Raw genomic sequence first — 1,153,433 nt, forward strand, 5'->3', positions numbered from 1 at the left:
CGTAGCAAAACAGCTCTTTGTTGTTGTTTCTTAGTGCAGCTCATGTACAGGGTCTGCTTTTGAACTTGAGTACTATGGATTTAGTTGAATTCATCCTGTTTTGCAACAATGTAAAAGAGATCAGAATCAGACCCACAGTAAAATTATGCTAATTACACAAAATGGAAGCCACAGAGATGAGGGTATCAACCTCCAGGCTTGAGTCCTCTGGCCCAGATAATTACATCTAGGCAATCAACCTCATTTCAAATTAATAGCATGTTGTTTCATGTTACTTTTGTGCCCTTAAGGGGCGCCAGTCTCTTTTGCTTTGTACGCTAGTGCCATCCCTTCCCTGAAAGCCTCCCCTTATTTTTAATGTACTTACCAGTTACTTTAAAAGGAACACTTTCAGTTGGTTTTTTTGATCAGTTTCACTCTTTCTGATGAAGACCTTCAGACCATTTCCCTACATCCTTTCCAAAATCCTTCACTAAAATCTGACTCCAGACACTATTTAGAGAATTCCTTTATTTAGGACTCAGTTGTGATCATTAGGTGTGATTAACTCTGATCAGTGTATTCTGAATCTTTAGTGCAGATCTGTCCCACTTATCAGGCCACCAGACAATGTTGTCCCTCTGCTGAGAAGTAGCAGGTATCATGCCCTTGCAGGTCAGCTGTCCGTTGGAGGAGAAATCGCTGACATGGCCTGGGCGTATGCTTTGTGTAACCTGTTTAATTTAGGGCAAGTCTACTCTACAAAATGAAGTCGACCTAAGTTACATTGACATACAGCCACCACAGTAGTTAAATTGCTTTTGCATGTCCACACTGTACTCCTTGTGTCAGTGTCCTCATCAGGTGCACTTTCATTGATTTAACTGTCAGTGTAGGGCATTGTGGGATGGCTTCTGAAAGCCAACAACAGTTAGCTGATGTAAGCAAGGCAGTGTCTACGCTAACACTGCGTTGACTTAACTACATTGAGCTAAGTGCTATGCCTCTCGTAGAGGTAGAGTTATTAAGTTGGAGTAGTGGGCGAGTTACATCAGTGGGAGCTACGTTTTAGTGTAAATGCTTACAAAGTTAGGTTGACATAAGCTGCCTTATGTTGACCTAACTCTGTAGTGTAGACCATGCCTTACAAACATACACCAGCCCTGGAGCAGAGGTGATCAGGCAATCTTCTCTTTCAGAGATCTCGGTGCAAACACAAGAGCCTAGTTCCCAGGGAGCAACTCTGCCTCAAGAAATGGCTCTCGATAAAGAGATTCAGGCAAAGAGGAAGCTCCCTTGCTGCTTATCACAGCTACTTGAAAGAACCTGCATCAGATAACCAATGCCACTGCATTTCCTTCCAAGACTAAAAACTTACTCTCGTGCTAAGAAAAAGAGCCAGATAAGATGGTATCAGCTCCACTTGATGATCTCTGCCATCTGTGTGCTGGATGAAATTCTATACCTGTACTATGTAGGTGCCAGACTAGATGATCATACTGATTGCTTTAAAAACTTTTAAATCTATAAAAATATTAACTAGTGTTATTTTCCTTGGGCTATTGAAAAGCCTCTTTCTGTTCTCTTGAAACTTGCTTTGCCATTATCCCTTCCTCTCTTTCCCATCACATACACATCACATAGGCTTGGTCTACACCTAAACTTAAGTCAAACTACCTACATTGCTCAGGCCTGTGGAAAAACTTTGCACCTTGTGCAACTTAGTTGCGTCAACCTCATCCCCACCATAGACGCAGCTAGGTCAGTGGAAGACTTCTTCCATCTACCTACCTACTGCCTCTTGAGGGGGTGGATTTACTATAGAGATGGGGAAAACACCTTCCATCGCTGTAGTAAGTGTCTACGCTACAGTGCTACAGCATCATAGTTGCAGCTGTGTTGCTTGTATAATGTGTAGTGTAGACATGCCCTTATTAACTTTCTCTCTACCAGTGAATCAAGGGACTTGGGGAGCTCAGTGGTGGTGACTGGTGTCTGTTCTCTGTGCTATTGTAGTTGCAATAGGAGCTTGGAGAGGGGAGGGACACAGGAGATTGAATCAAGTATTCCAGATCAGACAGATAGGAATATAGCAGTTTGAGGCAGGGTTAGAGTGGGATTCATCCAATAACCAGAGACTCTGATTTTGCATCAGGATCTATACAGGCTGACACCTGTACCCATGCAAATCTCTGTTAATTTCAGTAGGTACTTCAGTCTGCCCATGTGGGTTAGATTGTAGGATTGGATGCCTACATTTCAGTCGGCTGCAAAGTCTAATAGTCAGGGCCGGCTCTAGCAATTTCTCCGTCCCAAGCAGGCCGCACGCCGCGGGGGGCGCTCTGCCGCTCGCCGGTCCCGTGGCTCTGGTGGACCTCCCGCAGGCGTCCCTGCGGGAGGTCCACTGGAGCCGCCTGTCGCCCTCCCGGCAACCGGCAGAGTGCCCCCCGCGGCATGCCGCCCCAAGCACGCGCTTGGCATGCTGGTGCCTGGAGCCGGCCCTGCTAATAGTTGAGTAATAAGCTAATGACAGAATGGTACTTGGTAGTCAAAGTGCTAACAACCCTGCTACATCAGCGGTACCAGCCAATTCCACTGATGAAATAGAAGCACAAATCGTCATGGAAGCGTGTAAGTAGAGCTAGGAAACGCCAGGATTTATTTGTGTTGTCAGATTTGTGTCTGCTGCTGTGTATATTGTTTGTTTACTTAGTAGTTATTGATCTTATTGAAACTGTGATACATTTATCTACTTATTTGGCTGAAAGCAAGCAAGATAGATCGGCAGAGGTCACCTTGGTTTCCTCTCTGAACATAACTTAAAATAACTGACACTCATCACTGAGGACAAGTTAAGATGATTGTTCATAACATTCTTATTCAAAAGAGTTTTAATGAAAGTGCAGTAATCCCCTGGGGATACGAGGCACAGGTCATTTTAGCCATGTTAACTTAAATATATGCAAAAATATATTAAACTAATCTAGGGCCAGAATTTCAGCTGGCAAAGAATGCGTGTTTGTGCTGGCAAAGAATGCGTGTTTGTGGGATACCAGTCACATAGACTAAGGGACGGGTGCCATTTACCACAGAGGGTCCACCTTAAGGACTATGTGGGACTTAAATCAGGCATAGGGCATTGAGCAAAATTTACCCTAAGTGCACAGTTTTGTACACAAAATAGATCAATTTATGCACAAGCAGATATCTGTGTATACTTTGGATGCACGAGAATCTCTATGTGCATTCATGCATATATTTTATGGATGCAACTTTGGAAACATATACTGGAAATTTAGGATCAATTATTCTATTTTAAATAAGCAACAGCTAGGAAATTCATGCTCAGACTTAGCACTTGTCTTCAGACATGAACTAATTAGTCGTCATAACACTTCTTGGAAATAGGTAAGTAAATATTATCTCTGTTTTACAAATGGGATAATTGAGATGCTCAGTGACCTGCTGAAAGTTACATAGTAACTCAGAAGCATGCATGGCCACAGTTGGAACTGGCCAATTTCTGGCTTTCAATCCTGTTGTCAGACCACTAGACAACACTCTATCTCCGATATGGATTCAGCTTTTCCCTGCTAAACTTGTTATAGATGATGAATAATAGATGATGATGATTACTAATAAAGTTTTAATTGCATAATTATCAGGCTGTAATGATATGGTAGTGCTAATACCACTCACCATGTAATTGCCATTGTTCCCAGTGGCATTATCATGTAGTTAATGCCTTGCTACAGCAAAATATCCTGCATTTTTTATGTTAACTATGCTGTTCAGTTCCTCTTAGTGTTTTATGATGAACCCAACATTTGTCAATTCTCAGAGCAGTGCATGATTTTACCCAATCTACCTGCTGTCATTGGGACATGGCTGAAAGACAGATCAGAAAGGTCACGTTCATAGGAGAGGCGGCTGCTTCTTCTCTCTCTCTCTCTCTCTCTCTCTCTCTCTCTCTCTCTCTCTCTCTCTCACACACACACACACACACACACACACACACACACACACACACACACACACACACACACACACACACACACACTCTCTCTTCAGACATCATAGCTAATATCCTCTTCAGAGAGAACCTTGATTGTTTAGGCACATTTCTGAAAAGTGCCAATTCCCAACAACTCTAGGCACTTAGACAAATATACAAAGTATATTATACAAGTAGGGCTACATTACAAAATAATGTCTTGCCCTTTATAAACCGGTCTCAATTCCCACATATCACCCAGCAAAATAACCTCTCCATGCATCTCTCATGTCCTTCAGACAATACTTTCTAGAGTAATCTTGGGAAAACTGATACACCCTACGAAGTGCTCAGTATTTCAACAAATTCAGGAGGGAGGATCCCTCACAGAAATTACTCTGCCACTTTTAAGTCATGGTGCTTTTAGTTCAAGCCCATCCACTGATTTTAACTGCTGTGGTATCTCCCACGGAGACAAACTAGTTAGGGATTGTCTACACTGACACTTTACAGCACTGCAACTTTCTTGCTTAGGGCTGTGAAGAAACACCCCCCTGAGTGCATCAAGTTTCAGTGCTGTAAAGCACCAGTGTAAACAGTGCACCACCTCTCATGGAGGTGTTTTTTTTAGAGCACTGTGACTACACAAGCCACAGCAGCACTTTAGCATTGCCAGTGTAGACTAGCCATTAGTTAGCTAGATTCCAAACCATTAAGGGCTTTATAGGAGAAAAACTACATATAACCTCCTGGAAACTAATAAAAAGAAACCTGGCGGTAACTAAAAAAGAAAAAACAAGTGTAGACTGCGGAGTAATATTTTCTCCATTTGAAGTTCAACCTAATATGTGGGCAGCCGTATTCCACACTAACTTGCATTAGATGGTCTTAAATTGCAGTTCTGCTCTGAATAGTGACTTTGTAGGAATGGGCTTGGGGGGTGGGAGTGGGGAATCCAGTTCCTGATTTGCTTACTTTCTGAGGAGAGAAAAAACAAAGTGTTTCTAATTACCTGGGATCTGAAGTCAGACTGAGTTTTCTCTGGCTAGTTCATCATTGCCAGTTAATAAAGATTCTGTAAATGAAAGCTGCCCACGTTTACATCTAAATTTTCCTCAAATTGTGCCCTCAATTGCACCTGTGCCTTCATGAGATGATTTTGGAGACAGTTGAGTTGCAAACATGGCCCTGCAGTTGGAACTTGGTCAACAATTGTATATGATTTCCACATTTGCATAACAACATTTCATTGAAGTCAGTGTGATTTGTTCATGTTACAAATACTCTACCATGGATGGTGCTACAATGGATGGTGCAGCACAATTTCCATTTACTTAATTTTATTTTCAAGAATTTAAAATGTTTGGCTGCTAAATTACACTCAGAAATTTAACATGCCCATTCTTGGCTCATGAGCAAGATTTTATTTTAGGGAACCTTCAAATAGGCAAATATGTGCTGAAATGTGCAGAAGATAAAAGCAATGAGGACAACATACTGTTCCGGCAGTCTTCACTTTTGCATATGTCAGTGGTTCCGTACAATAGAGGCCCTGATTTTACAAAGGCTTAAGCACGTGCTTGACTTCAGTGAGACTACTCAGAGTGTGTAAGAGTAAGCAATGCATAAGACTCTGCAAGTTCTGGACCTGTGAATGCAATCTTACTTATTGTAAACTACTGGGGGCAGGGACTGTCTTTTTTGTTCTGTGTCTGTAGAGTGCCTAGCACAATCGGGTTTTGGCCTGTGACTAGGGCTTCTCGATGTTACTGCAATATAAATAATATACTGTAATCTATTATATATTTTGATTTATAATATATAAAAAAGTAACTACTATGCACGATAGTAGTTTACATAAAGTCACAGGCAGTTTTTTAAATTAAAATACCCATAATGTCTAATCCACTTTGAAGCACTTGTTTGCAAAACAATTATTTTTCAAAACTGAGAGTCTTTGGGTCTATAATGGCACGATAAAGTAACCCAAGAAGTATAAATTTTGTTTTATTAATGATCTGTATGACTTTTAAATGGCTATTTTTCTTAACTATAATTTGGTAAATATGTAGTCAAAGAACATAAGAAATAAATGATAAGTTGTGGACTGAGTACCCAACTGTCATTTTCAATTTGATACCATTTAAAATAGCTAAGGTATAAATCCTTAACACAGGCTTTATGTTGTTAAGAATAGACCCTTATCTACAGAATACAGATGCTAAAAGTCACGGGTGTAATACAACAGAGCCTTGTTAAATACATAACCTCGGGGCACAGAAATGTTATTTCTTTAGGTTAATGTTTTGTTTTTGTTTTCTGATTCTGGTTGAAGAATTTAATCATAGCAGGAATAAATTGCTGTTGAATCTATAATTACTTTTAAGATACAGTATTTATTTAAACTAATAATCCCATTTTATTTTTTGATTCACTGAGATTTATTCATATAATATTCTAATTCCTTTAACTGGAACAGGTTTGCTGAAGTTTCATTATTAGCATAGGATGTGGGGGAACTGCAGCATCTCTATTTAGTGTTTGCCTTGAACGAGTTCCATATTTTGTGAGCTTCTTGGCTCTGGCTATTGGAAATATACAGCCTTTCATCACTACGACTTGTTCAAAGCTAGCTCAGGTCAGTAGTAGCTGAAAATTCTTGTTCTCTGTTGGCTCTTTCATGGTCTCAGTCCAGTCTCTAATACGTTCTCTCCATCACAAAACTACTACCCCAACTAAATTGGCATCTTTCTTGGAAGCCTCATAATGGAGGCCAGAGAAGAGCATGGAGCTACAACTATCTTCCTGAGCCCTAGTGATTTTTCCAGCAACTCATGGCTAAAGCATGTGTATGGAATGGGAAATCTTGTATTGGCACTGCCAATGGTATACCTAATCTCTGACCAAACTGACAACTTGAATCTCCAGGGCTTTCATTTTGGAATGTTTCTCCAACAATAAGTTCACAGTAAAAACTAGCTAAACTACAGTGTGTTAGGTAACTGGGAGTAGGACTATGCTGTGTTGTGCTGCAGTCCGTTAACTGTGGAACCCAAGCTTTCACTGTCAAGAGAGTTGATGAATACTTTCTCTTGGGTGCCTTTTTCTGTTCCATTCCAGGAGGAGGAGTAAAGAAGGAACCACCTATGACAGATGCTAGTCAGATTGTTTAGCACATTTTTGGAAGGTGCCATGGTGATGGACAAGTTATAAGTATCTGAATGGAATAGTAATAAAACTCCTGAGAAACGGTGAGCTCATGTCTTACAGAAGGCTATATAATCTAGAGGCTAGGGCAGTGGTTCTCAAACTTTTGTACTGGTGACCCCTTTCGCATAGCAAGCCTCTGAGTGCGACCCCCCCCCCGATAAATTTAAAATATTTTTTTTATATATTTAACATCATTATAAATGTTGGAGGCAAAGCGGGGTTTGGGGTGGAGGCTGACAGCTCGCGACCCTCCATGTAATAACCTCGCGACCCCCTGAGGGGTTCCAACCCCCGGTTTGAGAACCCCTGGGCTAGGGCATTGGACTGGGAATTGGAAGATCTGTGTTTTATTCCTGGCTCAGGCTTAGACCTACTGTGTAGCTTGGGCAAATCACTTCATCTTTCTGCACCCGTTTCCCCGCCGCCCCCTTTGTCTTGTCTGGTTACACTGTAAGCTCTTTGAAGAAGGGACTGTCTCTTACAATGTTTGGTAAGTAGGACCCCAATCACTGTCGGGGCCTCTAGATGCTACTGTAATTAGAAACTTGTAAAGTTCAGTGGCTCACTGTAGCATTTTGTCTCCCTACCGCTCTTGACTGAAGGCTGAGGGAGTAGTGAGTCCATCAGATGACACTGACATACAGTGAGCATCATCTGAAAATGCGTATCCCACTCTTTGCTACAAGACAGCTGTTGTCTGCACCGGCAGGAAGTAACATAGTGAGTCTTCTCAGCTGTTGTTTGCAAATGCTGTCGTGCAAAGGGTTTCACTCCTCATGCTTCTCTGAGTATTCAGCTTCTCATGTCCCTTATGTGGTATGTGGCTTCCTCATAGCTTTACTTAGTCCTGCAGTACGTGCAGAGTCTGCTTTAGTGAATCCACTGCTAACCAACTGCAAATGAATTTGGTTGTTGGGGCTGAATGAATGAACAGCTGTGTAGTTAATTATGCAGAATGGTATAGAAAAATGTAGTGCTAATGTTTTATACCCTCATTATCTCTGCAGTATGGAATATATTTTTCAACATGACAATGGCTAAGGCAATGTTTCCCACATCATTTATTTATTACAGACACAGTGGGGTATGCAGCTTTTTCTGCCTTAATTCTGGCAGAAAGGAGGGGTTTAGAATACTGAAACCTCAATGCAGCCCTCTTTTTAATTCATCTGTAATTGAGGTCGGGGAAGGGGGGGAGGAATGCAGTGTGGATAAATTCCAGAAAAGAGCAGCCGTATTAATTGCAATTTTTGCCTGGCATATACACCTCTACCCTGATATAACACAACCCAATATAACACGAATTCGGATATAACGCGATAAAGCAGTGCTCCAGGGGGATGGGGCTGTGCGCTCTGGCGGATCAAAGCAAGTTCGATACAATGTGGTTTCACCTATAACGCGGTAAGATTTGTTGGCTCCCGAGGACAGCGTTATATCGGGGTAGAGGTGTACCTTAATCACCAAGTAGATATCGCTTCCCTTAATGGGTACGTAATCCAAATCACAGCCTGTTCCTTTCTGAACAGAAATCGCATCACCAGTGAAATACAACTTTGGGCTAAGAGCAGAAGCCAGGGTGATAAGCGATGGAGAGCTCATTGTGAAGTAGTGGGACGTGTCATTGAATAAAGAACTTTATTACAATACAAAAAAAACAAACTTTTCCACCTTTTATATCAAGTTGTGCAGACTCTCTCTTCTGGTAAGCACAAAGGAAAAGGTGATGAGGTTCTGTTTTTCCACAGAATATAGATAAAGTGTTACAGGATATGTGGGTTGAAGTCCTCCTCTACCACTTGATCTAGGGTAACAGTGGATATCACAACTGTTTCAGAAGGAAATGATTATGAATTTTACTCTCCAAGTATTTGAATACTGTTATCACTTTTTTATCTTAAATTTTACCATATGCTGTCTTCCATTAATTCTGTAATGTAGCTTTGGGATACACTTTGCATGGAAAAATGCAGTCACAAATAAAACTGCTGTACTGAAGTATGCTGACCCAAGGTCTGAGATTTCCTTTCTCTCCATGAAGTTTCCATCCTAAATGTAGGTCTCCCAGATTTTAATAGTATTTTAACTTGTCTTTTGTCTGACTCACCTTATAAACCAGAATAATAGTCATTTTTCTTATACCTCAGGTTTTAAAATAATCCAAAATGAAATTCATGTATTGGTTCGGTGCCAGTTCCAGGTGAGCTTAATTTGACCTCTGAGCACCTTTTTGGCACAGTTAGCAGCAGCTTAGTTGGGAGCCTTTCATGCAAGAGGACCAGTTTTAACTCCCTGTTCAAAGTGCTCTCCTAATTAATCCTCGTGGGTGGTAAAATATTCTGCTGCACCACTAGGGGGTAGTGCATCCAGGCATGGCAGAGAAGAGTAAGATGAAAAAGTCCATTCCTCTGCATTTTAGATGGCTTCAGGGGAATTTATGAACCTTCCATGTTCCGGCGTAGAAAGCTTGCCAAGAAGCACATTTAAATAAAATTAAACAAGAAGAGAAAGTTAATTATTTAAAGATCAGAAAAGTGTGTTGTGTACAGTAAGTTTTTCTTTGTTCAAATTACTGTGCTGTCTGAATGGTTTAAAATCAAGAAGCTCTTAACTGCTTGCTTACAATATAGAATAAAATGCAAAAATATGAGGAAATAAATTTTACTGCTCAAGAGAGATCAGTCTTAATAGAATTCCAGCCTTTCACTTGCACTATTACGTGAAACGCAGATGGTTGGGTTTCCAAAGAGTGCATATTAATAATCACACTCTGAATTTCTTTAGCACCTTCCGTTTGATGATCTCCAGGTGCTTTACAAATAACAATGCTCTTCTAGTGTAAATAAATACACAGGTAAACAATGCATTTTTTCTGAATTCCAACTATCCAGATTTCCATGTTATATGATATCAGGTCCTGTGTTTACCCTTGTTTGGAAGATGATTTTTTAAAAAAGAAACCTCTCCATTTTATAAAGCTTTCCTGAAATTCCACTTTTGGAATTTACTTGTATTATTATCCTTATTTCCCAAAGCACATCTGTGGTAGAGCTAGGAATAGGACCCAGGTCTCCTGGCTCCCAGATTTGTGTATTAATTGAGGACCGTTCTTCCTCTTCTCACCATTGGGAAGTTAATTGTGAATTGCACGTACAAAAATGTGGAACTACTTTCATGTGCACTAGGTACTTCAGTTAAGCATCTGTAAATAATTCTGTCTTTTCATAAATACTTCTGCGAGGCCTATCTGCTTCTTTTTTAAAATATGTAGACCACTCTGTTAAGTTTAGGTGTGATATTTGTGCTTTTCTAGGTATATTAAAAAGTCACATCAGCTTTGAAATACGTGGCCATAGCCTTGACCCAGCCACTTATTTTCATGCTGTTATTCAGGCATGAAATTGAGGTTTACTTAAACCTTACTTAAGGATGTTAGTGACTGGAAATTGTGTACAGAGGAATTTGTAAATTATGAATCTGCCTGCAATTTTTGCATATGTACCTTTAATGCATCTTTTCTGGAAGTGTAAAGTACAATTTTCAAGATAACTTAAGAGAGTAACAAGCCTAAATTCCATTTTCAAAAGTGATTTAGCCACTTAGGCTCATTGAAAATCAGTGAGACTTAGCTCCTAAATACCTAAGTCACTTTTGAACACAGGACTTAGGCTTCTAAGTCACTTAGGCACTTAGAAATTTTTACTGCCGGTCTCGTATGCACTGAACACTTAGGCACAAGGATGTTGAATTAAGGGTTCCAATGTTTAACTTTGTGTCTTTCCTTTTGTTAAGTATCACAATTTTGATGGCTTTTCAGTTTAATTGTTGGTGCCTGAAGTCCTCCATTATTTATGAGCTCTTTTGCCTGCAACTGCTGTAATCTACTTCCTGGTCTATTGTTTCTACCCACAGAATTATAGTCTGCTATGGAGTGACTTCCAACCCTCCTAGAGAATATATGCAGCAATTGGGTGCAGTACAGGTCCTCCCAAGTAAAACATTAATCAGACTGGTGAGAGGTTTGAGCAGTGTTTTCCCTGTACAGAATGACATGCCCCAGGTAAATGCTGTTCCTTGTGGGCACAATGTTATAAAGATCAATTTCAGCAGAAGAGGGAGGAAAACTAGCACATGTCCTTTGCAATCTTTTACTTATACATTTTTTTCTTCCATTTACAAGGTAGAAACTCACAAAGGGGGAGGGATAGCTCAGTGGTTTGAGCATTGGCCTGCTAAACCCAGGGTTGTGAGTTCAATCCTTGAGGGGGCCACTTAGGGATCTGGGGCAAAAATTGGTCCTGCTAGTGAAGGCAGGGGGCTGGACTTGATGATCTTCAAAGGTCCCTTCCAGTTCTAGGAGATTGGTATAATTATTACCTTTTAAAGCAGGGCTTGTGAGGGGAAAGAATTCACATATCCCTCTCAAATTCTGGGCAAGCCATGAGCACTTATGTAGGGGTGAACTTCATGTAGGTTTTCAGAGCCACTAGAACACATACTCATGGATGTTTCGGTATCTTCTTCATTTTGGACTAAATTTCTGTAAATGGCACATCTTATTGTGGGTGCCTAAGGTTTTGAGGGCTCAGCTTAGATACTCAAAATCACAGACTGCTTTTGAAAATCTCTGCTTATGGAATGGAAAAAAACCCCTGAGGTATGGAGAGAAGTTCATCTATTCATGTCTTCAAATCAAGACTGGATACCTTTCTGGGTTATACATTCAAATACCAGTTACTGGCTTCAATACAGGGGTGACTGATTGAAATTCTGAGAGTTGTGTTTATATGAAAGGTCACAGTAAATGATCTAATGGTTCTCTTCTGACCTTAAAAATCTATGAAAAATTAAGATTTTCCCAAGATCACAGAAGTTTTTGGGAGAGCCCTAGCCACAAGACCATCCTCTTACTCCTATTGACACTTAACTGTGGGGATGAGAAATAAATGTTAATCAAAGCACTCTAATACCATCAGAAGGTGTTATCGGGGGGGAAAGCTATTTTGACATTTGTGTTCCTTCATTCTCCAAGTTTTCTCTTGGTAAAATGTTGCCAGGCACAATAACCTCTTACCTTTTTAAAAAAAAAAGTCATATATTTAATCTAGATGGTTATTGTTGAATTTTCTTGTGAAGCTTCTTTCCACTCTCCCTTGTAGGTTGGTGTGGTGAATAAATTAGTGCATATTTACAAAGCAAATACTGTAATGGCAATTAGAGTCGAACCTGGAGCAGCTAGGTGCTTACCTGCTTTTTTACCTTTTACCTTCCTGAAGTCCTCCACCTCTGATATTTTGCTTATTGTGGGTGGGGGTGAGGAGGAGAAAAAACCTTAAACTCGCTGAAAAAGTGTCATATGCTTGTTCTGCTTTACTCACAGCCACGCTGGATCCCAGTCAGCAAGTCATTAAAGGTTTTCACTGCAACAATCACTTAGAAAGATCACAACGGCATATTATTGCCACAGGAAATATGCTTCTCTACTTGCACCTTGACATTTTTATAAAAAAAAAAAAAGCAGTATTTTAGGGTCCAAAATTGCAGTAACATTACTGCAAGCTATAGGACTCAATCTTCAGCTGGTGTAAACTGACCTAACTCCTTTGAAGTCGGTGGAGTTGCACTGTTTTACACCAGTGGAGGATCGGATCCTGAGGCTTACACTCTTATTTATACCAGCTGTCTCCTAGGTTTTTTAGGACAAACGTACAATGCTGTGGCATTTATTTCAGAAGAGGTAGATTTTTTTGTTTTTTTTTCCTTGATGGCCTGTTCATCTTGGCAGGTTCTCTGTGGATGACTGGAATAGTTAAGGGGTTAATCTTGTAGACATTTTGCAGATGAGCCTCTAAAGCAGTGAAGGGGTTAATCTTCACCTCAACACTGAACACTTTTCTCAGCTTGACATTTTTCATGGCAGTTTTTCCTGCATCACAAAGCATCTTCATCTGTGCAGAAATTCAGTGATCAGACTTGGGGTTGGAGGGTGGGAGAAAAGGAAAGGCTGGTCATGCACAGGTTAGACTGTTTTAGTACAGAATTTTGTAGGCATGAAAGCCCTTTTGGCATTTTTTCTCATGCAATAGCTGATTATTTTCTTAATTTAGACTTAGATTTTTTTAAAAAAATCTATACATTAGACCATAAACTTCTCATGCATTTGTTCTGGGCCTTTCTACCTGTCCTAGTATTCCTTTTTTCACAGGTGAGTATCTTCTTTTAGCCTTATTCATCCTTATCATTCAGTATTTTTGTCACTTAGTTTAGTGGACAGAAGATTCCAGGGAGGTGCACTGCAAGGGAAAGTGGATGTGGAATTGGCTACACTTACAAATTTGCAGCGCTGCAGCAGGGTGTGAAAACACACCCTCTCCAGCGCTGCAAATTGCGGCGCTGCAAAGCACCAGTGTAGTCAAAGCCCCAGCGCTGGGAGCACGGCTCCCAGCGCTGTCCGTTATTCCCCACAGGGAGGTGGAGTACGGACAGCGCTGGGAGAGCTCTCTCCCAGCGCTGGCGCTTTGACTACACTTAGCGCTTCAAAGCGCTGCCCCGGCAGCGCTTTGAAGTGCTAAGTGTAGCCACAGCCCCGGTGTGTGTGTAAGTAAATACAGTGTTGTCCAACCAACCACTGCCATTATATATAAGTATTCTGAGAGGTGCTGTGCTCCTTCACCTTCTTGATGGCACCACTCAGAACCCTTTTTTAAGGGTTGACATAGCATCTGTAGGTCTTGTATCTGGTTTTTCTAATAAGCAACTATGATTCGCCTAAACTTAGGACTCAGTGAAACTGTCTGCAGTGATACACCTTGTGCTGTTAAGGCTTGATCTGAAGTTCATTGAAGTTGATGGAAACACTCCAATCCACACCAATAGGCTTGGAGTCAGGCACTTATTTATCTGTAAAATCTAAAATAAGGCAACAATTTTAAAAAACGAATATTGCTTCATGGATACCTCCATATTTCGATGCCCCGCTTGAGACTAGAGCTGGTCAAACCTCAGAATTTCTAGTTCATGGGAAATTTTGACACTTTTTAGTTTGGTTTCAGTTCAATTTGGAATAAAACCAATTTTTTCAAAAATTTTCCATGAAATTTTGAAAACACAGACACTTCGTGTTTCTGAAATGAAGTATGCTCCCCAGGATCACAGCAGCTGCTGACTTTTCTTTTCAGTTTCACCACTGCTATTTAGTAGAGGAAAAACTGAAAACAACCTCAATTTCAGTCAGCAGCTCCCAGGGTCTGCTGCTCCAGGGCTGTTCTGCCATGAGGACTGTTCTGGGGCAGGGGACCCCATGGTTTCCAGACTTTGGGCTCTGTAATAGAGAGTCTGGAAGGAAACCCTGGCATAGTGGAACTGGCCAGGAGCTGTGAAACCTTGAAGTCTCGGGATTCCCAGCAGTCCACCTTGTGAGCTGGTAGGAAGCCAGCAACATTTCTGTTGTAAGCCTGCCTGTCCTTTGACAGAATGTAGTTGCACTTGAACTGTTTCTGTGGAACAGAGTTTTGTTGGAAAATTTCCAACCTACTCTGTGAGAGACACTTTAAAGAAGCCTAATTTTCAGAAAGTTTCTCAAGCTGAGCACCCAAATTTGAGGTATTAGTTACTTTTGGCCCCAGGCCCCAGTGAGAAAAACATTGTGCCCGGAAGATTAACAAGCTCAGGCTCTTCCAGCCCCAAAAGGAGTAGGAGCTGCAGCAGCAATGGGCCTGTACTGAGAATGTCCTACTACTGGGCATGGAAGAGTTACATTTCAAGAGAAACCCAACGGGTCTTAACCATTGTGGGAGTAGAGATCCGCAGCCCCTTAAATAACTGGGTTTCCATTGCTTCCTTTCATAGGGAGTGACAATCTTTAAGGAAGGATGGTTTGTGATTAAGATTCAGTGCTGGACCATTCTGCCTTAATGGGGTGCTTTAATGAGTGACTGTGGATTGTATTCTTGTGTGATCTCAGGTGAGTCACATCAGCTCCTATCAGTGCCTCCATTCTATGCCAGTAAAACAGGGATCATAATACTTCCCTGCCCTGCAGGAGTGTTGGGAACGTAAACTCATCAATGTTTGTGTAGTGCGTGGACACCCTGGTGATGAGTCCATAAAAAAAGCACAGTCAGTAATAATAAACAATGGCTTTGTACACAGTAGATGTTAGATGTTGGCTACTGAGTTGCTTTTTCCCCTCCCCCGGTAAGATGGATACTGCTCTGTTTATACTGTGGAACAGAAAGCATCACCAGAGAGAAATTTTATACTCTGCTTCAATGATCCTTCCCTGTAACGTATTCCACGGGATTAGTACTGTCTGATGTTCTGATGTACAATACAATATCAGTCTAGCACATGTTAAATGGATTAAGAACTGGCTAACTGAGAGATCTCAAAAAAGAGTAGTCAATGGGGAATCATAATGGAAGCGTGTACAGTGGGGTTCTACAGGGATCGGTATTTGGATTTGGCGCTATTAAACATTTCATCAATTATGAGGGAGTAAATGTAAAATCACTGCTGATAAAGATTGGCCAAATGGTAAATAATGATGAGCAATGGCAGATTAGCCACTGGGTCAATGGGGCCTGTGCCCAGGGGCCCCTGTCAATTGGGAGGCCCTGGAAAAATGGGCGCCTCGTGCCCCAACCCCCTCCGCCTGCCCGGCACTCCTGCTAGGGAGAGGGGGAAGCCCCCGCACCCCAACAGAAGTGCCGGGTGGATGGGGCAAGCCCCATGCTCCGACCCCATTTCCCCGGTAGGAGCGCTGAAAGGACCGCAGGTGGAAGGGGTAGGGAGAGGCCCCTACTTGCTCTGGCACAGCCCCCCCCAAACCATAATCTGCCTCTGATGATGAGGAAAGGGCATACAGAGTGATCTGGATGGCTTGGTTAGCTGAGTCTATTCAAACAAAGTACACCATACTACAGCCACATACTAAGTCCGGCCTCTAGGAACAAGGGATGAAGGCCATATCAATACAATGGGGGACTGTATCTGGGCAAGAAATTACTCTGAAAAGGATTTAGGTGTCATAGAGGACAATGAACATAATACAAGCTCCTAGTGCAATGTTATGGCAAATAGGCTAGTGTGAACCGTGGCTATGTAAACAGAGGAGTAGTGAGTAGGAATAGGGAGGTGATTTTACCTCTAGATAAAGCATTGATGAGAGCAGTACTGGGATACTACATGAAGTTCCAGTCCACGATGTTGAAAAATTGGAGAAGGTGCAGAAAAGGAGCCTCACCAATTATTTGATGTCTGGAGAAAATGCCTTACAGCGAGAGACGTAAAGAGCTCAATATGTGTAGCTTATCAAAGAGGACTCTGAGGGATGACTTGATCATGTGGTGTATAAGTACATTCATGGTGAAAAAATCCCAGGTACTAAAAATGGGCTCTTAAATCTAACAGAGAAAGGCATAACAGGAATGAATGGCTGGCAGCTGAAGCCGGACAAATTCCAATTAGCAATAAGACACACATATTTAACAGTGAGGCTGATTAACCACTTTGAAAAACTACCAAGGGAAGTAGTGGACTCTGTTTCTTTAGGTTTTCAAATCAAGACTAGATTCCTACCTGGAGATATGCTTTAGTCAAAGACAAGTTATTGGGACCAATATAAAGGTAACTGGGTGAAATGTAATGGCCTGTCTTATATAGGAGGTTAGAAAAGATGATCTAATGGTCCCTTCTGGCTTGAATCTATGAATCTTCTGAACAAAGTAGTTCAAACTGAGTGGCGGATTTCTTTCTACTTAGATCATTTTTGTTTTATGTTCCCATGTCACTAGGGCTGGCAAGAAAACAAAAATTCCATTTTAGAAAAAAATTAAGTTTTAAAATTTGTTTTTGTTCTGTATTAGAACAAAACTGGGACCTTTCAGCATTTTGAGACAGAGAAAGACACAGACACTCTAGAGCTGGTTTAAGTTTCTGCAGTGCCTGATTCAGAGCAGGAACTTGAACCCACGTCTTTCACATCCCAGCTGAATGCCCATACCACCAGACTATTGGTTGTTTATAGATGGAGTTTTCTTTGGTTGTGACCAGAAATTCCTTCTTGGATCTGAGACACCTTCCCATCCAAACCAATAAATTTCCACAAAAAAGTTTAGGTTTTTATAAATCAGCATTTTCAGATGAAAAAGAATTTCATCAAAAAAAATTCCTGACGCAGCTCTGTTTGTCAGTAGTGTGAACAATTTAAATCTTGCTTAAATACTTGGTTACATTTTACTTATTAATTGATCTCATATGAATCAATTTGTAAACTCTTTTCCTAGTGTTTTAAATAGCTGCTGTTGGGAAGAAGGAAGGCCGAAAGGATGTTCCCTTGAGGCCACAGGAGAAGTAGAGAGGTCCTGCGGTGTGGGGAAGAGAGCTGTGCTGAACCCTGAGCATGTCTCATCTAAAGAACCCAAACACATTCTTCTTTGTAACTTGCTCTGTTTCCAGTTGTATTAACATCTGCAAATTTAGAGATTTTGGGTGAAATCCTGGCTTCTTTGAAGGTAATGGCAAAACTTTCACTGTCTTAAATGGAGTCAGAATTTCACCTTATTAATTACAGTGATTGAAAACAGCTTGAGTACTGTTCACAGAGTCAAGGGAACTGGAATCTGTTCCCAACTCAATTGTTGTCTTGCTGTGAGGCCTTGGGTGAGTCATTTAACCTTTCTTGACAGTCTCCTAAAAAATAACAAAGTAGTTGGAGAGCTATGAGAGAGTACAGTGCAAAGCATTACTGTATTTAAAAAAATTATACATAACATGAACAGAGATCCTGTCACGAACATCCAACTCTTTTTCCACTTGTGCCTACTTTTTTTCTCCTGCTTCTAAGATAGTTTTCTTTCCATCCTCTACTCATTTCTTAGTCTGATTCTTTGCCATTAGTCTGTGATGTGGAATCTTGTCAAATGCTTTATTTATTTTATTGAAATATATTACATTCAAAGACTCTTTACCATCTAATCCCTTCCACTGACTCTAGGATGACAGTAATATTTTCATTGAGTTCCAGTAGATTGCTTAAGCATGACCTTCCTTTACTGAGATCCATGCTGTCTGTAGCCCTAATCAAACTCTTGCTTTCTATATATTCCTCTACTCTGTTCTTTGAACACAGGCCCTGAGAGAGTTGAGAGTAGGGAAAAGGTAATTGGTTGCATGCCATTTTTGTGCTCCCAACTCCCGGAGTAGCCAGGCAACAATTCAGCCTGCCCATAAATTAGAGCAACTTCAGGCTGTTCTGATTTACACCTGTTCTTTGTCACTCCCTATTCCCCTGGCTTAGAGACAATGGGTCAAATTCTCAGTTGTGCTGATTCACACTAGCAGACAATTTGGCCAAATAATACTAGGTGACTGTGAGAATTAGCCATCTAAATGTTTTACAGTGCCTTGAAATTATGATTCTTTAAGTGTTAAATATTATGAATATTTATTGTCATAACAGTGCCTTGAAATTATGATTCTTTAAGTGTTAAATATTATGAATATTTATTGTCATAAACTGTGATGTTTTTAGTGTTGGTACAATAGTACTGTTCTTTTTGTAAAGGTTGACCAGAATGTATTATCATTGGTACTTCTAACCCTCTCTGCTGGACTGTCATTTAGTATGATGCCCCAAGGAATTAAATGCAGAAGTTCCAAACTACTGCTATTTTGCTGCATCCCTATCAGTGCATTCAGTTTCCAAGACATACTTATAAGCTCCTGATTTGCCTTCGCTGCCTGAAAAATAAGCTGTGCTTGTCCTGTGCTCTACAGGATATATACCCCAGACTGGTGGTAAACTGTAGCACAGTGGTTCTCAAATTTTATCAACCTGAGGACCCCCATTTTTGTTTAAAAATTTTCACAGATCCCCCAAACCGCTTGCTCAGCCCCAGGCCCGTCCCCCACCCTTTCACTGAAGGCCCCATCCACACCCCGGCTCTTTCTGCTCCTGCTCCACCCCTGCTCCTCCTCTTCCTCGCCTCTTTCTGCCCCTGCCCTGAGCGCACCCCGACCTGCTCCTCTCCCTCCCTCCCTTCCTCCCTCCCAGTGCCTCCAGCATGCCGCTGAACAGCTGTCCCTGGCGTGCCAGAGGCACTGGGAGGGAGGGAGAGGAGTTGATCAGCGGGGCCAGGAGACCCCCTGGAGTAACCTTGTGGACCCCCAGGTGTCCACCGACCCCAGTTTGAGAAACACTGATCTAGCATAAGATTTCACCACACCAGTAACAAATGTGTGCTTCTAAAATACTACACTAATTATTATGGAGCCACAGACAATCCCTTTTAGGCCCTCTCGCCCCTCATGCACCATCCAGACAAAACAGACTTCCGTGATAAACCAGAAATCACATATATTAGGTTCTTCCAGTTCCAAAGAACCAGACACATACCCCAGGTCAAAATAGTCTTCAGATCTTACCCAAAGCCCAAGCTGGTAGCCAATCCTTTAGAACTAAAAACTAAAGGTTTATTAATATAAAGAAAAAAGGAAGAGAGTTAGTAAGAGGTTAAAATGAATCATATACATTACAGAATTTCAGAATCTGTAGATCAGGATAATAGCATTGTTTTTAAATCTGCCAGGTTGTAATAAATCTCTCAGATTCATCCCAGATATTGGGGTCTTCAGTCCATTGATCAGAGCTCTTCTTTGTTAGAAATCATAATCCAGACATGTGGGGCAGGAAAGAAGCAAAGAAGTGATGTCACAGCCTCCACTTTTATATCCTCAGCTAATGTGCATGGAAAGTTACTGGCCCAAAGATGGAGTATTGGATCACATGTCCTTACATGCCATCACTGAGTCATGAGGCATCCACTGTCTACATGCCCTCTGAGGTGACCTCGGGAGGGGCCTATTCGAAGAGTTATTTCTCCTAAATGGCCAGTCAACCATGGCTGACTGGTCTTGATGTAAATTTGTCATGTGAGTGTTACTCAGGAATATGACATGTTTGAAATACAAACACAGCAAATATTCATAGCTTCAGGTACAATGATGATACACGGTTTTAAACAGGATAATAATACTTAGCAGCTCATATCTCTTCCAATGATACCTTACAGGACATACTTTGTACAAGTTTTATTGCATTTGGACTACAGTGGTAGTAGCAGTGATATAAATTATCACCTTTCTTTCTATACAGAGTCACAGTGGGTTTGGAAGGAGACACTTTTTTTATCTGCTCTGCTGTGTAGGTATGTTATGTTCACTCCCTTATTGCAAGTGGAAATTTTAAAAGATAAATATTCCTCTTGAAAAATAGCTTTCTTAAATTTTTGGTATGTCAAAAATGCTTTAAAAATGATGGTACGCAGTGAAATATCTACACAATTGATAGACTTGATACCCATAACATTTAACAGTACATTCCATCCAGTGTATGTTGAAATGAATCAGCAATTTCAATTCTATTGCTGCCAGCAAAGGAATTCAAATAATAATCATAAACTCCATCAGTTGACACTGATTTGATCTTTGTTGGCAGTATCATCAGAAAGGCCAGGGATTTGATGGCATGTAGAGCTGGAATGCACTCCTCTGCCTGGAACTGGTCCCCTTCAGGTCAAAGTTTGGGCACATTAGGTGATAGTTTAAATAAGTTTATACTGTAACTACCTGTTCTGTATGTGCTCTGTGGATAAATGAAGGATGTAATTTTCCAGGACTGTTAGTCGGGCACATTTTTTACTAGCATTAGGGTTTTTAAATACTGAAGTCCATTTGATTCAATGGCTGAGAAACTTACAAGGAGTCCTTACTGTGCGGAATTCTTTGTATTTCAGTAGCTCTTACCATCTGATGATCTCCACATGCTTTACTAATGCTAATGACTCTCACTAAACCCCCACTTCCAGGTAGGAAAGTTATAACAACACCTACACAATAAATGAGAAAAGGAACTCAGTAACTTGTAGACACAGACCTTAGTATGGGGAAAGGCAAGTCTGCATTGCTCGCTGGGAACACCAGGAGGTAGTACACCATGATGGGGCACAATGTGTATAGACATGGGTCTCTGTCTTTGGAATGTGTAGCATTATAGGAGGGACTGAAATTCTGCCTACCGTTCTCTGAGGGATACAAGTGTGGAGGTTTCTTATCCACAAGCCATCTTTCCTCCCACTCCCAACAGAGTAAAGTTTCCAATGAATTCCACAGAACTGTATTTAAATAAATTTTAAAGGGAAACCCAAATATTTAAAATGGAAAGGTTATCAGTGAATGCTGCATAAATGAAAATGATGAATGAATAAATCTTCCTGGTTACTATTATTTTAATGTTGTTCATAAGGAGAATCCTAATAAAAGGATGAATCAGTTCAAGACTTAAATTTGCAGTATGCTAAAATACAGTACTTAAGAACGCCTTGCTATATTGTAATTACCTAAGCATTTGTAAAACGGTGATGGCACAAGAGAGGAGAGGCCAGCTTCTAGAATTCAGAAATGCTTTAAATTATGTTTTCCAAATATGGATTTCATTTAGGTTTAATAAGGATGCTAAGTGAATAGCAGCTGTTATTAAAAACATATTTATTGATGCTTGACATCTATGTTATTGATTATTAAACTTCTCTGTGTATAAAACATTTTAATGGCCACTTTCTATTTCGGTAACTCTCTTGTTAAATCAGTCAAGTGTGTATTTGTTCACTAATTTAAAAAACATTATCCAAAGTTCTCTTTTGAATTGATCTTCTAGGCTTGGAGTGAGTGAAAATGTTAGAATTTATTTAATGTTAATGGACATGGAGGGGGCAAAAAAAATTCAAGATGGATCCTCTATCATAGGAGATACAGTTTGGATGGTCATAAGCTGGATTCTTGCTCCAAGTGACCTTTAAGCAGGCAGCGACAGATTCCCTCTAGCACTGGAGAATCCTGGGACATTGTAAAGCTGGCATAGCCAATTTTTGCCCTCCCTCTGTGCACAGGTTATGTAGGGGGAAGTGAGAATCAGGGCCGGCCAGAGGGGGGAGGGGGCAAGTGGGGCAATTTGCCCTGGGCCCCACAGGGGCCCCCACGAGAATATAGTATTCTATAGCATTGCAACTTTTTTTTACGGAAGGCCCCCCTGAAATTGCTTTGCCCCAGGCCCCCTGAATCCTCTGGGCGGCCCTGGTGAGAATAAGGACGGCTAGGTGTGGGAAGGGGCAGGGCTGGAGCACATAAGAATGATTAAAGGATTAGAAAACATGCTTTATATGAAAGAACTCAATATATGTATCTTAACAAACAGAACGTTAAGGGGCAACTTGATTACAATCTATAAAAACCTATATGGGGAACAAATATTTGGTAATGGGCTCCTCAGTCTAGCAGAGAAAGGAATACCATCATCCAATGGCTTGAAGTTGAAGCTAGAGAAATACAGACTGGAAATAAGGCGTACATTTTTAACAGTGAGGGTAGTTAACCATTGGAACAATTTACCAAAGGCTGTGGTGGATTCTACATTACTGTAATTTTAAAATCAAGATTAGATGTTTTTCTAAAAGATCCGTGCTAAGAATTGTTTGGGAAAAGTTGTATGGCCTGTGTTATACAGGACATCCGACTAGGATGATCACAACAATCCCTTCTGGCCTTGGAATCTATGAACAAACCTCTCCGGCCAGCATAATTCAGAAGAGCTGCGCTCAATTATTCTACAGCCAGTTTCAGCCCCTGGCAGCCCCAGGGTCAGGGTAGGAGGAAGCCTTCAGTACTGGACCCATTATGAGGAAGTTCTCCTTTAGGAAGAATAAAGGGAGAGGAAATAGACTTTGGGAAGCAAATGGAAGTTACCGGTATATGGAAAGGAGAGTCGCACGCCAAAAAGCACATGTCCCTTCAGTGCGAGGCATTGGATTTAAGAGGCTGTTTTCTGTGGTGGTAATTACACAGCTAAGGGTGATGCAGGTTTAATGGTGCTAATCAGAAGAGGCAAGAGAAAGCAAACATCAGATTTTAATTTCTAATTGGCTCTAGAATTTATTCTTCTCTGTCAAACCTGGTGAGAAAGGTTTGTTGGTTATGTATGTATTTTGTATATGGAAAATCTGGAAAATGTTAATCAAGGAGAATGGTCTGCATTAAAATAATCGGTTGACTTCAGCCAAAATGGAACATAATGTAGCATATAAATTCAAATATTTTAATTATCTTTCCACATAAATATTTTTAATTCTTTCTTGTCATGTGACCATCACCACTGTTGACTTCGAATGCACTAGTGAGGAAAGAAGTTGTAATAACATACTGTCTGCACTACATTTTTGTAAAAACATATGTGTGATGCTAGGTAGCATCTATCCCTTTTATGTTTACTGCCCAGATGACATTTTGTCAGACTGGAGGAAGGTGTTAGAATTGGGGCAAAATTAAGATCCATTAAGAAAGGGAGCTCATAATGAAAAAGCATCCCTCTCCTCCCCCTTTAGCAGCATCCCTGGGAAAATATTCTTTGAGAGAGGCGGACTTCATGAAATGTTTGGCCATGTGTTCTTTGTACATTTGCCATCTGGCCTTCTTTTTTCTTAAAAAAAAAAAAAAAAAAAGTTCAGATACATAGTATTTAGTATGAAAAGAAGTTGAAGCTAACCAGAATCCAGTTGCTTTGCTTTAGGGAATAAAACAAAGATATTGTACATAAAATTGAAAGGAAAGGGACGTTTGTAAATGCTTTCCACAATATCAGCTGGCATTTTATGTAGCTGGATTTCAGTGGAAGCAACCAGTAGAGGGGTTAATTGCATCAGTTAGTGTTCAGCAGTTGTACAGCCCCTCATATCCATTAACTGTGGCACGTAATTACATGGAGCCGTTGTTGTGGATTTTTGTGGTTTTTGTTTTGTTTTGTTTAAGGAAAGCAACCACAATTCTTCATTTTCATGTCTATTACTTACCTCTCCACTCATTTTGTATTACTAGTTACTGATTCTCTGTTAGCTTTCTTTGTATATAGTTGTTTTGTCTTGGGTATTTGTGTGTGTGTCTGTCAGTCATCTATCTGTCTCTTAATATCAAGACATCCACCTGAGAGGTAGTAATTTCCCCCTTTTGTTCAATGCACACAAGTAGGTGGATCAATAACACAGGAGACCGAAATGTCTCGAGAAAAATTCCAGTGGATTCTAAGCAGACTGTGTGGCTCAAGTTCTTTTTGTAAGTTCGTAAATGTTTCCACAGGTTTAATTTGCTTTGATGTATTCTTGAGGAAAGTTTTTAAAATGTATACTCTGCCTTCGATCTGCCTGTGCTATAGGAGTTGACTAATTTTGTTGCTATGGAGTGGTTTGTGAGTACAGTATCGAACACAATAAGCAATGAGAAATTGGATTACCTCAGAGGAGGTGGATAAAGTTGTAATATACTGCATGTGTTTTCAGCAGAGGGATTCCAAATCTGTGGGAAGAGAGAGGACAGTAGCTGAGGGAGCTTTCTGTGGTCAGGGATTAAAAACTGCAGAGAAATCCTGTGGAAATAATATCATGCTCTCTCTCCCTTTTTATTTCCCTGCAGAAAATACAGATATAATCATTTAAAAATAGAAATGACCCGATGCAAACCAACTAAACTGCACATTGTTTTATATAGTAATTGAATGGTTAATGGCAGCTCAACTATATATACTGTGTGTGTGACATTCTATACTTTGGGGCAGTGTGCTGTCACCCCCATACTCCTCATTTTCGTATAATCATGATCTTACATATAAAGCATGCCTTGTAAGGTATCAGGGGAAAGATTATGATCTTCTGAAAGTAATTTCTCTATCCATATATGTATATCATTAATGCATATGAAGTTATGAGAATTGTGTAGTATGGTTGTTACCAAAATATGCTGTAAATTGGGGGAATTAGCTCCCCAGAGGCAACAGCAAGGAAAGTAACCAACGCCTGGGTGGGGTGTCAAAAAACCCATCAATAGCCATTGTCCAGCAAGGGAGCTAGAATACAATGACTCACCTGCATGAGGCCACACCAGGGGAATTGCTCAACCTCTCTTGCAGAGACTCAGTAATGCTCACCTGACTCTGATGAGGGAAGTGGGGGCAAAGCTAAGGGGGAGGAAAGGACATGATAAAAGGGAGAGACGTTTGCCATGCTCTTCCTCTCTCTTCCACCTGCACCTACAGACACCACATCAAGCGACTGAAGCGCTGATCAAAGGGGAGAGCCTGGCTGAAGAGCAACCAGCCAGCCTGTGGTGAGAAGCATCTACGTTTGTAAGGGCAGTGAAAGTGTTAAGTTCAGCTTAGAATACTTTTTGCTTTTATTTCATTTGACCAAATCTGACTTGTTGTGCTTTGATTTATAATCACTTAAAATCTGTCTTTCATAATTAATACATCTGTTTATTCTACCGGAAGCAGTGCATTTGGTTTGAAGCGTGTCAGAGGCACCGCTTGGGAGAACCAGCCTGGTACATATACATTTCTTTGTTAAATTGACGAACGCATATAAGCTTGCAGCGTCCAACTCTGGACATTGCAAGATGGAGGTTCCTAGGGTTGTGTCTGGGACGGAGATATTGGCTAGTGTCATTCAGTTGCAAGTAGCTGGGAGTAGCTTACATGCCAGAGGCTGTGCGTGAACCGCCTAGGAGTGGGGGTTCTCGCAGCAGAGCAGGGTAAGGCTGGCTCCCAGAGTCAAGGATTGGGGTGACCTAGCAGACCACCGGTCCAGACAACTCCAGAGGGGAACTTCACAGTGTGTATGAGTATATTATTACACGTGCACTTCTTTATAAGTGCAAGACTATGTCTGTGTTTGTACATGTAATATGTGTGTATATAAAGTGTGTGTGTATTATGTATAAAATGTGAGCCATGTAGGGTGGCACTAATTGCCCTTTGTGTTTTTTCATTGGTTCTCATAGTCAAGATCAAACCAGATGTAACCACTGAAGCATGTTGTTTAATTGCTTTCACTCTGATGGCAGCAGTTTCATGTGGAACATCAGGATGTGCCAGATAGCTACATCCAGTAAATGAACTAATCTAGTATGATTGGGTGACTCTATTATGCTGTTCAGCAAGGTCATAACCACTTCAAGCTGTGATCTTATCAGATATCATAAGCAGGGACAGGGTGGGTCAGGTTAGGACTTCTATTCTTGACCTGTAAGTCCCAGGTATGGCAGGAAGTAGTGATGACTGACTGAGGAAGTGACATCACTTTTCTGAGTTAGCACTGAAATGATGCCCCAACATGATGCAAGGGCTGCTGTGTATTTGGACATGTTGCCTTTTTGATGAGATGCTAAAGCAATTTTCTCACCGCTTGTGTCCATTAAAGACCCACTTTTTATAAGTGTAGGGGTGTTAACCCTCTTGTTCTGGACAAATCACGTATAGGGCATTACGTTCTGCCCTCTTAAAATTTCCCTTGAAATTTCAGTTGGACATGAAATTTTCACATATTCTCCTATAGCACTGCTGTGCACTGTTTCACCTCACCGACAGTGTCACTTCAGTGGTATGCTGAGTTCTATGTCTGTGTACATATATATTGTGATGGGGCAAGGCCAGATGGCTACAGTAAAGTAGTGAGGAACAGGTATGTTAGCTCTAGGCTAAACAAATCCCTGGTACCATGGTAACCAAATGGCAGTTGCTCCAGGTTAAGCAAGACACCTGGGGCCAATTAAGATCCTTCTAGAAGGCAGTGGAGATAGCTAGATTGATTGGGACACCTGAAGCCAATCAAGGGCTGGCTGGAACTAGTTAAAAGCCTCCCAGTTAGTCAGTAAGGTGGTCAGGAGCTATAAGAGGAATGAAGCAGTATGAAGCCATATCAGGTGCAAGGAAGGAGGCCCTGAGGTAACGGTGAAGGAGATATTGAGTGGGGGCTGCTGTGGGGAAGTGGCCCAGGGAATTGTACACGTCCTATTTCCAAAAAGTCAGCTACCATAGCTGCTAATTTTAGGGTCCCTAGGTAGAGGGCAGGCCCGGGCTCCCCCTTCCTTGATTAATCAGTGAGACTGGTAGACAACAGAGACTGTGCAAGGGAGGATTGCTTCTCCTCACCTCCGTTGTTGGCTTATGATGAAAATGGCTCAGTAAGCTGTGACCCTTGCCTCTAGAGAGAGAAGGGCTATGTGGAGGGTCACAGTGAGGCTAGCAAAATCCACCAGGAAACACAGGACCCACGGAGTCAAGTACAAAACTTTGTCGAAATGAACTTCACCATGTACCTTCATGGGGAAAAATACCAGGTACTAAAGGGGTTCTTCAGTCTAGCAGCGAAAGGTATAATTGAGAAATAAGGCGCACATTTTTAACAGTGGCGGTGATTACCCATTCAATCAGAGGACAAACAAATAACTGTCAAAGGAAGTGGAAGATTCTCCATCTCTAGATGCTTTTCTGGAAGAGATATGATTTATCCAAACACAAATTATTGGACTTAATCTGAGAATGACTGGGTGAAATTCTATGGTCTGTGATATACTGGAGTTCAGCCTAGATGATCTATTGGTTCCTCTGGCCTTAAACACTATGAATGTAAGGACATTAACATCAATGCTGTGAACTAATCATACCTAAGCTTGGAAGCTAACAAGTGCATTAAAATGATGGTGAAGGTGAGGGAGGTAGGGGAGGTTGACCTAATGGTAGTAGACTGTGTTGCAGTGAAAATGATCTAGGTCCATGTTGTAACCAGGGTTTCTCAGTCCCTGGATTGGCCGATGTTGGGCATGCTGGTAAGGTGCTATTGTAATTTTGTTAGGTGAAAAAAACCAGCCCCAAAATATCATATTTTTTCTGCTTTTGGCTTGATTGTACCTTTTCAAATGTAGAAATATTGATGTGTTTCTTTGCTGTCTTTCCTGGAATCTAAGGGTTGGATTATTAGTCTGCCAAGTTCACTTCACGGTGCTTTTACTTACACCAGCCAGTGATTTGGATTCGACAATTCCCCCTTTGTAAGAGGAATCTCCATGGGCCTTAAGGTGCTGGAGGCAGCGTGTCCACTGCTTATACCATCTGTCAACTCACCTGTAAAGTAAAGGGGAGGAAGGAGTCTGAGAGGAATAAACTGAAGGAATGTTGGGGGTGAGGTGCTGGAGGCAGCAGCTTATGCCACTTTTGGGTGTTGGATTAGGCCCCTGGCTTCAAGTTCTTCAGAGGCCTGGTGGTAACTGGCTGCCTCCTGTCACCACTCTTCACTACGTCCTAGTGGAGCTCTGACAGAGTCACTTCACTATTTGGAAACTTCTACAATGTCAGGGTCTTTGAAGAAAAATAAATTGTCTCAAACAGACACACTGATCAGTCCTCTGTTTTTTGTTATGTAAATCTCTCTGCATTCTACCTGGCAGTATTTTGGCAGCCAGAGACCTTTGACATCCTCAAGATCCTACAGAAGGAATCTTTAGGATCAGGTGGACAAGATCAACTTTCTGCAATTGCAGAGACTTACATTGGTGGCCGCTATTTTCATCCATCTTGTTAGTCTGTGTTTGTGTAATTTTCTAATTCATTTTCTTAAAGCTACAGTAAGAAACTGTGTAATGGTTTCATGCAATAGTATGTAAGATTTTACATAGTCAATACTCTGGGGAGGCCTTTAATGTATAAGATGCCCTTAGGGGTTCATTTCCTTTTATTTATTGATTTTTGGTGTGCACATTAACCAGGAAGTCAAAATATCTTTCTAGCTGTTTTCTCAAATTTTAAATAGGTTAGGAAGGTTTCTATAAAGTCATCAGTTACCTAGTTACTGCACATAAATGTGTTCCCAACTGTAACAGGTTTCAGATTTCTGGCTGAATTCCTTCTAGCCTGTGTCAGAAACCCCCACTAACTACAGACAGCTGCAGCTAAACAGAAATAATAACTCTGTGGAAGTGCCTTACACTGTACAGCAAATTGGGCTTCAGTTGCTAAAATGCATTTTAGCTGTTTGTGACTGTATACTTTTGCCAGGATTGGATAGGGTATTTGGGATTATATCAATTTTAAATAAACCATCTTGTTACTTTTCTTACTGTCAAAACATTAAGAGTAATTTGGATTCAGGGAATTGTTTCCAGTGACCTGGATTCATTTGTTTTACCCCACCAATCAAATTACTTTTAAATATTTAATAACCTCATAAGTAAAGAAGAAAGGGGGAGGAGGAATCAAGGCATTAAAAACTTTAAGGAATAAGTAAATCTACACTATAACAAACTCCATTCTCCCCCCTTTCTCCTCTCTGTTTGGACTTTTTTTTTTTTTTTACAGGGGAAAACCTTTGTTTGTAAGTGTCAATTATGGCATTAAATATCCACATGGGAGCGGGGGGAGAGGGAATTGGTTTAAAAAGAGCTCTCTGGTTCTGTTTAAAGTCTGAACTGACAAAGCTAGACAAACGTACATAAATAAGGGAGAGAAATAAACAGCACAAGATGGGAAAATGCAGGTTCTCTTTGATATTTGCAGTTCAGCTAAGTTAAATTCTTGTTAGACAAAGAACAATAGTAAAAAGGTGAGGAAAAAATAGTTGGGGGTGGAGAATGACACACTCAGGGAATGGGGGAAGGAATAGCAAGGGACTTATTTCTTCTTCTCGGGAATTAATTAGGACACTCCTGTGGCGATGTTGAGGTTACCTGATTTCCCTCTCCTGAGCCAGTCTAGTGAGAGTACTTATCTGGATTAGGGAAAAGAACTATCAGTGATGCATGGTAAATGTTTGGCTCCCAGTATGTGGTGGTGGCAGCGGTGATCAGAGTGGTGGTGCTGATGCATATTGATATATTGGGAATTGATATTGCTGTCCCATCATGTCTTGCTCCACTGAATAAATTGTCACGTGCCTGCTCCTAATAGGAAATGCTGGAGGGCCTGGGGCTCGCTGTACCCTGGGTTTAGCAGGCCAGTGCTCAAACCACTGAGCTATCCCTCTCCTCTATATTACTGTAGAATGTGTGTGACATTTTTGTTTTGCTTATATAGCTATCTGTAGCAGATAGCTATAATGCTAATAAAATATGTTAATACAGGCATCTCTCCTTAATTTGTCTTGCAGTCCTTCACCTGCATACATGAGTGCTAAAAACCATGTGCATACATCTCTTTGCCTCAACTTTTCTCTCTCAGACAGAGGGATTTTATATGTCCTTGTGGACAGAAAACCCACCTATTTCACACTTTCTAAGATGTGTCCAAAATTAGAACTGTTTGAAGTTGGTATCGTGGTCTCATTTTAAAATTAACCCATAGCTAATGTGTAAAGCAGTAATATGAACTGTATTCTGTAAACTCTGTGCTTCCAGTTTTTGATGCTATGTGTTTATGCTTTTCATTTTGTCCTAAAATTGCTTGATTGTTAAGGGAAATGTGCCGTTTTCCTTTCATTTGTATCCTGCAAAACATTATCACCTAAAGTAGAAATATTTAATATTTTGAAGATGCTCCTTTCTGTCTAGAATGCAAAAAATGGCTTCATTTTTAAATTGACCCCTATCTGAGTCATTAATCTCTTGGTGATATGCTGCATCCTTTGAAATGCAGTCAGAGGTAGAGCTGTGTGAAACTTGCATATTTTCCTCATCAAGGAGTTGTGCAAACAGTGCATGGGGGTTGCGGACATCCAACTGGGCAATGGAGTTTCTTCCATTCTGGTGCTGTAGAACTGTTGCATGCAGGGCTCTCATGGCATGATAAAGCCATTAAAGCATTCAACATAGGTGAGAAGTCCTGGTATCAGTGAGGCTGCTTGGTAGTTGTGACTTTACTAGTAAAGTCCATGCTTAGATGTCATGCGGAGTGAAAGCCACAACCTACAGCTTTGGGTCCATGGACATGAGAAAAGATATATTTACATGTATAGTACAATAAACATGCCTCTTAGAGTTGCTATTTGGGGTTTTCAGCAGATCATTGTAATGGTAATATAGTTCCCCACTTGACTGTGGAAATCATCTTTAAACCAAGAAAGGGGAAAGCCTCTTCAAGCTGTGTGTGTGTAGCTCAGTAAGTACCTGTGTCTTTCCTCAAAGATGATTTTAAAATATATATTTTGATATTTTTTCTACTTGTGTATTTCAGTGATCAAAACCAAAATGCCATGAGACCAATTAATGTAATTATCTGTCAGTTCCTTTATCTGGAGCATTGAGGATAGAATTTCTAAATGAGATTATGGCTGCTTTTTGCATCTGGAGATCAAAATAACTTTGTGATGGAAAGACAGGGCCGGCTAGTGTTTACTGAACCCATTGACATCAAAGCAGTAAGTGTCCAGTTGATCACCTTTAACACAGGACTATTTTCAAAGGCAGGAAACATGTGGCCACATGGACAGTACACAGTTAAGAACAGTAGGGAACATAGGCACGTTTTACTGGAAAAGTTTAGATGTTCTTAGTGTTTTGCAAGGTGTCTTGAGCCATCCATAAGTCAGACTGTTAATTGCAATGTAGTGCAACACAAAGGGCAACTCCTGTGTGCTTTGAGTGGGATTGCATCTGTCATTTGTGCTCTATTTAATATTTCCTTCTCTTCAGGAACCACCACTGTTAATAATTACAGTGGGGAAAATGAATCCTTCTCCATGCCTAGCTGAATTTCAGAAAGTGTTTGGACTTTAAACTCTTGAGGAGGCTTAGACTCAATTGTATTACTTCAGCCTCAGTAGTGGCAATTCTTCCTTTTCTCTCTCTGGAGTGGGGAATAGTTCTTGCATAGACTTCACCCATTATTGACTCTGGAAAAAACAGCTGGCCAGCTTTAGGTGAATTCCTTATCACAATCTTTGTCATTGCAGCCTTATTGGCAATGAGCTGTGGCACTTAACAAGAAGGAAGAATGTCATCCTGGGAAGGGAAACAGATAGCTTAGTTTTAATGACAAATGATTTCGCTTTGTCCTAACTACATATTTGGCTAGAAGACCTTTCATCAACTTACATCTTCAGTCCAAATTAGGTTTGAATAGCAGGCAGGAGGAGCTGAGCAACATTTCTTTATCATCCCATTGGAATATACAGTAGCTAGAATATACAGTAGCTGGCCACAGAATGGAATACATAAATGTACCTCAGAGAGGGAATGCAAGTCACAGCCCTTTCATATAACAGCTGATTGTATGTTGCCTGATAACAGTTTTTGAGGTTCTTAGCAGTGATATGTTATTTCTTGCTTCATGGGTGGGTGGAAAATTTTAAAACCATTTTGATAAACCCTATGAATGTTACTTTGGAAGGATTGGTCAATCTGATTCTTAGTGGGACTTTATGCCAACTTTCACTGCAAATGAATTCACCAACCTTCTTTCTTCAGTCTCACCAACAGGAAACTAATTTAACAAATGAAGGCTTTTCCTATTTCTCTCAGGGGGTGAAGTGCAAAGAGAGGACAATTTTTTCAAAGCATCTTAGAGGACACATTGATCTATGTATAATAGAAGTGTCTAGTTTTGATCCTCAATCATGGAGAGTGACATTCATCTCTGTGCAGAGAGCCACTTCAAGGCCTCCAAACCATTTAAACGACCCTTCAACCCGGGGCGGCTCTAGGGATTTTGCCGCCCCAAGCACAGCAGGCAGGCTGCCTCCGGCGGTTTGCCTGTGGAGGGTCCTCCGAAGCCGTGGGACCAGTGGACCCTCTGCAGGCACGCCTGCGGGAGGTCCTCTGAAGCTGCGGGACCAGCGGACCCTCCGCAGGCATGCCGCCGAAGGCAACCTGCCTGCCGCCCTCGTGGCGCCGGCAGAGCGCCCCCCACGTCTTGCCACCCCAAGCACGTGCTTGGCGTGCTGGGGTCTGGAGCCGCCCCTGCTTCAACCCATAGACGATGTGCTCAAGTGTGCACAGAGCTGAACTTCATCTGGAGATTTTTTTTGCTTTTTTGTCTAGTTTATGGGTATATTTCAACTTTTAGGTTGAATTGGGTTGCCAATGATTGAAAATATAGATCTCTAGTAGGCCTGCTCTTTCAATGGGAGTTTTGGATGCGCAAGTGTAAGGCTGTAGGCTGTCGTTCTAGAGGGAAGGAGCTCTTTGTTACCATCTATTGGTGAACTGGAGAAAGGGATGGAATGAGCCAGTTGCATGTTTCATGTCCACTATCCTACTGTGAACATTTTGATCATTTGCATTAAAATTCATTTCAGTTTTGAGCATCAAGGTCTTGAAATGTTATCCTCATTGTGTAACAAAGGGGCAACAGAAATGTACTTAATATGCCCCGAGTGAGGAGTTGCCATAAACAGACCCTCAGTCTTGCAAGACTGGGTAGTGGAGCTTGGACGTAAGACACAGAGAGGGAGAGGAAAGGGTTCCTATCTTGTGGCAAGGAGTAAATCTTTGTTGACAAGGACTCTAGTCATGGGTCCTATATGCCATTGAACTCCACCTGCAGTGCAATGATAGAGCTGACTGCACTCTGTTATGGGCCCCTTGCCCAGCACTACTAGGACCACCATTAGAGCCATAATCACCTGAGCTGGTTAGGGAGTGTAGCCTGAGGATCCAGGCTTAGCATTGTGATGAGAGATAATGTGGAGGTGGTTGCAGCAAGGTGAAGTGGTAGAGTTTCTGGACCCAACGTGGCACAGAGACAATATTGTGGTGAGAGGTAGCAGTGCAGCAAGAAATGGTGTAGTGGCAGCAGCTTGTCAAGAGATGACACAGGTGACAGCAAGGTATCCCTTCACAGAAGCCAGGCAAAACTTCCCCCTCAGTGCTGGAGATGGACCTGCATGACTGAACTTTACTAACCACTGACAAGAAACTGTGAGTGGGATGCTCCCGAGGGGAATGGAAGAAAATGAGGTGTTAAAGGCATGTTTGTTCTTTGAACAGTCACAGACAGGTGAGGAAATGGAGGTGAAGGATTATCGCCAAAGAAGCTGTGGGATGGGTGTTTTTACTTATTTATATAAACTTATTGTTTTTCCCAAACCAATGCTGTGCTCCTTTACCCCTTTATAAAGTTTTCTTGTTTTGTACACACTCGGTGCTTGTAACGAGTGCTGTGAAGTGTGCCCATAGAAGGTGTTCAGTTTTTCCCAGGTTACTGGGTGGAAGCTCAAACCTCTGGTGTTTGTTTATTTTAAGAGGAACCCTGACTAGATATTTGAACCTGGCCTTTCTTGGTGGCCCTGCTTGCTGCCAGCATCACCTGGCTACTAACAACATTTGGCTGAAGGGTTATACCAGGAATGCAGAATTTGGTACCTGCTATCAATATTTATGAATGAAATTGATATTTCTCATTTTTGAAGTGGGAACAATGGCAATATTTGACAAAGGTTTGTCGTGTAAAGACAAACTATTCATCAGAAACCTACTTTGGCCTGTTTATACAAGCAGTGTTAGTGCAAGCAGCTTGCACTTCATCTGTTTGTATTCTTTGGAGAGAGAACTTCATTCTCCAGGGCAGGGAATCTGGAACCTTACATAAGCCCGAAATTCACATGAAATCCTTGGAAGCAGAAGGGAAAAAAAACCACAACTAAATAAAAAACCACCGCTTAGCTCTATTTTTGAAGGCTTATATTTATATCATACATAATTTTAAAAAGGTTACTACCATCTGATGATGAGATGCATAAGGAGTTGATTTAACTATTAAAGCAAAAATATCTTTTTCTTTAAAGAAGAGGCATGTTGTAAGGAGCATCAGTTTTGCTGTGAAACATCAGGGAATACAAAATATATGAAAAAATCATAATGAGCTAATGTGGGGTTTTATATATAAATATAAAATCTATATTTCTATAAAATCAAACAAAACCCCACCTTTATGGAACCATCAAGTATGTTTATATCAAAGCTGAGTAACTGCATGACCCTGTTATTGTAACCCTTGTCATATCTCACTTCCTCCCTTCTATTTATTATTGTCAAAGTGTTCTGTTGAAAATTAAGACCTGATGTTACAAACATTTACACAGATGAGTAACGTTACTCATGTTAGCAGTCCCATTTGACGTCACTGGCACAAAAAGTGTGAATAAAGTTACTCGTGTGTAAATGTAGGGTTGTTATATTGTAAACAGTGGTTAAGTAGAGTGTTTGCACTTGAAACATTTCTTCAGTTTTGAAATTGCCGATTGCAGCGATCCCCCCCTATTTTTAAGGATAGAGAAATCAAACCATATGTTACTCAGTTCAAATGTTTGTGCTTTTACCCCTGCTTTGTACATGATTTCACAAGGTAGTGGATGGAACTGCAAATAGTTTTTTGGTGGCCCAGGGCAAAATCTAATATTGAAGCCCCTCCCCCCTTAAAAATTACCATGGAGATGAAAGAGAGGAAGGGACAGAGGATCAGAGGGCCTTGTCCTGTGGGGTCACTGCCCTCCACATGAGAATGTGCCTGTCCCTGAGCTCCAGCCCTGCTACTGGTAGGAGTGGTACCTCCAACTCACTCCTACGTCCGGGCTCTCGGCTTGGCGGGTTGCCTCAGGCTTGGTGTGGTGATGCAATTGGCTGGGGGATCTGGGCCCAGCCAGGCTGAGCAAGTTGCTCCCTGTATTATTGATGGCAGGTCCCAAACCTGAGTGGCACTGCGACCCTATGCACCAGGTCACAATGCATCTCACCCAAACTTTGGCCTGGCCACCCTCTGTCACTTTGGGGGCCCTCTTAAACAGGAGGCCCAAGGAAAACTCCCTGCATCCCAAGGCAACCCTACTAGTGGAGAATCAGTCCTATATATAAATGCTAGTGGACTCAGCATATATTTATCTATTTGTCACTTTACATTACTTTAAAGATATACAATACTGGAAATCCCCCACCTCCTGCTGGGTATCTCTCTCTCAATTTTTCTCCTTTGGAAGTCTTAGGTGAAACTAGAGCTTTTGAATTATGCTAGATTGACAGCTCTGGAGACTAAAGTCCTCTGTTCATCCATAGAATTGGTGCAGAAGGTTAGCGGTACTACCAGCTTCCCTGCCAGTGTGTCTAACTTTGTTTAGAAGGGCCATTTATAGTGGTGAGAATTCAGTCTCTAATCCATGGCATCTAGGATGAGATTGCCAATTAGTGCTAATTTTGTTGGTAGCTTTTGTAAGTAAAACCATTCATACTGTTTCCTTGCCCTTTGTCGTTTGTTTAGTGTTGCCCGCTGTCCGTGCTAGGAAGCTTATGCCTTGGTGCCAAACTGGATAGTTTAAGAACTCTGACTTGAAGACTAATGCTGCAGAGTGTGTGTGTGTGTGTGTGTGTGTGTGTGTGTGTAATAAAAACTTTCTCATTTGTAAATGTGAACTTTTGAATGCAGGCAGCGTGTGCAGGTGTTAATGGACACATCTCTCCTACCAACATTTGCTTATCAATTCAAGCAATTATATCCTAGGCTAAGGGAGAAGAGCCAGTGGCATAATTATGTCATAATTATGATGCATTTTGTACAAGACAGGTCATATGAGGTGTCATTGGAAAAGTAACGATTTGCTGAATATGATTATCCTATTTGTACACGTGTATCATTTTTGTATCTAAAGTTAGGAATATTGACTCTGTATCTGTATTTCAATCGTACTTACTCCTGGTGACACCCACAACTAGCCTTTCTGTTACAACAATGAAGAAGCCAGACAGAGCTGATGGCCCATCAGCAAAGACAATGGACCCTGGAAGAACTTAACCTTTCTGTGAACGTTCCAGACAGCCTGTTAGTAATGGCGGCTGTGGCTCAGCAAATTTTGCAAGGGCATGTAACCAGGCCACATGACTCTCCATCTTGGGATGTCAGTGTTTTTCTACAAACTGAGTTTGGGACAAAGGGTTCCCACCATATGCTAAAGCTATATGTCAGGAAGTGACATCATCTATTTATCTTCACTCCCCACACAAGAAGACTCCTGGAAACACAAGAGGAACAAAGACTGAACTGGGGGAAATGCTGGACCCAGGCTAAAGGGATTTCTGGCCTGTGTATGAAAACCTAGGGATTCCAAGCTGCAGAGCAAGTGTAGCTTGTGCCTTAAGAATCTGCCGCCTGCTTGTATCCTCAGCCAGGGTGAGAATTTGCTAATTCATATCCTATCTTTCTAATATCTTAGATTTAGTTTGCATTTTTGTTTATTTACTTTGATCTATTTATCACTTATAATCACTTAAAATCCATCTTTTGTAGTTAATAAACTTGTTTTTACTTTATCTAAACCAGTGAGTTGGATTGAAGTGCATGGGAAATTGTAGCACAAGGGACAAAGGCTGTTGCATATTCCTGTCCACATTGGGGGTGCGGGTGAACTCTATGATCTTATGTTGTACAGTTCCCTGTGCAGCGCAAGACAGTATAATTTTGGGTGCATACTCCAGGGGGGTGGGAGGGGTGTCTGGGGAGCTGAGAGTTGGCTTTAGCCTTTCTACTGTTAGCTTGTGCAGTGACTAGTCAGAGAATCTGCATGTAATTTCAGCTGACTGTGTCCCTACCTGTGTTAATACTGGTGGAACTGTAGGACCGGGAGTGGGTCTGCAGCTTGTTACAGAAGCACAGTGAGAGCGGGAGCCCAGGCTGGTTGGTCAGAGGGCTCAGTGGTACCCCAGTTCTAAGTGGCACTTTGGGGGGAACCCATCACAGGTGGGTATGGGTGTGTGCACTGGTGCATTCGCTTACAGGAGAGTGAGAGGTAAGCAGCCAGGATCTGGGTAGGAATCTATCATGGTCTAAAAATAATCCCAGTTTAGGACAGATTAAATAGTCTGAAGACAGATCACTTCTTAATGAAGATTTTTCTTAGCTTTACTTGAGGGCTTTTGGAGAGGTCCCCACTGTGTCAGTAAACTGTCCAAGGTATAGTTAATGACTAAACACTCTTTCAGGCTTCTCTGCAGGGTAAAATCATTTTTTCAAATAAATGTTTTAAACTTTCAGGATATTCCCACATTCTTTGGTATATTTTGTCTGGAAGCTACCTCTCCTTCCCCTGCAGAAGTGAGGATTATTCTCTGGCTATTTTGTTTCAGTAGTGCCTGGAGTCCCAAGCGGCATAGTAACCCAGGAATGTGACATTACACATTATGAGCAGCATGGTCAGGGCTTTACACCTTAGATGCCCCTAGGGACAGCATCTTCAGTGCCCCCCTGCCTACAGGTGACCTTCGTGTTGAACACAGTTTTAGAGAACGTCAGTTCCTCTAGGCACATGCCTACTGTGCCTAATTGGAAATCCGCTCCTGAGCATGGTACCTATTAGTGTTTGGCTTTATAATTCTCTGACAGATAAAAGAAATTGTAATGGCTTTTAGGGGCAGGTCAAACTCTCTGTTCAATAGGTTGATCACCTGCAGATTCAGGATCCGTCATTTTCTGGGGACTTGTGATTAATGGAGCCTCAAGTAAAAATCCTCCTTAGTAATTAGTAAGAATATGAAGCCAAAAGCCCATTGTTTCAGCTGGCTGGTATTCCCTCTGAGGAGAACTATTTTACTTTGAAAATGTTCATTCCACATTATATATTTTAAAAAATGAATAAAGAGGGCAAGAGGCAGGGAAGCCTAATCAGTCCCAGTCTGAAAGTGAGAGTCAGGCAGTGGCTTTCTTAAATTTGGTTCAAAAATGGATTAAAGGTTCTTGTAGCACTTGTTAATTCTAAGTAGTGATTGGTACAAGGTGGAAAATTTGACTCTGGATCCAAATCCAGATTTTGAAATTCTTCCTTCCCACCACTGACACTCAGCTATTTATGTTTGAGTAATTGCCGTGATTAGAACAGTTGTGAAGTTCAGAACCTACATCTAGATTTAGAGTCCAATCTCTCCTACAGCCAAAGTTTGGGGACTTTTGCTAGTGGGGTTTTGGTTTGGCCCCATCACTTCTAATTCTAAGTCTGTTTTGTGGAAATGAGACACCTATCACAATTTTGTATTTTACATCCAGAGGCATGCCTTTTGCAGTCGGAAACTTTTAAGGAAACTTACTGCTGAAAGTAATGGAGGATAATGAAATTCTGCTGACTGTTGCTTAAGACTTATAGACGTGAAACACACATGCAATAATAATTACATTTAAAGTTTAACTGGAAAATTATAAAATATTTGGCTATTAACGATACCGCTTTTAAAGTTAAAGCAGTTTTACACGTCTTCACAATTTTTGTGTGTGTGTAAAGTCTCAGTTGTTCTTTCATTTAATGTCTACCCTTGCTAACTCAAAATAGCAGTTCAACCCTCTTCTCACAACCTCTCCTTCTGTCAAAGTATTAATGTCCTATTTGATTAAGAAAATGTCCATTGTGATCCTGCCCAAAGAACCACAAAAAACTGCATCAGATCATTAGCTGGTGTAAATTGCCATAGCTGCATTGCCGAGGATGTGATTTATTATTTATTCTTATTTATCATGTTTATTACATTAGTGCTTGGGAGCCAATTCTCCTCATGCAGTGTTTCTTCTCATGACTGGTGTGAAGAAATAAATAAGGAAGTGTTATTTACTCCTCATAACACAAGAACTAGGGGCCATCAAATGAAATAAATAGGCAGCAGGTTTAAAATTAATAAAGGAAGACAGAATGCTGGACTAGATGGACCTTTGGTCTGACCCAGTATGGCTGTTCTTATGTTCTGATTGCGCTGTGCCAGCATTGTGTGTGTGTCTGTGTGTCTGTGTGTAATGAGAGTCCATGGAAGATAATGAGCATAGGAAGGCATTTTGATAGGTAGATTTTTTTTTTTAACTGGGTCCCTTTTTACATTTATCTTTTCTGCCTCTTTAAAGCATGCATCTCCATTATACCTACTGGAGATGGAGGAAATTTTGATCCATACTTCCCTGTTAGATCTTATCTCTCTAATGGGCCAGAAGAAACCCCTGATTACAAACACATCATACTGACCATAGTGAATATTCAGATCTGGATCCACCACCATGAATCTGCCCCATTTTTATTACATTTAGTAAATTTTGGTGAACAATTAACACTTGTATGAAAATAGGAGAGCCTTATGAAGAGCATCAAGATTTACACAACCTGAACTGTGCCCACCATACAGCATCAGGAAATAATACAAATGTGCATTGTCTCAGGATGGTGCACATTGCCATTATTTTTGTATGGAAACAGCAGCTTCTGATTGCAGTGAATGAATTTCAACATAGTACAGCATGCAAAACTGCCTGCCATGAGGTAGAGTCCTGGACTTGCACCTTGTTCACTGATGGAAGCCTGAATTATCACTTCTGTCCCTGGTCTATTTAAAAGCATGACTACTTACCTTTTTATCCATGTATAACTACCCACCCAACTGTGCTTTAATCTGTGTATAAATTTAATTAAGAGAAAAATTCTATGAATGAGGAATCAGGATTTGAGTGGCATTAGTTATGGGTGGGCCCTAGGAATCTTTCCTCTCCTAGTGGTGAAGTATATGTGACTCTAACCAATTGTGTTCGTACACAAGGAGGCAGTATAAGTCTTAATCATTTGAGACTGTTCAACACCATATGTCACTATGCAGTATTGCCAAGCCCAAAAGACTGAAAATTAGGAGTCAGGCCCTCCAAAAATCAATTGGCTTAATTCACAAATCTTTTTGTTTTTAGATTTAGGGTTTAGATTTTTGTTGTTGGCCTTCAGTGTTTTGAGCCTTTAGGGTTCATATTTTCCAGCTTTTTTCTACAACACTGGGGACTAAAAATCTTCCTTAAACAAGGTGGAATTCTTGCTTAATCTCATGGCTTCAGCAACTGGGCTTTAAGAAAAAACACCAAATATTGCGAAGCTCATGATGAAATTGTGAGAGCTGGCAACACTGTTAGGTCACTGATATTTCTATATATTTACAAATTAAGTGTCATAACTATTCTGCTGTGCATTGAAGTCCTGATTTACACATTCTCTCTGTGCACAGGGAGTTTATTTTGAATTATCATTTGCCTCACGCTGCAGGAAGCAGCTGATTTGTAAGACAGTTTAAAATTCTTGATATGCTGCGTTAGAGGGAAAAATCTGAAGTATTTTTGACTAATTGTACATTGTAATTTTGTTTCAACATACAAACAACATTGAATAAATTAGATCTACATTCTGCAGTTGGAGTTGTAGATCTGTACTGCCTGCTGACTTTAGTAGGGCACCATGTAGCACAAGGGTCCTGCCCAAATGAATCTCATTGCAGAATCTGGGCCTTAGGTTCTTTCTACTTCATTTTCCTGACAGGTTCTGAGTTCCATGTTTCTCTGCCACAGTTGATGACATCACAAACATCCAAAGCAGTGCAGGGAAACGCTCTGCTTTAGAGGAGGGTGTGTGTGTGTGTGTGTGTGTGTGTGTGATGGGGTATATCTGGCTCTTCATGATCCCCTGCTGGAGACCCTGCAGTCCTACTACAGCCTGTCCCAGGAAAGAGCAGTGAAGGTGGGTCCTCCAGGCCTGCTTAGAGAAGCTTTGTGGAAACAGCCAATCAGAGCCCAGCAGGCTTAGATAAAAGGAGCTGCAGGGTGTTAGCAGGGCAGGCCCTGGCTGGGGCAGAGGGGTGGGCTAGCTAGTTGGCTAGCTAGCTGCGCTCTGGACGAAGGAGCTTGATGGGCTGCATTTGCTAAACCTAGGAGCAAGAGGACCTGAGAGCTCTAGCCCTAAGGTAACAGCCAGCGGTAAGGAGACCAGGTGGGACCAAGGAATGTAGCAGCAACTAATTAAAGGAATAGGTATGTCGTTGATGTTTATAGGGTCCCCAGGTTAGGACCTGGAGTAGTGTGCAGGCCAGGGTTTCCCCAAAATGACAAAGTGGTCTAAGCCCTAAGATGGAGAAAAGGCTCATTTAGAAGCTCAAATGAAGGGTGGGATTTCAAGGGCTCAGAGATGGGTCAGAAGACCTTGGGGAGGGCTGACAGTTTATTGAACACTTTGCTACTCTGGAAGGGATTTATTTGTATTGACTGTGACTTGGCTGGAGGGCTGAGCCACAGACCTACAGGGGGTGCCAGGAGTGGGGAAAAGAGTTCATTAACGCATCCAGCTGCTAGAAGGTACTCAGGAGATGAGTGCCTCCTGTTACAATACGTATTAAAAAAAGTTTGAGTACTGTCAGGTTAAAAATTGTGTGTGTGTGTGTGTGTGTTTAAAAAGCATATTTCCTTATCTGTGACTACTAAAACTGAAACTTTGGGAAAAAATCTCATTTACTTCTCTCTGTTTATATTCATTTACTATTTACATTGCATTTCGTTTGAACAAAGAAAATAGATGGGACAACTTTGAATGTACATTGTTGTCCAGTTGACAGATGTGCTAGGATAGAATAGAATTAGTTCACTGATGGCTGCTTTCTAGTAAGGTTTACATTTTGGTTCCCTGGCTTTTAACAGGATGCTGCAGTGCTTGGGTTCTTCTTCGAGTGATTGCTCCAATGCATTCCAGTTAGGTGTGCGCGTGCACGGCTTCTCCGGAACTTTTTTCCCTAGCAACCCCGGCGGGCCGGCTGTCGCCCCCTGGAGTGGCGCCGCCATGGCGCTAAATATATACCCCAGCCGGCCTGTCTGCTCCTCAGTTCCTTCTTACTGCCCGTGACGGCAGTTGGAACTGTGGAGTGCTTGATAGCTCTTCACGTCCCTAGCTTTCTCTAGTTCATTGTTGTACATAGTTAGCATAGTTAGTTATAGTTGTTAAGTTAGCATAGTTAGTGTTAGATAGATAGGCTAAAAAAGGGGGGGTTCCCCTCTTTTTTGCCTTAGCCGGTGCGGGCTCATGCCCAAAGCACCGGGCTTTAAGCCCTGCACGGGGTGCCAGAAACCGATGCCCGTAGGAGACCCGCACGACGCGTGTCTCCGCTGCTTGGGCGAAGGGCACCGAACTGACAAGTGCCAGATCTGTTTGAAATTCAAACCGCGGACCCGCAAGGACCGAGATAGCCGCTTGAAACAGATCCTCATGGAGGAGTCCCTCCAACCACCGGCACCGCCCGCGCCGCCTCCGCGGCCTCCTCCCGTGCAGGGCACACCGCCGGCACCGTCTGCGGCACCGCCGGCGAAGAAAGCGGTTGCGAAGACTCGGCACCGCTCGCTCTCGCCCGCCAAGAAACAAAGACTGGCGAAGGCGCTGGCTCAGGCTCGCGTGCAGGACTCCGCCAAGGCGACTCCGCAGCCTGCAGCCCCTGTGGTGCCTCTGCACAAACAGTGCACTGCACCGGTGACTCCGGCGCCGCAAGGGCCGTCGAGTCCGGCGCCGCCTCGCTCCCCGGTGCCGTCCGTGGTCGAGCCTCGGCGGCCGTCGACGCCGGAGACGTTTGCCTCCGCGCGAGAGCTGATACAGCTCATAGAGGCTCCAGGCCTCCGGCCCCCGGCACCGCCGGCGCGGGCTGTCGTCTCCAGGGGCAAACCGGCAGCAATGGTCCGGCCACCCTCCCTGGAATCAAGGCGTGGACGTCGGACACGGTCCTGGTCTCGTTCCCGCACCGTCGACAGCTTGCCGTCCCGCCGATCGCGGTCCCGGCACCGCACTCCCTCGCGGCACCGATCGCAGTCTGCCCGTCGGTCGAAGTCCCAGTACCGCTCCGCTTCGCGGTACCGGTCGCACTCCCGACGTCGCACCAGATCGAGGTCGCCACCATATCGGCACCGACGGTCTCAGTCCCGGCACCGTTCCCGGCACCGCGACTCCCGCGGCCGCTCCAGACGTCGCGGTTCGCGCTCTCGGTCGAGCTCCCGGCACCGGTCGAGCTCCCGGCACCGCGATGGCCAGGGTCGGTCTCGGCATCGGAGATCTTACTCCCGGTCGAGCTCCCGGCACCGGTCCAGCCCCCGTCACCGATCGAGGTCCCAGCACCGGTTGAGCTCCCGGCACCGTGGAGAGAGTCGAGCGAGGTCGCCTTCCCGGCGTCGAGGGGAAGAGCAGCCCTCGGCGGTATGCCCTGGACCCTCATTGGCACCTCCCTGGCCTTCCCGCCCTGAGTCGGTCGCCTCCGGCGTAGAAGCCTATGGGCTCCCGCCTCCGACGCCACCAGCCCAGCCTAGTGGGGCCCAGCAGTGGGGTTTTTGGGTCCCATGGGCGCACTATGAGTCGGACGCTGTGCCCGTTCCGCCGAGGCCTCCAGGGGTCCAACGCAGAGTCCCAGAGGCGTCGATATCTCGTCCACCGCCATCCCCACCACCATCCGTTCCGGTGGCACCAGAGGGCCCCTCCGAACCCCCAGCCCACCATGCAGTGGACCCCTCTTCGGCTGAGGTCGTTCAGGAGTTATCCTCCTCATCCTCTCCCGATGAGGCAGTGGCCGGCGTGGCATCAAGGGAGCCGCCCCCCGTTGATGCCAAGGCGCATCAGGACCTACTCCGCCGTGTGGCGACGGCTATGGACCTCCCTGTAGAGGAGGTAAAGGAGGACGAGGACCCCATCACAAACGTAGTGGGGTCAGACTTGCCGGTCCGGGTTGCGTTACCTTTTGTGCGCACGGTCCAAAAGAACGCCGCCACCATTTGGCAAATGCCCGCTTCCGTGCCCCCCACAGCCAGGGGCGTGGAAAGAAAGTACTCAGTCCCTCCCACGGGCTATGAGTACCTGTATGTGCATCCAACTCCGGACTCCCTGGTGGTACAGTCAGTTAACGATAGGGAGCGTAACGGCCAGCCGGCCGCTGCTCCGAAGTCAAAGGAGGCACGTCGGATGGACCTTCTCAGCCGAAAGGTCTATTCTGCAGGGGGCCTGCAGATGAGAATTGGTAACCAGCTGATCCTCCTGGCCAGATACGTGTTCGACATACTCACGTCCCTGGCCAAGTTCACTGACCTCCTGCCGTTAACATCCCGCCAGGACTTCACCACAATGTTAGAGGAAGGGAGGCGATCCTCTCGCTCCTCCATTACAGCCGGCCTTGACGCGGCGGACTCAGGGGCACGCACCTTAGCATCGGGGGTCACGATGCGGCGCATCACCTGGCTTCAATCTTCCACCCTGCCTCCAAAAGTCCAGTTTACGCTCCAGGACTTGCCCTTTGACACCAAGGGCTTGTTCTCGGAAAAGACGGATTCGCGGATCCAATCACTAAAGGACGGCCTGGTGGCAATCCGTACACTCGGTATGCATACGCCGGTGACGCAGCGCAGGCCATTCCGCCCACAACCCTCCCGCTATCAGTCGCGGTACCGACCCTACCCGGCTCGGCGACCAGCCCAAAATCGCCGTCGCCCGTCGGGCAACCGCCGAAACCAGGGCCAGGCCGCTTCCAAAGCCCCACAGGCGCCGAAGCAACCCTTTTGATGGGACGCACGAGGGCTGCACATCACTCTCCCCTCCGGATCCTCCCCGTTTATTTCACAACCGCCTCTCCCGTTTTTTCTTGGAGTGGTCCCGAGTAACGTCGGACAGCTGGGTGCTCAGCACGGTCCACTCGGGATACCGTCTTCAGTTTGTTTCGCCCCCTCCCTCCCACCCACCTTCCCTGTCCCTCTTCAGGGACCCCTCTCACGAGCAAGTCCTCTTACAAGAGGTCCAGACTCTGTTGAGCGTGGGTGCCATAGAAGCAGTGCCTCAAGACAGGCGGGGCAGGGGATTCTACTCCCGTTATTTTCTCATCCCCAAGGCGAAAGGCGGGCTACGTCCTATCCTGGACCTTCGCGAGCTGAACAAGTACCTGCTCAAGCCCAAGTTTCGCATGGTCACTCTGGGGACCATCATTCCCTCTCTGGATCCGGGAGACTGGTTTGCGGCCCTCGACATGAAGGACGCCTACTTCCATGTCGCTATCTACCCCCCTCATCGGCGCTACCTTCGGTTTGTGGTCAACGACGCCCACTACCAGTTCGCCGTGTTGCCATTCGGCCTTTTGACCGCCCCCAGAGTATTCACCAAATGCATGGCGGTCGTCGCCGCAGCACTGCGACGGAACCAGATACACGTTTACCCGTATCTGGACGACTGGCTGATTCGCGGTCGCTCCAGGCAACTTGTGGAGAGTCAGATAGTAGAGGTCCTGGCTCTCTTTCGGCGCCTCGGTCTTCTCGTCAATACCGAGAAGTCAACTTTGATTCCGACGCAGCGAGTCGAATTCATTGGGGCGGTCCTCGATTCCACGATGGCCAGAGCCTGTCTCCCTCGCGCTCGACACCAGACGATGGTCTCCATCATCCGAGACCTCGTCAATTTCCCGACTACGACGGTGCGGTCATGCCTCCGCCTCCTGGGCCACATGGCATCGTGTACGTACGTCACCGCGTACGCACGACTTCACCTTCGTCCGTTTCAGTCCTGGCTCGCGACGGTGTACCGCCCGCATCGCGACACCATCGACATGGTGGTCACAGTCAACGGGACGGCTCTCGACTCCCTCCGCTGGTGGCTCGACCCGGAGGTCGTCTGCGCCGGAGTCCCGTTCCACCCTCCTCGGCCATCGGCAATGTTGACCACGGACGCCTCTGCGCTCGGTTGGGGCGCTCACCTGGGAGACCTGCACACTCAAGGCCTCTGGTCAGCGAGCGAGCTCACACTCCACATCAATGTCCGCGAGCTCCGAGCGATCCGCTTTGCATGTCACACCTTTCGGACCAACCTACAAGGCCGCTGTGTGACAGTGTTCACGGACAACACAACAGCAATGTTCTACGTGAACAAGCAGGGCGGAGCCCGCTCGTCCCCCCTCTGCAAGGAAGCGATCCTCCTGTGGGGCTTCTGCGTGACCCACTCCATTCACCTGGAAGCGTCCTTTCTACCGGGAGTGCAGAACACGCTGGCCGACCATCTCAGCAGGTCGTTTCTCTCCCACGAGTGGTCCCTCCGTCCCGACGTTGCTCACACGATCTTCCAGAGGTGGGGGTTTCCCCGGGTCGACCTCTTCGCCTCCAAGGCGAACAGGAAGTGTCTCCAGTTCTGCTCGTTCCGGGGGCACTCGCCGGGCTCTCTGTCGGACGCTTTCCTGTATCCGTGGCAGACTCACCTCCTCTATGCCTTCCCTCCGTTTCCGCTCGTGCACAGAGTGCTCCAGAAGCTTCGGAGGGATCGAGCCACCATGATACTAGTGGCTCCAGCCTGGCCGAGGCAGCATTGGTACACCCTGCTGCTCGAGCTCTCCGTTCGGGAGCCCATTACCCTCCCTTTCTGGCCGGACCTCATCACACAGGACTTCGGCAGACTCCTCCATCCGAACCTGCAGTCCCTCCATCTTACAGCCTGGTACCTGCGTGGTTGACCCACGCAGAGAGGGACTGTTCGGCGGCCGTGCAGCAAGTCCTGCTTGAAAGCAGAAAGCCTTCCACTCGTACCACCTACATGGCGAAATGGAAGAGGTTCGCGCTCTGGTGTGACCAGCAAGGGCTCAACCCATTCGTGGTACCTGTCTCTACCATCCTAGACTACCTATGGTACCTTAAGGAGCAGGGTCTGGCGGTTTCCTCCTTGCGGGTCCACCTCGCATCGGTGTCCGCCTTTCGTCCGTCAGTAGAGGGTCGAGCCATCTTTTCCAATCCGATGGTCTCACGCTTCCTGAAGGGCCTCGACCGCTTATACCCGCCAGTGCGTCGCCCTGCCCCGACCTGGGACTTGAACCTCGTCCTGGCCAGGCTCATGCGTCCACCATTCGAGCCTATGGCCACGTGTTCTCTCCTCTACCTCTCCTATAAAACGGCCTTCCTGGTTGCCATAACATCGGCAAGGAGAGTCTCGGAGATCCGAGCGTTGACGGTGGGCCCCCCATACACCGTCTTTCACGCGGATAAGGTGCAGCTTCGTCCTCACCCAGCCTTCCTACCAAAGGTGGTCTCGGCCTTCCACCTTAATCAGGACATCTTTCTCCCGGTCTTCTTCCCGAAGCCCCATGCTTCGCCCCGGGAACAACAGCTCCACACCCTCGACGTCCGTTGGGCGCTGGCGTTTTACATCGACCGGACAAGGTCCTTCCGGCGTTCCACGCAGCTCTTCATCGCAGTCGCTGATCGCATGAAAGGCGAGCCGGTCTCTACCCAGCGCATTTCCTCCTGGGTGACTCAATGCATCAGGTCATGTTACGAGCTGGCTCACGTGACACCATGCCGACTCACCGCTCATTCTGCGAGAGCGCACGCCTCGTCAGCCGCCTTCCTGAGCCATGTCCCCATCCAGGACATCTGCAGAGCGGCCACCTGGTCTTCGGTCCACACCTTCGCCTCCCACTACGCGTTGGTGCAGCAGTCTCGAGAGGATGCAGCCTTTGGCTCTGCGGTATTGCATTCCGCCACGTCTCACTCCGACCCCACCGCCTAGGTAAGGCTTGGGATTCACCTAACTGGAATGCATTGGAGCAATCACTCGAAGAAGAAAGGACGGTTACTCACCTGTAGTAACTGTTGTTCTTCGAGATGTGTTGCTCCAATCCATTCCAGACCCGCCCTCCTTCCCCACTGTCGGAGTAGCCGGCAAGAAGGAACTGAGGAGCGGACGGGCCGGCTGGGGTATATATTTAGCGCCATGGCGGCGCCACTCCAGGGGGTGACAGCCGGCCCGCCGGGGTTGCTAGGGAAAAAAGTTCCGGAGAAGCCGTGCACGCGCGGCGCGCACACCTAACTGGAAAGGATTGGAGCAACACATCTCGAAGAACAACAGTTACTACAGGTGAGTAACCGTCCTTTTCAAACACTAGACCTGACCCTTCAAGGTATTCATCGTTTCCAAGGCCAAAAAGGACCATTGTGATGATCTAGTCTGATGTCTGGGATAACACAGGCCATACAACTTCCTCAAAATAATTCCTAGAGCATCCTTTTTAGAAAAAAAATCCAATTTTGATTTAAAAATTTGTAGTGATGGGGAATACAGCCCAGCCCTTGGTAAACTGTTCCTATGTTAATTACATTTTTTAAGAGTGAGTGTATGTCTTTTCCAGTCTGAATTTGTGTAGCTTCAGCTTCTAGCCACTGGATCCTGTTATACCTTACACTGCTAGATTGAAAGATCCATTATCAAATATTTGTTCCCCCTAGAGGTACTAAGGGTACGTCCATACTACCCGCCCGGGTCGGCGGGTAGCGATCGACTTCTCGGAGTTCGATATATCGCGTCTCATCTAGACGCGATATATCGAACTCCGAACGTGCTCCCGTCGACTCTGGAACTCCACCACCACGAACGGCGGTGGCGGAGTTGACGGGGGAGCCACGGACTTCGATCCCGCGCCGTGAGGATGCGTAAGTACTTCGAACTAAGGTACTTCGAGTTCAGCTATGCTATTCGCGTAGCTGAACTTGTGTACCTTAGTTCGAACCTCCCCCCCAGTGTAGACCAGGCCTTAGACTATAATCACTTTACTCCTTAATCGCTTTGTTAAACTAAATAGACTGAGCGCTCTGCGTCTGTCACTTTAAGGGATATTTTTAATTCTTTAATCATTTAATCAGACGTGGTATATCTTGATTTTAGTAAAGCTTTTGATACTGTTTCTCATGACCATTTCATAAACAAACTAGGGAAATACAACCTAGATGGAGCTACTATAAGGTGGGTGCAAAACTGGTTGGAAAACCATTCCCAGAGAGTAGTTATCAGTGGTTCACAGTCATGCTGGAAGGACATAACGAGTGGGGTCCCACAGGGATCAGTTCTGGGTCCGGTTCTGTTCAATATCTTCATCAATGATTTAGATAATGGCATAGAGAGCACACTTATAAAGTTTGTGGATGATACCAAGCTGGGAGGGGTTGCAAGTGCTTTGGAGGACAGGATTAAAATTCAAAATGATCTGGACAAATTGGAGGAATGGTCTGAAGTAAATAGGATGAAATTCAATAAGGACAAATGCAAAGTACTCCATTTAAGAAGAAACAATCAGTTGCACACATACAAAATGGGAAATGACTGCCTAGGAAGGAGTACTGCGGAAAGGGATCTGGAGGTCATAGTGGACCACAAGCTAAATATGAATCAACAGTGTAAAACTGTTGCAAAAAAGGCGAACATCATTCTGGGATGTATTAGCAGGAGTGTTGTAAGGCAAGACACGAGAAGTAATTCTTCTGCTCTACTCTGCACTGATTAGGCCTCAACTGGAGTATTGTGTCCAGTTCTGAGCACCTCATTTCAGGAAGGATGTGGACAAATTGGAGAGATTCCAGAGAAGAGTGACAAAAATAGTTAAAGGTCTAGAAAACATGACCTATGAGGAAAGATTGAAAAAATTGGGTTTGTGTAGTCTGGAAAAGAGAAGACTGAAGGGGGACATAACAGCTTTGAAATATATAAAAGGTTGTTACAAGGAGGAGGGAGAAAAAATGTTTTTTCTTAACCTCTGAGGATAGGACAAGAAGGAATGGAATTTAAGTTGGACATTAGGAAAAACTTCCTAACTGTCAGGGTGGTTAAACATGAGAATAAATTGCCTAGGGAGGTTGTTGAATCTCCATCATTGGAGATTTTTAAGAGCATGTTAAACAAACACCTGTCAGGGATGGTCTAGATGATACTTAGTCCTGCCATGAGTGCAGGGGACAGGACTACATGACCCCTCGAGGTTCCTTCCAGTCCTATGATTCTTGTTGCTCTTCTCTGAATCTTCTCCAGTTTATCAACATTCTTCTGGAATTGTGGGGACCAGAACTGGACACAGTCTTGCAGCAGCGTTCACCCCAGTGCCAAATACAGAGGTAAATTAATCTCTCTGGTGCCACATCCCCTGTTTATGCATTCCAGGATCACATCAGCCCCTTTGGTCAAGCATCACACTGGGATCTCATGTTCTGATGATTATGCACCACAACACCCAAATCTTTTTCAGCGTTGCTACTTCCCAGGATAGTCTCCCATCATGTAAATATGGCCTGCAGTCGTTCTTTCTAGATGTATATATTTACGTTTAGCCATATTAAAAAGCATATTGTTTGCTTGTGGCCAGTTTAAAAACTGACCCAGATCCTGCTCTGAATCAATGACCTATCTTCTTCATTATTTACTACTCCCACATCTTTGTGTCATCTGTGAACTTTATCAGTGATGATTTTGTGTTTTGTTCCAGGTCATTGATAAAAGTATTTAAATAGCATAAGGCCAAGAGCCAATCCCTGCAGGACCCAACTGGAAACACACCCGCTTGATGACAATTCCCCATGTAGAGTTTCATTTTGAGCCCTATCAGTTAACCAGTTTTTAATCCATCTAATGTGTGCCAAGTTAATTTTATATTGTTCCAGTTTTTTAATCAAAATGTTGTGTGGCACCAAGTCAAACACCTTACAGAAGTCTAAATATGTTATGTCAACACTATTATCTTTATCAACCAAACTTGTAATCTTATAAAAAAGTTTTTTGATCTATTTTCCATAAACCCATGTTGATTTGCATAAATTGCATAATTACGGTATTCTCCTTTAGTTCTTTATTAATCAAGTCCCATATCAGCTGCTCTATTATATTGCCTGGGATTGATGTCAGGCTGACAGGCCTATAATTATCCAGGGCATCCTACATACCCTTTTTAAAAATTGGCAAATTGGCTTTTCTTTCAGTCTTCTGGAACTTCCCCAGTGCTCCAAGCCTTATTGAAAGTCAACATTAGCAGTCCAGCGAATTCTGCAGGCAGCTCTTATAACTCTTGCATGCAAGTTATCTGGACCTCCTGATTTTAAAAATATCTAACTTCAGTATCTTCCGTCTAACATCCTTCAGAGATACTAATAAAATGGAAAGAGTTATCACCATATGATGAGATTATATAATTTATCCCCCTCCACAAATACAGAAGAGAAATATTTATTGAACATTTCTATCTTTTCTGCATTATTATTGATAATTCTACCATTTCCATCTATCATTGACCAATACCATTGTCAGGATTCTTTTTGTTCCTAATACACCTCTACCTCGATATAACGCTGTCCTCGGGAGCCAAAAAATCTTACTGCGTTATAGGTGAAACTGCGTTATATCGAACTTGCTTTGATCCACCGGAGTGTGCAGCCCTGACCCTCCGGAGCACTGCTTTACCGCGTTATATCCAAATTCGTGTTATATCGGGTCGTGTTATATCGAGGTAGAGTTGTATATTTAAGAAACTCCTTCTTATTATCCTTAATGATTCTGGCCACAGATTTCTCCTTATATACCTTTGTTTCCCTTATAAATTTTCTACATTTCCTAACTTCTGATTTATATTCATTACTATCAACTTCCCCTTTCTTTCATTTCATTTGTTATATATTATTTTGTACAGATGCCTTCGCTTCCATTCTAAATGAGGTCAGTTCTTTAGACTGCCTAGTCACCTTTGATTGTAGGATTTTGGCTTTTGGGGCATCTAGTGAGGTATTCTTAAATGATTCCCAATCATCATTCACATTTTTCTGATTAAATTCTTTCTCCCAGCTGATTTGGCTCATAATTGTTTTCAGCTTTGTGAAAGTGGCTTGGTTAAAGCACCACGTACATATATTACTGAGCAGCTTCAGATGTCTTTGCAGGAATTAGGCGCACTGGGCTCAGTACATGAAAATATTCAAAACCCATTATTGAAAACTATATATTAATAGTATCAGAGGGGTAGCCGTGTTAGTCTGGATCTGTAAAAGCAGCAAAGAATCCTGTGGCACCTTATAGACTAACAGACGTTTTGCAGCATGAGCTTTCGTGGGTGAATACCCACTTCTTCGGATGCAAGTCGAAGAAGTGGGTATTCACCCACGAAAGCTCATGCTGCAAAACGTCTGTTAGTCTATAAGGTGCCACAGGATTCTTTGCTGCTTTTATATATTAATACTGGATTTCATAAAAGCTATTTTTACAAAACTATAATCGAGCTACTCAATAATGTGCCCTTAAATCTTCTCATAATTTCTTATTGTTTGGGATATTAATTATTACTGTTTTAAACAAAATATTATTCTCCTTCTAGAAGTTGTGAGTGATTCCATGGTGCTATCTTTATAGTTGGTCAGCTTGATTGACTTGAATTCCTTCCTATGTGGTCTCTGAATTTTTTGTATTTCCACCCCTGTAATTGTAAAAAATTAATTGCAGTGTACTGCGGTACAACAAAAAATGTGTTCTCTGCCTTAAAATGGGGAAAAAATGAAACCTCCCTCCTCAATGTTTGGAATGAGTTGGTTTAGTGGAATCCAGATTTGAGTTCTTCTGCCCAATAAGCCCATTTGTCCATAATTTACTAACAGTCAAAGCCTGTTATTTGCTTGTCTTTCCCTTACTGAGCTGACTGAATGGCTTGAATTTCATGACTAAATGAATTTCTAAGCAGTAGTTTGTTCCATTCTGGCTTTAATGCTTAATGAGAATGTAATGTACCCCATCTGAGGTTTCTGTTTGATCTTATAATAGTAGGAAACAGACAAGGAGATTGCACTAATCGTTAAGAATTGTTAGTGCACTCATTTCTCTCTTCTCTAACCTGGAGTGACTGTCTAATGCATGGTTTGGAGTGGGTCATACAGTCAAACAGAAGGGTTATATTATCTTGCTTATGTTATTGCAGAGACAGAAATGTATGTATCTCATAGTGGTTTAGAGGAGGCTGGCCATCTTTGCAAATGTCATTGTGGTAGCAAAATTAACTAGAAGGGGGCCGAATGCTTATAGGAATATAAAGAAATTTTCAGTGGGGTTAGTGTGCATCTCTCCCCCAAAAGCTACTTCCTGTCCCACAACTGACCTTGTTTTCCTCAGATTCTTGCAACTCAGAGTTGGCCTCCTCTCCTTCTGCATAAAACTAAAGCTCATCTTCATTTCTTTTGAAGTGTTCAAGAATTCTGCTCCTGCCGGCATCCTTTCCTTTGACTCCTCTTCCCGTTTTAGCCTTATCTATAGTTATGGGTTACTTTAACCAGTTACTCACCCCAAGGTGAGGGTTTATATCTACTTTAATCTGTGAGAGTTCAGCCCCAAAATTGACTTCAGAAGAGAGGTACTCAATAGAAGGGCTATAGTGCACAAGAGGAGCAACGCAGTGTTCTTTCTGTAATTACTTTTATTAGCCAACTAAATGACATTACTCACACTTCAGTCAGGTAAAGGAGAGAGAAAACAATATGGTATGTCTAGTATTGCATTACTCACAGCATGCATTGAGGAGAAACCCAAGTTGTCATACTCCTCATCATAATTCTCACCATCATCAACATCACCAATGGTCTTCATCCAGGCATCTCCCAAGCAACCCAGGCAGGAATACAGCTTTTACAATGTGTTACACCGAGGCCCACTGGGGTGTATATATAGTTGTGAAGGTTTTAACCCATTTTCCTTATTTGAACTTCCACATCCAATCATTTTTGGGCTGCCCTGTTTTCCTTGTTAGTTCCCCTTATCCTCATTAACATTTATATCACCCCTTATCACCATAGTAACAGGCAGTTACTTTAAGGAAGTATCTAACATTTCACCTTGGCTATGAACAGTCACTTGTGTCTACTGTTTGGACATTATCCAAACTCAGCAGTTATTTTCCAAACATCAGCATATCAAAACATAGACACAAGCTCAGCAAATGTATTATTAGCTAACTTATGCTAACTTATTTGTATAATAGGTTAAGTTAGCTCTAAGGCCTAATTCGACTAAGTTAAGTGTCTTGCAAGCCTGAGGTCCTTGGGCCCTGTGTTACAACATTAATGATAACTTATATTTAATCTCTATCCTAAATATACAGGATATTTTTTATCCTTGGCTACCAGGGCTGCCCAGAGGGAGGGGGGGGGCAAAGGGGGCAATTTGCCCCGGGCTCCGCAGGGGCCCCCAAGAGAACAGCGGAGGCTCCCGCCTCCGCCCCTCTCCTGGAGCCTCAGCGCATCAAGCGCCGAGTCTCCGCCGGGGCCTCTGAGCTCGGAGCTCCAGGCTGAGTCCCGCCCCCTCCCCACGCGGCTCTGAGCGGGACGGGGCTCAGGCCCCGCCGGCCACACGCTGCGGCTGTTCCGGCGAGGCGCTGAGACTCCGGGTGAGGAGGGAGCCGGGGGTAAGAGGCTGGGGCCGGGGCGGGGGGGAAGCGGGACCCACCGCCGAAGCGCAGCCCGGTCTTCGGCGGCGGGGGGCCCCTTCCGTTCTGGGACCCGCCGCCGAAGTGCCCCGAAGACCCGCGGTTGGGACCCCCCCCCCGCCGAATTACCGCCGAAGACCGGGCTGCGCTTCGGCGGCGGGTCCCGCTTCGGCGGTAATTCGGCGGCGGGGGGGGCCTCCGCCGCGGGTCTTGGGGCACTTCGGCGGCGGGTCCTGGAACGGAAGGGGCCCCCCGCCGCCGAAGACCCCGGGCCCCCGGAATCTCTGGGCGGCCCTGTTGGCTACACCTTTCTTTCTGTACCCCTGAAGGTTCTCAGTTTGCTGCACCACTAGATGCTTCTTCTTGTGACTTGTATGGCATTTGGATGGTGAACAAAAAGTAACACAGGCCAGAAAAAAAACATTTTCTCCTATACTGATTATTTATTACAACAGTGCCTCTGGGCCAGCTCAGAGTAGGGGCCTCATTGTGCATGGTACGGTAAATAGAATAAGAGAGAGTCCATGCCCCAAAGAGTTTCCAGTCTAAATAGACAAATGCTAGTGGAAAGAAGTAGAACATACCAGTAGAGCGAACAGTGTGATTGTAGCAAATATCGCACATGTTCTGCAATTTCTTTCATTTGGTTTTGTTATGTAAGTGGGGGTATGTTAGGAGGGAATTAACTAGATCAGGGGTCGGCAACTGGTGGCTCACGGCTCACCAGGGTAAGCACCCTGGCGGGCCAGCCCGGTTTGTTTATCTGCCGCGTCGGCAAGTTCGGCCAATCGCGGCTCCCACTGGCCGCGGTTCGCGGTCCCAGGCCAATGCGGGAGGCAGGAAGCCGCGGCCAGAACATCCCTCGGCTCGCACCGCTTCCTGCCTCCCGCATTGGCCTGGGAACGCGAACCGCGCCCAGTGATGAGCCGCGATCGGCCGAACTTGCCGACGTGGCAGATAAACAAACCGGGCCGGCCCACCAGGATGCTTACCCTGGCGAGCCGCGAGCCACCGGTTGCCGACCCCTGAACTAGATGGAAAGACAAAGGGTGAGGGAGTCGGAAGGGTTAGCATTCTCTCCCCTGTGCTATCTACGCAGTTTAACAGAGCGGAGACTTGATTGGAACTGCAAGATGCTGGACAGCTTTGGGCTTTTCTCCTTCTGTGCTTTCCGCTGCCCGTTGGCTTCTTGCTGCCCAATTGGCTTCTTTCTCTCCACAATCATTAATTAAAACTGTTGCCTGTGGTTTCTCAAGATTCCTGCCCCGTTTTACCTCTTTGTAGTTGTATAGCATAGGAGCTGTGTTTGTAGGGTGCTTTGTGTCTGATTGCCTGTTTTAGGGACCAGGAAGGATTATTTTCTCGTTTAGTTCAGATTGGCTGAGACCTGATAGTGGGTTTTGGTGGGTGGTTTTTGTTTTTTGTTCCCTTCCTTATAGCATCTTGGAGAGACAGTTGGGTTAAACAGGATTAGGACTTAGAAATTTAATGTTGGGAATTGTATGAATGTTTAGAAGCCCTGTAAACCCCACACTAAACTCATTTAAATGCCTGGTATGGGGAAATTGGGCAGGTAGCACCCCACTTTGGTGTCAAGTTTAATAAAGTTGTGGCCTGCTGCTTAAAATTCATCCCCGTGTCTGTCGTCCTTCACTTGGATGTTCTAATCAATGTTCACAGTGAAAACTGCAGGAAGCACTCTGACCTTGTTAGTTTTCCTTGGGCCCTGCTTGAACGGCTTTCAGCAACTGGGGTGCCTGCTCCAGTGTCTCAGTGGCTCCTGTTTGCAGCTTTTTTTCCAAAGCTCAATGTGTCTCCTAGTGCCACCAGAGCAGTGATCTCCCCTGTACTGAAATACAAATGGTATATGAGACTGTAGGCTAGGTGATATTGGAAGAGCAAGTACCCATATGTGAAAGTGGAAAGGAGTAGCGGAAAAAGGAAATGTGACCTAGGTGCAAATAGTTGGTGAGAGTCCAGCAAAAATCTATAAGTGTGATATGATTTCACCCCCCACATCCCCTCAAAAAATTATTGCAATACCTGGCCAAAACCAGATGGCAAGCTTTTTATAAGGGAACTTTAAAAAATGCCTTTACATCTGGGTGAATCCTGCTCTCAGTTACCCTGGTGTAAATCTGGGGTAGCTAATGTAAATTAGAATAACTTCACTGAAGAAATTAGTGTCAATGAGAGCAGAATTTGACCCATGAATTAAGCTGACAGCATCACTTTAAAGTACTTCCCCAGCCCAGACTCTCAGCCCACCATGCTGCCCCTGTTAAGTCAATGGAAGCACTCCTGGTGAGGATGTGCACCACCGACAGAAGGAGCCTAGTATGGACGTGAACCTCTGCAGTAATTATTACAGTGGCTATAAGTCGACTTAACATAGGTTGATTTACGTTTGTAGTGTAGACATACCCTTAACGTGCTTCCACTTTAGTTCTGAACTGGGTATTTGACGGGTCTTCCCACCCCCCCCCCACCCCCCCCGAGCCTCCGTATTGAACATATTTTGGGATACATTTTTTGTTGCAGTTTTCCTACCCCCCAGATATCATATGGTTCCCACCTTTACTGATTTTCCTTTGCACGCATCATGGGCCTGATCCAAAACCTGTTAAAGTAAGTAGGAGCCTTTCCACTGACTTCAGTGGGCTTCGGATCATGCCCAATATGAAAAAGTAGCTTTGCTGATGTTATCTCTGCAGCTTGACTGCTGAAGCTCAGAGCAAAACTCATCAGCCCAGGGCACTGTAACTTAGGTTCACTCCTGAAACTCAGTGTCTTCTTGCTGTTATAGATGTTAGACTGAAATATCAATCTAGCCAAAATGGCCTGAAATTAAGGTATTTCCTTTAGGAAAAAATGTAGAATTAAATTAAACATCAAAAGGGATTCTGTTGTTTCTTTTAAATATGTAACTTAAACCCTGACTTGGTTTTCCTATCTCTTGGCTTAATGTCGGCAAGACTCAAAATTTCAGTGTGGAAACAAAGGGTAGTATTGCAACTGTGAGCTAGAATTCAGTTCTTTGGCATGTGGCCAGTCCTGGAAGATGGCCAAACTGGAGACTTGCAGAGGTGTTACAGACCTAGGCTCCAAGCCCACAGACCTTGCCTAGGGAAACCTACGGATCTGAAGAAGTAATAGGAAACATGTCTTAACACATCAAGACAATAACATAATGTATGTAGTGAAAGGGGAAATTATCCTGGCCCATTGAAAAACATCTGGGCTTTCTTGTTTCTTTACTTTCTTTTTTAAGTCAAGCAAATATGCTACAGATTTTAAGTCCTATGGGAACTGTAATTTCTCACTAAGTGTAAGGATCCACTGTTTGTACAGGAACTTCCATTGTTGTTTAAGTGTCCATGTGATATAGCTTTGTTCCTCAATTCCCTCTTTGTCTCCCTCTCTACCCTATCCCACAATGCATCAAGACAGTCAGCTCATGGGCAGAATAGTGTTAGGCCCATTATGGGTGATGTCATAGTGATAACCTAGAATGGAAGCAGATCCCTGAAAAGACCAGCACAAGGACCTAAAACCTCCCAGCATTTTTTCACTATTCAGCTCACTGTCCACAGACTCTGTCAGATGCACTTAAATACTATGGCAGAAATTGGCAACCTTTCAGAAGTGGTGTGCCGAGTCTTTATTTATTCACTCTAGTTTAAGGTTTCGCGTGCCAGTAATACATTATAACGTTTTTAGAAGGTCTCTTTCTATAAGTCTATAATATATAACTAAACTATTGTTGTATGTAAAGTAAATAAGGTTTTAAAAATGTTTAAAAAGCTTCATTTAAAATTAAATTAAAATGCAGAGCCCCCCAGACCGGTGGCCAGGACCTGGGCAGTGTGAGTGTCACTGAAAATCAGCTCGCGTGCACACGCGTGCCATAGGTTGCCTACCCCTGTACTATGATGACGGGCAATAATTTTTATTTTGGTAATCTCAGTGTGAAGAGCTGAAAGCTTGATTGAGTTGCAAAGAGAATAACCATGCAATTGTGGAAGTGACAATTCATTGCTTTAGAAAGCAATATTAATGCTAAAAAATAATGTATGCTCTGTTTGCTGCACTAATACTGGCAATATGCTATAATAATAATAGGACATATACCAATCTCCTAGAACTGGAAGGGACCTCAAAAGGTCATCAAGTCCAACCCCTTGCCTTCACTAGCAGGACCAAGTGCTGATTTTTGCCCCAGATCCCTAAGTGGCCCCCTCAAGGATTGAACTCACAACCCAGGGTTTAGCAGGCCAATGCTCAAACCACTGAGCTATCCCTCCCCCAATATGCAAAATAGACACTTTTACAACAGTGTTATTTACTCTTTCAAAGGTCTGCTCTTTGAGTGCTGTGCTTTTTTGTAAACTAGAACTGAATCTTGGCACACTGGTTTTTCCAAGAAACCTTAAGCTTTTTGGTTTCTCGGCGACAAAACATATAAGGAAGTCCAATGGCTTTTCTTGGCATGTGAACAACTTTTACTGACTATAAGTAACAGTATGTCAGAAGAATCCAACATTTGCAGAGAAAAGAATAGCTGCGCAATATTACCATTCAAAATGTTTTATTATGCACTGGACAGATGTCATAATTTTTCACTAAATCATTTTATATTGAACAAAAACCATATAAATGATACATTTAAGCTTAGACACTGTTGTAACAATACCAAGAAGCTTAAGCCGAAAGTGGGAAGAAGGCAAAGGGAACAATTCATACTATAGCCTGGGTGTAGTGAACCCAGGAGCACTGCCTATGTATCATGTACTAGGAATAGACTCTAACGTATTGTCTTATTCTCTGCTTCCATCAGCATACAGTTCGGGGTCAAATAAAAATTTTTTTTTTTAACCTAAAACATAAGTACCTCAAGCAGCCTGACTTTCAGAAGTCTGGAATACTCACCAACTCCCACTGAAGTCAATTGGAGCTCTTGGGTTCTTGGTGCTTTTGAAAATTAGACCACTTATTTAGGTGCCTACATGTCAACTTCGTAGCCTGACTTTAGGCTCCTATTTTTGCAAATCTGGGCCTTGGGTCTCATTTTTGTGGGCCTTTTCTCCACTGCCTTTCGCCCTTTGTGTAATCTTTTTCAAGGCGAGTGCAAAGTGAGTATAAAAGGCTATATAAATGCAAGGCAGAGGAGAGTCTGACTATTTAGCTGCAGCCACTCTGAGCACCAGAGCTTGTCAAGCAGGGAGGACTTTGCTTTCCTTCTAAACAATGGTAATGTTTGTGGTAACTTAGAAATGTTTGAGAAGATGAAAACGGTAACAACTGGATTTGTGAAACACTTTATAGTTTTATTTCAAGTTTATACAAAATACACAGGCAGCTCTGCCAGACACAACCTGAAGAGTCCTCTCACACCCAATATGCATCCTGTAACTCCCTTTTGCCTTCCCTATCACCTTGGAAAGTTTCTAGGTAGTTAAAATTGGTGCTATCTAAGTACTGAAGCTGATGAGGTAGATTTTTTTTAAATCCCTCACTAACTCAAACCAATCCAGTGCATTCTTCTTTTGGTTCTGGATATTTTTTAAATATAGAGACTAACATGTAACTCCAAAGATGATCAATTAGCACTCCTCTCTAGAAGTTTCTGGAATTGGGTGTGGTAGTTTTGGGTATGCTCAATAGCTGTAGCTGGACTCAGATCCATTGAGGGAAAGTAGTCATGTCACCTGCTTTGCAAAAGGCCATGTGTACTGTGTGGGTTGGGAGAAGCTGTGCCACAGGAGCAGAAAGCGGGTTGGTTTTCCCTAATTCTGAAGCATTTTGCAGCAGGTTAGTGGTATTGTTAACCCTCCAACAGGGACGCCTTGGCAGTGTTAATTAAAGAAGGGGGAAATTGGGAGGCAGAAATAATTTTTTATTTTAATTGTATACTTTGAATGTTTGATTTTAGCCAAACTTCTTTAGATAAATTCTCAACTAGTATGATTCACCAACTTTTCTCTTCTTTGAATGTGATGATGGGGAAAGTCATTTATATTTTGTTAGCCTCATTTTTTTTAATAACTTTTTTTTTAATCTATATACTTAGACTGAGTAGTTGGTTAATTGGTTAGTTGTCTAGCTAATGGAGTAATCTCAGCAGAGGAGGAGGAAGAGTCTGTATGGCTACCAATTGGTGGTCCTACAAGCTAGAAGAGAGAAGATATTGTTGCAGTTCTTTTGATTCAGCAGACTCTAGATTTTGGTGATCACAGACTGAGATTCAGGTGAACTCAACCTAAGCTTTTGGGTACTCTTGAATTACTTCTCACTGTTTCTATGGGGACTGACCTGTTTAGATTAAATTTGTTTTATTTATTTACATTTATGTATAAATGTGAAAATAATGTATGTGGATTATAAAGTATCCATGTTATGTTGTAGAAACTAAGTTGTTATTAGTATTTAATACTTAGGAATTAAGTTAATTCCTTTTGCTCTTTTTGGACTGGATTGCGGGGAAGTTGACCCCGTGCAATCCTTGTTCAAACTCCTCAATGAGAGAATTCTGGGTCTCCATGTCTTTTTCGATGGAAGTTGCTTTTAGGCACTAGGAGAATGGTAGGGAAGTAAACTCTAGCCTACCCAAAGGTTACATTGGCACAACATTACTAAGGAGCACAACATTGAGGGAACAATCCCAGATGCAACTGTGAGAGGATTGTTTGAATTTGAAGGGAGGTTCCAACATATGGAAGCTGACAGAATAGGAATTCAATTTTCCATTTACAACTGGGCTCTTGAGTGAGGCTGGAGAGGTGGAGAATCCTGGCTTGAGAGTTCATGAGGTGCATTTTGAACAGGAATCCTTTTATGGAGTCAAATCAGTTAACTAATCTTCTCACCCAACAATTCCTTATCTATCTGTTTTGTACATATGTACTGAAAGGATTGCAGTCCTTCCTGTTAACAATGGCTTATTAGAGTTATCCTAAGGAAAGAGGCCCATATTTCCTCTTTATCTGTGGGTTTTTGTTTTGTTTTTTAGGATGACTGCTTTTCCTGGAGTTTCTGTTGAGACTCTCTTTTTCTGTTGTTTATAACAGGTAGGTGTGTTCCTCCTTTTAAAGGGTACAAAAGGTTCTTCTTTAGCTTACAAGATATCTCCTGTAGTCACTCTAAGTTAAGAGAAGTGTTACAGGAGTATGTCTAGCCCTGAGTAGTTAAAACAATTAGTCCCTGATAACAAGATGTGCAGACAATGTTTTATTTTGCATTTGTTTTCTTGGAGGTAGGATTGAAAGATAACATACAGGTCCTAGGTTCTGTTTGGCTCTGCCACCTACTTTATATATGATGCTGTCAGGGGAATATTGTAAGAGACTTCTTTGGGCATGATTTGCATGGCCAGTTTGGAGCTCTCAAGAAACAAGAGGAATTTTCAAATCAGAATGTGGCTGGTGCTTGTTCTTTGGGAAAAATCTGCTCTCTCTAGTGGGCATGCAAGCTCTCAGGGTATTTATGCCTCATCTGGGAGCATCACCACAAACTCCACTGTTGTGTGACTCTGTGCTTTCCAGGGATGCTGTGCTCCCTGTTTCTAAATGGCACAGCCTCAATGCACAATCCCCCCATCCAAGGTCATTCAAAAAAAACCTTCCTCAGTCCTCTCAGGGGGTATCTATAACATGTGAACACAGTATTAAAAGCCTCATCAGTACCTGCACTGATAGGAAAGTATCATATAAAGATCTGAGCTGAGAATTGGTCAGTGGTTTCCAAAACCAGGTACTGGAATGTGGAATATGGAGCAGGTATAGGGCAATTTCTACACAGTATCAGCTCATGGTCACTTTGAGGGGCAGAGGGGCGTCTTGCATGCTCATATGACCAGTGAATGACAAAAAAGGGGTGTGCCTCCTAGAATCTGCTTTGCCTGTGGAGCTAGGCAAATCTGCCAACGTGGCAGCTGTGAATGAGGTTCTGCAGCTGGTATCTACAAGTGCCATATCCCTTTAATGATGCTCGGTGCTATTTTACACAGATTATAGTGGAAAAGCCATCCTTTCGGACCCTCTCCTGCCTGGGCAATACATGGAACTCCCAATAACCCCTGCTGGCCCTCCCTTCCCCCTAACAGTTTAGATCTGAAGCTAGGGCACACACCATTTGTGTCCTATTAAACAGGCATTAGCATCCAATATCGGCTTGACGGCAACATCTTCAACCTTTCTTGTTTCCATGTCAGAGCTAAAGTAATATCACCAACCCAACAACAACCAAACTCCAGTACGCAGATGATTGTCCTGTAGTTGCACACTTAAAGGAAGATCTACAAACAGCCTTTAATTGCTTCTCCGAAGCTTACAAAAGCCATTGGCTAACTCAGAATATCAGCAAAACAAAAGTTCTCCACCAGCCAGTCCCCGGTCAATCATCAGACCCAGCAAGGAAGATCTACACTTTGCCTATCTTGGCAGCCATCTCTCACAGAGGGTAGACATAGATGTCGAGATTCAGCACAGAATTCGCTGTGCCAGCCTTGCCTTTGGCAGACTGTCTCACTAGGTGTTCAACAATCACATCAGAACACCCACTAGATTTCTAGTTTATAAAGCGGTGGTAATCTCAACTCTCTTCTACAACTGTGAGACTTGGGTGACCTACAGAAAACATCTGAAAAACCTGGAATGCCAGCACCAGCACTTTCTTTGGAAGATCCTCAACATAAAGTGGGAGGATCATCGCACTAATGTCAGTGTCCTTACAGAGGCCAACATCTTCAGTGTGGAAGCCCAGATTATCCAGCACCAGCTGAGGTGGAGCGGGCACAGTATGCACATGCCTGATGTACACTTACCAAAACAGCTGCTGTACACCCAACTCACCAAAGGAGAAAGGAAACGGGGAGGCCAAAAGAAATGCACTAAAGACACCTGCAAGATAAACATCAAGAGATGTGGCATCGACACCACACAGTGGGAGACAGTAGCCCAGGACAGGGATAACTGGCGAAAACTTGTCAAAGGGAACGTCCACTTTTGAGGAAAATCGCCTTGTTCTGGTCACAGAAAAGCGCCAGAAAAGAAAGGAAAGACAACCGTCACTCTGCAATCGCGGCCCAACCCTGTCTCTCAACACCACCTGCAATGTCTGCCAATGAGCCTGTGGCTCAAGGATCGGACTCCTCAGCCACCAAAGGACCCATGAAAAATAAAACCTGTGAAAGAAATCATCCTCGACCTCAAGGGATCGCCAGCGACACTAACACAGACATAGGATAGTATGAAGGGTGGATCATTAGACTGTATTGGTCTCCCTGACCCCCTCTGTGTGCCCTCTACTGTGTCTAGTTCAGATGGCAGGTCACAGTAGCACTGAATTCCTGCCTAATTTGGACTGTCTAGCCATAGGGCTGCAAATGTGGTCTGTTGAGGGTGCTCTAGACATGCAGTGGTCCTCTAAAAGGACCAAGCATTAAGGTTTCCAGGTGCAATGGTGAACCTGACTAATAAAGAGAGGGCCTGGGTTCCCTTTCATCTCAACACAGGTGCTGGACAGGCTCAGAAGTGCCTGTGCCTCAGTGAGGCTGAGGATTGTCTGCCAATATTCAGAGACCTTGTTAGGAGGGTGAGAGCACTTTCTATTCTGAGCCTCAGCCTCACGTCCTTTCCCTGAGTTGCCTGGATAGTAGACAAAAGTCAGTATTAATTTATTAATGCATCCATCAAGCTGTGAAAGGGAAGTGTCTAGAGAGGTTCCACTGAGTCTAATGGAAAGTTATCTTCAGAGAGAGAGGATTTTCTGAAGTTTTGTAGGACGACTGTAGGGACAGGAGGAGAGTCCGTGTTAGCTCAGGGGTTGGAGAGGGGTGTGATGGGGGGAAGAGGGTTGAGGACACATATACAAGGATTTGGAGTGGGCATTGCCAGGAGACTGAGGGACAGCAGAAAAGGAGTTGTACTAACTTTAATCCACTACCCCAACCCTTTCCACATACTTCCACTACCTCTTCTAGTCCCTGCCCTAAATCCTGACACTTCTCACCTGTCCTGATACTTGTCCTATAAAACCTAAGTAAATCATCTGTCTTTCTGAAGATAAATTTTTGCTAGATACCCTCTCTTCAATAACTTGAAACATCATAATTTCTCATGGTTCCTTAGTAAATTTTCAATCCACGTGGCAGTGTTCAAGAGCTTTTATAAGGGTATGGGAACACACATCTTACTAAAACCCAGATATATTCCATGCCTCATGCTCCTAGCAAACACCAGTTTTGTAATTCTTGTAGACCAGTGGTCCCCAACCTTTTTTGTCTGGCAGGTGCCAGACGACGAGCCACGGAGGACTGTGGCGGCGGAAGAGCATCTGCCGAAATTCCGCTGACAAGTGGCAACGTTAATAGGCGTCACTGCCAAGTAGCATCATCAAGAGGCGTTGCCGCCGAAATAACACCGAAAATTGGCAGCATTTTGGTGGCGATGCCTCTGGATGATGCAGCTTGTCAGCGGCATTTTGGCGGATGCCCGTCCGCCGGCCAGTACGCGGGCGCACATAGACACCCCAGCAGGTGCCATGGCACCCTCGGGCACCGCATTGGGGACCCCTGTATTAGACAAAACCTAACCATTCTACTCTGCCAAGCCTTAGTTTTTTCTAGCTGTAGAATGTGTATTTGTATGTGAGGATACTGAGTGAGTGCTTTGGTCAGTTCATTTGCTTTTGGATGGGGGGAATGTACATCACAGCAGGAGCTCTGCTCACCTCCCCCGCCTTCAGACCCTAGCAAACTATTTTCCATACAAGACCACAGGCCCTTGCACAGTCTTGCCCTGAATGGTGCAGTAAAGATGATTTTATTATGAACATAGTTCCAAATGATCTTCATAGGTATGGTACCCCGTTTTTCACTTTAACTAGCCAGAGCTATTGCCTCTTGACGGATGAGCTTCTCACTTTGTTTTATATTTGTTTCAAAATGGGTGGTGACTAAATAACCTTGTACTTTGACATGTTATACATACGGCAAATGCTTTTGATGCTAATTGATAAAATTGGGCCAAGGCTTCATTAAAGTGAATGCAGACGCCAAACAGAAGGAAATAATGAGAAACCTGTTTATTGTAATTAATTTAAGAATCATTTCGGAAAACAAAGCTTGCCTTGTCATGCTGAAATCTACAGGAGTGGATAATACAGCTTTACATAATATTCCTCATTTTATCAAGAAGAATTCCTAATTTGCTATCGAGGCTTTCTTTGTAAACAGGTCTTTGTGCTTTGTTCTTTTAGCATCCTCTGCTAGAGGCAGTTAAAAGTAATGCAACAGATAAGTTAGAGGAAGAAAATTTAAAATTGGAGTCCTGGCAGCTTGGCCATAAACCATGTGTGAATTAGTGGTTGTGTTCCCTTTGCAGCTCCAAGCAAAGAAAGTTGCACTTCTTTACTTCTTGTCTTGATACATATACTCAGACAAAGGGAGAGTCAAAGTCAGTGATAGATTTCCGTGCATGAGACCTTTGAGACAAGAAATCAGTAGCAGGATTCTACATTTTATATTGATCTTAAAATCTTTTTTTGGTGTTGAAACACCAGGAGTTGCCTGTAGATGAGTATTTTCTAATAGTGGCAAAGGGGAGGATGTGAAGTATGATAGTTGGGATGGTGGGTGTATGCATGTCACAGGTCTGTTGTACCCTACGGTTTTACTGCTGTATAATATGCTAGATAATCCAGCCATTGTCTCAGAATTCTGCTCTTCTAGCTAACCTTTCATTTTAAAAATATGGAAGTTTGTGTATGATAAAAACTTCCAAAAGTTAAGTGGGCAGATAGAGGCAGTTTTATGCCTGCCTCAGTCTACAGACAGCCTGTACAAAATAGCCCCGGAAGAGGCTGAGCTCTTGCATTTATCTCAGTGGGTTGTTGACTTTCAAATCTAACGATACAAATGAGAATATCAGCTATTTAACTATTTCACTGCTGAGCATTTTAAAATCTAGCCAATGTCTTTATCCCACAAACCCAAACTGGCCTCAATTCAGGATATCTGAGCTCAGACATCACAAACTGAATTGCTACAGTTCAAAGATCTCACAGACTCTTCAAGCTGGCTACCTCCAGTTCAAATAATTCATCTGCTCTGCCTGTGAAAGATAGGGTAGCTTGCATGCTTTGCAAAGAGAGTAGCTCTGCATTTTTTTTCCTTTTGTTCTCGTTTGTTTTTGCAAACACCAGTGACACCTCATATTAAGGTTGAAAAAAGCAAGTGCACAAATGTCAGGAACTGCAGATTTAAATGTGAACAATCAACATTAACTCTGCCCTTTTTATATCTGAATTAAAATAGAATCCCTAAATGTTCTAACATATTAGACCATGTGACCACAAGACTATGTGAAGTAGTTCTCACTTGAATATTGCTCATTGGGTCAAAACCAGAAAATGTATTATATGCATGCGTGATACTAATAATATGTTGTAACTTACTTATCCAAGTGAAGACAGTGCATGCAAAAGACATGTCCATGCCCTGTGGGACTGTGATTGTCCTTTGACTTTGCCCAGAGGAAGAAGTAGGGTTCTTTGTGCCCAACCTCCTCTTCCCTCATGGGGCACACCCTTGAAAGGGCCAGTCTGTCCCAGAACAACTAGTTTTAGTGGGAAACCTGTTCATAATACAACATACCTCCCCTGCGTTATATGGGAACTTCAGCTGTGTCCAGGTTGATGATACACTCAGTTTACTAAAACATTATTATTTTTTTGGGATAGAGCTGGCTTTGTCGTCCTTCACTGCTGCAGTGAATGTTTTAGATAGGTGGTCAGTTTTCACATCATGGGTTTTAGCAAGGGCGTCAGCTGTGAAAGACCTAAATCTCATCTTTGGACTGCTGACACTGGAGACAGCATGATCACTCTTTTTTTTTTTCTGCTAGCATTGCCATTTCCTGTAGTACAACTCCAAAAACTTAAGCTTATCTTGACCACTTACCCACATTTACTGTGTTGGATAGAATGAGACATCTGAGCAAGATGGTGACCAAATGACCTTCTGGCTTCATAGAGTTAAGTTTAAAGGTTTAAAAAAATCCGGATGTAGGTATTCTTTTTTCCTGTTGCTTTGCATTTTCTATCCTCCTTATGTAGATGGCCCAGACTTCTAACCAGGCGAGCATTGTCTGTGTCTGTGTCTGTGTCTGTGTCTGTGTGTGTGTGTGTGTGTGTGTGTGTGAGAGATGTTAGGGTGACCAGATGAGAGGAAGAAAATATCGGGACACATGGGGACCAGCGGAGCAAAAAGAAAAAAGGAATACTGCAAAAGATTGGTTGGGACACGGGACAAACACTTAAATATCGGGACGGTCCCAGTTTTATCAGGACGTCTGGTCACCCTAGATGTTAGTTCTAACACACATCAAGTCTCCTTGACTGTTAGCTTTTTGACACCAACTACTTTACGTAATGATAAGTCTGTACACTGAAGATTCAAACTTTAAACACAAGGACAGTGTGTTTAACCTTTTTTTCCACTGTCAGTAAATTTATCAGGTGTCCCAATATCATTTTTGAGACTTTTGGTTAAAAGATAAACTGAAATAAAGGCTAAAATAGGAGTACAAAAGCTGGACTGGGTCCTTTCAGAATTTATAAATGGCACAGGGAAGCTTTCCGTTGCAAAATTACCCCCTGCTAAGGCTTTCCACTTATTCACTTAATCCCTTTAAATTGGTGCTGGTGCTCACTTTTTTTCAAAATCCAAGAATAAACTGTGTTCCAAAAATGGCCTGTGATTTCCTTCTGTATCTTCCACTGGATTTTATTTTCCTCTACCCTCTTCCACAGAGCCTACACGAAATAGAGGCTATAATTTCGCTTCACAAAAGACGTACATGATTATATCACTTAATTTTCAACAATGTGCATGTTTAAATGTGTATGTACTTTTGTGTGCAATGAATTTAAACACGCAATACTTCTCCCCTTAAGAGTCTCCCTTGCCCCTCTGTTCCACAACTACTGTCCATGCATGTGTAATAGCAACAGACACTGCTCATCATTGAGTGGGATTGAACCTGGGACTTGTGGAGCTTAGTGCACATGAGCCTCTACTGCATGAGCTAAAAGCCAGCTGCCTGTTAGCTAAGGCTGCAGAGCAGACTCATTTAACTCTCTCTCTAAGTGGTCTCGGTGCCACTAGATGGGACAGAGCACCACATGCAGGAGGTGTGTGGGTAACACATGCAAGTTGGTTTGCACAAATACCCCCAATACTGTTTGGGCACATATATCCATCCTATGTTCATTTGTGTGTGTGTGGGGGGGGGAACCTTTGAAGTATGTGCATCCCTGAGAATCTGGGTCCTAAACTTTAGCTCCAATTAACCTTGACTGTTTCTAAAAGAGCAGTAACAAATATGTGAAGACATAATAATAGAGAATTTAGAAAGATTAATCCTTAAATGATTTATAGATCTATGCTGATATTCCCTTAAAAACATTTCAGGAGAATCATGTTAAGAGAAACAGATCAAACGTCATTTGTTAAAATAAAGGGCATAGTGGTAACTCCTTTAAGTGTACTGGGCAAAAAGTAAAAAGACCCTCCTGTGAAGAATTGCATGTGAAGGTGAAACTTTATTTAGTGGGCTAACCAAATTCAAACTAAATGCATGTTAAAGAAAACTAAGCTTTTAAAATCAGACTAACATGAAGTTGGGAGAGGTAGGGTATGTGCAGTACATCCCACTGAGATGGAGTTGCATTTCATAGAGCACAACCCCTCGCATGCAACTGGACAAATATTCTACTGGCGTGACTCCATCCCAACGTGCAATTTCCCCCAGCTATTGGCATATGAGAGCACTCATGGCGCTGCTGAGGGCTTGGGGAAGCATGACATTCAACACAGATTACAAGTACAATCATGTTATGTTATGTTATGTTGTATTATTTTATTTTATATTACGTATGAAAAATAGATTTTTATAGCCCACAGAGATAATGTACTATATTAGAGCTCATAAAGAGTTCTCTGCATTTTTGCTTCAGATCACTTATGATCATGAAGATAGCGATTACTGTATGGTCGGAAAGCAAATTTTTTTCCTCTTGTTCTGGGGCTGTTGGGTCTCAAGCAAGATTATTCATTTGTAACTAAACTAACTCATGGTGTGTAAAATTAGAGTATTTGCAGCCCCGAAGTAAGAAATTGGAACATTTAACTGCCACAGTCTGAATGCATCTTCAGGAGGGAAAGATCAATTGCTTTCCTAGTGATCTGTAGCCCTTCAATGTGTAATGCGACCAATAGACTGAGGTTAGCACTCTCACTGGTAAAACTGAAACAGCAGTTGCCCTTCCCAGGGCAATACAGATAAATGGCAGGACATAAAATACCTCTCCTTTTAATAATACAGCCCGGCATCCCAATTTTGTGTAGTCAAGTGGCTGAATTGCTGGACTTGGAGTCAGGAATCTTGGCACGTAACTATCTGATAGTGTTTCACACATAATATTTCTGTTGTACCAATGCACATCTGCTAGGTCTGGAGTGAAGCTCCTTTGGTGCACATGTTGTTGGAAATGCAGTATACATTTGCATTCAATCAAAAATTTCAGAAACACAGTAAAATGAATGGGGATGGATCATAGACATAACAGATGACTGAGCCATTCAGATATGCATCTTTAATAAAGACCATGAGTTCAGTTAATTATATACACCTGAACACCATAAAACCCACAATGCACTACTACATGCATGTTGTTGGTATGGTAACAATATGAGTTCCATATGGCCAATAAGTCCTATATTATGCAAATCCCTGTTAAACCTCATAGGTAACCAGAATTCTCCAAGAATTAGACTCCACACTGGTATCAATATCTCTTATGCTCAGAGTGGCATAAATGGAAGTAGAATGTTCCTCAAGAGGATAGCTTGCTTTCTTCCTGCTTCTGGGAAGAATAATACTGAATAATGGTCCATTGTGGAAGATTAAACCCATTTTGCTCCAGTTTACTGAACATATCAAGTCCTGTGCAGTGCATCTGGTGCCCCTTCTACTGCCCTAGCTTGCCTGGGATCACCAAGTAATTTTTTGAGATGCTATATCCTCCTCTCTTCTTGAGAGTTGTGGGTGTAACTTGTACCGCCTTTGTCAAACGAATACCATATACTAGAGGGGATAGTCAGGAAATAGGATTTCAGTGCCATTCCCATCTTTTGGATAAGTCACTCTATATCTTAATTTAGCCATTTTTAAAGTGGATATATTACCTTTTCTTCTTCCCATTTGTTGCACCACTCTTCTCTGCTCATATGCTCACACTGTAAGCTCGCTATGGGAGGGACCGTCCTTTTTATTATGTGTTGGTGTCTAGCACAGTAGGGTTTGATTGGTGCTTGTAGGTGTTCTCACAATAGAAATCATATAGTTACTCTGTTCAGAAAAGGGACGTTGAGGAGAGAAAAGGAACAGTCTCAGTCTAGCAATATTTCTACTTGAGATTTAGTAGCTTGTTATGCTATGAAAAGCCATTCCGTTCAATCAGTGTACTATTTTTTTTATTGAGTTATGCTAGCCACCGAACAAAGACACAGTCCTTATCACCAACTTTCATGATCTTATTGCAACACTAGCAATTTTTGGTGTGTGGTTTTAGGGTTGTGGTGGGGGGTTTTTTTTGGTTTCTTTTTTACCTTTCTCATGAAAACAATGAAAGGCTGACAACTTGTGAATTTTCTCTTATTCAAAATGGCCACCATCTTACTTGTAATGGGGCTGACCCCAGAAAGATGGCCATTTCCCTCCAGTCTATCTGCACGTGGAAATGAGGTTGCCCCTTAATAAAATTGGTTGCCACATCCCATAGTTTTCAGTAAGGTGTAAGACATGAATAGAGGAAAAAGGATGCCACTCTCTGTTACAAGGGGCTGGACGGGACACAATGACTATGAGGCAATACTGTGAAAGGCAGATGGGAAGAGTGAGGGGGGAGCAGAAGGCACATTTAAGGGATGCAGAAGAATGAGGTGTAGGGGATGTGGGTGGGGGGCAAAGGGAGACAGGGAAAATGTTGCTCTTGCAAAAGGATATCAGATTCCATATTTATTTTACAATGGCATTATTGCTTATATGAATGATGGATATGTGTTTAAAGTTTTTTTAGTATGTATATCTTGAACTCATCTACCCTAAAAGTAGTATAAGTTCAAAGTGCAAGTGTGAATCATGAAACATTAATTTGGTTACTGGTTCTCAAACTATTTAACATCCAGCCCGTTATCAAAGGAAATAAACTAGGAGGAGAGAGAATCAAGACAGTAATAGGGAGTGGATGGCAATTCCCGTGTCTTAAGGGTGAGGCGAGCATAAGTTGAATCTCCATCTGAACAGCCATGAAAAAAGTGTGTTTTTCTGTGTGTGCGTTTAAAGGTTGACATTTCTGAAATTATCACACACACATTAGCAGAGGAGTAGAAGTCAAGAAAGACTAAAACATGATTTGATGGCTTTTGAAATCTCATGATATTTGGGAATCTGACTCATGATTTTTGATCCCTTGAGGTTGGAAATACTGCAGTGTTTTAAGCATATTTGCAGTTGTGTTGGACCGTGTGTCCAAAAGGAGCAATGGTCTCAAGTTGCAGTGGGGGAGGTCTAGGTTGGATATTAGGAAAAACTATTTCACTAGGAGGGTGCTGAAGCACTGGAATGGGTTACCTAGGGAGGTGGGGGAATCTCCATCCTTAGAGATTTTTTAAGGCCCAGCTTGACAAAGCCCTGACTGGGATTATTTAGTTGGGGTTGGTCCTGCTTTGAGCAGGGGGTTGGACTAAATGACCTTGTCATAAACAGATAGTTAAGGGTTAATGTCTGTTTTACCTGTAAAGGGTTAAGAAGCTCAGTAAACCTGGCTGACACCTGACCAGAGGACCAATGAGGGGACAAGATACTTTCAAATCTTGGTGGAGGGAAGTCTTTGTTTGTGCTCTTTGTTTTTGTTGTTGTTCTCTCTTGGGACTGAGAGGGACGGGACATCAATCCAGGCTCTCCAAATCTTTCTGAATCAGTCTTTCATGGTTCAAATTTGTAAGTAGCCAGACAAGGCGGATTAGTTTTAATTTTGTTTTTCTCAACTTGTAAATGCTTCTTTTGCTGGAAGGATTTTTACCTCTGTTTGCTGTAACTTTGAACCTGAGGCTAGAGGGGATTTCCTCTGGGCTATATGAATCTAAGTATCCTGTAAAGCATTTTCCATCCTGATTTTACAGAGATATTTTTTACCTTTTCTTTCTTTAATTAAAAGCTTTATTTTTAAGAACCTGATTGATTTTTTTTCTTGTTTTAAGACCCAAGGGGATTGGGTCTGAACTCACCAGGGATTGGTGGGGGAGAAAGGAGGGGGAATGGTTAATTTCTCCTTGTGTTAAGATTCAAGGAGTTTGGATCTGTGTTCCCCAGGGAAGGTTTTGGGGAAACAGAAAGTGAGCCAGACACTGATCTCTGAATGGTGGCAGTGTTACCAGATCTAAGCTAGGAATTAAGTTTAGAAGGGTCTATGCAGATCCCCACATCTGTACCCTAAAGTTCAGAGTGGGGGAGGAAACCTTGACATGGTGAGCAGCGGTGTGGGATTTTTTTTTAAGAACCAAAAGCCAGTGAGATTTTTTTTTCCTCTCTAGCTGCTTGGAAAGCAGCCTAAGGGCAGAGGTGTTAAGTTTTTTTAACAAGGGTCTTTGTTAAAGAAGAGGCTTCAAGCTGGGAGCAAACAGACAGTAAAAAGGAATTTACAAGCTGAATTGTTTTCTTTCTTTCTACCTCTCAGGTATAGCTAGTTAGAAAGTCTCTGTTAACCAAACAACCCTGAGCTGAATACATCCCAGTTTCAGTAAACTGCAGAGGGGTGTGGCCAGCACAAGAAAGCAGGGAAATGAGTACCAGTGGAGCAACTAACAAACTGGAACTGGCTAGGCTGGAAGCAACAGAGAAAGACAATGAACATAGGAGACGGATGGAACTAATTAATGCAGAAACAGCCAGGGAAGAAGCTGCCCACAAGAGAGAGATGGAGAGGAAACAAAAAGAGCTGGAGATAAAAAAATAAATCAAGTTCTCAAAAAGAAAGCTTTTAATTAAAGAAAGAAAAGGTAAAAATTATCTCTGTAAAATCAGGATGGAAAATGCTTTACAGGGTACTTAGATTCATATAGCCCAGAGGAAATCCCCTCTAGCCTCAGGTTCAAAGTTACAGCAAACAGAGGTAAAAATCCTTCCAGCAAAAGAAGCATTTACAAGTTGAGAAAAACAAAATTAAAACTAATCCGCCTTGCCTGGCTACTTACAAGTTTGAACCATGAAAGACTGATTCAGAAAGATTTGGAGAGCCTGGATTGATGTCCCGTCCCTCTCAGTCCCAAGAGAGAAAAACAACAAAAACAAAGAGCACAAACAAAGACTTCCCTCCACCAAGATTTGAAAGTATCTTGTCCCCTCATTGGTCCTCTGGTCAGGTGTCAGCCAGGTTTACTGAGCTTCTTAACCCTTTACAGGTAAAACAGACATTAACCCTTAACTATCTGTTTATGACAGACCTGAGATCTCTTCCAACCCTAATCTTCTATAATTCTATGAAGTCATATTTTGGAGCTAATAGCTAACCACTATCTTTATTTGGATTTTGGTTAAATGCCAGTGGCACAACATATTCAGGTATTTTTACTCAATAGACAATCAGCATTCTGTTGACATCAGTGTAATTTGCACCATAATGTAAATCACAATGTGCATAAATCATTAAGGATAGATTCAGCTCTCATCACTGATGGCAGATATAATAGGCCAGGGAAGGCTTTGTTCACCTCTTGCAGAAAGAGCAGCCCGTTGCCGCTAGCTGATGGGGGCTTGGAGCCAGGGTGGACCAGCAGCTCCCCTATCAGCTCCCTGCTGAGTTCCCTCTGCAGCAGGCTACCGATTGCTGGCAGTTCAGCTGTCCCTCCCTCCACTGCCATGTGCCTGCTCCTGCCCTCTGCCTTGGAGCTGCTCCTGGGAGCCTCCTGCTTGCTGTGCAGAGGAGTGGGGAAAAGGGGAACTAATGTCAGGGTGTCCCCCTCTCCCCTACTCCTGCCCCCCGCTTACCCCTTCTCCATATAGAGCAGGGTAGGGAGAGGACAGGGCTCAGGACGGAGAGAGCTTGCTGGCCGCAGCTACTGTCTCAACTTCCTGATTTTTTTTAAAGGCAATGTACTTAGAGTGGGGTCAGCATATTTAAAGGGGCAATGCACATCTCTCTTTCTTTCTCTCCCACACACAGGGTGCGTGTCTCCGTCTCTGTTTGCCATGCTGTCTCCTCTCCCTCCATTTATGCTGCCTTGTAGAGTGTGAGGCTACATTAACAACAATGTGTTAACCCTTGAGGGCTCAGCTGAATGCTAGTTCATCATTTAGCAGTAAGGCATTCCCTGGGAACTATCCCACTCTCTTCCACCCTCTAACTTCAGCACCTCAACCAAGCTTCACAATCACCATTGCTGTGTACAGTATTAAATTGTTTGTTTAAAACTTATACTCTGTGTGTGTATGTTTTTTATATATATATATATGCACACACACACATTTATATATATATATATATATATATAATATATATAAATGTGTGTGTGTGTGCATATATATAATATAGTTTTTTATCTGGTGAAAAAAAATTCCCTGGAACCTAACTCCCCTATTTACATTAATTCTTATGGGGAAATTGGATTCGCTTAACATCATTTCGCTTAAAATCACATTTTTCAGGAACATAACTACAGCGTTAAGCGAGGAGATACTGTACATGCCATTTTTGACATTTGACTAAATCCTCCAAGTTCTGATTGTGTTAGTAGCTGAGTCATGCCTATTCTTCTGGGTGATATTGCTGCTTCTGATAGGATTTAGCAGTAATGACACTCAATCGTAGAAGTGACATTCAGACAGCACACACAGTAAGTAACCAGTACAAAACCCTAAGGAAGGACATCTTCAAAATCTGAAGTCTATAGTAAAGGTGTGTAGTAGTTTGTTCTTTACCCTCACCAGGAAGAGTATAATTTTGCTTCCAGTTTAGAACTAGCACAGATGTGTTTGAAAAAACAGCTTCCAATATAAACAAAATAGTAATCAAGTAGTTACTCTTGCTGTGCAGAATGTCTCATGCAGAAGAATTCACCAGCACTGATTGATTTAGATAGGGTATAGGTTCCAACTAGTGGATGAAAATATCAAAGAATTTTGTTTAGGTTGTTGGGTTTTTTATTTATTTATTTATTTTTTGAAGGAAGACCTGTATTGCATTTTCATTGTCAGGACAGTGAAAACTTTCCCATTGTATATGTATAACAGAAAGTTGTTGTTGTTGTTAAAGGATCAGAAAAGCAACTTTACTTAAGAGAAGTTTGTTTTTTAATAAAAATGTCGGACTCTCTCTCCAGACTACAGTGCATCATCACACACACTGCATACGTCACAGAAATGGTTTGCAGGCATGTTCTTGTGTAAAGTCTGTGCAGTCCAAAAACACACACACAGCTGTTATGTATGCCCATTTTTCTTCTTAATCTCCAGATTAATCTACAGATACACCAACTCCAGGCGCATTGAACTGGAGTCTTGTGCTGATCTCTGTATAAAAATAGACCTGTACTTTTTGCCTAACTACACTCTTTGTAGTTTGCTCTTTCCACCACCCAGTAAAGAATATGGTAGCTCTGAATTGAGAGACAATGGACCTGACTCTCCTCTCGCCTATTTCTTTCAATGGAGTTACTTCTGATTAACATTGCTGTTAAGAGGAAAATCATGCTTAATATTTCAAAAGCTGGCCATAAAGCTGTCTATAACAATTTTGGTGTATTCCATGCTAAAAACAACTGGAAGGAACTGTACCTCTGGGCTAAATAATCCTTTATTCAGACTCTCAAATTTATCTAGTGCCATGTAAATCAAATACACTTTTTATTATTACATTATTTACCTTGGAAATGCCAAATTGTGCAATTAAGGATGAAGAGCACATTATTTCTCTTAAAGAAATAATTGCTGCTTCCTAATAAACTCCATATTCCTTTGTTTCTTTCTCTCCTCCCCACTTGCTTCCCTTTTGAGTCTTTGTCTTTGACTTGGATCTTGGCAGGTTGAGAGCTCTGCAGGGAAAACTTCATAAATGCTTTACAAATCTTTAGTAAATTAGGCTCTAAGTTACATCAAAGTAACTTTTGATCTCATTATCTACAAAAAAGCATGTCTTGCTGCAGAATTTAATGGTGATTGCTGAATGAGATGATCTGTTTTGTGCTGGCTAGTATAATCTCCAGTATAGATTGATAACTACCTGTAGTTATGCAACAGGATTTGAGGTTTAGCTCTGTGGAAATGATACATACAGTAAACAGTTCAAATCCAGGACAAAGAACTGCAGAAGATGTGAAGAAACTGCATTGTCCAATAGATATTTTGTTATTGATCCAGTTATTGTTGAGTACCTTATGGACATGATTAAGTGAACCTGACAGGTTTCACTTTGTAGTTGGTTGTAATGTTAAAAGGGAGAATGCCTAATTCACATAAGTATGAATGATCTCAATTCTCACTAACAGGAAATTTAAATGCAAATTTTCTATTTAGTAACTACAACTTTAAAGAAGACACGTAGGCTGTGGTAGGGAGGAACTAGAGCTACCATGGCTGGTGACTAAGGAAGAGTGGGGAAGTTGTACAATTGCTTGTTTTCATCATCTCTATTAATCCTTGAACCTTTCAAAACAATACTCGTTAAGTTGGTCTTTAACTGGAAAACAGCATAAAGCCAATAGATATGATGGTGTCTCTGGGAGAGAATTCTCTTCCTGGTCTGGATCTGAAGGTATCTTTAACATCAACAGACAGCAAATAAAATAAAGTAAAAAAAAAATAAAATATTTTAAGATAAAAACGAAGTCTTATGTAAGCCTGAAAAAAATTGTTTTCAAAGAAATTTAACAAAACGGTGGCAAATTGTATATGTTTTCCCAGGAAACAACACATTTTGTGTATGTCATGGTGCTTCGGACAAAATTGGGCACATGCTCTTGATAACTAGGCATCCGTGTGCAGTGATAGATGAGAGGATAAATGAGTACTGATGTTAGTGGAAGCACCAGGGCTGTACGTTATCAGATTGTTGGATTGTTGTTATACCACTATTACATGTTAGGGTTCTCTGGAGCTCTGATGAAATGGAATGGAACAAGCATCTGTCCTGTTTTATTAAAGTATGACTGCTCAAGACTCTCAATATGTGAAGCTCATGTCAAACAGAGAAACTCTTCTCAGTCCATACTATACCAATAGACATGGGTGATCCTGCTAGTTTTTAGCGAAAGTGCCAAAAAGGGCCCTTTAGGGATGCTCCTGTCAAAAAGGTGTAAAATGAGGTACACCTAGCAAGGGAGATAAAAGCAGTAAGAAGAGGTTATATAAACTACATTAGAATCAAGAGAAAGACAAAGGAAAGTGGTAGGTCTTCTACTTGGTGGGGAAGGAAAGCTAATAGTGGATGATATAAAGAAGGCGGTAAGGTATTTATGCCTGTTTTGCCTCAGTCTTCTCTAAAAAGATAAATTTTGGCTACATATTTACCATTATTAATATTAACAAGGGGGAAAGAAATGCAAGGAAAAAGGTTAAAGAATATTTAGATAAGTTAGATATATTCAAGTCAGCAGGGCCTGATGAAATCCACCTTAGGATACTTAAGGAAGTAGTTTGAAGCAATCTCAGAATCATTATCTTTGAGAACTCATGGAGAATGGGTGACATCCCAGAGGACCGGAGAAGGGCAAACATAGCTTTCCATCTTCAAAAAGAGGTCCCCAGGAATTATAGACAAGTCAGCCTAACTTTGATACCTGAATAGATACTGGAACAAATTATTAAGCAATCCGTTTGTAGGCACCTGGAGGATAATAGGATTATAAGGAATACCCAATGTGGATTTGTCAAGAACAAATCATGCCAAACTAACCTACATCTTGCTTTTAGTAAGGCAGTGGTCCCCAAACTGTGCGGTGCACCCCCCTAGGGGGCTGGAGGAATGTTCTGGGGGATGTGGCTGGGCAGAGTGAATGAGTCAACAATGTGATGCAGTTGTAAAAAAGGCTAATATTCTGAGGTGTATTAACAGTAGTGTTGTGTGTAAGACATGGGAGGTAATTATATGGTGCTACTCAGAACTGGTGAGGCCTCAGCTGGAGTACCATGTCCAGTTCTGGGCATCAGACTTTAGGAAAGATGTGAACAAATTGGGGAGAATCCAGAGGAGGGCAACAAAAATGATAACAGGTTTACAAAACCTGATCTATGATGAAAGATTAAAAAACTTGGACATATTTAGTCCTGAGAAAAGAACACTGATGGAGGGCCTGATGACAGATGTTAGACTTCTATAAGACTTCTTCTATAAGTTTATAGAAGCAGATGACAGAACAAGGAGTAATGGTCTCAAGTTGCAGTGCGGGAGGTTTAAGTTGGATATTAGGAAAAACTTTTTCACTAGGAGGGTGGTGAAGCACTGGAATGGATTACCTAGAGAGGTGGTGGAATCTCCTTCCTTAGAGGTTTTTAAGGTCAGGCTCGACAAAGCCCTGGCTGAGATGATTTAGTTGGGGATTGGTCCTGCTTTGAGCAGGGGGTTGGACTAGATGACCTCCTGAGGTCCCTTCCAACCCTGATATTCTATGATTCTATTCTATGATTCTATGACTATAAGACTTCTATAAGACTCTATGTTAGACTTTGTTCTCCATATCCACTGAAGGTAGGACAAGAAAAAATGGGCTTACTCTGCAGCAGGGGCGATTTAGATTAGATATTAAGTATCAGAGGGGTAGCCGTGTATCCCCTGTATCCACAAAAACAACGAGGAGTCTGGTGGCACTTTAAAGACTAACAGATTTATTTGGACATAAGATTAGATATTAGGAAGCACTTTCTAACTATGAGCTGGAATAGGCTTCCAAGGGAGGTTGTGGAATCCCTGTCATTGGAGGTTTTAAGAACAGATTGGACAAATACCTGTCAGGGGTGGTTTAGGTTTACTTGGTGCTTGAGGTCCCTTCCAGCCCTACGTTCGTATGATTCTATGATCATGTGAAAGGGCTTGTCTGGAGTCTCACCATGAACCTGCTGGCTGTGTTTTATTTCACCACTGGTTGTCACTATGGATTAACCGGCCAGAGACTTATCTCTGATATAATTTAGAGATCATTTATCAGGCTTGCTGGTACTCAGCTAACTCTGAGGTAGACTCTTGGTAGGCTATGTATCACACAGATGTTCTTTACAGACTCCTGAGAGGGTTTAGGTAAGTGCTTTTTCAGAGCAAGGTCTTACTGTTTTGTGTGTACTACAAAAGAGAAGATAACATTTTAGTGGAACTGTATTTCCTGATAAATACCTTAAAACTTTTATCAAAGGAACTATACCTGGAACAGAACAGACAGCTATAACTAAGGTTGCCTAAGTGTTTCCATTCTAATTCACTCTTTTGAATTACTTATATCTTTCCCAAATTACTCCTTGTAGGCTCTAATAGTCCAGGCTTGGTCTCTACCCAAAGTTGTTCCCCCTCCCCTGAACTTTGGAGCCAAAATGGTTCAAATGCTTTTGACTAGGAGGAGAGTTCAGAAAATTAAACAAAACTAGCCTTTCCCCATCATTATACAATATTCTTGAAAATAGTTTTACAGCCAAAATGGCTGGTTTAGGAAGTTGAAGTTTGGGATGGAAAAAGCAGCCTTTACTGAGAAGTGCATTTGGGTGTTTGATTAGCATTGGTTTTGATTATACCTCTGCACATTTTGTATCTAGTGCAGTTTTTTTAAATGTAACTGGCACAATTTGTGTAACTGGTACAATTATTTAATACTCATCAGCAGTGTTGCAGAGTGAACTTGGGCTGTGTTGCACATGGTCGGTGAGTCTTGGAAGCATCCACTGGGCCATACACACTTTGTGAAGATTATTATTATTAATTTTATTTAAGCACCAAAAATGTACTTGGCTCTGGGCAAGATAAAAAATGAAAGCCCTTGTCCTGAAAAGCTTTCCTCAAATCTGCTTTGTGAAGTGTACATTGAATGAGGTAGGTTGTATTAAAAAATAGTATTAATGGGTCAAATTCTGAGGCATCCAATGAGGGCCAGAACGTGGCTAGCTTTGTGTGGGTGTGTATATGCACCTCCTGCTCGGGAGCCAGTCACATTGGCAATCCCTATGCTCTCCTGAGCCTTGATAGTGCCCCCAGGGGTGCATCCCACAAGTATCAGAACAGAGTTGGGGCCATGGCTTTGCTGCTTGCCTGTGCACTAGTCAGAGAGGCTGGTTGGCTGCAGAAATTTGGCCAACTTCCAAAGGGGGGTGAGATGCTGCGGCTGTGCTCCTGCTGTGCACGGGGGCGGTCTGAGAAATATTGTGGCTTTCTGGAGCACCATGTTTCCTGGTGGTTCTACTTGGTTAGTTCAGCTCTACAGCACTCCCAAAATGGTCCTATGAGATCATGACATGATGTGGTCCTTAGTTTTCACTCCTTCTTTAAATGGGAAAACTCCCATTGGCTTCTGTGGGAATTTGCCTGATTAAAGACAAATGTGTAACTAACAAATGAAGCAAGGACATGTGGACGTGATCCCACTACCTATTTCCAGAAGCAACAATTAGGATTGGGGCCTGATTGTGTTAAGTGTTGTACAAACATGGAAAGATAGTCCCTGCTCTGGGTAGCTTAAAATAATTAATGTATGAGGAAAATAACATATTTTAAAGACATTAACTATTTGAGAATAGACACTTAATTCAGTGTAGTGTTTGACATACATATAAAACCAAAGTTATACTACATTAGAATACAGTTCTGTTTTTTGGAGAGAAGGCTGTGGCATGTTAAAGTTCAAATCAGTAGCATGTTATCAGTTAATGCAAAACGTATTACCCTGCTTAAATTTAAGCTTAGTAAGACCACAGATTATGCAATATTAAAAAAAAAGGAGATATCCTATCTCTTAGAACTGGAAGGGACCTTGAAAGGTCCAGCCCCCTGCCTTCACTAGCAGGACAAAGTACTAATTTTTTCCCAGATCCCTAAGTGGCCCCCTCAAGGATTGAACTCACAACTCTGGATTTAGCAGGCCAATGCTCAAACCACTGAGCTATTCCTCCCCTCCAAAAGAAATCAAACTATGAAGCAGACATTGTTTTATTCTGAGTTATGTTTTGTCTGTTTACTGAATAGTAGTGGAGGTAAATCCCAAACAGTCCTTGAAATGATGTGGATGGCATTTACATTTTGTCCCAAGAAGAATAGCAAAGAGGCAACCAAACTGTGCTTACTATCTCCTGCCATTATTGTCAATAGAAATGTAAGACAATGCTGTAGACATTGCAAACATAAATCTTGTACAAGCTAATTGCATTATGTTGCTGTGGTGAGGTAGCTGAAAACGAAGAATATTTTATAGCCCTCATGGAGAAAATAGTGAATCAGACCAATGGCAACACTAATCTTGTTTCTGCTCTGGCTGATTTTATAAAACCTATTTGGCTATATCTAGTATGCTGCTTTGTAAAAGGAAAAATAATGGATTTTGGGGCATGTGTTTTTCTTTTTGTGTGTGTGTGAAATATAATCAGTACTGGTTTTGGTCACTCATAGGAGTTCGGGCATGTGACTGGAAAAGAAACTTTCGAAACAGTATATCCAACTGTTTTCCTACTGTTTTTGGAATGACTTGTTACTACATTGCTTTATCTCAGGTTTTCATAACTGAGATTTAGTCTGCAGTACATTATGAAGTTGTTTATAGCTCAGAAGATCCCATAGCATATAACAGTAGGATCTACTTCACCCAATAAAATTGATGATAATCAGGGGTAGCAAGGTACATTAAATCACCAAAAATTAATCAGAATTTTAAGCTGAATTGATCTGATCCAATGCCAACTGAAGTCAGTGGAAAGACAACTAGTGATTTCAGTGGGCATATTGAGGCCATTCACTTACATGTTTTTTGACTGTATCTGAATGCCTGCTTTTTTCCTTTGGTTACAGTAAAAACCTCATTCATTTTCCTTTCAGACAGATGTGGTTTGGAAGAGCACCCAAATACAAAATATTGACAAAAATAAACTATGGAGAGTCAGAGAGAGAGAATCATAAAATAACATTGAGTCACATTTTGAAATAGCCCCCATAATTGCTAGAGAGTCTGATTTCAAACTCTCTGAAACAAACAAACAAATTTAGAATTAGCCCTTAAAACACTGCATGGTTTCCAGATGCAGGTGTCCTGGGAACTGAACATTCCAAGGTGTGAGCGCTGACTCAGTCATGCTCTTGTTAAGGGAATAGCAGGCAGGTCCAGGTAGCCATCAGGAAAGTCAGAGTACTTGGCCATAGGGTGCTAGGGGGGAAACTGTTAGCTTGGAGGGAGATGGGTAAGGGTTTCACCTAGTTATTTTCTCAACTACTGTACTGACAAGCATGGTATAAAAATCTGCAGTGAATAGGTAGGAGAGAAGAAGGAAGAGATTGGCAGCTTGTAGATGTAGTTTCTTTGTGGAAAGATTAGGCAACTGACCAGAACACCCAGGTAGGAAACAGGAAGATTCCATCTTTCAGCACTGGAGGGCATAAGGGTGGTGATGGCTAAAAGTGCTAGCAGTGCTTGTGGCCTAGAAGGGAGTATTTTGAGGCAGGGAGGGCCAGAGTGAAGGAAGGACCATTGGCTGTATTGGTTTGGTGCTAGTTGCTCTTATTGGTTAGACTCCTACTTCCCTGGTCCATGACTCTTAGGCACTATGGTAATACAAATAAAAATAAAAATGAAATAAGTAATGGATGATGAATCAGGCCCAACATGCCCTGCATGAGGTGGACCGCTGCTATCGCAATGAGCCATTCATTTAGTCCCAGATCCAACAAAGCCCTTCAGTACATGCTTAACTTTAAGAATGTGAATAGTCCCATTGTCCTTAATGGGAATACTCATGTGCTTACAATTTGGAATGTGCTAGGCAGAGGAACACAGGAACTAGATCAGACCCATAGTTTATTGAGTCCAGTATCCTCTCTCCGGCAGTGGCCAGTGCCAGATGCTTGCTGCAGAGGAATATGCAAAAAACCTCCAAATCTCTTGTAATTAGAGACTGGTTTAAGCATTGAAACATGAGGCTTAATATCTCTTCCAAAATGTGTTAATATTATTCCATGTAAATACCCAGTCCCTTTTTTGAATCATGCTAATTTTTTGGCTTAATCATCGTCCTGTGGCAGTAAGCTCTACAGTTTGGTTATGTGTTGTTTGAAAAAGTATTTCCTTTTTTTCAGGTTGAATTTGCCTTCTTTTTAATTTCACTGAATGTACCGTTTTTTTCTTGTGTTTTTGAGTAAGGCTACGTTTTAGTCATGGGTATTTTTACTAAAAGTCATGAACAGGTCACGGGACAATAAACAAAAATTCATGGCCAGTGACCTGTCCATGTCTTTTACTATATACCCCTGACTAAAACTTTGGGAGGGGGCGTAGCAGGGGTTGGAGGCAGCCCGGGGGGGGGCGGGGCGCTGCACGTGCTCAGGGGTGGCGGTGGCCTGGGGAGGGGGTGCAGCTCAGGGGTGCACCATAGGTGCTGGGGAGGGGTCATAGCCTGGGGGGCACTGCAGGTGCTGGGGAAAAGAGGGGGGGGGTTGACAGGGCTGGGGCAGGCTCCCTACCTGGCTCCTGGGAAGCAGCAACCTCCAGCTCCTAGCTCCACGTGCTGCTTCCGCTCTGCCCCAAGCCCTGGTTCTGCAGTTCCCATTGGCTGGGAACTGCGGCCAATGGGAGCTGCACGGGAGGTGCTTGAGGGCAGAGTCAGCATGTGGAGCTAGGAGTTGAGAGAGAGGAGTTCCTGTTGCCCTTCTGGGGAGCCCTCCCCGCCCAGGTAAGCACCCCCTGCAGCCCCAGCCCTGAGCCCCCCCTCCGCCCAAACGCCTGTTGCTGGGGAGAGGCGGAGGACGGTGGTGGTGGTGGGTGGGGGGCTGAGACTGCCCCAGCAGCAACTGGTGCGACTGGCCAAGGGGCTGGCCAAGATGCTCAGGCAGCTCACGGGCCAGCCCCATGGGCTGCTGCAGAAGTCATGGAGGTCACAGAAAGTCACAGAATCCATGACTTCCATGACCTCAGTGACAAACACAGAGATTTATTGGAGAGACACTGGGAACAGAAGCTCCAGATATAACTTATCTATACCAGACTTTCGTCGTGCCCCTCTTATTTGTCTTTTTTATAAGGTAAACAATCCCAATATTTTCAGTCACTCTTCGTATGAGGTTTTATCCATGTACCTAATGATTCTTGTAACTCTTTTCTGAATCCCCTCCAATTCTCTAGTTTTCCATTGGGATTAAGCATATGCTGAAGTACTTTGCTTTATAGGGATGGACTCAAACACATGCTTAAGTGCTTTGCTGAATTGGAGTGCAAATTAACAGCACAGCTATTTATATTAATATTTTAGTATTTCTAAATGAGTCTAGTTCATTTACTGACTGTGCACGTTTTTATTTTTATTTATCTATTTTACTTTAGATGAAGATAGTAAAATAACTTTTGAAGACACCAGAAAAGATTAAAGAAACATGTGTTTTTAAAACTCCTAATTTTCAGGGGTCTCCATGGCTCCATTCCCATTGGACTATGTAGGTTACTCCAGGTTCTAAAAGACAACTTGATGAATAGGATCATAGGAGCAACGAGAGGGAAATCAGTGGGAGAATCCGCTCAATATCTTAGTTTGTCTGGACACAAACGCAAGGCATATGGGAAATAAACAGGAATAATTAGAAGTATTAGTACATATGCTAAATTGTGACTAATTTGTATTACAGAGACTTGGTGGGAGAAGACTTATGACAGGAATATTGGTATAGATGGGTATAGCTTGTTCATGAAGGTCAGGCAAGGTAAAAAGGGAGGACATGTTGCATTATAAATCAAGAATATATACATTTGTTCTGAGGTCTGAAAGGACGTGGGCAGCAGATCAGTTGAGAGTCTGTGGGTAAAGATAAAAGGGGTAAAAATAGGGGTGATGTTGTGGTAGGGCTCAACTATAGACAAGAAAATTAGAAAGAGAAGGTGGGTGAGGCATTTCTAGGAAAAATAACAAAAATATCCAAAACACAAGATTTGATACTAATGGGGGACCCATTCAACTACCCAGATATGTGTGGAACAGTAATATGGTAAAACACAAAATTTCGAATAAGTTCTTGGAGTGTACTGGAGACTTTTTGTCCTAGAAAGTGGAGGAATTAATCAGGGAGGCACCATTTTAGACTTGATTCTGACCAAGAGGGGGGGAATTGGTAATGAATCTGAAGGTGGAAGGCAATTTGGGTGAAACTGATCATTAAATGATAGATTTTTTAATTCTAAGGAAAGGAAGGAGTGAAAGCAGCAGAATAAGGACAATGGACTTAAAAAAAGCAGACTTAAATGGAGAATTGGTAGATAAGGTATCATGGAAAGAAAATCTAAGGGAAAAAGTTGTTCAGGAGAACTGGCAGTTTCTCAAGGAGACAATATTAAAGGCAAAACTGCAAACTAAGGCCTGGTCTACACTAGGCGTTTAAATCGGTTTTAGGAGCGTAAAACCGATTTAACGCCAAAACCGTCCACACTAGGAGGCACCTTATATCGATTTTAATGGCTCTTTAAACCGGTTTCTGTACTCCTCCCTAACGAGAGGAGTAACGCTAGTATCGGTATTAACATATCGGATTAGGGTTAGTGTGGACGCTGATCGACGGTATTGGCCTCCGGGAGCTATCCCACAGTGCACCAGTGACCGCTCTGGACCGCAATCTGAACTCGGATGCAGTGGTCAGGTAAACAGGAAAAGCCCCGCGAACTTTTGAATATTTCCTGTTTGCCCAGCGTGGAGCTCCGATCAGCACGGGTGGCGATGCAGTCCGAAATCAAAATAAAAAAAAGAGCTCCCGCATGGACCATGCGGATGTGATCGCTGTAAGGGCAGGCAAATCCGTTCTATCCGTTCTATCAGCGCTCCGTTACAGAAGATGAAATTCAGAATCCTTTTTTAAAAAATCTCCAGACAGACGCCATAGCAGGGACTCAGCGCACTGCAGCGTGACAAGCGTAACGGAAAGCCAAAGAATCAAATGGATGCGCATGGACTGGAGGACTGAAGCTATCCCACAGTTCCTGCAGCCTCCTAAAATTATTTGCATTCTTGGCTGAGCTCCAAATGCTTCTAGGGTCAAACACAGTGCCCGCGGGTCAGGGCCTAGCTTGGGCAATCTACTCACCACACCCCCCACCCACCCCCAGAAGCGAAAGGTAAAACATTCCTCTGACTCTTTTACATGTCACCCTATCTTTACTGAATGCTGCAGATAGACGCGATAGTGCAGCACTCAACACCAACATCCTTGCTCCCCCCCCCGCCATGGGCGGCTGATGGTACAACCGGATGGATAATCCATCTTCATCATCAGCAGAAGCTGATCGTACAAAATGATGGAAATCCATCCTCATCATCAGCCTCAGCTGATGGTACAAAAGGACTGGTAACCGTCCTCGTCATCAGCCTATTGGCCCTAATTTTTTCTGGTGGATGGATGGTGCAATATGGCTGGTAACCATCCTCATCATAGCAACAGGGGGGCTGAGCTCCATCAGCCCCCACCATTCATGTGTAAAGAAAAGATTTCAGTTGCCCCTGGACTAGCAGTGGGTTGCTGGGCTTCTCTCCTACACACTGCTTAATGTCCTGTCTGGACTATCATAGCAGTGGAGGCTGCCTTCCACTCATTTCTCACTAACAAGTCAGTGTGTCTTATTCCTGCATTCTTTATTAATTCATCACACAAGTGGGGGGACAATGCTACGATAGCCAAGAAAGGCTGGGGGGAAGAACGGAATCAACAGGTGGGGTTGTTACAGGAGCAACCCCTGTGAATAGCATACAGATAATAATTTCTGCGGGCTCTGACACAGAGCAGGTGGTTCTCTAGCACACTTGCCTATATTAGGCAGCACTGATTCTATTTTTTAGATACCAAAAAGGAGGGATTTGACTCAGGGAGTCATTCCCAATTTTTGCTTTTGCGCCCCTGGCTGATTGGCCAGGGGCACTTATGACAGCAGCCAATGGTACAAAACGATGGAAGGTGCAATATGGCTAGTAACCACTCTTGGCTTTTGCGCCCCTGGCTGATTGACCAGGGGCACTAGCAGCAAATGGTACAAAAGGACTGGTAGCCATGATCATCCTCAGTTCCAATTTATGGAAGGGTTTGGATGGTGCAATATGGCTAGTAACCATCTCTGCTGTCATTGCAAAAGCAAAAGCATGCTTCTGTGTAGCGCTGCTGAATCGCCTCTGTGAGCGGCATCTAGTACACATACGGTGAGAGTCACAAACGGCAAAAAAAGCTCCATGATTGCCATGCTATGGCATCTGCCAGGGCAATCCAGGGGAAAAAGGCGCGAAATGCTTGTCTGCCGTTGCTTTCCCAGACGAAGGAGTGACTGACGACATTTACCCAGAACCACCCGCGACAATGATTTTTGCCCCATCAGGCACTGGGATCTCAACCCGGAAGTTCCAAGGGGCGGGGGAGGCTGCGGGAACTATGGGATAGCTAGGGAATAGCTACCCACAGTGCAACGCTCCAGAAATCGACGCTAGCCACGGACCATGGACGCACACCACCGATTTAATGTGCTTAGTATGGCCGCGCTCCACCCGATTTTATAAATTCTGTTTTACAAAACCGGTTTATGCAAATTCGGAATAATCCCGTAGTGTAGACGTACCCTTAGGAAGGAAAGAAGGAAAGATAGAGAGAACAGTAAAAGGCCAATATGGCTCCATCAGGAGCTCTTTAATGACTTGAAATCAAAAAGGAATTCTACTAAAAGTGGAAACATGGATAAATTACTATGGAGGAGTATAAAAGAATAGCACAAGCAAGTAGGAACAAAACAAAAAGGATAAGGCACAAAATGAGTTACACCTAGCAAGAGACATAAAAGGCAAGAAGAAGAGATTCTTTAAATACATTAGGAGAAAGATGAAGGAAAGTGTAGGTCCTCTGCTTATTGGGGAAGACGAGCTAATAATTGATGACATCAAGAAATCGGAGGTGTTTGGTTCCTGTTTTGCTTCAGCTATCACTTAGAAGATTAACCATGACCAGATACTCAACTCAACAAGGAAGGAGGAAAGCAAATAGGGAAAAAAACAGGTCAAAGAATATTTAGATAAACGAAATATAATCAAGTTGACAAGGTCTGATGGAATTCATCCTAAAGTACTTCAGGAACTAGCTGAAGCAATCACAGAACCATAGCAATTGACTTTGAGAACTCATGGAGGATGGGTGAGGTCCCAGAGGACTGCAGTAGGATAAACATAGAACCTCTCTTTGAAAAGGGTAACAAAGAGATCCTGAGGAATTATAGACCAGTTCTCCTGACTTGGGTACCTGGCAAGTCAGTGGAACAAATTACTAAACAATCAATGTGTAAGTAGAAAACAGTAGACTTGATATATCTTGATTTCAGTAAGGCTTCTGATACAATTCCCAATGACATTCTGATAAGCAAACTAAGGAAATGTGTGGTCTTGGATGAAATTACCAAAAGGTGGTTGCACAACTGGTTGATGACAGTACTCTTAGTAATTATCAGTGGTTCTCTGTTAATCTCTGTCCAGTACTATTCAATCCTTGAATATTAATTTACTTGGATAATGGAGTGGAGAGTATAAAATTAGCAGGTCACACCAAGCTGGTGAGGAGTTGCAATAACTTCGGAGGTCAGGACTAGAATTCAAAATGACTTTGACAAATTGGAGAATTGGTCTGAATTCAACAAGATGAAATTCTATGAAGATAAGTCCAAAATACTATACTAAGGAAGGAAAAATCAAATGTACAATTACAATACAGGGAATAACTGGCTAGGTGATAGTACTGCTGAAAATGATATGGGGTTAAAGTGTATACAAGTCAACAATGTGATGAAGTTGTAAAAAAAAGCTAATATCATTCTGGGGTGTATTAACAGCAGTGTTGTATGTCAGACAATTGTCCCACTCTACTCAGCACTGGTGAGGCCTCAGATGGAGTACGGCGTCCAGTTCTGGGTGCCACACTTCAGGAATTATGTAGACAAACTGGAGAGAGTCCAGAGGAGATCAACTTTACGTTTACCCTTGAGAAAACAAGCCTAAGGGAGCATCTGATAAATCTTCAAATATGTTCAGGGCTGTTCTAAAGAGGGTGGTGATCAGTTGTTTTCCATGTCCAGTGAAGGTAGGGCAAGAAGAAATGGCCCTAATCTTCAAAAGGGAGATTTTATGTGGGATATTAGGAAAAACTGTACTTCAGAGTTGGAATAGCCTGCCAAGGTATGTTTTGGAATCCTCACTATTGGAGGTTTTAAAAAACACATTGGAAAAATACCTGTCAGGGATGGTCTAAGTTTCACTGAGGAAGGAACAAGTAAGAAGGCTGGACTTCTGAAGGCCCCTTCCAGCCCCACACATCTATGATTCTGTGAGTCTATGACACCACTTTTTAAGAAACAAATTTGCATTTAGGTTGGAAATCTATATGCCAAATGTTAGCCTGATGATTTTAAGTGGTCAAGATATTAAATCCTACACCATATATATGAGTTTATAGTAGGAACTTTTACTGACCTTTAACGATAATGATTGCATAAAATAAAAGCACCATACAGGGTTTCATTTGAAATAAATTGACTTATTTTAAAACTTTTAAGGACTTTTGAACAAATCCATTCCCTTTGATTATAACATATCTTGAAGTGTATCTTATGCTGTAGTAGTCTTGCTAATCTTTCAATGTATGTTAGACACACCACATTTTAAAGCTTTGTGTGGGATAGATACACATACACAAACAATAAAATGATTGTATGAATTTTGTGGAAAAGTTCTGTAATGTGGATTTGTTAGGATTAACTTCTTTCAAGGTCAAGCCTTTTGTGATGTGGGAGTATAGCGGGAAATATAATATGGTTTGTCTGGTTGTTCTCATTCTCCCTGGTTGTTCAGTTCCCAGCTAGTAACATGAAGCTTTCACAAATCCACTTTCATTCCACGGGGATAACTTTCTGGTAGTCGGTCAGCCTTCTAGTCAAATGTGTCTGTTGGGTATTGACATCTGTGGCCCTGACCTTCCTGTGAACTCTTTAGGAAGTCTAGAACAGTTTTTTCTGTGTTTCATTGCAAAGATTCACTAATTAAATTTGCCATGGTATGCTACCTTTTGAAACACTGTAACATTGCTGTTAGATTTCCCTTTTTCTTTAGTGATTCCCTGTCTCCACTTTCTTCTACAATCTCTGGTGTACATCAAAATAATTGTCATAAACAGAATACTGGCTATCAAAGACCAGACATTTGGAATATTGTTCTGCTTCAGTGACAAGCAGATAAATATGTTATTGAGAGATATTGTATACAAATGGGCACTAATGATGTCAGGGCTGAAGAAATTATTATTCAATCACTGTTACAGAATTTTCAAAAATTAAATTATGCATCATTTCCAGGCTTATAATAAAATAATTACTGTCTGCACTTTCTCATTACCAACAGCGGGGGCGCAGCAAATGTTATTCCACTCGCCAAGGTGGAGTACCAGCAGCGCTGTAACTGTGGAGTCAGAGCGCTCTATGTGCCTTGCCAGTGTGGATGGGAGGTGAGCTAGGGTGCTAGAGGCTGCTTTATTGTGCTGTAACTCGCAAGTGTAGCCAAGGCCGAGGTCTCAATGGGCAGAGAGGGAGCATGTTAGGTACAGGGAGGGATGAGATGGTAAAGATAAATAGTAAGTAAGTGAAGAATATAAGAATGGTTATGCAGGGTCAGACCAATGGTCCATCTTGCCTAGTACCCTGTCTTCCAGGAGTGGCTGGTGCCAGATGCTTCTGAGGGGATTAACAGAACAGGGCAATTATCAACTTTCATCCAGTCCCAGCTTCTAGCAGTCAGAGGTTTAGGGACACCCAGCACCTGGGATTGTGTCCCTCACCATTTTCCCTAATTGGTGGACCTATCTTTCGTGACCTTTTTAATTCCTTTAAAGCCCACTTTTACTTTGGGCCATGACAGCATTCCCTGGCAACAAGTCCCACAGGTTGACTTGCATTGTGTGAAGAAGTAGTTCCTTATCATAGAAGATTAGGATTGGAAGAGACCTCAGGAAGTCATCTATTCCAGTCCCCTGCTCAAAGCAGGACCAACACCAACTAAATCATCCCTGCCAAGCCTTTGTCAATCTGGGCCTTAAAAATTTCTAAGGATGGAGATTCCATCACCTCCCTAGGTAACCCATTCCAGTGCTTTAGCACCCTCCTAGTGAAATACTGTTTCCTAATATCCAACCTTATGTTTGTTTTAAACCTGTTGCCTATTAATTTTATTGGGTGACCCCTGGGTCTTGTGTGCAGGGGTAAATAAAACTTATTCACTTTCTCTGCCATATTCATTGATTTTATAGACCTCTCTCATATCCCCCATTACCATCTCTTTTCTAAGATGAACAGTCCCAGTCTGTTTAATCCCTCCTCGTATGAAAGCTGTTCCTTATCCCTAGTCATTTTTGTTTCCCTTCTCTGTACCTTTTCTAATTCTAATCTGTCTTTTTTGAGATGGGATGACCAGAACTGCATATGGTATTTAAGGTGTAAGTGTACCATGGATTTATCTAGTGACATTGTTATTTCCTTTTCTCATTAGAAAAAGGATAGCTAATGAGGTCATAACATTCTGTTAGCGTCATTGACTCACTGCAGCTGCACATTCAGCATATGTTTTCAGAAAATTTTCCACAATGACTCCAAGATCTTTCTAGGACAAATAATAAAAATATCCAAAACACAAGATCTTGTACTAATGGGGGACCCATCTGAGGTGAAAGTAAGCCGGTACAGTCTGGTACAGTATACCGGCAAGAGCCAGAACACCCTGCCCGACCGGAAAGGGCCCAGGACTCCAGCTGCTGCGGGGAGCCCCGGGTCCTTTAAAGCACCACTGGAGCTCCAGCAGCTGGGCTCAAGAGGGGATTTAAAGGTCCTGGTGCTCCTGCCACTGCAGGGAGTCCTGGGCCCTTTAAAATACCGCCGGAGCCCTGACACTGCTATCCCAGGGCAGCGGCGGCAGAGCTCTGGCGGTGATTTAAAGGGTCAGGGGCTCCGGCCGCTGTTTTGTGAGATCCCTTTGTAACTCTTCACAGTAAACTGTGGACTTAATTGTTTTAAGTAATTTTGAATTGTCTGCAATCTTTGCCACCTCACTGTTTACTCCTTTTCCAGATCATTTATGGATATGTTAAATAGCACTGGTTCCGGTACAGATCCATGGGGGCCCCCACTACTTACCCCTCTCCACTGTGAAAACTGACCATTTATTTTTAACCTTTGTGTGACGTTGCACTCTATATGATTTTATGAAAGTATGCTGATGAGTGTGGATATAATGTAACTAAAATATGCTTCATGCAAAAGGTCTCTTGTAAAGTATCAATACAAAGCTTATAATCTACTGAGTATGGTCATCCTATTTGTATAAATGTGTCACTCTTGTATCTGAAACTAGAAATATGAACTATAACTCTGAAGGCCTATTGTAATTATGCAAAGTGTGGGCCATTAATTGTGTTTTGGAATCTTGATGGCTCCCATCAACCAGGACAATTGACTGTGGATGGCTGTGTTTTCAGGCAGGCCTTCCTGTGAGTCAGGCTGGGAGGAATGAAGGCTTGGGGTCTTACAGGACATGTGACCATGTCACCTGGTACTGAAGTCCATCTTAAACCTGGTGCTTTTCCATTTAGAATGGGGGGGGGACCCATAGAGACAAAAGATTCCTGCCTTGTACCAAAGCCATATAAGAGGGTAGAACAGAACAAAGGGAACAGCAATCATGAGAAATCCCCTAGCTACCACCTGAGCTGAACAAGGGCTGTACTAGGGGAAAGGATTGTGCCCAGACTAGGAAGTCATCCAGTCTGTGATAGAAGCTTATTGAAACATCTCTGAGAGTGAGATTTCATCTGTATTCGGTTTTCTTACTGTATTAGGTTTAGACTTGAATGTTTTATTTTATTTTGCTTGGTAATTCACTTTGTTCTGTCTGCTATTACTTGGAACCACTTAAATCCTACTTTCTGTATTTAATAAAATCACTTTTTATTTATTAATTAACCCAGAGTATGTATTAATACCTGGGAGGGGGGCGCAAACAGCTGTGCATATCTCTGTATCAGTGTTATAGCGGGCAAACAATTTATGATTTTACTCTATAAGCTTTATACAGGGTAAAACAGATTTATTTGGGGTTTGGACCCCATTGGGAGTTGGGCATCTGAGTGTTAAAGACAGGAACACTTCTTCAGTTGCTTTCAGTTAAGTCTGCAGCTTTGGGGCATGTGACAGATCCTGGGTCTGTGATGGAGCAGACTGGCGTGTCTGGCTCAACAAGACAGGTTGCTGGAGTCCCAAGCTGGCAGAGAAAACATAGGCAGAAGTAGTCTTGGCACATCAGTTGGCAGCCTCAAGGGGGTTTCTGTAATCCAACCCATCGTATTTTGTATCCTATCTTTTAACCAGTTACTGATCCAGGAGAGGGCCTTCCCTCTTATCCCATGACTGTAAACTTTGCTCAAGAGCCTTCGGTGAGGGACTTTGTCAAAGGCTTTCTGAAAGTCCAAGTACACTATATCAACTGGACCACTCTTGTCCACATGCTTGTTGACCCCTCAAAGAATTCTAATAGATTGGTGAGGCATGATTTCCCTTTACAAAAGCCATGTTGACTCTTCCCCAACAAATCATATTCATTTACGAGTATGATAACTCTGTTCTTTACTATAGTTTCAACCAGTTTGCCAGGTACTGAAGTTAGGCTTACCTGCCTGTAATTGCCAGCATCACCTTAGGATCCTTTTTTAAAAAATCAACATTACATTAGCTATCCTCCAATTATCTGGTACAGAGGCTGATTTAAACAATAGGTTACTTAACACAGTTCTGCAATTTCATATTTGAGTTCCTTCAGAATTCTTGGGTGATGACCATCTGACCCTGGTGATTTATTACAGTTTAATTAAACAGTTTGCTCCAAAACCTCCTATACTGATACCTCAATCTGGGACAGTTCCTCAGATTTGTCATCTAAAAAGAATGGCGCAAGTGTGGGAATGTCCCTTACATGCAAATAATTCATTTTGCTTCTCCACAATGTTCTTGTCATCCTTGAGGGCTTCTTTGTCATCTCAATTGTCCAGTGGCCTGATTGTTTGGCAGGATTCCTGCTTCTGATGTACTTAGATTTTGAAGGCCCTTGAAGATGAGGAGAGAGATTTTTGTAGTGGCTATGGAAGTGAATGGAAAACCACTGGAAGCCTTTCAGATGGGGTTTTACATGAATATGTTTTCACAAACAGATGTGACATTGTAACATATTTGAGTTTGGACATGAGCAGCTTTGGGAGGCTGTAGAGGAGGGTAGATGCAGTAATCTACAGCTGTAGGCAAGTTTGGACTGATAGCAGCAGCAGCTGGAAGGGAAGGAGGACTGCTGCTTGGGGATTTCAGTTTCTATGGTTTGTTTTCTTGGAAGATGGACTACACTTTCAGCCTGACATCTGGTTGTCTTCCCTTGAAACTAAGACTGTCAACTTCAATGCTACTCCTGAGCTTTCCCTTCACACCTGTTAACCATCTTATGCTAACACTACTTTTCATTCTCCTCATCACCCACCGGGGAAATCACAGGAAAGATCATCAGTACAGCCTGGTTATGGAAACATGTTCAAATATAACACAATACTAACATTTAAAAAATATTAACCAAACAAGAAACATATCGCTTATATGATTCTAAGACCTTATCTACACTACGGGGGGAGATCGATCTAAGTTACCAACTTCAGCTACATGAATAACATAGCTGAATTCAACGTACTTAGATCTACTTAGGTCCACACTATGCTACATCGACAGGAGACGCTCTCCCATCGATTACCATTGCGCTTCTTCCTTAGGTGGAGTACAGGAGTCAACGGGAGAGCGATCTGCCGTCAATTTAGCGATTCTTCACTAGACCCACTAAATTGACTGCCGATGCATCGATTGCCTCATGTCAATCCCCTGGTAAGTGTAGATAAGCCCAAAATTTCTTATTTCTGTTAACAGTTAAATGCTCCAATAGGTACTCTTTAATCTCAAAACGGAGTAACAATGCACACACTCAGAGGAGCTCTAGTTAGATTTGTCAAGATGCAGAACTATAATCCTTGCTATTCATTCACTGTTGTTCACACTTGCTAATGTTCATGGCTGTTACATGTAACATTCATTAAAAATATCATCCATATTCATTATTTTACTCATCCATCTCTAAATCAGATTTATAGATTACTGTGCATTTTTACATTAATTTTACTACCTAATGGAAGGGATCTATTATTCAAACACTTAGCATCACCCATGTGTACACTTTCTTTTCTTTTGCAGTCGATAAGCTCCCATCCATGAATAACAGAGAGAATAATGCTGAAAAGTGCATTTTGAGATCTTTAAGACAGTAGCGCCAAGACTTATTGCAAAGCGTCTTCAGGTTATTGAATCATTTTACTAAGCTTCTTTATGCTTATGCATTCCCAGTAGGGTAATCCTGATTCAGGAATGCCCCCAAATAATTGTATTTCTGTAGCTAGACTAACTCTCCACATTTCCCCCCCTTTTAATTGATTTCCATCTCTTTAAAAATGACAGCTGTTCCTCTGGTGGAGAAGGTCTGGGGCTCCCATTCACCAAAGCATCCATATTAAAGACAGCCTGTAAGCACATTCTAAAGTTCCATAAAGGGATGGGCTTAAGCACATGCTCATTTGCCCTCCTGCCCTGAATCATGGATACAGGTTCTTTGCTCTTATACTATAAAATCATAACACTGTGAGATGGATATGTATATCTTCATATCTATCCCAATTAACGTTCACAAAAGAGGTAAAGAGCTGGGCAAATAAGTGCTATTTTTACTATTTAGTATAATTCTTTATTATTATTCAGTATATTCTCTGGTGTTTTGTCCTGTCCAGTGTTGACTCAAGTGATGTGGTTTCCCTCACTGTCCTTAGCAGAGTATATACCTCAGTCTAACAGATCTCCTCATTAGGATTTTTCCCCCCTACAATCTACCCTATTTTTTTCTAATGGTTGCTCCATGCATCTATCAGACAGTATTGTTGGAAAACAGCACAGTGCTCTGAGTCTTCCCAGGATGAGCTCCATCTCTCATCAGCATTCCCAGGCCCTCTCAGCTTGGGAACAAGCTTTGGGACCTTCCAAAGTTTGCATGTATTGTGTAACTCAGTGCACATGGATGAGAAATGCTATTGGTTTTGTTGAACCATAAACATTTATCAAGGTACTTTTTGTGGGGCTGGGGGCTGGAATGGGGAATGGAGGAAGGTAAGTCTGTTCTCTGCTCATCGCATGATGAAATTCCGAAAAAGAATTCTCAGCATAAGTAGAGACTGTACCCTTGATGATAAATTGTGTCTAGCTAAATTGGGGGTAACTTTAAAAGAGAATGACTTCGAACAACTGTTCTCTAAAAACTGGATGCAACTGTAGAATCCCCAGTCCTGAGCTGCAATGCTAGACTTCTATGCTAACCTTACCAAACATGAGGTACATATTATTTTTCAAGATATCTTCTGGAAAGTCAGTTATGTTTCCCTTTATGCCTTCTTTTAATCCCCCTTCATTCTGCCTCCTCTGTTCGTCCTTTTTCTGTCTACCAAAGATTTGCTTGTCAACACTAATGTCCGCAGTGTTACCAGCTGAGTGATGTGAGGCTGTGACAGTAGGGCCAGCCATTGATTTTGTGAATTTTAAAACTTGGCATGTGTCTCTGAAGAAGGCAAGAACTATCTCCCAGGCTTGGTGTATTCACCTTCTGAACCTGCTACTGATGGGTGTGTTGACATTCTCAATTGATTGACTAGCCTGTGCACTGAGCTCGTTCTTTAGCTGGCAAAGCCAGTCTCTTTTCACCCAGTTTTCCTTCTTTTTCACTTTACCATCTCCCATTTTCTTTTCTCTACCTAATATGCCCTTCTGAGGATTGCTATTGGGGTGGAGGCTGGAAACCAAGCTTGCCCATTGGAAAGCTTTTTCTGTCACAGAGTGAAGTGTAGGAGGCTGAAAGGTGATGAAGATCCTTTCCTTTTCCTCAAACACTTTAAAAAGCAGCAGTGGCATTGTAAACATGGAAATAAATAGCAACACTATAGAAAATAAAAGTAAAAACATTCCATGCAAATTGCAAATTTTCCAAGCAACACATTTTTATTTATAGTTATAGAAAAAAAATTGAGTCCCATGGTATTGGGATTCTGTAATAGCTTCTGTGTGGATTCCCTGAGGGAGATGTTCCCATATTGGGAAGTCATCAGATTCTCTAGTACTTGTCCTATATCTGCAAGATGAATAAAAAAAACACTTTATTATGCATTTATTTAAGGGTTACTCTTCACTCCTGTGAGCAAACCACAAGTGGAACAGATCTTAGTATCACTCAGAGAGGTAAAATGCTTCAATAATAATACCAGAAAGCGATGGGCAGTGGATCCTGTATGAGAGTATTACTCACAGCTAGCAAACACACTGGTGCTTTATAATGAATTTTATATGTAGTCAAATGATCATTTTGGGACGGGCGATATCCTGTGCAGCCCGACTTATGCCAGTGTTTTAGGGTTAATTTGCCCCCTCAGTCTCTAGCTCAACAAAGAACAGCATGCTAGCCCAGTGAGTGGCTGGCAGAAAGAGGAAACTGAGCTGTGGTCCTTTTCCCAGAGTGTGGTGGCCTGGCATGTGCTGACCCTTGAAGCACTCAGATAAGAAAAGTCGTGTTATGTTTGTCCAGACTGTTAAGTTCAAGCACCTTGTTTTCACCTTCAAGGACTTGCTCAATTCTGTCTCTGCTTTCATCACTAGTCTCATTTCCTCCCCCGCCTTTTCCAGCCTCTCCTCCCCTCATGCCTCCTCCCCTACCACATCAATTGGTTTCTCATCCTCCTTTTCCCCCTATATACCTCCTATGGTTGAAAGGTCTTTTCATTTGTTGAATACTAAATAACCTCTCACCTCCCTCCTTCAACACACTTCTTCTACAAAGCCTTTCAACAATGATTCCCTCTCCTGAATTTTCCGAAAGACAAAAAACAAAACAAAAAACAAATGAACATATATGCATCTCTTTGAGATTGGATGCTTAGATGAGGATAGCACAAACACAAGGTCCTTTCCATATACATAAGAAAACTAGGATGCTTCCTTGAAGAGTTTACAGTCTGGAAGATAAACAATGGAGAAAGAATTGGGGTGGAGGAGAATACACATGCCAACAGAGTGGGCAGGACTGTTGCATAAACTGTCCTCAAATGATCTCCTGCATAAGAATTATTTCTTGCAGTCTTAATGGCAATGGTACATGTTGAGGAGACACTCAGACAAGGAGAGAGCAGTAGAGGGTCATTGGTTTAGGAAGGACATTCCATGTATAGGGGTTGGTGCTGGGGTGTAAAACGCCTTACAACACTGGTGTAGGAACAGGGCTTGGGGAGTAATACAAATAGATGACCTGTCTATTGTGTGAGTCTGAATTGGATTGTTTGTCTCTGATTTATAGTAGAAGCTTGTTGGAACAGCAACCGTATCTGCATCTGTTTGTTAGAGATTTAAATGGAAGAACTTTGGATCAGGATCTGCCCTTCCCAAATGTTTTGAGAGGTTTGGATCCAGTGTTCTTTCCTGGCCCTTCTCTAATGTGTAGAGTGTCCAGATCACAATTAGAGGTTTTTTAAAAAATGAAGTACTGGCTCTGGCAACTGGGGGATCATCTCGTGTTAGGACATTTTTGATGCAGCTTCTGGTACCTGTTATGTGCTTCAGAGAAGCTCCCATATTAAAAGCTTAGGGAAGCGGGAATCAGATTCTCCAAAGGTCAAAGAAATCTAGAAAAATAATTAGCTTCAGAAGATTGTTGATTCATAATTAATTATTCACGGAAGAGTTTCCATGGCCCAGTTTGGTCCTACACTTTAATCTCCTCAGTTTGTCCAGTTTCATTGGTTTTGTTTGTAAGTTCATAAAAAAAAATTAAATGTCAGAATTAGACTATAATCTTGTTTATGTCTGTGGTGGACCTCTGGATATACTTGCTTGCAAATCTAGGGGAGCTAGTCATCTTGTGAATTAGATAAATGTGCAGTGAAGCATCCCAAGGTGTAATATCATTTTACATTTCTGCCTTTTTGCAACACCAGTGGAAACAACCACGTGAGTGTATTCTTGTTTTACATGGCAGTGCTACGCTCAGACAGTTACAGACACTTTGGTAAGGAGTGCAAAACAGTAATAAGAACTACTCCAATTATTTTTAACTGGAAATGCAAGCTGAAGCCTGGCTAAATTTTCAGGTAAATTGGCGAATTCCCTAAGGCTGGTTTTCAGTTGCATGTCTTTTCTGCTTTAGGCTGGTTTCAGTTATCTAACGTATGGAGCACGGTTTTGCATTGTGGTGATACAAAACACTGGGCAGCTTTTCTCTTTCTCCCTCTCGCTGTGCCGGTTCCTCTACAGTAGAACCTCGGAGTTACGAACACCCCGGGAATGGAAGTTGTTCATAACTCTGAAATGTTTGTAACTCTGAATAAAACGTTATGGTTGTCCTTTCAAAAGTTTACAACTGAACATTGACTTAATACAGCTTTGAAACTTTACAGTGCAGAAGAAAATGCTGCTTTCCCTTTATTTTTTTAGTAGTTTACGTTTGACACAGTACTGTACTGCATTTGCCTTTTTTTGTGTGTGTGTCTTTGCTGCTGCCTAAGGGTATGTGCTCACTATCAACCTTAAAGCGGTGCCGTGGCAATGCTTTAACGTGGCTGTGTAGTCGCGGCACCAGCACTGGGAGAGAGCTTTCCCAGCGCTATAAAAAACCCACCTCCATGAGGGGAATAGCTACCAGTGCTGGGAGCACTGCTTCCAGTGCTGGTGTGCTATCTAGACTGTCACTTTACAGTGCTGAAACTTGCAGTGTGTTTTTTTCTACATTTTTCACCCCCCTGATAGAGAAAGTTGCAGTGCTGGAAAGTGCCAGTGTAGACAAGCCCTAAGTGTGTACTTCCAGTTTCAAATGAGATGTGTGGATGACTAGTCAGTTCATAATCTGGTGTTCATAACTCTGAGGCTCTACTGTAATTCACTCTGGTTGATATTGTTTTATCAGCATCCAACAGCATGGTAGGCATCTTCCAGCACAGGTAAAAGACAAGATCCCTACCCTACATAGCTTACAAACTAATGGACGAGAGGAAATAAAGCAAGTAACAAGATGGTATCGATGACTAGGAAGGCCAAAGGCAGCACTGATAATGAATACACAGTTACTAAGCAAGGCTAATGCACATCTTAATGGAGCCAAAAAAATTGAATTAAATAAATTGATAGGATGAATAGGTAGAATATTTAACTGGTCAGAGCTTGTTCCTCTCTCTTTTTTCAATATGTTTGAGAGCGAGAGTAGGAACTTTCTGATCCGTGATTTGCTTTAGGTACTCAGTTACACGTGTATAGTTTTTTTGAGCTTGATAGATTTTTGAGCTTGATGGATCTTTTTTGATCCATTTGGAAATATTCCTAGATTCTATATGTAACACCGGCAGACCCTGGTCGTCGGTGAGTGCGATCAAACCTGGGACCTCTGGAGCTTAGTGCATGAGCTAAAATCCAACTGGCTGTTAGCTTAGGCAGTAGAGCAGACTCATTTTATCTCTATCTAAGTGGTCTCCGCGCCACTAGATGGGACAGAACACCATACCCAGGAGGCGTGTGGGTTACATACTTGCCCTAGCTGAGGAAGCGCTTCCCGAGCTTCAGAGACTTTCCAGTTGAAATCCCAGACGAGCCCCCACTTGTTACACTGACACCCCCCAGTTGTCGGGATCAAACCTGGGATTTAGATTAGATTATTATTATGGTTGGAAGGGACCTCAGGAGATCATCAACCCCCTGCTCAAAGCAGGACCAATCCCCAAATGGCCCCCTCAAGGATTGAACTCATAACCCTGGGTTTAGCAGGCCAGTGCTCAAACCACTGAGCTAGCTTAGTGCATGAGCCTCTATTTAGGGGGGAGGGATAGCTCAGTGGTTTGAGCATTGGCCTGCTAAACCCAGGGTTGTGAGTTCAATCCTTGAAAAATCCACTTAGGGATCTGGGGCAAAAATTGGTCCTGCTAGTGAAGGCAGGGGGCTGGACTTGATGACCTTTTGAGGTCCCTTCCAGTTCTAGGAGATTGGTATATCTCCAATTATTACCTATAACATGAGCTAAAAGCCAACTGGCTGTTAGCTAAGGCTGTAGAGCAGATCTCTCTCTCTCTCTCGTCCTTGTCCCCGTTCCCCCGATGGGACAGAACACCACACCCAGGAGGTATGTGGGTTACACATACAGTTCTCAGTATATTCTTGGTCAAGCAGTTATGTCTGATACTCTCCTATGTGTCTTATGGACAATGATTATAATTAAGTATTCCCAGCTTGTTCATATTTCAGGAAGAAGGCTTACTATGTTCTCTAAGCTGTACTGGCTCATTTTACCAGTTGAAAAATCATTACATTGTTTTCCTTTTATGCATAGATTCTAAACATGCTTTATGATCCAGAATCATTCCAGCTGAACAATTTCCTTATGCCCTGGTGCTAAACTGATTGGTAAAGCTAGAGAAGAGAATTTGTTAATTAGCTATTCCCAGATTTTTGCCGGTAAGATTATGACAGAAAACATGTTAGAAACATTGGTTACATTTATTAGAAACAGTCAGTAGATATTTCTATCTGTGAGGTTAAAAAGGCATAGCCACAGGCTTCTGATGCAGCTATATGGACTGACGGGCAGGCAGTGTTTTAATAGCTCTGAAGCTCAGACGTAGGGTGACCAGATGTCCCAATTTTATAGGAACAGTCCCAATTTTTGGGTCTTTTTCTTATATAGGCTCCTATTACTCCCACCCCCATCACGATTTTTCACACTTGCTGTCTGGTCACCCTACTCAGACGTCTCATCTTTAGCAAACCTAAGTTTTTGCAGCTGGGGATCAGGGAAAGGGGGTAGGTGGTTGGGATCAGTATGGAGGAAGTTATTTCTCTTAGAGCTGTTGTTTTAGGCTCTCTCCAGAGTAGACTTTGCCTAGCATCCATTCTCATTTCTTTTATATTTGGAAGGTTTACCTTGCAACAGGAAGGACAAGAACCTTTAAAGCAGAGGTCCCCTAACTGTGGGACGTGCCCTCCTAGGGTGGTGTGGAGGAACATTTGAGGCGGAGGGTGTTGCGGAACCCAGGCCAGCTCCCACAGCGGTTAAGGCGGAAGCGCCACCCAACCCTACTCCACTTCCAGCTCTGCTTCAGCCCCAGCGGCTTCCGCTCCTGGCCCCAGCCCTGGCCATGGCTCCATTCCCTGCCCCAGCTGCAGCCCCAGCCTAGGCTTCCTTGCCCCGTCCATCCCCCCAGCTCTGGGGAGGGGGAAGGGGCGCAGACAGCAGTAAGGGGGGCATGACCATGGAAAGTTTGGGGACCAGTGCTTTAAAGTTTAGATTATGCAGATAAGTCTTGTAGGGGAGGGTTTCTCCTAACCACCCACCCTGTGATTCACTAGGGCTTCTTAGCAAAGCATTTCACTGTAGCACAGAGAAATATCCTGAAGTATGAGAAACTAAAGTTAGTCAAAGTCACGGTCTTCTCAGACAGTGAAATATCCCATGGAGTTAATGGAATGGTTAGCCAGAGGGAGTTAATAGAATATTTAGCCAGAGAGAGGGAGCAGTTTGAAGCATTTGGCAGTTTCTGAGAGGATTAAACAAACCACGTAGGTAAAATGAACAAGACGAGTGTGGAATGATGAAAGAAATATGAGCAGTAGGACAGCCTTGGGATCAATGCGATGCTCTACCAAATGATGGAGAAGAGTTTGAGTCTGAATTTGCCCCTTAGATTACCGAGGTCAGCCCTGGGGTGAAGGAGTGTGTATCTCATGTTTCCCATCAGTGATGCCCCCCATTCATGTAGCTTGAAGGGAAGGCTTCCATGATCTAAGAAACCTCCTGGCCATCTGAGGTTCACAGCAGTTCAGACCCAAAGGACAGGTGCCAGCCTGTAATGCATGCATGTGCTGCAAGCAAACAGCACACATAGATATCAGATTCAACCTGGCTCTGCCTGGGGTAGACTTCTGGTCCTTTAGCTGCAAAAAAATAGGGCTCACTGCAAAAGGAGAACTCCAGCCATGTGCATGCTGCTTTAATCAGTTCATGGTTTAGCTCTGCCAGCACTTGGAGGAAAACTTGCTTACTCGTAAGGCAAAGGCAAGTGAAAGTGAAATCTGTTTTCTCTCAGGGAGCCAGATATTCCTCTTCAGTGTACAAAAAAAAGGGGGGGGGAGGAAAAAGAGGGGGGCTTGATAGATCTCATTTACACCAATGTAAATCTGAGGAACAACCCTGAATTTAATTGGGTCTGCATGAGTATAACTGAAGTGTGAATTTTGGCTTTTCAAAAGAGATTCTGATCTCTGTTAAGTGTTTGAAAATCCACTGAATCTAATCATCCATTGCCTTACACCTTGTGTAATCATTTACACCTATGGAGAGTGAGTAGAAATCAGGATGGCTGCATATTGCACTCTGTGCAGGTGTAAATGGCCATACAATACACAAGGTGGTAGAGAATTAGGCTCATTAATTTCACGGGGGTTGCAGCTGGAATAATTGACAGCAGAGTACATCTTACTTTTTCTTCACTTTTAAGGAATTTTCAGCACACTACAAATCTTGTGACAGATTCTCCATGTACATCATGTCAGATCATACCAACTTACTTGCATATGTTTGTTTGCCAACCTGTTTCCTCAGTATAGCCACTTTGTTTAACAAGAAACTTCCTTGCAGAACCACACCAGATATAGCTATAAAAATCAACTTAGCATATGTCATTGTCATTGATGTGATATTTGACAGTCTAAATTTTCCAACTCTTTCCCTATAGTAAGATATTGTAGTCGGAGACTTTGACTGGTATGTAGTTATTTGTTTTACCATAGAACTTAGGAGCCCTAGTCACAGACCAGGACCCTATTGTGCTAGGTGCTGTACAAACACACACTCTCTCTTAATTAGTTGGGTTTGTTTCTACATGTTCAGAGTGACAAACAGGGCCAGCTCCAGGCAGGTGCTTGGGGCGGCCAAGGGGAAGGGGCGGCAGGTCGGGCTCTTTGACGGCAATTCGGCGGCGGGTCCCTCGGTCCCTCTCAGAGGGAAGGACCTGCTGCTGAAGAAGAAAGCGGCGAATCGCCGCTGATCGCGATCGCGGCTTCCCCCCCACTCCCACTCCCCGCCGCTTGGGGTCGCAGAAACCCTGGAGCCGTCCCTGCTGACAAAAACATTATTTTCAGTAGTAAAGGGAGAAAACATGACATGGAGGGAATATTTAAATACAAGGTATCATTTCGACAAACCAGTTCTGCTACCAATACCTAAATTAGAAACAGAGGCTTGCAAATAAGGGGAGAAGCCTCCTTTCTCCCTCATCTCTTTTAAAAAATCAGTCATTATTTTAAAAAATATGAACATACAATTTCATGCAGTTGAAGTCAATATAGCCTGTACTCTTTGGAAGGCTGTGGGAGAGAGCCATAAATTGCATGTTATAACTGGTAGGTCTAAGCAAGAGGTCTGACCTATATGGTATCATCATTGGAGAGGCAGCATGGATTTATCTTGGGGATGGGAATGGGGAATTCTGAAATTATGAATTGTGGCTCTGCCAATTGAATTGTTGTGTGGCTTTGGGCAAGCCACTTAACCTCTCTCTAATCCTTCCCTCCATCTCTAAAACCATGGATGACCATTATTTGCCTGATGGAATGTTATGACAGCCTTTGCTATGATACTATTTGTACAGTTCTTTGAAAATGTAAAGGACTATCTTTGGGAAGTGCTAAGTATTTTTATGAAGTATTATTCTTGCTGAGTGAGCATTATCTGCCAATCCTGACCCAGTACACCATTAGAAGGCAGAGGAGTGATTTGAAAAATGTTGCATATGTATCAGCCTGAAAGAGACTAGAGCTATTGAAAACTCAGTCACCTGAATTGAGTTTTTTTTAAAACATAGTCAAAACTCATAGTCTCTGTGTGGCAGTGAGTCTTACCAAGGCAGAAGGCACCAACTCTTTCTACTTAATTAATGGATTCCACTTGGAATTATTCTTTATAGCCAAATCATAAAAGCATACAGTTGATATTCATAGGAATGACATTCTGAAGAATGAGTGTGATTGGAAGGTTGGAGGCACTTAAATATTCTGACTAACCCTCAGTTTGATTGGAGAACTGAAACTTTTGCTAGTGAAAGTTAGAATAAGAAGGGTGTTAATCATGCATTCATCCAAGAAGCCTTGGTTCCTAGTATGGTGAATGGAGTATTGTGGGTGTGGTATGGATATTGATCTCAAAGGCCCAAAGAATTAAAGCTGTTTATCAACTCTTTCACTGTCCAGCATTAAACAGAGATAGGTAGATTTGGGGTTATTTTAAACAGGGGTCTTGGTGTTGCTCAGTTACTTGGAAAACAAACAAAGGTTTCAAAAAGTTTATTGATTAAACACAAGAAAGAACAAGGAATCAAAATAGGCTTTTATATTGAAACTGTGCTGGAGTGATTATGTGAAACAAACTTAGTCAAAACCTTTAAAGTCTTTTTCCTTCTGGAGACAAAATATCAGAATCTCCTATTTTCAGAACAGCCTTTCTTTGATGAAAAGGAAAGGATTAATTTTAGTCAGTCCTGATGTGTAGAGGGCAATTATTTATCCTGTTTTTAACAGACAAGGTGGAGGCGAGACAGGATAGTAAAGATGGGTGAAGTGCAGCTTTTGTTGATGTTTTTGGAACACTTGAGTAGTTACGAGTGGATGCTTTTGGCTGGCAACTTAACCATGACACATGCTGCTTGGATTCTGGTTTATGATTTGGTCATGTGGGAAGGGGAAACAGTGCAGATCAAAAATGCCTCTGTAGTGCTGGCAATTAGATATCCCCGCTGATGGGCTGAGGATTGGATGACATGATAATGTGGTGAGTTTCAGCACTGTCAGGTGAAAACAAAGTTCCTTGAACAAGATTAAGGCCAGCAGGCCTTCTTCTCAGGAAGAAAGTCCTTTAGATAACTCAAGATGAGTTCCAGGGTATGTCTACACTACCAGATTAGTTCGATTTAACTTAATTCGAATTTGTGGAATTGACCTTACAAAGTCGAATTTGTGTGTGTCCACACTAAGGACACTAATTCGACTTTGTGAGTCCACACTAACGGGGCAAGCGTCGACATTGGAAGCGGTGCACTGTGGGAAGCTATCCCACAGTTCCCGCTGCACATTTGAATTCTGGGATTTCCCCACAATGCATGCTGGGGGGGAAAAATGTGTCGCGGGTGGTCTTTGGGTAACTGTCATCATTCAACGTGCTTTCGGACATCTCAAGGGGAGATGGAGGAGCTTACTGACTCGCTCAGATCTCAGCGAAACCAATATCCCCATTGTTATTGCAGCTTGCTGTGTGCTCCACAATCTCTGTGAGAGCAAGGGGGAGACCTTTATGGCGGGATGGGAGGTTGAGGCAAATCGCCTGGCTGCTGATTACGCTCAGCCAGACAGCCGTGCAATTAGAAGAGCCCAGCGGGAAGCGCTGTGCATCCGGGAGGCTTTGAAAGCTAGGTTCCTCAGGGAGCAGGGTAACCTGTGACTGTTCAGTTTCTTTACAGAGAAGCTGAACCTGCCCCTGCTTCAGTTACTGTTGACTTTCTTCTGCAGTTACATACCCCCTTCACCACGTTTCCCCCCTTCCAACACACGTTTAAAAATAAAGTTAATGGAACATTGGTTAATTAACAATGTTTTCTTTATTAATGAATTCACGTTAAAGGGTTGAAACTGGGACGCAGACTGTGGTGGGTAGGGTGTGCAGTGATGTTAACACCGCTTCTACACTCGAGGAATGATAGGCTCCTGCTCCTAGAGCGGTCTGCAGTGCCGGACTGATTGTTTCAACGGAGCCTGCCATCCCTCCTTTTTGGGACTCTGTGTGCGGGGGCTATGTGACCTTGTTGCGGAGGAGGACGGTTACAGATTCCCCTGCTGCGTGGCTCTGTGGTCCAGGACAAGGACCGCTGCATAAGATCTGTAACCGCCCTCCCCTGCTACAAAAGCACGTACCCCCCACCCACACAGAACATGGAAAACACCTCCCAGACCGACCAGGGTGCCTACTGACTGCACTGTGTGTGTGACCTGCTGTTGATCCTGCCCCCGTGTCTGTACCCTGGTAAAGGTGACTGTCCTATGCAATTAATAACCCCCTTCCCCCCTTCACAGACAGTCTTCTGTAGAAAAACTTGACGGAAATAGTAATTAACAGCAAACTACTTTTAATAATCAACTACACAGTTAGGGGATGAAACTGGGATTGGGGCTTCGGTGAGCCAGGAAGGGAAGGACTTCTCAACATTTAGGGAATGAGAGCCTTCTTGTATTTGTGCGCTCTGCAGGGGTGCAGTGACAGTTTTCACGGCCCCTGTCGCCCCTCCTTCTTGTTAGTTTGGGTGAGGGGGGTTTGGGACTTTGTGGCGGGGGAGGGCGGTTGCAGATACAGTGCAGGGGTGCTCTGTCCTCCTGCCTGCGGTCCTGCAGAACATCCACAAGGCGCCGGAGCGTGTCAAATTTTCCCTGGGCATTTCCTGTGTGGCTGGTCAGAACATCCAAGCTCGGACTGCTGTCCAGAGCGTCAACAGAGTGGTGCACTGTGGGATAGCTCCTGGAGCTACTAAGGTCGATTTCCGTCCACACATAGCCTAATTCGACATAGCCATGTCAAATTTAGCGCTACTCCCCTCGTCGGGGAGGAGTACAGAATTCGAACTAAAGAGCCCTCTAGGTCGAACTAATTAGCTTCCTGGTGTGGACGGGTGCACGGTTAAGTCGAATTAACACTGCTAAATTCGACATAAACTCCTAGTGTAGACCAGGCCCCAGTGGTGGCAGCTCGGGGGATAAGCTGAGATGCAAGGTAGGACAGGAGATGAGAGGGAGAGCTGAGCTGAACTGATCATGTCTTTTTTCAAAGTCTCTTTTTAAGGAACCCAAAAAGGGGGAGAGTGGGTGACAGTTCATCTCCTTCATTATTTTATCTGCCAGTTAGTCCTAGCATCTGTCCTACCAGTTCTGGTCTGTGAACTTCTGGTTCCACATCTTCTGCTTTTGCCAAGCATAACTTCAACCATCGTTGGATTATATCAGCATGGCCTTTTTGTTTAGATTAATCTAGCTTCTTTGTCTGGTTCTTTTACACATCTTACAACATTAAACATCTTAAGCAGTTTAACCTGTTTTTCATGGTTATTGTAATATCTAATGAACTTTCACAAACTTTTTACATTTTATCTCACAATAGGGGTACACCTCATAGGTCCAATAGTCACAACAGAGGCTTAGTGCATTTTCTCTGAAACTACAGAGGTGTTTTGCAGAGCCCCAAGTCAGATTTGCCAGATTTGTGAGAGTTTATAGAGCCTCTCAGAAGATGGCAAGATACTATGAGTGGAAAACTGTTCTTGCTGCATCAAGGAGGTTTAAGGCGAATCAGTAGTAGTGGAATATACAACCATTGACAATGGATCTCTCCAATGAAGAAATGCATGGGCTGCTAACACACACACACTGATGGCATGAATAGAGTTTTTTATGTTCATAATAAAATTCTCAATATATGTAATGACTTTGAAACTACTTTCTAAGGGCAAAATCTTGCCATTTTTGTACTTTGATACACTGGGAAGTCAGAAGACACAAGCAGCTTCTACATCACTCCCTGCGCACCCATTACGCAGCTGAACTGGACTCTAATCTAGTGCTTCATTGGCACTAGCCAAAGGCTCAGCTAATGTACCTGGACACATGCCACAGGGGTGTACAATCTCGTTTGGGAAGATCCAATGTGCTGCATTTGATGGTCGGAGAGAGCTAGTGTGTGCCCATCAGTGTCAATGAAGAATTGTCTTTGTGTTTACTTCACCTGAGCCCTGTCTGTTATCTATCAAAAGGGAAACTATCATTCTAAGACATCTGAAATGTAGGATATTTGTGTCTATAAGGGCAAAGGCTCAATTAAGAGTGGGCTGAAATTCAGACCCTAAAAACAGTCAGCTGACATCAATTCTCAATGCACCCAGCAAACCTCAGTCCATGCTCCCCTGCTGCTTAACAATAAGTTAGCCAGCACTGGGGAACAAACATCTTAAATTAGTCCTAGATCTCTCTCACTATTCATTTCTTAGAAATTACAGATATCTATTTAAACACAGATCTCTCCACAACCTTATGGGGACTATAGGTTAATATTGGCATCATTTTTAATTTCTGAGTTTTAATATATCTGGCTTAAGATGAAGCGCACATTGATTGCACTGCTAGCCATTTAAGTACAGGTTTCTCTTTCAGCATATGATGTTTTACCAGCCATCTTAGATTTTTATAATCGATTATTGGATTAAAAATGTTCTAATAGGTATGAAACTTTTGACTGATTTTTTGTGTGTGTGTTTTGGCTTCATTTATTTTTTAGTAGTGTGGCATGTACTATTGTTTCATTGTGGCTTTTGATACACTAATTTCATATGGCATTATCCAAAGGAATTGCCAGACACACTTACTAACTCAGCTATATTTCACTGGGAATTAATTGCATTATTGAAGAATCAGTACCTAAGAGGCAATTAGACGGAATCTAGTCAGTCCTCAGATCAGAGGAAATTGCCATATAGGCTTGTGTTTGCCTAGCAATGGATGCTTCACCCAAGTGGCAGCAAGAGACTATTGCATGGCAGAGACCTAAAAAAAGAAATACTTTGTATGATTTGAGATAATGCAAACTATTGGTATCAGATGTAAACTTACTAATAGCTTTCACTTAAGTTGTGCTATGATAAATGGACTTGCAGGTGCAAAATTCTTTCCTCCCAAGACCTCAGATGCACAAAATAAAGATTAAAAGTAGGACTACGTTTGATAACCTCATTCACCGAAAAATTTGCTTTTAGTCTCTAGGTCTCAAAAGCCTGGTTACAAACTAGGAGGAGGACAGTGATTATCTTTACAAATGGCAAAATTATTAAATTACCAACCCCAGCTGGGTACAATTAAAAAAAAAGTTTAATTTGCTCAAATGTTTGACTTTACTAATGCAATTGCTGTATTTCCTGTACTGAAAATAGGAAACAGTGCTGTGAATGTGACTACGTTTAGTATGGTGCTTAGATCCACAGTTTATGGGTGTGGTACAAGAACCTGAGTAGAACAGAGTTTGTTGTTTGTTTTTAGCAGAGCCCATTGTATGTTGGGCACTCAAACACATACCTCGTAGTGGACTGTAAACGCAGCCATGCAGATTGCTAGCAGATCTGCAAAGGTAAAACCTGTCACTTTTATTTAAGGACGGATAGTTAAATTCAAACATTGAGACAAATTAGCTGAGAAGATAGCTGTCAACTCCGACCGTCACATTTTGACTATTATTAAATGTACTTTCCATGGACAGTACGTTTTCCTAGACCTGGACCAAGACCTTTGCACATTCAAAGACTTGACATGGGTTAGCTATGGGGCCTTTTACTTTTTTAAGTTGCTGGTTCAAATCTAGCCCAAGCTGGTAGAGACTAAGCATTCTTACATTCTGAGAACTCTTTGGTAGACCATGTGTAAGGAATTAATGCTTAGCCCAGGTTCTAGTGGACAGATATTCCATATCAGAAATAATTACCATCACAAAATTGATATTACTTGGCACACTTGGGAAACTGAGACTGAAATTCATCAGAATGGCCAAGATTTGTACAGGCAGGAGGACCTGAGTGCATACTTCCACCCTTAGATATTATCACTCCAAGTCAGGGCTAAGGCACATTGGCATGACAATTGTTCTCCCTATGCTTTGTGGTTCCATTTTTATTAATTGAGTTTCTCTCACCATTAACAAGTCTCATTTGAACTCCAGCCCACCATTTATCACAGGTGACCCAACCAGCATTGCTGCTTCTGCCAAAGGCAGTCTGATCAGGCTTCTAAAGTGAAACACTAAACTTGGTCATGGTTTATGGTGGAAAAACTAATGAAATGCTCCATTGATTATTTGATTTGATCTCCCCAATGTCATGAAGACTGAGAGGCAGCATTAGACAGGTTTAAGCGTACAGGATTGGGCTTGAATGGGATAAAGCCATGACTGCTATGATAAGGGATTTCTAAAGCCTCAAATAATCCATGTGTTTTATTCCTTGGATGACACAACACATACAGCATTTTAGGGGAAGAAGTTGAGACAGAGGGGAATAAAATCTTCTGAGATTTACAGATTTTTCTCTTGAATAGGGTTTTCTCATAATTTCTTCATTTTTCTTTTGAGTCTGACTTTTTCACTAGTCTAAATCCAGTTCCACAATTGAGAAAAAATAGGGTACATATAGATGTTAAAAATGGTTAATGTTCTGAATATCTGATATACAGTATTTAAAATATATGTATTGAATTTGGGCTTTACTTCATGGTTAAAATCTTGTTAATTGGTGGTTTATGACCTCATTGTTTGCCAGTGAATCTGGGAAAATTGCTGGTTTTGGATATCTGATCTATTTTTTTTAACACTGCTATTAAAATTGTACTGAGCCAGGCAGAAAATTTATGCATGGTTACATTAGTCAGTATCAGGAACATTCTTGTTCTTTGGGCCAGATGATCCCAGATTCAAATCCCAATTTAGAGACCTGGATATACTCCAGCTGCAGTCCCAGCACCCCAGCAGGGTGTCTGGTCCCATGGGTGAGACACTGAACCATATTTGTCTTAGCAGCTTGGGCTCTGAAATTGGAATGGTAGCATACAAAGGAGCATAGAGGAATTCAGCCTGGAGCACAGTCTATATACTTTTTTTTTTTTTTTGGAACATTTACTTCCCAACCCTTATAATTGGGACGATGCCTCTATGGAAACAAGCATTGGTATTCAAAGAGCTTTCCTTTATAAGGGTCTCCATTAAGTAAATGGATGTAGGAGTCATAGCAAAGCAATTTGTTGTTTAGCTTCAGAAAACAGCAGTGATTTGTGCTTATTGAGTTTTAAAATAGCAGGGAAAAAGTTAGAACAGAATTTGGGAAATCACTGTTCAGTTCTTGTTCACTGCTACAAAAAGTTTGAGTGATGCATACAAATAACACTAATTAATTTTTCAGTAGGAAACCAACACTTCATGCATACTGATTCTCCCAACACTGGCATGAAATTGGTTTCACTATTGTTATACTGGGAGCAAGAGGCATTACTGCAGAGAATTATAATGTGTGTAGAAGTGCACTATATAATCAGCAGTACTCAGCCTTGCAATCTCATTGGCTAAAAGGTTTTAAAATGGGAAAATCCATAATCTTTCTACTTTTCCCTGTTAAATTTTCAAAGTGAGTATGTTTTAAATTGAAATATAATTAGGTGACATTCACCATAAGTAATTAAACCCTGATCAATACATAACAAGTGCAAAGGTTACCGGAGTCCTTAAATCAGAATAGATGGCTAGTGGTATGCAATGACAGACTTGAAACTGGAAAAACTTGTTGCATGTGAAATCCTGTTTGCCTACAAAGCACAAGAGTACAACAGACATAATTATTTAATCCTGGAAGTTCTATCCAAGGATCTCAAATTGCTCCACATTGATTAGTGAAGGCTCAAAGTACGTAATAATAATTGTCCTTTTATCTGGTAGGGGTCTGCAGGAGATTTAAAAAAAAATCCCTGTAAGAGCTGTCGTTCTCATTGCTACTTCCTTGCATTTAATTTTTTAACGCAATGAAAAAATTAAGGCAGCATCTGAGCTCTTTGCACAGCAGAATCTCTGAAGTGATTTTATGTTTGGTAATATGGAGAGTAAATTCTCTAATGTGATCTTACAACAGAACAGTTCAGAGGAATAATAAATACTTAAAAGTTTGTCAGTGCAGGTATGTTGATTTGAGGATCTGGCCCATATTGTGTTTTTCATCTGTAGATTTCAAAGCTTTCTAAAGGTGGGACAGCATTATTAAGGTACCTAACTTATAGGTAATGCAGTTTGAAAATTTTGGTCTACGCTAGGGGTTCTCAACCTTTTTCTTTTCAAGGCTTTCAGCTTTCTGCCCAGGGCCCCAGAGAATCTAATGCTGGCTATGCTTGGAAGACCTGAAGAACCTGAAACCTACTCATGGCCCCCCAGGGGGCCCTGGATCCCTGGTTGAGAACCACTGGTCTAGACCCTTGTCACTCCCTATCCAGAGGTCTGCACTGATATAGATACTCATCCTGGGACCAAAGGTAATACTGTCAGATTGAAATATGTTCCATTGGTATGGCATTACTGTGGGACCTAAGAAACCCAGATTAAATTTTCTGCTCTGCCACAGATTTGCTATGTGACCCTGGGTAAGTCACTTAGCCTCCCTCTGCCTCAGTTCCCCATCTGTAAAGTGGGGGTAATAGTGCTTGCCTACCTCACAGTGATGCTGTGAGGCTAAACACATTAAGATAGTTAGCTGCTCAAATACTACTGTAATGGGGGCAGTATAAGTACAGTATCTAAGATAGCTGAGGTCACTAAACACTGGATAGAAAATCTTCCTGTGGTTTCTGTGCTGAAGGACAGTGAGCAAATTCACACAAAAGGTACAAAATACTTGCAGCAATCTTTAGTATATACGTGCTTGTCTCTGTACTAGAATATAATAATGTAGCACTTGCATAACACTTTATGGGGTCAATCTTTGGGTTCAATCTTTCACCCATTTAAGTCAACAGAAGTATTGTCATTGACTTCATTGGATGCAGGATCAGACGTTACATATTTAGAGCACTACACAATCTTCACAATTCATTTTGACCATTCTTTGAGAGAAGTAGGTCTTCTAGCTTCTAGTCTCATGCTTTAAGGGCTCCTCTGTGTAACAAGTTAGTCCATGGCAAATGGGGGTGTGAATCTCCAGCGCACCAGCTTGCCCTGCAATAATGTACTGTAGCAGTGACCATATGGGGTTCAAGTTGATGCACTGTTAATTCACACCCTGGTGTGCCTCATACCATATACAGTGCACCAACTGGCTGTGTAGTAACATCCCATGTGTCCGCTGCTACAGCACAGTGAAAGTCCTGCACTCTGGGACTTTCGCTATGCACTAGCTGTGACCAAACAGGATGTTAGTACATGACAAGCTGGCATGCTGTAGATACACACCCTGGCTTGCTGTGCACGAACTTGCTGTGTAGACTAGCTCATCCTGCCTCTCTTTATGGCTCCTTTAAAATATTATGGTATTGATTAATCTGCTGTTATTATTTGGAGTGTTTATGAAATTTCTTGACTGGCTCCTACTCAGTTAGCTGACAATAGCAATTCATCCTGCAGGGGAGACAACCCAAACAATTTCCACCAAGCTATTGTATAAGGAGGAAACATCAAACAGTGCTGCTGTTTCAAACTGGGGAACAGCAGGGAATACATTTTCACAATTCTTGTGCTCTATACAGGCCATGGCCTTGTTAATAATACATTTTTCCCCAAAATGGAAAATTTGAACCAAATTGAGATGTAGCTTAATAGCTGATGATTTTTCAGTCCCACATCCTATGTAACAAAACACGCAGTCTAACAGACCTGCTGTGTAATATCATATTGCTCTGTCTGTAGTCACACATTTTCTGTATTCATTACAACCCAGAATTCATGCTCTAAATTATTTGGGGACATAGTCTACTCCCTGATCTTTGTGCAAAATTCCTATTGATGTCAGTTAGAGTTCAATATGAAGAACAAGGGTTGAATGTGGATCTTTGACTGTACAATAGTCCATTGTTGCTCTTTTTTAACAGAGTGGTTTTAATAACAAGGACATTACAAACTCAGACTAGAATGATTTCTGTATGTATGAGGAAGAGGAAAACTTTAATGCCAGCCAAACCAGCAACCGGTTTGGGATTGTAAGAATGTGCTAGAGCAATGCTTTGAAAAATGATTTTACTGCTGATGTTCCGGTATTAATGCTGGTACTGTATAATACTTGGCACTTACATACAGTCAATAACCATTTTCATCTGAGGACTTTAAAGTGGTTTATAAACATGTCTGAGGTAAGGGCAGAAGAGGGTTGGATAACACACTGCAGTTGCCACTGAGGGAAGTGGCCGGACAGAGATTGCAGGTCCCCCAGAAGGGGGAACACAAGAGTGCGGCACAGACGGAGGGCAGTGTTGCTGAAGAGGATGCCACAGTTCTTGGAGAGACATGGTCCTAGAGTAGGAGTGATGGTGGTGAGGGACCACCCAAAGAGGGTGCACTACCACGCAGAGCTAATTCCCAAGACAACCAGCAGGAGGCACCGCAGTAATGAGGGAACCCTATTACAGTGGTCTTCATAGGATACAGGATGCTGTAAGCAAGACCAAAGCCTAGAAGCTGAGCTAGGTTTCCCCCTCCTGTTGAGTGGCATTTTTAGTTTTATCCCACAGTATTTTTTCATCAGATGCTAGCTGCTGCAATGTCTGCCTTTGATACTCTGTTTTCATATATTGTATTGACAAGTCTGCGTAAAAGAATGCCTCTAATTCCTTTTGTGACAGCCTTGTCCCTGCTGTAAGATCCTGTCTCTTGTTATTGAGTAGGACACTAGTTCAAACAGCCTTGTGAAGTCTATCTGATTTATTCCCTTCAGAATTTTGTATATCCCCAGATTTTTCTCTTGAATGTATTGTGGTATATAATTACTACATTTATACTCTTTCCATATATATATATATATATATATATATATATATATATATATATATATATATATATATATATATATATATTAATTTTAATCTAGACTTTATATCTTCTGTTTCTCTACAATGTATTGTCTGAGCTACTTATCTGGCCATGCTCTCAGTATATCTAAGTCATTAAGAGTTTTATTACCTCCTTTTGTATTAACTGTAGTTTTATATCATCAGTACATTTTACCTTTCCTGCTTAGCCGGCCTCCTTCTGAGTCGTTGATCAATAAAGGGAACAAAATCAGTATTAATACAGCTCATTTTTTTTAGTTTCAAGCCACTGCTCCTCGTTCTCTTCTCTACCACTGTAAACACTCTCTCACCCTCTCTTATACTATTACCCTGTATGCAAGCTGTGCATATTGCATTCTCTTAACCTTTCCTGGAGGTCTCATCTTAGAATCCTTTCATCATTTTGTTTGCCCCTCTCTGAATTCTCTCTAATTTATTAATGTCTTTGTTTGTAATAAGGTACCCAAAACTGTGTGCAGTTCCTCCAAGCACAGCTGATAAATAATTTATTTCCAATGAATAATTCAATCTGTATTCTATTAATGAACTGATCCAGGTTTCTGTGAATGCATCCATTATTCGTAACCATTTGCCAGATAGGCTGAAATTTGTGTGCATAAACTGTGTCATTGAACTGTTCATGGTATACAACTCTTAACCTATGGTCCTATCTATACACAAACTTACACTGATTTAATTAAACTCATGCAAAGGTCTCATCATTCAGTGAAAAAAGTTAAACAAAAATAAGCCAAAGCCTGTGCCTTTTTTATTTAAGCCCTGAAATAAGAGGGTTCATACAGCCTTTTGCACCAATTTTACTAAATTGGTTTAAATACTACTCAAAGTTTAACCAGTACAATTCGCTGGGTATAGATAAAAGCTTAGTAATGTTGTCTCTTCTCCCTGACTCCATGAGTAAATAGGAAAACTAAAAATAGCAAAATGACAGATAGTACAAATGAACATTATCCTGTCTCCTGACAGTGGCCAATGCCAAGTGCTTCAAAAGGAATGAACAGAACAGAACAGAGCAATTGTCGAGTGATCTATACACTTTCCCAGCTTCTTGGGTTTAAGGACGCCCAGGGCATTGGGTTGTGTCCCTGACCATCTTGCCTAGTTGCCACTGATGGAGCTATCCTCCACGAATTTATATAATTCTTTTTCAATCCCATTTATACATTTGGCCTTCCCAGCATCCCATGGCAATGAGTTCCACAGGTTGACTGTGCATTGTGTGAAGAAGTACTTCCTTACATTTGCTTTAAACCTACTGTTTATTAATTTCATTGGGTGATTCCCTATTTTTGTGTTATATGAAAGGGACGTAACGTTTCCCTTTTCACTTTTTCCGCACCATTTATGACAACTTTAGGTGTCTATTTTCTAATCTGAACAGTCCCAGTCTTTTTAATCTCTCCTCTTATGGAAGCAGTTCCATACCCCTAATCATTTTTGTTGCCCTGCTTTGTACTTTTTCCAATTCTAAAATATCTTTTTGGAAATGGCGTGACTAGAACTGCAGACAGTATTCGACATGTGGGTGTACCACTAATTTAGACACTGGCATTATGGTATTTTATTATCTATCACTTTCCTAATGGTTCCTAATATTCTTAGCTCTTTTGACTGCTGCTGTGTATTGAACGGATGTTTTCAGAGAACTTTCCATGATGGCTCTAAGATCTTTTTTCTGTAGTAACAATTAGACCCCATCATTTTGTATATGTAGTTGGGATTATGTTTTCCAGTGTGCATTGTTTTGTATCTATCAGCAATGAATTTCATCTGCCATTTTTGTTGCCCAGATTCCTTTGTAACTCTTTGCAGTCAGTTTTGGATTTTATTATCCTCAGTAATTTAGCAGTATCTGCAAACCTTGCCACCTCATGTTTACCCCCTTTCCCGATAAGTTTTGAATATGTTGAACAGCACAGGTCCCATTACAGATCCATGGCGGGTATGTATGATGTGCTACTACCGAACCATTTGTGTGAACAATACCCCTTTTAGACAATTGATTGTGAAGGGGATGGAATTCACCTGTAGTGGAATTAAGTTCTGGCCTGACTGCACAGGGATGAATTTCACTTAGACTGAGTAGTAAGGTGCATTAATACAGCTAAACTGAACAGTTCATCCAAATTCAAACCAATGTTTTCATCCACTGTTAGATCAGCTATAAGAGAGACCCATCTTCCCAGCACTTCCTTTGGCATACATTGATACCCCTGGCATTTGGCCTTTTTTTGTTGTTAATGACTATTGCCAGATCTCTGTGTATTCTGCAGCCATAGAATCTCTTTGCTTACTCTTTGCTGCAGAATTGTGCTTGGGGAATGTCCATTTTAATTTAGACAAAACAAAGATTTGCACCCTCTCATGGGAAAATCAGCCAGAGCGGGTTAGAGGGGAGGAAATATCAGAAGTTTCCCTCATGAAGATTTCTTCTCAGCCATTCCCTCGAGGTGCATTTTGCTCGCACATCCCCATGGAATAGGCTGTGGAGCCTGCTCACAAACCCTGCGGATTCCTCAGTGTCTATGTCAATACATGTGAATCAACAGAAAGCTGGGGCTGATCTCAGTGCCAGTTCTGGGCTTTGAGGACCACCTCAAATTCTATGGAGCTCACGCAACCATGCCTACAGGCCTCCTTCAGCTGGCTTCTGCCCCCAGAGCCCCTCACTCACTCCAGTAACCATATTCTGAACTCTGCTCCAGTAGCAGCAAAACAGAAGTAAAAACACATCTGCATTGCATAATCCCAATCAAATTGCATCCCTTAATACAGCAAATGCCAAAAGTGTTGTTTGGGAAGGTTTCAGTCATCATCATATTCATTTTTAGAATGCAAGATTTGCAAGCATACAAGTGTGAGTACATTATGTGCCAATGACTTAATAAGCTATGATATCAGACCCCCGTATTTAGGTTTGTAAGATAGATTGTCAGTTTTTGGGACAGATGTCACTTGTTTTGTTCTGATGGTACAGCGCCTAGCAAAATGGAGTCCTCATCCATAACTAGGTCTCCTGTATGCTACTACTACTACTGATAATTCTGCATTAAGAAGTCAGTTTAGCAAACAGTTTATGCTTTGTGTTTTACTATCCGTAAACAAAAGGGCTAAAGACTATTTCCATTCCAAAAAATTAAACCATAGGTCTCTAGCAGTCATGGCGTCTGACCGTAAGCTTTCTGAAGTCAATGAGCCATTATAATGTAACTGTTCAAATCTTTTTATTAATTAAAGTGATTTTAATGGATTTTGGTCCTATGCTACCAATTAACTGTTTTATATCCTCCTTTGTGTGTTAAGGCATAAAATGGGGTGGGAGGAGCTAAATGACTTCTTGAATTCTGGTGGCTACATCCGATGATATAACTCAGGAGATCATTATTGATTTTATAGAACTGTAGGACTGAAAGGGACCTCAGTAGGTCATCTGGTCCAGTCCCCTTTGCTGAGGCTGGACTAAGTATTATCTAGACCATCCCTGACAAGTGTTTGTCCAACCTGTTCTTAAAAACCTCCAAGTTATACCAGTGCTTACCCACCCTAACAGGAAGTTTTTCTAATGTCCAACCTAAACCGCCCTTGCTGCAATTTAAGCCCATTGCTTCTTGTCCTATTCTCAGAGGTTAAGGAGAACAATTTTTCTCCCTCCTCCTTGTAACAAACTTTTATGTCCTTGGAAACTGTTATCATGTCCCCTCTCAGTCGTCTTTTCTCCAGTCTAAACAAAGCCAGTTTTTTTCATTCTTCCTTCATATGTCCTGTTTTCTAGACATTTAAGCATTTTTGTTGCGTTTCTCTGGACTTTCTCCAATTTGTTCACATCTGTCCTGAAATGTGGCACCCAGAACTGGACACAATACTCCAGTTGAGGTCTAATCACCGTGGAGTAGAGTGGAAGAATTACTTCTCGTGTCTTGCTTACAACACTCCTGCTAATACATTATGTTCACGTTTTTTGCAACAGCGTTATACTGTTGACTCATATTTAACTTATGATCTACTATGACCCCGGGACCCTTTTCTGCAGTACTCCTTCCTAGGCAGTCATTTCCCATTTTGTATGTGTGCCACTGATTGTTCCTTCTTAAATGGAGTACTTTGCATTTGTCTTTATTGAATTTCATCTTATTTACATCAGACCATTTCTCCAGTTTGTCCCAATCATTTTGAATTTTAATCTTATCCTTCAAAGCATTAACAACCCCTCCCTCAAGGCTCATTATCCCCAGATACTGAGATTAAGGATAATTATTCTTTTGATTGTGGAGCTAAAATTGGGATTACAGTGGAAACTTAATTGCAACCTTAACTATGGCACAGCTGTCACCACTTCCCAATAACCATTAAATGGTCTTCTATTACCGTGTTAAGGACCTGAGGCCTGATAAAAGATTCATAGAATCCAGTGCCAGTCAGGACCATTTTGATCATTTAGTCTGACATGCTGTATTACACATGCCATAGAATTTCCCCCAAATAATATCTAGAGCAGTCTTGATTTTAAAATTGCCAATGATGGAAAATCCACCACAACGCTTGCTCAATTGTTCCAGTGGTTAATTACCCTCACTTGCAATAATTTACACCTTATTTCCAGTCAAAATTTGTCTAGCTTCAACTTCCAGCCATTGGATTGTGTTATACCTTTCTCTGCTCGATTGAAGAGCCCATTATTAAATATTTGTTCCCCTTGACTGTACTCAAGTCAACCCTTTTTGTTAAGCTAAACAGATTGAACTCCTTTCGTCAGTCCCTATAAGGCAAGTTTTCTAATCAATTGATCATTCTCATGATTCTCTGAACCCTCACCAGTTTGTCAACGCAGCAAAGGGTCCTGTGGCAGACCCAAACCAGTGGGGTACAGGAGTCTGGTAGAGGGCAAATATACTGGTCACTGGATGAGTAGTTTTTCTATTCCCTGAGTGACCAGAGCAGGGGCTGCACTAGAGTAATCAGGAACCTGCTAGAACTAATTAAGGCAGACAGGCTGATTAGAACACCTGCAGCCAATCAAGGCAGGTTAATCAGGGCACCTGGGTTTAAAAAGGAGCTCACTCCAGTCGCGGGGGGGTGAGGGGGGAGCCAGAGGAGAGGAAGGGTGTGTGAGGAGCTGGGAGCAAGAGGCACAAGGAGCTGAGACTGAGAGGACGTGCTGCTGGAGGACTAAGGAGTACAAGCGTTATCAGACACCAGGAGGAAGGTCCTGTGGAGAGGATAAAGAAGGTGTTTGGAGGAGGCCATGGGGAAGTAGCCCAGGGAGTTGTAGCTGTCATGCAGCTGTTACAGGAGGCACTATAGACAGCTGCAATCCACAGGGCCCTAGGCTGGAACCCGGAGTAGAGGGCGGGCCCGGGTTCCCCCAAACCTCCCAACTCCTGATCAGACACAGGAGGAGTTGACCCAGACTGTGGGGAAGATCACTGAGGTGAGCAAATCTGCCAATAAGCGCAGGACCCACCAAGGTAGAGGAGGAACTTTGTCACACACCTTATAGACTAACACATGTATTTGAACTCCAATACGTGTATTAGTTTATAAGGTGCCACAGGACCCTTTGCTGCTTTTACAGATCCAGACTAACACGGCTACCCCTCTGATACTTGACAGTTTGTCAACATTTTTTTTGAATTGTGGGCGCCAAAACTGAACACAGCAGTGGTTGTACCAGGGCCAAATACAGAGGTAATATATTCTCTCTACTTGTACTGGAGATTCCCCTGGTTATGCATCCCAGGATTGTGTTGTCCCTTTTGGCCACGCGTCACACTAAGAGCTTGTGTTCAGCTGATTATCCACCATGACCACACATCTTTCAGAGTCACTGAATCTCAGGATAGAGTCCTCACTCATGTTAGTATGGCTTACGTTTTTTGTTCTTAGATGTATACATTTACATTTAGCCCTATGAAAATGCATATCGTTTGCTTGCACCCAGTTTACCAAGCGATCCAGAACCCTCTGACTCAATTACCTGTCCTCTTCACTATTTAACAGTCCTTCAATCCTTCTGTCATCTGCAAATTGTGTCAGTGATGATTGTGTTTGTTTGCAGCACTCATCCAGCACTTTTAAACCTTTTTAGATGCAAGTTATCTGAACCTGCTGATATAAAAATGTCTGACTTTTAGTAGGTTCTGTTTTAATATTCGCCAGAGTTACTAGTGGAATGGAAAGAGTATTATCACCATATGATGAGATTATATCTGTTTTTAAGGAAGGCTTTAATTCATCAGGCTAAAATGAATAGAACATTGAGATTTAAATCAGCCAGTCTGGCTGGCTAATGTACATCACATTATTTCTCCAATAGAGAGCCCACTAAAAATGCATTGCTCTCAAAATATCTGTAATTGCATGGGATTCTCCATTTTTAATCTTGTTGCAGCAATAACAGCCATACAAGTCATTTCCTTGGAATTAATGTGTTGCAAAGGTCTCACTTGTTGCCTAAAGATGTGTGACGAGCTTTGAAATTTGAAATAAGGTTGGGAATTATACATGATTCTGTTTTAATGAATAAAGCTCAGAAACCTCATCAATGGGCAGGGAAGAATGAATACAGCAGAATGGACTAAATGGAAGAAAATACAAGTATAATACAAAATACAAGTACAATACAAATAATTTACTGGGCAGACCTTCAGTTCTGTGTATCACAGCTATACCAAAATATAATCTAAGCAACTAAAAAACAGAAAAAGATGAAAGAAAATACAAAAAAAGCAGAGCTATCGAGATGGATTACAAAAATTAATGATATAAGATTTTAATTTAAATTAAATACAGGGTTCTTAAACTATTTAAAATTAAATTTGTAATTGAATAACTTGTGTTAAGACCTAAATTACTTATCTATTAAAAACATTTACATACAAAAATATTAGCAATACGTGTTTGCTGTCAAGTTTTAAAGAAAGTTCTACCAGTTCAGTGGTTGAGTCACTGGCTAAACATCTAGAATCAGAGTTTAACTGTTAAACCAGCTTTTGACAGCAGTAGCCTCTTTTGCAAGTACAGAGAGAATATTTTTTTCATTTAAATTTATTCAATTTATTGAATCAATTAATCAATTAAATTTATTCAACTAGTTCAGTTCATTCAAAGTTAAGAAACCAAATGGGACTTGAGAAAGCAGGAAAGCTTGTTTTCCTCCTCCAGTCGATGAATAAAACATAGGTGTGAGACGATGAGATTAGGGGTCACCCAGGAGTGGGTGAGTGAGGTTCTGTGACCTGCAATGTGCAGGAGGTCAGACTAGATGATCTTGGTGGTCCCTTCTGATCGTAAAGTTGCTGAGTCTCCGACATCAACTTGTTCTAAAATCTTGATGGACGTGGTGACCAGAAACAATCATTTCAATTCACTATCTACAGATACTTCCTTTGCTTAATAAATCAGTTTTAAATTTACTTTTTTATGTATCCAGCACATTTTAGATAGTTTTGTTTTTAATTAAAACAAAACAAAACTATGTTTTTATGTATTTTAAACTGAATTTTAATTCCATCCAAATAGAGCTCCATGCAATATTAAGTAGAAAATTAATCATCAGGAAAATAAGAAGTGCACCATTTACCATTTTCTAACATACTGAATTTTACATTTTTAATGATCTGTAGGTTAAACTATGCAATTGCTTACATAAATGTGTATCGATATGTTGCAGCCTCCCGGCTAGCAAAAATAAGCTATTGAGAGCTATTAAGTTAGTTAAAAATTGATTGCAAGAATAAAACAGAATGCAGCATTTGAAACTATATCCTGCAAAAGACATGTGAAACATAAGATAATTCTGAATATTGGCTTAAAGTTTTCTTTTTGGTATGTGTACAGCACCAATCAAACTGGGACTTTAACCACTCTTGGGGTCTTTAGGTGCTACTATGAGATATTTACTAGTACTTTGGTATCACTAAGGCTTGGTCTACAATGGGGGGGAGGATCGGTCTAAGTTATGCAACTTCAGCTACGTTATTCACGTAGCTGAGGTCGACTTATTTAGACCTACCCACCGTCTTCACTGCAGTGAGTCGACTGCTGCCGCTCCCCTGTCGACTCTGCCTGCGCCTCTCACAGCAGTGGAATACAAGAGTCAATGGGAGAGCGCTCGAGGGTTGATTTATCACGTCTAGATGCGATTTATCACGTCTAGATGCGATAAATCGACCCCCACTGGATCAACCTCTGCCCACCGATCCGGCGGGTAGTGTAGACATACCCTGACATGTAGAAGCAATGAGATCCAGCAGAGGTGACATTGACATGGACAGGTCTGTTAACCCTACCAATGCCTTAGTCTCTTTATCTTTGTTTACCACACAGAGCCACTACCCTTATCTCTTAGAGCATTTAATGCTACAGTGTCATCTTAAACAACTGCTACTGATAACTAAACAATTAATTTCAAATTTGAAATGGCAATTACACAGCTCTATTTTTTCCTAATTGAAAAATAATATCTAGTTAATACCCTATCATTATCTTTTAAATGTACCTGATGTTATGTGGGCTATTTTCACAACAAAGTCTTCAAAATTGAGCACTGATTATGCTGGCTAATTTACGTACACCTACAGCTAGCTATACATGGTAATGTCTGTTTTGGGGAAGACATAGATGTCCTTTCACTATTGCTGAAAAATAATGAAATAAATTAGTAAAAACATAGATGAGGAGTAGTTGGTTGTGGTTGGTTTTTTTTTTCCTCCCCTTTAAGGAATACACTGTCAGACATGATTGCTAAGAACTAAGTTCAAGAAAGCACTCGGGTGGACTTAAGCATGTGCTTAACAGTGTACATTTAGTAAAATTAAAGGTGATTCCATGTTTAAAAAATTAGTGAGAACTATTTTTGTTTGGATTTCAACCTAATAATCCAAACATTGCAGCATTATTCTAATGCATGAGAACCAGGAACTGAAACTGGTTTGTCTGTTTTCAGTATCTAGGCACAGTGAAAATGTGGAACAGGGGTGGAAGTAAATAACCTCTATTATCAACTCTCATAAGGAAATATTTTTAGTTTGATTTTTGAATTTCCCTTTTAATCAGAAAGATTGTTTTTAACTTTGTAGAATAGAAACCCTGAAATGAATAACGATTAATCCAAAGAAGTACTGCTATATACTAGCAGTGGTTCTAGGAGTGTTAAAGCTTGGAAGTTGGTAGACTAGTCAGAATCTTGTGTATCCTGGAGACATTAGGTTATTTTTCCCCCAGTTACGCTCATGCAAGCCTGCTGAAGTCAGTAGGGTTGCAGAAGTGTAAATAGGAGTTGAATTTGGTTAAGTGTAGGTACACCATTGCTTTAGGATCAATTCTATTATAAATCCTGGTGGGGGAAAAGACATTCAGCTATAATCCATATGTTGTAATGTCTGCTACTTCCATTGCAAAACAGTTTGAAGGAGAATGTCCCATTTGAAATTGGAAGTCTGAAACTGCTTCTTACTATATTGATAATTAACCTCCTTCTGGGAGAAGTGCCATTCATCTTGTTGGATTTTAAAAACAAATTGTGAACTCTGGATGATCAACATGTTCAATGAAAGAGTACATAAAATGTTATAATGGATTTCAAAGGACACAGGCAATGTATTATTTATCAATATTCAAACAAAAATAAATACAAACTTCCCTCTGTTATGTAAATGTAACTCTGTCAAAGCTTGAAACTGCTTTCCTTACTGAAGTGGTCCTCTCTTAATTTATCCACTGGTTTGTTGTATGGCTCCTTAGACCCGCTGTACTGTTGGCTTTGATCATAGTTTTTTAAAAAGAATATTGAAGCATCTGTTTTGAAAGAAAAACAAAGGTTTGCATGGAATTTTGAAAACAGATTAAAAAAAACTGTTGATAGTGTCCATTTGAGCTGATCTATAATGGAAGAAATCTATTGTAAGCTTCATAAGCTAGGGAGCTGTTTGTGCATTCTGCCCATGAAGCATGCAGCTTTAGGTAGCTGAGCAGATAAAGGCCAATATACTGAGTTGCAAATATATCCCCTTGGTATCTTTTATTCTATGCTATTGTATTTTTATAAAATATGAAAAATCAGAAAAGAGAGTTAATACATTATATAGACTACCCATGCACAGGATGGGGGAGGTTTTCAGAAGCACAAATGGAAGTTAGCCACCTAACTCCCATTGACTTTGTTTCTAACTGCCATTTGTGTCTAGAAAATCTAAATAGTTGTGTATGAACAGTAGTTCAGATGCAGTCTTTCAGCCTAGGTGGTCTGAGTGGCTACTTGTTTATACAGATATTCATAGAGTAATTCTTGCTTTACAATTTCAAAGACCAGGAGGAACAAAGACTTTCATAACCATTCAGCATGTCTATGCTTTGTCATAGGAAAAAGATGTTTAGAAGAATGTTTATCTTATTTACTGTATTTAATCTTGTTATTTATATTTATCATATTTATATTTATATTTATCATATTTATTATGTTGAATGCTACCTTAATGCATGAATAGTCACATTGGTTTAATTGGGGTTATGCATAGAGCACAGTATGAATCAGTGTAAGGGTGTCAGAATCTGGATTTAAGTGATGTTTGGAATAACATTTTTTCAGATGTTTTCCTTTTTGCCTCCATAGGGGACTCCCACTAGCCCCCAGTTTTATAGGACCAGATTCCACATGCTACAAAATCATATTGACTTCACAAGGATTTTTGCCTACTTAAAGGTCTTGATCCTGCAAGGTGCTGAGCACCACCAATTCCCATTACAATGGGAGTTGCTGGCACTTGACCTAATGTAGGAGGGCTCAGAATCTTACGGTAGAATATGGGGCTTGATCCTGCATCTGGCACATATATAGACAATCACATGCGCTGTATATCATGTTCAAGGTACAATTGAGAACTCGCCTGTTCTCAAGTTCATGGAGCTTTTGTGGGCATGAAATAGCTCAATCCATCTGGGCTTCCACAAGAATTTGAAAACAGTTTTTCATGGTGCATTGTTTCAAGCTGAGATTGGTTCCATAGTGAAATCACATGGTACTATTCATTCTTTGGCTCACTAAGCCTCTCTCATTTTAACTCTTTTCCGAGCCATTTATAGATTTACATCCTCTGTGGACTGAGCATAGAGCAGGCATATAACACAACTGACCAGTGATTTATACCAACCCCATTTAAATCAATGGACGTCTTTCCATTAACTTTAGTAGGGTTTGGATTGGGTCCTAAATAAAGAGCCAAGCATTTGAAAGGAATATAGTCCCAGGGTACTTTATATTATTTGAGAGTTTTGTATGTTTTCTCATAGTATCCTGTATTAATGGAGTAGAAGAAATATATAATGAATAAAAATTGTAAGGATTGATTTGCCTGATACTGTGAAATATATTGAATGTTGAACATATGGTGTAGATTTCTATAAATCTGTATGAACCTTGCTCCTCCTATGTATCTTTTATTATACTTTGTAACAACTAAGTTATGTAAATTTTTGTACTGAGTGAACGTTGAAGTTTGTTAGTATTATAATATTGTAAATGGACCCTTTGAATTGAAAATGGGATTTTTATTTATTTATTTATAATCTCCTTGCAATTATTTAGAGTTTGAGTGGATGGTGTAAGTCACTGGGCTGCTGATGAGTGACGAAGGATTAGGGGGAACCAGCCTCAGCTTTAACGATGGAGTTGGGGTAAGTGCTCCATAAAAATTACGATGCAGCCAAACGACAGAATGTGATGCACAAGGAATGAACCTGTATCCCAAAGTGTGGACTGAGTTCCAAATTTTCTCACTTTCAGGAAGCTTGGGTCACGAGCTAAGGTTGGTTCCTCTCTATACTGTATGAGGGGAAGTTGATTCAACGTTGTGTAAAGACTGCTGTGGCAGAAAAAAATATTGAATAGCAACCAGTTAAAAAAAAAAAAAGGTAGACAGGCAGAAAAGAAAAAAAAATTAAGATAGTGCTTGCAAGAGACATTCCATCAAGCAGTGAAAGAAATTTGTTCTTTCTCAATGTGCTATGCTGAGTCTATATTGTTTCAGGCAACTGAATCTTGTACTCAGTCATTCTTCCAAGTTCTTTGGCTAGTCTGTTCCTTTTTTAGTTGTTGACAGTAAAAGAAACCTCCTCCAGAGAATAGTACTGATAGATGAACAGAAACCAAGACATCTATCTTAGTTATAATTATAACCTTGTGACTTTTAAGGGGTACTTGAGGGATTTCTTGTGCAGAAATTCCCTAGAAGATGTTCATTCATAATAACAGCATCCCCAAATGAAACTGGCAGCAAACCTTTCTCAAGGTCAGTGAAGTATTAAATCATTTAATATTAGTTAAAGGTGGGAAATTGAACTCTTCAGTCTAGATATTGTTGTCATCTATACAGTATATGTCCTCAAACCTGGCAGCAACAGATTGCTTAATCCTCTCTATCCAATGCTGACATAATTATGTTGTTGACTTGAAAGAACTGAAGTAGAAGCAGAAAGGTAATTAATAGAAATTCATTGACTGGCATACCTGATTCACCTTGGCATCCTAGACAGAGATAACTGATTAAGCTGACCTGCATGGAACATGAATCAGTTGTTTGGTACCAAAAATATTATTCCTGACAAAACTGCTTGGGGTTGCACAAAGTGTTGCCTGATAAGTATTAGGTATCTCTTCTTCAGTATAACGGATTTATTTGTACAGCACCTAGCACAGGTGAGCACTGATCTTTGATTTGAACCTCTTGGTAATGATGAACTAGGTGAAGGGAAAGATAGTACCATATAGGGCTTGAGTATAGCTATTGAAAGTTATGCAAAAAAGGTAAAACTTTGCCAACACTTCCCATTCCTCCTCTTTTTATATGAAGACTCTCCTGGTTTCTCTAATGCACTCTGAGATTCCCCAGTGACATTCTGTCCAGAATTTGTGCCCTTCATTCTCCTGCACAGCTTCCCGCACTGCTTCTCTGATTTTAGTCACTCCTGATAAAATATATCAGTCCAGGAATGACTGATATATATCAGTCCAGATATGAACTTCATGGCTCAAGAAGCCTATAGGAATAAAAGGGAGGGGTCAGTCTTTCCTTTCTGTTAATCATATATATTGCTCTTTGAATAATGTTTAGCTTGTTGAATGATATTTAGTTTTGTTGACACGTCCTTGTGTCTGTGCTAATTGTCAACTAGAAAACGATAGCTCATCTCAATTGATTAGACTCTTCCTGTTGGTATGCATACTTCCACCTTTTCATGTTCTCTGTATGTATAAATATCTCCTGTCTGTGTGTTCCATTCAATGCATCCGAAGAAGTGAGCTGTAGCCCATGAAAGCTTATGCTGAAATAAATTTGTTAGTCTCTAAGGTGCCACAAGTACTCCTGTTCTTTTTGCGGATACAGACTAACACGGCTGCTACTCAGAAAACTAAGTGGCATTTTTACACAGATGACAAAATAACTGCAAAATATGTGACTGCCTAAGCAATACAAATAGCAATGCAAGAGTAAGACAGTAAAATGTTGCATTAGCAATGTTTTTCACTGAAGCAACAAAGAGTTGCACTACATTCCTTAAAATCATTATGATAGCAATAGGACTAGCTTGGTTAGCCAACCAGCCATCCCTAAGTATGAAAAATGATATATAATCAGATAGAGAGGAAAATGGTATGGACGAAAACACATTTCTTAATGTGCTGGGTAGGGGCATATTGATTGTGAAGCAACCTGCAGCCTTCCATTATGAGAACATCCCGTTTATTATCTGTGTCTGCCTGTGGTGAAAGAGGTGATCTGGAGCATGTCATGTTAAAATTCCATTCCACAGGCAGAGCCAGCACAGCAAACAACACAGCACAACATGATGTGCAAGCAGAGAAAATAATGTGCATCATCAGTATGTGGTAATATTCCTAGAAAACTGTTCTAAAAGGGGATTTTAAATCCCCATGTCTGCACTGAAATAGGTTAAAATAATCCTGTGTCTAGATAATTCCATCGTTGTTAGAGGATAGTCCCAAGGATGGGTAGGAGATGCATATATATATGCCATATTTTGGATGGGGTCTTTTAAAAAATTATTTCTGTAGCAACCTAATTGTATCAGGTAATTTACAGATGAAGATACAAGTCCCTTCTCTGAAGAGCTTAGTCGCAAGGAGGTATTGTTTGTCTGGAAGCTGTCAAACTTCTACTGGAAAATAGAAAGTCCATCTTATTCTCCAGTTACTCAGAGAACAGATCTTCCTGAGTCCTGCAACATTTTCCAAATCTAAGAATAAAACATGAGATTATAGAATAGGAAAAGAGGAGGAGGATTGATGTAGCTGAAGCTAGACAAGAAGAAATTAAAGCTCAACTGCTTTGAAAGATGGATTCCTCCCAGAAGGAACTGAAAGAAGAATTGCACATAAGACTAGAATGTGGAGACAGGTTGCTGGGAAACAGATTAATGAGCTGGAAGATAAATTGAGAAGAAAAATTAAATAGCAGATAGACCCTGCCTTTAGTGTCACAGAGACTGATAGCCATTTCCATGTAACTGAGGGAGCTGTGGGTAAAATTTCCATTTTAAATCCTCATGCTCCCAATTTTCAAACCACTACATGTTTTTTGATAACCTCTGCTCAACAGGACAACAGGGGTCTGACTCTCCAGTGCTTTTTAGTTGTGTAAAGATGTATACATCTTCTCAAAGGGGATATGAAATGTTACCACTTGTATGAGTGGAGAATTCTAATCTGGTAGTATTTTATACCCACTTTGAAATCATTGTGCTTAGGTGTAAATGACTACAGACAATGCAAGAGGGGGTGAATTGAGATTTATATACTTACCAGGACCACACCCAATGATCTACGGTGGTAAATCATACTGAGAAACATTTATCAGCTAAATGAATCCGGTCAGCTGACTCAGATGACTTTTTTGTCAGCCACTGTAGTCTTGTGATTACTCAGTCCAATGAAGCAATCCAAAACCAAAAGCAGGAATGAATTACTTAGCTGCCTCTGATAGGCTTTGTACAAAACTAATTCATGCATGGATTAAGTGCATGTGCAAAAGGAAGGATGAAGCATTTCAAGGATTAGTCTAGAATATACAAAGGCTGGTGAAGCTGACATTATACTAAGTTGCCATTTCTGAGGTACATGATGCATTGTTTCAAAATCAATTTTTAGATACTTGGGAGTCCTATAGAGGTTCCCAGGTCAATAGAGAACCGGCACTGGTTGAAGAAATGCAGCGCTGTAAAAGGTTGATTTATGGAAAGGGGTCACATTCAGCAACAAAATCCAATGCTAAAGAGAATATCCAAGAAGCATTTTAAGAGTTGGAAATGTAGTGACATGGGTATGGATGATGCAACTCCACTTATCCATTCAAGCAGAAAGCAAACTAGCACTTTTGAAAATTGGCTATAGACAGAGGAGATGACAAATGAGGAATTAAAGAGTTAAATGTATTGAGATATCCAGGGCTAAGACCTAGGCATAAGAAAATTGTAAGTTACCTTATGTTGAAAGAACTTTTCACTCCAGTGTGGGACAAAAAGAAATTTGTGCAATATCTACACCTTGTGGAATGCAAATTCAGAATTTTGACCTATTCTAATATCTAACCCTTGCTTGGCTAGATTCTTTCTTAAAAGATCTTTCTCTCTACAATCCTGAAAGCATTTCCTCACTCAGTGTGCTCAGTTCTTGCCAGAAGCTGATTTCCATTTTCTCATCTTTGGTCACCGTGATTGAACAAAACTCTACTACTGTATACATTATTTTCAGACCTATTCTTTGTGACTTTTAAGTGTCAGGACAATTTGTTGACACATACCTGGTGTTTGTTTGTTTGTTTGTTTGTTTTTAAGTCTCTCCTTGCGTAGATCAAAAATACTGGAAAATTGAAAAATCCTGAACAGTTAATCTTTGAGAATCTGAAAAAAAAAGAAAAGAAAAGATGGAGACCATCTATTCTTATGGGAAGCCTCTAACAAGCTCTGGCATACTTCAGATCCATTCCTGATAGGGTTGAGATTCCAGCCCCTTTCCACAAAGGAGAACAGCATATGTTTCAAAGTATTGTGGGGCAGATCCTCATCTAACATAAATTGGCATCGAAGTTAATGGAACTGTGACAGGTTACACCAGCTGAGAATCTGCTCTCATGATATTATTCTTACCATTATCATTACCATGAAAGATTGCTCTTAGTTTTTGCTTAAGAGAGTGACTTCTGTCTGTTTGTTACAGATAGTTGTAAATAATTGTAGATAGTTTAGTTAGTGAAGTTCTTTCCCTGTTTGGGGACCATTCCATCCTCCCACAATGGGGACTGTACCCTGGATTCTGGGTTTTAAAACCTGTCTTCTGCCTGCACTCATTCTCTGTGCTGCCTTTACTGCAGCACTCATAGGAACATGCACTCAGAGAAGAAGCACTGACTTTGGAGTAACTTGAGTTGTTTGAGATGTTTTGCCCCTACATGTGCTCCACCTCCTTCCCTTGGTTGTGGAGGTTCTGCTTTGTGGTCGAGAGGGCACTGAGTGGCAGCAGGTCTCTGTCTCCATGTATGCCCTTGTTTGGAGGCATGAGGCACAAGCCTATGGACACCCCAACAGTGGAGCATCCATAGGGGCAAAACATCTTGAACTCAAGTTACTCCAGGGAAGTAATCTCTCCTTTTCTTTAGGAAATTATTGTTTTAATTACTCTCAGATAAAGTAGTATCCAGCCTATTGTCTCAGAATATTCTCTTTTATGGAAACAAGAGTGACCTTGAATGGGATAGAATTTATTTTGTATTACAATCTGAATTTTTCCTAAATCAATCCATAATTTTTGAGGTTCAGTTTAGCACTCTTATTCATGATGAGTTATTCTTTACTCTGCAAGTAATCCCATTGGAATCAATGGTTATATATGCACAATAAAAATGAGAGTAGCAGGATCCAGCCCTATGGTAGAACTAGAATGTTGGAGTAATAAAGATATTCAAAGTTATGGTTTGAAAAACAGCATAAACAAATATGAATAGAGCTTTAGAAAAAGTACAGGGAAGAAGATGACAGGAAAGCAGAATGGTTTTAAAGTACATTTTATAGAATGAAGTTACACTTTTTACTCTCTTCTGATATTTAGTTCATATTATTTTGAAAAGAAGTGGAATGACAAGTTAGTCTTCCATTACTGTTAACATTTTCTCCGGGGTAGACATCGGGGTTTGTGCATTATTGACAAAATCTAAATTGGATGGTAAAATATTAAAAAGTAGTTGTTCAAATTCTGTCATCTTCCCATGCTTGTGACAAATGAGAATTCACTTGCCTCTACATTTTAAAAAATCTCAACAGGCACACTGAGTATTGGGCCATCTGGAAACTAAAGCTCTGATCCTGCAGTTGAGTATGCACTGGCACTTCCCTTCCCCTTGCACGAATGAAGTGCATATATTCCATTCATTGTATTGAATATTGGCTTGCAGTATAAAAATACAGTACAAAAAAGCAATGGGTGGGGTTTCCACAGTTACTGAACATATATGAGAATTACCATAACTCATGAGACCAGCGGTCTATGTAGTCTAGTAACCAGGACAATGGAGAAATGCACCAGTTGAAGAAATGCAGCACTGTAAAAGGTTGGCTTATGGAAACGGGTCACATTCAGCAACAAAATCCAAAGCTTAAGAGAATATCCAAGAAGCATCTTAAGATTTGGAAATGTACTGACATGGGTATGGATGGGACAACTCCACTCATCCATTCAAGCAGAAAGCAAAACTAGCACTTTTGAAGATCGGCTATAGACAGATGAGATGACAAATGAGGAATTAAGAGTTAAATATATTGAGATATCCAGGGCTAAGACCTTGTTATGGAATCATTTTATAAATATATTTTGCAAAATGTGTACACTTTAAGTAGCTGTCAGTTACAAGCTTCAGACTCTTTATTTTGCAGATGCTTCTTTGGCAAGATGCTGTACTCAGTTATACCAGTGTAAATTTGGACTCAGTCCATTGATTTCAGTGGAATTTTCTGGATTTCCACTAATGTAACTGACAACAGCATCTGGCCTCTGGTTTACAACATGACCTTGAACTGAATGCAGAAGAGGAGGAGAAGCATGTGAAAGGATCACCTACGAGGAAGACTTGTCTAGAGCGACGGGTGAAAGTGATGGTTTTTGCAGGAGAGTTTTTGGTAGAATGAAGGGAAGAGATATTGGGTATGGTGGGCAGGGAGAAGGTTGCAGTCGTCAAGGCTTAAAATTGCCATTGCATGAATTAGAACTTTGGGAGAAGGGAGGTGAGAAAGAGAAGGATAAATGCTGCGTTCTTTGCCAGGATATCGCGGCAGTCTGGGTGTGGGGATATGAGAAGACCAGCTGAAGGTTGGATGTGTAGAGATGTAGCCCTGAGGATTAATCTGTTGGTCTGTATAAAATGTCTTTTTGATAAAAGTGTGTAGGCTGCATAGATTAATAGGAATTTGCAATAGCTGTAACCAAGATACCTAGAAACTTCTAGGCCAGACATCCTGGCCTATTTCCTCTGTGACGCTGACAGCAACCTTTAAGACCCTTACTCAGAAAAGTAATAATAGGAGACAAACCTACGCAAATTGTCTAGGGACTTTTTGAATATCTGCTAACCTTTCACCTAGTTAGGTGCAAAAGGAGGGTATTTCTGCCCACAAAATCTAACAAGTACACCACAAGATACGTAAATAGTTGTCATCCATATGCACATAAAAGGTCAACCTATGAAAACAGGTACCCTCACCTTTCCATGGGGGAAAGACAAATTTGGGCATAGGAGGAAGGATTTCTCCCTATAAAAAGGGTGGTAATCCTCCATTAGGGCAGACGATACATCCAGCTATTTCCCATCGTCTCACCCCGTCTCCCCTTTGAAGGCTGTCAACTACTGATGGTATTTCTTTTCACAGCTGTAAGTATGAACTTATTTCTGTTTTACTCTAAAGCATTTATACTAAGAAGGGTATAGCCAGTTTCTTGGTTACTCCCTCTAGCAAAGGTGTGAAATCTTCTGAATGCTATTGCTGCAAAGTGCATTTAGAACTGTGTAATATCATATCATATCTCTTAAAGAACTGTGATATTTTGTAACTTTGTAATCTCATACTGCTTTTAACATTTTACATTTACTTCTTGTTTCATTGATTTTAAATAAAAGGTCTTGTTTGACTAATTCTGTCTCAGTATAGTTTCTGTCACATAATCCAATCTCCTTGTATAAATTCTGTGAAGCCTGATTCAAGACGAACTTTTATCTTCTGATCACACATATTGGCGAGCCATACCTATATTATTAATATCTATCAATTATTACTAACATTACTAATTAATTAGAAAATTAATTATTAAATAAAACTAAATTAAGTGGATAAATTCCACTGTCCCTATTAACCCTCCCCAAATCAGGCTACAGAGAGTGATGGTGTTTACAATTTTAGGGATTGATCCTTCTCCCATTGACTTTCCTGGTACAGGATCAAGGCCATAGAGAATTGGAAGGAGGGGTATTTCTGTCTTTGGAAGGTTGGGTACAGCAAACCCTTGTGGACCATCTCTAATAATGAACCCTCATACAAAGAGCATATGTGAAAGAACAGTTAGAAAATAAAACTTCAGGGCATTCTAAATACATTATTTTTCTATTTTGGGGGATGGGGAGGGTGGGAAAGACATTTTGTTTAACTGACTCACTTATGATGGTGTGCCTTACCTTAATTAGCCTGCCTATTTGCCATCTATTTCTCAAAATATGCTAATATGCTTTTTGCTCCGAATAGATTGAAGTGCCACACAAATTGCTTCCCCAGTTCAAATAATGCTTTACAGATTAATTTTGAAATGTGAACAATCTCTTGGGTAGCATGGCTCCTTCAGTGTCCCTCCATGAAGATAATTATTTTGTCAACAAGGCCATGGAGACAATCAGTATCATAATCCTCATTGGTTGTTCTCATCTTTTATTCTCTTTTGCCTTCTGTCATGTTCTGAACAGTTATGTGCCAGGAGAAGCATCCGGTTAATCTTTAATTCTGCAATGAACAAATTCTTCTGCCTCTAGCACTGATGTAAAATAATGGGTCTGACCTTTAATTTCAGACCATAGTCTTGTGGGAGAAAATGAAGCATAATACTCCTTCCCCCCCCCCCTTTCCCGCGCTTCTAGAGGTTACTGCTTTAATACAATCAAAGGCATGGCAGTAACAAGACTCAGGATCCTATTTGGGCAGTTCTAGGGATTTCATTTAGAAGCATTTAGGAAGATGATAATAAAGGTCCTTTGTAGGAGCTCATACGTGGCATCCTGATGAAGCTTTTCAATTGAGATTCAGTGTAGAGTTTCTCAGGGTCTAGAATTAGGGAGATGCATTTCTTAAAGCTCGCTTTACCAATTTTTTCCCTCATATTTAACCCTTCCAAGAGCAATTCCCCAAGTTCAACTGATTTTCAGTCTCTTCTTTCAGTATAGTTCCTAATTATCTCATTGATCTTCACTTGATTCACATGCAAGAAAGTTAATGTGTAGTTAAATCTGCGGGCATTCCTCAGTCATGTGTTCCTTGTGCCCTTCCAGAACCTGGGAGTTAAATTTCCACAATACACTCATTGAAGAAAGTGACATCCAGGTACCTCTACAAGAATAGTGACATCCAGGCACTACAATAAACCACAGATATTAGAGAACTGGATCAAATCACCACAAATTTACACCACAAATTCTATCCAGGGCCCTTAGTTAGCATTGCAGTTTTCAGGGCAATTTGTCTATGCATCTGGGTTTTAGAGTACTTGAAACAATTGGCTTTAAAGAGAAACTCTGGTGCAACCTTAAATACAGCGTCGCTATTGCTCTGGAGTCGCCGTATGTTAGCCAGAGGGTTTCCAATACAACTGACCTGGAATGAAAGTGTCCTGGTTTCTTTTCCATGGTGATTTGTTTTTGCTTGTCATTTATATTATGAGCTCTGTTTACTGACAGTACAGAAGTGTAATTGTTTCCACTGATACTGGAATAACAAATCTTCTCAGTGTAATCTGATGTATAGATTAATCCAGGAGGATTAATCTTTGGGTCACCTGCTGCTTAGAAGCTATATGACAATTATGTCGCTGCAATGTTTTTGACAATTTTCTTTGTTATGTGAAATAAAGTTCAGGAGGCATCAAATTAAACAATGGATGGCAGCACACAAGAGTTCATTTAAAGCTGGCTGCAGAAGAGTTTGTTCAAGTAAGTGATGACAAGATTAAGACTGCTCAAGTGTTGCCATAGGGCAGTGGTGCACAAACCTTCCCTGTGCTCCCCCTTGCCAGTTACCCTCCGTACTGACTATAGCACAGTTGGCTCAGCAGAGGAGCTTGGGCTGATGGCGGAGCTGGGGGCAGAACTGGGGCAGGGGGAGGAGCTAGGACAAAAGGCGGAGTTGGCCTTGGGGTAGAAAGGGAATGAGGGCAGAGCTGCAGCTGGGTGGAGCTCCATCCCTGCCCCTGTGGGGGCTGGCCTGGCCCTCGCCCTGCACCCTCCTGAAATGTTCCTCCATGCTCTCCCCAGGGGGGGGGGTGCATCCCACAGTTCAGGGACCACTGTCATAAGGGAAAAACAGACCCTTTTATAAAGATACTTTGTGTTCCATATATAATTACTTCTGTGTCATATGCAGAACTTTTCACTCAAAACAGTTTTAAGTTGTACTTCATTCTGTAGGTCCAAACTGATTTAGCTAGGGGCAAAAATCAAGATTTCTATTCCCTGTTTCATTTATACTTAGAAACGGGATCGGGGTGGAGTGGGGTGGAGGGAGAATCCTTGCCTCATTGAAGACAATGGCAAAACTCCCATTGATTTCACCGGGACCAGGATTTCACTCAACTCTATTTATGGATAGAAAATTTTCACATTTTCATGAAAAGTGGAATAAAAGTTTTGGCAAAATGTTACTGAGTAATTTTCTCTTTTTCAACCAGGTCCATAGTAGACTGGTTATTTAAAATAAATTTTTGGAAGTTTTGTCCAGAAAAAGGGGGGTAGGAGAAATGTGAGGCCATTAGCACCAATGTTTTTTATTAGCTCTAATAATATATATTGCTAGCGATATACGGATTAAAGAAAATATTGGCACAGAGGACTGATCCTGTGGCTCTCATCCACACAAGTAGTCCTCTTGTGAGTGAAGATTGTAGGATCAGCACATCCCTTTCAATTGTTAGGAAAAAAATGTTTTCACTGGAAAGTGGAACAAAAATGGATTTTAATGTCCAAAGGCAGCAACTTTCATTGGTAGTGTATTTCCAAGACATTATTAATGAACTAATTTTTTCCCATTGGAAACATCTGTAAATGGGAATAATTGTATTTACCTGCATCAGAGATGTGGTGGGGTGTAGCTAATTGTTTTGTAAAGTACTTTGAAGTCTTTAAATTAGGCACATTTTGTGTTGACTTCAGTCTGAAGTCCATTGAAGTCAATGAAAAAATTCTTCATTGATTTCAACAGGAATTGTTCAGGTGTCTATAAGCATAAAATATTTACTTTTAACTAATATTATTTTAAAATATTTATTGCAAGATTCTCTTTTCTTAGTCAGATTGCAGAGCTCGGTAGTGAGTCTGCAATCATGCCCCATATAGCTCTCATTGAAATCAGTAAGGATCCTGTACACCAGAGGAAGCAGAATAGTAGAGTGGTGGGGAGGGATAGCTCAGTGGTTTGAGCATTGGCCTGCTAAACCCAGGGTTGTGAATTTAATTCTTCAGGGGGCCACTTAGGGATTTGGGGCAAAATCAGTACTCAGTCCTGCTAGCAAAAGCAAGAGGGCTGGGCTCAATGACCTTTCAGGGTCCCTTCCAGTTCTATGAGATAGGTTTATATCTCCATATATTTACACAATATTATAACCTGTGTGTGGCTGAGAGAAAAGAACACTGCCTTAATTTCTTAGTTTTTGAAAATCTCTCTTTTTCTCTGCTTTTCTGCCTACAAAGATAGTCTCCGTTTTGATATTACCAGCTACTGTAGTTAGAACCATCCCTTGTGTTTAATTTTTTTTAAAAATAAAGGAAAAAATAATAATGGACTTTGAAATAAATGATGATTGGGGGTGTTAGAATGGGATTATAAATTTTGGGTTTCATACAATGTATAAATGGATAACTGACCACAGTCTGCCATTATATCATCTGAAATTGAAAAATGATTCTGCTATACACAATGGCTTAGTTAATCAAAACACTTACTCAAGTTTTAAGTGAACCCATAAATTGGACTAAAATCATGTCTACGTTTTAAAAACTGGAAGTACAAATTGCACTTCTCTGTCTTCTGGGAGAGGAAGAAAACCTGAAATGTGGGTGGTCCAAATCTGTGCAGCAGTCAGGGGCTCTAAATCCTGTAGAGGTGCTGACTGTAATGGATGAATGTTTATAATCCTAGATGGACAAAGTCCTAAGAAATCATTTTACAGTCATGGATTTGTCATCAGGACAAAAACTCTTTTCCATTGTGTGTCTGTGTCTGTGTGTGTCTCTGTGTATACACAAGCTGTTAGGATGCAGTTAGCTACATACACTTGCAGTGATCCTGTCGCCCTTCTGTTCTATTTTACTTCTTTGGATTGTCCATGCTCATTAAACCCCACTTGCTCTGTGAGCTGTGATTGGCTCATTCATACGTCTGCAAGCAGTTTAATGAAATTAAAAAAGGATCAGTGTTTTTAGGTGTCTGGTGACGTAAGTCTCCCTGGCATTAAACAATTCTAATTCTATGTCTCTGCACAGAATGCATCTTTAAGACTAAATTGTTTTTATTCACTCTTGAGGGATGTGTTTATAGGATCTATTAGGCTTTTTTTTGCCCAGGTGCAGTCATTGCAGTTGCACTGTAACTTATTTTCAGAAATCACAATTTCAATCCCATTCCTCCCACCTGGTATATTCCAGTTTCAGTCCGTAAAGGTGTTAAGTATTCAATCAACAGACACCTGTCCTGTACTCCTATACTTAAAATGGACACTGGATAAAATTTCCCAAAGAGTCTAAGTCACTTAGGAGCCTAGATCCCATTTAATTAATTGGGACTGAAGGTCCTAAGTGACTAAGGTGCTTTTGAAAATGATATTTAGAGTCCTAAGTCATTGTAGCACTTAGAAATTTTACCCATTTCTTGTTTAAAAAATATAAATGGTACAAGCTACTCATCCCTTCACAAATAATTGAGGACTGTAACAAACATCCATGCATCAGGAAGGCTCCCCAACCCTTTAGAGACTGTCTTCTCATCACTTGATCCTGAGAAAAGACGGGCCAGTGTAGTACAGCTGGGAAGCTGACAAATGTGGAGAGCGGCTGGGGCTGAACCTAGTGTGTGGGGTTGCACAGAGAACACCTTGCTAGCAGCTCTCCTTTTTTGAGGAGGGGGCTGCATCTGAGAAACCTATGCTGAGTGTGGTGGTGTAATATGGCAGGGAGAAGTGGACCATCAGAGGAAAATGTTCAAAACCATTTAGAGACAGGTTGTTATACCCTTACTCAGCTGAGTAATGTCAATGGGAATATTTGGGAGTAAGGTACCACTCAGCATGAATCAAGATATGTTTAAGTATGAAATCCTCAATAACTGCACAGTTCTTTGATCTCAGTACACAAGCACCCCTGCTGTCACATGGGAAGCTTATATAAAGGCTATATAAAATATAAGTGAATAGGGAAAAGTTACAACAGATATACTAAACTTTGAGTATAAATGTTCCACTTCTCACCACTCACTGTTTGCATAAGAGTTAGCTTCTCAAGAAGACAAACAACCAATTTATCATTAGAGCCTGTAAAATAGGTTGTGAATTAGAAGGTAAAAATGGTAAACTGTTCACTTGAGTGCTAAGGCACGAAGCTGCCCACACCATGACTACCCTACAATTAGATGACAGAACCATTACACACAGCCTGCTGAAAATCAGCCAAGCCTTTTCAGAACATTATCAAAACATACCTAAACTTCAAGCCAACAATAATCCCCAGTAAACAGACTTCTTCTTGAAATGTCCATTAGACACTTCTGAAGCAGAACTGGTAATTCAGATGGATGTAGGCAAAACTGAAGATTGAAACCCCTTAACCTGTTAAGAACCTTTATTCTGGGAAGGTCCCAGGCACCAACAAGATTGTGGCCAACCTCTGTTAAATATGTATATAAAAGATTTTCCTTGCTTTACTTCAAATGATTAATTATCTCTTATTAGCTGAAAAATTACCTCATTCTTCAAACATAGACTCCATCTTGCTATTTCTTAAAACCAATAAGGTCCTAACCTGATGCATTTTCAATTGACCCAGAGAGATAATGATCCCCTATTTTAAAATTCAAGTGAAAGTGCTGTCCTGTTATGTAGATAACATTTTGTTCCCCATTATTAATGAACACGATTCTGGCTTTGTTTTGAGAAGGTCCGGTTTTTTTCCAATTTAAGGTAACTGTCCAATATCATTGTCTTTCTTCAGGAATTTCAGTCAGAAGACTAGATTCTCTCAAAAGGCTTAGAAAAAAACATTTATTCCTAAAGACACGGATGTCTCTTTGCTGTATTTAAGGGGGGGGGAGAGAGGTTTGGGGCTGAGATTTATTCAGTGGTTAAATGTGTATTTGCATTTGCAACCCATCAATATGTTGTCAAAACGAATCACTAATTTTAATCTTCCCCTTTTGGGATAGGAATATATCTAAAGTTAGCCACTTGCTTTCTCTGTTCATCACTTCAGTAGTACCTTTAGGCTTGATGCTTAGGAATTATTCCAGTATCGAGCAGGAGTAGGATTGGGACAGAACAAATTGATGCTTACAAACAGGGAAGAATTGGTAGGGGAAGTCGAAGTGGGTGGCAACCTGGTGATCATGAGATGGTTGAGTTCAGGATCCTGACAAAAAGAAGAAAGGAGAGCAGCAGAATATGGACCCTAGACTTCAGAAAAGCAGACTTTGACTCCCTTAGGGAACTGATGGGCAGGATTCCCTGGGAAGCTAATATGAGAAGGAAAGGAGTCCAGGAGAGATGGCTGTATTTTAAAGAAGCCTTATTGAGGGCACAGGAACAATAGCTGTGCAGAAAGAATAGCTTAACAGAGAAATCTTCAGTGAGCTGAAGGTGACCAGCTTGGCTTAACACAGAAATCTTCAGTGAGTTTAAGGTAACAAGTTTAGCTTAACAGAGAAATCTTCAGTGAGCTTAAACACAGAAAAGAAGATAACAAGAAGTGGAAACTTGGACAGATGACTGGGGAAGAGTATAACAATATTGCTTGAGCATGCTGGGATGTAATCAGGAAGGCCAAAGCACATTTGGAGTTGCAGTGAGCAAGGAATGTGAAGGGTAACAAGGAAGGCTTCTACAGCTATGTTAGCAAAAAGAAGATCAGGAAAAGTGTGGGACCGTTAATGAATGGGGGAGGCAACACTAGTGACAGATGATGTGGAAAAAGCTGAAGTACTCAGTGCTTTTTTTTTTTTTTGCCTCAGTCTTCACAGACAAGGGCAGCTCCCAGACTGCTGCACTGGGCAGCACAGTATGGGGAGGAGATGCGCAGCCCTCAGTGGTGAAAGAACAGGTTGTGGACTATTTAGAAAGGCTGGACATGCACAAATCCATGGGTCCAGATCTAATGTATCCGAAGGTGCTGAGGGAGTTGGCTGATGTGATTGCAGAGCCATTGGCCATTATCTTTGAAAACTCATGGTGATTGGGGGAGGTCCCGGGCAATTGGAAAAAGGCAAATATAGTGCCCATCTTTAAAAAAGGAAGAAGGAGAATCTGGGGAACTACAGACCAGAAGCTTCACCTCAGTCCCCCGGAAAAATCATGGAGCAGGTCCTCAAGGAATCAATTTTGAAGCACTTGGAGGAGAGGAAGGTGGTCAGGAACAGTCAACATGGATTCACCAAGGGAAGTCATGCCTGACCAACCTGATTGCCTTCTATGATGAGATAACGGGCTCTGTGGATGAGGGGAAAGCAGTGGATGTGTTATTCCTTGACTTTCGCAAAGCTTTTGATACGATCTCTCACAGTATTCTTGCCAGCAAATTAAAGAAGTATGGGCTGGATGAATGGACTCAACGGGTAGTGATCAATGGCGTCATGTCTAGTTGGCAGCTGGTATCAAGCGGAGTGCCCCAAGGGTCAGTCCTGGGGCCTGTTTTGTTCAATAACTTCATTAATGATGTGGAGGATGGCGTGGACTGCACCCTCAGCAAGTTTGCAGATGACACTAAACTGGGAAGAGTGATAGATATGCTGGAGGGTAGGGATAGGAAACAGATGGACCTAGACAAATTAGAGGATTGGGCCAAAAGAAATCTGATGAGGTTCAACAAGGACAAGTGCAGAGTCATAGAATCATAGAATATCAGGGTTGGAAGGGACCTCAGAAGGCCATCTAGTCTGACCCCCTGCTCAAAGCAGGACCAATCCCCAGACAGATTTTTGCCCTGATCCCTAAATGGCCCCCTCAAGGATTGAACTCAAAACCCTGGGTTTAGCAGGCCAATGCTCAAACCACTGAGCTATGCTATCCCTCCTCACCCTGCCCCCCATGCACTGCTACAGACTAGGGACCAAATGGCTAGGCAGCAGTTCTGCAGAAAAGGACCTAGGGGTTACAGTGGACAAGAAGCTGGAAACGAGTCAACAGTGTACCCTTGTTGCCAAGAAGGCTAACAGCATTTTGGGCTGTATAAGTAGAGGCATTGCCAGCAGATCGAGGGACGTGATCATTCCCCTCTATTCAACATTGGTGAGGCCTCATCTGTGTCCAGTTTTGGGCCCCACACTACAAGAAGGATATGGGAAAAATTGGAAAGAGTCCAGTGGAGGGTAACAAAAATGATTAGGGGTCTGGAGCACATGACTTATGAGGAGAGGCTGAGGGAACTGGGATTGTTTAGTCTGCAGAAGAGAAGAATGAGGGGGGATTTGATAGCTGCTTTCAACTACCTGAAGGGGGATTCAAAAGAGGATGGATCTAGATTGTTCTCAGTGGTAGCAGATGACAGAACAAGGAGTAATGGTATCAAGTTGCAGTGGGGGAGGTTTAGGTTGGATATTAGGAAAATCTTTTTCACTGAGAGGGTGGTGATGTACTGGAATGGGTTACTTAGGGAGGTGGTAGAACCTCCTTCCTTAGAGGTTTTTAAAGTCAGGCTTGACAAAGCCCTGGCTGAGAAGATTTAGTTGGGGATTGGTCCTACTTTGAGCAGGAGGTTGGACTAGATGACCGCCTGAGATCCCTTCCAACCCTGATATTCTATGATTCTATGAAAGAGACTTTTTAAAATTATTCTCATGCATGAGGTGCCAAATTTCCACTGTGGGAGACCATGGCTGACCCTGCAAAAATCCAAGTATGTCTGCTGTCCTGCCAAAGCTCCATTTCCATGAAGCATATCGTCAGACAAACTTTGTCCCAAGCTATCAATATGCTATTTGAAAGGCTAAATTCGAACTTAGTGCTAAGGTATATTATGGATATTGATTTCTGCCAGATAGTCAAATCTGAAAAAAGGCTCAACCCTGTGAGTATTGCCATTCCCAAGCATTCAAAAATTGGGAAAAATTTTGGGAGTCAGGCTCCCAAAAATCACGAGACTGAGATTTATTTTAATTTATATACCATAAATTTTAGTGTCTTTTTATTTGTTTGCAGAGACTTCCTGGTGCCAGTCCCTTACATTTGAGGTGTCTGTCCCTCTGTTTTTTAAGCTTTTCTCCATAATTATGAGAGCTAGAAACTTAGCTTTTATTTAAAATAAAAGCTGAGATTCATAAATAATAATCAGGTTTAGCAGTGGATGTTCAAGAAAAAGAGCAAATATTGCGAGACTTGTGATAAAATTGTGAGTTGGCAACGCCAGTTCCAACATTGATCCAGGTACACACATTTTACAGGTAGGGAATTCAGATAGCCAGAGATTAAGTGACTTCCTAAGGCCACACAAATGTCCTACATCCCTGTCCAGTGCCTTTATCACAAGACCGTCCTTCTTCCCTCTCTCTGCCCTATATGGGGCCAAGTGCACTACATCCATAGCAGCTCAGTCCCTGCTGGCCTGAAAGCATGTGACCAAGATTGGGGACCCTAATAAAGATCCCTATATACCACTTCACTGTGCCACCAGACCTTAAGGACTGCCCCAAAATTCAGCACATGGACAGTATAATCAAGTTTCCGATTCAGAGGAAAAACATTTGAACTTAGTTTTTTCCATAATCGTGAATGATTTTTAATAAATTGACACGAAACCATGTTGAGTCTATCTAAAAATATGACACTGCAGTAAAAAAGGCAAAAAAAACATTTTGATTTTCCTCTCTAATTCTCAGTCCTCTCTTGCAATCAAAGCTCTCACTTCACATTTTAAAATACTTAGCATACTTACCACCTCTATTGTAATCAACTTAATTAATGAGATGTCAGAAATGTAATTTGTGACATTTATCTAAATTAACAACAAATTTAAAAGTCCTTTAAGGCCAGACTGAGTTTATATTTATTTCATATATTTTCATTTAGCCTTCACTGGTTCTTTACTCCTGTAATATCAAAGCTATTACACTATCATATGCAAATACATTGGTTGTGTTAACTTATGCTTAATGTTTGTCCTCACTGCATGAAAACTAAATTAATCTTTTACATTGGGAGGGAGGGGAACCTCTCAAACATAAAAGCATTTCCCACCCAGACATGATGCAGCAAAAGCAGAGAGCATCATGGACAAAAAAGAAACTACTTAGATGTAAAAATACACCAGTAAATTCTAGTGAATCAAAACACTGAAACATGCTGGAGGTGTTTTTATTTTATTTTTTAAACTAAGGGGTTGGTAGTCAGGGGTTAAAAAGCCAAGAGATGAAAATTCAGTAGACCTGAATACAATGTATACAAAAAATAATAACATAATTCCAAGAAGAAAACATAGGCACACACACAAATATAAACCGTCAATCATTCTTCAAGGTCAGAGTTAACCACTAACTGATGGGATGAGTCAGTGGTTCTCAACCTGGGGTACATGACACCTGGGGATCCACAGAGGACTTCCAGGGGGGGTACATCAGCTCATCTAGATATTTGCCTAGGTTTACAACAGGCTACATAAAAAGCACTAGCGAAGTCAGTACAAACAAAAATTTCATACAGACAATGACTTGCTCTATACACCGTACACTAAATTGAAAGTACAATGTTTATATTCCAACTGTTTTACAAAAAGTGGAAACTACGTCAAATTACACAGGATTAATATAAAAAAAACCCACAAGCATATAGGGACAAAATTAGACAGGCCACGTAACAAAATGAGGTTAAACTACCTACGGACATAAAGGGTAACAAAGGAAACATTTTACACATACATTAGAAGCAAGAGGAAGTCCAAGGACAGGATAGGCCCAATACTCAATGAGAAGGGAAAGACAAAAACAGAAAACTCAGCAATAGCCGCAATTTTAAATGCGTTGTTTGTTTCAGTTTTCACCAAAAAATAAACAGGGAATGGACACGACTATTGTGAACATCAGTGTAAATGGGATAGTATTTGAAGTTAAAATAGGGAATGAACAAGTTAAGAATTACTTAGACAAAATAGATGTCTTCAAGTTGGTAGGGTCTGACAAAATACATGCTAGAATACTTAACAACTGGCTGAAGAGATCTCTGAGCCATTAGCTATTATCTTTGAGAACTCATGGAGGATCACGAGGATCAGAGGACTGGAAAAAGACAAATATAATACCTGTCAAAAGTGGAATAAGGACAGCCCAGGGAATTACAGAACAGTCAGTTTAACTTGGATACCCAGAAACATACTGGAGCAAATAATCAATTTGTAATTACTTAAAGATAATAAGGTGATAAGTAACAGTCAACATGGATTTATTAAGAACAAATCATGTCAAACTAATATCCATCTCTCACAGGGTAACAAGTCTTGTGGATTAGGGGTAGCAATAGGTGTGACATATATAGACTTTAGGAAAGGTTTTGATACTGTCTCCCATGACCTTCTCATGAGCAAACTAGAGAAATATAGCATAGGTGAACCTACTAGAAGATGGTTGCACAACTGGTTGGAAAACCATATTCAGAGAATAGTTATAAATCAAGCTAGATGGGCATAACCAGTGGAGTCCCTCGCAGATCTGTTCTATTCAATATCTATGGGATATGGTTCTATTCAGTATCTTCATAAATTATTTGGATAACAGCATAGTGAGTAAACTTATAAAGTTTGCGGATGATACCAAGCTAGATGGCATTCCAAAGGCTTTGAAGGACAGGATCAGAATTCAAAATGATCTGGAAAAATGGGAGAAATGGTCTGAAATATATAGGATGGCGTTCAATAAGAAGAAATGCAAAGTACTACACTTAGGAAGGAATAATCAGTTACATAAATACAAAATGGGAAAATGACTGCCTAGGAAGGAGTACTCAGAAAAATATCTAAGGGTTATCACAAATTAAATATGAGTCAACAATGTAATACTGTTTTTTTAAAAAGTGAACATTCTGGGATTTATTAGAATAAGTGTTGTAAGCAAGACACAAGAAGTAATTCTTCCACTCCACTCAGTACTGATAAGACTTCAACTGGAGTACTGTGTCCAGTTCTGGGCATGACATTTTGGGAAGGATGTGGACAAACTGAAGAAAGTACAGAGGAGAGCAACCAACATGATTAAAGATCTATAAAACAAGACCTATGAGAAAAGACTGAGAAATCTGGTTTGTTGAGTCTGGAGAAGACTGAAGGGGGACATAATAACAGTCTTCAAGTATGTAAAAGGTTGTTATAAATTGTTCTCCTTATCCACTGAGAACAGGATAAGAAGTAATGGGCTCAATTGCAGCAAGGGAGATTTAGGTTAGACGTTAGTAAAAACTTCCTAAATAAGGGTAGTTAAGCACAGGAACAAATTACCTAGGGAGGTTGTGGAATCACTCCATCATTAGAGATTTTAAGACAAGTTAGACAAACACCTGTCAGGGATGGTCTGGATAATACTTAGTCCTGCCTCAGTGAAGGGAACTGGACCAGATGACCTACTGAGGTCCCTTACAGTCCTACATTTCTATGATTTTATGACTTTTAGGCTTGGAAGGAATTTTTCAATAAATGTCAATAAACATCAATTTCACTGTACACACACAAACTGGAAAAAACATTTCCATCAATAATAATAGAAATTTACACATTGGCTAAATAAATAATGAAAAAAATAAAAAATGCTGCTTAGAACGTATCAGAATTCAATATAGGGCTATTTACTTGGTATATTTTGACATGCAATGTTGACAATTTGTGTTTTAATAGTTATAAAGCTTTAACATTTTAAATCTACTGTCATTAAATAATTGTCTGCCTCCCCCCCATAATTTTCTGCAACTGTGAAAATCTAAAATAGATACAAATATTAAAAAGCTTAAAAATAATCAATATTCCCCATCAAAATTATAAAGAAATAAAAATCAAATTCTGCCAAGCTTAGCTATTTTATAGCTGTTCAATATTGGTATTATGGCAAGTTCCTCTGAAGCATCAAGTAGTATTGGAGACAGGATACTGGACTAAATGGACTGCGGGTCTTATGAGTTATGGTAATTCTCATATATGTTCAGTAACTGTGGAAACCCCACCCATTCCTTTTTGTACTGTATTTTTATACTGCAAGCGAACGTTCAATACAATGAATGGAATATTTGCACTTCATTCATGCAGCTGACTGTATGACAGGCCAGGGAAGTGCTAGTGCATACTCAACTGCAGGATCAGAGTCTTAGGGCTTGGCTACACTTACAAGTTGCAGCGCTGGTGGAGGCTTTCCAGCGCTGCAATTACACCCTGTCCACACTTGCAGGGCACAACCAGCGCTGCAACTCCCTGGTTGCAGCGCTGGCTGAAAACCCATCCCGGTTGGGGTATAAGGAGTGCAGCGCTGGTGATCCAGCGCTGCTCAGCAGGTGTGGACACTCACCAGCGCTTTAATTGTCCTCCAGGGAATAAGGAGTTATCCCAGAATTCCTGTTCAGCCACTCTGCTCATCAGTTTGCACTCTACTGCTCTTGCCTCAGGTGACCCGCCCTTTAAATGCCCCGGGAATTTTAAAAATCTCCTTCCTGTTTGCTGCAGCCAGGTGTGGAGTGCAATCAGTTAATCTTTACAGGTGACCATGCCTCCACGCGGCAAACGAGCCCCAGCATGGAGCACTGGCGAATTGCAGGACCTCATTAGTGCTTGGGGGGGAGGAAGCTGTGCAGTCCCAGCTGCGCTCCAGCCGTAGGAATTACGATATCTTTGAGCAGGTATCAAGGTCCATGCTGGATAGGGGCCATGATCGGGACGCACTACAATGCAGGGTGAAAGTTAAAGAGCTGCGGAGTGCCTATTACAAAGCCCGCGAGGGGAATCGCCGATCCGGAGCTGCCCCCACGACCTGCCGTTTTTACAGGGAGATGGACGCGATACTTGGGGGTGACCCCACTGCCAATCCCAGGACAACGATGGACACTTCTGAGCAGGCTGGGGGACAGGAGGAGGAGGCGGAGGCGGAGGCGGCGGGGGGGGGAGGAAAACGCGAGTGAAGACACCCCAGAGTGGGCATGCAGCCAGGAGCTCTTCTCAAGCCAGGAGGAAAGTACCCAATCGCAGCAGCCAGCAGTTGCAGAAGGACAAGCAGAGGAGCGGGTTACCGGTAAGCGGCTTTTATTTTCTGGGTGGAAATGTTTCTGGAGAGGAAGGGGGTTTAGGGCTGCGTGCATGCCAGCCTAGATGTGGAATAGCCCATTGATGTGGTCTATCACGTCGCGGTAATCGGCTGCAGTGATCTCAACAAAAGTTTCAGCCAGAGCGTGGGCAATATGCCTCCGCAGGTTTATAGGGAGAGCCACTGTGTTCCTTGTCCCAGTCACGCTGACGCGTCTGCGCCACTGTGCCGCGAGGGGTGGGGGGACCATTGCTGAACACAGGCAACCCGCATAGGGTCCAGGGCGGAATCCACATTGCTGTAGAAGAGCCTCCCGCTGTTCCCTAGTGACTCGCAGCAGGGAGATATCTTCCAGGATTAACTCCTGTGAAAAATGTTGGGAGACTCTTTAGTGAAGATAGTGATAGAGATAGGGAGATAGTGATGATCACCCCTGCAGCTGCATCTTCACTCAACCCCTCTATCACTCCAGATTACCCGAAGCAACCAGCACCCCTCTATCACTCAAGCCCCACTTCTCCCTCTATAAGCACCCCTCACTCACCATTTCATGGCTTCTGTTGTGTTATGTGTGTGGTAAAAGAATGCTAAAGTGAGGACTAAGAACTCCCTCAGTGTATCAATTAATGTCTGGAGATAGTGAATACAATGCTGCCCTGTTAAATGTTGTCATTTCTGGCTTTCTACAGTGACCTTGACTGCTGGACTGAGCAGATGTACCACAGCACAGAGGCTGCACAATTTGAGGAAAAATCCCCGAAAGAGCAAGGAGGACATGTTGAAAACTGTTCTTCATCACTCTGCTAGAGAGAGTAAAACCTTGCAGGAGTGGAGAGAAAAGGAAAGCATGATCCGCCAGAGACATTGGCGTAGAAACGCTGTGGCAAAGAGGAAAAGCACAAACCAGCTGCTAGAGATCCTGTCGCGCCAAGCGGACTCTCTCCAGGCTATCGTAGCCATGCAGGCAGAGCAGTCCCGTGCTGCCCCACAGCCCCCCCCGTCCCAAAGCTTTTTGCCTTGTGCCCCAATGTCAGCTCAAACCCCCTTTCCCCAGCATCCAGGTTCTTACCACCACCAGCTGCCTCCAACACCTGTACGTTCACCAACCAGCCCTGATACCTACCACCCTTACCCTCTGCACTCATCCCCCATCACCATGCAGTATATGCACCCTGAAGTGCAGGATTCATTAAACAGCACTCCAGACAGGACATATGCAAACTTGTGACTGTACAGTTCACCAACCCACACCCCTGCCCTCTTGTGCTCATGAAATGTTGTGTGTCTGTCTGTCAAGGAAGTTTTTTTTTTCAATAAAACAATTCTTGGCTTTGAAAACAGTCTTTATTATAGCAGATAGTGAAAGATACCTTAGCCCAGTAAAGAAAGAGGCACTGCAAATCATTTTAAGGATAATAGAATAACATTGTAAGCAGTGCAATTCACTCCCATGCAAGGCAGCAAACATTACTGTTGGCTTTCAGCCTCAAATTGTTCCCTCAAGGCATCCCTAATCCTTGAAGCCCTGTGCTGGGCCTCTCTATTAGCCCTGCTCTCTGGCTGTGCATATTCAGCCTCCAGGACTTGAACCTCGGTGGTCCATGCCTGACTGAATGTTTCACCCTTCCCTTCACAAATATTATGGAGGGTACAGCAAGCGCATATAACCGCGGGGATGCTGCTTTCCCCCAAGTCTAGCCTCCCATACAAGGAACGCCATTGTGCTTTTAAACGGCCAAAAGCACACTCCACAGTCATTCGGCACCGGTTCAGCCTGTAGTTGAACCGGTCCTTGCTCCTGTCAAGCTTCCCTGTATAGGGTTTCATGAGCCAAGGCAGTAACGGGTAAGCGGGGTCTCCAAGGATCACAATGGGCATTTCGACGTCCCCTACTGTGATCTTCCTGTCTGGGAAAAAAGTCCCTGCCTGCATCTTCCTGAACAGGCCACTGTTCCGAAAGATGCGTGCATCATGCACCTTTCCAGGCCAGCCTGTGTAAATGTCAATGAAACGCCCGCGGTGATCCACAAGCGCCTGGAGAACCATAGAGAAATACCCCTTACGATTAACGTACTCTGATGCCAGGTGGGGGGGGGGGCCAGAATAGGAATATGCGTCCCATCTATCGCCCCTCCACAGTTAGGGAAACCCATTTGTGCAAAGCCATCCACAATGTCCTGCACGCTCCCCAGAGTCACGGTCTTTCTTAGCAGGATGCGATTAATTGCCTTGCAAACTTGCATCAAAACGATTCCAACGGTCGACTTTCCCACTCCAAACTGGTTCCCGACCGACCGGTAGCTGTCTGGAGTTGCCAGCTTCCAGATTGCAATAGCCACCCGCTTTTCCACCGTCAGGGCAGCTCTCAATCTTGTGTCCTTGCGCCGCAGAGTGGGGGCGAGCTCAGCACACAGTCCCATGAAAGTGGCTTTTCTCATACGAAAGTTCTGCAGCCACTGCTCGTATCCCAGACTTCCATGACGATGTGATCCCACCAGTCAGTGCTTGTTTCCCGAGCCCAAAAGCGGCGTTCAACGGTGCTGAGCATTTCCGTGAATGCCACAAGCACTTTAGTGTCACACGCGGCAGGAGAATCGATATCGATATCATCGTCAGACTCCTCACTGTCACTTTGGAGCTGAAGGAATAGCTCGACTGCCAAACGTGTTGTGCTGGCGACACTCATCAGCACAGTCCTCAGCAGCTCGGGCTCCATTTGCCACAGAAATCGCGATTCACACACAGAGAGTAAAACAGAAAGACACTCACAATGGCGCCAAACGTTGCCGGAAAGAGTGAATGCTGGGATGTGAAGCGATGCACCACGGGGCGTTGGCACAGGAAGCGGAATGACCCGCACACTTCCTTCCCCTTCCCACAATACTCAGCGCCAAAATGGGACGAGGTGCTCTGTGGGATAGCTGCCCACAATGCACCTCTCAATACAGCGCTGGAAAGTGCTGCAAGTGTGGCCACACTGCAGCGCTGGTAGCTGTCAGTGTGGCCACACTCCAGCGCTGGCCCTACACAGCTGCATGACCAGCGCTGTAACTCCCAGCGCTGCAACTTTCAAGTGTAGCCATACCCTGAGTTTCAATTGAGATTTTTAAAAATATAGAGGCAAGTGAATTCTCATTTGTCACAAGCATGGGAAGATGACAGAATTTGAACAACTACTTTTTAATATTTCACCATCCAATTTAGATTTTGTCAATAATGCACAAACCCTGATGTCTACCCCAGAGAAAATGTTAACAGTAGTGGAAGACTAACTTGTCATTCCACTTCTTTTCAAAATAATATGAACTAAATATCAGAAGAGAGTAAAAAGTGTAACTTCATTCTATAAAATGTACTTTAAAACCATTCTGCTTTCCTGTCATCATCTTCCCTGTACTTTTTCTAAAGCTCTATTCATATTTGTTTATGCTATTTTTCAAACCATAGCTTTGAATATCTTTATTACTCCAACATTCTCATTCTATCATAGGGCTGGATCCTGCTACTCTCATATTTATTGTGCATATATACTTTATTGTGCATATATACCCATTGATTCCAATGGGATTACTTGCAGAGTAAAGAATAACTCATCATGTATAAGAGTGCTAAACTGAACCTCAAAAATTATGGATTGATTTAGGAAAAATTCAGATAGTCTTACAAAATAAATTCTATCCCATTCAAGGTCACTCTTGTTTCCATAAAAGAGAATATTTTGAGACAATAGGCTGGATACTACTTTATCTGAGAGTAATTAATAACAATAGTTTCCTAAAGAAAAGGAGAGTTTACTTCCCTGGAGTAACTTGAGTTCAAGATGTTTTGCCCCTATGGATGCTCCACTGTTGGGGTGTCCATAGGCTTATGCCTCATGCCTCCAAACAAGGGCATACATGGAGACAGACACCTGCTGCCACTCAGTGCCCTCTCGACCACAAAGCAGAACCTCCACAACCAAGGGAAGGAGGTGGAGCACACGTAGGGGCAAAACATCTCAAACAACTCAAGTTACTCCAAAGTCAGTGCTTCTTCTTTGAGTGCATGTTCCTATGAGTGCTGCAGTCAAGGCAGCACAGAGAATGAGTGCAGGCAGAAGACAGGTTTTAAAACCCAGGATCCAGGGTATAGTCCCCATTGTGGGAGGATGGAATGGTCCCCAAACAGGGAAAGAACTTCACTAACTAAACTATCTATCTACAATTACATACAATTATCACAGAATTATAGAATCATAGAATATCAAGGTTGGAAGGGACCTCAGGTGGTCATCTAGTCCAAAGCAGGACCAATCCCCAACTAAATCATCCCAGCCAGGGCTTTGTCAAGCCTGACCTTAAAAACCTCTAAGGAAGGAGATTCCACCACCTCCCTAGGTAACCCATTCCAGTGCTTCACCATCCTCCTAGTGAAAAAGTTTTTCCTAATATCCAACCTAAACCTCCCCCACTGCAACTTGAGACCATTACTCCTTGTTCTGTCATCTGCTACCACTGAGAACAGTCTAAATCCATCCTCTTTGGAACCCCCTTTCAGGTAGTTGAAATCAGCTATCAAATCCCTCCTCATTCTTCTCTTCTGCAAACTAAACAATCCCAGTTCCCTCAGCCTCGCCTCATAAGTCATGTGCTCCAGACCCCTAATCATTTTTGTTGCCCTCCTCTGGACTCTTTCCAATTTTTCCACATCCTTCTTGTAGTGTGGGGCCCAAAACTGGACACAGTACTCGAGATGAGGCCTCACCAATGTCGAATAGAGGGGAATGATCACGTCCCTCGATCTGCTGGCAATGCCTCTACTTATACAGCCCAAAATGCCGTTAGCCTTCTTGGCAACAAGGGTACACTGTTGACTCATATCCAACTTCTTGTCCACTGTAACCCCTAGGTCCTTTTCTACAGAACTGCTGCCTAGCCATTTGGTCCCCAGCCTGTAGCATTGCATGGGATTCTTCCATCCTAAGTGCAGGACTCTGCACTTGTCCTTGTTGACCCTCATCAGGGCCCTGTCCTCTAATTTGTCTAGGTCCCTCTGTATCCTATCCCTACCCTCCAGCGTATCTATCACTCTTCCCAGTTTAATGTCATCTGCAAACTTGCTGAGGGTGCAGTCCACGCCATCCTCCAGATTATTAATGAAGATATTGAACAAAACCGGCCCCAGGACCGACCTGTGGGGCACTCCGCTTGATACCGGCTGCCAACTAGACATGACGCCATGGATCACTACCCGTTGAGCCCGACAATCTAGCCGTATTTCTATCCACCTTATAGTCCATTCATCCAGTCCATACATCTTTAACTTGCCGGCAAGAATACTGTGAGAGACCGTATCAAAAACTTTGCTAAAGTCAAGGAATAACACATCCACTGCATTCCCCTCATCCACAGAGCCAGTTATCTCGTCATAGAAGGCAATAAGGTTCGGCAGGCATGACTTGCCCTTGGTGAATCCATGCTGACTGTTCCTGATCACTTTCCTCTTCTCTAAGTGCTTCAGAATTGATTCCCTGAGGACTTGCTCCATGATTTTTCCAGGGACTGAGGTGAGGCTGACTGGCCTGTAGTTCCCCAGATCCTCCTCCTTCCCTTTTTTAAAGATAGGCACTACATTATCCTTTTTCCAGTCATCCGGGACCTCCCCCAATCACCATGAGTTTTCAAAGATAATGGCCAATGGCTCTGCAATCACATCTGCCAACTCCTTTAGCACCCTCGGATGCAGCGCATCAAGCCCCACTGACGTGTGCTCGTCCAGCTTTTCTAAATAGTCCTGAACCACTTCTTTCTCCACAGAGGGCTGGTCACCTCCTCCCCATGCTGTACTGCCCAGTGCAGTAGTCTGAAAGTTGACCTTGTTCGTGAAGAGGCAAAAAAAGCATTGAGTACATTAGGTTTTTCCATATCCTCTGTGACTAGGTTGCTTCCCTCATTCAGTCATTCCTTGACTTTTTTCTTGTTGCTAACGTACCTGAAGAAACCCTTCTTGTTACTCTTAACATCTCTTGCTATCTGCAACTCCAAGTGTGATTTGGCCTTGTTTTCACTCCTACATGCCTGAGCAATATTTTTATACTCCTCCCTGGTCATTTTTCCAATCTTCCACTTCTTGTAAGCTTCTTTTTTGTGTTTAAGATCAGCAAGGATTTCACTGTTAAGCCAAGCTTGTCACCTGCAATATTTACTATTCTTTCTACACAACGGGATGGTTTGTTCCTGCAACCTCAGTGAGGATTCTTTAAAATACAACCAGCTCTCCTGGACTCCTCATGTTATTCTCCCAGGGGATCCTGCCCATCAGTTCCCTGAGGGAGTCAAAGTCTGCTTTTCTGAAGTCCAGCGTCCGTATTCTGCTGCTCTCATTTCTTCCTTGTGTCAGGATCCTGAACTCGACCATCTCTTGGTCGCTGCCTCCCAGGTTCCCATCCACTTTTGCTTCCCCTACTAATTCTTCCCTGTTTGTGAGCAGCAAGTCAAGAAGATCTCGGCCCTAGTTGGTTCCTCCAGCACTTGCATCAGGAAATTGTCCCCTACACTTTCCAAAAACTTTCTAGATTGTCTGTGCACTGCTGTATTGCTCTCCCAGCAGATATCAGGGTGATTGAAGTGTCCCACGAGAATCAGGGCCTGCGATCTAGTAACTTCTGTTAATTGCCAGAACAAAGCCTCGTCCACCTCATCCCCCTGCTCTGGTGATCTATAGCAGACTCCCACCACGGCATCACCCTTGTTGCTCACTCTTCTGAACTTAATCCAGAGACTCTCAGGTTTTTCTGCAGTTTCATACCGGAGCTCTGAGCAGTCATATTGCTCTGTTACATACAATTCAATTCCCCCACCTTTTCTGCCCTGCCTGTCCTTCCTGAACAGTTTATATCCATCCATGACAGTACTCCAGACTCTCAGGTTTTTCTGCAGTTTCATACCGGAGCGCTGATCAGTCATACTGCTCTCTTACATACAATGCAACTCCTGCACCTTTTTTGCCCTGCCTGTCCTTCCTGAACAATTTATTTCCATCCATGAGAGTACTCCAGTCATTTGAGTTATGCCACCAAGTCTCTGTTATTCCAATCACATCATAGTTCCTTGACCGTGCCAGGACTTCAAGTTCTCCCAGGCTTCTTGCATTTGTGTATAGGCACTTAAGATAACTTGCTGATCATCCCGCTTTCTCAGTATGAGAAAGGAGTCCTCCCCTCTTGCGCTCTCCTGCTCTTGCTTCCTCCCGGTATTCCATTTCCCCACTTACCTCAGGGCTGATGGGTTAGTGGTTAAATGCTTCTAAATCAGGAGCAAAAATGGAGTAAGAAACACTTTAGTGGCATTACTTAAAATGCAACTATCGCCCAACATACCAAGAATACAAAACACAGTTTATCTCCTCTTTGTCAAGAGCATGTCCTGACAGAAAATTAAATGAAACAGGAATGCTAAAATGAATTAACTGTATTTAATGTATTAGAAGAGTCAACCAAGTTTTCATTAGACTTTAATTGGTTCTTCACCATCCTGATATACCATGTATTGGTGCCAGTGATTTTAAGTATAAATTTTAAGGAGATGGTGTCATAACCAGGGATCCTAGAAATCCGTTTGTGTTTTTACAAAGAATCTTTAGTTTTTAAATTTTGTGAAAATATAAACATATATTAACTAGTAACTTAATTTTACTGAAAGCGATAGTGTCACTTATTCAACGAGCACAACCTTTCCTTATTGTGGTTGATTTTTGAATGCACTTTAAATTTATATAGTTAAACATGCTCCAATAAACTGCTTCTGGCTTAGAGGTTATGTTGTTTAGGGGTTCGTGTTTTAATGCATCTCAGATTTAAATTCAGTCTCCAGACGCAACTAATGAAAGTTATGAAAAGATGCTGAAAACTTTAAAATTCACCCCTAAAGACCATGTCACTGAGTTTGACAAAGACAAATTTCATGTTGATGGTAATGTGCGGTTCCATACTGTATGCAGCAAGGCTGTAGATGACAATCGAAGGCAGACAACTGTAGAATACGTGAAAAGCGCTAAACAAACTGTGTGAGAATCATTTCTTCTGGATTTAAAAATTTCATTTGTACTTTTCTTGATTAAACTTACATTCCAGCTTTTTCAGTATCCACAATGGACAGCTAAAAATGTAATTGGATATTGATTACATTTTAGCCTAAAGAGATTTTTCCTGCTAAAGATAGTGACAACAGCTCTGTTATTCCAGATTTGAGAACCTCTATAAGTCTGCATTGAGAGAAAGGCAAATCTAAAAATATTTTGCAATTTTTTTGCATGAAAAATACTCTGTGCTACTGTAAACATTCTATTGCTCATGTAAATGTTGCCTAGGTTTCTCCATGGCACCTTTTCATAGTAAAATATAAGAATAGATGCACCATATATTTACCTTTAATTGAGTATTGCTCATAATTGTGTACCCCAAACATCATTTCTCTCCTTTATTAGACAGATGAAGTCGGGGGAAAGATACAGACGTATTTCCTTTCTCACATCACCCAAGGATGATAAGGCTGGACTAGTTTTTGGAGGGAGAGGGAGAGGGATGGGAGGATGTGGTTTTTTTTGTTTGGTTTTTTTAAATCTCTACAAACTATAGGGCAGGGGTCAGCAACCTTTCAGAAGTGATGTGCCGAGTCTTCATTTATTCACTCTAATTTAAGGTTTCGCGTGCCAGTAATACATTTTAACGTTTTTAGAAGATCTCTTTCTAGAAGTCTAAACTAAACTATTGTTGACATGCATCCGACAAAGTGGGTATTCACCCACGAAAGCTCATGCTCCAACACGTTTGTTAGTCTATAAATTGCCACATAACTCTTTGCCGCTTTTACAGATCCAGACTAACGTGGCTACCCCTCTGATACTAAACTATTGTTGTATATAAAGTAAATAAGGTTTTTAAAATGTTTAAGAAACTTCATTTAAAATTAAATTAAAATGCAGAGCTCCCGGACTGGTGGCCAGGGCCTGGGCAGTGTGAGTGCCACTGAAAATCAGCTCGAGTGCCGCCTTTGGCACACGTGCCATAGGTTGCCTACCCCTGCTATAGGGGCACTCAGGAACTTTGAGATGTTGAAGCAGATACTGTTTGTAACAATTAATGAAGCTGAGGGACAGTCAAGGGAAGATCAAGTCATGTTTTGCTACTTGTATTCGAATTCCATAGTACAATAGCATTTACAGTGTAGGTAGGAGCTGCAATATGGTGCTCTAATATAGTAAAATAGCTTACATGTTATCATTGCTGTGCTTTTATATTTATCATAGAATAGCCAGAAAAGTCAAGGAATCCCAAATAACTTAGTTAACAAACAAGGGAAAGGAAAGACACACCAGTGCCAAAGGGATGGGATAACTGGATTGATTGATTGCCACAAAGAGAATGAGGTAGTCAAACAGATGCAAAGTATTATATTACCACTGCAGTGGATATAGACAAGATGGCAAGGCGTTGTCGTATGTAGAGAGACTGAGTCTATGCTATGACAAAGAAAGGGGTGGGGAAAAAGTAATGAGCAGGAAATGAGGCAGCATTATGATAAGGCAAGAAGGCTTAGATATAGTAACTTTTAATTTATGTATTCCCAATTAGTAGTTTAGAGATAAGGACTAAAACCAAACTATACGCTTTAAGATTCAAGCCTCCAAGGGATGGTTACAGATAATTTAATGTAGTGGAGGACTCTGAATGACAGCATAAGTGATAACATTAATAACTTTAATATGCAATAGTTAAGCAAACAGGCATTACAATATAACCATACACTGCATTTATACTTGTGTTCTGAGATGAAGTGCATTTAGGGGTGTTCATTCCCTGAATGGGAAGAATGGGTATAATCCTTAATGATACATTGATGGTGGATGAGTACGCCTATCTAAAACCAAGGTGCTACCCTTTTTACAATAAATTATAGTAACAACCATTAGTGAATTAATGTTTAATCTACATTTTACCATATCTATATTTCTGTTACCATAATTAAATATTTTCTACCCTCTCATTGGCTATTTAACATTAAACATCATCTGAATTAGCATTAGCATAAATATCATATCAATTTCTATCAACATAGATTAACGTTTCATCTAAAACACATGTAAAAACCAGTTAGAACCAAAACATGTTTACAACATGACCTGAGGTTAAACTTGCCTCTAACTCTAACTTGTCTCTGAATTGTCTCACTTGGTTTTACACACATTTTACCAGGCCTCGCTTGACTATTGGCAAGCCTATTTTTAGGAAATAGATTTCTGGGCCTACTTACATTTCAACACATTTCTGTATAACATAAGCAAGCATTATCTCTATAGGTTACAATATAAAAAGAACGTCACAGAAAAAGGGGAATTAGATGATGAGATATGAAATAAGAGAGGAAAAAAGAGATCTGAAGCAAGATGGGATTTAATGATGTGGAAGAGAGGTGATTAGGACAAGAGAAAAGTAGAATTTAGAGATGAGAAAATCCTATTAATTAAGTTACCCAATACATCTCCTTGCCTCTGCAGTATATTTTTTTAATGCAGTGATTCTTAACCCTTTCCGTGCACAAACCTCCTTCCCATTTAACCAGGACTCTACAGCATTTAACTTTATAGAAAGGACTCAGTAGTTGCAAACCCCAGACACTTGGTTGTAACTTCCAGATTAAGAACTTTTCTAGTGCTTTATCCTGGCTAGTTTTAAGATATTGGAGTTTTGTTTTTACCTGTGTCTCTCCAAAATGTTCATTCCACCAGTCACTTCAGAGGAGAAACCCTCTGATTTAACACCTTTCCTCCAAAAATTCCATTGATCTCTGTTGCTTGGATTCCATTCTGTAGACCAACAGAAAGGTCACTGCAGGTCACAACCAGAGAGTCACCTTTTTACACCATGTTACTTTTGAATGCTTCTATTGTCATTCATTACAGTGTTGTTTCAATAGGTGAAAGCAGCAGTATGGAACACAGAGCACACAGCACTCCCATTGGGAAAGGATTCATGCCATTTTAGCTCCTTTTCCTTTTGATTTAATTTAGCTTCTCACTGTATGTCTGTTACCAGGCCCATTCTCTTGTCTCTTTGGCCTGGTCTACACTACGTGTTTAAACCAGTTTAAGGAGCGTAAAACCGATTTAACGCCACACCCGTCCACACTAAGAGGCCCTTTATATCGATATAAAGGGCTCTTTAAACCGGTTTCTGTACTCCTCCCTAACGAGAGGAGTAGCGCTAGTATCGGTATTACCATATTGGATTAGGGTTAGTGTGGCCGCAGATCGACGGTATTGGCCTCCAGGTGGTATCCCACAGTGCACCACTGACCGCTCTGGACAGCAATCTGAACTCGGATGCAGTGGCCAGGTAGACAGGAAAAGCCCCACGAACTTTTGAATATTTCCTGTTTGCCCAGCGTGGAGCTCCGATCAGCACGTGTGGCGAGGCAGTTAAAAATCAAAATAAAGAAAGAGCTCCAGAAGGGACCATGTGGATGTGATTGCTGTAAGGGCAGGCAAATCTGTTCTATCAGCGCTCCGTTACAGAAGACAAAATTCAAAATCATTTTTAAAAAATCTCCAGACAGACACCATAGCAGGGACTCAGCTCACTGCTGCGTGACAAGCGTAACGGAAAGCCAAAGAATCAAATGGACGCTCATGGCCTGGAGGACTCAAGCTATCCCACAGTTCTTGCAGTCTCCGAAAAGTATTTGCATTCTTGGCTGAGCTCCAAATGCTTCTAGGGTCAAACACAGTGTCCGCGGTGGGTCAGGGCATAGCTCGGCAATTTAAGGACCCCCCACCCCCACCCCCAGAAGTGAAAGGGAAAACAATCCTCTCTTGACTCTTTTACATGTCACCCTATCTTTACTGAATGCTGCAGATAGACACGATGGTGCAGCACTCAACACCAACATCCTTGCTCCCCCCTGCCATGGGTGGCTGATGGTGCAATAAGACTGATACCCATTGTCATCATCAGACTATTGGCACATGGGGCAGTGCAAAAGGACTGGTAACCATGCCGACTAGCATCAGTTAGGTCGATCAAGGGTGCCTGCCCCTAATTTTTCCTGGTAGATGGTGCAATATGGCTGGTAACCGTCTTCATCATAGCAACAGGGGGCTGAGCTCCATCAGCCCCCACCCTTCATGTGTAAAGAAAAGATTCAGTTGCCCCTGGACTAGCAGTGGGATGCTGGGCTCCTCTCCTACACACTGCTTAATGTCCTGTCTGGACTATCATAGCAGTTGGAGGCTGCCTTCCACTCATTTCTCACTAACAAGTCACTGTGTCATCACACAGGTGGGGGGACAATGCTATGGTAGCCCAGGAAGGCTGGGGGAAGAACAGAATGAACAGGTGGGGTTGTTGCAGGAGCACCCCCTGTGAATAGCATACAGCTCATAATTTCTGCAGGATCTGACACAGAGCAGCTGTGCTCTCTGGTTATGATATACAGTGGTTCTCTAGTACACTTGCCCATATTCTAGGCAGGACTGATTCTATTTTTAGATACCAAAAAGGAGGGATTGACTCAGGGAGTCATTCCCAATTTTGGCTTTTGCGCCCCTGGCTAAGAGCAGCCAGGGGCACTTATGACAGCAACAGATGGTGCAGTGCAAAAGGACTGGTAGCCACGATCATCTTATTACCAATTTATGGTATGGTTGATGGTGCAATATGGCTGGTAACCATCTCTGCTGTCATGCAAAAGCAAAAGCATGCTGCTGTGTAGCGCTGCTGAATCGCCTCTGTGAGAGGCATCTAGTACACATACGGTGACAGTCACAAAAGGCAAAACAGGCTCCATGATTGCCATGCTATGGCATCTGCCAGGGCAATCCAGGGAAAAAAGGCACGAAATGCTTGTCTGCCGTTGCTTTCCCAGCGGAAGGAGTGACTGACGACATTTACCCAGAACCACCCGCGACAATGATTTTTGCCCCATCAGGCACTGGGATCTCAACCTGGAAATTCCAAGGGGCAGGGGAGGCTGCGGGAACTATGGGATAGCTACGGAATAGCTACCCACAGTGCAATGCTCCAGTAATCGACGCTAGCCTCGGACCGTGGACGCACACCACCGATTTAATGTGTTTAGTGTGGCCGTGCACACTCGATTTTATACAATCTGTTTTGCTAAACCGGTTTATGTAAATTCAGAATAATCCCGTAGTGTAGACGTACCCTTTGTTATCTCTTGCTCATCTTTTTATGGTATAGGAAAATTCACCTGTCTATTCCTCTAGAAAGCTACTTGAGAGACATTTACATCGCAATGAAGATTATGGGTTCTTCAGACATCATTACATTATCAGAGATGTGACCGTGTTCTTTGATATCATGTTCTTGAGAATTAATTTGGCATGAGCTTACATTTCAGTTGAAATTTGATTTATCTTGGACTGTAAGATAGTGATAAATTTGCATCTTTCACTGAAAGAAATGCCAGCAAAATTATGTAAAGGAACTCCATTCAGTTTTCATCAGAGAACAGTTTAGATCATAGAATCGTAGGACTGGAAGGGACCTCGAAAGGTCATTTAGTCCAGTCCCCTGCACTCATGGCAGGACTAATTATTATCTAGACCAGGGATCAGCATCCTTTGGCATGTGGCCCGTCAGGGAAATCTGCTGGCAGGCGGGGCGGTTTGTTTGCCTGCAGCGTCCGCAGTTTTGGACGATCGCAGCTCCCACTGACCGTGGTTCGCTGTTCCAGGCCAATGGGGGCTGCGAGAAGCAGCATGGGCTGAGGGATGTGCTGTAGTTTAAGCCCATTGCTTCTTGTCCTATCCTCAGAAATTAAGGAGAACAGTTTTTCTCCCTCCTCCTTGTAAGAAGCTTTAATATACTTGAAAACTGTTATCCGGTCCCTCTCAGTCTTCTCCAGACTAAACAAACCCAATTTTTTCAATCTTCCCTCCTGGGTCATGTTTTCTAGACCTTTAATCATTTTTGTTGCTCTTTGGACTTTCTCCAGTTTGTCCACATCTTTCCTGAAATGTGGCCCCCAGAACTGGACACAATACTCCAATTGAGGCCTAATTAGTGGGGAGTAGAGTGAAACAAACAATGAAACAGAAGAGTACCTATCTAGTAGACTGATAAATGGGGTTCTGTTTCAAAGTGATGGAGATAGAGTGAACCATCTCCTAAGGTAGAATGAGCAAAAGGAGAGGATTTGCTGCAGTAGAATGTGGATGAGGAAAGCTGTCCTGAAAAGTTACAAGAAAAATTTGGTCCGATGCGCTGGGAGAGAGGGGAAGAAGGGTCAGTCTTAAAATGGCATGATTTTTAGTCTATTAGACTGGAGAAAAGCTAAATCTGCCACTGGTAAACTAGCTGCTTTTGAAGGTCCTGAAAAGTGTAATACTGGGTATTCACCATTTATGTAGGCATTTTGTTTCACCTATATTGTTTTTAGACTTTCTAGAAAGGTACTTAGCATCTTGAAGAAAAGCCATCCCAGTTCAGATATTTGAATCAATGGGCTTCCTATAGAATAGAGAGGATTATTTAAGTCACCTTATTGTAACATGTCTTGAAATAGGGTAGCTGACAATATACTGTTATGCCTATCTTGTAAATAGGAGAACTGAACATGAATGAGGGAGTGCTACACTGAATCTTCCACCCCTGGGCCCTAACGGTGCCAGAAGTCTATCAGCCCGCAGTACAGCTCAGAACAGTTCTGTTATTTAAGCCTGACATTGCTCAGCAAAGTCCTTAGTTTTCAGTGTCACAAAGTTGCCAAGTTCCCATTAGTGATGGTCCCAATCAAATAAAGCTTGCTGAAATCAAACCAAATCTGAAGTAAGTTGCTTTTATTTCCCAAAGTCGGGGCTAGTAAATCCATCTCCTTTATTTTGTTTTTCAAATGAGGGCATTGTTTACTTACTGTTAAACTGTAGATGTCGTTGGCAGCAATTTAGTGGAACAGGCTTCTTAAGAAAAATTATCAGGGGAAAAAATGAATATCCAAACCAAGCCTAAATACCAAGTACTTAGGAAATGCGTATAAATATGGAAAAGTATTCATAGTGACTATTGAAAAGAGCAAAAAATGCCGAAGTAACAAAATAGGGGTTTTTAAAAGAGAAATATATGTATATATCTAACTATATGCTTAGAAAGATAACTGCTGTATAAATGCCCCAAAAATCAAATTGTATATGAGATGAAATTGGACAAGAGGGTTGCTGAAAGGAATTTTTAGAGAAGTATGAAATAAAATACGATAGCAAAAGGAAGTTAAAGGAAGCTTCAAGTGGCAAGAAGAGAGGAAGTAGTCTAAATTTATAATGGCAATTAATTATGCATTCATTGCTTTTGAAGAGGTCAGACATGATGAATTTAAATTGAACGTGAGGATGAAGGCAGTGCTTTGGATTAGAGGCATTACATTAGGGTGTTGCAGGAAGAGAAGGGTAGAGAGAAAAGTAGATGAAACAAAGGGGAAAAATTGGAACTTTGAGGCAATAAGTAACGAGGATATTAAATCAAACAGATCTGCCTTGTGGCTAAAATGATTAATGATTCCTGGGCAGTTGAAAATAGTGATAATTTGTTAGCCATAAAATTACAGTGAAAGGATGTTGAGGTTGCTGTGGAAGTTAATAAAACAAGGAATTTCTTAGTGGAGTCTCGCCTCCACACAAAAAATGGACAATCATTAAGGAAGTTGTTAAAGAGGCACTCCTTTGTATGGAATTTAAAGGTCAATTCTCTTCATACATGCATATATTTCCCCATGACTTTAATGGGACCAATATATTTGAATCAAGAGGACAATAAACCTGTGAGATATTCATCTGGAAATCAGCCTTAATGCATTTTTGTGCCATCTGTAACTTTTACATTGCACCATTTAGTTGGTAAATATGTTTTTAAAAAATCAAAAAGGAGGTGTAACTGGGACTTGGGGCAATCCTGCACAATATAGCGCAGGACAACTAAGTTTGGGATAAATTAAGATGTCTCGGTCCACTCTCTGGACTAGTGGAACTCAGCTTACTTCATAAGTAGGGCCAAATTCTATTCAGTTATTCTGGTATAAATCTAAAGTAACTCCTTTGCCTTTGATTGGATTACTCTGTACCAGTTTAGTATTTGGGCTTTGTGGTGGTACCTCATTACTGAAGCATCTGTTTGCTCTGTCTAGGAGCACAGATACCAAGATGATAGGGGTCCTACAAGCACCTAGGAATATTTACACAGTGCTCCTTACTATGGTATCTGAGCACCTCCTGCAGACAAGTTGTTTGATGCAAGCTATTGCAAGGAGGCTTCAGGAAATGTGAAGAATATACATATATCAATGTGAATCAGAAGTCAGATACTTTTGTTGCTTTTCCATTCATAGGGACAAACTTAATTACATAAATACCAGGGTGGAAGGAGTGTCACGGAGTGTGGGGGAGTCAGGGCCCTGCACCCCCCACTTCCTGCAATTCACCATGACTTTCAGCCAGACAGTAAAACAGAAGGTTTATTAGATGACAGGAACACAGTCTAAACAGAGCTTGTAGGTACAGAAAACGGGACCCCACAGTCAGGTCCCCCTTGGGGGGTGGGGAGCCCAGACCCAGGTTCTGGGCCTCCCTCAGTCTCTCCAGCCAGCTCCAAACTGAAACCACTTCCTGCTGCCTCCCCCAGCCACACACCCCTGCTCCTCCTCCAGCCTTTGTCCAGTTTTCCAGGCAGAAGGCGTCACCTGGCCCCAACCCTCTTCTGGGCTCAGGTTACGAAGGGCAGCTCCCATCGGTTACATGCTGGCCATCAAGTATCATCCCGCAGTCAGGGCCGGCTCCAGGCACCAGTGCAGCAAGCAGGTGCTTGGGGTGGCCAAGGGGAAGGAGGGGCACGTCCGGCTCTTCGGCGGCAACTGGTCCCTCGGTCCCTCTCAGAGGGAAGGCCCTGCCGCCGAAGAAGAAAACGGCGCAGTGGGGCTGCTGCTGAAGTGCCGCCGATTGCGATCGCGGCTTTTTTTTTTTTTCCTGCCACTTGGGGCGGCAAAAACCCTGGAGCCGGCCCTGCCCACAGTGAAGTCACACCCTTATTTCCCATCGCCATCTAGTATTGGTGCAGTACCTCAGGAAAACAGAGACACGCCCCGTGTTAGCAGAAGACAGTAAACTAGTGAAACTCGCATGCAGCATTACCAGGTTAATATTCCCTACTCTGTCACAGGAATTTCATTACTGCATTGCTGAGCTAAATATTTGCAAAAGAGCTAAAGCAGAGAGGTTTAGTAGTTAAGAAAAAAATAAGAAGTAGAACATTAAATAGAATTTCTTTGTCACTTCAGGCTTTTACAGTACCACACATAACATAAAAAAAGAGATTTTTTTCCCTTGAGAGTGTATTCATGCACCAAATTGTCCCATGGGTATGGGACCACCAGAACAGGACACTGACCAGCTAATTCCCCTATGGCAGCTGATATGATTCACTGGATTAAATGTTGTTCTAACTTCACCCGAGGGGATACAGCAGGCAAAATTCTAAAACATAGCATGTCCTATTAGAAATACTGTTTTTAGTCTGTTGTTACATAAGATTATTTATTTATTCACACTTGATCTCTACAGTAGCAGTGGCCTGATACCAGAAGAGACTCATCATTAGATTTAATCAACTCCCCTTGTCTTCTGTTGCATATTAAACTTAAATTATGAGGCTCTGCTCTTTTAATCTCCCTGTACAGTGGCCCCAATCCAAAGCCCACTGAAATAAAGAGGAGTCTTTCTGCTGACTTCAGACTGCTTTGGATTAGGCCCAGTATCCCTTGCCATTTATTTACTTGCTAATTAAATGATAACTAATAATGATCTGTAAATGCATTTGCATTGCCCTCTAATTTCAAATTCTCCATGCAGCAGAATTTTTGCCTTGACAATGGGTGATTGCTTGGTCATTGTCGAGGGAAAACTTGGAGGTTTTAACAGCTGAGTATGGACCACTAAACCTTTTGGCGCAAGGCAGGTAGGAGAAGTGACTGGAGTTTTTTTGTTGTTGTTTTGTTTTTTGATACCCATAAAGCCATTGAGGCTTTCGATGTTCAGGAGGGGATGTGCTCCTCTTTTCTCTCCCGCTTTTGGAAAGCTGATCAGGTGACTAAGTCTGAGGGAGGGATTTTGGATTCCTAGTTTCCTCATCCCAGAAGCCCTTAACAGTAGTTGGTTGCCCGGTTTCATCTCAATTTCAAATCTGCCACTGTACCCAGTACTGCCAAATGATCACATTAGCTTGATGTTTCTGCTAAAAGTATCTGCAGTGAAACAAGTTAATACCAACATATCAATTTTTGTCTTAAAACTTCAGTTAGCAGGTCAGGTTCACAGCTATCTGATCTATTGTTTCAAGCTGTCTGCAGGCTCAGACAGACAGCATAGCATTGGTTTACACTCATCACATTATGAAGGATTTACTGGGAACTGTAAGTCCAAGAGACAATTTTTCAAATAAATTTTTAGAATCTAGTGGAAGGTTATGCAGTAGCTAACTAAGTGCATTATGCAGCAATTTGTGCAGCCATATAGTGACAATCTATTCCGAGAATTGGATTTAATATGAATGTATCTGTATATCCACAAGCAAGTCAAGAACACTATTACAGAGGACAAAATCATGGTAACCAAATTACATTCCAAATCAGTTGCATCAGAGACCCCCCAACAGCCAACACCAATAGGTGTTTCTCAGAAAGACAGTTTACAAATTAGGATCAGAATTTCCCTTTTTTCATCTTTGCAATTCACCATTTTAATACACCAGTGCTAGCCAGGAAACATCTTGACTTAAAACCCTCTGCTAAGACTTTTCTTTTCTTTTCACTTTCCTGGTGATTTGACGTGATGTCATTTCTACCCCTTTCTTCTTCAAATAGAGCTGTGCTGTTTTTTCCTTTCTTTTAATAAGGCACAACAGGGAAATTCCTTCCCTGCTAGGACCCAATCAAATTTTCTCGTCAGTTAGGCTTGACAGCAGGTTTAACACATTTCCTAATTACGAATGCAGTTACTTTGTTAGAACAAACAAGACCCCAAACATTTCTCAAACCTGCCCTGATAAATATAACCTTGAAAAAGACTTCAAGGATAAAGCTCAGCAAAAGAGAGAGGGGAATGGGGTTTATGATTATGTCACTGTAGGTAGCTGGTCAGTTCGCTTTTCTTTTCTTGGGAAAGAGAGTAGTAAACTGGCAATGGAGTAAAGAAGGATGAGTGATGAGGTCCAGATAGAGTGACCCGCAAGTGTTAGGAGCTTGAGAGTCTAAGACTGCTCCTCATGGACCCTGCCATGTTTTCATGGTTTCTGTCCCCTTTCTCATCTCTCCGAGTGCACCACCTCAGGTCTTAAGCCTCATGCCTTTCCCTATACCAGGGGTCGGCAACCTTTCAGAAGTGGTGTGCCGAGTCTTCATTTATTCACTCTAATTTAAGGTTTCGCATGCCAGTAATACATTTGAACATTTTTAGAAGGTCTCTTTCTATAAGTCTATAATATATAACTAAACTATTGTTGTATGTAAAGTAAATAAGGCTTTTAAAATGTTTAAGACGCTTCATTTAAAATTAAATTAAAATACAGAGGCCCCCGGACTGGTGGCCAGGATCCGGGCAGTGTGAGTGCCACTGAAAATCAGCTTGCGTGCCGCCTTCGGCATGCGTGCCATGGGTTGCCTACCCCTGCCCTATAACATCGCATTCTTAGATGGGGTCTTGGGCTACAGTATCCTATGTATCAACCATGCTTACCAGCAGGTACAACAGTGTTTGGCACCTGTGATTCTTCCTAATGGGAGTCTGGGACCAAACAGCCTCCTTAAATTATTGTTTATTTTAACAGTAGGAACAAAACATTTAGAGAAAAAAGAATGAGTTCCTTTTTAAACTGCTACAATTCTCTTGCTCTCCTGGTTCCTAGACCTTGGCCCTGCTCATCAAAACCAATTCTGTGTATAAATTGGCTGGAACCGGGAAGTAGAATCTTCAAAGTTAATAGTTTGGGCTTTGTCTCTTAATGATCCTTAATTATTTACTGGGGGTGGCTTATCTTGAGCAATTGTTTCCTTTCCTGCTCGTTTTTCCTGACAGCCATCCTACTAAATTAAACCAACATGTTCAGACAGTAAACGGCCCAATAACCAGGTCAACATAGTGTTTACACATTATTACAGAGCAACTCCACTTCCGTTGCAGACCCAATCTTGCCAGGAGCTGAGTGACTTTAACTTGAAGTCAGATTGGGAGACTGAAATGCTCATCAACTCACATGATCAATTGCTACATTGAGAAATTAACAGATGGTCCACACTAGCTTTACATTAAGACACTGAGGTTGTGGTGGTTAATTTGGGTAGCAGTGGAGTTACTGGGCTTTTGATAGCTTTTCTTAAATGTATTAATAGGGCCAAATTTCTGGTATGGGCAGGTATCAGTGTTTAAACCACAATAATTACATGTGCACCAGTTGGATGCATAAAACTCACATTTACATGTGCACAAAAGGCAAGTATCTGTTTGAAACAGGTGTAATCATATATTCACCATGCTTGTTCCCATTCTTAAAGATCGCCACACTTGTGTTTTCTTGGGTGCAAGAGGAACTGCATTTCCATAGCTGTTGGACCTCCACCAAATTGCCTTACATTTCAACTTGGGAAGTGCTTTACTGCGTTATATCCGAATTCGTGTGGAGCCCGCGGCCTTTAAATCACTGCCCAAGCCCCGCTGCCAAGCTCTGGTGGTGATTTAAAGTGCCTGGGGCTCTGGCCGCTATGGGGAGCCCCAGGCTCTTTAAATCCCCACCCGAGCCCCGCTGCTGGAGCTCCCACGGTGATTTAAAGGGCCCGGGGCTCCCCGCTGCGGCTGGAGCACTGGGCCCTTTAAATCACTGCCGGGGAAGCTGGTCCAGTCCATACCGGACCAAACCCGATATAACACGGACTCACCTATAAGGCGGTGAGATTTTTTGGCTCCCAAGGACCGCGTTATATCGAGGTAGAGGCAGGGCCGGCTCTAGGTTTTTTGCCGCCCAAGCAAAAAAAATTTTTGGCTGCCCCCACCCCAGCCCTGGGCTCCCCCTGCTGCCCCAGCCCTGGGCTCTCCCCTCCACCTACCCTCCCTGCTGCCCCAGCTCTGGGCCTCCCCCCACCCGCACCCCACTGCTGCCCCAAGCCTGGGCTCTCCCCCACACACACTGCGTGCTGCCCCAGCTCTGGGCTCTCCCCCCCCACCCATACACCCCCTGCCGCCCCAGCCCTGGGCTCTGCCCTGTCCATCCGCACCCCCTGTCACCCTGCCATCCGCACCCCCAGCCCTGGGTCACTGGTAACTTGCTCCCAGGGCAGGTCATTCAGCAGGAATTTTGGATGTGCACAGAACACAGACAGGATTGGGTCCCATATGGTTACAGAACTGCAGTAAAGTGGAACAATTTTCAGCTTGTGTGATTGGAGGATATCTGGATGCATATTATAAGACTGTTCTCCATAAATGAGGAAAAGTTGAGGTGCCTTCATTATTCTTTTGTGCCACTCTTTGTTTCTATGGGGAATTTTCCAATGCAATATCATTTCTTGCTCAGTTTTATCCTACTTTTTCTACAGCAAATTACAGTGGATCAGTATATTTGATTTGGGAGAAACGAAGTAACAGCTGCCCAAATTGAGCTTGAGCACTCCTGAATTTTGAGGTGTTCAAATCTGAAAGGCAGGTACTAGATTTTCTTTGTTAATATTAGTTAAATCTGGAAAGGAAAAGTCAATTTCTGCTTCCATGGCTCAGAAGTGGAAATCCTCCTGTGTGCCTGGTACTGTATCTAAAGCTGCCCAGGTCCAGTAGAGCCTCCCCTCCATTACTTTTCATTTTAAATTCTAGTGGGATCCACATACCTCCCTTGCTAGGCTTCAGATAGAGAGGGGCACTGTCCATATAGCTACCCAATTCCTTCTTTGAGGGCTGCAAGGTGAGGTCACACCAGTATCTCTAATCCAGTCTGGGGATGTCTTCTGAAGGGGATAACTTGGCCAAAGCCTTCTACTCCTTGGGCACACTTGTTCCCTATTCCCAGTGCCACCTTGCTCTAGCAGTGAGCTCTCCATTCACAGCAAGCTGCAGCATGAGGTTTCAGCTACCATACTCCCTCCACCTCCCTTTCCTGTTGATAGCAGCCAAGGGAATGCTGGGAAATGTAGTTCTTTCCCTGCTCCAGGGCTGGCTCTATAGGCAGGAGCTAACCAAGGAACTACAGCTCCCAGGGCCCCCTGTTGGTTCTCAGATCCCAGGCTGGTTCCCTGCAAATGGGCTGCCACACCTGCAAATGGGCTGCCCCAAGCACCTGATTGCTTTGCTGGTGCCTAGAGCCGCCCCTGGGTAGAGGTGTATATAAAATGAGCCATATTATATTCTTAGGGCTTGCCTAGATCAGGGGTCAGCAAACCATTTTTTTGTTTTTGTCTTCGAGAGCCGCATCACATGCAAAGCTACTTGCAGAGTTAGAATTTATCAGCTAATAATAATTGAACATATTAAAGTTATTATTACTCACCAATACTTTTAATGCGACTTCTGCCATTTGAATTTGTATATAAACAGGAGGGGGCTCCAGACTGGAGCAGGGGATTGGGGTGCAGGAGGCGGTGTGGGGTCTGGGAGGGAGTTTGGGTGCAGGAGGGGGCTCTGACCTGGGGCAGAGGGTTGGGATGCGGGAGGGGGTGCAAGGTGCGGGCTCTGGCTGGGAGGTGCTTACCAGAGGTGGCTCCCGGCCAGCGGCTCAGCTGAGCTCTAGCCCCACGCCGCTCCTGGAAGCAACTGGCTTCTGGCATGTCTCTGCATGCCCCTGGTGGGAGGGAGAGGCAGCTCCGTGCACCCACCACCATCCTCAGAGCTCCCATTGGCCAGGAACCAGCCAATGGGAGCTGCAGGGGCGGTGCATGCAGGCACAGGGAGACCCGCTGCCCCCTCCCTCCAAGGAGCATGCAGAGACGTGCCAGCAGCCAGCCACTTCTGGGAGCAGCAACGTGGAGCCAGAGCCCTGCTGCGCTGCTGGCCAGGAGCCACCTGAGATAAGCGCCTCCTGATCACCTTGCACCCCTTCCAGAAAAGTCTGCCTGCAAGGGGCCAGCCAAAGAACTGCATGGGGGCAGCCAAAGAGCTGCATGTGGCTCTGGAGCTGCAGGTTGCCAACCCCTGGTCTAGATGAACAATTAGTGAATGGCAAATAGAGGTGTTAAGATAGGGCACATTACTGTTCCGCACACTAACTGTGCGGACCCTGCTACTGAATGCTAAAAGTCCCCTAGTGTGATGTGACCTGCTCTGCTTTGAAATGGGAGCAGATTAAAGAATAGTAGGGAACTTTTACTGCATGGCAGCAGGGTCCACACGGACAGTTAGCGTGCTGCAGATATACACTCCAGCTTGCAACACGCCAACTACTTGGCTAGACAAGTACTTTTCTAGGCAAGTGTAATTCTAGGTTTTTCTAGTGTAAATCGGGAGCAATTCCAATAGAATCAGTGGGATTACTCCAATTATACACCATTGTAATGGAGAGTGGTATCTGATCCCATTGCATTATTTTCCGTGGATATAGGACCTGATTTTTCCACTGAATTATACCCAGTTAACGCAAGTGCAACATCATTAGTTTCAGTGGAGTTACCCCGGTGAAAATATTGTGTAATACAGTGGATAATCAGATCTGTAGTCACTAGGTTAGGTGATCAGGAAAGAAGAGAATATTATGGATCTATTAATGTGTCTATGACCCATATGGTAGCAGAGCCAGTGCGCTGGTAATATATATACCAGGGGTCGGCAGCCTTTCAGAAGCAGTGTGCCGAGTCTTCATTTATTCACTCTAGTTAAGGTTTCGCATGCTGGTAATACATTTGAACGTTTTTAGAAGGTCTCTTTCTATAAGTCTGTACTATATAACTAAACTATTGTTGTATGTAAAGTAAATAGGATTTTTAAAATGTTTAAGATGCTTCATTTAAAATTAAATTAAAATACAGAGCCCCCCGGACTGATGGCCAGGACCCGAGCAGTGTGAGTGCCACTGAAAATCAGCTTGCGTGCTGCCTTCGGCACACGTGCCATAGGTTGCCTACTCCTGATATATACTTTTTAAAAACTATGTATATATACACAGTTTTTTTTAAAAGAATTTAGCTACTTTCTCTCCTACTCTGCTATTGGACAAGTTCCATTATCCATGTTTTAAAATTAATCAGCAGTAAACTGAAGTCATGACAGTAAAAAAAGTAGCATTCATTCTTCCTTTTTCTGAGCCAGAAAACTTTTATATCTGAAAGTTTAAAATATATTTTTGTACTATTTTCTATTATCAAAGCCAGTCCGTTTTTGCCAGAGGGAAGGTGGATAAAATGTATCACTTAGTTTGCAGGATTTTGTATATAGACAGGTATTTATTCTTTATTGTGTTATTTTGCATCATACTCATTATCATAGTATTTGATCACCTTTACATTATATAAAGATAGATAAATAAAATTAAACCAACACAAAAATGTTAAAGCAATAGCAACCAATGTATGGGCAAAGTGTTAGAAGCACATGAGTTATATACATCCCATGACAAGGAAACAATGCAAAGTATTATGCTTACCAAAAACTTCATTAAAAACTAAAAGCAGTGACTTGACATATAAATAAATCTGAGAACACAGTACATGAACTCTTGTCCATTAAACAGAAGTTTACTCCCATGCACAAGGGTAAATATTACTTTCTACAACTTGTTCCATTGGATCTAAGATTCGTAATAGGTTAGTATTTTGTTTTGGAGAGGAAGGATGGTCTTGTCATGGAAGCAAAGCCCTTGCTTGTATCAAGAGTCCCATTCTTTTCCTGGTTGTGCTGCAGCCTTCTGATGTGACTTTGTGTAAAATCCTAAAGCCAGAAGTTTCAAACTTAGTCTCTAACTTTAGGCAGTGGAGTCTATATTTAGACACATAAATTGGCAACACAATTTTCAGAAGTGTTGATCTTTGACACTTCCTATTAACTTCAATGGGAGTCACAGTTGATCAACACTCTTAAAATCCAACCACTTACTTAGATGCCTAAATATAGCTTCAGCTGCCTGCCTTTGTTTGAACATTTTGATCATAATCTCTCTAAGATTTAGGAACCCCCTCTTTTGTCTTGCCTCTGACCAGTACAACTGTCCAGATGCAGCTTCAGATCCAAGAGTCCAAATATGAACCACCTGAAATGTGGAAAAATTTGGATATTAGGCTTCAGACCTTATTAATAGCTGAAATGGTTCACTCTTGCTTATCATACCTGTATGTAAAGCCTGCTTTCTATAGGCCTGACCCAAAGGTATTTGAGATCATTGGAAAGACTCCCACTGACTAGGGTTGTCAACTTTCTAATCCCACAAAAATGAACACCCTAGCCCTGCCTCACCCATTCCTGAGGCCCTGCCTCACCCATTCCTGAGGCCCTGCCTCCTACTCACTACATCTCCCTTGGTGGCTTTCTCTCCCCCACCCTCACTCACTTTCACTGGGCTGGAGCAGGGGGTTGGGGTGCGGGAGGGGATGAGGGCTCCAGCTGGGGGTGGGGGCTCTAGAGTGGGGTTGGAGATGAGGGGTTCGGGGTGCAGGAGGGGGCTCTGGGTTGAGGCAGGGGGTTGGGGTGCAGGGGGATGAGGGCTCCATCTGGGGGTGCGGGCTCTGGGGTGGGACTGGGGATGAGGGGTTTTGGGTGCAGGAGCGGGCTCCAGGCTGGGGGGGGGGGTGCAGAGAGGTTCAGGGTATGTGGGGGCTCTGCGATGGGGCAGGCATTTGGGGTGCAGGAGGTGGTGAGGACTCCATCTGGGGGTGCGGATTCTGGGGTGGGACTGGAGATGAGGGGTTTTGGGTGCAGGAGAGGGCTCCGGGTTTGGGGTGGGCAGAGGTTGGGGGTTGGGGTGCAGGCTTACCTCTGGCTAATCCCGGTCAGCAGCGCAGTGTGGGGGCTAAGGCAGGCTTTCTGAGGGGACAAATAAGCTGAGGCTGACTAAGCTATTGGTTACTTTAAATATGAACCTTAATTCTCAGGAACTCAGAAATGGTTCTGCTCTATCAAACTGTAATTGTGTTACTATAAAATCCCCTGAAAAGCAGTGTTGATGACACTTCTAAAGCTTTGGGGAATGGATAAGTATCCCAAAATATCTATTCTTAGCTGAACTAATTGAGCGTCCCATATGTTCTGCAGCGTTCCTAATCTATACAACTCTTCTCCCCAGCAACCCATTCTTTCCAGTAATTGTCCTATTGTGGCTGGCTGGTGGCCCTTCTTTCTGGTAGAAGGTAGGCAGCAGGCCAGTTCCCATCCCCTATAAAAACATCATCTTTGAGGGGCATCTTTTCTGCTTTCTCACTCAGTTGATTCTCTGCCCTCTGACTGATTTTCCCCTCTTCACCTAACTCTCTGTCTGTGGCAGTTCTGATGGGCAGTTCTGATGAGCCCATCATGTGATTATCAGAAACATTTGCCTCTCTCTACAATTCTTTGTCTCTTTCTCCTCAAAGATCCTAGAGTCCTATGGGAGTCGGGGAGGTGTTTGTGAGATGTGGCCAGAGATATGGCAGCCCCTCTCCCTATCCATCATCCCAATCATTGCAGCTTTAAGCCAGGGTAAAAGGGTTGCATTGAGTTGACTCAGCTGCTGACTGTTGTTTATTTCCCCCACATACACACATACTTTCTTCTCTGCATACAGACAACAGAGGGAGCACAGTGGAACAGGTGAACAGGGGCGGCTCCAGGCCCCAGCACGCCAAGCGCATGCTTGGGGCGGCATGCCGCGGGGGGCGCTCTGCCAGTTGCCGGGAGGGTGGCAGGCGGCTCTGGTGGACCTCCCGCAGGCGTGTCTGAGCAGGGTCCGCTGGTCCTGCGGCTTCGGTGGAGCAGAGCATACCCCGCGGCGTGCTGCCGTGCTTGGGGCGGCGAAATGGCTAGAGCCGCCCCTGCAGGTGAAGCAGAGTTAAGATGGGGCCATTGACAGCTGGCCTACCTGATCAGCACAGTGATGGGAGGCCAACATAGCTTTAAAATTACTCAGTCCCAGTTGGTATGTTTCCTTGGTCCTTTGTCCCAGACTGTAAGGATCCTGGGAGGATTTGTAAAACAGGACTGTTGACAGCTTTGTTTAATAACACTGGCTAGTTGCAATATAGCTACTTGGAAGATACTGTAGTTTACTTAAAGTGATCATAATTCACATCTTTACAAATGCCTTTGCAAGAATTTCCCAGGGATACCCATGCTACTCCCCACATTTGCTATAGGAAATAGAATATTTCTATAGTGCTATAGAATATTGCTGTGTAGTTGCAAAGGTAACATTTTAGGTCTTTCTGGATGACATCCTGCTGCTTTCCACCCATCCCTCTGTTTACTTTTTTCATGGAGGATAAGTCTATGGCTATTAGCCAGCATGGACGGGGATGATGTCCCTAGCCTCTGTTTGCCAGAAGCTAGGAATGGGTGACAGGGAATGGATCACTTGGTGATTACCTGTTCTGTTCATTCCCTCTGAAGCACCTGGCATTGGCCACTGTTGGAAGAAAGGATACTGGGTTAGATGGACCTTTGGTCTGACCCAGTAGGGCTGTTCTTATGTACGTATGTTCTTTATTTTTTATACATTATGCGTTAATTCCCTTTCTTCCTCTGTCAGAGACAGATGGCAAGTTGGTGATATTAATGAGCTCCCTGCTGCCCAGAGAAGTCGGACAGAAATGGTTTGTATTCCTGGACTAGCAGACAGCTCACATTTACTAACAGAATGTAGTTTGTGTGCTGAGAGGCTTGACGCATGAATACTACAGCACATAACACTTTTCTTCAGATGCACCTGTGATCTATATTCCTCACTGCAAAGGAGTAGGAAAAAAATCTTGATCCCTGCTTGTTTGATGACTGCGATTAATTATACAATATCCATCTCCTTTATGGAGATGGAGGGAGCGTTAAGCTGGGACACATGGCAATTGAATGCGTTGCTTCTCTGGCATTAGAACACTGGAAAATAAAAACAAAGAATGCCTGCTGTTTCTTAAAATTATTTTCTGAACATTTTAAATACTTTTATGTTGGGGGGGGGGGCAGAAAGCTATTCTTTACTGGGCTAACTACAAAAAGAACATAATTAATTATGGGAGTTGCAGGCTTCTAAGGTAATTAACACAGTTGTCCAAGGTTTCAAGTTAGATTGTTATTTTTTCTTTTTAAATAAATATATGGGATTCTCAAAAGTGACTTTTGTAGTAAGACAAGCTGATGGATAGGTCCAGTAGTTGAAATCATGTGGGTGACCCAAAATTGTGGACTAAGTTTCCAAAGGCTGGAAGTATTGTGGATGGAGGATGTTCTTCTTCAGGAAGAAAACACTTTGTGTTACACATTTGTGATCCCTTCTGGTGCATTCATGAAATGTTCTTGGTGGTCTCCAGCAAAGATGCATCAAGATCTCCACAATCAGGGGAAAGTTGCCATAACTCACAACCTTTGAGTGATCGAGAAGCAAAAAATGTTTTAAAATAAATAAAATGTGACTTTGGATTGTGGCATTTCACGGCCAACCTTGAACATATGACTACTGGATAGGTATCTCTCCAGTATCACAGTTACCTTCTCTTCTAAGAGTAGAGAGTAGATAGTATAAGTAACTTAATGTAGAGGATAACTGTAGTATCTTAGCTATATATGGTTCTGGGGCCTATTTCTAAATGTTGACTTTTTAAATAATGGCCAGTCTATTTACTATAATTACTGTGTATGAAAGATCAACAGATGTATTGAGAATGGTCAGGCCAGTAAAAATAACTTTCAGAAAAGGATTGTATCAACTTGGATGTTTTAAAAAAAATAAATAAATAAAATGGAGTTTACCAAATGCATGGTTTAAAACCTCAAATGTTTTAACATTTTGCTTATTTTTGTTCTATGTTGCAACAAATCCATTAAAAATTAGAAAAGTAGGTAAGTTCACCACAGGCCTGAGCAGATGTGATTCCAGTAATTTGAAATTATTGCCACTTAAGCCAGCTCTGAATTTGGACGAAGGTGTTTGGTGTCCCTTTTCAGGCCTGCCCTTTCACTAATGTTCAGCTTGCCTATACGAATGGAGCCAATCCAAAAGTGACTGGCTGACTGCAGTCATTCACCTGAAAGTGATAAGCAGCACTAGAAGGTTATGAAGATGAGTTTGAACTGCTACTATTGAAGACGTTGATACAATCTCAGTTATTTTATTTTACCATGCATAAATGTATTGACATAGTTTCTAAATGAAGAATAAGGATTTAGACCATTTTTCAATTACATCCAATCAAGGAGAACCAATTAAATAAATAAGTGAAGTGACACTGAATTAACTTTAAGAACTTTAAGCTCTCTGCATACTAAACTATAAAACATGCACACAAATGCCATCCTGCCATGATACTCATAGGTGAAAGACACTTTAATTTTCAGAAGCTCTGTTTGGGGAAATCTCTTGTACAGGTATGCATTTGGTATTTAAAAAAAACAGAAGTGGACAATTCTGAGAAAAATGTATGGGCCTTTACGAAAAAAAGTTATTTTGATTTTAGGTAAAGTTGAGTACCTCTTGAAAGATAAAAGTAATTACCATAGGCACAGTCCCTTATTTCTGGCTTTTACTGAAGTTATTTTTGTTGCTAGTTATTATGAGGGAGATTTTTCAAAACTAGAAAAGGCAATTAAGCACCCAATCTGTGTTAAGTATTAATTTGTATTATGGCAGCTCCAAAGAACTCTAACAGACAAGGGTCCCATTGTGTTAGGCACTGTATGGACATGGCTATGAAAATTTTTCCCTGTATCGTAAATTTAAGTGCATCTTTTTATCCCAGGAAATCTCAAATCACCTCTCAAACCATATAAATACTTGATTCGCTTCACACTACAGAAATTCATCAACCTCTGATGTACAGCTGAAATGAGAATGGTAGCCAGGATTCAGGCCATCAGGACTAACAATACTTTTTGTGAAAAAAGAGACATCGAATCTTTAATTACTGCAAACAATCAGTAATTTGATTTTACAAAAGGCACAGTGCCCCTAATGCCATGTTGTGGCATTGATCAGAGATAAGATGTCTTTGACTCAAGTTGACAACACTAGTTCTTACAGGACCCTGATTTCTTTTTGGAGATATAAATTCCAACTAAGTACCTTCTAGTCTCAGCTGTGTTTTTTCTGAGATCGCAGCCTGAGATGGCATGGTTTCATACATTTTTTAATTTATATTTGATATTCTGTTTGCCAAAAATATTGAACTTTGCCTTGTTTATAAATATTCTATATTATCCCTATAATAAAATACTAGTGCCAGGGAACTATTTGATGGGTGGTATGACTAGCTTTGGAATGCTTTAATATTTTTCACTTGATTTGTGCTAAGAGTATTTACCTCCAGTTTCAGATGGATGTGGTTATGAAGTTTCCATTCATTAACATGCTTGTGTTGTGTCAAATTAGGTCTGGGATTCATTCTTTATAGAGGTTGCATTGAAGGGTGAAATATGGTGGAGAGAAAAAGAGTAGAGCTTTTGTGAATCGACATCATGAAACTGCTTCTAAGAAATCATATGGGAGTCTCCCCTAATCTTTATAAAATGCCACCCACACAACAAATTGTAGGAGGGATCTAGGCTGAAGATCTGTATTTGGAAGTGTTTATGCTTCCTAGTTCAAACATATGCCTATGATACTGTGTTTCAAGTAGAAACATGGGAATTCTCTTTCAGTAAAAATAATGTGAGAAAAGACAACTTTTTCATCTTGAATAAGCCACCTCCGCTTTAAATATGGAGAAGCTTTGGTATTTTGGATTTAATGAGGCTTAACATATGTCAACATTGGAGGCTGTTTGCATTTGTTAAATATTTGGCATGCTATACTAACTGGCACTGATATATTTCCTCAGTCAGAATCCTTTTTTAACTTGCTGGTTCCTAAGTCATAGATTTAGCTCTTTGGGTCCTGCTTTTATTTTAGGTCATTCCTTTTAGTCTTACCTTGTCTCCTCCTTTCTTTCTTTGTACCAATGCCATTTATTTATTAGTTTGTTTTGTTTTTGTGGTCGTAAGGCAGATGTTGATACAGATCCATCAGCATGGATAAAGCAAGAAGAGGAAAATGATGCACCTAAAATGTGAACACTGAGAGTTGCCTCACCTGGGCCATCAAATAGCCTATTTTAAACCTGTGTCCCTATTCTAAATCGGTGTCTTGATGTCCAAGTATCTGATCCTCCTCCCATGCTGGTCACTGGAAAAACTTCTATTAAAATTAATGGGACCAAGATTGGTCGGCAGGCCATTCAGTCTGGAATCGCTGAGTTGGAGCTCTCAGTGGTTGTACATGTCTCCCAATAACATCTTGTGGTTGTTCAGGGGCAGCATATGGTTGTAAAATAATCTCATTTCTAGTCAAAACATAGTCCTGGTGACACAAGGTCTACGTTTGTTGTTTGGTTGGCATTTACGAACAGTTATGCCAATAACTGTGGTAAATGTATGGTATTTGTTGACAAATGTTGATTTTTCCAATGATGATCACTTTACTTATTGTGATGAAAGTATGTATGTGGAACACATTAATGTTCCAGTGCTGCAACATTGAAGTCAGTGGGAATTTGGCCATTATTTGAATTGCAGCAAGATCATCTTGAGGACAGTACATACACCTCTACCCCGATATAACGCCGCCCAATACTACACAAATTTGGATATAACGTGGTAAAGCAGCACTCTGGGGGGGCGGGGCTGTGCGCTCCAGCGGATCAAATCAAGTTAGATATAATGCAGTTTCACCTATAACACGGTAAGATTTTTTGGCTCCCGAGGACAGCGTTATATCGAGGTAGAAGTGTATTTAGAAAAGTCCAAGTGGCTCTTCTTCCACAAATTTTGGTACCTTACCTGATCCCTTGGCAGGAGGGAAGTGAATGGCCAAAAATATATAATTGAATAAAGAGTTACTGTTTGGCTTTGATATTATCTGATAATAAGGCATGGCAATCAGGACTGTTTACTGCTTTTTCGTAAGACCAAAAATAAATACCGTAAATAAAAATTCAGCACCGGTAAGGATCACTGTTAAATTTAATTAATGGGAGACTTTCTTAGATTAGCTAGATCAGTGCTGGCTACTGATGCATAATTCTTTAATGAAGCTACAGTAGACTAAAATCAGATGCTCCTACCAGTTCAATCTGTGACAAATTATATCTCCTTTAACAGATCTTTTGGGGTTTATGGACATGCCAGTTTATTAAAATAAACTGATCCACTGATACGTTGATGGTAAACTAAATATACTGTTACCATTATGGTTTTTTTTTTTATCAGATATATTCAGATTATTACTTTGACCTCCTGAAAGTGATAATTCTTTTCAAAAAATGGTAAGAATATTAATAAGTTGCATAGGCCAAATCCAGCCTTATGCCTTGCTTTGACACATTACTTGATGTCCTAATTTACTTTCAGTTCCTTTTGTTACAATAAAAATCACCATGTCTGTCCATTACTTCCAATATTATACAGTTTTCCAAGTTTCATGCATTGATTTGCAATTCTTCCTTTGCAGTTTTATTAGTCCAGTTAATAATGGAAAGGTGAACTGTACAGCAAGCTTTGATCATCATGAAAAGTTTTCCCTAGTAAATGAATTCAACACTTACAGTTAATAAGTGTATGATAATCACTATGTACAGATGTAGCTAACTTAATACAGAAAAGAGCATAACATTAGACCAGACCCTACAAACTCTTGGTGTGCATCATTGTTCCTATTGTTAGCTAGCGAACCCATTGGGGATGTCTTTTGAATCTGTAGCGACAGATCATAGTTGTTAGCATTATGCTCAGTAGTAAGTATTTGCAGGATTAGAACTGAATTCGGCCTATGTGGTTCTTAAATTGCAAAATTATGCTACTTGGAAACATTTTTAAACTGATATGAAAGTGTTTGTATACTTGGAAAAATCTACATGAAAAAGAGGAGCTAAGAAGGGTTTGTAGTGTACATACCAACAATATTCATTAGAAAATATCATCAATATAAAGCCTGATAAATGGGGAAAATTCAGAAGTATGCAAGAGGAAGACATTTCAAGGCTAACATTGAATCCAGAAGATTTCCACATGGCAAAACATTGCCAGCAAGTCATAAGTACATACCAGATGAGCCTGTAATTCTTTTAAACGATAGTGATTAGATAACTATGATGATAGTCCTATATCTGTGACAAATTTAGCCCATATTACTCTTCTGCACCTGTTATATAATTATTCTCTCATTAGGACTTCTAGACATATTTATGTAGGTGAGTACCTGTACCCCAAAAGAGCATAGGTTACCAAGGGCCTGTCTGATGCAATAAGAACAATTGAAAGAGACTTCTTGTGAAGAAAAGAGAAGCCTGTTCCATGTGGCCTTTCAGGTGAACTAGATTATTTGGCTTGCTTAACTGGATGCTCCTTTTCCTGCCTCTCTTCAGCTAAAAGTGGAATCTGCTTTACTGGCTAGCGAAACAAATAAAATGTGACAGTAGCAATACTTTGTGGATGAGATCGTGATTCTTGGCCACGTTCACATGGTTAAACTGATTGCAGAGTTAAATACTGTATTTATATAACAATAAATGGTAGATAGCGCTTAGATAGTGCTTCACATTTTGAGTCCACTGTACAAAAGGAAAAACAACAACCCTCAAAAAGCGAATTGTGGTTGGCAAAGAATTTTCTCCTGGGGTATATTGCAGTGATATTGGTGATTGATAGTAGAGATGGAGAGGTGGTGGTGCTGCAATATTAACTTTACATAGAGTATTGAGTGGCTTTCATCCCGGAGCAACAGGTGGCTGTGTCCCAACTGATATATTGCTGATTAAGATGTTCTGGCATTAGTGGACTTCATCTTTCCTGAATTCTTATTCTACATTCCTATATATTCTGGGGATTCACTTAATTGTTACCAGGACTGTTGCTGCTACTATTGCATACTGCGTAGTATATGGTGGAAATTCTTTCATTCTTGTCTCACAGTATTTTGACACTTTGAACAGTTTTTTCACCAGAGGAGAAATGGGCAGATTGTCGGTGCGCCACTGATGCTGTTGTATGGTCCTTGGGTTGTTTTTCTCAAGTCAGGAGCCAGCATTATGCCACTGTTTGTCAGGTAGTGTTGTTTTGATGGAAAGCATTCCTGTGACACTGAATGTATTAGCAGCAGCAGTGTCAGGAGTGGTAGCATTTCTCTCACACTCATGTTTGAACGAGAAGCCAAAAATCGCCACTGTGAAACCGGCTAGGGTGGTAATAAAAGGAGATATCCCATCTCCTAGAACTGGAAGGGACCTTGAAAGGTCATTGAGTCCAGCCCCCTGCCTTCACTAGCAGGACCAATTTTTGCCCCAGATTCCTAAGTGGCCTCCTCAAGGATTGAACTCACAACCCTGGGTTTAGCAGGCCAATGCGCAAACCACTGAGCTATCCCTCCCCCGAGCCAGAAGAGTGACTGTGCCCTATTAATTTTCTCTTGGATGTTTTCCCCATATTTCAGTGCATTTGGGATTGACTGAATTTGGTTTTAGACAGTAAGCATATGGCAGTGGGCAGGAGAGCTAAGATTTAAGTGAGATACAGAACCCACAAAAGAAACTTCATGAAAAATTGAAACCACTTGTTCTGGTTGAGCAGAGCAGCTGACTATTACAAGTTTTTCTGTGAATATTTGCTGATATTTTAAAATTAAATTATTTCAGTTGTGTGCATGCCCCTTTTGTGTTCCTGCAAATAGATTTTAGCAAATGGCAGGATCTGCTAAATCAGGTGATGTTAAGCAAATATTGCAGAATGCTTGTGGAAAGCAATTCGGTATCCCAACCTGATTCTAAGAGTCCCAGCCAACCAGTCAAGGACTAAGAACTTAAATTATATGACCTGTGTGTCCAGTTAAAGCTGCTCAGAGTTCACATACTGAATACTCTCAACAAATTTCTTGTTACAAGTTACACACCAGGAATTACTTAACAAATAGTCTGACGACTTCAGCTCATTTGCAGACAATTTGTGAACAGAAAAGCAGATGAAATGCATTGAATAAATTATTTGTTTTTCAACCAGTCTTTTATGTTTTTATGTAGTTAAATCAATTTAGTTCCTAGTATGCCTAGCTAGCACTGTTAGTGCTGCCTGTAGGTGGTCTATTATTCAGGTGCCTTGCTGTTAAATCAGTGGAGGGTTGGGTGTCTGCCACATTCTGGGTGTTAGAATATGGATCTCTCCACCAGAATGAAGAGCTGCAGCATGACCATTTTCACCTTTTCCCATGATAACAGAAGCTTGTGTGTGTGTGTGCATGTGTATGTATGTGAGAGGGAGAATGAGAATTGAGGGAGAGAGGAGTCCAGAAAAGAGGATGAATCCAAGGTGGGCAAGAGTGAAGATTCCGTAGTGTATATTCATGTATTAATAGTACAGTAATGGGGTGTCTAAAAGTACCATAGACACATCAAAGGAGATGGGGGTAAATGAAAAAAGTTCCAACAAGATAAGTCCACTACTTCAGATTCAGATACACAATATCCTAAGTAACTTTCTTTCCAGAGTGATATTGCAGCATCAGATGATGTTGATTGGTTTTTACAATGATACCCATCAGATGAATATTTGTGAGCCACCGATAGAAGAGATGAGTAAGGGGCTTAAAATCTCTTACATCTCTGTCTGAGATGTGTCACAGTGGAATGACTTTGTAAGCTAATATGTTAAGAAAGGACATCATGAAAAACCTCACAATAAATACACATGTACCTTCTATTCTGTGTGCCAAGGACTGTGCTTTTTGTACAGCTTATGATGCTATGCTGCAATTTGGATGAAATCTATGGCAGGCATGCCAAGGTTTCAAAACAAGGACTAATGCATTTCTTTTTCCTTGTTAATACTACATCCTGACACTTGTGTAATGACTGCCAAAAGATAAGAATGGAATGGGGGGAGGCCGGAGGGAAACACACATGCCCTGGGGTGGAAGGGAGAAGAAAAGCTAGTTAGAAAGAGATTGAGAACAGGGCCGAGCAATTACTACTATATTATTTATTTGAAATGTAATTACAAAAGGTCACCAAACCCTAAAATCAAAATTCTGCTCTGCCTTGGATGAGTCTGTTGGGAGGGCTGAAAAGGGGTCGCGGGCTTTCTACTGTAGCAGCTGTATAGGCATCCAGTCTTTAAGGACTCCTTTGATACTATGATGATACAGGCCATGTAAATACCTAGCTAGAAAATTTCTGGCAAGTTTGCTTGTCCACCACAACTGCAGGGCTTGGATAAGTGTTTAGGTTCCCTTTTCCTTCCACCATATCTCTTCCCCCATGTGCCTTCTGCCTATCAGAGCAGATGTTGTGGGGAGCGGTAAGGTGAATTACAGGAAGTGAATTACCACCAAGTATCCCCCAGGCCCTTCAATACATTAAATAGTAAGAACAGTTGCACCTCCCCTCTGTCCTGACATAGAACCAAAGGCTTAAACAACATCTACAACCAAAGAAAAGAAACTGAGGGTTTACATTTTCCCCCTTTCCCTGTGCCAGTTTTTTTTTTGACAGTGACAACCATTACCAAATATCTGACCATCTTACTGAAGCCTTGAGGGGATCCCTCTGTAATAATTTTCCTTGTTGTTAGATTCTCCTGTCACTTCAACCAATGAATGTTCAGTGGTGTTGACTTAAATTCTCAATTTATTTGTTTTTATGGCTTCTCACTTGGGAAGTGAATCCAATCCTGGATTTGCAAATGCGGTTAAATGTCTTTGTTGGGAGGAGGGTTTGAGGTGTTGGCTTTACAACATGCTCTCTTACCCTACAGAGACCTCACATGCCACTCCTCAAAAGTGGACACAACCTCATGGCACAGACCTCTCCATCTAGGTCTGTCCAGTGCAACAGATTCCCAGGTTTTAACGTTTATCATGCATGCTTTGAGGTTGGCCTTCAAAGTGTCTTTATATCTAAGGATAGGTTGACTCTTAAAGGGGGTTGGCTGTAGATCACCTCTTCTGCTGTACTGGAAACCTTCATATGGATCATGTGTCAGACCCAGTGAAGTTGAGCCCTGATTAGCATGCTCTTGATACCAGAGATTTGGCATCTCTCACAGACTTCAGTGTTGGGGATCTTGTCCTGCAATTTGATGTCCCCAGCAGATCGAGGGATGTGATCATTCCCCTCTATTCGACATTGGTGAGGCCTCATCTGGAGTACTGTATCCAGTTTTGGGCCCCACACTACAAGAAGGGTGTGGAAAAATTGGAAAGAGTCCAGCAGCGGGCAACAAAAATGATTAGGGGGCTGGAGCACATGATTTATGAGGAGTGGCTGAGGGAACTGGGATTGTTTAGTCTGCAGAAGAGAAGAATGAGGGGGGATTTGATAGCTGCTTTCAATTACCTGAAAGGGGGTTCCAAAGAGGATGGATCTAGACTGTTCTCAGTCATACCAGACGACAGAACAAGGAGTTGCAGTTGGGGGAGGTTTAGGTTGGACATTAGGAAAAACTTTTTCACTAGGATGGCGGTGAAGCACTGGAATGGATTACCTAGGGAGGTGGTGGAATCTACTTCCTTAGAGGTTTTTAAGGTCAGGCTTGACAAAGCCCTGGCTGGGATGATTTAGTTGGGGATTGGTCCTGCTTTGAGCAGGGGGTTGGACTAGATGACCTCCTGAGGTCCCTTCCAACCCTGATATTCTATTATTCTATTTTGCAGATGGATTTAGACAGTGAAGGTGGAATCTCTCCCGCTGTTTGATTTGCCATTGATAGAGTGTCCATATCTCACAGCCATAGCGGAGTGAGGGAAGTACAGCATCATGATAGATTTTTATCTTTGTTCTGAGGCAGACTCCACACTCCCTCCAGAGCTTGTGGTGAGCCTGCCAAATGACAACCTGGACTTTGCCAGGCAGTGAATAATCTCATCATCCGACATGGTGTTGCTGAGAAGTATGCAGAATTTCTAGGTAGCAGAATCTCCTAACCAAGTTGAGGGTGTATCGTCAGTTGTGACAACGGGATCACGGTGTTTGTGATGCTGGTGGTCTGGTGCTGGCTGGTATACAACTTTTGTCTTTTTCAAACTGATTGTAAAACCAAAGCATTTTGAGGCATAGGCAAAGTGGTCTATGATAAGCTGAATGTCCTCGAGTGTGTGGCAATGAGGGCACAGTCAGCAAAGAGGAGCTCTCTTCGTAGCTGTGTGATTACCTTGGTGTGGGCCCCGAGTCACCTTAGATTGAATAGACGCACATCCAATCTAAACTGGATATGTATGCCTCTGTCAGAGTCCTGGAATGCAAACAAGAGCATGGCTGAAAAGACATGGCGGGACTGGAGCCATTACTCATCCTTGTTTGGTGCCGTTGGTGAAAGGGGAGGCTTCTACGCTCCATCACCCTGGCCTTCATACCACGGTGAAATGAGCGGATGACAGCAATCTTCTTCTCTGGTCAGCCAAATCTGTGAAGGAGTTTCCATAGGCCTTCACGATTCACTGTGTCAAAAGCCTTGGTCAGTCAACAAACACCATGTACACAGGTCCTTGTTCTGTTCATGAGTCTTCTCTTATATTTATCAGGCTGCAAAAATTATGTCCATGGTATCATGGCCAGGACAAAAGCCATGCTGTGACTCTGAATACACTGAGTTCACTATGTGAGAGACGAGCCTGATGAGGACAACCTGTGCAAGGATCCTCCCGGCTGTAGACATAAGTGAGATTCAGTGATGGTTGTCAAAGCTAGATATACTTCCCTTTCTTTTGTATATGTACCTCCCCTCCCGTTCACTGGCCCAGTATGAGGTTGTTCAAGATAGGGTAAGTCTGCCTTGTGGCTTTTTACACAACTTTGGGAACCTGGGCCTAAGGCTCCTCTGTGTGCTCTGCATCTGTGTTGTGTGTCAACCAGGAACAAGGTTTTATTCTGTAGAGAAACAAAGAATAGGATTACAATCTGGCAGCCTCCTTTCTGCTTGCTTGCCTCATGCTTCCAGCTTCAGCCATGCTGAATCTTTCAGGAAGGCAGAGGAACCAGGCAGTTCTCTGAACATGCTGCAGTTTGTAGTCCACAACTTGCAGTTCCCGCTGCTGCTGCTGCTGAATCACACTGGATCTTAGGCTATGGATAGATAGATTATGAAGGCATCCTTATACTCCTGGAGCATGGTACCCTGTTCCTATACGGTCTTGAAAAGGCAAGTGAGTTTCCTGACCAGGTGAGCACCTCCTCAATTGTATACTTGAGATGAAATACCATTGGGGCCTGGAGACTTGCCCATGGACAGCTGCTTTATGACCTTAGTAACCTCATCTAAAGAAGGTCCAGGCACAGCTCCTCTAGGACAGATATGCCGCGGGAGTGATTTGATGGCTTCATCAGATATAGTGGATTGACAGTTCAGGAGACTGTCAAAGTGCTCTGCCCAGCAAGAGAAAATATTGGCTTTGTCTGTGAGCAGCGTTACTATCCCCTGTGAGAACAGGGACTGTACCACTGGATTTTGGGCCATATACAGCACAGAGACCTTCATAGAAGGCCTTCATGTCATGCATGTCATGCTTCCTGGAGTTCTACAGCCTTCTGCTCCTACACACTCTTAACTTAGAAGTTTTTTCCCCTTTTTTCTCCACTTGATGGTATGAACATAATGATAACCGATTTCATAATCTGATGGAAAATGAAACAGCAGTTAGAACTGTTGGGACCTCTTAAAGGGCCAAATTAACCCTGGACATAACTCCAGCGGCATACAATAACAATGGATTTAACCCACAAATTTGTCACAGATATAGTGGTTTTTGGCTTACATAAACTGCTTGGTTGTAATGCATCTATAATGGCTTCATGGTGGTATTATTATTTTTATTTTATTACTGTTTAATAACAGCTACAATAATTATTTTTATAGGTAACTAAAACTTCATGACTTCTTAATAATTAGTAGATAATGGGCAAGTAATAAGGGGTTTAATGTAATAACTGTATCATCATGTTTGAAATGAATCACATTGTTTTTCACAATGTGAATAACTTAATGCTTCTTAATAATTTAACATTCCCTAACAAGCCATAATCCTTGTATTCTCTTATCAGTTTTCCCCGCATTTACAAAATAAGTGACCTTGAGTTCACTTTGTTGTTTTACTCCTCTTTTTCATTGTGTGTATGCTTTCATATAGTATTAACCTTCACCTTTAAACTCTGCAGTGTGCAACTAAAAGAGAATGGATGGAATGCTTCTTCTAACTTTGTTTTATGCAAGCCAGAAGCTGAATGTTCTTCTGCCTTCCTTTAATGGAAGGAATCTACTGCCTTCCTTTAATGGAAGGAATCTACAGTTTAATTACTTGTGTTGGATGCGAACTTGTTTCTCTGTGTAGAAACATGTGAGTGATCATTATAAAACTCTGGGATGGATGTACAAGGTATAATTGAAAAAAATCATAAGCTTTAAGTGCTAATCAAAATGCAATCCACACATCTGCTAAATAGGCCGCATGCGGCCAATGCAAATACAGGTGTTCCGTGACCATTCATTATATGTTAGCCAGTTCCTGAAGATAAAATGTGAATGTTAGAGGACATTTTTTTGTGGACCTTGATAGGTCATCTAATTAATATATGTTATGCTCATAAATATATTATAAAGTGGCTAAAAAATGTGAAATGACAAAATGAGTCCAACTCTATTAGATAGAAGTTGAACAAAAGATCACCTTGTTTTCTGAAAGAGGGCTGGGTGTCAAATCAATAGTTCTATAATAATCACAAAGAATATTCATTTCAAGCAGTTTTGCCAGCGTGTGATAGGAAACACATCCTGAGAGAAGGATTTTGTTTGATCATCCTGTCTCAATGCAGTTCTGTGAATGAGAGAGAGAGAGAGAGAGAAAACCAAACATTAAAATGCTCATTTACTTTTGAATTCAGCCTTTTCTTCTAGGTTGTGTTCCATTGAGTCTCATCTAACGGGGGGATAGCTCAGTGGTTTGAGCAATGGCCTGCTAAATCCAGGGCTGTGAGTTCAATTCTTGAGGGGGCCACTTAGGGATCTGGGGCAAAAATTGGTCCTGCTAGTGAAGGCAGGGGGCTGGACTCCATGACCTTTCAAGGTTCCTTCCAATTCTAGGAGATTGGTATATCTCCAATTATTACCTTACCTAGGTTTGATGTTGGGGATCTAAGTTTCAAAGAGTGAAATGACCTTGAGTTATGCAGAATACTCTCTTCCAAAACTTGGCCCCCCCACCAAAAAAAATCAGATGACCGGTGATCCTACTCTAGCTAGTATAGCAGTCTTTGAAATAACACTAGAGTCCATTTCAGAGAATGTGCATTGACATCTGTCATTTAAGTTCTGTATCCACCACTGAACAGTATATGTTGTCTTCTTCACTTCCTCACAATGACTTGATACCTGATGACCCCCTGGGATGATATCACTCTCTCCCGAAATCAGAAAGTGGAATAATGAAGATTTCTCTCTTGCTTAAAGTACATTAAAGATAACTATCTGTGCCAAACTCACTCACTATTCTTGGATATTTTCAAACCTAAAAAATGCTGACATCTTGTCATTAATACTCTTGTAAATTCTAAAGTAAACAGATTTCAAAGGCACTTGACTGTTAGTGTGAAGACAAGGTCAAATAGTTGAATGACAAGTGCTCCTGGTACAATAAGACTATCCATCAATCAGTTCTACCAGCAAGTTCTTAAAAAAGACAGGAGAATGGAACATGACAAAATAATGTGTTGAAAGATGTATTTGTAGAAGGTCCATTTCAGCATTCTTGAACTAGTAGTTCATAAAGAAAATCAATTATGTATGGCTTAGAAATGGGTTGGCCCTTCATTGAACAACCTAGTTTGCAATTTAAAACTGCTCAAAGGCATCTTGTCACTAACTCTAAAAAATGAATTCAGAAATTGGAAAAAATCCATTCTGTCAAATTAAAGCTTTTTCGGTTCCACCATCACTAGAAGAAGAGCATAGTAAGTGCACACAGCTGAAATAAGTGAAACACATTAATTTGGCCTAGGAAACATCAAGTTAGTAGTGATGACTTTCTGATGTTCTCACACTGCTTAAAAATAATTTGACTTCAATTATTAAGTAGTCTTCAGTAGGAGTTGTGTGAGCTGGGGATATTTTCACTACCGCTGAGCTCAGCAAACATGGAATTCAGATGTTCACTTGGACATAGTTCAAAAGCTAGGCCATCTTAACCTAACTTTCTGATGAACGCTTTTGAAACTTAGGCTATTCTGCCCTATCTCCATGTGTTTGTGGTGCCATTATGTTTTGTTTCCTTAAATTTACTGTGGCATTATTCTGATGAGATAGTAATTAGAGAAAATGCGGAAGGAGTCCGATGTTAAATACAGCTCTTCCATTTGTTTTATAGTAAAAGGACTAGTACAAAATGTAGATGGATGGTTTAGAGGTGTTAGAAGAAAGGATCTGTTCTCCCAAATAGATCAATGTACAGAAAAGAAAAATAGTTAAATGTTGCATGAAATTATGGACCAGGTCTCATTTTTTCATTAGCATGTGGTAGTTTTTGTTATTCATTCTTTGATTACATGGTATCAATATGTTGAATTACTTCACAAGCATTCAGCACAGAGGGCACTTTAAGTCAGTGGCTTTCCAACTTTTTTTCTCGTGACCCAGATGAAGAAAATTGTTGATGACCGTGACCCAACAGAGCTGGGGATCAGGGGTTTGACGTGTGGGAGGGACTCAGGGCTGGGGCAGGGGGTTGGGGTGTGGGAGGGGCTCAGGGCTCTGGGCTAGGGGTGCAGGCTCTGGGGTGGGGCTGGGGATGATGGGTTTGGGGTGCAGGAGGGTGCTCTGGGTTTGGGGGGCTCAGGGCTGGGGCAGGGGATTGGGGCATGGGAAGGGAACAGGGCTCTGGGCTGGGAGGTGCAAACTCTGGGGTGGGGCTGGGGACCAGGGGTTTGGGGTGAGGCCCAGGGCTGGGGCAGGGGATCGGAGCACAGGGTTGGGGCGTGGGCCCTTGAGCGGCTCCCAGTCAGCGGCACAATGGGCGTGCTAAGCAGGCTTCCTGCCTGTCCTGGCTCTGCAGACCGCACTGTGCCCCGGAAGTGGCTAGCAGGAGGTCCGGCTCCAATGGGAGTGCGGAGCTGGTGCTCGGGGTGGGGGCAGGAAATGGAGCCCCATGCGCCCCTCCCCCGCCTAGGAGCCAGACCTGCTGCTGGCTACTTTCAGGGTGCAGCATGGTGTCAGAACAGGTAGGGACTAGCCTGCCTTAGCCGGCAGCACCACCGACGGGACTTTTAACAGCCCAGTGGAGGTGCTGACCGGATCCACCACAACCCAGTGCCTTACATTCCGCGACCCACAGTTTGAAAACCACGGCCTTAAGTTATATCCGAGTTTTTTTACTCAGTCAATACTCAGGCAAACTCCCAATGATGTCAATGGGAGTTTGCCTGTATAAAAACTGAATGAGGATCTTCGGATCAGTTCTTAATTAGTGGGGGAAAGAGGAGTGACTTGCACTTTGAATAACAACATTTTTCCAGTGGTTCATCTAATGCTGGTGTACATCATCTTTACAGGAATGGCAGCCTTGTAATTAAGGCACTGGACTGGGTCTCAGCTCTGCCTAGTTCTGCCACAGACTTTCTGTGTGACCCTGGGCAAGTCACTTGATATCACCCTGGAGATAACAATACATTCTTCCCCCTCCCCTTTGTCTGCTTAAAATGCAAGTTTGGTGAGGGCCTAACTCTTACTATGTGTCTGTACACTGCCTAGCAGAATGTGGTCCCTTTCTCTGTTAGGTACTCTAGGCATTACTGCAATACTAATTAATCATTAATGTATAATTGTAATTTAAAAATTACAAAGCTCCTCAGAAAGAGACTACGTATTCATTAGCAAAGCAAGATTAAAATGAAATGTTAAGAACTCTTTAAAAATACAAGTCCCATGGGAATAGGCCTGATGCTAAGAGACACAAATTGTTGTAAATACACAGGGTCTATCCTTGCACTCATTTACGTCTGTGTTGTCCCACTGAAGTCAATGGGGTTGCTTGGGTGTAAGTGATGGCAACAGTTTGTATACAGACGTTAGAGCAGTTAGAGCAAAGTATAGAGAAGTTAGAGCAAAAACACAAAAGATCCATTAATGCAAGAGAATGATACAGAATGCTGCTGCAAAAACAGTTTTTCCCTGCACTGTGTTTTGGTGTTCCATAGTTTTGCAATACTGACTCTTGACATTTGCCTGTGCCAACGTTTGATACGTGATGCCCTGCTTTTGTGTCATATAATTAACTGCCACACTCAGTGGATGTTACATGTCTTTAGTTAGATCAGGACATGATGTTTTACCTAATACTCTGAGAAATCCTGAAAATACCACAAAGAGTGGGAGTGGACTTGTGAAGGGACTAATTATGCCAGTTCATAGAATATCAGGGTTGGAAGGGACCTCAGGAGATCATTTAGTCCAACCCGTTGCTCAAAGCAGGACCAATCCTCAGACAGATTTTTGCCCCAGCTCCCTAAATGGCCCCCTCCAGGAGGGAACTCTCAACCCTGGGGTTAGCAAGCCAATGCTCAAACCACTGAGCTATCTTAAGTTTTTTCTTCTCATCATATGTGGCTGAGAAAAATAACCATTGTTTTCAGCTTTGTCAAGCTTCTAGGCAGATAGAAAGATGTTGTAGGTGTTTTTTGGAAAGTACTGTAGAATGTGTGTTAAACATGCCTCTCTTGTCAATCGAGTGAGATCTGTTGAAGTTTCCACAGTGATTAAATGAGTCATTAAGGAAGATTTGTTATAAATGTGTTTCCTTCATGTACTACTCTGGAAAAAAAAATTCAGAGTACTCAGAATTTTTTCCAGAGTAGGACATCAAGTACAATTCAATACAAGAATTGTACAGAACCAAAAAGCTGTCTAGGCATTGGTTGGAGTATTTTTCAAGGGCCCTAGAATCCAAAAGCCAAATCTTGTCATCTCTGTTCAGTCCTTAGATATTTGCTGAATTACCTCTCAGCCATCTTCTAATCTCTGTTAACCCAGTCAAAATCCAAGGCTTTGCCAAGGAGATTTTAACTTCAATTTACACTTGCATAACAGAGAGCAAAGTTAAATTATAATTATTAGTATTGTTCATATTTTATTATTCAATTTTATTTATATTGTGGTAGAACCCAAACTCACAATACACTTTCCAAATACAGAGGAAGACACTTGCCCAGAAGTGTATTCACACACCCAATCCCATGCTGTGATGTTACAGTTGGCTCCTTCTGCCAGTGCAGAAACCTAATAATTTCAGTGGTGCTCCAAGTAGACCCAGAGGCCCACCTGCATGCATTTCATTGCAGGATCATAATCTGATGTTGTTTAAATCCAATATAACTCCATAAAAGTCATTACTGTTACTTCAGATGTATTCCTGTGTAAGGGAGAGAAGAATCCGACCCACTGACATCAGTGGATGTTATTCTCAAATATAGACTGCAAGGCTGTTGGCCCCAAACCATTGAGTCCTCACTAGTACCCATCTTTTCTGCCTCTAGAAATGGCTAGCTAGGTTCCTGGACCTTTTCCAGTGTGGGGTGGGACGTGCTTTAGAGAAACTTCTTTGAGTGTGATTTGAAAGTGAAGGGATCAAAATGGACCTTAATTTCCAAAATCACCAGCCAGTCTGTTTTTATTTGATTTATTTAAAATTTGCCAGTGCAGAGTTCTGTTTTCATGTATCAAAATGAACTACTGTAACATGGCTCATAGGTCCAGTATCTCAGATATAAGAGCCATATATTTGGGGAATAGTATGAAAACACAATCACAGTAGAACCAAAAAGAATGTGAAATAAACATGGTTTTGGCTTTTATTATAAACTGAAACTCAGACCAGGTACTCCAAAATGTTTGCCACGGTCTTTATAACATTCGGTGAACCTGCACTGATCTATGGTTTTGTGTGGAATCTGTGTAAAACTTTCTATTTGCCATGTAAACCAAGGTGAAATTTCCTTTAGTTTTGCCTGAATTTTCCTTTGGGTTTGGAGTACCTTCAAACTAAAAGCTAAAAATGAAAAAATCAGGTTATGAATCTGTGAAAACAGATGCCCTAAAACAAACAAACAAATGGTTCACACACTACTGTGCAAACTGAAATGCCATTGCATGTGTGGGACTGCAGCCGCTAAATTGCAATCCAGATCCAAACATCTAAGTTTGAGAATGTTCGACTCCTCATACCCATTGTGATATATTGGTCTTGCCTGTCTGAGTAGATATTCAATATAGCAAATTCTTTTGTGTGGTCTTTCCTCCATCTATGAGTCAATGAAGTCAATGTCAAAACTCTCATTGATTTCAGGGGGCCAGGATTTCACCCCAGAAAAGCTTTAAACAAGTTCCTTTTGTGAGTTAATCAGTAGTTGGGTTGGTTATCTGCAGAACGTGGTTGTGTTACACAGTCTCTACCACTGTGGGTAGCTTCTGAATGGTACCTAGATATCCTGAAAGAGCTGTAGTGTATATAATAATCTTTGCTTTTATAGCAGAGGTGGGCAAACTTTTGGGCCCGAGGGCCACATTTAGGTATGGAATTGTATGAGGGGCCATGAATGCTCCCAAAATGGGGGGTTGGGGTGTGGGAGAGGGTGAGGGCTCCAGCTGGGGGTGCGGGCTCTGGAGTGGGGCCAGAAATGAGGAGTTCAGGGTGCGGGAAGGGACTCTGGGCTGGGGCAGGGGGCTGGGGTGTGTGTGTGAGGGATCTGGCTGGGGGTGTGGGCTCTGGAGTGGGGACGAGGGGTTAGGGGTACAGGAGGGTGCTTTGGGCTTGGACAAGGGGTTCAGAGGGCAGGAGGAGGATCAGGCCTGAGGCAGGGGGTTGGGGCATGGGAGAGGGGCAGGGGTGCTGGCTCCGGGCAGTGCTTACCTCAAGCAGCTCCTGGAAGCAACGGCATGTCCCTCCTCCGTCTGCCAATGGGAACTGCGGGGGTGGCACTTGGGGTGGTGGCAGCATGTGGAGTCCCCTGGCTGCCCTACGTGTAGGAACCGGAGGGGAGACATGCTGCTGCTTCTGGGAGCTGCGCAAGCCCCCAATTCCACTCCCCAGCTGGAGCACTGGAGCAGGTCAAGCCCCAGACCCCTCTCCCTAGTGGGAGCTCGAGGGCCAGATTAAAATGTCTGAAGGGCCAGATGCGGCCCCCGGGTCGTAGTTTACCCCCTGTTCTATAGTGAGAATTCACAAGCTTTAGCAGGAAGCAGGGTCATTCTCCTCCTGCCTCCCTCCTTTTCCCCCCAGTGTCTCTTAATGCCAGATATTATTTTGGGATTGAGGTTTTCAGCTCTCTTAGTGCCTTGTATTATCTTTACTGTAGTGAGCTAATCTTATTCTGTGGGGATTGTTTTCACTCCCATTTGGAACTGCATGGCAACAATTTATGGTAGACTGAGTTTCCACACAGAGCAGGTAAGTCATCCTCAAGAGAATGAATGTACGAGTGTGTCACTATTGCGTATCAGCCCTGACATCCTCTACAGCATGATGTCAGCTGTGAATATTTCTTACCGAGACTTTTTTTTTTTATAAACAAGATCCAGGATGGCATTTAAAAAAAAAAAAAGTCTTGGCTGCACCAAATAGTCCCTCTATTTATCTGTCTATTATATTTTTAGAACAGTCATTAACATAGTGTAGAGATGCTGTGGGTCCATGTGGGTGTGTTAATTGCCATAAAATAGCTTGGTTCAAAACTTGCTGCTATGAAATGTCATGTTCTCAGTTTTGAAACTCCCACATAAGAGGCTGTATTTGTGCTTTGATACTGTTTCCTGGTAAAATGTGACACAGGGCAAAATGTGCTGCATTTGCCATGGATGGACTTTGTAATCTCTCTGCATAATTTATAGGAACTGCCTCTTCTGCTGCTGATGGTCTAGCTGGGACCTGCAGAATAGGTTGGTTCTGCCCTCTAATTTTAAGAGTTGTAGTGGTGGCACTGCAGTATTTTTCTTGTTTCTGGGTCGCTTTTGGATTTACGCCTGGTGAAGGACTTGGAAGAGTTACTATGAAAGCAAAAAAAAAACCACCACCAAAAAACCCATCTGCTAGGGTTTTATGAGTTGCCTACTTGCCAAGTTCAACAGCAGGCCAATCTATTGTTGATCAATTCTTCCCTCACCAGGTGTCACTGCAGTTACAGGAGAATGACTACTGAGAATTTAAAGGAACTTAAGAGATGACTTGGCCACACAAAGTTCTAAACAAAATGTATAAAAAAGATTCAGCAATTGGATAAAGATATTAGGAGATAATGACTCTTGTCATTAGAAAAAAAACAGAAACAAATCCTGCTGAAGTGAATATGGGGCATTTGAAATCCCCAGGTAACTTCAACAGAGCTTCCAAAATGTGCCTTCTTCCCTACATTCTTGCATTAATTACATATTTTACTAGTCTGCTTTACAAAATGATGATCCAGGTGAGACTCACTCATTGTGGTTTTAATGTGTGTTTAGGCAATCTGATCTTGTTACAAAACTATCTGAATATTGTAATGACCTTTAATATAATGTGACAACCTGGCTAATGGGCAGACACTTCTGAGGCAGATGGTGTACAACACAGGTAATTATTTCTTCTTTGCAGTAGATGCAGACATGTATTCCACTTAGGTGTGTGCGTGCCCAGTGCACGGAGCTGGAGATTTTTGTGCACATTAGTGTAAATAAAAAGCCATGAGAAAGAACTAGCATTTTTCTGTGGCAGATCAGTGTAAACGTTCTAGACGAGCCACAAACATGGGTTGTTTTTTAACAAGAATAGATCTGTTAATTACTTATTATCAATCAGAGCAGTCACACAGGAGTAATAATTCTGGAAGAGATGTAAGAACTATTCTGTTCTTCAGCAATCTAGTTAGTAAAAGAAATGTTGAAAAATTGCTTTATAGCCCTGAGGCCTTTTTTCAGCATACTCTGCTATCCACCACTCCCAAAATTGATGGGTCTTATGAAAGGCATTATAATGAAGATGGACTTGAAGTGCTCATTTTCATCTTTTTAGGTACTGAGCAAGTAGTTATGTGAAACCACTCTTTTTTTTTCAACTCAGTAAGTCCAGAAATAGGCTGACCTTCTGAAGCAGAGTCTATATATATTAAAATTTTTATGCATAACAGTCAACTTCCTCCCACATTTTCTGATCCAGTTAACATTTTTATGGCACCAGAGAAAACAAATTAATATTTATCACTTTATATAGTGCTGTATGAATTATCAACAGTGGTATTTTATTTATGCTTTTTATGTGGCTATAACTCCATTCCTAGGTGACACCTTACTAGATGAGATGCTGGACTCTCTACTACTTAAACTAAAACTTTACCCCATCTGGACTTTTTCGTGTATATTGAAGATTGCATTATAGAAATAATAGAAATGCAGAACTGGAAAAGACTTCAAGAGGTAGCCTCGTTTATCTCCTCCTCCCCGCCCCCAGGCTGGGGTATAATTAAATATACGTAGACCAGCCCTGCATAGATGTTTGTCTAACCTGTTCTAACCTGGGGATGTGCTAGCCTGACCCACTTCTGTGTGTTTCTTTAACTCTAAATCTGAAATTACTAAGAAAATATCAGTTACATGATACACACCTGATACACACCTGTCATCTGAAGGAAGGATTTCGCCCTGTCTCCTTTGCCACTAGCAATGCCACTGTACAGCACTATGAGTTATTTGATTTAAAGACCCCTTACTTACTGTACTTAAAGTATGTTCTGGTCTTTGCCTTCCAATGTGTGCTGTCCAGCATATCTGATATTTTGATGAAGCACAGCAAAACAGCTATTTCCAAATGGAAGTCCTATCTAACCGATCAACTTTTCAGTGCACTAGCAAGGGTGCTACTTTTTTTCTCACTGGGGACAGTCAAATTAAGAGTGTTTTCTAAAAATCTTAGTTCCAAATCCCCCAAAAGATCAAAATGTCAGGAATTCAGAATTGGAATGGCCACTTGCAACTGTATTTATTTTTCTTGATTTTTCTAAACAGATATTTTGGAATTAAAGCTCTTTCTTTCAAAGATCAGCCTTAAATCTGTGTTCTTGTCAGTAAAATGACAGGAACATAGGGAAATCTGGGAATTGCTGCTGGTTCTTTGCTGGTCTATGCAGGGCAAAATTTGTGGACTAATAGTTTATTTGATGAAAAATGCAATTTTGGTCAGCCCAAAACAATTTGTGAATTTCACACTATTAGTTTCAACCATGAATGGTGATAATGCTGCCCACCTCCCTTATAACTTTTAATCCAGTACATAGAGTACTCTCTTGGGTTGTGGGAAATCCCAGCTTCAAATCCTTGCTCTGGAACAGACTTGAAATCGACCTTTTCAATTCACTGAAACATTCCAGTGTTAGATCCCAAGCAATTTATTTATTGATTTATTTTCCTGGAACTGCCACTGGGCTGAAAACTTAGTTATTTGCCCAGTTTTACTGTACATTCCTCTCATATATGTCTTGCACCATGCTGCAGTATTTTAAGTGTAGAGAAGCCCCGAGTTCTAGAACTGTTTTTTCACAGAAGCCTGGGAATGGACAGGGAACAAGGCCTGACACCTAAGGGCATACACTCAGAGAGACCAGGAAGGAAACAGACTTGCAGGTAGCCCTTTAACCATGATACTAGGAAGAACAAGAGGAAGAAGGTGATATTTAATTGAAATGGAAGTGTTAGTTAGCCATTCTTGAGTATGGCTGGACAATTAGCCAAGAGGGGAGAAAATGAGAGTGCAGTATTATCTGGGAGTTTTCAAACGAATTGTCCAGATCAGCAGTTTAGATGGGAACAGATCCAATAAGCATGTCACGTTATTTGTAGATTTGTGCATATACATTTACAAAAAGACGCAGCTTTCCATAGCCCTGTAATGTACATCTGAATTGAATCATGAGCTCAGCTATCACTAGAATGTTCCCACAGCATCTTTAAGTTATTAGTAACCCCTAGCTAAAAGCCAGCATGAAGAGAGCAGCACATCTATCATTCATTTTTTTTCAAATAGGGCTAATGGTTAACTCATGCAATTAACTCAAAAAAATTAATCCTGATTAAAAAAATTAATTACAATTAATCACAGTTTTAATCACACTCTTAAACTATAGAATACCAACTGAAATTATTAAATATTTTGGATGTTTTTCTACATTTTCACATATATTCGATTCTGTGTTGCAATTGAAATCAAAGTGTATATTACTTTTTATTACAAATATTTGCACTGTAAAAATGGGAAACAAAAGAAATAGTATTTTTCAATTCACCTCATACAAGTACCATAGAGCAATCTCTTTGTTGTGAAAGTGCAATTTACAAATATAGATTTTTTTTTGTTACATAACTTCACTCAAAAACAAAACAATGTAAAACTTCAGAGCCTACAAGTCCACTCAGTCCTTCTTCTTGTTCAGCCAGTCGCTAAGACAAAGATGTTTGTTTACACTTATAGGAGATAATATTGCCCTCTTCTTATTTACAATGTCACTAGAAAGTGAGAACAGATATTTGCATGGCACTTTTGTAGCCGGCATTGCAAGATATTTACGTGCCAAATATGCTAAACATTTGTATGCCCCTTCATGCTTCAGCCACCCTTCCAGAGGACATATTTCTATGGTGATGACACTCATTCAAAAAAATAATTCCTTGGGGAGACTTGTATGTCCCCTGCTCTGTTTTACCCACATTCTGCCATATATTTCATGTTATAGCAGTCTCGGATGATGACCCAGCACATGTTGTTCATTTTAAGAACACTTTCACTGCAGATTTAACAAAACACAAAAAAGGTACCAATATGAGATTTCTAAAGATAGCCACAGCACTCATCCCAAGGTTTAAGACTCTGAAGTGCCTCCCAAAATCGGAGAGGGTCAAGGAGTGGTGTGGAGCATGCTTTCAGATGTCTTAAAAGAGCAACACTCTGATGCGGAAACTACCCCTGGAATGGTGGTTGAAGCATGAAGGGGCATACAAATGTTTAGCATATCTGGCGCGTAAATATCTTGCAACGCCGGCTACAACCGTGCCATGAGAACGCCTGTTCTCACTTTCAGGTGACATTGTAAACAAGAAGCAGGCAGCATTATCTCCTGCAAATGTAAACAAACTTGTTCGTCTGAGCGATTGACTGAACAAGAAGTAGAACTGAGTGAACTTGCAGGCGTCAAAATTTTACATTGTTTTATTTTTGAATGCATTTTTTTTGTACATAATTCTACATTTGTAAGTTCAACTTTCATGATAAAAGAGACTGCAGTACAAAACGGTCATTACTTATGTACTTTTTTTAGGTGAATTGAAAAATACTATTTCTTTTTTTTTTACAGTGCAAATACTTGTAATCAAAAACAAATATAAAGTGAGCATTGTACATTTTGTATTCTGTGTTGTAATTAAAATCAATATATTTGAAAATGTAGAAACATCCAAAAACATTAAAATAAATGGTATTCTATTATTAACAGTGTGATTAATCACAATTACTTTTTTTTAATCGCTTGACAGCCCTATTTTCAAATGCTTTCAAATTTGGCTTGCTGAATAATCCTTGTGTCCATTGAAACACCTCCATTGTAATTTTCCTGGATTCCACAGAAATCTGCCATTTGACAGAAAACCTCTTAGCCATAGAGATTTCTTTGGCTGAAAGAAAGCTAGAGTTAATCCTCAAAGGGACAAAGTAGAAGAGGGCATGTCAGGAAACGCATTTATAAGTGACCTCCCCTTTCGTTTCCCAGTGTACTTTTCTTGAGAATTAATGAAAAATGGAGAAAAAACATTTGTGACTGAAATGTTAGTGGAACAGGGTATTCTTCTCTCAAAACAACTTCCCTCCCTCCTGGAGGTAGGAACCACATAGTCTTCAACTTGTCAGAGTTACTTCCAGGGGTGGAAACAATGAGGAGTCCTTGTCACACCTTAGAGACTAACACATTTATTTGGGCATAAGCTTTCGTGGGCTAAAACCCACTTCATCAGATGCATGGAGTGGAAAATACAGTAGGCAGGTATAAATACACAGCACATGAAAAGTTGGGAGTTACCTTCCCAAGAGGGGGGTCAGTGCTAATGAGTCAATTCAATTAAGGTGGAAGTGACAAGATGGGGTGAATACCAAGGGAGGAAAAAAAATCACTTTTGTAGTGCTAATGAGTCCAATGTAATCAAGGTGGCCTAACAACAAACAGTTGACAAGGAAGTGTGAGTATCAACAGAGGGAAATTAGTTTTTTTTTTTAGTGACCCATCCACTCCCTGTCTTTATTCAGGCCTAATTTGATGCAGTTTTATTATTAAACTTTTAACAAAATACTAATAAGTAACAGTTTATATGTTTAAATAATAACAATGACTGACAAAACAAAACATGTCAGTAATATTGAGTGGTTATTATGTGAGTCTTGAGAGTAGAGCATGTGTATAACTATACTAATTCTAGCCCAAATGGTGTGGTTTCAAACTTCAGGGTTGTTCAAATTTCTGGTTTGGTTAAGGCCCATCTCTCGACTTCATGGAAGCTTTTCCTCAATACGCTGGAGCTCACATCAATACATTTGTAATAAGTTAAAAATACACGGTGCTGTCCTTACTGTAATCCTATTATTTGGTTTAGATGAGTGTTACTTCTACATGGTGTTATTACTGAGAGAGGCGATTTTTCTTTAAGAAAACCCATCAGGGAGAATGGCATATATTTCAGTGGGGCAATACACTTTTAAAGGAGTCATTACCTACCACTGTGGCCTGTCAGAAAAAGGTTGTTGCTGGTGCCTGAGTTTGTTCATGAGTAATAATGCAGTTCTGAGAATCTGGTAGCTTTATCTCTGCTTCTATGTCTTGAGTGGAACATGCCTTGAATGCTGAAGGCTTTTGTGTTTTTGATTCCTGAAATCCACTTTATTAAGTTGTGCTGCATTAAAAAACGTGTGAGTGTGTGCGTGTATGTGGTAAATTCATACCCTTTAGCATAGATGGACAGGGAGCAGTGACTTATAAGGCATCCAGAACTTGATGCTTGATGCTTATGCTGGAATTTCTCACTGAGAGCTAAAAATGGTATCTGCAGTGTTCCTCAGAACAGCAGCTCAGACCTGATCTAAGAAATCAGTTGAGTTAATGCTTCACAGCTTCTCACTGTGGCTTATAAAGTTCCAGTCCCTTGGTAAAGCAAAAGCAGAAATCACATCTAGTACAAATAAGCAACATTTATCTGCAACAGGAAATCCTGTCCTCACTACACACTGAAAAATGACAGCTGTTTGCATATGCAAAGTCCTTTTGAACTTGGAACTTGATTAAAATTATCGAAGTTGTACATTCTATTTGCCATGCTGCCTCCAGCTTCAGTGTTTTGCACAAATAATCTTTGTCATGTACTTAAGGCACTGGAGACTGATGGCTTCTCAACACTTTCCAAGAGCAGCTCAATTCCTTCCAGAATCATATAACATGGTTATACACAGTAATTTGTGCTTATTTTTCACAGGATATCGCAGGTGCAAAATTAGAAGCTGGGATGGGCTATATAGACAAGAAAGATAGGGCTAGCCCCGCCCCTTTGATCATGTCAATCTTGACTGATAGGGAGGAGGCCTTCAAATGGGAGGAAGTTGCAGTCCACGCCCGGGGGTGCACAAGGAAGATTGCCCTAAGCAGCAGACTTCAGGAGTGACTCCTGAACCCGTGGAGGGAACTCCTAGCCAGGGGACATGAAACACGACCCTGAGGAGAGTACAGCGGACTCCTAGGGTAAGATGGACAGGTTGAGCGTGACTCAACTTTCCCCCTATGCTGGTGCTGGATCACTGGCAGCACTGTAGACTTGCTGGCCCCCCCTCTTTGCTGGGAACACAGGGAGGGAATATCCCTGAATATGTTAGCACTTGTGGCTTTAATTGATCCCCCATCTGGAGAACGTAAGAAGGCCCACAAAGTGCAGAGAAGCCCCTGGCAAATAGTAAGGAAGTGAGGCCTGTGCTGGAACACCCAGGGTAGGTAACTAGACGTGGTCAGTTCCTTCCATCCTCTGGGGGAGGAACCACTGACAACTCTGTTACGGGATCTCTTTGAAATTTGGCTTGATAGTTTTTGTGATTGATTCTCTGAATCATTAAGCTACAGATGGTGTTTAATATATTAACAGTTCACCTCCATAAATAGAGGACAGAAGATAATTGGAATTTCAGACTTTGGTGTTAAGCAAGTGCAACTGTAACATAAGGAGTTGCACAGGCATACACCAGTTCTGAATTTTTACTGTTACATTTATTTAGTTGTTAACTAGTAATGAGCCTACTTAAAAAGGAGTGATATGCAGAAGAGCTATTTGAAAATGTTTGCGTTATCTTCATCAATGATTTAGATAATGGCATAGAGAGTATACTTATAAAATTTGTGGATGATACCAAGCTGGGAGGGGTTGCAAATGCTTTGGAGGATAGGATTAAAATTAAAAATGATCTGGATAAACTGGAAAAGTGGTCTGAAGTAAATAGGATGAAATTCAATAAGGACAAATGCAAAGCACTCCACTTAGGAAGGAACAATCAGTTGCACACATACAAAATGGGAAATGACTGCCTAGGAAGGAGTACTGCAGAAAAGGATCTGGGGGTCATAGTGGATCACAAGTTAAATATGAGTCAACAGTGTAACGCTGTTGCAAAAAAAGCAAACATCATTCTGGGATGTATTAGTAGGAGTATTGTAAGCAAGACACGAGAAGTCATTCTTCCGCTCTACTCTGCACAGATTAGGCCTCAACTGGAGTATTGTGTCTAGTTCTGGGCACCATATTTCAGGAAAGATGTGGCCAAATTAGAGAGAGTCCAGAGAAGAGCAACAAAAATGATTTAAGTTCTAGAAAACATGACCTCTGAGGGAAGATTGAAAAAATTAGGTTTGTTTTGTCTGGAGAAGAGAAGACTGAGAGGAGACATAACAGTTTTCAAGTACATAAAAGGTTGTTACAAGGAGGAGGGAGAAAAATTGTTCTTCTTAACCTCTGAGGATAGGACAAGAAGCAGTGGGCTTAAATTGCAGCAAGGGCGGTTTAAGTTGGACATTAGGAAAAACTTCCTGTCAGAGTGGTTAGAATTGCCTAGGTTGTGGAATCTCCATCATTGGGGATTTTTAAGAGCAGATTGGACAAACACCTGTTAGGGATGGTCTAGATAAAATGCAGTCCTGCCTTGAGTGCAGGGGACTGGACTAGATGACCTCTCGAGGTCCCTTCCGGTTCTATGATTCTAATATAAGGATGCTGCAGCTGGAAGGATAGAGAGAGTATGACCTGGTGGTATTGCATGGGAGGGAGCACAGTAAGAAGTCTGTTTAACCTTGCACTCTAATTTTCCTGAATATAAACTTGTCCAATTTGTGCATGTTGGAACACATGCTCTCATTTTGTCATGTGATCTGCTCTCTTTGGACTGTAGAAATTCCAGTTGTTGACAGATTCGGACAGAACATCCTCATTTTTCCTTGAACCATTTGTGCTGGCAAATGTGGATGCTGGTCAGAGCATAAGGTATCCTGATATTCCTTCTCCCCTCTAGGCAGAGTTCCAAATAAACTTTGTGGACACAGCAAGAGCCCTCCACACAACACCTCTGCCAATCTGGATCCTTCTTCATGGGCACAGTACAGATATTAAGATTAATTTAGATCATACATACATACAGACCATATATACATATGCTTGAAACTCTTCTTTGATTTTCTGCAAAAGGTTTTTTCACAACTAGTGTGTCCCAGAAAATACAAGAATTTAACTATTTAAAATTATCTTGCCTTAGTCTGGAAATAGCTCAGAAGTCATAACCTCCTCTTTTATGACAACTTTATTCACTTAATTCATGTCTTTTATTCTGAGTAGTGAGACTAAGCAGGAATCTTTGGACAAGCATCTTTGAAATGGGCTATCTTCCTTGTTCTTCTCTGCCTGCATCATTCAGTTGTTACCTTGATACAAATGCAGACATAGTTCCTCCTGAGTTGGTACTCTCTGATGGCTCTTTTGTAGGAATCTTGGAACCATCTCTTGATGAAAATTGGAGAATTTTAAAAGAATTTTGTCAGGAGCTTACCCCATGGCAAGTCAGTGGCCTGGCATTCCTATCCCTACAGAATGTCTATGACTTGCATTTGGTTCAGTATAACCAAATACTCAGTATAGCCTGATGCCAGCAGGTTTTAGTTATAACTTTAATTACTGTTTTATCCATTACCTCAACCAAATTAAGTTTAGAGTCTGTCCATTCTTATTTTCTTCTGTATTTTAGTTAGACTGACACTATGTATTTGATTTCTACGTAACTGTTTGTCCAACCTGAATTGCTATTACATTTATTTTATAAATATATCATTATATAGCTGCAAGGACTGTACAATGAATGGATCAAAGCCACACAGATATCACTATAAACATGTATAAATCTGAAATTTGGTCCCAAAATGAGGGTGCTGAGTATGTGTGCATACGCAGAAGCCTAGATCAGTCAGTATAAATACATAACATGTAACAGTCCTTGCCTTACTTTTTTTCTGGGTTGGTGAAGAGAGAAGGGAATTAATGGAAGTATTAAATGTCCTGTTGATTGTTACCATGGGCAAGATCCTGCCCCATGACTTCATCCCTTTTATGCCACTCTGGCAGTGCAAAGAAAACATAAAGCTGCCCTAATTTAGGGGAATCTCTGGGTGGTGTAAAATGGGCATAGCTGGCTCTGTACGACCTACTCTCCATTCCCCAGCATCAGAAACATCCCTGGTTGGACTAGGGCATGACCAGAGTAGGAGGAGCTATGGCTAAACCATGCAGCGCTCTGGACAATTCACAGCAAAGGGGTCTCAAGAGGACCGTTCTAACTGGTGTAATTTCAAGCAGCCCTTAAGCTTTGAGCCACCTTTTGAGGGAGTAAGGAGTAGGTAAGAATAGAGAGTCTGAGCTGAATGCGGCTATCGGGAATCAAATAACCTTGCTGAATTTTCTCTCAAATTGTTCCATTGGGAAGTAGGATTTGTTTTCCCCCCAAGTCACCGGGGCTTGCACATAAACCCAACGGGCTCCTCTACAATTGTCTGGGGTCGAGAGTTATCCATGTGAGGCAAGTGTCCCCTGTGGCCTGAACTCCTGGGAGCTGCACCGATCGGGCTCCCTCAGAGGGGAAAATCCCACATATGGAGGGTCATGTGGCACAGTTGAACCATGAATGAGGCATACAGGATTTGGTCCAGGATGTTTAGGGTTCAGGTTTTTAACTTATAGTTTTTGCTGAATTGTTTGCTTTTTTCCAGTAACTGCAGTGATAAGTACCATACTTAAAACAGTCACCAAGGTTTGACTAATTGTAGTTCTTCCATGAAAACAAGGCTGTGCGTGCATGCTACCTTTAGCTGTAGCACACATGCATAGTTTTGTGCTTAAGACCTATTGGAGGTCAAGCATTTGCTTTGCTGTTTTAATTACTCAGTACTGCACTGATGATCGGAAAAAGAAATAGATGTGTGGATGTCTTCAGTACAGATAGTTTCATAGTAAGTTCACTTTCAATCTTAAACATCTTGTGCTAGGTCCTTCTCCCACTGAGCACACAGCTCCCTCTGAAATCAGCTTCTCCCAGTAAATTCATGATGAGCAGGATTTAGCCTCTTTAAATACATCCTAGGTAAATAATCATTAGCACTGCAGTGGAGGCCTCTGGTACTGCAATGATGATAAGCATTTTCACAGGTTTATCTAAAGATATCGGTGCCAATTTATCTGATTGTGGTCATGGACGTGTACTGAAGTCATAACAATTCCTGTGGTTTTGTATGTGTTTTACATCTGTGACTGTAAGCATATTGTATAGCATCAGAACAACTCTATCACCTTGTAGAATTGGATAATACAGAGAGGTCAACAATTTTTCTCAAGCCTTGAGCACTGCTCAGTAATTGCAAGTCCATTCTACTACCTAATGACGTAACAACATAAAAAACTGAATTGCTGGAACAGAAGCATTGGAAGTAGACACTTGGTGTTACAAAGTACGTTTCAGGGATGGTTGAAATACTGGGGCCTTTGGGAAGCACTTATAGCTGTTCAATGTTTCTTTCAGGTCATCAGATTTTGGAACATTATATACAAAGCTGAATCTGCAGCCCGGGATTACTACAGTCATTGACAATTTCTACATTTGTCCCACCAACAAAAAAAAGGTATGTGGCAAAAAAGTATACTTCTTTCCTAGAGATCCAATAGCTCAGGCTAGAAAACTCTCACAGAGGAGTTAAGACTCGAGTAGTTAGTTCAGTGAAGCACATTCTCCAGAGTTAAAATATAAAGGAGTAATTTTCACAAACATGTTGATGACCTTCAGTAGAACTGTGACCTCTGGGAATGGGATATACATTTTAGATGGACTCTGCCAAGCAATGATGATCTTATGATCTTTCAATTTTTAGAGTATCAGTGTGGACAAAAACTGGGGGAAGGCCTAGGAGTGAGTGTAGTCTGTGAGGCCATTGATTAAGGAGTCCTCAGAAACTAGCTCCTCTGAGAGCCACGCAAATCCTGTTATCCACCAGAGACAAATGACCATCTGTACATAGGGTCTGTCCCACTGCATCAGCTTCGGGGCCTCCGTAGTAGGGTTGCTGCATTGGAGCTGTACTGCCCGCTCCTCCCCTGCCTGCAGCTTCCTCTGGAGCTCATATTGAGAGGGTTCTGCTACACTAGGGTTGGTGTAGCTGAGCTGGCTACAGGCCTTCATCCCCCTGCCTCGTTCTATGCACAGATTCCCAGCTTTACGCATGTTCTTTATTGAGATCTAAGGCTAGGCTGAGCTGGTGCTTTGGAAATGGTTGACAATCTCGCCATTTGGGAAGAAGATGGAAATTCTCATACTGAGCTTCAGGGAATGATCTTAGGTCACTGAAAAGATTTTTTTTTAAACTTTTATTTAAAATTCCCCTGTACTGTTGGTGACCCCAACAGCATTTAGGTTAGTGCATGAGGAACTGAAAGTGAAATGGATTATAAACAAAGGTGAATTTGACCAGTCAAATGTGGCTGCCTGTGATGAATGGAAAGTAGAATGCAAAGAAACAGAGTGATTATTTAAAAAAATATTTTTTTACAATTCTTGCTGTTTTAATTATGTAAAGTATTGTAAATAATAAGTGTAGTAAGACATATATATGAATAAAAAAATTTATCTTGAAAAGTTCCTTTCAACCACAGTATAAAATAGAAGAATTGATTTCATGTGGGGTCCATTGATTAGAAAGACAATTTTAGTTGTACTTATCTATTTGTTCTGCCTAATCAAAAATCAGTGATAAACTCAAAGAACCTGCCTGGGTGATTAAGTGCTGTTTTTATTTCTCCTGGTATTGTGGCTGGAGTCTTTGCAACCAACTGAAACAGTAGACGAGTTAGATAATGTGTATTTAATCTGCTGCAAAGCTGGTAACAATTTTCTTATTCATCAAAGTGGATCTACCACCAGGCACAAAATTGTTTCTGAGCAGCATGCATCTCAGAGCTGGGCTCTGCAGATTATTACAGGGCCAAAAAGAAATAAATAATAATAATAAAAAAAACGAGTATTAATGTAATTTTCTGGAATGAAGACACAAGGATGAGGCAGGATGGGAAACCTATGGAAATTTCTGCACAGCTCAGTCAGCTACTGTGTTCTATGTGAAATTAAAACCTGCACAGGCTTCTGGGGATCAAGGATAATGTAAATCTACCGATCTGGGAAAAAAAGAAAATAAACAGTGGTTGCAGGATTGCTGCTGAATTTCAAGAACAAAGGACATTCTGATACATAGAAAAATGGCACATTAACCCAAACTCAGAAAAATCTGATTTATGTTCAAGGTAACTCAAAGTACTTAGCACTTAGTGTAAAGACCCTCTTTAGCAGTTTAATGCTATATTAGAATTCAGTTCTTAAATTCATTTAATTTTGGTCCTCTATGAATGTGCTATTTGATGTTCTGTACTTTGCTCTTAAAATGTCAACCTACTTTAAATATAAAAAATTCCTTACATTTTAGTGCCTGTTAAAGGTGCCAGAACGAACATTTCTAGAAATAAGTCCTTCGGGATGCAGGCATAATACAAACTGTGGAATAAAGGTGCTTTGCCAATATACTTCAGAACTGGCTTGGAGGAACCACACTGATAAGAAATTCAGTCTCTATGCCAAAAAAAACAGAGGCAGCCATGCCAGCCATCATGATGGTAGCTTTTGTGATGAATGGCACTTGACTAAGACCACCAACTTGTTTCACAAAGGCCATTTGGAAAAGCTGGTACATTAATCCCAGACTGGTTGGTCCTGCATCCCACTGCCAAAATCCTGAGCCACTGAACTGATCAGGAGGCAGCCATCGCTCAGCTGCAAAGTGTTGAAGAACACACGAGCTAGAGGCTAGCCCTTGTTGTCTGCAGTACTCCAGGCTCAAGAGGGAGCATATGTGGCTGGGGCAGGCCACTGGCCTCACCCCTATGCAAAGATTGGCACCTGCTGAGGGACTTGTTACGATTGTTCTAGAGGCATAACATTAAATTGCTACAGTTTTCTCCTCTATTCCTGGAGTCATCCACACACATGATATGCCTGATTTTCCTCTCACACTGATTTAGTTCCATGGATTTAAATTTAAAAATGTCTGTTTTTTGCTTCTCTATAAGGTCTCAGTCTTGCACTCTGGCCCCAATCCAGCAAAGGACTTGCATATATGCTTAAATTTAAGCACAGACAGTCCCGTACTCCCGTTCAGCATTTGGAGGATGAAAATGTATCCAAAGAAGCAGAGACAAAAAATGTGTGTGGGGATTGTTGCATAATAATTATCACAATTTTAATTCTATTCCACATCATCCTTAGAGAGTCATGAATGATATTTCTTATATAATTCTCATCATAGATATCAATTTTCTGGTGCAACTGAGTGATTTTATGTGGTAAGGAATCTGGAAGGTAACTCTTCTACAGCTGGCTGGCGAGGCATGCAAAAGCTGGAGAAGCTTTTAAAATAAAATGCAACCAGATCAATATGAAAATTGGCAAAAGGCTGTGGTTTAGTTCAGGGTTTGGGCTGAGATTATATATCCGCACTAATATGCAAACTCCTAACTTGAATAAGAGTTTCATTGAATGTGCTTGGCACATTCACTAGCTATCATTTGTACAATCCACTGGACTGAAAAGTGCAGTTTACAGAACGAATCTGAAACTGTACTGAAAATGTTCAATCCCTGCGGGCTGCACGGGTTTGCATTTTTCTAAGATGACCAGTTGCTGAAAGGTGACAGTTCTTATCTCTCGAATACAGTGTTTACAGCAGGGGTTCTCACAACAAATGTTTTGGTGGCCACCAACTCTTGCTGGAGGCCATTCTGACAATTTTTCCTAAAATATTTAATTAACTTTAGGAAAAATAAATAAATATGCACATATACATGTCCAAATCACTGTAATTTATTTATGTCACGTTTTTTTCAGACTCAATAATAAAAATAATGTACAGTTGTCTCTCTCCTTTACTGGACCTAAACAAAATAGAAACAAAAATCAGGTGCTTTGCATGTTTTGATTTTTTTTTAGATTGCTAGTTAGTAAGTCTGCTACTGTGAAAAGTGATATTTGAATATTTGTTAATATCACTTTTCACAGCAGACGTACTCAGCGCCGGCATGCTGGGGGACAAATTAAGCCCTGGATGATGAGGTGGGTTTGGAGGCAGGGGGTTCAGGAGTGATGGGGGGGACTGGAGGAGGCAGCGGGGCTTGAGGTGATGACAGAGGATGAGTCCAGGGATGGAGCCCAAAACCCTGCGGCTAGGAGACAGAGCCTGCCGCCGCATGGCCAGAGCCTGCTGTGCACCACCCCAGGCTAGAAACCTGAAGCCCAAGGCCCACCGCCCCTGGGAAGTTGGGGAACTCACACTGGTTGCCTGCTCCTACAGTGTTTCTGGGTCCAGAAGGGGGTAGGGACCAACCCCTGCAGGCAGTCCCGGTGGAGGAGCCGCTGCTCCTCCCACTGCTCCCCCCATTTCTCCCCCCCGCACCACCCCAGAGTTTGTGGCTGCAAGAAAAGCTCCTGGTGGCCACATTTGAGAAACACTGGTTTACAGTGTTAAAAGTTCACATAATTGTATTTCCTTTTATTAAGAAGCATATTTGTACATGCAAAGGTTAAATTGTTAGAATCATGTTATTTTCACCAGCTGCATGGAAAAGGGATTAGGTAACAGAATCAATTGCAGTATAAACTGAAGGGTAGACTGGGGACTTCAGACCACACAGTGTAGGAGAACAAATCCCTTTAGAAAGCCATGGTGAGTCCATGCTTGGAACGAAGAGGGCTAAGTAGGAAGTTGCTCCTTTTCTGTGTAGCCATCTTATGCATCTGCGAATTATTTATGCTGCCCACAGTGGGTGGGACCAAAGGAGGGGCCGGGAAGGACCCACATTAAGTGACAAATCTCAGCTTCTCAGACCTCCTCCCAAACAAAAAACTTGTGCACTAGCCACCAGAAAACTTAGTTTGTGCTGCCTGAGGGAGCAGTAATGCTTGCTCCACACTCTGTGACACCCCCTTCAACTCAGGAGGAACCTTTAGCAAATGACAGCAAAGCTATTGGTCCTACCATGCTGACATGGTTGAGGAGAGGCTGCAGATGAATGAGGAGGAAGAGTGCACCAGTGCAACTAGCCTGGCATTAATTTGTTCATTTTGATGCACTTATGCACAGGACAGCCTTTGAACTGACCTGTGACATCAAATTGTCTTATGAGTTCACCGCATCAGGGCTTATCCTGAATCATGATGGGCTGCACGTATGTCCACTGACCTTGAATTTTCTTACATTTTAAATAATAGAACTGATTTAATTGTCTGCCTCTCTTCTGCTGCTATTGCCCTAGTAGAAAACTGGTGCAGGCATCCTTGAGTTATACATGCACTACAGGAAAATGGAGTCTGATCTGTGGTATTCTGTTCCTTGTGATAATAGGGTATGACTGTGGTTTGGAAGTGATGTGCTTGGGCCACCCAGTGCCTGTATTATATAGCATCAACCTTTCAGTCAACTAAAAAGGAAACCTTTCATGTGGAAGGGGATTAGTTATAGAGTAATAGGGATGGTAATTACATACCAGTTTCACTGAGATAAATTACAAGTGATAATGCATAGTATGAAATTGTGATTGGGATGTGTGCTGGGTTTTTTAAAGACAAATTTAGTTCGCCCCTGAAAAGTGTTTGAAGTTTCTAGATTTAATGTCCTTGGGATTTTGCTCCAAACATACTTTAAATGTACATTTGACAAATATATTTGACTCCCATTGCTCCAGATGTTATGGCTGTGCTAAAGGAGCATGTGTGCAACATAAGGAATGTAAGTCTTGTGCATATTAGAGAAAAATAAAAATTCTCTGTGGCTATGTTGATTTATTAGTAAAACGGCCGTAACAGCAAAGCTTCCTATCTGCTATGCTAATCAATAATTGCACATTTTCCCAATCTAAACAGTACGTTAACAGGCAAAACCTACATGCCTGACGAACCACACAGAACCTTGATATAATTAGTAGGTAGGCTATATGTATATTAGTTAGATTGATGGTATTTTAAAATTAGCTGAAATATAAAATATAGAGAAAGGAAATCTCCCATGGAGATAACACTTCCCTAGTCAGAAGAATGGTTTGAGAAATGTTTGCAACCATTTGAAGATAAATATAGGGCTGCCACATTTTGCCATTTGTCTTGCAGGGCAAAATAATTGACAATGAAACTTCCATGAGGCCACCTTTAGTAAGTAACTTTCTGTCTTAAAGAGACCACTCCAGAGTATGTCCAAACATGTCAAGTAGAATTCAGCTCCCCCTTTGTTAGAAGACGGTTTCCATTAAGCAGCCTCTTTCTGTCTGTTCTCTAAGTGGTTGCTTAAGAGAGGTTTCGCTGTACTTTGCCGTGAGGCTAACTTGTGATGTTCTAATATTTGGATTTACATGTTGTGATGCTGCATCAGTGCATAATAGTGTTGCACCCACTAGTGGTGACACAGTGTCAGTATGTGATAATGTTCTACTGACATCATTGTGTCATGTTGCTGTGAAACTTGAACTCAATCCAAGACACTCTAATTGGTCTATACTTCCAGGACAGTGTATTCTCCATTGTGAAAGAACTGGATTGCCTGTAAACTTGGAATTAATTCAACTGGTACAGATGAATATTACTAATTGGCTTACTGTCGGAGACCACTCCCATTGAGTAGATAGAATTAAGAATAAGTAAGGGGACTGAGAGTCAGAAGTCCTCACAACAGCCCCTATCGTATGGTTAAGACTGATTAAATTTTTGTTGGTAAATGTCAATAAATGCTGATTTCACCATAGACACAAAATGATAAATATTTCCATTGAATATAATAGAAATGTACAGATAGGAAAAATGCTACTTGAAAAAGTTAAGAGTCAAACTCCAGTTTGAATTAGGCTTGTTACAAATGGACTAGCAAATGAATAATAAAAATAGGTATGATTTGTTGATTTAAGAATATTAACGTTGTATATTTTGACGTGTGATGTTGACAGTTTCTTTTAATGGTTTATAAAGCTTTAACTTTTTTAATCTCAACATTTGCCATCGTTAAATAATTATTGTCTGATTCCTCCATAATTTTCCAGAACTGTGAACATTTAAAATAGATAAAAATAAAAAAACTTAAAAGTAAACTATGTATGCAGCATAGATGTAGTTGTGTCGGTCCCAGGATATTAGAGGACAAGGTGGATGAGGAAGGACAAGGTGGATGGGGTAATATCTTTTATTGGACCGCCTGATGTTGGTGAGAGAGACGAGCTACACAGAGCAATTCTTCTTCTGAAGAGCTCTGTGTGGCTCCAAAGCTTGTCTGTCTCACCAACAGAGCTTGGTCCAATAAAAGATATTACCTCTCACTAACTTTGTCTTTCTCTGGATATTATCAGTCAGTTATAGAAAAATACAAATCTAGTTCTGCCAAGTCTACTCATGCCATCGGAGGTTTTGCCATTGACTTCAGTGGCACCCGGATTGTGTCCTATGTGATTCTGGACAAGTCATGTTACTTCCCTCTGCCTCAGTTTTCCCATCCATAAAATTGGGATAATACTTACCTTTTTGTAAAAATGAAAGCTGCTATATAAATATAAAGCATTATTGTTATTCATGGCTAGGCCAGCACTCCCAAATCAATACAATTTGTATGCACTTTATTGCATAGTGCTATAGAAAGAGGTTTGTCTCTTAGTGAAAATCTAATTTACAGATACTTTCTTTGCCAATCTTTTGACGTGCCGCCCAAACCTAGTTTTTACCTCTCCCTGTACTGAGCTCCCTGTTCTTATTAGCAGGCATGGTTATTAAAAACCCACTAGCTTTGAGTTGTTGACAGAATACGGTTCCACCAGTACACAGAAGCCTGCTTTTTGAAAAAGATAGCATAAACCTTTTGATTTATCTTCCATTCAGTTTAACAAAGCCAGTACATGATAACTAACTGGTGAAGTATACGTGGCAATGAGTGAGTTGTAGATTGTCATGAATTGTTTGTGGATTTATCGTGGCATGTGGGATAATTACTTATTAAGGTCAAGGAGTGGTGGAGGCAGAATGGTTAACATTTAAACAGACAGTCTTGTATTATTAGTGTATCCTATAATTTCTTTGACGTTTAACTTGGACAGCTCAATTGATTTCTGAAGTTGACCTTTTGCAGTGACTGTGGCCTGACATGTAACTTCTGCGTTCTCTTGGTCTTTGATTTATTCCTTGGTAAAGAGATATAGTCTCTCCCCTTCCTTTGCATGCTCAATATATATTATTTGGTTTTATTTTTACAAATTTCCTTCCTGAACACAGCACAAGTGCAGAACAAAAATGTAATTCACAGTAGTGAAGTGAAAAATAAAAAGTCTAATTTGTGGAAACACAACATAAGAGACTTAATTGAAAAGGGAAAAGAACTTTGATCAAGTGCTAGGAGATCATTGTGCATATAATTCTGCATTTGAAAGACATCTATTTCACTCCTGGTATTTCTGGGAAGAGAAGGAATCCAGCTATCATATTTTCAGCAAGACTCTGTTTCCAATTATGTCAGGCACGGGCTTACTGATTAGAGAAATAGAAATAGTCAGTCAAAGACATCTAGGAGAACTAAGAAGAAATGTTTGAAACTACTCTAAGCATCTGAAGCAATATGTGTTACTCGATGAATGGCTGAGTAGAGATAGGCATGAACTGAAAAATGTAGTTTTCATTTGGAACTGGGACTTTATCAGGTTTGGGGCAATTTGCAAAATTCAGATCCAGGTTCTCATTTCAAAACACTTCAACCTAAAATTCAGAGATGATCAAATCTGGGTTTTTTGGCTCAGGCCCCATGTCTGAATAAGGGCTTTATGGCACAGAAACATGTAAAGTAACTGTGAAAGGGAACATTCCTGGACAATGCTGCCTAGTGGACGGATGAGGGGTATTGACTTTCTCCTAGTCATTCCCCTTTCTCACAGCTGGCCCACCCTTTAGTGATCTGTACTTTCAGTGACTCAGCCCTCCAGCCAGGTTGTGCTTGTAAGTCCATCCCTTTGGGATATATATAAAGAGTCCACAATGGGGGAAGACTTCAGGTTCAAGTGAGGGATTCAGAGCTTCCCCCTTGGGTCAGATCTCGTGATGTGGACTCTTGTATCTTCCGGGTCTTCCATCAATTAGCAGCCCTACCAAGGGATAGGCTTCCATAGTTGTCCCCTAATTAGGGGTTGGTAGGGGACCCCAGACCCACTTTCTTCTCCAGGCTCTGATCCAGAGCCTGATGTTAGGCAACTAAGCCCTGCACCTTGGGGTGCTATGTGACTTCCTCCCTGGATCATTTCCTATGAGCCTGCTTTTCTCCCAGGTTTTAAAGTAAAGAACTGAACATGAAAATGAAGTTTCTGACCTTCAAAAGCTACTGGTCCCTTCTTTGCAGGCTGTGTCAGGTCACTGTCACCAGGCCTCAGGCAGCAAGAGCTCCCATGGTGCTCCTTCTCAGGAGCTCAGAGTGCGGGTCAGCTCATCTCCACTGCCTTCCTGCCACTGAGCTACTCCACTTCCCCTTTTAAAGCTCCTCTTCCAACTTGTGCAGTGGGTCAGGGCTGCATGGGCCCCTTCTTCTACAGAGTGAGGTTTGTCTATCCCATCACAGTACCACGCAGTGTGACTGGCAGGTCACTAGCTCTCTCTTCCTTCCGATTTCTCCTTCAGACCCATTTTCCTTACTACATTAATCTCCTCAGCAAGGATTTTTTACCTGCTCCTTAAACTGAACAGGTGGCCTGTGCTTTTAGCATGTCTCTAGGAGATGTAAATTCATTGGACTTGGAGATGTGCTGTGTATACCCCATGCTGGAGCAAAGAGACAAGGTCAAACTAAATGTCCTGTAGGGGAGACCAGTCAGATGGTCTGCTCCACCTCACAGAACTTTTGTTACCTGTCAGTTAACTTTCTGGCCTGAAGAGGCCTGTTGATAAGACTGCTTCATTCCTTGTTTCATTTGTTGGTGATAAAGATTGACAGGATCATGCCAGGGGACTCACTGCAAGGACCTCGAGCTCAGGGAAATCTGGGTCTTTCCTGAGATACCGGGCTAAGCTTTATAGGGACAGAGCTACCATTTCCCTTTGTTCCCCCTTTATTTCACAGCCTGATGGTGCTACAGCTCTAGGCTAGCCTTGCAAAAACATATAATTTACACCAGTTCAGAATCTGGCCTAAATCTTTCGTAAGGTTTGGAGTACATCCCTGCTACAGCTGTGTAAACCCTGTAATCGTGGTAGCTAGAGATATGGGAATAACAGTTTGCAGGCAATTCTGAAAAATAAATTAAAATAAACGTGTTTTGACCCAAACCAGTATCCCCCCTCTCGAATTTTTGGCAAATCAAAAAGTCAGCTGGCCAGCAGCCCAGTGGTTAGGATTCTTACTTAGGAGGAGGAGGGAGATGTGGTTTCAAGTCCCTACTCCAGAGGGGGGATTTGAACTTGGGTCTCTTACATCCAAGATGAGTGCTTTGACCAGTGGGCTAAAGATTACAAAAAGGTATCACTACCACTGCCTCCTCCAGTTTTGTGAATGATGCCTAAATCTGCTTATGAATCTGTCTTGAAAAACGAATGATTCATTCTGATAAAGCCAAAACAATTCAATTTGACAGTTCAGAATTTTTTTCATTTTTGATTTAGACCGAAACAATTACCCAAAATCGACTGATATTTGCAAAATGTTTTGGTTGACCCAACTCTACGTTTTTTCAGTGCATAATATATTTTGGCCGAAAAATGTCACTCTGCTCTAGTGATAGCTTCTCTCATGCAACATGGAGCCAAAAATTTCTGCAGAGTTCAGTATCATGGAGAATTGAATAATAATGCATAGCAGAGTTTAGGAGGGTAAGCAAGTATAGTGGCCAAGGGAGAGAGTTGCTTTCATATGATGTTTGACGTGTTGTTGATATAGAGAGATGCAGGAAATCTGCTCCAGATGGTAGGAGCTGCAGAGGAGGAGGCTGTTGCACCAATAATGCTGAACTCGTGTGAAGGGAAAGAGAGGAGACAGATGCTAGATGAGCAGAGAGAATGGGAAGGGGATGATTAACAATCATTTAATAGTACAGTAGATCAAACTGCATGCCTAAGCAGTTAAGTCACAGAGAGCATAGATGAAAGTGGGAGGCTAGAAGGAAGGAGGATGGAAAATCCAGTTGTGTTCTTTGGAAATTTTTCTGAGATAAGTTTCTTGTTTAAGAGAAACCCATCCTCCATGGAATATCCTCTTATCTATATTTATTATAACTACACTTTTCCATTGAGATAACAGCTTTTCTCTAAATATTTTGGAGAGTTTTATGAACACTGATGAAGCTTCACCATACACCTAAAGGCATGTGCTATTGTTCCCATTTTACGGACGGGGAAGCTGAAGCCAGGTGCTGTCAAGGCTTAATCAAAGTCTGGCAAGAAATAAGAGTCAGTTCTGGGAAGAATACTCAGGAGGGAGTGAAAAAACTTGTAAACGTTCTTTGGGAAAAAAATTTAATACTGTTCAAAAGGTCTGCAAGGACAAAATATGTTACACATGTTCCCCAGAGAGACAAAAAATAGTGTTATCATGTATTTGGAACATCATATTCATCATGCTGATGCGTCTTGTATCTCTCTGAGGACCTGTGCATTTCTTTATGCCAATAATAAAAAGGCAGCGTGAATCACAAATTCCACACTACATGCACTGTTAGCATTTTCAAATCTATCGATGTGTCAAATTCTGTTCTTTTTGCTGCAGCTGTTCTGCTGCCTCCTGCTCATGCTGACCACACAACTGCCTCTTCTCCTGGGAGCAGAGGTGCAGCAGGATTTCTTTTTCTTTTTCAGTGGTTGGCATGGGAGCGCAGTGGCAACTAGCAATGCTTAAATCTCTGATATTGACATTTGACAGGGCTGACAATACCCACCCACTGAGAACCCCCTCCCGTGTCCGGCCCCTCCAAGCCCTCAGGAATAAAAATACTGGCTGAGCTAGTCAGCTGCCGCGGTCATGCTGTCACCACATGAATGTTCATGACCGTGTACAGGACCATTAGTTGTCTGTAAATTTCACAGCTATATATTCTGGTGTTCTTGTGTGTTCCCACCAGAAATACAATGCCTGGTGACACTTGTTTTGAGGGCTGCAAAGTGGCAGTGTGCTACCTGCTTCTAGTGTGTTTATGTTCTGTACATCTATTAAAGTAAATGCTGAATACCCTTAACTCCCATTGGCCTCAGTGGGTGTAGATGGTCTTCCTCACTTTTCAGTATTAGTCCTTTAGCGCTGGGACAGGAAGAGGGCAAGAGGCTGGGGAATCAACATGGCATGCCATGTGATTGAGGGTGGGGCCATGTAACTCTGTCAAAGGTTCACCAAGAGGTAAAGCAGAATTTTTGATTTTTCATTATACCATATGGCTCTGTAATAGTGAAACAATTATCATTTTGTATGAAAGAGCCTGAGTTTCCCTCACCGAGCTTGAAACCATGTGTACCTCACTAAATCAACTCCTCTCTAAAGCAGTCTTCATTTTGGTTTGTTTTACCAGCTAACAGTGGGCAGACTTTTCTTTCTGTGGCACTAGTGTCAAGGACTCATCACCCTTCCTTTGTTGTGTGATCTGCTTAATCTCCGTGATCCCAAAACAGTTCCTGAATTGATACTGAGCTTGAGTCTTCTACAGGGCAGAATGTATTAGTCTTATCTCTAACCCGTTGAATGGACTCCTAAGCCCCAACAACTCGCTCTCTCTTTCTTAATGTTTTTGCAGCCTCCATTATCTTCCCACCCTGCTTTCCATGTTCTTGCTGTCTTTGTACGACCTGTTTCCTTTCCTCCCCTCCTATCCTATTTCTCTTGACTTTCCCCTTTTGAAACACCTCTCAGATCCTGGAGATGGTTACGCCGTTTTCTTTCACGTTTACAATATTTAAAACATGGAAATGATTATTTTTAGAAACGTAGCTAAGCCAATTCGGTTTTGGGTTTCTGCTCAGAACTAGCATTCAGGGCCATGGTACAACTGGTGACTCAGTTATGATTTCACAAAAGGACGCTCCACACCAGGGGCAATCTGGTGACTAACTCAGGGAGACCTGGCATCTATTTCTATGACCTTATGCAAGCCTGAATCTCTCTGAAACCTGATTTTCCACGGCCTTGCATCCTGTATAGCCCATTTATATTTGTGTAAAATGGACATAAACATATTACTATATTTGATAGCATTTTACACCTACCTTGATGTCAAATTATACAAGGTGCAAAGCAGTGCAGAATGAGCGGCATCTGTGCCTCAGTTTCCCCACCTGTGATCCTTGTATAAATGCTGAGTATTGTTCTGATTCAATTTACAGAGAGTTGCATATTTTATAATGCATTTCTGTAGACTCATTCCTATAGTAACTGAGCACCACTCTAGTATCAGGAGCATAATAAAAATAATTATGTTGTAAATATGCTTCCCTTTTCTTAAATTTAATTAGCATTTACATAACACTGCCCGTTCAGAACATGAGATAATCCTCACTTCACCCCTTTGTGGTAAGTAGATGGGGAAATATTTTTATTCTCATATGGCAGATGAAGAAATTGAGAGAGAAGTTAAATGGCTTGCCCCGAATGGAACATGGTGCATCTATAGAACAGCTGCTTGGACTAGAATTCAAGGAGGCCTGACTTCCATCAGTGTGCTAAATCCTCCAGCCCATATTGCCCCTCTGGACATTTAAATGGAATTCAAATTTTAATTAAAATGGAAGTTCAGTTTTCCCATTCTTTTACAAAATACACTACATCGACACGAGGAGTTATTGGGCTGGCTAGAGAAATGCCTGCGAGGTAGCACTGGGGAGTTCTGGAGTGTTTGCCTTGCCAAAAGCTAAAGATTTGCTAGTTGCACAAAGGGCTATGTTTCCAGTGTAACTATGACTACCGGCATCAGAACTGGATCTCTGGGAATAGAGCAAACATTTTACATGTCAATTTAAGACATTACATGCCTTGGTGTTTGTTTATTTATTTCATGCTAACACGTGGTAGGTTAATTTAAATCGGCTACATCTGTGGAACTAAAGCTTTTCACAATACATCAGTTGGATTTTACTTAACTGTTTTAAGTCCAGTTCCTTTTGGTGCTCACAGTTTCTGTGTTGCATAGTAGAGACATGAACAAACGACTGCACCTTTGATCGATGGTTAGATTTTTGCCACCCTGACTCCTACTGCATAGCACCTTCTCTTTCAGTGGTCCCACTGAACACAATGGACCAGAACCTCAGTTGGTATAAATTAGCCTGATTCCATTGAAGTCAGTGGATCTATGCTGATTTACACCATCTGAGGATTTGACCAAATGATGATATTTATGCACTATGGGAACCATGGTTCTGGAACTGAATGCCAACGAATGGCATCAAGTTCCACTAGGCAACCTATGATGTCATTAAGTACAGTATAATACTATATTAAAAATACATCTGTTGCCCTCCATAATAAGATGGCATATCATTGTACACACATTAATGTATCTTCATCACACCCCTGCCATTTAGGAATAATTAATATTATTATTCTCATTTTATAGATGTGGAAACTGAGGCATAGAAAGATTAAGTGACTTGTTCAAGGAAATATGTGGGAGAGATGTGAATAGAACCCAGGTTTCTTAATGTCCTTCTGAGTCTTAATCACAAGACCATACTTTCTCCTCCCTAAGGAAAAGCAGTAGATGGGTTAAATACAGTACGTTTCTCTAACAGTCCACAGGGGATTACTGACTCAAGAAAGGACTTATTGATATCAGTTACTCCTAGCAGCCAGATGTGTAAGAGTTCATTTCTGGTAAAGGACAGCTATCCCAATATTAATGACCTGGAGAAATAAAGTATAGGAAATCCTTTCAGTGGCAAAAATGATAGGCAGCCTGTTTCTGGAATTTGAACAAACTTAGTACACAGATGTAGGTAAACATAAATGTTTTTAAAGATAACATATACAGGTTATGAATAAGATTTGTTAATATTTATTTGGGAAGTTACCTGTGCTAATCATAAAATAAAAAGTTATGAAAAATGTTCCTTCAAACTGTCAGAAATTATGGGAGGTACAGGGTGTTCAGCACCTATGAATATCTAGAAATATATTTACATGCTAAATATGGATTTAGAAGTGTGACCAGGGCTCCAGGGGGGCCACTCTGAGATTGCGCAGTTAGGGCAAACTGCAAAGAATGGGGCAGACAATCCCCAAAACTGGTAGTTATTCTAATACTTAGATTCACCAAGCCAGCAACAAAGCAGCTTCTGCAATACCTGGCTGGTTACCCAGAAGCCAAAACATCCCTTAAAGCATTGAATTCCCACCGAGATAGCCAAGTCAAATATTATAAGGATTACTAAAAATCTTGTTCATCATATAAAAAAAGTTCTACTGATCCCAAAGGATTGGACACATTACCTGCCAGGTTAATAGTATCAAGAGGTAGCCGTGTTAGTCTGTATCCACAAAAACAACAAGGAGTCTGGTGGCACCTTAAAGACTAACAGATTTATTTGGGCATAAGCTTTTGTGGGTAAAAAACCTCACTGTTTGTAATGGGCCATCCTGAGTATCACTACAAAAGTTTTTTTTTCCTCCTGCTGATAATAGCCCACCTTAATCAATTAATCTCATTAGAGTTGGTATGACAACACCCATTTTTTCATGTTCTCTCTCTCTCTCTCTGTGTATGTATATATATATATATATATATATATATATATATATATATATATATATATATATATACACACACACACACACACACACACATATATCTTCCTACTGTATTTTCCACTGCATGCATCTGATGAAGTGGGCTTTAGCCCACGAAAGTTTATGCTCAAATAAATTTGTTAGTCTCTGAGATGCCACAATTACTCCTCGTTCTCTTTATATGGTTAACATCTAACAAGATATAAGTAAACACATACAATTAGTATTACCTCTAATTCTCTAACCATACAGGTTTGCATTTCAAAGCTCTAGTCCATTTAACATGGCTATGTTAGCTATTTATAAGGAATAGCCCCAATTACAATCTAATAATCTTTAAAGGTTGAATTTAGCCTGCAAGGTGCTTAACCCTTTCTGGCCCTGTGTCACAAGGAGCCTAACATTAGATACCTGGTCTTAAAAATCTTAGCGCTGTGAATTAGGATGAGAAATAATTCACATAGTTCACACATTTGGTTAACATTTACAGAGTGAGGAAATAGACATAAAGAGCCATGCTTTAAGCAGCATCTAGAGAGCTCTCTCATCAGGAAGTTCCAACATTTAAGCAGCTCCCCATTGCAACACATTCTGGTTCTCTTTGGTAACTTCGGAGGATCAGGAACTCTCTAGTCCCGCCACAACATTTACTTGCTGTAGCCCAATTAAAGCAAAAAAGATAATTGGAATGGTGGGAGAGTATAAAATGTCCAAATCTTTCAGCTATGCCTGGTTCCCTCAGATGTACTGCAACACTTTAGGTTTGTATAACGTTTATATACCAGTGACTGTTCCGTAGTTTTAAAGCACTCTGGTTTATTTATTTATCTCGCCAGGAGATCCTTCAATTCATTAATAAGAGAATTAACTTTTTTTTTTTTTGCGCTAACAGGCCAATTCATTATATTGATGCTCACAGACTCTGTTTGTGCAGCACTCTTCTGTTTCTTTCTCTTGTACATGTAGTGATCTATGATTTGGATAATTACTGGTTGTTTATCTTTTCTTGAACATTTGGATGGCACATATTGTTTGTTTTTTCCCCCTTTTCTTCACTCCCTTTGGATAGACTAATGCAGCGGGCCAGCAGCTGAGAGAATAGTATTTGTTATTCAAAGAGACTACTGAGTTACCCGCCACTGCAGTGAAATGAGGCTCACAGTGTAAGGCTGATTATCTCCCAGCCCACTCCTATCTGGTTCTGTGGGGCTTAAACCTGGGACAGTAGGCTGCACTTCTGTGCTACTACCAGGCAGCCAGGGCAGAGCCACGCCTGGTCAACATACCATACATCTAGGGAGGCCAGTCATTTCAGGAAGTGCTGTTCATGATGGAGAAGACTGGAAGCTCCCTGCATGACCTCGAATGGGTCCAGACCTACTATTTATGCCTGGGGGGAGTACCAGGAAGTTGTCTGTGCAACAAGGGAGATCACTGACCTGCTACTGAGACAAACCCTGCCTTGTTCCTGCCTCCTTGCCCTGCCCTTCGGTTCCTAGCTATTGAATCTGGTTTGACCAGGGGCGGGTGCAAGGGGGGCAAGCAGGGACATGGACCCCCTCCAGTAATTGGCAGGGGACGCAGAAATCCTTCAGCTCCGAGGCCTTGACGAGGGGTGCAGAACTCCTCCTGCTTCTGGGCTGTGGTGGGGAGAGCGAACTTCTCCAGCCCTGATGCTATGGTAGGGAGAGCACTCTGCGCCCCTCTCCAGGGTCCTGGGGCTGGAAAAGTTTGTTCTGCCCCGCCCCGCCATAATAGTACTGCATCCCCCACCGGTGCCCACCCAAGAGCAGTAAAATTTAAATTCCTGTGCGTGCCCCTGGGTTTGATCCTTGAGTATGGTTCAACCCTCGTCTCTTGTCCCCAGCTATTGACCTTGGCGTGATACTTGGCTCCAGATCTCAGCTGCCAACTTTGGTTAAACCTAGGGCTGCCAACTTTCGAATAGCACAAAACCTAACACACCTGCCCCGCCCCTTCTCCGAGGCCCTGCTCCCTCCAACCCCTCCCTCCGTCGCTCACTCTATCCCACCCTCTCTCACTTTCAACGGGCCCTTTTGTTCCAGGCAAAAACCAGATGCCTGGCAACCCTAGCTCAACCCCTCAGGCCCAACAGCCCACAATTCGGTTCCTGTTGGGTTCCTCCACAAAGAGACAGAGACCTGTGCTCCAAATGTTCATGTTAGAAAAGGAGATTATTAAACTGTTCAGGACCTGTGTCATTGGCAAATAGATGGCCAGATCATGATTGACCAAACACCACAATGTGATTCAGAGGCAGAACCCAGGAGTCCTAATTCCTCCCTTATTCACAGATTAATTTGCATTCTTCATCTAATGAAATTATCCATGGCAAGTGTTGAGATTGTAAATCTGCTCTGGGGTCTGTCAGTAATGGCTTAAGGGAAGCATTTCAACAAGGCTCAGTTCGAGCGAGCACCCATTTTTTAAACAGATCAAAATGGAAAAATAAACAAATGGCAGAAAAGAAAACAGAGAATTGATTGCCTTGTGGTTCCAGCTCCACCCTGCAATCCGGTGTTGATGATAATGTTACTATTATTGTTTTGGGAAACCTAAGGCAAAGAGAGTTTTTGCTCTTTGATCTGAAAGTGGTGATATTGTAGGTCATTTCGATTGCTGGGGAAGGAAATTCCATAGCTGTACAACAATCAGCAAGAAAGCTCTGAATCTAGCTCCCACAACTTTGTTATCATACACAGCTCTTCATGAGCACAGAGATATGGAAGTTCCTATGTGACAGAAAGAGGCAGTTCCTCAGAGAATTTGAGAGTGCTGAAGATTAGCACCTTGCTCTTGAGCGGGACCTGATGATCGACGGATATCCAGTATAGTGAAAGGAGCTGATGATCAGGCTGATGATTGTCCACCTAGTGGAGATGTTTAGCAGTGTACAATGCTACAATCTGGACTACCATTGGCATTTGTGTGTTGAGTTCCAGGTATAGAACATTGCAATAAAAAAGTCTGGATGTCCTGGACCACTGTAGTCTGGCTTGTCTGTTAGTAATGGTGGCAGCCTTTTAGCCAGTGTAAGTTCAGGGAAATGTTTCTAGTGGTTATGACTATTTGGGTCTAGTTTTGGTCCTGAAGCACCTGGAGAAAATGCACTGCTTTGCTGATATGCAGGCAGATTCTCTTGATGAAGGGCGATGCTGTGGCACCCTCTTTTTCTTCAAAGTCCTATATGGATTCAGTTCCTTTCTTTCAAAACCTCCAGAGTATGAATCCCCTTAGCATTTGGATACCAGGTTGATAGATGCCTTAGAAATACCTAAAACAGAAAATTAGATGATAGTTGCTGAGCTGTTCATAATCCCTCATGGTCTTCTATACATGAGACTAATTCAGGGTTCTAATTAGAGGGTCTGTGATCCAAACTAATTTCTCTTCACACCAGAATAAGAGTATGTATTATGGGAAGCAGAGCTGTCTAGCAGTTAGGGTTGGCAACTGGAAGTCAGGACTCCTGGGTTCTGTACCAGCTTTGCCACCAGCTCACTGTGTGATCTTTGACATTCTGCTTAACCTCTCTGAGTCTCATCTGAAAATGGGTATTATATCTCACCACAGTGTTAGAAGTAATGGATGTTTGTAAAATATTTTGAGATCCTATATGCTGTAGTTTTTATTGTTTATCTAAAGTAACTGTTGATCTGTAATATTTGCAGATTATTTTCTAAAGGAGTTCAGCTGGGAATCTGGTGGGCAAAACTACTTACCAAAGATAACTCCTAAAAACGACAAGTTCACTTAACTCACCTTGATTGTAACAGTCTGGCCATATATTATCTTATGATGAATATAGTACAGCTAGTATCTATTTATGGAGCCCTCACTCATTTTCAAAATTCTTTGGCAAACAAATTAGTTATTAGTGACATTGACCCATTGGACGAAGAGTGGCAGTTTGTTATCTGAAGTAACAGGGCAGCATATGTTTCACTGACGTATGACTGGCAGTGTAGAGGCTTGCAAAATATGTTTCTGCATTCGGGGAATATAAACATCAACCTCCTACATATCAGGAGGTGTTAAAACCACGTCTTATGAGTCAAGCTGCAGTCAAATTAACTTTGTCAAGTAAGAGCAAGCAGCATATTCAAAATACTGTCAACTCTGTCTGTCCTCCTATTTGCCTTTTTTCATTATAGAAAATTTGTCATGATTTCTGTGAAGATTTCTGGAACCTCACTGATTGGGGAGGTGCACTAAGCCACTAAAATCTCTCTTACTCAGGTATCTTCAAGTCTTAGTTTATATTTCTGCCTCTGCTCTCATAATTTGCAAAAAGTTACTGATTTATTTACCCAAACTCTGATGCTGGGAGGATTCATGGGACCTTTCTTTATTCTGAAGGGAAATCAGTGCAAGATTGTCAATTTTTTTTGGATGATGGCTTGCCTGCCAGCCCAAGAACCCAAAGTTGTGAGTTCTGCAGATCCTCCATGCGACAGTTTAGTGGAAGGTGTGTCCAGTTATGAAAACCATTTACTTTACATAAGAACAAAAGAATGGTGTGATGGGATGTTCACCCCCCACACTAGCCTGGAAAGGGATAATGAGACTGAGAAGGGACTCATTAACTGGATAGTCCATCTCGGAGGGGAACTAAGTGGCTTACGCAATCCCTGATGGAACCCAGATGAGATGTAATAGGCAGGCTATTATAAAGCCAGGAAGCTGGCAGCAGAAAAGGGCTGGGAGTTGGAGATGGAGGATTCTCTGATTCCAAATGAAGTCACTCTGTAAACTAAAGAAGAGTCTACTGAAGAGGGAGAATGGATACAAAGTAGGGCTGAAAAGAGTAGAAGCAGAATCAGATAACAGCCACAAAAAAAAATTGCAAAGCTGAGGAAGGAAATAAACCAAAATGTTGTTATTGTAAAATCCCTAGCCCCAAAGAAATAAAATTAGTGATAAACTCTGTGAAAGTAGCAGACTGGATTTAAAAAAGCATAGAAGATATTGTTAAGAGCAAAGAGGCTGTGAGATGGTGATCTTTTAGCTGAATGTAAAAACAAAGAGCAAGCTGATAAACCACTAAACCCTAAAATGCTAGGGAAAGTTAAAGTAAGTTGCCAGCTACCAAAGTATTGACTGAAATATAATGCCATTAGAGCTGACCAATGATGAGATAACCAAAAGCATAGGAGAAGATAAAGTGTTAGTAGTAAGTGAGTGACTGATTAGTAAATGAGGAGGAGAAAGCATGCTGTTACCAGATGTCCCGATTACATTTGAAGGAGGGACTCCACCTGAGAAAGTAACAATAGGGTTTCAGATATTCGGAACCAAATGTAGTAACTGCGGTGGTAATTACAGTCCCGCGTATAGACAGTATATTGCGGCAAGGCAAGCTACAAAAGACAAAAATTGTTAATAACGTATCTTATGCAGAAGCTGTAAGGAGACTTTCACAGCATCAAATGGAGAAGGAAGAAAGAAGAGCACAGGAAAAGGGGAACTGCAGACACAGCCTCAATCATATACTAGTAATGAAAAAGGTTTATTGCATTTATGGTAGAAGTGATAAATTGTACATCACAAACTGGGGGAAAAAAATCAGAAAAAGAAAATTATAGCAAGGGCAGTGGAAAAACATTTTTATATTAACAACTTGTCAGTGGACCATATTCATGCAATGTTGAATGAAGTTGATTAAATATGACTAGAATGGGGAATCTCAATATTTTGTCAGAGTGCACACAGTCTGATCGCACATGTTCAAGAACTAAAAGAAAATATCCTGGAAATGAAAACTAAACCGGTTGTTATATGTATCTGTAGCAAAGTGAGACTCACCCGTGAGGCGCCTCCTGCTGCTTATCCTGGGAATTAGCTCGATTTCAGCTCAGCGCTCCCTCTGCTGGCCAGTGGCTCACCTGCCTCAGGCCCTGTGTCCCTCCTGGACCCCGGTGCCCTTTACTTTGGGGTTCTGCCCCTGCAGTACCCCCGCTCTGGGTCTCCCCTCCCAGGGGAATCCCCATCCTCTAAACCCACCTTGCCTCAGTGGCTGCTGCCAGTCATCATCCAGCCCTTGCTCACTGGGGCAGACTGTAAACCACTCATCAATGGCAAAGGAGGGGATTGGACCTGCTGCCTCTGCCTTACCCCGGGCTGCACCTTTGCAAGCCCAGTACCTGTTTTGGCCTTTTGCAAGGCCCGCAGCCTGGGGATTTACCAAGCTGGAGCTCCCCAGATCCTCTTGCCTTTTCCCAGCCCTGCTGTGTTCCTTGTACCCTGAGGTCCCAGGCAGCCAGGTCCTTCTCTCCCAAGAGCTAGAGAGAGACTGATCCAGCTCTTGGCTCTCAGCCCTTTTATAGGGCCAGCTGTCTCCTAAATGGGTGTGGCCCCAGCTGTGGCTGCCTTCCCAATCAGCCTATTCTTATTGGCTCTCAGCCCCAGCCCACTGCAAGGGCTGGCTTTTAACATTTTCAGGGCGGAAGCGGGGTAATCATCCCACTACAGTATCCAAGAAACATTGTTGGTTGAAAAGCTTGTATTTAAAATTCTTATAGGCAAGACTAAAAACTAGGAAGAGGAGGAGGCATTTGCACTTTCATAAGGGAAAGATTAAACTACATAGCAGTAGAGAACAGAGAAGTAAGCCAAGAATATAATGCTGTTGAGATCCCAATGCTGAAGAGTAATATTTATTTAAGGATTTATAATATCTGTTGGGAAATTAGAAAGTTCAGAGCTATAAGAAATAGTGAAGAATGCTTAAAGACCAGATATTATATGTGGTGACCTAATAGTCATAATAAATTGTGGGGAAGTAAGACAACTGATAAAAATGGTGCATGCTTAGACAAGTTCATTAATGAAGACAATCCAGTGGTTTTAAACAATGGCATCCCAACTAGATTTAATACAGCAGACCTGTGAATTGTAACAGCAGATATTGCAAGTAAATGCAACTGGGAAATATATAAAGAAGGAATGGGTTGTGATCATTTCCCTATACTTATTACTTTTCAAGGACAAGATGAGGTGGAAGGCAATGGAAAATTACCCACTTGGAATTTTAAGAAAACTAACTGGGAGCTATTTATAAGTAAATGTACTGAATTTGTGAATAATTGTTGTGTGAGTGATGACAGAGAGAATTTCAATGATAATGTAACAAAGGGATTACCTGGTAATTGCAGCAGCTACTGTAGCCATATCTAGGAAATTGAAATATCCCCAAACTAAAAACTCACTTCCATAGTAGAATGAGGAGTACAAAATGTCAGTTAAAGAAAGGAAGAAAGCCTATAGAAAAGCGCAAAAAAAAAGTATAATAATAAAGTATAAAAGAAGTAAGGCTATAGCATAAAAAGTATAAAACAACCAAAGAGCATTGGAGGAAGTATTGTGGGTAGATAAACAAAGAAAGCAAGACATTAGAAATCTACAGGAAAATTAGAAAAATGAATGGAATTAAGACTAAGTAATCACATCCTACTCTTACTGGGACTGACAAAGTTAGAAGTTCTGATAATGAGAAAGCAGAAGTTTGAGATGAAACTTTCTGAGGGGTGAATAATGATGAAAACCAAACTGAAATTTTCTACCAGATTAAAAGGCAGTTCATTGAAGAGAATCATAATCTATTGTGTATTTGGGGTAAACTTGAAGATACTATACTGAATGAATAGATTTGTATGTGAGAACTTGAGAAAGCTATTGATGTCAGCAAGAATACATCCCCAGGTAAAGATAATATATGTAACATAATGTTTAAATATCTCTCTGAAGAGCAGTTTGAGGGTTATTTTGGGATTATTTAATATTATATGGAAAATGGAGTGGATACCGGTAGGGTGGGAACACTGCAGTCATAATTCCAATACGAAAACCAGGCAAACTATCCACGAAGACCAGTTTGCCCTCATGTCTGTTTAGGTAAAATTATGGAGAGAATGGTGGATAAAAAATTGGAAAACAATGGCATTATAGAGAAAGCACAGAGTGGTTTTAGGAGGAGAAGATGCACTGTTGATCACATTGCTAAATTAGAAACTGAAGTACAAAAAAGAGTGAGGCACATGGGTTTCATGATAGCTGTCTTTCTAGATAATGAAAAGGCATAGAATATACTATGGATGGAAGGCTTATTGTTCAAAGTACGTGCAGGAGGGATAAGGGGAAGAATATATGAGTGGATTAGAGACTTTTTTAATAGAAGACCCATGCAGGTCAGAGTTGGAAAAGTTATGTTGAATATATATATATAAAATGGTACACCACAGGGAAATGTTATCAGCCCAACCTTATTTAATAATTTGATAAATGATCTTTCAGAACAAACAGGTGATTGGGTAAGTGTCACTCTACTTGCACATGATTGCGCTCTGTAGGTTGGGAGCAGGAATAATGAGGTGACAGAAAAGAGAATCAACAAAGCTTTAATGAGAGACCTCTGACCAGAGAAATGCGTGGGGTTTCAAGTTCTCCATTGCTAAAACCAAAGGATTGATCTTTATAAAAAGGAAAGTCACAAAGGAATACAAACTGTATCTGTATGGAGAACAAATAGATGTAGTTGAAAGATTCATGTTCTTAAGGGTAATATTTGGTACTAAATTACATTGGAAATATATAAGCTATAATAAAGATAAATGTACACAGAGGATTAACCTGCTTAAAAGTCTTGCTGGGACTAACTCGGAGGCCTATAAGAAAACACTGCCGATGGTAATAGAGAGCCTTAATCAGACCAGTTATTGACTATGGCTGCCAACCCATTGGGTCAGCATCAATATCAGAACTTAAAAAATTAGTTTTAATACAAGCTCAGGCACTACGAATTGTGTGTGGTGCATTTATTACAAGATCTGTATCTGCTACAGATAGCTTCTAGTGAAATGCCAGTTACACAAATGAAACTACTTAACCTAAATTTCAGGGACAAAGTTAATGGAAACTGAAATGATGAAAGTACCAAACAAATTTATGAGGATTGTTGGGAAATTGATAGGAAAACTATAGCACATGATGTTAGAACGCCACATGCTGTACTAGTTAGTGTGGCTGTAGGAGTTGAAAGACAAGGAGAAACTGAACAAAGTCAAAACTTTCAGTCATAGAAAAATTAGTTATGGGATGGAAAGTCACATGTCCAAACATGGATTTAAGTATATTTTATAAATTTAAGGGTAAAAAAGAGAGTAGGTATTAAAAGTGAAGTATATAGTATAATAGATGAAAAGTGGAGTCTATTCTATCAAATATATAAAGATGAGTCCAAAAAATAAAAAACAGGAGGAGTTGGGACGGCATATTGTATACCAAAAATATCTGACTATGTAGCTGTCATGACAGCCAAACTAGCAGCAGTAATGCTAGCATTAAATTAGATCTGGGATGTACACCCAGCAATAGTGGTCATTTTTTTTGTATGAAGTCTTGAGCCATAGTGATGAAAAAGGGTGTCTCAGTATGTAGAAGTGATTTAATCAATGAAGTTATATTTCTAATAACAGAGTTAGAACAGATGGGGATACATGTAGCATTAGCTTGGATCCCAGAGCATATTGGGATAACAAGGAACAAAATGGCAGAAAAAGCAGGTAAAAATGCTGTAAGAAATGAAAGGATTGACATAGAAATACTTTTGAGTAAACAGGAATTCAAAAGCATACAGTACAGAAAAATTTAAAAGGGGCTAAAAATTGATTAATGAAAAAAGAGGAAGAAGATTTTTTGAATTGTGCCTAGAGTTGAGGATTATGGCATACTTCAGGGCATAGGCAGAACTAATGACTGCTTTTGTCTAGAGTACTAACTGGCCATTGTGACTTAAACAAAAATCTTTTTTGAATAAAAAGACACAAAGATGGACTATGTGCACTCTGGAAGATGTAAGAAACAATCGATCACCTTTTCTGGGTATGTAAGGGCTTTGATAAAGAAAGAGAAACTCTTTGTGAGGAATTAAAACATTTTGAGGCAAAAAAATACATTGTGATTTAGTAAAAACATTAGGTAAATGGAATATTATTTAAAAGGTGCTGTTACATTACCTGAAAGACACAGGGCTGTGTGAGAAGATATAAACCGCTAAGTATTGAGGAATTGTAGCTGGTGGTGGCAATAGACTTTTCAGTCAAGTTTGCTTCACCATAAAAAAGAAAACAAAAAAGGGCTGCAGTGAGGAAGTCTGCAGTCACTGTCCGGGCATTAGCATGGGAAAGGAGGAAACCCAGGGGGGAGAGTAGAAACCCCAAGGATCAAAGCCCTGAAAGAAGGAGTTTACCTAGAAGGATGGTGAAGCAGCCTGAGAGAGGTGGAGTAGCAAAAGGCTCAGGAAAATGGCAGCAAGATATGACATTGCAGATCTTGACTGCTGATTAGAGGGTCCCTGAGCTGGAACCCGGAGTAGAGGACAGGCCTGTGTTCCCCCATCAGCCACTGGGGAAGTGGTTCAGTCAGGGCAGTGGATTTGAAGACTGCCTGGGACAGTTCAACCTGTGGGACTTCGATACCCTGGAAAGGGGAAAACTCATAGTGACCTGGCTGGAAGCTAAACCACGAAGAGAGCGCACCATGAATAGAGAGAGAGAGCAAGGCTACAGGGGACACGAACGAATGATGGAAGGGGCATCAGATCTGGAAGGAGCTAATCTCTGGAGAAGTCAGGAGGAGACACTCTAGAGGTGAGTGTATCCCGTGACAAATGGTCATAGTGTTTTAGACCAATGGTCCATTTAGCCTAGTATCCTGACAGTGGTCAGTGTCAAATGCTACAGAGATAATGAACAGAACAGGGCAATTTCAAGTGATCCAGTCCCTTTTGTTCAGTTCCAGTTTCTCACAGATGGAGGTTTAGGGACACCTGTGGCCTGGGGTTGTTGCCTCCTATGTCGGAGTGACATACTAGAGTGAAATCCAGACTAATGAGTAGCAGTGTCACTCTTGCCCTTCTAACCTGGGTTCCCTTTACAATGCTTTGCTGCTGCAGCCTCCAACCTGGACTGCTCACAAAAAGCCTCCAGTATGCAAGCCACTCCCAGCTACGTCTGTGTGTGTGCAGCAGTCGGTCTGCCACACCTTGGCTCTTACCAGCCTTGGTTATATTGCAGGGTAACCCCAACACTGTCCCAGTCTAAGATTTTCCTCCAGCAATGTATGTCCTGGACTGCCCAGCCCTCTTCTGGACAATACAAGTTTATATAAAGTCTGTTATTTCTTTAACAGAAATAGTAGGCATGTAACTTGCCATACCAAATAGAGTTTCCCAAACACTTCCATTTAAACACACTAGATTAGGTAAACCAATAAGTTTCTTAACCACAGAGAGATTTGAAGTGAGTACAAATGATGAGGCATAAAGGTCAGAAAAAATTACAAGAAAAATAAAGATAAAACACAGCTGGTGCCTAACTTAACAAATGATGTTAAATTCAAAGCAAAGTTTTCTCACCCTGTGCTTTTAGCAGTCTTACTGACCAAACTTCTTAGGTCAGGACCCCTTCTCCTAGAATCCAAGGAATGCTTCCTTTGTCGCTTCAAGTGCTATCAATGCAATGGGCGGCGGGGGGAGGGGGTGTGCCTTGTGGTGTTTGTCCCTCCTTTTTACAGTGTCAGTCCCCCTTTTGAAAAACATTTCCAGCTGAGATTCAGGAGACAAAGAGTCTGTGTGGAACCATGTTCCGTGTTGGTTTTTTCCCACTTGTTTGAACTTCCTTTGTCCCCCATTCCTGCTTAATGACCCTGTTTAATGCTTAAATGCAAATTAAGCAGAGCACACATTCCTTTGTTTAGGACAGGCCTGTTTGCCAACTTCTGCTTGGGCAAGACTGTGGTTTGGAACATGTTTTAATAACATGAGACAGGGAAATCTTACATACAACTTCACATACAACGTTGCCACACATTTTATCAGAACAATATTGACCAACAAATTATGAGTTTTCAAATGATACCTTACAAAACATATTTGTACAAAGATTATTACAATAGCGTGTAGGTTGTTGACACAGGGATACATTCTGTCAAAGTCGGCTAATAGCTGTTGATGGATCTATCCTTCAAAAATACTAGTTATAATTGTACCTCCTGTGTATTAGAACTTCCATTTTGTGCAGAAAACATATTTTATCTGGGAAGCTGAAACAGGGCTATCAACCATGAATAGCCTTACCCTGGGGAGGACAATATGGGAAAGCTATTCACAGTCCTCTGTGCCCAGCAGCCCATATGGGGGTTGTAGAAGGGAAAATCCCAGAGTAAGAAGAGAAGCAGGAAAAGGTGTCAGAAACTACTTTTAAAGTGACATGCTGTCTAGCAAGGGGAGACACTGCATTGCTAGAACTAGAGGCCACCACAGGAGGAGTGGGGGAAGGAGACACCCAGCCTCCCTTACTGACTTGAATCAAATCCAGAGAGTACTCAAAGGGGATAAAACCCAGCTAAGGGGTATTGCGTTCAGGAGTTCATTTTGCCTACAGCTGTAACACTCTGGTGATTATGAGTGAAGTGCGAGTGTATTTAAGAAGTTCCTTTGCCAAGCTTGTGTTTCTCACTTTAAGTGTCACATGGCCACGAAGATTTTAAACCAGAATGCCCGTAGGGGTGGAACTCTGGGAGAAACATACACAGGTGAATGGGGAGTTTGGGGTGGGGGTGTTTCAGCACTGGTCTAGGGGTTTATGGCAGGTGAAATGCAGCATCCCATATCCCAAAGAATGAGACCAGAGTATGCACCTGTGGAGTGTGCTATAGAAGCCCAGAGTTTGAGAAAGTGACTGGATTCTGCTCAGACCCAGCTTGCTTGGATGCATGTGAGATCCAAAGGATTGGTCCAATATAGCAGACTGGTGACCGTCCATTAGGGGGGACTCAGCCTGGTGCTTCATCCAACCGAGAAGCATATAACAGGTCTAGCAGCCAACCTCGATTGCAGCAAATAGAGCATTCCACATTCTGAAATAATTAACAGCTTCAGTGCTGGAGCATGTCCACCTATCAGTATTCTGGACTAATTGATTGGTATCACGCTGCCATGCAAATTGAATATGCTTAAGATATCATTTAGCAGCAGTTGCCTCCATTACAAGTGGTTTGAAAGCTCACTTTATAGCTTGCCTTAAATACATATTTCCACTTATGCTTTGGTGGTCCTCAATCAGAACTGCTGTATTTAGTTTCCTTACTCTGTCCTTTGGATTTTTGCTGAAAAGGTAGTAGAGGAGTGGTAAGGAAGGTTACTTGCCTTGGAGGTGAGTCTTTTTCCTTTCTGGTAATGCTTCTTCAGTTCAGAATTCTTCTTCTCATAGAAATTATATTTATGATAGAATACAAAGAAATTCAGAAAACCCCATTCATCTTCTGTCTCTTTTTACTTCCAGTGAAAATGGAAAACAACACTCACTAGAAAGAGTGACCTTTTTATGGTTTTTTTTCAGATATTGGAAAAATAAAATGAATCAATATAGACTTGGCCAATGGACTTTGGACAAAATTGATTAATTGAACCATGTCCGTTACATGCTAGGGAAACTGTGCTGTACTCTTTCAGGTGCTTTCCTAAGCAGAAGCCCCATACTTTGTGAACAGGTCTCATGTTTTGTGTATCACTTATGATTAAGGCTCAGATTTTGTCACAGATCTCTTTAGTAAAAATCTCAGACAGATCAACAGGAAATAAACAAAAATTCGCAGAAGCCTGTGACTTGTCTGATTTTTATTAAAAATATCCCTGACAAAATGGAGAGGGAGACGGATCCACCACCCACAGCAGCTGGGGGCTCTGGGGTCCCCACCCCCATGTCTGGGCTGCTGCTGCAGAGGGGTCCCTGCTGCCTTTCATGGTGGGGGCTTGGAGCTGTGGGATCCCCCTGCTGCCCAGGGGCTAGGAGCTGGTGGCTGAGAGCTGCATGGCCTGTCAGCTGACAGTTCCAGCCCTGGGGCAGAAAATGTCATAGAAGTCTCTGGTCACGGATTCTGTGACCTCTGTGACATAATCGTAGCCTTACTTATGAATAGAGGGGAAAGTATTAATGTGGTGGCTGGTGCACAGACCTACCCTCTACTGATATGTATATGTCAATATGTTTTCTCAACCTCTACTGGCTAATCTAAAAAGACTGATAACTAGTTGTATAACTGGAAAATTTCACAGGCTCAGAAGAAACGGGTTTCCAGATTTTACCAGAGGGGCATTTAGCAAAGTGTTATGCAGAACATAAACTAGTTTTACCTATGCCATGCTTGCTCTATTCACACTTCATCAGCCACCCAAGCCTACAGCCTTTTATCTGCCACAAGAAGTGTAGCATTTTAAACAGTTGCTTTATTATACAATGTACTGTGAATATCTTTATCTGATTACATAATTATGGTACACAGTATAACCAGTATGCAATCAAAGTAAGATAAGAAATGTCACCAGTGCTCATCCTTGATTAAGAATTTATTTCAGTCTGCTCGTAACAAGGATTGACCTGATCATGGGCCATTTCATTTAGGAGGATATATGTGAGAACTGTTGATTTTTAATTCTCCTCCATTGATTTTCAGCATGCAGAGAGCACTTGTTCCCTAATGGCTCTCTATGTTAGTATTTGCTTGCAAATTGAAGTCAAAGATAAATGGCTTTCAGGATAATACCTCTCAAAGGTTTCCCACTCGAGGGCTGGTGGTTGTTAGCAAAGCTGTGGTGGGTTTAGAAAAGTTCTGTGTCAAATATAAAGAGCATTTCCTGAGTCTCTAAATGCAGAACAAAAATAGTTTATTTCTTGGCCTGATGTTGTGACAACTTCCAGCTGACTGATAATTCATTACAAAGAATGGTCCAATTTGCCCACTTTTCCCTGTAAAAGTGAAATGCCCTACACTTTTCTTAATGGACGTTCAAATATTTTTTTTCCCATGCACTGTTTTTCCTCAGTGCACCATTGATTTTTAAGTAAAGAAGGAGAAAAATACGAGTGTCTTGTATTTACATTTATTATGAATGTCTTCATGTTTGTATTCGAGCACAGCAGCATTGTGTGTTTGCTAAGACTGAAAGATTTCTCCTGTCTAATAGAAAACAACACTTTGAGAGGGCTACAGATTTATTTTCAGAAATCTGTGCCAATTTGTGAATGAGACTCACATGTAAATACAATCCTGTGGTATGTTTGGATATTGCAAGTTTGGTTGTATGCAGTCGCTGGGACACACCACAGCACTATAGAATATTGTTAGCTTTTGTGCCCTTAACTGCTAATTAAGGGCCCAGTTTGGTACTCTTTATTGGCTTCTTACTGAGGTCAGATTTTCCCATCTGAAAAGCATAGATGTGTATGTAGGGCCTAATCCTCTGAGACTTCTGAGAATGGGAATTGAGGGCCCTCAGTTATTTGGGGAATTGGTCCATAGATAATGGGCCTGATTTTCAGAAGTGCTGAACATCAGTAGCTCCTGTGGACTTCAGTGGGAACTGTGGTTACTCAGTACCTCAGAAAACTGGACTTGGCATGTCATGTATTTTTGTATGGAACATGTGTGTGGACTGTAATATACACCTTCATATTAGTTCTATATAGGCTAATATGCACCACAGAAATCTAATATGTAAAACATATGCTAATTGCATAGTATTTACCTCTAAAACACTTAATTATTTTCCTCACATGCATCCTATAAAACCAGTGGGAGTTTGGGCTGAGGAATGACTGCTGAATAGGACCCTATTGTAAATACTGCTATGCCTTACTCCTTGACCTCTTTATATGCAGTGTGATTTGTGTTTCTACAGATGGTTTAATTGATGTACTGTTTTTTACAAAAGGCTTCAACAGCAGAAACTCAAGATTTCTCTGAAGAAATGGAAATTCAAATACTTCCATTTCTTCTTTAGTTCCCCCCTAAAAGAGGCAACATAACCTGTAGCAAACAGAGTGCAAATTATTTTGCTCTTCATATCATTTTTTGCCTGTAACATACCACATCTGTTTCTTTGAAGGATTCTGTAAAAATGCCTGATTCTAGTTTTGTGGGAGAGATCAAATCATAATATTCTTGGTGAAACTTCTGAGTGTTGGCTTGTGGAAAAAATAAGAGGAGGTCTTCAAGTGATGGTCTTTACATGTATTCCACTTGGGGTGTGCATGCAATCCACTCTCTGAGAGCAGAAGATTTTTCAATAGCAGTATCCATTGGTGCACCCATGCACCCTTTGCCTCCTCCTGCTCCAAAATGAAGGTATAAGGGGCAGTGCAGACCAGATGCCTTTCTATTTCCTTTCTATCATCTGTGGTCTGAGGCAGAACTTCTCCAGTGTCCACAGCATTAGCTTGTGTTCTTTGTCTAGTGTAAATAGATCTGTTCTGCAAAAGGTTTATTTTAGTGTTAGCAGTAGTTTTAGAAAGCCTTTAGAGATCTAGCGATATGCCTTGCCTGAATTTGTCAACAAGCTGCCTCAGAAGCAGAGATTCCAGTTCAAAGCAGTCACTGAAGAAGGGAAATTGCTGGCCAGGTCTTCTCCCCAGGCTTCGGCAGATGTAGCAGAAACAGCATCCTGCTCTATGGCAACATGAAATGGGCTTTCTAACTCCAATCATCCAGATTCCCCCAAGGAAGTCCAATAAACCACAGAGATTCTTCCTTTCAGGGACATAATCTACTTAGCAAGAAAACAGATGAATTGTTACAAACCCTCAAATACCCCAGCAGCACAAAGAAAATATTCACTTAAACTTACTATATACAATGGACCACTCCCTCACCACTTCTACCTTTCTCTGAGCCTCCAAGAACATGTCAAACAATGCAATGCAGAAAGTAGATTGGAACCCTTCCTTCTCCTCTCAGTCCTTCTTCCAAGCAGTTCTTTTGGTAGGATCTTTGAAAGCTGTGAACCAGTCTTGCCACCAAGTCTACTCAGCTCAAATTTCCCCACCCTTTATGGTGGTTGTCTAGCTTGCTTTTCCTTGCCATGGAGCCATATAACATCAGATAGTTTCTGGAAATCATCACTGCCAGGTACACAATAGAGTTCCTGTCCAAACACCCTTTCCCTGTCCCTCTTCAGGGACCCATCTCATGAAAGGTTACTCAGGCAGGAAGTCCTTGTTCCAACTGGAAGCTATAAAGCCAGTGCCACCCCATCACAAGAGAAAAGGATTTTACCTGAGACATTTCCTCATCCCCAAGAAAGGAGGAGGCTGGAAGCCCATACTAGATCTCAGACAGCTGAATCTTTTTGTCAACCACCTGAGGTTTAGAATGACCACATTGGCCTCTATAATCCCCTTGCTAAACAAAGGCAATTGGTTCACAGCTCTCAGTTTGAAGGACTCTTATTTCCACATAGACAGATATCCACCTAGAAGGTTCCTACAGGAGAAGGAAGGTTAAAATCCTAACCACAAATTCCCAGCAACATGATTGACCAAATTCTCAGGTCAGATCTCCCCTGACCCCAAAGACAAAGGGCTGGTTCCTTTGTCTTCTGAGGTGAAAGAGAGAGAGATAGCTTGGGGTTTTCTGCCCCTTTCTTTTACAGACCAGTTAAATTTTGAAGTGGATTCTTCAGAGGTTTACCCCTCAAAGTAAAGTTTATTTAAACAGTAAAGAAGGTGATGTGGAGTCTGGGGATGAAGGAGGCTCCATATTCTTTCTTCTCACCTGTGTTCTCTAAAACACAAATTTACTTTGTCTCCTGCCGTCTCTTGTCCTTGCTGTCTCGAGGATGCTGTTTACAGCTTATATTTAAATTGAGGTAAACACATTTCTTCATTCAGGATACTTCTGCCTGGGCAGGGCTGTGTAGTTTTGAACATGTGCTATCATCATCATCATACAGGGGGATTTCGTAACTCTACATATAATGTTGCTATTTACATTTCACCATGATATTATTGACCAGCAAGTTTTTAGTTTTCAAATGATACCTCATGATGCATAATATTTACCCGCCTTGCAAACTACATGGAAATGAACATTTTGTAGGACAAATAGTATAACTGAAGTCTTCCATCAGCATGTTTCATTTTTTAGTCATGAATTACTGATGTGCTTTGTGTGCCACAGAATTGTGAAATATTTTGTTGTCTTTGTGTTTAGTGCTTTTGGGTCTTCCTGCACACCTCCCCACCCCTGCTCCATAACTATGCTTATTGCATCAGATGGATTTTTATTTTGTTTCTTCACTGCAGCTTTCCTGGTGACCTCTGCTGAGATAAAAGGATTAAAACCACCATGGGATTCCCTACAGTCACAGCTTGCTCAGCTGTGCAGTGATGCGCAATTCAGTGTTCTGAATGCAATTGAACTTTCCAGAAAAAAAGCCAGAGCTGACACAGCTGTTTTCTGTGTCTCTCTGTATTGCTTGCAGCTTATTATATGTACAAAGGAGTGGTTACAAGATGGAACATTAGTCAATAATATTTTTTAAAAAGACTCCTCTTTTCTTGGCAATACCGTTGAAGCTAGTTTGGAAATCGCAGGAGTGAGGTGGAGGCTCCCTGTGAATTGGGGAGCATAGCAGGGGAGTGAGGGAAGGTACTAAGACTTGGCAGATGGAAGGGGAGGTAGCCGGCTCCAGGTTGGGAAGGAGGAACCTGGGGGTTCCTGCTTTTTCCCAGGCCCATTCCATTCCCTCCAGGTCCCAATCACTGGTCCCAGGTCCAATTCCAGGCCCTACAGTTTGACAGTTCAAGCCCTACTGTGTCCTGTTCTTGCCTCTGCCCCCTCCTCCTGGATGTGTGTGGGCTTACTGAGGGGCAGGGTCCCCACAGTATTTCCACTGCAGAGACGCTGCTGCCTAACTGGTTCCATTGACCCCGAGAAATTCATTTCCCAGTTTGCTATTCAGTCTGGGTGCCTTCAGAATAGCCTGACATCTTGGGCCTGATTCGCCCTGGCTTTGATCTTTGCAGATTTGTTTAAACCCAGTCAGAACAAATGTAACATGGGTATAAAATACCATCAAATCGGAATGGTGGGGCCAGCCTATATGTCTCTTGGAATGAACAAAACCAAAAAAAGTTGTCTTTTAAAAGCAACCAATCCACTGAGATTATTTCCTGTGAAATAAAGACTAGTACTAGGGGAATGGTCACAACATAAGACCTAAAAAGATAGTATAGAGAGGGTTTTACATGGGTGTTCTTTACAATGAGGTGAACAGCAAGGGAGGGGGGAGCCATTTAAGAATAGTGTAGCGGGAAACCAAATGTTTCTGGGGAATTAAATCCGCTAATTCTGCCTGAAAGGAAAATAGCTGTTTGTTTGTTAAATCATTTGAAATGTGGTTGTCAAGAAATGTGTGCGGTCTCCTTTCCAGGGTCTTACTGGTTCTGTGATTTATAAATGGAACTTCTTGGATAAACAAATACATTGGGACAGATTCCCTGGGGTGCTCTGGCTGCTTTTGTGGGTCCAGGATGCAACTAAACTGTAAAATAAGCCAGTTTTACAGTGGCTTTGTGTTGCTGTAGTAGCTCAAAGGAGCCAGAGTGTACTGGGGAATCTGGCCCATTATTTATGCAAGCTTTTACACCATGGCAAAAATAGAGACTCTGGCTCAAATTATTTAAAGTGTTTGCATTACTGAAATGACCCTAATGAACTAATTGTATAGTTCACAATACATACTTGTTTTTTCAATTCTTTTAAAAAAACTTCACTGTGAAATATGTCACAGCTCTTATATCCTTGGGGCTTACCTTGGGAAATCACTTACTTTATGCCTGAGTAGTCTCATTTCTGACGTGGCTAATACAACTTATCTTTGACACAAGGATATGGAGGGGCTTAAATAAGGCCTGCTGAGTTCCTCAGGTGGAAGGTGCTACAAGTGCAAAATATTATTTTAGTCAATATGTACTGCAATACTTAAAAACAGCCAGGCGGATTCAGTGTGAAGTTTCAATCTGAAGTCTCGGTCTTCAGGCTTTTTGCCTCTCCAAGTCAGGCCTGTCTAGTTATTTCAGTGTGTTTAATTTTGTATCTCCATGCTTTTAATGTTTGTCTAAAACAGCTAAAGAATCTGTTTTGCAAATCAGTCAGTGTGAATGAGACCACTTATGCAGTCGGCCCAGTTATGAACTGTAGAAGTACAGGGCACTATGGCAAGGTAAAGCAGGCTGCATAAATCCTTTACAATAGGCCTTCTGAGCTCTGAAGTCACCAATTGCTTACTGTTCACAGCAACAATGCAAGAATGTGTTTTGCTCCTTTCCTACGATTGGCTGCAGATTCTGTTACAAAAATCTATTTCCCATTTCCTCTCCTTGGCACGCTGTCCCCTTTGTTAGCATCTGAGTTGGACATTTCCAAGATTGCAACACTTCCTGGCCTTAAAAAAAAAAGTCTCCTTGTGTCACCCTCGCTTTAGTGCCTAAGCCAGACAAGAATTGGTATCTTGTTAGACTGAGAGCACCAAGAATCCATGAGGCGACAGCATGAATACCATGCTGTTGTAAGCAAGATGACCCAAACTGGCTTGGTTTTGTTGCATTATGTATATTGGTATTGGTTCTTTTGTCACTTGGCTGACTTGTCAATTAATCGCTTCCCTGTTTTTGAACCCAAATGACATTTTGAAGACCAGTTGGACCTAGTTTGATATTGGGACTCTGTTGTGTTGGAGTGAAAGATGTGTGAAGCTCTGGTTTGGAATGCACTGAATGCTGCTTAGTTCTTGTGGCAGATGTCATTAATTATGGTTTCCCTCCGAGCAAAAGGTTTGCAAGTGCCTTTGTAGCTTGTTCATTGGTAAAGCAGAGCTGTGTTGTGGGAACACAGTGAAATGTTATCCTCTCCAAAGTTTTGTTTCCTTTTTCTATGCCTTCCATACTTTGCTATTTATTGTCCCCCTCCTCTTTCCTAATTAGAAATGGAATCTACTCCCTCCTTCTCCTCCTCAGAAATCTCTTCAGGATGGCCATATGTGGCTGAACTAATTTATACTTTGTACGAATTCAAAGCTCTTTTCAAATGCGAATGAATTAACTCCCAGTTGTGCTGTGAGGTTTAAATGTTGTTATCCCACCTTTACTTTGATATCTGAGGTGTGATTGCAGCATGAGTAGAAATACCCATAATATCTTTACCTGCCATAGCATGGTTAAAAATAGCCGTGTAGATGGGGCAGTGTGGGCTAAACAAGCTCACCAGGGACCCTGAGCCACGTGCTCACATTGCTAGCCCATGCCACTGCATCTACACTGCTATTTTTGGCCACATCATGTGGGTACTGCTAGCATGGGTCTGTCTGCCTAAGCTTCAGTGACCCCTTGGATTGCATTGTAGGTATATTCTAAGGATATGTCTACACTGCACACCTTACGCGGCACAGCTGTGCCACTGTAAGATACTGTTTCCTGATCTTTAGATTATGTCCACACCTGCGCCTTTCGTTGGTAAAACTTTTGTTGGTCAGGGTGTGGGTTTTTTCGCACTCCTGAGCGACAGTAGTTTTACAGCTGAAAGTGCAGTGTAGACGTAGCTTAAGGGTATCAGGAGGTGTTATTGCAGCTCCTGTAGGCATACTGGAATGAGCTTTTTATCTAGCTAGATCAGAGGTCGGCAACCTTTCAGAAGTGGTGTGCCGAGTCATCATTTATTCACTCTAATTTAAGGTTTCAGGTGCCAGTAATACATTTAACATTTTTAGAAGGTATCTTTCTATAAGTCTATAATATATAACTAAACTATTGTTATATGTAAATTAAATAAGGTTTTTAAAATGTTTAAGAAGCTTCATTTAAAATTAAATTAAAAGGCAGAGTCTCCCGGACCGGTGGCCACGACCTGGGCAGTGTGAGTGCCGCTGAAAATCAGCTTGCGTGCTGCCTTCGGCACGCGTGCCATAGGTTGCCTACCCCTGAACTAGATCAAAGCTAGTTTGAGTAACAGTAGCAGCGTAGCTGCAGTGGCGGGAACAGTAGCAAAGGCTAGCCTCCCGAGTACAGCCCTGCCAAGGACATGGGGTACAGACTCAAGCGGCTAGCCTGTGCTGCTTCCCATGCTGCTGCAGCTACACTGCTGTTGTTGCTCGAGCAGTAGCTTAAGTACGCCTATGTGAGCTGCAGTTGGCATCCTGATTGCGGAGTAGACAGGCCCCAAGACCCAGAGAGAAGGAGTGGTTTGCCCAGGGTCGCACAACAAATATGTGGAAGAGTCAGGAATAGATCCATTCCGTTCTAACCAATAGCCTGTGTGCTTTCTCCCTTTATTTTGTTGAACACATGCTTTCCTTGTGGTCAATGATTATACTTCTGGGTGCTTGACTCTGTGCAGAGGATTTAAGGTATCCTGAGTTTAGGCTTCGGAAGGATTTTTTTTTAACATATACTCTTTAAGAAGGAGTTAGATTTACAATATCTAAGTAGGCAAATCTGGAATGTGCCTATGGGCAATGTACATTCTGTACTGCATAGCACAACTGGGAACCCATTTCAGCTTTCCCAATAATGCACATACTGATGGGCTTTGTTTTGTGTTGGCATTTTCATCAGCTTTGCTAAGAGTCAGCGTTGCTACCCAGATCAGTAAAGCTCATGTGGATTTAGTGATTACACAATTCTCTTCTCCCAAGACCAAGTTAGCAATTGCAGAGTGTACTATATTTTCTCCTAGCTACATTCTTTTACCCCAGTTAGCTGGGGGTGAGAGGTGTCACAGAAGACAAAGTTGTCAGTTGTCTTCCTCCCCTTATGCCATTAAGGTTTACTAGGGGTTTCTTTTGTGGAGGAGAAAAATGAAACTTTCCAAGTAACAGGCTTGTATCTGAAAAAGGTCTAAGGGCAATGTCCATCAAGTTGAAACAAACCGTTTTGGCTTTAGGAAAGAGTAGGGGGTGTCAGTTCAATTAATGGTCTAAAAAAGCTCCTTAGGACAAAGACCTTCTCTTCCTCTTTGTATTATATCATGCTGAGCACACTAATTAATAATAACAGATGCAGAGATTTTATATATGTGTGTTTTATATATAAGCTGTTGAAGTGACCTACATGCCAACTGTTGAGTGTTTATATTTTATTTTATTTCTGACTACAAATTTAATATTTATTTATTTATTATATGTATTGCCAAAAGTATGCTAGGGACTATGGAGAGTTTTATTTCTGATCATCAATTTAAGAAAAGTATCTATATTGTTTCCTTTACAATTTGCAGAAACTGTCACTCAGTGGAAGTGAGTGAGTGCATCTCTGTGTGTGTGTGTGTGTGTTACACAATGAAAGCAAAGTTCAGTAGAAGTGTACAAGCGGAGTGTTAGTCATGACAAACTGATGGCTAAAGTCTCTGAGGTGGGAGCAACTAATTCATTTCATGTAGCCCATGTTTGCACCCAAGTTCTACAAGTGGCCAGTCTCTCAAATTCTCTTTCTCTCTCCATGGTTTTGCTGAAACAGGTACTGTATCTTTTTAGAAATACAGACCATCATTTTAGGGGGAAAATTACATAAATGTGTTAGAGCAGCTAGAAGAGAACTTTAATTCATATCATAAGTTTCCCCAAGACTGGTAGTTCTTACCAATGAAATATTAACTATTTCAGGAATATTATAATTACAAAAGGAACACAACATAAGTATCTCCATTTTCACTTTGTCTAGTAAGCATTAATAATTATTTCTCTATTTCTATTGTCTCTGCTTACCTAGAATAGAGCCAGATTCTCTGCTGGTAGAAATGGGCATAGCTTCGTTGACTTAATGCCATTAGAGCAGGGGTAGGCAACCTATGGCATGCGTGCCGAAGGTGCACGTGAGCTGATTTTCACTCTCACTGCCTAGGTCCTGGCCACCGATCCGGGGGGCTCTGCATTTTAATTTAATTTTAAATAAAGCTTCTTAAACATTTTAAAAACCTTATTTACTTTACATACAACAACAGTTTAGTTATATATTATAGACTTATAGAAAGAGACCTTTTTAAAACGTTAAAATGTATTACTGGCACGCGAAACCTTAAATTAGAGTGACTAAATGAAGACTCGGCACACCACTTCTGAAAGGTTGCCGATCCCTGCATTAGAGAGTTTGATCTCCTCCTCCCTCCATACAGTTTCACTGGTGGTGTTAGAAGGGACTTCACTGCATGGTCTGGCACAGACATGTTGTGTAAATTGTGATTCAATACATCCTCACTGGTGCTGGCATATGCAAATTGCATCTCACTACACAAGCAAGGCCCACTGAACACCGGGGGGGATTCATTGCCAAGGAGGGGCAGGCAGTGTTACCACTACCACCCTCCCTCAAGGAGTATGTCTGAAGGACACAGATGTAGTATGTAGGAACCACAGGCTGTAGTGCGGGTGCACCATTTACATAATACATTGCGGTGGCATTGTCGGTGATTATGAGAATCACTGAACCTAGTCTAGATGTGATAAATCGATCCCCAGGCACTCTTCCATCGACTCCTGTACTCCAGCTTGGCGAGAGGCACAGGCAGAGTCTGCGGGGGAACGGCAGCAGTCGACTCACCGCAGTGAAGACACCACGGTAAGTCGATCTAAGTACATTGTACTTAGATCTAAGTTATTCACACAGCTAAAGTTGCGTAACTTAGATTGATTTTCCCCTCTCCCCCACCCCCAGTGTAGACCAGGCCTAAGTGGTCTTGGTGCCACTAGATGGGACAGAACACGACCCCCAGGATGTGTGCGGGTTACATTAGCACCAGGTGGCCAGCTAGCTCTGCATGGACTACCAGGCCACCAGTAGGCTATGGACCACTCTTCGAGACCCACTGCTCTGGACTGCAGACTTCTTGCGTAACTGAATAAGACTTGTTCAGAATTGACATGACACAAACCCCTTATATGGTTCCCTCGTGTAAATTATGCCAAAATTTGAGAGAGCTCATGTATGAGAAGCAGTGGTTCATGGTAGGCTGTAGATTATGCTGATGATTTTGCTCTCATTTACACCAGTTTGGCTTCTGTGTAATTCCACTGATTTTTAAATAAGGTTACTCCTAATTTACATTGATGTACGTGATGCCCCATGATGTAAGCATGTTAGTGCTTCAGAACTGGATTCTTCTCATAGCTTAAGCCTGCTGTAGACACGTGTTAAGAAACAAGTGCAATCAGTTTTTTATAATTTGGGTAGAGAGGAGATGCCAACAGTCTGAAAACAGCAGAACGCCAAGCCTGTTTCTGACAGAAAAATAGGTGTCAGCATCAAATATTGAGTGCTCTAAAGGCAACTTTCATTTTTCCTTTGCTAAATAAATTTATGAATAGCGACTGCTCTGCCTGGAGCTCAGCACTATGTGGGCAGCTTTCTCGTTCTAAAGTTCACACGTAAAAAAGCATTTGAAAGGTCAGTTTGGTGGCCTAAAGGTAAGCACTGTGCATATTGGCATTAGTAGGTCTCCTTGTGAGGTAGCAGGAGTTGAGGAAGCTAAAGAGGAAGGGTCCTCTATTGTGGGTTATGAGCAAAGAGCACATATTACCATTCTCCTGTAGCTCACTTAGAAGCTGCATCAATGGAGCTCTGAGGAGGAGCTCAGTTCAGCTCTCCTGAGACAATTTAGTTGTGGTCACATGGAACTTGTATTCAGGACCATGCTGTATCTGATCATTGGTCCCTTAGTCTCCAGCAGTGAGCAGTCCAATATTTTAGAAGAAGGCAAAAAAAGAAAAAAAAAGTTAATTTGCAGTACAGTAGATGGAGGAAAAAGCTCTTTCATTAACCACAGAAGAAAATAGTATGAGAAGCAGGAAATTTAATTATCCTCATAGCCTTAGTTTGCATATCTTAAGATATTTTTACGTTGTTTTAAATTACTTTGTTACATTTATCAAAGTATGAGTACTTTGAACACATATCTACATCCAACTAAAATTTCATCTAGTTTTACTTCAAGGACAAAAACAATGGGCCTGAGCCCCACTCATAAAATTGCCTCGATCAGCAGGAAATCCATTTAAATCCTAGGACTTACACTAGTGTAAAACGAGCGTAAATGAAAGGCAAATCAGACCCACCTGCCCTGGGGGCTAGGCCAGTTTCCAACATGAATTAGAGCATGCCTGGTTGGCAGCTGTGCCAGGATGTCCCTACTGCACATCTGTTCCCCAGAAACATCTTAATTTAGTTCCTGGAGCCACAGAAGGATCTGTTTTCCCTCCTATGCACCTTAGTAACGTGAATAAAATTTTTGTGAATGTGCATCCTGGGACAGAGAGAAATCATGCTTCTTACATCAGTTTGCACACATTGCATCTGGGGAGTCCTGAGAGGTCCGATCTGCTGGGTTTTTGGCTGCCTTCACTCAGCAGAGCAATATACTGTATAGCAGCCAGAGGAAAGCCAGTACTATGATCTGCTTCCTCTGTGAAAGATCAAGCTCAGCCTAGATTAGAAAGCCCACTTCATGGTTAGGTTTACGTGCTGTGAACTGCCCAGATTATCCCTGCCTAAATGGGTACCACGTGACAGGGTATATTGGGGGTGTGAAAACTCAAAGCTGGTCGTTGGCAAGGGCAAATAGCAAATTTAAAAGCCAAGAAGTGCAAGAAAGTGAAATGACCAGCCACTAAATCTAATGCAGTTTCTGTCTGTTGAGTATTGCAGCACTATTGATATGTAGCTGCAGCATCTTAGCAATTTTCCTTTTCTATAGCAGCTTTCATGTTTTTCAGCTTTTCCTGAATGTCTCCTCCATCTTTTGAAAATGTATCATTCTACTGTAGCTGTTGAAGAGGAGGCTTTGTGTTTAATTCTTAGTGCTGTGCTCTTCATTCATAGGGAGCAGTGGCTTGGAAGATGCCCCTCCTGTCATTCATAATAGGATTTCCTTTAATTTTGGCTCCTCAACAGAGAGAGAACCATTAGTTACTCAGCTGTGCAGTGGTTAATGTCATCTGAATAGCTGGCTGAGTCATTTCTGAGTTATTTAACATGTTGGGAGTAAGCCTAAAGGAGTCCATCAGCCAAATAGTATCTACACGGATCCTCACCGACAAAGACCATTTCTAATTTCTATGGTATTTTAAATCCAAGTTAATAAAAGTACAGAGGGTGATACTCTAATCTTTGTGAAGCCTTGTCATTATATCTGAATGCTAATGAGTCCAGTACATTCATTATTATACATTTTAAAGGAGAAGGGGATGGTAAATAGTGAATAAACAGCTGGGGCAGCTTGTTTTGCAAACATAAAATAGAAAATGAAAGATCAGTAGGTTGTCCTTGTAAGATCTGAAACAGTAAAAATGTGATCACAGACGCCGTAGCTGCATCATTATGGAGAAATGTGAGTTTCCTGTCTGCTTTTCTTGTTGTTTAAGGACTGGTCATTTGGCTTCCCAGGTGTAGAAATTCACAAACTGGATTGCTAAAAAACAGCATTATTTTAAGATCTACACACCTCGATGATGGAGATATACAGTCACTTGCGTCACGTTATCTGACATTCTCACTCTGCTCCCTTCATTATCTTGGAAGCAACCCAGAGTTAAGTCTGTATCAAGGCCAAGTAAGAATAATGATATCCCTTCTAGTTCAAGGCATCTGCAGACAATACGCAGTTGGCACCCAGAGCTGTGATTCCATTACAGCAAAGGCAAACAGCACCATCTCTGAGCTGTCCCAGTGTCTGGACAACATCAGCATCGGGATGAAGAGCAGGCAGCTGCGGCTAAATCCTGTGAAGACAGGATTGATGCTGGTGGAGAAAGGGGAACATTTTGAAGGACTTGGAACTGCGAGTACTGCAGCAGCACTTTCTGTTGAGGACATTTGCTTTCAGAGAGCCAGAACCTCAGCTGTTGCAAATTGCTGAAGTTAATGGAACTACATACACTTACATCTGAGAATCTGTCCCAGATGGTCCACACTCTTGGCATAATTCTGGGTTGCTCTACTATAACTGAATATCCAGCAGCTGGAGTGGTAAAAAATGCCATGTTCTATGAGCAGCTGGCCAGAAGTCCTGCATCCCATCTTGTACGATTCAGACTTGGCCAAGGGTAATTTCCACAAACCAAACAAATAAACAAACACTGCATTCACTGTAATCATTTAAAGAGCAAGTGAAATTCTGTTTAGACACAAATAATAAAACTTGTATGAGGTCATTAATGGACAGATTGTGCTCCCAGTTGCCTTGGGATAAGCACTCTGATTCCACTGGTTTTATTCCTGCTTTACACTGGTGTGGCTGACAACAGAATCTGGCCCAAAGACTTTACATGTCTATCCCTGAAGTTGTGAATAAAGGGCACATTGACTTTAGCGGGAGAGTTGAGTGTGCAAGAATGCAAGAACAGGCCCAAATAAAGTTTAAAGTAAACTGGCAGGGTTTTTTAAGAGCCTATCCTCCCTTATGAAATCATTCTATATAATTTAATATAAAATTATATCCCTGTAATAGAATTTTATAGGCTGGTTCAAGAAAGTTATAGAAAAAAGATATTCTGTTAAATTCTGTAGGTCAGATTCTGCCTCCTTTACTCATAGTAAATAGCACTCATGGGGGAAGCTATGTGGCATTGCTCAGTATAAATAAAGGTGGCAGAAAATGGCCCTATATGTTTTGGAGTAATTTCTTTAGAACCCTATTAAATGCTATAGAACCCTATTGATTTGATCCCTGTGAAGTTATATAAGACTTTTCCATAAATATTGCCAAGGCCTGAATTCAGAGTTCTGTTTCTCCTCTAAGAAAGAATGAATACCGATGATAGTCTCCTCCTTCCTATGAGCCAAGTCTATTCCAAGCAGAGAGTGCTGCATGAATCAAGGGGCCAAACTATGAGTGAGAGAATGAGACACCAGGGACCACTGAAATGAGAGATAAAAATCAAGGTACATTTCAATAAAAATAAAACCTTACTTGTATTAGCCTTTCATTGCCTCCACCATACATCTCAGCAAAGGAATGGATTCACATTATACGAAAACAACAAGAAGTCCGGTGGCATCTGAAGAAGTGGGGGTTTTTACCCACGAAAGCTTATGTCAAATAAATCTGTTAGTCTTTAAGGTGCCACGGACTCCTTATTGTTTTTGTGGATACAGACTAACACGGCTACCCCTTGATACTTGACATTATACAAAATCATCCTATAAAAAAATCTGAGTCTCTCTATTTGTAATCTAATAATATGTATATAACTATATAACAGTCTGCACAGCTGTAGCATCTTCTATTCACGGATCTCAAAGTGCTTTCCACATGTGACTGTAAACCAGCTGTGTGCTACTGTCTTCATTTTACAGATGGGGAAACTGAGTCAGAGAGTGGTTAAATGATTTTGCCAAGGTCACCCAGGGAATGTGTAGCAAAGCCAGGAACAGAACCTAGGTTTTCCAAGTTCCAGTTCTGTCACGTACTGCGTTTATGTATGTGGCTAGCGCTGTTGTGGTAACTGTAAGACCTTTGTCGTCTTTAGTTGATTGTATTGTACATTAGTAAAATAGTAATCAATGGGGTAGTATAAAGGAAGGGCTAAATCATGCTATTAAAGCCCATCCCTGCAACAGGGGATGATGCAGAGGCCACCTCCCATGCCAGCCGGTGGCAGGCGTTCTGTCTCAGAGAGGCACAATGCCTTTTGGAGATCCCCAGCATATAAGGGAAGCACAGCCACTACTTACACCCCTTTATGAGGTGCAGCTCACTCTGCCCTGACTTCTGGTCTACTTCATGGATTGGCGTGAAACCATGGCCCTGCAAGTTCCCCATCCGTTTCTGCTTCTTTTGTTATGTCATGCACCCACAAGGGAGTAGAGAGGGGGCAATCCTTGTGTCCTCTTTAGAACAGGGACTATAATACTGCCTGGCCCTTGTATGGGGAGAGACGATTCCTTGTGTGTTCCACTCCCACTGTGCATCTATCCAAACAGGATCTGGCCGATAGTTTGCAGTGACATCTGGCAGGGAAGGCAGAAGTGCAAGAATCCACAGACTGTCCAGCTGCTTAACTTTGCCTGTATTTTTTACAGACTAATGCAGACTTTGAAATATTTTCCTTTTCAGGTAGAAACATCGAAGTCGTCAGTGACTAGAAATCTATTTGCTACTAAGAGTAAAATGTTGACACAGTCTTTACCAGCATCAGGGCTGCTTTCTTGCTTTTTTTTTTTTCATTATTTAATGAGAGACTATTCAGGATATTATTCCTTTGAGTCATTCTGTCAGCCCTAGTCACTTTCCTCCAGACAGTGAAGAGGAGAGTATTTTATGGCAATTAAAAATGTAAGACGTACTGAGGATTGAGTTTCCCTTTTTACACCTAGAAGATTGGGTTCCCAATAGTACTGAAAAATGTAACATGCATTACTACCAATGCTGTTGAGAACAGACTTCCTTATGTGGTGAAGGGCTATTAGTGAGCCAGCAATGGCACTTCCATTTCCTTGTCTAGGGTTCCGGGTTGTTAGTGGTTAAAGCACCAAACTCTTTGGGAACTGTAACTGATTAAGACTCCTATTCTCCAGTTGTCCAGAGTTAGAGCAGCTGTAATACTATAGTTAGCTTTCTAAAATTGCAGTGAAACAGTGACGTTATTAGCATGTACAATAACAAATGATGGAAGCTAAGGGACATGGTCTCATCTCAGTGTATGGGATCCATATGTATAATGTCCATTAATGCTATATGCAAATTGATCTAAAATATTTATCCTGTCAGCCAAGATTCCCTTAAAGCTGATCTACTGGCATTTTAGATTTGAACATAGTGTCTTTATTTTAAGATAAATACCATGAGAAATCAGAGCTTTGACGAGAAGGACAAGTTGTCTCTTATTGTTACTCGGTGTGCATAGGTAGGATAACTTTTGTGTTTAGCGTATTAGAAAACCTGGCATAATTTTATTATTTTTTTCTAAATGCTGAAACAAACTAGGAAACATATTTAAGTTGCTCTTTGACTGATACATGCACTAGACATGTGGTCGAGTAGCTTGAGCATAGGACGGTTTTCCCATGTGTGATATGGCAATAATATTCACCTACCTCAGAGTGAAACCCTGGCATAAGGGATACATAGTGGGCTGCAGTTGTTATTACAGCCCAGAGGTGTCTTAATGGCTGTTGAGCAACTGTACACTACTCTGCACCTTTTCTCTGGTTTGTGAAGGAGATTCTGTCCACTAACACACACACACAGCCTGTTCACTCAGACTTAGTGCAGAGGATGACAAATAGACTCTAGGACTTTCAAACTGATGTAAGGACAGAGCACTTCATTCATCTTGCATTGACCTGCTTAAACCCAGGGTTGTGAGTTCAATCCTTGAGGAGGCCATTTAGGGAACTGGGGTAAAATTCTGTCTGGGGATTGGTCCTGCTTTGAGCAGGGGGTTGGACTAGATGAGGTCCCTTCCGATTCTATGATTCTGTCTTAGAATGCCAACATGCAAATCCCTTGTTAATGTTACTGAGGCACACACAGAGGAAAGAGCAGACACCTTGGTGACTGCAGAGATCAATTTGAGATGTTCCAAAAATTAAGAAAAGTTAGTTTTCTTACCAATATTATAAGCTTTAGTAAAACCTCTGTATGTTCTTCCAAGATGCGATTTATTAGAACTAACACTGAGAAGTAAGCAGTTAGAAGCAACTCTTTTTAGATTAGACTAGGTGCAGACAGTAACCACCTCTAATAATATTTTTAGCAGAACATGGAGAAATGTACAGTTCAACATTCCATGCAGCTAGAGATTCAGTGCATTACTACTTCCTTTTCTACCTTTCTTAAGCTTTGACATAGGGCATTTCTGGCACTCTTACTCATTGCATTATGATTGATTGCACTTTTGCACAGAAAGAGTGCATGCTGGGTAAAGAACACATAGAAAAGAATATTGAGTAGCATAACACCATCCCTTCTCATGGACATTCAGTGGCATAGAAGTACATGGAAAATTAAATGGGTTCGTTCCTGGAGCCTTAATACTCCAGCTGTTCTACAGCAGATTTCCTGTCCTGCAGGTGAATTCTATTGAATGACACTGAGTTCTTCTAACTGATACTCCTGACTGCATTTTGGCAGGACATGTGGATTTAAAGGCATCTGTGTGAACCTGAAAAGGTTTGAAAATTTGGTTTGATTCAAATAGATACCAAAATATTCAGATGCTTCCTTAAATCTTATACTTGCCCCCTTATTTTGTGATGACACCATCACTAATCACCTAATTCTGTTCTCCCTTATATTGGTTGTACACTTGTGAGAATCTGTTGAGCTACTCCTGATACCTGCCTGTAAATGAGAACAGAATCATATCTCATAGTAGTAGTCGTAACTTGTACTGACTCGTATGCTCCCGAATATTTCAGTTGTATGCCCTTGACCCTCAAAAAGTCACAAGTTCTGTCTGTCCCTCAGATTTTCAAACAAAGTGAGATCCCTTAAGATGCAGTTGATGTTTTAGCTTAATTTTGGCTTTATATTACACATGAACTACAGAATAAATAATATTTGGTTCAGTGTTTAATCCAGAAAATTCTCTCTCCTTTCAGCTCCTATAAATGCTGATTGACCTCTGAGGGAAGTTTAATTGCACCAAAAGTAAATGTCTTTGGATGCAGCAAGAAATAAATTTGCTTTAGAACTCACAGTCTGCCTTATTAGAATAAACTGGTTTACTGCTCCGCCAAGGCCTGTTAGGAGGGTTAGAATGGAGACATATGCTGCATCTTGCCTGCTCCACATAGCAATCAGATGTAGCCAATCAGTCACTATTATTAAGAGATGTGGTTGGCGGGGAGCTGTGAGTCGCTGTGGAAATGACAGTGTAACAGACTCCAGATTACATCTGCATGCAATACCTCATGTTTGTGGCATTTGGTTTTGCTATGGCTATGTCTGAGCCATGTTAACAACACTGGGAATTGGCTGTGTAAGGATGTGTTGAGCAATGGAAATGGGCTTGACATCTAAATAACATTCCTATTGGAACTGCGTGTAGCACTTATTCCTGTTTCTTGATTACCTCATTAACGATACCTTGGTTGGTTGGAAAGCATGGATCAAATTCTGCTTGGTCACATAGGAATAAGTCTGGAGTAACTGTATTTGAAACTTTCTTTCACTGCATAAAATACCTTAACTAACCACCAGGCTGAAGAATTGTGCTTTGCAGACTGTTGAGTTCAAGGCAGGCACTTTTATGTGCATGAGGCCAAAGAGCAACTGATGTTTAGGTCAGTACCCTAAATAGCTGCTCAAAGTAATACAGTAATGGTGTGATAGACCATTACTGCTAATCTCATTTCCTGGTCTAAACAATGCCTGAAATTGCTCGTGGGATGCACTGGCAGTCTGGACTGCTTGGTGAAAATGCGATAATTTGTAACAACTCACATTTCTATAATTTTATTTATAAGCACATTTCTCAAAAGGTTTGACAAAGCCTTTAATTAAGGAACAGTAGTAGAATGAGTGTCCACAGGAAAACATAGCTACCATTTAAAGCTTAGCTATATCAGTCTTTCAGCTGTCAACATTAATGTCAAGTAATGAGTAGTGGCATGGGTGAGAGAAAGGATATTGGCAGGACAACTCCATGGCTGTTCTTAGTGTAAAAGGTCATTGAATTTTTAAACTTTCAGTGAACAAACCGCCACCTAAACAGGCAGGAAGGGAGACTTATGTTGAAGTTAATGCCAACACATCCAGTGTTTGCCATTGTAAGGCAGCTTAAATAAATAGATACACAGCAAAGAAAGGAAATCTCCATATAGGGCCTGAACCACAGCCAATTAAAGTCACTGGAAAGATTCCCATTGGCTTTAATGGCTTCCATAATGCATTAGCTCTGCTGAATGTTCTGCAGCACAAGTTACTCATTTAGTGCCACATTGTTGACCCCTTACTCACAATTGTGAGCAGATACTTTAATTGCTCACCAGTGTGACTTAAGAGTTCAAAATCTGGCCCTTAATAATAAGCATTGCCATCCAAAAGATCTCAATGCATTTCACAAACATTTAAAGCATTTTCCCCCTACCCTCCCCAATTTACAGCTGCCCTCAACCTTCAAAAGTTGTGATGTTTCTGGGGAAGCTGAGATACGAAATGATTTGCCCAGGGTCATACAGCAGTTTGGTGACAGAGCTAGAAATACAATGCTGGTCTTCTGACTCCTAGTCTGGTGTGCTGTTCACTGGAGCATGCTGTCTTCCCTAAGCAGAGTTAATCACAGGTGGCATATGTCGGTTCTTCTGCTCAGTCCTGAGTTTGGCTGTGACTTTTAGTCAGAGTTGTAGGTATTGCTCATTGAGTTACCTGATAGACAGTTTACCTTGTCCTATGTGCTTTACTTGGACCTCTGTTTGCTCAGTTATCACCATGTTCAACTCAAGGTTTGGTAAATTACAGTCCAATGTTTCTGGTTCATTTAACATTACAATTTTTAATCAGTAGTATTCATAGTCCTGTTCAACTTGTTTGTAATTACTGAAAAGATTAGGTGGTGCCTATCTGCTAAAATGCCATTAGAGAGGCTACAGAATATTAAACAAAAGATAAACAGAAGGAATGAAAAGGTGGGCAATTAACTGTTTCTTCTTCTGTTTCTGCTTTGCCATAATTTAGAAGCTGAAGAAGTTTATACAATTCTGATTTTTTAAAAGGGTAACATTTTTTCCCAAATAAATATTAGACACGGTGACTAGTAAAAAGGAAAAATATGCTACTTCATTTTAGAATCCAGACATTGGCCAGATTCAGAAGTGACATTACATCGGTAAATCAGTATAAATGGGTGTAAATTGCATGTATTCTGAAGAGAGGTTGGGATTGTAGCAGATAAAGTGACTGACAGGACTTTTAAAAGCAGGCTACTCATTTACTGACTCCAAGATGTTACCCACTTTCCTCTTGTTTAATCCTTGAAACCTGAAATACCTATTGATCCAATGTTAACTCTTGAATTTTTGTGTCAGAAGAGGTTGTAGTTTGTAGGCTTAATTGTGGAGGATTGTCTGACAAACATCTAATGCCATTCTCAACTATTTTCTTGATGAATTCCTCCAAGAATTCCTTTTGTTCCTATTGTAGCCCCTAGAAATATCATAAACTGATATATGCGACATTAGACCTATGCTAGCAATTGCTCAGTCAGTTCACTTGCTTTTCTCTGGAGAGTAATAATAGTTCACAGTAATATGTATATTATTTGTATTTCTCTCTGCACCCAAAGGTTCACTAAGCACCTCTCAAAGCAGAAAGACAAGATCCCTCCCTTGAAGGGCTTGCGGTCTGTAATAGGCATGATGTAATGTGCGTGTAGCAATATAGGAGAGAGATGGAGAGGGAAGATCAGTAGCACCAATACGATTATGCTCAGCAATGGCACAGCATGATGAATAAAGAGAGTTGGGGGGAGCTGTTTGCTTTTTGATCTCTGTTAATTGACCCCATTCACAGTTTGGGGCCTTATCCTGTCTTTGCAAAGTAAGTTGTGTTCTTTCTGCACCTCCACACATCCTTTCCTAACCAACAAGAGCTTACCTGGCACAATCATAACTCAGCTTGCTCTGTGGAGAATGAAGTGCATGTCAGAACAGACTCCAGCTCACTCTGCATCAACTATATTTACTCTGCACTGGTGACAACAGTAAAAACTTCATTTTCTCAGCAATCTTAGCAGATACCTCTCACAAGACATGCAGTGAGAAAATGTGGCACCATTTGGACAGAGTCCGTCTCCTGATCATAGCGACACTTGTCACAATACATTCAAATGGTTTCTAATTTATATCATAGGTCGGATACATATAGTTTAGTGGTACAGTATACGCATCAGATTCGGATTCCCTGAACTCTCTGGAATGACAGGTTCTACTACTAGCACGGTTGACTAATCCTCTTCATCTTTTTGAGGCAAATGAATTATCTACTCTGACATTTACCACATAGGTATCTTTCCTCTGAGAGTCTAACAACTGAAGTTGTATTTCCTCTGTCTGGATGCTAAATATCCTATAGCACTTTTAATAAAGGATGAGTTTTGCATTGGCATCCTTACAAATAAATAATCCTCCATCCTCAGCTGTTGGATAACACACCCTGTTGGTTGCCATCCTCCCACCACAGAAGCAGCAGTTTTTCTGTGGAGCTAACAGTATTTAGTATAAGTGCTTTGAGATCTTTCAGGATCTTTTAGTAACTTTTGTGAAAAGTGCTAATCACACAATGTAAACACCAAAGACGTTGTATGCAAATCTACTGAATGGGCAGTTTTGCTCTTGTGAGGATCAGCAGCAGGAGCAGTTGGGGTATTGAGATGAGCAATGCCAGCTTTTGATGCTTCAAAGAGTTGGAGAAGGCAGAGGCAAATTAACAGTTCTTTGAGAAAACAGTAGAGTGTGCTACCAGGTTTCTGACAGATGGGTTTCTGTAATAAGGCTTCCACTACTGTTGTTGACTTAAGAATTCAAGAGAATTAACACTGGATCAAGAGGGATTTCAGAAGGTCTCAAGGATTATAATGGGAGGTGGGCGGGTGATATTATTGGGACAGTCTAGAAGTTAGTTGGTGATCAATGAGGTGAAGACATAATGTAGACTGCAACAACAATGTACTGAAATTATTATAAAGCATGTGTGTGCAGGGGGTGTCTTTTCATCTTAAAAATGTCACTTATGAAATATAACACCTTCACTGCTGTTTTCTGTGGTGTGATACAGCACAGTAGTATTCTTTGAAGTGCCATTGGTCCACTGGAAATGACATTTCTAGTGTTAATGCCACTTATCTGTTAATATCTTTGAAACACAGATGCTCCAGTGGAAGATGGGAGAGAGATGGATAACAAGAATATCCGGAGTTGTTATCGTTAATGACTATACAATTTTTGGAAGGGATGTCAAAATTCATGCGTCAGACCTTAAACAATCTCTAACTGTTAAGAGATCAGCTTGAGACCTAATGTGTGTGGGGGGCACTATCCCAGATCTGTGGGGTTCTTACACCTTCCTTTGAAGCACAGTATTGTAGAGGCCCAGGGTTAGAAGGGACCACAAGGGTCATCTAGTCTAACCCCCTGCCAAGATGCAGGATTTGTATCATCTGGTGCTGGAGACAGGATACTGGACTAGTTGGACCTTGGATCTGATCCAAACTGGTAATTCCTGTGTAGAGAGAGTATGCCTAGTAGGAAGGCACAACAGAAGAGTGTAGCTGAACTACTATAGAAATGGTTACTATATTAGATAAAAGCAGGTATGAAGTTAGGTAGCAAGGAAAGGACCTAGATTATATAATGGCACCGCTCAAGGGGAATCTGTGTGTAAGTGACAGAAATGTCTTTGAAATATTGAGAGACAAATTAAGTAGTGAGTTTCCATATTGCCTCATGAATCTGTTACACTCAGCAGCCTGAAATAGTTAGTTGTCTATTGATATATGGAGACACATTGGGGGTCCTAATTTTGGCTGGGGCCTCCAGGCACTAATGTGATACAAGTTATACATTGAAATCATCATCATAATATTTAAAAAGCATTGGAGATGCTGTTAGCATTGTAAAGGAAATAAAAATAAACCAGGGGTTTCTTTTTGATACTGGAGAAAACTTTTAAATAGACCAGGCTAAATCCAAAAATCCATTTCAGACATTTTTCTTGCTAGGTCAGATCACTGCCTCCTTGGAAAAACCAATGGATGGTCTAATGATACAGAGAGAATACCAGAAGTTTACACTAACTGTACAGAGAGAGAGTGGGTTGTTTGGGATTCTTGTCACGCTCAGAAACAAGATTATCTGGGACCAATAGTGCTGCAGGAAATGTTATAAACAACTTGTCACACACATCCAAGAGGGCATCTTGTAAGCAGCAGTTGAGCAAAGCTAATCAGGCCAGGGCTCAAGAACATGAGCGAAAGAGAGAGAGACAGCTTAGCAGGAAGCTATAGGTGTAATGTTTATTTGAGGTTTTCTTTTTTTTTTTTAATAAGTGAGCAGTATTGCAATAGAAAGCTGCTAAAAAGAAATGTAGAGCTAGATAGCAGAGAAAGAAGTCTAGGCCCTGACGATAACACAACCAGGCAGCGTAGTACAGTAGGCATGAATGCAGAAATTCTGACATGTGGCTGTGTTGTGAAAAACAAACTGCACGGTGAACACTGCTTAGCAGTATTTGTGATAACTTGTGTCAGACGATTGCCATGAACCAGTTACAGAATTACTCCTGAGGGCATTCTGCGCCAAAACATTCAAAATTCTGTGCCAAAAAATAAAAATTCTGTGCACAATATTTTAAAATTCTGCAAATTTTATTTGTCATATAAATGTGGAGGCTCCAGCATGGTGATAGGGATGACTGTGCAGCTGGAAGTTTTCAGGTACCATCACTATAAAACAGTAAAACAGTTAGCTGAAGGCAGTGACTCATTGTCAGTGGGGCTGCAGAAAAAGGTGAGTTTTCAGAATGAATTTGAAGGCATTTGATTTGTAAATAATTGAAGAGATGGGGCTAAATTCTGCTCTCAATTAAAGCAGCATAAATCCAGATCAAATCCTAACTTCAGTGGCGTTATTGCAGATTTCCATCCCTTTGATTGAAAGCAGAATATGGCCTGTGCTTTGCTATTTGCTTCAGATTATATTATAATGGTAAGAATGGGTTGACAAAGTTCATCCCTCATATTTTACCTACATCTGACTGTCAGTGCAGCATCTTCCTCTTAGGTGCAGACCATGCAAACAGCCTCCTCAGAGATTAATAGAAGTGTCATTTGTGAATGAGAGCTTGCAAAGTTCCTGTAAGAAAGAAGCATCCACTTCTTCCCCCGGGAGACAGAGCTTGTCACCTGTAAGCTGCTTTCAATTTTCTGAGTCCATCAGGCAGGTCTGCAAGAAGTTGTGTTCTGTATTTGAGTTGAAAAATTCATGAAGATTCCTGATTGAAAGACCAGCAATCAGATTTAATTAGTTTTCACAGTGTAAATATGTGGGATTTCTCTACAGTAGTCTGCTGATGTTTTGCTGAAAAAAACATTGTCAAGACTGGCAGTGATGAGAAGTCCCATATAATTCTAAAGTAAAAAATGTATTGATTCTGATGACAGTTGCTTAGTTTCTTCATGAATCTGACTTATTTTAAAGCGTTGTTTTTTTATTATTTTTTATTTTGTGGTGCTCCAGTAATGCATGTCAGAACAATATATGAAGATCTTGCAATCATCTGCTATTCAGGAGAAGTGAGAACATAAACATTACTTCTTGCTTTATAAAGAAGAATATTAATCTCACTCCACCATACCTTTCTAAACCTCTGCAGTGGATAAATGATATTACAATTCTTCAAGCATGTAGGGAAGGGAAAGCCTATTGCTTTACTTACACTGTCAGCTATCATTGACAACATAAACCCTGTATTCTTACCGAAGCTGACAGTTTGTAGAAGTCATGAAAAAATTGAATTCTTACTCAGATATGCTGCTTACCTAGAGTACATTGTTAATGTGAGGTTCTATTTCTGGATGGAATATAAAATTTCTTCAATAATCCTCTTTTGATTTTACTGTTTCATTTTCCAGTCTCTATTCTAAAAGCTATTAATACATCAGTGTGATCATTTTAATGTTAAACTTAGCACATATGGTAACTCCTGGATAAAATCCATTTTTTTAAAAGGAAAATTAAATGTATGCATACATAGTGTTCGTGTATCTCTCCCTATCTAGTATCTTATAATAGTGTCTTTAGTATATCACAATGTATAAACAACAAAAACCATGTAATTACTCCGTTATAGGATGATAATTACAAGAGCAATTCTGCTTTGTAATCATAAGTGTTAACTTCTGATACAATGTGTGGATTGCAGAATGACTCCAAATGTAATAATTTTGTTTTGTGCGGGTCATAAATAGATATGTAAGTACACTGCAGTAATATGAGTTCTAATTGTCGTGTAATTATAGAATAATTAGATGGCTATTTGTCCCTTATAAATTTGTAGCTATATTTGCTGTTAATGTCAGCTGTACCTTTTAAAGTGTTTCCATTTTCTCTGCTGCAACTGAATGTCATTTCCCAGTTGACTAAATCCTATATAAATACAGTAAATATAAAATTTTTAAAATGTCAGCTACAACTTAATATGAAGAAGACCAATAATTCTCTCTCTCTCTCTCTCTCTCTCTCTGTATACTCAGACATACAAATAGTAGGGAAAGGGAGATGCATGTTTTCATCACTGCTGTTTAAGATGAAATTTCAAACAGCATTTTAAATCTCTCCATCACAAACAATTATATGGTGTAAAACAGTGGTCACAGATTTAATGAGGGACACTGTCAACTTGCTTAAAGCACCACTCTGTGAGAGAATCTCAAAGGGATTCCGCATAGAATTATGCACTATGTATCATGAGTATGGATGGTGAAATCTGACCTTTGATTTTTAGGGGCAAGAGTGGAGTTTCAGACAACCCATACCTTATTTATATGAATAGATTTGTTCATGATTTAAAATTACAATTAAAACTGTTTTATGGGATATAACAGTTCTCTTCAATGTCATGGTCCAGAGTACAAAAGCATTGTGCTAGTTCATCACAATCAAATTCTGAAATTGACATAAATCAATGTGGCCCTGAAGAAGAGAGCTCTGTGGAACTCGAAAGCTTGTCTCCCCCATCAACAAAAGTTGGTCCAGTACAAGATACTGCCTCACCCACCTTGTGTCCCCAATATTCTGGGACCAAAATGGCTACAACACTGAATATAAACCAGTGTGAACACAATTAGTCTTTTAAATGATCTAAAATGAGTGAACTTCAGAATAAACATGATAAGTAATGAGATTTGATAGCTATTTGTACTTGGGGCTTTTGCAAGTTTACAGAAGTGCTGCACAAGAACGTATAAAAGGTATCTCTCTGGGACAGAAGGGACTAGAGATGAGATAGGAAGTCTTAAAAGGAAAAAATCCCATTGAAATATGCAGCTTCATGGAAAGCTCAGACTTCTGTTTTTACATGTTTATTTTTAAACTGAGAAGATAAATGAGAGAAGGGGAATTTAGGACACCAACTGGTATGTGTGAGGTGTGTTCTGACTAGAGTGGTGTCTTCACCCATTCACTGTCCCTTTAATAGAATTTGCTTCCATTAGGAACATAAGAATTGCCATAGTAGATTGGATACAAGGTCCATCTGACCCAGTGTCCTGTCTTTAACAGTGGCTGGTATCAGATGCTTTACAGGAAGATGTAAGAATCGTACACGAGGCAGATGTAGGAGATGTTCTGCCTTCCATGTTAGGTCTCATCCTGATATGTACTAGAATTGGCTGACGGCCTGAGGTTTCATATCCCTTCTGAATTGTGTGTGTTAACTATGTTAACTCAGGATATTTTTGTTACCATATAAATGTCCAATCTCTCTCTTAATCTTGCTAAGTTCTTGGCCTACATGATTTTCTGTGGCAATCGGTACTAGAGCTTATTTATGCCTTATGTGGGAAAAAAGTATTTCTTGTTTTCAATCGACACCTTTAAATTTCATTGTCTGTCCCATAGATCTTATATTATGAGACAGGGAGAACAGAGGCCTCTGTACCAGTCATAATTTTATATACTTTAATTTTGTCCCCTGCTAATGTCTTCTTCCTCTGGTAAACAGATCCAATCTTTCCAATCTCTCTTCAAAAAAATAATGCTCTGCTCACAAAGGACTCCTAGAAATACAGGTAACCCTATAACAATGTCTCTTGAGCACGTGCACACACACATACCATGGTTTCAACATACATACCAAATAGAGCATGGAATCAGAAAACGATGTTCTGGCTGGTCAAAGACCTGGAATTGCATCTATCAGGCTGATGAAAGCTGATGTTAGCCTCAGAAAATCCATCTCATATTTTGGAGGGTAGGGAGACAGTAACGTCTGTCTTCTAAAACCAAATATATTCATTAGGCTGTCTCTGAATAGCATTGCTGAATTCTCAGCTCCTCAGCAATATAATGGAGTCAGAGAAATAGACATTTGGGGCCTGGTTTGAAGATCACATATAGAAATGTAAAGCAGGCAAGAAGTCAATAGAGATGCATAGGTGGATTTAAACATGGTTTTATGAGTGCAACTAAGCAGAATTTGAACAACTTTTCTTCTTGTCACCGATGGCCCTTTATTCCTACACCTCCCCCCTTCTATCCTTTCTTTAGCCATTCATTAATTTAACACAGCTAGAGACTCCCTTATCACCATAGTTTGGACACATTTGGTACTTAAACCTTTTATTTTTTCATTTGTGCTGACTAATGAGTTATATGCCTATCTTAAGTCACGGCAGAGCTGCTGATCACCATTAAACCAGGGCTGGTAACAAAAAAATGCATCAAAATTGTTGTTGATAGAAAATTGGGTTTTAGTCTAAACAATTTTTTTTCACAAAAAGTATCTTCATTCCACAGAATTTTTTCATTTAACAACCAAATGCCCCCAAACCAAAATATTTCAGCTGAAAAACTCGTGTTCCCATTCTCCTCTATGGGTGAGGCTTCCCAACTGAACTACATCTCTAATGATGCACCATTGGCATGATTCCCAGGATGCAGCACCTCTCCTCTGAGGAAGGGAGCCCATGATACATAATACGAAATGTAGTCCAACCCGTGAGTCCAGAATTTCCAAATCAACATCTTTTGGTTTTAGAATTTTCACTGAAAATTTAAATGTTGCTCATTAACCACCCCCCATTTTTGACCAACTGTACACACAAAAAAGTTCCATATTGTACTCCTAATTCCTTGGCCCAGTTTCATTTAAATTGTAAAATAAGTGCATTATCATTATGTAAGAAACAAGTTTAGCTTTAAAATGTAATTTGAAGTGTTTTTAATACCTCATTGCTTCAAAGTATGTCATCTTAACATGGATTCCCATGTACCTTACTGCCCATTCTTCTTTCCATGATGGTTATAGTCTGTTGTGTGTATAAATGTTTCTTCCACCTTCCCGTTATGATCACTCTCAAAGGCATCTGAAGATGGCCATGGCTAACTGCTTCCCAGAAGAATCGCTCATCGGACCAGTGGTCCAATCCTGTAAAGGCATGTGCTTAGCTTTACACTGAGTTGTCCCATTGAAGTCAATGTACTTCTTACATAATGACTTTGCACTTGTTCTGTAATTTAAATGAAATCAGCAGAGTCATTCACAATGAATAAAATTAAGCATGAGTCTAACGGCATCTTTACACTGCCCTGCAGTTCGGACTATGGGGGTATGATATATGCAAAGTGCTGTGGTATAACTCTGCATTTGGAAGCTATGGACATGAACTAAAAGGTTCCTACTTGGTGTTAGAGTAGTCCAGCTTGAAGAAGGCTATGTTAATGCAAACTATGAATTTTCCAGTTCGCACCTGTAGCATCCACACAGAAGAGTTATAGTGCAGCACTATGGTGCACACTGCTATTCATACCCCTATAGTCCGAACTCTGGTGTAATGTAAACGTGCCCTTAGACTCGTGCTTTATTTTAATTTATGCAGTGTAGACATGCCCTGAGTCTTTCCAGGATTGCTGCCTAAGATGATAAAAGCCTGGGAAACAGTTAGTTATGTGGCAGAATCTATCCCTTAATTTTGTAAGATTAGGTTTGGGATTTCTGATGGACTGGTATGATTATTGGGTAATGCAGAAACTGTACTAAAACCATACTGTACACAGAAATTGAGAAACCCCAACTTTTTATACCAGCAGTTGTCTTTATGTCATTTAGAGTATATATTTTAGTTGAAAAAATGCTGTTCTTTTAATTGTCAAATTCCTTGCACCTACTCTTAGACAAAAGCTGTTAATTATTATGAAAAGAGAGGTCAGAAAGAGACAATGTATATGACAGACTCAGTGACAAGTCTAAAGTCATAAGTACATCTGCCTATGTACTGCTTGTCTTTATGTGTCAAGGAGACCAAAAATTCTATAAGCAGAGTATCTTTCATAACTGGCATCTGCGCTGGCTAACCATGACTGTGTACAGCTAAGACTGAGTAGCTAGCAAAGCCATGGTTTCAGTAGTATTTACAATGTAAACAGAGAGAGAGGGAGAAGAAGGGTTGACTATTTATCAATCGTGCCTTGCATTATGCATTCCAATCTTAATTCTGAAAAGAGAATATTGAAGCTATTAGTGTAGAGTTTGTATGAATTATTGACTTTCTCAGTTTGTGGAAATTTGGGCCATACTTTATAGAGCCTTACTCTTTCTCACCTACACTGGTGCAAATCAAGAGTAATTCCACTGATGTCAGTGCAGTTACATTGGTATAAAACTGGTGAAGATGAGATGAGACTCAGATATTATTTGTGTATGACTAAACCGTGGAATGAGAATTTATGTTTAGACTTGGTTACGTTTTGGTTACATATATTCCTTATGGGTATCGTATTGCTGTAGAATAATAATTTTAGGTATAATTTGAAGCTTTTTCTTCCTGTTTATGGAAAATAAAAAGGTAGTGTAAGTCAATTTGTTGGGTAATTGCAATAAGTAAATGCAAAATGGGTGCTTATAGTCCTTATTTTATATCTAATTGGAACATTGTCACTTCTTAAATTTATTAAGAGACATCATTACTATTTAAGCAAAGTTGTTTGAATATATTTTGCACTTTGACTGTTATTGGCATTATAATAAATACAACAGATACACACTTAAATTGATTGATTAATCCATGTACATACTGCAGTAACAGTGCTTTGTTTAGGTAATGAAATCGTGGTGCACAATTTCAACGTTAAGTCACACTTGAGAATGGGACTGCGTCTGATGTAAATCTATGTAGCTTCATTTACTTTATTGAAGCATTGTTAATATACATCAGCTTGAGCATGTGGCTCTTGGTTTCTGTAGGATGAAAAGGATGGTCAGTATGCATTAATCCCTTCTTTTATTGCTATGAAAAGGTATTCTAGGCTTCTAACATTTGCCAGATACAAATTGTCTGAGATTTTGAACTATTTCTCTTGCAATTTATTGCTCAGTTACTTAAATGATTTGTTTTGGAGCCATTGAGGGAATCTGTAGAAATGTTCAGGAGATTAGGTGACAATGGTAGTAGAAGATTGTTTTGAATAGGTTTCTTCAAAATCAAGTTACATCGCAGTTTTGTTGTCTTGTAAGCTTTTAGTTTAATTACTAAAAATAGCTAAGAAAATAAGTCAGTCTCAATTACCATTTTTGCAGAGATATGTGATGCTTAATTGAATCAGAAATAATTTGTTGAATTGCTTTACTGATGTGATATTTCAGACAGGTACATTTTAAGAATGCTGTTAAAAATTTAGTCTCTTATTGAATGCATTGAGAAGTATTAGAGTTAGCTCTTGGCCAGTATTAACCTGAACCATCAGGTATTCAGATTTCAATACAGAATCTTTTATTTCTTCTTCTTAAGACTGAATAATGAAAACAAAAGCAGGACATTTGTTGGAATTATAATATAAAGAAAAATAATTTGTAAAAACCAGCAATGATATATTTAAGATATGAGGCAAAAAACCCACCAAAATCCAAAACCGCCTGAAATACTCCCTTCCCAGGCTCCCACATGCTTGCATAGCTCAAAGGTAGCTAAACTGATGTCTCCTTAGAAGAGACAAAACATGAGAAATTAGAAGAGACAAAACATGAGAAATTTCAGCACAAAGGGTTCATATTAGGAGTGATAAATGACTGAAAATAGGGGTTAAGAATGAAAAAGACTTCTCAGCCATAATAAGTAGGTTTGCCACTGTCACTATATTATATACATATATACATATATTATATACATATATACATATATTGATTCCTTTATTAAAGCTCTCTCAAATAAAGTACACATACTCAAATTTCTGATTATATTTGGGGATTTGCTTGTCTGGATGACTTTTTCCTTCTGTTCTTCCAGTAATTGGTTCCTTTGACATCTACTGATGATGATGGAGCTGATTCCTTTGAAGGTTCCCCTGCTGATGAACTTAATCAACAGCCATTCATGATTACAGCAGATGTTTATGCTATATGGGCTGACAGACATTTTGTGGATTATGTTTTGCTTTCGTTCTTTCTATTCCAGAAGTAAATGCTAGCATGGTTCTTTGAATTCATTATTTGGCAACAAGGTCTAACTGCAGGACCAACCTTTGACTTCAGAACCTGAAATGAGTCTCCCTAATAGGATGCATTCTATAAACTATGCAGACATTTGATACAGAGTAGAGTTGTGCTCATTATAACAACTACTTTAAGGAGGACTGCTATCTTTAAAGCTAGAGAAATGTCTGGTCTGTGCAGTGCTTCTTAGCATAGCAAGAGATGTTATATCAGGGATAGTTAATCTTACCCTCCATAGTACATCACAGTTATGTCACGTAAGTACATCTGGAAGAACATTTGTCTGTCATTGAACCACAGAACTCAACTCTCTAAGACATCAGCTCACATATAACAGTTTCAGATCATTCATCCCTCTAGTTTCTGATCTATTGTGAAAAGTAATGCCAAAATGTATGGACTCAGTGATATGACAGACAGATTCCTCAAGATGCTTTGAAGAAATTTGACAGCTCCAATTTAACTTTACTAATGTGATAAAATATTTTTAAAGGGATGAAGAAACAGTTTTATGTAGGGAACTGCCAGGAGAAGTGTTGGGTGTTTGGTTTTACAAACAAAACAAGGCCTCAGTAATTAGGTTGGCATAAAATTTGCTGAACAAACCAAACCTCCCTAGATTATTGGATCCATAGGGGAAGAGGAGACTAGAAATTTCTGAAATAGGCTGAACAAAAGAGAAGTTCAGTGGATTTTAAAATCAAACTTCTTTGGTTTAGACTTATTGAAAAGTTTTGTTTTTTGAGTAGTAAACAAACAGTAAAGATGGCCGAGAACCAAATCCCTACTAGGTTTTCAGTGTTCAGATCTGAATCTGAAACCTTTGGTTGGTCCCTCTTGTTATAGTAGGCTAATCTGAAACTCTGGATTAAAGTACCCAGAAACTCTTAGAAGGTCCAAATCTGAACTACATGGCTTGGGCCCATCTCTAGTATTAATCATAGACTAGCAGGGTTGGAAGGGACCTCAGGCGGTCATCTGTCTGGGGATTGGTCCTCAAAGCAGGACCAATCCCCAGACAGATTTTTGCCCCAAATTGCCCCCTCAAGGATTGAACTCACAATCCTGGGTGTAGCAGGCCAATGCTCAAACCACAGAGCTATCCCAGTAGACAGTCCCCCAAAACCACATTAAGGTATTATAATAATTTTACAGATGGGGAAACTGAGTCAGAGTGTGGTTACTGTAAGTATCTTATCTAAGCATACACAACAAATCAGGGGCAGGCATGGGATTAAAGTTCAGGAGTCCATTAGACCATAGCTTCTAGACTACATTAATCTCCTTGCATTGTAATATCTCTTATATTCCTTGACAAGAAAAAATTAATCTTCTCCCTTGCATTACAGGTCAATGCATTTTACTGAATGTTATTACATAAACACATCATAGGGGGAGGTTCTGTTTTAATACTAAAATACTAAGCATTTTAATCTGAGTTTCTGAAATGGTTTAATTGCTGTTAAGGATAACTACTTGTTTTCCACCTCACTATAATAAATAATGCAATTTTTGCACTTAAATAGCTCCTTTCACTTTAACGTGTCAAAGCCATCACTTCATTTAAGCATCAGAACACCCCGTAGGATAAGTACTATTCCTATTTCACAGATACGCACATTAAAACAACTGACTTGCCCAAGTGTGCACAGTGTGTCAGATTCTGGAATCGCTAGTCCATGCATCTTCCATCCTTTTGACTAAAGTTATTTGTATTTACTGTAAAAATCACTCATCTAGCACCTTCATCTTCTGATATTTTTTTTATGTCTAGTGCCATGGGGCTTATATTGGTTTTTATGTGAAATCAATTCCAAATGCTCTTAAAATCAAATGTGTAAAGGTTGTCCATTAAATAGATTAATATAAAATGTTAGCCCTCTTAGGGTATAATATGTCTATTTCCTGGAAAGTTGTGACATTAGAATGAGAGGTTGTCCATAGGATACTGTGCTATATGTGGTTAAGTGGTCTGTTCAGAAAGGGATGTGTTAAAGGCCAAATTGAACATAGTGTCACAGATCCAGCTGGGCGTCCCTTGCTGGCTACCCGCTGGACTACTGTGAGGGAAATCCAAACCTCTGTATCCCAGGGTTCTGGGTGTTTTAAAAATCTCAGCAGGCTGCAGCACTGTTTCCTCCCTTGACCTCTCTGGCACGTTTCCTGGGCACAGACTCTGTCTCTTACTCCTTCACAAAAATTGAGCTCCTCAGCACCTTCCCCCACTCCCCATGTTAGGCCCTTAGGAGAAGTGCTGACCATAAAGACACCCCAGTTGCTTAGACACCCCTCTCTCAGAACTCCACCTCAAAGGAGTGAAGCTTCTGGTTTCAAGTTTAACTCTCTCTGGAGGCACACTGTAGTTGCAAAGCACTTAACATACTCAGACACTTTGCTCAGAATCTAACACATTTGCTCTTTTATTTAATCATATAAAGCACAAGAAAGTACAGGTCATACAAAACAATAAACCCTACATACATTTCCCGGCCTCAGTTTCCTCACCACTGCAGGGCATTTTTGGGCAGGGATCAGAGTCCCTTGGGTAGTCCAGAGTCCTGCTGTTTCCGTCTGCTCTTCAGTCTCGCAGACAAAGGTATAACATGACCCAATGGCTAGAAGTTGAAGCTAGACAAATTCAAACTTAAAATAAAGTGTAAATTTTTAACCGTGAGAGTAATTAACCACAGAACAATTTACCAAGGGCCATGGTTAATTCTCCATCACTGACCATTTTAAAATCAAGACTGGATGTTTTCCTAAAAGATGTTCTTTAGGAATTATTTTGGGGAAAGTTCTATGGCCTGAGTTATACAGGAAATCAGACTAGATGATCATAGTGGTCTCTTCTGGTCTTAGACTGTATAAATCACTGTATGGATTGTAGACTGAAATATGGAGCTTTCTTCCCCATCAGTTAGCTTGCTTGAAAGCGGGCAGGACCCCCTGCCTACGGCAGGCCCCTACGTGCTGGATTGCTTCTCACTCCTTTTGGGCTAGAGACAGAATAGCCAAAGACCTCCAAAATATGAGCTCCTTCCTTTTAAAACTTTTGCCCCCCTTTGTCAGGTGACACCCTTGCCAGCTTCCCCATGGGAGCATACCCCTGCAGGGTTACTTTTTCCCAAGGTGACCTCTCCCCTGCTATGACTTTTTTCTCCCGGTTGGAAGACAGTCCATCGTTTAGAGCTATTCCATTTCCGTGGAAAAGGACTTCAATAACCCTCTTTCTATTCTTTTTCCACCAGCCTTTGGATTTTCAGTGCAACATGGAGGCAAACAGACCATAGAGAAGGCAACAGGCTGCACATTTAGAAGGAGTTTGCAGCTTGGTAAAGATACATCACAGAATTAGTAATTTGTATCTCACACAAAATTATTAATTTGTATAGGCAGATTCCCAAATCATCACTCTTAATATGCCCGAAAATAACTAAGCTGACTCCATATGGAGTTCCTTACTCTTGGTACTCAAATGAAGACGTACACCTCAAGAAAGGAATATAATATACACAAGGGGTTGTGTGTTAATGCATCAGTGCTTTCTATATTTCATCTCTGCTAATTGACAGGTTCATGGGATCACGTGATATTGGGTGCTGTGGCTTTTCTATAGCTTTCTAAGTCTTCTGCCAAGTTTCAGGGGAAAAATAAGGATGTAGTGCTTTATGTATTGGGAGAATGGATCTTCAAAGCACACTCTCACACAGAACAGCACAAAAACTTCTGTCAAGGTATTCTTTTCTAGTTAAGTATTTATACTGTGCTCATCGCCCTGGTATCTACGTGCATACTTGCCATAATTGCATATGTTTTCATTTTTAACGGATTCATATGCCTTTGGCATTATGAGCCAAATTTAAGCCATGGATTTTGTAGAACTTATGTTAGTAACTATATTAAAATGTCATATAATTAGAGGAAAAAATACTTATTTTATTTAAATTGATTTGTCATAGTAAGCAAATTTTGAATCAGTGTTTCTGTTGGTTTTACTAATCTGAATGGGTGAGAGAGAGCTTCAGAGGAAGAGGAAATATTGATAATGTATAACTAGACTGTTAAATGAAGACACAAAAATGTCACAAAAACTGGGGACCACTAAAAACATATTATACTCATCTGTCACTGCACAATGAAAAGAAATCTTAGAATAATAACTCATATTTCTATCAGTATTGATATTCTGTTTTGGATTATAATTGGATTGGAATTACCGTATGTTGAAAACCTGTTAGTTAACCATTCATTCAAGTATTGACAGTTGTATGTGTTTTTTTAATATTACCTGGTGCCCATTATAGAAGGGCTTGCGTTCCAAGCAAATGGGTGTCTGCTGTCCCCTCAACAGGGGCGGCTCTACAAATTTGGCCGCCCCAAGCAGTCATGCCCGGGAGGCGCCCCTGAGCCGCGGGAGCAGTGGACCTCCCGCGGGCATGACTGCGGAGGGTCCGCTGGTCGCGCGGCTCGGCTGGACCTCCCGCAGCTGCGGGCGGTTCGCTGGTCCGGTGGCTCCGGTTGAGCTGCCGCAGGCATGCCTGCGGGAGGTCCACTGGAGCCGCCGGCCGAGCGTCCCCTCCGCAGTCATGCCTGCGGCAGGTCCGCTGCTCCCGGGGCTCCGGTGGACCTCCCGCAGGCATGACTGCGGCAGGTCCGCCGGCCCAGCCTGCCGCCCCCCCGGGAAAGGGCCGCCCCAGGCGGGTGCTTGCCCCGCTGGGCTCTGGAGCCGGCCCTGCCCCTCAACCACCTATGAATGACTACATGATCTCAACAAATGTATTATATATATTTATATTGATTTTCATTGTTTTCCCAGTTGAATGCAGTGCTTGTGAAAGGTGCCCAGACTGACTACTCGTGCATATGAAATCCTCTTTTCAGCCACAGAAACAAGTATAGCACATACAGCAGCTGTGTAAGCTTCTGAATACTACCCTTTCAAGAAGGGATCACCTCGAGGGGTGAGGGACTGACAATATCCTATGCCTTTTCTGTCCTTAGCCTCTCAGAGGAGACATCATGCAAGGATGACAGTTGTTGTTGACACCTGTCCATTAGCAAGTGGATTAAGATTACCGGTCTATTTAATATAAGTAAGTGAACTACTATCACGTAATGGCTTTAGGTTAATAAGAACCTGAGCCAATGGTGGTAGATTCTATACTCAGTTATCAAACCCTCTTATGATTTACATATCTAGGACCAAAACAGATGCATTTAGGAGTTATTTTTCTCTTGTGCAATTTGGAATTAGAGGTTAATCCACCACATATTGGATTTAGAGAGAAGCCACATTATCACATTTCTTATGGAAATGTAATGGTAAAGAGGCACTCTGTGTTTTCATTTAAGTACAGTTTGTGTTGCTTATGAAAAACCAGTACAACAGCTTTTACCCAAAATGAATGTCTGATACCAAAACGATCATGGCCCAAAGGAGCCCTTCTGGTTTCTCAGGGTAATATGTTTGCTGTGCATGCACCATGTATAATGCATAATAAATGTCATTGTGAATTTTTTGTTGCAAAAACATAGCTGTACTGCATAATAGCATCCCGAGGCACAAGATTTTCTCATATAACTCCCACTAGTATTGATGGGAGTTTTCATGTGTAAAGCCCCCACATGGAGATGAGAATATCAAATGCTTCCTTACTTCAATAGTTCAGAAAACCAGGTAGTTTCCAAACAGAATAAATAAGAGTCTATTCCTACACCTTATTCATGAGAGTAATATCACTAACTTCCATGGTGTAGCTCTGTGAGCAAGGAATATTCGCATGTGTAATAATTTGTAGGACAAGTTCTTTCCAGTTCACATTTTCCCTAGAAATACAGTTGGTACAAGTTAGCCCATGAGTGACACGAATAAGATGCAACTTCTCATTTAAACAACAAAGCCTTTAAAAGTGAAATGAATAAATAAATGCAAGCATCTGATATTCCTCTCAGCTATAATGTTTTAATGTAGGATTTTATTGAAAATGTTAAGCTTGATTGTGCAAACCTTACCCATACAAGTTGTCCCAATGATATCAGAATTTGTGAGTGATCCCTACCTGCAGTTCCTTGGAAAGAGGAACTCTACCCTATCATGGGAGAAATCTCTGTGAGGAAAATTTTCTGGATAGTCCATCCTTCTCCCTCTCCGCTTCCCCCCAATACACACCTGTGGGATTTCTGGCAGGAAGGGACAGTTGGGTCTCTTGTTTTTCTTCTTATTCTTATTCTTTCTTGTAGTCTCTCGCTCTCTCTCAGGCTCTCATCCCACAAGCACTTAACGCACATGAGTAGTTCCTTTGAGTTCAGTGGGGACTACTTTTGTGGGTGAGTGCCTGCAAGATCACATTCAAAGATGTAAATTCTTTGGGGCAGGTGTTATCTGTAGATGTCACACAGTGCTGAGCACAGTGTCAGCACTATAATCAGATAATAAATGATAACAATAATAATAATAGATTTAGCTTAGAGCTATCAGAGTGCAAAAAAAAAGCATAGAATACTTTTCTTAAGTGAAAAATGCTTTCTCCCTTATGCCTGGATAATTCAAAAGTGGCAGAGTGGATATTGTATTAACCTTTCCAAAATATTTTCATTCTGAGCCAAAGACCAGGCATGAGAAATTTTATCCCCAATGATATGTTTTTGAAAGGGGTTACACATGACTGAAGACTCTTAGAGTGAAAGTGCCATCTCAGCTCGACTTTTAACATCCATCTCATGATGATGCTCTGATAAATGGCCTAACTAGTTTTTACTTTGGAAATGTGTATTTAAAATAAATAACATCATGGACTAAAACCTTGCATGCTAAGTTTCATCCCAATATGAATCATAGTCGGCTACATCTAAACTTCTGACAATATATGTTTTGTATCCAAAAATGCTGACACAAGCTTTGTTGGTGGTGGTATTGATGTCCAGTTAGGGTTCAGTGAGTCTGATTATGGTTGCTTAGTGAGAAGAGCGAGTATCACCCACAGGAGGACCGTGGGTGAGGTGACTGCAGCACTACATCTCTGCTTTCAGAATAGTGTATGTTTGTATTATTTGCATTTCTAAAACATGCATCCTTCCACTGGGTGCATTACGCACAAAAGAGTAACACTCTTCCATTAAATCGGAAGGCAGACGTTTCCCAGAATAATGACAACCATTTCTATAATTTAAAGAAAGGTAGAAACATTATCATCAACGAAACATAGACAAGAGAAATATCCTTTCCAAACAGTGATTTGGTATATTTTTATCTGAGATAAAATGCTTAACCAGATTCTGATGGGACTTACCCCCTGTCACCTGCAGGCCAAGAGAAAAACCCAATTTGTTATACTCTGCACTTGGGGAGTGATTAACTAATTGCCTACTGGCCAAAGGCGTGGAGCTAGCCCTTATAAGTCAATTGAGAGAACTGAGTTGGCGGGAGGAGACAGGTCTCTGGTAGAGAGAAGCCCTGGGATAGGATTTAACTGACAGAAGACGATGGAGGAAGAATGCTACAGAAGCAGATTAGGTCCCTTCAGGGAAAGGGCAGGTGATGTTTGAAGGTTTGTTTGGATTTTCATTTGGAATTTCTCTGTTAGTCCAAAAGGGATTTAGACATCCATGTGACTTGGCTGGAGGGTCAAGCCACAAAAACCTAGAGGGAGAGATGGGAGAAGACAAAGACCAGGAAAGGCCATTGCCGGGCGAAGGGAGAGCCCAGTAGAGGGTGCCAGGGACAAGGACTCTGTGCAGCCCTGCAGCAAGAGACAATGGGGTACCCACAAGATGAGGACACACTATTACACAGATAAATAACATGGTCCCAGTATTGCTGTCCTGAAGCTATTGCCCTATAGCTCAGTTAGGTGAACCATCTTGTATTCCATAGCATGTACTACTGGAGTGGGAACAACCATCCATCATCATGATGACGTTTCCACCTCCTTCCAGTGGTACTCCCAAGCCACCTGGATTGGCAGCATGTTCTGAACCTGGCCTATTAATCGTTGTGACTTTTATTATTTTGTATCATTCGAGTAAGCTTCTTTTCAATTTGTAAAAGTTTGCGGCTCTAGGAAACTTTGTCACCCATTCAGAAGTACACCCATTCAGTGTACTGTGCAAGGGGACTCATGGTGAAATTGAGGGCACTAAATGGGTATGAAGTAAAAATTAGGCTAGAAGTATATTATGAAAGCTCTTGAAACTGTAAACCCTACATATCCCAGAATTTCATGTGGCTTAGAGAGGCAGCGTTTTAAACTTTGAGATTGGTGATAGGTTAAGGTTATGTAAAAAAGGTGGTAAAGTTCTTCTAATGGGACCTTGTAGTGTAACGGTCACATTGGCAAGCACTGGCTGACATATCAAAGTGCTTCATACGTTCTGGGTCCTTTGTGTAAGATATTAATAGTTTATTTGAAATGCAAATGAGGGTGAACTAAATTTTATTACAAAACCACGTTTCACATTTGAAGTCCAACTTTGATGCGTGATTCTGGAGAGTTTCTGAAGTTTGGCTGCAGTTACATCAGCTGAATGTATTCTTAGAGAGTTGCTTTTGTTTTAGTTAAAAGAAGTAGTAGTCTAACAATATTTTTTTAAATAAAATTTCCTTTCTTCCAAGGCTTCAGACAGAGTTGCTACTGGGGATCATTTATTTATCTCAAATGGACTTGAACTTATTTAGTGGAGAGGGCAGGACTTGTGTACTGACATTCAGATTTCCTTCAGAGACCTTGTTTTATACAGCTCCACTTACACTACTGACTGCTGATCAATAACACTTGATTGAAAAACAAACAAACAAAAATAAAAACCCAAGAAGGTCTCTTGAACACATCTGCCTGCATTGCCTCTGTGAAAAGAGAGCACTTCCTATCTTTAACTTTCTGCCTTTGTCTTAAGGTGTAGGCAGTGTGTCAGGACTTTAAATGAAATCCTCCTCATTTTTAGGACCTTTCTGATATTTTTGCACTGAAAATATGTAATTCTGTTTTTGCAGACCTGTATACTCCAATGCCGTGCACAAAGTGTAGTCATTTATAGTGGTGCAAAATAAGTATATAAAAAGCCATGGTTCTGCTCTCGTAGTGTTCTACGCCTAATTTGTGCAGATGTAAATGATCACTCAACTTGCAAGATAGTGAAGAATCAGGCCCTAAGTATATGGTCTGTCACATACTACTGAAAGTCTTAATATATTTGGCTTGTTGTTTGTATGGCTTAGGCTGTGTCTTATTCTTGTGGTTTCCAGCATTCAGGAAATGTTATCAAAGCAGATTGATAGGTACTTAAATTGGTTTATCTGAATCGAAAAAAACCTCTTTCACTACCATTGCAAGACCTTGAAAAATTTGAATCAGGATGAGCATCTTCAACTTGTCGAAGGAATGGGAAGAGAACGTTACAAAGAATAATACGATTTTTATAAAAAGTGAATGGTATGCCCTCATCTGGAATACTGTGCTCCGTTCTGGTCACCCCATCTCAAAAAGATATAGCAGAAATAGGTTGAGAGACAGAAGATGAGAATGATTGGGCATAGAAAAACTCTCTCATATGAAAAGAGATTGAAAAGTTCTTAAAAAAAAAAGATGAATGAGAACGGGAAAATAAACTACACAGTATAATCACTAGTATGGAGAAGGCTGACTCAGAACTTCCAGTCCTCATTTTTATAATAAAAATAACAAATGGACACTGATTGAAACGTAAAGAGGGAGGGGGGTAAATTGAAAACTGATGAGAGAGAATACTTTTTCATAAAATGCATTATTAGCCCATGGCACCCATTGCCACAAGATATCATAGAGACCAAAAGTTTAGGAGGATTAAAAAAGGTTGGACATTTATATGGATAACAAGAATATCCAGATTGATAATGGTAAATACTACACAAACCTCCTCAAAAAAGCCACAAAGAGCTTTGGGTAGGATATTAGCCCTTCTACCTTGGGGCAAAAGCCAGTCTCTACAATGAGGGCTATAAGTTAACTATCATAACTGCCTACTTCGGTTAGTACTAGAGCACTGATTTGATCCAGTATGGCAATTCCTGTCTTCCTATGAATAGTGTGAGGGTACGTCTACACTACGGGACTATTCCGAATTTGCATAAACCGGTTTTGTAAAACAGATTTTATAAAATCGAGTGCGCGCGGCCACACTAAACACATTAAATCGGTGGTGTGCGTCCACGGTTCGAGGCTAGTGTCGATTTCTGGAGCGTTGCACTGTGGGTAGCTATTCCGTAGCTATCCCATAGTTCCCGCAGCCTCCCCCGCCCCTTGGAACTTCCGGGTTGAGATCCCAGTGCCTGATGGGGCAAAAATCATTGTCGCGGGTGGTTCTGGGTAAATGTCGTCAGTCACTCCTTCCTCTGGGAAAGCAACGGCAGACAAGCATTTCGCGGCTTTTTTCCCTGGATTGCCCTGGCAGATGCCATAGCATGGCAATCATTGAGCCTGTTTTGCCTTTTGTGACTGTCACCGTATGTGTAATAGATGCCGCTCACAGAGGCGATTCAGCAGCGCTACAAAGAAGCATGCTTTTGCTTTTGCATGATAGCAGAGATGGTTACTAGCCATACTGCACCATCTACCATACCATAAATTGGTAATAAGATGGTCATGGTTACCAGTCCTTTTGCACTGTGCCATTTGCTGCTGTTATAAGTGCCCCTGGCCGATCAGGCAGGGGCGCAAAAGCCAAAATTGGGAATGACTCCCTGAGTCAATCCCTCCTTTTTGGTATCTAAAAATAGAATCAGTCCTGCCTAGAATATGGGCAAGTGTACTAGAGAACCACTGTATCATAGAGCCAGAGAGCACAGCTGCTCTGTGTCAGATCCCACAGAAATTATGAGCTGTATGCTATTCACAGGGGGTGCTCCTGCAACAACCCCACCTGTTGATTCCGTTCTTCCCCCAGCCTTCCTGGGCTACCATAGCATTGCACCCCCACTTGTGTGATGAATTAATAAAGAATGCAGGAATAAGACACAGTGACTTGTTAGTGAGAAATGAGTGGAAGGCAGCTTCCAGCTGCTATGATAGTCCAGACAGGACAGTAAGGAGTGTGGAGAAGAGGAGCCCAGCATCCCTCTGCTAGTCCAGGGGCAATTGAATCTTTTCTTTACACATGAAGGGTGGGGGCTGATGGAGCTCAGCCCCCTGTTGCTATTATGAGGATGGTTACCAGCCATACTGCACCATCTACAAGGAAAAATTAGGGCCAGGCGCCCTTGATTGACCTCACTGATGCTAGTCGGCATGGTTACCAGCCCTTTTGCACTGCCCCATGTGCCAATAGACTGATGACGAGGACGGGTATCAGTCGTATTGCACCATCAGCCACCCATGGCAGGGGGGGGAGTGAAGATGTTAGTGTTGACGGCTGCAGCATCGCGTCTATCTGCAGCATTCAGTAAAGATAGGGTGACATGTAAAAGAGTCAAGAGAGGATTGTTTTCCCTTTCACTTCTGGGGGTGGGTGGGGGGGTGCGTAAATTGCCGAGCTATGCCCTGACCCACCGCGGACACGGTGTTTGACCCTAGAAGCATTTGGAGCTCAGCCAAGAATGCAAATGCTTTTCGGAGACTGCAGGAACTGTGGGATAGCTTGAGTCCTCCAGTCCATGAGCGTCCATTTGATTCTTTGGCTTTCCGTTACGCTTGTCACGCAGCAGTGCGCTGAGCCCCTGCTATGGCATCTGTCTGGAGATTTAAAAAAAATGATTTTGAATTTCGTCTTCTGTAACGGAGCGCTGATAGAACAGATTTGCCTGCCCTTACAGTGATCACGTCCGCATGGTCCATGCGGGAGCTCCTTCTTTATTTTGATTTTTAACTGCATCACCACACGTGCTGATCGGAGCTCCATGCTGGGCAAACAGGAAATATTCAAAAGTTCGCGGGGCTTTTCCTGTCTACCTGGCCACTGCATCCGAGTTCAGATTGCTGTCCAGAGCGGTCAGTGGTGCACTGTGGGATACCGCCCGGAGGCCAATACCGTCGATCAACGGCCACACTAACCCTAACCCGATACTAGCGCTACTCCTCTCGTTAGGGAGGAGTACAGAAACCGGTTTAAAGAGCCATTAAAATCGATATAAGGTGCCTCCTAGTGTGGACGGTTGTGGCGTTAAATCGGTTTTACGCTCCTAAAACCGATTTAAACGCCTAGTGTAGACCAGGCTTGACTCGGGAATTATTATTAGATTATATATCTTTACTCTGGAGAGAAATGAAGTCAATGGACAAGATAAAAAGCAAATGGTCTTGAGGAAAACATTTCAACAGTAAGTTTTTGTTTACGTAACATAAACGTACTTTCTGAAACCATCAGATCTGATATTGCTAGATTATCTTCTTTTCTCAGTTATTCAACTTCATGCAAAATGTATTGTCCTCCATTCTGATACTGGATAACATCTTTTTTGTTCCTGATATATTAAAATCAAAATAGCAGCAATATTTCAAAAAGCATAGACTAAGGCAGTTTCAGTGCATTTCTGGCTGGGAAGAGGAGCTCAAAGGAAATGCAAAGGAATTCAAACAGGTTGCAGCCTTTAAATGCTAATTGGGTTTTTCTGCTATGTTGTTGATTGAACCTATAAGGAAGAGAGTGGGAATTCATTTTTTATACAGATAATTAGAGGAAGTGGGAGTGAATAAACAAGGAGACATATTTTTCTTCTTCTAGATGTATCACTCATTTGAGTACAATTACTAATGGTCAGTGCAATGTTTTAGTTTTTATTGTGTTTCAAGTTTAATTATCTGTACTTAACATTATTATTATTTATTATTTATATTTTGTTAGCATATAGAAATGTCAGCCCCACTGTGCTAGACATTAGAGCTGGTTAGGAAATGTTTTTTTTTCTTTTTCTTTTTTTGTTCTATCTGCAGAAAATTTAGACATTTTGGTAAAAAAAAATAAAAGTGCAAATATTTCATCTGAAAACTGAAGTATTTCAATTCAGAAATGCTACCACAGTTGTAGCTTGTTCCCATTCCTCTCTGTAGATTGTTTTCCCTGATTGAATTTCATCCATCATCTCTTAGTGAGGGGAGGGAGGTGCATAAACAGAGTCCAGTAGCTGTGATTCATCATGGGAGATGAAGTCTGGAGCCCAGCCCATTGAGGTGAATGATTTAACTACAATTCCATGGGATACTGCAGCAGCATATCAAGTTAAAATATTTCACATTTTCAATTAACACTTTCAATGACACCTTTTGTGAAAAATTTAATTTAATCAAAATCCCAATTTTTCCATCCAACTGTTTAGATGGAAAATTTTCAACTAGCCATACTAGATACTGCATAAATGAATAACTAATAAATGATATCTGCCCTAAAGAGTTTAAGATGACACGAGGAGATAAAACAGCATGCTATTTAGAGATGGCATGAAGCAACAAATAAAGTTGTGATCTGAAAGTAAATTACACAGTGCATTTCTAGCCTCTGAACTGGGATCAGCTCTCTCTCTCTCACACTCTCTCTCTCTCTTACACACACATACACACATACACACCCTCTGTCTTTTCTTCTTAGTACATTCTGCAATGTGGGCTCAAGTCTTAAGTTCTTAACTGCCAGGGCTAATGATTTCCTCCAATGAGATGTAAGTTGGCTTCAATACGGTGTCTGAGTGAATAAGAACTAAATAAGGAATTCAAAAAGGGGCACAAAGAACTATATTCAATGGTGTCATCTGATTTGGGTCACACTGTTGATGCATGGCATCTGTAAACATGACATAAATGGCTAATTAAACTGGGTTATGGGTTTTTGGTTGCTTTGCCTCACATGTGCAAAGACATGTAGAGTATATCAGTGAACCTGGCCCCATATTTTTAGCTTTTATTTGTGGAACCTAGGGCATTTGCTCCTTTGGATTAAGTCTATGAAGTGAAGCCAATTAAAAGCTGGTGCAAAAGGAGGATGAGGATTAGTAGTACCATAGTAACTAGAGGCCCCACCAAGATGGTTTATGACACTGTACACACACATTGTAATAATAGTCCCTTTCCCAAAAAGCGTAAGATCCAGTTAGACAAGATAGACTATTTTATGAAATTTCCCTGATATAGACAAGGCTTGAGTATGTCTATGCAGAGCTGCTGCTGTAACTTGGCAAAGTTTACACCTCACCTATGTCTTTATGTGTTTTTCCCCCCACGCATTTCAGTGATCTCATCTTCCAGTGCTTCTACTAACATTTTTTTGAGATGATTTTTTTTTCCTGTTGGTGAATAAAGCAAACTGATTTAAACATGGATTTCAAACAAAGGGTTTTCCTGCTCATGAGGTTCACTTACAAAGGGCTTTCTTATCTTCCCGCATTCTCTTTAGCAGTGGCATTACAATATAAATATAATAATACCCTCTTGAAGAAACCTAATATAGTTGAAAACTAAGTATAGTTGCATGTAAATCTGATATGGGTAGGCAAAGTCATTGCTCTCCACTCAATACAGCGAGTGCCCACATCCACACATTTGGTTAGCATCCAAAACACAAACCCTTCTTGGAGTTCTCCTTTATTCTTAACTTCAGAACAAAACTATATAAACCTTAGGATTTTTCAGGATTCCTGGCCTAATAGATATGGGGGAAGCTGTAGATGTGATATTTCTGATTTTAGTACGGTTTTTTATATAGTCCCACATGACATTCTCATAAGCGAATTCGGGAAAAATTGTGTAGATGAAATTAATATAAGGTAGATGCATAACTGGTTGAAAGAGTAGTTCTCAATGGTTCACGGTCAAATTTGGAGGATGTTTCTAGTAGGGTCCTGCAGGAATCAGTCCTGGATCCAGTATACGCAACATTTTCATTGATTACTTAGATAATGAAGTGGAGAGTATGCTTCTAAAATTTGCGAATGACACCAGGGTGGAAGGAATTGTAAGCACTTCAGAGAAGAGGATTAGTATTCAAACTGACCTTGATAATTGGTTTAATTTCAGCAAGATGAAATTCAAAAAAGGCAAGTGCAAGTATTGTATTAGGAAGGAAAAATCAAATGCACAACTACAAAATGGGGAATAACTGGCTGGACAGTAGTACTGCTGAAAAAGATTTGGGGGCACAGTGGATCACAAATTGAATATAAGTCAATAATGGTGATGCAGTTGTGAAAAAGGCTGTTATTCTGGAGTGTATGTAAAAAACTGGTGGTAAGGTCCCACTCTATTTGACTTTGGTGAGGCCTCAGCAGGAGTACTGTGTGTAATTTTGGGTGCCACACTTTAGGAAAGATGTGAACAAACTGGAGATCGAGTTCAGAGGGGAGCAACAAAATGAGAAAGCATGTAGAAAACCTAACCTATGGTGGAAGGTTAAAAGAACTGGTCATGTTTAGTCTTGAGAAAAGAAGACTAATGTGAAACTTGATAACAGTCTTCAAATAAGTGAAAGAGTGTTATAGAGAAGACTGTGATCAATTGTTCTCCATGTCCACTGGAGGTAAGACATGAAGTAATGAGCGTAATCTGCAGCAAAGGAGATTTAGGTTAGATATTTTGAAAAACTTTCTAACTATAAGGATAGTTAAGAACTGGAAAGTAAGGAGTCCTTATCTTTAGAGTTTTTAAGAACAGGTTAGGCAAACACATGTCAGGTATGGTCTAGGGACAGTCCTGCTTCAGCACATGCGGGTGAACTAAATGACCTCTCGGGGTCCCTTCCAGCTCCACCTTTTGATTCAGTTAGCTTCTTCCTGTTGAAATGATTCTGCTTTTTCCCCTGTAAAGCCCCTTAGGTCTCATTTGACTATCGCCCCCTAGTCACACTGATTCAAAAGGAGAAACAAACCCTTTTATACTATTGACTCGGATCTAATGAGAACCATCTTGTCTAACAGACAGGAATTGTCAGCAGAATACTACTCTTTCACCATGCAAGGTCCAAGAACTTGAGAGCTTGTCAACATTTCAAACTTTTTGGGCACCTAGTTAAGCACCTAAAGCTTTTTGGTTTTTTTAGGCAGCTAAATAAATGCCCTGATTTGCCCAGGTGCTGAGCAGCCATGGTTCCTAGTGACTTCAACAGGAGATTAAGATGATTGTCCTCTTTGCAACTGAATCCACATATTTTGAAGTGAATGTAAGCGATTCACTTTGAGCCCAAGCTTGAAAATTTGGGTCTTAGCCTCTTTGTTCACATGATGTTATGAAAATGAATTAAAGTGCTTTGGTCTATTATATATGGTCTATTAAATGCTATATGTGGGCCATTATTAAAAGGACATGAAAGTTAAGCTAAAGCAAACAAAGCAATCTGAGCAAAAATGGGTAACAAGTCCTATATTCAAGATATATAATCAGTAACTGAGGAAGATTTAAATATAGCCACTACTTCTAGTTTTGTTTTCAATTAATAGCTGACAGGTGAAGGAAAAAGCAGATACACCATTAACTTGGATTTGTTTCAAATTCTGCAAGTACCATACCTAGGCAGCTGGACCCGTTGGTCTTCTTTATATTTTAGTGCTTAATGAAGAAAGTGAGTTTAAGGGAGAAAAAAAGAGTTTGTGAGCTTGTAACTCTCCATGCAAAAACTTGTAGCTAATGAGGAAACTTGCCAAAGTTTCCCAGCTCCGCTTCGGTATATACATGTATTAGTCATCATAAATCAGTTTGCCTGCTAGCCCAGCCTTGTTAAGCAGAAAAGAAACTCTCTAAAGTCAGTATGTATAACAAAGCTTTAAGATCACTAACAAGTAGGAATGTTTCAGAATGGGGATTAAAAAAAAACTATTTGAAGAAGAAAGTGGTATCATGTTGAGGAATGGAACAATGACTTGATCTGACCTATCACCCTTGCTTAGCAATTCACCTTCAAATGGAATAAGACCTAAGAATAAGAGAGAAAGAAGAGGTGATCATAGTGTAGGTTACTATAGTGTTTATCTTAAATTGTCAGTATTCACACTGTGGTCCACTGGAACATTTCCAGTTGCTCTGTGGAGGTGCCCTTGTCACAGTGGTGAAGCACCGTGACATTTGCTGCTTGTTACAGACAAGGGCAACACTCGCTTAGGTTTTCCAGAAGCTATTTTTACCAACTACACTAAAAATAATGTTCAAAGCACTTTGATACCATCTGTATACCTGTTTCATGTCTCTCTTGGTCAAGTATTTGTTTGGTGCAAATTCAGTGATGGTCAGATTTGCGGAGGACACCAAAATTGGAAGGGTAGTCACCACACGGAAAAATGAGGGGAAATGCTAAACTAACCTGGGGAGATTAGAGAAGTGGGAGCTATGGGCATTAAAACAAGATTTGGTAGTAATAAAGTCATGCACCCACCAAAGATTAAAAAGGAGATCTTGTAACCAAGCTGTAAGACGGATAGCACTAAAGTGGGTTTATTTCAGTTGTCTGATTCTCCTTTCTCTCACACTGGTGTAAACTGGCAATTATTCTGCTAAAGTCAATGGAATTATATCAGTGTAAAACCGGTCAGAAAGGAGAATAAGGCTTACTTAGTACACTCTGGCTGCTTTCTGCTTCTCCAGTGAATCAAAGCACCAGTAAAGCTGTCTTAAAATGGGTTTAAATTACAAAGAATTTACATAAAATTAAATTTCATTAAATGGGGTTTATAGCTGCATTGTGTTGTTGAAGCAGTGGAAGGTAGCCAGAATATATCAGTGAATCTGGTGCAATATTTGCATTCTATTTGCTGCAAAGAAGAGTGGGATTAGAGTTGGGAAGGGAGGTGTCCCTGAAAAAATTGCTTTAAGTGATTAGCAGTATGAAAAAGCTTGAGAGCCATTTCCCCAAGAAATTAATCATGCCAAACTTAGTCCTCCTCATTCTTCTCTCCCTTGGATGTTTCTTAATCCCTGGAATGTTTACTGAAGTTTCAGAATAATTATTTTCTCTGTCTGAAATGTTTACTAAGTTTTATCTGCCTCCTCAGTGGGAAGCTACTAGTTCATACTGACAATATTCTGAATGAATATTTGAAGAAAAATTTCTCAAAGTTTCAAGGGAGCTCAGAATTATCCTTGCAATGGGACTGTGGTTGCAACCTTAACTATACAGTGGCTGTCACCCCTACACCATAAACCACACAGTACAACAAAAAAAGCATTTGACATTTTTTTCTGAACATCTAACTACATATACATACAGAAATAGAGCTAGACTCATGCCTCAGCTCAAAAAACAGAGTCTCTGACACTCAATGAAAGCAGGATTGGGTTCATATCCTCCTTTGTAATCACAGCTATCAACATCAATCATCATTAATAGCTGCTTCATTACAAGCTATTTTCTTCAGAAATAGGAGTACCAAGGAAATTTAGCCATGTGGAAAGTATTCAGAGGTAGTAAGAAACCATTTTGAGCTTCTTATTTATTAGATTGAATGCTTCAAAGCCAGGACTGTGTGGACAGAGCCTGCTGTTATGGACTGGAATGTAGGCAGTCTGGTTTAGTAGTCAGAGCAGGAATCAGGTCTAGTGTGCAGAGCCGGCATCCAGGTTGTGGAATGAAGCCTAGGGTCACCACCAGCGTCAACTGCCAATTACCAGAGCCGGGGGTCAAGCCAGAGCCAGAACCAGGAATCGAAGCTGAGGGACAAAGCCGAGGTCAGATACCAAATGCCAGAGCCATGGGACTAGCCAGAGTCAGGGTTAGAAGTTGGAGCCAGGGCTGGTAACTAGTGATTGGGGGTGAGGTGTAAGGGCAGGAAGTGGAAGAGAGGCAGGGATCCAGCACAGAGCAGGAGCACGGTGGGAACAGGAGCAAAGGCAGTGGTGAGGCAGGAGCTAGAAGTGGAGCAGGAATTAGGAACAGGGTTGCGTGCAGGAGGCAGGTACCAGCAGGGTTCAATGCAGCCAAAACAGAAAATCACCTTATTGCTCAGACAAGCCTCCTGTGCCTCCTTCTGAGTTAAATAAGAACATAAGAATGGCCATACTGGTCGGACCAAATGTTCATTTGGCCCAGTATCCTGTTTTCTGACAATGGCCAATGCCACGTGCCCCAGAGGAATGAACAGAACAGGTAATCATGAAGTGTTCCATTCCTTGTCGCCCATTCCCAGTTTCTGGCAAACAGAGGCTAGGGACACTATCCCTGCCCATCCTGGCTAATAGCCATTGATGGACCTATCCTCCATGAATTTATCTAGTTCTTTTTTGAACCCTGTTATAATCTTGGCCTTCACAACATCCTCTGGGAAAGAGTTCCACACGTTGACTGTGCATTGTGTAAAGAAATACTTCCTTTTGTTTGTTTTAAACCTAAACCTGCTGACTATTAATTTCATTTGGTACCATCTAGTTCTTGTGTTATGAGGAGTAAATAACACTTTCTTATTTATTTTCCCCACACCAGTCATGAATTTATAAACCTCAGTCATATCCCCCTTAGTCATCTCTCTTTTCCAAGCTGAAAAAGTCCCAGTCTTATTTATCTCTCCTCATACAGAAGCTGTTCCATACCCCTAATCATTTTTGTTGCCCCTTTCTGAACCTTTTTCAATTCCAATATATCTTTTTTGAGATGGAGTGACCACATCTGTACTCAGTATTCAAGATGTGGGCATACCATGGATTTATATAGAGGCAATATTATATTTTCTGTCTTATTATCTACCCTTTTCTTAATGATGCTCAACATTCTGTTTGCTTTTTTGATTTCTGCTGCACATGGAGTGGATGTTTTCAGAGAACTATCCACAATGACTCCAAGATCTCTTTTTTGAGTGGTAAGAGCTAATTTAGACCCCATCATTTTATATGTATAGCTGGGATAATGTTTTCCAATGTGCATTACTTTGTATTTATCAACATTGAATTTAATCAAATAGTGTGGTTGAACCAGTCGGTGGAGCCGGGCAATCCTCCAATCAGAGCTCCCATGGGTGGTACCTTGGCAGACGCTATCCTACTAGCTTCTCAGCCCACCAAGTTTCAGTAGATGTTGGGTGGAGGTCAGGATGCAGCAGCTGTCTGGGAACACCCAAGCCTGTGTTCAAGATAGGACATCACACCTACACATATCGTAGGTACTATCAAAATACTGATAAATAATAATGATATCTTTAGAATGAAACACATGATGGGCACTTTGCTCATACTCTAGAAAGACGGGGTCAGATTCTCAATATGTTCCATCAACTTTGCTGGAGGATTCTCTGCAGCTTGAGGTCTTCAAACCACAATTTGAAGACTTCAATAACTCAGACATAGGTTAGGGGTTTGTTATAGAAGTGGATGGGTAAAATTATGTGGCCTGCTTTGTGCAGGAGGTCAGACTAGATGATCATAATGGTCCCTTCTGACCTTAAAGTCTATGAGTCTATGAACTTTGAGCAGTTCAGGTGGCACAAAGAGACCAGATTCTGGCTGTAGTTGGTCAGTGGAGGATTCTCCTGGTGGATGGGAATACCTCCCTGGCAGACAGCTTTTCATTTAACAACATCCCCCCACAACATGCATAAGGAAGTATGCCATGTAAGAAACTGGTGTGTGAGAACAGAGGCCTTGCTATGTTGATCCTCTGTTCTTTAAATTTGAGCAGCCCCCGGGCTGTTCTAACTGATATCAGGGCCAGGCTAGCACAGGATCAGGGCATTGTAACTGTCTCCTTGGCACCCCACTCCCACACCTCCTGTGTTGAGTGGAGTTCAGATGCCAGGAATAATTGAGCCAACAGTATATAAGGTAAGAGGGGATGGGCTGAAGCAAATAAGTGAATGAGAAATGAAGTTTATCATGCATCTTGCAAACTGCATTGCTTTTGTCACTACTTTGTAAACTTCTGTTGTTTTGTTAACACTTCTGAAGGAGTACCTAGGGTTTAAAGGCCTTATAGAAGTGAGTTTGCAGGCAGGAAACGAAGGGAAATGTGGGGCAGACTGGATGAGGGAATGGATTCCAGCGGTAGGGAGCCTGTATTTAAAGGGTTATGTTGTGTTATTATTTAGTTACCAATAAAGCCAAACCCCAAGAATGAGATGATATTGGAGACTAGCTCAGGGATTGTACAGTGTAGAGAATGGAACAGAGACTCAGACCATTCCTAGGGACATAAAGAAGAAGGTCTGGAGGTGAAAATAGGAAAAGGGAATTATTTGTGGCACGTGTGCCAAGGAACTGGAGCATGAGGAAGACGAGTAAAAAAATGACAAGACCTAAGAAGTATTCTGGAGCTAAACTATACAGAGCCCTGAAAGAAAGGCAAAGGTAAACATTTTATGCACAAGATGATGGAAAGGGGTGTGAAGTGGGGCTGGACATGGCAGAGTAACAGGTACGATAGATGATATTTTGGATGTAATTTTGATAGACTGAATGTGAGAATGCAGGGAGAGGGGAGAGGATATCTGGAAGTAGTTAGACAAACCTGACATAGCCTCACTATTCTCTTTGGGCTGGGCTCCTTTCTTCTTTGGTCTTCCATTGTGTTCTATTATGAGATTTGTGAAGCACACAGAAAAGCAGGGCAGCTGGCAATGGATATTTTGCCTGCACTAGACCAGCTGCTTCTGAGATTGTGAATTTTTTCCTGTTACTCAAGTATAGCTGCTGCTGACTGTGTGCTTTAAGAACAATTACCATTTTTTCACTTTAACAGGATTCTTCCTGAAGAAATCAGAGTATTTGTATCTGTGTTTCTTTCCCAATGATTTCGTGCATCCCCAGTGCATTTGGATTGTTCATTATCCAGATGCTACCTACATTAAAAGCAAAAAGGTAATCTACCGTGTAGCCTGACCTAGTCCTCGCTACAAAAATGAACTACATTCATTCCAAACAATAGTGAATAATGTGGGCTTGTCTCATGGGCTTTCCCCTGAAAATTCCATACACAGCTTATAAACATCACATCTGTGTGCATGTGCAGTTTGTACAGATGCCATTTTGTATAAAGAGCTGTCTTGGTGGTACTGGAGTGAGTCAGAATAGCACTGTAGGAGCCATAGACCATAGTCACTTTTGAATTCAGACCAATTTTTTGGCAGGGGAGGGACGGGGGGATGAATGGAGAAGCATGAATCAATACAATAAAAGCAAAAAATACCATATTTCTTCTGAGGCATGTTCAGATCAGCACCTGGTGAAGCTGACAAAAACATAGTTTCAGATTCTCCAGCTGGATTTGCACAAGTGGGCTCCTGCACCCATTGACTCCTGTATGGCTTCAGGAGGGCATACATGTCTGCCCATATAGATCCACTGGTATGATTGGAGACTGGGGGCCTAAACCCTATTGAAGTCAATGAGACTTAGGTGACTAACTCACTTAGGCACTTCTGTAAATCCCACTGGGTGCCTATTTCCATCTTTAGGCACCTAAATTCCTTGATAAATCTGATCTAAAATCTGTGCATAACCCCACTAGAACTACAGGCAGGAATAAATGTAAGCATGATAGTAACTAGTGGATCAGGCAACAAGGCTTATCTCTTTCCACATTCTCATTTTTTACTATTATAATTGCTTGTTTGTCAAGCATTCACAATGTGCTATATACAAGGCACAGTAGAAGACGCGGCCTTTACCCTAAGGAGCCTGCAATTGCAGCCCAAAACTTTCAACTGTTCCCTGATTTTTGATGCCTTAAATTTTCTGTATCTACCTTTGACTTTGTTTGACCTGATTTTCAGAAGTGCTGAGCACCTAAAACTCCAGCTCAAGTCAATGAAGGCTGTGGGTGCTCTACACATCTGAATATTAGAAACAAAGAAAGATGGGGATCTCACAGCTGGACTGTTTTGCAAATTGGGCTTTACATACATAGCCAAGAAACAGACTTAAATGTATTGGGAGTTCCTTGCTTACTATAATTAGAGCATCTTTTTAAAATTGTTTAATAATATGATGGCATAACAGCCTTTTCTCAACTTTTAATGTTTGTCTTGCAGGATGCACCTTTCTGGTGCTTGCCTACTATACACAAGAAAAACTTTCATGCTGTTGTGGTGATTAAGGTTCTCTGTATTAGAGCTTTACTGACGAATGGCATTGATCTAGCTGGGTTAATTTTAGTTCATTGCCTTTCTTTATATTATTCTGTGTTATTTCTTGTTTCCACTTTTTCTACAAAGATAAGGTTACACATTCATCTCTCTCTCTCTCTGATCTAATATGAGGCATGGAGAGGCATACTTTGTGGAGTAAACTCTTTGAATGTTTTCCAGCAAATTCAAATTCAAACCCATTTTTTCTATATGTGAGTGTTCTTTTCCCCTAACAAAAGTGGATTCTTTGCTGTGTATTAGAGACAGAAGAACAACCAACTAAAAGCTAGGATGACCTAGGTTGATGCATCAAATCAGCTGGGCCAGATTCTCAATAGACTTCAATAGAACTATGTTGATTGCAGCAGCTGCAGATCCAGCCACATATAATTTAGAGACAGGCATGACCAGAGGTGCTTGGAGTCCTGCCCACAGATTATACACAGACTTCTAGATTAGTCCATTTCTCACATATAGTATATCTATTATCATTAGACTCTCCCATAGTTTACCCCCTATTTCCTTTCTGCTTCTCTGCTCCATCTCCCCCCTCCCCATTTCCCAACCCCATGTTTTTTCCAGATAATTTTTTCCTCCCTGCTCCTATTTTTAAGTCTCCTATAAGTAGAAAAGAAATCCAGTAGTATTCAAATCAAACCACGATGTTTGGATGGATTCAAAATTAGGCAAAATGCGTTCACACCTCTTTAGCATTAAAGATCTTGGATGTGCTAATTGTTCCTGTTTCTGAAACGTTTTCTTGCATGTAGGTATTGAATCACTGCAGGATCTTTTGAATATTAAGGGATAATTAGACCGCTCATTCTTTCGTAGTGTACCTTGAACATCTGCAACATTCTAGGCATACAATATTGCTGTAAAAAAGTCTAACCAAATGCTATAGGCGCTTTTTTGTGATGCTTCTTGCAGCACCTTTGGCCTATGAACAAATTGGAGTTGAGTTAATCCAATGTGAATGTCAGTGCTTTTTGTTCACAAAGGTGTTCTGTTATTCATGAGCTACTTTGCATCCAATTCTAAAACTTCTGGATGATCAAATTAACAATGCTTTTGGGTTTGTGGAACACAGTTCTGTTCAATAGCCAATTCAGTGAGGAAAGGAGTGTAAACAGAGTTAATATGAGGGTAGGTATTGTGCACAACTAAAGCTCAAGTGCTAGGAGCTTGTGATCTTTAGTCTTGAAGGTCCGAGGTTGTTGTATGACCATACTGTTCATATTTTTGTAGCCATAGTTTACTACAAAATGGGACTGGAACGCCTGTGGTCCCTGGATACTCAGGTCTAGCTTATATAATATGCGTCTTAGTGTACGTGACTTTGTGTCCCTCTCATAGTTTGGCTAATTAATGGTAGCTAATTGAGTTTCTTTAGCTCAAGTGGCAGATGCTAAAGATCCTAGATTCGAATCCATGACTTATATTGTACAGCGCCTACCACAGTGGGGTCTGGGTATATAACTAGAGCTCCTAGGCACTATGGTAATGCAAATAAAAAATCATAGTAGTAATAATTGTGTTAAGATGTAACTTCTTGTGTATTGTAAGATGTACTGTATACAAACAATATGAATTCAGTCCAGTCACTAATGGTCCACAGAGAGCTGGTTGGGGACATGTTACTGCATTCCTTCCATGTTTCCAGCTGCTAAATTACATTTAAAGAAGCTACAAATACATTAAATAGTTTCCTAATATTATTTTTTCCATGTAAGCAACTAAAGTTTCCGCAGGGGCATTATGTGTTTATAAAAAGGAGGAGAGGTTGTCCATGTGACTGTGAATCAGGGAGGAAGTGGCCTACAGCACAGTATCTTTATTAAGATGTGGTCCATGATATTAAATTGTTTAAGAAACCTCATAATAAATGACTGGAATGACCTGTTTCTGCAAATTGTTGTTTACTGTAATTGCATATCAGGAACAGCATTTGTATCAAAGAATGTGGCATAGACAGTTGGCACCATTTTTTCAATTAAAGAAAAGCTGTAATGTAGTAATAATAATAAAAGATTTTCTAATCTTTACATCCAGTTTCAAAGGAGAGTTAAATCATTAATAACTTTTCAAAGATATGAACATACATAAAAGAAAATGAAGCAATGATGCAGGAAGCTGCCACCTAGATAGCTTGATTCCATAATCTGAGACACACAAAGGGCAGTATGAAAACATAAGTGAGATAAGAGATTTTCAAAGGCATCAAAAAATCAGATTAGGAATTTCCCAAAGTGTTTGAGCGTTCAGATCTAGGATTTGGTATGGGTCCAACTGCAGTAAATTGCATGTAATGTAAGTCTTGTATTGCATTCTGTACTTTAAGCTATTCCCTAATAAATATCAGGGAATTTCCCCAACATTGCCCTAAATTTTAAACTTTTCTTGTGTATCTGAATGGTGAGCAGCACTTTCTGTGTGCCTGAACGGAAGTACAGTATCATTCAAATGGCTGCTGTCACTGAGAGATACCAGCACTATTTACAGTAATGGAGGTTCTGAAACAAAGGCAAGTATTCCTCAAAAATTAAGCATTTCCTAAAACACGCTCTATATTTTTATTTAAAGTTAGGCTGTGCTCTTATTAGGGCCCATGTGTGTGCAGTGGAGTGGGGGAGGACAAAAGAAGCCTTGCATCTGGTATACAGGAGCTAGGCACAGTTGCAGTCCCTGTTCTCTCCTGAGCAGTGTCATACTCTTGCCAGCAAGTTAAAAAAGTATGGATTGGATGAATAGACTATAAGGTAGATAGAAAGCTGGCTAGATTGTCGGGCTCAACGGGTAGTGATCAACGGCTCGATATCTAGTTGGCAGCCGGTATCAAGCAGAGAGCCCCAGGGATCGGTCCTAGGTCTGTTTTTGTTCAGCATCTTTATTAATGATCTGGATGATGGGATTAATTGCACCCGCAGCAAATTCGTGGATGACACTAAACTGTGGGGAGAGGTAAATACGCTGGAGGGTAGGGATAGGGTCCAGAGTGACTTAGACAAATTGGAGGACTGGGCCAAAAGAAATCTGATGAGGTTCAACAAGGACAAGTGCAGAGCCCTGCACTTAAGAAGTAAGAATCCCATGCAATGCTACAGGCTGGGGACTGACTGGCTAAGCAACAGTTCTGCAGAAAAGGACCTGGGGATTACAGTGGATGAGAAGTTGGATATGAGTCAGCAGTGTATCCTCGTTGCCAAGAAAGCCAACGGCATATTGGGCTGCATTAGTAGGAGCATTGCCAGCAGATCAAGTGAAGTGATTATTCCCATCTATTCGGCACTGATGAGGCCACACCTGGAGTACTGCATCCAGTTTTGGTCTCCCCCACTACAGAAAGGATGTTGACAAATTGGAGAGAGTCCAGAGCAGGGCAATGAAAATGATTATGGGACTGGGGCACATGACTTACGAGGCGAGGCTGAGGGAACAGGGCTTATCTAGTCTGCAAAAGAGAAGAGTGAGGGGGGATTTGATAACAGCCTTCAACTACCTGAAGGGGGGTTCGACAGAGGATGGAACTAGGCATTTCTCAGTGGTGGCATATGACAGAACAAGAAGCAAAGGTCTCAAGCTGCAGTGGGGGAGGACTAGGTTGGATATTAGGAAACACTATTTCACTAAGAGGGTGGCGAAGCACTGGAATGGGTTACCTAAGGAGGTGGTGGAATCTCCATCCTTAAAGGTTTTTAAGGCCTGGCTTGACAAAGTCTTGGCTGAGATGATTTAGTTGGTGTTGGTCTTGCTTTGAGCAGGGGGTTGGACTAGATGACCTCCTGAGGTCCCTTCCAACCCTAATAGTCTATGATTCTGTGTTCCCACTCATGCTTTCTGGTACTGTAGTTATCCTTAAACGGGCAGGAGGAGACAGGGCCATGGGCCTCATCCATTTCCATACCAGCCAGCAGAGATGACTTGCTGCTAGAGCTGGTAATGAAATAAAAAAAGGTGACAAAAAATTAAAATCTCGAAATTGTTTTTGTTTCTTGTGGTGATTGTTGGTTTTGAAAAAACTGTGACCACATCTGTTTGCCTCAAAGCGACATGCGCACTGCACCCTTCTACGGGATGGTACAGCATGCAAGAGGCATTCTTCGTATCGGAGGCACAGTGCTTTATGGTGCTCCCCCCAGCTCAATCAGGCTCCACACTGGCCCCAGCGGGATCCTGTGACTGCAGGGCATTTGTCTCTTAGTAAATGCTGGTTTATCTATCCGAGGCATTAGAAGTTAATTTCTGCATTCTTACTGCTTGTTGTTTTAGCTTTCAACTGTGGCTTTAAATGAAATGCATTAGTCCCATTTGTATAAGTGTCCGACATGAAATGATTCTATCATGATTAGAAAGGTAAATGATTGATTTATTTTTTCCATTCAGTAATTTGACAAATTGAATGATCAGAGTTCATAATTAAGAAATTAGTTTCTTGGAAAGCTCTGACTTCAGAATTAATGAAGTAAAGACCATAGAGTTTACTGGGGATAGTCACATCTCAGTGAACATACAAGATATTAATTACTGGTTTAGAGCTGTGTGTGCTGTGACGTGTGTATGAACCAAGGCCCTCTGACAAGTTAAGAGCCATCTGAGAAACCTAGTGTTTGTATTGCCTTCTCAGAGATTGATATTAATTGTAGTGTTAAATAATATTCTTTATTATTTGTATTACCGTAGCAGCTAGGAGCCCCAGTCCTGGACCAGGACCCCTTTGTGTGAGAAACACAAAACAAAAAAGAGACAGATTCTGCCCTAAAGAATTTAGAATGCCATGCGGCACCCTAGTTTGCTTCCTGCCAAAGTATATTGCATGTCTGTGATTTGTCTTTCCTGTGAAGACAATATATCACTGCATGGAAAAACATTAATAAATACACTTTATCTTTTAAAACTGTGAAAGTAAGGAAGGTTCCATTCATAGGGGATTTCATGTTAAAAATAATGAAATTTCTAACCCTAATTTTCCTTGGTAAAAATAGTACTAATATTGGCAAGTAGTACTGCTCGGTACATATCAAAGTTGATTTCTATATTTTGGCATCACAATTGGGTCCAGTATTACTAGTAATCAGTAGGAAAAGTTGGGACCAGTCCCAATCACATTAGCACACAGCATTTTTTCCCCAGTACAGGGTTCTGCTTACTGAGAATACAGATCATTAATATTTTCACCTAAAAATAGCTGGAAACTTTCGCTGCTAAATGTTGACAGCTCTTGGCTACTCCTGTGGCTAACAATCAAATAATCAAGCTAAAGCTTGTCAAACTAATTTTAGCAACTAAAATCTTATCCATCTGATAGTCTTCCTTTTTAACATATCCTAATTGAAATTGAATTTACTTGTACTTAATTTTAATTACTTGTTCTTAATTTTAACAAAGGAAAATATTGTTTCATCTTGTAGCAGAACCTAGCAACTTCTTGAAAAATGATTTCATGCAGGACAAAGGTAAATGCTCTTAGTTTTGAATTTTAGATACGTTAGTAGGAAGATGTCATGGAGGCTTTGATTGTAACTCCACATGTTAAGGCTGAATTCTGTTTTGCACTTAAATCAGGGATTTAACCTCTTTGGGATTTTTATGAAAAAAATACAGTATATGCTCCTGAAACGTAAGCACTTACTCTGAGTACAGAATACATTTTCTGAATATATACATCTTCAACCCATTAGTTTCTAAATAAAAGATGATTAAACACTGAGTCATTTAAGAAAATTAACATCCGTGTCAGTCTATTCTTGTGTCCAAATGAATGTTCCATGCCATTGAAATTAATGAAATCTTACATATAGGATATATTTGAAGAAATTAGGTTGTAATTAAGATAAGTTATTAAGTATTGTATCTAATTATTATGATTATGTAGGTTTATATACAGGCTCAGGTCAACAGCTCAGATAACTTTTTTTAAATAGAATAATTGTGACAGAGATAACTCAAACAATCATCACTCTTCCTTTATAACTAATTTTCATTCAACAATTCTGTTGGTTGTAATGACTCAGTGGCATGAGGAGGCACATGTCAAGAATTCTCATTGGTAGTTTACTTGGCCCAGCTGTTAGAACATAAGAACGGCCGTACCAGGTCAGACCAAAGATCCATCTAGCCCAGAATCTGTCTACCAGCAGTGGCCAATGCCAGGTGCCCCAGAGGGAGTGAACCTAACAGGCAATGATCAAGTGATATCTCTCCTCCCATCCATCTCCATCCTCTGACAAACAGAGGCTAGGGACACCATTCCTTACCCATCCTGGCTAATAGCCATTTATGGACTTAACCTCCATGAATTTATCCAGTTCTCTTTTAAACACTGTTATAGTCCTAGCCTTCACAACCTCCTCAGGCAAGGAGTTCCACAAGTTGACTGTGCGCTGCGTGAAGAAGAACTTCCTTTTATTTGTTTTAAACCTGCTGTCTATTAATTTCATTTGTATTATGGGAATAAGTAAATAATTTTTCCTTATCCACTTTCTCCACATCAGAGAATGTTGCTATTCTTTATAAGATACAAGGCCTGTGTACCAGCTTGGACTTGAAAGGGTTCCCATGGCACTGTTGCCTCATCTGTACTGTGCTGGGAAACTGAAACAGGAACTCATGGGTTCCCTTGAAGCACACAGTCATTGGCACTCAGGTGCTGGGTTCTCCTGCCCCCCTTTCACATAATGCCAGTCTCACTACAGCCCTCTAAAACAATAAGTCAACTATAACTTAAAGGTCAATTTTTTGTGGCCACTTTGCATTATTTTTATGCAAATCAACTGTAAACCCAGTTTAGCGTGCTCTGGCCGCCTTGCACTGTAGTTCTTTGGTGTTCTAGTGAACCTAACTCTACCCTGTAGGGATGCTATGTGAGAGGGAAATATGTCTTTAAAACCCAGTTTAATCTAATCTGGCTTCACAAACAGTAAAATGCCTTAATTATAATCACATGGTTATTGCAAGACATCACTATAGGGCAGAGTTAAGGTTGTTTGGGTTGTTAACTGTACATTTCTTACCTTAATACGTTTGGATTTCTTTTAAGTACAACATGAACTCTGAATTTTCAAGGTTTATAACATTTGGTTTAGGGATAATTACAACATCCCTGTAATTTTTTTCTCTCTTAAATTACTGATACTGTGAAATGTAACTCATTGTAATGTAGTTTTTGGCCTGTGAACTTTTATCTGAGACTCTGTGAAGGAAGATAATGAATTAGTTGTGCAGATGTTTACGGGCAGCTCTTCTCAAGCTTGAGGAGTAGCCTGGAAGAACCAAGATAGTGCTTGTTTGGAAAAAAATGTAACAAGTGGGCAATGGAGGCTGGCCTCATTGGCCAATCCAAGGTGAAAGTCTGCATCTCAATAATGAATGAGAGATTATAGGTAGAGTGGGGATAGACTATGAAAGGCCTTGAAAATAAAGACAAGTAGCCAGGGCAGGTGCAAGGATGTTTCGCGCCCTAGGCGAAACTTCCCCTTTGCGCCCCCCGAGCCCTGTGGCAGCTCTCTGAGCACCCCTCCGCCCTGAGGCACCCCCCCGTGGCAGCTCCCCCCCTCCGCCCTGAGGGCCCCCGCCCATGGCAGCTTCCCCCGGCCCGGGGAGCCGTGCGGCAGCTCCCCGCCCCAGCTCACCTCTGCTCCGCCTCCTCCCCAAGCACACCATTGCTGCTCCACTTTTCCCGCCTCCCAGGCTTGCAGTGCCAATCAGCTGTTTGGCGCCGCAAGCCCGGGAGGGAGAGAAGCACAGCGGGGCGGCGTGCTCGGGGAGGAGGTGGAGCAGAGGTGAGCTGGGGCAGGGAGCGGTTCCCCTGCGTGCCACGCCCACCCTTACTTGCTGCAGGCAGCCCTCCCCGCACCCCCCTACCCCAGGACCCTCCGCCTAAATGCCGACGACGACAGGGGTGGCTGAAGATCCGGCCGCCGCGGTCGCCACTGAAGGACCCGAAATGCCGCCCCCCCACATGCTAGCGCCCTAGGCGACTGCCTAGGTCGCCTAATGGGTTGCACCGGCCCTGCAAGTAGCTCATCTTTGGTATGATAGAGAAGGGAGAGCCAGTGGTGGGATGCAAAGAGAGGGGTGACAAGTCAAAGCAAAGGGCCAGGGAAATGATCTTTGTGGCAGCATTCCGGATGGATCTGAGCGAGGTAAATTGCATTTGTCAAGGGCAGAGAGAAGGATGTTTCGGTAATCATGACACAAGATGGTGGGAGTCTGGATGAGTACTTTAGCTGCCTGGCTGGATAAGAAAGGCCATACCTTACAGATGTTATGTGGAAAGAACTAGCAAGATTTAGACATAGCCTGGATGTGAGGACCTAGAGAGAGGTCCAAGTCAAAGATGGATGCCTAGGTTACAGGCCTGAATCTAGCTAAACCAATGCAACTTCGTAATGCAGTTGCTCTTAAATTAGCTTAATTCGCAACTTAACTGGTTTAACTTAATTTGGTAATTTACTAACACAAATCAACATGGTTTAAGAAAGAGTTAAACTGGTTTAAGTTTGTATTCATTAAACAAGTTTATGTATCCATTTAAAATTGATCTAGTTAAACCAGTGCAACTTTTCCCATATAGGTAAGTTCACAGATGGGCACCAAAAGGTTAAGGCCAAGATTTTCCATAGTGAGAGTACTCAATATCAGTGAAAATCAGACTCTTATTTACATGCCTAAATGTGAATTTAGGAGACTAACTTTAGGCACTCTTCTTAAATCTTTGCCTAATGACTTGCCCAAGGTCACACAGTGCGTCAGTGGCAGAGATAAATAGAACCCAGGAGTTACGTTCCCAGTCATATGCAGTAACCGCAAGACAATCTTTCTTCTCATTTCCCTGCTTAGTGGATTGCACTCCTGCATTTCACTTTCCACACCAGTCAACAAGATAAAATTATTGGCTGCAGTTAGTGAAATGTACTAAAAGAATACTGAAGGGTTTATGGATGAAAACTGCTATAAAAATGCTAAGTTTTATTATTCTTATTTATTATTTGCAAACATAGGAATTCCATAAAGTTTATTGGTAAAGAAGCCTTAGCGCAGGACTTGAGTTTCTGATTGTCTTTTGTGTTCCAAATGCTTTATTCATCAGTTAAAATATTTAGTTAAAAAGTGGTTGCTAGCATGTTTCTGGTAACATGGAATTTATTCTTGGGGGGTGGGTGGAAATTAACATATGAATGACTAGTTATGAAAAATCATCCTAAATGAGCAACATTTCCTGCTGCCACTCTTGGCCTCTGTTCTTGAATGATGGTTATAGGGCTCCATGCCACAAATATAAAGCAGCACCTGTTAGTGATGTCAGGGCTACATTATGGTCACCGGCGATTCTACAAGGGGTTTTCTTTCAATGACCAATCATATTCACTAGTTATTGCATAGATCAATTCTCTAGCCTGAGGTCATTTCCCATTTTTTAACTATAGTCTTCCTTTCCTTCTATATCAGTTAGTGTGTGTCTGTTTTAAAAGGGCAAGGAAAGGGTTGTATTATCTGTAACCATTCAAAATGAAAAATTCTATAAATGAAGGGCCATATTCTTTCTTTTAGACTCCTGCTGATTTAAATGGAAGCCATATCCAAGAGCTGGACTTTTCACTAAGAATTTAAATCATTGTCAGTTAAGTTGAGTGGTTAAATTAAGCAGTTTATAAAGCTTCATGTGATTACCTTGCTCTGCAAGACTAGAAATGCATGTAACCAACAACAAAAAACCAGAACTCCCATCTTCACCTAGACCTGATCCTGTTCCCTTACAAGACAATGCATACTTTATATTGCAGTGCTTTGAAACTAAAGTGTTTGTTATTATTACTACTGTCAGATTTTATTTATTGTACAATTTACAGTACCCCCAACAGGAAGACATTAGGAAAAAATCACTCAGTCCATGAGGTCCATGGTTTTTAAAAAAAAAAAGTTATAGTGCAGGTCTATTAGTTGAAATAGTTCACCTTTCTGTACCTCAGTTTTCTCATCTGTAAAATGACAATAATGGTCTGTACTGACCTTTGTGAAGAAAGCAATTTGAAAATTTACAGGTGAAAATACTATGAAAATATTATTACTGTTATTGATATCACCACACTGAAAACAAGATATTACATCACCGTGGCAGCTAACGAAAAAGAAACAAGAACCTGAATATGTAAAAAATGTATGCAAGGGATATACTTACCTCACAGTGCTACTGAGCATTTATGTGACTAAGGTGCCTGAAGCAGGAGAGCATAGGGGATACAGTTATAGTCTATCCTCACATTAGATTAGAGGATAAAATGATAATCTCTCTCGCATACATTGGGATGTGTAGCAATCTGCCAAATGCTTCATTTTTGGAATGCCATTTGTCCAAGAAAGAAATAGAAATCCATTACATAATTGCACTAGTTCATAGTTGTTAAGGCTAAATCCATATTTTTGTGGGGGTTGCCATACTGAAACAGATCATCCACTCCTGTTGCCAACTACAGCCATTGCTAGAAGCTTCAGAGGAAGGTATACAACCTCATGGGGCTTGGAGAGATTTCTTTCTTACTCCAGTTGATCAGCTTATGTCCTGAAACATGGGGCTTGATGTCCCTTTTTGCTTTAACCCAGGGGTTCTCAAACTGGGGGTCGGGACCCCTCAGGGGGTCGCAAGGTTATTACATGTGGAGGTTGCAAGATGTCAGCCTCCACCCCAAATCCCGCTTTGCCTCCAGCATTTATAATGGTATTATACAAAAGTGTTTTTAATTTATAAGGGGGGTTGCACTTAGAAGCTTGCTGTGTGAAAGGGGTCACCAGTACACAAGTTTGAGAACCACTGTTTTAATCTAGCTAGAATAAATGCAGATGCCATTCTTGTTCCTAGGTATATCTAATCATTTTAAAATGTACTCCGCTATTCGTGTTAATAATATGCTGCAGTGAGGAATATCATGGCTTAATTTATATGCGCTATTGAAAAGATATTTCACTTAATTCATTTTGTAGGGAAAGGGATGATTTTTGTTACTCGTGTAAATTCAGGTTATAAATACTATCTTTTGAGGAAACCCTGGTGGATTGAACTTGTGTTTTGTTTATGCTAAGCCAGTCTACTAGTTTAAATCCCTATACTCAGAAAAGGGAGTACCACAGTAATATTAATTATTTTCAAAGGCCTTTGGAAAGAACATAGTGTCTACTACCGTGCCTCTCATTTAAACAAAAGCGTAACAATACGGATGAGATGCTTGCTTCAGCCAGTCTAATATGAGCAAATAAAACATGGAGGATGAAATCCTGTTCCCATCAAAGTCCATGGCAAAACTCCCATTGACGTCAATGGGCCAGGGAACATTTTAGTTAGTGTGTAGGAAGACAGGGCCAGGGCTGCCCAGAGGATTCAGGGGGGCTGGGGTCTTCGGCAGCGGAGGGTCCCCGCTTCGGCGGTAATTCGGCAGTGGGGGGTCCTTCCTGCTCCAGGGGCCCTGAAAAACTCTCGTGGGGGCCCCTACGGGGCCTGGGGCAAATTGACCCCCTTTCCCCCCCCCCCGTGCGGCCCTGGACAGGACATACTTCTCTCAACAAGATACCTGCCATTGCAATGTCTAATGAGATGCTGCTAGACAGGTACACATTCGGAGTGTTCAGAAAATGTAAATAAATGGTTAATGAACCAAAGAACGAAGTTAAAATGTTAAATTAATTTATAGTCAAGCAAAGCTTCAGATTTACGGCAGGAGGTTGCTACTTTCGTGATGTGATTTGTGTTTGTTTTTGTTTTTCTTCTTTTGTCTCTGTTGGGATTCATAGTGCCACAAGGCAAAAAGGTTTGAGTGTATGAGTCAGGCACGTGACTTGGAAACGGTAGAGGCTTTTAGATTGTTGTTTCTTGGTCAAGAGAAGTGAATTATATATTCATCACTTCAATAATGAATAAATAAACAAAGGGGAAAGATACAGAATGTAATTTAAGATGCTGAAAGCAGAAAGGGGCAGGATGGATATCAAGAATGACAGGAAAGCTACACCTTGCACTGGGCAAAATGGTACAGTGCCATTTGGTTGAAATTTCTCTCAGAATGCTGCTATTTTTTTAAAAAGACATGTTATAAGGTTAACATGATGACACAGACATTGGGTAGTGTGAGGCCTATACTCTTTGTGAAGCTGCATATGACCCAGGCACAAATACCTGGCCCAAGGTACAATCATACTTCTGGGCCACCTGCACATTTTAGCACCAGGGCTCTCTGTTTCTTCCTTTCCCTTGTGGTCTTATGTCAGCGGCATTTCACCACTGCAGCAGGGTGAGAAATAGGTTTGCCTCCTGACCTTTCTCTCTCTTTCACACGTCAGCTTTGTGCCATAGTAAAAGTTATTAGAAGCTCTGAATTGGGGCTGGGAGGAGGGAACAAAAACAGTCACTGAGGAGGCCTTATGCCCATATGAAGTGTTGACAGGAAATATTTTTCCTATTTACTTATTTGTCTTTTTGTGCAATTAGCTGCCTGCGATATCCCTCCAACACTTAATGACAGGGGTGGGTTTTCTGGCCATGAAACCAGTTTGTGACTTAAATCTGTTCCCTTACAATCATGAAATACAGTCGAGGAGCCTTATTATTCCATGTGCCCCACAACACAGGAAATGCCCAGGGTGAATTCCACTGAAAATTGTTGCGTTTTCATTAAAAGAGAGAGCGAATCTCTTTTCCTGAAGAGGAGGTGAAGTTCTTATATTGCTGGACTGTACTTCTGGCAAAGTGCTATAAAGTGCTAACTTTAGGCATACTGCCTACATTTAGAATTTAGATACAGGTTTTGATTATTGCTGTTCTACAACCTTTGTCAAGTTTGTTGCTCTAAATAAACGTTTGCCATTTATTTTGGATAGACTGTACACTATTTGGTGCAGGGGATGTCTTTATCTTTGTGTCTTATCCACCACTGAGCACAATGCCTGGGTCAGGAAGGGATTCACCCTCCCCTCCGCCCCAATATATTCTGTTTTTTTGTTGTTTTTTGTTGTTTCCTTACTGTGAAACATTAGAGATGAGAGATGGGCACAGCTGGAGGTCGGAAACTGGATAGAGTGGGAGAATACTCTGAGGTAGTTCTGAGAATTTTTCTCTCTTGTGCTGGACCAGATGGTTCTTGTTCAGGGTCTAACTGTTCCCCTTATGTGGGGTCAGGAAGGAACTTCCCACACGTCAGATTAGCAGTGACCATGGAGGTTTTTCACCTTCCTCTGCAGTGTGGAATCTGGATCACCTGTCAGGATCATCTGAGAACATGTTACTTAATCAGTTCCTGGACTGCCTGGTCGAAAAGGGACCCTGGTGGCTCCGGTCAGCACTGTTGACCAAGCTGCTAAAAGTCCGGTTGGTGGTGCAGCAGGGCTAAGGCAGGGTCCCTGCTGCCCTGGCTCTGCACAGCTCCTGGAAGTGGCTGTTATGTCTGGCTCCTAGCCATGGGGGCAGCCAAGGGGCTCTGCGTGCTGCCCCTTCCCCAAGTGCTGGCTCCACAGCTCCCATTGGCCAGGAACTGCGGCCAATGGGAGCTGCGGGAGCAGTGCCTGCAGACGCAGGCAGCACATAGAGCCCTCTGTGCCCAGGAGCCAGACATGGTGGTTGCTCCTGGGAGTCGGAGCCCAAACCCCATCCAGCACCCTCCTGCCCCAGGTTGGAGCCCCCTCCCACAGTCCAAACCCCTCGGCCCAGCCTGGAGCCCCCTCCTGCACTCCAGTCCCCTCATCCCCGGCCCCTGCACCCCAGCCAGAGCCCTCACCCCCTCCCACACTCCAACCCCCTGCCCCAGCCCTGAGCCCCTTCCCGTACTTCAAACCCCACTGCCCCAGCCCAGAGCCCCCTTTTGCACCTAAAACCCCTCATATCGGCGTGACAAAGTGGGAATGTTCTTAATGTTTTCTCTGAGTGCTGTGTGGGTGCCTCAGTTTCCCCTATGCATTTCTCGAGTGTCTGGGGGGGGTGATTGTTGCAGAGCCTTAGGGGGCCAGTGTGATCCTGTCTGCACAGAGAATGGCTGACACCCTGTCTCCTGGCAACTGATGGCCTGGGCCCCTCCTCTGCAAAGGTGCCAACTGAAGGTGTTGGAGAACAAAGAGATCAGGTGACCTCCTGGCCCTGGAAAGAGACAAAGGGAGAGGAGGGGCTGGAGAGTTTTCAGTTTGGAGCTGGCTGGGAAAATGGATGGGAGCCCAGACGGGGCTCTGGCCTCCCTGCCCCGCCCCCCAAGATGGACCTGACTGAGGGGGTCCTGTAGTCTGTTCCTGCAAGACCTGTCTTGGACTGTGTTCCTGTCATCTAAATAAACCTTCTGTTTTGCTGGCTGGCTGAGAGTCATGGTGAATCACAGAAGCTGGGGTGCAGGGCCTTGTCTCCCCCAAATTCCGTGACATTCAGCCTCACCCCAGAGCCTGTACCCCCAGCCAGAGCCCTCACCCCCTCCTGCACCCTAAGCTCCTGCCCCAGCCCAGTGAAAGTGAGTGAGGGTGGGGGGAGAGTGAGCGACGCAGGGAGGGGGGATGGCGTGAGCGGGGGATGGGGCCTTGGCGACTGGGTGGGGCGGGGCAGGGTAAGGGTGTTCGATTTTGTGTGATTAGAATGTCGGTAACCCTATTTGCAAGAAGGGTGCGATGAAGTTCCAAATGTTGCTATTTCCATTTAGTTTGGTTATTGAAAATGTAACTTGGATGTTTGTGCTCAGTCCAGTCATGTGAGCTTTCTATTTATGATTGCAAGTCTATGATAAACAATTTTCACTTCAGTACATTGTATATCAAACAATTAATATGTCACGATCAACTAAAATATGTTAAAACTTTGCATAAATAAAGAAAATAAATGTCAGTAAATAGCTCAATTCTACTTCTTTTCTGACTGTAAATGTTGAAGAGCAGCCAAATATGCAAGTTGTTATTTTTTAATCAAGTCATTTTGCTATCGTTAAATCTTTCCAAATATTTGTAAGCCATCTATCTAGTGTAGGAGTTTTTTCCAGCTAGTGCTAGTAATAATCCAAGCATTTAGTAATACCAAAACAGTGCACTTTATAGCAAGGGCACTCAGTGTAATATTGGCTAAATTTATATGTACCTGTGAAGAGAAGTTAAAGTAACATCTGTTCTGTTCCCCATCACTCTATACCCTGGACCAGATTCTCAAGCCTAGCTATGGCTGTTGATCACCGCTCAGGTGGCATGAATGAAAAATAAACCATCCACATATCATCAATAGAGAATTCTCCTGTCATAAGAGAACTCCCTGCTGGTGCACTTGTGCTGCTGCCAGGCCCTGCACCTCTGTGCAGGTGTTCTTCAGCCTGAGAGATGTGTTGGAGTTGGTGGAGCCTGCCATGCTACACCAGTCCCCCAGTGACATAACTTAGACCTGCCTGGTACCAGCTCTAATTGTCACCCCAAGCCGTACCCCAACCAGCGAGCCATAATCAGCACCCTGCTGTCTCCCTCTCTACTGGTGATAGCGCCTTCTTTTGTTATAAACACAGGGAGCTCCTGCTGAAGCATTTCTGCTGATCAAAACTGCAACAGCATGGCACAAGGAGAAGAGGCAGTGGAAGTTCAGCAAAAGCAGTTAAGCATATGCCTAACTTTAAACATATGCTTACGTCCCTCACTCAGGCACATGACTAAAGTTAAGCACGTGCTTAGGTGATTTGTTGAATAAGGTGGGAGTGCTGAATCAGGTAGAAGGAGGAAGAAGTATCTGCTCCTAACAATGCTTAAATAGGAGATATCAGAAAAGATTAATTTATAATGATCTTACATTTAATTTCTACCAGAGGCAAAAATCTTTTCTATTTTGGGCAATTCCATCATTCATGTATCACAGTACCAACCTATCCACTATGTACTCAAAATGATGTATGTTGGAGGAAGTCTGTTATATATAATATAGATGGGGTAAGATAAATGTGTCTCTTTCATGGCAGACAAGGGATAAGTGCAGTGTTAATTCATATAAAAGGGAGGCTACAGGACACAAACACATCCAGTGGTTTTCTTAGGTGCTCTAACTCACAGATTGGTTATACAAGCCTGTGCTGATCTTTCCCTAAATCATGTCCTAAATTGTGAGAACTTCTGACTCCACTACAGTAGACACTGTGTAATATAGATATTGAGGAAGTCCGTAGTGCCACAAATTGAAACTTATTTAATATACATCTACATCTTATGCCACCTTTTATTGGGACTTCTTATGCTAGGATTATCCTGTTCCCAAGCCTCTATGCAATCCCAGCTGTTTGGTGTTTGTTCAGTAAATAACAAAATATGCACCTAACCTAACAAGCCATTATTACTGTTTGTCTAAAAGAACATCTCACGCTTAGTAACAGGATATAATATGTATTGTCCATAATACATTGAATGCAGCATATTGAAATTAGAGTAATGGAGAAACATTGAATTTCTGGCATGGGGTCATGTTTTATTATAATGGAATACATGGAATATTTGAGTAACGCCATTTTTATCCCAGCCATTAAAACCTCACAATTGTGCTAAGAGGGAAAAAATGAATGTTTTATGGGGGCTAGAAGGGAAACAAATTATTTTAAATTGTATGTGCCCTTCTTCATCAAAGCACTTAAACAGGTACCTAAATCAGTGGAATTTAAACATGTTTTGAAATGTTTTGCAGAATTGGGATGAGATTATTCAAATATGTAAGCATCTTGTTACAGCACAGCCATAGCACATGTATGAGTGGAAAATAGGTAATCTCTGAAATAATTCGTGTGTGCCACACCCCGGAATAAATTATAAGAATTTCAGTTCCAAATACTGAAATACTGAATAATTTCTAATCAGTTGTTAGGAATTATTGTGGTATGAACGAGAGAATGTTTCAAGTAGTAATAGAAGTGTGGTAAGGATAATCCTTACCTCTCTTTTTTTTTTCTACTATTTATTAGCCTAAATAAAAATAGAGGATTATTTGTATTGGTTTTTTGAAGTAGGAAGTAAGGTCATGCACTGGAAGAATCCAAAATACATAATTAAGTGCAAGCACAATATTTATTTTAAAATATTAATTTGAGATGCCGAAGCAAAATTGAAACATTTTCAAAGATAGAGTCTTAAACCTTTTATCTTGGTGTAGAATACATGTGAATACATCTTGCAAATAAAGAGATTTTAACTTTTAAATATTGTATATTCTCTTGCCAACTTAAAAGAATAATTCAGAAAAGGAACAATTTAATCATGTCACAGTGAGATTGGGAGTGCCAAGTTTTATCTTGATTTATTTTAAAATCAAAGACTGCATATAAAACATAACAGATATCATTAGGTTTGACAAAGAAAATATAAGTTTTGAGACAAAGTATATTGGGCAAAATTAATCTGTATATTGCCATTTTAACATTCAGTTTGTAATGGTTCTGGCTAATCCTTTTGTGTGAAAAGTTCCATGCAAATGACAAGCAAAGTGATAACATATTTACAAAAAACTTAGCCTCAGGCTTATGTACACAGCTTTAAACAATTTCAGGTAATTATTGCTCAAACTTGCATTTTCAATAATTGCAACTGAATACTTGCACTCCACACAGTCAAAAGCTTTTTCTATATTAACTAAAGAACTTCAATTTGTTTTCCTCAACTGAATAAAGTGACCATTTTGAGTGTCTATTATTTATTGAAGGTAACTTTAATCCATATGTAAATATTAGGATGTAAACCTTTCATTCTAAAATCCAGTATTTTACATGATATTTTAATATAATTATAACGAGAAACTTTACCAATTACTGGTTTCTTATCCTCACTCCTCTTTTTAGTATTTTGTTTTTTCATTCATTTGTATTCCCATAATTGCATATATCATATTTTGTATGGAAGTAAATCAGCATCATTCTGTCTACCTATTTATGTGGCTACTCTAATATGTGGGAACATCACAATATTAATGAATTTATCCTCAAAATTTGTCTGTGGTATGAAGGTATTATAACCCATATTTTAAGAGATTTTTATTTGCTCAGGTCCATACAGGAAATGTGAAAGTTGAAATTTGAAGTAAGAATTACTCAAACTCCTTGATTAACAGTCAAATACTGTAACAAAAGACTATGAACATTGCTATAAGATTATTAATCTTTTCTAAAAGCCTTACAAAAAACAAATAGCTAGGAACTATATGGGGTGTAAGTTATAAAATTGCCATAAAAACTTCCTTTTGAATTTATGTCTTAATGATTATGTATTTGAGGGGCCATATCTTGGTAAGGTAACAGCACCCAAATATTATAACATTTGATTTGTTTTGAAATAATATGAATAGCATTTTCAGCAATTTCTCTATCACTTGTTTTGTATGGCCATATTTCTTGTGTACAGAATCAATGCTAGAATTTTTAATTTTCAACTACAAAGTCAGTAATTTGTTTATAAAATGTCTTCATACATTTTTTTAACGTATCAGTTAATTTAATATTTTCTTCTGCAAAATGAGCATTTGATTTTCCCTTATCAGACATTAGTTTTTATAAACCGTTAGAAAGTCCATCTTTTGTGGAATTGTTCAGTTTAAAAAGCCTCTTTCAGATTATAGAATCTATTAAAAACTCTTTGCTGAATGTATTTCAGCATTTTCTCTGGAATAGATGGAGCACAAAGACGTATTTCTTGTCCATTACACTGCAGATGAATTTCTATTTGTTACAGTTACAAAAAAGAATAAATATTCAATCTGTTAGCTAAATTGACTCTTCAGGATGTGATGAAGCTTGGGATATTGTACAGCACGTTCTAATTCTCTAGCAGGAGGAATAGCTTATAAATTAGTCCTATTTTTCTGCCTGCTAGAATGCCTCTGTTGTACTTAACTGTTTTACATTCTGCATATTTATTGTTCTAAAGTGATTCAGGGTTCTTTTTCAACTGAATGATAAGCCATCTTGGTAACTTTTGAAGAGACTTGAATTACAGAAGTACCATCTTCAGGCTAGCTGGGAAATATGAAATCCTTGGGCCAGATCCATAGAGGGACTTAGGGATCCACTTGGATGAGTGCCCTAACCAATGGACTTATAAAGCAATTCTCACTCTGTCTCCGGCTCCATTAATAATTAATTAAAGTGGAATGGCTTCAACAAAAGATGATGACAGATGCTCTCATCACAATATCCCATAACTCAGCAGTTTGGGTACTCACCAGAGAAGTGGGGAAACTCTGTTCGAATCCCTTCTCATCAGGCAGAGGGGAGAATTGAATGTGGGTCTCTCACATCCTGGGTAAGTTCCCTAACCACTAGACTAAAGGTTATAAGGGATGCCCCCTAGTACCCTTCACGGGACAGTTTTGTGTGGAGTTAGGCAGGTGCCTAAACTGCAGTTCTTAATTTGTAATGAAAGAAATGGTGGGGCTCAAGCAATTATTTTACATTCATAACTGATGCAGCAAGCCCAGAGGTGCCAGGGCTATCAACTGCCCAGCCTAGAGGTGCCAGGGCTCAGCTCTGGCACAAATTAAGCACTGCTAAGCTGCCTGACTCCAGGAGAGGGGTTCCTGGCTATGGATCACAAGCAGAGATAGGTGCCTTCTTGCAGCCCAGATTTAGGAGCCTAACTCTTTGAAAAGGGCGTGGCTTAGGATACACCCCTCTTGTTGACATCTCCCATTGGCTAGCTTAAGCAGCTCCCCAATTAGCATGCTGTGTTGTGGATCCCATTCTCAGGCATCTATCTCTCCCCTTTCATTATATAGGGAGCCTCAGCACCTATCTCAGGGTTTGTGGATTCCAGATCCACCTAAGTCCCTTAGTGGATCTGGGCCCTTGTTGGTCAAGAACACTTAACCAGTCTAACTCCTAATGAGAACAGATAACTCTACTAGTAGGTTTCCTCTAGACATTGTGAGCCCTTACTGTGCTGAGCGTTATTGGCTGTGGCCAAACAGGGCATGAACTGTGACTCTGTAAATCTCAATGATTTATAATGGTACTTACACTATAGTGTTTTCTCTTTTCAACGAACCGTACAAACAGTAATGGCATAATTGCTAACTTATGCTACATTCAGGATTTTAAAGAGACAAATTGTAGTGTAATAACTATTGTACCTTTACTACAGTATAGGCATTACCACTTTTTACATACATGTAAGTGAGTCTCTCCCTACATGGTGCCAATGAGACCACACAGTATTCAATTTTAGGAGCCTCTCTAGTCTGAAAAGATGTTGATAATTTTGATGAAAGGCAACAAATATATATTTCTATAACACTGATCATAGTAGCTGAGTGCTGAAAAGGGATTATGAGGCTGGAGACATTGATTTAAGAGGAAATATCAAAAGAATGAAGTTGCTTGGTTAAATTGCAACTAAAGGGCATAAGCAACTTCAAGGCTGGGGAGGACTTATTGAACATGGCACAAAGTGATGCAACTAGAAGTAGTAGGATGAAGGGGTGGTACAGAAAATATAGGTTGAATATCAAGAAAATGTTCGAACAGTGATGTCTATAGGACTTTACAATAGACTCAGAATGAAAATAGAGAAAACTGTTTGAAGTGTTCATAGCTAGCCTGGACTTAGGCACTGGATAACAGACAGCAGGGAAGAGTCCTGCATGGGGGATGAACACAATATTTCAGACTGGTTTTATGGGCATGTTCAGTGCAACTTTTTGCCTAGTATGATGTCCTAGATACTATGATGATGAAACCTTAAAAATGCCATAGACTGATAACCTTAGAAGGATTTTGTGTCTCTAATTTCTTTCCATCTATGACAATTGACAATTATATTTTTAAAGTGCACTGAACCTGATATCTCCATGCAAATATACAATCCACTAATAAAGTCACAATATAGACATCACTCTTGCTCAGATGAAGAGAGAAACTCACATATGCTGCAGTAAGTACTATTTTTCTAGGGAGAAGGAAGGTGCTCTTATTGCTGTATTTTATGTAAAGAGAATGACTTCTCAGTGGTAAGTGCATTGTGTCGGGGCTTTATTTCCCTCTAATTATGGCATCAATTCTGCTATCACACATGACTGAAATCCAGTTGGGAGAAAAAGGAAATGTTGTTCTGAGGGGAATTAATTAAAACTCCATTTTTAATAATAAAATATTTAGAACTGAACATATTTACCACTAATAGCTTTGTATGGCTAAGATTACCACGAGAAATCCATATAACAGAATGTATTGTGGAGCTTCTTTAGACACCCACATTTTTGGCAGCACATTTCAGCTTTCAAGACTTTAAACACATGGCCTCGGTAATTGTAAATTAATTGGCTGTCATGAACAATGGAACATATCATAGTACCAGGATTACATGCCACTGAGAAAAAAAAGAGGGCTGCCATATGTTGCAGGATTTATGCTAATTGAATTCAGCCAATATAGCAACAAATATTTAGCCTCTCCCTGTCCACATCCCCTCCCCCCACAATAGCTGACACATCTACAGCTGCTACCGCTGAATGATTATGGACTCATCTCAGGAAGCCACTCTCAGAGTAAAGTTGTGAAGCTAATACACTCCAGAAATGAACTGTAGTTCTGTTTCAGCTAACCCACAACTGAAGCTTCATAAATTAACTTAAGTGGCAGTGGGCAGGATCCCAGATCCCTGCTGGAGGAACTGCAGGAGTAAGAGCAGGCCTAAAAGGTTGCTGATAAGGAACGCATGGAAGCATGCTGAGTTTGGCAACAACCTGATGCCATTATTGAAGCTCACCCACAAAGTTAGGCAGCTCCTCATTTGTGTCTGGCCTCGTGGAAAGGGTGGTAGGAATGCTGTAGGAGTATGAGGAGGTGTCTCACCAGGGGTGATAGAATCTCATGTAAACCTGGTGCTTATTTTACAAACAAAACAATTTATTGAATTCAAATTGATTCATACAAATGTAGAGGGTTCCTATGTGCTGTATGATTTAATATTTTTAGCAATGTATTGGGATGTACTACGGGAGGATGTATATACAGTAGAGCCTCAGAGTTACAAACACCTCAGGAATGGAGGTTGTTTGTAAATCTGAAATGTTCGTAACTCTGAACAAACATTATGGTTTTTCTTTCCAAAGTTTACAACTGAACATTGACTTAATGCAGCTTTGAACCTTTACTATATAGAAGAAAAATGCTGCTTTCAACCCATCTCAATTTAAATAAAACAAGCACAGAAACAATGTCCTTGCCTTGTCAAATCTTTTTTTAAACTTTCCCTTTATTTTTAAATAGTTTACATTTAACGCAGTACTGTAATGTATTTGTTGTTTGTTTTTTTTAGTTTGGTGGTTTTCTTGTTTCTGCTGCTGCCTGATTGCACACTTCTGGTTCTAAATGAGGTGTGTGGTTGACAGGCCAGTTCGTAACTCTGGTGTCCATAACGAGTTGGTGCAGCAATGGTGCGCCTCAGCAGCTCTGGGAGCGGAGTTTCTGCTGGAGAGTAGCGGCTTTGCACTGCTCCCTATTTAAAGCTTTGGAACAAGAGATTGGATAAATGAGAACACCTATTTTTTACTTGATTTTTCAAAACTTGATAACAATGGTATTGTGAGTTCAAATCCTGATTGGTTTTGCCTGTCTCTCATAAGAACTGCTTTAGTGGTCACCAAGCTTCTTTTTGTTCTACCGCTTGCATAGGCCTAGTCAGGATTACTCATTAAATGCTATTCTTAAACATCAGTTCTGAAGCCACTTTTCTGTTCGGAGCTGGTTCTGTTGGAAAATGGATGTCTTTTGGTTTTGTTCTTAAACAGAGGAGGGCCACATTTCAGGTCAGACTATTTATCGGAAAGGCACTTCAGAGATAAAAACAAGAATGCTGAATTTATCTTGCAGTCACAGCAACATCCAGCAAATAATGCTGCAGGCTCCCTTAGCTCCTGTGTCTGAGACCAGCCAAGCAACTAAAGAGAGCTGTTCATGTCAATACGGATTCACAGTTTCAGCATTGCATATTAAAGGACATCTGTGTCAGCTGTGTTTTCTCAATTACTCAATTGTTTTTCTTGCTCGGGAGGTAAACAATCCTAGTTATTTTCAGTCATAAAGGTTCTCATTCCCTTTGCCTTCAGTGGGAGTAGAGGGCATTCATCAGCTCTTAGGATCAGGTATAAAATCTGACAGCTGCTGTTTTGTTAGCAGTTTTTGCTACATCAAAAAGAGTTAACAAAATAAAATGGGCGGGGGTTGTATTGCAGCTTAGTGCAATGAATGAAAACGAAGCATCACAATAAGGAAACCTGGACTTATTCCAGTATTTAGTCAAAATAGTCATTAATGGCTAATTTAAATGTGAGCATACAAGGCAAGTGTGAGTTTTGATCCCTTTTAATCAAATGCTACCTAATCCTTTTTTACCTTTTTTCTTTTTTTATAGCATGAATCATGCCGTTTTGAAGGTGGCATTCTTATCTTTTGAATTGTATTTACCTCAACATTTAATTTGTCACTGCCTTAGATATTGCCATCTGCATTGTGAGCTGTGACAAATCAGAGCTGCTCTCATGAATATTCAGTAAAAGCTATTTGTTGAGGTATAAAAAGAATTATATTTATGTAACTCTTGTGTATATTCAGATTCGCATCTACTGAATGTTAGTATTAAATATATTTTTTACTGTGTTTTACTACTGTTGGCTAAGGAGAATATGTTGGATTCTGTTCCTGCTTATGCATTATCAGTCTTGTTTACTAAATTCCCATTAGTTATACCTATTGAAATCCACTGAATATAGTGGGTTTGACCACATGTCACTAAAGGCATAATTTAAGTCAGTGGGGTTACACAGGTGTAATTGGCATAATATAGTCTGTAGAACCTTTATTACTGATGGTGATGCATTTAAAAAATATCCAGCTTGACTTTCAGATTCCAGGCTGAGTTTGCAGGGGTGGCAGATGGGGGGAAAATGCCATAAACTGAGTATATTACATATGGAAATCACCAAGAGACAATAAATCCCAGGATGCAGCTTTAGTCACTTTTAAGAGCAGGACTGTACTTTAAACAAGATTTGGATTTGGTTCAGTGCAGTCAGGGAAAGTTCTTGTTTTGTCCAGTTTACCCTTCCTTAGAGGCAAATCTCTTTTTTTTCCCTCATAGGTTCTCTTCCATGGTAGCAAATGATATTATCAATCATAGGACATGATACTATGACACCTGGTTTTTGTAAAGCAAAGAGTAAGAACAAATATGTTTGCAGTTTGCAGTTGCAGGTCCCATTCTTAGGGGCCAGACCTTGAGACATTCTCAGCTCAGTTAGGAAACTTTGAGTTCTTAGAACTGGACATTGGTCAGGTTCAGAGGCAAGCCTTGTTCAAATGCAGTTGCATTAATAAAGATGGTCAATTGGTTAAAGAATTCAGCGCTATATCTTTAATATCTCTAAAATCCATGTTTTTGGATTCTGGCTTTAGAGGATTAAAGGTGATTTAGGTGGTTGTTAGAAGTGGATTTCACAGAAGGCTTTGAATAAAATCCTGATCTCCCATTCAAAGAAGATATAAAGCTGTAATTCTTTCTTTGATGAAGTCCACCACTGTGAGATTTGACACTTGAGTCCCCATTGTATTCTGTACACGCATGATGGATTTCTGATAAAAGTATATGCTGCTTTCTCATCTGGCTTTGTGTGTGTTTATGTGGGGTTATTACAGAAGATATAAAACATCTCTATCCATTTTGTTGTCAGTGTTCTGAGGGTAGATAATAGGAGTTCTTCTAAAATAGTTTGCATTTATATAATAATTGTAGATAAAGAGAAATGAAGTGGCTCATTGCTATGAGAGAGAGAGAGAGAGAGAGAGAGAAACCACCCCAACCTCTCCTTTTAATTGGTAGTTGCATTAAAAAATAGATGTACTTTGCTTTCTGGAGACTTTTATAAAGCTATGCTCAATGTAATTTTCCTCCCTCCTTAATACTTTTAATAAAGATGAGGAATTTGAGTCTTTGGTCATTGGCATGCAGCAGTTTGGCATAAAAACTAACTAAATCTAGCTATAGTCAGAACATTTAGGAAGATTTCCTCTGGACTGGTTAAAACCACATTAATGCTCTTATCCTGATTTTGCCCTACTTGAAGAAAGTTGCTGCAGTGAAGTTATAATCTCTTAACCGTAAAATATTTCTACTAGTTCCTCTTAAAAAAAAAAGGGTGGGGGGGGACTAGGGTTCTGAAACCAGGATGGCTGATGTGATCCTAGCTGACATATAGTCAGCAAAATCCCGGAATGCAGCCTTGTACAGATGGGCTAGTCATGACATTTTATCCCATCAAGCATATTGTGACATCTATTTTATTTCCCTTCTTTTCTCAACGAATGTTCTATTTTGCTGACCCAAGATGGTGCTTTCTATTAAAAGAAAATCAAAGCAGCTACCATTCCTTAAGCGCACAAGACTTTTGCCACCTCAGTGGTGGGGTTCTATATGTCACATGAGTACATATTCCAAGTGGTTTGTGGAATGGTTGCATAGTGTCTGTCAATAGTAATCCTTAGAATGCTACTACATGTCAAGGTGAATAACACATGGAAACTGGGACATCTTGACTGCCGGGTTGATAGAACAAGGAAGTTCAGGTCAGTAGTGTCAGAGTTCCAGAGGTGGTTGGGTATGAGATCACGTCACTTGCTGGGGCAAAGACAGGTGGGTGGGGGTTCTGCTGGGCACTTGGCATAGGCAGTTTGCAGAGGGATTAGACAGATGGGAATTGCAGGAGGATTCAACACCTGAGAGTTATCATTTTAATCGTCACAGGAATATGAGAGGACTAGGCAACTGGGAGGTGGGTCTGGAGGATTCTCGTGGTTTATCAAGGTTTTAACAGATGTCGCAGGAGGGTAGGGGTACAGCTCAGATAGTTTGAATGGTTGATTACAGTTTGCAGTCAAGTAATTAGCTGTACTCAGCCTTGCAGTGTTGTTTATTGAGGATGAGTAAAGATTGTCTGGCTACCAACAAATCTTTGCATTCATTTTTTTTCAAGTGGTCCTTTGCATCCTTGTCAGTCTCCAAGATCCCACCCTCACACTCAGTATCTCACACCATGGGCATTATCCATTTGGCTGAGGACTCTTGTGAAGGGTTTACAAATCTCATACTAAGGCCAAGGCACGGAAAAGGCTGGAGCAGTATTGGACTAGAAAAGCTCTGCCCCTCAGACACTGAGTGTGCTCCTGAGGAAAGTATAAAGAGCTCCAGAAGCCCAAGCCGGGGTAGGGAGGGGAGGAGAGAAGCCATTTACAGGAGGAGCACTGCCCTGAGACAGGAGAAGAAGAAACTCTAACTGAGAGGGTCTGGCTGTGAGTTTCCCCCACCCCCCTTTTTTAGACATCATGCAAGAGAATGGAGAACCACAGGCAGGGGCACCAGAGTGTCACCTGCCTCAGACTCTGGGGTTTGAAGCAAAGGACTATGACTAAACAGCAGCCACTCCCCAAACTGAGGCACTTCCATGGTAGGAAGTGGCCCAGGGAAAGGTGAGAAGGAGGTGGGCCAAATGTAGACCATCTCACACAATTACACTTTCAGGGACCAGTGGCGTGGCAGGGCCCAAGTGGTCTGCCTGCCCACCCTAGATTCCCTTATGCCTAGCACTGGGATGTGCAAGACTAGGGGAGACTGACCCATCTGAACGCCATCCAGGATGCATTCAATTAAAAAGAGAGATGGAAACAGCAGGTTCTGACCACCAGCCCTGCTGACCAAACAGACAACCCCTCTACAAGTCCACACACTTTATAATAAGACCATTGTGTTTCATTCTTGCCAATGCTCACGAGTTCCGTATATAACCTGAGACAGTGTCACAGTTACCTATTCTCTTCGAGTCTTCAAACTGCCTCATTGCATTCCCTTTGCCTATCTTTGCCTACTCAAGATAGTTAAGACCAAAGTAGATTGTGAAGAACTTCAAAAAGATCTCACAAAACTAAGTGATTGGGCAACAAAATGGCAAATGAAATTTAATGTGGATAAATGTAAAGTAATGCACATTGGAAAAAACGGTACGGCCGTTCTTATGTTCTTATGTAAAGGCTGAAACATAACCCTTAGGTCCAGTTCCGTCTATGAAGGGGGGAGAGTTTCTTCATATCACACCTGCTTTGGAGACTGAGAGCAACATCTCTGTCATTCTCCCACTGCCTCCCACCCAGGGCTGTTGCTTGGAGAACTGGATAAAGACTATATGGACTTCCTGCAGATTTCAAAATTGTACAGGGAACATCCACAAGCTGATGAAAAATGTACCAATTTTAAACACTATTTCTATTCAGTGGACCCTGGGAATTGGATGATAACCTTCAGGAGTCCAGGATTCACCTTTTACCACACAAGTCCAAAGGATGATTCCAAAGCTGAGTTATTTTTCATCACAAGATCTAACAGTCCAAATATATCGCCAACTAGGTGACTGCTTTGCAGCTAAAAAGCTGTCTGTTTGGCAGAGTTTTTACTTCAGGAGTATGCTACTTTCCTTGCACAGATGAACAGTGTTTGTCGGTTTGCATTAGCCAGAGTAAATTCTTATAGTTGTTTTACTGTCACCCCAATAACTTTGGAACCTGAGTGAAGATGATTTTGTCAAAAAGGAAGTACTTTTTGTCCTGCCTTTGAAGTCTTTAATGGCCATCTGAAGCTTTTATATGAGACTTAATGAACAGGAAACTTGGATTCCAACCCAGTGAGCCACTGAACCTGTAACCAAAAGTCTGTTAGGGATGGTACCACTCTACTTCTCAACCTTAAAGTAGCTCAGTCTGTTTACCTTGGCAAAAAGAAGATTGAGATGTGACTTGATTATGGCATACAAATACCTTCACAGGGAGAAAATATTAGATACTGTAGAGTTCTTTAATCTAGTAAAGACACACATAACAAGAATCAATGATTTCAAGTTAAATCTAGACAAATTCAAATTAGAAATTAGACACACATTTTTAACAGTAATGGTGATTAACAGGGCCGGCTCCAGACCCCAGCACGCCAAGCAGGCGCGTGGGGCGGCATTTGGCTCCAGTGGACCTTCCGCAGTTATGCCTGCGGGAGGTCCACCGGAGCCCCGGGACCACGGGACCGTCCGCAGGCACTTCTGCCCCGGCTGCGGGACCGGGGAAGGGCGGCGCGAGCGGGGCGGCGGAATTTCTAGAGCTGCCCCTGGTGATTAACTATTGGAACAAACAAGGAAGTAGTAGATTCTCCCTCTCAAAGTCTTTCGGATCAAGACTGAATGCCTTTCTGGAAGATAGGCTTCAGCCAAATTCAAGTTTAGCTCAATACAGGAGTGATTGCCCCGTGTTATACAGGAAATTAGATGATGAGATGATCTATCAGTCCCTTCTGGCCTTAAAATCTATGACTCTATGATTCTTAAACACCAACAAATCTCAGGCAAAAGTATAAGAACAAACTAAAACTTGACCTTTCAAGTGCTTATTAAAAATATATGGGCAAAGTTAGGCTGCTGAGTTACCCATAATCAGGCTTTTTTTGAAGGGGAAAATCATCTCTCTGAGCCCCAGTACACTGTTGAAATTGAGAATCATACATTTTTCATGAGGTCTTGGAAGTTTCAGTTCCTTCCTTCATGCTGTTATATCCTAAACAGAGTAAATAGTTGGCAAAGAATCTTTTGTTATAGTGCATGCTAGAGCTCCTAGTTTTAGTTAGATTGTATAATAGTTTCCATTCTAAATCCTATATCCGATCACTTGGAATTTTGTGAATTTTGCATTTTAAGACTGATGTTTTCCAGGTCATGTAGTGATTGATTTATTTTTCTTTTTTTTTTGTTGCCAGGCTTGAACAAAACTGATTCATAAGGTGGTTGCAAATTTGCCTGAACTGTCTCTTTAAGAAATTCTGTTTTTCTTAACCATTTTTTAGCTAATAACGGATGCCAGCTTTCAGAATGGATCCTGTGATAGCACAACTCTCTCATTGAAACTGTTGGAAGTCCTCCACACCTCAAAGATGCATTGGTTGTCCACTCACACTGGAATGGTTCATAAAACCTATGTAACTGGTAGAATGAGAGTGTTTTCCCAACTTTTCCTTTTCAGAGTAGCAGCCGTGTTAGTCTGTATCAGCAAAAAGAACAGGAGTACTTGTGGCACCTTAGAGACTAACAAATTTATTTGAGCATAAGCTTTCATGGGCTACAGCCCACTTCATCGGATGCATAGAATGGAACATAGAGTAAGAAGATATTTATACATACAGAGAACAGGTACTTCTACCTTTTCATGTTCTATGTATGTATAAATATCTTCTTACTCTATGTTCCATTCTATGCATCCAGTGAAGTGGCCTGTAGCCCACGAAAGCTTATGCTCAAATAAATTTGTTAGTTTCTAAGGTGCCACAAGTACTCCTGTTCTTTTTCCTCTTCAGGCGCTTAGCAGAATACTGTAGAGTCGTCAAGGTTAAGTAAGGAATGCTGGAGCCAGTGGGACTTCCAGAGGGAGGACAAAAACAGGGAGAAGTTAGTAAGAAAATGGTAAAGTCTGAGATAAAAAAGGTACCAGAGAACATAAGAATGGCCATGCTGGGTCAGACCAGTGGCCCATCTAGCCCAATATCCTGTGTTCCGACAGTGACCAGTGCCAGATGCTTTAGAGGAAGTGAACAGAACAGGGTAATTTATTGAATGATCCATCCCCTGTTGTCCAGTCCCAGCTTCTAGCAGTCAGAGGTTTCGGGACACCCAGAGCATGGGGTTTCATCCCTGACCATCTCAGCTGATAGCCATTGATGGACCTATCCTCCATAAACTTATCTAATTCTTTTTTGAACCCACGTATACTTTTGGAACCCCTGGCAATGAGTTCCACAGCTTGATTGTGTGTTGTGTGAAGAAAACTTCCTTATGTTAGTTTTAAACCTGCTGCCTATTAATTTCATTGACTGACCCCTGGTTCTTGTGTTAGGTGAAGGAGGAAATAACACTTCCTTATTCACTTTCTCTACACTGTTCATGATTTTATAGGTCTCTATCATATCCTTTTTCAGTCATCTTTTCTCCAAGCAGAACAGTCCCAGTCTTTTTAATCTCTCCTCATATGGAAGCTATTCTATACCTCTAATCGTGTGAGTTGCCCTCCTCTGTACTTTTTCCAAGACTGCCACTACTGCCAAGCAGTACATTTGTAGAATGATTTTTTTTTAAATCCCGCATTTGTTTACCTCTTGACTGACCCCCATTGGCTCACTCTATTTTCTTCATCAATGTCTCAGTCTTTCCTTTCTCTTCTTCTCAGGGTACATCATTCACACTCATCTATGATTTTGTAAATTGGCTCTCTTGCTAACTGCTTGTCATTCTCATTGATGTTGAGCGGGCTATTGCTGGCTTCCTTCAGATATTTTTGGAATGATCCCTGTAATTTACACACAGTAGTAGAACCCAAAGGTAATGGAATTCCTTCCTGCCCTTGAATCCTTTTTATGGAAAGGTAACAAGAATAAATGTACTGTGCAGCTATATTTCTGTGTTCTTATAAATAGCAAATTCAAAAGTACAATATATAGGCAGCGTCCATTTGTTATTCTATTGTACTTCAAAGAGAAATATCTATATGGAAGGTACTGTAAATCCAAGTTGCCATAATGTATCACCCATAATTCCTAGCATCCTCAGCAACGGCAGCATTTTCTTAACTGTAAGTCAATAGTTTAGTCTCCTGTGAGTTGTAATACGTTGGTCTAATTCATGTTGTTGGGTTCAGTGTGCAGGTGGCTGGGTGGTGTTGATGGGCTGTGATATACAGGGAATCGGACTGGATGATCCAGTGGTCCCTTCTGCTATGACTGATTGTGAGGCTTGTATTGATCAGCCATTGTCTCTCTCCTCTCCACCTGTCCGGTCCTTTTCAGCTGGAGTCAGTTTCTGCTGCTAATCAGTAAGAGAGATGTAGTTGTTGCACTGAACTCTGTCATTTTGCCGACTCCTCTGTAGGTAGTGCTGAATTCAAGCAATCCATTTGAACTTGGAGCACTGGGCAAGTAGTAGGAAGAGAGAATAAAGACAACAGAGAATGATGGAAAACGGCACCTGCATACACACAAAAAGGAAGATTTGGGTGAACAGACATACAAAAGAGAAAAGAATGGTGACAAAAATCCTTCCAGAAATAGGGCCTCTTCTCAAGTAATAGTCTGGAAACAATGGGGAAGACCATAGAGAAAAACCCTGAAACTTTGTTGCATTTTAATAGGACATTTCAAAAATAGCATTGCCGCTTCTGAACTAAATTAATTCTAGAAACCCTTCATCAGAATGTCTACTGTAGCCATCTGTCCAGTATTTGTACTTAATTTGCCTTGATGAATTTGTGATATTAATATTGCAAACAAAAAGGGAAATGATATCAGGTTAGACATAGCTTTTAGGTGCACTATGGATACTGTCACCAAATGATATATATGCAGTGATCCAAAGTTCTGAGAATGAGCCCCACACTGTACTTGATCACTAGACACGGTGGCACCATCTACTTTACTCAGAATATGCACTCTGGTCTTGTTATAGCTTCTAGTATTTGTTTAAAATATATAAGCCTGGAAGCACTCTTCATTCCACTGTGGTGTGGTGGTGGAATGGAACTCAGCTCAGATGTCACCTCTGATTTTCTCTGAGGTCTTAGATTTTTACCCATTTTTTTTCCAGCTGAACTGAATGAAGCACAAGGAGGACTTGTCCAAGGTCACACAGTCAAGTTCATGGCTCAGTGACTAATTTTCGCATGACTTCTCATCTAAACACCAGATCACATGGTCTCATTAAAAATGAACAAGAAAGAAGAATGTGCAGAAATCCCATGAAAAATAGTGTCATAGTTAGAATTTTGTTATTCTAGCTGTGTGATTTGATCTTAAGCATAAAACAAGCTCTCCTGAAACAGTGCTATTGAAAATCACCAGGCCAGGCAACCAGAAAGGGAGTCACTACCTTCAAGTACTGTCACGACTGGAGGTGGTTAAAATTATTTTCACATCTAATTATTTATTATATATAGTATTTAGCACCTTTAGGGAAAAGAAAGCACGCATTTAGTAACTGACTTCAGTTTTAAACTTGATTAAATAATTTCATCTAATTTTTTTATAGTCACCTTAGAAATAAATAATATGAATTATATTGGTTGCAGAAATATCCAAACGCATTTTCTCTTTGAATGAAGCTCTGCTTTATTTCTTCTCCACAGTTTTTTCAACTCTGACAAAGTTGGCATTATCACGTAAGCCTTAAGGTACAGCATGACTACAAGTACATGGAAAGCATTGCCTGTTTTACAAAATGCCTTGTAGCAGAGACAATGGGACTGCTCCTGTATTTTCTATGTAATAATTGTTCAACATCAACAATGTTTTCTGCACTGTTCAAGACACAAAATACAGTCAGTCCCTGCACTTAAGAGCTTACAGTCTAAAAAAGACAAATATTGAGTAGATGGGACTTGGAATCCCAGAAGATTGGCTGACCAGGGTTTATTGTTCTTTACTCATTTCTTGTGGGCAATAATCCAGATCCTCAGATAGTAAATACTGCTACATGCAAACCCTGTATTTGTACTTCATCTAGATTACTTCTCATCAGTCTATTCTTCTTAAACATCAAAAATGTGCATCGCTACTGATCTTGTTGATGTACCTACTATGAAATGAAGTGCAGCATGTGTTCTTATTGAATCTCACTTTGGCACAGAAATTAAATTGGACCTTGGTGGGGGAAGGGGGCTGTTACTTTGCATGGATCTGCCACAGAGATACAAGGGGAAATGGAACCTTAAGGCCTGACCCTGCTGCCATGAGAGTCAATGGCAAAACTGCTTAGAGGCCTGATCAAAAACCCATTGCAATCCATGGGGGTCTTTCTATTGACTTAAGTGGGCTTTGGAGCAGGAGCAGGTCCATAATCAACAGTAGCAAAAGGATACTGGAAATTTCCCCATTGGCCATATATTGTGTTTTAATAAAACAACACCTAGAGCAGGGGTTCCCAAACTTGGTTCGTGGCTTGTTCACGGTAAGCCCCTGGCGGGCCATGGGACACTTTGTTACCTGAGCTTCCACAGGTACAGCTGCTCGCAGCTCCCAGTGGCTGCGGTTTGACATTACCAGCCAATGGGAGCTGCGGGAAGCGGTACGGGCCAGACCTCCGCTTCCACAGCTCCAGTCGGCTGGGAACATCAAACCGCGGCCATTAGAAGCTGCGAGCAGCCATATCTGCAGACGCTCAGGTAAACAAAGTGTCTTGTGGCCCACCAGGGGGCTTACCCTGAACAAGCCGTGAACCCAGTTTGGGAACCCCTGACCTAGAGTAAGGGCTTGAAGTTGTGAGAGGATTACTCATCCCTTTGAAGGTGACGGGTGCCATCCTCTCTCACGTTTACTGAAGTCATTGGGAACTGAGGACACTCAGCACTACTCAGAAGGCCCTGAGCAGCTTACAGGACCACTGTAGCATCATTGTGACAAGCTCATAAAGGGTGAATTTACATTTCTATAGAACATATTACAATGATAACTTAATTCTGCTGTCTGCTGATTGATTCTGTTTGACCTTCCTTTCCAGTTAGCTATATGGCAGAATCTCACTAATTCAAATTAATGACTTGGAGACTTGTTATACAATTACTGACTTTGTGAACTAGTGAGTAAGCAAGCATACAATTTTTTTCTTTTATAAAAAAGGCAAGGATAATGCATCACAAAATATACTTTCTTCATTTATTTGACCAGTGGAATTTAATCCTAGGATGCTGATAAATAGTCTATGGTATATTTAATAAAATTAATGAATTCTTAGTGAACAGCATAGTAATTAGCGAATCTCACTACAGATTTTATAAATCCATCCTGAGAATAGACTGTGATTTCTTTTTCTTTTTTTAATGCCAATTGTAGTGTGTGCGAATAAATAACTACCAAGGTGCTATTCTATTTAAATTTTAGGATCCTTATTTTCTCAGATTAATAACACTGCTGCATTCATTTTAGAAATAAATAGTCCTGTGGGATTTATTTCTACTGTACATTAGGCTAAGGTACATTACAAACTTTTAATTTGTAGAGGGGCTATTAAAAATTATATATTAAGACACTGTCCTACTCCCTCTTTCTCTCCCCCTCTGAAATTTTTACTTTCTTGTTTTCAGTGGCTGCTTATTATTAACAAATGGAAGGAAAGCTGATTTGAGCTAGTATGACATGACTTCCTGGGGGCCCTGGGTATTTCCAGTGGCCTTAATTTTTCTAGATGAGCCGTGACTTTACTACTGAATTGTCATATTATCTTTCCCTAAAGTGATGATGCTCACTACTCCTTTGACACCCTGCTATGACTATGTGGTTGCCAGGAGCATTTCCCTTTTCTTTTTTTCTATCTAAACAGGATTCAGCTACTGAACTGTCTTTACATCTATGGTAACAACCATGTGTTAGCTGAAAGGTTAATTACAGTTGTGTTCGTAAATGAAGGGCTTTAGAGATCAGAAGCTGAGTCGTGACTAATCCAATCTATCTGTGACCAGCACAAAGGTGTGGGTTGGTGTAGGAGGCCAAATAGGTCAATACATTTTTGAATTATGCTAGCTTGTATGGAGACATCTTTTGCAAAGATCAGGGCAGCACAAATTAATAAGTCTTACTATAGTCAGATTCAGATATATGTATTTACTAAGCCCCCAGTCCTGTGGGTGCCCAGAGCTCTCATCTTACATTGCCATTGAAGTCACACAGAGTTGAGAGGAGAGTCTCAACCCCTTGAAGACTCTGGACGGTCAGGAGATACTATGCTGTGCAGTCTCATCTCCTTCCTGTGGTTGGCTTTTGTACCAGACAGCCAGGTTTGAATAAGTGACATTTGCCATTCATAACTATGTATTTTGTAAAAGGGCTTCAGCAGTTCCATCGCACTACATTACAGTACTTGACTCGGGAATGTAGGATGATTAGGGCTACAAAGCTGGATGTAACGTGTCTTGAAAACAGATGAGCAGCAAGGTAGTTGTTATGGGTTTGTTAGCAATCGGTGCATTGTCTCTTCATTGCTGTTTGGCCCTAGCTCCACGGGTCCAATTACTACTTCATAGAGGTGAGCAGTTTCAGAACTGAACAAATCCATACAGCCCTGTTAGCCTCCATCTCACTGGTACCTGACAACAGACATGAAAAAGTGTAATCTCTGCAGTCGCTGTACAAAAGGAACAATGCATGACAAATGTATTCAATGAATACATTTGGAGCTAGTGAACAGGAGCGGCTAACAGGAGTTTTGCAAGGGACTTCTCCAGATGAAGGGGGAGTGATTATGTGACCCTTGGGGTAAGTTTCTCTGTTGTGTGTGTTTGTGTGTGTTGTGGTGTGCTTGCTGCTAGACTGAAATATATCATGTGGTCTGTTTGTTTGGGGGACCGCATGGGTGCTGAGCCTAGCGGCCTACTTAGGGTGACCAGACGTCCCGATAAAATCGGGACCATCACAATATTTAGGTGTTTGTCCCAATATTTCGTTCCGCCAGCAGCACTCACCTTATTTATTTATTTACACCCCCCTCCATGTGTCCCGATATTTTCTCCCTCTTATCTGGTCACCCTAGGCCTGCTAGGCAATGATGACAGCTGAAATCTTCTTAATGAGGCTTTAATCCTTAAGCCCTTTAGCACCCATCAACCTTTAACCAGGGGGCGAGGCTACTCAGGAAGACCAGGGCTTTAAAAAGCCCGCTCCTAAGCGACCAGAGGAGCTAGCGAACAGGGGAGTTTTGCAAGGGAGTTTAGAGGGAGAATGTGAGAGGGGGCTACATACACTTCACATTCTGTAAACTTCTTTAAACTTAAGCCAATAAACACCCCCTGATAAAAACAAAACAACAACAAAGGAATGAGGTGCAGGAGTAAAAAGAGAATGGAGGCAGAAGTCCAGGAACAGAGTGGGGGCTACCCAGTTTATTGCACCCAGTGCAGCATGTATGATTACCTGCCTTATGGACAGGTGACATATGTGTGCATTCGGTGCAAAGAGCTCCTGGACCTCAGAGACCGTGTATGGGCTTTGGAGACCAGGGTGGATGAGCTGGAGGACCTAAAGGAGACAGAGGTACATAGATGAGACTTTCCAGGACACAACAGAATGGTCCCACCCCTGGTCTGACAGCCTCTGTGCTATTGAGGAGAATGAAAGTTTCAGGGAAGGAGAACATCCCACTGGAGCAGAGGGAAACAATCCCATAGTTGGGACCCTCCTTCCAGATGATGTTATGGTATCCTCTTGCACTGAGGATACCTCTCCGGGGGAAGGAACTCCAGTTATTAGGAAGAGACAGGGATTTATGGGGGATTTGACCATTAGAAACATAGATAGCTGAGTTTTCAATGACCAGGAGAACTGCATGGTAACTTGCCTGCCTGGTGGAAAGGTTGCGGATCTCTCGAGACATCTAGATAGACTTATGTGTAGTGCTGGAGGAGGAGCTGGTGGTCATGGTACATGTAGATAACAATGACATAGGGAAGGATAGGAGAGAGGTCCTGGAGGCTAAATTTAGGTTGCTAGGTAAGCGATTGAAGTCCAGGACCTCCATGGTGGCATTCTCTGAAATGCTTCCAGTTCCACATGCAGAGTCAGTTAGACAGGCAGAAGTGCAAGGTCTCAATGCATGGATGAGATGATGGTGTAGGGAGGAGGGGTGTAGATTTATTAGGAACTGGGGAAACTTTTGGGAAAGGGGGAGCCTATACAGGAAGGATGGGCTCCCCTTAAACCAAAATGGAACCAGATTGCTGGCACTTAAAATTAAAAAGGTCGTAGAGCAGTTTGGAAACTAAAGGCTGGGGGAAAGCCAACAGGTGCAGAGGAGAATGTGGTTCGGATAGAGACATCCCTTATGGGAAGGTTTACTAATGGGGATTCTCTATGTCCTAGTAAGGAGGAGAGGATGGAAGATGATAAAATACAGGTAGGATCTGATGAGAAACAGTCAAATGAAAAAAAGTCTCACTCAATTACATCATGTAATGGGAGACAGCTAAAAAGTGACAAGTTTTTAAAGTGCTTATATACCAATGCGCCGGCATCGGTCTTCACAGTTGAGGATGTGATGCAGATTCACCAACCTGAGTCATTCTTTTTAGGAAACAAATCTGAGGAACTGTCCCAGCTTGAGGTGTTATTAGAGGTGGTTTTGGAACAAATTGATAAACTAAACAGTAATAAGTCACCAGGACCAGATTGTATTCACCCAAGAGTTCTGAAGGAACTCAAATGTGAAATTGTAGAACTACTAACTGTAGTCTGTAACCTATCATTTAAATCAGCTTCTGTACTAAATGACTGGAGGATAGCTAATGTGCCGCCAATATTTTAAAAGGTCTCCAGGGATGACCCTGGCAATTACAGGCCAGTAAGCCTGACTTCAGTACCAGGCAAACTGGTTGAAACTATAGTAAAGAACAAAATTGTCAGACACTTAGATGAACATAATTTGTTGGGGAAGAGTCAACATTGTTTTTGTAAAGGGAAATAATGCCTCACTAATCTAGTAGAATTCTTTGAGGGGGTCAACAGACATGTGGACAAGGGGAATCCACTGGATATAGTGTACTTAGATTTTCAGAAAGCCTTTGACAAGGTCCCTCACCAAAGGCTCTTAAGCAAAGTAAGCAGTCGTGGAATAAGAGGGAAGGTTCTCTCATGGATTGGCAACTGATTAAAAGATAGGAAACAAAACGTAGGAATAAATGGTTAGTTTTCAGAATGGAGAGAGGTAAATAGGTCTGTACTAGGGCCAGCCCTATTCAACATATTCATAATTCATCTGGAAAGGGGGGTAAACAGTGAGGTGGCAAAATTTGCAGATACAAAACTACTCAAGATAGTTACGTCCCAGGCAGACTGCAAAGAGCTACAAAAGGATCTCTCAAAACTGGGTGACTGGACAATAAAATGGCAGATGAAATTCAGTGTTGATAAATGCAAAGTAATGAACATAGGAAAACATAATCCCAACTATACATATAAAATGATTGGGTCTAATTAGCTGTTACATTTCACTTTTGCAGGCAAGTAATGATAATTTGTGGCTTTCACAATGTCATGGATATGTGGATCCCATTGCTGGACTCTCTCGAGACTTCTGCATCCAAATGCTGAGTCCCCCATGCCTTTGTCACTTTTTTGCCCATGCCTACCAAGCACTCCACATTCAGACCTCTTGTCTGACATCTCTCTTGGCAGGGGGGACCCTGCAGCCTAATTGACTAGGTCCTGGAACTAGTGCCGTCTTCTCCCAAGCCTCACTAGCAGCTGTTGTACGTTCCCTTTGCAGGTGTGAGCGTTCTTGCTTACTGTTTACCTTTGCAGGGGCACGTGACAGTGAAGCAGGCAGACACACAGGCAGACTTTGCACAGCATTTAAAACACTATTACTTTTCACTTAGGTAGCATGCGAAATACAAGATCTATATAACATTCTAAACGCACCATTATGCATTTCTCTGCCTTGAGTTCCTCATTACTCTCGTAAATTCTTTGGGCTTGGGCAGAGTCCTCTGGGTGTTTGGGATCCTTCCCCTTCATCTCATGGTTTCTTTTCAGAATCATGGAGCCTTTTTATGTCTGTTAACTTTCCCTACCCTTGGTTGGATACCCCTGCGTCCTCTCTCCTGACCACAGCTTTCTATCTGAATTTTTTGAGTTTATATGTCCCCCTACTAACACCTGGATTCTTTATTCTCTTGCTGGGGATTTTCCAGTCCATCTCTCTGCAGAGAAGTTGGAGGAACTAGTGTTTCCACCCAGGTGTACCACTGTTGCAAGGTGCTTTCACCTGAATAGGTGACCATTAAAGCCTAATGATCCACCATTGTATCTGGTCAGGGTCATATGTGCTACAACCCCTGTCAGCAAACAGTGGATTTCACATCCACATAGAGGCATTCCATGATACAACAGTTTCATAATAACAACTTCATAACATCAATTAGAATGTATACATTGTACATAGACCGATTCCCCAAATTGTCTCAGTTACAACCACAGTGATGTCAGTTGGGCAAAAGTTAAAATTGTAAAGCACTTTAATAACCACTGAATAAATGGCCTCGTATGAGTCTTTAAATGATATATTGCTCAACCACTCCAGTCCAGTCTAGCCAGTACTAGGGAGAGGTATGCAGTCTGCAGATACACACTACCCCTAACCCCTTGTCATTTAATTAATATACTGAATAAGTTGCGTTCAAATGGAGAAAGCAAAGCAAAAACAGTTGAACTAACAGGATGTGTGCTGAGCTTCCTCATGCTTTCATCTTTCCACTACCCACTCTTACTTTATCTAGTTCAATTTTTGTGCTCTTCATGGCAGGGTTCTGTTTATAAAGAGCTTAGCACGTTGTTGGGATTTTACAAATAGTTAATAAAGGCTAGGAACTATAAAATTCTACCTGTCATGTCAGAAAGGAGAGTCCTCTTTTCTAACAGGAGCTCAGTGTTATTCAATGAAACTTATTCTGTAATGCAGAAAAAATAACATGTAGGACAAGTGGAATTGTAAGACTTCAGGAAAGCATAATCACAATTTTCAGATGTGGTTCCTGGGGAAAATCACAAAAAGAAGATCAACTTAATTTGGAAAACGTACTTGATTGACTAAAACAGTTGCCCAGAAAGTTTTTTTCTTTGCTGTGAGAGTAAAACTCTTTGTAAAGATCATGTTGTCTTAAATGAATCTACTATGAAATGAGACAGTTTGATAATTATTCCTTAATCCAAGTTTAGTCCACCCCAGTGATGAATGCAGAGTAGACAGATATCATGTTTCAGCTGTGAACCTATCAAGACCTGATAGCTGCTCATCAGCTGGGGCTGCAAGCTGCATTTTTGAAGGATAGGATGAAGGTCAAAGTTTCAAAAATGGTTTTTAAAAATTGCATGCAGTCATTTTTGCCTGTGAATAAATATGCAAATCATATAGTACCCAGTGTGCCACGTGCAGATAAATGGACAAAAAATGTATGTGCAAATTTAAAAGCTGGGTTGAGACCACTTTGATAGACAGCCCTACAGGTTATTGCTTTATACTGTTCAGAGTTGCTTCTGGCCAGAAATGCCACTATTTGTAATTTTTTGTATGGTCTATCAAACACTGTATTCTATTTTATAAATGTATTTAGCTTTCAGAGTTTCCCTGAAAGAACAGCATATGTCCAGTTAAAAGAGCACTTCTAAAGCTCTTTAGATGCACACTCTCTATCATGATGATAACAATGGGAATGCCTTGAAAGGCATTGACCCTGGGCAAAAGATCACGTTTGATTTAAAGTTTTACATGCATTAATATGAGGGTTTAGTCTCCAGAGTTATATACAAAGGCCAGGAAAGCACATCATATGATAAAAAAGATATAGGATTTGGCTGGTGAATTAAATGAATAAGGGGATGGAGTGCTGCCATCTTTCGGTAATCTACTATAATAGCATATGTTGGCTATAAAAACTGTTATGTAAATTACCAATTTGTAGATGAGTGATGCAGGGTGGCATTTGTCTTCTGTGAGCATGCCTAATATTAGAAAACCAAAAGATTAGCCTAGTCATCCTCTTTCCCAAACTTTCCTATAAGAGGTATGATACTCCAGGCCCTTTTTTTTTTTTCATGAGCTGTAACAGTGGGATGGTTGCTTTGGCTCAGTCAACCTTTAATAAATTATTATTGATAATTTGTCAGCAAAGGTTTTGCTCACATTTGTTAATATATTATGCCATGTGATGTGAAATATCACCACAGAGTGAGGCCTAATCATGTAACTCCATAACCCTTTTGGCTACAAAATATTAAAGGAAAATAGCTGCAACTCACCAAATTCTTTTTCCTTTCATGAGCAGAGTTGGTCAGAAATTTCCTATCCTACTGGTCTTTTTGTGTACAAAGATAATTGGTGAGTGCAAAAGCAGATTGATGGGCGAGGTGTATGTTATGGCATACAGCAGTGTGCACATGGAAACATTATTTATGATAACAAACCAGTCATCCTCTGTCTCAGAACTAGAGCTGTGCAAAACGCAGTGGTTTTGTTTCTCCAAATGTTCTCTTCTTTCTTCTGAAAGGGTGGCAATACCCAAATTTCACTTTGCATTTCCAGCGTGAAGAAATGCAAAACTCAGCCACAGCTGCCTAATTTTACCTGAGTTTGTATAGGACCTACATAGACCTGCACACGTCAAAGGATTTTGAAGCAAAACATGTGTTGGTCCTATATTTTGCTGAAGGTGGATCCTGGTCCACTTGGACTTTTCAAATCTCAGTAAATATTTCAGTGAACTTGACTTTCTCTTTTGAATTATGAGAAAAACCCCCCACAATTTATTTGATGAAAAATGATAGTTGAATACATTGTGAAATCAGGGAAATTTCACATGGTTTCAGATTTGGTTGCAATAATTGCTAATAGCTATAGACAATATTTCAATAGCAGTGGATGTCTTGTATTTTTTTAATCCATTGGTAGCACTGGGTGTCTGAATGCAACAATTGGATCAAGTTTTGTGGTGAGCAGCACTCTCGAGCACAGTGATGCCCAGACAACCATGCACAGATGGCAGGATTTATCCCATTAACTGTCCGTGTGAATGAAAGGGAAGGGAGAACATACTAAACTTCATATGGGAAAAAAAGGTTGGACTAACATCTATCTCATTAGCCATTGTATTTTCTCATACAGCCTCCACCACCATAGTCTCTGAGAGACTAGCAAAAACTGACTGTGACCATACAAGAGCTATACTTGGTCCCTGGTGAGCTAAAGATTAATCTCAGTTCTGATACCACTACTACTTCACAGGTGCACAAGAAAAGGTGGTTTGGCAGACAGCTGGGGAAGAATGTTTTTGGAAGGCAGTGCTTCATACCCAGAAGTGTAGAACTGTGTAACATTCTGTGCTGATGGATAGGGTTTTCTTGTTTGTTGTTATTATTATACATGTTTTGATTTCTGATTATAAACCTCCTTTGAGGAAAACCTCTTGCTGACTGTACCTGTATTTTGCTTCTGCTGAGACAAATTTACACTGAATTATCTTTGTTGGCGTTCAGTAGCAATTAATCACAGTCCATACCAGCATATAATCAGCATATTTGTTGTTCTGATAGCTGATGAATTGTTTCATGTCTGTGACTTCATGGTTTCTCTGTGACTGTTCAGCTGTTTTGAGTATCATCTGTCATTCCCTTTTTGAATGGTTTTGCACATTGCTACTTTCTGAATTTCTATATCCATCTCATATTTTTAACCTGCGGTGCAAAAATGGTTTGTGCTTTAGAACAGCCATGTAACAGTGGTATAATTATGGAGCTTGACGGACCTAATGATGAAGAAGTAGAATTTGGTTGATTTACATGGTTATTAAATAAAGTCTAACTATGAGGGTCACTGACACTTACTGCAAGCAAGTATTTTAGAGCTTGATGTTAGGTTCCCTCCAACATACACACATACAAAGCTGTGATTCAGAGATAGCATGCAGGTAACTATGATTGCCAATGTTCACTCTGCAATATTACGTGTACTGTTGTAAAAAACCAGCATCAAATGAATGTCACCCAAGACCCTGAGAAAATCACCTAGTCTTTAGGAATCAAGACCTAAGATTTTTAAAATCCTGAATGTCTGTGCCCAGTACCAGATGGTACCGAACTCACTAAGCAGTGGCATGTGATGACTTCACTGTTGAATTTCAAGGCAACTGTCCTTCTACAAGGATATTTCTGTTGCCAACAGCCTGAATCACAGTTGATTACAGGAATCCTTCTAAAGGGATATTTTAAAAGGAACATCTTTAATTTGTAGAGCAATTTTCATCTTTGGCTTTCATTGCCACATCAGAATCTTAACATTTTGGTAGTCCTTGATTGAGGTCCCCAGTGGGATGTGATTTATTATAGCAAATTTCTAGAACATTGGGAAATTTCTTCCCTATTCTTTAAATATAGTATATCAGTACAGGTATACATTGAATCTCATTACTGCTGACTCTGAGGATATGTTTTTCATTGTATCAGTGTACCATTAGCATAAAATTTAACTCTGTCTAGTATGCTTTTGTGAGTGCTTCTTCATTTCCAGCATAACTGTAGTGACACTCAACATTTAGATAGTGCTTCACATCTTCAAACTGCTGTATAAAACATTAACAATCAATCCTTGTGCCACCCCTATGATAGACAAGTGTTATCATCTCCACTTTACAGAGGGTAAAACTAAAACCTAAAAAGGTGAAGGGACTTTCCCACAGTGAGCCAGTAATAAATAGCAGCATTGCTGTGACACAGCCAGGGTTAAAAATCAGTAGTGCTGATTAGTTCCAGCAGTTTTGAAGCTTAAATGCTAGACCATGTTGTGTCTCCGAAAGGAAAAGTAACATAGAATTATTTATTTTTTAAATAAAGTATTATGAATCTAGAGATGGCTTCATTAGGAAATAGGGCATCTAATAAAAGAAAACTATGGCTGTTGTATTTCCTTGCCAAGGAAGTGTGATTATGAAGGTTCCAGACAGATTTCTAATGATTCTTATTCAGTTAATGGGGCAGACTATGCAATTTATTTGTCTGGTTCTATATCTTTGTAAAAGAATTCCAGCTTCCAGTCAAATGGCACTTTGCCCTCTCTGAATCTGTTGTCTTGTGCAGAATACTTATTGAACATGGGTTTCAAATTTCTTATGTCTCCAGTCATTCTAATGCCGGTATTTCTCTATTTAAGCTCTCCTCCTAAAGGCAATGTGTTGGTAGTTAGATTGCCTAGAAGTTTTTGTAATTTTATGTGGATGTTTGATAATTGAAGAACTGGTTAGATTCAGTTGTAAAATAAGAAAACTACTTGCATAGCAGAAATGTATATGGTCAGACTCCATGGCAGTCCAAGAGAGCTACTCCAGTTCACTCCAGCTGAGGATCTGGCCTGTAAATTTTTGTGTGATTAGTTATGGTTAATATTTGCTCATAGTATTGTCAGAGTACCAGGGAACCATAGGTTCATGGTGTGTACAATACATGTAACTAAGAATCATAGAATGTCAGGGTTGGAAGGGACCTCAGGAGATCATCTAGTCCAATGCCCTGCTCAAAGCAGGACCAATCCCCCCAACTAAATCCTCCAAATGGCCCTCTTAAGGACTGAACTTACAACAACCCTGGGTTTAGCAGGCCAATGCTCAAACCACTGAGCTATCCCTCCACCCAGAAAAAAGTATTATCCCCATTTTAAGGAGTAGGTATATTAAAAAACAAGTGTTTCAATTATATCTTTATCTATGAATTATGTCTTCATATCTGCTATCAGCCTTCAGTTGTCTAAGGTCATTTTTAAGAATGCAATATTCTTTTTTCGTGTGTGTGTGTGTGTGTGTGTGTGTGTTTGTCAGAAGGAGAGAGAGAGAGAGAGAATAAAATATGGGTTCACTGCTTGTAAAAAGTGAGCTTGACACCAATCCCCGTTATCCACAGCATCAGCAATGAGAGGGAGTGATTTCCCCACACTGCCCATCTAAATCTGCCTCAACTTTGACCTGACCTGGAGTGGTTACCAAGGGCCTATGGCTACCCACAAGAGTGAGAGAATAGTTCTGTCCTAGGTGTCTCTACCAACATAGCCAACAAGGCTGATGAGAGCCATATTCTGCAGTCACTTTAATTGCATTTTGCATGTTCCCAACTTGGAACAGAAAATAGACTTCTCATTCATAGTAGGGGCCCAGATTACATCTATAGTGGAGGGAAGAACTGACTTCACCTTACACATCTTACTGTATCTTAAATAGTGCTTGAGAGTACAGTGATGATTGCTTCAGAAATATTGATGGAAAACATAGCAGTTAGTCGATTTTCTAATATTTTTCTTTGATGTGAAATCCAGTTTAGCAAGTAATACAGTATTTCACTTTGTATATGTTTCAAGTTGGGGCATCAAATTCTGCTGTGTGTATTGATAAAATGGTAGCATAGTACTAATGCCAATTCCCATTTAGCCTGTTACTTGGAGATTCCATATCACAAATGAGTGGCATATCTATATCCAGTTGAAACATTACCAGCATTGCACTTAAGTATTAGCAAATTTCTAGAATCTGCACAATGTACCTTTCTATCAAAGATAAATCTGGCAAGAATAGAAAGGGTTTAAAAATAAAAAAGGAGATGGGGTCAATATAAAGTTGTGCAGGTGAAAAGTCCAGAGGACTTCACATAGTAAAGTTCAGTAGTAAAATATTATTTGGCTATACTTGCTCTTCCCAATCCCCATTCATGTTTAGTTATCAGATAGTTCAATATCCAAATACTCAGCACTTGAAAAATATGGGCATGTGGGTGTGGAAAATTGAAGCAAAGAAGATTGAAGCAAAGACCTAGAAAGCGCCACAATTTCAGTTGTCTGAGGCTAAAATAGGCCAACTTGACTAAAATTCATAGGGCTGTGGCCGTCCCATAGTTGTTCCGTGATGTAAGTCTTCTGCAGTGTTGCTAAATATTTACTACATACAGTGCGTGCTCCATCACTAATGGTGACAATGCCATAAAACCTAAAGCCAGTATCTACATCTGAGTCACTATCATATTCTTTTCCTTATACATGAGAAGATCATATTCAGACTGTAAGGTCTTCAGGGCAGGGAACAGTAATGATTAATTGAGAGCAATCCTGCAGAAGCACAAGTGGTGTTCTTTTGTGCTTGTTGCAACGGGTCTTTTTTCCAAATGTTTGTTCCTTTGAAGGTCTTTTTCTCTGGCCTCTGTGTGAAGTTTGGTTTAAAAAATTGATTTTTTGGCAGGTAAACCCTAGGATGCACATCTAACACACATTGTATACATCTGTTCCTCTCTGATACTAAGCCCTGCTAGAAACATTCCTAAGCCTTTCAACTGCCAGATGGCTTTATGTGTTTTCAGCAGAGCTTTTTCTTTTTGAACCTAAACTCAGGTTATCCAGGTCTTTTGCTCCTGCTTCATACATTGTGAACAGAGCATTAGGGAAATACTGGAATGCACCATTATTTGTTTTAATGACACTTGCCTGTCAGTCTCCATTTCTGGAGTGTGCTAACATTCAGGGAGAAAGGGATCCCTTGGGTGCATTAGATGGGGGACTGACTATATTTTTTGTTTGGCATTTGTTCTGTTATTATGCAATATGCTTATATTGAACCATAAGCATTTAATTATGTATGGAGCAAAGTGATACAGACAACAGACCAGAATCGATCTAGATTCTGTCTATCTTGTAAGATGCAAGAAATGGGTTTTGTACTTTCCCTATTTTACTTGATTTTATAGTTTAACTGCATGTCTTTTGATTTAAAGAATCCTACTGCTCATGTAACATCCTACTCCTCATGTAACAGACCCTGGTCGTCAGCGGGCAGGATCGAAGCAAGGACTTCTGGAGCTTAGTGCATGAGCCAAAAGCCAACTGCCTCTTAGCTAAGGCTCTAGAGCAGACTCATTTAACTCTCTCTAAGTGGTCTTGGTGCCACTAGATGGGACAGAACACCACACTCAGAAGGTGTGAGCTTCAGAGTCTTTCCAGTTGAAATCCTGGATGAGCCCCCACTTGTAACAGTGACAGACCCTGGTTGTCAACGGGCAGGATCGAACCAGGGACCTCTGGAGCTTAGGGCATGAGTCTCTATGGCATGAGCTAAGGCTGTAGAGCAAACTCATTAATTCCGCTCTATAAGTTGTCTCGGTGCCATTAGATGGGACAGAACACCTATGTGACTTAGCAGCCTAAGTCCCAATGAAAGCAACATTACGTATATAGATATCTAGATATAGATGTAAATTCTCTCTCTCTTTCATGCAGACGCATACACATGCACAGAGCGAGAGAGAGAACAGGAAATACCACAGTCAAGTCAAATGCCATGATATGGTAAATGTTGATATTTTTATACTGATCATTCGCAGAGCATCAAACAAAGCCATATCCATTGCTTTTAAAAATAATGGGAAAGGGTAAATAGGCTTGGAGAAAATATAATTACCTTGAACATCTGCCCACCCCTCAGACTCAACCTGAAATGAACTTTTCCTGAGACTTGATTTATGGACCTTATTGTGGATACTGTTTGTGTCATGTGGTGAGTAACAGGTAATAAAGGTAATGTGAATGTTTAAAACATGGAGAGGAGCTGAAACACCTGTGAATCTCGGTCTGGTGAATACTCATGGGGTTGGAGCTTACTGTGACTCTGATAATGATTTGCTTCATGGCGTGAAGACAGACAGGGCTGCTGGGGGGGGCGGCAAGAGGGGCAATTTGCCCCAGGCCCCCAGAGCGAGTGAAGGACCTCGCTCCAGGGGCCTGAAAAACTCTCGCGGGGCCTGGGCCCCCAGAGCGTCTTCCGCTCCGGGTCATCGGCAATTCGGCGGCGGGGGGTCCTTCCGCTCCGGGACCCACCGCCAAAGTGCCCCGAAGACCCACAGCGGGGGGTCCTTCCGCCCTGGGACCCGCCGCCGAAGTGCCAGGTCTTCAGCGGCAATTTGGCAGTGGGGGCCCCTGCTGCCAAAGACCCCAGGCCCCCTGAATCCTCTGGGTGGCTCTGAAGTGAGACACATTCTGTGGTCTCATTTTTCTCCTTTATAACCTGGGGTTAAGAGGACCTTATCCAAAGCCCATTGAAGTCAACAGGAGTCTTTCCTTTGACTATATTGGGCTTTGAATCAGGCCCATAATGCAAAATTATCAAGCTCTGAGGTTATTATGAAGGTTAATGTTTGTACAGTGTGTTGAAAATGTAAATCACTACCTACTGTAAGTACTGGATCAGCTTTGCAAAATTGTCATGCACTATTTAAAAGAAAAGACAAACTATTCACCTTCCTTTTGCCATGATGGTGGTTGACAATGGAAAGAAAATGTATATTGTCTCTTTAAAAAAATTGCTACACCCCAGGGTAATTGGGGGATTAGAATCTCACTTGACTATGCTAGGTATTGTTTCATGAACACAATGAGTGTTTCCTTTCTGGTACTCTGGCATGTTCCCCTGATCCCCAACAACTCCTATTACATGTGTTTGTCTATGATAGGGACATTAAGATATCCCAGCCAAATGCAGGGATAGATTCTTTGCTGGGATATCTGAATACCAGCTGTAACTATTCCATGGCATAATTGAAGGTAGTACATTTAGATGAGTTCCCACAAGATACAGCTTGTTATATAAGTTAAATACAACTACTGTCCCATTTGAGAGCCCAAACATCTCATGTCATATTTGAATCTCAATGATCCCACAAGGAGTGAAGGCCAGAGAAGGTCAGTGAATGAGCAATGCAAAGAGTCAGACCCCTGGGACAGGCAGAGGAATCCTGCACTTTCACACAGTGATGTCATATGTGGAATACTGAAACCAATTAGAACCACACTGGGCTTGTAGTGCAGTCCCTGTGGGCATGTTAAGAGAGTAAAAGTGACACATTAATTTTCACTTACTATTGAGCAGCTTTAAAGACGCTTTGCTTCCTGCTCTCTGGTATGTCTGTGCCCTTTGCATGTAGAGATTTGTTTAAAAGCCTAGTGTGTCACAAGAATCCACTGTTTAAACAGTATTTTAAAATGCTTATTCTTGGAAACTAAAGACTGTTAAAAAGGTGATGCAAATGGGCCAAAACATCTTTACTTTTTGGTTGTGGTCTTTGTTTTAGTGATTATTATTGCTAACAGGATTTTATGTATTTTAATACCTGACATTTTTCTGCCCTGTTATCCAGTAAGGTGCATTTGAGATCAGGCAATAATAGTGAACTTTTGAGGTTAAAATCAGGGACAGCTGCAAGGTATGTTTTGCAGCCAGAGAGAATTACTTATCATGAGGAACTCTGCATCAGTAAAGAGCCATGGGGTAGCTTCTGTCTCTGTACATATCTTTGCAGAATAATTTAAAGATAACCAAAGGCGCTGTGAAGCCTGTTTTTAATCCTGACTCTTTCACCAAAAATTCCTGAGAAATGATCGGTGCATCTTAGAGAATGCACTCAAGTGCTGTAATAAATAAATACATTTCACTCTGGCTGCAGAGTGTTGGACGTAACTCTTTCTGGATCTGAATAATGCAACCCTACGTGTTAGCCAGAGGGGTCAAAAAAAAAACAGTGGTATAAGCATCTTTCTTTCCCCCCAGGAGCTATTAATAATCATACTTAGAGCATACATGACACTCTGACAAATTTGAATTATATTGGCGTCCCACATTCAAAGACTTCTGGGTGCCTTAAACAAAACAAAAGAATAACTGAAATCAGTCTTTCCAAATAAACTACAGTGAGAGCGAGAAAAAGGACAAATACACAGGGAGGGCAGAAAAATCCAACCCAACATCCATCATACAAATGCCCTGTGAGAACAAAGCTCAATCAAATACACAGGCGGCTTGACTTGATTCTGGCCTGAAATATTCAGGCGTATAATGATTGAGAGAGAATCACAGGCCTCTGTGGAGAACATATCAACCCATCCAGATTATGCCTTGTGATGGTCAGCAGTTCCTGTCCTACCAAATTAAGCTGACTGCCCAGAAGACAGGAGGATAGGAAGTTCTCCAGGTAGATAACACTGATATTGCTCCTGGCTTAAAATACTAGAAGTAAATTGCTGATGCTCTCTTGCAGGACGATAGGCAGGGCAATACAGACAAAAGCCTCCGAGCAACATGCTTCTACTTTGCACAGTATTTACAATTCATATGTAATATAACTCATCCAGAAGTGACAAATATGTGGGTCCTTGTGGCTAGGCCCAGTACTGACAAAGAAAGCTTAAACTCTGAATGTCTGTAAGATGAGGTTGAGCTGCTAAAACTGCAGCTCCCAATTAAGGTCACACTCCAAAAAAAAAAAAAAAAAAAAAGCCCTGGCTGTGCTGCGGGTTGGACACTTGCAATGGTGCTGGCCACACACCTCCGGGCTTTGGGTGGTGGGACCCTTCTTCCCAGTGTCAGCCCCCCGCCGGATTAAGATCTCCCTCCCAGTCTGGCCTGCAAGGACCCTTGGCTGGGGGTACCTTTCTGCGCTGGACCCTTTGCCCAATGTCTCCCCTTGGCTGGCCCCAGTTATCACCACACCTGGCTCTATGGCTGCAGCTCTGCTCCCAGCACAGGATCTGCTCTCCCTGGGCCGTGTCTCTGGCCCTGTGGCTGCAGCTCTGCTCCCAGCACAGGATCTGCTCTCCCTGGGCTGCTTCTGTGACTCTGCTCCCAACTCTGACCTGCTCCCTGAGCTGCTTTTCTGGCCTCTCTGGATCTGGCACGGCTCTGCTCCCCAGCTCAGCTCGGGCCCCTGCTTTCTCCTTAGCTCAGCCCACTCTGTCTGACCCAGGCAATTCCAGCTCACTCGGAGGACGGGACCCCCCCCGGCCTCCTGATTCCCTGATTAGCCTGCCCACCCTGTCAATCAGGCTCACAGGCTGAGGCTGACCTGGAGCATTGACCTCTCCCCAGTCTTTTAGTGCTGGGAGCTAGCCAACCAAAACACCCCCACTGAATGTTAGCAAGGGGGCAACAGTCCCCTTACATTAGCATTCAAAAACCTGGGACCTGTGTGTGTATGTTATATTGGCAGGGGTGGGGGTAGTAACAGAGTGGGTGTGTTTGAATATGCGTGCGTTTGTTGTTGTAGCTGTGTTGATCTTAGGAGATGGCAGAGAGAAGGTGGGTGAGGTAAAATCTTTTATTGGACCAACTTCTCTTTGGTGATGAAAGAGACAAGCTTTTGAGCTTCACCGAGCTCTTCTTTAGGTCTGGAAAAGATAACCAGAGTGTCACAGCTAAATACCAGGTGGAACAGATTGTTAAGTATAAGGGGTTAACACATGTTGCAAGAAACCACTTAACATGAAGTAGGCAATTAACACCTTTGCAGTCATAGGACAAAGAGGGGTTAGTAGATTACAAATTGTTGTAATGAACTATAAAACCAGTGCCTTTGTTGAAACCATGATTTTTAGTGTCTAGCAGAGTTAGGATTTTAAGCTTCTAGGCTTGCCTTTTGAAAGTGTTGTGAAGGTTTCCATTGAGGATGAGGAGTGAGAGGTCACATATGGAGTGATCACTTTGTGAAAAGCGTTCACCTGCAGAGTATATCGATACACGCAGAGTATACTGATGTTTCTTCAGACCATCGTCCCTGCTGATTCCATGCAATTAGCTGTTACACAACAATTCACAAAGATTTATTAGGCATTTGGTTTGCAATTCTGAATTTTAATCTTATATTTCACCTTTTGGGCTATTCTCCTGAACTCTGGGGAGATAAACAGATGCCAGCCTCTGGGAATCCTATTAGCTCATGTGAACTGTCAGCCTAGGGCTAAATAGCCCCCTTACCATTGTGAGAGTCCCTGGTTATATGCAAGCCCGACTAGCTGCCCCTTAAAACCAGTAACTAATCCCTCCCTTTAAGTGTAAGGTGAAAAAGGACAAAGATCCAGCACGTCACCTAGCACCATGATCTAGACCTGTGGCTGGCCATCTCCTTCCTGGGATACTCCGCTCTCTAGCTGGTTCTCAGAAGTGTATATGTAGTTTCAGTTTGTCTCTCCAGAACTCCATAAGAGCACTGCCTCTGACCAGGACTCTACAGGTTTTTTTTTCCATCTCAAGGGGGTTTAATTTGGAGTTTTCCTTCTCCTAAGTGAGTCATCAGCCACAACTAAAGGGTCCCATCTGCCCTGAACAGCCTGATTTTAAGGCACCATCCGCTCATCTTTCACACACTCACTTTTTGTTTGAAACATCCCCTTCACCAGAAGGCAGGTGGTAGGAGTTTGTTTGTCAACGGCTACATTTGACCATACTCTGGCCATTTGGAGCATTTTTTATAGACTGAGAGCTCATCCTCTGATCCGTCCCGGGCCATGGCAACACTTTGGCCCTTTTAGGGTCTGGTTAGTGGCAAATGGAGGAAAAACCACAACTGTAAGCCAGGCTGAAGAGCAGGGTGGAAATCTGGTGACAGGTAGGAGTGGTTTATGATAAATGAATGCCCAGACTGTTCAAGGGACAACTATATAAAACCATGGAAAGACCAGTTCTTCTGTGTCAATCAGAGATATGGGTAACCAAGCGAGGCACATGAGAAGACTTAAAGCCATTGAAATGAGATGTTTGAGGGCAGCAAGGACCACATGGGGAGTAATATACACAGTATCAGAGAGAAGCTGCAAGAGAGGAGGTTGAGATGCTATGGACATATATGAAGGATGAATGAAGGGAATCTGGTTAGACATTTGAGGCTAGTGTTCATGGAAGAAGAACAAGAAGAAAGCCAAGGAAACAATGGATAAACTGTGTACGGAATGGATATAGAGCAAGCTTTGTACTGGCAAGCCTGGAAAAGACTGAGCTGGTGACGTGATCCCAAATACCTAAGAAAAAGGGAAGAAGAAGAAGAAAAGGTGAGAGAGTCTGATGCTCCTGACTCAGCACACTACAGATATAACTATGGTCAAACCAAATGTCCTGCCACTGAACATGGTTGACCAAGCAAGTAAGATTGTGCTCAGTCAGCCTTATGCAGTCGGTGGCACATGACATGTTCCTTTCCAGGGCAACATGATGTGCAATTTTGTATGCTATGTTGCACTAGTCCATGGTTTAGTTGGGGATTGGTCCTGCTTTGAGCAGGGGGTTGGAGTAGATGACCCCCTGAGGTCCCTTCCAACCCTGATATTCTATAAAAGCAGCAAAGAATCCTGTGGCACCTTATAGACTAACAGACTTTTGCAGCATGAGCTTTCGTGGGTGAATGCCCACTTCGTCGGATGCATCCAACGAAGTGGGCATTCACCCATGAAAGCTTATGCTGCAAAACGTCTGTTAGTCTATAAGGTGCCACAGGATTCTTTGCTGCTTTTACAGAACCAGACTAACACGGCTACCTCTCTGATACCTGATATTCTATGATTCTGTGATTCTATGGTAATCTACTGGGAGCTGCAACTGGTAAAAAGGTGCCTCACGTGGGATCTAGTGACAGTATTATATATACTGGGAAGAATATACTCTTTCTGAATCTGTGTTTCGGGGTGTGTATATATTTTTCTGTTATATTAAGTGAAACACATCATTTTATAAACAAGAAAATGTCTTCCAGTCTAACATGCACCCCATTTTCAGTTTACCTTAATCCCACCATATTGTTTTTTCATCATACTCCTCAATTTTTGTTGTGCTTCTTCAGAAATGTGTGTTTCTAGAACTCATTTATATGCTTGATTTCACTTAGTTACTTATTGCTGATTTCCAAAAATGCAAGTTTGCATTTACATGCACAGATATTCACACAATTGTGTGTCTAATCCATTCCCTTACCACAATAGTGCAGACAGCCTGGGTATTTGCACCCAGAAATGGTTAGTTATACATCTATGGCCAATTGGAGAATGAATACAAAGCATGCAATTATAAGTGCAGTCATGTATACCTGCTTTTTGAAAATTAAATTCTTTGTGTTTTTGGTTCTCTCTGCCGTGGGCAAAACATAGAATTTAACTTTTCCCAGGGTTTCAGGAACATACTGATGGGCTCTTCATTTGTCTATTGTTATAGTAGTTTAAAAATACAGAAAATAAGGTAGAACCCTGATTAATTGAAGAGCTTAAGGAACAATAATCTTTAGATAACTGTGAAAGCTGATTACCCATGGACCCTGCATGCTGACTTAAAAGCTTGCTTGCTAGCTCCTTCATTTTAGACAGATGTCTGGCTTCCTTAGGGCCATCAGGCCTAGCAGGAAGCTACCCTTTAGGATATCAATACATAAATCTTTATGTGCTGAATCTAACCATCGGAGCATATCTGTCCTTCGGAGAACAGGTGTTGGGATAATCAAGATGTGATTGTTTTGATGCATGGAAAAGTTCTAGAAACAATAAAGCCAGGAGAAGGGGAGATAAAGTCTATTTTCTAATTTTGTCAAATTTGGAAAATTTTAAAAACAAACCTGAAAACTGTCAGTTTTTAAAAAGGCAGTTTTTTTTAATTAAAACATTTTTGTTTGCAAAATTTCAACCAGTTCTAGTATTTTGGTATATTACCTACTCCTGTTTGTGAGGTAGTTTTGCCTGAGTAGTTATCAGTACCACAGATGTACTCACAGTCCCTGCTGCAAAGTGTTATAATATAACTCAGTTCCTAAGGTGCAGCACACCACACTGCTTCTTCCAGGGAATAATATTCTTCCTGTGCTGTGGAGGTCTGTGCTGTATTTGCTATTCTGGATGTGATCTAAACTCTGAAACAGTATCACAGTTTTTATTTTGTGGTTTATTTCTGTGCTAATTACAATCTGGTCTCTTTAGTTGTCTATCTATACTGCTGTTCTGTACTAACCTAATGATTGTGAGGTTTTGGGTTTTTTGCAGTAATTTCCAAATCCTTTTTTCCGATGAGGATGCTGAATCATTTTGCCTTCATATTCCCCAGTTTCATTCTTTGCTCCTGGACTAATTTATTATACAAATCCTAGGTAAAGTTCACAACCTGAAGGATTTTTGAAATAGTGCTGTTTCCCAAATTGTAAAATGTCAAATGTTTTTAAGATCTAATTAAAGCCTGTACAGTAAGCTATCATTGCAGCAAACTTAAAGAGGCAACAGAGGAGCAACATCGATTATACCAAATCCCTAACTATTTTAAGCAGTCCAGTTGGGCCACCAGCATGTTTAAAAAGCTGTATATTTCATCTTATTACTCCCCACATTGTTCTCCATGAAGACTCTTCTATCCTTACTGCATTCTGACCAGGATTCTGAATTCTGAGGTTCCTAAAGATCTCACTACTAGATACTATCAGCATCAGCTGAATGTTTCAGTCTTTGTCATTCTTTGTTGTATTTTGTTCCAAAGTGATCAGGTTCTTATGCAATGTCCATCACTGTGATTGTGTGTGTGTGTATTATAATTATATGTCCTGCCCCTTGTCATTTTGTTTTTCTTGAACTTCTAAAATGACGTCTGATGTGTCTGGTGGTTTGTTTGCTGATTTCATAGCCTTAATATCCTTTTCTATGTATTACTAAGTGGTAAGTTTCTTCTTGGCTTTCTTGGGGAAAACTTCAGTTTTAAATATATTCCTAAATATTCCTAAAACACTCATGCCTAGCCTTATGCTTCTCTTACCTTTTTATTTGGTATCTCTTGTTCAAGGAAGAGTTTTTCATCTTTGATTCATCAATGTTTTTTTCTTCTGTGTTGGTTAGAAAAGAGGGATAGCAAGAATTTGTTCTATGTAAAAGTACCTGCACAGTACGTAGTAGTAACTATGTAATCTGATCTGCCAAGTACCACAAAAGATGCTCAGATTGATTATATACAATTGTTTCCCCTACTTACGTGGCAAATAACTGTTGTTAAAAGGCAAATTGTGCTCTCATAAGAACATAAGAATGGCCATACTGGGTCAGACCAAAGGTCTATCAAGCCCAGTTTACTGTCTTCCTACAGTGGCCAATGCCAGGTGCCCCAGAGGGAATGAATAGAACATGTAATCATCAAGTGATCCATCCCCTGTCGCCCATTCCAAGCTTCTGGCAAACAGAGGCTAGGGACACTATTCTCTGCCCATCCTCGCTAATAGCCATTGATGGACCTATCCTCCATGAATTTATCTAGTTCTTTTTTTTTAAACACTGTTATAGTCTTGGCCTTCACATCCTCTGGCACGGAGTTCCACAGGTTGGCTGTGCGTTGTGTGAAAAAATGCTTCCTTTTCTTTGTTTTAAACCTGCTGCCTATTAATTTCATTTGGTGACCCCTAGTTCTTGTGTTATGAGGAGGAATAAATAACACTTCCTTATTTACTTTCTCCACACCAATCATGATTTTATAGACCTTTATCATATCCCCCCTTAGTCATCTCTCTTTTTTCCAAGCTGAAAAGTCCCAGTCTTATCAATCTTTCCTCATATGGCAGCGGTTCCATACCCTTGGGTTTTTTGTTGTTGCCTTTTTCTGAACCTTTTCCAATTCCCATATATCTTTTTTGAGATGGGGCGACCACATCCGCATGCAGTATTCAAGATGTGGGCGTACCATGGATTTATATAGAGGCAATATGATATTTACTGTCTTATTATCTATCCCTTTCTTAATGATGCCCAACATTCTATTCACTTTTTTGACTTCTGCTGCTCATTGAGTGGATGTTTTCAGAGAACTATCTACAATGACTCCAAGATCTCTTTCTTGAGTGGTAACAGCTAATTAGACCCAATCATTTTATATGTATAGTTGGGATTATATTTTCCAATGTGCATTACTTTGCATTTATCAACATTGAATTTCATCTGCCATTTTGTTGCCCAGTCCCCTAGTTTCGAGAGATCCTTTTCTAGCTCTTCACAGTCTGCCTGGGACTTAACTGTCTCGAGTAGTTTTGTATCAAAATGATCAATGCTAACATAAATCCAAAATAATTTAATTTTAGTGGAGTTACTTTGGATTTAAACCAAAGTCTAATGTTTAGTCAGCAATGCGTATGGCAAACTGACAGCCATACATATCTGAATACTATTGTTTGAGCTTGTTTGCCAGCTAGCCACCCTACAGTTAGACAGAATGTTATGGGATGGATTGTCCACGGTAGATGCACATATAGAGTAATCTACTAATGGTTCTCATTTTTTTCCAGTTTGGCATCATTACTGAAGAGGCAGATTAGAGTAAGCAAATATATAATCTGAAGTGGCCTTTTTTATTGTTTTGTTTTAAAGTAAGATGTTCAGTGCTGGCTAACCTAAGCAGGATATTTCAGTCTGTCATAATGTCACTAACAGCATTGAAGAACTGCTCTTAGACACTGACCAGCAGACAGCTGATGTAGGGAGCACCAATTATTTATCACAGCCACCTTTTCAAGTCCTAGTATAGTGAAAGTTCCTCCTTGACTGCTGTGGACCCTTCATCAATGGAAATATTGTACCATAGAAATGACTTGGACAGTAATGATGTCTCAATCTAGCCCTGAGCTATTCCTATGCTCAATTTCAAGGGAATAAGGAACTCGCTGGTTTGATACTGCTTTGCTGGTGTTAATATGACTCACTGTTGCTTTTGCGCTTTGGTTCATCTTGGAAACTCATTCTCTTCCACTAGCTGAATTCTATCGTTAAAACAAATTAAAAGAAGAGAAAACATTTACCAGGCACTAACCTGGTGAATACAGTTGCACCATTTAGAAGCCCAAGGCCTTATTCTATGCACATTTATTCTTATACTACAGTGATAGGCCAGGTATAAATGTGTAAGAAGTGTAGATATGGAGTAACTCCATTAAATCAGTGAAGTTACACCAGCATAAATATGATATGAGATTGGAGTCAGGCCGAGAATGGCCAATTAGAAACCTGTGGTACTATCACAAATAATCTTGGCAACATTTCATACACAAACTAGATTATCACTATGGTCTCTTCTGGCTTTAAAATTTATGAATCTATTGACTTTTTACAGTTAGAGAAATTGCTCAGCACTTGCGTTGTAAATTGGTGTTTTTAAAAACTGGCATTGATAATTTCAATTGTTACCAATAACAGCTGTACACTTGTGGGTCAAATTCTGCCTCCTAGAATCTGGGCAAATGGATGCAGCAGCAGCCTTACAACTGATGTAGCTAAGAATCCTCCCACTGTGCCAGTATGAAGGCACACAGCAGAACATTGTATGACCTTTCTTACAATGCTTCCTTGTCTTTAGTGTACTGCATATACAGAGCTGATGAATTTCATCCTTCAATCTCCTCAATTGCTCAACTTTTGCAAACATGCCCTGTACTTAAACAAGAACGTTGCTTAATAAGAGCATATTATAATCCTAATTAGTTGCGCTGAAACCATCGTCTTTCATTATTTGATCACTTGTGATTTGATCTTGTTGTCTAGTCTGTAAATTCACAAGTGACAGTAGTGTATCAAAACCTCGTTAAGAAGCAGAAGCTCAGAATGCAGGATCAGAATCTCAAATACTATATCTTTTGAACTGTCACTTGAAACCACAGAAGAAAGTAGCAGGTAACAGTGGGTTGCTATCATAAAAGTTTGAGCAGGTCTGATGTGTCATCCAGAAAAGGGCAGTGGTACATATATCTGTGCTAGCCTTTATGAGTATGTCTACACTGCAGTTAAAAACCTGCGGTTGGCCCGTGCCAGCAGACAGAGGGCTTGGCTACACTTACAAATTTGCAGCGCTGCAGCAGGGTGTGAAAACACACCCTCTCCAGCGCTGCAAATTGCAGCGCTGCAAAGCGCCAGTGTGGTCAAAGCCCCAGCGCTGGGAGCGCGGCTGTACGTTATTCCCCACAGGGAGGTGGAGTACGGACAGCGCTGGGAGAGCTCTCTCCCAGCGCTGGCGCTTTGACTACACTTAGCGCTTTAAAGCGCTGCCGCGGCAGTGCTTTGAAGTGCTAAGTGTAGCCACAGTCTTAGACTTGCAGTGCTCAGACTAAGGGGCTGTTCAATTTTGGTGTAGACGTTTGGGCTGGGGCTGGAGCCCAGGCTTTAGGACCCTGCGAGTTGGGAGGGACTCTGAGCTCGGGCTGCAAGGTGTCTAATTGCAATGTAGACATACCTATATTAACAGCCATTTTTCATTCTCAGTTATATCTCTGTTGAATTCATTGGTGTTTAATGGGTGAAAATGAAGCCAGAATTTAGCCATAAATGTATTGGAAAGGGATACTCCATGCAAAAGACTAATATTTGAAATTCACCTGTCAGCTGTGTGGATATTGGTCTGTAACTGCACTGGAAGAGGGCCTGGCAGAAAGAGTGAAGAAGAAAGAAAAATGCTTTAATAAATTCATACTCCTTATTCTAATGAATGTTGATAGATTGATTGTGTAACTTTTAGGTAGATTTGAATTGGGATAAATGTCAATGATAATTTAGCTCAGGCAGCCATGTGAAAAGAACTGTTAACTTCCCTAAGAGAAAACTTGACAGCCCAGCTTTCTTAAAGGGCTTTTCTGTCTCCTTTCCCTTTTAATGAAGCCTGTGGTGATTGATGTGTCTCTAACGAAGGATAACACAGGTCATTCCACTAAACAGAAGAGGCTTCTGTGAATGACATCAGAGCCATAACCTAACAGTGGAAACTGGATTATTTCTGTTTCATCTGATAGGAAGACTCTATGACATTACTATAGTATTCTAAAGAAATAGCCACAAATTTCTACTATTATTTGTTTCTGGCACCCATTGAGAGGACCAAGCAAATATTTGATTTCTGTAGAAGTAAATAAAAGAGAGGGGATGGTTTCAGTATTAAGCCCTGGACTGGAAGTGAAGATCTAGGTTCAGTTCCTCTCTCTGTCACAGACATCCTGTCTAAACTTGAGGAAGTCATTTAAGGCTGCTGCTTCTCTCTGTCTCTCTTTTCCTTTTTTAAAAAAAATAAGGCTATTGTATGTTGTTTGAGATCAAAGTCATAACTTGTAGCATTAAGGAGTCAGATTTCATACAATGGATATAATTATTCACAGTAGTGATCTGTTAAGAATGATTTTTTTAAATTACTATTATTTCACAGAATATCAGCTGTTTTTATTTCTCCTCAACTTGTAATAAAAATATTGTTGTTAGTATATCCTGTAAGGAAACTGCTCAATGTGAGGGTAAATCTGACATTTTCCAATCAGAGTAATAAAATACAAAGGTATTATGACTTGAGTGAAGGTTAGCCGTTGGGCATAGATAATTATAATTTTTATAAGGTTGTGCTGAGATTTTTGTCTTGATAAATTGCACAAAAACCTGCTGGGTTCTTCTATTTCTAAACCAGCACGAAACCATATTCAGAGGCCCTTAAAAATGACTTTAATAAATATACATGCTGCCTAGCACACAGCATAATTAAGAGACACTCTCTGTGTGAATGAGGTCTTTGAACAATTTGCACCAACAGAATGTCTCTTGAATCTCACTGCCGTGATGTATATTCCCATTTGCATTAGAACATGCTATTATTGCCATTAAACAGTAATCACACTCACTATATCCTCATCTGAAGCATTTATCATTTAGCAAGCCCACTGTGCCTAGAGGAAAGGTTGGGTATGTCATGAATGCTCATCAAGCTGCCATTCAAGGTAGACTTTTCAGAACTTGGATTCGAACAGGGCTGCCCAGAGGAGGGGGCAAGTGGGACAATTCGCCCTGGGCCCCACAGGGGCCCCGACAAGAGTTTTTTGGGGCTCCTGGAGTGGGGTCCTTTACTCACTCTGGGGGCCCTGGAAAACTCACACGGGGCCCGGGCCCCCAGAGCTTCTTCCACTGTGGGTCTTCGGTGGCAATTCGGCGGCGGGGGGGGGGTCCTTCCGCTCCGGGACCCGCCGCCGAAGTGCCCTGAAGACACGCAGCAGAGGATCCTTCCGCTCCGGGACCCGCCGCCAAAGTGCCGGGTCTTCGGTGGCAATTCGGCGGCGGGAGTCCCCCACCGCCAAAGACCTCAGGCCCCCTGAATCCTCTGGGCAGCCCTGGATTCGAACCAGAGTTAAAGAAATGTATGTGGTTGCTACAATAGCACATTGTTGTCTTCTGATTATATTCAAGACCACTGTCTCTACCCCAGAGTCGGACCTTGTGGGCATATGGTCCCAAAGACACCCTCTCTCTCCCCCTCCTTCCCAACAAACATCCTCTTTGATATCAGTAGTTCAGGACTCTGTGAGACGATGAGAGAAAAAACTACATGACAGATGTTAGCCACTCGAATGCACTCTGATACTACGGTTATGAGCACAGTAAAGAACCTATATAACATAGAAATATTAAATAATTCAATTTTGTTATTATTCAATTGAAACCATAAATCTCCTAAGGTACTCAGAGTTTAAAATGTGTGCTTTAAGAACTACTTATAACCATCTTTTTGTCACACTCCGTTTGTGAATTCTAACATTTAACTGATTCAGTGCCCTGGATCATACAGCATACCTCATGTCAGCATCTTGAGAATACACGCATAACTCTTTTAATTCATTTTTTGTTATGCTAGGGGCTGTGGCATAGGAAGAATAGGAAAATAAAGCTAAAATTAATAAACCAGTAGGAACAAAAATATAAGCACTGACAGTTTCTTGTTCCTGTCAAGGTCCAATCATTAATCTAATAATGTAGAAATCATAATATATAACTGGTATTTAATGGTTTCTAGAGACTGTTTTATTTTTCACACCTGTCATTACAGAGAAATAGTAACAATATTGCTATAGTAGATACATTGCAATATTAACTTTTATTGCTATTTGTATAAGTTTAGAAGCAGGAACACACAAACTTACATTGCAATATTAACTTTTATTGGTATTTGTATAAGTTTAGAAGCAGGAACACACAAACTTATTTTCAACAATAACTCTTTGTCCCATTTTTAAAAGATCTTTCAGATCTTTCTAACCCTTTTTTAGCTTGATTCTTCTCTGCCTTACACCAGTATAAATCAGGGCTAACTCCTTTGACGTCAACAATATAAAACTGGTGTCAATGAAAGGAGAATCAGGCCCTTTATTTCTCTTAGAACTACAACATGGTTTTTATAATTACCCCAGTGATCTGAAGGAAATCTATTAATAACTGTCAAGAAAGGGACTGATGATTTTTATAGTCAGTATAATATGTGGCCACATAGAAGCATGAGTACTGTGGATGAACTCATGAGGACTGAGATTTTAGCAGCTGTTAGGACAGATGAGCAGAATTAGTAGGTGATCAATAGCACATGTTTCACTGTGTTTTGGAAAAACTGTTCTTTCACAAAAGTAAACCTGATTAAGGGCTCAGTTTTGATCTCTGATCCAGATATTCGTGCAAAGTGGTACAATATACATTAGAGAGGGTAGTAGTAGCCTTCTCTCAAAATGATAGCTTCAGTATGGTAATGCTATTCTCCAAGAAATACAATAGGATATGCATCCGACGAACTGGGTATTCACCCACAAAAGCTCATGCTCCAATACGTCTGTTAGTCTATAAGGTGCCACAGGACTCTTTGCTGCTTTTATTAGGATATGCATCAAAGCCCGTAACTGCTGCTGGGCTAAATTCTCTGCTTGTTTAAATGTGTGCAGCTCTTCTAACTTCAGTGGGATTGCACCAATTTACACTGGCAAAGAATTTGGTGCCTGGTGTGTAAGAGGGATGTGTGGCTGTCAATGATTAGCATGAAAATCAACAAAGAGTAGTAGTGTCATGTGAGCAAAGATGAAATTCCTAGTCTTACACACTAGGGGTGAAATCCTGACCCTGTCTAAGTCAGTCGCTAAGCTCCCATTAACTTCTGTGGGGCCAGGATTTCACACACAACCCCCCCCCCCCCATTATTCGCATATATGTGTCTGAAACTGGGGCACATCTCATGAATGCTACATATTTTAGTGAGACAAGGTGGGGAATGTAATATCTTTTATTGGACCAACTTCTCTAAAGTTTGTCTCTCTCACCAACAGAAGTGGTCCAGTAAAAGAAATTACCGTACTTTCCCCACCTTGTCTATCTAATATCCTGGGACCAACATGGCTACAGCAACACTGCATACATATTTTAATGCACTGTCTGGAAGAAACAAAGCACAAGAGTCTCCTTGGGAAAGTATCCAATATGACGCTTGTAGCCTAGGTGTGACTTGAACACATCAAACCTAATGAAACCAAACAACCTTAAGAAAAATCCATACTCAAAACTACCATGTGAACTTGTAATACTCACTGGGGGACTCTGCTGCTAAGCCAATGAATGGATTACACTTCCTCACACTCAACATATGGCTTTTTTCCACTTGTATAGCTACAATATAGCTAATTATTCTTAATTTATTAAGTAATCCAAGTATCATCTATTCCAAGTTACTAACATATTGGTAGGTGCTAACGTCAACATTCTCTTCTGAGCAGTAAGATTGTGTAGTGATCATTATTGGATAAATATAGAACTATTAATTTTATATTAACTCTTTTAGTTAACTGGCACTCAACTGTTTGTGCCATATGGGGCATTTCTCAGCAATGTGACAGGCATGTTATGTTCAGTTTGTGACTGAGGATAGCTGTATAGGCTTGGGCATGCTGTAGACAAAAAGCCAATTTGGGATAATGCCTTTCATTTTGCTCAGAGATAGCACCCATGTCATAAAACATTTCAATCCTAAAAGCAAAATGTTGCAGTTAGAGATGATCACAAACCATGAGCCCAGTTCTGTAACCTTTGATCGTATAAAAGTCTCACTGTCTTCAATGGGACTTTTTGTGTGGATAAGTATCAGCCAAGTGAATAAAGGTGACAGGATCAGGCCCCAAAACCTAGAATCTTATCACCCCTGGACTTTCGGAAAGATCAAATGTGAATCTGGGCTTTGTGGCTCTAATTACAGTAAATATATATATGATTATGATGGGCTGTGTTATGTCCGGCACAGAAATATCCTTGACGCCCATTCTAAGTCAACAGCCAGAGCGAGTCACGTGGTAGATAAAGGCCACTTTGGCATAAACCCACGTATTTCCATGGGCAAATATAAAATACTAGATTTTCCAGGAGCCCTTAGGGGCAGGAGGCAGTTCTTGGATTAATAATCTTTGATGTCTTAATCCTCCCAATACTCCTATGATGCAGGCAGGTATTATTATCCCTATTTTATAAACGGGCATTGTGAGGCACAGAGATGTTAGTGTGCTCCTCCAAAGCCACAAGCCAAATCACAGAGAGAACCTGGAATGCAACTGAAGAGTCCTGATCCTATTCTCACCTTTAGCTCTACTGCCTCCCATTCGCTGCACTCTGGCATTAGGGGAAGAGGTGTAAATGATGTATTCACAACCCACACACCTTTTAGATCTTACACCAAGTGAGACGTTTTTGAGGATATTTAATTTCATTCTAAATGTTCTATTAGAAACATGCATCTCTTGCAACCCCGATCAACTTTTGTGTTATGCTGTGAGCTTTGGGACATAGTTACTGTACTTTGTCAGCTTGCATTGTGTCACAATAATCACAATATAATTTTTGTTGCCATCACCATTCTGCAAAAAATGTTCTCTATTCGCAGGTCAAAATTAGACCTCGTGAAAGAAAAGTATTTTTTTTCTCTTCATGTTTAACTAAATGAGTTAAGAGTTAATACAGGTCATTTCTGATATGTTAACCAAAGAATACAATATGGTAATGAATAACAGGAAAAAAATCTCACTAAAAGTTCTAGAGATAGGAGTAGGTGTAGATAAAACATTGGTAGATAAAACACTAGAAGAGAACTGTAAGCAAACAGGCCTTTATTATGGGATAAGTCAACGTAACACTCTTGCAATGTATGATCATTTGACAATGTGAGACCAATAGGAACTCTAAAGCTGCAAATATCCCTTCCTAAGCTGGCCAAGATCCAACACAACGGCATGGCAGGCTGGGCTATTTTTTAGCCAAAACATTTGATGGACCCACTTACATGAATGCTACTTGTTAAAATAGCCTGTAACTTGCACTACTTGTTCTCCTTCCCCTTCTGTGATAGCGCTTGTCATCTTCCAATTTTACTTAGTCATGAATAACATAGACAACTTAAAAGATGTACCCTTGGGTTAAGAAAAATAATTACATAAATTCCCAGCATGAGCACAGTAAATCTTGTATATTAATGAAAATCTTAAGTGGAAATACTTATTGTAACATGATATTCCATGAACCTTTCTGGTGCCCCGCAGACATGCAGAGTTTATTCTGCCCTCAGTCATGCTGGCATAAACCAGGAGTAACCCTGTGATAAATGAAGTGTGGGGAGTAGCTCCCTTTGATGGACACCCAGCCAGCCAGTTAGCTGTAAAATCCCTCTTGGTAGCTGTTCTTTACTTGCTCTACCTGTAAAGGGTTAAAAAGTCCCCCAGGTAAAGAAAAAAAAAGTGGGCACCTGACCAAAAGAGCCAATGGGAAGGTAGAACTTTTTAAAATTGGGAAAGAAACTTTCCCTTTGTCGTTCGCTGAGGTGCAGGGACATGGAGCAGGAATGCTATAAGCGGGAATGTTGTGTAAGGTTTGAACCAGGTATGAAAAAGTATCTTCCATACCTAGAAGAAATAATTTAGATAGGGAATGTTTAGTTAGACGCTATCAGATTTATTTCTTATTTTGGCTTGTGGATCTCCTCTGTGCCAAACCCTGATGCTTTTGTTTGCTTGTAACCTTTAAGCTAAACCCCCAAGAAAGCTAGTTTGGGTGCTTAATTTTTGGAATTGCTCTTTTAAAATCAAGCAAAAGCATTATTTTATTTCTTTTTGTTTTTAATACAATTTACCTTTTTAAGGACTGGATTTTTGGTGTCCTAAGAGGTTTGTGTATATGTTGTTTGTTTAGCTGGTGGCAACTGCTAATTTCCTTTGTTTTCTTTTGCAGCTCTTCCCCGGAAGGAGGGTGAAAGGGCTTGAGGGTACCAAGTTTTTTCTCCTCCTGATAATTGCTCATTTTAATTAATTAGCCTCTTAGAGCTGGTAGGGCAACTCCCATCTTTTCATGTTCTCTGTATGTGTATATATATCTCCTCACTATATGTTCCATTCAATGCATCCGATGAAGTGGGCTGTAGCCCATGAAAGCTTATGCCCAAATAAATTTGTTAGTCTCTAAGGTGCCACAAGTACTCCTGTTCTATTTGCGGATACATACTAACACGGCTGCTACTCTGAAACCCACAGGAAGGAATTCCCAAGTGCTCCTTCCTGGGTCCAAAGATTTGTTTTTTTTAATTTGGGTGGTGGCAGCATTTACCAAGCCAAGGTCAGAGAAAAGCTGTAACCTTGGGAGTTTAACACAAGCCTGGAGTGGCAAGTATTAATTTTTAAAATCCTTGCTGGCCCCCACCTTCTGTACTCAAAGTGCCAGAGCTGGGATTCAGCCTTGACAAACCCCACTGAATTTCCTAATGCAAAACTCTTCTTGTTGATGGGGTCTAGTTTTCCACCCTGAAAGGTACTACTGTGGAGTATGTTTAACCCCTGGTTAATGATATATTATATGAATTCACAGGTAGGCAGCAAAATGTAATGTGCTGTCTACTGTGCTACAGATAAACCTTAGTAAAAAGCAACACCTTTCAGCGATGTAAGGAGTAACGCCCCTGTAGAGCTAGTTTTAGATGAGAATCAGGCCTGCACTGGAGCCAAATATCACCCATATGGTTGTAAGTTGCTGAGGATGCATCTATATTTGAGTTTGTAGGTGTGAGCCCCAGCTCACGCAGATGAACCCGCCGTAGCACACTTGAATACATGCTCAAGGGGCTGGGTAGGTTTGTACTCAGGAGGCTGGCTGAACTGCCGCATGTGCTACCCTGACCACACTGCTACTGTATTTGTGGGCGATATGTCAAGCAGAGCTACTGTAGGTTCATCTACATGAGCTGGGAATCACACCTCCCGGCTCAAATGTTAGACATAGTCCGGAAATTGTATACATATTCCACAGTAGTAACTTTTAGGGTGAAAAACTAAAGCCCAGCAATAACAAATATTTTACATTAGGAAATTTTAAAACCCTCAGTGTTTAGAACTCCAAATCTATGTCTTTCTCTGGGTACAATTTGTTTCATTCGTATCCTGTAGGATGGAGGAGCAGTCATTTACCTACAGGGTATATTTTACTTCCAAGTGTGAAACATTAAGGCAAGCAGAATGGGACACTAATCCAGACAAACCAAAATGCGTAGCCTCAAAAATGTGACTGATTTGTATCTCACTTTGAAATGTTTCTTCTTGTGCCAAAATCTGCATATTTCACAAACATCATACAGGATGATTCACAGGGCACAGACTTGGTGTTTGTGTCTTTGTGACCTTTCACAAAGGTCACAAAATTGAAGAAGTTTTGCCCCCCTCCACCGTGTGCCATGGTGATTTGATTCCCTGCCTTTTCCAGAGATGCCGAGCACCACAGCACATTGGTAAATCATTGCAAACTCCCATCTACACTCTCCAATATCATTGCAGTCCCCCATGAAAAAAAAATTAGCTTAGCTTCTCCACTCTTTGAGTTTCAACTAGCTCTGGCCAATCTGACATTTCTTAATCTGAACTTGTTTTCCAGGTGACCAGTTCACTTTTTTAAAGTCTTGCAGTCATTATTGTCCGTTAGAATGGTGACATGCAAGATTCTTCAGGCCTGAACCTCCATTTTTCAGTTTTATTGTCTCTGTCTTTCCGTAGCAATTGTCGTAGCAATTACAATTACCTGGATCACAGCTAACCTTTCATTAATATCCACTGCATTCCCATGATTCGTCCATAATTGTTTGCCAAGTCACATTCACAGCTTCTGAGAACTCTAATGCAGGCAAGCTTAGAATGTGAAGTTCAAAATACTAGATTTTAGAAGACTCCGATTTGATTTTAGTCATAAATTTGACCTGGTTTCCAGAGGTACTCAGCAATATAAAAACTGAAGAGAATGGGAGCTGTAATTGCTCGGCACCTCTGACAATCAGACTGTCTTCCTAGCAGTAGCATAATGAATTAAAGGTGTTACATCAAGTTTACACTGGTGTAACTGAGAGCAGAATTTGGCCCATTATGTATAACTGTTTCACCGGAGTTGTTGAGAGAGACACTCTTTACTGGTATAAATTTACACCAGTGGTGATCTTTTAAAACAGCCCAGTTCTCATTTAAGTAGCTAAATAATAGCTGAGTTTCAAAAGTGCTCAGCACCCAGCAGTTCACAAGGTGACACTTAGGAATGTTATTTATTTACATGTTTTACCAGTAGCACCTAGAAGCCAGGGACCCAATGTACTGTGCACTGTAGAGACATATAACAAAGAGCCCCTGCCCCAAACAGTGGTAATTTAAGTGATAGCTAAATAAATAAGTTTGGAAATGTGCTGAAATCTTTTTAAAATCTTGCCCTGATTGTGGGTGCTGAACCATTTTGACAATGTGGCTCTTAAGGTTTTTTACCATTTACTGTTGCTAAAATAGTGCTACACCCTGTTCTAGGTTACAGCTGTACAGTCCCATTCAGCAGATTCGTTTTACCCAGCTACAGCCAGGGGAAGAATTTGGCTGGTAGCGTCTAAAAGCGCTTTGATTTGGGATCCTTCAGGTGCTGTATAAATGTACAACATGATTATTATAATCAAATAAGCAGAGGGTATTACACACACAATGAAAATGGATCTGGAGGCATCTTGCCATTAATGGCTGCCTGCCCAGGTGATCTCTCTCTCCCTCAAAAGTAAACTGTGTGGTATGTCTTCATGTGCCCCATGGGGCTTTTTGTTCTCAGAAGCAATAATTAAGTTATAGGCTTATTTCTCTATACACTTCCCTTCCTTGTCTGCTTATTAATTCAGAGAAATGCCTAGGAGCAAGCTGATGAAGCGAGGTAGATTTGAATGTGAGACATCGTTGTCAGAGAGGAGGAGAGAAAATAACCTTTTTTTTCCCCCCTGCCACCAGGCTGTTTAACTTGCTATAAATTATCGAGAACTGTTAGTAAATTAGTATGCCACCTGGGACAGGCTGTGGGATTATTGTGTGATTTCTATTTACTTTTCTGGAATGGTCTGCAGTCTCAGATGAGTGCTTCTTTCAGGAAACTCACTCGAATAAGAGACAAAAGGCCATTTTTTCTGGGCATAAATTACACTGAGTTTTTAATTAACTTTTAATTACCTGAAAGAGGCTCTTCATAACTCTCAATGTTTTTTTTGTTTTATGACTAAGCCTTTCTGGCTGCTCTTTAGTCCAGGCTCCACACAGCAGGTTGTGTTGTACTACAGTTATTTTGAAGGTGGTCACAAAGATTTTTTTAATAGTGTTACCTCAAACACTTGATAGCGAAGCCAGTAAAACATCCTGCACTTTTAAGCAGTGGCTAACTGTAGTCTGGGACTGTAGTGAATTAAAATATGAGAGGAGGACAAGCCGGAGAGATATATGGGAAAGGCATTTATAAACATAAGAAAACAGTCTTTGATGTATCCAGCGGTGGTGATAATATTAATAGGTATAAAGTACAAAGAAGCAAAGTCGGGAACAACTTGAAGAGTGGAAAAGTAATTTTGAGGATGCTCCAAAATGGAGATGGGCAGGTAATACTCAACCCTAATTTCATAGAGTGCTAGAAAATCAAGTTCATAGGGATAATTCATGTGTCCTGGGCCCGGGGCCAATTCCAACAATGACGCAAAGCCTGCTGCAGCAGGGGACCAATGGATTTTGAGGCCCCTTCCCATCAGGGACAGGCTGACATGGAGTGAAGATCATGCTGCAGTAACAGGTGGTGAGGAGTACAGTCTGTGACAGATTGATAATATTTTTAATATGCTGAACAAATGTTATAGAATTAAGTTACATTTTATGGAATTAAGTTAAACCTTACTGAATTAAGGTTAACACCTTTGGAGTTCATTGTATTAGAAATGCAAATGTTTATGTACTATTGTGAGATTGTATGGAATTGCTTTAGCAGGAAGACAAGATTTATGCAATCCTTGAAAGGTATTAGGAACTTCCAGAAGTCTTTTTGGAACAATATATATTAAATGGATTCCCTAGGAAATATTTTCGGGTGATGGGAATGCAAATTCTCCCCTCCGAAGCCAACCCTTTGAAGATCTGTGCTGGGGGGAGGGACCCATTGTGCATACATTACATGCTTCTGGAAACCCTGATTTGCTTAAAGAGGAAACTGAACATGTTATGAATGTGCTTGTTCTGAGCTGAAGCTCTGATGAACTTGAAGCCACTAGGGAGGGCCGTTGAAAGACTATTCTTGCCAGAGCCCATGTGAGAATTGGGATAAACCCTGGCAAGCTTATAAGCATGCATGTAGGTTCTTTGATTCGTTTTAATATGTTTCCTCTGTAACACTTTTTCCTTTAAGAATGAAGTAGACTTGCCTAGAAAACTCTGTTTGGTAACTTATATTTGTAACAATCACTGTATCCATTTCTGATTAGAAATTAAGCAGGTTTGTTTTGACAGGCTGTCTTTGCTGGGGAATCGGCAGGGAAGGTAGGGAACCTCCCGGGATCTCCACCCGAGAGAGGCAACAGCTGGGCAGCTGGAAGCCTGAGAATGGGCTACTGAGGGGAGATACAGGTGCAGCTGCCCTGAAATGTGACACAAACTACTTTGTGCTAATTTAAAACTCTCTATTCCTTTCTCTGTAGGTTTTTATACCATGCTCATCACCGTAGCTAACTGAGCACCTTCCAGTAATTCATTAAAACCTGCATCTTGTCGGGGGTTAGACTAGATGACTCTTGCAGTCCCTTCTAACCCCATGGTTCTATGATTCTATGATTAAGCCTTGCAGCTAACATCAGCCATGTGTTTTTTCTCTCGGCCTCTCCCTAGGGGGAGAAGTATGTGTGAGATGCAGTGATTTGTTTTGGAAGGTTTATGTGTACGCATGCACCACACGCAGAGCTATCTATGTTAGAAAATGGAAGTTCAAAGAGATGTGCCTGGCACTTACAGCAAAAGTTTTGAGGCTTGTGAAGGTCTTTTCCTATCATCGTTCATTCCACAGTCTCAGGCTGGCCCTGGAGAAAGTGTCATCTCCTGCACATACAAGCTTTACCCGTTACTGTAGAAAGTGTCATTGTGCCAATGGAATGGAGTTATTAACCACAGTCTCCATCCCGGAGCTTTAGTCAATCTTTTAGCTATCCTGGGCCCAGGCCTTTGTGTGCCTTGAAGATGAGGACTGATCCCTTGAACTTGATTGAGTAGTCTATGGGAAGCTAGCATAGTCTGCTGAGGACAGGTTTGATGTGCTCATGGTAGCCTGTGTTATTGTGGAGACACACTGTAATGTTCTTTATTGGTTGTAGTTTCCTAAGGGCAGAAGGCTTCATGCCCAAATATATTGCATTCCTGTAGTCCACTCGAGGTGAAAAAAGACATGAATAACTGAGGCCAGGTAATTGTTTTCCAGGATGGCAGGGAGTCTTCTAGCCAACTGGAGATGGTATAAAGATTACTTGTGAATGCCACTATGTGAGAGCTTAGCATGAGAAATCCAGGGACACCACTAAACTGAAGTGACCAATTATGCGTGTGTGCCTTCAATTAAAGGAAGTTGCACTAAGGCTGCAAACTCTTTCAAATGTTTTCCTCTGCCTCTCAGTATAACCTCTGTCTTGCTTGTGTTCAGCTTCAGCCAGCTGTTCTTCATCCATGTGCTGATCTTATCTAAACCCTGGTAACGGTATATGGTGATACGTGTTGAAAGATAAGTAGAGCTGTATCATCTGCATATTGCTAGCACTTGAGTCCATGTTGTCTGACCTGTTCATTTAGTGGCTGCATGTAGGTGCTGAATAGCACTAGTGAGAGAGAACAGATTATGGGACTCCACAAGAGAGCAGTCTAGTGGTGGAGGTGCAATTTCCTATCACCACTCATAGAGGGTGTCCCTCTGGGAAGGACTCATTCCATCATTCCATTTTAGCACATTACCCAGTACCTCTGCCACCACTCTTAAGTGTTGATGGTCAAGGCTAGTGCACAGTTATCAATGATTCACCAGATCCTTGACACACTGTGCTGTGGATGGAGTGCTGCTGTCCTGTAACAGGCTTTGGAATTAGGTGAAGGGCATGAATTTTGGTGGTTAAATCAGAATCTATGGTGATTCATTATTAAGCTTTTGATGCACATTTTATTTTAGATTAAATAAAACTGCACAAAAAAGAACAAAAACTAAAGTCTACGAGAGAGTATGGTGTGTGCCTCCTCTATGATATGCTGCATGATCTCCTTACAAAACGTCAGTTACCTTCTGCAAACAGCAGACTCTTAGATAGAGAAAATAAAATCATATGTTACAAGGCTGCCTACATGCAAATAAGAACTTGAATTTCTAGGGGATTCAGAATATCTCCCCATTTATTGTTGCCCTTTCTAGGGAATATTTCAAGAACTTATGTTCTTATGTCCCTTTACTGTTTAACAGGAAAATTTCCTCAATTGTTGCCCTAATTCCTTCCACAGACTCATGGTCCCTATACCCTCCTGTCATAAACAGATAGTTAAGGGTTAATGCCTCTTTTACCTGTAAAGGGTTAAGAAGTTCACCTAGCCTAGCTGACACCTGACCAGAGGAGCCAAAGGGGGACTGGATGTTTCAAAAGGAAGGAGGGAAGTTCCCTTTGTCTTGGTCAGTTTCAGTTTTTGCCGGAGTGGAAAAGATCAAGGAATCAGCCTCATATCAGAGTAGTGAGTATTAAGTAAGGAAATAAATAGGTTTATGTTTATTTTCTTTTTGTAATTTGTATTGGCATTAGGGGGATAATCAAATTGGGTATTCTTGTGTGTACTAAGGTTTTTGCCCAGGGTAACATCCTGTGTTTTGAATCTGTTGTCTGTGAGATCAGCTTGTATGCTATCTCCCAGAGGTTTTTTTCTTTTACCTTTCTTTTCTTTAATTAAAAACCTTCTTTTTAAGAACCTGATTGATTTCTCCTTGTTTTTAGATCCAAGGGGTTTGGATCAGTGTTCACCAGGGAATTGGTGGAGAAGTCTCTCAAGGCTACCCAGGGAGGGGAAGGTTTTTTTGGGGGGGGGGGAGACAGAGTTTTCAAAATGACTCAAATATTTGGATGGTGGCAGCATATTAATCTAAGCTGGTAATTAAGCTTAGGGGTTCACTTGCAGGTCCCCACATCTATACTCTAAGGTTCAGCGTGGGGGTGGAACCATGACACCTCCAAATTCAAGACTTAGGAGTGCACAATCAAATGACTTTGCAGTACTCGATGCCTGTCAGGAATCACTTAACGCTGTTATTGGTCTGAGGGAAAAAACAGTTGCTAAGTGTGGGCTGATTTCTACTTGCATCTTAGAAATGAGAGCATGTCAATCTGAAAACAAAAGGAGAGTGAGAACTTGTAAAACGAAATCCTGCAAATTAAAGTTGAGAGGTAAATGTTCGACGGAACACCTGGGCAGTTTCCAAACATGGGAACAATGCTGGAGCACAGCAGCAAATCACTAAATGAGGTGGCTTATTTTTATCCCTTATGACTAACATAGGCTTTTATAAGACTATTTGTTTGAGTCAAAGGTGAAGATATGCAATTCTCTGTTCCTTTTTATACTGGGCATGTATGTGCCAACACAATAGCTGATTTCAACACAAGATGTGCACATCTGCATATCTGATATTAAAAGTCAGCCTTGGATTGAATAAGCCCCCTCCCCCCCGCCTTAAAGTTAACTGTAAGACACCGAGAGTACCCAAATCTTAGCTCTAAACATCAGTACAGGGGATTGAAATTAAATGGCCTGTGATATATAGGCAGTCCAACTAGATGATCTAATGGTCCCTTCTGGTCTAAAAGATGTGAATCACTGAAGGGGTTAATAAAAATCACCTTCTTGCAAAGTAACTTTGAATGATAAAAGCAAATAATGTTGGGTATGAACCCTGATTAATAGTTACTTCCATATGAGCCATAGTTGCTTGTCTTAGTTTAGTTTTTCACTAAGAGGATTGGTCAGGTTAGGGTGTAATGTGAAAATATTCTGGGGGTGTCCCTTGCCCCACATTGCTCTGTTAATGTGTATTAGCACTTTTCTGTATCTCTTTTGGTACTTCCACTGCCTCCATTCCTGTCGTATCTGAGTGCCTTGCAAGCATTAATTAAGTCATTCTCATAAATTCTCTGTAAATTAGAGAAGTATTTTCTAAAGATGGGAAAATAAGCCCCAGAGAGATTAAGTGACTTGTCTAAGGTCACACAGGAAAGTTGTGGCAGAGCCAGGAACTCAGCCCATCTCCTGAATTTCAGCTCCATCCTTCATCCTCAGTCCTATTCTAGAGGAACCAACTTTATGATCTATGGGCCTGATTCCAGTCCCATTGAAGAACATGGCAAAACTCTCATTTACTTTAATTAAGGCTGATGGCTGATGTTTTCCGACCTTTCTGTAGCTTTTTCACTTAAAGGAATTTAACAAATAAATCAATCACTTGCATTTTTTTTTCTTGTTGCTGCCATACCCCTAGCTGAATGTGTTAAAACCTCCATTAGCATTCCCTCACTTGCAAGTACACAAAGCTCTGGAATTTCAAAACAAAATTACTTTGAAAAAAAAAAAACCCAATCTAACTAGAGAGGGTTGGAAACTTTTTACCAAAACAAAATATAATTAAAAAACTGGAGTAAGGGGATTTGTTTCCTGTTTTTCTATTTGCTTGATTTTTAATTATTTATTTATTTTGCATTAAAATGTGGCCCAAAATAAGAAATCATATCTAAGATATTGTGTTTAGAGAGGGAAAAATGCATCCCTTAGCTATGATGGCATATATATCTGAGATAGGGAGCCCCACTCCAAAATAGCCAATAGCCCAGTGGTTGGGGCACTCACTAGGAGGTGAGACATCCAGGTTCAAGTCGCTGCTCTGCCTAATTCAGAGCAAGGACTTGAACCTGCGTCTCCCACATCCCAGGAGAATGGCTAATGAATACTTCATTATTTATACAAACTGAAACACCTCCAATAGGAGTGTGCTGTCGCTTTCATTTTCTCTCTCTCTCTCTATTTCTCTCTTCCGACCCTGGACCTCAACACTGATACGTTTACATAAAATATTTCTGTTTTGAGGAAACAGCGTTTTTTGGTTGAAAAAATTGAGGCAACTTGTTTGTGACTAGCTCTAAGCAATACCACCTGATCTGAAAACGGAGAGAATCAGAACAGGGAGTTCTCTTGGCAGATTTGTAGGTTTTCTAAAAACCTATCTTTATAAAAAAGTGGGCATTGCAGAGCTGCACAAGCTTGAATCCTGATCTAAAAGACATGCTCTAGGAATTATTTTGGAGTTCTCTGGCCTGTGTTAGATGGGAGGTCAGACTAGATGATCACCACAGTCCCTTCTGGCCTTGCAATCTATGAAAGGTTTGCTATTTACAGTTCTGCTAGAATCTGAGACAGAAGCACTGAATGCTGTTAAATGTAAAAGCTTTATTCTCCAGTGAAATCCTTTCTTTATTAATGAGATTCAGCCTGATGGGATCAAAAATTACTTTAAAAGACATTTCCTTTTTGTTCTTCAAGGGCTTTTTTTCCAGTCCATTTGGACTGGATATCAAAGATAAGGGAAAATATTTCACTAGAAAAAGCTTTTATAATTAAGCTTTGTAGCCTACATAAGTGAGATGTAGCTTAATTTAAGTGGAAATTAATAATTATATTTCCAAGGCATGCTTTTGGTGCCCCAATAAATCACAAAATCGGTTGTGCATTACATGGTACGGGCTTACGTCAGCTCTTTCCTTAAGGTGCGTATGTTACCCTGTATTTTAGAGGAGAAGGACTGTGTAATATTTAGCTAGTGCTAAACCATCATATAGGTTCTTACAGGAGGAGGTGCTTACTGAAGTGGTCTCAAAACCCCAGTCAGGTTTCTTCCCAGTGCCAGCTACCTTTTTTGTACTTTTCTCTACATTTCAGGAGAGCGCTGGTCCTAGAATTCAAATATGTGAGCAAATAAAATGTATGAGACTGGCTTTTTCTAGTGTTTCTAGTGTATCGTAACCCCATGGGTGGTGGGGCAGGTAGGAGAAAGAGCGTCTGTAACAGAAATACATATACACTTAGGACACATCACAAAGCTCAAATGTTTATAAAACATAAAATAAATGCATTATATTTCCCCAAGCAGCCTGGCAAGGAGAAGAGGAGAATCCTCTTGAAGCTCACTCCAGATTATTTCAGTGAGAGTTAATTGTATTCTGTGAAGATGAAGTGAAAATATGGTCCCCAGCTGGGAGAGCAAAAACAATTGGTTCCCCCGCATAAAGACACTGAGATCTTGTTCAACGCCCATATGCTAAATATTTAGCCATGGAAACTGCCTTTCTTCCCTTCCTGTCTTCTTCTTCTCTATTCATTGTATGCTAAACTAATTATTGCTATTCCTGTAATTCCCCTTAGAGTAGGGGTAGTCAATAGGTGGACTGCAGGCCAAATCCAGACCTTAGAGTCTAGTGCTGTCTTTGCTGCCAACAGATTTAGAGCCAAACAATCCCCACTTTCTGTTGTGTCCTTTCATTAGATTAAGACACATATGAAGTCATTTGTTCTGCATGCAGTATCCTGCTTGGAAAACACTGTTGTTGTGCTTTGTGATGCCCTGAGGCAGAAAATATATGCATTCTTAACTGGAGAGGAGGGGGAGAAGGTGGGATCTGTAAAGCAAATACTTGAATTATAATAATGTGCAAAAAATCCAAACTTAAAAGATTAATGTCTGCCCGCTCCATCTGGGAAATCATAACCAATTGTGGAGATGTTAGGTCTTCCTCTCATTCTTTCTTTTCCAATATATAGAGAGAAATTAGCCCATTTCCATTGTGCAATCTAATTTTCATTATTTCTTCAAGTCGTGCAGAATGTCCGTACTCTATGAGAAGTATAAAACCTGGTTATAGAACATTCCCCCTACTGTGACAAGAATTGATGGTATGCCTCCCCCACTGCCATTACTAATCAAACTGTTGACTTAGACTAAACCTGGGTGGAAACACTATCCAATTTAGTTCTTGCGTTTTAAAGGCAACCAGCTGGGAGAGAGATGTATATTTTACCCCACGTAACAGGATGATATAAGATTTTGCTGTTTTTAGATACGTAAATTATACACCCAATACATTAGATGGTCCCTTCACTCACACAGCTTCCAGTAGCCGTGCCAGTGTTTGACCTTGAAGAGAACCGCAGGACTGCTGTTTTTCTTGTACCCCTGTTTACATTGCAGTGTCTTAGAGTACCATAATATGATGCTGTAGAAACATACAAGTTTAGTCCAACACTGATACCCATGTAAAATGAAGTTAATTATCTTGCACCTTTAGAGTCTAAATATGGCTTATCTATACTGTAATAAAACACAGTGACTAGCCCAAGTCACTTGCAGGGCTTGGGCTGTGGAGCTGTAGAATTGCAGTGTAGTCATTTAGGCTTGGGCTGGAGGCCAAGCCCTGGGACCCCATGAGTGGAGAGGGTCCTGGAGCTCAGGCCTCAGTCTCAGAGCTCAGGCTCCAGCCTGAGTCCGGATGTCTACACTGCAGTTTTATAGTCCTGCAGCCCATGCCAACTGATACAGGCCAGCCACATGTGTTGTATTGGAGTGTAGACATCCCATAAGACCCAAAACCACTTACACGAAGTGCTTAGAGTGCTTAAAGTTAAGAATGTGCTTGCATGCCCTACTGGGTTGACTGGGAGTGCCAGCTTAGATGTTCATTCTCTCTCTAGCACACTTCATGTGCTACCATTCTAGCTGGTTACCAGCTCATGTTAACATCTTGAGCCCTGTAAGGTTCATTGCGCATCACAAGTGTCTAGCACACTGTTGATACTACATAATAAATAGCACAGCTAGTAGTGTCAGATTCAGAATGATTAACTAAATTGCTCTACACGGTTTCTATTAGCCCTACGAGGAGTGTTTCAAATGGCCTTTGATTTTTTTGTCCTGGTTTTGTGTAAGTCCAGTAGATTTCTCAGGGGCACGTCTTAACAGTCCCACCTTATATAATTGACATTCCCTAATTACAGTTCACTTGGAAATCAGCTACTCTTCTGGAATGACCTCCTGAGATTTATCTGTGATACTTAAAAATTTGCAGGAGGCCCCTCAAGAAAACATAAAAAGCTCTATAGAACTGAAAATCAGAGCTCTAGAAGAAGCTATGAACAACTAGAGTGTAACAATAACACAGTATCAAGGAATATAAATATGGGGCGGGGGTTCGAGTGCATCTGGGCACTTACTAAATTCAATAAACAAACACGAGCCAGTTTTCTAGCTCTTGTTAACGTAAAACAACTGATACAAATGCATCAATAACATTAGGGTTTGTGAGGGGTGATTTAGGGACAGCCACAGGAGAAATCCTGCAAAATAAAACTTGTACCTTCAAGGCATTTTATTCCTCTCTCTGCTTGGAATTATCTTGGGTTGATTCTTAAGATATTGTTTTTCACTTGTATGGGAGTAAGGGGTCCATAACTCATTTCAGCTGTGCCACTCATGAGTTATCAGGTCTTTCATACCGTCTGAGATAAAAATCATAACCCATGGCAGTCCATTTTGTGTGTTTTATGAATGCCCTCTGAGAAACAACATCTCATTTACAATTGGAGCCTGGAGCGAGAGTAATTTTTGCATCAACTGAGCACATCTAATAACACATAAATAATGTAAATTGTAAAAACAACAAAAATAGACAGGTTAGTTACTTACGTTTGAAAAATGTTGAGAATGTGGCTGCAGTGCTGATGAACTGTTAACCACTGTCCGGAAATCTGTATTTTGTTACAAAGAACAGTTAGTTCCAAAACTCAATGAGTATGGTATGTGAGGCACATTAATCAGCAGTTTTAAGCTATGTCATCGCTGAGGGCTGGATCCTCCAGAGTATTGAGCACTCTTGCCCCAGTCCAAGGCACTTAATGTCCCATTAATGGAAATTAATTGACCTCAGTGGTACAGCTCATAAGTTTAGGCACATTCTTAAATGCTTTGCTATATCGAAGCCAGAGTGCTCAGCACTTTGCAGGATGGAATCCTAATAGCCACTTCAATAGGGGTTCACTTTAATGTAAAAACTTCAATAGGACTTGAAGATGGTCAACACCTCACGGGCAGCATTCAGCATCTTATTAGGAAGGGTCTGAAATATTTAAAATATTTTAAAAGTGTTGCTTTTAAGCTTGGTTTATAACACAAAAGAATATTAGTTATTTTAATTTTAGAATATTTCAGGTTTTGTTTTTATAAAACCACATGAATCAAGTGCTCTCTCTTCCTTGTTTACAACAGAAAGCTCTATTATTGCAAGACCATAGATAATTCCTCATGATCATTCCTCATGTTACTTAACTACTCTCTCATTTGAGTATTGTGAGAGGTAATAGAGAATCAGTGCTGGAATTACAGCTAAGAACAATTTTGCTGATGTTATACAGATGTTATGGGATTACCCATGTGCTATGTATTTTTGTTTGGTGGGGGGTTTTTTTAGACTTGCTAATTAAGATAAACTTTTATGTTGAGTTCAGATTTTGAATGGAGCCATGTTTTGTTCTGTTAGAAGTCCTAGAAACACATTCTCAAAGTATCTCCAATTATAGTGCAAGTGAAATGTTTTTTACTAAAGTCTAGCTAAAAATACCATCTGGAAACCCACGATGGTTCATTTAAAGTAGTAGATAGCAGTAGTTGTAGTAGCAAGATGTTGCATTAGTCTTCCGCAGTTCAATGGGACTACTCTGTGCCTAAAGTTAGGCATATATGTTAAATCTTTCTGGGATCAGGGATTAAATTTGCTAGTTCCACGAATGCAACATCCTGATACTACTACTGTCCACTACTTCCAATGAACCAGAGGGTTTGCAGATGGCATTTTTGCCCCAGAGCGCGCGTGTGTGTGTGAGGGTTGGCAGTATGAATTTGGAGACATTTGGTCCAATTTCTGAGAATTTGATGATTACTACAGTTATGTTCAGACTGGAAGCATTTTATGTACCTATCACACTGTTGGCCCTTCGTAATCATAACATTATTAAGATAAAAATAAGAGATGGAGTAATACTAAGAGGTCCAACACTTTTTATTTACTGTGTTTTGACCTGTAGAAATGCTAATGAATGGGGTGGGGGTGGGGGTCTTTTTGTTAATTTAAGGCTGCCAGGTGCTGGGACCAAATCCAGAATAATCTCCAGCTCCTCCTTCCTCCCACAAAAGCCGTTGTTGACACCGTACTGCACGTTGGCTATATGTAGGGAAGGGAAGTGGGGAGGCCTGTGGTAACTTGCTGGAGGATTCTCTGCAGCTTGAGGTCTTCAAACCACAATTTGAGGACTTCAATAACTCAGACATAGGTTAGGGGTTTGTTATAGAAGTGGATGGGTGAGATTCTGTGGCCTGCATTGTGCAGGAGGTCAGACTAGATGATCATAATGGTCCCTTCTGACCTTAAAGTCTATGAGTCTATAACTCCATCTTAGGCTGATCATTGGAGGCCTGATTCAAAGCCCAGGGAAGTCAGTGGGAGTCTTTCCACAGACTTCAGTGGGCTTTGAATCAGGTGTTACATCATCAGCCAGAAATGAGTGCTGAAGTACAGTATGTCGAACCCTCACCCTGGTTCCTGTTCAGCACTCTTTCCTATATTGACTAACACCTTTGAGTTCAGTGGGAGTTTTGACCTGAGAAAAGAGTGTTTAAAAAGCACCTTTAAAACAATTAGATGAGAGTCAATTAGCTTTTCAAAGCATTGCACAGACATTAACTCATCGTCACAATATTCTCGGGAGGTAAGTAAAGGCGTATTATCATTCTGACTGGATAGTTGGGGAAACTGAGACACAGAAAAGTTAACCACACTGAATCTTTGACGAAACAGGGAATAGTTCTCAGAAATTTCTGCATCTCAGCCTTAAAATCAACCCACTAAGGAATGCCTTTCTTCTAATATCCAACCACAGTATAGTTTAAAAAACAAAGCACTTCATCAGTACAGCTCAGTTCATCCTGCCTCTTGTGTATGGAAGGTTCTTCCCCTGCATCTCCCTATTTTTCTTAACATGCCCCCCTGACTCTCAGATCTGGTAGATATATGCTGTGTTTTAACCTAGGTAATAATGATGTCTTACTTAGCAAACAAAGACTGACATAGCTACTGAAAACTGCTGTTGTATGATGGACGCGTCCCGGTGACTGGACTGTGCTGTGCTGTGACTGAATAACAAGCACTCTTCTGATGAGGTGCATCTTCAATGGCTAGTAACATAACATGAGCCATAAATAATTATTAGTAGTAAGTTAATCAGTCTTTGTTATTCACTCCTCCAGGTCTTCTGCTCAAATGCAATCCTGAAGTCGGACATGTGCCAGTGCAGAGACCTGGGCATGGTACTGTAAACTTTGAGGGAGGGCCTGTCTGTCTTCTGGTTTTTTACAGCACCGTGCTGTGCTCTTGCCACTTTATGTTGTACAGGAGCAGTCCACTGTATGTGGGACCAACTGGATCTTCCCAGTATCAGAGGCGTAGCCGTGTTAGTCTGGTTCTGTAGAAGCAACAAAGAAGACTGCTTGCATCCGAAGAAGTGGGTATTCACCCACGAAAGCTCATGCTGCAAAACGTCTGTTAGTCTATAAGGTGCCACAGGATTCTTTGCTGCTTCTATGGATCTTCCCAGTGGCTTTCACTTGGGCTTAATTGATCTTCTGTTATATGTTGGTGATCTGGGCAATATCGCTACCAAGTAAATTTTACTTCTATATTTCTTTTTCACAGTCTTCTCCCTGAAAGTAATGGTAGCAAAACACAGGAGTCTAAATCCTTCATTACACATCTTTTACTACATATGTAGGCCCCTACCAAATTCATGGCCATGAAAAACCTTGCCATGGACCATGAAATTTGGTCTTTTGTGTGCTTTTACCCTATACCATATAGATTTCATGGGGAGACCAGCATTTCTCAACTTGGGGGTCCTGACCCAAAAGGTAATTGTAGGGGTTGCAAGGTTATTGTAAGAGCATTATGGTATTGCCACCCTGACTTCTGTGCTGCCTTCAGAGCTGGGCAGCAGCAGCAGCACAGAAGTAAGGGTAGCAGTACCACAACCCCCCCTACAATAACTCTGTGACACCCCCAGCCACCCACCCACCCACCCTCCACAACTCCTTTTTCGGTCAGGAGCTCTACAATTACACCACCATGAAATTTCAGGTTTAAATGGCTGAAATCATGAAATTTACGATTTTTAAAATCCTATGACCATGACATTGACCAAAATGGACCATGAATTTGGTAGGGCCCTATACATATGCAAGAAATCATGTTAGTATTTTTCACTTACATTATAGCTCTCTTTTTTTTTTTTTGCTGCACTCCAAGACTGTGACACAAGTCTATACTTTATCTTAATAGCTTGCCTGACAATTTAAATGACAGGCTCTCTCTTTGAAACACTCACATAACTCCAATTAATGCTAATGTGAGTTATGCATGCACATCAAGAGATGAATACATACCTAAGTGTCTTTGTTGCTTATTTAGATGCCATAAGGTTAAGAGGAAAAGTCAGAGATAATTTAATAGAGTTTTATAGTTTCACTGAGAAATAGTGGAGGATTCCAAAGAGAATGATGAAAAGCTATAAAAAAAAGTTATGAAAAGCTTAATTGAAGTTTAGAAGTGATTAAAATCTATTCTGGTTTCTGGGTCCAAAGCCATTCAAGAAAGTATTTATTCATTTTGAGCTAAAACCATCAGCAGTCACTATTTGAATCTTCTCTCCTGACAGTATGTCCCAGTTACATTCACAAAGCAGTCACAAGATCTTTTGCTAAGGGGAAGATCTGTTGCTACTTGTCCCATTTGAAAAAAAAATCAAAACTTATGGAAAGTGCCCAATGAGTGTGTAATATTTTATCTGGAATATCACCCTCAATAAACTGTACTAGTCATGGGGTACATGTGAGTCTTTATGTATTAGTGGACTAGTGATGTGGATATCCAGTATACTAGCAGAGGGAGGGGTGTGTGTGTGTGTGTTTGTGTGTGTAAAAACAGAAGATAGTAGTTCTGGTCTTTTTAGATAAGAGAATGAGAGACAAATATTGTATATACTGCTCAACTAAGGACTTGGGCAAATCATTCCCTCCTACACTATCTATGAAGGGTGCAGAGAACTCTTTCAAACTTGGTATTACCAGCAGTTGCAATTGTATAAAGTGTCTCACAATATTTGTGTGTTTCATGAAGTCCAGCTCCTGGAAGCAAGTTATTTGGTGAGAATCTCATCTTTCATTTAAAAACATTCGAAGTCTCAAGCCCTCATTGTTTCATAAAAAAAGCTGGAATCTGCCTCCTGATTTTTGGACACGTGGGGTTGGCAATGCTGCAAATGACCAAAAGTCGTGGATGGATAGAAGTTGAGCCTAAGTGGCATCATGCCCTCACTCTTTCAACCCTGTAGAAGCCCCTTCATGTGAGCTCTGTGCAGGGGCGGCTCTAGCTTTTTTGCCACCTCAAGCACAGCAGTCAGGCTGCCTTCGGCGACACGCCTGCTGGAGGTCCACCAGTTCCGCAGCTTCCGCTTACCCGCCGCCAAATTGCCACTGAATCCACGGAACCGGCGGACCTCCCGCAGGCATGCCACCGAAGGCAGCCTGCCTGCCACCCTCACGGCGACCGGCAGGGCGCCCCCTGCGGCTTGCCACCCCAGGCACGCGCTTGGAGTGCTGGTGCCTGGAGCTGCCGCTGCCTCTGTGTCATGTGGGCCTCATAGGTTTTGTGCTATGTTTGGCGGAGCCAAACAAGAGTCTGTCTATATGTCATAATTCCTACACAAATACCTGAGCATATGCCCATGGGAACTGATGTTTCCCCTGTTAACATTTAACTCTTCTAGACATTTCTCCAGGAATATAATGGGGAATGGTGCTAATAGCTAGGCCTTGCTAACCCAGCCTTATCCCGCCTTGGATTGCTTGAGATTTGCCAGATTTCCCATCAGATTTTAGGACAGTTGTTTGGAACAACAATCTCTACGCATACCAGGGGTGACCAAACTTAGAATTACTCTTTTAACTTTGGCCCTCCAACATCATTTTTACATAAATGCGTAATCTGTCTGATTTGTTATTGTTTAGTTTAAAACCTGCCAAAGATCTAGCCAGGTGGACAGCTTTACAAGAGTAGGTTCAAAGGGATGAACGAAAGTCTGCTGGTCTTCATAAAATCTATAAATAACAATCTTTGTTTTAACAGTATTTTTTTAATTACCACATACCCCTATGGAAATCAGTGTTTGACACATGATACAGAACTGTAATAACTTATCTTGAAAACAAATGAATGTTTACGATATAGATGACAGCTTTACTTTCTCTTTTGTCTGTGAGAGAATAGGCTTATTCTAATATGTTTCAGACTCTCAGTATCTTACTATGTTCGTTCACCAAACTTTGTATTTAGAAATTCATCTTGAGTATAATGAGAACAATCTGTGTGGTTTGGTTGTTGTTGTTTTGTTTTTAAATAATGTGTAGATATAGTCATCATTGTGAATTAGGTATCAGCCAACCCTGTCTACAGTTACTTTCATAGAGGTTTATCCCAAACATTGCCCAGTTGAGAATTGCATTAGCAACCTGTGAGGAAGCTGGTGAACCACACAAGGAAGCACATTATAGCTGCATTCAGCTTTAATACCGAGGTGTGGCCCATGTAGAATACTGGTCCTGGTATGCAGTGCTCCATCTTGATCAAGGAAATGCAATTTTATAGTATAGAACTCTTTTGGGACCATATTTGGCCCATGAGCTGCACATCGGCCAGTACTGCTTTAATTTATACAATTAAATGCATTTTATTTGAATATTGTGTCCCTACAGGGGATCACAAAATGCTTTACTCAGAGTTTATAGACAACTAAAGAGGGGAAAAAAGACATTAAGATGTGATGAGAATGAGAGGTAAAACTTGTAAAGATAACATTTCTATAATCCCCCCCTTATAGATTCACATAAAAATTGCATATTTCACACTCTCATGTAAATCATACAATTAAACAATATAGAAAATCAGTGAATCATATGTTGGTTAGAGGCTACATCCTGCTTACTTCCAGTTACATGGACTAGTTACATGCATAAGGCAAGCAGGATTTGGCCTCATACTGTTGAAATATTTTGTTAAAACTGAGAAAAAGAATTAGTGTTTAGTGCTAGAGGTGTATGCAGGATGGCCCCTGATTCAGCAAAGTGCTTGAGCCTATAAGTCTCTCTCTGTTCAGCAAAGCACTTCATGCTTTACTTTAAGCACACGAAAAATCCCATTGACTGTCTGTGTAGAAGTAAATGGGAATGCTCCCTGTGCTTAAAGTTAAGCATGTACTTACATATCCTATTGAATCTGGGCTTGTGAATAATCTATTTACAAATTTCTTGCTGAGGGACAGAGGCAATAAAAGCTCAGTTCAGCTATTGTATCTGTGCAAGTTTACCAGGGAGTCCTATTTTTTAAACTGCAGTTCTACTCCAAAAAGTGACTGAGGCCTTGTCTACACTATGCACTAAATTGCCACCGCTGCGATCAATGCAGCTGCATCTATTTAATGGGTCTGGTGAAGACACAATAAGTTGATGGGAGAGCACTCTGATGTCGACTTAATTAATCCACCTCAACGAGAGGCGGAAGCTTTGTCGAAGGAAGAGCTTTAAGTGAATGTAAGTTATGTCAACTTAAGTTATGTAACGTACATAACTTAACTAGCGTAACTTACATTGACTTACAGCATTAATGTGGAGTAGGCTTAAGTAAAAATACCATTGTGCTTTACGCAAGGCACAGTCAACCTGTGGAACTTTTTGCCAGAGGATGTTGTGAAGGCCAAGACTATAACAGGGTTCAAAAAAGAACTCGATAAGTTCATGGAGGATAGGCCCATCAATGGCCAGGATGGGCAGGGATGGTGTCCCTATCCTCAGTTTGCAAGAAGCTAGGAATGAGTGATGGAGTGGTAAGTTGATCACTTACCTGTTCTGGTAATTCCCTTGGAAGCACCTGGCATTGGCCACTGTCGGAATACAGGATCCTGGGCTAGGTGGACCTTTGGTCTGACCCAGTATGGCCATTCTTATGTTCTCAATAGATGCTCCCTGAGTGTATTTGTTGTCATTTCTGCTTCCACTGCTGACTGCCATTCACTCTTGTTTGCAATGCAGAGCCACCATAACTATGGGAGAGAGATCAGGATTCTCTGCTGGCTTGTGCATCATCAACTGAATATTTTAATTGTTTTGATTGTAAAATTTGTACTGTTGTTGATGTGTGAGCCAGAAAGAACACAGCTGGACTTTGAAATTCCATGTTGCATTTGCTGGGCTAGTGGTTAGTAAAATAATCTTTTTATTTACAAGCTGAGTATGTTTGATCTGGAGACATGATACAAATGGAACCTCACAATGCCATTTTCAAAAGCCACGTTGTAAGATTCAGGCAGGCTTTGAGGGTGAAGAAACTGAAAGGAGTTTGATTCTTATTAGATTCTGCAACAAAAATACTGAAAGCCCTATATGAAGTCCACGCAATCAGACAGACAGCAGCTGCAACTTTTATTAGGTTTGAGTCAAAGTAATATCCTGAGATAAAAAGGAAATGCAGATAATTGACTGGCATTTATTTTTGCAAAGCCAGTCAGAGATTGCTATCTGATCCAAACACAGAGAGCACTGTTCAGCCATATGAGGATGTTACAGACCAGTTTCATCCCTGGTGTGTCTCTATTAACTTCAGCTTAGTTACAGCAGTGATTAAGCAAGCCGTTTGTTTGTAAAAATAGCTTCACTACGCAAAAGGGTTAGTTATTTAAATGGTCACGTTAAACAAGATATTACTAGAATTACTCCTTCCTCAGTAGTTGGAGCTCCTGCATGTGGCTTTATCAACCCTGGGACAAGGACCACAATAGAAATAACAGGATTAAACTCAATACCTTTGAGATATAAGTAGGGTTGCCAGGCATCAGGTTTCTGACAGGAACGCCCGGTCGAAAAGGGTCCCAGGCGGCTCTGGTCAGCTGCTAAAAGTCCAGTCAGCAGCATAGCAGGGCTAGGGCAGGCTTCCTGTGGCTCCCAGAAGTGATGGCATGTCTGGCTCCTAGGCACAGGGGTAGGCACAGGGGCTCCACACACTGCCCCTGCCCCGAGCACTGGATCTGCAGCTCCCGTTGGCTGGGAACTGTGGCCAATGGGAGCTGCAGGGGCAGCGCCTGTAGGTGAAGGCAGTGCACAGAGCCCCCTGCCCCCTCCACCTAGGAGCCAGACATGCCACCCACTTCTGGGAGCCGCCTGAGGTAAGTGCCCACTGGCCAGAGCCCGCACCTTGCACCCTAACCCCTTGCCCCAGCCCTGAAATCCCTGCTGCGCCCCCAAACCCCTCATCCCCAGCCCCACCCCAGAGCCTGCACCCCAAGATGGAATCTGCACCCCAACTCCCTGCCCCAGCCCGGAGCCCCCTCATGCATCCCAGACCCCTCATCCAGAATCCACACCTCCAGCCGGAGCCCTCACCCCCTCCTACACCCTAACCCCCTGCCCCAGCTCAGTGAAAGTGAGTGATGGTGGGGGAGAGTGAGGGATGGAGTGAGCGGGGGCAGGGTCTCGGAGAAGGGGCAGGACAGGGGCTGCAGGGTAGAGGGTGGGGCAAAGGTGTTCAGTTTTGTGTGATTAGAAAGTTAGCAAACCTAGATATAAGGTAGATACTTTGGGTACAAACCTATAAGGTGCTTGGTACAATCAGCTTGGACTCATTTGAAAGAGAGTTTATGGAGCCTGGCACCTGCTTAGGAAATAATGGAAACTGGGTGTTCAAATCCCCTAGATGGCTTTGAAAATCTCAGCCACCGAGTTCTTGTGAAGTGTGTTGCCTAATTCCTACCATCTTCTACATTTATTTACAGAAATAATGCTGCGTTGGCTTCTAATATTGGCAATGAAAAATTCTCTATATAGAAACAGTGTTTTTATATGTATTACCCTTTTTCGTTTTTAGATCATTCTTGTGAGTTCTTCACATAATGACCGGGACCAGAGCCTTTTCATGAGCATCGATGAAGGAGCCACTTTTCAAAAGCAGCCCATTACCTTCTTTGTGGAAACCCTGGTTTTTCACCCAAAAGATGAGGATAAGGTGATTGCTTACACCAAGGAAGGCAAGGTAAAGCTTGGGTGTTCTCGACCATCACACGATGTTTCTAATCAAATTGTCATGATTTGCTGATTAGGTTTATACAACATGAGTTGCCTAAGGGGAAGCAATGCCCAGTTCCTGAAATGCTCCTTTCTCTATTTCAGTAAATTGTATCAATCTCAAAATGCCATTGTCCTTTTAGAGTGTTTTCATTCTCTGTCATTTCTTGTTGATATTGATATTGGCAATATAATCTATCCTGTAATATAATTATAGTTAAGTACAATCCTAGAAACTTTTTTTCCCTAGAAATTAGCCGTAAGCAATTGTACAGTGTGGCAGAAAGTTGACTGAGCTGAAATATTGGCTCCAAAACCATTCTTGGTTTGTAAAATAAAATAAAATAAACCTTTATTTAGGTGTAAAGCAGAATAAGATTCCACTGAATCAGTAGATCTGTAGAAAAGTAGAATACTCTCTTTGAAGTATTCAGACCACATACAGTTTTAGAAGTCATATCAAATTATTTGTAGACTTTCAATAGTGTTCTGGATTATTGCTCCTTAGAGTATAAAGATTTATGGCATTTTTCTGGATGTGTTAATGTAAACACCTGCAGTTGAACTCATAATCCAATAAAAATGTATATATGCAATCTTTTTTCATAGCACCAGAGCTAAAGCTGTAAAATCATAGAGATCGTGGTCCTGATTCTGATTTTACTTACCACTGGTTTATATTGACATAACTCTATTATTACTCCTGATATGTGCAACACTGAGTGAGATCAGAATCAGGCCCTTTAAGCATTGTCACCGTGTATGGGGGGTTTATCTTGCTTATGTGATGAAGGGAGTAGAGGGCTGTTCATTTTGTTGTCAAGTATTGCACAGATATTACTGTGACAGTCTTCTGAAGTTTCATTGAGCTACCTTTCAGGAACTGAATCTAAAGCTATGCTCAGCTGATCACCAGTGGTTCATGCTGTTTCACTATTTACAAACAAGGCTACATCTAAAAGAACTCATGTCAGTTTTGACTGTTTCTGCCTTACAAATGTCATGGTGGATTTCTTTGTTTTGTTAAGTCAGTTTTAGGTCCTAAATAACGTACAAAAATGTTTTGAAAATTTGACAGCAGCAAAAATATTTACATGGGAAAAATACAGCACAAAAGCCTTCATTCTGGAAACCTCTGTTTCTGGTGGAATAATCTACTAAGGGAAGTGGTGGAAGCTCCCATTAAAATTAGACTGGACAGAACACTAGAAATGTGCAGTAAGTAACAATCCTCTATTGACCAGGAGAAGGATTAGGTGATCTAATAGATCTTTCCTTTCTATCAGTCTTATAATTAAAGCAGTGAATCATAGGGACATAAAAGACCAAATTGTGCAGTCTTTACTCAAGATGTATGTAAGAAAAGCTATCATTGGCTGGAAGGGGAGATTTACCTGTGTAAATCTTGAGTAAGGACTGCAGGATTTGTCCCAAAGAGAGTAGAGGAGAGAAATTCAGAGCTAGAGACGAGGGAGAGAGAAGGACGAGATGGAGGGCAAAGTTCAGAAGTGGCATAAAAAGAGAATCAGTATGTTGAAATCCATGGCCCCAGAGGTAACATATGCCTTAAGAGAGCTCATAGTCTGGATCCTAGAGTTGTATAATTATATTTCCACCCTAAGTGAAAGAAAGATGTATCAGAAAACTCATGAGAACAAGCTCTCAACCCATTACTTGCAGTAGCATTTTTGAGTGCACAAGAATGCAGGATTGAACTCTTTGACAAATAGCAATCTGCAAGATTCTGTCTCCTGGAGCATCAATGTTCTCATGATTTCTGGCTTGATTTAGTACCTACTTTATATAGCAAAACCTGGATTGTTCTTCTATTGAGTACCCTGTATTTTATTTAAATAAAGCTCCAATCTCTAAATGACACTCTGTAACTGAATACAAATCTAGTCAGTGCGGTTGGGTTAATCCACTTACTGGCTCAAGTCTGTACTTTCTTTTTTTGGCTACCAAAATAATAATGAACATCAATCAGTTGTTCACTGAGACAATATAAATGCTTGATTTCATTTTTAAGACTTGACAGGGATCACAGGAGATTTTAATTGTTTCTTTGAAAACTGTGTGAGGGTGGGGAAAAAACCTGAACTCATGTATTCTGTGGCCTTATAAAAAGTAACTACATTAATGTAGTGCAAGGCTGGTAATTAACAGAATACAAACTAATTCAGAAGTGTTTTCTGAAACTGAAAGTTTTGCCTTTTCCATTAATGCAACTTTTACACCAAAAATGTAATTTCAAATTTGATGTTTGTCATGGGTAATCAAAAATAAAATACACGATGAGCCAGAGTTTTCTCTCATTTAGGGCCTGATTCAGCGAGATATTTTAGCATATGCATAAATGTAAGCATGTGGAGAGGTCTTATTGAATTTAAGTTAAACACATTCTTAAATACCTTGCTGAAATGAGGTCTAGCTCATTACTCTTAGATATACCTCTTTTTATTATGATAAATTATTCCTTCCATTCTTGGTGGTTTAAACTCTTCAAGTTTGTGTTTAGTTGTTTTTTGGCCAACGTCTATATATTTGTATAGGATACATCTATGCCACGCTAGATATCTTCTCCGTTTTTCTAATCCTTAGCAAGTCATTCCAATTTGCTTCCTTACCAACTGTTGTTCTCCCCTGAACTCTCTTTGTTGTTGTCTTTCTGACTGATAAAGGGTGGTATTCCAGAGGCGCTTTCACCAAATTCATAGACAGAATGTTATGTCCCTTTTCTCATTACATGCATTTCCTATGTCATATATGCAGCCTAATACCACCTATAACTTATACCTTAAACAACAACAGGCTGTACAGTGAATAGCCACAATGCAGTGAACACTGTCTCCTATTCTGGTCACTTTACTTCACATTTCCATGGAACAAAGCCCTGTTACTATGCATTATAGTGCACGATAGCTGGATAGTGTTGTTCTTTGGCCGTTCATATTATTTCTAATTACAAGAATTAGTCGAGAAAAGGTGTGTAACCCTACATTCTTAAATATGTAAATAACACACTACCTAATATCCATAATAAAAGTGCAATATATACATAACGGACTCATCACTTTCATTTGAGCCTCTCCTTTTACAAACAAGTGTCTTTCTGAGTGTTCCCTATGAGGCTTTGCACTGCACACGGACTGTGCCTTAACAGATAAATGAGGCCTTGCATTGAAAGGGAGAAGTTTTCCCCATGATTTTCATCTGAAATATGGCAGGGGGAGGGAACATGTGTAAATTGAATGAAATAACAAATACAAGGGACTTCAATGTCTGTGTATATCTGACTTCTTAAAGTTGTGCTAGGGGTTACTTTATAGCTACAGAGGAGAATTCAATCAGAACCTCCAGAAGGCAATGAGGTAGTCTTTGAATGAATAGTGTTCTGTATCGTGCATGTCATGAAACGAGAATTATATCTGTGCTGCTGACATACCTTGTCTCAGTGTTCTTGTTGTTATTAGCACATTAATTTCTGAAATTAAATGTGGTGGGAAAGAAACCAAGCCCAGTGTTACCAACTGTGACCATTGCAGCCCCATCCCCTACCATCTCTACGTTACCTCTTTTGAGGTGGCTGTTGCTCCCTGGGGTACAATCAGGGAGCAGTCTCTGTGCTTATTAGGATCCCTATTAAGCAAGTGCGTAAGTTCATCTATATTCAGCAAAGCTCTTAAGCATCTGATTGGCTTTTCACGAGACTTAAGCCTGTGCTGAACATTAAACATTTTAAGTAGGGCTGTCAAGTGATTAAAGAAATTAATTGTGATTAATTGCACTGTTAAATGATAATAGAATAACATTTATTTAAATATTTGTGGATGTTTTCTACATTTTCAAATATATTGATTTCAGTTACAACACAGAATACAAAGTGTACAGTGCTCACTTTATATTTATTTTTTATTACAAATATTTGTACTGTAAAAAACAAAAGAAATAGTATTTTTCACTTCACCTAATACAAGTATTTAGTGCAGTCTCTTAAAACGAAAGTTGAACTTACAAATGTAGAATTATATACCAAAAAACCCTGCATTCAAAAATAAAATAATGTAAAACTGGTTGAAGCATCAAGGGACATATGAATCTTTAGCGCATCTGGCATGTAAATACCTTGGGACGCTGGCTACAACAGGGCCATGCAAATGCCTGTTCTCATGTTCAGGTGACATTGCAATTAAGAAGTGGGCAGCATTATCTCCTGTAAATGTAAACGAACTTGTTTCTCTTAGCAATTGGCTGAACAAGAAGTAGGACTGAATAGACTTGCGGTTCTTATATTTTACATTGTTTTGTTTGTGATTACAGTTATGTAACAAAACCCCTACATTTGTAAGTTGCACTTTCATGATTAAGAGATTGCACTACAGTACTCGTATGAGGTGAATTGACAAATACTATTTCTTTTGTTCATCAATTTTACAGTGCAAATATTTGAAAAAAATATATAAAGTGAGCACAGTAAACTTTGTATTATTCTGTGTTATATCTGAAATCGATATATTTGAAAATGTAGAAAAACATACAAAAATATTTAATACATTTCAATTGGTATTCTATTGTTTAACAGTGCGATTAATCACCATTAATTTTTTTAATCATGATTAATTTTTTTGAGTTAATCACGGGAGTTACCTGCAATTAGTCAACAGCCTTAAATTTAAGCTTTGCAGAATTGGGGCCTTGAGCATTTGCACTTGGCTGGCCCCTGTGTAAGAAGAACCAAGGGAGGAAAAATTCCCTTCCACCCCTTCCTCTTGCACAATCACAGCAAGGTTAGTAATAATCTGATCTAAAATGAAATTGTGCATTGTTTTCATGGAAAACAAGGTGTCATTGACAGAGCATTTTACTCTTATATGTATAATTTTTTAAGCAAGTTTGTCTTGGTTTCACTTGTTCGAAAAGATTCAAATGTTAATGCTTTGGATTCATGTGAAATCTGTCATTTTAATAGCTTATTTCAAAGTCCCTTGGTTAGCGACTGTCTTTTAAAATTTAAACTGTTAGCAGTGCTCTACCAGCTAATATTTTTCTTTTTTCTTTGAAGCTCTATGTGTCAGTTGACTTGGGGAAAAAATGGACTCTTCTGCAGGAACGAGTGTCAAAAGACCATATTTTTTGGTAAGAGGCATACATTGTTGTTAGTCTCCAATGAACAAATGAAAGGAAAAAGTATCTGGTACTAATCCTCCTAGGTGTTTCCTGAGGCAGGAGGAAGGATAATAAAACAAATTTGACATCTTTTGCTGGGGCAATTCTAGTCTCCTGTTCACCTGAGTCCAATCTTGCAAATTTAAACTCATACTTACTCAGACAAGGAGCCCCAATTGACTCAAATGTAAGAGTTTTCAGCACTGCGGTATAGTGATGTTGGTTTAGAGAAAATTTTAATGTCCGCTCAAACAGCACTTCATTTTACTGATAAAAGTGATCTCTAGAAACCAGACGTATCAATCTAGAGGGAAAATCTATAAAGTTAAAGGCTGAATCTGGCATATTAACTACATCTGTATAGAAAAATGTTCATTGTCTGGGAAGCAAGTGAAAAATCATGTTTTTTTGTCCAATTCGCAAAACTTTTGCTGTCTTTCCACAAATATGGTGGGTTGTTTTCACAGGGAGAAAAAAAAAACTGTTTGTTGGACAAAAATGGCCACTGTTCTATGAAAGTGACCCTAAGCCAATCTGTGAAAATGTGTGACTTGTTCCAGAATGGAAATAAACCTTCATCTTCTGTCAAAAAAAGAGAAGAAAAATTGTGGTCAGTTGTGGAAGTGATCAAATTTTATATTTAATCAATTGCCTGAATTCTATTGGGGAAAAAAAAATGAAAAAAAAAAACAAAAAAAAATCAGCTTCCACATGTGGGCTTTAATATAACAAATACAGAGGGTTTAATACAATTCTAATTTTAGCATTATCTAGTATTCCAATTATACCCACAAAGTGCTAGACACTGTCTATCCATACAGGAAGACATGGTGTCTCCTCAAAAGATCTTATCATCGTAGTTCCTTTGGTATTTCTGAACTGCGTAAATTGCATTGCAGTGTGAGTATCTTTATCCTTGTGCAAAGTCCTCTCTGGCTTTCAAGATTATGGAGTTAGCCAGCTGGTGGCCTACACTATAATGGACTTAACTAATTTCAACTACCTTCCCAACTAGTGCCTGTGCTTGCTGTGCTCCCCTTCCCCCAGTTCTTTAGGCAACTGGGGTATGTCTGTGCAGCAAAAAGTCTCAGAGCCCGAGACAGCGAACTCAGGCATGGGGAGTTTGTGCTTCAGGGCTAAAAATGGCAGTGTAGGTGTTCGGGCTCGGGCTGGAGCCTGGGCTCTGAAACCTGGTGCTCTACAGGTGAGACACTAGGGAGACTCGCCCTGGCGAACCCAGCAGGGGCTCTGCTGATCATCTTATTTGGAGGTTACTCTTTGTAAAATATGGATATTGTAAAGTAAGGATATTATAATTCATACAAATATGAAATATTATGGTCAGACTGGAACCTGGCAATCGGTCCCAAGTACAGGTTAGCATGTAGAGGCACTGCCCCAGAAGCGGGATGGGTAGCAAGCTGTGAGTCTGAGTCACGATGTGCTTCCTGCTTCCTTCTTGGTCCTAGGAGAAGTAGTATATTCTGTTTGTTGGTACAGATTACTTACCCCTATATCAGCTCTGGTGGACCTCTTTTCCACCTGCATGAGAGAGAGAATATCAGCTCCTTTCTCCCTGCAACCCCCTGTCACACAGTAGGGCTGATCATTGAGGCTCACAGCATTATGTTTGTGCCACAAATGGCCAAATTCCATTCAAAACTCACGTGAGCCGGGAATTTCCAAGGTAAGATAGATCCTTCTTCTTACATAACCATCATTATGAAGGTTCTTTTGAGTCTGTCTTAGCTACCTTGTCCTGTACTTTTAAATTTAGAAGCAACATTCTGGGCCAAATTCTGCTCTGGTTTATTCCCCATTTTCTTCACTGGGGTTGCACAGGGTATATAAGTCAGGATGGCGTATGGCTCACTGTCTTTAATATGAGAAAAACATGAATGTGCTTGCAATTCTATCATCTTGTGTTTTTTAATCCTTGGCCATTATGATCCTTGATCAGTTCAGGTAATATTTATTTTTTATTTTTGTGTTGAGATCAGTACTGCTATTAAGATGAGATGGACTGAGAGAATATTTTCATTACAAAGTATTTAAACATGGGAGGTGGAGGACAGACACAGAGCAGGGGACATTGGCCTGGTAGGGCACTGAATGAGCAGTTGACAGGAGGATTTTCAAAGATGATATAATGAATTCCCCTTGCCACGCCCAAAACATAAAGCAGTTGTAACTCAACTATATTATATTGTGTAAATCAAATTGTTGGGGTTTTTTTGTTTCCCCAAGTAACTCAAATTCCCAGGAGCCGTTATCCTTTAAAGCTAATCAGAGTAGACATTTGCAACAGTGTTTAAAAAAAAATCCCCACAGTACTTTGTATGTAGTAAAAACAGTTTTTGACCTGGTCCTTCCATTGTAAGCAATGAATAATGCTGTTTTCACTGGATTTCTAAGCAGTGCTTTGCCCTTGAACTGACAATGTGAATTACTGAAAATCAGTTTCAGTTCCAAATCTTGAACTTATTAAAGTTCTGATAAGCATAATATTATTATTAACGGATTATATTAAAGTGGTGCTGGAGAACAGACAGAGCAAACCTGCTAGTTTTTAATGGATCTTTGATAGGAGGCTCAGGTAACAGCAATGAAGGGTTTTTTGTTTCTTGTTTTTAGAGCTAGCTTATTTGAGGATCTCTCTGCATCAGCACGCACCACAGTAAATTGCATCAAATATTTTACAATAACCCCTTTTGTGTTCTTCTTGAGGAACCTCATTAGTGTAGATGAACTACACATCCATGACAGATTCCACCTGATTAGGTACCTAGTTCTTGCTTCTCTTGAATAAAATGAGATTAAAAAAAAGAAACCATCCCCTGCCTCCTCCCACAAATTAACCCAGGGCATTTAAAATACAGAAGTACTGTCTATATGGAGATCATATCCAAAAGCATCGACTTTATATTCATAGTGTGTGAAGAGTTATTGTTCATGATTCACATTTCAAGATGTACTGTGTGTTAACAATTTGTGGTTTTTGACTCCCATATGTTATGTGACTGTAGGTCAAATTATAAATGAGCACTACTACTTTTCTGATATTTTTTGTGATTGAAATAAGTGAAAGCTGTTATGAGCAGCTCACAAGGATGAGAAATAATTCAATAAAATAACAATCTTGGTTAAAACAATATTAAAGGTTTGACAAACTCAGAGCAAAGGAATTCTGAATATAGAAATTCTTAGTGTTCTTACTGAGAAATGTAATGTGCACAATGCATGAGTGTATTTATGTGTAGACACAGGAGCTTGTTTTTCTACTCCATTATATCATTTTTATGCTGGTGTAACTCCCTTAAAGTCAATGTTTTGCACAGTATAAAACTTGAGTTAACTGAGTTGAGAATTAGGCTCTGTGAGATGGGAGCTGAGAGGAACAGAAGAGGTGCTTCAATCTCTCCCCTCCCCCCACTAAAACTGCAGGGAGCTCTGCATAATTAAGAGGCCTTAGTGAGAACCTATTAATAGCTATTTGTATCAAATCCATCCAAAAGATCAAATTCAGGCCACTCATGGTGCGTATGTGGGAACAAAGGTGGCCCAAACCCATGGATACTGATATAGCACTGACTTGCGCCTTGTTTAGTCATTTACACTCTTCTACAGTTGGGATGAGTCACTACCAGATCAGACTGCTAGTTTTACACTCCCTTTGCTACAGGTATACACAGCTCCGCAATAGAGCTGGTCAGGAGATGAGAACGTGAGAATTCAGGACCGGAAGGGATCTCCTAATTCATCAAGTCCAGCCCCCCTGCTATCACAGGTGACCCCATCCTAAAATCATATACTTACCAAGCTCCATCTTAAAGCCAGTTAGTTTCTTGCCCCTGCTACTCCTATTGGCATGCTGTTCCAGAACCTCCTCTGGTTAGAAACCTTCTTCAATTTCCAGCCTGAAATTACTCCTGGGCAGTTTATGCCCATTTGTTCTTCCACCAACATTGTCCTTTAGTTTAAATAACTCTTATCCCTCCTTAGTATTTAGCTCCCTGATATGTTTAATGTCCTCCTCCATCTACCCCCACAGGGAAAATTTCACCTAAAACAAATAGTCAAAAGTTTCAGTGGAAATTTTTGACTTTTTTGTCAACAAACTAACCCGTCCCCCCAAATCAGTTGCTGGCAATCAAATATCAAAAAAATGCTGTGCTGAAAACTGCCACATATTGAGAAATTTTTAGCTGAACACTGATGAAAATTGAAAATGTTTGATCTAAACACCCATTTTTTTTTAAACACAAAATCAAAAGTTTTCAAGGAAAGCAGATACCTTGAGAAAATACTTGTTTCTTGAAAACAACCCAAATTGATGGCAAATTTGTAGACAGCCATATTCCACAAAGCACAAGCCAGTTGAAAATCAGGCATTGTGGAATCCACACGCCATAGATTTTCCAGGGCTCCAGAAGTGGTATTCTAAGGTAGGAGTCAGGGAGTGTGGGCCACACCTTGTAGTGTATACCCCACAGATCCACCATGCACCCCATACTGCTGAAATCAGTCATGCACTTGGCACTAGTAACTGTGTGAATGGCTGTGTGGGCTTTCCTGAGCCAGCTAGAATAATAATGCTTGTGTGTCAATAGTAACCTTGTATCTGAGGACAAATGTAAAGAGGGCCTGGATATGTCCCGCAGTATTGGTAACATGCAACTGAGCTGCCCATCCACTAGCTGCATTTATTGTGCGTGTCCTGTAAATTAGTGTTTCCCATACTTTAAAAAAATTATATGGCTTCTGCAACTCCACACTTTAGTAATTCTTAGATTCCAAGGCCAGAAGGGACCATTGTAATCATCTAGTTTGACCAGCTGTATAACTAGGCTTGGCAGATTTATTTGATCATGTCAGTGGATAATATGTGATTATTTTTGAGCCTGTTTTAATTTGTATCAATTTAAATTTTCACAGTTTGGGAAAGTATGATGGGGGGCAGTCAGACAATACTTATGTAATGACAGTAGATGTTGAGATTCAAAAAACTAAAGCTTAATAACTGTTAAAACACAAATTGTCAACATCACATGTTGAAATATACAAAGTAAATATCCTTAACGCAAACTGGAATAAGTTCTCAAGCAGCATTTTTCTTATTTTGCCTATGTGTAAATTTTGATTATTATCAATGGAAATATTCTTTCATTGGTTTATGTGTGTACAGTGAAGTCAATGTTTACTGATAAAAATCTAATCTTTCCAAGCCTATATATAACACGGGACATAGAACTTCCAAATGCTTGTCTGGATCTTCACAGTCTAATACTGTATCTCCTTTATTACACGCTTTGAGGACCAGTGAAAATAGTTAACAAAGCGTCATTGGCATGTGATTTATTTAAATGAAGGGAACGGTTCACACTTTAGAGTTATTGTTTCAGGCTGTCTGCAAACTCAGTGCATTGGTTACACACACTTCATGTTTTGCAGATTTTCTTTGCTACCATAACAACCAGAGACTGAGTTCTTAAAAAATGAAAGCTTGAGACTCTGGAGAACAATTAAGAGGTCTATCCATGCCTTACCCTTTGTGGCCCTGAGGGGCTGCATCCCACGCTTTGGGAGACATTGCTGTATATTAGCATAGCTGAGACTCAAATCTAGACTCTGATGATCTCAAGGTTACGCTTTTACTAGATAAGCCCAAAAGGAGCCTCCCCTATGCAAGCTGAATTAAACTTGTCTCAGCTGGTGGTTGTTCTTTAAGTATCTTGCAGAATTGTAATAATGTGAAACACAGTTTGTATATACAGAACATGTATTGTCTGTACATTAATGGGTTTTTTAAGCTACCTTGCCTGTTTTATTGTTTGACTATAGGATCAAGTCCACATTCAGTGGCTTATGTATAGTTACAGCAAGTGGTTATGTTGGAAGAATACAAGAAAAACATCTGAACCAGAAACAAACAAACATGCTATTTTCCCCCACCAAGCAAAAAAAACCCAAAACACTTTCATTTAGCCACATCTGTTTAAATAATTTTTTAAGAGGAAGAGAGCATCTGGGGATGAGATATTGTACTTTAAATGTCAGCCCAATCCACATTAAAAAAGATCAGTTGCAGCCTCTCACTCTAGAGTGTTACAGTGGAAGTGAAAATATACTGCACAGATGCAGACCTCACTCTTGCCACTGCCACACTGCCAGGTGCCACCGTTGTGGGGAATGAAGCTGTCAGGAGACAATTGTCAATTCTGGGATATTAAAAGAAGTATGAAAAGCCCAAAGCTATTGACAGATATCACAATCTATGTTATGAAACCACTAGTGATAAATTATAGATCTGAGGTTATTTAAAGCGTACCCCAAAAAGCAATCTTTGCATTATTGATGACAAATGGTATTGCCATCTCAGCTTTTGAAAATTTCAGCTTGAAGTTTCTGCAGGTTTGTTGCTCGGTTGTATGGGGTCAAGTGCAAAAAGTAAAATATTCAGCAAACAGCATTCTTCTTCCCTGAAGAGCAACTGTTGAGCTCTCATGGTTGATTTGACATATTACAAATATCTAGATAGATAGAGATGTTCCACACTGTGAAAAAGATTGAAGATCTTCCCGCCATTCACATGCACCTTAGCATAAGCCCTTCTGTGGGTTAAATAGCTTCTCTGGTTTAGGATATTGTCCACAAAATACCACAATGGATTTTGCATTTTGCAGACCGATTTCTCAACAAAAACAAGATTTTACTCATTTGTGATCTAGCAATTTCCTGCCTTCTCTTATCTCCTGTTCTCACATCTCACTTCTCTCCCCATTAATTTTGTCCAAAATACTGCTGCAAATATCTTTCTTACCAGTTCGTCTGATAATGATTTTCCTTATTGTTAAGAGCTAGCTTATGGCTTTTCTATAAGCCCTGTGTACGGGGCAGCATGTAGCTTGGATCATCCTGGGAGCAATGCAAGGGAGGTCTTGTGCCCCTCAGAGGCACAGTTCCCTCACTGCTTCTCCCATGCTCCATGGGTGGGAGTACTAATTTGCTGCTGGCACACTAGCATGTTGCATCATGTGTGCTAGCTAATACATTGTGCGGTGGAGTCAAGGCTCCACCCATTCCTGACACACCTCCTCTAGGGGTTGGGTAGCATCTACATGCACAGTCCCAAGTCATAGTCTAGTTCTGAATGTCACACTACTACCCATCTTTTTCCATGATCAGGTCAAACTTCTCGTCTGCACCTTTGAAGAACTCAGTAGTATCTCCATTCACTCACTTCTCTCATCACATTTTCTCCTCCACACCATTTTATTGCATCCTAACCTTGTCCTCCTGCAGAGCACTTCTACCAACCCTACTTGGAGGGCTTAAATGGGATTAAAGTGGGGCATAGATCTTAGGCTGGCCCTCTGCTCACAGATGAATACTATCCATTTACAATAGCACTTTTCAGACACATAAGCCGCGGGATGGGGGAAGCCCCAGCAGCCCCCGACCCTCTCCCCGGCAGAAGCTGCGGGATGGGGGAAGCTCCAGCGCTGCCCAACCCTGTCCCCAGCAGAAGCTGCAGGATGGTAGGGGAAGCCCCCAGTACCCACCAACCCTGTCCCTGGCAGTAGCCTCAGGGCGGCAGGGGAAGCCCCTGCCCCTGCTGTCTGGCAGAAGCTCTGGGCGGGCAGGACAGGAGAACTGAAGGAGCTCTCACTCCCTGCTGCAGACCCGGGGCCATGGTGTGGGGACAGAGCTTCTCTGGTCTTGGGACCACAGTGGGGAGTGGGACAGAAAGGAGCAAACGGGTTGTACAGGGGTGCAGTGGGGGGGACGGAATGGGGGGACCCTGGGTGAAACAGGATGGGTCCCAGGGAAGGGGCAGAAAAGGGTGGGGCCTTGGGCAGGGCTGCAGGCTGAAGGAGCAGAATGGGGGCTGGACAGCAGGCAGAAGGAGTGGGGAAGGGGCCCCCACTTGCTCGGGCCCCAGGAAACTTTAATCTGCCTCTGAGTCTGGCCCTTAATCTTTCCCATAAGTCAGTTCCATCAGTGCCACTAATCAGTCAGTCATTAAACAATGATGTAGGTTCAACATAAAGTATACTCTTTATTGCTAATAACCATATCAAGATAATCATTTGCTCTAAGTATTTTAGTGGTTTTTAAAAAGTACCCAAATTGCACTTTCTCAGTCCATGTATTTGCTCCCTGTGTCTTCATGTCATATCTGCTTACTTTACAGGCTCTTATATTTTGCTAGTGTTGGCACTGAAAAGCCAATGCAGTTGTGGGAGTGTGAGATGGATTCTGTTTTGCTGGGTGTATTGTCGGCAGAATTGTCACCTAAATTTTCCTTGCAGAATCTTCCTTTTGAACCATGTTGTAGGAGGCAGAAAGAGTACCACTTCATTTTCTAATCCTAGGTTGTGATAGGAGCTCTGAGGTTTAAAAATAATCTTTTATCTGAGCAAATTTGACAGTTATCTGTTCCGAGAGAATCAGTCTGGATCCGTGTTATTTCTTTTATTAAGTTAAAATGCACCTTTAGTTCCATTCTCAGGATTTCCTACTGAATATTATTCTTCATTTTTAAATTGCTTTATCAAAATAGGATCGGTACCTCCAGTGAACGTGCCTAACAAAGAATACTTGATTAGTTATAGGGGCTGTGTGTCAGGTTTAGAAGATTTCTAATACAAAAAGAACCCCAAATATTTCTTAGCAATATATTTGCCCTGTTGTCACTAATGTCAGAGCTAGTTGTAAAAGAGAATGTGCTAACGTTCAGTACTGTATATTTGTGAAATTAGGAAAGGATTAAACTGGGATTGCCTCAGAAAGATCCAGTTTTATTTACTGTTCCCCACCTATTTCTATTCTTTTCTCCAGTTGAACTTAATATATATCCTGGCGGTTTGTGAATTCTAGTAATGGAAATTCTAGTAAAACAGAAAAAGCAAAGCATAATGCCGAGAACAGGAAATGTATGATTTCCATCCGTATAATCTAAAATTATAAATGGGGTTTATTTTAACTGTCCAACTAGGATGTGGGAGCAGTTTAGTACAAAATCTTTCTATTTTTCCATCCATGTAATTACTATTCTCTAGCAGGCTCAAGATAACTTAATTATATTATGTTCTCAGGGCCGTTGCCGGAGTTGACAGAGACCCTGATTTGGTTCATATGGAGATCCAGGACCCCAGTGGAGGTATGCTAATGAAAATTTTAGCAATTGACATCCTGGTGTATGGCTGTTTCTTTTGATTTTAAAGAATACTTTTTGCATTCATTTATAAAACAGTGGGAAGAAACATTTTCCGCTTGTCAGATTCTTGCTCTGTTTATATGTATTCAGCAAAACTGTCCTGATATATAAAAATGTAGTATGATTTAAAATGTACTTGTTTTCCACTCTGAAATAAATTGAAGTCAAGATGCTATGCTCCAGTGAAAAAGTCCATTAATAGTGCAATTTGTTCTGGCACTTAAACATTGAACATTTTTTCCTGATTTGCAAATACAGCTGGCAGTGCAATGTAGTGCTGGGTGAGTGTCTGCTAGAGTGAATTCTCACATATGTCAGCTCCACTGAATTAACAGTCTTTTCCCAGAAAATCCTTGTGTTACACATTCAACATAGTTTTGTTTTTGTTTAAAAATACTAGAAGTTACATAGCATACAGTACAAAGTAGACACTACAATTACAACATATATGTGTCTTCTTAGGAATTGTACCCTTGAAAGATGGTTTAATTCTGTGGACAATCATCCTAGCTCCTACACACTAATTACATTAATTGTAAAGGATGTATAACTTAACCTTTCAGAACATGATAGCTCTTTTCCCCCATCCCTGTCCTGACCATGGTGAAAAATTAAGGCCGACCCTTAAAAATCAGGTACCTAAAGTTCAGCTCCTAAATCCAAGTGGTCAGATTTCACAGAAGCTCAGAACAGTTGCAGGTCCCAATGAGTTCCTGAGTAGTTGGTTGGGTCTAGTGAGATTCCATAGGAATTGGACGGAAGAAAATTTCCCATTCATTCAGCAGAATAGTGATAGGATTACCATGAGACAGTGGCACTGCCCTGATGCTACATTAGTCTTTACTGCTCCTGCAACCCTGTTCTTCAGAGGACAGTGGCCAGTCAAGGTCACATGTGGCAGAAGTTCCATTGTCATGACCTGGTTCCTCCTCCATCCCACCCTGCCCTCAAACTGCTGTGTGGTGAATAATTCAATTTCTTAGATTAAGAGATTCTTAAAATGATTCAGAGTGGGTCTGTGAAGAGCTGGCACATTTTTCCCCCCTTGCAAATTCTTTCTTACCTCAACTTGCCTGATGAAATCATTTCTATTACACCTGGGCCTCTCCACAGTTAGAGGAAAAGGGTTAGGGATTTGTCCCTTGGTATTTTTATTTTATTTTATTTTTTTTGGATGTGAACTCAGCTATACATTTTGGCTCCATATTTCATGTGCCACCAAGGCCATAATAATAGTGGCTATTTGCAAAATTCATGTCCACAGATGGGTTTGGAATTTGAATGTCCTCAAAATGCAAGGGGGGCAAGGGTTGGATCCAGCATGTTTGATTTTTGCCCATTTCTATATTTTATAACTCATTCTGCAACTTCAGAATAGAGTGTTGATTAACAGTATCCATGGAATATGTCACCACCTTTTTTTTTTTTGGTTAAGTTCAATGACAAGCTTGAACCATGTGCATTTAATCTGATTCCCTCAAATGAACTATCACAAGTAATAATTATGTTGTGTTTATTTTCTAAAGAAGAATCTGAGAACGGAACACTGTTTTCTTACATGATTTTTAATACATTTATTTCCTGGCTGAGTCCTTTAGTGCTTTATCTGGCCCTGCTGAGGTCAAAAGAAGTTTTGCCATTGATTTCAATTGAAGCAGGATCAAGCTCTTTGTACCTTTATTAGATAAGAGACTTTACTGGTTTCATGCTTGTCCATGTGAATTATGACTAATTAAAGGAATTTGAAGACACTTTGCTGTGTTTGTCCCAAAATGGTTTGGCAATAAGCAGTAGAGTATGGACCCAAGCTGCTTCAGATCCACATCCAGATTTTAAAACTGTCCCAGATGGGGTCATGGGAGATAAGTTTCTTGCAGGAATAATGAAACACATGAGTGCTAAAGCTTTGCTCATTCAGACTGAGACAGAAGCGAGGTGATGTGTAGTGTTCTTATCTCAGGTTTGGGAGACAGGAATTTCCTTCGTGGGCTTGCGCAAGTTACTTAGGGCTGGACTGACTGTGTGCTGTATACACAGACGTCTGTAGTGGGACAGGAGCGTGCAAGGCTCCAACGTACGAGAAGTTCTGTTCCATAACAGCTTGGTGTACAAAGTAGGTGGGAGCACTTTGCTCCATCCATTAGCTGGGAGCAGATTGCTTCCCTGATGCACCAGTCCTGCTCTGCACCCCATCTTGGATGGCTCACTCAGTGGAGCAGGAGGAGTGGAACAGTGCTCGTGACAGCACAAATATTGTAGGCCAGAGCCTCAACTAAGCTTTTTATGCAGGCCATTTACCCTTCACATAGACATTTTAACATGCGAGGAAAATCCTAAAGCATTTAATAGAGAATTATAACATGTCTGCAGAACTTTGAAACCAACCTTTAAAATTCCATAACAGGGATCTGTGTATTCTCTCTTAAATTCTATGGGCTTGATTCTCTTCTCACCCAGTTTCACATGAGGGGAACTCCTGGATTTCAACTACAGGACACCAGATCTCCACTGCTGTAAATGAGTGATCTGCCCATGCGAGGGGCCCTTGTGCAGGTCAGGCAAGCCCCCACTCTTGAACACCTCCACAAGGGCCACTCATCATCTATTCCTTAATCTTTCTGGGCCTCAGTTTTTCTGACCATGAAATGAGGCTAATACCTTCTTACCTCTGAGGAGTGAAGTGAGGATTCAGTAGTTAATGGTTAATGTGCATCTAGCACTTTGGAGATTAAAAGGTTTCTGTGTGAGGGTTAGGTGTAATTATTGTATACTTTACTATACTGATTAATGTGATGCTTCCCCCACACAAACAGAATGTCAAGATATTTGCTTCTCTGTCTTTGAAAACCCTGTAACACATTTCTCCCCCTGCCCTCAGGTTATCGCTACATCACCTGTCAGATTCAGAATTGCTCTGATAAAACACCAACAGTCCAGTTTGCTGGCAGCATCGACCGGGATTCCTTGACTGTGCAGGATGACTACATATTCCTCCAGGTAATGTCACTTACTGCATACACAAGCCAATGTTAAACTAAAATTGAGAAATACAAGCCATACAGCAAAACAGTAGCATAAGAAAACAAAGAAACCTATTGCTGTATAGAGATGGATTAAGAATCTTCACATACAACAAGATGTTCCATAGCAGTCTTATGAAAGATGACACATTTTTGGCCCAGAGCAAACCAGCTGCTTATACCTCTTTAGATTTTGATTTATCATTTTATTTAGATGCAACTAGATTTGCCAAGATTTAGGTTGGACTATATGGGCCAAATTCCTGTTAATGCTACTGTAAATTAGGCAGTATTTAGCATTTAGGGTCAAATCCTCAGGCTCTGTTCTGGTTTCTTTTCACTGCTTTGACAGCAGAGAGCAGGCAAAAAGCTGCCTGCGTGGTAGCCAAGGGAATCCTTAGATGCTGTAAAGCCAGTGTAGCCATTTTTTTTGTTCCCCAACTGCTTATGTAGCGAGCATACTGGGAATGGCCCTGGAGCAAATACCACTGTGGCCAGTCCTCAGCTGATGGAGTGACCCTTGTGTCTCTTTAGAACCACTCCAGTGGTGCAATTTAAACCAGACTTTAGATTGGTCCAAGTTACATTGTGGCCCTTTCATCCAGCCAGCAGCCACAGGGCCTGGGAAGCAGCAATATGGCAGCAGGTAATCTGCCCCCTACCAGCTGACCCATCTGTGAGTTTGGTGCAGCAGAAGATAACCCAAATCTGGCCCAGTTGCAGGCCAGCAATCCTAGAGGGATCAGCCAACATTATCCCAAAGGATGGAGCAGCCTTTGCAGTCTTACTGCAGGCTATTTGGAGAAGGATTTCTCCCAAGCCATCCCCGAGTTCCCCATAGAGTAGTGTTTCTATGCATTGCTCTCTACTCAGTCCTATGGTAAAACACCACAATTTAGCCTGTTTGATGTAGTCTGCTTGCTGCAAGCCTTGTCTCCTACAGGAAAGCAATATTGGTTTTTCTAGGTGATATTAGAGGAGCTCTCTCTGCTCCACAGCCTTGGGGTACATTAGATTGGCTTTTCCACAGCTTTCTTCCCTTGTGGAGGAATTGTCTACACTGCTACAGAGACAAATAAGCTGTTATCCATGTTGCTGAGTACAACAATCTGCAGGTGCACATGACAGGAAATACCTATCACCGCAAACCAACTATGAAAAATTCAATTGGAAATGAAATTTTGAATTAGAATTGGCATTTCCCAGGCCAAGCCATGCATTGGTGGCAGCCATTTTGCTCAAAGGTAGCTCCCACCAGGCACATTTTAAAATTCATTTCACAGTTAGTAGATGGTGAGAAGTGTTTCTCTCCATGTGCACTTCCAGACTGCTGTGTTCTGCAAGACACAGGTAGTTTTCTCTTCAAGCATCTGTGTTATTTTAGGACAGTACATATTTGTAGGCAGTATTGTTCTGATCTAATGCCAGACATTGGCAGGCACAGCCCAGAGGAATGAACTGGAAACCCACCCATAGCAACTGAAAGATAACAGAAAACCACTACCAGGAGAGTTATACAATACATAGTGTATTCTCATCTCCCGGTGAATTGGCCCTTATTGATGGTATGGAAGTGAAGTGCACTTATTCCATGGGAGGAAGACATCCTTTCAGTGTTTCCTTTCATAGTATTTGCAGTAAAACTCATTGATATAGTGTCTTTCATTCACTGGATCACTGTAAAACACCCCTAGTGTAGATATGGCCCTAGAGTGTTAGTTCTTCAGGATGGGAACCATTCCTTCTTACACTTCCAGCTTCCATGGAGTTAGGGACTGGAAACCAAATGGATGTCTCCCAGAGCACCAAGTAACCTGATAAGGTTGCAGTTGTAAAGCACAGAACATAAAGCTGTTGTCATCCTGGCACCATTGAAGAAGCAGCTTTTGTGTAATGAGGAAAAGCTGCCATTCCACTCTAATTACTTGGCCTAGGCAGTATCAGATGTACCTCCAGCTTTGTTTCCCTGCAGTAATTCCACACCTGCCACAAGGACCTGATTTCACTTGAAAGACCAGGATATCTGTATTTACTGTTTAATATGATGAATAAGACTGGTATTTAACAAAAATAAATAAAAATGGAAGGGGTTTGGTTAAGTTAACAACTCACATTCTGAAAGGCATCACATTTGTTATGCTACAAAAAAGGAGATGGACAGGAAAGAAGTGTAAAAATGGCCACTGTTCTGTTCGTTGTTACATTTAAACTATTCAGGAAACTAGATCTACAGTCATGCATCAGTTCTATTTTTACCAGGCAAAGGTCAAATTTGCATGTTTCAGCATAGTTTGTTTTTCGAACCAATTTCTTTTTTTAAATACGTAATTAAGTATGTGATGCTCTAGGGCCGAATCCCAGGGTTCTCAATTAACTATGGCAAACTCCAGCTGATTTAAATAGGTGTTTTGTCTGAGTAAAATCCCCAGCATTTAGTCCTAAAAGTTTATTTTGAACAATAGATTAAAACTTAGTTTTTCTGTGGATCTTCCATGAATGGGATGAAGGCGTTCCTTCAGGAATTACATTGCCTTAGTAGCTGCCTTCCATTTAGCCACCACATTGTGATGATTTTATCCATCACCCTCCCTATGCTCTGGGGGATGCCTTTTCTGAGACAGCTGAGGTAGAGAAGACTGAGGCCAGAAAGGTTCACTGCACATTCGCCTTTTAAGCCAGCTTCTACTATGGCAACAAAGATTTTCTTCTGTATTAATCAAGCTTCGTTTGAGAGCTCGGAGTAGAAATTGCCACATATTTTCTGAGAAATAGAAAAGCTGCCTTAAAAACCTTTTCCCTGCCATAATGGAGGTGGCTTTGTCAGATGGGTAATTTTATTATTTTGATTCAGGGTATCCCCCCCTCTACAAAAGGAGGGGATTAAAGCTTGAAAAGGAGGGATGAAGGACCTGAATAATTGTTCAGTTCATGGGGTTGGACTTAATAAGGGATCCCAGCCTCCTCTAGATGCATGATCCCACTTGTCTCAATGCAATAGAAAAGTAGCAATGACAGGGATGGTGATGGTAAGTATATCTTCTAACTAAAGGCACAAAGTTTAGGCTGTTAGTGCTGCTGACCTACAAAATGGCTTTTATTTGCACGGTAATAAACCAGAGAAAAAAATTGTATATTTTAATTTTACCCTTTTTAAAATCAGTCTGTTGCTGTTAATTTACAAAACAATAGCTTTTGATAAATCTAGAGTCAGTGGCTGAATTGCCGTTACCTAGGGGGAGAAGCCAGTGGTGCAGAGAAGTGTTTTGGAAAATGTGAAATATTATTTATTAAGGGCCAAATTATCTGCTAGCATAATTTGATGGAGCACCATTGACTTCAATGGAAATGAGCCAATTTGCCGCAGTGAAAGAACTGGCCCTAAATCCATGACTGAGAGGTACAATAGGGAACACCCTGTCCTGTTGTTTTAATCCATCAGTATTTAATACAAATATGTTGCTACTTTGAAAAAGACACTTCTGTTGTTATTATAATAACTGCAAGGAAAGGCAAGACTTGCAAATACCAATATGTCTGCTATGACATCGGGGAGAAAGGTGGTAATGGAGAACATCTCCATGCTAATTTTCCATTCACTAGCTGCTTGTGCTTTGTTTTCTACTGGCTGGAAATCTTTGCAGGGCTTCTGGATTGTTTATATGGGGCCTAATTATGCCCTCCGTTACACAGGTGAAAGGTCTATATTCAAACCAAAAGGAGTGTCATCATGTAGATGAAGCTAGAATTGGGCCTATAGGATACAGTTAATCTATTTTCAAAATCACCACTGAACCAAGGGGTTAAATGTTGCACTGTTACCCACCATTGCACTTCTGGGAGACTTGTTCCAGAAGATGATTGATTATAGCTAGAAAATGCTTGTCCAATATAGGGATTCAGAATGCTTTATATAAACCTCTTACATTATGATTTATTCAGCCTCTTGTGTTCTGTTTGAATAGTGCTGTAATAGCAGTTTTAAAAGAGAGACAAGGTAGGTGAGGTAGTATCTTTTATTGGACCAGCTTCCGTTGGTGGAAGATACAAGCTTTCAGGCTTCACAGAGCTCCTTTTCTAGTCTGGGGAACGTAACCTGAGTGTCTGAGCTAAATACAAGTTGGAACAGATAATTAAGCATAAGGGGTTCACACGTGCTTAGGAAACCACTTAAAATAAAGTAGGCAATTAGGGATTAGCAGGCAGTGCGATGTGCTACAAATGCTTGTAGTGAGCCATAAAACCATTGTCTCTGAGTCCATGATTTTGTAGGGGTCACAGTGGAACCCATACAATATGATCCAACAATTACAACACATATTGGACGGGAACAACATCCTGAAAAAAATCTTTCCTGAACCCATTCTTCTGACCTTCAAACAACTTGCTAAGCTCATTGTTGAAAGCAAGTTCCCTGCAGACCAGGAAACACCAACTCAAAGTGGCACCAGAGCCTTCCAGAACAACAGATGTAAAACCTGCAGACATATCTCCCCTGCTATGATGATCAATATCTCCCACAACACACCTTTCAAGATTCTTGGATCCTACACATACCTATCACAACATGTGGTATGCTTCACCCAGTGCATCGGATGCCCCAACAACAGCTGTGTGGGTGAAACCAGTCAATAATTGTGCTCTCAAATGAACTCCCACAGAAAAACGATAAAAGACAAAAGCACTCTATCACCTGTGGTGAACCCCTTTTTTTTTTTTTTTTAACAAAGTGATCACTCCGCTTGTGACCTCTCAGTCCTCATCCTCAAAGGAAATGTGCACAAGAATTTCAAAAGGTGAGCCTGGAAACTTAAATTCATAACTCTGCTAGACACCAAAAATCATGAACTCAACACAGACACTGGATTTTTGGCATGTTACCTCACTGCTAACCCTTAATTGCCTACTTCATTTTAAGTGGTCTCCTACAGGAGAATTGTGTGGACCCCTAATGCTTCCATCTAGTATTTAGCTCAGACACTCTGGTTACCTTCCCCAGACCTAAAGAAGAGCACTGTGAAGCTTCAGAGCTTGTACTTTCATAGAATCATATAATATCAGGGTTTGAAGAGACCTCAGGAGGTCATCTAGTCCAACCCCTTGCTCAAAGCAGGACCAACACCTACTAAATCATCCCAGCCAGGGCTTTGTCAAGCCTGACCTTAAAAACCTCTAAGGATGGAGATTCCACCCCCTCCCTAGGTAACCCATTCCAGTGCTTCACCACCCTCCTAGTGAAATAGTGTTTCCTAATATCCAACCTAGTCCTCCCCCCCGACTGCAACTTGAGACCATTGCTCCCTGTTCTGTCATCTGCCACCACTGAGAACAGCCTAGCTCCATCCTCTTTGGAACCCCCCTTCATGTAATTTAAGGCTGCTATCAAATCCCCCCTCACTCTTCTCTTCTGCAGACTAAATAAGCCCAGTTCCCTCAGCTCTCCTCATAAGTCATGTGCCCCAGCCCCGTAATCATTTTCATTGCTCTCCGCTGGACTCTCTCCAATTTGTCCACATCCCTTCTGTGGTGTGGGGACTAAAACTGGACACTATACTCCAGGTGTGGCCTCACTAGTGCCAAATAGAGGGGAATAATCACTTCCCTCGATCTGCTGGCAATGCTCCTAGTAATACAGCCCAATATGCCGTTGGCCTTCTTGGTAACGAGGGCACACTGCTGACTCATATCCAGTCTTTGGTCTACTGTCATCCCCAGGTCATTTTCTGCAGAACTGCTGCTTAGCCAGTCGGTCCCCAGCCTGTAGCAGTGCATGGGATTCTTGCTTCCTAAGTGCAGGACTCTGCACTTGTCCTTGTTGAACCTCCTCAGATTTCTTTTGGCCCAATCCTCCAATTTATCTAGGTTACTCTGGACCCTATCTCTACACTCCAGTGTATCTGCCTCTCCCCCCAGCTTAATGTTATCTGCGAACTTGCTGAGAGTGCAATTAATCCCATCATACAGATCATTGATAAAGATGTTGAACAAAACCGGACCCAGGACCGACCCCTGGGGCACACCGCTTGATACCAGCTGCCAACTAGACATCGAGCCATTGATCACTACCCGTTGAGCCCGATAATCTAGCCAACTTTCTATCCACCTTATAGTCCATTCATCCAATCAATACTTTTTTAACTTGCTGGCAAGAACACTGTGGGAGATTGTATCAAAAGCTTTGCTAAAGTCAAGATATATCACATCCACCACTTCCCCCATATCCACAGAGCCAGTCATCTCATCGTAGAAGGCAATCAGGTTGGTCAGGCATTACTTGCCCTTGGTGAATCCATGTTGACTGTTCCTGACCACCTTCCTCTCCTCCAAGTGCTTCAAAATGGATACCTTGAGGACCTGCTCCATGATTTTGCCAGGGACTGAAGTGAGGCTGACCGGTCTATAGTTCCCCGGGTTCTCTTTCTTCCCTTTTTTAAATATGGGCACTATATTTGCCTTTTTCCAATTGTCCGAAATCTCCCCCGATCACCACAAATTTTCAAAGATAATGGCCAATGGCTCTGCAATCACATCAGCCAACTCCCTGAGCACCCATGGATGCATTAGATCTGGACCCATTGACTTGTGCACCCATGGACTTTCCACCATCAGAAGTTGGTCCAGTAAATGATATTACCTCACCTACCTTGTCTCTCATATCCTGGGGTCAACAGGGCTGTAACAACACTCCAAACACATTTTAAAAGATACTAGTATTCACTGACAGTTTATATCCTACTCTGCCTCTGTTGGATGAGAGTCTCTTGCCCCCTGTGTTCATGCAGCAGATTGTGAGGGCAGAAGCATGAGCTGTCCACAGAGTGAGACACTAGTGGGGAGATGGACTGGGGGTAAGGAAAGGATGGCGTCCCAGTGCACCAGCCAGCAGAGGAGGAGAAGTCTATACCAGTAGCAGATTACTTCTTTCTCCAGAACAAGGGAGGGAATTATGACTGTTGGAAACTGTTGTTTGTTCCTGAGGTGACATATTTACATGCTACCCCCTCCTATCAGCTGAGAGTAAACTCTGCCTGGTCTTTAATCAGTAGTCTGCAGTTACACTACTATAGGAATGTCCAGATACTGTGATAGAGGAAATGACAGAAATGAATACAATACAGTACTAATATTGTATATATGTTCAAATTGTGACAAAAAATCTATTTGTGCCTTTATGGATGATTGGGTTTAGTGGCAAACTAATCCTGGTATTCCCTTTGTTTCTTTGCATAGACAACATCAGCAAATCGGACTAAATATTATGTCTCTTACCGTCGAAATGACTTCATACAGATGAAGCTACCAAAATACGCATTGCCAAAGGTAAGTGTGCACAACTTATTTTTCTTTCCACTATCTTTTTTGTCTTCATTCCCCTTTTGACCAGGAGTAGGCTTCTTCTGTCCCTATTAATCCTGCTATTTTGCTTATTTTTGCTTCCATAAGGATTTCTGAATTCTTCCTGAGGTGTGTTTTTGTTTTGTTGCCTTAATATGCATCCTTGAAGTATAGTAGCTTTCATTGTAACTCAGAGGACTGAAAAGCAGAGGCTAACTTACTTGTCATCTGTCATCACAATAACTTTCAATGATACAATGGTAATGTGGTGATAGTGAGTAATCTTTCAAGAATCAATTACAGTTTAATGTCACATGGTGTCTTTCTGCTAGAAACACGAATGGAAGTATAAGAGAATTTTACCAGCTGACGTGTGTTTTCTGTCACCAAAGAATCCAAAGATATTCCCTAGTGCCATCAGAGTGACAAGGTTGGCAAAGCTAATTGAGGAATTCTTGCACTCTGACATATTTTTTGTAAGGACAAGGCTTTCTGTATTTGCAAAGCACACTGGTAATAAAATACAAGCATATATCATTTGCATACAGTCTAACTGATGTGATTGAGGCTTTGCAGTACACACAGTATGCTCCATATATTTATGGCTAGCTGGAAGGCTTCTGCAATCCCTGAGCAGAATGACTTGTTAAGTACAAGAGTAACTGACAGGTTTTATGTCTGAGTTTAGGTCACTACCTTACTGTTTAGCCTGTATGGAATTTCCTTCTTTCTTTCATTTTAAAGCAAAGAATAATTTGAATGATTCTTTTTCTTCCAAGTTTTTTTTAATATGGCAGTGCCCTGTAGTTTTTTAATTTTAAATATACAGGATAGCAACTAATAAAGATACTGTTTGAATAAGAAGCTGGAACCCCTTTCTTCTCCTTTGGGTACAGCTGTTTTTTTAAAAAAAAAGTCATAACCAGGGCCAAACCCTTCCACATAATATTTATTTGAGTGTTCAGAATGACGTCCCAAGTAGCCTTTGTGGTCTCTTGGGTGAACATGTAATTAGGAAAACAACAGGAGAAAGAATATAAATGTCTAAACATGCAAAAAATCAAAGGGAACTATATCATTTGCAGAGTCACAGAGTTTAAGCCTTATTTCACATGAAAGAAATGAGTGTGAGAGTGTTGACAGAAACGGTATTTCTCAAATAAACTTCACGGTTTGCTGTATAATTCAAGAAACATTGCAGTATCTCAGCACATCAGTCAAAGCCTTTGGTTGATTGTTTTTATTTCTTTGTGCTTGTGTTTATTTTTCATTTTTAGTTATGCTGATTGACAGACTAGGATTTTAATACAGGCAGGTGTACATGGTGGGGAAGAAAGCACAAGGAGCCTCTTCCTCTTACCCCTCAAACCTGTGCTGGCACCTTTACCACTGGAGCTGGGTCTCCACTATCATATCTAGTTTGCTGCTTTGTGGACATGACCAGCCCTATGGCCCCTCAATTTATATATTGCCGTCCTCTATAATACAAACCGACCTAACAGGGTGTTGTGAGCCTAACCAATTAGTGTTTGTAAATTGTTTTGTGGTCTTTGGATAAATGGTCCTAGACAAATGTGAAACATTATTCCATCAGCTTCCAGGAAATTTAATATATTTAAAGATTTCAGGAAACAGACTTCTTTAATGCATGAAAGTGGATTATAATAAAACAGACGCACGGTGAAGATACTTAGTTCCAAAGGATGTTTTTCACTCTTTTGTCGAACCTTATTTCATTTTTGATGAGTTTGCAAGTTTGGTGCTAAAAGTAACTGCATAGATGTAGCACATTTAGATTTTTGTTAGGCATTCGACTTGGTACTGTACGACGTTCTGTTTAAAAAATATCAAAGTACAATATAAATAAAGCTCATGTTAAATGGATTAAGAACTGGCTTAAGATCTCAAAAGTAGTTGTCAATGTAGAAACATTCACTGGGGGCATTTGTAGTGGGGTTCTGCAGGGATTGGTACTAGACCAGAAGCTATTTGTTATTTTAATCAATGAGCTTGAAGTAAATGTAAAATTATTGCTGATAAAATCTTTTTGAAAATGATACAAAGATTGCCAAAGTGGTAAATAATGATGAGGACAGGACTACCTGGATCACTTGGACTCTGGGCCCATTCAAATAAAATGTGTCTTAACACTGCCAAAGCCAAGGTTATACATCAAGGAAGAAGTTATGCAGGCCATATCAACAGAATGTGGGGGGCTGTATTCTGAAAAGCAGTGATTGAAAAAAGATTTAGGGGTCATATAGGACAAACAACTGAACATGAGCTCCCAGTGCAATACTGTGGGAAAAAGAGTGAATGTGATTTTTGGATGTATAAACAGGGAAGTCATGACTATTGGCATTGGTGAGACAGGTATTGGAATATTGCATCCTGTTCTGTTGTCCACATTTTAAAAATGATGTTGAAAACTTGGAGACCGTGGAGAAAAGAGTTATCTGAATACTGGAGAAAACCCTGACAGTGAGAGACTTACGGAGCTCAGTTTGTTTAAAAGAAAATCAAGAGGTGACTTGCTGGTAGGTAAGTACCTTCATGGGGAGAAAATACTGGGTACTAAAATGCTCTTTAACCTAGCAGATAAAGGCATAAGACGAACCAATCACAAGGAGCTAAAACTAGACGAATTCAAATTAGAAATAGAGCACAATTATTTAACAGGGAGGGTGATTAACCATTGTAACAAACTGCCAAGTTTGATTCTCCAGCTCCTGAAGTCTTCAGATGATTAATGGATGCCTTTCTGGAAGATATGCTTTAGTCAAACACAAATTATTGGGCTCAATAAGGAGTAATTGGATGAAATTATCTGGCTTGTGTTAATCAAGAGGTCAGAAAAAGTTGATCTAACGGTCCCTTCCGGGCTTAAAATCTATGTATCATCTATATAGGGCACTCACTTGGTTTACTGAGAAGATACATTATCCAGTGAGTATTAGCATTACAATATCTCTTATATATACAAAACTTCTAAACATAGCCTATTTAGATATGCTTCAGTTGTACCCTAGATTATTTGATGTGCTGCTAGATCAGGGGTGGGCAAACTTTTTGGCCTGAGGGCTGCCTCGGTTTTGGAAATTGTATGGAGGGCAGGTTAGGGGAGGGGGTCGTGGCCCGGCCTCCACCCTCTATCCACCCCCTCAGGACTCCTGCCCCATCCAACCCCCCCTGTTCCCTAACACACATACACCCCGGACCTCTGCTCCATCCACCCCCACCTCACCCCCCATTCCCTATCCCCTGACCACCACTGGAACCCCTGCCTCTGACTGCCCCCCACCGCCTCATTCAACCCCCCCTCTCATTCCTGACTGCTCCCCCGCGACCCCTGCCCCATCCAACCACCCATTCAACCTGTCCCCTGTCTGCCCCCAGAACCCCTGCCCCGACTGCCCCCTGCCACTCATCCAACTCCCCCTCCTTCCTGACTGCCCCCTGGGGACTCCTGCCCCCATTCAACCCCCCTGTTCCCCACCCTCTGACTGCCCTGACCCCTATCCACACCCCTACCCCCGACCGCTCCCCCAAACTCCCCCCCCCCACCCTCTATCCAACTCCCTGCCCCTTACCACGCTGCCTGGAGCACCAGGGCTGGCGGCGCTACAGCCACGCTGCCCGGCTGGAGCCAGACACGCTGTCGACACCAGGCAGCACAGAGCACTGGGTCAGGCCAGGCTCTGCAGTTGCGCTGCCCCAGAAGCTCATAGCCCTGCCGCCCAGTGCATTGCGCCAGCGGCGGAACAAGCTGAGGCTGCGGGGGAGGGGGAACAACAGAGGAGGGGCCAGGGGTAGCCTCCTGGGCCAGGAGCTCAGGGACCGGGCAGGAGGGTCCCGCGGGCCGGATGTGGCCTGCAGGCCATAGTTTGCCCACCTCTGTGCTAGATGCTGAGTCCTTTGTCCCGGATTGTCCAGGCTTGACTGAATAAATAAATTAGATGCTAATTGTTTCATTTGGGGTAGGTTCAATACCTTAGTTAGGAACACAAAGGCTGTGTTAGCTGGAAAAGTATGCAGTGTTGCTGTAGCTGTGTTGGCCCCAGGAGATTAGAGAGACAAGGTGGGTGAGGTAATGTCTGTTACTGATCCAACTTCCGTTGGTGAGAGAGACAGGCTTTCGAGCTTATACAGAGCTCTTCTTCCATCGATTTAGCTACCGCCTCTCAAACAGGTGGATTAACTGCCTCAGAAAAACCCCTTTTCATTGCTGTAGGAAGCAGCTACACTACAGCACGCCAGTGGCAGCGCCGTAGCTGTGTCACTATAGCAGCTGTAATGTAAACAGACAGTATGTTTCTGCTTTTCAGGTGAATGGGGTGAGGCATCAGAAGGTCTTCTCTCAGGTGGGCTCTGCAACCCTATGCATGTCACAGAGCAGAGTGGTTCCCTACCAGGGCCGCCCAGAGGATTCAGGGGGCCTGGGGCAAAGCAGGGGAGCTGCGGCGCTTGTACTCACCCGGCGGCGGTCCGGGTCTTCGGCAGCATTTCAGCGGCAGCGGGCCCTTCAGTCACTCCGCGTCTTTGCCGGCACTGAAAGGCCACCGAAATGCCGCCGAAGACCCAGAGCAACTGAAGGGCCACCCACCACTGAAATGCTGGCCGAAGACCTGGACCGCTGTCAGACCAGGGCTTGCAGGGCCCCTGTGGGGCCCGGGGCAAATTGCCTCATTCCCTCCCCCCACTCCCCCGGGCGGCCCTGTTCCCTACATAAAAAGGGGAATTGTGGGCAAACCAGAGAGTGCAGTAGGCTGGTAAAGTGAGTCTGTCTAGTGCAGTGGTGGGCAACCTGTGGCCTGCGGGCCGCGAAACAGTTTGTTTACATTGACCGTCCGCAGGCATGGCCACCCGCAGATCCCAGTGGCCGCGGTTTGCCATTCCCAGCCAATGGGAGCTGCAGGAAGTGGGGGCCAACATGTCCCTGCAGCCTGTAAGACCCATTAGTAATCAGAATAGGTTAATAAAAAACTCTGGGCAAATGAAGTGATTTCTGTCAGCTGTGTTAGTTTTATTGTTGCATGGAAGAGTCTCATAACTCTAACCACTTCTCACCTTTGTAAATAACCCTCAGTGGCGGTAATATCTCTTTACAGGCTGCTAGTGTTGCAAGCTGTTCCTGCATTCATTCATTCCAAGTTAACATAACTATATACAGACATTTTATAATGTAGAAGCAACATTCTCTTTTATTTCCTACTGCAATTTAGAAAAGCATAATGCATGGATCTAAAAAGATAATGTAGCAGAAATATTGTGAATGAAAATGTCTATTATTTGACTTGAGCTCTATGTATCTGTACTATATTGCCAAATGGATAATAAAATAAAAGTTTCCAGGTAATAGAAACCAAGGCAAAAGAGAATAGGAAATAAATAACCTGTTACTGCCTCAGAAATGGCTGTTTCTTTTACCTTTTCAAAGTGATACATGGCTCTTACGTATATGCTTTTCACCAAATAAATAAATAGAGAGAGAGAGAGAGATTTTCTTAATTTGGCTACTACCTGGAGATTTTTCTGTCAGTGAAAACTTAAATCTATGAGACTTAAAGAAAAATACGGGTTAGGAAAACAAAGTTAAAACTCTTCTAAACAATTTTGTTTGACACAAAGCTTTTATTGCAACAAAAAAATATAACTCTGCATCTGCAGATTCCCCTTGTCACAAACTATACATGTAAGTGAGACCAGATCTTCTCTTAAGTGGCTCTGAATGGAACCACACATGCAGCAGTCTCAGTAATGCGCTCCGAATTTTAACAAGGAGCTTGCTCCAAACTTGTCTGTATCAGTCAGGGATACATATGACACTCCCAGGCTGAAATGTCATTTTCCTGTCAATGACCCGTTCGTTCCACAGTGTTTCCCCCATAGTCCATCAGTTCTTTCATTCCCGTATTTTTTGATCCATTATGCTCCCTATTCCCAGCACCTCTTGGAAGCTTCCCTAGGTGGCTGCACTCCTTGGTGGCAGTTCCTTACAGCAGCAATGGTTGCAGCAGGAAGATGTCCTGCAGCCTTTTCTGATAGTAGCGATAGCAGGCCTCTGGCTACGGGGTGTTTGGTCAGCTGAGCAGTGAGTTCCCCTGGGACTTGCCTGGCTAGTGCATGTGTGTGGAGGCTTGGCATTGGACCCCCACTGTTTCCATTGGGTGATTGGGGGTCAGGGAAGGGGAATGGACTCCAAGCTCCCTTCAGGTACCAACTGTTCAAATTCTGAGCTGAAGCTGGATGGCGGGCTCTGGCGGGGAGAGTCTGCAGCTGCAACAGGACTTCCACTCTGTTATCCTAATGCGTTGCGGGAGGGGCTGGTGAGGAAGTGGTGCTGGGACTATGTGGTGCATCCCTCATAGACTCATAGACTTTAAGGTCAGAAGGGACCATTATGATCATCTAGTCTGACCTCCTGCACAATGCAGGCCACATGTACACTAGTGAGGGATGAAGGAGGGGAGTTCCCTTTTTAGGATGTGCCACAGCAATGGCAGCCACACTTTGGGTGTGGCAATTGCCTGCGTGAACAGCAGTCTCCTCAGTCTCAGCATCTGACATAGCTAGAAATGTTAACAAGCAGAACCAGCATTAACATTTGTAGGTGGACCCAGGAAACAGTTCCCCTCCCCATTTCCTGTTCCCTGTTTTTACACCACTGCACTAGGACAGCCTGAAGCTTTTCGGGGGTGGTTAGTTATGTTGCTCTCACTCCCAGAGATTGAAGGGATCACATGGGGATGGTGGGAACGTAAGTCCTAGCCACTTTGTCTCTAGGAGCTTTGGGTATTCACATCTATTACCGTAAGGCCTTTGGATTCAGTATAATTTGTTGCCTAGTTTCAGTATTGCCATTCCCAAATCATGAATCAGGTCCCAAAAAATCATGACATTTTCTTAAAAAACATGAGATTTTTTAAAAATAACAAATGTTGAGTTCTTTATATTTGCCTTCCAGTGTCAGGGCCTTTAGGGTGCAGTAGGGTCACATTTTCCAGCTTTAACAATGCAGGCTAGGAATTCACTTCATTTTTAAAGGCAAGCTGAGGTTGTCACCTAATCACATGCCTCCAGGATCTGGCACATGAAGTAAAAACAAGAAATATTGCAAGGCTTGCAATAAAATCACGAGAGTTTGCAACATTGGTTCAATTTTGACTGCATGATTGGATTACATTGTCGTGCTGCGCATGTGCATGGTGTTTGCACTTCACACGGTAATTTCTCCCTGCTCTTTTAGTTGAAAGCAGACTGCAACTATCAATTATCGTTTGTACCAATGCTTTCTGGCCAGTAGTATTGCCTTTCTTTCTTTCTTGGCTTGGGCATGGCCTGGGTATCATGTCTTGGATGACAAGGGTTGCTGAGCTGCAGCAGAGGAAATAGAGGTGACTGTGACAATAGCAGCTATTCCAACATTTGCTCTCCTCCTTGAATGCCATTCTCCATTTCACCATTCTATTAACACACACTGCCTGTATAGTACAACATAGGCTTACTCTGTGACCTTGATCACCCTCCGCTCTGCCCCCAGGTTTTTCTTGCTGAAAAATGGGTGTAATTATATCTACTTATCACAGAGGTGTTGAGAGATTTAATCATCATTATAAACCAGGATGAAGGTATTGATTTAAAAAATATATTATACTGAGGTATCAAGTACTGAATATGCATAAGACTAGCTCCTCATAGTAAAACTGGCCATAACATGCTGTAAAACGCACAGAGTAAACAATTGGTTGAACTTTAAAAAAGAAAAAAAAAAGAGTTTCTTCCATTTTGAAAGAGTCTAGTGGTTTGAGAAATGTTCCACTCACTTAAAATGGGGAATACCAGTGGAAAGAGCAATATCTTTCAAAATGAAAGGAACCTTTTAAGCACAAGCACTGTAACTTCTTTCAGAGTGATTTTAGGTATTACTTTTGAGTATAGAGGATAAAATTTACAGACAGAAAGGTGAATTTCAGATTGATGGTGTTTAATCTTGTACACTTGCATAGGTGATTGGCATTAGAGTACTGAATCAGAATTAACACAGAACTCCTTACAAAATCTTTCTAGTGATCAAAGGCTCGCCAGGCTAAACATGAGATGATTAAACATGGGGTGTAGCAAACCTGACAGCTATGCAATCATGCCATTCCTGACCCCTTGTGGTGACTTCTGAGCTAGACTCCTTTTCCTGTATCTGACAGCTACACCAGAAAAAGCAAACACTCAAATTAGCACAGAGCTGGAAGTAACGCAGAAAGTGGTTACGTTTACAATATAAAAACAACAACAACAAAACAACCTCTCCCCCTTTGCCTTCTGTACCAGATCTGATTTTTAGATAGGGGCTTGTGCATTTTTCCATGGTAGGAAGCCAGGTTTAACTAGTATTGAAGATGATCCATGATTTTCTTCTGTCTTAACTCTATACAAATGTTATCGGTGACGTTCCTTACTACCACTGAAAGCAGAAGACTTTTGGAAAAGGTCCACAGAGGTACCTCACTTTGGTACCTCACTATAGGCAGAAAGTAAAGAATTAATAGAGCACTGTGGACATTTGTTAGGAAATTGTAGAGATTAGATTTCTGCTATATGAATCTGGAAAAGGTCTTGCACATATTCCTTGGTGGATGTTTATTGTTCCCTGAAAGAACACACACAATTGTGTAGAAATGACATACACGTCAATTTCACTCAAATGATTTAATGCACCCAATTACGACAGCTGCTTAAGAATTTCCTGACAGGTGCCGAACACTGTTAGCATACATTGATGTCCATGAAAATTGATGGCACTTTGAAGGACTTGGCATAGTGAATGGAGCATTCCAGGCATGAGGTCACATGAAAGAAGGCATGAGGATGATCGCAGGAGAAGGAGCTGAACAGAGTGTGAGGCGGGATTGAATGATGGAACAAAGGTGTTGCAAGTACTAATGAGAGCAGGAGTGAAAATGATGTGCAAGATAGGAAGCCAGTGGAGAAATTCCATTAGAGGGGATGACATGGTTGGAGAAGCAAGCAGGGAAGATCATTTTAGCTGCAAGGAAGATCAGTTCTGCCACAGGGGGGCCAAATGTGCAACTCTATCATTTAAATATGGAAATGAAAGTACTAGCGGTCAAATGTTACATGAGCACAGCAAATGTGCTAGAGTACACCAAAACCTGACTTGAGACAGTAGGAGGATTCCAGGTTCTTGGAATCTTTTAAAGTCAGTGGAATGGCCCTGAGCCAATGAAATCAAATAAATAATGTGCAGGTAGGAAGGTTAATGGCAAATTAAGAGAGCAGCATGGCTTTGAATAGCCTGCAGAAGGGAAGAATGAATGCGTAGCTTACAGGATCTGCTGAGATCACAGCGTGACATAGTGTGGCTGCAGGCAATGAATTAGATATAGCAATAAAAAATGCCTTCTTTGGAACAAGATATTTTCTCTCACACACAATATCTTACCAGTTAAACCTTTCCCTACTGACAGGAAGTCCTGCCTAGCAACATTTGCTAAAACTGGGCCCTAAGTCTGTGATGATTTTATCCTTGATGACCATTTCTCCAGCTTAGCTCTAATAGTGGAAGATGGTAATATGAGCAAGGAAAGCGAACAGGAGGGGGGATTATTTGTAACTTTCTTTTAGCTTGGTTTGCACAACCCATGTACAATTCAGAAGTTTAAAATATGTTTTAAAACCAGGTACAAAATTTGCATCTTTCCTTACTTCAGTTAATTTCCTCAGAGTTATATCAGCAAGATTTGGCCAGATGATGTTTTCCAGGACTGTTGGAAGGCAGTATAACCAAGTAATGGGGTTGTAAATGCTTGGGGAAATATATTGAAATAGACAATGGTGAAAAGATATCAGTAATCCTGAACCAAAAAATAAAAATCTGCAGTGTAAAACTTGAATGGAACAGACTATGCCTAGGAGTGAAAGGCAGATTTGGTTACCCTCTGTTTCATAGTTTCATAGGGCTTGGCTACACTGGAGAGTTGCAGTGCTGGTGGTGGGTTTACAGCGCTGCAACTTACTCACCGTCCACACTTGCAAGGCACATACAGCGCTGCATCTCCCTGGCTGCAGCGCTGGCTGTACTCCTGCTCTGCCTCGGGTATAACTATTTCAGCGCTGGTGATGCAGCGCTGCTCCGCCAGTGTGGCCACCAAAAGCGCTGTAATTGGCCTCCAGAATTTTCCCATAATGCTTTTAACTAAAGAACTCTTTTTTTTGTTATGATGCCTCTCTTTGTTTTGTTGTGAACTCGGGGCTCCCGGAGCTGCTTGTCTAAAAAACAAACACAGCTCCTGTTTGCTGTGAATGAGGCAGGCAGCGGGATCAATGTCTACAGCTAGTGTTTGCTTGAGGAGAGAAACAGCATGGTGGGGGGAAGGGAGGGAAAGGGAGTCCGTCGGAGCAGCTGCTTATCTGGTCTGTAGGCTATTTGCCTTTAAGAGTGAATGAGGGGTTGGGGAAATGGTCAGAATTTGCAAGGCAGGGAGCTGACACAGTGTCGGCTCCAAAAATCCACTCTCTCTCTCTCTCTCTCTCTCCCCCACGCTCCCTGTCACACTCCACCCCACCCCCCTCTTTTGAAAAGCACGTTGCAGCCACTTGAACGCTGGGATAGCTGCCCATAATGCACCACTCCCAACACTGCTACAAATGCTGCAAATGTGGCCACACTGCGCGCTGGTAGCTGTCAGTGTGGCCACACTCCAGCGCTTTCCCTACACAGCTGTCAGCTGTACGAAGACAGCTGTAACTCCCAGCGCTGCACACCTGCAAGTGTAGCCAAGCCCATAGACTCTAGGACTGGAAGGGACCTCGAGAGGTAATCGAGTCCAGTCCCTTCCCTTATGGCAGGACCAAATTCTGTCTAGACCATCCCTGATAGACATTTATCTAACCTACTCTTAAATATCTCCAGAGATGGAGATTCCACAACCTCCCTAGACAGTTTATTCCAATGTTTAACCACCCTGACAGTTAGGAACTTTTTCCTAATGTCCAACCTGGGAAAGTAGAATGAATTATATTGTAAAAATAAGAATGGATTAAAGAAATGTTGTATGTACCTTTAAGCAGAAATAAGAAATGTTGAAATACAGGTGCCAGGAAAAGAAACATTAGGCATAAACAATGGTGCTAATGGCGAAACATTAACAGAAGATCCGTAATAGTTAGTAAGGAAATAAGATATGCATGCCTAGCCCAGGTAAACTTATTAGATTCTGCTTCTTTTGTTATCTTGTTAAGTTCTCGCCCTTTTATCTGTATAAATAAGATGGTTTGTGTCTTGCATGGTGCTCACATTATCTGGGTGTTATTAGCAGAGCGCTGTGCTAATAAAACAGAGTGGTCTGACAAACTGTGAGTCCTGAGTCTAACTATGACAAACCTAAACCTCCCTTGCTGCAGTTTAAGCCCATTGCTTCTTGTTCTGTTCTTAGAGGCTAAGATGAACAAGTTTTCTCCCACCACCTTATGACACCCTTTTAGATACTTGAAAACTGCTATCATGTCCCCTCTGTCTTCTGTTTTCCAAACTAAACAAACCCAATTCTTTCAGCCTTCCTTCATAGGTCATATTCTTTAGACCTTTAATCATTCTTGTTGCTCTTCTCTGGACCCTCTCCAATTTTTCCACATCTTTCTTGAAATGCAGTGCCCAGAACTGGACACAATATTCCAGCTGAGGCCTGACCAGTGCAGAGTAGAGCGGAAGGATGACTTCTCGTGTCTTGCTCACAACACACCTGTTAATGCATCCCAGAATCACGTTTGCTTTTTTTGCAACAGCATCACACTGTTGACTCATATTTAGCTTGTGGTCCACTATAACCCCTAGATCCCTTTCTGCCATACTCCTTCCTAGACAGTCTCTTCCCATTCTGTATGTGTGAAACTGATTGTTCCTTCCTAAGTGGAGCACTTTGCATTTGTCTTTATTAAACTTCATCCTGTTTACCTCAGACCATTTCTCCAATTTGTCCAGATCATTTTGAATTTTGACCCTATCCTCCAAAGCAGTTGCAATCCCTCCCAGTTTGGTATCATCTGCAAACTTAATAAGCATACTTTCTGTGCCAATATCTAAGTCGTTGATGAAGATATTGAACAGAACCGGTCCCAAAACAGACCCTTGCGGAACCCCACTCATTATACCTTTCCAGCAGGATTGGGAACCATTAATAACTACTCTCGGAGTACGGTTATCCAGCCAGTTATGCACCCACCTTATAGTAGCCCCATCTAAGTTGTATTTGCCTAGTTTATCGATAAGAGTATCATGCGAGACCGTATCAAATGCCTTATTAAAGTCTAGGTATACCACATCCACCGCTTCTCCCTTATCTACAAGACTCATTATCCTATCAAAGAAAGCTATCAGATTAGTTTGACATGATTTGTTCTTTACAAATCCATGCTGGCTATTCCCTATCACCTTACCACCTTCCAAGTGTTTGCAGATGATTTCCTTAATTACTTGCTCCATTATCTTCCCTGGCACGGAAGTTAAACTAACTGGTCTGTAGTTTTCTGGGTTGTTTTTATTTCCCTTTTTGTAGATGGGCATTATGTTTGCCCTTTTCCAGTCTTCTGGAATCTCTCCTGTCTCCCATGATTTTCCAAACATAATAGCTAGAGGCTCAGATACCTCCTCCGTTCATAGAATCATAGAATCATAGAATCTCAGGGTTGGAAGGGACCTCAGGAGGTCATCTAGTCCAACCCCCTGCTCAAAGCAGGATCAAACCCAACTAAATCATCCCAGCCAGGGCTTTGTCAAGCCTGACCTTAAAAACCTCTAAGGAAGGAGATTCCACCACCTCCCTAGGTAACCCATTCCAGTGCTTCACCACCCTCCTAGTGAAATAGTGTTTCCTAATGTCCAACCTAAACCTCCCCCTCTGCAACTTGAGACCATTACTCCTTGTTCTGTCATCTTGTACCACTGAGAACAGTCTAGATCCATCCTCTTTGGAACCCCCCTTCATGTAATTTAAGGCTGCTATCAAATCCCCCCTCATTCTTCTCTTCTGCAGGCTAAACAATCTCAGTTCCCTCAGCCTCTCTTCGTAAGTCATGTGCTCCAGCCCCCTAATCATTTTTGTTGCCCTCCGCTGGACTCTCTCCAATTTATCCACATCCTTCTTGTAGTGTGGGGCCCAAAACTGGACACAGTACTCCAAATGAGGCCTCACCAGTGCTGAATAGAGGGGAATGATCACATCTCTCGATCTGCTGGAAATGCCCCTACTTATACAACCCAAAATGCCATTAGCCTTCTTGGCAACAAGGGCACACTGTTGACTCATATTCAGCTTTTTGTCCACTGTAACCCCTAGGTCCCTTTCTACAGAACTGCTGCCCAGCCATTTGGTCCCTAGTCTATAGCAGTGCATGGGATTCTTCCATCCTAAATGCAGGACTCTGCACTTGTCCTTGTTGAACCTCATCATATTTCTTTTGGCCCAATCCTCTAATTTGTCTAGGTCCCTCTGTATCCTATCCCTACCCTCCAGCGTATCAACCACTCCTCCCAGTTTAGTGTCATCTGCAAACTTGCTAAGGGTGCAGTCCACACCATCCTCCAGATCGTTAATGAAGATATTGAACAAAACCGGCCCCAGCACCGACCCTTGGGGCACTCCACTTGATACCGGCTGTCAACTAGACATGGAACCATTGATCACTACCTGTTGAGCCCGACCATCTAGCCAGTTTTCTATCCACCTTACCGTCCATTCATCCAGCCCATAATTCTTTAACTTTCAAATTCTCAACAAGTTCCTCCCTATTTGTTAAAATCAAATCTAGAACAGCTTCCCCCCAGTAGCTTTTTCAACCTTCTGAAATAAAAAGTTGTCTGCAATGCAGTCCACGAACGTATTGGATAGTCTGTGCCCCGCTGTGTTATTTTCCCAATATATATGTGGATAGTTGAAGTCCCTTATCACCACCAGATCTTGGGCTTTGGATGTGATTTTGTTAGTTGTTTAAAAAAAGCCTCATCCACCTCTTCCACCTGGTTAGGTGCCCTGTAGTAGACCCCTAGCATGACATCACCCTTGCTTTTTACCCCTTTTAGCCTAACTCAGAGTCTCTCAACACTTCCGTCTCCACCTTAATCCAAGTGTGTACATTTTTAATATACAAGGCAACACCTCCTCCCTTTTTCCCCTGTCTATGCTTCCTGAGCAAGCTGTACCCATCCACACCAACATTCCAATCATGTGTATTATCCCACCAAGTTTCGGTGATGCCAACAATGTCATAGTTGTACTTATTTATTAGCACTTCCAGTTCTTCCTGCTTATTACCCATACTTCTCGCATTTGTCTATAGGCATCTAAGATCCTGATTTGATCTTGCCTCTCAGTTTTGCCCTGACCCTCCTTTCTCTCTGCCATTGTAGCCCACACTCCCTCCTATTTCCGACCCATCTCCCAGCATTCTGATTCTTTCCAGACACATAAAAAGTTGCATCTGACATCTTGAACAGGATAAGTACACACTCCACTTTCTTACTTTTCCACTTTCTTACTATTGTTAGTTGCAATTGGAAGAGAAGAGTTAGTGAAACATATTAATTAGTATAAACTCCTCCAGTCTGGCCTTCTTGCCTTCCAGCTGTCCCCTGCCAGTCTGTCCAAAAATGCTACGTTAAAGTCATCTTCTTCTCTCACTACTCCAGTCATGTGAACTCCTCCTGAACTTCCATTGACTTCCCATCTCCTAACACATAAAATTAAAATGCCTCATCTTGAGACACAAAATTGCATCTATTTTTGCATCCACCTACTTCTCTGCTCTCACACACCTCTTCCCAATCCTCTTGCCTTTTCTCCTTAGTGTTGGATTCTTCTCTTATTTACATCAGTGCAAATCAGGAGTAACTTCATGGATGTCAGTACAGCTACATCAGGGTAAAACTGATGTAAGTGAGATGAGAATCAGATTAGCCACATCTCCCATTCTCAGCTTTGTTCCCCCTGTGTCTGGTACCAGTCTCACAGTTTATCTGAAAATTGCTTTATCTTTTCTCCTTTAAATTCATGTGTAAACTCCACATCGCTAAGTAATCCCTCCTCCGACATTCTGATCAATAGTAACACTCAGGGGCACCCTCTTTTGCACTGTTGTTCTATGTTTCATCCTGCATTTGCTTTTCTCACTTTATTTAGATTCTAATCACTTGGGGCAAGGAGCATGTCTTATCTGTGTTCTATAAAGCATTGTGTATGTTTATGACACGTTATAAGCATTTTACTATAATAATGCTCTTAAGACATCTGCTGAAGGGCTGCTAATAACTATGATGATAATTTAAGGGGGTTTTATAACTTTTCACTAATGGATACCCTTTCATACTCTTTATTCCTATACTCTTTAGTAATTTATTTCTCCTCCCCCTCCATCTCTGTTAATTGGATTGGTAGCATAACTATTCTCAGGCTGTGTCAGAGAAGGCAAATATGATGATTGTCATGGGTTATGGTGAACTACCAGATGTTGCATACGCATCCTCTTGCTTATTTATGAATAGTGCTGGCAATTTAAGACAGTAGAGTTCCATTAGTAGGATTCTAAAAAAAAAAAATCTACTTCTGATTCAATACAAAATTTTAATTGCAGGGCTTTGGAGAATGGCTTTGAGATCAACTATGTGAGAGATTTTATCTACAACAGAGACCTTTCCCACAGATTCATTTGTTTTGGCAGATGTATCAATGACATTTTTAAAATAATTCGGAGTGGTGAATTTGATTCAACGAGACATTGAGGTTAACTCCTTTTATATACAAAAATGTTTTTGTCTAGCTTTTCATTATATATACCTTCCAAAGAGGTGCTTGCTGTGCAGTGTAATCATTCCTGTATATAGTCACCTCTTCTTCTGCACCTAGTCAACTCTTGTTACTTCTATGTAAAGAAATAGAAATGTAATAAAGGTGCTTGTTACATATTTACTCAGAAGTCATTCCCTCCTGCCACCTATCTATTTTTGGAAGCTCTTCTCTGAATTCCTTTTAGTTTGTCAGTATTCCTCCATTAATAAGGTGACCAGAACTGAATACAATATGCCCGGTGCTATTGCAACCTAGTTCATGGAAAGGGGTAATAATCTCTCTCCCCTGATATGATGCTTCTGTGTATGCAGCCCAAAATTGCATTGGCCTTTTTGCTGCCATATCCTATTGTAAACACAGGTCCAATTTTTCTGTCCACTATTACTATCTATTTCAGCATTGCTACTTCCTGATTTCTTCCTCTGATTGAATATTTGTGTATTAGACTATTTTCCCCAAGAGGTATTAGCCTGCATTTTTCCCTGCAGAGGTTGGAGAGAGGAAACAGGGAGTCCAGCAAAGAGGCTATTGCAATAATCCAAGCATGACATTATTGAGGAATGAATGCAGAATGTTGTTGTTATTATTTAATATTTATATTACAATAACACTCAGTGGCCCTGCTGCGCTCAGTGCTCTGCAAATACATAGAAAGACATGGTCTCTGCCACAAAGAGTTTGTTACTTATTCTCTAGGTCCCTTTGTAATATATCTCTGTCCTAATTGGTGGTTGCCTCTCATCCTATTTTAGATCTTCAGGAGATTTCATGGACTTTTGTCTGTCTTGTGAAAGTAATTCACATTCTGTGTCCCCTCAGTCTTAGGCATCTCTGCTGCAAATGTGAATATTGGTGGAGGTTTTGTGATGCTGAAACCTGTTGATTAGTCATTGGTTTAAGAACTCCAGCCCATTTCCAATAAGAAACAAAAGCACCTCCTTCAGGCATTAATAAGTGGTTTGGATTCCAAATTCTAGGTGAAAATTCTATATCCCATAATCTGAGAGAGATAGGATATAGTAGCTTTACTAGTACCTAGGCTGAGAGAGCTCATAGTCGGGGATCTTTAAGGTGTATCTCTTTTCTTTGGCACTTGACTCTCATGACCAGTTTGTTTTTTGTCAGGTAGGCAAGATAGTATCTTTTTTTTTTAATTGCCAATTATGATAAATCTTGTATCTTATTTCTTTTTCTGCAGGATTTACAGATTATCAGTACAGATGAAAACCAAGTATTTTTGGCTGTTCAAGAATGGTACCAGACAGACACGTACAACCTGTACCAATCTGACCCACAGGGTGTATACTACTCCATTTTACTAGAGAATGTCAGGAGCACTAAGCAGCCAGAAGAGAATGTCCTGATAGATATTCTGGAGGTAGGGTGCTGTGCAACTATTAGAACTTTTGTTGCTTTCTGTCTCTTCCATTGTCTCTCCTACTTTATGTTGTCAGCAACTCTAATTATGAATGTTATCACTATCAAATTAATTACATTCTCCCCAGTTTTCTAGAGTGATGGGAAGGGAGTACTGTATTACTCTAATTCTCCCTCTCTCTCCTCTTCCTCCTAAAGTGTTGGTTGTTTTTATAAATACACAGTTTCTTAAGTTTCCAAGGATGTGCAGGAACAAGTTTAATATTTTTCATTTTCTTAAAATATGGGGTCTGGTGTTATTTCAAGTACTGAAGAGTTAAGTAGTAAGATTCAGTTAGCACTAGTTTATTGTGGAAGGAGGAATATAAACAGCTATGAAACTGCCTTATGTAACCAAATTTAGCTTCTAGGCAATACAACAATACTCTTTTTGCCTTATATTTGTTTTACAATTTGTCAGCATTTCAGCTGCTAGCTGCTTTGTCTGAGAAGCCAATGAATGTAATTATCAGATACTATGTAAGTCCATTCATTCATTGAGTTTTGCTTACATACTTTTTTTTTTTAATCAGGAAGCCTTTTAGCCAATAGGGTCTCAGAAAACAGCAGTTGTATGAGCCTAGTACTGGGTCTTTACATGTTGACCTAGACAAATGAAGAGCCAACAACATTAGATTGAGTCAGACCACAAATCCTTTTGCTTTCTGTAGGCATTTTTTCCGAGAGGCGCTGCTATGAGAGGAGCCATCCTTGCAAATACTCAATTCTGTATTTTAAACCTGCAGCAGTTGGCTAAAGAAAAAATGGAAAAATAGAAGTTTAGGAAAAAAAATGCCATCCGTTTTCTTGTTCAGAAGGGTGATGATGACAACACTTGAATTTAATAGTCTGCTTCCTCTGCAGCTTTAAAAAATATTCTTACTAAATGCACCAGGCTTCTTTGCAAAGGAGTCACAATACTCCTTAGCCTGGCACGTATGCAGGGGCGACTCCAGGTATCAGCACGCCAAGCGCGTGCTTGGGGCGGCAAGCCACTGGGGGCGCTCTGCCGGTCGCCGCGAGGGCCTGCGGGAGATCCGCCGAAGCTGCGAGACCAGCGGACCCTCCGCAGGCAAGCCGCCGAAGGCAGCCTGCCTGCCGTGCTTGGGGCTATAAAATGCCTAGAGCTGCCCCTGCACGTATGGTTAGGAAGGAGTTAAATGAGTCTCTCTAGGATTGTAATTGGAGGGGGGAAATGATGGCATGCTCCAAACTTTTCTAATCTCCTCCACCTTTATATAACTCCCTCTCTTTCAACAGACAAGGAGGTGTGACATAATTCCCACCCTCCCATTTCAAGCATTGATTACCGTAGGGGGATTCTGTGGGGAACGGAGGGTATGGAAAAAGGCCACCTTCTTCCTCTTGTGTAATCAGAGTCCCGTATGCTGATTTTAATGACAAAATATGTTTTTGCTGCTTTTTGGTCCTGTTAGCTTGGCAGAGCCAGCACAGTTAAGAGAAAAGAAACTGGGTTCTCTTCTCCTCTGGCATCTTCTAGAGCATGGGTTCTCAATCAGAGGTCACAGAGAGGTGTTAAGGGGTCACAACCACTCTGCTGTTCCCTTGTTACTAAGGAACTGCCAGTATAGAAAAGGCTTGGAACTACTGGTCTTGAGTATTGTTTACTAAAGTCCTTTCAGTTTCACCTGTGCAAGCCCACTGAGGTTCAGGGAGTTGCAAAAGTGTCACTGAGGGCAATATCTGTCCTGTGGAACCTCTGTTATTGGTGGTGCACAAAAAGAAGAGATCCTAGATTATTTGCAAATTCCAGATTTACTTTGTAGAGCTGGCTTTAAAAATTACTTATAATGGCGCATATTTAATAAGGAATGATTGAGCGACAGTAAACATGGAACCTTACAATGCCATTTTTACGTAGCCAATTTTCAGTGAAAAGCTGCATTGCACATGGAAAAATTTCTCTGCCTACATATAGAAAGTTTAAAACTTGCATATCTTTTCTGCTACATGGTGAAATACAATTAGTGTTTGTTTTCTTTACTAGACTGTGATGAGCAAGTAATATTTACAAGAGTTCATTTGTTTTGACTTATTTACACTGTACAAAGTAGTTAATAAAAATAAGGCTGCTACTGTGTTTAGGGATTGCAGGACAGTTGTTGGTTTGGGGTTTTTTTTTCTGACTTGGGATATCTTGCAGGGTGTTTCAATAGAAGTGTCTTGGAAAAAAATCTTCAACTCCAAACACAGACAACTCTCAATGGATTAAGAATTTCTCTTTCAACTAATGTATAATTCTGCATGAAATTTGCAAGTTTGTCTTCCACTGGCCTCATTTAATCCTTTACATGTGCATCTGCTCTATAGTCTTTTAGAGATTTTCACCTGTCTGCATTCATTTTCCTTTATATCTTTTGTACAGAACATCTTTTCCGCTTTTGTTGCATATATGCACAGAGACTAACCTCTAAAATATATGTTTAAAAGAAAGAAAGAAGCAGTGAGCAGTGATTCAAAGTCAGTGTGGTCTTGAAATACTGTACCAAGTGCTGTAAAAGTGAACCAGCCACAAGCTTAGCATAGAGATCATTGCAAAACAAGCATGTTGATATCATGTTTCATGACATGAGTGGAAATACTCATGAATAAAGGTCACAGAAGTGGACACTTAATTTACAGCATACTCATATTGTGCTAGCAATTGCTTATTTAATACCCCAAACTGCAGACCTTACTCATATATTTATTCCTCAGTCATGTGACTTAGCCCCATTGATTTCAGTTGAGTGTTTGTAATATTTGCACAATTGTCCATTATTTGGTCACTACACACACTATCTGTTGTAAATGCTGAGGGGCCCTCTGTACGCTCTCCCTTCATAGTAAAATGGCACAGGAAAGTTCTGCAATAGTTACTACAGAACAGATCTGTGGTAGTTAGTATGTATCATACTGTCTAGTCATAAGAAGAAAATGACTGCCGAACAATAGGGGCTGTTGGCTGCTGAGTGCTGTTGAAAATGTGCTGCTTCATTTAGATGCCTGAACAGGAGCTGAACTCTTTTGAAAACATGGTTATTTATTTAGGTGCCTCTATGGGAGCTGCTAAGCACTGAGCTCTTGAAAATCAGGCCTTATATGACTCCCACAGGGCGGCAAAAATGGTAGAGCCGGCCCTGGACTCCCATCACCAAACTATCTGAGCACTTCACAATCTTTTTATGTATGTATCCTCACAACAGGCCTGCTAGGAAAGGAAGGACAAATATCCCCATTTTACAGATGTGGAACTGAGACAGAGAGAGAGACTGAGTGACTGGCACCTAGCAGGCCTGTAGCAAAACAAGGCACTGAATCCACATCTGCCAAGTCTCACGCTAGCACCTTAGCCACTGGGTGATCTTTCCTCTCTGTGGGGTTTGGATCAATCCTGTATACATTATCACCATGCAAACCCTCAGTAATAAAATAATTAGTATCAAATCTATACCATGCTAAGAGGTCTGCTGTCCCATACGTCTGCAGGCAGAGCTGTCATTAATGTTAATATCAAAGGGAGTTTGGAATGAGGGCAAAATATACTCTTAAATATTACAGATTGAGAGAGATGAAAGAGTATGCAGAATAACAATCTCAGTGAAAACTAGCCATTCCTGATCATACCGAGAGCTGATGACACTTATTCAAGTACAAAACTGTAATAAATCCTCAGATTATGTTAAGCATCCACATGTCTGCTGAAGAGAGGGAGAGAACATTTTGGCCTGAATTCAGGGAATGGCATTTAATCTGGCAAAGTGTTTTTCTTCTTAATGAAAACGTTAAAGAATGTGATCCCAAAATCACAGAGTAAGCTCTTGGTTTTAAAAGTCTCTCTTGCCTCACACAGAAACTCTCCTTGCTTCCCTTCTTCTTCCTTTAGCACATCTCTGCCCCTCCTTACACCCTACTCCCCCAGAAGTAACATTCTGGTCCTGTATCAGAGGGGTAGCATTCTGGTCCTGCTGTACTTCCATTAGATTCTGGGCCATGTGATTCCTCCGAGCAGGATCTGAGAGCATAGATACCAGAAGGGATCATTATGATCATCTGGTCTGATCTCCTATATACCACAGACCATGGAACTTCCCCAAAATAAGTCCTAGAGCAGATCTTTTAGAGAAACATCCAATCTTGATTTAAAAATTATCAGTGACGAAGAATCCCAACCCTTGATAAATTGTTCAAGAAGCTAATTATTCTCACTTTAAAATGTACATTTTATTTCCAGTCTGTTTGTCTAGCTTCAGCTTCCAGCCATTGGATCGTGTTATACTTTTCTCTGCCTGATTGAAATGCTTATTATTAAATATTTGTTCCCCACATGGATACGTAATCAAGTCACCCCTTAATCTTTTCTTTCTTAAGCTAAATAGATTGAGCTCTTTGAGTTTACTCCTAATACATTTAAAAACTCCTTATTGTCCTTAATTCTGATGACCATAGATTTATCCTTGTGTCCCTTGGCTTCCCCTAGCAATTTTATGCAATTCCTAATTTCTGATTTATATTCATTACTATTACTTTTCCCTTTCTTTTGTTTCTTATGTATTGTTTTTGTTTTTTCTACATCTGCCTTTGCTTCCCTGCTAAATCAACTTCTGTTTTTTAACCAGTATGGCCATCTTTCCTGATTGTGGGATTGTGTCAGAAATCAGTGGTTCAGGAGCCAGATTAACAATCAGCATTACCCAAAAGAGCCACAGTAGTTTGCTGCACATTGATCTCTTTCTTTCTTTTAATATGAATTTTTATTGGAAAAGTTTTATAGACATTTTAAAAGAACAAAAGACAAATATAAAACCAAAGAAATTAAATGAGCATAGCTCTATTCATAGCTTGCCCCATCGTCTTTAATTATAGTACGCAATCACCCTCACTTCCTATTGAAGGCTAGAGCGCATAATAACTAAACTAAACAAATATCTAGGGCCGGCCATGAGCTGGAGTAAAATAGCATAGCTGTATTCATTTGGCTGGCTTTCAGTCTTCAATTATATTATTCTTCTGTTCATATTTTAATCTATACACTGTCTTTGCTGGGTTTTTTATTGCTGTAAATTTAAGAATAAATGGTTACTTTATCATTCAAAATAGCAGTGCATTCTGCTGTTATTGTGCAAATGATATTAGTATTTTTAGCATAGCTGTTACATTGAACAGGCTAAAATAAACAGCTATGTTATCTTGAGGGCTGCTATTGGTTTTATTTGCCTCTGCAATAGCTATAACAATATTAGAAAGGATAGAAGGACAGAATGGAGAAAGTAACCATGGAAAAAAAATGAAGACTGGCCATTGCTCTGAAGTTACACTGGAATAAAACTGATGTAACTCAGTGCTCATTTAGGCCCAGAGTGTTTATAAATGGATGTTGATTTGTTCTTTTATAGCTCATCATTCTAATGGTGGGGGAGGGCAATCACTGGAGAATGACCTTTAAAATAACCAGTAGAGGAGAGAATTACATGAATTTTTTCAAAGTATATTTTCTATTGATTTGTATTAATTAGAAAAAAAACACTTGACTATAATTCACTTTAGTCATAGAACCTCAGTTAGGGCAGCCTTGAGGCAGAATGAAGCAAAAGGTTTGAAGCTGTGACTCATGATCAATGCAGTGATATTGTTTATTATTTGAATGCTGACAATGTGCCTACGTACTGTACAGATAATGGTACTGACAAGTCCCTGCCATGAGGAGTTCGCAATATAAGGGTCTATCCCACAAAATCTTACTACTAAGTGTAGTGTTTAGTATGGTGAGTAGGCCGAGTAACTTCTCACATCAAAATCTACAAAAGCGATTTAAAAAAAAAATCCAGGTGCTATTTAAAAGTGATGGTGAAGTCCTAAACTAAAACCCTACAAAAAAGTTGTGCAAGAAAAATATCTCAAAACCAAAATAAATATAACAAGAAAATAATAAAAGAAAACCTGGTGCCAGGTCCTCCGCTCAATGGAGCATCACTGTTTTATACCAACAGGGGATCTGGCACATGGAGTAGTGAAACAAAAATAAATAAAAGCAATAAAAATATTGTACAGCAAAACTAAGGAATCATTTTAACTGACTACTGAAAATGTCATTGGGACTTCTAATGGTAGTAACCTAATTAGTTTTTCGATGATCAGGCCCTAAAATTGATGATCTACGAAAATTCTTTTGAACCTTTCTCTGATAAGTGATAAGTGAAAATTGGTGCCTCAGTCCAAAGGATTGCTGTACCTTCTACTACATTAATGAACTTCATTCATATGAGTGGTTTCATAGACTTCAGTGGCAGTATTCATATAAAGTTACACACTTGACTAAACGTTTTAGAGTGGTTCATATTTTAAGAACTAAAGAAATATGGTCAGAAATCATAATAGCAGTATGCAGTAAGAAAGCACATATGTAATTGTAGATATTGCATTAGGTTTCTCAATGTTCTATGCTACAGAAACTAAGGCCTAGTCTATACTAAAAAGTTAGGTCAAGCCACTGTGTGTCAACCTAGTTGTGCATGTGTCTACACTTAAATTTATTTCCTCCCAATGTAAGCGTCCCATTATGATGACACAGTAATGACACCTCTCCAATCAGTGTTGAGAAATGAGTGATGTACCGAGGCCATTGCAACATGGGTGTAGACGCTGCATTACCTATGTTGACTAGGGTTGCCAGGTGTCCTGTTTTTGACAGCCACTGCTTGTCGTCCCAAGACTGCACTGCAATGCAATCCCATCAATCAGTGCTCATTTCTCAGACCCGGAAGTGAGGCTACACCATCTGTGAATGCCACCAGCAAACTTGAATTGGTTCTCTCTGTGTCCTGCAGCAATCTGTCCTCCACAAAATCATCACACTTCTTGATGAATCAGTTCTTGTGGCTCTGCAAATACTGGAAGATTATGCATCCTGTGCTTGCAAGGCTCATGACAGTAGTAAAGAGCTGTGCAGGTTCTGTGCTTTTGTCAGAGATGGCGGACAGCAAGGAGAGCAGTGCGGGTTTGTGAAATTTTTTAAAAAGGCATGAAAATTATGGGCGATAGATGACATCATTCGATGGAGAACATTGCATGCTGGGAAGTTGATCCCTTGCTCCCAGTCACCACTGTGTGATTTGTTCTGCCCCACTATGGATTGCCAAAACTTCCCAAAAGAGAGTGCACTGGAGAGTGCTGAGCTGCACATTGGGATGCTCACCCATAGTGCACTGCAGTGTGCACTGATACAACCACTTCTGGTGAGTATGCACAGTGATGACTCACGGAGCCAAGTATGCACGTGCACAAGCAGGATAGTAACTGAAGCAGCTTCATGCCAAAATAACTTGCATTGGCAAAAGTTTGTAGTATAAACATGCCCTTAATGTCTTAAAATATGTTCAGAAACCAAAAGCACTAACTGTTTTGTTTTGTTTTTTAATATCCATTCTCTTTTAAGAGTAGGTAAGTATCTGGAATATTCAGTTTCTAAGGAACCTCTAAACCAGGAATGATCTATGCTGAAGAAGTGTTTGCAGGCTGGTCATTAACCCTCTTAATGTTATGCTCCAGGTCAGAGGTGTTAAAGGAGTCTTTTTGGCCAATCAGAAAATTGATGGGAAAGTTACAACTCTAATAACCTACAACAAAGGCCGTGACTGGGACTATCTGACCCCTCCAATTTCTGATATGAATGGTAAACCAACCAACTGCAAACCTGTAAGTGATTCCTTTTAATGTTTTATCCAATGTGCACAAGAACTATTTGTAGAATATGTTGAAATGTAAATAAATGAACAGTAGTTAAGTCATCTCAAGCACCTAGTACCAAGCTACATTCTCCTCTCATTTACACCAGCTGTAGATGTATGTTTTAGTTTCTCTACATTAAGCATGCCTTCACAAGTTATTGAGCCAAATTAATCTCTGGTTTGCTCCATCTGCGGCATTACACGTTCTTTTGTTAGGGCTTAATTTGACTTGTATGGGACAAGTGTGCTCTAATTTACCTACCATGCATCCTGATTCAAGGCAATCATTCATTTATTATTAATTATTTTACACCGCAAGGAACTTGTCTGGGAATAAGAGCAGTTCATCAATAGGATTAAAAATATGAATACTTTTTATTTCTGTTTTTGCATTGTATTGTTATCTTAAAACACAATTACCCTATTATGTGTGTGTGGGGGGGAGTTACACAGTTGTCTGGAGATGTAAGTCAAATGGCTAGTCATGTCAAAAACCCTTTTCTTTTTGTGAATGGACGTTATTATGGTTTGTTTACATGTCCCATTTACCCACAACATTTTAGTTTTTTTGTTGAGACAGCCCTGACAAGCAGATCCCCTGTGTCTTTCTCACAGGCTCTCTGCTCCACTGGACTCTTAGATCTCTGCATTTTTGGGCAGAATATATGTCCGTAGTCAGGGGGACAGACTAATCTTTATCCCTCTCTGCATAGTAGGAATAAAAGACTGAGATTGGGGGAGATGTTGACTCCCTTCAGAAGACTGGGCTACAGCAATACATGGTTCATGCTCGTAGCTGAAGTTGCATAGTTTAGGTCGATCTCCCCACACACACACACACCCCTCCTGCAGTGTAGACCAGGCCTTAGGGTGTGATCTTGTTCTCAGTGAAGTCAATAGCCATGCTCCATTAACTTTAGTGGGAGGAATATTGAGCTCCACTGTGGAAAGAGCAGAAAGCAGTAAGTTAATTAAACAGAGATACAATCAAACTCACTCCAAAAAAGTCATTTAAAAATATTTTTCATATAATGATTTTTTTTCCTGACAGAAGATGTTTCAGTAGAAATAGTTGTTTTTAATCTAATTCTCTAGCTGATAACTGCATAAAGGAGCCCAGAGATGATGATCAACAACAACAACAAATAAATCTTTGGTGTTTTTTATTACTTCTTCCAAAGATCCAAGCAGTCACTCTGTCACAAAGTTATTTTGTGCTATAATTTCACACTGTCTCTTTCTGAATTGCAGACCTTGTTTTAAGGCCATGGAAATATACAGAGCCAGGGTAATTGGTTCCCGCTAGATACATCAGACTAATATTTTATTCTGGACCCTGCTTTGTGAAATTCAGTCACTTCCCCCTTTTTGTAAGGCAGTTGTCACTGCATGCTACTTTCTGATTGTGCATTAATTACCAAAGTAGCAGAACTGCTGTTAACAGCTTGTAAAATACTGTGTTCTTCCTCTTATTCCTAAAGCCTGATTGCCATCTTCATCTCCATCTCCGCTGGGCAGACAATCCATATGTGTCAGGAACAGTCCATACCAAGGACACTGCACCAGGGCTCATAATGGGGGCAGGTAAATGCATGAAAGTGCTTTTTTCCCCAAAACGTTGTTTCTTGTGGATCATGTTTAGTCGCATGAAGAATAATATATAGACTGTATTATAAACATTGCCCTAGTGCACTTGCGACTGAATACCACTGATTTTAGGGAATTTGACTGGTCAAATGTGATTGGTCAAATTGTTGAAAGGTTATAAACCTTTCTGCTCGGTAGCCTGCAGGGATTGGAAGGAATTATTTATCCCAAGATGTCACAAGTGGACAGGTGCATTGTGTGTATCTAGCTATCAGTCATTTATGGCCCCCACTACCATTGTGTCTGAGTCCCTCACAATCTTTAATGTATTTATTCTAACAGCCCTGTGAAGCAGGAAAGCGCTATTATCCCTATTTTCCATGTGGGGGAGTGAGGCACAGAGAGTCTAAGGGTGTCTTCACTTCCCACCAGATCGGCAGGTAGCGATCAATCCAACGGGGATCGATTTATCACGTCTAGTCTAGACACGATAAATCGACTCCCGAGTGCTCTCCCGTCGACTCCTGTACTCCAGCGCCACAAGAGGCGCAAGCAAAGTCGACGGGGAAGCAGCAGCAGTCGACTCACTGCAGTGAAGACACCATGGTAAGTCGATCTAAGAATGTTGACTTCAGCTACATTATTCATGTAGCTGACGTTGCATAACTTAGATCGATCCCTCCCCCAGTGTAGACCAGGGCTAAGTGTCTTGCCCAAGGTCACAGAGGAAGTCTATGGTGGAGCAGGGAATTGACTCCAGGTCTTCCAAGCCTTTCGCAATTGTCCTAACCACTGGACTAGCCTCCTCTCTTCATATTTATATGATGAAATGTTTCATCTTGTTCTGTAGGATCGTGTACTGGCCACTGAGACCATTGTTCTAGTCTAGTATGGCAAATCTTTTTTTTCTTTACACTTAATGCACATATAATTATCTTACCGTATTTATTAACTTCTTTATCCATGACAAGGCAGGTATGAGAGATAAGGTAAAAGTGGCTATTGCAGAGGGTGTAGGAGTTAGGTTTGGGTTCTCTGTCATGCCACGTGTACTGTATTGCATCAAAGCAGTGGTCCCCAAACTTTTTACCTCATGACCCACCTTACCCCTGTCTGCACCCTTCCACCGAGCCAGAAGTGGGGCCACAGCTGGCCGAGGCGAGGGCCACTGCTTGGGGTAGGAGCCTGTAGCTGTGGCCAAGGGCGGGGCCCCAGGCACGGGGCAGGCTGCCGAGACCCTGGGCATGGGGCAGGCAGCTGGGGCCAGAGCCAAGAGCAGAGCTGGGTGGCACTTCCTCTCTGGCCCCTGGGGGGGTCCGGGCCCCAGCTGTGCCCCTTCAATGTTACTCCACATCCCCCTAGGGGGGCGCACCCCACAGATTGAAGACCTCTGCATTAGAGAGAATTGACTAACTACATGTAACATATAAAATCCCCATAGATATGCTGACCAATCAATATGAAAAATGTCCATATAAATCTACTTTGCTTTTTACCTTTATCAGTCAACAATTCAGTTCCTCTGAATGTCATGTTTCTTCTTCTTCAAGTTACTGAGACATCAGGTTTGAGCTATAATATCAGTTTATCAGTTTATTTAGGTTTTATTTTCTTATTTCTAAAAGCAGCAAAGAGTCCTGTGGCACCTTATAGACTAACAGATGTATTGGAGCATGAGCTTTCGGTATATGGCATCTGCCAGTGTTTAGCCGTGTTAGTCTGGCTACACTCAATAGTATCATAGTATCTGCCATGTTTATCTGTTATTAGCTGTGTTAGTCTGGATCTGTAAAAGCAGCAAAGAGTCCTGTGGCACCTTATAGACTAACAGACGTATTGGAGCATGAGCTTTCGTGGGTGAATACCCACTTCATCGGATGCAGACGTATTGGAGCAAGAGCTTTCGTGGGTGAATACCCACTTCATTGGATGCATCCAACGAAGTGGGTATTCACTCACGAAAGCTCATGCTCCAATATGTCTGTTAGTCTATAAGGTGCCACAGGACTCTTTGCTGCTTTTACAGATCCAGACTAACACGGCTACCCCTCTGATACTTTTCTTATTTTTGTGCCTTATGTTAAATTTAAATTAAACACACACACAAACACACAGAGCTACTCTATTTGGAAAAAATATATTTTCTCATTGTTATTGGGTGTTCTGTCTCAGTTTACATCAGTGGAAGGTTTGACACCATCAGTTACTTTGATAAACACTGGCAGATGCCATACACCTTCCAAAACCAAAATGTAATTGCTAATTATTGTTTAAATTGTCCTGTGGCTACTGAGGTGAAAACCATGGTAAAAATGGAGTTTTGCCATTGACTTATGAAGCCAAGATTTCACCCAATGTCTTTAAACTGCACTTTTCTATAAAATATCCAAATTAGGTTTTTTAAGTTACAGGCGTGTTTCTTGGTATTTTTTAAAAAAACAACAACAACTTCCTTTGTGGGCAGACATTATAGAAAAGTATCATAAATCTGTTCTATGTATTCTGTTCTTTTCTATGTATGCTCTTTTGTATGTATGCATCACCATAGTATCTGAGCACCTTCAAGGAGTGCATGAAGCAATGTGACAAACATTGGTTACATGTGGTTTATGCTTTCTCTCAACCTCTCCCTCTGTGTGTGCACTGTCCTGTTTGGATTTGGTAGGGTTGTTTTTGTTTATTTTTTAAAATGTGGGTTTATATCAGAAAAGGCTAAAGAAGTATGCCTTGCCCTTGGAGTAAAAGGTGGTGAGGCTTGTCTGAGAGCAGCCCCTGAGAAAGCTCTGTCTCCTGCAGGGATGAGCTGTATCCTTGTGTTAAAAAGTTCCATTGCGCCTGAGGAGTAGAATTGTCAATCACAGTCCTCATCGAGGCATTTTAGGCAATCTTTTAGATCTCCTGGGCCCAAGCCTGTGAGAGCTTTGAAGATATGGACCAAGACTGTGAACTAGACTTGATTGAGTGTAGTTCAGATTCAAATGCTTTCCAAACTATGGGGCTATTCCTAATAACCCTTACCCATGGGACTAGTCCCACTGAAGTCTGTGGGCTATTCTTGTGAATAAGGACTTTTCCAGGATTAGCAGTTTGGAAGAGTTGGCTCTAAATACATGCAGGAGTCAATTCACATCTGAAATACAGCTGTCTTTGGCAGCACAAGGGAGCAACCAGGTACACAGCTGGCAGACATCTCGCTACAAAACAGCATGGGGTGGGAGAGGAGGAAAGTTTGGCCAAGAACACTGGGGCAGACGTATATGCTGATAGGATGTGCCATGGAATCATTGATGTCCAAGTCAAGCAGAGAGAAAATCTTGTTTTTGAAGCCTCTTCTAAAAGCCCCTTACACAGCAACTACTTGCACCAGGAAAGAGGAAAGCCCGAGTCAATTAACATGTATTACCTTGGTGTCGAGTCTTTGAAACCTGGTGCACGTAAGCGATGAAATGAAAGGTGTTCAGTCTTATCTGGCAGACTTGGTACAATAAACACACACTTCTCACCAGACATACTTTACACTCAGAGACAGCCTGTATTTCCTTTGGGGCCTGGTCAGAGAACTGATAAATATATGTGAAACAGTAAAGGGTAGTGGGTGTTTCAGCGTGTATGAGAATCAGTGTCTTTGGGCCACATCATGCTCTGAATGAAATAAATGGCCATTATATTCAATGAGAGAAGGAGTCGAATAGTGGTGTGCAAATCACAGGGCTCAGGATATTGAACTGTACATTTATTTTTATTTAAAATAATTATAATTAGAGAACAGCATTAATACCTAGAATACTTGGGACAGAGACATTAATAGGATGTTAACATTGCATCATTTTAAGCCCCAGTATTTGTAATTTACAGAATGAAAATTCTACTTTATTAAAATGTCATAAATAGTTCTGAGAAATAATATTGTTAGTATTTAAATATATGTAAATTGTGCAGACAAAATATTAAATGTAACAGCTGCACATTAAAACATTATTTTTAAAACTAGTCTTCTTCCTTTAAGGAATATAATAGGATTTCACATTTACACTTGATTTTACTGTATTTTAATCTTGGCAAAAGCTTCTATGGTATAAGCCATTCAGCGTGGACCAATTGATGTGTACATTTTTACGTTCAGCCTTAAACCTGTAAAGGATTCTTCTTTGAAAAATGCTAAGAGAAGTGTAAATTTTCAGATTCCAGTTTATTAACTTTCTGTTCTTAGCCTCTTTTCCAGATAATAAATCAAGCAAATAGTACATATTGAACAAATTGCAGAGGTTAATTAAAATATATTGAGTACTTCAGCTGCTGTACAGAACAGTTAAGTTATTCTTTGTCATCTTTGGCCCAGATGTGCTGTATATGTTATATTAAAGTTCATGTCTTCATGCATGGAGATTGCATGTTATGACACCATTGCAATAAACGAAAAAAGAACAGACAGATGTTTGACTTCTACTGACACATACAGATTCCTCTCAACTACACATTGTCAGATTCCCCCCCCCCATTATAAAACAATAACTTCAAATTGCCAAACAAACACCACTTGGCTGGGGAAGGGCCATTTGACCAAAAAATAGTTTTGCCTTCTTGCTCTATGATGTGACTATTAGCTTTGAAATAAAAAAAGTATTGGCTGGCTAGCCGTTGCTTGAAACAAATCATATGACTACATGAGCTAACAATGCGTTAGACATTACAGAAACATCTGGAAGAGGATATGCATGATATTACACTAAATTTTGTGGGGGAACACCCCATATTTGAAGAATTTAAATCTGTCCCATTCTGGGTTGCATTTGGGTACCCATTTATTTGCATTGAAGCAAGTCTTCTATAATGTAGAAAAGAAAAAGATTTGAAAATTAATTAATTACATAAATGATTACATAACACACATTAATGAATGGAAAATGTATTACTGAAAAAAGTTAAAATGGCATGAAAATAAAATAAACATAAAGGTCACACACTGGCTTGGGCCATAGAAGGGGTGTCAGCAATGCTCTGAGTAAAGCTAAGTTTTAAATTGTGTAAGAACAGAAACTAAAATTGAGGGAATTCACTTGCAGTAATTCAAGATAGTGAGCAGGCCTATTGGTAGAGAAAATTCACATGATCTTATAAGTTAAGCCTGAAGTGCTTCAACAGAGGGAGTCTGTAGAAAAATCTTTTAAAAGAGTATGGTGAACCTATACCCCTGAGGTTCCAGCTATTAGAGAACATTTTTGGCTTTATGGGTAAAAAGTGACCTCCTGTGGGCTACAATAGTCTCATTTACAGCTTTGAATGGTATACAGTACAGCTGGTTACTTTTTCAGCCCATGGTGGAATAACTTTTTCAATATAAATTTGAACTGTCATCAGAGTATAGTAGTAGTATTTAGTTATTTATTATTTGTTTGAATGGAGACAGTGCACGTGGACCTGATCCAGACCCCACTGAGGTAAATGAAAAGACTTGCTCTTGCTGTGCTCCTATGAAATTACTCCAGATTTATTCTGATGTAGCCAGGGGCAGAACTTGGTCCAAATCACCAGGCAAACAGTGGAGATGGGCAGTGGTGCTGCAGTTTGTATGTGCATGCATTGCATTCAATGAACCCTAGAATATGGATGGGTGGAACTAGAGCGGGTGGGGGGGAATTTTGGACAAATAGTTTATTTGCTGAAAATGTAGTTTCAGTCAACCCAAAACTAATTGTGACAAGAATTAGCCAAATTAGTTGCCACCACTACCTCCCGCCTTATAACATTTCCCCAAGTGGTAAGAGTTTGCACCAGGGCTGTGGAAGACCAAGTTTTAATTCTTTCTGAGGAGCACGGATTTGATCCCAGGGCTCCCCTTTCCCAGCGAGTGCCCTAATCACCAGGCAATTCTGGGCTTGGGTTCTCTTGTTGATGCTGTTCCACTTTGAATAAAATACTTGAATAACGGGTCTCCCGTGTCCCCGGTGAGTGCACTAACCAACGAGCTAAAAGTTATAAGACAATTAGCATTATATCCTTTGTATATTTTGTAAATCTAGCCCTTAAAAATGCCCAGAAATAAATATATTTTTGTTTGACCCAAAACAGACTTTTTGATCTGTCAAAAATTTTCAGCAATTTTTGGGTTCCGGTCAAACTGAATTTTTTTTATTTGTTTTTCTTCTAAGAATGGGCACCAAACTGAAACATGAGTTATTCTCCAGGTCTACTTATTACTTCATGTAAGGATAGGTGTTCCAAGGCACTATAAAGGGCAGTGTGAAAGAAAGCATGGAGATGTGAAAGGGAGACAGACTGGTGAGGCTGAGATGCTGGCAGAGTGAAGTGAATGGGGGCCAATGGGAGAAGAGGGAAAATCAGAAGCTATGATAGGAAACAATACCATGAGCTAGAGCAGGGGTTCTCAACCTTTTTCTTTCTGAGCCCTCCTCCCCCCAACATGCTATAAAAACTTCACATCCCACCCAGGGCTGGCTCCAGCTTTTTTGCCGCCCCCAGCGGTAAAAAATAAAAAAAATAAAAAAATAAAAAATAATAAAGGAAAAGCCGATTGAGCTTCCGCCAAAGAGGAAGACACGAAGTGAAGGACTCGCCGCCGAATAGCCGCTGAACACTACAGCGGAGCGCTTGAGCGGCCGCTGAAAACCCAGACGTGCCGCCTCAATACCAGACGGACTGCCGTCCCTTTCTATTGGCCACCGCAGGTGCTTCCTTCGCTGGTGCCTGGAGCAGGCCCTGGTCCCACCAGTGCCACAACTGTTTTTCTGCATATAAAAGCCAGGGCTGGCATTAGTGGGTAGCAAGCAGGGCAGTTGCCCATGGCCCCATGCCACAGGGCCTCACATGAAGCTAAGTTGCTCAGGCTTTGGCTTCAGCCCCAGGTGGCAGTGCTTGGCACCCCGCGCTTCAGCCCTACATGGCAGAGCTGCGACTTTCTCCCCTGGGTCCCAGCAAGTCTAACACTGGCCTTGCGTGGTGGCCCCCCTGAAACCTGTTCATGCCCCCAGGGCCCCAGACCCTTGGTTAAGAAATGCTGAGGTAGAGCAGATTTGTGAAGAGCCTTTCAAGATCAGGGCAAAGTTTGAACATGGTGAAGAAAGCCAAGAGAGAGGTGACTGATCAGTGAGGGAAGATCACAAACTTCACAGCAGCTACATGGAGCTTCAGAATTTGCTTGGGATTTTTTTTTAACAGAACTTTTCAGATTGTAGCTCTTCAATATTTTATCAGTTGTGTTGTTTTATAATGTCTTTCACTTCATTCTTCTCTCTCATGTATTGGCTTCTTCTCCTGGGGCTGTTCACAATTTGACTCTTTCTCACTTTCTGTGTCACTTGATTGCATTGGCTGCTATTATGCACATTTTTGGTTGCTTTCTCTTGATTGCTACACTTATGCATATGGTTCATTAATGCTTGCACTCAGTTGGAGGTTGGAAGTGTTCAAGACACTTTGACTGCTCGTGAAATCCTTAGTGTTCCTGTGTCTGATTTTTCACTCGATTTTTGTCTCTTTATTTTCAGAGTTTGTTTAACTTGAGGGGTTTGTTCTACCTGATTATCCATTGTTGTAAATTGGTTTATATTTTGTAGTGTTGTTAGACATACTTCTGGCACTGTGTAGCTGGCTGGTCTTGTCTAGCAGGGTTTTTTTAATGCAGTTGGAGACTTGACTTTAAAAACATATATAAAGGGAATGTAGTTCCCATGAAAAATGCTGCCTTGACAGCAATGGAAATTTAAGTCGCTTATAAATCCACAGAATAGGTGCAGTACACCCAGCAGCAATCATGTTTCCCTGTATGCACCGCCTACATGTCTCTTAACTCTGACCTGGAGAAGACCTAGGGTTTGTCTATGCTGCCCTGCAGTTCGGACTATGGGGATCTGAATAGCTGTGGGCACCAAAGTACTGTAACTCCTGCATGTAGATGCTGCAGGTGCCGGCTAAAAGCTTCCTAGTTCACATTCCTAGTCCTAGACCACAGCTGAAAAAGTTCATTCCTTTTCCCAGTGCAACACATAGCCTCTCTGCAAATCCTGTAAGCAAGAGCACCATTGGTGGCCATATTTTTGACAAAAGCACATTTCTGCACAACAAAAACCAAACCTACCAACTCATTTCACTCATAGAATCACAGAACTGGAAGGGACCTCAAGAGGTCTTCTAGTCCAGTCCCCTGCACTCAAGGCAGGACTAAGTATCATCTAGACCATCCCTGACAGGTGTTTGTCCAACCTGCTCTTAAAAATCCCCAATGATGGAGATTCCACAGCCTCCCTAGGCAATTTATTCCAGTGCTTAACCACTCTGACAGTTAGGAAGTTTTTCCTAATGTCCAACCTAAACCGCCCTTGCTGCAATTTAAGCCCATTGCTTTTTGTCCTATCCTCAGAGGTTAAGAAGAACAATTTTCTCCCTCCTCTTTGTAACAACCTTTTAAGTACTTGAAAACTGTTATCATCTCCCCTCTGTTTTCTCTTCTCCAGACTAAACAAAGCCAATTTTTTCAATCTTCCCTCATAGGTAATGTTTTCTAGACCTTTAATCATTTTTGTTGCTCTTCTCTGGACTTTCTCCAGTTTGTCCACATCTTTCCTGAAATTTGGCACCCAGAGCTGGACACATTACTCCAGTTGAGGCCTAACCAGCGCAGAGTAGAGTGGAAGAATTCTTGTGTCTTGCTTACAATACTCCTGCTAATACATCCCATAATCCCACCTCATGTTACTAAACAGCAAATGGATGGTAGTATCGTCCAGTCATCATCAAACCAACTACCTAGTATGAAAGACTGTCTATCCCAGTAACTACTACGACTGCTCTTTAGTTTACAGAAGATCTTCCTTTAGCCAAGGCACTTTGCAATTTAAAAAAGTACAGTTATATTGGATCATGAAGAGAAGTACCAATAAGAGAGAGAAGAGATAAGAATACTTAGTATTACCAGCATATAAATGATAGCAAAAAGCAAAAATAGCAATAGTTGACTACTATAATCTGTGCAAAGGAAGACGAGGAGTGGACCAGGAACCGAACCCTCTGGTATGGAATGAAAATTGAAAGAGAGTTTGCCAACCCATAACAGCCAAAAGAAATGCTAGGAAAGATAAGACTGGAACCATAAGAGTGCAGAGATTTGTATTCAAAAGAACCAGGAGTCAGTAGTAATGAAAGCAGTACAAAGGGCAAGGAGAGTAAGAACGTGAGAGGGGAAGATAAACATGTTTAGCAGAGGAGAGGAAATTAGAAACAGACAGGAAAGCAGTCAGTGGAATAGTTAGAGAGATTCTGGCTATAAAGGAAATCAGATCGCATGGTGTGAAAGAGAGGTTCAAAGTTAGGAGTGAAGAAGCATGGTCCATAACTCTAAAGAGAAAAAGAAGATCAGAGATGGTGGTTTAAACCCTGGAGCTGCCCATAGCTCCCTTTGAACTCACCTGTCTTTCAAATTATTCTCTTTGTTTGCAATTGTTTTTTGTGTTCCATGCTCATTGTGTTTTCCCTCATTAGCACATTCATGATTTGCTATTGTCCATTTTCTTTTCTTTGTTTTATATTGGGTGTAACAGACATTACATGATATCCTATATGCAGTTACCCAGAAGGAAGGTGAGAAAGTTTGTACTTTAATTTGCTAGGAGCGTTGCAAACATTTTGTTCATTTTTGTAGGTGTCTTTTAAATTTGATGTTCCAGTATCTTTTTAAAAGACTCCCTGATTCCTGATTATGGGGTTGGTTCTGGCACGTGCTGAGTCTCACTGAGATGTGTAGGAGCTGAGGATATTCAAAGCAACTCCACTTTACTTCCTTTTCTCAGTTGACTTTTAGGACTGATAGTGATAGTTTCTTCATAATTAGAGACTGGTTCACACCAAAACCTAGATATTAATATACCTGAATTTATGGGAAAATTTGCATCAGAACTCAGTTCCCAATTTTGCAGCTCAGGCCAATCGCTTTCAAAAGGATGTTTGCAATGTTGTTGTAGTCATGTTAGTCTCAGGATTTTAGAGAGACAAGGTGGATGAAGTAATATCTTTTATTGGGCCAACTTCTGTGGGTGAAAGAGAGAAGCTTTTGAGCTTCACAGAGCTCTTCAGAAGAAAATGCTTGTCTGTTTCACCCACAGAAGTTGGTCCAGTAAAAGATATTACCATATTGTCTCTCAGTAGGAGGAATATTTAAACAATCTTTAATTGTGATAGTTTTCTGTGATGCTGGCATCTCGGTGTAAAAGAGAACAAAAGAATCCAGTGTTACTATAACCAAAAGACTTGAGCGCTGTAATTTTTAAAAGAACAGCATTGTACCCAAAAACTAACAGTGTTTCCAAAAAGTTCTTAGGCCTTGTCTACACTACACAGTTTTGTCGACAAAAGTCAGCTTTCGTTGACAAAACACCGGAAGTATACATACACTGAACTGCTCCTCCCGCCAATGTAACTCCCCTACTGTGCCAACATGGGCGATGCGTGATTCCTCCATTCAGGGAAGCTGCGCACGCTCAGACCATGGCTCCCCCCTAGGCCTGCCCCTCTCAGCCTCCACCCCTCTGGTCCCACTCGGCCCACTCCCGCCTGCCTCTCGTGCCTCTTCACCACCTCCCTCTGCCCTCTCCCCCCCTTTGCTCGCACTTGTTCACCCCCTCCACAGCTCCCCACCTGCCACTTACGCCTCTTCACCCCCTTCCTGCCCCACCCACCACCATGCATACCTCTTCACTTCCTCCCCTGAGCCTCCCTGCCCACTGGCCAGCCAGCTGCTCACCGCTTGAGTGAGGTCCCCATGTGGGCAAGGGGGGACAGGAAGAGGCAGATCTCCGGGGGAGAGGACAAGTGGGGTCTCGGGGCTGTTCGGGGAGGCTTAGCCTCCCTGGCCTCTTATACCTGCCACCTATGTATGCCAACATCATAAACCCACCTCAATGAGAGGCACAGGACATATTCTACCCTCACTAAATAATTGTCTTACCCCCATTATTAATTCCTACAATGGTGAACATTTAAATCGCTAAATAGCTTTAAAAAACACTTTAAAATATATGTTGATATTATCCTTCAAAATTAAAAATAAAAATTGAATTCTTCCAATCCTACCTAAGGGTCAAGAAGCAATTTTCCCCTCAAAGAATTGCATGGCTTGTTCGTTGTACTCGATTTTGGGTTTTTTCAGAGTGAAGTGGGGTTGAAGGTAGGATTGGTGATCATCTGAAGCATCAGGTACAGCCACTGCTAGATGCCAATACTAGGCTAGCTCCAATAAACTCTCTGATACAGAGAATTTTCTGATCCCATTTTAGCTATAATTAGGGTTAAATAATTTAAAGTTAAACTATTAAAGAGCCAAGTACTCATAATCTTGATGGTGTAAATGGAACATATAAATTTGGACAGTGTTTTCTATCAATCTCTCTCAAGTCTCTTTCATCCTAGATAAACCCTAAGTATGTGTTTTCATAGCTAACACATTTGTTTATATAGTATGTTAGTAAAATTTCATAATGCTATCCTAATCTCAAGTATATTCTTTCCTTATGTCTCTTTTACTTAAAAAAATCTGACAAATGTCATCTATTTTTTCCCCAAGAACATACAAATCATACATTTAAGGCAAAATCCCCTCAATAATAACACTTAGGTGCAAAAGCATACTGTGATTGTGTCTCTTCTAGCTTACTGTAAACTGACTGGCAGTTTAACAGTTGGTTATTTGAAGAGCAGCTTGTCACAAGATAGAAATCTATGCATTTGGAACTGTATTTGTTGAGATCTCATGTCACAAGTTTGCTTTGCAGCCCTCTAAAGACTAGCTACTGCTCTTCAGTGTTTATTGTCAAAATACTGAGCTAGCTTTTTGGCCAGTGTCAGAGTAGAGAATATGATTCTACTTCAGAATCTTTTTTTATTTACACAGTTTTTGATACCTACTGTTTTTAAGTGCTATAAATCTTCCTTTAAATGTTCCTACCACTGAATAAAATGAGCCAGATAAAACAGGAAAAGTGGTTCAGGATGAATAAAGAGGCTAAGATGGTACTTTACATAGTGCCATAAGAGAGTTGGCCTCTAGGTATACCAAGAGTATGGGTCTCAAAGGCCTAGATCTTCAATAAATGTTATTTTTTCTTTTATTTTAGCATGAGCAAACTAAATGAAAAAAAACACACTCATTCTCATTTATTGTTAATTTTGTGCAGTGCTTCTGCCAAGATAACATCAAAAGATATTCACACAACCTGAATCAGAGAGATTCTTATTCCAAATACAGTGACCATTGCTTAACCCTACTGGGGATTTAAGGGATACTATAATAATATTAATAAATAATAGTACTAAGTGTAGTTTATTAAAGAGTAAGCAAGAGGCACCTGTTAAACCTTAAGGGCTGACCATTTTCCTAGAGTTAATGGAGATGCCTCTGTGGGGCAATATGTCAAGAAAGAGGTAAGTTTGTGAACTCTCAGAGGAGGTTGGGACTTATAGCAGGAGTGTGTTGTATTCTACATCCTCCACCCTGCCCTTCTCTCCCCCCACCCCATGCCAGGATCCTTGCCCCTTCATTGACTTATAAGTATAACTTGCCCCCTTCGCTTTCCTGCCAAGTCCTACCTCTTCCCTCATACTACAAAGCACCAGCAGGTATGTGGGAGCAGGAGAAGATGTCGTAGATGGTTACGGAGGCTGGCCATCTGGTGAGTGAGGGCAATTTGGCATTTTGGCAGAAGAAGCTTCTTCCAATGTTCATCGCACAGGAGCAGTGGGGTTGGGGATGGACTCTAGTTAGAACGAGGAATGAGAGAGAGAGTAAGTAAGTGAGTCCAGGTGCAGGGAGAAAGGTGTTGTGGCAGGGAAGGAGGTGAGGGAACCAGGGAAGGAGATGACAGAACTTCAGTCTCCAAGATAACTCTGAGAAAGTCTGGAGGTCTGGGTAAGTCGTCTTATGGGCCTCTCACAAACCATGCTGTTTCTACTCAGTGGAGTCATTTTAAATCATATGGATTAGCCTGACTCTTCCCATCCTGCAGTTACTATCCAGCTCTCAACAACCAATTATGTGGAAATTAAACATATGTAATAAAAACACAGCAAATATTAATTATTGTTACTGCAGAAAATAAAGTAATCCTACTTCATCATTTGGGGCCAGCATGCACTTGTGACTCTCATTGAAATCAGGCCAGTCCCAGTCAAGTATCCCAGGGCAAAATTTGATTTGATCCTCATCTGTTTTCCTGCTCATTTTGCTAAGGAGAAAGGTCTTATATAAATGCAAGCTTTGCCTTTTTATTTATTTATTTACTTGTTGCCTTTGTGTCCAGGTAATCTGGGCTCCCAGCTGGTTGAGTATAAAGAAGAAATGTACATAACATCTGACTGTGGGAATACCTGGCGGCAGGTAAGGAAGGAGAAATAAGACACTTGAAACTAATTTTGAGCATCAAATTATGATTTTTATTGATTGATTGTAACCACAATTATCACATTTAACTAATTAAGCCTTCTAATCCTCCTGTAGGTGTAAGTAGCTATTATTATTCCCATTTTACTTTGAAACTAAGATGAAGGGGGAGATTTTCACAAGCAGTAGTGAGAATTAGGTTCCCAGCTACTATTGATGTTCAGTAGGAATAGGACACCAATTTTGTCCCTTTGAAAATCTCCTCCTGAGTAACTTGCACAAGGATGGTGCAAGCCTTTTTTTTTTCTTCCTTTTTTTTTATTAGCAGCCTTATTTCAGGATACTCAGAATGTATATACAAGAAGTAGGCAACCTACGGCACGCGTGCTGAAGGCGGCACGCGAGCTGATTTTCAGTGGCACTCACACTGCCCGGGTCCTGGCCACCGGTCTGGGGGGCTCTGCATTTTAATTTAATTTTAAATGAAGCTTCTTAAACATATTGAAAACCTTATTTACTTTACATACAACAATAGTTTAGTTATATATTATAGACTTATAGAAAGAGACCTTTTAAAAACGTTAAAATGTATTACCGGGACACACAACCTTAAATTAGAGTGAATAAATGAAGACTCGGCACACTACTTCTGAAAGGTTGCCAACCCTGGTATATACTCAGGGGTCAGACTTAGGATGCCCACATGCAAAGGTTTTGTGCCTGATTAGCTAGAAATGAATGAATTATTCTATTTTTCTCAGTTTAAAATTGGTGTCAGACATTTTTTTGGCCCAAATGATCTTAATAACAGAATAATAACAACACTTCAAACTTTCCAGAATTTGAAATCACTTAAATCTTGTGCCCTACAGATGAAAAATTTCTTTAGGATTAATGGCTATTGTTTACCATATTTCTTCATAACTAAAAGTTTCTTCTTTACGAGGGTCTGATAAATCATTTTCTTCTACAGAGCTAAAGAACTGCCCTCTTTCAAAATGACTGACATCTCCCATTGTTCTCAATGGGACTGAAAATTCAGGAGGCTCTCAGATGACCCCTGCAAAATGGCCACCTATCTCCTATTGTTATCAATGAAATCTCTGCCTCCTGACAGAATAGGAAGTCACGATCTTCCCTGGCTTGATTGAAATTGGAATCAGTTGGCGATGGTGGCCAGTTTGAAAGATGGCAATTCTTAATGAGTTTTTCTGAAGGGAAAAACGTTATGCCTCAGCTTCTGCTGATGGATAAATGTTCAGTTCTGAAAAATAGCATCCAAAATAAGCATTCATCCTACATATTTATTTTCAATGGATACCTGTTGCACCAGATCAGATCAGCAGAGTGGGCAGGAGGGAGAAGGACACAAGGGTTTGTGTATGAGTGTGTGCATGCACAGGGAATGTTGGAGATGCAGTAGAGATGGGGAAATAGGGGTATGTATGCAAAGAATAAAGAGGATCTAGAAAGGAAGGGGAAATTTATGTATGGACGTGCAGGGGAGTGTGAGAAGGTGTAAAGGCAGGGAGAAACTGGAGGACAGGAGGGAGAGGTAAACCAGAATATACTCTCTCCAGCTGCTATGCACTGTTCTGGTGAAATAATGTAGCTATAAACCCACCTTAAGTGACCAATATGGGAATGGCATAAAGCAGCCACAGCATACCACCAGTGAAAATAGCTGAAATCTTTAAAAATGCTTTAAAGTTGATGCTTCATGTCTTCACATCATTAACAACATCACATGGTAATAATTCCTTTGGCTTTATTTTGTGTTTGTATATGAAATTTCTAATTAAAGAAATTTCCAATCAAAAACTTTATTAAAATTGATGTAAGGCTGAGAGCACATATCAGTAATTTAAGGTAAAATATACTACAGGGATGTTGTCATTAGCCCAATACCAAGTGTTATGATCCCAGGAAATTCAGAGTTAAGGTTAACTTTTAAAAAACAATCCAAACCTAAGATATGGAATGGACATGCACAGTTAAGGCACCCAAGCAACTCAATCTTTGGATAATCTTAAACGTGCCCTCTAAGGACAACATGAGGGAGAAAATGTGACTTTTAATATTTTGTTTAATGTAATCTGATACAACAAACATGCAAATACCTTAATCATAATCTTATGATAATTGCATGACATCAATTGAGTTTTGAATTTCCTGGATTTACAGTGTTTGGATTTTTAATAATTACAACATCCCTGTCATGTATTTTACTCTCAATTACACTGTCTATATTCCATTTAAATACTGTCAGGGATGGTCTAAGAATACTTGAGTCCTGCCTTGATGCAGAGAACTGGACTAGATGACATCTTGAGGTCCTTTCCAGACCTACATTTCTTTGATTCTTTTTTTTTGTCTGGGAGTATTAGATGATGATGATAGAGAAATATCAAAAACTTTCATATTGTCTGAAGACCAGGTGAGAAGCACTAATAAGAATAGAAAAGTGTCACAAAATTATTCTATTTCAATGAAAACAGCTGTTTTAATTGAAATGTTCTCACTCTAATGTTCAACTGAAACATAACACAATTGTACTGAAGTACAAAAAACAGCAAGAGTGAAACTGAGCACTCTAGTTTCACTTTCCAAGCTGAATAAAAATAAAAAGGATTTATTTTTATATACTAGTAATATAGGATGGTGGTAATAATATACAAAAGGACATTTTTAAAAAATAATTATATTATTTTTGTCATGATGATGTTCTTTTGCTTCAGAAGTTGAGATTTTATGCCTAATAATTTCTAGAGTTTTGGCAGTGGGAATTTATCTCCATGCTTAGAGGTTACCAGTATTACTTATGACATCTAATGCTGCCATTAACCAAAATTCTGTACTTTTTCTGGTGAGAAAAGGGGCTGGCATTCAGATTCTCACTATTTGCATTTGTGGGACACTTAAGCTAATGAGATGAAACTTGGTTTATCAAGCCTTTAGGTGATTTTTCACTACATATAAACTCAGACGTGACCTCTGATCCCCATTACAACAGTCAAAATGAAAAGTGCAACTGATTTCTTTATTTTAATTAAAACTGTCATGAAGGCTTTGCAAAGATCTTAATAAATCTTCACATTGGTGACTAGAAAAAAGAACACAGATTATTTTGTATATTTTATATCCCCATTATTCATTGCAATCTGCCTGTTCTTCTTGAAGGCAGCTATACATTTCCTTTCTCCAGTGAAATTCATGAAGCTAGAAACAAAACATGAGCAATTACATGATACTGCAATTATTTAGATGACTAATTACTGGTCTCTAAGGCTGGCACAAGCAGAGCCACGTTTTGTCACAGTTCATTGGATGGGTTCAGACCACTGACTTGGAAATTGGGCAGTTCCAACTGCTAACTGCCAGTCACTGCCCTGCACCTTTGTCACATCCCTCACTGTGCATCCCCAGCATTGCTGCAGAGCCATCTACAGGCTCTCATAGAGGAAAAACAAGATTGGATTATGAATCATGGATAACAGAGAGACTTAGAGTAGTATAGAAGGGTAAACACACCAGAGCATGGAATGAGTTCAGTACAGGGAATAAGCTAATACCAGCAATAATAAAGAAATATTGGCAATAGGAATTGAATAGAAAGATAAGAAATAAGACTAAGAAACTTATTTGAAATAAAAGGAAAGCAAACACAGCTGTGACAAATGGCAAAGGAAGTATAAATAAAGCAAAGAGTATATGAGGATTAGACAAACATGTTAGCACAGTTATTTGGGACCATTATGTCTATCACGCCTAACAAAATAGAGCAGTATAATGTGAAAGTTGAACATGATATTAAATCAAATAGGTAGTAACCTAAGGGTCTTCATGGAAATGAAAACTAGGTTTGAATGGGATTCCTTCCTCACTCAGGCTTTATAACAGTTTTTGGCCTCATTGAGCAGTTTTCTGCTCTCCATTTTTTTAAAACCACGGCTGGCCTGTCTAGTGTTAAGGGTGAGTTTACTATTTTTCTGCTTTGAAGTGTAACACTGACAGACCCCGGTCATTGGTAGGTGGGATAAAACCTAGGACCTCTGGAGCTTAGTGTATGAGCCTCTACCGCATGAGCTAAAAGCCAACAGGCTGTTAGCTAAGGCTGTAGAGCAGACTCATGTTATCTCTCTAAGTTGTCTCAGTACCACTGGATGGGACAGAACACCACACCCAGAAAGTGTGTGGGTTACAGTAGCACTCTAATAGTGATGATGATTATTACAGAAGAGTGCAGCACCATTGTGCTAGGGGATGAGTAAACAAATAGTAAGAGACAGTAATTACCCAAGTAGCTTGCAGTTTAAATAGACAAAAAAAAATATTGGGGAAATAGCATTATCCCTGTTTCATAGGGTGGACAGCTGAGACTCAGAGAGATCAATTGAGTTGTCCAAGGTTACATAGAAAGTCTGTGACATGGCCAGAAATTAAAGCCAGATCTCACGAGTCCCAGTCCAGTGCCTTAATTACAAGACCATCCTTCCTCTCTACATGATACCTCTCTATTACACAAGTTAGGGAAACCTTTGCTTAAGCAGGGCAAAGCTCAGCAACATTGTAACCATCCAGGCACCAAAGAGAGGTACAGATTGTCTTCTCCAAGCAACCAAAAGATGGGTAGCACCGCTGACAAGCACAGCAAGCAAGAGGGGCTGGAATCACTCCCTTTCAACAGCCAAGAAGAGAGAGTTAGCTAGGACAATTGTAGGAAAGTGTTCCAGCTTGGAATTTAGGAATGGATTTTTCTTGGTGAAATACACAGGTGCATTTTTGCCTAGCTTTGAGTTTCAGGCAATGCAGAATTAAATCTCATAGGATAAATCCTCACCAGGTGTAAATCAGCATGGCTCCATTGACTTTATGCTGACTTTTACTAGTAGAGAGTCTGTCCTGGTGTATCTACAGCTGTTGCAGTAACAAAGACATAAACAACACACCATGAGAGAGAAAACAGTTGGCATTATTATGAAGCAAATAAAATTCCCTAAACATTACAAAAGAGCTACAAAGGATGGAGGATGCACGAGGTTCCAATGGTGTTACCCTGTAGCAGCTGGCCACCTGAAATGACTAAACAAGTTCTAGTTAATGGAGATTATCACGAATCCATTAATTTGATTGTAGTTAGTGGAGAGAATTATGATTTGCACAGTTGAGACTTGCATATTTGAACTGCTTATGAGCATAGATAGGCATGCGGCAGTGGACTAGAAGCCAGGAGCTCCTGAGTTCTAATGTCAGCTCTGATGCTCACTTCACTTGTTGCTTTGGGAAAGTCCCTCTTAGAGGAATAGGGGTTACCATCTTTCCTTATCTGGGAATTTGGGGTAACATTTATTTCTTTGGTGTACTTCATCGGTGAATTAGTTCATGTTATTACAGTGTTCGGAAGATGAAAAGCTACTCCTGTAAGTGCTAGGTGTTTATAATGTGAACAAACAGAAAATTAGGAAAAGATGGAGATACACATTGGTGCTATTCTCTGTGTATCTTAATGGAAACAGAGGGCTTGACCACACTCACCCGGCATCTTTTACTCCTCTTGCTCACTAATGGAAGGTAGAAGGTTATCACAATATGATTTTAATAGTTCTTTGTGTTAAAGCATTGGCAGTGTGCCAGTATTATTCACTGGAAAGTGAATTAGTCCTGGAACATTTTATACCATTTTCAACTGCACACTCAAGAATAAATAACACTATGTTGTATTAGATTCTCATGTTGTTCATAACTACTTTCTATTGGCTCTGCCATTTTGATAGTTTCGCTTCAGACTGAAACAGTTTTAAAGGCAGTCAGTATCACTACATGTTGGCTCTGATTTTTTGAATGGGTGATCATAATGGTCCCTTCTGACCTTAAAGTCTATGATTCTATTTGTCTTTTCATTACTCCTGCCCCAGTTATATCGCACAAAGAAAAATATACTAATGAAATTACTTTACATTTGTATAGGGATCTTCATTAAAGGCTCTCCAAGCACTTTGTACATAATGTTATGCTTCTGGTATGGATGAGAAAACTAAGGCACAGAGAGAGGTTAATTGGCTTGCCCAAGATAGCAGATGGAGGCTGTGGCAGAGCTGGCAATAGAATCAGTAAACCACACTGTGTCACATTAATAGTATAAATGTACTGGTAAAGAAACATAAAGATGATGTGCTATATAGTATCATCTGTGGATGAAATCCTTGTCCCGTTCAAGTTAATGACAAAAAACTCACTGACTTCTGTGGAGCCAGGATTTTACCTTCTGTGTTTAAACTATGTTGAGTCTTAAATTATATGAATTATTGAACATGCATATTATGGGCCCAGGTTGGAAGTCCTTCCTTGGTCTTTAGTCATAGCCTGAATAGAGACTTAAGAATTAAGCCCCATGGGCCTTATCTGATACCCACTGAATTCACTGACATTCTTTCCACTGACTTCAGTGGGATTTGAATCAGGTCCTCATCTGAAATTCTTCCATAGATTCAATACATGTTTCTGTTTCTAATTAAAGTCTTGTTTACTGTTGTTATTTCCAGTCCCTTCTCTATAGACAATATTTACAGCAAAAGATAGAAAACATTCCAAAGAATAGGTGAGATTAAACAAGCAATCAGTACCAGCAGAACGGAATCACAGCTTTAAGTAGAATATAGAGTAAAACGATGGTACCCAAGCTGTGTAACCATGAGCTGTACTGCCAGTTTGCCCGGCGCCAGAGGGATTCACCTAATTTAGAGAAAATGGTACAGATATCAATTTCCCTTTTTCTTCAGTATGGAGGTATAGCATCTGGAGGACTATGCATCCCAGCATATACTGTTTCATTCTTCTTCGTGTGATTGCTCATGTCCATTCCATTGTAGGTCTGTGTGTTTGCCCCATGTACCAGTGCTGGAAGTTTTTCCCTCAGTGGTATCCATAGAAGATTGGCTCTAGTGCCCACTGGAGTGGCACGTGTATGCACCAGTATAAGGGGCACCTCCAGCTGCCCCCTCCTTCAGTTCCTTCTTACCAACAGTGACGGTGCTGGATTGTCTCCTTGCCTCAGCAAGCTTTCCTTCTAAAACTGTGACTCTCTTGTATATAGTTCTTAGAAAGTTTGTATAGTTTATTAGTTCCCTTAGTGCATAAGTTAGCAATAGTTGGTCCCCTGTGGGACAGGGCATGGTCCGATCCCCAGGCTGCAAGCCTTGTGGCCACTGCAAAAACCCTATGCCAGTCAGTGATCCCCATCAAAGCTGTCTGAAATGTTTGGGGGATACCCACATGAACAAAAAGTGTTGCATTTGTAAAAGTTTCAAGCCATGAACCAAAAAGCAGGGAACATTCAACTTAGAGTGCTCCTTATGGAGTTGGCCCTTACACCGGCCTCTGAGTTGGCTAGATCGAAATCTGATCCAAGCATCCCCAACCCTGGTACCAGCTAAAAAGCAAAGAAAGGCCAGGAGAGGGCATTCTCCTATGTAAAGGGAAGGAGCGAGCCGGAGGAAAGTGCAGGGCAGCTCCTCTCCTCTGGACGTTGGCCAGGCTCCAGCACCCGCTGAGCTGTTGCATCCCCTCAAGACCCGCCTGTCACCCAAGGAAACAGCAGAGGCACTCGGCACGTGGCAGTGCCGTCCATGCCAGAGGCCTTTCAGGCTGCTAAGGACATATTGTCTCTTCTGGTGCCACTCGTGCGGAGCCAGAGAGGTGCCCCATTCGAGGGGTAAGCCTGCCCTGTGACCTTTCCAGCGGTCTCCATCAGTGTGGCACTGCTCCCTGATGCAAGAGGTGCCTCGCTAGTGCTCACCTGGGCAGCGCTGCCAATCCCCGGATACGGGTCGGCTTACCTATCAGCATTCCCAGCGTTGTTCCCAGAACTCTAGGCAGCGTTCCCCAGGATCCTGGCATCAATTGGCAGGTCTCTGGTGCAGACCTGTGGAGGCACATCGCCAGTCCCCAAAGTCCCGGCACCAATACCCAGAGCAGCCGAGTCCATCTCTAAACTCGCAGCACCACTCCAGAGAGCCGAGATGCCAGTCCCCTGAGTCCCGTCATCTGTCTCTGGTTCGCTGCTACAGATCCCCACCAGCACGTCGACAATCTCCTGAGCCAAGACATCGCCCCTCTCGCTCCCGGTCCATGGAGCAGCACCGCTCTCAAAGTGTGAGGCTTCGATCACTGGGGTACCGGCACTGATCCACCAAATGCTGCCGCCGGTCACTGGAGGCGCAGCACCGAAAGCCATCTTCCCAGTACAGGTCACCGGTGGAGTCAGATCAAGGTCCCCAGGATCAGCGAGCCTTGGCTGAGGCTCCCCTGGAAGAGGCTACAGGAGTTGGCAAACCCCCTGTTACCTGCTCCTCATCCTCTTCGCCTGATGAGGCAATAGCGGAACCTTCCCACACACTTCCCAAAGACAATGTAAAGGGTCACCAGGAGCTTCTAAAGAGGGTGGCATCTAACCTGGAGTTGAAGGCTGAGGAGTTGGCGGAACCCGCCGACTCACTGTTTGATTTTTAATTGCAGCAGCCCCTTCCAAGGTGGCATTGCCCGTCCACAAGAGAGGGGTAAAGCTGATCAAGGCCTTATGGCAAACTCCCTCCTCCCTGCCCCCCATCTCCAAGCAGGCAGAGAGAAAGTATTATGTCCCTGCTAAGGGATTTGAATACCTGTATACAAACCCCACTCCAAGCTCACTGCTGGTATCAATAGCCAATGATCGCAATAGACAGGGCCAACTGGGATTGGCCCCTAAGAATAAGGAGATGAAGATGCTTGATCTCTTTGGCAGAAAGATTTATTATATGGCCAGCCTCCAGCTAAGAGTGGCCAACCAGCAGGCCATACTTGGCCATTATGATTTTAACATCTGGCAGTCCATGGCCAAGTTTGCAGACTCACTGCCAGAGGAGCCCAGGAAGGAGTTCCTGGCTATTCTGGATGAGGGCAGAGCTGTGGCCAGGGCAGCCCACCAAGTGACCTCAGATACGGCGGACTCCCCTACCTGGACCATGGCTTCGGCCATTTCCATGAGGCGTGCGACCTGGTTGCAGTCATCAGGCCTGACGGTGAAGGTTCAGCAGTCCATCCAGGACCTCCCCTTTGCCAGCCTGGCACTGTTCACAGGACAGACAGCAAGTTACATGACCTGAAAGACTGTGCATTATTCGATGCGTTACGCCATCACCCAGCAGGCCAGAGATGACGCTGGATTTGGCAGAGCTGTGTTGCAATCAACACATCTGTGAACTCCTACCCACTTCGGGTACTGCTTGGGAGTCACTTAGAATGGAATGGACATCAGCAATCACTCAGAGAAGAAAAAACAGTTATTAACCTTTCGTAACTGTTGTTCTTCAAGATGTGTTGCTCATGTCCATTCCATGACCCACCCTCCTTCCCCTCTGTTGGAGTTCCGGCAAGAAGGATCTGAGGGAGTGGAGAGCCGCTGGTGCCTCTTGTACCAGCACATACACGCACCACTCCAGAGGGTGCCAGAGCCAGTCCCCCACGGATATTACTGAGAGAAAAACTTCCAGCACTGGTTCATGGGACAAGCACACACACCTACAATGTAATGGACATGAGCAACACATCTCAAAGAATAACAGTTACAAAAGGTTAGTAACCATTTTTTTTATTTGAGCAGCAGTTCAGAGAAGGTTTGGAGAGGAATCCAAACATTGCTTATCTGATTACATCTGATCTGATCCTTTTGAAGTGCATCTAAAATTAGTGTTTATCCATTACTGAATTCTCTAAAATATGCAGCTGTATGTAATAAGCAGACAGGACTATAAATTTCTCATATCTGGTGCTGGTCTGTAAATGGAAGACAGCCAAAGTGATTCTTGAAACTACAGGATTCCTTTTAAAGATGTTCTTATTAGGTGAGAGGAAGACATGCAGCCAAGCTTCTAGCTGGGATCTTTCTGCTTTATTAATGCTTCCTCATTCCTTGGAGTGAATATGAATGTGCTTGGGGGGGAGGGTTTTCTTCTACACTTAAGTCTATCACTGATATGGCTTCAAAATGAATAAAGAGAAGCTTTTAGCATTGTCAGTGTTTTCTCATTCTCAAAGGCAATGTAAAGCAAACGTCTCATTCACTTTTCTTTGTCAGGTTGTATAAGGGGTAGAATGTATGTTTATTAATTTTCAAGGAGTGTGCATTAATGCTCACTTTATCACATGCTGCTGTGTTAAATGAAGTTTGACAGACATCTGAAGCAAGCAGACACTTTCTTATGACAAATCTCAGATGTAGAAAGGAAAAGATATTTATTTATTTAGTGCTTCCAGTGATTCAGATTAAGCTTTTGCCTTTTTTTCCTTTTCTTTCCTCAGTTATTTTGGCTCTGGACTTTCAAAGGATTATTTTCATTTTCCTCGTGTATAGTCTCCATTAAGCCTAGGTATTGTTTATATAGGTTGCTATTGAAAAGTCTGCACTGACCAACAGCTGTCCCACAATATTGTGTGAGATAGCTAATATTTCCCTATTCTTAAAATAGGAAATAATTGTGTATCTCAGATACCATTGTATACTAACTTGATAAATCTAGCCTTTGTAATGGTAATCACTGTACTCTTTTTTTCCTTTGGTTGTTTGGCTGCAATTTCAATAGTTTATGAATATCAACAATATTGAGATTCAGGACTTCCACCAGAGAGATTTTTGTGCAAATCGTTGAGCTGTGGAAAAGAGAGGGAAGAACCCTACATTTATCCTCAAATCTTGGTTATGATTCATCGCTTGTGTCACCAAGCCAGTATCACATACATCCTGACTTTTTAGACCATTCAAAAGTCACAAAGTGACCTCATTGTTAAACTGCACAGAGTCTATAGTTAGACAAACTAAGTATTAATAATAGCGTCTTTATCCTGAAAATATAACTCATACCAATTTACATAGTGTTCTGTACATTTTGAAGAATGTGTTAGAATCTCACAGACAGAAATAACTTTCCTGTTTTTCTTAGCATTACACTTCAAGGCATGCCATTTTGCAAGACATATAGAATATGACAAATACCTTAAGTAAGATGATAGGTCACAAAGAGATATGTAGTGGGAAAGAATGAAGAATGCATATTGTTAGAAGCTGAGATCACCTACAGGCATTTTATTTGACTGTGATTTGAACCTGAACATTTCCCAATTCACCAGCATAAATTTATTTTCCTTCACAACCTTGAGAACTTGATCCACATGGTAGAAACAGTCTTTAATAACTGTGTACAATGTAGGAATAAAACTAATTATTATGTACTTTTGAATTTATTTAACAAAGCAGACTGTTAGAAAGCCATACATTGAGAAGTATTTTAATAATGTTTTGGTACTGCATTTTATTTTTTCCAACCCAGACATCTGCTTGGTCTTTTTATCTGGTTTCTAGGTCTTTGAAGAAGAACATCACATCTTGTATCTGGACCATGGTGGAGTCATTGTGGCCATCAAAGACACTTCTATCCCTCTGAAAATACTCAAGTAATGCTGCAGTCAGTTATAGTAGGGTTATTACATATTCAAGACCTCAAACGTACTTCAGAATCAATCAGTAATGAGCTTTTTAGTAAGTTTGTGTAAGAAATCCAGGTGGAGCCACTTTAATTTAACATTTGTTAAACCAACAAAATGCAGGTGGACATTTTAATAAAGCATTCCCAGTGGAGTTGTTGGTAAAATAGTTTGCTACATCATTAATAATAACACTTGTTTTGCATCAGTATGGCCCTGTTCATTCAAAAGCTTCCCAAAGTGGACTGCAGTACAAACTATACACAGAGGTCACTTAATCCACCACTAAAATCCAGTAACTATTTTAACTGTATACACTAACATTGCCATGCAGGTTGGGGTAGGGAGTAAATGTATAGCTGCAGAATGCATTTAGGTAGGCAGTATACCATTGCCCATATCGGAATTTTGGAATAGCGTCAGAACTATCATCTCTAGAATTATGCAAAGAGTAATGTATATGTACTGAATGCAAGTGATCAATGCTTCAATTTTACATAATGATAATATTCGCACGTATATGAGCCAAGTTTGTGATCAGTTGTCTGGGGAGAGCGTATATGAGGAATTAGGGTTAAATATAGGGAAAGCAAAGAGATTTCTTGCTTTTTTTGTCATTTCGAGGGAGATTATTTCTGTTTTCCTTTCTTTTTGGGAAGGAAATAGCAGAGCCTCACACTAATCTCTCTCTCTCTCTCTCTCTCTCTCTCTCTCGCTCTCTGTTTGTTAATGTGTTCAACCATTTGGGGAAAAAAGACATGATCAGCACATTAATTTGTTTTGTTTTAATTCGAAGCCAGTTACATACAAGAATTGATAGGATATGCACAGTACTGTCCTTTAGAAACCACTTGACCAGATGACTGAATTTGTGAAGGGTCATAGTCTGGTTGGCTTATTTTTTTCTCACTGCCTACCTGCGTTTTAGTAACTGAGCAGTTTTGTTTAATCCTATTTCACTAAATTCTGTTTGTCAAGTTTAGACTTTATGGGCAGAGAACTGTGGCAAAAATAAAACTGGGTAAACTGAAATCACTTAAGCTGTGGGCATATAGCAAGATCATGCAGTGACAAACCTTAGTGCTGGCCTGACTGAGGACATCCAGCAATGCTCAGTTTAATAGACATCTTTTAATGGAGATGCTGAGTCCCAGGGCACGTTAGGGAGGGAGGAGTCGCATTTAATTTACTACATTAAGTAGGCAAAGAATTCCCAATTTTTGCAACTGTGTGTAAGTGATCATGAGTCCTATGGTACAATGCTCATGAGATTTTATCCAACATATTACAATAATTATGATATTTATTTAAGAGCTGCAATGAATGGAAGACATTTCTCTCTTTAAAGGTTCAGCATAGATGAAGGTCAGACATGGAGTACACATAATTTCACCAGTACGTCAGTCTTTGTAGATGGGCTACTCAGTGAACCTGGAGACGAGACATTAGTCATGACGTAAGTTTCTGTTTATTTAGGCTACCCTTCAGCAATGCACTTAATCATGGGCTTAACTTTAAACAGGTGAGGAGTCCCCGCATCTGGGGCTTTAGTGTCTTGCAATCATGTGGGCTTTCACCGTGACCAGGTCTGAACAGCATTAACAAGCAGCCTGTCCTTAAAATGATCTGAATCAAATATTTCAAATGTAAATATGAAGCATTGTGTTTTATATTCTGTTTTTCATGGTCATGACCTGGAACAGTGGAAAATTATGGGCATAAATGGATATCTGAAAACTGTTCTTTCACATTATTTCCCCCCTGTTTTTTGCAAACTCTAAGATGTTATTCAATAATAATAGGTTTCTTGCTTTTTCTGTTGTAGAAATTGTCTTCACAGTGTAAACCAATATGCTGTTGTCCTAGTAACCTAGCATTGTAATGAATTATGTGTAACCAAACATCCTGTAAAAAAATACACATTCTCCCCACTTCTCTGTAGTTTTTGTGATGGATCCTATTAATAGAATTTAATATAAATATGGGCCTGAGCCACAAACTTTGGTTTTGTATATGCACTTTCCCACTATGGTCCCAAATTCTAATATTATTAAACCCTCTGAGCCTACGAAACAAATACCCAATCAGTGCCTCTATCCTTGTGTTGATTGGAGGAATAGGTGGGGAAAGGAAACTTAAACCCCATTTGCACATATTTGGGAGCTGTTTTGGGACTGGCACAACCCAGAACACTTAAGGGCCCTGAACTGTAGAGATTGGCCTGAATACAGTGTGTTCTCGACCTACATCCTATGCCAGGGGCTGGAAATGGACCTGCCACATTGCTGTGTCAGCAGCTCTTCACTGACAAGTGAGCCCATATATACACTAGCTACTCCCTGGAGCTGTTTCCACCCCCTTTAACACCCCTTCTCACCACTAGAGTGGCATAAAGGGACTGCAGCACAGAAGCAAATCAGACCCACTGTCATTCGAGCAGATTCACTCTGTTGAAAGCATCAGAGATGAATTTGGCCTGTTGTCATGTCACTTTCTTTCTGCCCCCAAAAGCAGATCTTATGATTTCTTGTTGTACTTTCTGGTCTGGAAGGAAATTGACGCTTTCTCTGTTAAATCTTCCTGGGATTTTTCTCCTTTCCCAACCTTTCTTCCCTCTGTCAATGGTGAAAGATGAGATCATGGCTTCTTGTCTTGTTAAGTGCTGCTACCAAGCTGTGTACAAACCACTGGGCCTGTCAGAGGGATGTTGAGGGAGTTACTATGCCTGCCTTACTCTTGGAAATTTTGAAAGTGCCCAGTCTCTTAGAAACCTATGTAGGAGAAGACTCACTCCCCATCTAAAATTGGGTCTCCCACTTTGCCATCTCCTACAACTGCCTGTTGCTACTATGGTGAGCTATTTTTGCATCTGTATACCTGGGTATAAAATTTTACAGGTAATGCCACAATTTAAGTTTTCAGAAGTTAAAATGTGGTTCCATTTTTGAAAAGTGACTCTAAATTTCCTCATGAGATTTCATGTTCATCTCTCATTATTTCCGTATCTAATTTGCTTTGTTTACAAGTCAAAAGATATATCTATAGATAGATAGATATTTTTAAGCTAACAGTCCAATGAAGTCAGTCTGGGATCTGAGAGTCAAGCTTGGTTCTTTCTTTTTGAGGCATTGGACTAGTGATTCACCCCAGAATTAAAGTTTTGTTTGTTTGCTTGTGATGAGGGATTTCCTCTAGGACAGATCCAGTTTTATCCTATATTCCAGGGACCTGAGCACAGCTCTGTCCACAGCTAATTAATATGAATGTTTCAGTTGACATAATGTGAGAGAACGCTGGGAAGTGACATACAGTGCCGCTCTTCCAGGGACTGAATATGCTGCCTTCCCAGTGGTCCCAGCCTCTACAAGTATTGGTAAGAAGGGGCACCATGTTGCTCTATCATTGGACATTGAAGCTTGAACTCCATGTTTAAATTTTCACTTAAATCCTAACATAGACACCTCCATCCACTGAACTCCCTCTCTTCCCTGCTTAACCCCCCCCCAAGTATTAAACCACCCCAAGTAGAGGGTTTTTTCCCCCCAAAAAAGGAAGGAGGGCCAGAGATCCCATTAAGTCCATGAGGGACTTTGCTATTGTTATTGATTTTATATGGAAGGCACTCAGATACTGCGGTGATGGGCAGCAATATAAAACCCTCAAATAGAAAGATAGATAATCCAACTGTGATTCAAAATTATAAAACATTATATATGTAAAATATTATACAGCTATTATTTCACATGGCACTTGCATCTCGTTCTGGTTTAATATACATGATGGAAAGCTTCTTCAGTTATTTCTTTCTTAGCATTTTGTGTATCTCTCTGTTAAATCAGTAACTCATTCCAATACAATGTTTTTTTCCCCTGTGTTTGTCACTTTCTGAGAGTAGAACTCCTCCATTTCCCAGTTATTTCTTAGTTTTTACACTTGCCTGAAGTTGTTTGGCTAACATGCCCTTGGAAGACCTGGCATGTTCTATTTCAGCATCTCGTATAGATTTTTTTTTATCTCATTTCATCAGTAGAGATATACCATCACTTTAATCTAAGTTCTTATCAAAATAATTGTTGGCACTTTCTGTGGGATGATCCACACACAGCACTCTAGGTTTAGGCTTTATGGCAAATATGATGGAAACTATTGAACATGAATTGCTTGCCTTGCTTAATTTAGGGGGAGCGGTAGCTCAGTGGTTTGAGCATTGGCCTATTCTTAACATTTCTCATTTGAAACATTATTGCAACAATTCAAGAGTGATTGCAAGAGATTTTCCACTTGTTCATACAAAACCAATGAATAAGGGCCTATGATAACCATTTGGACATTTTTTTTCATGCCATAAGGGCAACTGGACTTCCATGAGATTATGCCACTTTTTTGTTTTAATCTGTACATAATGGCTGTGTGGGGCACTGCAAATCCTCTAAAACATGCAACTTGTTAAAATAGGCCCTCCAAAGTATGTAAGGTGCCTATCTATAGCTCTGATCTAAGGGTATGTCTACACTACGAAATTAGGTCGATTTTATAGAAGTCGATTTTTAGGATTTGATTTTATACAGTCTATTGCGTATGTCCACACTAAGCGCATTAAGTCAGTGGAGTGCGTCCTCACTAGCGCGCGAGCATCGACTTACAGAGCGGTTCACTGTGGGTAGCTATCCCACAGTTCCCGCAGTCTCCGCTGCCCATTGTAATTCTGGGTTAAGCTCCCAATACCTGATGGGGCAAAAACTTTGTCGCGCGTGGTTTTGGGTACATGTCCTCAGGCCCCCCCCCTCCTTCTGTGAAAGCAACGGAAGGCAATCGTTTCATGCCTTTTTTCCGGGGTCCCGTCTGCTGGACCCGCTCAGCCCACTGCCTGCCTGGATGATTGGAACCCCAGGCAGGCAGCGGGCTGAGCAGCTCAGCCCACTGCCGGTCTGGGGCTCCATCTGCTGGCTCCTGCCTGCCAAGGTCCCACTCAGCCCCGCTCAGCTGGCAGACCTCGGTGAGGTCGATCAGGGTGCCTGGACAGACATGGCTATCCTCCTCTTAGAGCACCGAATGGGAGTGACTCCAGGTCATTCTCTTCTTTAAGTTTTGTCTCATGGAGATTCAATCCTTCCTGGAATATCATGCGAGCTGGAGGCTTCTGTCTCAGGCTGCTCTCCCAAGCGGCATTACTGTGCGGTCGCACCTACCCCAGCTTACCCCTTGCTCCCATGGCTCATGAAGCCTGGACAGTAGTAAGGAGCAGTTCAACTTGTGGAATGACAAATCCAGAACAAAGGATTGCACTCTATGGGCCACGTTAAGATTATTTCAGAGTCTTAGATAGCATTTAGTCCCTATACAAGGCTTCATGAAAGTTTTCCCCCACCCCTAACAAAAATGTTAATTTATCAGAGCAGATGAGTGGGTAAGGAACCCGAGACTATAACTTAGAGAGAGCGTCCATATTATTTAACTCATAAATGATATAATTCAAAGTAAAATTTCACAGCATGGCCTGTTCTAAGACTAAAAATGCAAGAGGGGAGTCAGAAAAAGGAACAATGACCTGTTTCTGTCCGGTTTTGAACTGGGAATGTTTTGCGTGTTAGGTGAATGTGATCACCACTACACTAAGGGGCTTTCGCATGTAAGGTGAACATGATAACTACTACACTACGGGGCTTCTCTTTTTTTGCCACAGACTTTGCCGAATGCACAGGAATGTTTTCTCTAGCTACAGAAGCTACCTAATGCAATGTCTATATCTATGGCCTTCCTGCTCACAAAGCGGTCATGCCCCTGCCCAAGGCTGACACAGCGCGGAGTGCATGTGACACAGCGACCTGGCTCGGGCAGGATCGCTAGTGAGGCATGATACTTTTGCTGTTAAGCAAACACAGCAATTCTCTCCTGGCCTCTGGCACTGAATGCCTCCATGCATTACACTGTGCCCTATCAGTGCGGGAAGATTGCATGAGCTAGGAAAATATGTCATCATGAGTGCGTTTTTTTTGCCTTCTAATCTGCAATAACCTCAGGGACGGAGATGATAGAGGGAGTGTAGAAACATTCTGGGGGGGCTGCATGGTCACCTGTGCTGCTGAGTGCTGCTGAGTTCGCCACGCTGGCCAAACAGGAAATGAAATTCAAAAGTTCCTGGGGCTTTTCCTGTATACCTGGCTAGTGTATCTGAGTTCAAAGTGCTGTCCAGAGCGGTCACAATGGAGCACTCTGGGGTAGCTCCTGGAGGCCGAATTGCGTCCACACTACCCCATATTCGACCCGGTGATGTCGATTTCAGCGCTAATCCCCTCGTCAGGGAGGAGTACAGAAATCAATTTTAAGAGCCCTTTAAGTTGACAAAAATGGCTTCGTCGTGTGGACGGGTGCAGGGTTAAATCGATCTAATGCTGCTAAATTCAACCTAAACTTGTAGTGTAGACCAGGGCTAAGATACATGGATTCATGAGCAAAGTTATCATCATTATCTTCTGAACTGTAGAACTGGGGATCAGAGTCTCATACTTTTACTGCAGTTTAGTAGCACCTTACTGCACAAGCAGTCCTATTGAAGTCACTGGAAGTGGAGTAAGTGACAGTTCAAAGTGAGTAGGAACACCACCCTCTAGTCCTTACAAGATTTGAAACACCGTACCATATTCGCCAATTTTGTATGAATTAAAGGGAAGAAAACCTGCAAAATGTGTTGCTAGTTGTATTTATTTCAACTTGCTTACAAATGTGTTGCTAGTTGTATTTATTTCAACCTGTCTAATGCTTAAAACATTTTCCCCTCTACCCCAACCCCATGAGTGCCGTTGCCTGCCCACTGTTGTCCTGTGTGATTTCATGTCAGAAACATTCTGCTATACTTCCTGACTCTGGGCATGGCTACGGTGCAACTGGAGATGTGATTGCAGCTCAGGTAGGTGTACCTGTGCTAACTTTCATCTAGCTGGTTTGGCTGAAGATAGAAGTGGGCTAGGAACATGAGTATGTACGCAGAGTTCTGGGCAAGCCTGTGCAGTCCACACTGAAATCTGCACTGCTGCAGCTTCACTGCTACTTTTAGCTGTGCTAGCTAAACTAAAGCTAGCACGGGTATGCCTCTACAAGCTGCAATCATGCCTTCAGTTGCCATGTGGACATACCCTTGGTGTAAGTAATTCAGATCCTACCTTTAAAACCTTACACTTCTCAGGTCAGTGATTGATTTTTACAGTAACTTCTTCTGAGAAATGTCATCCACTGGTTTACTTTTCTGTAGAAAAATATCTTCCACCTCTTCCATGGTATTGAGACAGAGGCTGAGTTTTCTGCTGACCAGACAAATTGGTACATAGTAATAATAATGGTACTGATAGCAAATTGATTATAGTATCTTCCATCATGAGGGATCCCCAAAGCACATTACAAACTAGGGAATGCTTATGCTCCTCTTACTTGGACAAAATTCTAATTGTGTTTTGGGGTCAGTTCCCTCCTCCCTGCCATCAATAGGAATTTTGTCCAAGTAAAGAGTGCAGGATCAAAGTACTCTGCATACAATACAAGAGATGTAACCACCTCTGGTGTAGGAGGGCAATAATCAGTGGTGGGTGTAGCAACAGTGTGTGTGGGGAGGGTACATTTTGGTTAAGCCTTCCAGGGCTAGTGCATGTTCCTTCAAAAAATGTCATGGGATATTTAGGTATACACAGAGCAGATACAATCCCAGGGTGAAATCCTGGCCCCATTGAAGTCAGTGGCAAAAGTCTCATTGAATTAAATAGGGTCAGGATTTCTGCCTCGGCTTTTAAAGTTTCATCCAAAAGATAGATACACAATAAACATCATGGAAAAAGGCATCATTGGACCCAATAAGATCCCGAGTCTGTGCCCCACTGAAAGCAAAGGTAGGAATACTTCTTTAATGGAAGAAACAATCACAAACCCACTGTGTTTTGTTTATCTACCTCAGGAGGTTGGAGAGAGAAGGTGGGTGAGGTAATATCTTTTATTGGACCAACTTCTGTTGGTGAAAGAGACAAGTTTTTGAGCTACATAGAGCTCTTCTTAGGGAGGACAGGGGTTGGACTGAGCCAACTGTGGCTGTGACTTGAACCTGTATTTTATATCTAAATCTTAAAACATTAAACCATCTCTCCAACCATATCCAAAATAGATACATGCAAATGACAAAAAATATGCATTCCACTCTCTTCTACTTTTGATGTAGCTATAAGTTTTGAGCACTGTGAAGTGTATATATTGGGGAGAGAACAAGTGCCATGTAGGAATCAATATGCAGTTGTCTTGTATTAGAGTTCTGTAAGTAAAGAACCACATTTATTGTTAATTCAGTGAGGGTTTGTTAGGGTTTTTTTCTGAATTAAATTAAATAAGTACAGTAAGTTTATTTAAAATAATACATACTCCAATACAGTCATTTTTATTTTGTCTTAAGCTCTTAAAAAGTGAAAATTACTACTACATCAATGTTATACTTTACAGTATATTGCATTGGGGGAAAAAAGTCTGTCTTGTATTTACTAGCACTGAGTTGAGTAATGGCCCCACTTAGTGGAAAAAGGAGGAATTTTATGTATGTGTGAAATACTGACAACTCTCTTAGAAGTAAGCAGCTTACATAGGGAAGGTTTCAAACCTGTTTTAAAAAAAAACATAAACAATATGCATTATTGTACACCAAAGCCTAGTTTAGTTAGGATTGCAATATAGCCCTGGTATCTGTGGCATCTTTGATAGAGCAGGCCGCAAGGACTTCAGGACCTATTTGTTGGGCCATGTCACAGGGTCGATACACCCGCCACCCTTTGCGGCGTGGGTGGAGTGCGTTACAGCCCCGCAGTAGCATCTATAGGACTGTCCACGGTCACGGGGCTGCATGGCTCTGTGGCCTTAGTCAGTGATGCGACTCTTGCAATCAGGGCAGCAGGGCCTAGCATCCAGAGTCAGTAACATGGCCCTGGTTATCAGGGCAGTGAGGCTTAGCGTCCGGAGTCAATAATATGGGCCCTGCTATCAGGGCAGTGCGGCCTAGTGGCCAGAGTCAATAGTGCTAGTGAGCTGGGCCACCACACCGTTTGGCCCGCCCTCTCCACTGTGTCCCAAACCAGCGCCCTATAGGTGGCAGGGTTGCCTGCCACCTGCTCGGTGGGGATCCTACCGAAACACATGAAGCCTGTCTCTGGTTCTACAACCGCTTTCCCGCCAAGTTTCCCTGGGTCACTTCCTACCTGATGCTCTGCACTTCGCCGTCTCCAGGTCTCCGCAGCCTCTCCCATCTCTGTGGCGTCCTGAGCCTGTGCGTTGGGGTTCATCTCTGGTTGGCCTCAGCTTCCTGGAATGCAGGCAGTCCTCCCCCAGGAGTATCAGCAGCACACCTCCTTCCTCACCAGTGGTCAGCCCAGACTGAGCTGCTCTGCGGCTTTTTATATCCTGTCTCCAGTTGGAGCATGCCCAGCAGAGCCGAGGGGGCCTGGCCTCCTCGGCCAAGAGGGAGGGGTTGATACACCCCGTCACAGGCCAGATGTAGGGATTTCCTCAAGGGAGTTTCCTTACAGGGATTCTATTCCTTCATGCATTGAAGTACCATGATGTTAGATATCAGCAACTGCTCATCTTCCTACAGAGCTCTTTGCTGGGGTCTTGCAAGGTTCCATCCTGTCACTCCTGATTTTTAACATGATTATATGGCTGCTGAGGGAGGTCGTGAGCTCTTTGGAATGCAGTACTATCAGAGTTGATGTTCAAATGTCTCTCTCATTAAATTCAGCTTTCATAGACCCTAGTGAAAGCAGGATCTTGGATGAAAACAAGCTAGTGTAAGCTTGATCCAGACAAGATAGCAGTGATATTAGTGGGTTACATATTAGAGGGAAACATTTGGAGGAACTGACTAGATTTGTGACTCCTGCCTCTACTTAGGGGACACAGTTTTGGATTCCTAATGGGTCAATTGCCCTTCCCATGTGGTAGCAGTGGCCCAATATGCTGCCTACAGGCTGTAGCTATTCCTTTGTCACGTGGAACTCTTCACAATTATCCAAGTCTGTATCAATTCAGTGTGTGATGCTACGATGTACTATTTCCTGTTTCAGGAGAACATTCCCCTTGTAGTTCCTATATCAACCAAACAGTGGAGATGGGCTGGGAATTAGGACTCTTGATCTAAAATAAAAATAATTACATGTTTTATTTAAATCCTAAGTGAGCTTTTAATCCATTTAATCATGTATTGCTGTAGTTGCTGTGGCTACATTGTGGTGACACCCACACTCTAAGTGAATGTAGCCTGTGATCTCTCTACTCTTATATGTTGGAGTCCCAAAAAAAGGATTTCATACCCATCATAAAATATGTCAAGATGGCCATAAATTTGGTTAAATACTGAATCTGAAATTGCATTAGCCCCAGAGTAATAATTGCTGAAATATGAAACAGTTTAAAACATATTTTCCTGAGACAGTAAGTCCTCAGACAATCCTAGTCATAGCTAATATATTTAATGCAGGAAAGGAAGCCCTGTTATCATGAGCAAATCCCTAATCACACTTTGAAGCATAATTTATTTCCATGGATGCATCCATTTAAATGAGGAGTTTGCTATCCATTTTGCAAGTGATTTAGGCAGGGAGTTTCATAGGACTTGAAGGGTAGAGCCCTGCACAGATACAAAATTTGTATCTGCATCTGATCTACAATCCGAAAACATGGTCCATGGACCTATGTGGATATAAAGTGGATATCCGTAGATTTTTCAAGGGTCTATTGAAGTCGACTAAATGCCGAACTCCCGCTGAAGACTCCCTTCGAACCTTGGAAAAGCTTTGAATACTTGAGAATGTTTTATGATCAGCACAGCATATAATGTTGTTTTTTCTTATGATTCAGTCAGAAATCTGAAGAGCAAGAAGAAACCAAGTGAGGTGGTTGAATAACAACTATGGGAGTATGGGTCCTTTTCTGAGCTCTGTCCCATATTTACTAGGGAATCTTAGGAAAAGTGGATTAACCAGTCTGTTCCTCCGTTTCTACTATGTAAACTAAAAAAATAAGTACTTCCGTGTAACTAAGGAGTATTCTGAGGTGCTTGTATACATTTAAGTAAATAACATAGCTTCAGTAAGGTGGTTCAAGTTCAGATGGAAAGTCCTAAAGAAGTGATAGTATTATTATTATTAATGCAAAATAAGAGTCTCTGCTATAGAGAAAATAAGTGTAAGAAAATATCATTCTATTTAATTCCTGTTAAATTAGTTCCCCCTGATTACGAGCCTTAGCGGAGACAGGAATAGCAGCATCCCTCAAGAACAAAGTTTAAATGAGTTAGCTTAAAAACTACTTTAATCCTGTCTTAGCCACCAAATGATGCAATCAAATTAAAAAATGATGTGCTCATAAATGAACTTGGTACAAACGTATTAAGTTGTTATGGCAACTGGAACACTGAATTTAAAATTATGGATCCCAAATTCTATCAAACATAATTAAATGAATTTCTAAGGTAATTGGAATTTCTTTCAAAAATTATTTATGTCGGCACCATCTTTCGCGGTTACTATAGAATTGATTTGATGGCTTTCTAATGAAATCCAATTAATCAAGTAGAATGTTTTACTAGCTAATGAATTAATATCATCTTGGTATTTATCTTATAATCATCACTTATACTGTCTTCACCATTCCATTTTTCCCTCATATGATTTTATTGAATATAAATATTTTGCACGTGAGCAATTAGATTATGATTGGTTTCATAGTAACCAACATCAGATACTTCATTTTTGGCCTTTCTTGGGATCCCGTTTACAGTGTGTCCTCATTTCTTTCTTCTAGAGAATGCTCCTTTAGTTTAACTGTGGTGTTAGGAGTTTGTTATAGATATAGATAATAGGACTCATGGGGCCAAATCTTGAAAGCAGCTCAGTAGGGTGGATGCCCACTGGGTGCTGAGCTGTTTTGAAAATCTGGCCCATGATGTCTCTCTCCCAGGCTGGATGTGGTTATTTTAATAGGTGATCGTGTTTTCCTCTATTGAATATATGAAGCCATGGATTGTTACAGACTGGGACATGTGAACCCCAGAAGCTCAAGGATGAATTATACTTTACCATGGGGAAGGTTGAACATGTGATGTGCGTGTGGTGTTTTATCTAACATTGATCTTAGCTAGATGGAATCAAACCAGCCCCAGGTGCATCTATGTTTCTCCTTTGAGCAGGTGGCCTGCTGGGAAGATATCATAGGTCCTGTCACTCCTGTTAGCTAATGGAAATTCTCCTTTAATTCGTATAGTGGAGGTCTGTAATTTTGGCACTGAAGGGAGTAAGATCTACTGCCCATGTTACATCTATGTGGATTACTTAATAAATGTAGCATCTGTATTTATGAACCCAAATTTTATTACAGTGTAACCCACTTACTGCCTGAGTCAGAATCCTCAGTGTTCACAGTGATCCTTGTTCTTTCAGGACATCTATCTATCTATATATCTATCGATAGATCGATCGTACATAGTTTTATAGTCCTAGTAGTTTCACTGTTTTAATAGTTTATACATAGATGGGGCAAGTGAGGTAATATCTTTAATTAGACCATTTTTTATTGATAAGAGAAACAAACTTTCAAGCTACACAGAGCTCTTATTCAGGTCTGGAAAGGTACTAAGAGTCTCACAGCTAAATACAAGATCAATCATATAGTTTAGCATAAGTAGTTGGCACGTATTGTAAGGGACAATTCAAGATCAGGGGCGGCTCTAGTGATTTTGCTGCCCCAAGCACGGCAGGCAGGCTGCCTTCGGAGGTTTGCCTGCGGGAGGTCCACCAAAGCCGCGGGACCAACGGACCCTCCTCAGGCACGCTTGCGGGAGGTCCACCAAAGCCGCGGGACCAACGGACCCTCCTCAGGCACGCTTGCGGGAGGTCCACCAAAGCCGCGGGACCAGCGGACCCTCCACAGGCATGCCGCCGAAGCAGCCTGCCTGCCACCCTCGCGGCGACCAGCAGAGTGCCCCCCCACGGCTTGCCGCCCCAAGCACGCGCTTGGCGTGCTGGGGCCTGGAGCCGCCCCTGTTCAAGATGAAGTGGCCCCTAACCCTCCTGGAGTCCCAGGACAAAAAGGGGGGTAGTGGATTACAGATTGTTGTCATAAGCAATAAATCCAGTGTCTTTATTAAGGCCCTGATTTTTAGTGTCTAGCAAAGTTATGAATTTAAGCTCCCAGGTTCATTTTTTGAAAGTGTTGTGCAAGTTTCCTTTGAGGCTGAAGACTGATGGGTCAGATGTAGAGTGATCACTTTGTGAAAAGTGTTCACCCACAAGTGAGCTCTGTGGTGGTTTTGTCTTTTATCATTTTCCTATGTGAGTTCTTTCAGGATAGTAGTGATTATCTATTTTCACCCATATAGTTGTTGTTGGTGCATTTAGTGCACTGGGTGAGGTAGACCACATGTTGTGATAGGCATGTATAGGGCCTGTGGATCTTGAAAGGTGTTTTTTTGTTGATGTTGATCATTATAGCAGTGAAGGTATGTCCAACAACTCCATCCAGGAGTACCATGCTGGACTTCCCTTCCATGGTACCAATTCAGCCAATGATGGATCTGCCTTCTGATGTATGGGATCTATCTGTACCAACCTCCCATACTCCCCAAATACAGGGATGAACTGAGACCTTTACTTCCTGAGGGGTATTTTTGCCTTACTGTACTTCCAATCCCCTCTTCTATCAGGTCTGGTCCTCCTCAGAGACATCGGTACAACAGAGGAAACCATTTAGAGGAATCCATCAGAGGAAACTCCACTACAGCTACAAGTCAGAGCATTCTTCCTTCAGCACTGCCAGTAGAACATGAGCTGATTTCTGCATCAGAGCAATCCCATATTCTTGATGAGCCTGCGCCCCTTTGAGAGAGACCAGTCTGGACAGAACCTTTAGGAGAACTTGGAGCCATCCTCCTCTCAGACATGACAATCAAAGGGACCTTTGAAACTGAATGCTTTGAGGACCCCCGCAGCTTATTATCTCCTCATATCGGCCTTAATTGAGACCATGGAATCCATATACTAGACACCCGGGATCCATGCAGAAATCGCAGCAACCACCTTCCCTAGCCAGTACCAACAGGCTCCATCAGAGTATGTGGCAAAGGCAGATCTGATGGTTCCAATGGGTGTATCATCCTCTTCACCCAATGAACCACATTTTCTAGTTTCTTGTAAGCCAGCAAACAAGCAAACACCATTTGCAAATCAAAAGCTTTTGTTTCTTTCTATTCAATCGCGAGTAGACAGGGTAGGAATTGGGAAGCAGGCACAATTATCCCCATCCCCACAGGCAATACCAGGAGCTTTTACAGAGGGCTGCAACTGATCTCACTTGAGGGAGTCTGTGACAAGCAGCATAGACTCCTGGACATCCTTCAACCCTCTAGCCCTAGCAACATGGCTCTCCCAGTGAACAAAGCCATTATGGAACTGACTAGCCCAGTGTGGCACACTCCTGGCTCCTGTGCTCCAACTCAAAAAGGGTGGGAAAGCATTATTTTGTTCCAGAGAAAGGGGCAGAGTTCCTGTTTACCCATCCAGCACCTAATTCCTTGGTAGAACAGGCAGACATAGAACAATCCAGATTACAGGACTCCAAGTCAACCCATCTAACAAGGGTGATAAACGCCTTGACCTTTTGGGGAAGAAGGTATTTTCATCTACAAGCCTTCAATATAGAATTGCTAACTATCAGGCCCTGTTGATGAAATATTATTTCACAAATTACACTAAATTTGTGGCATTCAGAGATAAACTGCCCCAGGAGGACAGGTCCTGATTCCAACCCCTCATCAATGAAAGCAATCTGATGGCTAAAACATTGCCACAGGCAGCAGTGGATGCAACTTGTAATGCATCTAGAGCCATTGCCCCAGCCACTGTCATGAGGTCCAAATTGTGGCTTCACTCTTTGGGGTTTCCCTGGGAGATTCAGAATACCATTGAGGACTTACCCTGGCTGAGTCTAATCTCTTCAGTGAGAAGATCAATGAGTCATTTCATTCCCTTAACAACTCTTGGACAATCCTCCATTCCCTGGACATTTACATCCCGGCACCAAAGAGGAAACACCTCAAGCAAACTTACAAACCCAGCCCCCAGGCATTTTATCACCAGTGCCCTTACGAGCCATCACGTAAACAGCAGAGGGTCCAACCCCCAAATACCCTACTTCCTCCATCTCAACTGCTGCTGCTCAACCCCACCCGCTACCAAGGAGTTCATTCTGATGGGACATTCAGGAACCATTTACCTCCATTGATGCCATTACATACTGTCCCCCAAACCTTCGGTGATCATCTCACCCTCTTTGTGCACAATTGGAAGGCAATAACAGACAAGTGGATACTGAAATTCATTCACTTCAGCTATGCTATCAAGTTTCTCTTCCCTCCCCCTCACTAATCCCCTCCTCAGCCCCTTTTTAGGGACCACTCTCACTAGGAAATTCTCCATCAGGAGGTGGTTTCTGTCCTTCAGTAAGGGACTATAGAGCAAGTGCTTCATCACCATCAAGAAAGAGGTTCTACTTTGTCCTTTCCATAAAAATGGAGGTCGGAGACCCATTCTGTATCTTCAACAGTTAAATGGTTTTATTTACAAGTCAAAATTCTGAATGATTATGTTGGGATCAATAACCCACTCCTTAGAAGAGGGCATGTGGGTTGTGGCTCTTGACATGAAAGGTGCTTATTTTTGTGTAGATATTCATCAGTCCCCACAGAAGATTCCTTGGGTTTCTGGTAAGACAAGAACACTACTAGTTCAGAGTACTTCTGTTTGGACCAGTTACAGCACCCCAGGTCTTCACAAAGGTCTTCTCAGTAGTGGCAGCTGAGGTGAGACTACATGGTTACACCATGTTCCCATACATGGACAGTGGGCTGCTAATGAGCAAATCCAGTCAGAAAGTCCAATCAGCAACCATATTTTTATTCAGTCTCTTGGCATCCTTGGGAGTCTGCATCAACAAAGAAAAGTCCACTTTGACTCCCACAAGCACTATATACTTTATAGAGGTGACCCTAGATTTGATCTCAGCCACGGCCTACTGACCTATGGAGAGATTCCATGCCATAAACAACTTGAAAAGAAAAGTCATTCTCAGTCCTCAAACCCATAGTCAAGGTCTGTCTTTCCCTACTAGAACACATGACCTGGTGTACATACGTAACTCCATTTTCTAGGCTCCATCTCTATTATCTGTAGGTCTAACTCTGATCTGTTTACTCTCCAGACGGAGACAACATGAACATCAAGGTAACAGTTCCTGCCAAGACTGTTCTCATGTCCACAGCAAGTGCACGTGGGAATATCTTTCACTGCCCCACACTCAATGTCACCATTGTCATGGATGCATCCTTCATAGGATGGGGATCTCAGATGGACCCTCCAGGTTGCATATCTATCTACTAGAGCTGAGAACAGTCCCCCTAGCCTGTAATGCATTCTGTCCACTTATTTGGTCCCACCATATCCAGGTAATATTAGATAACATGATGAGTGTTTTCTACATAAACAAACCAGGTGGAGCAAGATCCTATCTCTGTGTGTAGAGGCTGTCAACTTATGGAACGGGTGCATTAGAAACTGCAAAACACTCTTGGCAACATACCTACCAGGTGCACAGAATTCTCTGGAGGACAATCATCAGACATGTCTCCACAGACCACGAATGGGAGTTACACAGTTCCATCCTAAAAAAGATTTTCACCAGTAGGGAATGCCATCCTAGGACCTGTTTGTCTCACAGACAAACAAGAAATTCAGCCATTATTTCTCCAGAACAGGTCTGGGCAGGGATCTAAGAGTGATGCCCTTCTATTATTCTGGACAGACCACCTGAGGTATGCCTTTCCTCCCATTCTACTACTGCTCCAGGTGCTGTGAAAGATTCACCACAACAAAGCTAGAGTCATTCTCATCACACCCAAGTGGCCCAGACAATTCTGGTTCCCAGAGTTGATGTGGATATCAATCTACCCTCCCATTGCCATGTGATCCTTCCTGGATCCGGTGAACCAGGAAAATGACAAGACTAGACACCCCAAACCAGGCCCTCTCTGCCTCACAGCCTGGTATTTAGATGGACATCAGACTTTGAGTGTTCATGTTCAGAGAACATTCAATCCATTCTTAATCAAAGCGGGTAAGAGTCAACCAGGAAATGCTATTTGGCTAAATGGAAACATTTCTCCACTTAGATGCAAAAGAATCATTTGTCCTCAGAGACCGAGGATACTCCTGCTATTCTAGACTAAATCCTTCACCTCAGGAAGTTGCACCTTCTGTTAATTCACTGCAGGTCCAACTAGCAGGAATTAGTGCCTTTCATCCTTCAGTGGATGACTATACTGTTTTTTCTCACCCAACAACCCTCAGATTCCTGAAAGGCTTCACTGGAGCCTTCCAGCTGATAATGAAACCAACACCACAATTTCACCACAAGCTTGCACTTTTCTGCTCTTGAAGAAGAAATGGATGTTACTTACCTGTAACTGGAAGTTCTTTGAGATATGTCATCCCTATCTGTATTCCACGACCCACTCTCCTTCCCCTCTGCTGCAAATCTTATCTAATTCATGGTGAGAAGAGGGACTGGAGCGGGATCAGTTCACACTGCCACTTATATACCCTTATTTCAGAACACAAGGAAAACAGCTGCGCAGGTGTGGAACAACGGACACTGCTTTCAACAAATCTCTAATCTCAGGTACATGGAATGCAAGCATACCCACATGTGGAATACAGATAGGGACTACACACATCTTGAACAATAAAGTAACCTCTATTTATGTCAGAGCTGGAACATGGCACCCCTGTGTAACAAGCATCCATTATGAATAGTCAGTAGCCTGAATGTTCTTGAATGGGATCTCTGACCTCCACCTAAACAAAGCTCATGGACATTACCTGCTCACACCAATGTTTGTATGCTAGGTTGACAGTTACCTACTCACTGTACCTGGTCACCATCAACTAGTGAAAGTTCTGGGCATAGAAGGAAGTAGAGGGATAGTGAGAATAATATTGAAAATAAATTAATGGTGATATACTTATCTCCTAGAACTGGAAGAGACTCTGAAGGGTCATTGAGTCCAGCCCCCTGCCTTCACTAGCAAGACCAACTACTGATTTTGCCCCATACCCTTTAGTGGCCCCCTCAAGGATTGAACTCACAACCCTGGGTTTAACAGGCCAATGCTCAAACCACTGAGCTATCCCTTCCCCCTTATGTATTTGGCCTGTAGGAAATCCTTTTTTCTGAGTCAGCAGTCAGGCATTGGACCCATGCATTTGATCACACTTCTTGGTACCTCTGTCAAAAACGGAAAATATGAACAGATTGAAAGGTTCCATAATGCCCAGGTGACAAACCGCTTAGGAAGGAGTCACAGAGGGAGATAGCTGCATTAGCAGAACATGAAGTCTGCATTATTTTAGTACCTTGCATGAAAAAAAGAACAGACATCTAACATGGCAAAAGGCATTTCATGCCTGCCAGCCCAGCAAGTCATACTGCAGTAGACACTGTGGAAAACCATGAGACTACCTTGGTAGTCATTATCTAGAGTATGTAACTCCAATATGAATATCAGTATATAGCAGACTATGGCTCCCTTGTCAAACTGAGCTACAAAGGAGTGAGTCCTATAGATCCTGATGAGCAATCTACATCCTGAGAAAAATGGATGCCATAACTTTAGGATACTACCCCCATTGGTCCCACAACATTTTTGAGATTTTGTATATGTTGTTTCTGCCCCTGAGCCACTCCTGGGTCTTTGGGGCACAGTTAGAGGAAAGAGGACAGAAGACAGGTCATCTAACTGCTCAGATCCCATAGCCTGGCTACATATTATAAAAAGGAGTAAAAGAGGCAAACTGGAGAAATGCATGTTTCTATTTAATGAAGGACTTTGGTATTTGCCAGTGAAACACGTATTGGTATTTGACAGTGATATCCCCCCCACGTGTGTTATGGCAAAGTTTTCCATGAGTATGCACAGCTCTATCATAGCAAATACCCTGAATAGCAAATGTGGAATTACAAGTGAAGAGGGAACAAATCCTCCCTGAATCTTTAGCCCAGTGGTGGGCAACTTGTGGCCCACGAGCTGCATGCAGCCCATCCGGGTAATCCGCTGGCGGGCTGCCAGACAGTTAGTTTACATTTGCATGGCTGCCCGCAGCTCCCAGTGGCTGCAGTTCGCCATTCCCAGCCAATGGGAATTGTGGGAAGCGGCGCAGGCCATAGGAGCTCTGTGGAAGCACTGAACAGAAACTGTTCACTTCAGAATCAGACTTAAATTCTTTGGCAATTAAGCCACATGAGACTGAATGAGGCTCTAATTCAAAGCACAGATATATCTGACTTTTACCCAAATAGAGTCCTTATCCTTGCTAATTTTTTGCTAGATGTCATACTTACTCATTTTGTTTTGGAAGTAAATGGCCTCACTTTGGACATTGTGACTGTTGAAAGCACAGGCCAGTTTTTAAACTTCTGTGAAGTTCCCATTTTGCTTAGAAGGAAATTGACTATTTTGAGCTGTCTTTACTGCAGCTTATGGAGGTACTGAGCCTTTAGATGTAACTCTTTAGGGACAGGAGTCAGAATTTCTTCATGCAATGCACTGATGGAAAATAATTATGAACAATAATACATGCTTTACACTTATCCCAGGTTGATCAGTAGTAATATTACCATTTTATGGCTAGGTAAGGTAAGGCACAGACAGACTGAGGAACTTACATCGAGGTCACATAATGAATGAGTGGTGGAGTTGGAAATTGAACCCACCAGTCCTGACTCCCATTCCACTTCTCTTATGACTATCACTCAACCCATGAGTCTGACAAAGTGGGTATTCACCCATGAAAGCTCATGCCCCAATACTTCTCTTGGTCTATAAGGTGCCACAGGACTTTGTCGCTTTTTACTCAACCTCTCTTATCTTATTGCAGAAACTCAAAATATGTAAACCATAAAAGGGATAATAAACTGAAATGTCAGGCTCTCATTAAAATCATGTATATTTCTACCTCAGTCCCAGAATAGTTTACTGGAAAAAATAGTTCTCTAATAAATGAGCAATACCATTTCTTAGGGTTCGGTAGACAATTGACAGATGTTTTCTCCCCATAGAGAGCTCCTGAAAATGTAGATCAAAAGTGGGGGGAGGGGGAAAGCAGATAAAGAAGCAGCATTTCTATTTTCAGCAGAGGGCACTGTGAATAGAGGGGGAAAGTGAATAAAAATAATAATTAGAAATCTGTGAGGATTGCTATTGCTCTTCCACAAGGTTTCTACTTTTGCTCTTTCCGTTCAGAGTCTTTGGACACATCAGTTATCGTTCAGACTGGGAGCTGGTGAAAGTAGACTTCAGACCGTCTTTCCCTAGGGAGTGCACAGAAGATGACTATGAATCTTGGGACCTCACAGATCTACAGGTACTGGACACACAACGATCTTGTATTAATAATACATAGCGCTTACGTAATGCTTTGATATTCATTGTACTGCACAAACATTCACTAATGAGTGTGGATTTCAGCACCCAGCTTTGACAACCCCAGAGTGATTTTCGGAAGGATGAAAATAGTCCATTACTGTTTTTTATCAGTGACATCAGAATGGCTTAGTCATTGTACAGGAGATAGATTTTGTGTTTCTTTTATTACCTAAACTGGGCTGGGGAAGAAGGAAGTATACCTAATTACTTGCCACAGTAATAGGTGGTCATGATGGATTGTGGAAAGTTAGCCACACACTGGAAATTAAAACCCATCTCACTGATTGAAGCAATTTGAATATGCAGTTATATGTTCTGCCAGCTTCCCAACCAGGCACTATACTCATATGTAAAGCACCAGAAGTAATTCCAGAACCTCAGTGGACTAATCATGTATTAGAGTCCAGTTGTTTTGGGCAATACAGTTCTGTACTAATTCGTTAATGCTATGTTTCTCTCAGTATCCTGGCAAAATTATTTTTTGGCAACTACATTCTCTGTAGTATTCTCTTTACGGTGTATTGTTTGTATAGACCGCTTTGTGATCCTTTTGGATTAAACGAGATATATCCCTGTTAGTCATGATGCTCACTGTCATGGTTATTTTTACTCTCCTCCCTGTGAATTTATTCCCTTTTCTCTATCTGTGCCTCTTTCTCTACGTTTCTTCTTCATCTGCCATTCTGTATTATTCCAACCAAACTTTCCTTCAGCACTTATTCATTGGATACATTATCACTACTGCTATACTCCTCCTCACCTGGAGCATGCTAGGTATGTACTTAGAATGTAACATAGCCCCTAGCCTTAATGAGAAAAGTACATTGAGACAGTGGAATTACACCTCTCCATGGAGTTTCAGAAACTGGAAACTACTGAAATTATTTTAAAAATTGATGGAGTATTTAAAAATACCCACTTACCAGTACAGTGTGTGTTTAAGTGACCATTCTCCAGGCAAAAGTACCTGAGCAGTGCATATAACTGCAGAATTGGGGCCACAATTACCCAGACATTTTAATGCATATCCTTAGACTTCTGCCCTTTAGAAAATATGTCTCAATATCTGGAGAAGATTACTCTGTTTTCCATATTTGTATTGTGAATGATTCAGATAGAGTGTTCAAACAAGAAGAAACAAAAGAAGCAGATGTTATTCATTATAATGCATCCTAAGCGTACAGTTGCAGAACTGTGCTACAGAAATAAATCACTGTCTCAAACCGTTAATCACTATTGCTATTATTATTTATTTGTATTACAGTAGCACCTAAAGACCAAAGTGAGATCTGGGCTCCATTGTGCTAGGGAGCTGTACAAACATATAGTAAGGGACATTCCCTGTCCTGAAGAGCTTAAAGTCTAAATAGGCAAGACAGACAGGAGGGTAGAAGGGAAAAAAGTATTAGTATCCCCATTTTACAGATGAGAAGCTGAGGCTCAGACAGATTAACAAGATGTTCACAAGTGACAAGATTTCAGGGGTCTTTGTTTTTGAGTGCCCAACTTGAGACATCTTAAAAAGGCTTGTTTTACAGAAAGTGTGGAGTAAATGCCATGTGAAAAAACAGGCCCCTTTAAGGTGTCTCACATATGGCACTACAAATCAAGACACTCAAAATCACTAGGCACTTTCAAAAGTCTTGACCTAAATACCTTGCCAGAGTTCACCCAGGAAGCCTGTAAGAGAGTCAGGAATTAAACCCAGATTTCCTGATCCTGAGTCCAGTGCTTCAGCCACAAGACCAGCCTTTCTCTGGCTACAGTCTAAGTCACAAGTGGGTGGACTTCATGACAGTACAATTTGGAACAAACACAGAAAAACAAAACTTCTCATAGCTTTGCTTTTTACACTCCTGTGCTTTAATGTTCAGGGTGATCGCTGCATCATGGGTCAGCAGAGAAGTTTTCGGAAGAGGAAGATTTCATCCTGGTGCATTAAAGGGAGGAGTGTCACATCTGCTCTCACATCCAAAGTTTGCGAGTGTGCAAACTCTGATTTCTTATGGTGAGCCTTTCTATGGATTTTCAGGGTTATCCTAAAGATGAAGTGTGTGAGAGTCTGGGATGTGTAAACCCCACAACTTTCCTAAGCTGAAAACAACAATAAAACATCCCAGCAGGATCTGAATGAGAGGTTGTTTTCCCATCTGTTCCTTTTTAAACGGCAAAATTACTTCAGTAGTCCTATTACTGTTTATGTTGGTGGGTTTTGCAAGCAATTATATAGAATTTCATAGCGTGGCAGAGAAATGCAGAGCTACAGAAGCTGAGTGCTGTGGAGTTTCTTTTGAAAAACAGAACCACAAAAGGACTGACATTTTTGAAGTAAGGTGTTTTGTTTTTCCATCTGACTAGACAAGTCCTGATGTTTTACTCAGGCAAACTCCCATGGAGCAAAATTTGAATCATGATCAGAAGATTTGACCTATTGTATTTAATACAAATCCTCTCTAGTTCTGAGTGAAGTGGAGGAAAAAGAGTGGTAAAAGAACCCCTTTAAAAAAACTAAACTGCCAATAGAGAGAATTCTATGGAACTAGTTCACAAAACTTTTTGGACCCAATTCTGCCCTGAAATCACTGCCTTAGGAATCACCCTGAGGGCAGAACTGGGCTCAGCATGTTGTGTGTTGGCTTGATACAAGATAGTATTCAAAAATAGGTTCTCCCTCACTTCTATCCAACCACAGAAAAGAGATTTGCTAATAAAGAAGGGGCGCTAACAGATTAATTTTCGGTTTGTTTTGCAGTGATTATGGATTTGAACGTTCAGCACCTCTGAAATCAGAATCCAGCAAGTGCTTTGCTAACTTTTGGTTTAACCCAGAATCACCCCCTGAAGATTGCGTATTAGGACGGGCCTATGCGAGCAGCACAGGGTAAGTATTTGATACTTTTACCAGCATTCGGGGGGAGAGCACTCCTGCAGAGGATTACAACATAGCCTTCGGGAAAAGTAATTAAATACTCTTTATAGTTAAATTGTTTACATCAAAATTGTCCTTAGGTAGGTTTAGTGTGTAGGAGGGTTTCAGTGGGGGGGAAGGGCTAGGACTTGCAGGAAGGACCAGGGCACTGTCAACTTGATTTTTTTTTTAATTGATAAAGCCCCCTTTAAATGGTATGTCCTGATTTTTTAAAAAATTCCTTTTAAAAAAAGATTTTAAGGGTTTTTCTGATCCTTGAAAGCAGAAGCATCAAACATACAAAATATGGCCAAACCCAAGCGCCCACAAATCTTGTCAAACTCCAAAAATCATAAAATAGGCTTAAAAAATAAGGAGATTTTGAGGGTTTTTTTTTCATTTCTTTTGTGGTATTTAAGTCTTTAGGGATGTGATGAGCTTTCCAGTGACTACAATGTGTAAAGACTGTCGAGGCACGGCCTGCCTGCTGGGGCTGCCGGCCTCTGAGTGAAACCTGCTACTGGGGTCACATTTTCCTGCTTTTCTTCACAATGATGAGAGTTAGAAACATACTTTTTTGAAAACGTGAAAGCTGAGATTCTCAGGGAATCACATGCTTCCAGGAGCTGGTGCTTTCAAGAAAGCAGCAAACATCAAGAGACTAGTGAAAAATCACTGTCAGCAACAACATTTGTCTCCTGTATGCACCCTTAATTGGTGTCTTTTCAGTTTCAGGGTTGCTGCTACTATTACTAGTAACCAACTTCTTACAGAGTCTGAGCTAGAGCATGTGAATGTGCTCCCCACAGAGCAGCGCATGACGGATGCAACTCGCCATGTAGGGAACAGTCCTCAAAGGCCCCAAATAAACAATCAGAAAAGAGAGAGAAAAATATTTTTCTCTAAACTCTTTTCTGATAATCTTAGGAGCTGTTTATAACAATAGTAGCTACACATTTTTCGGATATGACTTTTAAGTTGACAGTGACCCTTTAATTTTATTTTGGAGCAATTTATCCTCTGATTCAAATAATTTACAGTTTTCGGAATAAGTATATATCCTCACTCAGCTTCTCATGCTCCTTCTCCATCCCCTCATGTCCTCAGGGGTAAAGAATTCTGCAGAGAATGGATTCTTTTCCTAATCCTATGGGGAACTGAGAATCAAAGGAAAGCTTTACCGAACTGTAAACAATAGAGCACAGAACATACACACTACAATGTGGTATGATGTCTATGCTGAGAATAAGTTGCAGCTGGCAATAACATCATCTTTCTCAGCTGCAACTGAGATTGGGACCAAATGTTGAAATGTCAAATCAGACAAGAAAATCAGTTTGCTGGTATTTGCTTTATCGGTGAAAATCCGTTTTTTTGTTTGTTTGTTTTTGGTAGTGAATGGCCGCTATACTATAGCATGTTTGAACTCAGAAGAATGAAACGTCAATTGTGTTAAAAAGAGTGGTTAAAAATAACAAACCCGAATGAAATTGATTCTTGCACAATTGCTGCATAATCCTGAGTGCTTTCTTGTTAACCCTCAGCCAATCTTTGTCAAGCTTTATTTTTTTATTCTGTTATGTAAAATTTGTATTTTAAAGTGTTTTAAGAGCCACGCAAGCATAGAGTAGTTCATCAGCACTGGAATTAGCTCCTCAGTAATGCAGAAGCTGTTTGATCTGATTTCCATCTGATCTCTGGGACATTGACCAGACCCACTGAGACGTCAATTACCATGTGGTAGCCATTGTTATACTGTCCTGCAGTGCCTCCAATGGCACCCACCTGTTATTCTCCAGTCCTGTGAGCTCACTGCTTATTGCTTTATGCAGATACAGGAAAGTGGTGTCTAATGTATGTGAAGGTGGTGTCGACTTGCAGCAGAATCTAGCCCAGCATATGTGTCCACTGATTGCTCCCAAAAGACTGCAGATCAGCATTAAAGGAGAGAGCCTGGCTGTTAAACCTGGAGAGGATGTCACCTTTGTAGTCACACAAGAGCAGGTAATGAAGAACTTCAGCCTCTTAAAAATGTCAGCGCTGGTTTAGAAGTTATTTCTAGGCACTTGTTTCTCTCCTCTCTGGCTGGGTGAACAGGGATTAGGCCCTGGTTTAGAAACAGGTGCACAAACCATTCCGTTGCTATTGCTCCATCCATTTAACCAAATGGAAGTATTCAGTGAACTACACAAATGACAACTCCGTCTAAGAAACTGGGTTCATCCCCTCAACAGCGTTTTTCTCCACTGTTCCTTAAAGATATCAGCAACTTTGAAAATCTTCCCTTAAGATTAAGATTGAGTTAAGCGCCAACTCCATTGATCTGCTTTGAATATTCCAGGTTCAGTGTTAGAGGGGAGTCAAGTGAGATGTAAAGAAATTGTACTTAAAATCACGTGGAAAGCAGAGTACAGACAACATTAATACAGATAAATGTTCAGCCTCAGTAAAGACATGGAGCGGGGGAGGATGAAGCCAAAGAGCCTGAAGTAAATTCATGCATTTCAGCAAGGCTGATGATACAACCCGTGTCCCAGATTCATTTCTGCCCACAGATGGGGATTAGCCATCATGTCCCAGATTTTCAAAAGGGTACAGCACCCACAGTGTTACAGTGGAAGCTGCTAGTGGCAGATTTGAAAATCTGGACTTTATTTCAGTGCCTAAAATAGGAGCTCTTATCTCTTTTTTGACCATCTGGCCCCAATTGTGGGTATTGGACACTTGAAAATCTGGCCCTGAGCTCTTTTGGTCTCACCTATTAAAAATGTAAATCACATCTTCTTGGTAATCAGGTAAAACATAAGATAAAATCACCAGGATGTAAAGGATAATGACATCTACTCTGTATAGTCCTTATTGACAGGTTTCCCTGTGTTGCCTAAAAGAGGCAACATCTTAAAGATATGAACAGACTATAACAGTCTGATCTGTAGGATGGAACAGTCTGATCTGTATGTTTGTGGTTCTTAACACTTACTCATTCAGTGCCAGATTCTGCCATACTTTCTCAGGTTGAGTACTACTTTACTTTGACACTAATCCCATTGATTTCAAAGAGTCTGAAGGAAATTCATACATTTCAGCAGGCCTGCATGGTCCATGGACACTGATTCATTCCTGCAGAAGCCAATGGGAATACTTGCAGAGGAAGTTACTACTTAATATGTGTCAGAATCCGGCTCTAAGTAGTTATTGGCCTTAGCTATGGTTAGGTCAGATATAGCTCCATTTCTTTTCCTAATTCTCTGTGCTGTCACCATTTCATTATTAGTAAAGAAACAGCACTTGACTATTATCTGAGAGCTCAGTAATTTATCATTTCTGTTAATTGTGATGGGGCATCTAAAAATATGAGTTTTGCCAGAGTAGGAATTCTGAGGTTTGAATGTGTTTCTCTGTCAACTGGCTGAACACCTAGGACATGCAAAGATGCTCAGAGGTCACAAATGGTATTCTCTCTCTCTATCAGTGATAGCTATGCATAATACTCTGAACTATAAGTCTCCTTTACAAGAAACCTAACAATTTGCTGCCCCCTATGGCTGAGAATCAATACGTCCATAACATTAGTTAGAAACAGAAAGGCAAGTTTTGCACAAGAGACCAATTAGGTCTTCTGACAATTAGTGAGCTTAAGAGATAGATCCACTAACACCAAAGAGATGTAGTATTATATCTATCTGTCACACACCATATTAGTTTATTGCTGTGTCTGAATGCCTGTTCTTAGTTTCACAGGAGCGAGGGGCTTTGGCTCACACCTGTGTTTGTCTGGGTGATACATTACTGAGTTTATAAATAGTAATAATATTAATAACAAGAAGAAGAAAATAAGCTGTCCCAGGCTCTGCTCGCTCAGTCCACAAAATGCATGAATAAACAATGTTAAGAAAATCCACTATTCGCAGAAGAACTATGTAGATGTGTCCAAGTTCCATTGAATTTAGCTGTATTTTTCCCGTGTTCCTCTTTTGTTTTCACACCATTATTATCTTCCTATTTTGTAGAATGAAATTGGTGCTTTGAAAACATCAAGATCCTTAAATAGTATTATAGTAGGAAGGGCATTGTGAGAGCAAAACATTCATTAAAACTCAGATCTGGTTCACAACATAAAACCTTACTCCTGTACCCCCTGGAGATAGTATGTAGGTGCTTTGCTAGCATAAGAAAGCAAACAAGCAGTATTTGCACTTTAGTGTCACCTAAATGAATTGCACTTACAAGCACACAGCTGAGAAATCTCCTTTGCTTTAAAATTTAATATGGTATTGTCTCCTCCACTAAATTCCACCCATCTGTATCCAAAGAAAATGGTGATTTGAAGGAAATGTTCACAGCAGAGGAGCATACAAGGCAATAAACTCCTTTTGTGGGTGATGCATTCTGGAGTTGAGGCATTTGAGAACTATGCAGGATCTTTACTGTGAGCATTCTCTCACCTTATGAACATTTTTTCCTTTTATCTGACAAGACAGAAGAAAATTCATCCAAACAGCAGCACTTAAAAAAAAATGTTTTCCTTTCCTTTGTAACGCAAAGATCTGAAAGTTCTTGTCTGCTGTTGCCTCCTTTGATCTTCTGTTAACATCGTGTTTTGGGATGAGGTTTTGAAGTATGACTTTTTCAGAGGGTGGCCTGTGTCGAAATGGAATAATGGAACTGAACATATAAAGATTTCAGGGTCATTTGAGAGGCGATAACACGTGATTTTTGAATGCTGTGATTGGCTGAAATCCTTTTCTAGTCATATAATTATTGTAAGGCACTGTCAAGTGAGTAGCTGCACGATTGCCTTTCCTGGATGCACTCAGAACTGTTACAATGCGTGCCCTAGGCCATGTACTGCTAACTGCTAATGGAGAGTCTCCTTTAGCTCCAGTTATGTGTCTCTGTCCAGATGGAAGAATCTGAGTTCTATACTCACTGTCATGAATATCCATGGTGTGTAGCCTAGTGACAATGTAAAGTCATAAATGGTTATGTTTTTTGTTTTAATGAAGTTGCACATTGAAGGCAATCTTTATCATCCCAATACTTTAGGCCTGACTTTAGAAAGACAGTGTCATTTTCATGAGCACTCGGCAGAGCTACAATGAATAATAAATTATAGCAGATGGCTATGGTGGTATAAATGCTATGCTAGCAATAGTAACACTGTGCTAACTATACTATGCTAACCCTACACTATGCACTAGGCTTAGTCAACTGGGTTTTTGCTAGCACAGTGGACAGGGCTTAAGAGTCCTAGATAAGGTCAACGAATACTTATAGATTGGGATTGCTCCGCACAGTCATGTTGGTCATATCCAGAGGCGTAGTCAGTGTAGCATAATGCAGTTACAACCTGTTGACTAATCTGGAATATATTATCCTCATTAAACTAGATCTGTTACAGATAAGGGAATATTAATACACACACACACACACACGCCACTGCCACCACCTCTCTTCCCCCTCCTCCTCCCCGGAGCAGGGATCGTCGTTCTGTTCTGTGCCTGTACAACATGTAGGACAATAGGGCCTTGGTCCATGGCTGGGGCTCCTAGGCACTACCACATACAAATAAGTAATAATAATGTGTCCTGTTTCTTTGAATCTTGGGTATTCAACACATCTCTGATCTATTTTTTCTGCTAGGGAGATATTCTAAATACCAAGTACCAGGTGGACCTTGGTGATGGCTTTAAGGCAATATACGTGAACCTCACAATGACAGGGGAACCCATTCGGCACCGTTATGAGAACCCTGGGATTTACCGTGTCTCAGTCAGGGCTGAGAATGTTGCCGGGCATGAGGAAGCAGTGGTGTTTGTTCAAGTTAATTGTAAGTTGTGCTGTTTTGTTTTTCTCTGGTTTCACTTTTGCAGCTTCACAACAACTTGATGATAGCTACAGGGCAGTGATTTCCAGAAGAAATTATATTAAAGATCTTATCACCAAAATACATTTCTTTGAATTTGCTCATGCAGTAGTGCACCTGCTGCACATGGTTAATGCAGATGATTGTAAATGGGGGAGGGTATTACCAAAGCAAAGGGAGATTTGACTTTAAAGGGAAGCATGGTCTAGTGATTAGATAGCAGGAGCATCAAAGGCAGGAGTAGGGGTATCCAAGTTCTAATCCCAGCTTTGACAGTAAATTCCTCTATGGTTTCAGGTACCATTTTCAATCTTGGGTGGTTAAATTTAGCCACCTAAATATGTATTCAGATACCTAAGTAAGTGACCTGATTTTCAAAGGTGTGGAGATGACGTCTTCTCTTCCCTGATTTTCAGAAGTCTAAGATCAGTGGGAGCAGTAGGTGCTCCTTACTTCTGAAAATCAGATAATTAGCTAAGAACACGAGAAGTGATTAGAGACAGGAACTTAAGGCAACAGGAATAAGTGCACTAACTAGATTTAGGTGCCTAATTTTAGCTACCCAAGTTTAAAATGTTGGCTTCAATATATATTGACTTAACTGCATATTGCAGTGAGAACATGCAGTATCACATGAAACAGACCATTTATTTTTCTTATAATTAAAACCAAAATAAAAACCATCAACTAGAATTCAAAGAAAATAAACAGCAGTGCACAAGGAATAGCATGCTCCATCAGAGGTTTAATGTACCTTAGTCAATTCATAATTGAAATAAAGCAGGCAGCTCAGCACTGGAACTGCATTTTCCTCCCCCTTCAGAACTCATACGAGCTGTTGCTTCTCCTGTTCTTAGATAGGTCAAATAGAAACCCAGAAACAAATCATATAGTCAAAAAACGGCAGGTTACTCCTCTTGTGTTCTCCAAGTACAAGCTTCAGGCTTTGGGGAGTGGGATGGGTAGCCTCCATCATGAATCCTGGAACCAAATAAAAAGCAGTAAACATTGGAGCCTCTGCAGAGATTGGAACTTTTAGTGCAAGTCTATAGGAAATGGACAGTGGCTCCAGCTACCCATATTTCCCTTCTGTTAACCAGAGTCTTTGAGATGCAGCATTGCCTAGTAATTAATGCAAATGATGGGGAGTAAAGAGATCTGGGTTCTATTCCTTCCTCTGCCCTTACTGGCTGTGTGATCAGTTAGGGCCTTATCTTGCATCCATACAGATTAATTGCAAAATTCCCATTAAAAGCAAAGGGAGCCAGATTAGGCCCATAACCTCTATGCCTCTGTTTCATTATCTATTTTTTAAAAGATTCAGGTAGTAACATTTCCTTACAGCGTAGTGTTCTCAGGTTTAATTCAGTATTTGTCAGGTGCTTAGATGCCAAGCTGATAGATTTGATAAACAGAAGCAGGGAAGGAGAGTGGGTGAGTGTGGGTCTGTAGAAGCAATATATGCCTGCTGTGATAGGTGAGTAACCTTCCTTTCTCCATTGAGAACTGCCCCACTCTTGGGAGATTGACAAGCAGTAAGAACCCCTGAAGGATTGTCTTCCCAAAATGTCCCTCTCATTTGGCTTCTATATTGGGAGATGAGTGATGAGTGAAGGATGTAAATGGAGTTTCATCTGGTGGATTTACAAATGGCAGAGGGGGAGGTATTTCTCAAGTGTAAAATGAATGCTATATCTAATCTGGTGTTGGAACACTAATTTGATTAGGATTGAGTACAAAGGCCAATCCACTAGGATAATCTCGAAACTGATTTTGAGTCTCATCCCCCCCTCGTATCCCCCTCCATATTCCCGTCGGACTTTTACCCAATGCCACAAACAACCTTGGAGTCTTATAAAAGTATTTTGTCTTGTCCAGGGTCAATAGATACTTTACATCTGATTTATGCAGTCCTGGTAAATTGTGAGGTTTGAGGAAGATGACCAGGACAATTAAGATGGAATTTGGAAATTCTGGAGTAATTTAGGTTGTGGGCTCAGAAACACCTTATCCCGTAGAATATCATGAAAGTAGAATAAGCCATAAACACCAATATCTCAAAATTCTTTTTACCTGATGTAACAGTCAGGAGGAATGCAGTTTTGAGGGACAGAGGACAAAGGCAGAGTTCATGAAACTTGTCAATACTAAACTCAAGCCCCATGAATAGGAAAAGTCCCAAACTGCAGGACAGATACGCACCAGATCTTTAAAGAAACTTTTCATTGTGGGATGTACCAAAATTATGAGTCCCTGATCCAGAGGATAAGATGCTGCAGCTGGTACCAGGGGCTAGAGCAAGGCTCAGTTCTTTGAAAAAGCAAGTAATTGGACCAGAGTAAAGGGAATTGTGGAACAGAGGCAAACCCACCGTGAGTGTGAGTTGGACGTGAATGGGCAATGATGTAATTAGTGCAAAGAGGGTAAGGAAAGGCTCAGAGTGATGTCTGGATTGAGGCTACCGGCTCTGAATGACAAAGAGATGTTTAGAATACAGAGAGAAATGATAGGATGGATTCATTGTAGATAATAACTTAATTGATGTTTGTAAAGCACTTTGGGTTTCTGAACTGGAAGGTGCAATATAAGTAAAAAAATAAGTGTTAAAAGCCTCCAAGCTTTGAGTGCTTTTCTGAAACAAATATAATTCATGCCTTCTATAAAGATTTTCTTTCAATAATATTATTTAGTAAACATTTTTATGGACCAAAATATAATGAGACTAGTAAGAACCCGATACAGAGATTTTAAAGTGATGCAGTTTTTGTACACTGCCTGCAAGTATAGCTGCAAGTATAGCCTCACTAGGTAAAACATCAGAAAGGAACAAATTTACTCTAAGAGCACATGTTTAATGTACAGAAGTTATACATTTAAATTTTGCAAATCAATTACTTTAAAAATCTGTCTATTAGAAGCTATGTATTAATTGGATATTATGCTGAATATTAGCCTGACTAAAAAAAACAATGAGGAGTCCGGTGGCAACCTGACTGCTGATACTTCGTAATGAAAATGAACAGTCAGCATCATTCTTCTCAGATTTTGCCTTAAAAATATCAGAGGCCTGGTAGAATTTCCATCAATTTTATCTTTGATTACTTTCCTTTTCCATCTTTTTTTTTTTTTAAACTGGGCTAAATTTACTTATCATCTTCTATGTCAGACGTGCACAAGAAAGACTCATACAGGTGCATCAATAAATCACGTTGCTCTGGATTTTTGTTTGTGACCTCCTTCGTTTAATTCAAATGTCCAGAACAGACCTTCAGCTCTTTTCATTGATGCATGCAGAAAACAGGGAGGGAGAAAAGTAAATTCAGGACCTTGTTCTGTGCCGGTGAGACTGCTGCAGAATTGCTGAACAAGAGAAAAACCAGAAGCATTCAATAAATTGATGGATTCTTGATTAATGGCCTTTTTGGAACTCTATTCAGCTCCACTGCAGGCTTTACATCTAGAAGTGGTTCCAGTCATTGGGAGAAACCAGGAGGTGAATTTGACAGCCATCGTATTGCCCAAGAACCCTAACTTGACAGTCTTCTACTGGTGGATAGGAAATAATCTTCAGGTACACACAAGATTTCATTGGAGATTTTTTTACAGCCTCTCTTCAATAAGGATTATGTCTAACACCTATTCCTTTCAGGAAAATACTCTCCTGGTGTACATGACATTTTGCAGAATACCTTCTGTTTCAAACAGTCTGTGATACCATTTATTAGATGTTATTTAAACCTCATTAACTGATCATGAACTTTCTCTGTTCCTTTCCCATTATTGCTATTTTTGTGATTAATTTTTTATTGATTTTCATAAACAAAAATACAAAAATATAAATGACTTGCAGTTTGTATATGTTACAGAGTACCACATATTTCACAGGATATCCAATAGAATTATGTAATTTAAGCACCTTTATAGTTTGTCAAAGCTGAAAAATCAGACAATAACACAGACACAAGATGTTAGGGTGGTGGTAACTATAATAATAATTATTAATAATAATAATAAGACACAAAGAAATAGGCAGGAAAGGGAAGGAGGAGACCTTAGTTATAACAGAAGTCTGGCATTATTTGAGCCACCTTAGAATTCTTTATCCAAGTGTATCAAGAAACAGGGTCCAATTTTTTTTTAGTTCATATCATTGCTCTCTACGTCAATAGGCTGTTCTTTCGCTGCTTACTCAGACAGGTTCAAATACCAGTACTCTATTTTGGGCATAAACCTACTTCTCCATTTTTGTAAAATCACGCACTTGATAATCATTGCAGCCTTCAAGAACCAAAATCTTGGTGGTGGAGTTAAACCCAGCGTAGTAGGTACATAAGCTAAAGTATAATTCTCAGCTGAGGACTGAATGCTGAAATCAAGCACCATTTTCACTCTTGTGTCCGCCTGACCATTGGACAGTCCCATAGCATATGCAACAGGGTTCCTTTTTCTTTATTACAGTGTCAACAAACTTCAGAGGACAAGGGCCTCATCTTGCACAATCTCTGTGGTGTCCATTATTGCTATTTATGTGTAAATGGAAATTTCTCATTTAGAATCAGGCTACTTCTCCAGACCATTTCCTTTAGTGGAGTCACAATTGTGTTGCAGTTCACCACCTTTAAGGAAACTGTGATGTAATGCATTTGGGATTATGATATCAGTGAATTATGAGAGCTTCTATTTATGTGATGATTAGCAGAGATGGGAATTGAAATACTGCACAGAAATATATATTTCTGACTAAGTCTGTTTCTGTGATGTTATATTCTTTACAGTTTGTTATAGAGAGATGAAGTTAAGTCTAAAAAGGCGAAGACAAAAAAGGTGCTCATACACTATAATTTTGGTCATAGATGGGTAGATAGGTTAGATCAGGGGTAGGCAACCTATGGCACACGTGCCAAAGGTGGCACGTGAACTGATTTTCAGTGGCACTCACACTGCCCAGGTCCTGGCCACCAGTCCGGGGGGGGGGGCGCTCTGCATTTTAATTTAATTTTAAATGAAGTTCTTAAACATTTTAAAAACCTTATTTACTTTACATACAACAAGAGTTTAGTTATATATTATAGACTTATAGAAAGAGACCTTCTAAAAACGTTACAATGTATTACTGGCACGCAAAACTTTAAATTAGAGTGAATAAATGAAGACTCGGCACACCACTTCTGAAAGGTTGCTGACCCCTGGGTTAGATACATGGATCATAAAACATAAAAAATCTAAATATTTCTACTGGGACAGGATGATTCTCTTCTGTTCATTTAGGCTAATTATCTTCTAAAATAATTATTTTAAAGTGTATGAGCGCATTGTAGTGCTCATAAGAGAGAGACTAAGATTACTGCTTGAGGGAGGAATAGTTCAGACAAGCACCATGCACCAGTCCATTATTCTAGTCTTGAGTCTTTCTTGAGCCCGGAATGCAGATCAAGTGATATTGTATGGTGGATCTGTGATGTGCACAAATATGGACTAAGCACCTAATTCTGCAAGATACAGAGCATCTCAGGTCCCTTTTGACATCTTTGGGAATTGCAGAAGTGCAATAGGGCACCTGTATGGCTCGGGCACTAAAATCAGGCCCCAAAATTAATTTAATTGTAACTGATGATAGAATCTGAACTCAGGTGTGTAGAGGGGAAAGACCTATGCACTGAGGGCCAGACCCAGAGCCCAGTGATGTCAATGGGAGTCTTTACAGTCATTTCAGTAGGCTTTGGATCAAACCCTAATAGTCTCTCAATTATATTAGAAGGAGGATCTGCTCAGTCTTTAAAAATCTGTGTCCCTTAACTTTGTAATTCCAAAGTCAAACACTAGATTTTGAACACTGTTTAAGTATATTTCATATGCATTTTCTGAATGAAGGACTATTTTAGTTTTCAAGTATCCAACGTAGGGCAAGCATAACTGGTGGTAGAGAATTGGAATTTGCTGACTTGTCTAACCATTGATTAAAATCACAGGAAAAAATCAATCTATTATTTGATCCTTCCAATATATTTCAATCATATGTCCTTCACACACATTTCTTTCATAATTCTTCCTAGCATTCTTTTTTAAATTTTCCTTCTTGTTTAGCCACTTCTCACTTTGGACCGTTTTTTGGTGACAAGATTTGCTGAGACAGGTGAGGTGAGAGTTACAGTGCAGGCCTCCTGTGGGAACTCCATGCTGCAGGATTCCAAGATTGTCCAAGTTTTTGGTGAGATCATTTTACTCCCTCATATTTTTTTGTCCATTACATGTACTTGTATGTACTTTACAATTGCTCTTAGAGACCAGATCCTATTTTGAAATTTTATCCAATGCCATGTTAAACTTGTAAACTTAATTCACTAATCTATTCTGTAATGAAACACCATTGAAATGAACGGAGAGAGGCTAAGAAAGAATTTGACCTGTATCCCATATAGAAAATGCTACCATGTTATTCCAAAGCATTACAGATAACAGTTGTCTTAAAGCAGCATTTTGGGCCATAACTGTAGAATACTGTAGAACTTATATGTTTTTATAATATTTTTAGGCATTCTGTTGATCTTACTACAGAAAGAATAATGTGAGAGAAGAGAAGTTCAGTGGGGCACATACTTTTATCATAAAAAACTTGAAAGAATTTGCCTGTTGTGATAACACCTTTTTGCTTAATGATTTGGGCATTTCTCTAGGAGTTTGGATTAGAAAGAGCTGCTGAAAAATGTTAAATGACCCTTTTGCTAATGTGCTGCATTGGATCTCAGTGTATTTTGCTGTGCTATGTAATGTGCTGACGAGGCCTGATGTACCATGAAAAATGTAAGAAGGAAGAGTAAATATTTAAACTTGTATATCTGCTGTCAAATCTGGGTATCAGGGATATCTAATAAGTCTTACTTTGCTAAGGTTTGCAAATATGGCAAGTTAAAAGCTTCATATATCCTGGGGACACTCAGAATGATACTTAGCTATTGTCCTAATATTCCAAGCAGACTCTGCCCTTTTTGCTTGTAATATGCTTTTTAATATAACATAATGGTAAACATCAGAATTCAAGCTAAATAGAGCATTTGTAAACCTCTTGCCCTGTAACAAATGGATTTCATGAATGCCTGTGATACCATTTATAAATCCATCAGCTTTTCAGAAAGCTTTAAAAATATAACCCCATTAGCATGGCTTGTAAGCCTATCATGCGTCTTACTTTTCACTACTGCAGCTGCTGTTAGTATTGGCAAATCCTGAGTCAAAGACCAACGGTGCATTTGGGTTGAGAAAAATAAAGACATCCTTAGAAAAAATAAATATAAAAATATGATTCTGTCTAAACTGCCCAAGAGATCACCTTTGGATCGTTCATGCATTCCAAAGGATCTCTTTCTCTGCTTTTCATTAGGTTCTTCAGGTATACTTCCAAGGAGCCTTTAAGGAGAAAGGAAAGAATACAGAGTCCTGTTTACTAAGGAACTGTCCATTTCTAATATTTCAGTTATTTTTGGATTATATTCATAGAAATGTTGGGAGTGTAGCTTATTTATTCTTTTAAACAATGCAGTAGGTAGCCATTGCTATATCATTTCTGTTCATATTTTCACAGCTAGATTATAAAAAATATAAAGAAATATTCATTTTGCATGAAAAAAGGAAAATGCAATGGGCAAGAACCAGATGTTTATGATTCAGTAAGAATCAAGTCCATAGAATCGTGCCCATTTAAAAACAAAAGAACTCACAGCTTTATGTGTGGTGTAATATCTTAATGAAAAATTACTGGAAAGATAATTATCAGTGGAGTATATGAAACTTGACTTAATGTTTTCCATGTTGCCTTTGATTGGTGGCTAGAAATATTTAGACATAAGATGCTAGGAAATTGGGGAAAATACAAAAATCTAGTATTGGTCCATGCTACTTAGATTGTAAACTCAATGGGGCAGGAACTGTCTTTTAATCTGTTTTTGTACAGCACCTAGCACAATGGAGTCCTGGCCTGAAAATGAGTCTTGTACGAGCTTCTAAAAATACTACTAATAATAATGCTAATAAAGCTTTTTCCCAGAGTTGTTATTTTCTACAAAACTGTTTTGCCCCAATTCTCTTTGAATTGTTCAAAAATATTTCTTTTCCTGTTTCCAGATCATTTTCAAGTTCTTTCTCTAAAGTTTACTAAACATCTGGACATGTACAACCCCAACATACCAGAGTGGAGGGAAGACATAGGCCTGGTAGTAACACGACTTCTTGCAAAGGTGCTCTCTCAGTTTGCTCATAAACTGCTCCTTCTCCAGTCATAAAGTTGAAGGTTAAGTTAATGCCTTCCCATTTAGAAAAAACCAGGCAGGGCAGAACAATAAAACTATCCCCATGAGCGACATTTAGAAGCAGTTTGAGACCAGTGTCACTTGTGTATACAGGCCATAGATTACATTATTGCAATACTGCCAGTTTATTTCCAACACAGCCTAATTGGGAATTAACAATAAATACTCCTCTCAGGGATTTTGGGGCCAGGTGGAAATATTAGCAAATACTTTGACTTTGTGAAAAAAGTGTAACATGAATGTGATGTAGTTAGGGGTTACACAAAGGGTACTATAATATACAACATTTAGTCTTTGATAGTTTTTTTTTTAATAATAATTTACAGCTTTGCCTATGTAACTCTGAAAATTACAGAAAATATGTAAGGAATTAATTTGCTGTAGCCACTTTATGTAGATTGCAGGTATGGATAAGACTTAGATTCAGATTCAGTGCTTAATTTGTGCTAGAGCTTGCTAGGGCTGAGTCCCAGCACCTCTAGGCTTGGCAGTTCATAGCCCCAGTACCTCTGGGCTTGCCGCATCAGTTATGAACATAAAAAAATTGCTTGAGTGTAGGCACCTACTTGCTTGAGCCCTGGCACCTCTTTCATTACAAATTAAGCACTGCTCACATTTGAACCCTGAATTGTCCTGTAGATTACTTAAGTCAAGCTTCACATAACAGCATTGTAACATGAATAAAGAGTAATGCCATTAAGGTAGGGAGCACTTGAGCAATAATATTCAGGTGCACACACTGCCAGAGATAAGCACATATTGAATTCAGTTGAGGAGCATATCAATAGGTTATGACCCCAGAGGTAAATATTTATAGAAATAGTTATCACCAAGGAAACACAGAGCCATATTGTCAAAGGGCCCAAAGTGAAGTCAGTGAACTTACTCTGGATTTGCACCAGTATAAACCAGATCAGGATTCTGACCTTCTATTTTACACCTGTTTCACCCCAGTTTATAACCCCAACACCTAGCCAAATAGAGTGAGTTCCATTAATCACACATATCAACTTCTACCCATTTCATAATGTACATCTGCCTGATGAGTGGCTTCCTTCCCTCCCCCACCCGCCCCCACCAATCAAATTGGCTCCACATCTTAACTTTTAAAAAATCATATACATGAAGTTAGATAAAATTATATGGATTTTCAGAGACTGTTTGACCTAAGGACTATGAGATTAGACCAGTGCTTTTCATTAAAATCTCACAACAGCCTTCCTATATATATCACACAACACAAGAATTTGTGACGAATGGTAACATTTTCAAAAGTGATAGTGTCATTTAGAAGCCTAAGTCCTACTGAATTTCAATGAGACTTAGGCTCCCAAATGTCTAAGTCACTTTTGAAAATGGAACTTGTACTTCTAAGACACTTAGGTGCTTTTTGAAAATTTTATCTTGGAAGATTACATGCTCACTGCACAGTTATGGTAAACCACGAACCACTTAGGCTTCAGTTCACTCTTTCCCATGATACCCATTAGAGCTCTTTGCTTTGTGTGATAACACTTCTAATTTTCAAAGAGCTTTTCAGATCTCTGCAAATTAATGTAAGGTTTTGTGCAGCTTTCTAGCTTCCAGTGACTTCCGTAGAATTTTTCTCTACATATTAAAAATCTTAACACCAAAGACCAGATCCAGAAAACCATATGTGAAAGTAACTACATATTTTATTTATTTTTTGTATAATACTGACAGTATAAAGTTAGCATACAGGCCTGTAAATCTGTGCATGTCTTTTTCTCTGCAGGAAACTAATATCCCTGAAGAAACACTGGTGACCGTGGTGAAACCTGGTCTGCCCACAATTGCTGATTTGCTCGTGCTGCTTCCAGCAAACCAGCCAAAGCGGAAGAGAAGTATAGCTAATGATAAGGTAGCCAGAACAATCTGTGTCTGATTAGGGCCAAATCTTCATCCCATTGAAATCAGTGACAATACTCCTACTGGCTTCATTGTTGGGCCTTACACACCTAAATGTCATCCACCCTACTACTTCTTGGTATGACCTACGTAAGGCTAGCAGCAATTGTGGTCTTTGTCTTTAGAAGAGTGCAGTGCCTGCTCCTTCCCTGCGCACCCTGGGATGGAATCTACCTCAAAGGCAACAGGAAGAGAGCAGGCCATGGTCTTGCCGCCTCTAGTCCAGCCCATAATGTGGGGTGGCATGTAGTAAGGAATATGCTGCAGTCCCTGAATTCCTCTCCAAGCTCCACCAGGGACAGTGTGTCTCTATACCAGCCCCAAATGGTATCAAAATATTTCTCAGGGATGGCTAATATTTGTCTGTTGTTACATCAGCAACTAAAGTGATAACATATTGGTCTATAATGATCCAGTAGATTAAAATTCTCTAATCAGGAGTACAAACCACTGTGGAAACCACATATTTAGAACATTAACATTTTTTATTAGAGGAGAGAAATCCTCCTCGCTGACTTCAGAAATATATTAGACCTCAGATTCTACTGACTCAAGACTTTAGGATTTGGTCTATTACATGAAGAGCAGGTGGTTTCTGTCGTAATGGTCAGGAAGCTTATTCAGGTACTGAGGCAACAGGAGCAAATACTTTAAGTGCAATGTTTTAAGAGACTAGTTCAGGAGGGGAATATGTTACAAATAAGAAGGTTCAGAGAATAGGCCACAATATCTGTCTAGCCAGAGTGTGTCTACCTGTAGGCAAGCCCGAGCTCCCTGGGCAGCATGGTACAATACCTCGTTCATGGAATTGCTTAAAGAGGTGAATCTCAGATTATTTTGATGTGGCTTCTGAGTATTCGAGCAGGAGACTTTAAACTTAACTTTTAACTTTCAGAATTGGGTAAATTAGGATTGAGAATGGTCCTAATGCAAGAAAAACATCTGTAGCCTCCCCCTGTATCTCAGTGTGAAGTTCTGGAAGACTGAAGTCACAATTAATTTCCAGGAAGCACTGTATTTTAATAGATAGTTCAGAAAGCCCTATGCCAATTGTGGCTTGCAGCAGGTGGGTGAAACTCTTAACTTCTTTGCTCCCTTTAAGGAACGAGATGCTGATTTATGATGAAGTGTACCTTTCTGTTCCAAGTTTATGTGGAATGGACTTCTTCAATAGTTAAAAGCAACAGATTAAGACAGACCCCTGTGTCCTGCTGTTTGTTTGCTTTTTTTTTTTTAAATACCTAAATGTATTCAGATTAGCTCCCTTTAAATCTCAGCTATTATTAGTGGTCTGCTTCCAGGCAGCTTGAAGAATACCATCAGTTGCATTCAGTGCTGGCTCAATGTTTTCATGGTCAGATCTGAATCACCCTTCCAGATATTCCAAGAGGAAAGACATAAAGGGCTACACTGAGCTGCTAATGATTTGGAGCAATTCCTAATATCAGGACTGGAGTGAAATGAAAGCAATTTAGTATTGCACAATTTCTATGATAAAGATCCCCATCCCCATCTCAGAGGTAACTTATGGCTATTGGAGCTAATGGTGCACCAAAGGGATGCCAAAGTCAGGATCGAAAAGATAAATCTGGGAGTAGCTATATATTCTTCATCATACTTATATGTTGCTGACAGAGTTCAGTTAGCATTCAGCTGTGGGTGGGGCATACAAAAGGGCATACAGATATCAGGAGCAGATATAGCACCTCCATGGACACCAGAGGGAGTGTGTTCCCTGGTAACTTTTCTCCACAATGGGAAGAGGTGCAGCATGCAGCTTCCTCACCACAGCCCTACAGCTGCTTACTGGTGTACAGTAACTCCTCACTTAACGTTGTAGTTATGCTCATGAAAAATGCGACTTTAAGCGAAACAATGTTAAGCCAATCCAATTTCCCATAAGAATTGATGTAAATGAGGGGGTTAGGTTCCAGGGAATTTTTTTACAAAAAACACAATACAATATTATACACACACACACACACACACAGTATAAGTTTTAAACAAACAATTTAATACTGATACACAGTGATGATGATTGTGAAGCTTGGTTGAGGTGGAGGAGTCAGAGGGTGGGCTATTTCCCAGGGAATGCCTTACTGCTAAATGATGAACTAGCACTCGGCTGGGCCCTCAAGGGTTAACTCTCACATTCTAAAAGGCAGCAGGAATGGAGGGAGGGGAGAGCGCATCGCAGACAGAGACACACATTGTGTGTGAGAGATGCGCATTTCCCCTTTAAGTACGCTGACCCTACTCTTAAGTACACTGCCTTGTTAATTAGATCAGCTTGCTGAGATGGCAGCTGCTGCCAGCAAGCTCCCTCTGTCCTGAGCCCTGTCGTGTGTCCCCCCTCCTGTATGGAAGCAGGGTGCAGGAACAGGGGGGACACATGACAGGGCTCAGGACAGCGGGAGCTTGCTGACAGCCTCCCCTCTTCCTTCCCTGCCCCCCTTCCCACACACACACACAGCAAGCAGGAGTCTTGGGGAGCAGCTCCAAGGCAGAGAGCAGGAGCAGCACATGGCAGTGGGGGGAGGGACAGCTGAACTGCTGATTGATAGCCTGCTGCGCGGCTGCTGCACAGGGAACTTAGAGGAGCGGGGAGCTGATAGGGGAAGCGGATGGGGGGCTGCCAGTCCACCCTGGTTCCAAGCCCCCACCAGCTAGCTGCAACAGGCTGCTCTTTCTGCAAGCAGTGGACAAAGCAAGCAGCTGCCAAAGGACATTAGAAGGGAGCATTGCACAACTTTAAACGAGCATGTTCCCTAACTGATCAGCAACGTAACAATGAAAGAACATTAACGGGCCGACTTTAAGTGAGGAGTTACTGTATAAGATAGTATGGCCATGGACACACCCCTTCTGACACATCCTGTGTGGAACTTGCAGAGATGCTATCATGATAGCAGCCACATCTTCACCACCTTAATGTAGGCAAGGCAGAATACTGAAGCTACTGGTGTGTGCGAAATCAATGAGAGTCTTTCCATTGACTTCACTGGACACTGGATTAGGCATGGATTTTTTTTTAAAAGGAGGTCACAATTTTTTATGACAGCTGCAATTGTACCAAAATCTGTGTTACTCAGTAAATATCCTTCCAAAAAACATCCATGCCTAATCCAGTGTCCAGTGAAGTCAATGGAAAGACTCATTGATTTCTTTGGGTGTTGGGCTGGACTCTTAGGGCTGGTCCACACTAAGAAGGGGGGTCGAACTAGGGTACGCAAATTCAGCTACGTGAATAGCGTAGCTGAATTCGAAGTACCCTAGTTCGAACTACTCACCCGTCCAGACGCCGCGGAATCGAAGTCCGCGGCTCCAAGGTCGACTCCGCCACCGCCTTTTGCAGTGGTGGAGTACCGGAGTCGACCGCGGCGCTTCCGGAGTTCGAACTATCGCGTCCAGATTAGACGCGATAGTTCGAACTCCGAGAAGTCGAACTCACCGCATCGACCCGGCTGGTAAGTGTAGACTAGCCCTTAGTTATCACTTGTGGCAAACCACCCATGTTTATGGATCATTCATTGTTGATGTATAACTGAGAGGAGAACCTTCAAGATCTTCAATATTTCCCCTTTTTCATGTTTCAACAAAGGGACATTTATTCTGCTGATAGCTCCAATTCTGAAAGTTGGTGCCCTGGCATTCTTGTGAGGAGTTGTCATGTACCGAGAATGCACTCTGAGTCTGCTGAATAACCTGGGCAGCCCTTATGGACTCTATATCTGTACTCTAAAATGTGAATGAAATTAGTATCCCTTTAAAAGTTTCAGATCTCCATGTCATCTCTTACTCACTTGCTTGTCTCTCAAAGGAATTGCACTAGGAAGAACTACTTTTAGATCTACACCTCTAAGAATGCTTATGGGATTTGAGAATTGCTGGTGGCAGGGCTGGCTCCAGGCACCAGCTTATCAAGCAGGTGCTTGGGGGGGGCAACTCTGGAGCGGGGCGGCACTTTCAGGTATTCAGCAGCAATTCGGCGGAGGGTCCCTCACTCCCGCTCGGAGTAAGGACCTCCCGCTGAATTGCCGCAGATCGTGATCGCGGCTTTTTTTTTTTTGGCTGCTTGGGGCGGCAAAACCCCTGGAGCCGGCCCTGGCTGGTGGGACCAGTTAAGTATGGTTCAAGTACAGAACTCTGTTGGAGAGAGACTAAGTAAATATATTTTAGAAGTGGTTGTATTATTTTACAAGTTGCTGTTAATACAACTGTCAGAACTATTCCTCATGTCAGACTTGGGACAGAATAATGGAAACAATATATGGCCAAGTCAGTAAGTTGGGGATAAAAAGTTAAGAATTCTCTGGGAGAATTCTCCTGAAAATTAACTGAGGCCCAAATTATGTTACCTTTACACTGAGTGCACAAAGAGTCATATTTAAGTCAGTGAAACCATTTATGGACTGAGTGTAGGTATGGGGATCAGAATCTGGCCCTTTGTGAAGTTCATGCAAATACTGTAAGAGAAACAGCAGGGGCTTTTCTACCTAATAGGCTGTGAGGGCTTGTCAAAACCAAGCACAGTAATGTAAAAAGAGCCTCTCTTGAAGGTTTTATAGATAAAAAGGCAAATTTAGGGAAGTTGTGGAATCTCCATCATTGGGGATTTTTAAGAGCAGGTTGGACAAACACCTGTCAGGGATGGTCTAAATAGTATTTAGTCCTGCCTTGAGTGCAGGGCACTGGACTAGATGACTTCTTGAGATCCCTTGCAGTTCTATAATTCTATGAAACTTCTAATTTGGCATCCTGTGGGGAGTGGTATCCTCTACTTAGGAACAGTCTATAAAACTAGCCTTGATCCTCTGGAAAATTACCTATGTTGAAGATACAAAGAAGAGAAAGAGAGGGGCCAGACAATGTGTCTGACAGTGGTGGGATGTGGTGGCACTTTTAATGGTGCTGATCCATAAAAATGTGGGAGATCTTATTTTAGCATGCTTTGTCCCCATTAGAAAAATAGGAGAAACTGTTTCTATGTGGATGGAAATAACTGTTTTGACAGCATCTTCTTAAAAACGTGTTGCAAACAGCCAGCCATCCATAGAGATAAGCAAGTGAAGTAAAGTATGACATGCAGTGCATTATCAAGCAGCAATTACTTTTCATATGTAAGAAATCTAAAGTTCCAGAGAAGCCTGTCTTTTGATATCATTAGAAGAATATGCATATTGGAGACAGGTTTCAATGTGGATTATTCATTGTGCAAGTTATAGATCGGGTGGGCCAAATAGCTCCTGTAAATGAAATGCTGTTTATCGCATAATGAAAGAAAAAAGTAAAGAGCTCCATAAAGGGAAGAAAGATTTGGCTATGAACATTTTAAAACCAGAATTGCCTAAAAAGTTACAACTCATTGAAATGGTCAAAAAATGTCTTCCGGGTTTCTCACCACGTTGAATGAACGTAGATGTTTCTCAACTTAGTGCATTGAATTTCTCAAAGTGGAACTACGTGGAAGATGTGTGACATTGTCTCTCTTATGTTTTCAGAGAATAGCTGCTATAAAGCAGGCCTTGAATGCACATAACATCAGCTTCTTCCTGAGGGAAGGATACTGGGTCTTAGTGACGTTAGCCAGCTCTGATTCAGGTAAAAACCCCAATCTGTAGATTGCTATTAGAATTCTGAGAGAAGTGTCACATTAACTGGTTTCTTCTGATGTTTATTAATTTAAAATGTACCATCAAAGCAACTTATTTTACAGTTTTTCATTGTTTGTTTCATTGTGATACCCAGTTAGAAGGTTGAAAATATTTGTTCTCTCACTTTCGTCCTTTTCACTAAAATGTAGACAGATTATCAAACACTGGCCAGTTTATACAGGCACAAATTGAAAGCACAGTTTGGACACTCAGATATAAGGGTCCTAAGTTTGACAGCCTGTAAGTATTTGGACCCACAGATCCAACCCTACAAAAATAGAGGCAAGGACTGAAAAGTTTTCTGTATTTGTGTGTGGGTGTTTTATGAAGGGAGCAAACAACGAAAAGGCTGTGTTTTAGCAGGAAGGACAGCTTCAACTTAAGCCCTCCCTGACAATGTCAAAGCCTCTTTGTTTGTGCATGTGCATCATCTTTTATGACATCCGTTCTGTTTGTTGCTGAATGACACTGACCCAGCAAAAAGAGCAAAGCACATTGGGCCCTATTCAGATGTGTCATAAATAGTGATGTAAATTATATATTGCCAAGTCAGTTCCCAGGTCAAAATAAGGCACATCCTCTCTATATCTTAGGTTCCACTATATACACCCATCACTGTAGTTTCTAATCTGAAAATAAAATGAGGTAGAAATCACTTGCGTTAAGAGTCAATATTCCCTGGTAGCAAGAACACAGACTAGAACTGAGGAGTCTTGAATTCCATTCTAAACTCTGGCACTGTGTAACTCTGCAAGTCAATTGACCTTACTCTATCTCAGTTTCCTCATCTGTAAAATGAATATAGTAATGTTTATGTATCTCATATAATAGAGAATTGTGAAGGCTGATTGACTATTGCCTACAATACCTTTGGAGATCCTTGGAAAAATGGCACTATCCATGCAAATAATTACATTATTATTATTATTTATTATTTCATTTAAATTTGTCCTCTCTCCTGTATCCACAAATTGATCTGCAAATTAGTTTATGGTGCTGCCTATTTTACTTCTGGGGGAATTCTGCGCCCTGCAGAAGGCACAGAATTCATACCTTCCGCAGATTTCTTGGCTCCCCCACAGAAAAATGATGGAGCAAAGAAATCTGTGAGGAACACATGCCCCTTGCATGGCAGCCTGGGCATGTCTGCTGGGAGCAACCAGCAGCAGAGAGCAGATCATCGCGGGGGGGGGGGGGGAAAGGAGGGAGGCTGGGCATGTGTGCCTGCAATCATGGAGAGATGCTAATGGGGTGGGGCTGGGTGCCTGCCTGGGTGCGAATGAGTGAGAGACTCACTGTCCCTCTCATCCCTGTTGCTGCATCCTGAGCTTGGAGGCGTAAGGGTGTGTGAAGCAGGCTCTGTCCCTGAGGCAGAGCAGAACTGTAACAACTAAACAGGCAGGCTGCTAATGTTCCCACTGTTAGTTAATTGTTCCCATTCGTAGTCAATTAAGGCTCCTTTACCTTGCCAGAGTGGTGTAAAGGAGCCTTATTGTAAATGATAGCAACAAAATCCTCATCTAGGAAGGTCTATGTCAGTGGTTCTCAAACTTTAGTACTGGTGACCCCTTTCACACAGCAAGCCTCTGACTGCGACCCCCCTTATAAATTAAAAACACTTTAAAATATATTTAACACCATTATAAATGCAGGAGGAAAAGCAATATTTGGGGTGGAAGCTGACAGCTCGTGACCCCCCATGTAATAACCTCGTGACCCCCGAGGGATCCCAACCCCCAGTTTGAGAACCCCTGGTCTATGTGCTTTCTCGCTTTTTTTCCTGAGCCAGACAGGCACAGTGGGGTTAAATTACAGATCAGGATCTATTTTACTTATCCATTTAAAAAAAATGCAGGACAATGATTAGCAAAACTGTGTGACTTTCATGTGTGAAAGTTTGAGCAATTTAAAGCGACCTTCTATTTTACAGAACACCAAAATAAAAGTAGTGCAATTTAAATGAAAATCCAGGATTATAATTAGAATGCAGGGTCTTGGTTACCAAGTATTTGTAATTGAACTCATGTGTTTAGGAAATTCTGAACAGTTATGACGATTTTTTTTCTGTATTCTAGTTTAAATAAATTACCAAAATAAGTGAAACTGGTGTGATTGTATTGCTTTATTGTGACAAATAAAATATGCAGAATTTTGCAGAATTTTGGATTTTTTTTGGCTCACAATTCTCCCAAGAGTACTATTTGAAGAAGCTACATGGTGTAGTGACAAGGAGAAGGTATAAATACAAATCTAGTGGTTTTTACTTAAGAGATTCAATAATAAGGCAAGCCCAAGATGATAACTGGTCTGAAAACAGATTTACTAAGTTCTTCAAATATATGTCTTGCATTTCAGACTCTCAGAGGATTGGAGGAGGCAATGGATACTGGGCTATAGTGGTTCTCTTTGTTATCTGTCTAGTTGTAGTTGGGGCCTTCATTCTCTACAAGTTTAAAAGGCAAGTAAACCTTACATACTTTAAGAACTAGATTTGTTCACATGTATCATTTCTTGAAAAATAGACTTTTTTGAAGCAGTGCACTGACGGGTCTCGAGCTTTTAAAGCCCATGCTTTTTCTGACCGTTTCAGACATCAAGGTTATAATTGATGTTGATGTAGGTAAATAGCAGCAATATGGGAGCTCATTCAGCTTGCGTCAATACAACCACCAAAAAATAGTCATTCTAAAATATATTCCTATTATCTACTTTGAGGAGTAATGAGTAACCTAGGCAACCAGGACAATTAATTGATCCTCAAGTCTAATTTCTTACCAAGAAAACAAAACAAAATGATGTGGAATTTCTCTTTTGAACATGTTAGCGTTTGATTACTGAAACAGTACCACACAGGTTAAGAGTATCCAGCTGTGATAGAAATAATAAGTAAGAATAGAGTTTGCACGATAACATATTAGGGAGGAGGTGAAGAAGCTATGGAAGTGGCCTTAATATAAGAAATATGTTCATGAGGAACAACTGATACCACATAAGCTGTGTAAGCAAATACTTATTCCTTTAATAACTCAAAGATATTTTTAATCTGCATTTGATTAAGGAGATGAATTCATTATTGTTCAGGTGGCAAGTTACTGTCTTTTTTATGCTGGTTTATCTATTTGTTTTATTATTTGGACATGGTCCTGGTATTTGTTTTGTTAGGTACTCAAAAGCCTTCAGGTTTGAGCCGCATGGGAATAAACATGTTATAATTTCACAAAATCTGCAGTCCTTACTCAGTGAAAACGCCTATTGATTAGGCCCATTATTATTTCAAGATGGATTTTTATTTAAAATAAACATTCTTTAACAGAATAGTCTAAGTACCATACTGTGCTAGTGATAACAGCAAGAGCACAGCATTTAACTGAGAGTTCAAGTTAGCAACTATCTTTGTCTTCTCATTAGACAGAGGTGCTTTGTCTCATGTAGGAAGAATGTCTTGGCTTTCCAACTGTGGAATCTTAAATTTCTTGGTATTTATAGTGACCTATTGTTTTATAGGACGAAACACAAAATTTGATATCACACTCAATCTACAGCTGAATAAAAATAATAAAAATCCATTTAGCTATTCTGGGTTCCCAGAGCAACAAAAAATCATCATAAAAATGGATGATGTGATGCAATAATGTTTCATTTGCAGTACATTGGGGGTTGTCTGTTTATATTACATGATCATAAAACTTGGTGGTGGTGTCTGTTATGAGACATTGTGATGTACGCCTCTTGATTAGCCCTTAAGTTAGAGGCAATTAGACAACAATTTAATAATCGGCAAAAGAAATATACAATATTTAAGAAAGGGGAAAAAAAGTATTTTTTATTCATCTTGATTCCTTTCTAAAATGTCTTCTTGGCTTATTATTTTCTGAATGGGACAGTTATTGCAGAGGAAGACTGTAGGAATGCTAGGAATTGTAACACAGCTTTAACTCCCCTAATACACTGGAATTTCTCAGTTGAACAAATCAAACTTCAGAGCAGGATCTCACAGCATCATGCAGCCCCCAGCAAAATTTGATTCTTCTGAAATGGAAAGTGGGTGATCCACCAAAGCAGGGTGCTTAGAGACAGATATCACTAGAAATGGGTTAATCACCTGAAGCAGAGGCTCACCTATGAGTTCAGCTTAAATTCATGAGTGCATATGCGTCACAAAAGCACATTCCGCCCAGGATGAAAAATGCAGAGTAAAGATTTCCCAGAACTGAAATTCATAAAAACAGAGTATCTGCAGTGATCTCTCCTAGGGTGTGCCTACAGTGCAATAAAAGACCCACAGCCTGGCCACGGCTGGCCTCGGTTGGCTGACTCGTGCTTGTGGGGCTAAAACTTGCAGCGTAGACATTCAGGTTTGGGCTGGAGCCCAGGCTCTGAGACCCCATGAGGGGAGAGGGTCTCAGAGCCTGGGCTGCATCCTGAGCCTGAATGTCTACACTGCAATTTTTAGCCCTGTAGCTAAGCCCCATGGCCCTGAATCAGTTGATCTGGTCTCTGAGACTGGGTGCTGCAGATTTTTTATTGCAATGTAGACCTCTAGAGAGCAAACATTATCCAAGGACAGGAATCCCCAGAGCACCTATTAGTTTTATAAGACCAGGATCCACAGGAGTAGTTGGTCCACCTAGACAGAGACTAACAAGCAGAAAGTAACTAAAGTGTTATGATCAGAGGCAATACTTCCTACTAAACTTTTAAAGTTATATAAGTTTTCAAAAGATAAAGTTATATAGTTTTCAAATATAAATCCTAAATTTCTTCCATCCCAGTAGTTAACAGTGTTTTATACCAGCATTTTCTCAAATTTTCGTTGTTATGGGATTGGAGTGAGGAAAAAGGGTAATTTCCCTAGTGGCAAATGCTGCTGAAGCAAGAAACAGTTCAGAGAATAAAACTGAATATCTCAGATGCAAAAAGATCTCCTCCTCCTCTTGGCTTCAGACTGCATGCATTAGACAATTAACATGGTGCTTCAAGCTAATCTACAGCTGAATAAAAATAATAAAAATCCATTTAGCTATTCTGGGTTCTATTTAGCTATTCTGCCAGATTCACTAGTATGCTCCATCAGCTTAACCATCCAGGATCATGGCGTGTTCTGTCACTGGAACAGCATAAAGCAACTGGAAGGTTCCAGTGACTCTGGCTCATTATCTAGCAAGGATCCAGAATCTGCATATTGTTTCTCAAAGCAATGTCATCTTTATTAGAGGTAATTCAATCAAAGAAAAATCCTCCCTTTCTTTTTCTGATGTATTTTTATGTTTGTGATGTTTTTCCTAGTAGGATTTCTTCATCCTTTCAGCAGCACTCTGAGCGGGGTTCCATGGTGTGGGGCACTCTGCAGTAATATAGACAAGACAAACAGCACAGTATCCACCAAGCAAAGGCAAGGGAAGGAAAATGATATTTCACCCACATCAAAGCTGTCATGTATTTAATACATCACTAGCAGAAGAGCTGAAATCATCCTTCTTTTATTTTTGCAACAGCAGGAACACAGGTTTCATCATACCAAATTAGACTATTGGTTCCTCTATTTAGGTATTTTGCCTACTTTAGTGGGAGTTCATTTGATTCTTCAGAAGAAGAGAAAGGTCTCTGCCTTTTCACATTCTTAAATTCCTCCCCTTCCTCCCCCCTCCCCATTCATTTGAAAATCTGTTAAAAATTAGGTTCATTATTTTAAAAAATCTCCATAGACTTGCTGCAACCAAACTCACGGATCTTTTTCTGTATTCACCTCCTTGCATCCTGTTCTTGGGTACCACCAACCTGCACCCAATTTCAGCACTCTTGGAGCAGAGTTTCTAATCTATCCTCATCATTGACTTCCCATCTCATTTACACTTTCAGAAGAAAACCTCCCCCTTTTCCCCCTTCGCCTATATTACTATTATTTGCATGAGAGCAAGTGGAGTCCCAATCCTAGCCATTTAGTTATAAAAACAGGTACTAATTTGATGATCCCTATTTTATTAAAATCAAAACAATACCATGTAGAAAAGGCAGGCTTCTAAAATGAATGGGACAAAGTAAATCATGACTGCTCTAAAGCACAAAGAACTCATTCATCTGAACATTAACCCCAAAACTAACACCGTGATAAATATTCTATTCAATGTATTATCATTATTATTGGTACTGTTACTTTAAGTACCAGCAGCATGCTCCAGTACTCTGTATTATTTACATTTCAAAATGTTTAGTAGTAGGAAACAGTAAGAGGGGGATTAGAGAAAGATGGCTAACAGATACAGTATTCCTAGTCATTTAAGCTCACTAGTAGCATCTGCCTTCTGAAGCCAGTGATTATGGTTTATTGTGCAATTTTGTTCATTTTCTAGAGGATCGATTAAGCGTTTCTTTAGAATATAATATGCATGTAACAAACAGTGTATGTTCTAGGCCTATTAGGGTTGTGTAATGTAGAAAAAACATAGCCCTACTGTCCAGAATAATTTCTAGAAAAGTGTGGGACCAGGAGACCATATAATAACTCTAAACTCTTATACATCAGAATTCCTGTTTCAATACTTATTTAAAAGCTGCTGAAGCTTTGTTGTAGCATGAATTATGTTAGGGCACCTAGAGCCTAGTATCGACATCATTTTATCGTTATTTAAATAAACATAAATAAAATGCCGTCTTTCTCTTGAAGAGTGTATTATCTCCTGGTCATGAAGACTCTTGGAGTCAGGACTGGGTGCTTTGATTTGCGCTCTCTCTCTCTTTCTCTCTCTCTCTCTATATATATATTTTAAATAAACCTTTTCAGTATGTTTTAATATTGTACAACACTGTGACTACCTCAGCAGAGGGGTTGATGGAGACACTATGGAAATTAAACTATGATGTCATATTGCCATTATTCCCAGCTGGGCCAGTGACTGTGCAACCAGGGGCAGTTTGCTTTACCTCTCTTGTCCTCAGCAGCTGTTAAATTGAGGTAACCTCAGGGCTGCTGTAGTGCAGTTTCTCAACCGGTGGGTCACGACTCCCAGGGTCACAAAAGGCAATCAGCAGGGGCAGGGGGTACGAGGTACTGAAAATTTAATTACAATTTGAAAAGCTTGCTCTCCCCACTTGCTACACACCCTCACCCGTGAAGGTCAAGTATTGACTGTCAATCTCTCGAAACAACACACACATAAACATATTGTTGTTAGCATTGATACAAGGTCACCAAATTGTTTTAACTTTCAATAAGGGGTTGTCGTACTGCTGCAGAGTAAGACATAACTAATTGATGCTTTGTCATCCTATGATGACATTTTAGGAATGCAAGAAGTATTATTTATTGACATGTTTTCAGTTTAGGGTGTTTTTTTTTAAGTTGTAGTTACTGGGAGTTCAGTAAATAACTGAACAAAAAACAAAAAAAAATCTGTGTTTATAAAGAAATCTTTATATCAAAACCAGGCAAGTTCATGATACCCATCTAGAAAATTCCTATAAAATGATAAAATAGGGATAAAACCAATGAGCTTCTGTAGTTATTAATGGGAAATCTATAGTTATTACTGTAAAATCCTATAGAATTAAATAGAAAATGTTCTTTAGGCTGGTTTAAAAATTCAGTGGAAACATTATTCTTTATTTAATTCTATAGGATTTTTCCATAGGGGTTTGAGGTTAATCTGATTAATTGAATATAATATGAAACTAAATTCCATCAAAGGATATTTTTCCTGTGCTATTTAGGAAACTGCCAGGCAGAAATGTCTATGCCCAGATGCACAACGAAAAGGAACAGGAGATGACCAGCCCTGTTAATCACAGTGAGGACACCCAGAACATCATCCAGGGTGAGGAGTTTATTGATGATGATCTGGATTCTCAGACGCTAGGTAATGCAAGAGGTAACTTCACCTTCACTTTATTAATGTCTCAGTTAGTATTTTGTTTGTTCTATTTTTAAAATTATGTTTTAATGTTTGCATTTTTAGTATCTTCATTTTTGTACTCAGCTTCAAGAGGGATTGAATGCTAAACTGCTAACAAGGAAACACTTCTCCTTTTATCCTCTTTTTTGTTTTGTTTTAAATTCAGTCTATTCTGTTGATGTTTTATGACATGCCATATAAATATACAGTATGTAAGTTAGTACAATACACTGCCATATGTGACATATGTGAACAACATTAGGACGATCATACAAAAAGCAGCATAGATTATAATCGATGAACTTCACTAGCATTTAAATTAACTCGTACATGCCTTGAATTCAAAGTGTAATGAATTTTAAGCAGAGAGAAATGATGCGTAGAATGAATGTTTCCGTAATGCAGGGTAGATTGTAAGGAGGTGTCCTCTCTTTTAGACACCTTAAATGAATTCCCAAATACAAAACTTCATTGAATTCATCCTGTTTTGAGTCCTGACCTGCCAGTATCCAATGGACAGTCATTAGAATTCTCATTCAGGAACCTTTTATGAATGTGTCTTAGAGCAGATGATTCAAAGTTAGATGAAAGTGCTTGTCTAGGCAATTCATGAGTATGCTGAATGTAATGTAGAGAGCTAGTCTAAAAATACTCCAAATGTATTGAGAACACAGAGCAGCCTGAAAAGTGTAGCACACAAAGGAAGATCGTCTAGTGCTGTTTCTGACAACTCTGTGAAAATGGAACATCTGACCCTAAATCTCAGGCTTATAAAACTGGCTGAATTGATGGTAGAGACAACTGTGAGGTTAAATGGCTTCATTAACCCTACATGGAGGGCTAAGATCAGCCACGGAGGGCAGACATCCTGGAAGTCCTTCTTTATTTCTTTTTTATTCTTACTGTCTATCTCTAATTGTCTTTTGTTGTTTTTATTTTCCTTAGCTGAAACATATGTTGCCACTGAAAGGGAAAAAACATATTTCACCTGCAAAATTGTTTTTGCCCAGATCTGTACATTTTTTAACAAATTGCACACACTAAAATCATTGCTGTTTTCATTAAAACCCTTCAAAGAGAACTTTGATTATACTGCAAAGCTCTACCAATACTGTAGCACTGCAAATGACCCTGGGACACAAAAATTGTTTGTATAACAAGTTTGTTTCAATTATCTCATCTCTAGACTAGAGTTCTGAATGCCAAGAAGGTACTCTCAGGGTTCTTCAGTTAGTATGAAGTGCTCATAGCCCCTTAGTGTATAGCAGGTAGTCTATAATCTTCCTCTTGCAGTTGTGTAATACCTCTCACTATTTTTGCATATGTGGCTGCTTAGGATGAAGAACATGGGAATGAAGAAGTTCTACCCTGATTTACAACCATTCAAAAATAATCTCCTTGCCTGCTCACTGTAGGCTATATTTGGTCTGATCCTGTGCTCCTTACCTTCCACGGGGGTCAGTAAGAGTGTCGATTGAGTAAGGAGTGCAGGACCTGCCAATGAGGAAGTCTTAAGTTAAGCAGTTAACAAATGCAAATCTGAATGTGACCTGTAGTTCTGCCAGGGTGTCAGCACCAGCAGACATCCAGGGGAACAGGAATAGCTCATGTCCTTGGGTCAGAGCCATCTATGTTTATCAGCTGCCAGACAGTTTTAAGACATAAGACTTTTTCTTGCTATACTTCTACACCATGCACTTTTTTGTTATTTGCAGTATTTCCTTCAGTAGCACCCAACAATACGTGGGAAATCATCCTAGTTGTCTCAGTGTTGTGCTATTTTGTCTGGCTGAAGTATGAAGCATATCACCATCCCTACTGAAATATTAAATTCTGTTTTATGACATTATTTGCAGATGGTTCGTATGCCATGGAGATTCCCACTTATTCTGATGGGTTTTCCCCCCCTACTCTAGAGATCACTATCATAGCCTCCTCTCCAGGCACCGCAGGGTTTTACAAACCTAGTTTTCTGTTTGCTCTCTCTCTTCTCATAACTTTTGAATTGTCACAGTACAGTATTTCCAGACTCACCCAGTCACTTTTTTTGTTTTCTATATATTTTATGTTGCCTACTTTATCGCAACCCCCACCTTGGGACTCCTCAACTCCATTTCCTTGCAGTGACTCCTTCTGGGAGAGGTGGAAACTTGAACAGCTACAGAGTTCCCTTATTGCTGATGCCGGTCAGTGTCCAATCCCAGGTCAGTGGCATGTTGAATGGAAGCCTCAGGTTCCATTCTGCTCCCTCACCTGCTCCCCTCAAGACAACTACACCTTTTTAAGCTGCAAAGAAAACCACCTTATGCTGTCACTGGGATAGAAACACTAGGAATTCACTAACAGCCATCATGAGCAGACACTTTAAAGCACTGAAGTAGAAAGTATGCTGTAGGTACACTGAGCTGCTGCACCATCTGCACCTGAACTGTTGTTTGATAAGATGACCATATAATTTGATTGACTTGTCTCTGCAATAAAAGGGGAATGTATAGTAAAATGCTCAAACTATACTAATGTCACCATTTTGTTTTTATATTTTTTTAGGCAGTCACTCAGGCGTGGTTTTGAGCATTAACTCCAGAGAGATGCACAGTTACCTGGTTAGCTGATGTTTACAGCTGAACACAAAAACCGAAAGACTCTTCTCTGTATTGTTTAATTTTTCCCTGGGGATGTCACCAAATTGCAAACATGGCTGTACCTGCTGGTGGAAAGTAGGTTCCTAAACAGTCTTGAAACTACAAGTGTCCATCATCTGTTACTGTATACTGGGAACTTGTTACAATTCAAACTCAAACTAAGGTAGCACATTTGTAGCCCTAGGCACACTAGATGCCACATTTTCTCTTTTCTGTATATGTTCTAGTTCTTTATGTTCAGTTTTAGAAGGACTGGACTTTAGTTCCTTTTATTGCCTGGGGTGTTCAATGGAAGACTGAAATTCAGCAGCCCTGAAGAGTTGACTTTAAAAGCCAGTGACTAGTAAGTACAAAGCAGATGGCTGGTTGATCGCTACAAATTTGTACTTGTTTAAAAGGCTGTGACTGCCTGTTCTGGTTCAGCACTAAGAGAGGAATGAGCAAGGAGATAAATATACTCCTTAGCTCCTCTTCAATCCAAGTTCTTACCTTTAAAATGTGTGAGACAATCTAATGAGCTTCAGCTCACTATGTGAGTCCCTGTTATAAATTGAATAACTAATGTGTTAAGACTTCTTGCAAGTAAAATGAGTCCTAAGAAGCTCCCAGCACCAGCCCCAACCCACCCAAAAAACCCGCTAGCTTGTTGCTTTCACTTCTGGAGGCCGGTTGGTTTAAGTTGCTCTTCTGTCATCTTCTAACTTGAGCACCTCCATCATGGCAGTTGCAAGACCAGTTATTATATAATAAACAGTTCTGACTGCCTGTCCCTTTTTCTCTTTTTACAAGTGTAAATACCTCTTTTAAGTAGCTTTTTGTATGTTTGGGGTTTTTTTAAATTTCTATTTTGAGGGCAGAGGCCCAATATATGTACGAATCCTCCCCCAACTAGGTCAGTGCAGCACACCAGAACCTTTAGTCCTACAGATACTTGGAGTTTCCCTTTGCGTTCAGTTCCTGCCTCTGATGTAAGGATGGGCAAACTCGCAGCTGAACTTCACCACCTTTGACATGTTTGACAATCAGGAAGGATGGGAGCAGGGAACTGATGCAATTTAAGGGATTGCACTTCATGAGTGTCACCACCAGGTGTCACTCTTATTCTCTCATCGCTGAGCTGCACCATATTTCTGCAGGGAAGGGCAATGAAACTGTCAAAGGAGCCAGATTGGGAAAGGCATGTGGGTCAGTTCAGAGTTTGCTTATCCCCATCTCTCTGTCCCCAGGGGTTGAGAGTCCTGAGTTCATCACTAAATCCACATCTTGTGGGTTTTTGTAGGGATTTGTGTAGGAAATGAACCACAGCATGGTTCAGCCAAGTGTTTGGCATCCCATGTATCACAGCTGCCTGGAATTAGGACACTCTCTGAGAAGCCTATTTAATCTTTTCACCTTTTGCCTTCAACAGGGGATGACTAGCTCTTTTTTACTCACTGAATGTTGTGCTAATGCTTGTAGCTAATGTCCATGCCACCTTCCTTAAAGGGATTATAGTCAACTACATACTTGTGAATGACCAAGCAATCACGCCGGTGAGACAGAATGGCACTATCTAAAAATTCTCCTATGCAGTAGGTCGCTCTTCCATGTAGCCAGGGAATTAATGATATCATGGAATATGCTTTCTTCAGAAACAACATATTAGCATGCCACCTTCTATGTGGCAATATAAGCTCTCACAAAGCTCACAGAATCTGTGTGTAAAGCACAAGAAAATCTGGTTTAGGAACTAACAGTATGAAAGTGGATGGGAATGCTTGAAAAGAGTGGCAAGTGCATGCCAACTGCTCAGGAAAAGGTCTGTTTGTAACCATCTCACAGAAATTTCATCTTGAAAAGCCCTACAGGGCCCTGCAAAACTAACCCACAGAGAGACAGGAAATACTTGAGCTGACAATGCTAAGTATAATTCTGACACAGTTATAAGAACCAAAGATCAAAGGTCCATCTAGCCCAGTATCCTGTCTTCTGACAGTGGCCAATGCCAGGTGCCTGAGGGGGATTGAACAGAGCAGGTAATCATCAAGTGATCCATTCCCTGTCACCCATTCCCAGCTTCTGGCAAACAGAGGCTGGGGACACACCGTCCCTACCCATCCTGGCTAATAGCCACTGGTGGACCTATCCTCCATGAACTTATCTAATTCTTTTTTTAACCCTGTTTTAGTCTTGGCCTTCACAACATCCTCCATTCATCCATTAGTGTCTGAGTCCTGGATTTTCTGAGGTGAATTAGTGCTTTGGAAGCCTTCAGGACTGTTGCACCATGCACTTGCCCTGTTCACCAGCTCCTTACTGCTTTTAGGGGAAATGAACTAGAAACAATAGAGTGAAACAATATTGCAAACAACTTTTCCTGGGAAATAAATTCAGAATAGGGCAGGAGAGTGGAGGATTGAACTCTTGAATAATGTAAAGAATTCAACATATATTGGAGTCTTTTTGTTGGTCTGCCTGCTGGCTAAGGGAATTATAGGGACTAGTTCACATACACTAATTTTATGCTTTCACAACTATTTTTATACATTTACAACAGTTTGATTCATGTTTCTGTTGGCAGGAAACTGCTACTGCAAAGCAAAATATTTAACTGTTGTGCAAGACTCTACTAGTCATTATCATTAATACTTAGCACTTATGTACGGTGCTTGTAATCTTCCCAGCATTTTCCAGCATTAACTAATTTAATTCTTGAAACACACCTGCGAGGTTGGTATAACATGACTCACAAATGTGGTGAGACCCTGTTTTCTGAGGAGTTTTCAGTATTGCTATGTCAGTGTAAATAATAGCCAGTAGAAATAAAGCAAGTCTGTTGAGTTCCTGACCAGAATGCCTTTATAATGGATTATTTCTAAAATGGGAGGATGTCATTCCCATGCAATGCGACTTGTTTTTTGTGTAAATGAAAACTCATACCACTGGTAGATTTTGAATCTGTTTAACTATGCCCATGGGAGCACATTTTGTTTTTAAGGGGAAGAAGTGTATACACACACACACACACACACTTTTGTATCTCTTTATACAGAGAAATGGACAAATGCACAGAAATATATATATGTACTCACATATGTGTATATCACACACCTATAGATATGCACACAGGCACACACACACACAAACTCATAAGTTTTAAGTGAGGAAGGACAATATTATGGGTAAGGAACAAGACTTGGGAAACAGGTGACCTGGGTTCTAGTCCTGTGTCAGACAGCCTTTGGGCAAGTCACTTAGGCCGAGTCTTTCAAGATATTTAGATGCCTAACTCATGAGAATTAGTTATTCTTTTAAATAACTTTAAAAATCTGGATCTTAACCTGTATGTACCTAAGTTTCTCCATCTATAAAATGGGGCTTATACTACTTGCCTATTTCATAGGGATAGCATGAGGCTAAATGTATCACTCTTTGTTTGAGATCCTCCAAATGAAAGGACTATAAGTGCAAAGTATTAATCATTAATTATTTCTTTTTATTAATGTTTGTTCTGATTAAAAGTATCATTTAAAAGGTTATGAATAAGTATGAAAACCAATAGCCCCACACAAAGGTGTTAAGAGTGTTAAAAAGCAAAAATGTAGTTTCAATCAAAGACAGTGTATGGAATAGCTAATTGTTGTGTGTCGTCATCGTGACATCGCCATTGATTTGCTAATCTGCACACGGCTTACTAATGTCTTAAATTTATTTGCATTCTGCAATGTTAATGGGTGAAAGGCCTTATAATGTGGGTTCAGTGAGCCACCCACAACATTGACGTCTACCAGTGCTGGTACTGGACTATAGAAAAGACTATAATAGCATAACTGGCAATGTGTTGGCCTCATCTGCACGTTGTGGCCTTCTTAGAAGGCCAAGTGTCTGACACTGTAAAAAGCATGCCTTGAGTTCTAGAATGATCCTGGGAGCCTTAGTTCCTTCTCAGTAAGGCTGTTTTAAACAGAACCTCGGGCTAGGTCTGCGACCTTCGATTTCCTCTCTACATTATATGGAACAGCTTCCTGTGGCTGACTTAGACAATTTCATTTCAGTTTTAAAACGCTTCCTTCGTAGCAAGCTGCAGCATACTCACAAATGCATCCAAGAGGTTTACGACACCCCACCACCACCCTCCCAATCATTGTATAAGTTAACTTCTCAAAAGTTAAAGCAATAAACTCCAAGGTGTGTTTGTGGTACCTTTGAGGCCCGGTTCATTGTGGTCCAGCCTCTTGTGTAGTCATTTACACCAGGTTCAAGTGGGTGTAAAATCCTTCCTTATTAGAATGATGAGTAGTTCTTTCCTCCTTAAACAGTCCTCAGATTGAGTCATACATTTCTCCTCAAATAGTCACACTGAAATGAATGGAGGGGCTAGAGGAGTAAGGTATTAATCGATGTGAGAAAGGGTGGTACAGGTTAGCCCTGTGTTAACAACTGTTCAGTATTTGCAAGTGAAATACGTTGGCAATGCTCTAGTTGTACGTACAACTGTTTAGGGATATATTTTGATACCCTTAAGCTTACTGTGTAGTAAGTTCAGTGGGATCACTCATGGAGGAAACAGTAAAATCTGAGTAAGGGTGTCAGAATCAGGCACTGGGATACAGCAAGATTTTCCCTCTTTCATTCTGCGTCCTGTTTACCTCTTTTTACTCTGGGCCATATCCTGATGCACTGAATTGTATCTTACTTGAGTGGTATGATTTCAGTGGGATTAATCAAGGATTCAGGTGCTTTTCAGCATGAGTAAGGCTATCAAATTCTGCTGCTTTAGTTCTATAATTACTGCTGGTTGGACTAGTGTAGCCAGATCAGTGTTTCTCCATGTATCACCAGGGTCTGATCCAAGAACTGAGGCATTTTTCTTACAACTTTTAATGATTACTACTTGTTTTACCTTTTTGATTAAAAATCCTCTCTAAGGTTTTTGGGGATCTTCTGCCCATAGATAGCATGTCTTGAACTGAGGTCAGTGAAATGTAACTGCAATGGTGGCTATTCTCCTCTATACTGTGTGATCCTGTGTGTGAAGACAGACTTTTCTTTCTCAAAGAATAAGAAATATGTTCATTTGTCTGCAGTCTTCTTGACCATGAACTATTTTGGTTCTAGGTGTGTTTTGAATTTTTAGACTTACAAAAAGTTTACTACATCGTAAATAGGCTTGTGGCTGTTTTCGTTCAAATCATAGGTTTTACCACATACCCAATTTTATTTCATTGAAAAAATAGATATGTTTTTGTTTTGTTTTTGTTTTTTGAGAAGGTTTTTTTATGTTATTGCCTATTCATTGGCATTTAAAGTCTTCATTATACATGAGTATTTGATTGATACAGTGCTAAAGTCACCATCTCCATTTATATTTCAGCTGTTTTAGATTAAAATAAAAACTTACATTATGTCCAAAATAATGAATTTTGGTTGGGAATTTATTTTCAAGCATTTAACTTTTAGTATGTATTTCTCAGATCATTTCCAACTCAAAAATTCTATGATCTATCAGCTCACCAGTCCATTCAAATGTAAACTTATTCCCAGTACATTTTCTATTGTTTTCTCCAGTCTAGTCCTAAATGAATATGGCTTCCACAATTTTCCTTGTGACACTTATACAGTCTAATCTAGCTAATCTATGGAAGAACCTCAATGATCTCCCTCACTATAGTATTTGAGTGTCTGGAAGTAGCAATAGTATCTGCCCATAAAGGTTTATATGATATCCAGCCTAAATGTGTGAGTTCTTTATTTCCTCTTAATATTTTTAGTGGTAATCCCCTCATGCCATACTATCTAATAAATCTTTCCCTCTGATGTTTATATCCTTCATATTTGTAGACTATTGCTAGGTAGTCACTCAAAAGCTCAGACTCACAAATGGAGCCAGATTCTCAAAAGAGTTCCAATCCCATTTAGACACCAAAATAAGTGGCCAAATTTTTGAAAGTTATTCAGCATGGTGGGTATGGAGCACATTAGGGATAGTTCAGTGGTTTAAGCATTGGCCTGCTAGACCCTGGGTTGTGAGTTCAATTCTTGAGAGAGCAATTTAGGGATCTGGGGCAAAAATCTGTCTGGGGATTGGCCCTGCTTTGAGCAGGGGGTTGGACTAGATGACTTCCTGAGGTCTATTCCAACCCTGGTATTCTGTGAATAACTGTCCCTTGCAAGAGCTCTGAAGATAAGGTGTGCCCTAACCACTGAGCTATGGGATAGTCTGATGTGGGCCAGTCCCTTGGTTTCCTGTTAAAGCTGTTCCACTTCAGATCAATAAATAGTCAGTGGAGCACAGAGACCAGATCCTGGGTGGAGTGCTCCACCCCTAAGGTTATAGAATCTTTTGTATGCTCACTTGTGCTCTCTCTTTCTTATTCTCCCTCCTCCTAGCTACACCCCCACCATTTTGTGTGATTTTTTTCCTTGAGTGGTCTGCTCCAGTAAGCAGCTTCTGAGTATGTCTCCCATATTGGTGCCCTCAGGCAAGTTAGGGGGAGAAAAACCTATTTTCTCCTGGTTCATGTATTGCTCTGGAGCTTAAGGTTATCCAGAGGCCTAGAGCGAGGCTGCAGTGCGCAAGCGCTGGTGCAGAAACATAGGCACCTAGAGAACTTGTACTGCAAAAATGTAGGTGTGGAGTGAGTGTGGGCACCAACAGCGTTCAGCAGCAGCTCAGTGTGGGTTTTGCAAATACCAATGAGGCCTGATTCTGGGATTTAGGTGCTTTTGTCTCTTTGTGATCTGTAAGTTTAGGGACATATGGCCTTAGGACTGCAGAAACACATTTCCTATCGCACATACCCTCTCCCTCTCTCTAAATGGGGGGGGGGGGGAGAACAAGTGACCTTAATGGGCACTGAAAGGAAAAAGTGGAGACATTCGTTTACCCTGACCATTCTAATAATAATTATTTCCTTGCAACACCTGAAAACATCAACTGCATTTGAACTTTATTGATCATTCTTGATTTCTTTGTGTTTGTAGAATTTACATTATCCTGCTGTGATAAATCATTGCAATACAAAGGGTGTAAGGCCTCGCCACAGAGCGATAATTCATGCAGCAGTATACAACATGTCTTAGATAGTAGGCCTTTGTAGTGTATTTTCTTAGTACTATAATAGGGTTATTAACCACTTGTGAGGCCAGGCTTTTTAAATATCATATGCTGCAAATGTATCTTGTGTTTTTATTTTGCATGGTGCTAATGTTAATGGGCCAAATTCTACTTTTTGATGCTTATTATCAGCTTCCTTTGACCTGAACACTAGCTGCTCTAAGGTCAAAATTTGGCCCACTTTGTACAAATGTGGTATCATTTCTCACTTCTTTCTTGTTTACGTACTTCAACCCAAATTTGGGTTCTGCACTGTAACGGCTCACATAGGAAAACAACAGCTTTTTAGACCAGTGGCCTTTAAGGCAGACAATCTGGTTATGGATTATAACAAAAAGTAGGCAGCGCTGTGTGAAATGAGGAATTTATCACCTCAACAGCAGGAACACACACATCTGCACACACACAAACGACATGAGGCAATAAAGCTACAGCCTGTGGCTCATGAGTGCAGCTTGGGTGATAAATCACTGATAAGTGACCCAGACTCATAGAAAAGAATGAAGACCATAGAAACATTGTCAGATCCATACTGGAACTTTCTGATTGTGCTTCACCCAAAGTCTTGCAGGCATAGTACATACTATATTTGCAGGGCATAGTACATACTAAATGTGTATTTTTTGAAAAAGGAATGGGTAGTGCAGGAGAGGTACAATAGGTTTCCACACGTCTTTCCCTTATGGTATCCTGGAGTCAGGTGGTGATTGGCTCATAAAAAGTTGTCTCAACTCAGTTGCTAGTGGGTGTTCAGCCACATCATAAAAACCGCCTTATAGGGCAGCAAATGTTTTCAGTCTCCCCTGAGTTTACACAGCTTGGAGAAACCTACACAATTCCCAAGTTTTGCAGGGGAAGTTGCGGGGTAGGGGAGTTGCACTGATGGGAAAAGCTGGCTCCAGATGTGTACTCTCCCTTGCATAACTGCCTTGTCAAATTCTTCCCTTAGGTCCTCAGCTGATGTGATGGAACTCTGTTTCCTGCAGCTGAGACAAGTGGGGACAGGAAAGGGACAGATTTAAGGATAAGGGTGCAGTGGACCAATGTCTGTGGAATTTCAGTAGAAGGGCCCACAGTGGATTGAGACATCTGCCAGGGAAATAATGCCTCTTCTTCTCCATCCCATATGCATCTCAGTTCTCACTGCTCAAGTTCATACAACTCACTGCAGCTAAAGTTCTCTTCCTTGCCTGCTGCTCTGGCCATATCACCCCACTAATTCCAGATCCCTCCAGTGGTTTCCTTTCTAATGCTGTATCAGCTTCAATCTTTGACCTCATTTTCAAGACTTGGGGTACATCCAGACTACCCACCATATCGGCGGGTAGCAATCGATTTTTCGGGGATTGATATATCGCGTCTCATCTAGACGCGATACATCGATCCCCGAACGCGCTCCCATTGACTCTGGAACTCCACCGGAGCGAGCAGCGGTAGCGGAGTCGACACAGGGAGCCGCGAACGTCGATCCCGTGCCGTGAGGACCCCAGGTAAATCGATTTAAGATACTTTGACTTCAGCTACGCTATTCACGTAGCTGAAGTTGCGTATCTTAGATCGATATCCCCCCAGTGTAGACCAGCCCTCAGTCTATTCAATATAACTTCTGCTGTCTGCGTGTCTCCCCTCCTTCCTTTGTGAATGACTTATTATACTAGGCCAGGCTCTTGGAAGTTTTGCTTCCTGCACTTTGGGCTAGGGCCCCAAAACACCCTAAGCATTGCAATGTTCAGTGTTGCAATGCCTAACTGGTCGGTGCCTCGCTGCCTTGTGGAATCCATAGCCCCCAGTCAGGGGTTCGGGCTCCCGGCACAATGCCAGGAGAGCGTTAGGCACCTCAGAATGAGATCCATAGAAGCCACCCTACTGACTGGAGAGCCTCTTAAGCTGGCCAATACGAAATACTGAGCATGTGGCCTACGCCTGGGTTGAGGTGGTTGTGCACATGCTCACTGGCAGCAACTTCGGTGTCCAGGGAGCTTTTGCAGTGAGAATTTACTACCTAAGGTGCCAGGTGAGTTAAGCAGCCGGTGAGAATCCTAGTGGGACCTAAATGTTGAACTTCGCCATCTGAAGTAGCAGTTAGTGGCCTAAATACTTTGGTGGATCTAGTCCCCCGCCCCATTATTTTACCTCCCACTAGTGTTTGGAACAGTTTCCTCTTCCTTTACGCTGACTCCAGTCCTTCAAATTCTTCCTGAAGCGTCACTCCTGTCAGCTAGCTTTCTCCCCGGAGGCACCCACCCCTGCTTTACCTCACCTCATAGTCCGTAATCGTTATTCCATCACATGAGCTAAGTTAAAGAAAGCACAGAACACAGACATGTCCAGCGTACCTGCTCCATCCCCAGTTTGATGTCACACATCTTCCTTTGTTCACATTTTAGCTAAGCACATGGAGCTAATCACTAAGTGATTTGGCCACTTTGTTAGCCAGACTTTCATTCGTTTGTCTCAATTTCTGTTTTCTCTCTCTCTCCTTCTCTGTGTTTTTCTCAGCTCTTCCTTTCTCTCATGTCCTTTCACATTCCTAGTTGTCTGTTGTCCCTGCTCCCATCATCTGCTGTGTATCCCACTACATGCTACCCTGATTTTCCTAGTCCTTTGTTTTGCACTCTCTTCTGCCTCTATATAGGGTTTTATAATGAAACCCAACACCAGAGCTGTTCCGTCCATAGGACAGACCGGGCCCCATGCCTTGCGGGCCCCCACACTTTGGGATGCAGAGTCCAGGGTGGCCTGGGTGGTTAGCGGGGGACCGGGCACTGGCAGCAGTGAGCAGCCCGCCCCGCCCTGATCCGCTCCGCCAGCTCCCGGTGTTACTCAGGGAAAGGGGTGGAAGCTGGAAAGAGGCGGGGTGGGGATTTGGGGGAAGGGGGTGGCATGGGGACATGGCCTGGGCTGGAAGGAGTGGGTTGTCCCAGGCCCCTCACCCCCCTAGGGATGGCCCTGCCCAACACTGCAGTATCTGAGCAGATCTCACAAGCTAATTCACACCATGCTACCCATCCCTATTTCTTCCCCTGTTCTCTTTTATATTGACTCCTTCTGTCATGTATTTTCTCTCTCTTCTTCCTTTCTGTTGTTAGCTGCCTTCTCTCTCTCCCAAGCATCTTAATCTCTTTCCCAACTTAGCTTCCTTTTAGATCCTCCAATACACTTTTACGAAATTCTTCTCCTCCTCCCTCTATCGCTGCCCTCCTGCCTTTCCCAGGGCTCTTCTGAGTAATTTCCAACACCCACCCACATGGCTCTCATCTCTGTTCTCTTCACCTCTGGGTCCCTCACTAATCTGAGCCTGGGCTGTGGGTTACACTGGCACCTCCTCATCTGCCACTAATAGGGTTGCCAACTTTCTAATCGCACAAAACTGAACACCCTTTCCCTGCCCCTTCCCCAAGGCCCTGCCCCCCCCACTCACTACATTTCCCCTCTCTTGGTGGCTCGCTCTCTGCCACTCTCACTTTCACTGGGCTGGGGCAGGGGCTTGGGGTGCGGGAGAAGGTGAGGGCTCTGGTTGGGGATGAGGGGTTTGGGGTGCAGGAGAGGGTCCAGGCTGGAGTGTGAGGCCAAGAGATTTGGAATGTGAGAGGGGGCTGCAGGTTGAGGTAGGGGATTGGGGTGTGGGCAGGAGTATGGGCTCTGGGCTGGGGATGAGAGGTTTGGGGTGCAGGAGGGGGCTGGAGGGTGGGGGCCAAGAGATTTGGAGTGCGGGAGGGAGCTGCGGGTTGAGGCAGGAGTGGGTTTGGGCTTTGGGCTGGGGGTGCGGGCTCTGGGGTGGGGCCAGTTATGAGGGATTCAGAGTGTGGGAGGGGGCTCTGGGGTGAGGCATTGGGGCGCAGGAGGATGAGGGATCTGGGCTGGGGATGCAGGCTCTGGAGTGGGGCCAGGGATGAGGGATTTGGGGTGCAGGATAGTGCTCCAGGTTTGGGGGGCTCAGGGTGGGGACAGGGGGTTGAGGTGTGGGCTTATCTTGGGAGGCTCCCAGTCAGTGGTGCAGTGGAGCTAAGGCAGGCTCCCTGCCTGTTCTAGCTCCATGCTGTGCCTCAGAAGTGGTCAGCAGCAGGTCTGGCTCCTAGGCGGGAGGCCAGGAGGTGCCAGACGCTGCTCTTGCCCAGGGGCACCACCCCGCAGCTGCCATTGGCCACAGTTCCTGGCCAATGGAAGTGCTGAGCCAGTGCTCTGGGTGGGGGCAGCGGGTGGAGCCCCATGGCCCCGCGCCTAGGAGCCAGACCTGCTGCTTGCCCCTTCCGGGGTGCAGCACAGTGCCAGGATAGGTAGGGACAGGGGCGGCTCTAGTAATTTGGCCGCCCCAAGCAGGGCGGCATGCCGCAGGGGGCGCGCTGCCGGTCCCACAGCTCCGTGGGACCTCTTGCAGGCGCGCCTGCGGAGGGTGCGCTGGGAGGGCGGCAGGCGGCTCCGGCGGACCTTCCGCACTCATGCTTGCGGGAGGTCCACCCGAGCCGCGGGACCAGCGAACCCTCCGCAGTTATGCCTGCGGGAGGTCCGGTGGTCCCGCGCCTCCAGTGGACCTCCCGTAGGCATGACTGTGGAAGGTCCGCTGGAGCCGCCTGCCGCACTGCCGGCAAAATGCTGCACCAAGCACGCGCTTGGCGCGCTGGGGTCTGGAGCCGGCCCTGGGTAGGGACTAGCCTGCCTTAGCTCTGCAACACCACTGACTGGACTTTTAACGGCCCGGTCAGCAGTGCCGACCGGAGCCACCAGGGTCCCTTTTTGGCCGGGCGTTCTGGTCAAAAACCAGACGCTTGGCAACCCAAGCCACTAATAATCTTCCTTTCTGATTCTTCTACACACTCACACTCACGTTCTGGCTTTGAGCTGTCATTTTCAAACCCCTCCTCCCACCCTTTACCCACACCCAAACCCCGGGGTCCCACTGCCTTCTCCCAGGGGCCTTTCCCCGCCTCAGTTTCTAGGGGAGAGGAGTGCTGCTGGCACATGCGTGTAGCCGCACAGCATGCCTTCTCCTGCCCACCAAACACTTGGCTGGGTGCCGAGGGGAGGGAGGGCAATGAGGCTGGGCAGTCCTGCAAACATGGACCTCCCTGCTCGCTTCACTGGAGCCTGAGCTAGAATGTGGCTCACTGGCTAAACTGCCCTGGGATGGAGCTTTGCTTACTTAAGTCACTCACCAGAGGGTGGGGCAGGTGCAGGGGCTGTTTGCCCACTGGGCAGCATATGGATGCTCCCTGTGTGGCATTTCTTGCCAGTCAGGATCATTGCTTGCTACCCCCTCAGGTGTCCCCAGTGAGCAGCGGGGAAGGTATGAGGGGATGAGCCTGTCCCTCACCACCAATACAAGGGTAGGAGTAACCAGGGACTGCTGGAGGACAGTGGGGTTTGGCAGAGTCAGGTGGGTGAGAGGAGCCTAGAGAAGCTGGTGGCGGGGAGAGGAGGGAGCAACAGGGAATTGCAAGATTTGGGGGGGCAGCTGTGGAGGGCAGAACCTGTGGGTTTAGGGTGAGGCAGTGTGAGGGTGGTGGCTAAAGGGGGAGAGGCCTGAGAATGGGTGTGCAGTTCGGAGATCCTGGAGTAGCCTGAGGAGGTGTGTAAGGTGGGGAATAGGAGCGGGGAGGGCAATGTTGCTAACGCTTGTGATTTTATCACAACTCTCGCACACTCTAGTGTTTTTCTTAAAGCCCCAGCTCCTGGAATTAGTTATTTACATGGTTGCAGAGGGGATTTAGAAAACCCGAGCCCTACATGCTCCAACACCAGGAGGCATATCAAAAGAACTCAAACATCTTCTTTTTAAAATCGGACCATTTTTAAGCCAATTGTGTGGTTTTTTCAGGGAGCAGATTGACACGTTTCGAACAGGCGGGGGTTGGAAATGCTGGGGGGAGGGCTGCAAGGGGCTGGTGGAGAGATGATGAGGGAAGGCAGTGGTTGCGCTCTCTTTGAGCCCCTCCCAGTGGTCCTTTGGTTGAGAATAGCAGATTGGAAAAGGCAAAGATTTGGGTAAACTGGCAGAACTCAGTGGGGAAGTTTGCACAGTGTTTGCCTACATTATATCTGACTCAGTCCATTGCTACTGTATTTGCTAACTTTGATAAACACACACACTTACTATGACTCCCTTCTCACCGGCTCCACTCATACAATTTCACAATTATAAAGATGTTGGCAAATAATATTGTGTTGCAAGTGTAGCTTTAAGAGAAAGCAGCCACCTCCCTCTCTTGACTGAGATACAATAATTACAATAGCATAATTTTATATTTATGAAATTGCAACACTAAACATTTTGAGATATTACTGGGGAAAGATCATCGAGCTGGAGAATTTTCCATTTTCTTACTCTAGGTTAAATGTGATAGTATGAACTTTTTTTAGAACGTCTGTAGCCTGCATTTGTAGATCATATAGCCTTTACAGACATTTCGCGTGTGATTAAGATGAGAAGGATTTGGCAAAGAGACTAGGTCAAAGTCAGACATGAGGATTTGGACAAATCTTGATTAAGCTCTTGATTAAAACATGAGCAAGGAATAGAAATGAAAGATGACTTGTGAAGGTTTGTAAATCACATTATCCCTTGAGTATATACTCTTATTTATTGGCATTACCGGGCTAATTCAGCCCTCACAACTCCATTGACTTCATTAGACTTACACTTTGTGTAAGAGAAGGCAGAATCTGATCTATAGCAGTGGGCCAAATGAACCTCTTAATCTCACTCAAGCTATACTCGGATAAGCAGCTAACTGTTACCTGTAATTGTTATGTCTCTGATAACATGACAGCATTTAGCACAAACATAAGAGAAATGAAGCCAAGATGTAACTACTCCGCTTCCAAAATTCTTTGAGGTGCTTTTATGAGCAACTGCTTAACAATGTATCTTTAGCTGGAATTCTAACAACTGGCCCACTGCAATTCCCTTAAATGCTCTTAGCAGTAATCTACCTGTAGCATCAACAAGTATGCAGTCCAGTCCTCTCTTTTTGCCTCCGCATGTTTTCAAAGGTGTGAAAACAATACTACCCTACTTTGCTAGAAATTTTGACTTTGTCCAAGCCTCTTTGTACACAGCATCAGGACTCAAGGGAAGAATGAAATTAAATCCATAATTAGTGCATTGTCAAAAATGAAAAAAACGTTATTTGTATATTTTTTGTAAATATGTAACAAATTAAATGGCAGTTTTGTAGTGATGTGCTGTTTTGGAGAACAAAGAATCAACTATATGTTTGAATATGCTTAATGTAACACGTAACTGTGATTCAGTTGCACAATCAATAGCTTAATCAAAAGTCTTGTGCAATATGTAGTGCACATACATAACCAAGTATCTGTTAGTGGTCCACCACCAAATTTTTGGCCAATTTTAATTATATTTATAACCTGCACAATGCAGATTTAACAGTATTTTCAGCTTCCAAACATGTAGCAGGCAAACTACTGTATACGTACCTGTGTACTCCACTGCATCCAAAGGTATGCGTTTGTCTTGAGAAACTGCACTACAGATTTTTCTTTAATAAAATTTGTTTCTAAACTATTTGCATTCATTGGGTTTTTGTTTAATTGTTTTTTTACTGTGAAACAACCTAATGGATATTTTTAGTGGATCCAGGTAAACTCTTTCAAGAGAATAATATACTGACCCAGAAACAGTTGAATGTTACTGTTCTCATTAGCCATAGACTTCAGAACTTCCAACAGCATAAAAATCAGCCACTACATAAAGCTTGTCTATAAACAAAATAAAATTAAACCCATCCTTTTCCTTTTCCCAGAGCAATACAGTTCAACTGTGGAAGAAGACGGACGCTGTGCAATTGTATTGACAAATAAAAGTATAAGAACATAAGAATGGCCATACTGTGTCAGGCCAATGGTAGATCTAACCCAGCATCCTGTGGTCTTGCAGTGGTCAATGCCAGATGTGTCAGAGGGAATGAACAGAACAGGACAATCATCAAGTGAACCTACCCTCTGACATCCAATCCACTACCAAGCTTCCCCTGGCGAATCAAAAGGGATTTATACTGCTTTGTAACTGAAAAAAAATTAACAGAGTATTAACTGTTAGGGCTTGTCCGGCAGTATGTGAAGCTGCTATGCCACCAGGAGAGCTGCTTACCTCCCCAAGATGCAATAGCTAGTTGATGGATGCGCTAGCTAGTTGATGGATGAATCTCTCCCATTGACACAGCGCTATTGACGCAGGGGGGTTAGGTCATTATAACTCCATCACTCAGGGGAAAAATCCAAACCCGTGACACAGTTATACCGCTATAGGTCTGTACTTTAAACCTGGCCTTAGGCGGTCACCACAATGGCGAACCATAAATTAATTAAGGTTGGACGCGTTCTGTTGCCCTGGCCACTGGCCCGAGCCCTGAGCTGCAGGCTGCCAGCAGGAGCGAAGCCTCTGATGGCTTCAGGGGAGTGAGGGTGGGGCCTTGGGGCAGAACGTGGGCAGGGCCACAGCCTGGGTTGTAGAGGCTTAGCCTCCCGGGGCCTGCGATACCCACTGTCCCTGGGTACCATCTCCTTCCTTCTCCCAGCCACATATCCCTACGCCATGCCTGTTAGCACCCCCCCCTCCAGTGCGAGCCAGGTCCATGAGCCATGGGGGGCTGTTTGCTGGCATCTTGCTAAGGTGCATATACACAAAAATGAGTTCCTGGAACATAGATGCTACAGCTGGTGCCATCTTTATGATGCAGCGGCTGCCCTTCCTCCTCCAGCATGGGCTGGATCACTCAGGCCTTGTCTATATTGCTGGCTTTGTGTAGGTCAGGTGTAGCTACATGCTGCAGTGGAAAACAGGCTGTGGCCTCACTTGTGACAGTGAATGGCTGTAGCAAGGGCTGAGGCAGTGGGGAAAGGCCCTTGCCCAAGCTTTTCCCTGCTGCTTGAGCAGTTGTCAGTGGTGGCGAAAGCCTCCACCAACTCCCTACTGCAGGGCAATAGCTGGACACCGCAGGCATGTTTGAGAGTGTAGAGACCATTGTAGGGTACATACCCCAAGGTTCTGGCATATTTTTACTCTACTTGCTTAAGGAGTGCCTTAGCATCTATGGTAGGGATTCCCTCACGGGAGGGTGTGAGGTGGCGTGCAGTGCAGTGGCTGTTCTCTACTGGCTCCTGTAAGTATAGACATAGCCTGAGACTGGATTCAGCCCTTAAAGGCTGTGGAATTGCGGGGGTGGGGGGGGCGTGCCTAGTTCAGCACTTTATAGTAAGTCATGAAACAATCTGAGCTTGACGTAGAGTCATGTTCTCCCACTTCAGTAAACCTTAGGTCAACCTTAGCCCCTGACTATGCTGGTATGAGCTACCAGCTCAGTGCAGGGTAGTTGTCGCTGTGTCAGTTCCAGGATATTAGAGATCCTGGGCGGTGAGGTGATGGAGTAGCTTTTAGTGCCGGGGGGGGGAGGGGTGTCGCACAACAAATTTTTTTGGTAGCCTCAGCATGCGGCCACCAACTCTTGCTGGTGGCTGCTCTGACAAGTTTTCCTAAAATATTTAATTAACTTAAGGAAAAACAAATAAATATGCACATATACATAGCCAAATCATGGGAGAGCTTTTTTACCGACTCAATAATAAAAATAATGTACATTGGTGACCCAAACCTTCCACCCATTGCTTCTGACACCTGCTCCAACCACCCACCCCCAATCCTCCTGGACCCCACTGCCTCCCCCGGCTTCCTCATCGCGCACAGGGCCCTGCTGCTCTCCCCCACCCCATTACCCAGAGGTGCTTTCTGTCACCTCACATCCCAAGCTTACCCCTGCTCCTTGCCTCTTGGCCACGGTACCCAGTAAGTCTGGTCCTGCTGAACCCCACTGTCATTGGGCTGAAGTGCAGAACTTGGGAGCGTCCTGAAGCCCAGAGCCCTCCACCCCAAGGCAGGGGGCTGAAGCACAGAGCCCACCACCAGAGCCTCACAGCTGAAGGGGGGGGAGAAAATGGTTAAACCTGCCCCCGGAGCCCCGCAGCTGAAGTGTGCGTGGGGGAACTGCAGCCCTCCCACAAAGCACATGGGCATTGCAGGGCGGGGCTGCCACTGTCCCCCTCCCTGCCAGGAGGCAGGAAAACCCACTGGTGGCCAGTGGCCGCATGCAGACACATTTGAGAAACGCTGTTTTAGTGGCCCAGTGTCTGTTGGTGAGCAAGCGAGAGAGGCTGTCAAGCCACACAATGTGCTGCTTCAGGGCTGCCCATGGAACGCCCAGCTGCACAGCAAAAGACAAGGTGGAGCAGAACGTTTAGCATCAGTGATTAGCACATATTGTAAGTAAGGCTACAATTTAGTCATGGGCAGTTTTAGTAAAAGTCACAGACAGGCCATGGGCAATAACGAGTGACTTTTATTAAAAATACCCCTAACTAAAGCATAGGTGCTGGGGAAGGGGTGTGTCTCCAGCAGACACGGCTGCTCCTGGGGAGGGGTGGCCTAGGGCCCTGCTGCTGCTCCTGGCCCACTGCTCCAGGGCAGTGCTTGGGACTGCTGGAGGTGCAGCTGGCCCTGGTGCTGTTCAGGCAGCTTGGGGTCAGCCGCACCAGGAAAAGTCAGGGAGGGCATGGAAAGTCACAGAATCTGTGACCTCTGTGAAAGCCTTGCAGCCTTAATTATAAGGCCGTGGTTCCCAGAGGCAGTGGGTGGCAGGAGTCCGGAACCCCCCCTTGCCCCACCCCCCACCCCAGCACGGCTGGAGAAACCCCAACCTCCTCCCCTTCCCCGTGGCCAGGGGAGCCCCAGGAAAGCCTGAGCAGGCCAACCATCCCAAGGCGCCTAGCAGCCCCCATCTCAGGGGGTTGTGTGCTGAGAGCCCCCGACAGTCACTGCTTCCCAGAGCTGCCCGCCCCTGCCCAGCAGTCAAAGGGGACTGGGAGCTGAGGAGTAGCCTCAGCCCCAGGGCCCGAGTAGCAACCACATGAGGCGATGGGAACACTGTGGGTGCCCGCTCCATGGCAGCAGCTACCCTGCTCTGCCCAGCTCTGGCTTTCTGCTGCCGACCTCGCCACGGGGAGGGCTGCAGGCCAGGGGAGTGGAGGGGGGGAATGGTAGGGTGTGTGTGTGTGTGTGCGCGCACACGCACCTACAGAACTGGCCCACTCTGCTTAAGGCACTGCCCCCCCATATTTCCCAACTCCACCCATGGGCTCAGGCTTAGTGACACCCACCCCCCCAAACCAGCCCCCACTGTTGGAAGGGACTATTCAAGCTAGAATGGTCTGTTAACATCTCTGCAATCCTAGGACAAAAAACGGTGCTTAATGGATTACGGATTGTTGTAATAAGCCATAAGGCCAGTGTCTCTGGTCAGCACATGATTTTAGTGTCTAGTAGAGTTATGGATTTAAGCTCCCAGGCCCCTCTTATGAAAGTATTGTGCAGGTTTCCTTTGCGGATGAGGACTGATAGGTCAGATACAGCGAGCGCTCACTTTGTGAAAAGTGTTCACCCATAGGTGAAAGGGTGTTTTGATCTTTTAGCATTTTCCTGTGTGAGTTCAGTCGAGCGCGAAGATTGTTAGTGGGGCATTAAGTGTACTGGATGAGGTACACCACATGTTATGCTAGGCATGTGTAGGATTTGTGAGTCAAAATCAGCATGGCGGGGTGCTATTGTTGTCCTCAACTGGGATGACTATGTTAAGGAAGCCAACCAACAACTCTGACACCACTTACTATAAAGATCTCAGAGCAGGCCCCCAGACACACTACGCTTTACCCAGGAACTTAAGGAGCTCATAAAATTCTTCCCTCAACCCCTCCAAGAGAAAGTCCAGAAACTCACTTCCACAAATCCACTGCAGGAATCGTCTACATGCTTCCCAAGATACAGAAACAAGGGAACCCAGGAAGACTCATGGTATCTGGCCATGGCACACTTACTGAAGGCATAGCGGGACTGATAGAAACCATCCTCAAACCACAGGGTCAGCTTCCTCCAGGACAGAATTGACTTCCTCCATTTACAACCTCCCGCAGAACACCATCCTTGCCTATACACCCTTGTCCCTGCCCTATAGACCAAAATCCCTCACACTAATGGGATAGCTGCCTGCCTTGATTATATGCAAGACAATGGACAACTGTCAGCTAGCCACCTCAAACATTTTGCCAAATTCATGCATTTCATCCTCAGCCACAACAATTTTATATATAACAACAAACACTTTGGCCAAAGCATGGCCACAGTCATGGGTATGAGGATGGCTTCCCAAGATGTCAACCTCTTCATGAAGAAGTACTTCTGGACAAATATACCACAAAACCAGTCTCTGGTGGCGTAAATATCCTCAGATTGCCACCACAACTTTAACACCCATCACCCATCCATCAAACGCTATCCAGAACACGCGGACGATGGAACTCTACAGACAGCCATATACAAGAAACCCATATACTTTCACAGAGCCAATCCACCACCAATAAAAAAATAAACCTGTTATGTAACATCAGGCACACAGCTACCACAGAATGTGCACTGAGGCAAAAGTCAAGGCTATTCACATTTAAAACGGCCTTCACCAAACAAGGCCGCTCCACTAGCAAAGTAGATTGCATCAGGGAATGGGCAACCCAAATACCCTTGGAGAACCTGCTTCAACACAAAACTAGCCCTCCTCCCAACCCCCTCCCTCTGACTGCACACCTCTAGTTGTCACCTACTACCCACATTGGAACCCATATGGGTTATCATCAAACAGCTACAGCCCATACTCGATGCCCTCCCATCCCTGAACTAACTCTTCCTCAACACCCCCCCAGTTCAACCAACCCAAACGCATCATACGAAGCACGCGCCCCACAGACTAGGACACACCAAGTCAAAGCAGCACCAGACCCTGCCGGTACAACAGAGGCAAAACCATCTCCATGGCTACAATGATCAACACCCACCCCATGCTCCCCACAACACTCATTTCAAGATCTACGGGTCCTACACATGCTGCTCACATCATGTGATGTATCTCATCCAGTGCACTAAATGCCCCACTACTTAATAACTATGTGGGCGAAAACGATCACTACACTCTCTAATAAACTGACACAGGAAAATGACAGGGAACCCAGGTAGTCTTGAATGTTGCAAGATCAAGGTGAGAAAGTTCAGTTCACTGGCACCTGACCTGACATACTGTGGTTTTGTTTTGTTTTTTAAAACCTCAACAATATGGATATTGGTGAACAATATGGATTGGAAAAACTGGCTGTAGAATGTCTACTGGGTTTTCATGATACAGCCAGCTTTCCACTTTGTTTGCTCCATCATAAGAAGTGAGCAGCAGCACAAACAATATTGGCATTAGGCCATGTGATAAATCACAGTGGTTGCTGAACTAAAACAAGATTTTAGTGGCTGACTGTGTTTGTTTAGTTATTGAAGAGTTGTGTACAAAAATTGGACAACTGGAAGAAAAAGCTTCATAAATATGTGCTGAAAACTTTTTTTTTTTTGGAAGACACATGTGGCAGTCTTCCAACAGTAATTACAGAAAGACATATGCGTGTTAAGAAATCTGTAGGCCAAGATTTGTCATCCTCTACAGTGACACCTCATGTGCTTGCTATAAGGAAGTCTGGATTCAGGTATCAATGTGAGCTTGAAAACAACATGCTGACAGTACAGCAAGAGAGCAAGTTTTCCTCAATGGTCAGCTGGGCTTCGAAACCACATTTTTTTCTTTTAGCGGTCAAACAAAAAGTACTTCCATAGCAATAGCAGAGTCCCCAATTAAAAAGAGGAGTCTCTTCTAATCGCAGGTTACTGTGTTTTACGTCCCAAGATCAGTTCTCTAGCTGTGCAGGAGGTATAAGCACTAAAAACTGTTAAAGAGGAAGTGTATGAATAGAAACAAAACATATTGAACCTCGTTCTCCTCTTTCTCTCAGTGGTGTAGCTCTATTGCCATCCATGGCACACTCCTAATTTAAAGCGAATAGTAAATCAGACCCATCGTGTATGTTATATGACGGGGTGGCCAAACTGTGGCTTGCGAGCCACACGTGGCTCTTTTACAGTTAAAATGTGGCTCATAGAGTCCTCCATGCCCCCCCCATTCTCTGCCTATGGGCGGGGGGCGGGGAGGCAGACTTGAGGCTTCTGCCTGCGGCAGGGAGATGGGGCTAGGGGCTTCTGCCAGAGAAGACTGGTCCCTGCTGGGGCGGGGGGAGGCACAATTTAAAGGTTTGGGCCTCCCCAGCAGCTTGAATCATGCCCCCCCCCCCTGCACCATCAGCAGCCCTCCCTGTAGCTCCCAGGTGTTAGCTCCGGGTGTGGCAAACAGCTGGGAGCTGCAGGGAGGGGCCACTGCTTTAGCTCCGTGGGGTGAGGCAGCGGCTCTCCCTGCAGCTCCCAGTTTGCTGCTGCCTCTGCCCAAGGCGCAGTTCTCAGCTTGCTGGCTCCAGCAACTGCCGCGCAGGGAGGGGGCCCAGCGGAACCATGGCTCTGAACAGGGCCAGCAAACCCTGGCAAAAATCATATGCCCCCCTCATGTGTCACCTCTGGCTTCTGCTCAAATGGGAGGGGTGGCCTGGGCACCTCCCACAGCGCTGAATCTCTGAGCTCCCACTCGCTACAGGACTGAAGCCTGGAGACTCCCCTCCCTGTGCAACTGAAGCCCTGAGCCCCGGCTCTCAAACTTGTGAAGACTGTCATATGTGGCTCAGAGGGTCAGTAAGTTTGGCCACCCCTGTTATATGACATCCCAATGCAACATGCTAAACTTTAATGCAAAGGGCTGGGTTTCTTGAGCCCCTCATTTCCAGGAACAGGAAGGACAATAATGCTCACACTCTTTACCCTGCTGTTTTATTTGCTGTCTGCTTTAAAAACAATAACAAACAAATTACTTTGCTAATCTCAGAGAGGAGCCGTTTTTTTCAATTCCATCAGAAACTTGATTAAGTTCCTGTCATACAATTTCTGGGTCATAGCTATATAAATGTTTTCCCCTGTTCTCCAGTAAGCTTTTTTTTATTTTATTACATCTGGAAATGTGCATCGTTTTCTTATGAAACTCACTATTCTGATGAACGTGTTTACTCTGACCCTAGTGTTTTTTTTAGAAGGCAAAGAGGGCAGGCGTGTGAGTGTGTGAAACAAGCTGCTCACTACATACTAGGCTTTCACCCTTACAACAGCTCATGCAAACTGGCCTGAGACAAAGTACCAGGAGGAACAGTCCGGGCTAAAAAAAAGATTAATAAAGGCAATAACCCCCCAAAATAACGCATTGGCAGCAATTACCAACCCATTTAAAAACTAATGATGAACCAAGGAACAGCAGCTTTTTCCTTTTTAAAATCTTGTCAGGAACATGTAGTGCTAACTATAATGGATGAAGCAAAGAGTAATTGGAAAAACTTATTTCCTTGTCATCAGAAGGATTATTAAAGGAGACTGTCCTTGATGCAATTAAATTAATTCAATTATCTAATACACTCTAATACAGGAAAGGCCTTAAAATGTTTCGTTGTTTTCATGTAGTGACAGATGCAGAGTTTTTAAAAAAGTGACGGAATGCTAACAGATGACAATATGAGGTTATTTTACAGGAAAAATGCTTTTGTAGCTGCTAAGAAGAAAACTGTTTTAGCTATTTTTTAAATAAGAAACAGTTGTGTTTGATGGAGAAGCTGACTTAAGAGAAGAAAGTATATTTTGTCCCAATACTATTGCCAGTAAGGGGACACTGTCAGCCTGTTTCAAATCCCTAACCACTGAAATATGCATTGAAGATTCCTTTGATAATCCCAATTTATAAGGGAATTAGATGCCCAAATTCCATTGCATTTCAATGGGATTTGAATGCCTAAGGGCCACATTTTTAAAGGATTTTAGGCTTTGCTCAGCTGCAGTTTTCTCCTGCCACAAATGCTAAATGTTCTGAACTTTGTTTCACTTGTGTGGCATTACTTAGCCTTAGAGCAATGTTTCCCAAACGGGACGCCGCTTGTGCAGGGAAAGCCCCTGGCGGGCCGGGCTGGTTTGTTTACCTGCCCTGTTTGCAGGTCCGGCCGATCGTGGCTCCCACTGGCTGCGGTTCGCTGCTCCAGGCCAATGGGAGCTGCTGGAAGTGGCGCGGGCTGAGGGACATACTAGCCGCCGAACCTGCAAACGGGGCAGGTAAACAAAGCGGCCCGGCCTGCCGGGGCTTTCCCTACACAAACAGCATCCCAAGTTTGGGGATGCTGCCTTAGAGCATCAGCTTTACAATAGGTTTTTGAGAAGCTAAAGGAATAACATTGCAGTTTAAAAAAAAGTTGCAAGTATCTGGAAGACTGGTAATAACTTGCGCCTCTTTAGAAACCATTTAGATGAGTCATGCCAGGTAAATTTTGATTTTCGTCTATCTAATTGATTTAGGTATTAATACCACGCTCCTCTCCATAGTGTCTGAGTACTTCTAGTGAGCTGCTGAGATATTATGCATTAATTATGTTAACAACTACAAAGAAACAGTGATATAAACACTTCTTGTTTTGACAGGGTAATTTTTATTAATAATGCACATAAATCTGTCACACCTAGTAGGCGCCAGTCCTTTTTCACACTCTAAAACTTCCTGGAGAATAAACTAGAAAGACAGAAATTAAATGAAGCTAAAGACACACACTTGCAGGTGGGTCAATTTTGGATTTTTTTTAACATGAATGTGTCTCTAAAAATTAAATACATTGAGAAATACAGTAGAAAGAATATATTTACAATTATAATGGGCACTGCCAACATATCCAATAACAAAAATAAAACAAAAGCTTTTTTCATGTTTCTTGCATGCTTTTTTCCCCACAGAGATTTTTAAATATGATTTTGTTTTTTTAAAAAATACAATAAGGAAATAATTACATTCTTAATATGAGAACATTATCTTACAACATACAACCAGACCCAATTAATTTGAACGTGTCTAAAAATGAAAAACTGATACTAAATTAAGTATTCTGTTAGAAAAATCAAAATACCAAAATCATCCTATAAAAAACACCTTTGGTCTCCCCAAAATTATGATCCGATATTTAAAAAAGCACCTGATACAGTAATAGGAGTTTGTTTAGGAAGCACATGTGTAACATTTTCTCAAAAGACATAGAAATGTGATGATTTAAAATACAAGAGTTTTCTCTTTAAAATGTCAAACTGTCCTATTGCTGAGTTTGCCTGGTAATTTTGAAATTTCAAAACTATGAAAATACAAACTTTGTTGCTTTTTATTAAAATTTGTACAGTAAGAGTAACGTGCAAAAAATGAGTATTTCACAGCACTGAATATGTTCTGGAAAGAGGCTATTTCTGGAGTTTGGTATATTCTATATTACAATACCTTGGCCATTATATAGAATAGTCTTAGCTAGTATGCTAATTGCAAAATGTTAGCAATGTACTTGCACAGTTAGTTACACAATATGTCATTTAGAACAAGCATTTAGGGGTCCCATTCTGAAAGGTGTATGTGGCAGAATGGAAGAATCATTACATGGAGTTGTGCATCTTATAAGCAGCCTGCGATTTCTGTTTGCTTAGAGGAATTGGCACACTCATCTCGGGCATGAGATAAAAATTTAACCCCAAGTCACTCCTCACTATGGGGAAAAAAGTTAGAGAGCCAATCTGGGGGGAAAAAGACTCAAATTAGTTAGGCTATTGGCTGTTCAGTGTTATTGATGTGGGACCACTTATTAACGACAACTGTTTCAGCATCACACGTGTTGACTAGAGGCCTAATTTGCATCATAAATATGTACAGATATAAATTAAATATTTAGTGAAATATACAAATAAATAACTTTTGAAGTAAAAAGCCTAAATGAACTTATTTTTGCATCAAACTTTTTTTCCTTATGTTTCTGGGATACTCTATAGTACTGTAGTCCATATCATGCAGCATAACTTGTGCCCTTCACATAGAAAATGTTAAGGTCAATCTAAAATACAATACAATAGCCAGCGTTGAATAAGAGACAATGCTGACATGTATTTCCCCACTGTATTTGCGTTATTGTGGCCCCTAAAAAAGCCATAGTCCTGGGAGGCAACAAGGTCTACTGCCATTTTGGGCCCTGATCCTGCACCACTGAGGGAGCCTTGTTATTGACTTTAATGTATAACTGAATCAGACCCTTAGTAGTGGGCCATTATGACCCACTCTTTCAAAAGTGCTCAGGGCCCACAACTGGGGCCAGATTTTTGGGGCTGCTGGGCGCTGAACATTTTAGCCTATGGTTGTAAGCCTGCAGTTTGCATGCGTGTATAACACCCATGGATGTCCTTTTGCTCCTGGCTCTGAGTTTTACGTACCAGTGTACATTTACAAAGCGATGTAAATTATTACCAATGATAGAACTGCAGGACTGGGTTGCCAAGTGATCTATTCTTCCCTTGATGTCTGTATCTGCAATGTTGCCAACTCTTGTGTGTTTATCAAGAGACTGGTGATATTTGGTGCTTTATTTAAAGCCCCAGCACCTGGAGACAAGTGATTATGTCAAAATCTCAACTTTAGTTTCAAGCCCTCCTGATTGTGGAGATAATCTTGAACAAGTGACCTGAGTGCATTTTAAAGGCTCTAAAAACAGAAGACAAATAGAAATAACTTTAAAAAAAAACAACACAAAAGTTTTGTGATTTGGAAGCCACTCATTAATTTGGGGGCTTGACTCATGAATTTCAGACAGCTGGGTTTGGCAATAAGGCATCTGACTTTTCAGCAGAGACATACATATAACAAAGGGAAAACAGACTTCTGAATTATTCACAGACTAAATGGAAAACCCTGTTTCTTGGCAAAAAGAAAATGAGTCCTCTCTCACAAATGTCCTGTCACTTCTTATTTCATCATTGTGGATAAAGGAGATTGGAAATTCACATTTCCTCAAAAATATTATCCAAGATCTGAAAGGACTGCAGGAAGCAAATACAATAGAGTTATAAAACCTGACTTTAACAATGTTAAAACAAGCTAAAAGGCTCATGCAGTTTTGTTTTAAGTTGCTGTAATTCAAAAAATAATTTTAGCGGCTGTCAGTGGGATTTTTCTGGGAGGTGCAGAAATGAAGCAACATATAAAAAGCACTTTGTTGCCTTTTTTAAATCATGCCTAAATAATTTTTAGACTACATGAGAGATGTTTGAAGATGACAGGTGCTTAGGAACAACAGCAACAATAAAAAGAACATATTAAAATGCATGGCAGCTTTTTATGTCCTGATGACAAAAGCATCAGTCTAAAATGTATAAAAAAATGCTTCACGGACAAGTTTGTCATTCCATGGTTGTCTTATAACCATAGCAAAAAGAGTGGTGGGGAAGAGTTCCTGACTTCCCAGCTCAAACAAGTCATGTCGTTCCTGTGGAAACAGTTCTTCGATCTCCTGCCAAGTGAACAGGTAACAGCAGAATGAATCCTAACAAGCAAGCTTGTAAAAAGTCCTCTCTCAGGTGGTGGAATTCTGAAAGTCAAAATTAGCCTTAATAGTACAACATATCTAAATTTATATGATTTCATCTGGGTCTGAAAGCATGCACCAGTCTTGATTTCCATTCAGGACTTTTGATGCAATGCCATTTACATTGTTGGTTTAACCTCTTTCAGCAATGTAAACTTTCAGTTGCAACTATATGCTCCTTTTTACTAAGATTTTTACAAATAAAGTTGGAAATAAAGAGTTACAGGTAATAAAAAGGGGCACACTCAGTTACACACTAATACAGTAGACAGAGTACAGTCAAATGAAGGCCAAGCTACTGTTAACTGAACATAATTATAAAACCTTGTCACTTGACACCACTTTACAGATGAGTCTTTTGCAGCCTACATCTTGGTCCATATTAAACAAGGCATTTAAGCAAAGTAAACAAATTTGTAATGCTTATGTTCCGTTTTTCAGCTCCCATTCCTAGAAGGGAAAAATAAAAGATGGGGAAATATTATAGAAATCTATGTGTCTATACATACATGTACTCTCTATGCCATTATATAAATCAGAGATGAAGATATTGAACAGAACCTGACCCAGAACTGGTCCCTGTGGGACCCCAACTTCAAGCTTGACTGTGAACCACTGATAACTACTCTCTGGGAACGGTTTTCCAACCAGTTATGCACCCACCTTATAGTAATTCCATTTAGGTTCTATTTCCCTAGTTTGTTTATGAGAAGGCCAGGTGAGACAGTAACAAAAGTCTTATTAAATTCAAGCTATACCATATCTACCGCTTCCTCCCTATCCACAAGGCTTTTGTTACCCTGTCAAAGAAAGCGATTAGGTTGGTTTGACATGATTTGTTCTTGATAAATCCATGCTGTTAGTTATCCCTTATGATTTTCTAGTTGTTTGCAAACTGATTGTTTAATTATTTGCTCTGTTTATCTTTCTGGGTACGGAAGTTAAGTGCATGACCCAGATCTGCAGGGCTCCCTGAACAACTGCACACAACTGCACAGGGCATAGAGCAGGGATGGGCTGAGGCCATGCTGAAGCCATGCAGCCATAGTTTTTGGTCTGAAGTATTATCTGTGGTGCAGTTACACAGCTGATTCAGAGGGGGTGTGTGTGGGTATGTGTGTGTGGATTCTTCTTCACCATTCCCACTGCAGAGATAGAATAATAGAAATGTAGGGCTGGAAGGGACCTCAAAAGGTCATCTAATCCAGGCCCCTGTGCTGAAGCAGGCCCAAGTAAACCTAGACCATCCCTGACAGATGTTTGTCTAACAGGTTCTTAAAAACTTCCAACAATGGGGATTCCACAACCTCCCTTGATACTTAACTAATTTATCCTTGTTAGAAAGGTTTTTTTAACGCTAATTGGGCTTGACGCTGGATTCCTGAATTTGTTACTCATTCCATAATCTTTAAGAGGTCTTTCTCACTGACAACCAATAAATATCTTGCTGTTGCTTGACAGCAATAATTTATCTTGTTAAGATAAATAGGTGCATCATTCCAACTGCATGATCCTTTTTGATGTTACAGTCATGGCAGAACACCCATGGTGACCCATAGCTGGTGTCCCTTAGGCAGAGCCGGCTCTAAGCACCAGAAAACCAAGCACATGCTTGGGGCAGCACAATTTCAGGAGTTGCGCTCTTGGAGGTTTTTTGGTTTTTTTTTTTGCTTGGGGTGGCAAAAAACCTAGAGCCGGCCCTGCCCTTAGGGATGCATGAACAGAACAGGCCACGGAGTCTGGACTTTTAGATTTGAGTTGGTTTGTTAAGCATAAGCCTCTCCCCAACTCCGTTACTCTCTGGAACACCCCCTCGGGCTCCTGTATTGTCAAAGATATTTCTATTAGGGGGGCAGAGGTTTGAGAGTCCCTCTGCTGGATGGGCTGCTCTAATTCCTCCTGCTTCCCCTTTCAGAGTGCACTATGTGCGCTAGAGTAGTCTCTCGTCAGACAGGCCCCAAAGCATGGGAGAGCTGCAGAGAGCAGCCACTCCAGCAGAGTGTGCGCTGCCCTGAAGTTACACTGTGCCATATAACACTCAAATGAGGGAAATAACGGAGAAAAGGGTTCACAGCAGAGAGTGTTAGCGCACCAGGGGTTGGACACAGAATGGACAGAGCTGGGGAAAGAGAGTAAGAATGGAGGCAGACAAGGGGTAGAAATAAAAAGATGAAGCAGATCAGGTAAGTATCCAAAATTTTCAGGGCTCGCAAACACATCCTACATATTGTGAAATGTATCCATTGCTAGGGACTTCAGAGTTAGCACAAACATGAAACTTGCCTCACCTCCCACACCATATGAGGGAGGTTACATATGCTGAACCAATTCCACTCTCCGGATGCTCACATACAACTCCCACTGATTAGTCAAATCATTACGGGCCAAATGGGCCTCTAGGCTTACTCATAACTACACAAGGCCAAAACATTAAGTGCCAAATTCCACCCTCATACTTGTGCATTCAACTCCCATTGAAATTAATGTGCGTTGCAGATGCATACCTGATGGTGGAATTTGGCTGTATCTAGTTGTGAATGAGCTCAGTACAGTTTGGGTCGTATTATCTAATTCAGCTACATTTCACTGTTAATATTTGGAGCATGAGGTTTGATGAAAAGGTGGCAACAGCTGTTAAATCTGAATTCAGTATGTGGAATTATTTTCCACTGATAGAAAAGTAGCTTCGTATTCTTTTAAATAGTCTAATCCTACACCCAAGATTTTTTTCCAGAAGAGGCTCTGATTAACCAGTAATGTTCTTTAAATCTTCCATTCACAACTAACAGAGCAGATTTTGCTGCCTGGCACTATTCTGAGCAACTCTTGCAGGCTGTAAAATACATCAGTACATGAATAAATAACTTGCCAATATATAGTCTCTCTCATCCCAAGAACTTTACTTTTCAGAAATTGGGAAACTGAGGCACGGATAGGGTTAGTGACTTGCCTTATGTCACATGACAAGTTTGTGGCAGAGCAGGAGAGCCCAGCTCGCCTGACTCTCAGTTGCATGTCCTAACTACTAGATGGTGTTCCCTCACTAATGCTTTGCTAAAATGCATTTGTTTGTAAATTCTGCTTTCAACACTGCAAACGTATATAATGGATGAAAAAATATATATCTTAGCATCAATGAAATGTTAAAATGCTTCCTAAAATACAACAAATATGGTTGTTTTAGACAAAATAATGGAGTGCACTATGAAGAACAGATGTGTAGGATTATTGTTTATAATTGTCGTTAGCAATGAACAACACAAAGATCTCAGACCCATGCCAGCAGTAACACCCCTTTCTACATGCTGTATGAATTGTTCAGTAACATACCTTAACTAGCCAGTTCAGCCAGGCCCAGAGAACTATCATGAAAATCCCATTTAACATAAAGCACAAGTAGCACGTCTACTAAAGACTATATTAAAGGGGTAGGAATGCAAAGTTTCATCCAGGCACTAGTCAGAACAAATTAAATTCAACGGATTTCTACTTTAATTGTACAGCAAGAATGGTTGCTTGCACAGTACATTTTCAATTACTACAGCCTAGAACTATTTAGCTCATACATCAGCTGGCAATGATTATATCTGATATTCTTTTGATTACTAAAGCATTGGGTTTAACAATGACACTAAATGCTTATTGACTAAACCCATTAGCGTAATGGTGAAGGGAGTAAAGGACCAGTCTGTATCACAGGCCATTTACAGTGAACTCCATAAAAGAACAGGGAGAGACACAGAGTCAAATCTATCATCTTAATATAGTATTTCTGTTCTTCTGTCATCTGGTTCCCCAAATTTACCCCATCAGAATGAAATTAATCCCTGTTCAGAGGATCAGCATGAAACCATGCACCACTTAATGTGAATGTAGACCTTGGGCCAGCCCTCTATACTGGTGTGAAATTTCACCCATAGAAATTCAAGCAGCAGGAACCAATCTTTCCCTCCTCATGAATAAAGGAGAGATGAGAAACATGTCATGAGGGGCAAGGGCAGAAGAAGAAAGTCAAACAATAGATCTTCTCACCTTTGCTTTTCGAAGGACATGACCTCGACACGGAGAATTACTTGATGAAGGAGGTTTCTTCAGCACTGCCGCACTGTTCACTGGTATTGAACATTCAGTATCACTCGTATCACAACTGGAGATAGGAGAGTTTTCCAGAGTTCGATGCTTGAAAATTGGAGACTGACAGACAGAGCAGACAGAATGAAAGTCTCAGACTGGGCAATGTTTCCTCCAAAATATTCATAAAAATAAAAAATCTTCAACTGGGTAAATTTTTTTCCAAATATTCATGTAAATATTATTTATTTAAATTTAGAACTGCAGAAAACTATAAGTTTTGTTTTAAAGTTATGAAAAGTACATTGACAGACAATCCTTTCCAAACATGAACTACACTCATTAGGACAGCAAACGCCATTTCCTGAATAAGCAAAACAAAAAAAAGTAAATAATTATATACTCTATGATGGCTGCTTCAGTTCCCTTTAAATGTCTGAACAACAGTGACTAGGTGGGCCAGAACAGTGAACCAACACAATAACTGACCATTGAACCAACACAATGGTCCATATTGACCCTTGTGATATTAAAGGTTTAGAGAGGTTAAGCTCTTTGGGGGAAGGACTGTCTCTTATTGTATGTTTGTACAGCTCCTAGCACAATATGGCTGTGGCCTCTAGGCACTTCCACAATACAAATGGTAACACATGTTCCCTATAATTCCATACATATCAATTCAATGTCTTGTTGAAGAGGACACCAGCTGCAGGCGAGCAATGGAAATAATTCAAAACAGAGCTTGTCTGCTTTCTTTTCATGGGCTTATAGATCAGCTGCCTGATCCTGCAAGATGCTGAACACTCTCAGCTCCTACCCACTTTCCTGGATGTCGGAATCCCATTTCATAGGATTGAGCCCTACGTGGTTGGGAGCTTTTCTGAAATCATTCAGCTGTGGACGTACCTGTGGGCTTGAGGTTCCTGATTTGGGCTCAATTGCCAATCCCATTGTGATGCCGCCAGCCAAGGCTTTCTTCAGGCTCTCTTTCACCTCAGTCAGTTCTAACTCCAGATTTACACGCTCTGTCTCCTTCAGCTTACATTCCTCTTCCAGCTTCCGTAACTTATCTTCAAGAATCACTTGAGTCTTCCTGCCTGAAATCCAGAGACAGGTGCTATTCCAACAACAGGCTACAGTTGATGGACTCAGTGCTAAACAGGGTTCACTTATTTACAAATAGGGAACAAATGCTTTAAAATGCTTGGCTACCCAAACAGCTACACACACTGTAAGGTTTCAGCCTCATTCAAGTAAGATGTTTTGCACTTCAGACAATGCTCAGTGCTTCATCTGGGGCATCATCCTGTTCAGTTTCTAGCCATGTTAATTTTCAGTTAGTCTCTGTACCACAAAAATGGAAGAAGTCGGTGATTTAGAAAAAATGGCGACCTTTCCTACTTCTCTGTGAGTTGCTGATAATTGAGATAGCGTATTTTTGAGTTAAACGCACTAATAGCACAAATATATTTGCAAAGCAATTATAGTCTGATTTTATATATTTTAACACAAAAACTGAACCTCATGTTACACCTGTAACAAGTAGTTTGGAATTTTGAAAAATACATTCCAGGCCCCAGGAAAGAATTCCATGTGGTTAGCTAGAATTCTTCAGCGTGCCAGGCTCTCACACAATAAAGCACCTCATACCAGCATTAACTTCAATGGCAGCTCGCAGGTCTTTCCTTTCTTTTCGGAGCTGAGCCAACCTGTTCCTCAGAGCTTCTTTCCTCCTTAACAACTCCTCCTCTTTGGTTTGTAACCTCTTTGCATCTGCCTCGACACGGTTCTTGCCATATTTGTACTGATCTGCATCTATACGGAAAGATTAAAGAGTAATGATGATTTTATTAACTCCTTCTCTGAATGGCTCAGAATATAGGAACATCACTAATTAGAATCTGAGATGGGACAAACAAAATGTAAACATCCCTGAAACTTCTTGCTCTCAGCTTTGTGACGTGGGCCCCTCGGATCTCTTTGGATAAAATAAGCGGTGAAACAACCCTTCAACTAGCCATCAAAGCCAACCCCACCAAAATCTTTTGCAATGTTTGAGAAAGTTGGGTTAACATTTTTTCTTTTCTGTTTTCACTGGCTTTTCCCACACTTCTTGATCCCTGCTGAGATCTGAAGCACAAACGCTGAAATAATGTGAGAAAGTCCTATTTTCAAGAACCTTCTGGAAGAAATGGAAAATACCAGCTACCTTACAAGACACTTGTTCTAAGAATTCCTGCCTGAGAGTGCAAACAAAACAGGTTCTGATAAGTATGCAAAACTTTTCCTCTGCTTATCCAGACTGATGGCTGGTCTACACTACCGGGGGTGGGGTGGGGGGCGGCGGTGAGTGAATGGGGGGGGATTGATCTAAGTTACGCAACTTCAGCTACGTTAATCTTCAGTTGAAGTCGACGTACTTAGATTTGCACTCTCCCGTTGATTCCCCTTGTGCTTCTCGTTGAAGTGGAGTACCGGAGTTGACACTAGAGCCATCGGCTGTCAATTTACTGCATCTATAGTAGACGTGATAAATCGACCCCTGCTGAATTGATCACTGCCCGTTGATCCGGCCGGTAGTGTAGACAAGCCCTCAATCTCTGACCTGAGACTTAACTGAATAATGAAGTTGGAAAACTCCCAGTTTTCCAGCTTTGCTGTTCCTTCACTTCCACCTCAGGCAAAAGGCTGAGGTCCCCAGACATGTGCCTCTTCTCTCCCAGTAAGGATAGACTCTGATGAAATGGCAGATGTCTCACCCTCTTTTCTCTGCCTAGGAAACTTCTTGGCCCAGACTCTTCTGACATCTTTAAATCAGAGATCTTCACACACCCCTTTCCCTCAGAACTGGGGCTGAACCTCAGAAGATTTTTTTCTATATTTCAAATCTATTGAACTCCACAACATGTCAAAGCATTTTATAACCTTCCAAATCTAGAATTAAATGTTTAGATTATTAAATCCCATACTATTATAGATTAATTTCTGTAACACACTATTACATTTTTATAAAATGCCATTAGTTTCATCTGTATTATCATCATTATTAAACATTTCTATTATAGTAGTACCGCAACCAGGTTAGGCCCCTAGAACTTTTCCAGAAGACTCTCGCATGAGAAATATAATAACAGAACCTTCCAAGTAAAAATCTCGAGGTAAGAGAAGAGGGTGCTAGTACTTACTGAGGTTACTAAATGAAAAACAAGCCTGAAATTCAACAGTCTAAGTGCTAAGGCTGGTCACTTCATCCTAAGGCAAGAAAAATGTACTCCTGAAAGTTCTCCTGACTTCTCTTCTTCTTGATTAAAAATGCCAGACCACCACATAAGACTACCAGAATTACGTTTTAGGTTGCTGAGTTCAGGACAAAACAAAAATTATTATTCACTTTGGTCACCATTATATGTCAAAGTTAGTAAAAATGCAATATCCCAAAGTAAGTTGCAGGAGCAACAATATGAGCATGAATATGTCAGTATAATACAGACAGACAGAGGTGTTTAGTGTCACAAATTTTGTTTAAACAGCTTTTGTGTGCTCAAAGTGTACTTTAAAAAATCCCTCTGATCATTTTAAAATACTCAGGTGTCCTAATATGCATTTTTACCATTTCAAATGCTAAGAGGGGAACATAAACAAAGACGAACAAATATAGTCTTAGGAATAATGGAATGTTAAAAACTGACGGAGGCCAGAGAAGCTCATTATTCAATTTACATAATTCGGTTCAATTTTAGTCTTAGATTTGAGACCCGCAAAACCTGTTCAAATATTCCTGGAGCTTTAGAATGTATGACTGTATAATCAGTATCGCTGAAAAATTACATTTTATTACAGAAACTATGAGTAAGATAGGTTTTGAAAAGAGAGGCCTACTGCTTCAACATTTTTGCCACAATCTCAAAAATTCATACCAGCAGCCAATGAATTATGTGTTTGAACCAGTTATTTTTTTGTTCCTGTTTTAGATTATTATAAAATCCTCAAGGGAGAGATCGTATGCATTTATACAGCTCCAAGCACACAGATGATGTTTACCTAATGATTCCATATGTTAATAAAATGATAACCAGAGATACAGGGACTGATTCTGATTTCACACCAGTTTTACATGGACTTCAATATAGTTACTACTCCTCATTGACTCTGATGTAAGTCAGTTCAGAATCAAGTCTTCAGTCTGTCTTTCCAAAGTGATGGTTATTACAAGAATCTACCTGCTAGCACCACCTGTCTGGTCTTTACCTTGCTTGCTAGTGGGAAAGACATGCCATGTTTCCTAATGCCCAAAGTTACAAAGCAAGACCGTGAAGAGATGCACTTACTCGATGCTGTGCGTTTCACACTTGACGCTGATTCAGATTTCTTCTGTTGGTTGTTTAAAATTCTTCCTTTTCCCAAGATCCCATTTGCAGTTGCAGAGCTTTTTTTGCCCTTAAACTGTTTGAAAACAAAATATTTATGCAATGGTAACTATTGTTGTATGGCTGGTGCCACAGTAACACTTTCACCAAGAGCAAAGCTTGAAAGAGTTGTTTAAAACTGCCTGCCTTCCAGGAGGCTGTTCATATGCTTAATTGATTCTGTTGGAAACAGTGCATCCTCTAGAGCCTGTATCATTGAGAATTGCCTATTCGGTAAGATCAGAGGCTGGCAATCACTGGGAATTGCGAGATTCTCCCTCTCTTCCTCTTCCATCAGTGACGGCATCATTGTTGCTAATTTGTTCAATTTTTTTTTTTTATCAAAACTGGCACATTTTAAGGATGATGCTTTAATGGAGCTAACTGGTACTTTGTAACAATTTTACTATAAAAATATAGTAGGGATGCACATTACTTTCATACCCATCACAAGAAGCTGTAGAACCTTCAGCCTTGCCCACTCACAGTGAGGTACAATTTTAAACTGTTGCTTATGTATTACAGGTTCTTATTCGGTGTATTTCCTAGGAATTGCATTGCTATAGTACATGGATGCCATTTCCAAATTAAATAATTAAAACCACACAACTTCATCCATAAGGAGTTAATCAACTGATTCTCTCCTAGGATACCTCCAACAAAGCAAACTCATTGAAAAAGGCAAATTAAGGTGGCTTTTGTACCACACCCTTACGGTGCCTAGACACAAGCTCTAGCTAACTACTAGACAAGATAAGAACATTTCAGAGCCCCGGAGAACGCTCTGCTGCCAGCCTCTAGGAATGAAACCACACGGACAGACAACAAGAGCATTCTGGCCAATGACAAGTTCTGCAAAGTGCAATAGGATAGCCAGGTCATAGGGCAGTTAGGGCTTTTGAGATGATAATCAGCACCTTGGACTATACCCAAAAGAGGATCTGGAGCCAGTGCAGAGCACAGAACACAGTATTATGACATGGCAGTAGTCTGCCCTGTTTCAATGGTGGTTGCTATATTCTGGACTAACTGAACCTTCCACGTAACGTTGAAGGGCAGCCCAAAGTAGAATACATTGCTGCATTCTATCCGGGCAATGACAAAGCTATGGATGACCGTGGCACTGGTCCCATCCGAAAGAAAAGATTGAAACTGAACCCCCTGCAAGGTGTCGTGATAGGGATGAAATTAACTTGTGCATCCTGGGTACAAAGGAATATAATCAGAGCCCAGTTCACACTTAGTAACTGTTTGTAAATGTGGGCTTTTAATAGCAACTACTGGACATTTATAGTAGGATATAGAAACAGTACAGTTGTGAGCTGTGCCAGATAATTTCGCTGAATGATATGCAAAGACATAGTCCCTGTCTAATCACAGAACATTTTCTTCATGCCATACTATAGAACAGTGTTTCTCAAACTGGGGTCATTGCTTGTGTAGGGAAAGCCCCTGGCGGGCTAGGCCGGTTTGTTTACCTGCCCCGTCCACAGGTCCGGCCGATCGCGGCTCCCACTGGCCGCGGTTTGCCGCTGCATTGGTGCTGCTGGAAGCGGTGGCCAGTATGTCCCTCGGCCCACGCCACTTCCAGCAGCTCCCATTGGCCTGCAGCGGCGAACCGCAGCCAGTGGGAGCCGCGATGGGCTGGACCTGCGGACAGGGCAGGTAAACAAACTGGCCTGGCCTGCCAGGGGCTTTCCCTACACAAGTGGCGACCCCAGTTTGAGAAACACTGCTACAGAATATTTCCTTATGTGGTCAAGTTCCTAATTTTGTATTTATTGCAACTCCTTGTCGCAACCTGAGCACCAGGTTGCAAATAGAATCCGACAAGCAAGTTATTTATGGTTCGTTTCTGTCATCCTCACTCAGGGTGAGTAGCTCATTAACCGACCAAGAAGCCCCACTGAATTCAACAGGGCCACGCCCAGCATAAGATACTGTACTTGAGAGGAGTAAGGGTGGCAGAATCTGGCACTTAATTACTGGAGAGCAGTCTGCAGTACTGGCTAGCTGCCAGGATAGCATGTGGGTTTCCTGTTGCAGGTGTGCATGACTGAATACAGGGGTCAGAATTATCCTTTACTTTCTCACTGACGTAAATTTTATGCTGCTTCTGTCTCCTTATCTGACTCTTGAAACATTATCTAATTTTTCAGAGCAGTATTGCAGAATAATTTATTAGAAGACACTCAGTCAAAATAGCAGCTTCTTCCCTAGACATGCAAACTGACTGGCTAAAACAAGGTCATAGTACTAAAAACATCCCTATAATTTTCTTTTAACTGGTCAGCTAGGTGAGGTCTACACTAGAAATTTTTGATGGCATAGCAATGTTGGTTAGGGACATGATTTCATTTGCAACCTTTCTACATTGGTAAAAGCCCCAATTATAAAGGCAAAAAAGTCCTTTTTCCAGTGTAGCTTATTTTACAATAACACACTTTTGCCAGCATAAACTGAGTCTACAGTAGGAGTGTTTCCCTTTATAGTTATACTGGTAAACCCTTTCTAATGTAGACAAGGCCCAGGTATTCCTGAAATGGCAGAATAGGGATTTGTGAACCTTAGAGTGAAATTCACCCTTATACTAAAGGCTGGCAAAAAATCTAGACAAGTGCCACTTAAACTATCTTTTGAACCCTATTTTGAAGGCTTAAGTGTGACCTAAATGGTGCATAGCTTTTGTACTGACCCTCTGCAAAGGGGTGAATGTCTTTACTACTTCTTAAATGAAGGATTCAACTGCTCTATACAAGGTAGAGAATTGGTCTCTCTGCACATACAAACAGCATGAATGTAGGAGGCTTGGATCTAAAAGTCAAGTATAATTTTTTTTTAATTAAAAAGAGGAAAAAATGGTTTTGGTTGACGCATACAGTGATGCTTATGTTATTTCAAACACTTTCCCCTTTGCAATACAATGAATAAAGGTTCTCTGTTAAATCTTTTAAATCTAAAAGCCACTGCATGTGATTCTTGTACAAAGGTTCATTTGTTCACACACCTGTATCCGCACATATGTTCCTTACAGTACATATTGTTTATTGGTTTATAGATGCTTTTGAAATATACCAATAATAAAGTCTGAACTGTGGTGCAGCGAGTAACCTTCTACCGCACTCTATTTTAATCTGAGAAAAGATGGGCCTCAACCAACAACCCTGAACTTTGCTGCTCAGGCCCATCTCTGGTCTAACATTAGATTCGTAGCTTTGTATGCATAATTAGACCAAACTAGTGGCCAGGTAAGTAATACAGATTATTTCAGATGCATCAAACAAGTAACAGACTTCCTTCATTTTACTATTCTCTTTAAATTAGGCTAATAACCTGATTGAGAATTGCATGCATTGTCCTTTGCAATGGATTCAGATATGGTAACATAGCTTATGACTGCGAACAGGGAATCTTAGATTTCTTCAGGGAAGAAAGCAACAGGGCAGACAGTTCAATGTAGTTAGGTAAAGGTAATAATTGGAGATATACCAATCTCCTAGAACTGGAAGGGACCTTGAAAGGTCATTGAGTCCAGCCCCCTGCCTTCACTAGTAGGACCAATTTTTGCCCCAGATCCCTAAGTGGCCTCCTCAAGGATTAAACTCACAACTCTGGGTTTAGCAGGCCAACGCTCAAACCACTGAGCTATTCTCCCCCCGCCCATAGTTGTACAGTATGTTTCAGTAAACTAATACCACACTTAAAACTAAAATGCCAAGTATTTTATCTAATAAAAACAAAGTATTTAGGGGGGCAAAGTTTCAAAGGATGGTGCACAGAAATTTGCACATGCAACTGTTGCACATTATAGCCCCTGAAATATTTATATGTAATATTTGTTGTTAGTGACAAGCTGTGCTGAATCCCCCAGCAGGAAATATGCTGAAGTCAACTTAAAGCCAGAGGTAGGCTTGCCATTATATGGCTAAATTTTGTTTGGAAAGTTATGCCTATTGATTGTCTTGGCTCTAGGTACAGCACCAAGAACATGCTAAGCAGACATCTGATGGACAAACAGGAAGACAGCACCTCTATTTCAGAATTTACAATCTAGGTGAAACTCTTTTATTTGTAGTGGGCCCATTTAAGTTCCAAGCATTCTAGTGTTAAAACCAGGCCAGTGAAATAGCCCCAGATACAAACAGAATTGTGGTAAAAGGCAAACAGAATTACAGTATTAAACATTATAGTACCTGAGAGCCAGATCCCCTCCCCACAGCAGAGGTGTTAGTGACAGACTGAGCAGAGGACAGATTGGATGAGACAGGGTTTTTGTAATGGTTAGAGGAGAGTTTGTCAGTAGATAACCTATTGGCTTTTCTGTCAGCAGGTGGATAGCGTGCAAAGATTTTCGGAGACGGCAAGTTATCGTACAGGCCTGCGTTATCATAAAGCACTTCTTCTCCCATGTTTCTGCTACGAGAAGTAGGAAAGCCATCTTCCAGTTCCCACTGCAACACACACACTTTTGCTGTTAGTAAACAAAACATCATGCAGAACCTATGCAACATTAAAACATAAGCAGGTTATTTAGAATCATTAAAACCGTTTGAGTTTAGCAAGATTTTGATTTTTCCTGACATTTGAGCCCAAACCGGTCTAGAAAGACATGAGTAGCTATGGCATGTTCGGATGACTGGGGAAAAGAGAGGATTGTGTTACCTATTTCTTAACCTGAATTTTCTTGTGTTTTCTGTTAAGCAGAGAAAAGGGGACTGTGATGTTACCCCTTATACTATTACTTGATTATTATTATTATTTTCCATTTAGTAATTCTGAGAAAGAAGGTGCTACAGTGCAGATGCTGATAATTACTTCCTTGCATAAGGTAGGACAATAGTGGGGTACTCATGGGTAACGTAGATGAATCTTCAGGAAAATCTCTAGGACATATTTTGCTAAACCTGGCTTGGTAATACAGATTTTCAGACCTGGCAACTATCAAAAGCTCTGAGGTTTTTCTTGAGGCCATGTGTCTTTTCAGGAACTATCAGCTGCTTGTGCACTAGCACAGTATTTTATTTGTTGGAAAAGTATTACTTAGCTAAATAAATATCTAAAATAGCTCCAGGCCATTTCCTCTTTCCACAAAAATGGAAAACTCAATAATGCGCACCCAGTGATTCATTCATTTAATCTTAAAAGAAGCCGTGGTCTGCATGCCCAAAACCCTTCCTTAATCCAACCTATCTGCATGAGTGCCCTCTTCAGATACAGTCCCAAGCACACCCAAGAACTACACATGCATCCCACTCACCAAACACTTCGGTGTATCCTACTCTTTAGAGATTTCTCCCTACTCCTCTGACATGTCATGACATGAGAGAAGATTACACTTGTTTGTGACAGCTTATGACTTGAATTTCTGTACATTTCTCTCAGTTTTCAGACTGAGGGTATGGCTACACTGGCGAGTTGCAGCGCTGGAAAGCCTACACCAGCGCTGCAATTAGTAAGTGGCCACACCTGCAGGGCACTTCCAGCGCTGCAACTCCCTGGCTGCAGCGCTGGCCGTACACCTCACTCAGCGTGGGGAATAAGGATTCCAGCGCTGGTGCTGCAGCGCTGGTCATCAAGTGTGGCCACTCACCAGCGCTGTGATTGGCCTCCAGGGTATAAGGATGTATCCCAGAATGCTTTTATAAATTACTCTCTTTGTTTTGTTATGCTGCCTCTCTTTGTTTTGTTATGAACGAGCTCCACGCGGAGCTCCGTTGCCTCTGCTGCTTATCTAAAAAACAAACAGAGCTCCTGTTTGCTGTGATCATCTGTACCTGGCTGTAAACAATCAAATGAGAGGCAGGCAGGGAGTGAATGAAACAGCGGGGAGTCGTGTTGGCTGCAGGCTGTTTGCAATTAAGAGTTAAGACTAAGGGGTCGGAAACATGTTCTGATTTTTCAAGGCAGGAAGCTAACACACAGTGTTGGCTCCAAAAATCCCCTCTCTCTCTCCCCCCGCTCCCTGTCACACTAGACCCCACTCCACCCCCCTCTTTTGAAAAGCACCGTTGCGGCCACTTGAACGCTGGGATAGCTGCCCATAATGCATCACTCCCAACAGCGCTGCAAATGTGGCCACACACCAGCGCTGGTAGCTGTGAGTGTGGCCACACACCAGCGCTGGCCCTGCACAGCTGGATGACTAATGCTGCAAACTACCAGCGCTGCAAACCGTAAGTGTAGCCATACCCTGAGGTCTCAAATCTGCCTTTAAGACAATGCCCAAATTAGGAACTATGCTGAGCTGCAGCACCCGCAAACAAATATTTAGAGACCACATGCCACTGTGTGCAAATATGCACTTCCCCCTCCCACCCCTCCTATACAGGACCAGCTCTGCAGGCTAATTCAGAGGGTGGGGTGGGATCACGGCCTTGCCCTCAGCCTGCTCTCTTTGGGATGAATAGCGCAACTGTCAGTGGAAGCCCCGCCTTGGAGATGGATAGCCTTATTGTCAGCTGTTCCCTGGATAGTGCCATATTCCTGCAAGGGAGCAGAGTGAGGTCTGACGGCTTGTTGCACTTTCTTCACAACTTACAACACCCAACACAGGGCCTGGCACAATCAAGCCCTGAGTTTTGTCTTGTTCTAATAAATGTTTCTTTTAAAAAATTCAAGGATTTTATTAATGGATTTGGCACAAACTGATCAACAGGCAGCTGTTTGTATAAATATATGCTGGCTCATGAACAAGTTAATTTAAACAATATGTCCCACTCCCCCAAAAGTCCCCAGATGAGAGAGAGGTTTTGTGGTTCCTGATTATAAAGAGTAGAAAACTTGAGTTCATTTGGAATCTGCCCAATGGCACTCAATGAGGTAATACAATTTTCAGGTGTCCTTGCGTTCAACACACATAAGCCATTTGCACTATAAAAATTAAATTCTTACCGATCCATTTATGCAGGGAACATCATCATAATGAAGTGCCATTCCACTGGGACACGCGTAGCCATTGGCAGTGCTTCCCCGATATGGATTAGTAGATATAACACGTCTGTTCATAAAACTATGTAAAACAAAAAACACCACTTTATCCTTAGTCTTCATGATGATTCAATGGTGCTACACCCACATTTGATTATCTGCCCATTCTGGAACACATAGCTTTTCTCTTTGTATTAAAGCTCTAGATAGTTTTCCTCCTTCTGCAACCTCCATGAAAGAAAAATAAAGCTCTGTATTTTACTCAGATCTGGCTGCTAACATCCAATATCGCAACATATGTTTCTGTACCATAATCATAAGAGAAAGTGTAGGACTGTGTGAAAGCCAGGATGGAAACAGTTGTAGCTGTTCTATCGTGTTACATGCGAATCTGCTGAGATAAACCAGTTTGCCAGACCTCAATAAAAATTTCTGCCTGTGTCTATATAGGATAGAATGAGGAAGGTGTGCATGCACATTGGTGGGGGAAGGGGAAATGACTCAAGACTCTACTACAATCATTTTAGGAACTGGAGCAAACCAAGGTCTAAATCCTGCAAAAAGCTGTGTGTGTGGAACTGTGAGCTGATCAAAATTTTTCAAATGATTTTTTTTCCAGCAAAAGACAGCATATATTTGAAAACCAACATTTTCGTGAAAACTTTTAGGTTCCAATCACTTTTTTCAGTTATATGAAAACTTTCCTTAGAATCTTTTGAAATGTTTTGTGCATTTTTTTTAAATTATTTTTACTTTTGGTTTGCTGCTTTTGTAACTTTTGACTAGGGACCGGTTGTGACATGTTGTCATGTTCTCCGGACTTCTTGCCTGGATGAGCGTGCACTCCAGCTGTCTCTCACACAGGTGTGTGAAAACTCTGAAATGGAAACATTTTTTATAGCTTTGAATGTTTTTAATTTTAAAAAAAGGAACAATTTTGATCTAGCTCTTGTGGGATCCTGATTGACTTCAGCGAAGCTCCTTGTGGTAACAAAGGTCTATCCATGTGCAGCAACTTGCAGATTTGGGTCCCAAGTAGCAATAAATAACTGTTACCTACTTTTCATAACTGTTGTTCTTCGAGCCATGTTGCTCATGTCAATTCCATTCTAGGTGTGCGCACGCCCATGTGCACAGTTGTCGGAGACTTTTGCCTTAGCCGTATCCATAGGGTCGACTGTGGCACCCCTTTGACTGCCACGCTCATGCAGCGGAATATCAGGCGCCACCACCCTATGCCCTCTCGGTTCCTTCTTGCTGGCAACTCTGACAGAGAGGCAGGAAGGCGGGTAATGGAATGGACATGAGCAACACATCTTGAAGAACAACAGGTACAAAAGGTAGGTAACCATTTTTTCTTCTTTGAGTGCTTGCTCATGTCAATTCCATTCTAGGTGACTCACAAGCAGTATCCCTGGAGGTGGGCTGGGAGTTTACAGATGTGCAGCTTGTAATACCGCTCTACTGAAGCCAGGGTTGTCTTGGGCTTGGTGGGTAAGTGCAGAGTGAGACATGAACATATGAATGGATGACCAGGTGGCGGCCCTGCAGATATAAAGAATTGGCACATGGGCCAGGAAGGGCACCGCCGAAGCTTGCGCTCTAGTTGAGTGGGTGGTTACAATCGCTGGTGGAGGCACCTTCACCTGATCATAGCAAAAACGGATGCCGGCAGTGATCCAAGATGAGATTCTCTGGGTGAACACTGGATGACCTTTCATCCTATCTGCCACTGTGATGAACAACTGTGTCGACTTGCGAAATGGCTTGGTCCTCTCAATGTATAAGGCTAGTACTCTCCTGATGTCCAGGGAGTGCAACCTACACTCCTCCTCAGACTTATGAGGCTTTGGGAAGAAGACTGACAAAAATATGTCCTGGCTTGTGTGAAATTGTGAAACCACCTTGGGTAGGAAAACCGGATGCAGACGCAGCTGGACCTTGTCCTTTAAGAAAACTGCATAGGGCAGCTCTGAGGTAAGTGCCCTAATCTCGGAGACTCTGAGGGCAGAAGTTATCGCCACCAGGAATGACACCTTCCAGGAGAGCAGAAGAAGAGAACAGGACACCAAGGGCTTGAAGTGAGCTTTCATGAGCCGCACGATCACCACGATCATCACAGAGGGACTGGGTCCTAGACCTGGGGTTAGAGTCGCTCCAGACCTTTCAAGAACCGGACTGTCATGTTGTAAGTGAAGACCAATCTGCCCTGGGAAGAGGATGAAAGGCTGATATGGTGGCCAAGTGGACCTTAATTGATGAAAGGGACAAGACTTGGAGCTTGAGATGCATAAGGTACTCTACGATGGACTGCAGTGAGGCCTGCTTGGGCCTAACCCCTTGGGCCAAGGTCCAACACGAGAATCGTCTCCATTTGGTCTGGTAGGTCTCTCTAGTGGAGAGCTTTCTACTAATCAGTAGGATCTGCAGGACGCAAGCTGAGCACTCCTGCTCTTCAACAGTTAACCATGCAGCAACCAAGCTGTTAGGTGCAGCACTGCCAGATTTGGGTGCAAGTGCCTGCTGTGATTCTGGGACAGGAGATCCAGTCAGAGGGGCAGCTGCATCGGGGTCGTCACCGACAGGTCTATCAGCGTGCTGAACCAGTGTTGGCATGACCAAGCCGGGGCTATCAGGATAACTTTGGCCTTGTCCTGCTTGATCTTCATGAGGACTCTGTGAAGCAATGGCATTGGTAGGAAAGCGTACAGAGCCTCCGACCATGGAAGTAGGAAGGCGTCCGACAAGGAGTTTCTGTCGACGCCTCGAAATGAGCAAACAGGTGACATTTCCTGTTCTGGTGAGTCGCGAACAAGTCCACCTGGGGAGATCCCCACTTTCGGAAGATCCCACTGACCATCTCAGGGTGGAGTGACCATTCATGACGAGATGAGAAGGCTCTGCTGAGGCGATCTGGCAATACGTTTTCCTGGTTCAGGGAGGTGCGCTGCCATGAGATGAGTGGCATGCTGCATACACAAGTCCCAGAGCTGGAGGGCTTCCTGGCAGAGGGCTGATGACCTGGCTGTGCTCTGCTTGTTGATATAAAACATCGTGGCGGTGTTATTCATCAGGACTTGAACCAGTTTGCTTTGTAAGTGGGACCGAAAAGCCTGACAAGCCAGACAAACCGCCCTGAGATCCCTGATATTTATGTGGAGGAAATGGTTGACTACCCGACCAGCAGTCTTGTATACTGAGCTCCCCCAGGTGGGCTCCCCAGCCAAGGTCTGAGTGTTGGAAACCAGAGTTAGTGTCTGATTGCTCTGTCCTCTCTTCTGCCTCTAGGCCTAGGCTAGTGGCTACCCTTCGGATCAGGGTCCTTCTTCCTCCTCCTCCTCTCCAGACGAGGCTGTGGTGGGGCCCTCCTGTGCTAGCCCACCCGTGCTCCTTAAAGGCAGCCGGTGGGCTAGCACAACAGGAGGGCCCCACCACAGCCTCGTCTGGAGAGGAGGAGGAAGAAGGAACTGCTGGAGGGCGGGGGGCCCGGGGCATCATCCCCTGCAGGGGAAAGGGGGTTTCAGGGTGGGCACCTGTCCCTTCAGCATCCAGGAGGAGGGCCCTTAAATGATTGTCGTGCTCTTTTTGTGTCCAAGGACAAAAGTTCTTACAGATGCGACACTTTTCTTTAACCTGGGATTCCCGCAGGCACTTCAGACAGCTGCCATGCAGGTCACTAACAGGCATAGGGCTATTACAGTCAGCGCAGGGCTTAAAACCCAGCGACCAGGGCATGCCCCGCCTGGGGAAAAGTCCCCGCCAGGACCCTAGCTGACTAACTACCACACTTAACAGCTTCTTACTAACTAATCTACAATAAACAAAACTATTTACAGCTGGAACACAAAGTCAAAAGGGAAAGAATCGCTGAACACTTGTGAGGCAAGGGAGAGGAAGTAACTGAGTAGGCATAGGGCAGGTGGCACCTGATATACTGACACATGAACGGGGCACTCAAGGGGGTGCCACAGCCGACCCTATGGATACCACTAAGGCAAAAGTCTCCGACAACTGTGCACGTGGGTGTGCACACACCTAGAATGGAATCGACATGAGAAGCACTCGAAGAAGAACTGTGATTCAGAGAGGAATTTGCTTTCACAAAACAGCCCTTGAAACTGAGCCAGTAACACGAGACCGCAAAGATCCTTAAGATTCAAGTACATAAAAAGAAGTAAGAAGGAAAACAAAGATTCGCAACAGACCTATTCAATTTCTGAAGTTGACATTAATAAATTACAATAAAATCATGCAGTAAGGTAGATGGGTCTTTTGTTTCTCCATAGGGGTCATAAATAATGTGGGAAAAGCCTGCCAAACATGTTATATTTTATTCCAATTGTGTAGAATGAGGAACAATGTTTTCTGCAGATAGATTTTAATAATATCTATAATATCATTTAGAGCTGGTCCTGTAAGGTACTAAGTATTCTCAACTCCCACTTAATTCAATAGGAAGTTGAAAGCCTCCAATACATTTCAGGATCTGATCCTCAGGAGAATGAACATACTGCAAATGTCACATCAAGCTGTAAAATAACTGAGAAAATAACTAGTGCAGTACTGTATGTTTTGAAGTATTACACTGCTCACAGTCTTTGATTATAATCAGAAGATATTACACATTGCTTTTGAAAATATAAACCTGGTATCTCTCTATAAATCAAATGCCAGAGTAGAGAATTATTGCGCACAATGTTCACAGCTACATTTTTACTATTGATATGCTCTTTTCAGAACTCTTTGTGTGTATAGTGAAATTTACCCTACTGCAGAGGGGCCAACACAAGGCTCATGTGCTGTTTAAGTCCTACTTTAAGTCCTATTTTTAATGGTCAAATGTAACTTAAATGGCAAATAGGCCTTTTGTTGGCCAGCTACACAGTGGTGAATTTCACCCTTACAGTATTATCCTATAATGATCTTGTACAATAATCATGGTCTATTATAACATCCAGTACAGAATTCCACTATTTTCTGTATTAATGTTTCACAGCCAAAACATGTTTCCTTTGTAACAGGGGCTTTCAATCTTCTTCCTCACAGATGAATAAAAGTTCTTGAAGAATTTATAGTTGTTTACAATTAACAGCTTTGCATAACATGTTTATGTTGCAATCCCTAATGTGGAAAAACTCTCATCTACTGACTCCTTGTTCTAGGTAACATTGGCAAAATCTGGCCAAGGTCAAGTTTTTGCTGGATCATAAGTATTTGAGCAGTTTTTATAAAGAGGAAGAGTCCAACCAAACTTCATGTGTGTAGTTACTGGCATGTGTAAGTATTTACAGAATCAGGTCTTGCCTTCGTAAGTAGTTTTCCACTGTCATCTGACTTTAGACACTCCCGCCCCCCCCTCCCCCCCCCCAATGAACCCTTCAACCTGAAATTTATCATGTCTTCTTCCACAGGAGCATTTTAAAAAAATATATTAGGATTAACTGGACAAGATGATCATGAGATGAGAGTTTGCAGGGGGAAAAAAATCATACTTCACCATTGTAAAAATGCTCCTAACTGTATCATAGCTCTAAAAACAACAGTGTTGTCAAGAAACTCCAACATTTTTTTCTGCTGTCCTTAATGAGAAACACTACCCAAATATTTCCAGACTATATTTAGAAATATAGACAGCCCCTGCCCCAAATATGGTACTATCTAAGTAGAAGACAAGAAGGGACAGGGGAGGGGGGAATGCAAGGAAACAATGAGATGATACATAGTCAAACATGACAGGCAGTGATCTCAACACACCAGCAGTCTTAACTGTTGTCAAATGTATTGTCAGCGTCACAGCAAAAGAGAGTTTTGAAGGTAACTTTATGGATGTTTATGGGGAGCGCCTCCTGAGAACGAGGGGCAGCATGGGATAAAGCAGGAACGTACTTGTTTGAAAACGTAACAAGTGACAGTCTGGCATCATGGGTCGACTGGAGGTGAGAGTTGACATCTTGATAGCAAAGGAGAGATGATAGGCAGGATTGGATAGGCCATAAAGAGCCTGGAAAGTGAAGCCACACAGCTTATGTTTGATGTGATAGAGAAGGGGGGAAAACAGAGGAGGGATGCAAAGAGAGGGGTGACATGATCAAATGGGCCCCGGTCCACGACTGAGGCTCCCAGGTGCTATGATAATACAAAACAAAAACAGTGATAGGGTAGAAAAGTGATCTTTGCAGGAGCATTCTGAATGGATATGAATGAGGCAAGACTGCATTACTTGAGGCTAGAGAGAAAGATGTAGTAACTGAGATGCGAGAGTTTTTGCTGTGTGGATGGATAAGAAAGGCCATGTCATTTCTCATTTCCCCTTCTAATTTTACAAGAATAATTGGATCAGAAGTTAAAAGAGACATGCCCTAGGTTGTTTGCAGATAAGCTCGTACATTCACTTTATTGTGGTACAACAAATTTAAACAAATACTTGATAGGGAATTTTTATTACTTTGCAAGTTAGGTTTGGCATTCCTTTCTAATATGTGGTCTAGTTGCACTTATTTTTTTCACTTGGTTTCAATTAATATCACATTTGTTCATAAAATGAAAGCCAAGCAATATTCAGGCAAAAACATTTCCATCCGGCTCCTCTCTTACATGTGGTTATCACTGGATGCTGATGGAAGCGAAAAATGCATGTCACAGGAAAAGCTTTTTTGAGCCCTATTAACTTCAAAACATATATAAGCACAAGCCTCTAAATTAACTGCATTATGATTCTATCAAAATTACTTGGATTTGACAAAAATGGGATTGTGGTAAGAGATGAATCAACCCTGATTTCTATCAAAAGCCATTCAAACTAGAGCATGAATGAAGCGTCTCATTTTTCTGCTCTGCAGCTCTCCTGACCCTTCACTGGTGAGAGTACAATATTTCCAACAGGAAGCTAGACTAGGTTTTCACCCTTTATGTATTTTTAGTCTATTCCTATTTATGATGGCTATATTGAGCTTGATTCTACAAAATGCTGAATCCCAGTAACTTCAATGGGAGCTGAGGGCACTCAGCACCTTGCAGGATCATGTTTATAAAGTCCTAGTAAACTGTCTGGCCAAGATATTGTCTATCCACACTTTGCTGTCATGAGGCATATACTAACAAAATCTGCATTGTGTATTGAATTCATGTATTGGTGTGAATTTCACAACCGCGAGTTTTTAATCCTTCAGCAAGGAACAACAGGATGTAGTGGGTCTATGAGAAAGACAAGGTGGGTCTTTTATTGGACCCCAAATTCTGCTGGTGAAGGAAATAAGCTTTTGAGCTACACAGGGCTCTTCTTCAGGTCTGGGAAAGGTAATCAGAGTGCCACAGCTAAATACAAGATGGGAGAGATTGTAGAATCATAAGACTGGGAGGGACCTCGAGAGGTCACGTAGTCCAGTCCCCTGCACTCATGGCAGGACTTAGTATTATCTGGACAAGAGGTTCTCAAACTGTGGTCCGCGGACCACTAGTTGTCCGTGAGCTCCATTCAGGTGGTCCGCAGATAGTTCCGTCTAAGGTGCGCGCCTGGGCAGCCGCACACAAAAGAATGAAGGGCCACCCACCTAATTAGTGGAGCCGTGCAGGCGTGGCTCCACTAATTAGGTGCCTGGACCCTGGAGAAGACACACACGTAAGGTGAGGTGGTGGCCTTGGGGCAGGGGCAGTGGGGTGAGAAGAGGGGGTGGGGGGAATATGGGACGTGCAAGGCTTCAGCAGCCAGAGAAAGAGGCGACTTTCCAGAGCTCCAGGGTTGTGGCTGCCGGGGAGAGACCCCCCTCCTTCCCTGCCCCAGCTCAGGGGCTGCCGTGGCGGGGGAGAGAGGGCACATCCATTGCATTAGAAAGGTAAGACTAGTGATATTCAAATACGAGTTGTGTGCTTTTATTTGTGGAACAAAAAAACGTTCATTATTATTAAGGGTTTTTTTTAATATAGCGCTTTTATCCAAAGCCCTTTACAATAGTTAGCTAATGGTACAAACAACATTTGGAAAAAAGAACGGAGAGTACTCGTGGCACCTTAGAGACTAACAAATTTATTTAGGTATAAGCTTTCGTGGGCTAGAACCCACTTCATTGGATGCATGCAGTGGAAAATAGAGTAGGAAGATATATATACACAGAGAACATGAAAAAAATGGGTGTTGCCATACCAACTCTAAGGAGACTAATCAATTAAGGTGGGCTAGTATCAGCTGGAGAAAAAAAGTGTGGTGATAATCAGGATGGCCCATTTCAAACACTGTGAAACATTTGGAAAGATCATTAAGTGGTCCGCCGAGACCCTCAGCAATTTTCAAGTGGTCTGCAAAAAAAAAAAGTTTTGAGAACCACTGATCTAGTCCATCCCTGACGGGTGTTTGTCTAACCTGCTCTTAAAAATCTCCAGTGATGGAGATGCCACAATCTCCCTGGACAATTTATAACAGTGCTTAACCATCCTGATCAGTTAGTTTAAGGGTAACCACATGTTGCAAGAGACCATTTAAGGTGAAGTGGGCAATTCACACCTCTGCAGTCACAGGACAAAGGAGGTTTAGTGGGTTACTGATTGTTGTAATGACACATAAAACCAGTATTTCTGCTGAGTACTGAGGGCTAAACCAATTCTGTGAATTTACATTAGTTCTGTTAAAACTTGGAAAGTGAATATAACCAGTGTAAACTATTGTGACTGAATTGTGGCCAAGCTTCAACTTATTTGATCATTTAAAGCTTTAGGGCTGCCAGAAAGAAGGGGTTAAAATAGCACCTAATTACTAGATTCCTCTTACACTATAAGTTGAATACATCATAAAAGTGGACATACTCTGCCTCTCTTGTAATACTTAGCCGGATGCCAGCACGATAATCTTAAACACATCTCGAATGCTTAGAGACTCAAGATTTCAATCCCTCAAGAGTTTAATATCTTGGCAAAAAAGGGAAGGTTTGATAAGGTCTCTTGATATTAGAACTAACATAAGGCTGCAAATTCTGAAATTACTGAAAACACCCTTAAATTGCTTTTAATGCATCTTACCAGAAGGTCTGTTTTGCAGCTTGTATGACGCTTGCCGTCATCTCCACATCAATATAATCATAGTGCAGGGCTCCAGGATCTGTAGATGAACCGGTTTCAGCCAGTAAAATCCCAATCCATCTGCCCATGTCTTCAGATGATGAAGCCTATGATGATGAGAAGATCTTATATAAACTCATAAATTATCACTGAAACAACAGGCTTTTTAATATTAATTACTTCATAATTACGCTTTTATTTTACTAACATGTTAATATAATGATGCATGTGAAGCATTGGATCACCTTTGCCAAACTATGCTAACAAAAAGTAATATTCACTGAGGTTGTTCTGCCATAACGAACACATTTAAAGCAACATGTTAATAGATTATGGAGTAAAACAATATGAACAGTTTCAGCAAAAGAAGGAAAACATAAATGCATGAAGCCAGTGTATCTACGTATGCACCTTGCTTATTTTAAATTTCAGAAAGCTGAGACAAATGTTTTCCACTACAAGGCTAAGCTTTTAAGAAAGGTAACTTGTCCAAACTGTAAAGCCAGGATAACCTTGGACAAAGAAATACTAAAGCAGGTTGGAAAAGGGTGGGGGGGCATTAACATTGTGGAAATCATTCTAGTTTTTGAAACTGAATGATTTTCAGTTTTTGAAAAATTTCATGCAATTTTATAGGCATTTCAATATTTATTTATTTTAAGTTTCTTTATTCAATGTAACAAACTCAAAGATTTTTTCCTTTAACTCAATTTCCTTACTGCAGTTCCTCTTCTTTATATTACACTTCATTCATTTCCTGTTCTTGTAAATCGTCATTCAAATAACCTGTACTGTGTATATATAGCATGACCCTTCTTCAAGGACAAGACACTGACCTGATCTGCACTTAAGAAAACCTGAGTGTTCAAAGTATCTGACCAGAGTCTGAAAATGAAAGTTTGCCTCCCACTAGTTTCCTTACAAATGCCACTACATGTTATCTTTATCTAAGGTTTCCAATTTTAACCAATAAAAAGTCAATAGAGCTACCCTGGAGCCATTTTTCATAGTTCAAGTTTGGTTTTAAAAGAACTTATTTTAGCTCATTTGAAATTTCGTATGCTGTTTGTTTTATTCTGACTTTTTTTCGGGGGGAGGGAGTGTTCCTACCCTTGGATTTGTTGCAAAGATATTAAATAATACAACAATGGAGCTCTTTAGTGTAGTTTTCCATTTTACAGCTATTCCCTGCGTTAAGCAAGAGTGCATTCTCTCAAATTGGCTCAGTGGTTGTCAGTAGCTGTCTTCTCTTGGTCTTTGGACTCGCAGAATCCAAGTCTAGAAGGGACCACTGTGATCATCTAGTCTGACCTCCTATATAACACCGGCCACACAACTTCCCCAAAATAACCCCTACAGCATGTCTTTTAGAAAAAACATCCAATCTTGATTTAAATATTGTCAGTGATGGAGAATCCACCATGACTCATGACAAGTTGTTCTAATGGGGTAATTACCCACACCGCTAAAAAAATGTCTTATTTCTTGTCTGAATTTGCCTTGCTTCAACTTCCAGCCATTGGATCACGTTACACCTTTCTCTGCTAGTCTGAAGAGCCCATAAATAAATATTTGTTCCCCAGGGAGTACTTATGGACTGTAATCAAGTCACCCCTTAATCTTCTCCTTGTTAAGGTAAGTAGATTGAGCTCTCTGCGTCAATCACCTATAAGGCATCTTTTCTAACCCTTTGATCATTCTTGTGGCTCTTCTCTGAACACTCTCCAATTTATCACCATCCTTCTTGAATTGTGGATACCAGAACTCAACGCAGAATTCCAGCAGTGATCACACTAGTGCCAAATGCCAAGGTAAAATAACCTCTACTCCTACTTGAGATTCCCCTGTCAACGCATCCAAGGATTGCATTAGCCCTTTTGGCCACAGCAATCGCGCTGAGGGCTCATGTTCAGATCATTATCCAATAGAACCCCCAAATCTTTTTCAGAGTTTACTGCTTCCCAAGATAGACTCCCCCATCCTGTAACTATGACCTACATCCTTTGATCCTAGATGTATGCATTTACCTTTAGCCATATTCAAAGTGTATATTGTTTGCTTGCGCCCAGCTCACCAAGTGATCCAGATCACTCTGTATCAGTGATCTGTCCTCTTCATTATTTACCACTCCTCTAATTATTTTTTGTTATCTGTAAACTTTATCAGTGATGACTTCATGTTTTCTTCCAAGTCATTAATAAAAATGTTAAAAAGTTTAGGGGCAAGAACCTATCTGTGCAGGACCCCTCTAAAAACACATTAATTCAATGATGATTTCCTGTTTACATTTTGAGACCTATCAATTAACCAGGTTTTAATCCTTTTAATGTGTGCTATATTAAAAAACTAGAAAGATATAAAATAAATCAAAATGTCATGTATCTTACAGAAGTCTAAGTATATTACAGCACTACTATCTTTATCAACCAAACTTTTAATCTCATCAAAAAAAGATATCACGTTAGTTTGATAGGATCTATTTTCCATAAACCCATGTTGAATGGCATTAATTGCCCTCCATTAAGCACCCTTGTAATTCTTTATTAATAGAGTCCCATATAAGCACTCCATTATCTTACCCAGGATTGATGTCAGATAGACAAACCTATAATTACCCAGGTCACCATGTTTACCCTTTTTAAAATTGGCACAACATTAGCTTTCTTCCAGTCTTCTGGAACTTCCCCAGTGCTCCAAGAATTATTGAAAATCAACATTAATGGTCTAGCGAGTCCCTTAGCCAAATCTTTTAAAACTCTTGAAGGCAAGTTATCCAGACCTACTGATTTAAAAATGTCTAACTTTAGTAGCTGCTATTTAACATCCTCCTAAGAAGACTCAATGAATGGAAAGAGTGTTATCATATGCTATGATTACATCATCTGTCTCCTGTCTCTCCCCCAGTGCTTTTTCTGCATTATTATGACCATCTTCCTCAGTTGAAGCTTTTTGGGCCTCATGTTAAATATTCTTAAACAATTCCCAATTATCATTTACATTTCTCTGATTAATTTCTTCTTCCCAGCTAATTTGGCTCTTAATTGTTTTCAGCTTTGTGAAACTGGTCCTTTTAAAGCACCAAGTACATCACTGGTCTAGACTTTGCACATTACAAATGTGATCAAGTGTTTATCACTTTTACTTAAGTTGCCAGAAATTTTTAGTTCCTCTTTATCTGTCAAGCTGAGGTGTGATATAGAATTCCCCAGGATGGATGCAAGACTTTTTAAGATAGAAAATTGTCATCTGTAGTATTTAGCAGTTTCAAGGATGTTTTAATACAGGCAGCATAAGACCTCCAGCATACATCACTCAAATTAAAGCCCCCAATGATCACATAGTTTTTTCCCTTATGTTATGATAGGTGCATAAGGAGGCAGCCATCCTGTTCTCTAGTGCGATTTGGTGGTCTGTGGCAGACACCAACTAATACCCCATCTTGTGCTTTAGCTGTTAGGACACTGATCATTAAGCATTCAAGATAATTTTTTTCAGAATTATCAGTGACTTGGAAACAGATAACGCCATTTTCGGCCTAGAGTGCCCCTTCCCCTCCCTTATTGCCCATCTGAACCTTTCTTAACAGGCTAACCCTTGATTTAACGTCCCAGTCATGAGAATCTTCCTCCCAGGTTTCAGTGATACCAACTTGATCAAATTTATGCTCATAAATGAACAATTCCAATTCCTCTTGGTTGTCACCCAGGTTCCTAGCAGTAACGTATAGGCCATTAAATAATTTCTTCTCTTCATGTCCTTTGGATCCTCAACTAATTTTGTTCTCAATATCTCGATTTTGTCTTCCATCTTTTTAACCTCCCAGAGATCTTAGCAAGTTCTTGGGTAACCCTCGGTCCAGTTCCTTAGCCCTGTGGTCTGTATCGTGCTCCTTGACCTCATCAGCCTGCTGCTCAGCTGCAAGACAGGGAGCTTCTGTACTCTCCAGCATCGCACTAGTCTCCAGGGAAGGATGGGTACCAAGTACTCTGTTCAGCTCCTTAGAAAAATTGACAAGTTTTTCTTCTTGCCTGGTTGGTATTATTAAGGATCTCGATCTTTTGCTACCATTGCTTGCCAGACCAAATAACTCCTTCCTCAGCAAGGTGCTCAGACACCTGGCTGTCCCAGAGGTCAGCAACATCTGCCGGAGACATGCATATTTCCATGGAAGGATGCTTTGCTCACTGCGGGACAGTGGTTTGGAAGAAGTTGATGTTCATAAAATAAATGCACCTCTATAAGCTTTATAGGGCAGGCAGTACTATTGAGACAGGTAACTTTCTTCTGGCAAATCTGACCCATGTGCAGCAGAATGCAGACTAGAGAGGACACTGCTATGGGTCAGAAGCACTAAGGCTATTTGCAATACTAGAGTTATTGTGCTAGCTTTTCCCATCCAATGCTGGAAGAGTACACAGTGCTTAGCCTTGCTTGAAACAAGTCTAATGTAAATGATGGTATAATGGCCTGTGTACAACTGGAAGTGTTTCACTGTTTACATGTGTGGTGTGCATGGTAGGAGGCCCAACTTGTGGCTAGAAACCAAATTTCTCTAGTACAGATACACCCCCTGACGATGACTTCAGAATAACAAATCTTAAAGTTGATTAATATGCCCAGGAGAAATAGAGATCCAGAGCTTGAATCTTCAGTGTAGTGAGCCACAGCAAGGTTATTTAATTAGCACTCAGTCATCTGTATTCTGAGTTACCTCCTTGATAGAAGACTCTAACAGGGGAGGTGCATAAGCACTTATAAAGGGAAGAGAAAAGGTCAGAGTGGAGAGAGAGACAGCAGAAAACATCTTAACAGGGAAGACTGTTGTGAGTTAAAAATCAACAATATTAGGGTTTTCCCCTTACATCAATTCTCATCCAGATAAGTCTCTTTTGCCCATAACTCTTAATTTGTTTATTTCTGTAATGTTTGTTACCCAGCTCTGTAACTGTATTATTTAACCGTGGAAAGCATTTTGAAAGGCAGGTTGCATGAACGAGCGGTCATGTAATTAGCCCATGTGCATCTCTGCAAAGTATGCACATTAATAAACATCGCACCTCTAACACTGCGACCTCCTGCCCATTTCGAAGCAGACGGAATGTCAAGGGATGCTTGGAATCCAAGCCTGGAATGACTTCACAGCCACGCAGAGGAATAGAAACAATGTGGGTCTTCAGATCTGTTCTGTCCTTATGGAAAATGAGCTTATTATCTTTCACTCTGCACCAGCGTTCACGCCACCGGTTATTTGAGAGCACATTCAGATATCCTGCAATAAAACAAAATACGAGATATTTTATCCTTCGCTTACTTTAAAAAAGAAACGGCTTTTTTAATGTAATGGTAGTTCGTATAAAACTTATTTCTTTATGTGCAGATTGAAAATCCAGATGATTTTAGGAAGACAAATAAATGGCCTTTAAAAAATGTTTTATTGAAACTCTCACTGTACCAGTAACTCAGAACGCATGGCTTATAAAGATTTGATCCTGGTCGTATTCTGAACATATGCAAATGACTGTGCTGAGTTAGTGACAGTTATGGCTGAATATTCCAGAGCTCCTCTGCCACAGGGTTCCCCTGAGATTTTAGTAAAAATGGAGGCGGGAGTGTGGGTGTGGGAGTCAAGAGGTGTTCCCACTGTGAACCCCAAAGTAGGATGATGTTTAAAAGCATCATTTAAAAGACTACACTAGAAACATAACCTGCTCATGTGAGAGTTACTACACAGCTGATTTGTGCCCACACAGCTTTTTCACAACTGAACCACATTCTACAGTTCTGTGGCTATATCTAGATCTATCACACTGCAAATTGTGTTTTCATAGTGCTTTCTGGGAAAACAGTGACAGCTAACCCATGATGACTCAACAAGGAACAAGGGGACTAATGGACATGCACATAAAACAGCAACAGCAGCACATGGGACTGAGCACTCAAAAGGCATCCCACTGCTTAGAGAGTTGGAAGGAAGCAACATCAGCAAAAGTGGTTACACAGGTATGATTATGAGGTCCCAGCTGCACAGCAAAATATGAATGTTATGACCTGGCTGCAGGAAAACAACCGTACGCAAGCTAAGCTGCTGACGAGGGCAAAACACCATTACAGGGCCATGGTTACCATGTGTTATTAATTATGTTTCTTGTGTACATGCAAGATGTGTAGAACCAACCATGCCATTAACTGGTTACAAACCCAGTGAAAAGTTGCATGGATATGGACGGTAAGTTAAATGTGGTGGTGGAGTTTCAGGGAACTATGTGTAAAGGGGTTGAAAAATGACACACAGAAAACCCTGTGCTACTGTGAGATGATCAGGGAGTGAGCTTGTGTCTATAATGTCTGAAAATAATTTCATAAAGACCCATTAAACTGGATTCATTTGGCAATTCATTCTACTTAGCTAGAATAGCTAAACCAGAGTGATCAGTTTTACTTGTTGCTCATTGTATTTAATTTTGTGTAAAACCCCCACTTCTGCTGTTCTTTGAGTTCACTGCATGGAAATTTTAAATCAGAATAAAAAAATCTCCACTGGGATTTCACTGAAATTAAAATAAGTAACTTAAAAACAAAACAAAACAAAACAAAACAAAAAACAAAAAAACAAAACAACCCCCCATCCTCCCCAATAACACCTTCATATTAGGTTTAGTTAAACCACTAGTTTATATTGGAAGAGAAAAGGACCTTTGAACTTGGCTCCCAATCACATATGGTGCATGAATTATAGACAATATATTTCCACTTCCAAAGAGTGTATTAAAAGAGGAAAAGATTGAATGACATTTTCTTCAGGGCAGAATTTATATGAAATGACTCATCTTTTACCTCATTGCCGATTTTCATTTTCAGTCACAAGGAGGAAAGCTCTTAATCATTCTGGATAGCTATCTTTTTGGTTTTCATTAAAATTATGTGTTATATAGCTTAATTTTTCTGGGTTTCCATTCCAACATCATAGTTACAACTTCAGGTCTTGATCCAGCAGGATATATCAGCATATCTGAACTGTGCAACTCTTGGAAGATGTCACACACAAAAAAATAACATGCCCCCCGCGCCCCCCCCCAAAAAACAAACTGGAAATCTGGAGAAGGAAAGTGTCTCCTGATCTTGGTTATTTAGGATTCTCAGTATTGTCCACCCCACCCCACCCCCACATTCCCCCTCTTGAAGACTGGAAGAGATTGTGTAGTTGGTGCAAAATGATAAAACCGCAGGGATGGAAAAGCCTTCTCATATACATGGCGGCTGACCTATTTAGGAACGATGAGGGGTTCCTCTTATTTAAGCAAAATCTCTCTTTTTTCTCCCATTGTGCCCCTCACAGAAGCTCTCCCAGTCCAACGTACTTTCCATGAATTAAAAGAGCGCCAACCCTTAGCCCGTCCCAAATGGCCCTGTTTAACTTTCAAAAATCAACATGAAGCAGCAAAGAATCCTGTGGCACCTTATAGACTAACAGATGTTTTTGCAGCATGAGCTTTCGTGGGTGAATACCCACTTCTTCGGCCTTCACCAGGCGGTCCTGGACGGCGTTGTGGCGCAGCTGCCAGGCTATGGCGTGGGGCTTGCATCCGAAGAAGTGGGTATTCACCCACGAAAGCTCATGCTGCAAAAACATCTGTTAGTCTATAAGGTGCCACAGGATTCTTTGCTGCTTCTACAGAACCAGACTAACACGGCTACCCCTCTGATACATAAAAATCAACATGTATCCAAGTCCTGTGAATGGTCTTAAATGGGGGGTGGGCCAGGGGAGGAGGAGAGACAGCTTTGGACTCTGCCTATTGGCCAGATTTACAAAGAAAAGCAATCCAACTTTGAAGAACCCGCCTTGTGATTGCCAGAGTGCAGGGGGATTTCCTTTTCTCACACTGTGTCACCTCACCACAACTTCATTTATCTTTTTCCTTCCCTTTTTTGATTTGGAAGTAAGGCATACTCAGTGAAAAAAGCCTCAACCTATGGCGCAGGCAGCAAGAACGAGCCAATTTCGGAAAATGATGCAAAACTCCTTCTTCTGCAAAGGCTTCCCACGATGACCAAAGCAGAAGCCTTAGTAATACATATTTCCAGATAAAACCTAGAAAGGATGCTGAGTAGAGCCCATTACCAACAATACTAACAACTATATTTAGTGGCCAGATAGGAGATAATGAGCACTATAGAAATACTACAGCTTACATTATATAACTACAGTCTAGAGGAAAATATTCTGGGAAAAGAAATATCTCACATAATAAGAGAGTAGTCAATTAACTGCAAAGCCCAGAAAGTTTTTAGCTTCCATGGAAGCCAGATGTTTCAGAAGGTCAGTTGTGCTTTTTCCAGCTGCTCTTTTTGGTTGATAAACACATCTGTACTCTCTTATATATCACACACACATAAACATATTTTTAATAAAAAAAGTTGCTTAAACATGTGATTCTCAAGCTGTGGTCTGTGGACCACCTGTGTTTATGACACAGTCCATGGAGTTGCTTCTATCTGTCAGGCTTTAGGCAATAATATTTTCTGCCATTTGTTACCCCATGCTCTAGGGTTTCCAGAGACTTTTCTGATCATCTAAAGGGGAAAATAATCCCTTTGGGCACCGTTGAACCCTGTATAGTTGCTTCATGGCTTTCTTTTTTTAGGGAATGAGGGAAAGGTCAGCACTAAATATACACATACCTACAGGCAGGAAGAGAGAGAGAGAGACAGAGAATAAATAGCATGGATACAAAATTTTGGGATGGAAAAGAGTTAAGCAAGCAACTCCACCTATCACATTTTCACCTGGTGTCCTTAAATATTTAAATACTATCCTGATGTTATCAAGTACTACGGTTCCTACAGGAAAGGGGGATCAGGATTGAGGAGGGAAATGGCCTACAAGAAATTAGTTATCTTGTGAAGTTTTACACAATACCAACTAGTTTGAAAACCATTGCAGTAGGGGCAATTGTATACGAACGGCTAGGCTAGGAGTCTATAGTGCTTTAGTTGCAGTGTAAGCTTGAGAATCTAAGAGAGTCAAATCACTTACCACATGTTGGAACATCTTCCTCAGCTGATGAGGTCTGTTCATCTGTTGATGGCTTTTTCTTTCCTAAACTGATGATCTTTGTTATTTTTTTCCCTGTTACTTTAGTCACTGCGCCCTTGGTCTCTGACTTGGAACTCTTCTTCCTCTTAACTATCAAGAAAACAAACATGGACATCTTAGTATGTTTGAATGAAACCAATTATATTAAAGCACATGGATCAAAATAGAAAGGAAAACAACTTCACTGCAGATACACAAGCACAAAACTGACTTAATTCTTAACAAGAGCATTTGGACAAAACAGCTGCTTTCTGACAAGAGACACACAATTGCAGGTACCATTAATGCTGATGCCCATATCACATGCCCAGCACAATATCAAAAATATGGCACACAGAAAGGTAAGACTAAAGCAAGTTTATCATTAAAATTCATCAGTCTAATTGCTCCTCTCCACTAGAACCATCTTCTAATTTAGAAGTGTGGTTGGGGTAATTCCATGCTGTACATTCAACCTGACTGCACTGGAACAAAAATGGAAGTTGGATGATCTCCTGTCATTGTTCCTTAAATGCATTTTCAACATAATGCCATGGCAATGAATCAGACCATTCTTTTTAGTATAGTAAGTATATGCCTGGCAAAAATATCCCTGTTATTGGAACTAGGTAACTATAAATATCAGAATGGGTCTTTGGGAAAGGCATGTATTATAAGATAACTTTCCTTTATAACGGAAAAATCAAGATCACTTAACACTCCCAATGACTAGGAGCTGGTGTTCATTTTTATGGAAAGGACAGTGCAGAAAAAAATAGTTTACTGGATCTAATCATTACATATGGGAACTTAAAATAATGCATCAGTATGATTGGTATGAACATAGAGATTGGTGCTGAACTTAACTTGCTCCCATTGAAGTGAACAAGATCAGTGCTGGGGGGACAACTTTCCAAAGTGGCTAAATGACTGAAGAGCCTACATTAGATATTTTTTAAAAATATAGTAGACAATCACAACCAATAAAAAAAACCCCAAAAAGCTGCACAAAACTTTCTTTGTGAAACCAGAACCATAATTATCTGGCTTGAGTTTTATCAACAATATAAAACTCAGCCTTGACCAACTATTATTGCAAACGGGGGCCCATTTTGAGCTCAATCTTAGTTGACAGACAAGAAATGAAATTTAACTTAGTGGTTTTGACAGAGCTGAGCTGAGTTTCAAATTGTTAGAACCATCTTTCCCCCTCTCTACACACACAAGCACGCATGCACAAAAAACAACTCTGTGGGTCTGAACTGAGCCCTCCCCCAAAAACAAATAAAAGGTTAATTTGAAAGATATGAACTGAAATGTGAAACGTAGACTTAAAAAAATAACTGGTACAAATTATGTGAATTGGCAACTCACGGGAAAAAGAAATAATTCACAAATTCTCAAACCACAATTTGTTGTCTTTTTTTTTAGCCTTCATTATTTGTTAACATGGGAAATTATTAGAAATTCCATCTGTCATCAAGACTGTCTCTTTCAGTGAGACTCCGCCACCAACGTATATGCAGTGGGGGAGTCCTGTTTTCACAGGTGAAAGTGGATTATCTGAAAACCTTCAGTAGAAGGATGATTTGTGCGTGGGAACAAAAAGCTAAATCCTGCCCATGGATCTGCAGGGCTGGTGTAACCTAATATTGTGCTGTCCCTACATGCAATGAATTCCCAAAGTTCTAGGGAAGGAGAGCATCCCATCTGCTCATATCATCATGAGCACAGAGAGACAGCAGGAGGCAGCACTTGACTGAAGACAGGCTGCTATCTCACACAGCAGCAGCTTAAGAACAGCTTAAGAACATCTGCAGCTGTGGAGTAGGGGAGGGAGGGAAGAAGAATGCTTATGTCTGGGTTTGGGGAATAAATGTCCACACCCCCCAGAGTTCAAAGAAAGTCAAATCAAGCTCAGTAAAGTGGAAAGTGCAAGGGAAGAATTCCCAGCTCCGGGAAAATGCAGTGAAAGGAGCCCACGTGAATTCTAATGTTCTTGCTTCCTCTACCTTCACTCCCCAGGGTGTTTTATTCTGCCCCGGAGAAGAAAGGCAGAGGAAATGACCTTTCTCCCAACCTCTTTCTCCTGCAGTATGTGAAAGGGATACATCCCCTGATCTCAAGACAGACTGGCAAGTAAGCCATTTCTTCTCACCTCCTTCACCACAGCAGAACAAGATGCTGGTGGAGAGAGGGGGGCAGCAGCTCTGTGGGAGTAGAAGGGAGATCAGTGCACAGTGAAGCCAGCTTCCCTCAAATGGCTAACTGAGCTTTCACTCTCACTGCTACAGCTGATTTAAAAAAGAACCTGCAACTCATTCAGAACCTCTTAAAATGATTTAGTGATGACAGCCATGTGTTAATGCATTAAATGTCATTATTTTGTATTATTCTCTTCACTACTACAAAAGTCTGACTCTACTATGACAGAGTTGAAGGCCAAGAGTTTCAAGTGACTAGTGTAGGGGTCGGCAACCTTTCAGAAGTGGTGTGCCGAGTCTTCATTTATTCACTCTAATTCAAGGTTTCGCGTGCCAATAATACATTTTAACATTTTTAGAAGGTCTCTTTCTCTAAGTCTATAATATATAACTAAACTATTGTTGTATGTAAAGTAAATAAGGTTTTTAAAATGTTTAAGAAGCTTCATTTACAATTAAATTAAAATGCAGAGCCCTCTGACCAGTGGCCAGGACCCAGGCAGTGTGAGTGCCACTGAAAATCAGCTCCTGTGCCGCCTTTCGGCACCCGTGCCATGGGTTGCCTACCCCTGGACTAGTGCTTTTGATTACCCAGCTTTGGACACTTCAAATGGGCCTGATTTTCAGAGGGTGTGCATTCAGCACTCTTTTGAAAATCAAGCCCCTATAAGGTGCCTCTAGTTGGGCATTCAAATCACTAGACACTTGTGAAAATTGTGGACTATGCACATATTTTGGATTTCCGTACCACAGACACATGAAACCGGCTTGGGTGTCTACCACAACACAATTTGTTATGCCTTCTGTAGTTTTATGAAAGTTTCTGTAGTATGTAACTGTAGCCATACATTTTGGATATAGAAGTCACAGTGAGCTACTGTGCTCCATTCTGTTGACTGGAGTGTGGAGATCTATACATTTGGGAGAGTCATTCAAAATCTCCATTGGAAAGGGAGGGCAAAGATTACAAACTAAAACACCCAAAGGAAACAAACACCCATTTGTGTCAGGAAAGGGAGAGAGTGCTTGCCCAAAAGCCAGTGCTGAGGCAACTGTTTTCCAATAGAGCTTACATCAGCTTTTTCACAGCTACAGGGAAGTACTGATTAAAGCAAATATGCTCTTCTGAACAAGACTGAGCATTGGTATATGGTATAGGGTGGTATCACCTATTTACAGGAGTCTTTTCTTCAAGGGGAAACAAAAAGATAATCTGTGGATTGCTTTTGCAGACCTTACTCAGGAAATTGAATTTGGAATGTCCCTCAGCTTGGAATCTAAGGACTGGGAACAAGCTTTCTGACTCCAAAGTGGAGTACATCATTTTAAAGTCATTTAGCATACATGATTCTTGTCTTCCCTTATAAAATGCTATGACACCCTTCCTGTTTAAAATTGTAGGGGAAAACCTTACATGCAACATAGTGATTGGCTCAACTCCCCTATAGAAGACAGCATACTTTATAAACACAGGAAAAAGTCATTTCAAAACTTACATATGGACCTTGATCTTGCTGTCACTTACATCAATGTTACATGTGGATAACTCTGTTAACTAGAATGGAGGTATTCTAATATCCACTGTAGTAGGGTGGTCCCCTGCTCCTGCCCTGAAGGGCTTGAAACAGCCCAGCAGAGGAAGTCTGGGCTGATTGGGGAAAGTAGGCTCAGCTGTGGCCATGCCCCAATCAGGCCCAGCTGGCCCTTATAAGAGGCAGTGAGCCAGAGGCCCAGACACTCTCTCTCTGCATTCAGAGAGAGAAGGGCCTGGCTCAGGGAGCTAGACATAGGGTAGCTGAGTGGAGCAGGGCTGGGGAAAGGCAGAGGAGCTGGGGAGCTCCTGCTTGGAAGGCTCCAGGCTGCGACCTAGCATAAGGTCGAGAGGTACTGGGGGTTGCAGAGGGCAGCCCAGGGGTAGGCTAAGGCAACAGGTCCAAACCCTCCTTGCCAGTGATGAGTAGGCTGATACTGCAGTCTGCCCCAGGGCGTGGGGCTAGACGATGACTGGCAGTAGCCTTTTACTGAGGTGAGATGGGAATAGTGGGTGGGGGTTCCCCGGGGAGGGGAGACCCTAAGACCGGGGCACTGGGTCCAGGGAGGGATATGGGGGGGCCACAGGACAGGTGGATCACCGGCCTGCAAAGGGCGCTCTGGAGGCTGGAATGAGCTAATTCCCTGACAGACTAGCAGGAGGTGCCACAGGGGTGAGTCCGCTCACCTACACCACCAATGTAAAGGTTTATGTAATTCAACCTTGGCACAGTTCAACTTTCAGGGTAGATATAAGACTAATTATATTACTTACAAAGCCCCTAAGTCATAAAAGGAAAAAATATTATATTTTTATACTGAATATGTAAAACACACTCTGCATCTGGGATTCACCTTGTTCTTTTCCATTACACACGGCAGTGATTCCATTTTCTATAGCACCCTCCCCATCTGAGCTTGGCCTCTCAGAGGACAATTTCTGCATGGACAAAATAAATTAGGTCATTTCTCATGTGGTCACACTGGCCAAATAATGTGTAATCGGTCAAATTAAAGTTATGCTTATTATTACATTAAATACATGCCAAGCATCCATCCTGAGGACAAATATGAGATAGCCAAGAGTTCATTTACATTACATAGACTTCTTATGTCACCACACAAGCACAAGTTTTGCTAAAACAAAACAAAGCTAAGCACACACTAGAACTGTATTGCCAAATATATCCCATTCTTTTATCCTTTTAAGAGTAACAGTCCAATCATGTAACCCAAATCTAACAATGAACCATGTTAGCCATAATATATTTTTATTACATTTATAGATTCTAAAATGTTGCTCTCTATTAATGTGCTAACCAACAAGTGCTCATTTTACATACAATCAATCTTCAAAACTATATCTTTAATGAATGCTTTAGGTAATTTACAACTGATAACCTATCAAACACAACACATTTTTATATTTCAGTACTTTCAGTACTTTCGATGTGTGTAAGTAAGGGTCCCTTGCTGTTATGAACTAGAGTAAATGGTGGATTCCCTGCAACTGGAAGTATTTAAATTATGATTTCGGTAACTCAGCCAGAGGTTATGGCTCTATTACAGCAGTATGGGGGTGCGGGTCTCTGGCCTGCAATGTGCAAGAGGTGAGATTAGATTATCACAACGGTTTCCTTAGAGTCTGAGACTATAAAAAAGTCTGTGAAGTTAGAGACTAGCAATTATGTGTATATTACTAATAAAAAAATTACAAATCTAAAGTTTATAAAATAGCTATTACCTAAAATGCGTGGCATAAACAAAACTCATATGTGGTGGTGTGCCATAAAACTTTTTATTGGCATCTGTTTAACATGTTTTACATAACTCACTCATGGCTTCACCACTTATGAGTAACATCGGCATCCCAAATTTGTGGCAAGGAAAACTTTATACCGCACCACCGTGTGTTTCCTTCCTACCCCGCACAGAGTGCTAAAAACTTAATTGAACAGACTTTTTTCTTACATACATTGAAAGGTCTGAAATGCTACCTATACAAATGCGTTGTTTGTGTAAGGCGGTCAATTGTAAATGTATATCTAAAGCATTCATTAAAAATATCATTTTGAAGATTTCTTTCATCTATGAGCACTTCTTACCTGATCTTGCTGTTTAGCACATTAATAGACAGCAACATTTTAGAATATTATATTGTATAACAGGCAAGGGAAATTATATACAAATATACCTTAATTACCATAAGCCAAATCCTGATCTTAGTTATACTGGTGTAAATGCAGAGAAATTCCATTGATGTCAATGGCAATACAAAAATGTAAATCTAGGCTACCTATGTCTGGACTTTGACCTCCAGACTCTTGAGGTCAAATCCTAGTCAATGGGACTTTTAAACATTAATCTTTAATGGGACCAGGAGATGGCCCATAACAAATAGGACTGCCATCTTGCAATGGGGTCTGACTGCACAGATATCACACAGGCGAGAGGCCTAAAGCAGCGCTGCCTTGGTGAGCACTTGGTGCATTGATGCCTCACTTCACAGACATCCTGTTCATTGTTAGTCTGCTGCCTCAGGGTATGTCTACACCACAATTAAAAACCCACAGCTGGCCTGTGCCAGCTGACTTGGGTTTGTGGGGCTTGGGCTAAGGGGCTGTTCAATTACGGTGTAAATGTTCAGGCTTGGGCTAGAGCCTAGGTTCTAGGACCTTGGGAGGTGGGAGAGGTCTCAGAGTTCAGGCTATAGCCTAAGCCTCAATGTCTCACCACAATTAAACAGCCCTGTGAGCTCGAATCAGCTGGCATGGGCCAGCCACGGTGGTCTAACTGCAGTGTAGACATACCCTTAGTGAGTCAGGGAGCTAAGTGTCTCTGTGCCAAGACATGAGCACTTCACAAGCTCTAAACACTGCTACCTTGGAATGCTGGGGTGTTCAAGCCTCTATATAGAATGGACTTCCTCTGCCAGGCCTCCAAAACCCCAGTCCAGCCCATCATATACCCACCACCCATTCCTCCCCAGGCTCCACATCCCTGCTTGTTTCCCTCTGCCCCCACAGGTCCATCTCTACACCAGAGCTCACCCACCATGTCCTGTGCTACTCAGCAGGCCTGCTGGTAAGCATCTAAAATAAAAAGCTGCTGATGGATATGAGTTGCTGAAGTTGGCCAATTTTGGATTGCCTGAATATGAGGAATAATTGTGTGTGTTTCATTTAAAAAATGGCCTCTGCCAGAGATGTTATCAGAATGTGAGAGAAATGTGGAGTCTTTGGGAACTGTGCAACTTATCTAGAGGAACCCAAAAATGTGAGGAAGAAGGGGCAAAATTTCTAAAAATGCAGCATCTTAAAATGGTTCCTCTGCAAAAGTTACCAAGTATTTTACTGAAAAAGCTACACAGTTACTGTGTCAAATGTAGAGATTGAATTCAATCATTAATTAGAGTCCTGCTTGAAGGGTAAATGAAACCTGAACGTTAGCGTCACTATTGACACCTCCATAATAGAACATCATCATCTATCTTTGCATTAGCATAGTAATTCTTTAACTTTACCTTTTCCAGTTCTGTCTTGTGTATCGGAGAACTAGATGATGGTCCATCTGAATCTATCACTCCAGTGAAGTTGCTGCAAACATCTTTTATCACCTTAAAAAAGATATACAAAATGGTTTCATTGCACACAAGTAAAAGAACAGAAAAATTATATTTTGCTGAGCAGAGAACTTTATTCGAGATGAAGCACTAAGAATATTTGCTATCCTGAAGGTTAAAACAGCAGTGTGGAAATTATTCTCTTTATCCATAGGCAATATGTTAGGCAGGCTGCCACTGCTTGAGCTTCTCCACATTGCCTCACTAAGTCGCTTCATGAATGACCTGGAGGAGCCATAATGTCTAGAGGTGAAAGGTTTCAATTTCTAGACGAGCTAATCTCCAAGCCTCTCCTGAGTAAAGAAGCTGCCAGCACTTGCAGTTTTGCAACATGAACTCAGCTGACACCACCAAATTCATTTCGTTATGACTAAAAAATGGGATTAGATCCAAGGTCCTGCAAGCCAGGGGACAGCACTGCTGCCTAGTATGCTACCCAGCTGCTCTTTTTCTAATGAAGAAATAATGATGTGCTGACCAAATTGCAGATCTGTATCTGATACTCCTGAGTGTGTGGTTTAAATGGATTTTTCATATTCATTATGTGATGTTCAGTGGTCACAGTAACATTGACACTGAAGCATAGATCATACTAATTGCAAATATCTCTTAGGAAATGTGAGTTATTTTATGCGTGCCGCCCCTGCAAAGAAAGAAAAAAAAAATTCACAGACGGAGATGGATTTTGATAGAATTTATGGGAGCTCAAAAACTGCATCTGTAAAATAAGGCCTGAAAAAATATAAAGGCAGAAGGCTTTTACTTTTCCTGTTTTCTCTGTGCACACAGTTAGGTTTTGATTCTTAGATGGGGTTGCCACCTACCAATCTTCATACTGGAGTACCCGGTGTTGAAGGGAATGTTTGAGTTCTTGATTGCCTTAGATGCCTTAGAGTGTAGATATGGCCAGACAAGTGACTATGCAAAAGTGGGACCTTCTTAATTAACAACTCTCCTCCCTGGGTGTAGTCAGAGTAGTATCTGTTGACCTGAATGACATAAATATGGCTTTACTGCCTTTTGCCCTTGCAGAGTCCATCCAACTAAGAGAGAAATGCATTTTATTGTGGCTGAGGCATCATTAACAGAAATGTGAACTAAGTTCCAAATGTAGGGCCAAATTCTGCCCTCATTTATACTTGTGACATCACATGATTTATCTAGCGAAAGAACTTGGCCCACAGAACCTTCACTCCCAGTGATGCTACGCAAGCCAGAATACAAACTTAACAATCAGATCCCAGGCTGTTTGCATGGCTGAAATAAAAATGTCTTTCACTTGTAAACTGAGCAAATTTGATATGGAAACCATTAAGACATAACAAAGATGGCATCAAATAATGTCCTTTTCTAGTTACTAGAGCTGAATCCCCCCTTTAAGGGCATACTAAGCATCTATCTAAAGTACTTATATGGCCCTGTTATTGCAGTATCTGAGCAGAAGGGGAATTGAGGCACAGAGAGTCTAACTGTCTTACCCAAGATCATACAGGAAGATGCTAACAGAGCAAGGAACTGAACCCAGCTCTCTTGCTTCCCAGGCCAGCAGCCTAAACACTGGGCCATCCCTCCTCTCAGGCCTGTTACCACTCTACTCCCTTCCTCCCTGCCCCATAAACACACCCACACTCTTTTGAGGGCCACACAACTCATGCAATTCTACATCTTGAGGTCTGGCCCCAGCGCTCGCTCTCTCTTGTCAGTAGCAGGGTATGAATACCACTTAACAACAACTTTGGCATCAAGACCAGATACAGATACAACTTATGGTCAGATTTAATTCCTGTGCTTCTGTTTAGTGGAAGTATCTTAGTGTTTTATTTGTAAAGAAACTTGACCACTCAGTTTCTGGGAACATTCATTCCTGTCTCCTGCATGACCTTGATACAATGGCTCATGTTTTCAGCATCTGCTCACACCACACAGTTAGTTAATTTTGGCAAAGGCAGATAGTAATGGAAGTTACAGACAGAACAGAGGGAAATGATTTGGCAGCAACCACAGAATAGTATGTGCAAGTCATGCACTCGAGTAAATACTGTTCTCGAAATACCTCACACACTTAAGGGAAAGCTTTCCCAAAGTGCTTAATTGGGTTTTAATTAAATTTGGAATAAAAACGATGCACTATCATAGGAAGCTCATGGCAAACTCTGAAGCAAATGCATATTCAAAAATTCAGTATGTGAACATTTTGGGGTTCAATGGATCCATCTTCAGCTGGTGAAGACTGAGTGCATCAATTTCTAGGTGGAACATTACTGTGTTTCATACACAGTTTCAAACTTGTACTTCCATGGTGTTCTGGATGAGTGCTTTGATGCCCCTTCTGTAATTCTGGTGCCACAATAATTGCTGTTTTCACATGCTCATAGCTTTTACTCACAACTTCTGAAGCTGAAACATCAGTGTGGCCAAATCTCATGATTTCATCATGAGTCTTAGAATACATGTTGATTTTCTTAAAGTCCCAGGACCTGGAGTCATACGAATACACAAGAATCTCAGCTTTCATTTAAAACAACTAAGTTTGCATCCCTCCTGGTCACAGAGAAAAGCATGAAAATGTGACGTAAGTAGATCCTAATGGCTCAAAAAGGAAAATAAAAATTTATTTTTAATATAATCTCATTATTTGGGGATCTGACTTGTGATTTTTGAATGCTAATACTATCTCATGCAGTGTCTACTCAAAAAAGAGTCTTTCATGGAAAGATTGAACAAAATTCCGTCAATATTTTAAATTTCAGTATGAGGGGTGGGTGGGAGGAAGAGTTTTCCTCCCTCTCTCTCTCTCTCTCTCTCACACACACACAGACAGAAGTAGCGTTCATATATGCCATCTGCCGACACCGATACATTGAGAAAGTCAATCCAAGTTTGTGTGAAATGAAGCATTATTTTAAAGTTTAGGACCATGTAAATTCAGCACGCTGCAGGCTTTTCATTTTTTTTGGATCAATTTAAAGCTAAACCAGTTTAAAAATAAACCTGTCAAATTGAAGCCCCAAAAAGTTAAAAATATTTCAGTTCTTAGCATGTGAAAATGGACTGTTGGAATGAAGAGGTTGAAAATGATCCTGGTCCCACTGAAATCAATAGGAGTTTTGCCATTGACTTCAATGGCCAGGATTACATTCTTGGTGTTCCCAGGTGCTGGGCCTACATGCTCCTACTACATAAGCATTTGAGTTAATTATAGGGTGCTCATCTGTACTGAATTCATCAATTTCCACAATTACTATATACACCTCTACCCCAATATACCGATATAACACGAATTCGGATATGACACGGTAAAGCAGCGTTCCAGGGGGGCAGGGCTGCATGCTTTGGTGGATCAAAGAAAGTTAAATATAACGCAGTTTCACCTATAACGTGGTAAGAACTTTTGGCTCTGAGGACAGCGTTATATCGGGGTAGAGGTATACTGTTTTAAATTAACACTATCAAGGCTGGAAGGCCAAATATTTGACCTACCTTTCTTTCTTTTACATGCTTGTAAAACTCAAAGGCTCTAGTCACCAGAAATTATCCACCATCTTCCATGATACAGGCTGCAGATAAGATACTGGCTATGTAGTAAGCCAGAGAACAGGTTGCCTGCTACATAGAACCCTCCAGAAAAAGAAAAACTCCCCTGCATTCCACAAAATGGCAGAGATGCGCTAAGTGAGAAGAACTTGAATAAATGAACTCCTTGCTTCCTGGCCACTGCTTCCTAACTCTGAAGATAGGTATACTGTCTCTTTAAAAGTGGTGGCTGGGGAGGGTTCTATATAGGAGTGCTAGAATGAAAGAGAGGGAGAAAAAGTAGCCTTAAGGCCAAGCCCTGTGGTTCTTATTCTCATATAGCTCTTTGCTCTGTGTTAGAATAAGGCAATTATTTACCATTATCAAACGTGACAATGGAATCCTCAGTCTGTCTGTCTTACTCTTCAGCCTGTGAGCGTTACGGCCCTAGTATAGTACCAACAAAGTGCTGATGTTTTACAGGCAGATATGGGAAATCCCCTGAAGACCTCGCCGTCTAGCAATTCACATAAGTAGCCCCAGCAGGCTAAGAGGGAGAGAAGAAATAACTTTCCCACACTACTCTCCAAGTGCTAAAGAGGAGCTCGTTCTCCCCATTGCAATGACACACCACTTGTAAAGCACCCCTAGACTGAAGTGAAAAGGACCATCTCCCCTGCCCATTACCATCGGTTGGGTGGAGTGGAGAGTGGCAGGGGACTTCAAACGAGCTAGCAGCCACCAAGATGGTCTTTAGTCCACATATATCCCCTTTAAAAATTCCCTCCTGTCTGACATTCAATCAGGCCAACCCCCATACACACTGGCCTGTGTTATTACCATCAAACCTTCTGCCATATATGGCAACTGGATCAGTCTTGTGAAAAAAAGAGCATTGGGCAGCTGCGTAATGTTGCTTTAGGCACTGGCATTGCACTGCTGCTACAAGTGTGGAGGTCCCCCCCTCAGAACGGACAGCTGCATACACCGTCCTCTGGATGCGGATTTTATTTAGGCCGAAAAGCTCCCCTTGTAATCACGGATATGATTTTCTACAAACAGATGTTTTAATGCCCGTTTTATGAAAACAAATGCAAAGAAAGGAGCTCAACCCATGAGCTAACAAATCACTGATTCCATGTGAAAGAAGGGGAAAATTATTAGGGAAGGACTATTATCTAGTGCTTAAAGCAGGTAACTGAGTATCAGAACTCCTGGGTTCTCTTACCATACCTACTACAGACTGTATCTGTGACTTTTAGGAAAGTGCAATTCTGCCCTAGAAAGTATTATGCAAGTACGACATATTAATCGTTTATCTGATTTTCATATCATATGTGCTCATTTTACACACAAACATTCTTTTTCTTACTGCCAGCCCCCCGAGCCCACTCTGGACTGTGGCAGTAAAGCTGTGTCCTTTCATATCAACAGCAATAGCAGAGATTCTGCAAGCCAGACTAAACTTTCAGGTACACCTCTGTCACTCATGTAGTCTTCACGTTATGCCTTCAACAACACTTACATAAGCCCACTGGCCTTTCATTGGTTTGCACTAGTGTAATTGAAAACATAATCTGAAGACAAAGGGGTTGTACAGTTAGATGAGGCTAGACAGAACCCAGTCTGACAGACACGGATGGAGTGTGCAAAAACCCTCTTTTCATATGCAAACTGAGCAAATGTGACATAGAAGTCTGTCAGGCACAACAAAAAGGGAACCACACAATGCCACTTTTACAAAGCCACTTTTAAGACACAACCACAATTTAACCTTTTTGTGTCTCAGTTTACCCACCTGCAAAATGGGAGGAAACAACCCCTCAAAGGGCTATTATTGGGTGTAATAAATTAATGTTTGTGAAGTGCTTTAAGAACAAAAGAGAAGTAACCATTTTTCTTCTTTGAGTGCTTGCTCATGTTGATTCCATTCTAGGTGATTCGCAAGCAGTATCCACGGAAGTGGGCTTGGAATACTGCTTGATGGCTTGCAATACTGCTCTGCCGAAGCCAGCATCATCCAGGGCCTGCTGGGTAAGTGCATAGTGGGCCGTGAAGGTATAGACCGATGACCAGATATCCTGCATAGGCACTTGAGCCAAAAAGGCTGCCGAAGAGGCCTATGCCCTGGTAGAGTGGGCGGTGATGATCGTCAGGGGCGGCATCTGTGCTTGATCATAGCAAAAGTGAATGCAGGATGATATTATCTGAGCAGAAACAGGGTGACCTTTCATTCTGTCAGCCACAGCGACGAATAATTGTGTTGACTTACAGAACGGCTTGGTACTGTCAATATAAAAGGCCAGTGCTCGTCTGACGTTGAGGGCATGCAGCATGCACTCCTCTTCTGACTTATGCAGCTTCAGGAAGAAGACCAGTAAGTAAATATCTTGGTTTGAATGAAACTGAGAGACTACCTTGTGGAAGGAAGGCTGGGTGCAGTCTTACTTGGATCTTGTCCTTGTAGAAAATGGTGTAAGGTTAAAAGACCTCCTGAATGAGGCGTTGCTTGTGAGAAGGGTCCCTGAAGAGGGGTGGGGAAGGAGGATGGAAGGGTGGGTCGGCTACAAACTGCAGGGGATAGCCCGACAAGACTGTGTTGAGCCCCCGGTGGTCCAAGGTGATATGGGACCAGGCCAATCGGAAGGGGCAGAGGCAGTTGAGGAAGACGGGGAGTGGATCCATTGCAGTGACTGGGGTGTTGTCCTCGGGCGCACTCTCAAAATGACTGCTTTTGGCTGCCTTAGTCCCTGGAAGGACCAGGCTGGGCAGATGGGTGAGATAACAACTGGTGGCGTCGCTTAAAACCCCATCTTTTTTCTTCTTTTTGTAGGGGCTGGATCTAGAGACACCCCAAGACCTTGATGACGGCGGAGGCGGCAATGGACGGAATGGCCTTCTAGCCCGCTGAGTATGCAGGCCCAAGGAGCGGAGGGTGGCCCAGGAGTCTTTAAGGCCATGGAGCCTTGCATCAGTCAGCTCTGAGAGAAGCCCCGTTCCCTCGAAAGGGAGGTCCAGGAGGGTATATTGCATCTCCTGGGACAACCCAGAGGTCTGTAACCAGGAGCTATGCTCATGGCTATTGCAGAGGCGACCACCCTGGATGCCAAATCTGTGGCATCCCAAGCCATCTGAAGGGCACCCCTAGCTACCGCCTGGCCCTCTTCCACCAGAGTGGTGAACTCCAGTGCTTGATCATGTGGGAGGTTCTCCCTGAACTTGCTGACTGAGTCCCACAGTAATTGAAATTGTATCTGACAAGAAGGGCCTGATAGTTTGAGACCCTAGATTGGAGGCTCGCTGCTGAATAAATCTTTCTGCCAAATAAATCCAGCCTCTTGGCATCTTTATTTTTGGAGGTGCTACCCACCTGGCCCTTTCATTGACGGCAGATATGACCAGCCACCCCGGGGGAGGGTGTGTGTATAAATATTCAACCCCCTTTGTGGGGACATAATACTTCTTTTCCGCATTCTTGGATGTTGGCGGAATGGAAGATAGGGTCTGCCACCCTGATTTGGTGATCTTCAGGACCCCTGTGTGAACGAGCAATGCCACCCGGGCTGGGGAAGAGGAGGGGATGACATTGAAGAGGTCATCAGGCTCCTCAGCTAGCTCCTCAACCTCCAAGTTCAGGTTGGCCGCCACCCTTTTAAGTAGGGCTTGGTGCTCCCTGAAGTCATTGGGAGGGAAAAGGAGGGGCTGCCGGTTTGCGAGGGCCCTGCCACCACCTCGTCTGGGGACAACGAGGACGACTGCACCGCTGGAGGAGGGGAGCATCCCCGTGCTGTGTAAGGACTGTTCTTCAGCCACTGGGGCCTCCCGTGAAACCGCCGCTTCGGATTTGGCCCCTTGCTCCAACACCGGTGCCAGCAGCACCAGGGGTATGTTGTCCAAAGTCATCTGGGAGGAGCAGTGGGAGTACGGTGCGGGCATAAGAAGCACCCCCACGGGTTCCAGTATTGCCACTGGGTGGGCCATTGCCCTTGACCCCATGCCGGTGCCTCAGGCACCTTGCGGGCTCCCAGATAGGGAATGATTCATTCTTTACAAAGGAAGACTGAACTGTCCCTCCGACCCGGACCACTGCCCTTCCAGTGACCAGGGCAGGGCTGTGGAAGCCTGAGTCTGTCGACTGACTCTTGCTGGCGGTACGGGGAAGGTGAGGGCTGGTGCCTGCCTGAAGAACGGTATCAGGGTCCCAGTGACTGGTGCCGTGACCAGGAATGGTCTCGTGCTGGAGGAGACTGACAACTGGGAGATCTGCGAGGCGATGGTGACCTGCGCCTTGGCGATCTCTGGTGGGAGGACTGTCGGTACTGGGTGTATGGGGATCAGCATTGCGACTCCGGAGTTCCATGTCTCGTAGGTGGGGAAAGTGGCATCTGAGATCTGGGCCTCCTGACCGGAGACCAAAGTTGTGGTATCAGGGTCCTTGACCGTGGCAAGGGGAATAACACCTGCAGTCCGGGGACGTCCCACGGCCTTTAGGGGTGGTCCTACAGCTGATTTGGTCATCTGAACTGGTGTCTTGGTGGGATCCGCCGTGCGGCCAGGCGTCTGCGGTGCCAGTTGGCCTAACTGTTCTTTGGGCGCCAGGCCCACTTTGGGCGCAGATGTCCCTGCAATGGGCCGGGACCCTCTACCTCTCCCCGGAGTCAGAGTCGGGTCCCTGGCTGGGTTGGGGGTCCAACCACAGCAGTACCCCAGAGAGCCACCATTGCAGGCATGAGGTCTAACACAGGTCCTTCTCCCAAAGTCCCCTTGCATGATGACTGTGGCCCAGTTGATTTAGACCACTTCTTTGGAGAGGGGGAAAGAAGCCTGGTGGATCCCGGTGCTGGCAATGCACTCTGTGCCAATGCTGAAGTACCGGGCATGGATTCCAAGTGCAAGGGCTCCGATGCTGGGCACAGAGCATCCTCCATGAGGAGGGCCCTCAACTGAATATCCCATTCTTTTTTACTTTGGGGATGTAAATTTTTGCAGTTCCAACACTTTTCTTTTCTGTGGGGCTTCAAACAACTCTCGTGAGGGTCACTGATCAGAACATGGCTTGGAGCCTGGGGAGTGGGGCATGTCCAGCTTCGAGACAAAGTCCCAGCTGGGACTCTAACAACTAAGCTGCTACTATGCACTTAACAGCTAACTAATCACTCGACTAAATAACAAAGGGGAATGATCTAAACAGTGAAGAACCACTCATGTTCTTGCCAAGCAAGACCAGGCACTCCAACCAACTGTCATGGGTGGTAAGAAGGAACTGAGAAGGTGTAGGGCCGGTGGCGCCTGATAAACTGCTGCATGAGTACGGCACTCCAGAGGGTGACACAGTCAGCCCTATGGATACTGCTAAGGCAAAAGTCTCCGACAGTTGTGCATGTGGGCGCGTGCACAACTAGAATGGAATAGACATGAGCAAGCACTCGAAGAACTCTACTTCCAGAAGCATCTAGGTACACCATCAACATTGACCCAGCCCAACCCTGCTTAGCTTATGAAAGCTGATGGAATCACAGCAGTATAGTTGGAAATATTAAACTAAAGAAACTTTACCCAAACAATGCATAACATTATAAAAAAAAAGAATATATTTTGATAAAATGGATTTTTTAGATTGGTCATCAAGCACAGTGTGAAAGACAAACATTAGAAAACATACTCTAGCAAGCAATACTACAACGGCTAGAGGATGGACTTCATTACTACTTCGTTTCTGTAATGGTCATGATTTTGGACCTTAAGGCCAAAGATATTTTAAGTATCTTTGGCATAAAATTGTTTTTTTAGTCAAAGACCAGTTTTCATATGAAGGGGTTGCTTGCAACACAGAACCCATTTACCTGCATGAATGAAGTCACTAAAGGAAGTATATTGTAATACAATTTATTAGTATTTTTATTTCTTCATCCGCTATCTCTTTGGGGCATGCTAAAGAAGTGTAATTTCTCGCAGCCAATTGGATATATTGGAACAAATATTCAGAACATAGCCGTAGCTGCACACATGCATATTCTCAAACATCCATTGACAAAGCTCACTTTTGGGGCACAAAGAGTAACTGAGCACATCTTTTCATGCGCATGTTTATAGGCGCAATTCAGTGCTACTGATGTAAGCTCTATAGCAGCCTGGAATCTGTACTGGTTATGCTTGGTGCTCTGAAATTCTGACAGACTGGTGACATCAGCTATTCTTTCAACCAAGCATTCTTTAGCTGGTAAGCCTGAAACTGCCTATGTGGTTTGCTGTCTAGACTTTAGATTTCTCAGCTGTTTTCTGGTGTCATCTCTATAGAATTCTTTAAAATCGTCTATGTATGTACTAGAGTTCTATTTGTTCTACCATGAAATAATCATATTTGAATCGACATTTTTAAATCAATTGCCTAAATAAAGTAATGTATATTGTCAAAATTACAGCTTATAAAAAGGATAAAGTCAATTTCTTCAGGCCACAGAGGAAAATCACTTGACCAGTCCTCCTCTCCCTAGATACCGATCTTGGTCTCTTCAGGCTAAAGGAAAAAGTACTACACCTCTACCCCGATAGAACGCGACCTGATATAACACGAATTCGGAGAGAACGTGGTAAAGCAGTGGGGAGCCCCGGGCCCTTTAAATCCCTGCCCGAGCCCCACTGCCGGAGCTCCAGCGGGGATTTAAAGGGCCCGGGGCTCCCCGCAGCGGCTGGAGCACCGGGCCCTTTAAATCACCGCCGGGGAAGCCAGTCCAGTCCAGCATGGCGTACCGGCTCTTGCCGGTACGCCGTACCGGATCAAATCCGATATAACACGCTCTCACCTATAAGGTGGTGAGATTTTTTGGCTCCCGAGGACCGCGTTATATCAGGGTAGAGGTATAGCTTGAGACTTAAATTTGGATCCTTGCATGAGAACAACTTGTGCTTGGCTTCTAAGCTGGCCCCACAGGTTCATATTTTTGAAGAAGATGGCATCCCTGTTTGATAGGTGGAAATGGAAGTGTTCTGATAGGAGGAAAATAAGGATCCAATCAGCCCTCTTGTCTAAACAGTACAATAGTCTCAGAAGTTTGGGGACTTAAGTGTGCTGGATATAGCCATGGCTGCATTTCCAAGGTGGGTGAAGCAATTCCTGCATGGGGATATAGAACTTAAATCTGGCCCATGCAATGTCTATTGTGCAGAACCATCAGCTGCTCTGCTGCACTTGCAAAGTGTGGGGCTGCTAACACTAAAAATACCAACCTCAGATATCCCATAGCACTAACATGGCTGTGTAGATCTTCCCCATTTCAGGAGTGAGTGGTGGGCAGGGCCTTGGGGAAGGAGTGGGGCAAGAGTGTTTGGTCATCTGCAATTATAAAGTAGGCAACCCTAACTGTGGGCCCACATTTTAACTGGGCAAATGGACAGGATATTCTGTCTAAGGAGAGGTCCCAGACTGGCTGAAGGACTGGACCTCTTTGGGCCCAAAGGAGTGATGCGTCATTTCTGCTATGTTTATCAGTAAGTGTGTGGGAACTTTTATTGTTTTTATATGTCTTCTCTGTAATGCTTTGTCCTTAAAATAAATGTACTCTTCTGAGAATGTGCTGTGTGGTCACCTGTAACTGCTCAATATACCGGTCATAGCCCTTGGAAAGTAAGCAATGCATAAGTACCGGCCGTTAGGCAGACTGCTTGTGAGGGATGTCACAGTAAATGGTAGGGGGCTGTGCAGCCTTAAAACCCCTGGTCAGGAGGGAGAGGGATGCTGGTGTCTGCCCAAGAGAGGTGATGGTTGTGAGCTTGAAACTTTAGGTGGGTGCCCCTGAGGGACCACAAAGGGAGAATACAGGTGCAGGTACCCTGAAACTGTGGCACTTCCCAGTGGCAGTCTATGACTCTGCCCAGTCTGACAATCAAATCTCGAAATCACATGTTGGGGACAGAGATCATGGGAGAGAGTGCCTCCCAGCTGATTGAAAGACAGAGGGAAACTGAGGGCCACATCATCTGCCCGTTGGAAGTCAATGATCTATTTCACTGGGGAAAGAATCTGGTACACTCTGGAAAGAGCTGTGTTTGGTCAAGAACTCCAACACTTTTGACAGCCAGAAGAATCAATAGTGGCTCTTCAGCACTAAAAATGCTTCCCCATCTATTTGTAGAAGCAGGACCTCTCCCCCAGGCCCAAGCCACTCCTCCCAACACAACACAGTGAACTCATTCCCAGTATTGTCTTTTCCTGCACACATTGCAGGAGCTCACAGGGAGTTATGGGGTAAACAGTAAAAAGAAAATTAGCTGCAAAATAGTGCAACTTGAAATCTGATGCATCTGACCATCGTATTCCACTGAAAAGTAGTATTTCTAATTGACTAAAACTGAGCTGCTGCAAGCACAGCATAAACTGCTTTCGGATTGTTCTGGAGTAGGCAATTTGTACTGTATAGTATGGAGTATGTTATAGCTCAGTTGTAATCTTGAAAGTTGAGAGGACAGTAGCTTTGCCATGTACTTGAAATAGCTTTATTAATGAAAAGCTTTGTAGTGTGATGGAACTGAATAAACTACTGTCAATCTGTCTCCAAATGTTCTGCAGATTGCCTAGTCTTTCACTCTCAGCACAGATACAATTTTGTAAAGCTTTTTTTTTTTTTAGTAGCAGGAATGTGCCTTGTATGTGGAAATAACTATCTCTGCCTGTGTCTGTGAAGACTGTTTTATGTATAAATAAATACATTAAACATGTTTTATGAAAGAAAGCCTGATAAGCGCCAATGCATTCAGCATTGCAAAATCCAAGTTTAGAACAACACAGGAAATAACAGTGCATTTAGTATGATCTAATTACAATGAAATTCCTTTGAAAAAGAATGTGACAGACTAATGCCATTTCATTCCAATCAGTTGCCATATGCGCATGCAGAACAGATTCCAATCAGTGTTCATGAAATGTTAAATGAATTAACAGGACACTTATTCAGTGCTACATTTTAAAAGTACTGGCGTTATAAATAGCCTATACGAGCTCATTGTTACTTTCCATGAAAATCCAAATATCAAATCCTGAGGTCAGAGGCTGCTCTAGACACAGGCAAGTTAGGCAGTTGCCTAGGATGGCAGATTTCAGGACCGCCCCTGGTTCCTTCCAGGAGTGGTGGCAGGTGATGAGGCTGGTGGGGCTGTCAGTTGGGGCTCCCAGGAGCAGGAAGCGGACCCCAGCCGGGCTGCTGAGGAAATGTTCTCATTCCTAGATGCTCCCCACCCCTAGTGCAGGTACAATTGTGGCTGCAGATGCAGCTCAGGCACTGAGTGGCTCAGAGCTACTCTTGGCAGCACTGCCCAAAGTAGTGACCTGCCTGGCTCCACGTCAGCACCCAGCCCACATTTGCTGCTCAGCGCCCAACCTCTGCAGACCCTGGTGCCTGGGCAGCTCTCAGCACCTGCCCTGGCTGCTAACCTGGACTCACACTGCGATGGCCCTGTACAGTGAAGAGCTCATCTGGAATGGTATGCGTGGCCTGGAGCTTGCTGGGGACCAGGCAGAGGTGCAGGCTTGGGGGGTGAGAAGTGCGGGGGAGCCTGGGTTGAGCTGTGTGGCTCTTAGAAAAGAACTGAAGTGTGGGTCAGGAGTCCCTGGCCCTGGGAGGGATGGAGGAGGCCGGGGAAGGGTTACAGGAGGTGGATGGGGAGTGGGTGACTGGTCCAGGGGGTGGAGGATATAAGGGAAGACTTGTGAGGGGAAGATAGGGAGCAGGTTCTGGTGGGGGTGGATCCCTGCCACAAACTTCTAAGCAATTAGGAGGAAGGTGGCACACTGAAATCTGCCTGAGATATTAAAGAGCAGAACACAGGCTAATCTGGTGGTATAGAGAATTACAGATTATTTTTCCATTCAGCAAGTCATCGTGCAGTCATGCCTCTGAAACAGCTCTTCACTTCTTCTCTTTCCATAGGAAAGTCTTATGTGTTTAATCAAACCGTGTTTAGAAACATACAATTTATTCTTAAGAAAATAAGTACCATATATGGTTACATCAGAGCAAAGCATAGAGAATGTTGGGTGGATTCTTATGTATTCAGACTTCTACATGCTCTTAAATTGCTGGATTAAAAAAGTTTTTTAAAATAGCCACTATAGCTTAAGTGATAGTTTCCCACACTACTTCACTGACCTTCACATCTGAGAACAGCAAAGTCCAACATAAATACTAGTAATCTGGTTAGGATCTGAAACTGCAGTACTTGCACTGGGAACTTCCACATTTCTAGACACTGAACAAAACAGAGTGAAAAATGGCAAAATCCTGTTTCTCAGAAGTCTGCAGGACAAACTGCAACACATGGCATGATGCTAGAACAGAACTTGAAAACTGGACTAAACCTTCTAGACAGACTGAAACATACCTGCACTTCTGCATGCACAAAACACATGCTCCCTGCAACTGACAGTACTACTACAGCTGTGCCTGTGTTTACTGAGTCATGTACTTACAGTAACACATTGCCAATTATCTTTTTCTTTAATACATTTTAAAGTGCTACTTCTAACTGTGTCTCTCGACTTGTTATATATTCGTTCCCCTTCTGCTTTCATCTCTCTTTTTCTCTTTCCTATCATAGCTCAGGATTAATCTTTTTCCTGAAGTGTCATCTGCTCCCCTTCCATTTCCCTCCTCCCCTTATGTACCTTCCTCATTCTTTTGCTACATCATGCTCTCCAGTTCCTCCGCCACCTTTTTCTTCTCCCCCCTCCTCTTCACACAGACATCTGCACCCATCTACAGAGCTGACAGGTGTCATGGGACACACTCATTTGGCAACACTGTCACACCTACCCATAGCTCTGCAGGCAGGAATTGCAGTTCTGCCTTCTGAGCTCTATGTCCCCTGCTGAGCAGACAGGCTTTACCCTCACTGCTCCCCCTGCTGGATCCCAGCTGAAGGAAGGAGCGTTGGCACCAGCAACGCAAGGTGAGAGGCCCAGCTGGTATCAGGCTCTCTTATTTTGTCCCTACAACTGCCCACATCCAGCTCCATCAGGCTTCTCACCAGCAAACATCTGCACACCCATCAGCAGACACACCCTAAATTCCCCAGCAGCAGCAATCACCCCCCAGCAACCAATCAGCAAACATCAATTCCCGCCCTGCATCTTCCCCCAGCGACCGGCCAGTCCCAGCAACCCCAACAATCAAAAACCCCTCCAGGCACCGCCGTACTGCTTTCAGCTCTGCCACTCACCCAGCTGCCCCTAAGATAGCCACCAGCTAGGGTGACCAGACAGCAAATGTGAAAAATCGAGACAGGGGGTGGTAATAGGAGGCTATATAAGAAAAAGACCCCAAAATCGGGACTGTCCCTATAAAATCGGGACACCAGGTCACCCTACCACCAGCTGCCCTCAGTCACCCCCACTTTCTACTGTCAAGATTTTGGCCAGCTCCTGAGCATACCCCTACCACTGTTTAGGGAGAACACGTGTATCATAAGCTTGACCTTTACGGATATATGCAAATTAGCTTGTGAACTAATTTGCATAAAATGCCAATTGGAGCTGTGCAAAGGATAGCAGCTATGCATCGTCATACCTGTCCATATTCACAGCCACTCTCACATAAGCTCATCCATTTACCTCCACAACCACACCTGCTACTCATAGGCTCCCCAGCTTCCCTCTCCTCTCCTATAACTGTTCCATAGCTCCCCTTCCCCTTCGCTTAAAGGTATAGTGGTTCAGGGCTACACTATTCCCTTGCTATATCAGAAAGGAGCAAGCAGTACCTGGGTCTTTCTGCTCAACAGCCCCCTCTGCCTACTCCAAGTTTGACTTGCCCTAGTCAAGAGGGATTTTACAAGCCCTGCGCCAGGTTTGGTAGAAACCATTTTCACCTATGTGCACAAAGAATTTCTTCCATAAACCAGGATGTTAAGAAGATAAGTGAACAATGTGTACTAATCTCTGCAACTCCCATCCACAACATACATGGCACCCATATGATTCGGCGTATGAACTCTCAGTGTAATTACTCACACGCATAGTTACTCAGGCACATAAGCTCTCACAGGATCAAGGGCCCAAGAATGTAAATATATGGGTGGACACAGAAATTTACTGGTATGAATTTGGAGTAGCTGCTTCACTCATGAATGGTAAAACCATGAATTCTTGTAAGTTATGCAGGTCATGCCAAAGGAATACCAATAAAACCTTTAACCAATCTCATCATCATCTACTTTGCATTAGACAAAATTTACAGAAACCACTCCCCCCATTTTCTGTGTGTGTTCTAGAAAGCTAACACACATTTTATTGGTATTGTTTCCCTCTCTTTCTGCCTTGGTTACAATTTATTATTTTTGAAACACCAACAGTAATGCTAGGCCCTGTGGAGTCAACTGCCTTTGAAGCAAGAGTTCCCACTGCATAGGCTTAAGAGGGAGCATATATGATGATGCAAAGCATGGTATTCATTTGAAAGAAGGTGAGGATTGGCTTTTTATTGGCATAAAACAACCATTTCTGGCTTTGATTCATTACAAGATAGCAGTGTTGTTGCTGTTTCAGGAGTAAATATTATACTATCATTTTGGGGAGAAATTCTACATTTGAAGAGAAGCAACAACATAAGCATAACAGATGTTAGTTTTTTAAACAGGGAGAAGGGAGTGGCTGTTTGAAAGCAAATCACTAGTTACTTGTTAATTAATTCTTAAAAAAAACCAACCATAAAACCTAAAACTTACTGTCTTTTGCTTGTATTTTTTTTACTCAATACCAAAACTAATTTCAGTATTTTGAAGTTACCGGGAAAACGTCCTTCTCCCGTCTCAATATTTAGCATCGTGTGGCATTTTAATAAATACTAATTTGTTTCAGAGACTTTAGTGGCACAAAGCAGGTCTTATGACTTGCTCTTCACGGATTCAAAATCTCATAAAATTGTACACTTGAAAGGGGCTGCCTGATATTTCACATGACCAGCAGAATTCAGTAAACACAGCCATTCCTATTCGGGAAGAAGTGTCATGATACAAGGCAAAAAGTGAAAGGATTTTGTCAGTGGCAGGTGAAAGAGCTCAAAGGCTGGATATATGGGGCCATTCTTCTGAGTAAGAAAAATACACCCAACTACCTAAAACATTAATTTAAAAAAAAGTCACATTTTCATATCTCACCTTTTTTACACAATGTTTTATTACCAGAAATGTTTTTAGATATGTAACTGGTCAGAAACCGTCCAGTACCTTCAACCACTGTTCCGCCTGCTCTTTGCTCTGTACTGCTAGAACCAGTGCATCTGTTCCTTGGTGAGTGATTTTCAGCTCATGCTTCTTCTTTTTACTGTCTTTGGGAATGTATGTGATACTGCAGTCATTCAACAGCAGTTCCATCTGAGGTTGCTGATCCTTGGAACTTTTATAACACTAAATAAAAATGAAGTATGTTATTAGGTTAAAACTTAATTTCATGCACTTTTGGTGAAAGCCCTTATTGTATAGCAGTACTTCACTGCTTTAGCTTTTCTCACTCATCCCCTTACCACATACTGAAGTTAATCAATGCTAACTTGGCATCAATCTTTATCACCACCTTTCCTAAAGTGAAATGGCTGCCAGATTGACATTACTGGACACTGTTTAATCATAGAATAGGTACAGCCTGGGGAATACCGTCGCAGGCTTCTTTTACCTACCAATAAGCCTCAACCCTGAACTGGATAAGAGAGTCTGGGGATAGTTCAGTCTCCATGCTGGTTTACTCTTTGCCCTCTCTGCTAAGACTGACATGAACTTTTCTCCTCCTCAACGATGAGAAACGTTAGTGAACCCCCTTCAAATGCTGGGTCATTGACGAACCTGGCCCAGATTTGAAGCTGTAACCTAAAGGTGAAAGGCTTCACACAACGTGACTCATCTGATGGCTCATCTAGTACCCATTCTGAGCGTCCATCCTTCAGTTCTTTCAATCTTTCAGTGTAGTTCAGTTTTATTTAGATGTCGTACACAGAATAACAGATTTGAAACAAAAACAACTCAAGCTCATAGCGTTGTGCGCCTGTATTTCCATGTCCAGTTACCTTAACAACATGTGCAAATTGGCCTTTTTACCCCATCTACATTTTCATGTGCATGTACAATAGCTATTTGGATATTAAAAAAGACCGATCTGCATATGCAATAAGGATAACTGAACACAAAGGTAGACTAACAAATGCACATGCATTTTTATACATGGATCTGAGACCCCTTATTTTAAAATCTTGCCTTACCCACTTCATGTGATAAGATTCAGGAACATATAGCAATTGTTAACAGGATATTACAAACACTCTACAATCAAGGCTGAGAAAGGAATCATTTAAAACCAATCTTTGTAACTGCTCACAATTTTCTAATTGTTTTCCTTTCAGACTAAAATGCCTTTGGCCTGGTCTCAGCGGAGTGGTAAATAATTTTTTGAGGAAATTTGTTTTATTAAAAAAATCATGCTTAAGTTATATGAGCATGAAAAGCCACCATCACCTTTTAGCAGTTTAAAATGCAGTTCTGTTATCTTAATATATATTTCTAGATTTTATTTTTCAGTGTATATATAAGAAGTTTACTAAAAACACATATTTACATAACAAATAGCGCCAGATGAGGCTTATAGAAAGCAATTATTGGCCAAATTATTTATATTGAATGTCTGGTTCTGATCACATTTTGGTCCCATTTGAATGCTGCATTTATAATATAGGGAATAACTAATCCCTAAACACATATATATTTGTATTACTTTCTGCATAACTCATAGGTTAAGTCTTCTAGGTCTTTCTTCCAATAGTAAACTAATCTTGTTTAAATTGCTCATTCAACTCCTGTTATGATTTTTATTTTCTTAATCCTCATTACAGTATTACTGGAAGAAAAAACCCCGGGGGGGAAAATAACAATTTCTTAGACCACACAAGTGGTTAAAGGAACATGTGGTTAAAAGGGAAAAGAGTACCACCAGGATTTTAAATAACTAAATAAACTTAATTGTAGAAGAAATATAATGTGTCTTTTTAATTTCTCTTTCTCTCTCAATTTTGATTTTAAACTTCTATCCTTCATTCCAATATTCCGATCTTGCATATGCTGGCGTAAATCTGGACTAACAACAGTGAATCTGATGGATTTACACCAATATAAGGGTGAATGAAATCAGAGTCAAACTTTTTTTTGACAATTAAAATATATACAGTGCAAGAATAATATACTTAAAACATAAATTGAACTGCCCATTTAGTAACAATTTCCCACCATATTTACAGCAATCTCTTCTCTATGACCATCTATGTCCCAAAATCTGTCCATTCCCCCTTCAGCCAAAGTAGAACAACTAGGGGTCACCAAATGAAATTAAGAGGCAGCAGGTTTAAAACAAATAAAAGGAAGTTCTTCTTCACGCAGCGCACAGTCAACTTGTGGAACTCCTTACCTGAGGAGGTTGTGAAGGCTAGGACTATAACAATGTTTAAAAGGGAACTGGATAAATTCATGGTGGCTAAGTCCATAAATGGCTATTAGCTAGGATGGGTAAGAATGGTGTCCCTAGCCTCTGTTCGTCAGAGGATGGAGATGGATGGCAGGAGAGAGATCACTTGATCATTGCCTGTTAGATTCACTCCCTCTGGGGCACCTGGCATTGGCCACTGTCGGTAGACAGATACTGGGCTAGATGGACCTTTGGTCTGACCCGGTACGGCTGTTCTTATGTTCTTAGAAGATGAACTTTGCAGCATATTCTGAACATTTGACAGATCTGGGCCATGGAGGACCAACAAGGGAAAATGAGTTGCTAAATTGAGGGTCCCCACTTTGTGGAATATCCTTTTCCAGTTGCTACACTTCACTACCAAATTTTTCAGTTGGGATGCAGCCATCATAAGCTCATCTGCTAATTGCAACTTTGTTGGTGCCACACAGGAAGAGAGTAAACAGACCCCACGTGATTTAGGGTGTAGTTTAAAACCTTTGTATGTTTTTTTAATAATATAGAAATGAAACCCTTTCATAAGCAGAGCCATCCCTAGGGTATGGTGAATCAGGGCAACCGCCCTGGGCCCCGCGTTTGGTGAGGAGGTGGGCAGGAAGGTGAGGTGGGGAGGGCGAGGAGAAGCCCCCCTAACAACCTCCCCCTAGCCCCAGTGCCTCCGGGCCCACCAGCGGGCCCCGCTGATGAGCATCTCCCAGTGCCTATTGCCGATCAGCTGCTTCGTCTGGAGGTGCTGTGGAGGGAGTAGCGAGGATGCAGCGCACTCAAGGAAGGGGGTGGAACTGGGTAGGGAAGAGGCAGGGTGGGAAGAGGTGGGGGAGCAGGTGGGGCATTGGGGGAAGTGGTGGAGTGGGGGCAGGGCCTACCAGAGCCAGGGGGAGCACTCCTGGCAGACAGAAACTCGGCACCTATGTCCCGGGCCCTGCACCCCCCTAGGGTCAGCCCTACTCATAAGATAACCCTTTTTTCACTAAACAGAAACAAGTCTTGCAGCAGGAAGTTTACTGAGTCATGGACCTGCAACTGGTGAGCACTATACAAAAGAAACATAATAGAGTTCTAGAGGATGAACACACAAAGACATTTAAATCACTTCCATCTTTCCTTTCTATGATGCAGCTGTGAGTTATGTGAATAGTGCATCTGTAATTATAGCAGAACAGATGGCGAAGGTTTAGTTTTAAGTATATACATTACAATAACATATGCTGCAAAGTGATTGCTCAATCTACCAAGGGACTTGTTTCTCTCTTAAGGGTCTGATCCAACAGCTCTTATATAGGGAAAACTCTAACAGAATCTAGTGGGATTTTTGCCTCCATAAGGGTTAGGTTTACAAGGTTTCAGGGATGAAATATATTAGACAGAAATAGGCTTCAGGCTATGTTCTCTGTATCAGAGAATTTTCTAGGGTGTAGGTTTCACTCTGACAGGTTCCATGTTCTAAGTGGCTTTAAAAAAAGCAATCGATCGATCGATATGGGGCCCGTCGTCTTGGGTTCTTGTTCATGACAACGCTCTCTGACAGCAATACTACACTTGATCGCTATTTACAATTGTCAGGGTTCCTTCCCCACTCTGAACTCTGGGGTGCAGATGTGGGGACCCGCATGAAAGCCCCCTAAGCTTATTTCTACCAGCTTACGTTAAACCTGGTACGCTGCCACCACCAAGTGATTTAACAAGAAACAGGGAAAGGACCACTTGGAGTTCCTCTTCCCCCAAAATATCTCCCCAAGCCGTTATACCCCCTTTCCCGGGCTTGAGAATAATATCCTAACCAATTGGTTACAAAGTGATCAAAGACCCAAACCCCTGGGTCTTTGGAAATGGAAAAAATCAGTCAGGTTCTTAAAAGAAGGATTTTATTAAAAAGAAAACGTAAGAATCATCTCTGTAAAATCAGGATGGAAAATAACTTTACAGAGTAATCAGATTCAAAGAGCACAGAGGAACTCCCTCTAGCTTTAGTTTCAAAGTTACAACAAAAAACCTCCCTCTAGCAAAAGCAAAATTCACAAGTTGAGAAAACAAAGATAAACTAATACGCCTTGCCTGGCTGTTACTTACAAGTTTGAAATATGAGAGACTTGTTCAGAAAGATTTGGAGAACATGGATTGATGTCCAGTCCCTCTTAGTTCCAAGAGCACAAACAAAAGCCCTCCCCCCACCCCTCCAAGATTTGAAAGTATCTTGTCCCCTTATTGGTCCTTTGGGTCAGGTGTCCACCAGGTTACCTGAGCTTCTTAATCCTTTATAGGTAAAAGAATTTTGGTGCCTCTGGCCAGGAGGGATTTTATAGTATTGTATACAGGAGGGTTGTTACCCTTCCCTTCATAGTTATGACAACAATGTATTTACCATAAGCCATAAAATAATATGGAAATAAAATAATAATTACCAGTAGTTTGTTTTCTTTGATAACACACAGTAGTTTGGTCCATTGTCCAAATCGCTTCTTTCTCAAGAGGAAGGCACAGATTCTGGCATCCTTTACAAGGTCCATAGAAGCCTCCTCAGAAGGCCATTGATGTCTCATTTTTTTTCCTTTTCCATCCTCCTCCTCTTCATCATAAGATTCGTAAGAGCTGCTCATAGCATCTGAGTCATAATCTTTAAGGAAAGTATAAAAGTGCCCAGTTAAAACCATCAACCATGAAACACACCTATAGAACTGAACAACTGTAATGGGATCTATTTTAAGTACTACCTTTTATTCTAAAGACAAACCAAAAACAATATATTTTTCAATCCTCAGTAATATCAATACATTAAGTTTATTGAGTATGAGATGCTATAAAAATGAGAAGTGCATCATCATTAGATTTAACTATAGAACAGGGGTCTCAAACTCAAATGACCCCGAGGGCCGCATGAGGACGAGTGCATTGGCCCGAGGGCCGCATCACTGACACGCCCCCTTGCTGCCCCTGGCCCCACCCCCAATCCACCCCTTCCATGAGGCTCCGCCCCTGCCCTGTCTCTTCTCCACCTCCTCCCCTAAGTGCGGGGCTCCCCGCTCCTCCCCCCTCCTTCCTGGAAAGTGCTAAGCACCACCAACAGCTGTTTGGCGGCTTGGCGGCGGGAAGCGCCAGGAGCCCTCTGATTCCCAGCCGCTGCGGGCAGCTCGGAGCCTTCTGATTCCCAGCCGCGGCTGGGAGTTAAAGGGCTCTGGGCTCCCCGCCGCGGGGGGCAGCTCGGAGCCTTCTGATTCCCAGCCGCGGCTGGGAGTTAAAAGGCTCTGGGCTCCCCGCCACCGCGGGCAGCTCGGAGCCTGCCGCGGCTGGGAGTTAAAAGGCTCTGGGCTCCCCGCCGCCGCGGGCAGCTCGGAGCCTTCTGATTCCCAGCCGCGGCTGGGAGTTAAAAGGCTCTGGGCTCCCCGCCGCGGCGGGCAGCTCGGAGCCTGCCGGGGCTGGGAGTTAAAGGGCTCTGGGCTCCCCGCCGCGGCGGGCAGCTCGGAGCCTTCTGATTCCCAGCCGCGGCTGGGAGAAAAAAGGCTCTGGGCTCCCCGCCGCCGCGGGCAGCTCGGAGCCTTCCGATTCCCAGCCGCGGCTGGGAGTTAAAAGGCTCTGGGCTCCCCGCCGCGGCGGGCAGCTCGGAGCCTTCCGATTCCCAGCCGCGGCTGGGAGTTAAAAGGCTCTGGGCTCCCCGCCCCGGCGGGGCGCTCGGAGCCCGCCGATTCCAGCCGCGGCTGGGAGTTAAAAGGCTCTGGGCTCCCCGCCGCGGCGGGCAGCTAGGAGCCGTCCGATTCCCAGCCGCCGCTGGGAGTTAAAAGGCTCGGGGCGCCCCGCCGCGGCGGGCAGCTCGGAGCCTTCCGATTCCCAGCCGCGGCTGGGAGTTAAAAGGCTCTGGGCTCCCCGCCGCGGCGGGCAGCTCGGAGCCTTCCGATTCCCAGCCGCGGCTGGGAGTTAAAAGGCTCTGGGCTCCCCACTCTAGAGCCGGCCCTGGTGGGGGAGCTCCGCGGGCCGCAGGGAAGAGCTCCGCGGGCCGCATGCGGCCCGCGGGCCGCGTGTTTGAGACCCCTGCTATAGAACCATAATTATACCCCAGGAATTTTAACTAAAACTGTAACTTGGGAATTAATACTTAGCATTTAAATACTGCTTATTTTGAAAGTGCTACTTGCAATTTCATTTTCCCCCTTTTTGCAGCTTTTCTAGAGGAAGCGATTATAATCTTTCCCCATTCCTTAATGCAATACTAAACTCTTGGTAACAATGTCTGCATGGAAAGAAATAAATGTAAATATTCAGGACATAGCATGTAGAGAATTAAACATGGAGAATGACAGAGCTCACAAGGAATCAAGTATTTCTGTATGTTCAAGTAATTTACACCGTATACAGTAGAAAAATACACGTCTGTACAAAATGTCATACAATTATAACAGCAACAAGATACCAACCATGAGACCATTAATGCTAACTAGCCAGTGCTGTTGATTGCGTCAGTGCCTCTGCTGATGTTGAAAGCATTCTGAAAAAAACCTCTCTCCTTATGTTCCTTAGTTCACATGCTTTGGGCCTAATGGCAAGACTCTTTTTGATTTAAGTGGGCTTCGTATCACCCCCTTTGTTATCAAGAGCCAGGAGTTAGTTCTCTACTACTGCGAAACGGTGTTATCCTTATCACAGAAATCTGCCCCCCCTACTAAATGAGGAGCTTTCTGTCAGCTGGTATGCCTAGAAGCTCCAGAAGGCACAATCCTTCCTAAGGTGTGGAATGACAGGGCTCGGCACTAAGCCAATGCAAGGCAATGGCTAAGAGCTACAAATGAAGCCAAAGTTAAGAAACACTACAAGGTTTTTATTGTTTTAAAAAAAAATGAAATAAAAGGGAAGAGTGGGAAAGGTTAGGGACTATCTATTATTTAATTTAAACTGGCAAACTGGAAAATGGTTTTATATTAAAGACTGTTCATTTTCTCATAATCATGTAAAATGATATGTGAGATCTCCATTCTCTTCTAATTACCTCCCTGAAAACCAGGACAAAAGAGCCTAAACCAGGGGTCGGCAACCGGTGGCTCGCGGCTCGCCAGTGTAAGCACCCTGGCGGGCCGGCCCGGTTTGTTTATCTGCCGCGTCGGCAAGTTTGGCCAATCGCGGCTCCCACTGGCCGCGGTTCGCGGTCCCAGGCCAATGCGGGAGGCAGGAAGCCGCGGCCAGAACATCCCTCGGCTCGCGCCGCTTCCTGCCTCCCGCATTGGCCTGGGACCGCGAACCGCGGCCAGTGGGAGCCGCGATCGGCCGAACTTGCCGACGCGGCAGATAAACAAACCGGGCCGGCCCGCCAGGGTGCTTACCCTGGCGAGCCGCGAGCCACCGGTTGCCGACCCCTGGCCTAAACAAACACACCCTTCTGGAGGGGTTATTCAGGAAGCTCTATGAAAGTTTATACCACTAAATTAGAAAATACCTAGGAGGTTATTGATCAAACTCAGACTTACAAAAGAACACCCACATCTTACCTGCAGAGACAAGAGAGTTAAAGTGGTGAAATTACTAAACATGAAAATGCAGAATTCAGTACTTAAACCAGCATTTCAGGGAGGCCTGCCTATCCCCTTTGCCCTAGAGTTATATCCAGAACCCTGGCCCATCCCTCTGGCAACAATCCTCCTTGAAAGGCAGCTCCTGACTCACACTCTATTCTTCCTGATTGCTCTATTCTCTGCCACCAGACTGCCTCTGAATCTGAAAACTCCCAGAGGGGTGGCCAGCAGTGGAGGAGAGCAGAAAAGGCAAAAAAAATTATAGTATTTAAGTGAGAAGAAGGGACCCCATTCCTGATGGTGTGCATCAATTTAATCACAGGTGGGATTTCTATCTCCAAAATGAACTGACAAGGCTCTTTGTTAAAGATCAGATCCAAATAAGAGAGCATATAGAAGCTACACACTTCCAATATTGCTTTCATTAGGCCACATTTAAGACTCTTCTGCTGTGTTACAGACACACCTTGAAGAAGTAGAGTGTTATGTGAACAGAACAACAACTACTTCTTATTAGATGAGAGCCTAGCAAAATACCTTTCCCATCTGCATTTTAACGAATCTGACACTGAGGAGGCAAAAGGCAATATTGTATCTGTCTTCGCTGTATTTTAATAAATCATTTCCATTTTATGGGACGTTTTAACTTTCTCATATTCCACAAAAGAATGTTCCACCTTCCAAATACCATTGTTATCAGTCATCTCCTTACTATATTATGAAGACTTGGTTTCTTTTTACCTCAAGCCCCAAGCAAATATCTTGTTTCCTTCATTGCTTTTCAGCAAGGTCATTTGCTTAACCACTGCACTTCTCTTCACAACACTCACATACTTTCATCAAGGTTATTAATATCCTAATTATGGAGGTGCCGGTGGGGACTCCAAATTTAAAGGTTCAGTTTTGCATTTCAAGTATCCATATACACAGACACACACCACCATCATGCCACTCTGCATCCAAAAATTTAAAAAGTCTTGATTTGGAATGTATATATATAATAAATGACTTGTCTATATTTTATTTTGTTAATAATGTGTGTGTGTGTATGTGTATGTGTGTATATATATCTACATATATCTATATAGATATATAAAAATGTATATATACATACACACATACACACACACACACACACACACAATTAACAAAATAAAATATAGACCAAGTCATATTTTATTAGACATCTTATTCTGGCACATCTGTTTTGGCACAGAGTTCTCCCTTTGGGAGTTAAAGCATAGGCTGGGTCATTTATCCCTGCATAAAATACTTATTCACCTGGCTCCCTACTACCCCAACTGCTGTTGCCATCATGGTACAAACAAGAGAAATTATCAATACTGAGTAACCATATAATCTCAGCACTGTAAACCCTTGTCCTTCCTCACCACACCTCCTCTGTACTTCCTTATTCATTTTTTCCACGCCATTCATGATTTTATAGACCTCTACTATAAGCCTGCAGATTTAAGCTTTCCTTAAATAAAAAGTTTCTAGTCCTTGCTGTTGCAAAGATAACCTTCCAAGTGTGACCTGAATGTGAAAGACGCAGTACCACTGCAGCAATTCAGAAACCTGATGGCAACAACAGGGAAACTGACAAACAAGTTGTGAGTTCAACTGCTAACCAAGGCAATGAGCTACAGCAGAGGTGTACAGTGGTGATCTTCATGGGAAAGATTTTTTTAAAAAGTTAGGGGAAGGGGGAGTAGTTAGACCTTACCCCACCCCCTCTGCAGAAGACAGGACACTGTGGGAGGACAGAGTAGTCGAGAATGCCAACCCAACGCTCAGAATACATTAAGGTTGATGGGTATCAAGGAAAAGAGATTGCTCCTTTCCCGCAGCAACACAGGGTGAAGGGAAGGGGTTCAAGCCTATCCAGACTCATTAACCAGAGATTAATGTCACTATAACCTACAGTGAATTGACCTTCCACTAGACATCAAAATTTCATACTAGCAGAACACACACAATGATCAAGATTATTTTTAAAAGGTGTTTAAAGTTAGGCTCCTAAATCCTCATTGAGGTTCCTAAACTGAGTGGTCTGACTTTCAAAAGTGCAGAGCATCCAGTAGCTCCCACTGACTTTTGAGTCCAGGCTCTATGCAGTAGAGGGCCATGGCATACATTTTAGGCAGTACATTCTAATATGTACTGTACAGGCAGAATTCAATTTTTTAAATATATAATTTCAACAGATAATATCAATGTTTATTTTAAAGCAATTTTTTCAATTTTTATTGATTTAAAATTTTCACAGTTGTGGGAAATTATGGGAGGTTCAGACAACAGGGGAGTCAGACATTAATTTAATGACAGTGGACCCTGGGATTCAAAAAATTAATGCTTTACAACTGTCAAAACACAAATTGTCAACATAACATGTCAAAATATACAAATTAAATATCCTTAAATTAAACTTTAATAAGTTCTCAAGTAGCATTTTTCTTACTTGACTAGCTGTACATTTTGATTGTTATCAGTGGAAATATTTTGGGGGTGTTGTGTATGAACGTGAAATCAACGTTCACCGACACTTACCAGTAAAAATCTGATCCTTCCAAGCCTAGTTTTATATATATACACACACACATATATATACACACACACACACACACACACACACATACACACACACACACACACTTTTTGGCAGAGCTTGATGGTTATTCTAGTTTTTGTTGTATGAATTACATACTTTTCTGTGTACAAAAATAATACAAATTGTTAAGGAAAATAATACCCTAATACATTTTCACATTATTCCCAATAAGGTATTCAAAGGATTAACCTGAAGCTAATTTAAACCAGGTCACTCTGGAACAGTATTTTTCAATAAATGGAGATGGAAAAGAGAGTCATCATCAGCTGAGGCACACTTCGACTTGTTCTTATCTGCAGATAAATATTTATTTACAGACCACAGATAGGGAAATCACCATCATTTTGTTTTCATGAACTATATTCCTGTGGATTTTTCACCTTTTTATAGGAACATGGAACATGTGAGCCTATTTACTGTTAATTATAGTAGAAAAAAATCTTCTTATTACAGTACAACCTCAGGAGTTATGAACACCAGAGTTACGAAATGACCGGTCAACCACAGACCTCATTTGGAACCGGAAATGGGCAATCAGGCAGCAGCAGAGGAAAAAAAAGAAAAAAACCAAATACAGTACAGTACTGTGCTAAACATAAACTATAAAAAAAATGGAAACATTTAAAAAAAAGATTTGACAAGGTAGGGAAACAGTTTCTGTGCTTGCTTCATTTAAATTAAAATGGTTAAAAGCAGCATTTTCCTTCTGCATAGTAGCTTCAAAGCTGTATTAAATCAGTATTCCGTTGTAAACTTTTGAAAGAACCACCATAACATTTTGTTCAGAGTTTACAAAGATTTCAGAGTTATGAACAACCTCCACCCCCTTGTAACTCTGAGGTTCTACTGCAGGGGTCAGCAACCTTTCAGAAGTGGTGTGGCGAGTCTTCATTTATTCACTCTAATTTAAGGTTTCGCATGCCAGTAATACATTTAAACATTTTTAGAAGGTCTCTTTCTCTAAGTCTATAACATATAACTAAACTATTGTTGAATGTAAAGTAAATAAGGTTTTTAAAATGTTTAAGAAGCTTCATTTAACATTAGATTAAAATGCAGAGCCCCCTGGAGCGGTGGCCAGGACCCGGGCAGTGTGAGTGCCACTGAAAATCAGCTCACGTGCCGCCTTTGGCACGCGTGCCATAGGTTGCCTACCCTGGTTCTACTGTATGAAGAAACATATACTATAGAGAGATATATCTGTTTGAACATTTATTTAATCCATTAGAGATCGCATTCTCTCTTTTTTTCCTCCACTCTTCCTGATGCTGTTCTTGTAGTCTGGGCCCTTAGAATCTGAGTCTTCTCAATCATGTCCACTTCAGAAACAGCGCCATATCCTGGCTGCAGTTTTTACAAGTAAAGTGAGTTTGGTGGTTTTATTTTAGTCACTTATGTTCATATTATTCACAAAGCCATAAGACAAGCTAGCACAAATGAGCTCAATGGGACTTTTGCTAGAGTAGATGGGTAACAAGCACTGAATTTAGCCACTAACACTAACAGAATTCTTGACAGTATTTGTATTCTTCTAGAGGGGTTAAAAGAGTGGATGACAAATACAAAAGGTAATTGAATTCAGCAGATTTGAGGCAATACAGGTTATGAGTTATGCTAGATATGCATATAACTTTTGTAAAAGTTATAGCTTTGATTTATGGGAGGTGGAGGGATGGTCCATCTCCCCTAAATGTTCCTGTGGGTCTGGACAGTAATGAAGGTTAATAAAAATAAGTCTGAAATTTGGTTAGCATGTTCTGGGTTATCGCCCCACTGAAACAACTACTGTACAGTACTTTAAAATGCAGCTAATATTTTCTCCTTGAGCTGGGCCCTTGCAGTTAGCAGCTAACCATGAACTGGCAGTTCATTGGGTCAGAGGGTGTGAGCAGGACCACCCTGCACTATTTCTGGGGGAGAAGCAGGGAGTGGAAATTCCCTGTGCACTGCTGAGGCTGAGTGTGTCTACATTCATTTTACATTTTTGGAGCGCTTATTTTTTTGCTCAAATTGCCTAGGTTAAGTTATTCCTATTAACAAGGGCCAGATTTTCTTTGGCTTGGTATTTTTTATGTTTAGAGCTAATGCATACATATCATTCTCCAAGAAAAACAAAGGACTCTCCTTAAACCACAATGTACAAATGGCACACAGATCATTTGTTAGTGCTATAATGTTTCTCTTGTTTTATTGTTTAGGAGAACAGATTTTATTTAGTCATTCATTTAGATTTAAACAACAATAAAAATGGTCTAACAAATTTAAGGTCATGAATGATGACGATCCAGCAAAAAAGTATTCATACAGAAGTGATGGATTAACTCTGCCAGACAATAAATAAGGGCAGCAAAAGAAACCTTTTTACCTCCTCCAACCCACAGGAAAACACCCTCCATCTTTTAGTACTTAAATGCTGAGCTCTCTAAACCTGCACAACTGTTCAATGGCAGGCATGCCATCATTCTATCACTGTGATCCAATCATACGACAATGTAAAATAGATTAGACTAGGTAAGTATTTGGATATGATCATGGGAGACCTGAGTACTGAGGTAATCGGTTTTGGTGATTAATCAGGAGGTAGCACTCAAGTTGATATTGAACTAGTGTCACAGGATAGCATTGGAGGTATTGGTCACTCACATCAGAAACTGCTGTGGGGTCCAGCATGCCTACCTGATCCCACTGTCATAAACCAGCCATAATCTATCCTTATAGATACGGACAATAGTGAGCCCTTCATATAATTCTTAAATATAGAGGATGTAAAGAGAGAGAAGTTTTCTTTTTTGTTTATGTCTTCATGTTTTAAAGCACTGAAAGCCACTAAAAATGACAATTGCTTAGGATGGCATCAGGATATATATTACTCACTGGAAGTGATATATTCAGGAGCCTTTCCAGGACTAAGTGGCACCGCCTCCTCATAGTAGCCTTCAGGTAGGGACGATGTTGGTAGAGGTGGAGGCCCATTATCTGGTGGCTAAATGAAGAAATAAATTAATGAGATCAAAAGCCCAACAGATCACTGACCAATAAAACGCACCTAATGTTCACTGTTAATTATGGGAACATTACCAAGGTTAGCAATGCCAACTAATTCCCTTGTGACTTTTTGTAATGTCGATTATACATAAAAGTGAGGCTCAGGAAAGGTGAAGTAGTCATGCTTCTTTATACAACAGAGGTTGTGGAGAGTAGCAGTTTTTGGAAAGTAAATAGGTCCAAGTTTCAAGCTCCCCACGGGTAGTCATAATAAAATAATAGGTTAGTGGTTGAGATTAGCAAAGCAGCAGAAGGAATTTAGCCACACCATCTTCCATATCCTGGTGATATGTTCTGAAACCACAAAGGGCACAAATCTGTCCCCATTGCTCATGTCGAGTAGTACCTTAGTCTGTAAATACTACAAGTGATTCCAGCAGGACAACATGCAGACTAAAGTATTACTCAACATCATCAGAGTAGCAGAACTAGGATAAAGGATGGAAACTACATTAAAAAAATACTTTTACTATGTAAATATTAAGAGGTCAAAAACGTTTTGCAGTCTAACATCTTGAAAGGAAGACTTTTATTTATTTATTTATTTATTATAAACCCGGGATCCTACAATGGAATCCATGCAGCTGGATTCTATCCTTGCATGGAATCTCCATTCAAGGATTCTTCTGTGCAGACAATTGTACAGGATCAGGGCAGAGGATGCTAACAGTGTGCTGTTCTACGGAGACACAAATGTTCATGTTGTAAAAAGACATAAATACACCCTCCACTAAATGCACAGACCATCTTAATAAAAAAAAAACTGGATTGCAAGAGACCTTTGGAGGATCACCTAGTTCACAGTTCAGTGATCAGTTAGTTCTTCAGTTACATTACATTTCTGAATGAATAAGTTAATCCAAATAGCTTGATGTAGAGCAGGGGTCTCAAACTCAAATGACCCCGAGGGCCGCATGAGGACGAGTGCATTGGCCCGAGGGCCGCATCACTGACACGCCCCCTTGCTGCCCCTGGCCCCACCCCCAATCCACCCCTTCCATGAGGCTCCGCCCCTGCCCTGTCTCTTCTCCACCTCCTCCCCTAAGTGCGGGGCTCCCCGCTCCTCCCCCCTCCTTCCTGGAAAGTGCTAAGCACCACCAACAGCTGTTTGGCGGCTTGGCGGCGGGAAGCGCCAGGAGCCCTCTGATTCCCAGCCGCTGCGGGCAGCTCGGAGCCTTCTGATTCCCAGCCGCGGCTGGGAGTTAAAGGGCTCTGGGCTCCCCGCCGCGGGGGGCAGCTCGGAGCCTTCTGATTCCCAGCCGCGGCTGGGAGTTAAAAGGCTCTGGGCTCCCCGCCACCGCGGGCAGCTCGGAGCCTGCCGCGGCTGGGAGTTAAAAGGCTCTGGGCTCCCCGCCGCCGCGGGCAGCTCGGAGCCTTCTGATTCCCAGCCGCGGCTGGGAGTTAAAAGGCTCTGGGCTCCCCGCCGCGGCGGGCAGCTCGGAGCCTGCCGGGGCTGGGAGTTAAAGGGCTCTGGGCTCCCCGCCGCGGCGGGCAGCTCGGAGCCTTCTGATTCCCAGCCGCGGCTGGGAGTTAAAAGGCTCTGGGCTCCCCGCCGCCGCGGGCAGCTCGGAGCCTTCCGATTCCCAGCCGCGGCTGGGAGTTAAAAGGCTCTGGGCTCCCCGCCGCCGCGGGCAGCTCGGAGCCTTCCGATTCCCAGCCGCGGCTGGGAGTTAAAAGGCTCTGGGCTCCCCGCCGCGGCGGGCAGCTCGGAGCCTTCCGATTCCCAGCCGCGGCTGGGAGTTAAAAGGCTCTGGGCTCCCCGCCGCGGCGGGCAGCTCGGAGCCTTCCGATTCCCAGCCGCGGCTGGGAGTTAAAAGGCTCTGGGCTCCCCGCCGCGGCGGGCAGCTCGGAGCCTTCCGATTCCCAGCCGCGGCTGGGAGTTAAAAGGCTCTGGGCTCCCCGCCGCGGCGGGCAGCTCGGAGCCTTCCGATTCCCAGCCGCGGCTGGGAGTTAAAAGGCTCTGGGCTCCCCACTCTAGAGCCGGCCCTGGTGGGGGAGCTCCGCGGGCCGCAGGGAAGAGCTCCGCGGGCCGCATGCGGCCCGCGGGCCGCGTGTTTGAGACCCCTGATGTAGAGCCTTCTATGACAATATAATAGTTCAGAAAATCGACACTTACTGATAAAAAATATTTCACATACCAGATCAATTTTTAAAATGCTGGCTTTCTAAATATAAATCTGTTTTGAGTTTTAAACTCTAGTTGCTGATAGGCTGATACAGTAACAAGGTAAATTTTAGTACTGCATGATATATACCATATCAGGTTACTGTCATATTTCTTTGACAAGTAGGAAAACAACCATATTTTATAGATTTCACTCATGCTGCAAGATCTTAATCCTACAGTTTCACACTGAAGAGAATTTTTATACCTCCTTTCAATACCATAAATTTATTATATGGTATGTTACATCTTCTTCTCTCTCTACGCCTTATCTCTGGGTAATCTCCTCTGCAAACACAAATTCAACTACCATGTCGATGGTGAGAACTCACAGACCTACCTCTCTATTCCAGACCTGTCTCCTTTTGACCAAACAAATATCTTCTCTTGTCTCCCTGACATCTCCTTAAAGATATCTAGCGCCAATCAGGCTCAGCGTGGCTCAAACAGAGCTCTTAATCTCCTCCCTCCCTCCCTAGTCCTCCCTGCTACCTCCTCTTCCACTCACTAGGGACAACGTCACCATCCTACCTGTCACGGAGGTCTGTAACCTGGGTGTCATCTCTTCCTTCAGGTCCTCAAATTCACGTTATGTCTAAATTTTACTGATTCTTTCTGCATAACATCTCCAAGATGTAGCCTTTTAAAATCCATCCTTATGGCTAAAACTCTCATCCAAGCTCTTATAATCTCAGGTCTTGATTACTGCAACATCCTTCTCTCTGGCATTGACAAACACAATCTTGCTCTGCTTGTATCCATTCAGAATGCTGCACCATTTTCCAAGCCCATCACTTCGACCATGTGTGACCAAATCCACCCCTGTATTCACAGCCTACATACTACTGTAGTAATCTTTGTACAAAATACACCTTGTGAGGTAGCATTTGAAAACTAATAAATTCACTGCTCCATAATATCATGGTGAAATGTCTGTAGCAACAGTATATGTAATGTTATAAACATGAGCTGAAATTAAACACATTTTAGACCTACCAGACAAGTCTGGTTAAACCAGTTTCTTGAAGACAGAGGACAAGCTGACACCTCTAGCCAAGTGTCATCAAAGCTGATGGGCAATCACCTGTCAAATGGCCACTCTTTGGCATGGAAGAGGGGCAGGAACAAACACCATGGAATCGCTTTCACTACCAGACATGGGGGAAGTGGAGGAATGACAAAGGAAGCAGCTGTTTGACTTTCGGAAAGATCCTGACCTGAAATTTGGTCAGCCTGTTGTTGGGAGCATGTGGTAAGAATTTGTCTTGAACCAAGTCTAGTTTGTTAAGTTTTAGCACTAGAAAGTGTTTTAATTTTATCTCTCATATAACCATTTCTGACTTGAATTCCTTATACCTGTACTCCTTTAAAATCTCTCTTTGTAGTTAAATAAACGGGTTTTATTTTTTAATCAAAACTTAACCAGTGTTGTGAATTGTTTGGTAACTTCAGTTAAAGTAGCAAACTGTTGTATATTGTTCTCTTATAGGGGCAACAGACCTAAAATATCTCAGTGATGCAGGAGAGGGCTGGACACTTCAGAACACGTGGTTTTCTAGGGAAAATCTGGGACTGAGAATGTGTTGGGGCTCAGCCTGCAAGTGGTAACCAAGGCTGGTGGAAGCCAGAGTGTGCTGGCAGGCTGGAGTTATACACAGACACTCAGAGAGTGACCTGCGGGCTGTTTGTGAGGACCCTAGGTTGGGAGCTACAGCAGCAAAGCATTGTGAAGCACTCCAGGATGCAAGGCACGTGGTGATACAACCCCTCACTGGTCTGGACTGCATCCTGGAATGTCATACCCTATCTGCATCCCTCCACTGACTCCCCTTCTCTATCCCACATAACATAAGCTGCTTCTATTCACTTTCAAGGCAATTCACAGTCAATCACAACCTATATATCATCTCTCATTTGCTATTGAGCTGTCAACGCTCAACTCCGATGAGCCCATGATGACAGCCTTTGTCACACGCACATTACATTTTTAGACAAACACCTTGTCCGATTCTTCTAAACTGCAGGCCTACTTTGAACACATTATTGGTCAAATAAAATAGCCTTTCAAGCTTATCTGTTGCTGCACGATAGAAATGGCCTGCTAAGCCCAGGGTTGTGAGTTCAATCCTTGAAGGGGCCATTTAGGGATCTGGGGCAAAAATCTGTCTGGGGATTGGTCCTGCTTTGAGCAGGGGGTTGGACTAGATGACCTCCTGAGGTCCCTTCCAACTCTGATGTTCTATGATTCTACAAGGGAGCAAACGGGTGCTAGCTATGAGCTACCTGTATTGCCAGACACCGCACGGTGTGGAGAGCAGCCTCTGTGGGGCTGGTATTGCCCCCTCACACACAAGTGGACAGAGCTTTGTTCTGTTGAGCCAGGGGAAAAGGGGGAAGTGATCTCCTTATGGTTTATATCAGTTGCAGATTACTTCCCTTTGGAGCAAGGGGCGAAACTAAGTAATGAATTGTGACTCTTAGGGTCAGTTTGCTCCCTGGTCTGCTCTTGGACATATGCTTCCCCTTGCCCAGGCAGACTTTAACATCCCAGTCTAGCCTTAAACTATTTTCCCAGTATGTGTGTGAGATCATATGTATATGTATGAACTTCCTATTATTAAACCAATTCATCTAGGAAATATTGGTCTAGAGAGTCATGCATATTTTGATGCAGCACAGACACAAGGTTTCTAAGCTATTTTTTATTCAGCAATAAATAAGAGAGTCCAATAGAGATCTGAAAAATGCTTGTTTTTAGTCTAAATGTTATTCAAAAAGAAAGTGGGGAAAAAAGAAGGGAAATGAAACACAAATGGTGCTTGTCTGAATTCGACCCCTTTAGAACACTGGTTACTTCACACAGCTGGAGCGGGTAAACATGTGCAGCCAATGTCAACACAGATGGAATCCATTTCTGAATTAACCAGGACCTGGATTCTGAAATGTATTTTGCAGTGCTTGCCATACACAAAGTTTTAAAAACAATGAAACCCCCCCCAGCACAATGGCTTTTGAAAGAGGCACAATTAGTAGAAACGACTCAAGGCACTTTTCAAAAATGTCCACTATAAAGAATGTTTTCTGATTAAAGTGAGACAGCTTGCTTTTGTCTTTTTTTTTTTTTTTAAGCAGAAACATAGACCACATTCAAAGTCTGTACTATAAACCCCTGTGTTTTCTATGAGATCTGGCACGACTAATGCTCTGTACAGCAAATCAAAAATGTATGAATCTACATGCAGACATTCTGATGTTACTGATATTCATAATTAAAAAAAAACCAAGTTATTGCTAGTTGCATTATTGACACCTTTCAATTCACTAGAAAGTTGTAAATTTTTCTGGCAACTTTTCAAGAGCAGAACTTACATGGAATGCATCAAAAAAGAACATCTGATTTCAATAAAACTTTATTAATTCATCTGCAACTGACAAGCATCCCCAAACGCAACTAGCTTGATTAGATAAAATGATTAAGTCTGATGAAAATTAGGTAACCCTGCACAACTAGACAAATTGCTCCTTTTTTTTTTTCTTTTTTTTCCACTTTTCAATCTGGCATATATCTTCTAATATTTAAATTGGTATTATGTTACTAGCTTAGAATGAAGTGCATCCTGACAACCTGAGTACCCGGGATTATTAAAGAAGCTACTGCACTTTCTATAAGAGTAGCTACGATACCTCTATGTCATTGCTAAATTTCTGTTTTGTTCTAGCCAAACACTACAGATTAAGTAGTTACATTGTCACCTGGCTAGAGTATTCTTCATTTCCTATCTGTAGCAAACGGCATGGGACTTGGAGGGACTACAAATTATTGTCACTGAGACTTTAGCACAAGGATGTGAGGATGAGATACTGACCAAGCAAGTCACTACTAGTGGCAGATACAAATTAAGCACTGCTGCTAAGTGTAACAAAAGAGGTACCAGGGCTCAAGCAATTTGGTGCCAGGGCTGAAGCAATTTTTTTACATTCAGAGCTGATGTAGCAAGCCCAGAAGTGCTGGGGCTATGAACTGCCAAGCCTAGAGGTGCCGGGGCTCAGCTCTGGCAAGCCCTGGCACAAATTAAGCACTGCCTAGCAGGGCATACTTCCCAGACTACAACACATATAACTGTGGAACAGGACACAGAGTCTATCAGAGTACCTTCAAATCTCAAACGAGAGGCTCTGGACATTCTAACAAAGCACCAAACAGTGCTGGGTACTACATGCAGTTTAAAAAAAATGCAAGGTCATACTCCAAGGTTGGCCAGATTGCAAGGAACAAATGCCACAGGAGTTTACCCACTACTGCCAGGTGAATCATCAGCTGTACATGCAAGATAGGATTTTGTTTAAAGGAAACAAAGCAGTAATTCCAGTGGAGTTAAGAGCTGACAAAATGAGATGGATACACACTTCACACCTGGGGACAGAGGCTTATAGGAGATGAAACAGGGAACGTGTCTAATGGCCAGGCATGAATGCCCAACAGAGAGTATACAGAACTGTGTGAGGTGTGCAAAGAGCATAGTGACTAGCAACAGATGGAGACTCTATATAGCTTCATGAAATCCCACCCAACCCTGGAAAAAGACTGGCACAGACCTGATCACTTTTAATAACAAGAACCACATGGTAGACTACTTCTCCAATTTCTGAGAAGTGATCTCTCCAGAGGACACTCAGGTAAGGACTGTGATTAGGAAATGAAAGTTGCATTTTGCAAGGTATGGCATACTTGGCATGCTATGCTCAGACAGTGGGTGACAGTACACTGTACCAGAATTAAAACAAACAATTCAGCGCCAAATGCGAATTTGAGCACAAGGTATCTTCCTCTAGATACCCAAAAAGGAACCAGAAGATGGAGTTGGCAGTAAAGACAGCCAAGAGACTGATAGCAAAGGCAAAACAGATAGGAAGGAATCCCTACCTGACAATGTTGTGTAAACGCAATACACCTTCCCCAGGGACCAGATAGTAACCCAATACAGAATATATGTCTACATTACAATCAGGAGGAGCGTCTATTGAGCACCATGAACCTCACAAAGCAAAAAACTTGGAGAGGGGAGCACCAGTTGCAGGAGGCACCAGGAAGTCAGTCTGTGTGCACATGGTCAGAATACTAGCTGCAATATCTCTGTAGATAGTTGTCTTAATAAAGAGCCAGTTTAGATTTACAAGCATGGAGTCCTTTCATGTTATCATCCAACATCCAGAACATGATACACTATCCTAAACCCTTGTGCAGTATTTCTTTGCATTGTTGAACAAATTCTTCTTGCATCATACCTAAAACCATTATAAATAATATATGGTGGGTTATGGAGGATAGAAAATTAAAAAAAAAATTAAGCTGTGGTTTTAGAACTTTAAGTTAATACCACGAACCTCAGAAAGAAAAGAATTCCACATCAGTGGGGCAACCCAAGCAAATAAATCATAATATGTAGAAGTGGCAAATGGTAAGCATCTAACAGCATTGAACTGAGCTCAGATTCCAGCTGATTGTTCTATGCAACGGCACTGCTGCCCTGGGACAGAACCTAGAGATGCACTTAAACTTTTCCTGTAACATCTGTCAGACAGGCTTGAATTTGAGATATTTATTAAATAAAATTTGCAAAACTCAAGTACAGTACACACCACTTAAATGAGAAAGGCAGGCAAGAGTTACACCCAAACTCCGTGGCACAGTGACAGAAGAAATGAAGAATTAATTTACCTCAGAGATTCAAAAGTAAAAAGAATGAAAAAAATAAAATTTCTGTTTTATTTAGGATGAATAATGAAATATTAATACATATCCACTTGGAGGTGTCACTTAGACAACCGGAAATAAACAGATGAAGAACCCAGAAAATAAAGAAAAGGCAGAGCAAATTTGTATATAAAATCAATAAGAATTGACCTATGTACCAAAAAGGTTCAGGTGTATAGAGAAGAGCAATGGGTCTAACTCAGAATTCTTGCAAATGCCTTGATATTAATCCCAGGAAGATGTATTTAAATTACAGTCTATGTGAAAGTACCAGTCAGACATGATTACTGATTTTTTTTTATTGTAACTGTGCTAGGCACTTCCCACTACAGATGAAAGACACTTTCCTCCTGAAGGAGCTTACAAGATATTTATGCAGATGACATGATGAAGGGTTAAGACAAGAAACAGCAGACACAGGAAGAAGAAGAGAGGATGGACAGGGCAATGCCAATTAATTTATGCCACTATTCTATGAAGGTTAGTCCACAGCATGATGTAGTGAAGAGTTTTCTTTTAAAAACTAAAACAAAACAGGAGGAGAATTTGGGTAGGATTTTCACAAGTGGTCAGCATTGTCCTAACTCTGCTCCCATTAAAATCAACAGGAGTTATATCATTGACTTCAATGGGAGCAGAGTTAGGCCAATGATGAGCGCGCTTTGGAAAATTTCACTTTTAAGTTTAAAAGAGGAAACCAGCTGAGGAATGGCATTGCATGGATAGGGAAGACATGGCAATAAGAAACTGGCAAAATGATGAGACCCGACCACAGTAAACAAGAGCACAAAGCCCTAAAGCAGTGGATCTCAACCAAGGGAATGGTACGTCAACTCATCTAGATATTTGCCTAGTTTTACAACAGGCTACATGAAAAGCACTGGCGAAGTCCCTACAAACTAAAATTTCATACAGACAATTACTTGTTTATACTGCTGTATGTACTATATCAGTGTTTCTCAACGCAGGGGTCACACTTAATTTTATAATTATATGGTAAAAATGAGAAAGGAAGCATTTTTCAGTAAGAGGGTGCTATGACACTTTTGTATTTTTATGTCTGATTTTGTAAGCAAGTAGTTTTTAAATAAGGTGAAACTTGGGGGTACGCAAGCCTCCTGAAAGGGGTACAACAATTTGAAAAGGTTGAGACCGTTGCTCTAGAAAAGCAAAGGAAGCAACAAGCAAAATAATATTCTTATAGTCCAGTGGGTTGAAATTCACCAACAGATCTAATATGATTAGAAGAGATGATATTCTGCTTCATTTAGACAGACAGGTCACTATATGCCTTTAGTAGAGCACTTTGAGTCCACTGTAAACCCTAACTGTAGTGGACTGAGCAAATGGCCGAACTGTAATAAAAGCCAATCCAAGACTGTATGCCCTTGCAGACCGGAGATGAAGAAAGTTTTGAAATAAGACTCAATTTATGTTATTCTTCATAAAAGGGTGTTATAGAAGTCTCAGAATTAGATCACTTAATCAAAGATATTCCTATGATGCTATATACAAATATGAAAAAGAATAATACATAAAATAAATAATAATAATACCCAAGACCAATTCGAGTATCAGGGAAAACATAGGAATGACAAAGGAAACAGAATTCTGAAGGACAACATAGCCAGAAGAAAGGACAGAAAGGCATCCAAAGTTTGAATTTTTTAGCTTCATTTACTTAAGCAAACACCTCCCCAGATGATCTCTGGTCCCAGAATCAGTTACATATGCACATTTAACAAAGACAAAGGCAACCATGGCTAGAAGGGGGGAAATTTTCAAAGAACGGGCCAATCATCTTCAGTTGAGGAAGGATGTCCTCCAGTCACTGGAATGTACACAGGTTTGGGTTCATTCCAGAGTCTTTACTGCAATGGGATACTCAAGATTAGCTGCAAGAATACCAATAGCTGCAAGAATCAGCCTGCCTCAGCATTTTAGCAGCTAGCTGTTATTACATATTTATAAGTCTGAGTTATATTGTCAACTGTTTGGGGCAGGGACATCATTTACATGGCTGCAAAGTGTTTGCACTTTGTAAATAATAACTGTTTGACATTTTTCTCTGAGTGTCGCACATGTATAATATTTGGACCCTCCTCTGCACTGACGATAACTTCCAACTTTGTATTATCACCAAATTTCATTAGCACATTCCTTTGTGCTAAAGCCATTAACAAAAACATTGAATAAGATTGGTCCAAAGACCAACCTTTGAGGAAATCCACTAGTAACCTCCTTCTCGTCTGATAATCCACCTTTCAGCACAACCCATTGCCTTTCTCCCTTTTAGCCAGTTCTTTATTTATCTTACTATTCTTGTAATTAGCCCCATCTCCCCTACTTAACTAATAATTTCCTAATAATGAAGTCAAAGTATATATCAGATCTACTGCACTTCCCTTTTCTAAAAAATCAGTTATTTTCTCAAAGAAGGAAATCAGGTTAGTCTGGCATGATCTACCTTTGGTAAATCCATGTTGCATTATATCCCCTTTACCATTTACTTCCATTAATTTAATTATTCTTTCCTTCATGAACCACCAGCGTGTCCTTGGCTGTAGCCTTAAAAGTAATAAGCTGCCAACAGAATCTAGAGTACTAAAAATCTTGCATTATTGTTAACCATGGAAGATGCTATTCAAGGTCCTTTTAAACTGATGTCACTATTCAGCTTTTAACCATACTTAAATGGCTTTAATCAATGAACTTCTATTGAATTTACGCAATTTGACCTTTTAATAGAAGGCGGGAAAAAGCTAATTTCCAACATTTTTCTGAAAGGAAAAAATATGTAACAATGTCATAGAATTCTATTTTTATAAGGGAGACCAGAAAGCAATGAGTAATATTGAACCCTAGAAGAAGTCTTGAGATAAAATAAAGAGACACAATTTCCTCTTTAGTATTTAAGTGTATTTTTCTTATATCATAATCCTATCGGCATGTTTCAGAAAGAACCCAGAGAGTTGGCATACTTTGTGTTTACAGAGTGATTCATGTAATTTGCAACATCTCACTTTAAAAAATCCTTTTGATTTCACTACGGATTTTCTTCTCCAAGGGCACCATGTCCTTTTTGACACTCTAATAGAAGTCAGTGAGCATACCTGACAGAGAGCAAGATAAAACAAGGCTGTCAAACTGATTCCCAACAATAGGAAGCCCATTTATGTGGAACACTCCTACAGAGTAAGTATGTACGTACGTGGGGAAGTGTAGGGCATAGAATTGACCTACTCTTTTGATTTATGCCTATAGGGAGTCTGGCACATTGCTGGACACTTGTTGTGGTTAAATAGTTATTAGACTGTCAGTGTTCCAGGAAAAACAAAAATACGCATGCACTTTACTGTGGAAATAATGCAAAATAACTGTGTGTGCTGTTGGACTTTTTTTTTTTTTGACTGCACAGAGCATTATCTCTGAAATCATTGACAGTCAGATGAACTATGACAACCTAATGAATGAAAGTTATATGTGTTCTCTCCCTGTCATGTTGTGGGTAATTTATGCTAGTCTTCCTCAGGAATATCTGAATAGCAGGACCTACAGGATATATCATTGCTTCACTGGAAAGGGTATTTTTAAAGTTGCTTGATGATGCCACCGTGGTGGGATCCTAGGTGATAAACTAGCAGCAGTTGAGCAGGACATGGAGCATGGGCTCCTTTGTTACTCCAGACCTGTGAGCAAGAACCATTGTTTGCAGTGTCACAGCACCAGCATCTTCTACAAGAGAACTAGTACACATTTAACAATAGGGAAAATGTACACCAAGACATACTCAAGTACTCAGGCTAGAAAGGAAGATTACTTACCTTTTAATAACTAGAGTTCTTCAACATGTGTGGTCACTATAGGTACGCTTGTACTCTATGCGCCCAAGACTGGAAATTCTTTATTAGCAGTGCCCATTAATCCACGCCTGCATCCTGTGTCTCCTCGAGCTCCAAACTGAGGGCATAAGGGGTAGTGCAGACCAACTGGATACCCAGTTCCTACTTTACCTTGAATAAAGGGAGGATCCAGGCAGAGGGGAAGAATGGCAGATTGTGAATACCCTTAGGAACTACATCCTGAAGAACTCCAGTTACTGTAAGGTAAGTAACCATACTTTCTTCTTTGAGTGCCAGTCCCTATGCGTATTCACCATCAGTGGCTCACAAGCAGTACTCACTGATGAGGAAGGGGATGCAAGGACCCATGCTGAACCACAGACTGAAGCACTGTGGTGCTGAAGTATGCATCAAGTAAAGAAGCCTGGACCAAGGCACAGTGTCTGGTAAAGGTGTGCAATGAGCTCCATGTTACCACTCTATAGATTTCCTCTGGAGGTATACTTTGGAGACAAGCTACTGAGATAGTGTGTGCTCTAGTAGAGTGGATCCTTACATGCTTAGAAGAAGAGTCTTCCATCTGTTCATAAGTTGGATACAAGATCCATTTCAAAAGTCTTTGCAATTAAATTGCTTCCCTTTTATCTGGTCAGTGAATGAGACGAACAATCTTGGGGATTTTCTGAAGGGCTTAGTCCTGTACAGGTAGAAAGTCGGAGTTCCATGAATGCCCAGGGAATGTAGCTTCCTGTCCTCTCTGGAAATGTGAGGTTCCTGATGGAACACTAGCACATGAATGGTCTGATTCAGGTGGAATTCGGAAGGAACCTTTGTGATGAACTTGGGAAATAACTTTAGGGTCACTTTGTCCTTATGAGATATGCTGCAAGAGCTGCAAATTCCCCTACTCTCCAAGTGGAAATGACTGCTTTAAGGAAGGCCACACTTTCATGGTTAGATGGAGAAGTGAGCAGGAAGCCAAGGCTCAAGTGGAGAATTCGTAAGTGCTGACAGCACCAGGTTGAAATCCTAACTAGGAGTTGGTGCTGACACAGAAGGGAAGGTTCTGAATAAGGACTTTCAGAAATCTCATGATTATAGGGTGTCTGAACATCGAGAAGCTATCAATAGACTGTATGAAGCCACGCTTAGAGGCAACTATGGTGGAGCCTTGAGAAGGGTTCTACATGTATGCAGGCAGCCATGAGGCCTAGAAGAACTAGGCAGGAACAGGTTGTCATCTGGGCTTATTTGGAGTCAGTCAATGACGTTCTTTATCACAAGGAACCTATCTTGAGGTAAATTGGCTTTGGTGGTTGTCCACTCCAGGTTTGCTCCACCAAATTCTATAACCTGTGTTGGGATTAAAGTGGACTTTTCTAAGTTTACTCAAAGTCCTATGGATTGTAGGAATCTTAGGGGGAAGTGTGCCAATGACTGGACTTCCAGGACCTAACTGGGGATTAGGTCCTGCTATGAGCAGGGGGTTGGACTAGATGACCTCCTGAGGTCCGTTCCAACCCTATGATTCTATGAATGACCTGTAAGCAGCCAGTTGTTGAGGTAAGAAAGCCAGCCTTGATGATGAAGGTGCGCTGCTACCATGGCAAGCGCCTTCATGAACACTCCTGGGGCCATTGAGTAAGCCGAAACGAAGAACTCTGTATTGGTAATGTTCTAGGCTCACTGTAAAGCACAGAAATGTCTTTTGGGCTAGGTGGATGTCTATATGAAAAGAGGTATCCTTCAAACTGAAAGCTGCAAACCAATCATTCTTTGTTGAGGAAGGGGATTATTGAGACCAGAGTTGTCATCCTGAATCTCGAACCATGTATGAAGATATTTAATTATCTGAGATCTAAAATGGGCATCCATCTGCCCTGTTGTTGGGAAATGAGAAAATATCTCAAATGGAAACCCTTCCCCTAGGACACTATGGCTCCTAGTCAAAGAAGGAAGTCCAATGAGAGGGGATCCATGAAGAGGGATTGGAAAGGGGGATTGGAAGACGGGATTGACAGGAATTCTGTTGTGTTGCCCATGGCGTTAATCTCCAGGACCCATCTATCCACAGAGATACACTGACACATTGGGAGGAGACAGAACAGGCATTCACTGAAGGGACTGGGTGTGTGTGATTGACAGGGTGTTCTGTCTGTTATGGTGAACCCTATGGCATTTCATGGGTAGTTGGTAACTCGACTGGTGAAAAAAGGGCTGAGAAGTGGGACTCTGCCTATTAGGAAGTGGTTAAGAGCATTTCCTCTGGGGGGCCAGGGCATAAATCCCACAGGAATGAAGGATAGCTGGGGAATCCTTAACTGTGTACAACAATTTGTTCATTTTTTCATTGAACCTTTTCCCTTGAAGGGGAGGCCTGGACTTACTTTGGAAACCCTATGGAGTGACGCCAAGAAGCCTGCCTTATGATTGGAGTGGGAGGCAGGGTCAGCTGCATTGTCCAGTAATGCTTGAAGAGATGACTGGGCTATGAGTTTCCCTTCATCCAGGAGAGCTTGGAACTGAGGTCTTAGCTCCTCAGGAAGCTTGTTAGCTAACTCAGAAAGTTTGGAGAAATTAATAAATTTGCTTTCTTGGATTGTAGATGGACACAAGAGGAACTCTTTCCCCCCACCAAAGGTCCAGATTTTTTAGAGTCCTTATCAGAGAGGGTAGCTTGCTGCACTCAGTAATGGCCTGCACCATTCAGTACTGGGTGGGAAAATAGATATTCCATCCCTTGAGCTGGAATAAAGTAAACGTTCTCTTTTGGAAGCTGGGTTGCAGGTGGCTGGGATGTGCCAGTCTTCGCCAGTTCCAGAATGGCCTGTTGATGGGAAGTGCCACTCTGGTAGGGCCTGTAGTCTGGAGAATGTCCAGAAGCTTGTGAGTAGGGTCCTGAACTTCCTCTGGAGGAATCTGTAAAGACCCTGCCTTTCTGAGAAGTTCCTGAAATTGTTTAAAATCATCCGGCAGTGATGGTGAAGCCAGCTCCATTGCCTCATCAGGGAATGAAGAGGGAAGAACTACTGGTGGATTGGGCAATTTGTTCTTCCTCCTCATAAAGGTTCCTGAGGGGGTTGAGGTTCTTCCCTAGGAAGTGAATGCTCCCATCTCCTAGAGCAGGGGTCAGCAATCTTTGGCACGTGGCTCGCCAGGTAAGCATGGAGGCAGGCACCCACAGCTGCAACCAATAGCGGAAACAAGGCGCGCTATAAAAAGGAGAGTGCAGAGAAGGAAATGGGAGGCAGAAAGGCCTGGGATAGCAAGGTGGCGACAGCCCTGCACCAGGCTGACTTTGCAAACACAGCCAAGAGACTAGGGCTACGTCTACACTACCCGCCGTATCGGCGGGTAGCGATCGATTTTTCAGGGATCGATATATCGCGTCTCATCTAGACGCGATATATCGATCCCCGAACGCGCTTATATCGATTCCGGAACTCCACCACCGCGAACGGCGGTGGCGGCGTCGATATGGAGAGCCCCGGAGATCGATCCCGCGCCGTGAGGACGGGTAAGTTATCGATATAAGATACTTCGACTTCAGCTACGTTATTCACGTAGCTGAAGTTGCGTATCTTATATTGATTTTTCCCCTTATTGTAGACCAGCCCTGAAAGAGACTATAAGACCATAAAGAGAAGGGCTGACAGGCTTAATTGAAGGTGAGGATCCAAGAACTGATCTGATTGAGAGCAAACTAAGGAGAGGCAGTCAGGAAAAGCTGAGACCCTCAAGAGATCACCCCAAGAGGCAGTGACAGAGGCTAACCTCTTCTTAAAGTATTTAGCTGGGGACCTCCCAGGTTTTTTTGAGGGTGTTTTCTCTTACTCTCATCACGCCCATGTCTATCGGAGTCTTTAGCCTTAGGCTCCAATGATCCAGGACCATGAAGCACCAAATCTGAAAGGACACTAACAGGCGAATCTCGCCAACGTAGATGGGGGTCAGAGTACCCTGCACTGGGCTGTGGTCACACAAGGAGCTCCATCAGATGATTCCTAGAGCAAAACTTGTGAGACTGTCATGTACAAGTAGGGAACGAATTATAAATCTCGCATTTAGATGGGATATGCAACTCCCCAAGGCAACAGAGACAAGAGATGTGGGGGTCACTAACCAGGAAAACCTGGGCACTGGCCACATGGGGTTGAAAGTTGGGGATCTTGGGCATAAAATAGATGCCCCAAACAGTGCCTGGGAGAAACCCCCTAAACCCCAGAATGAATGAACTAGCTAACTAAGAACAGCAACTATGTGCAAAAAAACCCTGGAAGATGCAAGTGCAAACACTGTCGGATTTCCACTTCAGACAGAAAATGGTGGAAGGAATTATGCTGCCCCCTTGGAAAGTTATTCTTCAGCTCAGCTTCTGCCTTGCTGGCCCACAAAAAAGGTCACTAGCACCAATGGAGCCATATAGACAGGTTAAATAAAGGGAGATGTTGTGCTGACAAAGCTGAGGGTATGTCTACATTTGAGCTGGGAGGCATGATTCCCAGCTCACGTAAATGTACCTGCGCTAGCCAGGGCCGCCCAGAGGATTCCGGGGGCCTGGGGCCTTCGGCGGCGGGGGGCCCTTCCGTTCTGGGACCCGCCGCCAAAGTGCTCCGAAGACCCGCGGCGGGAGCCCCCCGCCGCCGAATTACCGCCGAAGCGGGACCCGCCGCCGAAGCGCAGCCCGGTCTTCGGCGGTAATTCGGTGGCGGGGGGGGGGGGTCCCCGCCGCGGGCCTTCGGGGCACTTCGGCGGCGGGTCCCGGAACAGAAGGGGCCCCCCGCCGCCGAAGACCGGGCTGCGCTGCGGCGGCGGCAGCGGCAGTGGTGGCGGGTCCCGCTTCCCCCCCCCGCCTCTTACCCGAGCGCGTCTCCGGCGGGGCCTGAGCTCCGTCCCGCTCAGAGCCGCGTGGTGAGGGGGCGGGGCTGGGAGCTCCACGCCGAGCCGAGGCAGCTGGCCCGCCCCCTCCCCACGCCGCTCGGATCGGGGCGGGGTTCAGGGGCTCGGCCGGAGACTCGGCGCTTGATGCGCTGAGTCTCCAGGAGAGAGGCGGGGGCGGGAGCCTCTGCTCTTCTCTTGGGGGCCCCTGCGGAGCGCGGGGCACGGGGCAAATTGCCCCCTTTGCCCCCCCCTCTGGGCGGCCCTGGCGCTAGCTCTGCTCAAGCTATCCCCTAAAAATAGCAGTGCAGAGTGGGCAGCCGCTCAGGCTAGCTGCCCTGAATACAGTCCCACCCAACTCCCTGGTAAGTACTCCAATGGCTAGCCCAAGCTGCCACTCATGCTCTGTGCACGCAATGCTATTTTTTGGTGCCAGCTTTAGCACAGCTAGTGCGGGAATCACACCTCCCAGCTCAAATGTAGACATGCCCTGAGTGAGTGGGCCTGCCAGGCCGGGAGTGCATAGTGTGGAGTGCAGGGGAGCAGTCACGGGTGAGGAAGGAGCTGGATGGTGTTGTGAACACATTGCGTTATTAGAGGACCTGCCAATGCTAGGGGTCAGCTCTGTTTCAGGGGTTTAAAGACGAGATCCAGAGCCCACTCAAAACGATAGGAATCTTTCTATTGACTTCAATGGGCTTTACATCAAGCCTTTGGTGGGTTAGCATAAAAGTGGTTCTGGAGACTCGGGCTCAGATCTTAACCTTATGTCTCAAGGACCAAAGAGCATCAGCCTCTGCCAGCATCAGCAACAGTCAAAAGAACTGAGAAGAGGAGCTGGGAGAATCCATCACCATCATTCTAGAAAAAAACAGAGTGCTCTGAGCCTTCACTTAGTGAAAGAGCTCAAGAAAGGCAGGCAGAATCTGACTCAGGCAGCACTGCCCCGGACTCAGGAGAGACGTGAGCAAGACTACTCGTAGGTCAGAGAGGGGAAGAAATCTTCAAGCTCCTCTTTACCATGCTAAAGGGGTCGAAGAAAGCAAAGTAATAAAAACATACAGTAAAATAACAGTGTAACGGGCAAATGTTTGTGTGAGAAAATAAACAGCCATTGCCGTGCGCAATGTGTTTGCAGAGCTCTATCTTCTACCTTCTTTCGTCAACTCATTTTGATCTGTTTGAAACACGGGAGCTTCAGTTAGGATGCCATGGGCTCATGGGACAGCACTGGAGGTGGGTCCCTCCCACCACCACTCTTTCCCTCTTCCCCCCAGCCAAGCACGCTAGGAAGTACTCCAGTGGTTGGATCAGTAGTGGAAGGGCTAAATTAAGAAAAGACCAAGCATACAAAACACTATAATTTTGCAATATTCCTCGATCCATAATTGAAGACCTCCGATTCCACAGACTGACTGGGCACTCACAAGCATCCCTTTCTCATTGCAATGGGAATCAGTTCTGTTTAGAACTTTCAGTCGTAGGCCCACTGGCTCTAACTGGCTCAATTTCAAAGTCAGTTCTCACAATATCTTCCAGCAATAATTTTGTTACTTCAGAATTCAAAAGAATTTAACTGCTGCAGAAATTGTCGACATATTGGACTCTATTTATAGTTCACCCTCATACAGCTTTCTTAGTTTTAACTATATTTATACATTGGTGTAAGGGAGATGAGAATCAGGCAAATTTCTTTTGAACCAACAGAAGAACTTAGTTTGGTGGCAGTTTCTGCAGCCAATTTACTGAATGGAGCCTACACAAATACTAGAAAATAAAGAATTACCATATATATTCGTTCATTAGCCTGTTCGTTTATAAGCCAAACCCCTCAAAATGGATAGGTAAAAATAGCAAAAACTGTATGACCCTTTCATAAGCCGACCCTATATTTCAGGGGTTGGAAAACTTTGGTTCCCGGCCCATCAGGGTAAGCCACTGGCGGGTTGGGACGTTTTGTTTACTTGGAGCGTCTGCAGGCATGGAGCTCCTCAGCTCCCTGTGGCTGTAGTTCACCGTTCCCAGCCAATGGGAACTGCGGGAAGCAGCGCGGGCCGAGGGATGTGCTGGCCGCCACTTCCTGCCGCACCCATTGGCCTGGAGCAGCGAACCGCGGCCAGTGGGAGCCACGATCGGCTGAACCTGCGGACGCGGCAGGTAAACAAACTGGCCCAGCCTACCAGGGTGCTTACCTCGGCAGGCCATGTGCCAAAAGTTGCCAATCCCTGTATTAGATATTCAATTCAATGATTCCATGGAGTTTAAGATCATCAAATTTTGGTGTAGACCCATTTATAAGCCGACCCCCGCTCTTGATGCGTGACTTTTTTACCAAAAATATTTGGCTTATGAACGAATATATACGGTAAGTTGGCTTGATTTTATGGAATTAGCTCGTGAAGGCTACATCTTCAAAAATTTGCAGGCATGTGCATATTTTTTTTTTGCGATTTTCTTATATCTCAATAATTTCCACTGGATTTTATGTTATGCACTTCTTGTATGTTTTATTATCAAACACTATAACCATGGAATAGATTCTCCAGATTCCAATGCATATTAACGTGCACTTTGGCATTCACTCAAATCTATTGCGTAATAATTCTATATAGTTATCTGCAAAGAATATTAGCACATATTTTTGCTGAGTTTTGTCAGATTTTATATATGAATAAGTTATATGGATATCACTAGCATAAATATTCCTGGTTTATGAACAGCCAGTTATATTAGATAGCATTTTTTAAAATTTTGTTTCAAGACAAACCAAAACACCAACAGTGGTTAGGAAGAAACTATTCCTATGATCAAGTTATTCCAAAACTGCCCATGACGGGGATTCTTGCACCTTCCTCTGACGCATTTAATACTGTCCGCTGTCTCAAGATGAATAATGGAGAATAATGGCACATTGGTCTGATGCATTACATCACTGGATGTAACTGTAAACAAAAATTTCAATCTGGTAATTTAAAAAGAGATTAAAAAACATGCTAGGGTCATCCAGTCCGTCTCTCATATCTTGGGAATACTGAATTCTGCATTGCAAGCTAAACATAGATACTTTTATAAAACTGCATCTCCTTAGTGGGGACTCATCTAATACCTTTTTGTAGGAAGCTGATCAGGAATAAGTAAGAAGCAGCACAATTTATCAATAATTAATCGTCTCTAATATCAGGGCTAAAGTTGTTGTCAAAACAGTGCAAAGCAATTCTTTGCGGATTCACTGCTAGGAACCTACTTCCATTATTTTCTTCTAAGCTATTGTCAAGTCAATAATAAAGAATGACTAAAACTTGTTTCAGAGTAGCAGCCGTGTTAGTCTGTATCCGCAAAAAAACCAGCCTCACACCTTCTATGGGCCATCTTAATTATCACTTCAAAAAGTTTTTTTTCCTCCTGCTAACGATAGCTCATCTCAATTGATTAGACTCTGCCTGTTGGTATGCATACTTCCACCTTTTCATGTTCTCTGTATGTATAAATATCTCCTGTCTGTGTGTTCCATTCTATGCATCTGAAGAAGTGAGCTTTAGCTCACGAAAGCTCATGCTAAAATAAATTTGTTAGTCTTTAAGGTGCCACAAGTACTCCTGTTTTTTTAAAAACTTGTTTGTAATTAGGTCACTTTTCAGCAAAACAGCTGCTTCAAGCTGGACAATTTTCAGTGCAGATCTCAGTCCAGCTCTCATATTTTCTATAAACATAGCTGGAAACTTAAAATTTTACTCTTTCAGAGAATTTCCTGCTCTAGAAAGTTAACTACATTGGACAGCATTAAAGTCCTTTCTTCCCCAGCAAGCCAGTTTGATTTTTCAGACTCTGGGCCTGTATTTTGTTAATTATATATTGCAAACAGAAAAGTATCGTCATGTTGAGCTGTCCTGAGGAAAACGAGAGTAGCTTTCTTTTAATTATTTGTGTTAATGGTTATCACAACAATAGTAAGTAAATATTTTCTAAGGGCTGAATGTACAGTTAAATTAACACATACCAGCCATTGCTGAGGTATCTCTGGTAGAGGCATCTGAGGTGGGGCAGGCAAACTATTGGAAACTTCTTGTTTCTGTACATGTTCTTTTATTTCAAAACCTGCAGGGGAAAAAATGCATGCCATATAAGACAGTAAACCAAAGTATTAAGCTGGGACACTGCTCCATTATATCTATTTACTATTCACACAATCTGTTAGTTCTCCATTTCAAAGAACTTCTGAAACATTTTTACCTGCACGTTTGTTTTTAGCATCCAAAAATTTACCAACAAAGGTTGTCTTCATCCACCTTCATAAATGGCAGAGAGTAGAGACCAACACAAGCTCCCAGAACATGGACATCTAGGGCAAAACTTTCCCTCTTGGCCTCATACCCATTCCCCAGATCATAATTGATTTCCAAAGCCACACAGATGAATGTCTTAGTGACTTAAAACACAACTTAATAGAATCAATGCTATAATTTAAGCTTCTAATTAAACAAAACAAACTCACGCTCACCCACCTAACTGTATCCGAGAAAGCCAATCTAGTCTTCTGAATACCAGATATAGAAAAGTATTCAGGAAATAGTTCTAGATTAGTGTGAAAAAAATCAGAATTTAAGGGACCTAAATCAGTGGTTCTCAACAATCAACTCATCTAGATATTTGCCTAGTTTTACAACATGCTACATAAAAAGCACTAACAATGTCAGTACAAACTAAAATTTCATATGACTTGTTTACACTGCTCTATATATTACACACTGAAATGTAAGTACAATATTTATATTCCAATCAATTTATTTTATAATCATATGGTAAAAATGAGAAAGCAATTTTTTCAGTAATAGTGAGCTGTGACACTTTTGTATTTTTATGTCTGATTTTGTAAGCAAGTCGTTTTTAAGTGTGGTGAAACTTGGGGGTATTCAAGACAAATCAGACTCCTGAAAAGGGTACAGTAGTCTGGAAAGGTTGAGAGCCACTGATCTAAATAGCCAGAGTTTGAACAATTTACTAGACACCTAATAGCTAAAGAGTCCCTGCTGTTTGCAAGAGGAAGATATAGAAAATGTGGATGTGAACAAAAATTATTAGGGGGCTGGAGCACATGACTTATGAGGAGAGGCTGAGGGAACTGGGATTGTTTAGTCTGCAGAAGAGAAGAGTGAGGGGGGATTTGATAGCAGCCTTCAACTACCTGTAGGGGGGTTCCAAAGAGGATGGATCTAGACTGTTCTCAGTGGTAGCAGATGACAGAACAAGGAGTAATGGTCTCAAGTTGCAGTGGGGGAGGTTTAGGTTGGATATTAGGAAAAACTTTTTCACTAGGAGGTTGGTGAAGCACTGGAATGGGTTACCTAGGGAGGTGGCGGAATCTCCTTCCTTAGAGGTTTTTAAGGTCAGGCTTGACAAAGCCCTGGCTGGGATGATTTAGTTGGGGATTGGTCCTGCTTTGATCAGGGGGTTGGACTAGATGACCTCCAGAGGCCCCTTCCACCCTGATATTCTATAATTCTATGTGCCAGTGGAGAAGAGGGTGCCCTCAGCCATCATTTACTAGGCTAGAAAGCGTCAACAAAATAAACTATTTGAACAGAGTTACACAAAAGTTCTGTCCTCCAAATATTTTCTTCTTTTGCATAAACTCGTAATTTTTGTTATGAGGAAAAATGGTTTCCAAAAGGTCTAACAACAACAGAGTTTCATTAGTGCAACTGCCTCTGGAAAAAACAGAGAAGAGAACTTGGAAGTGGAAGGGAGGTTAAGGGTAAAAGCGGTGTCCTCCTACCAGGGACTCCTGCCTGTCAGTCATCAAGGAAGAAGAACAATTCAGTAAACTAATTTGAATCCCGGTCACACTCTCTTAATAGGAATGTAGTATAGTTTATCAAAAAAAATCAGGTTGGGAGACTAGGGTTCGTTCATCAACATTCTGGCATAAATTCAAATAAATGAAGCTGCATCCTGCTTACCCCAGAGCTGAATTTAGCTCTTAGTGTTTTGTTTAGTTTTTATATACATATTTGAACATCTTTGTCTGAAGCCATACAACCCCCAAAACTGTAATCAATGATTAAATGCTTCTTGTCATAACACCATAGTCCTACTAGGTGTGAAGTAATAGATGGAAAAAACAATGCTGATAAAACAGACTATGACTCGGGGCCAGAGATAATTCCTTCTTCCTGAAAATCAAGTTTAGAGATATTTCTTAAAAAACATTCAATTTTTTTTTTAAAAAGGTCATAACTTTCAGTTGTGCCTCTTCATGTCGAACAAATCCATCTTTAGAATTTTACCTGGTTTTTTTTCTCTTTCTTTTGCTGTATTTGATTGATAATTAGAGTTTTCTGGGACAAAAAATCAAAATTAATTCTGCTGAATAAATAAATACATTTTTTCTCACATTCTTATTACTTCGTTTGCTAACAGCCAAAGCTGTATGTGTTAAATAAGGACTTGCCTCAATAGCCCATCTTGCATTTCCTTATGCAGTGATGTCAGAATGATGTTTGTGACATCAGCCATTTCTATGGAAACAGACTATGCTGTCAATCACACAATTATAAATTCATTGCAGGCTCTAGCAACAGAATAAACTTGATTTTTGGAGGACCAACCCCTGTTTTTTCCACAAAACAAGGTGAAGCAAAATAGGCTTCACCGAGATTTAGTTTAGAGTTTTAGTTTGTTCAAACCTGAAACCTGAAAGGGAATTTCAAGAAGCAGGAGGAAGATACATATAAATGAAGGCCAAAAGGTGATATCTGCATGTAACCCTCTGACATGTATCATTAGAGCAGTGATACTCAGACTTCAGTGGTTACTCAGACCTCAGGAGCTAAACTAGTGATAAACATTACCCAAGAGAGCCAGACTGATGTGAATTCATTGTTTCACTTACTATTTATAATATATGTTAATTCTCACAGAAAAATGACTCCAAGTATTTTTATTTTGTCAACTACAATTGGTTAATAACAGAGTAAAAGCATCCTGATTGGTTAATAATTAAATCACACAGTGTTTTAACATCATGTGTTGCAAGAGCCACAGGAGACACATTAAAGAGCTACTTGCAGCTTGGGAGCCTCAGACCGAGTATCACTGCATTAGACTAACTCATACTCGTTAAATGCAGTGCTTAATTTGTAATGAAAGAGGTGTTGGGGCTCAAGCAATTTTTTTTTTTTAAACTTTCGTAACTGACACAGCAAACCCAAAGGTGCTGGAACTATGAACTGCCAAGCCTAGAGGTGCCGGGGATCAGCTCTGGCAAGCCCTGGCACAAATTAAGCACTGGTTAAATGTAGTCTTCATGTCACACCACTGAAGTCAATGTTCAATGGTGCTACAATGCACATGCTGATGAAAGATTTATAAAAGATTCCCTTAACAAATAACTTAGGTACAAGATAGTTATGGTTTAAAGTGTTTCAGTAAAATCCTACTAACACCCCCTGCCAAATGACACTTTCTTTACAATGTTTGACAGCTTTAAAAACCCAAAACATTAAAAAATTCTGGAAATGAACAGTTAAAGGATGCAGCCAATTCCCACTTAAATAGAATCCTCAATTACCCAGGCCAATGGGGGCTGCGGAAAGTGGCGCGGGCTGAGGGATGTGCCACGCACATTGGCTTGGAATGGTGAACCACAGCTAGTGGGAGCCATGATCGGCCGAACCTGCGGACGTGGCAGGTAAAGAAACAAGCATGACAGAGGTTGCCGATCCCTGGTATATACAATTGTATAGCTGTGTGGTGAAGATTCTGAAATCAGTATAGTCCCAGGGCACTCTATACCACAGTTTCATAAATTCTCTCATAGTGTTGTGTGGGTGGAGTAAAAGGTTATTTTAAAATACCAGAAATAATATGATTGTTCAGTTTGGTTATATGATATTGTATGTTTATGTATTCTCTTATTGTATCAAGGGAGTACTTAATGTTATATCACATAACAGACATAAAAAGAAACTTGCTTTACTTTATAAAGGCACTCAATATTCAATAAAGATTAGTTTAGTCTTTTTCACAAATAATGTTTAATATAATATTATAAATTCTAGATAACAAACCTTCCCTCATATCATCTGACCTTCATTATAAACCTGAATGTCAAATACTAATAATATTTTCAAATACCGATTGATTCACTTGCATTTATATATGTGTGTGTGTGTGTGTGTGTGTGTGTGTGTGAGTGTGAGAGAGAGAGAGAGAGAGAGAGAGAGAGAGAGTTTATATAAGCTCTCTTTGGTGATGATCCAGGGTGCTGTTTTCAGTCAGTTAAGGGAAGTTAGGACTTAATTTTGTCATATCTATCACATGGGCCCTGTTGGTGTAAAGCTTTTTGCCCCCCATTGAACACCACAATCATAGACAATGTTCTGTACTTTTAAATCATAGCCAGAAAACTGGTCCTATGGACTTAATCAATCTCATTCACTGGTTCAATTACCAGTGTGGAATGTACGGAATGGTGGGTCTATGTTCAAAATCTTTGATTGTAACGGCACTTCGAAAAACAACATAGAGGTGAGTGTGACAATCACACTTGGTATTCAGATGTTTTCTGAGTATCCTAACAGGAATTTTAAGATCTCAAGATCTAGTGTATGCACTTGGGAGTGTTTTGCAGTGAACAAGTTTGTACAGTAGAGATAGGAGATTAACTGGGTACGGCCATATCATCTTAAAGTTTCTTCTAATCAGTTCTTCCAATTTTGTAGTTTCTCCTATAGTAACAGCATCTAGACATTTTTAACTTGTAAAGTACATATAGGAATCTGGAAAATAGTAGGTAAATTTTATTCAGAAGCATTCAACATTCAGGAGCATGGAAAAATCCACTAATGGTCTATAGTCTTTGATCTTCCTTCTTTTAAAAATATTGTGCCTTTGTGTCGTGGAGGAAAACCTGATAACCCACATATCCAGCAAGTCAGTGAGAAAGGTACCGGATGCCTTTTTTCTATATTTGCAGAGTGGTTCCGATGACAAGATGTAGTGCAATTTCCTGTTTGAAGAGGACTATGGTTATGTGAACTAGGATGCTTTCAGACTGCATCCGCAACATCCACGTGGAGGAATTACAGAGCAGCACTTTGTTGTGCACTGTTATTCACATCCCCATAGTCTGAACTTCCAGTCAGTGTAGACAAGCCCAAAGTCTTATCTGAGGCACTGAATGGAGGTTTGTATTTCACAGAGACAAAGCAAAGTGTCACCCATGAAGAGAGCAAATTTAAGTTCATTAACATAATTCCCTGAATCTCTGGGGAACATGTCAGCTATTGCAAGTAGTTCAAGAATGGGAGCAAACAAGAGGACATGACAAAGAACACTCTTGACTTGTGCCACTCTTTAAAGAGAGGGTCCTTCAGAAGCCATTCATTCAAATAAAGGAAGGTATATGGAGAACCACAGATCAGTTTGAGAAAGAGGTTATAAATTCATTTTTAAAACTGTAGTTCTCCAGTACTACAAAAAGATAGTTCCAAAGAACCTTAACCAACATCTTTTTTGCATCTAATGTTAGAAGGCCATTTTTATTCATTTCTTTAATATGATGAATAATGTTTCACATTAAATATTATAAATTGTGGCTTTCCCTGGAATGAAGCCAGGCAGTTGGTTTCCTAAGCATTTTGCTAATACTTTATTGTCCAGATTGGTTAGTTATACTGGCCACTATGATTTACAGTCTTCTGGATTTTTATCTTTTTTCAGGGGTATAGTTATACTGGCTTCCAGACAAGAATTAGGCTATTTTCTTTGTTCAAGGGAGTGACTGCTCATTTGAAGTATTCAAGGCACCAGAAGCTTCTGTAAAGATTTATAGACCTTGTGCTGACAGTGTCCAGCCCAGGACACCCGACATTTGGAAAGTCCTTTGTAGCATTCCTAATTTCAACTCCTGGTATCTCACTTCAAGTTTGACTTTTTTATTTTAGCTATCTGCACAATATTTGTTGGTTTTCCAAAACTGTACGTTTTAAAAGAGTTCCTGAAAATGGAAACAGTTTTATTTTTTTGTAGCACTTAAAATGTGTCTGTTATCTCTTTTTGATCAGTTGCTTTATTTTTCTTCTATTCCATTTGCAAGTATAACGACTGGGACAATAGTTGAATGACATACTTTGAAAGCTTACAAATGTGCATTTTTACCTATATTGTGCAACAACTGACATATGTAGGTTCCTTTACAGTGAGAAATGAAATGTGTCACACTTTCACTATATTCAGCAATATAAAAAAGCTCCTCATCAACTTATTGCTTTGATTCATGAATACAAGTTTTTACAATTATCAAAGGGCAAAGTTAAGGTCATGAGGTATTTAAAATAGAATAGGGTGACACGAAAGTGGGGAAATTATTGGAGAACACTAACTCTAAAAATTCTTATCTCCTCTACCCCCTGCCCCCCCAAAAAAAACCTCCCCAGAGAACAAAATTTCTCTGCAGAGAGAATGCCATGTGATGGAACATGGGGCAGCAGACATTCAGGCCCGGATGTTGAAACCTTGTGAATAGGGAGGGTCTCAGAGCCCAGGCTCCAGCCTGACCATCTACACTGCTATTTTTAGCCCCACAAGCCCAAGTCAGTTGACCCAGTCTCTGAGACTTGCTGCTGCAGATCTTTTCTTGCTGTGTAGACATACCCTGGAATCTCACAGAGCCTGGCTTCTTTTGTGGAAGTTAAGGAGGAAGGGGTTTGGAGAGAAAACAAAATTAGCATTGTAATGGTGAGCTACAGAGCAACTGTCAATGCTCCATAATATAACACTATTTTCAGTCAATACCACCAATTGCAAGTGCACCCACAGTGTAAATAAAGTAAGTGCTTAATTCACAGATCAGAAAAACACTGTGGTTGGCAGATTATTTGCAGTACAATAAATTACTTTGCAGCTAGATTGTGTTAACATTCATATGGTGGAAGACACGTGTAGTAACTTAATTCCAAGCCCTTTGTTACATTTTACAATAAAATGTAACAAAGGAAAGCACTCAGCAAACTTAGACATTCATTTTTTGCCTGTTTGCATGTCTTTTTGCTTTGTTTCAATTTGGCTTCTGGGGGAAAGAGAAACACTTTGAGCATAAACTAATTCTTCCCATTCTGCAATGAACAAAATAAATCTCTGACACTGACCTTTTGATGACTGTATCCTCAGGAGAATGTTAGTTATTACTGCTTTTTTCTCCCTGACAGTGGATGTTAGATATTCATGGTCCAAAAGTTCAAGAAACAGACGCAATTCAACTATTAATTCTTCCATGGCTGGAAAAAACAAAACAAAAACAAGAATTAACTTTTCTAAAGATGTAAACTTGATTTAGACAGGTCAGTGAATTCTCTTATTTAAAGAGATTCCTTGTCAATTTTATTTTAACCTGTACTCTTCCCATCAGTCCCCCCCAAAACCCACACATACACTAAAGATATGTCTACACTACACAGACTATACAAGCACAGCTGTGTCATCATAGCTATGCCAGCATAACTGCATAATCTACATGTGATCCATACTGATGGAAGGGGATTTTCCATCAGTGCAGGAGCACCACCTTCATGAGTGACAGTAGCTACACTGACAGAAGCATTCTTCCTTTGACATAGCTGCATCTACACTGTCGACCCATCTGCATGTCAACCTAACTTTTAATGTAATGTAGACCAGGCCTAAATCTAGCTGGGAACATATTGCATTAATTAGGCAAACTATAAAAACTAGCCACAGTGTCACCCATCCCACCATTAGTCTCTGGTGAACCACCCTCCTCACCCTCCCTCATAAATGTCACAATGGAACCTGGCTGGATTTTTTTAAACATTTTTTTCTTTTTAGTGTCATTTAAAATGGAAAAGGTTGTGACATAAATTTCTAAATGCACTGACATTTTCAAAAATTTTGATTTTGGAATTTTGGGGAAAATTTCCCCCCACTCCTACCCCCTTAAACATTCCATCCCTTGTTTCTGGTGGAAAAAAACAACGGACGGGATTAAAAACAAACAAACAAACAAACAGGAATGTCATTTTTTCCCTACAAAAATGTAAAAGAATTTTGTTAAATATGAAAAATGTTATTAAAAAAGAATGAAAAAGTCTCAGCCCCCACATTTTTCATGAAATATTCCTCCCTCCTTTATTTTATCAGTTCTAGTTAGATCATGTAAAAAATATAAACTGGATCCAGATACTCAGCCTCCAAACTAAGCAGCTCCACACTCAGAGATGAGGAGGCTCACAGGTCCAAAGGGAGGTGGTTTTTCCACATAGACCCCATGTAGGTGTGTACACAGATAGCAAGGCCAGTCCCCAGGACCGCACCATTTGTCCCTGCTGTCTATGCCCAGACATAGCTTAGAGTGTTGACTATGACATAGTAGGCTAATTCTCCAGGCATCATCATCTTAGGAAAGAACTCTTCTCTGAGGGTGTCTAATAAGCTAGAGACAGGGTGACGCTACCGAGGCTTCTGGAGTTTGCAGGGATCACAAACGCTATGTGATAAATGAAGTAGCAACAGTCAGGGCCGGCTCCAGCTTTTCTGCCGCTCCAAGTGGCAAAGCAAAAAAAAAAAAGAAAATAATAATAATAATTTAAAAAAAGATAAAGCAGATCGGCGGCACTTCGGCGGCAGCTCAATCGTGCCGCTTCATTCTTTGGCAGCAATTCGGTGGCAGGTCCTTCGCTCTCTCTCTCTTCCTCTTTGGTGGCAGCTCTAAGACCTTTCCATTGGCTGCCCTAAGTACCTGCTTCCTTCACTGATGCCTGGAGCCAGCCCACGTAACAGTAGGAAGAAGCGTTTGGAAGGGCTGCATGTTGTGGCTGAGAAAAGTCTCTCTCTTATTATTAGCAGTAGCCCAATGTGCTAGTCCACAAACCAAAGAATTGTATATTTCTCAAAAATGAGCAAAGACAAAGACACATGGTCTTAAGGACTACACCTCTACCCTGATATAACGCCACCCGATATAACACAAATTCTGATATAACGCGGTAAAGCAGCGCTCGGGGGGGGGGGCGGGCTGCGCGCTCCAGCAGATCAAATCAAGTTCGATATAATGCGGTTTCACCTATAATGCAGTAAGATTTTTTGGCTCCTGAGGACAGCGTTATATCGAGGTAGAGAGGTATTTGTTTGGCTATCAGATACACAAGGGTATAAGACTTTAGAGAAAAGCATTTTTAATGTGCTGGACTCTGTCTGGATTTAAAACAAAATACATACACAAAAAAATTACCAGTATTCTTTATATTACTCTTGGAAAGAATGAAGCAGAAATCAATTTCCTTACCTACTTTGCTCCTTCCTTGTCTTCCCTCCCATCATATCCACACGTTTGTTTTCTAACACAGTATTTCCATAAAGCCAGTTCCTACAGCGCAGTAAAATAAGTGACCACCAACGTGCATATCGCAGCTTGCTGAACAACGCACATTGGTACTACACTTGCGAAAGTTTGAACACTTTATCTTTAGAAATGGCCACCTTTTTTCAACATAGGCCTTCCCTGAGCTCATTTTTAATTCTGTCGTATTAACAGCTTTGAATTGTTTTATTCATTAAATGACATATTTCCATAGTCCATGACTAAATTATTCAGTACCAATAATATAACAAAATTCTTAAGATATGACATGTAATGCAAGAGTGAAGTATTACCGTGAAACAACTGAGAGCTGGAAAAGCATTCTGGCTAATAGTCTCTAACTGAGAAATGCCCAGCACCCCACTCTATCTGGTCTCACCATAGGCTCTCCTATACCTTATCTCTAGCACCGCTTCAGTCAGGATTTTTTTTAACTGCAATAATGTTTACCAAGCTCTTGTGTATAATTGTGACCATATGTTTTACAGTATGCTGTGGTCCCATTCCTGCCCCTACTGAATTCAAGTTATACCGTTGACTTCAATGCAAGCAGGATCAGGAGTCTACGGCATAGCTGATACACTGCAGACAGACTGAGGGAGAAAACATGTCGGTCATCTAAGCCCAGAAGCTAAAATAATAGGAAATCCATCCACAATTCTGGCTTGTGAAGCAAGTATATAGAGAAAAAGCTTTATGGAGCCACAAAGCTTTTCTGTTATTCTCTCCTCACCACACTCAAATCAGTGCTCAGACAAATAGCACTGTTCTGAAACAGCAATGAGCTAGAGGCGCAGACTGTATAATGACACCAAAATCAATCATGAACAAATAGTTAAGATTACATTTTTGCAAATTCCTCTTCAGAAAGACACTATTCATCTGCTTAAAGACACTTATCTGCCCCATCCAAGTTTTCTACTGCCTGGCATGTTTTTCTACTTTAGCTGAGTTATACAGCTACTTTTAAGTTAATTGTGCATTCTTTCAAGATGTATATTCCACCGTGGTTTTTAGAAAGTCTCTTAAAAGGGGTAGCAAAAAAAAATCTGCCCCAAGCCTCTTCAAAAATCAGCTTATGACAAGAACCTAAAAGGGATGGTTTATTTGGTTCTTGGTAAACTTACTACTTGCTATTAGATTGCTATTATTTCACGTTTGTTTCAAGACAACTACATCATTTCCAGTTCCATGCATATTATGTAGAGTCATTTGCACCTTTGAAAAGTGTGTGTAAAATGCTACCAAGTCAGAATGGTAGAAATTAAATTTTTTCCCAACTTAAAATTTAAAAGTGTACAGAGGAAATCTTTTAAGCATTCTTTTAATGTTATATATTTTCTGTATCATGTGACCTTCCAACTGTAGGCTATCCCAAACAGTGCTCCAGGAAACCACAGCTGGTCTGCAAGTTTTGCAGTAACATGAAGGTGCTCCAAATGTTGGGATCAGAAATAAGAACTCAGAAGAGGGATCAATGATTGTGTGAAACTTTTAATATTTCAGTTAATAATATGACTTTATAAAATTCTGCAGACCCTCACATGACAAATGGTACATTAAAATCCAATACCTCAGCACCATTATAAGTACTAAGTAGTATTATCCCCTTTCTAGAGGGAGGATAGCCTTAATGGCCTGCAACCTGAAGTTATCTAGGTTCTATTCCTGGCTCTGCCACAGACTTCCTGTATGACACTGGGCAAGCCACCTTGTGTGTGCATGCCTCAGTTCATCTTTGTAACAGTGAGGATAAAATCATTAAATGATTAAGGTGCTCAGATACTAAGGTGAGGAGTGTCATAGAAAAGCTTATAAACACATTTTAAAAATGGATAATCAGAGGGGCAGAGAGGATAAGTGACTTGTTCAAATAACCTGTTTCATGCCATGTGTTTCAAGAATACTAAGAATACTAAATAACGCAAACTTTCAGAATGCAGGTCTGACTTGTTCCTCCAGTTCTTTAAACTAGTGGTTCTCAAATCGGGGATCGGGATCCCTCAGGAGGTCACGAGGTTATTACATGGGGGGTCGTGAGCTGTCAGCCTCCACTCCAAGCCCCGTTTTGCCTCCAGCATTTATAATGGTGATAAATATATTAAAAAGTGTTTTTAATTTATAAGGGGGGGGGTCACACTCAGAGGCTTGCTGTGTGAAAGGGGTCACCAGTACTGAGAACCACTGCTTTAAACTTTAAAGTTAATTGTACTGATTTTTAGGGCTGTCGATTAATCACAGTTAACTCACGCGATAAACTCAAAAAACTTAATTGCAATTAATCGCAGTTTTAATCGCACTGTTAAACAACAGAATACCAATTGAAATTTATTAAAGATTTATTTTTATTACAAATATTTGCATGTTAAAAATGATAAAAGTAGTAGTATTTTTCAATTCACCTCATATAAGTACAGTAGTGCAATCTCTTTATCAAGAAAGTGCAATTTACTAATGTAGGTTTTTTTGTTACATAACTGCACTCAAAAACATCACAATGTAAAACTTTAGCGCCTACAAATCCACTCACTCCTACTTCTTGTTCAATCAGTCCTTATGACAAACAAGTTTGTTTACATTTATGGGAGCTAATGCTGCTCACTTCTTATTTATGTCACCTGAAAGTGAGAACAGGCATTTGCATGGCACTTTTGTAGCTGGCATTGCAAGGTATTTACGTGTCAGATATGCTGAACATTCGTATGCCCTTTCATGCTTTGGCCACCATTCCAGAGGACACGCTTCAATGCTGATGACGCTGGTTAAAAAAATAAGGCATTAATTAAATTTTGACTGAACTCCTTGGGGTAGAATAGTATGTCTCCTGGTCTGTTTTACCTGCATTCTGCCATGTATTTCATACTACAGTAACTCCTCACTTAACATTGTAGTTATGTTCCTGAAAAATGCGACTTAAAGCAAAATGATGTAAAGCGAATCCAATTTCCCCATAAGAATTAATGTAAATGGGGGGGTTAGGTTCCAGGGAATTTTTTTTTTTGCCAGACAAAAGGCATTATATAAATTTTAAAGAATTTTAAATAAGGAATTTAATACAGGTATAAGTTTTAAACAATTTTAAAGAAACAGTTTAGTACTACAATCATCACTGCTGAGTACGAAGCAATGGGAGGTGCCCCCACCTTACCCCACACAGGCACAGCCCACTGGCACTGCAGACAATGAGGCAGGTAAGGAGGCTGAAGGTGCTGTAGGCTAGGAGAAGCATTTGCGCAGCAGCAGCGGCAGCTTCCCCTACTCTGCAAGCATGAGGGGCGGGAGGTCAATCCTCAGCCTCCCCACTCCACCCCTTCCCCCAAGTCCCCGGGGTCTTCCGGCGGGCGGTGCTGGGGGGAGAGGGTGTAGGGGAGCTGATGGGGGGCTGCCAGCTGTGGACAAAGGAGGCAGCCAAACGACGTGATAGTGGAGCGTTGCACAACTTTAAACAAGCATGTTCTGTAATGGAGCAGGGACGTAAGATCAAAACAACGCTATGCGAGAGGACGTTAAGTGGGGAGTTACTGTACAGCAGTCTCAGATGATGACCTAGCACATGCTGTTCATTTTAAGAACACTTTCACTGCAGATTTGACAAAATGCAACGGTACTAATGTGAGATTTCTAAGATAGCTACAGCATTCGACCCAAGGTTTAAGAATCTGAAGTGCCTTCCAAAATCTGAAAGGGACAAGGTGTGGAACATGCTTTCAGAAGCCTTAAAAGAGCAAACGCTCCGATGCGGAAACTACAGAACCTGAACCACCAAAAAAAGAAAATTAACCTTCTGCTGGTGGCATCCGACTTGGATTATGAAAATGAACATGTGTCAGCCCGCACTGCTTTAAGTCATTATCGAGCAGAACCCGTCATCAGCCTGGATGCACGTCCTCTGGAATGGTGGCCGAAGCATGAAGGGACATATGAATCTTTAGCGTATCTTGTGACGCCGGCTACAACAGTGCCATGCGAACGCCTGCTCTCACTTTCAGGTGACATTATAAACAAGATGCGGGCAGCATTATTGCCTGCTAATGTAAACATATCTGAGCGATTGGCTGAACAGGAAGTAGGACTAAGTGGATTTGTATGCTCTAAAGTTTTACATTTTTTTATTTTTGAATGCAATTATTTTTTGTACATAATTCTACATTTATAAGTTCAACTTGCATGATAAAGAGATTGCACTACAGTACATGTATTAGTGAACTGAAAAATACTATTTCTTTTGTTTTTTTACAATGCAAATATTTGTAATAAAATATAAAGTGAGTAGTGTATTTGTATTCGGTGTTGTAATTGAAATCAATATATTTGAAAATGTAGAAAATATCCAATAATATTTAAACAGTATTATATTATCATTTAACAGCACAATTAATTGTGTGACTAATTGTGATTAGTTTTTTAATTGTGTGATTAATCACAATTAATTTTTAACCGCTTGACAGCCCTACTCATTTTACAATAAATAATACAAAAAGCTGTGTAAGATTTTAAAAGCAAAAACAGAATAATTTGCTAGATTTTAAAAATCGTTATAAATATTTAAAACACGTTTCAGAAATTTCTTCTCTTACTGTCCTGCCAGGGTTAGGGTCTGTGTTTCTTCTGCAGGAGCTGATGGCATCACAAATATTAAGGAAATGTATGGAATGCAGCTCCCTACTCTCCTTTAAATTAGTGCAATGCCATCAAATATTGAAGAAGAAACTCAATGTTTATTGAGTAGAGAATGAATGTCTCATCAATTAGAGTGATAGGTCCCTAATGTGCTTTTGCACTTGCCATGCACAAATCAAAAATAATGACATCTCAGAAGGGTTTCCAGCTTTGGCACTCAACGTTTTTGACTTTTTCAAAAGACAGCACATAAAACCTACACTCACAAGCCAGAAAAGGAAGACAGCAAGGTAAAAATCATCACAGAAAGACAATTACCTAGTGCTGCAATTTTTGTTCCAAACCAAAACTAAAAACAATTGGAACTTAAACAAAATAATGATGCAGTTATTCCAGATCTACACATGTATGGGCAATATTCTATAAACATTTTAAAAAAAATGTATTTGAAGTTTTCATTGCAAATAGATTTTAAAATTCCTAGGAACAGTGCCATATCGTGTACATGGTCTCCCGAGTTTTCTTAAACCAGAAGCAAAAGACAAGAATGAGCTCATTACAAGAATGTTCAGATTGTTTTTGTTCACTCAGAGTGTAGATGTCAATGGGAGCTAAGGAACAAATAAAGCTTGCAGAAAACTGGTCTGGTGGTTTTAAAAGGTTATGGCTGTTTAATAATAGCCAGATTATTTTTCACGCTAGAAAAAGGTTTGGAACAGTAGGCTGGCTCAAAATTTGTGTCCTATCAAACTACTGAGCTATTTCAAAAGCTCATTATCTCAGACTCTGGATTGTTTAATTTTAAAAGTTTAGATTTAACTTCCCAAACTGATTTTACTCAAATGTGGTTGGCTTTGTACATCTGATTAATACCAGTCTTCTAGTCAAATATGAAGACTATGTGTTGTAATTTAGTGTATTTACATTCATATGAAGTTCCAATTTGTGTATTATCTACTTAAGGTAATACAGAGAGCCCATATTTTAAGACACAACAAGGAGTACGAATTGATGTTGAGTTTTCAGCCTTACTGCTGCATTTACTGACTTTTCAGACCTTGGATTTCAAGGCCATAACCTTGTCTTGATGCTAGTTTTTGCATGAAATACATTAATTAAAATAAAATACATGCACACTCCCATAATGGTTAAAATATTTTACACACAGAAAGGTGTTTAAAGATGTGATACAAACTGCAGGATAAGTATAAACAAAAATGTTCCCAGCCCCCACATTACTTGGAATCACTTTAAAACGTGAACATTTTCCACTCAAAAATTCAAGCTTCCATTCCCTGGGAGCAGGTATGAGACCTGGGAGACTTAGGGTTATAGGCCCAAGACTAATGCTATTAAAACATACACAAGTATTAGGAAAAACAAATCCTTGTCTTTCAGACGACCACATTTTTGGTTTTAGGCAGTTTTTTAGGTCCAGCATTTGCAAAAACCTGAAACACACAGAAAACAAACCGTACGAATCCACCGCCTGAATTTTCAAATCAGCATTTTATCCTAAAGAGAGAGGCACAGAGAAGCTGCCTGCAAGAACTAGTTTATCAGAGAGACCATTGTATGAATTAATGTATGCTACCATGGTACTAAGCCCATTTCTACTGAAATGAGCTCATCATCATAACTATTAAGCTGTGTCAGCTTCTAATCTATCCATGAGAGTGTTTTAAAAATAATGGGGGGGGGGGGGGATGGGGAATCTATGAGGAAAGCATGAGGCTGAGCCTGTGTTTCATACAATCTGTTGTACATCCATTACAACTGTCAGGTGGTGGAATAAGTTTCTTTCACGGCTGCTTCCTGACCATAAGTGACGACAGTCCCCTACAGAAACACATGATTTCTGGAAGCAGGCAGTAATAGCAGATTCCGCATTAGGAACAATTCTTACTTTTCCCAACACGCAACTGGGAGAAATCTACAGTAACTGAAAACTGCAATGATCCTACTAACAGGAAGACATTCTGTTCATAATAGCTAGCCAGATGGACATTGTTTCCTTATTTGCCTCCATCTCTTCAAGAGATCTCAAGAGACCCTTTAAAATGCTCTTCTTTGATTTAGCTAGAGAGACTTCAGCACCTTTTAAATAGGCCACTAATGTCATCTCTTCCTCTAAATCGTGTAAATAATGGAGGTGGAATAAATGAAAGAGGAGGTTACTTCCTCCTAAGCATAGCCTAAAAGAGTTAAGAATGTTCCTAATGGTACGTCTACATTGCAATAAAAAACTCGCATCATGGCCGCAGCTGGCCCACATCATGGCCGCAGTTGATTCGGGCTTGTGAGGCTCGAGCTCTGGAGTAAAAATTGCAGTGTAGATGTTCCAGTTCATGGTGAGTGTAGTGGATGTTGTACTTATTAAGTAAGCAGATTCTCTGGGTACTAACCCTAAATTTTCACAGGGGCCAGAGGACAAAAGATGGAAAAAAGGTATTAGTTCTATGAGACGGTGATGTTTTTTATTATTGGTTTTATGGTAGCACTAAAAGGCTCCAAGCGAGATTGTGACTCCACTTTACAAACACATAATAAGAGACAGTCCATGCCCCAAAAGCTTACAATCTAAATATACAAGACAGATACAGGGGAGGAAAGGAAAGGAAGTATTATTGTCCCCATATTCTAGATTGGGCACAGAGGCACGAAGATTACATGATTTGCCAAAGGTTACATAGAGATGCATGGGGTGTACGGGAAAGGTAGCACCGTTGAGTGATTTGAACTGCCACACTCTTTGAGTGGTTCTTTTCCTCTCTGATCCTTACGGCACACCCAGCCCTCACTTGTGGCTCCAACTAGCTGTAAGTTTGCAACAGCAGCCACATCCTGGTAAACCGCTTGGCAGGTGGACTAAAGCAGGTGAGGGTAACCAACAGTGTGGAACCTGACAGTGATTTAGGGATTGCCTTCCCAAGCATACAAAGACTGGTGTTCTGATAGCCAAGGTGGAAGAGACCGTATATTGGTCCAATGGCTTGAAAAGCAGTGCAACAATGCGTTGTGAAAGGCCCGATGGGGCATGATAGAAATCATGGCTATCCACTGCAGCTAAAGAAGCCTTCAGTTGGAACAGCCTTTGTGCCACTGGACCAAGCTTCAGCAGCCAAGAGAATGGGATTATCCTAGTGCAACAACTCTCCCATTTTAATCAACCTCACACACACATCATTCATAAACATCTCTACAAAAAGAGATAGCATGAAAATGTCATAGTCAAACCAATGGACTATGCCAGGACACAGGAATTCTGGACAAGCCTGGAAATTAACCCAAATCTTTTGAGTCCCGTTCCAATGCCTTAATCAAAAGACAATCCCTTTCTATAGAAGGAAGAATAATTGCTGATATACACAGTAGATCTACATCTCATGGGTGTGGAATGAAGGTATGGAACCAGTGTCTGTCCATGTCTGCCAGTGTCCATCGCACCTGTTGCAGAAGCTGTCCGGAAGGAAGGTGTTGTAGGACACACTTTCTCCACCATCAAAGGAGAGTGGAAAGGAGCTGAATGTAACCAGGATGCTGTTAACTTTTTTTAACAAAGACTGGTTTGACATCAATTTGTTCCTCTGTGTCCCACACAGTTATAGCTTGATAAGAGGCAGCTGCTTTCCCAACCGCTCTATTATATCTTCCCAATTCATTGACTACTTGAACACTGGCCTTTTACAAAGCAGGAGCTGGCAGGAGGAAGGAAACAGCAACAAGGAGGAGATCGAACTCCTGCCTCGTTTACCTATGACACTATCACCATCCTCCATGCCATCCACCATCTTAGGGGTATGAGGTCAGATGTGCAATATCCGGAAAATTGGTTGAAACCATAGTAAAGAACAGAATTATCTGACACACAGCTGAACATGCTATGTTGGAGAAAAGAGTCAACACAGCTTTTGTAAAGGGAAATCATGCCTCATCAAGATATTAGAATTGTCTCAGGGGCTCAACTAGCATGTGAACAAATGTGATCCAGTTAATACAGTGTACTTGGAATTTCAGAAAGCCTTTAACAAGATCCTTTACCCAACCTATTAAGCAAAGTAATCAGTCATAGGATAAGACAGAAGGTCATCTTCTGGATCAGTATTAATAAATGGTCAGTTTTTACAGTGAAGAGAGATAAATAGTGGGGTTCCCCAAGGATCTGTACTGGGACCAGTGCTGTTTAACATATTCATAAATGATATGAAAAAGTAGTAAATATTGAGGTGGCAAAGTTTTCAGATGATACAAAATTACTCAAGATAGTTAAGTCTAAAGATGACTGCAAAGAGTTACAAAGGGATCTCACTAACCTGGGCAACAAAACAGCAGATGAAATTCAATGTTGATAACTGCAAAGTAATGCACATGGGCAAACATAAAACCAACTACACATACAAAATGATGGGGGGTCTAAATTAGCTGTTGCCACCCAAGAAAGAGAGCTTGGAGTCATCGTGGATAGTTCTCTGGGAAAAAAAAATCTGCTCAATGTGCAGCAGCAGTCAAAAAAGCTAACAAATGTTAGGAACCATTAGGAAAGGGGTATATAATAAGGCAGAAAATATCATAATGCCACTACATGAATCTATTGTACACTCACACCTGCATGCAGTTCTGGATGCCTCATCTCAACAAAGATATATTAGAATTGGAAAAAGTACAGAGAAGGGCAACAAAGATTATTAGGATTATGGAACAACTTCCATATGAAGAGAGAATAAAAAGACTGGGACTGCACATCTTACAGAAGAGGCAACTAAGGGGAGGTGGAGGATATCATAGATGTCTATAAAATGATGAATGATGTGGAGGCAGTGAATAAGGAAGTGTTATTTAGCCCTTCACATAATCAAAGATCCAGGTCCACCCAATGAAATTAAAAGGCAGCAAATTTAAAAACAAACGAAAGGAAGTTCTTCACACAACACAGAGTCAAACTGAAACTTATTACCAGGCAAAAATATAACCGAGTTACAAAAATAATTAGGTAAGTTCAGAGAAGATCGGTTCATCAATGGATATTAGTAGGGTTGCCAACTTTCCAGGATAGGTCTGGAATTTCCAGGAATTAAACATTAATCTTTAATTAAAGCTGTCATGTGATGAAACTTCCAGGAATATGTCCAACCAAAATTGGCAACCCTAGCTATTAGCCAAGCTGGTCAGGGATGCAACCCTATGCATGCCCTGGGTGTCCCTAAACCTCTGACTGCCAGAAGCTGAAACTAGAGGACAAGGGATGGATCTCTTGATAATTGTCCTGTTTTGTTCATGCTCTCTGAAGCATCTGGCACCAGCCATTGTTAGAAGACTGAATATTGGACTAGATCAGGGGTCAGCAATCTTTCAGAAGTGGTGTGCCGAGTCTTCATTTATTCACTCTAATTTAAGGTTTTGCGTGCCAGTAATACAATTTAACGTTTTTAGAAGGTCTCTTTCTATAAGTCTATAATATATAACTAAACTATTGTTACATGTAAAGTAAATACGATTTTTAAAATGTTTAAGAAGCTTCATTTAAAATTAAATTAAAATGCTGAGCCCCATGGACCGGTGGCCAGGACCCGGGCAGTGTGAGTGCCACTGAAAATCAGCTCACATGCCGCCTTCGGCACCTGTGCCATAGGTTGCCTACCCCTGGACTAGACGGACCACTGCTCTGACCCAGTATGGACATTTTTATGTTCTTATAACCATCCCGAGGATGAAGTGAAACACGGGTAAGATTCCTCAGCAGGTCACTTTATCCACAGAATAATATAGGTGAGCCCTGCTGGAAAATTTAGCAGTGATCTTTTATTCCAAACCTGGAGCCATCCAGATTGTTACCAACTATCTTTTCAAACAGCATGAAGAACAGCAGAGACAAAAGACACAGCCACTAAACACTTCTCCTGCTTCATACATATTTATGGTAATCCTTAATGAGCTCCGGGGGATCATTATAGTTACAATCCACATATATTCCTCCTTTTTTTCCCCTTCCACTTCAGTCTTCAAGGCACTGGCTTGTACAAACTTCGGTTTCCAAATAAATAATCAGAACTCCTCCTGCTGCAGTCAAAGCATTAAGGTGAAAAACAAGAGGTGGGAAAACAGATAAGGAATATTTGGGCAAGAAACAAGTTGCCAAAAATTCTGCTTACTCATCTACAGCTGTTGTTTGACTGACAGAATCACTGGAGTGTAATCCCATTAGTATAGGGCAGATGGATAAGGCTTTTTTTTTTTTTTTTTTAAGTTCAGTGTTTTATGCACTACCACAAAATGTAAAGAAAGTCTGCTTTTAAACAAGTCCATAAAAGCAGAAAAATCAAAGAGCTAGTGATGAAGAATTAATATTATAATCAATTATTTATTTAACACAATATTAATTGTATAAATTAAGCCAGTTATAACAATGTGCTGCACAAATAAGAAATGTCAGTAACTAAGAACAGAAATGTAAAGCATAATTCACTTAGGTTTTTGAAGTTTTCCTCTAAAGATATATTTTTCAAGCAAAAAAATGTTTTTTTCTCCCCAAAATATACTCTGAAAAGTCCAGACATATGGATCTCACTCCACCTTGCAGTCCAAACGAAATAGAAAGTCCAGGCCATGCTTATTTTTCAGTTCATTGTAGGAATTTTATTTCACTTTCCTTTCCAGATTCCACTATTCTTACCAATGAAGAAATTTGAGTTTCTTACATTGAAGCATCTCAGTTTATTTTGGTTCATATCATCTTGTCACCATGACGTTCCAAGTCTTGCTTCATAGCTCGTGCACTAACTCAGCTCTTGTGTTGCGTCAAACCCAGGCACCAGGCCAGCTCCAGGCACCAGCGCAACAAGCAGGTGCTTGGGGCGGCCAATGCTGAGGGGCGGCCCGTCCAGCTCTTCGGCAGCGGGTCCCTCAGACCCTCTTGGAGGAAAGGACCTGCCGCCGAATTTGTGGCTTTTTTTTTCCCCACCGCTTGGGGCAGCAAAAACACTGCAGCTGGCCCTGGTCAAACCACAGAAGATAAGCAACTATTACGGTACATCATAAGCGCATTTAACTTACACGAATTCAATTATACGCGCTCAGCAAAAAAAAGAAAAACAGATACCTGTAAATAGTGCGGGCGATTCCACCCAATGTGCCCAGCCGCATTGCCACAAAACAACACAGTCACACGGTTTTTCCCTGCTTTGAAGCCAGGGGCTTGTCTTTCTGATTTCAAAATGTAAGTGCAGTTGGGCATTTTTTTCCAGAAGAGCCCAGTCTTGTCAGCGTTAAAAACTTGTTCCAGAAGACAGCCCTTTTCTTCTATGATTTTCTTTAATTGTCCGGGGTAGGCTTTTGCTGCCTCTTCATTGGCAGCTGCAGCTTCACCAGTAGTCTGCACATTTTTGAGGTTGAAGCGGTTCCTAAAACTGCTAAGCCAACCTTGGCTGGCTTTGAATTCCTTCTCATCAGAAGGCTGTCCCTCTTCGGCAGGAGGTTTGAACAGCACGTAGAGGGTAAGAGCCTTTTCTCACAACGTGTTGCCATCAATAGCCACACGTTTACAATTCATGTCTTCCAGCCATAAGTTTAATGTTTTTCAGTCTTCACTAAAGTCTTATCACATACCTGGCTCATCACCTTAGCAATTATTGGAGCACTTGGTGCCACGGCTCGACGAATTTCTCCCTCTCGAATCTTGATGGCACGGATTCTTTGTGGCCATATTTATGCACCATGCTGGAGACGGACATACCGTCTCTCAATAAGTCCAACACAGCCAGTTTTTCCTCCAGCACTGGACCAGATCGCTGTTTCTTCAGTTGAGCACCAGATGAAGTAGTTGGCTTTCATTTAGGGGCCATGTTGTACGAAAAATACGTATCTTTAAACACTAGAATCACATTCAGCGCAGCGAGATGCTCACACTATGAGAGGCACGCGGGAACTGAGACCAACTTAGGGAACAGGAGATTCACGTCTCCCATCTCACGCTCACTCCAGGACATACTTAATAAAGCTGGGCTTGCTCTACAGGGATGCAAATCCCCATGCCCTAAAAGGCAAGAACAAAAATCTCCTGCCTGTGTTCTGGCAATCAAATAAAAAGGCTTGGGTGATGGCAGCATTATTTCTGTATTGGTTCCACAAGTGTTTCATTCCGGAGGTCAAGCGGTACCTTGAAGAGAAAGGACTTGACTTTAAAGTGTTGCTGATTGTAGACAATGCTCCTGGCCATCCTGCGGCACTCCGGTTTGCACATAACGATGTTGAAGTCATCTTTCTCCTCCCCCAATACCACCTCCATCCTCCAACCTCTTGACCAAGGCATGATTCGCTGTTTCAAGGCCACGTGCACGAGACCTACGTTCTCACGGATATGTAGCACTACGGATGTTGATCCTAATCTTAATGTGATGGAGTATTGGAAGTCCTTCAACATTGCCGATTGCATCACTTATATTAAACACGCAATGGATGCAATCAAGCTTGAAACAGTCAATGTATGTTGGCGAAACCTATGGAAAGAATGTGTGAATGATTTTAAGGGTTTCCTGACCATTGACAAAGAAGTGAAACGCATTGTTCAAGTGACCAGGCAAGTGGGTGGTGATGGCTTCATTGACATCCTTGAGGAAGAAATTGAAGAATTAATTGAGAGCCATAGAGAAAGATTGACTAACGAAGAGTTAGAGGAACTGATAAAATTGTCTACAGAAGACAAAGATTATGACGACGAACAGGAAGAGCCAGCAAGTTGGAATCTTCATAAATTTGCTGAGGTGTTCCAAGCAGCGAAACACTAGAATGATTTAATTTCTGAATACGATCCCTCTATGGAACAAAGCCTCAAAATCACACGTAGTATTACGGACGATTTGAGACAATATCGAGAAATGTTTGAGCAGCAAAAGAGACAAGTTGCCAGTCACCATGTTTTTCAAGGAAAAACAACCAGCAGCAGATGAGCCTATGCAATCAACTTCTCGAGCTGAGCCAGAGACAACCACTTCATCTATGACTCACTCTCTGTCACCCAAGCTCTCCACCACCTCCGTTTCCTGGATCAACATCAAGCCCTGACTACCCCCTGTAATTACCCCCTGTAATTAAAAATACAGTACTGTAAAATTGTATTTTGCATATGTACTCTTTATTATATACTGTACATTACTGTATACATTATACATGTATGCATATTACTGTACAGGGTTGTATACACAAAACCATGTACTGTATACTGTACTTAATGTACAATTTAAGGGATTTTCAAGGGTAATTTTGACTATACATGATTTTCACCTTATGCGCTGACTTTAGAACCTAACCCCCGCGTAAGATGCGACTCCACAGTACCAGCAAACATGCTCAGGCAAGGAAGTCTCATATGCTACAAAAGGTTGACAGCAATTGTGTGATAGAAGACAAAAGCTCTGCCCAAGACTCCAGATCTCAATAGCAGATGGTGGCCAGATACACAACAAAGACTTGAGGGTATGGGTAATGCATGTTAAATAAAAGAAATTAAAGCATACAATACACCCCATAAGCTCATATGGACCCTGCTTGAGGACTGCCTGCTTATCTGTTTTTAGTTCAGCATGTCTTTAAAATGTGTTACTCAAAGAGCAAAATGTCAGAAAGCAAATTAATTAATTCAGCTGAAACACAAACAAATGTAACAATGGAGGGAGACATACACAGAAGGCAACCATAGGATTTTTCAGTGTCATGTTTCTATTTTTGTACTAAGCAGTCTAATTCTTGTAACAATACCTCAAACACTTAAAACCTCTTTTACATTCCTAGGCATGTATATTTTAAGTAGATTATCTTCCATGCAAACTTGGAATATTTTGTATTATGTGAATTTGACCTTAAAGCTTCTCTGAGTATTTGTCTAGTTTGTTACTAATTTTAAACGGGGAATAAGATGATAAACTATTTTTCTTGTGATCATATCCAAAAGTCCTTCCACCCACTTTTAACCAAGAAAGGGTGAAACAAACAAACAAGTTAGGACTTCGAGGTCTGAACCATAGTTTCTATCAAGAAAGGAAAAAGCCCTAGAAAATACATAGGGGAAAAAACTGAACTTGAAAGACTGATTAAATGTTGTGACAGACCCAAACCAGTGGGGTACAGGAATCTGATAGAGGGCAAATATACTGGTCACTGGATGAGTAGTTTTCTGTTCCCTGAGTGACCAGAGCAGGGGCTGCACTAGAGTAATCAGGAACCTGCTAGAAACAATTAAGGCAGACAGGCTGATTAGAACACCTGCAGCCAATCAAGGCAGGCTAATCAGGGCACCTGGGTTTAAAAAGGAGCTCACTCCAGTCGGGCGAGGGGGAGCCAGAGGAGAGGAAGTGTGTGTGAGGAGCTAGGAGCAAGAGGTGCAAGGAGCTGAGAGTGAGAGTGAGAGTGAGAGGGTGTGCTGCTGGAGGACTAAGGAGTACAAGTGTTATCAGACACCAGGAGGAAGGTCCTGTGGAGAGGACAAAGAAGGTGTTTGGAGGAGGCCATGGGGAAGTAACCCAGGGAGTTGTAGCTGTCATGCAGCTGTTACAGGAGGCACTATAGACAGCTGCAATCCACAGGGCCCTGGGCTGGAACCCGGAGTAGAGGGCAGGCCTGGGTTCCCCCCAAACCTCCCAACTCCTGATCAGACACAGGAGAAGTTGACCCAGACTGTGGGGAAGATCACTGAGGTGAGCAAACTCTGCCAATAAGCGCAGGACCCACCAAGGTAGAGGAGGAACTTTGTCACAATGTATAAATCTTTTCTATCTCCAGTTTTCTATCTTCTGATATTTGGCAAATCTTATGTTGCCTGGGCTGTCAAATATAGCTGTCAGTGTAACAGAAATTTAAAGCAGAGCCTTTTAAAAAGTACATAAATCCCCAAGAGCTTTCAACAAGTCCTCCAAAACAGCAAAGTCTCAAACAATATCAACGTTGCACACTAAAGAATGGTATGAAAGTTGCAAAGTTAAGCATTCCAAAGTTTGGAAATGCCTGAATTAAAGTTGCCTGTGCAATCTTAATTTGGCCCACTTGTGCATTTGCAGTATGGTACAGTCTTTAATTATATGAAATCCATACTTTATATAAACGCATACTTTATTTTCCACAGGAACCCTGCCACACTCAGTGCACAGGATGATGGTGCTTGCTTAATGAGCAACTATTCCATATTTTGTTTTCTCCTCATTATTCAGCTTGCAGCCCAGGCCTCATTTACTGTACACTATTCAAACCCTGCTCTAAAGACAGAATTAATTTTCTCATGGGTTTCTCTATGGCATTCATCACTACAGTATGTGAGTGCTTCACAAATACTAATGAACTTATTTTCACAATACCCCTGTAAAATAGGAGGTATTATGATCCTCATTTTACAGATGGAGAATTGAGACAGAAAGATTAAGGTCAAAAGTTTCCATGAATTTTGGGTCTTTTAGATAGGTACGACACAGGGCATTTATGCTTTTACAGATCAAAACCAACATCTTAAAATCGACTCCAGAACCAAGACACAACCAGTGCAGATCACAGAGAATTGGTTTAATGTACTCGCAGAAAAGATATGCCCAACTTAACAAGTGGGCCACTGTGTTCTGCACCAGCGGCAGTGTCCAGGTGGATTTAAGATGCAGTCCCATGTAGCATGCACTGGAGTAGCACAACACACACAGAGGGATCTCCTGGCAGCGGAACTGCTGCAGTTCTACCGAGTAAGATAGGGAGCAGGATTCTGGGAAATCAAGCATTACTGGATGCAAGAACCCCCTCCATAGCCATGTACAAGAAAGAATAGAGGCAGAACCACTAAGCAAAACCCCCAATAGTCTACACAGTGACACGCCTCCTACATTGCAGCTTGGAACAATTGCTCTACACGTCCCCCCACCCACTTCACTGTGCACAGTTCCTCCAGCATCCAGATCACATACTTGGAGTGTACCCCCAGAGGGAAGACTTGTCCCACAGGAGTAACCACGAGCCAGTTCCTAGCTGACAACAAGAAGTTTGTGCATTTCTACAAATTACCTATTTTAATTTTTATAGAGCAAGAAAGCAGTAACTGTGATGCTGTTGATTTTAACTCCCACGGTTCCTTGTATTCCTACCATCAGTACAATTAACTTCCCCTAACCAGTTGTCTCTTGTGGTTTCTTTTTTCTCTCTTGCTTATGAACAGCATCATTGTGGGGTTTGGACAGTGCAAATTACCAAAATTTGCATAAAGATACATTTTACAATCTATGGGGAGAAGGCAAAGGAAGTGAAATGAAATATGTGCAGTAACTCGGAGCCCAGCTACTCTTCTAAGACAGTTTGTGCTGGGTGCATACCGCACGGCATTAAACTAAGACCAAATAGTTTAGAAAGCTTTACTTTGCAGGTCCACTGTGCTGGTAGCACAATGGACTGGAGTGGAGTAGGTACTCTGGCAGAATGGTTGTAGTGTCAGGTCTCCACGAGGTTTGGGTAAATCCCGACACCTAAAAATAAGTCCACATCAGATGTAATGTCTAGGCCAGGGGTCAGAAACCTTTCAGAAGTGGTGTGCCGAGTCTTCATTTATTCACTCTGATTTAAGGTTTCGCATGCCGGTAATACATTTTAACATTTTTAGAAGGTCTCTTTCTCTAAGTCTATAATATATAACTAAACTATTGTTGTATGTAATATAAATAAGGTTTTTAAAATGTTTAAGAAGCTTCATTTAAAATTAAATTAAAATGCCGAGCTCCCTGGACCAGTGGCCAGGACCCAGGCAGTGAGAGTGCCACTGAAAATCAGCTCGTGTGCCGCCTTCGGCACCCATGCCATAGGTTGCCTACCCCTGGGCTAGGCACAATGGCATAAACCGCAGCTGGACCTTCATTATTAACTTTGAATTCCCTGGGCCAAATCCTCAAGACCAAAGACTAAGCTCTAAAAATGTGCTTGCAATTGCAGCTATTTGCTCACACACCAAAAACTGATGAACAGGTACATTTTGCAAGTGCATTTTTAGAAACCCATTAAAAATCTGGCCCCAAGGGTCTAAACTATATTTGAAATGACAGTTTTGAAAATGCATATTATATAGCAATTAGAAATGAAGGTGAGACACTGGTGAAATCCTGGCTCCACTGATGTCAATGGCAAATGATATTTTATCAAATAAACTTATTTTAAGGGCTTTAAAATAAACAAGGAGACTTTCTCACTTAAATACATATTCCCTTATATGACAAAAAGTCATTTGAGTGTATGTAGACACTTAAGTGTTATTTACTCAGCCCCCAAAAACTCCTATATTTTCAAATATCATCATCTTAACTGGAATTGTACTTTCTGTAGAACATTTACATCTATGCTAAGCACAAGGGCCAAAACAGGCACCCCAAAAGATTGTATAGAATCAATTGTCCAAAAATACGTGAAAAGTCCTACACGGTAATTCCTATGCCCAACTCTATCAAGACAGTAAACATTGTTACAGAGAGGTTAGATTTCAAAAGAAAAAAGCGACTTCAGCATTTTGTGGCATATTGCATACATGTAAGTGAAATGTGAGACATGCTCTGAACCTGCTTTTCAGCTGGGTTCTCTACAGTACACTGAAGGCAGGATAGAGCATGCCAGCAGCTATTCTCAGAGAGAATTTAATGGACAACAGCTGCAGTTTTATCTGCAATATGCTCATATTTAGAACTTCAGCAGAAATCTGCACAATTTTTCTGTCTGTTGGATTTTTATTATATTGCTTTAAGTTATAAAAACACGTGGCTGGCTGAAGATCTATCCAATCAGGCTTCTCCGCTTAACAAAAATTATAATATGGATCTTGAAAAATCATGTAAGTTTTATATTGCTTTAATTAGTCATATTTACAATGTTGTACTTAGGGGTGGAACCTGCAAACCTTTTATGAAGCATAAATATGCATTGCTATATTGTGTGAACAAATTAAGCTTTAATTCACCAATATTGAATACAATTTTAGTTTTTGGTTGTCAAAATGTTCTTGAAGAGTACTGGTTTCCAGAGGGAAGAGTAAGCTGAAAAAAAAATGCACATCCTTAAAAATCTGTTTGAAAACATTTTCAAAAATTACTGCAGCCTTCCTGAACATGAAGCTTCGACTATGGACTGAAACCGCCCCACCAAAACTACCCAACCAAAAGCCCACGAAAATATATTTATATACTATATAGGCAGATTGTGAGTGAACAGTCATCAGAACTGCATAAAAAGTATGTCCTCTTATCATAACTGTTAATTAAATGTGATGCTCCAGAACCTCATCTGGTGTAAATCTCCATAGTTTCATTGATTTCAATGGCACTAACCTAATTCACACCAGATGAGAATCTGATCCACTACTTTAATGATATATAGATGTCATTTGAACTGAGCATCAAGAATGAAAAATTAAATCAAATTTGTCTAAATGCTAACACAAAAACGCTAGATGCTAATGGTAAAATCATCTTCCTCTCCTACTACTCCATCCACCTCTCCTCTCCTAGGTTCTTGTCTCTTACAATTATCAGTTTCAAGCCCCATATTCTCCTCTACAAAATCCTACATAAAATCTGACCCCTGCTCCTCTTCCACTCCCTACATTATATCAATTTCCTTTGCCTTATTATTCTCTAAGCTCCCGGCATTCTGTCATGTTGCCCCATATGTTTGGCAGGTCTTCCTTTTCTGTGCCCCCTTGAAATACCTCCTTAAGCCCACTTCTTTCAGCACTCCCTTCCACAATGATCTCATACTCTCCCTGCTCTAACAGTTGTGCCCTGTCTGATCTTGCATCTGTTTTTCTTACTGACCTTTGGGTTAGACCTCGCAAACCCTTTTCCAGTCCCTGCTCACATAAATAGCTCCACTGACCTAAAAATCAAGCCAGGTTTGAAGAAAATATCAGTGGTTTGTTATTTTAATTATTGACATTTAATACTTGGTAATTTCACTCGTGGGCAAAAATAGAAAAATACACAAATAGCTGGATTTGTGTTCATCCCGACAGAAGCAGAACAGGAGAGATATAAATCAGCTGTCAGGAAACAGTGACCTCATCATTTAATGTCCAGTAGTCTACTATAATTAAGGAAACTGACCTGCCAGTTGTGTCTGCTCCCTGCTTACTTAAAGCTGGTCCTCTCCAATTGTGCAAATTATTCTCCAGTGGTACAATGTTTCATAACACTGTAGAAATATGTCCAGAGATTCAGTGCTGCCAGAACTAACTGACTTTGAAAATTATGCATGCAGCACTCCAACTAAGTGTCATTACTGTAAAAGAAACTTCTATATGCTGCAACACACAAGTCCATATGTGGTATCCTCTGACTTTGTTACATACATTCACCATGCTGTACTCTCACGTAGGTTAACGTGATTCTGAATGCATTCACTAAGAGGGACACCAGTGGAGTCAATTTAGTATTTGTGAAAAGTGCCAGAATGATGGCCCTGGTGAAGGAGTCGTCTCCTCATTGACAGAATGATCACAGCACAGGCAGTGTGCAATTTCCACCACCTGCATGCCCCATCTTTGACCAATCTATTGGAGGTGGGAGGGGGGAGCAGGCTTCATGCTGATGCCATCCTTAGGCCTGGTCTACACTATGCATTTAAACCGGTTTTAGGAGCGTTAAACCGATTTAACGCCACACCCGTCCACACTAAGAGGCCCTTTATATTGATATAAAGGGCTCTTTCAACCGGATTCTGTACTCCTCCCTAACGAGAGGAGTAGCGCTAATATCGGTATTACCATATCGGTTTAGGGTTAGTGTGGCCGCAAATCGACGGTATTGGCCTCCGGGCGGTATCCCACAGTGCACCACTGACCGCTCTGGACAGCAATCTGAACTCGGATGCAGTGGCCAGGTAGACAGGAAAAGCCCCGCGAACTTTTGAATATCATTTCCTGTTTGTCCAGCGTGGAGCTCCGATCAGCCCGGGTGGCGATGCAGTCCGAAATCAAAATCCAAAAAGAGCTCCAGCATGGACCGTACGGATGTGATCGCTATATGGGCAGGCAAATCTGTTCTATCAGAGCTCCGTTACAGAAGACGAAATTCCAAAGCATTTTTAAAAAATCTCCAGACAGATGCCATAGCAGGGACTCAGCGCACTGCTGCGTGACAAGCGTAACGGAAAGCCAAAGAATCAAATGGACGCTCATGGAGGGAGGGGGGACTGAGGACTCAAGCTATCCCACAGTTCCTGCAGTCTCCGAAAAGCATTTGCATTCTTGGCTGAGCTCCAAATGCCTGTAGGGTCAAACACATTGTCCGCGGTGGTTCAGGGCATAGCTCGTCAATTTACAGCCCCCACCCACCCCCAGAAGTAAAAGGGAAAAAAAATTGTCTCTTGACTCTTCTAAATGTCACCCTATGTCTACTGAATGCTGCTGGTACACGCGATGCTGCGGCACTCAATTGCAGTATCCTCTTTCCCCCTCACTGGTGGTAGATGGTGCAATATGACTGGTAACCGTCCTCATCATCAGCCTTGTGGCAGATGGTGCTGCACAATAGGACTGGTACCTGTCCTCATCATCAGCCCGTGAGTGCTCCTGGCTGGCCACAGGTGAGGTCGGCCAGGGGCGCCTGGGTAAAAAACTCCTGGTCATTCCCAGTAGATGGTACAGAACAGCTGGTAACCATCTTCATCATAGCAATAGGGGGCTGAGCTCCATCAGCCCCCGCCCTTCATGTGTAAAGAAAAGATTCTGTACTGCCTGGACTATCATAGCAGCGGGATGCTGGGCTCCTCTCCCCCACACTGCTTAATGTCCTGTCTGGACTATCATAGCAGCTGGAGGCTGCCTTCCCCTCATTTTATCTCACTAACAAGTCACTGTTTCTTATTCCTGCATTCTTTATTACTTCATCACACAAATGGGAGGACACTGCAACGGTAGCCCAGGAAGGCTGGGGGAGGAGGGAATCAACAGGTGGGGTTGTTGCAGGGGCACCCCCTGTGAATGGCATGCAGCTCATCATTTCGGCGGGATCTGACACGGAGGGGCTGTGCTCTCTGGTTCTCTGATACACTGCTTCTCTAGTACACTTGCCCCATATTCTAGGCAGGACTGATTCTATTTTTAGATACCATAAAGGAGGGATTGACTCAGGAAGTCATTCCCATTTTTGTCTTTTGCGCCCCTGGCCGATCTCAGCCAGGGGCACCCATGATAGCAGCAGACGGTGCAATATGACTGGTAACCATCTCTGCTTGTCTTTTGCGCCCCCGGCCGATCTCAGCCAGGGGCACCTATGACAACAGCAGAGGATACAGCACAAAAGGACTGGTAACCGTCATCTCATAGCCAATTTACAAGGGTATGGTAGATGGTACAGAACAGCTGATAACCATCTCTGCTATCATGCAACAGCAAATGAATGCTGCTGTGTAGCGCTGCTGAATCGCCTCTGTCAGCGGCATCTATTACACATATGGTGACAGTGACAAGAGGCAAAACAGGCTCCATGGTTGCCATGCTATGGCGTCTGCCAGGGCAATCCAGGGAAAAAGGGTGCAAAATGATTGTCTGCCGTTGCTTTCCCGGAGGAAGGAATGAGTGACGACATTTACCCAGAACCACCCGCGACAATGATTTTTGCCCCATCTGGCACTGGGATCTCAACCCAGAATTCAAAGGGGCAGGGGAGACTGCGGGAACTATGGGATAGCTACGGAATAGCTACCTACAGTGCAACGCTCCAGAAATCTATGCTAGCCTCGGACCGTGGACACACACCATCGAATTAATGTGCTTAGTGTGGCCGCGTGCACTCGATTTTATACAATCTGTTTTACTAAACCGGTTTATGTAAAATCGGAATAATCCCATAGTGTAGACATACCCTTAGCTTCTTCTGAAACTGTCCTCACAGCTGCCAATTGGGGTCAGTTGAGTTGATAGTTATTGTGAAGGTAAAAAAAATGACCTGGCCAGCTGCATTCTATGACTGGGAGGACAGCATGCAATTCCCCTTGTCTGTGTCAAGCTTTTATCAGTGGTGGCCAGGCTCTAGGCAGATTAACAAGATCCTCACCAGGAATCGTGCATGCCACCTGTCTAGTACCTTAAGTCACTGGATCGTTTCCTGAATAGCATGCTCGACAATATTTGACAAAAAGGTGCTGTGCATGACTGAACAGTTCTTCCTATAATCTCAAGTAACATTAAAGGGGCAGTACTGCCAAATTCGCTTCCACCAAGTTTTCAAATGCAAAAATCCCCACACCTTGCTGCTTTTTAAAGAAGTGGCTCAGTTTGTAACAGGTGAAGATTTTTTGTTTGCATGTTTTGCTTTTCATGGACCAAAGAATCTCACTGAGGATTTGGATCTGTTGGTCTCACAGTATTATTAGTGTGTCTACTTATATAAAAGCCATCCCATGGCATCGTAACTAAAACAATACTTGTCATGTCCTCAGACATTAGCATGCACCAGCCTTCTGAAAACAGCCCCAGGAAGGACCCAGCTGGTTAGAGTCCTGATAGCAATCAGGACCCTGCTGGCTTAGCCAATCACTAGCCAAATTTATTACACAAAAGTAAGAGCTATCAATGGCAAACATTTGACTACTTCCCTCATCTCACCATCTGCTTCTTCTGCTGCTCACTTGAAAATTAATAAGGCTGTTATCTAAATCAGAAGCTAATGCTACATCTGTCTTCCTTAAAATTACAGATAATTACTAGACTGTGCACATAACTGCTCTTGCAATTAGCATGAGGGTTCAATAGCCTCTAATCTGACAGGACCATTTCCTTGCCTAAAGAAAAAGCTATAATGTTTCATCTGCAGTTGCAATCCCTGAATTACATTGAATTGGTTCTTGAGATTTAATTCCCCCACACACACTTTGCTCACAGAACAATAACAACAAAAATCAGCTGTACCAAAATTTAAATGTCTTTTGAAGGACATAATAAATGTGTGCCTTTCACACTTAGATATAAAAAAAAACGTGAGGACTGCCATTGCGTGTATAAATGACATCTACAAGCCCAGTTCTTAGTGCCTGTTCTCACTCATGGCCAAATGAGATTGATTTTTGCCCTCTAAAGACTCATTCTTAACACTTCTATTTTCATCTGGCTTGAGCCAGAGCTAGAGTAGGTAATGGGAAAGAGAAATCAAAGATGTCTTAAAGAGCCCTAAAATTCCCTCATGTTAATATTTTCAAAGGATCCTAATTCTGTTTTCTTTAATCAGGTAAATCTACACGAGGTCAAATATGATTTTTTCCCAGGTAAAGCCATGATGCTGTAGTCTTAACTTGCACTAGGAGAATTCATTTCACAAACCTTCAGGAAAACAGTCTGAAGCAGAACACTGTAAACTTCTTCCCCAGTTACATCCCACTTGAAACACCATTCAATCTTAAAGGGGCACTGTCTGAATTAATAATATCTTAACATATTAACGAGTTTAAACATCTCACCATTAATGAAGGCTGTTCATTTGTTGCAAACCACACAAACACAATAGTTAGTTTCACTTTCTCATCCTCAAATACTAGGGAAATTTTACATTTTGGGTTGTAAACCCCATGATGAAATGTTTATATCCAAACAAAAACTATAGTCACTGAAGTTTAAAAGCAATGCAATGAAAATGCTGCTGTTAACAACGGAGTCTCTAATTTAAAAAAAAAAAATTTTAAAAGTCACATTTTGGCTTTAAAACAACGAGCAGTCAGGTGGCACGTTAAAGACTAACAGATTTATTTGGGCATAAGCTTTTTGTGAGTAAAAAACCCCCTTCTTCAGATGCACGGAGTGAAAATTACAGATGCAGGCATAAATATACTGATACATAAAGAGAAGGGAGTTGGGAGTTTTGTAAGCTAATTTCCTTCTCTTCGTGTGTCAGTATATTTATGCCTGCATCTGTAATTTGCACTCCATGCATCTGAAGAAGTGGGCTTTTTACCCATGAAAGCTTATGCCCAAATAAATCTGTTAGTCTTTAACGTGCCACCAGACTCCTCGTTTTTGTGGATACAGGCTAACATGGATAGCCTTCTGATTATGGCTTTAAACTATTTAGCATCCAGCTGACTGTTAAAGATAATAAAGTAAGTGGAATGGGACAGAAGGCTCCACTGTGCCCTAGATTTTCTCCAGTGTTGTCCTTCTTTTTATACTGGTTCCTTTTATACTGGTTATATATGGTTACATACTGGCAACAGAATAATGAAAGTTCAACTTAGTCTTCTACAATACTAATACCTGCCAGTCAAACAACGGTAGGCTGAAGGACAAAGACAGGACAGGTCAGTGAAAGAAAGGATCGCTATATTTCAGGAGATTTACCATAAAAGGGGTATGTTTTGAAAAAGCTAGACAACCACTGGAGTAGGAGTAAGGAGAGATGGATAATCTGGAGTCTATAAACCTTGACAATATCCCTTTAAAGAAAAAATGTCTGTCACTGTAAGCTTGCTTGTTTATATGAATGATGCAAACACACATTTGTGGCAAAAATAATTTCCACAGTTTCTATTTTGTGCTAGCTTGCCATGATTGTGCTTTTTCTTAATTGTTTGTTAATGGAATGCAAAGTAAACAGATGTACATCAAGTCAAGCTCTCTCTTCATTCCAGATGTGGGAGTGATGGAAAATGACAAATGGACAAATCAAGAAAGGCATTACAACGAAGGCATTAATTCTAGAAAACAACCTTTACCCTCTTTAAGAGAGAAGATGAAAAAGTGCAGCAGATATTAACCGCATATAACATTTCTGTAATGTCTTACATTTTAAAAGTGCTGTACAAACGTTAACTGCTTCATCCTTTTAAGGCCCTTTGGAGGAAGGAAAGTATAACTATCCTTGTTTTACATATTGGGGAAAGCGAAACAGACATGTTACGTCCAAACTCTTCTGTATCTAGGTGCCCAAAGCTAGGCACTTAAGGTGGGAATTTCAAACATGCTCAGCCTTTGCCCAACAGCTGCAGCTGAAATCAGTCATAAAATTAGACTAACCAATCATCAAAAGCATCTGTGGCTCCTTCTGAAAACTGGGCCATTTTTATCTATTTTAACTTTTGGCCCCCGCGGTTGAATATTAGGAGAAGTCGTCCTAAGGGTCTTAACTGCAATGTGTTACTTATTTGCAAAAATATTTTTAAGTAAGCTTCTGATAGAATATAGATCAGAATTATATATCCTTGCTACAAAATTCTGTAAATTGGTTTAAAATCCTACAGAACGTAATGAAGATCATTTTAAAATAATCATTTCTATCGAACTCTTTTGATTCAGTTCCTGTCAAATGTCACTGAACTTTACCAGGCCCGATTCAATGGCAGAACCAAAGTAAAAATGCAGCTGTTTTAGCTACCCGGGTGCAGTCAATCCATAAAGCCACACTGCCTCCAATCACGAGAGAAGTCAGATGCTGAGGGCCACACTGGCAGCTTTCTCAAACCATGAAGGGCCACACCTCATTTGAATGAAATGGACTGCAGTTACCTGCATGCCAAATAGGGAAGTGAGAGATCATGGGGACAACAGATCTCAGCACACAGACAATGTCGCAATGCTCAGTATAATGCTCCATTCAAACAGCCTGCAGAACTAGATGCACTGCCCTGCATTCCACTCCTGGACTTGACTAAGCAATTTGTGAGTAAGAGAATTGGATTTCAAGCCAAGTCAATGATCATCTGCAGCCTGGATTAATTAAAATTACTTCAATTTCACTTTTTTTGTGTGCATACAGTAAGAAGAAATGTTTCAGATAAAAATTTTAAGCGCCAGTATTCCTCCACTCCCCCTCCCACCAATAACAGAATACTGTTCGTGCCAGGGCACATTCACATCATATATGGAGGGAGTAAGGTGGCTGGCACTATTCTTGTTAGCAACAAAGATAGTTGCACAACTCATTTCCCAGGCACCAGGATGAAAATATATCCCACTATGTAAGCCAAGCTTTTGATTCGGGAACAAGAGAGGTGGGAGAGATTAAATAGAATAAAAAGAGTCATGAGGCACAATGGAAAAAAAATAACTGAAATATTCGTGTAAAAATTCCAAATAAAAGTTCTCAATTTCACTGTGGAAACTGGAAAGGACAAATTTTGAAATGGATGGAAAAGTGCATGGGGTCTTAAAATGCTTTGTAATAGGCTGGTTCAATATTTTGAAAATTCTTAAGCACTTGTTTTACAAAGCACCTCAAACATTAGCCCTCATAACATCCTTGCAAGAGGAGCATTATTATCTTAATTTTACAGATGGGGAAAACAGAAGCAGAAAGTTGCCCCAACCATTAGAGCAGGGGTAGGCAACCTATGGCACGCGTGCCCAAAGGCAGTATGCAAGCTGATTTTCAGTGGCACTCACACTGCCTGGGTCCTGGCCACCGGTCCGGGGGGGAGCTCTGCATTTTAATTTAATTTTAAATTAAGCTTCTTAAACATTTTAAAAACCTTATTTACTTTACATACAACAATAGTTTAGTTATATATTATAGACTTATAGAAAGAGACCTTCTAAAAACATTAAAATGTATTACTGGCACACGAAACCTTAAATTAGAGTGAATAAATGAAGACTCGGCACGCCACTTCTGAAAGGTTGCCGACCCCGCTCTAAATAATTAGTCCTGCCATGAGTGCAGGGGACTGGACTAGATGATCTCTCAAGGTCCCTTCCAGTTCTATGATTCTATGTCAGTCAATATCAGGCACAGGATTGGAACTCAGAGATACTTAATTGTACGCCACCCAACTCCATTCTCTACATCATCCATTTTCTCTTTAAGAAAGAATTACTGTGAGATTCCTCAAGAAGCAGCTAGCCACTCTATAACTGATAGCAACATGGACACCTAACAAATTAATTGCTTTTAATATTCTTATAATAATACCATCTTGTTCTTATATAGTGCTTTTCATCCATAGATCTCCAAGTGCTTTACAAAGGAGTTCAGTATACCTCTACCTCAATATAACACAACCCGATATAACATGAATTCGGATATAACGCGGTAAAGCAGCACTCCGGGGGAGGCGGGGCAGGGCTGCGCACTCTGGTGGATCAAAGCAAGTTCGATATAACGCTGTTTCACCTATAACACAGTAAGATTTTTTGGCTCCCGAGGACAGCGTTATATCAAGGTAAAGGTGTATCTTTATCCTCATTTTACAGATTGGAAAACTGAGGAACAGGGCGGGAAATGGCTTGCCCATGGTCATTCATTAAAGCAGTTGTAAAGCTTTTATGAAAAGGTCCATAAAATCCAAGTCCAGTGCTCTAGCCACTAGGCTGCATTGCCTCCATGCCAAATGGAGGGACTTCACTCCTCCAATCTCTATGGCATCTCTCAGACTATATGGCTTCTCTCAACTCTGCCATGATGATCTGCACTATTATATCCATTTTGGAAAATAACACAAGTTTCTCACGGGTTGTCTCCAATCAGCTTGACGCACACTTCATCTGATCCGCAACCAACTAGCATCAATACCAAAATACATCCTCCTCATTGTGAGAGTGAATATCATTGCCTTCATGAAAAAGTCAAAGCATCCCCACACTGCAGTCAAGAAACGGGCCAGACTGGTTTGCCCCAGGAGGCTCCTGTAAACCTCCAGAACTCCTTTAGAGAAAAAGGCACTCAGCTGCAAGACTAAGGCACTGCAGATCCAGTGGAGCAATAAAACCAATAGAACCTCCCTCTTTATTTCACAAACAAATTACCATAGTTCACTAATGAACTATGTCAGAAAACGAGGAAGACAGAAGAGTAGAATGTTCGTGGTGCAAAACCCTTTTCAAAATCACACTGACAACTGCACCAGAATACTTGCATGTACCATCTACTTGCTTAATTAAGAGTTTCCAGAGTGTCAGCTTCTCTAAGAAATATGTATAATGAGACATTTGAGTGTCTAGAAACACAGTTAATGTGAGTAAGACTCTAATCTGAGCTTCCTCTGTGAGAAATCAAAACAAGCCACCAGTCATTCTTTCAGTAATGTTAAGACTTTTCCCGGTGTAAAAAAGAAATGAAGAAGTCACCTTTTATGATAAAGTTTTCAGGGAGAGCTCATAAAAAAACAAGACCAATCCTCATTTACAGGATACATTTCTAGAACATATAACAAAGAGAGAAGGTCACAAAAGGTACAAGCGTTTGGGTTTAATCTGTTCGGCCCAGGAAATGGTGAGCTTTTTCTAAACGAACAAATAAATATATGTCTTGAAGACTCCCCACTTTAAAGTAAACAACCTAGAGCTAAGTAATTTAAGAACATCAAGGAGAACAAAAACAAAGAAAAGAGAAAGAGACTAGGAGGCAACATGGAGGTACAAATCTTAAAAACGCTGAGTCTGTGGAGAGGGAAGACGGTGAAAGTTCACAAGTGGCTTTCAAAGGCTGCCTTTTATAATGGCACTTGGACAGCAGCCACATAAAGCACGCCTACCTTTAGCTATGGGTCTCCCCAACGCTGTTTTGAGAGCTGTTCCTCAAGCTAACAGTGAGGTCAGTCTTCCACAAAACACAAGCGTGGATACACTCTAAGCCCCAGAAAAGTTTATAATCTAAACCAGGGATCGGCAACCTTTGGCATGCGGTTCGCCAGGGTAAGTTGTTTACCTGCCGCGTCCGCAGGTTCGGCCGATCGCGGCTCCCACTGGCCACGGTTTGCTGCTCCAGGCCAATGGGGGCTGCAGGAAGCGGCATGGGCTGAGGGATGTGCTGGCCACTGCTTCCCGCCACCCCCATTGGCCTGGAGCGGCGATTGGCTGAACCTGCGCCCCCATTGGCCAGTGGAAGCCGCGATCCGCCGAACCTGCGGACGCGGCAGGAAAACAAACCGGCCCAGCCCGCCAGGAGCTTTCCCTGGCGAACCACGTGCCAAAGGTTGACAATCCCTGATCTAAACATTCTCTTAGCAAAAAATCCTCCTGCACATTGTTTCATTTTGTCCCCCTTTGTTTATTTTGGCCTTCTGGAAAAGTATGTTATATTCGTGGATGCAAAAGTCTCTGTGTAGCCAGAACTGACTCAGGCTTGCAGGACTTGGGCTCCATGCTGCAAAATTGCTGTTTAGACATTTGGGCTGGAGCCCAAGGTATGGAACCCTGTAATAGCGGAATGTCCCAGAGCCTGGGCTCTGGCCAGAGTCCAACCATCTACACAGAAATGTTTAGCCCTGCAGCCGGAGTCAGTTGACCCGGACCAGCTGTGGGTCTATTATCCCTGTGTAGACATCCACTAATATTGTAATAAGCTCACGGCCATCTATAGTAGCCACTAAGCTTCACACTAGAGTTAACAAGAACTTTGAAGCAGCAGCTGGAGGGATGGAGGAGGAGCACCAGAGTTCTAAAAGCACAATGCACTTGAACTAACATGTTAGCAAGTTGGCATCTCTCATAGTTAAATAGTTCTGATGCTCTCCAGTAGAAAACAGTGAAATACACATACACACTCGACAGATGAGTACAATATTTTACAGCCAATGATCTCAAAGTGCTTCAAATTCATAAAATGAACTTAGCTTCACAACCCCTGTGAAGAAGACACGTCTTCTCATCTGTAAAACAACAGAGATGTCAGGTGACTTGCCCAAGGTCACTTAACTGAAAGGGTGTCAAAGCAGGGAACACAATATTGATCTCTTGATAAGCAGTTGTGTGCGCTAAGCACTAGAAAACCTTTCCTCCCATTTCAAACTATTTTAGTGTTCAGGAAAGTCAGCAGGCTCACAGCCTCGGTGGCAGAGGTTCTCAATACAAGTAAGTCACTGAACTGATTTCTTGCAACGACCTGCTAACGTATCTCTTCCTTGTTCTGGAAAGAGACCAAAATTCACTCTCCATGCCAGCATCACTTTTGTTGAGGATATTAGCAAAGGTGTCAATTTGTAACAATGGTAATGTTTGTAACTTCCTTTAGGGCCTGAACTATTAACTCATATTACAAAGACCCTTGTAACAGCCTTTATATAGCAATAATTTTCAGTCACTACTGACTGGACCACTCATTAACCAGTGAGGTGGAGACTGAAAGGCTGTCGAACTCATAACCAATGCCCCAAAAATATCTGTTTCTGCTTTCAAGGCTATTGGTCTTTTTGATGTGGGACATTTCATTTTCACTCAAATTGTTCAGATGCAACAAGAAGGATTAGAAAAAGATGCTCTGGAAACTTACCGTATGAGTAGGGCCCTACCAAATTCATGGTCCATTTTGGTCAATTTCACAGTCATAGGATATTAAAAATCATAAATTTCATGATTTCAGCTATTTAAATCTGAAATTTCATGGTGTTGTAATGCTAGGGGTCCTGTCCTGACCCAAAAGGGAGCTGTGTGGGTAAGTTGCAAAGTTATTGAAAAGGGGTCACAGTATTACCACCCTTACTTCTGTGCTGCTGCCTTTAGAGCTGGGCCCTCGGCTAGCAGCCGCCGCTCTCTGGCAAGCCAGCTCTGAAAGCAACGCAGAAGTAAGGGTGACAATACTGCGACCCCCTACAATAACTCTGCGACACCCTCACTCACAGTCCCCTTTTGGGTTGGGACCCCCAGTCTGAGAAACGCTTGACTCCCCTGTGAAATCTGTATAGAATAGGGTAAATCTGTATAGTATAGAGTAAAAGCACACAAAAGACCAGATTTCATAGGGGGAGACCAGATTTCATGGTCCGTGACGTGTTTTTCCAGGGCCGTGAATTTGATAGGGCCCTACATATGAGTAAAAAGGAAATTATCTGCTTCTTGGCAACTTCTCTTATTTAGGGAGGTCTTTTATTTATTTTTTTGAAAAAATGAATCTCTCATTAAAACAAACACTCACATTACTCATCTCCAGAAGGAAGTGTGACTTTTCAGGGGAAAAAAAAGTCTTTCCTTGTCAGACAATTTCTAATCAGACCCCAGGAGAATGAGTAGGATAAAAGTGAGATTCATTAGATTAAAATCATCTGTCACAAGAGAAATTCCAAGTTTTTCCCAAGTTAACATCTTGCCCTCTGAAGCAGAAATTCAATTCAATCAAGTCAAATATTTCCTGAAAATATATAAATAAAAATATTTTTCTTTTTAAAAAGTGTTTTATATGCTTAATTAGTGTGTTTATACAAAATAGAATTTATTTCTTTTGGAGGATACAAAAATAAATGTTCTGATATCATTTGGGGCTATTTTGCCATTTATAACGGTAATACATTTTTGCTTTTAAAAAATAGCTTTAGTTTTAAGTATCTCAGTACCACTGGGAAGTAGATAGATAACTATTAGCCCATTTTACAGAAAGCAAAGCAGAAGAAACAAACAGTTGTATCCTCCACCATATCATGCATATTTTGAGAAACTAAGCACTTTCCATTCAGTAATGAAGGTGCTCAGCACTTTTAAGGACAAAGCTCCAGTGTCAAAATTCTCAATCCCGAATGCCCAAAGTTTGACACCAAACTTCACAACGGTTGGTTTTCAGAGATACTGTGTACCCACATTTCAGTTGCAAGTCCACAACCCCTCTGAAAACCAGGCCCAATCTGCTTAATTCTAGACATCAGAGTTTTAAAAGTTTGGCCGAAGTAAGCTGCTGAAGGTTATGCAGTGAGTTGGCATCACAGCTAGGAAGAGAATTCAGCTCTTCTGAATCCCAGTTGTGGGTTTCATCCAGGAGGCCTTCCTTCTTCTTTATCAAGCACTTCACCTTTGGTTGAGTGCTTTCTAAATAAAATAAAAATATTATTTTGAACAATATAGAATTAATGACAAGGACAGAGTGTGGCTAAACATTAAAAAAAATCTTCAGGATGTCAAAACAACATATATAAGATCTTGCCAACCCTCTCCTCTTCTCAGACATGCGGCACCATGTTGTTTTACACCAATATCTACAGTTTTAGTAAAACTGAGACTTAAACAGAATGTTTTTCTTATAAAATCCACCTGTGACTGAAGTTCTGTAGGGGCTGCATTTAAAATAAGGGGCTACTCAATCAAGCAAAAAGTAGAACGTAGACTCTCTCTACCAACATGTTCTTTTCAGATCTGTAGGCCTTGAGTCTCGAACTGACAGGACACAGGCAGACTGCTCCACCCAAATGGAGCCTTATTGAAGTCAGTGGCGAAGTACTTTGCCACATGCTGTAATTTACAGGATCGGGCGTAAATTTAACAGACTCATGGAAATGGAGAAGGGACTTCAACAGGTCATCTATTCTAGCCTACTGCTCTAAAGCAGCACCATGTAACCTAGATCATCCAGGACAGGTGTTTGTTCAACCTTCTTCTTAAAAAACCTCCAAGGATGGGGATTCCACAACCTTCCCTGGAAGCCTATTCCAGTGCCTAACTACCCTGATACTTAGAATATTTTTCCTAATATCTAACCTACATCTCTTTTGCTGCTTCTTGTCCTACCTTCAGTAGACATAGAGAACAACTGATCACAGCCCTCTATAAAATAATAGCTTTTAATGTATTTGAAGACTGTTATCAGGTCCCCCTGCCCTTAATCTTCTTTTCTCAAGATTAAACATACCCAGTTTTTTTAAACCTTTCCTTGTAGGTCAGGTTTTCTAAACATTTTATCATTTTTGTTGCCCTCCACTGTACTCCCTCCAATTTGTCCACATCTTTCCTGAAGTGTGAGACCCAGAAACGAACACAGTTCTCCAGCTGAGGCCTCACCGGTGCTGAGCAGAGGGGGACAATTACCTCCTGTGTCCTTTCCCAGACCTGAAGAAGAGCTCTGTGTGACTCGAAAGCTTGTCCCTCTCACCAACAGAAATTGGTCCAATAAAAGATATTACCTCACCCACCTTGTCTCGCTAAACTATTTTTTGTGAATACTTCCTAAGCAAACTCATGCCACAAAAGAGAACTGGCAGCTGTTGAGATGAGTTCCTGTCTGCATCCTGTAAAACTTGCCCATACCGGTATTGCCCTGGCCTCTTCTTTTGTCATTCAGTGTTGAACGCATTCTAAAACAATATGCATTTCCTCACCTTTTGGGGGCGAAGCCAGACTTTAAGGCACCTGCTCCCCTACTTGGTGTAAACTTTGCTTGTGCCAATCAGAAACGAACACAAACAGGTTTTGGGCCCCGTCCCTTATGACACTTCTATGATGTCATAGCTGGTACTTTAGGCCTGCCTGCCATGTGCAGGCAGGGAGAGGAGAAAGAAAAACGAATCCTGTGTATCCTGTGTACACCCGTAACCGAGCCTGATCACCTCGAAGCCTCTCTCTCAGCTCACGTGTTTCAAACAGAGTTTCTACGTTTGCCAGTCGTTATGCGTTGGTTTATATTTGTAAGTATCGGTTATTACTAAATGCTGCATCTTTGTTTATAAATATTGTTAGTAGATATTTTAGTCATTGTGTGTTTTAAGTTTCATTAACTCTATTAGCTAATCATATGCTGCTCCCTTACCCCTTGTAATTATCCCCAATAAAACTTTAAATTGATTAACTTTAGTTGTGTGTGTGTGTCTGCAGTTTGCATCGTGACCCGTATTCTCCTTGCATCCCTTACCAATATAGTCTATTGCCACGTGCAGCCTGGTAAATAACAGGCCTGCATTTTCTTTCGCCCCTGCGTGTACGTGGCAATCCACAGCAGCCACCCTGGAGGGATGATACTTATTTGCCTCAGATAGCAAGAGGTTGGAGGAAAAAAAGAGAATATAATTAAACATAGAAGAAACCATGTGATTGATTTCTGGTTGCCAACTCTCAATATAACCTTCTCAAGGGCTGGCAGAGGTCATTGGCACACTGAAAGAGAACTGGATAAATTCATGGTGGTTAAGTCCATAAATGGCTATTAGCCAGGACGGGTAAGGAATGGTGTCCCTGGCCTCTGTTTGTCAGAGGATGGAGATGGATGGCAGGAGAGAGATCATTTGATCATTGCCTGTTAGGTTCACTCCCTCTGGGGCACCTGGCATTGGCCACTGTTGGTAGACAGAATACTGGGCTAGATGGACCTTTAGTCTGACCCAGTACGGCCACTCTTATGTTCTATGTTCTTATGCTCGGCAGCCGCCCCATTTTTCTCCTTTTGGACTCAATTCAGCAAAGCACTTAGGGCTTCAGAGGGATAGCCGTATTAGTCTGTGTCAGCAAAAACAATGAGGAATCTTTGTGGCACCTTAGGGTATGTCTACACTACCCACTGGATCGGCAGATAGTGATCGATCTAGTGGGGATCGATGTATCGTGTCTTGTCTAGACACGATAAATCGATCCCCGAACTCGCTCCCCGTCGACTCCGGAATTCCACCAGGGCAAGAGGTGGAAGCAGAGTCAACGGGGGAGCAGCGGCAGTTGATCCCGTGCCGCGAGGATGCAAAGTAAGTGATTCTAAGTCTATCTAAGATACGTCGACTTCAGCTACACTATTCTCCTAGCTGAAGTTGCGTATCTTAGATCGATCCCCCACCAGTGTAGACCAGGCCTTAGAGACTAACAAATAAATTATAAGGTACCACAAGGATTCCGCATTGTTTTCACTTAGGGTTTGTGAATAGTCTGCTCACATTCTTAAAAAGTTAAGCATATGCTTAAATGCTTTGCTGAATTGGTCCAGAGTGCTCAGCTCCTGGCAGGATAGAGCCCTTATTCTCCTTGCCCCTTAGAAGGCAAGATCATGCCCTGGATGCATCTACCTTCAACTGACTAGATGAGGTCACTTGAGAGCAATGACACACATGCACAGACACACACACGCACACCCTTCCCTACGGCTTAATGCGCTGTCTCTACATCACCCCTATTAGCCTATAGATTGAATTCTAAAGCCCCATTCTGAAAAATTCCTCAGCAGACACATATAAATCCATTTCTTCCTCTACCATCTACTATTATAAAAGACGACATTCAATTAAGTGGTCTACACAGCAAAGAATTTAACATTTTTCTACAACCACAATGGCAAGTGCAGGCATTGTTTAATCCAATAGCAATGACTGTGTTGTGAATTTCACAGAAAGAGAGTCTCTTTTCCCACAGAAGCTAAGGCACCCTAGACGTAATTAAGCCCTTAGCTAAATACTCTGCAGTTCTCAGCAATTGTTCTGAGACTTTTCTGAGGACTAAAGCCTTCTTGGCTGTCACAGTGAAAATAAAAGCAGAATTTTTCACAATAAATTTGGAAACAGGGTCACTCCCCTCATTAGAATAAAATACAAATAATTACAAAACAGCGCTAAAGAGGGTTAATTTTTAGGCACCATTCAGACTTTCTAACGTAATATTAGCAAGGCACAAGATTTGCTTTCATAGATTAACACTGGCTGTGGTTTTGGATGTTCAGATTGTTCTTTCCATTTATAATCTACTGATCAATCTCTCTCCTCTCCTTCTTTCTCCCCCACTCTCCAGTTAAATGTTAGCCAACACACAGTAAGTTGAATCTACCTTTTCCCTATTGGATCATGGTAACAACATGCATCCAATAGTCTTGATCTCTTCCCCCGCTCCCTTGCCAAAGTTAAGTTTTTACTTTTCAAGATAGGCTTTTTAGGGTTTCCTCCCTCCGCCCCTCACAGACACACTTTAATTTTATTGTAAAAGGGAAGTGTAATGCTTCTAAAATGTACTAGAATCACAGTCTTGAAAACTCAAGTATTCCATTCATAACATAACATTCCATTCATGGCATCAGGAGTGCAAACTTGCCTATAATGTCTCCACCCTTGACCTGGAGAGAGTATATCTCTGGGCAAGAGGCTCTTCTGTCTCTAGGACATTAATTGAATCAGATAAGGAAAAGGAGAGCTCCCCTTACTCAGCTAAGTTAGCAAAAGCAGAATCCCATTCTTTTGTAACCATATGGAATAAGCAGTAGATCTACCACTGCAAAAATATAAACAATTGTAAAACTGGCATGAAAGGAAGATCATACTTGGAACCCATGACCTTATTCCAAATCTGTGGGAATAATCTTTCTAATATGTGATCTGATCCTCAGTTCCTAATAGTCTAGGTGGAGTTTGTGCCTAACTGCTCGTATGCACATTCAGAACTAGTAAGTTACAATACAGAATAAAAACTGCAACTGGTAGCTGTTCAGTCCAAGTTTCCTATAGATTTATGAGTGCCTAACACTTCTTGCTCTTCTCTTTTATCTGGGATAACTCACCACAAACTGAGCAAATAAAAAATGCTTTCACACGAAAAAGAAATATTTGGTAAATCTGAAATGTGGGAACATAGAAACTTTATGTTGTGAGCCCAAGTTAAAATATCTCCGATTATGCAGAAATGAAGCGAGAGAGTAATCAAAGCTAAGAATGTCACAGAAATAAAGAGAAAAATTGCAAGATGCTCTATTATTATCTATTTTAAATGATAAGTTCTTTTATGCTTCAAACTTACAAAAGTTTTGTCTTTATTACTGGACATATTCTCTTTTTAATACCCTATTGTCACTCCATTTAGCATTCTGTAAATAAACATGAACACTTAAGCACACAAGTAGGGAATAAATATGATATTTGGCCAGATAATTAAAAAATGAATCACTTAATTATTAGATGTCAGATGGAAAATTTGTTAGAAATTATTTATTTATTATTTGACCATCTAAGAATGTAGAAGAGACATGGGCCGTGTCCCAGGTGACACACATATCCATACGGGTCAGACAGACACTAAATGACTAAGCGGTAGTCAATCTCAAAGCAGAGCACTGCTTTGTGGGCCTTGTTTTTTGCTGACTCTGAAGAAGGTATAATGCAGGAGGGAAATGCCGTTTCCATACTGCTAAACAAAAATGGACCCTCTGAGAAAGGACTTAAAGGCAAGGAGACTATAAAGATGAGGCAGAGGGGGGTACATTCTGACATCAGTTACACAGCCATAAAGCTAGTGATTTTATTCCAGTTTTATATTTTTGTAATGAAGGGTCAGAATCTGACTGAGAGGGTAGTGGTTAGAACAGGAAACTAGGAACTTGGACTCTGACTCTGTCACTGACTTGCTGTGTGACTTTATGTAAACCATTTAATCTCTCTGAGTCTCAGTTTCTCCATCTGCAAACAACACTTTCAGTCTCACAGCACCTGTGAGGCTGAGGAGTTATTAATTCACTGAGATCCTCTGAGGAAAGAAGTTAGAAAATGCAAACACACCTTAAGTGACCTACTACAGTGGTTGTATTAAACACTTAAGAACAATATTTTAATAGGTGTAGTTCCCAGAAGAGACACAACATGTAGACTGAGGCAGCCAGCTAAGAGATAACTGCTGTAGATGTGAAATCACTACTCCTGTGGGAATTCTGCACCACTGCACACATGCAGAATTCATGTTCCCCGCAGATTCCCCCTAGCCCTGCAAAAAATAAGATTCTGCCAGGGAGTCACTGCAATTACACGTTTCGACCACTAGGGGCTGGTGTGGCACCAGAAGAGAGGGCAGCCAGCTCAGGGCCAGAGCAGCCAGACACGGAGAGGGAGAAGGAAGTGGCTGCCTTCCTCACAGCACGTTGGATGCCCCAGATGAGGAGACACAGGATGGGGGACAGACATGGGGCAGCTCAAGGATCACAGACTGGGGTTCAGAAGGGCTAGTGTGGGGGACAGATTGAGGTGAGGGCATTGAGCCAGGGGCTGAATAGGAGTGGGGGTGCAGGTCCATATGGGGATGGGGGCAGGCATGGTGACTGTGTGGGAGTGCAGGGCCAAATGGGGACAGAGGAGGAGGGGTGGCTCAGTGAGGGTGCAGGGACACACGGGGAGGTGGGTGTAGTTTCTTTGTTGTAGTTTAAATGAATTCTTACTCAAAGTTCTCTATTAACATGCCTAGTAAGGAATCGCTTTGTCAAAAAACATTTCCTTAATCTTTTTTGTTGTCTGTATTGTTACAGGTATACTTGCTGACAGGTATTTTGAAATAAATTACCAACACTATTGAAACTGGCATGATTATATTGTGTTATTTTGGCAAATAAAATATGCAGAATTTTAAAATATTGAGCACAGAATTTTTAATTTTTTGGCACAGAATTTTTACATGAATAAAATCACTTTCACCAACACCTGCTCTCAGATACCACAATGGTGGGGGCCTCTGTACATAATTATGGAGTCAGTGGGCTAAATTCTCTCCTCATACATAAACCAAAGTGAAACCCTTAACTTCAATGGATTTACTCATTCCTGATTTGCACCAGCATAAGAGCAGTGTGAGGTCTATTGATTTCAGTCATGTCTTGAAACTTAAGTACTGTACAGTGGAAGCAAATATTTCCACCATTAACAGTTTTACACTTGTACGTGCTTTCACTTCTGGTTATTGCATTACTGCAAATCTTATCTGACAAAGCAAAGAATCAAGGTGTAATTTGCTTGTCAGTAACTGTTACTTTAAACTGCCAAAGAAAAAGTTAAGGAGCAAAAGTTACTAGAAAATGTATAGGGTATTTAATCTCATTGAGATTAACATCCTATAGGCAATATTAAAACATGAAGGCCAAAATGCTCACATTTGGATGCCTATATCCAAATTCGAGTCTGTAAGTGCCAATGGTGACATTTTTCAGAGATTCTAAGTATCCATAATTTCCATGGAAGTCACAGGGTACTCTGCTGGCCCTCACATTAACATGCAGGCACTATACTCTCTCTCACTTTCCCTGAAAACTGATGAAGAAAGTGAGAATAGCTTTATGCAGATATTATTTATTATTATTAATTATTATTATTATTTATTTATTCTGATTTTTACTGAGATACAATTAAAGAACTGCCACCCATTCAGTGCCTTAGCTGGTCATGTCAATCTAGTAAAAAACAACAACACAGGAACATACAAATAGATCTGTCAGTTTATGCCCAATCAATTCAAATACACCAGCTACACATACATTTAACAAAAGTTAAACCACCTGCAACCATTACCATTATACACATTACCCATCTCAGAGGCAAAGGAGAAATGAAAGATGTTCCAAGAATCTATATGACAATGAATATTTAGTCAAGATTTGTATTCAAATTAAATACAATTTTACTTTTGCAACATATTAAAGTTTATTATTACTTCATTATTACTAAATTGTTAAAACAGATATTTGCAAAATATTTCAGTACACTTCAATACTCCAAAACATTTCAAGGTCCGTGACTTGATTGTCATGAACCTTCTCTAAAATCCTGGAACCTTAGTACTATCTTCACATTTTATTTTAAAAACAAAAATGGTATGAGTAAAATTGTGGATTCATTCACTGCGCATGTAGCATACACAAAAGGGTTTCCGGGTCCTGTTACTCATTACCAGGAGAATAGCAATCCAGTTATACAGAAAGTTCATGGTTTCTGCAGATTTAGGATTACCCAGTTGTATTTGGTAGTTTTTCCTCTCATCTAATCATTTGCATCTGGACTTTAAATAAATCAGTGTTTTCCACCATCTACAAAAGTAAAACAATGCCACCAATGAAAATATGCACTTTCTATCTTTAATGGGGTGTTAAGTATGTTATTTAATTATAACCACTTAAAAGTGTACAGACCTTAGAGAAAGTTACCCAGAACTCAAACATCCATCTTGGGCCACTGTAGCATATTTATAAAACATGCTATATTGATCTATGTTACCATGCAAGTTGTTTTTATTTTTACACATTTAAAATATAACTAATGTTCATATTAAGTATAAGGGATTAGAAAGGATTCACCCCAGGCTAAAGTGTTTCTTATTTCCTACCATCGCTAGAAATTTTTTGAAGAATTTCTCTGTGTATTGATTGTTGTTAGGATATAGATATTCAGGCCTGCCTGCAAAGGCCTATACTTTAAGAATTGAGGTGTATTATTATTCACTTAGTCAGTTCTAGAGGTACAAAAGAAGAATCAAAATCACTCTGCCTGTTTACAGGGCTTTTCTTACTATGATAGTCTAAGGTCTTGTTCTTAGGCTAAGGCCTTTGGCTAAACAGCAGGGGCAGCCATAAATTGGGAAGCGTACGGTCATGTCCTCACCAGTCACGCTGAAATAAGGCAGTTTGGGGCTGTTAAAAAGGTAATCCAATCAATCACCTCTAGAAAAAGGGAAGAGCCTAGAAGATTTAAAGAAAACTTAGTTTAATAGCATCCTGTCTGGCAAGAACTCACTTGAGGTGTGAAATCCTCAATTTTTTTTTTTTTTTTTTTTTTAAGAAAAGCATGAGGAGTACTTGTGGCATCTTAGAAACTAACAAATTTATTTGGGCATAAGCTTTTGTGGGCTAAAACCCACTTCATCGGATGCATGCAGTGGAAAATACAGTAGGAAGATATATATACACATAGAGAACATGAAAAAATGGGTGTTGCCATACCAACTATAATAAGACTAATCAATTAAGGTGGGATATTATCTGCAGGAGAAAAAAACTTTTGTAGTGATAATCAGAATGGCCCATTTCCAACAGTTGACAAGAAGGTGTGAGTAACAGTAGGAGAAAATTAGCATGGAGAAAAAGCTAATATATTTTGGCTAATATATTCTCTCTCTGAGACCACAGAGAGAGAAGTCAGCATTTTTTAGCCGCCTCCAGGAAACTTGTGGGATCCATACATAACCTGGAAAATTGGTGCAGAAAACAGGTCCTTAAAGAATGAGAGTTGGTAGGACAACTTCCACCTTTTCATGTTCTCTGTATGCGTATGTATATCTCCTTACTATATATTCCACTCTATGCATCCGATGAAGTGGGCTGTAGTCCACGAAAGTTTATGCTCAAATAAATTTGTTAGTCTCTAAGGTGCCACAAGTACTCCTCGTTCTTTTTGCTGATACAGACTACACGACTACCACTCTGAAACCTGTCCTCATTTCTTTGTTGTTCTATCACTGTAGTTCCCACTTCCCTACTGTTTGTCTGTATAATCCAGGGGCGGCTCCAGGCCCCTGCACGCCAAGCACATGCTTGGGGCGGCAAGCCGTGGGGGGCGCTCTGCCGGCGCCACGAGGGCAGCAGGCAGGCTGCCTCCGGCAGCTTGCCTGTGGAGGGTCCGCTGGTCCCGTGGCTTCGGAGGCTTCAAAGCCGCGGGACCAGCGGACCCTCCGCAGGCAAACCGCCGGAGGCAGCCTGCCTGCCGTGCTTGGGGCGGCAAAATCCCTAGAGCCGCCCCTGGTATAATCTGTCTGGTTCTGTAATTGTTTCTGTCTGCTGTATAATTAATTTTGTTAGGTGTAAACCAATTAAGTTGGTGGGATATAATTGGTTAAATAATCATGTTACAATATATTAGGATTGGTTAGTTAAATTTCAATAAAATGATTGGTTAAGGTATAGCTAAGCAGAACTTAAGTTTTACTATATAGTCTGCAGTCAATCAGGAAGTAATGGGGGAGAATTGGAATCATGTTTTGCTAAGGGGGGAGAATGGGAACAGGAACACAGGCAAGGCTCTGTGGTGTCAGAGCTGGGAAGGAGACACTGAGGAAGAAAATTAAAATCACTATTTGCTGAAAGTTCACCCCAATAGACATCCAATTATTTGCATCTTCGGACTTCAGGTACTGTTGCTCTCTGTTCATGCGAGAAGGACCAGGAAAGTGAAAGGGTGAAGGAATAAGCCCTCTAACAATTGTTTTACATGGCCCTGTTACATAAGTGCAAAGTGCTTGGTAACACGTCTCATTAAATAAAGGAAGAATGGAGTAATCAAAAGGAAACTTCTAGTTGAATGTCCTCGAGGGTAAGTCTTCACTGCAGAGTTACCTCAGATTATAAGTACCTGGGACGTAAGTCTAGCCTGGATGTAAGCAGCCACACTGCAATGCCATAACCAAGTTACTGTGTCCTCACTGGTGCTGCACTCTCCTATGTGTGCCTCTAGGACTACTGGGGTAATATCCCACCATTATTTGCACTGCAGTAAGATGAGCTGCTCTATGATTCTTTTCCAGTAAATTATACAACTTGTCTGTCCTCCTAGGCACATGGGGGGGTGGGGGACGAACTGTGGGAAGGCACTGGAGGACTATCAACATCCAAGTGATTCATGCAAAGTGGGAAGGTTACCAGCCCTAGTGAAGGCCTCACCCTGGCGTTAGCCTGCAGCCACAGATGAGTCAGCTGGGTTGAAAGCTCCACACTTGGGTGAGAATGGGTTTAGAGCAGGGGTACTCAATAGGCAGCCCGCGGTCCAAATCCGAATTCCCAAAGCGTACCATGGGGCGCACCAGAACTGAGGTCTTCATCCCCACGGGAGGGGGGGCCTCAGCCCTGTTGGGATTCGGGGCCTCAGCCCCGCAGGTGGGCACCGGGCTTCCCACAGGTTTGAAAATGTTTACCAAAGCTCTGCTCCAGCGGGCCCTGGCTGAATTTAAGCCCTGTGCAGGGCTGACAGTGGGAGCCCTGCTGCACAGGGCTGACCGCCAAGTAGCCTCCGGAACCACGGTTAAAATCACCTCCCGCCCCCAACCCAAATCAAAATCTGAAATGGTGCCCCTGGAATCATGGACCCTGCAATTAAAATGTCCACAATTCCACCTAAGCTGCTGAGGGGTACATATTTCCTGTCTGTCTTGCAGAAACCTCCTCTGCTTGACAGCAAGGGAAAGAGCCGCCAATCAGGGCTGCTGCAGGAAGCCGGCAGTGCTCTCTGTCCCAGCACCTCAGCAGGCAACATTCTTACAGGAGACAAGAAGGAGAAGAAAGAGCTCATTGGCTTGCGGCAGCACCTTCACTCTACTCCTGTGACAAGGGGAGGGCTCTTGTGCCTCTCCCTTGTCTCCTCTCCTTCCCTGCACCTCAGGAACTGCAGGAGGGGCAAAGGCGAACCAAGATAGTCCCACCTCCAACGCTTTTGACATTTAACGGCACTGTGCTTAAACATGGCAGCAAAAAAAGGAAAGTTGACACCAAAAGCCGTGCATTTAAAAAAGAAACGCTTACCATTTTATTTTGCCACAACATCCAGAGGGTCAACAAGTATGTTTAATTTGTACAGAGACTGTGGCTGCTGTAAAAAGTGGGAACATCAAGGCACTACGAAACGAAGCAGATGGACTTTGACCACAAATATCAACTGGGCTCCAAGAGTGCTTCATTAAAGGATGCATATTTTCAGAGCACAGGTATTATTTAAAAGGCTACTTGTGCTCAGGAAAAGGCAACTGAAGTTTCATTGAGGTGTGTGTGGGTAACAGCAAAACACAGGAAACCTTTTACAGATGCGGACATTACTAATCAGTTTATGGTTACTACAGCTGAAACTCTTTTCTAAAGGGGGAAAAAAACGTTGTTGACGCCTTCAGACAATTGCCACTCCCAGACACGACGACTGTTAGTCACGCTGAGATGATGGTACAGGACATTTTCAAGCAGTTGTGTAGGAAACTGAAAACTGGAAAATTTTCCATGGCAATGGACGAATCCTGTGATATCAGGGACATAGAGCAGATAGTGCTGTATGTCTGTTCTTTGGGGAGTGGGGTTGTTTTTTTTTTTAAAGAAGATAAATTCGGAGAGGATTTGTTGTCCCTTATACCACATAAAACAATCACACAACATGTGAGGATTTGTTTAATTCTGTTTAAATTGTTTTGTCTAATGAAGGTTTTGACATGACTCAGATTGCATCTATTACAACAGCTGGTGCTCTTGCCATGATTGGTAGTCACCGAGGGCTTGTGAAACATCTTCAAGATCAGAACCTCAATTTGATTTTCTATTACTGTGTAATCCACCAAACCTCACTTTGTGCAAAGCTTAGTGATGAGTATGCTGATGTAATGGCAATGGTGATTAAACTTGTCAACTTCCTTTGGTCCAAGTCATCACTGCAACAGACAGTTCAAAAGCTTTCTGTCAGAAGTATCTGACCATTATGATGACCTGTTGGTTCATAATGACATCTGCTGGCTGAGCAGAGGGCAAGTACTAAGAAAACTGTGGGAAATTAGAGTTCATGTGGCAGAATATCTACATAACATTCCAGGGAAAAAGGCATAAGGGCTATACCCTTTTTTGAGGGATGCCACAAGCATGGTCATCATGGCCTTCCATGTTGATTTAACAGGCCACTTCAATTATTTCAACTTAAAGCTACAGGGGCGAAATCTCAATGTAGTGGCTCTCCACAGCAGTATCATCTCATTTCAAAACAAATGGAGTCTCCTGAAAAGTGATTTGGAAACTTGGGAGATGCTGCATTTCCCAAGGCTGCTAAGTTGCCGTGACACTGAAGATGTGAATCAGATGACATCATCTCTGGACACGCTTCTTCAAACTTCCAGCAGAGATTCCAAGAACTTGAAAGTGTAAAAGACATCTTCCTGTTTATAAGGAACTCATTTATGGTACAAGCAAATGGCATGTGGAGTGATCAAGCAAAAGCATCCTTTCCAGATGTTGAAGAAGCAAAACCACAGCTCGAGCTTACTGATTTACAAGAGGATGAAGTACTTAAGTTGCGACACACCGAAACTACATCAGAAACTTTCTGGACTACCTTTGTGCTAGACTCCATGTATCCACACTTGAGGAAGGTGGCATTTAACATTTTGACTATGTTTGTCTTGACACATGTGTGTGAGTCAGCATTCTCAACAATGAACAACATTAAATTGCGTAATTGCTCCGTTCTGACCGATAATCATCTATGCAATTGCCTCCATCTTGCCTTGACTGAACTCACTCCAAACTTCAAGGCCCTTGTCCAGCAGAGGACCTGTCACTTTTCCAACTGATGGTGAGTAGAATTTATTTACACACATTTTAAATTTGTATTGCCATATACAATTACATCTTCAGTAGTGAAACTAGTCTTAACAGGCACGTCACAGTAATTATTCATGATTATTTTTGTATAATACACATGTAGGTCGGTGTGCATTTCTTACTGGAATGACTTGAATCATAAACGATGAAGTGTTGTGTTTTAATGCTAATATTTGCATCTGTTTGACATTTTCTCTAAGTACTTTCTTAAAGTCTCAGATGTAATTTACTACACTGAAACTATAAGCAATAGGCCCTGGGTATGTTGAACAGGGGCACATGCAGTGTGAAAAATGTTTCTCTAGTGTCCGGACCTTGACTACACCTTGACCAAGAAATCTGAACCTTGACAAAATGGAATAATAGACTACCCTGGGTTAGGGACAACACTTGAGCAAGAACCTGAGTTAACGCTGTAGTAAAGTCATACCACTAGTGGTTAACTCTACTTCCATCTTTTCATTGTAGCATTTGAAGAATTCCAGAACTGTAACTTAATTGGAATTAACATTGTGCCAAACAATAATATTAAACATGAATGAATTTTTGTTTGAATTGAAAGCTGGGGTTACAAAGATGAATCTGTCAAGCATGTGATATAAATATGGTTTAGAAGGATCAGATTTTTACCATAAATATCAGTAAACAGATTTCACTGAACATACATAAATTGATGAAAAACTATTTCCATCAATAATAATCAAAATTTACAGATAGGCAATGTAAGAAAAATTCTACTTGAGAATACTTAAATCATACTATTAGAGTATGTTTTAAGGATATTTACTTTGTGTATTTTGATATTTGATGTTGAAAATGTGTGTTTTAACAGATATAAAGCTCTAAATTTTTAAATCTCAACATCTACAGTCTTAAATAATTGTCTGATTCCCCCATAATTTCATGCAACTGTGAAAATTTAAATAAATAAAAATTCCTAAGCACCATAATTTACACAATTATGAAAATTTAAATTGATAAAAATAAAAAAAAGTTTAAAAATAAACATTGATATTATCCATTAAACTTTTTTTTAATTGAATTCTGCCAACCCTACATATAATCATTATAGCTTATGATGTTAGTTTAATGTGACAGATTTTGTAAATTTCAGGAAGCTTCTTTTAATAAGTTTCAGTTTGTCCAAAGGTAGGAGAGTGCTGAGAGTTTGTTTTGACCCCATTTGCTGTAAATAGTTTTCCCTGGTTTCAATTACACTTCTTAAAAGTAGAGTTTTCGGTAAATCTTTTCTTTCAAGCAAAGAGTAAAAATGATTTATTTCACTGGGGAATTGTGAGGAAAGAAGGTAGTTTAACAAACAATATTGGAGGATTTAAAAAAAAAAAAAAAGAAACTGCAGACCAGTTTTAACCCATATTCTTTTGTTTGCTAGTCTACACATGCAAGTTTCTTTTTGCCTTGTTTATTTCAGTTGTACCATAAAACAAACATTTATAGTGAACATACATGAAGCATGTGTGTTCTTAGTATGATTCTGTTGCTGTGTTGTGGTCTTTCCATTGTTTTCTTTTTAAAATATTCACTGCATATGACAACCTGGGGAACTTCAAGAGTTGGTTTAATATTCAGTGTGCCTGTCTCTAAAGAGAGTCAGTATCATTTTAACATTTCACTTTACATCTTCCTATTGTCACATGCCACAGCACTTTCTAAAGACTGCGACTTCAGTCCAGTATCACCCCCGACTAGGGTGCAAAATAAGAGCAATGCATTTTTAGCAAAGAAAAAGAAAAAAGGAGAACAAGAGAGAGCGACATGGATGGTGAAAGTTAAAGAACAACAAAGAGACAAGGAAAGAACCGTTGAGAGTGGGGTTTTTATTGCAATTTTGCAACCTTTCAGCATGAAATGTTTATTAATAAAATGGAATCTTAATCTTGGTCATCATCTCTGTTTTTTGTTTTTGTAACAATGTGATTGTATTTAAAGCAGCTTGAAGTCTGTCATGTTTATACAAGTGCGAGGATCTGACTTAGAGAAATCTAGTCTGCCAAAACTAATTGAACCAAAAATGTCAATGAAAGTTTTCATGTTAAATGAGGGGGAAAAGGCACAACTCTCGATGTTGCATTCTACATAGACTAGGATGAGAAAAGACAGAAAACCTGACATTTAATGATTGTACTTTCTTATAAGTATTATTTCCACACTCACTTACATAACATTTGATAAATCAAGTGAGCAGTGACATTTGGAATGCCTCCACGGTGGCAGCTTCTCTGGATGGCTAAAATCCCAGTTTTTAAGGGTGAGGCACCAATTAGAACGAATGGGAAGAAGAGCAACAGAATGGAGATGAAAGGGGACCAAGTCAAAAGAAAGTACAACTCAAGAACAATTTGCTCTCTTCCTCCCAGTCCCTTCCAAACACAGCTGCTTGCCCAACCACTTCGTCTAAGTGGTTGGTTTGTTATTTCTACCACAAAACTCAGGCTACACTCATCAGGGATTGCTAACCTATTCTAGGTACATGGTCATCTGTACAGAAAAATCCATCAATAGCTGAAGTAGGAGTTCCTGGTCTCTTACCACAACCAGCTATTTTCACCATAAAATGGAAAGTGACATCCACTCCAGACTAAATTGAGAGAGGACAGCACTTATTCTACAAGAACTTTGTCTGCTGGTTGATTGTTGCACTGTGAGTGACCAAAAAGATGCTTTTGGGCAGACTGCAGTCTTGTGAGGGAGATGGAGAAAAGCTGGGAGGGGGGGGGGGAAGGGAGGCAGTTGTACTGAAAAGAATACCTGAAAACATGGAAAATCCTGTAGTCGTCATCCAAGGCAAGAAATCAGTGGGAGTTTTGCTTTCGGTAAGGACTGCACAATCAGATTCTAACAGGATAATAGAAATAAGTACAGAGTAATACTATATAATAAATAAAACATTGAGATGAAGAGTAAGGGGGGGGATTAGATGAATAAGAGAATATGACCCAAGAGGAAAGAACTGAAATGTAAAAGAGTAACAATAATGTTTGTCACCTGAAGTTCCTTTCAAACACTACAACTTTAGCAGTTCATCCAAGAAAGATAAAACATTTCTACAAAGATAAGTTAGCTTCTGGATCATCATCCCATTTTCAGATGGAGGAAATGGAGGCATATAGTTCCCAAAGTTCATTGAGTGAATCAGTAGTCAAGTTATTAATAGAACCCAGGCTTTGACCCCCCAAACAATGTTTCCTCACGATGTTTAAGTTCATATTTGATGAGAATTAAAACAATAAATAAAATATTTGTTTGAATGAAAACTGACACTAAAAGATGGAAGGGAAGGGGAATCAGCAAGAGAGGGAGATTTGTGGGGAGGTGAAGGAGCAGGAGAAGGAGACCACAACACAATGTTTACATAGTATTTTATTTATTTTATAGAAAGATTGTTTCCAAATTGGTACTTAAAAAGAAAATGAGCTATTTTTGCTCTGTTTGGCAATCATATAGTTATTTTGTATTTAGTCACCATGTTTGGCATCACTGTGTTAAAGAAAAGAAAGGAGAGAACCAGGTCTATTACCTGGTTACAGAGAAATATGTGTATTATCTAGAAGTAGGACAGAACAGTAGTAGGCTAAGCCCTAGACTCTTTATAATTGGTAGCCCTTTAAATGAACAATGTTAACATCAACTCACCACTTTCTTACTTCAATCATTACTCACAAGGGAGTGAGTACTGATACCTACAGGTAGGGTCACCAGACAGCAAGTGGGAAAAATTGGGATGGGGGTGGGGGTAATAGGAGGTTGTGTAAGAAAAATACCCAAAAATCAGGACTGTCCCTACAAAATCGGGACATCTGGTCACCCTACCTACAGGCAACAGATTTCAGGATATACTATGAACATGCTGCACCTGCGTCTTGAGTTACACCAAAAGAACTCTTTCTACTCTTCAAAATGCATTCTCTCTCCTCATATACTACAAGCATCAGTGCTTCCTTGCTTTCTTTCAGAGTAGCAGCCATGTTAGTCTGTATCCACAAAAAGAACAGGAGTACTTGTGGCACCTTAGAGAATAACAAATTTATCTGAGCTACGGCCCACTTCATCGGATGCACAGAATGGAACATATGGTAAGGAGATATACATACACATATAGAGAACATGAAAAGATGGGAGTTGTCCTACCAACTCTCAATTTTTAAGGACCTGTTTTCTGCACCAATTTTCCCCGTTGTGTATGGATCCCACAAGTTTATTGGAGGCGGCTAAAAAATGCTGACTTCTCTCTCTGTGGTCTCATCTCAACACTGGCTAAAACATATTAGCTTTTTCTCCAACAAATTGTGTAATAGCATAACTAAATTAATCTCATTGCTTAAGAATTTTCAATTACAAATAATATTTCCATAACTTTGAGGCTTGCGTATATGGTCAAGCTGTACTTATTTGAAAACAAGGCTTAGAAATAAAAAACTACACTGCATCATTTTTCATCTAGAGGACTAGCTCCTCAAATTTCATTTATGTTCCCGTGACATTAAGTGATGTGAACAATCACTCACAATCCACTGATGTAATATTTGCTCACCCAGTTTCAGATGTGGACACTTAACCAAATTATCAATAAAGATACTTGAAATGTAAAGATTAGGTGTGATAGACTGCTGTCCTACCTCCATGCTACAGAAACATTTCTCTATTGAGATCATGATTATTGAGCCTAAAGTCAAACTTCAGAAGAAAAAAAAATACATGAAACATTACTGGACTGTTAAACTCCATCAGAAATATTCAGAATAAAGTTTACTATTTTCTTTGCATTAGGTACTTTCTAGCCTTTAAAAACAAAGAGCTGCACTGTAATCAAACTAGCGAATACATTCCATAGAGATACGTGACAGTAGACGTATTTGGAATGTATTTCCCCGGGGTGGGAGGGGAGAACCCAATGTAATCCTACCTGTAGCTGTTGCTGGCATTTGAAAATAGTTATAAACATTAAGGCCAAAGACGGCATTACCGTAATTTCAGGAGTTCACAATATTTGAATGTGTTTGATATAGAATACATACACACACACACACACACACACACACAAATAGCTTTTGCATGTGTGGTTAATAAATCTTGGCTGTTGCATCTTCCAGTTGTTTTGTTGTAAAGTGACCTATCCAACTCCAATATGTCTGTTAGTCTATAAGGTGCCACAGGACTCTGTGTCGCTTTTTACCTATCCAACACAGAATTTCTGTGGCCTTCCGAGAAAGGCATGCTCTGATGGCCTGCTGAAGAGCAAATATACATAGCTTAACACTGCGGTGGGCAACCTGCGGCCCATCAGGGTAATCCGCTGGCGGGCCGCGAGACAGTTTGTTTACACTGACCGTTCACAGGCACGGCTGCCCACTGGTCGCGGTGGGTGCAGTTCACCACAGGATGACCACTACTGCTCTACCAAGTCAAAGGAAAAGCAACCTTGCTGCACAACACCCAGCCCTCATTTTCCCTTTCCACGCTGATACTGCTCCCTAAAAAATAAACAAATAAAAATATATACATAATATAAATGCACACGCACACACAAACGTGCACGCCCAGGGACCTCCAGTGACCTTCCAAGACCTCAGAATGAGTGCCATGTTTCCCATCATGCACCATAAAACTTGATCCCCTCCCACCTCACTCCCTCCCTCCCATCTCCCAACATTTGTGCAGCATCTTAAGCGGCAGTAACAGTGATGCTCATGCCCATCTGTAACAGGGAAAGAGGGGGTGGAGAGAGGTGATAGACTCATTATCTATGAAAAACCAAGAGCGAGAGATTCTCACTTGTATATACAGAGATTGGTGGAGGCTGCCAAAATTCTCCTTCACGTTTCAGAAAGTGATGCAGCCCCCCACCCCCATTTCTTCCGAGGAGTAAGACTGGAAAGGTAGCCTGCAACCTGACTGCACCTGGCTTTAAATAAAATGTTCAAAACGTCCTCAAGGATTGGAAGACCCGGAGCCCAGCAACATCTAAAGCTCACAAAAAAAGGTGAATTTTCTCCCTTGCTGAAAAGGTCCCTCGTGAACATCAACAAGGAGAAACGAGTAAGTTGTAACTTAAGAAAATCATAAAAGATGCTCTACCAAAAACTAAATTATTTGAAGCTACTCAGTCTAAAGCAGCACAAATTAATAGCTTCCCTTTAAAACTTTACTCTTGTTACACTGTCAAAGGTTTCTTTTCCTAATTTTTCTGACTGTATTATTTTGGGAAGCTATCGTAACAGAGATTTAAGAGTTATGAAGTTATTAAAAAAAAACTCTATTCAAATCTCTCTCAAAGAGAATAGATTCCTTTACATTCTGATTTCCACCTTTCCTCCCTATTTACATCGCACAGTCCTATTTAAATATGGTAATTCATAAGAAACTGTTTTGCATATAACTCTCTCAAAGTTAAAACTAATTAACTTACTAAAATTAGGAGTGAGGAGAGCTTAGAAAAAAGTGTATCATGCATACTTTTTTCTTATGTTTACAATCTAAACTTTTAACACATTGTATAACAAAGAGTCCTGTAGAATGCCAGAAGAATGATTGTTTTAGAAGGGCACGTATAGAACTGTGCCCTATAAATATCCCTGTCTCTATCTTCCCTCTTGACTGAAACTTTGCAATAATATTCTGGACAGATTGAATAGTGGCAGATAACCTGTTCCCCTCACTCCATAATTATCTAAAGGATAACCCAATAGTACAGCCACTTACAGCTCCCCTTAGGCTGGGGGGGGAATCCGTTAGCATGGGGCGGGCTTCCGCCCGCCCCCTCTCCCGGATAACCCAATAGTACAGCCACTTACAGTGGCACTATTCCACCAATGCTTTCCCACAATTCTCCCCGTGTGCCTGGAAAGAACAGACAAGTTCTCCCACAATTCATTAGGAAAGAATTTGTTGAGTGGCTCAGCCTACTGAAGTGCATAGTACCATGAGATCCGTCCCCAGAAGTTTCAGCATCGCACCCCAGCAAGTGCAGCACCAATATAGACACAGCAGCTCAAAGGTGTGATTTTGCAATGACTTCTCTCGGTCAAACTGGACCAACTCAAGAAATCTAAGCATTGTTGACTCAAGCTAACTGCCATGAAGACATACCCAGAGTATTTGCGTAACACCTAGCATAACTGGGCCCCAAACCCTATCAGGAGCTACCAGAGTACAGATAATGTGTAATAATTATTTATGTGAAGCAGATATCCTTTAACTTTCCTATTACTGCACATTTTTGACAGCATGCAAACAACTTTCTTGTCATGCCACACAAGCGTGTAGAATCACAATGAAAAGGCACGACAGTTTAGGCAATACGAGACAAAGTTTTTAATCAGCCTAGATGCACTCTCCAAATTAGTCCAAAACTAACTGGATTTTTTTTAAAAAACATTGTCAGAATGTTGATAATGGAATGGCTAAGTGGTGGGGTAAGATGGCTGGCAAGCCATGCTTCTGACAGAGGAGAATAGACTCAGCTCCCACCAAGCATTCTCAAGTCTGTCGGTGAAGTTGCTTAAAGAAAAATATTAGGCACTTCCACTGTCTGAAAGATAGAGCACACATGCTGCTTATGTAGTATTGCCAGCCCACTTGTCAAGGACCACATGACTCAAGTCCAGAATCAATTCACATGTGGAATGTGCATTAACTAGAATCCTGGGTCAGAACTCCCTACCTTCCTAAATAAAGACCCTGTATGTAACTTATAGTTCTAAGTAAAAAACGTAAAGCACCATGCAATAGGTGATTCGCTTAAGCGTTGACAAAGTTATAAATATGTATAACACTGAATGTTGCTAACTGATACCTATTCATCGGGGATGAAACGCATCCCCATCAAATAGGGCCTACGCAAAAAGCCTTCAATACCCTTGTAGCCCCACTTTTCAGGCTGAGGGAGCTCTTTAAGCTTAACAGATAGCATAGATGTTCATTGGCCAAGCAGATAGGGTGCTACCCTGGGATTTAGGACCTTGGGCAAATCGCTTAGTCTCTCTGTGGCTCAGTTCCCCATCTGTAAAATGTGGATAACAGCACTTCCAGGGGTCTTGTGAGGATGAACACATCAGAGATTGTGAGTTGCTCAGATACAATGGTAACGGGGACTGTTAAGTATCTGAGAGAGCTACATCACCTCCTAGAAGGCCTTGTTATACAGCTTATTTTGTTATGTTACGGATCCTGATTATCATGGTACAATATCAGGGACAGTGTAAAAATATCGGAAAAGGTCTGATGTCCTCATAATTTAGCTTTATTTTATCCTTGTTTTAATACATACTGATTAACACAAACTCCAGCTGTTCTCCATGTTATACCTCCTTGTAAAGAACATGTAAATACATGCTTGTCTAAACTAAACTCTAGCTATGTGGCAGTCTAGACTTACATGAATTTGATGTGTTTATGAAGGATACTTTCTTATAAATGCTACAGTGTTGCAAATTTCACCTCTACAGATCCTAACCATATTTAACACTTAATCTTTCAGCAAAAGAATGCTTTGTTTTGTATGGAGTACAGTTAAAACAACTACAGGAATGGCTCTCCACAATTGTCCTAGTTTTGAAGAATAATAAACTAACAGCCTTTCAGAAAGGTCATGTATTCTAAGTAAGATAATCAAAACAAACCCATCTTCAGATAGGGGATATTATTCAGCTTTAAATGAAACTATTCATAAGGAGTGACATTATTAATAAAAATAGCACACCCTCCAATACTTAAAATATATCACAGAAAGGCAGCAAAACAATGAAACCGAAAGGAAATATAGATAACTAGAGTTATGTACACTAATATACTTCATGGGTAAAATTAAGTCCAATCCAGGGAGCTTGCACAATGCCCTTTGCACCACTGAGATGTGTTATTTGGCCTGATGCAACAAAGAATTTAAGGACACACTTAATTTGAACTAGGTGATTAGTCCCATAAACTTGAATAGGCTACTCACATGCTTAAAGTGCTTTGCTGATCAGGGATTACTGTACAAATATACCATGCCTTTATATTTCCATTTCCTTTTTGAGAGGTTTTGGTATTGCTGGGTGCTGTGATACAGGATTCCCAACACGTTAGGCTACTTGGTATGTTGTTGTTTAAAAATAGGGCCCAGATACCCAGTAAGGATTATTGAACTATAACACCTAATCCACTTTTAAACTGAACTCCTTATTGAATTCTAGGGCTTGTTTTGTTTGTTTTGTTTTGTTTAAAACAACAAAAACAAAATGATGGGACAGTAGGACCCATTGTTTTATACAGCTGTCTCGGTGTGAGAGCTAAAATATTTTAAAGCCGGTATGCAGTTACAAATAAAAAAAATTACCACGCTAAGGGGATCAACTTGCAATACAATATTTTACATCAGATTTCTGCTGATGAAAACCACATTCTTCAATTGTCTATTTATATGCCCTCTCTATACCTCACTGTAGTATCTCACCAAGGACTGATACTTATATATAAACTCAAATTATCAGTTTTCTATGGACTTCCTTTCAGCACTCAAGAGAAACAAATGTTTTGGGCATTATTAAGAAATAAGTTTAATATTATAAACCGGTTCACATAACTGGTTGAAGCCAGATGCTATCTCTTCTATGAAAATATGGCCTCCATGTGTACCTTTTCTAACAGCACTGGAATCAAAAGTTTTTCCACAAACAGTAGCTATATAAACAGCTGTCAATTTACCTCACACTGCTGACTGCGAAGTACAAGTCATCATGCATGGGTGATTTCCTTTTCACATTCTCTATAGTAGAAATATTTTTTACAGTGACTTGAGGACAAAGTTTTTTATTCTTTAAATATTGCCGAATCCCATGCAAAACCCCATTATTTTTAGCCTATTATTTAATTTGTGTAATTTAACTTACCCAGAATCAAATGATTTAAACTACTGATGTATTGCAATACCTCCATCTACATGGAAAGTCTCCTAGTAACTAATAAATTAACATTTGGTATACAGATGGTCTTCCATGAGACCCAGACATTGCAAAGCAAACTTCTGCAAAGATGGTGAAATAAATTTTATAGGAATACCTGGTAGGGCAGCTGGCATATAGCAGACAATTTCTACCATAAAATCCATTTTCCTAGGGTTATGTCTCAACTATAAGAAGTTCACTCCTGGGTTACAAGTCTCATCTATAAGACATTTTTGTTTACTTTCATCGACTTCCAAAATAATACATAAGCAGACATCTAAATAGTCTGGGCCAGTTTTTCAGAGTTAGGCACGCACAGCTACATTTGCCTATATTTGGGTGCACCTAATCTATGAGTTTAAAGAGTCAATATGTTTGCACAAATCCAGGAGATGGCCATCCCTTCATTTACACCAGTTTTAATCCCATGTAACTCCACTGACTTCAGGGAAGTTACTTCTAATTTACATGCCTGTAAATGCAAAGAGAGTTGCACACCCAATTTTAGGTCATAAAATAGGTGTACACCAATGTATGTGCATCAAATTTGAAAACCTGATCCCATATTTACAACATACTTTTCAATGTTACTGGTTGAGACTTCCTTTGCATATATAAATCTCAAAAACTGCTTTGATTAAAAAAATAATTTGGCAAGCAATGATATTGTCATGTAATGTAGTGATGAAGCTATTGTATAGCAAGATCCTGCAATACTTAACACAGACCTATTAGAGTCAGTGAAATCAATCAAAAGAGTAATAATAATGAACACTAATCACAGTACTTCACATTTATATACAACTTTTCATCTGCAGCTATCAAAACATCTTAAAAAGAAGTGGATAACCAATAATATGCTCATTTTGTAGACAGAGGAAATGAGACACGGAAAGGACTAGGCTCAGATTTTCCAAAGTGCCCACTAATTTTGGGTACTTCAATTTTTAGATTTTTTATTTGCAGATGTGCTGAGCACCTACAATGCTCTCTAGTACTTTTATGTGGAATCTCACACATTTCCATCATATCCTTCCTTTTGTTCAGCATGTAAACGAGGCTGTTGCAAGCATGGGTTGTTGTGTCTTCAGTAAATGACTTCCACGTTTATGTTTCTATTTCTTCTAAGATGGCTCAGCTGAGTGCTTTTCTTAGTGTCTGGTAGGCTCTGAAGTAAGTGAACCCTAAATCATTTAGGGGTTTATAGACTGAAGCAAAATAACAACTTCCCCTAGCTGCAAATAAGTTTCCAAGTGTTGGTCATAAGGACTGGTGTCTGTATGACACACTGCTTGGTAAGAGGGCATCCTCATTCTGCTCTAGCTTCATCTTCCATATAGTCTTATAGCACAGCCTCCTATAGAGCACACAACAGTTGTTCATGCTTCTTTCACTTCATGACAACAGCAGCAAGTTCAATGTAACTCTGAAGGTCACACTCAACTCACTAAGCACAAACAGGCAGAAAGCATGCATGGGCACAGCTGCCACCTGAACATCCAGAGCAGCCAAGGATGTAATAACATCCCCTAAATTGCAACAAATGGCAGATCCTCCTCTATTCCCAAACCCTGCTCCAAGTCAGAGTGCAGATTTATACAGCAGCCAATTCTTTCCCTTTTCCCAACCCACCAACACAACTTCAGCCTCAGCTAACTAGCTTCCATGGATATTGGGTCATTCATTGCAGCACAGTAGCAGGGTCAGATGACATGGAGACATAGAATTGGCTGTTGTCAGCGAGTAAAGACAACATAGACTACATCTCCTCATTGAATGAACCAGAACTCTGCCTCATCCTCCAAGAAAGAACCCAGATACATTTTATCCATTTGACATAATCAGAATTTCATTCTGCTCTTATTTCAATATCCTCCTTGGTGTGAGGAATCACAGGCCTCGAACCCACACCTAGGGTTCCCCAGGCAGCTAAATTCCCTCTAAGCTGCACAGCCACCTATTAAGCACCACACAGGCCCTCAGTGCTCTGGCAGGTAGCGATGCCTTTCCCCCAGCACGGACCTGCCGCGGCATCCCTTCCCCGGCCTCGACCCAACCCGGCCTGAACCTGCCGCAGCCGGGGGACAGGCAACCCTCTGCCCCACCCCTGAGCCCCTCATCCCCGGCCCACCCCAGAGCCTGCACCCCCCAGCCGGAGGCCTCCCCCCCCCCACAACCCTCTGCCCCAGCCTTGAGCCCACTCCCATACTCCGAATCTCTCGGCCCCACCCCATCACATGAAGTTTGTTATGTGCTTCAATATGGAGATAATTCATTCTGCACATGGGTGGGAAAAATTAGAGGGAAAGTTCTCGGAGCAATCAGAGGAATCCTTGGCTGGCTGCTCTTATGGTGGCTGACTACTTGCCTGACCCCTGAGCCCTGCCTTCCTGCCTGTTTCTGGTACCTGTCCTCTTTATCGCAGACCCCCGTCTGTTCCCTGTTCCTGTTTCGCTCCAGTTCCCTGTTCTTATGCCCTATCTCTGACGCTGATTCCTGACTTTGTCTCCATCTCTGACCTATGGCTTAACTCCTGACTCTGTCACCAGCTCCAGGAGCCTGACTCTAACCACTAGGCTTGACCGGCCATACCCTGGCTCCTAGGCTTGGTTGCCCTCTGCTTCACTTTGCCTTTAGTTACAAACCTGGCACAAGTCAAACTATATTCTGGCCTCTAAAAATAGTGATCAAACAACATAACACTAATCCCCCCCATGCAATCTTTACCCATCTTCAGAGCGTATTCCTAATGATGGCCCTATGGATTGTGGGACTCCATGCAAAGCACCAAGTTTGAGCACCCCTATCTAGTTTCTTCTAAAAAGGGGATTTCTTCCATCTGTTTTCTGCTTGCCCTCATCCCCCTTCACCTGGTTGGGTTCTGACACACACCCCTAGCCACCTCTTGCATGAAAATCACAATGGACCCCGCTACTCAACCTAATATGTCTGGAGGTCAGGTACTTGCCAAACAAAGAGAGGCTGATCTACAGTTGTGAAGAGGGGTGTTGCAAAGGTAAACTGGGACACAATTCAGTCATGTGTGCATAGGGACTACGTGTGGGGGCCATTTACTACTTTTGCCTTTGCCTAAGACCAACCACACGTGTATATAGAAGAATATGTATTTGGGGGTAGGATTTTCCAAAGCACAGTGACTTCAATGGGACCTGGGTCAGGCCAATGCTAAGTGATTTTGAAAACCCTTAATATTTTTCCTTGGTAGTTTTAATGCAATTTGATTCCACTCATGACATGTTGTGAAATATGGCATACTGCTATATATGTAGACACAGATGGACAGGCACAAAGAAATGGGCCTGCATAACTATGAGTTGCAATCCTTTTTAAGACCATTTTGGGGGCAGTTAACATTTGATCTTGGAGACCAATATTAATCTGAACTCGCAATAAAGTTTCTTGATAACAAGAGAATCCCATGGTAACAATGCAGTAAAACAAACACTGATACACTATATAGTGTGTTTCTTATCTTGAATTATATATGTTTCTTTCCTTGAACGATTCTCAGAACTTCTGTGTGTGCATGAATTAGAGAGCGCATGCAAAGCTGCCAGGGTTATACAGAATTACACAAGTTAAATTTCTTTCCCAAGTACTATTAAATATTATGGTATAGTAATGTCAAATCTTAGTACTGACATTTACAGAAAGCTATAGTCAGATGGGATGCGGCTCCCATTCCTTACATTAAAAACACATGTAGCTTTATGAACCAAGCTTTTCATCATCCAAGATGTAGAGCCTAACTCGTGCAGTTAGGATTTTAATTTCATGACATAATTCTCATGTTGTGATCTGATAAAGAAAGGAAAATAATTGGGTTCTTGGAAGCAGAGATTCTAATAATCCTCACAGGCTAGTAGTCAGCAGCCAAGATGCACAATAAAACACGTTAATAGAAGAGATTAAAAAAAAAAAAAATCTCACATGGAAGGTTCTCTCTGTTGGAGTGCAGAGATTTACTCAGTCCCATTATGGGGTTTTATACATATTGACTCATTGGGCCTGATCTTGAGCCCTTTGAAGTCAATGGCTAGACTTCTATCAAGGCAGGAGTAGGGCCATCATAAGGACAATTACTGTTCTTCTAAGGCCGTGTCTACAACACTAACAAGCTTACAGCAGCACAGCTGTACCAATACAGCTGTCCTGCTGTAAGAGCGCTCGTGTAGCCACGTTATGCGGATGGACGAGAGCTCTCCTGTTGACATAATAAAACCAGCTCAATGAGCAGCGATACCCATGTTGGTGGGAGAGCGACTCCCGCACACGAGCACTTATGCCGGCAAAACTTATGTCGGTCTTTGTGGTTTTTTTCACACCCCTGAGTGACAAAAGGTTTGACGACATTGGGGCTAGCGTGGACATGGCCTAAGGTATGTTTCTTTCTTATTTAAACCCAAAGAAAATACAGAAGCACTAAATGTTGCTATAGTGTAACAATGTTACCAGAGTTATTAGCTGCTTTAAAACCATACTGGAAAGTGCACTTTGAGTGACGGCTCGCAATCAAAGCTTTTACATTCGTCTGTGTCTCTTCATTGTTTTTAGTACTCATTTAGCAGTTTGAAAATAGCATTTTTTACTACTAGTTTGGTCCTTTTCCATTTTGTAAACAGACTGCCCCCATTCTCTCCAGCTTCGGAAGTCTGGCAAAAATATCTCACAAAGGTTGTCTGTTAAAATTTAATGGGGTGGGGAGATAGATTTCAAAATAGGATATTTAAGTCCATTTATAACAGCTCTTTCTTGGCTCGGAGAAGTCTTGTGTACATTATAACTCTCTCTCTCTTCATGCTGCTTTTGTGTAAATGTAATAGAAGAAACAGTTTCTCTTTAACAAGACGTTAAAACGATGGGAAAAGAATGGGGAAACAACATAAAATTAAATATAACATCTTTTAAAAATCAAATGCTAACTAGGTTTACTTTTTTTGTTCCGTTTGTAAAATGAACAATATTGTAGTTGTCTGTTTGGACTATACGCTAACACAGACCTCTTATGCATATCCGCAGTTCTGCCTATGTTGCACAAAGAGCTACTGTTTACAGAGTAGTCTTACAATACTGCTTATTTTCACACTAGATTTCCTTTTAAGAGCTCCATAGCTGGATTTTAAAAAGAGAGACGTGACATGAAAAACACGTTTATGCAATATAAAATCATATAAACATTGTGCATGACCATATACACAGAGAAAGAAATAAAGAAAAATAAACAACTCCTAAGCAACCATTACACATGGATCACCAAGGCACGACCATCACCAAGTTCACCCAAAACATTGTTAACACACCAGGGTCAGCAGAAAAGTGCCCAGATTACAAGTCAATTTATAAAAGGTGTAGTCAGTCTGCAGGAAGGTGACACTCAGTGCCCAGAACATCCCAGCACATCACTTCCCTCTCCCCCACTACTGTCACTGTGAGATTTCAAAACGGCCAGTTTGGCCTAACCAGTAAAAAACTGGACTGCAGGAAACAGGCAATACATGAGTGCTGTATCTCACTCCAAGAATAAACAGGAAACTGGAGAAAACCAGTTCCAAACTGCTAACAAGCTGTTGAAAAACTTCTAAAAAAGTCGTCTCCTGCCAGCATAGTCCTGCAACTCACAGAGGCTGAGGTAATGAAATCGACTGGAGAACTTTCTCCCATCAGCTTACAGTGTCTCCACTAGCAGTGCTACAGTCGTGGCCACTGTAAACTCTGGCTACACTACACAGACACAGGTTTCTGAGTGGTAGCCGTGTTAGTCTATATCAGCAAAAACAAGGAGTCCTTGTGGCACCTTAGAGACTAACAAATTTACTTAGGCATAAGCTTTCATGGGCTAGAACCCACTTCATCAGATGCATGGAGTGGAAAATACAGGAGCAGGTATAAATACAGGAAAAGATGGGAGTTGCCTTACCAAGTGGAGGTCAGTCTAAGAAGACAATTAGTTAAACAGCAGGATACCAAGGGAGGAAAAATAACTTTTGAAGTGGTAATGAGAGTGGCCCATTTCAGACAGTTGACAAGAAGGTGTGAGTAACAGTAGGGGAAAATTAGTATTGGGGAAATTAGGTTTATGTTTTGTAATGACCAAGCCACTCCCAGTCTTTATCCAGACCTAATCTGATGGTGTCCAATTTGCAAATTAATTCCAGTTCTGCAGTTTCACATTGGAGTCTGTTTTTGAAGGTTTTTTGTTGAAGAATTTCCACTTTTAGGACTGTTATTGAGTGACCAGAGAGAATGAAGTGTTCTCCTACTGGTTTTTGAACGTTATGATTCCTGATGTCAGATTTGTGTCCATTTATTCTTTTGTGTAGAGACTATCCGATTTGGCCAATGTACATGGCAGAGGGGCATTGCTGGCACATGATGGCATATATCACATTGGTAGATATGCAGGTGAATGAGCCCCTGATGGTGTGGCTGATGTGGTTAGGTCCTATGACGGTGTCCCTTGAATAGATATGTGGACAGAGTTGGCAGTGGGGTTTGTTGCAGGGTTTGGTTCCTAGGTTGGTGGTTTTGTCGTGTGGTGTGTAGTTGCAAGTGAGTATTTGATTCAAGTTTGAGGGGCTGTCTATAAACAAGGACTGGCCTGTCTCCCAAGGTCTGTGAGAGTGAGGGATCATCCTTCAGGATAGGTTGTAGATCCTTGCTGATGTGCTGGAGAGGTTTTAGTTGGGGGCTGTAGGTGACGGCTAGTGGCGTTCTGTTACTTTCTTTGTTGCGCCTGTCTTGTAGTAGGTGACTTCTCGGTACCCTTCAGGATCTGTCAATCTGTTTCTTCACTTTATCAGGTGTGTACTGCAGTTTTAAGAATGCTTGATAGAGATCCTGTAGGTGTTTGTCTCTGTCTGAGGGATGGAGCAAAGAGCTCCATTAACCTTTAAATCACTAAAAACATTATGGTATGAGTGGCCCAATCCCAGATGCTTCTCACATTTTAAAAAGAGAGCCATGGTCAGTTCTACCAAAAGCTTTCTCCTAGTCCACTGAAATAAACCCCGCGTCCAGATTAAAACAGATGGCCGAATCATGATTTAAAAGCACACAGGATAGGGATATGTTTGATCAAGGTATATCAAAGGGTCCAGACAGTCCTCCAGCTGATTTGCTAGGCCCTGTATATAACATTATAATCTGAACAGAGAAGGGAAATAGGTCTCTGGTTTCGTAAATCACAAAGGTCCCCTTTCTGGAGCAGTGTGATGGGAAGGGGGTAGAGAAATCAGAACCAGTAAGATACCAGAAACGTTTATAAAATTCAGAAGGCAGCTCGTCGATACCTGGGGCCTTGCTTACAGGGCACGTATAAGAAGAGAGGGGCATCCAGATGCTGCTTCTCCTTGCCACTCAGATGGTGTAACCGCTGGTGCAGCTCATCCATCAGCAGCATTTCACACAAGTACAGAGCTCTGTAAAAGGAAACGGTTACTTTCCAGGTCCTGGTAGAATCAGCCATCTGATGACCACCAGGCAGCCAGAGACTGTGAATCTGCTGGCAGTCCCTAGTCTCTCTCTTCAAACTGAAACAAAAAACAAAACAAAAACAACCCTCATGGAAGCATCAGTGTCATGCATCTGGGTGAAATGGGCTCAAACCACGGCTCCCTGCACCTTCTCCTCCATCAAGCAACTCAGAAATTGGTCTTCTCTGTAAGAGTCTGGTGCATCTGCGCCACATTCCCCATATCGAGGCTGTCACAAAGATCCATGAAGGTCCATTTCAGGGCACTCACAGCATTATATACAGACTGTGCAGCAGCCTAAGTGTTCTGCTGACAGCACAGCTAGATTTGGACCTTCCCAACATCCCACCACTGTCTCAGGGACTCATACAGGGACGACTTCTCCCGACAATACTCCCAGAACATACCAAACACATGGGGGAAATTCAGGTCCAGCAAGAGTTTGGAATTAAAGCCTCAGTAGGAAGCACAGGCAGAGAGAGGGAGACACATGCTAACAGAAACATAACAATGGTCAGAAAAGTGTGTGGGAGACATGGAAGAATGAACAAATATATTCACAGTGGATTTGACAGTGTAAAAATGAAGTGACTGGGAGTAGCCTTCGGCCAGCAGTGCTGCCTAACAGTGGAGTGGGAGCAGCTCCAGACATCACTATCACAAAAGTCTGCAGGAAACAGTGCAGTTCCCTGGCTGACTTTGGGTGTGGATCTTCATGATTTCTGTCTAAGGGCTTGGCTACACTTGCGAGTTACAGCGCATTAAAGCAACCCCAGGTGCCCTAGTTCACTACCCGTCCACACTGGCAAGGCACGTAGAGCACTCTGACTCCAGGGCTAGAGAGCTCCTGGTACTCCACCTCGCGAGAAGAGTAACGCTTGGTAAGGATTGTCTGAAATGCCCAAGCGTCTCCGTGAATGAGGTGTTGCATTACTGCGCTCTGATTAGTCTCCAGAAACATCCCATAATCCCCTTAAGTCAAGTCGCCACTCTTGTCATTGTTTTGTAATCACTGCAGGAATGCAGATATGCCCTTTGAAAGCTCCGTTTCTGACATCTGGCATGCTTATCTGCTCTGAGACAAAGCAACTGTTACTGTCGAATGCTGTGTGAGAGAGAGAGGTGGGGAGAGGGGGAGTCTGCTGCTGTCTGAACTTACAAGATAGCATGCTGACATGTTCTCAGCCCCCCAAAAACCCATTCTCTCTCCCCCTATAAAGCACGTTGCAGTCACTTGCATGCTGGGATATCTACCACAATGCACTGCTCTCTGTGGCCATTGCAAGAACTGCTAATGTGGCCACGCCAGTGCGCTTGCAGCTGTCAGTGTGGACAGCCTGCAGTGCTTTCTCTACGAAGGCTGGTTTAACTCAAAGTGCTCATGCAAGTGTAGCCATGCCCTAAAACCCAGGCTACAATACAGCACAATAATACTCTCAGGATCACAGCGAAGTAAGGCCTGGAGAAGCATCTGCAGGAAGGAGACAGGGCCACACCCCAGAGTATGGGGATAGACAGTAAAAACAAAATTAAAAACAACAGCACCAATACATGCCTCCACCTGAATCATCTCCTTCAGAGAGAAGTTGCGTCCTCGGGAGAAAAGAACAGCTACGCCACCACTGGAGCCATGGCTTGAGAAACCTTCCCCTTCCCACTCCTTCAACAAGTCTCCCTGATGATCAGGAATTGAATGTGTCTCTCACAAAAAACCAACACTGGCCCGTTTTTCTGAGAAATTCAAAAAGTTGCACCCTCCTGTGACCAACCCAGCGCGTATTAATATTCAGAGAGCCAAGGCTGAGTAGCACCATAGAAGCTAGAAGAAGGAAGAATGATTGTTCCAGGAAGTGGACAGAAAGATAATGGAATTGGGCAGAAAGGAGAAAATGCTAAAGCTAGGGAAATAATTTGTGTTTTAAAACATGCTAGCTGGCCACTAGGAGAGAGACTAACCTAGGAGAGCCTGGGGTTGACCACAACTAGTGAAATCATGTTAAAACACAACCAGTTTTCCTAATCTAGACATGACCCAAGGGACGCAGGGAGAGGACAAGGCTAGGGCCCTGATGCAGCAAAGCACATAAGCATGCAAGTAATCTCATGGACTTCTGAAGCAAACAAACTCTCCAACAGATGGACTGCTTTTCCTTTCTGCAAAGGAATTTGTTTTGTTTGTTTGGGTTTATTTATGTAGTTGGTTGATCTGTGGGATTGTTTTGGTTTTTGCTTTTATTTGTTTTTAAAATGGGAAATTTTGTACCTTCCCAGCTGTTTTTTCATTTTAAATGAGACCATGATCGTCAAATACAATTTTTCAACAAAAATACCTGGAAATGTGGTTGTTTTGTGTAAGCAGCTGGGGTCCAACCCAACTAAACTCAACATTCTTCACACTGCCTATTGTCCAGAAGTTCCCCCCGAGATATTTATGGTTGGGTTTCTTTGGCTTCTAAGCTCACAACAACAAAAAAAATCACACCCTGGAGATTCATCTCTGGCCAAGCAGTTAGGGTTTTCCCTAAAGGACCTGCTATCCACCTAGAAATTCCCTGGACCAGAGAGAATTTCACTGCTTTTTTATGCTCTTCATTATAAGCACATGGTGTGGATGAGAGGTTGTCCAAGTAGAACACTTCTGCACATCCGGGCAGGCTCTAGACCATGAAGACATTTGTTTAAAAAAAACAAACAAAAAACTAGCATGATTTTTTCATTTTAAATAGGTATTCTTTAGTAATGGGATATTGCAGTAAAAAGTGGAAAGTCTGGTTAGTTCTGTAGTTCCCGAGATGGATTTTTAACACCATCTTTGTGTCTCCCATCTCTCAGGGCTGGTCAGAAACTACCTGCACCTCCTCATAAACTAAAATAGCTTCAGGGTTTCTCTAACTTACACTCAGATGCCAACAGCCCTAAGGGACAATGCCAGATCTGCAGAAAGACAGCAGTATTCCGGCGGGTGCCCCTTTCCCTTGGACATGTATTCAGTATATCCCCTGTGTTGTGGACTGTGAGTAGTGTACTCATCACACCCATTGTTTAACACAGTCCTTAGCTCAGCTATTGGATCACAGGGGAAAAAAAATATTGTCACACTTCTATACCACAGAAGCCCAGACAGACTTTGAAACCTCACTAGAGCGAATCATTGTCCATTGGAGTCATGTTTTTTTCAAGCCAGCTGGAAAATTAACCTCAATGGTTCCACATATGAGGACAAGTATTTTTGCAAACATATTTAGTGTTTTTTGTGACCAACTCTACTTAAACGCTTCCATACACATCTGTTTATTATGCCTTTTAGAATTTGTTTGCCGGCATGTGATGCAAATAGCTTCAGATAGCTTGTGCTGAGACTTGCCTCATTTAGCAAATAAGGTCAGATCATCCTATCTCCACCAATGGCTTAACCAGTTAACAGTTCTAGGCAGTATTTTTTTTTTTAAAACCAGAAAGAAGGTCAATACCTTAAATGTATTTTAGGAAACAAGAACCAGTCTCAGCCAAATAGATTGTGTTACAATTGAGTCTGTAATAAACATCATCTATGTACACGCCTTCACGTAATGGACAGTGCTACAGGAAGATGAAATTAGATACTGCAATTTTGTTTGTCATAATTGCCTCCCATTCTCTCATCCTACAGGAAAATGCCTTACTTTTAGCTAAGGAAGCTTGCACTTAACGCAGAAGGCAAGAGGAAGCTAGCAAGGGAATTTGAAAAAGGGAATGATATGGTCTGAGCAGTAGAAGAAAAGGACAATCTTTGTGGCAGCATTTTGAGTAGATTGGGGAGCGGGGGTTTGGAAAAAGAAAGGAACTCAAAAGGGTAAAAAGCCTATATCTAGGAGGTTATGCTATATTCATAGTATCCTGACAAAGAGGCTAGAAACCAGTCTGTAAGTGCCATCTAAGCTCTGGAGGATGGCAGAGCAATGCAGGAGGCTAGGACCAGGAAGACAGAGCCTTTGCTCACTGGTGTCAACCACAGATTTTGTTCTGGGCTACTTGATCCAAGGGTTCCTCCTTTCCTTCATCATTTCAAAGGAACCCTGCTGCCAAACCCTCAGAAGTCTTAAAAAAAAAAAAAAAAAGAATGAAAAACCGAATTATATTGAAAGTAATTCCTCACCAACCCAGAGCAGGCCCAAGAGGGAAAAGTTCAAAAGTGCTAAGAATGAAAAATGTTTGCATAGAGAAGAACGCGGGGCGGGTGCACGTAGAGAGAGAGAACATCACAGTACTGCGGGGCTACAGTCCAAGGTGGGCTGCCACTCTCACAGACCTTGGAAGACAGGCCAGTTCTTGCTTACAGACAGGCCCCCAACCTGAAGCAAATACTCACCAGCAACCTACACACCACACCAGAGAAACACTAACCCAGGAACCAATTCCTGCAACAAACCCCACTGCCTACTCTGTCTCCATATCTACTCTAGTGACACCATCAGAGGACCCAACCACATGAGCCACACCTTCAGGGGCTCATTCACCTGCACATCTACTAATGTGATAGATGCCATCATGTGCCAGCAATGCCACTCTGCCATGTACATTGGCCAAAGTGGACAGTCGCTACGTAAAAGAATAAATGGACACAAATCAGACAACAGGAATGGTAACATATAAAAGCCGGTAGGAGAACACTTCAATCTCTGTGGACATTCAATAACAGATTTAAAAAGTAGCCATCCTTCAACAAAAATCTTCAAAAACAGACTTCAAAGAGAACCTGCAGAGCTACAATTCATTGCAAATTTAACACCATTAAATTGGGCTTGAATAGGGACTGGGAGTGGCTGGCTCACTACAAAAGCAATTTTCCCTCTCTTGGTATTGACACATCCGCATCAATTATTGGGAGTGGACCACATCCATCCTGTCACACTGGTTTTCCACTTGTAAGGTAACTCCCTTCTCTTCATGTATCAGTATATTTATGCCTGCGTCTGTAATTTTCACTTCATGCATCTGAAGAAGTGGGAGTTTTACCCACGAAAGCTTATGCCCAAATAAATCAGTTAAGTCTTAAAGCTGACACCAGACTCCTAGTTTTTTTAAACAAATCACACTGATCCCTTCTTAATAAAACAGTGCTCTGCCTGGGGTCAGAATTGAGCTGTTTTGACTGTGGAAGGCAGAAGATGCAATGAAGGCTTTGTGAATGATTCATCAATGAGATTGCAATTTATAAGAGTCTCGTGCAGGTCTGTCACATTGATTTAAAACAGTTTCATTTTATTAGACCAGACCAGCAGCACAATGTACAAGTCAAAATCTGTCAATGAAGTTAGTGCAGATGGGAGAAGCTCACTGTTGTTTGTTTTGTTTAATGTAAAACCTACAGTAGTTTCCCTTGTTTCTCTCCCTAGACTTGACAGCATGTGGCCTGTGAGCCACACAGACAGGATGTGATAAAGCTTTGTGCCATATCTGATTGATGACTACACTAGTAAATTCTGTGAAGGCCACTCCTCAATTGTTCGCAGCTGGTCTTGATAAGAAATGCCTAGGCAATTTAATCACATATGCTAATTGCTAGTAACAATACATCACTTCTTCCACTCCCCTTTTAGAACAATGACATTACCATGATAGGGGAGCATAACTCAAACACCAGTTAAGATTCTAAATCGCTCTAACATCTGTAATTTATCTCTTAAAAATTAAACCAACTAGGTAATGAGTTTTTATTGGACAAACAAATCATTCCTAACACTCAAGTTTAGAGGCCTAAAATGCAGGTGGCACCTTGACAGTCCTAATGCTTAATATTATTTGTTGGTTTAACAAGAACGTGTCTCATTAAGTAGCCTTTGGTTTTCCTTTTTTTCCATGAAGATAACACGCAATTATGACTAGTCTATTAAAGATCACAGTGCTAGTTTAGTTACTATGGATGTATGAAATATGCCAAGTTTCTGAACTCTAGTTTAGATTAACTGTAAAGGACCTACTCCTTAGCCGTGGATGTACTAAATGAACCAGAAGATTGGTCAGCCAGTCAAGTGGAATAACACCAAGTTCTTGTGTTCTATAAATGTTTAGATATGATTAGGAAAGGGATAGAGACTTCAGGGATTCACAACCATGATATGATGACAGTTCCCTAATGAATAATGTATACTTAGTACAGCTCACCACAATTACCTCACATACACATATGCTGCGTTTTACCAGCTGAGGGATAAAATACCCAACCTCTGAGACATCAGCAACAGTACAGATTAAACTGAAAGCACTTGTGCACTGATTTCTGATGCTTATTACTGATGAATGATGGGATTTTTTTGTTCAATATTTAGTGCTTATAAAGCCTTTGGCACAAATGCAGAAATTATCTGTATCTGCCCTGGAGCAAAAAAGCCATCCCCATCCGTTCTAAAACATGTCCTGGCAAAGATATGCCCAAGGAGAAAGCCAGTCAGAAAACAGAAATCCCAGAATTGTCTCAGAACACAGAATTAAACCAGTGCACTGTTTTTTATATTTATTCCTTTTTACTTTTTTTTAAAATGAGCAGATTAACTTTTCTTATTTATGCAAGAGTTTTGTTTTGTTTTTTACCATCAGTTTCTAATCATTTTTTGTCAGTTATACTGGCAAACATACACTGTCTACTCCCAAGGCGCTTGTATTTTTGACAACAAAGCCATTATAAAGGAAAGCCAAAAGCAATCCTTTACGGTAACATTTCCCCCTATTTATCTTGATAGACACAGCGGCAAAATGTGGAACAGAGGGCTTGCCTACACTTGAAGTGCTACAGCTGCACTGCTGTAGTGTTTCAGTGTAGCCACTGCCATCGGTGCAGGTAATCCACCTGCCCAAGAGGTAGTAGCTAGGTCAATGGAAGAATTCTTCCGTCAACGTAGGGCTGCCTACAGTGAGGGCTAGGTTGGCTTAATTACACTACTCAGGATTTTTCACAGCCCTGAACAACATAGATAAATGTAATTTTCTAGTGTACCGTATTTTCCGGGGTATAAGACGGGTTTTTTGGGCTAAAAAACAACCCCCCAAAATCGGGGGTCATCTTATACGCCGGGTATAAACTCCCGACCGCGGCTGGGATTTAAAAGGCTCTGGGCTCCCCGCCGCAGCGGGCAGCGCAGAGCAAAAGGCTCTGCGCTGTCCGCCGCAGCAGGCAGCGCAGAGCCTTTTACACCCCAGCCGCGGCCGGGAGTCAGAGGGCTCTGGGCTGCCCGCTGCGGCGGGGAGCCCAGAGCCTTTTAAATCCTAGCCGCGGCTGGGATTTAAAAGGCTCTGGGCTGTCCACCGCGGCGGGCAGCCCAGAGCCCTCTGACTCCCCGCCGCGGCGGGCAGCCCAGAGCCCTCTGACTTCCCCCCGCAGAAGTGGGGGGGTCGTCTTATACGGCAAGTATATGGCAAAACTAATTTTTTAATGAAAAAATTAGGGGGTCGTCTTATACGCCCCGTCGCCTTATACGCCGGAATATACGGTAGATCAGGAAAGATGTTGATCAGTCTGCCCAATAGCCTATTATATTCTCCCAGGGCCACTTCCACAATGAGTGGAGTGCCATTAACTCACATTGACTTCAATGGGAATTGAGGGTGTTCAGCAGCTTGCAGGGTCAGATCTTACTGCATCATGCATGCTTTGAACCATGTTCTGCCCTTGATGGCACAGCTGTGCCTACACCACCTTTTGACTTTATTTCTGATTATTTCCCACCCTATTCCTGTAAGCATCCCTGAAAGAAACAAACATAAGTAAGGCCACTTTTACAGTCACTCATGCCATCCCATTCACCCAGCCAAAGGTAGAATGTAACCCACTTCCAGGTAGAAAAATAAGTGTTTACATTATTTTTCTCTTTGATTACCTTGTTCTCATTTGGTAAATATGCATTTAAGCTTTTCCAGTTGCCTTCCCACAAGAGATCTAAATGCAAGATCTCAGTGACTTTTCTAAGAGTCAGGCTATGCCTACACTTGGTCCTGCTAGTGAAGGCAGGGGACTAGACTCAATGACCTTTCAGGGTCCCTTCCAGTTCTATGAGATAGGTATATCTCAATATATATTTATAGTTTTTGGGGCGGGATAGCTCAGTGGTTTGAGCATTAGCCTGCTAAACCCAGGGTTGTTGTGAGTTCAATCCTTGAGGGGGCCACCTAGGGATCTGGGGCAAAGATCAGTACTTAGTCCTGCTAGTGAAGGCAGGGGGCTGGACTCAATGACCTGTCAAGGTCTCTTCCAGCTCTAGGAGATAGGTATATCTCCAATTAATTATTATATTACATTTGCAGAGTTTTTGCACTGTCAGCTTCACCAGTGATACTGAACCAGTGAAAGAAAAGTGCTGGTTTGTGTACTCACTTACTTCCACAGGCATCAGAGTATTTACACTAGCAGCACTTCCATCAGATGAGAGCAGCGCACTGAGGGCAGCTATCCCACAGTGCAGCTCTCTCTAGTTTGAGGATGGGTCTTGTGGGAGGGGGGAGGGGGTGATCGCGGGGCATCTCGGGTCCCTGCACAACCTCCTCTCCCCAAACACTGATCAGCTTCAGCAGTTCAGCATGGCTCCAAGCAGGGGACCCTTTGCTCCGTGGAGCAGGCATTGTCTTCTGGCCAGATAAGTGAGCATTTGCCAAGAAAACAGGAAGGGGAGTTTCAAAGTTCCCGGGGCTTTCCTGGGGGAGGGGTGAATGTCTGTTTACCTGGCATCAGAGCAGCAGAGCTGCTGGCAAGAGTGGTCACCTAGGCACTGTGGGATATCCTGCGGAGGCTAAAAGCTGTGTAAACAGGAAGAACGTGTCTTCACTTGCACATCACTGCAAAAGCATCACCGGTAAGAGCTGTATGCCTCTCGGGGAGGTGGTTTTCTTTTTGCAGTGGAGTTTCATATCAAAGAATCATTGCCAAGTGTAGACACTCCCATGGTTTTTGCGAAAAAAAAGGGACTTTTTCCACTTCAAATAGCAAGTGTAGACATACCCTCATTTAGAGAAGGTGACTTCTCTGCAAGGCAGCCTTAGATGCCACACAACAATAGGGACCCAAGGACACCTCAATGGATAAAGAACTTAAAACAGGTATATTTCTCAAAGTTATGTTTTAGAAGGCATAAGGCCTTTGTTTCACTGTTTATAGTAGCCTTATAGAACCTAAGTCCAGCCCTGTTTTTCAAGTAATTTCCATTAGGTCTAAAATCTGGATTTCATTGAAAAACTTAAGAAGTACATTAACCTAGATACCTGTCCATTTCTGTGTTCTCAGTGAATAATCAATAAACACAATGATGACTAAGTGGAAACACAGAAATATATCCATAGAAAGTCATGAGTCATGTAACTGATCTGTCTAGATGGAAAAGACGCATCAATCTTTTGAAGAGGCTGCCAATAAAAGGGTTTTAGAGCGCTATAGGCACAAAAACATGAACTAAATGTGCCCAATCATTTGGAAGAAAAAGTAGGCCATCAACACCCCCTTCCACTTATCAGGATATATCATCTTTTTAGATAAATATAAAAACACACCCCTTCCCTCCACACCTTTTCCAAAACAAAGGAAACAGCTTTGATCAATGTGGTTAACCACATGGCTGCCTGGTTAACCATACTTCCCTTGATAGAGGCATTTGAAATGAAAGTTTTAGATAAATGCCTGAAACTAAGCCTGTACCTCTCCATACACTGCTAAGGAGCACTGAAGTGACAACTCTTTGCACTAGGGCAGAGGATCTCACACTGTGGTCCGAGCTCCATTCAGGTGGTCCGCAGATAGTTCCCTCTAAGGTGCACGTCTGGGTGGCCGTAGACAAGAGAACGAAGGGCCAGCCACCTAATTTGTGGAGCCCCGCAGACGTGGCTCCACTAATTAGGTGCCTGGATCCTGGAGAAGATGCACATGTAAGGTGAGGTGGTGGCCTTGGGGGGAATAGGAGGTAGGTGGGAGGGGGCAGTGGGGTGAGAAGAGGGGGTGGGGGGAATTTGGGACATGCAGGGCTGCGAGGCGACTTTCCCCAGCTCCAGGGCTGCGGCTGCCAGGAGAGACAGTTCTCCTTCCCATCCTCTGCTCTGTGGCTGCTATGGTGGGGGAGAGACCCCCCCTCCTTTCCAGCTTCAGCTCAGGGGCTACTGTGGCAGGGGAGAGAGGGAGAGACCCCCCTTCTTTCCAGCTTCAGCTCAGGGGCTGCTGCGGCAGGGGAGAGAGGGCACATCCATCACATTAGAAAGGTAAGACTACTGATATTAAAATATGAGCGCTTTTATTTGTAGAACAAAAAAAGTTAATTATTATTAAGGTTTTTTTAATATAGAGCTTTTAGTCAAAGCGCTTTACAATAGTTAGCTAATGGTACAAACAACATTTGGAAAGATTATTAAGTGGTCCGCTGAGACCCTCAGCAACTTTCTAGTGGCCCACGGAAAAAAAAATTGAGAACCACTGCACTAGGGCATTCTGTTTCAGGGAAGTTTTGATGAGTAGCAGTGACAAGATGATTCATGTTCTGACCTTAGAGTTGATTTTCCTTACACCGCTGAAAAGGAACAACAAACAGAATCATCTCCTGAAGATGCAACCACAATGTACTTATTTCCTACAGACATAAACATCCTTCCCTGGAAGCCTTTCCCTCCTTTAACTTACTCTAAACTCACAGATGATAGGTTTAGAAGACCATCTAAATTCTGCTCTTATACCACCCTGCAGTCAATGGGATTGTCCAGGTGTACTATAATGCAGAATCTGGCTCATTCTGCTTTCAGTGATAGTTTCTTAAATATAAATAAATAAGAGCTCTCTCTTTTTAAAGGTCAGAAATTCTCCTGAATTTGGAGAAGCCTTGGAGTCCATTTTATTATTTTGCTTGCCTTCCCATGACTCAACCTAAAGCTTTGGTGGAATCCTTGGCAGGTACATACTTTCTGGAAAAGGTCTATTTGGAACAGTTCTGGCCCAGGTGATCTTCCCAAACCCTAGCATCCAAGATTCTATTGGAGAGCTCATAATACCAGCATAATGCTGATACTTGTTCTTTGACAAAACACCAAACAATGGCTGACTGATGGGAAATAAGTGCTCATCATTCCATCAGTACAGGACCTCCATTAAAATCCACGGTGTTTTCACAAAAATAGAGCAAAGTATACTCTCCTTTTCTTTTCAGAATCCATTTTAAGATTTTCCTGACTATTTCTGGTAATCATGTTGCCATGGTAACATGACTGCCCTCACTCACTCTACCTAGTGTCCAATGCCCCAGATCTTCTCCTATTCCATTGCCATTTTCTTCCAAAAGACAAAAATAACTTGTTTACAAAAGCAAGGTATTTGGGGAGCTTTTTCCTGGGAGGTGACCAGGTGGCATAGGAGACGACTGAGGGATACCCTGTAGAGGAGAGATGGGTGAAGTACTCCTCCTCCATTGCTAAGTATCCCAACCAAACTACCAGCTGCCAAACCAGCTGATATCTTCCCCCTATCTGCCATGCAGACACAGACCTGACAGAGAAAAATTAACCTCACATTTCCCTAGATACCCTATCCAGCATCTCAGCGAAAGGTACGGCACTTTGCTGCCCACAGCAGTAGCTGGACAGTACCACAAGGCTGTATGTGGGCGGGAGGGTTACTCCATTTGTGAAAAATATCATAAGCAGTAGAGTTGATCCATGTTGTCAGAATATAGTTTTCTCACATGGAGCAAAACAAAGAGTGATATCAAAAGAAATCTTTAGAAGATGTGAGGCTGGCATGCCCACAAGTTTACTACACAATGTTTTTTGAAGGGATCTCTCTGCATATGGGGTCTGCTTCATTATTTTATAATTCTAATCTTACTTGAAACCATCATCCATGGTCCAAGCATGAAAATAGGCTTTTAGTTAGTTAGTTTAAGTGTGAGGAATAAACACTGATGAAACAAATGGGAGAGATTGGAAAAGCTGAAGTCTTTTCTACCCCTAACATCCATGGAAGGGAAAGATGGTGTTTCTTCTCTGAGACACGTGAATATTCCTCCATACAACCCTCCAGGACGGCGAATCCCTTCCTTAAGATCAATAGAGCTTATTGGAAGTCTTTGAACTCTGTACACAAACTAGAGAATGTGCTCAATTTCCCTGGCTCCAAACATCTCTCTCTGTTGCCTCACTCCTCATTTTTCAACGGGCTAAATCTTGGGTAAATGTCACCTATCTCCATGCAGAACCGACAAAGTACAAACCGAATTAAAAAAAAAAATCCCAGTGGAAGAAATCAAAATACGTCGCTGTGAACTGAACATCTTTCTACCAATCACACGGCTGCTTTTTAGTTTTAACCTCTCCGTTAAACAGGAAATACAGCGGAGGGGGTCATATATTGGTGAAGCCAGTGGGGATAGGTCTGGAAAGATGGTTCTTTTTGCCTTCGCCCTTACTGACTCTGGGACTGTAACATGATGCAATTCCACCCCCCCGTGCTGAACCGGTTGAAATGACAAAATCGGGGTGGACTGTCCCCAAAGGTGGGGGGAAATCATGAAACCCTCTGCCGTACAAAGCAGCCGCCTCTCGGAGTTGGGGCAGCCCGTCAGACAGGCTGGTGCCTTGCACTGGAGATTGGAGTCACAAGGATCACAACCAGATGGCATCATCTGCGAAGAGCTCAACCCAGATTTTCGCTCTTTCAAACCCTACGCAAGGGTTGCATCATGTAACAGGAGTCGGGGGGGGGGGGGGAACCCAACCACCAGAGATCTTGCAAAGGGGGGAAACAGTAACTGGCTGAACTGCTGCCGCCTGATGCTCTGGCTCCATCACCGCTTTTTCCATGTGCTTCTCCCAGCCAAAACAGAAAGGGGCTTTTTTTGTCTCTGCGCTGGGTGCTTTCCAGAGAACTTCCAGCCCCGGCTGTTTGCAGGCGCTGCCTGGAGGGGGGATCAGAGCCCGGCCAGAGAAAGCCCCTTTCCCATTTCGGAGCCCCCTCGGCCGAGCCCAGCGGGCCGGTGCTGCCTTGGCACTGGGGCTGGTTTGCAAACAGGGAGCCGGGACAGGGGCAGCGGAGCGAGAGTTCAGGCAGCAGAGAGACGTTTCCTACCTCGAGCCTTGTCCTGCAGCAATTCTCCGCACAGCGCCGGGCGCCTGCCCACCCCGAGACCCGGCGCAACAATGGGGAGACCGGGCAGGGAGCAGCGGCTCCGCTCCAGGCCGGGGGAAAGGAGGAGGCAGCAGCAGCCGCCGCGAGCGAGCCCGGGGAGTATCATTCACACATGCCAGAGCCGGCCCAGACTGGCGGCTCCGCTGCCCAATCAGCCGGCAGCGCTGGGAGGAGGCGGAGCCAGGCAGAACAAAGGAGGGAGGGGGAGTGCCCCGGCCCCCGGCCCCGGGGCAGGTAGCGCGGGGCGGCGGTGCTCGCTCTAGCCTGCGCCCCGGAAGGCTATAGCGCGTGGGGTGCTACAGCAGCCGCTGGGTAAATGCTCCCTGGGGGCAGGGGAGGAGGTACCCCAGGGAGGGGGTCTCGAGCACTAGCTAGGGGGCTAGGGGGCTGCAAGGGGGCCAGCACCGCCCAGGGGACTAAGGGGTTGCAAAAGGGGCAGGGAGGGGGCCAGCACCATTCAGGGGGCTAGGGGGCTGCAGAAGGGATGAGGGCTGGGGAGGTGCCAGTTCTTGGAGTCCCGGAAGGGTCACGTGAGCTCTAAGGCTGAGGCCAAGCGGAGATGAGAGGGGGTGTGGGGTGTTTCTTCGAGACAACCAGGGGGACATGGGGGGGGGGCTGCTAGATGCTATGGATTCTACCTGGGGACAAGCAAGTGCTGGGGGGGGGAGTGTATGGTGAATGTAAGATAGTCTCCTGGTGGGGGAAACAGGAGGTTGAGGTTAGAGTTGCAAGCCTGCTCCTTGCAGGGAGTGAACAGATACAGGGCCCTGATTCTTATTAAATGACACCTCTACTTGCATTTTATCCTGAGTCCTATATCAGCTCAATACAGGATGCTCATTACCCTGTATTACAGCGTTAATTTCACACAGCAATACAAATGTCTGGCTGCTTACCAGGGTGGTAGGTGGCATCCCTTCCACATGAACTTTGTATTGTAATCATTGTAGTGCACAGGCAGTTGACCTCTATTTTATCAGTTATCTCGGGGCCAGTGTAAGCCCCACCATCCATCTCTTAGCCCTGCGCTGTCAGCGGACAGACTCATGGTGCCTGCAAATGCTACAGGCATAAAGCCTGCTGCACGTAGGGAGGGAGGATGCCAAGACAGAAAAGTCCTGCTGCCTAAGTCAACTGGAACCCACCTCCCCCAGACTTCCATCCTTCTGCTCTCGTCCAACAGCATTTTCCCTATTCCTACCAAGGGATGTGCTCAACTGAGATAAAGCAATCCAGAAGTCTGAGCCTGGCTATATTGAAAGGTGTACCTGTTTCACCAAACCTTTGATTTTAAAACCAGTTTGGTTAAAACCGTGCACAGTCTTGTGCAGACACTTCTAAATCAGTTTATATCTAGCTTATATTGATTTAGCTTAGTTCGGTACAGGTTAGACAAACACCTATTGGGGATGGTCTAGGTATACTTGGTCCTGCCTCAGTGCAGGGGGCTGGACTAGATGACTTCTCGAGATCCCTTTATCACGGAGTGTGGGGGAGTCAGGACCCTGCACCCCCCACTTCCTGCGATTCACCGTGACTCTCAGCCAGCCAGTAAAACAGGTGGTTTATTGGACGACAGGAACACAGTCCAAAACAGAGCTTGTAGATACAACCAAGACCCCTCAGTCAAGTCCTTCTGGAGGGCAGTGAGCTTCGACCCCAGTCCTGGGATTCCCTCCATTTCCCCAGTCAACTCCAAAACTGAAACCCCCTGCAGTCATCTCACCCAGCCTCCTCCCCCCGCCCCCCCCCCGCTCCGCTCCTCCTCCAGCCTTTGTCCAGTTTCCCAAGCAGAAGGTGACACCTGGCCCCACCCCCCCTCCTGGGCTCTCATGTTACATGCTCAGGTATCTTCCCTCAAGGAAAGTCTCCCATCCCACACACAGTCCCAGTAAAACTCCTCTGCAACATTCCCAGGTCAATACTCCCCACCCCCTGCTGCGTCACACCCTTCCAACCCTACATTTCTATAATACAAACCAGATTTAAATAAGATTAATGATGCAAGTTAAATGAGTCAATATAATTTAAACCAGGTTTAAATCAAATGAAAACTGTCCATAGAGAGTTTTGGACTGATTTAACTACTTTGGTTTTTAAACATATCTGAAGTTAAAATGGTGCAAATTAGAATATAAACAAGGCAATAGATAGGCACTGATTACTAGTTCAGTTTGAATGTTCCTATTGTTTTAAAAAGAACAATAATTTGCATGTACACCTAAACTTTACACACCTTTGCCCAGGAACTACTTAAATTATAAGTTCTTTGGGGCAGGGCTTGTGTTTGTACAGCACCTAACACAATAGGGACCCGGTTCCTGTCTGGGGCTGCTAGGTGCTACTGAATACAAATCAATAATAGGGAAGGACAGAGGTGCTCATTCTCCCTGTCTTGTCCATGCCAAGATGGGAGGTGAGACAACAAGATCTACAGTATCCTGGGGACAAAGAGTGCTGATACTGGCTGCCAACTAGACATGGAGCCATTGATCACTACCTGTTGAGCCCGACGAACTAGCCAGCTTTCTATCCACCTTATAGTCCATTAATCCTGCCCATACTTCTTTAACTTGCCGGCAAGAATATTGTGGGAGACCATATAAAAAAACTTTGCTAAAGTCAAGGAATAACACGTCCACCACTTTCCCCATATCCACAGAGCCAGTTACCTCATCATAGAAGGCAATTAGGTTAGTTAGGCATGACTTGCCCTTGGTGAATCCATGCTGACTGTTCCTGATCACTTTCCTCTCCTCTAAGTGCTTCAGAATTGATTCCTTGAGGACCTGCTCAAGGCAGGGTCCAATGTAGAAGCCAGCAAGAAATTCACCTGGTTGCTCAGATAACTTTGCTGTGCCTCCATCTGGCTTAACAGTAAGTCTGAGCCAATCAGAGAGGCCAGATGTCTCCTCCAAGTTGGGTGATGCCTATGGCAAACTAGGGTCCATCAGCCCATGCTACCAGCTGGTGGTACCAGGGAGCTGCCACATGGTGGCTGTGGTCTAAGAACTTCCTGAGGGCCACGGACCCAGGTTTGAGACCCATGATACATCATAGGCATGGACTGCAGTGCAGGCTAGCAATGCAAGTACATATCCAGGGGGACCGGATCAGCTTGTACAGCCTGTACCAACACATCTCTACTGCTGTTTTAATGAGCTAGCGAGATTAAAGCATGGGTATGTTTACATAACCTGCAAATCATACCTCTGATTGCAAAGTAGACATAGCTTCATTACAATAAGTCTGGTTTAACAGTTCGGTCAGTATAAAATGGCCTTATTGTGAACGAGTCAGAGGCTCATTAGAAACTGAGTGATTAACCAATATGATACGCAAAACATCTTTACTAACATACATGTGCAGGGTAGCTGTGTAATGAAAGTGTAAAAAAATGCCTGTGAAGGCAGTATATTTAAAGACTTACAGTATCACCATAGGTGAAATTCACACCAGTATAGATGGTCTGCAGGGGTCCAGGCACTACACAAGTGCCACTTAACCCTTATTTTGAGGATTCGTGCAAAGGGGCTGGGTGGGCATTCTGAACAGGAGTGAATTTCACCCAATGGGTGGAGATACAAGTCTATAGCTTCAACTGACTTCAGTGGGAAAAACTACTGAAGAATTCAGTTCTGTGTTAAATATGATGGGGAATCCTCTCTCTTCAATGTGTGAACATAACTCCCTGTAAGTTTAATGAGAGTTACATATCAGTATCAAGGGATGAACAGACCTATAGCAACATTACAATTTGAAATTATATACATTAAAATGATTAGCACATGTATCAAGCTAAGTCTTACTTTTTAATGATTTTTCTAGACATACGTATTATCACACAAAACATTTAGGTCATGAGAAAATATTTATTTCCAACAGCATGAATTTTGAATGTTAATTGAAAGAAGGCATGTTCAATGCTACAATTTCCCCATCACTGGACCAGTTGAACTAGTGTGAAGCAGTGCATATATTAAAGTTACTTTAAGGAAACGCAAAAAGACAGAGTGATGTAGAAGATGGGTACAAACACTCAAGACAATAAAAATGCAGAACGCTGACATATGGCTGAAAAATGTACTTTTTTTTAAATGCTCTTTTAGTATCACATAAAACTAGCAACTCACTTTAAAACCATTTTTCATCAGCAACTGTATTTTTGACCATATGAAATTATTAAATTTAATACTGTCTTTCAGCTGGAAGAGATCTTAATATTATCTAATGCTCATATCAAACACGTAGATTTTGTTAACTTTACTTGTTATTTAAGATAAAGTTTCAAGGTGCTTCACCAATAATACAGAGGATTTTGATTTGATTTGTACAGAAACATGCAAATATTAATGAACAAGGGTTTTTATAATAGATATATTTGGTTACCATTTGATAATTATTGATAGAGCACATCAAGCTTTTTTTGTTGTTATTTTTTTGTTACATTTTATGCTGAACGCTACTATTCCACAGCTATCAAATTGCCACCATAGCTCTTCAGGCTTAAAAAGTAAAGCCAAAGAGTAGAGGAAATAAGTATGCCTTTATGCTTTAACATATATTTACAAAACAATATTATTTTATATGTAGCTATAGAGAGAGAGATTTAAGATTTCACGGTATTTGTATCAGCACGAAATGTAAAAAATCCCCAAAAGATTAGGAAAACACAAGTAACTGGCACTTTACACCCTTGAACCAGTTTTGTATAAGGCTTTAGTTTTCCTGATGAATGGGACATAAACTTTTCTTAGTAGGTCTCTTTATATGCTTTAGTCATTATAACTGTGATTTGTCACAATATATTTTGTAATAAAATAAAATCTCTTTGTGTCATAATTGAAGATAACTAGTTACCATTTAGATGTATGTGATCTTTTAGAGAGTAGCTTCCATCTAAAGTGTAAGAACTATATTTAAGGTGCTTTGATAGTTTTGCTTTCATTCCTATAAAGTACCACACAAAAACAGTTGCAACTTGCTGAAATGCTTTTCTTTGGCCTTTCCCACATTTTTTTAAAAAATAGCCTATTATCCCCCCCGTAGGAGAACTTTATGTTCATTAGTCATGTGATTTCTAAAAGTTTCATCATTATTGTAGAACTTATTGAAACAAAATGTTAGGTGGATTTCTTTTGTCACAGCTACATTTCTTTCTCTTCCCTCTTAAAATCTCCTTTTGCAACAAGCAATAACCACAAGCAACAATTAATTTAAAGCTAGATTTTTGTATGTTGTAAACTGGCTAGGACCAGGACAGAACCAGCCAGTCATGCAATGTCAGCAAATTACCTCTATACCAGTGCACTGCCATTTAATCTTTTCCTTTGTTTCCCTCCCACATACACTAACACAATGAAGCTGGACAATGGTTCAACAGTAACTGCATATGATAGTTCTGGCAAGACAATTTTTGTTTTGATTAAGCACATTATTTTTTTTTTCTGTCTGAGCGAGGTTAGAAAAGCAGGGCCTTTTTCTTTAGGTCATTCCGCTTCCAAAGTGCCAGACGATCAAATTCTTCTATGTTCATTTTGAAGACTTCCTGGAACTCTTCAGGGGACAAGTGCCTCTTGGAAAAGAAAATACAAAGATACGGTAAGTGCTTTCAAAAAGAAGGAATATTTCTCCCTTTCCTGCACTATGAAACAATGCACTGGGATTTTCATTTGAATTCCCAAACTCAATCTGTAAAAGACTGCATCAAAATCAAATAAGCTAAGATCTCGTGGGAAATGAAATTGACAGCAGTGGCTTACTAGTACAAAAAGAAAACTTTTCCAATAAAGTTCCCACGGAGTAGAAGCTAGGGTCTTTGGGAAGGAGATATAGTTATTTCTACATATAACTAGATTATAGAACATACTGAGACCTATTTAAGCCAATCTGGGAATTGAAAGAGATTGTTATCAATTTAATTTCAGATCTGGATTTTCCCCCCTTGATCTATAATAAGTCCAATAGACACCATCATAGCTCACTAATTGTAGTCTTGTAACAAACGAGAGACCATGCTGCTAAGCTCTTACATGCAAAATGTATTTCTACGTGGGGTTAGAGTCATATCACAATGAGATGTTGGATAAGGCTGATCTGAAGTGACACGAGCTGTGCATTTATTTGATGTTTCCAGTTTACGCAGCATAAACAGATACAAAGCAAAAAAGAGAAAATTACAAAACTAATACTGCCAATAGGACTAACATAAGGGACCTCTGTGATAAAGTTATGCTTAATACCTAGTTATTATATTTACAGAAAAGTCTGCAAAGAATAAAGGTGTACAGTATTTTGGACTCAATTCTGTCAAAGGGTTTTACAAAGATTAATTAAGGCTCACCGCATCTGCAAGGCAGAGATTATACCATCTAAAACTGATATAGTCCACAATTACCAAGTGTGACAATTTTGAGTACCCAATTGAGACCCAATTTTCACCAATGCAGAGCGCCCACGACTCCTACTGAAATTACTGCAAGCTGAGCGCGTGCAGCACATTGAAAATCAGCCGCTCACTGCCTCAAGTGCTCCCCAAAACAAAGGTTTACAAAATCAAAGGCCACTTTCTGGAAATGTTGGCCTGATTAACTTCACAGCCCCGTGGACCGGTGCTCCTCAACCCCTGCTACTCTGCATTGTGTGGCTGGGAAAAAGGGAGCAAGGGAACATCCCCTCTCCCTTGCCTGTTATTGCTATTATCAGTAGTAATAATCACTATAACACCTAGGAGCTTCAGTCACAGACCATGACCCCATTGTGCTATGCGCTGTACAAACACAGAACAAGAAGATGGTCCCCAAAGAGCTTCCAATCTAAGTATAAGACAAGAGACAACAGAAGGAGACAGATGGGGAATACAAGGAAACAATGAGACAATACTGGTCAGCACGACTCCGCTGTAGCCCCCCTTTTGGATACCCATGCCCCTCAGCCCAGCATTATTCCCCCCTCCCCCACTGGAGCACCATCCCCTACAATTCAGGATCACCAAGTCCCCGCACCACAGCAATGTCAGGCCCCTCCCTTCATGAACACCGGCTCCTACCCCAGGCTCCTCCCTAGCAGCAGCAGCGGTGATTATAACACTGTCTGTAGCTCTGGAAAAACTTGCTCCCAAACAGATGTCATCGAACTGGAGAGACTTCAGATAAAAGTAACAAAACTGATCATGGGGCTGAAGAATTTGATTTATGAGGAAAGATTAAAAGACCTAACAATGTATCAACTTGGCCAAATGATGACTAAGGGGCGTATGATAAATGTCTACAAGTGTTTGAAGGGTCTAAATACCAAGGGAAAAGACCCGCTGAGAGAGGTTATGGCAATTATTCATATTTTTCTTAGTACATATGATTTTAATTTTGTTGGACTTTACCTATAGCTGAGAACTTAATGCTCTTCACTAATGAAGTTGGGGAGAACAAGTCCCAGAGAAATCTAGGAGTGAATTTTCTCTCTCATCAGCTTTTTGAACATTAATTATCTTAAATGAAATTCTCTGGCCTCAATAGCCAAACCAAAGAAAGGGAACTGAAAATTTATGTATGAGGAGGAGTGAGAATGTAAACTTGTATGTGTGTATTTCGTAAGGCTATGATCTGACTTTGAAGTCCGTGAAGGAATGGCTCAGTGAAAAGCAAGTTAAAAATTCCAACCCTGTTTTGTGCAACTCAGCCACCAGTAAAGAAACGCAGGCTGGTTTTGTCAGAACTGCAGTATTTTAGTCATTTTCAATTGTTTCATAAAATATTACTTAACGGTATCATTTTTATTCCACATATACGCTCACAATCTTTTATTAATCTAAACCCCAGGGTTGCGTGATCACTGATATTACATCTTATGTCACTGGTACTGTCTCCTGCAGCGTGGCACAGGGAGTGAAAAATGACATTTTTGTGTACTTGCAGCATGTTTGGTGCTGTACAGAATACAGAGGGAGACCAACTCTCTTTCCCAAAGTGATAATCTAAGGGCCACGCTGACATCAACATGGTAAAAACCTGCATAAGGATTAGAAAACTAAATTCAACTTGTGTGGCTTCCTTCAGATTGTTCTTGGGGTGGGTTGCCTTCTCTTGAGAGGCAAGGAGGCAAAGCCCACTAAAATATGCAGATTCCCTGAGATCTAGTGGGAAATTGTGCAGATCCCAGGGCATCCATGGAGGGCAGAGATGGTTGTACAGATTCCTCTGCATCACTTCCTGACCTTCCTTCCCCACCTTCTGAGTCAGAGCATGCGCCCTTACCACATAAGTGCACGTTTTTCTAACAGCATAGGCCTGTGCGACTAAGGGCCTGATTCTCCACACTGGCATTCTCCCACTATAACTCTACTGATTTCAGTGGGATTACAGCAGTGTAAACAACTGATTGCTTGGAGCTGCCATTGCTCTTAACCTCACCTACTCTCTATAGTAACACTATTCTAGAGTATAGTAATTTATGGTACTGTAAAAAAAAAGGGGGGGTCATCAAAATATTGCTATCATAATTTAGTAACTCCCATTAACACACACACACACACACACACACACATACACACACACAATCAGAACACAAGAGCTTATTATCAAGAATTACAGTAAACTCCATCCACTTTTGGAAACTGTATCATGAATTAAAAGTTGTGCTAAATCTCTTTAAAGCAAGGAAGGCGGCAAGCATTACAATGTGAAATCCTCATTTTCCAAGATACAGGCTCATTAAAGCGAGTATTTCAGATACAGGCTCATTACATTGCCTGCCAGAAGAAGGGTAATTAATTGCACAGTCAAACAGTCATACATAATGTTTTAAATGATGCTTTTCTCTGCAAATTAATGAGGCTTGTCTCTGTTTTTCTGTGGCCTGTTTAAAAAAAAACACAAAGCAGTTTAAATAGATTTATAATGTTTATTCAGTTCAGTTAACTTTGTTTTCTTTGAGAAGAATTGTGCTTGTAATGAAATCCAGAGATCTTCAAAACTTAATGGTTAGCAACATCACATTAATGCGAATAAGTTATGGTAAGGGAAGGCTGCAATTAACCTACAGCCATATTGCCTCAAGCTGTGGTCATGTCAGCTTGCTCAAGCTAAGCAGGCTTATGCTGTGTCAGTAATTAGCCGGGAGATCTCAAGGGAAAAGGTGCTAGAAATTCAGTAGGTGTTATACATCCTTGTCAGTCAATAGTGGATCAACGATCCAATGTAATGCAAAGTACTGCATGGCTGGAGAGGATGAATTTAAGAAGAGAAAAACCAAGGTCCTGTTCACTTCATGTCATCAAAAATATCATTCTATTTCTGTTAACTCCCGTGTCCTGAGCAAATCAGAACTAGGCTTTATATTATGCCAACCTGAATTCATACTGTGCTTCCAGTCGGACATGCTTGTTCTAAAATATTATATATATTTATAGAGTATGCTGTTAAACAGTTGCTTTGTTTCATTTCAGTGGGGACCACAGTGATTATATCACCTGCACTCTGCCCATTAATCCTTCTCTGCCAGGACTGCTATTGACATTCCCAAACCTCTGAGCAACAGAATCTGGGAATAAGAGTTGCAGAATCTGGCTCTGTGCTAGCATCCAGCTCCCAATATAGAAAATTGTCACAAAAATCTGGGACAGACTGTCAGCCCCTCATGAACATGGGACAGCAGACAGTCACACAAGTAGCCTGCTTCATTTCAGCTCTCCAATGTGAGTAAGATGCTACTCTGTCCTGGTAGGTGATCATTCATTTCTGAGTGTAAAGATAATAAAACATTCACCATTCTAAATATCTCACTAATAAAAGGAATTTGGGTTAAAAATAAATTCCCCCCCATGATTTAACCCTGACCCTAACCTTATCATGTTCGATCATCATTACTTGGACACCATCTGGCCCTACTGCCTTATTGACTACCTACCTTGCTGCTACGAGAGTTGTCTAACCTTCCCCGCCTCTCTGCTTTGCTGCTTGTGGCTCAGCAGGCTTCCTGGATGCTTCTTCCAAGCCTACCACATGACTAATTATAAAACTGTAATTAGCCATGTGCTAGGCTCCCAGGGGAGTATTCGGGGTTATTCTCATCTATGGGGTAATTAGGCTGCACACTTGATAAATATTTCAGTCTATTAAGTAATTATGTGATTGGAAAAAATGCTTAAGTGGTGGCACAAGCTGCCTTCTAATGAATGTTAAAAGATATCACAATATACAATAACTCCATTGACTACGGATATAACTGGTGACCACAGCTGTCACTGAGCTAGACACTGGCATTTAGCTACAGCCTTAAGCAGTAAGGAGGTGGAGTGGAGTGGCAGCATCCCACAACCCCCGGGGAGTGAGAACGCTTCACTCACACAATTTACTCCCCTTCAGGATGCCTGGCCAGATCTTCAAGCTGCTGCTGTGGCAGATGGGGAAAGGTAGATGGAACCATGGCCCTGCCTTATTCTTGCCCCCTTCAGGCAATCTGTGTCCTCTCAAAATCTCAGAGGGAGTAGTTCCTGAGTGCCCTGGTGCAAGATGTGCAATGGGAAGAAGGTTCATATGACCTCTCTCCTGCCCTTCCAGTCCTGCACAGGACTTCTGGCTCTTTGGATGTGCCTTGCCTTATATCTCAAGACATTATGAGATTACAGAGGAGCTCCATTTCACTCAGTGATGTTACTGTGGGACGTCTCATAACCCCTTGTGATGTATCACAAAGCTCTAGGAAAACCATTTGCAGCCCCACTAAACCTATACTAGTTTCCCCTAATTATGCAATTACCCAAGAAGCTAAAGAAGATTTCTAATATGGAATTTAAAAAATAGGAATTATTTCACTCAGTGGAACTATTCTCCTATCCAGTGATATAGCATCCCGTAACTCTGAGGATAACTTGTGTCACCACACTATTATTCAACAACATGAACTTGTTCCTATTGGGAATTACAAACTTGGTCCTGGCATGGGATCTGTAATTAAAAACGTTATGATAATGTATGGAAAGCGTGTACTGTGCATGCAAAAAAGACTGTTTTAACAACTCAAGGTTTATAACCACTGCTTTACCTTAAAAAAAGGCAGATAATGTTAAGTTGTGGAATCCAAAGGTGTTTATTATTTTGTTAGTATGCATGTTACTGCTCACGCGTGATTGCAAACTGACAGCTGATGCTCAGAGGCTCGATATCAGCAAACTTGGACTTGAGCTCTATAGGCCTGATCCAAAAAGTCTCCATTTAATTCACTGGGCTTTTGATCTTGTTCCTAAAACATGTCTTCTAGTTTGTCCTGGATCTGGGCTTCATAGTGTCCATCTGAGCATCTTCTACCTACCCGCTGTGCAATTCTCACACATTTTTCATGCTTCACGTCATTCCAAATGAATAATTTTCATCTGACAAAGGCTTCCTTAATAAGGACTCTGAACCTTTCTGATATGAAGAAATACCCAACACCGATAGCAGCCCAGGCATAAATTAAGGATAAGCAAACACTAAACACATTTTCTGCAAGTCTAAAAGGGTACTATTCCATTAAAGTCAATGAGTTGTGTCCTCTTCATGCCACTTGTGAATTTCAATGAGGTTTGGGTCCCTAACTTCCTTAGGCTCCTTTGAAAACTCCAGCCTGAAACGATAAACCATTCCTCTGATCTCAACACATGCAGCATTCCAACATTTTCTTGAAAAGTGGCTAGAACACAGCATGAGTGTTAAGTAAAAGCTAGGGCAGAAAACTTTATCCTTAAAACAGATCCAAGTAAACACTTTTAGGAGGAATATACATGTTTGAATCACTATGTGGACTCTGTTCAAACAAGGTCACACCCATATATAAACAGTTGATTTCTGCTTGCCAGAGTAGGATGGCAGGCAAAGCCTTGTGCAAGGCATTCACTCAGTTGCATTCCTGGGGTTTTTTATTAACAATTTTTTTTTAGTATATCCTTCTGAAACCAACAATTAACAGGCACAGACATGAGTGAAATGAGTTACACTTTTCAACTGCATTCCATAGGAATGACTGAATAATGTGTCTTCATTAACACTTTGGCTTTTCTTTTGAATATCATAAAGAAAAACAAAGGAATACCTACATACTGATAAATTTAAATGATAAAACTAAAAAGATTAATTTAAAATGAGATACTCTAAGCACGTTTGCTTGTGAGACTCACAAATCATGGCCACATGTGAAATCTGTGATAAAACTAACTGCAGAAATGAAATCTAGAAGTGCATACAGTGAAAACATTTAACATAATTGTGATAGAACAGGAAGAGGTAAACAACATATGATATCATGTAAGTGGAAGTTACTTACTGTAACTGGAGGTTCTTCGAGATGCCTGGTCCCTATCTGTACTACACATGTGGGTATGCAAGCGCCCGAGTCTGGCTGTTCTTCAAAGCAGTGTCCGTTGGCCCACACGTTTGCAGTAGTTCGCCTCGTGCTAAGGGCATAAGGGCATAAGAGGCAATGTGGGTCGACGCCTCTCCAGTTTCTCTTCTTACCACAATCTAACAGGATCCAAAGCAGAGGGGACGGAGGGCAGGTAGCAGAATACAGATAATATCTTGTTCAGGACTGTGTCATGAATCTCCCACGCGTAGTCTATTGAGAAGCTTTTGCTTATTTTGCCTACCAAGGAGCTGTGAATACTGGGATGGTACACCACTTGTATTATGTTGCAGTTCCTGATGCACCTGTTCCAAAGTCTGACTGCCTCCTGGCAGAGGGGAGGAGATCTCGCTCCTCCCTGTTTGTTTATACAGTGGTGATAAGATCTGACATTATCTGAATATACAGCAAGCATATAAGCAGAAGGACCACCCTCAGTTCCAGTAAATGTATATGTAGCTGGGCCTCCATGGGGTACAGGTACCCTGAGCAGTGTGATTGTCCAAGTGAGCACCCTGCCCCAGATGGGAGGTGTCCATCACTGTGGTGCCCCTGGGGCTGGGAGGGCTGGAGGGAATTCTCACCATGACCTCTTCCTGTTTTGACCACCAAGTTAGAGAGGAAACAACTCTGGGAGGAACAACTACCCTGGAGTTGATATTGTCCTTGCTTGTACTTGCAGGTACCGTAAGTGAAGTCTGGAGTTGATATGGTCCTTGCTTGGTTGAGTGGCCTAACAGTGAGAGGCACTTGTGCACTGTGGCTCACGGTCTGTGAGTGATATGTGCCATCAGGGTGCTCTGTGCATGAAACCTTTCTGAGGAGAGGAACGCTCCTGCAGAAATTGAGTCAAACTTTCGCCCAAAAAGTTGTGGGTCACAACACAGACTTTTCTTCATTTATGCAAATGCCGAGGGCTGTTAAAAGTTGTATCGGAACCCTTGTCAATGACCTGACCTCCTGATGATATTGGCCTACCAGGAGCCAATCATCCAGGTATGGGAGTACTGTATAGTCCTGGCATGTCAACTGGGCTGCTATCACAGAGAAAAGCTGTGTAATTACTATGAGTGCTGTAGCCAGCTCAAAGGGGAGGACTCAAAACTGGAAGTATTCCTGGCCTATTATAACATGCAGGATGTCCACATGGAAATGTGTGTCCTTCGTGTCAATAGCTGTGAACCACATCCCTTCTGGAAGGGAGGGGATTATAGATGCCAGCATAATCATCTGGAACTTCAGTTTTAGAATAAAGATGCTGAGTTGACGGAAGTCCAGGAGGGGTGTCCCCCTGCTGCCTTTTTGGGGAATTAGGAAATACAGGGTGTAGAATCCTCTTCCATGGTAATGAGGCAGGATGCACTCTATAGCCCCTCAAAGTAAGAGGGATTCTGTTTCCCGCTAAAGAATTCCCTCGTGAGAGTAATCCCTGAAGGGGACTGGAAAGGGGGTTTGTGAGAAGGGAATGGAGTAGCCCTGGTGGATAATCTCTAGAACCCAGCTGTCCGTAGTGATCTTGTTCCAGTTGTGAGTGAAGAGTGATGAAGTAGCTGGCATCAGTGGTGGTACACAGGTCTTGACTATATGTCAAAAGTGGCTCTTGGCTGATGGTTGAGCGTGAGTACAGGCTGAGAAAATAGAGGGGGCTGAGAAGCCAGACCTCTGAATCTTCTGACGTTTGTGCAGTGGCTTGGTTATGCACTGCTAATAAGGTGCATGAGGTGGGGATGGCCTGGGTTTATAAGGTTAGCTCTGGTGTTTCCTCCTGGGGCCAGAGTATAAATCACCAGGGAACCCAGAATCAATCTTGTCTTTTAGTGAGTGCAGGGACTCGTCTGATTGCTCATTAAAAGAGTTTTGATTCGACAAAGCGAGGTCCTGGATAGTGTTTTGGACTTCTCTAGGAAACCTTGATGATTGCACCCAGGAGTCCCTCCTCATGACTAGCTCAGCGGTCAAACTTCTGGAAGCCATGTCTGCAGCATCCACTGAAGCCTGGAGTGCCACCTTTGCCACTAGCTTTCCCTCAGCTAAAAGGACTGAAATTGCACCCTGTCCTCTGTGGAAAGCTTGTCTGTGAAGTCCACAAGCCTGAAATAGGTATTAAAATCGTATTTTGCTAACAACGCTTGGTAGTTAGCAACACGAAATTGCAAGCTGGTGGAGGAGATGACCTTCCTCTTCAGGAGGTCAAGTCTCTTAGAGCCTTTATTTGCCAGGGTTGCCCTTTGATAGCATGATCTAGCCCTTTCAGGAGCCACCTGCATTACTAGCAAGTTGGGGGCAGGATGAAAGAATAAGAATTCAGCCCTTTTCGCAGGAACAACATATCATCACTTGTTTCTTTCCAGTGTAGGGGAACAGGATACTAGAGTGTGCCATACCACTCTAGCTAGTTCTAGTAATGGCCTCATCGATGGGTAGAGCAACTTTACTCAATCCCTGTGGCTTCAAGGTGTCCGGGAGCCCATGTTAAGGGTCCTAGATCTCCTCTAATGGGATCTGTAGGTCACTGGCCACTCTTCATAACAGCTCCTGGTACTGGAGATTGTCATTTGGCAGAGAAGGTGAAGGAGGAGTGACCACTTCATCCAAGGAAGATGAAGAGGCACCCACTGGAACTGTTGGTACCTAAGGATCCGGTTCCACCTCTTCCTCCTTGTATACTGAAAAACTGGTGACTAGAGGGAGCAGTACAACTCCTGAGGGGCCCCAGACGCCTACCGTAAGGATCCCACAGATCCCAGTAAGGCCAGAAATAAGGATTGATTGGTTGTGGGGGACCCCAAGGAAATTGGTACCAGCAGCATACCTGGCAGAATGGTGAGAGTAACCTCTTGACTGTCTATCAGGGCTCAACGGTCTCTGCAGAGATACCAGTGCAGCCGCCTCCTCTGATTCTTCTGAATCTGAGAACTACTGCACTGGTAGCGGCAGTGCCTTAGGTACTGGGGCATTCCTGCTGGATGGTTGGAGGTGAGACAGCTCCTGGAACAGTGATGTAGGCTCCTCTTCCAGAGTAAGGACATCCTTGGGGAGGGCCAGGCCGGAAAGAAATGGAGGCTGTGGGTAAAGGAGGTGTTATATAAGCCTCTATATGCCCTGCTGTCTGAGGGGTTCACATAAGTCTGATGGATCCAGTGCATCTGCAGCGACTGGACAGTATTTAGATGGATGAGGCAGCACTGACAATGGATCTGGCACTCGTAGTCAGAACCAGTGAGTGTCTATCCTTATGCTTTGGCACTGAGGTGACCAACAGATCTTTCTTTTTACGTGTCTTGCCCTCAGAACTGGGGCTCTTCATCTGAGGCAGTTCCTTAGGTTCCACTTGCGATGTCTCACCTGTCCTGGACTAGCTCAGGGAGGAAGCATGGTCCTTACCGGGGACTTGTGCCCATGAGAGTGCCCTCTGCTCTCATGGGGAGTCCTGGAAAAAGAGTCCTTGGGCTTAGTTGTGATGGCTCCTCTCCAAGGCAGGTGCTTGGAGGGGCACTGCTAAGCAGTTGAGGCCCATGTACAGCGGTGGAGGGGAAGGGGGGTTCTCCCTGGCCCGGATCAGAGAGGGGTCTCATAGCCTTCTCCATCAGGTGCTTCCATAGGTGAAGCTCTTGGGCGTCTCAAGTTCTGGGTGTGAAGGAGCAACAGACACTGCACTTTGCAGAGATATGTGCCACACCCAGACAATAAGGCAGCACTGATTCTTGTCACATATGGAGAGGTATTGCGGGCAGAAGATGCAATTCTTCAATTCCAGGACTCTGAACTGGGGGTGGAGGTTTCCCCAACTGTGGAGAAAAAACCCTCTATGCTATAGTATAAACTACTCTTTAACTGTTAACTACTAATCTAAGAAAATAACTAATTGCACATGTTTTCTATATAGGTTATGCAACGAAGTGAAGGAGGACATGATTCCAACTCAGGCCATGCAGTCGTGAGAAGGAACTGAGAGGTGTTGAGCCACACCACTTTTTGTACCATTGATTGGGAGAATGAGGCGAGCTACTGCGCATATGCGGGCCAACAGACACTGCTTTGAAGAACTTCTGGATTTGGATGCACGGCACGCATGCGAACCCATGTACTCATAGGGACCATCACTTGAAGAAAAAATAAATACCTGGGGTATTTTCCAAAAGCAACAAACTGACTTAGGAGCTCACCAGCCAGATTTATACTGGAACTTTAAGGAGCATAAAGGTGCAGATAGGCACCTAGTGGGATTTCCAAAAGCACCTAAACTAGATTAAGTGCCTAACACTCATTGATTTCCATTTTATTTCAATGGGTGTTACATCTGCATCTTTAAGTGCCTAAATACATTTAAAAACATCTAGCCCTTAGGCTCATAAGTCACAGAGGTGACCTGGAATATTTTATTCTAGAGAAATACAGAGTGAGAAAATCTATTCCTTGCTATCAAGGTTCAGGTTGACTTTTTAAAAAATAATGCTATAATATTTAAAGATGCCAAAAAGTTAATTAAATAATTAATCTTTTAAAACTGTTTCATTCCAAGCTGAGGAATGGCTTCCATCAATAAAAAAGACTGGAGAGGAAAACCTTTGGGAATGTAACAGTTAATGAATGTGCTAATTTTATATAGTCAATACAGAATCTTTTAGTCTTTAGAAACTTGAGCTTGTAAGCTTTCCAAAAACGGGCATGTCTCCTCTGGAACAAAGCTCTGTCTACAGCTTTGTAGTAATAAACTTATTCTTCTTACCAATCTTACTAACACTGCAGAACAAACTACCTTTCTTTCAGAACAACAGCACTGGCAACATTTTATGACTATATTCTACAATCTTTAGACTAAGACTTTGTCTACCAAAAAAAGTGGTTGCAATTTCATTAATCCAGTAAGGAATCAATTTAAGCTAAACTGTTATGGGGCATGGAAACAAAACCATGCGGATCTAAACAAGGAGGTTGCACCTATTTAAGTAAATTGGCTTCTAAAACAATTTACCTAAAGTGCTGGAATTTACTTGTTTAGATACAGCTTTAGTAACTCTCCTGTGAGCAGTCTCCACTGAAGTCAATGGGGACTATTCACATGAGTAAGGGCTACTCAAAGCAAGGGTTCCAAAGTCTGACCCTTAAGGATTACACGAGTATGTACCATGTGCATTGTTCTGTTTTGCCACTTGAGAGGTATGATTTTTTTCCCTGCAAGAATATGCACGTGTGGCAATCAATATGTTTTGATCAAGTTGTAGGAAGACAAGTCTAAAAAGCTGTTCAATACCTGGAATTACATATGTCTACGTTGACTGTCTTTATTCTATGAAGTCAGCCTTTTTATAATCTAAATCCATGTGTCATAACTGAGCATGAATACCAACAAACTTCAAATACTGGTGGCTGAAAGAGGCAAATATAGAGACCTGGATTATTTTTACTGTATTAAGCACTGTGTATTAAAAATTAGCTCCGAACAAAATTATACCATTACAAGCCAATGCTGTCTTACTACTTCATTATACTGAAATACTATTGAAGCTCATTCCAATCTCTCTCCACATTTTGTTTCAGAATCACTCCTGAGAATGCTGCTTCATTCATCTTAAATTAGAATAAAGGTCAATATGGTAAGAAATAGCTCAAAAGATTATTGGGCCAGATCCTCAGCTGTTGGCAATTCACATATCTCATTGAAGTCAGTTTAGAGCAGTTGAGGCTCTGGCCCATGAATTTGAATTCAAGGACTCAGATATATCTGTGCATCAGCAGGTCTTTTGTTTTAAGCAATTCTAAAAGGTCAGTGTATTAGTTCAGTGCTGGGATTAAAAATGTCTTCTCTGCAAGCATCAGGAACTGAGCTACATCAGCCTCAGTGCTAGTTTAGAACAAACAAAGAAAAATAAAGGCCTTAATTATGCCTCTCAGATGTATGCTGTAAATCAGCAGTAGCTCCCATGAGTCAGTGGATTTGAACCAAAGCAAAACTGGCATAGGTGAGAGGAGACTCAGGCCCATTGTGTTTTCTGCTAAAGGTTGGAGAAGCAAATGACCTCTCCTTGTCCAGTGTGATTAAGATCTGTAAACTCACTACCGTATCAGCGGGTAGTGATTGATCTATCGGGGATTGATGTATCGCGTCTCGTCTAGACGTGATATGTCGATCCCCGAATGTGCTCCCCGTCGACTCTGGAACTCCACCAGGGCAAGAGTGGAAGCGGAGTCGAGGGGGGAGCGGCGGCTGTCGATCCCGTGCCGCGAGGACGTGAAGTAAGTCAATCTAAGTCGATCTAAGATATGTCGACTTTAGCTACGCTATTCTTGTAGCTGAAGTTGCGTATCTTAGATCGATCCCCCCCTCCAGTGTAGACCAGGCCTCAGAAGAAAGAATTTATGTTATTTTAATGCATTTATTTACATTTATTCCCAGTTGCACCTATCTAATCCATACATTAAGAAGCACACATTTAAATACATAGGATTCTAAATCTTATAACAGATTTCCTAAACAAGAAAGGTGGGATTTGCAAAATCACTCACAATGGGAGCATATAAGGCATAGCCTGAAACCTTCTGAAAGCTCCACCTGCTTCTGAAAGCAGTTATCCTTCCTAACATGCCCTTCATTGCAACTTCTCTTAACTGGACTCTAAAGAACTAACTTTTGTCACTAGATTCTATTGGTCATTTGGGAAATATCCAATACAATGGATTTCCCCTCACAATTGAGAGAGATGAACAACATTTCCTGATTTCTATGGCATATACCAGAGATAACTGAAAACTAACAGTAAATTCCTCTTCCCTGAAAAAGAATTCATTTAAAGTTAATTTAGGTCAAAACTGCTAAACAAACCCTGCTTGTTCAGAATCCCCAGCTTCAGCGTTGAGGACTGTCAAAGGGATCAAAAGTAGTGAGTTTACAGATCTTAATCACACTGGACAAGGAGAGGTCATTTGCTTCTCCAACCTTTAGCAGAAAACACAATGGGCCTGAGTCTCCTCTCACCTATGCCAGTTTTGCTTTGGTTCAAATCCACTGACTCATGGGAGCTACTGCTGATTTACAGCAGTGCAAGTGAGATAAAAATCAGGCCTAGTGATTTTACTGCAGTAAAGCTGGGATGCTAGAAAATGTAGGTTGTTTTAAAAGATAAAATCTGAGCTAGTCAGCTGAATAGATGGATTATCTACCCTTACCACTGCTATCACCCACAGCAGCCCTTACAACAGAGAGTTTAACTATGGGGGAGGGGAGCGATAACAGACAAGAGGAGGGTTTTCAGAGCCATCTTGCCTATTTGGTGGCAATACACTGCAGCAAATACCTGAGTTGCTCCAGTGTTGCACTCTAGCCTGGACTCTCCTGTATTTTCTGCTTCTGGGGTTCTAGCCATCACCCCTATGATGCTGCAGGGTGCCCCCTCTTACCGTTCCTATGGTGTTTGATTGGAATCCTTCTCTGCTCCTGTGAAGGTATGGGTCAGGGACTTCTTGGGTTCTGGTCTCCCTCCATCCTCAACCTACTGAGCTTACCCACCACATTTGCCCTTCTTTGTAACTAAGTTACGGGGTTCCTCCTTTGCTATGAGAAGAAATAATGATGAACCGACTTTCTGTGCAAAGCTGTTTAATCCCAACAGTTTTCTAATACAACCCCCGCAAAAAAGAAACAAACAAAAAAACAACAACACAGCAGCCTTCAGTCTGCTCCTGTCACTCAGCTTTGCACATGGTTTGAATGTGCAGATCCATCACCTGTTTTGCCAGTCACTATCATCCTATTAAAATGCTGCTAATTTAATTGTTTAAAAAACTACCAATCCCTAATAAATCCAAGATGCGGCACAAAGAGCTCCTTTTCTCAGATACCCATTTTAACATAGCACAGCAATTGAGAGGATCAGTTGTCTGGTCCCTTTATCGCTTTCCTACTGCAGGTTTAAAGCAGATCTTGTTTATTGTTCTTTTGGAAATCACTATGAGATCTTTGAAGTGGTTGGGCTTCTCAAGACTTTAGGCACAGGCCTGCACCTGGTGTGAAGCAGGCTGAGCAACTTTAATGTTAAACAAACAGCAGCCCCAGCTGAGGACAATGTATGAGTTATTGATAATGGCAGCCAGAACATACACTATCCATCCAAAGCAAACTATACATTGTCTAAAAAAAGCAATTTAGTGCAGTGCCTGCTATTCAGACCAGGCTGATGAGTTTAAACAAAGACTCTATTCTTTCATGTGAAAAAAAGATAAAAGAATGCTTTAATGTATAGGATGTATCCAGATGTGTTTTTCCTTTTCTTGGACTCTTCTTGCCTTTTATTCTGCCTCTGGTGCTTTGCTATACCCTGGGCATAAAACAGCACACATCTAAGACATTATGTTTCTTACAATCAAATCAATATCGCCTGCTGGATAATCAAACAAGAAGCGCATTGAAGCGTTTGAAGAACAAACACCAATTCCAATAAATACCATACAGATCTTTTAAAATTTTTACCATTGTTTAGTCTTTATACAGGAACTTACAACTAGTTCACAGTTTTCCTTTCTTTTCTGCTTAAAGATTAATGCTTTTTCTCTCCTTTTATTGGCAAATATTATATTTTTGACCTTGCAGTTACCCATTTACATGTAAAACCTTCTTCAAGGACTAAGATTGGTAATCACTGAATTTTTATTTCACAATTATTGAACGACCTCTTAATCCTAAAATTAATCTACAATAATTAGTTAATCATTTACATCAAATCCTGAATTCATTATTCAGTCCTTACCCAGACAAAACTTCCATTGATGCAGTGAATTTTGGATGATAGTGGACTTCAGGAACGGGCCCGTAGAAATTAATTGTTCAACACATTCATTAATGTTAAGATTTGTTTGTTGATATTATGGATCACAGAGCCAAAGGGGAGGTTTCATGGTTTGGGGTTCACTCATGTCCTGATTCTGACACCCGTGTGACGTAATCAACTTTGAAGGAGATATTTCTGATTTACACCAGAGTGAGTGATAGCAGGATCAGATCCCTAGACTCCATGGAAACACAGGTTCAAATTCTAGCAAGATAAACTCAGACTTTTGATATGTTCAGGATAGGTAATTTAGTAAAATGCACTTTACTGTGTGGGGTTCTTTTAAAAGCCAAGGGCCTGGCTGTTCAATGTGGATATTCAAGATCCCCTGGAACTTTTTGTGAGTTGTGGGTTGCAATAGTATTATGGTCAAAAAGTCTTCTCCCCACATGTTTGTGAAGGGTGCTGTTTGGCTGTTGGCTGCCACCCTCACCACCCAGGGATGGCTGCATTTCTCTGGTATTGTCTATAGATATACTTAGCTTGTGCAGTGCTTTGGGATACAGATAAATTAGATGCAAATTATTCCTATTGTCTTTATCTTAAGGAGGAGGGAGAAATCTTCCATTTCCCTATCTGTTGCTCATCTATTGGCTGCCCCTTTCACATCTCCGGCATCTATCATGACCAACATCTTTCTGGTTAGGGGAGGCTAGATGGGACTCTATTTGCAGCCTGTCAATATCACACTCTAAATTGACTGGAAAGACACTCAAGTAACACAACGTGCTGCTCTTCAATGCTCCCGGCTCTTGCTAGTCTAGGAAGTAATAAAATCAAAGCCAAGAAATTGTCCAGCAACATTGGATCTCCTGCACTACCAGCAGGCAGCCAGTGGCTCTCCAGGAATAATCCATTCGGGGCTAGTTGAGTGATTATATGATCTATCGGGTGAATTAGAATATACCAAATTCCCTCATGAGGGGATGGCAGTTGGTCCATACAGTGTCGTTTTGTTCAGAATCTCAGTCCCTGGCAGTGCTGAGCTCAACAGCATGCACATACAGAATGTCCCTGATTAGCATGCATTAGAAATAACGCACTGTCCTTAATTAACAACAGAACAGTCATAAGTGAGAAGCTGCCAGAGTGGTTTCATAGATTCAAACTTAATCAGCCTCCATTTTTGCCTGGGTGGCAATTTGCAGCTTCAACTTACATTTAATGAAAATTGGATGTGATACTTAAAAATGAGATTTAATAATCTAACCCCAATGGCTGATTCAGAGCCTAGCCAACACTTCCCATATGTAATAGCAATTTTGTTTGCCTTATTCTCTGACATAATGCAGTTAAAATATACATTAATGTTATGATTTTCAAGCACGTTTTTTGTTTTTATTTTGCAGGTGAGATTTGCATGCACACAGTTCTATAAAACAGCCCCCTTAAACCAGTAACAGTTACAGCCTGTGAAATGAAGTCGCCATGTTGATTAACATGTCTAATTAGACTGACAATACCGAGACTTGGGTTCACCCCACAAGACTTCCATATTTAGAACTTTTACTGGCTTCAGAAATTGTTCTGTATATAAAAAGATTGCAGATTCAGGCCTTTTATTTATGGGAAGCACTTCTGGAATTCTAAATATTTTATATTTTAGAGCAAATTTTTTCACTCTCAAGATTTTCAATTTTGTCATGGTGTATAAATGCCCTGAAAGTTTGGAAACTTTTCTTCTTCTCCATTCATGACCCATTCTGTCAATTTTATCAGGCTATTTGTACTCAATTTGTACAAATGATCAAAGTACTAAATCATTTACTCTTTTTTCAAAAAGGATGAGAGGCACAGACCACTCCTGGAAAAGGACCATATCATTTGAAGCAGTAGCCTTGCACTCACAATATTCACTCATGTTATATTAACTAATTCATTTATTTAAGAGATCAGTAACTTGAAAATGAATGATATCTCCCAAGGTACAATCCTGCAAGGGGCTGAGTTCCTTCAAATTCCATTGAATTCAATGGATGTTAAAAGGACAACATATTTTGAACAGCACTTCAAGCATCATTGTGCTCTCAGTGAACTATGTAGACTGATAAGCACTGCTGCCCAAATAAATGATTGCTACAAAACACCAACATCTGGTTAATGGACAAACCTCTACAGACCAGCTGGTGTAAACTGGTCTAGCTCCAAAGAGGTAAAAAAAGCTATGCCAATTTACACCTGTTGAGAATATGACTTCTCCCAAGTTCATTTACACCAATGAGCAACAGTAGAAGTAACTGTAAGTCAGTTAACGAATGAACAGAACAAGGATTTCAAAAGCAAATGTTTCCTACCTCCAGTCTGGTTCTGTCCACATCCTTAGGCAGTTTCACCCGAATTCGGTTTGTTACAATAAGCGTTTCATAAGGATAGATCTGTTGCAAAAAGTAACAAAGGCATGAACTCTAGCGAAATGTGCTTCTGCTGTATGGAAATGTGTGTAACTTACAAATTTAAATGGTACATACTTGTATCCATATTTGACATACATATTTCACATGGACACAATAAGAAAAAAGGAACACATGTAACCTTGCTAGGAAGAGGTGAATCTGAGCATTCTCCCAGTGTTGGCATGGCACTTCTTACCTTGTATTCTGTAAGACAATGGGAAATGGTTTGATAGTTTAGAATACATAAGGATCTTTCATGATTGCACTAGTGCACAGTTAGCAGAGATGAATGTTTCACATTACTGCATTTCTCTCCATTGCTTGACTAGCTGCTGGATAATTGCATTTATAGTTATCTACAGGTAACCTTCTGACCCTGGTGGTCTGGATGGCCCTAACATTATCCATTGCGGAAACAATGATGCTGGTAATCTGCATCCAAGACTGATGAGAGAGGCGTCTGCTTCCTGGTGCCATGGGGTTAAACAATGGGCGTCCTTAGCAAAAGCAACCTATGGGGGGGAAGTTGGAAATCTTTCTTCTCAAGTGGCTGGTGTGTGAGTTAACTCAGTCTCTTGTCTGAAAGCTCCTCCCTTCCTGCTCTTTACTGAAAATCATTAAAACATAGGCACATTACAATCTTGGAACGTATGAATATCATCATGTTAACAGAACGTTCCAAAGTGACAACACCCGATGCTTGGACCAGCTGAAGTGGAAAGAATGACTGTGGTGAGAATAACGAGGGTTTCTTTTCTGTTCTTTCTAGGGTTACTGGTCCTAACCTAGCATGAGACTAGTCTAGGTCAATGTTGCTGGATATACCATCACATGGCCTCTAATCCCCATAGTACTTTGATGCTTGGAAGGGCAACCAGGATCGTGGGGAGGCTTTTGTGGAACCGCTATTGCCTAAAATATTTAAAATCAGCAATGAAGCTTTTCTTTAAAGCTGTGCTCCCTTATCTACTCAGATACTGAGAATAAATTAAGGATCAACACAAAGCCCTAGAGCAAAGCCTGAGGGTGGGATTTTCAACAGAGCTTAAGTGACTTAAGAGCAGAAGTTCCCACTCGAGCTCTTTGGAAAAGCCCACCCCAGGTCTAGCTCACCATGATCACAATCAGGTTGACTCATAATAAGGCAAGTTAATGCAGACAGATCCTGCTTGTTGAGATCCTGCTAAGGTTTAGGTTCCATTGTAATATAGTGATCACACTTTGTGATCGGTGATTAGACAAAAAGGTTGTTACAAGAAAGAGGGAGGAAAATTGTTCTTCTTAACCTCTGAGGATAGAACAAGAAACAATGGACTAAAATTGCAGCAATGGAGATCTAGGTTGGACATCAGGAAAAACTTCCTAACTGTCAGGGTGGTTAAGCACTGGAATAAATTGCCTAGGCAGCTTGTGGAATCTCCATCACTGGAGGTTTTTAAGAGCAGGCTAGAGAAATACCTGTCAGGAATGGTCTAGATCAAGTGTGGACAAACTATGGCCTGGGGGCTGCATCCGGCCCTACAGATATTTTAATCCGGCCCTTAAGATTCAGCTGGCTCCTGGAAGCAGCAGTATGTCCCCGCTCTGCCTCCTATGCATAGGGGCAGCCAGGGGGCTCCGCACATTGCCCCCGCAGTTCCCATTGGCCAGCACTGCAGGGGCAGTGCCTATGGACGGGGCAGCGTGCAGAGCCGCCTGGCCACACCTGTCACCTGTCAGGAATGGTCTAGATCAAGTGTGGACAAACTATGGCCTGGGGGCTGCATCCGGCCCTACAGATATTTTAATCCGGCCCTTGAGATTCAGCTGGCTCCTGGAAGCAGCAGTATGTCCCCGCTCTGCCTCCTATGCATAGGGGCAGCCAGGGGGCTCCGCACATTGCCCCCGCAGTTCCCATTGGCCAGCACTGCAGGGGCAGTGCCTATGGACGGGGCAGCGTGCAGAGCCGCCTGGCCACACCTCCGCATAGGAGCTGGAGGGAGGACGTGCTGCTGCTTCCGGGAGCTGCTTGAGGTAAACGCTGCCCAGAGCCTGTGCCCCAACCCCCCCCCCACACCCCAATCCCCTTCCCCAGCCCTGATCCCCCTCCCACACTCCAAACCCGTCAGTCCCAGCCCAGAGCACCCTCAACCCCTGATCCCCAGCCCCACCCCAGAACCCGCATCCCCAGCCGAAGCCCTCACTTCCTCCTGCACCCCAACCCCCCCCCCATTTTGTGAGCATTCATGGCCCGTCATACAATTTCCATACCCAGATGTGGCCCTCGGGCCAAAAAGTTTTGCCCACCTCTGGTCTAGATAATACTTAGTCCTGCCATGAATGCAGGGGACTGGACTAGATGACCTCTCGAGGTCCCTTCCAGTCCTATGATTCTATGATTTGAGACTGAATTTCCTCTCTGCCTTTGGAATAAGAATATCACTGGCTAACAAAAGAGCACAATGGAGGCCACTGCCCAGTGCTGGGGACTGGGGGTACTGGGTCTGATTCAATTTATGATGGCAGTACTCTATACTTCACCTTCTCAATAAGGTAAAAAATAAAGAACAACAGCGGCTGATTCTCTGTGATAGACAAACTGTTGAGCTGTGCTACCATCTAGCCATCGTTAACAGAGCCATGAGAGGATCTCACAGGGTAACAGTAGTAACATCATGTTAACAAACCCCATACAAGGGGCAAAACACATGAAAGACAGGAGTGACTGAGAATCATCTCTCCAAGTACCTCTCATCCCCCAACCGGCATCTTGGTCTGTTTCATATTGGCCCATACTTGCAGTCTGGAAGAGCAAGAAACAAAGAATGTAGCAAGAAACTAAAACAAACAAAATAGTAGGTAAAACACTGTAGATGAAAATAAGAAAGCCTCCCTGCATAATCAAAGCACAAATTCTTTTAAGGAAGTATACAGTTTTATTATAACACAGTCTAACTTTTCCAAGCAGGCAACTGAAGCAGGTGCAAAATAACTCAGTGTACAAATGCAGAGAGGCAGTTGTGCAAACAGAAACAAAGACATTCTCAAATCAATGGTTTTCAACTATGGATGTATGTTGTTCAACAAACCTCCAGAGGAGATAACACAAATCCAGAGCCTGAGCAGCCTTAGGAAATGCTGCAAAACCTTCCTCTTTGAAAAATTCTTTTCACCATAAGAATGAGTTGTGAGTTCAATCCTTGAGGGGGCCATTTAGGGAACTGGGGTAAAAATCTGTCGGGATTGGTCCTGCTTTGAGCAGGGGGTTGGACTAGATGACCTTCTGAGGTCCCTTCCAACCCTAATCTTCTATGATATAATGAGACTAACACTGACACTCCTGTTCTTGCTCTATACCTCTACCAAAAATACTGAAACCAAAATCCCTCCCCCAAAGAGAATTTAATCCATTAAAAGGCAGACATGCTAGAGACTCCTTGAAATTAATGAGGGACTTCACTATTGCTATTTATTTTATGTTGAAAGTGCTGAGATTCTACGGTGATCAGTGGCAGTATCAAACAGATGATTAGATAGACAGACACCTAAGGCCAGATTCTCGATCCCTCATATATCCCCTGTGCTTCACTCCACAGCTAACTGAGGCTGCTCTAACTTGAGCTCCAATCCCCAGCATCCCCCCAGGTTCAAAGAGATGGAAAAGTAGCAGAAAGTCACCTATACCCTCCCTCCCAATAGGTGTGCTGAACCAGGGTTTTGAAGACCTGCCACTATGGGCGAAGGCTAGAGGTTTTGCAATAGACTAATAGCGTTAGGCACCCAAATCCCATTGAAATTGAGTGGAAGTTGAGAGCGTCAAAAATCCCTAGGCTCTTTGGAAATTCACAGCCCAAATTTTGCCCTCAGCTTCAGTTGCCAATAAAGGCAGTAAGAGTTGTGCGCATGTGATACAGCATTCTCTGTCTTCCTTCTGATTGACGAATGCTATCATGAGTTGACTGACATTACAGGATACTGGAAAAACAGTGTTTTTGTTTTAAGTCCTGAGGTTCATTCTTGTCTGTTCGGGGATGAGTCACATGCACAGCCATGTTTACAGATCCTGCAAGGCCCCTTTTTTTGTTTTATTTTATTATTCAGCATTGGGAGAACTGATTAAAAATAACAAACCATAAAAGTTGGTACGAGCCTGCATTCCAAACAGAGAACAGCTATGCTGAAAAGAATGCCACAGTTTTGGCCTAAAGGACTTGACCGTGCACGACCTTTTCAACTCATGAAGTTTACATGCGCGTTTCAACTTTTGCATTGCATAGACGGGAGAAATATTGCCACCTGCTGGTCACAAATGTCTGTTGCACAGTTTAATTCTGAATAGTAAACTGTTCTACTGCAAACATACTTGTTACACAATGCTACATAACTGTCTTTGTCCCTCCCCATTTTGGTGGGTGTGTATGCCTGCCAGAGCACTTACGGATTAATCTATGCACCACTCAGCATGCAGGGGCTACAATTTTGCCTTGAGCAGCTCCATACTCCCTCTCCTGCCTGTGAACTCATGAAAGGGATGGATACAACAGCCCTTAGTAACTCTTCACAACATATTATGCGCCTGCGAACCTAATTTATTAAGATTACAAGAAATAATTTCTATCACAGCATCAAAAATAATAAACTACCAATCTCCCTTGGTTGCTGATTTTTATCCAGATGCCTTAACTATTATTATTAATTATTTGTATTACTGTAATGCTTATAAGCCCCAGTCACAAACCAGGACCCTACTGTGTTAGGTGCTGTACAAACACAGAACTAAAAGAGAGTATCTGCCCCACAAAGCTTACAGTCTAAGTAGCTGTAAGAACTCCCCAGTTTTACTAATTCAAAGGCATTTCCTAATCTCCCTGTTGCCTCAGATTAGAATAATTCTTACCAACAAATCAGTCAGATATCAACCACTGTTTCCCTAACTAAAGTATACTGTATAGGTAGACATTGGAAGTCAAATCCTACTGAGGAAAAGGAGCAAAAACTCCAGCAAGTCAAATGTAGAAGTATAATTAGGGAGGCCAAGAAAAAATTTGAGGAGCAACTAACTAAAGACACTAAAACTAATAGCAAAATATTTTCTAAAGCACCTCAGAAGCAGGAAGCCTGCCAGACAATCAGTGGGGCCACAGGACAATCAAAGTGTTAAAGGAGAACTCAAGACAAAATTGTTGCAGAGAAGCTAAATTAATTATTTGTATCGGCCTTCTCTGTACAGGATGTGCCATTCTTTTTCAGTGACAGATCTGAGGAACTGTCCCAGATTGAGGTGTCAATAGAGGTGGTTTTGGAACACATTGATACATTAAACAGTAATAAGTCACCAGGACCAGATGGTATTCACCTCAGAGTTCTCAAGGAACTTATAGCTCAGTGGTTTGAGCATTGACCTGCTAAACCCAGGGGGGTGAGTTCAGTCCTTGAGGGGGCCACTTAGGGATCTGGGGCAAAATCAGTACTTGATCCTACTAGTGAAAGCAGGGGGCTGGACTTGATGACATTTTGGGGTCCCTTTCCTATGCTAATCGTGGTATGGCACCTATTGCTTAAATCAGCCTTTATACCAGATGACTGGAAGGTAGCTAATATAATGCTGATTTTAAAAAAGGCTCCAGAGGCGATCCTGGCAATTACAGGCCGGTAAACCTAACTTTAGTAGTAGGCAGACCGGATGAAGTTATAGGAAAGAACAGAACTACCAGATACATAGATAAACATGACATTTTGGGAAACAGTGAACACGGTTTTTGTAAAGGGAAATCATGCCTCACCAACCAATTAGAATTCTTAGAGGGAGTCAACAAGCATGTGGACAAGGGTGATCCAGTGGATATAATGTACCTGGAATTTCAGGAAGCATTTGACAAGGTCCCTTACCAAAGGCTATTAAGCAAAGTAAGCAGGCATGGAATAAGAGGGAAGGTTCTCTCATGGACCAGTAACTGGTTAAAAGATAGGAAACAAAAGGTAAGAATAAACGGTTTTCACAATGGAGAGAGGTAAATAGTGGGGTCCACCAAGGATCAGTACAGGACACGTGCTGTTCAACATATTCATAAATGATTTTTAAAAGGATGCAAACAGTGAGATGGCAAAATTTGCAAATGATACAAAATTACTCCAGACAGTTAAGTCCACAGCTGACTGCAAAGAGTTACAAAAGAATCTCATGAAACTGGGTGACCGGGCAACGAAATGGCAGTTGAAATTCAACACTGAGAAGTGCAAAATAATGCACATTGGAAAAAGTAATCCTAACTATGCATATAAAATTATTGAGTCTAAATTAGCTGTTACCACTCAAGAAAGATCTTGGCGTCATTATGGATTGTTCTTTGAAACGTCCACTCAGTGTGCAGTGGAAGTCAAAAGCGAACAGAATGTTAGGAACCATTAGGAATGGTAACAAATGAAACAGAAAATATCATAATGCCACTTTATAAAACCATGGTACGCTCACACCTTGAATACAGCATACGGTTCTGGTCGCCCCATCTCAGAAAAGATATATTTGAATTGGGAAAAGTACAGAGAAGGACAACAAAATGATTAGGGGTATGGAACAGCCTCCATATGGGGAGAGATTAAAAAGCCTGTGACTGCTGATCTTAGGAAAGAGATGACTAAGGGGAGGAATTAATAGAGGTCTATAAAACCATGAATGGTATGGAGTAAGTGAATACGGAAGCGTTATTTACCCTTTCACATACCACAAGAACTAGGGGTCACCCAAAGAAATAAATCAGCACCATGTTTAAACCAAACAAAAGGAAGTACTTCTTCATGCAACACAAAGTCAACCTGTGGAACTCATTGCCAGGAGATGTTATGAAAGTCAAAAGTACCACTGGGTTCAAAAAAGAATTAGATAAGTTCCTGGAGGAAAGGTCTGTCAATGTCTATTAGCCAAGATGGACAGAGATGCAACTCCATGCTACAGGTTTCCCTAAACCTCTGGCTGTCAGAAGCTGGGACTGGACAACAGGGGATGGATCTATCAAAATTGCCATTCTGTTCATTCCCCTGGAAGCAGCTGACACTGGCCACTGTCAGAAGACAGGATATCGGGGCTAGACCCAAACTTTTCAGGGTCTTTCCCCCTCATCCCGGGGGCAGGGCTGCAGCTCGAGGGGAGGACGCAGTTATGGGGAAGGGGACCGAGGCTGGGACCACAGCTGTGGGCGGACCCAGGAGTGAAGGCTCAGCCGTACTCCTGAACATTCCTCTGCATCCACCCAGGGGGCACGCCCCATAGTCTGAGGACCTTTGGGCTAGATCAGGGGTCAGCAACCTTTCAGAAGTGGTGTGCCGAGTTTTCATTTATTCACTCTAATTTAAGGTTTCGCGTGCCAGTAATACATTTTAATGTTTTTAGAAGGTCTCTTTCTATAAGTCTATAATATATAACTAAACTATTGTTGTATGTAAAGTAAATAAAGTTTTTAAAATGTTTAAGAAGCTTCATTTAAAATTAAATTAAAATGCAGAGCCCCCAGACTAGTGGCCAGAACTTGGGCAGAACTTGGGCTGAAAATCAGCTTGCGTGCCACCTTCGGCACATGTGCCATAGGTTGCCTACTCCTGGGCTAGATGGACCATAGGTCTCACCCAATATGGCCATTCTAATGTTCTTACATTTAGGCCATTTGTCTGATTTTAAACCAGAGTGTCCTATTTTTGTGTGGTTTGTTCCTCAGCTGGTACTGAGACAAAACCAGATATGGTTTTGTCCAGTATCGTATGGTGATGCCCAGGGGCGGCCCGTTCACATAGGCGAACTAGGCAGTCGCCTAGGGTGCAAGTTAAATGGGGCACCAAATTTGAGGGGGGGAAATCAAATTTAAATAAATAAATAAATAAAAAACCCGGAAAAAGATAAAAAAACACAAATAAAATAATGAAGATGTCATTATTTCAATTCCCGTGTTCGTATGGAGGGAATATGAATTATAATTCATTTCTCTACATTTCTGAGAATTTATTAATATGTCAAATCTTTTATCTACTGCAAAATAAATAATATTTTAGCAATTTTAAAAAAAATTTACGACATAGGGTCAAAATGACCCACTCTGCAATTTTGATAAGCAATAACTCAGCCACAATGAAACACATCCGCCAACGGCGAGAGCTGCAATGCTAGTGACATATAATTCAAATATACATCAAGGTCGCATAGCCGGAAATTCATATAGAGCAGAAAGTCAGCATTGACTTATGAAAATTCAAAAGACATTGATGCTACAGATTTGTGTAGTGAGCTTCAGGGTTTTTCAAGACGACTTAAGAAACATTCCACTCCTGAAGAAGTACAGAAGTTTGTTTGTGAAAATAAACTCACAGACAGTTTTCCAAACATTTTTATAGCTCTACGCATTCTTTTAACTTTGCCAGTTTCTGTAGCTAGTGTGGAATGTAGCTTATCAAAGTTAAAATTGATAAAAACATATCTGCATTCAACAATGGTGCAAGAGAGACTTGCTGGACTTGCCACAATGTCAGTAAAGCATGAAATAGCTGGAAAATTGGATCTAAAAGAACTAGTGACTGAATTTTTAAAACTTAAAGCAAGAAAAGTCATGTTTTAAGAGCACAGAGTGTTTTTTATTCAGTGTTTTCTGCAAATACAGGTTAAAGTTCATTGAAGAGTTTTCTTATTTCTTTTTGTATTGGATGTGGTGGTAATGGCAATTAAAGCAGGATAGCATAATGGATGATTTTGGATTTGTAATAATAAAAATGATAATTAATATTTTTAATGCATTTTTATTTGAGATTGGACTGAAATATCATCTAGCTGTTGTGTACAAATCTATTCTGAAAATTTCATCTCTCTATTTTATCTGACCTCAGAAACATTGGTTGGATAGACGGACAAACCGAATAATTAAGCCTCTGTTTAAAAACAAACAAACAAACAAACAAAAAAACGCTTAAAAACATTAAAAGGAAAAAAGGGGCAAAATGTTTCCCAGCTTACCAAAAACCTCAGCCTAGATCTGCCCTTGGTGTTGGGTGTGGGGGGCGACGATAGCACGGTTCGCCTAGGGCGCCAGTCGCTGGCAGCTAGTCGAGGGCTGCCTCTGGGGATGCCATTTTGAAGAGCACACGGCTCTACCCACGCCGGTGTGACCTTGCACATGGCATAACTCCACTGTTCTCTTTGGGGTTGAATTCAGAGTGTCAGACACTGGGCTCAACACCAAGACTGCTAGTCGTTTTATATTAACAGGACGTACATTTCAAAAAATGCATACAAATATATTCAACATTTCAGCCAGGCTATGGCACTTGCACTCTTGCTGCTCCCTGTGATTAATTGGAGGTCATTCTCTTGTCTTCAGTAAAATACAGCCTAGATCACATACTGTAGTTGTTTTCAAACTTCCTTTTGGAGACAATAGTGCAATGACTATCATCAGCCTCATCATCAACTGTACAGGAGAACCTCAGAGTTGCAAACAACTCAGGAATGGAGGTTGTTCGTAAATCTGAAATATTCTTAACTCTGAACAAAACATTGTGCTTGTTCTTTCAAAAGCCTACAACTGAATATTGACTTAATAGAGCTTTGAAACTTTACTATGTGGAAGAAAAAATGCTGCTTTCCCTTAATTTTTTTAGTACTTTATGTTTAACACATTACCGTACTGTATTCGAGAGGGCGCGGGGAGAGGGGATGTGTGTGGTTGACTGCTCAGTTTGTAATCCTGGTGGCTGTAACTCTGAGGTCCTACTTAAGTGCCTAGGAGCCCCATGATGGACAAGGACCTCATTGTGATAGGTGCAGTACAAACACAAAACAAGACAGTCACTGCCTCAAAGAGCCTACAATAACTATCATTAGATACCTGTAAAAGCAGCAAAGAATCCTGTGGCACCTTATAGACTAACAGACGTTTTAGAGCATGAGCTTTCGTGGGTGAATACCCACTTCGTCGGATGCACCCGAAGTGGGTATTCACCCACGAAAGCTCATGCTCTAAAACGTCTGTTAGTCTATAAGGTGCCACAGGATTCTTTGCTGCTTTTACAGATCCAGACTAACACGGCTACCCCTCTGATATTAGATACCTGTGCTTCTCTCTCTCCTCCTCCCCCTACTCCCTCCCTTTTTCTGATAAAAGAAAAAAGAAAATCTAGGAAACCTACATATATGAACACTGGAAAAAATCAGATTACCCACGTCAGGAAATGCAACCCATCTGTGGATTGCTTCCCCTTTTCTCTAAGGCCTGGTCTACACTGGGGGGGAGGGTTTGAACTAAGGTACGCAAGTTCAGCTACGCGAATAGCGTAGCTGAACTCGAAGTACCTTAGTTCGAAGTACTTACCCATCCTCACGGCGCAGGATCGAAGTCCGCGGCTCCCCCGTCGACTCCGCCACCGCCATTCACGGTGGTGGAGTTCCGGAGTCGACGGGAGCGCGTTCGGAGTTCGATATATCGCGTCTAGATGAGACGAGATATATCGAACTCCGAGAAGTCGATCGCTACCCGCCGACCCGGGCGGGTAGTATGGACGTATGCTAACATAGGAGAGCTAGCTTGCTTTAAATAGATGCCCGTCTTTCTCAATGATTAATTTAACACTTACTGAGTTCTGTTAATATGTGCAGACTACATTTTTGGATCTGTGTTTGTTTTGGGAGAAAAATAAGACTCTTAATGCTCATGCAACACACAATTAAAGAGAAGCCTCAATCTGGCTGACTGCTTGCTGAAGTCAGACATGGCTGAACTCCCTTGGCATATGAATGTGTTAGGCAGAGCTGATAGCCAAAAGTCTTTAAAGAGCTCTATGTTATTTGTGATTATCTACCTGGTTACTAAGCTGTGTATTTATGGTACAATATTAGCAGGTGTAACGCATTCTATACTAATACCTACCTGGTGCAATCCGTTCTTTCCGTAGCCAGGAAGAGAAGCAGATTTGGCATATGGGAATCCTGTAAAAGACACAATATGTATTGAGAGATTTTTGCAAAAACCTTTACAATTTAATTAATAAAAACAAGCACAGAATACAAGAAACCAATTGCAAGAGCTATCGCCCAGCCTCTGAGATACAGTACAGATGTGTATGGTTCATCTCAGTCTTGCGGGAGGTTTTTAAAAAGAGAAATATATCCGTATCTATAATTCATATCACATCAGGTTGGGATCATCCCAGATCTCAGAAGTTTGCATGCTTCGCAGATGGGGATGGGGAAGACCTCTGAGGAACAATTTGGTGCGGTAGAGAGTGGTACTGAGGACAAAGTCAGAGGTAACCTCTCTGACTCATTGCTGAGCTACTACCCCAGAATGGTAATAAACGTGCCATTATTTCAGAGGTTCTGCCAACTTGCATTCCTAGCACCTTTTGTAAGAATACGGTCCCGGTGAAATTCCAGTTTAAGAACAGCTTTTTGCCCCCATTAAATTTGCTCTGCAGTTTCAACGGGAAAAGGTATTTTCTGTTTCCAGTCTTAAACTGGTGTGTAGTGTTAGGTGCTGTTAAATAGTTATTTCATTTCTCCCTGAGGTGGCTGCATTTCATCTGTGGGTAAAATGATCTTTGGGTATTGTTCAGATACTCTGGCATCACTAGAGATGCTCGGATCTCTTTCTACTGCCATTTTCAAACCTCCTTCTTAAATAATCAGTCTATTAGCCAGACCTTTTGAAGGTATAAATCTGTACAGCTCCCTTCACTAGTTCTTTGCCAATTTACACAAGCAGAGGATCTAATCCTGTATGTTTAGAAAGGAGATGAATAAGAGGGGACACACTAAAGGTAGAGAAAACAATGAATGGTGTAAGAGAAAGTAAACTGGGCACTTCTATTTATACTTCCTTATTACCTGAGACTGAGGAGATGGTCGATGGAACTGAAAAGCTAAATATTTTAAAATGATAAAAGGAAAAAGGTGCATGCACCATCTGTGGAACTCATTGCCACAAGATCTCACTGTGGCCAGAAGCTTGGCAGGATGCCAGAAAGATAAAGGCATTTATATGTGAAAATATAATGTGAAAATCCACAGGTACAGTAGATAGGGTTCATTTAAAAAATAGGGTATAAACTAGCTACTGATTCATGGGATCAGGAGGAAATTACACTATAATTGTCCATTATGGAGGATTCTTGCACTTTCCTCTGAAGAAAGTGGTACTGGCCATTGTTAGTGACAGGATATTGAATTCTATGGATCAGTTATCTGACCCAATATGGCAAACTCTATGTTCCTACTTAAAGAACTATGTGTATTATTTATTATTAGCTACTGTTTTGTATTGCAGTAGCATCTAGAGCTCCAATCAGGAATCCAGACCACATTGCATTAGGCACTGAACATACAAATGATACAGTTACAGTCCCTGTCCTGGCCTATCAAACAGATTAGTGAAGAACACTACTGGGGAGACCAATTCCTGTGACCTCTCTGCCCTGCAGAGCAGTGACACTGAGTAGATGGCTGACATGGCTTATTGTTATCCCAAAATATTGTGACTTTACTGCATATGTAAAGGGATAGGTTAAAATAGGAATAATGAAAAGGTGTAAAGTCCTATATTCAAATTATTTAGGCACATATGAATTGCAGTGTCAGAAGGGATCTCAAAGGTTTGTCTCATGCGGCTTCCTGCTTCTAATGGTGGCCTCTTCTGGTTTGTGAAATTCCCAGTGGGAATTTCCCACCATGCTCCTAGTTAATGGTGGAATATTATAGCACCAAAGGGAAATGCTTTAGTGCAAAGGAAACAGTTTAGAATTAACAAACTTCCTTTAATATCTAACAGTTTGGGAGTTTTACATCCTAAATTTAATGAGGACAAACATTCATTTCAGGATGAACATGGTGAATTTTGTGTGTGAAAATCAGAGAAGTGAAGTACAGGCGACATCTTGTGGCCATTTGGAAAACTTCCAGGTGTGAAATCCTAGCCTAATTAAAGTCAATGGGAAAACATATGTATGTCCCAGTTACATAGCAGCAAGATATTTATGCAGACATTATGTAAGCAAGAAAAGATAAACAAAACTTAGGACAATGATTGAGTCTTGAATACAATAGATCACACCAATACATGAAGTGGTCTGATACACCATTGGTGCCCAAAGTGCCCATGAGCTTTGAATGAGAGAAATGTTTTGTACAGAACAGAGATAACGCAGTAAATATATACCTCTCTCCAGATACAGGTACACACACACACACACACACAAATAGAGTTGATAAGGTATAGGTATTTGGATATTCAGCACTTTCCAAACTATATGCAAGGGTTGGAGGGGAAGGTGAGTTCAGCATCTTAATGCCCTCTAGCTTTTTCTTCAACTTGACACGGTAATGCCTGAAATGGTATCCATGAATAAAATCTCTCCCACTAAGAGAGCTCAGTGGGCATACAAGGCCTAAGACACTTTGACACCTAGCCTACAATATTAATATCAGACAGAAAAAAAATGAACTAGGGTGGAGCAATCGTTACTATGGTGTCTAGTTATTACCGAGTTCAATTGTGGCTTTGCCACAAGACTTCTGTAATGGGCAGGACATTGTTGCTCTGCCCCAGAAGCAGACCTGGAACCAGAATGTGATTCAGCGAGCCACTTGCAGTCCCCTCTTGCTCTGTGGGGGAAGTAATCTGTGCCAGACCTACACCTGACATACATTATTTCCCTTACTGTGCTGACTAAACTGCACTGACCAACTCATTGGGTTTAGGGGTGGGACTAAGGTTCTCTTCACTTCCCATCCACATATGGGAGGGACAATAGCTAAGCAATGATCACTGGGGCACTCGGTAGCCTACAAATACTTGAAAGGTGTAAACAAGGAAGGAAGGAAGGAAGGAAGGAAAGGAATTTAGGACAGCACGGGGGCTAGAACTAGGAGTAACTGGATAAAATAAAGGAAGGGAATAAAAGAGAGTGAATATCAGGAAAAAAACCTTCAAAGCCAGAACTATTTAGCTGTTAAATGGTCTTCTAAGATAAGTGGTGGAAACCCTCATTGGGTACACTGAAAACTACACTGGGCAAAACATCTGAAAATGTAACACAAGGAACAACTTGCATCAGCAGGGAGGTGACCACATAACCCACAGGGTCTTTTCTATCTCTGACTTCTGTGGTTCTGAGCTGTGTGTGTGATATTAGAAAATAAAAAATAAATGAGTGAGTGGACACAGAATGATAGTCCCATGGAGAAACCTGTGACACAGTATGTTGCTTGTATATTAAAAAAAAGTTTACTGTGTGTTACAGACATTTCTATGGGAGAGGTTTTTGCCTCATAAGGTTTTCAGATAAGGCCTGTTATCTCAAAACATGTATAGATAAGCAGCATATCAACCCATCAGTCAGCCTTCTCATGGTGCATGTGCCTACACTATTTATTTGCATAGTCTATGCTCATTTCTCCCAGTTGCTTCTGGATGTGAGGAGTTTGTGGCATTCAGAGACAGCTTCACATGCAAAGGGCTTTTATGAAACATTCCCTGTGTGGGAAATGTCTGATGGTATTTGAGAAGGGAAATCACCTTGCTTTGGTTCAGTAGAATCCCAAACTACTTGTTTCTTTTCACTTGGTTCACTCTAGTAACAGATTCTGCTGCATCAGTTTTTTCCCCTCTCTTGTATAGCTGAGCCATAATTTCCTTAATACGAAGATGATGGAGCCAGCTATCATATTACCAATGACTGGCACATTACCTTTGCTGCCAGATGTACTTTGCAGTGGGATGAAAGCTTTTGAAAAACTGCTTCCCCAAATTATTTACCCCAGTTGACCTGTATCTCCATCTCAGTGTAGTGGTGGGGCCCTCTCTTAGGACAACTGCCGTTCCAAGGTATTTTCCTCTAAAGTTATCTATCATTTTTGTGATTCGTGTACTAAACGCAAAATTTAGGTTCCTTTATTCTTGATGACTATGTCCCTGTACTCCCCCACTTCCTGTCAAGTTAAATGAAGAGAACTTGGAGAACACTTTCAGTACTGATAGCTAGTGAGAGCAGCATTTCAAAACAATGATCCACTGGCTATTCCAATTTACGAATATGGAATGTTTGGGTGGAGGCCAAAGGCAAAGAATGAAAATATGCAGAGAAGCCTATGGCATGGCTCTCTCTCTCAGTCAAGCCACAATCCCACATCCACAATTAACTGTGTAAAGTAAATACTTACTTGAATATATGGTGGTTGCATTCTCTTGCATTTGCCGGAGCTGTTCTCTGTCAGTTCCAGGACCATGTGATAGTGACTGAGTATCCAAATCTGGAGAATTAGTTCTGGTGTCCATCTCCCCCTTCAGAATCAGCCAACTGGTCTTTAGCTGAACAGAACAAAACCAAACCTTAACCTTTGCATTTATTCTTGCAAATTCACTGACATGGGAATTCTCTGATCAATTTTTATTTATAGTAATTTTGTACCAATCATTTCCTTAGTCATAAAAGTGGAAGACAGATCCTGTGCAATGCATCATGAGACTGTCTGTTAGACATTCTAGTATCAGATACTTAACATGATCCACCTGGTTGAGAATGGGTTTCCTATTAATTACTGCTGTTACTCTGTCCTCGTTTCAGAACACGTGCATTTTTAAAAATTCAACTATTAATGCCCACAAGTGAATCAATGTTACTTCATTACTTTTTCTCACTTTAAAATAAATACATTGAATAAAAACACCTCCACTGAACCACCAATGAATGTGCCTAGATTGACTAAATGCAGGAACTTATTGCATTAGTTCAATTCTTCCTACTTTTTGCCTCTCCTACTTGTCCCATCATTTGTCGAATTTAGATTGTAAGCACTTTGGGGGAGGTGCAATATCTTTCTATATCCTTTGAAGGACCAAACACACATTTGCTGCTATTACATAACTAGAATAATGATTAATAAAAATAAAATATCTAAAAAATAAAAAAGATTTTAAAATGGTACCATTGAGAAACACTAACAACCTGCATGTTTTTCCTGCATTCTGGACATTACCTTCCTATTGTCCTGATCAAAACTTCCATCCTCCCCCTCTGATCTTCTTACTGTTAGAATATAAAATTCATTGTAAGAGTTAAAACAGCACCGTGTCATTTTTTCCCCATTTTGACTGTAATCGTATTGCAGGTTTCTGAAAATAATAAAATGATCCATACAAATGAAGGGATATAAGAAGTTGGAAGTGTACTGGTACGATATCATTGACTCATTTAAGCCATTATGAAATTATTAAAACAATTCAATGCTGTAAATACACAGTATATGCATAAAATCTACTCTTCCAAACATTTTAAAGTACCATATTTTAGGGAAGATGCTACTTTCTGGGGCTTGACGGGAGGGAAAAAAATATATAATTTATCTCATGGCTACACTAGAGAGTTGACAGTGGTGCAGCTGCTGTGAGCTCTCTAATGTAGATTCTCTAAACTGACGGGAGAGAGCTCTCCCAGCTGATTAACTAGTCCAGCCCCCATGTCTGCGGACATAGCACTTCCACACCAGCACTTATGTCGGTGTAACTTATGTCGCTCAGGGGTGTGATTTATTCACCCTCGAGTGACATAAATTATGCCAACAAAAGCTGTCGTGTAGACATAGCCTTAGGGTAGGTCTATACTCACCATCCGGGTCGACGTGGTGAGTTCGACTTCTCGGAGTTTGAACTATCGCGTCTAATCAAGATGCGATAGTTCGAACTCCCCGCGCGCTCCGGTCGACTCCGGAACTCCACCACTGCGAATGGCAGTGGCGGAGTCGACCTTGGAGCCGCGGAGTTTGACCCCGCCGCGTCTGGATGGGTAAGTCAGTCGAACTAGGGTACTTCGAGTTCAGCTACGCTATTCGAGCGTAGCTGAACTTGCATACCCTAGTTCGACCCCCCCCCCTTAGTGTAGACCAGGCCTTAGAAACAGATTGTGACTCGGCCTAACACAGCTGTCCAAGGGAGCAAGCCACTCCTTTCCTGTGTTGCCATGTTAAGGCTCTCCACAGGGTAGCTTGGGTCTAGCAGGTTTTACATCTGGTCCTCATTCCTCTCCCCCAGCAGGTAGGCAGGGAAGGTACAGAAAATGGATCCACCACCTTAAAATGTCAGCCAGCAAAGCTAAATCACTGTGGGAGGGTTAGGAGTAGGGAATAAGCTGTCCCCCTATAAAGGGCTGCAGTAAATCATTTCACCGTCAGGAGCAGAGTCACATTCTGAGTCACAATTCCTTCCCCAGGCTCCTCCTGGGCTATGTGTTACTCGGACACAAGGCAGATACAAAACTTTCAATCCAGCATTAGCAAGACCAGAGTCTGCATAAGGGTTGTGATTACCAACACCACTGGAGAAAAAGACAACCAAAGTGCAGCCTGTATTTTCTGAATGTCTCAATTTACTAAAGAATTCTGTTGAAATTTTTTTTGCTGACACTAAACTTTCCACTATGCAGTATTTTGTATTGAGTTACCAAAAAATCTTGCCATTAGAAGGTCCGTCCCCACGTTCTCCTCTCCCTTTGCTTTTCTGGCCATTTCATGTCCTTTATTTCCAGACAGGTACAGATGTGGCTGTAAATGATACTGATCTGCACCCAAAAAATGATTTCACAACCCACAGATTTTGCAGACATACACACGCCAAATTGCATAGAACAACTTGCCAAAGTTTGGGCCTAGGAGATTCAACGTTTAAAACACTGATGGATGCACCTTTTTAAAGGTGTCATAATGGTCACAGTGGGGTGGCAACAAATCTTCCCTCCCTAGCCTCCGGCTCCTCACCCAGCATGTCTGCAGATATTTCCTATGGCTTCTGCCCTTCTTGGGCAGACTGAATCTGCCATAAGCACTCAGGTGCTACACCTTTGCATCCCCTTACCCCCCCCCCCACATAAAGCCAAAATTTCGATCTATGTTTGTATCTGTATGTAGCGGAGTGAAACTCCTACCCCAAAAAGCTGGAAATGGTGAACATTATATTGTCCCATGCATGCAGCAGAGGGCAAGTGGAAAAAAACTTTGAAAGACAGCTCTTGTCATATACACCTTGTGCACAATAGGATGCAGGGCTGCTACTAGCTGGCCAGTTCGTGGTATGGACTGGCCACAGAGGTTTCTTCTCAGAGATACACACCAGATGCGCTTCACTATAAGACCTTTTAGTGTACTGCATGGTACCGCTGATGTTAGCGTACATAAGGTGTATTTCACAGAGCGCAGCCTAGTGGCTGAAGGGTATAATACAGTTTAGCATTCCATTACATCATCCCCTTTCTGGAGGTGCTTTAATAAGTTTTTTGTCAAGATTAATGCTATGTGAAATGCTAAAAGAGAACAGGAGGAACTTAATCTTACAGTATATTTCTAAGCAAATGATCCACACATTTTAACCTGAACCTTGAAAACAATGGTCAAAATATTCAAACATAGGGTCTGATGCTGCTTGGAACTCCAGTGGGCAGACCCCAGCACTTGCTGGGAGTCCAGTCAAAGTCAATGGGGCAAAGCATGAATGCCAGGGTCAGCCCATGCAGCGTTCCTTGAATCTTAGGCACCTAAAACTACATTAAGGCACCTACATCAAAGTGACCTGACTTGTAGAGGTGCTGAGCATTGGCTTCTGTGAAAATTGGGCTACTCAGCCCCTCTGAAAATCAGGTCCTTTTTATATGGACGTCTAAATATGGACTCCAGGAGCCCAAGCTCAACCATTTGAGCTCTCTGTTTGGATCAGTGCTAAAACTGATGAAGGTCAAACTCTTTTTAAAAGGTTTAATATTGAATCCAATGTTTTGAAAATATGAAGATACTAAAGAAGAAAAAAAAGCAATACCACCCTCCCCAGCTTTCCCATCCAAATTCACAGCCTGAAATCACACACGTGACATTTTTCCAGCTCATTTTTATTCTGAATCTAAGCATTTATAACAGGAACACAGAGGCTCTTAGCTACAAGAAATCTGCTGGGCACTGCTGTAATTGAGACCTTTCGAAGTCAAATGTTTTGGAAGAGTTTCTTGCACTTTTTGTTTTAGAGAACATTTTTGTGCTTGTTTGTTCAAACTTGGTTTCTTCAACAAGAGAATGTTCTCTGGCTCCAACTCCCGAATGTCTTACTTCAATGCCCCTTCAGCTTAAGAAGCTGAATCATCAGTTGCTAATGTGTTTGTTCTTTAGCAAAAAGATTTACACAACTTCTGCTGGGAGCTCCTCTGGAACAAAAGGTTGCTTCCATTAGTCTCTCCATAGAAATGTATACTTCATCACTCTCAGTTTTTGTTTTCATTTAGAATAAATTAGTAGGTGCACTCCTGTAGAAACCCAGCCAGCCTCCATTTTCTACACTCCCTTTCAGAACCTTGTTTATATATAAAACAAAGATCAAAATACATCTCCTCAGGGTACCACAGAGATGTCTGACTGACCTGCATATTAACAAATAGGACCTCTCACACCAATGTATATCAGGAATAACTTCGCTGAAGTCAGTATAGTTACACCAGTATAAAACTGACAGAGGAATCTGGCCCTTGGTTGTGTATGTCAGCCTGGAGGCTGACACAGAAAACCTAAGGCCATGAAGAAAAACTCCCCTTTTCAGAGTCATTTTGGCAAACCAGAGGCAGCTATAAAATAATTAAGGATGACATGCTCATGGAACAGGATGCTAGGGCCAGATCCTCAGCTGGTGTAAATCAATGTCCTACTGAAGTCAATGAAGCTATACCAATATACACCAGCTGAGGATTTGGCTTTGTGTTTTGCTAGTGATTTTCCCAAAACTCACTCTTAATGATTCAGGCGTTTTTGCCTTGTCGGTAGCTTTTTGCTTTGTTTCACTATTTATTACTAATGATTTGTAGCTCTGCAGAGGAGGAGAAATTAAAGGCTTTGGATAGACTTTAATGTTTGCTATTTATCCTAAAGCCAAGCGCTCAAATAAATGGATTCCATCTCATTGACACTGAGCTGACCCTGGTATGTGCAATGCAGATACTGTGAGCTGAAAACATCTATCAAAGTCCAAATGATAAAGCATATTAAAGCACGACTGGACCTTGCTTTGTTCTGAAGCTTAATCAGAACAGTCTAAGAGGTTATTTAAATGTCAATGATCTAAACCTGTTTATGCAATTGCCTAGCATCAGACACTTCAGTTATGGAGAATGTGTGCACGCTGACTCACTGTACTCAGTCTCAGTTTGACTGATAACGGTAATAGGGTTGATGCAATATACTTAAACTTCTGTAAGGCATTTGACTTTGTGCCACATGACATTTTGATTAAAAAACTAGAATGATATAAAATGAGCATGGCACACATTAAATGGATTAAAAACTGGCTAACTGATAGGCATCTAAATGTAACTGTACATGGGAAATCATCCAGCAGGTTTATTTCTAGTTGGGTCCTGCAGGATGGTTCTTGGCCCTACACTTCCATTTTTATTAATGACCTGGAAGAAAACGACTCATCACTGCTAAAGTTTTCAGTCAACACTAAGACTGGAGAAGTAGTAAATAATGAAGAAAAGAGGACACTTATTTAGAGCGATCTGGATCGCTTAATAAGCTGGGCACAAGCAAACAATATGCATTTTAATATGGCTAAAAGTAAATGTATACATCTAAAACCAAAGAATGTAAAAACTAAGAACTTACAGGATGGGGGAATCTGTTCCTGGGAAGCAGTGACTCTTGAAAAAGATTTGGGGATCATGGTGGATAATCAGCTGAATATGAATTCCCAATGTCATGCTGTGGCCTAAAGGGCTAACACAATCCTTGGATGCATAAAAGGGGGAATCAAGAGCACTGAGGGTTTTTAACCTCTCTATCTGGTGCTGGTGTGACTGCTGCTGGAATATGCTGTGAAGTTCTGGTATCTACAATTCAAGAAGGCTGTTGAAACATTTGGAGAGGGCACAGATAAGAGCCATGAAAACCATTAATAGGTTAGAAATATACCTGACAGTGATAGACTCAAGAAGCTCAATTTATTCAGCTCAGGGGTGACTTGATCAAAGTCTATAAGTACCTCCACGGGGGAAAATATTTGATCATAGGCTTTTTCAGTCTAGCAGGGAAAGGTATAACAAGATCCAGTGGGTGGAAGTTGAAGCTAGACAAATTCAGACTTGATGTAAGACATAATTACTCTTACTGATAAATATTTAACAGTTGGAGCCATTTACTAAAGGTTGTGGTAAATTCTTCATCACAGGCAGTTTGTAAATCACGATTGACATTTTAAAAAAATATAGGCTCTAGTTCAAAGGAAATTATTTTGGGGAAGTTGTATGGCCTGTGTTTTATAGGAGGTTCACTAGATGATCACACTCTTCTGATTTTGTAATCTATGAATCAACAGTAGCCAGACAGAAGCCCTTCTTTCTTTCTTTCTTTCTTTCTTTCTCAGCTTCCATAAATCAGTCAGGTCTGATGCAGAACACTATCCAACTGGAAGAGCCAATGCTCTCCATGAAAAGAAACCTGTGTAATTTGCAAAAAGTCAATGATGGGTACAATAGAATACCTTACTTTTGACAGCATAAGTTAAAAAAAAAACCACTCAAATAAAATCACAAACCCTAATTATCACCAGAGAAAGGTTTTCAAGCCCGGATCCTCTTCTTTTCTGAATGTGCAGTCCTCTGCTTATTTGAGCCTGTGATGTTTCTGCTGTATTTCCTAAATCTTCACCTCCATTTAAGCCTTTGCTCCTCTTTCTGCTTACCAGTTTAAAGCCAAATTATGGCTACTCCAGAGCAAGTGCAACAAAAGAGAGAAGATGTATGAACCCTTTCATCCTGTCCCCTCCCAACCCACTTTGTGCAGTCAGGCAGAGGGTAGCCACAGCTTGGTTGCAGGCTCTGGGCAATGCAAGGGGCCAGCAGCACTAGTAGTTACAGAGGAGACATAGCTCATAGCGAAGAGGAAGAGGAATGATCCTGTCCTCTCTGGCATAATGGCAGGCCTCTCTCAGGACTTGAGCATCTTGCTGTAGAGTATTAAGTGATATGACTACACATCTATCACCTGCAGTTTGCTCCTCTCATTCTTTCTTCAAGGGGAGAAGTGTATGAGCTGTGGAGTGCTTTGTTTTGGTAGGGTGAGGTTTTTTTGGGAGAGGGGGAGGTTTGCCTTTGTCTGTGAATATAGAAATATCTCAGAAGTGACCCTTTACCTGTCAGTCACAGGTGAGAAAAGTATAATCAGCCTCTCTTATGGGATATCAATTTTCCAAATGCCCTTTTGTGATGCAACCTTGAAACGCGGTATGCCTTATTCATTAAAGGCTCCCAACATTTCTTCCTTTAGAATTCTTCAGGGGCTGCTTAATCAGCATGGGAGGGGAAAAGAACCCAGGAGCTGCTGAGGCAGTTGGGCAAGTGACTGACAGGGGATTCTTGATGGAACCTGGGAAACTCCAGGGAAAAAACCCCACATATTAATTGCTTCCATGATGCAATCTTGGGGTTAGACTTCTCCAATATGGAGAAATTAGGGCAATCAGAGGTTGGTAGCTCCATATAGTGGATTTAGCCAAGAAAATTGTTAGAGGTCAGATAAATGCATTGCAGGCACTGACTCTAGTAATCAACATACACAGCTGTACACATTATATGAAAAATAAAAGACTAGCAGAAGAATACAAACTCTGCATTCTTCCCAGCCTGAATAAATCATTTTGGTGGTACTTAACTAGCTGTAGCACTTGTGAACTGTAAAATACTGTCACTTTAAGCTGGGTCTTGAATTTGCAGAAGCTGATAGCTGGATTTAACTTCAAAACATTTACAACTTCTATACAAATCAAACACTGTCTGCTATTTTTAGCAGTTTTTCATGACACTATCTGGTTCCATTATGAAATTTTCTATTTTACTGCTTCATTTGAAGCATGCATGATTTATACAGTTCTTTTTCAAAGTCATGTGTTGTGTCAGATTACTGTGTGCCATAGTTCTGTTGTTTAGGGACTTAGGTGCCAATCTTACAATGGGAACTGAATGGGCAGACCCAATTGCATGGTGCAGATCAGAAGCCATCTTTGGTCAGGTCATAGCTGTTAAAAAGGAATTTGTCCTCAATGGATATAACCTCATTAAAGAATTGTTCTCATATTATGATACAGTAAAAAAATCTTGCCGATGAAAGATGGATATCCAACATGCACCATATATCAATGAACCTAAAAGCTTATTTTTTGCTGTAATGCAGAAGCAAAAATTACCTTAAAATTTAGATATTCCCCAGGATCACCTGAAAGCAGGATAGTAATGTACTATATTTAACATACTATTGTATCATTCTGATAATAAGCAAATTGCTTTAAGATCAGTATTAGCTTTAAATTAATAATGCACAGCACAACATCACTATTCCAGCCACTTACTGAGTCTTCAGACTTCATGTTATGCAAAGAGTTATCAATTTTCTGTGTTACTTAATTCTTTTCCTTTTTGTTTTTAGATAATAGGGATTCTGGCATAATTAAATGAGAATACGATAGCACAACTAGTTCAGTGGTAAATATGCACTTCCTTAACAAGGGCATGCGTAGAAAATACTGCAGCAGAGAAAAGCAGACTGTACCATGCTGTCTGTAGATAGGGGGTTTCCTATAGATGTTATCTTTTACTTCAGTGTCTGAGAAAGAGGAAAGAAAAAGGAAAGAACAAAAGAGTAAGCAAACAGTTTAGACCGTGCTTCTTCTGTTTATTCTAAAAAAAATAAAATAAAAAAATCACTTGAGCAGAGACCATTCATTCATTTTAATGTGTAGTAACTGCTATTACAATACAGTGCAACTTTTCTCATCATTAGTACACACTTAAAACATTCTGGGCTGCATAGCTGCCCAAAATTTTCCATCAATCCAAAAGGGATATATTAATATGGCTCCTTACCCATCAGTCCATTTAGTAGATGGGTACTTAAAAAAATCAGCTTAACATCATATCCGTAAATTCAACAGACCTGTGCAACCAGCAGTAACATTTAAAGATAACGATATCTTCTATGTTTAACATAAAATAAAGTTGTCTCTTTGGGCTTCTCCTAGTGCAAACTTGTTTATACACAGAAAAATATGAAGAATGTAACTCATTCACTTCTGAGATCATGTTTAACAGCTAACATATTTTCACTCTTCAGAAGAAATAAGGTTTTTTGTAATTGTTGTTCTACAGTTCACAAAGCAATGCAAAATTAATTGACAATTTAGGAGAAAATGAACACATGCCACAATTGAAGATTAAAAGCTAAGCAGTGAATGCCTACCTGGAACATGGAAATGTCTAGGAGCCTGCTGATAGGCAGAAGGCGAAGATTTGCTGTCTGAATACATGGATAAGCTTGGAGTGCTCCGACCACTTTCACTGCCTCCAAAGGGAAGAGCAAAGAAAGCAGATAAAAGAAAAAAATGGAAAGCAAAGTAGAGTATTTCAAGCATAAAAAGCTTACTCAAAATGACTTGTTAATCCAACATTTTTAAATAAATAGTTCTGTGTAAAACCTCAACTTGCTTATTGGCACCATGTCTGGTTTCTGATGTGACTCTTTTAGCAAAGGCAATACCATACAATGGTTCAAACACTAAACTGATCTAGGAACTGGAGTTTGCTATATCAGCAATAACGCATACTTGATGGATAACATCAGATATAAGCATTAGCCTTGTAGCTCTGCTTTGAAATCTAAAATTCTCTTTTCAAAATGTGATGCTGTTAAAAAAATAAAATAAAAGAATCTCCAGGAATCTGTAGGTCCTTTTTTTTCCAAACGGCTCCTTCATAGCCTTAACTGAGCACATATATTAGGGAATTTTAGCAAAGTTTAAAGTTATGGCATTAAATTATAGCCTGCCCTAAAACCACCAGTGAAATCATTCAGTAATGTTAAATTAGTTCAAAGCAGGACTGCACCAAAAATCAGCTGCTATGGCTGAGTCATGTCTTATTGGATATATAAATTACAAAATAGACTGTTGTTGAGTTCTTGTACTATGTTTATTCTAACTTCCCACCCCGATAACTCTCCACGGGATTTTAGTCATATGCAGACAGGGTTGGATTATCAAGTCATGGATCTATAATGCCACAGCCAACTTGGCAGAATTTAAAGATACAGAATATTCTATTGATCTGTACCCATTTATACCCTTATTTTGTTAAATACTCTTCAAATACTCCATTTATTTCCTGTCAATTATTCCTCAGAGCACACTCTATGGCATTATAATGCTGCTTGGCAAACAAAAAAGTAAAGCTCTACTTTTTTGGGACTTGTGAAATCCAGTTCATGTGTAGCATTGTTAAGCAACTGGTAGCTAAACATGATATTTTTACAAAACATAGAACTGCTGACAATTTGCAGTAACCATTTGGAGCGTAGAATTAATGGAAATTAATGATGAAGGTATAGCAGATCTTTTGAAGAAAGGCCAGCAGCCCAGAATACAGCTTTAGATGTATCATTGAGCACTGCCATGTGGGAGAGAGGGGTTAATGGGTAGCTTTGGGTTAGTAGAAAGCCCATAGCAAAGGTGAAAAATCTGGTAAACTGGGGAGGAAGCAGGGGATTGCTAACAATTCACAAAGCCGAGCAGCCTCTGTTGAGGAGTACTGGAGAGACATTAAATACAGTCCCAGAGAATGTCATGTAGTCCATCATTTAACCATGGGCCTGCCGTTGATGTGAATATTGCTATTGACCTTAATAGGAGCAGGAGAAGGCCCCCTGGGAACAGAGGAGAGTGCTGTGCATCTCATGAATATTACTGCTAATTAATCCATTTTATTGTGGGACTGTTACTTCCTTGTACAGTGCAGAATTAAATGAAGATCATTAAAACTACAAAATAATTAGGAGTCACTGCCATCGTTTAGCAATGACCAGGGCCGGCTCCAGGCCCCAGCACGCCAAGTGCGTACTTGGGGCAGCTTGCCGCGGGGGGCACTCTGCCAGTCGCCGGTGGACCTCCCTCAGGCGTCCTTGCAGAGGGTCCGCTGGTCCCGCGGCTCCGGTGGAGCATCTGCAGGCATGCCTGCGGGAGGTCCACCGGAGCCGCGGGACCGGCGACCGGCAGAGCGCCCCCGGTGGCGTGCCGCCATGCTTGGGGCGGTGAAATGGCTAGAGCCGCCCCTGGCAATGACTTGATAAGTTTGTAACAACATACATAGTCCAGAGACTGAAACTGGAACAACATTAGTTGATATTCTCCAAGTACTACCAAGAACTGAGGGCTTGATTGTGGAGTTACTGCAAGCCCTGAGTAAGGGGCAACGTGTCAACGTGCTGCCCTAGGAGCAAACCAGAAGCTAAACTGTGACTGACAGAATCGCAGTTTGGCTTCTGGTTCCCATCTTGCTCCAGGGAGAAAGCCGGGTGTGCCAGCCATTTACTGGGCACAGATTACTTCCTCCTCTGTGCCAGCTCAGCTGCTGCACTTGCCCCACTCCCTGTCCCTATTAACCCACCTATGCAGTGGATGGGGAGTAGCAGCCCTGTACAAACATCTCTACCCTTTACACTGTACCACACAATGCAGATCGCAAGGGAGAGTCTTATACTCCTTTACCCCCTTGCAATGGGTGCATGGGAGAAATCCCAGCCTCACTCTAAATAACAGGGAGCATAGCATGGGAAATAACCGCTTCCTAGTTAAGGTTTCTGCAGCCCATTGCATCCCAGTTATTACCACCCCCTGAAATGTCACATCCCAGGGGAGAGTTTGCCTGGAGAGGTTGCTAAAAAAAATCAGAAAGGGCATTTTAAAGTTATGGTGTTTTCAAAAGATGCCTGCCCTTCGCATGCTCAAAATTCCTGTATCACTAAACATTTATAATTGGGGTACTGGAAGACATGGCCCTTAATACATCACATACTTCGGGCACTTAAAATAGTCCACATGGATAAAAGCCTCATCAGACAGGACTGGGGCCCCATTGTGCTGGGAATCATATAAATACAGACAGAAATCCTCTGGAGCAGGCGTTATTTTCCTGTTATGTTCAAGGGACCAGAAGGAAGAATGGAACAGGAGGAGAGAACTTGGGGAGAGAGGACAGAAGCAGGGAATGCAAACACATGGAACTGAAGGCTGCAATTCTGCCAACTGCTCTGTGTGGGATCCACCTGTGTGGAGTAGTTTGTAAGATCAGGGCCTAGATTTCTATTAAAAGAAAAGAAGGAGGCAAGCTATTCTTGGGGCCCATTATACCATACAAGCTGAGCCACCTTTTAAATTATTACAATTATGTCAAAAATTTGCCACTGATTCTGAAAGCGTGTAGCTGGATTTTGCATTTTACATGCCAAATTATGAATATTTAGCAATAAATCAAACTGAAGGCCAAAGTAAAAGGTCCCATTATCTAGCTTACAACACTCCCTAAGATCCTCTGTAATTGTCCCTTGCCTGAGATTTCCCTGGGTAAAAACTGAGTAAAGACTCCATGTCTGATCCCATAGAATATATAACTACTGGAGAGAGCAGTTTTATAAAGTTTTGGTTTGGTTCTCTGCCATTAGCAGGGTGAAAAAATAGAATCATGAACTCTTTCCTGGATTTCATTTTATTTTATTTGGAAAGAATCCTGAAAGGTTTACTTTGAACTTAAGTACCAACCACAGAAACATACTCATGTCTCTTGGCTCTTAACGAGACAGGCTGTCCTTTTAACCTTGTATGTTTGCAGTGTAATGACCAGACCTCAAAACATCAGCCCCTCTCATGCTGTTCCATGGCTGGTCAGGAAGAATATCATGTCTTTTTGTACCTCCTCATTCTCAGCAGCATGCTGCTTATTGTCAATCCCTTACATTTCCAATCTAGCCATTGACACTGCATAACTGTATTTTTGTCTTGGAGGATGGGGGGTCTGGCAAGAATTTTGCAGATTCACAAAGCATCTAAAAGGCTATTGTAAGGGTACTATACCTGAAAATCCTTCCTGCCCTGGAACTCTTCAACACGCACAGTCACCACTGGCCCCAAAACGGCAATTCCAGAAATTATTTCTGAAATCGGGTCATGTTAAGCACATGGACTTGGTTTTTATTTGAAGTCTTGAAAACAGCAATGATTCTTTCCAAGTTTTCAAAGCCAGTGAGTACTAACGTGGAATAAAAAGGACATGTCCTGGAAAATGTGGTTCTTAAATTAAGAAAGGCAAGGCACACTCCACTGCATTGTAAAGGTGGGATTTTCCAAAGTTCTCAGCATTGGCCTAACTCTCACTGACTCCATTGCATCAACGGGAGCATAGTCAGACCAATCCTGAGCGCTTTGGAAAATCCTTACATTTCTGAATTGTGATGGGCACTAACTGTGGGGTAAGTAAAGCTGCATTCTTACCAAGGCTGTCACAGAAGTCAGAGAAGTCACTTTTATGATTAAAAACAAACAAACAAAAAACACCCAACCTAGGCACAACCAGATGATTTGAGGACTTTTGTGTGTGAGTAAATGTGATAGTAGAGGGTCAAACGTATTACACCTGCCAAGATAAACTGTGGGTGGTAAAGAGAGAGAGCAGACACTCAGTGACAACGTTCTTATGGCCAAAAAAAGGGCCAACCCGGTGAATTGTCTGTGAGGGCCTATGACAAAGCCCACTGTAGTTAAGAGAAAGGCCTACTGTTGTGGTGAGATTTCTCTCGCTCAGCCAAGCACAGCTCTAATTATTTTGAACTGAAATGGCCAAAAAAAAATAAAAAATCTTATTTTGAGCCCATGGCACTTGACAATAGTTTATCTATATTCCTATGACTTTTGCTCTTCTCACTATGATCTCTCCATAGCTTTTCCTACATTTTTAAAAACAGAGAAGGTAAAGTCAAACATTTATCAAGATAAAGAAGGAGGGCATCCTAGTATTTAGGCACTTGAGGATCTCAGATCTCCTTTTTTATTATTTGCTGTGACACTAATTCAATGTACAACAAGGGGAAACTATGTAATACATATTTAACCCATATGTAAATTGTATAAAAATACTTACCTACACCTCATAGGAGAGTTGTGAGTCTTAGTTAATAAATGTTTGCAAAGGGCTCTAAGCTCCTTGATAACAGGTGCTACCGAAGTGCAAAATATTATTATTTTGGTTGTTTTAGTAATTGTTATTTTGTAACAACAGGCTGCCACTTGATGGATTGTTTTCCAAACGATAGCAATAAATAATTGCTGCTGCACATGGCAACGACAGGTAGCCATGAAAATATACTGGTTTAAGTGTGATCAAAGAGAAGTGCTGCTAAGCAACTGTCAATTGACTTTCAAATGAGAACATTCCACACTGTGTAATCATGCAGTGCACTACACAGACAGGTTTTCTAGCTAAATGCATCAACTCTGATAAAACTGTCCAGCTTTACAGTACACATAAAACTGTATCCAAGCAGAGACTCATGTGATACAAGAGTGTGCTTCAGCCCTCCTAGAAGTGGGGGGACAGAATCTTTGTAGGTAGACTGTCTGTTAAAAATGGCATCACTTTGTTTAAATTTATTCTTTTTCTCCAGAATTCTCTTTTGGGGTTCACATTTGCAGGGTATGGGCCTGATTCTGCTCTTATTTACAGCAATGTACAATGCACCTGCAGGGAGTCACCTCCTTTCTTATACCTGCTCTGATGACAAAGCTTGGCTTCATCAACTCAAATAGGACACAAAGAGAGAGGATACAAAAGTAACTGAAAATGCTTGTGATTCGTGCCTGTTTGCTTCCCCTTCCTCCCCACATTAATCCTAGTGGAAGGATGTTGTTGTGATCATTCAACACCCCGCCTTCCTTTCTAACATTTAAACAACATGCCAAGCAAAAGTACACTCTGCCTCAAAGGTTCCAGAGATTCCCCCATCACAGTGGCCTGTCTCCAGCATGCAGAACATTAACAATTAATGTGCCCTTTGTGACATATTTTGACAGGAATGAGCATCAATTTATCCAAACAAATAACAATAAAAGTTTCTGTGCTTTGAAGTAAATGGCCCAGATTCACAGCTGATCAATGGAGCTATGCTGATTTAACCAGCTGTGGATCTGGCCCAATAGATGTTAACAGTGTTAAAAATGGACTAGCTCTCTAAATATATTGGAAGAAAGATGTATTTGATCCTCTAGGGTGTTAATGTCCCTTATTCCAATATCCAGTTAGCTTCATTAAAACCTGGAAACAAGGTTAAATATTTCTGTAAACGATAATAAACAAAATTTACAATTATTCCCTCCCGCCCCCCCCCCCATCTTCAGATTTTTTTCCCCTTTGGAAAAAACATTGAACGTTCACTGAAAAAAACACAGCAGGTCCCAGAGACTTACATGGTATGTGAAGAAAGCACTCACACAAAGGTAAGACAGACTATCCTGTGGGAAGCCATGCTTGCACAAAGAAAGTCAAAACACACTCGGAGAGGTTATCACAGCACAGTCGGCATTCCTGGGCCTTACCTTTGAAGAAAGGGATGTAATGATGTCTGAATGTAGATGTAGGGCTTGGGTGTTGGGGCAGGGAGATGCAGCTACTGGTACCAAGAGTCTGAGTACCAGCTAGGGGGCAACAAAGAGTAAGTGAAAATAAACTATTTTGTTCACTTACTGAAAGCCACAAAATATTCCTAGCAACGACACCCTTCTCACAGGAGCAGTTTTCTCTTGATGACATACAAACTTGGAAAGTATATTTTAGCTCCAGTCTGTCTTCTTGTTTCTAAAACAATGCAGGTCATAGTATGCACTTTGGTAAGGGACAGAGACTTTCCATGAATGGAAAGAGAACAACACACAAAATGCTGATAACTATGTCCTGGGTTACACAGGAGATCAGACTAGATAATCAGCAGGGCCAGATTTACACCTTACGCACCACTAGGCACAGCATCTTCAGTGCCCCCCTGCCTACAGCTGACTTTTGTGTTTTCTGTAAAAAATTAAATGAAAAAAAAAAATATAAACACTGCCTCCCCGGGAAGGCACAAGACCCTCCATGACGCATGGCGCTCCCAGCCCGAGCCGGGGCGCCACCAACCCGCTCCAGGCTAGGCGCAGGGAGGGGACTGTTCCTCTCCCCACAGTGAGTGGTCCCTGAGTGTCTTCTGTCCCTCCTACAGCCCAGCGTGGCAGCTCTCCCTGTGCAACTGAATGGGGCGCCAGCCACGGCCTTCCCTCTCCCTCCACGGCATGGGGCGGAGGCAGTGGGATGGCTGAGACTGGGAAGGGGCTGGGACACTCCCAGCTACTTCAGCAGCCGCCCCACCCGGCAGAGGCTCACAGCGCCCCCCAGACAGGCTGACTTGGATGCTCACTCTGCCCCAGCCCCACACGCTGAGCGGCTACCAACCCACGCCAGGAGCCTGGCTTCCTGTAGGACAGCTGTACGTATTAAACTTTTAACCCACTTTTAACCTTTAGGCACCCCTAGGCACGTGCCTACTGTGCCTAATTGGAAATCTGGCCCTGATGATCAGAATGATCCTGTCTGGCCTTGGAACCTAGGAATTTAATAGGTGGAACATCAGAAAATATTCCAGAAGAGCATAACCTCACTATAAAGCACACTGAGGAAAATCAGTGTTTTCAAAAGCTGCAACAGGGATGACGTGTTCATAAAGGGTCACAGTGGAATGAAATGGGGAGATCCAACATCTCTTTCTTTGCTTGGAACTTCGTTAGAGCAAGGTCCAGCTCCCACTGAATTTGCTATTTTGCTGTTAGCTTAAACGATACAGGATCAAGCCCACAATGCAGGAAAATACTTAAGCACATGCCTAACTTTAAGCATCTGAGGAGCCCCACTGAAGCCCTTTGTTGTTGCAACACTTTGCTCTGAGGCCTAATACTGTCAAAACAACAAATACAGGTTAAAAATTATTGCAGCCCCCCCTCGAAAGTTGTACAGGTTTATACCCACTTTGGGTCGGGAATTGTTTATGTTTTCCTTCCCCTCCCCACCCTATTCCCATAACGTGCAACCAAGCAGAATCCTGATGGAGCTGCTAGAGTCTCAGCAGAGACCAAGTCACTCTCCACAGTAGATCTGCGATACTTTACTTTTTTTCCACCCCCATCAAAGACTGTATGAACTATGAGACACAATTTTCTGTCAGTGATTTCTGTAACCCATAAAACTTTCATTTGCATTAAGATTTCCATTGGAATGAAAGCTTATTGATGAAGAATCCCCTGATTTTCACAATGAGTTTCTGATCTTGAAGTAAAACACTCTTTAAGCCCCAATCATTCATCAATATTTCTGTTAAGCTCATAGAGTGACCCGGGAAATTATGTAAATCTTTATTGAGGCGCTTTGTGGCCTATTTTTTAAGGGCTAAATCCTGCAAAAGCCCAACTATAAATGCAGGGTATCCTGACATAAATCAGAAGGGGCCCAGAGGTGTATCACTGCTGCTACTATGACCCCTGGCTGTAACAGGGGGTGCTGCAGCCCCTACTATAGGAGAGTTTTGACCAGCAGACTAGACTGGCCACTCCTCCAGTCTGGTCCTTAGCCCCCACAAAGCAGCAAAGAGAGCCACCGTGAAACATTACTCTGCAGTTCAAAGTCTCTTGGCTGCATGTCCGCTCTCCGCACTGCGTGGTGGAACAATTGTGGCTTTGCTGTTTAGATTCCCATGAACAGAAAGGCTAGGGGCAGGATTAAGACTTTAATCCATTACATTTTCTGTTTTCAGCTGCCACCAATTTAACACATCATTTCCTAATGCCTATTAAGTTTTATGAAAAAAAAAATCACTGCATGTGGATAATCAAAAGTACGTGTTTGTTTGCTCCCCTGGGCAGCTATGTTCACATTAACCAGCATGTTGTAATACACTCGAAAAGGGAGGCTGGAATTGCTTTCTACACTATAAACCTTCCCGTTGGTATCTTCTACACTTACTAAATAGGCCAAAGAGGTAGGAGGGGAAAGAGAGATTAAATGAGCCTGCTTGTCAATTACCTGGTCTGCTGTAATGCTGAGGAGAATGGGATGTTGGCGTGTAGCGACCATAACCCAGAGATCCAGTAGAACTAGGACTTGATGTCCTATACTGTTTGAAAGATCTATCATCTTGGTCGCCCTGAGAGGAAAGGGAGGAAATCTAAGTCAATAGGAAAGACAGAGTGAATTACAAGATATTCAGAAGTTATCCATGTCCATTGTTGTTTTTCTGCCCTATATGCAAAAGGCCCAATTCTGTCTTCATGCTCCATGCAATCATAATGAAATGAGGGCAGACACATCTCAAATCTGTTAAGAGTAGAGCAGTTCCAGAATTGCCAGACATAATGTCAGAGAATAGTCATATAAACATGGGAGGCAGCATGTAAGAAATGAGTCTAACATGAAAATACAGTTTGAAAAGAATGTACAATAGCAGCAATGTCCTGTTTTAGCACTATGTGCAGAATTCCCAATTTGTTTGCACCTTGTATTTGTTTAAACATGAGCAAAATGAATGTAAGATGACAGCATTTTACATTCATTTTGTACATGTATAAATAGTCAGACAAGGTGCCAGACAGTATAGATTCAGGCCTCATCTGTTTAATTATGCTGTGCAGATCTACCGTGCCTGCTGTGTAACACATTCTGTACTATAAGCAAAACACATTATATAATACTCAGGTGATCAATTTATGCATGAATATGTATCATTAGATTTAACGTTCTAGCATTACCACTTTCCATTTAAACCTATATCCTAAATACTTTAATTCTTGCAAATATACCTCACAGGGTTTTTCCCTTTTGCAGACTTAGGCCACTTCTCCCATAATCACTGCCAAGATTTTAATTCATTTTGTAGCAAGTTGGTGACTGAAAAAGTATGTTTTCTTAGGAAGCAAAAGCCCCCATTATGCAGAAACCACTTTTGGATAACTAGTATCACTTTGGGATTCAGTTTTCTCAGTCCTTAGTTAGGAAAATCAGAATGTGCCTGGGTAAGGTTGAATTAAAAAGAAAACAGTCTCAGATCAATCTCTCCAGCAGAAAAACCGTGGAAGGGGGTCCTGAGAGATACCCTTGCAGAATTATTCCCCCAATATTCCATCGTGGGGGTTGGAGGGGGAGAGAGTGCTCCTCTGCTTCCACCCTGCCCCAGCACCCTGTCCTAAGTTTATGGCAGTGCAGCTCCATCACACCCACACAGCCAGGATGACTCCTGGCCACAGCTGTCCCCTGAGTTGTCCAAAGTCCTATTATTATTCCAGGGTCCAGAAAGGGGACAACATGTGTCGTTGGCCCCAGTTCAGCCATCAATTCCTTCCCCCCTAGCCAACGCATTACCTATTCTCTCTCCCCCTGACCTCAGACTCACAGGATACCCTTTGTAGGGTTCAAAAGAGAGGTTGCAGGGCCAGAAGGACACCTTTGCTCCCTTCCACATGGATGAAAGGTGGTCTGTGCACAATGGATTCCCTCCAGGTGTATCTACGGGATGGGAAAGTAAAGAACGATCAGGGTCTGAATAAGCATTTGAAGATTTGGCCCTGAAAGAGGATGATATGGAGATTTAGGGGCCCACTGTGCCATCAAAAACATGGTCGTGCAGAGCAAATTATTTTTATGACGGTACATGGCAATGGACGACCATATATTTGAAGATAGAAACAAGCCCTTCAGAGAAGGACTATCTGCAATTTTTAAAAAATGCCTATATAAGAATTCAAAATTGTCCAAAAAAATGGGAGAATAATTTATGCCTGCCTAAACAGGTAGAACATTGTAGGCATTTCCTAGCCTTCTCTTTTGATTGCCACCAACTACGCCATGCTCACTTAAATCCCATGCTCATGATGAAATACTTCTGCATGTCCTTTCCTGACTAGCTACATATCATCTACATTCTTACTTCTGCATAATGTATTCCAGGCAAAACAGCATAATGTCTTTGGAAGGCATTCTTTATGAAGTAGAACCTAAATAAATACAGTTCTTTATAGACCAAAACACTGTCACTTAATGAGCTAAATAAAAAGTGGACAGGACAGTGCAGTTTATTAATCCTGAGGAAAGTCCTGTGGCGCCGCTCATTTCAAGGCAGGATGAATATACTTTGTAAGTAACAAGTAGCGTCCTTAGCACAGAAAATATACTCTGCAGAGTGAGGGCAAACTGTGGGCACATCTGAACATCCTTAAAGAATTCATGTGACTGTGTGAATCACAGCAGCTCTAAGAACAGTACCAATGTAACCTTTGGAGTTTACTATTATGCAGGATAACAGAGGGTAGTAAGTGAAGTTATAATATTTCTGAAACACTGATATTTCCACTTTGACTATCTCATGCATGTTTCTGCATGCTTTTGTCTCTGTAGGAAACAGCAAGCTAAATTCGTGGAATACAATAATGAGTGATATATTTCTTTTAAATGAAAAATATCAGATACATTACATTTCTAATTGATAACTCTACTTTTCTCTCTGAACCAACAGTTCTAGTGACAGTTTGCAATTTTTTATATTTAAGGGAAACTATCAATAAATTATTGGGCCCAAATTTGCAATTTGTTACAAAAATTTTACAACAGCGTAATTCCACTCAGTTCAGTTAAGTTATGAGGACATAAAACTGGTGTAGTGGAGTAATGAGTCAGGCCTGCCATATTTATTTTTCCATCTACATAAACTAGATAGTACTGCTCCTGAAAGTGGTATTTCTTGGGTGTGAAGTCCTTGTGTTGCTTCCAAAGTGGTATTTCTTGAACTGGCATCTTCAACAATGATGGTCCTGGGTATTGGTATAGTTCCATTAAAGTCAATGGAACTATACAGATCAGCTGTGTATCTGGCCCCAGATGTGTGAATATATACATATAGGTAATTTAATTACATGTATATACAGCTGGTTTAACTATGTGTGGGGGAAAAGTGGACAGAAAGAGGCATGTTAAGGCCTTAGTCCAGGTCAAATAAAAATGCTAGTTGTAAATGTAAAAGCAGATTACAATTCAGAATGTAATTTATTTGGTAACATTTGAAAAAGTTATGATCATCTAAATTTTATTTCATGAAGTAACTATTTCTGAAGTAGAAATGCAGATGACAATCAATGAAACATGCATTCAGATGACAATATAGAAGCACAGCAGTTGTTTGATATAAGTAGCAATATTAAAGAAATCTCTTTATAAAGACATCATGGCTCTGCAGACACAGGGGGCAAACCACCAACATTTCAGGCTCTGATGATTATCTTTATAAACAAGTTTAATGCATCAGGAAACAGACCAGAATAGAACAAAGGCACTGGGGATTACCTCAGTAAGTGTTGGAGAGAGCAACTGAGGTGACTGCAAATGGCAACACAAAGTAACAAATTAGTCATACAAATTCATGCATGATGCTATTTGTGAGAAATGCTATGTTAACAGTATCAACATCCATGTGTAACACATATGACACATACAGTTAAAACAGGACATCCACCAATTAGATCAAAAATACTAAATTAGATTTTTTAAATAAAAATGAGAAGGAGTAAAATGGAAACATCTTCCTTACACAGACGTAAAATTATTTCATTTCAAAAGAGAATCCTATGGGCAGGTTGCACTCTATTGAATCCTACACTAAGGACTGCAACTTTAATAGAAAAAACCTTTGTTTAAAGCAACCACTTTAAAACAGAGATAAGCCTATGCCAAACCCTCTGTCTAAACACAGCTGACATTTGGATTGGAACTTTGAAGCTCAGCCCATCTTTGCTTTAAAGTATTCCAAGATATCAGTATATTTTTCCCCCTAATCCTTAATTAAAGAGCATCTTTACTTGGCAACTAATTTTTGCTGTTCCCTTATTTTCCTCTCACAGCTGAGAGAGAAATTCTGCTCTCTGCTACACCATTGTAAATCCAGAGTAATTTTATTGAAGCCAATAAAGAAATTGGTATTACAGAGTATAATTAGGCCCTGTTTTTTAAAATAGCTTAGTTAAATCACAGGCAATTAAGCATACATGGCACTTATGCTTAGCACTAAACTATGCTGATACTGGCATAGCTGGTTTAGTTTAAGGTAACCTAATAATACCCAAATGAAACTGAGTAAAACACTACAAGGAAATATTGATAATGAAGCATTTTAGCATTGGGAACTTTTAGAAACATTTTATATGCTCTTTTGTCTTCTCTACATATCATCTCTGAAACAGAAGGCTCTGACTGACAGCTCAGTTTATAATGGCATTTATGACTAAATGGTTTGGCTAACACCAGTCTAAAAATAATTGTAGCACTCACAGAAATGTTTCTATAAGAACATAAGAATGACAATACTGGGTCAGACCAAAGGTCCATCCAGCCCAGTATCCTGTCTACCGACAGTGGCCAATGCCAGGTGCCCCAGAGGGAGTGAATCTAACAGATAATGATCAAGTGATCTCTCTCCTGCCATCCATCTCCACCCTCTGACAAACAGAGGCTAGGGACACCATTCCTTACCCATCCTGGCTAATAGCCATTAATGGACTTAACCTCCATGAATTTATCTAGTTCTCTTCTAAACCCTGTTATAGTCCTAGACTTCACAACCTCCTCAGGCAAGGAGTTCCACAGGTTGACTGTGCGCTGTGTGAAGAAGAACTTCCTTTTATTTGTTTAAAACCTGCTGCCCATTAATTTCATTTGGTGGCCCCTAGTTCTTATATTATGGGAACAAGTAAATAACTTTTCCTTATTCACTTTCTCCACACCACTCTGATTTTATATACCTCTATCATATCCCCCCTTAGTCTCCTCTTATCCATTTAAAAATATTTTATTTGGTCTTGAAACTAAAAGGAGTCTGTTTAAAAACCCTTTTCAATAGCTAAGGATGCATAATGTCCATCAGGTAAAGGGGCACACATGGATGTTTGCAGGGACAAGGACATATAACTCACATCCTAACCCTGGAAAGAACAAGTGGTATCAGTTTTATAAGGCAATGAAAGCTATGGAATGGCACTGTTGTATTGGGAAAAAGCAGGACTACCATTAAGTGATAGCTTGTCAAATGATTAATGGTGAATGAAGGTGTGATTGAATAGATTAGGGCTCCACACATGAAGTAGCTCCCTAAGTCCCCTAGCAGGAACTGCTTCCTATGGGAAGAAATTTAAGGAGCCCTGTGTTTTTTCATTAACCCAGGCCAAACTGAAGGTGAAATATTGACCCTACTGAAGACAATGTGGGTTTTGCCACAGGCTTCAGGGGAGCCAGGATATTACCCTTAATATTACTCAGTGCCTAAAGGGATTTACAGATTTTATGCATATCATCATGCTTATTATTAAAATCACACTATTCTGCCTACTGCTTTATTATGCTTTCTGCCATAACACTCACTCTATTCCCAGATTACTATTCCAGGGGTGGCCAAGCTTACTGACCCTTCGAGCCGCATATGACAATCTTCAGAAGTTCAAGAGCCAGGGTGCGCCTGCCAGGTCTTCAGCCGCTCGGGAGGCACCTCCTGGGGCTTGGAGCTTCTGCCCCACTATTGCTGAAGCCCTGACTGACATGCCCCATGGGGGTGACACCCTGAAAACCCCTCCCCTCTGGGAAGAAGCCGCTAGACCCAACACCCTGCCACAGGGCAGAAGCCCCAAGCTCTCCCCCCTCCCTCCAGTCTGGTAGGCAGAGAATGGGGGTGGAAGTGGGGGCTCTGCAAACTGCACTTTAACTGTAAAAGAGCTGCATGCAGCTCGCGAGCCACAGTTTGGCGACCCCTGTACTATACCATGCCTCCCAACTACACCTTCCAGTGCTCTCTTTAATGAGAAGAGTCTGATACCCTTACTGCCAGAGAGTCTAGATGATTTCAGACGGCCAATTCATGGAATAAGGTGCTATCCATTGGGAGCAAGGGTGGCAGAGTCTGGGCATGTGATGCTGGAAATATTTGGATAAAAAAAAAAAGGTAATAATTGGAGATATACCAATCTCCTAGAACTGGAAGGGACCTCGAAAGGTCATCGAGTCCAGCCCCCTGCCTTCACTAGCAGGACCAATTTTTGCCCCAGATCCTTAAGTGGCCTCCTCAAGGATTGAACTCACAACCCTGCCAGGAGGAGAGGAGGAGAGAATTAGGTTAAGATGCTGGATGAATTAATCTAAGTCCGATGCATAAATAAAGCATCCCAGTTTTCCATTAGAGCAAATCCTTTCATGTTGAATATGTTGTGATTCAATTGCTGAACCATCATAAAGGATTATTCAAGGTTATATCTTAGTTGTGGGTTGGCAACAAAATACCCATTTGTCACCAATATTAACAGGCACCCTTAAAATACCTGGGCAGATGCTAGAAAGCCAAACTGCCAATGTAGCAACATCATTCCCACTAGCAAGACCTCCAGCATGTGGGACCATTGGGAACAGCAGCAAGGAAGCGATGGTTCTAGAGCTGTTAGCCCATTTTCCAGGTGGATTATTAATAGGAGCATAGAAATTATCCTTCATGTCATATTTTTGTTTGGAATTGATGTGAAACTGAAAAGGGCTAAATGAGCTTGTCTAAAATTCGGGGAGAGGTCAGCATTTTGTAAATCCTGAAGAAATCTTATGTAGAAACAAAGCCAGTTATGGTGTTTATAGCTCCCTGTCAATGCAAGATTGTTCCCTACAGTATCTTTACTTGTGCCCTTCTGAACAGAACAAAATGTCATGTGCATAAAGTATATACATAAATGCTTGCGGATTTGGGCCTTCATTATTCTATTGCTATTATTTCAAGCATTTATTTGTACCCATCTATTGATATCCAAGTTAAGCTAGCGTTCACAGCAATTAATTTTTTGTAGAGATTTTAATTTTAAAAAATCTAAAACTATAAAAGAAATTAGAAAACGAAATGAAAGGCAGACATAAGTGAAGAAGAAATACTACCTTTTATGACAGGAGTTATGTAAAAATATGTTTCACGTAAAACAGCATTAGTATTAAATTACATTAGTAAAAATGTTATAACATTAGCTCTGCACATGAAAAGGGCAATGTGTATGCATGACATGAAGATGAACTTTATTACGGGGTGGTTGAAAGGAATTTGTGCACAGAAAAATGATACCTTTGTTGTGTTACCAAAATAACATGCTGCATATAACAAAAACATGAAGGGTATTTGATTTGGCTTCTGATCTTTGTACTATAATTAGCAACGGTTCCTGTTTCCTACCACATGCAAGTATAATTTCTTTGGCAAAAAAACCATACATTCATCAAATCTTATCTGTTTTAAAAAAATATTTGATCACAAAAAGCTATCCTTTATTTCCCAGGAACTAAAGAATGAAATGAAAATCCCACTTGTTTTATGGACAATTCAGGTGACTATGAATACATAAAATAACTCCCATGAATCCAATTTTACAAAGTAATTACAAAAATTCCAAGTGTGTCTAATAGCTTACACACAGCGATGTGTTTAATAATGCAAATTAATTTTTAGATTCACAAATTAAAAAAAAACACCACAGGATTCAGTACCTCCCCATAACTATGCCTGTCATCTGAAGAGTAACTGATATATGGAGTATAGGAGATCATATCTGGGCGGGCAATGTTATAGATGGCTTTATTTTTAGGAAGAGCAGCCAAATCCCTGTAGTCAAGAATTTCATCTCCAAGCTTTGCCTAAGAAAAGGAAGAAAGAAAAGCAGAAAAGATAAGAAGGAATATGATCAGGATACAATCAGAAAAGGACAGACCCATATAGGTAGAAGAACCAATAAATATTTAACTTTTTTATGACTCAGAATTTAAATCTCTCTTCATTGCTTACCACAAGATCTTAAATGCACATGGTTGTTTTCTTTATATATGTTGATGATGTCTCTGCCATTCAAGTTTAATGTATAGTTGTAATGCTGGATAATCCTAGGTTTTTTCCATTTACATCCTGCTGCCTATTAGCTATGCAAAGAGGCAGCAGGGCTAATCTTGCTATCCTTGGCAAGGCAAAAGTCCATTTCTTCTAAGGTGATTTTGGATTGCAATGTTTGTTTTCTTTTTCCATTACAGATGGCAATGAATAATCATATACTTATTTCCAACATGACTATCCCCTGTCCAGATGCTGAAATGCTGCTAGTCAGTAATTTCTCCCACTCAAAAGAGCTGCTTATTCTATCCTACAGTTCCTGCATAACTAATCTGTAGTAAAATTGCATTACCGTGTATGGTCCCTACCCTGCAACTGAAGTTAGGCTCCACCTCCATGGAGCTCTTTGCAAGATCAAGATTTATCTTTGTAAGGCACCAAAGTAAGATCCTTTGTCTGTAAATACTGGTGTAGCTCCATGGAATCCAATGAAGCCAAGCCAGTTTACATGAGGGCTGAGAATCTGGCTATAAGTCTTTACAAAACCTGTGACTTTCACAACACTCCATAGCTGTATCTACACAACTCAGAGTGGGTTGCCCTGACCCCTCTTATGCCTCAGTTTGGATGGAGCATGATTTTGAGGTGGATAAATGTAAGTAAGCAATTTCTCTCTTTTTGTGTACATCCTATCTGTATGCAACATCACCCTGGAGAACACAGAACAAAAGGAGAATTTATTTCTGTACTTGAACCAACATACAAAACACCTTATAAAATCCCAGAAACACTGTATAAAACAAAATCCCAGGAACAATATGCACGAAAGGAAAAAACCAGAGATAAAATGGAAGACAACCATCCTTCTAAAAATCACTTAAAACAATTGCAAGAGAAAATACATTTCTTCCCACTGCTTTGACTCACACAGAATATATTTTGTCTCAGATAATCTAACCCTTCAAGCTGTTAGCTGCTTCTCAACCTCCCCACCTCACTCCAGGTCTTCTCTTTGGTGAGTATATATCCCCGGAGTCTGGGGTAAACACATAATCCTGTGACCAGTGAAGTTAATGGAAAGATTCCCATTAACTTCAGTGGGCACTTGATCGAACCCTCTGAGAGTGCAAGAAACCAGTGAAGTCTAGTTTAGTGTCAGTAAAGAGGGAAGTATGTGTGTTTAGGGAAGGGACGGTGCTTGTTAAATCTTTTTAACAGATAGCACAGGGAGTCCAGGGGCATTCAGTCTTAGTTAGAACACATCTGGTTCTAGATCACACCTCCTTAAGACTGTACCTCAAAAGCCATAATATGTCCCTGTTCTGTTTTAATGTGAACATTCAGAAGTGTGAGAACTATCAGTTCACATCTCCTAACCCCCTGAACTTCTCTCTGTACTCTTTCTTTCACTCCATCCTTCTGCTCTGATACATTACAGAGGTACTGGTCACAGCTCTGTCATTCAGGCTGAGTTGAGTTTTCCATGTAAAGCAGTATATATGCATGCCATGATAAATCCTTTGCTGGAATGGAGTATGAGAGTGGTAAAGATTATTCATTTAAGGTATGTCTATATTGCACACTACTGGTAGCAGCATGTAGGGTACATGTAGCTATATGCTGCAGGGAGAAGCAGGGTGCGTTCATACTGCAGTGTGAAACTACACATGACAATGGAAGGCTCCAGCAGCGGGACATTACACAGCTAAAAACAGCAGTGTAAATGCGGGAGACACTGCTTGGGTGTGTAAAGAACCATGTAGTGTGATGCTGTTGCAAAAAAAAGCAAACGCGATTCTGGGATGCATTAACAGGTGTGTTGTGAGCAAGACACGAGAAGTCATTCTTCCGCGCTACTCTGCGCTGGTCAGGCCTCAGCTGGAGTATTGGGTCCAGTTCTGGGCACCACATTTCAAGAAAGATGTGGAGAAATTGGAGAGGATCCAGAGAAGAGCAACAAGAATGATTAAAGTTCTAGAGAACTTGACCTGTGAAGGACGGCTGAAAGAACTGGGTTTGTTTAGTTTGGAAAAGAGAAGACTGAGAGGGGACATAATAGCAGTTTTCAGGTATCTAAAAGGGTGTCATAAGGAGGTGGGAGAAAACTTGTTCATCTTAGCCTCTAAGGATAGAACAAGAAGCAATGGGCTTAAACTGCAGCAAGGGAGGTTTAGGTTGGACATTAGGAAAAAGTTCCTGTCAAGGTGATTAAACACTGGAATAAATTGCCTAGGGAGGCTGTGGAATCTCCATCTCTGGAGATATTTAAGAGTAGGTTAGATAAATGTCTATCAGGGATGGTCTAGACAGTATTTGGTCCTGCCATGAGGGCAGGGGACTGGACTCGATGACCTCTCGAGGTCCCTTCCAGTCCTAGAGTCTATGAATCTATGTAAATACTCTCAGGGGTCAAGTGTGTCTTTACTCTACTCGCCTAATCAGTGCCTCACCATCTGCGCAGCTATTTTATACCTGTGCTAGGGAGAAATGCAGTGTATATACTCTATACGCCACTGTAAGAAGTGTGCAGGGAACACCCCAAGATAACATTCAAATTCAATAACAACTGGTTTGAATTCTCCTCCCTTTCTCTTCTCAGATATCTAAATGGGAGTTAAAGAATCTCAGAGCTTACTGACAATTAATACATTTGAGAATGAGAGACGCGGCATTCCCCATGGGAATCTTTTTCTCTGACTGACATAGCAAGCTTACGTCTTTTGAAGTACCAGCTCCCCCTAAGTAGGTATGTCACAGATACTGACTTAATGAGACACTGAAAAACATAGTTTAGACAGAAAATGAAAATGGAGGTTTGTCCTTGACTATTAGCAGCCCATGAAGTATACTTAAGGTAATCATACACTTCAAGAAAAATGCTTGAAAACAAGTACTGTACCACAGCTAGATATTTGCTACTACATGTATAAATAAATAGAAGAATGTAAAAAAGTAAGAGAAAGGCATAAGGGTAGAGAAATATTTCCCATTTAGTCAAGGAAAATATGCTTAGGTGAGAACAGTTCCAATTCACAGTGAATATGTCTGTGCTGATGATGGTTGTGGCCACGCCATTATTTCAGGAAATGTTTCAAAAACATGTCAGTCTGCAGCTCTATAGAGTTCCAAGCCCTACTGTCCTTACTCAGGCTTTAGTCAAGCAAAATTCCCGTTCATAGGAATATAAATTTTACCTCAGGAAAGACAGCAGCCTTGGCTCCAAGGCATCTCTCTGTTGGTTTCTGTGTGATAAGTACAGACACCTCCGCTCCGTATAATAAACATCAAATTATAAATTGGTAACCTGTTGTCTGCAGCTATTCGCTCTGGGGTTGCTAGTGTGCAGTGAGCATGACTTGTATGCCTCAGGGACACTGTATGGGACAGACAGGTTAGGAATGGAATCCTGCAGGGTTCCCAGAGGCACAGGCCTGGCGAGTGCCAGTTGTGCTGGTATTTGCTGCTTTGATCCTTTTGTGACCTTGAGAACGTGCTTATGAACATCATCTCCAGATGGCTGTCACAACAGGTACTGAGAGTAACACCCACCAGGGGCTGGAAAAATTAAGCAATAAAAGCTTTTTCAACAGTTATTTAATAATTTTAAATACTCATTATGGCTACTCTCTCAGTTGGAACCTCTGGTTCTTTATATCTTTAGGATGACATGTTCACACCTGAGACCCTTCCAACTGCATTATTAGTATGAGGTCCCGAATCTGTTCCCATTGAACTCAGAGGCAAATCTCTCACTGACTTCACTGACAGCAGAAGCAGGTCCTAATTTCTTTCAGGTTAGAAAGAGTGTGATTCTGCAAATGCAACATGTGTATGGCAGAGGAGCGCTTGCTTGCAATTAATTCCAGAATCAGGACCTACGTTTGTAACAATCTCACCATGTCAAAATTAGATCTGCTAAATCAGTAGTTTTAAAATCTAAATTTGTAATCTGCTTTGAGACTGCTATTTACTTGAACTTTTCTTTCCTTTGTAGATACTTTGCATGTTTGGAACAATCTAAATCTAAGTGGTAATCTAAGACCTAAAAATATACAGCAAAGGAAAAGAATAAAACTGCCAATATCCTGTTATTTTTAACTATGGTCTTCAAACAATTTAATGGGAGAATGTCAATTCTGATTTGCAAGAATCAACAAATAAAGAGGTTTTGATGATTTCAACTTTCTGTGCAATAACAGAATATGTTAAACAACAGTTAACAGTAAAAAGTGGTACACCTTTATTTCTGCCTCGTAGCATGTAGAAGGGGATACTTACATAGATCACCCGGCTTGGGGAACCTGATGTACTTGAAGCAGGAATGGAAATAACACTCTCAGAGGAAGTTCTAGTTTCCTAAGACAGAAAACAAAAAGCAAAAGGAAATTTATCGGTGGCTTCCTAAGAAAGAAAGCGTGTAAGCCAGGGGCAGGCAACCTATGGCACGTGTGCCGAAGGCGGCACGCAAGCTGATTTTCAGTGGCACTCACACTGCCCGGGTCCTGGCCACCAGTCCGGGGGGCTCTGCATTTTAATTTAATTTTAAATGAAGCTTCTTAAACATTTTAAAAACCTTATTTACTTTACATACAACAATAGTTTAGTTATATATTATAGACTTAGAGAAAGAGACCTTCTAAAAATGTTAAAATGCATGACTGGCACGCGAAACCTTAAATCAGAGTGAATAAATGAAGACTCGGCACACCACTTTTGAAAGGTTGCCGACCCCTGGTGTAAACAGTCTTTCATTTAAGCTCAGTTTTGCCACTGAAAAAGAGATTGCTATGTTCTACTCTAGCTAAAACTAACATATACATCAAAGAGGACTAGTCAATCATCCAAATAATTAATTTTTGTGCTGGTCAGTAAGTTATCGCATTATACCATTTACCTTCCCCCCACCAGAATGAACTCCAGTGGTGTGATCCTGGGCTACCAGAATGGTCCCGGAGGGCTGATAATGCTGGTGCAGATACAGCAGCTTTGAGGCTGGGATCACATGGGTGTATGAGAGCAGAATTTGGGTCCCTATGTGTATGTTATCAAATTTTTATATTTGTTTTTTACAATGTCTCATGGTGCTGGGTAATTAATCGGCAGCCAGCAAACAGCACCTAGAGCACTGCAAATAAAGCAGACAGATTGCAAAAAAGACTCAGGCCCAGATGCTCTAGAGTATTTAGATTTCTAACTTCTATTGAAATTAATGAGGGTTGAGTGCCTAACCACCTTCAAGGATCTGGGCCCCTGTCTCTTTTGCTCTCTTATTTTGAGTACAACAGATTAATATTCATGTCAATCTTAGTATGGCATGTATTACCTGTTGTTTTTTTTGAAACTAGTTATTGCATTTAGAATGTCATCTAAGTCATGACAAAATTCACTGCAATGTTTTTGGTAGTTTCCTTTATTATGAAAAGTAACATCAATTATAAACAAAAAAAGGGCTGTGTCACAAGAACAACAAGAAATGAATGTTCTTGACAGTTGTTATTCAAATCGAAACCAACTTGTGAGATCCACATGTTTAAATGATGAAATAATGAAAATAACAATTATTCCCTACATTATCCTTCAGGCATGTACATTAGCTCCTCATAAAATATTTTCTGCTTGTATGGAGAAACCTGTGCTTGATTGCAAGTGGATTATTAGTAGTATTAAGCTGTCAGATCTAGTTATTGTCCTCGCTATCCTGTTCATTACTGATAGTAGCTTCTACCTTCTAGGTACAACCACAGAATGGATCTAATTTCACAGTTGTCTGTAGGAGACACCCAGTATAGTTGTCTTCAAAAAGGCCCTGACTAAATAATTTAGAATTTGATTAAGAATTTTACAATAAATTTTTGACCTCTAACATGACACTACCTTACCGAACAGAAAAAACTTGAAGGCTCTATATAATGTATCTCTACAAAAACAGTGAAACATTCCTATTGTCATTGTTAATATTGCATTTTTGCTGCTTCTATGGTTTGTTTATACATCTTAAGAGCTAGATTGTGAGATCTTTCCTCACACTATGTAGTGCCTCATTCCACAAGTAGTCCCATTACTTTGGGACAACTTGTCGAGTGAGGCATTATTCAGTCTAAGCAATGGGTCACTAAACAAACAGTTATATAAAAAAGAAACACTCGATCTATTTTGGAATATCTGGCTGATCATTGAGATGCTTTAGAGAAGTTTCATCCCCGTTTATTTTTTAAATTTACATTGAAAACCCTGTCTCACCAGGACATCAGCACAAGTGTGTGCGACACTGGGTATTTCCATTGCATGGCTAAAAAGATTCTAAAATCAGGTATGTAAGCAGACTATTATTAGATGATGTTTGGAGACACAGAAGACCCTTGTCATAACTATAAAGGGAAGGGTAACAGCCCTCCTGTGTACAATACTATAAAATCCCTCATGGCCAGAGACACCAAAATCCTTTTACCTGTAAAGGGTTAAGAAGCTCAGGTAACCTGGCTGACACCTGACCCAAAGGACCCAAAAGGGGACAAGATACTTTCAAATCTTGGGGGGGGGGAAGGCTTTTGTTTGTGCTCTTTGTTTTGGGGTTGTTCGCTCTTGGGACTCAGGGGGACCAGACATCAATCCATGCTCTCCAAATCTTTCTGAACAAGTCTCTCATATGTCAAACTTGCAAGTAACAGCTAGGCAAGGTGTGTTAGTTTTATCTTTGTTTCCTCAACTTGTAAATGTTCCTTTTGCTAAAGGGTTTACCTCTGTTTGCTGTAACTTTGAACCTAAGGCTAGGGGGGTTCCTCTGGGCTCTTTGAATCTGATTACCCTGTAAAGTTATTTTCCATCCTGATTTTACAGATATGATTTTTACCTTTCTTTCTTTAATTAAAAGCCTTCTTTTTAAGAACCTGATTGATTTTTCCATGTTTTAAGATCCAAGGGGGGTTGGATCTGGACTCACCAGGAACTGGTGAGGGGAAAGGAGGGGGAATGGTTAATTTCTCCTTGTTTTAAGATCCAAGGGTTTTGATCGGTGTTCACCAGGAACTTGGTGGAGAAGTCTCTCAAGGCTACCCAGGGAAGGGTTATAGTACATGGGAGGGAAATATTCTTGGGGGGAGGTAGACAGAATTTCCCAAATGACTCATAAATAATTTGGGTGGTGGCAGCAAAACCAGATCTAAGCTGGTAGTTAAGCTTAGAGGTTCTCATGCAGGTCCCCACATCTGTGCCCTAGAGTTCAGCGTGGGGAAGGAACCTTGACAACCCTATAATAGTGGCAGTACAGTTCTGTATTTGAAAGTTTCTCAACGGCCTCCTCTTACCACAACTGCCCTTAGGTTTTTGCTTAAGCTCCAGTACTGCAGAATTTAAAGTTCAGTTAAGCATGCAACAGGTGCCTGATCCAAATTCCTCTGAGGTCAACTGGACAGACTCTGATTGACTTCAGTGAGCTTTGAATGAAGCCCCAGTCTGTGTGCACATAGGCAAATCTGCTTGTTTTAGTGACTAAATTAAGAGCACAACAAATTAGGCTGAATATATGTAATAAAACTCAACTAGGCACCTTCTTTTGCAGGCAACCTCTGGCTCCTCATTTTGAGGAACGATCCCGGTAGATTTCCTTCCAGTGCTGTTAATTCTACTTGCTGCTTCAGTCACTCCTGTCACCTACTCTTTATCTGATACTGTGCTCTCCCATCTCCATTTTCCCTCTCTCTGATCAATATCTGCTCACACCGGCTCCCCTTGCTCTCTGCATTGTCCATTACTTCTCTTGCAACCTCTTCTCTATCAAGCTCTGATTTGTCACTTTTAGCCTCCACTTCTCTCCCCCAAAACTCACTCCTCTCAGTCGATGCTATTATAACCTTTTACTTTCCGCTCCTCTCTACGCTTGACTTTTTTTGGTCCCTTCTTCCAGCATTCTGCCCACTCGCCTACCCACCAGCCTTCAACCCCGCCCCGCCTGTGATGACTCTTATCCTTCCTCTTCCTTATTTGCAATTTTTCTTTTTCTTCTGGCTCCTTCCCGTCTGGTTGAAAGCTTGTTCTTATATCTCTTAGATGATAAAAGTATCCCTCAGCTCCACCTGTTTCTCTCCAACCTTTCCCCTTCCACTCCTTCATCTCTAAAGCCGTGAAGCATGCGTCCACCCACTCTTTCTTCAGATGCATCTGAAGAAGAGTTTTTTTACCCATGAAAGCTTATGCCCAAATAAATCTGTCAGTCTTTAAGGTGCCACCAGACTCCTCATTGTTTTTATGGATACAGACTAACACGGCTACCGCTCTGATATTACTCTTTCTGCCTTCTTTGCATACATTTGTCATGCTCAGTACATAGAAAATAACCATTCTTTTAAAACTATCACCCTGATGCTCTCCTTCATTTACTAGAATGTCAATCAATTGCCACATCCCACACAGTCACCTTCACAAGCTGTGCTAACGATCCACCACTACCCTTTATAAAATTCCATCCTTCTCTTTTGTTTCTCTTACATAAAAAGGCGCTGGTAAATTAAAACAAAAAAGTAAATGAGAGATAATTAGTGCTGAACAGCTTTTTGGTCAGGTTCCGTATTTCTTACTGAAGCAAAACTCCCCCTGACTTTTATAAGGTTTACGCATAGAAAGCCTCTTTCACTCTGCTCAAGATTAGGGGCACTTGCATAGCACTTGAAAGATGTCTGGCTAATGTGTCAGTCTTTAAACAATGTCCCAAGAGGGTGTTTTCTGTGCCTTAGGGGGAAGCCCAGCTAGCACCAGGCCAGCACAACAATGTCTACTGTCCTTCTTTTAAAGAGGAAAAAATAGTTAACTACATAGGAACATGTGACTGGAATGACATCCTGTGTAAGCGAGTCCAGTTCCCTGCTATCACAGGTGCCCCCATCATATAATCCTGTTCCTAAATTTATCCATCTCTACATTTTCAAAATGTTGCATGGAGTTTTAGCCCAGCAACTTCTATTAATGAATCGAGAGTAAAATGCTGTGCAAGTCTGAAAATGTAGGCTATCCTGTTATGCTGAATCAATAGCACTTATACCAACTAAAATATTCGGTTGTCAAAAAAGGTCATTTGGAAATATTTTTTCTTTTGTTTTCTATCCTGAAATACCACTTGCTATTGACTGAAATTTATGAGGCAAAAGGTTAATTGGCTACTTTACATTTTAAACACTCATTTGAGTTCAGAGCTCTCAAAAAATGATGGATCAGAGCAATCATTTATCCCTCCTAAATACATGGGACCGTGACCTTTTAGGATGAAGCCGAAAATAATGTTTTTCAAAGCTGTACTTCAGTCAGAGATGTAATTGCTAACACACCAGATATGTAAGCATCTCCTTTCATAGTTGCTGCCCTGAATTCTGTCCTGTCCTGTCCCATGCATTTGGCGTATAACTTTTCTCATGCCAAATCAAAGTTCTTTCAAACAAGACCACCACTTGATGCATCTAGAGAAAACAATCCAAAAGACCCCACATTTGGCCTCACTCCATTAAGCAAGACGGTAGTGTCTCAGTCCCACTAGTTGAGACAGACCATACCCCTAATTATTGATTAATTTTTCATTTTCCAGAGTCAGCTCATCCATCAACCGTCCTTGTAATTATTAAGATTCCCAGAACTCCTCCTTCTTTCCACTACACACACACAGAGAGAAATCATCCCCTTTCTACCACACAAATCATCTTAGTTAGTATTTATTTAATATCGGAGGTTAAATTAGGTTGAGTAAGTATGGCAGCTCTAAAAATAGCAAAAAAAATGGTGCTACAAAGAGATTTTTAGAAAAGGAAAATATAGCGGATTCCAATGATGTTTTATATATAGCCATCTAGCCAATGCACTAATCTTTCATTACATCCTAATCTAAAGACAGAGAGTTTATTCATATACTTCAGGCCAAGAATTTCCTTAAAGGATAGGTTTAATCACTGACTAGCTAAAATACAGACTCCAAATTACTACTGCACCAACTGTATTGTCAGTTAAAGTTACTGTGGTTAACTATCTCAGTGGCCAGTAGAATAGTAAGACAACGTAATAAATTAAAACAGGATTAAAAGAGGCTTCATTTACCTTGCTTTTTTCTTCAGTCTTGGCTGCCTGTCTACAGGCTGGATGCCAAATGGAAGTACCTGAAAATAAAAGCCAGCACTCTGGTGAATTCTGTCCTGTAAAATGCAGCTTTCAGCGTGAAGGGCAGAACACTGATCTCCAGTAATCATAGAAACCGGGGTAAAATCCTGGCCTCACTGAAGTCAGTGAGAGTTTTGCCATTAACTTCAACAGGGCTAGGATTTCACCCATGGTTTCTAAGTCAAAATATGACAACTTTGGGATACTCAGAAATCTTTAAATAGACTTAGCTGTTTTTTTAATTCTTTGAAAACTCGTTAAGCTATAACAACCCCCAACCCATCAAAACAAACAAAAAACTTTATGTCCCTCATTATCTTTGGAATAATGTACATACTTTGGTCTAGATTCTTAGCTGGTGTAAAATGCCATGGTTCTATAGATTTATGCTGATTTACATTAGCTGATAATCCGGCCTGCTATCTTAATTGCTCATTAAATTAACATTCATCTTGCATTCCCTACTTATAAGTGGGACATAAGTTAAATACTACCACATTAAATTAATTCAGGGAGATTGCATAAGGTAGTGATACTCAGACCTCAGTGGTTCAGAGGCCAAATTATCAATCAACATTACCCAAAAGAGCCACAGTAGTGTGAATTCATTATTTCATTTACTATAGTACTATTAATATTTAAACAGTATGATGGGACATATTTAGTGTGTGTATATATATATACATATGTACATATATATATATATATATATATATACACATATAAATATATATATATACACATACACACACACACATTCTCACAGCAAACAAGTTAAATTCGTGCAAGCTGATAACGTGGATTGATTAATAAAATAATAAAACATCCTGATTGGTTAATAATTAAATCACACAGTGTTTTAATATCATGTGTTGCAAAGAGCTGCAGGAGACACATTAAACAGCCACTTGCGGCTCGCAAGCCGCAGTTTGAGTATCACAGATATAAGGCAAAGAGAACAAGAAACAAACATAGAATGAAGCAAGCCTAGAAATATAATACATTAAAATCAGAGGGCTATGGTACAGTAAACATCAGAAAAAAAACAAACACAAAGTAGTCTTACTTTGGAACACATTAGCAATCAAGCTTCAAAGAAGAGCATAGTTCTACCTTCAGAATTTAAATTTAAAAACAATGTCCATGAAGTTAACACAAGAAGCTAGACTGTTATGGTCTTTTTCTTTTAGCTAAATAAGTGTGTGCGCTTTTCTCTGAGCAATAACTAAACTAGCAATATAACATTATCAAAAAGAAAAATGGAAAAGCTTCATCTGCAGAGAACAGGAGAATGGACCATTTGAACCAGAGCAATTTGCTTGATATATACAAAAACAACAAATCACCTATACATCATCAAAAGGGTGCAAATGTTTCAATTAAATGTCAGTATGAGTGAGCTTCCTTAAGGAAATAGACTACAGGCCAAATTCAGTATCTCAAATAAGGATAATACGAAGTGTTGTTGTGTTACTTATGAAGAATCCTCTGTTTTATAAACAGTAGCACAGTAATTGTAAAAAAAAAAACCCAAAAATGTGCAGAGTCCAAGTCAATGATGTTTCCAAGACAGGATAATCTTGTGTCCCTATCACCACATTTGGTCTGGAATATTTCACCTGAATTGGGCTACATTAAATTAATAATTTGGGAACAAGATATCAGGGTTGATTTATATTTATGTTCCAAATACCAACAGGCAGCAATGCTGTTACAATAATGTGACTTTCACAGAGTTTCTAGGCATGAAGATCATTGAAATATTGTTGAGAATGTATTTTTGTGGTATTCCAGATTAATGAAATGGAGCTGGCAAAACTGTTCAGTGCTGTTTCATGAAGGGCGTTTTCAGAGGGAGGGCTGGGTATCTATGGAGGTGAAAATTACAATTTAAATAAGATAAACGTATATGCAACAAAGAGAAAGGGAGAGAGAAAGAGAAAATTAGCACAAAAACTTAAGAGTCAAAAACAAAGAAAAATCTGAAAAGTCAAACATAACATCAGTATGTTCAGAATTTAGAGGTAAGCAGTGTACAAATAACTATACTGAATATATCAGTAACTGCAGAAAATAAGATGGGTCCAAAAGCAAAACTCTGAATTTTGGGAGTGTTTGAATCAGAACTCAGAACAAAAATTAGCAAACATCCATCTTGTAATATCTTTATAATGGATGAAACTGAAACCTTGAATCCAGACACAACTGAACTTCCGAGTGTTTGAAATCTAAATTCAAAATTTGTGGCTTGGGATCATCTCCAAGACTGGTTTTAGCATTGATTTGTTATTGGATTTCACAGATTCCTACTACTGCTGAGCAAACTGGCTTGCCATTAACCAAGGAATCACAACATTCCCTGGCTTCTGTAGTGAGTAAAGCTACGGATCACATTGGCACTCAGTGAACTACTATAATTTGCTCTAAATCAATGTGACAATAGAATAGTGGCATTTGTGATTTTAAATAACGTAACAGCAAATCTTATGTAGGTAGTGTCTAATTTTCTCTGTTTAAAGAATGAACACACAGAATGATTTAAGTGTACTACTGATACTTGCAGGTTATAGAACAGAGCTGGGTAAAAACCATTAATCTTAGGTTAGTACATCAACTTGCTAGTTCCCTCTGCCCATTTAGTTTCTCTTTCTGTGTTGCCAAGAAAGAAAGGCTGTGCCCAGATGCTTATGCTAGAGGCAGCTGTCTTATAAATGCAGGTATTGTTTTAATAAATACATTAAGGATCAATACTAATAATAACTTTTGTTTGTTTACTTTGTAGATACATTTCTTCTCCTTCTGCAAACATCTGACTGCATCTGACACATCGTGCACAAGCTGGGTGATAATGTTTTTCTCCGGCCTGTTGGGGGAAAAAAAAAAAGGTAATTATGGATAATGCTAACTCTAGACAGCACTGCAGCTTATTCAGTGATTACACCTTCAGATGTCATATTAAGTTTTTGAAGAAAATATATTTTTATGTTATTTTCTTTCAAACTGTAGATTGCCACCCCAATGGTGCCACGGGCCCTGCGCCGCTGCTGGAAGCAGCCGGCACCATGTCCCTGCGGCCCCTGGGGAAGGGGAGGGCAGAAGCTCCGTGCACTGCCCTCACCTCCAGGCACCTCCCCTTGCAGCTCCCATTGGCTGGGAACAGGCAGCTGCGGCCAATGGGAGCTTCAGGGTAGATACCTGCAGAGGTGAGCAGTGCGTGGAGCCCTCTGCCCTCCCTCCCACAGGAGCCGCAGGGACATGGTGCCAGCTGCTTCTGGGGGCAGTGCGGTGTGTGGCCAGGGCAGGCAGGGAGCCTGTTTTAGTCCCACTTTATACCGCTGCCACCCCGGAGCTGCTCCAGGTAAGTTGTGTCGGGCCAGAGCCCACACCCTGAACCCTTCCTGCACCCCGCACCCCAACCCCCTCCCACAGTTCCCCCATCTGCTCAGTTAACCTCTTCACAAAAAAGCTAACAGAATGTAACAAACCATTAGGAAAGTGATAGATAATAAGAGAGAAATTATCATAATTCCACTATATAAATCCATGGTCCATCCACATCTTGAATACTATGTGCAGTTCTGGTCACCTCATCTCAAAAAAAGATATCTTAGAACTGGAAAAGGTACAGAGAACAGCAACAAAATGATTCGGGATATGGAACAGCTTACATATGGGGGGATATTAAAAAGACCATGATTATTCAGTTTAGAAAAGAAATGACCAAAGGGGTATACGATAGAGCAGGGGTCTCAAACTCAAATGATCACGAGGACCACATGAGGACTAGTGCATTGGCCCGAGGGCCGCATCACTGACACAGCCCCCTCGCCGTCCCTGGCCCCGCCCCCACTCCACCACTTCCATGAGGCCCCGCCCCTGCCCCATCTCTTCTCCACCTCCTCCCCTGAGCACACAGCTCCCCGCTCCTCCCCCCTCCCTCCTGGAAAGTGCTAAGCACCACCAACAGCTGTTTGGCAGTGGGAAGCACCTGGAGAAAAAAAAAGAAAGAGTAATATAGTAGTATAGTATTAAAATATAGTATGCTATTAAAAGTCAATTTATTAACTTTTTTATTAACTTCTTTAACTGTAATGTGAAAAGTCAGAGCTAATTTTGACAGTCATTTCATTTTTGGCCACTTAGCTGGCAGCGTTTTGCATCAACCAGAGCGTCAATATTAGGTTTGATATCCTGAGACGAAACCAATCTCAGTGTTGCTTTCAAATGTTCATCAGTGCGCCTTGACCTTAACACAGATTTGTTAATCTTCATGGAAGAGAAAAACTATTCATATAAATATGTACTTCCAAATATTGCTATTATCCTTGCGGAAGCAGAGAATAAACATGGGAAATCTTTTCTGTGAAAGAAACCTGTAGAATTATGGATTTCCAACATCTGTATACTTCTGCTTCAAAATCGTGTCACACTGAAGCTCCACTAACTCCATCTGCATTTCCTCTGCAACATAGTCAATTTCAACGCAAATGGTGTGGAAAAAAGTTGAAAATGTGATTCAAGTGCCTTGAAATCTTTAAACCGCACATCAAATTGTTTGTGTAAGTAGAAATGATCTCTTCATATTCTTTCAAAGATTTGGGTTCAACTTTTCCTAAGGAATTCAGAATCGAGAAATGAACCAAATTGCCTGTAGTCAGCTGTTTCCCCCACAAAGTAAGCTTGACTTTGAATGACTTAACACCGTCATACATCTGTGTTATCACCTGTTTTCTACCCTGAAGTTTCAAATTCAGTGCATTCAGGTGATCAGTTACATCTGTTAGAAAAGCAAGGTTGCAGATAAAAGTGGAATCAGAAAGCTGTGGAACCTCCTTGTTTTTCATTTTCATGAAGGAATCAATCTCCTAAGTGCAAAAAAACGCTTCAAAACATTTCCACAACTCAGCCATCTAACTTGAGTGTGATACAGAAGTTCCCCATATTCGCTGTCCATACTTGCTAGAAAAGAAGTGAACTGTCTGTGATTCAGCCCTTGTGCACGTATAAAATTAACAGTTTTAAAAACTACATCCATAACTTCCTTCATTTGTAGACTTTTAATACCAGGGCCGCCCAGAGGATTCCGGGGGCCCGGGGTCTTCGGCGGCGGGGGGGCCCTTCCGTTCCGGGACCCGCCGCCAAAGTGCCCCGAAAACCCACGGCGGGAGCCCCCCGCCGCCGAATTACCGCCGAAGCGGGACCGCCGCCGAAGCGCAGCCCGGTCTTCGGCGGTGATTTGGTGGCGGGGGGGGTCCCCGCCGCAGGCCTTCCGGGCCCTTAGGCGGCGGGTCCCGGAACAGAAGGGGCCCCCCGCCGCCGAAGACCGGGCTGCGCTTCGGCGGCAGTGGCGGGTCCCGCTCCCCCCCGCCCCCGGTCCCGGTCCCGGCCCCGCCCCTGGCGGGTCCCGCTCCTCTCCCCCGCCCCCGCCCCGGCCCCGGCCCCAGCCTCTTACCGAGCGCGTCTCCGGCGGGGCCTGAGCTCCGTCCCGCTCAGAGCCGCGTGGTGAGGGGGCGGGGCTGTGAGCTCCACGCCGAGCGGAGGCAGCTGCCCCGCCCCCTCCCCACGCCGCTCTGAGCGGGGCGGGGCTCAGGCCCCGTTGGAGCTCCCAGCCCCGCCCCCTCACCACGCGTCTCTGAGCGGGGCGGGGCTCAGGGGCCCCGCCGGAGACGCTGAGGCTCCAGGAGAGGGGCAGAGGCGGGAGCCTCCGCTCTTCTCTTGGGGGCCCCTGCGGAGCCCGGGGCCCGGGGCAAATTGCCCCCTTTGCCCCCCCCCTCTGGGCGGCCCTGTTTAATACACAGGGCTTCTTGGTGCAAAATACAATGTATACTGGTGAAGCTAATTCCTGGCATATTGAGGCTGTTCAGTTTGGTCTTCAATAATCCAACCACACCAACGTTTTCAGAGCACACTGATTGCGCACCATCCGTAGCCAAAGATACGAGTTTTGTTCCATGGCAGCGCAGCTTTTTCAATGCACTCTTCCAGTCCTTGAAATATATCAATACCCTTCAGTGGCATTAAGTCTAGCAATTCTTCAGTTATATTCAAATTACAATCCACACCTCTAATGAACACTGCACACTGTGTGGTATCTGATACATCTGTACTCTCATCAAGAGCAATTGAAAATGCTTCGAAGTCTTTTGCCATTTGAATCAATTGTTTTTGCACATTATCAGCTAAATCAGTTATCCTGCAGGCAACTGTACTGGCAGACAAGCTTATGCCTTCAGAAACTTTCTTCCTATCAGGACACAAAATTTCGCTGGCCTTCATAAGACATTATTTTACGAATAAGCCTTCTGTAAAAGGTCGTGATGATTTACCTATCATTTCACAAAACTTGCTCTTACTGAATCTTTGCTAGACTTGTTAATCTCCAAGAAGAAATTTCGTTGCTTGGCAAATGCTGCTTTAAATTGCTGAACTTTTTCCTCTCAGATTTTTCCAGTGAATGCATCATATTTTTCACGGTGCATTGTGTCATAGTGCCGACGCACGTTATACTCATTGGGAACAGCAATAGTTTGCTGTCAAATAAGGCACTGAATTTTATCTTTTACCTCTGTGAAAAAATATAAATTCTCCCATTTGTCTTGAAAAACTCTTTTCTTCCATGAGTGTTCTTTTTTCGACGAAGTCATTTCCAAGCGGTTTTAATAAAATATATACACTCAGTAAAGCCCCACCACTGCACTGGGCTGCACCACCACTCCACTCCTGCTCTGCCTTTTCCAGGGGTGGCAGGTTTGTAGAAACCCGTTCCCAAACATTGGGGAGCAGCGCGTGGGGAGCTTAGCTGCCATATAAAATAACTCTGAGGGGGGTGAGGGGAGTTTGGCGGTGACAGGAAGTAACTGGGGTGCAGGGGGCCACGTGTTTGAGACCCCTGCGATAGAGGTCTATAAAATCATGAGTAGTATGGAAGAAGTGAATAGAGAAATGTTATCACTCTTCATGTAACACAAGAACCAGGGGTCACCCAGTGAAATTAATAGTCAGCAGGGTTAAAACAAACAAAAGACAGTACTTCTTCATACAATGCACAATCAACCTGTGGAACTCCATGCCATCAATGGCTATTAGTCGAGGTGGTCAGGGATGCAACCTCATACTCCGAGTGTCCCTAAACCTCTGATAAGAATTATTGTTATAAGCTGGGGACTCATCAGTTGGAACTAACAGAGGAAAAGAAGGACCTCGGAATATTGGTTGATCACAGGATGACTATGAGCCACCAATGTGATATGGCTGTGAGAAAAGCTAATGCGGTCTTGGAATGCATCAGGCAAGGTATTTCCAGTAGAGATAAGGAGGTGTTAGTACCATTATACAAGGTACTGGTGAGACCTCATCTGGTATACTGTGTGCAGTTCTGGTCTCCCATGTTTTTTAAAAGGATTAATTCAAACTGGAACAGGTACAGAGAAGAGCTACTAGAATGATCCTAGGAATGGAAAACCTGTCTTATGAAAGGAGACTCAAAGAACTTGGTTTGTTTAGCCTAACCAAAAGATGGTTGAGGGGAGATATGTTTGCTCTCTACAAATATATCAGAGGAATAAATACCAGAGCGGGAGAGGAATTCTTTAAGCTCAGTACCAATGTGGACACAAGAACAAATGGCTATAAACTGGCCACCAGGAAGTTTAGACTTGAAATTAGACAAAGGTTTCTAATCATCAGAGGAATGAAGTTCTGGAACAGCCTTCCAAGGGGAGAAGTGGGGGCAAAAGACACATTGGCTTCAAGACTAAGCTCGATAAGCTTATGGAGGGGATGGTATAATGAGATTGGTCTTTGACTATTAGCAGTAAATATGCCCAATGGCTTGTGATGGGATGTACATGGGGTGGGATCCAAGTTACTACAGAGAATTATTTCCTGGGTATCTGGCTGGTGAGTCTTGCCCACGTGCTCAAGGTTTAACTGATCGCCATATTTGGGATCGGGAAGGAATTTTCCTCCAGGGCAGATTGGCAGAGGCCCTGGGAGTTTTTCGCCTTCCTCTGCAGTGTGAGGTACAGGTCACTTGCTGGAAGATTCTCTGCACCTTGAAGTCTTTAAACCATGATTTGAGGACTTCAATGGCTCAGACACAGGTTTGATACTGGAGTGGGTGGGTGAGATTCTGTAGCCTGCGTTGTGCAGGAGGTCAGACTAGATCAGCGGTCGGCAACCTTTCAGAAGTGGTGTGCCGAATCTTCATTTATTCACTCTAATTTAAAGTTTCAAGTGCCAGTTTTTTGAAGGTCTCTTTCTACAAGTCTATAATATGTAACTATTGTTGTATGTAAAGTAAATAAGGTTTTTCAAATCTTTAAGAAGCTTCATTTAAAATTAAATTAAAATGCAGAGCCCCCCGGACTGGTGGGCCAGGATCTGGGCAGTGTGAGGGCAGCTGAAAATCAGCTCGCGTGCCGCCTTCGACATCCGTGCCATAGGTTGCCTACCCCTGGACTAGATGATCATAATGGTCCCTTCTGACCTTAAAGTCTATGATTCTATGACTGACAGAAGCTAGTACTGGACAACAGGGGATGGATCACTCAATTTCCCTCTTCTGTTCATTCCCTTGGAAGCATCTGCACTGGCCACTGTTGGACGACAGGATATTAGGCTAGACGTCCCATTGGTCTGACCCAGTATGGCCATTCTTATGGTCTTATTTGTATAAAATCTTGGCCTCAGTGAAATCAATGTCAAAACTCCCATTGATTTAAGCAGGGCCAGATTTTACCCCCTTTCACCAAATGAACTACTAGCATAAAAAAAGGTGTTGCCATGGACAACATGTAACATTATGCATCAAGTACTGCAGACCTCACTCAGGCAAAACACTACTGGAGTCAAGTCCGAGTTCAGAAGGAGTTTTGTCTGAATTAGGAGTGAGTGCAGGATTTGGCTCTATGTAAAGTGTTTCATATCCTGTTTCCTTGGAAAAGTGTGGTTAAAAACTAATACAATTAGTGTCAAGTATTGTTGCTGTTAAAGTGTTTCTACAGTACTGTATTACAACTCTAAGTTCGTATAGAACTTGGTCTGCAAGTCTTTGTTCTGTGCAGGGATGAACAAACTGTCAGCACCCAGACAACAGTAATTAATCAATGCTAATAATGGCATGCTGTTAGAAATGTAACTGGGACTATGTGGAGGATCTGCCTGATTACTTATGACTGACAAAGTCAAAGGGTTCAGCAAAGGTTTGCACCACAAAGCATAATCTTGGTCCAACAGTTGCCCTCTCACTACGCAATACTGGGGTCTGACTCAAGTTTAAAGAGTCTCTGTTTTTCACTTCGCTAATGTAGGATTTGTTTAACCCATGAAAACCTATTGCCATACAGATGTGCTAAGAAAGAAAACAATCCATTAACTAAATGCTTTGGATCCTTTCAGCTGAGGATTACTTCAACACTGATAATTACTTCACTACTGAAATGTTTGGAAGACTTGTGTCTATAGAAGAGAGTTACTATAACTCTCAGATGCAATAACAGTCCCTAAAAATATGTTTCCTGAAACAAAATGACAATTAAAGCCATAGAATGAATCAGGTGTAAAAGAAGACAATAGCACTGTCAGGTGGTAGGCCTTTTTGTTGAACAATATCACCTGGAGAAAACACTAACATAAGCAGGGTACTGACATTACATGTATCTCTTAACTACTGAACAGATATAAATGTCAATTCTGTCTTTTGATTTCATCTGTGTGGTATCACAATATCTAATAATAGATGTTGAGCTTTTTTTCAGTTCAGATATTTTTATTTCTTTTAATGTTATACTTTTTATAACAAAAACGTATAGAACTTTGTATATACACAAATATACAATAATAAATTGACCGACGGAGGTCTCTAAAGCTGCACTAATGAGACCTTCTATTTCTTTTGTCGTGCTCCATCTTGCAAAATGCTGAGTGACTCCTGTAACCTTATGGAGTGAGGGCACTCGGCACTTAGTATCAGGCCTTTAAGTCTAATATTGCTTGTTTGTGTCCATAGGTATAAGCATAGATGGACACAGAAATTAAATCAGAAAAACCTAAAGTTGGGATTTAAAGGCAAAAAGAGGAGGACCATTTCCCTTGGGAGGTTGGTATTATATGGGCAATGCTAATGCAGAGCAAAATCTCAGTAAATTTGATTGATTTGGTTGAGCTGATACAATTTAAACCCTGGCTAAAAATATCTAGAGGAATTCAATGACTTTCTTCCCCAAAGAACCTGTTTAAATAAGTTCTGAAATGGCAGCACCATTAAACTAGAACTGATTTCCAAAAAATTTAAAGACAACCTAAGTCCATAATTTCAGACCACTTATATGTACAATAACTAAACTCTAACAGCAGCTGTACAAAAAGACCTCTCTTCTCATCATAATTATTAGCAGAGTAGAAAATCAGATCCAAAAGATGACAAAGAGCCTGATTCTTTAACACCTGTGTAACTCCATTATACTTTATAGGGTTTCTGATGAAGTTTGTGGGGTTAAGTGAAACCAAAGCTTTTTGTATATTATTATTTTAAAATACTGACGGTGGGTTTTGGCCTTTATTTTGATCAACATTAAATCCCTCGAATGGAATATGGTAAATGTCCCTTTACTTGAAGTATTTAAATCAAGACTGAATCTCTTTCTAAAAGACAGGCGACAGCTGAGCCTGAAGTTATGGTCTTCGTACAGGAATTACTAGGTGAAATTCTAAGACCCGTGTTTGGCAGTCAGACTTAATGATCTCTTCTGGCCTTTAAAAAAAAATCTATGAATATTTTTCAGTAAGGTGTTACAGATTGTTACCACCCAATTCTCCTAAATTTTCCACCAAACATTATGAAGAGAAGTTAGATTTCTAGAAAGTACTTAAACATTTTATTGTTGAACTGTGTTATGTTAGGACGGGTACTTTTAGTTAGAAGAGTTAAATGTACAATTTTAACCAACCCTTATTCAAGTATGACTTTGCAACTGTACAGCTAATAACCTGCCAATCTGTCTTTATTACCTCTGCAGAAAGGATATAGAAAGTCTGCAGAGAAAGGGAACGTTCTAAACACTCATGGCTCACAGACCACAGTAACAGGCACTTACATTAAAGCTGGTTGAGAAACGGAAAATGCATTCAACAGATATTTTCACAAAACAGTGTCTGTTTTCCAGACCAGATTCACCCTTATTCATGTTGAGTAGAATGTTTTTCTCTATGTAGCCCCACCGAAACAGATGGAAATACTCACTGAATAATGTACTAAAGTGGCTGCAGAATAGTGTCCCAGAACCTGGCCCATGATAACATGTTCAGCAGATATAAGAATCCTTGCAATCATTTATAGAGATATAGGGCCAGATCCTCAGCTGATGTAAGCTGTCATAGCTCCATTTAGTTGGAGCTATGACAAGTTACATTAATCAGGAATCTGCCCCATAATGATTAAAATCACTGTGTATTTTTATGACACATCAAAGTGTACTTGCTGGAGTTGAGGTTTATAGTGTAAATCTATTGCCCTATTGATTAGAGAAAAGGGATAACAAAAATGCACCACCAGTTTCTCCAAGAGCAGCCTCAGGCAGAGGCAGGACTACTTCAAAAAGACTTTGCTCAACAGATGCCACATCTTGAACCAAAGCTGGACTACCAGTTCCAGCAGAACCTGGAAATTTTGTGATCTTAAGACATAAAGGGTGTGTATTATCAGCTTAAGCTGAAAAGATGGCCTTGTCATTTTCCCTTTTTTTTTTTTTTTTTTGGTTTCTAGCACTGATATGAGGGAGTCTAATGTGGCAAACAAATTCCTAACCATATGGCAGTTTGGAAGCTTAGTTTGCCAGACTGTATTTTATAAAATGGGCAACACTGTGACAACAAACACACATGCAATGCGCGTAAGTGACAATTTGTTGTTCCCGTGAATCCCTTATTGTTTTTTTAGCTTGACCCTCTAATATCCTACTCCAGCCACCTGTACATGCAGGAATAAGTGGGACTAGCATTTATTAAGGGGAAATACTCCTAGTCTGAGGGCAATATGCCATGTAGAATGGTAATGTCTCCTCTCAGCAACACAGGCAGCCATAAGCCCATCTAACCTGTCCTTCATTCTTTACGCTGGCTTCTTATAGAACAGAAAGTCAAGGTCCTGGTTCTTATTTTTGAGTCAGTCAATAGTTGGGGCCCAGGATTCCTAAAAGAGCACCTAAAGAGGAATATGGTCAACAACTCCACTCCTCAGGCACAAAGGAACTGTTCAGTGTAAATATAAAAAGTTCAAATGTGCAGTAGGCAGAGATTCCTCAGGGCTAGTGAAAGGCTGTGGAATTAACTCCAACGGGAACTAAGAATGACCACAAATCTCATCACCTTCTGCTCCAAGCACATGGAGCACTTTTCTGATCTTGCTTTCTTTAATATAAACACACAGCACAGCATACATATTTTGATGCTAGCAGGCCAGGTGCCAGATTACACCAAGGTCACTGAACACTGACAAGTGCATAGCTGGAAACCAGTCTAGCTCACCTGTGTGTTAGCATTTTTAAAACTGATATTAAGTTGGTTAGAATGTGTTTAGATTTGATTAAATGCTTGTAGGATGCTGCATATATTGCTTTCACTTACAAACATCTGTATCCCATGGTATAAAGTTATACTGAGTGTTTGCACTGTAAACCTCTGTAACTGTGTAACACACCGAACAGGAGAGCAGCATTAATCAGTATAAAGTGCTGGTCCTGCACACAAGGAGGCCCACTGAAAACAAATGAGCCATTTTCAGACATCAAAGGACAAAGGCTTAGCGGATTGCCCCTATCTCTGCACCCATGAAGAGGAGATGGGCACCAACTCTTGTCCCATTACTTTTAAGTCTAAGGGAAGAGAATAAAAATCCTGGTACAGTGATACAGTTCCTGCTTAGAATTTGGAGAGGGCAATATTTCTTAGCATAAGCAAGGGCTCCCCAAGCTGCTCAGTGTGGGCTAGCTCTAAAGGAAACAGAAAGTTTGCATATCACAGCAGTTTCTATTACCTTTTGGAATCTAAGACTAACTCATTTGTGTGTCTGTTGAGTGGCTTTAACCTTGTAAATGACTCATTTTTTCTTAGTTAATTAATCTTTAGTTAGTTTATTATAGGATTGGCTACAAGCATTGTTGCTGATGTAAGGTCTAAGTGCAACTGACCTATGGTATGCAACTGGTCCTTGGGGACTGGCAGTAACCTGAATATTGTTGTGATTTTTGTGTAAGGGACAATCTATCACAAAGACAAGTTTGCTTGGGTGGCAAGATAGATCGGGGTTCCCCAGGGGACTGTCTGTGACTCCATGGTTAGGCTGCTAGAGTGCTTGAGGAGTTCACACTTGTTACTTGCTTGGTGAAATCTAAGTACAGAACTGGCAACCAATTTGGGGTTTGTGCCCTGCTTCTTGACAGTTTGACTGAGACTGGCACTCATGCTCGTGAGCTACTCCAGACAGCGAAACACATATAATTTATAAAAACAAACAAAGCAACAAAATCCCTACCCTACTCATACAATTTCTCCCTTGGGGAGTAGGCAAGAGAAATAATTAATCACATATGAAAAATGTTAATTACGTCACTTAATGCACTACTTGAAGGCAGTGATGAAGGTGGTACAACAAACTGTGCAGAATACAGACCAGAAAGGAATAGCATAGAATAGAACAAACACAGTGGCAGATGTAATTCCATGTTGACATATGCAAAATGCATATTGGAAAGAGTAATTTGAATTACTCATCAGTGGGTTCTAAATTAACAGTCGCCACTCAGGAGAAAGACCTGGGTATCGTTATGGATGTCTCAGTGAAAACGCCTGCTAAATAGGCAGGAGCAGATGGACAAAGTGTAAGGATGTATAAAGGATGGGACAGAAGATAATACTGGAGCTAGTACAATGACATTATATGAATCACTGGCATGCCCTCCTCATAGCTATAACTCCGACTGAACTATTGCAGTGCAGCACGCACCACACTTCACAGGGTTAGGCCCTAAATCAGGGGAAGAATTTTGCCCACGGTGTTGTGTCACAGGGCGACTGGCCCTTTAAGGGGAATAGGGCTCAAGTCTACCTGCTGCTGCATTTGAAGGCCCACCTGGGCATAATGGAGAGTCCCAGGTGGCCACTTAATGGTTAATTGGTCAATGAGCACCTGGATCTAATAAAAGGTGACCTGAGCTTAGTTAGGGAAGGCATTCCCAAGGAGACAGGGAGCTCCCGAGGAGTGGCGCTCCCGGAAGCGCTGATCAGAAGAGCTCATCAGATCAGGGAGCCTAGAAGGTGTGCTCCTGGAGAATGGGAACTCTCCAGGGAGCCCACGCAAGCAGGGAGTCCAGGAGGTGCTCCTGGAAGTAGGAGATTCCTAAAGAGAGAGCTTCAGAAGGCAGGCGTACGGGGGGGCTACTCTCAGCAAAAGGTTCTCCTAAACTATGCCAGGAAATGCAGCCTCCCCGGAAGCTACTCCCAAGGAGAGGTGCTTCTGGAAAGAAGGGGCTGATGTAAAGATGAGCAGTCCCAGAGAGAAAGTTCTCCCCAGAGAGAGACAAGAGCAGCCAAGGAGACGGAACTGGGTTTGGGACACCCCCACCCCCTCCGCTGCCGTATGCTGCTCCTCCCCTCTGCCTTGGAGCTGCTCCTGGGAGCCTCCTGCTTGCTGTGCAGAGTGGAGGGAGAGGTAGACAGGTGCTGATGTCAGGGTTTTCCCCTCCCCCTGCCCTGTACTCTATCTCCACAGAGCAGGGTGTGGGGGAGACAGGACAAGGCTCAGGATGGAGGGAAATTGCTGGCAGCTGCTGCTGTGTCTGAACTTGCTGATCTACTTAAAAGGGCGGTATACTTAAAGTCAGGTCAGCATACTTAAAGAGGCAATGTGCATTTCTGTCTCTCTCTCTCTCTCACACACACACACACACACACACACACACACAGAGTGTGTCTCTGTCACACACACATACTGTCTTTCACACTCACCTCCCAACACATACGTGTATTGTTGTTGTTGTTACTTCTTTCAAAGTGTGTTATTTTAGTTTTTTGACCGATCTATGCATTTCATAATTTTTATTCCTCTCTTACGCTTAAATTTAATTCTTTGAGTAGTGAGCTCTAAAATGCCTAAACTGTCCTGGCTGGAGTAATTATCCCTATGGTAACTCTTAAAAAAATATTGGTTTCTATTGGTGGTGCACATCCGCACATTACCTCAATATGGTGCACATAACAAAATTCATTTAGCACGTGGATGGAAAAAATTAGAGGGAACACCAGCTATAACTACTAACAATGTAGGTATGACTAATGAGGGCTGAAATCTTTTTCTGCTGAGAGCAACAAGCTCATAGCAACGAGAAGAGAATTCGGGTTGATTCAATGATTCCATTACATTGTTGCATGTTTTACATTTCCACTGACATACTACAAATGTAGGTAGCTGTAGCAGAGTACCAGTAGTGCTGAATCTTATCTGTTCAGGTAGGTTCACATTCTATCGTCTTTGCTAATGCAAGACTTCTATCAACGTTTTGTCTGCTTTAGGAAGGATTACAGGAGTTAGTCTGCAGTAATTGAATTCTGACGTATGAAATATTGAGGCAGCTGGGCTTCTCTGGAACAATGCAGATAACAAAGCCCATCAAAGCTGGGGACAAAACGCTCTAGCTAGAAGGCATCCAGCTATGGAATGAACATCTAGAGAAGATCAGGCAAACCCTGAGCCAGAACACCTCCGAGAAACACTGCAAAACCTTTGTCTTCCAAAAGGCCTTTCCACTACAGCAAGAATGGTGCTCCAATATTGGCACTTCTTTCTCCCTCCCTTCGAGACTCCATAAAGTCCAATAGCGACTTCCAACTGCTATTTTATGTGGAAGGCGTTCATACTATGGTGATGGGTGGCTGTATAAAACCTAAAATAGATTCTGGGTTTCCTCTTTTTTCTTGGGTTTGTCTCCTTCTTTTAATAGTTCAGACCAAAATGGAACTCATCTTTTCATCTGAAAATTTATTCTTCTCCAGTTTCTTTTGATTACACAATGCTTATAGACAGAAAGCTGTTCAGGTTTAAAATTCAGAACGTGTGGCTGATACCAAGTTTGGAGTGGCTGCAAGCACTTTGGAGAACAGGATTAGAATTCAAAACAACCTTGACAAATTGGAGAATTGGTCTGAAATCAACAAGACAAAATTAAATAAAAAATCAGATGCATGACTACAAAGTGGGGAATAACTGGCTAATTAGATGTTAGTACTGCAGAAAAGGGTCAGGGGGTTATAGTGTACCACAAACTGAATGAGTCAACAATGTGATGCAGCTGCGAAAAAGGCTAATATCATTCTGGGATGTATTAACAGGAGTGTTGTATGTAAGCCATGGGAGGTAACAGTCCCGCTCTACTCAGTTTCAGCTCAAGTACTGTGTCCAGTTCTGGCTCCCCACACTTTAAGAAGGATGTGGACAAACTAGAGAGTCCAGAGGAGAGCAATAAAAATAAGAAAAGGTTTAGAAAATATGACCTATGAGGAAAGGTTAAAGAAACTGGGCATGTTTAGTCTTGAGAAAAGAACGGGAGAGGGGAGGAGCCTCACAACAATCTTCAAATACGTTAAAGATGGTGATTAACTGTTTTCCACATCCATTGAAGGAAGGACAAGTAGTAATGGGCTTAATCTGCAGCAAGGGAGGTTTAAGTTAGATATTAGGAAAAACTTTCTAACTATAAAAATAGTTAAGCTCAGAAATAGGCTTCCAAGGGAGGTTGTGGAATCCCCATTATTGGAGGTTTTAAGAAGGAGGCTGGACCAACACACGTCAGAGATGGTCTAGATTTTGCTTTGTCCTGCATCAATGTGGGGGTTGGACTTGATGACTTCTCAAGGTCCCTTCCCATCATACAGTCCTATAATTCTATGAACTATTTATTTTGTACAGTAGACAATAAATCAGCGGAGGAAAAGTCTGTGGAAGAGAAGGAGAAATATCTGGAGGAGAAATTCTTACTTACTGTTCTATAGCCTCAGTGACCCAATTCACCATTGTGTCACTCCAATTTTATGCCACTGCAACTGAACTGATTTCAACGGAGTTACACCAAAGTGTCAAAGTGGAGTAACACAGTGCTGAATCTGACACTCCTCCCTTCCCTTTCTTCACTGGAGTCATCTGTCAACCCGCACTAAGCCAAGAATCTGTCATTTATAATGTTCTACATGGGCACCTGCAGCACTACTTCAGCGAGCTCACATGTACAATTATTTCACTTTGTGTGAGCTCTGGCTTATCCCCATGTGCTTTGCCAAGCTCTGAGTTTTCCCACCCACGGTGGATACATCTGAATCATACTTACTGCCTCCCACAGTTTCTTTATGCTTTCAGGTATAAAGTGCAGAGCCAGATGTACAAATAGGGAGATTTATCTTTTAAAGAAAGTAGCTCACTGTGTACCAGGCCCAGAAAACAATGGTTAAAGGAATAATTTAAAAGGAAATAGTATAAATATAATTCAGATCTTAATTTGTGACCTCTAGGGCCAAGTTTTGACTTGCAGGGCCAAATTTAGCCTGGGTGGAGGCAGGTGTAACTTAGATAAAGTCAATTGTGCTCTGTCCGCTTATATCACAGCAGAATTTGGCCCATATTCCTATTTTATTAAAATAGTCTATGGATATAGTTATTGGTTCTGTCGCTTGGTTGCATATATTTCACAATAAATGACCAACACCTTTTGTCTCTTTCTCCCACTCTTGGCTTTGCATCTTTTTCATGCCACCCATTATGCCTGGACTAGACTTCTGCTTCCCATTTGCTAACTAATCTCTCTCACCTCTTCCAAATCCAACCTTAAATTCCACGGGCCTGATTCTCTCCTAGTGCAAATTGCCTCAGCTCCACTGACGTCAATGAAGCAGAGGCTTTGGCCCCAGGGCTGTTGTGCAACTTTCCTTAAAATCCTCTTGGGGGTGAATATGAGCTGCAGCACGTTAGAGTTGCTGGCTTCGCTAACTTTTGCCACACCTAGGATGGAAAGAGGCATAAATGTGGCAGAGAGTCACTTTCTTCTTCACCTCAGCTGTGCCAAGCTCTGCTCCAGTGCGCAGTTGAGGATCTAACCCATAAATTTTAGGCAGGCAGAGTGAAATTACTGAAGCAGGAAATAATATTGAACAGTACTGGAGAGGCTGCATGGACCACTGGATTGGAGGCTAGAATGGGAGTCAGCAGGCCTAAAGTACTATTTCCAGCTGCTAGGTCTGGGTACATCTACACTACAAATAAACAAAACCCCACACCACCAAAACAAAAATAAAAACAAGAAAAAAAAACCCAAACCAAAACCCTCCCCCCAGAACCATGTCAGCCAGCCTCAGAGCCCGGGTTAACTGAGAGCAGCTTGCAAGGCTCATGCTACGTGGCTGAAAACTGCAATGTAGACCTTCCTGCCCGAGCTGGAGGCTAGCCTCTGAGACCCTCACCCCACACCATGGCTCCATAGCGCGAGCCCAAGTCAGTTGACCTAGGCTCTGAGACTCACTGATGCAGAGCTGGTTATTTTGGTTTTCATTTGCAATTTAGACATGCCCACAGTCACTTATCCGTTATTCTTTCTGTGCCTCTGTTATCCTTCACACCCTTTATTTGTCTTGTCAACCAGCGGTTCTCAAACTGTGGGTTGGGACCCCGAAGTGGGTCAAGACCCCATTTTAATGGAGTTGCCAGGGCTCACTTAGACTTGCTGGGGCATAGGGCCAAAGCCGGAGCCTATAACCTGAGCCCACCACCCAGGGCCGAAGCCGAAGCCTGAGGACTTTAGCCCTGGGCAGTGGGGCTCAGGTTATAGGCCCCTTGCTTGGGGCTGAAGCCCTTGGGCTTCGGCTCCGTCCCCCCCCGGCAGTGGAGCTTGGGTGGGTTCAGGCTTCAGTCCCCCATCCTGGGGTCATGTAGTAGTTTTTGTTGTCAGAAGGGGGTTGCAGTACAATGAAGTTTGAGAACCCTTGATCTAGGCTGAAGATCTTCAGGGCAGGGGTTGTCTCTCACTATGTGTCTGTACAGGGGCTAACTGTGGCACTACTGTAATACAAATACTTCTTCTTTATAATAATATTGCCAACCAGTGGCCAGTTTCCAGTTTCAGTTGCATTAATGCGCTGCTAGAGCAAAGCATAAGCTCAAAGTTCTTATTTTAGTTTAAAAACAACCTAAATAAAACAAAAATATACTGAAGGCTGGAAGGAGGAAAATCAGAATAAGACATACAATATTTTACCCCTGCAGAGCCTGTTTTCCTACTTGCAGTAGCTACACAACCTTCAGAGGGTCACAACATGCTGGAGATATTTTATCAACAAAACCAAGTGCCACTCACTGCAGTTAAAGGTGCGAAACAAAGCTTAATGCTACACCACTGCCATGGTTACTGCGAAGAGTTAGAGAGAGGATGTTCCAGTGTTGGATGGATTCATTGCTACGTTTTCAGGCACTGCAGTGAAGCAGCCTTGCTGACTCTAGGGGCAGTCAGCCAGATGGCAAACAGAAATGAAGGGAATTTTGTAAAGCAGAAGGGTGAGGGATTAAAAATACTCAATTTAAAATTTCATCTAGCTGAGACATTCATTAGGTGGAAAGAAGCACTAAATGCTCTGACAATACTGATGCATCACCACAGCAACACAGAGCTAAGAAAAGCAGCCTAACTGGTAAATTGTAAGCAGTTTATATTTAAAGTTCAAAGGAACAAGGCAGCCACTAAAACCAGAAACTATTCATTTTGTAGCAGAACTGTCTTAATTTGTCATAATACATCACTTTTGCATGATGCAAAGCAGATGATATTCACCTGTCCCCACAATTCTAACCATGTACCAATCACACACGCACACACGCGTACACACACACACACACACACACACACAATAGTGCACAGACCTCTAATCAGTTACCTCTACCACACGTAGAAGGGAAACTATTAACAGGAAGAAAAGCAAGCAACTGCAAACAATTGCAATGACCATTCTCATGGTGATTCCATTTTTTTTAAGTTTCAAATATAGTTTCATGTTATTCAAAATATTCAGCAGCATCTAGCACATTGGTTAAAAAATGTACACGATTAAGATATCAGTAAATGTTATCAGCCGAACTGCTTGCTAAACAAAACACGTAATTGATGTGTAGGGTAATAGTTATGCAAAAGCTCATTTTAACATTCAGCAGTTTTTCTGACAGTTATGATGGTTTTTTGTGTCACATTACAGAAAAAAGATAATGCATATTGATAGTTATGGATCCTTGAAGGAAGAGACTACTAAAAATATATGAAAGAAAAAGAAACACAGAATGAACAAATCCAAAATAGAAGAATTAGCTAAAGCACTGAACAGGCTAAAGCCACGATTAAAGGCATTTTCATTTTACGTGTTTATGTTTGGATGAAGCCTGTTTAAAAGCAACAAGTCACTGTGAATTGTGATCGTAATATTCAAATTAAGACTACTGCGTACCAATGTACACTTAACCAGCCAGATTCAGGTGGCATGCACTGAAGATTAACATCGCTTTGTAAACCAGCAGCCCCAAAGACACCAAAACCAAAGGATCATTCCCAAACTGCAAAATGCACTGAACCTTCATACATAATGCTCTTTGCAAGTGCTGTTTAATCTTTCCTACCTTAGCTGGTTTCCTCTTGCAAAAGCTAATGCTGATTTATTAAGACATATCGTTTTCCCAACAGGTTTTGCTTCCTTCTCTCATGATAGAGAAAACTGGCTTTGGCAGCAGTTTGTAACTGATGATTAATTCTGACACTTCAGTCCTTTTGCCTTTCTTGCCAGCTTTTCAAAGGCTGGCCATTCGATAGGAAATGCCTTGATCATGTAGAACCTTTGTTTTTATTATTTCATTATTCACTGTTATCATCTGTATTATAACCTGCTCCAGTACATTTTAAACATCACTAGGTTTTGTTGTTAGTGAAACAACAGGATAATAGACATTTCAGAATAAACCATTATTCCACACTGCAGGCAGAAATTTGCACACCCTGCTGTAGGGAATTAGTCTCGTCTCAGTACTATACTAAAAGGGGAAAGCATTTGATTTACAAACTAGACTAAACTAAAACAACGTAGGGCTCAGAGCAAAGCAAAAACATTGGACTACCAAGCCAGGGGCATTTTTTCTTTAGTTATAAAACATCTGATTATAATTTTTACTTCTCTTTTTCAGCTTCAGACATTTCCTGTCTCATCACCATTTGGTAGCTCATGCATTTCTTCTCTTCTTTTACAAGGCCTTATGGCTTTGATTTCCGGAATTTTTTTGAAGTAAAAAAAAAAACAATATAGATTTACTATTAAATATATATTAACTCATTTTGCTGCAATACATAGTGCCTGCCATAGTACAGCATATTTTAGGAAGCCATCTGCAGCCATGGGAGACATGTGGACACTGCAGTGGCAACTGACAGGACAATGTACACCATCTACGGCAGGACATACTTGAGCCCTAAGTCTCTAGTTATGGATAATGTGGAATCTATAGATGTCTAATCCAGAGTGAAAAAAAAGTAACCCATTGCTGATAGAAGGATTTATTGTCATCAGAGAAGGATTGGGGTGTGGTGCATCCCTGCAAAACTGCTTAACCTGCTTATTCAGATGAATGGCAAACAAATCCACCTATAGTGTTTACTACTGGAGGAGGCTCTGACTTGCCTGTCCTTGATAACTAGAAACACACAAAAGGCTCTATTACCACTTAGCTCAGCCTATCATTGTGTTGTGCACCCCTACTATCGATCTAAAGTGGTTATATGGCCTCCCATTACTGTGGTACCTGAGCGCTTCACAATCTTTAATATATTTATCCTCACGACATTCCTTACAAGCCTATGATTCTGCCTTGAGGCATGCATAATGCTGCCTCACTCCAGGTGTCTGGACACCTAGCTCCTGCTTAAACCCCAGGACGATCCATGATAGATTAGGGGTATGGAACCACTTCCATATGAGGAAGATTAAAAACACTGGGACTGTGCAGATTAGAAAAGAGACGACTAAGGAGGGGATATGATAGAGCTCTATAAAATCATGAATGGTGTGGAAAAGTGAATAAGGAAGCGTTGCTTACCCCTTCATGGAACACAAGAAACAGGCATCACCCAATTAAATTAGTAGGCAGCGGGTTTAAAAAAACCATAAGGATCTACTTCTTCATAATGGACAGTCAACCTGTGGAACTCACTGCCATGGCATGTTGTGAAGGCCAAAAGTAGAAATGGGTATGAAAAAGATTTAGATAAGTTCATGGAGCACAGGTCCACCAATGGTGATTAGACAAGATTAGGGTGATCAGATGAGAGATGGGGGGAGGGGCATGGCAGAGCAACCACAACAACAACCAAGTATCAGAGGGGTAGCCGTGTTAGTCTGGTTCTGTAGAAGCAGCAAAGAATCCTGTGGCACCTTATAGACTAACAGACGTTTTGCAGCATGAGCTTTCGTGGGTGCAAAAAACCCGAGCCGGCAGCAAAGGAAAAAAGCAAAAAAAACAAACAAAAGCAAAAACCAAGAGCTGACAGAGCATAGGAAAAATTGGTGGGGGCTGAGCACCCACTGACAGCTCCACGTCCCCACACCAGCTCGCCTTCGCTCTGCCTCCAACTCCCCTGAGCTGGCTGCCGCGTCCTGCTTCTCCCCCCTCCCGCCATACAGCTGATTAGTGCAAGCTTGGGAGGGAGGGGTGAGGAGGAGATATGCGGCGTGCTTGGGGAAGAGGCGGGGCCAGGGTGGGGATCTGGGGAGGGATCCAATAGGGCAGTGAGTGGGTGGGGCTGGGGGGTTCAGGGCAGGGATTTGGGGAGGGATCCAATGGTGGAGGGAGGGGTGGAGTCAGGGCGGGGCCGGGGTGGAGTTGGGGAAGGGGGAGGTGTGAGCCCCCTCCGCCTGTGCATCGGAGGGCAAAATATCGGGACAATTTGCGTCCCGACCGACGCAGGACAAACAAGTAAATATCGGGACAGTCCTGATAAAATCAGGACGTCTGGTCGCCCTAGACAAGATAGTCATGGACGCAACTCCATGTGCTGGGTGTCCCTAAACCTCTGACTGCCAGAAGCTGAAACTGTATGACAGGGGATGAAGTACTTGATAAATTGCCATGTTCTGTTCATTCCCTCTGAAGCATCTGGCATTGGACACTGTCGGAAGACAGAATACTGGGCTAGATAGACCATTGATCTGACCGAGTATGGCCGTTCTTATGTTCTTATGAACCAGGGGAAGATAGCTGGAGGAGCGCCTTCCTCACATACTGGGCTCAATCTGGTAGGAGTGGTCAGAGACCACTTAATAATACACAATGCAGGGGGTAGCTAGAGGGGGGAAAGGAGGCCTTAAGCTTACTGGTTAGGATACTCAGGATGTGGGGCACCTGGTTCAAGTCCTCCCTCTGCTTGACACAGCACAGGGTTTGAACAGGAATCTGCCACCTCTCAGGAGAGTGTCCTAAACCTTGGGTTAGGGGAAATTCTGATGTGGGGATGCCTCTATTGAATAATTAAATATTAACTGGTCCAGAGAAAAAGCAAGAATCATTCCACAGTCCAGTGGCTAGGACAGACATGAAAAAAGCCAGCATGACTTGCTTCCAGTAGGATATCCCCTTCTTCCTATTATGGGGACAAATCCTGAAATCAACAGAAGTTTGTCTGAATGAAGCAATGAAAAAAAGTAGATGTGTGTGTGTGAAATGCTGTTTGGCTCTTCTCACTAAACACACCACAGAAGTAACTTGAATTCCTCTCAGAGGGATGGAGTATTTTGCAACTGCTTCTTAAAGATTCAACAATCCCAAAGAAGGGGAGATAGCCCATATGTGGGTGGGTTGTTTTGATACACACCTTATTTGACTCTACTCACCCAATTAAGAATGAGCATTATAAAGCCAAATTCATTGCCCACAATACATCTTATTTATTCTGGTCTGCAGTGCACAATAGCCTTGTTTCCAGTAAATCCAGAAAAAAAGAGGACTCTCCTTGTGTGACTGAATCTTCCAGTGGCAGAGTACCATCATAGCTGCTCCTATGCCACCGCCTTCCAGTATCTGGTCAGGGATTGTGGTAGGGCAAACAGAGAAGTGGGGAGGACACCACTGCATCCAAATGATCCCCTGCTGCTACAGTAGCACTTTGGGGCTCTGGGTAATCTTAAGGCTTCTCAAAGCCACTGCTGACCCTCAGCCTTCCATTTCAGTACCAAGCACAATGTGCTCAGAATACAGAATCTGCCCCTATTCTGGCTGGGAACAAGAAAGGCCACTTAAGCGAATGGAAAGACCCACTGACTTGCATGGAGTTTGGATCAGTCCCTGATCCAGAACAGGGCGTATTGTTAAAAAAAGTTTAAATTATGTTTAATTTCTGTCTGTATTAGTGCAAATTGAGGTATTAAATTCACAAATAGCTGTTTGGGACACAAAAACAGAAACCAAGGTTTTCTTGGTGCCAAAACATAGAGAAGCCTCCTGCACCATGACAGAAGCAAAACGGCTGGTTTTAAAAATTAACAGCTTGGGATTATAATGTTTGTTTATTTTCTGTGTTCTTCCCTGATGTCGTTTGCTGCTGTATTGGGAGCAAAGCCATTCTGCAGACACTAAAATAAACAAACCATTTTTTTCTAAGCAGTTTTACAGTTCTAGCACTCCTTGCTTAAACCAAACTCAGCTGTTGTAAAGCAACCTCCATCCACCCTGAGCTTCCACCTCAAGATAGCAGCTTGGAACAAATGCATACAGAACCCAGACAGCAATTTCCACAAGGGCAGCACTGATACTGTACTGGACACTGATGGGGAGGTTCCAGTTAGGGAACTGATGGGCAGGATCCCCTGGGAAACTAATATGAGGGGGCAAGGAGAGCTGGCTGTATTTTAAAGAAGCCTTATTGAGGGCGCAGGAACAAACCATCCCAAAGTGCAGAAAGAATAACAAATATAGCAGGCGACCAGCTTGGCTTAACAGTGAAATCTTCGGTGAGCTTAAACTCGAAAAGGAAGCTTACAAGAAGTGGAAATTTGGACAGATGACTAGGGAGGAGTATAAAAATATTGCTAGAGCATGCAGGGGTGTAATCAGAAAGGCCAAGGCACAATTGGAGTTGCAGCTAGCAAGGGATGTGAAGGGTAACAAGAAGGGTTTCTACAGGTATGTTAGCAAGAAGGTAGTCAGGGAAAGTGTGGGACCCTTACTGAATGAGGGAGGCAACATACTGACAAATAATGTGGAAAAAGCTGAATTACTCAATGCTTTTTTTGCCTTGGTCTTCACAGACAAGGTCAGCTCCCAGACTGCTGCACTGGGCAACACATTATGGGGAGGAGGTGACCAGCCACTAGTAGTGAAAGAACAGGTTAAGGACTATTTAGAAAACCTGGACGTGCACAAGTCCATGGGTCCAGATCTAATGTATCCAAGGGTGCTGAGGGAGCTGGCTGATGTGATTGCACAGCCATTGGCCATTATCTTTGAAAATTTGTGGCCATCAGGGGAGGTCCCAGACGATTGGAAAAAGGCAAATATAGTGCCCATATTTTAAAATGGGAAGATAGATAACCCGGGGAACTACAGACCAGTCAGCCTCACTTCAGTCCCTGGTAAAATCATGGAGCAGGTACTCAAGGAATCCATTTTGAAGCACTTGGAGGAGAGGAAGGTGATCAGGAACAGTCAAACATGGATTCACCAAGGGCAAGTCATGCCTGACCAACCTAACTGCCTTCTATGATGAGATAACTGGCTCTGCAGATATGGGGAAAGTGGTGGATGGGATATATCTTGACTTTAGCAAAGCTTTTGATACAGTCTCCCACAGTATTCTTGCCAGCAAGTTAAAAAAGTATGGATTGGATGAATGCACTATAAGATGGATAGAAAGCTAGCTTGATGTTACAGAGCCGCTCATATATCTAAAACAAAGTCTACTTGTACAATAAAACGATACTCCTTTTATAAAATAATAACCAGGAAAATATATGGAATTAAAAAGGCACCTATGTGAATAAACTTTTTAAGAACAGAATAATGCAAAACTTACTTTAAAAACTGGATGAACGAAAGTGTGCCTGTTCCTCCTTGACTTTGTTCATGCAGTATTTGTAATCTGTCATCACAATCCCAGTCCAACTGTTTGTTGGTCAATTTGTTCTTCTGTTTTCTTTTCACAATAGTCATTGTTGAAAATGTGGATTTGCAGGTATACGTACTGTCAAAAAATGACAGCATTTTTTGCACACAATGGTTCAGAGATGGGTATTGTGTATCGGGGACCATACACCTATCTTAAGTTCAGACTTCATGTCGTCATTTGTCTCAAGTTCTGCAATTTCACTTTTCAGTTTAGCATGGTCAGAACAAATGTCTGTGATAACGGACAGAGATGTCAATAATACATGGAGGGTGTTCTCAATTTAAATTAAAAAACTCCTTGTACTCCATTACGTCTTTGAATCGAGACTCAAATTCCACCCTCAATTCTCCCAATACTTGTACAAATGAATTGTAATTGAAGTGTTTCAGAAGCTTGGGATTTTCTGAGGTGACTGCTCTGAGTTTTAGAACGTGAACAAACTGTGTGTCGGGAATGAATAATGTTATAATCTTGTTTTGAAAAGGAGTTACAACACACAACATGTAACTAGGAAGTTTCTATTTCCCTTGCAACTGGAGATTTAGCGCATTCAAAAGGCAAGTGATATCAGTCAAAAATCCCAGCTTAATTATCCACTCTGGATTTTCTAAGTCTTTCTCCTTCTTCCCCTTGCTTTCAATGAATTAACAAATCTGAGGAGGGAGACCCAAAAATCTTTCAAGGACTCTGCCATGAGATAACCATCTCACTTTATCGTGCATCACTAGGCTGCCATATAGTGTCTCGTATTCTTCCAGTAATGCCCGAAACTGCCAGTGATTCAGCGCTCTTGAAACAATAAAATTGACCACCTTTACAACCAACTGCACGACACTTTGCATTTCACTATTTTTTAGTATACCCACAATTGCTTCTTGGTGCAATGAAACACGGCAAATTTGGGTATTTCCTTTCGTTTCCTCATCAGGCCAATCAATCCATCCTCCTTGGCTCACATATTTGGTGCACCACCTGTACACACAGAAGTTAGCTTTGTCCAAGTTATTCTCAGCAAAAAAAATTGAGTAGGGCAATCAAAATGTTTTCCCCTTTTGTTTGACCTTTCAAAGGTATTAAACAGCAGTTTTTCCTAGAATAATTCTTCTTTGGGGAAACGAACCCAGACACACAATTGTGAGATGTCACATATATCGGTACTTTCATCCACCGCTAAAACATGGTGCTGCCAAAATATCTGCAGTTAACTGTTGTCGGATTTCTTTTCCAATTTCCTCCACCCTTCTCATTATGATTGTGTCAGACAGTTGCAGCCCTTTTATTTGCTTTAGGATTGCATTTTTGTTATTGAAATCAGCACACAGGATTTCCACAGAAGCCAGAAAACACTCTTTAATGATCTTTGCGTGAGTAAATGACTTTTTATGTCTTGCTAAAATCCATGCGATTTCAAAAGATGCCTGTCAAACATTCTGCAACATACCTCGATCTCTGTATTATTTTTTGCTGGCCTTTTAGTAAAGCAGCAAGCTGTCCCATGTTACTTTTTCTTAGGTTACTTGCAGGTGGGTAATTTTTGCTGAAATTTGCATGCGCTGTTGTGTAATGGCATTCTAAATTGCTGTGCTTAAAAGCAGAACATGTCTGCTGACAAGTTAAACAAACAGGCTTCATGCATGTTTCATTAAGCACAAAGAAAAACTCATCAGTCCACTTTTCTTGAAACTTTTAGTTTTCATCTTCCAAAGCACTTTCTCTTTTTTTTTTGGCTGGCTCTGGGAGGGAGGGGCTCAGAGCTGAGGCAGGGGCTTGGGGTACAGGAGAGGGTATGGGGGGCTGGCCCCGGAAGGCTGCAGGTTGCGTGGTGGAAGAGAAATGCTGGTCTTAATATGGGTCTTAATAATGCAGAGCTATTCAGAACCTGCCCACTGAAGGGGGTGGAATGTACTTCGGGCAGCCCTGGCCCCACGCCACTCCCGGAAGGGGCCAACACACCCCTGCAACCCTTGGGGAGGCACTTAGCTCTGCTGTGCCTCTCTGCAGGCACTGCCCCCACAACTCCAATTGGCCACAGTTCCCCATTCCTGGCCAATAGGAGCTGCAGAGGCGGTGCTTGCAGGCAGAAGCAGCGTGCGGAGATTTCTGCTCCTCTTCCCCCCTGTAGCTGTGGGGTCATGCTGGCCGCTTCCAGGAGCAGCGTGGGGCCGGGAGCCTGCCTTAGCGGCAGCCCCACAACACTACCAGAGATTGCCGGAGATCATGATCGACAGGGAGCCGCACTCAGAGTTGATGGAAGCTGCCACTGGCTCGCAGGCCTTGCAATGAAGAACGCTGCCTTAGGCCCTGCCCCTTCTTCAGAGGCCCTGCCCCAGTCCCGCCTCTTCTCTGAAGGCCCCGCCACTGCTCCGCCTCTTCCCTCAATGCCCTGCTCCCTATTCACTCCTCTCCCTTCTCTCCCCTGTTTCTTGCTGCTCTCCCCCCCTCAACTCCAGCATGAGCAGCCCCAAGGGACTTGCAAACCCCAGCTCCAGCAGCCCGCCTGGCAGTGTAGGTCAGAAGAGCGCTGTGGCCGCACGGGAACAGCCAGGCAGCCCTGCTGGTGAACTAGGATGTGGACCTCCTGCCCAGCAGCCCCCCACCTCCCTCTGATCTATCTGTCCAGCAGCCCCCAAACCTGCTTGAGCTCTCCCCGCCCCGGCGCTGCCTGAGAGCGTGGCCGGGGGAAGTGCTGGCTGGTGAGGCAGATCACATTCTTTCCCTCCTGGGGCATGTTTCATGCCCATTGGGAGCCTATTACCCTGCTCGCCATGGGCCCCCACATTCTGCCCTCTGCCGCAGCCCTGCAACCCATGCTTCTCAAAGGGGTGGCCTGCGGCCCAAGCTGGTGCACGTGTGCTGCCGCAGCAGGCACCGCTTCCAGGGCTGGGTGACAGGCTGCCTCTCCCCGCCATCCCCCCACCCTCAGTAACCGGACTTACAATGTCTGGTCAGTAGATCCCTGCCAGGTTCCCTTTTTGACTGGACTTTCCAGCTGAAAACCGGACACCTGGCAAGCCTAATGACAGACCACACCAGAGGATTCTACACATCTCCCTGCACATTTCATGCACAGTTCTATTGTGGATTCTTGTGCAACCATTCTAAGGGAGCTTGGGGGTGAGATGAGGCAGACTAGAGAGGTTTCGGGGGCAAGGTCAGGTAGACTAGGTGAGATCAGAACAAATAGGCCGATTCAGTTGCCCAAACCTCTGAAATCAGTGACAACCACCAGTATAATACTCCATAAAAGTGAAGGCAGTATACAGACAGGCTGCACTGATACTCCACATCCTGGGGGAATCTATTCCCTTTACCTACACAGAGATATCCTGTCCTAAATCCATTTCACTCTGACTTTACATAGAGAACAAGGACTTGACCCTCAGAAAATAGGCCGCAGGAAGAACTTAAGTAAACAAATCATGAATGATATTTGGCTTCCACCATAAGAAAATAACTGTATTATTGTAAGTTATGAGCAGTTTGCACTACTAATCTCTTTCTTCCTTCTCTTCTGAATAAATACTTAAAATGGACCAAGAACTGTAGGAGAGGGAGACTAAACTATAAAATCTGGCCACAGAGATTAGGCATGGAAACAGCTGTCCTGCTGACTTAATTATCACAGAAATCAGAGATGGAAACTATCATATTAAGTCATCTAGTCCTTTCCTTTGTCAGTGCAGCATTGTTCCCCAACGTACATTTTCCAATGCATTGTCCAGTCTAGTTTTAGTATGACCTAAGTGATATCTTCCAGCACTTCCCTTCAGAAACTATTCTGCATTTCCCCTCTTTAGCAGTAATTGTCCTTGATCACACTTGTGAATCCTCACAAGATATTCAAGGTCATAAAAAGAAAACAGAAGTGTTGGGAAAAAAAAAAAGAAAGCGCTGCTAATGTTTTCAAAGATGACAAATGTTAGAAGCAGCCTTGGCTGCTTCATTTTTGTATCTGTCTAAGAACTATGTAAACACATGACAGATCATCTATATAGGCAGGGGGGAAGCATGGGATTAGATACTAAACTGGAATTGAGATATATGTCCTAATTCTAGCCCATTAGAGTAGGTCAGTCAGACATCTGAAGTACAGAACTCAAGGCTGTTTACATTGGATATGGATTCAGATTTCTTTTGTATTCATATTTTTTTACTGCCTTTTGTCTGGATTTTTTAAAATATCTTATCCTTGTGGAAAAATGTGATTTTTTGAGGATATTGTTTATCATTGCTGCAAAGATACCGTAGATTAATTTACTTGTTCAAATCCATTGCTTGCTTCCTGCTAAACACTGTGTCTGTCTTTTTTATTTTTCCTCAGGGATTCCTGGGCTTTTTAGGTACTGCAAGAATCCTCCTCCCTTAATTTTTAGAGCATTTAGGCCCCCCATCTCCTTTCTCAAGAGTATTTTTCACCAGTGTAATTCCACTGATTTTGGCAGAATTAGTCAAGATTTACACTGATATCAGTGAGAGGCAAATCATCCCTGCAGTATTTTCTTTATAGCATTTTAAAAACAAAACAACCCCCCCATAAAAAATGTCATCAGAAACTGAAAACAAAAGGAAGGGCTTTTCCAGCTTCTTTGGAAAGGCCACATGCAACTGATGGTGACAAAACTCCTAGAACATCTTAACATGGTGACACTTTCTCAGGTTTATTACGGCCAATACGTGCAATAAAATAGTGAGTTGTGCCAGGGAATGGACTCATCCTGATGTACCTGCTCTTAGCAGAAAACTGCAACAGGTAGATGCACCCAGTTTCCAATTTACCAAAACCAGTGCTACTGCTGCTACACATCAAAGGCTCTTTTCATCCTTTCCTCATCAACCAAAAATTAAGGGCCTGATTCTCAACTGCCTTGCACCTTGTGTCATCATTGACTTCTGTGAAAATTGGGTGTAAAATGCTACCAAATGAGAATGGAAGCAATTTAAATTCACTCTGCACCGATGCTGCAAGGCAGTGGAGAATCAGGCCCTAAAAAGACCTTAATGTATTGCAGAGCCAACAGGAATTCAAGAAGCAGGTGGTGCTACTTTTGTCCAACAACCCTCTGTGACTGTGTTATCCCTGCCCTGCAACCCTGGATGCCTTACAATGCCTTGCTGAAGTAGCTGCCACCTGGACGGCTCACAAACCGCCTTCCCGCATGCAAGTCACACCCTCAGTATCTCTGTGTAACTTCAGCCTGCCAGCTACACCCTGGCTCTCACCAGCCTTGGTTATACTGCAGGGTGACCCCAACACACCCCTAGCTCCAGATCTTTCCCCAGAAGTGTATGTCCTGTACTGCTCTGCCCTCTCCTGGACAGTACAACTATATTAAATCTCTTATTCCTTTAAGGGAATAATATGCCAGTTTATTGTCTTACATAGAGTTAACCAGACAGTGGATTACATAAAATAGTAAAAAAAAAGTTTATTAACTACAAAGAGAGAGAGAGTTTAACGGACTACAAGTTATGAGGCATAAAAGTCAGAAATGGTGGGAAAAAAATAAAGATAAAATGCCTAACTTAACAAACTATATTAGAGTCAAGCAACATTTCTCACCACATGCTTCCAGCAAGATTATTGACCAAACCCTTTAGGTCAGGACCACCCACCCCTCACAGAGTTTCTTTGTCTTCGCAGGTGTGATGCCAGAGACAGAAGGTGTGTGTGTGTCTGGGGTGTTTGTCCCTCCATTTTAAAGTTCCAGTCCCCCTCTTGAAAAACATTTCCAGCTGAGAACCAAGAGACACACAGTCTATGTGGAAGGATGTTCCCTGCTGGATTTTTTTCATCTGTCTGAGCTTTCTCTGTTTTCCCTTCCTGCTTGATGACTCTGTTTATTGCTTAAGTACAAATTAAGGCAAGCACACATTCCTTTGTTTAGGCCAGACCTGTTTGCTGATTTCTGATTGGGTAGGACTGTGGGGTTTGGAATATGTGTTAATAACATCATACAGAGAAATCTTGTAATTTCACATACACCTCTACCCCGATATAACGCGACCCGATATAACACAAATTCGGATATAACGCGGTAAAGCAGTGCTCCGGGGAGGCAGGGCTGCGCACTCCAGTGGATCAAAGCAAGTTTGATATAACGCTGTTTCACCTATAACATGGTAAGATTTTTTGGCTCCTGAGGACAGCGTTATATCGGGGTAGAGGTGTACAATGTTGCCTCACATTTTATCAGGACAATACTGGCCAGCAAATTCTGAGTTTTTAAATGATACCTTACATAGCATACCTTGTACAAAGATTATTACAATAGTGTGCTGGGTGTGAAAACAGGGGTCTATTCTGTCACCCATCTCCCCAACCTGCCATGGAGAGAGATACAAACTAAATCAAGGAGGGGTAACAACAGTGGATGTGGCTCAAACACTGATCCTGTTATGGAAAAAATATATATTACTACTGCCAATGGGCAACAAGTAGGAATTTTTCTCTGCTGGCTAGCAAGTCAGTATACTCTGAGACATGTGTGAGCCAGATTGACAAAGATGCAGGAGAAGCACTGCTAATTCATGTGTAGTAAATTCCAGTTTCTTTGTTCAGAAGGATGGGGAAGATTTGCTGGAGGGAAAAAAACATATATTTATCCACAATGCAGTATATATATTGCACAGGAACACTTTTTTCTGCTCAAGTTCTAGTATTGTATATTTCCTGCTGAAGCCATCAGCCCCTATTTTGGATACTGGAGACTTGGCCTCATGAGCACCTCAGGTGGAAGGAGGAGACTTCCTTCACAACCTTTCATTACTCATTCTTAATCCACTAGAACGGGTCACTGCTGAGTGATGTGCAGAACTCCTCCTGACTCCAGTGCTGAGTGGACTAACTGGAGATAATAGAGAGACAAATTGGGTGAGGTAATATCTTTTATTGGACTAACTTCTATTGGTGAGAGAGCTCTGTGTAAGCTTGAAAGATTGTCTCTCTCACCAACAGAAGCTGGTCCAATAAAAATATATTACCTCACCCATCTTGTCTCTCTAATATCCTGGGACCAAAATGGCTACAACAAGACTGCATATAACTGGAGATATGGCAGAAGAAGGGAAAGAAAAACACACCTTTATAGATCAATCGGATAACCATCCACCAGAACCGAAGACTTTGCTTTGAATTTAATCTTGGTTCAGTTTGGTATTTTTGGGTACAGCATATGCACACACACAACATATTCCCAACCTTTTTTCAGAACAACAAACGGGCTTGGGGAAACTACAACATGGCTCATTTATGACCACAGACAAAAATACTGAAAGGTTCATTTTAGTTTTCCAATAGCTTCACTGTGAACTCTGAAAAATACAGAACAGATAAATGTGTATGAAATAATGGAATTTAGAACTTCACAACACACTTACATTGTTACATGCCAGACAGCCCACTAAATGACCTTTACTCTGCTCCCTTGCCACATTGCAATAACTTAGAATACTCCATTTAAAATATATATTTTAGCAAAGCATCAAGCAAAGAGGTGTGTACAGAATTATAGAAATACTTCCTGATGGTTCATAAAAAGTAACATGAATGCTTTAACACAGGTTGGTTCTGGGAGTGAAATGGGAAGAGAAAAGCAGTTAATAAAAATGTTAACACTCAGCTCTTGCATAAGAATAACCTAAACAAAGGAGGTCTCTTGAGTTTTGAGACTAGATGTCTGTCCGGTTGACAGAATCTTCTTACCTCCAGCACTCTTCCAGTGATGTACTTCTCACAGTTGTCACATCTTATGCCAAACTTAGCATGATAGTCCATTTCACAGTATGGAACGCCATCCCTAGAGAAAAGACAGACAATACTTGGATAGTTTCAAAGATGCTTATTGTTCCCCTAGCAGATTACCCAGCTAAACCTTGTTGGCATTTCAGAAGAGGCTGATTACAGACTTCTTTTCCCTCCCATTTATTAAAGTGGTAAAAACCTGAATACTTGATGAACAGGAAATTACACTTGGCTCATCCAAATCTGAGTCCGCCAAATTGATCTCAATCCCACTTTCCTTCTTCGTCACTGTATTCAGCAGTTTCCTCTTTCTCCATAATAAGATCAAATGTCTCTTATGCTCAAACACATTATAGTACTTGCTTTGATGGTCTTACTCATTAACTTATTCCATGTGTTTCCCACTCTGAGAAATAACTCAGTCCCTATTTCCATTTACTTTTCTATCCTTTTTAATTTGTCATCTAAATCCACTTTGAGCCTGAATTACACAAGAATAATTGCTCATTTGCTAATGCTTAATTCCATGGACACACTTTTGAGTTACAAACTTTCAAAGTGCATCAAGATGCCAATGTCTTCTCTGTAGAAGGTGACTATGCAAAGCTCAATCTAAGTGACAGAAAAGTCTTGGAAATATGCCCAGGGATGCAGTAAACAGCAGGATTTTGGATGGTTTTGTTTGCAGGATTTAAAATGATGAACAATCCAAATTTACAGAGACATGCAATGGGAGCTCTAAATCTCAGCTTTGGTGCTAAATAAACCTTAGCCATTTATGTTACCTAATTAATAAAAACAGATTATATTACACTGCAAATAACTCATCAGAAATCTACTTGGTTCCTAACTGATCTACAGTAAAGAGTTCCAACCACTATTTAAGATAACCTCATACAAGAAGCAAATATCTGGATCATTTCCATTCATAGTGCTACACCTAAACTAAGACCTAATAGCCTTATTTTCACAGGTTAGGGAGTGTTTGTGTGTGAAATATATAGAAGCTATTTTATACAATACAATGTCATGAGGTAACACAAAGCTCCTTTCATTTTCAATGCATTTTACAACATTAGATCTCAGTTTTACACACCCCTGTGAGGGTTATGTAATCCACACCCCTGTGAGGTAGGCAGATATTATTTTATTACTATATATGCTTTCTACTCTCTCAACCCCATATCAAGTTTGGAGACAAATCCCTGAAGGTTCCTCCACAGCATATGGGCCTTACATTAATTGCTTAAGATGTTCTCCTCTGTCAAACATATAGTGCAAAATCCATACCAAATGAAGAATGGCTTGGATGAGGGAAGAGTTTTAGCCCCAGAGAGTATGTCTACACAGCAAAGAAAAAACCCCGAATGGCCCCTGCCAGCCAACTTGGATTTTTCTTTGCTGTGTAGACATACCCAAAACGTAGGTAAGCGGAGGGAAAAAAATCAATTAACTTAGGCCACGTCTATACTTACCCGCCGGGTCGAAGCGGCAAGTTCGACTTCTCGGAGTTCGAACTATCGCGTCTGATCTAGACGCGATAGTTCGAACACCGGAAGCGCCGCGGTCGACTCCGGTACTCCACCGCGGCAGGAGGAGTTGCCGGAGTCGACCTTGGAGCCGCGGAGTTCGCTTCTGCGGCGTCTGGACGGTAAGTCATTCGAACTAGGGTAGTTCGAATTCAGCTACGTTATTCACGTAGCTGAATTCGCGTACCCTAGTTCGAACCAGGGGCTGTGTGTAGACCAGGGCTTAGGGGAGGCACACATGGAGCTTAAACTGCAGCAATGTTGCCCTTTTTAGACCTGAGTGGCTAGTCAATGTTCAGGGCGCTGGGGATGTTCCCATGGGAAATAGAAATTGATGGAGTCTGGTATTTTCTTTGATGCCATCATATTAGTTTACAAGGAATATAAAAAGTCCTCCTTCTACGAATGCAGGAGAAACAAAGAACAAAAGGAGTAGTTTCTTAACTTACAGGACCAAGCCTCTTTAGGCAATGGAGCCAAAAGCTCTCTAGCTTTTCCAGGTTCACACTGTGGGCACAGTAGGCTGTGTGGTTTTTGCTCTCTCTCTCTCTCTCTCTCTCTCTCCCTGTTCTTGTCTTTTTCGGTCTTGTTGTCCCTTTACCCAAAACAATTCTCAGCCAAAAGCTCCTGGGCAGTTTTACACACTCCTTTTGTCTTAGGTGTGAGCTCACCCTTCAGTTACCAGAACTGTAAGCAGAAGCCCCAGCCTATCAATGTCAATGGGGTTTTAGCTCAACTCATGACTACATTTCACCCTGCTCCTTACATTAAAAACAACAAGCTGCATTCTGACATATGCAAACTTTATTACACCCAAATTGGAATTAGAGCTGCTCAAAAAATTACAAATCTGAAAAGATTTTCAACAAGAAAAGGATACACTTTTACAATTTCCCCTCCATATTTCAACCCACTCTCACTGGAATTTCTGATAAAAGGTGACAAAAAATCCTTTATCACCAGTCAACTTGGGTCTGGCCCTTCAAAAATGTATGCTTTTCTCCTATTAAATAAAGGCAAACCCTGCCAGGTGAACATATTTCTGGGATTTATCAGTCAGAATGGTAGACTACAGTGTGCTCAACCCTACCCTCTGTATATTTTATATGTCCATACAGCAGGAAAAAAAATCATTTCATATTACTACTAGACCTTTAGCAATCACTGTCACCAAAAGCCTTTCTTGTTTATCCAACAAACAAACACATTCAAAAATTACTGCTCATCTGCGTTTTTCAAAAAACTATTTTTGATTTGGTGAATAGAAAATATTAGAAAGAATTAGTCCTCAGTCATCTTGCTTCATTTTAACTATGGAGTTAGATAAATGTTACCCTCTTCTAACCTCCTAATTCACCTCTGCACTATAAGTTAGTCATGTGGGAAAGGATGGCCATGTACCTAACTTCCTTCCAAGGAGCTCAACGTGTTTTATAAACCTTAGCAAATTAATCCTCTAACACCGGTGATGCAGCAAATATTTCCTCCCATTTTAACAGATGGAGAAATTGAAACACATAGGTAAGTGACTTGCCCAAGGCTACCACAGACATCCCAGGTAACCTTGAGCAAATCATTTCACTATCTACCTCAGTCTCTTAGGGAGAAATTAACCCTTCTTCTGAAGACCAGTAAAGGGACTATGTTCCGCTTAAGCCCTCAAAACAGGGCCTCAGTGGATCTTGAACTGGCTCTGAGCTGCCTCTCAGCATAGCTGTTAAATTCAGTGTAAGCCGTCAAATCCTCTGTGATCACAAGGATTTGGAGTGACACAAAAACCAGAAATTTATCACCTTAATAAACATTTTTAGGATATTCTTCCTAGTAGGAAACACTGTGGGAGGAGACAATATTTTTGTTCACATCCCAGCACCAGTGTAATAACAGAGTCTGCTCTAAAGAGGGCCAGGACTAGAAGCGCAGGACTGGTATAGGTAAGGATTGAGGGGCTGGATTTTCAAATGCACTAAAGTAACATAGCAGCATAAGACCCATGAATATTGTGGTCCTAAATCACTTAGGTGCATAGCCAGAGTCTTGGGTAGAAGATTGCACTTACCCTTTCTCCAGTATGCCTGGCTCAAGCTAGCAGTATTATTTCTTCACTTTCACTAACAATTTGAAAATTGGAGAAAGAAAAAGCTATGCTTGTATAATTACCAAAGAATTCAAGTACAGTCTTAAGAACACGGAACAACACAACAAGCTAACCAAACACCTTTTTGCTAACAGATGCTGAAAATGAACTAGAGACCATAAGGATTGGTCAGCTTCTCTCATTCCAACTTACTTGCTGATATACTCTGCATTCAGAAGTTTGCCACATGTCTTGCATTTAAAACAGCCCAAATGCCAATGTTTGTCCAAGGCTACCAACGACTGTCCATTTTTTATTTCTGAACCACAGCCCCCGCAATCTGTAAAAGAAAAATCCTCTGCAAAATTAATCATATGCTTTATGCATAACTGATCATGAGCATGCAATAGTACAGGTTACTGCAAGACAAGTATCCATTGGTGTTATCATAGTAACTGCACAAGGAAGTTTTGAATCTCATTACCTGCTTCCCACCTATGTGTGCTTCATTCTGGGTGGCAAGTTGGATAGATATAATATCACTGACAGGGTGACTACTTAAAAGAAACATTAGTTTTTCTAACGAGGTGGATTTTGCAGGTACTTTAATACATTTACAGTGTATGTATACAATATGCAGTATTGCCAACCCCAAGCTTTTCAAAACTTGTAAATCAGGTCCCCCAGAAGTCATGAAATTATCCAAAAAAAATCCAATTTTTTAAAATAATAAATTTCAGGTTCTTATTATTTGTCCTGTTTTTTTGAGTCTTTGGGTTACACTTAGGTCATGTTTTCAGGCTTTTTTATGCAACCATGAGTGTCAGAAACTTACTTAAAAATAGGAAAGCTGAAAGTTTCATGTAATAGCTTGTCTCCAGGAGCTGGAGCTTTAAGAAAAAACACCAAGTTTCATAAGACTCACTATCAAAACATGAGAGTTGGTAACATAGGATGTACCACATGTAAAAGTCAATCACTAGCTACATATTTTTTTTACTTATTTATAAAATACACTTACCAATATTAACGAAGTTCTAAGCATATATACAAAAATTGCAGCATCACACAACTTATTAATATTAGCAAACTAGGCTATGTCCAAGTAGGACCAGATCCCACCTACACTCACTCATTCCAGCTCAAAGATTCAGGGTACGATTTAAAAAGTAGGTTTTTAAAGCTTCCAAGTCCTTATTTAGGCACCCAAATAAGTGATCTGATTTACTTAAGTGCAGAGTATCCAGCTTCTCCCACTGAATTCCCACTAAGCAAATTTATCACGCAAATTTGGAAGAAAAATATGGAGCTTTTTTTTTTTTTTGGTCTGAGGCTTGGTCTACACTACAGACTTATGTCGGTATAACTATGTTGCTTGGGAGTGTGGAAAATCCACAGCGATGCAGTTATACTGACCTAACCACCAGTGTTGATGGGAGGGTTTCTCCTGTTGACATAGCTACCGCCTCTCAGGGAGGTGGAGTACCTATGGCAACAGGAGAAGTTCTAATCGACATAGGTAGCTTCTTCACTAAGGGTATGTCTACACTACGGGATTATTCTGATTTTACAGAAACCGGTATTTGGAAACAGCTTATATAAAGTCGAATGCACGCAGCCACACTAAGCACATTAATTCAGCGGTGTGCGTCCATGTACTGAGGCTAGCATCGATTTCCAGAGTGTTGCACTGTGGGTAGCTATCCCATAGTTCCCGCAGTCTCCCCCGCCCATTGGAATTCTGGGTTGAGATCACAATGCATGATGGGGCCAAAACAGTGTCGCAGGTGATTCTGGGTAAATGTTATCACTCAATCCTTCCTCCGTGAAAGCAACGGCAGACAATCATTTCGCGCCCTTTTTCCCTGGATTGCCCTGGCAGACGCCATAGCATGGCAACCATGGAGCCCGTTTAGCCTTTTTTCACTCTCACTGTATGTGTACTGGATGCTGCTGACAGACGCGGTACTGCAGTGCTACACAGAGCATTCATTTGCCTTTGCAAGGTAGCAGAGACGGTTACCAGCCCTATTGCACCATCTGCTGCTTTGGAAATTGGCGATGACGGTTACCAGTCCTATTGTACCGTCTGCTGCTGTCATGGGTGCTCCTGGCTGGCCTCGCTTAGGTCGGCCAGGGGCGCATGGACAAAAATGGGAATGACTCCCCAGGTCATTCCCTTCTTTACGTTTTGTCTAAAAATAGAGTCAGTCCTGCCTAGAATATGGGGCAAGCCCATTAAAGAACCAGAGAGCAGACGTCCTGCAGAAATGATGAGCTGCATGCCATTCTAGGGGGTGCCCCTGTAACAACCCCATCCGGGCTACCGTGGCAGTTATCTCCCCATTTGTGTGATGAAATAATAAAGAATGCATGAATAAGAAACACTGACTTTTTAATGAGATAAAATGAGGGGGAGGCAGCCTCCCTCTGCTATGATAGTCCAGGCAGGACTGAATCTCCATTAGACATTAAAGGGGGGGAGGGGGGAGAGGAGCGCAGCCTCCAGCTGCTATGGTATTCCAGCCAGGACTGAATCTCCAGGAGACAAAGCTTAAAGAAGAGAATGACCAGGAGTCATTCCCATTTTTGCCCAGGCGCCCCCAGTTGACCTCATTGAGGTCAGCCAGGAGCACTCACAGGATGATGACGACGGTTATCAGTCCTATTGCACCGTCTGCCATCAGGGAGAGAAGAGGAGGGGATGCTGCTGTTTAGCGCTGCAGCACCGCGTCTGCCAGCAGCATCCAGTAGACATATGGTGACATTGAAAAGAGGCGAGAAATGATTTTTTCCCATTTCTTTCACCGGGGGTGGTGGTGGAGGGGAAGGTAAATCAATGACATATACCCTGAACCACCCGCAACAATGTTTTTGACCCTTCAGGCATTGGGAGCTCAGCCAAGAATGCAAATGCTTTTCGGAGACTGCGGGAACTGTGGGAGAGCTTGAGTCCTCAGTCCCCTCTCCCTCCCTCCATGAGCGTCCATTTGATTCTTTGGCTTTCCGTTACACTTGTCATGCAGCACTGTGTTGAGTCCCTGCTGTGGCCTCTGTCTATCATAGCCTTGGAGATTTTTTTCAAATGCTTTGGCATTTCATCTTTTGGAATGGAGCTCTGATAGAACAGATTTGTCTCCCCATACAGCGATCAGATCCAGTATCTCCCGTACGGTCCATGCTGGAGCTCTTTTTGGATTTGGGACTGCATGGTCACCCATGCTGATTGGCGCTCCACGCAGGGCAAACAGGAAATGAAATTCAAAAGTTTGCGGGGCTTTTCCTGTCTACCTGGCCAGTGCATCCGAGTTCAGATTGCTGTCCAGAGCGGTCACAATGGTGCACTGTGGGATAGCGCCCGGAGGCCAATACCATTGACTTGCGGCCACACTAACCCTAGTCCGACAATACCGATTTCAGCGCTACTCCCCTCGTCGGGGAGGATTACGGATATCGGTATTAAGAACCCTTTATATCAATATAAAGGGCTTCGTTGTGTGGACGGGTGCAGGGTTAATTCGGTTTAACGCTGCTAAATTCGGTATAAACACGTAGTGTAGACCAGGCCTAAGTGCTATAGCTGCACCGCTGCAGCCTTGTATGTGTAGACAAACCCTAAGTGAAGTAGTAAGGAGATTTATATTGAATCAGCCCATTTTCTGATATTACCAGCTCAGTGTGAACATTGAGTAAATAAGAAAAACTTAGCTTTTAGTCCCTAGGAGCAGATGAAACTTGCCATAAAAGTAGATAATCACTATGAAGAGCTGTATCAAAGCAAAACAATTTGCAAAGGAATGGAACTGGGCAAACATGTGGCCTTGGGGAGCACTCTCAGCTCTTCCCAGGGCAAACCTCATGGTATTAATGTAAAAAAGGAGAACGATACCAACCTAGAAAAACACCGTCACTTCTAATTAGCAGGCAAAATACAAGGTACTCCTCCTCATTCACTACTTTCAGAGTCCCATAAAAGTCTCAAGCTAATGAAAGCTTCCATTGCTTAGGAGTGCAATAAAATAAAAGAGGACTAGATGTTCCCAGTTATGTTGTATTCAGGTCAGTACTATTAAAACAGTGATGTCTCTATAGATTTAAATGGATTCAAGAAGCAGTGGTGCTCAGAGTGGAATATTTTCAGAGGCAGAGAGGATACATTAGTGGTGTGTTTTTATTTTCAGAGAGGACTACTTTCACGATTGGGAGTGTGGTATCAGGGCTCCAATATACCCAAAGCATAATGCTCGTGCTTAGTTCTGGGATCACAATAATACTTATAACAGAGTGCTCATATAACATGTCTCACCTTTGAAGTGTAACCCACTGATAAGTGTGTGTTACAAGTCCCTCTCGGGGCCATTTCACAAACACAAGTTGTTACAGCCCCCAGTTATGGAGCTTCAGCTCAAGCTGTAGCAGCTCCTTCATTTAGTTCAGGAGGTCCCTAGTTCAATCCCCAGCATGTTCACCAAGATGGTGGCTGTCACATAACACTTTTCAAACATTAACCAGTTAATGCATAACACCATCCTTGTGCTGTATGCAATAGGCAATTATCACTAGGCAGAAAGGTGAAAATGTCTTTCCAAAGCCTCAGAGACAGAAGTTCAAAGCTCCCAGTCCTATCCTCTCCAGGTGCTCCACTGGATTTAGTAAGATTTCCATGAGGCTGGCACTCAGATTCATACTGTGACAGTTCACATAATGCGGGATTCAAGCCCCAGGACATCAACTTAAAAAAAAAGAAGACATGAATTCAATTAAAGGTATTTTCAAAGAGGTTGCTACTGCTGGCTGTGCTATGGGAGGGTGAGATCATGTGGGTTGGAGAAAAGATGCATGTGTTTCTATTAACTGTTAAACTATTAGTTAATAGTTAAACTATTCCTGAAACAATGCCCATCACTGATGACAGAATTCAAATCCAAAACACTAAAAGGGAAAGCCAGTCACAATGTCTCTTCTGTGTAGGGACAGTATCTTTGTCTGTATTTGCATAGTATTCAGTAGAAGAGGGTTATCATCCTGACTGTGGTCTATAGGTGCTACTGTGTAATAATCAGGGTAGGTCAAAACGTGTCAAATATTTAAAACTGTAATGCAAATTTTGTATTTCATTGAAGAAAAAGTAGCAAACGTTTTCACAGTTCCAGCTCCCCTCTCCCACCACTCCCATTTTTTGATCAGCTAGATCAATAATCATAAGAAAAGAGACATCCAGCTAAGGAGCAAGAAGGTCAGTCTGATTAAACAACAGCTATAAAAGAAGACAATTGACAGTGATTCCAAAGCTGCACAAATCTCCATGATTAAATGATGGCCTACTATAGCCTGTCAAACCTGCAGTGCCTTGAAAGCAGAACTGGAAGGAGAAATAAATCAGGGAGATCTCGAGGTTTATCAGCAGCATTATCTGGAATATATTAATGAGAAAGAAGAATGCATAAAATCTAGGGTGTGATGACAGATTCAAGTCTTTAAAAGCAGCAAAGAGTCCTGTGGCACCTTATAGACTAACAGACGTTTTGGAGCATGAGCTTTCATGGGTGAATACTCACTTCGTCAGATGCATGTAGCGGAATTTCCACTACATGCATCCAACGAAGTGGGTATTCACCCACGAAAGCTCATGCTCCAAAACGTCTGTTAGTCTATAAGGTGCCACAGGACTCTTTGTTGCTTTTACAGATCCAGACTAACACGGCTACCCCTCTGATACTCAAGTCTTTAAGCAGTTGCAGTCTAAAAAGAAAGGATTTGAAAATAAGTAAAGGGACAAGAATATATTGATGTATTTTCAGAAGATCAGCTTAAAAGGTGTTAAAATATGCAGAGATTGTGAGAAAAAGCAATGATCTAGTTATAAACAAAGTGATACTAGCATCAGTATCCCAGTAATCTCCCTTCTCTTCTATGCGAGCTCAGTTATTATTGGAGGAAGTTATTAAAGACAGTTTGAGAAAGAAAAGGCAGAACCAGGAGTCATTTAGAGATATCTAGAGTCATTTAGAGACACCAGAAAGGAAAACAAACAAGTCCTTTAAGGAGGGAAAAAAAGATGCACAAAGCCACTCAAGATCCAGGAAGATTGTTGCTGGTAAAGTGATTCCAAATCAGAGGAGTCCATTATAAATTTTTGAAAACTGACCTTCTTAGCGTAATTTCTGTTTAAAATACAAGGTGCATTTAGTTGTTTAAATGTGATATTAATAAAGACTACAAACAAGATAGCCTAAAGAAGTGTAATAGTACCAGCATTTTAATGAGCACAGAATTATAGCAGGTGATGTTCATTTGCCTTTGGTGGATTTGTGAAGCATGAGGAAAGTTATAATGTGTCTCTTTAAGACCATTATGCTGAACCCCAGCACAGCTTGAAATCAGCCTAGGGCAAAAACCTTTAGAATGTGGAGCAGATTGCTGGAGCTCTGCTAATAAATTATTTTTAACCCCACACTTGGGCGTGTGCCCAGACCTACTCCCACAAGACACTACACACCTCAGTATAGGTTCTCTAACAGAAAGCAGTAATCTGTTTGGGAACCTGCATGTGCCAGGGATTTTACTTGGTAATCTAATTTGATCTCATCTGTAGAATTTTATTTTTACAGACTTAGTACAACACAGTGTATTTGGTTGTCATTCACTCTACATCTTATTCGAGCTTTTGGCTGGCTGAAAAGCATTTTTGGGTGTATTTCTTTTAACAGCTCTTTTTCCTATTAAATTTTGGACAATTAAAAACAAATACTGCAGTTGCTATGCCAACTATGCCTGTTTATGTAAAGTCCTTGTCTACTTGCCTCTGAGGTAACATCCTTCGCTGACTCATTTCTTTTCAACCAATAGGTCTGTGTAGGATACAAATGAATTTGCTGATAAATTTTGATATATTCTCCTTAATACACATTGTCAGAAAAAGTTTTACAGAGAGAGTCCATCAGAAACTAAAGAGAAAAGGAAGATGTTTAATCATATAACAATTAAAGATGCAGTGGTGCAGGATGGGAGCAGAGAGAGATTCCCATTTTTCCTCCAAATCATTAAGTGTAGGGTGGGAGGGGATTGAATCGAGAAAGAGAGGAGGCCAGAACTGAAGTGAACAGATAGGGATACTAGAAGATCTAATGTCAGAGAATTAGAGTTCAGCAAGTCCACAGAGATTTCCTGAAAGAAAACAGAGCTTTCCTAAAATGGACTCAGAGATGAATAGGCGGATGAATAAGGCTGCACATTGGTATTTTGGTCTTATAGCAAAGTCAAACTCACATGATTGTGCTAGATGGGATCACCCGGAATAAAAATTGGTCAGCATTTTCCCCAGTCCTTGTCTCACTTGCCTAGAGACAAATGTTTCATGCACCAGTTTCTTTTTTTGGAGAGAAGTGCTAGTCAAAATAAAATGGCTATTAAAATAAAAAACTCAATTATAATAAGGGATTTCAACTATCCCCATATTGACTGGATCCATGTCACCTCAGGAAAGGATGCAGAGATAAAGTTTCTTGACACTTTAAATGACTGTTTCTTGGAGCAGAGCTAGTCCTGGAACCCACAAGAGGAGAGGCAATTCTTGATTTAGTCCAAAGTGGAGCACAGGATCAGATCCAAGAGGTGAATATAGCTGGACTGCTCGGTAATAGTGACCATATTATAATTAAATTTAACATCCCTGTGGCAGGGAAACCACCACAGTTTCCCAGCACTATAGCATTTAATTTCAGAAAGGGGAACTACACAAAAATGAGGAGGTTAGTTAAACAGAAATTAAAAGGTGCAACGCCAAAAGTAAAATCCCTGCAAGCTGCATGGAAACTTCTAAAAGACACCATAATAGAGGCTCAACTTAAATGTATACCCCAAATTAAAAAACATAGTAAGAGAACCAAAAAAGAGCCACCGTGGCTAAATAACAAAGTAAAAGATGCAGTAAGAGGCAAAAAGGCATCCTTTAAAAGTGGAAGTTAAATCCTAATGAGGAAAATAGAAAGGAGCATAAACTCTGGCAAATGAAGTGTAAAAATATAATTAGGAAGGCCAAAAAAGAATTTGAAGAACAGTTAGCCAAAGACTCCAAAAATAATAGCAAAAAATGTTTTAAGTATATCAGAAGTAGGAAGCCTGCTAAACAACCGTGGGACCACTGGGTGATCGAGATGCTAAAGGAAGCACTCAAGGATGATAAGGCCATTGCGGAGAAACTAAATGAATTTTTTGCATCAATCTTCATAGTTGAGGATGTGAGGGAGATTCCCACACCTGAGCCATTCTTTTTAGGTGGCAAATCTGAGGAACTGTCCCAGATTGAGGTGTCATTAGAGGAGATTTTGGAACAAATTGATAAACTAAACAGTAATAAGTCATCAGGACCAGATGGTATTCACCCAAGAGTTCTGAAGGAACTAAACCGTGAAATTGTAGGACTGCTAACTGTCGTCTGTAACTATCATTTAAATCAGCTTCTATACCAAATGGCTTGAGGATAGCTAATATAACACCAATTTTTAAAAAGGGCTACAGAGGTGACCCCGGCAATTGCAGGGCAGTAAGCCTGACTTCAGTACTGTGCAAACTGGTTGAAACTAAGAACAAAATTGTCAGACACATAGACGAACATAATTTGTTGGGGAAGAGTCAACATGTTTTTTGTAAAGGGAAATCATGCCTCATCAATCTACTAAAATTATTTGAGGGGGTCAACAAGCATGTGGACGAGGGGGATCCAGTTGATATAGTGTATTTAGATTTTCAGAAAGCCTTTGACAAGGTCCCTCACCAAAGGCTCTTAAGCAAAGTAAGCAGTCATGGGATACATGGGAAGGTTCTCTCATGGATTGGCAACTGATTTAAAGATAGATAACAAAGGGTAGGAATAAATGGTCAGTTTTCAGAATGAAGAGAGGTAAATAGTGGTGTCCCCCAAGGGTCTGTACTGGGACCAGTCCTATTCAACATATTCATAAATGATCTGGAAAAAGGGATAAACAGTGATGTGACTAAATTTGCAGATGATACAAAACTACAGTTTTGAGAGATAGTTAAGATAGTTAACTCAAGATAGTTAAGTCCTAGGTAGACTGCGAAGCGCTACAAAAGGATCTCTCAAAACTGGGTGACTGGGCAACAAAATGACAAATGAAATTCAGTGTTGATAAATGCAAAGTAATGCACATTGGAAAACATAATTCCAGCTATACATATAAAATGATGCGGTCTAAATTAGCTGTTACCGCTCAAGAAAGAGATCTTGGAGTCATTGTGGAGAGTTCTCTAAAAACATCCACTCAATGTACAATGGCAGTCAAAAAAGCGAACAGAATGTTAGGAATCATTAAGAAAGGAGTAGATAATAAGACTGAAAATATCATATTGCCTCTATATAAATTCATGGTACACCCACATCTTGAATATTGCATGCAGATGTGGTCGCCCCCTCTCAAAAAATATATATTGGACTTGGAAAAGGTTCAGAAAAGGGCAACAAAAATGATTAGGGGTATGGAACAGCTGCTGTATCAGGAGAGATTAATAAGACTGGGACTTTTTAGCTTGGAAAAGAAACCACTAAGGGGGATATGATAGAGGTCTATAAAATCGTGACTGGTGTGGAGAAAGTAAATAAGGAAGTGTTATTTACTCCTTCTCATAACGCAAGAACTAGGGGCCACCAAATGAAATTAATAGTCAGCAGGTTTAAAACAAACAAAAGGAAGTATTTTTTTCACACAACACAGAGTCAACCTGTGGAACTCCTTGCCAGAGGATGCTGTGAAGGCCAAGACTATAACAGGGCTCAAAAAATAACTAGATAAATTCATGGAGGATAGGTCCATCAGTGGCTATTAGCCAGGATTGGCAGAGATGGTGTCCCTAGCTTCTGGTGGCCAGAAGCTGAGAATGGGCAACAGGGAATGGATCACTTCATTACCTGTTCTGTTCATTCCCTCTGGGCACCTAGCATTGGCCACTATTGGAAAACAGGATGCTGGGCTAGATGGACCTTTGATCTGACCCACTATGGCCGTTCTTATGTTAAAACATTAAGTCTTTTTCAAGGTGATTCTCCACTCTTTCAGTTTTTTAGACCATGACCCCTAAGCACCATTTATTGCCTAATGAAGCATAATTACAATTTGTCATTTTGGACTTTCAGTTTCAAATTCAGCTAACAGATTTCTGAACATGTTTGTCCATTTCCGCCATTTTGGAAAAAAACTGTTCCGTCCTGATATTTACTAAATGCTGGAGAAGTAGCTAAAGCAAATGGCATGCTGCCTTCTTTCTCGGTCAGATTTTCCAAGTTATTTTTTACAATCTCTATTACTACTTGATCTAGTAGTTGCCTTTATAACATTTGTGGTCAGACTTTTGAATAAGTTGCTGTTGTTTTTCCTTTTCAGTTCTATATACACACATCTTTATTACAGCAGATTTTCAGTTGTTTTCCTATAAGTGTTTCCAGTCAAAAAGCATTGTTACCTACATCAAAGATGGCTAGCACACACTTCCTGTTAGCATCCATTGGACTCAAACAAGATGGCCATGTCATAGTTACTTTAGATATTCAGAAAACTATAAAAGTCATTTCACATTTGGTTCACTGATTTAATAGAATTATAGAATCATAGGACTGAAGGGACCTCGAGAGGTCATCTATTCCAGTCCCCTGCACTCATGGCAGGAGTAAGTATTATCTAGACCACCCCTGACAGGTGTTTGTCTAACCTACTCTTAAAAATTTCCAATGATGCAGATTCCACAATTTATTCCAATGCTTAACCACCCTGACAGTTAGGAAGTTTTTCCTAATGTTCAACTTAACTGTCCTTGCTGCAATTTAAGCCCACTGCTTCTTGTCCTATCTTCAGAGGTTAAGAACAATTTTTCTCTCCTCCTGGTTGTAACAACCTTTTATGTACTTGAAAACTGTTATGTCTCCTCTCAGTCGTCTTTTCTCCAGACTAAACAAACCCAGTTTTTCAATCTTCCCTCACAGGGCATGTTTTCTAGACCTTTAATCATTTTTGTTGCTCTTCTCTGGACTTTCTCCAATTTGTCCACATCCTTCCTGAAATGTGGTGCCCAGAACTGGACACAATACTCCACTTGAGGCCTAATCAGCGTGAAGTAGAATGGTAGAATTACTTCTCATGTCTTGCTTACAACACTCATACTAATACATCTCAGAATTATGTTTTCTTGTTTTGTAACAGTGTTACACTGTTGACTCATATTTAGCTTGTGATCCACTGTGACCCCCAGATCCCTTTCCACAGTACTCCTTCCTAGGCAGTCATTTCCCATTTTGTATGTGTGCAACTGATTGTTTTTTCCTAAGTGGAGTACTTTGTATTTGTTCTTACTGAATTTCATCTTATTTTCTTCAGAGCATCCAGATCAGTTTGAATTTTAATACTATTCTCCAAAGCACTTGCAACACCTCCCAGCTAGCTATTGTCCACAAACTTTATAAGTGTACTCTCTATGCCATTATCTAAATCATTGATGAAGATATTGAACAGAACCCAACTCAGAACTGATCCGTATGGGACCCCACTAATATGCCCTTTCAGCTTGACTGTGAACCACTGATAACTACTCTCTGGGAATGGTTTTCAACCAGTTATGCACCTACCTTATAGTAGCTCCATCTAGATTGTATTTCCCTACATTATGAGCTATAAGATGAAGTGGAGGATAACAAAGTAACACATGGGATTATAAAACTTTCAAGCTTTTGTTGTTTTCCAGGGTTGTTTCTTTCCAATTTTGTTACTCTCAAAATGACTAGTGTGTAATAGATCTTGTGAGAGGCAATGGAAACCAGCAGGCTACCTCACCAACTTGTGCCCCGAAGAACATTCTCCAGCCACAGGATTTCAGTTGCTTTCCTTCAGAGCTTCAGTTTTATTTCTTTAAATAAAACAGTCATGTTTTTTCCCCTGACCCAGGGTCTTCTGCAGGATCCTGTCTATTCCCTGCAGTTCTTACATTCCATCCTAGCCTGCTCCCTGAAGGTGTCACTCCAGAAGCCATGTACCTGAGAGTCACATATGAAATGGGTTCTGTCTCCTGATCCAGGGACTCCTGCAGGAGCCTTACTATTCCCTGCATCTCTCACTAACAGCTAATGTACTTACTGGCTCTTATGAAGACCAGGTGATCTTCAAGATATCATCTGATCCCTGTCCTCACAGTATCCACTGGGGTCTAAGACCAACTCCCTGCAGGGCCGCCCAGAGGGGGGGGCAAAGGGGGCAATTTGCCCCGGGCCCCGGGCTCCGCAGGGGCCCCCAAGAGAAGAGCGGAGGCTCCCGCCTCCGCCCCTCTCCTGGAGCCTCAGCGTCTCCAGCGGGGCCCCTGAGCCCCGCCCCGCTCAGAGACGCGTGGTGAGGGGGCGGGGCTGGGAGCTCCAACGGGGCCTGAGCCCCACCCCGCTCAGAGCGGCGTGGGGAGGGGGCGGGGCAGCTGCCTCCGCTCGGCGTGGAGCTCACAGCCCCGCCCCCTCACCACGCGGCTCTGAGCGGGACGGAGCTCAGGCCCCGCCGGAGACGCGCTCGGTAAGAGGCTGGGGCTGGGGCTGGGGCCGGGGGGGAGGAGCGGGACCCGCCGGGGGCGGGGCCGGGACCGGGGGCGGGGGGGGAGCGGGACCCGCCGCCGCCGAAGCGCAGCCCGGTCTTCGGCGGCGGGGGGCCCCTTCTGTTCCGGGACCCGCCGCCTAAGGGCCCGGAAGGCCCGCGGCGGGGACCCCCCCCGGCCACCGAATTACCGCCGAAGACCGGGCTGCGCTTCGGCGGTAATTCGGTGGCGGGGGGCTCCCGCCGCGGGTTTTCGGGGCACTTTGGTGGCGGGTCCCGGAACGGAAGGGCCCCCCGCCGCCGAAGACCCCGGGCCCCCGGAATCCTCTGGGCGGCCCTGACTCCCTGTGATAGAGAATGTCTGAAAATTTGAACATATAGGGCCTGATCCAACTCCCAAAGTCAAGTCAGTGGAAAGACTCCCATTGACTTTAATGGGAGCTGGCTCAGGCCTATATTTGGATATTTAATACTTGCACGTATTTGAGGATATAGTCAAGGAAAGGACACTTTTGTTTTTAAAGGCCAAATTTTCCCCTGGGGATGTGCTCCTAGAGTCCATGGACGTCAAAGGGTACAGCACAGTCCTAAACCTCAACAATTACTGTAAAACACTCAGTTTATGGAACAGCCAGGCCTGGGGAATAAGCTTTGGCTAAAGTTTATGTTCTGTTATTATTTGAGTTACCAGTAAAGCCAAACAGCAGGAAAGGGGGTAAATTTGACTTCACACAGCCTGAGTAGATTTTATTTGGAGCAGGGGGAGAGCACCACTGTCCACATATGGATCTGGAAAAGTACTCAGAGTAATGGTTGACATCCCTTTGGCCAAGTTTCTACAAGCAGAAAATTCCATTGAAATCAATGGCACCTGTGCTGATTTCTGCAAGCAGAGGGTCTGGCCCAGAATATATTGCCAAGGAGGTTTGCTGGGAATCACAGCATCCTGAGTAAAAGTTGCTCAGCACACTGTGTTCAGCTGATATCACTGCTCAGTAAAATGCTACAGTATTTGTGGTAAATGAAAAAGCAAAAAAACAAAAAAGCAGTAAGCGATGCAAGTTTATGCAACTGCATCTACCGTATGTCACCTATTAAACTATGGTTTTGAGGGTAATTTGACAGCAGCATATGAAATATGCTTTACATAAAGATAAATGGTCATAAAGGAAAAGGAAATGAAAAGATCTGAAAACAGCAGTATTTTACTGCAATCATACATCCACGCCACGTACATAGTACTCAGAGGGTCAGCCCTGGGCAAAAACATTGAGAAAAATCAAAATACAAAGGCAATTTAATAGGGAAGATTTAATATTAAAAGAGAATATGCTTTGGTGGTCTGTGCCCTTTCAAACAATACAGAAATAACCACAGTGGGCAAAATCAGGTAAATGTTACTGAGGCAGGATTTGGCAAAATTTCCAATTGCATAAGACAGCGAGATAATTAAGGGTTCACAAATAACCAGCATGGAAGGCTCCGGACTGCTGGCTGGCCTGTAGCATTTACAGACATCAAGTTAGTTGAGATCTGCATAATATCCTGCAACTGGCCATGCTGGGGAGGGGATACAATAAGCCCTTTCCCTAGGTATCCACCAGTATGGCAGTTTCCCTTTCGCTTTTATAGCTCCTTCCCAGGGCAGATTCCTACTTGTAACTCCTTACAGGCTGTAAGTTACGGGAATCACACACAGTCACACGGCTTTATTCAATGAACTACAAATAGATTTTTTTAAAAGACCTACTTACTTCGCAGGGCCTGGATGGAGAAAGTGCTATTGCTGCCAGCAGGGGGCAGTGAACACTTCTGGCAGACACACTCTTTCCCATTGAAAGTCACCCGGTCCCCAGGAGGAAAAGGCAACCTGCAGCAGGAAAAATGAAAACATGACAAACAGAAAATCCTCACTTCCCTTACTGAAGTCAGATATCACTTTCCATACAGGAACTGATCATTGGGGGGGGGGGGCGGCGGGGGAGGGAGCTGTGTGTGTGTGTTACTTAGCCTTTTCATGCATGCATTCTTTTCATTCACGCATCCAATCATCAGTCACTGGGAGGCTAAAATATCAAAGGTAAGGAGCAAACTGGCAACTTCGATGCGTAAGTTAAAGCTACTCAGAGAAAACTTGCCAATGACTGGAGAAAATACTCAAAAGCCAAGGCAAGTCCAGTGTTTCCTGGAAACATGGTGACTGGTGACTGATAACCACCAATATCAGTCTTGGAATTGAGAGGGAGCTAGAATCATTTGTTTTTAATGAATATATACAAGTGTTATTGCTGTTGCAGAGACTATACCAGGCTGTTAAAATGTTGCAAGAGAGCTATGAGTTTTCTTTTTGAAAAACACTTTTGAAAAATATAATCCTGATCAGCTGTTAACATATCAAAGTTCTCCGCTTAATCCATTTATTCAGAAATCAAATGCTTGCAAATACTCCTTGGAGGAAACAGACCACAATTATCGAACCGGAGACAACTACATAAAGTTGCTTTTTCCATTGAACTAGAGCTCTCTTTACGTTTAATTAAATGATTCCACCTATTAACATCCTCTCAGCTAAAAGGCTATCCTTGTTAGATATTGCTTGTGCACAGAAACTAGAGAGGTTTGTTTGGGGAGGAAGAGCTGGGCAAATCACTTTATCCTGCAGGGAAGGATGAAGAGGGTTTATAACACATTTCTATCAGGATGAAATTCACCTTGTACAAGGCCTACGTACCACTAAATCCCAAATGAAACATTAAAATATGGCTTAAGTGGGTATTAAGTGGTGCATTGGCATAATGCATGCCTTCTGCCCAGTGGTGAATTCCATCTGGGAGGTGTATGTCACTGAAATATAATTAAGAAAATTCTGCATTATATTCACCACCACTCCCATTTTTTTCCCCAAATTATGAAACATTATATAAAGGCTCTCGTTTGAGATTTTTTTCCCTCCATATAAAGGCTTTATATACACTCTTTGCTAAGTACAGTAGACAGATTCTTTTGCTTCCAGAGTAGTATTAAAAAAACCTTCTTGGGGAGCAGGGAATATTTCTTACTATGTGTTTGTATAGTATGAATAATATAATGGGGCTATGATCTTAGCTGGGGTTCCTAAGACCTGCTGCAATACCAATATGAAATAATAAGAAAATATTGTAAACAGTACATCTAATAGGAAGAGAAATCACTAGCCACATCTTCATGTTTTACATATAATGCAAAGGAATGACTAATAACAAAACAGGTGCTATCTTAATTGTAAAATGATATACCTTACTTTAATTCAAATACTGTGCTGCATTACCATTGTAAATGTGAAATCCACTATATAATTTAATAATTTTAATAAAATAGCAGACATTAAGGCCACAAGTCAGGATGTTGATCATCTAATTAAATGTCCTGTAAAACGATGATGAAAGAATTTCACCCAGCATTTTCTGCATCAAGCTCACTAACTTGATGCAGAAGTTGGGGAGGGATAGCTCAGTGGTTTGAGCATTGGCCTGCTAAACCCAGGGTTGTGAGTTCAATCCTTGAGGAGACCACTTAGGGATCTGGGGCAAAAACTGGTCCTGCTAATGAAGGCAGGGGGCTGGACTCAATGACCTTTCAAGGTCCCTTCCAGTTCTAGGAGATTGGTATATCTCCAATTAAAAAAAAAACAACAAAACTTCTAGTTGAGGTACAGCACATTGTTTAGGAAGACATCCATGCTTGATTTATAGACTCTGAGTTAAGGAGAATTTATTACAGCCCTCGGTAATCTGCTCCAAATTAACCCCCGACCCTTACAAACAAAAACAGATAACAGAACCTATTTTACAATTACACTAAAAATCTTCTGTCTTATTCTTGCATTCATATGAACAGCTACATTTTCTGGGCAACATCATGGCCCCATTGGAGTCAATGGGAGCTTTGCCATCGACTTAAGGAGATCATAATTTAATACCACAAACAAAGCTAGATCATCCAACTGAACTTTCTGTTGGGGAATATCAGTAAAATGGCAGGTCTCTCTGAATGGCATGAGCACCAGTTACAGTTATGGAGGTAGTAGTAGGCATTTATAACAAATAAACTGGTTTGAAAAATTCCTACAAAGAACCACTCCATATACATTCTAATTTAGTAAATATTTATAAACTTTCTAAAGTGCAGTAACTAATGACAGCAGTCTTCCTTTAAAGGGGGGTGAGGACAATCTCCAAAAGAAGTTTCATTCATTTCTTCAGAGCCAAAGAATGGTAGACAAGCAACGGGACTAAAAGGGTGGGGTTGAAAAGCAGGAAACAACGAAGTTCAGTAGGACTTTGACAAAGATACAAAAGGCCATTTTCTTGCCATAAAAAAAACAACCCTTCAAAATTGTTTGAAAGTTGAGAGAAGACATAAAAAGGAGTTTGCAAATATATATAGAGGGCAAAAGGTGGGCAGCAAGGCCCTGATTCAGTAAGGCTCTTGCCTTCAATGGGACAAAACTCACTTGCTTAAACTTGGGCATTTGCTTATGTACCGTGCTGAATTGGAGCCCAAATTTAATAGCTACCATCTTTGACAGTATCCTTGTAATACCTGACTATCTTTTTTCTTTCACAAGCAACTAGGCTCATGGATTCACAAGCAAGCAAGCATGATAGTTCATGAGAAAGAGATAAAGGACAGTTAGCAAGGTTTCAGGTTTTGAGCTCTTTAGCTTGAAGTCCGGAACATGACAACTGTAGGTTATGCACAAATGCAGATATGCTTTTCTTGACAGTTCCACACAAACTCTTACCTACCAAATGCCTTTGGCTACAGGATTTAATTAGTTACTAGCACTTAAGCATTCAGTGTGATTTCATGGTGGGGCAAAGGGTTAGAAGTATTTTTAAGACAATGATTCGTTCCATGCAACTCTCTGAGATGAGTTGCAGTGTCTTTTATTAGCATATTTTATCACTGTCACTTTCCTTACCAGTGGATTTTGGTTTTAAACAAACTTCATAGGTTATTCTATTTTCCCCCTCAACACAAACTCAAGCATTGCTCACTGTACTTTTCTGATTGAGGCTTAATACTAAGTAAGACTCCAGGGGTCAAATCCTGTGCTGATTTATACCTTGTACAACCACACAGACATGAAAGCTGTTGCACAGGATGTAAGTCAGGGCAGAATTTGGCCCAGGGAATTGAATACTGGAGACGAATGGGGCAAACACTGCTTGCTACAGGCTTCTGTACTTAAAGTCCTAGACAGGCATATTGAAAGGAACTATGAGAATTCAGACAAGACTGCCTGACACAGGATGCACCAGGTATTCAGATATTCATAGATTATAAGTCAGAAGGGACCAACATGATCACCTAGTCTGACCTCAGAATTAAAGGAGCCATAGTTCCCCCATTGGCAGGGCACTGCTAGTGTCTGGCACTGAAGCTGACCCCTAAGCATCAAGCCACTTATGGCTATGGGCGGCTCTAGCCATTTCGCCACCCCAAGCACGGCGGCATGCCGCGGGGGGCGCTCTGCCGGTCGCCGGACCCGCGGCTTCGGTGGACCTCCCGCAGGCGTGGCTGTGGAGGGTCCGCTGGTCCCGCGGCTCCACCGAAGCCGCGGGATGCCGCCCTCCCGGCGACCGGCAGAGCACCCCCCGCGGCATGCCGCCCCAAGCATGCACTTGGCGTGCTGGGGCCTGGAGCTGCCCCTGCTTGTGGCTGTGCATATTTAGTACCTAGGGATATGCAGTTAATGCAAGTTACAGAGACTGTCAAGATGTTTGCTTCTCCCCAAGAGGCACAGCAAACAATATTTATTTCTTAACATGTACCACATGCTTAGTTTATAGGGAAGCTTATTAAATATCTGGGTGTTTCACTACACACACCAAATACACAAGTCCATTTCTTCATGAACTCCAGAAAAATCTTTATTTCAATCAGAAATATGGGCAATGCCCATACAAAAACTAGTGGCCAGATTTTCTAAGCGTGCATCCAACAGTGTCTATGCAGACACCCAAATTAAGAGGCAAGATTTGTAAAAGTGCTCAGCAGCTGGGAGCTTCCGAAATGATTCAGTAGGATTTGGGCACAATGAGCACTTTTTATGCTCCAGATAGCTTCAGTTTTTATGTCAAACCTCTGATGGTCTCTTGGTCCCATAAAAAAGAATTGGCTCTCAATGCTCTGTCTCACAGCCCTGCTCCACAGCAATCTTTTGAATGGCTCCACTAAATCTCAGCCTCTAGCAGCACAGATAACATAGCTTTTACTATGGACTGTTAACAGCTTGATGCCCTGCCCCCTCCCCTCAGGAGAAATGCCCTGGGAGCTTCTATGGGCCACAGCCCCTTCTAATGAGAAGAATGATGGGCCAGTGTTTAGGGCACTAGCTTAGGACTTGGGTTCAAGTCCCTGCTCCACCGCAGACTTCCTGTGCAATCTTGAAAAATTCACTTAGCCTCCCTGTGCCTCAGTTCCCCATCTGTGAAATGGGAATAACAGTATTTCCCAAGCTCACATGGGTGGTTGAGAGGATAAATACCTTAAAAGATTGTAAAGTTCTTTGAGAGCTACTGATTAGAGCCAGATATATTTATCACAGCAGCCATAAAAATAAAGCTGCTCAGATACCAGTGGAATCAGTTCCTCTGCAAATGTTTGAGTTTATTCTATTACTCTTCCATTCATTCCTAGTTATAGGCAATAACATCAGCAGGGAATAATTGGACCGGGCTATAAACAGGGCTGGGAGAGCAATAGCATAAGCCGTAACTTTTTGCAGTCAGAGCAAATATGCAATTTAGAACCTGCATTTGTGTAATTAAGAGCCACGTGGTCAGAGCAAGATAGAAGGAAACAATGATGCGATACATTAATGCCATTATACTGTATTTCATAGAATCATAGAAATGTAGGGCTGGAAGAGATCTTGAGAAGTCATCAATCCTGGTCCCCTGCATTATGGCAGGACCAAGTAAAAAACCTGAGCCTGGAGGAAAAAATCTACAACCTCTAAAGTCCCCTTAGCCCTAAAATGCCAATGTACTACCTACTGCACTATTTCAGGTTTAATTCTCACGTTTCACATATACAATATTTGTTACTTCATTTTATTCCACTCACTGAAGTACCAGTACTCCATGCGAGTGACATACTAATCCCAGTTGGATACCTCATGAAAGACTTGGTTTACTGACATGCCTACTTCATAGAGAAGCCAAGGCTTATCAGTACAAAGATGGAGAGCAACGGATAATCCAGGCCCTGTTCTGGGACATTCAGTGACAAGATATTCCAATAGCAGCATTGTCAACAGGGCCAGAAAAAGTATATGACCACATTTTTTTGCCTGTTGCTTTTTGTTTTTCTTGCTCTAATTTACTATATCTTCTTTGGTTTTCTGACTGCTTTCACTATTTGAGAGAAAGCACACTTCCACATCCCACCTCTTGCTATTATAATCTTGTCTTTTCTGAAGCTGAGAAAGCACTGTTGCAAGTGTCACTATTAGAACTGTGGTTCAAAAATCACTGGATTTGCTATTCAATGTATTAACAATTAAAACAATATAATGTGTCACTATAGCAGTTACAGAGAGCACAGATTATAAAGCTGTTTATTTGATGACTAATCCTGGAATGTGCTGAACACATCTTGTATGAGTACAGAGTGCCCTCAAAATCAGACTTCTAAAAAAGAGATTTGATTTTCTGAAGGTAAAGATGACTTTAAAATCCTAGCCCTGAAACAACTTGTTTAATTTCTGAAAAATGATTCTATTTTCAGTCATTTTCTTTGACAGCAAAACCCATCTTTACTTGAATATACCATACATATTGCCTACTTCATATTACTTTCACTGAGCTTTAGTACAAAACCAAATATTAACGAAGAACGTTTCACGGTGTTTGGATAAAGACACTCTTTCTTACAGGAAGTATAAAGCATGCCTTGTTTGCAAAGACTGGGCCATATGGAGCTGTGCTGATTTACACCAGCTGAGGATCTGGCCTGGTATTTCTAATATAACAGGATGACAGGGTTCTTCTGTTGACCCACATGATAAGCAGATGCATAGGCGGCAGGTTTGTATAATTTTTGGTGGGGCCCAAAATGGTGGTGCCCCCCCCCCCCGCTCCTGCCTTGTAAGCCGATATAAAATGAAGCTACAACGCGTCAGTGCCACAAGATTACAAGGGTCAATTAAAAGTGGAAAGTCAGAAGCAGCACTTGCCTACTTCAATATACAGTATTATATTTTGTTGCACCTGTTGTGATGAAGTGGGAATGTTCTTAATATTTTCTCTGAATACTGAGTGGGTGCCTCAGTTTCCCCTGCAAGATGCCAACTGAAGGTGTTGGGGACAAAGAGATCAGGTGGCCTCCTTGTCTCGAAGAGGCACAGAGGCCAGAGGAGGGAGTGTCAGTTTGGAGCTGGCTAGGGAAATGGGGAGAGACCCAGAACTTGGTTCTGGGCTCCCCACCCCCCAAGATGGACCTGACAGAGGGGTTCTGTTTTTTGTACCAACAAGCTCTGTTTAAACTGTGTTCCCATCATCTAATAAACCTTCTGTTTTACTGTCTGGCTGAGAGTCACATCTGACTACGGAGTTGGGGTGCAGGGACCTCTGGTTGCCCCAGGACCCGCCTGGGCAGACTCGCTGTGGAAAGTGCATGGTGTGGAAGGGCTGAATGCTCCGAGGTCAGACCCAGGAAGATGAAGCTTCTTGCCCTGGAGACAGTCTGCTCAGAGAGAGGAGGCTCCCCCAGAGTCCTGACTGGCTTTGTATGGAGTTGTTCCAAAGCATCACAGCATCCCCTTCCACACCATGCACTTCCCAGAAGTCCGCACAGGCACTGACACTTGATCCTCTGCCTTGGTCTCTTTTCCAGGCATTAGGAGGCCACCCGATCTCTCTGTTCTCCAACACTTTCAGTTGGCATCTTGCAGGAGAGTGGCCCAGGCCATCAGTTACCAGGAGACAGGGTTTCAGCCATTCTCTGTGCAGACAGCTCACACTATCCCTCTAGGGCTCTACAACAATCACACCCCCTTATCCTACCATCTAGATCCTTGAGAAATGCAGAGAGGAAACTGAAGCACCCGCACAGTATTCAGAGAAAACATTCCCACTTTGTAACACCTGTATACGACTAGTTATATACTTTAAAGGGGTGTAAAATAGTCAAGTATCATGCTAAACAAAATGATACTCCAAACTGACCACCAAATTTAAGTTGCATGTTTTTCCCCTCAGGTGAGGGTTCTGGGGTGGGGCTGGGGATGAGGGGTTCACAGTGCAGGATCGTGCTCGGTGCTGGGGGTGCAGGCTTTGGGGTGGGGCAGGGCTGAGGATGAGGAACTTGGGGTGCAGACAGGCTGCCCCAGGGCTAGGGCCAGAGAGGACTCCCCATCACCACCACTGGCAGCAGCAAGCTCCAGGGGAGGGACCCCTCCTCTCCCCCCCAGCCCCCCACAGCACACTCACTCTGCACCACAGTCACTGCACATTCTCCTAGGGCCCCTCTCAGGTCCAGAAAGCTCACTCCCCTCCCCTATGATGGGTACTGGGGGGGGGGTTGCCATCACAGGTGGCCTTCCGTGTTGCTGCCCCTCACCATAACTTCACTGTGGATGGGGGATGGGGCTGCCCCTTGCCCAGCATGGGGCAGAAGTGGGGTCTGCAGGGTGGTGGCTATGGGGCGGGGGAGCAGGGTGTCATAAAATTCACCCAAGCCCCAGCTGCTCAGATCTAGGAAGCCTCCCTCTCCCATCCCTCCTGTGGCGGGTGGGTTGATGGGTGCTGGGGGAGAGGCATTGCCTTCACATGTGGCTTCCTGCCTCCCCTGTGCAGCCTGCTGCCCCTCACCATAGCTTCACTGGGGGACGGTGGGAGGGGATGGCATGGGGCTGCCCCTTCCCCAGCATTGGGCAGGAGTGGGGGCTGGGGCAGGGGAGGAATCATAGGGTCAAACACTCACGGAAGCCCCAGCAGCTGCTAAGGTGAGTGATGTCCGTCTCCTGGCCGGAAGTCCCCTTCGTGTCTCCTACAAGTAGGGGCAGGGGAGGGGAGGGCTGCCAACCCAGAGCCCTCTGATTCCCGGCTGCGGCTGGGATTTAAAGGGCTCTGGGCTCCCCGCAGCTCCGGGCAACCCAGAGCCTTTTAATTCCCGGCTGCCGCTGGGATTTAAAGGGGCGAAACCTAGCTCCAAATATTGGTGGAGCAGAGCACCTGACTGTGAATATTCCTGGGGCTTTAGCCCCAGGAGCCCATATAAGTTGGCGCCCATGAGCAGATGCTAGAACCTTGCTGGTGGAGGCTAATTGATTCCTGCTTCTAACTTGGAGGGTTGAAGTGGATGGAGGCAATATGAGGTGGAATGCCACCCTCGCGGAAGAGACTACAGCAAGCTTGTGCTGTTGTTGAGACAGCAGCAGTTGGGAGGCTCGCCCGGCCGAATACAGGTTTTGCCTTGACTCCTTTTTAATCCAACCATTTGGTGTTCTAGATGAAGAACCGAGGTCGACAGAATGTATTTGGGTGAAGTACTGTTGTTTAGGGATCTGAAGTTTTAAAGAGCAATTCAGCTTTTGTATGTCTGCATTTGATAGTAATCTGTGTGGCAGATTATATCTATGGTTTTCTCAGTTTGCTTTGTTAGGGAGCAAGAAGTTAAGTAGTTTAACCATCCTAGAAGCTTATTCTGAACTTTCAGGGCATTGTTTCAGCGGGACCCGTAAACATCCAGACTGCAATAAAGGGCTAATTACAGCTTGGTAAATAATTTAGGTTTCAATTATAAAACCTAACGAAATCCTAATTGATGCGTCAATCCTACTTCGTGAGAAAATAATCTCAAGGAGTTTTTCTTCTCTTAATTGACTCTCGGTCTGAACAACACCGGTGGCAAGAAGAAAGGCACCAGAAATTTAGTATCTAGTAGGATTGTTTATAGATGGAGCCATTCATGTATGTGTAGACTGAGAAGGCTCAGGGCAAATGTGTGATATCCTCCATCCACCCTTTGAACTTGTAATTTATGTTACTGATAATAGAGTGGAGATACTATTTTTTTCTTTCTAAGTTTTTCTGAGGTTTTTTTTCTTTTTCCCTTTAGTCCTCTTTATTTACAGTCTCCAACGAGAATATGTTTTGGGATAAATGAGAAAAATCTGAAGAGGCAGGATTAAATGGAACAAGGGTTTTAAGAGTGACTTCGCCTTAATCGGTCCGCTCAGTTATATCTGGGTTGATATTATTGCTTTTGGGTCTGATTTTAATATAAGGCTTTCTCTGTTTTTATCTTATCAGTAAATGTTCATAATTAGTTGTAAAAAATAATATTGCATTTCCATTTACTTTGAATTGTTATTATAAAACTGTATTTCTTACAAGTTCTCACTAAAGTCTTAAACCACTGACATATAGGTATTTGCACAAAAGGGAATCAAGCTACAGTTCAGTATCAGTCTTACTCTAGCAACCCCCTAAAAAAAACAACCCTTCACTTACAGGGTTAGGTCCCAATCCTGCAAATACATGCATGTGAATAGTCCCATTGAACTCAATGGAACTCATGAGTGAAACTCACTACTGCGACGAGGGCCAGCAGTAGACCTTTTTGCTACTTGAGTTCAACTGAACATCTGTTTTGGAGGTTATGGTGGTACGCAGACCAGTGCTTGCTCTCTGCACACAGGTATATCCCCACATTTTTAAAGTTACTCCCATGTTTAAATGTGTGCATGATTAAGACTTCACTGTGTATTTTTGATTTCCATGTTTTCTGAGAGTATTCATCTGCTTTTGTAAATACATTTTAATGTCTTGATTTTCACAGTCTGTTAACTGTGTTTGCAGCAGAGTGACATTCTAGGGCAGTAAGTGGACACCAGAGAGGCCAGGGAGCAGTGGTGTCTGGGGAAAATAGGTCTGACTACAAAAGCAGCTGCATCCCCCGCACCTCAGCAATGGGGAATAAGATATCTCAAAGTTGGACACACCGTTTGTGGCACATGGGATTAGTGAACACTATTAAAATTTTGACTGCAATAATTAATTACGTAATTATTAAGTAGCACTAGTAAATGGCATAGAAAGGCTGAACTATTTCAGTTCAAAACACCATAAATGTAAACGGTGGCAGAATGGTAGAACCAAATAAGAAGGGCACCTCCTTGACAGCTTATGGAGGATGTTTTGCTTATGGGCCTCCCCATGGATTCCTGGCTTTTGTCTCTTTTGAAACAGACTTTTTTATAGTGATAAAAATAAAATTTTTATTTGGAAAACATACCTGCAAAGAGCACACACAAAACAGGCCGGGTGGTAGGTTTTCCCCAGTGCTGAAACCACTTCCCCCTCAATGAATTCATCACAGCTGACGCACCGTGTGCCATAGAGTCTTTGATAGTCCAAAGTACAGATGTAGTCTCCCTGTCTCACAAAAAATCCTCCTTGAGCCAGGTCACATCCACAAGCTACATGGAGAGAAATGGCAAAGATTTAGAGGACTGAAATTGTGGAGCTGTATCAATAATAAGATGAATCTTCATTCACGATCAGCACATTTTTAAATATATATAGCAGATCTTCAAGCACAGGCATCTTAATATTTGAGGCTCCTGAACACAAGACACCCATGAGTCAGAAGGTTGCTACCCTTATGGTTTTCATCAGTGATCTACATTAATAAGCTTGTTTTATTCCATATAGAAAAACTAACATCACAGCAGAGAGTCTGAGGCCTGGTCTACACTACAGGGTTAGGTCAACGTAAGCTGTCTTGTATTGACCTAACTGTGGAAGTGTCTTCACTTAAATTTGGCTCCTGCTGACATAAATGCCTCTCTATGCGATTTAGCATCACCATCTCCCCAAGCGGCGTTGAGTCATGGTAGGTCCTGCATTGTTTACGTCAACTGTTATTGACTTTCAGGAGACTTCCCACAATGCCCCACACTGACAATACAATTGATGCAAGCACTCTTGGTGAGGACACGCACTGCCGACACAAGGAGCCAAGTGTGCCCACACACAAGTGGTTGTATGCGGACGTAAATTAGGTCAACATAATTTTGTAGCATAAACATGGCCTGAGTGCAGAGACATAAGTCCCTAGATGAGGGGCTACTTTGGGATGCTGTTAGATGTACCTTGACCACCACATGCAACACCCACCATTACATTCAACAAGATTTTAAAAAGGAAGGGATTTAAACCCTCATTCTCAAAAGCAAAAACCAGTCCGTAATCTACAGGGATTAGAAACTTTTCCTGTTTATTCCATAACTGCCCATTACAGGATTCCTATGAGGCATCCAGTGCTGGCAAATGACGGAGACAGAATAGCAACCTTGATAGATTACTGGTCTGCTGTGGTGTGGCAATTCCTATGTTCCTGTGCACAAGGACGGCGTAAGGACATTGGGGAGAGTGAGCACGAGGATGTTTTGGGAAGACATTCTCAATGTAACGAATACACACTACATACAAAGCGTGTACGCTGGAGGGACCACTCTTCCCCAAACCGCCTGTGGCAGAAGTGGAGCCCAGCCACTTGTTCTTTGCGACTCTAGCAATCAGTTTAGATTTCTAAGGCTATGACTGCATGGGAAAAGGATCAGAGACTGGCATTCTAAAAAACAAAACAAGCTGAGATTCTCCAAAGGCTGGTCCTGCTAACAAAGGGCATGTGCACACCTCAGGAGCTCCCTCCAGTTCATCAGTACAAACAGAGACGGAGCCGGGATCATGTTTTGAGATTACAGGGGAGGAGGGGAAGGAGAGAGCCAAGAGCTCTCTGCTTGAAATCACAGGGAGTGAGGATTATCTGCTCTGAACCTTCAAAGAGGCTTGGATTTGGTTGAGAGAAAAGGTAGATGTTCAAACTTGTTCCTATGCTAGGAGGACAGTCAGACCTATCCTTAGTCACCGCAACATCCTTGTTGTCAAGTGCTCTGACTCCACTTCTGGAAGAAGTGCTTTTGGGAGCAGTACCTGCAGTAACCTACAATGATCAAGGTCAAATTAGGTTGAAATTCGAGATGTAAGGAGGATGGAAGAGGTAAGTGTGTCATCCAGGCAATGCTACCAGTCATCCACAGCCCACACAAGGAAAGTGCAGGTGTTGCTTGTAAACTTCACTGTGTTGCGTGCATGTAATATTAACAGCAGAGCTATCCAAAGCGGCTTAATTTTTAAGTAACCATTTATAGTATGTTGATTGATCTACATTAGCCTTGTTCTTTGTCTCGCTTAAGATCAACAATGAAAACCTCATTCTAACTTTTATTAAGTTCATACAGAGGTATATATGCCTCCTGAACATATTTTTTGAGCAATAGCACATGGCTAGCTAGACATCAACTTTCTGTTATGTATACAGTAGCGTGACCAAAGCATAAATCAAATACGGATTTAAAGGTGAGAATAGGACCTGCTGTTCTGGACTTTTTTAAAATTAATGACACTAATGTTACATTTTAAAATTGCTAGAAGATATCAAGTAGTGTCTAAACTTGCAGTGATAACCATATGAGGAAGGAAGGTGAAGTGTGTAATTAGTTTCTTCATCTTCCTTGTAGAAGATTCCTTTATTCCAGTCTCACTCAAACTTGCCACTACGTGACTGGACCAAAGTCCATAAGATCATCAATAGATTTTAACCACATTTAGAATATAAAAAATAGACAGCACAAGTAATTGCTATTATAGGTATGAAAACTACCAAGGAAAGGTTACACTTTGAACAGAAGTGCTCTGTTAACACAGCTCGCTAACAGTACAAAGGCACAATTACCCCATCTGTCTGTGTCTTAGGGGTTTTTTTGTTTGTTTTAAATTGCTATTTTTTGTCTGATAGCTCTGAGAAGTTTGCCCAGATGTGTTGTAGAGTTTCTTATTCACAACCCAAGATGTGTTATACAATACCATATTCATTCTCAACTCTGTGCTGCGAACACTGAACTCTACGCATTGTGAATAATCACAGAGGGACAAATTAAACACAGTTCAGCAACTCTGCAAAAGTGCTATTTGTTTTAAGAGACCTGGGATCCAATTCTGTAACTGTAGGATGCATGGGACTCTAAACTGAGGTCAATGGAAGTCACACACACAGAGGGACTGCAGCAGTGGGCCTTTGGATTAAGGATTAAAATATTCCGTCTCAAAGAGAAACCCACAGCCAGTGTGAGGTGAGGGGAAACAGTCAGGAAACACCTTGGAGTCTTAAGGTAATCGTCCTCTTAGGGGATTTCTACACTGACAGGCTAATGGGTCTTAGGATGCAGGGCCATTTAACTGCAGTGTAGACATTCTGGCTTGGGCTGCAGCCCGAGCTCTGGCACCCTCCCATTTTGCAGAGCCCTGTGAGCCTGAGTCAGCTGGCACAGGCCAGCTGTAGGTTTTTAATTACAATGTAGACAGGGGCGGCTCTAGCAATTCCGCCGCCCCAAGCACGGCAGCACGCCGCAGGGGGCGTGCTGGCGGTTGCCGGTCCCGCGGCTCCGGTGGACCTCCTGCAGACGTGCCTGCGGAGGGTCCGCTGGTCCCATGGCTCCGGTGGAGCATCCGTAGGCATGCCTGCGGGAGGTCCACTGAAGCCGCGGGACCACCAGACCCTCCGCAGGCACGTCTGCAGGAGGTCCACTGGAGCCGCCTGCCGCTCTCCCGGCGACAGGCAGAGCACCCCCTGCGGCATGCCGCCCCAAGCGCGCGCTTGGCGCGCTGGGGTCTAGAGCCGGCGTCTAGAGCCGGCCCTGAATGTAGACCTACCTTCCAGTGCAAACAGCACTGGGAGGAGCAGGCAGTAGTGAGTGACTCCCAAACTCTGGGGAAGGAAAGAGTTAATTCCCCAGAACATCTGGACAGAAGGCTTTGCTGACCCTCTTCCCATCTCTTTGTTGCTTGGTTGAGTCCCCACTCCATCTACCCATCCACTCTAGCTGTACCATATGAGAAATGGAAAAAACTCAGCAGGAGTTAGTGCTGCTTCAGAGAGGGAAGAGTTAGGTGCAGTGAGGAAAGAAACTCCTTTTCAATTCCTTAGAAGAACAATATATAATCTATACAAAATAATCTCAAATTCTGCTTATTTAAAGAGAACAAATATTTAACAATAAAATAAAAATCTTGTCTTTAATTAAGATAAGTAATTATTTTCCTCCATAATGGCATAATTTGTTAAACATTAAAATATTAAGGAAACCCAGAACAGCTTTGAAAAAATAATTGCTCCCTGAGAACTTATAAAATTTCAAGTCCTTCATTCTAATAATTACTGTTTTAGGGATGGGAAAAAACTATTTATTTCCTGTCAGCTTTACTAGTTTCTATCTAATACCCTAGCAAAGAGAAAGTGTCTGCTAAAATATGCACATTTTTAGTTTACATAGTGCACAGTTTGTTCTGAATCAATTAGCTCTGGAACAAATTGATTGGTCACTTGTGGTCTATATATTTCTTTCTTTTCTGTGATTTGATCAACTCTTCAGCTATGTTCTCATTGAGTATTTCTATTATAATGCTGGTTACTTACATGTACAATAATAGTTTTCAAAGTCTTGAGCTAAGGTCTGTTTTTAAATGTCAACCCCCCAGGACATGTTTCAGTGAAAACAGACATTTTTTCATGAAAATTTTGAGTTATTTGAAAAAACATTTTTCTCAAAAACAAACAAAATGTTGATGAAAAATTTGTACCAGCTGTGGTCATCACATGCTAGTTTTATAGCCATGACAATGGTATTGCTGTTACTACGAGTCCATCAGCAAATAGAAATTTTCATTTTCTTAATACCTGAATTGTTTTAAATCACTTTGTTCTGAATCTTGGTGTCATTTTTTGGCTGCTTCAACTTGGTTCTTGCACATGGTCATCAGATGTTTCCAGAGCATTCACCAGGCTGCCCTGAAAGCAACACTTCTGGAACCAGGCTTTTCAGATTAAGAAACTACAGTAGGCTGGACTCCATACACTCTTCCTTCAGTACCTTATTTTAGAGATTGAGGAAGGTCTTGTGAAATTCACAAAGAGTCTAAGACTCAGATGCCCTAGTGTGAAACGAGGGCTGATTTGAGGGTTTCCTGTATACCTTGTAGGCAGGCTCCATTGCAGGGCACTGCAAACCAGGCACTCTCTCCACTGGGGATTCCCCCCAGAACAAAGGGGATTTCCCAGTGGCTCAAAGACAGTGTTATAACCCTACACAAGCCCCTCCCATGCAGCACATTGGGTTTATTGGAAGGGAAGCTGGGAAAGAGTCTAGTCAGAGCACAGGCATGCTGGCTATTCTAGGTTGCTGCAACAACCCACTGGGGAAAAAATATCAAAATTTGGCCTCCATTCAGAATTGAGTTATTGCTTTAAAACCGAAACAAAAAAAAATGGCAATTTGTAATTTACAAAGGCGCTAAAAAGAATTTAAAAGCGAAGTGTTGTATGTCCAGGTGCTGAATTTTACAGTTCTGTCATCCAGTGATAGTTTTGGCCTTTAAAAAGAAATATTGCAGTCATATATCATTCCACAGATTGGCTTTTTGGAAAACATTTAATGGCTTTGTTTTAATTTTTCATGAAAGAAGTTTCATGTGCCCAGTTACAACATAGTAAAAGATCTGCAAACTAAAGACTCGCTCTAATTATACACTGACATGACAGATGGTCCATTGTGCCAATGATTCACAGAAAACAGTTGCAAATAGTGGATCTACTGAGAAGGTGGTGGCTTTTGTTGAGCAGTTCTCTCATAGCCTTCTTTCTTCACTCCATCATACCCCTTCCCCTCAGACCCAATCTCACCCTGCCCCAAGATACAGGGATAGGAGGAACCTGATGTAGGCAGAGCGTTAAGCTGTATAGAAGCAGAATTCTCCATTGTCTATCTCTGGCATCGATGGGTCTCCTCCTTCGGAAGCGGTGTAATGATTTCTGTAGAAGAGCAGCTCTTCACACTAATTAATATCCCTCTTCAGTATGGCAATTCACACAATCACAGAGGATCACAATACAACCACTCAGATGTTACAGTACAACATGGAACAGATATGACAAGTAAGATTAAAGTATGCAGCAACTCACAAGCATTCAACAGAATCTAAAGTGGTCTTAGCTGATGGGAAAATCTGACTCTCAAAAGCAGAACTTGAACGATTCAACTGAACCAAGAGACCTAATTTTAGTGGGATTGCACACATCTAACTGAGGGCTAAGTTTGGCCCTGTGTATTTAAAGCTTATCTTAGTTCGGCAATAGCTTTTAATGTCTTTGAATTTGTGCATTTCCATCCAACTGTTATCATTACTTAGCAATACTGGGTGTCATATTCAAAAGAACTCACTACTATCCTAACTACTTCCCACAAAGTCAGTGAGTTTTACACCAATGACTCCAATGGGAGAAGAGCTGGCCCAACTCTGAGTTCTTTTGAAAATCCCACCTGCTGTTCTATATGTGTTTAATTTACTATAATGAAGGTTCAAACCTCTGTCATGGACCAAGATGTAACAGAAGCTAAAAGCTAGAGAGTGAAAGATTAGGGGGGATGTGTATGCTTCTCATTTTATGAAATGTGTAGAAGTTTAGAAGACTACATTAAGCACCTGTAGTTTTGCTATGCACCTTTTGATGCACATCTAACATGAAACTAAGGAAATTACAAAAAAAAGCCCTATCAAAACAGAAATTTTACCTCATAAAATGAAACTAATCCATTTGTGAATTTAAAAGAATAAAATGTTTGGATTCTGCCTTCAGTCAGATATTCTTTTCCCACATATAATTATACTGAAACTCCCACCCTCCTCATTGCATTTTATTAATCACACAAATTCATGAAGCAGGTGTTTTTAAAATTCAATCCAGCAGACTCTAGGTGAAGGGTATGCCATTCAACAAAGTGACGGCTAGAATGGCTATGGGATGACGAGGGATATTTGATCAAGACATCTGAGAAGTTGCAGAATGTTCTTTATGCCCTCAAACAACAGCAGAGACTAATTAGAGAACACGATAAACTTAGCAGAAAAATTAAAAATAATTTTATGACCAGGGGGGTTCTCTAATGAATATATTATAAGCCACATGAAGATTCTTTACCTCCTAATGAATGGAAACATTAATTCTGGTCTCTTGTCATTTATGAGCTAGTTATACACAGTACTTCAGCTCCAACTCTAGTAAAACTTCCATGGTACCACAGGATCTTTTAACTTCAGATAAAATGATCTCAAATAGGAAACCTATAAGAGCTGGTCAAAATATGAATATGTATTTTCAAAAAAATGTCAACCACTCCGAATGCTAGTCAAAACACAGCAACATTTCTCATCAAAGCCTTTTTTTTTTTTTTACAAACCAACCAGCTCAAAAAACAAGCTTGGGCTTTCCATTTTGAAGTGACTGTGGGTATTTTTTTCCAGTGTAGAACTACCCTCAGGGACTAAAGGCCAGATCTGCAAAGGGATTTAGACACCTAAAGATGCAGCTAGGTAGCTATTGGGATTTTCAAGAGCTCCTACACAGGCTAGCACCTAACTTCCCTTGAAAACAAGGTTAGATGCTCTTGAAGACCGCACTAGCCACCTACCTGCATCTTTAGGAAAATAGCTACCTTTAAACATCTGGCCCTCAAGCACTTGGGCTGAATAATCAGTGGGGCCATTGGACAATTGAGATGCTAAAGGAGCAATCAGGGAAGATAAGGCTGTTGCAGAGAAGCTAAATGAATTCTTTGCATTGATCTTCACTGCAGAGGATACGAGGGAGAGTCTCACATCTGAGCCATTCTTCTTAGGTGACAGGTCAGAGGAAGTGTCCCAGGCTGAGGTGCCAATAGTAGAGGCTTTGTAACAAACTGATAAATTAAACAGTAATATAATCATCAGAACCTGATGACATGGGTGGTGGGTGACAAGCAGGCTTGGAGAGGCTAGGCCCCGGCTGGCCTGCCCCTTCTACCCGGGGCCCCACACCTCCTGCCCCTCTTCCCCCGCCGGAGCCCAGAGCCCTCCTCTAGCCCCAGAGCACCCAGAGGGCGGGTAGACAGTGCGCCCCGGCGCGCTGGGTGGGTAGACAGTGCACCTGGTGAGTGGCCGGCACAAGCACCGGCTCCAGTCGCCCTGCGTTCCTGGCTACAGGCTAGCCCCGACTAGCCACAGGGGAAGGGCGCCAGAACCCTCTCAAAAGTTGGGGGGGGGGGAGCCAGGGAGGCAAAGGTAGCCCCCTGCCCGTGTATCAGGCCCTCCACCCAGGGCAGGTGGAGGGACCCAGGCTCCTCACAGCTGCCTGTGCAGCTCTCCTGACCTTGCTCCAGCCGGGGAGAGGGCACTTCAGAACCACCACCCAGCCATGAAAAGTGCTGGGCCAGCAGCTGTGGGGAGCCATGGTGGACCCTCCCCTGCCCGTGACGTGGGGGTCCAGAGCAGTCCCCGGCCCATGTCCCCACAACTCTGCAGCTCCTCACAGCTGCCCGTGCACGGCTCTTACCATGGCAGGGCTGTGGCTCCGAGTCCCTCCCCCAACCCCCGGCCGGAGCCAGGTCAGGGGGAGCCACGCGGGCAGCTGTGGGGAGCTGGCGTGGAGTCACAGACCCTCCTCCTGCCCCAGGTGGCCGGGGAACCCAGGGAGTGGTGACATGGGCTGGGGGACATGGGCGGGTGTTGGGGTCTCAGGAGGAAGAGGAGAGGAAATGGGTGTGGTCCACCCTGGTAAAAAGTGGACAGATCAGGCCTCTTCACTTTCAAAAAGTGGCCCCTTGGTCCCTCCCCCTGTTCTGGTGCCCCTGGCCCAGGGCTCGGCCACATGGGAAAGAACCATGTCAGGAAGCAAGAGGGAGTCTGGGGGTGGAGTGTGGGCAGGGCCACACAGGCAGTTTGGGTAGGCTGAGCCTTCCCCTGACTTTGATGCCCACCACCCATGCCTGATGGTATTCACCATTCGCAAGGAATTCAGATATGAAATTGCAGAACGACTAACTGTGGTATGCAACCTATCGAATAAATCAGCCTCCATTCCAGATAACTGGAGGATAGCTAATGTGACACTGATTTTTTGAAAAGGCTCCAGACACAATCCTGGCTTTTTCAAGCCAGTAAGCCTAACTTTAGTATTGGGCAAATTGGTTGAAACTATAGTAAGGAATAGAATGAACAGACACATCGATAAACATGATATGTTGGGGAAGAGTCAACACAGCTTTTGTAAAGGGAATTCATGCCTCACCAATCTGTTAGTATTTTTGAGGAGGTCACAAACATGTGGACAAGAGTGATCCAGTGAATACAGTGTACTTGGACTTTCAGAATGCTTTTTGATAAGGATAAGGTCCCTCACCAAAGGCTCTCAGGGAAAGTAAGGAGACCTGGGATAAGAGGGAAGGGCCTTTCATGGATCAGTAACATTGTTAAAAGACAGGAAACAAAGGACAGAAATAAATCATCACTTTTCACAATGGAGAGAGGTGAATAGCGAGGTCCCCCAAGGATCTGTACTGGGACCAGTGCTGTTCAACAAATTCATAAATAATCTGAAAAAAAAGAAATAAACAACAAGATTGCAAAATCTGCAGACAATACAAAGTTACTCAAGACAGTTAAGTCCGAAGCTGACTGGGAAGAGTTACAAAGGGATCTCACAAAACTGGGTGACTGGGCAACAAAATGGCAGATGAAATTCAATTCTGATAAATGCAAAACATAATCCCAACTATACATACAAAATTATGGGGTCTAAATTAGCTGTTACCGCTCAAGAAAGATCTCGGAATCATTGTGGATGTTTTCAAAGAACTATCTGCTCAAAGTGCCAGCAGTCAAAACGCTAACAGAATGTTATGAAGCATTAGGTAAGGGATAGATAATAAGACAGAAAATATCATACTGCCACTATATAAATCCACGGTATGCCCTTGAATACTGTCTGCAGTTCTGGTTGCCCCATCTAAAAAAAAGATATATCAGAACTGGAAAAAGTACAGAGAAGGGCAACAAAAGTGATTAGGATTATGGAACAGCTTCTGTATGGGGAGAGACTAAAAAGACTGGGACTGTTCATCTTGGAAAAGATTACTGAGGGGGGATATGAAAAAGGACTATAAAATAATGAATGGTGTGGAGAAAAAGTGTCATTTACCCCTTCATATAACACAAGAGCTAGGAGTCACTCAGTGAAATTAATAGGCAGTAGGTTTAAAACAAACACAAGGAAGCACTTCTTCAGACAATGCACAGTCAACCTGCAAAACTCATTGCCAGGGGATGTTAAAGGCTAAAAGTATAGCTGATTTAAAAAAGTATTAAATAAGTCATGGAGTATAGGTCCATCAATGGCTATCAGCCAAGATGGTCATGGACATAACTCCTTGCTCTGGATGTTCCTAAACCTCGGACAGCTAGAAGCTGGGATTGGATGACGGGACAGATCACTCGATAAATTGCCCTGTTTTGTTCACTTCCTCTGAAGCATCTGGCATTGGCCACTGTGAGAAGACAGGATAGTGGGCTAGATGGACCATTGGTCTGACCTAGTATGGCCATTCTTATTTTCTTATGTATTTACCTATGAAAGTTTTACACATAGTCCATTGTCCCAATCCAGCAAACCTCTGAAGCATGTGTTTAACTTTCAATCGGATTTGAATTGGACTATTTATGTGCTAAAAGTTAAGCACACCAAGTGCTTGGTAGATCAGAAGTTTTGTGATATTATTTGATTAATGACTAGAATTTGCTGGGCTCTATATTGGAGGCTGCACCTGATCATCAACAATTACTTGTGCACTAGTAAAAAAACCTAAGCCAGAGGAGGTGGAGGTAGGTAAGAAACAAGGCAAATCAGAGGACTAAATAAGCTTTCAGCCTGATATACATTATAGAATTTTTTAAAAAGCTATGGTCTGAAAAGCCCAACACAGGATCAGATTGACCACTGGATTACATCAGTTTTAAGCTGGCATGACTCCAAGGAAATCAATGAACAGAGTCACACCACTGTAAATCTGGTGTGACAGAATGGTCAGGCCACTAAACTCTTCAAGACAGATTGTGAGAGTGCCATGTCCATTGCTCACTTATTCCTGGCATATCTATTTACCATGTTCAGGGCCCTACAGGGCCCTGAAGGACTTAGCCAGTGATGAACACACTGCTGGTATTGTCTGAATGCAAGGTAATGAACCACACCTGCTTTGTTAACTTTGTTTTGGGCTCTAATCTTACTTTCAAGTTTCCTGTAGATGGCTCCTCTCCTGCAACCTGAGACCCTTTGGTTTTACACTATGTTCAAATGCAAATCCCTCGGATTACACATGGGAGCTTTAAACATGCTTATTTATAGCCCAGCAGATGGGTTTGATGTCATAAACAAACCACTCCCTGTTACCAAGTTACGGATACCTTCTAATTTTTTCCTTCTCTAGTGAATACTCTCTGTCCTAGCTCTGCCCATCTTCTCATCTGAATCCAATGCAGTTAAAATTATTGGCTCCAATTCTCATGTATACTAAGGGTGCTTTCCACCACTCCGGTCACGTAAAAGGGGCTTTAACATGGGTGAAGCTGTAATGAATACCCACCCCAAGACCCCCTTTTCACTGCCACAGTTGTATAAAGGAGGCATTAGTGCAGTGGTTCTCAAACTTTTGTACTGGTGACCCCTTTCATGTAGCAAGCCTCTGAGTGCGACCCCCCTAATAAATTAAAAACACTTTTTTATATATTTAACACCATTATAAATGCTGGAGGCAAAGTGGGGTTTGGGGTCGAGGCTGACAGCTCGCGACTCCCCAGGTAATAACCTCACAACCCCCTGAGGGGTCCCAACCCCCAGTTTGAGAACCCCTGCATTAGTGCAAATGTGAAACAGGCACATTGGCTTACAGAGCAACACCAATTTACAAAAGTTGAGGATCTGACCCCTATGATCAATTAAACCCAATATGCAAGGTTAAATACCTAGGAGGGTGCCTACACTAAAAAGCGGACTATTTCACCATGGAGGAGCAGAGCTACTGTTTCCAAGGCACATACAGCACTATAGCAATCCAGGGTCCAATGGGTTTTGATTAAAGATTGAGTAGCAAGACCTAAAGAAAAGATGGGTGGATATATGGTAAAGCTGATCCTGTATAGCAGGCCTTGTTTTTTTACACCTGAGGTTCAGATTGCAAGTTCACTGCCTTGTCTTTGACTGTAACCTGGCTAAAGACAGAGAAACCATGCACAGCACATTCCACTCACATCTGTATAACTTTATAGTAGGGTTTTGCAGGGCCATATTTATTTTGTAGGGAAACTGCAGGACTCCACACAAGGCCACTGTAGGTTTGCAGAGCAGCATTCGTGGAAGTTGTGTGAATTTGTTCCTTCCACAGCATGCTAGAGGTGATCATTTAAAGCATGAAGAGTCACACCCTCTGTTTTTTTTTAATTTTTTAATTTATAGTCAAATCTATGCCAGTCACCACCAAATTATCTGTGCACCTCAGATACATTGGGCTTGTATATGCTCCTGAACTACTTCCTAAATATTAATGCTTCATGCAGTTAAGTGTTATGCTGTACGTGTTAGAAAGATATCATACCATAAACACTGAGAGCCTCAAGAATAACTTGAGCCAAAATAAAGATGATCTCTATCTTTATTATCTATATGGGATCAAACTTTAGTTGTCCAGGGTAATGTAATGACACCGTGACACTAGCAGGCCAAGTGCCAGCTCATGTCAAAATCCCTGTATCTCAACTAGACACTAACAGATACATAGCTGTAATCTGTCTGGCTCACTTGTGGGTTGATATCGATAAAATAGGCATTAGAATTATAAGGAAGAATTTAGTGTTTAGATTCATTTGAATACTTGTGAGATGCTGCATGCTTTAATCTTACTTGTAATATCTGTGTTCCATGTTGTAATGTAATATTTGAACGGTTGTATTATGAGCCTCTGTGACTGTGTGGATCGCCATACTGAAGAGGGATATTAATTAATTGTTATGCCCCTTCTGAAGGAGGAGACCCATCAATACTGGAAAGGCTATGAATGGTTCTTACAATTGGAAACTCCTCACATCTGGATGGAGGAATCCTCAACAAAAGGACTAAAAACTTATTGTTGTTCTGCTTTGCTCCCTGTGAAGAGGAGTCATGCAAGTCATCCCATCAGATGAGTTTGCACCTCACATCACATAGCAGGAGGGGGATAAAAACCTTGAACAAATGCAACTAGGTATCTCTATGCTGCTTGGAGATGCTGGGTCAGCAAGCTGTTTCTAGGCATAAACAAGAGATCCCCAGTAGCTTTGCCTGGGTTAGCCCTAAAGGACAAATAGAACTTGATGATTATAGAAGCCTATAGACTTTTGAAAACCTAAGACTGTAACTCATTCATGTATCTGTGTTTGCTTGCTTTAACTTTGGAAATTAGAGAGTTATTTACTTTTCCTATTTAATAAATCTTCATATAGTTTACCATAGGATTGGCTACAAGAATTGTCTTTGGTGTGAGACCTTAAGTGCAACTGACCTCGGGTAAGTGGCTGGTCCTTTGGGATTAGGAGTAACCTGAATATTGCATGCATCCGACGAAGTGGGTATTCACCCACGAAAGCTCATGCTCTGATACGCTTGTTAGTCTATAAGGTGCCACAGAACTCTTTGCTGAATATTGCTGTGATTCTTGGTGCAAGGGACCATCTACAACATCACTCACTTGGGTGGCAAGACAGACTGGAGTACCCAAGGGGACTGTCTGTGACTCCATGTTAAGGCTGTTAAAGTGCTTGAGGAGTTTGCTTGAGGAGTTTGCACCTGGTACAATTAGTTGGCGAAATCTAAGTGTTAGAACTCACAATCTGTCCTGTGGTTTATGTACTGATTTTAGTCCACTTTAAATACTTTAAGTTATGACCTTTATTCCGCTAGCTCTGTGGATGTAACTAAAATATTTGTTCCATTTAGAACACTGTATTATTGCTTATTTGTCTTCCTGTATAATTTTTCCACAAAATGATATAGCATCAAACTGTATTAAGTTACATTATAGTATCTAATACTGTCACTATACCTAATTCATTAAAGATTCATCCAGGTATTGAATATCACGTGCTGTGAGCTTTGTTCCGTAGGATTAATAAAGATGTAATTGTACTTGACAGAGGGAACAATATGAAGGAGAAACTCATTTGATGTGCCCTTGAAATGTGCTCAACTATATTTTGAGCAGAATTAAAAATTAAACAAACTGCACACATGGCCCAGCGGATAAAGAACTGGTCTAGGAGTTAGGAGACCTGAGTTCTAAGCATAGTTGTGCCTTTAACCAGGTATGTGACCTTTAGCAATTCACTTCATCTCTCTGTGCTTCGATTTCCCATTCCAATCTAAGGCTGCCAGCTCTTCCGGGGGATGGTCTTTTACTACGAGTTTGTACACTGCCTACCACAGTGGGTTTCAGATCTCACTTGGGGCCTCTATAATTTACAGCCTAAAGAATAGAGCATCTGTCTTGTAGATGGTGTTTGGAAATAAAGTTGCAGTAAACTGCTGACTAGCAATAGCTAGGCAAATGGCCTATTAAAGATTAATTATCAATTTGTTCATTTATATGTTTAAAACAAAACAGATCCTTAAAGCATACAAAGTTATCCTGCAAACTGGACACAGCTAATCTATGGAATCTTGTGTTCCTTTGTTGTTACCCTTGACTTCCACCCCTCGTGCTGTGTTCCTCTCCCATCTTGTCCCTATTTAGGCTCCAATCTTGCAAAAAGCTCCAGCTGGGTGAACCCTTGCACTTGGAACTCGCTGCAGGATCAGGGTCTTAGGACCATAAGCTCTTTGATGTGAGGACTGGCTTGTACTATAGATCTGTGCTGTTTCCAAAACAATGGGGCCACAATCTCCAGGGCGTTACTGTAATATATATATATAAAATCAATAACAGCAGACAGTAATAAATAGTAAACACTTACCTTTACAAACAAAGCACTTAATATGAAAATATTTGTTCTGAACTCTCAAAACCTCCCCTTTGCATGGGTTTCCGCAGTTATTGCAGAGAATTGCTGTACCCGATGGTTTCTCCAGGTGGCTATGTACAGCCTGTGGTTGAGAAACTGTAAAGAAAGAGAAGTTGTATAAGAGCATACAGTAGATTAAAAACTTCTGCTGGACAAATTACATAAAACGATGGTCTTATTAGACAAACAAATAATGAAAATTGACATTTCAGTCAAAACATGCCATGAACATGAATCCTGGGCCAAAGTGGTCTCACTTGCTAGTGTTGGCCAGCTCCTGAAGTGGTCTTTTTAAACTTTATTTTAATTGAATTTCCTTTAGAGTCATATGTCAGTGTAAACAGTCTGCTCACAAATTTAAAACATCACTGCTGATTTTCACTTCCATTTAGGTTACCACCGCAATTATAAAAAAGAATTGTACACAGCTTATGAATTTCACAAGCAACTTGAACAAAAACATTTTGGATCAAGGGTTGTATAAAGAGAAAATTCAACTGCCTTTTTTTTCCAGTTTGCATCACACTGTTTAATTACAATTTTAAATTAAATATTTTGTCAATTTAAAAAACAACAGCTCTAGTTACAAATTATTTGCTGAAACTGATGTGTCACAGGATCTCAAGCACCTGATTCCACCCCAGACTATAAGCAATTACGAAAGACTTTCCTTTAGCTCAATTGATAAATGCTTGTGCTTTTAGAACCGGACGATCTAAGTTCTGTTTCCACAGGTTACATGACATTCCAGATAAGCATAACCATGAACTACTATGTGCCCACTTATTCGTTGCAATAGTATTATGTGATGACAGACACTGAAGATACTACAAAGATATTGTAAAGTTTCCCTAACTTTTGAATGCTGAGCTCCTCCTCAGCAAAATAAAACCAACTGCACTCCTCCTCTTCCTGCAACCTCACCATGCATTGTTAAAAGCCTACACATATTAACTGTACATCCTCCATGTACCCTCTCATGGCTAGTCTTTTTGGTGCCTCCCTCCACGTCCTCCTAAACACAACTCTTTGGAAAACACTGACATAGATCTTCAGATGACCCTTACCCTGCCTTGTTACATGCTTTGATGAGAATTGAAATAGCTTAAAATGTTGCCATATAAAGTACCATCATTAGCACCCATTGCTATGAATGGGCTCAGAGCTATTTTTCATGGGTACTGCAAACTCAGAGAGATATCGCTACATCAGTTGCGCTTGCTTTATGTTTGAAGGTTTCTTTGTACCCATGACAGACTTTTTTCAAATTAAGGCTGAGAACCTGGAGAACTAAGAGGCCCATGCTCCCAGCCAATCCTTTGCCCACATTAATCCCCCAGTTTGGAAAACACCAATGTACTGTAAATAGCAAATTTCCAGCCAGGAGACACAGAAAGTTTGGGGAACTTTAAAGAATGTTAAGCACTATGACATGACTACAGAGTTCTGGTACGGTACATGCTTGGTAAGCTTGGTACTCATATAATTGTGCTTAGTCAGCAGACACTTTCTTCGGTACGTGGCACTGAAGCACTAAGATAGTGATTAATTTATTACTACATTAAAATACATTTGAAGCCACTGAAGGAATAACTATAATAAATACGACTCTGTGAGTGGAGCTCTGATCTCACTTATTGACATCCAGAGCAAATGTTCTCAGCTCAGAAGTCAAAATATGATTGCTTCTAACCAATAGTTTGCAAACTCAAATTGAAATGGGGGTGAGGGGAGGAAAATCACAATGTGATTTGCCCCTTACATCATCACTAGTGATAAAGAGTCTGCAATCAGAACTTCATTGACAACTCTGTGGCAGAAAAGTAAGACAGTTACATAGTAGCTTTGCTCATCATAGCCTAGGGTGACCAGATGTCCCATTTTACAGGGAGTCCCAATATTTGGGACTTTGTCTTATATAGGCTCCTATTACCCCCCACCTCCTGTCCTGATTTTTCACACTTGCTGTCTGGTCACCCTATCATAGCCACATACAACAAATACGAATTCTTCTATCACAAAATTTGCCAACATAAAGACCAGGATACAATTTTCACAAGGGCCTAAATCTCTAGGAGCCTAAGTCTCAGTAAAAGTTAAGGGAACTTAGCCAATTGAACCTATAGCAGAATTTCTGGCAAGCAACATATAACCATTGATGTTGGAATTGATCCAGAATAGTGGGGTTAAAATATTTATTCTCATATAAACTATCATGTACTCTTGCAAATCAGATTCTATGCTAAACATATCCAGGCACTTTCTTCAGACTCCCAGGCACAGTCACCCTTTTAGAATAGTGAAAAACAGAGGTAAGATGTTGTTCTGCTTTCCCATAAGTATATATCAAAATGCTGAGCAAGGCATTTTTATGAAACATGCAACTAACTAGTAATTTGTATTGCAAATACTTAATACTGGAGGAAGGATCCTGCACTGGAAGAGAGATGATCTAACAGGTGTTTTCTATTTCTAATCTCTAAAAGCGAAAGCCTGCAAACTTTTCCTCACACAAGTATTCATGTAAGGTACGTACTCACTTGAGTAAGCATTTTAATGATCAAGCTGTAAGTTTACATATAAAAGAAATCGTATGCAATATGCTAGGGATGCATGCATAAACTTTGTTTTTCTATGTTATGTGACTTTCAGTCAAATATATTTTTCTATTACATTTAGTAAATAGTACACTGAACTTTCAAGATCGTCAGCACTGAAGGTAAATGTCATTTTAAATCAACTTAAATCTTCTTTTGATAAAAAACAAACACACCCCAAAAGCAACTCCCCGCCGACTCTTTACTCTGTATGTTACAGGTTAAAAATAGTTGATAGGTTAGAGTAAAAAAGGGATTCTAAGGGTCTTTATCTATGCATTATGGTAACAAATAAAGGCTGTAATCCTGCTGTCCTTCTGCAAGCAAATGCCTATTGACTTCAACAAGAGATGCAAGTATATGAAGGCTGCAGAACTGAGCTCATTTAGGCTAGCAAAATATTGAGCAAATTAAAAATGTGCTGCCATCTTGTGATTTAAAATAGAAATTGCACCTATTAAGTTGTTTATGCAAAAGAGCATTCCAAAGAATTATAGGAAATGTTGAACACAAACTTTCTAGTTCTTGTAATTTTGCTACAGTACATTTATTATTTGTACATTTTAATATGTTAGGTAACAGTGCCTATGGGCTGAATTATTAAAACAAATTGTAACAGGCTTGTATTATGACTCGCCACACCCATAGTAGTTTTTCCACCTGGCAACAGATTAATACAGGGAACTAATAGAGTGAACAAGGGAGAGTAAATTACATACTGAATGTCCCTCTTCTTACTCCAGGGATTCAGCACATCATTCTAAAGTTGGTTCCCCCCCCCCCCACCCAGTGTTTCTAGATCAGCTTTAAAAAGTTTCCGTACAGTCTCACAAAAAGAAAACAAATGCAACTTAAAAATAAACTTATCAGTGGTGTTATGTCCTCTCATATTGACCAATAAATTAACTAAATTAAATTAAATAAATTAGTAAAAGTGCTATCAGCCAATTACCCCTTAATTTTCCATAATAACTGTTTCAGGGCTAAAAGTTGTCTCCCTGTATTTACTCTAACACTGATCCTCCAAATACTTGTGCATGTAACTTTGTATGTAGAAGTTTTTCAAAGCAGAAAGACATTAATGCAGTCAACCATACAGATGTTTCCTCTGCGTGAAAATTATGAACATCTTTCCTAGTAAATAACGATAGATTTTTATTAAAGGGTTTCCTCATTTGGAATTGGCTGTAACTGCTGCTTGAACTCTGGCCGCTTACACGGAAACTTCATGTAGTGTTTGTTAAAAAGAAACACTATTAAAAGGTTATTGTCAACTGCACCCATTCTCACAGTCCCCCCTCCTCTGGGACAGCAAGACTTACTGCAGGTTGTTTCCCTTGAATGCTAGCATTGATTCCGAAATGTGCATTAGGGCCAAGCGCTCTGCATAGCTCCCTGTAATACCTAACCTGCAATGTATCTGGGAATCAACACAGTAGCCTTTTTTGTTACAGTAGGATTCAAAAAAATAAAAAAATAAAAAAATAAAAAAAGGGGGGAGGGGTGGGCGGGACCTATCTGGCATGTTCTTGAGATCTTTTTGATGTCTTAGCATTTTTTGTTTAACAATAGTTTCCAAGCAATGAGTGGAAATGAAAAGTAAAGAAGAATTATATTTAGCTAAAGCACAGGTATGCAACAAACTGTAAAACAACTATAACTTTTTGCTTGCATTCCATTTTTTAAATCTCACAAGGATGCATTTGACATTCAAAAATAACTGTGTTAAATAAGCATGAATGAACAAACAACAAAAACTAACAGGGTGCTTTATTTTCCTCTCAATTCAAAAGGAATTAATTAATTTACTACATTAAAACTGATCAGAGTTTCACCCAACATTCTCTGTGAATATAACCTCTGTGCGGTCATAAAAAAAACTATGTTTCTTCATAGAGTTAATTAAACACCGTCTCTTTTATCTGGAACAACAATGATAGAACATGAGAAATAACTCCTTCATACTAGAGAACTCTTCTTTTATTCAAGTTCTACTACATTTTTAACTTACATGGATTTCAATAAAGTTTTAAATCCACTCTCTTTATATAGTAATTCCGATCATTTTACTTTTGTTTGTATGTGTCAAAGTTTAGCTTCAAAGTGTATGAGTATGCGCCATCAACATATTTTGTTAGCAATATGCCGTCATCCCTTTTGGAGTTTAATGATTATACAGTATATTAGGACATTTAGCGTAGCATCCTCCTGATTCAAGTTCTCATTAAAGTTTGAGTGATCACATACTTTTCCTAGATTGCTGAATTGAATGAAATTTGAAATTCACCTTTATTTACTCTACACTTAAAATAGCCTCTGCTGAATGGAAATATAGAGGGAGCCCTTGTTGTGTTGGTGATGAACTATGCATGGAGCCCAAAATCTTGCTGATGTTCTGCTGTGACTGGGTCTGGTACTTCCACAGGTCTGGATGAGGAAGCAGATTATAACTACTCATATTAGAAAGTCACTGATGGTTCGTGCATCCTTACTTGCTTCTTCAAAGCCCTAGGAAGAATTTCGTGTACGCATATTCCCACAAGAAAAACAACAGATTATAAAGAAATGAGTAAGTGTAGGATACATTTCCAGAGCATTGCCACATAGGCACTATCTGGTGCCGGGAACTTTATTGCTGATATTCTTGCTAAATATCCATATGACAGGACACCCTGATCACTGACAGTGCTGCAGCCTGGGGAAGGCTGCAGGCCCAGCTGAGGGCAATTATACACTTTCTGGCGGGGGGGCTGTGAGCACCTGAGTGGCAATCACTGAGCTAACAAGGTAACTGGGGAGAATATAAGGGGAGGAAACAGGAAGCAAGGGGAGCTCAAGAGGAGCTCAGGAGGAAGCTCGGAGAGAACCTGGGCTCAGAAGTGAGGGAAGTAGGGAAGCCTACCTTGCTGTAAGCGTGTATTGCACAATTATTACTATGTAAGAGGGAAATAAATACACACATTGGTGTAAGATAAACAGCCCGGTGTGTGTGTTTGTGACTGGAAAACCATCTGAACTGGCTAGACAGTGAGGTTCACTGGGTAGCGGTGGAGATGTCCTGTGACAATCCAGTATCAACATATTTCTAATATCAAAAGTCAGACAGCTACTGAAATCACAGGTTGCCTACTGAGTACTCAGCAGGAGTGAGGTGCTGCGCCAATTAATTCTAGTATTAAATAAGGTTTACTGAATTAGCAGTGACTCATTGAAAAGAAGTAAGATTTTCACTCACATACAACTGTCTATATGATGACCATCTATATGGCCCTGATAAAACTGATCCTGGAATACTGCACTGAGTTTTGCACACCTTAATGCTGGAAATATAAAGATGAATTGGAGGGAGTACATTATTAGGGCAGTAGAGGTATTGATTTATACTGAGTGAGGAAAATAATTCAATATGTATAATATGGTTGAGCCACAACTGAGGGGATATGGGATAATTTGGCTAAGCAATGACTGAGGGAAGACAAGGAGAATCACCTACAAATGTCTGAAGGATGTAAGTCTGGAGAGGAATTATTTAGAGGACCAAAGTGGGCATTACTAGAAATGGGACAATTTAAAAAAAAAAAAGAGATAATTAATGTTAAATATCAGAAAAAAAGTAAAATATCTGATCATGAAATATATCGATATTAGACTGGGAATTGGAGATTGGAAATGTTTGGGAGGCACGTTGGTTGGGAAATATAAAATTAAATTGATGAATGCAATAGATAGTTTCCTGTGGAGACTACCTTGCAATGGCAGAGGGGTGCATGAGAATTTTCATGGATGTTTTCCATTTGATGACGTTTACTCTTCATAGAACAGTTTTTCAAAGTAGTTATTTTAAACCAAACCAAAATTCATGTGAGATATTACGTGAATAAACTTTTCCATCCCTACAGAACAAGTTTCCATTATCCTAAAAATAAGATTCATGGTACTGGAGACGTGCTACTTCTCACACCAAGGAAACGCTGCTGATTGCCGCATGGATGGTGTATAGCACAGCAATACATTCCTCCATAGCCATCCCATCCATGGCTGAGCATCTTCTACCCATGAAATAGAAACAATAATTAATAGCTAAACCGAGCATAAAGGTTTAAAAGAATCAATGTCCATTCCCTAGTTCATATGAAAATATGAACAACAAATCAGACACAGGCAGCACTCCCAGCTTTGAACACCAATGAGCAGCTCCAGTGATGAATACCGCTGCACACGTCTGGACGCACAGAAAATGGCTCAATACTATCAACATCAAACTGTTCCATCATTAGGGCTAGAAGTCGTCACCAAAATGCAAAACAGATAAATTGGAGATGGGAATGCCATTCATTCATTAAATGTTAGAAGGACAAATGTCTCAGGGCCCTAACCTAGGGCGAGAGAGACCTGAGATCAATTGCCAGTTCTGCCACAGGCTTCCTGTGTGACTTTGGGCAAGTTCCTTAGGTCCAGATTTTCAAAAGTTATTTAGGTGCCTTAAAAAACAAAACAAAAACCAACAGAAATTAAACACCTTGCACTTTTGAAAATCCCACTAGGTGCCTATCTGCATCTTTAGACAGCTAAATATCTTTCAAAATCTAGCGCTTAGCCTCTCTCTGCCTTAGTTTCACATCTGCAAAACCAAAGTACTACACAGTACTTCCTACCTCACAAGAGGGTTGTGAGGATAAATACATTAGAGATTGTGAGGTAAGCACCTGAGAGAGATTTTTCCTTTAAAAATCCTTGAGATCCTCTGTAACTTTGCTGGGTACTGGGGATGCCCCTCTAACCCTCCTGTGGGAAGCTGCAGAGCAGAGCCACTGAAGAGAGAAGGGCTAAGGGATCATGGAGTGGTGACTCCTCCAGGTTTTCCCATCCCTCCCTCTCAAGCCCCAGAACATCTTATCACTCAGCTAGAGGTTTATGTTCACAGCCTTTTTCAAGCTAACCCTCTCATGTTAACTGTCCCCTCGAAAAAATTTTCCATCTTAAATCTGACAGTAAAATAGATGGTTAGAGAAGTTTGTCCACTTGGCAATGACCCATCCACAAAAAGACCTCAAAATTGCATCCAGTTCTCTGGGGGTTTGAAATCTGACCACTTTACTGTATACTAACTACTGACTTCCTAAAGAGATCTTTTATAGTGACGTTCAAGTGGTGTACTTTCTGAAGAGCAGGGTACAGTTCTTCCAAGGAATTCTTGTCAGTTGTTCCTACACTGCATTGCAGTGAAGTAAGCAGCATTATTCTTCGTTTTGCACAGTTTATCTGACATATTTCTTCGCAGTCCAATGAACTACATAGAAAAAAACCCCAAACAAACGTCATGTTCAATGAAGTCTCCAATTCTTTTCTAAAACTAAAATACAGTAATTTAATGTATGAATCCAAAAGGGTCCAGATTAGCAATCTTTTATCTTTGCCCTATACAGATATATTAAATATTCATTATTAATAACTGGCTATAGTATCTCTTCCCAAGGCACTAACAAAAGGTTTTGAAGTCTCATTCAGTACTGCCTAAGGATCAAAATCAAGTCATAGATTTACAGTGTTGGCTGGCACAGGAGACCCGATTCTTAAAACTGTAAGACTGAAACACCATGTGACACTACTACTGATTCCTGAGTACTTTGCATGGGAGATAGCAGGAAAAAGAGTCACAGGTTATCTTGCACAATGCAAAATAGGCTACTGCAAACACACACAGTAAGATACAGAATACAATACAAAGTGCTCAATGCCAAACAGTTTCAAATCTGTCCGTATATTCACATGCAAGATGCACAATACACTGGAAGGAGGCTAGCGCAAGCAAGCCTATTACATTTATGATTAAATGAATGTCTTTAACATTCATCATTTCAGTTAATATGACCCTCTGCTAGTTTTCAACATAAATTGTGGATTTGTACATTTTTAGTGAGTTTGCACTGCATAAGGAAACTGAACAACACTCCCCAACGTAGCTGCATAAAGCACAACACTTTTTGTCAGTAGGATTTAATATGAGATTTAAAAACAACTAATAAATTAAATAAAGCCATGGAGTTTTAAATATCACCCATTCAACTCCCAACATGAAACTCAGTTCTAACAGAGTGACTGTCATGCTAATTTGTAACTCAGTATTTTTTCCAATTAACAAGAGTATTTAGCACAACTTAAAGCAGTTCACATTTAACCATCCTTCTGTACTCTGCAACACTTACATGCAATAGTACATTCTGATGACAATACACTTAACGATTTAATCACAGAAAATTCCAAATGAGAGGAGAGTCATTTCTTGTGTAAATCCCCCCAAATGTGGAGTCGTCACACTGTACCTGTATCCTCCGGCATTCCAGCATTAATTCAGTCGGTGACACAAGAAATACTGCCAGACATATCACCACTCCAAGTACCTACAATCTGCAAGGAGCACAGTTGAAGCACTTGTTGAACAAGTGAATTTGAAGAGTACTTTAACAGATGAGTGAAACTGCAGCAGCACTCTGCCACTAGAGCGCCTTCCTGAGAGAAATGTGGCAAGGGTCATATGACTCTTGCAGCTCCCACACATAAACAGGATTATAGCCAAGAACTTATTGCCTAGTAAAAATAGAACTCTACAGAGGCCTCAAAATTCTCACATTCACAGGACATCCATCACTTACGAACAGGCCCAAATATATGTCGGCCTCAGTGTTGTTATCCTTTTTGACCCAAGAAGGTAGCCAAAAATTCAGGATCTAGTAGGTTGTTCCAGTTAGGAGGAGAAATTGGTGACAGTCAGGTATTTCTTTGATGCAGTTTTGCTTATTTACAAAGAATGTACAAAGTCCCACGTCTCTGAACACAGAAGGAATCAAAGAGCAGGAAACAGATTCTTTTGCTCACAGCACCAAAAAATATACTTTTCCGCCTGAACCCCTGGCCCATACATCATGCTTTCAGCAGTTCCTTCAGGCTGTCTGTGTGACTCACTGGCCCTCTGTGGTCTACCTTTTATCCACACCTGCACACACCTACCCACCCTGATCCAAAACAATATGAAGCAAAGCCTCTCCGTCCACACAGTCCAAAACTCCTCAGTGCATTCACATAACCCTTTGTCTCAGGTGGGGGCCTGTGACTAACTTGTCCCTACAGTTAAGTTAACTGAAGAGTACATACACCCCCATTAAACTCAGCAAGGTTTTAACCTCACCACTAACAAGGTTTCACCCAACTCATGCAAACCATAGTACTGTGTGTATCCATCAAGATCACTCTCTACAGCAGATAAAGAACAACAAGGATAATGAGCTCCTAGTAGAAAGAGAGGAGCAGAACACTTGGACTAAACCTCTAAACAACTTGAGTTTGGGGTTGGTTGTGTTTGTGAAATTGATGGCCACAAAGATAAATATGCGCTGTGGTTGTTGGCACCAATGGGAAACCTGCGAAACCTCTTCTGTTAGCCAGCATCCCTGCCTCTCTCAAACACGTACACATCTACTTCCCAGCACCCTAATGTACTCAGAGGGCTGGATGCGCAACTAGCTCTTCAAGCGGTACTCCATGCCATTCCACTCCAGCAGGCTCTTTCGGGAGCTAGCTGGTATAAAAGGCTGGCTAGGGAAGCTGGTAGAACTCCCTTTTCTCTACCCACACATCAGACACCCTTACTCATGATGAGCAGTACCTTACGTCATGAGTGGTTCCTTTGAAATCAACTGAGCTGCTAGCGCAGTAACTAACTACCGAATATTAGCAAGGTGGCGGCACCTTGCCATAAAGGTTGCTTTTTCTTTATAATTTCTAGAATTCCAGAGGGAGGTTGTGTTAAAAAATCATCTGGCAGCCAGAAAATTATAGTAGTGTGTGTGAAATAGTACTATAAAAATTGTATTTTTCAATTCACCTCATACAAGTACTGTAGTGCTATCTCTTTATCGTGAAAGTGTTACTTACAAATGTAGATTTTTTTTGGTTACATAACTGCACTCAAAAACAAGCCCATGTAAAACTTTGGGGCCTACAAATCCGTTCAGTTCTATTTCTTGTTCAGCCAATTGCCAAGACAAAAGAGTTTGTTTACATTTACGGGAGATACTGCTGCCTGCTTCTTATTTACAATATCACCTGAAAGTGAGAACAGGCATTCAAAGGACACCATTGTAGCCAGCTTCGCAAGATATTTACATGTCAGATGCACTAAAGATTCATATGTCCCTTCATGCTTCAAGCACTGCTCCAGAAGACATGGGTCCATGCTGATGATGGGTTCTGCTTGATAACGATCCAAGGCAGAGCGGACTGACGCATGTTCATTTTCATCATCTGAGTCAGATGCCACCAGCAGGTTGATTTTCTTTTTTGTCTATTTTTAGAAATCTCACATGGGTACCTTCTTTGCATTTTGTCAAATCTGATGTGAAAGTGTTCTTAAAACAAACATGTGCTGGGTCATCATCTGAGACTGCTATAACATGAAATATATGGCAGAAGGCAGGAGACATACAATTCTACCCCAAGGAGTTCAGTCACAAATTTAATTAACACGTTATTATAACGCATGGAAGCGTGTCCTCTGGAATGGTGGCCGAAGCATGAAGGGGCACACAAATGTTTAGCATAGCTGGCACGTAAATATCGTTCAACGCTGGCTACAAAAGTGCCATGCGAACGCCTGTTCTCACTTTCAGGTGACACTGTAAATAAGAAGCGAGCAGCAGTATCTCCTGTAAACGTAAACAAATGTTTGTGTCTTGGCGATTGGCTGAACAAGAAATAGGACTGAATGGAACTGTAGGCCCTAAAGTTTTACATTGGCTTGTTTTTGAGTGCAGTTATGTAAGAACAAAAAAATCTACATTTGTAAGTTACACTTGCAGGATAGAGATTTCACTACAGTACTTGTATGAGGTGAAGTGAAAAATACTATTTCTTTTGTTTCATTTTTACAGTGAAAATATTTGTAATAAAAAATAACATAAAGTGAGCCCTGTACACTTGGTATTCTGTGTTGTACTAGAAATCAATATATTTGAAAATGTAGAAAAACATCAAAAATATTTAATAAAGTTCAATTGATATTCTATCGTTGAACAGCGCAATTATTCATGATTACATTTTTAATTGTGATTAATTTTTTTTAGTTAATATTGTGAGTTAACCACGATTAATTGACATTAAATATATGCCATTATTATGTAAGTCAATCTGTCTTGGTAAGTTTCTAGATATTATTATATCAATGAATGAATGAATGGTTATGACAACATAATTAAAACTGGGGTGAGGGGCTTTTAAAAAAAAACAAAAAACCTAAAAACAAAACACACTTCCCCTCCATCATTCAAATATACACAGTACCTACTTAATTAGGATTAACCATTGGGAACAATATACCAACGGTCGTGGTGGATTCTTCATCACTGACAATTTTAAAATCAAGATTGGATGTTATTCTTAAAAACATGCTCTAGTTCAAACAAAAATTAATTCAGGGAAATCCTAAAACCGCAAATATAGGAGGTCAGACAAGATTATCCCAGTGGTCCCTTCTGGTCTTTTAATCTAGGAATGTGTGATCAAGACAAAGGACATTTCTTGAGGTCCTGGTAGGAACAGCTGATAGTTCTTAGATACTACAGAAATCCCAGTGTACTAGATGGAAATGAATAATTCTAACAAAGGGAGAAGCCCCTTGAAAATGTTTCCCTTTGATATATTATTTATAGAAAATATCCATGATTTCATCAGTTATTAACAGAAACACAGTAAAGCATATTGCTTTGTTAGTCCAGTACTGACTGCAGGGAATAGAACAACATAATTATAGAAGATTAGAGTTGGAAGAGGTCTCAGGAGGTCATCTAGTCTAACCCCATGCTCAAAGCAGAAACAACCCCAACTAAATCATCCCAGCCAGGGCTTTGTCAAGCCAGGCCTTAAAAACCTCCAAGGATGGAGATTACATCACCTCCCTAGGTAACCCATTCCAGTGCTTTGCTGCCCTCCTAGTGAAATAGTTTTTCCTAATATCCAACCTAGACCTCCCACATTGCAACTTGACCATTGCTTCTTGTTCTGTCATCTGCCACCATTGAAAACAGTCTAGCTCCATCCTCCTTGGAACCCTCCTCCAGGTAGTTGAAGGCTGATATCAAATCCCTTCTCACTCATTTCTTCTGCAGACTAAATAAAACCAGTTCCCACATCCTCTCCTCATAAGTCATGTGCCCCGGACCCCTAATCATTTTTGTTGCCCTCCGTTGGACTCTCTCCAATTTGTTCACATCCTTTCTGTAGTGAGGGGACCAAAACTGGACGCAATACTCCAGATGTGGCCTCACCTGTGCCGAATAGAGGGGAATAATCACTTCCCTCGAGCTGCTGGCAATGGTCCTACTAATGCAGCCCAATATGCTGTTGACCTTCTTGGCAACAAGGGCACACTGTTGACTCATGTCCAGCTTCTTGTTCACTGTAATCCCCAGGTCCTTTTCTGCAGAACTGCTGCTTAGCCAGTCGGTCCCCAGCTTGTAGCAGTGCATGGGATTCTTCCATCCTAAGATCAGGACTCTGCACTTGTCCTTATTGAACCTCATCAGATTTTTTTTGGGCCAATTTTCCAATTTGTCTAGGTCACTGCGGACCCTATCCTTACCCTCCAGTGTATCTACCTCTTACCCCAGCCGTGTCATCCGCCAACTTGCTGAGGGTGCAATCCATCCCATCATCCAGATCATTAATGAAGATGCTGAACAAAACTGGCCCCAGGACTGACCCCTGGGGCACGCTGCTTGATACCGGCTGCCAACTAGACATCGAGCCATTGATCACTACCCGTTGAGCCTGACGATCGAGACAGCTTTCTATCCACCTTATAGTCCATTAATCCAATCCATACTTTTTTTAACTTGCTGGAAAGAACACTCTGGGAGACGGTATCAAAAGCTTTGCTAAAGTCAAGATATGTCATGTCCATTGCTTTCCCCATATCCACAGAGCCAATCAGGTTGGTCAGGCATGACTTGCCCTTGGTGAATCCACGATGACTGTTCCTGATCACCTTCCTCTCCTCCAAGTGCTTCACAATGGATTCCTTGAGGACCTGCTCCATGATTTTTCTGGGGACTGAGGTGAGGCTAATCGGTCTGTAGTTCCCCAGATTCTCCTTCTTCCCTTTTATAAAGATGGGCACTATATTTGCCTTTTTCCAATCATTTGGGACCTCCACCAATTACCATGAGTTTTCAAAGATAATAGCTAATGGCTCTGCAATCACATCAGCCAACACCCTCAGCACCCTAGGATGCATTGCATCTGGCCCCATAGACTTCTGCATGTCCAGTTTTCTGAATAGTCCTTAACCTATTCTTTCACCACTGAGGGCTGCTCACCTCCTCCCCATACCGTGCTGCCCAGTGCAGCAGTCTGGGAACTGACCTTGTCTGTGAAGACCAAGGCAAAAAAAGCATTGAGTACTTCAGCTTTTTCCACATCATTTGTCAGTATGTTGCCTTCCTCATTCAGTAAGGATCCCACACTTTCCCTGACCACCTTCTTGTTACCTTCACATCCCTTGCGAGCTGCAACTCCAAGTGCAACTGATTACACCCCTGCATGCTCAAGCAATATTTTTATACTCCTCCTTAGTCATCTGTCCAAGTTTCCACTTCTTGTAAGCTTCCTTTTATAATAATGATAAAGAAAGTCTTGCTGTAAAACAATCTGTCGGTGGTGAACACTTCAGTAAACTGAAACAAGACTGACCTGTCATCTGTAACTTGAGATAGTCTCTGACTAACAATGGGCTGAAACCAGAACAGCAGACCAAAAATCCCACCTCCTACCCCGAACTTTGAGGTGTTCAAAATCCAGATTCAGGTCCAGATCAGAATGCTGTAGCTTGAGACCACTTCTGCTTCTGACTGACAGTAAGTAACTGAACTCTCTGCCAGAAACAGCTGAATGACATTTATAATTTACCTCATCTCTTTGGTTTTAGAATTATTCAATTTCTAAACTATAATTTATATTTCTATACACACTAGCAGGTAGCAAATGCAACTGATGTCATTGACTTAAAAATTCTAAGGCAGTATGACTTTATTGTGTTAAATATTTATGTACTACCTACACTGGGCCATATCCTTCCTCTTATTACTCATATGAATAGTCCCTTTGAAGTCACTGACAGACACTCTGGCTGGCACTGCAGGTGGTTCCAGAATTTGGCCCATTCAGTTTTCCCTAAGGTACTTTCAGTTTGGCAGAAATGCAGAAAGCACTTTGCTAAACAGCAACACTCAGAAGAAACAAAAATTAATAGGCAGAAAATGTGCATGAGCTTTCGAAAAAAAAATCACAGATCTTCCCCTGCTGTCAGTTTCATTCTCTATCAGAAGTCTGAACTATAAGTAAATAACCTGTATTTAGCTATTATACTACTTATAGTGCAGTCAAATAATGAACTAATTTGTATTTACAATTCTACGTACAGCATTTGGATCCTCCCCTGCATATAATCTTGGATCCTCCCCTGCAATCTCACAGTGTGGCTCTGCAAAGGCAAATCATACTTCAAGAGCTTTAGGGCTGTCACTGCTGTTTCAGTAAAGCAATGCCAGAGAAGTTATCACTCTCCATGAGCACAGCTGTGGAGGATGTGCCACTGACTCAGCTGAGCTTGATAGGAAAAAACAGTGCCAATGATACAACCAAGAAAGTTCTTCAAGACACAGTGACAACATTCCTGCATTTGAGCAAGCAGTCAGGGTTATGGACTTGAATTCCTTATCATGGCAACAGTGGTTTTAAATGATGTAGTTGTTTTTTAAACCTGTTCCGAAATAAATTCTGGGGTGAAAGTGAGCCGGTACAGGCTGGTACGGCATATCAGTAAGAAGCCGGTACTGACCCATATGCAGCCCATGTTAAAGCGCTGCCCCTCTTGTCTCCCCTGTCCATACCAGCAGGGCCACTGACGGGAGTGGGGAAGGAGAAGGGGTACCAACGTTAAAGCGCTACCACAGCAAAGGACCCTCCTTAAAGCGCTGCCGCGCTTTAACGTTGCTGCCCCTTCCCCACCCCCGTTGGCGGCTCTACCGGTAGAGACCCTACCGGCAGGGCCGCCGACAGGTCAGGCAAAAGGGGTAACGACGTTAAAGCTCTGCCGCAGCACTTTAACATCGTTGCCCCTCCCCCCCCAGGCCACCAACAGGGGGGAAGCACGGGGTGGCCCCAGGGCCGGCGATTTAAAAGGGCCCCGGGCTCCTTTTAAATCATCGCCAGAGCCCCAGGTGGCAGGGGCCAGGCAGCGCGGATGGGCTGGCTGGGGGAGGCTGACACCTCTTGCCCCGCCCTTTCCGCCCAAGGCCCCGCCCCTTCCAGGGGCCAGAGCCAGCCCCCATACCGGTTAGAATTTATTATTACTTTCACCCCTGAACAAATTATACCTTTCACCACATACAATTCCCCATCTCAACAAAAATGGGTAATAATTAAGGTTTCAAAATACTGTATAATGTAACCCTGTGTTCACATGCTCAGGGCTTTCTGCAATATCCATTTGTGAAGTGAAGTTTTCCATGGTTGGCCCCAGCTTAGGGTTTTGGGGGGGTTTTTGCACTAAAGCAAACTTCCTTTGCCTCTTGAGCTGGGAGAGAGCGAAACAAGTAAGCTTGTTTTCCCCACAGTAAAAGAAATAAAAGAAATTCTATCAGGTATTTTTAAACGGAACTAAATAATACTGTCTCTGCAATAAATAGCCCCATGTAATTTTATGCAGGAGGCTGTGTCTTTTTAGGCAGGTGAGTCTGTGTAGCCATGGATTTCATGAGCTTTCTTAGGTCTCCAGCCAATTCAAAACTGGTGTGTATACGCCTTTTACAGCACATAGATGTGGCAGAGTCTCTCCCACCAGACACAGCTACTTCTCCCACAGATCTTGATGGTGCCTTTCACACAGGGCCGGCTCCAGACCCCAGCGCGCCAAGCACGTGCTTGGGGCGGCATTTTGCCGGGAGGGCGGCAGGCGGCTCCGGTGGACCTCCCGCAGGCATGACTGCGGAGGGTGCGCTGGTCCCACGGCTCCGGTGGACCTCCCGCAGGCGTGCCTGTGGATGCTCCACTGGAGCTGCGGGACCAGCGGACCCTCCGCAGGCACGTCTGCAAGAGGTCCCCCGGAGCCGCGGGACCGGCGACCGCCAGAGCGCCCCCCACGGTGTGCTGCCCTGCTTGGGGCGGTGGAATTCCTAGAGCCGCCCCTGCTTTCACAGAGCCTAAGCTCTGGGTGAATTTCACCCTGAATCAGCTGGAGAACACACTGAAGCTGTATTTATTAGGTGTTTCTCTCTGTGCTCCTTATTTCTCTCCATATTCACTGCACTACTTCAGATTCACTATTATTTAGAATTTTACGTCCCTTGTTCTTTTCTTGCATTAAAGATAATCTGACACAAATAAATTATTAACAGAAGTGTCATAGGCCTGCCTGTGTGTGTGTGTGCACATGTGAACATGCCCCATCCCTGACAAAAAAAATAAATCTTCATTTAAGAATTGCCAAGGATGGAAAATCCACCACGCCCCATAGTGAATTATTCCATTCCTTAATTGCCTCCATTAATCTGAATTTGAGTAGCTTCAACTTCCACTCATTATATCTTGTTATACCTTTGTCTGCTAGACTGACAAGCCCTGTTTTATCAAAATATTGTTCCCCTTGTAGGTACTTATAGATTATGACCAAATCACCCCTTCACCTTGTCTTTGTTAAACTAAACAGATTGAATTCCTGGAGTTTATTGCATGTTTTCTAATTCTTTAATCATTTTATGCTGGTTATTGTTCCCTTCTTCAATTTGATTTACTGGAATGTAAGATCTTTCCTCTTTAGTTATCGTCGTTACAGTAGCATTCAGACAGCCCATTCAGCAACTGTGGCCCCGTTATTCTAGACATGTGCACCCGCGGGAGACAGAAGGAGCTTAAATGATGGACAAATTGTGGTAGGGAAAACACAGCCACAGAGAGGGTAAATGACTTGCCTAATGTCTCAGAATAGGTAAGTGGCAGAACCAGGAATACAATGCTGGTCTCCTGACTCCGAGTGACTTATCTATAAGACTACACTCTCTCCCTTGAGGGCATCAGACAAGGATCTTATTTCTTCTAGAGCTTAGACCCATTTGCTTATCTTACCATACTTGCAAGGTGTTGTTCAACCTTGCCAGTAAGCTTAGTCCTCAGGCATACAGGCTAAAAGCCCACCCATATGGACTGAATGTAAAAGTCTTGCAAGTCATATGTTAGATCCAATAATAGTAACAATGTCCGCTGAAGACTAGGCCAAGAAAGTTTACACATGAAAGTCTGGTTACTAGCCATTCTAGAGTAGGTTGAAAATACCACAGCAGAACAATTAGACCCTGCCAAAAGCCAGTCTGCACAGAAGAGAACACTCACGCTGAAGTGAAAAAAAATGCATCTGTGATAGTCCACACAGGTGAGCTCTGAAAATTCACTTGCAGAGAAGCATTCCTTATCATGTACATGCCAATGAAACATACATGGAAACAGTGTTAATTACAATTTGCATGCCAGAGTCATCTACAGAAACCTGACATCACCTGTGGCTTTTGCAATATGGAGGCCCAGTGTAAATATACCATAGTTTGCATCATGATTTTATGAAGCAGAAGAGCTTAAAAACTGGACTAGATTGAGAGTTTACTCTCTGCCCAGAGTAAGGGGCTGTGCTGACCCCAGAAGTAATTGTGATTCAGCAGGTCACAATTCCTTCCCTGATCCCCAATTACTGTTGGGGAAAAAGGAGCCTACTGCAGTCCCCCAAAGGATGCAGTTTACCTTGCCCATCATATGGGCCCTGCTCTAGTGGCAAGGAGGGTGGATCCAGCCAAGATTCTGCAAACTCTCAACTCCCTTCCACTCACTTGCAGAGGGAAGTAAACAGAGAGGCGGGACGGTCCTCCACACTTGACCCAAGAAGGTCTTACTTGGCTGAGTGAAGGAGGAGACTCTAATGTCCTTTTACTCAGCTGAGTGGCTAAATAGGATAAGAGAACAACCTAGCTTAACAGTGATTCAGGTAGGAAGAAATGATAGGATGAGGTTACAGCCTTTAGAGAGCCTTTTATTATGATGCTACATACAGCATATCAACAACCCTCACAAATGCACATGCTGCAAGGAGAAATTTGTAGAACTTATGAAACTGAGGATAGTTAGTACAAAAGAGGAAAGAGATTGGATCAAAGGAGACCTGGTCAAATGGGCTTATGGGCTGACAAACGCAATTTAGCGCAGAAAAACTGCCAAGTAAAGAGGATAAGGGAAACAATTAACAAACGAGATTATTTCCTAAAAGGTCAGGCACTACAAGACACTAATCAGGGAAAGGGTTTGACAGCAATAGCGGGAGAGAAACTAAACCCATCTGCTGAGGATCTGGCAGTTAATCAGCAAACCTAACAGGCTAATGAGATGTAATGTATTAATGGAGGGCATAACAGAAATGATTGTAATGGCATTGTTCAACGAACTCCTGCAATAATATCTAGAATTCTGAGCTCAGTGTTTGTTGCCATTTTATAAGAGGGATAGTGAAGAGACAGAGTGAGCACATCAGGGGCGGCAGGTATTTTGCCGCCCCAAGCACTGCAGGCGGGCTGCTCTCAGCGGCTTGCCAGCGGGAGGTCCCTGGTCCCGCGGATTCGGCGGCATGCCTGCAGGAGGTCCGCCAAAGCCGCGGGACCAGCGGACCCTCCGCAGGCATGCCGCTGAAGGCAACCTGCCTGCCGCCCTCGCAGCGACCAGCAGAGCGCCCCCCACAGCTTGCCGCCCCAAGCACGTGCTTGGCATGCTGGTGCCTGGAGCCACCCCTGGAGCACATGGACCATCAGCTGGGATGTTCAAAGTTCTACACAGTAAGCAAAGAATTTAGGAATCTGCATCCATTAAAAACCATTGTGACTTTGGCATGTATGTGATCATGAAGGGTGCAGAAAAAGTGGCAGGCTCTGTAAAAACAGTAAAACCATTTCAAGAATTTTCTTTGCATGGAGGGAAATTAATGTGCAGAATAGATGGCTAAAGGGTACAGTTCAAGAGGCAAATGTGATTATTTATAAAGAACTAGATGCTAGCTCTCCATTGGTCCACACACTTTAAAGTCAACTGGAGTTTTGCCTTTGAAAAAAAAAAAGTCAATGGCAAGTGATGGCCCTTAAATAGACAATAAAAAAAACAAGGTACCATCTAACTAATCAGATGGATTTAAATAAGCTTCAGAGCCTTCTTCTATCCTAGAATCTTACGTAGACATTCCTGTAATTCTGCTGTTTTGAGCTACCCAGGCCCCAAGAATATCAGAAGCTAGTAAGTACCAGATTCACAGACAAGAAGCATCTAATTGCATTGTCCCTCTCAAGTGTTCTTTCTAGAAACTAATGTAAGAGAGCACACAAATCAATCAATAAATCAGGGAAATTGTGGACTAAGAGACCTGGTGACAAATGCAAAGTCAGGACACAGCACATCGCTTGTTTTGCAAAACTTCTTTCGTTATAAAGGGATACGGCTGAAAAACAGCAGGCCAGATCCTCAGTTTGTATAAATGGAGCAATGGAGCAGCATTGATTTATGGCTGAAATGGCCAAGCATGTATGTTGGGCGGACTCAAATCTGCTCCCATTGAAATCAATGGCAAAACACTCATTGATGTAATGGGAGCAACTCCACGCTCTAGTACTTTTTAAAATATAACCATTTCTGATCTCAGTAGTTGTATTTTCTTATTACTTTGCTACCAAATTTAAACTGTTCCCTATTTTGCTGTGGCTACTATTTTCCCTCAGCTCCATGTGAAATGAAATAATGCCTATGGGCACACTCAAGTACCAAGAAACAAAATCTAGAAATATTTGTCCTCATAGCTGTTTAAATAAAGCTGTATTCCAGGCATATAAGCATGAGTTCCAAACAGACCAGTTTCTGGAATTATTAGCTCTCCCTTTTTAGGAACCAATTAGAAATAGAGGTAAAACAGCATGATCTCTTTAAATTACTAATTGGTGTCTCCATGGAGGTCAAGGTGAACCTGAGATAATCAAAATATTAGAAAGATACTAATACCATCCAGTAATTTGTCTGTAAAAACCTATGTGAAAACCACACAAAGCCCCAAAGCTGCAGATTAACATTTGCAATGTGTCTTAATATAGCAAATGCTAACAATGCAAACCACATAGAAATGCGGAGTCCAATAACTCCTTTCCATGGCAAAAGTACAAAAGTTACATAACAGGAGTGCCAGGATAAAGGTGTGGAAACGCTGACTCACTCTCCCCTCAGTGGTCTTGTGGAAGGACGTGGTCATGGCATGGAACTGCATGGAGCTTGAGGGATTTGGGAACGGTGACCCAATTTTGCAGATTACTGGTTATCTGCATATCTGTCCTAAGACCTCTAGCTCCTAGCAGCACAGCTGACTTGGTGGTCACACTGCTCTTTAGCTGCACAGTGAGTACACTAAGCTACGCAGAGAGAGAGAGAGCGGTAGACGCCATGGAGCAGAAATTAATGGGGCCTTAAATCGTGGTGGGGACATGGTGCCTGGATGGCTTTCACCTCACCTCAGCCTCTCCGAGAAAATGTCCTTTGCTCATGTGGAGGACTGATTCCAGCTTGGGGAAAGAGGGCTGTGTGCCTCATTTCTCTTTCCTCTGATCTTCAATCCTGGCCCTGTTTTCATGCTAGTTATGTGTATTTGCTCCCATCTGTCTTGCTGAATGGAGGTCAAACAACAGAGCAGGGGCGGGGGGGACACATTCCCTGGCTAGGAACCGAACAAACATTTAGAGCCAGGGGAAAAAAAAATAGTTTAGAGGGAATTTCCATGGCTAAGCTCTTCATCCTCTCCCAGCTGAAAACAAAACAATAATAATGCCTATGTGTTATAGTAACTCCAAAAGCAAAAGAGAAATAAAATCAAGTAGACAGAATGTTTTTATACTGCTAGCTAAATCATGATGAATTGCCTCAATCACTATTTAAACATTTGCTAATCTGCCACTAAACCTGTATAAAAATGTCAGAGCTATGCTGCACCAGCAGGCACTACAAACATTAATCTCATCTTCCTATTTGCAGTATGCCCTGGTTGCAGTGAAAAAGTTGGGGTGGGGGGGAATCAAGAATGTGGGTCTGATCTTTTCCTAGGTTTTATTTCTGTTTTTCTGACATAAATGAAGGGATTAACCACTGTTTTGTTGCAGTCACCTAGTCACTTCAATTGCTTGCTTGTCTTGGACTTGCAAACATGTTGGAGCTAAACTTAGCCTTGCGATAAGTGGGTACAAATTAATTTATTTCAATTAAATTGTGACTGCATACAGCAGGGAGCAATACACTCTTATAATTTTATTATATACATACAAATGAAGCTATTGTTTATCCCTATAGAACACATCGGCACATAGTTTTCATTTTCACATACAGGCTATACAATTTCAGTAATCAACAGTCCTTCAAAAGTACGTTAATCAGAGTAATGTGTAATATTCACATAAGCATCAGTCCTGAACCTGGAACTCCCGTGCTACTTTCTGCACATCTCCGTAACTAAAACCTCCATTTATCTGCAGCAGATAATTTTTCAAACTGCCCAGACAGCAAATTCTTTGAACAGGTGGGAAAGAATTTTGCTCTGTTCACTTTGCAATCTGACATCCTCTTCAAAAGCTGACTCAATTTCAGGTCAGACCAGAATAACTCTAGACAGAAAGAAACTTCATATTAGCCCTTAACAGAAAGACCAGGAATAAGCAGACTTAGCCTAATAATAATTTGGATGATTCATAAACAAGATGCACACTATTTTTCACATATATGAGTGATTTTAATATGTGCTCCATTTCCGTCTGTTGCAGGATTAGATCAAAATCCTAGACCAAATTCCATATTATTGTAACTCTACTTATTTCAGTGCAATTAAAACAGAAATGAATTACTATTATACCTACTTTATCTGATTCACTGAAAAAATGTTTATGTGCATGATATATTTCAGGAAGAGAATTGATAAATGCTGTTCAGAAATAATACATTTTGCATTTTGTTCACCGGAAGGGAATACTATAACATATGCTTGGTGGAGAGAGCAGCTGGTATTTGAGACAGTTTTATAATACCAAATAAGTATTAAAAGAAAATAAAGGCCGAACACAAGGAAGGGTATTCTATTTTAGGGATCCTTCTTAAAAAAATCAAAATGGCATTTAGTGTCACTGAGACTGAATCTGATTAGCACTATCATTACAGGCAAAAAATACAGCGAACCTAACCTGTAAAGAAAGCCCAAGTGCCAGCCATTGCAGTGCTTTGTCTTTGAGATCTTTTTTTCCCACCCACAATAGAAGCTTTTCTTTTTATTTATATTACAATAGCACCCAGAGGGTTTCAGCTAACCAGAATTTCTTATGCTGCAGGTTGTTGTTATCCTCTATACATGTTTTGATAGTCTGATATACATAGATCATATAGACAGATGAAGGTCATCACTGTTTTGTGTAAAGGGCAAGGAAGTTCCAGACTCCTTCATTCTGTGCCAGTTGCCAATAAGCCTACAGATCCAATTCAATACTTTGGTAGCAGTGTATTAAGCTCACAATAATTTATGGCTGGGAAATGTGAGTGACTATTCCTTGACTCTTGTCCTACCAAATCAGCTGGAATCAGCCCGCCTTTTCTTGCTCTCCATCTAAGAGCCTATCTTGACTGGGCCTTCTTAGGGTATGTTTACACTACAAAATTAGGTCAATTTTATAGAAGTCAATATTTAGAAATCGATTTTATACAGTCCATTTTGTATGTCCCCACTAAGCGCACTAAGTCAGCGGAGTGCGTCCTCACTACCGTGGCTAGCATCGACTCACGGAGCAGTGCACTGTGGGAAGCTATCCTACAGTTCCCTCAAGTCTCTGCTGCCCACTGGAATTCTGGGTTAAGCTCCCAATGCCTGATGGGGCAAAAACATTGTCATGGGTGGTTTTGGGTACGTCGTCAGTCTCTCCTCCTTTCCTCCCTCCATGAAAGCAACCGCAGACAATCATTTCACACCTTTTTTCCTGGGTTACCCTTGCAGACGCCACAGCACGGCAAGCATGGAGCCCACTCAGCTCACTGCTGCTGTTGTGAGCATTGTAAACATCTCACGCATTATACTGCAGTATGTGCAGAACCTGGCTAAGACACGGCAGCAAGAGGACAACCGAGAGGAGGACAAGGACACAGACGTTCCTGAAAGCATAGGATGTGGCAATTGGGACATCATGGTGGCAGTGGGGTTGGTTGATACAGTGGGCCCAGCAAACAAGTACAGATTGGTGGGACTACATAGTGTTGCAGGTATGGGGTGATTCCCAGTGTCTGCAAAACTTTCGTATGCGCAAGGCCACTTTCCTGAAACTTTGTGAGTTGCTTTCCCCCGCCCTGAAGTGCAGGAATACCAAGATGAGATCTGCCCTGACAGTTGAGAAGTGAGTGGCGATAGTCCTGTGGACGCTTGCAACGCCTGACTGCTACCGGTCAATCAGGAATCAATTTGGAATGGGCAAATCTCCGTGGGGATTGCTGTGATTCAAGTAGCCAAGGCAATCACTGACATTCTGCTATCAAGGGTAGTGACTCTGGGAAATGTGCAGGTCATATAGTGGATGGCTTTGCTGCAATGGGTTTCCCTAACAGTGGTGGGGCGATAGACGGAACACATATCTCTATCTTGGCACCGGAGCACCTTGCCAACCAGTACATAAACTGCAAGGGGTACTTCTCAATGGTGCTGCAAATACTGGTGGATCACAAGGGATGGCCGGGAAAGGTGCATGACGTTCGCATCTTTAGGAACTCTGGGCTGTTTGAATAGCTGCAAGAAGGGACTTACTTCCCAGACCAGAAAATTACTGTTGGGGATGTTGAAATGCCAATAGTTATCCTTGGAGACACTTGCTCCCATCGCTCATGAAGCCATACACAGACACCCTGGACAGTAGTAAGGAGAAGTTCAACTATAGGCTGAGCAAGTGCAGAATGGTGGTAGAATGTGCCTTTGGACGTTTAAAAGCTCACTGGTGCTGTTTGCTGACTAGGTTAGACCTCAGTGCAACCAATATTCCCATTGTTATTACTGCTTACTGTGTGCTCCATAATATCTGTGAGATTAAGGGGAAGACGTTTATGGTGGGGTGGGAGGTTGAGGCAAATCGCCCGGCTGCCAATTTTGAACAGCCAGACACCAGGGCGATTCGAAAGGCACAGGTAGGCACACGGTGTGTCAGAGAGGCTTTGAAAACCAGTTTCATGACTGCCCAGGCTATGGTGTGACAGTTGTGTATGTTTCTCCTTGATGCAAACCCGCCCCCTTTGTCGATTTTAATTCCCTATGAGACAACTACTCTCCCTCCTTCGATCACAGCTGGCAAATGAAATAAGGTCACTATTGTTTTGAAACCATACATTCTTTATTTATTAATTTAAAAAAAGGGAGATAGCTGATAAGGTAGCCCGGGTTGGGTGGGGGAAGAGGGAAGGACAAGGCCACATTGCTTATTGTAGCCACACTACAAATCAAAACTGTTTGAATGACAGCCTTCTGTTGCTTGGGCCATCCTCTGGAGTGGAGTGACTGGGTGCCCGGAGCCTCCCCTCACGCATTCTTGGGCGTCTGGGTAAGGATGATATGGAACTTGGGGAAGAGGGCAGGCGGTTATATAGTGGATGCAGCAGCAGTCTGTGCTTTTGTTGGCTTTCCTGCAGCTCCACCAGATGCCTGAGCATGCCGTTTGCTCCCTCATTAGCCTCAGCATTGCATCCTGCCCCTGCTCATCGCACTCACTTAATGCTTTCCTGGACTCTGCCACTGAATGCCTCCATGCATTAAGCTATGCCCTATCAGTGCGGGAGGACTGCATGAGCTCGGAAAACATGTCATCGCAAGTGCGTTTTTTCCTCTTCTAATCTGTGAGATGATAGGGGGAGCATAGAAACATTTGCACCTGCGGGGGGATAAAAAGGGAGGGTAAAATTTAAGATGATACATTTCTGAGAACAAAAGGGAGACTCTTTCACAGTGAATTAAGCAATTCCCAGCAGACAGCACATGTGCTTTAGGTACAAGGTCACATTTTGGCTTTTATATTGAGTGCCTGCCGGTATGGTGACACATCACACACGGCTGGGCAACAGAATTTGGTTTCCAGGCAGCTATGGTAAGCCAAAGGGTATGCAGGTTTGACTTCTAACATCCTCCTAAACATGTGGGAATGTTTTCAAACTGCAGTGCCCTCCCCTTTCCCATAGCAAGCAATGCCGGTTAGGTTTGCCATTTAAAAGGAGGGGCTGCGGTTTTTGGGTGGATGTGCAGCACACGCCTCCTCCCACCCCTCTGCATGGCTATTTAGGATGAGCCCTTCACCCCTCCCGCCGCCTCATGGCTATTCTTTTAGCCAAGCGCAAACAGCCCAACATGAATGGGGTCCTTTTACTATTCCCTTACAAAAATTCCCCTATTTCAACCAGGTGACCATGAATGATATCACTCTCCTGAGGTTAACACAGAAAGTTATAGACCGAATGTTGCTTGAATGCTACCAAAACCTAGGACCATTCGCTGCCATGCTTTGTGCTGCAGTGATTCCAGACTACTTGCTACTGGCGTGGCATGGTAAAGTGTCTTACCGTGGAGGATGAAATAAGGCAGCCCTCCCCAGAAACCTTCTGCAAAGGCTTTCAGAGTACCTCGGAAAGCTTCATGGAGATGTCCCCGGAGGATTCCTGCTCCATCCCCAGACATGTCAACAGACTTTTCCAGTAGCTGTACTGGCCGCAAATGCATCCAAAGTCTTCAGGGCAAATCAAACATTAAACACTATTGCTTTTAAACCCTGTACTGTAGTTACAAATGTGCACTCACCAGAGGTGCCTTCTCCGCCTTCAAGGTCGGGGATCCCGCTTTGGGAGGGTATTGGCTCCAGGGTGATGAAAAGGTCCTGGCTGCCGGGGAGAACGGATTCACCACTTGCCTGCTGCGCATTCTCCTCCTCCTCTTCTTCATCCCCAAACTTCTCTTCTGTGTTGCATGAGACTCCCCCCTTGCAGGTGTCCACGGACAGTGGTGGGGTAGTAGTAGGGTCCCCCCACCTAGAATGCCATGCAGCTGATCACAGAAGCAGCATGTATGGGGCTCTGACCCGGAGCGACCATTTGCCTCCTTTGTCTTTTGGTAGGCTTGCCTGAGCTCCTTGACTTTCACGTGGCACTGCTGTGTGTCCCTGGTGTAGCCTCTCTCCACCATGCCCTGTGCGATTTTGGCATATATATTAGCATTTCTTCCTTTTGATCGGAGTTCTTCCTGCACAGATTCTTCTCCCCATACAGCAATCAGATCCAGCGTCTCCCGTTCGCTGCATGCTGGAGCATGTTTGGGATTCTGGGGGGACTACATGGTCACCTGTGCTGCTGAGCTCGCTATACTGTCCAAACAGGAAATGAAATTCAAAAGTTCCTGGGGCTTTTCCTGTGTACCTGGCTAGTGCATCGGAGTTGAAAGTGCTATCTCGAGAGATCACATTGGAGCACTCTGGCATAGCTCCCAGAGGCCAATAACGTCGATTTGCCTCCGTACTTCCAGGGCCGGCTCTACCATTTTTGCTGCCCGAACTGCCGAAACAAAAAAAAGCCTCTCGGACTGTGCCACCCCAAGAATGGACAGAATGCTGCCCCAGGCACGTGCTTCCTCCACTGGTGCCTGGAGCCAGCCCTGCGCACTACCCCAAATTTGACCTAGCAAGGTCAATTTTAGTGCTACTCCCCTCACCAGGGAGGAGTACAGACATCGATTTTAAGAGCCCTTTAGGTTGAACGAGGTTGCTTGTGTAGATGCATTCATTATAAAATCGACCTAACACATCTACATTTGACCTATCCCTGTAGTGTAGACCAGGGCTTAGTTCAAGGAGCCAGTGTATGCAATTCCCTGCCTGAGCTTGTCTCGATGAATCCATTTATTTCTGGATTCGTGGCTGACAACAAGACTTTCCAATTCAAGTCCATCCTTCCTCAGCTATTTCAACCTTCCTTCTACATTATCTTTTCACTGTTGGCATGAATGGCTGATAAGTAAATATCAATCCGACAGCCAGGAGTTATCAGTCTTCTGTGCAAAGAATCCAGTCCTACAAGATGTGCTTCATAAAATTCAAAATTAAAATATGGCAAAATGCTTCCTCTCTATTTTGTGGTTCAATCTGACCACTAGGACACAGCCCCACATCTGGGGAAGTGTGAAGCCACATGACCCCAAAGTTAGTTCACCCAATGCTATACTCCTTTCCAGGGATGGAGTTCCTCCCTCTGAGCAGCCATGGCTCTGTCTCTTCCCTGCCCACTTTGGCATGCCATGTGCCACAGAAAGAAGCAACTGTGCCCGACTGCTTTGCAGGGGTGCAGGAGGGGAACTCCTTATATGCTACCCCCAATCCAAACTATGGACCCATGGAGCAGTAGGACACGATCTGGCCTTTAGATATTTCTAAGGTGTCTTGCTCATAAAAATCTCTCACAAAGGTATTGGTGAGAGAATTAGACACACTTTTTGATAGAGACAATAAACAAAAAGCATAGCAAGCTACACCACAGCAGCATGTTTCCAGTATTTATTTCTAAAATAGAAAGTAATCAAAGACAATTCTTCTCCCCATCCAAACATTCATAAAGTACATGGTGACTCAGATGCTAAATTCCATGCTCTGGCATCCTGTTTCTCTCCATTATTTAGAGTGACACTTTTGCTCTCACTGATTGAAAAGTGCTGCAATGGTTCTGCTTTGCAATGAATGAAATCAACATTCACTCTAGCCCAGGGAATTTTTCTGTACTGCTAAGCACTATCGATGACTGTATCTTGACTTTTTTTTTTCTCATTAGTCTTATTGTAGGAAGAGATCTGAACTTCCAAAAGGTCATTTTGCTTTTTGTGCCTTTTAAAAACTTGGACATGGACCTAATCATTAAAAAGCTCTTTAAGAAAAGCACATTGTCTAACATTCAGTCAACAGCTCTAACTTACTATAAGAAGAAAATATTCAATTTCCTATTGAAAACACAACATCCTTTGAGGTCCTCTGAGATGTGGAAAATGATGGAATGTAATTAACTCATCAGCAACACTCCCAGGAAAAGTTCCCCTTGTAAAAGAGGAGAAAGAATACAAAACCCCTTTTGTGGATCACTGACTCCTATGAATCTAATTTTCCATCTCTTTTAACACGTCTTCCAATGCTGATCCCAGTGACTAAGGGTCTGATTCCACTGGCTTAAATAGGCTGGCAGGCCCTAATTCAGGTTTTGAAGCTGAATCCACTAAGCTGAACCCCAAGGCAGCTGGCTTTGTAAAATGCACCTTGTCACAATTACATCAGGGTGAAAAAAACCACTGTTGGTTGGAGGCAGTTTTGACTTTATGGACCTGAGGCTTGAGTTCACTTGATAATAATTCTTAACACTTACGGAGTGCTTTACTGTTTCAAAGTACTGTACAAACATTAACTAATTACCAGGAGTCCTGCCCTGACATCATCAAAGCTGCATCTGAGTTATCGAGGTGTGACAATAAAAATGGGTTTTCATTCTTTACCATAGGAGAATACGGGTTTCATACAAATATGATCACAAGTTGGACAAAGTTTTCAAATAATTTGGTCCATTTGACAGCCTGTGTGCAATTGTTCCCTACAGTTCTCTATTTTCTGTGCTATGTTTCAAAAGTCATCTGGGTTGAGGGTTTCATTATTTCCCATGTCAGACCATTCCACAATCTTACAGATCTCACTGTCACACTATTGCCAACTCTTATGATTTTTGTCATGATCTCATGATAATTGATGTTTTTTTTCAAGCCCCAGCTGCAGGAGTAACATGAATATATGAAAATCACAGGCTTTGTTAAAAATAAAGCTTCTAGTCCCCATGGTTAGGAAAAAAAGCTTGAACATAATAGCATTAGTTTTAAACCATTATTACTGTTTCTAGGAGCCTGACTCATGATTTTTGAGTGCTTGGGTTGGCAATACAGCACTCAGAACATTTTCCCTGAAATTTAATGTATATTTTCCTTTAATAACCTGAACCCATTACTTCAGGTATTACTTCCCTGTACCAATTTATATAATTCTCTCCCTCCATGCTATATGTCAAGTATCTGTAGATAGTTATCATGTGCCTCTCTTAACTGTGCCTTAGCCAGACTATGTTTTGTCCTTTGAGACTTTCTCTTCTCAATTCTACACACTGAAAACGTAAGTCTCTTACTATAGTTCGTGATCTGTGCCAGTATATCATCTGTGTTTCAGTAACATTGAAATCAATTGGATTGGGTAAAGTTAAATACCTGCATAGGTGTTTGCAGGCTCAGATTGTAATCTTTCTGGAGTAGGGATAATGTCTACTTTTGTGGGTCTGTATGGCGGTTAATACACTTTTGCCTAAATACTACAGCCTACTATTGCTACCACAGCACAGTAAACACAAAATACAACAGGGTAAATTATTTTCAAATAAGTCAAACATCTAGCTAAACCATTTTTAATGGAACTATGGTAAGTGTATCATATGCGTAGGATTCAAGAATGATTCTTGGACAAATTTAAAAATCATGTAGCAGGGTTTTTAGACTCTTAATTCTAGAAATAAGCAAGGAAAAGGCTTTTGATAGACTGGGCTGGAGGTGTATCTTTTATACTTTGCAAAACTTTAGATTTGGATCCATATTTAGTTCCTGAATCCAATTCCTATATTCTCACTTAACCTTTCACATCACCACCAGCAATATGACTTCAGATACCATCTGCCTATTCTAGACAAGGGTGGCCACTGACACCATTACTTTTTAATTTGGATCTTGAGCCTCTGGCAATAGCTATATGGGCTCATCCAGATAGCTGAGGCATACAACTTGGTTCCAGGATGTATAAATTGATGTTATATGCAGACAATGCCCATTTTTGTATGTCCAACCAAGAAACCAGCAGCCCTCCTATCACTAATTCAAAAATTCAGAGCAATATCTGGTTACAAAATAAATTTGGAAAAATCAGAACTAGAGGAAATCTCCTGGTTTTCATGTAGGGGGCTTTTTTTCAACGGACTTTCCAAAGGCAAACGGATGCAGTTAAGGACCTGGATATAAAAGTTCCAAGACCCATTAACAAACCAGTGAAGATCAAATTAGATCCTGTACTCTCTCAAATAACTAGTGAAACATTTGCTCTCCCGTATTCTGTGGGGAAGGTTAATACAGTACAATAACAATTAATATGCTGCCTAGGCTCTTCTATATTCTAAGCGGCCTCCATCTGATTTTTAAAAAATGATGTGGGAACCTGGTCAATGTCCATGAGGATCACTTAAACTCCAACCACACAGAGCCAAGGGGGCTTTGGGTTCCCAAACCTACACAATTACTATTACACTTTTATCATGTCACAGTTATCAAACTGGCTCCAGCATGCTAATACCCTTACGTCCACATGGTGGAAAATGTATGGGTATTAATAAATCCAATTCCCACTATAGGTCTCCTTGGGATTTCATTTTGTCTAATAGAGAAAAACAAGGTGTCTATGCTGGTGGCTGTGTGAGGGGTCTGGACTATTCTAGCTAATAGGTACCAATTTCTTCTTCATCCTCATGCAAAAGCACCTAGCTGGGGCAATCCAGACTTGCAAATTGTGAAAAAAACTAATTTGGAAGGCCTGGCTGAGATGGGGCATCCTATGGATTTCTCAATTAGTCAAGGATGAGGGTTTTGCCTCTTTTCTAACACTAAAACAATGGCAGTACTTACAACTAAAACACCTACTAACATATCAGTTTGGTCCAGATGTCCTAAGATTGCCAGAGGTGGCCCGTCAGGGCTTTGGATCTGACCCATGGGATTGCCACCCCCATGGCGCTGCAGGCCCCGTGCTGCTCCCGGAAGCAGCCGTCACCACATCCCTGCAGCCCCGGGGGTGGGGGGTGAGGTGAGAGAGCATAGGGCTCCATGCGCTGCTCTCACCTGTAGGCACCACCCCCTGCAGCTCACATTGGCTGGGAACAGGGAACTGCGGCCAGTGGGAGCTTCAGGGGAGGTACCCACAGGCAAGGGCAGCGTGCAGAGCCTTCTGCCTCCCCCTCCGCCAGTGGCTGCAGGGACGTGGCGCCAGCCGCTTCCAGGAGTGGCGCAGGGCCAGGGCATGCAGGGAGCCTGCCCTGGCCCCGGTGCACACCGCTGCCACCCCAGAGCCACTCCAGGTAAGTGGCACCAGGCCAGAGCCCGCACCCTGAACCTCTCCTGCACTCCCAACCCCCTTCCCTGAGCCCCCTGCTGCACCCCACACCCCTCCTGCACCTCAACCTCTTGCCCTGAGCCCTTTCCTGCACACCGCACCCCCTCCTACACCCTACACCCCAACCCCCTGCCCTACATTCATGGCCCTGCATGCAATTTCCCCACCCAGATGTGGCCCTCAGGCCAAAAAGTTTGCCCACCCCTGGGCTAGCAGCATACAGGCCTGGGAGGCATTGGGACTGCAGCAGCAGCAGCGCTCTCTCTGCCTCTGTTACCCTGAGGAGTGAGATATCAGCTAAAATGACCACCACCTTTGGAAAATGGTGACAGAATTCAGTTCCATTGCCCTATAAAACTAGAATCATGCAACCAATCTATTCCCGGCTCATTTCTCCAACCCTTGGAGGGCCATACTCACCATGGCTGGTGCTGTGCCTGGCACCATGCTCAATCTATCCCAAACAGAAGTGAGAATGTAGTGCTCACCGCTTTTCAGGAGCAAGGGGAGTGAGTTCAGCATCTTAAGTTTCTATTTCTGTCATGAATACTCTGACAATGGTACCGCTGTGTGTCGCATCCACAGCTGCTACCATTGAGGCCTTCAGGGTCTCTCCCTTCACACCCAAGAAACGCCTGAGCCAGATAAGGAGGAGAAGAAGGAAGACGACTTTGGATGACATGTTCCAGGATATCATTCAAGCCAGTACTGCGTCAGAGAACAAGCACAGGTCCTGGAGGATCATGCCTGCGGATAGAGTGAAGAGGACAAAGGCACAGGGAAAGGAGAGGGACGTGCAGCAGGACATGCCTGCACTTCTCAGACAGCAAACAGAGATGTTGCAAACTCTGGTGGACGTACAGGTTCAACAATCCTGTGCTTGCCTCCCTCTACAGCCCATAAAGAACTCAGTATCAGGACCTCCCTGTACCCCTCTCAACATTGCACGTGGCATCAGGGGGTCACTGCACTACCCCGACCACTCAACCCTGGGGGACAATGAAGACAATCATAGCTTCACACACACTGACCTGTGAAAGCCCTGGTTGGTGTATGTGTGCCTGAAATGGAAATGTCTGTTCTTTCCCCTTCATAAGTTCTGTTCCCTTAATAAATTAAGTTTTACATGTTTTATTTAATTGTCTGTTTCATGTTACAGAATAAAATTCTATTTTTTGGAACATAATTCATCTTTATTAGTTTACAACATATGCTGGCTGGTGACGAGCGGGCCTGACAGAGATCAATTACTTGTTACTGCACTGTGTCAGACAACCCATAATATCATTCACAGACAATATTAATAGGTGCACTGACAATGTTACATACGCCGCAATCACTACAAGATTCATACTGGACTGCAAAAGAGCAAGGCCAGGTAGAGCACACTCCAGCAAACACAGTCTTCTGGCTCACTATTAAAATAGTCTTTCAACGTCTCCCTTAGCCATATAGCTCCACGTTGAGCTCTTCTAATAGCTCTTGTGTCTGGCTGGTCAAATTCAGCAGCAGCCAGTCCACCTCCACCCTCGTGGAAACTTCTACCCCTTTGCGCCACAGATATTATGCAGGACACAGCAGGCAGCTATAATCACTTGGATATTTTTCTCACTGAGGTCCAGTCTTGTAAGTAAACAATGCCAATGACCCTTCAAAGGACCAAAGGCACATTGAACTGTCATTCTGCACCTGCTGAGCTGGTAGTTGAAGCACTCCTTGGTGCTGTTGAGGTGGCCAGTGTACGACTTCATGACACATGGGAGCAAGAAGCAGGCTGGGTCACTCAGGATCACTAGAGGCATTTCAACATTACCAATGGTAATCCATTGGCTGGGAAAGAAAGTCCCTGTTTGCAGCTTTCTGAACAGTCCTTTGTTCTTAAAGATACGCACGTCATGTACCCTCCCTGACCAGCCCATAGTGATGTCAGTAAAGTATTCCCAGAGATCACCAGCAATGGCATGACCATAGAAAAATAACCCTCTCTGTTGATGTGCTCGTGGCAAGGTGATCTGGGCCAAAATACGGATGTGTGTCCCCCACCACAGTTCAGTAACCCACTGGTGCAAAATCATCCACTGTGTTCTGCACACTGCCAAGAGTCACAGCCCTGTGTAGAAGGAGATGATTAATGGCCCCTGCAGTGGGTTTCCCAATTCCATACTGATTCCTGACTGACTGGTAGCAATCTGGTGTTGCAAGTTTCCACACAGAGATCGCTACTCACTCCTCAACTGTCAGTGCAGCTCTCATTTTGGTGTCCCTGCGCTGCAGGGCTGGGGCAAGTTCAGCACTCAGATTCAGGAGCGTGGCCTTGCTCATCCGAAAGTTCTGCAGCCACTGCTCATCATCCCAAACCTGCATGACGATGCGATCCCACCAGTCAGTGATCGTTTCTTGGGCCCAGAACTAGCATTCCACCATCTCCAGCTGCTCTGTGAACACCATCAACAACCTTGAATTGTTTCTTTCCATGTCCCAGAGCAATCTAGCCTTCAAGGAATCGTCGTGTTTCCTGCAGCTTCTCTTGTAGCTCTGCAAATACTGAAGGACCATGCGCCCTGTGCTTGCACCACACATGACAATAGTGCAGAGTTGAGCAGGCTCCATGCTTCTGTCAGAGATGGCGGACAGCAAGGAGGGACATACAGATTTGCGGGATTTTGAAAAGAAGGGGTGAAAATTATGGGATGCTGATGAAATTATGGTATGGAGAACAATGCATTATGGGAAGTTGACCCCTGCTCCCACTCCCCATTGCGCAACTAATTTCAGCCCCATCAGGCACTGCAAAAACTTTCCAAAAGACCCTACGCTGGAAAGTAGTGAGTTGCACAGTGGGATAGTGTAGCGGAGTGGTCACCCGCTCCTGCCCTGAAGGGCTTAAAACAGCCCTTGGCGAGGGCTAGGGTAGGGGAAACCTGGGCTGCTTGGGGAAGTAGCCGCAGCTGGCCCTTATAAGAGGGCAGTGGACCGGGGAGCAGTTAGTCTCTCTCTGAAGGCAGAGAGAGAAGGGCCTGGCTGCTGGGAAGCTCAGAGTGCCTAGAGTGAGGCAGGGCTGGGGAAAGGCCAGAGGGGCTGGGGAGCTCCAGGCTGCAGGGCCTTGTCCAAGGCTCCATAAAGGCACTGGGTTTGAGAGAGAGGCAGCAGGGCCAGACCCAGCCTTGCCTATGATGAGTGGCTGACACTGCAGTCTGCCCCAGGGCACAGGGGCGAGTTGGTGACTGGCAGTAGCCTACAACTGAGGCGAGGTGGGGATAGGGGGTGGGGTTTCCCCAGGGAGGGGAGACCCCGAGACTGAGGGGTGAACTGCCAGGGGGCAGCACCCCAGATAACGGGGCACTGGAGTCCAGGGAGTGATGCAGGGGCCCAGCGGCAGCGGGACAGCCTGCAGAGGCTGCTCCGGAGGCTGGAGAGCTAATTCCCAGAGACGACCAGCAGGAGGCACCGCAGAGGTGAGTCCCGTGCAGCTACAGATAGCTACCCATGGTGCACTACACTCTGCATCCGTACAAGCATTCCTGGTGAGGAGGTGCACTGTCAACACAAGAAGCCAAGTATGCACATGGACAAGCAATGTAATAACTGCTGCGGCTGTATGCTGACATAAATCTTTAGTGTAGACATGGCGTCAGTCTGGAGTTAAGTGATTAAGTCCCTTTGAGGGGTGGGGCTTAGGCACACTCCTCCCCATGGCTTTTCCTATTGGCTAGCATAGGCAACTCTCCGCTCAGTGTGCTGGCTTCTGTGAATCCCATTCTTAAGCACCTAACTCTTCCCATACATTGTATAGAGAGCCCAGGCCCCTAACTCAGGGTTGTGAATTCCATGAGGTAGCAGAGCACCTAATATAACAGCATTGCGGCACCTAAGTCTCCCCTTGTGAATCCTACCTATTGTCTCTCCATGCCTCAGTTCCCCATCTGTAAAATGGGAACAGTAGCATTGTCCTAGCTCACAGGAGTGTGGTGAGGATAAATAAACTAAAGACTGTGGGGTGCCCAGCTACTATGGTGATGGGGCCATGTAAGACCTAAGATAGATGGATATGACAGTGTTCAATGTTTACTTCACACAACATTTACGGCCTTCTGACAAAGTGCAGGGGGTGAACAGTGAGCCTGCACTCTGATTCTCAGATATTAATTAGTTCCCCTTGAGAAAGCTGACGGGGTAATTAGACAATCCGGCTGCCCCCTGGATAAAATAAGGAACCAATTACCTTATCTGCCCAAGGCTGATAAAGAAGCAGGAAGAAAGTAGGGAGAGGAGAGGAGAGGAGAGGGAAGGGGGACCAGGGCTAGTTGAGCTGTTACACGGAGGCCTCCGTTCCACTCAAGTCCTGGGGAGAAGGCCAAAAACCATGGTGGTGCTGTATATAGACTGTTACACAGGGATTGTTGTGGATATGTTGGAGGGAACTTAAAGGGTTTGGCGAAGGCACAACCACTGGTGTCTGTGCTGGGAAGAAGGCAGCAGAGAAGCCACGCCCCGTGACAGGCCTGTAATTGAAATATAAAATCAGATGACCCTAAAGGGTTTACTTTTATAATGAGAATAAGGTTACAGAAAACATTTATGAAACAACTGAGACCATTTACATTTCAAACACTTTCTTTAGTTATTAAAATGAACAGTGAAGTGGAGCAGAATGTGTTTGATCTGAACAAATGGAAAGACCCACTTTTGTTTAGCGATAATCAGTGGTGTAGTACAGCAAATTACTTTATAAATGTCATATTAACTGAACCTCCAAAGCATTTCAGCCATCTAAACATCTGAATAATCACAGTATAGATTAGTCACAGCATAGTGTTTTTGTATGCTGGAGGTTGATGGTTGTTGTCAGTAGGCATGTCTTGATCTATAGGCAATCTCTGACTTTGTTGCAGTTTATGAGCATGCTAGCAACCCACCATTCTGGCTAAATGGGAGAAACAATTAAGATCCTTTCTGAAGATAGGTGGAACAGATGCCACCACACAAAGCACTGGCCACATGGAAGGCCAGTGCAAGAACTAACAGCAGGGAGAATAAAAGTGATTTCCCTGAAAACAGATTACAAATGCCGGGGCTGTGGCACTGATTGGATTTCAGCCATGTGTGTCTGTGTGTAGGAGAAGCAAAAAACAAGAGAAAGCAGACAGAAAAGCCAGGAGAAAAATCAAAGAAGTACTGGTAGTAAACTAAGCCCTGAAAGAAAGCTTCATTTGTGCAGTGATGGCTGGAAACAGGCTTGAATATCTGAACAAGGGTGTGTTAAGGGAAACAGGACTTTGTATACATTTTTTGTAAATAAACAAGTTGCACCAAAGAAATTAATGACTCACTGATTTCTTCACCTAATGGAAATAACTCAAGTCTCCAAATAATGGAGTCACTCGGGCCAAACAGGATAATGGTACACTGTAAGAGTCATTCTGTATTGTCATCCATCTATTCCTTGTACCTAGAAGTACTTGTGGTAATAATTCTTATGGTAAGATAGTGTCAAAGCAGTGGTCTATAAATAACAGTTGTCTACATATGTACATTCTTAGTTAATAGGTAATATGCCAGTAGATGGTGGTGCTCAAGAATATGTAGCATAGTTCCTGGGTTTCTAGGACCAATGCAACTTCTTGTAACCTACAAATATCTGCTTCTGTGCAGCTCCATACATGGAGCTCTGTAGTGGGGTGGCCACCCGCTCTGGCCTTAGAAGGCTTAAAACAGCCCAGGAGAGGGCAGTGGCTGCAAGCAAGTAGTTCCCAGACTGAGTGGGAAAGCAGTCTCAGCTGTGGCCATGCCCCAATCAGGGCTCAGCTAGTCCTTATAAGAGGGCAGTAGGCTGGGAGCACAGATACTCTCTCTAGCCTGTTGAAAGGGAGGGACCTGGCTGCTGGGAGCATACCAAGGTACCTGAGTTGGAGCAGGGCTGGGGAGCTCTGGCCTGGAAACCCCCAGGCTGTGGCCTAGTGGAGGGACAAATTGCTACTGTGGTTGCAGGGGGCTGCCCAAAGGGGTAGGCAGAGCAGCAGGTCCAAGCCCCCTTGCCTGTGATGAGTGGCATTTGCACAGTGAACGGGGGCTAGGTGATGGCTGGCAGTGGCCATGAACTGAGGCGAGGTGGGGATAGTGGGTGGGGTTCCCTGGGCAGCACCCTGGCATGCAAGGGGCACCGGGAAGGACATGGGGGCCAGGAAAAGCAGGACACCGGTCTGCAGAGGGTGCTATGATGGCTGGACAGCTAATTCCCAAAAGGTACCAGCAGGAGGCACCGCAGGGGTAAGTCCCACAAGCTTACAAGCTCTTACCAAAGGGAGGGTGTAAACATGCGGGACTCACCGCTGCAGCGCCTCCTGCTGATAGTTAGGAATTAGCTCTTGTCCAGCCTCCGCAGCGCCCTCTGCAGGCTGGTGTCCCGCTGCCGCTGGCCCCCATGTCCCTTCCGGGACCCAGTGCCCCTTGTCTTTGGGGTGCTGCTGCCTGACAATGCCCCCAGTCTCAGGGTCTTCCCCACCCAGGGAAACCCCAACCCTCTATCCCAACCTTGCTTCAGTCATGGGCTACTGCCAGTCACAGGCTAGCCCCCGCTCACTGGGGCAGACTGCAGTATCAGTCTACTCATCACAGGCAAGGGGGTTCAGACCTGCTGCCTTCTTCTGCCTCCCAATACCTCTATGGGCCTAGGACCAGGCCCTGCAACCTGGGGAGTTGCCAGCCTGGAGCTCCCCTGCTCCTCTGGCTCTCCCCAGCCCTGCTTCACTCCCAGTACCCTTTCTGCAGGCCCTGCTCTCTCCCAGGTGTGGGGGGGGGGGAGGGAGAGAGAGACTCCTCTTGGGAGTCTGTCTCACAGTGTTCTTATAGGGTCAGCTGGGCCCTCATTAAGCCAGCCACAGCTGTGGCTGCTTTCCAATCAGCTCAGCTTTTCCCCTGCCACAGGCTGGAGCAGGTGACCACCCCGCTACAGAAGGTCAAACCCTGCTCACCTCACTCACACAATTAGTCTGACTACTCATGGAATACTAGCAGGATTAGGCCTATAATGCTGTCAGCAACAAAGTTTTACATAATTATTGGCCAGTTCCATCAGTCCAGGTGAGCTCTGCTTCATAGAGGTTTCTGGTGGGGGAGAAGGAAAGTGGCTGCAAGTCATCTTTCTGCTCTCCCAACAATACCCTAGCTGCTCTAAGTTGTTCTGGGTAGAACTGTCCTCTAGGAACCACTCCACCTGCTGAAGATCACCAGAATGCAATATAGTTTGGCTCCCTCCCCCAAACCTCTGGCCTATCCAAGAATGCCCCTTATCAGGGCCGGCTCCAGGCACCAGTGTAGCAAGCAGGTGCCTGGGGTGGCCAATGAAGAGAGGGGCGGCACATGCGGTGGCAGGGCCATCACTCCAGCTCCAAGAGAAGGACCTGCCGCTGAATTGCCGCCGTAGAAGCAGCAGCGGTAGAGCTGCCGCTGATCGAAAACACGGCTTCCCCCCCTGCTTGGGGCGGCAAAAATGCTAGAGCCGGCCCTGTCCCTTATAGCCTGAAGTGGGAGCAGAGAGTGTGGCATAGATTCAACTATGATATCTCTGCACTACCTTCAAATGTCCCTTACATCAACTGCATCTGCAGCTGCTCTGCTATGGTGGCTCTCCATCCCTTTTGCACTGCTAGAGCCATACAGAAGGAATAGAACCAGAAGCCTAATATTTCAAAAGGACCAAAGAGTCGTGGCAAGGAAAAGAAAAGGGAAAAAACTGGTCATTAAATAGGTTTAGTAATTTTTAGAAACAGGCAAAAAGATGTAAAGAAATTAACTTTTACTTGATATTAGATCAACTGAGCCAAAGTCATCTTTCATTCATACAAGTGCAGTCCCACTTAAATCAGCGAGGTTACATACACCACAAAAATTCTAGGCTCTATCAGATCTGTTTTAAAATTGTCACTATTCTATGCTTATCCTATTTTCCACTATTTGGAAGGTATCCTGACTTTGAATTATATTTGCATATACTGTAATAAAAATATTTTCAAAAGATAAACCTGGAAGAAATTAGTGGATCTTAAGAAACAATGTGTTAGCTCCTTTCCTGCATTATCTTTTTACAGACAATTACTTTCCTACAAGTCATACTGAGATTTTACCTGAATTGTTATATATAGACATCTATTAGGTAACTAAATATCATTTTATTCTCAATTCATAAGAGTTTCACATTTAAACTTTAAATAAAGAAACTATGTTAAAATTGGCTTAGTTGTAATGATGACATATTAAACAAAAACTAAGCTGCTGTGTACTCTGGTTTGCAAAATATTTAAAGAATCCTAGAAATACACTGGCCTTATTTTCGGACCAGCTGTACAAGAGATTAGATTTTTTTAATTATCTGTTATAAAAAGGCAAGTAAAAGTCTTGAATCTGTTTGAGTTCATGACACATGGAATTAAGTCTGCCACTGCCAAAGTGCAGTTCTACTCCCCACACCCAGCAATCTAGCTGTGACTTTCAAAGCCACCATGTGGTACTGAACCTAGAAATCCTTATGTCTACACTTGGAGCTGGGGGTACAAGTCCCTGCTTGAGGAGAAATAACTATGTTAGCTCTAATCAAACTATTGCACTAAAAATATAGTGTAGCCTCAGCAGCACGGGTGGTAGTATGTGCCTGGGGTGAGGATACTGACATGATTGAAATTGTGGAAAAGCTAAGCTGAAGAAATGGATTCTGCAGTTGGCAAGCGTGACAGTCATTTCAGGAGCTGCTGGATGGTTATCATTTCTGAAGAGAGAGACTCTTAGATTCCCCATGTAGGCACCTAATTTTAGGAAACCGTGTTTGAAGATGTTGGCCTGAGTAGATAAAACTAAGGTTTTGTTTCTTTGCTGCAAATATTGTCAGGGATCAAGACCTATTTTGTGCCCCTGCTGTGCTGCCACTCATGACAAAATACCAAATGTGCCTATTTCTACTTAAACATTTTTCCCTTGAATTTTTTCAATCTCTTGCTGCAGGGAGAGTGTCAGTTCAATTTGACTATTTCTGTTTTTCTAGAGAGATTTTACTGTAATTCCACAAATAAAGTACCAGAAGTAAATTGGTATGAGCTTGATATTCTATAAAATTTCACAGAAAGAAGGGCTCCTATGTAAACATACATACATATCCTGCATAAACAACATTCAGAGCCTAATCTTAGTAAAGTTGCATGCTGACACTCTGTCATAAGTAAATGCCAATCCTACTCAACCACATGTCCTATGAGTCAGATTCTCAGGCACGTACATTACTGTATAGATATCCAGTTTCCAGTCTCTACAGACGGTGTAGATGCCTTGCAATTTAAACAACAAGGAATCCGACTAACACTGTTAGCATGGGTGAATTTTGAAACTTGTCTGACTCTTCCACAAACAGGAGTTTGTGGCTTTTTGAGTAAAATACAGTTGTGTTCTCAATTCTCTCAATTATATGGTGAGTCTTGCAATATTTGGTGTTCTATTTAAAGTCCACTTGGTCTCTCATTAGCTGAATTACAGGAAACTTTCACTTCTTTAAATGAAAGCTATGTTTCCAGCTCTCATGATTGCACAGAAAAGCTTGAAAATGTGACCCCACTGCACTTTAAAAGCTCAAAAACCAGAGGGTAAATAAAAAAAACCCCAAAGCTACATTTTTAAAATCTCAGGATTTTTCATGATTTTTGGGGGTGGTCTGATTTTTGGAGATTTGAAATTGGCAATTTTGACACAGTCAACTTTGCTTCTTCAGCTATCCCCTGTGCTGTGCAGCCTTACCTGTTTCTGTCACCTGATGGTGATAAACACCCCCAGGCTGTTTCCCTTTCATCACATGCACTTGTATTCCTCGCTTCTCCTGCAAACAGACATGACCCATGTGTACTACATGAGAAGACTTCTGCCCAGTTCACCCTCTAAACTCTCCCACTCTGCTCCTGTTCCTCCCAACTATTGGTAATGTATCATTTAGCCCTGCAGCTACCACCCAGATGTTCATAATCCCCCAACAGAAAGTGTTTAATGGCTCACAGTTAAGCCTGCAGCCTTTCTGTGGGGCAGTAATCTCAGTGACCAGGGTGCTAGCAGGCTGTCACATATGGGTTGTGTGATACAAAGTTTGTCAAAGAACAGATTGTTAGGTGGCATAGCACCATTGATTTCCATGAATTGGTTTATACCAGCTGAGGATCTAGCCCTTTATTTTTTACACTGCAGTCACAGCTTTTTTCATACTCTCGTTGAGCAGACTATCCATTTCCAAAGGTACAAGTCCTCACACTACATAGGGGAGTGACAAATCTTTAAGAAAAATGTACAAATCTGTAAAAATACAGGTACCAACAATAAAGTGATTAATTAGAATATTTTAACTTTTCTGATATAAAATATGCTACTAATGTTGTGCCCTAATCAGTGATTGACCTACGTATATGCACTGAGTGTTGGTGAACTCCATAATGCGCTATATGGACCTATGCACTGTATTCCATCCTGTCTTCTTCCTAGCCCCACTTAGTCTAATCCTGGTGCTTCTCCACCACAATATTTGAAATTCAGTCTCTCCATCTCCCATGAAAGTAGACTAGAAAACAAAGCCAAATGTGCTCCTATTTGGGCTACTATCACAGGGGCAAATTCATTATTAGCATAAGCAGATTTAAACAGAGTTGTGCCTCTTTAAACCACTGGTAATTTGGCCATTTTACTCTAATTTCAGTGTTGCATAATTTGGAATATTTCTAGGTTTTGATAAGTAATAAATATTGGCAAAAACATTCAGTCTCTCCCCATCATGAGCAAATGATGGGCAGAACATTGCTTGCAGTTCACTGAGCCAGAACAGTCTGTCATGTGTAGCTTTTAAAATGTTTCAGCTCTTGTTTTAAACTGTTTTGATGCTTTCCTCCAGCCGCTAAATAGAACCTAGTAGGACAATATGATTTATGCAGTATACAGCTGGAAGATGATGTCCCAGGTAATGTAACCAGTATCTAAGGTTGAATGGTAATGTTTATTGGATGTTCATATTCTCAATACCCTAAAATATTGGGGATGAGATCCTGGCACCTTTGAAATCAATGGTGAAACTCCCATTGAGTTCAATAGGCACATGATTTTACCCTTGGTATCCAGTGTTTTGGGCATATGCAACTCAGATCTCTCTTTTATTATGTGTATTGTCTTTAGTGAGGAAGCAGTGTTGAGCTAACATCCCACCGAATACCTTAGAGAGACTTTTAAGTGGTTATTTATTACAGGGGGCTGTCTCCTGGAATTAGTTCTGCTAGTTTCCTAGGTATTTTCTACTCTAAATAAAAGGGAATAAAGATGCTGATAGCTGCAACTGGTCAAGACCCTACACGGCCTGCCTCCGATATTCCCCTCTGAGCTCTCTCTCTCTCTCTCTCTCTCTCTCAGTTGCCTATGTTTTTCCATTGCTCCTCCTGAGGCTCAAGGCTAGCTTACGATGTTGTGTCTTTCTCCTGCACTTTTGCTCCAGATAATTTTCCATGTGTACCCCTTATACATGGATGACCTTCTTGGCCCTCCTCTGTGAAGCCTTCACACTCAACCTTTCTTTCACTGCCACTGAAACAGGCTTCTTCTAAAAAGGCCTTTCTACCTTACTCCTGTCCTCCAAGAGCATGAATAGCTCTAAATGGTTTGAGTCCTGAGAAACCAAGTCTCCCCGTAGTTGAGATCAGTTGCAGCACGTCAACATGTTTATATGAAGTGGACTGCTGGCTAGGCAGTCTCAGCAAGTGGCCTTCATCTCTGCAATACTTTTGTGCCCTTGGCCAGACAGGGTTTCCTGAGCTTCTTGACCAGGGCACATTGAAAGGCCTCGCTGTTCTCCCAGACTTTTGAGGAAATGGTGGTTGAGACATGGACCATACTAGACAACTTGAAACTGTTACTTCCATAGGGGTTCTTCCGTAGTCAGACCTGTGCAACTACCAAGACTTGCCCTACACTTTGCCAACTCACTGGCACTGTTTCCCATTCCCCTCTTCAACTGCACATTGTCCTGGTCTCTGGGGCAGGGTGCATGCCTTCATACCTCTTTGTAAAGCAACTAGGACATGGATGGCATTGCACAAATAAATCATAATTATTTAAAAAATTCCTGTCAGTTCTCTATAGATACACTTAAAGCACCTTGTGCCCATGCTGAGAATTACAGACACGTTTTGTTTTGTACAAACAACAATGGTCTTTTTTGAGATATTGAAAAGAGGAGCTACAGTACCTAACTAAGGTATTTATATAGCACCAGTCACTGTAGTAACCTCAACACAGAAGACAAAAAAAAATAGATGTGAAGAGTAACTGTTGCACATTAGGTCACCTGTTCCATGAATCTAGCCTCTAATGACCCAGAACCTGGGCTGTTCAACCTATTATTACACCATGGATTCTATCACCTACTGATACAATGTACTGTTATAGTACTTAGTTACTGAAATGACTTAGTGCATTAAACTGATATTTGTTTTATTCTGATGTGGAAAATGTGGTATACTCAAAACAGTTAAGTATGTTACTCTACTACTTGAGAGCACTAAAGCAGTCCTTTTAATTATAGTCTACTCCAATTTAGCTTATAGAGTTTACTCTAGATGGGAATCAAAGCCTTCTGCTTCCCCGCTTTTCATCCATAGCGTTTATTTTAAATACCCCATCCTTATCTTCAGTCTCCTGATGCTGAGTAAATGCAACAACTATCTCAAATGAATACTTAAAATACTTAATTTTCAAGCATATTTTAGCTTAGTTTACATTAAATGACACAAACAGCAGCAAATATTTAGAACAGACTATTTAATAATTTGCTGCATTGCTGCTGAGCAATGAGTTATTTTCAGTGAAATTTACAGGAACAATATTGTAATATTTGCTTATTTCTGTAAGACAATGTTGTCCAAAGTAATATCAGAGATAAGTTTGTGGGTAACATTAAAAATACAATAAACTTTGAAATCTGAGATATTCATGCTCAGCCAAACGTCAAATTTTGTGAAAAACTTCAAAAAGTTCAGGTTTTAAAACTGAAAACAGGACCTTTTGTATGATAATGGGCTCATTTCACTTTAAAAGGATCCTATGTTCAACTTTTTAAAAAAATATAACGTTTTGAAATTTTAGCTAAAGCTAAATTTTTGCACTGAAACACCTGCATTTCTGCATATTTCAATGCAAAAAGCATTTTTGGAAGTTACCATTTTGCAAAATTTTCACAGAAAAAAATGAAACGTGTAGCCTAAAATATTATTTGGAATGAAATTTTTTTAATGATGTTTCACAAAAATATTTTCTATTTTTACAAATTTCTAGGTGGAAATACTGAGGTGTAATGGGTCATATTTACCTGTGATGTATCTGCATTTATCTTAGTATTTATTTTATTATTTATTTATCTGCATTGGCTTTAACTGGTTTCACTAAGCCCTATTTGTTTATGTATAGTACCAATCAAAAATTGGTTAAGAGATTTTATTTTTTATATATTTTAAATAATCACCCACAATGCAATTTAGATGCTTGAAATCTCATTCCTTTGTTGGGGATAAAATCATTCTGGGCCTGATCCAGCAAAAAGTTACTATCACAGTAGGCCTCAATCCTGCAATGAGCTCTATATGGGTGGACCTTTGCCCCATACTGAGCCCTATTGACTTTAATGGGGCTCTGCCCCATGCAGAGCTTGTTGCTGTAGCTGGGACTTCATGCTTATCATGAGTGAGTAGTCCCATGAACATCAGTGGGATTATTCATGATGGAAAGTACTATATCAAATATTAAAGGTTTACAGGATTGGTTCCTGTAAGTTGTTTTAGACTCACACATGTAATATTAGGCAGACCTCCTTGAACGAGGCAGGCCCAATGGCAAACACAAATAACAGCTTCAATTTCATTAAACAGGACATGTTTATTTCAAAAGTAAACATATATCATAATAGCTATTAAATCAAACTCAACTGTCACTCTGCATCAAATTTTTGAGGAGCTTCATTAGGTTGAAGGACTATAAGCATGTATTAGTCAAATTAATCTTCTTGCGTGTAGCTGAATTTCTTGGATAAGTTGGCCTCCATATCATTCGCACGACTGTTTCCCCAAGGGTCTCTGGACATGCGCAAGATAAATTTAGCTTGTCAAAGCTTAATTCTGAAGCTCTGCCAAAGTGTATTATAACAGGCATTCCCTATGGGGATCATAGGATTTAAGACTAGCTGCTAAGTGCTTCATCAATGAGTTCACTACTACAGTTCTGGAAATAACATTCAAGACTTTCTTAACATAAACGGAGGTTAAATTGTGTTTTTAGAGACAAGAAATTCTACAAGACATCTATTTTGAAAATTACACATGTTCTCACTGAAAATTCAACTATCATTTAGTATGAGGGGTATTAAGTTCCTAATGAAGCCTACAGAATTACCAACAGCTTATTTGAAATATGTTTATTAAAACAGAAACACGGGCCCTGATTTTCACTGACACCGACTTCCATTGTCTATCACAGCAATTTTGCACCAGTCTAACTTATGAATTCAGCTGGGTTACTCCTGACTGACACCAGTATAAGTAAGATCAGAACAAGCTTTCTATCTTCAAATTGATCAATACTCCCAACGTAGATGGAAATAAATTAACTGCGTAAATTAGAAGGGACACAGCAGTAGAAGATTTTTTGCCAAGCCAGTAAAATATTTTGCCATGAATGTTTTCATCCTATTCTACTACCTCGCCCCACAAAAAAATAACTAACTTGCACACACCCCACTGTGCATCAATGTGAACAAACACCACAATCTCACTATAATAAATGAACAGAGTAACTGTCATTTCCTGAAAGCTGTTTTCAGGGATTGTCCCCATCATCCCCCTCAAGAACAAAACAAAACAGAAAACAGTGGTTTTGTCTGGGTTTTGCACACCCCAGTAGACTGACAGCTGAAGGAACTGTCAAGCAACAGAGCTGATGAAACGGACAGCAGACTGAGTGAGCTTATATACAACTCCCAGGCCTGTCATATAATGTGGTTGCTCCTCTGCCCCTCCTCCCATGAAGTGTCCCAGTGAGCTCTCAACCCAACCCACAGAATCAAGGCCAGCTCAGCTGTAGCTGCATGCAGTTGGCTAGTGGCCCAGATGGGAAGACTGATGTCCGTTTTTCTGCTCATCTCCCTGCACCACAGGTATTGTGATGGGGTATTGAGGCTGAGAGGGAACCAAAGGAAGCTAAGTGGGAGAAAATGGACTGAGAGTGGATATGATAAGTAATGGCTCCCAAACCACAGACTATCCGAGAGCAACGTATCGCTGGCTGCTCTTATACTGCTGTCTCCTCCTCCTCCTTGTTTTCAGTTGCAATTAAAAGAAACTATCCCTAAATTAAATACTTTACCAATATCACTCTTCTGTGTAACCAACTGCTGTAGTTGCCAGAGGAATGATGTTTCATTACCCACGGAAGGTGAAATAGTCTCCACTAATACAAATAGGTGGAGATGTGAGCCACACTATGAAAAGCTTGAGAACTCCAGTGATGGGGAAAATAAACATGGGAGAGAGAGAGAGAGAGAGAGAGAGAGCTGAATGAGCACTAGGGAAGGGAAAGGACTTCTGGATTCTCCCATGCATTGGGAAGCCCAAATATCCAGAGTTATAAAAACCACCCTCTTCGTTTACGAATGGACAAATGACTGTATCACCTCATTTGTATCAGACACAGGAATCCACACACATTTGTGACCTCCACGCTCAATTGTTGCAACTCCTATCTCCTAATAACCAGAAAACTCTTCAGCTCATACACAATACAGAAGAATGTCTGCTCAGCAACACAGCTCTCTGAACACATTACCCGGGTACTCTGCTTTGTGTGCTGGCTCCCCTGTGGCTACAGAGCCTGGCACAAATCTGAAATGTCATGCCCTTCATTCAACTGGGCTTAGCTGCCTCCCATTCCTCACAGAGACTAGGTCTCCCTCCAGAGCCACAACCTCCATCCATAGCTATATTCCTCTGGAATCGTGACTGTCAGCCATTAGGGAGAGGCTCATAAGCCAGAACTTTATAGAGGCTTCCAACTGAGATAGAATAACAATGTGTGAGAAAGGATGGCAGTAAAGCTCAAGCGAGGTACTCTGGCAATCTCCTCATTTAATTATGAGGCCATGGTGCTCTCAGTAGAAGGTTCTTAAGCATGACATTCACTTCTTCCATTGCTGAATCAGTGAGGATCCTCATATCAAGCTGTAAAGCTGACCTGAGGTTATTCAAGAGGGAGATGGCAGCAAGGGACCAAAAAAAAAATGGAGATTTTATCTTTCAGAGATTGGATCTAGTTATTTCTATGTGTTTGAAACAAAGACGACCAGCGTGTCCAGACCACTGGAATGGGCACAATGGAGCAAGTCAAAATTAATTAACAAACAATATATGCACTGAACCTGTGTGCAGGCCCGCAGGTCTGGGATGATTTTCGCACCAATAAAGCATCGCCATGCTTTCACACTGCAGACGCACACTGAAGGCTGCAGAAGTGGAAGCATTATTTAGTCAGGCCTGGAATCTATCATAAATATTTTCCATGTTAGATATTGCAGATGTCAGAGTTGTAAAATACACAGCAACTGGTTCGATACCTGGCCATTGATTTCAGTTGGATCAATAAAGCCCTTAAGATATGCAGCGCCATGGCTTCACCGCCCTTTTACTGCTAATCCTTAGTCACCATGATATGGGGACTGAGGAATGCTTCTGTGGCTAAACAACCAGTTTATTGGCCTTGATCCCCACTTTCCCGCATAGTTATAAATGTGGGTGGTGCTCAGGGAGTGGGGTAATGACACCTTCATCTAGTACTAAAAATTCTTATTTACATATTTTAAACATTGCCTTTTTGCATTTAGGAGAACATGCTCCAGTCAGTGCTTCTAGAGTGGCTGAGTCCCTTGTTGTCTTTTTGGATCATTAGGTCACATACCACTTTAAACAACTCCCCAATTGACAGTAACAGCTGCTGGCTGAGGTCTGATGGGGAGAGCTTTAATATATGTTAAACAGAGATTCCTTGGTGGGGCTGCATTGTTGCAGTTAGCGCACTCGTACATGTAACTTTTTATACCATATAAAAATATAAGCATTTTCCTGGGGTTTCTGTTTATATTTCAAATCTATAACCCCCTTATCTAACTGGTAACATTAGATACAATCTTGACTTCTATTTGGAATGAAATAACATAGATAGGATCCAAAAAAGAAACTAAACTCCTTGAGTGGAATATATAGATTTGCCAGGATTCCTCCATTGACTTTTACAGCAGTAAACTCTTCACATCTACTGCTGGTTTGTTTGCACCATTATTTTTTTGGTCATATTCTGGGCCAGACAATACTTTTTAGAGTTTTAGTGGGAGAAGAGTAGCAAATTGTACTTAAGTCTGTCTTCCCTGATCACCTCTGCACATGAAAGTATCTCAACAATTTAGAAAAATGTATGACGCATGAAGGTGATGAGCAGAAACTCCATCATAAGGAAACAACTGCTTACACAAGAGGGGTGCATGCTAAAGGAGAGGGCTTTTGCAAAATATAGCAGGGATTTCCATAGAGAAAGTTCTATCATAGGAGTTTTTTTGTTTGGGGATAAACATAACAGTATTATTGTTTATAGCGCACCAGATTCACGGACAAAGATGAAGGCAATGTCCATGTCCCTAAAACTTTACAGACTAGATGGACCACAGACAGATGATGTCAAAAGCCATCTTATTAACTGCACAACTTTTGTTTACAGGGGTGTTGTTTGTGTTTACTGGGTATTTTGTTCATAATTCCTTAAGGACATGACTCGGTTTTACAGGCCTTTAGGAACGAGTGTATTTTCTGGATAAACTTGTAGAGGGGAGAATGAAATTAGGACAACAAAATCAGAGACTGGGTCTAGACTCCAGACACTGATTTACAGAGGAGGAGGAGCTGGAGACAACATTGTGGGGAGGGAGTGGGTGGAGGGCATGAAAGAATTTTGTGGTTTATCTTGATGCCTTTTTTCCATGTGTGTGACTTTTAGAATTCACAAAAAGCCATGAGACTGGACATTATTAAAATACGCAGGATTTGCAGTCGCAGATTTGTTATAGGGAGCAAACTCTTTGGTATTTCAACCTGACAGTTGTGTCTAACATTTGACAAATCAATGCTGTCATGTTACTGGAAAATAGTGAGGCATTACTCTAAAAAAAGCCAGAAGATTCAGTGAATGAATGCTAAACCTTAACCCTGCAACAAATGCTGAGTAATAGGGTTGTCATATATCTTCTGCGCCACCAAGGACCTCCTTTTTTTTGCAATGACCTCTTTTTTTTGTCAGTGTCTATTAATGTCCTTAATACTTTAGACCTTGAGATTGTAGCTGCTGTGGGTGGGTAACTCTCAGATTCAGTGCAGTATTGGGCTCACAATAGTTTAATACTGTGTCAATAGATTTTTACTTCTATTTCCTGATTTACTGATATTTCTGGGAAGGAAAAGGAAATGTATTAGCAAAAGTGAAGCAGTACATGCTACTGTTATAGATTGGACTAAACCACGTTGAAATGGTGGTGTGTGTGGGGGCGAAATATAATCACTGCCCTTCATTTAAGATACCAGTAAGAAATACTTACGGTCCTTTGTGAAACAATAACAGCCTCCACCCCAAAACACAGCCACATGTCACCATCCAAAATAAAGGCACAGGTGAGGCTGTTTAGGAATCTGAATGATGAGGGAGAGGGACTTGGCTGGGTATTGCTCTTAGCTGAGATGTACACACATGTGAGAGTGAGAGAAGCAGCAAGAGAAATGCACAAAAACAGACACAGAAGGAGCAGAAAACCAAACACAGGCTGAACAAGCAATGTGAGAAATCCTTAGAGAGGGAGCTTTTGAGCTAAGTGCTGGTTAAAAGGGGCCTGGAGCTGTGAGCTCCTTCTGCTGGACTGCTCCTGTGTTCAGGGAAACAGGACTTTATACATTCCTTGTAAACAAACAAGAGTGTATCAAAGATGCCTGACTCCATCTTCAATTTCTCCCCCTAACCTTAGCACAGTCTGAAACTTTGGCTAACTGATCAGGTCAAAAGTGACTGGAACATTTAACCAAGTGACTGGAACTGTTTTTCCACAACAAAGTGCTGAGTCTCAGAACTGAAATTTGTGAAGGGTTTGATATACACATCCAAAAATTGGCTGTAAACATGAATCAGAAAGATGAGACTCTTTAGTTTTGTGGATTACAGCAGAACCTCAGGAGTTATGAACACCAGAGTTACAAACTGCCCTGGCAGTCACACACCTCATTTGGAACAAGAAATAAGTACTCAGGCAGCAGCAGAGACAAAAGCAAATAAACACTGTGTAAAATATAAACTACTAAAAATAAAGATAAAGTTAAAAAAAAAGATTTGACAAGGTAAGGAAACGGTTTCTGTGCTCGTTTCATTTCAATTAAAATGGTTACAAGCAGCATTTTTCTTCTGCCTAATAAAGTTTCAAAGCAGTATTAAGTCAATGTTCAGTTTCAACTTTTGAAAGAACAGCCATAATGTATTGTTCAGCGTTACGAACAACCTCCATTCCCGAGGTGTTCATGACTCTGAGGTTCTACTGTACTTACATTTACCTGGCAGACTGCAATGTGTTATCAAGAAGCTGCCTATTTTAATGCAAGTATCAATTTTGGAAACATTTATTAGAACGTTTAATCCACCTTTAGTGCTGTTATGATGTTTTGTTTCAGTCTGTATTAAAGACTTATACGAAACCAAAATTACCAGCCCTGAAGCAGTCTTTAACATTTGAACACTATGTTTCCAAAATTAACACTTGTGTAATCCAAAGGTGGGAGTGTGTTTCAGGCCCCATCTATGTCCAAACCACAGCGGACTTGAGCCTACTACAGCCCCTGCTAGGGATGGCACCTAGGGAAGAGGAAAGGGGTAAGTATCCCTGCCTGTCACATAGGAGATGCCAGCCCCATATCCTCCGTGGATTGGCACAGTGCGGGGCTGTAACACTCACTGACCAGTAGGTGACACTTGCACTAATCTACATAGTATGTATTTATAGACTTTGAGAAATTTATTTTTCACTTTAAAATACGTCAGATATATCTGGGAGCAAGTAAATATTCAAGGAAAATGTTTGTGTAATCTAAGATACCTTTGGATTAGCAGCATGAGCATGATCCTGCACCTGCTCCCACTCACTTAAATTTACAGCTAATTAACATGAAATTGGAACGAATCACCTCTACTATTCTTTTCCTCCATGAAGGAAGCCAATTATTTCATTGTAAAAAGGAGCCAATTATTTCATTGTAAAAAGGAGTCATGGTTTGATCCTACTGCCTTTGAAGTCAGTGGGAGTTGGAGCAGCTCATCACTTCCCAGGGTCATGTCTTAGGTCATTTAACTTGAAGACCATCAGTAAGAAAATAAAATGTGGCACTGAACAGCAACGTAATTGCTTTTCAGAATAGTTTTGTAGACCTAATTTTCATGCACATTGGGAAGCACACCAAACCATATTGAGTTTTACTTGTGGGTATAATGCTAACTTGGTGCAGGGTACTTTACCTGTATATTTCCCCAGGACTATACATGGAACCCTGGCCCGCTAAAACAAAAGCAAAATTATTTAGTAGAGAGTGAAAATAAGCGTGACAAACTGCAACTAAAATGCTAATGCCTGTTACTAAATGTCTCATGTTTGGTATGGAATGCTGTCTATTATAATCCTGTTTATGGAGCAAATCTCACATGGAAATCATTCTGCTTCAAAAGGAAACTCCAGCTGTCTTAAGTAAAACTATTCAACATATAACTTCTGCCAAGAGAACAAGGGCCCAATTCTGCTCCTGTTGAAGTCAATGGCAAAACTTCTACTGACTTCAAAATAAGCAGGACTGGGTTCCAAGGTATTGAAACTGTATTTCAAAGGCATATTCACTTGAATAGGAGCACTGGGCCACTAGTCACACTACTACTTTTCTTTGGGGCTTACTTTAGGAAGGCTCACGTGACATATTTTGAATGCCATCTGCAGATAAAAACCTAACAAAAGGCTTTGGGAGAGTGGTGATGGTTGTTACAGACATGTGCCCCACTAAAAAAACCCAGGGGTCTTCCAGACTAATTTTACTGTGGTGTCATACCACAAAAGCTATAAATTCTAGGACCAAGATTTTAAGGAAATGGGTGCGTAGTTAGGCACCCAAATCCATACAAAGGCACCTAAATAATTAGCCTGATTTCCAATGGTGCTGCACAATGAGCAGCCCCCAGTCACTTCGGTGGGAGATGGTGGGTGCTCAGCACCTTTGAAAATCAGGCTAATTATTTGGGAGCCTGATTTTAGACACCCATTTTTAACAATCTTGGCCTAGGAGCTTGTGGATCTCCCCGTCTGAAAGTAATTATGGATACAATATAAAGGTGGAAGTCACCAAGAGATTAATGTCTAAGTTCAGGAAGGTGTCTACACCTGCCCCTCGGTGTAGAGTGGACGGGAGTCACACATCATGTATGGGCTCAGTGACTATAGAGCCCTACCCTGTACCCCAAGTGGAGAGAGGTAACTGCCATTGGGGCCACTGTGAAACAACTTTGTGACTGACCAACTCTGCCCCTTCCCCATGAGCTGAGGCCATGGCTAAGCTCGTAACTTCCACATATGGAGCAAAGGAAGCAGTGCATCTCCAGCATCCTGAGACGGGAAAGTGTTGCTGAATCACAACCAGGGAGAGTGAATGGGAAACAGCATCACACAAGGGACTCCAGACTGGTACTCCCCTATCCCTCTGCAGCAAGTCTACAGGGTTTTTAGCAGCCCCAGGGGTGCACTAATCTCCTTAGGGTAGAATGAGACCAGGATCCAAGATGGCTAACAACGTGCCTCATACAGCTCTGTAAATAGTCTGCAGGATTTGACCCTTTGAAGCAGAGTTATAGTTAATTACTCTACCAATGAGTTTTTTTACAGCTGCTAGTATTGCAAAACCAGAGCCACGGCAGTATGAGCGGTGTAGAACAGGGGTCGGCAACCTTTCAGAAGTGGTGTGCCGAGTCTTCATTTATTCACTCTAATTTAAAGTTTCGCGTGCCAGTAATACATTTTAACGTTTTTAGAAGGTCTCTTTCTATAAGTCTATAATATTTACTTTACATACAATAGTTTAGTTATATAAGGTTTTTAAAATGTTTAAGAAGCTTCATTTAAAATTAAATTAAAATGCAGAGCCCCCTGGACTGGTGGCCAGGACCTGGGCAATGTGAGTGCCACTGAAAATCAGCTCGTGTGCTGCCTTCGGCACACATGCCATAGGTTGCCTACCCCTGGTGTAGAATCTGACTTCACACAACATCAAAGTTAGCAGCTTAGCTCCCATGCAAGAAACCTTATTACTAAGCATGATGTAAGGTGCAGGGAAAAAAAACCTCAATTTCATTTTCAGCCCCCACACTGAGTTTGCAGATCATAGTAGGAGGGGGAGAAAAAAAATCTATTCAACTTGTAAACTGAGCAAAACGAATAGCGTAAGTAAGCTGAAAAAATAAAGATTAAACCTAAAAGTCATTTTTATGACTTCCAGACCATCTTAGCGCAAGTGCAATACTTGCAGGAGTTTAGAAAGCTCTAATCTCTCAAACCTTTCAGACAATGGTCAAAGTAAACACCCAAATACTCTGTGATCATATTAGAACTGCTTCAATTAATCAATCATTACAAATAATATTCATTGCTAATTTAGCCTCATTGGGCATTAGCTAATAGTTTGTAAATGAATCCCAATTTCTGCTAATTATTTTCATTATTCAGAAGTATGCACCAAATGATTTTCAGTCTGTGAGTTTTCTGAGCTGTTCACTTTACCTGCTTGATACCTGTTATTTGTGTTGTCATCGACATCACATGGTATTTCACCTTTCAAACTGGATAGCCAAACCTTTTAAAAATACAAGAGAACAACAAAATAATACCTGCTAACATTTGGAATTCTTGACTACAGCCATGAATATCCAAATTCATGCAAATAGGATAAAATTCACCCTGGTGCAATGGGCCAGGACCTGGTGCATGAACTACTTACCTCGTATTCTGAAGAGTTAAATGATGCATACGCCTTCAGCTGGTGCTCTGCATAGGGGTGAATTTTTCCTTTGGTGTATAATGAGATCAAATGAAACTGTAGCCCCCAAAACTGAAACCATGAATCAGGATTTTCACTACTTGACCAGCTCTAGTTCATCTACTGAAAACATATAAAGATTGACCACATCTTCATCTCATCAACAAAAAGTAACTAGGTCCTGGGGGGCAGGAGGGTCACCACTGAAACCTCAGCATTTGCCAAAAGGCATCACACAGTGATATCTCAGATACTTAATAGTTCTCATGAGACGTGTGCTACCAATTATTGAGTGTTTAATGGCCACCATTGTGCTTGAGTCTAAAATTAACAACTTCTAAATAGTGAAAAAATCCATACCAAAAAATCCATAGTGTTTTTAAAATGATACACATCAGGAACCATAGCCTCTCAATTAATTCAGCAGTTTTCATGTTTCCTTGGAGTGAACATGGTTGCATTTTAGATTTTTTATTCCTTCTCTATACATAAAAGGACTTGAAATATGAAATTATGATAGTCTCCAGAATGGATGCACCAATGTGGTTTCTAATACCAGTGAAAGAAACACTTGCTCTTCAGAAGATGGAAAGGATTCTAAAAATCATGATAAAAACCTTCACTTGTTCAATACAAATTTTCATCTCATGCCCTTTTCTAAAATATGTAACAACAAATAAATGTGCTTTATCCAAAACAAATATTCTGTCTACATTTCAGAACATGAACATCAACTGACAGGTTGTGACAAAACTATTCCAGTATTTCAAAGAACAATAGTTAAATGCCTTGACACAATGCTAACACATCTTGACATAGAGAACAAACAAAATTCAGTAGTATCCACCCAAAAGGATGTGTTTAGGGGTGCGTACAGTGAGCACGCACATTGTCCAACAACATAAAGACATATGTGCTCCCCTTTGCTGAGCACCTTAAACTGTAGAAATGAGCTAGGGAAACAAACATAGCAATGGAAGTTGTTTCCACGCTCATCACTGTCCCTTTGTGAAGCAGAGTAGTGGCTAGGGGGCAGATGTTTTAAGCAGCTTTTTCCCCTTCTATAAAAACAGATTATGATTATTATTAATACCCGTGTAAATAAAAACCCAACAGCATTAATACATCCTCCATGCCATGTGTCTCCTGTCAGAAGGATCAACAGCAGCAGAGCAGACAAGCCTGCCATATTTCCACTGCTGGAACTCCCCCAGGAATTGAGGGTCATCACAAACCTCATCACCTTCCACCTAAGTGAAAGATGCATTTCTTTGACCTTGCCTTCTCTAACACAGTAACATGTGGTCTAAAAAACCCCCAAAACCCTAAAAACCTATCAAAATAAGGCAATCCATTGCACACATTTCTCCTGTGTGGAGAGGATGAGACAACGTGACAGATGTTAGCCATGTCATTTAATCCACTACTCTACGGTACTCGTATACAACAGAGTTGAGCATGGTATGAATATATAGTAGAGGCTGGATTTAGGGGGTCTGAGTATTGGGCAGAATGAATCCCTTTCTGCCAAGGATTCACAACATTGGAGCTAGGATTTCCAACGGATCCCTGGCTTTTCTTCTTTCCCCACTTCTCCTGCACCTCAACAAGTTCCCTGCATACAACGTAAGGTAGCCTTGCAGTTCCACGTTCACAGGCTTTACAATTAATTTGTAGTCCTCTGTGTGTGTTTTATGCAGCAGGGGAACATATGGCATGAGGACCACAAATGGCTTGAGAAGTAAGAGCAAAGATCAAATATAATCCTACATTTCAACAAGAAGCGGGTACGTGCGGATTGCCAAATACATTGCATGTTCATCATTTTACAAACACTGTGCCACAAACACATGATTGGGCAAAAAGAAACATGACACAAATAAATAATAAAAAAAGGATTGATTTATTTAAATCAACACTAGGTATCTTTCCAAAAGATATTCTACAGTTACTGGTCTCAATAAAGGGGTAGCTCGCTGAAATTTAAAGCTTTTGATATACAGAAGGTCAGACTAGATTATCTAGTGGCCACTTCTAGCCTTAAACTCTATGACTACCTCAAACAGAAGTTATGGGCTCGATGCAGAAATTACTAAGTAAGGTTTCATTGACTGTGTTATACAGGAGATTGGACTAGATCATCATAGCAGTCCCTTCTGGCATTAAAATCTATGGCTATGTCTGCAGCTGGAGCTGGGGGTGTGATTCCCAACTCAAGTAGACATACTCAAAGAGAGCTAGCACATTAAAAACAGTAGTGTAGCCACAGCAGCACAGACAACAGTGAGCAATGGCATAGGCTAGCCATCCCTGCTCAGACTACCCGAGGAGCGTACTCAGAGTAGCTAGCCGTGCTGCTGCCACTTGCTACTGCATGTATGTCTACTCCAGTTCAGAATCACACCCTCAGCTCCAAGTGTAGACGCAGCCTAATAAGACGCTAACACTATGTCTATACTCCAGTTGGGCAGTGTGATTGCACCACATGTAGACATACCAGGGCTAACTTGAGTAAGAACAACAGTGAAGCCAAGGTAGCATAGGCTAGCTCCACCCACCCACGACCATGACTATGTAGATCAAAGCTAGCTTGAGCAGCTCAGCTAGCTCACAATTGCAGTGTTGGCAACCCTAAGACCAAGTTGCCACTCAGCAGCTGTCCCACAATGAACTAAACTCCTGTCCAAATGAGTTGGTAAGAAAGAATCCCTAACGTAAAAAAACCTATGGAATACAGAATATGTCTTGCTACTTTGAACAGCAACACCAAAGGAAAATAAATTTCATCTTATTCAACTTAAAAGAAATAACTACCATCATGCAAAATATGCCATTGCTTCATTTCTTGGAGAAGCTGTAACATGGTTATATGTACAGCCAAATAAAGTGGTTTTAATTTTCTATTTAATTACAAAACTGGTTGAGGATTGCATATTTTAATCTTCACGCTCATGCATATTTAATTAGTCCAATGAGACTTCCAAGCCTAGATGACCTCTTTCTGGATCTAACAAGCAATCTAATGTTCTCTTTTATATGGACCAAAAACGAGGGAGATTGAAAAGAAAAATAATTTGCTATAGCAATACTGACATGTAAAACTACACTTTTATATTGAAATTATAGTCTACACTGTTTTCAAGAGAGCTCCCATTGATACACTGACTTTCTTTTCAAATAGGCTCAATTCTACATCTCCTGTAGGAATGCTGAGGGTGATCAATATCTCATTTTTAAAGATATGATTTTGTCAGGCTCCATGACTTTAACAGACCTCTATAGCTTCAGCCCCATCACAGCTCAGCCCCTCGAAGCTGGAGTGGTGGCACTGGAGTGGCAGTCAGCCATGCCCCCAGTAGCAGGGCTTCAACTGTCAGTCCCCCCATGCTATCACGGGCATCCACGAATTTTTGTTTATTGCCCGTGACTTGTCTGTAACTTTGATGAAAAAATCCCATAACAAAATCTTAACCTTACTCATATTTCAACATCAGCTGACAACCAGCAGCATCTCACAGGAAGCACTCAGCATCTTGCAGGTTCCAGGCCCCGCACTGCCAACTATCTAACTATACCCTAACCCCTGTTTAACCAACTTTGCCCCATTTTCCTCCATGTAAGCTATTTCAGAACTCATGATCACCATGATACTAGATAGATCAGTTGCTTTCTGCTCTGTGTTATGAAACATATTTGATTTTCCTCTTCAGTGTAATATTTTCAAGCCTAAACACCCATGTAGATTTGTGACATTCCATGTAATTTAAATGTTATTAAACACTGGGTAACCAACACTGTGATTCACTTTTTGCATGCACTTCACTGAAATTAACATGTTATGATCCCTTACACATGTGAATTTGGGAGAAGCTAATGTTTTTCTTCCTGTCTTGGTCTGTGACCAGCTTTGTGCTTCTTGCTGGAATTCCAAAAAGTAAAGAATGCAAATATTAGAACCAGGAAAGAGTTTTTAAGACTGAGATTTGTATCAACAACCATATCACAAATTCCTAAAAAAAATATATTTCTTACTGCAAAAAAAAAAAAAGTATGTAAAGTATGGTTGGAATGCTACAGTCCCATACACACGGTGACGGTCCAATAGGTGCAGGTGCCCATCCATAGATCCAATGGCAGGTCTGAGGTCTTTAAATGGAATGAGACCTTTCTAAAAAAACAGAAGACTTAATAAGACTTTCTGTGAACATTACCAGTCATCTGCACAGTCTTCAGGGACATATCCTGCCATTGATCTGGGCATGGAACTCCTATTTCAGTCAATGGAAGTTGTGTGCAATAAACTAATTGTGACATTAATAATATAAAAATACCATACCTTGATAGCAAGTTATGTGATGTGACTATGTTTTCCAGACAGTATTCTGACTACCCAATCTATCTATATTTTTATATCAGCACAGAACAATTATCTCCCAGTAACTGCAGTAACATTTTTGGATGATATAATTAAAAATCTTTAGAGCCCAAACTTGGCCTGGCTAGAATGGTGGTGCAGGAACACAAGACTGTCCCTTACACCCCAGTATCAACAATTCTTATCACACCAAGCAGCACAAGAGGGGAAGCAGGTTCCACAGGGTAGCTATGTGTAGGACCCTACCAAATTCACAGCCCTTTTTGGTTAATTTCACAGTTATAAGATTTTTTAAATAGTAAATGTCATGATTTCAGCTATTTAAACCTGAAATTTCATGGTGATGTAATTGTGGGGGTCCTGACCCAAAAAGGAGTTGTGGGGGGGAATCACACAGTTATTGTAGGGAGGGATAGCTCAGTGGTTTGAGCATTGGCCTGCTAAACCCAGGGTTGTGAGTTCAATCCTTGAGGGGGCCACCTAGCGATCTAGGGCAAAAAATCAGTACTTAGTCCTGCTAGTAAAGGCAGGAGGCTGGACTCAATGACCTTTCAAGGTCCCTTCCAGTTCTAGGAGATTGGTATATCTCTAATAAATACTGCTACCCTTACTGCTGCTTGTGGAAGTGCTGACTTCAGAGCTGGGGCAGTGGCTGCTGCCTGGGAACCCAGCTCTGAAGGCAGAGCTGCTGGCAGCAGCAGCATATGAAACACACAATCAACTCTTAAAGGTATTTCCTCCCCTGCAAACCTACATTTTCTGGCTAAGCTGTGTAACATTTTGCAATCAACTGTGCTCCAAACTAACCAGTACTTCAGTGCCATGCAAAACAGATGAATGCTTAATCTTTTAAAATAAAATTTAAAGTGGACTCCCAAATTAAATTCTTCCACACAAATATCTGAATGTATTTGAAGCAGCACATATTATTTTAAACAGGTGTCATGTCTGAATATAACCACTGCAATTTATTTCTTCATTGCATGGAATCAGATAGAATTCTACACAGACTTCTATATAAGTCTGTGGATCCGAAGAAGCCATTCCCATTTTCATCTTGTGCACTACCACATGGTCTGGGCCAGATCAGCAAAGGCTGAGAATTTAAACCCACACATTTCCCTTTGCAAATATGTGTTTACTTTCCAGTAGCAACTTGCAGGGTGGGCTAGTAGGCAGCGAGTTTGCAGCAATAGATCTGACCCATATTTCTGCTGCAGAAAGCAGCTGCCTGTAGGAGGATCGGGGACGCTCTTTTGATACGGATTTTTTCCTCTTCACAACAAGCAGGCTTTACACACGTACAGCTGTCTCCTTCTGATTACTGGCCTGTGACAAGGGGCGTGTGTGTGAGAGCGCACTGCCCACCTATCCAGGGGGCTGTGCTGCTCCCCTCTCCCTGCAACACTGCGGTATCTGCTGGCCAAAAGTTTGCAGACCCTTCTTTTAATCATGACCACAAAAAACGCAAAACCACACCTTAAAAAGTTCGATTCGCACCTAGACCACTAGGATTCAGTCCGCCCTCAGGAGCGCCCCCCCAAGGGCTGGCTGCGGATGGATTATGCTGCTAGCAGGGTAAGAAGAGCCGCGCTGGCTGGGCTCTGCCACCCGCCTTGCATCCAACACTGGAAGCAGCAGAAGCTCACAGCCTCACCCGGCTGCTTGCAAGCGGATGCCCGCATTTTATTTTTGGAGGGGGGACTCGGTTGGGAATATTTTGTAGCGCCAGCTTCCACCCCCCACTCGCCCCGAAGAAAAGCTGCATTGTAACGTGACTGAGCCGCACGGGGAATCTGCCAAAAGGGAGGGAAATATCCACTTAAAAAAACATAAATGATGCAGACACTTGTTTAGTAGCTTAGTGAAACGACTGGAAGCAACCGCAATTAATTCCCTGCCCCCCGTCCCCCACCCAGCCTCCCGGCGTTAAAACCTCTAGGCTGGAGGAGGGAGGGAATTAGCCGCATGATGTCCCCTTCTCCTGCAAGCTAGTCCCAGAACCCCGGGGCTCGTCTACATCTTGCATAAAAATGGGACCACGCTGCCAAAGGCTTGCAGCAAGATCCACCCTGCCCAGCGAGCTCCAGAGCACGCCAGCCCCCCGGCGCACGCCTACCTGTGCTGGTGCTCATGGTCTGGCGGTGGGAGCTGCTCTCAGCCGCACCTGGAGCCGCATGCACTGGCGCAGTTCCCCGCTCCGGCCCGGGCTGATGGTGCGCAGAGCGCCAGGGGCGGGCCGAGCCACCTGCCCCTGGTACACATCAAAAGTGCCCCCCAGCCGCCTCCCCGCCCAGCGCAGCCTCATTCACCGCCCCGCTCTGTGGCGGCGCATCCCCAAGTTCTCTAGAGCGGCAGCATCCCGGCTCCACAGCTGTCATGCAAGCGCCCCGTGCGCGGCGCCAGGTTAGAGCGCAAGTCTGGCGCAGAGCGGCGCCGCGCAGCCCTTCCCCGCCGTGCGGCTCTCGCGCCTGCCTCCCGGCCAGGTGACAACCGCGGCTCTCTGACAGCTCTGGCGCAGCGGGAGAGGGGTGGCCGGAGCGGAGCAGGACGGGGGGACCCTGGGAAGTGTAGGCTGCTCTGCCAGACTGCCGCTGCCTAAGGCGCGGCAAGGGACTACATCTCCCGCAATGCTTTGCGCCAACAAGCCCCGCGAAGGAGCGGGCGGGGGCAGCTGGCGGTCTGATGCCCCGTGCGATGCCAACTTGTGTGATGCACACCCTGGGAACTGGGCTTCTCTGCCAACACCACACCCTACAAGAGAAGCAGCAGCAGCGATGGTCAGCACCGCTTAAGAGCTCCCGGGCTTTGCTCCAGCATCCCACCTAGCAAATAAAAATACCTGCCTTGTAAACTCCAGGGGGAGCGAGTGGAAGGGATGCAGGGAGCACCCCTCTCTCTGCTTCAGCGGCTGATACCCCAGCAAAGGATGCAGTCGCCAAGCGCTAGGAAGCTGGTTCTCTTTATTTATGCATAGCATGTCTGAAGCCAGGTCTACACTACAAAATTATGTCGACTTACCTTATGTGGGCAGACACTGCAGTTATTAAATCACTTGTGGGTGTGCATGCTTGGCTCTTGATGTTGGCAGCGCTCATCCTCACCAGGAACATTTGTATCAATTTTGTTCTTAGCGTGGGACAGCTCCTAAAAGGCAGAAAAGTCAGTGGAAGGCAATAGCCCCACTGACATTGTGCCAACCTAATTACATCAACCACCCCTCAATCAACCCTTGGGGAGGTGGTGTTTTTCAATTGGCACAGAGAGGCACTTACAGCAGTGAGAGCCAAATTTCAGTGAAGACACTTGCATGCAAGACAGCTTATGTTACTCTAACGGTGTAGTATACAGCAAGCCTGTGAAGTCTCTTGGAACATGGATTGTATGAAAGATGCAATGCACTGTCCCACCTTTTCATGCTCTCTGTATATATATCTCTCCTTAATATATGTTCCATTCTATGCATCCGAAGAAGTGAGCTGTAGACCACAAAAGCTTATGCTCAAATAAATTTGTTAGTCTCTAAGGTGCCACAAGTACGCCTGTTCTTTTTGCGGATACAGACTAACATGGCTGCTACTCTGAAAACTGTTACATTGTGATTCATTTATAATGCAAACAATGAAAAAATATTACCATCACCTGGAAAAAAAATAATAGGAAGGCAAAACCTTCTATGCCAAATTCTGCTCCCTGTTACACCAATATCATTCCAAAGTAACTCCATTTTTTTACAGTTACTCCTCATTGACACAGTGTAACAGGGAGCAGAATTTATCCCATTGTCTTTTGGATAGCTCATACAACCCAGTACTGACCCTTATTTGTGATCAACAGGGGCCTTAAATTGTGTGATGTTCTAAGTGCCCTTACCTCGCCCTGAAATCAATGGAAGTTAAGGGTGTTCAGCACTTCATAGGAGAAAGCCCTCAGACATCCATGGCACATTGTGTAGAATAGTAGTATTAACTCACTGGTCACTCTAATTTCTAACTGATAAAAGATTCTACCTCCCCCAGTGTTTGAACATGCAAGGTGCTAAGTATCCTTAACTCCCACTGGATTCATTATATGCAGTATAGTTGTAGCTGTGTATGTCCCCAGAGATTAAAAAGACAAGGTAGGTGAGGTAATATCTTTTATTGGACCAGCTTCTCTTAGTGAGAGACAAGCTTTTGAGCCACACACAGACAAGCTTTCGAGCCTGAAAGTCTTCTTCAGGCAGTTGAAGGCAGTCAGCACATTGCAGAAGTGGGCTCTCAGTCCCCTCTCTTATTTTAGGTGGACATGGCTTCTTCTTCAATTTTTCCCCCTCAAATGTTTTGTAGAGTTTAAACAGCTGCTTCTCCATTCCAGTGATGTATACTGTGGTCTCTCTCTATAACTAACAGCATAGAAGGAAAGGGCTAATATATGTGCACCTCTGAAATATGCACATGAAAGCTGCTAAGAAAATAAAGAGTTCTTATAGTTTTAATGTATCACTTTCACATCTCTGTGATAAAAACACAGTAAAGGAAAATGAGCAAATTTACAGTATTTACCAATTCAAATATTTGAGTGGCTTTTTTTTAACTCAAAGCAAGTGCTGGGTTTCAAGAGATCTCAGGCAGTGAGTTTCCGTATTAGGTGGAGGAGATCAGAACCTCTCCCAAAAGTAGATGAACCCTGCTGACTAATCTTTCATATTTGTGACTATAAGAAATGTTAATAGCTCATTGCAACTAATTGTGTTGAATATATTAAGACCACATCACACTAAAGTAATAATTTTGATTTTATAACAAAAAATCCAAATGGTCAGATTCAGCATTACACTCTGGTGACACAAAACTGTACTAACTTTGGTTTTGGCTGGCTCTGCATTACAGGCGAGACAAAGAAGCTGGAGCATACAGAAAAAACCTCTCTCTCTCTCTCAATAAAGTGCCCATTACTCCAGGATCCTTTGATCATTATTATTTAGAAAAATAATCCAGCTAAGAGCAACAGGTAACTCACAACCCCCAACCAAAATCTCTCCCCCACAAAGTTTAAACCTTCCCTTCCCCACCCAACGGCTAACGCAGAAAGATGGACCTTGTAGCATGACTTCAAGGTCAACAGATTTAAGCTATTTTGGGCTAAGGGGAAAGTAACTTCCAAACCAGAGGGCCCCTCAGAGAGAAGGTTGCACCATCTGCACCATTTTGTTTAAAGGGAAGGGACTCCAAGAATCTGTTGGTTGCAACTGTGGCAGTGTTATACAGGGAAAAAGTTAATCTCTCTAGTAGGGCTGGACAAAAAGTATCAGATAAACAGTTTATTTGACAAAAAATGCAGTTTTGGTCAATCCAAAACCATTTGCAAATTTGACAGAAGTTCACCGAAGAGTTCTGGTCTCAATGTTTCCCCCCAGGCTTAGGAGCCATTCACAAAATGACAGCAGAATGAGGACGCTCCTCCCTTATAAAAGCTTCAAGAGATCTCTGCCCCAGGATATCCATAGCCCAGTGGATAGAATCACAGAATATCAAGGTTGGAAGAGACCTCAGGAGGTCATCTAGTCCAACTCCCTGCTCAAAGCAGGACCAACCCCAACTAAATCATCCCAGCCAGGGCTTTGTCAAGCTAGGCCTTAAAAACCTCCAAGGATGGAGATTCCATCACCTCCCTAGCAACCCATCCAGTGCTTCACCCACCCTCCTAGTGAAATAGTTTTTCCTAATATCCAACCTAGAACTCCCACACTGCAATTTGAGACCATTGCTCCTTTTTTCGTCACCTGCCACCACTGAGAACAGCCTAGCTCCAGGGCCATCCCTAGCCATTTGGGTGCCCTACGCAGTCCCCCTGTGGGGGGTTGTGTGGGGCCCCAGGCTTCCTCCCCCCACAAGGTCTGGGAGGCAGGAGATGTGGGGGGTCACTTTTGGGGGATAGGGCTGGTTGCCGGGGCTGGTGCTGCTGCATATGCAGCACACAGTTGCATAGGGCACCATGAAATTTGATGCAATTTGGTGCCTCAGATTTCATGTGCCCTATGCAGCTGCGTATGCTGCATATGCCTAAGGATGGCCCTGCCTATCTCCATCCTCTATGGACCTCCCTCCAGGTAGTTGAAGGCTGCTATCAAATCCTCCCTCATTCTTATCTTCTGCAAACTAAATAAGACCAGTTCCCTCAGCCTCTCCTCATAAGTCATGTGCCCCAGACCCCTAATCATTGGACCCTTTCCTACCATGTAGGATGATGCAAGTTCAAATTCCTGCTCTTCATCAAGCAGAGGGGAGAACTGAACCCACATAGGTCTAACACATCTTGGGTAAGTGCTATAGCTGCTGGACTAAAGGTTAAAAGGGGCTTACCACCACTTCCTCCTAATTTGTGAAGCTAGACTTTTCCTTTGCTTTAACTTTGAAAAGTGACCAAAATGAAGCATGTTCGTCCCAAAAAGAAATGTTGACTTTTTTGATTCACCAACATTTTTCAGTATTTTCAGTGTGTTTGCACCAAACCCATTTTGTTTTAGTCATTTTTTCAGAACTGCCAGAAAACTGAAAATCAGTTACTTATTCAGCTCTGCTCTCCAATAGGTGGGTACCAAGCATTGGTAACTATTCATTCTCACACCATGGGAGAAACAGGAGCATTTAATCAAGGCCCCAGATACTCTGGGGGAAGCTCAACCTAAATTTGGTGACACTCCTGTGTAGCAGACTGGAAATTCTATGTGGCTTCATTTATATTTAAAAATAGAGCCTTTAGTTTATGGAATATAAAAATGAATAATACAACCAGTAGCAGTTGCATTTTATGATATTAAAACTCAATTTATTTGATTCCATCCCTATATGTACGCATGTTTATAACAGGTTGTAGATTTCTGCATTGACCAAACATTACTACTTCAGAGAAGCTGGCATAACTTTCCAGCAGCCTAATGCATAGAGTTATTTCCCCCTCCCTCCCCGCCTTGAATTCAATCAAAGTGTCTTGCAATTTAGTTTCCCCTTTGTTTGTTTAATGAACTTTTCCATCACCAAAACTTGTAAATTATAGTAAACTAGAAAGATGTTGGATGGTTGCTTTTCCTTCCACTGATTTGCTATAGAAAAGCTAGCTGCAACTAATAAGTGGGATATTATTTCTTTATATCATAAATATTGTTGATTTTTCTATCAAAATACCAACAAATAAATCCATTGGTAAAATGAAATTGGTATTGTCTTTTACTTGTTACTAGTTAGCATGTTTGTTTCAAAAAAAGTTTCCATTTTAAGTCATTATCAAATATGTATCAAAGGTCAAAATTTGAAAAGTGCTTAAGTGATTTATAAGCCCACATCCCATTTTCAAAAGTGACTTTTGAAAATGGGACTTAGGTGCTTTAGAAAATTGTACCTGAAATCCCCACCTCACATTCTTTCCAGTTGTTTCTTCTTTCCAACTAGTACATCTTTTATAAAGATACTATTGATACAGCAGTTTGTAAGCATTTACTGTTGTGACAAAAATGTAATTTAGATGAGAAACCCATTCTCCATCTGTCTCAATTCCTTTATTGCATTTTTTAAATTTCTGCATCACTTTCTTGTTTCTTCATGAAAGGCAATTATTCTTTTATCACAACTATTCAGAGCTTAGAATGAGATACTGTTCCATTTAGGTTCAGATCAGCAACAATATAATTTTTCTGTTACTGAATGAGCTCTATTTAAAGCTTCTTTATTTTCAGCTTGTCTGACATTCTCTGAGTTGCAAATATTATGAGATTTAAAAACTATTTTGTTTTAAACCTAATAAGTTCCATTTTTTATATTTGTCACTAATTCTACCAGGCTTACTCAAACTGAGTGATATTTTACTTCACAAATATGCCTATTTAAATCAGCGAGACTATTTACATGCTTAGAGTTAAGCATGTGCTTTAGTTCTTTAGGCACTAGGCCAGCAAAGTACTATTAAACATAAATAAGGGGATATGCAGGGAGAGAGTTCGAATTGGGCCTGGAATGTATCTACCTGCTTTTCCCTAATATTTGAACCTTTTTATGAATCTTAGAATGAAATCTTCATTCTCATAAACTGATGGTAGAGAAACTGGGGATGGATTTAGCAAGAGAACCCCAGTACAGAATTCAGATCCAAATGACTTTTTATTTAAACAAATAGGCCCTCAGAGACAGAATGAAAGGTGTGCTTGCAGCAGTGTGAACTCAAAAGGTATTTTTTAGAACTATTGCAATGCAATTTATGTAAAAGAAGCTTGTGGCTTAGTGGAATGAGAGTTTTATTTGTATAAAGACCCTGTGATTGGGTCTGAAAATCTGAAGCCATCAGACTCCCGCTCTTCCTTCCCATCAGTGATTGGACACTCATTTGTCTGAACCTTCCACAAATATCTGTGTTTTTTTCCACATCTATTTGCATGAAGAAAGCTCCCTGAAAAAATGTGTTAAATATATTTGTCTTACTCTCCCCCAGTCGTGTGTTACTTATCTTTATAGGCCTTGACTATAGAGGTAATTCACTCTGATTCCAGTAATCAATAAACAGCAACCAACGTAGCTGCACCATTACAAATTCCAGGCAGCAACATTGGGAAATGGCTGTCAATTGCTGGAATCAGGGCAAATTCCCAATGGACACAATGCCTTAAATTGTAAGCTCTTTGGGGAAGAGGCAGTACCTGCCCTTCTGTCTAACATCTTGGATTATGGAGCTTTGAAGCATTTGGATGTTAATATAATCAACAAAATTATAAGACTAAGTAAGTGAAGACTGCTCTCAAAAGAACAACATGCTCAAACAACAAGCTTCTGGATACGGCAACAAATTTCCAGCAATTTATCAATTTGTCTATAAATAATGAGTTACTATTTCATTAGGGATACATTACAGTAACACTGAAATAGTAACATAATGTAATATTAAGGAGACTGTATCTGTGTGATAAACTTTTATGTTAAGCACCATTCTTTCTGTGGGTGGTATATAAATATTACAGCAGCAGCAGCAGCAGCAATAAGTTTGAGACATTGTCCAGCTGCCTTAATTACCTTTTAGGCATCTAAATGTTTGACCTATAGCTCATAATACAATTCCAAAGCAAACTTTGAAAACAGAAAGAATGAAAACAACATCAAAGGGAACAATTAAGGAGGATAAAAGAAATCTTTGTTAGAAGGGGACAATCAGGAATTATTCAATCTTGTCAATAGTCAGCTTTAAGAAAGCTGGTCAAAACAAAAACTTTAATAGCTGAAAAGCAGTTGCTTGATGTGACATGAAGCATAACAGGTATTAACCAATAGCTATGTATAAATGATACACAAGAAAGAACAGCAAGCAAGAAAGACCAATAGAAATGCAAAGAAAAATAAAACCACTGACTCACCTGTGGGGAATACCAGTAAGAACATGAGCAACCCCACAAATGGCTGGTCCGTGAAACACAACCAAACATCATATAATGGGGAAAATGAGATTTGAATAAACGGAATGGTAGACAAGGCAGGGCAATGACAAGATAAGCATTTGCTAAAGTTTTGCACTAATACAGTCAATAAATGTTCATGACTATCATACTTACTATGGTATTGAAATGTTGTGCTTTTTATAATAAATACCACACTATAATTGCATTGCTGTCCTTTGTGTGTGTGTTATGTAAATATATTGCAATCTCTCCTAAACATGATTCACTAGAAAACTGCTCTTTATATGAAGCTATAATTTTTCTTCAGCCAATTGATAGTAATATGGTCTATTGGACTTTCATTGTAACGGAAGGTTTAAATGTACATTTCCCTGTACAGGTGTCCTAATTTCCTCTTGTTTAGCCTACACTGTATCTGGCATCACTCTGGTTACCATATTTAGCAGATCCTAGATTCTTTGCTGATGTTAGGTTCTCACATAGCACTGTCCAACATAAAGCTAGTAGACACTTCCTCATTTGAGTGGATGATGACCTGGCCTCAGTTATACATGCTCTCATTGCCTCCTGGCTAGACTCAGATGTGGATTAGGGGTTTGTGGGGCACTCACCAAGAGCAAGTGGGGGGCTTTCCCCACCCCTTCTGCCTGCAGCCCCTCCTGCCTCTCCTCTCCTAGCGCTCCTGCCAGGGAAATGGGGTCAGGGCATGGGGGCTTACCCCTCCCTGCCCGGCGCTCCTGCCAGGAAGCAGGGTTGGGGTGCAGGTAGGGTGACCAGATGTCCCATTTTTATAGGGACAGCCCTGTTTTTTGGGACTTTTTCTTATATAGGCACCTATTACCCCCGACCCCATCCTGTTTTTTCACAGTTGCTATCTGGTCACCCTAGCTGCAGGGGTTTCCCCTGCCCCACCTGGTGCTCCTGCCGGGGAGTAGGGTCTGAGTGCTGGGTGAGGGGAGCGGTCGAAACTCAGGGGCATCCATTTTTCTGGGGCTTCCCCCATTGGCCTGGGCCCCTGGGCCAGGTCCTGTTGGCCCAGTGGCTAATCTGCCACTGGCTAGACTACAGTATGCCAGGGCCTGAGGACATCAGTTCTTTGGACAACCCAACCAATACAGAATGCTCACCCAATACAGTGCACCCCCTCAGCAACACGGGCTACTTTAAGCACATTAAAGCTGCCTCTGCTCCTTACACTAACTTCCCATAGGTTAATGAGTCACCTGGAAGATCTTGGTCCTTATCTTCAACATTCTCAGTGGGCCTGGGACAAGGCTACCTAAAAGAGCTCCTAAAACTCCAGAATGAATACTATGGGCAACAGCTCTGCTCCTCAGGCACAATGGAACTTTCTACCACAAGGGTAAAGCTCATCTGCATGGGAGACAGAGTTCCTCAGGGGCTGCTCCCAGACTGTGGACTGAACTGTTGCAGGAACTAAAGACCATCACATACCTTGCCACCTTCCTCTTCAAGTGCATGGTGAACTTCTTTGTCCTGTCTTCACTAACATATACTCCTATCAACATGCACATTTAAAAAAATTAAATACCAAAATCAAAGCCATTCCCAAACCTAAACATTACACTACACACTGAGTCCTCCACCTTCAGAGAAGAGGAGACAGAATGAATTTTACTTACCTCACTTAATGAACTACTGAAAGGTGTTCAGGCACTACAGTGGTGAAGGCAGTATAAGAACCCTTGTAGAATAGAAAAAGTATCATAATTGTACCATTTCTAGTATTACCTCATTCGCTGCACTATAACACCACATTAAAATTGGTGAGGGTGGGAGTGAAGGGCACAGAGAGAGATTAAGAAAATCTAAAGGCAGAGCTGAACCCACAGCTCCTACGCTACAAAGCAGGGTCTTAGCCATTAGACCAGCCACCATTTTCCCCTTCTGTCCAAGTGCAGAACTGGATCCATTCCATGTATCATGGCTGCAAGGAGTTCTTCAGTAGACGTCTAGTACAATATCATATCAATTGACTGACATAAGGGATTATAGAATTGAAGATTATAAAATAGGAGAAAAGATCCTAAACATGGTTGTGAAGGAGGGAAGCAATTTCATACAGAGAACAATCTTGAGCATCAACAGCAAATAAGCTGTCCTGATGTCCGCAATGAATCCCAACCATTACTGATTCTCAGACACCAGACCACCAAGATTAGACAGTTTCAGGAATGAGATTAAAAATATAAGTGGCTCCCCACCAGAATTCTTTCTTATTACTGTTCATATGTGTGTAATGCATTACAGTACTAGATCTGATGTATACACAAGTGACATACACACATTTACCTTATTCTTGCCCTGTTTATAGGACTAAAGGAAATAAGAATTATGCAGTCTCAGCCTCACAACAACAAGCTACCTACTGGAGTAAACCAGCTTCCATTCTAGCAAAAAAATAAATAAATCATCCATATAAATCTAACGATAAAGAGCTCCAGAACTGGAGTTCATATCTGTCCAAAAGTTTGCATGATTCTCTAAACTATTCAAACTTATGGATGCCCTTCCCAGACCTTGCAGCCTTACACCGACCCCACAATCCTTCCACTTAAGCCCCCTGAGACAGAACCCGCATCAAACCTACTACACAAAGTGGCATTGTCTATGAAAGAAAGGAAGATGTGGAGCTCTCACGGCCAGCTAGTATTTTCTGATGTTTTTGGAAGATATGTTTACTCATCCTACTGATGTCTTTGAGGGAATTAACAGGCAAGGCAATTATTCTGCACCACCACTGCTCAATTTCACATAACTTTAGACTGCATCATCTTTTTTTTTAAGCTTCTCCTCCCCCCCCACCCCCCACCCCCCAGATATATTTTCTGAGACCTTCTGGGAAGACCTAGGGCGGAGTATTGAAGCATAAGACCTGCTACATTTATTGCAATACTTTTATTTTCTTGCAGTTACAACTAGAGGGCAGTAATAGGCTGGAATTATTCCAATCAAGTGCAGACTTGCAGAGAAATGTTTAAAGGACACAGTTGTCTGCTGTGTTTCGTGAAGTCAGTGTCTATACCATTGGAAATTTAGTTGACCATAGAGATGTTAAACCAGATTTACAATAAGAGCACCATATTCTGAGCCATCATGAAAGATTACATGACACCTCCACCACCATAATTTACAGTTATTCAACTTTTACTAAATGTAGGGAAATTAAATGTTGCATTAAATATTACAGTATCTCCTGAATGAGAGAAGTAGGCATTTTTAGTGAGTTGAAAAAAATCATTGTATGATAATGGGAAGGCAGACTTCTGGGATCTTTCATTTCCATTGACAAGCCAAATATCCTATGAAGCTTTGCAAGAATTCATTATTTGCACATATGGGTCAAATTCAATATTGGCCTGAACAAGTTTAACTCCACTGATGTCAATGCAGTTAAGCCAGCAGTAAAATCTGGCCAACTATTTCTAAATTGTACAAGACAAAATCTCTTCCCTGGAGAATTTGTATTTCTTATCTATTTAGATTAGAAGTGGGGGAGGAAAAATATTCCTATTTTATAGAATTGATGCACAGAGAAGTTAAGAAGCTTGCTCAAAGTTACAGAGGAAGTCTATAGCAGAGCCAGAAATTCAACCTGGATCTCCTCTGTCCCAGTTCAGTGCTTTAACTATAAACCCATTTGTCTCCTATCTAGAATTATTCAAGAAAGGAAAGTAAGTGTGGGCATTTTTCTCAAAGGTTGTCTATCAGAGAAACACTTGACTGAAAAAGTATCACATAAGAACGGCCATGCTGGGTCAGACCAACGGTCCATCTAGCCCAGTATCCGGTCTTCCAACAGTGGCCAATGCCAGATGCCACAGAGGGAAGGAATAGAACAGGTAATGATCAATGATTCATCCCGTCACCCATTCCCAACTTCTGGCAAACAGAGGCTAAGGACACCATCCCTGCCCATTCTAGCTAATAGCCATTGATGGACCTATCCTCAATTAACTTATCTAGTTCTTTTTTGAACCCTGTTATAGTCTTCGCCTTCACAACATCCTCTAGCAGGGAGTTCCACAGGTTGACTGTGAGTTATGTGAAAAAATATTTCCTTTTGTTCATTTTAAACCTACTGCCTATTAATTTCGTTTGGTGGCCCCTAGTTCTTGTGTTATGAGAAGGAATAAATAACACTTCCTTATTTACTTTCTCTACACCAGTCATGATTTTATAGACCTCTATCATATCCCCCCTTAGTTATCCCTTTTCTAAGATGAAAAGTCTCAGTCTTATTAAACTCTCTTCATATGGCAGCTGTTCCATACCCCCTAATCATTTTTGTTGCCCTTTTCTGAATCTTTTCCAATTCCAAATATATATTTTTTGAGATAGGGTGACCACATCGGCACACAATATTCATGATGTGGGCATACCATGGACTTATACTGAGGCAATAAGATATTTTCTGTCTTATTATCTATCCCTTTCTTAATGATGCCCAACATTCTGTTCACTTTTTTGACTGCTGCTGCACATTGAGTGAATTTTTTCAGAGAACTATCTACAATGACTCCAAGATATCTTTTTTGAGTGGTAATAGCTAATTTAGACCCCATCATTTTATATGTATAGTTGGGATTATGTTTTTCAATGTGCATTTATCAACATTTAATTTCATCTGCCATTTTGTTGTCCAGTCACCCAGGATCCTTTTGTAGCTCTTCGCAGTCTGCTTGGGACTGAACTATCTTGAGTAGCTTTGTATCATCTTCAAATTTTGCCACCTCACTGTTTACCCCTTTTTCCAGATCATTTATGACTATGTTAAATAGGACTGGTACAGACTCCCTGGGGACACCACTATTTACCTCTCTCCATTCTGAAAACTGATCATTTATTCTTACTCTTTGTTTCCTATCTTTTAACCAGTTACCAATCCATGAGAGGACCTTCCCTCATCCTATAACAGCTTACTTTGCTTAAGAGCCTTTGGTGAGGGACCTTGTCAAAGGCTTCCTGAAAATCTAAGTATAACTATATTCACTGGATCCCCCCTTGCCCACATGCTTGTTGACCCCCTCAAAGAATTCTAGTAGATTGGTGAGAACATGGTTTTGGTAAAGGGAAATCATGCGACTCTTCCCCCAACAAATTATTTTTATCTCTGTGTCTGACAATTTTGTTCTTTACTATAGGTTCAAGCAGTTTGTCTAGTACTTAAGTCAGACTTACCAACCTGTTATATATCACTCTACATAACATCTTCTGGAGATAACCCTACTTCATTAGCAACCTGATCTCTGAGGACGTATATTGATGAAGACAAAAAACATTTTTTTTTTGCAGACTTTGAGGACTGAAGCCATCTGTTGTGCCATCAGCAATTTACTTTTCATGGTTTACATGAAAGGTCTAGGCCTGACAGATTAACCTTTGAGTTACTGGCAGCTCATTTACACACCCAAGAAAGTGAACAACCCATGACGCAAATCTGGACAAGCTTTTCACTTCTTGTCAATTTTATCCTTTCCATACAGGCTCCCACAATAACCCTCCTTGTGACTCTAGGGTATGAAATCTGTGTCCGCACTGAAATGGATCATGTAGTAATAAGTCAAAATGCCAACACTCTACAAAGAACTTTCACACTTGTTACATTGTTGAAACTGACTCAGAGGACTGTCCTTAATGCTCAGATCAAGATAAATCTGCAGACTCAAAAAGACAGACTGTTATACCCTCATCTCTAAGTGTGGGGATTTACATGCCTAAATCCCTGTACATCAGGTTAAAGTGTCTAAGAGGCACTAAAGGCAGATATTAGTGAGATTCAACATCAAATAATATTCATTTGTGAATTTACCATGGAAGTGATAAGAACAAGGATAAACATTCAGAAGGGCCATGACAGGCTTCAGACAAGGGCAGCAGCAACTGCCAGCAGAACTCTGAGATATGACAGAGCAATGGCACCCTTTGTGGTAATCAGCAAAGATGGAACAAATGTCAAATGAATGTGATAATGCAAAACTCCTTGGAGCATGAAGACTGGTGTGAATCCATGGCTCGTCCCTTTCTCAGTCTCAGTAAATATTAGTTACATTCAGTAACATTTACCTGCACGCGCTCATGAATGTAATTGTGAAGATGACGAAGAGCAGCTGCATTTTTTTGACAAAGAGAAAGAGATACTGTGGCAACAAGGCAGTCAGTTCTCATCTAGTTCAACACAAGTGAATCAGCAGCAAAGAAAACTTGCAGAAACAGCTAAACAAGAGCAAAAACAAAGTCCATACTATGGTCTCAATCTGATTAAGCAACTTTGGGCCAGAGATGCCCATTTACTAAACAATTGTAATGAGGTCTCTAGGTACTACCAGGACAATTGTCAAACAAATACAAATAATTGATTGAAAAAAAATGAGGTTAATCTTATTATAATAATATTAATGGAACAGGCTTACATCACATGCTGATTATTATTTATTAGTATTGTGGTAGTATCTAGGAGCCCCAGTCATGGACCAGGCCTTGTTGTGCTAGGTGCTGTACAAATTCAGAATAAAAAGTTGGCCCCTTCCCCAAGGAGCCTACAATCCAAGTATAAGATAAGAGACAACAGATGGGTGGATACAGACAGATCAATGGAGGAGCACAAGGAGACAATGAAGCAATAGTAGACCAAGAACTCTGTTTAGGCAAAGTTTCAAAATTGCCATTTTTTGCTGGCACCTGAGGCATGGAAAGTTTCGGCCCAAAAATGGAATGTTTAGGGAAGTGATGTGCTTATGTGAACAGGCACATAACAGACACCATTTGCAACCTTAGCTATAAGTGATGCTTCACAGGAGCACCCAGGCCTAGGAGGTAGGTAGATTTCCGCTTTTGTAGTTTTTTCAATCTCTCTGTCTGCGCCTGACTCAGCATGCAAATAGCCATTCAAGGCACAGTACACAAATGGCCATACAGGGAGTTAGGTATCTGTTACCTGCTATCTGAAAGGAACATTGTCAAAGTAGGTCACCTGCTCAAGACCTGCCCTAGCTCCAAGACTTTAAGAACATAATTTTTAGTACAGATGCATAACTTCTCAAATCTTCTCTGTACACACATTTTGTAATGATTCTGTTGACCAGTGGCTACTGGATTTCGACAGAGAACTCACATGCCATCCTTCGGAGAACTATTGTGCAGATATCTGACACAAGGAATCCCTGTAAAACCCTAGGTACTTCCTGTGCCATCTGCCATTTGGCCTCAAGGGGTCCCTGGATAACAAAGTGAGCGGCACGGTCTATAAAACATTGAGGGGTTTGAGCTTCTTTGGTTTATAAGAGAGGGAGCTGCTGGCAGGGCGTTCTCCATGAGGTGCCAGAGAGTCTGGCAATGACTGCTCCCCCAGTCCACATGAGTCTTTGTCTGGTGACCCTTCAAGTACATGGCATAGCACATTTTAAAAAACAGGGATTTGGAGAGGGCTGAGGAGGGGGGCGGTGGGTATTTCTGGAGGGAGGGACAGAAGTATGGGGATTTTTGTTCTATTTTCTGTGGAAGAGTTGGTGGGATCGGTTGCTGTATCTTTATTGTTTCAAGACTCTACTGCTTACAAAATCGTATGAGTAATGTTGTAGCTATGTCGGTCCCAGCATATTCGAGAGACAAGGTGGGTGAGGTAATATCTCAGAGCAGCACAGCTAAATACAAGATCGAATAGTAGTTAGCACATAGGGACCATTCAAGGTAAAGTGGCCCATTAACACTCCCATAGTGAAGTCACTGGACAAAATGCAGGGGTAGTGTAGCCACTATGACTACAGGGGTGTTTAGCTCTGACACTCTGAGTACCTTTCCCAGATCTGAAGAAGAGCTCTGTATAGCTTGAAAGCTTTTCTCTCTCACCAAACACAAATTGGTCCAATAAAAACTATTACCCTACCCACTTTGTCTCTTTGTACTATTTTGTCAGGTGCCCAGTGTAATGAAATACCAAACCGTATTATATGGCTCAGCCACTAGGTGGCACTGTGTGTAACATTCCTTATTTAAGTTCACAATAGCCATGCTGGGGTGGAGCATTAATGGGTCTTAAGGTGAACACATCTGGTGTGCACAAGGAAGCTCTGTGACCAGTCCATATCTGGTACAGAAATACATGAGACCCAGAGCCTCCTCTCTGTATACTTTCAATCTAAATATATTGTGCAATGTCAAAAAGCACAAAAGACAGGCTGATCCAAGCTATCAAAGAAAGAAGTAATCATATCTATTACTTACATTACGTGAAGAAAGTACACAGCTAAACTCAGGAAAATACGTCCAATTAAATTACAGCAGCCAGTTATGGAGAAATCTTACAAATCTCAAACATTCAGAGACAATGGTGGTCTGGATAGAACATGGGCCTAAATGCTGGCTTGGTCCAAGCAAAGAAGGGGAGCCCGGTTCATTGTCTGAGAGACTTGTACTGGCCATGTGAGAAACACTTAACTGCATCTATCCAACAGAGCATAGCTGCTACTCCTTAGAGATTACTCAGGCCAAGGAATTAAAGGCTCATTAAGTCATTTTTTTCCCCACAACCTGCACCTTGCACATCAGTGCAGAAGGAGACAGGATCAGGAACATAAATATTAAGAGAGTAAAGGCTTGGACAGTATTTTGGAACATCAGTTCATATCCCTGTGCAACTCAAACAGAATATTGTGGGCTCGATCCTCCACCCCGTTACACCAGTCTTAGACCATTTTAACTTCATTGAAAACAACGGTGTAATGGGGTAGAGGGTCAGTTTCTGTGTCTGTTGTTCAATTCAGGGTTCAGTCATCATCTAAAATGTTATATGTGGCTTGACAACCATCCAAATTCTGGGCAATTCCACCAGCAGCTTTACAACATCAGAAGAGGACCAGACTGTGTACTGCGATTACAAGGGGCAATTCTGAATAAGAGCGTATGATACATATTGCGGAAAAACCTCCCAGTGAACACAGCTAAGAAACACAAAGGTAAGATACTATTTTGGTCACTAGTATCAAATGGACACAAAGCTTAGCGTCGAAAGTGTATTTTAAGAAAAGGCGACTAAGACTCCTCTGTATGATTGGACCACAAAGCAAGAATGAGCAATCTTCATGTTGTGAAAGGTAATTCTAGTGTTATGCTAGCAATACCTTCATTAAAAAGCCCAGAAAATCTAAATCCATAGTAGCATTTTCTTTCTCATTATAATCCTTCTAGTGTTTTTCTAAAATTAGAAAGCAGTTGTTGGTACAATCTTTGGATACAAGAACAGGATACGCCATATCTTGACTTAAGTTCTACACTAAGTTAGATGCTCTAAATAGATTGCTGCAATGTTCTCTCTGACCAACATTATTCCCCCAGGACTCATTAACAGCTGAATGAAGGATACTTGCAGTACATCTGCTGCAATACCGTCAACTGTGATCTCATCAGATCTCATGGAAAATAGACTTGAGCCATGGCTAAAACTCAAGTGCTGCAGGAAGTATTGCTGGCGATTTAGTTGTGCTGGCGATCTGTCTGTGTTACTATGTGAACCAATACCCCAACATAGTACTGGGTGGACTGTGCTACTGGAGAGGATGCAAACCTGAAGTATTGACAATTTCTAGTTATTGAAGATTCCAGTCATAAGAACAGGAGCGTAAACCATAATATTGTGGCCAAGTTTCAATGTAGGTAATTACATTCTTCCTACACAGAAACTCTGCCTTCAGTTTTAAATGGCTAAAGTCCTATCTGCTTTCTGTGAAAAATAGTTAGGTAGCATTCCCATGCACGGTTAAACAGCTACTTTGCTCTTCCCCGGAGGTGATTGCAATGATGCATATACACACATGCACACAATCCTATCACTTATTTTGCCTCAGAGATTTCCCAACAAAAGCCAATTGCCATAAAATTTAATTTTCTTAGAAAGGGGAACGATATCCCCTATGTTAAGTGAATTTTAACCATGGTGGGGCTCAAGAACAGCCTTCCTTTGGGCTTGTCCGGACAGGATCTTTTTCTCTGTTCTACATCACTTCCATACTTGTGGCACCTTGGGTCCTGGTAAGCACAGCCATGGTGCTGCCAAAAGCCCTGGGTGAAATCCTGACTCTATTGAAGGCAGGATTCTCATTTTGACATTGACTTCAATGGAGCCAGGATTTCATCCCCAAAGTTTCAAAGGCAGTACAGACAGCCTGAGAAATCTTACAAAAGCCTGAAGCAGGTATGGCCTTGTGAGGCTAATTATAATCAGTGATGAAACTCCCACTGACTTTAAATTTTGAACTCTTAAAAAAATATATCTGTCCAGTATGATAAGATTAAAATACATTGCATCCATTGTATGTTTTTAGCAAAAAAAGCTACTGAAGCCAGTAGAAAGACTCCCATTGACTCAATGGACTTCAGAACAGTCATAAATGTCTTTCTCTTAGAGCACCCTCTATGGGGAGAAGCATGGGATACCTCAAGATGATGGACCCTCCACATGCAGCTCCTGAAGGAAGGCCTGAACCCCAGGGGTATGTCCACACTGCAATGTAAGCCCACGGTTTGAACTCAAGCCTAACTCTACCTCTAGCTACACACAAATCATGCTAATCCACGGTTCGGGCCCAGGACCCCCTAGACATGGAGGAGCTGGACCTGAGTCAAGCTGGGACCCAGGGTTCAAGCCGTATTGCTTTGCAGTGTAGATACAGCCCCACTTGACTTGTGCTCTGGGAATCTGTCAAAAGTATTCCACAACCCCTCAGACTGACTTTCTTTGTCCTCTGGACAGTCAAGTTTTCCCACACTGCACCAGGAACAAAAGGGTAGAACAGCTACATTTTAAGAGGGTGCTGGGAAGTATGGGATATGGGTAATTGGACTCAGGACCACATAATGCAGTGTAGATGTTGGAACCCCAGTTTGGGATCCAGAGTTCAACAATTCCTAACCTAGGATTACAAATGAGTGTAGATGTATAAATTAGCAAACCCAAGGTCTGCTATTTTGAGTTTACTTACGCTGAACTCAGGTTTGCAGTGTAGACATACCCCAAGTGACCTTGAAAAATGAGATACTGGAGTCTCATTACTTTGGCTATAAAATGAGGCAAACTAAGGTAATTACTGGGCTGTTTAGACATGACTGACTTAAATGGAGAATCAGGAAACCAATTGTCCAATCCATGAAGAATGTAATCCATGAAACTCCTGCTTGACTGCTGCCTAAGATGGAGTCTAAACTCATTTCCATTGTAAAAGTTCCCTAGTTAACTAAGTTTTAGACCATGGGGCATGTGCACTACTGCCTCCCTTTAGGTGCCCACCTAAGTCACAGAGCAATTCACAAACCAGGGGAAGGCAGGTGCTTACCCACCTTAGTCATGTGTGGGACCCAATCTCATAGGCAACCTCAGAGCACCTGGAGTCCATTCAAAATCCAGCCTGGGGTGGTGGTGTCTGCCTTATAACTTTTATCCCAATGGTTAAAGCACACACCTGGCATGTGGGAGACCCCCACAACTCTGCTAGAGGGGGAGAAAGGACCGGGGTCTCCTATCTCTCAGAAGAGCACTCTAATCACAGAGCTATGGGATATTCTGAGATGGGGCTCCTTCACTATACCCTGCTGAAGCTAGTCCACTGTGAATAAATAATAAAAGAGTGACTGGAGCAGGGGGACTGGATCATGGGTCTCTCATCACCCTGTTGTGTGCCCTAACCATTAAACTACAGAGCAACTTTCACATGTTCTCTCTTTCTCTGGCCCAATGACTATATAAGTATTTATCCACAATGGAACAGTTACCACCACTCACTGAAATTTGCCCCAGCATCCCCCCCCCATCATGATGGAAGAGCTGCTGGCCAGCCTAACCCTGAGCAGCATTGCAACTCCACAGCAGCCAGAATGGGGACAGGAGTTACTACTATGGGGTGAGTACAGTGCATAATTGGTCTCCCACCCATCCTTAGACTCCACTCAGTGGTAATTCTTTTTGGAAGGGTATGGGGGGACCTCAGATTCAGATTTTTCTTCAGGCCCCCAAAAGCCTCTATGTGGCCCTGCTACCACCAATTCCTCCTCCTTCTCCAGCCATTTTGTGTGAAGCAAGGCAGGTGCCATGCCAGCCTTATTCCTGCAAGAAATGCCTTAGGTACCTAAGCTGTCTGGCTCCAGGCTGCTTGTTCCCTTTTGTGCATTGCTAGAGGAAATAGGCACCTCCCTGCAGGCCAGACTTAGGCAACCAACTCCAAGAGAGGGGAGCAGCCTGTTAACATCCCTCTCATCAGCTGCTCCCATTACCTAGCTTAGCTCATTCCCCACCTAGCATGCTGGCTTTTGCTGATGGCATTCTAATGCACCTCGCTCTCCCCATTCGTTGTATAGGGAGCCAAAGCACCTAACTCAGGTTTTGTGAATCACAGTGTTGTTCCTGGGATTGTTTAAGCAGCTAGAAGTTGGTGCATTGCAACTCGGAGTGACACAATGCTTAAGTCCCTTCATGGATCCCACCCACATTTGAGGTCAGAGCATAGGGCTCACTGTACTGTACACGTCAACCTCTTTGTGCCTACAAGGTTCAGACTGTTGGTAGCTACTGCCTGTGGGAGAAAATACATTACCAAAAAAAAATGCAATCTAGAATACAGTACATTTTGCCTAATACTGTCAATAGGAGGGAAGAGTTAGACACAGAGCTAAGTGGCTGCTGCTTTTTATCAAGCAGCTATGAAATGCCAGAAAAGGTCACCCTGTACTCGGAACCCAGCTCTTCTCTATTTCTATTTTCAGCCTCCCAATTCATCACTCAGGCACAGGTGGACACAGCGTCCCTACGCTCTGGGGAGCTGAAGAAAGCACTGTAAATTGCCCAAATGAAGGGCCTTATTAAGGGAAGAGCCTTGGTTAACGTCCCTTTTTAAAATGAGGCTACAGGAATTAAATCACATTTTGACAACAATAAATTTGATACATGCATACTAGGCTTATTTGAGAAACACAACAAACCAATCTTCAACCAAAATGGTATATACCCCCACTAGCTTGAAGTCTCCATTAGCTCCCACAAACAGGTGCTTTCATTCAAATCCTCTTTTTACTGAAAAGCCTGCTGAGAAGCTGAGCTTTTAAATGGAGAGCTAAGTCACATGACTCCCTCACTCCCATGGACTCTTACATTTCCTTTAAACCACATAAAACATAATGACAATCTACACAGTGATTCCTAGTGCAGGGGGGAAGTATTTAAATTGTTCCACCAGTCCTTATGGCAGTATTTAAACTTCTACCAAACCATGTTTAGAACATTTCATAGCATCTCCCCTCCCATACTGAATGGTTTGGCCCTCTCTTGAAAGGCCTTTGTTTCACCAAAGCCATTTATAGGGGCTCTGTTATTCTAAACAGAAGAGTACTGGCCCAATGTTTTACTATACCTCAGTCCTCTATGCTATAAATCTAAACTCCTGGTTCACTGGGTGGCTTTATAATCCCAGTTTCCAGGAGAAGATACAAGGGGTTTAGCTTCCTCCCAGTGGGTTTCCAGATTCACAGGAGCTGGGGAAAACTAAACTTTGCAACTATTTTTTGTAGATTAAACCCCCCCAATACACTGAGTCTTTCTCCTTTTCCACTGAAATCCAAAGATAAAAGCTTTTTCTCTATTTGTACCATCCAAGAATACATGTTTATTTAAAGAAGGAGGTTATCTCCCTTGGAAAGGAAAGGAGTATACTGGAAAGCAAGCAAACAACACAATTTTGCTGTGCAGCAAAAAGGGGGAAGAAGACTTTACATCTTCCAACAGGTAAGTTTCTACCATTCATTTTAATCCTGAGCTTTGTTGGTGGAGGCTACTTTAGCTGGCTTCACCCATTCTAATACAATAGAAACCATGGGTGGGGTTGTAACCCTATTTAAATGTCAGCTGAATATTAGGACCTCTAACAGTCCAGGCTTCTATTAGTACTGTGTTGCTTTGTTAGCCTTGGACTCTGATCCTGAATCCTAGTATTCAACTTGAACTCATTCCCTTCTTGGCCTGTAGCTAAAGTGCTGGAAATGCTAAAAGTGAGCCATAATAGCTAGCAGGAAGCTTTGTGAGACATACAGCATGTTGTCTTTCCTGCTGAGGAATAACAATGTACATTAGTAACATTGGTAATCTGAAGTAAGTTTAACTATTATTGATAAAGCTAGGTAAACATCTTCAGAGCAACAGCAATGTTTTGTAACAGCTGGGTGCTTTGAGTCAGCGTTTCCCTGCAGACTACAGGGCGACTGCATTTCCTTAGAACTGGACCAGAGTGTGTTTTTTCTCTTGGTGTTTTCTGTTTTTACATTCTGACCCAGATTGCAGAGCCAGCCTTTCATTTTGCAAGAGCTGGGGGAAGCTAGGCTATCTTGATTCCAACAAGGAAGAGGAAATGCTGACACAATTTGATGCCAAAAGATTTTAACCCCTGAGCTGATTTGTCTGGTAGTTTCTGTTCAGGTGTAACATGCTTGTTAGAGTGAAGCATATTCTGGAATCTAATCTTCTTAAAAACTGGAATTTAAATTTAGAGTAACCCAATTGTTAAATTGATAACCTAGGACCATGATCCTGCAAACCTTTCTGTGTTCCAGGAACCTACTGAAGTCAATGCAATTATTTAGGTGAGTCAAGACTACTCACTGAATAGAAGGCTGCAGGATCAGGCGCATGCTTAGGGTATGTCTACACAACAGAAGCTGTGCACAGGCCAGCCTACCTGAGCTAGCTTGACTGCAGCTAGTGCACCTAATGACAGTAATAAAGACAGTGCAATGTGGGCTTCAGTACAAGTAGTTTAAACCTGGCACAGACCTTGGGTATGTACTCTGCTCACTAGAATCATAGACTATCAGGGTTGGAAGGGACCTCAGTAGATCATCTAGTCCAGGGGTTGGCAACCTTTCAGAAGTGGTGTGCCGAGTTTTCATTTATTCACTCTAATTTAAGGTTTCGCGTGCCAGTAATACATTTTAACGTTTTTAGAAGGTCTCTTTTTATGTCTATAATATATAACGAAACTATTGTTGTATGTAAAGTAAATAAGGTTTTAAAAATGTTTAAGAAGCTTCATTTAAAATTAAATTAAAATGCAGAGCCCCCCGGACCAGTGGCCAGGACCCGGCAGTGTGAATGCCACTGAAAATCAGCTCGCGTGCCGCAGGTTGCCTCCCCCTGATCTAGTCCAACCCCTGCTCAAAGCAGGACCAACACCAACTAAATCATCCCAGCCAGGGCTTTGTCAAACCTGTGCTGAAGCCCATGCTTCTATTATTATCCGTGTTAGCTGGATTCAGACTTGTTCAGAGAGGTTAGCCCATGCACAGCTTTTGTTATATAGACACGTCTTTAGCAGGTGTGCAATACGTCACATCTTCAAAGCGCTATACGCATATTAGCTAATGAATGTTTACAATCCAGATTACATTATTTTTGGGGATTATGCATCCGCAACTGGGAGAAAATGTGGGACTAATCAGACCAAAACTATGCAAGAAGACAGAACTGTCTTAAGCACATTTCAAAACCTACTGTGTCCAGCATATACATAAAGAACTAGCATGACTGCCATGTTAAAGTGACATATGCTCATTTAACTACACAGTGCATTGGGGGAGGACAAAGTTCAGCAATCTCAGGAGACTGCAGATACCATGAGATTGGTATTTAGAACTGCACAAATTTCCCTGCACGTTAGAACATACACAAGGCAGGCAGGAGAAGGCCACTCAGCCACAATTCTAAAGCTCCATTATTGGCACTTGTGTTACAGGTTCTCAGCTGTTACATGTCACATGGTGTCCTTAACTCAAAATGTCCTCCTTTCTCATGGTTTACATTAGGCTCTTAAGGCCAAAACCTGCCCTCCTATATATATCTCACCAACTTCAGTGGGACTGCCTGGGTGTAATTGGGGGTAGAACTTGGTCTTTAAATATTAAATATAATACAACGTGTTAAGAGGCACTGCTGAAGAAAACCCTAAAGCCTTCAGCCAAATGTGCAGCTGCAGTGAAGCAAGCAAACAGGATGCCGAATAGCAATGCCAGAGAGAGACAATGGAAATTAAAGGAAATATCTTGTTTCCATATGAGACGTCTTTCAACTTCCTGGCAGCTTCTTTCAGTCATCCTGAAAAGATCCAGGATAGCTAGACAAAAACAGGGGCATCTCATTTGCATCTAATTATTTTCATAGTTATGAGAGAGATCAAAGCACCAACAGAACCTGTGCTCCAATGTGAAGGAATCTGAATCGTTTCTGCAAGTCCAGGGGCGGCTCTAGCCATTTCGCCGCCCCAAGCACGGCGGCACGCCGCAGGGGGCGCTTTGCCGGTCGCCGGTCCCACGTCTGCGGGAGGTCCACCGGAGCCGCGTGCCGCCCTCCCGGCGACTGGCAAAGCGCCCCCCGCGGCATGCCGCCCCAAGCACGCGCTTGGCGTGCTGTGGCCTGGAGCCGCCTCTGTACAAGTCATGCAGCACCAGATTCCTAGGACTTTCAAGCTGAAGCATAAGGGATGTATGCAATTCCTAATGTGGTATCTGCAATGTACCCGGTTTGTGCTTTTTCCTGTTTGTTACAGTGCATTAGTCTCTGGGGTTATATAATGAGGGCAGGTGTCCACAGTGTAGAGGTATTGAATTGTCTCTGTGTAGTGGTGTTTTAAAAAGGCTACAGAAGGTCAAGGGCTGGGGCCAGTTTTAGATGTGTTCATTCCCTAGGCACAAACCTTTCCATTTCCCCACTTCCCTCCAGCTGCACATCTTGAGTCAAAAGGCACTGTTTAAATTCCACTGACAATGCCACAATGTAGGGTGTCCACCCAAAGGAGTCTAAGAACAATTACAGGCCTGTACAGCAGGATGAACAATAATGGTACAATCTTCTGGGATATAAACCACAAGAAAGGCTGAAGAAACTGGTGATTAAGGCGATCTGGGTTCAATGCCTGGCTCTGTTATAGATTTATAGATTTTCTGTGTGACTGTGCAAGGATTTAAGTAGCTTCCAGTTCCACTGATTTCACTGGGAATGGAAGATACTCAGCATATTGCAAGGTCAGAATATAGATGCCTATTGGCATCATATTATAACAATGTTTATAATGCACACTATCACAGCATACAACAATCAAAATAACTCTCATTTATATGTTGCTGCTGTAGCTAGCTTACAAAATTCTGAAGGAAATATTAGCTTCTTAATAAATGATCTTAGTTATGATACTTACTAATATCTGTTAGGAATTAGCAATATTATAAGCTCTCACAATTAATTGTATGATTAATTGCGCTGTTAATAATAGAATACTATTTATATACATATTTTTGGATGTTTCTCGCATTTTCAAATATGTTGGTTTCAATTCCAACACGATACAAAGTGTACAGTGCTCACTTTATATTTTTTTATTATAAATATTTGCACTATAAAAATAAAAGAAATAGTATTTTTCAATTCACTTAATACAAGTACTGTAGTGCAATCTCTTTATCATGAAAGTTGAATGTACAAATATAGAATTATGTACAAAAAAATAACTGCATTGTTATATTTTTGAATGTAAAACTTCAGAGCCTACAAGTCCATTCAGTCCTACTTCTTGTTCAGCCAATTGCTCAGACAAACAAATTTGTTTTCATTTTCAGGAGATAATGCTGCCCACTTCTTGTTTACAGTGTCCCCTGAAAGTGAGAACAGGCATTCACATGGCACAGTTGTAGCCAGCATTGCAAGATATTTATGTGCCAGATGAGCTAAAGATTCATATGTCCCTTCATGCTTCAACCACCATTCCAGAGGACATGATGATGATGATATGTTCTGCTCGATTACAATCCAAAGTAGTGCTGACCAATGTATGTTCACTTTTATCATGTCACCAGCAGAAGGTTTATTTTCTTTTTTGGTGGTTCAGGTTCTGTAGTTTCCGCATGGGAGTGTTGCTCCTTTAAGACTTCTAAAAGCATGCTTCATACCTCATCTCTCTCAGATTTTAGAAGGCACTTCAGATTCTTAAACCTTGGGTTGAGTGCTGTAGCTATCTTTAGAAATCTCACATTGGTACCTTCTTTGCGTTTTGTCACATCTGCAGTGAAAGTGTTCTTAAAATGAACAACATGTGCTGGGTCATCACCTGAGACTGCTATAACATGAAATATATAGCATAATGCAGGTGAAACGCAGAGCAGGAGACATACAATTCTCCCCCAAGGAGTCCAGTCACAAATTTAATTAATGCATTATTTTTTTAACAAGCATCATCAGTATGGAAGCATGTCCTCTGGAACGGTGGTCAAAGCATGAAGAGGCATATGAATGTTTAGCATATCTGGCTGGCACATAAATACCTTGCAATACCGGCTACAAAAGTGCCATGTGAACATCTGTTCTCACTATCCAGTGACATCGTAAATAAGAAGCGAGCAGCATTATCTCCCATAAATGTAAACAAACTTGTTCCTCTTAGCGATTGGCTGAACAAGATGTAGGACTGAGTGGACTTATAGGCGCTGAAGTTACATTGTTTTGTTTTTGAGTGCAGTTATGCAAAAAAAAATCTACTTTTGTAAGTTGCACTTTCACCATAAAAAGATTGCATTACGGTACTTATATGAGGTGAATTGAAAAATACTGTTTCTTTTGTTTATCATTTTTGCAGTGCAAATATTTGTACTAAAAATAATATAAAGTGAGAACTGTACACTTTGTATTCTGTATTTTAATTGAAATCAATATATTTGAAAATGTAGAAAAACATCCAAAGTATTTAATAAATTTAAATTGGTATTCTATTGTTTAACAGTGAGATTAAAACTGTGATGAATCGTGATTAATTTTTTTAATTGCAATTAATTTTTTGAGTTAATTGCGTGAGTTAACTGTAATTAATCAACAGGCCTACTAATACTTTGCCCAAAACCAAACAAATTAAACAAAGTCATGTATTCTCTGCCTTAAGGACTACTTATTACTATATGTTTGTATAGTGCCTAGCACAATGGGTTGGAGCTTCCAGGTACAGGTGGTAATAAATTTCAGCTCTTAAGAGCAAATGTATCTGACTTAGGCTTTCAGTATATTTCTGACATATTTTCCTGCATGGCAGATTGTTAGTAGCTCAATGCACTGAGCTTGCAGTCGTGAGCATTTTCGCAAAGGAGATTCTTGGATGGACAGTATCAGTTAATGGTCAACTTTCTGTTAGTTCATATATCCAAGCTGGGCTGTTCAACCAACAGGAAAGTAAAAAGGTCAAACAGGAAGGGATGGATCGGGAGTCAGTTCCGACCAGAGCTGTGGAAGGCAGTTCACCAGAATGTTAGACTAGAACAAATCAGATTCGGAAAAGGTAGGAGAAATATTATGCTTCATACCTGAGTATCTAGCTGTTTTTAGGCTGTTTGTGTTGCAATATTTGATTGTTGGACTCTACTATGTCTGAAAAAAAATATGAGCAACTGAGGGGAATGATTTTAGTAGCAGAGTAGTTTAGTGCATGGTTACAGGGATAGATTTAAAAATAAGTGTAATGGTAATGGGTTGTAGTAATGAATTTCAGCAGTGACATTTTTATGTGATGTGTTTTTCTTGCTTTTGTCAATAACCAAGATGTTTCTGTTCTTTGCTTTTTGTTTTCTCTTCTCTTCTACAGTATATTCAGAATAGGCCAAACTTTTTCAAACCTGAGCACCCAAAAGGAGGGACTTCGATCCATATTTAGACACTTAAAAATGACCTGGTTTTCAGAAGGCCTGCAGTGCACAATGGTCACTTTAAGTTAGATGCCTAAATGAGGCAATTAGGTGCTTTTGAAAATGTTAACTATGCTGCAAACAGTAGCATTGTTTGTGTTTAATCTGTCAATCAATAAAAGCCCTAATGAGCTTTCTGAAGGATAGCAAGTTTAAAACACATATTTTAATGAAATTAAATTAAGGATTTCCATGCCACCTCCCCTTAACTCGAGCACTGAATTTCACAAGGTGCTGTTTCTGTGTAGTAGGGTAATACACTGAAATTATGTGTTACATTTTTACTATATCTAAGTACTGAGAGCATAATACGTTGCATGGAATATTATTATTTTGATTTACAATTGTAGCACCTGGAGGACTCAAGCAGATCAGGACCCTATTGTGCTTGAGTCTGTACAAGCACCTAATTAATAACCGTCTCTGCCCTGAGAGTCTCTGCTATAAGGAGTTTGCAGTCTGAAAGACAAGATGAAACAGGTAGTGAAACAAATGAATTCAGAGAGAAGTGGGTGAGAAGGAAGGGTGAATACTTATATGGATAACAAAACTAACAGTTAATGCCAACAAAAAGTATTCGAGGGGAGAGACACTGTATGTTTCATGTTTTCAACCAATCTCTCATTATTAGGATGAAGGGCAGATTATACCTCGTCATCTACTATGGAGTTTCTTGCACCTTCTTCTGAAGCACCTTTTGCTGGCCACTGTTGGAAACAGGATACAGGACTAGATGGACTGTGAGTCTGATCCAGGAGAGCAGTTCCTATGTAGGACTATGTTACTATACTGTTCACTTAGCAGGACAGGTAGCAGGAACTGAATGGCTCTGGAGCTTTAGAATGGGATAATGGGAAGGAAGCATAGCCTTGCTGTCTGTGGATCAGAATCCATAGCGTGGATTAGCTGTGCCGTCCTATTCCTGGCACCAGTTAGACCAGTCTAAAGACTTGTAATTTACAAGAGCTGCCCATGGGCCCCAAGAAGCTCCTCTGAGATAGCTGGGTCATAGAGAAACTCTAGCTACAATCCCTTTCCCTCAGACCATGCCCCCTGTGCGGGGATGTGGCTGCAAAGCGGTGTGCGTCGGAGCAACAAAGGTGATTCTGCACCATCCAAGCATTCCCCTAGGTGTGAAGAATCCTTCAGGGGCAAGTTACGCCAGCCTTAGGGCTGCTTTGAACCACTGAGTGGCACAGGGCCGCTGAAGTGGGGCTGAGGAACTGGTTCTTGGTGTCAGGTGGCTTGGGTTATGTTCTTGGCTCTGGTACCGATTTCCTGTGTGAGTCTAGGAAACTCACTTCTCTCTGTGTTGGTTTCCTCCTGTGTAAAACTGGGATAATAAATTATAATTATCACCCCACAGGGATGTTGAAGCTAAATAAATTAATGTTTAAGTGTGTTGGACTCCTCAGGTGGAGCTTTCTAGGCTACCAGCTCAAGCCTGGCCAAATTAGAAATGGCTTCCTGGTGTCCTATGCAAAATAAATGGGAGTCCTTCTAGTTCTTGTTGCACATTGGAAGAAACACCACTAGGCAGTTGGCAATAATGTTAGCCTCAGCAAAGGGGCCAGTAATGGCCACCTTTCTAACCCTAAAAATATAAGGTTTCTCACCTCAGAGGTGTACCTTGCCAGTCACGTTTGATGCACAGGGCAATAGACAGCATCTTGCATTGCCATTCTCTTTGTTGTACCTGTGTTGTGGGTACAGTCAGAAGGTTTTAGTTGGCTTGTTCCTCCATCCACCTCTTTACCTAAGGAGTAAATTCACTAAATCAAAATGGTGGTGATGGAAAACAGTAAGTCTACGCTGCAACTCTTTACTATTTTCTTAAGCTTTTTTTTTTTAAAGTTGCAGACCGAGTTAGCCCGATTTTTTCCATTCCCCATCTGTTTTGTTCCACTCTGTGGTGTTTTAAAGTTGCTTAATAACAGATACTTTTAAAAGGAAGTGTTAAGGGGGGAAAAAATTGCGGGAAAACAGAATTGTTCCATTTATCTTCATTCCAGCAGGAAAAATAATGCCTGCCTTCCCCTGCCTGTCTACACTGAACAACTCTCAAATCAACATGGCCGAGAGCCATGTTAACAAGCTGTACTTAATGCGCAGGAGAATATCTATGGCGTTCTGAGCCACACACGCCAAAATAGGCTGTTGATAGTGGCTCTCTGGCAGGCTAACCTGTTCAGATGAAGGACTGATGGATCTTGCTGAGAAAGCTGATAACAAAACCCAACCTCTAGCTCTACACTAGGATGTGTTAAGTGTCCAGCTGCTCTCTCTGCTCTGTTAGTACTGATGCTCTGATAGGCTTTGAAGCTAGGAAATGAGCATTGTTATTCTTATTTATTTGTATTATTGTGGTGCGTAGGAGCCCCAGTCATATCAGCATTCTGGTATGCTAGGCACTGTACAAACAGAATAACAAGTTCCTGCCCCAAAGAGCATCCCCGGGCCAGGGTGCCACAGCTTTTAAGGAAGGATATCTCCTGTTTTCCCCACAGGAACTCACTGAATGAGGAATAGGCTCCTATTCTGAGAGAGACAGAAAGTCCATGCAGCTTCCATGGGCCAGCGTTCTGTGACACCTATTGGCTTCTAGATCAAGGTTCAAAGAATATGGAATCCTGCTATAGTAACTGTTGGCTTATTCGAAAAAAATCTGTCTAATAACTTCATTTTTAAAAAATGCACTGACAATAGCTGATTATAAAGAAACAAATTCATTCAGCATAGGAATTGCCATACAGCACCAGACCCATGGTCCATCCAGTGCGGCATCCCATGTTTGACAGAGGCCAGAACCGGCTGTTTCAGATTAAGGTGTAATAGTATCCCACAGTAAGCAGTTGTATCCCACATGTAAGCCTCATCCTAATCCCTAGTAGTGAGAGAGTGATTAAACCCTGAATTATGAGGTTTAATGTCCCTTCCAAAGTTGTCTTAACATTAATTACTATCACTCTGGATATTCTTGTCCCCCTTATTAAGGTCTATTCCGTCTTTGAATTGTGCTGACTTCAGTATAAAAAAAAAACTCGTAAGCAAAAGATAACTGGCATTCGCACAATAGACAAGGTGATGTACCGAAGTATGGATTGTTTAGTATGGTTTTGCTCTTTGTTGGGTTATTTAACTGGGCACCTGAACTTTCAGTGAGAAGGAGAGAAACAGGGAGACTAAAATAATGTTTAATCAGTCCTGTGGGAACCCCTCAGGTGCTTGGGGCCAGCTTGTCAAAGGTACTTAAGTGCGTACAGATGCACTTAGCTGCCTAGCAGGATTTTTAAAAGCACCTAAGCAGGTTAGGTGCCTAATACCTACTGAAATAATTGGAAGTCTGGTCCCCGGTGCTTATCTATAACCCCATGGGTTAAAACAAGATAAAAATATAAATATTAGAATTGACAGAAAGCTACTGTATCTCACCCGTAAACATTAAAGGTGGGAAGGGATACTGCAGAGAGGAGAATCCGGTTGTCAGGTGCTTGAATGAGACGTTTGCTCTTGCTCTGTTACCCTCAGAAGAGCAAAGGGAGAAAACTGTCATTGGTACAGACATAGCTTCTCCTGTTCTTCCCCCCTTTGATTTGTCCCTTGGCTTGGCCTCTGAGACATTCTGTGTCTCATTCTCCTTAAACTGCTGATATCTATCTTAACATTCTGAGAATTCAGACCCTGTTCTGATGCCTTTCAGCATTCTCCATGCATTCCTGCAGGCTAGTGCACAACCCCGTTATATGTGTAACTCTAAACACACACACACACACACACACACACACACACACACACACAAGTTAATTAGTATATTTTCCTTCACTTATTACCTGAATTCCTGGAATTCTAGTCCTTTGTACAGGCTGCTCCCTTCATGTTAGATGCATTTGCTAAATTTTAGTGAGAATTTGTTTCAATTCATAGATCTAAAGTGATGTGTATGTATACACAGATATTCTGAGCATTGCTGAATGTGTATGATATATTTTGCTATACATTCAGCTCTGCTTTTAGACCAAGATTATCCTTAACATCTGCAAATGTAAAGGACTTTCGAGGTGCTGTGAGTAATAGAATTTGAAATACTACTTCTGGAGTTTAATTCTGGAATAATGGCCCAACAATCGCCAATCCGAATTGATGTGCATGGGTTCTATCATTCAGGTTTTTATTTATACATCCTACTTCCAAAAGTTGGCTCTTAGCACGTAAACCTTTATTGCCTGTGTGATTCTTCATTCATGTGAGCAGTTGAATAATATTTTACCTTTTTGACTCATTTAAATCAATGCATCTATTTGTTTATATTTTGGTAGTACCTAGATGTCATAGACCAGAATCCCATTGTACTAGCTGCTGTGCAAATGGTTCCAGATGTTCAATTACTTACGGAACTTCTTGTTCTGCACTTTTGTGCATTTTAAGTTCTGCAGTTAGGTTTTGATATAGCACCTGTCACTGTGGTCCGTAAGGGCTTGTCTACCCTTACTGGGGGATCCATGAGTGGTGATCGATGCATCGACAGTCGATTTAGCGGGTCTAGTGAAGACCCGCTAAATTGACCACAGATTGCTCTCTTGTCCACTCCTGTACTCCACCAGATTGAGAAGAGTAGGGGGAGTCGATAGGAGAGCATCTCCCAGCAACATCGCGTAGTGTGGACCCTGCAGTAAGTAGATCTAAGCTACGGCAATTTGAGTTATGCTATTCACATAACTCAAATGTGTAGCTTAAATCAATTATCCCCTGTAGTGTAGACAAGGCCTAAGATAGACAGGTATAGAGATAGTTAGAAAGAAAGAAAGAAATAGCTTAATCCAGTTTTATTGGTGACATATAGGTTCTAAGTGGAGATAGATTTAGAGCTGGGTTGGAAATGAAATTTCACAGGATGGGAAAACTAAGATTTTGAAAAAATTTCCCTTGAGACAAAAAGTCAATCTTGTACATTTTCATGAACCCTCTTTCCCCACCCCCCCACAAAAAAAATCAGTTTGGGTCAATCAAAACATTTCATTTCAATAATTTTTAAACATTTAATTTTCATTTTGACCATTTAAAAAAAATTCCTCCTGTATTTAGCTTACATTTCTAAACAATTGTTTTGAACTAGAAAACTGGAATTTTATATATCTAGTTTTGACAATTTCAAAACTTTTCCTTAGTTGAGAAATTCTTCAAAAATGATGCTTTCCCATGAAAAATTACATCAGGATGTTCTGTTGAACAATGTTTTTTCACTGGAAAATTCTAATTTGTCAAAACTGAAACTGTTTGTGGGATATATATACAAGGTTTCTATACATTTCTTGTTTTGAAACAAATTTGAGAAGTTTTGAAATTATCAAAACAGGATGTTTTGACCTTTTTAATTCAATATTTTGGTTCAACACATTTCCTTTCAAAACATAAACTTATTATAATTAAAAAATCAATTAAAATTCAATTCAAAACAAAACATTTTGAAATTATGGAAACAAAAGGTTTGGATTGACCTGAACTGAATGCTTTGTCAGATTGTGAGTTTGTGGAAACTTTCAAGATTTTGACTTTTTGTCCCAATTCAGGATGGGAAATTTCTTTTCAAAATCTTGAAAATTCACTTGGAACAGGAACACCATTTCCTGCCCAGCTCTATACAGAAGGCACATACTTATTGGAATGCAAGCAACATGGAGGCCAATGCACTATGGGATATCCTTGCAGACAGGGAGCTCGGAGGACAGAGAAATGTGCAGACTGATTATGCAGGCATGGTTAAGGGGGCTTGTCCATAGAGCAACCAGGGTGGTGAAGGTGATTAGTTACCCGTCCAATTCAGGGCAAGAGTAAACTATCAGCTGCCATGGTTACTAACCAAGTTTTAACCATGTTTAGAGACACAAATGATACCAACGGGTTCAAAACCTGGTATAATTTTACTTAATAATCTTTTACTGTGAAAGGCTTGTCAAAGCAGGAAAGGATTCCACATGCCTAAGTGGAATTTACACAAATGCAACAGGGCTTCCTGCAACCAAAGTCAAGCAATGGTCAAAAGCATTAGTTAAAGTATGGCTCACTTAAGCCTGATTCTGTAGAGAGAGGATGAGGCCTGCCTCTGCTTTTGCTCCTGATAATTTCCTTTCAGCTCTATCCCTTTTCTTCAGGTATGTCTATACAGCGAAGAAAAATATGCAGCTGTCCCATGCCAGCCATCTTGGGCTTGCGTGGCGCAGGCTGTGAGGTTGCTTCATTGCTATACAGACTTCCGGGCTTGGGTTAGAGCCCGAGCTCTGGGATCTTCGAACCCTGAAAGGCCCTAAAGCCCAGGTTCCAGCCCGACACCAGAAGTCTACGCAGCAGTAAAACAGCAGTCGGTGCTAGGCATAAGCAGAGTAAACAATTGGTTAGTGCCCCGAACAGCTCAAAGGGGCCCTCTATTTGCTTTTTTATTATGTGTTGTGTGGAGGGCCCCCAAATATTCCTGTTTAGAGCCCCCAATGGGGTAGCACTGTGAAATAGCCCCGCAGTCCGAGCCCCATGAGCCCAAGTCAGCTGGCACAGGTACCCTTAGAGATCATTCCTCCTCGATGCTTGCTTCCAGACTCAGCCCGTAATTTTCTTGCACCACATACCTCTCCTAGGGTGCTGCAGGGAACTAATAACTAAGTACCCACCTCTGACTTAGCTCTTCTACCCTGAAGATGCCAGCACTGAGCGTGGATCATTAACTGAATCCACAAAAATCAGCCCTCTTTCTTGCGTTCTTTAAGAAAGCAGCACCTGTACCACCAATCTTGTCCTCTTCAAAATGTTACTGACATTTTTCACTGCATTGCCACTGTGATGTGGATGAATATGATGTTCCTGGGAGGCTGTGTATTAAAGCTAGCAGAGAGTGAACAATCCGCAATGGGCATAAGTACATTTCACTCTGTCTTTCATCATTAGTCCTACCTAGCCCTTTCCCTGCTTATCCAGACATTTATGAATCCAGATTTGCCAAAGCCGTTTCCTGGGGTGAATTAAGCTCAAAGTGCCATGGAGGAAGGAAGCAATCAGAACTAAAGTGTAATAGCAATTAGCATTTTCAAAGCATTTACAAACCATTAATTATGAATCCTCACAACATGCCAATAAGATAGATACATTAATATTACTTTCCCCATTTTAAAGTTGGGGAAAACTGAGCCAGAGAAGTTAAGTGCCTGGGCTTTAATAAAGGTGTGACATACAAGTGCTGAAAAGAGGCTGCTTTTCAATTTCTGGTCCCTATTACATATTCCTCATCTGGATTACAGAACGTTATTTCCTACTGTGCAGCATCCCCCCCTGCCATGTGGAATTTGGGAAAGAAACTGTGGAGAGGCGCAAGCCAGAGTCTGAAGCCCACACAGTGTCAGCAGAATCAGCCTAAGTAGGGGCTGAGGGAGACTTTTAAGTGGACTTTTTATGCACTGTGCTGATTGGCTGTTTGCTTCAACCCTCTCTGGCCCCTCCTCACAGTATCTTTGCCTCAGCCTCACTCCACCCTGCCCTCATATCTTCCACCCCTCCATCTTCTGAATTGCTTCTGTCCCCTTTCATCCCTCTGTCTTCCCTTCTTTCACTCTAATCTCTTCTTAATTAATGCCCCCCCCGAAACCTCTTCCAAACCTCCTTCCCCCAAAAACCCCAAACATGGAACTAACTTGATATTTGCTGCCATCACGTCAGTTGCTCTGCTTGAGTGTTATAACTCTTTCCCCTAACCTGTGTCTCTTTTCGATTGATTAGATTGTTATCTCTTTGGAGCAGGGGTCATCTATTACTCTCCGTGAACAATGCCTAGCACAAAGGGGCCCTGATCTGGGTTGGTCCCTAGGTGCTGCGGTAATAAACATTATTATTATTATTATTATTATCATCAAATGGAAAGGGACTACTCTAATAGCTCCCATTACAAAAGCCGTACAGTGAATCAGTGGCAGAGCTGGGACTAGAATTCACATGTGCTTGGTCTCCAGCCTCTTGCTCAGTCCACTTGACAAGACGGCTTCTTTACTTTACGTTGCACCTCCAGAGTATTGCGGGAGAGTGGGATCTTGTTGGGGGGAAAAAATCTGATGGTGGAAGATTTGAAGGAAGCAGCACAGAATTCAACTTACTGATGAGCACAGTATAGTTTTTCTTGATACAAAGAATCCTTAAGTGGTTGACGTTTTATTTTTTATTTTTTCAGTACTCGATCAAAGAGAATTCAGTCTGTACAAGATTTCTCTACTGGGCTGAATGTGATTGAAATGTTTTGCTTGCACACACAGTGCTGACAGCTGTTGAATACATATTAAAAGCAGAGTCCTAATAGTGAGTTTTTATATAATATGTTGATTCTCTTTAGAATTTGGACGATGCAAATTCTATAGTGGTTGGAATTGCAAGTTATGGAGCTCCCAGCAGCAGCAGTGGAATGCAATGTTTCTGTTTTCGGGCTGCACACCCTGATGGAGAAGGAAGGATTCTGCAGCTCTGCTCCCTATCTGGAAAGGAAACAACATAGCTCTTTGGAAGGAAATAAACAGCAGCTGGGGAGGAGTGTGTCTGACTGTATGCATGTGGCAGCTAATACTGCCATTTCCACATCGATTAACATGAAAGAGGAGGTCTCTTCTCAAGGACAAATGGCCATGGGTAAATCTTTCATTGTTATATTGTCTGGTCATTTTTGCTCTTCACTTGTTTGTGCTGCACGGAGCTGAGAACTGTCAGGTGCGTTTTCAGTTGTGCACTTTTTTCCCTCCTAAAGAACTTCTACAACTGTTAAACTGAACAATACAAACAACTATATCTTTCCTTCAGAAAAGGGCTAAATGACCATATTAAAAGAATCTTGGCTAATGGTTCCTTTTCAGTTTTTTTTTTCAGAATACCTTAAATCAGAGGTAAAATGAGGTTTAGGATTATGTTGTATCAAGATTCCAGGGCCAAGGAATAGTGGAATATAAGTACTTTGTGACAGATTCACTTTTCACAAATATCCATCAGTCTTCACAATCAGGGTTGATTGGTTTGAACACCTAGTTGCTTTAGGGCTGGTGTTGGAGATTCAGTAAGTGGCATTCTTCCCTCTGACTCAGGATTGAACTAATATCCAGCTATAGTTGTAGAAGGCACTACACATCTAGGCCTCTGCCTTTAGAATTACTGATCATTTGTGGTCATTAAATATTCCATGGACCCCACATTTCATGGGAGGAGGGTTGTTAATCCAAATGTCCTGACCCAAATACCAACTCAGATAATTATATTCTCCTTATGGAAATTACTCAAGCAGCTAAAACTGCCAGGGGAAACTTTTTCAAATCCTCCCCTAAACTTGTGTACTGTTTCTGGAGACTATTTCTCCCAGTCATCAAGAACTGCTACTTTTTACAAAATTGTATCTCAAGTGGTTTAGGAAGAAATTGTATCCTCCGATGCGCAAATGCAACTCCCATTGGAGTCCAGGAGCCAGGTGCGATCTCCAAGGGCAGAACTGAATCTCCAGTTTAGCAAGGTAATTAAGCATGTGACTATCTTTAAGCATGTAAAGAGAGCCGTTGACTTCAGTGGGACTACTCACATGCTTAAAGTTAGGTATGCCTTGAATTGAGGCCTTAGCCTTAACATTAGGTCCCCGGACTTGATTATGGTATCACTTAAATTGGTTTGATACAGGTGTAACTCCAGTAAATCAGAGTGGATTTACACCTGGGCTACTCTAGTGAAAATAAGATCAGAATCAGAACTTGTTTCTATTTAATTCACACAAATGATTGCTCATGGTCCCAGTACTTGCATAAGGTTACAGAAAAACTTGTTTTTTTCCCCCCTGAAACTGATATGTGTGAAAATGGATATTATCCATTAAAGCACTTAGTGAGTCATAAATAAACTTTTGAAAAAGAGAGTCCCTGGTGCTGTATTAATAGTGACAAGTCCACATATATATCAAAGAACTGGAAGGGACCCTGAAAGCTCATTGAGTCCAGCCCCCTGCCTTCACTAGCAGGACCAAATACTGATTTTTTTGCCCCAGATCCCTAAGTGGCCCCCTCAAGGATTGAGCTCACAACCCTGCGTTTAGCTCAAACCACTGAGCAATCCCTCCCCCCATCAAAAACAGTTTCTAATTAACTGGCCCTCTAGACTTCTATTCATGTTCTAAGCAGTAGTATGTCATTGTAGTCCCAAAAAGTGGCTTGTTTTGGGCTTCTGACTAAGCACAGAATCAGAGCTGACAGTCTGGATGGGAAATGATTATACTTATGATAATAATACTCATTAAATCCATATTGCCAGATTTAACTCAACCTGAAAGGTATGTTAAATGTTTTGCATCTATTTTCTCTTCTCTTCCATCCAGCTCAGCAATATAGAGAGAAGGATGAAGCCTTTCAGTCCTTTTACATGGAGTCTTTGTTATTCAAAGACTGATAGAGATTAGATTGGAGGGTTTTTTTTAAATTGTACATTTGAATTAGTTGACTAGATAAGAAATACATATTGAGGGGACAAACTTACTGAGTATTTACTCAATGTCAAACCATTCCATAAGGATGCAGCCATGGGACCCCAATCAAACACTGGCCAAAGTTGCTGGTGTACCTGGAAGGAGGGAGATCATAGAATATCAGGGTTGGAAGGGACCTCAGGAGGTCATCTAGTCCATGTAAATGTATTGTTATCCCATCCCTCTGAAACTCATGGAAACCATCTCAATGGACTAAGAGAGGCCAGAAAAGATCTACTCATGGGCATCACTTATATAATCTATAATACTTACAATGGTGACAAGTGCCTTCTATCATCTGCTTCTCATCCTAATGAGGTTTTCTTGTGTTAGATCAGTGTTTTTCAACCAGAGGTCTAGGGCCCTCTGGGGGGCCACGAGCAGGTTTCAGGGGGTCCGCCAAAATAAACTAGAGGGCAGGGCTGGCGTTAGACTAACTGGTGCTCAGGGCAGAAAGCTGAAGTCAGAGCCTCACAGGGCTGAAGCCAAAGCCTGAGGCCAAAGCCGAGAGTGGGGCCATAGGCAGTACCCTGCTTGCTACCCTTTAATGCTGGCCCTGACTTTTAATCTACTGGATATGCAGAAAAACATTTGTTGGGGCACAGGTGAGCTGTGGAGGTTTTTATAGCGTGTTGGGTGGGCCTCAGAAAGAAAAAGGCTGAGAACCCTTGTGCTAGATAATACTCACATGGTCAGTGTTACCTTGTGCAGAGTCACAATTCATAACATGAACCCCTGGGGTGTGCTGGACTGCTGCAGGGGGTTCCCAGGGCTACCTGGTTCCCTAGAATCCTGATGCAGTGGGAGTTGTGGAGGCTTTTGAGGCAGACGTTCTCCCTTTCTCACCTCCACCCAACCTGCCAGGTACATGAGTTTGTCTATATCCAGAGCCTGAGTTAAAACTGGTGGTTGACAGTGAGCAAGTGCTACACTGCTGCTGCCTCTGGAATGGCCTTTGGGACTGCACCCCGGCCTACTCTGCAAGGAGGCAAACATTACTGGCTCCCATCAACATAAGATGTATTCATGCAATGCCGTGGGACTGTGTTGAAAACACTGAGTGGAAACAGAATCACAGAATATGCCAGTTTACACTAGCTGAAGATGGTGCTGGAGTCCTAGGGGTGTGTGGGGGGTGGGGAGTGTAGAGCTGGAACTCGCAGAGGCATGCATACTGCGAGGCAGGGGTGCCATCTCTTCATACTGCATCCTCCACAGAATTGCCAATTTATCAAGTTTGTCACTAGATCTGCTGATTTTTTTTTGTTTGTTTTTTAGGTCTGCTACAGATTTTTTTCAAGCTTTGCTGTGACCAGTCACTGAACTACAACTTTTAGTGGCATTCTGGTGACTTTTGCTAGATCTAGAGATAGAATCATGTAATTGGTTACACTGGTCAGAAGACAGACCTGAGATCCAAGGGGGCAGGAATTGGGATAACTGGGGTACCACTGAGTATGTCAAGGGGCCTGGGGTTAAGCAGGGGTAAGGCAGGGGAGATGTTGAGGCCTAGAGGCAGGACAGGCCGAGAGCAGAAGGCAGGAAAGGGGAGATATTGGGACTGGGAGCATGGGGGTATTGGGACTGAAGGCAGAGGATATTGCTTATCAGGGGAGAATAGGTGGGTCTGTGTCTGGTAAGGAGAGGATTAAGGGAATCATGGTCAGCCAGAGGAGAGGGAGTGGAAGGGGCTTGGACAGGGTGTTATATCCTTGGGGGGAGCTGGTTTAGGAAGAAATCAGTTGAGGCCAGACAGCAGACAGCTAACAAAACCACCATTTTATTTACAGAGACAGAGAGCTCACTCAGCCGGCTGAAGCTGGCTGAGCTAACCCATAATAATCTAACTCAGTTGCCATAGCAACAAAAACCATGACAACCAAATACGCAACACAGGGGTGGGTGGGGTAGCTGGAGAGTCCCCACTCCATTGCAGGGAAGACCATGCTGGGCAATTCCTGTCCACCGGCCCTGGAGATCTCGGTTGCAGGTCGTGCCTCTGGGATGGGCTCTGTGGTACAGCCCTTGCCATTCAGAGTTTCCTGTCCCTGATCCCAGTGTGGTAGGCTCAGCTTGGGTGGAAGGTGCCTGATGTGAGTGGAAGGAAAGATGGCAGTTGAGCTGAGTCTGGATCCAAAGGGAGGGGTTCCCCATCCCTCACAGGGAACCACTAAAACCGGCTCCTCCCTCCAAAAAGAGAGATGGCAGGGGGTTACTGAGCCTCCATCTCTTCCTCCAGAGCAGGCCCAGAAGTGGAAGAGGCAGTATGAGGAGATTTTGCCAGTGCCTTGCAGCATGGCCACTCAGGTTACCGAGCTGCCATCTCTCTTTCTGAAGCGAGGTGATTTAAAAAACCCTTAAATTCCCTTAAGAAGTCTTCGGGACTTTCTTTGTGCATAATCAACCTTTTTCCTTTACTGATCACTGCAAAGGATCAGAACTTTAAAAATATATTTATGCTTTGTTAACTCAGTCTGATTATGAAAATGCCTCTTACCAGCCATTTTATTTGTTATAGACTTTTCTCAGAATAACTGCTTGAAGGCCAGTTCAAGGATACCTCCCAGTCCAGCAGAGAGTTTTCCAACAGGTAGGAAGGACCTTTTTCTCTGTTACACGTCATTTGAGTATAAGCTTTTTTCGATCAACCTTTGCTCTTCAGCTGAGCTACTAGATGAGTGATATTTGCCAACTCTTGCAATTTTATCACAAGTCTCACAATGTTTAATTTTTTTTTTAAACCGTAGCTCCTGGTGATATGTTGAGAATCTCAGCTTTCATTTAAAAAACAAAATTTGAAGTCTTCATGGATAAAAGCCTGAAAATGTGTACAGATTGTACCTTAAATGATCTCAAGCCAGAAGGCACATAAAAAGAACATAACATTTATTGTATATCATGATTTTTAAGTCGATCTCATGATCTTTAGAGGCCTCTCTAATATTTTGTGAACCCTTAGGTTTGGCAGAGCTGAATCTGTTAGCAAAGATGTGGGAATACTTTCTGGGTATGGAGATGCAGTAGAATTGCCATCCTAGTATTTATGGGTATCATGTTCTGCTCAATGATTTGAAAATGTCATGTTTCCTTTCTGTTTGTTTAGATCCTCCCCTCCCCCCCACCTCTGGGGAAAATAAATAGTCCATTGGGTAAAAATTTCAGAGGCAACCACTGTAGTTCACACTGATTTTTCCCTATTTTCAAGCAAATAGGGTAACCACATATATGCACAGGTAAATGACTTGCATGATACCTCAAGATAGTTTGGTGTCCTAAAGGCAGTGCTGTACTCTGGTGAGTTAAACATTGGTCTGTGTTCAAGTTCTGGACCAAACTGTAAGCAAATGCAACTCCGTGAATTGCAATTGGTCCCTATTGATCAGAGTCTGATCCAAAGCCCATTGAAGTTAATGGAGAGATTCACATATGCTGAGCACTGTAGCATTATCCAGCAAAACACATAAGTAATTAATTTTTAAGGGAATAACTTAATGAATAACAACTGCTTAAGTCTTTCACTGAATCAGGGTGGAGTGCTCAGTGCCTTGCAGAACTGAGCCCTACTTCTTAAAGATCTGATTCAGAGCCTAGTAAAATAAATAGACTCCAATTGACATTGAGTCCTGAAGTATGTTCTAAATTGGCCAAGGGGTCAGCATGCTCAACCTCTGAAGAGAAAGAAGTGTTTCATATCAGTCAATATTAACTCTTTAGCTAATTAAGGGGGTGCTTTATCAGGTTAATTTCTTTGAATAATTTGAAGAAAAAACAAAGAATTTAGTATTTAAGTATAGAAATTGCTTATTTATTAGGGGTGTGTGTGTGTGTATTTGGTTGAAAATTTGATAATGGTTTTTAGGATTTATTGTGGTGGAAGTATTGTTTAATAGCTGCAAAGGAAATGAATGGGTCAGTGGTACAAATTAATACTTATCTCAGCAATGGTATTTACAGCATTTACAGTTTATCATGTTTGTGACTGACTCTAAGTTTATTGGTCCTCAGCTAAATAACAATTTCCTTAATAATGCTTTGCCCTTCCATAGCATCCTTCAACCCAACCTTAAAAAGATTTTACAAGGTGTTACGTTAGCTTTAATATTAACTGAGCCTGTCAGAATGTTAGGAGTCACGTCTCTGAGGACTATTAACAGTGCACAACAGTTTAGGACAATATACAGTTTTGGGGAAGATATTACAATCACTTAGGTAAGGCTTAGCGAGAATACATTTTTCAATAGGTGGCTCTCTTCCCTCTGTTTCAGGAATGAAATGGTTCCTCTGCCTGTTGTTAGGGGGGCATTGTGTTTTATTGGTGCCCTACTTCTAAAGACATGTAAAATCAAGGTCTTGCTCATTTTGGCCTCTTAAAGATTCTATATGAGTGGGAATAATAAGTAGGACTGTTTTTAAAAAAAAAAATTCTGTCAAAACCTTTTTTTAACAGAAAATTGATTTTTCAACTAAACAAATTTTTTTCCACAAAAAATGTCTGCTTTATATGGAAAAAATTGAGATTTTGTTGAAAACTTTTCATGTGAAAACTGAAAATGTCTGGGTTTCAGCAAAACATTTTTGGTTGTGGATTTTTCAACAAAAAATCAAACTTTTTTCAATGGGGGTAGAATGGGGGGTTGGAGGAAACATGACCAACTCTAGTAATAATTTGTATCCTGGCTCAATTCTAACTTGGGCAGGGTAACTACCTACATTCTATCTACCCTAATTTCCTTCTCCCACCCACGGCGTCTGCTGAAAACGTCAATTTTCACTTGTTTCAAACTTTTTTGTGATGTTGCCAGCTGCTATTAAATAGCAGCCACATCTCACCACAGATGTCAGCATGCGAGTGGTAGGTGAAGTGATCCACCCCATATTGTTTCTATAGCATATTGGTACGTAAAGTGCTTTGAGGCCCATACAAGTGAAAGTTCATTGTCATTCCTATTAAAATGGCTTCTCCTAGCAATGGGTTAAAGTGCAGAATATTATTCATTGTATTCTGGTGAGTTTCACTATTTTTATTGACAGGTTTCAGAGTAGTAGCTGTGTTAGTCTGTATCCACAAAAAGAATAGGAGTACTTGTGGCACCTTAGAGACTAACAAATTTTTTGTAGCATAAGCTTTCGTGGGCTACAGCTCACTCCATCAGATGCATGTAGTGGAAAATACAGAAGGAAGGGAACATGAAACACAGGGTACATGAAACAATGGGTGTTACCATACACATTATAAGGAGAGCGATCAGTTAAGGTGAGCTGTTGTCAGCAGGAGAGAAAAATAACTGTTTGTAGTGGTAATGAAAATGGCCCATTTTGACTTGGAGATATAAGTACTTGACAAGGAGATATAAGTGTCCTATAGGAAGGCACATGTGCAGCTCAGGGTTTCTGGAAAGTGCTGTAGTCAGTTTTCAAACTTGGGAACCTAAAGACTAGGCACCTAAATGAATATTTAGGCTCCCTAATGAATACAGCCATTTACTTCACTGAGAGTTCTGGATGCTCACCACTTCTGAAAACCAAATTTATTTAAGTGCCTAAATATACTATTCTATATGTTGTTTTTTTTAACTGCCCTTATAACCTAGTATCTTAGTGCTTTTTAGTAGTGTGTTAAATGATGTGACTAACATCTGTCATGTGTAGTTAATTTTCTCCCTTATACTTTCCACAGGGGGAGTGTCATGTTTTGGTAGATTTTTTTTTAATGCACATGCTGATCTGTATTTATATCAAGGGAGTCAGGCAAAAAAAGTGCCTTTACCTTTGGACTGGAAGATGGGATGGTTTTTGTTGGTCTTTGGTCTGTGTGGGAGTTCATTCCATGGCCTTGGGTCAGCCACCAAGGAAGCTCTGTCTCCTGCACACCCTGGTAGTAGAAAGTTCCATTGTGCTCGAAAAGTGGAATTATTGACCACAATCTTTATCTCTAAGCTTTAGATGATCTTTCAGGTGTGCTGGGCCTAGGCCACTGAGTGCCTTGAGGATAAAGACCAAGACTTTGAACTTGATGCAATATAATAAATATGGATTTAGGAGTCTAACTTTACACACGTTTGAAATTGTTGACCTGTTGTTCTTCAGACATTGGGAAGAGCCACAGATGAATTAGTACAAAATAACTTACACCATTCTCCTCTTTGTGAGCTAGTATTTTGGGGAATCTGTGATTTTGTTTTTTTCTTGGGGAAAATACTGAACTATATTACTAACAAGCAATGACCTGTGCTGCTCAAGTTATGGTTTTATGATAAGTATGAGTGAGGATGGGCAAATGTATGTGTTGTGGCAGGATATGTGTGTGTGAGTTGTATTGTGCTGAGAGATTTGTGTGGGTGGTCAATTAGGGGTGTGTGCTGAGGTTTGGGGCTATGTGTGTTTGGGGTTATGTGTTCTGGCTGTGTTGTTGTATGGGTGGTTTTGAAGATCCAGCAAGGAATCCACTATCTGTGCAGTCTCCCACATACAATGAATGAAATTGTTGCATGTAAATTAGATCTAGAGTAAGGGTAATGATTGGCTGAGTTACCCCTGAAAGCACAATGGTCTGGGACTCTTGGCATGGCATAGATACATGCCTTACTGTAGCCCCTGCTCTTGCATGGGTATAATTTGTAAAGTCAAAACAGTTGAGAATTTTAAAATTGCATGATAACAGGAAGCAAATCCTAGTGATGGTTGAATCTGTTTCTATTGGGTTTTTGTTTGTTTGTTTGTTTGTTTTTAAGAGCTCTCTGCAATACCTATAGCTATTTCCATGGCTTCACATTGATTCAACAGATATGCTAGGCTTCAAACTAATACACAGACAGAGTGACAATCTTGCAATTTTATTATATTGATTGATAGACTTGTGTGACAGTAAGTGCTAGATTTTAGGGGAGAGGAGAACCTCGGTGATGTTTTGGCTTTCGCAAATATAAGTTTCAAGTCTGACACCCCCCCTAGTTTTTCAAGATCAGTTTATTAATTATTAATTATTATTATTTTATTAATAAACACTTAGCAGAGAAACTACTTTATACAACACCCACTCTCTGAAACATGGTCATGTCCTGGACTTTTCCAGCCAGCTTTAGAAAAACTGGCCAGAAGTTTTTACATAGCTGAATATAACTTATATGAAGCCCCCTGAAACAGCTGGGTGGCATGATGTTATGTCAGGTAACAGGGAATTTCAGATTAGAATTTACATGTGCTGTATTCTGCCCAGCAATCTAAATTTAGGGAAACCAGCTGACAATCTGCACCTGCGGGTGTTAGCGTTTTAAGGCATTAACACCTGCACTTAAAGTGATCGGAGCACAGACTTCAGTGTTTGCAGAGCCATCTCCTCTGATTTATACAAATTTCAGATTTTTTGAAAGGTTTCAAGACAATTGTTCCCCATAACGTCTCCACAGACATTCATAGTCAGATATTGTATTTCTGAAACCCCTTCTGTGAAACCAATGAAGAATTTGTTTCAAAGTATTTCTTGCTGGGATACTACATCTACTAGGTAATGAAATTAAACAAAACATGCAGCAGCCCAGAATCTTGTGTATTGCCAGGTCCAAATACACATTCACCTCGGAAGTTTGGAGAGCTGTTCTAAATGTGGACCCCACAAATTTTGAGGGGTTTCCAAAATTTGACGGAACTGGCTCTCCCATCCCAAAGAACTTGTGTGACTATAAACTAATATTCTTCTCAGATATCTCCCTGAAGCTAATCATGGTAAAACGAAAGAGTGGACTTCCTGACCCCCGACTGCAGGGAGAACTGAGAGGACGACTCCGTCTTCTGGAGAATGACAGCAGGGAGGTCATGGCAGTTTTTAGTGTAAGTCAGCTCTGGTATATTTACAGAACAGTTTGGGGTGTTATCAATAACAAAGTCTACTGAAACATTTCAGCATCATCAAACTAACCTCTGAAACATGCAAGGGTCTGTTCTCCCATTTGTATATGTGTGTGTATAAATTGAAGGTGTTCAAAGCATGACTTATATCAAATGCAGTCCACAGACACTGTCATTTTTGACTTGGAGGTGACCAAAACTGCTCAGATCAAAATGGGATCTCTGTGTGTCTGTGGGCCATACTTGCATACATGAGATGACAGTGGCTTCAATCTGCTCCATTTAATGTAAATTAAGGGATTGATTTTCCTTCACCTCATCTGGCACAGGGGAGCAAAAATGGGTGCTCCTGAGTTTGGAAATGTGAAGGTGGGAGCAACATGTGTCCCTCCCCACCCTTCAAGGGTCCACAGGCTCTCACAAGAGGACCTTCTGTACTGGCTTATGCAGGACCAATGAGGAAACTATTCCTATTACACCTATGATTTGCATAGGCAACCTGACCTGATACCTGTACTGGGCTTAGGAGATGTGTAGGGCTTTGCTCCAACACTAGGAACCCAGATAAATTTCGCCCATTAGTTATATGGCATGAAGCTGTTGCATACTTAGGAACAGACGGTATAACAAGGGAGACAGTGGCACTCTGGGATAAGCTTGCACTTATTTATATCAGAAATTTCCTTCCAACACTCAAAGGATCAGACAGCTCACACTATTACAACATCTATTTGATGAAGTAAAATGAGAGAGAAAACATGCAGGTTTACCAAATATTCAGATACATACAAATCCAAAATATAGTAAGATGAATGAATATTAATGTAGACAGTAATGACAATAATTAATATAGACAATATTAATATAGGCAAAAGGGCTCAGCCCCTGTTTAGGCACTCAGAGTAGCCGGGTATTAAAAAGAAGTTAGTGCTCAGTAACTCCATTTAAGGAAAATGGGCTGTGCTGCATGTTAAGCACTTTTAAAAATCCGGCTACTTCACTTCATTAATGGACCTGATTAGCATAATGCACTGGAGACAGTGCCACAATAATATTATGTAATATAAAATACCAGTTAAACCAAGTACAGAGTTTTACATCCCCATGAAAAGCAAATGGAATTCAAGATATCGAAATGGAAAATTGGTACAGCTCTTGAGTTTCCTCAGACACACTTTTAATGCATATAATGAAGGTATAAAATAATGTGCCTAGAACACACCCCACCAGTGCAACTGGCAAACAGTGGGAGAAAAACAGTAAGAGAGAGAAAAAAATTCTAACTATTGTGAGAGGTGCCAGTTCATTTAATAAGATAACGTATGTAAGTTCCAAATTGCAGGTACTGTACATGCCATCCATATCACAAAACTGTGTGTACTGAAAATATTCAATTAAGAATGTTTAGAAGTAAGATCCTCTGTATCTTTGGCTCTGACCTGGATGCAGAAAACAACCCTATATGCATGAAGTAGTAATTTCTTGACTTCATGAAAGCAGCAATTATGGAAGAATCTGTCTACAGAAAAAAGAAGGAACATGAAAAGGGACAAACTATAAATGATCAGAGAATTGATACACATAATCATATGGACACCTTTGTATCTTCTGAATCTCAATGCAGACTAGACTTGTCATGCACTCCTTCCTGTCTTAACTCAAATACCAACTGATAGAACAAATGAACCCAACTGGAGGAAGTGAAATAAGCCACAGTGTTTGGGACATTGAAATGGAAAAGAATAGGATAAAATATGTATTAGTGTGATTGTTACTATACGTTACATTAAGTGTATAGCAGATGTCTGTAAAGAAAGGAATGAGACATTATGTTCTAGATTTAGAAAAAAACCAAAACAATAACATAATTACCATAGCAATGGAACTAGAAATACTGGAGAACAAAGCAGAAGGCATTTTAAATAAAACTGCTGAATGCTTTGCTTTGCATGTAAAGCATAACTAGCTAGTTTTAGCTGTTTGTGTTTTTGTAAAAAAGTGGAAGGAGAAAAAACCCACATTTTTCCAAGCAGTTTTGTTAATTTTTCCTTAAAGTGACACTCTGCTTGTAATACTTAACTCTCACACCCATTTGAAACCATTCTCTGTTATCAAAGTTGCCTAGATTGTTTGCTCCCAGGGGCGGCTCTAGACATTTCACCACCCGAAGCAGGGCGGCATGCCGCGGGGGGCGCTCTGCTGGTCGCTGGTCCCGCGGCTCCGGTGGACCTCCCGCAGGCGTGCCTGTGGAGGGTCCGCTGGTTCCACGGCTCCACCGAAGCCGCGTGGGACCGGCGGACCCTCCACAGGCACGCCTGCGGGAGGTCCACTGGAGCCACCTGCCGCCCTCCTGGCGACTGGCAGAGAGCCCCCTGCGGCATGCCGCCCCAAGCATGCACTTGGCGTGCTGGGGTCTGAACCCGCCCCTGTTTGCTCCTAAGCAAAATAGGAGAGGTAAAGAAGAGAAGCATAAATATTGGATTTATCAGGGCTGGCTATTTGCAGTTTTAAATTACACATCAGTGGCATGGGTTCATTTTTATTATTCTCCTGCAATATAGGTTTGCATTACGGGTGGGCTCCACCCTGGATAGGAATACCCCAAAGTATTGGGATGCTATAGATTTGGGTTCAAACATATATACTCAATAGCATCAGTTTCAAAAATTATTTGAATCCTCATCATTTCATGCTGGTGGAATGGTGGAATGATAACTATTTGATCTTCTGTGGCTGTCTTCTGCATGGTTCATGTTCGCACTATCCATTTTAATATGGATTTCCCCATCTCTCTCACTAATAAGTCAAATACTGAAATCTTCATGACTTAGCATTGAGTTAATAGTATCTGTTTCTACATGCTGTCTCTTTCCTATGCAAGATCTCTCATTACCAGTCTGCTATTGTTATTTCTGCAGACTTTATAACCTGTTTTCTTGCTAGTCTGCTTTGATGCATAGTACTTGGGGTGAGGGAACTCCTGTGCACAAATGACTGGATTTTAAGACACTGCTAGTGTTTAAGAACAGATTTAGGGAAAGGACTGTCAGAAAAGCAAGATTTACAATGCCAAGTTTACTCATAAAATGGTGAATTTTTGTTTTGATATTGAGTAATGCAGGATGCCTAGAGGTTGTGATATTTCAATCTTTGTAGGCAATTTATTAATAGATTTTGGTCACAGAAGACTGTAATTCTGTTCTTGTATTAATATTTAATCCGGTGTAGAGACTGGAATACATAGATCTATGTGCAGATGAGAGGGACCGTCCTGGAATATGAGGCTTCAGTTTTTTAAAGAGACAGCGGTATTTTTTTGTAATCTATTTATGTTCTGTAAATGACAAATAACATAAATTGTGTGTAAATTGATGGAATATTTTCCAAGATATTAAATGAGTACAATACTACTAGTTCTCATATAGCACTGTTCATTGGAAGACTTCAAAGTGCTGTTCAAAGGAGGTCAGTACTCTGTTCCTCAATATAAAAAAAAAAAAAGTGAGTGAAATGTTATCTGGCTTAGGTTGTGTTAAACATACCTTTGTGTGGCAGTTTCTTTACAGAATTAATAATCTTTGAATCACAGATGTGTAGGACTGGAAGGGACCTCAATAGTTCATCTAGTCCAATCCCTTGCACTCAAGGCAGGACTAAGTAATAACTAGACCATTCCTGACAGGTGTTTGTCTAACCTGTTCATAAAAACCTCCGGTGATGGAGATTCCACAACCTCCCTAGATAATTTGTTTAAGTATTTAACCACCCTGACAGTTAGGAAGTTTTTCCTAATGTCCAACCTAAACCGCCCTCATAATTAATTACATAATTAAAAACTTATTTTTTTTTATAAAACTTGCTGCAAATTTGTAACCAGACAAAGCCATAGGTTACTTTGAAGATGTACTGTGCTCTCCATGTTCTGACACATGTTCCATTAAAATCGTGCTTTACTAGAACATTAAGGATGAGCATGCAACAATTGGGAAGCAACATAGGTAGTAAACTCAACCTTAATTCTCATTCTTGTGTGTGCACTGTGATAAAGGGTCACTTCCTCAGCTGAGGCTCTAACCCACAATTTTAAAACATCTTGTAGTTGAAAGGTAATCATGCTCTATAATAAGACTGGCTAGAAATTGCTAGAATACAGTATTTCCATTAGCTTATAGGGGGTCTCCTGCAGTGCTGTGTAGCCCTTACCTTCATAACTGCAGACGTGGTTTACATACTGCTCCAACACAGCTTATGAGAAAGAGAGCCCGGCCTTGTTCACACCTTGTCTTAATTGTGCACCTTTTATTGTGGGCTTTCATAGTACCGTTAACACCCCTAAAAGGCACAGGTGTAATATTATTATTAGTTAAGCTTTCAAATGTGTACACACACACGGGATCAGATTCTGGTTTCAGTTACATTGGTGTGAATTGGAGTAACTGTTCATTTCTGTAGGCAACGGGAGCTTAGCTAAATTTTCTGCAAGAAAACAACAAACTAAAACGCTCTTATTCTGAAGTTTACTGTAATGGAATTTTATAGTTGCCAATGTAGCTTTAGAGTATAAATGAGATGAGAAATCTGTCCACAGTATACGTTTATGTGAATGTTTATGACTCAAACAGGTAGCTAAGGGTATTGGGTGAAATCCTGGCTCCAGTGAAGCCAATGGAAGTTTTGCCATTGATGTTAGTGGAGTCTGTATTTTTTCCTCTATTCTGTATATGTAATGTGGATGGGTAACTGACACTATGAAGAACCTCAGCTTTTTAATTTTCTGATTTTGTGTGTGTTTAGATAAACATTTTTACTTGCATTTAATGACTAATATAATTTAATGAATCTATTATTACCTGTAAGATTATAATAAAATAATGTGTTTGCTTGCTTTGTTAGGAGCTGTCTGCCAGATTGTTGTCTATTCACAGTGACCAAGACCTAATAGTGGTGACATTTAAAACATTTGAAGAAATATGGAAGTTTTTAACCTACTATTCCCTTGGTAAAGCAATTTCATCCATAGGACTGTTCAATATTTTTGTTTTATTTTTATTGCAGATGTAACTTTTTGATTAGCTAGAAACAATTGTTGAAAGGGATTAGCAAGATAAAAGCACTGGTTCTTAATGTATAATTTTGGTTGTTTTAAAGCAATACTATCTATCTGAGATACTGATAGCGTTCCCGCCCCCTCCATACCATCTGAGCATCTGAGTCTTTTATGTCTTCACAACACCCTTTGAGGTAGGGAAGTACGATTATCTTCATTTTGCAGATGAGGCACATAAAAATGAAATGACTTACCCAAGATATCTGTGGCAGAACCAGGAATTAAACCCAGGTCTCCCATGTCCCAAACTAGAACCCTAACCATTGGACCAAGTCTCCATCTTCCTAATACAGCTTTTCCCAAGGAGATTTAATTATCCTATTAACAGTGGCATCTTAAAGAAAAAAACTCATTCTGGTCGCATAGATAGCATGATTCTAGGGATGATATTCTAGTTCACATGCATGCATCATTATTCAGCTAGCTTCCAAAGCGGACATTCTAATATAGGCCTTGCATTCCTTCCATGTTCTAAACTCGATTTTAATTCAATGAACTCTGTAAAATGGTATCATCTCTATGTCCTATTGTATTTAGTGAGAGTTTTAAGATATAAGTCATACAAGATTCAGAATATAGAAATGATTAGCTCTTTGGGTCTGCCAGATTAATCTCTGACAACACAATGGAAAGTTTTATATAGGAAATTAAAGGCAACTTTTTCAAACAAGTCCATGTTATTTTCGTTGCCTACATTTTTGGGTGCTTAAGTTCAGTAACTTAGAACCAGACTTTTAAGAGATATTGACCACCACCACCAATTCCAGCTGAAAGGTGTTCGGTACTTCTGGAATTAGGCTCTAGATATTTCAAATTTTGACCCTTTAAAATCTGGGCCTTAGGCCTGATTCTGAGAGCTGCTGAACACAGGTAGCTTCCATTGACTTTAACTGGAGTTTTGGGAGCTCAGCACCTCTTAGGTGTCTGAAGTTGAGCATCCAATATTGGAGGACAATTTTGACAGTTTGGGACTAAGTAAGTGGTGAGAGAATCCTGCAGGGAAATATGTCAGGGATAGAAAATCCCATGATGTTTCCCATCTAGAGAACTTCATTTGTAGACATATAGTTTTGCTCAGTTTATTCATGATCCTGATACCAATTTTTTTGTGTTCTTGAGTCTTGAATTCTGCACAAGAGGATTAGGCACTGCTGGCTAATGGGCTGGCAAGACCTTTGTGAACAGCACATATCACGAGGCACTGAGCACCTGACTATGCAAAATACGTTTTGATTAGAACTCTGACATTTTCCCCCAACAATATTTGGACTTCATGGCCTTTTCTTAAATGTATCCCTTACATATTTGCTGCTATTTGCAAATTGCTATTTGTTGGCAGTAGAAATAAAAGAAAATCTTAAAAATTCACTACTACTCCGACTGGGCCGGATACGCCGATGAATAAATCAGCATCGATCCATTCATGTCTCTTATGTTTATATCCTTGAGTCTGTCATAGATTCCTCTTGATGTCAATGAGAGTTATGCATGTGCTTTTTGCCAACACTGCAATCCAACAGCAGTTGGACATTGTATTTTAAGCAGTAATTTGGATTGTCGGACTGCTAACCACCATGTATTGCCTTTTGGAGATGTCTCTGTGTTAATTTAATTAAAGATACACATTAATTTTTTACTAGGTTTTATAAATCACTGCATGGAGAATTTGTTGCTAGATCAGTCTTTCTGGCTCTGTTCCCAAGAAGAGAATGAAGCAAAACAAGAAGAAGCTGGAATTGAAGTCTATATAAATGAAGAGTCTCTAAATTTGATGTACAGAAGTCTCTTAATACAGGAAGGTAAGGAAGTTTGTACTTGTGAAAGGATAACTATATACAAACAAGTATGGTTCCCATTGCCTCTTAGATATTTTGTTTTTGAAAATATAAGAGTGAAAAGTTGGAGTTTAACCCATCTCCAGTGAAATCAATGGAAGCCTTTCCACTGATTTCATTGGACTTGAATCAGACACTAACTGCACCAGAATGTACACAGAAAGGGAGTTGGAACAAAAACCGTAGTATTGTACGAAGTTAGAAGAATCTTGAATCTTTTTAGAAGTATTGGCAGTAAATAGCATAAATAGCTGCAGAACATTTTTTAAAAACATTTTTTGTCTTCTGCAAGCCTAGTAAACAAACATACCTAGGAATGTTAAAAACTTCCTGACTTTAAAAATATACGACCCAGATTCTGCAACCCTTATTCACATGAGTAGTACCATTGACACCAATGAGTTAGCAAGGACTGCAAAATCAGGTCCTCGGGCACTATATCACCTAGTGTGTCTTAAGTTCTTTGATGCCTTCTAATGTTACAATTTAAAAGAATTCTACAGTTAATAGTAGTTGTTGACTCTGCTCCACATTTTGCACGTATACATTTCATTCTAGTTTGCATTAAGATCAATCTGGCTAATAAACATTTCGAATTTAAAAATATCTGTTAAAATTGTGATTAAAAATAGTCTTCTGAATAATAACAATTAAAATGGTCTTTCTAGATGCTTGTGTTAAAAGCCACGTGTGACATTAAAACAGTTCAATCTCCGTAAATTATGAAATATCTTTATTTCTTTTTAAGGAACTTTCTTTGTCTTGTGTCCTGACAACCTCGTAAGAGAGACAACGGCTGCAGACATGGAAGTGAAAGTTTATCAAGAGAACAGAAGAGTTACTGAAGACATCTCTGGTGGATCACTGGGTGATGACCTGACCTTATTGGCTAAACCTGCTGCAGAGACTTTGATCCCTTTTCACCAGTAGGCACCTGACTTCAGTTTCCTATTTCACATGTATAAGAATATGTGTATTTATATACAGACAACTTTTAACTGGCAGCATTTTGTAGCTGGCTTTGGAGGGTTCCCTCCTTCTTTATTCAGGAGTGCCACAGATCTCTCCCTCATTTCCTTCTTAAGTTCCACACCAAGTCAGATAAATAAATGCTGATGCCACAGTGCAGTATTTAGGGAGATGGTTTAACTATCTTTTGTATTAGATATTAATTCAGCATCCCTTCTGTCTGACTCTGGTGGCTGTCACTTGGATGTTTAAGGATGTAATGGAAATGACATAGGTTTTGAAAAGCTCTGGAGTGGTGTCAAAGCGATGAGCTCTATTATATGACTGAATTCAGTTATTGCTGCTTTGTTAACTTGCCATATTGAATAATTTATTGCTGTGGTCATCAATACCTTTTTGAGGTAGAGCTGGTAATCAAATATGCATCAAAACAAAATTTCAACCAAGAATTAGGAAAAAATAGTGAAAACTTTTGTGATTTCCCCCCCCCCACTCCTCAGCTCCCTTTCTTCTTCCATCCAGCTGTACCTGTAATGAGTGCTTCAACAATGACATGATTTGCGTAATCAAGAAATGGACAGAATATCATTCCATTATATTTCCAGTCTCCTTCAGATTCTATGGTGCTCAGTTACCACACTGACAAATGTCATATATGTATTTAAGGTGTATAGGCAGAAGCACAGAAATGAATAAAAGTTTGAAGAAATAGGAGTTTAGAATAGCCCTGCCACTATGAAAACCTTCTAGGGAGGTGTTTCAGATACTTATTCCAGTGCCTTTTTTTCCTTCCTCTAGATGGTTTCTTAAAGTATACTCTGATCCTCTTAATTTTGCTAGCAAAATGGAGTCAAAATGCGGCAAGAAAATAGGTAAGAAACTCCATCTAAACTTTTGCATCTGATTTTATAGATATTTAAACAGCATTATATGAATTCCCAGAGCTAGATTTTTATAGAGTTTGGTAATGTTCACACCTTCTCATTTAGCTGTACTAGAATAGCAAAATTGCCATAGCAATTATGGTGCTGTAATATAGGAGGGCTGGCATAAATCTCTGCCTAGAACTATATTTAAGCATGGCATATCTACTGAGCATCTTTCATCCAGAAGTGCTTTACAGGCAATAGTTGTGTCTAATTAATGTCTAGCAATGATGTCTAGCATGTGTCTAAACTCTGAAGGTCTATCATCTTGACTTTTCAATTTTATTTTATTGTATTGTTTTTCTCATAAATATTCATTCATATTTCAAGGCACGTATATCAAGTAGATAAATAATATAATACAGTCAAAAGAAATTTATTAATAAACTATTCCATAGGCCTGACATTTATAGTTTGTAAAGAAAAGAAAGAAATTGGAAATTGAAAGCATTTATATATAATGAACATGTGTGTGTGCGCATGCACACACACATTTTTGTCTCAAACAGCCACAGCAGTCCATGTAGCATGTGATCAATTATTTTCTAACTATGGTTTATTTTGTTTTCCATTCTTTGACTTATCCCAATCATTATAATTCTAGACTAACATAGTCATAGATCTATTTAACAGGTATGCCATGCATGGATTCACATTTATTTACAATAGAACAAATCCTGGTGCCTTTAGGCAAAGTATCAGTGTCACCAAAAGACCTGTAGCTTTGGCAAGAAACTAGAAACCAATACTAGAAGGATTTTATTGTAGGTAATATCTAAGAATAATAAGAGCACTAGTAATTACTGGATTTATTGGAAAGAAGCAGAAAAGACTCAATTTTAACGTTTGTTTTTGAAATTTGAAATCTTAAAAACATGTCAATCAGCTCACAAGCTTTTCAAAAAATGGAGAAAAGGGGATTGAATTTTTTAACATCTTTCTAGATTTTTTTAAAATTTTGAAATTTTCAATGTTTTGATCTATTGATTACCACTAGGGCCAGTTAGCCCTAGTCCTGACCCGCAGACATGTCGTGGTCAGGACAGTGTCCAGAGGAACCAATCACGGTTCCAGCCCTAAGAAAACAGCAATCCAAACCACCACCATGCTGTATTTAACTCTAAATAATACACATTTATGATGTTAGATGCATCTATCTAACATTGGGCATTGCCTATGTGGAGATATTTAGATTGCAAATTGCAGTCCCATCCCCGTTCTTGTTTGGACCATACCAGCTCCTGCTTCAAATCCCCTCCTTCTGGCGATTTTCTTTCTATCAAACTCACAAGCGGGTATTGCAAAATCTATTCACCTCTTCTTTGCTAGTTTGTTACAAAAGTAGGTAAATGACCATTATGTTCACCTTTTAAACCAGGTGTAATTTTGAATACATTTTAAATACTGTTTTATACGAGTTGAAGAACTGTGAGATAGGTTTTATGCCTTTATACAATACTGATGTGCTCTAAAAAGCAACTGCTTGCTTTAAAGCATAAAAAAGTAATAAATCTCTCCTCACCATGAGTGCAATTCACAGCAATGCCAGGACTGTCTTTGGCCATAATATTCTCCCTCATTATGCTGAGTCACCATAATGTTAAATGCTTATGTAGTCATATTATCAAATTAATGTATCTGCAAAACCTTATTATGCAGCTACGGGATCTTCTCAAGCAGTGATTAGTTATGCAAGTGCGGTGCCTGAAGAGATTAGCTTCCAGAGTGGAGACAAAATTGAAATAATTGGCTACTTCATAGAATGCCTGGAGTGGTTTGTTGGAAGGCATATGTTGACGGGTCAAATTGGTTTTGTAAAGACCAGCCACGTTAAACCTGACACCTCTGGAACTGAGTAAGTACTATGTGCGTAATATTTTAACCAATGAATTTAAAGGGGCACAGTGCAATATTTTTTAAAGTCTTTGAATATACTTTTTGTTTGAAAAACTCTTAGATCTCTTTATGGAGAGAGTTTCCATTGTGTGACATACACTTGTATAAACAAACACAAACAAAGAAAACTGCAGCATAAGCTGCCTCTCTTCCATTAGTAACCCAGATCCAAATGTAAGCAGTTCATGTTGTCCCAGAAGGCACATTGTACCCACTTGGTTCAGTCTATTTTTTTCTTGCCACAGGTCTTTCCATTTCAGTAGTCTCCACATTCAATGACCTCCACTGATCCATGTTAGACAGAGACATCCAAGCCTCAACCGAGGACCACACTGGTAACCTGGCAGTGGCCTGAGAGTAACTCCTAACTTTCCTAGGATAGATTGCAAACACTTCTATTCTGAGGTGCAGTCTGTGGGCACTGGAGGCTGTATCATCTTGAACTGAGTGGAGCTCATTGATTCAAACGTATGAATGGTTTGCACATGGAAACAGTATGCTTATAAAACTTGCAGGTGCAACTTTTGAGGCCCATTTGAAAATTTGTCCCTTAAAGATTGCCTGTATCATGATATTGCTTTTCCAGCAATCTTACCACAATGAATGACTGTTGTAATAAAATGCTACCATGATACAGGAATATTGATAAAACTTCCTTTGATGGGCTTGACAAGGGATTACCAGCATGCACAATTGGCATTATCAATACACATTTGCATGCACAGTTACCATTATCAATTTTGTACACACAACAATTGATTCTGTGATGATGCAAAGATTTCCATCATTTCCTGTAACAAGCACAAATTATAATAAACCTGGGATGGTTTGTTAGCAGGGTTTAAACCTGGGATCTTCAGCTCTGCAGCTCAGACCTATGACCCTTGAACTAAAAGAGTTAGTCATTTAACTGGTAGCAATAGTAGGATGACATCATCTAGCGGGCAAGCTAATAAAGGGGGACACGGTGCACGCTATGTCTGTGTGCTGCATAAGCCAAATATGCTAATAATGCAAAGGAATAAGATATAAGAAATGTGATAATAGCTGTTATTCAAACTCACTATTCCCTTTTGTAGACGACAAAATCTGGATTTTCTTGATGAGGAAGAGAGAACTTTTTTTGCAAAAGAAAGAAATGTTATGGAAGAGGATGTGGTGCATTTATTGAAGCAAACGTCAAACACAGAAGTTTGCACTGTGTATAGAGTAGGTAAGGATAGGTTCTATTCTTTGAGGGATGGATTCTCTCCTCAGGATGCATGTGTAGTTCCCTTTACTCCTCAGTTATTTTTATTGATTCTTTCTATATCTCAATGAGACGTTTTCCCCATTTATAGGCATTTTGAATTTTATTGGCAGGTGCATTTATATCATAGAAATTTCATATGGAAAGTCCTTTTAGATCATCTACACAAGTCTCCTGCTGACGCAAGACTGTCGCTGCAAGGTCTTCACCCATTCTTTTTTGTCTACTTTTGAGTGACTCAAACAATGTGGCTCCAAATGCCCCCAAGAAACAGTTTCACAGTTAAATCGACCTTGCAGCTTTAAAATGTTATAGGATGCTGCATTATAAAAGATGCAATACATACAGCCAAATACTGTATTGTATTGTTCTCAGTTAAGGTTGAATACTAATGCAAACACACACCTCTATGCTTGAATGAGCTCTCAAAGTGTAGAAAAATAGCTATAATCTGTCAGTTGAAGAAATAACATTCTCTTTCTCATAGCACTGGCATTTTTTATGTAAAGTCATTATCATTATAAAAGCCCTCTCACTTGTCCATACACAGATAGAAACAATAGGGGGCCATTCTCCTCCCACTTTGCTAGGAACAAAAATTGTAGGCCATACTGACAAGATGGGGGACTCTATCCCGGGAAGCAATGACTTTAGAAAAGATTTGGAGGTGGTGGTGGATAAGTGGTTGAACATGACCTCCCGGTGCGATGCGGTGGCCAAAAGGGCTGATGCAATCCTCTGATACATAAACAGGGGAATCTCAAGTAGGAGTAGAGGTTATTTTACCTCTGCATTTGTCACTGGTGCAACCACTGCTTGAATACTGTGTCCAGTTCTGAAAGAAGGTTGATAAATTGGAGAAGTTTTAGAGAAGAGCCATGAGAACACGTCTTATAGTGTGTTGGGGGAGGGGGAGGCTTGTTGCATCCGAGTCCACTGGTATTATCCAGTGTTGGGAGTCTGTGGAGCTGGTAGTAGGGGAACCCAGGCTCTCCCTGCTCCACTGGGGCCCGTGACTGGCAGGTCGGATATACAGCCTGGGGGTGGACGCCACCAAGTCTGCTCCCTGGGTCACTTCGTACCTCAGCCTCTGTCCTTCCAAAGTCAAAACAGGGCCTGTTTATGGACTCAAAGGGTGGAGAGGAAGGAGAGGTTCTCCCTGACAGTGATCTGGAGGCTTTTCTTCAGTAGCAGCCTGCTGTTCCTGGTCTCCACAGAGCCTTCAGCAACGGGACCTGGTTTGGATAGTGTGGAGCTCCTGCAGCCTCTCCGACACTGTTGTTATTACAGAGTCCATGACCATGGTATATAGTTACTTTTACACACACACACACACACACACACACACACACACACTATTATGGCAGTTATGCACAAAAGAATCATAAAGGATATACAACAAAGCGAATACTGCAAGTACCAATATAAAACCATTAATTAGTTCAACATGTCATTTTAAATAGCTTCTAAAATAAAGAAGTTTCAAACCTGCTTTAACTTGACAGCTCCATGAGTCTATATTTTGGACTTTCTGCCATTTCCTTCGCTCTTAGCAGCTTTATTTTGCATTTAGCATGTGAAAGACAGTGAACTTGTTCATTATAATGTGAGTAACTGAATTTCATCAGAAACATCAATAGAAGAATATCCAATCAAACAAATTATCCCACAGCAATTGACATAAGCCAGAGCTTGTTAAGGAACCAGATACCATTACCAGTTGTGGAGGTTCTTTGCAATTGATTAGAAATCCTTTGGGGAAGATTTGATGGTCTGGTCTACATAATATGACCATTCTTAGCTCTTCTTTAGATGTGCTTTGTTAAACACACATAGTATTTAAATCTGGATCACGAATATGGCTTTTAGAAAATCTATGGGTTATAATGTGTTAATGCTATAACATAGTGGTTTGGGGGTTATACTGCATTCTAGGGGAGAACTTTATATTTTTATACTGTCCAGTCATAGATACCAAAAATATATTATAATATTACCAATAGATTAATTTAGATATTGTGTAGTGCAGCAGCCACCTGCATTAACTCCAGGTCACTTTTACATTTATAGCTGTACACTGCCATATGTTCAGGCAGAGGTACAATTACTCTTAAATATTACAAGTTGTGCAATGAACATGAATGATTGTAATAGTGTAGAAGAAATGAATCATAAACATAGGAGTAGCTCACCAGTGAACTAAGCTTTTTGTTAATTTTTAAAAGTTTATCTCTATGATCCATTCTTTTTAACATCCATAACATACCTGAAATCCTGTAGGTAGAAAGGATTAAATAGTCCTGCTGGAGAAAAGACAGGGTATAATTACTGGTGCTATTTTCATTTTCTTTTAGACAGATTAGAAGAATTAGAATTTCAGAACCCTCAAGAACAAGGTAAAATGTATAATATATTTTATATTATTTTTGATCATCTTAGGTCTTTGTTTCTGATCTTATTGTAGGAAAATGAATAGGTTTTCACATTTTAAAATTGTTGTTTCTGTTTGGTATGATTTTTTCCCCCTCTTCTGTATCTGTTCACATAAAGGTTTTGTGGATCCCTATTGTTGTGTTATACTCCTTTTCAGACCTCCCTTTTCCCCTTGCCATGCAGTCCTGCTGTGAATTTCTCTGGCTAGGAAGGCAGAATGTGTTATGTGGCACCCATGAAGTGTTCAGAATCTGCTACAAACACTTTCATGCTCTTAGGGTGTGATCATCTCATGAGTGTTTTTCCTGATGTTTTGTTGTCATTCAATATTATTATTTGTATTGCTGTTGCATCTGGGTCCTATGTCTTGGATCAGGGTTCAATTGTGCTAAGCACTGAACACACACAAAACAATGAGATGGTCCCTGCTCTTACAAACTTACATTCTAAATATAAAATGTGAATCCTGCCGGTTAGTTTTGGGGATGGAGTTCTGTGGGAGTTCACAGAACTTTTTTAATGTGCTGCCCTCATAAACTCTTATTGATACTCAATTGTTCTTTTCCTAATTGACAAAGTCTATGGGCAATTCCTCTCCACTGTGCTAACCCCAACTACCTGGGCTGAGAACTAGTGAGATCTGCAAAATGTGGAGAAAGAAGCCTTCAGAGAATTGGGGAAGGAGAGAGATACAGATAACTTCTGTTCCCTTTAATAAATGTATAAGGCATTCAGATGTCACAGTGATGGCAGCAGTAGGAGAACCTAGACTGAGAAGGACCAGTCATCAATTGGTGTAAATTGTGTAGCTCCATTAAAGTCAATTTACACCAGCTGAGGATCTGGCTGATAGACTGGGAGAGGAATCTTTCCCCTAGGTTGGAGGTCATGATGGCAGTAATAGGCTTCTGTGGCCCTAGAGAACCTTCCAGTAGGTGAGATGAGTGACAGAAGGACTTATAGCATCCTTTAGCCCCTTTCCAAACTTCTCTGTATGCACCGTGCAGGGGAGTCCTTGCAAAGCTGGGCTGTCCTCTGACCAGGGGAATTGCATATCCCAAGTGGCCTACCAAATCCTGCACATTGCTCCCCCAGTCCCAATCCCCCTGAACCATGCTAGTTCCATTGCTGGAGGGTGGAAGGAAGCAGGATTTGCTTCTTATTTGCAATTGTGCCAAACACAGCACAGATATGACTCATTCTAGACTCATTTTTCATTAATTGAAAAAGGTTCATCACTGAGGCTATAGACCTGCTACATCTTTAATCTTCCCAGCATAGTCCTATGCTCAGAGAAACAAAGAGATAACACAGTGTCATTACAGTTATTAGGATGGCTTTTTATGACTAGAGTTGGTTGGAAAATTTCTATTAATTTTTTTTTAGTTGAAAAATTGGGTTTTCAACTAAATGAAAATTTTTGTAGAGAGTGTTTTCTTTTCTTGAAAATTATATATTTTTTGTCAGAAAACAAACAAAAAAAGCCCAAACTGATTTCAGTTTATTTTATTTTGAAAGAAAGTTTTTGGCAGTTTTTGCCTCAAATTTATTTCAATTTGTGGCAGTTTTTAGCAACCAAAACTTGGAGGGGAAAAGGTTGGGGTTTTTTTTGGTTTTTTTTAAAGTCAAAATTTTCAATGGGGGAAAACACCCATTTCCCCACTAGCTGTATTTATAACCTTCACACAAGTATTCTGTTTCATTGAAGAGTATAAACATTAAATGTCTTCTCAAGAGAAAATGAAAGCTCTATTTGTGTTTTCTTTACACCATTGTCTGTCTATTAATTTTGCTTGAATTTCCTGCCCCATAAATCTGTCTATATTCATGTATTTAGTTGGATCTCTAACTTGCTTTTGAATTGCAGAAATGCCACATCCCTCATCTAATACAGACTCCAGTAGATTCAGGGAGATGGTAAAAGAATCCCTTATGAAATGTAAAGGTTTCCAGCTCCAGTTGGAAGAGACATCTAGTCAAGGAAACGATTTTCCTAGCTCTTCAAATCAGCAGACCTGTGCCTTGGCTGAAGAGCCACATTTCTGCATGCAACAAGATGAAGATGATCAAGGGTCTGGGGTCTTTGAGTCATTATTGTTGTTCTTAAACAGTAAAGAGTATGAGGTGTGCTTCAAAAACCTGTATGACTTCTCCTTCCCGTTTCTTAACACCACATTTTATGGCTACAGTGGTGAAGAAGAACTGGTTGACTATTTTGGACTGGCGAGGGAGGCAGCAAAGAAAGCAAATCTGCCTTGGGCCCTAACAAGGCTATGCTTTCTCTTGGGTAGACTGAGTATTAGAAAGCTTAAATTTTCCCAAGCTCGCGTTTATTTTGAAGAAGCCTTAGGAGCTATAAGAGGAAGTTTTAGTGACCTGTATCTTGTAGTTGCTCTTTATACAAATCTAACAGTCATCTACTTGAAACAGAAGAACAAAGAAAAATGTGCTCATATTTTTGACAAGGTTACTTCTCTGCTCATGGGAATTCCCAACTACATCTGTAGCACTGACATGGAGTCAGACATACTAAGGTACGCTTTAAAGAGGACAGTACTGAGTCAGAGCAAGCATGCAGAAGCCAGAGCATGCTTCCTATTGGCAAAGCATTACACAAAACTTAAACAATGTGAAGAGGCACTACCGTTCCTAGAAAGGCTGCAGCTTTTGAATAATGACTTGGATTTACAGAAGAGCTCGCTGTCAGCCGACTGCTATTTTAAACTAGGTGAGTCCTACAGTCAAAAATGCTTGCCACACATTGTGCTAAGTTGCATAAAGGTCGCCTCTTCCCAGGGATCATATACTCTAATGGACTCTTTGAGAAGCATTGATTTAGTCACCAAAAATGCTCCCAAACTCCATAGGCTGAGGAAAGCTGGGCAAATGCTCCCATCCCAAATTGCACCTTATCTCAGACAGGCACTTTCCTCAGCGTTTACCAATGAGCAGCAAAAACTGTGCAGCACAATTTATCTTAGCTTATCGGAACTGTACAGTCATCACAGACTGTATGGAGAAGCCATTGTTTATATGGAGAAAGTACTGCATTTCAATACTTCTGCCCATGCTGGAGAAACTATTAACCATTTCGTTTCACTTGCTTGGTTATATATTCTTCACAGGCAAAATGCTGTAGCTTTGGCCATCTTAAATACCATAATAGACTCTTCATTGAGTAGTCCTCAGCAGTTAGGTGTCATTTATAATATGACTGCCATTGCTTTGAAACGAACCAACAACACAAAAGAAGCTGCTGTGAGTTACTACAAAGCTCTGCACATTTCAGAAGAGGCTGATATGGTACACAACCATGCTGTAGTTCTGGCTAATTTTGGAACTCTCTGCCTGCATTTAGCAGCCAATTGTTTGGCAGAGCACTACTATGTCAAAGCAGTAAAGCTATTCTCTGGACTTCCAAGCTTGAATTGTGGTCACAATTTTACTCAAGTCCTCCTCCAACTGGGACGTTATTATGCTAATGGAACTCATAAGAAAAGAGGGCGATTTTATTATGAATGGGCATTATTGGTGGCAATGGAAACAAATCATTTGGAAAGTAAGTACATTTGTTTTTCAAATATATTTTACTGTACCCTGGGAGTTTGGGAATGTTTGCTATCTATTACATTCCAGCTCCTCCTTAAGCAATATTATTTGCAGTTTATGTGACAGTTACATGAGTGACTCAAAACCCAGAAATCCTGTGATTACACTGCAAGCATGCATGTGAGAGAGGAGAGGAGAAAGGGAGAGTGGTCCAGTTGTTAGGCACTAGGCTGACTCAGAAGATATGATTTCACTTCCCTGCCCTGTCACAGACTTCCTGTGTGACCCTGGAGAAGTCACTTAGCCTCTCTGTGTCTCAGTTTGCCAACTGTGAAATGGGGGGAAAATAGTGGGAAATAGTATTTCCCTATGTGGTATATTGAAAACTGTGTTAAAATGATATCACTTTAAATCTCAGGAGTTTTTCCTAGTCTCTGTAGGAAAGCATGTAATCTGTGTCTTTCAGCTATCAGTCTGCAGAGAGCTAGCCTAGATTAAGGTGGAGTGAGTTGTGCCTGTCTACATATGGAACCGTGCTTTCTCTCTCTGTTTTTTAGTTCTTGTGTGTTAAAGTTCTGGAGAGTAAGAAATAAAACAGAGTACTATATGTTTTTAATCTAACTTCTCTGTTTGTAGGCCATGATCATAATACCCTACCTCACAGGGGTATTGTGAGGATAAAAACATGAAAGATTGCAAGGAGCTCAGATGCTATGGTAATGAGGATCATACCTTCAATTGATAGGTTGCAAAATCAGGCATTCAGAAATGCCAGAATTAAGGTCTCATAGGTTACTTCAATTCAGGTCCCTTTGTGTGTATGCATTATGAGACCATCTTTAATGATATGATCACATGCTATTTGGCAAAGAGAAGTAACTGAGGTAAAGTCCTTGCTCTTTGAATACTTTTTAGGGTTGTCGGAAATTATGTAGAAAATGAAAATTTTGACAGAAAGAAACTAGTTCAAAAATAAAAGTAAATGAAAAATGCCTGTGTGCCCAGCAGTATCTGGAATGGAAATGAACTGTGTAGTAAACGTGGAGGACATCCATTTTAATTTTAAATTGTAAAAATGAAGGAAAGTTTTTCACTTACTTGATCCACCTGGTGGCAAGAACAGCTACACTATTGGTCTTTCTGAATGACACTTCACTGACCGGCAGGCAGGAGATGCAGAAAGCACCTTTTAGCACCTTTTATTCCTGACACAAAGCATGAGGTCATCTCCAGCCTACACTAGTTAAGGCAGAGGGGGGATGTGGCAGTGGAGGGGCAATGTCTGAAAAAGATATGTCTGACAATGTTCCAGCAATTCCAGATTACAGCAATAGGAGTGAGTTCACTTAAGCCTCATTTCATTTTTGTTTAAAATAAAGATTCATGTTGAGTATTCATTTCTATTTCCTAATCTGTTTTCCCAGGTCAGCTCCAAGCTGTTCAGTTGCTGTGTCAATTCTACACTACAGTTGTTCCAGATGAAGCTCAGTGTGTCATTTACAATGAATATCAACTATCCTTGGCTAGGAAAATGTCAGACAAAGTTTTGGAAGGACAAATTTTGGAAACAATCAGTCAGTTGTATCTCTCTTTAGGCACTGAAAGGTGAGGTCTATTGAAACGACTGATTTTTTTTTTTTGTACTCCTGAAAAGATTTAGCTCTGGAGGGTAAGGTCAGCAGGCAGGGTATTGGCAATGGCAGTACAATCTTCTCCTACACTGTTCTGTCAATGTGCCTTAGCCTGGAATTGCAGAGTCTGCCTTCACAGCTGAGAGTATAATTGGTGCAGATTTTCAAATGACCTCCAGGCCAGATTTTTCCAGTGCTCAACACTCACTGTTGGGGCCATTCTCAGCAGCCCTCCACAAACTGAACTCTTCTGAAAATTTGCCCCATTGGTGTCCTTGCTGTGACCGATGTTAACAAAAGTTATCGATCCTTCTGTTATGATACTCTGCCTGTCTGTGGTTTTACTTGTATACTGGGGACACCTGCAAAGTTCCATACTGCCAGTCAGAAGTGATTCAAATACTTTTTAGATGCAGCTGTGCTTGGTGCGTCTTTGTTCAGAGTACATCACTGTGGGTATTGACCACAGGACATCAGGATCAAGCTCCTCACTTTATTGTCTGCATTAGTGATTCTGGTGCTCCGGTTTCCTGAGACTTGAAATCAGATGCCACCAATAGAGTGGGTTATTACACTTCCTGGGTTTGTATCAGGCCTGCATCCCTAGTGAAATGAGTGTAATGTTACCAGCCTAATTGCAAGAGGACATATAGAAAAACTATTTTATTTAGGGGCAAATCCTGTCCCCTTCTCTGTGGATGTTGATGGTATTTGAGCAGCAGAACTAGCATAGTTCCACTGTGCAAGTGTGGGAGGCTGGATCCAAGTGAGGCATGCAGCCCTGGCAAAGGACAGTCCTCTTACACATATATCCCCTAGGTAGTACCACAGAGGAGCCAGGAGAGAGGTGAGTGTGGGCAAGCCAGGGGCTGAGCTAAGGATCTGTCTCTGTGAGGATTCTCATATTCTCTTCTGAGAGAGAGGCCATGTAAGTGCTCCACATCAGTCACTGGGGAAAAAATAACTACTGCAGAGTGTCTACACGGCTGCTCTGTGGCCTCTGCAGACTGATTCCTCTCGCCACCTACCTCTGTATCTCCACAGCACCTGGCCAGCTGTATTTGATTCTGAGTATATGTGAAGGCTCCACATCATAAAACCACAGCAAAACATAGTGCAATTAGCTGCCTGTACCAAGGAAAGCCTCAAATCCTAGAAGGCATGGCTGGTCAGAACTGACATGAATAGATAAAATGTGTGGACACTTGCATAGTCTTAGGTTTATAGCTTCCCATTTCCAGGAGCTTCTCATTCTTCTCCTGGGGACAGTCTGTGCCAAAATATTAAAAATTCAGTGCACAATATTTTAAAATTCTGCAAATTTTATTTGTTAAAATAACACTACATAATCATGCCAGTGTCAATTATTTTGGTAATTTATTTCAAAATACCAATCAGCAAGTATGTCTGTAACAATATGGGGAGACACAAATTTCCCCAGGAGCAGAGAGTTAAAGAAACCCCTATGACAACCCAGTTCCTGTTTCTCTGCCCCCTTCCCCACCCCTGCCCAGAGCCCAGCCAGGGGGACAGACACCCACAACCCTCTCCCCACCAGAGTTCATTTGTGGGGGCTCCCCTAGCCAATACCCCCCCTCGAGACCAGCTGCAAGGTTCCCCCTTGCGCAGACACCCCTCCTCCTCCTCCTCCCCCCCGCCCTGAGCCCAGGGATCCAGAGGGAGAAACAGCCTGATGCTTGGTCCCAGGCTTACATAGAGTTTCCTGAGTGCCACCCTCTCCTTCCCTCAGGACATGCTGGGAACTGCAGCTGCCAGGAATCCTCTAACTCAGAGGTTTTCAAACTTTTTTTCTGGTGACCCAGTTGAAGAAAATTGTTGATGTCCGCCACCCAACGGAGCTGGAGATGAGGGGTTTGGGGTGTGGGAGAGGCTCAGGTCTGGGGCAGAGGGTTGGGGTGCAGGGATGAAGGCTGTGGGATGGGGCCAGGAATGAGGGGTTCAGGGTGTGGGAGGAGGCTCTGTGCTGGGATGAGGGGCTTGGGGTGCAGGAAGGGGCTCTGGGTTTGGGGGGCAGGGGATTGGGGTGCATGCTTACCTAGGGCACCTGCTGCTGGCCACTTCTGGGGCACAGCTGGGGTGTCAGAACAGGTAGGAACTAGGCTGCCTTAGCCAGGCAGCACCACCGATGGGACTTTTATCGGCCCAGCAGGTGGTGCTGACTAGAGCCGCCGCGACCCAGTGCCTTGCATTCCGCAACCCAGTACTGGGTTGCGACCCACAGTTTGAAAACCACTGATCTAGCTCCCTCTCCCTCCCCTCAGCAGCATCTTCTATGTGCAAGCTGGGCTCTGCCGTGTCCAGTGGCCCCTCATGGTGGCTAGCAGCATTGCAGTCCATTTCTGTGGGAGAAAGGAAATGTTAATTTCTGCAAAATTCTGCATTGGGCAGTGGCGCAGAATTCCCTCAGGAGTAATATTAATTTGGTTTAACTAAAGAAAAAACAAAGGAGCTGACTGCAAGAGTCGATCTACAGCTATAATAATTAAAAGTGTCTTACCCAGGGGCTGGGAAGAAGAGAGAGACTGTGCATGTGTCGCTTGCTGAGCAATTGTTCAGTGATTTTGAGATCTGTGCTGGATGCATTGTCTGGATGTTTTTTCCCCTCCATTTTGATTCCTCTGATTAGGGCTATTTTATCTCCGATTAATTGGGGGGTCATTTATTTGAGACTCTAGAATGCTTTAAACCAAGCTTGGTCAAGAAGGTTTTTCAAGTTTTGGGGATATACTCTCAAAGCCGCTGTATTGGACTCAGCTCAACCTTGTACATACTTGACTTTTTAAGACTGTTATCCTATTGTTATCCTATTGCTAGCTCATATGCAATTTGTGATCCCCTAGACCCCCTGCCTAGCCAGTTATTCCCCATTTTGTAGTTGTGCAGTTGACTTTTCTCTTAAGTGTAGTACTTTGTGCTTGTCTTTACTAAGTTTCATCTTGTTTGATTTGCACCAATTCTCCAATTTGTCAAAGTTGTTTTGAATTCTAAACCTGTCCTCCAAAGTGCTAGCAACCCTTCCCAGCTTGGTGTCATCCACAAATTTTATAAGCATAACCTCCACTCCATTATCCAAATCATCCATAAAAACGTTGACTACTACTAGACCCAGGACTGTTACCCACAGGATCCACTAGATATCTCCTCCCAGTTTGATAGCAAACCATTGATAACTATTCTGAGTACAGTCTTTCAACCAGTTTTGCATCCAATTCGTACTAATGTCACCTAGAATACATTTCCCTAATTTGCTTACAAGACTGTCATGTGAGACTGTGTCAACAGCCTTACTAAAAATCATGATTGTTACACATGTTGGTGACTATATATAAACTATCTTCAAGCATTATTGAGATGTGTGCAAAGAGCACCCTCAATTGCTACCTGCCTTCAAAGTAGTCTACATTTATGTGCAATCATTTTGGGCATACAGGCCTTGGGCATGGAGCACGATATATATGTAATTGGTATTTACACAGCAACATGAACAGGGAAAGCATCTAAAAGGAGTGGGCACCTGATCAAAAGAGCCAGTGGGAAGGCTACAACTTTTTAAAATGGGAAAAACTTTTGCTTTGTCTGTTGCTCTCTGGGCTGAAGAGACAGGGCAGCAGGAATGCTATGTAAAGTTTGAACCAGATATGAAAATCATCAGATCATATCTAGAACTACTTTTAACAACCCAAAGGTGTAAGTAGATAAGAATGTTTAGCTGGACGCGATCAGGTTAATTTCTGTTTATTTTTTTAAAGTTTGTGGATCATCTCTGTGCTAACCCCAGATGCTCTTGTTTGCTTGTAAACTTTAAGCTGAACCCCCAAGAAAGCTATTTTGATTGCTTAATTTTTTGAATTTCTCTTTTAAAATCTAGCAAAAGCCTAAGTTCCAGATGTATTTTCTTTCTTTTTGTTTTTAATAAAATTTACCTTTTTTTTTAAGAACAGGATTGGACTTTTGTGTCCTAAGAGGTTTGTGCATGTGTTGTTTAATTAGCTAGTGGCCACAGCTAATTTCCTTTGTTTTCTTTCTCAGCTCTTCCCTGGAGGGGGGTGGGTGGGTGTGGGTGTGTGTGAGTGAAAGGGCTTGAGGGTACCCAACAGGGAGGAATTCCCAAGTGCTCCTGGGTTCAAAGGGTTGTTTTTTTTGCATTTAGGTGGTGGCAGCATTTACCAAGCCAAGGTCAGAGAAAAGCTGTAACCTTGGGAGTTTAACACAAGCCTGAAGGGACCAGTATTAATTTTTAGAATTCTTACGGTCCCCCACTTCCTGCACTTGGAGTGACAGAGTGGGGATTCAGCCTTGATGGTCCCATATGTGAATTTGGCAAATTACTGAATTATGATTCTTGGCCTTTACTCCACCCCTAGTCTGTGATGTTAAATTGTAAAGTCATCAATATTAGGAAAAGCATTCTGAAGGTCTATGGATAATTGGAGCCCTAGGAAGTAGTAAAAAGTGTGTATTTGTCTTATACAGAAAACATTTTGCTATTATGAAGATAAAGCTTTGAAGGGTCACACTAGTTCTTGTGGGTAGTTTTTTGTTTGTTTGTTTTAATACCCTTCCAACCTATGGCTACCTTTTGAAAATCAGGCTTGTACTTTTTTAGCCACCAAGGAAGTGGAGTCATCCTTGTTGCTAAGGTATGAGATACCAGGTATGAAATACTTTGGCTGAAATGGAGTCTAAATCCTGGAAGTGTTCTGCACTAATGGCTGTGGACTCAAACCAGCTTGGCCCCGATCCTGCAATTGAATCCATGCCAGATGATCCTTGTACCTCGGCAGAGTCCCACTGAGTTCACAGGACGAGGATCTGCCCTGTGGGTCTGATTGCAGGATTGGAGCCCTATGCAGTTTATGGCATGTCTTTATACTCCTTGAGAAATCATTTAATTAGCAAAGTATGTATTGTTAGAGCATTGCTAATATTTGGGATCCTATTTGAGGTTTGAAATAGTTTGTGTTAAGGATTCATTGTCGTTCTTAATATGTTATTTGATATGCTTATGCTGTATGTTCAGGGGAGTGAATGTGGTCAGGATGACTGGATGACTGCTTCTGTGATTTGAGCATGTTCTCAGGTGAATTCCTGAGAAAGATCAGCAGGGCTTACACATCTAGTGAAAAGTGTTATGTTGATATTTATGAGCACAAGTGATCAGAATCTAGGTTATACATCTCATCAGAAAGACATCTCTTTCAAGAGCAGTGTCCTAGCACTGACTCCAAGGGAAGAGTGCCATCTACTGAGGTAGTAACACCAGCTTAAGAAGCATCTGGATTTTCTTCAGAGGTCTCTCACACAGGTACTGATCAGGCCTAACCTTGCTTAGATTCCAGCTCAAGGTGATATAGTGAAAACAGGTTTATTTTTTGTGATTTAATGCACCAGTCTGGAAAGAAAATAACTTGTTTATGCACCATAAATGCTCTACGACAAGGACTGTAGGAACTAACCATCATGACAGCAGATTCAGGCCCAAGGAGAGGTTATTTCAATCTGTCTCTGATACTGTTCACAAGAAAGAACATATCTGGAAGAAACTATCCTAAAATATTATACTGGGAATTGAACAAAGCAAAGAGATGAAGGAATCAAACAAAACCAAAGTTGAAGAGTTGAAAAATGTGAGAAGCTGGTTATTTACCAAAAACATCTGGGAAATATTATACCATGAAAAGAAGAAAATTTTGAAATCTGACAGAAAATAGTAGACCCACTTTTTATTACACAAGGACAATATGCATCACAAAGTTTTATATATATGCACTCAGTTATTAGGAGCAAAGAATCCTGTGGCACCTTATAGACTAACAGACGTTTTGCAGCATGAGCTTTCGTGGGTGAATACCCACTTCGTCGGATGCAAGACGAAGTGGGTATTCACCCACAAAAGCTCATGCTGCAAAACGTCTGTTAGTCTATAAGGTGCCACAGGATTCTTTGCTGCTTTTACAGATCCAGACTAATACGGCTACCCCTCTGATACTCAGTTATTAGGATTTACTTTTTCTACTTTTTCCTAGGGCTTACAGATCAGCTCTGGAATATACCAAAAGAAGCCTTGGAATATTTATAGATCTTCAGAAGAAAGAGAAAGAGGCATATGCGTGGCTTCAGGCAGGAAAGATCTATTATATTTTGAGGCAGAATGAACTAGTGGATCTTTATATTCAGGTATGCTGAAATTTATCTAGGCTTTAAAATAACTGTACCTCTTGGGGGAAAAAATTATGAATGAGATATAGATGAGATTATTATGGGTGATGTAGCAAAAGAGAAACTGTATAATATAATGAGCCAAAAGAGCTCTTGTTTTGAATTATTTGAGCTGCTTTGTTAAAGGTCTATCAGCACGTCTATGCAAAATTCTGGTTTTAGTGATTTGCTGTTTGGCTATGAAACATCATCTGGGGAATGACTCATAAGAACATAAGAATGATCATACTGGGTCAGACCATGGTCCATCTAGCCCAGTATCCTGTCTTCTGACACTGGACAATGCCTGATGCTTCAGAGGGAATGGACAGAATGAAGCAATTATTGAGTGATCCATCCGTGTCATCTAGTCCCAGCATCTGGCAGTCAAAGGATTAGGAACACCCAAAGCATGGGGTTGCATCCTTGACCATCTTTGCTAATAGCCATCGATGGACCTGTCCTCCATAAACTTATCTAATTCTGTTGTGAACCCAGTTATAGGTTTGTCCTTCACAACATCCCTTGGCAAGGAGTTCCACGGGTTGATTGAGCATTATGTGAAGAAGTACTTCCTTTTCTTTGGTTTAAATCTGCTGCTTATTAATTTCATTGGGTGACCCCTGGTTCTTGTGTAATGTGAAGGGGTAAAAACACTTCCTTAGTCATTTTCTCCACATCATTTGTGATTTTATAAACCTTTATCATATTCCCCCTCAGTCATCTCTTTTCTAATCTGAACATTCCCAGTGTTTTTAATCTCTTCTCATATGGAAGCTCTTCCATGGTCATTTTTGTAGCCCTTCTCTTATCTATTTAGATTGTAAACTGTTTGGAGGCTGGGATTGTCTTTTACTATGAGTTCATAATAGGCCCCTAACTACCATAATACAAATAGAAATTAAATAAAAGAGTAGTAAAACTCTATTGTTAAGATGTTTGCAGAAAGTGAACAAAAAGGAGCATAAGCCCATTGGGAAGGAATTCATTTTAAAGTACACCTCTGCCTTGATATTATGCTGTCCTGAGGAGCCAAAAAATCTTACCGCGTTATAGGTGAAACCGTGTTATATCGAACTTGCTTTCATCCACCGGAGTGCGCAGCCCAGCCCCCCCGGAGCACTGCTTTACCGCATTATATCCGAATTCATGTTGTATCTGGTCACGTTATATCGAGGTAGAGGTGTATGACTGAGATTTCTTTGAAACTCTAATTTGACTATGGACACGCTATATGCAGAAAGTGAGACTGTGTTTATTGAATACTATTCTTTGTGAGTCATTCAGTCACCCCTCTTGAATGCCCCAAAGAGCTTTACAATCTGTTACCAAGAGTACTGCCCCCTTTTAGGAAAGATACACTACAGTCTTACTAATTTTCGCTAAACTAATCCACACACTTTATACTGCACTTCATCTGAGCAGACTGTTGGAGTGAAAGTCTCAAATTACTTAGACTTGCTGTACAGTTTTGTGGTGATCATAATTAAAATGAAACTACTCTTGTCAAAGAAATTAACAAAGTGCAGTTGGTGTTGCATTCTCTTTTTAGTGTATGATCTCTTGTTTGCCTGTTCACACAATTTAATCATTTGCAAGAACCATTGCATTGCAGTGGCCATTGAATGAATTAACAAGGTTCTGCTGTACTGTTGCGATATACATGGCTGTAATATTGACACAGTAGGAATACTTAATTTGCTTCATGCACATGCTTTTTGCCACTATGTCTTGTAAATTATATCCTTCGGGATCAATAACTGAGTATCCTGTACATGGGAGCATTCCTTCATTTTATTAGGTGTGTCCTGACATTTCACTGTGTCTGAAATGGCATAAATTTATTTCCTAGCAGCAAGACAGAGGGACAAATTCTTTGTTCACTTTAAGGGAACCTCACTCAGACACATAATTAGAACCTTTGGCCACAGACTTAAACCTGAGCTATAAACCCTCACTCTTTGAAATATCCAATTTTCAACTACTGTTTCTATCTATATTAGCTGTTAAAGTGTATATGTTGTAGCTATTGAGTATGTATGCTACAGCACTAAAGAATACTGTATATTGGACTGAACAGCCCTACAGTGAAAAAGAGATAGATAAGATGATGTAAGAAGACCTTGTGTCTCTAATGTTTATAATTCTGTACAGCAGGTACCAAAACCCATATACAATGGTATTTCATTATGGGGTTTTAGTTCTGAATGAGTAAAAATTTCTTTATAACAGAATGTGCATTTTTCTTGCTAGGTTGCTCAAGATGCTGCTCTTTGTAATGGGGATCCAAACTTAGGAGTGGAATTGTTTGAAGCTGCAGGAGACATATTTTTCAATGGTACCTGGGAGAGGGAAAAAGCAGTGTCATTCTACAGGGTTAGTGATTGTTACTTATTTGTATTGTGGTGGCACATAGCGGCCCCAGTCATGGACACCATCGTGGTAGGCCCAAACAGACTTTTCCCACCCCAAAGAGCTGTTCTGTATTACTACTCTGAATTCTCTCAAATCCCTGGTTTCACTGAAGTAAATTGCAAAGCAACCTTTGACTTTGATAAAACTGGGATTTGGCCCTGTGTGCATAAAACAAAGTACAGAATTTGCTAAACATGAGAAGAATATGGGCCATAGCTCTTATGAGTACACACATTTTCTGGGCTTCAGCAATAACCAAACTGATCTCTTTATGCATGTGCTTATTTCAGGACAGGGCTCTTCCACTTGCCATTAAGACCGGAAACAAAAAGGCAGAACTCCGATTATGCAACAAACTAGTGCAATTACTGTTAAATCTACAGGATTATGAGGACAGTCTGGAATATGCACAAGTATCCCTCACACTTAGTGTGAATTTAGGTAAAGCTAATATTCACAGATTATTGATTGACAGAATTCTAGAAAAGAGTTGTCACTTCCTCCTTTGAATTTCATGACGCTTCTTGCCAAGGTTTTGTGTGCTAGGAAGCCAATACCATTTTCACTTCTGTTTTTGGATCCCCTCTAGCTGGAACAGGTGTCAGTTCTTGAGTTCTGTTAGTTTTTTGTTACATTTCTTAACGTAGCTTAGTCCAGTAACGTTCTACCTAACATTTTTCTAATTAGCTCACAGAACTGTAAATAGTGATCTGATATTACATGTTTCGGGGGCAATTTCCAGATGAGTCCATCTGAAATCTAGCAATTGTTAGCATTAACCCTCTCCAGGTCTCTCTCACTGTATATGAGGAATGGAGACTTGATTTGACATGTTGCACCTTCCATGCTGACCAGAGGGTATGGAACAATCTGTTAACATAATGAGACACAAGATATGGTTCTTATTGTGTACCTGAATCAGCTAGATTCCTGTATTTATGGAAAATTCACAAGTCAAAATTAACAAGTCTCTTGTTCCCCATTATCTGAGTGCCTCAAAACCTTTAATGTATTTATACTCAAAAGACATCTATGAGTTAGGGAAGTGCTATTACCCCCATTTTACAGGTGGGGAACTGAGGCACAAAGAGACTAAATGACTTGCCCAAGGTAGCACAAAAAATTTGTGGTAGAGCAGAGGTGGAATCCAGGTCTGCCAAGTCCCAGGCTAATGCCCCAACCACTGGATCATCCTTCCTCTCCTCCTTTCACATAAGGAGTGATTAATACTAATTAATTACAAGTAGCCATAAAGTGCTGTCTGGGGCACTATCTATGACTCCTTCCTTTCTTCAGTGGTGAATAGAGCTGATAAAAAAATCAATAAAGAATTTGTGTGTATTTGTCAAAATTTGTTACTTCCCCCCCAAATGTTGGTAATGTCTAACTTACTGAAACATAACATTTTTCTATTGTTAAACATCACTGTTCAACTCTAGAGCCAGTTGAAAGGACAGAAATTTTTAACAAAATCTTTGATCAGAATTTTTTTTGGTGGGGTGGGGGGATTGGTGAAAATTGTTGATGGAAATTGTTATTGAAATTAAGGCTATTTCAGTCACATCTAGTGATAGGATCTCAGGTCTTGACTACATTCTTACTAACAGAGATTATCTCCTTTTGATATGGGGTATGGTACCACCAACCATAAAATATTAGATAATCCAACCAGTGCTAAGAAAACCATTGTTCGATGCTAGAGTCCTCACAAAGACATGTGACATACCCACTCTCTCACCCAAATATTTAATCATAAACCTAAAAAGGAATCAATATGTATCTTCCATAGGCTGGAAAAGAAGAAAGAGAGCAGTTGCTATCATTTTTATTTTCAAATATTTTAAAGGCAATCATACTGCAGTGTTTGTGTGTGGGTGTGTGTGGCTGCCTCTAACTACTTAGATTCAGCAATTCTTACTTAGAAATCAGAACTGCTGTATTTGGCCTTGGGTTTAGTTGGGCAAAGTGATTTTATATTGAATAAAGTTTAATTACCAGAACTAAATAAAATGAAAAGTAGAACAGAAATAATATTTAAAGCAAAACATCTCGCATATCCCAGTGTGAGAGAATGTGTCTTCTCTTCATTGTCTCTTGGATTGTATCCTGATTCACATGTTATTTCATTAGGAAATCAGCTAAATGAACGAATAGCATATCACAGACTGGCTACTATCCATCATCGCCTGGGTCAGTGTGAACTTGCTGAACACTTTTACTTAAAAGCGTTGTCCCTTTGCTCCTCGCCTCTGGAATTTGATGAGGAAACAATGTATTATGTGAAAGTGTATCTAATCCTAGGAGACATTATATTTTATGACCTAAAGGTGAGAAATATTTTTGATTGATTTTTGCTGTAGCACGTAGGAGCTGTAGTTGTGGACAAGGATCCCATTATGTTGTGTCCTATACAAACACAGAACAAAAACAAAGTCTCTGCCCCCAAAGAGCTTACAATTTGAGTTTGAGAGAAAAGGCAACAAATGGATACAGACAGACAGATGGGAGAATGCAAGGACACAATGAAATAATATTGGTCAGCCCGATAGACTGTGGTCTCAGCATGCCAGCAGCAGATCTGTTTTCAAGTGTTTTGTAGGCATCATGGAAAAAGAGTTTTGAGGAAGGTCTGAAGGAAGATAATGAATTAGTTTTGTGGATGTTTACAGGGAGCATCTCCCAAGTGCGAGGGGCAGCATGGAATAAGGAATGGAATGAGGTACTCAAATAACTGTGGAAAATATGTTTGTATCATCTTATGTGTCAGCCCAGACATTTCACCTGGATAATCCTGCTACCCATGTATTTTGAGTGGAATAGCTCAGAGCTGTGGGGATTAGATAGCTCAGTGCATTTTTAATGGACTAGAGAGCTTTCTAGTACCTGGTACAAGTTCATCAAGGACAGATTTCTAGAATACTGCTTGTGAACTCTCATACCTATTGGTGCTCTTGGTAGAGACACCAGGGACCAAATAAACATGGAACCTGAACTGCCATCCTCCTCCCCAGAGGTGGTCCACCTTGTTCTGGACTGAAGCATAGTCATGGTGCAGTGTGGGGAAGGTGGTTCCACTGTCTGTTCTGTGGATAAACAAAGTTTGCAGTCTTCACAGCTGTCAATCCAGCACTTTTCACAAACACTACATTCACAAAACAGATTTAAAAAAAAATTCTACATACATTAGACAGAGAAAAAAGTAATACTGATGCGTTGAAATTGAATGCTATTGTGTAGAATAACCTATAGATTGGGTAAGTAAAATATCTGAGAAAGCATTAGAAAAAAGGATGGACCATACAGCAATATCTCAATAAAGATATGGAGAGAAGAGACTGGTTGATAGCTATCTAAGGGATAGAGTGGGAGTTCAGGGCCTAACTTGCTTAGATGTTTTAAAAATCTCACTAGGCATCTATCTGCATCTTTAGGGAGGCTAAATACTTTTCAAAATCTGGCCATAAATGTCTAATCCTGAATTTTGCCTGAGTACAGCATTTAGGATTGGGACCCAAATTATCTCTTGCTTTGATATCTAATAAACTACTGCTCGGAAGCCAGGTTTGTATCTATCTTAATATAACGTATATACCTTTTTATTTCAGGATCCTTTTGATGCAGCAGGATATTATCATTTGGCACTTGCAGCTGCCATGGACTTGGGCAACAAAAAGGCTCAGTTGAAGATTTACACAAGACTCGCAATAATCTACCACAATTTCCTTATGGATCGGGAGATGTCTCTTTTCTTCTATCAAAGGGCAAGAACTTTTGCAACAGAGCTTAACGTTCGGAGAATAAACCTGGCACCTGATCAGTATTATAAGAATGCAACATGGGTACCTGTGAAAAATGTCATGTGAAAGCCTACCAGGAAGCTAGAGAAATATCATTTTGGTTTTGTCAGACAACATAGAATGTTTCTTGATATTCTATATTGTACATAATGTATATGGAACTTCAGTGTCATGGGCTAATGTCCCTGTCTTGACAACAGTGGGCCAGATTTCACTTTTGTTGACACGTGTGCAACCACATTGTCTTCAGTGGAATTGGACATGTACATGTGAGGGCAGAATTCAGCCTAGGAATGAACTAACTAAAACACCCACCCACAAACTTTTTTGTATTAGAAGAAATTTTCTGTATGTATTAAATTCCTGTTTTTGAAAACTCATACAGGTCTTAGAATGTGATAAATATAAGTATGCAATGAAGTGTGGTAATAAACCATTGTAAAGTGATAACATTCACTAGATAATCATGACCCCTTTTGTATTTAATGAGATCAACACCATTAAAATAGAGCCTAGGTGCTTTTGAAAATCATATTAGGCACCTATCTGCATCTTCATTCACTTAATACCTTTAAAAATCTGGCCCTTAAGCACTTGAGCACCTAAATCCCATTGACTTTCAATGAGACTTGGGCTCCTAAGTACCATTTGAAAATGGAATTTAGGTTCTTAAGCCACTTGTGTGCTTTTGAAAATTTCACCCCAGATAAGATGGGTTTGATTCACTATTCATTTATGTTTCTAGGAACATGGAAAATCTGCTGCTCAGAAGATATGATGTGGCTACATCCTTTAATATAGTCTGGGAACTGTGAATATCTGAACTGAGCAGTCAGCCTTGAAATCTTCCTAGATTCTGAGAAGTTGAAGGTCTTGCCATAGGTCATTAGGTAATTTCCCCATGATTTATAATTTTCCAGATTTAAACTATTAACCTAGTGATGCAACAATCTGGGATTAATGCACCCCACTTCACAGCTGGGTATCGCAACCTGCAAACTTGAAGAACTTCAGCAAAAGTGTCTAATTATGAACTCTCCAGAATCAGGAAGATTGCTTCTCTGCTCATTACTTCGCCTCTTGTCAATTTCTCACAGCCACAGCACAAGTCAGTTTTCTGTTCCAAGTTGTCATTCAGAATAAATATAATTATAGCAATTGGAAGTAGAGAGAGTCTATCATCATACTCCTATTCCAGGAAGTGAAAATATACTTCTTCATCAGACATTCAATTTTGCTGTAAAGACCCATCTTCGTCTTTGCATTACTGCTTCCCTGCTGCTGCCCTGGCACTGCAGACTCCTACTCACATAGCATTTCAGTCCCTTACATTAATTCATCCTACTGAAGTGAGTGTGTGCTTATGCGGTGCACAGCACACTCTGGATATCTTTTGCATTTCCCTGAAGCCAGTTGAAAAGCACAAGAAATGTGATCAGTCCTCAGCAGGTTTTTCAAAAGGCAGCAGCTGAGTTCTGTAACAGCTCTGATGGCACAGGCGTGCTGTGTTTGTTTTTGTGCAGTGGCAGGTTAAAAATGAGTCCTAGGCAGCCGATTTCAAAGAAAGATTCATGCTTAGGGTAGAGATGAGTGAATGGCATTTAGGCATCAAAGCTACTTCTCACCCTGCTTGAGATCAAATCATCTTGGTCAAGAATGGCAGCAGTGAATATTTCCTAGGACACCTCAATGTGAATGTCAGAATTTAGGGGGGAGGGAGTGGTGTCGTCTGAGGGATAAGGACAGCATGTTTTATTGCTTTTAACAAGGTGACAGCAGTGTTAGTTGAGGGATCTTGCTTGTGGAACTTGACTGCAATTAAAATTATTTCATTTGAATCATCTGCCTTATTATGGCACAGAATATAACTTCCTAAGCTTGTTAAGTGGTCATTCTTGCAACCCTTAGTCATGAGGTGCCTCACTGGAGTCAATGTGATGCCTCAACATGAGTAAGTGGGCCTCAAATCTATAGATTTCCTCTTTAAAAAGTGTTCATAGCATATTGCAGAGCCATACGGTCACATAAATGGCCAATTGTAGGTAGCTAAACAGAGGAGTCTTTCTTCCATTTCAATGAAGCAAACGGTCAGAGCAGCATGGATTTCAGCACATCTATGAATCTAGATGTCTTGCATTATAATCCATGTGAGAACTTTGCCTGGTACTTACAAACTGTAATCAAGTCACCACTTAACTGTTTGTTTTGTACCAGTGTAAACTTCATTCTCTTCAATGAAGTTATTCCTGATTTACCAGTGAATACATCCTTCTAATAAATTCAGTCTTAGTAACTTTTTTCTTTGATTTTAGGAATGCAGTATAGAATATATGGCATCATTTTTCTTCATCCACAAGGTGGCAGTCTCTAGCTTTAAATAAAACAGACCTCCCAACAGAGTGTTAAAATAAAGCTTGGATTCAAGATAGAAACAAAAATTGTTATAATTAAAAAATATGCTGACATCAGGTTGAAGTCAACAGATGTGATTGCTAAAGAATCTATTCAATTAACATTTGAAATTAATTAATTTTGAATAAAGTAAAATATAAGGGCCTGACGAAGAACCAAAATGCATTCTGTGGGCTTGATTCTGATCTCAGTTACACCATATCAATCGGGAGTAACTCCACTGAAGTCATTGCAGTGGGAATGAGTTCAGAATTAACCCAAATTTCTCCATTCAAAAGGGAAAGCCAGCGATATTGTATCTGCCTGGTTTGTTTTACAGTTACATAAATGGCCATGTGCAGTGGGTTATTTTTGTCTTCCAGCACACAAATAAAACTACAGATTAGTATGGGTGTAGAATTTTCGGGCTAAGTTGCTCAAGTGAAGGTTGCTGAAGACTCCCATGGAAGTTAATGGGAGGCTTGCTCAAATAAGAACCACAGAATATGCACCTTAGAAATTATGGGCCAAATACCTCAGTAATGCCCCACTGGCAGGACAAAGGGGCCATAGATCTGCCCCAAATGGGCATGGTACAAAAAATGGGCAAAGAGGGTTGTGTGACAAATGGGGCATAAGTAGATAAGTGGTGGTGATTCAGTAGTTATTCTTCCTTCTTTTTCCATACTGAACCACTACCTGATTTTTGTGGACACACTGTATCTGGAGGCATCCAAGGTCCCGATCACTAATAATCATGAAAAATGCTTTATGCAAGAGTAAGATGATTATCCTCAGTGTCCTGTCTAACTTCCAATGGAGTATCTACATTCTGCTTACTTACAATTTCCCTGTAGAATTCTACATTGATATAACAATGCACTAGTACAGCAATGTATAGTTGGTTGTGGTGCTCTTCATGTAGGGAGGCAGGCTATATTGGATTAGTGCAACAAAATTCAGAGCAAATAAAGTTTCTTGAAGTCCTTCTAAAGAGACACTGCTGCTCCTTAAGAATCTATCCAATTAGTGTAATATTATCTTAAAGCGGCAATAGAACCAGGACCTGCCAGTGTCCACTGCAATCTTGTCAATTGTCTCCTCCGAGGTTAGGATCTCTCACCCCACTCCTTTCTGCAGTTGATGTCACTGCTACTCCAAGAACTAATGATTAGAGAGAGCTATAGCAGAGAAAATCAAGACATTCTCCTCTACTCCATTTAGACAATGAAAGCCTCAAAGAACACATCTCAAACCAGATTTTCTGAAGGAAATAAGGAGAACTAAAGTTTGTAATGATATTTGGGATTAGAAGGGTGCACCACGGCCATTAGAGTTAAGGTTGTGTCAAGACATCTGTTTAAAGGCCTTGCTAAGTCCTCTAAAGTTGACACACACAGTTGGATTGCGGTTGAAATTTGGTGTGTCTCAGGACGCTGCAGGGTAGGGCTAGTAACACAAAATTGGAGTTTGTTGAGAGCTAGGTGTTCTGGAGATATAAGCCCTGGGAAAAAAACATTTTAAAACAGTTTTTAGGTGGGTCCCTCCCCTCCTCCCAAGCTAAATCAAACTCTAGATGTGTTGTGGGTCAGAATAGTCTCTGTTGTTTTATCCAAAGTAGTGCATGGCACCCACTCAATCTTTGGGGGACCCAAATTGAGAACATACATTTTTACACTGCACATGTGCCACTACAGAAAAACAGCTAGAGCGTTCCCATTCCTGCCATTTTAGATGCTTTAAGCTTGATTCTTGTAAGTGCTGTAAAATATGAGTGGTTAGTTGGATTGCTTTGAAATGTGATATGCCTCATAAGAGTGTGGGGCAGCATTAGTCATCCAAAGTGGGGACCATTTGACCAAGGGGTTCTCAAGTTACAGGACTCTCTCAAAAATTCAGTTTTCTTCTTCTGCCTTGTACTATTAAACTGAGAAGTACTAATGACTGGATGAATCACAGACCTGGCCACTTCCGGGAGCTGCATGGAGCTTACCATCCCTGCTGTGCTGCCAACCAGACTTTTAATGGCCTGGTGAGCAGTGCTGACTGGAGCCTTCAAGATCCCCTTTCAACCAGGTGTTCTGATTGAAAACTGGATGTTTGGCAACTCTAACACTCAACCTAAGAAAAAAGGATTTTTGACTGTCAGAGTGGCTGGAGATTGTTGCCATTTGTGAGTCATGGGTGACAATTTCACTTTGGGAAAAAAAATAGATGTGAATGCTTCTTGGAAAGGAAGGAATGTTGGGGAGTGGAAGAGTCGGAGAATAGGGGGAGATTGGGTTAGGGTTATAGTGATGGGAGAGTGTTATGGGGAGGCAGATAAATGTGATGGATGGTAGGGGAGGTGAGAGAGGTTAGGGGTTCAGGAGAGGGAGTCATGGCACCCTGAGATCTGCCAGTGTGCTCCAACCCTCCTGCAACTCTAACTCCCAGCTGCCACTGCACCCCAATGCTCCTACACTTCAGTGACCCCACAGCTTTGGCTTTGCCAGTGCAGTCAACTCCTGTGCATGCCATAGCTTGGCCCCTTCACAAACCCCTGCAACTCAAGCATCCTCAAGCCCCAGCTCTGCCTGTGCACCTGAACCTTCCTGCATCCTAGCCACTGTGCAATTCCAGCTCTGCCAGTACATCCCAAACTCGCTGCGCCCACAGCTCTTCCGGTGAACCATAACTCCCCTGCACCCCCAGCTCTGTCAGTGCACCCCAATCCCCCCGTGTCATGGACCGGGGCGAGGGCAGTCATGCCTCTTGGTTAGAACCAAGAGTGAGGAATAGAGGTCAGAGTCAAGGATCAAAGCCACAGTCAGGAACCAGAAATCAGAAACTGAGCAAGGCAGGCAACAAGCAGGCACAGGAGTGGTTGTAGCTGTGGGCATAAGCATTGAGCAGCCACTGGCCAAGTGCTATTGCTGGGCTTGTCTCTTGTGATCTGACCAAAAGCTGCCGAATATCATTTACCATCTTGCGTGTAGTCTTGTCATTGCTTAATGCTTGATTGGCAAACCTCTGAAAAGTGGCTTCTGCACTAATTAAACCAAAAGGTAACAGTTTGAACTCATGAAGTCTCATATCAGTAACAAAAGCAGATTTCTTCTGTGCATCATTGTCCAAAGGAATCTGTCCGTGACCTTTCACCCGGCTGATTGTGTTAAGATATTTTGCATTGCCCAAAGTATCTAACGAGTCATCAATTCTGGCATGGGATGAGCATCAGGAGCTGTGATAGCATTAAGTTTTCTATAATCAATATAAAATTTTATAGTCTTAACCTTAGGAACCTGCACTGCAGGTGGGGCCCAAGAACTGTCAGACTCTTTAATTATTCCTATAACCAGCATACTCTATATTTCTTCCTTCTGCACCGCTTGTAGCTTTGCAGCACAGCCACCATCTCTGCCCTCTCAGTCTGCAGTGGCTTTCTGCATATCTCGGTGCTTTCAGGTGATGAGTAATTCTGGCATTCAGCCCCAGATCAATGGGGTGTGAGGTCTCAGACTCCCCTTCAGCACAACAAATCATATTCACAATAGCTTCTCTGTTGTGATAGGCGTTCAGCCTATTCACGTGCACCTGTGTGGGAGGCAATTTTACTGTTGGATCTTTTTACACTGCCCATGATTTCATTTTCTCTCTCCACAACCGCTTATGGTCCCTCCTATTCATTTTGCACTCTTTTTTTCAGCATTAGCACCAAATCCCCCACCACAAAAGAGCACTCACAAGCCTTATTATCATATCATGCCTTGTGAGTGGCCTGGCTGTCAATGAGGTTACCTCTGTCATGTCTTTCAACTCCTGTCTGAACCTTTGCACATATTCAGTCACTGATACCCCTTCTGATTTAGTGCCTTCCTCGGAAGAATCCCACACCTGTCACCTGTCAAACGGGCCAAACCTTGTGGTATGGAGGATGTGAGCTGGGGACTGGTGGGCAGGGAAGCTTTCACTGTGAGCTAGAGCGGGGAAGGGAAGCTGCAACTGGTTGGGCAAGAAGACTAGGACTGGAGCCAAAGGGAGACTGGATTTGCGCTCTGGTGAGTGAAATGGGCGGGGGGGGGGAGAATAGGAATCAGGGGTGGGGGAGAGACATTGAAATTGGATGAGAGACTGGAACTAGAATAAACAACGTTGTGGGAGAGGGGAGTCAGATCTGAGAAGGACTTGGGTTGTTGGGGAGAACTGGAATTGGCCAGGCAGGGAGATTGGGACTGGGTGTGTGTGGATGGGGAGAGACAGGTAATGTTGTGGTGGGGGAAATTGGGACTTGGACAAAAAGCAGGGAAGGGGAGACTAGGACTGGCTTGGCAAGGAGACCAACATTGGGAAGAGAAGCCTCAGGAATGAAGATTGGGACTGGGAAGGGAGGGAGAATAGGACTGAGAGAAGGAACCAGGAGTGGGAAGAGACAATACAGTGACAAGGACAGTTTGGAGGTGATGGAGCAAAAGGCAATGAGATTGTTCCCACTAAAGCACTCTCCACCAGTGCCTGGAATGGAACCCAGTGATTCTGAGTCTTACCATTCCTCTGCTGTCAATGTATATGTGTGAAACACACTATCAAATTGTCTATCTCATCCCCTGTTAGTGCAGGTTCACACAGAGGATAACAACCTACTGTGGCAGGGGGCTGGGTAGTAGATCTAAAGGTTCTGACTAGAGCTAGTTGAAAATTGTCTGACAAAGTTTTTCTTTCAGAAAATGCTGATTTGTGAAAAGCGAAACATTTCATGGAAATGTTGCTTTTGATGAAAATTTGTTTTTGAAATAAAAATTGAAAAAAGCATTTCAATAAAGGTCAAATATTTCATTTTTGATCTTTTCAGAATATAACATTTCAATTTACCATTTCAAAATGATTTTTAATTTAATGTTTTTCATTTTATATTACAACATAAAATGAAAAATAGTTGAAATAGAATTAAAATATTTAAATTTTGTCAAAGAAAAATATTTTGATTGACCCGAAACACAATTTTTTCGTATGTTAGCTTTGCGGGACATTTCAAATTTTCTGTTCTGGAATGAAAGAAATTTCAAAATCTTGAAACTCTTCCCAAAAAGAAAAATCCAGTTTCTGTGCAACTCTGGTTCTAACCTTTCTGCTGAAGTATGTGAGTGTCAATATGATGCCACATGATGGAATTTCTGTTTTTTTCAATTAGATTTTTGTATGTAATTGTTTTTTTAAGAACTTAGGAAATGTTAAAAGAACATGAATAAGGTTGCAAAATCAAGTGCTCAAAAGTTAGGAAAGGCCAGAGTTAAGGTTGCCTGTGCAATCTTAACTGCCACCTGGTCCATATGCATTATGATACACTCTTTACTATTTTATTCACACAACCCCTGCCTCATTCAGTGCATAGGATGGATGGTGTTCACTTCATGAGCAGCTATTCAATATTTTATGTACTTCTTGTTCAATGTGAGGCCCCAGAACTTATTTACTGCAAACTATTCAAACCCTGCTCTGAAGACACAATTATTAATTTCCTCATGATGTTTTCTATGACACTCATCACTGTAGCATCTGACTGCTTCACAGATTTTAATTAATGTGTCTTCACAACACCCCTGTGAGACAAGCAGGGTGTTATTATTTCCATTTTACTGATGGGGGAACTGTGGCACAGAAAGATTAAGAGCAAAAGTATCCTGTAAGTTTGGGTGCTATATATGAGACACTTAGGACCTGATTTTTCAGAACACATAGCATTATATAGCGCTTTATATGCTCAAAGCCCAGCTCCCGTTGACTTTAGTTGTGGCTGTGAGTACTCGGCAGTTGACCCCAAGTTCTCAAGTCAGGCATCCAGGAAAAAAGAGGAACAGACAATAAGTGAACTCGTGAGTAAAGTTTGGTTTAAGTGACTTACACAGTATCCCATAGGAAGCTTGTAATAGAGATAGGGATAGACTCCAATTCCCCAGGGCAGCTTTCAACTGCCTTAACCATGAGACCATCCTATCTCTTCCTGCAATCTTCTGATTCATTCATAACTCACCTTCCAACTTCTACAATAGGATCAGCAGGAGTTCCACAGACAACAGGCTCCTTCCCAAACAGCCCATGAGCCAGGGGTTCAGTGGGAAAAATAATATGTGATCATATAATTTAAAGGCACAAGGGGCTGCAGGCAACCTCAAATCTGGCATTACTTAACTTTTGAGTGCTTGACTTTGCAACCTTAATAATAATCATGGAATATTGGGGTTGGATGGGACGTCAGGAGGTCATCTAGTCCAACCCCTTGCTCAAAGCAGGACCAATCCTCAGGCAGATTTTTTTGCCCCAGTTCCCTAAATGGCCTTCCTCATAGATTGAGCTCACAACCCTGGGTTTAGTAGGCCAATGTGCAAACCACTGAACTGTCCCTCCCCTGATAATCTTTTAATGTAGTGTTTTATATAGCCCCATCAGTGTAATAATTAGGAAATAAGGATTGTTCCCTACAGGAGATTTCCTTATGTTTTATCCATACTAATTTTAAAATTTCTGACGGTGTAGTTTCCATTGTTTCTTTTGGGAGATGATCGCATTGTTTGATTTTTTTTCTTCTAATATTCAAACTAGGTCTCCCTTTTTAATTTCATCCCATTGCTTTTAATTTTACTTTCTTGCGCTACACTAAATAATTCCTTTGTGACCTTGGTGTTTATACTTCAATAATATTTGTACATTATTATTATGCTCTCTAGTGCTTAATTATCTCTTATTTACAGTATATGCACTTAGTTCTTTTAATCTGTCCTCATAAATCAATCCCTGTAGCCTCCAACTCATATTTGTTGCTCTTGTCTAAACTGTCTCCAAGTTTGTCAGTATCTCCCTCTGTGTGGTCTTGAACACGATATGCTGGGTATGATCTATAATGTGGTGAATGTAAATATTAATTCTGAACACCTCAAACTTTGGTAACATTTACACTTGGATCTAGCTTTGGGACCTCCAAGTTCCCATCCGGGGGTTTGTTTTCTCCTGTTCTGAGATATGAAATTTGGATTCAGATAAAGTGCCTGAATCTTAGCTGATGTAAACCAACTAATGTCCACTGAAATAAGAGTGTTGACTTCAATAGAGCCACACTGATTTACACTAGTTGAGGATCTGGCTCAAGGTGTTTGGATCTGAGATATGGTGGGAAGACCATCTTTAATTGTGATGGTCCCTTGCCACCTGTACTTTACTTATGTGATTTAGGACTATATGATGGCCACTGCATAAAGTTCCAAACTGAAGTGGCAAAAGGTTCTTTTAATGGAGATCTGTGGATTGGTGAGGGATAGAATCCTCCTCCCACTCCAGGAGCAGAGCACTGGTGCAGTTGCCCTCCTTCCCCCAGGTGAGAGTTTTGACAACTGTATCTGCATAGACATGGACAAACTGGCCATGCGCTACTTTAGATAGATACACCGTGGAACACTGCTATGCAGGACATAGAGGTTTTGGAGTCCTCCTTCATATCCTTTCCTTTTCTTGTCCTCTCTGTGACCTCTCCCCTCACGTCCCATACAGTGGAACTGCAATGGCCCTTCTGCATTTGGGGCCTTCCATGGGGTGTGTACATTTCAGGATTTGATGTAGAAGAGATGTTAGATCTATGAGGGAGGGGAGGAGGGCGGTATCGATGTAGATTCCAGAAACCACTTGATCTTTTGTCCATTATATATTGAGCAACTGAAGGCAGAGTGTATGAAACTCCTTAGTGCATGAAACCTGTAACCTTCCCTTGGCTTATTCTTATTTCTGTAAATAATTAATCTTGTCCTCTTCCACAATTGGTGAGCCAAGATACTGTCTGCTTTGTTTCCTTTTTCATAAAACTTTTGCTTGGCTGGTTTTTCTACAGTGTTTTGTTTCCCAGAATTTCTACTTGAACTCTTCTTTACTTCATTTGTCATTTTATGCAGGAACTCTTAATAGTTCTTAGCTGATGAATCAATAGAATGTCAGTTAGGGTGATTTTATTCCTGTGTTTAATTCTGAATATTAAAAAAATGCCCAGAAATGGCAGTTGTGCACCTGCTAGTGTTTCTGAATGAGGCTACAAGGGAAACATAAAAGCATTTTATTTTTCAAAAGTGGAGATCTACAGATATTTTCAAAAATTCCCTTGTAGCCTTATGCAGTTGATGCTCTGACATGAGTCTTTATCTGAAGGCTAAATTTAATGCGCTAGGCTCAGATGAAAGTATATGCTGTCAGTACCAGTCAGCTAGCCTAAGATATGAACATTTTTTATTTTTGTTATTTTTATTTCTCTCTCCTTTTTTTTGTGAGCACAGAACTCACCTCTGCTGACTGGCTGTTTATCACCCATTATTCTAACAAACCTATTCCACATGGGGGGAGACTGAGTAATATTTTTCAAAGGTGTTGTTCAAAGTCTAGTGAAATCTGCTGGCCTGACTTTCTTCTCATTTTAATTACACCATCATAACTCCATTGATTTAAGTGGATTTACTCTTGAGAGGAAAATCAGGTCCACTAAATTTTCGTTTGGATTTTTTTAGGGGAAGATTATTTTCTAAACGGGGTGCTCTAGATCAGTGACAAGTTGTTGAGCTAGATGCAGGAATCATTAGGTGAAATTCTATGGCCTTTGTCATACAGTAGGTCAGACCAAATGAATGGTCCTGTCTGGCCTCAGAAATTATGAATCTGTGAATCTGAAAAGGACAGGGTGGCTGTATGCTATATATGGTGTCCTTGATTCTCTTCTATTTTTCAGATGGGTTATAAGTTTAGAATTTTTAAAATACACCTTCACCTCCAGGGCTGGCTCCAGGCACCAGCTGAGCAAGCTGGTGCTTGGGGCGGCATATTCTACGGGGCGGCATTCCGCCCAAATCCAGGGCAGCACGGCCGGGTTTTTTTTTTTTTGGTTTGCCGCTCCAGCCGCCCTGTAGGGGGCGGCAGTGCGGAGGAGGGGAGCGCCCTGCAGCAAACTGAGCAGGGCAACCCCTGTTCTTCCCTCTCCGCCGACTGGAGCGGAGCGGAGCCCTCCCGGCAGGCGGCACAGTGGTCGGGACCGCGGGACAAGCGCCCCGCTGAAGCCCTGGCCGCCCCCCTGCTCCCTCTCTCCCCTGCTCCCTCCCCTTCCTCCCCGCCAGACTGGGTGCGCACTCTGCTGCACGTCTGTAGCACAGGGAGTCCCCCGCACCCTGGCTCCAGCTGCCCGGCGGGGTTTTTTGTTGTTTTTTTCCCCCCTGCTTTGCCGCTCCGGCCATGCCCCAGGTTTTTTGTTTTGTTTTGTTTCCCTGCTTTGCCACTCTGGCCGTGCTGCAGGTTCCCCCCTACCCCCACTTTGCCGCTCCGGCCATGCCCCAGGTTTTTTTGTTTTATTTTGTTTTCTTTCCCTGCTTTGGCTCCGGCCGCGCTGCAGGTCCCTCCCTGCTGCTGCTCTGGCCGCGCCGCAGGTTTTTTTGTTTGGTTGTTTTTTTCCCCTCCTGCTTTCCCCCCCCCCTTTTTTTTTGCTTGGGGCGGCAAAAAAGCCAGAGCCGGCCCTGTCTACCTCGGTATAACGAGACCCGATATAACACGAATTCGGATGTGACGTGGTAAATCAGCTGTCCGCGGGGGTGGAGCTGCGCACTCTGGTGGATCAAAGCAAGTTTTTGATATAACGCGGTTTCACCTATAACGTGGGAAGATTTTTTTTGGGTCCTGAGGACGGCGTTATATCGGAGTAGAGGTGTACTTCAGAGTTGGTGACTGAGTCTCCTCTTAATGTCAGTGGTGTAAAACAGGAGTATGTCCATTGAACTCAGTGCAGCTTTACTGATGTAAGTAGAGAAAGAGGAGGATAAAACTGTTAATTGCACAATTTGTATAGCAAATGATTGAAAGCAAATCTAAGTGAGTAGGAAAACATTAAATTAGTGAAATTCCCAGGTAAAGGATTTGATCATAAAATTACACTTACAAAGTAGGTATAAAGAAAAGGTAGAGATTGGCATCTCAAAGTTGCATCTGAAGAAGTGGGTATTCACCCACGAAAGCTCATGTTGCAAAACGTCTGTTAGTCTATAAGGTGCCACAGGATTCTTTGCTGCTTCTACAGAACCAGACTAACACGGCTACCCCTCTGATACTTGAAAGTTGGTAGAGTTGAGGTTTGAGGGAGTTTATCTGTCTCTTTTCATTTCTTTTAATTTTTGTATTAACTCAGAGTTTTCTGGCTTGACAACTACAGTGTTCTCGTAAGGATTTTAACACTGTAGTCTCCACCATAGACTTTCAGTTTTAACTCCAGTTTAATGAAGTGGTTTTGCCTGGGAATTTCTTAGCTTTTTAAAAAGTTGAAGTATTGGCCAGTGAGAGGATTCAATAGGGAGCCTGAATCATTGCAACCCTGTTCCTCTCTCCATGCCATGTGTGAATTACAGTTCTTTGTGAGGTTCCATGGGCATGCTTATTGCTCCTTGTTCTTCCTTCTCTCCTTTTATTTTTGCCACCCCAAGCGCAAAAAAAAAAAAAAAAAAAGCCCGGACTGTGCCACTCCAAGAATGGATGGAATCAGGGCCGGCTCCAGGCACCAGCTGAGCAAGCTGGTGCTTGGGGCGGCATATTCTATATGGAGGCATTCTGCCCAATCCTAGGGCAGCGCGGCCGTTTTTTGTTTTGGTTTGCCGCTCCGGCCGCCCTGTAGGGGGCGGCAGTGCGGAGGAGGGGAGCGCCCTGCAGCAAACTGGGCAGGGCAGCCCCTGTTCTTCCCTCTCCGCCGACTGGAGCGGAGCGGAGCCCTCCCGGCAGGCGGCGCAGTGGTCGGGACCGCGGGACAAGCGCCCCGCTGAAGCCCTGGCCGCCCCGCTGCTCTCTCTCTCCCCTGCTCCCTCCCCTTCCTCCACGCTAGACTGGGTGCGCACTCGGCTGCACGTCTGCAGCACAGGGAGTCCCCCTGCACCCTGGCTCCGGCAGCCTGGCAGGGTTTTTTGTTGTTTTTTTCCCCCTGCTTTGCTGCTCTGGCCGCGCCGGGTTTTTTTTCCCCCTGATTTGCCACTCTGGCCATGCCCCAGGTTTTTTGTTTTGTTTTGTTTTCTTTCCCTGCTTTGCCACTCCGGCCGTGCTGCAGGTTCCCCCCCTACCCCTGCTTTGCTGCTCCGGCCGCACCACAGGTTTTTCTTTTGTTTTGTTTTTTTCCCCCTCCCGCTTTGCCGCTCCGGCCATGCCCCAGGTTTTTTTGTTTTGTTTTGTTCTCTTTCCCTGCTTTGGCTCTGGCCACGCTGCAGGTCCCTCCCCCCGCTGCTCTGGCTGCGCCGCAGGTTTTTTTTGTTTTGTTGTTTTTTCCCCTCCTGCTTTGCCGCTCCGGCCGCGCCACAAGTTTTTTGTTTTGTTTTCTTTGCTGCTCCGGCCGCACTGCAGGTGTCCCCCCCTGACTTTGTTGCTCCAGCCGTGCCACAGGTTTTTTTGTTTTGTTTTGTTTTTTTCCCCTCCTGCTTTGCTGCTCCGCGCCCCCCCCTTTTTTTTTGCTTGGGGCGGCAAAAAAGCCAGAGCCGGCCCTGGATGGAATGCCGCCCCTTAGCATGTGCTGCCCCAGGCACGTGCTTCCTCTGCTGGTGCCTGGAGCCGGCCCTTCGCACTACAGGGTGATAGCTCTGAGGAAATGCTGTTTGATTCCATAATGACTCATCTTGCATGTCTGCTTACCCACTCCACACAGGCTTCCTATAAACTCATTCACTCACCCCATATCTACTCACTAACTTCACTTACCAGCTGACTTTGAATACTTGCAGAGCTCCGGAGCTATGCAGGCAGCTCCTGGCTGTAGCTGTTCCTGAGGCCCTCTTGAGCTCCTAAACCCCTCCCTTCTGTAGGTTGAGTGCAGGAGTGAGGTTAGTTTGCTCCCCAAGACTGCAGGATCAGCTGGAGGAGGCTGAAGGGGAACAGCAGGGATCCAGCCAGGATCTTCCGATGTCACACTGCCTTGTAAGCCTGACATGCTCCCAGGTACAGAGTGATCTTCTTATTGACTTTAGACCTGACATAAGAAACTCTGCAGGAACACGTGGACTTTCAAATAACTGGGTGTTCCCTTGGTCCACTGAAGATGTAAGGAACCAACACATCAGGAGAACATGTGAGGCTTAGAATATCCTCGTGCTTATCCTGAGTTTCTAATGTCCACAGAAAGAGTGCTGTGATACTCAGAGCATTACAGGGCTGGAAAGGTTCACTTGCTACAGATGGGTTTATTTATAGGACAGGACTGTAAGGGCAAGCAGAACTTGAGCTTAAGTGTGGAGCAGCTGCTGCTTGTTCATATTTATAATAATACAAAATATATAAGTAGATTCCAGTATATATCTACTCAAAATATCCTCAAACCTACTGTTTGAGCCCACAAACCCTTAGTGATGCAACTAGTTCTGACTTGCATGAGTAATCCCATTGAGTTCAAGCAGGGACTACTCAGGAGAGAACAGGTTTGCAGAATCAGTCTCCAAATGAAGACTTTCCCCCTAGGTTTTAATTTAACGTAATTTAAAAGTAAAAGGTCCAATTTGCTCCCATTGGAGTCAACTACAAAATATCAGAAGGGTAGCCATGTTAGTCTGGATCTGTAAAAAGAGACAAAGAGTCCTGTGGCACCTTATAGACTAACAGAAGTATTGGAGCATAAGCTTTCGTGGGTGAATACCCACTTTGTCAGATTTTGAAGGGAGCAGGATTGGACTCAAATTTAATAAGGTACGCAGCTATTTTTACAACAGTACTTAAGTTAAAACAAGAGAGTTGAATAAACAGACAGCAAGAAGAAGTTAGGGGGGTTCATTTCAAATCATTTGACTGCAGAGAATCTCTGAAGTTAACCTGATTTCCCCCCCTTCATTGCAAATGTTTAATTCAGTGTTTTGACTTGGGAAGTTGGCTCTGTCTGTCCTGGGTGGAGTCAAGTGCTACTTTTCATATGATTGATGAAGCATTACAAATGTATTTACACCCCAATTTTGTGTTCAAGGGGAAAAACCCCCAAAATCAAGACAGCCAACTGGGACGAATGAAAATCTAAATAAACTAACTTCTATTTATGAAATAAGTGTCAATGATTGTGAAACAGTTTATTTAGTTTGCATAAGTGAACTCGTTAAAAGAAAACAACCTATCGGATTTATTTTACATCTGATTAGAAATTATGCCTTTTACGAAGATCTTGGGGAGTTATAATGGAAGAATATAGGTATATTATCAATGGGCTTGATACAACGTCCATTGACGAAAGCAGAAAGGCTCTTATTAACCGAATCAAAATCTCTTTTTGTGTCTGTAGATCTTTCACTATAGTGTTCCTGGAAATTTGCAGCATTAAAAAGCAAGGACTTGTGCTTGTGAACTAGGTTAGACATGATGGCATTGGAGACAGACATCTTCTCCTTATCTACTCAGGGCACCGCACAAGCACAGTATCTTCGCTGATCCTGAAAGACTCCAGTTAAGGGAGGATAGTTTAGTTTCTAGGCTGACACAGGTTTTGTTGTCTGTCCCCGAGACTGACAATTCTGATATGGCCACCTGTCCACGAGGAAGTGGATTTGAAAGAGAAGCAGCCAGTAAACAGCTGTCACATGATATTGTAATAACTTTGGTCACTAACATCCTGGTCTGGATTGGAACCAGTAATTTAGAAGGGAAAGGCAACAACAATATTATGTTACTGGTCTGCTGAGCTAAAATAATTTTTTATGAGTGGAACTATTTTAGGCCCAGCATCTTATTTTTGATTTCATAATGAATAGTAAATTGATTCTTTGTACCGGAAAAACAATTCAACCATGGCTGAAATTTCAAACATGTTACAATATGCACAATGTACATACAATTGACCCAGCAGTGTGTCAAAGATGACTCAATTTTTTCCATCTATATTTTGGAATGTATTCTTGCTGGCCTAGATTTCTTTGCTGCGTATTAACATTAATGAGAGGTATGGGTGCAACGTCTTACTGAATGTATTTGCATGGAACAATGAGAAACGAGCACACAACAAAATCCTCTGCTACACCATTAATCTGGGATAATGAAAGTAAGCAGAATTTAAATTAAAATGGATAGATCTGCTTTTGTATTGTTATGGCATTTGCCTCACCAGGTGATACTGTTAAAAAGAGTCTTTCACGTTCTTTTTTTTTTTCTTTTAACAACGCAAGCAAAAACTCCGTCTTGGGAAGACATAAGTTGTTTTTCGTATGGGTTTTTTTAAATTTATTTGTTATGCAAGATTCTGTGGAAATGCAGCTTCTGGAGCAAGGGAACTATGACAGCAGCAGGAGAGTTTGCTCTTTACCTTTTGTCTCTGGTTATAATCTTGAGGCAGATGCCTGAGATCCAGGCATTGGTGTTGAGGTGAGATTCCATAAAGAAGGGGATTGACCCACATGCTGTTTGATCACCTTTGTTCAAGGACTGGTGTATAAATAAAACAAGTTAGACTCCATGCCACTGATTTCTTCTCCATTGAGAAGCCAAGCCGCAAGCTTCCATGTTTTTGCTACCACTTAGCAGAGTGAAAACACTGATGTCAGGAGGTGATACTGGGGTTGGAAAAAAGGGCAACAGTATTCTGCCACAATCTATTTTCTTATGTTGGAAAAATACTGTTATGGTGGGGGTTGAGTGAAACCTTGTTGAAGCTGTTGGGATAATAACCAGCCTTCATTCAGGATAAATGTGAAAACCAATTAACTCCTTTATGGAACGATAAAGGAGCCACCACCCAAAGTCTTATGAAAGGCTGGAGTAGGAGTTTAACCTTGCAGTGTGAGGGGTTTTCCCTGGGGTCTGAATGCAAATGCATGGAGCTTGGTATTGTCTCATAGAGTTGCGTCTGTTTTTTGGGGGGGAGGGATGGGGGAGATGGAGCAGACACTCCTCAGAAGAATGTAAAGAAGGTAGCCAGGAAGTCCTAGACACAGCTAGAGAAGCACTTGTGGTTTGGTGCTGTGAAGAAGCTGAGAGTGAGAGAGAGCTTTGGGCTAAGTGCTGCCTGGAAAGAGGTTTGAAACTGCGCACAAAGAAACAGTCTCCTGCTGTTTAATTCCAAAGGTGTTTGGGGAACCAGGACTTTATATACATTCTTGGGAAATAAATAAGACTTTTCTAGTGGTCTTGGGGTGTGAAGTGGTGTGGGAAGGGCCTGCTCCTTGCAGATGGGGGAGTGAAGGATCGCTGTCCAGTGTGCTCAATGGGCTGTAAGACATGGCTAGTTTGTGGTGTAAGCTGTGGAATCACAAAGTGGTGGCCTGGCTGCACCATTTTGTAATTGACCCAGGAGCAGTAGAGGGTGTCCAGGTAAGCAGGCCAGTGCAGTGTACAATAGCATTGGGAGGACTGCCAGAACAAATTTAATTTGAAATGGGTGGTGTCTATGTGTATCTTATAGCCGAATAACTCATTCCAAACTTGAGCCAATCTAATTCCAAAGTGAATTAATTTAACATGGAACGAGATGCCAAATAATTAAAGAAAAAACAAAGCAAAAGAGCTTTTGTGTAGAGACACAAGGCAGTTTATCTAAAAAATTCTTGAGTTAATCCAAAATAATGTTAGTATTTTTATTTTTCTAACAGGCAAAGTTAATGCTATTGTACTTGTTTAGCTAGTTTGGAGTTCCTTCACCAAATTTGGAATCTAAATTAAGGTATCAAATGTGAAACCCTCTCTAGAAAGTAAGCCATTTTAACTTCTTATTTTATCAGTTTCATTGCCAAGGAAAATATTTTCAAAACTAAAAATGTACAGGATTTATTTTTGTATATGTTTAAAAAAAATTCCACTGATGTTCAGGAAAACACAAACAAACCAGCGAGAACTAATCCTGAGTGAGGTAATGGCAAAGTTAAACATTAAGACTCTGCAAGGGCTGAGCCCTGCTAACTTTTTTTTTAAAGGTGAAAATGTTAACCTGATAGGCTGACAGTCTGACTGGTCTCTTCGACAATTACTAGATGTAAAATGATAGAAGGATTTACTGAACCTTTTAAAAAGTTGCCATCAGATTACAGGATCCAGGCCATAGTTTGTGCACAAACACATGTACAGTTGTATAGGAATGAATTGTGTGCCCCGATCTTGCAAACGTTTACATACATGCTTAATTGTAATCCCATATGAAATCAATGAGATTACTCATGGTAATAAAGATGAGCACATGCATAAATGTTTGCAGGATCAGGGCCAAATTCAGGAAGGTGACAAAAGTAGAGCTGAGGAAACAATGAGGACAAATAATGTACAACCATTTTTGGAATTTATTTTTGAAATTCAGAATTTCCTATCCAGCTAAACCTGGCTGAGGCAGGGGTGGAATGGGAAAGAGGAATTCAGAAATTTAATTCCTTTCATATTTTTTATTTTTCACTGAAAAATTGAATGTTTCCATCCAGTCATAACTGGAAGACTCAACAATTTCCATCCACAAATAGCTCAGGCAAAAGCCTGTGTAAATGGAGATAGTCACATGAATATTTTGCTTCTGGGTTTCAAAAAACCTTGTTTCCAAGGACAATTTGACTTCTATCCAGGCAAGAAGTCCTGTAGTTTCTGGGACACTGAAATCATGGAAGGATACTGATGCTCTTTGCTTTTATCGAAGGGAAATCTTGGCCTTCTGTGCAAACCCTAAAACAAACCAAAAGATCTGCACCAGAGAGCTGTGGAACAGCTTGTGCGGAGAAGAGTTTATGTAAATCAGTTCCTTGCCTATCTTACAGCCAGCCTGTGGAAATCATTATCATCATTACTATTATTTATCATAGTGCCGATAACGTGTTAGGCACTGTATAGATCCCAATCCTGCAAAGAATTGCACAGAGCTCCTGTGTGAGCTCCCACATGAAGCCCCATTGATTTCAATGGGGCTCTGTGTGGTTAAGTGGGTCTGCCCATGTGGTTACCTTGGCAGGATCAGGTCCATACATACATTAATTCCCTTTCCTGAAAAGGTTACAGTCTAATGGCAAATGTGCCACAACTAGTGAGAGCTGGAAGTTATGGAGGATGGTCGGATGGGGATTACAAAAATAAGGTCAGTCCTTACACATAAATCTCAGACTCTTCAGTGGGAGTTCTGGGTGTGCAGTAAGTATAAAATGTGCAAAACAGTGTTGCATGGCGGCTTAGAGAGTCACAGTGTGAACTGGAGAAAGGAACACTCTAGAGGGAATTAATGGCTGGGGAGAACCAGTGTTTCGTTTTGCTCTTCCTCCACTCAGCAATTAGTGCACCTTCCCACGAGCTGTGCATTAGGATCTATTTTCAGAAGACTGCCTCACATGTGGTACAAGAAGGATGCAAATTCCACACACTCTGCATCCTCCACTGAGAAGACATTAAAAAACATTTGCTAAAAATGATTATCATTGTCCTGGTTTCTGGGATAGTCATAACAAAGGGCAAGGCCATCTGGTTCTGGAGCTATTGAAGGGTGACTTTTGGACCACCCATCTTCCTTTTGTGCTTCTTGGCTGTCTCAGACTCCCTTGTCTCTTTTGAAAATCACAGACATTACATCCTCAAAGATCAGCATGAGACAGGAAGCACTAGAATTTATACATATGCACATATTATTGTGTCTGCAGGAAAAAAATATACAGTTAGATACAGATTTAGTCTGACTTAATAAAGGGTGATTTACACCCCTGAGCATGTGTGTCAGCTTACCTACTTCCGAAAAAAAAGCCAATGCTATTATAAATTCATAATACATTGCTAATGAACCTGAGGGTCATTTTGTACATTTTTAGGTAATCTCTGCTTTCTTGTGACCATCTTAATGTTGTTGTTGGCAGCGGCGGCTCCAGGCACCAGTGCTCCAAGCCTGTGCCTGGGGCAGCAAGCCACAGGAGGTGCCCTGCTGGTCCCTGCGAGGGTGGTAGTCAGGTAGCCTTCAGAAGCTTGCCTGTGGGAGATCCGCTGGTCCCGCGGATTCGGCAGCAATTTGGCGGTGGGTACGCTGAAGCCGCAGGACCAGCGGACCTCCCGCAGGTGCGCTGCCGAATCCACGGGTCCGGGGACCTCCTGCAGGCATGCCACTGAAGGCAGCCTGCCCGCTGTGCTTGGGGTGGCAAAAAAGCTAGAGCTCCCCCTGGTTGTTGAGCTGAGGGATGTGAATCTAATATTAAAACAAAGGGCATACTGTAATTTAGCAAAGAATATTGTTTGAATGAACATGGAGTTCATTTAAAAAAAATGCTTCACACAAAATATTGTAGTGATTTAAATGTCTACAGCATGACAGATAATTTCCATGTCAAAACCACAATGAAAGCTCACAATTCCTATCACAGCAGAATTCATCATCATGTTCCACTGTAACTTGGTAATCACTGTAATTATTATCAGGGAATAGATTTAATTGCTCTCTTTATCTGCCAGACTTTGGGTATCTTTCTCTCCAAGGGCCTGATCCAATCCATGGTAAAGTCAATGGAAAGATTCTCATTGAGTTTTGTGAGGGTTGGATTGGGCTACAGATATGGAAATCCTTCACATGCATACACAGAATCAATCATCTTTTACACACCGTATCATCGTGAAGAGATAACTAATAACTCATGCACTTCTGTAAATGACAAGGTCTTCAGAAACAAGTTGTAACAGGTGTTGGGATACATTCATGGACAGCAATAACCAAAGTTCAGCATTGCCTTCTCTCCTCGGTGGCAGGAGTCTGGTTGCAGCATCTTAATTCAGCTACCCATGTTTTTTATGTCCCAGACATAAAGAGCGAGAAGAGGGATGACAAGTGGTGGGATGGAATATGCACTATTTGTTTCTTGAACTAGAAGGGAAATAAGGGGAGAAAACTGGGGGAAAGTTGGGGGTACCAACCCCCCTCAAATCAATTTTTACTTCTTGGCATTCTCTGCGACAAGGGAAAATTCAGGTCTCCCCGTTGCAATCATTCCCTTTGCTCTTAAAACAAATAAATTGAAACAGTTACATGTTTATTTCTATTATAATACATCTTTCACCTCATAACCCTGTCTGTGTCCTTACTCCAACACAATGTAGTGGAAGGGGAATAGATGACACAGAAGAAGCCCCTTCCAACCCAAATGATTCTATGTAATCAACTTGTCCGCACAACCTCCTATCTGGCAACCCTTGCTATGCAGGGTGTGCCTCCTTAAATGAAGAGACATTTTTAACTCTATCAGAAAAGACTATTTTAATGCAAATGAAATGACTAAAGTATCCTAAAACCTCTAGTGGTTTCTTCTGGTGACTTAAACGAGAGGCTATTAGTTCATTGATGACTGAAAATCAAAACTAGATGGAGTAGCTTGTTATGGCTCCCACAGAATATGGTTTCTTATGGTGATAGTGTGAAAGACATTTCTGTTTCAGTTTCTGTCTTTCAAGTCTTGCATTCAGCTGTCTTAGGTGTACCCAATCTTTTAGAAAATTATTCTTACTAATCTCTCTTGTTGAAGGTTTTGTAGAAAATGACCGTGTGCGCATTTAAAGTCATCCCTGTCTTTTCTTCTAAAGATGGAGGTATTAGTTTGCCAGGGACCATTCACAGACCCATCTTATTACATCTGATCTAGCACATTTCATGTGTGAAAGAAAAGCCAAGTTAAAGGTATAGAAAGGAGATATGGTATCTTATTTTAAAAGCTTTTTGTTATCTTGTCTTTTTTGTATGAATTTTAGGGCTTGTGAACAATGCTGCATTGACAGCTCTGGAGAGTCATCTTTTTGGGGCCTGTTCCTGGTCTTTTGGGAAGTAATGGAAATATCACCATTGTTTAGAATGGGAGCAGGATCAAGCCCTGTAATGCTCAATCTGCCAAGATGCTGAGCACCTCTGTAGTTGTTCTGAGATCCTCAAATCCCTTTGATATCAATGGAAGATGTAGGTGCTGAGCCTCTTGCAGAATGGGACCCTTAATCCACAGAAAAGATACTGCATCAGCAATAGCAGTGCAAGCATCTTACCACGGCCCAAGATGTCTCAACCATGACCTTGACAGGCCATCTGTAAGGGTAGTCTCCATGCCCATTTGATCTTTGGCCTGTCTTCTGAGATTGCTGAATAGTGCTTCATAAAAATGAATCTATATCAAAATCCTGACTCTAAATATTCCTGAATTTGAAGTTCTTTGAAATGTGGATGCAAATACTGTAAATAGCGCTTACCTTTTAATTGGTAGAACCAAAACCTCAGATCCGAATAGCTCCAAATATTGGGATGTTCAAAATTGCAAGGTGGATTCTGAGTCTTGGACTCATTTCTAGTATTAACTTAATTGGTGGTTTCTGTGCTGCGGACATCTGCTACCAGAATCTGGACTGAGCTCACCAAACAGCCATCAGACGACAGTAAGCTTTGATACCTGCCAGCGTGAGTTGGATTCTGAATGGTAAACTGCAAGCTCTGTTGCCTATTATCAATTACCTGGGCCATCCAGTCTCCCAAGATGTTCTCTCTGTAAAAAAGATATATTAGAAAAGGGTTAAGCACCTGATCTGACTCCCAATGAAATCCATGGAAAGACTCCCAAGGACTTCAACAAGACTTAGATTAAGCCCTGTTTAAACTGTCAACTGAAAGCTTGTTTTTGTCACCAACAGAAGTTGGCCCAATACATGATGTTACCTCACCCACCTTGTCTCTCAATTGAAATGAGACACAATCAGTGCTAATTTGGTCCTGCCTCCTTGTCAAAGCATCCAGTTATGGATTTATGAACCCAATTAAGGTTAAATAGTGTCTGGCATTTATGTTAGTTCTTTTTAAAAAGAATTTTGTGAGACATTTACTTTAGAGTATTTATTTTAAAAGCTTATAGATGAGCTACTGTTATTAACATCCTCAATCACAGAAAGTCTTCTAGGGATAATTAAAGCCAAGAACAAAAGGGAAGCCACAAACTATAAACAAGCCATGGGTCTGAGGAAATGGCATTAGAATGAAGTCACAGAGAGAATGAGAAAACATCAAGTATGTTGTGGTTGTGAACAGCTAAGCAGAAAATATATAGCATAGTAGAGTGGCTCTCAACCTTTCCAGGCTACTGTACCCCTTTCAGGAGTCAGATTTGTCCTGCGTATCCCCAAGTTTCACCTCACTTAAAATTTACTTGCTTACAAAAATCAGACATAAAAATACAAAAGTATCCCAGCACACTATTACTGAAACAGTTCTCATTTTTATGATATAATTATAAAATAAATCAATTGGAATATAAATATTGTACTAACATTTCAGTGCACAATATATAAAGCAGTATAAACAAGTCATTGTCTGCATGAAATTTTAGTTTGTACTGACTTCACTAGTACTTTTTATGTAGCCTGTTGTAAAACTGGACAAATATCTCGATGATTTGATGTACCCCCTGGAAGATCTCTGTGTACACCCAGGGGTATTCATACCCCTGGTTGAGAACCACTGGCACAGTATATAAGAATTTTCAGTGTTAACGGTCACTAACCACCTGAATTCTGTTCTGCAGGAAATCAAGATCTATGTGGGGGAGGGATAGCTCAGTGGCTTGAGCATTGGCCTGCTAAACCTTGGGTTCTGAGTTCAATCTTTGAGGGGGCCACTTAGGGACCTGGGGAAAAAAATCAGTGCTTGGTCCTGCTAGTGAAGGCAGGGGGCTGGACTTCATGACCTTTCAAGGTCCCTTCCAGTTCTAGGAGATAGGATATCTCCATTACATTTATAGCAGCAAAACTAGTTAACTAGGCTTTGTTTTGACTGTGACCTTTGTAAACAGCTGAAACTTTGTTTTCTGTGTGCATAAATTTTAGAGAAAATTTCTAAAGGTTTTAATGTAATGCAGCATTGATATGGCTTCCGGTATTCAAATAAAATAGGCCATCTCCTCAGCTTCTGTAGTTTGGTATAGCTCCATTGAATTCAGTGGAGCTTTCCAATGTACCCCAGCTGAGGATCTGGATCAGTTAGGTAAAGTTAGGTAAAACAGATGGAGTTTAGTTGGGAACCATCCAGGAGGAGCTACAGTGAGTTCTGCATTAGGGAGGCTATGTTGTGAGTTGGTGGGGTGAATATCCACGTGTCTGTCTGCTGTGACCATTTGTTGACTGAAGCTAGTTTCAGGGACTGTTTGACCATGTCGCTGGTTGTTTGAAAAGTGTGACTGTTTGACCGTGTGGTTGTTTATGTGAAAAGTGAGAGTTGGGAGTGCTCTGTTCCAGGTGGGTCTTGAGTGGTTGATTGGAGGGAAGGCTTTGAGCTGGGCCAACTGCTTTGAGCCAGCAGCCTTATAAAAAAGCAACCAGTTACGAACCGAGTGAGTAGTGAACAGAGGACAGGCAAACAGAGGGAGTTTGCCTGGGAGTTGCCTGGGAGGGAGAGTTTCCACCAAGGGTGTTTTTTTGTTTTGCCTTTCAGGCTTCTTTGAGCAATAAATACAACATTTGAAGAGGCTCTTAGAAGGAAGACATTATGGATAGCGAGTGATCAGCTGTTGTGACCTGCACAGGATGCACCATGTTTGTCTTTCTCTCAGAGTATAGAAGTGACTTCATCTGTACGAAGTGCAAGCTGGTCTCCATATTGGAAGAGAAGGTTAAAGGACTACCCAAGTATCAACCCTGTGTTGCATCGAGAAAATTTAGACTTTCTGGATAGAAGTCAGCATTTGGTACTGCAGACTCAGCATCCTGAAGAATCAGAGAGGGCAGTGCAGAACGGGGAAGAAAATTGGCAGCATGTGACCTCCAGAAGAAGAAGAAATAGGAGAACCAATGTACCCCCAATGCAGATAGAGGTAAGAAACTGTTTTCAAGCTCTCTGCACAGGTATTACAATGGAGAATGGTTTGGAAGAGTTATCTGATGGAAGGGATCAGAAGGAGACCCCACTGACCAGAAGGCATGGGATGCATGGTCCTTGGGATGGTGGTTCCCTGACCACCACTCCCAAGAGAAGGAGATGGGTGATGGTGGTCAGGGACTCCTTCATAAGGGGGATGGAGTCATCCATCTACTGTCCAGACCATGAGACTTGAGAAGTGTGCTGCTTGCCTGGAGCTAGAATTCAGGATGAGATGAAGTGTCTGCTGAGACTGATCAAGCCCTTGGACCACTACCACTTCCTACGTGGCTCTGGGAAGAAGGATAAAGGAGTTTGAGGCACAAGTCGTGTTCTCATCCATCCTCCCTGTTGAAGAAAAAGGCCCAGATAGGGACCATCAAATTGTGGAGGTAAATGTGTGGTTGGAGGTGTTGGAGAGAGGGCTTTGGATTCTTCAACCCTGGGATGTTGTTCCAGGAAGAAGGATTGCTAGGAAGAGATGGGATCCACCTAATGAAGAGAGGGAAGAGCATCTTCGCAGGCAAGTTTGCTAATCTAGTGAGGAGGGCTTTAAACTAGGTTTGCCAGGGGATGGAGACCTAAGCCCAGAGGTAAGTGGGGAAGTATGATACCAGGAAGAAATACAAGGAGGAGGGTGCAACAGGGGAGGCCTCCTCATTCATACTGAGAAAGTAGGGCAATTGGCTAGTTATCTTAAGTGCCTGTACACGAACGCAAAAAGCCTGGGAAACAAGCAGGAAGAATTGGAAGTCCTGACACAGTCAAGGAACTCTGATGTCATTGGAATAATAGAGACTTGGTGGGGTAACTCACATGACTGGAGCACTGTCATGGATGGGTATAAACTGTTCAGGAAGGACTGGCAGGGGAGAAAATGTGGAGGAGTTGCACTGTATGTAAGAGAGCAGTATGATTGCTCAGAGCTCCCGTATGAAACTGGAAAAAAGTCTGAGTCTTTGGGTTAAGTTTAGAGGTGAAAGCAACAAGGGTGATGTTGTGGTGGGCTTCTGCTATAGACCACCAGACCAGGAGGATGAGGTAGATGAGGCTTTCTTTGGACAGCTAACAGAAGTTTCCAGATCACAGGCCCTGGTTCTCATGGGGGACTTCCATCACCCTCATATCTGCTGGAAGAGCAATACAGCAATGCACAGACAATCCAGGAAGCTTTTGGAGAGTGTTGGCAGGGCCGCCCAGAGGGGGGGCAAGAGGGGCAATTTGCCCCAGGCCCCGGGCCCCACGGGGGCCCCCACCAGAGTTTTTCGGGGCCCCTGGAGCGGGGTCCCTCACTCGCTCCGTGGGGCCTGGCAAACTCTTGTGCGGCCGGGCGCAGGAGCTTCTGCTGCTCCCGGTCTTCGCCGGCGGGGGGTCCTTCCGCTCCGGGGCGGAAGGACCCCCCGCTGGCGAATTACTGCCGAAGACGGAGCGGGACCCGCCGCCGAAGTTCAGCCTGGTCCTCCAGCCGAATTACCGCTGAAGACCGGGCTGCGCTTCGGCGGCGGGTCCCGCTTCGGCGGTAATTCGGCAGCGGGGGGGCCCCCGCCGCGGGTCTTCGGGGCACTTCGGCAGCGGGTCCCGGAACGGAAGGGCCCCCCGCCGCCGAAGACCCCGGGCTCCCGGAATCCTCTGGGCGGCCCTGAGTATTGGGGACAACTTCCTGGTGCAAGTGCTGGAGAAACCAACTAGGGGCTATGCTCCTCCTGACCTGCTGCTCACAAACAGGGAAGAATTGGTAGGGGAAGTAGAACTGGGTGGCAACCTGGGCATTGGTGACCATGAGATGATTGAGTTCAGGATCCTGACAAAAGGAAGAAAGGAGAGCAGCAGAATACGGACCCTGGACTTCAGAAAAGCAGACTTTGACTCCCTCAGGGCACTGATGGGCAGGATCCCCTGGGAGACTAATATGAGGGGGAAAGGAGTCCAGGAGAGATGGCTGTATTTTAAAGAAGCCTTAGTGAGGGCGCAGGAACAAACCATCCCGATGTGCAGAAAGAACAGCAAATATGGCAGGTGACCAGATTGACTTAACAGAGAAAACTTCGGTGAGCTTAAATGCAAAAAGGAAGCTTACACATAGTGGAAACTTGGACAGATGACTAGGGAGGAGTATAAAAATATTGCTCAAGCATGCAGGGATATAATCAGGAAGGCCAAAGCACAATTGGAGTTGCAGCTAGCAAGGGATGTGAAGGGTAACAAAAGGGTTTCTACAGGTATGTTAGCAACAAGAAAAAGGTCAGGGAAAGTGTGGGACCCTTAATGAATGGGGGAGGCAACCTAGTGACAGATGATGTGGAAAAAGCTGAAGTACTCAGTGCTTTTTTTGCCTCGGTCTTCACGGACAAGGTCAGCTCCCAAACTGCTGCACTGGGCAGCACAGTATGGGGAGGAGATGAGCAGCCCTCAGTGGTGAAAGAACAGGTTGAGGACTATTTAGAAAAGCTGGACATGCGCAAGTCCATGGGTCTGGATCTAAAGCATCCAAGGGTTCTGAGGGAGTTGGCTGATATGATGCAGAGCCATTGGCCATTATCTTTGAAAACTAGTGGTGATTGGGGGAGGTCCTGGATTATTGGAAAAGGCAAATATAGTGCCCATCTTTAAAAAAGGGAAGAAGAAGAATCTGGGGAACTACAGACCGGTTAGCCTCACCTCAGTCCCTGGAAAAATCATTAAGCAGGTCCTCAAGAAATCCATTTTGAAGCACTTGGAGGAGAAGAAAGTGATCAGGAACAGTCAACATGGATTCACCAAGGGCAAGTCATGCCTGATCAACCTAATTGCCTTCTTTGATGAGATAACTGTCTCTGTGGATATGGGGAAAGCAGTGGACATGATATACCTTGACTTTAGCAAAGCTTTTGATACGGTCTCCCACAGTATTCTTGCCAGCAAGTTAAAGAAGTATGGATTGGATGCATGGACTATAAGATGGATAGATCATTGGGCTCAATGGGCAGTGATCAATGGCTAGATGAAGTTGCAGTGGGGGAGGTCTAGGTTGGATATTAGGAAAATCTATTTCACTAGGAGGGTGGGTGAAGCACTGGAATGGGTTACATAGGGAGGTGGTGGAATCTCCATCCTTAGAGGTTTTTAAGGCCCTGCCTGACAAAGCCCTGGCTTGGATGATTTAGTTGGGGGTTGGACTAGATGACCTCCTGAAGTCTCTTCCAACCCTAATCTTCTATGATTCTATGAATTTAACAGTAACACTTTGACACTTAAAAGGAGCTCTGAGCTTCAACTTGCACAAGTTAAAAAATAGAAGACATTTAATAACCTGCCTTTATATTTTGTATTTGTTAACTGTACAGTCTTATCTTAATGATTATGCACTGAAAATTATATTTGTACTATGATAGTTGCCTATTATCTGGTAAGTTTTTTAACCTGACTCTATAATGGAGAATATATTTATTTTTTAATTATTTATTTAAAACATGGTGATTATACAGAATTATCCTCTAGTTGGCAACCATGTAAATTAGGTTGTGATCTCATAAAAAGTTGTAGGACCAGGCCTGGTTAAGATTCGGATGGGAGATCTGAGCTTCAAGGAATAATCAGGTGCCTCAGTAAGTGGTGTTGATGATTCAGAGAATGGCATTCTTCCCTGTGAGTCAATACTTATTGAATGCCCCACATATTGGAAGGAGGCACTGTGCTGCAGAGGAAAATAAACTAGAGTCCTGGCCACTTGTGGTCATTAGAAAGACCTTATGGAACATTTCACAAGAGGAAAGGTATTAATCTGCATCCTGGCCAGATTACACTGCCTGCTAAAAACAAGTAGAAAAACATTTTGGTTCAATCTTGCATTTCTTGCACATTCAAAGCCAAATTCTCTGCTGGGTTCTACTGAAGTCAGTGGATGTGCAACCAATTACATCAGCAGAGAATTTGGCCTTCCATTTCCATCAAATTTTGGATGTGAAAAGAATGCAGGATCAGTCTCTTTTTGTATCCGCTGTGAACTGGATAATCCACCAGGATCGAGTGTTTTTTCCTGATGCTCACAGGGATAAGTGAGTGAGAGTTATTTGAACTCCAGAACACAGAACTGTAGAGGAAAAGAAGTAAAATGCCATAGGATTAAATCATGTCCACTAGCAGGCATTTTAGGTAACCACAGTGCATTATATGGTGCACCATGCATTTTCCATGGAGATGGAAGAACAGACTGCTTCTACTGAGTACATTCCAAGAAAAGAGCTTTATGGGTCTTTAAATATGAATTATATTATAAAAGTAATAGCTTTAACTACGCACATAACATAGAATCATAGAATCATAGAATCTCAGGGTTGGAAGGGACCTCAGGAGGTCATCTAGTCCAACCCCCTGCTCAAAGCAGGACCAAACCCAACTAAATCATCCCAGCCAGGGCTTTGTCAAGCCTGACCTTAAAAACCTCTAAGGAAGGAGATTCCACTACCTCCCTAGGTAACCCATTCCAGTTCTTCACCACCCTACTAGTGAAAAAGTTTTTCCTAATATCCAACCTAAACCTCCCCCTCTGCAACTTGAGACCATTACTCCTTGTTCTATCATCTTCTACCACTGAGAACAGTCTAGATCCATCCTCTTTGGAACCCCCTTTCAGGTAGTTGAAAGCAGCTATCAAATCCCCCCTCATTCTTCTCTTCTGCAGACTAAACAATCCCAGTTCCCTCAGCCTCTCCTCATAAGTCATGTGCTCCAGCCCCCTAATCATTTTTGTTGCCCTCCGCTGGACTCTCTCCAATTTATCCACATCCTTCTTGTAGTGTGGGGCCCAAAACTGGACACAGTACTCCAAATGAGGCCTCACCAGTGCTGAGTAGAGGGGGATGATCACATCCCTCGATCTGCTGGAAATGCCCCTACTTATACAACCCAAAATGCCATTAGCCTTCTTGGCAACAAGGGCACACTGTTGCTTTGTTGGCAAGTGTTTTACTTAAGCCTCCAATGAGGATACATAGGCTTGATAGAATTAGATTTTTATTTTTTATAATGGTGAGAGATATTGATTTTTTTAAAGCATTTTTTTCCAATTTTTATTTATTTAAATGTTTGCAGTTGCAGAAAATTATGGGAGGGGGGTGGCGTCAAAGAAAAGGGGAGGATTGAACAATAATTATTTAATGACAGTGGCCACTGAGATTCAAAAACTTAAAGTTTTATAACTGTTAAAACACAAATTGTCAACATCACATGTCCAGGTATACAGAATAAATATCCTTAAATCAAACTCTAGTAAGTTCTCAAGCAGCATTTTTCTTACTTTGCCTGTAGGAAAATATAAATTATTATCGATGGAAATATTTTTTATTGGTTTGTGTGTATATGGTGAAATCGATTGTTTACAGACATTTACTGATTGTGATGAAGCGTGAATGCCCTGCACTGGGACTGCAGTGGTTAATTCCTCTCTTTGGGCTGAGGAGGCCACACCCCCTCAACCGTCCTGGGCATGCTCTGGCTGGAGACCAGGTATGAAAGGGAGCAGCACAGCTCATTCAGGGCTGACCACCAGAGAGGAAGGAGGTGTGCTGCAAGCTCCTGCTGAAGGACTGCGAGCACTTCACGACAAGGAGGCCAGCCAGATGGCGGGGACCCATGATCCCCAGGCTCCGGACGCCACAGTGGGAACCACGCGAAGACAAGCCGCGGAGAAGCGGGTAGGAAGCAACCCAGGGAATCCTTGTGGGGAGGTGGTTGTTGAACCAGAGACTAGCTAGGCATGTTTCGGTAGGATCCCCACTGAACTGGTGGCGGGCAACCCCACTAACGACAGGGCTATGGGTTGGGACCCGGAGGAGAGGGAGGATACAGGTCCCCCTACCCTGGCCACCGCCCACCTAGGGGTGGTGACCCACCTCACCAACCCGACTGGCTCTGGTCACTGTGATGCATAGCTCCTGAGGGCAGCTCTATTGACTCTGGATGTCTGGCCGCGCAGCCCTGCTAAAGAGGTGATTATATTGAATCTGGCTGGTAGGGCCCCCTCCCTCCCCCAATAGAGAGGGCGACTTTATTGGCTTTGGCTGTTAGACCACACTATTCCAGGACCCAGAGGATTTGTGCAGATTTGGCCGTGAAGCTATAACGACCCTTGCCCCATCCCAAAAGGAGATGGGGCATGCATGCCCCATGGCACTGATAAGAATCTAATTCTGCCAAGCCTAAGGATATAACATGCTAGTAGTAATAGACTTACTGAATATTAACACAACAAAAAATTACCAGTTAGTACAATCTTAATTTGATAATATCTCTGATCTGAAGTTTTTATAAGATCCATGATACTTCATATTTACGAGGGAGAATAAAAGAGAAGATAAGTGAGCATGTATGTGAATAGATGAGTCCATTCATGACATTCAAATAAGATAAACAAAGACAGATACAGTAGTTTGGTTTGTAAGTTCATCATTCACTAGCATGCTTGGATACAACCAGGGATGCCAGGCAGCTAGAACTTTGCAGGGAAGTAGTTGTGCACAGAAAATGGTGGAATTCAGTTGAACGATCCGTGTACTTTCATTTCAAATACATAATTCTAGGTATTTCCATTGGCCTGGTGTGTGTGTGTGTGTGTTTCATCTGTTTCTGCAAATATGTTGTTTTGGCCATGGTAAAAAATTCTAATGATCTTTTCTTTGAATAGCTCTAGCAGACTCATTCCGTTATGTCAGGGATGTGCCTTTTGTTGTCCCAATACAAATCCACCCAAATTTGGCCAAATTTGAATCCTTTGAAAAGCCTCAGTTCACACATGTTCAACAAAGTTTTCCAAGAGGTTAAGAGTGTTCTTCAGCAGAGAGCTGAGCGGAACTTTCCCTGCAGTTGCAATGCCCGGCTGCTTTGTACTGGGTCCAGGTTTGGGCACTGGAAGTGAGAGCAAGGAGCCTGTCTTTGCTGGGCTTTCAGTGACCATGCTGCTGGGCCCAGCAGTGTGGAGGAGGAAGCTGCTTGAATCAAATGCAGAGGGCACAAGAGTCAGACCTGGGGGTGGAGGGCTAGTAGATTGAGACAAGGAGTCTGGGGAGAGGAAGGGAAGACTGGGACTGGATGTTGGTATGGGGGAGGAAAACTGGGAGTTAAGGGCATAGGTGCTGGAACTAGAGGTGCAGGGGGTGCTGCCGCACCCTCTGATTTGAAGTGGTTTCCAACATATATAGGGTTTACAGTTTAGTTCAATGGCCCTAGGCACCCCCACTACAAAAATTTGTTCCAGCACCCCTGATTAAGGGGGAGACTAGGACTGGCTGGGCAAGTAGACTGGGACTGAGAGATGGGGTCAACTGAAGGGAACTAGAAGCCAGTCAGTGGGGTTATGTCTGAGCTGAGGAAAGTGGTGATTCCCCAGGGCAGACTTTAAAGCACCCACCAATACTGGTCACTTGTTGCACTTTAGGGGAACCCAGGAGGAGGAGGAAAAAATAAACCAGTGCAATCCCTTAAGCCTTTGGTCACTGCAGCGCGGGCCCATAATGACATGAGAATCTCAAACCCCCATACAGCAGCACCCTGCTCCTCCAGACCCTTCCTCTCCTGACCCTTCCCCCACCACCTCCCTGACTGACTGAGAGCCTGCGCCCTTATACAGACAGTGTCCAGCTCCTCCAGAACCTTCCCCCACCACCTCCCTGACTGACTGAGAGCCTGCGCCCTCATACAGACAGCGTCCAGCTCCTTCAGACCCTTCCCCCACCACCTCCCTGACTGACTGCCAGCTTATGCCCTCATACAGACAGTGCCCCGCTCTTCCAGACCCTTCCCCCAACAGCTCCCTGACTGACTGTGAGCCTGTGCCCCCACACAGACAGCACCCTGTGTTACGCAATGTGCCCGTTACTTTGGGTATGCTCATTTATTAGGGTTACTCTTCATGGGGGGAGGGAGGTGTTTCTGTAATTCTATCAATGTGCTGCTTGTGTCACTTGTGTGTTCATATGGAGTGCTATTTCCCCCTTCTGCAAGTCCCCTCCCAATGGAGCTATCCTGCAGGACCAAGTTCCCCAAGGCTGGGTGCCTCCAGCCCCAGAATCTCTCTCTCTCTCTCTCATTCTCTCTCTCTCGCAGCACTTCCAAGCTACCACCCTTATATGCCACAGGTACCGCACCGGAATAGAGTAAGCCTGAGCAGGCAGAGTCGAACAGCACTTCCAAGCTGCCACCCTCGTATGTCACAGGTTCAGCACGTCCCTATCCCCACTTTCACGTTACAGTAGTTCTGGTAGTAACCCACTTGATGAGCAAACCCCACAGTATTTTTGGGTGCTACAGGGGTCATTAGCTTAGGTAAGAGAACCCTTGCTGCAGAGTAAATGAGGAAGCCAGAAACACAAAAGAGTAAAGTTCAGAGAAAGAGGGAGGGAAGCAACCAGCTTAACCATAAAGGTTATTTATTGAATAATAGTGATAACCACACAAGGAGAGCTTAAACAAACATAAGTTACATTATAAAAGATTACAAAAGTCATATATAGAAAACTATACCTGATCAAATAAGTCAGGGTTAAAAAGTTATACCCGAGGTAGAAAAGAAAACAGAGAGCGAGAGAGATGGCGTCTCACCACTCCATGAAGCTTGACCTAGTCAGGGTTTCCAGGTGATGGTGGTAGCTCAGGGCCCTCAGTGCTGGAGACAGGCACAGTCTCCAGCATGATCAGTCAGGAGAAGATGAGTTCCCAGTGGAACTGATGCAGAGTTTGGATCCATGCATCAGAACACTTATCTGAGCATGGGTAGGGTTTTTTTTGTAGGGAAACAACAATGGTTCATGGGAAAGCACTAGATTTGTTTATGGGTAAACTGATGACTCAAGGGTTTTCTTTAGGCTAGACAATAGGAACCGATCATTCCTGGATGGTGTTTCTTCAAGGGCGCTCACAATACAATTAGGCAGCTTCAGTATTTTGGATATCAATGAAGATTCATTACTAGAATTGGTTTGATAACTGCTGAGCTGGGTGTGTGCAGACGTAGGTTCATTAACACCTGGAGCAGAAATCCCCCATCATGCAGTGTTTCCCTGAATTTTGGTCCCAGAATTCAGTGCAGTTCTTGCCTTGGAATCTATGTTCTCCATTCTGTATGCTAATAGAGATGCCTCCCTATCCCATCTTTGATGTAGATGAGGCTAGGGGAGTTGCCTTAATCTTGTCACCCTTGTCAGGAGGGTTTAGGTGTGTCTCCCACTGCCTTTTCATTGCTTTCTGTAAGTCTGTCTTCTGATCGGTTTTGGTTCAAGCATAGGTTGGACGGGGTGTCTTTCATAGTCAGACTGGCTGGATACTGCTCCCTGGTTCCCCAAGAATACAGAGCTGACTGGTGTCACCTGCTCCTCCTCCCTGACTGACTCCAAGCCTGTGCCCCCATACAGACAGCACCCTGCTCCTCCAGACCCTTCTCCAACACCTCTGGGACTGGCTGTGAGCCTGTGCCTCCATACAGACAGCATCCAGCTTCTTCAGAACCTTCCCCTACCGCCTCCCGGATTGACTGCCACCCTGTGCCCCCATACAGACAGTGCCTCATTCCTCCAGACCCTTCCCCCATCACCTCCCTGACCAACTGCAAGCCTGTGCCCCCATACAGACAGCCTCCAGTTCCTTCGAAACTTTCCCCTACCACCTCCCAGACTGACTGTGAGCCTGTGCTTTCATACAGAGTCCCACTCCTCCAGACCCTTCCCTCACCACCTCCCTGACTGACTGCCACCCTGTGCCCCCATACAGACAGCGTCCAGCTCCTCCAGAACCTTCCCCAACACCTCCCTGACTGACTACCAGCCTGTGCCCTCATTGGAGGTAATAGAAGAGTAGGGACAGTGCAACAGAACTGAAGGAGGCATCATGCCCAACAAAGATTCAGCACAGCTTCCCAAATGATCGCATTGAGTGTGAAGAGTTATCTGTGTAGAGTGAGGATGGCAAACAGAAAGGCCATTGAATAATTTCAGTACACCAACTGTTCAACTGACACAAGAAAATGTGATTAAACAACTGGAAAATTATGATCACAAGTACTATTGTTTGCGTTTCATCATGCTACACACATCTGCCATAAAAAGGCTTATGAAATGATTTAGAGGCTTTTATCTTCATAAACATTCTTCATGAACTGACAAAATACAAAACACGCCAGGATAAACAAATAAAACACAATGGCAAACAACTGAGTACAATGAGCTACACCTGTTGTTTTAACCTTAAGGTTGAAATTTCTACCAATATGCCTCTGCTAATTATTTTCAGGGAGAGGTCTATAAAAATTCCGATGCCTGGGGTGAGAAGATCTCATGATAAATCTTGTTTGTGGTTCTGCTTTCCCAGTCAGAATTACTTTGAGTTACAGATATTTATTTGTATATAAATATATTTATTCCCCATATCCAGTTTCCTTGCAACTCTCAACTTGATCTACTTTTCTCTGTCCATACTATATGCAGGTGATTCGATGTTTTTTACCGTGAACTTCACCCTCTTATAGACTCTAAGGTCAGACGGAACCATCACAATCATCTAGTCTGACCTCCTGCACATTGCAGGCCACAGAAACTCACCCACCCACACCTGTAATAGACCCATAACCTCTTTGCCACACTTGGCTCCTTCATTCCTCACTTGAATTGCTCTGCCCATCCCACCAATCCCCTACCTTGGTTCTTCCCTTGCATCTGTGTCCTCTGTTCCACCATCATTTTAACATCCCTGAAGTTTTAGGGACCACAAAGACTTTCTATTCCATTAATTTCTCTCTTTATCTCAGTGCTACTATAAATAGTTTTAACTTGTCTTTTCTGACCCCTGTGCCTACAGCCCTCATGCAATGTTGCTAACTCTTGTGGTTTTATCACAAGTCTTGCAATATTTGGTGTTTTTTATTAAAATGCCAGCTCCTGTAATCACATGAGAATCTCAGCTTTTATTTTATAATGTAAGTTTCTAGCCTTCATGGTTGATAGTGGAAAACTTGAAAACACAAAACCAAAAGGTTCAAAGAAAAAGAACCGAATGCTAATTATTTTTAAAAATCTCATGCTTTTTAAATAACTCTCATGGTTTTTGAACAGTTTAGGTTGGCAAGCCTGCCAATGGTGCCTCCCTCCACCAATTCTCCCACTGTTTTGTTAATTAGTTGTATTTTACGAGATAAACGGTAGGGTCATATGGCTTTAAGCGTACCCTAAGCAAAGCATAAAGTTGATGTTAAATTCTCATTTTTTCCCCTTGATAAGTGAGATTGAAGACATAAGCATATACCATTGCACAATTTAAGCAGAATAAATGCTCCTTCATTCAAGCCATTTATCATCATTGTACCAATTAATTCTTGGACCAACATAGACAGACAAGCATGAGCAAAAGACCAAGAAACAAGAAGTCTATCTCTTTTGGTTCCTTTGTTCTTCATCCTTTCAGACATCTAGTTAGGCAGCCTCTCTCACAAACGTTGGGACTGATAAGTTCAGTTGGCTGTCCGGGCCCACTAACGTCCATTTGTCCTTTAATAACAATGCCAGGCAGTTATAAATGATTGTGAAGCTCTTTAATTCATCAGAAGTGCCAGGAATATTAGCTTAACTCCAGTCTTCCAGTTTTAGCTAGTGTAGATAACCAGACAGGTGTTTAAATCCATGGCCATGAGAGAATGCTGTAAAATCAATAGGCACAGGAGTCTGGGTTCTTTGTCAGTAGGAAAAACAGTCCCAGAAAATGGGAAGAAAATCAAGAGACGGAAGGAAAAAGATGGAAGACAGATGTTAGTTCTGTGGAGCTTTGGGATAATGTCCAGTTGTTTACATAGTTAAAGGTACACTACAAACTGTTTTGTTATAGTGAGTTATAAACAGTATCCTTCATGGTCACATTAGAGACAGGCTTGGTCAACAAATGGACCTTGTAAAATTAAAAAAAAAACCCTCAACATAAAAGAGATTTCTCAGAGGTCTTTTCCTTCCTTGCTTAATGTAAATTTAACATAGCTGGTACGCCTCTCATCGCAGTACTGCCTGCCTCTTGGCCAGAGACCTTGCCAAATCTGTCAAGGAGATAATTATTACCATATGGAGGGAACTCTCTTTTTCTTCCCTTTGGTAGAGAATTTTCCTTCTTTTTCTTCCCATCCCATATGCCAACATTTTCTCACTGATTATTGTCCCGCTTCATCCATCTGATCATCCCTGGACTTTATACCCTCTGGACTCCTCTCATTTCCACCACCATACTCTTTCTTTCTCACTCTCACTCTCTCTCTCTCATCTAGCTCCTTTTCCTCTGTCTCCAGCATGCTACTGTATCCCCTATCCTACAATAGCCTTCCTTGACTCCTCCTTCCTCTCCAACTTCCAACCCATCTCCTTCATCTTGGAGGTCTTTGAGTGCATCTCCTAACACTTTCTGGGGTCTCCTGCAATCTGGCTTCTGCCCCCTTTACTCCACTGTGACAGTGCATGTGCACCAATTTTACTAATGGCCTGCTCTTGGCCTCTTCTCTATATTTAATTTCATCAATCTGTTCATTGCCTTTGACATAGTCTATCACTCCCTTATTATCAACAGTCTGTTTTTGGACTTCTGCTTTTTTGGGCTAGGTTGATTCTTCTCCTTCCTCTTTAAACATCCATCTTTTGCTTTGCTCTATTGCTTCTTTTTCTCCTTCTTTCTAATGTTTTCTGTCACTCCGGGACCTATCTTTTCTCCTTTTCTCTACTCCCTCTGTATTCTATCCCTCAGTGACCTTATCCGATTTCACTGCTTTGTCAATCCCCAAACAACTTCTCTCTGCTGACCTCCCACCTCCAGTGCCATGTCTGTGATTGTCACAGAGAGACCTCTTGTGCAATGTCCGGTGACCTTCTGACTGAACATCATCTTGGTGTGAGGATACGTGTATCTGTAGCAGGAAGTCAGTCAAGATGAGGGAACGGGGGGAGTAGGTTCTAGGCAGGAGCTCAGCAATGAAGCAGAAAGAGGCAGTGCAGCATTAGGGAGTACACTGTTTTCCTTGCTCCAGTAAAGTTTTTTGATGGGAGAAAGTAATTTTCTGTGATTCTTTTCAATTGTCACATGACACCTAGCTCCAACGAGATACATCACATGCTCCTATCCGGAAGGTGGGACAGGTAGTGGTGTGGCTCTCCCAACAGCCTTCACCCACACCTAAACTGATAGCACTGGGTGCCTTGATGCCAATTATACACCTCTACCTCGATATAATGCGACCCAATATAACATGAATTCAGATGTAAAGCAGTGCTCCAGGGGGCGGGGCTGCACACTCCGGTGGATCAAAGCAAGTTCAATATAACGCGGTTTCACCTATAACGCGGTAAGTATTTTTGGCTTCCGAGGACAGCGTTATATCGAGGTAGAGGTGTATTTCCCTTTGGGGTGGAGATGTGACTTTTCTCTACATAAGTCTGACTCATGTTATGAGCAGAGCTTATGTTTTTCTAGGTCTAGGCCTGGTTCTTCTGTCACACCAGTTTCAATGAGTTCAGAAAAGTCACTTCTAATTTGTACCAATGTATATAAGAGGAAAATTAGCTCCTTGATTTTAGAACATGCTTTCACTAGCTTTTAAAGGACGCACGAGTTTAATGCATTCTAGAGATTCTGTGTTTCTTCCAAAACTGTCTTTTTGGTGTCATAGGTTTGGAGAGAATACAAGAAGGGAAAACTGATCCCTACCTGCCTTCCATCACTGTCATAGAAGAGATTTGCTATAAGAATATGCCTTTGTCGTGCAGCGATAAAGGCCTCAGGCACGGCTTCCCCTTTTGATGAAGGCAGCTGAGAAAATTCTCACTGTTTGGATTGACCTGTTTGTGAAAGTTCTCTTTCTCCCCCCCTTCTCCATTTGACTGTCCAGTCTGAAAACAAACTCACAGCTGTATTCTTGGACCAGTTTGTGGGATTTGCAGTGTCAGAAGTGCAAACAGACTGTAGCTACTTAGTTCAGGAAATGAAATGCAGATAATCTGATAAACAAACAGTGTTTATTACTCTGTTTTATGTGTGCTTTGGATTTCTTTTCAAAATACTCCTACAGAGAACTGAGAGTGACTATTAAACATGTGCTCTTAATTTAAAGTCCTGAATGGCAAGGTCAAATTGCTCATTAACTTAAATAATTTGATCTCCAGAAAAGCGAGAATCCCTGAACTTGAACCATATTAAGTAAACAGTATCTGTGCATTACTTTTATATAGGAATTCATCCCAAAGAAGCGCAAAGCATTTTGCAATATGAATGCAGACAGAGCTAGATGAGAATAAAAGGGATAAAATACTGCAGAGTTTAGGACAGAGAGTGAAGAAAAAGACTGTCTCTAACTTAAATGGAGAGAGAATTATTTAAGTAGAGTGATAAGTAATTACCCACTCTGGAATTTGGAGAGGACAGTGGGGTTTAGTTACCCAGTTTGGACAGGACAGTGGGGTTATGTCCTTACCTTGAAACAATTTGTAAAGATGTTTTTAATGATCACAGGGGTCAAGAGTATGGTTTGACATTTAATCCAAATGACACTTCTCTAGCAGCACAGATTTCCCTAGATCAGCACCAAGATGTGGCATCGGTTCGTTACTAACTCAGGACCAGTTTGTGACCCATTTAAGTAAGGTGCCCCCTTACTAGTCCTTAGTGGCTGGTAGCAGCACAGAATGGAAAACAGCATTAATTGGATTCTGCATTAACATTTGTGCAGCTGGGCAAGGAATGGTCTGGCAGGGATAGGGATAGGGTGGAGCCTTGACTCCATCCCCACAGGGGGATGAGCACACACAGCAGGGTAATTAATCTATGCCAGATATAGGGCCTGCATGGATTCCTTCCCCTCTGGACCAAGAGCAGAACCATGACCAGAGTGTGATTCTGAGAGTTACGATTTGGCTCCTGTTGTGCTCCTAGGGCAGGGCCACTACAGGCTACCCCATTCTCAGAGCTTGCAGAAAAGCTGCCATCTACCTCTCAGGAGAGAAGACAGCCACCCACTGAATCATCAGCACTCTTTCCTGTACTGCCCTGGGTTTGTCTTGAGGAGCCTCCCATGCAACTACTGACCCAGCATGACTCTTGCTGAGTGATTCAGAATCTATGTAATTGTTTTTCATTTTGTGCAGAATTCTTTTCTCCAAACAATCTGATTCATCCTCTGAAGGAATTTTAGCTGCATATATTCAGTATTTGTATGTAGAGTAGTTGTAGCCATGTGGATCCCAGGATATTAGAGTGACAAGGTGGATGAGGTAATATCTTTTATTGGGCCAACTTCTGTTGGTGAGAGAGACAAGCTTTCAAGCCACATAGAGCTCTTCTTCAGCTCTGGTCACTCTACCTTGAATGGTCCCTTACTATAGATGCTAACTACTTAGGCCAGTGGTCCCCAACTCTTTTGTGGCCAATAGCACATTCATGTTTTCAGAAGAGTGTGGCAGGTGCCAACAATTTTTCAAGGCTTATTTTGCATTTGTACATTCAATAATACAAAAAAATCATATGTAATATTACATAATATATGAATCCATAAGATAAAAAAGGTAATTTTACATGTAAAAGGTATTAATTAAATTATTCAGCAATTTCTCTTTCACCTTGCCATGTGAATTTGCTCTTTTTTTTATCTACCTGTACGAAAAATTACAGAGCTTTTACAAAATAAATATCCTAAACAGTATTCATCTTATTTATTTTAAAAAAGTAAAACATTGTTGAACTGCTGGTCCAAATATATTTATTATTCTTATTTTAACATAGATAGCCAGTTATGGTTAATTAAAAACTATTCTTTGTATTGTTACTTGTATCTGGATTTCAATAAACAAACAAATATGAAAAAAGTTAAACACAAGTTAATCATACGCACTCAGCACATAATGGAAAACAGGTATAATTAATTCATGTGGTTTTTCTAATAAAGTCAGTGTTATTTTTGACACTGCATTTCTTCAGCCAATTTTTCGTAGTTGGGAGAGTAGGATGATATTGCCATTCGAAAGCAATCGTCAGGATGGGCATCTGTAAGCCGAGATCTGTATTTTGATTTTATGATGTTCATTGTTGAAAACAGAACTTCGCATAGATAAATGGAACCAAAATAAGATTTTATTTTGTATGCTACATTTTTTAAGGCAGGAAACTTTTTTCGGTCAACCAGATTCCAAAAGTTTTCATCTGTCGTGCAGGATTTTAGAACAATATCATTTTGAAGGTCCAAAATCTCCAGTTTCACGTCTTCTGTTCTTACTTGAACAATACTTGCAATTGATGTAGCCATTTCTGTTACCTCTATTTGGCAAATGAAAGGATTCACAAGAAAGGCAACTACAGGCTCAGTGATGGTGAACCATTGAAATGTCTTTTCAAATTGTTCCAGAAGTGTTTGAATGTGGATAACAAATGGTGATGGGTTAAAATAACTGTCACATACTATTTTCTTCATACTTGGGAAATGTACGAGAGACTTCGTCTTCATATGTGACATCCACAAGATCAGTTTTGCTTTGAATGTTTGTCTTTTCTCTGGAGCTCAAGATTTAAAATGGTTCAATTTGTCAGTGATGTCGGCAAGAAAAGCCAAGTCTATTAACCAGCTGGAGTCTTCTAGTTGCTCTAAGTTCTGATTTGTGGACTTCAGAAATACTTTGATCTCTTCAATTAGGCTTAAAAAACATGCAAGAACTTTACCTTTGCTCAGCCATCGTACTTCTGTATGCAAGATAAGATCAGATTGTTTATCATCAACATCTTCCAACAGGGCCTTAAAAAGTCGGTGTTGCAAAGGTTTCACTCGAATAAATTATTTTAATAATGACGTTCATGACGTGTTGAAAAGAAAAAACTTTGACGCACAAAGCTTCTTGGTGGATAATACAATGATAAGACATAAAGTTCGGAAAGGATTCATTCTTCTTGCAGAGTGCAATGAATTCATTGGCATTGCCCATCATTGCTGACGCCCCATCAGTAGTGATCGCAGACAGCTTGTGTAGTGGCATACTAATTGATGTTGCGTATGATTTGAATAAATTATAGATGTCCTCACCCTTTGTTCGCCCTTTCATAGGCAATACTTTTAGTAACTCTTCTTTTACAGTGAAGTCACTAAATACCATCCTCACCATAACTGCTAACTGCGCTGTATCCATATATCTGTCAACTCATCGAACTGCAGTGAAAACCAGTCACATTTCCAAGTCATCCTTTAGATGAGTTTGCATGTCGCTTGAAATTGCATGTATCCTCCTTGTAATTGTGTTGTATTGCCGCCAAATACTCATGCTTGTTAGGAAATCCTTGAAACAGGCAATCAGCACCAGTCAAAAATGCTTCCTTCAACAATTCACCATCTTGAGAGGGTTTTTTCTTCTTTGCGAGCAGATGAGCAATTTTAAAGGAAGCAATAGTAGCACTTTTAAACTTTACCACTTGTCTAGTGAAAACAAATTGCTGGGCAAATAGGTTTGATTTGAATTGATTAATTTTCTTCTTTCTCAACTCAGATTTAAGTGGATGGCTAATGTCAAAAGAGCTGTGATTAGTTTGGAAATGGCGTTCGATATTATGTTTTTTCGTCACTGCAACAGTACCACCGCACAATAAGCAAACATATTTCCCTTTATTTTCAATAAAACAATAGGATTCTTCCTACTCTGCATTGAAATAATATGTACTTGTCTTTTATTTGAACCACTCATTTTGGGGCAAAATGTTAAAAAAAAAAAAAAAATCGCAAAGCACGAGAAAACAGCAGTATCAGTGCAGCGGAAGAATACTCACATACAGTGCCGGCTCCAGGCACCAGCGGAACAAGCACATGCCTGCGGCGGCACATGCTAAGGGGCGGCATTCCGTCCATTCTTGGGGCAGCACAATCCGAGCGTTTATTTATTTATTTTTTTGCGCTTTGGCAGTTTGGGCGGTGGCAGTCCGAGCTTTTTTTTTTTTTTTTTTTTGGCAGTTCTGGGCAGCGCGGAAAGAAGCCGTGACCCCGCACCTGCCAGGTACAGAGAACCTGCAGCCCCAGAGTTTTTGGTTTTTTTTGGCAGTTCTGGCAGTGCAGAGAGAAGCCGTGGCCCCAGGCCTGCCGGGGACAGAAAACACTGGCGCCTGCAGCCCTGGAGTGCTCTGTCCACGGCAGGCGTGGGGCCGCGGCTTCTCTGCCTTGCTGGACACTACTTTTCACACTGTGTCACTAGACAGGCGCACATAAATGCCCTGGTGGGTGACATGGCACCCGCGGGTGCTGCGTTGGGGACCACTGACTTACGCTAAACAATCTGTTCCAAATTGCATTGTGCCTTGATACGAGGAGTACCTTTCCCAGACCCGAAGAAGAGATTTGTGTGGCTCTAAAGCTTGTCTCTCTCTCACCCAACAGAAGTTGGTCCAATAAAAGATATTACCTCACCCATCCTGTCTCTCTTATATTCAATATTTGTATTTGAAGTGAATTTAAGGGCTAGGGAAAGGTATTGGATTGACGGCACTGGACAGTGCAGTTCTTTATTTCTCCACAAATGAAGTACAGCCTGCACAGTGTCAGTTCCATTTCTTTTCACCCCACCATGTGTGTCAACCTTTGTTTTGGAGAGAGAACATATGGGAGTGAGAGGGTAGCTCAGTATCTCTAACCACTTAGGCTATGTCTACACTAGAGTGGCGCAGTTCTACCAATGCTGTGCTGTTCCCACCACCGACATCGTGCAGTCCACACCGGCGCTTTTGTTAGTGTAACTGATTTTTTCACACCCCCGAGTGACATAAGTTATACCAGCATAAGTGGCAGTGTAGACATAGCCTTAGTCTTTGGTCTCTCTGGTGAGACTGCTAAGGAAGGATAATAAGAGTTTGATCCTGCATGGTGATGAATTCCTACTGGGAGTTGAGAGCACTCAGGACACAATCAAGATTGAGTCTTAGTGGGGCCAATATTTTTGTTATGTGTACACCTGTCCAAAAGAAATTGTAAAACTAATTTATCTTACGTTGGCCACTAAACAGCCATCAGATAAAAATACCTTTCAGACCCTCCCAGCCTGAATGAACAACATGCAAGCCATTAACCTAGATGTGAAGGGCTGTGTAAAACTCCACACACTTGCTAGATTTCAAGTTCCCCACGGACAGACCTAAGTCATCCTATATCTTTGTAGGCCCCTAGTATAATGGAGATTTAGCCTAAGAGGGACTTCTATGTGCGACTACAATAGAAATAATAAATAACAATAATAATGATGCTGTTGTGAAAGGTTCTGTCACCCACCAGCAATCAGGGGCGGCTCTAGGCATTTTGCCGCCCCAACCACGGCAGGCAGGCTGCGTTCGGCGGCTTTCCTGCGGGAGGTCTCCGGTCCCGCGGATTTGGCGGCATGCCTGTGGGAGGTCCGCCAGAGGACCAGCGGACCCTCCGCAGGCATGCCACCGAAGGCAACTTGCCTGCTGCCCTTGCGGCGACCGGCAAAGCGCCCCCCGTGGCTTGCTGCCCCAGGCACGTGCTTGGCGTGCTGGGGCCTGGAGCGGCCCCTGTCAGCAATATCATGGTATACCCAGTCACTCACAGCCCGTTTATTTACAACTAGAAATCTTTTTCTTGACCTTTCACTTGCAGCTAAAGTTGTGCCAAAATAACGAAAATACTTCCATGAAATTACACACACACACACACACACACGGGGTTTTTTCAGGCGTTTGTTTAAATCCCAACACTTTTCTCTTTTGTGATTTCTCTTCTCCCCCAACCCTAAAATAATGGCTTTGCGTGAAAAGACAGATATTTTCAACATTTTGTTTTAATTAAAAAAATCTTTGTCAGATCATTTCAGTTTTTGAAAATATCTAGGCTTTTGCTCAAAAGCAAAATTTCACAGGCTTTTTTTCCATGAAACTGGACTAGTTCAGCAAAATCCAAAAGGAGTATGACAACAGAACATTTCAAAGTCTTTGAATTTTAAGTTGGGCTACACAGAACATTCTCAGTCAAAGCTTGTTTAGTTTTTCTGTATCAAACACTATAAAAATATTTTCTATAAAGTTACAAGAAAATGAATATTTTGATTTACAGTAACAACCAATCCTGCAAAGACTTACTCATATACTTACCTTCACCCAATGGGATTATTCACAGAATGTAAAGTTGGATGGCCCAGATCCTCACAAGTATTTAGGTGCTCAACTCCCACAGAGATCTGTGAGAGATGTGTGCCTAAATATCTTTGAGGATCTGGGTTGACGTGTGCATGATTCAGCAGGATAAGGGCCTAAAATAATGATGGGCAACTGGAAGCCTAGCGGCTGTATCTGGCCTGCCAGATCATTTTATTTGGCCTGCCCCTGCCCAGCTTGATGCAAATGATCCAGCAGTGCCAGGGCCAGGAAGGGGGTGGAGGCAGGGCAGGCTCCAGACCCCAGCGTGCCAAGCGCGTGCTTGGGGCGGCGTGCCGCGGGAGGGCGGCAGGCGGCTCCGGTGGACCTCCCGCAGGCATGCCTGCGGAGGGTCCACTGGTCCCGCGGCTTCGGTGGAGCATCCGCAGGCATGCCTGCGGGAGGTCCACCGGAGCCGCAGGACCAGCGGACCCTCCGCAGGCACATCTGCAGGAGGTCCACCGGAGCCACGGGACCAGCGACCGCCAGAGCGCCCCCCACGGTGTGCCGCCCTGCTTGGGGCGGCGCAATTCCTAGAGCCGCCCCTGGGTGGAGGGCCATGGTGGGGTCAAGGCCTCGCATGCCTGTGTCATGTGATGCTGTGGTGAGAGTCAATGGGCCAGGGAGGCGGCTGGGCCCAGGCCCATGGGATAGGAATTGCCACTGAGGAATGGATGGGAGGGGCATGCTCGCTTTCAGCCTCCCCCCACGGCTCTTCCATCCCCCTAGGACAGGATGTGATTCTCCCCCTGCCCACATCACACAACCCAGCCCACCAAAGGATTTTAGTGGGTGTGACGCCATGGCTGATCTCTTGACTCCCCTCTACTACAGCAGCTCATGCACTCCTGGACAAGAACGCTACTTCCCTTTACCATGCACAGATGGTCAGCGCTGCCGGAGAGCTAAAAACAACATTCTTATAGAGCAGAAGCATTGGTGGGAAAGTCTAACACACTAAGGCCCGGTTTACACTAGGTGGGGATTGATCTAAGATACGTCAACTTCAGCTACATCTTAGATCGACTTAGAATCACTTACTTCGCATCCTTGTGGCGCGGGTTCGACAGCCACTGCTACCCCGTCGACTTTGCTTCTGCCTCTCACACTGCTGGAGTACAGCAGTCAGCGGAAGACCGATCGGGAATCGATTTATTGCGTCTACAGTACACGCGATAAATCAATCCCCAACAGATCGATCGCTACACGCCGAGCTGGCGAGTAGTGTTGATGTACCCTAAGAAAATTAAGGAGTCCATCGCTGCATCTGCCTCTTTGTCCACTGGGCCAGGCTTAACAGGCTACTCTCTGGCTTGTCCAGAGTTGCCTCAGCTACGTGCTGCATTGGCTTTGATTTTTTCTTCATGTTGTAATTGTAGGGCAGGGTGCAGACAATAGCTCACGTGGTGGAAGAGTGCCCAACTCGACATCTGGAGGGCACTTCACAATGCCTAGCCTCCCTTGATACAGAGGCCATGCTCTAGTTACGGAATCTGGACATTGAACGCTGATATCCGCATACAAAAAGAAGGACTTTCTCCTGCGCAGAGCTTGCGTGAGATTTCAACTTGCGTTCATGAAAGCGTTAACAAGGAGGGAAAATATATTGGCTCCGCAGGATGGAGAAGGAAATAAAGTTAACAAAGATCACAGACTATAAAAGTGACACAGGATACGTCTACACGTCAAAAAAAAAAATCTGTGGCAAAGTCTCAGAGCTGAAGTCGTCTCACTCCATCTCGTGAGCCATGTAGACGTTCCTGCTCAGGCTGGAGCCTGGGCTCTGACACTCTCCCTCCTCACCTGGTTTTGGAGCCCAGGCTCCAGCTCAAGCAGTAACCTCTACACGGCTATTTTTAGCTCCATAGCACAAGCCCCACATGCCCATCAGTTGACGGGCTCTGAGACCATAGGTGCTGCAAATAGTGGTGCTGCAGCACCCCTTGGCTTGAATTGGTTTCCATTACATACAGGGTTTACAGTTTGGTTCAATGGCTCTCAGCATCCCCCACTATACAAATTGTTCCAGCCTCTCTCTGAGAATCGCAGCCGCGGGTTTGTTTTTGCAGTGTAGACTTACCCACAGAAGCAGAGGTGCAGTCTGAACAGACGACTGGAAGCTAGAAATTCCTGAGTACTAATATTGGCCGTGACAGTGTCCTCTCGTGGCCTTGGTCAAATCATTCATCACCTAAAGTCAATGGGTGCAATCTGGACCTCAGTCCATGCCACAATTGCCCTCTCTGTAAAATGGGAATATAATATTACATCTCTACCACTCAGCACTATGAGGATTAATTAATATGTGCAAAGTACTGTGTAAGTATTACCTAGGGTGACCAGACAGCAAATGTGAAAAATCGGAATGGGGGTGGGGAGTATTAGGAGCCTATATAAGAAAAAGACCCCAAAATCGGGACTGTCCCTATAAAATCGGGACATCTGGTCACCCTGGGATTACCTCCTACTGAAGTATTTTATAAGAATGAGAATGTAAAAAGTAAGAATTAAAGTAGTTTTCAGCTAGTGGTAATTTGCAGGCAAAGGGCCAGAGCCTCAGCTGGTGTATATAGGCATGATGATTTCAGTGGATCTATGCAGATTTACATCAGTTGGGAATCTCACCCAGAGCTGGGAGTCAGGAAGCCCTGAGCTGTAATCAAATCTAGCTGTGCCACTGAGCCTTTCTGGGGGGTCCGGCAAATCATCTCTCTGTGCCTCAATTTGCTCATCTGTAAAAAGAGGATCATAATACTCACTGCCCTGATAAGAGTGTTGTGGGAATTCACAGGACAATGGGGTCTGATCTTGGTTGGTCGGTAGGCCTTACCACAATGAACACAATTAATAATGTTTGTAGGGTGGTTTGAACAAATAAATACAGCAAATTATAAGTGTTAATTAATTAAGGCAAAGGTGAGAGGGAAAGAGGAAGAACATGAGGGAAGATGATGCCGTAGGCCACTTCCCTCTCCGATTTCCATGCATGCCGCGACTGAATTGTTCACAGCTAATTTTGGACCATCTGCTTGCGAGTTAATCCCTCATTTTCACACAGTGTAGCTCTGTCCTTCTGCCCACGGGCCCCAGAAACGCTGGGCTCGCTCCTGCTTTTCATCCTCGCTCTGTTTACCAACAGTTACTGTGGTGACGCAAACATTAAAAACCGAGCCTCTGTCCCAAAGTAAACTGCAGTCATTTCCCTTTGCACTGAACCCAGCCAGCTTGCTGACCCCAGACGTGATGTAGCCCTGTGAGTGTTTGAAGGGAAGGGAGGAGGGTTCTCCACTGAGTAGGTGGGGCCTGAGACTGCTGGCTGAAGCTGAGGTCTGTGCAGCTGGTCCTGCCTGTGCTGCTGCTGACAGGGACGCCTGAGAGGCAGCTGCAGCAGCAGCCACATCCCGCATATAACTGTCTTGCTTAACTTGCTTCTGTCTTCACTGCCTCTTGCAACTCTTCCTCCTGCAGTGCTCCCGATAACTCCTTCACAGCCTTGCAGACCTGGGGAGATAGAGGCCGTGTGGGGAGACTTTTTGAGGATTAAATCAGCTTTCGGAATCCCAGCCCTGCAAGCTAGTCCCGGAGAGCAGCTGAGCCTTTGCAAGTTTACTCTACGCGAATGGACTGACCCAGCCTTCACTTAATGACATCATGTTTTAACCTCTTTCCAGCCTCTGTTTTCTTTCTTCCTACTGCTCCCTCCTGTATTGTGGAGAGCCCCATAACATTAGCAGGGGTGCGCAAGTCACAGGCTGGGGGCTGTTGAGGAAGATTAACCCTTTCCTTTTCTTGTGTGTGCGCAAAGCCTGACTTTCCCTTTTCTATTATTCCCTCATTGCATTTTAATTGCACATTTTGCCTGTTCTTACCCCCTTACCCCCACCCCTTGTTATTCCCCTGGATTTGCACATTTTCCTCTCCCTGATTAAAAAAGTGTCACGGGTGATGACGGTTTTTCTGTTGCGAGTTTCGTTCCTGCTGCTGCTAAGTTCTAGCCGGGCCTTTGCAGAGCCCTTTGTGGCCAATGGCAAGTGTCCAGCTCGTTGCGATGTCTCCAAGTGCCCAAGCCCCAGCTGCCCAAGCGGCTACGTCCCCGATCGTTGCAACTGCTGCCTCATCTGCGCCGCGGGAGAAGGTGATTCCTGTGGCCGCAAGGAAGACCCACCGTGCGGGGACAGCCTGGATTGCAAGCACCCCATGGGCAAGCGCTTCGGCAAAGGCGTATGCCAGTGCAAGCTCAGCTACCAGGTGTGCGGCAGTGATGGCAGGACCTATGACAATGTGTGTCAGCTGAAGGCGGTGAGCCGTAAGACTTTACAACAGGGGTTGCCAGCTGTCATCCAGATCCAGAAAGGCGCCTGTGAATCGGGTAAGACCATGCAGGGCACCGCCACCCGCATCGTTACCACTGGTAACATTGAGCTGCTGCACTTTCAGCAGGGCCATCTTGGGTGATCGGGACTGCTTAACGTGCTCCACCCAGGAGACAGGATGCAATGGGCGGGGGAAGGGAGGCGTTTTGTGGGTGAAAATGAACCCCTTAGCTGTTATGCACATCCCACATCAGTTTCCAAGTTAAGGAAACATTTAAATTTCAAGTGATCTTGGAGGAGTGGATGGCTCAGAGCTGTTGTCAGTTAGACGCCTTACTCAGTTTGGCAACCGAAGAAGATCTAAGTTGCTTGTGGCCTATGTGAAATGAGCCAGGGTGTTCAGGCCTTGTCCATATCAGATCAATCAGACTCACTAATGGGCACTGTGAACTAGTGGTTAGAGCCCTGGATTCAGGAGTACTGTGTTCTATTCCTGCTCTGCTATTGATCTGCTGTGCGACTTTGGGCAAGACACTCTCCGTGCTTCCGTTTACACCAGTTTAAAATGGAATAACGAGACTTACATTCCTTTGTAAAGCACACTGAGATCTTTGGATGAAAAGCGATATAAAGGAGTGAGCATAGCATTTTATTAGCAGTAAGAAAGCAGCAATAGAAAGGCCAGGACTGCACGGTCAGCATTATCCTTTCACCCTTAAAAATGGTCCTTCCAAGTCAAAATCAGGGCACTGAAATCTTACAGTCTGGGGCATTTCACAATGCCTACATTTGCACAATGAAATGTTTTGACCTGCCATACATCTATAAAAAAAAAAGAAAAGCACCTGTGATATCTTATGTATAAAGCTGGGCAAGAAGAGACATAACAATAACCAGCCTATCAGGTGCAAGCTAAAATATCACTTATTTTTTGTTTTACTGTAACAATGTACCATAGTCCATCATCCATACAGTAATCCCCACATATCACAGTGCTTTTGTGTATTTTGAAATGGCAAAGATACCAGGATGCTATTGTCTGTTCATCTTGTAAACTAAATCATTTGAATATTTTAGAGTGCAATTTGGTATTATGGTTTTTGCCTGCCCTAGGATATTGTACTATTCCCTGCTCATGTCCAACTGGATTTACTAACTTCAAAAGATTTCGGTGATCAATTATTGATTTTTAGGTATTAAAATGAACGACTTTTCTGGAAGTGTCAATTTTACTTATTTTTGCAAAAGTTCACAAATTTTCTAGTAAATTATTTAACGGCTGATTTTCACATTTGTTTCCATCAACATCCCCAAAAACAACAGTGGGTAGGTATTCTGGCATTTTAAGTAACACATTAGTGCTTCAATAATGGCAGATGAAATATATTAGCAAGGGTTGTAAAAACCATTAGAACTGTGTGCAAACAATTCATTGGAAAGGATGTAGGTAGGGAAAGGGGACTTGCCTATTGGCAGACTCTTATAGCACTTTTCATCTGTAGCTCTCAAAGTGCTTGAGAAAGGAGCTAAATATTGTTATCTCCATTTTATAGATGGGGAAACTGAGACAGAGAGGTGGAGTGACTTGTCCTAGGTTATCTTGCAGGCCAGGGGCAGAGCCAAGAATAAAATACAAATGTCATAAATCCCAGTCCACTGTACTTTCTACTGAGCCACTTTGCCTCCCTAAAATTTTAAAGTTGTAAAGTGCTTTTATCTAGACATCACATATAAAATCATTAACTCTGACACTTTCAATACTTAGTTTGAACTCATTCATTCAGAACATTTAGAATGTTTAATCATAACAATTAGCATTTGATATTGTATCTAAGGACTTAAGGAATGTTTTGGTTTTAGTGCATGTGGCATTTCTTCATGGCATCCTCCTGTGTTCACTGTAATAGGATTCAGGAATTTGGAGCAGCGGGGTAGAGGTTACATTTTTTTCAAGTAACTGTTTTTGTGTTCCTTTTATTTGACAACTTGTTTATGACCTGGGAAAACATCAGCTCCAATGTAACATCTGGTTTAGAGTGAAGTTCTGATTTTTTTTTTAATTCTACAGCTGTGCTGACTGAAAGTGACCAAATGTCTCGCCCAAAGGTCAGACAGAATCAGTGGATGAAGCAGGCGTAGAAATAAATTATGGTTCTTTTAAAAACAGTAACATGCTATGGCTGTCATAAAAGATTGTAAAAAAGTAACTGTTCAAAGTTAGTCGTGTTTCTACGTTTTCTCTATTTGTGCAGGGAATCTGGCTGCAGATTGCTCAGAATTTGGAGACACTGACATTATAAAGTTGATCCAATTTCACTCCACCAGATGTATATAAAATAATATCCAGACTAATGATAGCTTTACCAAGTGGTTTAGGCTATACCTTACAGAATATACCATGGCACGGAGGAGTAACCTTGGAACTTCTGCTGCTTTGCTTGTCAGAAGTTTGACATATGTAGGTGAGGTTAAGTAGTCAGTATATTTAGCTAAGATAGGGAGATACAAAACACTGACTGTACTTTCTAATGACATACATCTCTGATAAGTGTGGATGGATAAAAATGGGGCTGGTGGAAGACAGAGGGAGGAAGAATAGATGTCAAAAACAGAGGCCCAGAATGACTGAGTGGGTGAAGAGCACTCATTTTTCTGACCACCTCTGCTCCTTCATAACATTCTTTTGTTGAGAAAGTAGCATGAAAGACAGCACAGACTCTTACACTGGGCATGTCGAATCCAAAGAACTGAGTATCATAGATCATTTGTATATACAAACACACCTATAAGCACCATACCATGATGTCACTATTGTTACTGTGTAATGGCTTGAGCCTACAAACATGAACAGCCTTACTCAGGCGAGTAGCCCCAATGACCATGCGACTACTCGCAGAACTTGGGATCAGGCCATAGAACAAGTAATTTGTTACTGATTTAATACAATGCAAATTCATTTTTTTTTCTTAGTGAATCAGCATTTTGCTATAGCTCTTAGTTTTTAAATGAATGTGTTCTATTGTGTTTTCTATGCCAAATGTAAAAAGACAAGCCATCCAAAAATGTTTTCCTCATTGTTTTAATAGCAGCTTAAACCCTCCTGGAAAACAAATGCTTTGCAATCAAAGATGCAAACCCTTACCTTCCATTAAAGTAAACATTTTAAGTTGTAATAATATTACTTATGCTCCCAATAAAGTCAATCAAACTATTCAAATGACTAAAGAATTGAAAGATCAGGCTCAAATTTTGCAGGTGTATCACATATGTTTTGTGTTTCTCTTGCCAATTTCTTAACTATTAAAGACATTTGCATGCAACACGTTTTTGAGAGCTCCTTAGAATTCATGTGCCATTAATACAGTATTCCCTGCATGAATCATCATTTTCTGCAACATCAGAGTTGGTTTCTGTGTGAACAACCCCATTTCTATGATCAGAAAGGAACAGGTGAAGTCTTGGAAAAACAAAATCTTCCTGTCATATAAACACATTTAGCAATGAAAATCCAGGTAAGAAAATCAGAGAAAATAACTAATACACCATGCAAGTGGAATTGCTGTTAATAAAACTATTATATTTCAAAATAGTGTATGTGCTCCGTATACTGAATATCCACACACACATATAATATAGAATATTTCAAAAGTTGCTCATGGGGGTAAGTAGCTATTTAGGGGCTTGATCTAAAGACTATTGAAGTTGATGGAAAGAGTCCCTTTGACTTCAGTCAGCTATGGATCTGGCTTTATGGCATTAAGCTTGCAAAGATTTATGCACAGAGGGACTTTATGCCATGAATAGTCCTGTTGAAGTCAAAGGCTACACATGGCATAAAGTTACTAATGTGATTCACTCTTTGCAGGATCAGACCCTAAAAAGTTGAGTTGACTACAATGTTTAAATACTTGAAAAGAGAATCAGAAAAGATGTGACTACAAATCTATCCAGCACAGCTCTGCCTGGGACATTGAGGTTTACCGACTGTTTGTACATGTGCGTAATCTTGAAGCTACAACTTGGTATATAATTACTTTAAATGTTTGAGGAATAAGGCCAAGTGAGAGAAGAACTAGAGTCTTTTTTTTTGTATTGCTGTCATAAGAGCCTTCAAGCAGCCTATGACTGTATATTTTAATAAGGGCAGCCCATTGCAAGCTATCAACTGGAAACACAAACTCTAAGTCTAGGGGCACATTCCTTTTTTTTTTTTTGGACTGTTTTTGTTTAGTCTGAGACTGTTTTAAAACATTTGCTTTGAGCTCTTGTGGGGAGAAGGGAAAATATTATTTAGTGACCAAAAGGAAAATATTATTTAGTGACCAAAAGGACATTTAGAATTTGATACTTTATTGTTCTAGTACAGAACATCTAAGGGGAAAGAGACATTTTGATGATTTCTTATTGCTTTTATTGCTTGCGAAAGAAGATCAGGCAGAAAGGCAAAGTGAAGCTCTCTCCTTCTGAAGCTAGCTAGGCAGCAAACTGTCCTCAGCTGGAAGGTATCTTTCAATCCAGCTCCATCCTGCCTTTGTTAACGCAGCTAAAGATTGAGAAAGCCCATTTCAGTGTTTGTTATAAGAACATAAGAATGGCCATATTGGGTCAGACTAATGATTCACATAGTCCAGTATCCTGTCTTTTGATAGTGGCTGGTTCCAGATGTTTCAGAGGGAATGAACAGAATAGGGAAACTACTGAGTGATCGATCCCCTGTTTTCCAATCCCAGCTTTCGGCAGAACATGGGGTTGTGTCCCTGACATCTCAGCTAATAGCCATTGCTGGACCTATCTTCCATGAACGTATCTAATTCTTTTTTGAACCCACTTATACTTCTGGCCTTCACAACATCCTCTGGCAAGGAGTTCCACAGGTTGACTGTGTGTTGTGTGTAGAAATACTTCCTTGTGTTTGTTTTAAACCTGCTGCCTATTTATTTCATTGGGTGACTCCTGGTTCTTGTGTTATGTGAAGCAGTAAATTACACTTCCTTATTCACTTTCTCCACACCACTCATCATTTTAAAGACTTCTATCATATTGCCCCTTAGTCATCTGTTTTCTAAGTTGAACAGTCCCAGTGTTTATAATCTCTCCTCATATGGATGCTGTTCCATACCCCTCATCATTTTTGTTGCCCTCCTCTGTACTTTTTCTAATTCTTTTCTAGTATATCTTTTTTGAGATGGGTCGACCAGAACCGCACGCAGTATTCAAGATGTGGGCGTACCATGGATTTATTTAGTGGCATTATGATATTTGCTGCTCATCATGCTGTTTTCATTTGTGCATGTTAGACATCCATCATAATAATATGTTGCCCGAAACATGACATAGTCTTATACTAACCAAGACTTTATGGTCAATGCACAGCTATGCAACTTAATCTTAATTCATCAGAAAAGCTGCCTGGGATCCTATGGTTCCAGCAGATGTTTCTGTTTTTTAAGCAGACATATAATCTTTTTATTTCTTTTTCATTTCTTTCCATGAGCAAATCCAAGCACAATAGGGACAATGCTTTCCTCCAGTGATCATTTGTCAGGTTGCAGTCCTCTATAAGCCTTAATAATATAGCTAAACACACAAATCTCTTCAATTTTAGACTTTAAATTAATTCTGAACCTGAATTTTTTTAAAAATTAGAAGACCACAAATTCCTACTAAGCACAAAATGGCCTATTTTAATATAACATATTACCCCCAGAAAGGTAATGAGCCTCATCTTGCTCTCACTCTTATTAATAGGCCATATAAATTGGTGTATTTCCATTGACTTCAAAAGGGCTATGGCCATTTGCTCCGAGTGGAGGATCTGGCTCACTGCCTCCACACTGGTTTAACTATTGACTTCAGCTGAGTTTTCCAGATTTACATGAGGGTTAGTGAGATCAGAATCAAGCCCATCATCTCTGCAGTTCAGCAAATCCACAAGTTATTATAGACTTCAGAATCTAAGATAGTAATAAGATGATAACCATGACACCTACATTTTCAGTGACATAAGGTTTAACCCCACAACTCCCAGTGATGTCAAAGAGGATTTTAATGATACCTGTATGTGGTTAAATCCCATAAAACTGAAAACTTAGGGCCAGATTTTTAAAAAAGATCTAACAGTGAATTACTCCCACTGAGGCATCTAAACAGAGGGGCAGGATTTTGTGTTCTCCGTGGCAGCTGCTGAGTGCTGAACCCTTGTGAAAATCTATTCACTTAATTTAGATGTCTAATTAGGAGCTAAACTGTTTGGAGAGTCTGGCCCCATGAGCACTTTTGGAAATCTTGTAGACAACTACAGATTCAGACAGTCCAGAAACAGTTCTGTCCAAAGTGCAATACTATGCAATGCCCTTATTTTGATTAACAAATGTATTTGAGCATAAGCTTTTGTGGGCTACTGGGGACCTCACGCAGGCAAGCCGCCGAAGGCAGCCTGCCTGCCATGCTTGGGGCGGCAAAATACCTAGAGCCGCCCCAAGCACGGCAGGCAGGCTGCCTTCCGCGGCTTGCCTGTGGGAGGTCCCCGGTCCCACGGATTCGGCGGCACGCCTGCGGGAGGTCTGCCAAAACCACGGGACCAGCGGACCTTCCGCAGGCAAGCCGCCAAAGGCAGCCTGCCTGCCACCCTCGTGGTGACCGGCAGAGAGCCCCCCGTGGCTTGCCGCCCCAGGCACGCGCTTGGCGTGCTGGTGCCTGGAGCCACCCCTGAGCCCACTTCATCAGATGCACAGAATGGAACATATAGTGAGGAGATATATATACATACAGAGAATATGAAAAGGTGGGAGTTGCCCACTCTAAGAGGCTAATTAATTCAGATGAGCTATTAGCAGCAGGAGGAAAAAAAACCTTTGTAGTGATAATCAAGATAGCCCATTTGAGACAGTTTGACAAGAAGGTGTGAGGATACTTAACATGGGGAAATAGATTCAATGTGTGTAATAGCTCATGTATCCTCAAGTTTATTTTGGTGAGTCTGAGGGATGATCTGGGATGAATGGATAGTTATAACATAGACAAAAAGGATGTTATCAAGGTGCCTTCAGAAAAAAAATGCAGCATGTCTCAGTACATCAGTGGGTGAACTCATACCAAGGTATACTAGACTACAGCTCTTACCTTTACAGTCCACCAAATGTCTAGAGCTGTGTGTAGTTTGACAGAGTTTGTAAAAACTTAGACGCATGTGGTGTCCCCACAATATATTTTTTTTTGTCTTTATTATAAAGCTGTCATACTGATATGGGACTTCTGACTGTTCAAAAAGTAACATTGATGTAGTTTCAAAAGTTCTCAGCACCCACAATTAGGACAAGATTTTCCAGAGAGTTCACTTCCTATGTAGACTCCTAAATTAAGTGTCCAGTTCTTCAAATGTGTTCAGCTCCCATTGAGAACAATCCAGTTTACTGCTCCTGGGTATCAGATTGGTAGCTCTTCATAGAACCTCTCTCCTAAAATGAACTAAGTCTATTTATTCTGTATCCTGTACCCTCTTTACTCTGGGTTTCCCCTTCCTCCATTTTAGACTTAATAGAAATAAGTGGAAACGGGGAGTGAGATATTGGGTATGTCTACACTGCAATTAAACACCTGCGGCTGGCCCATGTGAGCTGACTTAGGCTCACAGGGCTTGTGCTGTGGGACAGGAAAACTGTGGTGTAGACATTTGGGTGTGGACTGGAGCCTGGGCTCTGGGACTCCTCCCTCTTGTGGGGTCCCAGAGCTTGGGCTCCAGTCTGAGCCCAAATGTCTACACTGCAATTTTATAACCCCACAGCTTAAGCCCCATGAGCCCAAGTCAGCTGACACAGGCCAGCCACAGGTGTTTAATTGCAGTGCAGACATATCCAATATCTCACTGCCCAGTTCCACTTCTTTCTGCCACGCACCCTCTCTCTCTCTCTCCTTTTATTTTACTTAAGAGACAAAAATATAAACTCACCATCAGTTGTTGAAGGCTCTAATGTTAATAACTTACTTTTTGGAATCTGTTGTTCCAGCTGGTCCAAATCAAACCCTCTCAGTACGTGAGCTGCGTATATGTACTGTGTTCTAGGCATCCAGGGCCTGGAGGCAGTCTTCTGCTGCTAATTAATATAAAACATTTCTACAAAGTTATAAATTTTGCTTCTCCAGCCAGTCACAAGGGAGTCACTAGAGTCAGGCTCTGAATCACCCTCATGGCTGAGTATACTGTCTGCAGTGCTTCTGATATTTGCTGGCCCAGGGAAAGAGGGACAAAGTTGTCTCCAAGCTAGGCGGTGCTCATTGGTACAGGACTGCCCCACCTCGTTTTGTCAGCCCCCCCTTCTCTGTTTGTGTGACTCTCCCCCTGTTACCCCCCAGCGTCGTCTTCTTCCCTTCCTCTCCTACCATATTTTCCTTCCTCCTCTTCAGTTTATCTTTCCCTCCTCCCCTAGATCAGTGGTGCACAAACTTTTCCAGTTGTGCCCCCACTTAACATGCACGGGATTTGTCATAACCCTCTCCCCTCCAGTACTTCTAATTGGAAACTGTTTGTTTGTTTGTTTGTTTGTTTTTGCAAGTTGGCAGAATGAAAAAATAATTTTTATTACTAAATTTATAAGACCAGCTAAAAGTTATTAGGAAGTAGTAAACACAGCGTATTACGAACTGCAAATGTAGATTTAAAAAAAAATTCAAATGAAAACAAATTAACCACTTGTGGACTATTTGTTAATATCACTTCTCACAGCAGACTTACTAGCACCCCATTCCCACCCTTACTTCTCCGCTGCTGCAGGCAGCAGCATGGCTTTCAGAGCTGGGTGGCTCTGAAGGCAGTGCCGCAACCAGCAGCAGTAGCAGTGCAGAAGCAAGGGTGGGAATGGGGCGCTAGTAAGTCTGCTGTGAGAAGTGATATTAATGAAGTTTCTTCCTGCCCTCCAAGAAAACCTCTTGTGCTCCCCACCCCCGTGGGGGGCACACTCCCCAACTGGTGCACCACTGCCACAGATCACACCTGGAAAGCTGCTGCCACTCATAATGCTTCCTTAGTGGTCCAGCAGGAGCAGCCATGTGTAACGGATCCATTGTTTGCGAGACTCACTCTCTTGCTGTGGCTGCTGATTCTGGTGGACTAGGGAAATGCTGCAGACAGGATCCTAGGTGCAGACACAAAGGGTAAATTGGTGCAGTTCTATTGTTTTAAATGGAGCTATGCTGATTTCATCAGCAGAGATCTGGCCTACAGGGCCACATTTATCATTAGATTACTCTAGTTTTGTGGCAGTTCACATCAACTGAGGTTCTGGCCCTCAGGCTTTCAGAGAACCTATAGGAAGACGTGATAATAATATTATGTCATGTCAGGGCATGTACTGAACTTGTATGTAAGTATTTAAACTCTTATAAGTAGATTTCATTGGAACAAGATGTACTACAGAGTCAAGCAAATTGCCTGTGATTTGAAAGTCAAATGAATCCCATGTAGCAGACGTAAAATAAACAGCACTGTACACTGCTTATAGCTGATTGACCTACGTGATCCCTGTTTGCCGAATCCCCTTCGAACAAGGTACTGGAGCAAGTGTATACGGTTAGTTAGAGAGATTGTTCAGAGTGCGTGAGAATGAACATAGAAATAAAAGGCTGCATCTAACTCTGCCAAGTCATTCCATCTATTTACACAATATCATATACATTTAGCTTGCTGAATGTAAGTGTGGTTTCCACTAAAAAGCAAATCCTGCTCCAACAAAAGAAAAACCACAGCTGATTGTTACTACGATGGGAGTTCTATGGAGAAATGCCCAGTTGTCTTTCAGTTGGCTTAATCTGTGAGAGCTTTTGTTCCTTGGAACACTTCGCTGGTATTTGTGTTACAATTGTATCCACTCCATACTGAACTCAGATTGCACTAAAAATCCAAGTCATTTTACCCAAGCCATCAGGAGTGAGCTGAGCTGGAGTATGTAGCCCAATGAGATCTCCTTGTTCTTGTGTCACAAGAAAGAAAGAGCAGATGCTCCCGATCTACCAGCTCTCTACCATTCCTTATTTTATCATGTTACCTCTTCTTTCTAAGGTAAATAGTCCCAGCCCACTTAGTCTCTCTTCACATTAAAGCCTTTCCATGTCCCCCATCTTTTCCATCACTCTTTTCTGAATCCCCTCTAATTCTGCCCTAGACTTTTTGAGGAGGGGTGACCAGCCCTGCACCCAGACACTCAGGCGCAAGTGCCACCAATTTATATAATGGCACTAAAACAGCTTCCATTTTATTTTCCATCCCCTTCCCTATACATCCTAACATCCTGTTTGTTTTTCTGGCTGCAGGCTGCACTGTGAGTCCAGGCCTTCATTGAGCTGGCAACAGGAGCTCCCTTTCCTAAGTCGATATAGTTAATTAAAAACCCTGTAAGATGTATGAATGGTTTCATTGTTTCCTCCAGTGGTGCATTATTTTGTGTTTGTCAACAATGAACTTCATTAGCCATTCACCTACCTTGTTTAGATCCCCAAGATGTATCCTAGTCTTCTCTCTGGACTTCAGTAAACTAAATAACTTGGTGTCATCTGAAAATTTTGCTACTTCACTACTCACCCGCCTTTCCAGTTCATTAACACACTAGACTTGATAACTGAGGCATACTAGACTTGATAACTGAGGCATACTAGACTTGATAACTGAGGCACCCCATTGTTCACATTTTGCCATGCTGAAAATTGTCCATTCAGTCATCTCTTTGTTTTCTGTCTCTTAGACATTTTTTGATCTGTGACAATACTTCGACTCTCACCCAACGACTACTTAGCTTCTTTAGTTCCTTCTAATGAGAGACCTTGTCAAAGGCCTTTTGGAAGTCCAAATAAATTATGTCAACTTGTTCTCTTTTATGCACTAGTTTATTGACACATTCAAAGACTTCTAATAGATTAGTGAGACATGATGTCCTTTTGCAAAGCCCTTACTGGTTAGACCATATCATATCATGATCTTCCAGTTGTCTTATTATTCTCTTTCTAAAGATTATTTCAATGAATTTATCAGGCACAGATATAAGGCTAACTGGGCTGTAATTCTCTGGATCACCTCTAGAGCTCACCTTTAAACTTTGGTGCCCAAGATAATCTTTGAACTAAGAACCAGGTAGAATATCAAAATATAGGAAAATGTTTTAAATTATTACTGATTCCTTCTCCCATCCCTCTTCCCCCAGCCCCATGTCTCTTCTTCCTCTTCCTCCTCTGTCAGCCTCTCTATTTTTCCTTTGTTTCTGACTCCCTTCCCCCCCGCAGCCTTTTAGTCTCCCTACTCTTATTCTCAGTCTCCTTCTGGGTCTGTCTCCTTCTTTAAAAGTTAGGTAAGCTGCTGCAGAAAGAAAACAATGTAGATTATGCACAGAAGTGCTTTATCTGTGCCTCTTGCTTGTTACATTGACTAGGCTAAGAAAAGTCTAATACATTTCAGTAGACTCGTCCATTCATATAGCATTTTTCCCTGAAGCACTACATAAACTGAGCATATTATGGTGCCAATTCAACCTTGAGCCTGAGCTGAGTTCAGTGCAGGGACTGAGGAGGAGGCATAAAAGATCAGGCCTAAACAGAATGGGCCTTACTTCTGTTCTAACAGTGAGAGAATAGGCTGTGTTCCCTTCTCATTCAATCCACATCCTGCAAGTCTCCCTTAGGTACCAGGCGTGATGGAATAAGTTTTATGATGTGTAGTGAGTCCATCAACATCTTCCCTTAATGCATGGAACTACAGCCATTGCACCAGATCTGAACTAACCTAGAGATGAAAAGTGCTATGTCTCATTACAAATCCTCTGAGCAATCCGGTACTCTAAGAGTTTATTTTAAATCACCAGACTGTGTACATATGACTACAATTGAGGTAGCCGAAGATATAAAAGAAAGCTGCGATTGATCTTCTGACAATGTTCTAAAACAAGATTAACTCTTTATTGGTTTAAGCACAAAGTTTACATCTACCCTGAAATGACTATACTGTGTTCCAGCGGGGAATGCCTTATTGTACTGATTTCTTTGATCTGTTTAGTCTCCACCATGATTTTGCTGGGTGGGAAACTAGTCACAATTTTGGTTACAGGTGTGAAGTGTGATCTCCTGCTGTTCTGTGAGGAAAATCAGCTCAAACTTTATTCCTATGCTCATGCATATTCCTGCTGATTTAGATCCTGAACCTCCAATGGGATTCATTTGCGTGGAATGCCATTGAAGTCATTGGTACTCCCCGCCAGCATAAGGGTCTGTATAAGCACTTCCCTTTGCAGGACTGGAGTCTTAGTCATTATGGGAGTGTACAGTTAGAGTTGTTTACAAACAGCTTCTTTTATGCTAGGAAATTTCAGAAATGTACTATTTGCCATTGCAAAACATTTGCAACAGAGTTTATCATAAAAGTGCTGAGAAACAATTGTCCATGTCTTTTAAGCTTCCTGTAATTTCTCTGGGGCAAGACTATCTACTATTATGTTTGTACAGTGCTACAATGGGCCCCCGTTCTCCCTAGACACTACTGTAATAAACATGATCAATTAAATGTAACGGTACAGATGTTCCCAAACTTCAGTGTCAATAATAACACGGAAAGCCGGGTTGGTCGTGGTGTTTATCTCAGAGATATTCTTTCTTTTACAGAATTTCATATTTTATTCATGTTTCTTTTCATAATACTGTCAAACTTATTACTGAATTATAGTAACAGATCATAAGGATTCTGGTAGATCTGCTTTCAGTTGGTATTTTCACAGTGAGTTCACACATAAGCTTTTGGGGCAAGGACTGTCATTTATGGTACTTTAGTATAGTGCCTTGCACAGTGGGATCCTGACTTGGATAAGATCTCTAGGTGCTACTGCAATAGAAATTGTAAATAACAATTATGACTAGTTCTGAAAAAAAAAAACCCAGCCAGACAAGGCCATCACTAAACCTTGTGAATTCCAATTAATCTAGGAAGTTCTTAGCCAAATGACCTTGCCAGTTTCTCAGGCCAAAACAAAACACAAGCAATTTTTTAAAGTCTCTTAATGGCTTATTTGCCTTTCTCCTGTCTGGTTGGAAAATGTCCCCATGTGAACTATAGACAAATTTAACTCATCTGATTGGTACAAAGGATATTTTCTTATTAACATACCCAATTTTTTCTGCTAGTATAGGTCACCAACAGCCCAACAGCCCAAGATACAAGTTTAACTTCATTGCAGATGTGGTGGAAAAGATTGCGCCCGCAGTTGTACACATTGAACTTTTCCTGAGGTAACTTTTTTTGACTGTGTGTGTTCTAACTGCATTGTTTAGAAGCATGCGACACATGCTTGTTCTGCCTTTTGAAACCAAGCAGCCTAGTAGCAGACTAGCCTCTGACTGAAGCCTCTAACTGTTAACGTTTTCTTAGAAACCAGCAATGTCCTGTGGTCAGACAAAGATAAACAAAACCAAAGTCTTGCAGGAGTGTTTTTTCAAATGATGTCTCAACCTCCCTGGAGCAGTGATGCCCAGTGTTAATTCAGCTACGCTTGCATGTAGGAAGGAATCCTGGTATTAAGTGGTAGTGCAAATGGATAATAAATGATAGTATTAATAGTACCTAGCTACTTATACTGCTTAACATCTTCACAGTACTGTACATATGTTGACTATCCTCAGAACCTTTGGCTAGATGAAGTTATTATATAGAATAAAATGAAGCTATCTTACGTGTTTTTGAGATTCATTCAATCTTGATTTGGACAGAATGTAAAATACGAACCATTCCAGTAAAAAAAAATGTACATAAAAAGCTAAGCTAGAAAAAGGCTGCTTAAGGTGAGAGCTTAGAGAACCTCACTCTATTTACTTTATCCATGAGAAGGTTAAGAAGCAATTTGACCAGGAGCTGTAAGTACCTAATTGGGGAAAAGATATCTGATAGCAGAGGGCTCTTGAATCTATTTGACAAATGCATGATAAGAGCCAATGCATGGAAGCTGAAGCTCGATAAATTCAGATGAGAAGCACGGTGCAGTTTTTTAACAGGTAAGGGAATGAACCATTGGAACAACTTACCTGGGGATCTGGGGGTTTCTCCATCACTTGACATCTTAAATTAAGTTTGGATGTCTTTCCAAAAGATCTGCTGCAGCTCAAAGAGAAGTTACAGGCTTGATGCAGGAATCACTTGGTGAATTTCTATGATCTGTGGCATGTGGGAGGTCCGACTCAGTTATTCTGCCTGTAAAATCTATGAATCTATTAATAGTTTGCAAAAACTTTAAAACCCAAGACCTGTTTGCTCTCTCTGTGTATATATTATAACTCCGTTCTGCTTTCCAGAAAAGAAAACATTTGCCCCAGAGTCCTTGCAAAAACTCAGATTAGATTAACTCCTCATCCCTCAATGATGTGCTTTGTATTGGGCACTGATTGTGTCCCAGGGCTGGCTGCACTTCAGTGTTGCTGTATGTACCCTGGGCTTCAAATAATTTCACAGCCTGGACTACATCTTACCAGGGAGATTGATTCCTGGACCGGCTCCCCTCCCGTTTGCTATCACTGAAACCATCTCCCTTACTATTTGCATAAAACACCTATAGCAATGGCAGCAATTGCTGACAAGGACGAGTCATACTTAGAAAAAATCCTAATGTATTTGTAACTGTCTTCAGTGCAGTAAGTGTTTCTTCAGTTTTCTAAATCACACCATTTAGTTGTGCTTTTCATTTTTTCTCCCTTTTCTATCTCTTCTTTCCCCTTCTCAATCTCTGCCTTCCTCTGAACATGCTTTTGTGCCCCCTGCTCCACTCTCCTATCCATGAGTTCCTGCTGCCAGGTCCTCCTCTTTCCTGCACAAGTTGCCTCTCTGCCTGGGGCCTTTCTCCCTTGTTCCCTGGTTCCTCACTCCTACCAGAGGCGCCAGTGCCATTTGTAGTTCCCTCTGGTGTCTGGAAGCTCTTGTTTCCTGCTTTCATTCTCCTCTCACATAGCAGCAGTGATGAGTGGAGTCAGACGGGCCGATTCCTTTCCCTTTATTCCAGCTACCTTTACTGGCATCCAGGCACCTTCTTTGCAATGTAAATTACAGATACCTGTAAAAGTAGCTGAAAACAAAGATGCAAAAGGACCATGTGACCTTCCAGCTCTTTGCAAGCCTCTAGCAAAGTGCTCCATGGTCCCACATTTCAGAATCCCTGGCATGACATTCATTAGAGCTGGTCTAACAATGAACATAACATAAGAACATAAGAATGGCCGTACTGGGTCAGACCAAAGGTCCATCTAGCCCAGTATCCTGTCTACCGACAGTTGCCAATGCCAGGTTCCCCAGGTAGTGAACCTAACAGGTAATGATCAAGTGATTTCTCTCCTGCCATCCATCTCCACCCTCTGACAAACAAACAGAGTCTAGGGACACAATTTCTTACCCATCGTGGCTAACAGCCATTAATGGACTTAACCTCCATGAATTTGTCCAGTTCTCTTTTAAACGCTGTTATAGTCCTAGCCTTCACAACCTCCTCAGATAAGGAGTTCCACAAGTTGACTGTGTGCTGTGTGAAGAAGAACTTCCTTTTATTTGTTTTAAACCTGCTGCCTATTAATTTCATTTGGTGACCCCTAGTTCTTGTATTATGGGAATAAGTAAATAACTTTTACTTATCTACTTTCTCCACATCACTCATAATTTTATATACCTCTATCATATCCCCCCTTAGTCTCCTCTTTTCCAAGCTGAAAAGTCCTAGCCCCTTTAATTTCTCCTCATATGGGACCGTCCTCAACCCCTAATCATTTTAGTTGCCCTTCTCTGAACCTTTTCTAGTGCCAGTATATCTTTTTTGAGATGAGGCGACTGCATCTGTACGCAGTATTCAAGATGTGGGTGTACCATCAATTTATATAAGGGCAATAATATATTCTCCATCTCATTCTCTATCCCCTTTGGATCCAAATTTTTGTGAAAATTTTGTCTTTTTTTGTCAAAGTTTTCAAATTCAGTATTTTTTTATTAGATATAATATCAATGATGAAGTGCTTTGGGGTTCTTCAGCGTCAAAGGTGATATATATGTATGAGTTGTTACAAACTGTAATAAGCCTCATTAAATAATAATATTATTATTCCCCACAAGCTATTTAATTTATGAGATATTTTGTTGTTTGCTTCCGGTACAGACATCCTCTCTTTGGCCGAAATGTCCCCTTGTCCAGTGGATCTGGGTTTATAATGTCAGACTCAGGTTTAATTGTAACCAATGCCCATGTGGTGTCAAGCAGCAATGCTATATCAGGGCGACAACAGTTAAAAGTGCAGCTGCAGAATGGAGATACCTATGAAGCAACAATCAAAGACATTGACAAGAAGTCTGATATAGCAACAATAAAGATTCATCCTAAAGTAAGTAATCTAAAGGGTTAAATGAATCAGACTGGTTGCCTCAGCTCAGTTGTGTTTTAGGCACAGCCTTGTTTGCTTGAACATATTCTTAAGGATTCTTTAGAAACATATGTGGAATTGTTCATTATTAATGTCATGCAAATTTCACAGTGCAAATGAACCTAAGATATTTTTAATAGCAAGACATCGTCTTCACATTTCTTTGCTCCAATCAGGAATTAGCAGCCAGAGAGACTGCAAAATAAGCAAACAGCTTTCCAAGGAATTGTTTATTAGCAGATCTTGTTAATATGATACAATTCAGCTAAAAAGGGGAGGGAAAGAAGGTTCCCATTTCAATGACTAAACAGAGAGTAAAATCAAGAGCCCAGAACCAGTGATTTCAATGCAGTGCTCTGATTTATATCACTGAAGACCTGACTCAAAATGTGGAATATTACTATTAGTGGAACGTCAGTGATCTTTAATAAAAGTCTGGTTCTTCCAGTATTTAGACCAGATATAGTTCCATCGTTGGGCAGGAATTGAACAAATTGCCTCATGGAAACTTATTTTGATTGTTGCCTGGGAATACTATATCTCTCATTCAGTAGTATTTACTAGTCAATGTGAAGCCTAATATAAATTGCAGATGAAATGTAAGGAATGGACTGCAGTTGTAGGCCTGGGAAATTTCACATCTTGTTAATAAATTATTTCACCGTTTCTGGTATGGAAGCACTGATTAAAAGAAAGATGTGGATGCTGCATATTGGAAAATATAACTGGAGATGTGCGTGTAACTATGGTTGAAGAAAAAAGTCCTTTTGATATTGGGAGAGGATGGGATATTTGAAGTGAACATCCTCTCTCTCAAAAATTATCTGCTTTATTGGGACAGTTTAATACTTGTAGTTAAAGGGGCCATCCTGCCTGAGGTGCACAAGAGGGGAACATTGGCCAAAGGGGAAGAGTCAGCCTGCTGGGAGCAGAATATGTGATGTGGTTGTACAGAGGGGAACCTGCCGTAGTACACAAGAGTCCCCTAGCAGTTACTCATAGCTTACATAAAGCCAGGTTCTCCCACATTTACTCACACAAGGTGATACCTTACTCCACAAATAATCCCATTGATTTTGGTGGTGCTACTTGGGCAGTAAGATACTGCACAATGTAAGTAAGGATGGCAGAATCTGGCTTGTGATGGGTTGCACACCATGACAATGGTGATCCCATGGAAAATGGGTGAGTTTGTCCCAGAATCCTGTTGGGGCTTATTCTGCCATCTACAATAATTGCAAGGCAGCTCCATTAGCACTGAGCACTTTTCTTCTGAAGACAGTAACAGGAAGCAGTGACCTGCAGTGCATTGAGCTGGCCTGAGCTGTGGTATCCCGACTTATGATGGCAGAATTGCTCTTCCGCGGGACATAGGTGGCAGCATATCCTTCTGGCCTGTAGATAGGATTTGGTCCTTACATTTAATTTTGATTGACCAGCCATTAACTGACAGTAATTCTTTGTTTTCTTCCTGTTTTTATTTTAAAAGAAAAAACTGCCCGTATTATTACTGGGCCACTCGGCTGATCTGCGTCCTGGGGAGTTTGTTGTGGCTATTGGGAGCCCCTTTGCCTTGCAGAACACTGTGACAACAGGTATTGTCAGCACTGCTCAGCGAGATGGAAAGGAGCTAGGCCTGAGGGACTCGGATATGGATTACATTCAGACAGATGCCATTATCAATGTAAGTACTGGGTAGGTGAGGAGTTCAGAAACTCACCAGGTTTATAGTCCTGGAACCTTGAATTCCACCAGTGCTGCAGGGAATAATTGCCCTGTTAGAGGAATTCAACTGAATAAAAGGGACCGCCTATAAAATAAATTATGCCCTCTTCATGCATGAAAGATAGATTATTCTCTGTCTATGGGTTAGATTCTGACCTTAGCCCTGAGGAAGAGAAGGTGCACAAGATGCCTCACCCCAACAATAGTCCTGGGAGGTATTGTGAATGAGAGGCACCCCTTGGAGTTACAATCCCCCCTGTTTCTGCCTTATTCCAGGGAGCATATGTGCAATGACTAGGGTGACCAGATGTCCAGATTTAATAGGGACAGTCCCAATTTTGGGATCTTTTTCTTATTTAGCCTCTTATTACCCTCCACCCCCTCCCCATTTTTCACATTTGCTGTCTGGTCACCCTAGCAATGACATATTACTGGTATAGACCAGCAATGAATTATCATGCTTCTGTCTGCACTGGCTTGGCTACTCTGACATGCAAGTTGTGAGAGTGGAGCCAAAGGTCCATTCATTCTCTACCCAGGGAAAGAATAAATGGGTGAGTAGCACCACGTACCTGTATGTGCCCAGTTTTAAGGTTCAGGGGTCCCACACAGGGACTTAAGGAGAAGTTCTTAATCACTTGTTCTGCCGTATAGTCCAAATGAAAATCTAGCCCTAAATCACTGTAACAGCCTGAGACTCCAATCAGGATTGAGGCCCCATTGTGTTACGTGCTGTACAGACACATATGAAGGCGCAGTTGCTACTCATATGAGAGGCTACAAGGGATGACTGAAAAAGACTAAATTATGCCCTCAGATACTTGCGTGCAACTTCTAGTGAGTTTAAGGCAAGATGACAACTAAAGTCTGCCAAAACTTTAAAACAAAAACATTCCCAGAAATATGTATTCACTAAATTCAGACAATGTACTCAGCAGAGTAAATTAATAATATTTAGCCTTTTACACGTGCAAAGCCCTTTGTAAATATTCATTATTTCTCACAACACCCTTTTGAGGTGGTTGTATCAAAGAATCTGGTTTATACAGTGGGAAACAGATGTAGAAGAGGTTGACAGCCTAAGTCCCATTAACTTTTAAATCACGGAGGCACTTAAAAGATTTTATTTGAAGGGACAAACAGCAAGTTGGTGGCAGAGCCGGGATTAGAACAGGACTTTCTTGACTTCAGATCGGTGAACATTGCTCCAAACCTGTGCACGAGGCCACCTCTGCCCCCAAAAGCTTCTGATCCAGTTCAGACACAGACAGCAGAGTTCAATACGTAATACAAGAGCAAAGGTGATATTAGAGTAGGCAGGGCTTAAATTCTCATAGAGTATTTCCTGGAGGCCCCCCCCCCTCCACTGACTCCCCTCAAGCATGCTATGAAAACTCCAGGAGGGTTGAAAATATTTCCTGGAGCTCTGCTCTGGACTGCTCCGGCTGAATGTAAGTCCTGAAAGTAGGGAAGGAAGGAAAAGACCGGAAAAAGTGACATTTTGAGTTGTTCTTCCAACAGAGAGCATGGGGTTTGAAGATGGTCTCAGGCCTGGAGAAGCAGGAAAACATTCCCAGGAAGCTTAGTTAATTCACTCATTCCTCCTGAGCATCGGAAGAGTCTGATAGTTGCTCTATTCAGAAGCATTCCTCCTGCTCAGCCAAGACATTTCAGCAAGAATGCGTAGCTGCTTTGTGAAAGGGCAGGAGAGACAAAAGAGGGAATGGGCAATACTCTACTAAACTGAACTATATTGTATTTGTACCCAGAGTTTTTTTACCATCAAATTATTCTAGCACAGGACAGCAAGTGAAAGGCGACTCTGGTTCTCTGTTATTGTGAAAGTTTTTGTATGATTCAGGGTATTGTATCTGAAAAAGCTGCTTTCATGGCTCAGTTTTCCATAGTCAGAAATAATTCAGATCTGATACAAATGATTACTTGAAAAAGATACGCCATGAAATTAATAAAAATCAAAGTAGATTTTATGTTTTATTTTTTTGAGAATAAACAGCGCTTTGCCCAGTGCAATCAACAGGTAAACTCTTAGATGGCTCATACTGGTATTATTCGTCCATGGCTTGTTTATTTTGACTAGTAGCGTGCTGCTCTCGGCTCTTTGATAAACTGACCCAAAGAGTTGTCCCAACTCAAAAATAAATGTGTGCAGCCAACAGGTAGACAGGCAAGTGACCTCTACACATCCCACTTCCTGCAGCTCTCTGCTTTTTGGGTTTTTTCCTTGAAAGTCTTCAGATACTGGGAAAACTCAAAACTGCTTAATTAAACAGTTGCCACATTTCCCCCCAGAGCTAGCTGCATATCCATGATTAGTAAAGCAATCCCTGTGTCTCCTTATCTACCTCACAAGGAGGAGATGCAGTGAGGCTTAATTAATGTTGGCCAGGTTCTTTGTGCTCCTTGGGGAAAGTAGCTGACAGTATCCCAACCCAATGTGCTGATTGACAGGTCTAGGTTTTATTAAAAAATATTGGTTTATTAACATTGTCCTGAGATGTAATTTGCTAAACATGGATTAAACGTTTTCCAACCTTTTTGCAGCAATACCTACAAGAATAAAAATATGTTTTACATTTTAGAGACTTTCTTTAACATTTCCCTAATACTAATCCCAGTTTAGAACCTGATCCTGCAAAGAAGCAAATATAATCATAAGGTTCACCACTTGGATTCCTGTGCAGGATCAGATCCTTTGATTCTCAGTTCTCTATGGTAGGGATTGTGTCCTTCAGTGCAGTGCCTAGCTCACTCTCAGGTGCTAATAAATAACAGGATCTGAAGTGCAATTTTCCTTTCCTGCCATAAAATAACAATTTAACATATTCTGCCATTATATTTACAGTATGGAAACTCAGGAGGACCTCTGGTTAATTTGGTAAGAACAGATTGATTTTTTTTTTCCTTTACAGAACTGGCTTACTTATCTCTCATGTTCTCAGTGAAGGTGGAATGTCCAATATATTATACACATACACAAATCTAACATCATTGAAGTGACATGTCTTCAAGAAAAATCACTAATGGCTAAGTTGTCAGATAATGGCATATAAGTTATGCCTGTGAAAAACATCTGTATGTGTCCAGTGTGGCTGCAGACTCTCCGTTTGCTAATGCAAATCTGGTAATTGCACACCTAACTGTATATGTAGAAAGACGTGTATCTGACATGTGCACAAATGCCCATTTTCTGCTTGGAAAATGGGCAAGGGCACATTTTTTTGCACATAGAACTTAGCATTAAGGTCTGAAAATGTGTCACTAGAAGACAAGTAAAGAAAAACAATTTGATTCAAGGTGAAGAATAATTGTATCATTATTTATTGTATCACCACTACATATTTTGGGTACCTTTCTCAAAACCCATGAAAACAGTGATAATAGGAAAGAATAGCTTCCCCAGTAAGTCGTTGCTCTACTTCTCCAGAGAGTAACTGACCTCAATTTACTTATTTGAAAAATAAGGCCTTAGGCAGTGGGATTAACCTCGTAGTCCTTTAGAGACAATTTCATTGGCTATCTTCTTTCCACAGGATGGTGAAGTGATTGGAATAAACACTTTAAAGGTTACTGCTGGAATTTCCTTTGCTATTCCTTCTGATCGCATCTCTCAGTTCCTCACAGAGTCATATGACAAACAAAATAAAGGTAAGTTCTATCAAGCAACACTGGCTAGAAAAAATATTGTTCTAAATGATACTGCAAACTCGTATTTTAGTAGTTTGCTCTGTGTTAACCAAAAAAGAAATACAGTGGCTGATTGCAATATCCAGCATATCTATTGTATTGATGTGGCTCCATTACTATAATACCTCACAATATCTAATGCGTTTATCCTCACTAGTCGCCTGTGAGGTAGATATTATCCCCTTTTTATATATAGTGAACCGGACAAAGAGAAACTAAGCAACTTGCAAAAGATCATTCAGGCCACATGTGGTAGAACAGAGAACTGAACCTGCATCTCCTGGGTGTCATGCAAGCATGTAATCATTGCATCATTCTTCCTTTCTGTTAGGCTACTCTACTGTACTCTGTATTATAGAATAGCACCATGCCAGCAGTAATGTTGAAAGACAATAAAATTAGTTCATAGAGAACCTTTCATCCTGAAGTATAATTCATAAATTATATCCCTATGGAAACACATAATAATGTTATAATAACTAAAAGAATGAAACATTATTTTACATTTTCCTTAATTAGTACCCAGTTCTGAGAGGCAACTAACAAGCCTCACAACAGGAGGAAAAGAAATGTTGACTAAGAAACCCTGCTGTATTCCCATTAAAAGTTCCATAAGATCTTTTAATCTTATGGGTTGACAGGACAGAAGTGAGGCTCAGATCGCTATATAAATAACTTACAAAACACATTTAATTAATAGGGAGGTGCTCTGGAATGCATTTATTTTAAGACACTTTTTTTTAATAAATATGTTACTTGAAAATACTGTGTGGATTTTAGCTGTAAATTATCTGGTTCAAGAACTGCGTAATTTGTACACATTCAGTTGGCAGAGTGACAGAATGGACAGCTACAGCTCTGGGACACTCTCAGGTATGAACTTGGAAGATGGGGGCTGTCAGTGAAAGGCCACCAGGACGCAGGTCTTGGTTTCTGTTGGTGTTCAAACTGATAAGGACAAATGCCACCCACCTGCCCCAATGGCTGGGGGAACTTGATATGGATGGCAGTGAAGGGGAACAGTCCCAGCAGCAAGGGAGGGAGACACTCACTTAGGGACACTAGGTAGCTTCTCCTCCTGGGTGTCTCTGGCACCTACTGGCCAGCTGGTGGGGAGGGCTGCTGATTGGCTAGCATTTACCAACATTTTACGGGGTATGTAGAGCCTCTTTTTGCTCCTGGAACCAATTAAATACCTGATACAGGAGAGTATGGGTGATATGCAGGTAGCACCCCTCCTTTGTATTAAAGTTTAATAAAAGTTGGGGCCTCCTGCTTAATTTCATGCACGTGCCTGTCCTCATTTTGCTGCTGTGTCCGCATCAAAACACAGGAAGGCTGCACACAGCTGAGGAAAGGAGTGTTGGCTTACAGCCTGAGAGAGGTTGTGGCGTCATTGTATATGGGGATTTGGGATTTGAAGACAGCTTCTTGGAAGTAAAAGTGGTATTTCATTATTCATAAACCTAGAGACCCAAAGAATAGATAGTATCTCACATATAAGACTCAGAGGGAAATTCACCAGAAAGGGTGAGAGTTGTAGATGAACCAGCTTAACTTGAGGTACACTTAGAAACAGCCTGTAGCTTGACCTTAATCAAGGAGGATTTCCCTCCTCTTCTTTGTCTTTTGCAAGGGACAGGGACAACCCCATTGCAGATTACCCTAAGGAGACAGGGAGCAGGCAGGGTGGGGGATAAGATCCAAACACCCAGGACACACTGGGTAGCTTTGGGAGGGATAATGCCACTACACCCTATTCATAAATGACTTCTATTTGCATGGTCTCCACTACTGGTGTGGTGATGATGATGATTGATTGATGATTATTGGTAGTGGGGTAGCAGCTAGGCACCCCAGTCAGGGCCCACAAACCCATTGTGCTAGGTGCTGTACAAACACAGAACAGAGCCCTGCCCCCAAAGAACTTACAGTGTAAGTACCCCAATTACTGTCAAATGTACTTCCCCATGCTGGACATATCTGCTGGTCTTCAGGCTCCTATCTCTAACTGTGTCTGACACCTCATGCTGAATGAGTTGTTGCCATTTCAGACTCAACATGGCCAAAACTGACCTACTAATATTTCAGCCCAAACCTTCCTCCCCACCTCCCTACCTCTCTACCTCCAGTGCAATTCATAACTTTACCATCTTCCCTACCCCCCAAATCCATAACTTAGGGGTTATCTTTCATTCCTCCCTGTTCTTTTCTCAACACACCCAGCTGGTATCCAAGTGGGGTCACTTCTCTAAAACCCGCCCCTTTCTTTGTGTACTGACTGCCAAATTGTTTGTCTCCATCCATATCCTCTCCCACCATGACTGCTGCAAGCCTCTCTTATTGGGTCTCTTCCCTAGTAACCTGCCCCACCTTCTCGTGCCTGTCCATCCAAAATACTGCTGCCAAAATCAGTTTTCCTATGCCATCCCCTCAGCCATGTTGAGTCATTGCAGTAGCTTCCCATTGCCCAAGCCTCACATTCACAGTCTTTGCGTTCAAGGCCAGACCTAGCCTACGTCTCTGACTTGGTCTTCTTTTGTGCCCTGTCTCTTACTCCTCTACACTCACCAATGATTCTGGCCTCGCTATCCCCTTTATCTGCTTCTCTCGCAGACATGCCTGTGTCTCTTTCCATGCTGGAATGCCCATCCGGAACCTGTACAACTGGTCCCTCCCTCCTCTTCCACCATATGCTACACAGAGCAGACAAGAAGTGAAAAGGAAGAGACAGACCATTGTGATGTGTATGTACCGTACCGAGTGGTCACCAGATCTTGTTATTTTCAACTTTGTTTCTTCTCTACATGTCACACTTGGTTACTAACCCTCACTTGCAGTGTCATACTGAATCAAGACACTCATCTGGTCAGGCACCACTTGTATACTTGTAAGGAAGCACCTGGCCCATTTGCCCTGAACCACTGCCAAAGCAGAGCTATTCTTTAAAGTCATTTACTAGCCCTTGCTGTGGTGGAAATGTGGAAGGAATGAGTTTATTTCAGCAGTTATTTGCATGGTGTTAAGGATTAAAGTTTGCATTTTTGGACACTTAGTAATAGTTTTCAAATTTCCATACTTATGTTGTTCCTTGTTATGACCATAAATAGAATTTCTAGTTTTTCATCATCCTTTTCCTTGGGGCCACTTACATTTCATCATATGAAAATATAAAAAGGGAATCGGTAGTTTAACTTTGATCCACCCTCAGAATCATGCTACAATTAAATCATAGGGAATAAGGATAAGGGTGTTTCCATTCTGCTCTGAATATCATCTAATTGAAAAGATTGGATTGTGGAAGCATAAACTAGTACAGTAACCTTCTTAGGAAATGACTCTTTACACCTTGATTCTGCTGTAGAGGAGACAGCCATGACATTGTATAATTAGTATGACTATGGCTTTTAAAATCTCAGTTGAGCAGATAACTTCATCAGTGTTGTATAATGTACATAGTCATGAAATCTTACTGTGTTTACTATGTAATCTTACTTTTATTAGGAATCCTGAGCAATATTTAAATGTATAGTCATTTACCACTCTATCAAATGGGATGGTCATAATAATAATACCTTATTTATTATTACCTTAATAATAATACTTTTATTATATAGAGCTTCAGCCATTCAAAACTATGTAAAAGCATTAATTAACCCTGAGCACCTCAGGTAGGTAGGTAAAATCATCCCCATTATATAAATGGGAAAATTGACTGTGCAAAAGCTGGAATTTTCAAACGGGGTACCTAAAATTAGGCACTTAAATAAGTGGTGTGATTTTCAGAGGTGCTGAGAATCCCCAGCTCCCTATGACTTCAACAGCTCAGCACCTCTGAAAATCAGGCCACTTATTTAGGTTCGTAATTTCAGAGATCCAGATATGAAAAGATCGGCTTCAGCAATCTGCTGAAGGCCAAAGTGGGAATCACTGGCAGGACTGGGATCAGAACTCAGGACTTCCTAGAAGAGTATTAGCAGAGAGTATGGGATGAAAGACAGTAAACTAATTATTAGCCTAAATATCAGCAAAATATTCTTGCCTTTGAGGACAGCTAAACTGAAGCATCTCACAGGATTGGCTCCACCCAGGGCTAAGCAAGCTGTTGGGTTTAGCAAATAGTAATAATTATTGAAGATAATAATAGAGATAAATAGCAGCATACAGGTAAAGATATTGATAACTGTCATTTGGGCTGTTTTTCATCTTAGAGTTGCATTCAGATCATTGGTTCACTCTATAACTCAGTTATACAGCTTGAGAAAATACACAGCCCCCTGTAAACAGGAGAGGCTGGAGCTTTTTCACCATATCTGTTTGGCAGTGGAATATTTTTCTTAAATAATTTCAGGCCCGCTGATGCAGTCTAAATGCAATGGGTGTGAACCGAATAGTAGGAAGTTTCCCTGCATACCAAGTAGAGTGCAAGATTAGTTCCTTCCTTAGAAGGTCTTGGTGAAATCCTCACCCCATTGAAGTCAACAACAAAACTCCCATTAACTTCAGTGGCACTAGGATTGCACTCTTACTGACTGCCGACAGAGGCAATACTCACATGAGAAAGTTATTCATGTACATGAGTGTTTGCAGGTTCAGGCCCATAATTTGGCTCAAACAATAATACTGTACTTTTGCTGTACTTTAACTTTGAGAAGAAGAGGCTGATAGTATCTAGTGTCTTTCTTATGTATGAGAATATCTCCTAGAACAGAAAGCTCCTTAAGTAGTTAGCTACTTCCAGCCTTTGGGGCCAGATTCATTAGCAAGTTCTGGCTGCTTTGCACTACTCCAGTTTAACTGACCCGTTAAACCAGGTTTGCAGCTGTTTTGCATCACTGGAGTGGCACAAATTATCTAGATCGCACTGGTGAGTTCAGCACGTTCTGTTTCAGAGAACTTTTTAAAAGATCTCCTTCTCCATGGGTCATACTGGCTTCAGACTGAAGTTGTTCCACACGTGTATATCTTGATTATTCCAGCATATGAACTTTTTAAAATAATAATAATAACGTCTTAGTTACTGTGATTTCACTCTGGTGAGAGTCTCATTATTTTCAGGACCTCTTTCCAGTCTGTGCTTGCTGTCTTAATTATTTTTTCTTCTGCCTCCTGATCCCTACAGCAATTTAAAGTGCTCATGAAAACTGCCAGCTTGACAGCTCTGGAGACTGTAGCATGGCACACCATAGCTCCAGCTTCCCCGCACTGCTCTGCTAATGTAACTCAACTCTGCCCTCAAAAGAGCCATCCCTTTGTGGTGACAATGCACTGTAATTGAGTCTCAATGCCCATTCATTCCTTGGCTTCTTTGCTAAGATTGCCAGCAAGGCTGCCATTTTAGACTCCCTCCCTCTGGTTTTGTTGTAGAAAACTTAACTTTTGCATATGACATTCAACTTGGAGAAATGCAATGTGATGTCCTTTTTGCAAAGAGAGTCTTAGGTTCTCATGTGTTTTGATGAGAACGCTCCAAGAAAAAAAGATGCAGGAGTCCTTGCAGAAGGCTTCTGCCCAGGCCACAGCAACAGATAAAATAATCTCACAAATTAGATCCTCGTGTGCATTTTACTATAATTATAAAACCCTTATTTTAAATGAGGTTTGTCAAACTCATTCTGGAGAGAGGGCCAAATTCCATTTTTACTTATGGTCCATAAACCTTCAGTCCACAGCAGATCTCCCATTGGTCTGTATGGGCAATTTCTACAAAGATCTAGGGTGGAATAAGGCCTTTACGTAGTGACTAAGCCATTATCATTACATTATTCTTATTTGTTCAGTGCCTCATTATCACATTTAGCATCACCCACAGGGACAATAGTGCCCTTTAGGATGAGCACTCTCTCTTCCCTTGGTTTCTCATCCATCTCCATTCTGTATCCGTTCCTGTACTGCTTCCATGTCTGTGCCTCTTATCCTTTCATTCATCTGCACTTTCTTCTTTGCAGCAATTCCCAATTCAACCCCCCTCTCCATTCTGTGCACCGTTGTACTGCTTTCCCCTTCGCTATCCCAAGTCTTAACATGACCAACAATTAAATAGTTATTGGTGACATTTAAAGGGTCATCCGACTTGTACACGCTCTCAGAAACATCTTTTCAGACTGATTGCAGACTCAGGAAGATGACACATTGCATCATTTCACACTCAGGTCCCACTCAAGTTTGAGAGGTTCCCTTTGCAAACATGAGAGCTAGGAACTGTGTGGGTTTTTTTTTTAAATGGAAGTTTCAGTTCCGAAGAAGCTATATATATATATATTATACAGATCACATAAATGGATCTGGCCTAGGCCATGGTGGTTGACAGCCCTGTTTTGAACAATAGAACTCTAACTGGAGTTTACTGTAGCCAGTTTTGCTCAATTCATCTTAAAAATTTCAGGAGAGACTAAGCATTCCAGGGAGGGCAACAAAGATGGCTGGAGGTATCCTGTAAGATTGCCAAGGGCCCAGTAAATCCCACATTTCTGGGATGTGTTCCATTGACTTTAATGGGGATATAGGGTGCAAGGAATGCAGGAGTAGGTCCCCAGCCTGGGATTATTTATCCTGGAAAGAACAAGTATTAGAGGCAACTGTTTAGTCTCTCCTCTTCATCCTCTCTCATAATGTGAAAGCAGTAGGATGCTCAAAGAATTTGTAAGACAGTTATTCTGGAACAAGTGAGAGGACATTCTCTTTTATACAGGATATAATCAACTGCAGAAGCACTCACTGCAGGACATCATCAAATCAAATTAGTACATAAAGCAGCTTTTTGGCATCACTGCCACTCAGAACGGTTGTAGCTACAGAACCAGTGGAGTTGTCCCTGCCTATAGCAGGGCTGAATTTGCCCCATTTAAACTCACTTGTGTCACAAGTTCAAATGTGTAAGGATCACTTCACTGTGTTTTCATTCTTTGGAAAGCAGATACATTGAGGGCTTGTCTACACTTGCAGAGCTGCAGTGGCACCACTGAAGTGCTTCAATATAGATACTAGCTTTGCTGACGGGAGAGGTAATCCACCTCTCTGAGAGGCAGTAGTTACGGTGTCTGAAGAAAGAATTATTCCATCAGACTAGTGCTCCCTACATAGGGTCTTAGGCTGGCTAACTGCGTCTCTCAAGGGTGTGGATTTTTCACACCCTGAGTGACATTTTCTAATGTAGACTGGCCCTAAGTGTCATGTAGTTTACTTGTGTGGGGCTTTCAGAGGTGTCCTTAGAAGGTTCTGTCTCTATAAACATGGAAGACCCCATGGCACTTTTGTCTCATTGTTTAGGCACAGGCCCGGGAGGCAGGAGACTGGTTCTGTGAGAGCTTGAGTCATGTAACCTCTCAGTAAAATGGGGCTGATCATACTTATCTGCCTCATGGGTGTGTGGTGAATCTAAACTAACTGAAGTTTAGTGGCTGTGTATATAGTATTGTAAAGCACTTTGGAGTGCTATGGGATCTGCTCACTATGTGTGCTGTGCAACTAGTCACCTAAAGTATTGTTTCTGCTCCCGGCTTGGAAACTTTTAAAACAAGAGAATAGGCCTTGGTCCTGCGAGCAGTTCTGTGGGGATTTCACAGTATGACCTGATGGTTAGCAAATGTGGGCTTTGACACACCAACAAGGGAAGCAATTTCCAGGGTTGAGGACCTATTACTGAGAATTCTTTGCCTTTAGCACACTTCTGATAAACCAGAAGCTCTTAGCTTGAGCACTACATGTGAGCTCAACACCTGCGGTATGAGGCAAGGAAAGAAGTGTTTTATTTATTTATTTAACATTGTATTTATTTAGTTTTTTTGGTGAAATTTCCATTCTCCTCCCCCTGAAATTTTTTTTTCAAAATCTCATTTTTGACAAAATTGACTTAACCCTCTTTGGCTCAAACATACTTAGTTACAAAAATGTGCATTCTCTTAGGTGTAATAAGTTCTAAAGATTTTTGTACTACTAAATCTTTTAGAAATCTAAATGTTTCCTGAACTTTCCTAAGGAAAACTTTTATAGTACTGAAACCGATCTTTTGTGAGTCCTTTTATCATAGAATCATAGAATCATATAATTCAAGATCAGAAGGGACCATTATGATCATGTAGTCTGACCTCCTGCAAGATGCAGGCCACATAAGCCGATCCACCCACTCCTTAAGCAAGCGACCCCTGCCCCATGCTTCGGAGGAAGGCGAAAAACCTCCAGGGCCACTGCCAATCTACCCTGGAGGAAAATTCCTTCCCGACCCCAAATATGGCGGTCAGCTGAACCCCGAGCATGCGGGCAAGACTCTCCAGCTATACCCTCTAGAAAAAGGCTAACAATATCCTATCATTGACCCATTGTACTAATTACCAGTGTTGCACTTAATTGACCTATTGACTAAGCCTGTTATCCTATCATACCATCTCCTCCATAAACTTATCCAGCTTAATCTTAAAGTCATGGAGGTCCTTCGCCCCCACTGTATCCCTCGGTAGGCTGTTCCAGAATTGCACTCCTCTGATGGTTAGAAACCTTCGTCTAATTTCAAGCCTAAATTTCCTGACTGACAATTTGTATCCGTTTGTCCTCGTGTCCACATTAGCACTGAGCTGAAATAATTCCTCTCCTTCCCTGGTATTTATCCCTCTGATATATTTAAAGAGTGCAATCATATCTCCTCTTATCCTTCTTTTGGTTAAGGAAAACAAACCGAGCTCCTCAAGTCTCCTTTCATACGACAGGCTTTCCATTCCTCGGATCATTCTAGTGGCCCTTCTTTGTACCCATTCCAGTTTGAGTTCATCCTTCTTAAACATGGGAGACCAAAACTGCACACAATACTCCAAATGAGGTCTCACCAACGCCTTATATAACGGGACTAGCACCTCCTTATCTCTACTAGAAATACCTCGCCTAATGCATCCCAAGACCGCATTAGCTTTTTTAACGGCCACATCACATTGCCTACTCATAGTCATCCTACGATCAACCAGGACTCCTAGGTCCTTCTCCTCCTCCGTTACTTCCAACTGGTGCGTCCCCAGCTTATACCTAAAGTTCTTGTTAGTCATCCCTAAATGCATAACCTTACACTTCTCACTATTGAATTTCATCCTGTTACTAATACTCCAGTTTACAAGGTCATCCAAATCTCCCTGAAGGATATCCCAATCCTTTTCCGAATTGGCAATACCTCCCAACTTGGTGTCATCCGCAAACTTTATCAGCCCACTCCTACTTTTGGTTCCGAGGTCAGCGATAAATAGATTAAATAAAATCGGACCCAAAATCGAACCTTGAGGAACTCCACTGGTAACCCCCCTCCAACCCGACAGTTCACCCTTCAATATGACCCTCTGCAGTCTCCCCTTTAACCAGCTCCTTATCCACCTCTGGATTTTCATTTCGATCCCCATCTTTTCCAATTTAACCAGTAATTCCTCATGCGGTACCGTATCAAACACCTTACTGAAATCAAGATATATTAGATCCACCGCATTTCCCTTGTCTAAAAAATCTGTTACTTTCTCAAAGAAGGAGATCAGGTTGGTTTGGCACGATCTACCTTTCGTAAAACCATGCTGTAATTTGTCCCAGTTGCCATCGGCCTCAAGGTCCGTAACCACTCTCTCCTTTAAAATTTTTTCCATGACTTTGCATACTACAGATGTTAAACTAACAGGCCTGTAGTTACCCGGGTCACTTTTTTTCCCCTTCTTGAATATAGGAACTATATTAGCTATTCTCCAGTCAAACGGTACAACGCCCGAGTTTAGAGATTTATTAAAAATCATCGCTAACGGGCTTGCAATTTCACTTGCCAATTCCCTTAATATTCTAGGATGAAGATTATCCGGGGCCCCCGATTTACTTCCGTTTAGCTGTTCAAGTTTGGCTTCCACCTCAGATACCGTAATGTCTACCTCCATATCTTTATTCCCATCTGTCCCTCTACCACTATTCCTTAGTCCTTCATTAGCCTCATTAAAGACCGAGGCAAAATATTCGTTCAGATATTGTGCCATTCCAAGATTATCCCTAATCTCCACTCCGTTTAAAGATTTAAGCGGTCCCACTTCTTCCTTCTTGGTTTTCTTCCTATTTATATGGCTAAAAAACCTTTTGCTATTGGTTTTAATCCCCTTCACTAGGTCCATCTCCACGCGGCTCTTTGCCTTTCTCACTGCTTCCCTACACCCTCTGACCTCAATAAGGTAGGCTTCTTTGCTGATCCCTCCCATTTTCCATTCCTTGTACGCTTTCTGTTTTTTCTTAATCACCCCTCTAAGACGCTTGCTCATCCAGCTATGTCTAAAACTGCTACCTACGAGCCGTTTTCCCTTTCTCGGGATACATGCCTCTGACAACTCCTGCAACTTCAACCTGAAGTAACCCCAGGCGTCATCTGCCTTTAAATCCCTAAATATGTTAGTCCAATCCACTTCCCTAACTAGTCGCCTTAATTTAGTAAAGTTAGCCCTTTTGAAATCGTATACCTTAGTCTCAGATGCAATTTTGATTATCCTCCCATTTATTGTGAAACTAATTAGCTCATGATCACTCGAGCCAAGGTTGTCCCCTACAACTATTTCCTCCACAAGGTCCTCGTTACTCACCAAAATCAGATCTAAAATGGCATCCCCCCTCGTCGGTTCAGCAACTACTTGATGAAGGAATTCATCAGCTATCACGTCTAGGAAAAGCTGAGCCCTATTATTATTACTAGCATTTGCTTCCCAGTCTATATCTGGGAAGTTAAAGTCCCCCATGATCAAACAGTTCCTATTAGTATTTACCTCCTTAAAAACATTAAAGAGCTCTCTATCCATATCCAGGCTAGATCCCGGCAGTCTATAGCACACCCCAATCACTATCCCAGGGGAGGCTCTAGTAGTTTTCTTTCCCAATGTCACCATTGCCCAAACAGACTCCGTATTATCCATTGCATTGCTAGTTATTTCGTTACATTTCACCTCATTATTGATATACAATGCTACTCCCCCACCTTTACCTTTGCATCGGTCTTTCCTAAACAGCACATAGCCTTCCATACCTGTACTCCAGTCATGGCTACCGTTCCACCATGTTTCGGTTATTCCTACGATATCAGGTTTCAATTCTCGGACCCGGAGCTCCAGTTCCTCCATTTGTTACCTAAGCTTCTCGCATTGGTGAACAAACATCCTAATTTTTGCTGATTGGCTCCTCTCACCCTTTTCACCCAACTTGGTAGGGACACAGTACTACCAGTATGACCTGTCGGTCTAGTATCCGCCCCCCCCCTTCCTTATACCTAACCGTCCCCCTCTGTCTATATCTGTTGTTATCCTGTTGTTCTCACTCCCAATGTATAAATTTGACGTGGAGAGTACCTGGACCTCTCCCAACCGTCTCCCCCCAGTGTCCAGTTTAAAGCTCTTTTAATCAGATGAGCCAGCCTCCCTCCTAGAAGTCTACTTCCTTCCCTACTTAGGTGGAGCCCATCCCGTGAGAACAGCTCTCTGTCCCCAAAAGCCTCCCAGTGTCCATACATCCCAAAGCCCTCCTTGTAACACCAGTCCCTCAGCCAACTATTTATCGCCACGATCCTGTCACCCCTTTGGCACCCTTCCCTAGGGACAGGTAGAATCCCACTAAAGATCACCTGAGCCTCAATTTCCTTGAGTGTCTTACCCAACCTGGCATAGTCTCCCTTGATTCTCTCCAGCGAGAATCTAGCCGTGTCATTCGTTCCTACATGAAGGATGATCAAGGGGTTCTTACCTGCTCCTCTTAGGATCCTTTTCAACCTCAGGTCCACATCCCGTATTTTAGCGCCCGGTAGACAGCACACCCTTCTGTTCTCCGGATCGGCCCTGGTCACAGGCCTGTCCAACCTTCTCAGTATGGAATCCCCAATTTATAGTGCCCATTATCTCAGCAATGGGACTAGAGAGGAGAAATCCTGATTCTAATCATCCAGGGCTTCATGAGAGAAGGCACAAGACCTTAGAGTCATTCTAATCACTATGCATGCTTTGCATTCTCTGTGCTATTAATCTTGGCAAAGGCTGATACCTCTTACTTGTACTGGCTCTTACCATTTCAGTGGAAAAGGTGTTCTTGTGATTGCCTAAAATCTTTATATATAACTGCTGTGTTTTTTTTCAGATGGGAAAAAACGCTTCATTGGCATAAGGATGCTGACAATAACACCCATGTAAGTGTCTTTTAAATATTTTCATATAAACTGCATTGGTATATATAAAATGTATTATAAAGGTTCAGCAGTGGTTCAGAGCAACAAAGTTCTGATTTGTATGTAAACTTCCACAAGGTTTGTGAACATTTTTAGTTTTCGGTAGTGAAATTTACATTCTGAGATCAGGAAATTAATCATCTCACAGTTCTCCCACTCCTGCCAATATACATTAATGCCTGCTCTGCAAACTTTCTCACTCTGCTTTTCTCAGTCAGCTGATGTTCTGTCAGAATCCAATTCCTTTTCCACAACCAAAATGAAAGTCACACTAAGCATTATTTTGATACCAGGGCAATACTTTTCCTTTAGTCCAGATACAGTGTAGGACTAAAAAAGTCAACTCCATTCACTTGTCCCATTTCACAGCCTACTTTGTTAACAAAACCAACAAAACATTCCCTTGCCAGCTGAATGTATGCAAAAGAACTGGCAGAATAAGAACAATTTCTTCCAATTCTCTCTTCATCATATTTAACATAAAATCTGTCATTGTCTAGTGTCTGAAATATCAGTGGAGAGCAAATGAACATAAGAATGGCCATATTGGGTCAGGCCAATGGTCTGTCTAGCCTAGTATCCTGTCTTCTGATAGTGACCAGTGCCAGATGCTTCAGAGGGAATGACCAGAACAGGGCAATTTTTATTGAGTGATCCCTGTCGTCCACTCCCAGCTTCTGGCAATCAGAGGTTTAGGGACACCCAGAGCATGGGGTTGTGTCCCTGATGATCTTCGCTAATAGTCATTGCTGGACCTATCCTTCATGAACTTATCTAATTCTTGTTTGAACCCACTTATACTTTTGGCCTTCGCAACATCCCCTGGCAATGAGTTCCACAGGTTGATTGTGTTGTGTGAAGAAGTACTTCCTTACGTTTGTTTTAAACCTGCCACCTATTCATTTCATCGGGTGACCCCTGGCTCTTGTGTTATGTGAAGGGGTAAATAGCACTTCCTTATTCACTTTCTCCACACCATTCATGATTTTATAGACTTGTATCATATCCTGCCTTAATTGTCTCTTTTCTAAAATGAACAGTCCCACTCTTTTTAATCTCTCCTCTTATGGAAGCTGGTCGATCCCCTAATTATTGTGTTGTCCTTCTCCATACTTTGCCAATTCAAATATACTTTTTTTGAGATGGGATGACCAGAACTGCATGTAACATTCAATGTGTGAGTGGATTTATATAGTGGCATTATATTTTCTGTCTTATTATCTATTTCTTTCTTAATGATTCCTAACATTTAGCTTTTTTGACTGCCACTGTACATTTAGCAGATGTTTTCAGGGAACTATCCATGATGCCCATCGCCATATTTGGGGTTGGAAAGGAATTTTCTCCAGGACAGATTGGCAGAGGTTTTTCACCTTCCTCTACAGCATGGGGCATGGATCATTTGCAGGTTTAAACTAGTGTAAATGGTGAATTCTCTGTAACTTGAAGTCTTTAAACCATGATTTGAGGACTTCAGTAACTCAGCCAGAGGTTAGGGCTCTATTATAGGCGTGAGTGGTGAGGTTCTGTGGCCTGCAGTGTGCAGAAAGTCACACTAGGTGATCATAGAATCATGGAACTGGAAGGGACCTTGAGAGGTCATCTAGTCCAGTCCCCTGCTCTCAAGGCAGGACTAAGTATTATCTAGACCATCCTTGACAGGTGTTTGTCCAACCTGCTCGTAAAAATCCCCAATGATGGAGATTCCACAACCTCCGTAGGCAATTTATCCAGTGCTTAACCACTCTGACAGTTAGGAAGTTTTTCCTAATGTCCAACCTAAACCAACCTTGCTGCAATGATCATGATTGTCCCTTCTGACCTTAAAGGCTCTGTGTCTATGACTGCAAGGTCTTGCTTGAGTGGTAATGCCTAATTTAGACCCCATCCTTTGTATTATATTGGGATTATATTTTCCAATGTGCATTACTTTGCATTTACCAGCATTGAATTTCATCTGCCATTCTGCTGCTCAGTCACCTAATTTTGTGAGATCTCTTTATAACCCTTTGTACTCTTCTGTTTACACTTAGACAATTCCTATTCTATACCAGTAGCTCTGTCTCCAGTGTGGCAGAAGGCTGTGTGACTAAACACCTGTTTGCAGCATATGCAGCTGATGCTTTTGACTAAACAGTATTTATTTTATTGAGTTATATTTTTGCTGTCTCCCACATAAGGGTCAAATCCTCAGCAGGAATAAATCAGTGTGTCTTCATTAACTTCAGTAGAAGCTGACAGACACCAGCTGAGGATTTATCTTTAAATATCATGACATATGCAGTCAGTGTGAGGCTTTGCTGCAAGAAATACGGCAAGAAGTTTCCCTGGCCGTTTTTTGTAAATAACAGTGTCTGTCTGTGTGTGTGTTTGTTTTAACTTTATTAACTTCATGGGGAAAAATAAAGCAGTTTGTGAAGCAGTGCTGGTTTCCTTTCCATCTGACTGCATAGCTCACAAACTCTCCAGTTATGATACTGAAGCACAGCTATCTATGAAACTGAGGCCTGGTCTACACTGGGGGGGGGGGGTCGAACTAAGGTACGCAAGTTCGGCTATGCGAATAGCGTAGCTGAACTCGAAGTACCTTAGTTCGAAGTACTTACCCGTCCTCACGGCGCGGGATCGAAGTCCGCGGCTCCCCCGTCGACTCCGCCACCGCCATTCGCGGTGGTGGAGTTCCGGAGTCGACGGGAGCGCGTTCGGAGTTCAATATATCGCGTCTAGATGAGACGCGATATATCGAACTCCAAGAAGTCGAACACTACCCGCCGACCCAGGCGGGTAGTATAGACGTAGCCTGAGTTGAAAGTCTTTACACCCAGAGATAGGCTTGAAGCAACTCTGTACCCTAAGCCTGGGATTCAGTCATCCTCAAACATTAGGGGGCCAAAGTGTTTTACAATCTGTATTTTGCAGCTGGCTCCTTACTCTTTTAACAAGCCAAATGCAGAACACTCAAAAGCAGAGCAAAATTTCCCAAACAAGATTTTTCTTGAAAAACTCAGGAGTCTGGTATTGCTGTGGGCCAGACACAGGTCTTCTGTTTGACTACTGGAATTTTCAAAAGTGTTGTATTTTTAATTGCAGACAAAATGAGAATGAAATGCCAAAATAAACAAACTAGACTATTAGCAAATGTTTGCCTTATCACCAGTGTGAATGTTACTCAGCTTAGAAACTCTTTGGGCCATCTTTTCATTCTGTGTTAGTACAGCACCCAGCACACTGGGGTCCATGACTGGAGCTCTTAAGTGCTTCCACAATACAAAGCACAGCAATAACAGAACAAGCTATTTCTGCATGAGGTACAAGACAATAATTATAGCATGTGCAATTGAGGATGCATGAAAACAAATCTGATTCCTTTTAAAAATCTGCTGATATAGAGAGTTTTTTTCATTCAGGCAATTTTAATGATAATTTGTGGATACATACTTAGGTTAAGTAATATATTTTATGACACTTATTTTATTCAAGAGAAAGCTCAAGAATAATGTAGTACGTTTGAAAATTATTTCTCTTTGAAACAATTACTGATTCCAATATTTTAATCTTCTCTTAGTCTTGTGGAAGAACTAAAACTCGATAATCCTGATTTTCCTGATGTCAGCAGTGGAATTTATGTACATGAAGTTGTCCCAAATTCACCTTCTCAGAGGTAGGTGGAATCCAAAGCAAACATCATTTTTCTTCATATTGAAGATATTTATCCAACAGAAACTAGCAGGCAGTGTTGTCGTTTATATTCAAGGTCTTGTATGTTCTTGCTTTATATTATTTTTACTTTTCAAAGGGAATTTGGGCCTTTTAGTAAAATACCTGTTAAAATATTTTGATGAATTTCTATTAACATTTAAAATAGTCAAATATTTATAATATCATTGCTAAGGGCAACATCTTAAAGTATTAGCTAGTTTGAATTTTTATATAAATAAACATGCTTGAAGAACTATGTAACCATATTTGTATTTGAAAAGCAAAATTAAGTGTGAATAAACAGAACCTTTAATATAAATGAGGATGCTGCTTGCCAATCTTTGTTGAATAAATGTCTTCATATGTTCCCTATTACTATGACATAGTAGCTGTTGGCTTGAATTTTCTACAGACTAGGCTCAGTTTTCAAATGTCATTTCATACTAATATTGTTAAGCCCCAGCACTTCATCTCAGAGGAATGAATGACTGTTTTTTCAGGCTTTCTACATATCCGATTTTAAGACTTTTTCTAGGAATTAATAAGAAAATTGGAGGATGAACTAAAAGTCATTCAGATAAATATTTGAAGGCAAAGAAAAAAAATTACCAGCATTTTAGTCAGTACATTCCGTCCACTTTAGAATTTTTAGAAGTAGACTTTGTTTCTTTCCAAGACACTCAGTGTATATTCCAGGGAACAGTCTAATCTTGGCAGAGGGATGGACTAGAAAGACTCACTGGTGAAAGGTATCTTTCATGTCTATGTTGTTATAGGTACTGAAGTTTTGAGAAAACAATACATAGAGAAAACTGGATTTATGCTCTGTCGTCACTGTTTTAGAAGATATCTCTTCAATTCAATGCTCCATTGGCACAATTTTTCATATAACATTTTTTTTTTCCAAAACATTTTGCAGATTTGTGTTGATTTTGCCAAATCGCTCATTTTGGAAAAAAAATTAAAATAAAACATCTCATTTCAATTTTTCAGTTTTGAAATGACATTTTTGCTTCAAAATTTTCTTTAATGTTATTTTTAAAAAGTCAAAAACATTTCAAAATTATCAAAATCAATAAGAAACATTTTGATTTTGTCAAATTGAAATATTTAATCTGAGCAAATCAATTTTGTTAATTCACTGAAAAATTCAGAATATTAATTTTTTATCCATTCCGAAATGATTTTTCAACTTTTTGAAATTGCCAACAAATAAAAAAAAGCCATTATTTGCCTAGCTCTAATGCTTCATGTTTGATTTTAGAAAACTGCTGAGATTACAGTTGACTGCAGTTAGTAACACCCTGAGTAAAATTTACTTATGTACCACTTCCATCAAATAAGTGGTGCATAGACCTTGTGCTGGTCCTATATACGGGGTGAATGTCATGCCCTTGAATACACAGATTAATCCTTGCTTTATCTTGCCTACGCAGAGGTGGCATCAAAGATGGAGACATCATTGTCAAAGTAAATGGACGTCCTTTGATGACCTCCAGTGACCTGCAAGAGGCTGTGATGAATGAGTCACCTCTACTACTTGAAGTTCGAAGGGGAAATGATGACTTGCTATTTAACATAGAGCCTGAAGTTGTCATGTAGATCGAACTGAGGAAGCTCACACCATAACTAAACTCACTTATTCTGAAACATCAGATACCTCCTTTACAGCTGCAGTGATTATACTTCCTGTTGACTAATGACAAGGTGGACTAACTTGATTGCCTGAGCCATATCTGTACATAGTAATTACATTTAATTAGGTTACAAAATAAAAACAAACGTGATTTTACCTTCAAAGTAATTTTGTAAAAAATATTTTGAGGATAACAATAAGCAGCCCCACAATGTGTGTAAATTGGGCACATTAATCATATGTCTGCCATTGCAGGGGCCTCAGGCACGGGTGCACTTTGGCCCTTCTGTTCTCTGCCTGTGGCACATAATAGTCTAATCTCCTGTGACCATAATGCTTCGGTCTAATTTTGGTTGTTGGCTTTAGTGTATGGGTATGGGTGGTATTGATGGCCTGTGATGTACAGAGTTCAGACTGGAACTGGTGGTCCCTCTGCCTTAAACTCTATGACTCTTTCTGGAGTATCACTATAGAAATTAAGTATCAGAGGGGTAGCCGTGTTAGTATGGATCTGTAAAACAGCAAAGAGTCCTGTAGCACCTTATAGACTAACAGATGTATTGGAGCATGAGCTTTCGTGGGTGAATGCATGCATCCAACCAAGTGGGTGTTCACCGACGAAAGCTCATGCTCCAATACATCTGTTAGTTTATAAGGTGCCACAGGACTCTCTGCTACTACTATAGAAATTGGCTCCAATCCCAGTCCCTTTAAATTTAATAGAAGTTTTGCCATTGATGGCAGGGTAAGTCCTGTAATTTGAAAGTCCATAACTCCATCAACAGTGAGGAAACATGGTTAAAAAGGGGAAATTACCATTGGATGATTATAAGCAGGATTTTGACACAACAGAACTAAGCTACTTTGACCAAAAGCTGAGCTTTTTTTGTTTGTTTGTTTGTTTTTGCGTTTTTTGCCTCTTTGAATGTGAAATTAGCATTGGCAAAGCCTTTATTAGTTCTTGGAGCTTGTACATTATATGTGAATGCAGGAGGGGAAAATTCTGTAAATATAAAAATAGTATGAAAGTGGTAACAGGCTATAGAGTGTTACACCTAGGTCATGCAATTCTGGAATATAGTAAATGATTCTTATAGAATTAATGCTTTAGTTAAATATATAAAAGTCAAAACAATGTGCAGAAAAAAAAGTTTGAAAATGCACAATATTTTTACAGGGTTTTTTAAAGTCATGGTACAAATTAGTTTTTCATTATATTGGTATGCTTTGCTGAAAAATTGATATACGACTTATGCTTGTACTGTATATGTTTCTACTGTAAGGAAATTGACGTTTGCACAAATAAAATTTTGCTTTGCACCGCTGTTAATAATTATTTTTGCAAATATTCTCTTGTTCTGGAACAGACTCTCTCAAGAGATGATTTAGCTAAAGAAAGTTGGGCTGATTGATATGAAAGCCTTTTAAAGGCTACAGAAGCCTTGATTTCGTAGCTTTGTAACGTAATTTTTTTGCTGAGATTCTTCCCTTAGCCTATGATTAGTAATGCCTTATGCACATTATAATTCACATTTTATAATGTGATTTTCATATTTTTATTATTATTATTTGTACTGTGGTGGCAGCTAGACAACCCTGCTAAGATACAGTTGGGGAACTGAGGAACAGAAAGAGTAGGTAACTTGCCCCAGGTCAAACCCACTGCCGGCCCATGCTGGTTGAGTTGGGCTAAGGGGCTTGGGCTAAGGAGCTGTTTTATTTTGGTGTAGACACTGGGGCTCAGGCTGGAGCCTGGGGTCTAGGACCCTGCAAGGTGGGAAGGTCCCAGAGCTTCAGCTGCAGCCCAAGCCCAAACATCTACACTGCAATTCAACACTCCTTAGCCCAAGACCTGCAAGCCTGAGTCAGCTGGCACAAGCCAGTTGCGGGTGACAAACTGCAGTGTAGACATACCCACAGTAAGCCTGGGGCATAGCCAGGAACTGAACCTAGCTCTCCTGAGCCCCAGGGCCTAAAACATAAGAGCTGCCTTTCTCAGTGAAGTTCACCATCGTTCCTAACTCATGAGCAGGAATTTTCTAAGGCCACTGTCTTTGTTCTGTCTTGTCAGGGACTCTTTTTAAAACTACCCAAACATTTTAGTCTTGGCTATTGATTGTGCAAGCGTTGTGCATGTGGAACTCCCATGGAAAGCTACAAGTGTTCTGTATGTGGAGAATTAGCCAGATCAAGCCCTTTGCAGTAAAATACACACACAGGCTCCAAACCTGCAAATAGCTATGCAAGTGCTTAACTATTAACGTAATGGGCTATGTTTTCTCTATACAAAGATCAAGCTCTTTGGTACCTGTGACAGGGCACATGAACCCCACACCAGCCTGGAAAGGGTTAAGGAGCTGCTCAGTGCTGGAGTAGCCCTGCCCCACCACATCAGTAAATCATGCCAAAAGTGGAGGAGGACTTTAAAAGGCAGAAACTCATTTCAGTAATGGGCAGCTCTGGGAGGGGGACAGAGCGTTGAGCTTCTCAGCTCCCAGAAAGTGACTTGGTAGCCAGCAGAGCTCATGCCCGTGCCTAAAAGAAATACAGGCCCTCTGTGTTGAAGGGGGAAGACTGTATCCTATTGCTCTTACTAGAGAATGAGTGGACTTTAAGTTGGACTACAGCCCATGCAGGGCCCCTCTGAAGAAAGAATGAGGTGTACTTGTGGCACCTTAGATTACATGTACATGTACAATGTACATTGGCCAAACCGGACAGTCTCTACGCAAAAGAATAAATGGACACAAATCAGAAGTCAAGAATTATAACATTCAAAAACCAGTTGGAGAACATTTCAACCTCCCTGGTCACTCAGTTACAGACCTAAAAGTCACAATTCTTCAACAAAAAAACTTCAAAAAACAGACTCCAACGAGAAACTGCAGAACTGGAATTAATTTGCAAACTGGACATCATTAAATTAGGCTTGAATAAAGACTGGGAGTGGATGGGTCATTATACAAAGTAAAACCTATTTCCCCATGCTAATTTTACTCCTACTGTTACTCACACCTTCTTGTCAACTGTTGGAAATGGACCATCCTGATTATCACTACAAAAGTGTTTTTTCCTCCTGCTGATAATAGCCCACCTTAATTGATTAGTCTTGTTAGAGTTGGTATGGCAACACCCATTTTTTCATGTTCTCTGTATATATATATCTTCCTACCGTATTTTCCACTGCATGCATCTGATGAAGTGGGCTTTAGCCCATGAAAGCTTATGCCCAAATAAATTTGTTAACCTCTAAGGTGCCACAAGTACTCCTTGTTCTTTTTGCTGATACATACTAACACGGCTACCACTCTGAAATCTGAAGAAAGAGAGGCTAGTGTCTTAGCTGGGACTACCTGTTTATTTTTCTCTTTATTTATTTTCTTTTGCTGCTCCTGAGTGGTTCGTCTGTTCTCTGGCATGCTGAAAGGGGGAGAAATATCCGGAAGGGCTTGGCTGGATGAGAACCCATCACTGCCAGAGTTCTACAGAGGGCTCCTACTTTAGCAGCTGGACCTGAGTGAATGCACGTTCCCTGCAAAACCCCAAAGGGCTGCAGTGTTAGCATCAGGTTTTTGACAGGACCATGTAAGTTATTGCTGCATTTAAAAGAAATCACAAAGACCTCTTTATATTGAGATAATATGGAGTCCTAATGTAATTTTTAGCCGAAGCTAAAAGCTTATAAATAAGAAGTGGGTTTTAGCCCACAAAAGCTTCTGCTCAAATAAATGTGCTAGTCTCTAAGGTGGCACAAGTACTCCTCGTTCTTTTTGTATAGTGATTGTTTGCAGTGTTGTTGTAACTGTGCTGGTCCCAGGATATTAAAGACCAGATGGGTGAGGTAATGATTTATTGGACCAACTTTGGTTGGTGAAGGAGACAAACTTTCAAGCTACACAGAGCTCTTCTTCAGGTCTTGGGAAGGTAATCAAAGTGACCCAGAGACCTTCAGTTGCTATTCATCCCAGTGTAGTTTATTTACACTTGCTCTTTCCACCACTTTACTGATTCATACACCATAAGTATTATTCCGTTTCTCCTCACTTCTCTCAGGGAAGATAAAAGAGATCCTTCTCAGTTCTGCAAGCCTCCTTTTTCCCTTGTACTCCCTTGCTATTACACCTCCTGTGTTAATGGGCCAATTTTCTCATTAGCTCTCCCCCAGCCCATTCTAATCCACTAATTCAGCTGTTGGTTCCCAGCACTCTGTCACAATGTCACAGCTCAATACAAGGTGGAACAGATTGCTTAGTTTAAGTAGTTAACACATTTCAAAGGACCATTCAAGGTGATGTGGACTATTAACAACTGCAGTCACAGGATAAAAATGGGGGTTGGGGATTACAGATTGTTCTAGTAAACCATAAATCCAGTGTCTTTATTAAGACAGTAATTTTTAGTGTCTAACAAAATTATGAATTTGTTTTGTTTTAAACCTGCTGGCTATTAATTTTATATGGTGACCCAAAGTTCTTGTGTTATGAGGAGTAAATAACACTTTCTTCTTTACTTTCTCCACTCCAGTCATGATTTTATAGACCTTTATCATATCCCTCCTTAGTCATCTCTTTTCCAAGCTGAAAAGTCCCAGTCTTCTTAATCTCTCCTCATATGGCAGCCGTTCCACACCCCTAATTATTTTTGCTGCCCTTTTCTGAACCTTTTCCAATTCCATGATATATCTTTTTTGAGATCGGGCAACCACATCTGCACATAGTATTCAAGATGTGGGTGTAACATGGATTTATAGAGAGGCAGGATCTGGTGCTGCTCTGAATTGGTGGACTCTAGTCTGTGGGGACCTTCCTTCTAATGATGAGTTTGGGCAGCTGTTTGAAGATCAGAAGATGAGGTTCAAAAATATTTCTTTCAGGATGGAGTCTCCATTGAGTATGGATTATAGTTGTTTGATACCTCATATGAGTTCCAGTATAAGGTGAGGACAACTAGGGGTGTGCTTTTATTTTGGTGGTCTTTTATTTTTCTGGATTAAAGTAGGTTCTCAGGCTTTGGCTACACTTACACTTCAAAGCGCTGCCGCGGCAGCGCTTTGAAGCGCTAAGTGTAGTCAAAGCACCAGCGCTGGGAGAAAGCTCTCCCAGCGCTGTCCGTACTCCACCTCCCTGTGGGGAATAACGGACAGCGCTGGGAGCCGTGCTCCCAGCGCTGGGGCTTTGACTACACTGGCGCTTTGCAGCGCCGCAATTTGCAGCGCTGGAGAGGGTGTGTTTTCACACCCTGCTGCAGCGCTGCAAATTTGTAAGTGTAGCCAAGCCCTCTTGGGGTATTTGGGTGGCCTGTTTGATGATGCAATCTACTTTTCTGGTGGAGTGCCCTTGTTTGGTGAAGGCAGTTTTAAGTGTGTATCCTGGAGTTGCTTCTTGGATTATGTTCTGTGGTATCTGAGTGCCTGGCTATAGACAACAGATTTTTTAATGTGTTTGGGGTGGTTACTAGCTCTGTGGAGGTAAGTATGGAGATCTGTGGGTTTCCTGTATACTGTATAGTTGTCTGTAGGGTTCTATTGTTGTTGCTGATGTGGGAGTGTTCTAGATAGTTTTTTGTGAATGGTGGTTGTTTGAAGTTGTGGTGGAAATCTGAGGAACTTTGGGTCTTCTACCTAGAAGATGAAAATATCACTGATGTATAACATTGGTTTTGTGTCAAGTATCAGAGGGGTAGCCGTGTTAGTCTGGATCTGTAAAAGCGGCTAAGAGTCCTGTGGCACCTTATAGACTAACAGACATATTGGAGCATGAGCTTTCATGGGTGAATACTCACTTCGTCAGATGCAGGACGGTTTTGTGGTGCATTGTCTAGAAATTCTTCTTCAAGGTGGCCCATAAAGAGGTTAGCATATTGGGGAGCCATCCTAGTACTCATGGCTGTTTCCATGGTTTGGACAAAGCGTTTTGTGGTTGAATGTAAAATTGTTATGGATGGGGATGAAATAGATAAGTTTGTCAATGTGTTTGCAGTGGATATCTGAGAGTTTTCCATTGTCTTGTAGATATTTGAGGAAGGTAGTGATGCCGTCATGGTGAGGGATATTGGTGTATAAGGAAGTGTCATCCATGGTGGCAAGGATGATGTTCTGAGGGTTGTTAATGTTATAGAGTTTTCCATTGTCTTGTAGATATTTGAGGAAGGTAGTGATGCCGTCATGGTGAGGGATATTGGTGTATAAGGAAGTGTCATCCATGGTGGCAAGGATGATGTTCTGAGGGTTGTTAATGTTATAGAGTTTCTGGAGGAAGTTGGTTATGTCCTGGAGGAAACTGGTATTTTGTATGGTGTGTGGTTTGAGATGATTTTGACGAGTCCTGATATTTCTCCAGTAAGAGTGCTGTGGCCAGATATCATAAGTCTGCCAGAGTTCACTTGTTTGTGTATCTTGAGAAGCATGTAGAAGATCCTCAGGGTGGGTTTGTGGGGGATGAGGTTGTGGACATTTTTTTGGAATTGTTTGGGGAAGGATTTGATGATATCTTTAAATTCCTGGGTGAATTGTGGTGATGGGTTCCTTTGAGTTTTTTCTTTCAGTGTAATGATCAAGTATGTAGTTTTTGTTCACTGAGAGTCTCAGTCCTTGTCCTTCAGAAAACGAGCCTCGGAGCTTAAATCCATAACTTTGCTTGAGACTAAAATTCATGGCCTTAATAAAGACACTGGCCCCAGAATCCAGCATGGGGACTGATAGGAGCCAGCAGCAGGCACTGATTGAGGACAACGAAGTCACGCTGTTGATGAAACCCGTTCCAGAGCAGGCTTTGGAGCAGGAGCAACAGCAGCACATTCTGGGTCCATACTTGGAGGAGCTGATGGTCTCCTGAAGGAACAACCCACTGTAGAACCTGCAGTAGACACAGATGGGACAGAAGTCGACCCTAGGCTCGGTAAGTTTCTGGCTCTATTTTAATGTTTTATTAATACAGTAATAGGAGCAGATTCTGCTGTATGAACTAAGGCAAAAGTTATGAGAAGCTCTGGCTAGTAGCGTGTATCTGCTAATTGTGGTTTGTATGCCGGTGGTGTGGCTTCGCCCCTCCTTCCTCCTCCACCCAACCACATGGAGTTCAGAAAAGTGACCAGGTCCAGGTGATTCAAACAGTAAAGAACACATTTAAAGTGTATTTTGACAGGAAAGGGACAGACTTTTGCCATTCCTGTTTCTTAAAAACATTAACCTTACCTTGCCATACCTGTAAGTATGCTGCTCTGTAACCATTCTACAGGCTTTCGAGCCACCTGGAAACAGTGAGTTCTGTGCATGTGTGTGTGGGGAAATGTGTTCCATTCACAAATCTAGTCCATTTCAATTACAGGTAGTCCTTATAGTCCAGAGGTGACAGAATCATTTGTCCCAAATATGCCTCTGGTTTGAAATTTTGTCCAGAAATGTGCTGGTGGCTGGGAAGGAGAAACTGAATTTCTGTGTTTTCATGCAGTCAAAACGCACTACACTGTGTGGAAGCTAATGCAGCATTCTGTGGATTTCCTCATGAATTCTGACCTGGGTGCTGATAGCTGCAAACTTTTCCTGAAGCAGGAACTCCAGGTGGGGATGGTTGTATTTTTCAGGGCTATTTTGGTAGCTGACCAGCCCATGCCACTTACAGATGTGCTGCTCAGTCAGTATACGTCTGAATAGTTCTCTTGCATACAGTGCAGGTTTCCCACCAGCAGCTTGAAGTGACATCGTCCTTTGCCAGTCAGGTACCACAAGAACTGTGATGTCCTTCAAAATGTGGAAGCCGTGAAATAATTGAAAAAGCTTTTGTAGCACAGTCACCGATGGGAGCTGTATACCCCAAACCCAAGTAGTTTTGCAATTTTCTGAAATAAAAAAAAGCCGCTTTGCATTTTTAATTTACTTTTGTACCTGTCATTTTTTTTGTTGCCATTAGCCAGGCTATATCCAGGGAGCTTCTGTGGTCAGAGGCATCCTTCTCACAATATACTGAAGTTCGGTTTATTTAAAGGACCATTTTATGTCCTAGAAATTCCACAAGGATTTTTTTCTGTGTTCCTACAGTGAGCTATTTGAGACAACAATCCTCTGTGCCTTGTCCTTTCCAGGCCCCTTGACCTCTATTGGTTGCAGTACCTCCACAGCTCATCCACACTGCAGTAGAAGCCTGGGACAACATATCTTCATGAACCTTTCCAAGAAGAAGCATTTCCATGATGAACTTCAAACATAAGTTCTGGAGAGGACCAACAAGCAGGTTCAGTACCAAAGACAGAGGAACTTATGGCTGGAGGAAAGGCAAACCATACCACAAGACAAGAGAAAGGGTCAAGTGGTTTTCAGCACAGGAGCAGGCATTTGCTTCACAGTTCCTGGAACAGGAATGGTGGCTAAGGGAGGAGGACAGAGTTTACCAGAAAGAGCTGTTTGAGGACTCATATCACTAGTGACTGCAAAAGTAGTGGCTCCTGCTGGATCACTCCTGCTATGGCCTGAGTCCCATGTGTTCTACCTTGAGCTGCAGCCCAGAAGCAGCTTAGAAGACTCCATCACTGGCTGGCACCTGCAAGTGGGGCCCCATGAGCAGCTGGACAGGGCTTGCCCCATGCAATCCTCCATATTGACCCACTCCTGTGTGAGTGCCCCAACCTCCCTCCAACAGTGTTGCATGCATGGCAAATGTGGAAAGAAGAACAAGTGGCCATAGGACGTGCCATGGTACAGGGATGTCTGTGTTGTATATGATTTTACTATTCATGCACTTTATTTTTATTTTTCTGTAAGGTTCTGTTACTGGTGTTTTGGTGTGGTAATGGGAGCTTGCCTACCTGGGAATCCTAATAGAGGTTTATAAAAGTTTGTTTTTTTTATATGTGAAGAATTTATTTATTTCGATGACTGCTTCATATCTTATGATGTGTATTCAAAATAATAAAGGTAAAGACATGATCAGGGACAATTAGGAATTAGTATGCAAAGATTGTCCCTCAATATAGTTATCTATAGCAATTCACACTTCAGTCACTTCCTTACATCATTCCATACTGTGAATAATCACCCTCTCCCACACCCAATTTCATAAGTGGTCTTGTCATTCATAAGTACATGGCATTAAAATTCCACGCCTCTTCCCAAAAACTCCACCCCTCTTCACAGTCCATACCATCATTCCTCACACCCCCGCCCCCACAAGCATATTCATAAAGGTACTATTCCCCCTCTTCCATTGCACCATGCAAGTCCATAATGTGGGAGCACAAAACATCTCTGGCTTCTGGTACCTGGGTGCATCCAGCTTCAGTAGGTGTGCTTTCTGGCTGAGCATACTGATTCAGGGGCTCCTCGTTGTCATAGGTCCATTCGGGGGAAATGGCTCACCTCTGGCTTCATAATGATTGTGAAGAACACAGCAAGCCACAGTAATGCAGACAGCACTGATGACACTGGCATCCAAATGTAAACATCTCAAATGGGATTTCAGTCTGCCAAAAGCACATTCAATGACCATTCTGCACCTGCTGAGAATGTAATTAAAGCATCTTTTGCCAGGGCCTCTGAAATCAGGATATAATTTCATAAGCCAAGGCAGAAAGAAGTATGCAGGCTCCCCCAGAATAACAGTGGGGACAGTAACTCCATTTATAATGTCACTTGGTGGGAATAGTGTCCCAGCCTGTCCATGAATGTAGACTCCTCTCGGTGGAAAACCCTGGCTTCATGAACTTTCCCAGTGCAACCCACATTGACATTCATAAATCACCCTTCGTGGTCCACAAGAGCTTGCATAACAATAGAGTACAGTAGTACTCTTTGGGGTTTATGTGCTGGAGGAGGGCAAACTATGGACACATGAGTCCTATCAATGGCCCCAGTCACTTTGGAATAAACCACACAACTGATTGCCTCAGAAACCTCCACAACCACTTTCCAACACCAAACTGGTTTGCAATGAACCTATAGCAGTCTGGAGTAGCCAGTTTCCAGATGGCTATAGTTACCTGCTTCTGGACTGGCATGGGTGGCCTCATGCATGTGTCTTTATGCTGGAGGGTCAGGACAAGTTGCTCACAAAGCTCCAGAAATGTAGCCTTCTTCATGCAAAAGTGCTGGAGCCCTTGCTGGTCACTCCAAGTCTGCATGATGATGTGATCCCACCAATCTGTTCTTGTGGCCCAGCTTCCGAAGTGCCGGTGGGGGTATCAGGGGCTGTACTGAGAAGCATCAGTTTGTGTTCCATGCTTGGGTACCTCTCCTCCTGCTCCATAATAAACGGGGTCAGGTTCCTTTGGTGGGTCAGAAAACACTGCTGAAATGTCCACCAGCATCTCATGGAAGCTCTGCCTGTTTCCTGACACAGGAGAGAAAGCACAAGCAAGAGGAGTTCTTAAAAAAGTGCCTCCTCCATGTAGCTGCCTCCAGTAGCTGGGAGCACACTGACCAAAATGACTATTTGGCAGGATGTGTTGGTGGATTGTTCTAACTTCCTGTAGTGTGCAGCGTGGAGCCAAGTTTTCCCATAGTACACCATGGTCAAAGGGCTAGAGTGGCCACATTTTGGGTGGGCGCCAGGGAGTCTGGATATGGTTGGTTGGACTCAGGTGCTGCAGTGTGGATACCAGAGTCCCAGATTCCAGCCTGGGTTAGAAAATTCTTAACCCGGGGTTAACCGTCAGTGTAGATGCTCAAGCCCTGGGTTCTCTAATCCAGTCAGTTGACTCAAGTCCCACTAACCCTGGGTTTACATTGCAGTGTACCTTTGAGTACCTTTCCCAGACCTGAAGAAGAGCTCTGTGTAGCTCAAAATCTTTTCTATTTCACCAAAAAAAGTTGTTTCAATAAAATATATTACCTCATCCATGTTGCCACTATATAATGAGACCATAATACATAGATATGAGGGAAAATAGGTATTTGATTTTGCTCCTAACACCTCAGTGAAGAAGTTCCATGACAAAACATTTTCTTAAACTTTGTCTGAGTATCCTTTGGAACGTACATATTTGATGATCCACACAACTGCTGTGCCTTTGCATTGGAATAGATTTGATTCTAGGGAGAATAAAAGGTCAGATGCTGCTTTATGGGAAAGAAAACTTTGTCATTTCTCTCCAACGCAATATTGTCTGTGGCTCTAGTCTAATAGTGGTGTGACACTAATGAAAGCTGGGAAGAAAGTGTGAACTTTATTTCCTGGATCCAGTCATGTGACCTGGGTCATGGTTTCAAAAGTTAATAGCCTTGTCATAAAATGAGTTTGGTATCCACTAATGCCAGGAGCTAATGTTCCATCTAAAACACTATATTACCATCCCTAGTTTTACAGCACCTATTTTAGCAAAGTTCTTTGGACTATAAAATGCTTGGCTGGATCTCCTTAAATGTTCAGGCACTTTTCTGTAATACAGTTGCCTGGCTGTGTTTCTCTCCAAGGCAAAAATACTGGCTACATATGGCAGAAGTATGATTTTGATCTCTAAGAGAAAACTGGCAGCTGCAGTTTGTCTAAGTCAAGTTCAGGTCAACAGGATGAAAGAATTTGGTGTTCATTAGCTAGACAATCCATTATTCCCAGAAAGATGTCTAATCCTGCCTCATTGTTTACATAAAAGGCCTGATCCATGGAAGTAAAATGATAGACTCCCATTGACTTCAGTGAATGATGGATCACGTGGAGAGTCAGACAGGAGTACAGGGCATTCCGCAGCCATGTAAGAAAATAAGATGCCTGCTCCAGAGAGCTTGCAAGCAAAGGGCCTGTTTCTGTTCCCAGTGAACTCAAGGAAGATTTTCTGTTGGCTGCAATGCGAGCAGGATTGGGCCCAAAATAAGAGGAAGAAATGATTGGAGCAGGGAGTAGTGGGTGGGATGCAGGTTGGAACAGAGATGAGGGAAGGAAACAGCAGAGAAAAAGAGAAGTGTGAGGTCTCTCATGGGAGACAACTGGTTTTAAGGAAAGCGGATCTTAATCTTTCATTTGTTTTCTATATTTTGTGGGTCAGATCCTTGGCTAAAGTACCATAAAGATGGCTTACCCAGCTACATGGGGATTCTTTCTGCCCATGGAACTGGCACAAAGTTGCCTTAGTGGCTCCTAATCCATCCCTTCTCCCTGCCCTCAGTGTAGGGGTGTATGGCTGGGACATCCCTACATTCCAGCAATGCCTCCTGCCAAAATGGACCATGCAGGCCATTGACAGTGCGGATTAGAGCAGCCTTGAGCCTGGGAGTCATTTGCTGCTGAGCTGCAGGAGCATGCAATGCCTTTGTGCACACACATATACCTGTTATGGGATAGACCAACCCTACAGGGAACCAGAAGAGGTTAATGAGAGCCTGGGGGCTCAGTAAGTCTTGTCCTGCTACACCTGCAGTAGATGTTTCAAGCCTGGAGGGAGGAGTTGAAAGGGCTGAACCCAGATCAGCTAGGGGGGCTGACCAGGAAGAGGAGCAGATTGCCCGGGCTGGAGTTGGGGAGTTGAGTGAAGCTGCTGGCAGACAAAGCTCCTGGAAGGTAGGTAGGGAGGGCTGTGTCTGGGAGCTCAAGATGGTTGGGAAGGGAAGTGGGAAGAAGTGAATCTGTCCAGTATTCTCTGTGCTAGTGGAAGGACTTGAAGGGAGCTGGAAGATTCCTGTTGAGTCAAGGGCTGCCCAGGCATGGGAATAGAGAAAACTCCCCCTGTAGCAGAAGGTGCTGAGAGGCCCTGCAGTGAGCCTGTGGAAGAGGCTTAGATGAAGAGGAACTGCTACATGGTGAGCTTGGGAAGAAGCTGTGGCAAAGGCAAGGGTAAGCAGGTGGTCCAGGGAGGCAGCATGGGGCCTGGATCTAAACCCAGAGGAAAGGGACTCAGGAGGGTTCTGATTCTCCTACTGGCCCACTGAGGACAGTGGAGTGGAAACCCCCGATAAACCCCTCCCCCCCCGACACTAGGGGTAAGGGCTAGTGAGTCTGAGGCTATGGACTACTGGCTTACCCCAGAAGGGGTGGGACTACATGTGACCCAGCTAAAGAGCCTAGTCACAAGAAGTAGAGCACTGCAGGGCTGGAAAAGAAGTCAGCAGGAGGCACAAAGGGAGCCTGCTATGCCAGGCCCAGCAACAAGGGGTGAGTCACACTTATGATGTGCTCTGCCCCTTTCCTGGGCTGCTCTTAGCAGCACTCCTCAGCCACAGGTCAGGATTGGGCCTATTGTTTGCTTCCCTTTCCCTCCCACTCCTGTCATGTGAGCATTTGCACCTGCTGTGTTCAAATAACTGCTATTATTGTAAGGAAAGGAAACTAGTATTTAGAATCAAAGGTGCAGCACAAAGCTTTCAATGGGGCACTATATAAAGCCAGGGTGTGTTTTCCTATTTAGAGAATTACTCCACCCCACAAGCCTAAAAACTGTTTGCATAAACTTGAATGTGTTTAGATGGGTGCATAGCCTTAACCCACTTATATATCAGCTGGCATTCCGTAGTTGTTGTTGTTAATATTCCTTTCTTGCTTGAGGGTTTGTTTGCTTAGGAGGAATTCAGAGGAAAGAGGACTAGAGGAATTTTTTTTTCCTTCTTGGATTCATCAGGAGTCTACAATGCTGTTGTGTGCACTGGGTTGATCACTGTCTCATCTGGTGGTTTAGTGGTGGTTAGGTAAACTGGTGTGGGATAAAGAAACTGGGTTTGACCATCAAAGGTCACAGAGGCCAGGAACTGGGGCTCAGAGGGAGAGAGAGAGAGCATGAAAAACAGACCAGAGAAGGTGTGCATGTGCTTGATATGGGTGCCAATGTGCACTTCTAAACTGAAATATAAGGATTGTTATGAAGCTTGCCAAAGGCTGTCTTGGAAGTTTGCGTGTGTATTTTTTTTTTTATTTTTTTTTGAGTTTCCACTGTCTTCACATGCAGGCCTGTGTTTACTCTCATGCCATGTTCCCAGAACTGAAAATTATCATTGTTATGCAAATACCTTTAGTCTTCTATTGAGTCCTTTCCATCATAAGCAGACGGGGTGTCTGCCTTAAAGCATTAAGAGGTGTTCATTTTTTTTGGAAGTAAACTCAGGCAGAAAGGACCAGGCCCACTTGCAACTGTGCAGATGCCCTTAAAGAGGTTTTGGTGGTTGGCCCTGCTCTGATTGACAGGAGTGAAGTTCTCTGGCCCGCACATTGGGGAATCTACATGCAGGTATAGAACCCAAGAGCATTCTGTGCTATAGTCTGGCACATTAGTGTATCAACCAGCAGGTGTGAAAGTAACTGAAAGGACTTACCGGTATGCTGGAGTCCTGAGTGGGGGCATGACCTCAACCTTTAAATCACCCCAGAGCTCCCAGCTGCAGAGGCCCTTTAAATCCCCACCTGAGCCCGGCTGCCGGAGCTCCGGCGGTGATTTAAAGGGCCATGGGCAGCCGGAGCGCCAGGCCCTTTACATTCCTGCCTGAGCCTGGCAGCCGGGCTCCGGTGGTGATTTAAAGGGCTAGAGGCTCTGGCCACTGTGGGTAGCCCCAGGCCTTTTAAATCCCTGCCTGAGCCCAGCTGCCGGAGCTCCTGCGGTGATTTAAAGGGTCCAGGGCTTTAAATCATCGTCTGGGAAGCCGGTTCAGTCCGGCACAGCATACCAGCTCTTGCCGGTACACCATACCAGCTTACTTTCACCTCGTCAAACAGGCAGAGAATGGATGGAACAGAAACTGCCTTTGGACATAGCAGTGAGGCTTTGGGCTGTCAAGTAGTAAATAAATATGACCGAATAACAGGAAAAGTATATTTACTCTTTCTCATGTGAGATTTTTTTTTTCCTCTGGGAGAGGAGGAAAGCCAGGAAAAGCAATTGCCTCCCCTTCAAAGGACTCCTCTGGGCACTGTGGGAACATGTTAAAAAGCTACTCACTCTTTGTTGCTCCAACAAACACTAGCCACAGCTTTCACAAACAGCCAACCCCAGTCATGGTAAGAGAAAAACAAGTTCCTGCAGGAAGCAGTCGCCAAGGAAAACACTTGGGCAATTCAAAAGACTTAGTCACACAGTTGCACAGCTGCTAAATTCAATGACTTACAGCTGCAAGATTGTCTCCATGTGGAATTGGGTTCCACTATATCTCGCCTTCCCTAGATGGGAGTAGGTGGGCATTTTGTGTCACTACCTGGAAACCAGGAGCTTAGCAAAAAATAAGACACAACATTTTGCCTCCAACCATAAAGGCTTTGTCTGTGTCCTCATCAGGCCACATTAAGAGCCTGATAGGATGATGAGGAGAAGAGACCTCCTGGGGCTGGAGAAAACTGTGCAGGTGATTTGGGAGCTGACTCTAGCCTCTGAACTGGCAATGAAACAGTGTGCCAGCATTGGGGATAGGGGACACTCTGCTGTTAGAAGAATCCTTGTGGCACCTTAGAAACTAACACATTTATTTTGGAATAAGCTTTTGTGGGCTAAAACCCACTTCATCAGATGCTTCATCGATTTTTAGCCCGCAAAAGCTTATGCCCAAATAAATGTGTTAGTCTCTAAGATGCCACAAGAACTCCTCATTCTTTTTGCTGATACAAACTAACATGGCTACCACTCTGAAATCTGCTGTTAGAGTAGCTGTCTTCCATGTCAGATAGAACATTCATGGTCATAAAAAAAAATCTTAACTCTTTTCAGAAGATTAAGATATTTGCCTTTGGTTGTATCTAAAAATGAATAGTTTTTTCTATACCTAAAAATTCAGGACTTTAAAGTCCAATGCCTCGGAACCTTTCATGACTAGAAACCAGTCCTATGCATTCTATTGGACAAGCTGGGCATTGCCTATGGGATTGGCTGCCACTGCTGCCTCTCCAGGATCACGAGAGATTTCAAAATTTACAACACACTCATCTATGACTAAATATTGTCTATCCCGGCATTTGGTCTAGTGTAAATCTGAAGAAAAAAGTGCCACATTTGAGGAAAAATAGGAAACTTTTGTAGCAGATGGATGTTTGGTTTTTTGGGGTTTTTTCTCCCTCCCTCCTTGCTCTTTATAGCTGCTCAGTAGTGTGGAATGTTGAGAAAGGGTGAGAGGTGACAGATTAGTGGGCAGTTTGCAGATGAAGTGATGAAAGGTGCAATGATAAATGCTGTGGTCACATGGCTCTGCAATTAATCCACCAAAAGCCATCAGCTCCACAGAGATGGTGTACAGATCTTGCACCCAGTTTACTGAGCTATTGGGGTATTTTTAGAAGAACAGCTCTGAGGTCTCTTGCTAATCTCAGTCATTAGTGGTGTTATCAGGATGCATCCACAGACATATTGTGGGGAAGCAGCTGTTTATGTTGAATAAGAGCAGCTGCAAGGGAAAGAAAGACACATGAGTAGGACCTGGGGAAATTGCAAAAAAGACATATGAAAGAAAAGCTTGGTAGAAATCCTGTAAATCACCATGCTGACTAAACATTCCTTTTAAAAACCTAGTAAGCCTTGCTAACATGATTATAGCATAGTTGAAATGATGGAATTTATTATGTGTGTTGAAAAGAAAAAAATCCTGGAGACAATGTTTGTCTTAAGTCTGCATTTTAATGGCCACCAAGGTCAATGAGCCAAAGTCTTAGTGGTATTTTGATGGCTAACTTGCAGTGAAATCAATGGTAGTTAGATGGCTAAATACCATTTAAAAACCTGGCTTAGTATTTACAATCTTTGCCTTACTTTTTGAATTCTCTCCACAGCATATAATCAGTGATGAGCTCCCAAAATCCTAAAAACCGGTTCCACACACTCCGGGTTTTCGGCGGGATTTCGGCAGCAGGTCCTTCACCCAGAGCGAGTGAAGGACTCACCGCCGAAGTGCCACCGAAGACCCGGTAGGGAACCATGCGGTTAGTACAAGCCCCACGTGACTGTATTTTCCCCCCCATCTGACCCCAACCCATGTCCTGCCCCTGACTGCCCCCCTCAGAACCCACAAGTATCTCCTTAACAACCGGTTCCGGCTCACCACTGCATATAATGTGACATTTTACACGGGTTCACAGAATCAGTATTTTCTTTATGAAGAATTGAGCCTGGGTCTAACTTTTTGTTCTGCATGCTGAAAGGAAATAGTAAGGGTCTTTCCTATTCCCATGGACTCTAATGGTGTAGTATCCGGTCCTGAAATGAAAGACTAAGAGCTAGCTCTTTGCCTAACAAGGCCCTTTTTTTGAAGTGCCTTGGGCAGATTTTGGTAACTGTGTGGTTCCAGGTCAGGAATAATTTCCACAATGTATACAGTTATGGAAAGCTTTAAAAGTGCTAGAAAAATTGATATGTTACCATAGCTTCCACAGAAGAGTTGTATCTTGCAGGAAGTTTGCCAGGGTAGGGCCTCTCTCTCTGAGGTCCACCCTGACAGACATAGCCACCTCTTATATAAGCCCTCTGCGGTGACCCAAATTAGCAGAAATGATAAATTTAGAACAGGAATTGACACGCAAGATGTTTTTCTTTTCTCTTTAGAAGACTGTTTAATTTTTTACTTAAACCAGAAGCTGAATTCCATCTCCAGCGGTGAAAGGTTGGGATGCTTGTCAACGGGCACAAACAGAGATAGAGTCACTGGAGTTGGTGGGAGGTGACTGCAGGTAAAGGACATCAAAGATGGAGCTGGGGGAATTGTAAAGATAAAATCTGTTCATTTTACAATTCAGCATCTGTATTTACCACAGTAATAGTGATTAGAAACAGAGTCACTCTGTGAAATAAATAAGCTGTGGTCTGAAGTGGAGCAAAAGGGTGGAAATTGCATTGAATGTAGGTAGGAAGGCTTTGTAAAGCAGAACGGTGGCTCTGCAGTACTACCCCACTCACTACCGCAGGGGTAGGCAACCTATGGCACGCGTGCCGAAGGCGGCACATGAGCTGATTTTCAGTGGCACTCACACTGCCCAGGTCCTGGCCACCAGTCCGGGGGGCTCTGCATTTTAATTTAATTTTAAATGAAGCTTCTTAAACATTTTAAAAATCTTATTTACTTTACATACAACAATAGTTTAGCTATATATTATAGACTTACAGAAAGAGACCTTCTAAAAATGTTAAAATGTATTAGTGGCACGCGAAACCTTAAATTAGAGTGAATAAATGAAGACTCAGCACACCAATTCTGAAAGATTGCCGACTCCTGCACTACAGAGTCACCTACCACAAGAAGGTGGAGAAGCCAATTGCAGCATGGAATATCTGTTAGATACACGAGTTACTGGGAAGGCTATATGGCCATATCTATTAGTATGGGGGCTGTATTAAAAACCATGCTATCCAAGTGGATGGTTGTTAGTTCTCTGTGTATGGCCCATGGGCTTTTCATTTGTGTGCCTTCAGCCTACAAATTGCCTTCCCATCCTGTGGCAAATATTTTGATATTTGATTTTTGTCCTGAATTGCAACCAGAAAGTCAAACAAGTGATATTTTTCACAGAATAAAAAGTTACAACAAATTTCAACTCAGGAATATTAAAACAATTCTGTGACTCGGTGTACTAAGCTCTTCAGGGGGCTCTGTGCTCCTATTACACCACACTCCAGGAAAGGAGCAGTGAAGGTGGGTCCTCCAGGCCTGCCTAGAGAGGCTTCATGGAAGTAACCAATCAGAGCCAAGCAAGCTCAGATAAAAGGAGCTGCAGGGCCTTAGCAGGTCAGTTCCTGGCTGGGATCATAGTGAGAAAGGATGCTCCTCTCTGGCCAAAGGAATTTAAGGAATAGCAAGAATCTGTTTCTGGCTGCATTTTGCTTAGACGGGCTTGCATAGGGAGAGAGGTCCTAAGAAGCTTAACCCTGAGGTAAGGATGAAGCAAGAAGGGTCCAGGGAAGAAGTGCCAGCAAACTGAAATTGAGCAGTGCATAGCTGTTGTGTATAGAGCAGGGCTGCCCGGGGGGTGGGCAAGTGGGGCAATTTGCCCCGGGCCCTGCGGGGCTCCCATGAGAGTTTTTTGGGGCCCCTGGAGCGGGGTCCTTCACTCGCTCCGGGCCCCCGGAGCTGCTTCTGCTCTGGGTCTTTGTCGGCAATTTGGTGGCGGGGGGTCCTTCTGCTCCAGGACCCTCCACTGAAGTGCCCTGAAGACCCACTGTGGGGGGTCCCTCCGTCCCGGGACCCGCCGCCGAAGTGCCAGGTCTTTGGTGGCAATTCGTTGGTGGGGGGGCCCCCCATTGCCGAAGACCCCAGGCCTCCTGAATCCTCTGGGTGGCCCTGGTATAGAGTCTCTGGGTCGGAATCTGAAAGAGTGGGCAGGCCTGGGTTCCCTTGATGGCCACAAGTAAAGTGGTATAAACCCCACAAAGGAGGCAGGACTGAGTTGGGAGCTCAAACAAAAGGCTGCATTTAAAGGGGGCCCAGTGCCAGGACTGAAGACCATACTAAGGATAAATAGACTGTTTGCTTAATACCCTAGAAAGAGTTCGTTTTTGACTGTGATGGGCTGAGCCACTGAAGGCTCACCAAGCAGGGCTGACAATTGTCAGGGATGCCAGGAGCAGGAAAAGGCCCGCAATACTAAATGCAGCAGCAAGATGCACTCAAGAGCTGGATGCCCCCTGCCATAAGTTCATTTTGACATCTTTATTCAAAAGAAAATGTGATATTCTGATATCAAATTAATGTGAAATAAAACCTTTTTGTTACATTTCATCCAACAGAGCCACTGTGGTACTGTATGGGAGTTGTAATTTGGGTGTTTCATGCCCCTATTCTCAACTATGGGATGTAGCCTAGTTGCACTTCGGTTCTGGGACCCCCCTGATGCATCTAAGCAGGTTATCCAGAGGCTAGATGGTGGTATTTCATGGTTGTAGTCCAGCCAAGGAACCTGACCCATAGGGAATATGAGGCACCCACCCTACAGCTCCCATAAGGTACTGCAGTATCTCAATTACACTCAGATTCACACTGAGCTGAAATGTTTTGATACAATCCAATGGAATGAAATGGTTTGTTTTGGGTCAAACCGACCCCAAACAACTTTATTTTCCTCTTGGGAAAATTTTTTATTTTGTGGAAACCACAGTTTCAGTCAATAACACATTTCAAAGGAAAATTTCAAACCAACTCTACCTATGTGAGCATGTCAGCTGGGCCAACTCTAGGCAGTACCAAGTGTGAAACCTCACAGAGATCCATGTTACTAGCACTTCCTCTCATCTCACAGCCTGCCACCCACCTTTTAAGGATGAAGTATGGAGGGAGGGGGGCCAACTTCCATGCAACTTTCTGCTCCATTCTAGCTGCTGAAAGCCGCCTTATTCTGTCAGTAATATTAAGCACCCTGAGGTACATTGCTTGTTAACTTTTCTGCACCCCCCTAAGGTCAAATATACCTGTCCTGCCCAACTGTTGAACCCTCCAAATCCACAGATGTCATGCGGGTTACACATCTGTCTGAGGCCCCATGTGTTTTATTTTATATGAAACCTAGGGTCAGCCTTACACAGCAGCCCTTCCGCATTTCTGTTGGCTTACACTGAAAAGGGGAGGATATGGCAACCCATAGCTCCCAAATATCTCACAATTGTGCACTTTTATATGAGATGGTAACATGGACCCAGACTTTCAGACTTACGCAGTTGTGTGTACAGTTGTGTGTACATTGGTTATTTGCATGCTTAACTCTATGTGTAGAATGGATATTTGCACAATCACAACCAGTTTTATGCTGTTAACACTTGCATGGAATTGAATGCACCTAGAGTGAAAATCTGGCCCTATGCTACTAGAAATGGTTGTAATATTAGGCAAAAATTAATGTAACTAAGCAATCTAATCGCATTTAGATACCATTCATAATTATTTTCTAACAAATATCTACTAACAATAGAAAAAAATGTTGATTACACACTGTATTGAGACTCCTGAACTGAAAGTTATAATCTATTTTGGAAGACTGTTCTATGCCTAGTCTTTTAACTTTTAATCACCTTAAGGTAGGAAAGAACTGTGTAAGCAACAAATTTTAGTTTCAATAGTGTGTGGCACAAGTGTTTTCTGCTGTAAATAATTCCATAACTTTTATTTGTGCTAACAGTAACAAATACAAAGTCATACTGATTGTACTGTACTGCACTGGGTGGGTTTATTTTAGCTTAAACTTCCCTCCTAAAAAAAGAAACAGCAAATGTGGTGTTTTAATTTTCCTTATTCTGTACAGATTGGAGAAAAGAAATCAACAAATGGGTCTTAATTACATGAGGTACAAAAAAACCCAGACTGTTCTGGGTTGTACCCAAGAACTAATACTATGGCCATATCAGATTATAAATACTAATTTTTCAGTTTTGACTGTAAATGTTTCTAAAAATAGAGGGACTGAGTGAAGGTTTACAATTTGTTACAATGATGAATCACTGTTACTTCTCCATCTTAAACTTTGTAGGGCCTTTGTAAATGTGTGTGTGACTCAATAAGAACTAGATCAGTGGTGCTCAAACTTCTTTTTCGCAGACCACTTGAAAATTGCTGAGGGTCTCAGCAGAGCACTTAATGATCTTTCCAAATGCTGTTTGTACCATTAGCTAATTATTGAATAAAAGCATTACATTAAAAAAACCCTTAATAATAATTGTTTGTTGTTCTACAAATAAAAGCACACAACTCATATTTTAATATCAATAGTCTTACCTTTCAAATGTGATGGCTGTGTCCTGTCTCCCCTGCCGTGGCAGCTGCTGAGCTGGGTCTGGGGAAGGAGAGGGGTCTCTCCCCCGCCACAGCAGCCGCAGAGCTGAGAGTGGGAAGAAGGACCATCTCTCCCTGGCAGCCGCAGCCCTGGAGCTGGGGAAAGTTGCCATTTTCTCTGGCTGCCGCAGCCCTGCATGTCCCAAATTCCCCCCATTCCCTCTTCTCACCTCACTGCCACCTCCCACCTACCTCCTATTCCCCCCAAGGCCACCATCTCACCTTATATGTTCGTCTTCTCCAGGGTCCAGGCACCTAATTAGTGGAGCCACGTCTGAGCAGCTCCATTAATTAGGTGGGCGATCCTTCATTCTCTCATCTGTGGCCGCCTAGGTGTGCACCTTAGAGGGAACTATCTGCAGACCACCTGAATGGAGCTCGCAGACCACTGGTGGTCCACGGACCACAGTTTGAGAGTCTCTGAACTAGATCAACAACATAATACAATGAAGTAGAAAGTCCAAAGAACTGTGTGGAGTTTCTGTAAATTCGGTGGATGTCTTACCTTAGCTGTCAACCTTCCAAGATCCAAATGTGTCACAACGATCTGTTTCATGTATAATATCAAAAATAAGATACTCATAGAAACTAGTGCCCTCGTGCAACAAGGAACTTATGTATGTAGCAACTTTAAGCATGTGAGCAGTCCCAGTGAAGTCAATCATGTGCTTGTGTACTTGATTGAACTGGGGCCTAGGAATAGTGCGGGCTTCATTTCTTTATTAATGTTCGTTCTTTGCATTCTGGTAGCATCCACATTATGTTAAGCCGTCCACATACCAAAAAAATCATGGTCCTACTCTCATGTAACATAAATGAATAAATATAAGCTATCCTCAAATGCCTCTCTAACTAGTCACTGTTACTAAATAGCTAATTTCTGTTAATCATCACAGTAGAATCATAGAACAGAATCATAGAATATCAGGGTTGGAAGGGACCTCAAGAGGTCATCTAGTCCAACCCCCTGCTCAAAGCAGGACCAATCCCCAACTAAATCATCCCAGCCAGGGCTTTGTCAAGCCTGACCTTAGAAACCTCTAAGGAAGGAGATTCCACCACCTCCCTAGGTAACCCATTCCAATGCTTCACCAACCTCCTAGTGAAAAAGTTTTTCCTAATATCCAACCTAAACCTCCCCCACTGCAACTTGAGACCATTACTCCTTGTTCTGTCATCAGGTAACACTGAGAACAGTCTAGATCCATTCTCTTTTTGGAACCCTCTTTCAGGTAGTTGAAAGCAGCTATCAAATCTGCCCTCGTTCTTCTCTTCTGCAGACTAAACAATCCCAGTTCCCTCAGCCTCTCCTCATGTGCTCCAGCCCCCTAATCATTTTTGTTGCCTTTCGGGAAATAGGTCTTGAGAAGGATTTGAAGTAGAAGAAGGTAATAGACATGATACCATGTGTATCAAACAGGGATCTGCAGCAGGGCAGAATAATAGAAGGACAAATGCAATGAGAAAGTGTTTAACTATCACAGGGCAGATTGTGAAGGGACTTCAAGGTCAGGGCAAGAAGCTTCTACTTGATGGAATGAGGGGAGACCCAGTGGAAGGATTCAGAGTGTAATGTGAGGATCAGAGTAGAAGGCAAGAAAGATTATCTCAACAGTTGTATTTTGTATGCACTGGAGAGGTGTCGGGTGGGTATGAAAGAGGCCAGAGAGGAGGGAGCTACCATTAATCAACTCTAGATCTGAATGTTTCCTGCAACCTCACTTTCAATGTTTGGGAGGCAGGGGACTGAGAGTTTGGCAGGGCCGCCCAGAGGATTCAGAGGGCCTGGGGCAAAGCAATTTCAGGGCCCCTTCCATTAAAAAAAAAAAAGTTGCAATACTATATTCTTGTGGGGGCCCCTGGGGAAAATTGCCCCACTTGCCCCCCCCATCCCCTCCGGCGACCCTGGAGTGTGGTTCTAATCCAAACTGCAATTGACTCGCTGTTACTGTCTCTTTATTGTTCGTTTGTTTTGTGGCTTTTTTTTGGTTCACAGGTCTAACCATTTTTTAACCCAAAGTCACAAATGGTTTTGGAATTTTGACAGACTTTTTAATGTTTTTCTTGAAGCAATGGGAAATTATGAAATGAAACATCTTTCTGAAACAAAAACACTTCGTTCAGAAATGCCAAAATGAACTCTTTTGACATTTTCAACATTTAGAAAAAAATCTTCTGACTAAACCAACTTGCTGAAATTGACCCAAATCACAAATTGTTTTGGTCAACCCAAATCTGCATGTTCACTGAGAAAAGGTTTTGTGCTAAAAATTTTGCCCAGCTCTAGTAAAAGACCTTAGACTAATCACTTGGTATCTTTGTGCCTCAGTTTCCTCATAATATGCGGTTGAGAATCATTTTTACCCACCTTTTATAAAGCATTTTGAAATCTCAAGCAAAATGTGTATATTTATACAGCTGATTAATGTATATCAAAAGTGAGACAGCAGGTTTATGTGGCTGGCACCAGGCAGATGTCTAAAATAAGTGATGCCTCTATCGGCATCTGTAGACAGTGAACATTTCATAAGAATGTTTAGGGATACACTTTTATAGGTGCTACTGTTTCAGTGCTTTTGCAGTAGAGTGGCAACATGCCCAATTGCTGTCCATAAACACCCAAATATTTACTTTGGAATGCCTTCAAGACAACAATTTAAAGTTAGCACAGATGAAAATCAGGACATCAGTTTGTTAAACAAATAGTTAAAGTGCTGGATTTTCTTTTTAGGTGGATTATTTTAATAGAAGGAAAGCTGAATTACTTCCGCTGCTACATATTTTATCAAAAATATCCTACATAATATAATTAATATACATCATAGTGAAAAACTGAGTGCTGTGGTGGGGGAGGGGGTTGGTGGGGCTGGGGCAGGCTCCCTACCTGGCTCCTGGGAAGCGGCGACCCCAGTTCCTACCTCCACGTGCTGCCTCCACTCCGCCCCAAGCCCCAGTTCTGTAGCTCCCATTGGCTGGGAACTGCAGCCAATGGGAGCTGCGGGGTGGTGCCAATGGGCAGAATCAGCATGTGGAGCTAGGAGTTGAGGGAGGAGGTGGGGGGCCCGAGACTGCCCCAGCAGCAGCCTGTGCGAATGGCCCAGGGGCTGCCTGAGCTGCTCAGGTGGTTCCCGGTCCATCTGCATGGGCCACTGCAGAAATCACGGAGGTCATGGGAAGCCACAGAATCCGTGACCTCTGTGACAAACCTGAAGCCTTAATTATAAGTAACTTATCCACTACGTCCACATTCCTATTTAGACACTTGTTCATTAATTGGACCGGAGGGTCATGCAAAAATCCAGGCAGCAAGTCAACCTATGTAAGAGCCTATTCCTGAAGTCCAGAGCACTACTCATGGCCCAGCAACACAAACTCTGAACAGGGAACAGGAAAATGCCCCTTAAATCTTTGTAGTCATTAAGGGCACAGTTGGTTCCTGAAGGTCTGAATCTCTGGGAGCTGTTTGGAAAGCTCACTAGTAGGAAGATTACCAGCTGGTGTTCCCAAAACAAAATTTTAAGGAGCACTAAGGAGTCATGTGTTAGCCAAGTCATCAGTTAGCCACCTCATCAGTCCTTTAGAAAGCTGATAGGCATTAGCTGACTTTTATTCTCTTTGTATTTATAGTATTGGCAGAATGGTTGTAAAGCATCTGTTGAGTTTAATACTTAGCAAGTAATGTGTGCATTATACAACACTAACGCATCAGGTAACCATTTCAGTACTGGCAGGGCTTTCTAGCAAATTGGCATCAGAAGGAGACAAATGAGACTGGGTTTTTATTGTATTTTATTCCCCAAGATGCGAAAAAGCTTCCAAATTCTGTTACTAGAAGTTTCAGAAGAACAGTTACAGCTGAGGAATATTTTTTGTGCCAACATTTAGGATAGACCATCCAATTAAACAGCTCTTTCTAGCTGCATGACTGATATCTTTCGATTCTCAGATGGAGCTATTTGGCGAGAGAGATTTGTCAAAAAACAACAACAGACAATCTCAGGGAGATACCATCCAAGGAAAATGAATACAGGCGAGTCTTATCTTACGCGGGGGTTCCGTTCCGCGGTTAGCGCATAAAGCGAAACCCGCGTATAGTCAAAATTACATTGAGTTGAATGGCGGGCGGAATCACCCACACTACAGAAACAATATTTAAATTGTTTTTTTTCTCTTTTTGTTTGTTTGTTTGTTTTTGCCGACTGCGTAAAGCTGAAATCGCGCATGTTAAATGCGCGTAAGATGCGACAGACCTGTAGATATGTTCAGAAAGGAGAAGTCTAAGGCGTGGTCTACACTAGACATCAATCCAGGGTATGAAAATCCCACACCCCGGAGCGGTGTAATTAAGCCGACTTAAATACCGGTGTAGATAGTGCTAGGTCAATGGAAGAATTCTTCCATCAACCTAGCTTCCAGTGGGAGAACTCCTCCCGTCAGCATAGATAGTGTTTACTCTGAAGCCCTGCAGAGGCACAGCTGTGTTGCTGTAGCATTTTCAGTGTAGACAAGCCCTAAGAAATTCTGTCTATGGGCTTGTCTACAAAGAGTTGGCAAAGCACATTAGAGCGTGTGCTTTGTAAAGTGCTTTAACAAGCTGCACAATAACCACCCCATGTAGAGCCTGCTGGTGTGAACTAAAACAATCAAGCTTGCATTAAGATAGTCTGCCCTGCCTTTCTCTCCCCTCCCCCCCCCAGTTCATATGACAGCTGGTTGGGATTTTTCCATCAAATATGTTTTTTGATGGCAAATAGTTTCCACAAAATTGAAACTTTCTATGGAAAATTTTTGACTTTTGCCAAACGCTTCAAGTTTACATCAGGAAAATCATAACAAAATACTTCATTTGGGGTTGGGGTGACCTGAATCAAAATATTTCAGTTTGTTTGAACTGAACTGAAACATTTCCATGTAGATCAGTTCAACATTAAACTGTCCAGCTGAGCTGGCAAAGTATGTCATGGTAGTTGAGGTTTTGTTACTGTTACTCCATATAATTTTTCAGTCTTAAGTATAGAAAAGAGAATGGTCAAATCTTCTGGGGGGAAATCACAACACTTCAATGTCAAAAAGTGTTTGGAAAAAAGATTACATCAAAAAAAATGCCTTTGTTTTAGAAGAGTGTTTGTTCAAAAAAAATTCAGCTCTAACTTGAGCATCAACAAAATTCTAACCAAAGCTCCTAAAATCCTTTCTCATTGTCCTTTTTGGATCCATGTAAAGCCTAAGATGGGTTCTCTGGAGTTTGTCACTTATTTGGTTGGACTGCAAATATCCCTTCAAGTGTTGTATCCTACTAGTTTTCTAAACTAGGCCTCCAAACAGGTAACCAAAATGCTTTCTAATACAGGGGTGTCCAACTTGAGCCAGAGAAGGAGCCAGAATTTACCAATGTACATTGCCAAAGAGCCACAGTAATATGTCAGCAGCCCCCCATCAGCTCACCCCCATTCCCCTGCTCCCAGTGCCTCCCACCCACCGGCAGCCCTGCCGATCAGCACCTCCCCCTCCCTCCCTGCACCCCCCGATCAGCTGTTTCATGGCATGCAGGAGGCTCTGGGGGTTAGGGGGAGGAGCAAGGGCATAGCAGGCTCAGGGGAAGGGGTGAAGTGGGGGCAGGGCCTGTGGCAGAGCCAGGGGTTGAGTTGAGCACCCCCCCAGCACATTGCAAAGTTGGTGCCGGTACAAGGAGCCGCATATTAACTTCTGAAGAGCTGCATGTGGCTCCGGAGCCACAGGTTGGCCGCCCCTGTTCTAATATATAAATGGTGGGTGGAAATAGCCCCTCCACCCTCCACTTTCTTTTTAAATGTTTGCATGTCTTGGTAGGTATCAGCCCAACAGCCTTGTAGCCTGAAATCCTCTAATGAATAGCCATATCAGGATGGCATAGGCCATAGTCCTGCAACTTTCCCTACGCTAATGGATTTTTCTAGAGCTGATTGAAAAACCCAATTTTATTTTGGCCAAAAAAAAAAGTGAGTGAAAGATTTTCGTTGGACATTTTTTCATGGAGAATTTTGATTCCAGTTTCTATTTAAAAAAAAAATTAAACAAAAGGAAATTTTCACTTTGATTACTTTCAAATGGACTTTTTTTTAAAAACCAATTTATAATCATACAACTGGAATGGATCTCGAGAGGTCATCTAGTCAGTCCCATGCACGCATGGCAGGACTAAGTATTATCTAGACCATCCCTGACAGGTGTTTGTCTAACCTGCTCTTTAAAATCTCCTAGGCAATTTATTCCAGTGCTTAACCACCCTGACAGTTAGGAAGTTTTTCCTAATGTCCAACCTAAACCTCCCTTGCTGCAATGTAAGCCCATTGCTTCTTGTCCCTCCTCCTTGTAACAACATCCATTATAAAAATGTTCTTTTTTTAAAAATGAAATGATGCTGAAAAGTGTTCATTTAATTATTAAAAGTTTGATGAAACAGTGAAAACTTCACTAAAATCGAACATTGATGAAACTGCAGTTTTGATGAAAAAATGGTGGGTGGAAAATGTTCACCAGCTCAGATTTCTGCCCTGACATGCAAAGACAACCTATAGAGATGTCAGAGTAATTCAGTTTCCACAGTATCATGGGGTGACTGGCCTCTTGAAGGGAAGTCAGGGCCCAGTCTATCCATGAGGGCTTCTTTCAGGAGAACAAGCCCATCTTAGGCAGTTGATGACTTCTAGGTTGGCTAGGTGGTTGGTTATCTGCTAATGAGCACCTGGACCTGATGGGCTCCGGTAGCTTTTTCATTGGAGGGTGGACCCTAAGGAGTGGAGCTTCCCAGGAATAAAGCAGGAACTTTAGGAGGGAGCTCCCACATAACTGTAGGAGGCCCAGCCTGTGCTGGTGGGAGAAGAGCTGCAATTGGCAGGAAGGCGCTGCAGAGGCACTAGCTCTAAGAAAGCAATGAAGGTCAAGAGTGCCTTGTGGGTAAAGGGTCTGGACCTGGGACTCATGAGTGGCTAAATTCATCTCCCTGCTAAGGAGCCTAGATGAAAGGCTTTCTGGTGTTTCTGTTGAACTTTCAATTAATAAATATCAGAGGGGTAGCCGTGTTAGTCTGGTTCTGTAGAAGCAGCAAAGAATCCTGTGGCACCTTATAGACTAACAGACGTTTTGCAGCATGAGCTTTCGTGGGTGAATACCCACTTCTTCGGATGCAAGATGCAATTAATAAATGAGACCCTTGGAACGGTGGAGAGGAGGTACTGCTTGACATATGACAGCTTTGAACTTACTGACAGCCCAACTGGGGAAATGAAGGTAGGAAGTAGTGCCACACCTGGTTGCTGGGGACACATGAGCGGGGCACGTACATCTTACAATAGCCAAATCAATCCTTACTGTCTTTTGAGACTAGCAAGAAGGTGCCAGCCTTTGGTTTGGATATCTGACCACCGAGAACTGGACTGAGTGCTGCAAACTCACTTGACATAGGCCAACAAACAGCTATCAAATGGCAACAATTTTTGAACCAGGGACCATGAGGTAAAAAGTTGAATAACATATTACTAATCCTCTATGTCATTTAGCTAACCACTTGGCTCCCCCTCAAACCAAACCAAACCATGCAACACAGTTTGTAATTGTGCTGTGATCAGGTTAAGAATATATCAGATTCGCTGAGCCACACTAGTGTCTTGGTAAAGAAAACATTATTTGTGGGATGTCTGAGGGCCCAGAATCTTATAGTGGCAGCTTAATTGTCATTGTCTCCTTTTTCAGATGAAATAGTTTTATCTCATTTGTCATCAAAACCATCCAACTTTTTTCAGAACAAAAGAAAGAATGGATAGAACAAATGTATAGGAAGTAGGATTTGACCCCACTGCCCAAGCTTTATCTTGCAGGATACTGAGAGTTGCCTCAGTTGTTTACACAATGTATATACATGCACCAAAGTTAGCAAGAAAAGATTCTCTCTAATTTATATATGTTAGAGAGAGAGAGTGGTGTGTGTGGTTGTTTTGTTTTGTATTGATGCCCTCATAAGATCAGTCAGACCAAAGGGCAAGTCTGCTCATAGAGTTTTCTTTAGATTTGAATGTACAGTAAACAAAAAGGTTTGCACTCTAGGCCACTCTTTTAGGGATTGCCTAAGAACTGAGAGATCTTGTGAACACATGCACACATTTGGAATAATTCTGTTTTGCAAAGGGTAGGAGAAATAGTTGTTCAAAGGACTTGCAGATGAAACTGGGTTTTAGTTGCAGGTGTTTATGACAATCTTTTTCTTCTTCTAGACATTTTGTTTGTTTCAGAGATTCTCCCAATGAGAGATGTTTGCTCATTGCTTTTTTTAGTACAAGCAAAATACAGGCTTCCTTGAGTAAAAACATGTATTCAAATCAATGCAGAATGTCTTAATTCTGGCTAGAACCTTGGGGTTGTATTTGTGTTCTCTAATGAGATTAGTTCTCCTTCCAATAGGCTGTGTAGCAGATTTAGAAGCTTCCCCATAAATTTAATCTGCTCTTCAGTGGTGACAAATAAAATGTCATCCTTCAGTAAAAAGTTATCAGATCTCAAAGGGTAAGATTCTAATTTTTCAACCTTAGTTTCCATTTCTGAATAAAATGGCACATGACCAGAAATAGATATCATTAGGCCTTTCCATCTCTGGCCATAACTGAATCAATATACTTCTTGGATTCTAATTAAAACTAGAGTTGAGAACTAGCCTCTAGCTATCCCAGTATTTCCTATCTCCCCTGTTTAATCTTTTAGATTAGAAGCTCTTCACAGCAGTGGCTGACTTCATTTTGTGCTTTGCATGCAGTCAGTCCTCAGCTAATAGGAAATGATATACTTATTGAACCACAGAGCCACACTAACTTACCTGAGTTTGTGGTTTGATGTTTACCAAAAATTTAGGGAACATAGACTGAAATTTAATTTAATAATTGGAGATATACCAATCTCCTAGAACTGGAAGGGGCTTTGAAAGGTCATTGAGTCCAGCCCCTTGCCTTTACTAGCAGGACCAATTTTTGCCCCAGATCTCTAAGTGGCCCCCTCAAGGTTTGAACTCACAACCCTGGGTTTAGCAGGCCAATGCTCAAACCACTGAGCTATTCCCTTCCATTAACATAGAATTGTAGGAGTAGAAGAGATCGCTGGAGGTCATCTAGTCCAGTCCCATGCACTCGTGGCAAGACTAAGTATTATCTAGACCATCTCTGACAGGTGTTTGTCTAACCTGCTCTTAAAAAATCTCCAGTGATGGAGATTCTAGAACCTCCCAGGGCAATTTATTCCAGTGCTTAAATACTCTGCCAGTTAGGAGGTTTTTCCTGACATCCAACCTAAATGGCCCTTGCTGTAATTTAAGCCCATTGCTTCTTGTCCTATCATCAGAGGTTAGGGAGAACAATTTTTCTCCCTCCTTCTTGTAACAACCTCTTAATGTACTTGAAAACTATATCCCCTCTCCGTCTTCTCTTCTCCAGACTGAAAAAATTGGCTTTGTTTAATGTTCCCTCATAGGTCATATTTTCTAGACCTTTAATCATTTTTGTTGCTCTTTTCTGGACTTTCTCCAATTTGTCCACATCTTTCCTGAAATGTGGCACTCAGAACTGGACACAATACTCCAGTTGAGGCCTAATCAGTGCAGAGTAGAGTGGAAGAATTACTTCTCGTGTCTTGTTTACAACACTTGTGCTCATACATCCCAGAATGCTTTTTGCAATAGTGTTACACTGTTGACTCCTATTTAGCCTGTGATCCACTATGATCCCCAGATTCCTTTCTGCAGTACTCCTTCCTAGGCCGTCATTTCCAGTTATGTATGTGTGCAACTGCTTGTTCCTTCTTAAGTGGAGTAGTTTACATTTGTCTTTATTGAATTTCATCCTATGGACTTGGGACAGTATCTCCAGATTGTCCAGATATTTTGAATTTTAATCCTATCCTCCAAAGCACTTGCAACTTGCACCTTCCACCCCCAGGTTTGTATTGTCTGCAAACTTTAAGTGTGTACTCTCATTATCTAAATAATTGAGGAAGCTATTGAACAGACTTGAACCCAGAACTGATCCCTGCGAGTCCCCACTCATTATGCCCTTCCAGCTTGACTGTGAACCACACCACTGATAACTACTCTCTGGGAACAGTTTTCCAACCAGTTATGCACCCACCTTATAGTAGCTCCATCTCAGTTGTATTTCCCTAGCTTGTTCATGAGAAGGACATATGAAACTGATCAAAAACCTTACTAAAGTCGAGATATACCATATCTACCACTTCTCCCCACACTCCCAATCCACAAGACTTGCTACCCTGTCAAAGAAAGCTATTAGGTTAGTTTGACACAATTAGTTCTTGACAAATCCATGCTTGCTGTTACTCATCACCTTATTATCTTCTAGGTGTTTGCAAATTGCTTAATTATTTGCTTCATTACCTTTCTGGGTACTGAAGTTAAGCTGACTGGTCTGTAAATCTTGGTGTTGTCCTTATTTCCCTTTTGATAGACAGGCATTATATTTTCCTTTTCCAGTCCTCTGGAATCTCTCCCATCTTCCATGACACATGCCTGGGAATATTAAAATTAAAGTAAAGTGGGGGGAGTGGGAGTATAATGCTCCTTCCTCTGCTGAAAGCTTCCCCTTCTCTCCCTTGCTAATCACATAAAGCCTGTAACTCACCTAGTTACAGAGGAGCCTCAGAGGGGAATAGTCACACACTCCTTCCTGCACATGAAACACACACACTCCTTCCTGCACATGTTCCATCCCAACCTCCCTCAAGGTGCAGAAGGAATCCCCTGGTGGCTAGCAATGTGCAGGAGATCTGGACCATCTGCATGAGCTCACATCATTCTAGCCCCACCCAGCAGAAATGATACACTCAGGATCTTCCATGCCCATAGAGAGAGTGAGAGGGACAGAAGTTGCCTCACTAGTTGCAATTACTGGAAAACAAACCTTTCTGGGAGGTTTTTTGGCCACACTCTCAGCTTTATTATTTGTTGCTTCCATGTAGATCTGTGTTAATGCATTTAAAAACAAGTGCTCTTTAAGTGTTCAGTAAGCCTGTTTGATGAATCAAAATAAACTAGCTAACTAAATACACAACTAACAATGAGAGGGAAATGTGGAATTCTTTACTGATCCCACTGTAAGCAAATACTGCAGCTCACGTGACCACTAATGAAGTGAGCTGAGGCTCCTGCCAACAGTGGCCCTAATAAAATGCTAAGAACATTGTCAGATTTAGGTTGTAACTTGCTTTCCTTCATAGGACTTCTCAGAATGTGCTTTTTTTACACCCCATTTTTAGGGAGTTTCATGTTAAGTCTGTGGTGTTTGAAGTCTAGATGGGCTCACCTTATGGAATAAGATCTTAATATGAAACATACTCAAAGGGAGATAAATTATGGACATCCATCCTTTCTTCTTTGTGGGTGGCTCCCATTCTTTATATACTGGGCACTTAAGAGGGGTTAAAGTAACACAAACACAGTTCTACAATATGGAAGGGGATTATTAAAAGCATTTGGCATGCACAGAAACTGGACATTTTGGCACCATCCAGCCCTTTGTCAAGACCTAACCATGTAAGGCTGTGCTGATTTTTATTTATAGCATCAGCTTAGAGTATGGTATGTAAACAATACAGGGAACCTCATTAATATGAGCATGAGTGAGCCCCAGCCAATTGGCCAGCTCTGAGGATTGTACTCATCACACTAAACAGATACTACAGCAAGTTGGGGGTGGTGGGGGGAGGGATCCTGCTTAAGGCCCTTTCACTTGATTTATAGCAAGATTCCCAAAGGGTCCCAGAGAGAAAGGTGATTAAGAGTTCACGGTACCTAAAAATTTGAATAGCTAAAACCCATCAGAGACTGCAGTACCTAAACATTCTGTACATACATAAACAAATATCCTAGCTGCTAGCAAACCACAAGCATGCATTATGGGGAGTGGAACTTGTTTCTTCTCCACCTGATAGGAGACTCTCTGGCTATTAGGGCTTATAGCTTTTTTTCTTTCAGAGGACAATATGATGGGATAGCCTAATTTTGGCAATTAATTGGGGAATTGATCTTTGATTATCAGCAGGTAAGTATGCCCAGTGGTCTGTGATGGGATGTTAGATGGGTTGGGATCTGAGTTACTACAGGGAATTCTTTCCTGGGTGCTGGCTGGTGAGTCTTGCCCACATGCTCAGGGTTTAGCTGATTGCCAATCTGCCCTGGAGGAAAATTCCTTCCTGACCCCAAATATGGCAGAGGCCCTGGAGATTTTTCGCCTTCCTCTGCAGCATGGGGTACGGGTCACTTGCTGGAGGATTCTCTGCAACTTGAGGTCTTCAAACCACAATTTGAGGACTTCAGTAATTCAGACATAGGTTAGGGGTTTGCTACAGGAGTCGGTGGGTGAGATTTTGTGGCCTTCATTGTGCAGAAGGTCAGACTAGATGATCATAATGGTCCCTTCTGACCTTAAAGTCTATGAGTCTATATCCTGCTTGAGTTTTTCACTTTGTAATGTATTTTATCAATAGATATCTATTATTGCATACACACATTTACCAAACCAAAATGTCCACTTTTCAGAATGTGAGGTTAAATCTGGCATTAAATTTCTAAACCACATTTACTTGCAGTATTTTTATCTTGCTTTCCAGGCTTATTTCGTTTAACCAGGCCATGACTTTGGCCCAGTATCTGATGGGTAATTCAGAGGTGTGCAACTTGCACCTCCTTTTAATTTAAACTAACATGCTGCCAAGTCTTAGTGCAACCTACTGGCGAGCAGGTGTTACAGGTCCTGCTCTGTGCCTGGTGCAAGGAGAATACAAGGCTGCCATGGTGGCTCTACCTAGAGACCTTTAGTGCAAGCTGTAGCAGCTCAAGCTTTTTGCTCTGGACGTCCTCAGTTCAATCCCAGGCTGACAGCCAAGGTGGCTGCTGTAGTCAAGGAGAAAGCTGAAGAACAACCGAGGTCTGGTTTTTCAGAGGTGCTGAGCACCCACAGCTCCTACTGATTTCATTTCCAGCTGTGAGGTGCTCAGTACCTCTGAAAACAAAGATGGGAGAGTGAGGAGAGTTTGAAAGTGATGGGGCTCAAATCTGCAAACATTCTGTTGAAAACAAGAAGCAATGTTTGAGTTGTAGAATTTCAAAACAGCACCTGAAACCAATTAGCTAGCTACTGTTTATTCTTTGCACTTAACTTGAATCCAGATCTCTGCGGAACTTGTATCAAGACTTGTCGGTTTTGGTCAGGTAATTTCAAAAGAGAGAACACAACAGCTCTGTATTCCTAAATTCAGCATTCTTATGGGAGTTTTTCCATTAGTTTCCAAAGGTTTTTGGATCAGGCTGTAATTGAATAGTTCTTGTTACAAGTTAATAGGCCAAGAGCCTTTAAGGAGGTTTTCACACTGCATCAAATTTAAAGCCTTTTTTAAATTAAGGTTACTGCAACTTTCTGTACTGGCCTGGGCTCTAGCTAATTTAATAAATCTAATTAACTAATATCATTAAGTACGTGTCAACTGTAGCTTTATCAGCAAATGAGCCTTCAGATTTAACTTGTCAATCCAGTTTAATGTAGCCTTTGCTTTAACTCTGAATCTGTCTTCTCTGTGAATTAGTTACCCATGAAAATTTATGATGACTGATCTAGGAAATCATCTGGATTGTATTATCCGCAGCTAGCATACCCAGCACACCATCAATTTGAGTTTTCTTTGATGTACCAGAGGGCATGGATTTAGCAGAGTGTGAGTCATTCAGTGCCAATTGATGTGATCTGTTGTCTCATATGTACTTCAGACCTTGCATGTCAGTCTGAATTACTTAGAACTTGGGTAAACTGTTTCCAGAGGGATTTTTTTAATACGTAAGTTCCTATAGTTCTCTGTTCCTGACTTACGCTTTGCAACAATCCCACTCCATTCCTTATGTGCTCAGTCTTTGAGTTTAGACCTGTAGTAAATGTAAATCTGTACTAATCCTTTAACTCTCATCCTTCCCTATTTATTACCTCGATTGTTAAAAATCAGGCAGGAAAACATCACAAGTTCACCAAGTAACTAGTCTGTCTACTAATTAAGTTCATTTTGTGTGATTTTAGTCACATGGCTGGTCCCTTCCCTGTCCATTATTACATTTGCAGACAGACACAAGGTTTTATAATGAGCATATTCGCAGAGGAATTATCTGCAATTTACATTTGTCTTTGACTAGGGGAGAATTTCTTTTTATTTCACAGTAACATTTTTATTCTGCATGGTTTGAGGTCTTGTGATCATAATCTTTATTCCCTCCTCCATAATCCTTTTTAATGGCTCTTTGTAGGCTGTCAATATGCAATTAAAAGTTATGTAACGCTATTTCCTGGGCCACAATACGGTGAAAAGTGATTCAGCCAGTTATTCTTAGAGGAGCAATAAAACAGTGATAAAAGGAGGACTGCATGATTTTTGGTAAGTGTTGTTTAAAAATACAGCAGACAGACATTAAACAGCCTCTGCCTTCCATGTAGGTAAACATTGGGTTGGAAGTGACTGGAGTACAAAAATCCTCACTAGTTTGTAGTGATGTCCACTGACTAGAAATGTTGCCCTCTAGTTCAGTGCATGGCACAAATTACTACTCAGGAGATCTGGGTTCAGGATCACTTTCTTTGGCCAGTATAGTTATGAGCATTAACACTTCACAGCTCTTAAGCCCAAGGTACAGCATGCATGCGTCCAGTTTAGGTACTAATATGGCCCCTATTACTGAGTGCCTCAGTCTGTATTTATCTTCCCAGCACCATTGCTTCCTCCCCCTCTCCTTCCCCCCTCCAATGATTGGAGGGGTGTGAATGGTCCCTTGGAATATGTGTTAACTACTTGTGCCAAACAGTCTGTTCCACCCTGTATTTAGCTGGGACATGTTTCCCAGACCTGAAGAGCTCTGTGTAAGCTTGTCTCTCATTAACAGAATTTGGTCCAATCAAAGGTATTACCTCACCCACCTTGCGTCTCAGACAGCAGGAACGTTTTCCTTCTTAAAAACCAGAGGCTACACGTAACTGTGGACCGGGGAGGAGGGAGCACACGATTTAAAGATTGGGGGGAGGGGCGTGTGACTGCCCCACATGTTGCCTCTGGGTGCAGAAACCTTCCAGTCCCGCTTTCCTGGGCCCGGGCAGCCAATCCTGGGGGGGTTGAGGCACCGGGGTGCAGGACTTACAAAGTTTCTTCCCAGAACTCCTGCACCTTTGCAGCCTGAACACAGGGATCCTGTTCCTGGCACCTTCTCCAGGGACTTCTCCTTCCCCCCCGCAGGCACCAAGCAGTATCTATGAAGCCGCCAAAGGGTCTGCAGCTCCTGCAACAGGGCTGATATCATTCCCCAAGTCATCACGCATTTTAGTGCCACACAAAAATGGTGTCTCCTCTCACTTTTGTTGAAATGATTTACATTAGAGATGCAGAATCATTGAACAGAAAATATTCACACTGAAGGAAGTAGTTAACCTGTAGCTTGTTTCCATCGTGAAGGATTTGTGTCCCACAATTTGGATCATTGTCCCACATTTGGGGTATGTCAGGATGAGGTATGGCAGCATTAAATGTAGGCCTAGGACTCCTGGGATGAGATTATATATATTTATTGTAGCTGGGAAAATTGGGGAGATGGGTGAGCAGGATCAGCCTGAAGAATAGATGAGCAGCTGGCAACTGTTAAACGTCTATAGCTATACTGGCCAGCCTGGGGGAAGGAACAGCCAAAATTGTAGAGCAAGCCTAGTAAGGACATCCCAGAATGAAGACCTGGAATGGAAACCCCATTTCCAACTGTCCCAAATTCCTTTGTCAATGATGTGAGGGCCTCTGTAACAAGCACCTTGGAAGGGGACAGAAAGGGTGAGGTAGTGTCTACAGTTAAGCATGTACCTAAGAGCTTGTGCTCCTGCACAAACTGAATGGAAGAGAAGGAATTGGTGCCAAATCTCTTGAGGACATAAACTTCTTTCTTGTGGAAAGTTGTTCTGTTTAACTGATGAATTGATTCAACTTTTGCTGTTTTTTATAATCCATTATTAGAATATTCTATGTATTGTCTTAGGGAAGGACAGATCAGCTGAGCAGCTTAAGTTCTTATTTTCTCATTCCAGTATAGCTTATTTATGGGTCAAAAGTGTCGAGTGCCCTCCACTTTGGATGAACCAAATCCTGTACCTTTTTTTTTTTGTGCCAGTTACAGATTCCCAAGGACACAATGTCAGTAATGTTTTCCCTGAAAGAAAGATGACATGTCTGAGTCAGGCTCAGAATGGACATGTCATTTGCACAACTTTGCTAATGGCTGATTCAGTACTCCGAGAGATGACTGGATTTCAAAATGCTTCTCATTTTTAAAAGACAACTTTCATCATGATTTTAACTTAATGAAGACGTGGTTGGTTTGCATAGTTCTCTGCTTTTGTAAGATTTAATGTTACTTAATTCTTCCCCCTTAAACACATTTTTGTTTGTGCAATATTACTATAGCCTATCCCTTACCTGGCCTTTATTACCATAGTACCTGAGCACCTGCCACCTACTTTATGTATATATCTTCACAACAGCACTGAGAGCGAGGGGATTGTTATTAGTAGAGGTGGGTAACTGAAGCACTGAGAGATCAAGGGCTAGATTGCAACTGTAGGCACAAAAAGAGGGACTTAAATGGAAAATACTAGACTGATGCTGGTTGAAGCCTGGCAGCCATTTCCACCTCAGCATGTGATCACTGAGCCAACTCCCTGATAGGCTAGCCTAGTTTTCCATTTCCATTAACATGAAGCAGATCTCCTTCTGCTCCATTATTTGGAGAGTGCCAGAGCACTGATCCTGTACAACATATCGAGCAGTGAAGGTCTGTGTCCCAAAGCTTCTGTTTTCTGTGAGATTTTTGAATTCTTGTTCTGGAAGTGGAGGGTGATGTTGCTAGGTGGATGCTATAGCCCCACACAGCAAGTGCTGGGCCTCATATAGAGGTAAGATTTCCTGTAGAATTGTTTAATGGGATGACGAGTGCAAGAGGCAGAAAGGGGTGAAAGACCAGGGTACAGAACTCTCATTTGTAAGGTGAAGTCCTGTATTGTGGGATGGCTTTAGGAGAGACGGATAAATCTGATGTAGCGACACTGTCTCTGCTTTCCTATTTACATTAGGGAGAAAGCAGTGCATAATGAACTTGTGCAGTCAGTTGTGAGTGCAGTTATTTGTGAGCTAAGGACCTTGTCCCAGACACCATAGCAAAACAATTCCATGAACTCTTGCAGAGGTTTTGGATGGCCTTCAAGTGGAATTGCTAACTTGCAACCTTCCAACTAGTGGTTTGTTGCAATACTTTTCTGCAGGGTCTCTGTGCCTTCATTTCCGCATCTATAAAATGGGGAGGGTGTTTGTACAGCACTTTGAAAACACCAAATTATTTATAGTAATAAGTTAGAAAATAGGTCCCCATTGTATCAGGCACTGAACAATCACTTAAGCAGACCCTACTCCAAAGAATTTACAATCTGAGTAGATAGGATAGACAGAGGAAACATTACTATCCTTATTTTACCAATGGAGAACTGAGTGTTTAAATGACTTGCCCAAAGTCTATTCAAACTTGGGAATTGAATCCAGATCTCCTGAAGCCCAGTCTACTGCCTTACCAGAAGACCATCCTTCCAGCAAGTGTTAGTATTATGATGACCAACGTAAAGGCTCTTAAAATCTCAGTATTTTCTCCTAATAATCACTTCCATATTTACCCCATCATAGATGTGTCTCTCTCTTACTAAAGAGAGAAGCCGCAACCCTTCTGCTCAGCTTAGCAGAAGGAAAGTTCAGAGGGTGAAAAAGAAATTTAAGCTGCTTCAGATCAAGATAAACTTTGAACCTTTCTGCTCTAGGCAATAGGAGGAATTTAATTCCAAGGGGCTGAGTTTTCAGAGTTTGATGTTGAATAAAAGGGAAAGCTATGCTGGCACAGATTGACCCATGCTAAAACTGTTTAAAGATACAAGCCAAACCAAATAGTGGAGAAAAAAACCTCCCTTGTTAAACTGTCTGTGCTTTAGATGAAATGGCATTTTAACTCTTTCAACTCAAATGGTCAGGGTGTTTGTACATGTACTAGATACAATCAATAAAACTCATCTCTGATAACTTGTAATTCTCCTTATGTGAACTTTTTTAAATAAAAAATTGAACTACAGAGGTTTTTCAGAGTCCAAAATGGAAACCGAAATCTCTTATCCCTGATAGTAGGAAAGACCACTCAATCTGATCTGCCGATGAAACGGCCACATAAAATTACTGTTATTTTGTGTAACTATAATAATCAAGCACTCAGAAGTTAGCAAATGCCAGAACTAAGATTATGTACGTAACCTTAATTTGCCCACCCCCTTCTACATATGCATTGACAGGTTTAAATACATGACCATATATCATTTTTATTTTCTTTAGGAGCCCTGCCTCATTCAGTGTGCAGGATGGACTATGCTTTGGCAATAAATCAGGGTAGTATAGTGAATGAGGCTCTCGACTGTAGCGCTCCTGGCTCACTTGTTGCAGAAGTTGGAAAGTTTGCAGTGAATGAAGTAGGAGATTTCAGAAGACAAAGGATGGTATCATGGTTAAGGCAGTTGAATGCTGCTGTGGAGAATTGGATTCTATCCCCGCCACAGCATTCCTATATGATGCTAGGCAAGTTGCTTAAATAAAACTTTTCACAAGCCGTCACTGTGTATTCCTCATGTTCTGTGTATGCCACATCTTTACTGACTTAAGCTGGTCTGATTTTGTAGAAGTGGGGAGCACTCATAGCTGCAATTGAAGTTAATGGGAACTGTTCTCTGAGTGTATAAAGGGCTGTATAATGCTCAAATGTTCTGAAAAAATGTCATAGGCATCTCTAATAGGGCACCCAAAATTAGTGGATACTTTTGTACTTGCGCTGTTTATACCTCAGTTCCTTGTTCTGTAAAATGGGGATAATACCACCCTCCCACCTTGCAGGGGTGTTGGGATGATTCAGTGTTTGTGAAGCCAGCCATACCCAAGCCATAGACTGTCTCAAGGAGTTTCCTTAGTAGTAGCCTAGCAAGCAGCTATCCAGAGGCCTGCCATGGGATAAGGGCTGCTGCATAACAACAAAGTATATTAATAGATTCCAAGGCCAGAAGGGACCCTGTGATCATCTAGTCCAGTGGTTCTCAACCTGTGGTCTGGGACCCTTAGGGGTCCACCAGTATAATCAAGGGGGTCTACGAACATGCCAGCAACTACATAATAATGACACCATGTTCTGACACTTTCAGTTCGCACATTCCAAGTTGATAGCGACTTGGCACTGACCATATATCACCTTGCAACGTTGTAATTTATCATTTGAAACTCCTTCAATTTGTGAAAATAACCTGTTTGAGAACGATGCACCAGAATAGAAGTCTATGTTTAAATTATTGAAGTAAAAGCTGAGCTTCTGCATTTATTTATTTTTTTTCATGTGCCAATCACTTGTCTGGTTTACGCCAGTTGTGTTAGGCATTGGTTTGACGTGGACTTTGTAATTCAGCGTGGGCAGAAAAACACCAGAGATCATTTCAGCCGCAACTGTGAAATATAATGAATTGGTTTAATTTCTATAATGGACAAGTTTGTTTGTAAAATGACTTCATCTGCTTTGGCAGTTCATGAAGCAGAAAATGTCTCAAAACTGAAAAAGAAAGAAGCAAAATGGAATCCCTTAAGCTCCTCCAGTCACTCACCCACCCCCAAAAATGAGGAACAGGGATGACCGCTACATTAAACTTGTTTGTAGGTATGTGTCAGTGGAGAATCAAGACCCCAGCATGTAATTTGGAGATAAGTACTTTCTAACAAAGCACTTAAGCTGGCAAAATTTACAAGACATCTGAGGTCTTGGCATGTGGAAAGTGTTGACAAGCCAGTGGAGTATTTTGAAAGGAAGCAGAATTGCTTACTAAAACAACAACAAAAGACTATACAAACTGTCAACTGTACAGGAGAATGCTCTCAAAGCATCCTACAAGGTTGCAATTAGAATTGCTAAAATCAGAAAGTAATATACAATTGTTGAAACTTTACTGATGCCAGATACAATTGATATGTGCTGTGAAATATTAGGGGACGAAGCTGCTAATTAATTGAAGAATGTGCCAGTATCAAATGACTCCATTAAAAGACGAATTGCAGATGATGATGTGAAAGACCAGTTTGTTAGACAGGATTCAAGCAACTTGGAAATACAGCTTACAACAGGATGAATCTTGCCTAACTGAAATTATTCCTCAACTGGACAAGCTGTTTGCTGCTAAACAAGCCCAGGGTCGCATGTATTAATTTGTGATGACTATTAAAGTAACATGACACAAACCAATTCATTCGCAAGAAAATAATACAGGAATTGGGGGGTCAGCAATTTTGTCTATTTAAACTTATGGGGCCCTTGGGTTTAAAAAAAAAAAGTTGAGAACCACTGCTCTAGTCTGGTCTCAGAACTTCCCCAAATTAATTCATATCTTTCACATCTAATTAGCTCATATCTTTTCAGAAAAATATCCAAACTTGATATAAAATTTGTCAGGGATAGAGACTCCACCTCAACCCTTGGTAAATTGTTCCAATGACTAATTCACCTCACTAGCAAAAAGGTATGCCTTATTTCCATTCTGAATTTGTCTAGCATCAACTTCCAGCTATTGGATCATGTTATACCTTTTTCGGCTATATTTAAGAGCCCATTATTAAATATTTGTTCCCTATGTAGGTATTTAGACTATCAAGTCATCTCTTAATCTTCTCTTTGGTAGACTCAAGGAGCTCAATCTCTTTAGTTTAGTTTATCACTGGGGCACGTTTTCTAATCCTTTAACCATTCTTGTGGTTCTTCTCTGAACCCTCTCCTGTTTATCAATATAATCTCCTTCTTGAATTATGAGCACCAGAAATGGGCACAGTATTCCAGCAGCAGTGGCACCAGTGCCAAATACAGAGGCAAAAATAGCCTCTTTACTCTTACTCAAGAGTCCTCTGTTTGTGCATCCCAGGATCACGTTATCTCTTTTGGCCACAGCATCACACCAGGAGGTCCTGTTGAGTTGATTCTCCACCATGAGCCCCAAATTTTTTTTTCAGAGTCACTGCTTCCCAGAGTAGAGCCCCCCCCCCCATGATGTAAGTATGACCTATGTTCTTTGTTCCTAGATGTATACATTGACATTTAGCTGTATTAAAATGCATATAGTTTGCTTGTGCCCAGTTTACTGAGTGATTGAATCACTTGGTAATCAGTGACCTGTCCTCTTCATTATTTACCATCCTCCCAATTTTTGTTCATCTGCAAACTTTAACAGTGATTTTATATTTTCTTCCAGGTCATTGATTTTAAAATGTTAAATAACACAGGGCTAAGAACCGATTCCTGCAGAACAGCATTGGAAACACATCCACTTGATGATGATGATTTTGAGACCTATCAGTGTGCCAGCTTTTAATCCATTTAATGTGTGGCATCTTAATTTTATATTCTAGTTTTGAATCAAAATTTTATGTGGTACCAAGTCGAAGTATATTACATCAACACTATAGCTCTATTAAAAAAAAAAGTGAAAAAAACCCAAACAAACCATCCCGAAGGGGCATATGACTTACGAGGAGAGGCTGAGGGAACTGGGAAAACAACAAGGAGTCTGGTGGCACCTTAAAGACTAACAGATTTATTTGGGCATAAGCTTTTGTGGGTAAAAATCCTCACTTCTTCAGATGCTTTGTCAAGCCAGGCCTTAAAAACCTCTAAGGATGGAGATTCCACCACCTCCTTAGGTAACCCATTCCAGTGCTTCATCACCCTCCTAGTGAAATACTGTTTTCTAATATCCAACCTAAACCTCCCCCACTGCAACTTGAGACCATTATTCCTTGTTCTGTCATCTGCCATCGCTGAGAACAGCCGAGCTCCATCCTTTTTGGAACCTCCCTTCAGGTAATTGAAGGCTGCTATCAAGTCCCCCCTCACTCTTCTCTTCTACAGACTAAATAACCCCAGTTCCCTCACGTATCGGGAGTAGCCGTGTTAGTCTGTATCCACAAAAACAAGGAGGAGTCCGGTGGCACCTTAAAGACTAAGAGATTTATTTGGGCATAAGCTTTCGTGGGTAAAAATCCTCACTTCTTCAGATGCATCTAGGCTTGACAAAGCCTTGGCTGGGATGATTTAGTTGGTGTTAGTCCTGCTTTGAGCAGGGGATTGGACTAAATGACCTCCCGAGGTCTCTTCCAGTCCTAATATTCTATGATTCCTCTTTATCTTCTAGGACAAGGTCTAATAAAGAATCCCCATGCTAGCTGCAACACTTGAGTTATGAAATTGTCATCTATAATTCAGAAATTCCAAGGATGTTTAAACAGTGGTAACATGAGACTTCCAGCATATGTCACTCATATTGAAGTCCCTCATGACATGTTGTTTTTCCTACACATTATAGATAGGTGCATAAGGAAGCAGTCATCCTGTTCTCTATTGTGATTTGGTGATCCGTAGCGGACATCAATTAATACCCCATACTGTGTTTTATCTGTTAGTATATTGATACTTATGCATTCAGGATCATTTTCTTCTGCATTATCAGTGACTCGGAAACAGGTAATGGCATTTTTGACAGACGGTGCCTTGCCCCTTTATCTACTTAAACCTTCCAAAAGATGTTTTTCCCTTGTACCCTACAAGGAGGAGAGGAGAAGGACAGACTTGTGGAAGCCCACATTGTCAGGCACTGGAGAGCTATCTATATAGGGCCAAGGGTGGCTGACATAGAGCTGAGAGATTGGACTCTTAAAGGGCTAGGGTATCACAATAACTCCTTAGATAAGGGATGGAGGAATAAGCCCCTTCATAGAAATCTTTGGAGATTTTAGATGCCACAAATCAAAGTCCCTACTGACCATAAGCAAGCAGAGATTTCTCAAATTCTTCTAAGTTGGCCAAATTTGGGCATACTTTCACAGGAACAACAAGAGCAGACCCCTGACACACAGGCCATACTTCTCCCAAATTTTAATTCACTTAGTCTATGCATGGGGGTACTAGATATTTAACATTGCAAAACAATGTATTTACTCCCAGCCTTGTTCTTGGAAAGGGCGGAACCATTTTGGCTGAAACTTCCATCAAATATTTATCAGCCTGAGTCAAATGCTGAGTGTAGAAAATTGTAGCCCAACTGGTTTAAGTTTGGCAAAGGTATAAGCAACTGAAAACAGGCTCTTATATTGGGAAGTGTCAGGTGCTGCCTATTATTAAGGTTGCTATGGCCCTATCTATGATATAGCTTAGTTCTGCTGCTAATTTTGTAAATAAGATCATTCTAAAGTAATAGCAAAACAACAATCATGCTTATCAAACATGTTTTATATAGTGCCTGAAGGGTCCTAAAGATCTTTACTGACTTAAGCTGGCATGTGAACTAAGGCCCTGATCGTACAACACATGGACGCAGTGGTCATAGCATCTCACCAACCATTGGCTTCAACATCCCAACAGTCTGCCCTGGCATAGTGTCTCTTCCTCTCGTGCCCTTTCAATTGCATTTCTGTGGGAGTTTTTGCCCCGTGAGTCAAATTGTTAGCTAATTATTCTAAAGATGATAATCAGGAACATAAATATTCAGCTGAAGAGAGATAGTTGGAAAGCAGTAATATCAAAGGCCCAGGATTGAATGACACTGAATAAAATAAGCTGTTAATACAGCAGTGTAGCAAAAATAAATGTGATGTGGAGCTGCATATGCAGAAATAATCTATTGTATATCAGCTAGATAATGAATACTCTATGCAACCCTGGGGAGAAATGTGTGTAGCTCTCGATATATTTATGTGTGAAAAATACTGATAAGAATTCAGAGTGCAACAGTGATTATTAAGGGTTGGGGCTGAAGTGTCTAATGAAGATCTATTGAAAGTAAGAAATATGTCCAGTTTGGCTGACTAAGGAGGAAATGACCTTCTGCAAGGATTCATTAAAGGGTGTAAACAGCAAAGAATCATAAATTGTTGTGATGACCCATGGGGTATGACTAAGAGTAATGAGACAAAACTGAGTGAAGGAAAGTATAGGCTGAATAGTAAGAGAATTTCCCAACAGTGAGATTGACTGGACAGTGAAATAGTTTACCAAAGGGGACGTGGAAGCCATATAGCTGCAATATTTTAAAACCAGATTGCCTAAAACACTTTAATGCCCAATAGGGAGCATTCCTACATTGACTAGAGAATAGGCAAGATGACCCAGTTTCTCTTACTACTGATTTCCAATGTTTGGGCACCACTGGCATTTGCTAAACTCGTGCTCTGTTGCTGCCTAATGTCCCTTAGATGCCTGTCAGTGGGCATGTGCAAATCTGTCAAAATCCTGACACTGCTAAGCTGCTTGGTGCCTTACTCAGACCTAAGCCCTGGTGGGATCCACAAAGTAGCCATTCCACTGTTTATCTTGCCTGTAGGGCCCAATCCAATAGGTATGCTCTGAGCAGGCCAAACCCACACATACAGACAGGAAAAGGAGGTGGCAGTGTTGACTGTCCTTGCCCACCATAGCCCAGTGGTTGGCACATTCAGCTGGGAGGAAGGAGACCTAGGTTTGGATCCTCATTCTGTATGCTGTGGAGTCAGGACTTAAACCTAGGTCCTTCCACATGTGTACCCTAACCACTGGGCGATAAGGCATTCTGGGGATGGGATCTCAATCTCTCTCCAGTTGAAGCTGTTCCACTGTGTAGAAATAAACATTCATTGGGCCAGAGAGTGGGAATACCCTATAGGCTAGTGGCTAGGCCACTGAAGTTGGAAATTAAAGACTTGGGTTCAGGTCTCTGTGCCAGATCAGGCAGAGAAGGGATTTGACCTTGGGTCTCCTATCTCCCAGGTGGGAGCCATAACCGTGGGACTATTTGGTATGGGGGAGAAACCACCACCTCCAAGTTTTTCATTAAAAAGTTTGACCTGGCTTAGAAACCTAACTTCAGGAGAGGTAAGGAAGTACCTATGTTACCTTTTTGTGGGCTAGAGTTGATTTTGTAGTTCAGCCCCCTTACCGTCCCTCTCCTAGTGCTTCAACACAACCCTTATAGAAAAGCACTAGGAGACCTAGAATTCAATCTCTGAGAATTTTCAGTAAGCGTTGCACAGGGTCAATCTCCCCACAGTAAGTCCAAAAAAGAATAAGGGGAATGAACTAATTTCTCTAGTATCAACTTTATACAATTTTATTTTAAAATAAAATAGTGTAATTTCTACTAAATAGCAAGCCTACTTCATACTCCACATAACTTATCTTCAGTTATACATAAATAGAAACAAATTGAATCTAGTACAGGTCAGTTCCTCCACGCAGTGAGAAGTAACCCAGAGTTCCAAAAGCTCAGGTTGAGTTCAGCTGTCTGTTAGTCTTTGTTCATCAACTCTGTACAGTCTGGTGAGCCCAAAGCACTTTGGCATAAACCTCTCTCTTGCAGAAATACCTTCCCACCTCTCTCTTGCAGAAATCTCCAACTGGAATTCAGACAGACTATTTCACCTCCTTTGCTGGACTTTGGACTCACTTAAGTAGCTAGTGTGCTAACTCAAACTACTGTGCCCCTTTCAGGAGTCTGATTTTTGTCTTGCGTACCCCAAGTTTCACCTCACTTAAAAATTACTTGATTATAAAATCAGATAAAAATACAAAAAAGTGTCACAACATTACTGAAAAATTGCTTGCTTTCTCATTTTGACTGTATGAAATTTTAGTTTGTACTGACTTAAAACTAGGCAAATATTTAGATGCATTGATGTACCCCCTGGAAGACCTCAGCGTACCCTCAGGGGTACTCATACCCCCAGGGCCGGCTCCAGAGCCCAGCGGGGCAAGCACCTGCCTGGGGCGGCCCTTTCCCGGGGGGGCGGCAGGCTGGGCCGGCGGACCTGCCGCAGTCATGCCTGCGGGAGGTCCACTGGAGCCCCGGGAGCAGCGGACCTGCCGCAGGCATGACTGCGGAGGGGACGCTCGGCCGGCGGCTCCAGTGGACCTCCCGCAGGCATGACTGCGGCAGCTCAACCGGAGCCGCCGGACCTGCGAACCGCCCGCAGCTGCGGGAGGTCCAGCCGAGCCGCGCGACCAGTGGACCCTCTGCAGTCATGCCCGCGGGAGGTCCGCTGCTCCCGCGGCTCGGGGGCGCCTCCCGGGCATGACTGCTTGGGGCGGCCAAAAACCTAGAGCCGCCCCTGCATACCCCTCATTGAGAACCACTGTACTAACTAATAAACCAACCAATCAGTATTAAGTAGTTAAATGAATAACCTTGCCGCAAAATGCTTCTTAGTTAGGGGGAAAGAGCCTGCTTTCTGCTCCCAGGGCTGAGCCTCTTCCAACCCACACAGGTCACTTGTCCTGTTGTAAAGTTGCTGCCTTGACTACTTGCCCTCAATGGAGTCTATTACTCCAGCTACAGGGAGACTATTGAGCAAACCCCAAGCTCTCACACCCAGTTCCAGAAACTTCTGGGCAAGACCCACATAACTCACTTCCCCCTTCCTCTCCACACTTTTCTCTAGATGTCTTCCTGTTAGGTATGTGTGGCTTACACCTACTCCTTTTGAGGTGTGGGGGCAAAGGCCATACTGCTGTCCACAACATTTCCTATTGGCTAGCTTGGGTAGCTCCCTGCTAAGTATACTAGCTTCTATTAATCTATTCTTTAGATGCCTAAGTCCCCTACAGCAGGGGTGTGTTGTAATCAATATTTGTAAAGCTTTTTATGATGATAAGCACTAGATAACTTCAGATTATTACAATAGGCACCTCCTCCATCAGCTGGGTTGCAGCTAGGTGGGGTGAGAGAGGGAGCTTGGGGAATGGAAATTGAGGCAGTTATTTTGATGGGTGGAGCTGCCTGTCACTGTTTCTAGGGGATACAACTGATGCTGTGTAAGGGCTCTGGTTGCATTCAAGTTTGGATTTTTAGACGATGTGGTTTTGTCTCATTCCTTTGGCTTCCCTTCAGATTATAGTATCATTATTAATAATAATGACTATGCTTTTTTATTTTAGAGTTACGGTACATTCAGCTAGAAAATCAAAAGGTGAACTGTGCAGCAGACAGTCACAAATAGCCAAGTGTCTACCTTGACTAGTGCTGTAATGAAAATCTTATCTTTTCTTTAGATGATCCTTTTAAAGTATGTGCTCTTTGAAAACTGTCATTTCCATATAACACTTTAACTAGACACTGTGAAATAAAAGGTCAGGAAAGATTTATGAGTCACCAAGGCTTGACCGAATATGCTGATAGCTGAGGAATTTCAGATCTTCAAATAGAAGTGGTAGGAATTTCTTAATTTGCCAGAATCCTTTAGAAAATAATGTTAAAAGCAGAAATAACTGAGGGTTTTTTGGCTCTAAATAAAGAGGCATGTACAGATTTTTTAAATAAGTCTTACAGGTAGCAAAAAACATAGTTATTAAACTCAACATCCATATGAAATCCAATCCTTGATTCTGAATCAAGAATGTAGGATAAAAGTGAAATCAATGAGAAATAGAAACAAGCAATTTTGTATGGTTATTCTGATATCTCCTGATTCAGCAAAGCACCGTCCTTGGCACATGCCAAAGTGAATAACTATTCTACGCAGTATTTGGGGCCAGATCCAATACTCTGTGGGGAGACTCCTTGTGGCTTTGGATTAGGCCGTTTAAATATGTGCTTGAAGGACTTTGAAGTCAGTAGACTTTAGTACGTGCTTAATTTTAAGAGCTTTCCCAACTGGTGGTGATATCTAATAAACATAACGGACCAGGTCCTTGCCTCATTACTCAGACAATACACCCATTGAAATCACTGGGTATTTTGAATGAGTAAAGACTGCTGGATCAAGCTCTATATTAAAAACAAACTAGTATTTGAAACTGTATCATGAACCTTACTGATGGGTTTTATTAAGATGGGTTATGTGCTACATCCAGCTTCTGATGTCTTCCTTTAATTTAGTGCCTATTGAGCATATCAGACTGGGCGGTAACTGCCCTCATCTCTCTCTTTCCACAGTAAAGATACAGCTTGGACAGAAGCAGGGCAATGCTCCCCACCCCAATCATCTCATCAATGTCACACCCCCATAAGTAAGCCCTCCAGAATAGGGATAAGAAGGTACTCAAGTAGCCTCCAATTAAGACCCAGGCTACATCCAATTTTTGTATTGGTATAACTGTCAGGTTTGAATTCTTCTTCTTCTTTTTTTTAACTGATATACTGGTACAACCCCTAGTGTGGATGCAGTTATAGGCTTTGGCTACACTTACACTTCAAAGCCCTGCCGCGGCAGCGCTTTGAAGCGCTAAGTGTAGTCAAAGCGCCAGCGCTGGGAGAAAGCTCTCCCAGCGCTGTCCGTACTCCACCTCCCTGTGGGGAATAATGGACAGCGCTGGGAGCCGCGCTCCCAGCGCTGGGGCTTTGACTACACTGGCGCTTTGCAGTGCCGCAATTTGCAGCGCTGGAGAGGGTGTGTTTTTGCACCCTGCTGCAGCGCTGCAAATTTGTAAGTGTAGCCAAGCCCTAAAAGGCACCTTATCCCAGTAAGTTTATTCCCCTTTCCCTACAGGAATAAGCTACATGTGTATAAGCAGATATATACTGAGATAAGGGTATCCATTCTAGAGGGTGTTGTACTGCTTTACTAGACCTCTATACCTGGTGCCGGAGTCCAACATTTAGGCAACACTGACCTATTGTTCAGCAGTTGCCTTACCCTATAGGATCTTAAGGTTCCACTGGTAGGTACCTTAACCGGTGACAGCATCAGCACTTAAAAGCTGCTTGGAGCCCTCACTGAAGTCAAAGCTCTGTCAGCCCTCAAGCAGGATTCTCAGATTAAGCATTGCCCTGCCTGTCTCACCTGTTGGCACTCCTAAAGACAAACAGGTCTGGAATTTTTCAGGGGTGTTTGTTTGTCTCAGTCACTCATCTGGGATGTGGGAGATGTGAAAGATTTAAGGCTAAATCCCTGCTCTGCTGGCTGTAGAGCAGGGACTTGAACCCAGATCTCACAGATGTGTGCCTTAACCACCAGGCTATTGGCTATACGGGGGCAGAGGGTGGCTAGAAAGAAACTCTCCTGTTGAATCTTTTCCAGAAAAAAGAGAGTGAGAGCATATGTGTGATTATAGCCCAGTGGTTTGGGTCCTTACCTGGCATGTTAGAGACCCAAGCTGAAGTTGTTGCTCAAATGAATATTCAGTTACACAAAGTAGAACCACTTCAACAGGAGAGATTAAGAAAGCGCTTCCCCCATCCAAGAATACCCAATAGCCTGGTGGTTAGGGCCCTCACTTGGGATGTAGGTTTAAGTCCCTACTCTGACTCAGGGAGAGCAGGGCTCTCACATGCTGGGTGGGTGCCCTAACCACCAGGTGATTGGTTATAATGGGGTGGGTTGCTTTTTTTAAATTTTCTCTTGAATCAGGCCCTTAATAGTACTCTTTTTTGCAAGAGCACAGTACTCTTTTTGCAAGAACTGACTATCTGTATTACTCAAATGTCACTTTTTAAATAGAATGACTGTATGGCATCAACCTGAGAAACAATATAAATCTTGGAAGGCTGGTCTAAAGACATTTGGGATAACGTATTACAAAATTGTCATTCCTTCTTAGTAATGCAGTCAGTCATTCCCTACATGTGATTCAGAGCAGAAAGAGCTGAATTCTGTTCCAAATCTATCAGTAATTTTCAGGAATTTGCAAGTGAGGTCAGTCTCTAGTCAAGAGAAGAGTAGAAAAGGTGCCAGCATACATCACTGACATGTGTGATTGGGTGGACTCTACAACAGAAATATCTGCTGGTGCATTAACAGCAATGGTGCTTCGTATGAGGCGATTCTTTGAACATTGATTCAGTTCAGAAACCGTTCCAAACTAGAGCGGTTTGTCTAATACTTGCATTTTACAAATGCAACGTATACCCTGTTATGTTCAGTATTTACCCACATTTGTGATGAAGATTAAATTGTGCCAGTTTGGGAATTTTTTTTAATTTTGTTTTTTTAACTTATTTCACATTTTCTATAAGCCAGTTCTAATTTTACTTCTGACTTGTAAGAGGTATTCTACTGTAGAAAAAATATTGTTATGAAAAAGATCTCCTAGAGAGTGCACCTTTTATTCTTAATTTATATTTGCTTTTAAATATTTCTCTATTTTTATAGTAGTAATTGAGCCATTTTTAGGTGACATGCTCTTTATGTGATACATTGGTATTTTGTACTTAAATTTAAGTAAGATGTTAATCTTCATTAAACATGGCTGGTTTCATCTGAAAGGGCACTGATATGTAGAATAAGTTTGAAATGTTAACTGTTTTAAAATTCTAATCATGTTGGATTCTTTTATGGATTCTCAATCACTTTTTTCCAAAACAATCCATTGCTTTTATGTTTTCCTTTTATTCTTATATGTAAGTTTCAAACTATTTACGCATGCATGAAAGAATTGCTATTACTTGTCATAGAAACACAACAATACAGAACCATACGGCCTGTCTCAAGATACTTTGTATACTCATACTCCAGTTGTAGTGCCTTGTGGACTAATGCTTACGCCTAGGATTGGGAATAGGGAAATCCTATGGGATTTAAATCTGTACTTTAATTGCTTTGCTAGACTAGGGTTTACATCAGGGATTTCCCCTATGGACAAAGCTAGATTAAAACAACAAGGAGTCCTTGTGACACCTTAGAGACTAACAAATTTATTTGAGCATAAGCTTATGCCCAAATAAATGTGCTAGTCTCTAAGGTGCCACAAGGACTCCTCGTTGTTTTTGCTGATGCACTCTAACACGGCTACCACTCTGCTAGCTAGGTTACTTAGCAGGATGACTTAACCTCTCTATCTCAGTTTCCCCCTCTAAAAGGAGGAGAATGCTTACCTGCCTACCACTACTACACAGAGCTGTTTGTCAGAAACAGAGCTTTTCAATCTCTAACTTCTATTACATCATCCATTCAACATCCCTGCCAGCACAGGATCATTCCTTAAAGTACATTTTCTAGTATTTTGTGTGGTCTAGTTTTAAAAGATTTAAGTGATGAGGGTTCTACTACTTCCCTGAGGAGACTATTCCACAACTCAATACATCTTTATTGTCAAGAAAGGTGTTTTTTTTTTTCCTGGTGTTCAGTCTAAATTTTTCCCCTCTTAATTTCATCCTATTACAGCCCACCTCATTATAACTGCAAGCAAATTTGTAATCCATCATGGCACACCAGTCCTGTCTCTTAGGCTAACCGCAGCAAATAGAGAGCACTTTTAAAAGATCCTGGAAAGAAGCTTATTATAAAATGGAAACATATTTTTCTGATGTGTAATTAGGGAATAGCAAATCTTTCATGCAAACTTGAACTAATACAAGATGGTTTGGTAAAAAATCCAGCAGACTAATACACTTTATAACACACAGAGGCCTGGTGTTTATATTAAATCTCTTCATTCCAAGATTTAAAATCTACTGATTCTACCCCTCACCACCAGCACACAGCAGCGTTGGATGAAGGAGGGGGAGTTCCAGGCCCGTCTTCTCTTAAACAGTGGGGACAGAGGTTGCTTCATGTCTGAGGGACTCCTTATCCCCCATGCCTTCCTTAGGAAGAGCTCCCCCTGTCCTCCTGCGGAAGCCATCCAAATTTGGACTATTTCCATATGAGTATTCCTGCTGAGCATGCACCACTTTCATAAGCAGCTCCCAGGGTGAAAGTTTACAAGGTTCTGCAAAACACCAGTTTCAGTCATTTACCAGCTGCCTTTCCTCAACCCCCTATTTTTCAGTAAAATTAAAAATACAGCTCGATCATGGGATAGGGGCTCTTGGGATAGTGCGTTGGAGGTGCTGGTGTCCATTTAATAAGTCTTGTGAAAACACACACAAAAAATAGGTGTTTTAAATGAAAGCAGGATGATTAATTTGGAGTAGAGAGTTTTGTTTCTGTCCATGTCCTAGATTAGCTGTTTTCTTTCCTTCATCCCCAATGATCTACCTATAGCCAAAGGCCAAGCACTTGAGTAATTCCCTCTTTTAAATGCACGTCAATGTGGATAGTGTGAATTTACCAGGCTGACAACAATCCAAAGAAACCTGGCACTGTGCTAGGCTCACTCAGCTCAGCCCCTCAGAGTGAAGCTAGGCAACTGGATGCCCACCAAGCCTCACTGAGCAGCCCTCATGAGATTGCAGAATGGCTGGAAGTTCTTGCAAGGGCTCGCTGTGAGCAATACCAGGTGTAGTACCCAGCCACTAGTCTATATTGCTTGGTGCAGCCGCCCAACTGCAGGGAAGGCTGGTGTTTTGCAGCACTCTACATGCACTGGAGTGGTTCCCTAGCGTATTGGGTGCCCAAAGCACTCTTGCATGGTGAGTGTGCCACACCCATGTATTCCAATATAGCACTAGATAGGACAACCAGCGTAGGCAGCAGAATACAGTGCCAAACCTAGATTTGGATCCATAATTGACCTAACAGTGTATCTTTTTAAGCACTATTTTAAGCTACTGAGCTTTTTCTGAAAGGAATTCTTTAAATAAACACCATAGCTTCTTCAGTTCAGTCTGAAAAACTGTTTTCCATAAGAGTGATGATTACTGAATAACAGTGTGTCACTTTTCACCATATATTACTTCTAGCTGGGAAGCTTCTTGAAAATACACTGGTAGCCCAATAACAGAAGTTACTTTTTAATGACTTAGCTTTACAACCATGGAAAGGTTTTTCTTTCTCTCTCCATCAACTCTGCCAATGGGTGATTTCAGCATAAAGTCAGATGTGAATGTGCCTCCTGACAGGAGGCACATTCACATCTACTGCATCATCTTTCAGCTGTTTGAAAACAAAGAGTATATACTTGGCAGCTCTTAAATTTCTATGGTTACCAATGAACAACAGAACTGTAGCAGAACTGTTGCTACAGACTGCTAGCAAAAGATAATTTAAGAGGTCACACTTAGATCCATTGTCAAAATGCTATTTTTTAACCCAGGACACTAAAACCTAGGACTGTATTTCAGAAGGACTGTATGTTGTATTTTAGACTTTTTTTTAATTTAGTTTCAAGTAGGCTGCATATAGCCATAAAATTGTTTATTACACTCATGCATAACACTAAGCAAGGGATGGTCTTGTGGTTAAGGCACTAGATAGGACTCAGGAAATCTGATTTCTGTTCCCATATGTGCCATAGACTTCCTGCATGATCTTGGACAAGTCTCTTAACCTCTCTGTGCCCATCTGTAAAAAAATTGTAATGATATTTCCTCCCCCTTTTTTCCCCTCTTGTCTATTAAGGCCTCAAACCTGTAAAGACTTAGGGTACATCTACACATGCGAGTGGACACAATCACATGTCCATGTACTGCTAGAGCAGTGGTTCTCAACCTGGGGGGTACACAGAGATCTTCTGGGGGTACATCAACTCATTTAGATATTTGCCTAGTTTTACAACAAGCTACATAAAAAGCACTAGCGAAGTCAGTACAAACTAAAATTTCATGTAGACAATGACTTGTTTATACAGCTCTATATACTATACACTGAAATGTAAGTACAATATTTATATTCCAATTGATTTATTTTATAATTACATGGTAAGAATGAGAGAGTAAGAATTTTTTCAGTAATAGTGTGCTGTGACAATTGTTTGTATTTTTATGTCTGATTTTGTAAGCAATTAGATTTTAAGTGAGGTGAAACTTGGGGTACACAAGACAAATAAGACTCCTGAAAGGGGTAGAGTAGTCTGGAAAGGTTGAGAGCCACTGTGCTAGAGCATGTACCCTGTAGCTGTGCCAAGTATCCGCATGTGCCGGGCATGGATATATACTGTGCACAGGTGCATAGCCATGTCCACACCCTTTTTGGTACGTGATGTTAGCACTAACATTTTAGAGATGGTATCTCGGAGTCATGTGTGTCACAGGAGACACTCTAGAAACTGCTTTGCTGTGTGTTGCTGAAATTATGTGCTGCCTTCACACATTTGATGACAACATCTCCCTGTCATCTCTCCCTTCTGTCTAACTGCATTGGAGACCTGGAGCAAGTCCATGAAAATGTGATTCAGCTCCTGCTCACTGGACAAATATTCATGGATGCTGTACTGAATAATGGACAAAATTGGTCCAAATAGATTTCAGAA

The 1,153,433-nt window shown here is 41.7% G+C and overlaps 5 protein-coding genes and 1 long non-coding RNA gene across 42 annotated transcripts; 3 read left to right on the forward strand and 3 right to left on the reverse strand.

Annotated features, from left to right (window-relative positions):
* The first annotated feature begins 26,824 nt into the window (after window positions 1-26,824).
* Window positions 26,825-516,322, forward strand: SORCS2 (sortilin related VPS10 domain containing receptor 2). Of its 10 annotated transcripts, none has more exons than XM_045018301.1 (29): window positions 41,377-41,490; window positions 128,704-128,792; window positions 201,624-201,704; window positions 210,205-210,304; window positions 382,127-382,291; window positions 387,386-387,459; window positions 396,588-396,652; window positions 399,588-399,706; window positions 406,957-407,046; window positions 424,114-424,293; window positions 431,880-432,026; window positions 433,540-433,642; window positions 446,950-447,026; window positions 458,422-458,513; window positions 459,892-459,999; window positions 478,912-479,032; window positions 480,969-481,102; window positions 481,847-481,975; window positions 483,835-484,006; window positions 487,646-487,832; window positions 491,306-491,439; window positions 493,953-494,076; window positions 495,987-496,099; window positions 497,928-498,053; window positions 503,602-503,701; window positions 506,110-506,212; window positions 511,462-511,619; window positions 513,768-513,847; window positions 514,191-516,322. In XM_045018301.1, the coding sequence occupies exons 2-29, from the start codon at window positions 128,782-128,784 to the stop codon at window positions 514,212-514,214; spliced, it is 3,117 nt and encodes a 1,038-aa protein (XP_044874236.1). In that variant the 5' UTR covers window positions 41,377-41,490; window positions 128,704-128,781; the 3' UTR covers window positions 514,215-516,322. The 10 variants fall into 10 exon arrangements, 9 of the variants coding, with proteins under 9 accessions (XP_044874239.1, XP_044874236.1, XP_044874237.1 ...); XM_045018302.1 differs by having other exon boundaries at window positions 511,462-511,607; XM_045018306.1 differs by having other exon boundaries at window positions 511,462-511,565.
* A 21,542-nt stretch (window positions 516,323-537,864) lies between these two features.
* AFAP1 (actin filament associated protein 1) lies at window positions 537,865-675,548 on the reverse strand. Of its 11 annotated transcripts, XM_045018311.1 has the most exons (20): window positions 675,489-675,548; window positions 673,981-674,205; window positions 665,809-665,895; window positions 639,652-639,780; window positions 632,502-632,599; window positions 611,695-611,803; window positions 603,117-603,328; window positions 598,437-598,616; window positions 581,610-581,702; window positions 578,942-579,026; window positions 574,314-574,463; window positions 570,334-570,545; window positions 565,238-565,383; window positions 556,193-556,310; window positions 553,495-553,752; window positions 549,224-549,338; window positions 546,546-546,710; window positions 545,802-545,992; window positions 544,857-545,018; window positions 537,865-541,274 (listed from the first exon to the last, which is right to left on the reverse strand). In XM_045018311.1, the coding sequence occupies exons 3-20, from the start codon at window positions 665,876-665,878 to the stop codon at window positions 541,248-541,250; spliced, it is 2,520 nt and encodes an 839-aa protein (XP_044874246.1). In that variant the 5' UTR covers window positions 665,879-665,895; window positions 673,981-674,205; window positions 675,489-675,548; the 3' UTR covers window positions 537,865-541,247. The 11 variants fall into 11 exon arrangements, with proteins under 11 accessions (XP_044874246.1, XP_044874252.1, XP_044874254.1 ...); XM_045018317.1 differs by lacking the exon at window positions 665,809-665,895; XM_045018319.1 differs by lacking the exon at window positions 553,495-553,752.
* A 45,760-nt stretch (window positions 675,549-721,308) lies between these two features.
* ABLIM2 (actin binding LIM protein family member 2) lies at window positions 721,309-931,419 on the reverse strand. 11 transcript variants are annotated; one of them, XM_045017868.1, is made up of 21 exons: window positions 878,360-878,496; window positions 869,392-869,535; window positions 854,717-854,900; window positions 844,183-844,298; window positions 830,064-830,190; window positions 826,206-826,299; window positions 795,060-795,147; window positions 792,225-792,283; window positions 786,429-786,506; window positions 781,817-781,963; window positions 774,302-774,422; window positions 771,793-771,891; window positions 765,618-765,719; window positions 764,931-764,984; window positions 757,341-757,390; window positions 756,525-756,672; window positions 752,239-752,297; window positions 744,086-744,140; window positions 741,498-741,562; window positions 741,260-741,340; window positions 721,309-723,340 (listed from the first exon to the last, which is right to left on the reverse strand). In XM_045017868.1, exons 1-21 carry the CDS (start codon window positions 878,373-878,375, stop codon window positions 723,227-723,229), a joined length of 2,001 nt encoding a protein of 666 aa, XP_044873803.1. In that variant the 5' UTR covers window positions 878,376-878,496; the 3' UTR covers window positions 721,309-723,226. The 11 variants fall into 11 exon arrangements, with proteins under 11 accessions (XP_044873803.1, XP_044873802.1, XP_044873804.1 ...); XM_045017867.1 differs by lacking the exon at window positions 878,360-878,496 and adding an exon at window positions 931,092-931,419 and having other exon boundaries at window positions 721,310-723,340; XM_045017870.1 differs by lacking the exon at window positions 878,360-878,496 and adding an exon at window positions 931,092-931,416 and having other exon boundaries at window positions 721,312-723,340; window positions 741,555-741,562.
* Window positions 931,420-950,261: 18,842 nt separating this feature from the next.
* SH3TC1 (SH3 domain and tetratricopeptide repeats 1) lies at window positions 950,262-1,009,075 on the forward strand. 7 transcript variants are annotated; one of them, XM_045017860.1, is made up of 18 exons: window positions 951,712-952,176; window positions 966,520-966,809; window positions 971,189-971,260; window positions 976,370-976,497; window positions 981,409-981,514; window positions 983,263-983,421; window positions 984,206-984,383; window positions 985,225-985,298; window positions 987,012-987,207; window positions 988,328-988,461; window positions 990,852-990,893; window positions 992,798-994,489; window positions 995,904-996,084; window positions 1,002,158-1,002,308; window positions 1,004,583-1,004,705; window positions 1,005,035-1,005,185; window positions 1,006,875-1,007,071; window positions 1,008,350-1,009,075. In XM_045017860.1, the coding sequence occupies exons 2-18, from the start codon at window positions 966,563-966,565 to the stop codon at window positions 1,008,605-1,008,607; spliced, it is 4,089 nt and encodes a 1,362-aa protein (XP_044873795.1). In that variant the 5' UTR covers window positions 951,712-952,176; window positions 966,520-966,562; the 3' UTR covers window positions 1,008,608-1,009,075. The 7 variants fall into 7 exon arrangements, with proteins under 7 accessions (XP_044873800.1, XP_044873795.1, XP_044873796.1 ...); XM_045017861.1 differs by lacking the exon at window positions 951,712-952,176 and adding an exon at window positions 957,688-957,754; XM_045017862.1 differs by lacking the exons at window positions 951,712-952,176; window positions 966,520-966,809 and adding an exon at window positions 970,552-970,660.
* LOC123370937 lies at window positions 958,689-961,777 on the reverse strand. 2 transcript variants are annotated; one of them, XR_006579645.1, is made up of 3 exons: window positions 961,590-961,777; window positions 959,774-959,913; window positions 958,689-958,864 (listed from the first exon to the last, which is right to left on the reverse strand). It is a non-coding gene; the product is annotated as an uncharacterized LOC123370937 (long non-coding RNA). The 2 variants fall into 2 exon arrangements; XR_006579646.1 differs by lacking the exon at window positions 961,590-961,777 and adding an exon at window positions 960,673-960,742.
* Window positions 1,009,076-1,057,205: 48,130 nt separating the features above from the next.
* On the forward strand, window positions 1,057,206-1,098,892 carry HTRA3 (HtrA serine peptidase 3). The gene is made up of 9 exons (XM_045019243.1): window positions 1,057,206-1,058,247; window positions 1,071,349-1,071,448; window positions 1,074,343-1,074,565; window positions 1,076,094-1,076,288; window positions 1,079,193-1,079,225; window positions 1,079,881-1,079,995; window positions 1,092,146-1,092,194; window positions 1,095,799-1,095,894; window positions 1,097,369-1,098,892. Exons 1-9 carry the CDS (start codon window positions 1,057,824-1,057,826, stop codon window positions 1,097,532-1,097,534), a joined length of 1,401 nt encoding a protein of 466 aa, XP_044875178.1. The 5' UTR covers window positions 1,057,206-1,057,823; the 3' UTR covers window positions 1,097,535-1,098,892.
* Window positions 1,098,893-1,153,433: the final 54,541 nt, after the last annotated feature.

This window comes from Mauremys mutica, chromosome 5 (assembly GCF_020497125.1).
Source record: "Mauremys mutica isolate MM-2020 ecotype Southern chromosome 5, ASM2049712v1, whole genome shotgun sequence".
Lineage (NCBI taxonomy): Eukaryota > Metazoa > Chordata > Testudines > Geoemydidae > Mauremys > Mauremys mutica.

Coding starts and splice junctions, on each gene's coding strand:
- SORCS2 (XM_045018301.1), top strand. Junction 396,653..399,587: donor GATCCAGGACCCCAGTGGAG/GTATGCTAATGA, acceptor CCCTGCCCTCAG/GTTATCGCTACATCACCTGT. Junction 447,027..458,421: donor GTGGGAATACCTGGCGGCAG/GTAAGGAAGGAG, acceptor TCTGGTTTCTAG/GTCTTTGAAGAAGAACATCA.
- AFAP1 (XM_045018311.1), bottom strand. CDS start 665,878: ATGGTGTTTCAAGTGGGATGTAACTGGGGAAGAAGTTTACAGTGTTCT. Junction 549,339..553,494: donor GGAGGGGATCTGGCTCTCAG/GTACTATAATGT, acceptor GTTTTCAAACAG/TTTAAGGGCAAAAAAAGCTC. Junction 545,019..545,801: donor CAGGAACCTCAAGCCCACAG/GTACGTCCACAG, acceptor TCTGTCTGTCAG/TCTCCAATTTTCAAGCATCG.
- ABLIM2 (XM_045017868.1), bottom strand. Junction 781,964..786,428: donor CCCCAAGCCGGGTGATCTAT/GTAAGTATCCCC, acceptor TCCTTTTCTTAG/GCAAAGCTTGGAGATGAAAT. Junction 764,985..765,617: donor TAGACATTTCCATGTTCCAG/GTAGGCATTCAC, acceptor CCTCTTTCTCAG/ACACTGAAGTAAAAGATAAC.
- SH3TC1 (XM_045017860.1), top strand. CDS start 966,563: ATGGAGCTCCCAGCAGCAGCAGTGGAATGCAATGTTTCTGTTTTCGGG. Junction 990,894..992,797: donor TCAGAACCCTCAAGAACAAG/GTAAAATGTATA, acceptor TTTGAATTGCAG/AAATGCCACATCCCTCATCT. Junction 1,004,706..1,005,034: donor AAGCAGTGTCATTCTACAGG/GTTAGTGATTGT, acceptor TGCTTATTTCAG/GACAGGGCTCTTCCACTTGC.
- HTRA3 (XM_045019243.1), top strand. CDS start 1,057,824: ATGACGGTTTTTCTGTTGCGAGTTTCGTTCCTGCTGCTGCTAAGTTCT. Junction 1,071,449..1,074,342: donor CACATTGAACTTTTCCTGAG/GTAACTTTTTTT, acceptor CTTCCGGTACAG/ACATCCTCTCTTTGGCCGAA. Junction 1,079,226..1,079,880: donor GAGGACCTCTGGTTAATTTG/GTAAGAACAGAT, acceptor TTCTTTCCACAG/GATGGTGAAGTGATTGGAAT.